This window comes from Stegodyphus dumicola, chromosome 1 (assembly GCF_044657685.1).
Source record: "Stegodyphus dumicola isolate Sdum_Otavi_A_Nest chromosome 1, ASM4465768v1".
Classification (NCBI taxonomy): domain Eukaryota; kingdom Metazoa; phylum Arthropoda; class Arachnida; order Araneae; family Eresidae; genus Stegodyphus; species Stegodyphus dumicola.
The window spans coordinates 61,956,665-63,030,656 of NC_140768.1; the positions used below are offsets into that span (position 1 = coordinate 61,956,665).

General features: G+C 32.7%; 6 protein-coding genes across 23 annotated transcripts in view; 4 read left to right on the top strand and 2 right to left on the bottom strand.

Moving 5' to 3' along the window:
* Window positions 1–158,821, bottom strand: part of LOC118191029 (SAM and SH3 domain-containing protein 1-like) — an 810,623-nt gene extending 651,802 nt beyond the window's left edge. The window contains exon 1 of the mRNA XM_085815408.1: window positions 158,276–158,821. Coding sequence (XP_085671534.1) covers window positions 158,276–158,566 — 291 coding nt within the window. The 5' untranslated portion in view covers window positions 158,567–158,821. The remainder of the gene's footprint in view (window positions 1–158,275) is intronic.
* A 40,405-nt stretch (window positions 158,822–199,226) lies between these two features.
* Window positions 199,227–248,552, top strand: LOC118191042 (monocarboxylate transporter 9-like). The gene is made up of 7 exons (XM_035361832.2): window positions 199,227–199,453; window positions 204,682–204,825; window positions 207,304–207,579; window positions 217,231–217,514; window positions 222,900–223,191; window positions 227,225–227,512; window positions 246,152–248,552. Exons 1-7 carry the CDS (start codon window positions 199,267–199,269, stop codon window positions 246,280–246,282), a joined length of 1,602 nt encoding a protein of 533 aa, XP_035217723.1. The 5' UTR covers window positions 199,227–199,266; the 3' UTR covers window positions 246,283–248,552.
* Window positions 248,553–301,024: 52,472 nt separating this feature from the next.
* On the top strand, window positions 301,025–348,626 carry LOC118191033 (heterogeneous nuclear ribonucleoprotein R-like). Of its 4 annotated transcripts, none has more exons than XM_035361823.2 (13): window positions 301,025–301,176; window positions 302,172–302,298; window positions 313,676–313,784; window positions 319,808–319,965; window positions 322,992–323,221; window positions 329,681–329,788; window positions 333,386–333,562; window positions 333,644–333,779; window positions 333,886–334,091; window positions 335,747–336,042; window positions 339,351–339,424; window positions 339,919–340,088; window positions 341,941–348,626. In XM_035361823.2, the coding sequence occupies exons 4-13, from the start codon at window positions 319,809–319,811 to the stop codon at window positions 342,313–342,315; spliced, it is 1,929 nt and encodes a 642-aa protein (XP_035217714.1). In that variant the 5' UTR covers window positions 301,025–301,176; window positions 302,172–302,298; window positions 313,676–313,784; window position 319,808; the 3' UTR covers window positions 342,316–348,626. The 4 variants fall into 4 exon arrangements, with proteins under 4 accessions (XP_035217714.1, XP_085671573.1, XP_085671581.1 ...); XM_085815447.1 differs by having other exon boundaries at window positions 339,919–340,165; window positions 341,941–342,077; XM_085815443.1 differs by lacking the exon at window positions 301,025–301,176 and adding an exon at window positions 301,288–301,422.
* A 15,088-nt stretch (window positions 348,627–363,714) lies between these two features.
* On the bottom strand, window positions 363,715–537,663 carry LOC118204040 (USP6 N-terminal-like protein). Of its 9 annotated transcripts, none has more exons than XM_085815532.1 (15): window positions 515,505–515,857; window positions 470,442–470,588; window positions 415,689–415,733; window positions 414,650–414,800; window positions 413,126–413,168; window positions 406,252–406,332; window positions 402,533–402,640; window positions 402,306–402,415; window positions 400,714–400,762; window positions 395,866–395,931; window positions 392,868–392,922; window positions 389,901–390,061; window positions 374,374–374,473; window positions 368,757–368,980; window positions 363,715–364,556 (listed from the first exon to the last, which is right to left on the bottom strand). In XM_085815532.1, the coding sequence occupies exons 3-15, from the start codon at window positions 415,693–415,695 to the stop codon at window positions 364,113–364,115; spliced, it is 1,599 nt and encodes a 532-aa protein (XP_085671658.1). In that variant the 5' UTR covers window positions 415,696–415,733; window positions 470,442–470,588; window positions 515,505–515,857; the 3' UTR covers window positions 363,715–364,112. The 9 variants fall into 9 exon arrangements, with proteins under 9 accessions (XP_085671658.1, XP_085671626.1, XP_085671632.1 ...); XM_085815500.1 differs by having other exon boundaries at window positions 414,650–414,877; XM_085815506.1 differs by lacking the exon at window positions 515,505–515,857 and adding an exon at window positions 488,948–489,126 and having other exon boundaries at window positions 414,650–414,877.
* On the top strand, window positions 495,191–970,296 carry LOC118203999 (anoctamin-4). Of its 6 annotated transcripts, XM_085815493.1 has the most exons (27): window positions 495,191–495,337; window positions 519,552–519,808; window positions 787,835–788,041; window positions 809,203–809,301; window positions 816,724–816,750; window positions 828,656–828,798; window positions 852,218–852,324; window positions 852,793–852,848; window positions 856,668–856,724; window positions 857,533–857,597; window positions 858,013–858,147; window positions 889,219–889,324; window positions 897,338–897,398; window positions 897,513–897,595; window positions 925,362–925,424; window positions 925,674–925,748; window positions 928,745–928,909; window positions 931,596–931,632; window positions 931,749–931,860; window positions 934,430–934,484; window positions 934,586–934,683; window positions 935,113–935,252; window positions 936,535–936,687; window positions 946,093–946,145; window positions 948,665–948,846; window positions 959,276–959,381; window positions 959,477–970,296. In XM_085815493.1, exons 3-27 carry the CDS (start codon window positions 787,892–787,894, stop codon window positions 959,660–959,662), a joined length of 2,514 nt encoding a protein of 837 aa, XP_085671619.1. In that variant the 5' UTR covers window positions 495,191–495,337; window positions 519,552–519,808; window positions 787,835–787,891; the 3' UTR covers window positions 959,663–970,296. The 6 variants fall into 6 exon arrangements, with proteins under 6 accessions (XP_085671619.1, XP_035232225.1, XP_035232212.2 ...); XM_035376334.2 differs by lacking the exons at window positions 495,191–495,337; window positions 519,552–519,808 and adding an exon at window positions 556,566–556,674; XM_035376321.2 differs by lacking the exons at window positions 495,191–495,337; window positions 519,552–519,808 and adding an exon at window positions 661,676–663,878.
* Window positions 970,297–985,132: 14,836 nt separating this feature from the next.
* LOC118204082 (SOSS complex subunit B1) lies at window positions 985,133–1,026,115 on the top strand. 2 transcript variants are annotated; one of them, XM_085815562.1, is made up of 7 exons: window positions 985,133–985,450; window positions 988,018–988,066; window positions 997,165–997,303; window positions 999,213–999,284; window positions 1,005,557–1,005,626; window positions 1,008,125–1,008,230; window positions 1,017,146–1,026,115. In XM_085815562.1, the coding sequence occupies exons 2-7, from the start codon at window positions 988,018–988,020 to the stop codon at window positions 1,017,271–1,017,273; spliced, it is 564 nt and encodes a 187-aa protein (XP_085671688.1). In that variant the 5' UTR covers window positions 985,133–985,450; the 3' UTR covers window positions 1,017,274–1,026,115. The 2 variants fall into 2 exon arrangements, with proteins under 2 accessions (XP_085671688.1, XP_085671680.1); XM_085815554.1 differs by lacking the exon at window positions 988,018–988,066 and having other exon boundaries at window positions 985,134–985,450.
* The last annotated feature ends 47,877 nt before the right edge of the window (window positions 1,026,116–1,073,992 follow it).

The following is a 1,073,992-nucleotide window of genomic DNA, read 5'->3' on the forward strand; positions in this document are numbered from 1 at the left end:
ATAAGATGGCAGGTAAAATATTCAATAAAGATTAGCAGAATAAAGCTATAGTTCTGCAAACCTTTCTGACTTAGTTTTTGGGGAAACAAAGTCAGAAATTTCATTATTAATTTCAGTATTGCATCATTTTTCAGTTTCCATTTGAATAAACTGCGGACGAAAGATTAATTTATTTTGAATAATTTAATGATCCTAAGGCTTACACAGTAATATTTGACAACAGAATTAACGCTTAATTTGGATTTCTTTCAAACAACATTTCAGCATATCTCTTTTAAAAGGAAAATAGCACTGGAAAAGGAAAATAGTAATGCGGATGCAATTAGATTCCAGTTCTTTTATGTCTTATGAGATACACGAGATATAATTTTAAGTTAGGTTCATAAATGAAATGTTTAGAAATTCCACTTTTAAAGCAGAAGAGTTTTAAATTGAGATCGAAGTCCTTTTCGCCGTAGTTTCAGCTTCATTATTTCTCAATTTCAATGAAACTCACGATTTAGGTCTTTTGGTTAGTTAGATCCGCAGACATTTTTCATATCTTAAATTTGCCTTTCCTATTCAAGAAACCTTTAATACAATTTTGAGCATAAAACGTCTAGCCTTATGAAGTTGATTCGAGCATTTGATACTAAACGCAGACAATATTTCTTCTCCTCTGAACTCTATTGCATTTAAGTGAATGAGAGGTTTACTAACAAGCAGTTACCTAATTTGGTTTTCCTGGAAACACGGAAAGGCAGGGAACGTTGTTATCGTTATTTTCTTAACTTCTGCTAAATTTGCTATCAAGTAAACTATCACAATTTTGAACGAGTTTTATTTAAATGGCCAGCTTGTTTTTCTTTAGTTCCTTTCTGCCTTTTCTAGTTTGAAGGCGCGATAAACATTTGGCAAACACGTGGACAAAATTGTCAGTAAAAGAGTTAAAGCAAATGTGAACTAACTGTTTAGAAGAGTTAAGAATACTATTATTTTATATATACATTATAGTACTCTTACACAACATAATTGTATACTTATAATATACAAATATTATATATTTGTATATTATAAGTCAATATAAATATATATCTTATAGGTATACAAATATTATATATTTGTATACCTATAAGATTTGTATATTTTAATACTTTCTATTACAGCAGCCGCTTTTCCAATCAGTCAAATAATGCTTTAAATTAAAATGTTCAGTCAACATATCTGTGTCCTGTACAACATTTAGCCTTTGTTTCTGTTCCCAGTGATTTGTTTCGAATAATTTTATTGATATGTTAGCTCTCGTTGAGCGCACAAAGAGAACTAAACATTTTCGACAACTGAATGTTGATGCTAACTCGCCGAGCGCACAGAAAAAACTAAAATTTTTGACTCGTTATAAATGATCTCTCACAAATTGTTTTACTTATATTTTCGGAAACATTACCAGTAAATATAAACTTTGATCAGCTGTGTGTGTCTGTAGTGGTTCAAAATCGAAACTTCAATTTATTTTCATTTTCTTACGTGCATATGCAAATTTTTAAACATTTTTTTTTAGTTTATAATACTTTTTGTGATCTCAACTAGTGAGGAGTTTACAATTCCATTTTTAGTAGCTTAAAATAGAAAAAAAATAAGTAAATAAAAATTCAAACATTTAAAATAAAATGCATTATTAAAGCTTTTTTTCGAGTGTTTTTTTTAACTTAATAAGAAAGCATATAATTATTACTTTGGGAATACCGCCAGCTGCAATTACACGTCTACGCTACACTACGTTTTCTCTTCCAATTTCTGAATCCATTAATCAGGATGTTAATGTCACTGCTAATGCGAAGAATAGTAAGTAAAGTAGTAAAGAAGCAGGCAATTCATGCCTTAAAATTCATTCACCTCCCATTGTATCGCAAAACTAACATCAAAAGAGTTCACAGAATACAAATCAAAAACTAGATCATAATAATAAGACTTAAGATATCCTACGGAATGTATAATTGGAATTTCAGAATTTGCAGTTTCAAATGTATAAATATAGCCTCTTACCTGTTTTTCAAAATAAAAGTATTAAAACTTAGAACTTCATTTTAAATTGCTTTATAAATCGTTGACATCCACAGTTTCAAAATAAATATTATTTAAATTAATGATTTTGGTATTTCCCAATGTTTTCAGATACTGAAATGTACTTTTGTGTGTTAACTCTTGTAAACTTTGTGAATAAATACACCACAACAAAATTTAACAAAAATTTAGATCAGTTTTTTCAACTCGAAGCAGTAGTAATTTTTATGGGTTAGGATATCCGGAGCTCATCATTCGAATACTTTCATCAATTTATATCCTATACTATAAATACTACGGAAAACGAAATAACTACAGTAGCATTTAATACTGCATCCACTGCGCACATAATTAACATTTTAATGTAAGATTTCATACTCATAAGTAGCAGAGAATAATTATTGTTAATTTTGAGTTTTACGTTCTAAAATCTGTACGTCGTACTGCAATTATTGCGTGCAGAATTGCATTAGTGAGTAGTATGGAAAGACACCAGTTAGTTTGCGGCGGCAATAATTTGGCCCAGTAAAAGAAGGTTGAGTTGTATGATAATCAAAGTTGACCAAAACTTATAATTTTATTCTACATATTTCAAATTAATTGTGTAAAACGCGAAGGGAAAAGAAACGCGAAGTGTTCTAAACGGTAGACGTCGGCTGAAACATCTTCTAATACAAAAATAGCGCTTTGTAGTTGCGCTTTTTTAATTTAAAGAGCTTTAACTTCTAGCTAAACATCATAGCACTAACTCTCGCAGTCTAACCCATAAAATGAAACATTTATACATAACATATGTATGCAATTGTAAATTATGGGAAAATTTTCAATACGTTTATTATCATCAGAGGACAACACAACTATCCAAATCGCATTCGTAATCATTTAAAACAAGAAATATAAGTCTCCTTCTCCAGCAATCTACGGGAATATGTGATTCGGCAAACTTCCACATGGTAATCCACTTCATACCATACTTGCCTTTACTCTCTTGTACGAGGTGGCAAAATCTGCAACTTTTTATTTTAATTTTTGGGTGTCATGCAGCAGACGTAAGGCATAAATTCCGCCTTTGAAAGGGTCGATAAATCCCTCACCCCAAAATGGAGATCTGTTGGACTATTTTGTCGTCCATCAGGAATTAAGTGTCACTGTCTTCAGACCGCTCGATGCATTAATTTCGTAACTTTAATACAAAAAATGCAAAAATATGGTGAAACAAACGTTAAAATTATATGCATATTTTGTCTTTCTGGCTGTATGGATATTATGCTGATATATAACTTCATTTCCGTATATATATATATATATATATATTATAGAAAATGTCAGCACACGGTATTCTTGCGAAACCTTTTCTTGTAGTCAAAACGTCGTAAATCTAAGAAACCCTTAGTATTTCTTTATATGGCTGGCGTTTCGAACGGTTCCAGGTGTTAAATTTTTAAAATCATATTGAACATCTCCTACAATCATAGTAACGTTATGGTAAATAATGCTAGGGATAAATATGTAATTTATATGAAAATATCATGTGTGGTGTAATTTCACTTTACAAAACTGAAAAGGCTGGAGGAATTAAAAGTGAAAGAAGTAACGATGGTGCGTTAAAATGGATCGTGGATGATTCGGTAACAGAGACACAACGCCGACGGTACAAAACAGAGAAAAACAGAAAATCTGCTATGAATACGATATTGTCATTTGTATGTACAGGTCTTGAGTATGCAAGTTCTCAAGTCTTCAAATTATTTCGTTTAAAATTTTTATCTTTAATCCTAAGGTATATTAATGTTGTGTATACTAAGATATGTTCATGTAATGTAGAAAGAAAGTAGGTATGATGAAGAAATAATTAGAACTGAAATAACCTAAAATATGGATTAAATTTTATTTTTAATTTTCAATAGCGGTTTGCACTTTCAAGCTTTAAAAATACAATGTTTCAGTGATGAGAAACTTTAAAAAGATTAGGAATAAAGAAATAACAGAAATGAAATGTCCTGTAATAAAATTTCTTTTTCGATTGTATTTTATAATATGAGATTAACGCGCAGAGAATTATTAGAAGAATTGTAAAAGTTGAAATAATCTAAAACGTTTTCTAATCCAACATTGTTACTTGTAAAAATCAGCTACGTATGATTAGAAATTTTATAACATTTAAAAAACTAGAAAAGGTTAGAAATGAAATAATATGAATTACTACATCATATGTCACTTTTAATTTTAATCCTGAGATGTATAAATATTTTATTTGTTAAAGATCTTTCAACGTTATCAATACTTCTAATTAAAATATTTTAAAAATTAGAGTTCACAAAACATAATGACCCTACCTTGTTAAGAAGTGATTTAACGGAATCTCAAAGCTTGCAAAATCTTGAAAAGAAAGCAAATCGTACACTTCAACGTACTTTAAATACCTAGATTCCATGCAAAGAAAATTTTCTTAATAAAAACTTCACAAATCATCGACGCTTCCCTCTTCAGAGTACTATATTAGGATGCAGAGCATCCTCCGAACAAGTAAAATGGGGAGGTTAAAGCTTCATTACAATGCAACATAAACGTCCCGCTACTCTGAGAAAGATAACAAAAGTTTGCAACCTGTGATTAAGCCATGTCAGCACTGCTAAAAGAAAAAAAGATCTCTTGATAAGCATATTATCAACGCCATCACGAAGTAGGTGATTTTGGCGGGCCTTGAGGTTCCCCTAGGAGACTGTAGATTATGAGGGGGGATTCTTCGAGGCAGCCCCCATAGCATTACTCCCATAGGAAGCGCTTCCGGAATTAGTTAGCTGAAAGATACGTTTTTGTTGCTGATGGTCACATAGGCATTTTATCTCATTCGATGGCTGGTAGTTATTTCTTTAGCTTGGTTTAAACGTAAATTGCCCAGTAAAAAAGTTCCTTAATGTGTTGAAGCTTGAATTAAGTTTACGTATCAAAAAACATAATTTCGAATAGCTACTATTTTCGTTATCATCACTGATGTTGCTCCCAAATATAAATTTATTCATATGGCTCTTTATTTCTTTTAGTTTATTTTCTTTTAGTTTCAGAAGAATTTTATGATGGTAGGTTTCGTGTTAATCGCAGATATATTAATATTGATTTTTAGATTAACTTATGTTGCAGAAATAATGATATTGCTGTTTTAATGTTTTCATACAGAATGAAAATAATCATAATTAATGTAAGAATAATAATACCATAAATATTATTAATCGCAGAAATCTTAAGAGAAGAGCATATTAATTATATCAATAAAATGTATTAAGCCCTGTGTGAGTATTTTAATTTTTGCATTTATTTCGTTCTTGAAGAAAAGAGCCCTACAAATCAATATTTTGATGAAGTGGAAAATAAGGTAGTTCAAAAATATTATAGGTTGTAGAGTCCAGGTGCTGAAATTGGAGTAGCAGGAAACTACACAGGAGAAAGGTTAAAGTACCCTTTATTAAATCTTTGAAAAATTTACAATGCTTCAACTCGCCGCTAACAAACTTTGCCTCTGCTTGGGCGGTAACTGAAAGTCAAATAATTGAAACTAAAAGTTGAAATATTAACAAGTGATAAAACTAGCTATAGGGCTCAACGAGATCCCGTAACTTCAACCCCCTTTGAAGCTAGTGGCAGCAGATAAATGCAATTAAGCCACTTGAACGAGCAATAAGCAACCATACCTACAGCAGAGACGGGAGCTAGAGCTTAACTCTCTTTTTCTCCTACCTAAACTCGGCTTTTAACTATTTCCTTCAAAGTAGAAAATTTGCATTAGTTCACGCGTGCTACAACATTTAACTATTCTGGCACTGACAATTAGGGAAATGAAGGCTTACAGGAAAGATCTAAACTCAAACTTTAAATTGTTAGTTAAAATAAATATAAATCCCTACAAGGTTATAATAAAAGCTGTTATTAAATGGATGCAAATGTTTAACATATATAAACGGGGGTCAGGGAAACACGGCACAGATTGGTATGAAAAACTGTGATCAGTATTAATAAGAGAAATTATTTGCTGATTTTTCTATGTGTAGTCGATGCATTAATTAAATCTGCATAATATAGATAAACGCATCTCAGCGTCATTTTCCGGCAACATAACCAACCAGTTGCAGACTATTCTCTTGTATGTAATGCTATATATTACATTCCCTCTGTCTCATAATTATAGTAGCAAGAGAATATTTAAACGGGAATTTTGGCGAATGCAATTTAAGTCATGTTGTAACGCAAAAGGGCGAAACCTTCCATCAAAATCAATGTTTCGTGACATTTATCATTTGCTTTGACACATCTTTCAATTTTCAGCTTAACCTAATTATTGCATTTTTTAGTTCTATCCTCTGATCGAAATCAGTCGTTTTATTTCAGTTGAATATCAACTCACTAAGATGACAAAAAGAAAGTTTTCAAGCAAAGATCGAGTTACGATTTTCCAGTTCTTGATGCATCAAAAGAAAAATGAAAGGTTGTAGAAAGGTGCAATTAAAGTTATCTCAAAACCATCTTCAATGCAACAGATTGGTCATATCAAGAATTTGGAAACATACGTTAGAAAATAATTATCAAGGTGAATTTTGCGCTATGCTTATTCTTTGAAAACACGAAACTGTGTACGTAAATGCAAAGATTACGGGAGAAAAATACATTCCTTTACTGAAAAGGCACTATACAAGCGGAAAACTGCTTTGGTAATATTTCTCCCGAATTATTGGGTAGTACGTTTGCAAGTTATGCTCGAAGCAGTGAAGAACTATGATTCTAATAATTTTAAGATAATACATGTAGAAAAATCAAATCTTTTTTCGACTTTTAGCAGACTTGTAGCGAAAAAAAGAACCAAACTTGTAAGATCCTACCTAGAAGTTTAAAAGGCAGTAACAAAATTATTGATAAGTCCAGAAACTACCTGAACACTTCAAATAAAATTTAGGAGTAATACATTTAATTGATTGCTTAATTAAGGATATTTTTTCGATAATAAAAGTTGCGTTCTGTATCTGTATTTCTTTTGCTGCTTTCATTATAGAACAAATTAAATTTATCAGCCATTACCATTTTCATTTCACGTAGGGGGTATATAGTTTTCACAATAAAACCTCGACCAAGATCTTTCCAACTTACGTAGAAAGCTTAACTATAGCACACTCGGCGCATATTTGAGAGGCCAGGTTCGAGTCCCGGAGAGGGCATTGCTCATTTTTCGCGTTTCCTACTTCAAAACTCCTGAATCTTGAGGGTTCCGATGATATTACCCTGAGCTATGCGGGTTCCGATTATATCCAGATTATATATTTTGCGTAAATATATTAGGGTTCTTTTAACTAAAGCAATGTGAAAATATTTGTTGACAAATCATATGGCCTATAAACATCAGTTAACTTCAAATGTCATTTGTATTGCGAATGCGTATAACATATGTAACTATTAGTTTATTTTACTATTTCTTGTGATAAGTAAGGTCAAGTTTATTATAAAAAATTATAATAAACCAAGATGAAAGGCACAGAAATGTTCGCAAATTTCACACAACTCCACTTAAAGAGGTGCGTAAAGAAATATGGAGACACAACTGCAAAATATTAATTACAGTATACACTTAAGTATATAATTTACGAGCCACTTTTTTTTGCTAATATTTTGAGCACCTTGGATATTGTAACTATCTATTTAAAATTCTGTGGGACAGTGGTCATCTCCGCTTCATCAGTGCATCCATCCAATACACTGAGCGCTTTATTGAAAAAAATGTATCTCTTGTGTTGTGAAGTATATGAATGTAATTAATTCAGTGTCATAAATTTTTTGCAATAAATATTATGATTCATTAATATGCAATTTAAATAACCAACAAAATTTCAGTGCAGTTTTTTTTATTATTTTGAGCATTAATAACGCTACATCTGCCTTGTTAAGAATTCGTTTATTGTTGTACATTATTGTCACACTGCCATAATTACATTACTGTCATCCATTATTAGTGTCACTTTAACTTTCCATTTTTAATTTGCAGCATAAGCAGTACTTATCACATTTACTGCCGTGTATCCATAAGATTATACTAATGAAATCAAATTTGGTGTGCAGGCCCTCCCTTGTTGTTACTAAAGGAATGTCTTTTAGTTTACCGCATGATGTTGGTCTTGTAACATTATCGTATGGTATCCACTCCTCATGACAGCTTCGCCTTTTACATCCACTTTGCATTGCTTTGTGTTTAACGTTCTTAGTAGTTTGAAGTGTAACTACTGATTATGTTCTCTGATTCTGAGAAAAGCTGCAAGAATATTTTTGTTGAAAGTTTCAGAATTATAAAGTGTTTCTTTGGGTAAAATAAATTTTATCAAGCTATCATCGGTTCTGCATGCATTCAGGCCATTACGACTTCGTACTCACACAGTAATAATATTATTAAAAACCTTTCTTTTGTAACATTTACAAAAATAATTAGTTTTATTACAATACAAAACAACGCTTCCATTAAAATATTTTATTTTTTTACCACCAATAAAGTATTTCCGACAACTTTTGTTTTGATTCTTGAGAATAAAAACTTACAAAAATTCTTCTCTGAAAGATTCATTATAAAAAATTGTTTTTAAGCAACTGGTAAACCTTTTTTGTTTCAATTTTACGTATAAATAATCTCTTTCCCTCCTTTCCCAGTGTGATTTCAAAAATACATTTTATGCCCTTCAGTTATATTATCATTAAGATACTTCTGAATTATTTTTAAAAATAAATTGCTCGTTAACTTGATCAAGTAGCGTGTAAATTCTAAAGAAAAACCGAAAAACATTGAAACTAATAAATAAAGAAGTATAAAAAAGAACTCTTGAAAATAGTTCAGCTTTTTAATAAAAGAAAAGGCACTTCTATCAAGTATATTCTTCTTTTATATTGAAGAAAATAATGCGTAATTACTAGTCATTAAAAGGCGAATGTTATTTCCCATAAATATAACAATATACTCAAAATTACATTAGTATTTAAAATGTTATAAAATTAAATTTATTTCGAGCAAAAGCAAAAATGTTTTTAACCTTTGTTTCACGCAAATTTTTCAATAAAGGTGAAAATTTTTATAAAAATTTAAATCACTCTCCTCAATCCACTTCAGGATGCTTTTATAAAAGTTTCGGCAATAAAATAATTTTGATAATTTTAATTTAGATTAGTGTTTCTCTAAAACAATGAGGGCCATTGTCATAGTTTCAGGTTAATAATATTGATCGGCTTGATTTGCTTGCTTTCTGTTGTGTTTTTTGTTGAATAAAAACAAACACGTTCTGTTTAGTTATTTATTAAGAACCATTTTTGAATTAACCAAGGTAATCTGAAGGCAAATATTATGCTATATATTTTCTACGGAAATAAGCAATGTTCTAGATTTCTTCTGTTTGAAGCTATAAATGCTTATGGATATATAAAAGTATGAATATGGTAGCGTTAGGGAGTTAAGGTCAAGTTGTGAAAATAAAATCAAAATATGCTTAGAATATATTATTATTATTTATATGATTGCTCCGTCTTAATTACCGAATTTGCCGGCTTAAGACGCACCCTCTTTTTTATAAACACTTTTGAAAGATAAAACTTTATTACTGATCATTATAATGAATCTAAAATATTTTAAATATAAAGTATTACAAATCCAAAGTAATACTTCCTGCAAATACCCAATCTACCTCGGAAATATCTTTTAATCTTCTTCGTCACAAACCAGACAGAATCTACAGTTTTATTTGAGAGCATATCAAAAGTCAAAGGAACTTCGCTCATGTTTTCTATTTGTGGAAGTTCAATATTTTCTCGTTTTCTTCTTCATATTCGTCTAACATCTTTTGTGATATTTTTGTTTTAGTCCGCATACACAGCTGGTTTCTCTTCATGAACCTTGAGCACCATGATGTTCATCCAGTAAAATCGGCAATTTCTCTATTAGTCGCTATCTCTTTCGCTTGATGAATAATCATTTTTGTAGAGATTGAAAGTCCCGCTTTTCTGTGGTCTAAAATATAAGTATTCAGCCCTGCCTCAAGTTCAGGCCATTGTTCAGTTCTCCTTTGTAGGCTATGTTTACTTTGAGTTGCTTTTTTTAGATCCGCTTACCGAATTCTGCCAAGTTCTTATCATTTTCTCAGTTGGGGGTGGCCCTAAATGCCTCTCTACAGCTCTGTTTCCATATCCTTTAAAACACGCAATCACATGTAGCTTATATGGTATATGTTATAGCAATGCCGACGTTGTTTGTGTTTTTGAGTTGTTTTTGAGCCATAACGTGTCAAAAAAATTAGAATAATTGAACAGTAGAAATTTCACACACTTAAAAGTCGTTCACAAAAATTGGAAAGTTTAAACTAACCCAGCTGTGAATCGTCGATGACAGCGCATGCGCATTCACTGAATTCCACGTAACTATAATATTCTCATACTCCGCAAAGAACAAAAAAAAAATCGCATAACTCCGAATAGAGGAAATTTCTAGAAATGAATGTAATCAAAAACCGAGTATCGATGTATAATGCACAGTACCGACGTATAAGATGCACCCTGTTTTTCAGACTTATTTTCAAAGAAAAACGTGCGTCTTATACGCCGGCAAATACGGTAGTTTAAATCTATCTTTTAGTTTTTAATACTGCCTTTAAATGATCATTTAAATTTTTCCCGGACTTTTCAAGACCAAAATAGCGACACAACTCACAGAACAATCATTTGGAATATGCATTTCAAAGTTTTATGTATCCTTGTTGGATTTCTGCTCTTCCTTTTTCTCCGAGTGCGAACTCTAATAAGTTTGGACCAGTGCCACTTTAATTTATACCCTATCAGTTCTCACAGTAAAAAAGCTAAGTGCGTTTTCATATTTTAACAAAAAAAAATATAAAAAGAAAAAAACTTATCGATATTCTACATTTAAATCACAAAAATGATAAAAGTCAGTTTAGAACCTACATTTCTCTCTGTGTCAATTGCAGCCATCTAGTAACAGAATAACAAACTGTGATGGTATTTAAATACCCAAGAACCATACCTTTTACAAATCAGGGTTTTCGAAGAAAATGAAAAGAAAAAAAAATTGATGTCACATTCGGTGTGTAAAAACGTAAGCTTTATTGGAAACATGAATATTGGTATATTCAAATATGAAATTATGTTTACACGAAAAGCTGTTCAAAATAACTGCTGCGGAAATCAATGCCTGCTTGCAGTGCAATTGTTAAGCAACATGATGTCCACAAAAATAAATGCAGGTCGATAATGAAAAGTTGTCTTTCTGTAGTAAGTGGGATTTGATACACTAAGTTTTTCAGATGGCACCGCAGAAAGGAATCCAAAGATCTGGCAATCGTGACAAGCACATGATTGGATACCCTTGCCAGAGCTATATATTGCATTTCCAACCAGTCGTTCAGAAGAGCAAAATGTGATGATGCACTTTCTTACCTTAGTAATGGAACGCCGATAAAGGCACACTATCGATAAAATCATTTAGTGCATCAGAGATAAATACCAACTATGAATTCCAGTGAGACGCTGAGGCAAATGATGTACACCAATAATATGAAACTGCCCTGTGTATCGGCCCTCACATTTACAGATTAATCCTGTGCGGGCGGATTGAGAGAGGATCGGGATGAGACAACGCATGGTAGTTGCGATTATTAAAGATCCCACACATTTGAAACATATTTCATCTGTCCACAATACCTGCAAAAAAGCATTATCGGCTTAATATTGTTTGCTGCATTAACCATGTAAAAAAGGTCCATCGTTGAAGTCATCTAAATTAAGAACTGGAACAGCTATTATGATGAAATGAGTATATCCTGTCTGCCCATAATATCCTGTGCACATTACCTCAAGTCGCATTAAATTGCTCGCCTCATACACATATGTTCAGCCCTAGATCTGTTTCAAACCATCGCATCCATGGAATTAAGAAACAAATTTAGAAGGAAATTATGATGTTTACTTCTAACCTCCATGAATAGAACAGATCATCATGTATATCTCTATTATCCGTACTGTCTAGCTTTCTACACTCATGTCCATAAATTAAGGATAATGCAAAATCAGGCAAACGAAGAGTTAGAAGCAAAACAAATTTGACATATTTGTAAAGCTTATTTATTAAACAAAAGGTAAAGAGCAAAAAAAGATGATATATGTTTGATATTATTTAAAAAATTAGCGATTTTTTCACCTGGAGCAAATTTAAAAAAAAAACTATTTACAAAAAAAAATATTACATGGTTGGTATGATTGTTAATACATTGTATATCTCCCAGACGATGCGATACAGTCCGTACAACGCCTAGGCATGCTGAGTATCAAATTATCGATCTGATCTTGGGGGATATTACACCACTCAAAAGGCAATGCTCTCCGAAGTTCCGTTAGACATATAGGAGGCGGTTGACGGGCTGCAACCTCCTCCTACATGTCTACCGGAACTATCACGTCGGCCAAGCATATCCCACACGTGCTCTACTGGATTCAAGTCCGGTGAGAATGCTGGCTAGTCCATATGGATGATATCCTTCGACTGAAGGCATTCGCTTACGATGTTTGCACGGTGAGAACCGGGTGTTGTCATTCATAAACACAAATTGTGCGCCCATGGAGCCACGAAACAAACGTACATGTTGTTCCAGAATGACGTCCCGATAGATTTGGCTTGTCATGGTTCCAATTTGAACATGCAGGTCAGTTCTGGAACCCAGAATAATTCCACCATAAACGAGCACTCCTGCACCACCGTAACGGTGTCATTCAATGATGTTTTCTTGGTGGTAACGGGTACCTGGAGCTCTCCATATGAACGTCCGGCGAGAATCAGACTGCAAGCTAAACCTGGACTCGTCGGAAAACTTCACACAAGCCTACTGTTGCGGTGTCCACAATGCATGCTCTGTACTCCAGGCTAACCGCAGGCGACAGTGAGTTGTAGTAAGTGGAACGCATCTGACAGGTCTACGAGCATATAGACCAATCTTCCCTAAGCGTCTGTACACGGTCTGCCTTGAAATTGTCATGCCAGTGGCCTAAGAGAGCTGACGAGACAGGTCTGAGGCTGTGCTCCGCCTGTTTCTTTTGGCAGTAACTGCCACATACCGGTTCTCATTCGGCGTTGTAACTCTGGGGCAACCTGTGCTGTAAGGTCTACTCACATTACCACAATCTTGGAATTGTTGCCAAAGCCTGGAGATGACACCCTGGACAATTCCAAGTTCGTCTGATACTTCCAGTTAGGTACGCCCACATTCCAGACGGCCGATAATTCTACCACGTAAAAAATCATCCAAATGCGTCCTTTGTGTCATAACTATTCGGTTATTGCACTGAAATGCTTATAAACCGCCTGGGGAACAATTTCACTTCTTTGCCTGTATTCCTTATATATCACTCTCTTACACTCTCGTCATTGTGACGTACCATCGATGTCATCTGGTTACTTCCTGAAATTTGCATATGATTCTTGAAGATTTGTGTAGTGATTTTACAGGTGATATATTTATTTTAGAGTTCGATTTCCGCGTGACTCCGTATTATCCTTAATTTATGGACATGAGTGTAAATCTGTATTGAAAATCATCACTATCAAAAACGTAAGGGATATTCAAGACTAGAAACCTTCTTCATATTAGGAAGAGTACTGTACATCTGTACAATCCAATGTATTGCATGTAAGAGTACCCGTTTCAGGCCTGAAACATTTTATTCGACAGTTATGAATATAAGTTAGGCTAATTCGTTCGCTATAGCAGCAGGCTCTTCAGTCTTATCTCGGCCTTACGTAACTATATTTTGACTGCATTTTTGACATTAATTGACTGTATTTTTGACATTAATGACTGTATTTTTGGCCTTACGTAACTATATTTTGACTGTATTTTTGACATTAATTGACTGTATTTTTGACATTAATGACTGTATTTTTGGCCTTACGTAACTATATTTTGACTGCATTTTTGACATTAATTGACTGTATTTTTAACATTAATGACTGTATTTTTGGCCTTACGTAACTATATTTTGACTGCATTTTTGACATTAATTGACTGTATTTTTGACATTAATGACTGTATTTTTGGCCTTACGTAACTATATTTTGACTGTATTTTTGACATTAATAGTTTACTAGTGAAACGTTGAATAACTTAAGTTTCTCAAATGAGTTCTTGTATTTGACTACCTTTTAGACTTCCATTTATATTCAAGTTATATTGCCTTTTAAAGCGGAAGATGGTACTCTATTGAAAGTCCAGTATCACTTTACAGCGTCAGTCAATAATTTAACATTTTCAATGACGTACATTGAAGTTATTGCGTTTATTTAGTTTCATCGTCGGAATAAATTATTTTCTAATTTTATTGAATCGCGTGTGTAAATTTCTTTTTACTATACACTGTAGATATGAAAATCAGTACTATTCTATTAGAATGACCGTTATAACACCGTTCTCGGAAATAACTGGCAAAATTTTAGAGGGTAGTAGAGGGGACCAAAATAAGCACTTTTTGTCACATAATGTATATCCGGAAGTGCATCAATCGCTGGTGATGGAAGAAAAATGTGAAAAGTGAAACAAAGACAGGGCACAGAAAATGTAACAATTGTTTAATGAGCGTATGGCTCAAAACGAGCCACCACCAACACGGGTGCGCGCTGCAAACCGTCGGCGCACGGATGGCAGTGCATTTCCAAAGTTTCCTGGCTTGTCCCTCACATTTTCAGCAGCAACAGGCAAATTGACGATGAGGCATTTCTTCCGAAATCGCCTTCTGGTGCTACTCTAGAAGTGGTACTTCTTTCTCGATCAGCTCATTTAGATGGTCCTTTAGTAACTTCTCTATATCTCTGTTGCTAACTTCTTGGCTCATAGTTTGTCTAATAACTCAATATCGTGGACAGCAAAAGAAATTCTAAGAGTAAGTCCCTCAAAGTCTCTGCGTTTAACCCAATCTGGTCATAATTTTTTTCAAAGTTGAATTCGTAGTCCTGTAAGTCACTGGCTTCCAGGCTTTATAAATGATAGTTAATCAATGGAAAATATTCAAAATGATGGTTCTAAAAGCCCTCAGTATTAATTGCAGGGCATAGGTTACCCTAAAACTCCTTTGAAAATCTCAAGTTTGTGACTTGAGGGTCCGTAACTCGACACACCGTTCGTAATTTGAGGCAATTTTTGTTCACATTATTTGTTTGTGTACCGCATTATTCGTAAAGTGAGGAGTAATACGAGTTTCCGCTATATTTCTATTTCATGCATCTTGGTAACTTTTCTACTAAAAACAGTTTGTGCAAATGCATGTTAATGAAGGAAGTCTTGCTAATAATTCCTGAGCTTAGTGCAACCGCATCCTGAGTAATACGCAATTGCTTATTATTTTCCATGAATTCATAAGTTTTATAAAGCTTAAGGGATTAACTTTAAATTACAATGGTTAACGTTAGACCCCAAAAGAAAAATACCAGATTTCGAAGCAACGATTAAAAAATATTGGAGGTACTGATGGTAGTATGTTTAACAGATGGTTGCATTATAATAAGACCTTTGATTTACTTTATGAAGCCCAAACTGTTTTATAAAAGGAAGCGATCAACTAATATCAAATTGTCTGACGCTGTCATATGAATAATTGAACAAACAGTTAGTATATTTGGAAAAAAAAAGTTTATAGCGTAAATAAAATTTATTTTGCTACTAGAAAAATTTAAATGTTTGTACTTTTTTTCTTTACACGTAAGATTTGTTTCTCGTATTCCTTAATATTATTCAGTTATAGTATTGCCAGAAATTCGATAAAAATTTTCAAAGTTTTTTTTCCTGCCTTGATCTCTAACTTTCGTTGCAATTAGTTCGTTACTTCCTCATTTTTTAATATAACAGTATTCACAAGCAGATATACTGCACTTTAATAAACATATTGTTAAAACAATCATCGATAATTAACTTCTCTAAAACTATCTCGTTTCCATGAAAGAGAAAAATTATCTCAACTAGAAGTGTATCGTATTAGACAAGATTTTTTAAGTTGTATTATTAAATACAGAATAAAGTTTTAAATAAAACCAGTTAAAATTATTATAAATCCATGCTTATGCTTTCAATAAGTAAGTAAAAGTTTTTTATATTTTGCTCCGTTAATATTTGATTTGTTTGACTTCCTTTATTCTAATTCTCTTTAGTATCTTTGCTATATGAAAAGAATTATAGATAAATATTATAACCGAAGCGAACTTAATCATGAATTAATCGCGAGTAAATGTCTTATATTTAATATTTTTTCCTCTGAAAAATTGTCAAATCGGATTCAAATCTGATATCTCATACTCTTGCAGTAGAATTACGAAAACCAATTTCTTTTCTGCTTGAAACTAAACAAGCTTTCTACCGACCCTCCTGCGTTCGAGCACTAAAGTCGCTGAACACTGGTACTTTTAGAAAGTCCTCCACGAAGGCATCCCTCCCTTCCGTAATCTAAATAAAACCAAACCAAACACTGGTACTTCGGTCTCAGGTTCGAATTTCGATGAACGGCCTAGTTTTCGATGAACGGCCTAGTTTTCGATGAACGGCCGTGTTTTTCTCGATGTTTAAAGGGTTTTTTCCTCGATGTTTAAATAGTTTCTCCTAGAAAGTCTTTCACGAAGGCATCCCTTCCCCAAGGCAGATAACCTTCGAATGCTTACTGGCGTAGCCCGCATAGGGTCATAGGGCAAACTTTGTTTTGCAAGGTGAACCGGGCTCGCCCTAACAAAACAAAACAAAACCTTCGAGTGCTTTGCCATAATCAAATAAACCAAACCAAACCAACCTTTCTAATACCACGTCGCTACGAGGAACTGCATTTGGCATGAAACGATTATCGGGGATTAATCAAAGCTATGACTCGAATAGCACATTTTTATAGGATTCAAATGTTATCCAAGAAATCATTTATGTCAGCAGTGATACTGTCCATTACAAGAGAATTTTGAAGTCAATTAATTCTTTTAAGCAATTTGCCCTTTATTTCACTTACTAGTTTTGCTTTCCCAAACTGAACAATATTGAATACTAACTATTTTTACACTTAACTAACGTTTATTTTATTTAGACGTTTAGCTAACGCATTTGCATCTGCCAAATGCAATAGTAGTTTTCTACAGTGCTGTTTCATGGAAATTATCTCTCTCATGACGTCTCTTTTTGAAAGGCTCAACCCTTGCATTAAAAATATTATGCTGATATTTTTCTTAATACATCTTTCAAATTATAAATCAGTTCCATTTTTACCAGAATCATTAGTAATATAGGTTATATTGCGGGTGTTAACAAATATTCAATTCGTCCTTCCACCGAGATAATGGTTAGCGAAGCTGACTGCAGTACCGAAGTGCCCGGGTTCGATTCTTGGAGAAGGCATGGATGTTTCTAAATGTACGGTATTTGTGCGAAATGGGGAGCACTCTAAATATGCGGTGAGCCTAAAGCCTTCTCGACTGGTAGGGGAAGAAATATGGGAGACCCTCGGATCCGTCCACCCGGGATGCTCTCGATCAAAATTTGGGGGGGGGGATTGAATAAAGTCATGCTGTCACCTATATGGTGCTCAATGCTTTTACCAAAGACATGTGCGCAGTCTTGCATTCCTTGCCACAATGAACTTTGTGGACTTGTTCTGATGCTACTATCAAACAAGTGAGATAAGTCACAACAACAACAAATATTAAATTCTGTATGTAGCTTTTGGTATACCTTTCTCAAGCTCTTGGGGAATTTCGGTTGGGCCATGAAGCACAGAAACTCTAGAAGATAAGGCAAACAAGATTTACATCGATAATGACAGTCTAAAATGTCTGACAGAAGCAAAAGATATAAAATAACGATAAAAGCTGGTAATTTAATTAACGTTAGAATAAATTTATTTTCTTTTAGCACATGTCCTTAACAAGAGTATTAAAATAAACGAAATTTTTGAGCTAAGGAAAATAATCTATATTTTTTTTTAATTTTGCTGAATATATATAAATAATACTTTAAAGTATTCCTAAATAAATATAAATAAATGTTCTTATCTCTCTGAAATATAATCATGATTTAGAAGATATGCTGGTTTAAATGTAGATTTTGGATTTGTAAAATCCCCGAACACGGGAAGGTAAAATTCCTAATCCGGCAAGCCTCGGCGAAAATTGTTTTAAAAAAAATGGAAGCACTATTTAGATGGCGGAACTGTCTCATTTTTGACAATTCACTTACGGAGGCCTTTTCCAAGCGCAAGCGAAAAATAAATACATAATAAAAAAAGCTCGACTAAAAGAGGAGAATGAAATGCTCAGGACTTTCCAAACGGAAGATTGCAGCTGCCTAGAAAAATATATACACTAAATTCCAGACTTTAAGGGCTTAAACTTTCTTTCCTACCGCTTCTCTTCTTCTACTATCAGTTGTTTATTTTCTCGCAAGTTTTCTCCATTCAATTTGCCGTGAGCTAGCGAGCGTGCAACGGATGGAACGAAGTCGTTGCATCAGCAGTGACACGACGGATTTTTCGGTGCCTCTAGGGTTAGCGGAAAATAAAATAAAATAAAAAAAGAACTTTGACTCCTTCGATCAATCTGAGCGGGAAGAAATTGGCATGCGCCATCTTAACCAGGAAACCGTGAAATTCGTTGGCTATGATGAAAAAAAAATAAAAATAAAAAATTCTGAAAGGCTTCTTCGTCCTATTTTCATTGGCTTCATTTATCCAGTGTCATGGCGTACGACCTCACAGAAGAGAGCACTACTGTTATTTTTAGTTTTATTTTACTTTTTTTTTCTCTTCCCACGTGCCAATTTTGTACCATCTTTTTCCATGCGCCATAAAAGCATGGTTCTGGGTTTATTACTTGCTACAATTTTCGGGAAGGTTCTCATCGTTGTCCGATATCTCATCTTTTATATGCTGGAAGAAAAAGTTTACGAGAAAGTGACGGCTTTACGTTATTGTTATGGAAGAGAACAAAAACCTCAAAATTTTATTAATCGTAACTCTCCTCTTGAGAGGATTATGCACTAATACGCTCTGCAACGTCTTGACATTTCATTTTTCATTTCAGACTTTCATAGGGTATATTTCTTATTTCTGAGAGCCAAAATGTTTTTCTACTCCATATCTTGTAAAACTGCTGCCTGACTATTATTTCAAATAAAATACGTCCTCAATTTTGAGATATAAGGTTTGGAAATTTCGCATACTTCTTAAGTATGTTATCTCCGTTATACTGTTATGCTTCTTGTTGTTGTTGTCGTATCTTATTTGTCTGACATATTCAGAACAAGCCCACGAATATTATCGTTTCAAGGGATGCAATTTTTGCACCTGTCATTTGGCATGAGCCTTGAGTACCACACTGGTGTCAGCATATCTTCTTCTTAGTATATTATGCTTGTATACTTCATAATAAAAAATTTATTGTCTTTACTAAACATTTAAAGCACCTATATTCCCTATATGAGTTTGAACTGATTTCAAAACAGGAGCAGCAGCATTTTAAACAATTTTTTCTCATAAAACTTTAAATTATTGTCTTTTCTTGTTAATGAAAAACATTACTCTTTATTAATTTGAATTCCCAGTGGAATCTTGGACGTTCTTGGACACTGAATCTACATCATTAATATGCCCTACGTTTTTCCACATTAACGTTTTATACACTTTTATCCTTCGGGCTGGAAATCTTGCATCTTTTCCTCTAAATACCATTCCAATATTTAATAATGAGAATTTTTCTTCTGAAGTACTTTGAATTGAAATGGAGAGGAGGAACTTCTAAAAATCCCTGAAAAGTAAGAACGATTTAAATAACATATTATATAAAATTCGCAGAAATTGTACATGATTTTTTTTAATTTATGGTTTGTATATGATATTCAAAATTTCTCTGACTCTGTGGTTTTCTTTGTGAAACAGACAAAAGTTTTCGCATGACATAGGTAAACAGGAAAGGTTAATCATAGAATTTATTTACTTATAAGAAAGTTATCGGTCAAATTATTATGTATAACATATGAGAATCTATTTATAGAAATTTATGTACATTTGATGTAGTTTTCTGCTTTTTAAAAGAATTGTACAATTATGCAAAGTTTAACTAAAATACAATATCCTGCTTATCATAAATACTTACAAAATCATATTTTTTTGCATTGGTAGTATTTTAAGGTTTGCAGAATTTAAACGGCAGACATACACAACAGTATGTGAAAGTTATTTTATATCCTGAAACATTTCTAACGGTTGAAAGATAAGAAAACTATTATTGTGACCAACAATTGATTTAATATGATTAAATATATAGTATATTACATAATATTTTTAAACTGAAGTAAAGTCGTCAAATAAGTTTAAAATGCATTATAAAAATTACATATATACAGAGAAATTCTCCAAGGGATTCAGTCGGCAAACATCTTGGTTTCGAATTTACTCAAGCATTAAAAGTTAGGTAAAAGAACAACCATAGTTTGATGTAGATTTCTATTATTCTATCGACTTTGAGAAGTTCAGGTACATGTCCATCTTCTTAAACAGCAAAAAAATGTCTGCAGAACTTCTTTTTCTTAAAAACATCAAGGACAAGATAAGGTTAATTTTTTGCCTAATTTTGAATTTTACACATTGGCAAGTTCTCTTCCAGTGACATACGTATGTACTCCTAGATGCTAATTTCCAGATTCGTTATGGAATTGCATTTTTAAAATTAAGATGCAGTGAAAGTACCTAGTTATGTTTCTAGTTATATTAATATTAAACTGTAGTTATATTCCATTGATATTTTGAAGCCAATTTTTTCTTAACCATTCGATTAATGTTATCGAAGTAACCGTGGATAAATGTGATCGCATCAATCGGCGCTTAACTGCACATAACTATTTATCTTACATTAAAAATAACTGTAAATATGGGCGCATTTTTATTTTCGACTGTCGCAGTTAAATGCGTAGTAATGCGTAAATACACATAACTACTGCGTGATTAAATATTAATATGCAATAAAGTGGTGCTACAATAGCGCTCAAAATCAATATGTTTGCGCACTTATCTATCAGTAAAAAATATTTTTTTAAATATGAATCAAATATGAATATGGCTAATAAACTGATTTCATTAAAAATATTCGCTTCGATCAATTCAATCAAAAATTACTTCATAAAACGTGCAGCAAGGTCAAAAAGGGTAAATTTGATTGAATATAAACTATTAATCCATCTCGCAATTTAGAAAATCAAGCAAATAATTTCTTATTTATTTATTTATTTAAATACGGGAGATTAAAATTTATTTTCTTTGCCATACTCCATATTTTGTTCCCTAGAATATTGCCGCTTTTCAAAATTTGTTAAATTAAAGTAATTAAGTATTTATGTTTGTCCAATCGTATAGCTCTTCGAAAAGCATTTTCCACTGAGAACTTTTTTCCTCAAGTATATGCACGTTTCCAAAGAACATTAATTAAATTTAAAAATTTGTCATTTTTTTTCTACCGATGTTGATGGGGAGTAAAGCAGCGATAATGAGGGAAATAATATGCAGCAAGAGAGAATTCACCATTCAGTTTTTTTTATAATAATTCGTTCTTTCTGTTTCTTTCGTTTATTTTATTTGGGAATAAAAACAATTAACAATCAGAACGATTTTCATATGTTCACCTATTTATTGTGATGTACTGACTTTTAGCAGTGAAGCAATTACTGCATCAAATCAATGACAGGAATTATTAATGAATATACATTTTTCAACGGCTTCTGAATGTAAACATTTTAATGGCAAATTTAATATTTTAGTCCATATTCTGAAGATATTTGTCTCTAATTTAATTTATTACACGAACTTCTTAGTTCTTAAGTAGTTTTAAGACTGCTTTCCTTAGGGAAATTGGGATTTTGTATTTTGTTTTTAGAGAATTCACTGCAAGTGGTTTATCTTCTTTCCTGTCTCTTTTACTTACTTTTGACGCTACACGTGCTCAGTGTTTGCTTTTTTATGTAACTGATATCTGGTATTGTTCAAAACTTTGAGATTTAGAGTTAACCCTTTCGGAGCCAATTTTTTATATGTTAATATAGATAAATAATATGAATAATGATTAAAGGAATAATTTAATTTTCTAATGCTTCACACAAGGGATATAGGAAAATTGACACACTTTGTTTACGCTTTTGTATAAAGCTGATTAAAAGCAAAGAAGACTATATCAACTAAATTTTGTAAATTTACCAGACTTTCAGTCTTTTAACGAAATCCTTAGCTGCGTTTATGCATTTATCTCGGCACTCCCACCGTCGCTGGTATGCCCTCAATAAATTTATTAAAACTGCAATATTATATCCATTTTTCATCTTGAAGTTGAATCTTATAATTGTAATCCTAAATTAAAAAACCTCAAGTTTTCTAAAACTAAAGCCCAAAATTTAAATGCGAGAGGATACTAAAGGAAATCTAAATGTGAAAAAGGACATATTTTTAACATGAAAAATATTCCACATATCAGATTTATACCTTCAAGTCTGAAACTCGGTAAGAGGCTTCATTCTGAAGTTGTTGGGATAAAATGTTTATCATAAAAGATCTCTTCTCTGGAAGAATTGAATCTAATTGCTTCACCATAACAATGCGCTAAGCTACAGTGCTCTGCAGTAGCAAAGGCGGTAATATAAGCTTAATTCTCAGTTATTTTTCCGGTCTCCGCATTTTCCAGAATTTGCCTCAAGGGAGCTCCAAGGCAAAGAATTACTATTTTGATTTTGTAATGATTATTCAAGCCTAATGTAGAAGCCTGTAGTCACATTTCCCGAACATATTATAGTTAAAATCAAATGCTAGAATCAGTACATAAATAAATAAGAGTAATACATTGTATGAAAGTGAGCGCAAACTTAATTAAGTTTTAAAAATTTAATCAGTCCTGCTGTTTCTGTTTGATCACCTAATTCACTCAGTACATCATTTTATGTTTAATTTTATGTTCATCATTTTATGTTAGACGCAAAATTTCTTGACTATCAGGTGGGATCAAAATGAAATAATACAGTCAAATACATTTCCTAAAATGCATTTAATTCAAGTGGAATGAAAACATTTTAACATTTGTGCATTAAAGACGTGTAAGTTCAGAGTATTTTCAAGTTTAATATTAAAATTAATATTTATGACACAATTATAAATATTAGAAATTTTCAGATTTTGCGATCTTGGCAGATACGCGCTAAATGCTATTGCTGCATGATGATCTTCAAGCTTATCGTTTCTCTTGAATAATGCTGTTTTTCCTAAGTAATGCTACACTACCATTCGAAATGTGATTCCTGCATTCGCTAGGGATAAGCCCAGGAGGAGTCCTTTAGTTCAATGATGATCGTAATGAAACTGTACGTAAGGTTTTAAAAGTAAAAACATTTAGGAAGTTTTTAAATTGGTGAGTAGCTTTTTCAAAAATAAATATAGGTTTTGTACAATATTTTATTTTTCAAAATATTTATATTTTTAACGTATTTTATATTATTAACTTTGAGTTCACTTTGAGTTTACCCACAGTGCACAATACTGACTTCAAAGAACATAAAAATCTATTGGCAACACTTTGGATTGCTTTTAATATTTACATGATGAAAATAATATGCTCGTAAAATGAAAAACTTGTTCAAGGATTTTTAAAGTTTTTGGAGTAAGTACAAGTGGACTACATGCATATTAAAACACATAACATAACATTATTTTTTGAAAAGAAAAAAAGTTCAGCACAAGTTCTAATTCACGTAAAAATGATATTATTAAACAAAAGACATCACAAAATATAGATTTTTTTAATAGAAAAATATGACTGTTTCGATGACATTTTATCTAGAATGACAGCATTAGATGGTTTGCGTTCAAATTTTGTGCTTCATTTGAACTAAGGAAGTTATTAATTGCAAGAATTAATCAAAAAATCTATTAATACTATATGAAAAACTTTTATAAGCTATAGTAAGAGTGTTCACAGTTCTTTTAAAAAGATATTTACAAAATTAAAATTAAATGGCACAAAATTTACGCTCACATTTGTTTAATTGACAAGTGCAAAAATAGACATCACTTAAATATAAATATTCATTCAGAAAATAAAATTTAGAACATAGAACTCACGCGTGTCTCAGGAAGTATTACAGAACATGTAGAAGCAGTTAACTGCAAATTTGAGGAACATGAGTTATCTCTGAAAGACGATATTGTCTGCAGATCTATTAATGGAGCAACGGTGACGAAAAAAAAAGTTGGGAAGTTTATTAATGCAAATCAACAATTATGCTGTGAAATATTATGCTATGGAATATTATGCAAAAATAGTAATCAGTGTGCTATATCAACGAAATCAAGAGCAAAGAAACAACTGTGTATTTGTATCATTTTTAATAAAATTCTAATACTGGTATTCTGGTGCAACTTAAAAAAAAATACAGAATACAGATAGCGCATTTTTGGACTAGTACTGCGAAAGCTAATTCTGATCTATTCAGTGATATTGTTTCTAGCTAACTGTAAAAGCCTGTCCACGACAGTATATTTTTGCAAGTCTACAGCTTCGAACTCTACACGTAACTAAATAATAGGTATTAAAATTAAAGATAAAAATGATTTATTGATAAACAAAAAAGTTCTCTCCTTCTCTAAATTAATTTTGTTTTTAATCGATGAAAAACTTAAAGATTAGCTTTTAATGCGGCTTTTGAAGTTAATCCATCTTAAAGCAATTTTCTTTAAACGCTCACGAGATAACTATCTGACCTAGCTTCACAATGCGCAAATTTATTTTATGCAAAAAATTAGAACCATTAACTATGATCTTATGGAGATAAATTTTCTTGAAAAGCACATGGCAGATTACGCTATTCGGTACTGTTGTAAAAGACTAGCTATTTTTACATCCTGAACAAAATACACATCATTCCGAAAATACATTCTGAAGGAACTACTTTTAGAGTTCTTAGTTAACCCTTTCGGAGCCAATTTTTTATATGTTAATATAGATAAATAATATGAATAATGATTAAAAGAATAATTTAATTTTCTAATGCTTCACACAAGGGATATAGGAAAATTGACACACTTTGTTTACGCTTTTGTATAAAGCTGATTAAAAGCAAAGAAGACTATATCAACTAAATTTTGTAAATTTACCAGATTTTCAGTCTTTTAACGAAATCCTTAGCTGCGTTTATGTATTTATCTCGGCACTCCCACCGTCGCTGGTATGCCCTCAATAAATTTATTAAAACTGCAATATTATATCCATTTTTCATCTTGAAGTTGAATCTTATAATTGTAATCCTAAATTAAAAAACCTCAAGTTTTCTAAAACTAAAGCCCAAAATTTAAATGCGAGAGGATACTAAAGGAAATCTAAATGTGAAAAAGGACATATTTTTAACATGAAAAATATTCCACATATCAGATTTATACCTTCAAGTCTGAAACTCGGTAAGAGGCTTCATTCTGAAGTTGTTGGGATAAAATGTTTATCATAAAAGATCTCTTCTCTGGAAGAATTGAATCTAATTGCTTCACCATAACAATGCGCTAAGCTACAGTGCTCTGCAGTAGCAAAGGCGGTAATATAAGCTTAATTCTCAGTTATTTTTCCGGTCTCCGCATTTTCCAGAATTTGCCTCAAGGGAGCTTGAGAAGAGGAATTTTGATTCTTTCCATAAAATGTGTCAAAAGTTTGGCATTTTTGTGATATACTGACTGTTTCTCTTATTTTTAGGAGAAATTCCTTACTTTTTCCCAAATAAAATAAAACCGATATCTTTTCACAAAGATATAAACTTTTAACTATTTGAAATAACAAGACTTCTTTACCAAGATATAACTCTACGAACTCGTATTTCTTTGGCTCAATAAAGATTTGTGAAGATGATTTAAATCGAATTAAGAAGAATTCCGAGCATTTCTTGATGTTTTATCATCGGGCATGGCTCCCATGATTTTTTTTCCACTGAATTTCTTAATAATTTAATATTTTATTGAATTTAATTGATAAAAAATAAATAAAATCTAAAAGGTTTCAGATTTTCATTTACGTCCAAAGGGACGTTTTTTTTCACGGGGGATTCAAAACGGTATTTGAACAGTCATTAGGCGCAAAATATGGTTAACTGGGACGTCTACCGTTAACTACCGTAACAAAATACCGTTAACTGTCGTTGCTACGCTACCAAAGTAATACTAGTAAGAAATGTAAAGAAACCTCGAGTATAAAATATCCGTACTTGGAAGACGCACGCTGTTTTAATGAAACGCTTTGAAATCGTTGAGTTTGTTAATCGAAAATTCGTCACAAAGTGTTACAAAATATAAAATAGATAATAAAGCAAATTCAAAATTCAAAATTTGAGCTTCCAAATGCTCATACTCGAGTCGAGGACTACGTTGTTCAAAATGTGTTGTCTCTAGGTACCATTGTTTTTTCACATTGGTACATACATTCATGCAGATTCTTCCTTATTTAATTTCTTTAAATATATGATGCAGAGTTCTAATATTTGGAAGCGACAATTCGAAAAGTGATTCAGACTTTTATAGTGAACCAATGCAAAAGGCCAAAACGAAATTAATAGCCCTTCTGGGCTAACGCCCTTTAGGGTAATTAATTAAATTTCCTTCTGTTAAGTTTAATTATTTTTTTAATTTTAAATTAAAATAGATTATCTTCAAAATGTAATTACAATAATTCCCAAATTTTATGCTTATATTGCTTGATATATTATGCTTGGTTTAAAAGTTCTCGTAAGGAGTACGTACCCGTGCTTCTAATTTTTCTTTTTATAAGTGTAGTAATTTTATATTCTTGGTTAACTGTATGAATTGACTGCCTGAAAGACAAAATGTCTGTAATGCAATCAATACATGTTAATTGTCATCTAAATTTGTAGCAGTCATTATTTATAAAAAAATGACACAAAGATTATAAAGGATGAAATGTATTATTTCCTTCATTATTCCTGACAATACCATAACCGTTTCTTTCAATTATATAAATATTTATACAAAATCTTATAACTCCCAAGATATGTGTCTTAAAGCAAACTATTTTAAAATGTTTCCAAGATTAAACGATCTCTTCAGTTTTGTCAGTATATCTGAACAGCTTCACTTTAACAAAGTATAGATGAAATAGATTTTAAATCTATTATAAGGATGGTCATCTGACAAGCATTAATAAAAATATACAAAAAATAAACTTCTTCCCTAATAGTTACAACCGGTAAGTCTTTCTTTCTACCATTAGATCTGCGTTAGAAGATCTATTTTTTCTATCATCTGGAAAAGTTCCCTACGACGAAAAATAATGATGAAAACGATTTTCAAGTAAAATGACTTTAAAAGTACATTTTACTCAAAGAAAATTGCACCAATTGTCAAGGGCCATACAAAACTAAATACAATATAACGAACTTATAGAATTTCTGCAAACGTTCAATTGACACGAGTGCGTCTAAATTAATACATTTTCCGACATAAAGAACGTATCTTGTGAAGATATACATTCTACTTCTAATTTTAGGCAATATCTGCATCAAAATTCTTACTTAATTTGTATCGGACAAACATTAATTCCCCTTGATTAATTGAACTATAAAAATATTCTCTTCAGTTATTGGTTCTCCAAAGGACTTACAAAAAAATTAAGTTCGAAATATATTTTCAAAAAGCGCTGTATCGTGACCTATAATTTCGCAATTTGAATGTTTAATTTAAGTGGTTTCTTTCTTAGGTTCATTGTTTGAAACCACTCGTTTAAGAGATGATATTATTCGCACAATTTTATAAAACATCTTATATTAGTAATGTTGTTTATATTTATCGTTGTATTGTAAATGCAAGTTTCCATTTTTATTGATTATTTCTGCGAACATTCGTTGAAATTCACCATATTTAACGTTAGTCTAAGAATAAACTCCAGATCAGTTGGTTTAGTAATAAATTATTTATAGGAAAAACGTATTTATCTGAAAAATAAAATTAGGCCAAAAAACTTAGAGTCCATGTCACCAGGCTGCATTTTACAAGATCATCCAGTTTTAAAAACTTATTTTTGGGGGAGGAAAACAAACCAAGACTGAAATGGAAACAAACATATAATTATACGAATTTATTACGGTAAAATATTACATTCACTGTATTACGATACAAATATTACTCCAAATACTCATACAAAAAAATAAATATACTTGTTTAATTAATTTGTGAGCAACATGAATCCTCCAATTTCTGATCTAAACAATAAACGTGAAGATATTCCGATTCATTAACAATTAGATCAATGGCTGGAAAATAGTCTTCAGTAGTTCGGTGGTAAGACTAGAGAGATTTCGTAATTCTAACAACTCTGTTTTCGTTCCAACCAAAGAAGAAACTTCATTAAGGTAGCAAATGTCATATTTTAACGATATTTTAAAAATAATACTTGCAAGGGGGGACCTTAGTTTCTAAAATGTTTGCTAAGCAGTAAACATAGATGTGATATTGAACAGGTTAATTCAAAACATGTTTGTTGCGACATTGACTACCTGGAGAAGCTAAAGATATTTGATATAAATTCTTTTGTTGTTGATAGCCTTCTAAAATCACAAAATCTTATGTTTACTGTAATATGTAGAGTTTCGCTTTAATTGTTATGGAAACGGTGAATAACGTTTATTCTAAGATCCATTATGTTGACCCTATGGTCTCAAATGATAAATAAAAAGTTGCTTAAGTCTGAATAAGATGAGCATGTAGGCCATACTATAAAAAAAGGTGTTTGATCATCGATAAAGTATGTTTTAAAGATTATGGCAAAGTATGCGAGGGCTTTATGCCTAAAGGGAAAATTCCTTGGTGCCGGACTTTTCAAGGCAAAACAGTTCGTATTCACGTTAGACATACTAAAACATATTGGTTAATTCATTAGGTAAAGTATATCTGGTGCATTCGTTTGTCCAGAAACTTTATCCTCAGCAACCTTAATACTGAATAAGAAAAATGGTGAACCTATGCATTGTGCTTGCGAGAGAGAGTACGTGGATTAGAAGAGAGTGGTAAAAGAGGCAAATGAGGCTACGTAATGTAGGTATTTATAACTCTGCAATTTCAATGTATATTTGCTGTTCGGATACCTTGTGCTTAGATTCACTGATTTTAGTATACAAAAAATATCTTTGATGAAGTTGTAAAGGCCCGTACAGTCAAGGAATGCCCAAGCAGATATTAATAAAACTGAGCTTCAGACGCTATCGCAGTAACTCGATACTCATGTGCAGATGATGAAATCACTGTTTTTAATGTCAGTGGAAACCCGCGTCTCAACATATTCCGTTCATAACCATGCTCAGGAGCGAAAAATGCTAAAACACCTTTAGCTTTTTGAAGAACAAATTTCAATGTGATTTCATATTCTAATTTATATCATTTGCTTAACAATTATGTAACCTGCACAATGTAGCATTTTTTCCCAATACATATAGAAAGCCAGCATAGTGCTTTGTGATATACTAAATTAAATTAATTATTTTAGCATTCGATAATCTTTTTACCAAATTCAAAATTTACTAAAAGTACTGCGCTCTCAATGTTTCTTGTAAGAAATTTTCATTCTCAGTTGAAAAATGTTCACATTTAATTAGTTATTTCAAATGCATTTAATATGAGCTAAACTATTTCTTTATTTTCATTTTATTTTCACGTATGAGTGTACAGGTATCTATCTAACTTAATGGGCAATGAAGCTATATATACAATTTTTGCACTCTTCTTTTATTAGAACATCGGGTAAACAAATAAGGGACTAATCAGACACCTGAAACTATTCAGTCATACCCCAAGACATCGCATAAGATGTTTTTGATGTACCACGGAATTTCTTAACTGCATCTAATTATTTCAAGAAACTTTTCTGGATAAAGAAAAGTACTTAAAAAATTACCTCTGTGTTTGAATAAAAAATCCTCTCTTTTCCTTTCCAAAGAAGAGTTGAAATATTTGCTCTTTTTTCTGTCAGGTGTTTTTTGCCTTTGAAAGGTATTTCTTTATCATGCGAGTCTATAATTAAAGTGGTTTTTCTTTCAAGTTTAATAACAAGACTGGAATGTTTTCTGAGACTGCTGCAAATTCATAATGAAACAGAACAATACAACGTAAAATTTTAGAGTCTTTGTTCTTGGATGTTTGTTATAACCATAAATGATGCCAAAGATGCACCGGAAACATGTATAATTACTTTTCTTCAACTTATACGTCAGAGAATTTAATGTTTTCTGTGTATTTTGATTTGAAATTTGTATTTTATTACAAGCTTTAACATTTCTGCTCTTACCGGAATGTAATCTTTAAGAAAGAGTTGGAGGCAGAGGTTTTACTTTGATTATTAACGCTTCAAAATTTACTTTTTGAAATGCTAAAACAACAAGTGTTCTTGAACATTAATGCAGAATTGTTTAGGTTTTCGTATCTCCGAAGTCTTTTATAGTGAACTCAAAGAATCCTTCTTTTGGTTTTATTCATATTTTATGTTTCGCAAACAGAACTAACTTGAGAATATATATGTATTTATCTTGCTCTTTGTTTAAAAACAAAAATATAATTTTGAAAAACAGAAAATGTTTGGAAATTAATTTCGAAAGCTCATAAAATCATGAAATGCAAACATTTGACGAAATGGCGAGAATAATTACATCAACAATGAATGTTTTTATAAGAGCAAATACTTCTAATTAAGACTTCATTTTTGATTACCCTATACCAAAATTTAAGGTACTGAAACAGGACTAAACAGCCAGTACTAATAAAACAGCACTAATGAGTACTTTATATAGTACTAAACAGCCTGTTCTACAGTTGTCAAAATTTCAAAGAAGGAATAGGTATTTCTCCTAAATTACATATAATTATGTAATGCATCATTTTCTTCAAAAGTAGCTATAGCAAAATGTTTAACATAACTGTAAGTACTAATTACAACAAAAGTAAACTTTAAAAAATCTGAAAGCTTGAGCATAATGTTAAATCTGAAAGCTTTCAGATTTTACATTATGCTCAAAGTGGGCGTTTTTTTTCTTTTATGTACACATATACTTTTCACGAACATTTGGGCTAAAAATATTTGAAAACAGCCTATCTTTAGAATTTCCTATATAGAGTCTCAGGCGCTGGGGATAAAAATGTATTTTTCCGTACAATGTTGCCATTTTCACTTTGAAATCATTTTGTTAATCAAACATGCTTTCAAAAGTTTTACAAAATATGAAACACACAATAGAAAACTTTGAAATTTAAAATTCGGGCTTCCAGATGCCCATATTCAGGTGGAAGACTACGTTATTCAAAATGTACCGCTGTTTTTTCACAGTGCGAAAACCATGCATATATTCATGAGAATTCTTCATTATTTAATTTCTTTAAATGTAATACACGGAGATAATATTTGGTGGCAACAATCTGAAACGTGATTCAGACTATTATAGTGATTCAATGCAAAATCCCGCTTTCAGATTAATAGCCCTTCTGGAGCCCCCTTAATGCCCAAAGGAGCATTTGAGCTAATAAATAATTCCATTGAGCTAATAAATAATTCAGGAAAAGTTAGTATTTGTGAATATTTTTAGTTCATTTATATTTATTTTTATGTTAAGTTTTATAAATTATATGTACTTAAATTAATGCTTATATTTTAAATGTTTACATAAATTGTATTTAGTTATTCGAAAATAGCTTGATTTAATTTAAAGAAACCGCTTTCTGAGAATTTAAGACACATAGGCATTGTCACCAGCAAACTGATAATTTTCGAGGGAAATAATGCTATATTCAATTTCATATAATCTGCATTAGAAACAAAATTCTATATTTTCCTAGCATGATTCAAATTACTCACAGTATATTAGTGATGTTTTGTTAGTATGTAACTTGCTGATGATTCGTATACAACTTGCTTTTACATGCCTAATAATCTGATTTCCTTGATCATTAAAACTTGCATTACAGAGTTTTCAAAAAGATAGCTATAGACTGTATTTTCTTAAAAATTTATGCCAAAAATGTGCTTTGAAGTAAACGAATTTTTCGAAATCAAGTTGAAAATTGTATGAAAACTTTTCTAACATTGCGGAGAAAAGGGTTCTGGAAAACCATGCTTTAGCCTTTGATTTGACGGCCAAAGAACAAAATATAAAGTTACCCTTTCTTGAATAAAATACAAAAATTGTGTTTCCTTTAATTGCAAAATTAAAGTTATTCCAAAACTAATTTACGAATTTAAATCCCTCTTCAATGCTCTTCACTTTTCAACCTAAATCACGTTTCTATGCTCTGAATTAATTTTGACATTTTTCAACAAAAATTAGTAAACGACTATAAAATATAAATTTCGTTTTGTCGATTTATAGTTATTTATAGGGTAAAATAGCTTTAGTTCGTAAATTGTCAGCTGGTCAATGAAATTTATAGTTACTGCAGTCCCCACAAATTTTATATTTACAAGTATGGAACATTTTACGTTTGTATTAAAGCATACGCCGCCCAGAATGCACTTCCCTCTAAAGGTTAAGGGACAGCATGTTTTTTGTGTCTAATTTGAGAATAAAGCAGCATAGAAACCAGAAATTGAGCGGTCATGTTCACTAAACAGTTATTTAATGAATGCAACATAGATTGTTTCTAAAGTTCAACACAAACATGAATTACAACAAAAAATTGCACTCTTGACAGAGAAATTCAGTCTTGGAGTAATAGTATATCACAGTGATTTGAGAAAAATGGGGTGGTATCATTATAAAAATGGGTTCTAATAAGAAATGTACCCACACCTATCTGTAATACATTGACGGTAGCGACGTTCCATGTTGTCAATTAAGTTTTCGGTCTGTAAAATGGGAAGCAACGACCAAACACGGAGCAATCCTTGTTCAAGCTCATCTAACGACCTTTCAGGAGAATTTAAATCAGCAACCTGTCTTCCAAGGTAGTCCTAAAGATGCTCTATTGGATTCAGGTCTGAGAATTGAGCTGGCCATTCCATCCGCTCCATACCGTGACCCTCAAGATATTCTTCAGCAACCTGAGCTCGGTGCGGACATATTGATCAAGGATCTCGTCTTGATATCTCACATCATCAAAGTTCCTCTATGGAACACATACAGGTCAGTATAACCGCCGAGAGAGACCCCCAGCACAAACCATTATTCCACTACCTCTGTAATTGTGCCTTTTTCACAATGTGGTATTGGTTCTATCTTGGTTCTATCTTGGTTCTATCTGGTGCATTGTTCCCTGCAGATCAGCTAACGATCTGAATCATTCTCCAATGTGAACCTGGACTCGTCTGTGAAGAGAACAGACGCCCATTGTTGACTGGTCCAGGAGACGTGTTATCTTGCCCAACATAAACAGGAATCTCTGTGACCTCGGGACAAGAGGACACAATCAACTGGCCATTTTACATACGGACCTGTATTGTGCAGGCGTCTACGTCTGTAGTAGCTCTTATTCTTGTTCCTGTTGACACTAAATGATCTGCTATGAGCTAAGGCACAGTAATGTTACTCCTTCTGGGAGCCGAAAGAGCTAAATAACGGTCTCCACAGGTGTTGTAACTCTGGATCTACCTGAAACATGTCTTCTAGATGCAGAACGCTCGGATTCAAACTGATTCTATAGTCGGCGGACAACACTACGGGAGACATTGAGACGTCTAGCATCAGCTTGTGACATCCCCATTTCCATCAATCAGATCTTCAGCCACGTCAACGACTCGGGTAAACGACTTCTCTTGGACATTTATAGACTCTCCTGAATATTCCCCACGAAACTGTAATAGCAACTGAAAATCAACACTCGTAAACCAAAATTACAATTTTTGCATTTTTCTCCAAGTTCTATATAAATATTAATTTCTATAAAATAAAAATGATAGCTATTGCTTTTGCGTATATTTTCTTAAATTTCGTTACTGTCATGCATATGAACTGTGAATTTAAATGTTACTGACATATTTGCAATGGTGAGCTTTGGAAAACATGCTGTTCCTTACTTTTTGGAGGGCAGTGTAGTTAGTGACGCTAACTTTCGCACTGATGGGACCAGGACTCTGATCTCGCAGGAGTCATGAATGGTTGGAAATGTACAGAGTCTGTGCACGACGGGGCACTCAAGATACACGGCAAGCCGAATGTCCTTTCGAATGGTTGGTGGTAGGAAAAGAAGGGTGGAAGACCACTGGACAGCCCCTGAGGTGTTCTTCTTCAAAACTGGAGCGACGCTGCACAGTTAGTATTATTATATTTGTGCAGCCTTATGGTGTTTCACTCGCTTGTATCTGTACCTGAATATTTTTTTCTCTTTTGAGATCATATAAAAATTTAAGTTTAGCATTCATATTTTTGAAATTGTTTCTATAATATTCTCTGCCATATTTTGAAAAACTTTATAATTGGAAATACCGATCTAAGATTAATATTTGAGAAATTAAACCTGTAACTAGTTTTTTAAAGAAACTCTTTAAGTGCAGTTTTCTGCCTGTATTTTATGACCTGAAGAAACAAACCATCTTAAAAGAAAATTCCCCGAAACACAGCATATCTGTTAAAAAGCCCCAAAATATATAAAATTCTGATATTGTTAATGAAATACTGTCAAAGACATTGTCTGAAGAGTTTATATTTTAGTACATTTAAAAAAAATCTTTCAGAATAGTATGTCTTAAAATATTAAAATTTGCTCGGAAGTGAAAATATTTGCACCCCCTTAGTAATTTTCTCACACGTGTCTAGTTTTTAATGCTACATAATAAAATGGAAAATTTTAATGAAAAGTTTCTTTTATCTGATGAATAGCCTACTATTTCAAGTCGATGTTAAACTTGTGCTTCTAAACACAATAGCTTGAAGAATTTATTCTTAACTAAAAAGGGTGGCGAGAATATGTTGGCTTTCTATTGTATAGTTTTAATTAAGTTGTCTCAAACAATTCGAGTTTAAAAATTTTGCATTTTCTTTTCACATCGTTGTAAATAGACGCAAATGCAGGCTGTTTCCATTCAATTTTATTTAATTTTGAACTGTACCATACTTTGTCTATTCTTTACTAAAATTGAATGTTAATTTTTCTGACTTTGATCTTACATCTCAAACATTGATTTTATGTCCTTTCATGTTATTTATTTAGCTTAACTCAAACATGCATTCTATTAATTCTATGCGATATTAACGATTTTATATCATCTCTCTTTTATTTTAATTACTGACTGGCAGAATTAGAAGCTTAGATCAATATTATGCTAACTGTTATAAATACAATTAATTAACATAATTGTTGATTTAGCTGTACCCTCACCGCATATTCGAATTAAATTTATACAAGTTATTATTTCTGTTGATTAAAAATAATTTCATATATTTTAAGCGTTCTAAATTTTCCTATAAATCTGAAACTCTCAAAGAAAATTTCCCTGACGCAAAAGTTTTGCAAGAAATATTTCTTATTCTAAAGCACTGAGCAATCACAAACTTATATGTACACTATCTCCCGATCTACTGGGCCGATTGACAAAATTCAAATTGCGTTCTTCATGTCTCGAAAGCGCGACTTAGGATATATATTAGATTTATATATAGCACTATTCTAACATAGGTATTTTGACACAAAATCGGACTTTTTCTGAAATAACATACCAATTGTTTTTACATATTTCGATTCTACGACTCAAATTACGCCTAAATATGAAATTTTGTAAAATTTGGAGCGAAATTTACGGAGAAATTCACAAATTTATGTTGGCACTTTTTTGTCAGTTTGCGCCAAGAATACTTCACTTGGCGAACTTCTTAATATATGGCAACCTAGTTTCCTTAGGAAAAAAAGTCACCATCGTTCCTTTTTTCCAAATAATATTCTTTATATTATATTTTTAATTATAACTTTTATTTGTAATTTTTTCTTTTCGAATTTTTCATTTTAATTGTTTAAGTTGCACTTTTTTTTTTTTTTTTTTTATCGAATAACTGTTTTAAAAATTTCTATTTACCTATTCGAACTGCGTAAATAAATGTGCAGCGTTTATTTATTTATTTATTTTTTCAAATAGTTTTCTATATATATACTTTCGTCATAGCTATTATTTTAGGTCATTTTTAAATTTTTATACTTTTATTTTAATTGTTTGTGTTGCATTGTCTCTTCAGATAATTGTTTTAAAATTTTCTATTTATTCCTTCGAACTGAGCATTTTAAATATATTTATTAATATCAATTTTCCAGAATTTGATTTTATTTATTTGAACTGCGTTTTTTTCGGAAGAATACTTTGTAACCCAGACTACGAAGCGTTTGAAAACTGCATACTATATTAAAAGAGAAAATGCAGTAAAGCACAGTTTTACACGCCTTTCAATGTTCCGTTCAGAAAAAATATATATAAATAAGAGAGATGTATAACCGATATTTTAACTTAGGATGACTTGCATACACTGCTTTAAACAGTTTTATCATTGTGCCCATTGCTTTACACAATTTTATCCTACATTTGGTTTCTTAAAATGTTATTCATATTTTAGTCAAAGATTTTATTTTTGAAATCGCAAGAATCAAATATCATAAGATTGAAAAGTTTTAAATTTAAAAAAATACGAATACTAATTTTACGAAAAAATTTATTTTTCTTCTCTGTTCCTTTACGCATTCTGAAAGTATATTGAAAAGTATCCAACTTTTCGAAACATTTTGGTATTTCTGACAATCATTTTAAATAAAGTTATCGCCTTCCATTTCATAAAGGCCCACAAACGTTTGAGCGGTAAAGTTGCTGAACACTGGTAGTTCACTCCGGGGTTCGAACCCCGGTAAACGGGCTGGATGCATGGGCGTTTTCGTGGATTTTCTCATGTGTACCGCGTATTACAGCTGGTTTCCCTTAGAAAGTTCTTCAAGAAGTATTTCGTCAGAGCCATTATCAGTCTTTAGAGGCTAAACATTTTGAAGCTATGAGATGAAAGGAAAGACTGGTTTCATCAAAAGGTTTTGGTTTATTTGGTTTATTTTATTATGACAAAGCACACTACAGCTATCTGCCTAAGGGGAGGTATGCCTTCCTGGAGGACTTTCTAAGGGAAACTGGCTCGCATACACGTTACACATGGGGAAAACCACGAAAATGCCCATGCAGCCAGCCCGTTCGCGGGATTCGAACCTCGGACCGAACTACCAGTGTTCAGCGACTTCAGTGTATCACATTTTTCATTTCTGCCAAATTGTTTAGTTTATCACCATAAACAGTGCTTTTGAGATAACCTCATAGACAAAAGTCACAGAGGTTGAGGTCTGGTGGGAAGAGGGGAAGTGTTGGCCTATAAGACGTTCATTCGTGAAATGTTGCCTAAGTAACTATGCGACACTCTTGAGGTGGTGCCCAGCCCTGCATAAAAATCGTAGTATCTAAAATGCCACGTTACTGCAGTTCATGTATCACGAAACATTTTAATATTGGCTCTAAGTGAGCTGCAATCGCAGTGGTCCAGCTGTCGACTGCTCTTCAGAAAAAAATGGTTCAGTTATAAAACTAGCTGTCATTCAACAGTAAACGGTGTGAAATGACTGTTATGCAATCGAATGCAGTAGGAGAATGCAATGGAACTAGATAGATAACATGAGAGATTTCTTTAACCCAAATCGATTAAAAGCGTTTTGAATCAGTATCTTCATGTTTTAGTGCCTCAGGCTTAAAAAATTACAAATTAGCGATCTGTAAGAAAACGATTTCCAGATTGTACGCACTTGTGAGAGTGATTTGCGATCTCACATTTTCTAATCGCTAATTCGTGGTTTTCACGGACGAAATTCTCACTTACAGGGATGGCGCACTCGACATTTATCGAATTTAACTTCTTTAAATAATAATTTGCCTATTTCAAAGTTTCTTAAGGGTATACAACATATTAAACCCGTTTAACAAAAGGTTAAGTTAGATTCCGACCCATATTTCGTTTAACAATATTGCATACAGCGCCATTTCCCCCCTGGTGGTGAGGTTTCGAACTTCCTTTTTTTCGCGGAAAATAAATTCCCATGACCTCCTTTACACGATTTCCAAGTTTGATAACATTTGATCCAGTAGTTTTCCTTTTATGACCGTTTCAATGTGGAATTTTAATTATAACCACTTTGTATATTATTAAATTTTAATTTGAAGCTATGCGTTATATGTATACCATGCGTAAAATTTTCGCTTTTATGGAAAAATAAAAAATCGAAGCAAATATACTTAGTATAATGGACCAAAACTGAAAACATTTCCCCTCCCTCCGAAAATAAAATATTGAAATTTCGAACTTGAATTTACTGGGTTATCGAAATATTTAATTTGACTTATCTTCTAAGTCCTAGTTCCGACAACAATTCCGTCAAAAATTCCGAATTACTTAAGCTAAAGTTAAAGATTTAGTATATATTCACTGTATGTTAATAAAGTAATCAGAGTGTAATCAAAATAGATTATAGAATTTACGCTGATGTAACTTTTTGTCTGACTGCACAACATGTAATGGAAGAGAAGGTTTGTAGAGATCTGTTTTTTACATGCCTCTAAAAGTAGATTTCATATTAATTTTGTCTCTTCAATGTCAAAAAACTTTCCTTTGAGAGGCAACTTTAGTTTTTGAGAAAGAAAAAAAAGTCACAAGAAGACAAATTTGAAGAACATGCAGGACGATTGAATATACATACTTATTTTCGGAACACAAGCGGTTCTCCGACTGGTTATTGAATAATGAAAAGATGCATTGTCATGCAATACAAAACATTTGGAATACGTTTTCTGGCTGAATAACGTAAGATTAAAAGTCATCTGCTTAATTCACATCCATTTACAAGTCAACTACTCGGGCAATTGCAGAATCGTTTTGATCCTGAGCTTGTAAGACAAACCTAATATCACTGGATTTAAACACTTCTTTAATCTTCCGAGAACGTTCCTTCTTTAGCTCATATTCCAAGAATATTAAGTGAATACAATCATTGCCAAAGAAATTGAATATTCATTTGCACTACGGCTTGGTAGTTTACTAACGAGTTAACAAAACTTAAATTCTGCTTTTTGTGTCAAAGAATACAACAATATTTTAAATATTTACAAATAAAATATTAAATTGGAGATTTAATTGGAGCCTCATCAGTTGCCTAGCATTTGAAAAAGAAAAGATTGTTAAATACTAATTGTTTGCTGCTCAGTCTAACCCAAGCTGCATGGTTGGTTTTCGTAGTTTTTTAGGTTCTCTTTACAAAGATTCTCTATGAAAGCATCTTAATCAAATAGCTCCCATGTTCTTTCTATGTTCAAATAACCTAGTTTAAGCGCGATTTCCGAGTGAAGTTACTAGTAAAATCCGAATACTCATTAAAAATCATGTAGCCTGCCAATCGGGAGTAACATGAAAGATACGGAACCAATAATTGAAATGTTGTTACGGTACGCTGTTCCTTAACTTAGATGGTCATTCCTTAATTAAATAGCCCACCAACAGCCGAGCGGCAAAGACGCTGAACACTGGTAGTTCGGTTCGAGTTTCGAATCCCGCGAACGGGCTGGCCGCATGGGCGGTTTCGTGGTTTTTCCCATGTGTAACGTGTATACGAGCCAGTTTCCCTTAGAAAGTCCTCCACGAAGGCATCCCTCCCTTTAGGCAGATAGCCCTCGTGTGCTTTGCCATAATTAAATAATCCAATTCAATCCTTAATTAAATATAATTGATTTGTAAATTCTACTAGAACTGACGGTAAGAATTGAAGTGGAAATAAGTAATATGGTGTGCAATCTTGATTAATATAAAATTAAATATATTTGCATAGAAAAATGTTTGCATTCAGACAGAAAGTTTTTTGAAATATTTGCAATTACTTTATAAGAAGGATTTATTAATAACAGTAATAATTACTTATTATATTACTGATGATTAGGATTCTTGACAATTACATTCTAAATTAGAATTTTAAGGATATAATGAAAATAGGCTACGCACAAAAATACATTTTAGGAAAAAAATGAGTTGATTTTTTATGTTTTAAAACTTCTTAAATTCATTTAGTAAACATCGTATCCTCGTTGTTTATTGAATCCAGAATGTTGGTGTCGTTTATATAATTATTCTTACTTGTCCACAGAATCTGCTGACTTATCCAGCCATTAAGTAGCTGCAGATCATTTCTACATAACCATTCAACTTCCATTAATTCAGTCTCTAGAGGGTTGTATGTTTATATCATAATTTGACTTTTATAAAAAATGATTATTCTAAATATTATGTTTCTATAAAAATATATTGTGCTTTAAAAATATGGATAATAGTATCAGCCGCCCTTTCAGCCACTTCAAAAGCAATAGTTTGTTTAGAAATAAATTATGCAGTTAATGTCATAAAATTCAAATAAATATCAAACGAAAATTCTCAGTTTTAGACAATTCGATTTAAACGAAGTAAAGTAGCAGACGATAAAACGCCGAAGGTAAAAATTTACTCTTACAAAAACTTACTCTTAAATTTTTTTAAAAAAAAGAAGAAATACGAGAGAAATTTTAAAAAAAAATAATTAAAAATTTGAATAATATCATCTATAATTTAAAAAAATAGCCTTTCATATAGTATTAATAAATATTTATTACGCATCATTGAGGGAAAAAATATCATATAATTAATTCTCCGTAAAATTTTACTTGAAGTTTAAGGTTAAAAATAGCTGTGGCAATTCAGTGTAACAAAAATCCATAGACCACATTTGGTGTTATTATCGCTCAAAAAAAAGGTGCCAAATTTCAAAACGCGAAATTATGTAAATTCGTCTTAGAAAATTATCTTAGAAATATCTTAGATTAATAATATCTTAGAAAATTTTGAGTAAAAAAGTCTAATTTTTTGCAGATATGCTTAAAACTACACCTACTTTAAGATGATGATAAAAATTTTATAGGTTATAATTCAAAATTTTTTTCGAAAAATCTATAGAAATTATTTAAAAATAAAAATTTAAAAAATGAAACGCAAAAAATGGGTAAATTTTATTTGGAATGAACCAAAATTTCGAAATGTGAGAGAAAAAATCAAAAAAGTTTAATAAAAAAAGAGATATTAATAAATATTTGCCAAATTCAATTAACATTGAGGAGCTAAAATTTTTAGAGCTAATATTTTAAAAACTATTCGTACGATTTTTACAAAACTTGGTATTCTGGCATAATTTGAGTCGTAGAATCGAAATATGTAAAAAAATTGGTATGTTATTTCAGAAAAAGTCCGATTTTGTGTCAAAATACCTATGTTAGAATAGTACTATATATAAATCTAATATATATCCTAAGTCGCGCTTTCGAGACATGAAAAACGTAGTTTGAATTTTGTCAATCGCCCCAGTAGAACGGGAGATATAGCACTGTCCCTTTTTTTTTTTTTTTTTTTTTTTTTTTTTTTGAGCAGTGTACATACAAGAATTATTTACCCACACATGTAAAACTTAAGATGATGATTCCAAACGCTGATTATAGGAACGGAATGTAACACGAAAGAACTCTGTTTACCGCAATTTTTCTTTTCTTATGAATTAAGCGACTAAAAGTGAATATTAAAATTATTATTATTATTATTGTATAGTCCATTCGGCGTGATGTCCCCCAGAAGTATTAAAATCTGTTATAGAGGCTTTAACTTGGAAGATAAAAACACTCTAAGTGCTGAGAGAACTTATATAACTACATTACGTACCCTTCAAAAATAACACCACGCCATTCTCAGAAATTACATAAATATTCCAAAGCTTAGTAACAGTTTTTGGACAGCTAAAGTAGCTAATTTTCGAAACTGGCCTCGAAATGAAATTGGTAAAAGAATACACAAGCAAAGGTACACAAACTGCCGTTTATTGTAATATGAGGATATCAGAAATACAACCCGAAGTAGTTTTATGCAACTTACGTAACTACTAAATCAGCAAGTAGTAAACTAATCCAATCTTTAAATACTAAGTTGGAATTCACCTTAGTTTCATATATAGCTTTGTTAAGGTTGGAAAAGTTCCCATTGGTATTACGCGCAGGTAACCAAACGTCCTAGTTTCATTACAGGTACAGGTAAAAGTAGGCACAACACGAGGATTTCACTATTTTTTGAATAGGTACAGCTCCACCGCAGTGATTGTGCAATTCTGCCCAAGATGGAGAACATCCGGGGAAACGGACCAGAGGTTACCCCATCCCACTTTCCAAACCAACAAACCACTCGAGAGGGGCCATTATTTTGAGAGTCTCATGCTGCACAAACACTATATATTTACGAAGATTTATAGCTTTCTCTGGGGTTTGAACTGTGGTCCAACGATATGGCAGCCAGTCTCGTTAACCATTACAATGAATAAACCGGTCCTGGGTTTAGTACAGTGTCCTGTTTATGTATATGTTCCATAAAATAACAAAAAGTCTGCATAGTTCCGAATTTTGTAAAAGGATGAATTTTGTTAGCTTCCCGAATGTCGGTTTGTATAATAATGAAATCATTTTTTATCATTAGTAAAGAACAGGGGTTCTCAAACTTGGAGAGGGGAATTCGGGGGAGAGGAAACGTTCAGCGTTTTACTTACCTGTTAAGTACTTAGCTCTAGTTTACGAATATAACAAATACTACTTTTATTTAAGTTCTGGTACTTATCCACATTTTCTGTACTTTTCTCGTTTAATTTATAAACCACATTAAAAAATAATCTAAATTTGAATAAACGTATCTGCATTTCTCAAGTTTTTGAAAAAAAAGAGGAGAGAATGATCTTTTAGCAATGGTCAAAGGGGTGTACGGTGTTATAAAATTTATAGCTGCAGTAAGCAGAAAAAGGGGAGATTATCACTTGATGTCATTAACTGTGAAACACGTATTTATTCAGAACCTTAAAACTGCATTAATTTATAAATTTGATAAGTATTTGGTCACAAAACATCTACCTAACACCAACCACAAAATAATATTTGCGAGTTCGTCGTAGAAAACAGCACCTTGAAGGAGATAAAATCTTGAAACACCGCAAAAGCTGTAGAGTCATTAGCACTTTTTGTAGCAGAAGACATGAAAAATGAGCAATGCCCACGCCAGGATTCGAACCTGGACCTCTCGAATACGTGCCGAGTTTGCTAACCGTTACTCCACGGAGGCATGCTGAAAGGAGGGAGAGAATGCTTATATACACCCCCTTTTAAAGATCGACTGCGGATTAGGGCACCCAATTGCCAAATCCTGGTTGTGAAGAAACATCATCCACCACCTTTTAATTCGGACGCCACTGTCAAGTCATTATTATATTTTGAAGCAGGAGACATGAAAAATGAGCAATGCTCTCGCTTGGCTTCGAACCTGGACCTCTCGAATACGCGCCGAGTTTGTTAACCGTTAGACCACGAAGGCATGCTAAAAAGAGAGAGAAAATACCTTATACACTGATTAATTTTCCACGTTATGTTTGCAGGATACTATGTTTACCCTAATATTTAATAACAAAGCGCGTTGCTATGTCTTTTTCGTGATTATGGCGTAGAGAAGTTCCCATTCGATGCAAAACTGTAATCAGGAATGCTTCTTCATCCTATCAGCGTATAAAACGAGGAAACGCTTGATAACGAATGTCAAACACTTTCATAGGTATGAAAAATAAATAATTACATGAAGAAGCAGAAAGACTTGCTAACAAAATGGCGGGACCAAATAGGAGTGGAAGTAAAGTTAACCAGACATTTCTTAGCAGGCTTCATTCACATGTGCAAAAGTAATACTCAAAGGTAAAGAGAGGAGAGTGCGAAAATACCAATACCAATATTGAATTAAGGTTTGTAACATCGCGCCACGCGACCTTACCAGCTCATTTGCAATACTGCCTGTAACGGAGCATGATTTTGCTTCATTCATAACAGTGATGACACGTGAGGACGAAGGTATGGAGGTGAAGAAGCGTATAGGTAACCGTGTGTTACCAGGCGAAGCCATGCAGCCACGTGCAGATAGCGAAACCTTCGGAACAGGTCTATTTAGAGTCTTTTTAACCAACATCCGTTGCCACTGTCGAAATGGAATTCGGAGTGAAAAATGTGAGAGCTTGCCGTCACACTTAGTGCAAAAAGTGTAAAAAGAGGCTCGTATAGAAATGCGTTAAAATTATTCTTGTAACATTAGTATATAAATACGTTTAATAATCAAATAAATTAGGATTATAAAAATATTTCTCATGGAATTTACGAAAACCATAAAAAGAATGGTTTTGTGAAAGATCATTTAAAATTCTAATTTCAGCTACGCTGAAAAATTGGCAACGTAATTCAGTCAGTCAGACACAGTAATTTAAATAGCTCACACTGGGAAACTGGTAGAATAAAAGATGGTAGAATGTTTGATTTTTGCAGTTAAATAATTTAATAGCCTTTACAAGGCCCCGTCCAATGCAGTAAAAATTATAATTTATTATATAGTCATTCAGTGAGTAAGATCGCTGAAGAGTGTTAACTCTTCTGGGCTGAGCTGTCTTGCTAGAATACATACTGTATGAGATTTCTGTGGTTTTCTCCGTACGTTTTCTACAGAAAGTTCTTCACGAATACATACAGTTTCTTAGAAGGTATTCTTCACATGCTTTTTTTAAATGAAACATCTAAAATCTAAATTAAGTTCAACGAAAATATCCTTTTACAGGAAAAACCAGATACATTTTAATTAATATTTTCGAATAGCTTTGCAGATCATTTAGTGGACAGTATTCTTGTACTCATTATGGAACTACCAAAACGATTAACCGCTACAATTGCTGCTCTCCAATATTCCACCTTACAATCTTGACTTTTGCCGGAAAATGGGGGAGAGAATGAAAACAAACAGTGAAGTCGATCATTTCCAGGAGTTAATTTCCTACGAAGAAGGTCTAAATTTTAGTACTTACAATATTAAAATACAATGAATATTTTGTGAATTGGAACTTTAGCTCTATGATAAAAATATTTTTTTAAAAAAAGGAGGTTTTAGGTTTATAGTACTCTCTTATTTCCAGTGCTCTTACAAAATTCTCTACCTCATTTTGACAAATTACACTTGTATGTCTAAAATTATAAGAAAATAAAAACCTGCATCCATTTTTTTCACACCATGTGTATTGTAACAGTACTCTTTCGAACACGGTATTACTCTTGTGTCAGTACACAAAACTCTGAAGCAAAAAGAGAAGAAAATAATAATCCCAATCTCATTAAGGCACAAAGTGTGAAAAAAGTACTAAGTATACGTAAAATGGACTTAATGCTACGTTTGACAGCAAAATCCATGAATGTATCTCAAATCTCCATGCTTCACCTATCGTCTAATTTCCGTTTATTTTCCAAATAGCCAATTTTCTGACCAACAAGCGGATAAAACTACTTTCAAGTCTTTTTTTTTTCCTTCGGAAGCATTAGTCAACTTAGTCATCATAGTGGATCTACTTAAGGATGCTTAATCTTTCGCGTCTCATCAACACGTTTTTTATTTATTTGCCTTATGACCTCTCCAGCAAGAAGATATTTCGATTGCATTTTTATTTTGTTGAGTTAGTATTTTTTTTTTAATTCTTTGCTTGCACACTGTGCTTTCTTTTTATGACGATGTCCTCAGATCTTCCGACTAGACAGTTTAGCGCCTCACTGTGAACGTCACTGTGTCATTACGTTCGGTCGTTACACAACGCTGTTAACTGTGACCGAGAAAATGTCCGTAATAAAAGACTGGATGCTGAGAAATCAATGGTCAGTTACAGTTCCCGTGAAGTTACATTCAAGCTTTTCAGCTAAAAAAAATATATATATAATTATTTTTTTATTTATTTAGTTTACTTTCGTGTGTGGAATTTTTTTAAACTGGGTTTCCGGTCTTCTAGAGTTAAAAACAACAAATGCAAAGTATTTTGCTGAGCAATTTGGTGTTATCTAAAGTATTTGATACATTTTGCCTTTTTTCCCCCACCCTAGACATGTTTTTTTTTTCTTTGTCTTGTTTGCGTTTGTAGTTTTAAACTTTTTCCAAACCTTATCTATCATAGCGAAAATGAATTTTAAAACAAAAACAGCTTTTAACATAATTAGTACTCAACGAAAATAATTACTCGATAAAAGAGGTAAAATTTAATTATGCATTGAGCTGGTAGATGATTTCACGAAATCGAAGATACCAACGAAGTTTAAAGACAATCATTAAAGATTAAAAGAAATATTTATGCAATATTTTTAGGTTATAAAGTAAAAAAATTCGGGAATGAATAAGTATTGATAAAATAAATTTTGAATACAAAACTCCTGCTAACCCATTTCTCTTGTCTTTTTAGCTTTATTATTAAGCATCATTTTCTTCGCACGTAACGCTATACCTAGTTGAACAGGAAAATTACAAAGATTTTAAAAGCTGCATAGCAGCATATGTTTAGAATTCCCGATGCACTCTTAAGTTTTGCCATACATTTTTCTATTTTTTTCAGTCTCTTCTTAGTTCATCATATCAATATTCAGTTTTCTTAGTAATTTGCAAAACTTTTTTTTCTTTTTATTATTTACGTTTTATGTCGTAACTTTATTTATTAAATATCACGTTCTTCGCACTTATGTCACATAATCACAAAATATTTAAAAACCAGCATATCTTTAGAATTTTTAATAGACAGTATCGTGCGCTGGAGACAAAATGTAATGTTCGGTTAGTTTGTTTGGTTTATCTTTCGAAATTATAATGTCTGTCAATGCATCCACCAAGAAATAAATATTTGCACACTTTTTATTAATTATATAATCCTATTCTGTTTACATTTTGAGCAAGTTTATAATAACAGTACGCATTTTAACATCATTCTCTTTATCCCGGCATGCATTTCTGTCACTGATGGAAATGTTTTCTAAAACCACCAGCACGAATTTTTAACTGATAGGTTTTTCTAAAGCCCTTTTTATTAATTTAATAAAGCAACGTGTTCTGAAAACGAGTAACTAGCTCTAACAAATTATTATTAAGCTTTCAAATCCAAAAGTCGGGAGTTTATGAGAGATTTATAAACTATCGCCACACATTTAAAAGCAAACTAGAATATTGATGACGAGCTCTTTGACGAAAACCCATAAATCTCTAATCCTAAGAAATCAACGCTACTTGCTACAACCTTAAAAACAACTACGAAAGGAAATGTTCATTTCCAATAAGATCATTCGAACATCTGTTTTGTTAAGTAAGTTGTGAGTTTGTTAACAAGAAACAATTAAATCATTTCTATAGTTCTTTGCATATTTTTCCATAATGGGCTTAATTGCCGGTCTTTAACAAAAGACGTTTTCAGATCCTTACATCATGCGCCTTCCATACCAAATTTCATTATATTTTTCGGCAAATACGCTTAATAATTCTCTCTCTGATGTGGAATTGTTGTGAACAACAAAAAAGTTTTAATGCATTACCAATCATGGAAGAAACTTCATTGCCAAAGCAAGACTCGTTAAACATTATACTCCTAATTACAGGCATTAGCAGTAAATGTTAAAGGGAAAAATGAATCTTTTTTTTTTTTTTTTTTTTTCATCTCACCTGTTTTCAAAGAGTATTTTCTCCCCCATTTTTCTCAAAACGCTTTCTACGATTAAAAATTCTGAAATTCACCATCAATGTCGTGTGAAAAAGGAATATTTGAGCAAAATTATCGAATGTATTTAATGATAATGACTTAATGATAATGTGCATGGCCAAATAAAATTCTATCAGATAAAAGAATTAAATACTTTTCAAGCTACGTATAATCCGATGAAATATATTGTGATATTTTTATTTTATTTATCTTTGCAGAATATTTATAAGCTTTCTTAATGAAATATTTTCTTAGTCTTTCGAAATTAGACAAATGTATTTAAAATAGTTGAAAGAATATTCCTCCTGAAAAATGTGGGTGATGCAGATATTTTTCAGGTTACCTTCTGTTAAGTACAAAACATATATTAAAAGACTACTAGTAATAAAAGGAAACTAATGAAATTAAATTAAATTATTGGTGTATAAAAATTTTACAGTTTTCAGACAAACGAGAGGAAAATTATTCAGGAATTAAAGGCAACGATAAACAAAGTCCTCACTCATTTAGAGTTATTATACTAAATATATTTTTATCTATCATGTTTAGATAGCAAACCATAATTTTAAAACAAATAATCAAACTGAAATTTGCAATAAAATGTTACACACCGCTTAAAAAATGTTGACAGTTTCTCCTTACTTAAAAATACATTAATTTAAAACTTTTTAAATTGATTTAAATTTCATCCTAAGCGTCATCATCTCGAAAACATTGTGTAAGAGTAATATAACCATAATAATGTTCAGATATATTAAGAATTATATGCAATGTATCACTACACAGCTAATTCAAATTTTATGCCAACTGCCAAGCAAACATATGCCATGCAACTTTTAAAACTGCAGATGGAATTAAAATTCATATCTCGCGCAGAAAATCACTACGCTTTCATATTTCTGAAAAATACATATTAATGTAAAATTTAAGCAATAAGTTTATATTAATAAGTGATTTTCAGATACGTATTAATAATTAAAAATATTAATTAAAAAACAATTTTATACACATTTTTAAAGAAAAGTAACATTTACGAATACAAAAGAATCCATGAGTTTATTAAGATGTTTCTATAATCAAAAGACAAACAATATTCGAATTTTAAATGGATTTCTTGGGTTTTTAAATTAAACAAATATAATTACTAAATTCACTACGAAAATTACTAAAATTCGTTTCCAGTGAAAACTTGGATGACTTAGGTATTTTTTAGGTTCCCTTATGTTAAATACAAACCATACACCAAACGATCAATAGTAATAAAGGAACTTAACGAGATTAAACTACATATCAACGAAATGCAGACTGGAAGTTTTCCCGTGAAACTTTTCATAAATTGAAATAGGATAAACAGAAAAGCAAGGCTCTCTCAAATGTAAAATATCTCAGATAACATCTAATATAACATAAAAAAAATAAGATTAACATATAAGGTATTTCTCCCACCTTCTTGGCGTGCCTTCGTGGTGTAGTGGTTTGCACACTGGGACGATATTCCAGAGGTCCTCTGTTCGATTCCCGGAGAAGGCGTTGCTAATTTTTAAATCTCTCTTGCTTCCAAAAAATACCTAATGTCTCTACAGTGGCGCCCGAACTAAAAGGGTGGTGGATGATGATTCTCCCCACCCAGGATTTGGCGGTTGGGTCCCCTAAAAAAAACTCAGTCACCCTTTAAAAGGGGGAGTGTATAAGATATTTCTCCCATCTTCTTGGCGTGACTTCATGGTGTAATGGTTTGCATACTGGGCTGGTATTCCAGAGGTCCGGGGTTCGATTCCCGGCGAAGGCGTTGCTAATTTTTCAATCTCTCTTGCTTCCAAAAATACCTAATGTCTCTACAAACAAATAATAAAAATAAGAATGGTAAGATAAACAAATAACCTATACAAACAAGAACAGTGTGCTTTCAAAGCAGTTTCACCTTTGAGGACTAGAAAAACAGATATCAGGCTGGAAAGCCTAGCTACGAATTTCAGATGGATTAATTATACTGGGGCACTGGAGATTAGGTGGTTAAAGATACAAGATAACTGTAACGTGGGAAAAAGAAAAATTAATTACTCGAATTTATTTTATCGAAATCTGTGCAACTTCTGTTACAAGTCTGTCGTATGACGTAACTCATGAGTACATGAAATGCAACATTATTATTAGACACATTCTTTTATTTTACTAATAGACACTCGCAAAATCTTCCAGAACTGCTTGAGCTTTCGTTGTAGAGTCATTAGTTTATTTTAAAGGAGACTTGAAAAATGAGCAATGCCCTCGCCGGGACTCGAACCTGGATCTCTCGAATACATGCCGACTGTGCTACCGTTACACCGCAAAGGCATGCTGGAATGAGGAAGAAAAACTTATATATACCCCCTTTTAAAGGGTGACTAGGAATTAGAAGACCCAGTCGACAAATCCTGATCGTCACCAGAAGATGACGACCAATACTTCGTCCCCACCAAATCCTGGAGGTGACGAGTTATTGCCCACCACTTTTTAGTTTGGGCGCTATTGTAGAGTCATTAGGTTATTTTAAAGTAGGAAACATGAAAAATGAGCAATGCCCTCCACAGGACTCGAACGTGGACCGCTCGAATACTCGCCGAGTGTGCTTCCGTTACACCCAGAAAGCTTGCAGAAAGGAAGGAGAAAATACCGTATATTCTATCAAAATACCGTGTATTCTATCAACATTAATGTCATACGTTTCTACGATTGCTGCATAGGAGAAATATTGAACGCTTTACATTTTTCACATTTCAGAAAGGGTAAATCCTCACGACATTTTGCTTCGCTAAGCCAAATAAAATAGGCAATAATGTAAGTTTTTAGTAAAAGTGTAAAAGTGAAATACGGTACTGAGAGCATTCGTTAAATGGGGACTTCGTAAGTAATTTAAAAAACATCTACACAAAAGAGAGTTTAAAAGCTTGACTTTTATAGGGAACAGAACTGCTGATAGTCCGTTGCCAAAAATGTGTACTTAACATCCTTGTAAGACCAGTCTTCTTATTTTCATTTGCAATCAACCTCCAGACTACTTTGGAGACGTAAATGAATCGGTTTTCCAGTTTATTCTCTTGGGCAAGCAAATAAAAGTCTGAATGAGATGTATTTACTGACAGCGGAGATAAACTGACAGCTAAATAACACCTTTTTTACAGTCCACTGGTACTTTATCCAGTGTTTTAAGTAAAATAAGTCTTTCGCAAAAAGCAATCTCCGATAGATTTCTCTGCCGTATTCTTTACCTCCACAGTTTCAGTCACAGATCATTCTCAGCTCGGTTACTGCTGAAAAGTTACGGTAGCTTTAAACAAGATAACGACTCCACGCCATTTGAGTGTTCCTGAGGAAGCTCTAACCAGTGTTTATGGCAGTCTTTTTATGCGGGGTTAAAACGCTCCAGACAGATTGCCAACACTTTCGTTTTTTAATGTCTTCCCTCGTCGGATTTGGCGGTAAAAGAAAGCCATTTTGAATGCGATAAAAAGAACACTTGGAATTCTGGGACGCGTTCACGAATAAAATTGCTTCGGAAATCGCGCTTCGTTGAGCAATAATATCTTCTTCCTTCTCTGCGACTGTGCGAATTTAAAGATGGAATTCTGAAGCTCGGTTATAACGCAGTTTAGAAAAGAGTATTATAACTTCTTACACGTTTAAGAATACTGGGTAATTCCAAGCTTTCCAGTTGCATTTTAAATCTTTGTGATACATCTGATAAGAATGAACGTCGGGTATTGAAGATATTAAATATATTTCATCCATTAAAATATTCTTAAATTTCTCCAGGAATCTATATATATAAAGAAGAAAATCTGCGGGTTTGTCCTCGAATAACTCAGTCACTACTATAGCTATCGTCGTCAAACTTACTTTCTACGATTCTTTTCTGTGTCCTGGAAAAAGTTGACGTCCACTTTTTTCCCCAGAAGTTGTATCTAAAATCAGAGATATTAATTAAAACCTCTCAAAAACGATAATTTTCGCCCTCATTTTTTCGCGTGGCAACAGTCTCGCAAGGCTGAGATGAAAATCTGCTTTATTTCGAAAGATGTTGCCACTGCTCACTTTCAAATCCTAGAGTTTGCTAATAAAAAATTTCGAAGTTTTACAATGAAGTAAAAATAGCATTGCTCAACATTAAATACATTATTCTCAAGTCCAAAAATTTGTGGGAAGCCATTTCGACTATTGCCATATTCGTACGACTTTAATCAGCCGAGATATTAATTTAAAACTCTGAAAACATTAATTTTCGCACTCATTTTTCCGAGTGGCAACAGTTTCGCGGGTTGGAGATAAAAATGCTTTATATCGAAACGTGTTGCTACTGCTCGCTGTCAAATCGTAGAGTTTGATAATCAAAATTTGAGAATTTTCCAAAAGCTATATATGTATAAAGAAAAATGCCTGTTTGTGTGTTTGTTGGCGTTAGTGATTTTTGATCAATTATGATGAATCTTTTGCCACGTTTAATCGACTAAAATTGAATACAGGTAAAATATAACTGGAACTTGAGCTTTTACGAACATTTGATTAAAAAGACGAAAATCATTAAAAACTGCATGCCGTTGGATATAACGAGAGAGAATTAGCTTATTTTCTATCGAAATTTTTTATGTGGGTTCCATATCGCTTCAGACTAGAAAATGTAGGACTATGAGTAGTATTTTTTTCATCGTTATTAGAGAAGGATTACAGCCGTATCGTTCTCTCTGTTGTTAGATGCGTTACTCTCAATCTAATTTAACTGCCATCGGGTACCTCCGCTAGTTTATAATAAATAAGAAGGAAATACGACTTGTCATATCATTTTCCTGAAATTAAAAATTTCTGAACTGGGCTGTTCTGAACAAAGGGGTATAATATACGCTGCTAGAGACATTTGTACTAATTACAAAAACGGCAGACATAATCATTAAATTTATTCAGTTAGACATGTTACAAACCCTCTCAGTTAAATATATTTTAAGTTATATAAGCGATGTAACTATTTTTATTATTATTAAACTGCTTAGACTGTAATACAAAAATATACAGTTAGTAAAAAATAAATTATTTTTTTAGAGTCAGTAAAAAAATAATATGCAAGTACTCATAAATATTATCAATTGGATATATTACAAATTCAATGCATTTAAAATTACAGAATTTATTCAAATAAAATTTTAATTTAAATAAAAATTATTCAAATAAAATTTTAATTTCAGGTTATCATCAAGGTCGTTGATTATCTTTGATCTACGGTTTAGCTCTAAATATTTAGGAAAGACTTTGGTAAGAACGCTCCTAAAATAAAAAAAAATATTTATGACTCTAACACCGCACTTGGTGTAAATTGGCTACAAAATTTACTGTTGTTCTTGTTAAATATACCAAACTGAAATCAATAGAAACTTTTAAATTTCCTTTATGCAACTTGAGTAATTCTAAAATAATAATTATCGTTAAAATTGGCTTATATACAAATTTTAATTAATGTATTAGTTAATTAATTTTTAATTAAATTAAAATTAAAAGGTAATACATTTTGTTTATTGAATTTAAACTAACAGCAAAATTCGAAGATATACGCTTCCGTGAATTCTTTAATTAACTAAGCACAATTCAGAAAAATATCGAAAATGTAGTGTAGTGGTCAGCAGGCTGGGCGCGTATTCCAGAGGCTCGTGGTTCGATTCCCGGCGAAGGCTTTGCTCAAAAAGAAAAAAATCGAAATTTGAATAATAAAGTAAACTTAATAGAGAAATGTGAATTATGAAGTTAATACAATAAAGAAAAAAATTTGATACGGACACATCACATGACTTTCTTGCTCGGAATATTAAATTATACTCATTTTTGCTGTATTTCATTTAATCTTATTTCCTCGAACTTCGCTAGAAATAGATTTCTCATTCAATTTATCAAGTCCTCACTTCGCGGCATGGGAGAAATACATAAAACCTCGAAATATCTTCATTGAAGATGGAAAAATATAGAAAAATAAAAAACAAATACAATTAAAACAATTAAAAAAAATTTCAATTAAAATTAGAGTTTCTACGCAAAAATAAGCCATTCGGCCAGTAGGTGAGATGGCAGATTTTTCAGTGCTCAAAACTGAACGTTTAGCAGAAACGGACTTAATTCACTATTCTGCTAAGTTTCAAATGTAAACAAATGTGGCTGCTGTGGTCGAAAAAAATTAGGCTTAACCGCACTTAAAAATTTTTTAAATTGTTGATAATTCTACAACTATTGCATAGAGATTAACTAAAGGTATAAAAATCTTAACCAGAAGATAACCAATTTACCAACATAAGAACAAAAAAACTGAACTAGCAGAGCGGAGTAACAGAGTATACTTTTGTATAGGTTTGGTGCGGCCGATTGCAACCAAAACTGATAATGCACAACTACATGTTATAGCAAACTTATATACAAATTTCAGTGTTCTTTGAGGCTACTCGTTTTTGAGTTATGCGAGATATGTACACACGTACTGGCGTTACGAAAAAAGTCTGACCTGAATGCGTTTTAAATCAGTTTTATAATTCATTTGGGGAAAAAGAGTCCTTTTATTTTCTCCTTACATACAGATGCCACGCATAAGCATCGTTAAATTACATTCGACAGAGGTCAGATTGGATATTTTCGTTGAAATACGATAACATTAAATGATGTATTCACTCTTCGCTGATCTGTATATACTTACAGTGTTTTTCCGTTTTCTTTTTTTTTTTTTTTTTTTTTTTTTTTTTTTTTTTTTTTTTGTTTGTTTGTTTGTTTGTTTTTTCGTTTGTTTTGTTTTGTTTTATATGCATGAAAAAATTTCTCACGCTTCGTCTGCATAAACTTCATGAAACGTACAGCAATTAAAAAATGTCACATGCGATCTAAAAGAAAAAAACATGAGTAATAATATTTAATCTATAGAATCTTTAAGTTCAGAGAAATCGTTTGGACAAGTAAAAAATTATTTAAATGAAATATAAATTAAGATCCCAATGCAATCAATAATACTATTTTCTATTGTAACTCATAATTAACTGTAGATATAATAATAAAATTAATTAATTATTAGGAAATATTTCATGTGAGGTTATATAATTCTTTAACAGAATTGTATTATTTTTGCAATTCTATGGCGTTTTCTTATTTCAAAATTTTGGATATATTCTGTTTCCTCAGAATGCAATGTTTTATGGAAAAGAAAGTACTTTTTTTGCGGAGAAGAAAGAAATGATTCACTTTGATTTTTTTTTTCTTTTCCATCATTGATAAAAAATTTGGTTTCTGTGAGGTAAATGGAAACAGATTTACAGTTTTTGTTTTCAACCTTTCCAATCACTAAAAAATATTCTGTTTTTGTCCTCTTAGTTCTGAAGAAAAAACCTCTTTAAAAAGCAAATTTATTTTCCCTTTTCTAAGAATAAAAAGCGTAGTTTGCATTCCATAAAATTTTTTCTATAAGATTCTTTTAATTCTAAGCAAACTAAACATTTATAAGTTACATAGGCAGAATAAGAATGATTACCGTAGTAAAGTTAAGAAATAAATAAAAATTTTATAAGAAAAAAATTCCATGAATTAGAAGAAAAAAATCAGGATTCTCTGCGTGTGGTAAAATAATAGCGGATATAAGCATTAGAATTTTTAATTTTAAAAAAAGGGATGGAATTTCTAACTAATAAGATTAAAAAAAAGGCTATCGGAATTTCATTCGATGTATCTGAAAAGTCTATTTGCATATCTTGGAGCTATTTATAATAACTTGTGTCTTCTGTGAAATAATTTATGCATGAGAAAATTTATGAAACGTTATTCTTAGTTACTATTTTCTTATGGACAGGTTCTGACACAGAGAAAATATTTTTGAAAAATATACAAAAAATAGGCATTTTTTAAGTATTTTGAAAAACAATACAGAGAGAATTGGACATGAATTTTTGACATCAGAAATGTCTTAAGAGTAGTCCATCCAAAATGTTTTAGCAATTATCATACGTTATGTTACCGTTCATTTATCATCCATGTGACCTGGCAAGTGTTGTCACATGGCGAGATATAATTCTTTTCACATTTCTGAGAGAGTTACAATTCTGCAAAGTTGCAAGTAGTTTGTTCAATTAATAATTTTAATTTGACTGATGTGCAACGGCTTAAATAATTTGAGCAATGCAAGTATAATAAAAGCACTCCTTAATAATTTTATAATTTTAATCTTTATTTTACTTCTAATAATGTGTTTTAGTGACATAAGCAATGAAAATACATTTCATACATATTCTGTCCATTGATAAATTTTACTGAACATAAGGGAGGTTTCCTTTAGTTCAAGAATCTTCTGAAATATACAGCACTACACAATAATATTTAATTTCAATACTTACGAGAAAACTCCATATATTTCTTTTAAACTATCCAAGTTTCATAAATGAGCCCGGCCAACGGCTGAGAGATAAAATCGCTGAACTCTGATTGTTCCGACCTGGGTTCGATTCCAGGCGAAAGGGCTGGTTGCATGGGCGTTTTCGTGATTTCTCCCATATGTAAAGAGTATACAAGTCAATTTTCCTTAGAAATTCTTCCACGAAAGCATCCCTCTCCTTAAGCAAATAGCCCTAGTGTGCTTTGCTATAATTAAAATAAATCAAACCAAGAATTGCTATGATTATCATTATGTATTTTCCGCATCTTCGTTTTAATTTTTTTAAATATTTGCTGCAGCAGCTAGAGAATGTCCATGATTGTAGGTATGTTTCTCGAGTTGTGAAGAAACAACAGCACCTAGAGATATAAAGTTTTAAATAACTTAATCCTCCACCCGCACTCGGAAGCCTGAATTTTAAATTTCGAATTTGTTTTATTATCTATTTCAATTTTGTAAAACTTTAAAGAATTTTTTTAACAATTTCAGGCAACAACAGTTTAACGATTTAAAATGAAGAATGCCAGAATTGCGCAGAAACAAAAATTATATCCAGAGACTGTACATGGGAAACTCTAAAGATAGGTTATTTTTAAATATTGTGTGTATTAAATGTTTGTGAATCTGTTGAATTTAATTTTATCTGGTTTAAGCGCGGAGAACGTGATATTTAATAAATAAAAGTAACACACAAAACGTTAAAAAAGGCCCTTTGGACGTAATATAAAATATGAATGCTTTCATATTTTTTTTTTCTTTTTCTTTTATGATAAATTTTGAGTGACCCTTTTTTTTATATTTTAACTGTTATTCAGTGTTTGCAGCAATAAATATTAACTCTATTTAGGAAGAGAAGCGAAGTATTTGTAGGATATTTTATATTTCTAAATGTTTTACACGATAATTTTTAAATAGTGCCTTTTCTTCGAAATGGCTATACCGGAGTTCGAAGTTTTAATATTGCATTGAATATTCATGCATTTCTGCATCAATATTTTCATTTATCACCGTGTCTTTTTTTCAGATTCATTCACTGAATATAAACAGAAGTGATCATTGTAATAAAGTAAATTATAATTTTTCGTTTGCTACAGATGCATAATTATAGTTCCTTCATAGGATTTAAACGAAAATATATAATCGAAAAGAAAACTCTGAAATTAATTTTGTGAAAAATACATTCAGTTGTAAGATGACACTTGATATCAATATGATGATGAACCATTTCCAACTTTTTATGAAAATAAGTCTATCCATAGAGTATTCCAAATACATGTTTTATCAGATAAGGCAGCCTTTTCTTTAGCGTGATTCTATACAGTTATATTTCTTTCCATTTACTTTTCAATTCGATAAAACTCTTTTACTTTGTCATTCTTTGTATTCCTCTTTGCTTTTGTTAAAAGTACCATTAATATTGTTATTAGCCTAAAAGACGTTAGCCCAGAAGGGATATTAATTTCATTTTACCATTCTGCGTCGATTCACTTTCCGCGTTGAATCACTTTTCAAGCTCTCGCCACCAAATATTACAAATTAAATAATGAAGAATTTACATAAATGTATGTATATTTCTCGCATTGTGATTAAATTAACGGTACCTAGAGCCGTCAAATTTTGAATAACGCAATCCTCCAGCGAATATGGGCATCTGGAAACCCTAATTTGGAATTTGTTTTATTATCTATATTATATTTTGTCAGGCATTACAGAATTTTTTATTAAGAAACTCAACGATTTCAAAGCAAGGAATGGCAACACTGTACGAAAAAAATTATCTTCGCGCGCGAGACTGTGTATCGGAAATTCTAAAGGATATGCTTATTTTAAAATTATTTTGTGATACTACTGTTGAACTAAATTTTATGGTTTAAGTGCGAAGAACATGATATTTAATAAATAAAGATAACACATACTGAACGTTAAAAGAACGCCACTTTGGGCGTAATGTAAAATCTGAAAAAGGTTTCAGATTTTTTTTAACCATTTTTTGCCTTCTTTCCCTCTCATATTCTATACTGTTTGTGTGCGCTTTTTATTATGATGAGGATTACAGATGACTTAATATTTTGCTAAGGAAATAATTTTCTTCTTAAGTTAAGCAAACGCATAGATAGAGAATTTTTCCGAAATCGTATGCGTGAGGAAGTAAGTAACAAGATGAAAACATTTGAGTGGAATATGGTAAGTAACATGTTCGAAGGCTCAGAAATATGTTTCAGTGAAACTTTCTATTTGAGATTAAGTTATTATGACATTGTCGGCACGAAAATCCGAGATAAGCATTAAAGGTTTATAGTTTTCGTAGTCAATTTAATGAGAAAATTACCATTATTATTCTCTTCATTTCTACCTGAGACAGTCTGTCAGTTTAGACCACAATGAAACTCCATAAATGAAACTAAGCAGACTATACATCTCGTGCAATTAGAAATTGTTAAGCAGAGTTTGTTCATTCACATTTAGATTACGTTTAACTGAGCTTTCGATACTTTATTTTGACATAATTAATTTTAGATTATTCTTGCGTTCGTTGCCAATGGGCTCTTTTCTTTGATGGTAGATTATTATTTAATGTTTGTAGTTAACACCAAATAACTATTCATAACATATAGACGTAATTGAAGATCAAATTTTTATAATCTCGTAATTATCTAAATGGCACAAGAGCGATATTAAGTGTTTTGCATTGATTGAGTTAGTTTTGCCGTGGCTTTTGTCATGTGTAATAAAGGCAGTAAATTAATTTATTAAGAGTTAAAAACAAGTAACAAAAGGTAAAATTAATAAAATATTAAAAGCCAGACGCCTAAGTTTCGAATAGAAGTTTGAAGGAATATTTATTTGTAAATAGGGAGTTTGAGTAGCAAAAGAGAATCTTTCGTGCTTATCTCGGTTTAAAATGTTACATAATATTTTATTTAGCGATAAGAATCAGTGAGTTATAATGAGTGAGAGTTTAGTGAGTGAGAGTTGCTCCTGAAGCGGGAAGACACCGGGTTTCTCTTAAAAACACTCCTTTCGTCCCCCTTTCCATTTTCCCTCAATTAAAATCATCAAATCAAATACGGGTTGAAGTTAATAATTAATTAACATCTAAGTAGAATTACAGTTCTTGTATCCATTAAGCATTAAATGCTTCCTATTCAGAAGCAAAATGGTGAAAGCGGGCTTGGAACTGTAAATCATAAGTTACTGTGGAAGTCATGGGAATAAATACACTGATCATGTGGCAAAAGAGGCGTTTCATTTTCTACAGACTGTAAAATCTGCTGCTTACAATTAGGCTAAACTTTGGTTAGATATTATTAAATTTATAGTGCAGTGAAATCAGTTAAACATTTAGTACTTAAAGCAGTTCTCTCAAAATTCTTGATGTATTACAAACTGAAAGGGGCGAAAAATTGTCATTATAGGCAAGAATTTTCTTTCGAGCTTTTTCCTTAAACGAATTATTATTATATTTCCGTGAACTTTTTTGCACCTGCTCTACTAAGTTTAACTATCTAGAAACCAATAGAGTATTTTTTGGAAAGTATAAATTTTTGCAGGTTCCCTCATTACGTAAGTCATAAGATAGTGAGATAGATTTAATATTTTAAAATTTAATAAATATTTTCAAATAATTTAAATTTTTCTTTCTAAATTAGCATAAGCAATCTTTTTTCATTGTTTAAATACCCCCCCAAAGAAAAGGAGAACTAATGACTGACTACTAGCTGCTCGAAAATCAAACAAAAGTCAGCCATTTTATGCCAGAAAATTACCATTTTATGTCTGCTTACCGCTTTACTAGAACAAAATATTAATGACATAAATTTTTTTGATGCGATGCGTCGCTTTTCTTGACGCTCTGGCTTCAAAAACATTAATGTCAGCATCTTGCCAAATTAATCATTACTAGAACAATCCATGGCTATTCATTTGGTACTGCTGAAGGTACACTTCTCTTTGCACAGGGTTTTCCAAATTTGACCGACAAATTCAGAGGGGTTACCACAGGTATCAAGAGAATGAAAAATTACCATAGGAGGTGGGGTCGCAAACCACGTTTAATGGGAGAAAATCGCAAAAATAGTTATTAAATAAAAAGTAGTAAATAAATAAAGGTAGAAATTAGAAAAGTGGTAAACAATAGCAATGAATTAAATAGAAAAACATTTATTAAACATAAAGTAGGATTTCAGTGCATCACAGTCCAACGTCGGAAAGAAATGTTTTATAGGAATTCTTCGAATATACGACACCGACACCGAAGAAACGAAGGATTGCCGGACACGTTCATACATACCCGATGTGTGCTGGCGATGTTTGCTGAAGCGACGACGATCCATGCTGTCACAGGTGTCTGATATACAAGCGAGTTCAAGTGGATCCAGAAGAAGAAATCCAAGGGACTGATATCCCGGGAGCGTCGAGCCAAGCAACAGCTTCACCGTATCCAATCCAACTCCTGGGATATGTAGCATCGAAGTGGTTACGCACCGCAACTGCAAATTGTGCTGGTTCATCATCATTCATGAACCACATGTTTTGGGGACAGTGTCCAGTATTCTATACATCAAATTCGAGAGAACCTGATGTAGGAAAACAAGGTAATTTGAGCCATTGAAGCATTTGAGCAGAAGGTATGGTCCCAACAGGTGATCTCCAAGAATCCCTGCCTATATATTGATACCGAACTTGTGCTGCACTTTCTACGAGATAGTGCAGTGGAGATTTTTGGGCGACCCACATATGCGTATTGTGCATGTTGACCACGCCTTGTCTCGTAAAGCAGGCTTCATCTGAGAATAAAACAGTGGCGGGAATCTATGAATCATTCTGAATTCTATGAATCATTCTGAATTCTATGAATCATTCTGAATTCTATGAATCTATGAATCATTGTGTGTGGTATCAAGCATCTATTGTACGAACTATACACGAATTAAGTAGTAGGCATCGCCTAGGAGTTGGACCTTCGCACGTGGAAGGGGTGCATGTTTTCTGCACGCAGAACCTTCCACAATATTTTATGATGAATAGATAATTTAGCTACAATCGGTCGTGTGCTGGTCGATGAGGAAACGGGAAACCATTGCTATATTTGGTTTTCTGTTTCAGGTGTGCGCATACTGCGTTCTTGCCTTGCGTAGTTATTCCGAAAGATCCTGTCTTCCACATTCGTTGATCGATGTTCCTGAAGGTGGTATGATGCGAACAACGCCTCCTCATATACTGCTTGTGGTACATCCTCTGTGCTAGGCGTCCATTGCCAACTGCTCAGCTGTAGTCAGATGCATATCCGCATATTCCTCGTTCGTGTAATCCGGCATGTTGCTTCAGAATGAACTTTAACACCCGCAAATTCTGCAATGCCCACTAGAAATACTTGCTCGCTGCTTTTATTTTCCCCATACGCATAGTAAATTTGAATATAAGAAAGTTTCTTCTCGACTGTTGCTTTTATTTTACCCATACATATTGCAAATTTGCATATGAAAAGATTTCTTGTTCTCACCCGCAGTTCTCCTAATCCTGGAATTTGCTTCACCACTCTCTTCGTACTCTCTATGTCTATTTTTGCTGTTTTCACCCATTAATGTGGTTTGCAACCCCATGTCCTACGGTAATTTTTCATTTTCTTGATGCCTACTATCATCCTTCTGAATTTGTCGCTCGAATTCGGAGACACCCTGTATATTTGTTTTATTTGTTATCGCTTGAAGCTGCAATAAAGGATGCAACAATATATCCTGACTTTTCAGTAGGAGAGGGAGGGCGCATTTCCTGATATATTTTAATAGTACCATATCTAGTAAACAAGTATAAAGTTTTTGATAAAGCAGTTTATAACATCAAATTACATTACTGATAAATTGGGATGTAAGGTTGATTACGTGTATGCAAAATTATATGGCAGTTTTAGTGCATTTTTCTGAGGAGAAAAAAGTTCTGCATCAATTCACTGTGGTTTAACAGGCTGTGTTTATAACAATGCTTTTAGATAGAAGTTTAACCATTTTTTTATCTGATTAATGATGAGCAGTAAAGTAATTAGTTAGGGACACAAAACTTGCTCGAACAAGGTATTTCCATCGTAAAACTTCTTTTTTTTTATTTTTGAGGGTTCTTAATTCTCTGACGTATAAAAATTTATCTGACCAAAAATAAAAGAATAAAAATGAAGATTAAATAAATGATTAAAAAAATATTCTCGACACTGGTATGCAATTAGTATTCACCATTAAGCAAACTTTGTGGAAGGTATACAAAAACAAAGTTCGACACGGCGGTTATGACTAAAAGAATCCAACAACGTAATGAGATATATTTATAACAACAGCTTACTTAATCTCAATTGCAGGACGGTAAATTTTTAAGGTATTTTCTTTTCTCTGCATTTTTATTTTTCTGACTGCACTTTTCAAAATTCCTAAGATAATTGCTTGAGGCACTTCCAAAACAATACACTTTTTGTCTCCCTTTTTAGGGAGATAAGTACTTAGAGTCATTTTTCACGGTTTTCCTATTTGATGGGGGTTCTACATCTCAGCCCAAAGCCATTCCTCGACAAGCCAACTCCTGGACCACGACGCGAGGCAGATAATTTTTAACAATGATAGATTTCCTACAAAGAACCACCAGGAGAGGGAGGGTGTAAAAAAGAGCTCTAGAAATCATGAAGCACTCACTACCTCACAATAGCAGCTACATTTTACTAGATTTTTTATTCTTTTTTTTGGTAAGATGAGGCATTTCTTCGTAATGAATGGTGGCGAGAATTCCCTTTGTTAGCAATTTTAAAGACGGCACGGTTAGAGTGAAAAGAAGTGATGAGCTGGTCGTTATTTTAATGAAGATAATCTTTATTTAAAAAGAGGAATTTTTTACATGTTCGTCTTTTTCCGCAAATAATGTACCTTCATTGAGAGAAAAAAAATAATCATTTCGTTGAAAATATTTTGCGAATAAAAGATGAAATCTAAATTATTCAAACTAGTGTATTTATTGGATAATAAAGAATTTGATAGGTTGAGTTTTGAGTTTTGTAAATGAAAAAAATATATCCTTTTAATATTCAAAAAAACGTTTGGCAAAAAAATATAAAATTTTTTATGATGCTTTACAAAGCCCACAGCAGCCCCACCTGTAGTCGTGTGCTCAAGACCGCTAAATGCTGATAGTTCTAGTGAGGTTCAAATCTCGGTAAAAAAGTTAGTTGGATGAGCTGTCTTCTTGCTTTTCCTCGTGTGAATATGAGCAAGTTTATACCGAAAGTCCTCCTTTAAGGTATCCTCCTCGTCAAGTAGATAGCCTTCGTGTGTTTTATCACATCCAAATAACCTAATGAAAATCCACAATGAGCCTGTTTTTAAAATCGTTTGGAGGGAATTTTCAATTAATAAATATCCTCGTAACCAAATCTAGGATAAGTTATTTACAGATAGGGATTTCGTAAAACGGAAGGGAAATAGGTGTTTAGTTTGTCCTATAGAGCAGAAAAGTCTGGATCATATGTTCACCTGTGTTGGAAAGAATATTTTTAGATATTTCAGTAGGATTCTGCGATATGCCATCTAGCGTTTCAAAGTGATCTAATCTTTATTTTAAGCCAATTGTATCAAATGAAGAATTTAATATTTTAATTTATTGATAATTAAATATTTTTCAAGTTAATTATTTTTTTACTCTTCTTTGCAATTTATAAAATTTCAGTTCAGGAAAATGACTTTGCTAATGATTTTTTTGGTTACCCTATAGACAAAGACCACAGAATTATCAGCTTCATATTTCATATTATTTGATTTGTACTTAATTAGTTTACCACTTTTGGTAGATTTATTTTACTCTACGTTATTCGCATAAATTGCGTAGCATTTTGAGAGATAATAGTAGTTTCTAATTAAATGCTTTATATTCATCGATCTTTCACTCTTTCTCTTTATAACCCATACATATACGCACACACACATACAAACACACAGCCGATCAGAGAAATTGCAAAGCATAAAGATGTTGTGGGAATGATAGAATGATATACCTAAAATTTAGCTCACAAGTTAGTTGTTATGAGCGATTCAAATAATTAAAAATTAAATTACGTGCTACCCAAAAGTATATGTATGCGATCGAAGTTCAAACTGGGCTCAGAAATAGTGTAAACGTAGGACATAAAAACGTCATCTCAATCATTTATATAAATAAAATCGTCTTATTGCACTGATAGTACATAAGCAGGCTTTCCGCACAGCAAGACAACATTATGCAGAATTTAAACTTCAAAACTAGAAAAAAAAAATTGGGGTTGAAAGAAGGTGATTTTTGTGCCGTGAAATCACAGCATGTGTTAGAATAGACACTGGTATAGTTATTGGAGGAATAAACGGAAGAAATTTTAAATATTAGAAAACTGGGAACAACGGCAGGTTTAAGATGAGAGAATAGGAAGATATCCTAGGTACGCATTTGCTGTGATGGATCGTGCTGCAACTTCTAGCCTTAATAAAAGAACGGAGAGCTGGGCACACATCAGGCAATGTCTATTAGCAATGTTTATTGATGACAACTACACCGAGGGCTTGTAAATCGACATCTGCTTTTGCGATTTGCTTTGATATCTTACAATAGACGTAAGTGAATACAGGGAGAAAGCAGACATTGGGTGCATGACAAAAGCAAATCTCCTCCAGAGAATTTCGATGCAATACATGGACTCATAACAGTCGAAATTCCTATTGCCCTGACATAGGGAACGACGTATAGAAACCTGTATTGCAGATTGTTAACAATGAACCTTTCGTAATCGTCATGATGTAGACCAAGTTATCATATTTTATTCATGCTCTCGGCGTGCAGTCAGAGACACTATAAATAAACAGAATTACTTTGTTGAGGTGCTGAAAATCAAAAGTCCTATTATTGTTACAGAATCAATCATGAGATTACATTCCAACAGGATAATATTACTATCCATACTTCACATCTAATGACAACTGCATATGCGGGAAAAGAGGGGATTCTGATCGTCATATTTTCAAATATCCATTAATTGCTGCAGATCACAACATATTCCCAGTAACAGAATTATTACCTTTCAAGAGGTACCTAGTAATTACCAAGCAGATGAAGTGCAAAATAATTCAAATAATAACTTTCTGCGGTGCTACAGTACTGAACTGTGTCATCCATATATATATCATCCAAAGAGCTCTTTCCTCGTCAAAACTGTAAAGTATTCTTTAAACTTTATTTATAAGTATCATAACATCAACTTTCTAAAATGAACAATAAATGTAATAATAATTGCAAATATTGTTGTGAAGAGGAAATTTTACGGAAGATAAAAAGGCACATCAGACGAATTCATTATCAAAAAATTCATTATCAAATATCAAATTCATTATCAAAATATCATGGACATAGGTGCAGAGTTTCATAAGTGCACTTTCTCATTTTCAGATTTAGATTCGACATTGTGTAAATCATAATAAACAGTAATAATGCAGTTGTATGTATTGCAATAGAACGTATCAGTTAGTATTTTGTCTTAGAGCAATAGTATGGAGAGACGATACCTGTTTACTATTTGTGCATATTAAGTGTCCTCCGTACCTTTGTTTTCCTATCCATCTATCTATATTTTATGCATGGTTTTACGTTTTTGTGTTCTTCCTACGCATAAATATACTCGAACATAACCAAAATTAGAAAATAATACGTGTAAAACTAATGCAATGCTTAAGCAACAATGCTTACACATATTCCATAAATAAAACAAAAGTAAAAAGGAGAAGATAGGCAAAAACTTATAGAAAATTTTAGAGGTAAAATGCTTTGAAAATTTGATTCAACGAAAAATATTATTTTAGAATAAAAAGTTAGGACACTGTATGATAAGGGAAAAAGGAGAAAAGAAAGTGTGAAAAATAGATATCTTGGGGTATACGAAAAAGGACATAGGTGCAGAGAACCGATAAATAATAAAGTAGATTTATTAAAGACAGAAAGAATAGAAAGAGCAAACTAAACTGTATACAGAAATGACTTTGGAACGGTCCTGTGTAATACTGACAATTAAATTGTGCTTTAATTCTTCATCAAGTGTTGTCATCAATCACTCCAAATTCACGCACCTGCAGAACGCAACAGTATTTAATTTTTGTTCGCTTCTGCAGTTTTATTTATCTCCAGAAATTGTAATTAGTAAGTAATTCTAAAAGGTATTTCTCCCGCCTTCTTAGCATGCTTTCGTGGTGTAGTGGTCAGCACGCTCGACGCGTATTCGAGAGGTCCGTGGTTCGAATCCCTGCGAGGGCACTGCCCATTTTTCATTTTTCTGCTTTCAAAAATAATTAACTAAGGTAATTAATTAACTAAAGTAAAGAAAGAGATAAAAATTTAGAGATACGGGAAAAATTATAAATAAATTTTACATCGTCATCTTTCAAAAGCAATGAATAGGAGGACAAGGAAAAGAATCCACAGGTAGGAAACTTAAAACAATGCCCTTTGCTAAGCAGTACTTCGAGCTTAAGATGCCAAGCAAGTGCATACAATAAAATTGCTTTTCTTTTTAATAATAATATGCCTGAAGAAGACGTTAAGGAAATTGCTTTCAATTTTAATAGCTTTTTAATTAATTTCCCATAAGTTTAATTAAAATCGTTTTATGAAGCATTAATTATGTAAAACGAAAACCTCTACAAACGCACCAAGTTACGGAAATAAATTCACTTAAACGATGTCAGGGAAAAGAGAATGATCCGAAAATTAAATTATGTGAAATATTACGCACATAAGCATGTTTCAGATTATACTTTTAAGTAAATTTCAAATTATTGATTGTACAAATATTTCCCGGCAGGAATTTCGCTTCTTTGAAGTAATTGAAATTTCATGTTTTTTTATCGAACTTTATTATTCAGCATAAATACTTGAAAATGACATTTATCGGATATTTTAACTTTACCGTCAGTTTCTGTCTAGTGGTTATCTGAAAATGCTTTCATTAATGTCAATATGTTAAACATTTTTTCCCGGCTCGTATTGGAGATATTAATTTCTCTTTTAAGTACTTTATCCAAGAGATTTATTTTTTAATATTCTACTTACACGTTTATTTATGCATGATATTATGTTAGAAGATGATAACAAAGCCATAGCTCTTCTATTCAAGCTTTTAAACAAAATAATAATATAATGAGTTCTTTCCCTTTCACTACCCAACAGAGGTCAGATATTTAATACTAAGCCCATCTTTCTCTCTCTGAACTCATTAATAGTCAAGTTATAAGGTATTTCTCCCGCCTTCTTAGCAAGCCCTCGTGGTGTAGTGGTCAGCACATACGGCGCGTATTCGAGAGGTCTGTGGTTCGAGAACCGGAGAAGCACTGCTCATTTTTCATGTCTCATGCTTCGAAATAACCTAATGTCTCTACAAAGTGGATACGCTGAACACTGGTAATTTTCCCAACTATGCCTGTAATTGTGCAGGCTATCCGCATGTGGTTTTTATTGCTGTGTAACGTGAATAATATTCCTTTATGAAGGCATTCCTTAGAAATTAACCCTCGCATACTTTGTGATAACCAATTAAACAACCCAATTTCTATTTCTCTTTGTATATGTTTATAAAATTGCAGAATTTTAAAATTCTTTTAAGTAATTTCACCGCTAAAGACAGATAAACAGACAAGCTGTCATAGCCGGACATTTTAAGTGAGCAAATTGATGTAGCCATCTGTTCTTTATCTGTAGGAAGAAGAAATAAGCCACCTACACGAGAAAGTAGTTAGTGAGGCTAACTGCCGTACCGAAGGGCCCGGGTTCGGAACTCGGAAAAGGGATGGATGTTTGTAAATGTATAATGTCTGTGCGGCATGAGGATACTCAAAATGTACGGTGAGAAACTTCTTTCGAGAGGTTGATATTAGAGGAAGAGGGGTGGGAAAACATTGAACCCGTTCCCCGAGGTGCTCTTTTTTAAAATTGGGGTGGAACTCAGCAAAGAGTTACTTTGACCTGCATGGTGCTAAGGTCACTTCCCAATGACAGAATCTTGTAGATTTTGATTGAAAAAACTCTTGAGAGTGTTCTGACAAGGTCAGAAAAGTGAGATTAGTCACAGCAACAACAACAACAGAAGGAATGACTCGAAGTTGGGACCACTTCATGTTTTATGTAACCAAAATAATTTCTCGTAAAGAATAAAGGATCTAATTTAAGTTAAAGGTTTCCAGCTTAGATTTTTTTTTATCAGCGCAAGGGGCAATTTGCCCAGAAAGGCTATTAATTTCGTTTTGGCATTTTACATTTATTCACTATAAACGGCGACTCACTTTTTAAATTGTTGCCACCAAATATTAGAGCCCTGTCTTATATTTAAAGAAATTAAATAATGAAAAATCTGCATAAATGTATGTATTGCACTGTGATAACACGACGGCACCTAGAGCCATCAAATTTTGAATAACGTTTTTCTCGACCCGAATATGAGCATATGGAAGCCCGAATTTGGAATTTGTTTTATTACCTATTTCTTATATTGTAAAGCATTTAACGATTTCAAAGCGAACAATGGCAACACTATAAGGAAAAAAAAACATTTTTGTCTCCAGCGCGCGAGACTGTGTATCGGAAATTCTAAAGATATGATCTTTTAAATATTTTGTGATATTGCTGTTGAATTGAATTTTATGGTTTAAGTGCGAAGAACATAATATTTCATAAATAAACTTAACATGCAAAATGTTTGAAAAATGCTCCTTTGAGCGTAGTATAAAATCTGAAAGCTTTCAGATTTTTTTTTTTTTTTTTTTTTTCATGTTTAATTAATTTAATCAAAAAGAAACTTTCGATGACATTCTGAGAACACATCTGGAGAGCGTTTAAAGCTACTATAAATATTATATAGCTCAGTAATTAAAGAAGATAATATAAAAAAAAGTGATTCATTTCTTTGCAAGAACCACCTTGCACAGAATGTATGTATATTAGCTACAGACTTTCTTATTAATTTCTTCTTTCTTTACCTTCGTTTCTAATTGGGAAAACGATTCAGTATCAAATCGTTTTGATGTCCTGCTGTTAAGCATGCGAGACTTTTTCAAAGGCACGTACATCAGAAGTTGTACCAGAAATTTTCCTTGTATTTATTACCCGTGCAGTATTCAAAGCATAACGTTTTATGAGTTTTAAGAGAAAATAAGTTCCCCCAAGATAGTCAGAATCATAAGTGATCGGACAAAGGATAATCGAGATTCTACTTATATATCGAGTATTTAGCGCTTCCTCATTATATTGTAGGTGGTGGTTTAGAATCAAATTCATGTTATAAAGCCGCCGAGGATAACGGCTCATTTATAAAATAAATAAATAAATAAAGCTGAAAGCTTTCAGATTTGGTACTGCAACCAAAGTTTTTTTTTTCACACATATACGTTTCGAGAGCATTTGGGCTAATGTCGCTTTGGGCTAAAAAATATTTAAACGCAGCATATCTGCATATCTTGAAATTGGGTATTCAAAATTTTATGGCTCTATGTACCACTATTTTTTTTTCACATTGCAAGAAACATAAACATATTCATGCAGATTCTTCATTATTTAATTGGCTTAAATTTAATACAAAGCAATAATATTTGGCGGCAACGATTTAAAAAGTGAAACGGACATTTATAGTGAACCGACGCAAAATGCCGTTTCGAGACTCAGAGCTCTTCTAGGCTAACCCCACTTTCTGCCAAAAATATATAAGAAATGAAACCCATGCATTTAATATTTAAACATCATTTTATGCATTTAGATCAGCAAAGCAAGAAACAAAATATTGTGTTCCAAGAAACAGAACTGTGATAACAAGAATATTGTGCATACAGAAAAATATATCAGCCTATATGCAACTCTGCAAATCAAAATCTAATTACGAGCTGTGTTTTAAGGAATTAACTTTAAAAAGATATTTCTTAAAATTTTAACTTTTACGTTTTTACTTCCTTGTACGAAGTAAAAAGGAAGTATTGTAATCGCGAAAAGTTTCAGGCAGCATATTTCAAAGAAAATATCCATTTTGAAAGCTTTCGAATGCAATTTAACGATGTTTTTGCGTGATATCTGTACGTAAGGACAGAATAAAAGACTCTTTTCCTTGAAAAAAAATTATAAAACTGCTTTAAAATGAATTCCGAAGAGAAATTTTTGTGGCGTCTACACGAACGTACGTACATACGTTCGTGTTCGTACGTACGTACGTACGTATCTCGCATAACTCAAAAATGAGTAGCCTCGGAACGTTCAAATTTTGTATACAGGACTACCATAACATGTAGATGTGCACCTCGTATTTTGGTTGCAATAGGCCGCACCAAACGTATATAAATATATTTATATATATATCCACTCTGTTACCCGGCTCAGTGATCTCAGTTTCTTTAATCTTATATGTTTGTAAATTGTACATTTTTTGCTTTAAAAATGATTGAATTATGTTGTTCTTATCTTCCGGTTAAGGCTTTATGCCTTTAGTAAATCTGTGCGCAATATTTTTAGAATTATCAACAATTTTAAAGTTTTTTAAGTGACGCTAAGCCTAATAATATTTTTGATGGCGACCATTGCTTGTTTACATTTGAAAAAGCAGACTAGTGGATTTGTTGCCAATCTAGAGAACGGTAGCTTCGCAACAACAAAGTTAACGCCTTCATTTAGTATTGCGAATTAAATCATGCTTAATCCTTTCTGGAATTTTTTCAAGGAAATAAGTGTTTAAGATTTACTTCGTAATTTTTAATACAGATATTTTGAGTTTTATATATTTTTGCCTTGTCGTGAAGTGAGAACAGAATTAATTGATGAGAAACAATCGTCTGTGAAAAAGTTTCTTTTTTGTTTTGTTTGTTTAATTTCTTGTATACATCGTTCTAGCTTTATTATAGTATTTGAATAGAACATGTGGCAACGATTAGATAATTCTTTAAATGATATGAATTTTGTGCATTCTAAGTTATAATATCAATGAAATATAATGCTGTTAAGTGAACCTAGCACCAGTGTGTCGCTATGGTAAACAAATAGAGTGAATTTTAAAGAATGCATTTATTCTATTGTGGTTTATGCGCTGTCGGCGAAGTAGATTTAATTCAATCCAATAAGTTTAAACGAAATACAAGAAAAAATGCGTGTAATTTAATATTCCGTACAAGGAAGTCATGTGGTGTGCACATCAGAGTTTTTAGTTTTTAAATTTTGATCGCGTAATTTTAATGGAATCCATCTTTTGAGCTTTAAAAAATTGCGTCAATGTATTCACTCAGTACAACGACAATTATTTTAAAAGCACTGTTTTTTTTTTCTTTCTTTACTATTTTTTTCTTTCCTTTTTACCCTTTTCTCTTTCGTTGTCATTTTTTGTTCAGTTTAGCAAGCTTCTTGAATATAATGCGACTTTCTTTATTCCTAATCAGACAGAAATGCAGATCGTGTAGATAAGACTTTCAGAACGCTTCAGCAACATTACATAATATTAAAAATGGTGCATATCGAACTGCGTTATAAGCAAGTATTATGGTAGAATAGAATAGAATGGTGTTTGAAATTTCAAGTTACGGAGAGAAAAGTTTAATGCAGAAATTCTTCATGATAAATCTGACAGTTTGATTTATTTATTATCCCTTCTTACCAACAGTATTAGGAATTTAGACTTCTTTTTTTTTTTTTTTTTTTTTTTTTTTTTTACATTTATCAATAAAATACAGCTTGCAATAAGAAAATTCAGAGAAAATTTTTAACTCAGTTGATAAATGCCTTTAAACTAAAGCTAAATAATTATGCATTTTTGATGTCCCGTTTTATTCATCATTTATATTCGGCAAATCACAGCAAATGCGCATGACACACCCATTCCATTACGCTTGCACAATTTCCTCAGAATCCATAAATCCATTTCAACTACACGAATGAAATGTGTCAGTTGACAAACGAAAACCCTCACTGCCCAACTAACAAACCAGAGTGTAAAAATAACACACATTTAAATTCATTTAACCCCCTGAGGTCAGGTGACAACACGTCAAGACACGTGACTCGTTTCACAAAGTTTTGCGACCGAATCTCTCTTGTCACGCAAGAAGAGAGGGGTTGTCATTGAGAACAAAAGACAAAACCGTGTCTGGAATGGCCTTGACAGGCAGGAATGCCTATTCCCTGCAATGAATGCTGACGCCTTCTTAATTGCTTCGATAATTGCTCATTATCATAATTAATTCATCACCGATGTTTGATGTCAACTGGAAAATGCAGGAAGATGGGTTAAACTCGCGGATGAAAACAATAGACATCAAATAGGACCATCCGAATGTCCCGTGTACAGTGCCCATTAATCATTTTAATTACCGATTGCGGGAAAATTTTTCCAGAAATTATAAATAAATGTCTGTTTCTTATTCACTAGAACTGCCCATTTTTGATCCGGTAATAAATAGCTTTGCAAACAAACGTCCGTTCATTCATTATGCAGTAATTCAACATCATTCTTTTAGTAAAATATGACATTTTGTTTATGGTTAATATTTTATTTCGTGTGCTGGCAATTATCAGGTTAACGATAGCTTCGCCAGTTTCTAAAATCTTTCTTTAGATGAGTTTCCGAAATGCCTCCTCTTTTTTTTTTTTTTTTTTTTTTTTTTTTTTTTTTTTTTTTTGTATAATTGTACTTTATCCAATGATTTGCTGATATATTTCTGCCTCTTTCGGATCCACAAGATTTTAAGGCAAATAAATAAACTAAAGCGTAAAATTAACAATTAAATATAAAAGCGTACTTACTTTGCATTCGTTAATAATAATAAACGAATATAAAGAAAATTTAGCATCAGCAAAAGAAGAGAAAAGAAAAATGAATTTTAAAAAATCTGAAAGGACTCAAATTTTAACAATACCCCGAAAGAACTCCTTGCAAGTTTTATGGCTTATCAACCGAGATTATCACTAGAGATGGTGCAGGTGAAATAGAAAAGCATTTTATTCGATACAAATAAATATATATTTATTCTAATATAGAAACTTTATATATATTCTGTATATTTGGAAAAAGGAAATATTATATAATAAAAATATTTAGTGTTTAAGAACGATTTCAATAAAGAACTAATAAAAAAGGCAGATATTTTGCAACAAAAATTACTAGCCAACAGTTTATTGTTTGAAATGAGAAATATCATCTGTTGCTTTTAAATTTATTTTTTTTTAAAATGTCGATTGTAAAAAAACTGTGGATTGAAGGATATGTTTCTGCGCTTTCAAAATAGAAACATTTTTATTCCGTAGTTACGAAACGCGGCAAAATGTATGGTATTAAAATTTCTAAGAGCAAAATAAGCAATATTTAATTGGAAAGGGAAAAACAATCAGTTATTATTTATACATCGAAAAAAAATTCAAAACCAGAAAAGGTATTTATTTTTTCTAATGTTTCTAGAGTTAAATTCTTAGTAGCAAGAGAAAAATCAACCGAAGCAGAAAATCAGTTGCGAAATTTTTAAATGCTTTTTTAGCAACAATTAATCAGATAATAAACCGAGATTCATAACTTGAAAAAACTAAAAAACATAGCATTCACCAGTTTTCTTTCGCGACATGTTGCTGGACGCATAACTATTTGTTGAACACTGTATGAAAATTATTTAGCAGAAGATAAATGGGAAACGTGACTCTTGATGAAGCATAGGTTTACCTAAATGAATGCTAAAAAAAAAGGGATATTTATTATCGAAAACGAACAGGAAAAAAATATACAAACCTCATTCCTTCAATGCAAATTAAATCATAGGATTCTTATATAATGGAAAATTAAAAATGAGATGAGTTAAAAAAAAGTGTTAAAATCAATTCAACGTGCTATCAGGAGAAAGTGTTACGTCCGATATTTAGAGGAGAAATTCGTTTTATCCCAATGACCTTCAAAGAGTGAAAATCAAGAAAAAGCAACAATTCATGCTTCGAAAAGTACCACTGTATTCCTTGAGAAATGAAGACTGATATATGTAGATATTGCAAATGTATGTCTTTAACGTATACTTGCAAAATCCCCTGATATTTCACGTATGGACTACAGCGTCATTGGAAGCTTGAAATGAGTTGTTTCTAAGTGCTAATCCACCACGATTGATGGACTGTGGAACGTAGTTGAAGAGGAATAGAAATCGAAGAAAATTTCCGGAAATTGACGAAACGGAAATTTTACGAAAGCGCCTTCTGTCATGAAAATCAAGATGCAAACTTATAGACCAGAAAATAAAAGGCTATCAGATCGAATGTTTCAAAAAATATTCTTTACATTTAAAACATTCATTAAACGGCCGCAAACTCGTTCTATAATATATAAACACCCCCTGTAGATTAAAAAATAAAACAATAATATTCTTAGCATCTGCATATGTTGCTTTTAATAGCTTATTTCGTTAATCAATGACGGATAGTTACGTTTATAAGATAATTTTTAAAAAATCTGAAAGGTTTCAGATTTTAAATTATGTCCAAAGGGGCGTTTTCTTGACGTTTTGTGTGTTACCTTTAATTATTTAATATCATGTTCTTCGCACTTAAACCACAAAATACAATTCAACAGCAATATTGCAAAATAATTTTAAAATGAGCATATCTTTAGAATTTCCAATACACAGTCGCGCGTGCTGGAAATAAAAATGTTTCCCCCCTCCCGTACAGTGTTGCCATTGCTCGCTTTCAAATCTATGAGTTTGTAAATCAAAAATTCGTTAAAGTTTTACAGTATATAAGATAGATAATAAAACAAATTCGAAATTTGAACTTCCAGATTCCGATATTCATGTGGAAACATACGTTATTCAAAATTGGATGGCTCTAAGTAACGATATTTTATCACAATGCGATAAACATACCTACATTTATGCAGATGGTGGTTAGGGAAGCCTACTACCGTACCGGAGGTCCCCGGTTCAAATCCCGGAGAAAACATGGACGTTTGTAAATGTAGAGTGTCGGTGCGGCATGCCGGTACTCTAAATGTGCGGCGAGCCGAAAGTCCTCTGGTGTGGATTAGTGGAAGGGCAGAGTGGTGGGAGACCCCTGGATTTCCCCCGGGAATGCTCTTCCACAAACTTGGGAGTGGAAAATAGAAGTTCAACCTTTCTTCGGATTAGGCTGCGGCAACAATTGTTCCATGTAATGTGAATTACATGGAATGTTAGTAATGGTTTGTCAGTAATATCAGTTAATTTTATGTACTAACTGAAAACAAATCGTTGTAATCGTAACAAGTTATATATAGGTCTTAAAAGTGCTTCTCGCAACTCCTGTTGGGTTCTTGCGCATTATTATAATTGATAGAGCCGCCCAGACGGGAATGAGTAGCTAAGGAGGCTGATTGACACACCGAAGTGTCCAGATTCGAATCTCCCCAATAGAACATTTGTAAATGTATAGTATCTGTATGGCAGGAGCGTCTTAAAATATGCGGCGAGCCGAAAGCACTCTGAAGAGGTCGGTGGTAGCGAAAGAGGGGTGGGAGATCTTGGATTCGTCCCTCGAGGTGTTCTACTTCAAAACTGAGGCGGAATAGAACATGAAGTGTGACTGTCAAGCGTATGATGCTCAAGGACCTGGCCAACGACAAACGCAATCGTGTACTATTTGCCACGATTATAATTCGTGAGATTGTTCTGGTTACAACAGACAAGTGAAATCAGTAACAACAACAGAACTGATAGTGTTTTGCAATATTTCGCACTACTTTCGTAGAAGGACTACCAGCGAATAAAACTGGTAGTTCAGTTCGAGGGTCGCATATCTGCGAACGGGCTGTCTGCATGTCATTCTCGTGGTTTTTTCCATGTGTAACTTGCATACGAGCCAGTTTCCCTTAGAAAGTTCTCCCTGAAGTCATCTCTTCCCTTAGTGAGACAGCCCTGTTGTGGTTTACCATAATCAAATAAACCAAACGAAACCAACATCTCATATGTATTATGTGTAATCATATATTTTTGCATAAATTCCTGTTCTAGTATATGAACTGGGAAGCACTTCGGCAGTCACTTGAGTAAATCGTGAATCAAATTCTGTTTTAGGGTGACTGGATTAGGTTAGATGTAATTTATTAGTACCGTGCATTTGTCACCTATTTTACGTACAGGAAATTCTTCTTGTAAACTAGATCATTTTCATATTCTTCTTGGGTGTCCTGTCCACCTGCTGAAATCTGAATCGCCTTGAAATATGAAAGTTCGGATATCGTATCCATTCAACTACTAGGCAGCATGAGATTAATCTACAAATCAATTATTTTGTCAGTGTAATTAAACATCAAAGCACTAATTATTAAAATAAAAGTCTTTATTTTACTTAGTACTCCTCACTTATTAGCTAGAACTATGCAATAAATAATGAAAAAATGTGTAATATTACAAAACATGAATAAAAAGAGGTGAAAAACACTTTTGTTTTTAAGATTAATTTCATAAGAACATTTTAATTTCACATCAGGCGCAATGGCCAAATCCGCTATTATTCGAACCTTCAGCACTTTCCAAAATTGCTGTTTATTTTATCACGTAAGTCTGATTTTTTGCATTAGAGGTGCTATAAATTAAAAAACTAACACTTTTAGTAGATTACTCAGATGAGATTTATTCAAGTTACTGCGAAAGAGTAATAAAAGAGCTAAGAGTAAAATATTTTATCGCTCTTTCTTCCTCCTGTTAAAAAAAAAATGGCAATTACGAATTACGAATTTAGGTATTCTGTGCTTGCTGAAAAGAAGACGACAAAATTTCGTTTGCTAAGCCACCGTTCTTATTTCCTAACGAAAATCTAATTTTGTTTACGATGCCTTTTTACGAGAGAATATTAACGGCATCTGACGGTAGGAGGTGCTGTTGGTGCGAAGAGCTAAATTGTTTAGAACAAAAAAACTTTCCCTGCTGAGGAAACATATTCTGTTTATACAATGGTTATGACATGCAACGTGAAGAAACAAGATAGCGAGAAAAGACTTTCTTATAGCGCATGTTTAACTGATATATATTTAAGGATCAGCTTTAATACTGAAAATAAAATAGACAGCAGAAATGTATTGCCATTTTTCAGAAATTCCTGAGAGAAATACTCAAAAATAACAAAGTACATAAAAAAAAGCATAACGTGAAATTAGTTTTTTATAACATAGGAAATACACTATTTGCTAAATTTTCCTTCCAGAGTATAAAGCTATTGTTACGAATTTTGTATATATGTAAATAATTTTACCGAAATTATATGTGATATCTCTTGTATAATGTAACATGAGATGCTTACAGAAAAGTAACAAAAGACAAAAAGTAACAAAAGACAGAAAAGTAACATTACAGGGGTAAGTTTATTTAGCATTGAAGTAAATGGCTATCTCGCTAAACTGGCGAGATATCGCCAAACTGGCGATGTTTTTGGATTTTCGATTGGATTATTTAATTATGGCAGAGCACACGAGGGCTATCTGCCTAAAGGGAGGGATGCCTCCGTGGAGGACTTTCTAAGGGAAACTGGCTCGTATACACGTTACACATGGGGAAAACCACGAAAACGTCCATGCAGCCAGCCCGTTCGCAGAATTCGAACCTCGGACCGAACTACCAGTGTTCAGCGTCTTTACCGCTGGGCCGATGGTGGGCTCGGCGATGGTTTTGGCGACTAATTTTTATCGTCAAATTTGGCGAGAAATCACCAAAAGTCACAAGCGTTTTGCGACATTTTGTCCGGTGCCTGTGTAACTGTAATTGGTATTGCAATTGAATAACTGTAACTGATCCCTATATGTAACTGGAATCTTATTCGGCTCTGATAAGACTTCCATTAATTTCGAGAATACATTTCGAAAAATAAATTTAGGCAGGATTCAACCTTAAAAATGCGCTATTTGGATAAAACACTTTTTAATAAAATTTGTAATAATTAATAATTTTTTGTCCAAAGGGGCTTTGTCTCTGAAGGACTATCGTTTTCGTTTTGCGATTTTGCTTTGAATCACTATAAATGTCCGTTTCACTTTTCAAACTGTTGACACCAAATGTTAGAGTCTTGCATTATATTTGAAGAAATTAAATAATGGAAAATCTGCATAAATGTATGTCTATTTCTCGCAATGTGATAAAACAACGGTACATAGAGCCATCGAATTTTGAATGACATAATCCTCATACAAATATGGGCATGTGGAAGACCAAATTTGAAGTTGGTTTTATTATCGATTTCATATTTTGTAAAACTTTAAAGAATTTTTTGAGTAACAAACTCAATGAGTCAAAAGCGAGCAATGGCAACACTCTTCGGCGGGAGGAAAAAACCTTTTTATTTTCAGCGGGCGCGGAACTGTGTATCGGAAATTCTAAAGATATGCTCATTCTACAATTATTTTGAGACATTGCTACTGAACTGAATTTTATGGTTTAAGTGCAAAGAACATGATATTTAATAAATAAAGGTAACACACAAAACGTTAAAAAAACGCCCCTTTGGACGTAATTTAAAATCTGAAGCCTTTCACATTTTTTTTAGGGAATTTGCTTATTTCTTTCTTTTCTAACAGAAAATGTAATCTTGCCATTTATTTGTCATATATTACTAAGACATACGAAATGAGAAATATACTACTAAAGGAAGCAACAAATACCACGTCATTTATTAAACAAAATATAAAAAAGAAGAAAATTATGATCTAAGGCAAATAGAATCTTCGAAGAGAGCAGGATTGCAATGAAAAATCACTTTATTCATATTTTTCTCTTGAAGTTTTCAAAAACCTTATTTCACACTTTTTGTTCGTTTGTTTACTATTTCAATCAATAATGATACTACAGCCGTTATTTCCTTTTTTATTATTAAACTTTTCTAAGACAAGTTACTTGATTTCAGTTAACACATTCATGAATTATGAGGGTTGCTATTTTTGTTTCTGGCCTAATAATGAAAACACAAAATGCTTATTATCGAAATTTGTTTTATTGTTTTTTTAAAATATTCTCCATTGAACATTTCTGCATGCCTTTTGAACCTACTTCCGAAAAACCTTTCCATTTCCGATTGAGGTAACTCCAAAATATGAGTTTTGAATGCACGAACCACTTCTTCGAATGTCGCAAATCGCTGACCACGTAATTTATTTTTGATGTGCGGGAATGAAAAAAAGAGGTCATTGAGTGCCAAATTAGGTTTTACGGCGGATGACCCATCAATTCGATGTTTTGGCCCATCAAAAATTCCTTTATTTTAACCGATATGTGAGAGCTCGCATTGTCATGATGAACAATGATTTACCTCTTCTGGGTTTTTCAAATTTTTCTAATGACTTCTGGCAAACAAATAATCGTGTAGCATTCGGAAGTGACCGTCTTGCGCTGCTCTAATGCCAGTATCGCCACGTAATCGGTAATACCAAAGAAACAGGGAACCATTTGTTTCGATGTGGTTCTTCGGCGAACAACTTTTGTTGGATATGGCTTGGTCTTGGAAGACATATATAGCTGACTGCTGTTTTGTTTCGGGCTCATATGCATAGATCCATGATTCGTCACTTGTGTAGATGTTATACACAGGCTTTGCTGCGCCTTGAACGCATTTTGCCCACATGAGCTAAATATAGATAAAAAGATGACTGCTAGCATAAAGTGCTCTAACTTTTGAAAAAACGTTTGCAGCTGTAAATTTCTTACATTTATACATATCTTAAAAAGCATAATATAACTACTTGTAAGAATCGGCGTTCTGTTCCAGGGAAAAGTAAAAAACAGTTACTGTGTAATGTGACCTTCATTTTTTTTCAGAGTTCTTAAAGGTATGTGCAACTATGCCACAACAAAAGCCTTATTATTAATCACTCAACTGAAAGAATTATTTTCGATGGGCGGTTGAATATAATATGTATTCTGGTCTGATGCCTCTGTTATTGTTATAAGATTTCATAATAAACGGCGCTAGTCGAAGTTTCCTTTTGTTACGCCCTCCGGTTATGCAATTAGTTAATTCAATTGCAAGTGAGCGTCAAAACTTTTGCTGAAAATGTTATCTTGTTTTGCATATGAATTATGCGATCGTTAGATAATACCACGACGTATACGGTAATTCTTTATGTATGGATGTGTGCTTCTTAAACTGAAACGCATGCTTCAGACTTAAAATAAAGAAAATAAACTTTATTGTTTTAATCTCTTATCACTAGGGATAAATATTTGAGTTGCTGTGAATACTTTGAGTTCACTGTATAATCACACAGCTAGTATAAATTCCATTTGTTTGCATTTGTTACAAATTTATAAAAGCAACCTTAATTTGGCATACGTTTTGAGTAAAACTCTATCTATTTCAAAGTGACAACGCGATATGTCTGATCGCTCTCAGAATAGATAGTATATGATTATTTAGCATTGCTGAAATTAACTGGAAGAGAAACAAACATACTAAAACTTTAAATTAGGCTTGCATTTGTAACTTATACTTGCATTTGTTTAGATACAACGCCGCTGTTTCTCAGAAGCAAGAAAAAAAAAGCGTTCGGGAAAGTAGGTTTGGTTTGGTTTAGCTTACTGTGGCAAAATACACTAGAGATATCTAGCCTGAGGGAGGCCTTCTTGGAAGATTTTCTAAGCGAAACTGGTTCGTATACACACGGGAAAAACTATGAAAATGCCCATGCAGCTAGCCTGTTTGCCTGGATTCGAGCCCAAGTCAGAACTACCTTTGTTCAAAGGCTTTACCGCTCGGCTGCTGGAGGGCGATTTACAAACATAGGAAGACGAATAAAAATATTTTGCATTAAATCAATCGGTAGAGCTATGGGAAAACAAATGTAGTGCTATTTGTTGAGAAAAATAGTGAAAAATTTAAAAAGCTAAAATTTTTTAATTTGGTTAGAATTTTGAAAACTTTTGGAAGAGGTGGAATGGAATTATTAAGTTCAAAAACGCCCCTTTGCTTAAGGTATGTTGATGTTTGTTTTGTGCTCTTCAAATTGTTAGACTTTCTGTAGATTAGGTGAATTTTCTCAATAGTTTGTGCTTTTTTAACTACAGTAGTCTTTGAGAACAGATTAATACCTTTCGTACCAGCTACAATAAATATTTAGGGAATATTTGGTGAATTTTTTCAACGTGGATATTAAGCCTAACGTAGAGAATAGCGTTGATTTAGAATTATTTTGTGCTTTCTAAGGCTTGAGTTCCGTTTTTGCTTTATAGTCCAGTCAGTGAAGGCTTTCCAGAAGCCAAAAATTCTTCTTGCCGATTCTAAATGTTCTTTCGGATATTTAATCCAAGTTTTAGGTTTGCACCTCGCTAGAGGTCGGCTTCACAACGAAAATCGGAAAACCTCAAAACTGTTGAACTTTTTTTTAGTTTGTAGCTTGTAGAGTTTCCTCACTTCGGAATTCTAAGTTCATGTTGGAAGTGAAGAATCTAAGAACTGATAAGCGAATAATCGCTTGAGTTCGGTGACAAGAAACAACAAGATAGAAGGGTAACTAACCCTTTATTATTCCAATAAGATTTAACAAAACTCCGCGTGGGAGTGTACAAACAAAGCCCGCACTTGAACTTAAAATACTAAGAATTAAACTAAAACTAAGCTTGAAATCTAAGCGTAATAACAGCTTTGAGAGAGTGAGAGTGGCCAAAAAGGCAGGCGCGCGTAAATAAGAAACTCTGATTCTCTCTAACTCAGTAAGTAACTTCGTGGTTTAAATACCGCTCCTCCTCATTAAATATTCAGCAAGATTCCAAAATTACGTTCTGGCCGGAAGTAGTAAGTTGAAGTTAAGAATTTGACAGGAAAGGAACTTCCTGTCAAATTCTTAACTTCTTAACTAAAAATTTAACTGTTAATAAAATTAACATAATCCTTACAAGCTTATAACTCAAAAACTAAGCATTTTTTGAAGATGACCATTCTGTATGAAATTAAAATCGACAAAACTGCTAAAAATGCATGCATTAAGTTTAATGTTCAGATAATCTGCGACGCCGCTATAGCGCACTAAAAAATCTTACTGAATCTTCCTGAAAAACGCAAAATATTCTCTTCTAACTGTGAGGTGATGCCCTAATATCAACGTTGTATGCCTAAAACTAATTGTTTTATGAATGCCTGTATGCCTAGGTCATATTAATGAAATTAACAAATGTCAGTGAGAATCAGAGGATAGTTTGAACGTCAGCGAACATCAGTGAGAGTGACACAAATCAGAGGTACGTGGGCAGCTGAACCACTAAGTTTACGAGGAATGGCAAATGCTCAATGGGACTTGAATCTTTTGAATGACATGATGGAACAGTATCCATTGTCAAAAGTCAATATGATACCAAGTCAGTGAGCATTTGTTAGTTTGCACCCCGCTACAAGCCACAATTTGTTATGTAGAGTTAATGGGGAAGTACTGATGAAAGAAAATATGCTTGAAATGAAATTTTATTCACAAAGAAAATGTTCGTAGACCAAAGCAAGTAAAGGTTTTCAGTCGATATAAAATATTATGTCACGCTGGTTTCTAACATTTCCGGAATTATCTTCATCTGGAAAAGTAAGAAGAGAGTTTCAGATGATAGTTACTTGCAAAAAAAATATTGGATTGAGCAGTGAAGTCTTATGAAAAAGAGAAGTAAAAGATGGAACGTGTTGGAGTGAATTAGTGTATGAAAATCTTCCTTATTTTTCCTTCTAATTGACCAGTCTGATCATTCTGAGGGTTAGGATATCGTCTTTTAGTTTGCTGTGTTCTAGGGTCTTAATGCTGATGTAGCTGGATGACATGTGTTGTACCCATCAGAGTTAACAAATCGAGGTCTTAATTATCATATATCATTTGAGAAAGTGCATGTTGATTAAGAGTCAAAGGAATTTGGATGATTTAGAACATTTCAAAACGTGTGGCTTCCATGGTAAGCGAAATCCTAATGAACTCAGCACATCAAGTAACTATGCGATCCATACTTTCTAAACATCTGCAACACTCGTCGCAGTACCTGCAACACTCGTCGACAGAGGAAATACATGTAACTTTGATCCGGCTGTATGTAAGCAATCAGCTATTGCAAGGGATTTCTTTCCCCAATCTGAGAGCATTTCCTTTCTTCTTGCTCATCACCACAACATCTGTGAAAGCTTGAAGAGATTGGAAATGAGATCCTCAAAGACTTCCAAAAATCTATCTTGCTGAAATGTACCGTTTCATGTCGTACATCGTCGAAGATAGTAGCAGCTACTGTTTCAAGTTCTGGGCTTTCTCTCGTCCTTTGGCAACCTCTCCTGATATCATGAATAAACAATAACTCTAGCCTTGAAATACACAAGTAAGCCATAGTAGCTGCTGCTGATACACCATCGCCATGCTTTTCAAGGAGGCGTACTTTTACTGTTCTTGGCTGAGGGTGAAAGTCACCTTCAATCTCATTCATTAGTTCGTGAATTGTAAATTGGCATTCCTCTACACTGTTTTCAAGGAATGGGAAAATTGACTGCATTTCTGCTTCCACATCATCTCAAGGTCTGCTAGTATCTGGTTTTTCTTCGTTGTTTAATAACAAGTATAAAGCTTTCATGCAAAAGAAAAGGTATTGCGCATCAGCAACTGACATATGCACTGACTCTATAAAATGTGCAATAGAAAGTCCATAGTCATCATTTGCTAGGCGTTTTCCGCCTGTCCTTATTGATTACGTGGTGCACAGGATTGCTTTCATCTGGTTGCTTCTTAATCTGTTTTTCCGACTATACAACTGATTTATTGTTTAGCAATGAGAAATTATCTTTTCATATTAGAGCTTCTCAAAGAAATCAAAGTAAAGTTTCTCTTACATATAACAGAATATAACAATGACATCCGCCGTTCTAAAACGTTTTTCTCTGTATCAATAAAAGTAATGCAAATAAATCTCCAAGAAGCTCAAGCAGCAACCTCGAATCTAGTACAATTAAGAAGAGAAAGAAAGAAACGTTTTATTCTATTCCGAGAATCTTTCTGCGTTAACAGAAAATCAAGTGCTATTCTAAATCAATTGAATTTCTTTTAGTATTCATCAAATGAAAATTCTAATATTATATTTGCAATAATATGCACCAGTAAAATTTGGACACCCATCATTATATTTGCCAAGGAAGATATTCTATCCATAGCAATAAATAATGAAAAAGAGCAATTAATTATAACATGAATTTATTCCTCTCGATTACAAGATACTGGACTAAATCTAGAAATCTAGAAAATTCTACAAAATCCAAGAATGTTCATCACTTCAGATTGGAAGAGATTTCAGTGCTCATAATATAATTTTCGGATCCCAAGCAAACGACCGTAGAGGGGAAATTTAGAAGGTTTCATCTCCTCGAACAACCTATTCATTCATAATAATGTAGTAGCCCCTACAACTTATGAAGTTATTAATGTTCCAGGCTAGCTAGCTATCACCCTTTCTTCCTCAACACTTTCAATTGTCATAAATGTCCGGACAGTTCGTGATTCTGAATTAGTTTCTCACCACGAGCTAATTTCATTCTTCCTGAATTACATTTATGAAATAATAGCAACAATATGCTTTAATATCACTAAAAATTTTGGTAAACGTTTCTTGTGATTAATAGAAAAATATCTTGAAATTATTCCTAAAGAAATAGTCGCCACTACAAATATGAGCTAAATAAAATAACAGAAAAATTAACAAATATAACCCAACTCATAACAAGAATACTCATAAAATAAAGGTACAAAGTAAAAGAGAAATCAAAATAGCGTTTGGTGGATAAAAGAACTGACAACGGAATGGAATAGAGCAAGAACTTTATACAGAAAAATGAAAAAATCTCATTCCCAAGAATAAAAAATAAAACTTATATTAATTATTCGAAGAAAAACGCAATTTACAAGAGAAATATCTTAACAAAAAAGAACAAATTCTGGTAAAAATTCTGCTCAGAAAATAAAGATGCATATAGAATCATTTATACGATCTATCAGTGATGGCGAACCAATGGCACGCGTTCCACAGTCGACGCGCAGAGCCTCATCAGCCGGCACGCAACTAAAATATTACTTCCTTAATCAATAATCACAATAAAATTATACTTAGCTTAAATAAGTGTTTTATTCTGTTCTTGAACGTTTCACTTACTTAGTTATCCCATAACGCCACTGGCATAGGGCCTAAGCCTAGATATGAGATTTTCATCTATCGCCATAGAAATGATATACATATTTATTGACCCAATTTATGACGTTTCAATTATTTGGGCTAATCATATTACTTGCTACACAGTAAAGAATATGTCGAAGTTAAAGCAGCTAATGTTTGCTAAACGAATTCAAATTTTTTGCAGATTTCCGGTGAGGTTTAATTTTTTCATACTTTCATTGTTAAATAGATTCCAGTTTTCAGATCTAAGCATTTTGAGGTAACTTGTGAATAATTCTAATTTAATATCTTAAACGGAATGAACTAATAGAATGTAAAAACATGCAATTTAATAATATAGGAAAACACGAAAGCTTAGAAGAAAACCCAAGCTTATTCACATGCGCTCAGCCGAAAAAAAAAAGCCCAATAAAGCCGAAAAGGAGCATATGAAATCTAAAGTTTGGCAGAGATGTCCGGGTTAATAGTTATTACTGTCCCCTGTTCATATTTGAATCTGTAGCCATAGATCGCTGATTCGTGAAAATCCAATTCCTTAATATTGGCTAATAATGTTACCTCTTTTTAGTACATGATTGATTTATATTTAATGCTTCATTTTTAAATTTATTTCATTTTTAATGCTTTTCTATACTCCAGGTTTTGAACCCTCCCAAATGACTTCAGCAAAAACGGCAAAACTAAACATTGATAGTGGAAGATCATTTCAAGAGACCTGGACAGAATCATTTAGAGTTATTGAACACAATAGGAAAGCATTATGCATTCTGTGCGAGGAAAGTGTTATGCGTCGCACGTCCCTTTAACACCAACCACAAGATTGTCGTCGAACTTGATGGAGCTGAACGGAAGGTGTTTATTGAAGGGAAATTGAGGAATTATATTACCAGAAAGTTGATTTCTGCAATTATCTTTCTAAAACAAACCATCTAACAACGGCCAGCCTTCAAATTTCACTGTGCCTGGCAAAACATAGTAAACCGCTCTCTGATGGGGATTTAATCAAAGAGTTCAAGTTGTCTTGGAGTAATCTCGTTCTCATAACTTTCCAAATAAGGACAAAACTAAACAACGCATCGCAGAGATGCCACTTAGCAGAAATACTGTTAAAGATCGAGTCCTGCGGATGGCGAATGATACTAGTCAGCAACTGACCACTGACTGACAAAAAGCAGTCTGTTACTCAATGTACTTAGATGAAAGCACAGATATAAATAACCATGCAAGGCTAGCAATAATTTTGCGTTAATGCTGTTGGTGATACGATGAGAGAAGAGCTGGTTAAATTGGCATCTTTGCCCGAAAGAACACAAGGAGTAGATATTTACAATGCTGTGATGGAAGCTTTTTTGCAACAAGACATAAGATCAGAAAAAGTAGTCTCCATTACTAGTGATGGTGCACCTTGCATGTTGGTAACGACATTTGGTTTCATACAGTTCTTTGTTAAAGAAGCAAAACATCCAGTTACTCAGTTTCATTGCCTTATTCGCCCAGCCTCTTTGTGCTAGAGAAAGCTGCATAATATTAGATGATGTTCTCAAGGTTGTCACCAAAATGGTGAATTACGCCATGGCTCGAGCTCTTAACTGTCGACAGTTTCAAGCACTTCTTGATGACGTTCAAGCACAGTATAACACTTTGCTTTTGTGCAATAATTTCTAATGGTTGAGCAGAGGACGGATTTTAGAGAGACCTGTGAGCTGCTTGGATGAAATTAGGCTATTTTTGAATGAAAAAGGGCAGGATTATTCACAGCTCACTAATATGATCTGGCTTAAGAACGCTATCTGTTTTTTAACAGATTTTACACAATACTTCAATGTCTTGAACAAGCAAGTGCAAAGCTTGGCAAAAACGGCAGAAAGGATTTTTTACGATATAAAAACATTTGAAAGAAAACTGCATGTTTTTCAAAGAGATCTTGCAAATGGGAAGCAGAAATAGAGTTTGAAAATCTGGAAATGGAGCTATCGGCATTTCAAGAAAGCTCTAGGTGGAAAAGAAAATTCTCTGATCTGCGTGCAACACTTAAGAAAATGGAGTGTAAAGAGATCACACAATACACACAATTGATAGTTATGAAAATGAAATCCTTAAAGCGCTGAATTCTCTGCCAAATAAGTTTAAATTAAAACACTTGGGGGCTATTCGTACTTTGTTTGGATCATCTTATGCGTGTGAACAGCTGTTTTCAGCTTTAAATTATATCAAATATAATACAATAAACAGACTGACAGATAACCTGAGTGCTGCATGCCTTGCACTCAAATTAACGAAGTATGAGCCAAGGTTTGATGAATTATCAGTATGTGTACAACAGCAAAAATCCCATTAAATCAATCTATTTACTGTAATAAAAAAGATTTTGCATCGTTGAAAACTCACTTCTTGGTTTTACTCAAGTCTGAAGACAAGCGTGTGTTGTTTTGCTAAGGCAAACCCCCATTTTCAGGTGTAATAGAAGTGTTGTCCCTTTACTATAAGTGGGTTTTGGTTGAATTTTGGGCACCATATATTACCATTTTGGGCACGTATTCAACCCAATTCAAATTAGGTATATTACTGACCATTTTAGGAAGATATGTGAAATTTACCTGCTCCTGAAATTGAGGATATTCCAGAATTTCTGAAATTTGAAGCTTAATTAAATAAATAGTTATTATAATTAAGGAAATTATTTTATAATTATATATATATATATATAAATTATTCTTTTGTTTCCTTCTTTGTTTCAATTACTTACACATTTAAGCTAGAGTATTGTTATAGTGATCAAGTAGCTTTATAGTTAAAATATGGTAATGGCAATAAATATTTTAATATTTTTTATAGTTTTATATGCACATTATTTTTAAATAATTTTGCTGAAAATAAAAATTTAAAAGAGAAGTTTTTTTAAATTTATTTTGCGCAAAATGCTTCAAAATATAACTTTATTAACAGAAATGACGCATGCATAAATAAGCATTTACGAAGTTATTGTGAAAACAAACTTTATCATGTATTATCCGAAGCGGTTCTTCGCACTTAGTTCTGATAAACAGTTTCTATTCGGCGTAGTTTTACTGTGTTGCGAAATAATTATATAGTTAATAACAATAATAACTATATATAGTTCGAAATAATTACACTGGTGTGCAAAACTTAAGCAACAGGTGTTCTTTTGGCCATAACTCCGCAAATAATCATCTGAGAGTCATGAAATTCAGAAATGAGAGACAGCATTTTGTATTTAAACGATGACAAAAGAATAGTAGCGCAAAAATGAATACAATGCCTACAGTATGGATTCAAACAAAAAAAGGCTTTATTGAACTCATAGTATCGTTACAGATAATTGTCTGCACAAGAGGAAGAACAACAAGCAGATGTTCCTTAGTATGGGATATGCCCTCCTGTTACTGCAATGGTTGCTTCGCACCGTCGCTTCATACCCAGCACCATACTTACTGTCCAACAAATCATGAGGTAAGAGTGTCCATTCCTCAATCAGCGTCTGTTCAGGTGTTGGGTGTTTCCCGGAGGATGTAATCATGCCGGAAGGCGTCTCCCTAAAGCATCCCCCACATGTTCTGTGGGATTTAAATCAGGGGAGTACGGTAGCCATTTCAGTGATATCCAGTGATATCTTCACTTTCCAGTAGCTTCTGAAAAACAGGAGTCCGGTGTGGCCGTGTATTGTCATCCATAAAAACGAAATCTGCTCCAATGGCACCTCGGAACAAACGCACATGGGGAAGGATTACCTCCTGACAATAGCGATCTCCGGTTACAGAACCTCTGTCGAAAACGTGGAACTCTGTCCGCCCGTGCAGCATAATGCTTCTCCAGACGAGAACTCCAGGAGCACCGTAACGGTCTCTTTCCGTGATGTTGCTGGGATGAAACCGTGTCCCGACCTCTCCCCAAATCAACTGGCGAAGAGGACAAAACTCCGTTGATGAGATGTTCAAGTTTGTGCTCCATCACTCTAAACGGTGGCGCCGATGGCCAACTTTCAAACGGATGCAGCGTTCAAAATGGCGGACCTTCTACAAAAGGCTACCTTCTGCGTCTGGATACGGGGACGTCTGGAGACAGTTAACCGCAACACTTGTCGCCCCGTTGCTGTACACACCTTTTGAGCTATGGCACTTGCTGACTGGTTTCGGGATCTTTTTGCCTTTAGGACGATAAATCGGTCATCCACAGCAGTTGCTTCCCTGCGGCGGCAACCACCAACCTTTCTAAAAACTGTACCTGTTGTTTGTAAGGCTTTCCAAGTGCGCAAAACGACACTTTTGTTGATTCTCAACTCTTGAGCTACACTGGCGACACTATGCTCCTCCTCCAGCTTTCCGATCATTCTTCCACGTGCGAAGTCATCCAGGTCATTTCTTCTAGCCATATTTCACGAAAGAATTTGTACTTGCATCGAATGTCTTTAATTGCGTCTCCGTCCTTCCTTTTATTGAAGTCTCGAGTTGAGTGCGCCGACTGCACGTGTTTTGTGTACACTCACATCGTCTGTGACGTTTTGTTCCTGACATTTGCATACGCATGACCTTTCTACTGAATTGCGTATTCATTGTACTGATCAAAAGAATCCCTTTTATGCAATTTTATGGCTATCTGATTAAAATTTACATTGTTGCTTAAGTTTTGTACACCAGTGTATATATACTATATATTTTATTATGTTATGAATGTTTATGATAGAATGCCAGCAAAAAAAACATAACTTTTGAAGGTACATATTTTTCGGTAAATACTATTTCCACGCTCTTTTATTGCTGCTGGAAAAGCATTAAAACGAATAGAGTTTTAAAACTCATCCGCAGATGAAAAAAGTAAAATTTTCTACGGAAGCATATCTTTAAAATTCCATATGGAAAATATAACTAAAGTAAGCATTCGCACTTTTCACAGTCATCGCGCTTGCTGTTGTTGTTCAATGGGATTTTCGTAACTTCTATTCATTGAAATTTTATTTCAAAGAAAATGTATAAAATCCTCTCCCAAAGCAATTACTGTCTTCATTTCACACCAGACGCTTCCAGCTTCTTCATTGTCGCTTTTCCTTTGAAATTTTGAGAATAAATAAATAAAAGTGCGAAAGTAATGAATCTCTTCGTGTTGTTTGGTATAAATCAGGACTGCAGATAAAGTATTTTGAGATACGTTTTTGCAAAACTTTTCGAATAGGAATTTAATAGAAAATGAGAATGTGCGACAGGATGTTTTAGATAGTAATATAAGAGGCATCCCACTAAATACATTTCATAAAAATTTTATATTATCATAAGAATTCAATAATAGAAACTCATCTTCAAACTTTGAAGCTTACAACGCAAATCTTTAGCGTTATTTAATGAATTATAAGTAGAATGTTTCGAAATCCGCTTTGAATATACATTTAAACGAAGAAAAGCATATCGAAAGTACATAGCATCTAAAGGAAATATATTTTCAAATCTTACAGAATGCTTTTTTGGATTTCAAATGTAAGGAAACCCAAATTTAATTTTAAAATTTTATTATATTCCTGAAAATGAATCTTTAAAAAAATGATCTTTCTGAGGTCTCTCAAAGGCTATGTTCAGCTTACTTTACGATATTCAGACGAAGCTTACCTTATAGTATACAAAAGAAATAAGACTGATTATAATTATTCGATCATTCTTGAATTCTGTTCCTATGCGTGTATTTTCAATATGACTTTTACTGCACTTATTTGAAATAAAATACTATCAAACTATTTTTAAAAAGATGCAGTAAAAATTACGGCAGTTGTGCTGGAATTGTTTTAATTAAATTCACACGTTTGTTTCATCATGACTCAAATTCTGTAGCTTGGGGCTTGCGTATAAGTAGACTAAAAACTGAAATATGGTAATTTTCAGACTTTTTCAGACTCGACGGAAATTATTACATTCTAAGAACTCTATTGTCCTGGGATGCTAGACTATAACAGAGATTATTTTAATTTTAACGCTTTCACGTCAGATGAAAGAATAGTTGAGCAGATATACTTGGACCATGTCAGCGAAGACAAACAGTCCTTCCAAAAAACATAATGTACAACAAATTAAACTCCTCAGTTTTATAATTAAAATAACGCTTCTATTTCAATTTATCTAGGACAGTCTTCTTAAATATCTTTTTTTCCTTTTTTACGTAATATATACTTTACAGCGATATATATACATATATATATATGTGTGTGTGTGTGCGCACATCTTTGTAATTTGAAAATATATGTATCTATGAAATTCGTTCTAGAAATAGAATTATATATATATATATATATATATGTGTGTAAGATAAAAATGTATGAATCAGAATTATAATATAACTATAAACATTAATTCTTCCTCTCTATTCTAAAATCGTAATAACTTATCTGCATTGCGTCATTCAAATTAATCATGCGATCTTACGTAACCGTTAATACCAGATGCCTCTTGACAACCAATCACCGAATTGTAAACCAAAACTTTTCTCTTCGCGTGCTTCCATCTTTCATAACTAAGCACTTCAGCTTTTGCCCTCTACTCTTGCTAAGATGTAATTTCGCTGGCTTGCTTTCCTTCTCAATTATATCAAAAATGTAATGTTCTTGAATAGGCATAACTAGAGTGCCAAAGTGATTGTGGCCACAAATATCAATTGGAAATAAAAATGGAATTAAAATCGCTTCTACTGCCAAGTTTTATTTACGAAGTCAACACATTAGCTTACGACGCAGTCAGATTACTTCCTCTTCAATATAGGATACGCATCTACAGTGTTCCGTCCTTCCTTTGCTTTTATCAACACAATAAAGCCGGTAAGGATAGTTTCCTGCAGCCTGAAACCTCAATGGAAAATTTAATTCAGCTCTTCAAATCATCGCTTTGTGATAAATCCAATATAATGTGAAAGAAGTGAATCATCAAATATGTTTTTTCAGTGTTTAAAAAATAACAGATCATTCTTCTGCTGTCGTGTTTTGCAAGTGCTTCAAAAAAAAAATAATCACGCGTAGTGTTTACAGATTGAAAGTGATCTCTCGATAAATTGAAAAGTTCGAACGCCTAGTGAAAAGGAAATCATCAGTGAATTACCGTTTAGGAATTAAGCATTACAGCGGGTTCAAGGTCGATCTGAGTTAGTGTTTGCAAGTATGTGCGACAGAAAATTATTTGCACTTCCGCTTTTTCAACAGCTCAAAAATTATTACACATTCGTGTGAATCTAGCTCAGGAACTAAATTATTTAATGTGCTGCGGATTCAATAGTTTTCATTTCAACTTTAGTTAAAATTTCTGCAATTTGATTTGAGAAAATCTGAAATTCTTGTTCATTAATTTTTCTAATTTTTCATAATTATGTGTGAGCAAATTAAGTAACGAATTTTAAGCTATTTAAATTACTCATACGGAAGGATATTAAGATAAGTTTTTATGTTTTTTGAAATTTTGTTGAGAATTTTGAATACTAATTTTATAATTATTCTAAAAATGAAGTAGGTGTAAAAAATAAGTGAAATTAATACAGATACGTAATATGAAATTATGGTAAATGCATGTTAAAATTTATGGGTTATTGTGTGTTAAGTATAGTATGATGAGGGTGTACTGGTGCCTTCAACAGAGGCCTGTAATTACCTCTGTACAGTTGTTCCTTTTACCCTCTTCATGCAAGATAATGTTGGAGGCTCTCATTTTATGAATGTCTGTAAATTTTTTATATTATTATTATATTTTTTTATTATGGAATGTATTAGTGCAGTTCTCAAAGGCCAGTTACCTTAATGCAAGGAACGGAGGCCTTTTCATGTAACTGCCTAGGTACCCTGGGCCACCAGTGCATAGAACACACTGGTTAGCTCAAGAGGACAGCCCTATTGATGGATATGTTTGTTTAGAAGTATTGCGAGGCTTCCAGTTTGGTAAAATCAGGAATTGTAAATGAAAGATGATAACGGTGAAACCATAAATTCTGAAAATCTTAATCCTATTATTTATCATGTTAAATTATGATTTATCAGTATAGAAATAAGTATCATAAACATTTATGTGCATTACATTAAATTATAAGTAATGATTATGTAAAAGTTTATTTTGTGATATTCTGCGATAACAAGAACCTTCCCTGAAGAATTATGATTATGTGAACTCTCAAACAAAAAGATTTTTATACCGAAATGCTGAAAAATTCAATAGGACTCTAAAAATTAAAAATTTATTTTTAAAAAATTGATATTTATAAATTATACTTTACAGGACAAAAATTTTATGATTTATTTTTTTTAACATTTGCTAGTGCTTTAACTCTTTCTCTTTAAAAAGGCTTCTCTGTCGCTACGCCTTTTTCTTTTTGAAGGGAGAAATATGTAAGATAAAAATGTATGAATCAGAATTATAATATAACTATAAACATTAATTCTTCCTCTCTATTCTAAAATCGTAATAACTTATCTGCATTGCGTCATTCAAATTAATCATGCGATTTTACGTAACCGTTAATACCAGATGCCTCTTGACAACCAATCACCGAATTGTAAACCAAAACTTTTCTCTTCGCGTGCTTCCATCTTTCATAACTACGCACTTCAGCTTTTGCTCTGTGCTGTGCTAAGATGTAATTTCGCTGGCTTGCTTTCTATCTCAAAAATATCAAAAATGTAAATCTTCTGTGGAAAGGCACGACTAGAGTGCCAAGTGATTGTGGTCACAAATATCAATTGGAAATAAAAATGGAATTAAAACTGCTTCGACTGCCAAGTTCTTTAGATATTACCAAGTTAGCATTACTAGCATACTGCGCAATCAAAATCTTCTTCAATATGGGTCTAATCAAGCATCTACAGTGTTCCGTCTTTTTCCTTTGTGCTTTTAATATTACATATATATATATATACAGGTTGTCCCGTAAATGGTGCGACAAACTTAGCAGAGGTAGAAAATGTGAAAGAAAACAAGAGAGTGATTAATTTGAAACATTTATTGAACATGAATACGAATGGTATACGACAGTTTGAATGATACAACAGATGCTCGAAGTTTACACCATTAGACGCCAAAAATGCCTGACACCGTCAGAACATTCAATTGGCGGAAATGTTCAAACACACCGGGAGTTTCTTTGATTGCAGCAGCTGCGCAGGCGAGTCTTGCCACAAGATCCATTTCAGACACAACAGGATCATGATACACGACAATTTTGATGGCGCCCCACAAAACGAAATCAAGGCTCAATAAATCTGTTGAGCGTGAGGGCTAGGAAACCGGTCTACCGCTCCCAATCCATTGATGCGGGAATGATCTATTCAAATGGCTATGAACATTCAGTCCAAAATGAGCAGGCACACCACATGTTCACAAGCTCTCCGTTCGTACAGCGTTCTATGCTCTTCATATGGTGCCTACCACTCGAATGAGGCAATCCTCACTTTCCACTAGTACTGTCCTGTAGAACACCCACCTGGCGGCGTACAGTGACACTTGTGGGCAGGGGTTCCTATGCAATTATTAATCTTTTTAATGCCCCATACCTCTTCCAGAAATTTGTCGCAACATTTACTGGACACTCTGTAAATATATATATATATATATATATATATATAAACTATAACAAAACACGATGGATGCGCTAAGAAACGATTGGCTATCTCAAAATTAACTATTCTAAATTTGCTGTTCTTCCCCCTAAATCCATCTGTTCTCCTAAATTCGAAATCTTTTCATGTTACATAACAACCTAAAATAAACCAATCATAGCTTAGCTATACTTTATGCACCTAAACTATACTAAAACCTAGTATAAATAGCTTCTAACTGCGTAGTCTGTCTCTCTGTCGCCTCTTCGCCTGCCTGCTGACAGCATGTCGCTCAGCCTCTGCTAACTATTCGCCATTATTTAAAATGTAATTGCATATCTAAAATTATCCAGCTGGTCGTGCTTCTTCCAAATATTCCATCGGGTCATTCCACTACGTCGCAATTTCCATTCATCTACGCAGATGTATTTTCGGCCATGACTAGAACATAATTGTTTTTCATCTTCCGACAAAAGTACAACATTATATATATATAATTATAGTTCTCCAAATTATAAAGTTGTTCATTTGTTTCTATAGTGCAACCTTGAAACTTTCATTATGCAGATAGTTTTAGATATATTTTACGACCAAATATATTTTGAATATTAAGCCGTAGATCCATGTATTTAGTTAAAGAATCAAGTAAAGCACTCCTTCATACTTCCTTATTTGACTCATTTCCTATAATAAATCAATGGTTCAACGACAGCTTTGTTCACATGACACTTTTCATATATATGCTTAAATTTATATACGGCCCACTAAAAAACATTTCAGTAAATAACACTGAATTTTATAATTAAATTAATTAAAATACTACATCACATGATTAAAATTATTTGATATGTCGTTAATTAAAATTTCGAAAACCTGTGTACACATATGTTGCTAAAGAGAGATGCACATATTAAATTTTCTAATACAAACATCTAAATCGTACCTTTTACGTTATGTGAAATTTGATCTAAAACCATAAGTTTCTAATAACAAGTTGCATTAAATCAAATTTAATTTTTTAGGATCCTCTGAAACTATTTTCCTTTCTTCAAGTGTAAGAAATTTTACTATTTCGACAATTTACTCGGTTCTGATTTTGCTTAACACGATCTATTTCCTCTCCCTCTCTTTTTAAAAATATTTAGCAAAAGACGAACCAATGTATTAATTTAAATTACTGTCGATTTGTATGTAATTTAAATTTTACATAATTAAAAAGCTTTACATGACTAAAATTTTCATAATCAGAAAGCCAATCTCATTTGATTCATTTATTTGGATGACGCCAATGATCTACGATTAACCATACGAAAGACAATTTATAGTCCTATTATCTTTTTCAAATACAATATATTTACAATTTCAGACAATTTTGTAAATATGAATTTTTCTTGAGCTAATGAATACTTGTATGATGATAAATATTTGGTAGAATAGTTGTGCTTCTCTGAAGATTTTTATAAACTTTTCTGATAAAATGCAGATCTGACTCACTAATTAGCGATCCAGATCTGAATCCATGCACACATGTTGTAAGATTACGTCTTAGTCCCCATTTATTGTACGTAAATTGAATTTAAATCTCTATTTTTTACATAGACAAGTTTTGACAAAGTACAAGGAAGAAATTAGATATTATATACGCAATTTTTTTTCTATTAACTATAATTTTTTCTGCAAAAAATGGCAACTGTAAGCAAAGTTTCTTAATGGAAGTATTTATTGTGTTTTCTTGTTAATTGAAAATATGCGAATATGTTACCGAACATTGATTCTATTAACTATAATTTTTTTCTGTAAAAAATGGCAACTGTAAGAAATGTTTGTTAATAGAAATAATTATTGTATTTTCTTGTTAACTGAAAATATGTAAATATGTTACCGAACATAGATATGGGAATTATATTTACTAAAGCAAAACGAACTAGCTGTTCAAATGAATCTATTTTGTAAAGTAATCTAAAACCTTTCAAACTTTATATTATGCACAAACCAGCGTTTTTTTCATTTACACGTTTCGAGAGCATTTGGGCTAAAGCCACATTGGACTAAAAATGTTTAAAAACAGCATATCTTTAGAATTTCGGATAGACAGTTTCGCGGGCTGGAGATAAAAATGTTTTTTTTCCCTACAGTGTTGCTTTCGCCCGCTTTGAAATCACTAAGTTTAAAGTTTTACAAAACATAAAATAGATAAAAAAAATTCGAAATTCAAAATTCAGTCGGGTACTCGTGTTCGGGTGGGGGATTACATGATTCAAAATTTACTGTCGTCTATTCACAGTGCAAGAAACATAGATACACTCATATAGATTCTTCATTATTCTATCTCTTTAAATATAATACAGGGCGTAATACTTGGTACCAACAGTTTGAAAAGTGATTCAGCGCTTGCTAATGCCAGTTTTGGATAAAAAATAAGGAAACGAGAAAAAAAAAGAAACGAAAATAAAGTCGAATAGGTTTATATTTTAGCGATTGCTCAAAAAGAGTCTTTTAAAGTTTAATATGGTTTATCATAGAAATTATTGATAGACATGACCCAGATAGAACCGTGAAATCAGACTAAAAAGATAATATTTTAGGAGATAATATTTTTATTTAACTATTGCTTCTAATTAGTTTAATTTACTAAATAATAAACAGACAAAGTACAAAATAAAGTACAAAAGGTTAATATCTTACATTTTTCCGAATGGCAACACACTCAAATAAAAGCAGAAACAACGCACTAAAGTGAAAAAAAGCAAAATCATGTATCGAAACTAACACCTTTTGAGCTAAAAGAATCTTCAGGTAAAATTATCATTTTACTTCGTGACCGCCATTACTTTGGCGGTCACGAATAATATTAGTAGTTCTGAAAATGTTTTGCTCTGGAAACATAGTACCTGTGTTTATGAATCTGTTGATGCCGCTGTAGCAAGCTTTTTTACTTTTTATGATTTGTTGTCATTTTTGAAAAAAATTAATAACTTAAAAAGAAAAATAATTCCAACAAATTAGGACTAGATTCAAATATTTTACACATTCGAATACAGGTGGATTCTTTCTCATTAAAAAAATTTACTCTAATTTAAAGCAAACGATTTTTCCCGAATAAAATCATTCAAATGTGTTAAATAAAACTTTTTAAATTTTTGGTGCATAATACGTAAATAAATAAAAAATGTGACATAACTACGGAACGACTACGTAACTATATCTAAACTACGGAAATCGAAACCGATTGCTTTTATACAAGCACTACAACTTGCCCATTTAGACGTAATGCAGCAAAAAACAATAACAGTTTCTATTCTTTAACTAAAACACAAAATTCATGTAACGTAAGACAAGCTCCAAGGGAATGAAGTTTAATTTAAATACAGAGAGAAAAGCTAAAACTTTTCTCTCCTCAACATTCTTTCTTAATATGCAACATAAATTATTTTACGTAATTTTATTCAACAATATCGTTCACGACTAGCATATGTTCCTCCTTCGTTATTGCGTGTTCGTATGTATACCTAGCGGATGAGGGAAAGTAAAAGGGAAAAAAACTTTTGCATGCATTTTTTCTTTCCTTACCCTCTGTATATCACATTTTCGGCGAAACGAGTCACGATTTCTGAGTTTAGAAGGAAAATAACACTGTTAGTGTGATATTTCCAACGGAGTGAGAAAAAGATCCCTTAAATTAGTTTGAAGCACTTCCTTTTTATGGTCTTGTAAAGAAGCGATATATTTGCGTTTCCACTAGCATAAATTTTCGGTTTTTATGTCTTTATTTCCTTAGGTATGCATGGACAGGTAGAAAAATATTCATATTTATATCTTTCATGCGAAATTTTAACATGTCTGTGAATGCTATTTCAATGTATGTGCTTTCTTTCCATGGCGCGAATAACAAACTAGTTAATATCACCTAATAATTTTTCATTATTGTAAACTACAGTAAATTTACTGTAGTTTCTGCAGCAAAATTCTATTAAATTCATAATTTTTGCATGAAATTTAGCTATGGATTGACTATAGTGAATGTTTATTAATGAAATACATCATGGCAATAACATTTAGCATTTCACTTAATAATATTTTTTTCATTATTGTAAACAAACTACAGTAAAATTATTATAGTTATAATAAACTACCGTAAAATTATATTAAATTTATAATTTTTGCATGAAATGCAGCTATGGATTGATTATAAATAAAGTTTCTCTTAATGAAATAATTCCTGGCAGTAGCATTTAGTTTTTAAAATATAAAAATTTATTAGGCTCGAAGAGGAACATTTCGCTTTCATAAAATCAAGAAGTGGTACAATGATATTCGAAGATTCGATTATACTACCAAAGACGATAGACACAAAGAAGAAATTAATCTAGAAGCAGCCCTTGCCAAGTGTAATCACTGCGTGAAAGGTAAAACTACACTCATGTCCATAAATTAAGGATAATGCAATATCAGGCAAAGGAAGAGTGAGAAGCAAAACAAATTTGACTTATTTGTAAAGCGTATTTATAAACAAAAGGTAAAGAGCAATAAAAGATGCTATATGTTTGATATTATTAAAAAATTAGCGATTTTTTCACCCTGGAGTAAATTACAAAAAAAAAAATATTTACAAAAAACCAATATTACATTGCTGGTATGATTGTTAATACATTGTATGTCTCCCAGACGATGCAATACAGTCCGTACAACGCCTAGGCATGCTGAGTATCAAATTATCGATCTGATCTTGGGGGATATTACACCACTCAAAATGCAATGCTCTCCGAAGTTCCGGTAGACATGTAGGAGGAGGTTGACGGGCTGCATCTCGTCGGCCAAGCATGTCCCACACGTGCTCTACTGGATTCAAGTCCGGTGAGAATGCTGGCCAGTCCATACGGGTGATATTCTCCGATTGAAGGTATTCGCTTACGATGTTTGCACGGTGAGGACGGGCGTTGTCATCCATAAACACAAATTGTGCGCCCATGGCGCCAAGAAACAAACGTACATGTTGTTCCAGAATGACGACCCGATAGATTTGGCTTGTCATGGTTCCAATTTGAACATACAGGTCAGTTCTGGAACCCAGAATAATTCCACCCCAAACGAGCACTCCTGCACCACCGTAACGGTGTCGTTCAATGGTGCTTTCTTGGTGGTAACGGGTACCTGGAGCTCTCCATATGAAAGTCCGGCGAAAATCAGACTGCAAGCTAAACATGGACTTGTCGGAAAACATCACACAAGCCCACTGTTGCGGTGTCCACAATGCATGCTCTCTACTCCAGGCTAACCGCAGGCGACAATGAGTTGCAGTAAGTGGAACGCATCTGACAGGTGTACGAGCATATAGACCAATCTGCCCTTAGCGTCTGTACACGGTCTGCCTTGAAATTGTAGTACCAGCGGCTGAAGAGAGCTGACGAGACAGGTCTGAGGCCTGTTTCGTCAGCTCCGCCTGTTTCGTTTGGCAGTAAACTGCCAAATACCGGTCCTCATTCGGCGTTGTAACTCTGGGGTGACCTGTGCTGTAACATCTACTCACATTACCATCATCTTGGAATCGTTGTCAAAGCCTGGAGATGACACTATGGGCAATTCCAAGTTCGTCTGATACTTCCAGCTGGGTACGCCCACATTCCAGACGGCCGATAATTCTATCACGTAAAAAATCATCCAAATACGTCCTTTGTGTGATAAATATTCGGTTATTGCACTGAAATGCTTATAAAGCGCCTGCGAACAATTTTACTTCTTTGCCTGTATTCCTTATATATCACTCTCTTACACTCTCGTCATTGTTACGTACCATCGGTGTCATCTGGTTACTTCCTGAAATTTGCATATGATTGTTGAAGATGTGTGTAGTGATTTTACAGGTGATATTTTTATTTTAGAGTTCGATTTCCGCGTGACTCCGAATTATCCTTAATTTATGGACATGAGTGTAAATTATCTCCCAAAAGTTCTTGGACTCAGCCAGTTCTCTAAGTGATGCTATTCGGAAAAACGTAAAATATTTAATTTGCTTTTCAGAATTAATCAGTACGTTTTACTGATTAACAGATTGAACAATTTAATGGCAATTAACCTAATTCTAAATAATATTGCTTTTATTTCTAGGCTTTTATATACCATAACATATTTAATTTAAAATATATCTACTTGAGAATTTTATGACCATTTGAAGCTTTATTCTTATTTTAAAAAATGTTGCTGACATCATATGTTATAGAATCACAGCATTTTAAATTTTATAAGGTTTTAAATTTTTTATATTTTTTTAATGTTTTATTTATTTATTTATTTATTTTGAAATTTTTAATACTAAAATCTTTCAAATGAGAATTTAAAATTTTGAAATCTCATTTTCTTGTTTTACTTGTTACTAGCAACTACGCTGCCAGTTATTCCGCTTTTAAATATACCGGGAAAATGCCAAATCTTAAATTTAAAAACTGTGCAGAATTTTACTTTGCAGAACAACTTCATCCAAAAACACACAGACAAATTTTAAAAAAAAATGTATTACATATAGCAAAATTACAATGAACTAAGCAATATCCTTCAATACAAATGTTAATTAACCTAACAAATAAATTAACCAACTTCCCGTTGCCTTCCAAATTTCGTAGCCTTGGGTCTATTAGCTTACGTGCAGCACGAACGAAAGACACACAGACTCTTTCTTTTATTATATGTAGCGATAACTTTCTTTACACTTGATATTAACATGACTTAAATAGATTTTTTAATAAAGCACAATACAATTTAGAATTGTGAAAGTTCGGACTAGTATATACATTTAAAACTTAATATACCGATTTAAAAAGTTAAAAAAATATATTTTAAGGACATCCAATTAATTGCGCTACCAAAACTAAATTTATTAATGTAAATTTTCTTTAAATAAATAGTTATACTTCCGTTTTTAATGTAATCCTTGTTTTTTTTATTTCTTTAAAAGTGTAATATTGCTTCGTTATCAAAATACCAAAATGTTTTTTTTTCTGTAAGCATATGGAATGTATTAGAATATATATATTTATATCTATATATATATATATATGTGTGTGTGTGTGTGTGTATGAATTGATATACCATCTAAGGAAACAAAATGCCGCCCGATTATCAAAAGAAATAATTTATTCCTTCAGCTGAATATAATATATTTTAAAAAGATAAAGTTATACGCTATTCAAGATTCTACGTTTTTCTGGTCGACTTCTACTTACTACATTAACAAATGAGACTATAAGATCACTGACCATTGGCACTTTAGCAACTAAATAAATTTTCGACACAAAAACTGACTGCGTATATGGGGTTAAAACCGTAAAAGGAACAAAGATTGTTTCTTTCGCCCTCTGTAAGATCTCTTTCGAAAACCAGATAACCTTCAAGTTCTCCGCCATAATAAATTGCTTATCTAGCTTATCTAGCTTCTAACAAGGCAGTTTTATTTCCTGAATGAAGCATCTTGATATTAATTCTTCCTATTATTCTTCCTACATATGAAGTTGCTTGCAGTGTAAAGAAGTTTCATCTGGAGTTTCTCAGTTTCTGATTGCTCTAATTAACTGAAATCAATTAAAATTTTACTCTTCGTATAAAATCTGTAATTTTTAAAACTTTCATTGCATGTGCAAAATATTTTTTTATTTAGCAGTAGTATATATTCATCATTAGAGGGGCATGACAGTAATTTAACTAGCAGCTTGTCCAGTTTTCTTCTAGTTTGAAAATGTTTGTAAATGGAGGATTTTTCAGTATAAAATTTACATTCAAATAATCAATTTCGTATGTGTAGTTCTCATTTAAATAAGGAATATTGAAAATTGATAGCATCGTTTGAAACCGAAATATCGATGTTAAATATAGTAACACTATACCATGTAAGAGTTTATATGAGATGGTCTTTTGATGTCCTTCTATAATACTACCCCGTATAATTAAATATGTTCTTGTTCGCTGTACAAAACCCAAAACAATAGAAATCATTCACGAGATTATAATGATGCTTTTCTTATCTGTATGAAATCTTCACACTTTATTAAGTATGTTATAATTAGAGTTAAATGAGATCTTTCAGAAGAACCACAATGCACTGGTGTTGATACAGAACACCTTGTTCCGGTGACTTACAACTAGTTATTATGTATTTTTATTAAAAAGGCCCTAGATTAAACCTGCATACAATTAAATAGGCTATATCGATGCCCTTTGTTTTAAGCTGAAACCGGACCTGTGCCGAATGAAAGAACACACGTTTGTAAGTGTGTTATTTTCCTGATAATTTTATGACTCTTAATAATGAAATCGATTGCTTTTAACCAAGATTTCTTCCAGTTATAAGAAATACAAGCGTTCAGCGGTCTCATTGTCTCAGCCATTGGTAAGCCCTCTTGTGGAAAGAAAATGCTTTTTACACATAATTTCTCATCCAGCATTACACCGAAGTATATACCTTATCTGCATGCAGCGAGTTACAGGATTTTTTTGGATGTGGATTTCTTTGTTCATATTTGCTAAAAAATACTGAATTACTTTCAAAAAAGCATAAAACTTAATTTCTTTTTCTTTTTCGGTCTATTCAATGTTTGGACTTAACAGCATTTTGCAAAAAGGGAATTATTTTATTTACACTGATTAGACAAACTCTCAAACAGATTGTATTGGAAATAATGAGACCTCAAATTATAATAAACTAATTATCTGAGATATCATATTTACTCAGAAAATGGAATATGTTCGATAAATATTTAGTATAGATAGACAGAAAAAGAAGATATTCGCTTCTTCTATTGAACTAACAAGTTAGTATGATTTGGATCTTTACTTTAACTTCTTCTTTCCGTATTCGTCACTAAAATGAAAATTAGTTTGTTTTGTACTTAAGCTGTTTTGGATACTGATGGAGAGTGTGTTTCTGGCATTCACGGTGCATAATTATATTGTGTCAGCTGTAATTAAATGTAACTACATCGGCTTAGCGTTCTCTCGCCGCCAATGCTTTAAACTGATGCACCGGTAATTTGTTGAGCCAGCTTATAGTATTTAATTGTGCTGTCTTACGTTTTAAATTTATTTGCATTGAGACAAGCTGTGTTTATCTGTAGCGCGAGCCTTGTCCTATTTTGGTAAAGTTCAGTTGTTTTAAATAAGATTGTTTTGAAACTTTCGTAAATATTTATCGTACTATTTCAGAGATAACTCGTTACATGACTGTTAAGGTTATAGGACAAAAATTCAGTATTAAACTAAATATAACCTTATAAATACTCGTATTTCCATCAAAATCGATATCACAATATCTCGTTATAGCAGAAAGCTATAATAAATTGGAAATAAGAACTTTTCCTGTTATGTATAATATAAAATGAAATAAATATGTGACCCAAGATTTCAATTCCAAAGTGATTAAAAACAAAACACACTTACCCTGCACAAATAATGTTAATGAAATTTTATGGTTAGAACTTAAAATGCGCATACGTATATTCGTTGTGTTTTTATATTTTAAGGATGATTTTTCTTAAACGAACTACCAAAAGAAATCTTACTTCACTTAACAACAGATATTCATTTGGTATTCATTTAGGCTCCGCATATCTGGCAAAGTGGTTCGCGGGAGAAATATTTAGAAATAAAACAAAAAAATCTTATGTGGACACCACACGTTACCTACTCTGTACGGCCTATTCAATTGTACACGTTTTTGCTACACTACATTTAAACTTATTTCCTCCAATTTCATTAGAGATATATTTCTCATTCAATCATTTCAGTTCTCACTTCGCCGCAAGGTAAAAATACATAAAAACTCAAAACTTTTTCATTAAAAATTGTAAAATACAGAAAAACCTAAAGCACCAAATAAAGCTAAACACAATTAAAGAAAAACAATTTGGCCAATTAAAATTAGAATTTCTACAGCAAAACAAATAACTGGTAAAATAGGTGGGAAGGCAAAACTTTTGGTGCACAAAAATTTAATGTCAACTTCGGACCCCACTGGGCAGAAAGGTACTGGAGTTGGCTCACCAGACCTAATTCAATTTTCTATTAAGAATTTCACAGGGAAAAAAGTGTCGGCCTCTTTAAGCTTAGCGTCACTTTTAAATTGAACATAATTCTACAGCTACTGCATTACAGAATCACTTTTAAAGCGAAAAATGCACAATTTACCAACATATAAAAACAGAAAAAGCAAAGCTCACCGAGCCAGGTAGAGTGTGAGGGAACAAGTGATATAAACAAGAAGGTATGGTAGAATATACATAAACGAAAAAGAAACCACCATCTCCCAGGAAAAGAAAGGAAAAAATTTTTTAACAAAATCTTGCGCAATTACATGCCATAAGTCCAAATGAAAAACAATTAATCCTTTTAATTACTTTATATATATATATATACATACATATATATATATATATATATACAGGTGCTTCGCGTGGACGATTGCAACAAAAAGGGAGATGCACAACTAGATGTTATAGGAGTCACATACACAAAATTTCATGGTTTTATACTTACCTACGTACGTACCTACAGACATTACGAAAAATCTCTTCTGAATCCATTTTGCAATCCGTTCTGAAAAACCATAGTGCTTTATTCTGTCCATACGCACATATGTCACGCAAAAAAAATCATTCAAATGGATTCAAAAGCGGACAAAATGTATATTTTATTCAAATATAAAACCCTGCGATTACAAAATACTTCCTTTGCTTTATACAAGGAAGCAAATGGATGGAACGTTCTAAACAATCAAATTTGCACATCTGATAGACACTTATCCTATGAAAAATTTCTATGCCTTTTCTGCAAAACTTTCTTTGCAAAATTTCTGCAAAACGTTACCGAACTGCAAAATTTGTCTAGTCTTTGTATAAAAGGGACTTCGTAGTTGTCTCCATCGCAATATTTTCACTACACATGTATTAAACACAAATTCGCACTTTCTCAACAAAGCTATCTAATAAAATTATTGAGTTTGTAAACTGCTATAGTCTATCATTTTTTTCATCAGAGCGTTAATTTAGCTGGCCATACATCTTTTATGTATATCTTATTACTCCGTTAATCTATGCATTGTAAACAATAATACATACTTCTTAATGTATTTTATCTTTGTTTTCATTTCTCAAATAATAGCAGCACTTTTATTAACGAAGCGAAAACGAAATGAGCTATTTAAACATAATAGTATATTTGTAGTTTAATAAGAAAAGATTAATGTGCTATTGTTGTCTTCAGTTCTCTGATATGTGTGTTTATCATATTATCTCTGATATTATGTGTGTTTATCATATTATCTCTGATATTATGTGTGTATGTCAAGCATTATAAATATTTACCGCCATATATTACTATATACCTTGCTTATATAAATAAAGCTTGCATTATTTTACGGTTACCGGTGCTTCCCATTTTAATGAACATTACGAATAGAATTTGGAGTTTTCAAGCTATTCGAATATAGTCAGTTAATTAATAATTGAACAACGCAATATAAAATGATTATGGAAATAGAATTCCATTAATAAGCTGTTTTAGAAATTAACATTCCATTAATGCATCGTCATATTATATCTAAAATAAACTAGTATATTTTAGTTTTCTTTAGAGTTTTAATTCTAAAGCACTATTGCATCGCTTTGCTGCAGGTTTACTTGCGGATATTTATGATATATATTTGTTTTTTGTTTCTTTGATTGATAAAAACACCCTATAAGGTATTCTCTCTCTCCTTCCAGCATTCCTTCGTCGTATAACGGTAGCACAGTCGGCGTGCATTCGAGAGGTCCAGGTTCGAGTCCCGGCAAGAGCACTGATAATTTTTCACGTCTCTTGCTTCAAAATAACCTAATGACTCTACAGTGGCCCCCGAACTAAAAGGTGGTAGAAAATAATTCGTCACCTCCAGGATTTGGCGATTGGGTCCCCTAATTCTCAGTCGTTCTTTAAAAGGGGGAAGTGCATACACTTATTTTCTGCCTTCTTCCAGCACACATTTATGGTAAACTATAGCACACTCAGAGCGTATTCGAGAGGTCCAGGTTCGAGACCCGACGAAGTCATTGCTCACTTTTCACATCTCCTGCTTGAAAATAACCTGATTATTACCTAATTATTTAATTAATATCACTTATCTCGTTACACTATAACTCACTCTTCTTGTACAGAATATTAGAGAACGGAAGCTAAAGCTGTATTCCCTTAAACATTAATCATTATATTTATTTCCTTAAGCATTTACCAACTTTCCTTAATTATTAAATATTTAGCATAATGTTCCTTAAACTTTAGTCATTATTACTACCCTAATTATTAATCATTTCCTTAAACATTAACCATTATTACTACTCTAATTATTAAGCATTTCCTTAAACATTAACCATGCATTTCTAGTTGCAAAGTTTCTCTAAATGAGGCAGAACATTTTATGGGAATAATGCAATATTGGTGGTATCAGGATTTTGCAAATGCAAGGTTAATTTTTCATACTGTCACCGTGCTAACAAGGAAGACCAATTAATAAAATGTTAGTTACATTTAGAATTGTATGCAGAATTTCGATCTAGATGCTCTTAGATCTAGATGATTAATCAGGATTTGACTTGTCACACTGATATTATAAGCTATTTCTCCCACTTTCCTAGCGTCCTTCGTGGTGTAGTGGTTCTGCACACTGAGCCGGTATTTCAGAGGTCCGTGGTTCGATTCCCGGCGAAGGCGTTTGCTAATTTTTCATCTTTCTGGCCTCTACAAAAATCCTAATGACTCTACAAGTGGCGCCCGAACTAAAAGGGTTGTGGATGATGATTCTCCGCACCCAGGATTTGGCGACTAGGTCCCCTAAAACCCTAGTCGCCCTTTAAAAAGGGGAGTATTATAAGGTATTTCTCCCACTTTCCTAGCGTTCTTCGTGGTGTAGTGGTTCTGCACACTGAGCCGGTATTTCAGAGGTCCGTGGTTCGATTCCCGGCGAAGGCGTTTGCTAATTTTTCATCTTTCTGGCCTCTAAAAAAATCCTAATGACTCTACAATATATATAATTATTTTGATATAGATTTATGAAACTCATATAGAATTATCTTATGTAAATTTAAGTACCATAGGTGTTTATAACAAGTAAATGACTTGTGTAAAAAGACTGAGCAAATATAAATTCGGACGCAAAATCGGTGGGAAGACTCCAAATAAATACATATATAAGCGAAAAAGTTCTGCGCTCAAAGAAAATAAAATTTTTTATATTACTACTGTTCTGATACTAAAATCATACGCGTAACTTGTGTCTGTTCTTCATACTAAAATAAGACGAGTGAGAAAAATTTAGAAATGAAAATATTTTATTTAATTTTTTTTCATATAATAATAATTTTTATTACTTTCTGTTTTTGTAACTCAATTTTAACCAATAAAAATATTCGAAAGAAGTACACTATTTTAGTCGGATTAAACCCATGAATAATTCACAGGTTTCTAAAATAAATAACTTTAAAATGTAATCTGAGATACTTCAAATTTCAATAAATTTTTTGCAAACAATAATTTGCGTTTTAAGTCTTAGACCTTTAAATTATTATCATACTAAATTTCTTACATATTTAAAACATGGAATCTCAATAAAAGTTTTATTTTATGAGGAGACTTCCAATGTGAATAAATTCTCTAGACATATATTCTTCTCTTCCTTTAAATACATTTACCGGATTATTACCATAATTCCTAATAAATTTTGCAACATAATTTTTTTACAAATATTAGTCTTGTAGCGTTGTTTAAATTTTCCTTCTTTCGCGTAATACGTTTCGTTGAAAGCTGTCTTCTAAAGATTGCATTTTAAGACTTGTAAATGAAGTTTTAATTTTTTACTTACTTTCAGTGTTTGAATAAATATTCACATAAGTAGGGATTTTTTAAAATAACGATTATTAAAGTGCATTTTTACGCAAATATTGAGCCTTTAAACAATTATAAATGTGTTGTCTATATATCATTCGCCCTTTATTTGAACTCTAATTAAATGTCTTCGTAATTTTATTTGATTAAATATTACCATGCTTATCAACGCCGAAGCAATGATATTCTGAGTTCAAATGAAGTTTGATTCATAATAAACCAGAGTAAAAGTCTATAATGTTAATTTTAATTAATTAGAAGAGATTAATAGTTCTTCTTATTGGAAAATATATTTGCCTACTTCATTGGATGAATAAAATTCTGATCACTTATCTCGTTTTCTATTAAAAAATTCAAAATAAATGCGTTGCCATTCCATTTCTGCTGAACTGACCATTGAGAAAGCATGTGAATAAGTCTGATATTTTTGCTTTTATGTGTTACTGGCCGCTACGCGGCCAGCCTTCGTCTGGCTTTAAATGTACCGTAAAAATGCCTAAAGAGAACAAACCTGCACAGAATTTTACTCTGCAGAACAATTTTATCAAAAAAAAATTCAATAAAAGTTTATCACATATTAAAATATTTACAATGAAATAAGCAATGTCCCTTAATACAAATATTAATTATCCTAATAAATCCTAATATAATTAATCAATAATTATCCCCCTTTTAAAAGGCAACTAGGGATGACGGGACCTAGTCGCCAAACCCTGTTGGTGACGAATAACCATCCACCATTTTTTTTATTTCGGGCATCACTACAGAGTTCTTTAGAATTTTTCGATATTAGGAAATTGAAAATATCCGTAGTGCAATCGCCGGTATTCGAACTCCGGCCCTCCCGAATACGTGTCGAGCGTGTTTCCAGTCACAACGCAAAGACACGCGGATAGGTAAAAATACCTTATAATTTAAAAATCTTATTTACATAACATCATAAGAAAATTACATTTTATCGGCTTATAATGCACGTTTTGATCTCACAAACATGGTCGCTATTTGTTGGACGGGTTTCATTTTCAGGTGGGGGAAATTCCCAATTTACTTCTAATTTTTCATATATTCATCATGATTCTTGGTTTAGAACCATCATTCTTTACAGCAAATTTTTCAGTTTCCCCTCCACCTTTATGCAAGATTATGCCAACTAAAGACTAATGTCCGAATACTCTCTAAACTGATTTCAAAATCTACGCCAAAATAAGGTTTCGTTTGTGTCTAATTTTAAAATTCATAGTGTCTTTAATAATAAATAAAGTAAAAAAATATGGTACTTATTCATAAACCTTCTCATAGCTTATCCTGGAAACAGCCTTTTCTTCAGATAAATATGACCAAATTTTACCAAATCATTGTCGCATGTTTTTGCTTATTTATGTGCTTTTCAGCTAAACGTGCTCTCGGCTAAATTCTACGTCCGTGTCGGCTAAACGTCCATGTCGGCTAAATATCTGTTTCGGCTGATTGTTTTGTCGGTAAATGCCCATGTCGACGCTTATAAAGTATTTCTCCCGCCTTCTTGGCTTGTCTTCGTAGTTTAGTGGTCTGCACGCTGGGCGCGTATTCCAGAGGTCCGTGGTTCGATTCCCGGCGAGGGCGTTGCTTATATTTTTTCTCTCCTGCTTCCGAAATAACCTAATATCTCTACAGGTTAAATGTCCTGTTGGCTAACTGTCTCGGTCCGCTAAGTATCCTGTCGGCTAAATGTCCATGTCGGCTAAGTGCCCTCTCGGTTAATGTCCGTCAGCTAAATATCCTGTCGGCTAATTGTCTGTCTCGAATAAATGTATGTGTTGGCTAAATGTCCTGTCGGATTAGTGTCCGTAATCAATTTAACAAACTCTGAAACTAAACATAACACAGAAATATATTGTTTTTATGAGTATCAGTTGATTGAAAAAGTAAAATTATGCACTTGTGCTGTGATGGTACATGGCTGGACGACTCAAATTCGTTGTGCAGTATAATTTTATATTGTATAAATTAATAAATAAATATTTATTTTGCTATTTCCAATTCTACTTTAAAACTGGTAAATACTTTACCGTATTTACTCTGACAATGAAAGTATTTTTTCCCATAAATTCACCTGCCTCAGATTACCAGTATTTAACGATCTTAGATACAGGATATTACATCTTTAACAAATTCAAACATATAACTTTTTTCTGTTACTGCTCCTCAAAACTACATACGAATAAATGAATTATATAATTTAATTGTAGTCAGTTGCATTCTAATTTAGCTTACACAGGGAATTCTTGATATTCTTGATGAAATTCTACTCTGTTCGTTTAGAGGTAGTTCTGTTAGAGGCTTTCTATCTTTAAAAACATCTTGCATTTATTTACTCGTCGCTATCCAAGGAGAAAGTAAAACTTCTGACGGATTTCTTCCTAAGTATACGGAAAACAAAATCTACAAAAAAATTAAACATTTGATATATTCTAAGGTGTGTCTATTTTTATGGTCAGAATTGAGGAATGTGTGAACTATCTGATGGCAAGAATATGCAAGTAAATGTCGTACTAATATTTCAAAATACGAGGCAATTAAAATTAACCTTCGACCATTAGAATTAAAATGCAATATAATATACATACTATTTAAGTAAAAGGAATAAATAATGTACACAATATGTGGCGTAAAAAACGTTCTTGATTAATAAAATATATGTTGCAAACGTTCATAAAAATTATTTCTGTAAATTTAGGATTTAAGTGTATTTTAAATATATTATCAATATACTGAAATCACTATTTCAGTTATTAAAAGTGTGGTTATACTTTTAAGTCGTTCAATGTTTTAAGGAATACAGTTATAATTTGAGAGATAAATTGTGTCACATCGAATGGCAACATTCTAGAAACTAGTCATTCTCTCATAAACCTGGAAGATAAATTTAAAATTTTGTGTTTAACGTAAAGTCAACACTTGTAACTAGCGTGAGTAATAAATATTCTCGTAGAGTAACGTAGCATAAAGTAAGAATATGAAAAAAATTTTGAAAAGGCTGTTAAAGAGGCTTCTAACTTTAGTACTATTTTCTGTTGAAGTTCATTAGATTTACCAATCGCAAATTAGTTTCTTGAATTCGCTTCTTTTTATTTTCGAAAATCTTAAACATGAATCCTACTAGTAATCTCTGTAGCTACCTTACCTTAACGTACTGAAACATCTAATTTAGTCTACATATCGACTTGGCTTTCACATTTTCCCCCAAAGTTATTTTCTTTACACTAAATCACCTCTAAATAAGTCCCATTTCTCAAAATAATTGGAAATGTAGTCTCTACTCAGAAATAAGTACAGAAACCAAACCAATCGCATAATTTATGAAAATGTTTAGAAATGTTCCCCAAGGGGCATTAAGAAACGCGAAGTACTTAATCCTTGAGGAGAAACCGGTTACGTGAATTGTGATTTAAGGTTAGCCGTTAAAATTTCCGTTACCGCTGACAATTAAATCCAGCAGCTCACGTGACGTGGTTGTTATTTTAAGGGTAAGAATCTGAAGTGGATATTTTTATTACTGCAACTTTTCTAAATTTTTTTAAGTGAAGCTGTTTCCTAAAGGAATATTTATTTTTTTCCTAAACGCATAGTGATATTTTATTTAGCTATTTTTAAACGTGTAGTATTTTACTACATGTTCGTGTAGTATTCGTAACTCTATATTTCTTTATATATATATTCACACACACTGGCCAATGAATATGAAATCCTCTAGATTTTTATTTGAATCCGTGCTAGGGATGAACTATGCAAATTTTTTATGACGTGGATTACACGTGATTAGAATGCTAGTATCAGTAAGATGCAAGAGTGCTTCTCACTATGAATGAAGTCAAATGGAAAAAGATCTTTTACCGTTAATTTGTGCGATTTTCTTCGCTGCACTTTCAACCGACGGAAATTCTTTGAACTTGTTGTCAAAATCTGTCCAGCGCTGATGCCAGCAAGCATTCATTGTTGATAAATACACTTGTTCCAATGGCATGCCAGAATAAAACTACGTAAGAATAGACAAATTTAGTAAGATTTCGCTAGATTATGCACAGAATTATCTGGATGATTGAAAGAAGGGCCTACGGGCTATTCCATACATTCAAAAACAAGACTTCCGTATGTTTAGGCTCAAAATTTGCTTTATGTTTTGAATGTTTTATTATTTGAATCACCCCTCGTACGGTGCAGATGTTTTTAATTTCAACGAAGAGTATTAAACAATTTTGTACACGTAAAGATATGTGAGAGATTTAGCAATTATAAAAAGTCAAGACGTTTAAAAGTAAAAATAATCTGTATTGTACTTAGGTACTACCTCATGCACTAATGCGTTACCGAGAATCACGCTTCGTATGATATGTAAAGTTGTTATCAGACCAGACAACCTAAGTACAAGACAAGTATAGTACCTAAGTACAATACAGATTATTTTTACTTTTAAATATCTTGACATTTTTTAACTGCTAAATCTCTCACATATTTTTACGTGTACAAAATTGTTTAATATTCTCCGTTGAAATCAAAAACAGCTCCACCGTGCAGGGGGGTGGGGAATTTAAATAATAAAATATTCAACTTGCTTTCATCGAACGCAGTACTTCACAGAATCTCTGTTTTACAGGAACTTTATGTTCTTACGTCACGTTGTGTTGAACGCAATGTTTTCCCAGTCGCCACAAACAGTTGTAGATAGAAACCAGACATTCAGACGTGTTATTCGAAAATATGTTTCTAGAAAAAACTGCCTGTTTAGTTTCGCATTCGCTACTGTGAAAAAAATATTACTTGATGTATGTTACAAAGTATTATATGGAACGAAAAACATAAAACAGGAGAGGAGGTTGTAGTCTTTCTAATTATTTTGTTTATGCATAGCTTAGTAGAAACCTTGTTGAACTATGTAACGACTTATCGCTGAGTCCAAGTATGTAAGTGAAAAGTCTAGAGTAAACTCACTCTTTATTATCTCACTAAGAACAGAGATGGCCCCTTTCTTGGGCTTACAGAAAAGCCTCCACTTGTGCGTTAAATCAACATAAGAAAATAAGAAACTAATCTAATGCTAAACTAAATTAAACTTATCCGAAGCTGTGCAAAATTATCTAACGAAGTTGGCCTTTAATTAAGTTAACCGTCGAATTTCAACAGTCAGGTACAGTATGGGCTAGCGTAGTTAGCTTTAAACAACGAAGTAGCCTGACGGCAAACTCGCGTCACTAAGGACTTCTAAGCTCTTCTGCTGAAGTGAGCGAAACCTTCCTTTAAATACTCTTCTACTATATTTACATACAACGCGATTCTAAAAACTTATTCGGGTAAAGAATAGTAGGTGGAAAAAGAGAATAGACAGTAAAGCACATTTAAAAATTAAAATAACTATTAGAAGTTAAAATAACTTCTACAAGGTGAGAAACGGAATTAACTTGTAAAACGTTAATAGAGGGCAATGGAAGTTAAACGGTAAGACGGAATCAAATTTTTTACTTCCATACTGTGAAACAGTTATTTATGTACCCACCAGATCCTATATGCTGCTTTTCAGGAATAACAGTCGCAGATGAAATGATAACAATTCCACTATGTGCATGTGCTTAAACTCGACAGATAGAGGAGGTAAAGCCAATAGTGAAGTATTAATTAAAGCATATTTTTAGTAAATTTAACTTAATAGGATTAATTTGTGAGGCAATGAACTTGTGAAAATAATAAAAATTTCAGAGAGAGGCGTTTTGAGAATATTATTAATGAAGGAAATAAAATGAAAAGAGGGTGCCAGGTCGCTACACTCTGTATCATTCAAATTTGTACCAAAATGCTATTAAAAAGTATCCACTAAATTACATTTTAAATAATACGCTGATGATCAATGCACTTTTTGAATACGGAACATAAAGGATATATTTGTCCTCATCACAAGCAACATCATCAGATATTTATTTTTAAAGGAAGAAAACTGCTAAGATGTTTAAAATATATAATTCTAAATAGCGGCTGTTATTTAACTACAGTTAGTTACATCACGTATGCAGTTAATAATTCATAAGAAGTAACTTAAGGCAGTATTCAAAATATGAAATCTATAAATAACAAAAAAATACTAAAACATAAAAATATCAAAAACATAAAATTTGAAGGTAAGCATTTATTTGAAACCATCATTAGTTATAAATCAAATGATTTTTCACCAAGGTACTTATTATATGACATTTGAAACGACTTTCATTAATTATCATAATGATGCAATTATTCATAATTATCAATTGGATGAAATCCATTAAATTTATTTTAGATTATACCAATTAGATACATAACTAAAACATAAAATAAATATTTAAATTCCTCTCAAGAACGTTTATTGTTTTGAATCGCTCTGTTTATAAAGTAGTTCTTGATTAAATTTGAATAATATATAAATATTTTATGGTTCGCGAAATAGTAATATTCTAAGCATCTGTTATTTTCTAAGCGATGTGGAAGATAAATTAAAGATCTTAAGTTTCGAGCTATGACAATAAGTGCCAAATAGATGGATTAATAAATTATTTAATAACGTAACGTAACGTAAAGTAAAGTAACATGACACACTAAAATGTTTCTAACATTCTACTAAATATATCTTTCGTCAAAAACATCCCTTTAAATCTTCATGAGCCTGAACATTGTGTTTTACTTGTTCTGCAGAATTATCCTACAAGATAGACTTAACCAACCGTGCAAATAGTTTATTTTCCTCAGAGTTTCTTGACTTTAGCAACGGAAGATTAAGGATATTTAGCAAAGTGATGAATAGCACGACAACTGTCCGCATTATGAAGGGAAGGTTAAAGAATGCTTTGACATTCTTAACTCCTTAAACGCATCAGGAAGTGTAATTTCCCACTGATCATTCCGACAATTCATAACGCCGCTGGCAACAGTCCGTTGGTAATTAAGATGGATGGCCGGCGGAAAGTGTATTCATTACTGAATTCCCCTTCCCATTTCCTGCAAAATCGACTCGTTTCGAGTCTGTTGTGGTAGTGATTTTTTTAATTCTTGTAACTGGAGAGTCATTTTCGGGAAGAAAATGATTCCTTTGATGAAGTCAACAGCTGTTGCCATTCAGTCATAAATTAATTGGAATATAGGACCTGCTTAAAAGACGTGTTACGAAATGTGGGAGTTTTGACTGAAGATATATTTTAGCCAGTGTTAGAGAAGGGTTATATTCTTCGTCTGAATTATGAAAATTGATTTGAAGTGAACATTTTATTTCAAACATTGAACAGGCACTAAGTATAAGCGAGAAATGTGTTTATATACACTACAGACCGTCAGTTATCCATAATTCAAATTATTCGAAATATATGTAATTTTACTGTCTTAACCAAAGTAAAATTAAGCTAATTAATGTTAGTTTAAAGTTAGGCAAAACCAGTTTTGCTCAATTTTCAGTTTTACTTTGGGGTGTTTCTCTTCCCTGTTGTTAGGTTTTGCTTGTTTTTATGTTTTACGTTGATTTATATATGATATTAAACGACACGATGTAAGTATACATATTTTTAGGAGTTGTTACATTAATTTAGATTAATGATCGCATCATGTATGTTGGCGTATAATGATCGGTAAATTGTTGTCATATAAACAGATGGTAAACCAATTACATGCAGTTTCCAAGCTTACTAGTCTTTTCTTGGTTTAAATGCGCCCACATAATTAAAAATTATTCATCGTTTTATTTTAATCTAAATAGAAATGTATAATGTAGTTAAGAAAACAACTTATTGCTTTAATTAGCCAAAAAATTATTTTCCATTTATCTCTCATTTTACAATTTGTTTTACAGGAATAAACATATTGCCCTTTTACATGTATAATTTTTTTGGAAATGAAATCTGATAAAAGGAAGCATTAAAATCCTTTCTTTCGTATCACAGCAAATACATAAATTTGATGATCTAATAATATGGATTTCACAGTTATCCGTATAAGCTGCGATTTCAGTTAGGCCGGTCGCTTCTAATGCTATTTAATGAAACAGTTTCACAAATCTTGACTTGTAATAAGTATCTATACTTCAGTTTTAAATTATAAAATCTATTAAAGGCTAAACTTATTTTTTTCAATCAATTTATTTGTTTTGATATACATCATGGCTAGTAATTCATTGAATACTATATAAGGATTTGTCTAAGCAAATCAAAATAGTTTGACTTTTTCAGGCAAGATCGAACTACTCAATTTTCATCATATTTTGGTGATTATAATTTGATATTTGGACAATATGATTGATTGTTTGATAACATCATACTTTCGTAATTATGATTTGATTATATGATGATATTATATGTTTGTAATAAAAATTATTTAATTTATTTCGTATTCGTTTGTAATAAAAATTATTTAATTTATTATTTAATTTATACATTATTTTGTCATTTTTTAAAGTTTTGAATAGTATTATTTCAAAATATTTCGATGCTGTTTATATATGACTTATTACTTAATTGGATCTACTACAAGATTGGTCCTGTATTTCCCTGTGCTTTGATTTACCATTTCCACTATTGATGAATGAGACAAGGCAAAATCGAGAAAATGGCAGTCTGATATAAGATTTTTGTAAATACGTCATTAAAAACGTTTCTTTGAATTTAGTCAAAGAAAGAGAGTGAATAGATGAAAGAACGTGATACAGTGACTATTTAGGATCACAAAATCACTTTTTCAGATATTGCAGCATTGTTTCTGCACAAATTTCATAACAAACGTCTTTCAGTGTTATCAAATATCTTCAATAACATAATATAACATAACCAACAAACTTCAAAACTTTATATCGTAGAAAGCATTTTCAATATATGGTTTTTAGGATCGCTTAAAAACAATGACGATTAAATACTTAAACACATATTGAAGTTTATTGAATATGAAATAGTTTTCCCCTAAATATAGCCGAAATACTCTGCATATAAACTTTAGCAACTAATTAAATAATTTCAACAACTCCTACGAAGTGATAACAAAGGTTCTCGATAAGAGAGTTTAACTAAGTATCTCCCATCATTGCCACCATTTATTTCAAGCGCATAGAAAATTTATCAATAAACTTTTAGTTATATAAAAAGCTTTTAGTTACAATAGAAGGCTTATCTTTCCAACAAACTGCATTCCTCTATAAGAAGAATCTTCCTGTATAGGAAGAAGAATTTATTTAAAAAATACACCTACTGAAATGAATTTTCTTTCCTCTACTTTCTAAGCAATGAAAAGCTTTCGATCAAAGAAACGGGCTTCTAGCAAAATTCTTAACACTGAAAGAAGTGGTTCCTTAACAGATCGCTTATTTTGAAAGAAAATTTGTTACTTTTAATGTAATTTAACCCCCATCCTTTAAATCTCCTTTTATCTCAAGCGCCCAAATTTGCAATAATGGTTTAATTGAAATATACTATAGAACCTCGGTTATCCGAAAAAATCAGTTATCTGAACTCGAAAAACCTTACATGACAGATTTCATTGAAGTTGTACTGAAACATATAGGGGTGAGATACAAACGCTAAGTGTTTCCAGCTCTTCCGGTAAGTTTTTTTCCTGAGTCTCAAGAACTTTGTTTAGAAACTCTTTAGATTTTTTGTATTCCTGAACCCACTTATTTTGTCTTGCCTTCTCCTTTCTTAATCCAGACATGTTCTTCTATTCTGCCTTTTAGACTTGCATAAAATAATCCGTCAGACAGGTACCTTTATCAGACTGGAATATCCCTGTCCTCTGCAACTTTTAAGTTTAAACTTTCATTTCTTGTTTTAAGGTCTTTCAAAAAGAGGAAAATAAAAAGGGGACATACTAAAAGGGTTCAATAGTTAGAAAAATAATAAAACATTGAATCCTTGTTAAATAAAATAGTTAAAAAGCATTCTTAAAATGTTTAGATTTTTCTGTCTGTCACTCTTGAATAAGTCTATTTGTTTTTTAGGAAAAAACTAAACAAAAACCAAGCTTCACACGGCTGTATAATATTTTTAAAGAACATTCAACGTTCCTTCTATGTTTGATTCTATTGTTTCGTTACACTCGCTTCATTAAAAAAAGTGTTTTGACTACCAGATCCTATAATTCTGAGAAAATCTCTGTTTTTCGACATTTAAACTTTACAAAAAATATTTTAGTCTCATCTGTTATCAAACAATTAATATTTCTTTTTATTAACATTTATTATTTTTACTTCCTCGTACAAAGTAAAGGAAGAATAAAAATCGCGAAAAATTTCGGGAATCATATTGCAACAAAAATATCCCTTTTGACCGCTCTCGAATCCATCTAAATGATATTTTTGCGTGACATCTCTATGTAAGGAGAAAATAAAGGACACTTTTTCCAAAAACGGATTAGAAAATGGATTTAAAATGGATTCCGAAAAGATTCTTTTTCAGGAAGTCTGTACGTATACTGCGGGAAAAATGGAACCGTTCTATATCTCCCATTCTACTGGGCCGATTGACGAAATTCAGCTTGCGTTTCTCATGACTCGAAAGCGCGACTTAGGATATGTATTGGATTTATATATAGCATTTTTCTAATATAGGTATTTTAACACAAAATCGGACTTTTTTGGAAATGACATGCCAATTTTTTTCCATATGTTGATTCTACGACTCAAATTATGCCAAACTGCCAAGTTATGTGAAAATTCCACAAGTAGTTTTTAAAAAATTAGCTCTCACAATTTTAACTCCTCAGTGTTAATTGAATTTGGCATACATTTATTAATCTATCTTTTTTTATTAAACTTATTCGATTCTTTCTTTCACATTTCGAAATTTAGGTTCATTCCAAATAAAATTCGCCTGTTTTTTATGATTTCTTTTTTTAAAATTTGCATTTTTAAGTAAATTTTATAAACTTTTCGGAAAACATTTTGAATTATAATCTATGAAATTTTTACCATCATCTTAAAGTAGACGTATTTTTAAGCATACCTGTAAAACATTAGAGCTCTTTATTTAAAATTTTCGAAGATATACTTGAATTTATATAGTGGCGCGTTTTGAAATTTGGCATATTTGTTGAAAGCGATAATAACACAAAATGGGGTTTAGGCACTTTGTTAAAATTATTTGAAAGTAATAATGATATGACTTTTTTCCTGCTCATGCACAAAGGAAAATAAGTTGCCGTTTATTAAGAAGTTCGCCAAGTGAATTATTCTTGGCGCAAATTGTAAAAAATGTTTGTTTTCGCTAAGAAACTCAAATTTAAATTGTGAAAATTGTTTTTTAATCCTTTGTGGCACAGTGTGTCCGGTCTGGACACACCTAAAAATTTCTTTCTGTACGCACAGAAAAAGTGAATGAAAAAGGATTTATAGGTTACTAAAAGTTACTCTGAACCTTCTTTATTTATAGTAGGTGGCAGCTCAACACAAATCAGTCCATATATTTTAGCCATGTTTAGTTTTTTAAGACCCTCATTTTTCAAAGAAATTTTCCAGACTGTTTTAGGGTATAAAAGGAATTGTTTCAAAAGAAATTTCTGTGTTATTTTTTGGCTGTATGCTAATCTCCTTATTCTATATATTCTATATTAGTTTTAAATTTTTACCTTGAAATCTTGCCTAAAATCAAACGGCGAACCCTAGGTGTGCCCAGACCGAGCTCACCGATAATATAGGACAACTGACAGTCTGTATTCTTTGTTTCTCCGCATCTCATCGGTCAGTTCATTGACAACAGTGCTCGTTTCAGCACTCTTTTCGAAGCTCTATTCAATCAATGTGCCACTTTGGGTACACCAATCGAATTAAAACGATAAGTGCTATCTTCACAAAATTTTACTTGTGTACTCCTCTAGGCCTAATTAGACTGCCTACTTTTTTTTTAAATCAAAACTTCGACTTTAAACGTCAGCGTGCCGGAAAGGGTTAACTGTCTAACTGTATTTGATGTTTTATGTTTCTCTATTCTTTTCAATTTTTAATGAAGATATTTTAGTTTTTATGTATTTTTGCCTTGCCGCGACGTGAGAACTGAATTAATTGAACGAGAAATATATCTTTAATGAAATTCGAGGAAATATGTTTAAATGAAATATAGAGGAAAAAACGCATAATTTAATAGACGTATAAGGAAGTCATGTGGTGTCCACAACAAATTTTTTTATTTGAATATTATAAGTCTGAAAAAATTATACTATTAAAGATTGAGCCATTCTAATATTTTTGTTCAACCCCTGTCACTATTCATTTCAGCGTACCACCAAACTGTTTTGTTACGCTGTTAATGATATTGCTTATCAGAATCTATAGCCATATTAGGTTCGCAAATTTTATTATGGTCATGAGGCAGAAGATTTCGCTTGTTGTTGGAAAGAGTTCGTATAATTTATAAAAAGACAGCATAATTTTGCTCATTTTTAATAATACTTTTAATAAAGAACACGGCAGAAGAGGAGAGTTCTGTTACATCCTTTACCCTACCATCAACCTCTCGAGAGAACTTTCGGCTCGACAGTAGTTAAAGAGCCCTCCTGAGGCAAAGACATTATACATTTGCAAACATAAGTATCTTTTCCGCAAATTGAGCTAAAGTCTATGACAGTCGGTTCCTCTACTCTCATGCAACAAGGCTGAGCTTTCTTTAAAGCTTTATAAAGATTGCGAAAATTTGAAATTCCTTGTTACACTGACAAAGAAAAGAGACATGAATTAATCTTAAAGTAGCCGAATACACGAATACTATTACACAAACGAAATAGTAATATCATAGCAGACCAACTAGTACTAAATTTATATACATTACGAAATTTTGCTTTTGTAGCTCGAATTATTTTGCTCGATTTCCAGAAATAGAAATGTAAATTTCCCACTTATACATTCCCAATATCTTTATCGAATCTACACCTGGAGTTCTTAAATAACTAACTATCACAAAAAGGTGTGTTTTTATTTTATTTTCATGTATTTAATTTCTTAACGTATTTTATACGACTATTACACGTGCATTTCTAATTTAAAACTAAAAATACCTTTTTAACTATCACAGAAGTTGGCAGCAAGTGTAGCAAAACAGAACGCAAAATTAAACATATGGTAATGCGTTGGAACTTAAGAAATTAATCACGCCTGCTTCTTAAACACGCAAAGGCGAACGTTTTGACATCCATTCCTAGAACATAGAGAAAGAAAACAAGAAAAAGAATTCTTGTGTAAAGCTTTTATCTTGAAAATTGCCCAAGCAAATTTCTCATCAGCCAAGACGGGAGCTGTGGAGAATTAAAGTGTAGAAAGAATAGAGTGGAAAGAAAATGGGTAAAATAAACTAAACAGAATATGATTGACTAAATTACGCGAAGATGCAAAAACAAATAACAATACTTGTTACAAAATGTCTGAATTAAATATGAATTCGCAAAGTTAATTACGTTTAAGAATGTGTAATGGTCTTTTACCAATGTTTCTTTCGGAGATTTATGACATCAAATGTCTGCAATTTTGTTTCAACATTAGTAATTACGAATAAAGAATCAAAAGTAGATTAAAGAATATTTGATGCACACTTTTAGCTCAAGAATGAATGGGTAAACACAAAGTTTTATATCAGTAATGTAATTTAAAATGTTTTTCTCAATGTAGAGATTTTGTTGAAATTTGCTAAATTTTTTGCTAAGTTTATATTTTAGTAAAATACGTAATTGCATGTCATATAACAGAGGTGGGGAACCTTTTTACCATTAGAGGCCACATTTAAATTAGGCAGCAATAAGAGAGGCCACATAAGCTGATTGACCTAAGAAAGTGACTTTTGTGAAATTATTATCGTTTTTCTATAGATTTAACAATTTATTGCATTATATAGAAAAAATAAAATATAATACTACAAAATTTTAAATATAATATACATATAAAATAATATAAAAATATTATAAAAAATACAATAAAAAATATTTTTTTATTCACTAAGTTAGTGACTTATTTGGCTTTGTTTTTTGTTTGACAGTAATTGTATATTTGGATCAAGCTTCGTAACACACAGCTTTAATTGATCCTCTAAATGTGCATCTGTAATTTGCGTTTTTAAATTTGTTTTTATTTTTGACATGAGAGAAAATGTTGTCTCGCAACAGTAGGTACTTCCGAAGCAGGAAAGTAAACGGCGAGCATGTTCTCGAAGGCATGGATATTCAACAGCATTTTTCCAGATTTCTATGGGATCCTTTTTAGCGTTAAAAAGGGATTTGATGATACTATCTTCCCCTAAATCAATTAACTCCATTTGTAGTTCTGCAGGAGCCTCGGATATATCTATTAAATGTGGTTCAAATGCCAGTTTCATAGCAGGAGTGTGCTCTTCAAAATCAGAAAATCTATTTGTATACTCTTCTATTAAACAATCCAAGACACCTACATATTCATCGAATATTTTATTTTCACAGTTCTGCTCATTTAACATTTTAGCTAGCTCCGGGAAGTGTTGTGCAGATATTTCCGATCGACAAAGCAATGTTTTGAAAAATGATAATTCTTCTTGAAAGAGGTAATTGTTTGTATTTGTCGACATTTCTTGGATCTAACATACTCACTGCTTCAACAATACATTCTTTAATTATTTCAATGTCACTAAATGGTTTGTCCCTTTTTCCAAGTATATGTGCTATTTTATACGTAACAGCAACTGCAGCGGAATTTTGATTTACAAAGGCACTAAAAGATGCCTGCTGATGATGCTTCTCATTTTTCAACTTTTGAAGTGCAGCTTTTCCTGATTCACCTTCTAAAGCGAAATATTTATGTTCTTTATGAGTCAAATAGTGTTTAATTGCATTCGCTTTTCTTAAAGTATCTAAAACTGTATTGCACAACAAGCACATCATTTTATCTTTCTCAGCAGTAAAGGAAAAATCTAACTCCCATTCTACGTTAAATATTCTGTTTTCATCACCTAATTTTCTTCTCTTACTATTTGACATGATGGATAAAAAATGAATATCAAATAATATCTTTAACAAAAAGTGTACTTTCTAGAAATACAATAAAACCGTGTACCTGTTATAAGCACGCACTGTTAACTACAGTTAGCTGAAGATCGCAACAGGGAAGCGTTGAGAGATGCGAGTCAAAGAAGCAAAGCAAGGTGTGACACTCAAATGGGAGATCTGAAACCGAGTTTTGTTTACTTCTTAGACAAGATAGTTGGTGCTGCTAGCTGTGGGCCAGAGCCTCGCTCATGCGTGTTAGAGTCCGCTTCAGACTAGTATTCTGACGTCATGTTACAATATGACTGTCTTTGGCGGGATTTTTCGTGCAACTGTCATGGCGTTGATGTACAATAGTTGTTTGAAACGAACTCTACCATTTTGTACTAGGTGGCAAAGGGCCGCACAAGAACCTCACGGAGGCCGCATGCGGCCTCGAGGCCGCAAGTTCCCCACCTATGTCATATAATCTTTAGCATGTATACGTATTAATGCACTATGATTGCTTTATTCACAGAATTTAAACACAAGCTTTCTGTTGTATCATATATCTTCTAAAGATCCATTCGTTGTGAAAACGATGTTTTTTAGAAACGTATTTTGTTACTTTTCATCAAGACGTTTTCTACGGTAGCACATCATCAGAAGTAACATTCTAGTTCTTTAATTTATTTCTTCCGGAACGCATTTGGGGAATATAAGTAATTACAATAATGTCCAACAGCATTCTAATTATTTATATTCCCCTGCATTTGCATTTATTTGTTTATAATTTACTTTTTATTCTTATATCATTATGCATTTGCATTTATTTGTTTATAATTTGCTTTTTATTCTTATATTATTATGCATTTGTTTTATTTATTTAATTAGTACATTTTATATAGTAATTATGAGTTTATTTTATATATTCCCCTGCATTTGCATTTCTTTGTTTATAAATGGGTTTTTATTCTTATATTATTATGCATTTGTTTTATTTATTTAATTAGAACATTTTATATAGTAAGTATGAGTTTATTGTATAAGGTATTTCTCCCGCCTTTATAGCATACCTCCGTGGTGTGGTGGTCTTGCACGCTGTGCCGGTATTCCAGAGGTCCGTGGTTGGATTACCGGAGAAGGCGTTTGCTCATTTTTCATCTTTCCTGCTTCCAATTAACCTAATGACTCTACAATTTTATAGTACATTTTATTTAATTTTTAATTTCTACCTACCGAATGTGTTCGTATGTGTTAAGCGTACATATTATGCTATAGATCTAATTCTGATTCAATTCATGTTTCAGTTATTATGAGAATAGATCAAATTTATAAGGAAGATATGTGAAGAAATCCTCATACTCTGTTTCAGCAATTTTGGTTACCAACTTGGTGACATACTGAAAGCTTCTGAAAGATACCACATTTCCAAAGAACTCCTAGAATGAAGACTAAATATGCAGGTCCTAAACAGGTGACTTAATGACGGATTTATGAAATTAGGAGAGCATTTTACTTGAACTTTAGGGGGCTTTTCATCTTGAGACACAAGGTATGTTTATTATTTTTTACCTTTTTTACATTCCTTTTCTTTGAACCCATAAAATGACCGGATACCCTTTGCATTTACGATCTAAAAACATTCGCCTCTGATTATTTATTGTACATTACCGAGACTCGATTTCAATATTCAATAATGAATCAAGGTGGAAATTCATTAATTTAATGTTCAATAAAGATAAACTTTAAATTATAAAACTCTAAATGTATCATCTGGTTAACACAAAATGCATAATGCAGATCAAAATAGTTGAATGCAAAATTATTGTACATTACATGAATTTGATTATTACATATTATATAGCTTCAGTTAACATGTTCAGTAATTAATAAAGCTGGAAATGCGTTAAATTCATTTTCGATGAACTTTAAATGACGAACCTCCAAATACATCATCTAATGAACAAGAAATATGTAAAGCAGATCAAAATAATCGAATGTAATGTTAATTCTTGCCATTTAGAATCAGAATTAAGTTATAAGCAAATTACACAGGCAATCGTAGAAAAGTAGTTAATTCGGAATGCAAAACTAGAACAACAACTCATAAACAGCCATTTGTGTCACGACTGGATATGCATGCATTGGTAAATTTCAGTAATAACCATTAAACTGTAATTATGTATCGAAATTAAATGCCTTTGGAATAACGACACTTTTTCAGTTCTGTGGGCGCTCTGTATCTGAATGAGCCCAGAGCTAAAACTGAAAGGGGTTAATTGCTCGTGTTCTGCAAAGGACTGCATTTATAAAAATTGTTGGTAGATGCTTGAAAATGTTGCTTTTGGTTTCTATTCCTATTCATTAGCAAGCCCTATCACATTCTTTAATCTCAAAAACTGTAACTAGAGATACAACTGTGCATTTTCGCACACTTTTGAATTTTTCTGCACACTTTAATTAATTAAGTTCCTTTCTTTGGGAGTAATATTCATGTGAGTTTGTGAAAGTGAAAAGCAAATTTTTTATCTCTATGTGATGAAATTATATTTTCAGCTTATTCACTTACTAACATAATTGATACTACTCCAACTTTCAGCAGTTGGAATTTATACAGTTTATTTGTGCAGTTACTATGATTTTTAAAACCATCTATAAAATCTGATATTAACTTTCTTAAAATACATTTCGATTTGAGAGGGAATGCAAGTTCACTAACTTCATAAATTCATTATTAAATATGAGTCTCCATCTTCGGGTGACGCACTGTGGTGGTCTGCAAGGTAAAAAATTCTAGATCGGATTCTAGAATGGTAAAGAATCCGATTGGAGAAGAAATCATGCAGATAGATAAACAAATCCGCCAACAAATTTGCAGTAGTTACTGTGAAAGAATACCTCATTAAGTAATGTTCAAGACGTTTCATTTGCTTCTGAAGCAAACGTATCTATAAATCGAAGATCCTAGAGTTGGAATGTTAGTCAAAGCGTATTCATTTATAATTGCTACCAACTTTTTTTTTTCAATTGGTAGACAACTGGCCCAATGACTAAGGCATGTTAGGTCCTGTCGATGGAATAAACATACTTGAGCTTAAAGTGCTATGTTCTCCAAGACTTATAACATGAGGTGATGAACCGGAACAAAGAGGAAACGTACATAATGAGGACACTGCTGTTGAGAGCAAGTGAAAAATGCTGATAAATGCTTAAGTACATATATAAGTTAGTGTTATATTTAAGGGGGCACTAACTAAGGAAAACAAATCATATTGTACCCCGTGACTTTGTCTAATACACCATGCCCTTAGTTGTAATTCCTATCCACAATTAAATTTATTAAAAAAATATGAGCTAAATTTCAATGGGCAATGCATATTTAAAAATACTGCAGTGTCCTGCTAATGCAACACAAAAATACAATAAGAGGAGGATGTATACATAAGTAGAGATGAAATCAGTACAAGTATTTATGCAGTGTAAATAGGAGGCAAGAATTATTTACATAATTAAGTTATACAAGAAAGTACGCTGAAGTACGTGAAGCTACAATATGCTAATACTAATGCAGGTTATTTGCAAAAATTTGCGAAATCAGATATCTAGATTATGCCTCAATTCTAATTATGTATATAGAAAACAGACACTGCTGCAAATAGAAATGTGCCTCTTCTATAATGAACAATATAAATATTCTAGAATGAACAACATTCATTCTAGAATTCCAGAATGAACAACATAGTTCATTCTAGAATGAACAACATTCTGTTAAACATGAACTTGATACGCTGTGCTAAGTATCAGAACGTAATAATTACATACAATAGCTTGATACAACTGAAGATACTATATAGTGCTTTTTAACTAGTTACAATACATGTTGTTATTAACCACGGAATTATCTAATACTATGTTAAAGGATACACTGGCGTCAGTTAACAAATATTATGTTGCTGACAGAGCGTGGCTGGCAATGTTGATAAATCAGACTAATCTCCTAGTGAAAATGAAAGCGTGGGAGGTAAAGGCTTTAATGCAATATATGACCTCCTGTTTTTGCAAATAGTAGCTGCCATGCATAGTTCTGGAGATAATTGTTCGGAGTAACTGAGTAATTATCTATGTAGTATTCTAGGTCAGCAATCTCACCACATATGCAAAGGTCACTTTACCGTGAAACCAACCCGATTAAGATAGCTCCTGAGTGGATCATGTTGTCCGATTTCAGTGAAGAACAGGCATGCCATTTTTGCAAGCTGCACTTACCTTTGATATGAAATGGAACAAACTTCTGCATTTTATTTCATTATTTCAATCCAGTTGCCGTTTATTATAAAGGAGTATTGAATATGGAAATGACAAAACATCCAAGTAAATCTTGGAAAGGTGCTTCAGCAACACACCGATACTATCTACAGATTGTAGATGCGACTCCCAATCCAAACCTAAATCTTTTGGCAGTTTGACCCTGTTTCAAATCCCAATGAATATGTTAACTCTCTAGAAATCTGATAATTTTCCCGTTGAATAGCGTAAACACATACCACTTCCCTTCGAAAGTTCTCGATCAAAGGTTCTTTTCCTCAAGCGGATAGCCCTTGTGTAGAATCAACTAACATCCCAGTAACACATTTAGAAATTTTTAAGACATTTATAAGGTATGGTATTTTTCCCACCTTCCTAGCCCTCCTTCGTGGTGTGGTGGTCTGCACGCTGGGCGTGTATTCCAGAGATCTGTGGTTCGATTCCCGGCGAAGGCGTTGCTCATTTTTCCTGACCTCCTGCTTCCAAAAAATGCCTAATGTATCTACAAATTAAATGTTATTCTTAATCTTATTACTACATTTGAATTATTAGTTCTACTTGTTTACGCAACGAATATTATAACATTGTTCCGCTTTCAGATATTAACTAAATGTATGAAATACTTTTCATGACAGCCAAAATCTTCCTTAAACTTATTGCTTATTATTAAGTAAAATTTTCAAGAGTAAGCTCTTTTTTGCATAAAAAATAAAAGATTTTTAATACGACTAAAGTTTTCTGCCAGTTTGAAATGTAGTAATTCCCAAAATATATCTTTATTTGGCGATAATTTTTATAAAATATTTCGCATCGTAGGTGTGTCGTTAGACAACATCTCCATTAACATCAAATAATTTGCTTTCAAAGAACATATATACTGTGTGCAGCGTAATATATACATATGTACAATAGGCTCAACTGCATTTCATCGAAAAGTATTTGAGCCTCTTTTTATTGCAGAACAATGCCAAATTAGTATTTTTATCTTCATAATACATTTTGCTAATTAACAAATTAAGTTTTAATGTAGAAAACACACGCATATATTTCAAACAATATATTTAATTTTCTTTCACAATATCTTTATTATTAAATTGCAGCATTTTACAGAATTTTAATGAATTTACTTTTTTCTTCTGTCTAAGACTAAAACCACCCTTCTATTACTTTTAGCTATACTTTGTCTAGAAAATACATCACGTATTATAAGCCAGGCACTTCGGAGAAGCGAAATATTTTTTGTCGTTGATGCCTTTCGACTTGTTTAAGCACTTTAAGGATAAAGTTTTCATATTGAAATTTTAATAAAAGTATCCATGTTTGACAACATAAGACACTTACATAAAATTTATGAAAGATGTTATTGGGAAAAATATTTCAAGTTGTAACATTTTACCGGAGCGTTCTTATAGTACGCAATAAATTTAAAGTTCCTGCGCTACGTAAAAGCATATATTGTTCTCCAAATCTACAGAAGCTTAATCAAATGCATTAAATTTTGATTAATGATTAATAATTGTTAAAATCTGAATTATACAATTTTACTCATATGTGAGTACCTACTCCCACATAAAATTTTGAAATTAGGTAATTTCCTAAACTTAAACCAGTTCATTATAATAAATCGGTATTAGAGCAAAACCATTCTAAATACATTCGAATTTCAATTAAACATTTCCATAAAACCAGTTTAATATCCTTTCTGAAATGCATTCACGTTTAACTAAATATTATAGAGAAATTTAAAACTATTACATTTCTTTTTCATACTTTTTTCCTTCTTTAGTCATTAAGTATAATATGATTTTTTTACTTATCAAATTCTCTTCATAATCTCTATTGACAACACAAAAAATTACTCAACAAGACTAATTTCATCTCTGAAATTTGAAACATTAAGCCTTAAAATATTTAAATGATGTGCGGTCATTTTCTTTTTTAATATTTGTATAATTTTTTTAAATATTTTACTATATATTTTGTGATTATTATGATTATTTACTGCTTATTTTGTACCTTTTTATGGTAACTTTATAGTCATATTTCTTGTGCAATTTTTTATTATTTCTAATAATATATATCTAATAATCCTGCCATTATGTGATTAATAAAATCATTATGTTATATTGCTTGAATTATGAATTCGAAACCTTCGAAAGTTTGTAAATAGCACTAACAATATCTGAGATACTGATTTTTACGTTTTATTTCATATCGCTAGAGTGGCAACAGTTTGATTTCTAAAACGTTTGGTTCTTTAAACGTGACGACATTCTGGTTAGGTTAGGTTATTTTAATTACGCAAAGCCTCGAGGGCTATCTGCCTAATGGGAGGGATGCCTTCGTGGAGGGCTTTCTAAGGGAAACTGGCTCGTATACACGTTACACATGGGAAAAACCATGAAAACACCCATGCAACCAGCCCGTTCGCGGAATTCGAACCTCGGACCGAACTACCAGTGTTCAGCGACTTTGCCGCTCGGCCGCTGGTGGACCGACATTCTGGAATGCTTGAAAGTCGAACTTTTAATAACGCAGAAGTTTTTGGAACGGTATTCCCAGAAAATTACCTTTATACTTATAATTTAACTAGTAATAGCCTAATTATAGCTCTAACATGGCTGTTACATTATTACGGTATCACAATTGCACCTTACCATCGATGCAGTAAAAAAGAACACGTTCGTTGTTGGAAACAAAGGTGATAATTTAATAAAAATCGAAAATGTACTAGTATTATATACTAGATTAACTAATATACTAGATTATACTAAACTAATATACTAGATTATACTAAACTAATATACTAGATTAACTAATATACTAGATTATACTAAACTAATATACTAGATTATACTAAACTAATATATAGATTAACTAATATACTAGATTATACTAAACTAATATACTAGAATCATCAATATTTGCGAAAGACAGGCCCGTAGTAATATTGAATTCATTGATGAACTAATAATATTAAAAATTCTAATCAGGAACTCTTTTAAAAGGTGTAGCTATGTTTCTGATATTCACAAGATATTTCTGATATTCATATTTCTCAAGTCCAGTACCAAGAAGCAAAAACGCTGTAACAGAGAGCGCAATAAATCTGTCGGGAAAAATGTAGTAAAACTATAGAGAGAGAGAAATAGCATCTGAGGAAAGTGCCGCAAGCAATAAAATATAGCTCTCGCCTAAAAGTACTAGCGAAACAACTTTGAGATAATGAAATCCGGAATATATCGCAAATTAATATGTATAGCTGTCACTGAATAAACAGTATTTCTGAGATAATAAATTCTCAGTCATTCCCATCTCTGGAAGTTTGAGTGTGTTTCATAGAAACAGGTAAAGAAAGATAATACGATTTTCACCTAATTCTTTAGATGCAGTTTTATCCGATCTTTTGGCCGCATGAGCACGTAAGCAAGGGGCAAACTCAAGAAATTTTCACTAAAATCTCCATCGTCATTTCGGAGGAGTTTTACGCAAGAACTCAATCTAACTATATTTCAAGATTCCCAAAGAAAAAAACAAAGCTATCTTATGTCTTTTCAGGAGCCTATATCCTGTCCAATTAGTTCTGAATTAAACAGCACATGCCAAATAAAGCGATATTTGAATCATTAAATAAGAATCTCAATTGTTAAAATCCAACAATGCCGCATAGACGGGAAAATGGTTAATGACTTTGACCTGCCGTACGGAAAGTCCCGGGTTCGAATCCCGGAAAAAGCTTGCATATAATTTGTCCATCTCTACATAGAAGGCAGCGCTGGCCCAGCTATTAAGTGCCTCCACAATAAAGATACCACCGCTCCTAGCTTTAATAGTGGCTAATTCCTATAAACGGCTAGAGCCCGCCATTGTGAAAAAAAAAAATCCATCGATTAGACAAATCATTGGATTCCTTCCTTTTAGAACTACCGAAAGACGACGGTAGATATATCGATATAAAGCATGGATGAATTTATGAATTCGAATCATCGCACTTAAAAAACTCAGTTCAGTACCTCAGATGTCAGAAGCTCGGATATGTGGAACTATGATGCTTCCCCCTTCAAAACATATTAAGTATGAATAAAATCATTTAATGCATAACATACTAAGAAAACAGAATCATTTAATGCGTTATTCTTATACGAGAAAGAAAAGAAGAAAAAGTAGTATTTTTGTCGTGTTTAGAGAACAATCTATCCTATTTTCTCAGTTGCCCTAACTTTAAAAGATCCAAAGGTTTGCAGAAAGAATGTGACAATAATCTCTCTTGAGTTAGCTGCACGAATCACTGAAATCAAGATAGATGAATCTGCATTTTTCCAAAGAAACAACAATCATCATTTGGCACCTAATCAAAGAATTAAAATGTATGAAAAAATGGCGATCTTTTCACATGGCATTGAAGTTATGTTAAAGCATTTTTACCTAAAAATTTCTTTCAGGAAATTATAAACTTACACAAATGTGAAAGAAAATTGAATCGTAATGTGAATCGCACAAAAATCACATAAATATGAAATAACCCCCCCCGCAGGTGAATTAACATGACTAACAAGAAATTTATGAGTGCTCTTGACCACAAATACAGCAAAATGTTCGGACTGAACAAGCTCTTGGGGGGGGGGGAGATGCAAAGTGTGGCATTTCGTAGCGCACGTAAAAGGTTGCAGTTTTTACATACAGGCATAGTATTAACAGGCATAGATTGACAAACGTCACGTATCTGAGAATTTTGAAACGTATTACTCATGTTCTGGAATTTGGCATTGTCCATTGCATCATTTATATAGTGATAATTTGCAATAATTTTCCGAGTCCTTAGAGTTGTATTTGAGGCAATTTCTGCTAAAAGTTTTTTTATTTTCTGAAGGAAATAAGGCTCGCACAAAGCGTTTTTCAGTGTACATTAGAACGTGTCTTTATTTGATATTCTACATCAACTCCATTCACAACATGAGGATTGCAAGCTATTTGCACAATCTCACAACGCATTTATCACTCCCAGACACTACTTCATACTTACATTCTATATCAAGATACTCAAGCAATAGTCACTGCCGCACAGCATGCATGCCCTTTGCGGGGAATGCGTCTCATTACACAGTGACGGTATAACGCACAGATATATTACGTTTGCCAATTCTTGCACATATTACCGGGGGGGGCGAACCACTTTATGCGCTCTTTTCTGCGAGTTGCCGGCTGTTTCTGAAATAAGTTCGAAGTACCTTTTGATTTGCTTTTCAATCTCACGTGACAAACATGCTTCTGATATGACAAATGATAAGTTCGTAAACCACAATTTCCAAGTCTGGTAATAGACGATTGGTGTCTCTGATGTTAAGCAACCAACAAATCTCAACTATTGATTGATTTCGTCATATGTTTTACACTGGCTGCATTTTGCTATTTAAGCCATGTCATTATTTATCATGAATTCTTGTAGTTTCCTGAGGTGTGCTACTATGCGGCTTTGAATTTGAAGAGAATTTTTTCCATAGTGATTTTTTTATGCGGCAGAGAAAACGAAAACTCTTCTTTTCTCTGCTTCCAAAATACCTTAAGGTATTTTCCTACTCTGCTACCTCCGCAGAGGAATCCTCCACTTACCAGACAATCAATGATATTGTATCTACAGAAGTATTAATTCAAAGAACCGAAACGTTGCTTTCTCAACATGGCAGATTCGAAGTGCGATGAGATGTTTTCAGTAATAATGTGCGCATGGCATTTTCGATATTTATTCCTGCTTCAAGGTGTATTATAGCAATAAATTACTAAATAAAAATAAAAATTTAATTTTAGCAATTAGTTTGCCGATCTAAAATTACTTTAGGAAACGGTTTTGCTGAGCCGAAAGAGAACCTCTTCAATCTCGCCGTTGCGTTAACTGTAGTAAAAAGAAATGTATTTATTTAGACTCTGAAAAATACTTTATTTCAAACATAATTTTAACTATTTTGTGATAAAGACTCCATTCATAGATTGATTTAATGATAATAAAGAGTGAAATGGAAAAGTCTTATTAATTATAACTTTCACTAAATTAACCCATTAACCGCCAAAACTACAAGGAATGATTTATTTTCACATGAAAATAATAACAAATATTAAATTAAGCATTTATAACATAAATTTACAAGTGAGAATAAAAAAACTGCTCTTACCTGTAGAAAAAGCGAGTGTTGCGTTCGCGCAATGTCAGCGGAATAAGACTACGGATGTTTGGTGAATAGGATTGTACTCGTGCGATGTTTCCTTTGAGTGGAGCGGGCCCACCAGCGGCCGAGCGGTAAAGTCGCTGAACACTGGTAGTTCGGTCCGAGGTTCGAATTCCGCGAACGGGCTGGCTGCATGGGCGTTTTCGTGGCTTTCCCCATGTGTAACGTGCATACGAGCCAGTTTCCCTTAGAAAGTCCTCCACGAAAGGCATCCCTCCCCTTAGGCAGATAGCCCTAGTGTGCTTTGCCATAATTAAATACACCAACACCTTTGAGTGGAGCACTGGATTACTTTTTAGCTGTATAACGTTTTATAAATCTACAAATCACTTTACTTGTAATTAATTTAATATTAAAATATACATTGTATTTCTTTTACAAATACAGATTATTTCAATTGAAAGGTTCAAGTATGAAATGCTTCACTACAATTATGATGTAAAGCTACATTACGTACTTTGCATCTATAAACAGTCTGGCTATGGTACGTTTTACAACGAAGTGTTTTGTTATCATCAGACTTTACGATAAAATGTCTACCATCTCCATGCAGTGGTTTTTGAATGCTGAATTTGCTAGATATTCCTGTTGCTTATCAATTTCTGGCTAATTCTACACTCTCAATAGAAGTTTGCAAAAGGAATAATGCAATCTTGCGCCTGAAATCTAAAAGAGACTTTTTATTTCCAGTAGTAGAAAGTCGTGATATTTGGTATCTTTAGATACGGTCTCACCTTATATAGTTTATAAATGTTTTCAGCTACTATTTTCAGCTAAATGCAAATTCTGCTTCATATTCCTGTACTAGAAAAGTGATATTGATTCTCGTACAATAGGAACAGAAATGTCCTTATCAAGAGTCCAATACATTTCTTCTTGAGGTAAAGAAAGATACCCCGTAAGAAATAATATTCCAATAAATCTTCCCATATAAGCTTCAGATGCAATGTCATTCCCTTCTTCTTCATCACTAGCTTTTGCAATTTTTGGGGGAACAACAATAATCTCAGTTTCATTCTGGTCATTATTAACATTATCATTATTTGAAGGTCTTTTTCTATTGTAAGATACCTCTTTCTAGGCATTTTTTAAGCAGCCAGAACATGAACCAGAACATTGAAAGGAATGACTAAAAAAGGAAATTACCCGTTTCCTGCTGACGTTGCGTCAGCGCAACACCTGTTTTCCCTTCCTTCCCAACACAAGTATAAACATCTGATTGATGTAATGTTCTGATAAACGGTGACCTTAACTAAAAATAGATCACTCTTAAAGACGGCGATTCTTTCGTTAAATATTTTCGGCAAAAATACCCGGTCGAAAATTTTGCTTAAAGTATGAGATTAATTATTATCAATAAAATAATTGTTGAAGGCAAATATTTTTTTACAGAAATAATCTTCATAATATCCTCTACAAATAATCATCTGCTGGTACAAAATATCTTAGATAGTTATATACGCATTTATTTTGAGCGTTCCGTCCACGCAACACCAGCGGCTAATCGGTTTTAATGCATTCCTTTACTTAAGAAAGAATTATGCCAAATCTCTATTTTGCTTAAGATTTTTTAAACCTTCCGAATTTAAAAAAATTCGGTTCTTATATTTAATTGCGTTTATTTAGGAAATATTGTTCTGCAGACTTGAATTCTATCTCTTTCAAAATAAAATTCTTTTGATTCCGCATTACTGCCTTGTTTCTTGTGATTTCAATCAGCAACATTTTTTAAAATTCTTAATGTTAAAGTTCTCTTAAAAATTCCATCATTGTGTAATGATGCACTATTTTAATACATAATATTATTATTTTCCCCAAAAATGAAGTTACTTAAAATTTCATAAATCCAAAATTCCTTAAGAACTTTTACTCAGATGCATTTAAATTAAAATTTCATTACTTTTTTTATCATTTAATAAACATTACTTTTTTATCATTTAATTAATATTACATTAATGTGTAAGTAAACGAGAATAAACAGAAAAAATCCACGGATTTGAAATGCATAATATATTTCAAGAGATTTAAAAAAAAATAGAGGATAGATGTGGATTTAATTCCCAAGAAAGTATATGTTCGTACACGCAGTTTGTAATAATTTCAAAAAAGGTATGAAAAAATAAAAATGTTTTAACTTTCTCTTTCACTAGTTATAATACGACTTTCAGTTCAAAAACATAAAACTTAATCCATGCAATTCTTTCCAATTTTTCAGAAACAGAACATATTAAAAGAAAGAAACAGAACATATTAAACGTCATTCTTAAAATAACTACCTTTGTCATTTTGTTTAACTACCGAAAAATAACTAAATAAAAAGTTAAAGTAAATCTCCTTGGAGATTCTCTAAGTACTTTATTTCGAAGTCTTAAATATGCAGGAACTTTCCATTTCAAATTGTTTCTGCTGCCAGCATAAAGTATGAAATTGAATGATGAATGCAAATCGTCATTTTGTTCCACAAAAATAAATTCTAGATTCAGCGATTTATATGGAGAATATTGATTTCCAGTCTCTTGTGAGCTTCATTTCTAAGATATTCCAATTATCTGAGACCTAAAGTGTAATTTGTGGGCAATGGAGCATTTTTCGAATGAAAACTGTATCGGTTTTCGTTCCGCTATCAGCGGTTAAATGATGGAAAAGATTTCGACGTCACAATTAGCAGCCGTGAAAATGTGGGTTTATTTTGGAAACGATCAATAGTAACTACCTTTTTCATTTTTGCTTCGGCGGGAGAGACGAAATTATGGTTCTGAATTCATTTCGAGTGCAGACGATTTTCTAATTTTTCATGCGCAGATGATTTCGTAACTTAAGATAGACTGATCATGTCTCCAATTCTGTAAATTTATTTTAACCAAGTTGGCATTCGATTTTGGAGGTATACCTTTGTCACTATATTAACAATTTTTAACATTTATCTGACTTAAGTTTCTGTCAAATAGCGACGAAAATTTCTGAGTTAGAATTTCACAGCCTTATTTTCGATTTTACAATTGCTAGTCCAAAAGTACAATCCTTATTATATCTAATTATAAAAATTGCGATCCAAAAGTTATGTAGCAAAGAAAAAAAATTCAGGAACAGGATGAAAGTTTTTTAACCCAGCTAAATAAAATTGGCCTGATTTAAATTCGTAGTAATATAGTAAAATACTTCGATAAAAATATAGAACATTTATAAGAAGGTAATTTAAGGTTTTGAGATAATAATTTTACTTTTTAATTATTAACAGCCCCTATGACCTACTTTAAACTTGGTAATTCCTCCTTCTTCCTATTATAGAAATAGTAGCATGTTTAAAATAAATATTCTTGATGTCCATCTTTCTTGAGTTAATAATTTCATATATCATTTATATAAATTGTTATTTTGCATGCATTCTGAATAATAGAAAGTGAAATTCTTTATCCACATTCATATTCAAAACTTCTAACGATCACGGAAAGTAAAGTGTCCATAATGTGTCCATTCTCCGAGATGTATAAATACTTTGCCATTAAATCTAACCCGTTAACATAATCTTTCTGTTTACGTTTATCTGGCTGCATAACAACTTATGTATATATCTATCTGTTGTAGATTTAAGAAGGATGCCTGGCCATTTCTCATTTCTTTTGCCTTACTATCTGTTTTGTCTCTCCGCAATAAATCGCTCTAATTTTATTAAATGTATTCAACACTTGATAATATATAAGAAAATAAAGATTACTTTTTCAAAAGCAACGCCGTTATAGGAATTTATTATGCAATTAAACATTAAGGTGACAGTTTGATTTCACTCAGTTCTGTCCCAATTTTGAAAGAAAATTCCGCAGGGGATGAGTCCAGGCGTTTCTCACCTTTTTGTTTTCTGTTACCAAATCACTTAAGAGAACTTTCGGTTCATCGTTTATTTTAAATGCTATATGCTGCAAAGACCTATACATTTACAACATCTAAGCTTTCTTCGAGATTCGACCCGGACCTAACGGCAGCCAGTAGCGCTAACTACCAATGAAGGTGGTTGCCAGCATTATGACAGAAAGAAGCGGTTAACGGTAGCCACATTGGATCCTCTTATGTTTAGATTCTATTATATTGTTTAGAGGCCATTTCATTCTCTATCTTGTTACGTTAAAATGAGTATTATTTAAAGAATTATTTAAATAGGCAACATATTGCTTAAGAATACTTAGTTTTGATAACAAATTAACTTGATAAATGAATACAATTATGAGAAAAACAAATGATGCAGATCGATGTCAATTTTAAATCACACGTATTGGCTAAGAGTAGTTATAAAAATTACTATTTACGCTTACTGTTATGTATAATTCCGAGCAGAATCATATACTGCAATTCTGCACATGCGTGGACTGTACGCAAGTGAATATGTAAGTTTCTGTGCATGACGCCTGCGTTTTATTTTGTTACTACATTAATATGCTTATTTCCTTCTCCATGTGTCTATTTTTACTTTTCATTCGGTCAAATGCAAAAAAATGGCATAAAATTTTGCAAACAGCGCAGTCAGGAAGTCAACAAAGCTTATAAAGATTTGCTTTTTGGGGGAGAGGGAAGAACATAATTGTTTAAAATTGCTGGGAGTAATAATCGATATATTCATATCTTCTTAAATTGAGATGTATACGAAATACAGTAAGCGTAAGCTAAGATTATTGCAAGACTTGTTTTAAAGGTAGGGATCACTATAAATTCCAAGAATAAATTAATCTTTTCGCGTTAAATATGTAAAAAAAATGGTATTAAAATTCTGAAGGAATATTTTTATTAAGCAAATACTTCATTTCTCACACATTGGCTTAATAACTTTAGGAAAATTTTCATGACCTGTAGTTCTTAAACCGTCGAGTAAATGTGAAGAGGCCTGTACTTGAGAAATATGGGTAAAATTTTCATAAATCAGTAGCTGCAGCTTCAGAAGAAAAGCATACTAATTATCATAAAATATGCATTCTTTTAAATCATATAATTGAAACAACGACTACACGTAATGGAAACGACGACTCGCTCGTGTTGGAAATACAGGAATAAACTTTAATCGAAAAAGAGTTATCTGCTAAGGATTTCGCAATTTTTCTTTCCTTTCATTCCCTTGATTGTAGTAACTACTGGAAATCAAATTAGACCCTTTGTTCCGGCATAACAACGCCGTGTAAGGCCGTGAACTTTTCTTAATTCCACTAAACCTTAACGACGATGAACAGTTTCTTACAAAAGGACTTAACACGAAATGTAAAGAAGTTTAGAAAAGCTTGACCAAAACTCGTGTCTAGCAGAGGATGAAGAAACGTCCGCCTCTCTTGCTAAGAAAATCGGATTTGCCATCACGCTTCATGGAACAACATGTTGGAAAGAACTTGATAGTGTCCTCCAAATACGTTGAACTGCTTCTACAAGGCAAAAATTTTGCTCTTGCGATGAAACAAAGCATAAATAGTTTTAATCACGATAAAATGAAGTTTAGAATCATATCCTGAGAATGTGAATTTTTATTTCGTTAAAGATATTCATATGATCTATGACGGAATTTCCCCTTTTTTATAATTCGACTTTATTTTCAGTTAAATTATGATTTCAATTTTTGTATTCATTAGTGTTAGTTCATGAGTCGTTATTTTCCCTTAGGCAATAAATCTAATTTTTGAATATTTGATAACATATTTAGATTACATTGGAAAAATTACATAAAATTATAACGTTGTTTTATTACAACATTACATGACTCATTATTCTTTTAAGCATCATAAATTTTAAAATGAGTGTAAAAGAAATTAATTTTTACTTTAGCACACGCCAGATTTTAAATGAGTATTTGTTTTGTTTGCAGAATTTTTACAATGTTGATAAACGAAAATAGAGGCTTGCAGTCTCAATAAAACGTCCCATTAATGGCGATAAATGACTTTTTGTATTACCCATGTTCTTGGGAATCCAAGTTCTTAGAAAGATGGAACAGGAAAACGTCATGCAGTTCGTGGATTAGGTAAGAGGGGGGAGGGATCTTCGATCAAATTTCGCGCTGTTCGTACCCTACCTTCAGAATGAAGTAGCAGATACCGTGAAGTGCAGCTGACGTTGCCTAAACCAATAAACACATTTGAAAGATCTTCTAACAAAATAACCGACGTCGCATATTTTTCTCTGTTTACTTACATAGTCCAGACAAAATTCTAAGGTGAATTAAGTTGTTGTTTTTAATGTAAAACTGCTGTAATCTCTATTTAATTTGGTATGCTTTCGTTCTTTGAAACGTCTTTTATTAATTACTTTAAGCATTAAAGTTTCACATTCAGTCTATTTAAAAAAGCTGCCATGTATCACGAAGAGAGCCTTGTGTGCTTCTGGGACCTAAGCTGAAGCACCTTTTACGTAAGCACTTAAGTCTTCATTTGAAAGAGAAATTGTTGACGTTGGCAGTGATATTTCACTTTTAAAACAGTTACTGGGAATATAGAACACTAACAAAAGAAGGATAAAACCAGATGTTGTAAATACGAATCTTTGTAAAACAACTATCATTACTAGTTTATCTACGAAATATTCATTCGATCTTTAACAGAATTAAGATTCTAATTCATAGAGGCAAGAAACAAAATTTCCCCGTTCTGATTAAATCCAGTTGCATTTCTATTGGTAATAGTTATTTGGTTAACAGTTATTTGGATAATAATACAGTTATTTGGATCGTTATTTCATTAAGATCCTCATCACAATTCAATTTAAGTCGTGGATGTTTACTTCGGAGACTTTCAGCAACTGTTACCATCAAAAAGAATATTTAAATAAATTAAAGCAAGAAATTTTATTCAGCAAAGGCAAATTATATCCAAAATCAATATTCTGAAGACATACATCACAGGCAAGATCATATGTCTGATAATTTCAACATTATAGATAGCCTTTTCATTCCCAGAAGCCTCAGCTTTAATTAGTTATTACACTCTTTTGGCCATCACCGCTTGTACCTTTTAATAATTCTTAATATTAAAATGGTAAAATAAAAAATAAATAAAAAGATAAAGCATTCGAGAAAAAACAACCAGAAAATTACTGTTTGGACACATATTGATTGATTGCTTTACTTTTATATGTTAAACGGCAATATATGATGAGCTTTATCTTCAGTGATATTTGAAATATGATAATTTCGTAAATGCAATTTCTTTTAGTAGAATGTCACAAAAACGGTCACTTTCCTACCAATAAAATAAATTGCACAGAATAACAGTAAAAACTCGTCATTTTTAACTAAAAGCTTCTCCTTACGATGGGAAAAAAGAGATAATAGTCATAGCTTACAAATCGAAAGAATAGAATTGCACCATTTTTGTAATGAGATTTGCGCATGCGCTTCAGTACACATTTATGAGTTCCATCTACTTAAAATATGATGAAGGAACGAAGAACGCTTATAGAAATGGTCTAGCGCTTTCCTTCGTAAAATAAACACCAGATTTTAATGTTAGGTCTTTATTCTAATTTATTTAACACAGGATAACTGTTATAACTAAAGCGTCATTTCTAAACTGGAAGTTTTTTGTAAACAGCATAATTTGATAAACTAATTCGAATTTCAGCACGGTTAATTCCATGATTATATTGATGCCACTTTAGGTATATTTTATGAAACACTTCAGTTAATGCCATTTACGTGAATGAAATCCGAAACGAATTTTAATTTTAAAGGAAAATAAAATGGCAAAAACCAAAAATTTTGTTCAGTGTTTATTTTTTCATGCAATAATTAAGGATTGTATGACATTATTTCGAAGGGTTTTAATTGTCTACGATTAATAATAATAATAATAAATAAGATAATCTGGAGATAATCTAAAATTACGTATACACCCTAATATGTAAAGCTTTTAACATCAACCAGGACAGACTTTAGATCTCGATATTTGACATAACGACAGACGCATAAAGTTTAGACATGAGGGATATGAACTGCGATTACACTGATACTTATTAAAAATTAGTAAAGGTCACTAAAACTTAGAAAAGATCTTTGATACCTCCTCTTGAGGCTAAAACTATTCTTATAAATAGAGGAAAATAGTTAAACATAATTCAAACAAAAATCGACAAGTTTACCTGTCTCTCTAATAGAGCAATGAATATCATGAATTACACTACCAATCAACAAATAAAGGCTAAATGACTGAGCCTTTATTTGCAATAAACTCAGAAGTACTTTAGTCTGCAAACAGGCTAGCCTAAACTCTTATCAAAATCAGGACTACTGATTAATGATAATTTATTCTAATAACGATATGTTTAATCAGCCCGAATATAAGCCTATTTAAGCTCAGCAAAATAAAACATCCACATGTAGACACGCTGCTGGATACTGCGGAGTACTTTCAGATAAAACGAAGTCACTGGTGGCAGTATTTATACTTTCAACCCCAAGAATCCCTTCAAAAGAGAATGTTTATTAAAACACTTTGCAACAGTGTACATGAGAATTTGTGATGATAATATAATATTTACAATTTTCACTGCGATTTTTTAATTCGATGTAGGCTTTTATTTGCTTAAGACCAAAGCGATTTTTGACCTCAAAGATTAAATTAATCATTTCAGAATTTTAATCTTTCCACCGTTGGATAACAAAAAAAAATTATGAATGATGATTTTACTGATAATGATTCTTCCAAAACTGATTGGGAGGCTCTAACAATGACGCATTTTGAATCAAATTTTCCAAAAGAACGTTCAGGCGAATTAAATGTAATTTTACACCATCAGATAGATCAGAAGACCTTGAAAGAAAGATAATGCCATGTGCTTCGTTGTTAGGCTTCATTGTTATACATACTATATATATATGTCATTGTCTCAATTTGTAATACGCAGCGAAATCCTGCAACACTGATTTACGTGGACTACTAGTTCAGCCCAGTAGTTTCCTATCATCACCAACAAGGTTCTTATTTACGTCATTACTCTCAGGTCTCTTCATTACTTCATTCATTAGGCTTATTCTTACTTTATTTACAACTCAAACAAGACATAACGGGTGAATATCCTCTCGACTAAAAGATTTTTAATAAGGATTAACAAAGTATGTAAGATAAAATTACTGAAAGATACATTTCGTAATGTATTTTGTATTATTATGAATTACATACTGTCACTTCGGGTGTTAGAATTAAATTGGTCTCAGAATTTTGATTTTATTAGCATCGTTGCTATGCAGAGGCAAAGAAAGGTCGCTACTGAAGAGTTACAAAAGTGGAAAATAATTTTATAACTAAAAGACTTCTTTTTGGACGTAAAAATTATTTTTCACATTTGTTTCTCGTAAGGATTGTAAAACATTGCGCATCAGTTTTAAAGTAAAGTCTTTTTCAATTTTAAATAAAGTGCCAGGAGAAAGCTAAAAAGTCAAATCTGATTCTAATCAATGTAAAGTGATGCGAATGGAACTGAAACTTTTCCCAGCCAGTGAGCAAAGCTGAGAACTATATTTCGGGATATAAGCACGAGGTGATATCTATACTTTTATGAAAATACGTATATGACACATTTACAACCTTACGTTAATCTTAGATTTAGTTTTAATACAGAATATGAAATGCCATCAACTTTGGGTTATTAAATGAAACCTGTACTGTTATCCAAGAAAAACTAAAAAAAGGTCAGCGGTCAAACCACTGGATAGATAGGCAAGCAAATTTTAAATTATTTTATTTGACTCTCATTATTTTGAATTAGTTAAGAATAATTCGGCTTATATGATCTTCAATTACACTCGGCTCTATTCATAATAGATGGCAAAAAAATTTACATTTTTATAAAAATGCTTGGAAATCTGCTTTAAAAAGACCATTTTGGCAGAATTAAGAGACCATTTTGGCAACCTGCGGCAGCGGGCCTCAGCACTTTTGCGTGGGTTTGTCCTTACATAAACAACTATATTGAGTATAATTTGAATAAAACAGAGTATCAAACTTTGTTTCTATGTGAAAGATTTGACCTTTATAAAACGTATCATTCGTGAAAAGGTCTCAGAGAACTTTTAATTTGGAAAAATAAAGTACATAGTTCTAATTTATTTGCATTCAATTTTGTCTGCGTATGTTAAAATTTAACATTTCAGAGATGGCAAATTTTTATGCAATATGCTTAAGATTTATTTATTTATAGTTATTAAACATGTAAAGTCATACTCCCCCTTTTAAAGGGCGACTGCGGATTAGGGAACCCAATCGCTAAATCCTGGTGGTGACAAATTATTGTCCTACACCTTTTAGTTCGGGCGCCGCTTGTAGAGTCATTAGGGTTTTTGATGCTGGAAACGTAAAAAATAAACAATGTCCTAGACGAGACTCGAACCCTGGACCTCTCGAATGCGCGTCGAGTATGTTTCCAGTTACACTACAAAGACATGCGGAAAGAACGGAGAAAATACCTTATGCTTAATTTCATTCAGATAAGTAGAGCCATTCTTATTTGTTGTGAATATGTGTTCTATAGTACAATAAAATCAGGAACATCTTCGTTAGAGCCCGCATTGCAAGAGAAAATGCTATTCCGAAAGAAACGCGATCAATAGAGTTACGATTCATTGATATCGTGTAGTTATTACATATGTATAAGTTGTCTTACGGACAAATTTTCTCTCGCTAAGCTCTTCCTGCCTTTTAATACGCGTCTTCCATCCCAGTGCTCTCATCGATCTTCATTAAGAAATTTCTCAGAAGTTCTTCACTGAAATTTATTCATTGTTTTCCCATGAGGTGATGCGAGGAATTTATCCAAACTTCTATACTCCTTGATGAACTTGTACATAGTTGTAAGAGGAAGCAGTTAAAGTTAGCTGAAAACTATTCAAACAGGGTAAAGAAGTTCTCTAAATTTCAGCCTGCATAAAGTAAATCGAAATGTTTACACGTATGTGTCAGTGAAGTGAATAATAGAAAGTTCGGTTTTATTAGAGACTTCAAATAACAAGTTCTTAGTTTACAAACAGCAGCTGTAAAAAGTAAAAATGTTCAAATATTTCATTCGCATAATTTATTTAACGATGTGAGAGTCTTTGTCACTTTAAGGTCATTGATTTTAAAAGATGTGCTCTATTTCCTTTCCACTTATAACCATTCTTAATTTTCAATTGTTTCATATTTTCGGCATTTTCACTTTCCAAATCTTATTACTCACTTTGAAAATACGCAGATTTTTGGAAAAAAATAATACACAGCATACTCAGTTTAAACAGGTAACAAATCTTAACTGATTCTCTCAATAATTGTACTAGTTGCCTTAATGTCTTACCAAATTGCCATTTAGAAGACCGGATTTAAGCAAACTGGAACTTTCCTATATTCCTTGTAGCAAATATATTCCATTTTATCTTTTTCAGGTAAACATTTAAAGCAGCTAGTTTTTTACGTTATGTGTCTTAAAATGAGTACCATTGCCAATATCTACTTCTGTTGCTGAATGTGTAAATAATATACTATGCGTTCTTTTGGTTAATGACCTAAATTCTAATCTGTATGTGTTTAAATACTCCGAATTCTTTTTCGAGTTGCGTCGTTATTCTTTTTGGATCAATAGATGGCAACAGGAACTTCGTTTCTTTTTATTGTTTTGCCTCCTTTTTCGCTACATAATCTTCTCGAATATTTCCTTTTTGGTTTTTGAAATTATCACATGGTTTTGCTTATAATTTCCTTACTAACATTCCCAAACAAAAATACTGTGAGACAATCTCAAAATGGCCTGCGTTGTTTTTCTATATTATTGTTCTCCGAGGCTTACTTTTGCTTTTGCAATGTTGATTGCCGTAAATGATGTAGAAGTTTACTTTGTAATTATTTTTATGCTTGTTCAATAAAAAGAATTTTTGCTTTTCAGAGAAAGTTTAGTTCTTTCTTAATTTCAGTAACAGCAATAATTCAGCAGAAACTGTGGAAAATTGAGCAGTGATGCAGCAGAAGAAAATCAGCTCTTAGATCCTTATAAGATTCAAAATTTTTCTTAAATATTTTAATTAGAAAAAAGGAAGAATCTCTTTATTCACAGTAAAAGGAGATTTGATGAAGAAAAGTTTCATATGCATTCAAAGTAAGTCCTAAATGTATAATATATGTGTTTTTCCTCGTTTTCTGGAAAATTACAAAATTAAATAAACAGTTACTGTGATTTATAAATCGTAAATCAAATTTTTTGTTTACTGAAAAAGAAAACTTTTCATTAGATGATATTAAATTAGAATTGGAATACGAAGACTGCATTAGTGTTTCCGCTACTTTATTGTTTTGAAGAAACGTATTCCATTATGTCTTCATATTGATTGATTTGAGATCTTATAAAATTAATATAGTTTTAAGTGCACTGATTATTTAAAAGGAATTAAATTAACCACAAAAAATTAAACTACGTTAAAAAAATTATAGACTCTTTCAGCCAAAGACTAAAATAGGGTTTAATTAAGTTAATTTTTCTTTTCATGATTGGAGACCCTGAAGTCAATACTCACTTGTTTTTTACATTTTTCTGATTAATAGGTTCCATTAAAAACATTAAATATGAATATTAATTTTCCACACTATTATATATAATAAGAAAAGGGGCATTTCAATGGAAATCATTTTTCAAGTATTAATAGCACTGTATAAATAATGCTACGTATAGAAAGAAATATATAGTTAATCTATCCCTAAATACCTCGATACTCCTAATACATGTCTCACCACGTTAAGCGGATTAAGGATAATGAAAAATTGCGAATAGGATAAAAAAAAAGAGTTCTTGCTACTTAGATGACAATGAAAGGTTCTTTAGAAGTTGAAATTAATAGAACGGATTTTGTTTGTCACAGAACTGTACATCTGTAACTTCTACTATGAAAGCTAAAAGATAAATAAAGATTTTCTTTTGTCTAAGTATCGTCTTATTTTGTGACTACTATCTTGAACTACTGCTTCTTTGTCTGATTAAATTTTTCTTTGAGTTTAATGCTATTATTTACTATTTGAATTTCTTATACTATAAGTTCAGAAGATAAGAGATATAATATATATATATATTGCGCAGAAGATCTGCTTAGACAAGAACTTTAAACCAGCAAATATATCATGGATAAAAATTATGCCAACTGAATGCCTTGCTTTTTTAGCCCAAAGGGACGCTAGCTCAGAAGGGCTATAGAAATTAAATAATGAAGAATCTGCATGAATGCGCATATGTATGTTTCTCGCATTGTGAAAAAACAATGGTACATAGAGCCATCAGATTTTGAATAACGTAGTCCTCCACCAAATATGGACACCTGGAAGTCCGAATTTTTAAGTTCGAATTTGTTTTATTACCTATTTCCTATTTTGTGAAACATTAACGAATTTTTGGTTAAAAACCTCAATATTTTTTATCAATGAATCAATGTTCCAAAGCCTCGATATGACTCAATGATTAAAAAGCTAATTCAATCAATTTCGAAACCAGTAGTGTCAACACTGTACGGAATAAAACATTACATTCTCCAGCGCGCGAGACTATCTATCGGAAATTATAAAGATATGCTGTTTTTAAATATTTTTAGCTGAAAGAGAAGTCAGCCACATGCTCTCGAAACGTGCGTGTGTGTCTGTGAGAGGGAAAAAACGTCCTTTCGGCGTTGTGTGTGTGTGTGTCCTCTTGCGAACATTGGTCAGTATATCACTGAGCATGAGTGTGGATTTGAATTGAATTCCCGGCCAGGGCAGTTTTTCCATACCGCTTTATCGTTCATAACGGTCCTAGTATCCTTGAGAAGACGTGTAAACTAAAATTGTGTGTCCCCTTTAGTTCAGGCTCAGAAACTAAAATGTCACTACTTGGTTTGCCAGATCGAAAGTCTCCTCTTACGTAAAGGCAATTGGAAGAACAAAACACTTGCACCCATCTCTTTCGAACCCTCTTGTTCAAACCTAGTTCAGTGTGAACAATTACCAAAATAATAATAATTACTGATCATTTAAAAATAAAGATACTAACATGTGCGCTATAGTAACAAATCCTCGAAAACCCTCCAATAAATGAAGCTGTATATCCTGAGATACATCCGTGTGTGATCCGCAGGATTTTAAGTAAAAGAAAATTTCTGACAGTACAACAACAACGGACTATTCAGATTAAGAGAATAAGGAAGAGGAATACTGCAAGAGAAATGAGGAAAAAAATGAAACTGAGTAAAGTGAGACACTATTTTAAATTGTGTCACTAACATACTGAGCAAAGTAAAAATAGGACTATGTCCTCCATATTTTTAAAGTTTAAAAGCGCTCTAAAATTTAATAATGAAACAGATCTGAAAATCATCTAGTTCAGCAAGCAGTGGACCTGGGGAACCATCTTTTAAGTACATCTGTCTTAAACAATAAGAATCTTTTGGAAAAAGCATATTCTTACTAATGCTTAATTTAATCCTTCAAAACATAAATACATATTTTGGAAAACAATAAGGTAGTCTGGAAAGTTTTGATAAGCATTTTGTAATCTTTAATACATTTTTCATTTTTTAAGGTTTTTTTTTACTTGTAGAGAGACATTGGGTATTTTTAGAAGCAGGCAAGATGAAAAATGAGCAATCGCCTTCGCCGGGAATCGAACCACGGACCTCTGGAATACCGGATCAGCGTGCTGACCACTACACTACGAAGGCATGCCAGGAAGGTGGGAGAAATACCTTATATACTTAATATGTATTTTCAGATTATTACGATTTATTGTTCAGATGAATAAGGTTCAACTGTATTCAAACATGCAAGCTTTTAAACTATCACCTGTAAAATATTTGATGGATCATTTGCATTTTGAGCAGAAATGATTCAGAAAATTGTAAACTTGAAATAATTTTATAAAATTTAGTGATGAACCATGAATTTTACATGAAAGGAATTTTCATACTATAATTCTTTGTTTCGCATAACCAGAAACAATTTTAGTTGTTATTGCATCTAATCCTCCTAATCTGAATCTACTACCCATCGGGTCCATCAATTTTATCGTCAAATATTGCATCTGGCTTTGGGAACTTTAAACGTGATAGAATGATTTTGCCAAACTCCGTCCAAAGTTTGAAGGCAAATCTACCCGGAGAACAGATCCGAGAGTCGCTCACAATGAACCTTTCGAGATGACATGAGAGTATTTTAAATGCCGCCAAGCCGTAATGACATTATATTCTTGACAAACATCCATGCCTTCTCCGTAATTCCAACAAAATCCCAAGAGCCCTACCGCCACGCCTACAGGGCGGCGAAACAATTTTTGAGTGATCTTAACGATCTTGTTGAACGAGGGTTACCATTCTTTACCTTTTCTTTTGGGTTTTTAATTGCTGTGAGTTCTAAAAATTAGTATATATTTAAATAGCTCTTAAGTAATTTTCCTCTGTTATCCGTTATAAAGAGAGATACCACAACAAAACGAGGAAGGAATTTAGGAATGTCTATCCTCTACGTTTCAAAAGAAAAAAGAAAGCAATAAACAAACGAACTGAGGCAATAAGATAGAGCAATCATAATAATTTTTATCGTTAACTGTTAACCGAATTCGCAAGTCAAAACATTACTTCAGAGAGATGTAAGCTTTTAATACTTTTATCCCTTCTTCGCTTTTCCCTTTTTCTTCCAAGGCTAAAGAAACAAGGTCACGGTTAACATTCCTTTTCGGAAGGTATATTTCTGGATCAAAGGTCAGGAACAATTCCCGCTCTCGAAACGGATGCTCTAACAAGGAAACGATCTTTCGCCATCGGCGGTGTATTTATTTCAATGGTATAAAAGAGATAGCGTGTAGTGATTTCTTGTGTACAAAGTAGATGAAAGGATTTCACTAGCAGGAAAGACCTCCATCAAAAGGGTACTATAAATACTCTACCTGTCTTCATGAAAGAAAGTATTATTAATATAACTATTCATATTAGAGTAAAAGAGTTTTACGCAAGAAATAAACTATTTTTTTAATTCTAACCTTATTTTATCATTTCTCTATATAAATGTCTTTGAGAGCTATTTAGGTTTCTAATTATTATACCAAATTATTCAAATACGAAAGATTATAAATCAGATCCTGAGTACGTTTAGGTAATGTATGCTGAGACTACATCACATAAGATGAAACATCGGATAAAACTAAAAAGTGGAGCAATTTCAGATAAAGATTTTGCGGCTGTAATATATTCCTTCCACGCTGTATGGTGTAGTGTCACATTTTCATGTCGTTTCATACTTGTTGAATTTAACAACTGTATAAAATAAGCTCTTTTGGAAAGAGGCTTTAAACAATGTAGACTATTTTTTTAATTCTAGATGAAAAATTGTTCTAGATGAAAAGCAATAATTTTGTAACTAAATTCATAAATTTTGTTTGACAGTGAAAACTGTGTTATTTGTTCTGAGTAAAGTTTGACTGTTCAACATGCACTAAATAAAATAGAAATTTAAGTATCGAGAAGGGATTTGAATTTTTCTTAAAATTTAAGAATACAAAAATTAAGGTAACATAATACAGAAAGTACTTAATACCTAATAAAATTTCGCTATACTATAGAGTTAGCGGACATTCTTCTTCAACTTTTCTAGTGTAGGCATATTGTCATTTGTATATTGCTCAACCTGCTAGCTGAATTCTTTGCGGAAAAAATGCTGTTGTTTGAAGAAATTCTGATTAGACCTGTAGAATCCAATGATATTGTAGACATATTCCTCATCTGTGTATCTGGCAGGCTGTCGCAACATGTAAGAATCTCATAGACATTTTGGAGGTAGAGAGTACGGAATGGAGACTGCATTATTAGATTAAAATACAGCGTTATGTACACCAGATATATATGGACGCGTAATAAATTCTAAAATCTCGTGAACGAACCAAGCAAATATTAAGCTGTCATCTATATATAACAAAGTAGAGCGGTTGATATAGTTGCTGGTGTCGTTGATGATCATCACGCCCTGAGTACCGTTCGCCATGTCAATATCATCCGCCCTTCTAACATTCTATGAGAGGGGTTGTAGAAGTAACTGCGTCATTTTAATTTGTCATAAAATAAGATGATTATCAAATTTACTGATTGCTCTGCCTGTTCCACCTATTTTGACGAGTGTAAGCATCTTCTCCTAATCACCTTTGAAAATACAGTCCGCTATGTTATCTTTATCCAAATCTACCCTTATACATCTTCTTTAAGCACCAGCTACATACAAGCCAATTCGCCAGTTTCCGAAGGCTCTTGTGAATATTGGCTCTAAGCGTTTTAGATAACGTATCACATGAAGCTAATCCAAAATGTTGTCTATATATTTTGGCAGAAATGTATAAAATTTTTGATATTTTATCAAAAGTCTCGATTCGTTTTGCCTTATATCATCTACATATAACGTTGGACTCCTATAGAACTTACCGCTTATATACACCTCGGTGATTTTCATTTATGCAAATTTTACATTTACGAAGACCGGGATTATGTACTGAAATTTCAGCATTACTTACAGCAGTATAAATTATGTTTTATAGATATATAGGTTGACGCAAATTGTATATACCAATTTAAACTCTCAACCCACGCATGTGCGGCTTGCATACCTATGTCAAGACCTAGCAGTGTAACGTAAACCAGTAGTCCATGCAGTCGCAGATTGTGGCAGTAGACGCCTTGTGAAAGATCGCGAAAATTGTGAACAAGACAGTTGAAGGATACAATTAGGTACAACAGATGCAATGGCAAGCATTCTAGGTGCACATCTACATGTTATAGCAGTCCTATACTACAGGTTGGGAAATGTGGCTATTTCCCAACCTTATGTCACATATATTAAAATGCGTTATGAAAACCATCTCGCATTGCCCCGAAAAGTGCATCAAAGCAAAAGAAGGACATTATTTTCAAGATTCTTAAATTCAATTCTTAAATTCAAATTATTTTCAAGATTCAATAAATGGCTATGTGCATACTCTTATGTGACAATCAAGTAAAGATGCAAGCACGTTATACGATTACTATTTAAAGCTGGTAAATAATGCAACGCTCTACTTATTAAAAATAAAATCAAAGTGAAAACTTTCAAAAAATACCTATATTTTTTCTGGGTGTGTATGAGTGTAGTTCTCTTAATGTATTATACGAATGCAGAATTACTGTTATCATCAGGAAGTTAATTAACGATCTTCTCCAGCAAAATAATGACAATTCTCAGACCTAACTATTTAACAGTTCGCGGAGGTAATTAATGCTGTGGAATAATATTGTTAATATACATGGTATAAAAGCATAATAATATAAGAGGGAACAAAAATGTAATGTCATATACACAGAGAATAAAGATGGTAAATCTTAAATTATAGATGCTTCTAATTTTTAGACAACATCAAAAAAATTTATATTCATATTTAGTTGTGTGGTACGTCATTTACTAAACAGCTAACAACTGAAGCGCGTTTTAAATAAAATTATGTACTGGTATAATAAATAGCTGTTCTCACATCCAAGTTAAAATGATTAAATTAACCAAAAGGAATAACTTTGTATTATATTTCATTGTTTTGAGTTTTTAGAGGATTCTTTCCCCACTGGCGCTGTTTTACTTCCTTGTACGAAGTAGAAAGCAAGTATTGTAATCGCGAAAAGTTTCAGGCAGCATGTGTCAACGAAAATATTCATTTGACCGCTATCGAACGCAATTTAACGATGTTTTTGGGTGATATCTGTACGTAAGGACAGAATAAAATACTCTTTTCCTTCAAAAAAATTATAAAACTGCTTTAAAATGAATTCTGAAGAGAATTTTTCGTGGCGTCTGTACGAACGTATGTTCACCTCAGAACATTGAAATTTTGTATATAGGACTACTATGACATGTAGATGTGCACCTCGTATTTTGGTTGTAATCGGCCGCACCAAACGTATATAAATATATTTATGTATATATATCCATTCTGTTACTCGACTCAGTGATCTCAGTTTTTTTACTCTTATATGTTTGTAAATTGTACAAAAAATGATTGAATTATGTTGTTCTTATCTTCCGGTTAAGGTGTTTATGCCTTTAGTAAATCTCTACGCAATAGTTTTTAGTGTAGTGTTTGTCGGTCTCATTTGGATCAAAATATCTGCGAGATTAGTGTCTTAGCTTAAAATACAAAAATATTGTTTCAGAAAATTACCTTGCACAAGAAGGTTTTGTGTAGCTGTTATAATATATTCCTTGCGAAGCTTTTAGAAGTTCTAAGTGATAATCGGATTTTGCGCAGCAAAGCTTTCAAGGCCTCTTAGAAATAAACACAAATACAAAAAGTTATACAATTGTAGTCAGTGAAACAAAATTTCAGAAAGTCGCTCTATTTACAAAACGATATGTGGTATCCTGTAATAAAACTCTGAAAGTAATTTAAGGAAAAATTTCATAAATCGCATGGTAAAAATGCCATTTGAGATGTCAAATTGTAATTTGAAATTTTCACACTTCATATTAATTTTTTTTTCTTTTCAACGCTGTCCTTATCGTGAAATTCTTTGTACCTGTTTCTCTGAAATATAATAATATTTCTAAATTTCATATACTTGATAACCAAATGGTTACTTCTCGTATTATCTGAAACATATCGAAATCGTTGCGTACAAATACCTAAACCAAGTGTAAGGAAGATTTGCGTGTCTTTCCTTTTAAAAGGGAAATTAAAAATAATTAATCGTTGGCAGAAGGCAATCTGATTCGGAGACAGGCCGAGTGAGAAACTAGGCTTCTTGGTGTTACGCAGTTTAGCGTGTTGCGAACGCAAAAGAAAAAAAAAATTGGTTTAATTAAGGCAAAGCATGTAAGGGCTTTCTGCCAAGAGAGTAATGCCTTCCGGTTGGAAGAAAACGTCTATTTGGAAGCTTTCCTTTGAAGGAAAATGATTTGTATTCCCGTTACATATGGGAAAAACCAAAGGGTCAACCCAAAAAAACAGCTGCCCATTTTGACGGGATTTGAAAGCTGAGTCGGACAACATTCAGCAGTCTTATCTACTCGAACATTTGTGGGCACATTGAAAAATCTTTTGAAGAAATTGTGTGTATGTTCTACTTCAATCCGGAGAAACGTGATAAGAATCAGGAAGAAACTTTTTCTTATATATTATAGCACTTATAACCTAAATATAACTTTACATGCATTTGGAAATGATAGACATCATGTGACTCATTTTTCAGCGATATTCACTTTATTAAACTGCGCTACGAAAGTTCACTCCAAATATTTATATTTCATTTTATATCTGTGGTAAATCTGCTACAATTGAAGTGTATATTCAGAATACAGAAAAAGTTTCACATTAAAACAATAGAAATGAGAATGATAGTAAGAAAGATTTAAAAATTCGCTCACAAAAAAGTAGTTATGCAAAATATGCGCAGAAAACTGAACGATTCTTTAAGTAAAATATACATTAGAAGCATTTTCAATAATTATAACATTATGCTGATATCTTTAACTTAAACCAATTTGATATGTTATTCAAAAATTTCAAAAAAAATTATAAAAAGATAAGTTTATTGTTTTTAAATCTTTGATCGATTATTGCTTTTAAATGTTTTTAAATTTAATTTTGTTTTATAACTGTACAATGATTAAATTCGAAATATACGCATCTTATGTTTTACCTAATAGCAGGTTTCTGAAAATTAATTAAATCACCAGGCCATGTGGAAAATAAACTATTGACTTTACGTTTCGCGCAGAGGGAACACATGCTAAGACTAGGATATGATACGAGTACATTCATAACAGTGTAGCGTAACGTAGCGTAAGGGTCCAAATATTTTTACAACGATTCTTCCAAGATCATTTCTAGTGTCAATATAAATGAATTTTCAGTAAAAAATAATTTCGAATGATTCATTTACGTTTTCCACTATTTAGTCCCCATTTAATAGCTAATTGATTTAAGGCAGTAAATTGTGAAAAAATTGGTTAACGTCTCTAGGGCATTCACCTATAAATTGTGGTATGTAAAGCATTCTAACAAAAAAATTATATTATTAGCATTCTTTTAGATCTTATTTGCAATGTTTAAGCAACAGCAATTAATTTCGAATTCTGATTACGATCATTGAGCGGTATCTTCAGTTTAAAATTTATACAGTCATTGAATAAATTTAATTAAATGACTTAGATCTTAGAGTCAGATTTTAATAAAGATATAAATCTGTAAATTTTAAATGCATAAACAACTCCTGAGCCAATTAATTCAATTAAAACTTTCTCTAAATACAAACCTTTCATTGTATCATTAACAATAGCAGTTTATGAGATTTACAAGGAAATATTTTGATTAATATTGGTATCTGTTTACTCTGAAATAGATAATGTTGTCTACCTAGATAGTTTGTTTTCATAGAAGCTTTTTGAGGAATTAAAGTTGATTGATCACCATGCCAAGAATAACATGGAAATTTTCATATACTTGACCCGTTATGTCACGAAAAGTCAAATCTCATTCGACATTCAGAGCTACTAATATACAATCCTTCTCATAATCACTCAGTGTGAACTCGGTGGGAAAAATAAAGTATTATTTTCAGTCTTAATCAAAAAGATAAATGGCTTAGGAGAAACTTATTCCCATGAAGATATCTTTAAAGCTGATAAAAGTTATCAAATCGTTGTCATGAATTAAAAATTATACACTGATTTATTACATTTTTTTATTCATGACAATGGTTCAAAGAACTTTTAAACGGAGTCTGTAATTTTTGCTATACAAAAAATTTTCAGATGCAATAAATGCAAAAACAGCAATAAATTCTTATATATTTTTAACTCATTCAAAGAAAATTATAATCCGTATTACTGGATATATGTTTTATATCCTTTACAAAATTCATAAAAAAGGATATTCCATTCTTTCTGACTGACAGGCCATTTTATATCCATCAGCCAAAACGTTATTCGCAACACTGTTCATTTACTCCATTACTTTCTTTCGTTTTAACTTATAATTATTGATTTATTCTAAGGAAATCTGATTATGAATTCAAACGGTGAATTTAAAGATAAAATTTTATTTATGATTAGCATTTTACTTAATAGAACCCTGATAAATATCCTTTGCCCTAAATAATTCATGCTTTAAAACACTTTCTGAATATAGCAGATAACATGAAGTCCAAAATAGGGTTTTCTGAAGAGATAGAGAGTTTCTGAGAGATTGAGTATTCCATTCCGCAGAATATTAGACTATGCTTTTCAGAATAGTCTAATGTTACTATATAGGATGAGGGGGGAAAAACAGAAAAAGAAAACTTTCGTGAATTGAATTGAATACAAAATTGAAGTAAAATAAATACACCTGTCCAGTGCTTTGAAATTATTGTTAAAACTATTGAGACGCTGAACTGGGTGATAAAATGGCTAAGCAAAATGTTTCAACAAGACATAAAAATCACCTTTTCAAACTACATTTTTTCCTACAAAGTTAAAATCGTTATACGTATGTGCTAGATTGATCTAGTAACGTAATGCATATATTAGATGGTATCGCTTTTGTTTGAAATCATTAAAGTTTTCCTTTTCGAATCCCGTTATTGAATATCATTTTAAAAACTCATAGTTTATAATATGAATAGCTCAACTGTGGTAAGAAGTCATTTATCTAACGCAAAATAATCCTATTATATAATCGTGTTTACCCCGCAAGCAATAAACAATCAGTTTTACGGTACAATAATTAATATTACAAAAATAATACTCTCTATTGTTCTCTTCGTATATTTAACGGCATATAACTTGGCCATAAAAATCTACATATTCTCTGTAATACACATAAACCTTTTGCTTATTTATTTGTGGCTACTATACATCTGAAAAATCGCACGTAATAATATGAGTATTTTACCGCACGCAGCTTAGAGTATATGGCACTTAATTATTTAATATGAAATTTAAAACCACTTGTTCAGTTATAGATACAATATAGGGCACTGAATCGATGAGAGATTTAGGCAAATATAATTCACATCTAAAAATTAAATCTCTCCAAAAAGTTGTAAAAATATTTTTCTCGTCGATGTTTCTAATTCAAAATATTTTAAAACATTGTTCTGCCTTCTACTAATTGTGCAGGAAGCAGAAATCCTATTTTGCTTGAAATTCTATTTAAGGAAATATTTTGAAAAATAAAAACTTTAAATAGCAAACATTAGCATTTAAAAGTACAATATTTCTAATATCTTACTAAGTTATTCTCATGCAAATGTTTCATTATAAATTGGGAATTAGTGTGTGTTTTATTAAAAATTGCGAAATTTCATGCAATAATACATTAAGCTTATAAAATATAAGATTTTGTAGAACATTAGGAAATAAAATGTTTATTCAGAATGCATAAAAGGAAACTATGAAATGTGAATTCAGTGTAAAATAGGAAAGATCTCGACATAAAAAAGTGTAATTATTTTACAAATTAAATCCTTTAGGTAGTAATTGAAAGAAACAAATTAATAATGTCAGTAAACAAATTAATTCGTTTCATTAAATATTTCATACTGAAACATTGAAAACTGTTAAGAATTGCTATTGTATTGATAATTTTCACTCTATTATTGATCTCCCAATTTATCGAATGATACTGCCCTATTCAGATGGAAGAAACGTTTCATTTTCTCCTTTTTACGAAATACACTTGTAAAAACTCATTTAATTTACAAATTTTATACAATTTCACTGATGGTGGATGCATAAATGACATTTTGTGGAAACCGAAATTCGGGATTTGAGGTTTATCATCTGATAGAATTAATAATTTTTAAAGCCACACGGGAAGACATCTACCGTCTAGTGCAATGTGATATTATCACCACTAGGGCGCATCAGTTAAATTTTGTAAATTGCTAAAGAAAAAGTGGCTCAACTGCTATTCTAAGACAGATCGCCCTGCAGCTACTAATCCTCATCATTTATGGATGAGTGCCCTATATGAGAGGGAGAAACACGCAAAATGGTGCAAAATTCATGTATTCAAGCTTGTAAGTCAAAAACATCCCTACCTGGCATAAAGCATGAGTCATCTTATCCCCTCTGGGACCCTCTCCCCCAAGCCGGCCGCACTCCTCCAAGCTAATGTACACGGACGTTCCCCCTTTCTCCAGCAGGGTCCGGACTGCTTGCCGGATCAGCTGCCGGTGCTTCGGCTGCTGGACACCGATTGCATCTAGATCCGGATCCCCTATCTGCTTGCACATCTCTAAATCGTCATAGCCATTGTCCACAAAACTTTCATAATACTGTTCAAGGTCCAGGTATTTAAGCCACTCTCGGACGATGTTCTGGTCAGTCATGAGTGCTCTCTGTGGTCACTCCGCATACTGTACAACAGTGTATGAGACGTGCATGATGCGTTTTATTTACAAGAAACACGTGGTCACCCAATGTCGTTTGTCTGAGTGGTTATATAATCCCGTGTGATCCTCAAAAAAGAAAGTATAGTGGGGCAGTTTGACAGAGAGGCGACGATTATGTCAACTTTCGCTCTCGTGTGCGTACGAACAGCGTGGCAAGCGGGGCAGAAAACACCACCCGCATATCCACCTAGTCTGACGGCTGACTTCCATTTGACGGAGGGGGTTTGTATCGTGCGGCGGATATTCCGAGAGAAGCGCATGCGCGATGAAGTTTCGATTCGACACGGACACAGTTTCGTTTCCAGTCGCCGCCACCGGCGATACTGTCAAACATTTGGTGTTATTTTTTTCCTTCTACCAATACAATTATTTCAAGATAACATGCTCCTCTATTATTACGAATTTTGCTATTTCATTTTATCATGCTTTCAAGCATTCAAGGATAGCAAAATTTTGTTAATTCTATCAAATGCTGGATCACTATAATAAAAATGCAGAATATTTCCTAAAACAGAGAATGTTTAAAATTTCCGCATTACGCCCGAAAATTTTAATGCGATGCAATAAGAAATCAATTTGTAATTTTCATTTAATTTTATTTGTCTTACACTACTTTAAAAACTTTAATTAAAAATTAAACAGATAATTTTAATACTTTGATGCTTAACTATTTTAAACGGATAACTTAAACCATTTTTACTTTTTCTAAGAAATTATACTTAAATATAAGAAATAAAATGCGCAATGAGTCTTAGATTTATATCATTAGAGAGATTTTAATGTTTTATAATGCTGGAACACTATGAAACCCTGTTATAAGGAATCCGGTTTATACTTTCGGGGGTGTAACAAATGAAGCTTTCGGTCGCATCAAATTTTCTATACACTTAATATTATTTTATCGCATTCTATTATATTTGAAGAAATTAAATAATGAAGAATCTGTATAAATGTATGTATGCTTCTCGCATTGTGTTAAAATAACGGTACCTAAAGCAATCCAATTTTGAATAACGTAATCCTCCACAAAAATATGGACATCTTAGTCCAAATTTGGAGTTTGGAATTTGTTTTATTATCGATTTCATATTTTGTAACACTTTAATGAATTTTGGGTTAACAAACACAACTATTTTTAAGCAAGCAATGGTAACACTGTATGGAAAAAAAAAAAAAAAAAAAAAAAAAAGATTTTTATCTCCAGCGCGTGAGACTGTGTATCAGAAATTCTAAAGATGTGCTCATTTTAAAATTATTTTGTGATATTGCTGTTGAATTAAATTGTATGCTTTATGTGCGATGAACATAATATTTAATAAATAAAGGTAACACACAAAGCGTCAAAAAACGCCCCTTTGGATGTAATTTAAGATCTGGAAAACTTTTTTTTTTTTTCTTAACTTGTTTTTTTGGATTTTCAGCACTTTTAGCAGAAAAATTACTAATCCTCAAAATCTTTCATGATTAGGTAATCAAAATAGCGACAACTACTACTTCAACGCTACTTCTCTTTTATTTTCAATCTTATTATTTTTACATGTTCTAAACGATGGCTATTCGAGGCCGGTGTGACACCTAATTCTTGGGAAAACCAAAACACAGAGATCTTAGGCTATCTTATTGTGTCACTAAAACAATTCTTTGTATATAAAGATGTATTTTAGAAGAAGATGCGTATTTTGAGAGAAAGTACTGAAACATGACTTTCATGCTAAGTAATTTATCGTATAAAATTATTAACGCACGATAAAACAGAAAGGGCTCAAAAAAGTTTAATTAATCTACGTCGCAATAATTCTAATTAACGCTTAATATAAAAATGTTTTATGACTAAAGTTACGCTTCATTTTTTGGTAGATGTTACAAACCTAATCAATGTAATTGTAATTCATTAGTCAGTTTTTACAATTCTTCGTAAGATAATCTATTTTCTAATGGGAATCGGATATAGCCAACCGCTGGATATAACGAACAGCTTCAGGTTCTTGAAGTTCATTATAGCGAGGTTTGCTATATTCGTTTCTGATTCGGTTTATTTCAGTATACTGCGTTTCAAAATTAAATCGAAAGTAATAATAGGTATTTTATAATTATTCATTTAAATATTCCAAATTCACAAACTCTTTACCATTTATTATTAATTTAGGTTAAAAAACACACCGAACAAAGATTAATTTAGAAGTCAAACAAATGCAAATATAACGCTGATTTTTGTTGTTTGACTTCTAAATGTATTATTGCCTTTTATCCTATCTGTTATTATTTATTCTTGAATTATTCTTCTTGTTTAATCCTTAGTTTATAATGAAAGAAGAAACCATAACAGTTTGTTGGTAAGTTCAATAATTAATAATTATTAAATAGCTTACCTTGAATTTTCATCGACTTATAGTTACCTGGAAGTACTTGAATTTAAAGACAGTAAAGACACTCAAAGAAGTGAATAAGATTTTGACTTAATCAGCTGTTAGAATTGTTTACATGAATTCATTCTTTCTTAGCATCGAATACTAGTCGTTTGGTTTTATTTAATCTGTTGCTACAATCACACGGCAAAATTAAAAAATACATTACGAATTAAACATCTGGCGTAAGGACAGCGCCATTTATAGAAAAAGATAAAAAAAACATAAACATTTTTAAAACTGAACATTTCTCCCCTCCCTCGGGCTGAACACTCAAGTTCAGGAATGACTACTTAGAAAGAGGTAAGCATTTGGAAATTGGACGTCAATAAACTCCAGTTGACGTTTTTACTTCAACAAATCGAACAACTCCGTCTTTTCCAGAAAAAACTTATGCGATTCTTCCAAGATTCCACTTGAAAGGAGGAAGAGAATCCTCTTTTGTAAGTAGTTGTACTCAAGCTTGAATTTTGATTTTTGAATGAGCTTAATTATAGATTTAGTTGCTTGTTCAAGCTCTCCAGGTGACAGTATACCTTATACCTTTGATTTTTTTTTACTCTAAGCTTGTATTTTGCAATTTCTAATGAATCTTAAACACCACGAAATTATTCTCTGAAATTTTGAAAACGATGAGTATTTTGAAACAATTTTTAACATAGCAGTAACTTCAGGTGTGTCTGAAATAGTGATACTGATCAACAGAAACGATTTCTTTTCTTCGCATCTGATATCATCTACACATGCTTCTTGTGGATCTCTAGGCAGAGGGAGCATATTATGTTGATACAGCCATTGAGGATCATGCCACCACAAAGACTCTGACTTTTCCGTTTTAATGCAAAAATATCTCTGGAGGCACAATTTGCTCGAATTTCTTGACTTTTCACGTAATTTCATGAAGCTTCTGAAGTTGAAACCGATTGAAGGTATTCGCTTACGATGTTTGCTTGAATGTTTGATAATCTGTTAGCAACAAAACTTTTCCACATTTGAGGGGATAAACTAAGCCAATCTAAAACTATTTTTGAGTTTAAATATAAAATAGACTTAAAAATGTGAATGTTCTTCCTTAAGGATGTTGAAACAACTTTATAGAGTGAGTCTAGAAAGAAGAGGCGCTGCACATAGTTCGAGTCTTGGCAATGTTATTGTCTTTACAGGAGCAAATTTTGTTTTTGAAGTAATCAATGAAACGTGGAATGTTCCATTTTCGAATATTGTTATTAGATAAAACACTGCAGCATAGGCATGTTCAGACGCATGGCAAAATCCAGTAAAAATATTAAACTGAATATTTTTAACAGAACTGTTTTTCATCATGAATCGTGAAATCTTTATTTCAGCTAAATGTTCTATTTGATATTTAAAGAGACTGCATGATTGGGAAATATATCATTAGATATATATTGGTTTTGTACAAACGCTTAGGGCAGATTGGTCTATATGCTCGTAGACCTGTCAGATGCGTTCCACTTACTGCAACTCACTGTCTTCTGAGGTTAGCCTGGAGTAGAGAGCATGCATTGTGGACACTGGAACAGTGGGCTTGTGTGATGTTTTCCGACGAGTCCAGGTTTAGCTTGCAGTCTGATTCTCGCCGGACTTTCATATGGAGAGCTCCAGGTACCCGTTACCACCAAGAAAACATCATTGAACGACACCGTTACGGTGGTGCAGGAGTGCTCGTTTGGGGTGGAATTATTCTGGGTTCCAGAACTGACCTGTATGTTCAAATTGGAACCATGACAAGCCAAATCTATCGGGTCGTCATTCTGGAACAACATGTACGTTTGTTTCTTGGCGCCATGGGCGCACAATTTGTGTTTATGGATGACAACGCCGGTCCTCACCGTGCAAACATCGTAAGCGAATACCTTCAATCGGAGGATATCACCCGTATGGACTGGCCAGCATTCTCACCAGACTTTAATCCAGTAGAGCACGTGTGAGACATGCTTGGCCGACGATTTGCAGCCCTTCAACCTCCTCCTACATATCTACCAGAACTTCGGAGGGCATTGCTTTTTGAGTGGTGTAATATCCCCCAAGATCAGATCGATAATTTGATACTCAGCATGCCTAGGCGTTGTACGGACTGTATTGCATCGTCTGGGAGACATACAATGTATTAACAATCATACCAACCACGTAATATTGGTTTTTTGTAAATAGTTTTTTTTTTTTTTTTTTTTTTTTTTTGTAATTTGCTCCAGGGAGAAAAAATCGTTAATTTTTTTAATAATATCAGACATATAGCATTTTTTTCTCTTTACCTTTTGTTTAATAAATAAGCTTTACAAATAAGTCAAATTTGTTTTGCTTCTAACTCTTTTTTTGCCTGATTTTGCATTATCCTTAATTTATTGACATGAGTGTATTTGACACCCTTCATGAAATGAGCCAACCCAATTTTGAATTTAGAGCGGATGGTTGGTTTTGATTTCCCACTATATTTCCAGTTTTAATTAAATCTAAGAACATATCCACACCCATAATGATATTAATCCGTCTACTTTTGTGTAAAAGAAGGGTCTGCTAATTGTAATTCTTATTCAAATGAGGCCAACTGAATTCTGACAGCTCAAAGTTTGGTAAATTTGACGTCCGCTTTTTGACTACTAAAGCCTTAACAGAAAAGTTCTCGTTATTAAAATGGGGAGTAAAATTTTAATTAGCTACTTTCGTAACACGGGCGTCAACTGTATCATCAAGTCCTAGGATAGTGTGTTCAGACTTTTGAAATGAAAGTTTTAGTGGATTACAGCACAATTCAGTGATTAAAGATGTTTGGGAACCACTATCAATTAGAGCACGGCATTCGAAAAACTGTCCTTGATTATTTTGTTACTCTTATTATAGCTGTGGGAAATAAAATTAAATTAGAATTTTTTACATTCCCTGTGAAGCAAAACTGCTGATTTTGAGATAGACTTTTTGGGGTAGACTGTACTTTCAGCAGAATATTTTTTATCAGTTCGAAAATCATGAAGAATTGTGTGATGTTTCTGTTTACATGCCCTGCAAGATGTAGTGAATCGGCATGAGGATACACCATGATTTGGTCTCAGACAGTTAAAACAAAGGTTTGCTTTTCATTAGAAGTTCCAACACTCATCAGTATTCATTTTAAGAAATTTCTCGCACTTACGTAAAAGATTTGGTAATTGGCAAAGGGCACAAGAATCTTGCCTTAACTTTACACTTGTTTTAACAACAAAAGTTTTGTTAATGTATTTTACTGATTTGTCTTGAATATTATAATTTCCTTTAATCTCTGAAGGCTTCTAGCTTGTTTTTCCAAAAACGAAACAAATTTTTTTTTAAATGGAAATGTTTTATTCTCTAGCGTTAATTCCCACTTGATTTTAAGTGAATCTTCTAGCTTATCTTCTAACGCAAATATTAGAAGAATTTCGACTAACTGATTGCATTCTAGACCAAGTGTTTTAAAATTCGGAATAACTTCATTGCAGGTATCTATCATTGCTCAAATGGAATCAGATGTTGGTTTTACAAATTTTTAATTAATTTTTTACACTGAGAAAATTCTAATTCCCTTTGGTTATCATATCTGTCGAGTAAAGTGTCCCGAGCATTTTTATAATTTTCAGAGGTTATTGCGAATCCCCTAGTAAGTCTTGCAGCATCAGACGAAACTGCACTTTGAAGATATTGCAATTTTTGAATGTCAGTTAAAGATACATTAGAATCAACAGAACTTAAAAATATGGTTTTAAAACTCAATCAGGATTCAAACTGGCTAGAAACCGTTGGAAGATCATAACTTCGGAAGCTTTATATTCACATAGGATGTGGAAGATTTTACCGTCTTATCATCATTGAGCTGTGATTCTTTATTAAATAAATTTAGATATGCTTCTATTTTAACTAATGATTCGTCTGCCAAATCCTTAGCCTCAGACAAATTTTTAAACTCAGATTCTTCATCAAAATCTTCAAGAATAGAACATCCATAATAATATTCCTCAAGCTTGTCACGACATCTTTGCAGATTTGATTTTAATGTCAGAATTTTCTCTAAATTTTCTGATGTTAAAACGTTGTCAACAGTTCTAGAAAATCTTCCAATTTACTTGATTTAAGTTCGATGCATTAACGTAACTGATGATTTCCTTTTTGACATATTTATTTTATCTTAAAGAATAAAATTACGTTCAGTATAGTTAAGATGTCGTGCAAACTTCAAACATATATTTAAAAATTGTATCATAGACACCAGAGTTTAAGAATGAATTTTACCTGAAAATAATCTGAATACAACTAAAACTTCCTTATAGTTTTTAATTTATAACAAAAAAATGCAACCTTCGATTTCTTTTTTTTTTTTTTTTTTTTTTCTTGTAAAGCCGGTAACTTTAGTGGAATAATAGAATTGGATTTTCGTCTTTCAATATTAAATTCTCGTCCGTGCCTCCAATATTTGTTGGTAAGTTCAATAATTAATAATTATTAATTAGCTTAACTTGAATTTTCATCGACTTATACTGGAAATACTTGAATTTGACACAGTAAAGAGACTCAAAGAATTGAATAAGATTTTGACTTAATCAGCTGTTAGAATTGTTTACATGAATTCATTCTTTCTTAGCATCGAATACTAGTCGTTTGGTTTTATTTAATTTGTTGCTACACGGCAAAATTTAAAAAATACATTACGAATTAAACATCTGGCGCGAGGGCAGCGCCATCTATAGAAAAAGATAAAATAAAGCATAAACATTTTTAAAACTGAACAATAACTATTATTTAGAAGTATTTATTTCTTAATCTTTTAGAATAGCTCAGAATTTGGCCTATTATTAGTTTGCCTGTTAGTTTGAAGTTTGGTCTAGACTCACCAATTCGATTTCAGAAATAAATCAATTAATATTGGCATAATCTCAAAATAAGATTTAAGACTATGAAAAATTTTGTTTACGTTGCAACTTTTAATACAAATACACTAAATTTAATTTTTTATATGGACCCTCTACAAAAAATATTCAAATCAGAAAGTTGTTTCTTACCCTTTACAAGCTATTTAATAGAAATACCGTTAACATAAAAAAACTGGCTCTGATAAAGGTCGTTAAATTCATCATGCTTACCCAAGAAAGTTTATATATTTAAAGGTATTAAGCCTAAAGATATATAAAACTGATTAAAGTTTTATATAACTGACATATTAGTCAATTTTTATATATGGTGGAATTCAGTTTTATGTACCTAAAGGTATATAAGGTATATATAAAACTGAATTTCTTTAAATGTAATATTTTGGATTTTAATAAATAAATAATAATTTTTAATGCAACTAAATCTATTCCAATGTAAAATAATTTAAAATGGGTTTGCTTTAGAATATAAAGACCAATGTATGTAACTAACTTTAGCATATACATATTCATATACGGTACTAGAAAAATTTAAATGATGATAATTTGGATAATTTTGATTAAAATAGGTACGTCGCTTTAAAAAATAAAAAGATTGATTTGGTCGGCAAAATATTTCTCTTTGACATGTTTTCCTATGAGACCAGTATAAAAATAAAAGTTTCTCGTATTTTTTCCGAGAATTTTCACGTGACTGAAAATGTCACAGTCCGGTTTACTTCACTTAATTCATTTCCAAAATTTACACCAGCCATGTAAGAGATAGTTAATCGTGCAAAATTTTGTCGAAACCTATGAAAATAATAAAATTTTAACTTTCACAAACCATCTAAAATTTACTCTAATTTGCTGATTTTTCGGTTCCCTTCTTAATCCAATTATAATATTAAAAATGTTCAAAATATTATATCATATTATATTTTGTATGCGCAATGTTGCTGGTGTGTTTAAACTATAAAAATTTATTTATATAAAATGAAAGTAGAAAATGTTTTTCTTGAATCTAACAGAAGCAACTCTTTTAACTTTTTCTCATAAATGATTCAAAATTCAAGAAATTTAAATCTGAAGTATGCACAAATGTAAACATTTGTTTCTTTTTTTAATTGTTACATTTCCCAGTGATTAATTCCTAATTAACTGATGTCCATATCAATGTCATTTCATTCAAAAATAACATTCTTCATTTTATACTTCCATTTTTCTTGTACTTCTCATTTAATTATTTGAATAGTCAAACATTTCAGAAAGCAAATTTAGTAGAAAACTGAATAAATAACTATGAACTTATTTTTTGCTATCAAAATCGCATAAACTTATCTGTTATTTTTCATTTTTCCACAGGAATATTTAAATTTTGCCAAAAATTCTCAGAAAATTTACTTCATGCTCAATTAATTTTAAAAAAAAAAGCATTCGGAATACAAAAATTCTAGGAAGAAATTACATTTTTTATTTGGTTCCTTATTTATTATCAAAAATACTACAAACCTTTCGAATCAAATAATATGCATAAATCGTATGCTCCTATAATGATGATATTTATAATGATAATTACATCATATTGATATGATGATATTATGATATTTACATCAGAATTATTGATAATATGATATTTACATCAGCTATGATAATTACATCAGCAGATAATTACATCAGCAGATAGAGGATAATTACATCAGCAGATAGAGGATTTTGTATCAAGTCCTACTCACGTATGAGATTTCCTCTGCTAGAATTTATGCTAGAAATGCTAAATATCCCTGTCTGGCTGATAGTATATAAACAAAATTCTTGATTGCCCTATTTTTGAATAAAGCTCTTTGTCTGTTGGCTTTTTACCTAATGAAATGATTGCTGTTTATTTACTCTGTGTTTCTATACTTCTGAAACATTTATTCATCTTCGACATTCGCAAATTCGCTTTATGTCATACCAGTTTTAATGCAGGTTTCTTTGGTAATGATATTTTCGTATTCATCTTTTTAATTAAATTTGAAATTACATTCATATGAAAGAACAATTATTAAGTAATTTTAATTCTAACTTATAGTGTACGCCTGAATCTTTTGCTTATAATTATCTTGATCTTTTAAATCAAAATGGCATTACTCGGTAAATGGTATTTATGACACATATTTATACCATTAAAATTGTATATATTTTTTCATATGTAGTAACCTTGAAAATTTCATTTTTGAAAGATAAGAAATTAGTTGAGTTATTCCGGATTATTTGTTTCATAGTATATTAGAATTTTGCATATATGTTGCAAAACAATGTAATGTTGTGAATTTGTTGAAGGTTCGAAACATTTTAATCCTTTTATCTAAAAATTGAATTCTTTCATGATTTCTCAGTTTTAAGAGTGTATATATATATACATGTAAGATAAAAAAATGAAAGCAAACTTCTGATTTTAATTGGCTATAACCTCTTTTATTTTTTATTTAATTCGGGGACTTCCTCTATCTTAAAAACATGCGATCTTATGTAACGCTTAATGCAAATTCCTCTTGCCCAATCACCAAATTTTAAACGAAAACGTTTTTTAACTGGAATTGAAACTTTTTGACTCCCTTCCTTCTTCCTCTAAATTGCTGCGACACTTTGGCTTACGCTTACCTCCTGACAAGACGCTTCGCTGTTACCTTCCTTGTTCACTGAATATGTGCTGAGCTAACAAAAATGTAGGGCGCAAAAGACGCCCGTCCGTATGTGAACCAAGTATTGCGAATCCCAAATTGCTTTCCTCAATAAATTATCTTGAATTCGGCCATGTCTGTCTTGCCAAATTTTCTCGCTTTGCATCTATTACGCCACCAAATAATTCATATTATGTCATATATACAAAAAATTACTTTTAAATCAGCTATACGTTAAAACTGAAAACATTTTAAATAAAATTTCGAAATGTTAAAATATTTTTCATTTGATCTTTATTAAAATATATATATTTTATTTATTTAATATATATATTATTTAATTTTATTTAATAAATACTTTATTATAAATTTATTTTTAGATATTATAAAAAATAATTCATCAAAAATTATCCACTAAAAAAAGGAACATTTCACATCGTTGAGCGATTCACAATAAGTAAATTGCTTTCCTCTCCGCTCTTGCAAAAAGAACTGAAGTAATTTACTTATCGCATTTTAATACTCATTACAGTAATGGCAGTATTTTAGAAAATGCTGAAATGAAGCTTTCAACTTTTATTTCAAAATATTTCAAATAATTCAGAGCTTTTAACGAACGAGATAAAAATAAATTCAGGATAGCAGGAGGATTTACTTTATTTTATTACATGAAATTAAGATATTCCAATTGATGACATTATTACGAATTAAGGAAAAACGAACAGATTCATTTCTGTATTAATTTCAATCAGTGAAATTGCTTTAATCAGTTGCGATAAAACATGCAAAATCACATGCTTAGCTTTCAATATTTACGAAACAAGCATTGAAAAGTACTTATGCAGAAGCTGTTCGTACATGTTTTAGACGATTTTCATTTTATTTAAAGAAATATTTTACCTAAACTTTTTCTGCTTTAAATGTTCTATTTGATAACTCTTATTCTTCACTATATTTCTACACTGTAATTTCGAAGACAATAAAGCCTTTTGTAGTATTGGAAGGGGTACTTTATACCAGTCCTCTTTGAAAAGCTTTCCAAAGTCCAAGGAGGGTTGTAGGCCGATATTTAGATTATCCATTTTTTAAAAGTCCAAAAGCGGAAACATCCATGTGGGGTACATTAGGATATTTAGTAGGGACATGAGTGAAGGGTCCTCGATACCCGCTTCTTGTTCCCCTTTTTGGAGGAAATTATTAGTGGAATTCGAAGTGTGACTGCTTGTTTTGTCTTGATACAGTTCTACTGATTGTTACTTTTGACTGAGTATGGAGTTAAAAATCCTGCACTAAAACATAAAATAAAAGTTTCCATTAAATACAAAAGTTAATCATATAATTGAACAGAAAAGAAAACTACTATCCATATATAAAGCAGTTTTCCTATTAAATACAAAAAAATATATTTAAATTAATTTATGAATTTCAATTAAATTTTGTGATAAATATTCCAGTTCTTTTTTTGTGTTTTACTAGTACATAAATTAATATCAGACAATAGACTAGTTTTGTCTTTTATAAGCATTCACTAATGATTAAAGTACTCAAACAATGATTAAAGTACTAAAACATCAGCAAAGTAATGTAACATTCTTTAAATCAAATGGTACATTAAATGGTGTGGTGTTGGTGTCGTGTATTTAATTATGGCAAAGCACACTAGGGCTATCTGCCTAAGGGGAGGGATGCCTTCGTGGAGGACTTTCTAAGGGAAACTGGCTCGTATACACGTTACACATGGGGAAAACCACGAAAACACCCATGTAGCCAGCCCGTTCGCGGGATTTGGACCTCGGACCGAACTACCAGTGTTTAGCGACTTTACCGCTCGGCCGCTGGTGGGCGGTACATTAAATGAATCATTCATCATGAATAAATCATTTCATGATGCAAAAAATGACGAAATACAAGTATCCTCCTGAACGTCTGGATTTCCTAGCTTTTTATCTTTAAAATTTTAACAGTATATGCTCAAACTACAAATTAAAACTTAAAAAAAAAGAAACTTATCACTTTCTTTTTTACTACCTATTACCTAATTACTTTTGTATCTAGAAGACTTTTCTTCGAAGATTCTTATCTCTTTGAGCGGAAAACAAAGTTAATAGATGAATTTTAAAAGCATCTTTAAAAATTATAATGTATGATTAAAAATTTCCTGCATTTTTTATGTTGCTCATTTTTTTCAATAAAGCAGAATTTCAGAACGATATGGGAGAAACACAACAAAGTAGAACTTCTGCTTATATTAAACCAGATATTTAAGAGCAAAAAAATAATTTTCGAAGAAAATATGTTAATAGTTTCTAGAGACATTGGGTTATTTCGAGCCGGAGAGTTGAAAAATGAGAAACTCCTTCGCCGAGAATCGAACCACGAACCTCTGGAATACGCGCTCAGCGTGCAGACCACCACACCAAGAAGGCACGCTAAGAAGGCGGGAGACATACCTTATATGCTCCCCCTTTTAAAGGTTGACTGGGGTTTTTAGGGGACTCAATCGCCAAAATCCTGGGTGTGGAAAATCATCACCACCCTTTTAGTTAGGTCACCACTGTAAAGACATTAGGTATTTTTTTGGAAGCAGGCAAGATGAAAAATGAGCAACGCCTCTCAGGGAATCGAACCACGGATATCTGGAATACGCGCCCAGTCTGCAGACCACCACACCTTGAAGGCACGCTAAGAAGGCGGGGGATGATGAAGCCATGATGGGGGATGATGATCGTGTCGTTTTGAAAGTATATAAAAAACGCAAGACCGCTCTAATTATTAAATTTCTATGAACTTGCGAAAAGTGTTTAGTTACTTTATAGAGACAAGGTATTTTTGGAAAACAGGCAAGATGAAAAATTAGCAACGAACTGCGGATCTCTCAATTATGCGCTGAGCGTGCAGACCACTACACCACGAAGGCTCGCTAAGAAGGCGAGAGAAATACTTTATAACTTATATAGGTAAATATCCAAGATATTAAATATGTATGCGCTAGACGGGTACCTCGAAAATTAATGACCAAAAAGCAGAAAAACCTAGATTAGTGATCTTGATAATAGTTGTGTAAGATAAAAGCCAATGAAGATAATTGTATGCATGACTAGTCACAACAGATAGCACTAAATTCATCACTGTGTCCTGGAAACGAAAAAAGCAGTTGGGACTAGAGTGGAAACACAGTTGATATCTCTTACTCCATCAAGCTCAGTAGGTTTGCTAGCGAGATTTTAGACTGCTATTTTTTAGGAATAAAAAGAAGCGACTCTTAATTGATTATTCGATGCATAGCCCCACCACATGAATAGAATTGGATTTAACAAGCAACCAAGTTTATCCACTTCAAATTACGTTATATTAATTACAACCAGTAATAAATAAAAGAAGCAATCGTAAACTCAGAAATAAAAATGTTGCCTTTTCGTGTCAATGCATATGTCCTAGATATTTCAGACCTCCCGAAATTCTATTCAGCAATTTGAATTTCAGCTTATATCATCTAACTAGCATTAGTCTTAATTCTTTTAGCATAACAGTTAAATTGGTAAAAAAGAAAAAAAAATCTGAAATGTTTCAGATTTTAAATTACGTCCAAAGGGGCGTTTTTTTAACGTTTTGAGTGTTACCTTTATTTATTAAATATCATGTTCTTTGCACAAACCATAAAATTCAGTTCAAGAGCAATATCGCAAAATAATGTTAAATTAAGCATATCTTTAGAATTTCCGATATACACAGTCTCGCGAGCTGGAGATGAAAGTATTTTTTTTCTATATAACGTTGCCATTTCTCGCTTTTAAAGCACTGAGTTTGTAAATCAAAATTCGTTAAAGTTTTACAAAATATAAAATCTATAATAAAACAAATTCCAAATTTGGGATTTCAGATGCCCATATTCGCAGTAGGATTTCGTCATTCAAAATTCGATGGCTCTATGTACCATTGTTTTATCACAATGCGAGAAATAGACAATCATTTATGCAGATTTTTCATTATTTAATTTCTTCAAATATAATGCAGGACTCTAACATTTTGTGGCAACAGTTTGAAAAGTGAACCGACGTTTATGAGTCCGACGCAAAATCGCAAAACGAAAACAATAGTCCTTCAGGGACAAAGCCCCTTTGGACTAATAAGTTCAAATGTGATGCATTTAAAATATCTCTATAACAAAAATTAAATTATTATAATGGAGGCTCAATTCAAAACCAGTATTCTTTAATATACCAAAGCTGAATTTTCATTGTAAAACAGAAACCAAAACGTGTACGAAATACATTCCTAAATATCATGAGACGTTATTAGAAATTAACTATAATTTTTGTTACTGTACATGCAATTAAAAAATATATTTATTTTGCTGAAACCATTTCTACATACTTGAAAAAACGTTTTTCATCTTTTATTAGTCCAAAGGGCAGTTTGCGCAGAAGGACTATCAATTTCGTTTTGGCATTTTACGTTGATTCACTACATTCACAGCGTTGTTTCACTTTTTAAATCGTTGCTATCAAATATTCTCGCCATGTATTATATTTAAATAAATTAAATAATGAAGCATCTGCATAAATGTAGGTATGTTTATCGCATTGTGATAAAATATCGTTACTTAGAGCCATCCAATTTTGAATAACGTATGTTTCCACCTGAATATCGGAATCTGGAAGTTCAAATTTCGAATTTGTTTTATTATCTATCTTATATATTGTAAAACTTTAACGAATTTTTGATTTACAAACTCATGGATTTGAAAGCGAACAATGGCAACACTGTACGGGGGCGGGAACATTTTTATTTCCAGCACGCACGACTGTGTATCGGAAATTCTAAAGATATGCTCATTTTAAAATTATTTTGCAATATTGCTGTTGAATTGTATTTTGTGGTTTAAGTGCGAAGAACATGATATTAAATAATTAAAGGTGACACACAAAACGTTAAAAAAATGCCTCTTTGGGCTCAATGTAAAATCTGAAAGCTTTCAGACACTTTTTTTTTTTTTTTTTTTTTTTTTTTTTTTTTTTTTTTTTTGCTATTGTTGAAATTTCCTGTAGATTTAAATTACAATTAATAAATATTGCGTCTTTAAGTACAGAACTAATTATCAACATCAGTACCTTCATTATTATAATCTCTATGATTAATTCTGGTAACTTGTTTTGCATAATTTTTAACTTCATTTCATCGCTTCATATTACATATATATCCGGAAAATGCAGCTACGTATGTAATTTCTCATAAATAGCTTGATATTCTATATGTTAAATGCGTCAACAAAGTTGCTTAAAACAACGCACAGAGTTTCGTAAAAGCTATTTTGGAAGTGTTTTAAAAATTCTAACAGTTTTACTTGTTTCCTGAAGGGCAAATTTCAAGTTAGTAAAATATTCATAATATTTTAATTAGCTGAAAACAAAATGTTTCATTCCCTTGCTCGCAATTTTTGAGGAAATATTCTCACATTTTTTTTAAATAATAATATAAGGTTGCAGGAATAACGTTGTTTCACCGGTGGCATACAGATTCATTGCCAAACCAAGCAACTTCCTACCTAAATTTATTTATTTCTCAGAGCATTTAATTTACGTTGGCGAAAAGCCCAGAAAAATTAGTATCTAGAGGCTGCTAGCACATTTTCAGATGACTTGCTATAAGGCTTTAGATGGTTTGCTATAAGAAAAAGTCATATGCTTGAAAGTAATGGGTGGAGGGTTACGTAAGTGTATTTTCCGAAGAAAATTATTCGTATCTAGCTGTTAAAAACCGCTGTGAAAACCACTGGTTTTTTATATCTAAAGCTAAGTATCTAAAGCAACAGTAAAGGAAAAATGGCTTCAAGTAATAAATTTGTTGCAAATTACATATCCAAGGGAAAAACAAAATGTTTCCAATGTTGCAAATATAAGATCTGTAACGTTAAAAGAATAAAGTATGGTTGTAAATCATTAAATCACTCCCGTAAAGTATGGTTGCAAAATCATTAAAATGCTCAATGCCAACTGTACACAAAGTAACTGATGCTTATTTTAATCTTAAAAAGGCGAGAAAATATAATGTGCATCGTCTTTCTCTACGAGACATCGCCGAACGCAGAATGTGCTGCAGAATTCTTTATGAGGAACAGTTATCCGGATAAAAATGAAAAAGGTGTGTCACAATAGATAAAGCTGGGGTATATTTAAATGATTATAATAAAAGGAGATCCATTGATTGCCATCAAAGAGGACGAAAAAAATTCTTGAAACATTGTTTAAAGAATCTAAAGAAAATTTTTCAAAGGGATTTATGACTCATGCTGTTTTTCATATAACGGCAAATAAAAAATAAAGAGAGTGAAGAAAATGCTTAGATCAACTCCATATATTATCAGGAACATATTTTCAAATATGCAATACCTTCTATTTGCCCACAGTACAATCAATCAGCAGAACTCCATCAAAACAAAGCAATCAGCTACATGTCAAAATCCACTCTTAATTTCCTGGAAAAAATGAACAAGAAAGGGGTATCCTTCACTCATATCCCTTCTAAATCTCCTGACATATCAGCCATGGAAACAGCGACCTACAAACCTTCTTAGACTTTGGAAAGCTATTCCAGAGGAATGGGATAAAATACCTCTTCCGACGCTACAAAAGGCTTTGTCTTGGAAATTATGGTGTAGAAAGACAGTGAAAAATAAGGATTGTCAAACAGAACATTTAAAATAGAAAACTTTTAGGTAAAATATTTCTTTAAATACAATGAAAATCATCTAAAAAAGGTGCAAACAGCCTCTGCATAAATTAATTCTTAAATATTCCCTCGGAATTTGCAAATACAGATATTAATCATTCATATATTATCAATTAAAGTTTTATGAATTAAAATATTAACTGGAATTTGCATGTTATGGAAACCGTAAATAATTAGTATTATCTTAACATATGTTACCCAAAATGCCGAGAACATTTCTATAAAATTTTTCACTTTATGTTTAGAAATGTTTCGCTTTGAAACTGCATGCCTACGATCAATATAGAGTAAATATTTGTCTTAGATACTGTTGTAAATACATGTAAATAGATTTGTTTATTTGATTTTTGTGTGTTTTTATGGCTCTACGTATCAATTTTATACATTTATTTGCTAACTTGGTGCATTTCATACAATAGTTTTGCAACGCATTTTTGCTTAATTTGTGACAACGTTTTGTGTCTACAATTGTTTATTTAACATATTGTTACGTTATTTTCTTCCTTCCCATTCGTACGGGGTTCGTAGATTTGGAAGAATAACGACGACACTTGATGAAGTATCGAAACACACATTATTTACCAATATTCTCAGAACAGCTCCAAAATCACTTTTACAGTAGTCAAACTGTTATAAACACGCTGACACGTTCAGCGTCACAGCCTTCACACTTTCAGGCAATAACGGTGGAAACAGCATCACTGCAAAGCACCAGAGTACAGCTTCCTACTCTGTTTTGTCTTTCTCGGAATTCCACGTACTCTCCAGACTCTCCACGCTACAACTCGCGATGCACTCGACGACACACGAGCACAGCTCCCGACTCTTCGGTTCAGTCGTTCCCGGAGCTCAACACGCTCTCTCGACGATGCACTAACCGCGATACAGTAAGAGACTCCTTCGGTGAACTCGACGACCCAACTCGGCACTCGCTGCCCGGCTGTCAACTCGATCGACTCCTCAGGGATTGACTCGCTAGACAAGACACCAACTCGATACTGACTAACTCGCACTCTAGACGAGGCACACACACACTGACTGACCTCGGACAAGCAGGGTTTATATAGCTTTTGGCTTGTGTTCGAGAACATTCTGGGCTAAACCGGTAAGAATTCGTTCCAGAAAGTTCTCCATCCGTCAATGGCATATCGCCAATTTTGTCACCAAATGGGCGATTTCTCACCAAATGTGGCAAATCTTCATTTCTTGCCATTTTATGGCAACCTCGGCAACCCTAAAACTGCTTTGCGGGGAAGCTATCTCACCGCGCCTGTACATTTCGTAACAATATTGTAATGTAGATCTTGTTCGACGTTTAAATTGTAAAAATAATTCAATCAGACCCTGAGTTGAATGCAAAATGAGCTTCTCTTTGGTTCTGGGAAAGCGATTTTTGAAGCTGTAAGAGGTATTTTTCCCGAACTTTCCAGACATACTGAACAATCTTATAAATGCGTCTGCGTTTACCCTGGGAATCAACCCTTTAGCGCTTTCCATGATTCGGTTGAGAAACATGCGACTATAATTGAGCTTTAGACTTGGATTTCTGTGAGTGAGTTTGCTTATCTGCAGTACTCTTTAAAGAAAATTACCTTACGTCCTTTTTTCTCCTTAAGCTGCCTATAGTTGTCTGTTTTGTGGAAGCTGTTTTTTCTTTCAATAAAGTATGTATTTTTTCGTATTCATCTTGTTTAATCATTAAACATTGATCATGTATAATCATTATATATTATCAATGTTGAAATTTTTCATGCCGTTTTCTATTTTCTTTTAACACATTATATATTTTGAAAGAAGTATTAATTAAAAACAAGCAGTATACTAAAATCTCAATTGCGTAGTAGCAAAAAATATGAATAATAAAATCTTTCAAGTCTGTTGTCGATAACTAAATCGAGATTTGTTCTTCCAAAACTTCTTTATTTTCATATATCCTATGCAGCCTGTCCTCTATTTTTGTCATTATTATTAATGACGCATTATATGTGTATATTTAGTTCAGAAGTAACAATGAAAGATGAAATTAGATATGTCCATAAAATTTCCTGGCAATTATTAGAGGGAACAAATAAAACATCATAACTAAATGACTTCTACATCCGATTGTAGATTTTTGACTGAAGCGCAAAATCATAGATAGAGTACAAAGCCTAGTGCTCTAGTTAGTTTAGATTAAAAGAATACAGCAAAGCGCCGAAGCGCCATCTACCTAAGCGAAAGGACGCTTTCATCAGGATCTTCTAAAGGAAACTGCCTCGTTTTCATGTAATATATGGGGAAAATTGAGGAAAACAGCCGAACAGAGAGTCCGCTAGCTCAAGTTCGAAGGGCTTCTCTTAGTTCCTAAATCAGTTATTTTAATTTCGTTATCGTTTCTGAATTCTGTATTTTTCCTCGCATTTCTTCGCCTTTGAGTAAATTAAGCAGGTGAAAGAGAGTATTTAAACGCGTGAAGCGAAAAGTCCAGTATAACAGCGGAAAATGGAATGGAGTTTACATAGAACGTGATTTCGCTAATGTAGCGCATGTTTGCTGTTTCGTCCTCCCGCTGTGAATCTCAGTAACGGCTAAGCACTCTGGCCGTTTAGCTAGCTTATCGCCGGTGTGGGTTAGTTACTGAGTCAGCCTAATAGGTTAAATTAAATTGTAAAGTCTAGAACTACTTCTTATCTTTCGAATTTATAAATTTACTTTTAAATTCTCATTGTAAGTAGTCGGTGCTTTTTTGTGAGCACGAAGTGCGTGCCTTTCTGTTAAAGAGTTGTGATAAATAAAAAGGGCTTTTTACACTCTTTCCCTGTTGTATTCTTCACGTATGAGCGAGAATTCGCCAGGTTGAACTTTGAGATCTAGACACTTTGCATGATAGCTAAGAAAATAAGGTCTTATAAAACTACTAGTATTTAATCGTCTTAATTGCTCGGCCACTGGTGAGGCTTCTAGTGCTCAGAGTAATTTTTTGTTAGTGGTTAGAATACAAAATCCTATTCCTCTCGAGTTATTTAACGTAAATTTTGAGAAAATTAAACTTCGAAATTAAGCTTTGCTGTAAGAGATGAAATAATCTGATAAAAATTGAAGTAATTGAAGGAGCTTAAAAATATGTAATTTGGTAATAAAGCTAGAAATATATTGCTGATTTCACCTAACTCGAATGTTATTGGATCAGCTTCGAAATTAAAATTGTGTAAGGCAATGAAAGAAATGCAGATAATGTCATCACTTTAAATCGGTGATTTTGACTTTAAAAAATTTGGTAGACGAAGCTATAACAATCGAAATGTTCAAAACTAACTAACTGGAAACTCTAAGGTTTATCTAAGGGATAAGATCATTGTATTTTTATAAAAGCATTTACGTAGTTGTATAGAACCAACATTTTTCCATTCGAATGAAAACATTATGTGCATCTAAGTAATAATACTGAAAACTCTGTTTAAGCAACAGAAAACTCTGTTTAATTCCATGGTCGTGTTTTCAAGAAATTTTGTGAAAGGAAAAAAAGTATTTCTACTGTAAGGATCCAAAATCAATTAGCATGTAAACTTTACTGGTTAAAATGCGACGTTTCTTCAGTCACTAGTAAAGTGTTTGTAAATTAGATCTGAGTATCCTAATAGTATTAGTAAATATTAGCAATCTCGAACATAAAAGTACAGTATTAACCATATGTAAATATGAAAGAAAGCCAAATAAAGATTCAACTAGCAAATGTAAAGAATACAAATGTAAAGAAAACGTTTTCTGTAACTCAGAATTCTATACTATTTTAATATTTAAAAGTGAATACAAATAGCATGCAAACTTTACAGGTAAAAAAGGGATGTTTTTCAGTCACTGATAAAGTGTTTGTAAATTATATCTCGGTATCCAAATATTATCTAAATATTAGCAGTCTCAAAATAAGTACAATACCGACCATTTGTAAATATGAAGGAATAAAAAATATAGATTAAATTATCGATATATAAATGTAAAGAAAACGTTTTCTTTAATTCAAATTCTATAGTATTTTAATATGGAATAATGAATAATTTTATTGTTTTCCTTTTGTGACTTTTAGAAATGAAGATATTTCTCTGTTTGCAGAACTATACTTTATTTTTAACATAACATTCTGTTCTATTCCGATATTTTGGCTTAAAACCTAGACATTAAAAGCCGTTCTTGATTTTTTTTTACATTTTCTTTCGAGACTTTATTAACATTATTAGTGGCTTTTAGATGCTGATGGTGCTTAAACCACTAGCTATGAAGGTTTATTGAAACTTTTTCTTTTAATTAGTAAATTTTCGGACTAACGAATTACGGGTGTTTACCGTAACGTATCAAGCAATATGGGCTTTCCATGCTTCCCGTTTTAAATACATAACTTGGAGAAAACTGTGCATAAACTGAATTAGATAAGATTCTAAAATTGCAAAATTTTATCTAATTCTGCTTATATAAATGCCGGACACAAAAACTTCTAACATTATTTAATTAATTCATTAATGTTGAGCCATTCAGATTCCGTCCATGAAGAAGAAAGAAAACATCTCCTAAACACTTTTCAGCCCTCTTACTTGGGACGTAAAACTGAAAACAATAATTAAATTCTAAAAGCCTTTTAAGTTTTTTTAATAAAAGTTACCTTATTCCTTTTATGAGAAAGAATGAAGTTATTTCTTCAGATGCAATATAAAGTTGATGTTAGTAAGTGCTTCAAGCAGTTCGCTTTCAAAAGATATTAAACTTTATCATATTCCTTTATCGCGAATACGTTAAACCAGTTGCATCGACAGCGAGCAAAATACCCTAAAGCTGCGTAAGCTAGTGCCAGGATAGTGTAATCTCTTTTAAAAGGACACAACGAATAATAATCGGGAGTTTAAAATTATTCAGGGCAGAAAACTGTCTACTTGTTGTATATAACGTTTTTGCATTACAAGGTAAAAAATGATCAGTAATTCATTTTCCAATATTGTTTAAACAAAATTATAATTATTAATCTTTTTATAACTTTAGTTTTTGCTCTTAATCTGATTAGTTGGGAAGTTATTTGGCGAAGCTCATGAAGGCTGTCTGCCTCGAGCTATCAGTGTTCAGTTATCTTATTGCTCGGCGCGAAGTAACTGAAATCATCTTTCAATAACACATTTTTATACTAGTGCAGTAAAATACAATTTTGTAAGCAATAAGACTTGCTTTTTCGCTTTAAAACAGCCTCATTCACTTGAAAGTAAATCAAAATGTTTACAGACTAAGAGAACACTATCAACTACGCTAACAACCCCTTTTATCTACATAATAACTGAAATTCTTTGTCATTATTCTTATTACTAACGTAAGTTAATATCGTAGGCAAATTTATTTTATTTATATTTCGTTCTTCAAATCCTTTCTTTAATAAAAATATTTCAAATATATAATAACAACAAACAAAAAAGTATTTAGAGGAGGTTTGGATATTTAGATAAAATAATATTCGGGACAGTTAGTAAGCGTCATCTGTTATTTATCGTGCTAGAAAGCTCCTAAGTAATCATAGGTAAATGACGAATGCATTTGGGTTTCGCACTTTTGAGTACTTTTGGTAACAATATGACATTCCCCAGTACACCATACCAATCTGGAACGTGGTTGCTTAGGGAAACTGTAGCTGAGAATCTCATATCCCTTTTCTTCGGCGCGAAGAACAAGAAAAAGAAGAAAGAAAATTCAGATCGTTTTACAAACCCTTAGGCCTGCAGATACAAGAACAAGCATCCAAACCTTACCGGAGATCGAAGTCCAGGCCTGTCGGGATGGTAGTCGCCTTCACTAACCACGATACCGACCGAGCTGAGACGGTTAGTAGTTGTTGAAAGAGATATTTACATTTCGTGTTGGTGAAGCCCACAGGAGAATTGAAAAATTTTATTGTTTTCGGAGGAGAAATACTCGACTGCACTGTATATTTAAGCTTTTATTTTTTAACCCTGTTTTGTTTTGTTCTGATTCTAAAGGCTTCTTTTGACCAGGATAAAACAGTTAAGGAATGGAACTCTACACCAATTTTGTAATTTTGCTGTATCTTGTCGATTGTATATGAAACATTTAAGGATTTAGATGCCAATAGACTTCTTTTTTACTGTTTCTATTATATATCCTATCTGGTACTATTATTGCTAAGGCTAACATAGATTCGGAAACTCATATATAATTTTGCTGTATCTTGTCGATTATATATGAAGCATTTAAGGATTTAGATGACAGTAGACTTATTTTTTACTGTTTCTGTTATATATCCTATCTCATATTATTATTGCTAAGGTTAACATAGATTCAGAAACTCATATAATAAAAGTCTGAAAAATTAAATTCCTTCTAGCCAGCTAATAAATTTATGCACAGAAAAACCCCGACAATGTTTCTGTATTTGGTATTTTCTCTAATTTTTTGTAATAGCATAAAATAGTTAGCAAGAATTTAAGGGCATCATGCAACTACTAACATAACAAAAGGAAGGTCTTATAAGACCTTTGTCAAATAATTAAAATTATTACTTCCATGTGTATTAGTGTAGTAATTTTAAGACTAGAACTCCACTTTTGGTGAGGGCTCAGTTTATTTTCAAGAATTTTTCACTCCATAATTCTTAATGTCTCTACACAGTTGGAGGATTCATCTACTTCGTTTTTAACGCCATTACTGTTGTGAAAGTTTCTAAGTTCATTGATACTCTTACTTCTTCATCACATTTCTCATTAATGAAATCGAATTAATCGTTCTTCGTGTTACTGTTACTTAGAAAGACCATATATGCTATATCGTGTTAAATTAAAATAAGCTTTAACTTATTCAGATACACTCACTTATTAGGCTTTTGATTCTATGAACATAAATCTATAAAGTATTTTTTACTTTTAAAATTTAATAATAAGTGTTTAATAATTCGTACTAATTTTTTTAGTTCCTGTTTTACCTAAAATGTCATTCCGATATAAATTTATTTCCTCCCAATCTTTGATAAATGTGCATCAAGTGTTCCTGTCTAAAATGCTGTCACGAGCTTCCCATTACGAAAAACTTATCTTTCAGCTCGATCAAAATATGAAGCTGTATTTGAAATAATAAGAAACATATCCTGAGATCATTCGAAGAGGCAAAATACTTCTGTAAATTTGCAAAGTAACTGTGCATGGTTTATATCATGCACAGTTGCATGCACATTGCATGCATAAAAACTGCAAAGATATTTTTGTATTCTGATAGCAATGCTTAAACAATGAAACAGTAAGAAGAAACTTGAGGAAGATATTTTTTTATTTGTCAGGGAAAATTTCAAAGACAACTGTAGATAGTACAAGCAAAACTGAAAGAGAACAGTACGACTTAAAAAAGAGTCCACAGTGTAATCTATAAATCAATATTTAGTCTCAACTGCCAATATCTCTCTCAGATATCCACCATCCATAAAGTTCAGGGTAACGACTCAGATTTGAGGCATCCATTTCCTCATGAAGATTACACAATTTACAAACTGGGGTTGGGATTGTGTGCAGTGTGTGTGGATAGTGTGGATGCAGACGTTTTAAAAGGCAGTCATGGCTAGTAACATGACGAAACATAGTAACAGATTTCTTTTTGGGCGATAAAAGTCCATTTTCTACTACTGTGTGAGACTGCCAACAGGCAGTCCAGGAGATGTCATCTGAATATGATTTTACCCGAGGTCGCTTCAGTAGGAAGCTGAAAGAAGGTCGAAGTATGAAGAGTATTTCAAACGGGAGGAGCATCTTTTCGAGCATTCAAACGTGGTTTTCCAACAACGGCATCGGACGACTGATATTTTGTCCTATTACTAGAACAGAAATGCATGAGACAGCGTAAAATATCGCAAGGCACATGCAATTGACTACGAAAGTCCAATATCAGGTTTTACCGTGACCAGAGTCTGTTCCATGGTCTATATGCACGACCACCCGTACGGCGACTGCCATTAATGCCTGCTCATTGGAGACGCCGGTTTCTGTGGTGCTAAGAACACAGCAATCACCCTTTCAACATCGACAAGAATCCTTTTCGAAGTTCCACGAGACCCTTCTCGTTTCGTGTGCTATCACACTTGGTAGCCGTGCTAACTTCCACATCTCCCAGAAAGGTTCCGTCACTCGTGTCCGCTATTATGTCAAGGTTCTTTTGCCTCATGTACGTCTCTTTAGAGGTGCTGTGGATCTGGACTTCCTATTCATAAGAATAACGCCCCACCTCATCAAATAGTAGCTGTCGCAAAGCTCTTGGAGATTGAAAATATTCAATGCATGGATTGATCTGCAAGGTACTCGGGCCTAAATCTCATAGAACAGGTGTGAGACCATCTCGGGAGAAGCTTGGAGGCAGGTCACCAGCCACCAGCAGCAATTCTACAGGTGAAATTGACGGTGCAAAAAGAATAGACCGTGATGCCTCAATAGCGTTTTTACAAATCATTCCTCCGTAAATACAGACGTAATTACGCATCGCAGTCAGAAGTGATCATAACCCGATCTGAAGATCGGATTTTAGTCGCCAAGCGGCTGCTACATGGAGTTTTCTGTTTTTTCTCTAATTATGCTCGGAGCTATCGTTTTACTAAAGTGCCTTTTTATCTTTTTTATTCCTTGTTTAAATGTTTTGGTCACTTGTCCCATATTTTCACATCTTGGTGATCTTAATGTATGATTTGGGCCAATGTGGAACACTCCTGTACGAAGTTGCATTTGAAATCCCTTCTTGCACTTAAGTTATGCACACCAGTGTAGTATATATGCTTTACGAAATATCAGACAATGAGTACGTCAACACCGACCCATTTAATAACATTAAGAAATTATGATTAGGATTCGTTCTAATTTCATAGTTAATTACATGTGACACAAGCAGGTACAAAGACTATCATAAACAACATTAATGATTAAATCATGAGAACAACTTTTCCAAAAGCAAGATTGACCTATTTCTTAAATAAATTTACAAAATTCGCGATTAATATTTTAAAAAATGGGAAAAGTGAATTAGATATTAGATTTTTGTAATGTACGCACTTCGTCAATAGAAGGAGAATTTATTCATATTATTTAGTTTTAATCAGTTATAATTCCTAAAATTACATTTCAGATTTTTTAGATTAAAAAATCTGATGTGTACATCACATGACTTCCTTGTACGGAATATTAAATTATACGCATTTTTTCTTGCATTTCATTTAAACTTATTACATTGAATTAAACCTACTCCGCCGACAGAGCATAAACCACAATACAATAAATGCATTCTTTAAAATTCACTTATGTTATGTTATGTTATGTTTACCATATCGACACTCTGGCGCTAAGTTTACTTAACAGTATTATATTTCGTTCATATTATAACTCAGAATGCACAAAATGTATATCATTTAAAGAATTATCTAATCGTTGCCACATGTTCTATTCAAATACTATAATAAAGCTAGAACTATGTATAAAAGAAATTAAGCAAACAAAACAAAAAAGAAACAGTTTTTCACAGACGATTGAGTATTTCTCATTCAATTAATTCAGTTTTCGCTTCGCAACAAGGCAGAAATACATAAACTCAAAATATCTATATTAAAAATTACGAAGTAAATCTTAAACACTTATTTCCTCGAAAGAATTCCAGAAAGAATTAAGCGTGATTTAATTGGCAATAATAAATGAATGCGTTATCTTTGTTGTTGCGAAGCTAAGTTTCTCTAGATTGGCAACAAATCCACTAGTCTGCTGTTTCAAATGTAAACATCAATGACTGCCATTAAAAAAAGTCTTAGCGGCACTTAGACAACTTTAAAATTGTTGATAATTCTAAAAATATTGCATACAGATTTACTAAAGGCATAAAAACCTTAACCGGAAGATAAAAACAACATAATTCAGTCATTTTAAAGCAAAAAATGTTCAATTTATATACGTTTGGCGCGGCCGATTGAAACCAAAATACGACGTGAACATCTGCATGTTATAGTAGTCTTATATACAAAATTCCAACGTTCTGAGGTTGCTCGTTTTTGAGTTATGCGAGATACGTACATACGTTCGTACAGACGCCACGAAAAATTCTCTTCAGAATTCATTTTAAAGCAGTTTTTTAGTTCTTTTGGGAGGAAAAGAGTCTTTTATTTTGTCCTTACTAACAGATATCACGCAAAAACTTCGTTAAATTGCATTCGAAAGAGGTCAAAGTGGATATTTTCGTTGAAATATGCTGCCTGAAGCTTTTCGCGATTACAATACTTCCTTTTTACTTCGCACAAGGAAGTAAAAAGGATTTATAACTATATTATAATATGTAGTAGGATTAGAACATCATCATGTACCAAACTCTAAAAATATATAATTTTCTAACAGTTTAAAATTATTAACTTAAACAGCAAATAAACTTAATTTATATTATTTTCACGTGTCTTATTACGTGAAATCTTCCATATAATAATATGTGAAAGATAATAATGAGATATGTGATATTTCATATATTTTAATATTATCTTAATTTACATAATATACAGCACGGTTAATATACTAAACCCATATTATGGTTGAAATACTTTAAACATAATTACCTAAATGATAATATGCGTGACATCATAATATATCCTACAGAATTTGACGCAAGATACTTTACGATAAAATGAGTGATGAATATTAAAATGGAATTGCAGATTAGTTTAACTAACAAATTAGTTACATTATAGTTAAAATTACATTTACAATGTAGCTGGTTATTAAAACTTTCCTGTTGAATATTGCGGCAAACCAATTGCGTTTACTAGCTGTAGCTAATAATTAAGAGGTGCTACTTTGGTAGACGGTTGCACGGATTTTGGCGAGTTTTTGGCAGTTTTTCTTTTGGCGAGTAATACGACTTATGGTAAACCCATTGCTGGATAAGTTATTTATGGTAACCGATACTTTGTTGACATTTTATTTAAAAAATAATGCGTGTTATTATGCATAAATTCCGTGTTTTAAATATTATTTATGGCTTCTAAATATTAAAAATCAATTTAATTTTGCATTTTTATTTGAAATAAAAATTTTATTCTTTATCATATTTTATGAAATTTTATGCTGTGGATGATGTAATCAGTGACGTCACCTTACTTTAAAAGTAATTGGTTTTAATATCTATAAATTTAATCTAATGTTTTAAACATTATTTATGGCTGTTAAATATTAAAATACAATTTAATTTTGCATTTCTTTTTTAAAATGATTTTATTATGTATGATTATTTAAATAATTTTAATTCTAGGCATGATGTAATCAGCTCTCTGATTGGTTTTAGAATATTTGTGCATTAATGAGCTGTAATCAGCTCCCTGATAGGTTGCTGAAAATTTGTGCATTACCGCGCCATTTTAAAATTTAATTCATATCTTGGAATTCCTTCAAAAATGTCTCCTTCAAAGATGAATGTTGTTTTTGATAAGTACCAGGAATTTTTGGTTTCGGAATGAAAAAATTGTCCTTTGAGATCTTATTTTCGCCAGCCTGGCTTTCCTAATCAAGATTTATTTATAAATTCTTACACGGGTCAGAGGAAATTTATTTTAAATTTTTGAAGGAAACGTCGCTAATTGTTTCTTCAATGAAGTGCGAAAATGTAGATCACAGATGAAGACCGTTAGAACAGCCGATTCTGAGACGGCCGTATATGATATTGTGGTCATGTTGGAAGAAATAACCGCTGTAACGGTAAGAAAATTATTAGACATTCCTCCTTTTTTACCAACAATAAACTAATTGCTGTCATTCTAGCTCTAGTGTACGAAGCGTTCTTATTTACTTATTTTAAAGTATTTAATTTAAGTAATATTTTAATTCTTTTAAATGTTGGATGATGTTTTTTATTTCGATATTCAATTTCAGTAATATTTTAATCTAATTAAACGTTGGCACAATGTTTTTATAGCGGTGTTTTTATTCTCTTCTTTGCTATATGAAAGTAATAATAACCTTACTTTAGTATTTTATACTCATAGTAAATGTATTTATTTACACTTGCCTGCCATCTTAAAAAACGACATTTTCAACAAAAAAATTAATCCATTATTTCTAACGATATTTATTATTATTATTTTTTTTTTTTTTTTTTTTTTTAAAGTTTCGAATACTTTACTATGCGTAAAAACAGCGTTTTTCAAGATGGCTGACGTTTGTAGAAATCGCACCAACAACTGCGCCAACGTAAATCTCCAAAAATCCGTGCAACCGTTTACCAAAGTAGCACCAATTAAGATTTAGCTAATAATTAAGCCTGGTTTAGATTTTTTTCATTTAAATTATAAGTACATTCTGATCCTCGCCTTGATTCTTAAAACATTTTGAACTAATTTATTAAAACATTTACTAGTATGCTAATTTTATGATTCATGTATAACTCATATTTAACATTAAAAATCTGTATAATCATAATGCATGTAATACAAAACTGCTTTATATGGAAGAATACACAGATTTTGCAGCGATATTTCCAGTCTCTTAGAATGCAATGAAAGGTCATACCTTGTGTCCGAAAATATGGCATACATTTCAAAAGGTTGTAGAGATTTATGAGGTGTAAATAAAGAATTATAATCATATGTTATTAAGCATAAATTCAAACAATTGAGGCATAGCCGTCTAATGTTTGATTTTTTCAATGTAAAAAAGTAAGCAAAGTTACATGGTGTGATTGAAATAGTGTAGTGAAAAACGAGACAAAAAAATTAATAGTAAAATTGGGGGTATGCCCTTTTATTTATAAAGAACCGGAAAGGCTAAATTTCTAAAAACAGACCTAAAGTGATTTTAGGGGACACAATTGTGGAAGCTCCACTAGCGGCTGAGTGGTAAATTCACTGAACATTGGTAGTTCGACCTGGGTTCGATTTCGAGCAAGCAGGCTTGTAAGGATCCTAAGTTTTACTAACGTTTATTTTATGTTAAAACTGTACTACCACTTCTTATTTTCTACTTCCGGCCAGAATTAAATGCTTTAACTTGTTTATGCAAATTGTCTTGCTAACGCCCAAGTACTTAAGTTGTGGCTTTTTGCCAAGAGAGAGAGAGAAGGAGTTTTAGGAAGCAAGCCGCTTGCCACTGTAGTTTTACGAGTTTTCACTCGGTTGCTGGTTGCCTTTAAGGCCAGAGGTTTAGCTCTCTTGATATTTGCAGACGTATCGTAGTTTCAGCAGCTCGGCGTACTACATACGTACCTTTTTTAAATAAAGGCCAGTCTTAGTGCTAGGCATTTGTATACTAATTCAAAGTTAGCTTTTTAGTTAGAGTTTTAGTTAGTAGTTTTTATATTCTTACGTTAAGACCACAAGTGGTTGGTCTCTGTATTCCGAAGTTCAGAAGTGCCTGTAAAAGGTTGAAAATATATACCCTTCCTGCTTGTCGTATACCCTTCCTGCTTGTGTTGTCTACTTCACACCTTCTTGAACATAGCTTGAGTAAGCTGCCTGTTCCTATTCAGGATCATTCGCAAACGCAAATCAAGAGAAACACAAGTCCTGACAGGCTGTCTGCATGGGTGTGTGCTTAGTTTTAAACGTGTGTAACTTAAATATAAGCCAGTTTTCCTTAGAAAGTCCTCGTGGAGGGGGAGCACATTCTTCCCCTCCACGAGGGCATTCCTAAGGCAAATAGCCCTCGAGTGATTTCCCACAATTAAATAAACCAAATCAAACCAAAAAACTGTGAAGTCCATCATTTCTGGAGAATGAAGAAAAGTGTTTCTTAAGAATGTAATTTTTGCCGTCAAGTACAAGTTTCCGGTTATTCATAAGCAAAGCATGATATGTGTACAAAAGGATAATGCGAAAGCTCATGTTTGTTATGATAATGAGAAGCTTCTAGCTAATTGTTCTAAAGAGGGCTGATGTATTCAGTTTGAATCGCAACAGCTGGACAGTCCCGCTTTAAACGTTTGGAACCTTGGCTTTTTTCCGTTTCATACAATTTTTCCAACATAAAGCTACGTAACATGAGGCTGACGAACTAATGGAACGTGTTGAACGCCTTTGACTTAATGGAACGTGTTGAAAGGCTTGAGTGAGAGACATTTGAAAATGTTTTTCTGACTTCGAAAACCTGTATAAAAGCAACTAGGATGGTTGAAGGAGAAAATTCCTATGAGATTCTTCATATTAATAAGGCCAATCTTCATCGTGGCAGACAGTAACCAACTCTTTTAGCGCGTTTATAAGAGGCCCTGGATAAGACTAAAGCCGATATCAGTCGAGCTTCATTTATACATTTAACGATTTACTCATTCGGAGGGAAATTCCAAATAGCTGGAGATAAATACCATCTATTGTAGTTTTTGATCCTTGTGCTAGAAAAAGATTCTGTTGTAGTCTAGCATACATTCTATTGTTTAATTTTTGTTGTTATTGTTGTTTCTCCGGAGATTTTTATCGATGTAAACAATAGTATCAGTTCGTGAACAAAGTATGATATATGCGAATGAAGAAAACGATATCTAAAAGCTCTAAAATATCGCATTAAAACCGAAATGATTAATAAAACTGAAAATCCATAACTACTCAGTCTTCAGTTAAAACTCATAGCTACGTTAGAGTTATTGAAGTAAATACCTAATGCTTGTAAAACTTTCCTATATTCTCTTTAATATTACCTTAGTGATTTTGCTCTTTAAATACCGAGCCGGATTTAGACTTGATAAGGCTAAGGTGTTTGAGATATGGGGCCTTTTATAAGTCTGTTATACTATATTTATGCAATATTTAAATTTTTTAGGGGCCCTAAGCTATAGCTTGTGCAGCTTATACATAAATCCTGCACTGTATCAATATACGCTTTGAGTCAGGTAGGTTATTTAAAGCACACAATGGCTATCTGTCTAAGGGGAGGATGCCTTTTGGAAGACTTTCTAAGGGCATCTGGCTCTAACTAACAGTATACATGGAAAAAACCACGAAAACCAATCACGCAGACAGCCCGTTCACCTGGATTCGAGCGGGACGAACTACCAACATTCATCGGTCCCTTCGGCCAGTATTGGGGAATATGGCACTTCGGAAACCACTGCTCAGTAGCAGGTCTTCAGCCTGTACCTACGATTGTCTAAAAGTTATTCTCACCATACCAACATCAGTGAACTCAGAATTAAAAGCTCTACAAAATGACGCAAGAATTAAGCACATATACGTAGATTTATTAGTAAAAGATTTGATTTATCATTATTATTCCTTATGCATAGTAAATGGTCATAAGTCAAAGATATTTCAAAATAATAATAATTAAACCCATAATTATCTAAAAATACTTGCCCGTAATTAATTTAATAAACAAATACATAAATAAAATCAATGCGCAATACTCTAACATTTCAGCAGAATGATTTACGTAAGTTACAAAATTGCATGCAGTAAAAAGGCGATTTAATTATTAGATTTTTCAAATATAGGGATGAATTGTGGGCCCAGTTATTTCGAACGTCTGTATTTCACATGTAGAACCAGGAAAGTTAAATAATAACTGCGAATAAGAATTTTCAGTGTAGAGAGAGAGAATAAGTTATAAAGGTAAGTACTTGAAAGGAATTTTTGATTTAACTGCTTGTATCCATTCCCTGAATATACGATTTCAGCTCAAGAACCGGAGAAGGAAAGAAGAGAAGCTCCTTTCCTCTCTCCACTTCAATATTTTCTTGCTTCCAAATAAAAGAATGTCAGTATCGGGATGAAACATAAACCCCAGCGAGAAGAAAAATGATGAATTCTTAATGCACAAAAAACGTCTTCTTGGAAAATTATAAAATCTATGGCACTAATTCATATTGAAAAAAATATAAAATGTAAAAAAACTGGTTAGTTTTCTAAAAAAAATAATTTTGGAATAAAAAACAAATAATGATTTAAAGAAAGAAATATGCAAATTTTGAGTATTGCATCTGACAAAAATGCAACAGATGAAATCTAACATGGTATGATTGTATTATAAAAATAGTTTAAAATTAGGTGTTGATCATTCTTAGATTGGTATTGCATTTTATCGAAAACTTCTTGGATTATGTGAATTTTAAAAAATGCGTGTTTGGGTTTCTTTGTCCTCAGAGAGTAAACTTATCCGACTGAAAAGATTATTTCTGAAAATCTGAATATTATTTTGCAAATAATGAAAAATATTTTAAGTCATGCTTACTGAGATTATTATTATTAAACAATTTATCGTTTTTAAAAATTTTCTCCTATGCGATTCATTACATTTACTAATGTACGAAACTATCTCGTTATGCAGAATAATATGGTCAGGCATATTTGTGCCCTTAGAGTAAATTTGTTGGTAAATTGCGCAATTTGTGCTTTGAAGGTGATGAATTATGTTGTTCTTATGTTCTGCGTAAGTATTTTATGCCTTTAATTAATCTCCATTCAATAGTTGTATAATTATCAACAATTTAAAAGTTGTTTGAATTCTGAAGTGAGACTAATTCTAACGGAGCAGTCATTTGTTTACATTGAAACTTGTCAGAATAGTGAATTAAATTATTGTTTGCAACTTCAGTGTCTTTTTGCATGCAGAGTGGAACCAAAAATAAACTTTTAATTTTATGCAAAAAAAAAAAAATCTGCCTTCTTGTCCACTAGCTCAATTGCTTGTTTTTGCGTAGAAACTCTAATTTTAATTCTAAAAATTTCTTTTTGACTGTATTGGATGTTTTATGTTTTTCTGTATTTTTCAGTTTTTAATGAAGATGTTTTGAGTTTTTATGTATTTTTTCCTCGTGAGATGAATAAATGATATATTGAATGCCCTCTCTAATTGAATAATGAAATCCGACGAAATAAGTTTAAATGAAATGAAGCAAAAAAGGAGTAATAAAATTCAAAATTCGATCAGTGTTAATTGAAAATGGAATGAAAACTTCTAGTTACTGGTAAAATATTACTTATATTATCTAGCTGAAGAGAAACATTAATCGTTCAGACTTTAGCCTTTGTCTGGAACAAATATTAAAAACAAAACCAGTAGCTGTCTTTGTAGTACAAGGTAACTTGCAATGTAACTACATGTTTAATTACTTATTTTTAAGATGCCAAAGAAATAATATTTGGTTTGAAATATGGACATTTTCAAAAATATGATCTCTTATCTTATTTCGGTACTGTGAAATAATATGCTAAAATTTAGCAAATAGATGGATAAATCTTACCAAAAACGATAAATTAACAAGAAATGTTTTTTTAAAGTCTATGCAATGTAAAACAAGATAAAAAATAAAATAAAAGTTCACATGAAGTGCAGCATAATTTTTCTACCGATCTGCGAATTCATAAAAATCAGCGAAAAAATAATTCATCACTTTCTCTCGTCTACGGTGCATTCCGTGATCGTTCAAGTCTTTTTGCTTTTGAATTATAATATTTCTGAATTTGAAGCTTCAGAAAACGGAATCACTCTGATTTGTCAACTGTACCTATATGTTTCAGGAATCAGGAATAAAAGTATATCTTAGTATGCATAAAAGTTTTATAGATAAAAATAAGATTAAAAACACTTCATTATTTTTCATGTACAGTTTGTGAAACTAGTTAAGGTTCTTATCTCTGACTTATCTCACTCGAAACATGCAGAAAAAAAATCTATTTCGTATTCATATTTTGCATATTCAAATGCTTTGTTGGTAATCTGATATTTTCTTATTCCATTTTACACCTTACTTTGGCTGTTTATCTTGGGAAGAAGATTTCCGCGGATATTGCATACTTCTCCTTTAAGCCTGGAACTTTTCTATTAATTTAAAAGGGAAACTAACATGAGCAAAATCCTTAGTTATATAGGAATTATTATGAATGTTTATTCAAACTAAAATAAAGGATGCAGCCCACGTGTAACGAGAACAGATCAAATTTGTCTTCGTCTTAAGTTCACAAATGCATCTTTTCTTAATCCTTTCCTTTGCTTTGTCTTAATTATGAATTATGTTCATTGCGTCACTATTTTTCTCAAATTTGTGAAGTATTCTTGTTTGAATACATGCATTTAAATTTGGTTAGCTAACTTTAAAGTATATGTGTATTTTGATTAATGTGGGAAAAAGAGCAACAGCAGCACTGAGCAGTTCCAAGCACTCAACTGATTCTCTTCCCCAGCCTTTTTTTTTTTTTTTTTTTTTTTTTTTTTTTTTTTTTTTCTAAAGAAGTAAGAATATATCCAGTTCAAATAGAAAAATGAGTTTCATACTTTACGGAATATGTTATATATGTTCAAAGAATTGTATTAAAAGGCATTTATCCCACCTTTCTAACGTGCCTTCGTGGTGTAGTGGTTCTGCACGCTGGGCCGGTATTTCAGAGGTCCATGGTTCGATTCCCGGTGAAGGCGATTGCTAATTTTTCGTCCCTCTACCTTTTACAAAAATCCTAATGTCTTTACAGTATGAATTTGTTATTTAATTAAAATATTGCTTCTTTCCATGTCAGGTCCTTTTTAGGTTAATTCATACTGAAATGTATTAAAAAACTCTATTCTGTAAGATCACTATATGGCATTCATATCAATATTACCTGTTATGCATGATTTTATTTGCTAAGTATGATGTACACTGCGCAGAAAAGAAAGGAGGGACAGTTCTATATCCCCCGTTCCACTGGACCGATTAAAGAAATTCAAATTGCATTTTTTAAGTCTTGAAAGCGCGACTTAGGATAAATATTAGATTTATATATAGCTTTGTTCTAACATAGGTATTTTGACACAAAATCGGACTTTTTTTAAATAACTTGACAATGTTTTTCCATATTTCGATTCTGCAATTCAAATTATAAAAAAAAAATGGTGAGAAATTTAGGAAAAATTCAAAAATTTATATTATAGTATTTTTTTCAGTTTGCGCCAATTATAATTTACTTAGCGAACTTCTTCATTTATAACAACCTAATTTTCCTGTTTTTTGCATTGCAGACGAGCTAAAAAAAAGCCGTCTTTCATACTTTTAAATAAATTTTAACAAAGTGTGTAAACCACATTTGGCGTTATTATCGCTCAAAAACAGATGCCAAATTTCAAAATGCGTCAATATGTAATTTCATAAATATCTTAGAAAATTTTGAATAACAAATTCTAATTTTTTGCCGGTGTGCCTAGAAATACATCTACTTTAAGACGATGTTAAAAATTTTATAGGTTATAATACAAATTTTTTTTCGAAAAATTAAAAAAAAATATTTAAAAGTATAAATTTTAAAAGTAAATCATAAAAAATGTGCGAATTAAGTCTATATTGCCAATTCTGGAAGAAGGAATCAAGTTTAATAAAAAAAGAGATATTAGTAACTATATATCCAATTCAATTAATATCGAGAAGCTAAACTTTTGAGAGCTAATTTTTAAAAAATTACTCGTGCGATTTTTACAAAAATTGGCATAGTTTGAGTATAAATATGGAAATAATCGAAATATGGAAAAAAATTGGCATGTCATTTCAGAAAATGTCTGATTTTGTGTCAAAATACCTCTATTAGAGTAATGCTGTATATAAATCTAATATATATCCTAAGTCGCGCTTTCGAAACATGAAAAACGCAAGTTGAATTTCGTCAATCGGCCCAGATGGAACGGGATATATAGAATTGTCCTTTTCTCCCTCGCAGTGTACATCATAAAGTTGTAAGAATTTAGCGTTAAATAAAATAAAGTCAGTTTAAAATGTATGTCTTTTATCTTAAGTTAGAATGAAGATGTTAAAACCTGTAACTACACTGTTGAATAATTATATCGAACTCTTGTCAATATTACTTGTTACGGATACTTATACATGATTGTATTTGCTTAGTGTGATAAATTAAGTATCAGATATTCTCAAAATCTGTAAGAATTTACTTGTCAAAAATGTCAAATTATAATTCCAGTCTTTTCCCTTAAGTTAAAAAGAATGCTTGAAAAGCTCTAGAGGTCATAAAAATAATGATGATACTTACTGAAAAAATATTCGAAGTGTAGAAAAGCACATACCCATTGGTTTAAATAGATATTATGCGAAGAAAAGTAATCATTCCTGAATTATAAGATTTAATTCACAGTTACATAAGAAAACCTGCGTCAGTCTATATTTAATTCAGGGAGAAACGCGTTAGAGATGTAACATGAATGCGTTTTTTTAAAGCAAGATAAAGACTACATTTAAACAGATGTGTGACTAGAAATTAAAAAGTGCTAAAATTACGTTTTCTAGACATAGTTTAATGAATCATTTGAATAAAAGTAAGGTATTTAAAAGAGAATCCAGGTTTTTTTGCAACTGTTCCAAAAGGTTAGTAAAATTTGTGTTATATATTAGAAGAAAAATTTCTGAATATCTTCGATTTCATATTAATAGCATAAAAAAATAGGAAATTTAATATCCTTACTAGATTTTATAGAATGAACATGTGTTGTTTAAAGTTACAGAAAATATTATCCATGAAGGCCTGTAGAGTGAATTGATATCTGTGTAAATTCCAACTTAAATTTCGTAGACAAAGAAGTATGTGTAAACTTACTTTTTCAGAAATGGAATAGTAACATCAATAAATACTTTAAATGAGGGGAAAGTTAATATAACAAATGTGACTAGAAAAAATTTTTTAAAGTATGTAAATTTAAATTTGTAAGAACGAAAACGAAAAAGTGAAAATTAAAAATTAAAATTTTTTTTCGAAGTAAGAACCAGTAAGAAGAAAAAATAATGCTAAAAATTAAAATTTTCTTTTGTGAAAACAGAGAAGTGAAAAGAAAAAATATACTTAGACTTTTACTTTTGTAAAACAGAAAAGTAAAACGTGGGAGAAAACTTTTTTTAAAATAAAAATATGAAAAATGAAAACAATTGGAAATTTTTTGTAAAAAAAAAAGTATGGAAACATAAAAAAAGCTTTTGTAAAATAGAAAGTGTAAATGAAAAATTGGTAAAAAATGTTGTAAAACAAAAGTAAAAAAGCTTTTTGAAAATAAGAAAGTGAAAATCTAAAAATTTGATTAAACTTTGTAAACGGTAAAAAGGAAATAAAATATAAAAAAGAAATTTATTTTTGTTGAAATAAAGATGTCGAAAGATTAGTTTGCGAAAATTAAAAATAAAATTTATGTTTGCAATAAACAAAAACATGTAATGAACAAAAGATAAATTTAATTTAATAAGGAGTGAGAAGAATAGAGAGAAATATGTCTTTTAAATTAAAGGAACGTTAAAACAGCAATTAAAATTCTGGAAAAATATAATTTTAAAACTAAAACTTAAATTTATTCTTTGGGTGCAAAATACACCCAAAGAATAAATTTAAGGTGATGTCATAAGAATTATAAGTACTCATTATACTTCATGAAACAAACACGCTGATTGATTGTAGTAGAAAGGATGTTATCAGTGAAATGTTGATTTGCTCCTAGGTCTCTTAGCATGCACACAAAGAAAAATATGAACCATCGAACAAACTCCAACTTGAGCTGACGTTTGTTCGTTGATAATCCCTCCCCCCCCCAAGTAATAACGCCATAGTTGTTTTTCAAGTCATGGAATGAATTAAAAAGCATGTATATTAAATAACGAGATGCTCTGTTAAAAATAATTGCAATTTAAATAACTAAAACATGAATTTTTAAAAAATTATATCGTCCCAAACCCTGAATTCAAGATGTCTTCTTTACAAAAAAGAAAACTTGAAATAATTCATTATTACCAGCAACACCTTCCTCGTTTCCTCCCTCGTGCTTTGGAAAGCAATCCTCGTTTTCTCGTTGCCACAAAAGCAAAGTTATCATTTATGAAATCATGTTAATAATGTCTACGGTCACTTCCGATTATAACGTGATCCAGATAGCGGCGACGGCACATCAAAGGACTAAACTGATTATTCGCTTCTTATATCATCTATTACTCTATGACATAATGACTTCTAGAGCAGCATCCTTGCCTGCAAGAGAACTTCTTCTCATCACTCACATTAATTTTAACAATGTTATTTTAACAATGTTAACAGTTTTGTTGAAATTTTTAAAAGTCATAAAAGTACGAACATAATCCGTCTTAAATATTTTACCACTATAATAAACCAAAGAAACTATATAAATTTTCCTCCTCAATCTGAGTTTGGACTGATCGGAAGGATTTTCCTCTCTTCCCTCTAATTTTTTAACTTAGACACTACCGGCGTCGGTGGTAGATAAAAATACAGCTAACTACGAACTGACTTTGGAACTGTTATTGCATAAAGATGTCTGATCCACTTTCCACTTTGTCTTACATTCTCTGTAATTGCTGTTATATTTCTAAAGTAAATGTTTTAAAATTACTTGTCGAGTCATTATTATGGGACGAAATTCTCTTCTATGTTACATTTAGTTAAATTTATATCTATTTCTTTAGACTATCATTCTAATGCTACCGTACAAAGCATATTTTTTCATTTTGTTCCTTATTTGCGTTCTTTACTTTTTTTATTGCCTGCAAAAGTAATTTGTATTTAAAATTCACATACACATCCGTTGATTTCAGGGAATATGCTGCTGATCTTATAGAGTCATTAGGTTATTTTTATGCTGGAGACGTGAAAAATGTGCAGGGCCCTCGCTAGGACTCTAACCTGGATTTCTTGAATATACGACGAGTGTGCGTCCAGTTACATTACGAAGACATGCAGAAAGGAGACAGAAAATACCTTATAATTTGAAACTTTTATAAACAAAAAACGAAGTGAAAGAAATCCAAACTACTCCAAGAGAATACAAAGAAATCATATACTTTACGAAATGGAATAGAACATATACGTAATACAACAGACTATCAGTGTGGTCGTTACATGATGTCAGTAAACGAAAAAAGCTCAGAAAATTTTATAGCTTCATGAATATATGTATATATAAGTTTAATTATATGTATAATTTCTTTGCAATCAAATTATAGATAAATAGTTTAGAATAATATAATAGAAAAACGTATATACGTGTTAGAATTTTTCCAAAGAAAAGTTGTCGATAAAAGAAGACATTTTTGGATATTTTGTGTTACCATAAAACTAAATCACCCACAGGAAACTGAATCACCCATCATCATGAAACTAATTCACTCATCAACATGAAAGTAAATCACCCATCAGTATGAAACTAAGACGTTCTTATGGACTCAATCGCCCAGACATCATAAGCATCAAAATTTGGTACGAAAAGTATAAAGAAACTGGTAACATTGATGAAAGAAGTGTGGCTGATGAGATTATTGATTTTATTGTGAATGGTCAGAGAAGATATTTAGAACCAAGACTAGTCGTGATATTGATACTTTGAAGTCCACCATAACACATGCTTTGTCAAGTGTTACAGGGTAAACGTTGAAGAATACGTGGCGAAAACTGGAATCCGGACTTGATATTCTTCAAGCTATAAAAGAGGCAGGCGTTATAATTTACAAACATTCGTAAAAGAAATACTAAATAAATTTAATTAAAAAATAAAAAATTAGTTATTGCATTTACCATTTCAAAAAAAATTATGATAGTTCTTGAGCAATACATATTTGTAGTCAGGGAAAGACTTTTTGTTCATTCAATGTATTTCATATCAAGAAGGCGTCAAAGTTTTTAACGATGCATGGCGATACCGATTAATACCTATCGTATTCCTTAGCAATATCGGTTTATTTTCTGATTGCTTCTCATGTTTCCTTGTGCAAGATATTGCTTAATGACATTTTCCGTGAGCTTTGCATTTAACAGAAAGCTCAGAATTCATGCTTTTGTTATTTGTTTTGTATCCTTGTACGTTTCGAGGTCATCGTCTGAAGTATTATGCACAGATATAAAGCCAAAAGTAATAAAATGCTTGATAAAAATCTCACGGCAAAGACGACGAACGTCACCTGTCAGCTGTGTTTACCGATTAAAATTCCATCATCATCTTGCACTGACTTAAACAACGGAACACAGAGATGTGAGCATTTGAAAAATCTAAGCCATGGAAGAGCCTGATAAGGGCTATGCGTGGGTTATAGTCATCGCTGCATTTGCTATCAATATGATTCTGTCCGGCATGGCCAGGATGATAGGGTTCCTCTATGTGGATATCATCGAGGTCTATGGTGTCACAAGGGAAGAAGCCTCCTTGCCGTTCATTGTGAGGAATGCCATACGGTACCTAGCAGGTAAGGTTTCGTTTTATTTAACAATTTTATTAGGAAACAGAAAGTAAACAAATTTGGCTTTTTTTTTTCTGTCTGCTAATTTTCTGTCGATGCTTTAAACCACATTTTTCTGCCACCTCAGGATTTTCAAAAAAGTTACTGACTAGGGAAATCTTTAAAATTATTTTATAACCACTCTGGTAACCAATAAAGTTATATCTTTTGCAGAATCACTACATCTTCAGAAAACTTATTGGTTAGATAAACCCTCAAAATTATTTTTCTACTCTCGGAATGCATAAAATTACATTTTTTATGAAACCTCTGCCTCCTCATAAGGTTCCTAAAATTACTGAGTTGACTCTCTGAACATTCTCTGAAAATTATTAACTAGCTAAACCGTTGAAACTATTTTATGCATTCTAAGATTCCATCAAGCTATTTTGCTTTGGAACCTCTACATATGAAATGTTATTGACTAGTGGAATCCTTAAAACTATTTATCAACTCATAAAAACCCATAATTTTTGTCGAATTCCTATATTCAGCAAAACGTTAATGACGAGAGAAAACTGAAGAACCTTCCACTCATGAGACCCATAAAACTTTAACCTTTTGAAGCCGCTATATTCCCTGAAACATTGTGGACAAGGAAAACCCTTAAAAACTTTACTTTCAGAGAACTCCTATAGCTATAATTATTTTTATGGAACATCTGCCATTTTAGAGATGTAAGCATTGGAAATATGTCAATATCATGCACAATTTATGTAGAAAACGTAAACCTAATCATGATTTCATTATAATTTTACTCAAAAAAATTCTACTTCGTATTATTTTAGACAGCATCAATATTAGTAATAAAATCAGAATATTATTTAATTAATTATTTTGAATGTAATATGCGTTTCTCCAACTTCTGTAAGTGAAGTGATGTGATTGAACTCGAGCGCCGGAAAGCGAAAAACCAGCGTTGGAAAACGAAAGAACATAACCTTTCCCGTCTACTGACCATCGAACTGACAATCTATGAACTTATAGAATACATGCGTAAAATCGCTACTGAAGAAGTCGAGCCTTCAGACTCAGATCCACCAAGGAAGGGATTTCCAGTTACAAGCTCAACGGAAGGTCTGAGCTAATTAAAGAAGAGTTACGAATTTCAGAGAATATAGACTCTAATGATAAATAACTACGTTCAAAATAAAAAAGGGGAATAAAAATATTATATTACTAAAAAGAACTTTTATGCGTTAAAAAAGTGTCACTAAGTCGTTAGACGAGTTTGTTAAGTTTCATAAAGCCTTAAAGTATCTCTTATATGGCACACTTGTTTTAATCTTATTTTTAATTGATATGTACAAAATTATTCTTTATTACATATTTTTCTTTAAAATAAATATTTTTCTAGCCCTTGTTCCTACTTAACTTCGTGTGTATGGAACGTTATTCACATGTATGCAAAAGATGTATGCATTTATATGCAAAGTTAGACCTCGACTTACGCTAACCTAACTTTTGTACTTCATGTCGGTCCCACTTTCCGCGTAACTGCGAGATATTACAAAACTAAAATGCTGAATAATTGCAAAGCATTGTTTATTATTAATTTTAAGCTTACACTTTTTAAACAGTTATTTAAGCAGTTTAAAATCTGCACGCTTATATTTTACCTAACAATAGCAAATTAGAGTTATGAGAAAACAACGTATAAAAATGAAACATACTTTATTCTATAAATAATTTTAAAGGGAAAATATTAAATTATGACGTTTGTTTTTCACAAAATACTTTGCATAATTTACATAAAAAGAGATGGATATTTGTAAGTTGTTTGTCCCAGGGCCTTATTTATAAACTGGGTCCCGTTTTTGACTCTCTTCTGTGAAGTCTATTTCCTTAAAATTATAAGCAAATACGCGTGTGTGATAGCAGTACAATATTTGACAGAAATTTTCAAACTTTCATGAAGAATAGTTTACATTTTATTTAATGGTTGATTTTCCTCATTATTCTTGCTAAACAACCAATACTACAGTTATAGATAATAAAATTTTATAAGGTCCCTATAGTTATGTTGAATGAAAATTTATGCTCACTATTAAAAATAAAAACGCGAGAATTTGACAAAATCTCGACATATGCGGCAAACATTTAGCGAAGTATTTAATTTCTAGATTTTTAATTTTTCGCCATCTATCTGGAAATTCCTCAAGCAATCATTTAAAAACTAAATTAGGATGATTCGAGCATAATTTTCTATCATTAAGTCGTTTTGTGATATTCCTTTTGCGACTTACTAGTGTGCAACAATATTTAACCTTTAAATGCATGTAGTTGCCATTTCGAAACATACACATTTAGTCATGTAAATCCAATCAAAACAAATTTTAGGTTACTGCATAGTGTAACCAATTGGATACATACTGTTTACGTATATAGTTTTCAAAATTTCAGTGAGGAAGCACCACACTAACGATGTAACGGTCATTATTGTGAGATTATATGTACGTTGTGGACGTCATTTGTATTTACGAATTTTTGATTTTATGTTTGTTGTTATTTTGATGTATTTAAAATTTTAAAATTGTTTGAACAAGTTTGTTAGGTATGTATTATTATTAAAATTGTTATTACACATTTGCCTATAATATTTTTTTGTAAAAGTTAATAATATTTTTTTGAAAATTGGAATAAAAATTTAGTTTAGATTTTTTTTAGTACTTTTCCTATTTTATTTGGTATCAGTTCTAATGTATTTTTTACTTTAAAAATGAAGATAAAAATTCCTGCATTTAAGGGTTAATTTATAATTCTGTTTCAACTGGTATGTCGGATGAATTTTCGTGCAAGTAATTTATAAATTTTCTAAAGCTAAAAAACATTATTAATATTCTAATAAATTTTAACTACTTTAAAATCGCAACCTAATAATCATAAATAATTAGTTAAACTAGAAATATTTTATATTTTTAAAATTAGGTAAATAAAATCACGAGCTGGATACAATCCAATACCGAAGCCTAACATTGCTTTTTCCCATGTACTACATATATAACGTGCATACATATATAACGTGCATACAAGTTTTCCTTAGAAAGTCCTTTACGAAAGCATCCCTTCCCTTAGGCAGATAGTCCTCGAGAGCTTTGCCATAACCAAATAAACTAAGCTAGACTAAGATACTGTTTTCTCGAAAACGAATTCCTTAAGTTTCTCTGAATTAGATCACCTTTTTGAAAGAAAAGAATTATCATAACATTTTTCTATGCTGATATTTAACTCTTAGTTACGTACAAAGACAAACATTTCGCTCTTCCCTTTTGCGTGAAGCCAGTAAATGTAATTTGAAACTTGAAGTAGCTCGATCAAGTGTTACCGTGTCGAGTCAAGCATTTTACATTTTATTTTTTTATACTGAGTCAGAGGGAACGAATAAAAAATAAGACAAAGTTTTTACAAAACATACATAGTTTTTACATAGTTTTTACAAAACGACTTTTTTTAATCGAAAACATATACTTTCAACCACAAAATTTTGCAAATGACGCAAATATTCATATTCTGTCGATTTTAAATCTGAAAAGATTCCTAAACTCCTAAATTGAAAAGATTCTTTATAAAAATTCATAAATCTGACTTTTATATGTTGTATGTAATTATGTTTGAGAAAACTGTTTCATCATTATAAAAAATAAAATACAAAATGGCTCTCATAGAACAAAAACTGACGGTGATATAAATTTGGAAATCCTTTCAGGAATCGTACCCAAACTGAGAGCGAAATAATTCCATTTAATCTCAAATAAAAAACCAATATCTGCTCAGAAAAAGGATTTGGATGTTGATACATTACGAAATGAGCATTTCTATGCAGATTGCTGTGAAAAATTGATCAATATAACTTTTTTTTTCAAAAAATGATTCGCAGAATCTTATAGAATTCATGTTTTAAGAAACACTGGCTGGCTTCAGTATTGACACTTGAAAATTTCGGAACGTTATTTACAAGAATTAAAAGTTTTAAATATGTCTAGTTTAAATAATTTTTGTATGAGTATTAGATAATATTTCTAAAGCAATAAAACAGCGTTCATTACATATAGATTTGCGCAAAAATTCTTTCCGTATACTAATTGCAACAAAATTTATAAGAGTTAATTTTCTTTGCTAACGTACACTGCCAGTAGACGAACTTAAAAGTGTGTTTAGCGACTTCTTGCTAAAACTAGAAGAAAAGTGCTGTATAGGAAGGGTATACAACAACCTTTTATTGAACTCAATTATTTAGACACACAATTATTTACTCTCAATTTCAACATCCACTTGAATTGAGAAACTTAATAGTAACAAACTAAATTCAAAGGTAAGCTGGTAGTTCAAATTAATTCAAACTAGCAGGTTGACTTAAGAACCTATACCGGCATGATATTAATTGCAGCGACAAGAATGCGAAGCCGAAATTCAGAATTCAAACAGCCGGTAGGAATAACAACGTGCACACTTAATAGCGAAAACACGCTCCGACTGACCTTTCTTGCTACTTCAGCTTAAATACATTCTGGTTCCCCCTAACTCATTTACACCCAGGCGAGGAAACGCGAAAAAAACAAGAAGTGTAGAAAAGATTAACAAATTAAAATAACTATAAGTAAAAATAATATAAACCTTATAAATTATAAATTAAAGAAGGTTACATATTTGTAAGTCCTCAAAGTACGTCACTGAAAGGTATCTAATGAGAAAAAAAATCCATCTCGAATTATTTTAAATTATTCCGTTCATTTATTAATTCTTTATTCATTTATTAATTGACTCCTCGAAGAAAGTTGAAAATTACGTCAAATGTCCGAAATTTTGAAATTAAATGTTTTAGTCTTGCGAAACAAATATTTTGTCTTCCATTTTTTATAACGAGTACAAAATTTCCATAACATATGTATAGGCCCGGAGCACCGGGGGGAAAAAGGACAGATTTTGTTATTTTTATAAAACTGAATTTATTAAATTTGCAAGTGGCGAAACACAAACATTTGCGTCATATATTTATTTTTTTTCACTTCGAACTAATGGTAATCAATGATTGCGCAAATGAACGTCGGGTAAAGACATTTGTGCACTTTTTACCTATTCAAGCCCTGTGCATAGTTGAATACATTGTTTTTTTTTTTAAGCTAGCATGTGTAATATCGAATTTCCAGATGCAACAGCGGAATGTCAACTAGCATTTCCATTCCTATCTTTTTCAGGCCCTCTAGTCAGCATGATGGGAAAATCCTATGGCATCCGAACTGTGTCACTATACGGAGGGCTCTTAGCAGCGGCTGGATCAGTGCTCACATGCTTCTCGCCGAATGTCAGCTGGATAGTCTTTTTCTGGGGAGGAATCCATGGTAACAACTGCCTTTTATCATAGATTCATATACGCGTGTCACTCAAAAAATTGTAAATAATATTAATTAATATATATATTGGGCAATCAAACGAAATCACTTGGCAAATACAGCACCCCACATTTCGTCACCGTATGCAATTTGAGTTGGGATCGCTGAACGGTTTCCAGTTTTATCAATCGCAATAAAGTATCGGTTGGATGCTAAATATGCACTCGGTACCTATTCAGCCCTCTGCAAGGTATCATTTACAAACTTGTAGCCTTCCATTTAGAAGCCTTTGGAAACACTTCAAAAGTATACCCCTTCTTGGAAACTTTTATTAAATGTAGCTCTTAACAAATTTACAGAACGTGCATTTCCAATTAACGGAACATACTTTGGAAGTGCTCTTTAATGTTGAATGTAATCAACAAGAGAAGATTAAGAAGTTTGAATTTTTAATGGTATTAGAGTCGCTAATTTCAAACGTTAGGTGCTGTGGCACATAAATGAGAGCTGAAAAGAAGACAAATTGTTGTTACTCATCAAACCGATATATCTCTTACCAAGTCATCATATCTTTTTGGTGTATCGAGGCTCATACAGACTTATGCAGGCCCGGCGTCCAGGCTCATGTCTATACATAACATAATGAAGAATTTTGTTCGGCCGCAGCAGTTGCTGAAGCAAGGGAGAAGTTATCGAAAAGGGGTGTTAAGGGTTAGCCAAAAAATAAAAATAATTAAATAAAGCAATGACTACTAACGCTGTTAAATTGATAGACATTAAATCTCCGGAACTCAGTCAGCTCCGGAATTGCTCAGCTCAGTCACCGGAATTGACATTCTTCAGAGCTCAGTCAGCTCTATAAAACTGCTTATCCAGCTTCACAAGATTAACCCACAGCAAAGATACCTTTCGTAACAGGGAAATTAGCTATCAGTATGACACTAACATATTTGATGAGAGGGTAATTTGCAAGTTAATGTCATCAGTTTCTTAAATTTCTCATTATTACCTCAGTACACATTACAGCCTTTTTACTCGATGTCAAAACACTTTAAGATTCAGTTTCGTGATAGCTTTCCAAATGTCTCGATCATTAGCTGATTTTTGTTGTTGTTCTCGAATTTTGATACTTTGTCGTACAAAAACCTAAGCCACCTTACCACTTTGGTATTTACAAGAGAAAAGGTGGAGTTATACATCTTCTGGGCAAACAGCTTACCAACTTGTTCGTTTATTTTTCTTTATGTAATGTTTCTGCTAATTACTTACTTAACTTTTAAAAATATAAAACAAATTTACTTTAGTTACGTCAAGAACATTTTCTTATGTTTTAGTTGCATGCGTAGCCTAATTGAAGATCTCCCAAAACTGTAGCCAAAAATATAAAACATCGGGATCTTTGACAAAATTAATATTCATGACCAGACGACCACAAAAAACCGTTGATAATCCATGTCTATGCTAAATTTTAATTTCAATCACATCAGAAGGGCAAAACTTGAACAATACACAGTGCACACAACATACGCCTTGTTGAGTGATTAATCAGGTCCTCTGGAATGGTTTTCGTCCAGAGTATCGTGGAAGTCTCTAGGTCTATTGATTATTTTTGATAGTCCTAACATTAATGAGAATCACATAAAATAAAAAATTTCAACGTAAAATTTAGCACAGATATAGCTGAGAATATGGCAGACTGCAGTTTTGGTGGAGCTTTCCAGAATTTTCAAAGCGTTTTGTTAAGACAAACACAGAAAAATCTATTATGTTTTACCAAGTTATCAAAAGAAAAACATAGCTCTTGGAACAGGTTTTCACGTTTGCGACATCAACGAAGAGGAAGCTACTTGATTGATTAAATTTTTGTGCCCAAACATTTCAGAAGAGTCTAGGAAATCCAAACTGAAGAATCATATAGAAACTTTGGAAATCTTCATACACAATTATTTGGCTAATGCTGTAGCTTCCACTTCTTTACTAATGTAGGCGTGGAAAACCTTGCTTCTTTCGACTTCATATTCCAACTTGCAAGTGAAACATTACAGTTTGCACTGCGTCTATACCAGTGATAGTTTGGTTCGACGTTTGAATACCCGTAAAAGGGCTGACTGCGTAAGCGTTTTCGTGTTTTTTTTTTTTCAATGTGTATCGTGTTTACAAGCCAATTTTCCCTCCGAAAATTCTCCATGAAGATGTCTCTTCCCTTAGGCAGTCTTTCCCTTTGTCGTAATTGAATAAACAATAGAATGTAACCATGTATCTGTATAAATAAACCATGTCTCTATATAAATCAACCGACCTGTGACCACTGTTTAATAATGTTGGATTAGCTCCAATGGAAAAGCAGCCAGTGATATTTTCATCTTTATTTTAGCGCATTTTAACTTTGAAACTTTTTTTAATTTTAAACTGTACAAAAGCATTTTCTTCAAGTACAGAGATATACATATTTCTCAAAATTTCTTAGTTCTTATGTGCTTTTGATAGGTCTTGGTTTCGCAATGGCTAGCACCCTCTACCCGGTGTTGGTGAACGAGTACTTCGAGCGGCACCGAGCTACCGCTTCCGGCATCGTCTTGTCCGGCGCCTGCATAGGATGTCTAGTCTTCCCACTTCTTCTGGAGACCATTTTGGATGCATACGGTGCATTGGGGTGCTTTCTCATTCTTGGAGGCCTCTTTCTTAATGTTATACCAGCTGCACTGCTTCTCAAGTCCCCGCCATGGGTCGATAATCCTGAAGAATATGCCAGGAAAAGAGAACGTAAGTTGTAGATATTTTCGTGAATAAGTTACGTTAATTAATTAATTACAATCTAGAATTTGGATATCATACTATAGTTATTTTTGTAGACATTCAATGAGTATTCAGTTATATAATGAAGGAATTAATAACGTAATTCAAAATAAATGATATGAAAAGAAAACATACCTATAGTTATTATAACAAATTTATTTCACAAATACATATACCAAACATAAGGAATATGTCAGCACACTTACGAACATTAAAGCCCTTCAAATCCTGCAAAATACAGTGCTACGAATTATCACGAATGCACATAACGTTGTAAGCAGGGACATCCTGCATGCTGATCTTAAAATCCCTCGCATGCACAATACCCTCAAAGACTTTCACGAAAGCTTCTAGAAACTAACAAGCTGTCACACAGTCAACTATTCATCTATCTTCCACTTCCTTCTTTGTGCTACCCGCCACTCAGCGGCGTGGAAGTACAGAGAAACTTTGAATTGAAACATGAAATACTAGGAGATTGCGTCCCTTCGTCGTTCATCTCTTAGAACACGAAACTTTTGTAACTTAGAGGACATGAACTGTGCGCTCTATTTTCAACTGCTGATTATTTATACTATAAAGAGTTATACAGTGTTTATTTGCATTTATTTCCTCCTTTCTTCACATAGTATTGAAAAATTCAAATTGTATTTATTTTGTGCCATCTTGTAAGTATTAGTATTCCTTTTCGTTCATCGTCACGTGATCTCTGAGGACCAATGGAGATGAACTTCTATCCAAAGCTTCGGATTGGCTGCCGTTGTCACTTGGCTGCCCTGAAACTCAAGTACTTAGTATCAAGCTCCAGCCAATGAACTTGCCTTCTCATTATGCCTCATGGATTGGACCCTAAAAATATGACGACTGCGTTCTCTCTGGATACTCGCGCACTACGAACTCTCTGTTGTTATTTGCCTGTTGACAACGGCACGAAGTGTACTCTTCATGGTAACTCATGGTTAACCCCCTTCTCCATCGTCACCACTCCTCCGCTCTCGTGGATCTCCATCGCCATAGATATGCCAAAATTAAGTGCCATTTTGTGGCAGTATTTTCAACTGAGCTGGTAACATCGCGGTTCGAGAGATAATTCAGTATTGGTCAGATAAAATTCTAATTTTAATTTGTAATAGTCTCTTAGATCTCTTTTTTATTTTGGTTATTTCCCCTTTCTATCCTTAAATTAGAAATATGCTTATAATAAATCTTTTTGAGCTGTGATTTTTGAGCAGAGAATTAATCTCTGTCATTGGAATTTTACATAACGCTAAAGATGCATGCACTTAAATAACATTAAAGCGTACTTAGGGAATAATAAGATTAAATTTCTGAAAACCGAAACCTTAGTTAACAAATAAATCCGGACCATTACTTCACTATTCTTCGCTAACATTTATACCATAATCTATGCATTCTTCTCTCATTTTATATCGTCTGCTGCTTATATAATGTAAATGTATATTGTCTTCAACATCAGTGCCACGCTCTTTAGAGTCTAGAGGAAGTCTACGCCTTTGCTCTCTATCTGCGGATTTTTCGTCTATCCGACGACTTGGTGTCACCAAGTAAAGTAGAGTTCCAACTTTATTTTACCTTCCTGATCACAGCTTCTCTGTACAATACGTAAAAAAATGGTGTTTACCATATTATATTATTACCGACAGTGAGCTATATTTTTTTCCGCCAATATGTATAAAAGGTACGCTTTCAAAACAGTTCCCCGTTATAAAGGTGCCTTCACCCTTACGCAGATTGGTTGCAATTCGAAAAGACAAAAAAACTTCGCAAGATTACCCCACCGTAGGGGTGCGCTTACACTTATGAAAGTTGCAAAAGTTGGAAATTGATCTTCATGAAATTGAGCGCACTTTTGCGCCAGAGCATCCATAAAAAGTTTCGGCCACCTTAATAATGGAGTAGCTTTATGATTAAGGTGCCGTATAATGCTGTTTCTAATTGTAAAGCAAAAATTCTTTATATGTCAATGGTACCAAAACAATGTTATTATTTTCATTAAAAACTAGCGGAAGTATACGATGCCAGTTAAGTTAGATTGAGAATGATGTACCTAACAACAGAGATATCGGTACCGCTATAGTCATCTAATAACGATGCAAAAAATACGATTCACAGTCATACATTTTTCACTCTGATTTGATATGGAACCCACATAAAAAATTTCTGTAGGTAAATAAACTAATTCCCTCTCATTATATCACCAACAATGGCATGTAGTGCTTAATGATTTTCGTCTTTCTAATCAAATAGTCGTAAAAGCTGAAGCTCTACCCAATATTTAATCAGAGCATCCTAAAAATGCTACCTATATTCAATTTTAGTTGACTAAATGCGGCAAAACATTTATCATAATTGATCAGAAATCAATAACGCGAACAAACAAAGAAACACAAGCATTCTTCTTTATATATATTAGATTTTGTAAAACTTACAAATTTTTTATTAACAAACTTTACGATTTGAAAGCGAGCAGTAGCAACACGTTTCGAAATAAAGCAGTTTCATCTCCAACGCGCGAGAGTGTTACCACTCTGACAAATGAATGCGAAAGTTATCGTTTTCCCGAATTTTTAATTAATATCTCTGATTTTAGCTATTCTTGTTTTGGAAAAATTTGGACATCGACCTTTTTTCCAAAACAAAAAAAGGGGGACTGTAGAATGGACCCAAAAAGGAATTGTAGAAAGTTTGGCGAAGATAGCTATAGTAGTGACTGAGTTATTAGCGAACAAACACACACACAGACTTCCTTCTTTATATATATAGATATCGACAGGAAATTCGCAAATCATAGAATCAAATTTTTGTTTAGCATTGTATTTTAATACTGTATCATACAGCAATTATTTATGTGGACATTCAATAAGCATTCAACTCCTTATGGCAAAGAGACATATTTAACGAATTAATTGATATCAGTTACCCTAAAATAATGTTTTTTCATACTTTGGTGATTCAGAGAACTCATCTTTCAAGCTCCATAATTAGATATTTCACACGTACCATTTTTTTTAACTGTAAACCCGTTTTTAAAGAAAAATAAAATTTTGAAGCAAATTAATACTTTATAATTCTATACTATTTTAAAGTGCCAAATTACTAGAACCGCAAGGGCTGCGAGACGACTTATCATCCCATTTTACTTGTAGGGTTTATATTTATTTAAACTAACATTTATTTTAAGTTTAAGCTATCTTTCCTGTCAAGCCTTTACTTTCCCCTAGAATTGCCAATGCCAGAGTATGTAAATTTTAGTAGAACGGGCAGAGTATTCAAATTTTAGCAGAAATAAATTGAGTTAAATAGAAGGGAAGCGAGATCGTAAGTGTGCTTCTTGAATCACGAGCATGAAGGTTGCTAGGTAGAAATTTAAGAACCGCGCGTTTCGGCCTGTGTGCCTATTTTGGCAGTTCGTTGAATCTTTCAACTTCTTAATCAGTAAGTTTGCTGAATCTCAGCTGTATCTTAGAACGCGGTTAAGTTAGTCACGATCATAGAGCCTCGTAGGTAGTGACCTCGTTATTTATTCCTCCTGTTATTTATTTTTAGTTGTATTTTTCTATTTTGTTACACCTCCGGGTCGGCGTAGTTTGTAAGCGTTAAGTGAAAGCAACTGTGATTTCTAAAGTGGAATAAAAAGGGATTTAAACCCTTCTTACGATTTTGTGTACTTTACAGTTCATAGCAGTCACTACTACTGTTGCTGACAAGTTGGGGCCTCGCAACATCACATTGGCGCCCGAACACTTGTCGAACTGAAATGGCGAAAAACTGGATGGAAGCTCCTGTACAACTACAACAACAAGAAATGGCTAATCAGTTAGAAGGATTTGGATACCTGGTCCAAACGATGAGAGCATCTATCAAGCCAAACGTCAATTTCGACGGAAAAAATTCGGTGGTGATATTTCTAAAAGGCCTAGAAAATCACTTCCAGCTATACCCTGTGCCTGGATGACAAAAAGTTGCCATTGCCACGTCTGCACTCAGAGGACAGGCCTCACTATGGTGGAATAGTATAGGGAAATTTTTATTAGGAGAATTCGGAGGCCAAACATATACCTTTGAAAATTTCAAAATATCATTATTAAAGGCCTTTCCCATAGTGAAAGACCGAGCAAAGCTAGAAGCCGAACTGTATAGTTTTTATCAACGTAATATAGAAGATTTGACGGACATCATTCTGCGAAAAGTTAAGTTGACAAACATACTGTATGGGAAGAAACCCGACGCGGAGATTATTGAAATAATATTACCAAGATTGCTACCTGCTGTCCAAGATTACTTAGAAATCCGAAATCCAAGCACCTTGCAGGAACTCTTCGAGTTGACGGTCAAGTTCCAAAACCGCAGAATAGCGGAAAACTCTAAAGGGGCATCGTATTCTCAAAGTCACCGAAAGCAATCCTCAAATCAACAGACCGGAAACACAAATCGCTCTTATGGGGGAAAGAGCTATCAAGCCAACTCATCGAAGCTCGAATGTCAAGGCCCAAAAAGGAAATTTGAAAACAAACCTCTGCGTAAAGGGCTTGGAGGTTTGCTATCGATTACAGAAAGCTTAATAGCATTACTAAGTTCCCGGTTTACCCTTTGCCGGTAATAGAGGAAATTATTAGAAAGATTAGGTCTACGAAATACATGACTACGTTGGACTTAACGTCTGGCTACTATCAAATAGCTATGAGACCCGAAGACATACATAAAACCGCGTTTATCACAAAATCGGGCACTTATGCATTTTTACGCATGCACTTTGGTTTGTGTGGGGCCCCGTCAACATTCCAGAGAGCTATGGACATTCTTCTAAAGCCTGTCCTAGGAAAATCGACTTTAATCTATCTAGATGATATAAATATAACGAGTAGTACGTTGGAACAACATATTAAAGATTTGGAAGAAATTTTTAAATTATTAAAAGAGGCTGGTCTTACAATTAACGCATCAAAATGCAAGTTCGTGACTAAAGAATTTAAATATCTGGGTTATAAAATTTCGCAAAAGGGTATAGAAACTCAGGATTCAAAAATAAAAGCCATCAAGAATTTCCCACCTCCGAATACCGCCAAGAAACTTTCTTCTTTCCTTGGGTTATGTTCTTATTATCGGTCGTTCATAAAAAATTTCGCGAACATTGTTGAACCGTTGTCAGCAATTAAAAGAAAGAAAAGTAAGTTTACGTGGAGAGCAGAAGCAAATACAGCATTTGAAAGGTTAAAAGAAGCACTCATCAATGCCCCTGTTTTGGAATTCCCGGAAGGGGACGAAAACCTGGAAATTGCAGCAGATGCGTCGGACTATGCCGTAGGTGCGGTTCTCATGCAGAATGGCCATCCTTTGGCATTTTTAGTAAAACTTTAAATTCTACGCAAAGGAATTATACAGCTACAGAGAGAGGAACATTAGCCGTATTAATGGCTGTACACAAATTTCGAGTTTATTTCGGCAAAGCGCCAGTAACAGTCTTTTCGGATCATGCGGCTGTTGGTAGACTTTACTCGGGGAAAAACCTAACGCCCAGGTTAATAAGATGGGCTTTAAAACTTCAAGAATATAACCTAATAATTAAATATAAACCGGGTAAGGAAAACAATGTTGCTAACGCACTATCTTGAATAAAACGGGACGATGAAGGCAATGAACTCAAATGCGCTGTGTTGATTTAAAAAATTTTAGATTCTAGAGAAACAATTATTGCTGAATTGAAAGCTGATCCTGAATTTGGAAGTATCTATGCGTATTTAAAAGACCCCGAAAGCTTTGAACACACAGATATCGATGCAATAAGAAGTAGAGCAGAAATCTATGAAATAGTAGATAATTTATTGTTTTGTATGAAAGCTACAAACGAAAATTTCGAATATAGACCAGTCATTCCAGCCTCGCTTCGATTAAGCATTTTGAAGGAATTACACAAAGCGAAAACAGCGGGCCATTTAGGGGTCAGAAAGACTTTAAAAAAGATACGCGAGGCGGTATATTTCCCGCAATTATACGAAATAGTAACTGCGTATGTCAGGTCCTGTAATCAATGTCAATTAATAAATGATATTAATTACAGCCCAGCCGGGTACTTAAATAGCATTCGCGCTACATTTCCGAATGAAATTTTAGGCATAGATCTTCTTTGTTCTTTCCCCCAAAGTGAGTTAAATAAAAATCATTTTCTTTTAGTAATTGTAGATCATTTTTCAAAATGGACAGAAATTGTTCCACTTAAACGCGCGTCAGCCAAAACAGTCGCAGATGCATTCTTACACAGATACATTTTAAAATACGGTGCAACGATAAAAGTCATTAGCGATAACGGTAAACAATTCGTTAGCCAAATATTTGAAAACATTTGCACTGGACTTGGCATACGCCATATCAAAATGGTTCCGTATAGACCACAGGCAAACATCGCAGAAAGAGTTAATAAAAATATTGTAAAAATAATTCGAAGTTATGTTAGCACGCATCACAAGCGCTGGGATGGCTACATAAATGAGTTAGCCTATGCTTTAAGAACAGCAAATCATGATACTATGGGAAAAACTCCAGCAGAATTATTTTTAGGACGTAAGTTAATTACGCCACTAGATAAATTATTCTTTGTTTAACAAACAGTGGAAGAATTCAAACAAAAAGATATACAGAAACATATTGATCAGGCGGTTAAAAGTTCGGATACGGCAAGAAATAGACAGAAACTTTACTATGATAGAAAACGCCGTGAATCAGATTTTAAAGTAGGGGATAAAGTTTTAAAGCGAAAATTTTCTTTATCAAGTGCCCCAGATAATTTCACTGCAAAATTGGCTCCAAAATTTGAAGGCCCCTATGTAATACAGGAAATCAAGGCAGTCGTATTGTACCTTAAGAACAAGAGAGGAGAAACCTGTAAAGCAAGTCCCGACCAGGTGAAAAAATATTATAATCAAAATGATTTTGAAATCCTTAAAAGTTTCTTGCAGGACTCAAGCGCAAAAGAAGTGGAAATTCCAGAATTAACGCCACCCGCTCCACCACCCAAGAAGCAGAGAACAGAAGAGGAACCTAGCCCTTCTACAAGTCATTCTAGGGTCCCGAAAAAAGGGAAGGAAAATGGTCAGACTCCAGCATTCAAGAAATGCAGGAAATCAACGCCGCCGCGTAAAGAATCTTTGGTAAATAGGAAAAGACCAGTTTCAACGTCCCGCAGTAGAAAATCTGAGTCGAGGAAACCACTTCCAGGGCCAGATAGTCAGGAGCAAACAAGGCCGCAGTTCACGAGAAGTAAAAGACAGAAGGAGGAACGCAAAGATTAGCACCAACAGAAAAAATTCAAGCAAGATTCCAGACCGGAGGCTGCCAAGACCAGCCGTTCAGCGGCAAAACGGAAAAGACAGGAACCCGAAGACTACCACCCCAAGAGGCCGGCGTACAGAGGGCGAAAAAGAAAAGTCACCGTGGAGGAAACTAGAAGAAGCCAAAAGCGGAGATTGACTTCCATGAATTCTATAACTTGGGATCAATTTTGCCAGAAGAGGATGTCGGAGTTCCAAGCATCGAAAAGTCAAAGATAAGTTAAAATCTTCTATAAATTTTTTCTTTTGTTCTGAAATGTTATGCGTAAATACGAAGTTCTATGTATGTCCTGTTGGTCGAAAGACTAATTCTGTTATGTTAAAGCCAAGATTTGGCCGAAAGTAAAATAACTTCGTATTCTTGTATTAATGAAAAATTTAGTTTCAGTGCCGCCAGCTTGGCAAAGAAAGCGTGAAGTAAAATTTTATTTTTATCTTATTCATTTTATGGTAAATTGCAAAAATCATATGTATTAGAATTTTGTAAATATAGGTAAATACTTGAAAGTTATGTAAAAGTAGAATTTAGTATAGAAGCATAAAATTTTAAGTGCTAAAAGTAAATGCTCAAAAGAAACGAATTCAAATCTAAGTATTAAACAGTAGATAAAATCATGCTTTAGAGCGAAAGCCTGCATGTCTAAAGATGCATGAGGGGGAATTTAGAATGAATGTGTTTTGTAGGGTTCTCCACCTACACTTGAATTTTAAGAATATTAAACATAGCTCATCGAGTTTCAGTATGTCGGATTAAGGTGTGTCAGATTTGGTTGTTGGAATTCTAACAAATCATTGTGGTTAGGGAAGTGCTGTAATACAAAAACACGAAGATTCCCGTTTGACACCACACATGGTGGAGAAACAGGGTAAAGTTAAATTCATGTTTGATTATTTGAATGATTGTGAATTAAGCAGTTAAATATGGAAAAGAAAAGGATCGAAAACGAAAACTTTATCCAGTGTTAAGAAAGTGTAAATCATAATGTATTTAGAAGATACTGATACTTATTCCTTCCAGATGCTGGAAGGAAGAGAAAAGATTGATTGCTGAAGACTAGAAAGGATCCTGTAAGAAGATATGTTCATTTATTCATCTACAGAAATGATTATAATTTGTGAGGAAACAGTTTGTTTTATGTAAACGGAGCTCTTGAGTTTTAGTTCAGAATATGGAAACTTTTTCAACAGGTCGTTTCGAGGACCTGCTTCCAAGTTTACCAAAATACCATTTTTTTTTAACTGTAAACCCGTTTTTAAAGAAAAATAAAATTTTGAAGCAAATTAATACTTTATAATTCTATACTATTTTAAAGTGCCAAATTACTAGAACCGCAAGGGCTGCGAGACGACTTATCATCCCATTTTACTTGTAGGGTTTATATTTATTTTAACTAAAGTTATTTTAAGTTTAAGCTATCTTTCCTGTCAAGCCTTTACTTCCCCCTAGAATTGCCAATGCCAGAGTATGTAAATTTTAGTAGAACGCGCAGAGTATTCAAATTTTAGCAGAAATAAATTGAGTTAAATAGAAGGGAAGCGAGATTGTAAGTGTGCTTCTTGAATCACGAGCGTGAAGGTTGCTAAGAAATTTAAGAACCGCGCGTTTCGGCCTGTGGGCCTATTTCGGCAGTTCGTTGAATCTTTCAACTTCTTAATCAGTAAGTTTGCTGAATCTCAGCTGTATCTTAGAACGCGATTAAGTTAGTCACGATCATAGAGCCTCGTAGGTAGTGACCTCGTTATTTATTCCTCCTGTTATTTATTTTTAGTTGTATTTTTCTATTTTGTTACACCTCCGGGTCGGCGTAGTTTGTGAGCGTTAAGTGAAAGCAACTGTGATTTCTAAAGTGGAATAAAAAGGGATTTAAACCCTTCTTACGATTTTGTGTACTTTACAGTTCATAGCAGTCACTACTACTGTTGCTGACAAGTTGGGGCCTCGCAACATCATATACTTATTAACAGCAGTAAACATAGCTTATTGAAGGTTTACTTATTCATTAACTAACACGTCGTCTCGTCTAACCACACAAATATTGAAAAGTATAAAAGAAACCAAATCTCTACAGCTTGCTTGAAATGGAGAAAAAACGTTCTGATCAAATTAAGATGTGAAACACAAGCAAACACGAGTCTAAGTCAACACTGGCTCGCGCCCTAAGCATTCGTGAAGGAAACGCGGTTATCCGAAGCTATTGTGATTCAGTGACTTTACAAATTCCGATTCCACTATACATTGTGTATAATGAACTAAATGTGACTTGCTTTTCAGGTGCAAACAATAACCCTACATTATTAGAAAACTGCGGCCAAGAAAACTCTAAATCCTCCTTTAAGAATACCCGAAAGTCGTGGACAAAGGATTACCCATTATGCCAACTTAACGTCTGTACTCTTTCCGAACTGCCCAGGAAGAAGTTATACCCCGCGTTTGGTACCCGAAAATTCGAGCTGAAAGCACCAAAGAAATCTAAAGCAGAAAACGAAATTATCTGCACTTTATACAGCGTGACTAAGCCTTCTTGGAAAGAACGAACTTTATACGAATCCTCTAATGTAAGTATTTTACGCACTTTAAAACATTTTCACTAATGTTTACAGAGTATTTATACTTTATTTTAGTACTGGTAGAAGTACTGGTTAGTACTGGTATGTTAGTACACATAGAATATAGTGTGTTTGTAACAGTTACAGCATATAATTTATATTTTGTGATACTTATATTTTATAACTTTATGTTAGTACTGGTAAAAATATACAGTATAGCACTATATTATATGGCACTAAATGTGACGTGCGTACAGAAGACTCCAAATTAAAATTAGAGTGCATACAGTAAATTCCTGAATAAGAGGAGTAATTGCATGGGCGGCGCTTACGATTAATTGCAAAGGAAGTTTAACTCCGGAAAAGTTAACAAAAAATGAAAAAACATAAATTGAAAGGTTTTAGCCCATAATCGCTACTTTTCTCGAATCTTATGCAATCCGTTTAGAGTTATTCCGTGAAGATGATTTATTTTCTTGCATTACAAAGAATCTTTACATATCATAAAAACTGCTGCAATCAAATTCTTCTCTGAATTTTTAGCAGCTGCTCTCTTAGATCGTTAATGTGAATACTTTCAGTCATTTTCTTCTATCAGACGCAGGTGACCACATATCATGTCAGCGCGTTGATGTAATCGAGGATTATCGCCGAAGGTTGAACTTGCAGAATGTGATACGTAATAAAACTTGAACAACAGTGTTGAGTATGAAAAGCAATTACGTAATATTTTTCTTACGAGTTCTTTGAAATTCAGTTTACTCGAGGCAAGATTTTTGAATTCCACTTTCCTATTAAAAAATTAATAAATAAAATAACTAATAAAAAAATTTGAAAGATTTCAGATTTTACATCATGCCAAAGGGGCACTTTTTTAATGTTTTGCGTCTTACCTTTATTTATTAAATATCATGTTTTTCGTACTTAAACCATAAAATTCAATTCAACAGCAATATCGCAGAATAATTTTAAAATGAATATATCTTTAGAATTTCCGATACACAGTCTCGCGCGCTGGAGATAAAAATGCTTTTTTCTGTACAACGTTACCATTGCTCGCATTGAAATCCTTGAGTTTGTTAATCAAAAATCCGTTAAAGTTTAACAAAATATGAGATCGATAATAAAACAAGTTGAAAATTTGAGCTTCCAGTTGCCCATATTCGCAGAAGGATTACCTTATTCAAAATTTGATGGCTTTAGGCACTGTTGTTTTATCACAAAGGGAGAAACATACATACATTTATGCAGATTATTCATTATTTAATTTCTTTAAATATAACAGAAAATGCCAGAACGAAATTAATAGCCCTTCTGGGCTAACATTTTTTGGGCTAAACAAAAATCATAATGGACTACGTAAGAAATCTAAACCCGTATGGGGAAAAAGGGATTAAAGCAGGAGGGAAATCTTCAGTTATTTTATGCGAGTACTAGTGTGTATGGATGAATGTGTTTTGAGAATGACCCATATAAGAAAATGTTGCAAAAGTCATTTTTTATAACCCGTTCGGACCTATTTATTTTTACGGCCAATTTAATGTCTAGAAAATAAATAGACTAGAAATGTCTAAACTTTGTCGGTTCGAGTATCTCTAAAACTATATTTTATCATTTTAGATCCCTTAAAATTGCAGTTTTTCTTATGAAACACCTAAAATCATAATTTTTCTTTTGAACCTCTAAAGTCATATTTTTTTAAACCACCAAAATGATAACTTTTCTTTTTCCAATTTCTAAAAATCATAGTTTTTCTAGCCTCTGTAATGTTTCTTTTTGCAAGCTCTAAAATCAATTTTTTTCTTTTTGGAAATCCTAAAACTATTCCTTTTTGAAATGCCTAAAATCCTAATTTATCATTTTGGAATACCTAAAATAGTTGCCTTTATTTTTGGAACCCCTAAAACTATAATATTTCTTTTGGGAACCTAAATCTATAATTTTTGGAAGCCCTACATCTATAATTTTTGGAATTTAAAATCATATTTTTCTCTTTGGAATCCTTAAAATTATAATTTTTCTTTTGTGGAGTACTTAAAATCTTAATTTTTGATGTCGTCTTTTGAAAATAAATATTGCAAAATCATTTAAATGATATATCAATGTTGCATGCACTTTCCACGAAAATTAACAGGAAAATCATTATTTCGTCTCAGTTTTTCTCATAAAGGCTTACTATTATAGGTAACAATAAAATAAACCTAAAAATGTTATTAAATGAATAAATTTTAAATGCTGAGTTTATTGGTACACTTAGTATTCAAACACTCTTTCGAATTCTGATTTTGAACTGTGGAATGTCTAAGAAGCTTTGTATGAATCTTTGTGATCCTGAAACTATGATTTTCTTTTGTGAAACTACTAAAACTATATTTCTGGTGGAACATCTGCCATGTACAGAAAATAGATGTTACAAAATCCCTACAATTTTATCAATGTTGCGAGCAGTTAATGTAGAAAATGAAAGGAAAGTTACATTACATTCCAATCCATTTTTGCTCATAAAAACAAATCAGTTTCTTATTATTTTAGGTAACAATAAAAATTACTAGCTAATTAATTATTTTAGACAATTAGTTTTGCAGTTCAAGTGGTCTTAAAAATTCTTCCAAATTTTGGGTTTTGATTTGAGGAGCCCGCAAAGAAATATTTTTGCAACGTTTCGTGGAACCCAGTTTCGTGGAACCCAGTTTGAAGACTACTGTGTTTAGCCAATTCAGGCCTATTCGCGCCTAACGAATTAAAATGAGATACTTTGGGAATGGAATCCTTCGTATTTAAATCTGGGCTTAACTTGAGGAAAATAACTCCGTAAAGTTTAATACTAAAGAATAAAGAATTTCAGTGTAATAAATAGCACAAATAACCAAAAATGCTGTCGCTGAAAGCAGTTCCATTCGAAATTTGTCCAACTTTATTAATACGATGTTGTTATTATAATGTAATAACACTCCCACTTTAATAAACGTTTTAATCATTTATAGTAATTTTCAAGTTGAACTCCCTTTTTTATTACCTTGTACGAGGTAAAGAAAAACTTCGGACTCGTGTTTCAATGGATATATCCACTTTGACCACTCCTAAATCTATTGGAAAGATTATTTTCTGTGACATATGTACGTTCCGAAAAATATGTCTCTTTTTTCCAAAACGGACCGTAAAATGGATTTAAAATGGATTCGAAAAGAAATTTTTTCATGACATCTGTACGTGCATGCCAACATACGTATGTATGTATGTACGTCTTTATCTCGCATAACTCAAAAATGATTAGTTGCAGAACGTTGAAATTTTGTATATGTGATTAAGGATTTTTGTTTTCAGATTTTTATGTTTTTAAAGCAATAGAGGTTTAAAAATTACTAATTTGAAATACTAATTAAAAAACTAACTAATAATTTTTTTTCATTACAAATATTCATGGTTTTAATTAACTTTCTGTTCCTCAGAGTTGGTATATAAAATGTTTTCTAATTATAAATCATTGGTTTATTACTTTGTAGCTTTAGCGCAAGTTATAGGCTTTTTAATTTACTCATAATTACTTTCATTTAGAATTTATAAACATAAAGAAACTTAATAAGAGGCAAAAATTAAAAACAAATTTCTTATACCCGTCCTGCGCTATAGCTACACGATTGAAGTAAAATAAACTTAAAGTATCTAAAGTTAAAAGAAACTGGATTCAAAACAAGGCAATTTTTCAAAAATATTAATAATTGCATCCTTGTATAAGAGGTTTAACACAATATCTAAACAATTCAAAATAAAAGTGATCATAGTACTACAAACTCGAAAACTAAAAATGCAAAAGGCAAAATATATACAGGATGATAAAAATATAAAAATTTATCTCCTTATATTGAAACTCCAATTCAGAACTCATCTAGGGAAAAGGAATTAAAGCTTCATAAAAATTGATTAATATGCTTCGAAAACGTGTTTTGTTCTCCTGGTTCATTTGAGCATATAAAACCAAAAAGAGGTGAATCTCGAATGTACCAAGATTTTCCCTACACGCCTTCGAATAAAAAAGAATAAAACAAAACCTTGTTTCAAATTGACTACACAAAATAAACCATAGAACTTTACATTATGTAAAATGACCATTCATAAAAAACCAAATTGGTCTAAAAAACATTATATGCAATTCCAAGATTCAAAATCAAATGTAAATATAGATCGCAATACAAATATAATTTACACAAAAAAAGTCATTTAAAAAATACGCTAAAAAATGGACGGTCCCCGATTATGCTTAACTAAACTTTTAAATCCAAGAAAACGAAAGCATTTTCTCGCAATCTCTGATCGTAGGCATATACTCCAATTACAAAAGTATTTTAAATGATGCAAATATTCACGAAATTTTTTTTAAAATTAATTTTGGACAAATAACGAATTCTAAATTTTTAATCTGTTTCCTAAACTTACAAAATTTTATGCTCATTATGATAAAGTAAAATAAGAAGTTTGACTCCCGTAGAACAAAAATTGCCAGTGTATTTAATTTCAATATTTGCAGTTTTTTATGTCATTTTCAACTTACATTGAGGGATCGGCTAATTAAGTTAGAATAATTCCCGGAAGTAAATTTAAATAAAATACCGCAAAAAGTGTATATGATTTGATAAGCCATGCAAAGGAGTTATGTGGTGGCTACATCGGAATTTTTACTATTGGTTATACCTTGCTTCAGAATTTAATGAATGCCAACTGCGGCAAAAAATTTATATCCTCCACTGAAATGGGTAATTGGCCTAGTACAACAATATTGGCTTGCCTGCCTAGTGAGACTTAACCACATTATAGGTCCACTCTCCCTTTAGGACAAGTCGCAGTGGTTCAACCCCCGCTATTGCCTCTCCAGGAGAACGGCGCACCACCTGGGATTCTCCAGGCTACCGCAAATCAAATGACTGGTCCGAAATGCCTGTCGAAACCGAATGCCAGTCGCTCGGGCTACCCGTCGCAGTGGATCATTACCCAGCGAATCGGGGGCGCTACCTTCCCCCCCCGGCTACTAGAGCCGTACCGCTCAGGATGTGTCAGACCCCGAGGCCGGCCAATAAGTGACCTTTCCCAGTGCATTCAGAACCACCAAGTTCATAAATTTTATAACCCCGTGGCTGAGATTGCCTAGGTACAGATCCTAGCCAGTAGCTTCGCAGAATTCTTTAGTCGACCTCCGGGGGGGGAATTGGCCTAGTACAGTATTTTGGGGAGAGAAGATCCTAATATTTTAATTTGGTCTTAGCTTCTTCTAGAAAGTCTTGAATCTCGACTGTGGCAAACAATTTGCATCCTGAACCAGATGTACTCGTTAATTCACATTTATTGTAGTTTGTTTGGATTGCACATGCAGTATTTTAATTTGGTTTTATTTTCTGTTAGATTCCAATCAATTCTGAGCGCAACAAGCAGTTTGTATCCTCCATCGCAGATGTCAAAAAGGTACCTTCTGGCACTCCTTCGGCAACGATCTGGAACGGCCTGGAAGCTCTGAAAGATATAGCTCAATTGTACACTAACCCCATGTACATCCTGATCAACCTAAACATGGCCATCTACTTTTGGTGTTTCCTTCCTATTATTACGGTGGTTGTTGACTATGGCCGTGACCGCGGCGTCAAGGACTCAAACATGAAGTATCTTATTCACTCTCTGACAGTCGGAGATCTAATTGGTAAGTATGCGATACAATTTTAAACATCAGTTAAATCAAGAAATTCATTAAATATATGCTGACATTTTACTATTTGAAATTACTTTAACTGTCAACTCTTAGGAGCGTAATGGAAGACAGACGACTAATAGTCCGAAATGCAGTAAACATGAATTCAAATGAAGGTTTAAAATAAAGCATTTTTATTAGTAGTGTCTTCCTGGCGGTTACACAGTATCTAATATACCACAGCACAACGTCCGCAGTTTGCAGATAATTCAGAAAAAAAAATGTTGAAGTCAGATTTAAATATTAAATAAGAACTAGTATTCACCCACTAAGCTTTGTCTCAGGCCTCAATACTTTTACGAGGTAATTTCGACTACGGAACTAAAGACGACTGCGCAGTTTTGTAGCAAAAAAATCTAACAAAGAGGCTGATCAGCGACAGTTACTCAAGCTTAAGAACTCTGCACTTTACTTAATTTGCCCCTTGGTAGGAACTGAAGAAAGTACAGAGGCTGTTCGCACATTTTTTAGACGATTTTGGTAAGCGGTAATAAAAAATCGTTTGCTGCAAAAGAACTAACTTCAATTGTACTATGTTTTTAAAAGTCAAAATTATCGTCTGTGGCTTGAAAGTTTTGTTTTAATTCAAAATGGCGAATTTAACAAAGCAGTGGTTCAAAGGCTACATTTACTCTTTCCGAAGAGAAATGCATACTCCGTTATCCAAAAACGATGTGAGAGTCATGGTTTTGTAATATCTAAAGCGTCGATAGGTAATATCATCAACAAGAAAGGAAACGAACTTCAAATTTGAGCCTCAAGTGGGACAAAAATTCCAAACAAATATCCAAGGAAAAAACGGGCATCTTCGACTATTGCAAAGGTTCGTTGTTTAATGTTAAAAGAAAATCCCCCTAGTCGAAGGACAGTTGCAAAATCATTAAAATGCTCGGTGTCCCTGTAAACAAAATGATAAACGTTGATTTAAATCTTAAGAAAAGACGCAATGTGCATCGTCTTCTTCCAAAGCATATCGCTCACCGCAGGACACGCTGCAGAATTCTATATGAGAAACACTTATCCAAAGAAAAATGGAAAACAATTGTCACAATAGATGAAGCATGGGTGTATTTAAATGATTGTAACAAAAAAGAGCCATTTATTATCATAAAAGGGGAGAAAAAAATTTAAGTACATGGTTCAAAGAATCGAAAGAAAGTTTTTCTAAGGGATTCATGATTGTTGCTGGTTTTCTTATAATGGCAAGTTAAAAATAAAAAGAGTGCAAAAAATGTCAAGATTAACTCCAAATACTATCAGAAACATATTTTATCGCCAATTTTTCTGAATGAAATACCATCGCTTTACCCACAGTGCTATCAATCTGTGAAACTCCATCAGGAGAAAGCTAGCAGTCACACATCAAAATCCACTGTAAATTTCCTAAAAGAAATGGAACAAAAAACTGGTATCAAGGCTGATATCCCTACTAAATCTTCCGATTTGTCACCTATGGATATTTGTGCTTTCGGACTTTTAAAACTTCATTATCCAAACGTTGTCCCAAAACCCTAACAGGACTTTGTTCGGGAGCTGTTCGGGAGGAATGGGATAGAATACCTCTTCTGCCACTTCAAAAGGCATTATTATCCTGGAAAATGCGGTGTCGAAAGATAGTTCAGAATAAGGGATGTCAAATAGAACATTTAAAACACAAGAATTTTATGTAATTTAGTTTTGCGAATACAATATACATCGTCTAAAAACTCGGTTAAATGACATCGAAAACCTATTGTCGTCCCCACTAGACTTTAAATAACTCAAAACTAAAAGTTTTATCTTGGAACAGAATTTAATATTTTAAAACTAACTAGAAGCTAATGGTGCTCAGTTCTTCTTTCCAGCCTTCTTGAAAGGAAAAATACTTTAGTAGACATTTCAAAACATTTTCCCTTACATTCATATACTATGTATATACATAACAATTTATTTTAATATACTTGATCAGATCTCATTACCTTCCATGACATTGCATACTATCATAATTCGAGCGCTGCCATGAATCTTTCCGGGGTCCCCTTTGTCGAAAAGACTTAAGATTGAATATTGGTAACTCGAATTGCTTTCTGTTTGATCTGAGGTGAACGGGCTGGCTGCATGATTGATTTTTCTCTTCGGAAAGAATGTAAATGTAGCCTTTGAACCACTGCTTTGTTAAATTCGCCATTTTGAATTAAAACAAAACTTTCAAGCCACAGACGATAATTTTGACTTTTAAAAACATAGTACAAATGAAATTACTTCTTTTGCAGCAAACGATTTTTTATTACCGCTTACCAAAATCACATATGATTTTCCATGTGTGAAACGTGAATACGAACCAGTTCCCCTTAGAAGTCCTCCGCGAAGGTATCCGTCCTCTTAAGAAGATAGCCCTCGAGATTTTGTCATATTAGATAGTATAGCATGATCTAATAACGTTTGCTATAATAGCAATGGAAGGCAGTGGAATACCACAACGACTATCGTCGTTTTCTTCTGAATACTGAACTCAAGAGATACATCCGTTCATCCTCCAAGACAATGTGTGGTGTCATAATGCGAGCACTTGCACGCGACGTTGGTCATCGGAGGTAATGGAACATCTGCCATGCTCACCTGATGAGAATTGGTGTAAACATGATCTCTTCTTCAGAATGAAGATCCAGTGCGGTGAATCTGCTTCAAAACTAAATAGGATGCTATTTAGGTTTTAGGCCAGCCGCTGCGGGGCATCAACAGAAATTAACATGGTAATGGTGTACGACACTTTCCAGTAATTTGGCAGAAGGTAGTACACATGGCAGGTGATTATGTTGCTGGATTACAGGTGTTTTTATTCTTTGGCAATAAATTCTTTTTGGAAACTACCGACACGTAGCCACTACTTTTTATCTAACCATTATTCGTAATGTACACTCTTCGACTGCTCTTGTCCTAAATGAACTATGGAGTTCTATGCATTACACTGAGTTAGAAATGTCTAATTCAGCAGTCCATGCGCGATAATATTGTCGCCCAAGACGTCGATGCTAGGCCGTATTCATGCTTATCGGTGTCAACCTTTCCCAGTGTCTATGCAATATCTATGAGCATTGCAATGTACGTCTTTGATTCCAGAGGATAATTTAAAAGTCGCATACATTGCATTTTCAAAAACTGATTAAATTCCGAAATGGCTGTTAGTGGCAAATTGTTTCAATAGATAATTACTTCCCTATACAAGTAATACATCACGTGAAACTTTGATCGCAGTTCATGTTGATAACTTTAAAACAGTTTACTTGGTGTAAAAAAAAGATAAGTTTCTACCATACTGAGAAAAGTGGAATCGCAATCAAATTTACGTGTTGCGAACTAATGCTCCATCATAACAATAGTTTTATAATTTTGGTGATAGTAACATTTTATTCCTGACGTATCCCATTTTGTTCCAAATCAGAAGAGATTAGCCGCCACTTCATTTCTTATGGTGAAAGCTTCCAGTTTCTTGAAATCAGATTATCGACTGAAAAATCGTTATCTTGTTAAGTTCCCGAACAACTAGTCTCTTTAAGCACTTCCAGAAACTTTTCGGTAAGAATGAGTGGCAAAGTAATGTTCAGCCAAAAAATTTCATTCTTCTTCGGTAAAACCTCATCTACATCTTAAAACAAATAAATGTGTTTTAAAGCTAACAACATAAATTTTAACTGAAATTTCAAATGATGTATTACTTAAACCAGTATAGGTGAGTAGTCCATTGAAACAATTTGACATTGGAATTTTCACAGTTTCTGAGGGTTTGATGTGCGAGCGACTTTTGGATCACTTGAGCTATTCTTACAGTTCAAATATCAATTGAGTTAAAGTTAAAAACCTCTACAAAGTACTAGCGTCCGAATCCCGGCGAGGATTCTTTTACGTCTCCGGCTTCAAAAACAATTAATGACTTTACAAATCCTATAAGCTCAAACGTCCGTGCCTGATTTGTATACATTTAGTATATAATTTTAATAATTTTTAGGGCGTCTGTGCTTCGGTTGGGTGACTGACTCTCGCCTCATGACCTTTCCTCTGTTCATGACTTTGACTGTAGCTCTTCAAGGACTCTTTGTGGCAGGTTTTCCTCTTACTTACAACTGGTGGCTGTATTTGCTTTCTGTTGGCCTGTACGGAGCAGCATCCGGAACAGTCTTTGTCCACCTACCAGTCCTAGTCCGCAAGTACCTAGAAGAAAAGGACCAATCCATGGGCATCGGTTGCATTGGAATGGTATCTGGCCTGGTCACCTTCGGCGTGCCACCTCTAATAGGTAACGAAGACATTGCATTCTCACAATAATGTATGGTTACTTAAATATTTATTTCACAAGTGCTCGTCTATTGCATACTAAGTTGCTCTATAATACTTTTTAACAATGAATTTGAAGTGAACTAGTGACCACTCGTCCAAATAATTAGCTATTACTGGTTACCTAGAAGAGTAAACGCATGTAGGATAATCTACCAGTACAGATCGGTCGATAAAGACAAACTTATAAGCAATCAAGATCTTAGTAAAACAACAGCAGCTAGTCTTGGGTAATTCAAGATCATAAATACATTCGTACAGAGAATGTCCCAAGTTTTCCAGATACATATCCAGATATACTCTGCGTGCAATATTTGTAAGAAACTTTTGTCGCTCATAAAATATTCTGGTATTTTTTTTATATATTATTATTCAGTTGCTATCTTTTAATATGTTATGGAACATTCTGGTGTGCTACGACAACATTTTTTGCATGTTACAGAATTTTCTGGTATTATTTGATAGCCTTACTTGTATGCCATAAAATAGTTTGGAATTGTGTGACAGCCTTTCAGGTATATCATAAATATTCTGATATTCTATAATAGTCTTTCTGTTATGGCATAGGATATTCTAGTGTTCTATAACTGTGTTCTGGTACGTCATAAAATATTCTGATATTCTATAACATTAATCTATATCTAAATTTTCGTGTATCATAGAATATTCTAGTATTCTATGAAGTCATTTTGTAACATTATTCTATGCCTGCATTCTATAAAATATTCCAATATAATATGGGGGCCTTTCTGGATATCATAGATTATTAATGCATGACATTATTCTATGCCTGTATTCTGGTATTTCATGGAATATTCTTGTAATCTTATGTTTGCCTTTCTTAAACGTTTTATCTTGGGAGATTTCAGAAAATATACAGTTCTCTAATAATGTTTTATAATTGAATTCATAAAGTTCGAGATCTGAAAAAAACAATTTATTTTCAAATTAGTCTATGCTGTACACAAATCTTCTATATCTTCTATGTTGTACACAAATTCTTTTATTCATAGAATTTCGAGATTCTTTAGCAGAAGTCATTCATGTGGTTCCAAATTTTATTTAAATGGGTAACATGCCTTTCTCCAAGCGTTCCTTGAATGGGGAAATGTAAAAAATACAAATACAGCATTTCCACGGCGCATTGTCTTCTTTTAGCAGGTTCAGCTGATAAAAAAGGTCTGCAGCCCGAATCCGAGCGAAGATACAATTAATATTTCATACATCCCTTCTCAGTGAAATTTCATAGTCTCTGGAATACAACTTTTAGTACCATGTTTTAGTTCGAGTGCAAGAAAGGGATTTTGTAATCCGCGAGAGCGTTTAAAACAAACTACAGTGAGGCAGTAATTTCGATTCTTTTCCATTAATGTAGTACCACCATTTTCCAGTGTTCATTTCGTCGCGTCTTTGGCTCAATATTAGAGCAAACAGAACGATTGGAACTAGCAACAAAGAACATTCTCTGATATCTGAACAAAATCCCTCAAACGCCCATTACAGGATAGGAATACGTTTGAAAACTGCTTTAGTTCTCAGAACTTAAGAGAGGTTAACCCTTAGCAGTATAAGAATATTAACCGTACGAAAGGAATATGAGTCCTTCCATATGAATTTCAAAAACAACGCTTTTGGTCAAACAAGTTTTTATTATACTAACTAGTATTAAATAAAATAACACGCTGAAGAACAAATGTTGAAGATACGAAAGCAATAAGAATCATCTAAGATGCGTAAATTTGAAGAACTAGTTCAAAGGTTAAATGGAATCTTTCTCTGCAGGAATGTAAATAACAAAGAAGAAATATGTTTTCACGCGATAACAACAGATAAAAAATTTGAGAAAGTTCCAGTTAGTAAACTGAACTGAACTGAGAAGATTTCATAGAAGCATAGCCCTTTCGAATTCAAGTCGCATTTTAATTTCATAAAGAGATTATTCAAACACAATCTTTTTTTTTTTTTAAGAAATATCTCTTCTTGAAGAAACAGGATAATCCCTTCTTCACCTTTTGACAAATCCCAAGTAATTAAATCTATTGCAATGAAAAGCTAATTAAATGAAAACCATGGTTGGGCGAGCGATTGTTATGATGACAGTTGTGGTCAGGAAAGGAATCAAATAAAATAGCAAACTTGAAGCAAAGAAAATATGCCAACACAAGCAAGTGACAAGTGGTGCAGCTTTTAACGAAAACGCACTGGAATTTCAAGCATGAGCCACAGAAAGGAACTTAAGCATATACACAAGTTCTCATTAGCATCATTACAAAGTATGCGCAAAATAGCTAATATAAAATAGCTCTAAGGCGGGGCTCACAGCTATCCGTATTGCAATGCCGGTATCAGTATCGACCGAATGTCCACCATAATATTATAGATCTTATATTTTCAAGAGAAACAAGAAAAAATCATAAAAAATAAATCCTCTGAGAGATGCAAAATATAACCATGAAATAAATCCACTTTCAGTTATTTCCATTTGTATTGAACATCGTACTTATCATTGCAAATTTAAGTATTCTATACAATTTCGAAACAATTAACGATATGCAAACCGTGAAGTAATCTGTTCCTCTGAAAGAGTCTTTTTTCCGACTTTGTGTTATTTTAATTATAGGTATGCAAGGTAAAATATATATAAAATAAAATCCTAATTTAATTTGCCGTAGCTCCTTGTGTCTTCTTTTTAATTTGGTTACATCTCTCTTTCTATCTGAAAAATAGTAGCCTGCTTATAGCAAATCTCTATCTCTCTAGCGTGTTCTTTCAAAATTAATCCTTATCATAACATCACGCCCATGACGCATGTTCTAATGCAAAAATTCTTTTATCCAGTGCTAAACTGGATAAAGGAAATGGTAAATTTTGCAAATTAAAGCCTTGATTAACTAATAGAAGTAAAATGGAACTGTAACTTCGTAAACATTCATATCATACTTTAAGCATTGGTCTTTGCGATTCTCTTTCTGCTCTAGTACGCTGCTCTCCTCTTCTCTTTCTTATTTCAAGTATATTAAAAAGGAGAAGTCACATTGATCGAATATTATTACTGAAGAAGAGGGAGGTATTTCGCGGCAGTTAAGATTATGTTTCCTATTCAAGAATGTTTTGTCAAGAAACAAAAAATGTTAAATCGGTATGACTGAAAATACACACATGCCTCGTATTTGTGCACCAGCAACGAAACGTTCTACGTCATCCAAGTAAAACTTTTCATTACATTTATATATATATATATATATAATATTTATTTATTATAGCATCCGTCAAATTAAGAAATTCTTTTTTTTTACTTTTATTATGGCGTCTGATCAACGTGATTTCTCCTCCCCTCTGATTTTTCTCAATTTTGCATATAATTTGCCTAAAATTATTCGTTAACGAAAAAGTAAATCTTCTCCGTACCTTCTCCATTTTGATGAAACCCATGGCACGCTGTTGACCCTAAGTTAAAATCATATCAGTTCTAGAAGCTGAAAGTAATTTTAAGGATTCTTGTATTATAAATTTGTTCAAGAAGAAAGGCTGAAATTATATGGTTTATGACAAATCGTAATCGGTTTCAAGATCTTATTCAGTCATTACTCACCTCATTTACCAGTCATAACCGACCCCATCACCTAGTCATTAATGACTCCATCTTACCAAATCATTGCCGAATTCATTACTTAATCGACTTTGATCTTATCAGTAACAGCTTGAAGGGGATGTAAGTAGGGAGACTACCCAGTACGCCAAATGAGGAGGAGTGCCACACCGAATTATCAAGATTTTTTTAGAAAACCAAAAAGCTTCTATGAAAACCATATGGTATTTCTCCGTCTTTTTAGCATGCCTTCGTTGTGTAGTGATCAGCACGCTGTTGTGTAGTGAATTTAATTTAATTAAGTGATTAATAAAAATCAAAATTTTAAAGTTTTAATTATTCAAAATTTGAGCTACACAAGTTTGGTTATATTCTTTTTGGGCCTATTAATTCTAGTGTAATATATTTTGGCTTTCCGAGTTTACGCGAACTGCGTCTTCAATCTTGTACATGCAGACAATGGATAAGTATTTTTGTTTCTGCGTAATAAACTCAGTTTTTCATGTCAAAAATTAATTTGATTTCTTAGTATTTAATATCATTAGTTGCAGAAAAATTAGCTCTTTAATTTGGCATAACTTTCATTTTTCTAACTTTAATTGCATTTCAGTTATGAGCTTTAATTAGTAGATTTTCTTCGTTTCGCTTGTGATTTAGTTAAAGGGGGATGAAATGCCTTCTTTCCGGTTGAAAAGTCACTTTTTGCGAGTTTTCAGCGTTCTTTCGTTGGGACCCTTGCAGGGTTGTTGAAATTCCTAATCTCCCCCGGTCGCAGGTGGCAGTTATTTGGCGAGGGTTTGGCGACTTGGATTTTCCGTTGAGGTTTCAAAATAGTGGTTTTGGCGAGTTTGATAACATGAGGGTATGCTGTGGTTGCAACTATTTCAACTTTCGGCGAAAAAATGGGTTGCGCCAACTTGGCAGTCCGGCGCTCTCCCTTTTAACGGGTTGTTTTAGGGGACGAGCACACTTTTGACACTTTTTGCACTTTACTTCTGTTGCCCTTTGAATTGGCCGGAGGCGACAGCTGACTCCGACGAAGAAAATGGAGCTTCTCCCCGTTAGGCCTACGGGCCTCTTGGCTAAGCGCTGTGAGCGCGGGCCGTAGGTATGGGCATCTATGTCTTTAAAAAAAAAACAAATCGAAATTCCTTATCAGTTTTTGTTGCGGGTGTTTGTGTATCTCAAGGAAAATATACCGAAGTAAATTTCTAGAAAAATGATGCGCACCATTGATTTTTCGCTTCACCCGAGACCAGAGCGTTAATTAAAAACCGTTGTTTTTGGAAACCTCATTTGCTCATCCTAAATTCTACTAGAACTTCAAGGCTACCATAATGAATAAATTAAACACGTTGCTTTTGGAAACCTCATTTGCTCATCCTAAATTCTACTAGAACTTCAAGGCTACCGTAAGGAATCAAACTGTTCTACGAACTACTTTTTCCATTCAACAGGCCGCCAGCACTGTATTTCACTTATCTTGCCGTAATGGAACCTCAATTGTTCATCCTAAAATCTACTAGAACTTCTAGGCTACAGTAATTGAATCCAAACTGTTCGACGAACATTTTTTTTTTTTTTTCCATTCAACAGGCTGCCAGCATTCCTCATGAGCTTCGATGGATTTCTTTTGTTTGATGATCCTTATCAGATAAGTTCCCTTTTCTTTTTGGTTAATTCTTGGTTAGTTAAATATTATAGATTTCTGCAGTTAAAATGATTGAATTAACTTAATTTGTTAATTTATTGAACCCTAAAATTTTTTTTTGTAGTTGATAACTTTATCCTAACTCTATAGAAATCATTTTTCTTTGGTGTATCAATCAAGTAAAAGCATTAAATGGAATAAAGATTTATAACCTTATTAAAATTATTGTAACTTAACTTAATGGTTAAGAAAATTAAGTTCTTCAGGAAATTGTTTACCTTAATATTTTTTTTTTTTTTTTTTTTGAATTACTCATTGGTGAGGATGATTTGAAATAGTGCTTGTATTAGAGCTTTCTTGTTTCTCAGGACGAACTTGTTTGTAGAATAGTAAATGTGTCAATACTTATCTTATCCGGTTAAAACCATATTTAATTAATCTAAGAAAAAAAAATTAAATAAATAAAATTGTTATGTGCAATAATAGTATTTAAATGATTATATTGAGTGCAATATTAAGCAATATTTTTGTTGTATTGATGAATTCTGTGTGAAGTAGAAAGTGTAGCTTGTTAAATTTTTTTTATTATTTTTTCCCCAGGGAGGGTAGTGTTTCTTAAATTTATAGTTTATTTTGGTATGTTTTACCAGATTTGCAATATTAAATTTAATAGTAATTACAAGGATGTAAAATGTGTAAAACAATAGTTCAAATTTTGTTGAATATACTTTGATATTTTTTTTAACTAATGGATATATATATATATATTTATAATTGGCATTAATAGTTAAATAAATAAGTTTTTCTAGATCATTCACAAAGGTTAAATTTTTGTGTGTGTGCTCATGATTTTCTCCCTTCTCATTCTCAAGTTGATTTCAGGGTTAATCCGAAAACACAACGCAAATGTACAGGGCTTATTGATATTAATATATTTATGTTAAAAAATTTTAAGTGTTATGTCAACAGAGTAGGAAACCATATTGATTTTTCTATAACAATTATTGGTATCATGATTTTTTTTTTCTATAACATATTGGTGCCATTTGGGATTTCACATAACATTATTGGTGCTGTGAACTTTCGAACCAAATTTTTAGCACTTAACAATTTTGTTGTGCTGTTTATTTTCGCATCACTTTTGGCTTGTGCTTATAGTGGAACTTAATTTTGACTTGAGACTGGTGATTGTCATGTGCACTATTGCATATTTATGTGAAAGTTTTCTTCCACATGTCTAGGCTTTTTACTGAAACCCTACTCGTTAGTTAGTTACAGTGACAGGCCTATACAGTGGTCGTATTACTGTGCTTATTTTACACTTATTGTTTGAGGTTGCATACCAGATATGTACTACTGATACACATTTGGACTTTAAAACTATTGTATCCAACACAAACATTTTCACGCAGTACCTGTTTAGTTAAGTATTTTGTTTTGTGCAAAATTTTGTATTGCATATTTACATATTGATTTTGAGGATTACTGTTTCACACTTTTGCAACTGTATGTTTGCACATAAGGTTAAAAGGCATGCGTGTTGATCACACATTGGGATACATCCCTATTTATGTGCTGGAAATTGCTGATCGCAGTTTGAAATGCCAAAGAAAGTGTCAAAACGAGCAGCCAGAGCGGCTAGTAATAGTGCAATAGACTGGGAGGAGAGTCAAGAAGTAATGGCTCTATCAGTTTTTGGTTCTGATCCTCTGGATTCTGTTCCTCTGTTCTCAGGTGCAGACAAGGGAATTAGTCTGAATGACTTCTTAGATAGGATTGATCTCATTGCCACTCATGTGGGTTGGTCTGACGAAGATAAGTTAACAGTGATCAGAGTCAAGGTGGCAGTAGAGGCGGCAGAATTAATTAGGAATAATCCTAGGTTAAAGAAAGAAGCCAGTCTTGACTATGTTGTGAAAGCGTTGAAAGAGAGGTTCAGTTCAGTGCACAATTTGCACTCTAACATCCGTGCTCTTATTCAGGCTTTTCAGAAACCACACGAGTCAGTGCAACAATTTGCAGCACGTATAGAGGCTCTTTCGTACAAAACTGTACCAGTGGAAAGAAGCAGTGATCCTGCAGCAGAAGCACAGAGACAGGATTTACTTCTGTCAGTGTTTATCGAAGGATTGCAGTTGCATTTGCGACGCTTGTTGCTGCCACAGAATCACAAAACTTTTGCATCTGCTAAACAGCATGCAATTATTGAGGAAGACATGTGGGCTAAGAGCCATGCTAGTAGTGATTTTGCAACAGCTGAGGTTAGAGCAGTGAATGCTGCTAAGCCAGCAGTTGAGAAGGCAGTTACACCGCCATCAGTAACCAACTCAGAACTCACTACAGCTATTAAGATGCAGCAGGAAAATATAGCTCAGCTTACAAAAATGATGGGCTCTCTCCAAACACAGGTGCAGAGTTTATTATCACAAGGTTATAATTGAACTGATACTGTCTTAATTGAACCTTTAATAGAACATGCTCAAAGTCAATTTTCCATAGCCAGGTCAGTTAATCAGACTTCTTCATCTAACGAATTTTATGTCAAAATTGCAAATTTTTCACCGAATACACTACATCTCAATAAAGGAATGAAATTGGCCAGTGCCCAACCTGTGAATGTCATCACACATAACTCTGAACTTGTAAACAACACCACCATGGAAACAGGGGAGGATTTCGAGTCTTGGGGTGGTGAATTTGATCTTACACATTTACCTGAGCAGCAACAACAACATTTATCACACCTTCTCAATCAGTATAGTAACATCTTTGCTGCCTCAGTCACTGAGTTAACAGGGTGTGACACCATCTTACACATCAACTTGCGTGATAATATTCCTGTTAGGCAAAAGCCTTACAAAGTACCTTACCATCTCAGGGATGAATTAGATAGACAGGTCGCAGAGCTGCTTGAAGCCAACATCATTCAAGAAAGTGACAGCCCTTACAGTGCTCCTGTTTTATTTGTTAAGAAAGCGGATAACACCTACCGTTTAGTCACTGACTTCCGCAAGTTGAATGAGAAAACGATAGAAAACAGTTTTCCTCTGCCTTCCATGATTGAATTGATAGAACAGTTAGGAGATTCGAATTATTTTTCCACACTTGATTTAACTTCAGGGTTTTTCCAGATGAAAATTCATCCTGATGACACCTTCAAAAGTGGTTTCTCGACTCCTTCTGGGCACTATGAGTGGTTACGAACACCTTTTGGCATGCGAAATGCTCCTAGTTCCTTTCAAAGGTTGATGTCTATAGTTTTGGCCAATCTTTCACCATTAAAAATAGGGATTTACATTGATGATATTGTCATTGCTTCTAAAACTTTTGATGAACCTTTGGAAAAATTGAAGTTAGTTTTTGATAGACTAAAACAGCATAATTTAAAACTTAAACCTTCTAAATGTCATTTTCTGAAAGAACAAATTACGTATTTGGGATATAAAGTTACCAAGGGTATTATACAGCCTGATGATAAAAATTTAAAGACCATTCGGAGTTTTATTGCACCTAAAAATAGGAAAGAAGTTAGGCGATTTTTAGGCCTTATTGGCTTTTACAGAAGGTTCATTCCAAATTTTGCCCAAAAGGCACTTCCTTTAACTCAGCTCACTAAAGATAAAGTTCCATTTTATTGGTCACATGAAGCTCAGCATGCTTTTGATATTCTAAAAGCTGAACTTCTGAATGAACCCATTTTGGCTTTACCTAATTTTCTTAAACCTTTTTCCTTGTGTACAGATGCTTCTAATTATGCATTGGGTGCTGTCTTGTGTCAAGAAGATTCTAACGGTTTCCAACATCCAATTTGTTATGCTAGTAGAAAATTAAAAGGTCCTGAAACACGTTACAGTACTGTAGAGAGGGAAATTTTGGCAGTTGTTTGGGCCACAGCACATTTTAGACAATATCTTCTTGGTAAACCATTTACTGTATATTCTGATCAAGCTTCATTATCTCATGTTTTAAAACTTAAAGATCCCACTTCTCGAATTGCACGTTGGATTATGGGTTTATCCCAGTTTGATTATAAGATTGTTCACAAACCAGGTAGATTAAATTTAACAGCAGACTATTTATCTAGAGCAGTAAATGTTACACAGTTAATTCAAACTTCCATTACGCCTGAATTGTTAGATTTATTCAAAAAAGAACAGGCTTCTGATCCTTCTTGCCAACAGATTGTAACTGATCTTAAGAATAATAAGTCTCCTACACCTAATTCTCAGATATTTTTTGTAAAGGAAGATGTTTTGTATTGCAAATACAAGAAACCCAAGTCACGTTGGCAGGAACAAGATAGACTAGTTGTTCCTAAAACACTAGTATTAAGAATTTTGCAGGAGCATCATGATTCTCTTACTGCTGCACACTCAGGCTATCACAGGACACTTCATAGAGTTCAAAAGTCTTTTTTCTGGAAGGGTATGCATAAACAGGTGCACAATTACATTAAGTCCTGTCACTCCTGTATCCAGAGGAGGGGTCATAGACCTGCTCATAAGGCTCCCCTTATGAGAATGCCTATGGCTACCCGTCCCATTGAGCGAATTGCGATGGATATAGTGGGTCCCCTTCCAGTTACTACGGCAGGCAACAGATATATTTTGGTCGTAACTGACTATTTTTCGCGATGGCCTGAAGCTTATCCTTTGCAGGACACTACATCCATATCCATAATTGAGAAATTAGAACAATTTATTTCAACTCATGGTATACCTCAGCACATTGTTACAGATAAAGGTACTAATTTTATTTCTCAAGCTATAATGGAAGTTTATAAGAAATTGGGGATTACTAAACATACTACTACGAGTTATCATCCACAGTCTGATGGTGTAGTAGAAAGATTAAATGCCACCTTAATTAATTCACTTAGCCACTTAGTTTCTCAAACTCAGGAGGATTGGAATAGACATCTGCCTTTTGCCTTATTGGCACACAGAACTGGTCGTCATAGTGCACTTCAGGAATGTCCAGCTTTTATTTTATATGGCAGGGATTTGTGCTTACCAATTGATTTATTATTGCAAACCAATTTTAGAACTTATGATGACACAAACAATTATTCTAAAGATTTGGTTTTGAGATTACAAAAGGCTTTTAAATTAGTCAATCAGAATTTAACAGAGGCTGCTGATAAGCAAGAAAATTTACGTGGAAAGAATTCTCATGATAAGGACATAAAAGTGGGAGATTTGGTGTATTTATACACTCCAGTAGTTCAGCCAGGTATGGCTAGAAAACTCTCTAAATTGAATCAGGGACCTTTCAGGGTTATTGAGAAACTGACTAAAGTTAACTATAAAATTTCTTCAATTACAAATCCTGATCGGATTCAGACGATACACGTGGACAGACTCACGAAGGTACCAGAGAGAATTATTTTTCCCACTCTTCAAAAGGATGACTCAATTTTGACAGATAATGTAAAGAACTCATCACACGATTCACCTTACCATCTAAGGCCTAGAGATACACATGGTTTTGTGTCGAAAAAGTGAAATGGAATATTTTGAGAAATAGTGTGTTTTGTATACAATTTTGGTTAAATTATTATTTGTTTCTGGTAATTGTATTCTTGTAGTCAAATTTTATAATCAATTGGTATAGTTGTTGTAGTCTTCTTGGCTTATCATTGGTCGAGTGTGGCATATGGATTTTACATGTTTGGCATGTGAGGTGGTGATCAAGTTGTCTTGGCTGGGAACTTTCTAGTCTCAATAGCCCTGGTTTGTTTTTTTTTTGGAGGTTTTGCTGGGCTGGTCCCCGCTTTTCCCATTTTCTTAAGTTCAAAATTTTTTTTTCTCTCTCTCTTGAAATCCCTTAGCCATGGTAGTCGGGATTTGTTTCGGTTAGAATTTTCGACTAGATAGTTTTCCAGCCAACACTTCGTGGTGATTGCCTTCTGTTCTTCTTAGTGTAACTCGTTTTTAGTTTTCTTATGCCAAGAATTTATTAGTAGTTTAGTCGGCGCTGTACAGTCGCGGTGTTTACTCATTTGCCCTCTCGTATTGGTGGGGTGTCAGTTCTTAAGGAAGTGAAATTCTGTGTGTTAGGGAAACTTAGGATTTATACGGTACACTTTTTCCTTAAGTGTACTTTTGAGTTGATATTGTCACTTCAATGGGTGATTGCAAGAACTAGTTTGTTTACATTTTGTGTCAAGCGCCAGTAGCTCTTGAATTGTTTTGCTTTAAACACTCGTATACTCAGTGGTGTTTGTTTATTTACATATATTTTGTTTTACACACTTTTCACTTGATTTGCCTTTGGGGGGGTTTCGTGATTTTACATTTTACTTTTCACATTTTATTTTAGGGTGTGTCACGTGTTGTTTGACAACATTTTTATTTTGTTTTGATGTATGCTTGTAGTGTGCCAGGGACACTTCTTGACCCTCTTACTCGGTTCACTAATGGATTTGCTAACCATACAATTATGGTAGGATTGGATTTGCTAACCATACAATTATGGTAGGATTTGGATTTGCTAACCATACAATTATGGTAGGATTGGATTTGCTAACCATTGTTTTGGTAGGATTTATATTTGCTAACCATGATTTATGGTAGGATTAATTATAAATAGGTATATGTGTCCTTCTTTGTGATTAACATGTGGTACCATTATGTATTTTTTTTTTCTCTTCGTATTTAGTAACTTATGTAAAACTTTTCCATTGTCTGTGGTCCTAAAATTTTTTTGGCTTCGCCAAAAAAATTTTTTCACGATCATCGGAGGGATGTTGTGTAGCGAATTTAATTTAATTAAGTGATTAATAAAAATCAAAATTTTAAAGTTTTAATTATTCAAAATTTGAGCTACACAAGTTTGGTTATATTCTTTTTGGGCCTATTAATTCTAGTGTAATATATTTTGGCTTTCCGAGTTTACACGAACTGCGTCTTCAATCTTGTACATGCAGACAATGGATAAGTATTTTTGTTTCTGCGTAATAAACTCAGTTTTTCATGTCAAAAATTAATTTGATTTCTTAGTATTTAATATCATTAGTTGCAGAAAAATTAGCTCTTTAATTTGGCATAACTTTCATTTTTCTAACTTTAATTGCATTTCAGTTATGAGCTTTAATTAGTAGATTTTCTTCGTTTCGCTTGTGATTTAGTTAAAGGGGGATGAAATGCCTTCTTTCCGGTTGAAAAGTCACTTTTTGCGAGTTTTCAGCGTTCTTTCGTTGGGACCCTTGCAGGGTTGTTGAAATTCCTAATCTCCCCCGGTCGCAGGTGGCAGTTATTTGGCGAGGGTTTGGCGACTTGGATTTTCCGTTGAGGTTTCAAAATAGTGGTTTTGGCGAGTTTGATAACATGAGGGTATGCTGTGGTTGCAACTATTTCAACTTTCGGCGAAAAAATGGGTTGCGCCAACTTGGCAGTCCGGCGCTCTCCCTTTTAACGGGTTGTTTTAGGGGACGAGCACACTTTTGACACTTTTTGCACTTTACTTCTGTTGCCCTTTGAATTGGCCGGAGGCGACAGCTGACTCCGACGAAGAAAATGGAGCTTCTCCCCGTTAGGCCTACGGGCCTCTTGGCTAAGCGCTGTGAGCGCGGGCCGTAGGTATGGGCATCTATGTCTTTAAAAAAAAAACAAATCGAAATTCTTTATCAGTTTTTGTTGCGGGTGTTTGTGTATCTCAAGGAAAATATACCGAAGTAAATTTCTAGAAAAATGATGCGCACCATTGATTTTTCGCTTCACCCGAGACCAGAGCGTTAATTAAAAACCGTTGTTTTTGGAAACCTCATTTGCTCATCCTAAATTCTACTAGAACTTCAAGGCTACCATAATGAATAAATTAAACACGTTGCTTTTGGAAACCTCATTTGCTCATCCTAAATTCTACTAGAACTTCAAGGCTACCGTAAGGAATCAAACTGTTCTACGAACTTCTTTTTCCATTCAACAGGCCGCCAGCACTGTATTTCACTTATCTTGCCGTAATGGAACCTCAATTGTTCATCCTAAAATCTACTAGAACTTCTAGGCTACAGTAATTGAATCCAAACTGTTCGACGAACATTTTTTTTTTTTTTCCATTCAACAGGCTGCCAGCATTCCTCATGAGCTTCGATGGATTTCTTTTGTTTGATGATCCTTATCAGATAAGTTCCCTTTTCTTTTTGGTTAATTCTTGGTTAGTTAAATATTATAGATTTCTGCAGTTAAAATGATTGAATTAACTTAATTTGTTAATTTATTGAACCCTAAAATTTTTTTTTGTAGTTGATAACTTTATCCTAACTCTATAGAAATCATTTTTCTTTGGTGTATCAATCAAGTAAAAGCATTAAATGGAATAAAGATTTATAACCTTATTAAAATTATTGTAACTTAACTTAATGGTTAAGAAAATTAAGTTCTTCAGGAAATTGTTTACCTTAATATTTTTTTTTTTTTTTTTTTTTTTTTTTGAATTACTCATTGGTGAGGATGATTTGAAATAGTGCTTGTATTAGAGCTTTCTTGTTTCTCAGGACGAACTTGTTTGTAGAATAGTAAATGTGTCAATACTTATCTTATCCGGTTAAAACCATATTTAATTAATCTAAGAAAAAAAATTAAATAAATAAAATTGTTATGTGCAATAATAGTATTTAAATGATTATATTGAGTGCAATATTAAGCAATATTTTTGTTGTATTGATGAATTCTGTGTGAAGTAGAAAGTGTAGCTTGTTAAATTTTTTTTATTATTTTTTCCCCAGGGAGGGTAGTGTTTCTTAAATTTATAGTTTATTTTGGTATGTTTTACCAGATTTGCAATATTAAATTTAATAGTAATTACAAGGATGTAAAATGTGTAAAACAATAGTTCAAATTTTGTTGAATATACTTTGATATTTTTTTTAACTAATGGATATATATATATATATTTATAATTGGCATTAATAGTTAAATAAATAAGTTTTTCTAGATCATTCACAAAGGTTAAATTTTTGTGTGTGTGCTCATGATTTTCTCCCTTCTCATTCTCAAGTTGATTTCAGGGTTAATCCGAAAACACAACGCAAATGTACAGGGCTTATTGATATTAATATATTTATGTTAAAAAATTTTAAGTGTTATGTCAACAGAGTAGGAAACCATATTGATTTTTCTATAACAATTATTGGTATCATGATTTTTTTTTTCTATAACATATTGGTGCCATTTGGGATTTCACATAACATTATTGGTGCTGTGAACTTTCGAACCAAATTTTTAGCACTTAACAATTTTGTTGTGCTGTTTATTTTCGCATCACTTTTGGCTTGTGCTTATAGTGGAACTTAATTTTGACTTGAGACTGGTGATTGTCATGTGCACTATTGCATATTTATGTGAAAGTTTTCTTCCACATGTCTAGGCTTTTTACTGAAACCCTACTCGTTAGTTAGTTACAGTGACAGGCCTATACAGTGGTCGTATTACTGTGCTTATTTTACACTTATTGTTTGAGGTTGCATACCAGATATGTACTACTGATACACATTTGGACTTTAAAACTATTGTATCCAACACAAACATTTTCACGCAGTACCTGTTTAGTTAAGTATTTTGTTTTGTGCAAAATTTTGTATTGCATATTTACATATTGATTTTGAGGATTACTGTTTCACACTTTTGCAACTGTATGTTTGCACATAAGGTTAAAAGGCATGCGTGTTGATCACACATTGGGATACATCCCTATTTATGTGCTGGAAATTGCTGATCGCAGTTTGAAATGCCAAAGAAAGTGTCAAAACGAGCAGCCAGAGCGGCTAGTAATAGTGCAATAGACTGGGAGGAGAGTCAAGAAGTAATGGCTCTATCAGTTTTTGGTTCTGATCCTCTGGATTCTGTTCCTCTGTTCTCAGGTGCAGACAAGGGAATTAGTCTGAATGACTTCTTAGATAGGATTGATCTCATTGCCACTCATGTGGGTTGGTCTGACGAAGATAAGTTAACAGTGATCAGAGTCAAGGTGGCAGTAGAGGCGGCAGAATTAATTAGGAATAATCCTAGGTTAAAGAAAGAAGCCAGTCTTGACTATGTTGTGAAAGCGTTGAAAGAGAGGTTCAGTTCAGTGCACAATTTGCACTCTAACATCCGTGCTCTTATTCAGGCTTTTCAGAAACCACACGAGTCAGTGCAACAATTTGCAGCACGTATAGAGGCTCTTTCGTACAAAACTGTACCAGTGGAAAGAAGCAGTGATCCTGCAGCAGAAGCACAGAGACAGGATTTACTTCTGTCAGTGTTTATCGAAGGATTGCAGTTGCATTTGCGACGCTTGTTGCTGCCACAGAATCACAAAACTTTTGCATCTGCTAAACAGCATGCAATTATTGAGGAAGACATGTGGGCTAAGAGCCATGCTAGTAGTGATTTTGCAACAGCTGAGGTTAGAGCAGTGAATGCTGCTAAGCCAGCAGTTGAGAAGGCAGTTACACCGCCATCAGTAACCAACTCAGAACTCACTACAGCTATTAAGATGCAGCAGGAAAATATAGCTCAGCTTACAAAAATGATGGGCTCTCTCCAAACACAGGTGCAGAGTTTATTATCACAAGGTTATAATTGAACTGATACTGTCTTAATTGAACCTTTAATAGAACATGCTCAAAGTCAATTTTCCATAGCCAGGTCAGTTAATCAGACTTCTTCATCTAACGAATTTTATGTCAAAATTGCAAATTTTTCACCGAATACACTACATCTCAATAAAGGAATGAAATTGGCCAGTGCCCAACCTGTGAATGTCATCACACATAACTCTGAACTTGTAAACAACACCACCATGGAAACAGGGGAGGATTTCGAGTCTTGGGGTGGTGAATTTGATCTTACACATTTACCTGAGCAGCAACAACAACATTTATCACACCTTCTCAATCAGTATAGTAACATCTTTGCTGCCTCAGTCACTGAGTTAACAGGGTGTGACACCATCTTACACATCAACTTGCGTGATAATATTCCTGTTAGGCAAAAGCCTTACAAAGTACCTTACCATCTCAGGGATGAATTAGATAGACAGGTCGCAGAGCTGCTTGAAGCCAACATCATTCAAGAAAGTGACAGCCCTTACAGTGCTCCTGTTTTATTTGTTAAGAAAGCGGATAACACCTACCGTTTAGTCACTGACTTCCGCAAGTTGAATGAGAAAACGATAGAAGACAGTTTTCCTCTGCCTTCCATGATTGAATTGATAGAACAGTTAGGAGATTCGAATTATTTTTCCACACTTGATTTAACTTCAGGGTTTTTCCAGATGAAAATTCATCCTGATGACACCTTCAAAAGTGGTTTCTCGACTCCTTCTGGGCACTATGAGTGGTTACGAACACCTTTTGGCATGCGAAATGCTCCTAGTTCCTTTCAAAGGTTGATGTCTATAGTTTTGGCCAATCTTTCACCATTAAAAATAGGGATTTACATTGATGATATTGTCATTGCTTCTAAAACTTTTGATGAACCTTTGGAAAAATTGAAGTTAGTTTTTGATAGACTAAAACAGCATAATTTAAAACTTAAACCTTCTAAATGTCATTTTCTGAAAGAACAAATTACGTATTTGGGATATAAAGTTACCAAGGGTATTATACAGCCTGATGATAAAAATTTAAAGACCATTCGGAGTTTTATTGCACCTAAAAATAGGAAAGAAGTTAGGCGATTTTTAGGCCTTATTGGCTTTTACAGAAGGTTCATTCCAAATTTTGCCCAAAAGGCACTTCCTTTAACTCAGCTCACTAAAGATAAAGTTCCATTTTATTGGTCACATGAAGCTCAGCATGCTTTTGATATTCTAAAAGCTGAACTTCTGAATGAACCCATTTTGGCTTTACCTAATTTTCTTAAACCTTTTTCCTTGTGTACAGATGCTTCTAATTATGCATTGGGTGCTGTCTTGTGTCAAGAAGATTCTAACGGTTTCCAACATCCAATTTGTTATGCTAGTAGAAAATTAAAAGGTCCTGAAACACGTTACAGTACTGTAGAGAGGGAAATTTTGGCAGTTGTTTGGGCCACAGCACATTTTAGACAATATCTTCTTGGTAAACCATTTACTGTATATTCTGATCAAGCTTCATTATCTCATGTTTTAAAACTTAAAGATCCCACTTCTCGAATTGCACGTTGGATTATGGGTTTATCCCAGTTTGATTATAAGATTGTTCACAAACCAGGTAGATTAAATTTAACAGCAGACTATTTATCTAGAGCAGTAAATGTTACACAGTTAATTCAAACTTCCATTACGCCTGAATTGTTAGATTTATTCAAAAAAGAACAGGCTTCTGATCCTTCTTGCCAACAGATTGTAACTGATCTTAAGAATAATAAGTCTCCTACACCTAATTCTCAGATATTTTTTGTAAAGGAAGATGTTTTGTATTGCAAATACAAGAAACCCAAGTCACGTTGGCAGGAACAAGATAGACTAGTTGTTCCTAAAACACTAGTATTAAGAATTTTGCAGGAGCATCATGATTCTCTTACTGCTGCACACTCAGGCTATCACAGGACACTTCATAGAGTTCAAAAGTCTTTTTTCTGGAAGGGTATGCATAAACAGGTGCACAATTACATTAAGTCCTGTCACTCCTGTATCCAGAGGAGGGGTCATAGTGTTTCTTAAATTTATAGTTTATTTTGGTATGTTTTACCAGATTTGCAATATTAAATTTAATAGTAATTACAAGGATGTAAAATGTGTAAAACAATAGTTCAAATTTTGTTGAATATACTTTGATATTTTTTTTAACTAATGGATATATATATATATATTTATAATTGGCATTAATAGTTAAATAAATAAGTTTTTCTAGATCATTCACAAAGGTTAAATTTTTGTGTGTGTGCTCATGATTTTCACCCTTCTCATTCTCAAGTTGATTTCAGGGTTAATCCGAAAACACAACGCAAATGTACAGGGCTTATTGATATTAATATATTTATGTTAAAAAATTTTAAGTGTTATGTCAACAGAGTAAGAAACCATATTGATTTTTCTATAACAATTATTGGTATCATGATTTTTTTTTTCTATAACATATTGGTGCCATTTGGGATTTCACATAACACGCTAGACGCGAATTCGAGAGGCCCGTGGTTCGAGTCCCGCCGAAGGCGTTGCTCATTTTTCATCTCTCCTGCTTTCAAAAATACCTAATGTCTCTACTACCGAACCAACTTCTATGAAATCTTCTATCGTGAATTTGATATTTTGTGTTTGTAGAAAAAGTGTGCTGAAAAGTATTTGATTCACTGCCCATAAACAGTAAAGCCGACCTTAGACTTCTTTACCCAATCATTACTGATTTCATTAACCAACTATTGCATTGTAACTATTCATAATTTATTTTACAGGTTACTACAGGGACAACATAGGTTCCTACGACGGATTATTTTACATTATTGGACTGTCAACGGTAGCATCAAGTCCCCTCTGGCTTCTAGAACCCATTTTCTCGAGAGCCCACCTTCGAGAGGAAGGATAACGAAAGATAGTAAAAGAAATGAAGAAAGTTCATATAAAAAAAAAAAAAAAAAAACATATTTCAAATGCAATCTGCGTTCTGGCAAAGAAATTCCTGAAAACCAAGGTCAAAGTCTTCATCGAGTGTCACACACCAAACGTATTTTAGTCAGTTAATAGTACGGTACAACATTTTCTGTGAGATTGCTATAATGTCTTCTTTTCAGAATGGCGATTTCCAAGAATTTCTTATGTTTTCATTGGAAATTACCAGATTTTTTCTATTTTTCGGACGTTTATGTTAAGTCATTAAAATGGGCTAAAACAACTCCCGTTTGGTACAGGAGTTAAAATATTTCCAGATGCATAGTGGATGAATATTTTTATAGGAACCCAGTTTTTGAAGAAACTATTAAACTAAATGATTAAGCTGCACTTTTCAAAGCGGAACTTATAGCATTTAGAACAGCTGCTATTTGGTCTGTTTTTTACTAAGTACATTTAATTATAAAATAACTTTCTGTATACACACCGATTTTAAAAGCATTTTCAAAACAAATGGCTTCATATAAATTTCATTCTTATAGAACTTTAGCAGAGCTGAAATATTGAATACTCTCAGTTAAAAATTCAGATTTTCTGGGTAAAAAATTATCCGAGTATTTTGGGTAACGAAATGGCTAATGCTGCAGTTAAAGGAGCCACTTTGAAGAAAAGCTCTAAGACTCTAACTTCCATAGAATTTACCAAAACACTTTAAAGCAATGAAATTATGCAAAATTTGGCAATATCGGTAAGAAAATAATCTCACGAAAACAAATGCAAAAGATTTTTGCCTAAGGAAAATTTTAAATCTTGAAGTGTAAAAAACCTTTGAACTAAATTCTTACAAGACACAGGTAAATTTCTAGCTTGCGATGTTTTTATGATAAAAGCATTTGTGGTAGAAAAACTTAAAAGCAGATAGAACGGAAATGTTCAACACCAGCAAAAGTTAGAAGAGACTATATTGGAAATACTTGTATTAAAAATGAGTTCCATTTATGAAAAACATGCAGTGGGAGCAATTACTGAATGATGATCATGTATTATAAGAGCATTAATTAATGAACTCTTTGTTTATAATCGTAAATTCCTTTGTAAAAATACTGAATAATGTGTTATATCTACTAAAAAGGTCTTATAGGAAATTTAAGATCTAGTAACTGAAACAGAATTTCTGAATCGTAATCGGTTCACTGTAACCATAACTCGATAGAATAATATTTATAGTTATTTATATATGTTGCAATTGTATGCATATTTTCACTAATTTTGTTTTAAATTGTAATACAATAATGCATATGTTACGGGCAAAGTATGAAAAACAGGCATTCTATAGAATGCCTAGAGTTTTTAGGGAAAGCAGAAAATATGAAAATTGTTGTATACTTTACCTAGCCATTCTAAAGAATGACAAATGTTCTCCAGACAAAGTATGAAAAAAAAGGTAATGATAAGGCCGTTACCTAAAAGGCATTCATTCCTCAAAAATACAAATGTCATTTTGAAAAAATAATAAAAAAGGACGATTAAAAATTTCTATTCAAAATAAAGAAAAAAGTTGCGCGAAACAAAAATTATGCCTTTCTTATTAAAGAATACAAAATTTTCGTATAAAAAATAAGAATTTAAAATTAACCTATTTCTTGCAACAGGGTAGGCTTGAGTGACATTTTGTAGTCACTTCACTGCTTTTTTCGCACAAAGACATTTCATACTTCGGCACTATGTTTAACATATACACTTGACGAATTTTTGGCTACTTCCATTGGATTGAGCAACTGCAACTGACCAGGGAAGAATTTCGTGGCCAGAAATATCTTCAATTCTAAGCAAGGTCTTAGAACATAAAACGAACTGTTATCTCGTATATAGTTTTTTTTTTTTTTTTTTTTTTTTTTTTTTTTTTTTAATTACTTGAAAAATTCCAAGTCGGTAGGAACTATCCTCTGTCACACTCATTACAACTTCCAATATATTGCTCGAATTATTTCATATTTTGCCGTTGTTTCATTTTGCATTTTACATAATTCCTAGGCAATGTGTGAAGTACGAGTATTTAATCGTTTAATACATTGCCAGCCAGTTTTCGGCATTCTACGTATTCTATAGAACGCCGGATTTCATACTTTGCCGGTGAGGCGTATATATACTATAGCGAAATAATATCTAAGTTTGTAATAAATGCATATTTATTTATTTATGAATATTGTGTAATTATGTTACAGAATATAATTTCGTTCATTATTATTCAATATGCCCATTATTTTCGCAAACGTTTATCACAGATATATATATATATATATACTCGCTGCCAAACTTTAAACACGGAATGCAAATTAGCAATTTTCTTACGAGAAAATTCCGTGTTCCGTCCGCTTATAAGCGCAGTTGAATTTGAGTGGCTAAAAATCACTGAAAATGCTCATGGCACTATGCAAATATCGTATGTTGCACTCAGTCGCGGTTGTCTGTGTGAATACTGTCGTTGAAGACGCCAGCATTCTGAAGGGTTTGAGAAGGTTTATTTAAATGCTGATGCAAAGTGCTTATTAACTTTCGTAGGACAATTTTGGTTAATTCCAGATATATTTTATTGTTTATACCTTCACAGCATCTTCAGCTCGACAACATAATTTCGCACAACACGAAATGTCTGAAACGTTGAACAATTGTCCGGATATAACACTGATATTTAGCTCAATGAAGCAAGAACTTCCCCATAATCAGAACAATTTTTAGAGAACTCAATGTAGACCACAAAATGATTTGTTTGGGAAAGAAAAATCTGGATTTCTATTTTAACTGAGTTTCGAACTTAGCAAATGCACAGCGAGGTTAAATCACCTAAAGAATTTTAGATGTATCACCTTTTGAGTATACTGCAGAACTTAAATAACAAAAGCGTGCTCCTTAAGTAGCACATTTTTAAGAAAGGGTAGTTCGACAAGGAAATTGTTCGTCTACAATGGCAGGTGATAGAGGTCGGTTTTATACATTTTAGGAAAACAAATATCTTTCATGTTATAGAAATCTAGGAATAGGGTAATTAGAAATTCGATCTTCCAACTCAGATTTTGGAATAGGATTACTTTATAAAGTATTTTTGTGGAATTTCTAAATAAAAATAGTATAAATGATTTTAATTCAAATATAATCTAACAATTGTGATAGAAATTAAAAACAACATAAAAGATTCGAAACTAGAGAATTTATACGGTACTAGCAGAAAAATTTCATATTCGCTAAATCTTATATGAAACCTCTAAAATTCGAGAAAATTCGCTCAGTGATTAAATTAATGCTGCCCTAATTATAGTCATTGATAGACTGAAAAAATGTGCAAAACTAAGTAACTCTCGAGGGAAACTTACAGTACTCCCGCCTGTACAAGAATACAGGAACACGAGCGCTGATATCAAGCAACAAAAAAATTATTGGAGCAATAGAACCAAACGTCCCAACATATGCCGCTTCCAGATGTATAACTAAGGATTATTTACTAAGAAGTGAATGTTTACTGAATGGCAACAAGTCCGGGACACAGCGACGAATGTTGCCCAATCGGTCGCCGCTTTATCAGATATCACAGATCACCATCGACAGACAGACTTATATCATCGATAAGCAAGTGACCGTTGTTTATCGATTGCAAAGTTTTCAAATAAATAAAATTCAATGATTCTTTTCCTCATGTACTCTACCATATGTAATTATTAATTTAAATCGTACATATACAATCACTAGATTATAATATCTATTTTATAACATTGCATTATTTCTACTTAGACAACAATACAGACATATATAAACTTTCATTATTTTTTACACTCATTGCATGCACAATTCCTGTTTTTCATTAACAAGCAAACTGAACTAAGCATATCAATACTTTTGATCATGTATCAGCAATATGAACCAGTTTCGGTTTATTAAAACTTTTATAAAGTTCTCACGATGAATTAATTCGAAAAATGGAAACAATTGATTATGTCCCGCATAAAACGTAAATGAAGACGAGACTTCGTAATCGATTACAGGTGCAAAATATATCAGCTATTCGCTGTCGATGGTGAAAGGACAGTCTGAGATCTTGCTTTATTTTTAAAAGACTAAAATTAAAGAAATTAGTTTCTTATTTGTGTAAAATAAAATTCATAGCCTACTTCTGCGTACTAAAAGAGTTGGATGCATGCACCTTTAATCTATTTTTAGAAAAGAAAACATGTTAAGCAATGACTCGCAGAGTAAACAAAGAACAGTAATCGTACGTGGTGCGTAACTTTTCTATTTATATTTATACATTATCTATTTTCCAAAACATGTGAAAAGCCATATTACTGAAAATCCTCCTGTCTTCATTAAGTACGAATTATTTATCAATGACCTGGACATTCTATCTCTTTGTATCACTTAAATTAATGGAAAAATTAAAAAATATCAGTAAATTAAAATCACATTTAAAGTAGTTCGGATAACTAGAATCGTAGTAACTGGAGTTTCGCTATATTTTAAAAGCCTGTCGGAATAGGTAACGCCATCTCTTGGTATTGCAATGAAGTATTTAAAATTAAGAGGCTTATATGCAAGTATTGCCATCTATTGGCGGTGAAAAGAAGCTAATGATACTGTGTCAAAAAATCATACGAATCTTTAAAAGTGTCTTGTCTATATTTCAAAGATTCTGCTGTTAAAAAAAATTCACTGATGTGCGATCAGATAAATATACCTGGTACACATCCATCTTGATGTTGATTCATGGAAAGTACAAAGCAAATTCAATTAGTTAAAATAACAATACGAATTCAAGTTAAAATTACAATACGAATAGAAGTTCACTTCTTGGAATTAAATTTTTGGAAATATTTACTATATCATGTGCAATTTAGATATTCATAATACATGCTGAAAATCAAATTTATATCACTGTTATATTTTAGCCTTTAAAAAAAATAAGAATTAAATCTCTCTTAATTCAGCAAGAATGGAATTTTTAACTTACCGTATTACTTCGAATTCAAGCCGCATTATCTGTTTATATTTTCAATACGTAAAATTAGTGTGCAGCTAAAACTTCAAAGCACACATTTTAACATCTTGTATTGAAGAAGTTTTTAAATAAATTACATAATTTATTAGATTTACATTACAACCTACTTTAGGAAGTAAAAAAATGTTTCTTATTCTTCAGTTCTAAAATTAAATCTTTTTCATTTCTTATTATTTTTGCAATTTCCCAATTTTATAATCGTATTAGGCTTAAATTCAAAAGAGATTATTTTTTTAGTGTTTTTTTTTTTTTTTTTTTTTTTTTTTTAATCCTTTTGAGACTTAAATTAGAAATAATGCGACAATTCTTTAGCCAAAATTAAATTTAGTATTAGAAGGGACATTTCAAACATTGTCCGTTTCCTTTATATGCAGCCATCATTTTTAATTATAGATGAATTTTCCACTTTTATTATTCAGCTTTCCTATTCAATAAAAATTTGCTAACCCTCTAAAATTATCATATTAGAAATAAATACTTAGCTGCAGTTTGATTCTGGTCTAAACCGTATTCTGTCAGTGTAGTAAATATTCTAATAAATATGATAGGTTCTTAAGTTCTTTGAAATTTAAAAAACACTTTTTATAATACTCCAAAGATGTGGTTAAGCACATCGTTTCACTGTTTGAATAGAAATAATATTTTTATCAATCACCAATGATCTTATTGTAATTTTGATATTTTGCTTTTCAAAAAAAATAGTATACTTTTTTATACAATAATAATAGGCTTTTTTAATACAAGTGTTATTGCTGCTTACATCAAAATAAAGCATAAAAGCGCTGAAATTAAATCTCTCTTTCAGAGTCTAGGATAAATAGTAAATGTGAATATGTGTTTATTTTTCGAAGCAATGACATATTAGGCAGATTATTCTGGGTCATATTAATTTTTAAATGATGCATTCTAAATTATAGTAATCAATACAGCTGATGGTCGAAATTCACAATATTTGCTCCAGTCTCTGGCATAGCAGTTGTTAAATAAGTAAGGCTTCTAACCTCCAGGGTTCAAATCCAAGAGATGAGGCTGATTTCAATGGGTATTTTAGTGGCTTTGCTCATGTATAATATAAATAAGACCTAATTTCCTTTAAAAAGTTTTCAACGAAGGCATCTTTTCCGTTAAGCAGACAACCCTACATAATTTCTGTTATATAAGAATCCGTTAAGCAGACAACCCTACATAATTTCTGTTATATAAGAAGACGATATTTTTTTTTATATAAAACAAATTACAAGGCTGAAACAAAACTTTATTAATAATATTACATCAAAAGCCTTTTTGTCAGCTTTCAAGTCTAAATATTTGTGATACATTGAATTTCTGAATATTCGTAAACGTATTATATGCTCCAAAACATGGGCACTTGAGGAAAATACAGAGCTTTTTGATTCATTTGAAAAAAATGGCAGGAAGATTTAGTACCTAAAAGATTTAATGTTAATTCACAACTGTAAAAACCTGAGGCATATGTCCTGAAGCAAAAATAATCTATCAGTGATGATGTAACCACGTCGAACTTGCTAAAGTTGTTTCTTGTTGTAAAGAGATTCAAAATATAAATGGAGGAAACACAAAAGCGTGAGTCTTTTGAAAAAAATCAGCAATGAGGTATAGTACCTAAAAGATTCACAGCTGGAAAAAATTGATACCTAGTACTGTAAAACAGAAATATTCTATAAGTGAAGCTATAACCGCATCGAACTTCGTCGAAATTTTATCTGGTTTCCAAGAGCTTCAAAATGTAAATGAGGAAGTACAGAAGTGTGGGTGGAGAAAAAAGGAGAATAAAGATGGTTATTGGATTTTATTAGGCGAAAACTTAGATGATATAGTAGTAACTCAAGAGGAGTCAGTGCAGGAGTACGAACGGGAAAGGAAGATGATCTTGCAATAACTCAGGAAGATTTAGACAGACTGTTAGACTGAATATAGATGAATGTAATTGAGCTCGAATTTTATGAATTTTGTGAAGCATTTGCCATGCTTTCTGGAAAATTATTAGCACAGTTCTGAAAAGTGAAAAATTGCGAATTTTTTAAGGGAGAAAAAGTGAAAAATCTGTGTAAATTTTATTATTATTTTAATTAAACATTATAATATTATATTAAACATTATAGTATTTTTAAATTACTATTTTACAAAACCATTTTCATATTTCCCTAATACCCGTATATTAATTAGCATAGATAATCAAGAACATAGAAGGTGCATTTTGTGTAATATTTTAAAATAAATTTAATCCTCTAAGAAAATTTCTGCCGATAACATAGTTGATAAAGTTTTCTATAACTACGCACTAGTTAAAAAGATAAAAAATTTCAAAAATTACAGAGCAAATGCCCATCTTCTTACAAAATAGATTTTACAGCATCCTGTTTCTGAGAAATGAATTTCTAAAAAAAAAAAAAAAAAAATACATACATATATATATATATATATATATATATGTGTGTGTGTGTCATAATAAAAGCACAAGGAAAGGAAAAGCCGGAGCAGTGTCGATGCGTGCCTAGATCCATATTGAAGAAGAATTTTGATTGCGTAGTATTTAAAAAGCTTGGTGGTCGAGGCAGTTTTAATTCCATTTTTATTTCCAATTGATATTTGTGGCCACAATCACTTGGCACTCTAGTCGTGCCTTTCCACAGAAGATTTACATTTTTGATACTGTTGGGATAGAAAGCAAGCCAGCGAAATTACATCTTAGCACAGTAGAGAGCAAAAGCTGAAGTGCGTAGTTATGAAAGATGGAAGCACGCGAAGAGAAAAGTTTTGGTTTACAATTCGGTGATTGGTCGTCAAGAGGCATCTGGTATTAACCGTTACGTAAGATCGCATGATTAATTTGAATGACGCAATGCAGATAAGTTATTACGATTTTAGAATAGCGAGGAAGAATTAATGTTAAGATATAGCAAAATATGATAGCTGTTTCAAAAAAATAATTGACGACCTCAAAATTAACATTCTAAATTTGGTAATCTGCCCCTAAATTCATCCCTTCTCACAGGTTCCAGACTTTTCTATCTTATGTAACATTTTAATGCAGATAAGTTATTAGGATTTTAGAATAGCGAGGAAGAATTAATGTTTATAGTTATATTATAATTCTGATTCATACATTGTTATCTTACATATATATATATATATATATAATATATTGTGGAAGCTTAGGTCAAATGATTACGTGACGGCTGATTTGGAGGGCGAAAGGGTTGTCAATTAGTACGAGAGAAAGAAAGAACGCGAGTTTGCGCGGTGAAAGCAAGATGTAACGATAGCACGAGTAGAAGCAAAAAATGCCAGCGCCCATAGACAGAAAGTGGGGAAAAGAGAATAGCAACAAATTACCAGCGCAATTAATATTATTTATTATTTAGTTAGTTTCTTTCTTTCTTTCGTTATTTATTTATTTTAATTTTTTATTTATTTATTTATTTTTTAATACTTTTTTGTAAAATCTGAAGAAGCTTGACTGGAGCACCAGTTCTTTTTTAATACGTTAAGTTCACAAATTAAAATAACTAAAAGTAAGAAAAAATATAAAATGTCAAGTCGCAAGTAGTTAATAAATGTTAGTCATGTTTCTTAATATGTATAAGCGGGTAATAAGAAGAAAAACCGTATTTACTGAGAAGGAACACCTACGTTTGTTTATCGGAAATAACTCTAAAAAACTGATTCTTTAGTTGATAACCACGTATCGGAGTATTTTATGTATAGCAGAGCTAACTGTCATATTCAAGTTAAAGTTAAATTTGACTTCAGTAACACCATCAAAGTTAAACAGATTTTAAATTCACGGATAGTCCTCAACTTGCAATGAATATTGTTTTATAGGTCTCGCCTTGGACCGATTTTGACAATCTGAGACTTATTGCATGCTGGCTTTTATTTTATGCAAAATGATTTAGAAATGTATAAACTTAAGTAATATTTATAAACAAATTTATACACATACACATATATCCAAGCATGACAAACTCGTGGCCACAAATTTATTTTTCTGCGATTTTAAGTTCCCCACCAGAAAAGAACAAAGATATATAATTATAATAATATATAATTAATTAAGAGAATAACATATTAACAAAAATTGTAATTCCAGATAAAAACCGAAGTCTTGGCACCTTTCCTAACTTATGCTAAGTATAAAACAAGTTCAGGGAAGTCTGCCTGGTGCAAAACGTCTACCGATAGACTTGAAGACTGAATTCGCAAAAACAGTTCCACGATATGAAAGCTCTCCAATTTGAGCTTTTCTGTCTCCTATTAACCCGATGTTGAGAAAATGCCAGCGAGTTTACAAATACAACTCTAAAACTCAAATCAACTCTAAAAATTTTCATAAATCATAAATTCAACTCTAAAACTCAAAACTCAACACTAACACAAAAATTCAGTGAAGAAAGGTGTCTCTGAGTTTTAGGAATTTTTCCATGCACGATTCCTAGAAACTGAAATATTCCATCTTATGTGATTTCAGTGTTCTGCAGTATCAACCTGTTTCATTTATGAGAAGAAACAAATACCAGCCAGATCCAGGTTAACAGGTGTTCATGTGAATTTTCATTTGTCTGAAAATCGCTAGTGCGAGTAACAGGTCTCTAAACATCTGAAAACTGGTTACAGTAAAAATATGCTAGCTGTCCAGAAAGAAACAATAGTTGTCTATCCATCTACGATCCACATTATTTTATGTTCCTGCTGTTTCTTTAAAAAGAACTGTTGTATTAATTAATCTTTTGTGTATTTACTCATTAAGTATATCATGGCCTACTTCACTCTTTGGCCTACTTGAAATACTGTGTTTGACATGCTTGCACTGCATACATTCATATTTTATAAAATTAACGGATAGTTTTCCTTTAAATTAGTTAATCTGAACAAAAACATAAAATCGCATAAACGATGTTTGTAATTAAAAATAACAGGAGGTAATTGTTTTCAGTTTGGACAATTCATTATGACCAGAAATAACCCCCCCCCCGAAAATTCGTTAATGTTACCTGCTTCTAACAAGTCTTTCCTTTTGTATGTGTGTGAGATTCTTTATTCCCCTTTATATATTTACAAACAGCAACCGAATTATTCTCAATTTTTTTCACTTACTTCTGGCAAGCAAGACTTAGTTCTTAAATTCAAGTTATTGTAAATCAAGGGCGAATTCTTGGAACATATTATGTCGTCTGTTTGGTTAAAGATGTTGAATGTTGACTGGTTTAAATGCAAAATTAAATACCATGCTGCAGTTCATATAAAAGTTGGCAATCTACCTGGTCTTTAATAGGAGACTTATGAAGAGTGAGAAGTTTCTGAGACTTTGCATTATCTAGATTCCTAAAATTTCATTCCTGCGGTTTAAAAAGTGCTCAATGTATAATTCCAAAATTTTGCTTAGAGTACAGAAGAAACGCTTAGAAAATTAAAACGGCTTCCAGACGAAGCAAATAGCTGTGGCTGTTTTCAAAATTTAGAGCCAAACGAATTCCGTTTCAAAATATTTTACTTCTTATACATAATATGCGGTGGACGTATATCGCATCCCTGTTCCACCTGGCAGAAATATTCTCGAGTGCATAATTAACAGAATTTGCAAACTTTGTCTGTTTTTAAGAAATATTTTGAACCAAAGGTACTAATTATGCCGCCGAAGAATTGTAAAGATATTCAGAATCGAATACATGTCTGCGTTGCTGACATGTTCCCTGATAAAATATCAGGGAAAATGAGCAGCCCCGAACATACGGATGACGGTATTAGATGGAGAACTGTCGGAAAATGAGGGCAAGCCATTTACAAGCGCGGGTGGCTACAAAGATCAATGCAACGTCCATTGTCGTCTGCAATTTGTGGGAACAGTTTCGGGACACAGGATCCATATGGAGAAGAAGTGGACTCGAAAAAGGTCCACAATGACGATTGAAGATCATCATTTGGGACTTTCAGGGCGGCAACACATGACTACTATATCTCCACAGTTCCTACATGAGCTGTATGCTGCCCATATTCACTGTCTGCAGTTGCCCAAAGGTTTCGTAAGATAAGGCTGTATGCCAGAATATCCGCTTTTTAGCGTCCCACTTGCTGCAGCTCACAAGAAAAAGCGTTTATCATTGTGCCGACAACATGCGCCCTGGACCAGACTCCAATGGAGCACCTTGCTTTTTACAGACAAGTCGAAATTTAGCCTGGATGCTGATTCATGGCGTATCTGTATCTAAAGAGCGCCTGGAGCATGATACCATACCTCGTCAAGGAAACGTTCTAACGGTGGTGCAGGTGTAATGGTTTGGGAAAGCATTATGTTGGACGGACGCGCACCCTTTCATGTGTTTGACAAAGGCTCCTTGGCTGCTATGAAGTACATAGAGAAGATCTTAGAGACTTATGCACGACTTTTCAGGGAGCAGTTTGTCCTAGGTTCCTGTTAATGGACGACAACGCTCGTCCACATAGAACTCAGCTAATCAACGATCATCTGAAAAGTGAAGATATTCGCCGCACGGATTAGCCAGCCAGACCTCCTGACCTTAACCCTACAGAGCATGCCTTGGATGTTGTTGGGTAGGAATTTCATCTTGCTATCTCCTTGTGAGAGCCACCACGGAGTTGAAAACAGCCTTCCTGAACGAGTGGTATCCATTGCCACAGAGTCTCCTCAACTGCCTCCTGTCCATTGTGTCGTCATGCTGTGAGACTTGTCAGACTGCGAAAAGAGACCATACCCCATATTAAACTCATTTTCAGTTTTATATCACAATGTGGATTTTGGAATCCCTGTACTCTTAGCTTTACTGATAATAATGCGTACATAAAATGACTTTTAAGTGGTACATCTCTTTCTCTGTTACAAATGTATATTCCTGCCAAATTTCATTAAAATCTATCCATTAGCTTTTCATAAATTCGACATAATGTGCAAATTATCTTAATTTTGTATATACGAGTGTATAATATACGACATAGTTATGCGATTTAATGCTTAATTTTTTAATGTGACTAAAAAGGTTTAAGACATTTATGAATAAATCTGACGAAACAATTAAACTTCTGAAAGCTAAACTGCTAGCAGAACACCAAGAAGATATTACTCAAGATATATGCAACGAAATTTTGCTTCTTGAAGCTGTATAGTGGGATAACATAGGATAAAGAAATCTTCCTTCAATGCTTTTATTAAATTCCTTCAATGCTTCCTTCAATGCTTTTATTAAGTCATATGAAAATTGAATCACTCTTTCAAATTTAATTATTGCCCTTGCATAAATTTTGTATCCTACATGTAACAGTGGCTCAAGTTGAAAGACCATTTAGCAGTATGTTAACAATATTTTACGCTCAACCATAAGCTGAAAATATTTAATGGAATTAACCATGTGTAGTTGTCAGAAAATGCAATTTTTCTAATCGTAAAGGTCAAAAAGCTTTTGTTGAGTAATTATTAAGAAGTACGTTTTCTCTTCATGAAACTTCGTGTATGTAATACAGCTTATTATGAATTACTTATGCTATAAGCAGATAGCCATTCGTAGAGGTCTTTTTAAGGAAATCTTTCTCGTATACAAGTTCCACATGGAGAGAACCACGAAAGTGCCCAACAACCAGCCCTTTCGTCCGGATTCGAATCCCGGACCGAACTGACTGACTGACTGATAACTTATAGCCAGAATAGCACCGAGATCAGTAGTTTATCTGGCTCAATCAAATTTATGCCGGATGGGCACAATAACATAGAACTATCTTCATAATGTCCGCAGTAAGGAGGAGAAAGACGGATAAAGAATAGGAAGACCAGCAACGCAAGAGCTCACTAGCAAGTAACCGGCCCGGTAAAGGCATGACTAAGTGGGAGTCATAAAATTAGTGTAGAATGTGAATAAAACTAGTGAATTTAAGAAATACACAGTACAATGCCAGTGTTCAGCTTCTTTATTGCCGGGCCGCTGGTGAACCTATATTGCTATGATGAACTATCTAAAGTGTGAGCCAATGCTGCACAAATAGCGTTTTTCTAACCGAAACTACTTCGGAAGTTAAAAAAGGTTAAGATTACTACTACGAAGGAAACGTAAGAACTACTAGCAATTAAATCGCTATGATGCGACTACAAAAAACAAAAGTCAACTGATTTACCCTGTTAAAAAAAGACTTTCGCGCTATCGAGTTTTACAGCGTATCTTTTAATAAAAGCTTCACGTCTTGTAATAAAAGTATTTCATTGTTATCTTTTAATAACTTGTAAAAATAGCAGCTGTCATTTTTTATAATACTAGGTATTACTTGCAATGACTAAGGAAAGCAGCTATAGTATTAACATAATTCAGATGTTTCATACTTTGTTCAAATACGCCAAGCATCCTATATATTCATTAGACTTTCTACAGAATGCCTGTTGAAATAAATAATATATAAGAATAAATAAACAATATATAAGAACATATATTGTTTTGAAGATCCGTGACGTAGCCACGTCTACTCTGTTGCAAGTAGCAAGATTCAGGTGTATAATAAACAGTGGGTAGGTTAAAAATATTTAATTTTTTTGTGTGTGAAAGACGGCAAAATGGCCCCTTAAAATGATGCTAATTATTACAAAATAAGAATATTAGCTGGGAGGCTGAAGTTCACGATTTTGAATTGAAATTATAGTGCTTTCATGATGTTTAATATTGTAGTAAAAATTGTGCAGTTTTGAAATGATTCATTTTATGGTTTCGGGTTTTTAAATTGGTATGTAATATGCTGTTTCTTATAACCAAGGAGCATTATATATTTCCTTAAAGGCTTTGTTTTGCATGATTTGAATTTTATAGAGATTTGTTTTTGCATCGTGCTCCCATATGGGGAGGCGTAAAGTAAGGCTAGTCAGATTATTGCTTCATATAATATCATTTTATTATAAAGAGAAAGACTTCTATGTATTTGAGAAAAGGTCTTAAGTTATCAATGGAAATATTTAATTTATATTTGAATTTGGCAAAATGAGATCTAAAAGTGAGTTTGTGGTCGAGTGAGATGACTAGATATGTGACTTCTTGTTTCTAGTGTACTTCTTCAAATAACGTGAAAGTAGATGGTAAATTTGCGAAATAAAATCATTCACATTTGATTTATTGAAATTCTCCAATATGCAAACCTTTACACTACCAAATCAAGATAGTGTTAAAACTGACTGTAAATATTTTCAAGCGTTTTGGCCCATGTCAAAATGTCTACGAGTATATCACCAGCGACGAGTGTTAATTGAATTCACTGTAATGTGTTGTGAGATGTCATAAGTATATACAAGTTATATAATAAAATTCTTAAAACTGAAGCTTGGGGTACACCTATTTTAACAGGTCTCTGCGATGAATATCCACTATCAATTCGGATGCTGAATGATTCTCTTAAGAGAAAAGAAGTGATGATTCGAATTATATTTTCTATAAAATTAAGTTTGAATAATTTATAAATAAGATTACAGGTGGTCAAAATCTTTTGCACCATCAAGAAAGATCGCGTCAGAGGCCAATTTGCTATTGTAGCCTTCAAGCATAGTAGTGTTGATGACACGAAGGATTTGTTGTAGAGTGTTATGTTTTACCTTGAATCTAAGCTACTGATTGTGTGGAAGGAAAGGGAAAGATTGAAAGAGGGAGTACATAAGGTATTTTTCCCGCCTTCTTGGCATGCCTTCGTGGTGTGGTGGTCTCAACGCTAGGTGCGTTTTCCAGAGGTCCGTGGTTCGATTCCCGGCGAAGGCGTTGCATATTTTTCATTTTTCTTACTTCCAAAATAACTAATGTCTCTGCAAATTTTAATCATTATTTTTGTTAATTTTAGGATTTCCTTTGATGATCGACTCGATAATATTTGCGAATTTTTCCCACTTGGGTGTATTAGTGCTTTCATCGACTGATGAGGGAAAAGGAATGAGGTTTATTATAAAGGCAAACTTTATTATGATCACATAAAAGTCTTGAAAGTATTTCAATCCAATCTATGTTTTACGTAAGTAGATAACAGTGCCATCGTCTCTGCCAATGTGTTTGTCTGTCCTATGAGACTGATAATTAAGAGGTAGTATACTGGAAGAAGGTTTCAGAGGCGTTTCTTGAACGAGGGTAATATCTGGATTTTCATCTTCAATAAGACCAATAAGTTCTTCTTTCTTGCTATAAAGACCATTTGAATTCCAAGATATGATAGACATACTTCTGTTATTGTTGTGTTTGAGGAAATTAGATAAAAATAATTTTTCTAGCAGGTCTACAATGATGCCTTTTTTGTCCAAAATTACATGGTTTAGTTTTTAATTCAACGAGTGATATCTTAATAATATTCCATATCTTTTTCAGACAAGAAACTAAAAAAAGATCTGATGCTGACCAGGAAAAATTTGTTATATTAGCAGACGGGGGGTGGAAAACGTTTGGCTCAGAACTGGACATTCCAGGAACATTTGGAAACTGTTGTTTCTAATTTTTATCATTTACTGGAATTTTCACTTTCTATGCAGGTTAAAGATTCGTCCGAGGTGCAATGGGAAACATTTGTTTGATGTGGTCATCGTTGGAACTAATTTATTCTATCGTGAATAACTGAGACATCTCATAAAATTTCTCGAATGAGGTCCATCACAATGGGCACATTTCGTTGGTTGATCTTTAGGTAATTTAAATTGATATGGAAATTGACCTTCTTCGCAATTGACACACACTGGATTCCGTATTCAGTACAGCGAGCTGCAATAAACTTCCTGACAGCGAAAACATTGCACTAGTTTAAGCCTTTTTTTTTTAAGGCTCCATTTTTAATTATCTGGTAGCCAAGCTCAGTGAGAATAAAGATTTCTTTGTTATTCTGCATGCGTGGGAGATATATTAAAAACAAAGGAAGATGTGAATTTTCTTTACAGTTACAGTTTCAGTTTCTGTGTTATATGTATTAGTTCGAACGCAGGAGCTCTGATTATCGTGAATAATTTCTTTGGACTTTGTTTGACTGGTAGACCTATTATGATGACTTTAAGCATCTTATCTCCGCGCAATTTATTGATATGAGCCTAAAGACCACGCTTATATACGAGGTTGAAGATTGGTTATTTAATTATTAGTTTTGGTCGTTGAGTTTATCGATAATTTTTAATCCAGCTGTTCGATGAATAGACTGTAAAAATACATTTGGATTTTTAGCATTATCAAAATCTATAGTGGAATATTATGCTTCCAAGAAACAGAAGCTGGCATCACAGACGTAAATGAAACGTTAATGAAAGGGGACTTCTGTTTCTCCTATCTGAATTTCACTTTGCTCTACTTGTAGCTTTTGAAAGAGAAATACTAGATTATTGCGTAGCAGATTTTTGTGTTTTTTGTTATTTTGTAGAAGTTCAGAAGCCTTCTGAATAGAGTTGTTATTGTTTTATTTCATGCTTTGCAAAATTTTTGGAACTATTTAGCTATAAATTCTACAGGCTGATGTTTCACTTGAGTACGAGCTTGTACTAGTATTAAGTAGTTCTAGTTCCTTTTAGTAGGCTCTAGATATCTGTATGTTTAGAGTGATATATATGCCATGCATAGTTATTTGTATCACTAAGTTTTATGCGTTCTGTTAGGACTGCGTTCTGTTAGTCCACGAACGCAGTTTTTTAATAAGCGCAACTTTTTATGACAACGACTGACCACTATAACTAAGAGTAAAACAAGAACTTACCTCCTACATTGCTAATTCGGTGGTATTACATTATCTTGACTGTAAGCACATTCTGTTACATTGCAATATTAGAACTGCTCAAAGGCATAACCTCCATCTGTATCACTCAAAATGCAGTGTTAATGAAAGTTCATGACTAGAAACGCCGTTTGAGTCTTTAGCCTCTTTAGGTTTATCTCACTTAAATAAATTAATTATCAAAAACTCGATAAATATACAAAATTAAACGATACGGAAATGCAGTAGGTAAGTTCCTGAACCAATCCATTTCAAAGCAAGATGAAAATATCAGCTTCTAAAACTTTATAAGCAAAACAATAATTTTCCTTCAGAGTGAAAATTCACGAAGCTTCGCAATACAAGGAAATCAAAAGAATAAATAATAAACAATTATAGTATCAATGTAAGATTCATTATCTTCGAATATCCGGAAAAGGAAGAAAATTAAATTTCCTCAACCGCATACAAAAAGGCCAAAGGATAAATATAAATTTTTGTAGCACAAGCCGAAAAAAAGAGAACCGACACCTAGTCAATGAAATTTTTATAGCTTTCTTTTACCTACACCTGTATGAAACGATAACATCTGTGACCATATATAATCGGTGACTTTTAATTTCTTTCTCTGAGCTAATAATGGTTCATTCTTTTTCGTATTAGGCTTATAAATCAGACAATTCTCTTTCAATAAAATGTACTTTTTCCTAATGAGATCATGCAATTTCTAGAGGTCAAGGAGGGGAGGTTATTCTTTGCTTCATTTCCATTAGCAAAGGTACGTGATTTGCATATGTGGGCGTAGCGACGTATTATGTAATCATTCGTTAAAAGAGCTATTCATGCCACCATCTGGAAATGGAAATCAAAATGTAAAGGAAAAGGAAAGTTTGTAATAGTGTAAACGCGGATGAAAATGCAAATAAATCTCCGAGAGTTTGTTTCTAATAATTATTAGTTTATTTTGATATAGTTTTACATTACCGTAGAATTTGTTTCACAAGCATGTTTCATGTACTTATTGATAGCGTGTATTTTTATTATGCCTTGATGGATTATAATAGTTTCGAATTTTTTCAAATGCATTATTATCTCTAAAGCCATAACAGTCAATACCATTAATAAAGCAGTTTCTCATGGCTTTTTGTTTTAAAAGAAAATATGCATGGGTATACTAATTATATACATTATTAATACATAAGTATGATTATATGAATGTAACCTGAATTACGTACCAGACCTCTAATAGTAATACTTTGTTTGGTATATCAAGTAAGAATTATCCTAAGGTATAGCTCATAAAGTCTTTTTGGTTAATGTGATTTAAACATACTCATTGGACAGACGCTCTCCACCTTCATTCTGAACGACTGTTAGTACCATGAATTTTTTCGTAAACGTTACTCGATTCGCTACGCATCTCTCTTAATGATGTCCTTGGGATAAGAAGTATAAATATTATCAAATAAACAATTAAAAATGCTAAAACATAAAAATAATACGTTTAAAATTTTAAATACAGTACATTATAAAATAATAAAGGATTAATTTACTATACAGTGCGTACGTTAGATTTTTTATTTTCAGATGTGCGGATGCGGTGAGGATGAGGCTAGTAGACCTTTACATGGGCGGGAGTGAGTTTGAGTTGCAACTACTGACTCGCCTTCTAAAGAATAATCGGCAAGTAAAGCAGACGTTTGTGATCTGGAGGCTGTATGAGAGGTGGAAGGAGCTGGCAAGTTAGATGGGCAGGCAACACATACTTCTGAAGGGACTTTCTTAAGAATAAATGTCTAAACTTGTCTGAACAGGTTTCAGACAAGTTTAGAAAAGTTTAGACAAGTTTTCTTTCGCCGTAAATAAGACTATAGCAGTGTATAGCATTGTGAACAGTAGACTTCACTTCAGTGAATCTCTCGGAATTTGGGCCTTGGCTTTCGAAAAAGGCAAGGCTCCGAACTCTTTGCCTGGCACAAATTTCATTTATTGAGAGCAAATTTGTTCATACCTGCGAAAGTTTCCAAAATAAAAGTTCGTGAAATGGAAAACGTTTGTACTCCAAAATCCAACAGTCGTTTTTTAAAACTAATTCAGTGTAACTTTGTGTTCTTTTGTAAACATTCGTTTCTTATTATCTCCGTGTGTCTGGTTTTGCTTGCAGTTATTTCTCAAGCATCAAAATAAAATTATTGAAAGTAAAAAAGCTCGCAGATTATACCTTTGCATCAGGAATGCGTAAATGTTCCATTTGATCATATTTAGTCAGCCCGAGTTTTTAAAATTCCGCCTTCTTGTATTGTATTCACTATTTCCTCTTATTTCGGCGATGGCCGATCTCTCGAGTTATTGTTTAATGAGTGCGTGATTGATGCTAATGATGAAATATACTTCAATTTGTATTATAACATATAGCATATTAGTAATAAAAGTGATGATGAATTTAGTATTCTTCATCAGGATCTGTTAGAAAGGTAGAGACAATAATGAAGTTCTCAATTATTTTAGAAATTTTATATTTTTTATATTATTGATAAACCTGCAAAAATTTGACAATAATTTATTCTGAGATCGCTGATTATTTATTAGAAGTATAACTCTAGTTGTAGAACTTCTTGGAAGCAATAATTTTTTGGCTCGGTGCTTGGGGCTTTTTCAGCGCCACGGATTGTCAGCACTTCCTTTGAAGCAGCAGCAGAGATAAAAGCGCCTACAGTGGTGAGACGATCGACGACGCAGCACACAGAAATATTCTTACGTCGTCTTTTCAAACGTATTCCTGTTCTGCTAACAGAATTATGATTGGACATAGCAGTGCGTGGAGGCTCCAAGGAGAACAAGCGTTACGAGCTTGCGTTCGTCACCGTCATATAAGCCTAGAACCTGGCTTGCTGCTATGGGACGCCACTGGTTACACATCCTGCTAAACTTTTATTAATACAGCCGATAATGCGGACAGCCAGCTTTCTGATGTCTTAAGGCATGTGGCTGTGCCCTATCTTCGGGGTCTGCGAGGAGCCATATTTCAACAATCTAATCCATAACTACGTGTTGCTCGTGGTGTCCTGATCTTCCTCAATATACAGGGTGTTCGACTGCTGGCCTTATCAGCACGTTCTGTAGATCTCTCACCCACTGAGAACATCTGATCATGGGCTGTCGATAGATAGGTAAGCCATCATCCGTAAGCCATTATGACTAATGTACTCTGACATAGAGTTAAATCCACATGGTATAAAATAACTGTATCTATCATCAAAGTTCAGTTCAACGAGATGCCAACCGTATTACACCCATTGTTGCTGACAGAGATGGCAGCTCTGTATACTGAATTGCGTATGTTGTGTACCCCAAATCATCTACAAACTGCAAATTTAATCATGCCTTCCTCCCATTACACAGTATATGTACAAAAAATACGATTCTGCTAATTGCCTTCCTTCTTGGTGTAGCAATTTTAATGGCCAGCAGTGTGCAACATTTTATGCATACAAGATTTTGGTTACAAAGAGTTCCTAATATACTAAATGTTACAAAATGTACACACAAATTTCTAAAATTATTATCTTGAATGCATAAATCAGTAATATCGCCATTCCAAAATATTGCATACCTTCCCTTTCAAACCGATACTTACCAGTAACACAGTTACACATACATAAAAGCAACAGCAATAATGAAAAACGTCACAGTGAAAACGCCATGGCAAGCTTTTACCGAATTTAGGTTATTTGGGAGTTTCGAGCTTGATTGTTCTTCTTTTAAAACATATACGTTTATTTTCTGGACTGAGAGCTGTGCTATCTTTCCCTAATATCTCATACAGGCTCAATGCGCTTGGGATTTTCGAAGCCCGCAGCCCTGTCGATGTCTTCACACTCCAGGAGATTCTACATTTCTTTGGCTTGATGAGATAGGGTTTTATCATTCATTAAAATTAAAGTTTTGCCTAAAGCATAAGATAACAAGCGCACATGGCCGTTCAATAATCTCATTACAACAGCAGTCTTCATTTATGATGCCATTGCAGTATATACCACTTCAACACACCATTTAAAACTATCACCTTACAGGATAACAGCATCTTCCTTGTATATTTTCCTGCTAGGAAACCTTACGCCTCCTACACCTGACGAACTGAAATCTGGAATCCGATTGGAATTTTGATTACGAAGTCATTTTTACAACTTTCAATAATCCTTCCACTAATAAAATCATCAAGGTGTGAAAAAATATTCTCGCTTTCGGACTTATTCTTTAGTATTCGAAAATTCTGACAAACGCAGTTCGCCAGAATAAATAATTATAAATTCTAACTTTTCTTTTCGCTGATTTCGAATTCCCACACCATCCTTAAACTCAAGAATCGAGAATCTGCATATTCAGTGGCTTTATGCTTTATACCAGTGGTTGCAAAATAATGAAACATTGTTTTTTCTTTCTTTTATTTATTAATTTTTCTCCAGCGAATAAATAAAAACACATACCTATATAATTATAAACTGATTTTATACTTTATTACATGGATACCTTGGATTTGGAGTGAATAACAGCACTTGATGCAGAAGTTCGCACTTGGTTCGCAGATTTGGAGTGAATAACGACGACACTTGAGGAAGTATTAAAACACAATTTATTAGCCAGTATTATTCAAGACAGCTCCAAAAACACTTTTACAGTCGTCGAAGAACTACTATAAACACGCTGAAACAATCAGTGACACAGCCTTCAGGCTGTCAGGCTGTAACGGTGAAGACAGCTTCACGGCAAAGCACCAGCGTATAGCTCGCGATTATGCTCGGTCGTTCTCAAAACGTATTCTCAAGACTGTCCACGCTACAACTCACGATGCACTCGACGATACTTAGAGTACAGCTCCCGACTGGGTTCGGTCGTTCTAGGAGCTCAACACACTCTAAGATAAAACTCGACTATGCACCGACTCGCCACACAATAAGAGACTTTCTCGATGCACTCGACGACTTAGACGGTACTAGGCTTCGAGACATTCGTCACTGACTCTTAACTGACTCGACTAGGCATTCACTGACTGACTACCAACTGACTCTCCGCATACCATGCAGGGTTTATATAGCTTTTCGCTTGCGTTCGAGAACATTCTGGGCTAAACCGGTAAGAATTCGTTCCAAAATGTTCCCCATCCGACTATGGCATATCGCCAATTTTGTGGCCAAATATTGCCAAATGAGCGATTTCTCGCCAAACATGACAATTCTGCATTCCCTTCCCATTTTCTGGCAACCCTAAACCTGCTTTGCGGGGAAGCTATCTTACCGCGTCTGGACATTTCGTAACACTATTAATTCAGAAACTTGTAACTGAACTCATTTTTGCCAAGTATGAATAAGAGTGAATACAATCTGTATCTTCAAATCTTTGAATAAAATGTGTATCGTAATGTAAATTAATTAACTCGCCTCCCATTTATAGATTTTCTGGTCGGTTATTCATGTTGGTTTTTAATGGCAATGAAAATAATGTTAACTCAGACATTATAAAATAATTAGATTCTTGAAATTTTTGTAACAGCGCATCTGCAACAAATTCATAATAGAATTACTTTCGCATGCCACATGAAATTGCTTCTGATCTGCATACAGCTCGCTAGCCACCAGTTCCAGAGAACTGCTTTGTGTGTTTTAACTATGCGGCTCACAAGAAACTCATTTGTCGGATTATAGGATGATAACTGTGCATAATAAAGATATTTTTATGTTTTGCATAATTGCATAAATATCATTGTGTTCTGTTCTAAATAAGTAACGTTAAAAGAAGGAATCGTAATTTATTGAAAACTTGTACAATTTTATTTACTTTAGGTAATTTTCTTTATAGCGAAGTAAAATCAAGTGTGCAACTGGAACCTCTTTCCAAATAGCATTGAATGTAAAGCTTATTTCTAGAAAAGATGGTATGATTCTGACGGGAGATTTTTCTCCGTTACTAGAAAAGGTAGACCCCATGTGAAGAAAAATTAATCTCAGTGGGGTTGTATCTGACATTTATGAACCGAGATAAAAAGTAAAAATAAAAGCAGCTTGGAAGCTAGATAAATACTTTGGTCTAAGACAGTTTACTCAGCAGTTTTATTTATTTATTTATTTATTGCGTCCAATTTTATGTAAGCATTATTTTAATAATACTTATAGTATAGAAAATCAAATCAAAAATACTTCCTTCAATCAAAAATATATTATAGAGAGTAAGAAAAAATTTAGAATCTCACCTACATTGACACTGGGCTAAGGCTGTACAGACACATTATTTTTTAAACACCAGAGTTACTCTAACGGAAATATTAAAGTGATGTAACATTTATTAGAAAATGAGTCAGAAGAAAAACAAATGTCAATGTCAGTTTACATTTGCTTGTTATAATTTACTCAGTCTGAAGAAAATTTATTATCTGTCAGTAAAATAAGGAAATATAGCCTAGACTTCTCTTACTATTTCAAACGTATGCCTTTCCACAATGCAGACAGAAAACATTAGACTTTATAACAACAGAAAGATGGATTAGGAGAAGGAAAACTGCACATAAAGTAACACATTTCTGAAAAGTACATGTTAAGATTGCAGTTATCAAAAAAATCTTCAAATAAAAAAAATATTTCTTCATCTTAAACTAAATTGTCAGAAGAACGCAGTTCAAACAGTTGACTAATATTCACGAACAATATCGCATTATAGAAAAGAATAGATGAAGTTGACTATTTTAATTAGAAGTTGCTGAAACTAAATTCATAAATTGATGTTTAAAAAGGAGACTAGTTTCAAGTCTTTTTGGAAACGCAAATGTGTTTTGAGCCGCCAGTAACTTTTGAATAATAGTATGTCAATATTTTCCTTTAGCAGAAAGATATTTAGATTTTATGCTATGAATCATAGTTGCATGCTTCAAACGCAGAAAAAAAAATTCATCGAAACGTATGAAAGAGGATTTAACGACAACATAATTAATTTATACAGAAACAGCTGCTCCTTTTTTTTTTTTTTTTTTTTTTTTTTTAATTCAATGGTGAAATCATTGTTGACCAGGACAAACACAACTGCACGGTAGTGTAAGCTGTGCAAATTCATTCAATAATAACTCACACGCATTTCTCTGAAAAATGAGATGCCCTTGTCTGGTACCTAAAATGCTTTGCTAATAAAAACATTCTCCTTACCTTGCTTTATTTTGTTTCATGAAGCTTGTAAGCATGTTATAGACAACAAATATATTTGATTATATTATTATATACCCTCTAACTGAAGAAGAAGAAAAATATAAATGCTTTAATTTGAAAACGAAATTATTAATAAAAACCTTTCATTATATATTGTTGCCTTTTTCTTTTCTTCTGACACGTTATTTTCTTCATTTACGTTCGTACGGTGTTTGTATGGATTTGGAGTGAATAATGACGACACTTGACGATGAAATATCGAAACACACTTTATTTACCAAATATTAATCAGGACAGCTCCAAAACACGTTTCTACAGTCGTCGAAGATCTACTATAAACAAGCTGACACGATCAGCGACACAGCCTCCAGGTTATCAGGCTATCACGGTGGAGACAGCTTCACGGCAAAGCACTAGAGTACAGCTCTCGACTCTGTATGGTCGTTCTCGGAACTCCAAGCACTCTCGAGACTTCCCACGCTACAATTCTCGATGACACACAGAGTACAGCTCCCGACTCTTCGGTTCAGTCTTTCCCGGAGCTCAACACACTCTCTCGACGATGCACTAACCACGATGCACTACGAGACTCTTTCGGTGCACTCGACGACCCACTCGGCACTCACTGCCCGGCTGTCAACTCGATCGACTCCGCAGGGATTGACTCGCTAGACGAGACACCAACTCGATACTAACTATCTCGCACTCTAGACGAGGCACACTCTCACTAACTGACTGCGGACCAGCAGGGTTTATATAGCTTTCGGTTTGTGTTCGAGATAAGAATTCGTCCCAGAAGGTTCTCCATCCGTCCATGGCATATAGCCAATTCGTCGCCAAATGGGCGATTTGTCGCCAAATGTGGCAACCCTGCCTTGCCGTTTTATGGCAACCCTAAAACTGTTTTGCGGGGAAGCCGTTTTACCGCGCCTGTACATTTTGTAACACTGTCCCCTCCCAAGGACTGCACGTCCCGGGCAGTACAACCCTTGGTCAGAAGCCCAATTCGGCACACAGAAAACAAAACAAAAAAAAATAACATAACTTAAGAAACAAATATTTACACTATGTACAAGTTATATTAACTTGTACGCAAATTAAACACACAACAACTTTAAATTATACCAATTAAAGTTAAGAATGAATTTAAATCTCAGTCTTTTCATTAATTTATACCCGGGTCAAATACTTTTCCACTGCAGTTCTCAGATTCTTTTCTGTTTTGCATATCACGGTCTGAAGATTCAGTTCTTTCAGACTTTTCATCCACAATAAGATCTAAAACAGTTCGTTCACCACTTTGTAGTTTGTTCGCATCATGTGTACAGTTCACCGCGATACTTTTAGCAGCTGGTACATGCACATTTTCCTCTGCTTCCTGAGAACCAACGCCAAATTCTGCATCAGAGCCATGAATAGAATCCGGTCTTTTACAAGGAGAAGTATCCGGGTTTAGAATCAAGTCCTTGTCTGCAAAACCTGCACTATGAGGCATACACCTAGTTTGTGAGGTGGGTGAATTTTCTTGCAATACTGGAGCCCACTCCTTAAGCTGCACATCAGCTTCCTCCATCTCTGCATCACATGAACTTTCAGATGGTTCAATACTTGCTAACTGCTACTTCGTAACCTCACTATCATTTCTGACGAACTTAACAGTCGCATTTTCACTTTCTTCCACTTCAGGCGCTTGTGAATCAAAAGCTTCTTTCCCGTATTTTATTTCTTCATGTTTTCGTTGTTTTCCTTTAATCCTGTTAGATGTTTCATCCATCATTTCTTTGGGGTACTTTACTCATACTTTCTCAGCTAGTTCATTAGCTACTTCCTTCATTTCTACATCGTCTTTTATGGCTCTAATTTCTTCTGTAAGCTCCCCTTCTCGCACCTTTTCTTGGCCGACATTTATTTCTTCTCGTCAGGTTTTCTTCTCTTCCAGTCCAGCTTTCATCTCTTTCAGTCCGGCTTTCATCTCTTTGAGTCCGACTTTGATCTCAGCTGTCATCTCTTTATATCCAGCTTTTATCTCATCATATCCGACTTTTATCTCAGCTAGTCCAGCTTTCATTTCAACCCTCATCTTGGCTAAGAAGTCCATCAAAGTCTTCGTTTCCTCCGCCATGGCTTTCCTCTGCAGGCGGGTCACTGGTATTCACTCGCAAATTCCACTTCTGACAGCAGTTGCCTTTTTCTTTTCTTCTGACACCAGTTGTTACGTTATTTTCTTCCTTTACGTTCGTACGGGATTTGTATGAATCAGGACAGCTCCAAAACACGTTTTTACGGTCGTCGAAGATCTACTATAAACACTCTGATAAGATCAGCAACACAGCCTCCAGGTTATCAGGCTATCACGGTGGAGACAGTTTCACGGCAAAGCACTAGAGTACAGCTCTCGACTCTGTTTTGTCGTTCTCGGAACTCCACGTACTCTCGAGACTTTCCACGCTACAACTCGCGATGCACTCGATGACACACAGAGAACAGCTCCCGACTCTTCGGTTCAGTCGTTCCCGGAGCTCAACACATTCTGTCGACGATGCACTAACCGCGATACACTACGAGACTCTTTCGGTGCACTCGACGACCCACTCGGCACTCGCTACCCGGCTGTCAACTCAATCAACTCCTCAGGGATTGACTCGCTAGACGAGACACCAAACAGGATGTGTACCCTGTGGCACCCTATCCCATCGATCCATGTACTTGGCCACTGTGACGATGAAAAATTCGAGCTTCCAACTTTTGTTTCCATTCGATACTCTACACACAGATATGGCTATCCTGAATGCTGTAAGAAAAGCGTGATTCCTCAGTAAGTACAACATCACTCCACTGATGCGTCCATATGCGTTATTGTGTCAAAATAGGCATTGTTTCCTGCGCTGTTGCGTTTAGGAAAGACGAAGCAACAGTCGCCTTATTGACTATCTGAGGAATTGCACCGTACTTATGGATATTTGGTGCTGTATAATATATTTATGTTCCTGATCCGGAGAAGCATAAAATATAGCAATAACGATCTCCAAACAATGATGTGAGCAAGATATGTGCCGAAACAGTGCTGTAGTAGTGTGTAGTGTTATAAAAGGAGTAGGTGCTGTAGGTCCTTCATATTACTTTGTGCCCACAGAGGATGGAATAGAAGAAGAAGCCATAGTCGGTTCAAGAAAACGGCAGGGTTGCCCCATTTGGCGAGAAATCGCCCATTTGGCAATATTTGGCCTTTCTGGCAACCCTAAAAGTGCCTTGCGGGGAAGCTATCTTACCGTGCACTTCGTAACAATGTTACATTTATCATCAGAATTTATGTTTGCAATTAAATGCTAAGATCATTGTGTGATATATTTAATAACTGGATTTTTTTCACAGTAACATTCATAGAAGCTTATGAATGAATAAATTCTTTATTTCCAAATAAATTTTAAATAATTTAATGAATATTAGCATATTTTATCAGAGGGAAATACACGTTTCTTAAAAAATATGAATAAATATTCATATACATTTCATACTTTTCATTGTTGGCATGTGAAAATCTTTATTTTCTATGCATTCACTATACTTTTTCACTAAAATACGTTAAAATAATTTAGTATATATCAGAAATTTTCATAATAAATACGTATAAATACAAACTGAAGTAAAATTACAAACATTGTTTTTAATATGCACTCAGATAGAAAGTTATGTTTCATGTAACAATACGTGTGCCGAATAACATGAACCCCACCAGTGACTGAATGGTTAAGACTGCTGAATGCTAGCAGTTCTAGCTGGGTTCGGTCTAAGGACTGGCTACATAGCTTGTTTTCATGGTTTCCACCATGAATTATGTAAATATGAGCCGATTTCACCTAGAAAGTCCTCTATGCTAGGTTCATTTCCATACGAAGATAGCCTAACTGATGATTTGCCATATTTAAATAACCTAAACTGACCTAGGTGCTGAAGAACAAATATTTTGACATGCATAACTATATGTTTGCATTTAAATATTAAACTTCAAGATCTTAACTTAAGACACTTTCTGTATTTACTCATTATCAAGTTCAAATTTTCTAGTTAACATATTCTGGCAGAGCATTTAATACATTTCAGCTTCTCAATTCAATAGTTCTTTCAAAATATAATAAATAACAACTACCTTTTCTCACATTGAAATATTAAACTCGTATTCTTCTCTCATTGTCATCAAATCACAATTTTGATTACCTTACGAAGTTGCGTTCAGAAGTTGATATGCAAGATGGAAGCAACGGTTGTATGGAGATCATACCAAATTGCTTATTTTTTTTTAAACAGTATTAAAACAGCTTACCGATCTAAATTCAAAAACATCTAAAATTTCACATTACAAGGAAATCCAAAATGTAATAACATTCAAAATGTATTAAAATACTAATCGTTATAGAAATAGTATACTAGTCAATAACGTTAATAATGCGTTTTTCATGTCTTTAAACTGTTTTAAAATTAACAGACCACCAATTCAGTCTTTTCTCTTTTATTAGGAATTAGATTAGAAATAAAAATTGGTTGCGTTTCATATATAGAGAAGCTGATGGGTGGTATTCAACTAACTTTTGACAAGTTTAAAAAAATGCTTGAAAGCGCTTACATATATCTCGTTAACGTAATTATATATATTGATAAATAAATAACATTATTTATAAATAAATATTTTAAAATACATTTTTTTTATGTTTTTAAATTATCTGCTTTCAAACATTCAACATCCGCATACGTTTTCAGACACCATTTAAGTCGAAGGCCACCTATATGTATCAGTGTGATAGAATATTGTGTTAAATTTTATGTATATAAGAATTCTAACTCCAACCTTTTTTCTACATTATCCTTAATAAAGAGCAGTACAGAAGAATTATATCTTCTTTCCTTTTGGTACACTATACTATAGGAGTTCCCCAAGAAGGTTAGAATTATTCTAACCTCCTTGGTGTTCCCCTTGCTTTTTTGTACTCGTATGTAAATATCTATCTACTGCCAGCTCTTCGCGAATGAGCATTCCCTGCGGCCACATGTTTTAGTCTCCTGCCCGTATAATGCCATCGACAGAGTGAAGACGACGTTTCCATCCCTACAATAAAATAACTAGACGATTCCGATTAGTCTTTAAGCAATCTACTTCTTCTATAAGTTTGTACACTCTTTAATGAAATACTCTATGTATATTATACTCTACTATATTTTAAATAATTTAAATAATAAATAATTAAAAACAAGTAAATAAATTAATAAGCTTAATTTTACTTGGCCTAGAAAGAAAAAAAAGATCCGGATGATCGGAATTTAACTGCATTGTGTGATCCAGATTACCTCAAAATGAATTTAATATACCAAAATCTGAAATAAAATTATTAATATTTTAAAATAAGTATTTTAACCTAAAAGAGGTAATCACCAATGCTTTAGCTGCCTTTAAAAAGAAGTGAAAAGCGCAAATTAATCCGCCGTTTAAAATAAAACTCAACTATGTGCATCTTTTTTCTTCGAAAGAAAATGACAGAAGAGTTTTAGTCATACATTTGTATGCTTTTAAACTTTCCACCGATTTCTACTTCGCAAAAAAAAAAAAAAAAAAAAAAAAAAAAGAGAGAGAGAGAGAGAAAGGAGGGAAAAAATAAAAAGAAAATATGTACTTTTTAAGGAAGTCAGTAAATTAATTTATATGAAGATATACGGCATGCAGATTGACTTATATTTGGAAACAAATAGCCTATAAACACAAAAGCAATTGATTATTTCAAATAGGCTTACTGTTCTTTGCTTACAACGTAAGTCATTGCTTAGCTTTAACTAATATACTTTGTCTAAAATATTTTACATAAATGTGGTAACTTTATGCCAGTTCCCATTCTGTGTGAAGAATTTTAAGGAATTAAAATCACAAATTGTTACTGAACTGTAAGAAATAAAATTTGTGGATATTTATTTCATTGTTAATTTAATTATTCTACTAAATGCTTTGATAAAAATTATTTAGTAAAATTTAGTTTTAAAAATTTATTCTATTTGGATAGAAATGTATGTAAAGATAATTTCTTAAATATATTTTAGCACTTTAGAATTTATATATAAAATTATATGTACAATATTGGGACTTACATAAGTAAATGTTTATATCATTATTGTGCTTTAAGTGAAATATAAATGCGTTTCGCGTGTGGCAAAAAAAAAAAAAAAAAGAATAAAAAAATTCATTTACTGCTTAACTTTTTAATACTTTTTTTGGTGAAATAAAAATATTTCCTTTTCTTTTAACTGCTTGCTAAAATAAATTGGATAAATGTGGAAATGGCAATTCTTCTCTAATTTTTTTTAATAAAATGAATGCCTTTATGACCTACATAAAAGAAAGACAACCGAATTGCCATGAATTTTTTTTAATATCAGGAATTGGTTGTGGCTGCAGTCGGTAAGGATATTTAGCGTTTTTTTTTTTTTTTTTTTTTAATAATATCAAGTTAAGCAAAATCATAGATAAATATGTGATTAGATTATTTACCAAATATAAAAAGGCATGAAATCTATCAGTCTATAAATCGGGAAACTTATTTAAAGGACAGCAAAATTTCCGATGCGATCAAATGCGTAAGATTTGTATTTATTGCCTTCTTTATATATCTTTAACACGCAATCCTCACAAAACTTTCTGGAAAATCCGCATGGGGACGCAACTGTTACTTGGATCTTGCTCACATAAAACGTTATCGTATTCTACTTCCTGTAGCGATACAATGATCTCTTTTAGATAAGTAAGTGAAATATTTACTTCAGTCAGTGCGTCCTGTAGTGATACAATGACTTTTTCGATCGCTGCCTAACCAGTGCTTGTCAGTACATCTGCTGTTTTTTTTTTTTTTTTTTTTTTCGGGGGGGGGGGATTATTAGCGTCCATAATTACATATCTTTTTCTTCGAAATGTACCTGCACACTTCTTTTTCTAATTTTTTTCTTCGATATTTACGGGCGAAAATCATGCATAACATGAAATGAGGAATATTATTAGTTATTTTGAATAAAGTGGCGTTCTTTTTCCCGTAATTCTAAATCAAGTACACAAAATTGTAAAAAAAAAATGTATTTTCATATAATAGAAATAACTCGCAAGATTCATAGTATGGGTTTTGGGAATACAGAGTAAACAAGCATTTAAGGTAGCTAATTGGCAACATCTAGTAAAAATAGCAAATAAAATAAAGATTAAATTATCATTCTACAATATTTGCTACATAGTGTGAAAATTGGTCCCGTCGTTGATGTTAGTGTTTGAAAAAATTACTAGTTTTGAAGTAAGTTTTAAATAAGTAAACATATCATTAAAAACTTCAAGTGATGATGATTACCACTGTGAAATCTAGTACAGCTTCAGCTTCAAATACCTAGATTAACTTAGCCCACAGCCCATCTAAATATTCAGAAAATTCGTATAATAGTTTTATGTATTTTCCTGTAGGTCAAATAAGCTTTACTCTAACGGAATGAAGGAATTTCATTTTAGCATACTTATTTCAACAAAAATCATACAGTAAAAATATTTTTATTTCCCTAAAGCAAAATGCAAACCACAAACATGCTTATTTGGTTTTTTTTTTTTCTTTTACGTGTGTGCTATGTGTATTTTTATGCATTCTATATTGTTCTGCGTGTTTGTTTCTATTCATTTATTTAAGGCTTTTTTTATGAGAATTGTATATTTGCTTACGAATATTGCTTATTTTATGTAATACCTCACTTGTGACCACGTATTGTATGTGTTTAAATTCCCTTATTGCAATGTAAAATTTGTAATTTTCAGTAAGCAATATTTGAAATTGCAACAACAGCTTAAGAAGAACCAAAGAGAGAGGCTAAAAACTCTTACCGGACTTTTACAACATTTAGAAAGGGCTCGCCAACCTGGCGGCGTTCTAGATGTTTCAAGAAAATATATTTTCGAAGACCTTGAACAGTTTTGTAAAAGAAAAAGTTGTAAATACCGCAAACAGAAAAGTTGAAACTACAGAAGAAAAATTTCAAAACGTAGTTGCCATTCTCAGCAAACAAATCAATAATAAAACTGAATCTTTTAATGCCGCAACGTATGAAACAATTTCTCAATTAAGAAGAGATTAGAAAAAACGATAAGTTTACAAAAGAAGCCCTCCTCCATCTACTCCGTCATCTGCAGATAACCTCCTGGCTCAATAATCTTTTATTCTCATTATTGAGAGTGAAAGTATATAAACATAATGGAAATATATACTATAAGCTGGAAAATCTTCGTGACGTGTCTATAAGTCACAGTTTTAAGTATGTCATAGGAGATCTAGCGTGACTCCCTCTTCTAAGTCTTAGAGCTGACTATTAAATCAGATTAAGACAACTTAAATCTCGCTTAAGCACAGCACCTTTTTAGAAGCTCCTAATGGCTTCTAATGAATAATGAAAAAACTGGATGTTGAAGACTTACGGAATAAATTTTTATCTCTCTTAAAAGTGTGGGCTTTAGGTTAAACTGGATGTTGAAAAACTTATGGAATAATGTTTTGTCTCTCTTAAAAATATGGGCTTTAAGTTCAGGCATTGTGGGCCTGAGCCATAATCGGTCTTTGTATCTGGGAGCATCTCCGGGTAGACATTTCCAGCATCACAAGCACGTTTTATAATTTACAAATGTATCCGGCAGAAAAAAAAAAAACGAACTCATTTGAATTATTCAATGAGTGCTCATATAAGAGTAACTATTCATTGAAAAATTTCTCAAAGACTTTCATATGCTCCAATAAAAGGACATTCAAATTAAAAACAATCAAGTCGCGATTGTTGTTAAAGAAATAACACGCATTCCCATATTATGGCTTTGAGATCAGAAATGCGTTAAATCTTAGATAGTTTATTCGCTATTAGAGATCCGGAGATAATAGCAAACATGTCTAACACCTGGTGGTCTGATGAACGCTCTCATGCTTGCTATATAATAAGATGAGTCTATGCATAAGGCTGTCTGAAATGCATCAAATGGCTTTTATGCCTCTGTACTTCATGCACGCTGTTTTCATTATTGCATTATTGCAATGCCTGAATTTTAATTTATTGCTACTGTTTCTCTGAACATTACTTATATGTAGAAGACATTATCCGCCTATAAGGGGTAATAACAATTTAGAAACTTTAGTACTTAAAGCAATGAGACTATAAGAATTAAGACTATGGAATTATAAAATGTTCAAAGAAGCAGCAGAAGTAGGTTAAAATATTGGAATTGCAATAATGAAGAAAATTTGTGTGATGAAAAACAGAGAGCACGACAAATTACAGCTCTATGCATGGACAAACACTAGCTCTGTTTATAAAAAATAGACAGAAAGGAGCAGCTTTACTTTTTAGTAATTTCTGAGTAAAACTTTATCAGCTTCAAGGGTGATCAGGCATAGATCCTCTTCTTCAGGATCAAAAACATTTTTTGCAAAATGGGAACCGTTTTTATATTCAACCGTTTTTATATCGAAGGCAATGGCAGAACAAAGCGAAAACGAACATAACACCCCGTGTTCAGAGAAATAGAAACGAAACGTGAAACTGAAGTATTAGAAATCTAAACTATTTGGAAGGACTGGTTTGGAATTAATATCATTAACTAAGGAAGATGAATTCCTGTTAATGTGAAAAGCTCCAAAGAAATCCAACTTCTTCTTTCAAACAGCTCTACGTTGGGTATTTTTTTTCTATTATCTAAAATGTAAACTGTGTATATAGAAATTGTAGGGCGCATATAGCATCCCTAATGTTGTACCAATTTAAGCAAAAATGTATCTTTGAAGAATATTTCCTGTTCAAAATAAAAAGGATCTTTTAACTATCAAGTCTGTTGTGATTTTCCTCCTACTCGTATCAATGCAAAAGTTTTTTTTTCTCGACCACGACTAAAAAGTGAATTTGTTTCATCTTCTTCAGCCATCTCTCCGCTAAATTATACCAACGTACCACGACTGTGAAGCTCTAAAATATCGCATTAAATTAGAGTTGGCATGGACTCTGTGTGCGTGGAATCTGAATTTTCTCTGTTTAATAGAAATGCCATTGTCTAAAATTCAAAGCATAAAACATTTTATCTGCTAAAGTTTAGCGCATAAATTGTAAATTGTAATTGCATTGATATGATTCTGTAGATGATTTGCTGATTCCTAAACTTCGCACATTGACTGACAGAGTCGTGTAGATGGAAATGATGGACTTCTAGACAGACGTGGTCGAATTCAGCATAATTTTATTATTGGATGAAGTATTTTTGAAGACACAGTTTTTGCTTCCCACAGAATTATGTATGCGGTATTATGCATCCGCAATTTTAAAACTTAGCAAATCTTCAAACAATAGACCATACAGCGACTCTAACGATGCGTGCAAGCTAGAGCTGGAAAGAAGGGAGAAAAAAAGGACAGTGTAGTTGCATTGAAGCAGTATATTATAGTACGTATATACACTAAAATTTTTCTTTAGTCTGATTAGCTAAGAACTATACGCAATGTAAAAGTTTAAGATGACATAACACGGAATTAGTTTTCAGATATGATACACCTTCCAAAAAGCTATTACTATTTTTAGAATAGAGAAGGGAAAGTGCCCAAATTAAAAAGAGGAATTAAGGGGCTATTGCTAATTTAATGCCTATTTCATAGTTGCGTATTTTTCGTTTTACATACCAGGTAAATTTTTTCTTTAGGAATAGCTTTTCTTTGGTTGCAAGATGACTGTTTACAAAACTTCAGCTGTCGCAACATTAATTAGTCAACATTTCTTTTCTTTAGTATTAAATTTATTAGCATTAAAATCAATTCAAGCGCATTTAATTCACTTACAACTTCAATGATAAAAAATTTATTTCATAACACAACCGTTATCACTCTTATCTGATTAAAAAAAAAACTACATATTTTTCCTCTAGGGAACATCTGTTGGCAAACACGATTCTATTAACAGAAAGAACTTCGTAGGAAATTTATTTTTAGCGACGTCTAAAGGAACTAGCGCAGAAGTTGTTTTTTGATTTGCCGTATTAACGGTAAATCCAATACTTTAGAATCGTTAATTTTTGTAATAACTTCGGCAGTAGGTATACTCGGCAAATTAAATATTTTAGAATCATTAATATTTTATAATCCAGTAGCTTCAAAGCTCACACAATTATATTTGCATAAAACTTCTTATTTGTCTAGGACCTTGTTTTAAGTGTTGCACAGCTTCTGTGCAATTCTTTGGAGAGCCCACATAAAAGAATTTTCCACATCTTGAATAAGATAAAAGTTTCTCACCCCTGAAGCGAAAGGAAATTATGACAAGGTTCAATTGTTCCAACTTCTCGCTTTCTTTCAAGTGTTTCCAAAACCTAGAGCAGTCAATTAGTTTGCCATCGAATTAATGAAGTAAAATTTCTGAAAAACAGAAATCTATAATTTGGCAATGGTCATCATTTGTAAGTTTGAATCTTACTCTTTCGTAAAAGTCTCAATACTTTAGTAGTTTCTGCGGCAAAAACTGACTGACTTTCTGCCTTTTTTTTTTTTTTTTTTTTTTTTTACTAGGGGAAAAAGTGAATTACTTTGACATAAATTGCAGCTACACTAGATTCACTTCTATTGAAATGACTGGAAGAAAATGAATACATACTGCTTTAAAACGATAAGACTTTAAAAAGTGCACTCGCGTGCCATAATTTTGCACTAGCAATCAAAACTGTGCAAAAGCGCTATCAATAACTGTTTTGCATAATAGCTATTACTTGGTCAGCATACATTAGCCCATCCGTAATAAAGATTAATATTTAATGTGAAGAATTAATTTATAAATAATTTTACATCAAGGTTTTCTTATTAAGTAAGGCCTTTAGCATGTTAGTAAAACTTTTAAAATTTTGTTTGTTTTTTTAGCAGAAATTGTAATTCATATGGTGCATATAATAATAGCATACAAATCACTAATATCATACAAAATAGCAAATATTTATGAGCATAGATATGTAGATGAACATAGGTGTTGGTGTATTTAATTATGGCAAAGCACACTAGGGTTATCTGCCTAAGGGTAGGGATGCCTTTCGTGGAGGACTTTCTAAGGGAAACTGGCTCGTATACACGTTACACATGGGGAAAACCACGAAAACACCCATGCAGCCAACCCGTTCGCGGGATTCGAACCTCGGACCGAACTACCAGTGTTCAGCGACATTACCGCTCGGCCGCTGGTGCTCCGTAGATGAACATAGATGTAGACAGATAAACGTAGGTAGAAAATGGAGGTGAAAGGAGATAGTATCTTATATAGCAAGAATGGGCAACAAGACGATCGGGGAAAAATTTTTGGTCTATCACAGCAGTCTGAAAACAGTTTCAGCACTCAGACGCAACTTAGTCTTGGATTCATGAAAACAGTAGTGCTTTTAGTATCATAGTTGATGTTGACAGCTCACCTTCCTCGCCAACTATTGAGAGAGTAGCAACTTACATAACCTATCATTCCTTCGCTATCCCATATCCCATAAAATATAGTGCTCTCCTCGTCGGGCCTTACAATCCTCTGAGTAATAATATATGACCTTACAATCCTCTGAATAATAATATATGAGCTGGCGTTCCTGTGTTTCTGGTTTAGTATTTAATATTTACCATAATGATAACGTTGTATTACAGTTTCTAGAATTGTTTATTACTTCTTCTACATTTTAGTACTCATCAAAATTAGTAAAAACAAAAATAATCGAAGATTCGCCATATTCTTGGATAACAGGAAATTAATTACTTTTTTACAGTCATGAATGATAAAAGATTATTGCTTATTATGTAGCGCCTCTACACTCGTTACTAAAAAGAATAGTCCAGGGAGACTTTTTTTAACTTTACATAACAAATATCAAATAGATTATCTACAAAACAATAACTTCAGAAAAAATAAAACCAAGGCTCTTAAAGCTCAAACAAGAGCTCAACAAAATACTTTTAAAAATTCTATGTTGAAATCATGTGAAGTGATTACTACATTATTGAAAGCAACCATATGTTAAAAAAATATAAACAATTTTATAACGGTTAATTTAAAAAAGAAAGTTTCTTGGAAGTATCAGATTCCCTTTTTAATGATTTTAATAACAAGATTGAAATTGCAGATCTACAGTTGTCTCGAAATATTGGAATGAATCAGATAGAGAAAATGAGTCAAACCATAAGAGACTTACATAACGATATTGATTGCTGTTCTTCTTTCTCCGTTCGATTTGATTAATCTTCAGATATAAGTAACAGAACACAATTTTTAAGAGACAGTTACATAACCTTAAGAGACAGTTACATAACGATACTGATTGCTGTTCTTCTTTCTCTGTTCAATTTGATTAATCTACAGATATAAGTAACAGAACACATTTTTTTTTTTTTTTATTCGTATGACTTTCAAAGATTATATATTTAAATAAGAATGGTTGGGCATGATTTCTTTGAAAGAAAAGATTAGAGGTTAGATATACATAATATTTTTTAATTTCCTCACTTATTTGAAATTCATAGTAACTCACTAATTAAAACTACCACTTCTGAAATTAGTTTCAGTAACAACAGATGGAGTGGAAGCAATGATAGGCACAGCAACGGATTTATAAATCTATGCTAAAATGACGAAAGATAATGAGTTTTGGAGCTGCTATTGCATAATTCATCAAAAAGTGCTAACAATTAGAAGTTTAAATCCAAACAAAATAATAGACACAGCGTTCAAAATTGTTAATTCTACTCGAGGAAGTTATTTCAGTCGGCGTCTCATCCAGCTGCAACTTGATGAAGCACATCCATTATTATTATTATTATTATTATTATTATTATTATTATTATTATTATTATTAAGTACTGAAGTAAGGGGGCTAAGTAGAAGTAAATTTGTGCAACACCTTCGAAATTTATTAATGATAAAAAATTCGCGAAAAAGCAACATCAAGTATATAGAAAATTTAAAAGATGAAACTTGCTGATGTAACGCTTCTTATAGATTTTACATCGAAATGCAGTTTTTAAATTTACAGTTGCAGGAAAAAATTAAATAATTAAAATGATCAGTAATATTTATACCCACAAAACAAAATTTGTTTTGCCAGTAGAAAATTTCAACACTTCACAAATACGTCCGTTCACTTACAAAAACATCGTAATTGTAATTATATCATTTAAAGATACCTTGCAGACTTTGAAATCAGGTTTCATGATTTTGAAAAAGTTATTATGCAGTATCTATCATTTCGTTTCAAAAATGTACTTAAATGTACAACATATTGCTTCAAAAATTTCTGACACATTTAATACCTGAAAAATTGTTAGACAATGAATTATGAGTCTACAAACTTAGAAGCAATAGAACTAGAGGAAGAATTTTGGAAATACGTCAGCTGAGAAACTTATCCTAGTATCACCAAATATAGAGAATATATCTGCTCTTGTTTTGAATCTACATACTTATGTGAATTGACTTTTTCATATTTAAAGTTTACGAAGACTAAAGCTCGTTCCCTTGCTTATTGATTTCCATACTAAAGTTTCGTTATCATTATCTTTGTCTAGACAGAGATCAAATTATGAACACTTGGCTGTAAACATGCAGACGCAGACTTCCCATTACTGATAAGCTAAAATAAAATTTAATACCTATTTTTTTCTGTGGCTAATAAATATTATTATTTAAAAAAAATTTTGTTGGTTTAACACACCTTCACCCATTGCCACTGGTTAGTACCCAAGACACAAATCTGAAAGCGTGAAATGTCAAGATTCTTGTAGATACAAAGCATATATTTCAAAGAAAAATATCAAACATGTATATGCAGAGAAATTGTCCACTTCTGCTATATAGTAATATAATTCTATATAGTAATATAATTCTATATAGTAATATAATTCTATATAGTAACATAGTGTTTCTGCTATATAATAATATAGTGCTTCTGCTATATAGTAATATAGTGCCTAACATTCGTAAAATACCATGTGTGGGTACAGTTTTCTGTGCCATATACATAAGCAAGAATGTGGACAAATAATTATTTGTTCTAGGCTCATTTGATCACATACAAGGGCGAAGTCTTTACTAATAAGGGGATACTGATCATAGATTTGTCTTGGTTTGGTTTCATTTGATTACGGAAAAACTCGCTTGATTAAAGTAACCCTGGTCCATCATTGCGATACAATAGTTATATATGGTTAATTGTTCATCTCATGATCACCACTTCCTGTTCTCAATGGCTTTGGTGGGGTGTGACTCTATTCCCCTGAAGTCTGGCTGGTCGTCAAAATATTACCTACCACTACTACGTGGATCATCTGAAGCTCGCCATGTGTCTAACATAGGGCTTACACCACACACCCAGACTAGGTCAACGGAGTTCAGTCCCGCAGTATCTCCCAGCCTGGACACGGTAACCGCCGGGTTTAGTATTTTTGTTGTCTCGGTGCCGAGACTGCCATGCCTGTACAGATCCAAGCTTGTACAATGAAAAACCATCAAGGGGTAATTACGATGACAAGTCGTACTTCCCCTTATCACATAAAAATATGCTTAGGGTGGTGCAAAGATTGCGGGAGCCAATTAAACGCTCGCACCATGAAGGAGTTCAAATATCAGAAATTACCTCACAGAGGTTCTTTCGCGAAAGCGATGTGGTACTTAACTACCACGTATCAGATCCAAGATTGAATCCCAATGTCTTTCAATGTCACCAGGGAGCATATGGAGCGCGTACGCATCACTTTCTATACTTGCTAATATATATAACCTCGAGACATCAACAAAGATCGGAAAGTCTCGCGAGCCTCCCGCATTGGGAATACCCATTGTTGTCATCTGGTATGGAATAGCTGTAAAGTTTTCATGAAGGTACTGGGTGGTTACATAGCTTATTAAAGTAAGTTCTGTTTGCTTTTTTTTTTTTTTTTTTTTTTTTTTTTTTTTTTTTATAGCTTTAAGCATTAATTTGCTAATGTCCCAAATGTTATATCACCATATAATTTCTGAAAATTAAATATTATTTTTGAATATAGTGCTTGTTTTCTTTCATGTACACATTGACTACGCTCATGTGCAAATGGGTGTCAATCGAAGCTTTATTTTCAGTTTAGCGTTGTGTGCTCAAATTTTGGAAGCCAGTGTAGGTATGTCGTTTATAATGTAGTAAAATAGGATAGCACCGTTAAAGAAGCTATCATTACTTAGGCTGGAATTAATCAGTGCTCTTATAGAGGCAAGCTATTAGAAGAAGAAGCTATGTGAAAGAAGCTCTAATAGCGGCAAGACTGTGAAAGAATTTAAAAGTTGTTCGATTCTTAGTAGGTACACTGGTTCCTTCGGTAGATTCAGAAATATATTGATGCTGGATTAAAATAATATGGAAATCCGCAAATAGTACGGATGGAAATAGTATGTGTTAAATATAGTTTCATAAATAAAAAATTCTGCGTGATAAATGGAAATATTGTCCAGATCGGAAAACCCTGCAGATAAGTTAATCGCGGTGAAACAGTCTATGCATTGCTGAATGATAATGTTTAGTTCCATCACGACTGAAGAGCTCTAAGGATCAATGGCCCCTGGCAAAATTATAATGTCTGAATACTTATGCTCTTGCAACTGTTCCAGAAGGAGAAACTGTCCTAAATATTACTTAATTAAATTCAAAAGTCTAGAGCAGTGGTAGTGTATTTTTTTCAAAAACTGTCTATGGTTTTTATTATTCTATGCTTTCTTTTTACTTCCTTGTGCGAAGTAAAGGAAGTAAAAATAGCCTCTGAACATTGAAATTTTGTATGTGGAACTGCTATAACATGTATATGAACATCTTCCTTTTTGGCTTCAATAGGCCGAAACAAAAGTGTATATATATATATATATATATATGTATCCACTGTGTTACTCGGCTCCATGAGCTCAGTTTTTTTTTTATTCTTACATGTTGGTACATTGTACATTTTTTGCTTTAAAAATGATTGAATTATGTTGTTCTTATCTTCCGGTTAAGGTTTTTATGCCTTTAGTTAACCAGCATGTTAAATGCTGTAGAATTATCAACAATTTAAAAGTTGTTTAAGTGCGGCTAGGCCTAAGTTTTTTACCATAGCAGCCATATTTGTTACAATTGAAACTTAGCAGAATAGTGGAATTGTTGCCAATCTAGACAAGCTATGCTTCGCAACAACAAAGGTAACATCTTCTTTTATTATTGCTAATTGAATCATGCTTAATCGATTCTGGAATTATCATTTAAGTTATTAAATTATTCCATATATTAACTGGATTTCGGGTAAGAGTAGTTTAATTAAAGGTTTGACTATACTTTAAATTCTTTATCGTGATTATCTTCGGAACGTTTATTATGTGAAAAATTTTACCTAAATTTGTAGCGCAATGAGGACTTCAATTAAACTAGAACCATACCGAAGCACTGCTCCGTTTTACAGACTTCCAATGAAATTGTAATTCCAGCCGGAGTCTCAAATAAGATAAGATCCTATAAATTAATTTAATATGTTAACATTAAATTATTATCGTTAATTTAATTCCTTAGTTTTAATTTCTGATGCGTAAAAGAAATAAATTATAAATAATAAAACTAATTTATTATTCACTATTTTTTCTTTTGTTTATTTGATTTTGTCTACCTTTCCCGAAGCTCTTCTTTAGGGCTGTTGCTGTTTTAAGTTTAAATGTTAAGTCCTGCCCTCAGTTACTCAAATGCGCTTTCAATGACATCATAATCTGTTAGAAAACTTAACCGCTTAAGTTACCGTAAGGTTAATTTCTCTTGTAAAAAACTGCAGAATATTGTCACTTTCGATAGCTTAATTTGAAAAATGTGGCTAAACTATTATGATAACATTAATAATGATCCCATAAAACACTATAGTTCTGTTTATTAGTGTATAAGTCTATATCCATTACACCCCCTTTTCCTGAAGTAATCCTCTTCGACTGATGCAAAGCTAATCTTTTTCTTTTTCCATTCCTTGAAACATGTTTTAAAGTTATTTTTCTTGAAACGCCTTCAGGACTTGCAGCAAACTTTCTTTTATTGTGTCAATAGACTTAACAAAATCACGAATAGACTAAACGAGACCCTAATTCTCAGAAAAAGAACGACTGACCTAAGTATGATTATAACACGCAAAACATGTGTTTTTCTTGGAATAAATAAACAAATTAAAAAGGAACAATGGGTTCGTAAATTACAAACAAACTTAACAAAGGGTTTGCGCAAGCCCCTTGTAGTTCACGATTGGTAGTAATGTATTTTGAGTAAGATTCGTCTCAAGAAAGCATCTCCTGGTTCATTTAAATAAGTCAATAGTTTTAGGAAAAAATTCAATGTTTTTGTAAAAAGCTCGAATGATCTTTCAAAATTGCTTCATACGATCCAAATGACGTGGGAAATTGTTCAATAATATCTATAATTGTTAAACGATACTGCCAGGCACCAGATGATATTGATCGACCTCTTGTTCATTAATTGAAGTGGATAATCTACCATAGAGTGATTCATTTCGGGGCGTCCTCTGCTTTCTTTAAGCAAAACTCTTTCATATATATGTAGTATTAAAAGTGTAGTACTTTAAGTCCGTAGTAGACACTGGTACTTTTAGCAGCTTGCAGTCGTCATGGCTGAGGATGGAAAATTCAGGAAGAAGACGTTAACAAAACTAATTTCGGCGAATCACCATCTTTATTTTTACTCATATCAAATCATCCTTTTGCAAACAAAATATTTTTAATCATAGTTAGAATACAATAATTTCCATGTACACGGGTTTTAAAGTACGACGTCATCTTAGATAAGTAAGCATAACAGCGCAGTGTTGTTTGCATGGCAGAAGTCAGGAAATGGGGGGGGGGTAATTGCTCGCGAAACAGTATTTTTATTACGTATGTGCATAAGTAAAGCTAAGCCGTGATTGGCTAATTTAGTTACCTTTTCCAAGCAGTGTTATGTAACATGGAAAGATCTCGAATTTGGGAGAACAGATCAATTTAGGGAGAGAACATAAAACCTAGAATAGTTAATTTTGAGGTCGCCAATTATTTCTTAAAGTAGTGATCGTATTTTTTTATATCTTATATATATATAATGTTGCTCTTGAGAATTTTTTCTCTCTCTCCCCAGTATTTGAAACGTTTTTGCAACAGAGATTGAAAACCATATTCAATGCATGTTCTTTAGGCATGCAGTTACATTCAGCATTTTGGGAAATCACCTGATGCAAGAATTCTTTATTCCTTAAAAACGAATTTACTTGCAAGCGGTAACAAGAAATACGATTGTTTCCAAATGTCGCTGAAAGTCTTAACAACGTCTTGAAAGCTTTTGCAAGCGATTTCTTACAACTGCTTTTTTTCTTTTTTTCTCCTGCCCCCGCTTTCTCAAAGAATATGTATTGACTTTTCTTTGGTTTTCTTTCTTTTTTAAAAAAGTGGATTATTCCCCATACTTTTTTATCCCAGTAGTCATTCTGATACTGAGAAATCTGCACGGATGTGCTAAAATGTGTAATATGGGTTTGTTATAAAATTAAGAATTAACTACAAAAGTAAGTGACGAATAATATTACAAAGAAAACGTTTAGTTAAAAATTTATTGCATAGTTAAGTTTCTGAATTACTGTACGTAAACGAGGTTTTAAAACATGGAAAACTCATTATTAAACAGAGGTAAGCAAATGTTCTGCCATTCCATCTTTTGCATGCGATATGTTACACAGTCACTAAGAAGCAAACAAGATCCAAACGCCTTTGAGCAACGTCAAAAGTACGGTTGTGTGAACTCCCTTTGGAGATCCCTGAACAATGATTTGCAGCACGTTACTATGTATGCAAACAGAAAATAAAAATATTGGTATAAAAAGACGGAAATCTGGTGAATAATTTAAAGGATAGTACAACATAATTACTGTATTAAGCCTATGTAATAAATTATAAAACACTAAAAAAGGATACAATTATTTACTTATAAATGATTAAATACTGTACTGATGTGTTTATTATCACAGAACGAGTTAAAACTCTCTCTTTTTAATTTGTGTAACACATTGAAGCATTTTAATTTTATAGCGAAATTAAGCTTAACGGTACTGATCTATATACATATTTAAAGCCATTTGGGTCGTAATGGGCAAGGGCATTTTAGCGAATCTTATCATTATTAATACCAATGCTTACATGAATTTTCAAAAATGCTTAAGCGAAGGACACTGGGAGGCAGTCACCACGAGAGAGATAAAATTATTATTAAATTTGCAAATTTTTTTTAAAAAAAATGTAAAATACACGAGAGATTTATCAAACTTGTTAGAAATAGACACAAAATAAATAATAACGTTGCGTACGTACGGGTTGGTAATGGATTGAATACACACAGAACCGATGATACCTTGATAAAATTTATTTTACCAGAAGAAATACTTTACAGTTCTGAAACTTTCTTCAAAGGTACTCGTACAGCATCCTCAAAAGTACTAGTACAGTTCTTCTGAGTATCACAGAGTACAATCAGTAGCTACATTTTAACTAATAAGAACGTTAAACACAACGCAATGCAAAGCGCATCTAAAAGGCGAAGCTTTCACTCAGCTATTGCAATACTTCGAACTCAATGCTGAACTAAATAGCTGGTTCTCTGTCCGGGCTTATATAATTTTATCCGGCTGCCAAGAAATCTCTAGCACCTTCCATTTCGCGAAATTACTAGAGGACATATGTGGTTAAAGTTATATATAAGGGCGAGATACGGTTATAGTTAAACATAGAAGGTCCGATGCTTGCAAGGCGTTCAAACCGCTCCTCTCTCCAAACCCACAGTTACACATAGAGATCAATTACAGCCAACTTGCCTTCTTGCCTGCTGGCCGAATTGCTTGTTTTTGCAAAGAAACTATAATTTTAATTGCAAAAATTGTTTTTTTAATTGTTTTAACTGTATTTCTTTTATGTTTTTCAATGTCTTTCAATTTTTAATGAACATAATTTGAGTTTTTATGCATTTTTGCCTTGCCGCGAAGTGAGAACTTAATTGAATGAGAAATATATCTGGAACGAAATTCGAGGAAATAAGTTTAAACGAAATTCAGGGAAAAACGCGTATAATTTAATATTCCGTAGAAGGCAGTCCTGTGGTGTACACATCAGATTTTCTAATTTAATAATTTTTAATTTACTGTAGGCATATTTGGTAACACCAATTTGAAAGTGGTACAGCATTTTAAAGTGATTCAGAGCAAAATCCCTTTTCGAGACTAGGAGCCTATTTAGGTTAACGGCTCTTTTGGGCTAAAAAGCTTACTATATAAAAATCATTTTTTTCTTAAACTGTATTTTTTCTTAAACTGTATTTTTTCTTTTGTTTTTTAGTCTCGATTGCACGTTATTAGTGATGAAAATTTTAGTCATTATTAAAAATAGAAGAACTAAATTATAAGAAAATTATGAAATTAAAAAAAAATAATTGATTGTTATTCAATGAGAAAGAAATTGCTTTGTGTATTTAGATTGGAAAACTAGAAGTAATAACAGTATTAGTTAAATAACATTTTATTTGAAGCTAAAAAATGAAAAAAAAAACGTGATGTGGTCACCCCATGACTTCCTTCTTCCGACCTATTAAATTATGTTCATGCTCCTTTTTTGCTGCCCTTCATTTAAACTTGTTTCTTCGAATTATTCTAATTTAATTAACCGATCAATCAAGGCAAATTGAAAATCTCATCAAAAACTGCAAATTTTGAAATTAAATATCCCGGCCAATTTTTGTTGTATTGAAGTCAAACTGGTTGTATTTTTATTTTTGCATAACGAGTATAAAACTTTCCCAAATACAAGTATAAGAAGTGAAAGACACTTCTTATACTTATATTTGGGAAAAGTAAGATTTCTTTAGTTATCCAAAATTATTTTTTTAGAATTTGAAATTTTAAAACATGAATACTTTTGTCATTTAAAACACTTCTGTAAATGGAAGTATATGTCTATGACTATAACGATTGCGCAAATAAAGGCCTGTTAAGGACTTAAGTAGAGATGGGTAAGAGAGGAGGGCGTATGCTTTTGGAATTCAGAATGCAATAAAAAAAAAAAAGAAAAAAGGAGGTGCACAACTAGATGTTAAAGCAATCCCATATGCAAAATGTCAACGTTCTACGATTAACCGTTTCTGAGTTATGCGACATGCATACGTACGTATGCGCAGACGTCACGAAAAAAGTCCATTTTTGAAAAAAGAGTCTTTTATTCTGTCTACACATACAGACATCACGCATAAAAGTAGTCAAAAGGGATTCGGGAATTGTCAAAATGGATATCTCTGTGGAAATCTGATATTCGAAATTTTTCGCGGTTACAATAATTTCTTTTGTAATGAATCAACTACTGTTGATCGAAGTTATCAGTATCCACTGCCGTATGCAGGTTGTTTTATCTTAATCTGGTTTAAAAATAAGAAAACACTTCATAACCTTTTCCCGTGTGCAGGGACTGTAAACATGATATCTCAGTTGAAAAAAGAATCTTCTTCACGGAAACATAATTTATTTTTTGACATTTTGATTCATATATCAGATTAACTGAAAAGAAAACACAAATATTTAATTGTTATTTCATAAGTGTTACAACCTCTCTCTATTTCTTTTTAATGGTTGTAAAATGAATTGATGGGCCAGAGTGCCTAACTCTGCACTTTTCTTACACGCCCATACTAGCTCGAACCCTAATTCAAACTCACTCTCTTTAAAGACAAAAAAAAAAAAAAAAAAAAAAAAAAAAAAAAAAAAGAAAGAAAAAAAGAAAAGAAAAAAGAAAAAAGAAAAAAAGAAAAAGAAAAAGAAAAGAAAAGAAACGAGATTTAGATTTTTTCTCGCTAGTGGAATCCCTGGTGCCATCTAGTGAGGAAAAGAATACTTTTAAATGAATACGTAATACCTTTACTTCGTACAATGAAGTAAGCACAAATATTGCCCATTCGTCATTAGATGCACCAAGATGGCAAACTTCGACATTAACTACACCAGAATGGCAAACTCAAAACGCTTTTTTCCTCTGTCTGTTTCAGATTGCACTTTTTTTAAACAAATATAAAATATCGCTCAATTAACATTTTTTTTGTCAGTCTTCTTTTAAAAGAGGACGAACAATTTGTAAAAATTTCCAAACTTTATATTCGATGCATTTTTGGATCTTGAAATTACAAAATCATAAACGTCAAATAATCTAAAAAATCGCGAGATTTTTAGAAATTCATTAAAAATTCGGAAATTAAGAAATAATTTTCATGCAAGTTTTATTGAGAAGATTTTTCTCCACTGCAATTGATGCTGCAAACAATACAATTCTGATATATTTAGTTTCTTCGTTAAACGAACGTATGTGAGAAAAATCATTTAAACATTAAATAAAACAATTTAAACCGAATTTTGAAAAAAAAAAAAAAAAAAAGGCGCTTCATCACATTGCTTTTCAACTACAAACAATGTGAGTAAAACTTAATAACTCAGTAACTTATCAGGAACTCAATAACTTACCAGGAAGTAGGTTAAAAATCATTGACAAAATTACACTTACAGTTCACCATGAGTGAAATAAATAATTGCTTATAAAAATCGGCGTGCGAATGGATGACTCACTACTAACCATTCGGAAATTTTACTGTTTCTTTCAAATTGTAACAAGCAATATATATATACTTCTACGATATACTGTAGAATAATATTAAGGTTTTTAGACATAATCATCACACTATGACACAGAAAATTAATTTGCATTAGTACTGAAACTGTTCTGTTCTATTAGTACTGAAAGAGAGCGAGCAAGCATACTTCTTAATAATGCTTTGATATTTCTCAGTTTCAAATAAATTGTTAACAACTTATTTGAATTTCTAACAGCAGTTCCATGCAGTAGTTTTATTTCCATATATAATTTCGCTATTGTACTTATTTGTGTTCTTCAAAATTCCTTCCAGTTAAATTGATGAAAAGAGACGAAATCATAATTCAGATGATAAGTACCACACCTTTCGAATGAATGAATTAAGAAATACTGCTTGTTTCTAAGTATTGTGATTGTATTAAACATTTATTTACATATTTTAGGGTAAGAAATTTTTCCAAAGGATGCTTTTATACATCGAATTTCCTCTTGTGTTGCTTTGGTTTTCTCTTTAGTATGTTTAGTTCTTTTTGAAGACTGGAGTGTTTGAATTACATTAGCATTACCATTTGAAAGTAATTTTGTCAGAGGAATGAAACATAATCTAACGTTTCTACACACATACAATTAAAAAAAATCGGTTATACATAATTTCAAACTTTCTCAGATGAAATTTTTTTTTTAACTTGGCCTCCTTTTTTTTTTTTTTTTTTTTTTTTTTTTTTTTTTTTTTTTTTTTTAACCTTCTCAGTGGCAAGGAAAAGAAAGTTTCTATTCATTGTCAAAGCTAAAACCGAAATGGATGTCATCGGAGGCCACGAACTTTGAAATATTGTTACGAATTTTGTATATCTATAGATAATTTGAGTGAATTTTTTTTTCTGTATAATGTAACATGAAAAGCTGAGTGAAACAATGCCATGCCGGAAAAGTAGGTGCAGTGCATTCGTAAATATGCTCCTTATCGATGAACTGTCCAGAGTTCAAACAGTACAGCCTGGAGAGGCTGTAATCTGGGTGTGACGTGACAGGCCTCGTGGTTAAGGCTCCTATATAACTGGCTGAATCATCCTCCATTCGCTAGCCCAAGTGGGAATATCAATGGCGGCTGCATAGTTAGCGGCGCAAAAATTTCTTGTGCTTTTTTGTGTAAAATGGGAAGCAGGAATTAATTGCTCAAATCATTTACGGAAAGGTCATATATTGGTAACATTTCCTAAAAATGAAGAAAACGGAAAAATTTGGGTAAGTGAATGCCGAAGAGATAATTGGGAACCTGGTTATGGTGCTCAACTTTGCCTAGTAAGTATGACATTATTTATTCCTTTATTTAGAGGTTATATCGTCTCAAATGTTCATAATGTGCAAATAACGTAAAATTCTTGTGTACAACGCTGAGGGGCAGGGGGCTCCCGATCTAAGGTACATTGCCAAACGGGATTAGTGCCACCCTACCCACGAAACAATCTACCATGTTGCGACCCCACAGAGCAAGGCATGGAGGTAGGAAGTAAGATGGAGTAGCTTTAACTAAGTTTCTCCCGTACCCTGCTCTGAAGCACCGGCGATCCCTACGTGGTGACCAAAACATTGGGTCATTTACCATTGAGTTCAATGGGATTTGACGCGTTCGGATGTAAATATTTTGTAATTACGTCGTAAATTATACATATAAATGTATATATATTCTTTTTCTACAACACTTCAGAGTCCTAAGTATATGAAAACAACATATTTTTAAACAACATTTTATTCTGAACGGAATTAAATGCTATACTTTTCACAGGACAGTTTTCTCAGAGTGGTTTAATTTGAATGAAATATTTTCACAAGTTTTCGTTAATTACATTAGAAAAAAAAATTAAGGTAATTCGATTTTATTCGGTTAAGGTACAAAAATTAAAATCAAAGTTTATTGTATTATTAATATTAAAATTATGCATTATTTCTTTTCTATTTATAGAGCTTCTTCCTAAAATACTTTCTTAAATATGACATGATTTTTTGGTTTCTGAGGCATCTTTTAAATCGAAAAATGTAAGTCAATTTATAATAAATGCTCTATTCGGTTCATTTTATATTAGAGAATTATTAGGAATTAGCGAAATACTTTAAATAAGTATTTCGCTAATTCCTAATAATTAAATAGGTATTAAATAGTACTTGACTTTCTCTGAACATTTTTGAAAGGGAATAAAATAAGTTTTTTTTTTTTTAAGTATTATTTAAAACTTGTAACTGAGTTATTATAAAATGTAAGGGAAATAATTCTTTTAATTATACTTATCAGATTTTTTTTACCCTTCATTTCAACAATACATATTCTAAAACTCTTTATTACGTTCTTAAGTGCGCATCTCATAGTATTTGCTTTACAATACCTTTTAATAGATTGCTTTTTTCCAATACGAACAATTCTTGCTTAAATAGTTTTATAACGTATTTGTCAACAGGATTTCAATTTATGTTTACAATTCAATGTTAAGGTTATTATATATTTAGATAACATTTATAATCATTATAAATTAGATACATTTAATAATTAGATTTCTTCACAGTACTTTCACAGTTGTTTATAAGTGAATAAATTCTTCATTTCAAATACATTTATAAATAATTTAATGAATATTTATGTATTTTTTCAAAGGCAGATATATGCTTTTTGCAAGCACATGCATAAATACCCATACATATTTTCTACTTTTCATTTCCGGCTTATGCAAATCTTTAATTTCTGTGCAGTCACTATATTTTTCGTGTAAAGTAATTTACACTAATTTAGCATACACCCGAAAGTTTTACATAAAAATATATATGAATATAATTTGAATGAAAATTATATGTATTATTTTTAATACCAACTCAAAGGTCAGTTTTTCTTCAAAATTCGTCCACGATGGCATCTCTCTCTTTAGGCAGACAGCCCTCGCATGCGTTACTCTATTTAATAAAAACTTAATCTGACCTATGTGCCTAATTACAAATATTTTAACATACATAATTTTATATTTACATTTAGCCATCAAGTTTCCAACTTTTCAAATCTTCTAGAAAATAAATTTTGGCAGAGCACTCAGTATTTTAAAAGGTACATTTTACAATAATATATGGATGTGAAAAAAAATTGTTTTATTTAAAACATTTTAGAGTTTGGAAAATAAAATAAAAGTAGCGAATACTCTATCAAGGGTATCGACAGACGTATACAATTTTAAATGTACCGTAAGGTATTTTTCATTCTTTAAATATAACATTTTTCTTAAAATCTATATTTTTGTAGTTCAACAGCTTAGAATTTTATAAAACAAATTCATAATCAAAATCGCTGTTGTTAGTTATCGGAAAATAACCAAGATGTAATTTTTGCGTGAATGTCACTAAACTATACAAACTGCTATTATCCATCACACTATGAATGTTTCTTTCATGCGAAAGTTTTTCGATTTGTATGGAACTGTCGTGTGTCGAAATACTATCAAAACCCTGTCAAGCGAGCTTCTGAATGTAAACAAAGAACACCCCATCTGGTGACCCAAGCTTCAAAGCAGTGCTTCACTTCTAGTGCCTGTTGGCCCCTCCTTCCTTTCCTACCTCCATGGAGCAAGGGCAGACAGGGCAGTACCAGTACGGTGCCTGCCGAGCCTTACTCTGTCCCAAGAGCCCTCATGCCTTCTGTGAAGTCTGTTTTTATACCCCCCCCCGTGGTTGAGACTAGCAAGGTACAGATCTTAACCTGTACTTCCCAGATGTTTCTTGAAACTTGTAGTTTCATCTTTCGAAGCGTTAACCAATAGAGGGAAGTCCTCTTTCTTTCTGTTGAATTCTGAGATGTTTTTCTTCCGAATTTCTTGCGATATTCCTCGCAACCTCTATAACTGCAGGCATGGTCCTATTTGAAGAAAATGCAGGTGGATTTTTCGTCTTTCTTTAATGTGCATGTATTGCTACGATACGATTCTCCGTATTTGCAACATTTTTCCTTATTTATGCACAGATGCTGAGAGTGTCCCCACTCCTGACATCTGAAACACTGTAGTGGGCTCTTCCTTGGATTAAACTTTTCAATATTAACAACCACACTGAACATATTATTTAAATTATGGATGGCGTATCCTACTTTTGATCTCTTGAGTTTTAATAGCCATATAGGAAGTTTTTCGACATTTCCTCTGCTATTTCTGCTAAACTGTTTGACCTTATTGATCGGAAACTGTCGTCTTTGCAGATCTTCGAAAATAGTTTTTCTTTTATTTTCTCCGGCAATCCTTTCAAAATGGCTTTTATGGGCTTCTCGTGGCTCATTAGGTAAGTGTGAAACGGTACGCCTCTCTTTTTCAGTATTAGTATAGCTTCTCTGTAGTCCGCAACTGACTTATTATTCACGAAATTGGACTTCCTTTTCATTTCTTCGCTTTGCGATGTTTTCGCCGTTTTTCTGGGGGATAGGCAGGGTCCTTCTTGATCGATCGATTGCTTTTCTCTTTGACTATTTTTTATTGGATGTAGAGGGCTGTCACAGCTTTTCTGAATTTGCTGCCTTACCTGCTGGTGATTTGAGTGTGTCCATAAGGGCATCAATTTTACCTGAGAGATCTTCTGAGTCTTGCTTTTTGATCTGGGCTTCTTGTTTATCTGAATCGTTTTCCGCCGATGTTTTAATTTTCTTCTTATTATTCTTTTTCTTCGGAGATAGTAAGAAATCTTTTTTTCTCAACGGTTGTGGCTCCGTTACTTCGAAAGACCTATCGAAATCTTCATCATCTGAAACGTCGACCGGTGTCCCCAAAAGGGACATTTTCCTGTACCCGACGCTGTGGCTAATCGCACTGACGGTGCGAATAGCTAAGAGGCTATTCACGCCACCTACATTAGCGCATGCGCACAATCAGCTCAGGTACCAGCATTTTACGCCGATTTCCGTAAGGCAGGCGCACGGAGTAAGGCATTATACTCCGTGGGCAGGCGGTAGCGAAAGCGAAGGTTGTTAACCCTAACTCAGCAATAGAAAGGGTTGTTAGTAGTTCACCAGCAAAAGAATAATTTGCAAGTAATAATTATCAGTTACGAAGACGAGGCCAATCTATATATACATGATAATGTTCAGGAAATGATTAGATAAAATAGGGATTTAATGATGGTTCTAATTGCGAGCGAGGACGTGTAATTAGTTAAAAAATCTTTAACGTATTAACAAAAAGTCTATAGAAATTACTTAAATTCTTTTATTTAACAGAATAATTTTTATGCAAACTTAGACCGTAGTCTTATAGCATAGGACTGTCAGAATTTATTATTCAATATGAAAACTTACTGAACATTATAATATTCTTATATATTCATCACTTTTTCAGTACCCACACATGTTTATAGGTTCAAATGCCATATTTCAAAGTTATGAAATAAAACCTTATAAAAGTAACTTTATAAAAGCTTATAAAATCTGATAAATCATTTGTGTGTGCGAATTTTTAAATTTAAGTCTTTTACATTAAATTATTTCTATCTTTTAAATTACATCCCATTATTTATTTCAAATTAATTTATTAATGTGTTGGTACTAATATTTCAAACTTCTTTGAAACACTTGTGTCCTGAAAATGCCAAGTATTTCTATAAAAAAATAAACAGGCGTACAAAATTGTTAATAACCAGTATTATATGATTAATTGTTGATTTAATCGCTTTTAACTTATTTCATGTCTAAATTTTCTACACAGAAAGCCTGTGTCTAATTTTTTATTTTCTTTACTCAAACAATATTCAAAGAGGAATGAATTGAATGAAGTTTTGATTGTGCAAAACACATCTTTGAAGCTAAATGTATTCTAAAAAGTACAAAAAATGTAAACAAGATTTTGTACCCCAATCAAATCAATCATTTAAACTATTCCAACCGTTCAGTAAAACGATAAACATTGTGAACATAAAACTCTTTCCTCTTTTATATATACTTTAATAAAAGGAAATGTGTTCCTTCTTTTGATATATATAAGAAAAGAAACCCATTTTCCTTCCTAAACGTTTGAAAGTTGCCAACGCTTAAAAAATGATAAACTACGCCAAGGTAAGTAACCCGCCTTTAAAAAAAAAAAAAAAAAAAAAGATTCACTACAATACTTAAGCAGTTCGCGTACGTAGAATCCGTTTTTTTTTCGATTGGGTTCAAATGATGGATCCGACAACTCAATGCGCATGATTGGTTAATGTTGGTGCGAATAGCTCAAGCGGTTAATCGCACCGATGGTTCGAATAGCATCGGCCGTACCCGAGGGTAACAAAAACAGATCGTTAAAAAATTTTTTTTACACACAAAAATACAGCAGAACTTCGCTGTTCGCCTACTTGACTGGGACAAATACACGTGATCCGAATACCGTGATGAGATTATTAATTGATAGGAGCCTTACTTGTGGTGCACGGTGTTTATAGCTAAATCTGTCACAGCTTTGGCTTGCTGCTTGCTTCCTTGTTTTCTTGTTTTTTTTTTTTTTTTTTGATTTGGATTGTATCACATTATGTCTGTTACATAATTATTACTCTTCAGGAACTCGGTAAAAATATTTATCCTGGTCTACAGGCACCCTACACCCATTTTATCAATTTATATGGCACAATCCATAATTCTATATTTCAACTTTATTTACACATCAAAAAATGCAATTTTAGAAATTCGTTAAGCGTTTATATCGACGTATATATATATATAAACATTATTATCTCCGGAAACTTTCGTTTCTAATAGATTAAAATATAAATGCTTAATTTATGCGTCCATTTTTCACATAATTAAGCCTTAAATGTAGGAAAAAATGCTGATAAATCTAAGTTAAAGCATTTTAACATTTGTTCCTTAAAATCTATGTTCTTTAAAAAGAAAACAAAATAAAACAGTAGGGCGTGGCTTCGTTAGTTTATATCAAGTTGCGTCTGCGATTTAAACTTTAATACGCTGCTTTTCGTATGTTTCATATTTCAAAACTTTTTTATGTGTCGTATATTTTTGGAATCAGCTCAAAGCACTATATTTTTTAAAATCCAGAACTAGTAAATTGATTTTTTGGAGAAACAGAAACGTTTCGCTATTGTGCTTTCATTAAAGATGGCAACGTTATGCACTGCCGGCAGCGCCGACAGTACGTGATTTCTGAAATCAAATTTTGTCTGGTTTGAAGCAATTAAAGGCGTATGCTACCATCTTCTTGATAATACTGTATGTATTTTTGAATTAATTTATAAGATTTTTTTGTGGTGTATTAAAATAATCATTTTTATTTGAAAGCTCATATAGTACTATGGAGTGATCAACTTTAGCTGTAATACATTTTTTAACTTCTCTGCCCTTTGGGCGGTCGTGTAAACCCCGTAGTCAGATTATCACGTTGTCTCGAAAGAAGCCGCTATTTGCAGTCGGTGTCTAATGTGTTAATGAATACTCAAAAGTATTGTAAGATGAGATGTAAGTTCATCGGTTATTGCTCGTAATATTACAGCATTGTTGATAGTTTTAAGTATCCGAATGATCTTTGCATCTTTAAATATCGCTTCGCTTTTAGGTTAAAAGAAATGGTACATGGTACTCAAGCAATTAGTCCGATCTCAGGAAAGTTAAAAATCGGCCGGTTGTATGCATTTTAATATGTGAATTGGTATATGTTATTACTGGAAGAAATCGGCATATCGTAATTTAATTTCATATGATTATAAATTATTTCTTGATTTTTCATAAATTAAAATCTTGCTAATCCGTTAATTTATCAAAAAAGTGCTTTAAAGCACTTCGTAATTTAGTATTTTCTTATTTCATGAAAGAATTAATTTTGATTATATTTTAAACTTATTATGTGTTCAGAGATGCACCAATTATGTGTTTAGAAATTGATGAATAATTTTCAAAATTACTTTAATCGTTAATCTATTTTATCCGGCATCGTACTTTCTAATTTTTTTTTGAAAATAAATGCTGCTGATTACAGAAATAATAAAAATGTATAGAAATAAAATAATTTTTTTAAACTTTCCGACGTTTAAAAAAAAAATTACTGCTTTTTGGAAAATTCGTGTAAATATGATAATAAGTAGTAGCCTTTAAAAAGCCAAAGCATATTTTGGCCTTTTAAATATTTTTGATTATTTACTTTCCTCATTCAAGTGTATTTCACATTCCTCATTCAAGTGTATAAATTTGAGTTTTTCTTTCTATTTCAGCATATACTTAGGAAAGGAGTAACCAGTTAATATGTGTTTTTTAAAACAATGAGACATTTAAAAAAAGAGGAAAGAGTTGCTCATCTCCTAGCCATATTAAAATCACTTGAATTATTTATCGATTGAAGTAAGTAATAGTTTAGAAAGCTTTAAAATTTTCTTTTGGGCCTTTTAACCTGTACATATGAGATTCCCATTATATGTATGAACCTAAATTAAATTCACATAATGCAATTGGATATATTTGCATTAAAATAATTGTGCACAAACCTGGATAGAAAAAATTTTCAGTATACTGAGTTCATTAATTTTGTAATGAATGCATTAAATATGAGAAATTAATCAAGGAGACAATTTCTATTTCCATTCCGCTGATAAAATTGTAATATTGGAATGTTATTGTAAGTTTTTAAAATGTTGATGATTTATACATATATTCAAAATAATTGCAACCCTGAAATAAATTCTGAGGGAGATTTATGTTATATATGATAGCTAAAAGTTCAGAATTGTCTGGTGCAGAAAGAACAAAAAAAAAAAAAAAAAAAAAAGTATGTTGCAGTAAGGCACCTGATTTTAAGACCTTATTAAATTTTCTAATAAATGTAGCTTATGAAGAAAAAATGATGTACTGTCTGCAGCTTTTGAAGTTCATCTTCCGTATCATTCCTTAATTGCACGCTTCTGAATTTGTTGGGAACAATTGCACTGAGGTGCTGGACAAAAATATCTGTTCATACTGTGGGCAAATTCATTACTGGAAGAGCAACTTATTTAAGCTTTTTTTTTTTTTTTTTTTTTTTTTTTTTTGTTACTAAATAAATATTTGGGCTAAAGTGCAGAATCACCCACTTTTACAAGAGTAAGAAGAATTGGATTTTTGTCAATTTTCTTTGACTTTTTAAGTGAAAATAGGTCGATGTGTACATGGATAAAGTCAAGGGAGTGCACAATGCCATTTTTGTGCAATTCTGGAATTTTTTTTAAGTGAAAATAGGTCGATGTATACATGGATACTGAGTATGTGCAGTTCTTAAAAAAGCGCCAAGCAATGGGCAGTTCTGCACTTTCACCAATATTTGGCACTAATTTAAATCTGCTATTGTAGCTTGTTCAACGTAAGCACTACTGTTGCGTTAAATATGTATGCCTACTTTATCATCTTTTTATACTGAAGAGTCTTACATCGCTTGATATCTGTTATGTCAATATAGCTTGATTTGATAATTCCTCTTTTAACAAATTTGACAATATTTCTTTAAAAATGTTGTATTTAAAAAAAAATATATATATACATATTTAGTTGCTTCAATGTAAGCCTATTTAGTGGCCAAGTAAGTAAGACATAGTTGGACTTTAGCTAAAGGCTGACTGTGTGGATATTATTTTGCTCCTTTCTCTTGCATAATCTAAATAAAATAAGGTTTTACCTTTAAAAATGTTCCAACAATAAGTTTCTGCTCTGTCACATATCATCAGTATGTTTTGACCTGATCAACCAGCTGTCATAGCATAACTTATTGAATGAATAAAGAATTCACATGCTTTTATTTGATTTAGAAGTAAATTTCAGTTCTGAAGTATTTCTGCACCCAATTTAAGTATGATTATTTGGGGAAAGTGCAGAATCGCCAACTGCTTGGCACGTTTTTAAGAATTGCACATACTCGGTATCCATGTACACATCAACCTATTTTCACTTTAAAAAACATGAATTGCACCTATTTTCACTTAAAAAAACATGAATCCCAGAATTGCACAAAAATGGCATTGTGTACTTCCTTGACTTGATCCATGTACACATTGACCTATTTTCACTTAAAAAGTCAAAGAAAATTTACAAAAAACTTAATTCTTCTTACGCTTGTAAAAAGTGCTAAACAAACACAAATCAAATAAGTGGGCGATTCTGCACTTTAGCCAAATAACAAAATACAATTTTAAATTAAGTAAGTCTGAATTTTACTAAAGTAAGTTACCAGAGTTTAACAGATAAACTATAAATGATAGATTCCAGGTAAGAACATTATGCAGTACGAAGTCCGAAAGTCCATTATCCGGAATGATCTAAAATCCGGACATCAAAACCACCACTGTTTTTTTCTCATTGGCTTTGTGCATGCACATTTGATTTTCCCCCTCAGTGCATAATAAAACATCTGGAGAGTCCCGATTTTTAATTTTACTACTACATTAAAATAAAAAATTTTGTTACTGAAGAAAGCATATTTTGGCATTTAGAAGAAGCAGTTATTTTAGCATGAATTTGTATCATCAATAACTTGGCTCTGTAGTTGCCAAATTGCCTGCTTGGCTTACATTTGAAACCGAAACATTCTACATAGATACATCGTTGAATTTACACTATTTTCTTTTAATCCCTGGCAAATCATTATTTATTATATTTAGCTTTCATCACGGCATGTTTATCAACATAAGTAGTGACTCATAGTGATGCCTAAACAATTTTTTTTTATGTTAGTAATTGAATAAAGAAGAGTGGTAACCTTGTATGTTGGCATTATGCTTAAGAATGATTACAGATTTAAGTTAAATGTGGTAAGAAATGTTGACGAGAAAAAAAAAAAATTCCTTATGCTAAAAATAGATTTTGTTCACGATACTCATAGGCCAAAAGATTACATTTAGCGTTCTTTGAATTACGAATAGCTAATTTCTTATTCTCATAAACTCAGAAATGGGTGGCAGAATTTAGGGAAGACGAAGACGCTTGGTAGCAGAATTCAGGACTCTCAGAGACTGCATCAGGCAGTAAAATATCTAGTGTGGTAAACATTAAGTATATGTAGCAGTTTATTTATTCAGGACTTAACATGTGCAAGAAATAAACATAAATATAATAAATAACTAAACTAATACATTTCAGGCTTAATTGTCTTAGTGCGCGTTAGAAGCAAGATAAAAATTTAATGGAACAACTTGTCGTTAGTCGCCAAGCTCATGATGCATAGCCAAATATGCATAGTGAAGTGATAGCTAAATTTGATGATGATAGCTGCTAATTTTAAAGGTTTTTGAGTATTGCGAGAAAAAGGTGAAATTTCTCAATTAATGGATTTTGTAAAGAAATGTGGAGAAGCTGTAATAAATGAAGATGATATAAAAGAAGTTTTTCATTGTGATGGCAATGCTTCAATCATCAATCAATTAATGAATAATGAAAACTGCAGTATGGTTTTAGATCCAGAAAGGAAAGAAGTTGCTGAAAACGAGAAAATTTCTATTGACAAATTAGCCGAAATTCTCGAAACGGCAGTTACGACTTCAACAATGTATCTTGCTATGTGTATTAGTATGTACTTAAAGAGAAAGTATTAGCACAAAAAAACGAAGCAATTTAAACAACTTACATTCAAAGAAATGCTTAATAAAGTAAAGAAATAAATATTAAGTTTTTTTTTTTTGTAAATTTTGATACCCTTTAGATCATAAATATTTCATTATTTCATAAATCACAATTTCATATTTTTCATTTTATAATTTCTACAGGCGATCTTACTAGATTTAAACTGATGAACTAATATTTGGAAAAATCCGGAAGTCCTGACGAGTCGCGTACTTTGTACTGTATTGCATTCTGGGAAAATGTAGAAACTGTTAACATTCAAGTACTAGTTGATGAAAATTGAGAAATTGTTTTGCAATTAATAGTTGTAGTTAATTGTTAAAATAATTGTTTACAGTGGAAAACTGCAAAACTTATTACCATTACATACGTAGTTTACTTTTTGAGAAAGCATTTAAGCATAATTGTTCATATTATGTTATCTGGTGTGTATCCTTTGTATTTTGCATCAAGAAATCACTGTTTTCAGATGTAGCAAATGAAAATCCACAGACAATATTTTCAAATAAAAGTATCTTCATCCTAGAATTTTGAATTAAACATTGTAGAAAAATGTTGACAATTTTTAATTTATTGAGGAGCGAGGAGATGATGTATCATTTTCCGAGGAAAAATACAGGTTAGAGTAGACTGAAGGCTACCCCTTGTATTATCGCGAATTTGCTGTTTCGTTTATGGTAACCTGAGTAGTTGAATATTCCGTAAATATACTTTTACCTAGAATTTGGTGCTTTGTTAATTTTTTTAAGTGAAAATATATTGATGTGTACATGGACAAAGTCAGGGGAGTGTGCAATGCCAAATTTGTGCAATTCTCTGATTTTTTTTAAGTGAAAATAGGTTGACGTGTACATGGATAAAGTCAACTAGTTTGTGCGATTCTATGATGTTTTTATAAGTGAAAATAGGTCAATGTGTATATGGATACCAAGTTTGTGCAATTCTTTGAATTGATATTTTGTCTGAAAAATCGCTGCTACACGAAGACAAAATAACAGGTGTACTCGTAAATATACTTTTACCAAAATATATATTACCTTGCAATGGAATATGTATAAGGGGCCATGAAATAAAACTACATGTAAATAAAAGTATGTGGGGGTGCAATGTGAAAATTTGTAAACAAACAAAAAAAAAAAAAATCAAATCCAACAATTAGTTTAATGGTTACTACTATTCCTAATAGTGCTGCATTTCATCTGCTGTTGGGCAGAGGAACTATAACATCGCTTAAGTGATGGATAGGCAGCTTGACATTTGTCACAGTATCACGATTGACCGGAACAATTTTATGAGAGGTTTGTTTGCTGTATTGGCAGGGACAGGGAAAAGTGGATGGAGCACCAGAACTTTATGAGCGACTTTGACAGATATTGCTCTGCCACACTACTGTATCCGCTGAGCATTCAGTTGGCCAGCATCAGAAGCCATTCTAACAAGACATTTACTGATATAATTTACATTAATTCTAGACTTTCATGTTGAATATGCAATTATTACAGTGAACTTGATTAACAAAAGTTGGGTTATGACATTAATGTAACATAATTACTTTGAACATATATTAGTGCATCATGCAAGCAATACATATATATATATTAGAATATCTAATTGCACTAACCCTCTTGCTGCGTAATTTTTTTTATCAAAATAGGTTCGCAGATTGCATAATTTTTTAATTACATATTTCAAATCTACATATATTTTAGAGTTAAAAGTATACAAAGTTTTTGTAAAAGAGTTTTTTTGGTTAATCTTTGGATTATGGTAACTTTACGATTTTTTGGCGAAAATTTGGCAACCAACCCTGCTACGGCAACCTGTAAGTTTTGTTTTGGACGCCATTTTGTTTTTACGAAGTAAAGTCTTTTTTTTTTTTTTTTTTTTTTTACTCAACATTTTTTCCAACAATCTGCTAGCTGAATTACGCTTAGACTAGAACTTTTATGGAACAAAAATGCTTAATCATGAAGAAGATTAGGTGCGAAATTGGGAGAAAGTGCAGAATCGCAAACTGCTTGCCGCGTTTTTAAGACTTGTACATACATGGTATCATCCATGTACACGTCGACTTATTTTCACTTAAAAAAAATCCCAGAATTGCACAAAAATGGCATTGTGCACACTCTTGACTTTATCCATGTACACTACTAAAGTCTTAGCTAGTAACTTTTATCGCCTTACCAAAATGTTGCCAAACTACCTGTTACCATATTCTAAAGATTAGCTTTTTTTTCCAGTATAAAATAAGCTCATAAAAATGGTTGTTTTAAAGTTTAAACTGAAGAATAATCATATAAACAAAAATTTGTGAAAATTTATCTTGGTTAAATTATGATTTATTTTATAAAATATAATGGTAAAACGTGTATACTAATGAAAATATGCAAAACATTTATTAGAAATGAAATGTAATATGATAAACTTCGAAACAAGGCATCCTATCTTGCCACCAAATACATGTTCAAATAATTTTTTTTTGCTAGTTTCAGTTCTTGTTTTAGAAACAAACAGCGCAATGTCTATGAGTTTCTTTCTTGATGGAATTGGGGGATATATATCGAACAGTTAGTCTCATGTGATTGAGAGTTGAACTACAGACATCTTTGAGCTTTGAAAAGAGTGCACAAAATTGTGAAAATATGTTTTATATTTTGCAAAAATATGGACAACTAATGCCATCTGTTAACCGAGATCTGAATAAATAATTAAACATCACAGAAAAGCCAAAATGAAAGCATGAACATGAAAAGAGTGTGTTGCACAGTTAAATAAACGAAAAATATGCATTCCCGTGGAAATCGTGGGTTGTGCAAATTTTGCTATTTCTATGTTGCCCGTGGAAACCGCGGGATACGCAGTGAGAGGGTTAAACATTTTTTAAGGAACTCATTATTGTAGAAAATAATGTGCATCTCCTAGTACAGTGAAGGCAAACCTATGGCATGCAGCCTTATCAGTCGGCACATAACTAAAATATTAAGTCTTTAATTAATAATCGAAATAAAATACTATGTAATTTAAATAAGTGTTTTAGTCTGTTCTTGAACGTTTCACTTACTTCTCTCATAATGCCACTGGAATAGAGGCTAGGCGTAGATATAAGATTTTCATATATTGCCATAGAAATGATATGCATATTTATTAAACCAATTTACGATGTTGCAATTGTTTGGCCAATCATATTACTTGTTACATGGCAAAGAATATGCCAGAGTTGAAGCAGGTAAAGTTTGCTAAACAAATTCAAATTTATTGCAGACTGCTGGTGAGTTTTAATACTTTCATTGTTAAATAGATTCCAGTTTTCAGATCTAAGCATTTTGAGGTAATTTATGAGTAATTCTAATTTAATATCTTAATTGAATGGTATGCGGCCTGAAAAAGGTTTGCCACCACTCTCCTAGTACATTATCGTATTCTTTTTTATACATTTCTTTTCATTTTTATCATGTTATAGACAATTGCAACATTTCTGAAATCTTACACTGTTTTTATAAATTAGTATATCAATTACATCAAACATACATTAGTACATCACATAACACATTTACATTAATATACCTAATTATATTAAATTGTTTTTTAATGATTTAATTAGTGCAAGATTTTTTTTCCCTTCATCTTCTAGTACATTGGCATATTCTTAATGTAATTATTTTGTTAAAACACATTCTACCATATTTAGCCTGTTTCAGGCATTTGCAACATTGCTGAAATCTTGCATTATTTTTGTAAGTTTTGGAATATATGGTATTTATACAGACATGATAACGTCATTACATATGTCTTCTCTTTTATGTGACAAAAGTTTTTTCATAAGCAAGGAAATCTTATGTTGTAATTGAAGGAATGTTAGTAAGCATTTAATGTACTATGGCGTAACTTGTAGCCTCTCTTTTGTGAGCTGGCACTTGAAAATAAAGTGCTCTGGGTCTCCTTTTTCTCCACATATGTCCTTGTCTGAGTCGCTCAGATTTTGTGCAAACTAGTATGTAGGGAAAGTACCATATCCAGATAAAAAGTTAATAAAGAAGATCTAAGAAATTGGATCATATGTGGGTTTTTTATAGAAGTTAAAAAGCCTTCTACCTACTTCTGCATTTTCCCATTCAGCTTGCCATTTCTTTAACGTAATTTTTCTCAGCATATGTTTGCATACGATTTTAGGAATGGGACATTGATTTGATGGTAGACATGGGTGTTGAGCTGCATTCTTTAGCGCATCTGCCCTTTCATTGTGGGCTTGTCCTGCATCTGCTTTTGCCCACTTTATTTTTATAGACATCCTATTGCACTGTGATATTAAATCAACATATCTTGTACTATTGATGATTTGTTTTTTGCATCAACAACAGCTTTTATTGCTGCTTGGATATCACTGTAGATGGTAATGTATGTTAAATGCCTTTGATAAGCCCATAGAATATCATGTTTTATGGCTGAAAGCTCAGCTGAAAATGCTGCTGTTGTTTCTTGTTATGAGAGGAGTGTAAAGAACGTGCATCCTACTTCTTCGTTTATCTTTGACCCATCTGTGTACACTACTGGAAATGTAGATACACTGCATAAAAAAAAGGGACAGTTCTATATCTCCCGTTTTACTGGACCAATTGACAAAATTTAAATTGCATTTTTCATGTCTCGAAAGTGCGACTTAGGATATATATTAGATTTATATATATCTTTGTTCTAACAGGTATTTTGATACAAAATCCGACTTTTTCTGAAATAGCATACCAATTGTTTTTTCATATTTTGATTCTACGACTCAAGATTATGCTTAGGTATTAAATTTTGTGCGAAATTTACAGAGAAATTCAAAAATTTGTCTTTGCGCAATTTTTTAAGTTGCGCCAATAATAATTCACTTTCCGAACTTCTTAATATGTGGCAACCAAATTTCCTTTTCCTTTCATTATGTCAGACCAAAAAAAAAAAAGCACCTCGTTCCTACCTTTTTACATTGTGCATGAGAGGAAACAAAAGTCACATCATTCTTACTTTCAAATAATTGTAGCAAAATGTCTAAACCATATTTGATGCTTTATCGCTTTCAACAAATATGGCAAATTTCAAAGTGTGCCAATATGAAAATTCTTGTATATCTTCAGAAATTTTGAATAAAAAATTGTAATTTTTTGCAGGTATGCTTAAAGATATGTCTACTTTAAGGTGATGGTAAAAGTTTTATAGATTATAATTCAGAATTTATTTGGAATGAACCTGAATTTCGAAATGTGAAAGGAAGAATCAAATAAGTTTAATAAAAAAGAGAGATTAATAAATATATACCAAACTCAAATAACACTGAGGATCTAAAATTTTGAGAGCTAATTTTTTAAAAACTACTCTTTCAATTTTTTATAAAAGTTGGTTGTTTGGTGTAATTTTAGTCATAGAATTGAAGTATGGAAAAAAATTGGTATGCTTTTTCAGAAAAAGTCATATTTTGTGTCAAAATACCTATATTAGAACAATGCTATATATAAATCTAATACATATCCTAAGTCGCACTTTCGAGACATGAAAAACGCTAGTTTAATTTCGTCAATTGGCCCAGTAGAACAGGAGATATAAAATTGTCCCCCCTTTTTTTGCGCAGTGTACACTGAGGGTTTCTTTTGTAAATATTCTGAGTTTTGCATGTACTGCAGGGTGTTGTCTTAGGTAAGGGTTTCAAGGCTGTTCAAAATCAAGAGTGCACAAGTCTTGATCTTCTACCTTTTATGTTTTTCTTGAGGTGAAATAACGAGGCTAAGTGTGCATCTTCTGCTTTCAGATGGAAGGGAGGGATTCTTGTTAATACACAGAGTGCTAGAGTTGAGGTATTTATGTATGGTTTTGCTATTTGTAAAAGGAAGGGGTGTTGAAGCTAGGAATCTCTTCATCTTCACTGTCATGGAGGTGAGTCCATGCTGATGCCCTCTAAAGGATTATTTTTTTTTCAATCGCAGTTTTATGAAGGATGTTTTGCATCCTCGACGTGAGGCCCCACATTGTGCCTTGCATCCTTGCGAGGGCTCCACAAATAGTCTGTGTCTTCTTCCGAATGTCCACGAGGTGTGGGATCCAAGAAAACTTTTGGTCAATTTTCAATACAAGAAATTTTATTTCTTTTAAGATCTTGATTGTTCTGTTATTGATTTCAAATCAAGGGAGTCAGTAGAGATTTTCCCAGTTTTGAAAATAAGAGAATATGTGATTTGGGCTCTGAAATTATTAGTTTTTGATTGATACAGAGAATGGAATATGGAGAGAGTCATTACTATTTGTATGGTCCAGCCACATGTAGGAGGTAAGGTGATGTTCCACAGATCTGCACTTAGACAAGAGCCCTGTGGACACTCTCTTGTTATTCTTTCTACTATGCAGTTGTTGCTGATGATTATCGTTGCTGTATTTGTTAGGAAACTATTCATTAGCTTGAATATGTTCTGAGGACATTTAATGTTGTGCAAGGCTTCAAGGATAGCAGGTCATATTACTCTGTATGGAGAGTTGAAGATTTATTCATGTGGATCTGCTATTGCATGTGATGTAGCTTTGATAGGCCTGAAGCCGTATTGGTTAGGGCTGATGGTATCGTTTTTCTCTAAGTGGTGGTGTATTCTGCTCGTGATTGCACATTCCAGTATTTTACCTGTTGCAGGTAAGAGGTTGATTGGTCTGAAGACTTCCGGATCCATTAGATTTTTATTATTTTTTCTTGTAAAGTATTGTTTGTTCCTGTTTGAGGCAATTTGGGAAGACATAAAATTTGAGGCAGAAGTTTAGTTGTTTGTGGACTTTTCTTTGTAACTTTTCTAAGTACTTAATATGTTAGTATACATATACATTGGTTGAAAAAAGTATTTGAACATAACTTGGTTAAGGTATTTTGTGGTTTTTTTGAATGTGTAACATTAATGTGAGCCATTTAGAAATCTCTCACGAAAGCAGTAAAGGAAGATGTTTCTCTCCGCCATAGATAGGCCTTATCTGCTTTACAGTTATCAAATAAACCAAAGCCAACTAAAAATAAATGTTGATAGGGAAACATACAGCATTTCAATTAATGTATGAAGTGAAAAAAGTCCAACAAGATATTTAATAGGACATTAGAAACAGATATATGCAAATTTTAGAGAGTTAAAAAAGCAACTAAACAGTCTGTGATAAACACATTCTAAAATTTATTTGTTGAAGTAAATGAGTGAAAGATGCAAGAGAGAACATATAATTTAAGAAAATTTTAACTGTAAGAAATAATGTACCTAGAGTTGTGTAGAAGCGCAATGAAAAAGCCCTTCATCAGTGAAGCAAATAAGGAAAAAGAGCAACAATTTTCAAAGATACATGTGGGGAAAACCTTCGGAATTTTTTAAAGTGATGTTTAGTGATGACAGTAAGTTGATCTTATTTGGATATGACAGCAAAAAAAAACTTTGTATGGAAGAAGAGCTTTAATTCCTGAAAATGTGGTTTTGATGATAATAGAGGAGAAAGTTCTGTAGTATGACCATCTGTGTCTTTCAATAGGTATGGTAAATTGGTTTGTAACTTATTTGGTAGTGCATCAAAATTAGGTCTAGAAAATGATTTCTGGGTCTAAAATGATTAGGATCCCATTGGTTGTTAGAATTCACCATAGATTTCATCTCCCGATCTAAACCAAATCTAGAGTTTGTGACACTCTTTGCACGAAAGTGCGAGACGTCCTAAGTTTTCAGGTTAAAATGAATTTAAAAGAATTCTTTTCAGCAAATGGGGAAAATCTTTCGTTTGATTTAACAAAGAGCTTGTAGAGTCAGTGCCAAGATTACAACCTGTATTTGACAAGGGCCTTTTCACCAAGTATTAACATTTTAATTTTTCTGTATAAGTTCTGCATAAGGTAAATTTTTTGTAACCTTCAAATACTTTTTCCCCCTTCTAAATTTTGGAATTCATTAAATTTTAGATTGTTATTTTGATAACATATCTTTGAGTGGATGAACATTTGAGAGTAATGAATTTGCAAAAATAAATTTCAACTTTATTAACAGTATCATTTTTATGCTAAATGAACAATTTTGTTTCCCCACTGTATATATAGTTATTGTTTGTATGATGTTTGAGTAAATTGTAACTTAAAAATTTTTTCTCATGTTTATAGGAGGAAGAAATAGCATGAATAAATTGAATAAATGATAATGTTGTTGTCATGGGGTGGAAGCCGTATCCCTTCCTATCCCAGAATGTTTAAATTACTCATTTGTTTAATGGTAAGTTCTAAATTATGAAATACTGAAACTTTAAATTATATAATTTATTTTATTTTCATTTTGAGGTGATAAATATCAAATTATAAAGAATACTTACTTATACATATATAAAATGGATACTTTTCTGTTAACAGGGATGACAAAACCAAGTGTATGCTAGAATGTGGTAACCTTTTTTTATTTCATGTCATGACCAGCTGTGCAGTGATAAAATTTAATGTGTGCAATTTGATTTTAAGCAAGAAGGGCTTGCTGTGTATGTAAGAAAACAAATTGTTGTTCTCCCCATGTACATTGTTTTTCCTTAAACAAATTGGAGAATTTGCAAATTCTGCAGTGTGTGCATTTTAACAGTATATGTATTACATTCTTTATGAATAAAATGATTCAAGGAGCTTTATGTATCGTTACAGTTGCTGCCATCAAGTTACATTTCATAACAACATATATGTTGGGTAGAAAGTGGCACTCTGTTAAAAGAAAAATATCATAGAATGAAATGTTTTACTTATGTGATGAACAGATTTTTTAAAAAATATGTATTTATGTATTTAATTACAAGTAAAATATTTTACAAGCCTGGTATGAAGATTATCCTATGTGAAATTAAGCTAATGAATTTAATTTTATTTAATTAAAATGCTAAATTCCTTCATTATTATAATTAAAATATTTTAACAAGGAATTTTCATATATTGGGAAGACATTAATTTCATGACATAAAAAATGAACCTATGTTTTTGTATTCTTTAACTGCTGTCTGTCTAGTATAAGCTTTTAAATCTACAGTTTATTCTAATATCATTGTTATGTTCAAAAATTATTCCATAGCCTAGACGTACAAAGTTATGGAAGGTAAATATCAGTATAAATTATTTTATCATTTTTAATATATTTTGCATTCACATATTAATTGATATTGGGAATATTGGTTAATGCTGAATAGTGGTTAGATTGATCTGGGTAATGGAGACTAGATGACAGTTTGGGATTTTTATCCTTCTGTTTCAGTAAGACAGACTTCTCAGTCTGTTTTACTGAATAATTATTCTTCCCGTTGAAAGTTTTATCTGCCTTTTGGAATATTTGATAAAACAGGTGCAAACTTCTCGCAGCAAATTTAGATGAATTTTCTAGCTAGGGTAATTGTTATCCAGTTTCCTTGAAACCATTTTCTTTTCTCTCATTCTCTTTCTGCGCGTTCAGTGTTGTAGGTCCATAACACATTCCTTGGTCAATTCAGTATTCTTTAATGTTCATTATTTCATTTCATATCCAGTGAAAATATGAATTCTCTTGACTTTTTATTCAGTGATTTTGAAAAAGGAGCATAGGTTGTTCTAGGCATTTCCCAGAGATCTGTGAAAAAAAATTAATTTAACGTGTCAAAGGATGAATATTAATGGAACATGTTGAAGCTAATTGTACTATGCTATATAAGCCAGTATTTATTAACAAATAAATGTCATTTTGAACCAACTGAAATTTTGTATTACTAAGTGCTTTTAGTATTTGTAGGATTTATTTTATTGGCAGTTGTTTATGAAGTGTCGAGTTGGCTTGTTTATTAGCTTATATGGAAAATAAGGAATCAAAAAATATTAAAAGAAAATTTAAATTATAGTATATAGCTAAAACTGTATACCATAAAATATCGTTGTAATAAACTGGGCCTAATTCTCGTCCTACTTTTCCCCCCTTTTTTATGGTTTCCTTCATAGATGCAATAAAATTTGTTTCTTGGACGTTGTTCGCTAGTCTAGAATAGGTTACTATATTTGTGATTGATTTAATTTAAACTAAACTGTATTTATTTAAGAGCAAAATATATACAATGTTTATGTAACATTTACTATTTCTGATCAATCTGGGTAATAATTTGTGATAATTTTGTGTCTTGATTTTTACTAGAAATTATGAAATGAGAACAGGACTTGAAAAAAATTTTCTGATCAATCTGGGTAATAATTTGTGCATTTTATGTGTTGGTTTTTACTAGAAATTAGGAACTGAGAACAGGACGTTACAAAATATAACAAATTTGAATTAGCTATGTAGGCCTGAAGGTTGGAATGCAATTTTTGATAATCTTATTTTCATTAAAAAAATAACAGTAATGAATAATTTATGAAGTAGTAATGAATTATAATATTCATTACTATTAAGATTATTAGATGAGATTCATTACTATCATTTTGAGATGAACTTATAGTAATAATAAAGCTTTAAATCTTTTTTTTTTTTTTTTCATAATTTTTTTGTTGTAATGTAAAAAAAGAAAATCAGAGAAGTATTAGTTTTGTTTGATTATTGAACTTTAACAAAATATTACTTTGGACTATTGGGCAAAGAATGTGTATTTGTAGAGAAAATTTTCTTTATAAAATTGGATTTTGTTCACTTTAGAAAGAAAAAATTCTCTGACTACACCCATATGTGCAGTACATTTTATACCTGCAGTGTAGATACAGAAGTCTAATTTCTTAAATCTTTGTATTTTCGTGGTAAATGTAGAAAGAGGGAGAGAGCACTTTTAGGCTTCATTTTAATATATGCTGAAGAGAATATTAATCTGATTTAAAAATTTAGAAAATATAAATTCACCGAAAATATTTTTCAGAACAGTTTTAAATGTTTATAAATAATTCTGCACCAGTTTCCTTTCATAGGCGGATTTCATCCAAAACCATCATTATATCCAAAGTATGATTTTCCCTTGATTTTAAATTAGCTGGATGTAAATGTGTTCTGTATAATAAATTTTCTAATTTATTTTAAAAAAGCTTAGTCTTTCATACTTTTTTTACCCAAAAATATTTTCTTAGTGAAATTAAGGAAATTGTTTATGATAAATTTTTCATAAATTATCCTCTTATGTATTTTTTTGTTTAAAGTGTGAAATCTCTCTGATAGAATAAAGAGTTGGAATCATGAACGAAGCAAAATAAATTCATAAGAACTAACTTACAGTTATATGTTTGAAAATTTATGGTTATTAATTTTGCAAAAAAAAGTAATTCATTGAACTTTTATAATTAGGTCATTCAATACTTCATAATTGTAGTTTTTCATTTCTCTCCCCCCCCTTCTCGAAACTTCAAAATGTCGGTAGTAAGTCCGTAAAAGTTTCAAGGGATTTTTTGGGGTCCCACAAACACCCCTGATTACAACACCATCCCTTAAGCAGATAATGTTTGTGTGCTTTACCTCAATCCATTTGTAATAATAAGATTTTATAATGAAATGTACCTCATTACAGAGAAAATAACATTTGTTTTTTTATTATTTGGGAATTTTGTACAAAGTAGCTAATGTTACGATTTAATTTAGGAGTTGCATGAACCTGAATAGTTTCTGGGGGATATTGTCTTGTCAAGAGCTTTTGGAGAAAAAGCGGTTTATAATCATGTTACACATGAGGGAAAAGCCTATGGTTGTATAAACATAAAAAATTCGGTGTTATATATTCAGTGTTATGTTGATCATGATCATCTGAGTGTGTATTCCCCCCCCCCAAAGTTTGGTTCTTATAAAAAGACCTTTTATAAAGACCTTATTAAATTCTGATATGAGATTAGTAATTTTTATCAGTACTTTTCCATTTTACATAACAGGCAATAAAGGAGCCAAAAATGGTACAACCGATGCCAAGCGGAATATGCTCGCTGGTAACTTTTGCGCCTTATGCAAAACAAGTTGCAGCCATTTCTTATCAGATTGATTGTTTCTTTCAATACTGGCATACAATTATATAGAATCTGTACCAGTTAGTTCAGTTTTATGCCCTAAGGCTGTTCGTGGTAATTAAGTCGATTAGTATGCAATAACACCATTCACCCGAAGGCGAAAATATAGAAAGGGCAAAGTCACTGGGTTAAATTCATCAATTCTAATGAAAATGCGCTAGCAATGTAAAGCACTGCAGTTTTACATAATTTAAATTAATTAATAATTGAGTAAGCTATTCGTGCAAATTCAAATAATTCTTGCATTTAAACTTGTATTCCATATTAAGATTTAACTTAAAATTAGTGTAGATAATTACTGAGAGAATTAGATTTTTGTGGCATGGTCTACGTGAGATGAGGTCACTGCGGGTCACGTGATATGAACCCGGCGAATCAGGATATTGTACCATGAAAGCATAGTAATTTCTTAAATTTAAATTCTTTTTACAAAATTTTAAACAGTTTTAAAATGTTTATGCCTTCAAAATAAAAAATTCTTAGAACTAGCATTTTTTATGTGTATGCTGTCGCCAATAAAGTCTGCTTGGCAAGATTTGCAGCAACGAAACGGAAAAGTACCTTTTTATCTTGTTTTTGCTATTATATGAAGGTTGCTTTTATCTAATTATTATTTTTTCGAATTAATTGTTTTTCTGAAATGATGTGCAAAGTGCTGCATCACATGCTTTACATGCTACAGTTGACCATTGCTGTAAAATGTTTTGCAGAACAAACATCACGTCTTTGTATCAAAAGGAAAATGGGAGCATAAATGCTTGCATGGTGGGTTTTTTTGATGGAGACAGTGTTATGAGCTTGAAGATCAGAATGATGAACCAGCTCTCTAATCAAATTCATCTGGAAAAAAAAAAATTTCGATATTGCTTATTTTGTTTAGAATGTATGCATTTAGCACTGTTAAGTTAAAATAGTTTTTTACTTCACTTCAAGGTTCTTCTGCCAAAAATATAACTATTGGCTATGTGTTCACTTAAATCAACATAGCCCATATTTTTGTTGTAACATGTTATAATCTTGGGTTTTGACTGTTCATTGGCTATAACCATTCGATTATGCATGCTTGACAGCATAAAAACGTGTTGCTCACACTTTCCAGTGTAAAGCTGTCATCCCATTTGTGAAACGCACGGTGGTTTCTCCTCTATTCAGTTTTCCTTTGTTTACATCTTTTGGGAACTGCTTCTTATTCGAATTAATAGGGCACATTATTTTATCTTCATTTATTTTATTAATAATAAATTTATTTCAACATTAATTTATTTTATTTTCATTTAATTAGACAACAAAAAGTTCTGGCATGAGAAAAAATAATTTATGGCCTTTGCATCTAATAATGCCACTCATTTCTTTTAACAGTACAAGATGCTGAGAAGTTGGGATCCTTAGATTTATCTTTTCCCTAGGTAAACTTACATATTGTAGGTGTAACCTTCCTTATCAGCGATCTTGTGTAATTTTATATTCCACTGCTTGTGTTTTTTTGGGATATACTGTCTAAATATTACTCACTCTTTAAATGTGACAATAATTTATTATATCGCAAGGTCATCTGCAGGGCTGTAAATTTGTTTATAAGCTGTTTTTAAGATAAACAACTTTTTGAACTTTCCACAATCTGTGGTAATTTATAATTTTATCAGGTTTTTTCTTATTGTTTTCAAAATTTCAAAACTTTAAAAATCATTAAAATCATGTCACTTGGCTACCTTACAAAAAATTGGTGTGTCAGTTAAATCGTCCGTGGAACAATAATTCCGAATGCTATCTTTTTCAGTATGTCCCGTGAGTAAGACTAATCCAAAAAATTTCTGGAGCTTGTCATATGTAACTGGCATCCTGGCATCCAGTCGCTTTCATCCTTTCTTTTTTCGCTTATATCTGGCAACAACTCTAGGATTTGAGAATCATATCAATTAGTTTCTGTGGTTAAAATTTTAAACAATTCATCTGAAAAATATGATTAAAAAAAATCAACAGCAAGATGAGTTTCCGAAAATTCAGTCTTTATACCAAGATCACCAGTAAAAGTCAATATATTAGTTTTTTCATGCTCATTTGGCTGTTTCCATTCATATATAAATTATTGTCATTGCTGTTGAAGCCATAGGCAACATTATCTTCATTAAAAGATTGACATATACTTTCTTCTGTTTCTGAACAGTCCGAATCTGTATCAGCAAGAGTTTCTTCTTCTAAGTTGTTTAATTAAATCAGTGTTAAAATTTACCAATTATAAAATGAAATCTGATATATATATATAATTTCCTTTCTTAGAATGGCTGAGAAAGATGGAGAAAACCCTAATCAAAAGTATTTAATGGATCATTCAGAAAATGTGGACTTAACAGAAAAATCAGAAGAATTTAAAAAACTTGTTGAATATGGTTTGAACCCTAAGGTTGTAACAAAATTAGAAGAAATTTTCAGAACAGGTAAAAATGTTTCATAAAAATTATTATTAAATCCTCATCATGATTAATAAATATGAAAATATTCATTCTTTTGCAAACAGTTTTTCATTGTTTTATTTTTTATATATATTTCCTTTAACTGTTTTATATAAATGTTTTCTAAATATAGTAATAGAAAAGGTATCACAAATAACTTAAAAAGCTTAATTTTTATGTATGAGATTTTAAAATTTATGTTGCATAACAGGTTAAAATCAATTTAGTTTTAATTTTTGCATAAGTATTTTTTCATTAGTTAATGTAGTTAAAATTTTTTCTCATTACTGTTTTTTAAAACTAAATAAGGTACCTGATGATGCTTAACAATGATAAATCTTTCTCATTATCACTAGAAAGTTGTGAACTCATTGCCGACTTGGAAGAACATCATTGCTGACTTTGTGCTTAGCTGATGAGCGAAAGGCAAAAAAATATTTTTAAAATGGCAATGCCCTAATAATTCCATACAAGAGCAATCAGTCAGTAAAATTTTAAAAACAAGAAACATCCGTGATGAAACACTTACCCTTTTTTTTAGAGAAATTTTTTTTTACTCCCTTGTTCTTCCCATATACACATCCACTTTCACTCTAAAAAAAACAGAGAATAGCACATACTCAGTATTCATGTAACTGGTTATTGTGCTTTGGTCACAACAGACATTCTGTGTGCATGTTTGGGTTGCCTTATAACAGGGTTGCCACGCTACCTGGAAAACCGGAAAAAGTCAGGGAATTCGAAAATTGACCAAAAAATTCAGGGAATTTAAATATTTTAGTGAAAATCTGGAAAAGTCGGGGAATTTCATACGGCGATCCCCCCCAAAAAAGGCGAGTTTTGTACTAACGTGAAAACAATCACATTATTGGCGAATTGTGTATCGTGTGAGCGTCATTCGGGCAGCAGGCATAGAGCCAATTTTCGCAGCTCCAATTAGATTGGAAACTTGCTTTGCCTTTCTAAAAGACTTCGAGAATCGCACGTGCAGTGCATGTTGAACTAAACAAAATACTTATTAATACTAATATACGGTACTATAGGAGTTAAAATCAAAGAATATGTTTTGTTAAGAAGGAAGATTTCTCTGCAACAGGAGTGGCTGGGTTCCAACGTAGAGGGAAACATCTGCGCATGTGCGAAATATCTGTTGCCAAAGTTCGAAGGTCACGTTATCAAGAGTTCATAAAATGAATATCGTTTAAAATTTCTTTTAACTTTAAAACAAAAGGAAATATTTTTTCGCGCAAGTAAAAAAACTATGAAAAGAAACTGAAAATCCATGTTTAAATAATTGCAAAATATCAAAGAAGTAACGTTTAGTCAAAGAATGTTTCTTCTTAACACGTGTTCCTCAATTTCCTGTACGCATCGCAAAGGGGCAAATCCATTAGCGAAATTTTTCTCCGCTTTCTAGTGGCGTATAATAGCATTACGTCTATGGAACCTTGCCTTCTTTACATAGACGTTCTTTGGTTAGGTTTTTTTGTTTCCATGTACAGTACCCACAGGATTTAGCGACATTAATGATGAGCAGTAAACGTGTTATTTTGGTGTTGGTGACAGTTTTTAAAATCGTGCCAAGGCATTACCGTATATTAAGATTTTACCCCAAAATGTTTTAAACCCTTTTTTTTTTTCTTTTTAATAATTGCCTTATTTGTCATTTTGCAATAAAATAAAAAATACTAATCTAGGCTAACCATTAAATATAACTATATTCGCTAAAATATCGTTGATTATTTCAATTCAATTTTTAATTATCTTTATGTTATTCGTATCATTTAATGTTGTTTCTTCCCTCTAAATTTGTTTATTATTAGTAAATAATACTTTCAAATTTCAGGAACTTTTATCTGTCATAATCTTGAAATTAATTCTAGCAGTAGTAGCATACCATCACGAAATTTAATGCACATATTTTTTGCTTATGTATGCTGCTAAATAAATGTAAAATATTTGAATTTATTTAAAAATATCATTAAATATATTTCTTTCATTTAGCTGCAAAATGTCTGCAAAAAAATTATTTTTTAAAATCCAGATTGGGCAGATTCTAATCTCAATCTTCAGTGGAGAAAACAATTCCTTTTATACTTAAAATAGTAATCCTTTGGAGATTAATTATATATACAAGTCATATGTAATTGGCAAATTTTTGTGTTTTCAAGTAATACCATAATTAATTTACCTCTTAGCACAGCCAGAATGCATTATGCGGATAAACTGGAATTTTTTTAAAATATACCTGGAAAAGTCAGAGAATTTCATTCTCCTGTTTGAGTGGCAACCCTGTTATAATTATTTTGGGAACATGCTTGTGTCGAATAAAAATAGAGTGACAGTGTGCGACAATGCGCTTTTACTCTGCATCAGATAAAAGAATGTTTGGAACAACAAATGGATGAGAAGAATTGAGATGGTAGAATGGGATATTTCACTTAGCTGCCAATAAAGAAAAAAGAAACTGAGGATTAATATGGACAAGGAAGTCTCAAGAGCATAAGATGAGTATTATTATTATTATTTAAATCTGAATATGTTTCAATAGTTGTCAAGTTGAATTCATTGTTTTAAAAATAATATTAATATGTTGGCATTGTTTCAAATGCAGGCTCGAGAGCCATGTATTGCTCTCGCGCGTAAATTGTAGAAATTGGAATTTGTTTGGGAAAAAAAAGTGAGATAAAGAATTTTCTCTTGTTGATTGTTTGTAGCCATTTTTTTTTTGGAGAGGGCATTCAATCAAATTTTCATGCAGTGTTTCATCATTAGAGTTTTCATTGGAGTTCAATGCTACACCATTGAAGCATTAACACTACACCACACTACTTTGTTACATGAATACTTTTTCACAACATTTAGGCTGGGCTGCGAACAGCGAGAAAGTACCCAAAAAAATAAATGCTCTGTAGGATACATGTAAGCATTTATTAGCATAGAAATAATGGAATAGAAAATTTTGAAAGCGATACTAAAATTATTTAACTATACATTATGTTTCATTGCAGGTAAATTATGTTACAGTGATCTAGATGAGAGAGCCCTTGATGCTATAAAAGAATTTCCTGTGGATGGTGCTTTTACAGTCCTAAAACAATTTTTGGATAGCAGTTTAGAACACGTTTCTAACAAAAGTGCGTTTCTTTGTGGTGTTATGAAAACTTATCGTCAAAAAATGAAAGTTCCTTCAAATACAAGTTCTGGGACTACTAAGGGACCCGATGAGGAGAAAATTAAGGTAAGTTTATATTTAAAAAAATTGTTTAACTTTTATTTTAAAAAATTGTTTAACTTTTATTGTTTTTTGACAATGAGTAAAATTAAAAATTTCACATGTATAAAAAATTTTTGCAGACTGCAGTGGAGAGGATAATTATATATTATTTCCTCTAACAGTGGATTTTAATTTACTAAGTTTTCACACATACACACACAAAACACTGCTAATGTTATTGTTTCAAATAGCAGCACACTTGAAATTTAATGCATTCATCGGCAGTAGCTAATACCCATAGGTCGTTTAAGCACCGAGCGTGGTGCCCAAGTTGCACCAAGGAGGGCAACTGATTTTACACTAAGAAGCTGTATCCCAATTTTGATGAAGAGTCTCCCATACCACTTCTATCAACAAACTACTCGAGTTTCAGCTGTCTGTGTATTTTGATTGCCTCATGCTGCACAGATATAAAACATTTACTGGCATCCATGCCTTCGCTGGGATTCAAACTCAAGTCCAATGATACAGCAGCCAGGAGCATTGGCCCCCGTAACCAATCAATGCAGCTCCCTACCAATGCAGAAAGAATCAAACAGTGCAGTAAACTTTTTAACAGCTGGGATTTCCCCAGCAGCTATAACCTAAATTTAATCTAGTAGTGTCAGCAGCAATAAAAGGAGATAGCTTTTTGTTTTGAAGTTGCAGCTAAACTGGCCATAACTAATACTCTCACTTCATAATTTGACCCTGTCAGTCTTTTATATATATATATATATATACAGGGTGTTTCATAGATCATGGGACAAACTTGGAGGGGTGGTGGAGCGTATTAAAACATGCATTTTTTTATAGGAATGTAGGGTTTAAAGTGGACGAGTTAAGGTAGGAACACAAAAAAGCGACACAAGGGGAAAATGTGTTTATGTACAAAATCAACGTAAAGTGCTTCTTTGTAGCAATACAGTATTCACCATAAATGTTAAAAATTGATCATGAACGACAGCCGGAACATTCTGCAGCAATTCTGATCGCACCTCTTGCAGAAAAATATAACATAAGCCATTTGTACGTGCAGGTAAGAGGTATGGGCCTATGAGGTAGTCGTTAACAATACCTGCCCACACATTCACAGAGAAGCGGGTTTGGAATGCATGTGGACGTGTGCAGTGTGGATTATGAGTTGCCCAAACGTGTATGTGTGGCTATCGAAGGTGCCATCCTGTGAGGAAGTTGCCTCGTCTGTTAATAGCGCATTCGATGGGAAATCCGCCTGTGCTGCACACTGCTGCAAGAACCAATGACAGAAATGAACTCGAAGAGGGTAATCTGTCTCTTGCATGGCTTGGACTTTTTGCAAATGGTATGGATGCAAATCATTTTCATGCAATACTTTCCAAATGGTGGAATGACTCGGCTGCAGACGATGTGCAATAACTCTTGTACTTGTCTGAGGTAATTCATGCGCAACGTTCGAGATGATTCTTCAATGCGAGGTTGTCATGCACTTCTTCCACTCCTAGTGTCAGAGGTGGCTTCAAATGACCCATTTTCCCACAGACCGATGCAACCTCTCAAACATTGTGTGCTTCGGCATACGCCTGTTCAGAAATCATTCTTGGTAACTGTAGGGCTGCTCTGCCATTCCCATTAACAGCATCATACATGAGATGCGTGTCATCTTTTTCCCTGTGCGTAAACTCACCTATCACGCTCGACATCAGAGTTGCGAATGACCCTCTGATGCATCGAATCGTGGTTTGTCCTGCTCTCTACTGCTGCATTGCCAGCCAATCACAGCTGTAGTTCCTATTATTGTTCCCTTTTTTTTTTGGAACATTTATTGTGAATACTGTATTGCTGCAAAGAAGCACGTTGCATTTATTTTGTATGTAAACACATTTTTCTATTGTCTTTTTTTTTTTTTTTTTTTTTTTTTTGCATTCCTGCCTTAACCCGTCACTTTAGTAGACCCTACATTCCTATACAAAAAATGCATGTTTTAGTACACTCGACCATCCGTCCAAGTTTGTCCCATGATCTATAAAACATCCTGTACAGTACAAAGCCTGAGATCTCATTGAAACTTCGTTGATTCCGGATTTGGGATTTTTCTGGATATTAGATCATCAGTTAGTAAGATGACACGTAGAAAATAAAAATATGAAATTGTTATTTCTGAAATAATGAAACTTTTATGATCTAACGGCTATTAAGAAATTACATATGATTATTACAAAAAAAAAAGCTTAATATTTATTTGTTTACTTTATTAAACATTTCTTTCAATATAAGTTGCTTCGTTTTTACGCTAATACTTTCTGTTCAATTCTATAGGCAGTCATAATTTCTTGTTCAGTTACAAAGTTCCATTGTTAAAGTCCTGTAGTTCCTGTGTCTAGAATTCCAACCAACTTGTCAGTCTAAATTTTTTTGTTTTCAATAACGTCTCTGTCACTTTCTTCACTATTGGTAGCGGTATTTTCTGTATTCAGAACTATACAATAGATTTCGCTGCACATTAATTCATTGATAGCTGGAGGGTTGTCATCACAATGGAAAACTTGTTATATCATCTGCATTTATTACGGATTCTTCACATTTTTTCACAAAATCCATTGATTAGAAACTTTCACCCGTTGTTTATGATATCTAAAAGCCTTCATATCCGTGGATGGTAGCTGGCCGTAAATTATGCCAAGCATTTTTTAAAGTATCTATCTGGAGGCACATCCTCCCACGATTTTGCGATGCTCCCACACAGCAGACTTTATGCTAAAATATTTCATAAATTCTTGAATAGTCTTGCCATTATTCAAGAAATTTAACATGGATTTTAAAAATGCTACTTTGTATTTGCATTTCAGCATGCGCATTATTCTGTTATCCGTAGACTGAATGATGGACGTACAGTTTGGAGGAAAGAATAACTCGGATGCACTAACTTCCGTTAAAATTTTAAGTGAATTATGAGCCATACAGGTATCTACAATCAGGATAATTTTTGCACCATCAGGTAAACTAACCGAAATCAAATGTTACTGGGCCTCCAGTATGAAATGATTCATCAACGCTTGTGTCATCCATGCTCTATTATTTGCTCGAAGTGCAACGGGGGAAATCGTTACTCCTTTAAATGCTCAAGGTTGTGTTATTCTTTTTGATTATAAAAAGTGTACACTTTTGCATTCCTTTAGTATTTGCATATGCTAGAATTGTTAGTCTAGCTGTGGAATCTTTGACACCAGTTGGAGCCTTCTCTGTAGAGTTTGGCAAGACATTTTGTGGTACATATTGCCAGAAAAGACCAGTGTCATCAGCGGTGTAAATTTGTCCTGGAGATAACATTTCACAATTCATATGCAAATAGCAGATTCAGTATTAGCTGATGCTTTTTCACCTGAAATTGTTAATTGCATTATACCACTGCGGTTTTAAAATTTGGTTAACCACAACAATTCGGAATCCACAACAAATTCAGAAGAGTTCCTTTTTCTTGTTAGGTCATATACAGTCGACATTCCAATGCCATATTTCTCGCATAATTTTGAGACAGATACCTATATCCATTTTTTGCAGCAATTGCACTTTGTGTTTAATGGACATCGAAACATGCTTTCGCTTTGTAACTTCTGTTGCAGCTCCAGAATTAGAAACTCTTTTCAACATATCGAAAGTTCAAACTTTAGTTTCCAAAAAATTGCTGTAATTACAACAGCCTGAAAAAAGGAATAAGCTGGATCAAATCAGAAAGAAAGTGCAATCTGCTATATTAACTGAAATTCTTTGGAATTGGTAAAGTATAAGTTTAGCCAACTTTAACAGTATCCACTGTACAAAAATTTTGTAGTCCCTAAATTCTGCCGCCCTGTGCGGCCGTATAAGCTGTGACGCCGGTTCTGGGTTTTTGTGAATAACAAATTAGTTATTCTTAATTTGAATAGCACTGAATGTAAGCTTTTGGTATCATTAACAAAATCTATTTTACTATACATAGCATATATATATATATATATATATATGAAGTTGTGTTATGTGTTGCTGAATAACTGAAGTAATATTTCACAGTGGCTTTGTGTTATGAATGCTGTTCTAATATGTGTTCAGAGCATCAAATGTGATATTAACTGTTTATATCATATTGTGAGCAGCTGTGTAATATACCTTCATCGTACTAACTAAACTTTCAGCTATTAATGTTCAACTTGTGCAATGCCAAATTTCTGGAAATCTGATTTTTTTAAAAGTGAAAATAGATTGCTGTGCATATAGGTTTAATAAGTACACGATGAAACAAGGCTGGCACCTGTGCAAATAAGTGTATTAGCCGAGTAAGTGTGTAAGTATATCTCTGAGCCTTGCTAACTGTTAAGTTTCTGCATCAGATGGAATTTCAAGAGAGAACACCTCAGGGTGTAGCCCAAAGGTCTCCCATCCCCACTATCTCATGTGGATGGCACTTGCAGAAAAACAACAGTTTTGTTCTTCCCATAATCCCTTCTCCTCTGTATTTACTTAAGAAAAAAATCAGAATTGTGTAAATTTGGCATTGTGTGCATTAAAGATTGTACATATTGTATTCATTATGTATAAATAGTTATTGTTTCCATGAAGGTTTATGTGTGTTTGGGTTTGCAACTATTTAGTTAGATTTAGCACGGACATTTATGCTTGTTGCAAAGTGATGTCTCGTTAACAAAAAAAGCAGATTTCTGTAAATGGTTAACGTGTACTAAAGAAGGATAAAGCTTCAAACTTGACTGATTGGTAGTTCTTGTGTTAAATTAAAACAGAAAGCACATAGTGATAAATTTAACAAAATTAACTTTAGAGTAGGTGAGACCATTTTCAGGAATGCCAAAAAGTTCCTATGTTGTATATTTCTATAAGTGTTTTAGCATAATGTAAATGCAGTATGAAGTGGGTTTGCATTATGCTATAACTATTGGGTTGGCAACTAAGTAATTGCGGATTTCACTCATAGATGGCTTCAGTTGAATTTTTAGGGTTGCAGACGTAGTACAAATGTGAAACATATTTTGTTATTTAATAGTTGGCAATTCAGCTGTCAATCAGTAAAAAAAGGTTTTTTTTGATCGGTTGTGTAATTTTCGTTTGGCGTTCGTTGAAAAATGGAAAATTAAAAGGAACATTTTCGTCATATTTTGCTTTTTTATTTCCACAAAGGGAAAAACGCATTGCAAGCTCATAAAAAGTTATTTGCTGTTTATGGTGACGAAGCCTAAAAAAAACGGCAGTGTCAAAATTGGTTCGCGAAATTTTGTTCTGGTGATTTTTCACTAAAAGATGAAAAACGCTCTGGTCGTCCAGTTGAGGTTGATGACGACCTAATCAAAGCAATAATCGATTCGGATCGTCACAGTACAACACGTGAGATTACAGGAAAGCTTCATGTATCACATACATGCATTGAAAATCGCTTAAAACAACTTGGCTATGTTCAAAAACTCGATACATGGGTTCCTCACGAACTGAAAGAAACGCATTTAACGCAACGCATTAACAGCTGTGATTTGCTAAAGAAACGTAATGAAAATGATCCATTTTTAAAACAACTGATAACTGGCGATGAAAAATGGGTTGTTTACAACAATATCAAGCGGGAAAAGGTCGTGGAGCAGGCCAGGTGAACAAATTCAAACAACATCAAAAGCTGATATTCATCAAAAGAAGGTTTTGTTATCAGTTTGGTGGGATTGCAAAGGAATTGCCTACTTTGAACTCTTACCACCCAACCGAACGATCAATTCTGATGTCTACATTGAGCAACTAACAAAATTAAACAAATGCATTTGAAGAAAAGCGGCCCGAATTGACAAATTGAAAAGGTGTTGTATTCCATCATGACAATGCAAGGCCACACACATCTTTGGTCATTCGGCAAAAATTATTGGAGCTTGGTTGGGATGTTTTGCCACATCTACCATATAGTCCTGACCTTGCATCATCTGATTACTTTTTGTTTCGATCTTTACAATACTCCTTGAATGGTAAAAATTTCAATAACAATGATGTCAAATCGTACCTGATTCAGTTTTATGAACCATAAAAACCAGAAGTTTTATGAATGTGGGATTATGATGCTGCCTGAAAGATGGCAAAAGGTCATTGATCAAAATGGGCAATACATTACAGAATAAAGTTATTTAGTTCCATGAAAAAATTGTCTTTGATTTTCTTAAAAAAATCCGCAATTACTTAGTTGCCAACCCAAAGAGAAAAGCAGTTAAAGTATGCATAAATGTATTAAATTTGAGCAGTTTTGTAGAAATATATTTTTAAGTTTTAAACATGTGTCACTGGGGGAAACAAACATAATATTTTTTGTAAACTAATAATCCTCTCCATGTTTTAATTGCATCTTATTTGGTATAAAAATGTGAAGGAATACTCTATAAATTATGAGTATTATGGTAACTGATAATAAGTTTATGATGCATTATTTATATAAATTGTTTATAGGCTATTTTAGATAGAACTGGATATACACTTGATGTCACAACTGGCCAAAGAAAATATGGTGGCCCACCTCCTGGTTGGACCGGTCCACCACCTGGCAGTGGTTGTGAAGTAAGTTGTAAATTTAATCATTTTATATCTGTTGGTATGTTTCAGTGATGAGAATTTTAGTCAAGTATTTTAGATGTACATGGCATATAAAATGAGCTTGTTTTAAACTTCGTATACTTTTAGTGAGTTTGATTTTCATAGGCATTTTGCTTTTGATAGTCTTGAAGGAAAGCTTTATTAAAAATATATTCTGAATTCTTGCACTGTGTTTCTTCATGTTCATTTTATTTCCATCAGCAGAAAATAATTTTCATGTTTTACTAATATGAATATATCTATTAATTTATTCACGACAGCAGTAATGCATTTTATGAATTTGATGGGAAAGAAGGGTTAATTTTGAGTTATTCTGAATGGCAAATAATAATAAAGGTAGCTAACTAGGCATTAAGCAGGCATACAGTTAAAAAAAAAAAAAAAATAGCCTTGTGCCATATTGTAATAGTGTGGATAAAATTCACAGGGTTCGTAGCGGTCCTTACAAGTGCTTTTATAAGTCCTTATATTTGAAAATAAAATATAAAGGCCCTTATAGGTGCTTACTTTTTCTTTAAAACCCTTATTTTTTTGTTTTTAGTGTTTATTTTTTTGCTTTTAGTGCTTTTTTTTTTTTTTTTTTTTTTTTTTTATGAGCCTACCGAAGCCGAAACTAAATAAACAACTTTTCTTCAAGCCGAAACTAAATAAACAACTTTTCTTCGAAACTAAATAAACAACTTTTCTTCGTTATATGCAATGTCAGATGGTGAATCATACTCCCGGAAATTGCTTTCCCCCCTTTCTCTGCATTACCGTAACCTATGGTGCGCAGTGCGTGCGAGAGTACAGACAGGTGCACGTCGCTCTATTGGTCAAAGAATTGCAAAAATGGTAGAAAATTCCGTTACATTCGGTATTCTTTTCCTCCCACCCAATACTACACACGTTTAAATTTCTATCAAGATTTTAATAACTTGCATTCTCGTTCCACGTGGTCAGTTCATATTCGTGTTTATTATGATCGTTATGCTTATATTATGAGTATATGCATGAATATTTATAATAATATAGTTGCAGTAACTGCTGAAGTGTAGATAAACTTCCAAAAATGGGTGTGTTTTTACACAGATTAGCTTTCTAGGGAATAATATTCGGAATGGCTTAAATAAAAGGAAGGTAATCGAATAGTCAAAATAATTTCTTCCCCCCCCCCCAATACATTATACAGTACGGAGGTTGGGAGGTTCTCCACTTTCTCCGCAAAATCTCTAATATTGAAGCAGCGGATTCCCCCCCCTTTCCAGTCTGGATTGAATAGGACTAAAAGTTTTTGCGGTCTACCCAACCTAAGCGAAGATTGATTCTATAAAATTAGAATCAGAAACACCCCAAATTAGTAAGTCTTTCTTTTCCTTTATTTAGTTCTTTATTCTCCAAATACCGGCAGCTGTTGATTCCAATTGCTTAATATCACATGTGGAAGAATTACGCTGCACGTATTGCACAATAACATTTGCCGTATTTTGCAGAGATAATTAATTTTGATGTTCCGTCTGAGATTTGTTTATGAACACTTGAAAGAGTTTTTCTGTGCTTTCTAAGTGGAATATTTCTCAGTTCTGTTGGTCTGTTTTTATATGATGCACAGATCGAAATGTCAAAATCATTTATTTAGCGGGGAGAGAAATCTAAAAGAACGGCTACTATCTCCCCCCACTCCTCTTTTTCCAGTTACTATCCGGAATATTTGGCAATTTCCGAGTATGCGGGTTAGTTAAGCTTTTACTGTTAAAGGAGACTGCATGAAGCAATTTCCCGTCTTCTGATTTCAGAAATGTGCCTCTTTTTTACTTAAATTACTTTGCTTGGAATATATGTTAAGGGAAAACTGTTATGCAATGAAAATTTAGAAATTGTTCAGAATTTTGATTTAAGTTAAATTATTTAAATATTAATATTAGTGGAAAAATAAATTGTATTTTTTATTAGGTGCCAAACGAATACAATTGATATGGCTTACTATTATTTATTTTCTATATTTTGAACTGAAATTTTGTAGGGTTTATATTTATTTTAACTAACATTTATTTTAAGTTTAAACTATCTTTCTTGTCAAGCCTTACTTTCCCCTGGAATTGCCAATGCCAGAGTATGTAAATTTTAGTAGAACGTGCAAAGTATTCAAAATAGTCAGTGGAAGTATTCTGAGTTAAATAGAAGGGAAACAAGTTCGAAAGGTGCTTTCTTGCTTCACGAGCGTGGAGGTGGCTAGTTAGAAATTGAAGAACCATACGTTTCGGCTTGTGTACTTGCCTCGGCAGATAGTTAAATCTTTCAATGTGATATTCAGAAGCTTGCTGAATTATCAGCTGTATCTTAGAATGCGGTTAGGTTAGTTACGTTTAGAGAGCCTCGTAGGTAGTCACTTGTTATTATTCATTTTTAGTTTTTTATTTGTATTTTACCGCCGGGTCGGCGTAGTTTGTGAGCGTCGAGCACGCGTCTGTAATTTCTAAAGTTGAATAAAAAGTGATTTAAACCCTTCTCAAGACTTTGTGTACCTTCCAGTTCATAGCAGTCACCACTATTGTTGCGTGCAGGTTGGGAGCGCGCTACATTACAATTTCATCATTAAATCTTGTAATATAGTTTAGTTCTGCATGGTTTTTTTTTTTTTTTTTTTTTTTTTTTTTTTTCTCATTGTAAACTAATTCTGTAAATTGGACTGTCATTTAAAATTTAAAAAAAAAAAAGTTAATTGTTTTCCATGGTTGAGGTAATGCTCATTTTCTTAATAAATATTGCATTGCTTATATTTTAAATTACAAGTCTAATTTTTCTTTTAAGGTTATGCAGTTGTGTAAAATATAATTCATTAGACAGGTGCTTATTTTTTTCCTTAAAATGTGCTTGAAAAGTTCTTATAGGTGCTTATTTTTTTAACTAAAATGTAGGTATGAACCCTGATTCATATTCATTTCTTAGATTTATACCTATCAAAATAATCTCAAATTTGTATCATTTTTGGAATTTGCTTAGCCAAATTTTATTGCTCATGCCAGCTATTAACACTTTGATCAGATCTCAGATGTCTAATAGACGTTTCATACCACTTGTTCCGTGTACTGCTGATGAGTGCACATTGTTCTTCTACATTCATGTTGGATATTTCTGCAAGTGATGGAAAACGTTAGTAATTTGCTTGTGCATCACCCCAATATTTATGGCACACATGCACATGGTTCTAGCAGATAATTCAGATATTGATGGACACGTGCATATTTGTTTAGTTTAAAATAACCAAGTTCGAAGTAAATTGATTGCTTAGCAAAAAGATATTTTATGACAACAGTATGATCTAATACTGGATTTGTATAAATGTATGAAGTTATCAGAATCTCTAAATATGTGAAGAAATTTACAGGTTGAGAATTTTTTATATGTGTAATCACTTTCCAAAATGAAATAGTTAAGTTCTTAGTTGTAAACTGACGATTTATATTACCAATCTGTCATATTTTGAAACGGCAGTTCTTTGCTATTACTGCGTATACTGTGTTATATAAATTGAAATAATAATGTGTGTGTATTGTTTTAAAGTTTTTATTCATTTAATAGATATTTGTTGGAAAAATTCCAAAAGATATTTTTGAAGATGAGCTTATTCCACTTTTCGAAAAATGTGGACCACTATGGGATCTGCGTCTCATGATGGATCCCTTGACTGGCCAAAATCGTGGTTATGCATTCATAACTTTTAAAAACAAAAATGGTGCACAAAATGCAGTTAAACAGGTATGTTAGTTTTAAGTTATTATTAATATAATGTCTTTCTCCATGTCCTTTGAATGAAATTTTTTTTCTTCTTCTCCATAGTTGGATAATTATGAAATAAGGAAAGGTAAATTTATTGGTGTTACTGTGTCTATAAATAATCATAGATTATTTGTCGGAAACATTCCAAAAAATAGAGGAAAAGATGAGCTCTTTGAAGAATTTACCAAACATGCCCGTAAGTTGCATACATGAAATTATTTATAAATGTATTTTTGTATTAAGTGTATATATGTATTTTATATGATTTTTGTTTTAAAAGTCATATTTCCTTTTTCATTTAGCTGGTTTGACAGAAGTTATAATTTATAGTTCACCAGATGATAAGAAAAAAAATAGAGGATTCTGTTTTTTGGAATATGATTCTCATAAAGCTGCATCATTAGCTAAAAGAAGATTAAGTACGGGGCGTATCAAAGTGTGGGGATGCGATATCATTGTTGATTGGGCTGATCCCCAAGAAGAACCAGATGAAGAAACTATGTCTAAAGTAAGTTTTTAAAAAATTCATCACTTATTTTGAATTCTGTTTGAATTGCACTGTTTAATCTCCATTCTTATTCTTATTTAATCTTGTATGTCAAATTTTTTAAATGTTATTTTCCTGCACTGTTTTAAGGTTTCATCACCAAGTTTTATATGTTAAGAAAAAATGGTGCCGAAATCATAAAAGTGCAGTTTTATAGTTTTACTTTAGAAACATTGATGAACATGAAATTCTTACAAATCAACATTCTGATCTATGAAATTTATAGAGGATTCTTGATCAAAGAAGACCTGCTTTGCAGGTTTCCAGCAACTTTGGTTTCCAGTAACCTTGAAAATCGAGAGATTCACATGCACATGTACAGTGTGTGTTGAACAAAAGGAAATACTTTCCCATTCTCCTATGAAACAAAATTGGTTTAATCCTAGTATATAGAGGATTTGGCAACATTATGATGAGCAGTAAACAGGACATTTTGGTGTTCGCAACAGTTTTCAAAATCGTGCTAAGACTGTATCATATACTAAAATTTTACCGCAAAATCTTAACCCCCTTTTCTTAAAAATGTTATTACCTTCTTTGTCATTTTGCAATAAAATAAAAAAAATAGTAATTAATCATCTAGGTTAACCATTTAATATAATTAATTATATTTGCTAAAATACCATTGATTACATTTAATGTGGTTTCTTCCTTTCTAAGTTTATTATTAGTTCAGATTTCAAACAGCTTTCTTTGGCATACTCCTGAAACTAAATCTAGCAGTGTTATGACATATCATAATGAAATTTAATGCAGACATTTTTTGCTTATGTATGCTGCTAAACGAATATAAAATACCTGAATTTATTTTAAAATATCATTAAATAGATTTCTTTCGTTTAGCTGCAAAATGTCAAAAAAAAAGGGAAGACATTTTTTAATCCAGATTGGGTAGATTCTAATCTGTCTTCAGTGGAGAAAACAACTATTATAGTTGTAATCATAATGCTTTGGGGATAAGTTGTATGTAATTTGTAAATTTTTGTGTTTTCAAGTGGTACCATAATTACCTCTCAGCACAGCCAACACTGACTACATGAGTATACTGGAATTTTCTTTAAATGCACCTGGAAAAGTCAGGTAATTTTATTCTGTTTGATTGGCAACCCTGTTAAAGTCTGCAATATATTATTAGTAAGATAAATGATAACACTTTCAAAAAATTGTTGAAGGATATTTCAATTCCGATTTTGGATTTGGAAGTAATTGTGCTCTGCCCTTATTATTATTATTATTATTATTATTTTGTTTAAAATTTAATAGCTTGAGCTGCCACAGAATATAAATAATAGTTTAACTTAAAATTTGCCATTGAACTGATTGATTCAGAAGTATTCCCTTTCCCATTGTAGTTACATTGCTGGAACTGAAATTTTTCTGCACTTCTAAAAGATGTGTTAAGATTTACATATTTTAATTTATTCTAGTTTGAATTGGCTTTTTTGTTGCTATGTTTATTGCATTATAAAGAAAACTGCGGGTTCATTGAAAGTGATATATTTATTTGTTATAGAAATTATTTTAATGTGGCAATCCAGTTTTATTTCATACAGTATTAAAAATTAATGTGTTATGAAGCTGGTTTTACAGTGTAATTTTTTTTTACTTTCTTTAAGGTTAAAGTTTTATATGCTAGAAATTTAACTGCTGATGTTACTGAAGAAAAATTAAAAGAAATGTTTGAAGCTTATGGAAAAGTTGAAAGAGTAAAAAAAATCAAAGACTATGCTTTCATCCATTTCGATGACAGAGATCATGCTGTCAAAGCTATGAATTCTCTTAATGGAAAAGAAGTTGGTGGTGCCCCTATGCAAGTCTCTCTCGCCAAACCCCCATCAGACAAAAAGAAGAAAGAAGAAATTTTGCGTAATCGTGAAAGACGAATGATGCAGATGATGCAACAGCGAGCTATGTGAGTTTTTTTAACCAAAATATGAAAGCATGTTTAATAAATCCTTATTTTAAAAACAGATGTAATGAATTGTTTTTCAGAATGAAGATTTAGTAAATTATTTTCCTTCATCATTGAATAAAGTATTTAAAATTTGAATAATGTGATGTACAGTTAAATATTTAAAATTTAGTCTGTTAAAAAAAAGAAAAAGGAAGCAAATTGTGAATTATTTACAAAGTTATGGGACTATACCATTTCTCTTCCCCCCCCCCCCCCCCCCCGAAGAAAAAAAAAAACTATTAATGGACATGATTCTGTCATCTGAATGCAGGGTTCATATGGTCCTCAAGTCCTTAGGTTCTTTTAGAATCGATTTTTGGTCCTTAAAAGTCCTTAATTTTGGCCAAAAATTGGCAGAAGCTTAATTTTAATCATGAGAAATTTCTGTATGTTTTTATGACTGCCATTTTGAAGGAATATATTTTTGGCGATTCATTGACATTTCATATATGGTTACCTTTTGAATGGGTTATAATTTGTTCCTATTTCTAATATAAACAATAGTATACTCAAGTTTCTAAGCAAGAAGTGGAACATAAACATTTCAAAATTCATTTTCCCCTTTTTTTATTTTATTTTATTTATTTATTTATTTATTATTATTATTATTATTATTATTTTTTTTTTTTGTTAGCGTCAGAACATGCCTCTATGTTTTAAGTTCTTTTAAATAAAAGAAGCTTATTTAAACCTTTGTCTGGCATTGTAGTTACTTTCAGACATAATTTGCTTCACGTCTGTCGGGGGTTTTGGACTATTTAACTTTAACTAAATCAAGTAAATCCTCATAGGTGTATTGAAAAGGTTGACAAGTTAGGAGATAAAGCATGCAAAAACTAGTGAGAACACTAGGTTTGCGTATTGTGACAAATTTCTGAATCTTAGAAAAGATGCTTAAAGAGAAGTAAATTGATATAAATTAGACAAAATATCTGGAAAGCTTCAAATTAAAGACTCATAAATATTTGTTGAGTGTTCTTGTTACAAAACATAAGTCTTTTGTAGCATTAAATGTGTAATTATCCTAGTATCATTTAAGAATCAATGTCATAAATTACATGTATTTTAAATTGTTAAATTTTATTGGATTGTGATTTTAATAGGCTTTTTTTTTAACAAATGTTGTTAAAAAATAAATAAAATTTGATAGTGGCCATGTAAATCCATAGTGACTAAGGTTATCTAACTACCTAATTTAATTAGCTATAAGTAACTGCTTATCTAGTTACTTTCAAAACTTGCCAACCGTGCCTACATAAGGCCTTTCAGGTTTCTTCCAATCAGCAGGTCTTTCTGAAGGCAAACAACAGCAGGGACAACATCCAGTCTTTTGTTATGAATTATGTTGATTATGATCTTACTTCTAATTTTAAGCTATGCCGCTTGACATAAAATCTACCTGCTATTTACTAAACCTCTAGACTGGGCAACTGTGTGATAAAATGAGACATTAAAAAAAAAAAAATCAACATAAAGCTAACTTAGTAAAATGTAAATAAAATGTCACTTATTTTCTTGCAAATATTTCCAACTATTATGAGTGTAAAATACTTAATGCTACTTGATAAATTTCATAAAGTTTATTTTATTCTCAAACTTATCAGTTAGTTCATGTTTAATAATTATGCATCCTACTTACTGATCTATTTTATTTTTAGGATGGTATTATCAGTGCAGGATTTATGTATAAGCTATGCAAGTTATAACTTAGGCCCCAATTTCTTAGGGGCCCCCCAAATTAAAATATAGTATAACAGACTCATAAATTGCCCCATATCTCAAATAGCTTAGAGTCTTATCAAAGCTAATTCCATCTCTGCGTATTACAAACGTGAAGTTCGGGCATAGGTAATCATTTTTATTGAATTTATTCAGTTCCCATTTGCTCATAGGTCGTTAATTTTTTTTTCATTAATGGTCCTTAAAAGTACTTAATTTCCGTGTGCCGAAATGTGTACGAACTGTGGAATGTGGTTACCAAAACAGAGATTGGAGCAATTAACTGTATGAAGTTTGTGCTGATAGTGTCTAAATGGAGCTTCTGGTAAAATCAAAAGGCCTAACAAAATAATATAATTTGATAAAAATCTTTTTATGAAGTTTAAAAAACGTAGCTAGTCGAACATTGCTTATTTATGGAATTAAAGAGGCATCAGTTCCTTTAGAACTCTACATAAATGATTGGTGCAACTTTGGTGGGATCTTTGCCAACTTGCATAGTTGGCAGGATAATATGTAAATAAAGAAAATTTTACACTCGTAAGAAAAAATAGAAAACAAAATGTTTGATTTTGATACCACAAAAACTGACATTGATAGATTTCAAAATTTGTGATATTTGAAGTCATTTTAATTTGCTATGAGGGTAAAGTTTGTGAGTAAATTAGAATAACTTGTGGTTGATTCCCCTCTTCCTAAATGGCAATCATTGATTTTTTTTAATGATTTACCAATGTTTGTTACACCTGATATGTCGAGAAATTTTACACAACTAATTTTTCATTTGCTGTAAATAAGTTAACATTTGCATGAAGTTTTATTGCTTTAGAATCTTAATCTAGTAATGTCCATTATTAAATAACAAAGAATATGTATGTGTACATGTTCCTCGCATTGCAGAAAAACAACAGTATCTAGAGCAATAAGGTTTTCAATGTACATAGTCAGATCCTAGGACTTGCACTACAGTAACTTTTCCAGTAAGAAGTTTAAGTAATTAATTTGTTCTTATAAAATCCTGTTATTATTATTGTAACACTGTTGAATTTTAAAATACAAATGCAGTGGATGAAATATATACTGTACATGTGAGATTTCCTCCTATCTAGATGAAAACCATTTTTTTTTTACATTGCATGCTGTAAAATCTCGTGATCTTTGTTTGGTAACCTTTTTTTACCCATTTCACAATTTTTTTTTTTTTTTTTTTTTTTTTCCCCTTTTAAATCGTATTTGGCGTACAGCATGCATTGCGGTGTTGTCATCTTACTTTTTTTTTTTTTTTCACCTCTTTGATGTTCCAAACAGTTTTCTTTGTTGCTTTATAATGCTCATTAACTTTCCTCAAGCAACCAGAAAATTTCAGGTGTGTTTCCAGATGCACCCGTCATTAACCCTAATCTCAGTCCTATATTGTAATAAAGCTGCTGGTAAAAGTATTTTGTAAAATTATCTAAGGTAGTAATTTTTCTGTTTATGGGAAGTAAATAAAACTTTCTTGTTTTTAAGTTATGAGATTGTTTAAAAATTACATTTGCTTATTTTAGGATGATGGGTATCCCTCCTCCTCCACCTCGTGGCAGAGGAGCTAGGTTACCATTGCCTGCAGCTCGCACTTATGGTAAGTATGCCATTTATAATCTGGCCTCTTTTGATAACTTGTGTGCTTTTTTACACTCTTGTAATAAATTTATACTTAGCTTTCATTCTTTTCTCCAACTGTGCATTGCTTACAGCATTATTCAGTTCTTTTTGCTTGCAAATTTCCCCTTTCCCTTTTAAAATATATTCCCCACTTATATGCCAAATGATTTTGCTTAACTATGCTGAATATTAACTTTGTATGATAAAATTTAAATATACATATAATGTAATAAGTTCATTTCTTTTATGCATTTGATCAGCTTAAACATTATGCTAAAATTAGTATGTAATTTTGTATTTAATAGCTATCTCTTTTTTTAAATGTTTATAATTTTTTAATGCATCAAGCAGCTATATATTATTTTGTAGCTTTCTGAGCTTAATATTTCAAAAATATTTTTATTAATGAGTTGAAATTGACAGTCACCAACCAAATCAATCGAAACCACAATGCTTATTGCTTTCTGTCAGATTATGACTACGACTACTACGGGTATGGTGACTATCAGGGAGGCTACGCCGCCGACCCCTACTACGATGATTATTATGGCGGCCGCTATGACGACTATTATGACTATGGATATGGAGCAGCACCCCGTCCCAGGGAACCGGTCGGCCGAGCCCGCGCTGGACCTGAGAGGGTGGGTTATGTTGCTGGAGTCTTGTCCTCGATAGTTCATCATTAGCTACAGTTTCCACTAGGAACAAAACTCATGAGGTTGGTCAAGTGTCTCGTAGTACCATTTATATTTAAAGACACTGTCCTCCCTCGAGAAATATCATATCCGAGCTGACTAATGTTTTTAGGCAGAACTCCGTGTTTCTTCTTCCTCTTTTTTATTTTTTGTCTTCTATTATCCTAAAACTGCTTTGTGCATCTGCCGGTAACTTTAATGCTACTACTCTGCTGTCTCTGCTATTCGGCCTCTGTGTATCATCTAACACTCGTCTTTAACATCTCAGTCCGAATTTGAAATTAAGATATCTAAAATTTGATAAAAAAATAGCTCGGATATGATAGTGTTTTGTTTGTTTCTGTGTTATGCTTTCTTTGTGTGCTCTTGCTTGTTAGATACTTATGTATTTGTCTTGCTCTCAGAAATAGTAGTAATTTTATGAGACATGAGTACAGCCATTCCTTGTTAATGACTGTAATTTGTTTAATATTCTGTTTTGAGAACTAAACCTCTTTTTTTTGGGGGGGGGCTTCATGCTTCGCTCTTAGGCATTTACACAACCTTTTTATTTAATTGAAGAGTTTCTGAGTGCTTGATAATACAAATATAGTTAGTAGTTCATTTTTTAAAATTAGTAAAATAAACTGTCATTATATTATTATTTTTGTTATATGAGTAAAACTTATTTGAGTAAACTTAATTGATTATAATTTTTGTTATATGAGTAAAACTGTTTGGTGAAAAATCATGAAAAATAAAATCTTCAAAATTTTGGAGTAGGATAAAATAAAACTTTTATGTGCTAATGGGAATTTATATTCACCCAGCATGTCATGGTTGTTTTATTTAATATTTGTAAAAGTATTGCAATCAATATAAGATTAAAATGCCTTTTCCTTGTTATGTTGATTATTAGTAAAATTAATATATAAACAAAGGTAAATTTCTCCAAAGTTTACTTCTTGTTAATAAAACATAATTATTTAAAAATAACATTCATATGCTTAAAAAATTGTTCAGGATTTTTTTTAATGTAAAACTTTTGATTTTTATTTTCCCCTGAAATATTATGCAGTTTCAATCATTAAAATAATTGTATCCCAAATTTACTTGATTAGAGGGATGGCTGTGCTTCATTAAAAAAGTTGTAATTTGCTTTTTTAATAACATTTATTCTGCATGTCTTAAATTAAAAATATTTATTTTGAAGTGTATTAATAGATTTTCAGTTTTTTTAATCATGTGTTGCGAATCACTAATGCAATAAGATTGTAATTGCACTGTGTTTTGTTTGGGGGGGGCTGTATGTGTTAATAAATTTTAAAGTTTTGATATGCTGCTGAATTAAATTATTTTTTTCTTTAAAATTGAATTCTTATTAAACAGCATTAAAATGATGAATATAATCATTCTTTTTTTAATGTGGATTGAATTGCTTCTTGATCGTTTGACATATTTTAATGTAATGTGTTTACTTAAATAGAAGAAATGGAATAAAAAATATTTTAAAAATTAATCTGAGAAATATATGCAAGTTAAAAAAGTTTTTGCGTGAAATTACCTAGTAACATTTATTTTTTTACTTTTATAAAGAATAAATTATTGACTTGAGATAGTAAATCTGTTAACTGCTATGTATTTAAAATTTGTATGGTTAATATGTTTATAATTTTTTGTCTTATATATCTTTCATATTTGCTTAAAATTGAAATATTTATTTTAATGCATATTGATAGAGGACAGTTATGTTTGTTATGAAGTGATTCCATTACAATTCAATCTGAACTTTGAAATGTTTTAATCATTGCATTTTTAGGCTCGGGCTGGCCGTGGTATTCCCCGTGGCCGCGGCGCTGGCCCCCCAACTCCTCGTGGCAGAGTTCCAGTCCCTCCGCCCCTCGGCCGAGGTACCCGTGGAGTGTCCCGTGGAATACCTGGTCCCATCCCGGTTCACCTTCATGGGGCCATCCCCAGGGGAAGCCTGGTCGGTAAGCGGAAATTTGACACGGCGAGCCACCAAAACCAAGGGGACTCAAAGCGCCGCTTCCAGAATAGTGGGGCTGGGCAGTGGGGCAGCCACCCCATTCCCCAGCAACCTCTGAACTCCACTGGATACAATGGCTATCGTAACAGGACAGCGGGGAATCCCACACATTGGTACCAGGACTCATATGGCCAGCAGTGGGGCTAATTTAATTGACTTAAACAAACAAAAAAAAAATTCATCACAAACTCTAATACTGTTTTTTATACTTGACTTTTGATTGACTGTTTTGAGAAGCCAAACAGCATTTTTCATTGAAGAGGAAGTGTCCTTGTTTTAAAGGGGGGAGGGGAGCAATCTTCCTAGTACACATGTTAGATGATGGTATTACTGCTTTTGGTGGATGTGTTTTTGCCTGTTATTCCTGCCCAGACCTCTTCTCTTTTGTGATGTACAAAATTGCAGTTGTTACAATGCCAGAAAATTAGACATGGCTGATAGTAATTAATGTAATTTGCATGAAAAATTGTATACAGCTTTTAATCTTGTGCGTTTTGCAGCATCCTTCGTGTTTACCTGTTGACATATTATTGAAAGAATATTGTTTGTATGACTAGTTGATTCTCAGAGTTAGGAGTTGTTAAGTTTATGGATATATGCTTTTTAGCTGTTCATATTTTTCTTTTTATATTCATTTTTCCTTTCTTGGTAAGTCATAAAATTACTTTTTACTGTTTTTATTTTAGTGTATTAAAAAAAAAATACTGTTGTGATTATTCTGAAAAAGGTTTTATTCAAAGCATTGTTTTTTTGTTGCAGCTTTTGAGAATGTGTGCTTCAGTGTATTTTGCTAATAGTTTTTATGTTGCTGTAATTTTTTGTATGTTTTTGCTCTTTAAGGGTGTGATATAATTGGTCTTCATGAGGCAAACCAGCATCACTGCCAGTTACTGTGATAGCTTATTTGGGAATGCAATAGCTACCAAATATGAGTGTCAATAACTCTGAAAATTTGAAAATGTACTCATAATTTGTTTTAATTTCACAAATTAAATTAGAATTAAAATGTGGTATTAGAAGAATTAAATGGCTATTACTTTGTTTTCCAAATTGTTAAAATAGTGTAGAATTGCCCAAATAAATAGGACAACTAGTTGGGGAAGCTGATTTTTTTTTTTTTTTTTTTTTTTTTTTAAATCAGAGAATTATAAAGGCACATGTTCCCCCTTTTTGTTTCTGGATATCTCTGAATTATTTTTCTTCTGAAGCAAACTGAACAGTATTCATGCAGAATAATTTTGTGCAAAGAAGAGTGTGGTTATCAAAATACTTATGTATAAAAAAGGAAAAGTTAGCTGGGTACGAAACCATTACCTGAGCTTATAAGTTTTTCTATTTTCATTGTAACAATGCTCAGAATTTTGATAAATTATATTTATAATTTTTTTTTTTTACACATTGTCAGAGTAACTAATCATGAAGCACCTCATTTTAAAAAGTGAAAATATGTAGCAAAATTTCATTATCAGTGTCATAAAATTAAATATTTCAGACTCTCAACTGCTAGAATGATTTTATTTCCAAAGTGGGAGCTTCTAAGCAATATTTCTGAATTATTAAGTAATTCATAGTCAATTTTCCTGCTGAAGCAAACATTTTCACAATGATTGTTCTTGAAGTTGACAGAATGAACCTTTTCTGATATGTGTAGTTCTTGTATTGGGCATTGAGCAAGTGTCAGTTGCTTTTATATTTGTGTGTTTTAAATACATAAAATATTATACTCTTTGTTCATGCTTACAGTGAAAAATTAATTTTTAAGATGTTAAATACTTTCATGATTTTGAATTTATGCTAAATGAGAGCCACACAAGGTTTGCATTTTGGTATCTTCAGTATGTAGATTATTTTCATATGCTACTGAAAGGAATAGAAAATGCTCACATTAAAGATGCTCCAGAAAAATTTTTACCGTGAGAAATTAGACATGAGATTTTTTTAATGGTTTTTGAGTTCTTCTCATTTAGTAATTACCTTTATTTTTTTTTAAAAAGTTTTCATCAGAATAGCAGCAGAGTTTTTGAGAATTAATCCAGTTAAATTTCCAAATGGGCTAGATTTCTTGATTTGGTTTAAAATGCAAAGGAGATGCTGAAAAAGTTGAGTGTTACAAAAGTTTTGAAAAAACTTGCAACAATCATTTTCATTATACCATCATTTAGAAAGATTCTGTGAATTGTTCTTGCTTCTATAAAGAAATTATTCGTGTTGGATTATGGATGATATTGGACTATGCATTTAATGTAAAAGTAATTCATTTGTAAATGCTTTATATAATTTTTTGTAAATAATCTCATGTTTAATTTATTTGAAACCTTATTGGAAAACTAATTATAATAATGAATTAACTTCTTTCACTGCAGTTTTTGATGGAATTTTGGAAGCAGCTAATTCATTATAAGAGCAGAGGTTGACTAAAGTATTTTTTGGATGAGCCATTTTGATATCTGAGTATTGAAATTTTGTATCGACATAAAATTAATCGTGTTTTAAGCTTGCATTTGGCAACAAGTAAATATTTCCAGAATAAAGTGAAATTTGGACATCCTACCCATTCAATTTTTTAAGTTCTTGCATTAGTTAGTTAAATGGAAATGGTCTTGGTTAATGCCTAAGAGAAGAAAAATGCTTTTGTAAATGTTTTATGTGATTAAGGGAAACAAATTTGAGCTTTGTGTACAAATCAGATTTAAGATATTGTATCTCCTGGGAGTAGTTGTTAGGTTTACAATATATTTTAAAAATATTAAAGAATGTGATTAGCGATAGTTGATGTTAGTGCTGTTAATTCCCGGTACAATTACTGGTGTTTTTCCCTACTTTTTAGCTTTGTACATGTTATTGATAATGAAATGCTCTTCATTTAAAATGAATTGACATGTATTATGTTAGATATCATACTATTGTTGCTAAAAAATATATGCTGCAGCATTATTTTGTATTATGGTGATTTAGAATTTTATTACTATTTCAAACTTATATCATGTTTATTAACAGTGTTTACAAAGCACAACTTTTGTGCAATTGACTTTAAATTGTGTCATTGACATTAATTTTCATGTGGTAGTTAGTAGTTGTGATTATCTTAACAGTGTCAAAATGTAAACAGTTAATGCATTAAAATATGCATTATTGAAGAAACTTTTCAAATTGAAGAGCTCATTAGGAATTTCAAATTTCCTAAAAATGGACATTGATAATTGTTGTTTAACTTATTGCAATGTGCAGATATTATTGCTTTAGTATGCAATACTGTCCTATTGAGCAGCTGTGACACATTAAATTATATCGAGACCATATAAACACTCAACAGTGACATGTAAATTATGTATCAGATGAGTGTCGAGCTATTGAAGATTAAAGCTCTACCTGAAATCGTTTGTAGAAATCTACATTAAAAAATAGTGTCTTCCTAAAGGCTTGGCACTATGAATAATTTTGTGCTATGCTTTAAAAATGATCTACGACAGTACTCACTAGTTTGTCTATAAAAAGCCAAGCAACATTAGATATTGAAAACAAAAAGAAAATTGATTTGGATGATGTTATTGATTGGGAAAAAAAAAAACATGCATTTGGTTTTAGTTTGAACATGGTAAAGTATCATCTCATGATCTAGTTCATATGCTTTCCGTCAGATAGTATTGAGGGTTATGTAATCTGTTTCCACTAATCATGACTGAATTTTTAAATGGTTTCAAAAACAATTTAGCTGATATTTTCCAGGAAGTGGTATCACTTGTTAATAGGCAATTAAATTTAATATTCTTTTTTCAATATTTCATCATGCAAAACGAGAGGTTTAGGTTTCACTTCAAGTTTGTTTTGTAGATTTTATCTAAGCCTCTCTGTATTTATACGTGACAGTTTCTTGCCCACCAATTTTATATGTATATATTTAAAAATGAAATGTTGAAGTATATTTAGTCACCTTTTTTTATAAAAATATGGAGATTTAAATCTTCTAATGGTGCAGTTATTAGTATTCATTTTATATAATGTGTTAATAATTGTGGGTTTTGTCCATGTTTTTTGGATCATTTAATATACAAGATTTGTGACTTTTTAGCACTTACACACATCCAAATAAGACTGCATATCTTTTGTAAGATCAAAAGTTTGTTTTTTATATCTAATAGCTGAAAGGAGTACATACTAAGAGAATAAAAATGAGAGATAACTTAAAATATATGTTAAGAGCGATATTTTGTTATCCAGTATCTAAAACGAAATTCTGAAGTCAAATTTTCTGTAATATACCGTTGCAGAAAATAGGCTGAATTTGTTACGAAAAGTGCAGTACTAATGACTGTGCTGATTTTATTTTAATTTTCCTGATAATGGCAGCTGATAAACTACATTTATGAATGACATTTTGTCTTCACTTCCATGTTGACAGACTATATATACAAGAAAGCAGACCAGAATTAACAAGGCTTTAGGTTTGTGAATAATTGTTTTCGCACAGGCACCTAAGACATGCTGTATTTAGGTTTTGTCTGCACTTGTAAAAAAAATAAATATCAAGTAATGGAATTTACTCTGCTTGATCAAATTACTGTTCTATTGCTTATTTGCGACTGATTTCATCATAAATGTGCAATGACATTTGATCTTCTGGAGACCCAATATCTGGACTATGATTATTTACCGTAACATATGGAAATTTAAATGACCAGACTACAGAGATTCATGTTCAAGCATTAAGTGACATAATCTTTTCTCTCTTGTATTGGACTCAATTTTATTGCAAGAGTTGAAGAATTACCAAACCAAATGTAAAATCTGAATGTTTGGAAATTAATGATGAATTTGTGTTTTTAGGTGTAACTCTTTTAAGAGACAAATTTAAATAACGAAAAATGTATGGAGAAAAAGGTTTTTGTGTTAAATTCTTAATGTTGTATTAAATAGAATTGTGTAGCACCCGTTTGAAGCATGTTAAAAATTTCAGAAATTTTAAACTGGCACTAAATATGCTTGTGTATTTTTTGTTTTTTTGATTAAATGAAAAATTTTACATGTGTCATCATGTAAAAGAAAACAAATTTAATCATATATTTGTAATTCAATTACTCAACCTTTTTCTCCATTAATAGTATCTTTAAATATACATTCTGTGTTATATGAATTTTTCAACCATGTAGTATCTTTAATCTTCTTGTCATTATTATAATATATGGTTTTATTGTTAATATTTTGGCTTTCGTAAATTATGCTTTAATGGTGGCAGTACATATTGTTAGTTAAATTATCATTGTTGTGTGAATTAAAAATAGCCAAGAAATTCTTAACTCCCTTTTCAAGTTAAATGTGTGGTTTTGTGGTGTAAAATTTTTGAACTAAAATCTGATTACTAGATTGTTGTATGTTTTTATAAATGCTTGTATAATCTTATATGCATGTATAAGCTTTGAAAACAATATCAAAATGCACTAAGAGAATTAGTTAATGGTCGTCATTAGGTACCATTTATGGTGAAAATGATTGCCATTAAGGCACTGATTTTTATTTCTTGGTGTGCTTAAAATTTGTCCCATGGTGTTTGTGCACATAATTTGAAAGTACTGGAGATTAGTTATAATTTAGATTGAATTTTGGCTCAGCATTTTCAAATATCTTAAAATCATCATATTAGTATTTTGTTATGTTTATTAATTTTGACGTGTGATTTTATGTAAAATGATGTAAAACTGGATTTTATTTAGTACATTTATTCAATTACATTACTGCTAATATGGTGGTTATGTATGGTAACAGGTTGTTTTATATACAAAATCAGCTTAATATTTACTGTCTGTATTTTTTGTTGGAAAATCATGTATGAAATTTATGTGTTTGATTGTATCAACAAATTGTGTAGAAATTTTTATTAACTTCTGAATATAAATAATCAAAAGTATATAGATAAAACTACCTGCTTTTAAGATATGGAATTTGAACTAGTTATAGTTAGCAAGATCTTTGATCCATTTGCAGATACTTTCTTTTATGCATGTGCAATTTCATTTGGCTGTTACTTGTTCTTGGGCAAGTATTTCTTTTCTGAGTACTGATCAGTGGGTTATGTATGCTGTATGGAGCAACTTTGGATGAACACATTTTAAAACCTTTCTGAGAAATTGTTTTTTGTAAACAACTGTTCAAAAGTGTTTTAAAAAAAAAAAGATGCGCTCTTTGCATTGTGGAATGTTTTTCAAATCGTTTCACTTTATTTTTTATAGTTTTCTAGTCCTGCATTCGCCAGCTTTTCTCTTATAGCTGTTGTATTCTGGCAATATTTTGAAATGGGGAAAAAAATTGTTTTCTAATGTTATTATAACTTTTTTGAACTGTGTTTGATTCCCCCTGATCTGGTGGCTATGCCCTTATGTGAAAATAAATAATCTTGTAAAACTTGTCTGGAATAAACCAGCTTGGTTTTAATTGTTGAAATTTATTAAACAATTTTACATTAACTCATGTATGTGTATTGTTATATGGGAACTTTTGGATAATGGGATAATGTTGTGGGGGGCATAAGGGAGACAGTGAATCATGGGAAGAGATTGTATAAGAAATCGTAACATTATTCCTAAATAGTTTTACTTCACATGCTTTGTATGGTGATCTTGTGTTAAGACATTTATTTCACAAAAATTTAATTGTTATCCCTAAATAGTTCAATAATGATGCATTCATTTTTTCTGTGCATCAAGAGATGGTTATTGCGGTGAATTTCACAGATAGTACAGTTCTAGAATATATACTGCAGTAATCTTTACTAGCTAGTAAACCTTTGAAATGAATAAGCAGGTGCGCAAAACTCACTATGGCATAAATTGCATTAAAATAGAATAATAATAAATACTATAAAAGTACATTTTCTGAATCACTTCTAAGAAATAATAAAAGGTACTGGAATTATTTTAAAATTAATTTCATTTGCCCCCCCTTTTTTTTTTAATATTTTTCATGAGTGTTTTCCCATGCAATTGTTTCAAAATATTTAAATGTGTGCCAATTTCCTCTTGAAAAATAATCCTCCCCCCTAAAAAAAATCTTCTGGCACTTTTTTTTCAGAGTTGATAGAGATAGACTTGGATTTTTAGACTTTGCATCGTCGAAGGTGTATTTGAAGGCAAGATTCATAAAACTACAATTCCGTAAAATTTTGATAAAATGAGAAATCTCTTCATAGTATTAATACATAACGAATATGATTTTAAAGGAAATATGCAACAAATTTCTTTTCTTTTGCAGAATTTTTGGAAGGACAATGAAAAAAATTATTTGAATGTTCTTCCTTCTGGTCCCAGATGACTTTCTCGTAACACGTTTAACGAGCTTGTGCGCGTCATATTTTTTACGACATCTGGTAGTTTACAGTTTTTGGCATGGAAAAGAAAAACAGAAATGAGTGAATATTGATAATGATTTTGTTAAGAAATAATAAGCTTATTATTGCAAAATACATATGATGTCCTATTGAAATGAAAGTAAATTATTTTTAAATGTTTATTTTATATTAGTCAGGTGGAAAGGGAATAATGTATTTCATTATAGAAAATTAAAAATTTTTTATTTGATAACTATATTTTAAAATCCTAGCTAATTTTAATACTCGTTAAAGGCAAGTATAGACAAACAAAAACGGAAACTACACTCACCTTGGTAGGGAAAAAAATGTAAGATTAGCATTATTTCTGCAAGGAAATTTACTTCTTACTGGTTACAAAAACTAATTTTAATATTTTTATATCTAAAAAATAGAAATAAAAGGAAATAAAGAATAGTAATATTAGAAATAGAATACAGTGGAGTAAAAATAGTAAAACAGAATTCTGAAGATTCTTCAATGTTCGAAGTTCACATTGCATTCCATGTAAGTAATTTCGGTAATAAAATTACATTTGCACGTGTATCTTGCATTTAATAGATGCTGATAATCTCTTTTTTTTCTCTGTCAATGCAAACTACATGTTCCTCGTTTCGATGAGTGTTGCTCTCGCACTTCATCATTAGAAGAAGCATAATTACAACTTAGAAATGTTGAAATGGAAGGTAGTGTTTGAATTTCAGCATGCCAGTGAAGATGCTCTTTCATAAGAGTAATAGATAAATTCTTGAGGAAGATCCTTTGGCATGATGCTGTGTTAGCTGGCTTGAGGTAACAGTGCAGTCTTTGTCTCTTAAGTATTTGCCTTTTAGCAAACTTATGTTTGTACATTCCAAACTTTCACCAAGCATATTTATATCAATCATTTTAAGAAATGACCCTATTTGGCATGTTGTTTTTAGGCCAGGTAACACTTTCACAGTGTTCATTTTTTTAGTCTTTGAGCAGTTTGCATACTTCTCTTTTCGCCATTTCAAATATTTATTCTTACCAACATAGAAAATATCATCATCATTTCTTTTTTCTATATCAGTATCATCTGAAATATTGTTAAGATTTACTGTTGATATTATTTATCTCGATATCGCTATTGTTCTCACATCCAAAGGTTTCCCTATCTTTTTCTTCATCAGAATGCGAACAAAATCAGCTGGTTGCGCAAATTGTTTTTGCCATGCGAACCGATGTAAAAATTATAGAGTAGAATTTATACAAATTAAAATTATACATTTCAATTAATACCAAAAGATTATAAATTATTCGAGAAAAAGTAATTTCCAAATTTTCACCCATGACTGTTTGTTGGAACTTTTACGAAGAAGCTGCCATGTAGCACAAAAGTCCAGTTTAAAAAAAGTTGTATCACTTCTTGTTAGCACATTCCATTATGTGGAGAAGGGTTGAAAGGAAGAATAGAAATCATCTTTATACATCTTGCGGCTGCAATATGTGATAAATGCGCATTAAAAACGGAATTTGTCATAAACTTTGCGCATAGCATGCGTGCTGGAAGGTTAACTGCACCTTATTTTCTTACCTTTCCACTAGACACAAGCATTGAAGCAATCAAAGAAATTGAAAACTGATTCCTACTACGTAGGTTGGGGCAAAAGTCATGGCAACTATTTTTTTCCTTGAAGATCCCAGTCCGGTTGAAAAATGTGACATATACAGACGAAAGGGCAAGGTCTTAACAACGTGTGGGCAATGAATAGCACTGAAATATCGCAACACACGAATTTATGACGGTAGTATACAGGGCAATATAGCCTTCACCGTGCAAAAGAGTGATAACACAATACACATAAAGTTCATAGGACAAACCTGGGCCTAAAGACCTTCAATGTAGTCTCCTGCTGTCACCACATGCTGCCAACGATGAGAGAGGCACTGAATACCATTAGCCTCAGCATTTGCCGCACAATGTGTGAATCGGGTCATCTGTTGGGGCACAGCATTAGCAATGTCCTCTCGTGTTGCGAACCGCGTACCACATATTGGTTCCTTAATCTTGGGAATGAGGTCAGGAGAGCACGGTGGGTGCTCCAATTCTTCCCATCCCCAACGTCTTGAGTAGCTGCCGTACGCACTCTGCTTTATGTGGTCTTGCACTGTCCAAGATCTGGACGTTTATCCCGAACGCCACGCCATACCTGTCGCACCAGGAAGTCCCTGTAGTACTGTGTGGTCACTGTTTTGCTATGAGGAACAAAGTGGCAATCAAAGACAGACACCCTTGACGCCATACGCGACGATCACCATCAATTCGACTGGGGAAGGATTCTAATGCTAGCTCATTACGCCATATTCTGTGGACTGTGCATTTCTCGATGCCACTTGCCCTCTCTAACTCCAGTAATGTCCATCATCTGTCTTCAGCCACAATGACAGCACGTGCCAAGTCGGTCTGCACAGTCACCGGTCGTCCCAAACGTTGCTCATCAGTGGTTGACACAAGTCCTTGCTGAAACTTTCCTTCTCACCGTGCTACTGTACGATATGGTAGGGCATTATTCCTAAGGGTTCTACTAATTCACTGTGACATTCCATCGCATTTCTCCCTCGGAGAACGGCTATTTTGATGTAAGCGTGCTGCTCAACACTGGTTACTCCCATCTTGCACGGCACTCGCCAAATGACTTATTTCAGAGCCCTCGCTACCACAGAGCCATCTGTTGTTCTGCATACACACTATGCCTGCAGAACTACCATCTGACACGTATACGTTTTGTGATCCGTTACATATCTACAAGAAAAAAATAGTTTTCATTACTTTTGCCCCAACCCTCATATATGGTTCGGTGCACCAAACATAACTTCAGTGTTTGCCTTAAATTCCAAAAATTATTTTACTCCCTGCTTCACTTAATTCTAAAAACTATGTACTCTGGCACCAACCTTGACCATATATCATTTAATATTTTTTCTCAATACTCATTGAAAGGAAAAAGAAAAAAAATGAGCAGTTTCTTCTACATATTCTCAGTACAAGCGTGTTTTTAATTAACATAAATCTTTAATTAAATCTGAAATTTCTAAAGTGAAGAGGAAACTTGTTGAAGAGAAAATCGATTTCATAAAGACAAAAAAATAATTCTGCAGTGGGTACATTGTTGAAGCATTAACAGATCAGGAGATGAAGTAGAGGCTAGTGAGAATATTGATTTGTTTATTGAAACAAATTAGAAATGATGCTAAAGAGAAGGAAATTCATGCAAATTAGCTAACAGATTAAAATTTTTCAAATTAAAAATATGTGTAAATGTTTTGTAGGTTTTAAAGTACAGTCAAAAGTCGTTAATTCGGACACCCATAATTCGGAATAATCTATAATCCGGACATCAAAACTAAAAACTTTCTGCGCATGCGCCACGTTGACACATGCGCAGAGGCGTTCACGCGTGCGCGTAAGACCTTTTACGACTGCGCAAGTGCAGAATACGTTTTCGCGTGCGCATTTTATGTATAATGGACCTAAAATTATCTAATTGTCTATTTCAGTTAATGTTCATGATTGCGTTGTTCCTTAATTTTCGAATTGCATCCGGCTTATTATTTTTTGCAGACTGTAAGAGCAATTTTATAAAAGTAAGCTTAAACTTTCGATTATATCAAATAGAATTTCCGATATATATTTGTTAATATGTAAAGAATCTAAAGCGAAAGTATGTTTTGAAATCCGAAATCTGTTTATCAATTTCACGCTGCTCGGCGGCGGGCGCCTAATGAATTGGAAGTTGATTTATCAGCACTATCCTTATCTTCAGCGCAGATGTTTTTATTTTATTTGGCTTATAATTCCTTACCAAATGTAGTATTTCATCTCGATATGCTCCGTCTTTGATATGATTTAAAACAAGTTCCTCGTCATTATAATTCGCTTCCGATAGCGAAGAAAAGTGACAGAGGTTATTGAAAACAAAAAAATTTCGATTGACAAATTAGTCGGTGTTCTTGACACAGCAATTATAGGACTTGAACGGCGGAACTTTGTAACTGAACAAGAAATTATGTCTGTTTAATAGAATTAAAGAGAAAGTATTATCACATGAAACGAAGCAAAACTTAAACAACTTACATTGAAAGAAATGTTTAATAAAGTAAACAAATAAATATTAAGCTTTTTCTTTTTGCAAATTTTGATACCCTTTAGATCATAATTGTTCTTTATTTCATAAATTACGGTTTCATATTTTTAATTTTAGAATTTCTGCATGCCATCTTACGAGATTTAAACTGATGATCTATAATCCGGAAAAATCGATAATCTGGAATCGCCGAAGTCCCGACGAGTCCGAATTAACGACTTTTGACTGTATAAAGAAACGCAGCATGTTGCTTCTGAAGCAGGAAGTGAAGATTGATCTAGTCATGTTGACACAGACTACAAAGCTGGAATATGGAGCAAAAAATTTTACACTTTAAATTTGAAAAAACAGCCTTAGATATGTGCGTTAATAGCCATAATTTAGAAAAGAAGATGTGTCATTACTGTATGCATTTATAATATTTTAAAAGATAATAATAATTATTTGTTAATTTTAAAATAGATAAAATGCTATAGTTTAATAAAAATTACAGGTTTTGTCCCTGTGCATTTATTAAATGACGAGGAAATATCTATGGCGTTCGCTGTCTTTTCTTCAGCTGCTTTAACCTGCGTGATATTATTTTTAATTTTTTTAACTAAAAACTAGAAATTGAATATTATGATCCTAGAGACAAATAATATATGAATTAAAAAACTACTCTTGCCCTTTGTTTTGTGGGTGGTGGTAGCACTGTGAAACCACTGCGCGTCTAGGATTTTGAAACTTACCTAGGTAGTAGGGGGAAAAACCTTCCTCCGTGCACGTTTCTAATAAATGACAAAATTTATGAATTTTAAAAAAATGCATGTAAGAATTGCATAATATATATATTTTACAAACTAGATCATCAGAAAAAATTTAAAAATAAACATTTATGTAATTTTCTATAGCAGTGAAAGTATAAGTACCTACATAATAAGGACGTTTGGGTACATGAGTTAAAAAACTTGGTAAAATAAGGATAAAAAAAATATCTTTTTTTTTTTTTTTATTTCAAAGAACAAATTTTTTTGGGACACTGTTCAAAGCATGTTATCATCTTCTATGATGTTTCTTCCTTGTGCTACAAAATGTATACTGATTGAATCTAAATTTCACTGGTATATGTCCAGCGTTATTTAGTTTATCTTCATCTGGCACATAAAATTTTTGGATTTTTTATGTTAATGGGGGGGGGCTTGGTCTTTTTGGCTTTGGTACAGTTCATTCATTTCCCATTCATACTGATTTTATTCATATTTTGTCTCAAAATATTTTTTAATTAAATAAAACTTTATGTGATTTTTATTTTTAATTACAGCAAACTATATTTACATTAAATTTAAACCTCAGGAAATAATTTATAAAATCACAATACTAGCTTGGGGAGCAAGTGTGTTGAGGTCAGAGAAAAGTCTCTAGAAAAGAAAGACCTCTTCATTGGGCAAGTGAATGTATTGTTTAGTAATAAAATAACTCTGTGATTTCAAAACCCCTTATCTATATCTGGGTAAAAATAAACATTCCTATTTGAGAACCAAGCAAACGCCATTGTGAAGAGCAGTGGTTTCAAGGCGCGACCACCCAGCCTCTAGAGCAGCTCTAGTGGGGCAGTGGTCACGCCCTGAAACCACAAAGCAAATGCCATACATATAGTGTTTTTTTATATATGCAGTTTAATTATTGCTATTTTTATTGTTTATGATAGAAACCTTGATGTGCGATGAATAATTTTTGAAATTTAAAGTTGTTTATATTAAATAAAAGGAAGTTTTTTTGTCTCATTGAAAACAAATTTTAAAAGGCATCCGATTTGAAGTATACTAAGACCTAAAACATGTATGATTCTGTAGTCATTTTGTGTTATTTAGAGGTAAAAGATCAGTAATCAACTGATTTTCACTCAAAAATTTCGGAAAGAAGAGGAGAAAAAAATTCGAAAATTGGTGGTTTCAGGGCGCGACAACCGCACGGTCAAAGGGTTAATAAGCGGGAGAATTCTATTAATTTGATAACTATAATAACAGCCTTTTAAAGTTGAGCAAAAAAAAAAAAGCAACCATAGATAGGTATAGTTTTGAATATATATGTTAGGCTTTTTTTTTATCTGCAGCTAAGTAAGAGGAACTTATGTATAATTTTCCTTGAAGTCGATAGTTTTATTTAAAATTTAAGATTGCTTTTTTTGACCTAAATAATATAAATTTTACATTAACGTGTTTCTGTTCCAATTTGATATAACAACAGATATTTTAAAAATAATTGGCTAATGTATACTCACATTTATACACATACATTGTATTTAAATAAATACAAGATAATTTTTTTTAATCTGACAAAACAACTTGGCTCACTGTATCTAGAGAGAATTAATCTTTCAAAAGAGGGGCAAAGGAGGAAGATATTTTTTATGTGAAATTATTTTGACGTATACAATTATAGATTACCTAAAATGCCGAGCTAGGTTTGGTTTTCACAAATTATCAATGAATTCTTGTTTATTTTTGTTAGGGCATTCAGGAATATTTACTTCGTCATGTGTGACTTCTATTTCGAAATCATTTATATCTGATTTACTGTTCCGATTATCACGGCCTCAAAATGAAGTTTCTTCACACTTAATTCGTGTAGTTTGTCAAAAACACTACCATCCAAAGGCGATTTTTCATGTCATCTTCACAATCACTGCAAACTTTTCATTCTTCATATTAATAGAATTTTGTTCTTGACACATGTATCAGTTTTTTTTTTTTTTTTTTTTTTTTTCATGAAATACAATATCCCTGCCTTTCTCATTTCCAGGGATTTTATGGCACTTTGCTACAATGTAAGAAGACACATTTCATAAACAATATTTTACAATAAAGGACTCAAACTTATATTGCACACAGGCCAATATACAATTTGAAAGTAGCTGATGGGCAGTAATAATAAAAGAAAAAAAAGAGGGGGATTTTTTGATACTAGATATTTGAGAAAACATAGAAAAATATCAAATTTGTACTTGTATTTTGCCTGAAATCTGAAAGTTATCTCCAAGAAATTTCTTTTGGTCACAATTTGTAATTCAAACAGACAGCTAAATATTAAAATTTTCAGATTGGCATTTTTTCAACTAATTGTAATACATTGAAGTAACTAGTAAATAACTTACTTCTAATTTAAACTAAAAAGAAGTATACAAAAGCTTCCCAAGAAGGACAAAACTTGAGAATAAATAACGGCAACCTATTCTCTTTTATATATTAGATTTTTCTGTGACACATGCAGAAAAAAAATAGTATTTGTATGTAAATTATTGTAACCATCTTTGTTTCTTACTACACCTTTCAGTCACAACAATTCATGACGTTTCGATTTTGATGAAGTTTGTAATCGTTGAAGGAAATTGTGATTCTCTTTGTGATTATACTAGAAAGTATACATACTCATTTGCAGTCTTTTTTTCATAAATTTATTAATTTTCAACTACGAAAAAACGGTTCTAGTGTCATGTACTCCAATACAAAATGAGTATTCTTGTAGGAAAAATTTGTGATTATATATATATAACTAAATGATTCATAACTATATAGAATAAAATTTGTAAATATTATAGTCATGTAATATTTATCTTTTCAAAAGTGCTAACAAGAGTAAATCAAATTTTTATTTTCAAATCTTTGAATAAGATTTATGTTGCAGTATAAATTGTTTATTTTTGGTAATGAAAATGATTTAAAACCATTAAAATCTTAAACGTTTTCTTCAAATTATTCTCATAATAATACTAATCTAGGAGAAATGCATTTGCAGGCCACATAAAATTACTTCCAGAGCTGCCAGTTTGATTTTGACACTGCTTTACTAGGAAACAAATATATGCGATTGAAATTAATTTCGGAAGTACATGCACATTGTTGGAATACCACTTCGCAGCAGAATGTACGTAGCATATTCGGAAACTAAGTACCGTTTCATTCTAGCGCTGTGGTAGGCGTCCCTCGCATGCGCACTAGTCTTTGTTGTTCGCTGACTTTCAATTGTTGCCATTTTGGTTACTCTATGTTGTGTTTTTAGTTTGTTGTGCACATTCAAAATGTTTAAGACAATTAGTTCTCCCGCTGACTCTGAGATTCGTGCCGTGATTAAATTTTTGAACGTGAGGAATGTTAAACCGGCCAAAATTTATCGTCAAGTGACAGAAGTTTACGGTGAATACACAATAAGTGATGGAATGGTGAGAAAGTGGGTAAGAAGGTTTAATGCAGGTCGAACAAATGTCCACGCCGAGGCTCGGAGTGGTCAGCCTTCTGTTGTCACCGATGATTTTGTAAGGAAAGTTGACGAAGCAATTCACGAGAACAGACGCTTCACAATGACAACTCTTTCAGAGGCATTTCCACAAATTTCACGTACTGTTTTGTTCGAAATTGTGTCTGACCGCTTGAACTACACTTTCTTAGTGGCAAAAAATTTGAAATTTGGACGATGTCCAAAATGTCCTCTCGAGTTATTTTACTCAAAAACTAACTAATTTTTATCGTTCTGGGATTGAGAATCTGCACATTAGATGGCAAAAGGTTGTTGATAACGAGGGAGATTATATTATTGATTAAAAATAAAATCTTTTTAAAAATGTATTCATTTGAATTTAATGTAAGAAAACAACATTACTTTCCGGTCCCCCTATTAATTATCTATAGCAAATTTTTTTTTATAATCTACCATTTCAGGAAGTAATCACCAACATTGATAAATGGCTAAAAAATGAGAATGGTGTGCCAAATGTTTACTTAACAACTTACAAATAAATTTAACTCTTAGTGTGACTTCAGCCTGCCATTATTTCTAATGCATTTTATCACATGTTAAACATGAGAATAATAGAAGTCCCTAATGTAATCCTACATTAGCTCATCTTTATGCAGACTGAAGTTTGGCTTGTTGGTCTTGCAGATATTGCGGTGATTGCACATAATGGACCTACAAGATCGCGGAAATTTTCCATTGAAGGTAGGTTTAGTCATTAACAGATGACAGCAGTGATCAAGGATGCTAAGAGTACAAGGACAAGCATAGCTTTTTTCGAATAGAGCACTGGGACAAGTATTTATGAACATCAAAGGCACTGGTTGAAGGAATTAATCAATGTACCACTGATCTATCAAAATGCCCTCGAAGCCCAGCAGTGAAATGAAATTAATGTTGCGAAATGAATGTCATGAAATTGCATCCCATTTCATGTCACTCACCTGTCTGAAAGTATAGCAACAAAGTAGCACTGAATGTCTTGGCCATCCGCACAAAAATGAGACTTGGCACTAAGACCCCCTTCATTTCAGCGCAGCTCCATGGTATACTTCCACAGCACTGTTGCAGTTAGTGTTGTCAAGGACAGTCATAACTGTCTGCATGCTTGTGAATTAATGGCATGCAGTTGTCCAACAGTGGTACTGGTATTCAGAGGATGCTTGGGGGAAATCTCTGCTTGCTGAATGTCTGAAGCTGATGGGATGGTTTACACATGTCAGACAACCTATCATTTATCTCTTGTTCTTTGTTGAGATTAAAAGCTTGTGTATCATGAGCATGTACACTGCACAAAAAAAAGGGGGGGCAGTTCTAAATCTCCCGTTCTACTGGGCCTATTGACGAAATTCAAATTGCGTTTTTCATGTCTTGAAAGCGCAACTTAGAATATGTATTAGATTTATATGCAGCATTGTTCTAACATAGGTATTTTGTCACAAAATCGTTTTTTTTCTGAAATAACATATTGCTTTCCATATTTAAATTCTACGGCTCAAATTATGCCTATATATTAAATTTTTGGCGAGAAATTTATCTTGGCATATATTTTCAGTTTGTGCCAAGAATAATTAATTCACTTGGCAGAATTCTTAATTTGTAGTAACCTACTTTCCCTTTTTTCATTGATGCATGAGAGGAAAAAAGGCTCATCATTCATTCAAGTAATTTAACAAAGTGCATAAACCACATTTTCGTTATTGCTTATTAAGTATGCCAAATTTCAAAATGTGCCAAAATATAAATTCATGTATATCTTGGGAAATTTTGAATAAATGCATGTATCCTTAGAAATACATATACTTAAAATGATAAAATTTTTATAGGTTGCAATAAAAATGTTTTCAAAAAATTGATAAAAAATATTTAAAGATACAAATTTTTAAAATAAATAAAAGATGTGTGAATTATTTTTCGATTAAGCCTAAATTTCAAATTCTGGAAGAAGGAATCAAGTCAGTTTAATAAAAAAAAGAGATATTAAATATACCGGATGGTTATAATTAAACTTCTTCTATAAACAGCATTCTACAGTGCAAACGGGTGAATGGAATGCAATGAAATTTTGTATATGAGCTTATAACACAAGATGCGCTCATGGAATTTTGAAAAAGAAAAAAAAAAAAAAAAAAAAAAAAAAAAAAAAGAGTTCCAAAGGGCACCTTTTCAGGAAAAACAGGAAATTTAACACAATAAACGACTGAAACACTATTAACATTTATTGACTAGTTTCTGACCACTTTGTCACTGAACCAAATTAAGTAAAGGTAAGGCTGCTCTCACACGTCGGTTTGTTTCGGAAGAACAATTTTCTGCTTTGTCACAACAGCCAATCACCATATACAGTCAAAAGTCGTTAATCCGGACTCGTCGGGACTTCGGCGATTCCTGATTATCAATTTTTCCGGATTATAGATCATCAGTTTAAATCTCATAAGATGGCATGCAGAAATTCTAAAATTAAAAATATGAAACCTTAATTTATGAAATAAAAAACAATTATAATCTAAAGGGTATCAAAATTTACAAAAAAAAAAGCTTAATATTTATTTGTTTACTTTATTAAACATTTCTTTTAATATAAGTTGTCTTAAGTTGCTTCGTTTTATGTGATAATACTTTCTCTGTAATTCTATAAACAGACACAATTTCTTGTTCAGTTACAAAGTTCCGCTGTTCAAGTCCCGTTAATTGTGCCGAGAATACCGACTAACTTGTCAATTGAAATTTTTTCGTTTTCACTAACCTCTCTGTCACATTCTTCATGTCTTTATCCATTTTTTGCAGCAATTCCACTTTTTGTTTGATGGACATCGAAACATACTTTCGTCTCGTACGATCCTTTGGGAGCTCCAGAATTAGAAATTCTATTTGACATAATCGAAAGTTCAAGTTTACTTTTATAAAATTGCTCTTACAGTCTGCAAAAAATAATAATCCGGATCCAATTCGAAGATTAAGGAACAACGCAATCATCAAACATTAACTGAAATAGATAATTAGATAATTTTAGATTATGCCGTCCGTTATTCATAAAACGTGCGTGCGAAAACGTATTCTGCGTTTGCGCACACGCACATGCACAGTGGTAAAAGGTCTTACGCGCACGCGTAAACGCCTATGTGCATGTGTCAACGCGGCGCATGCGCAGAAAGTTTTTAGCTTTGAGGTCCGGATTATGGGTGTCCGAATTAACGACTTTTGACTGTATCGCTTTGGAGTTAACACAGGGGAAACTGGTTCCCCATTACAAATAAGCTAATAGCATTCGAAGCTGTTAGCCGATTGGTTGAAAACGAACATCTTGTAATTTTTTTGGAAATGAAGGAAAAAGTTGCAGATCTTTCTTTCAATATTCCAGGCAGAAAAATTGTCTGAAACAGTTGTTTGTGTAAAAAAAACGCCGTGTGATATAGGCCTAAGGGAGATACAAAAACAGTTCAGTTTGCAGAAACAAGAACAAATTAGGACGAAATTACACCGGAGGAGCCGTTGTTAATCATGCCCAGGATGATGTAGGGAAAGGTGTTTCACGTAACCACCCTCATTCACCTGCAAAATTAGTGCAAATTAACTGCAAAATGGATAGTGTGTTCAATGGCAGATTGTAACTGATCAGTTGTGAGGCTTCACATATGAAGCGTTACGGAGTTCTTCGAGTCATTCAACGTCTCCCGTGAGGTTAGATCCGGCGAACGTGGTGACCATGGAGCGACTAATAACATGTTCCTCTGTGAAGTGTTGGAGCAGTAGTGCCTTCACGGACCCATGGATGTGTGACGACGCACCATTCTGCATGAAAACGATCGATGTAAGGAACCCGGCTTTGGTGTAGTTGTGTCACAACAATTGTCTGCAAGATGTCATGGTACCAATGGCCCGTAATGTGACAGGCCCACGTTCACTGATTTCCTCAAAGAATGGCCCAAGGATCATTGTTGCCATGAATCCACCCCTAACAGTGACCTTTGGAGACTAAGGAGAATTTCAGTGTGGATCCGCGGATGTTCCATAGCCCAAATACTGTAATTCTGGGTGTTGTCGCTCCACAGAATATTCAAAGGCAATAACAGATCAACAGTCATTCTGTTGAGAAAAGTGACTGCGAATGAGAGAGGACATGGCTTGTCTCTATCAAGCAGCTCCTAGATATGGCAAATCTTGTATGGGAAGTAAAGTATTATGTTTCTGAATACTTTTCGAACGGTGCTATAAGAATACCTGTCTGTTGAGAAACTGCACATACATTACTGCCCCTCCCCCCAACTCTGATATCTATGACATCTATGACAGCTGTCTTGCCGGCATTAACAAGTACAGGTGTGACACGTTTACGGCCACTTCCAGGTTGAACTCCTAATTTTCCCATCTCTTCAAATCTCTTAATCATGGCCCGGATACCTTTAGTAGACAATGGTCCATGCTGTAGGTTCTTTCTATGACAAAATTCACGAACTGCTGCAGAAGCATTCCCCTTTTTTTTCGTAAAACAGCCTCACCAATAATGCATGTTTAACTAAAGAGACCGTCATTAGTACAACTGGAAACATTGGCTTCCTCCTTTTCCCAAGCATGCAAATCTCGACATTTTTCTCCTACAACTGACAGCTTTTTCGGGTTTTGCATTTTATTATTCACAATTCTTGTTCTGGATTGTTAATATTGTTTCTGTATTCCGTTTTTGTCGTTTATTGTGTTAAATTTCATGTTTTTTCCGAAAAGGTTCCCTATTGTGGACTTTTTGGAACTAAAATTTATTTTTCGAAATTCCTTGAGCGCATCTCACGCATAGCCCATATACAAAATTTCGTTGCATTCCGTTCACCCATTTGCTCTGTAGGATGCCATTTATAGAGGAAGTTTAATTATAACCACCTGGTATATCAAATTCAATTAACATTGAGGAGCTAATTTTTTAAAAAAGTACTCGTATGATTTTTACAAAACGTGGCAGTTTGGGATAATTTGAGTCTTAGAATCGAAATATGGAAAAAGGAAATGGCATGTAATTTCAGAAAAAGTCCAATTTTGTGTCAAAATACCTATATTAGAACAATGCTATATATAAATCTACTGAAGATATGTAAAGTCGCAATTTCGAGATATGGAAAACGCGATTTGAATTTCATCAATTGGCACCAGTAGAATGGGAGATATAGAACTGTCCCATTTTTTTTTTCGCAGTGTACCACTATTTCACATTTGAAGTGACTTGTCTTGCACATACTTTAAGCTGTGATCTCGAAAAATTATTCAAATAAATATATATAACCTAGACAAATGTTTTGCCAACATTTTCACTCCTCTAACTGATTTCTTCTTGGTGTTGGGATTTCATTTGCAGTGTCAGAAAACTTGAGTATGATGTATCATCATAAATTGTCACTGAAATCGTCAGGCTTTTTCTCTTTGAAACTATGATGTACTGTGTAATATATCAAGATATCTTTACACAAGATATCCTGACATTTATTATGTTTCTTGAAATCAGTATTGATTCTAACAAGAGAGTAAACATGCATAGAAACCAGGCAAGTTTTCCAGCAGTTATATCAATTGCAATTGAACAGTGCAAGTTAATAAATATTAGTATGTCTTGTACTTTAAACCAGCAAACTTTACTTGCTTACAGTAATGTGTGCATGGTATATTGATCACTTTGTATAATTCTGATGTCATCTGATATTTCAGGTGTTAATGACAAATAAGAAAGTAAAATTTAGTTTTTTTTTTTAAAGAATGTGTGTGTGTGCTTGGCTTGGTTGTCAAGTAATAGTAATCATTTAAAATTAGATCCCATTCAAAGAAAACAGAATTATATCTATGTTTTTATTACACTTTCATGGAAATATAAAAATCAAAGTACATCTTGTCATTTTTTTTGTACTAGTATATTTATTGCACTGCCCAGTGCTAGAATTACATAGAAATATACATTCTCATATATACAAAATAAAAAAATAACACTTGGAAATATTAATTAGGAATGTTTCAGATATACTCCAAATCTGCCAATATACAAATGCACATTTATCATATGAAATTACTGTCATTTGTAATGCAAGTATTAAATGCACTTACTTATATATAAGCCTATATATAATGTACAGTGCTGTCAGAAGGGAACAAAACGTTTGAATAATAGAAATACAGGATTTGAATGCATCAAATTAAAGTATTATTTATATTTTATAACTGTACAAATATTAAATGTAAAAATTTTGTTCATTTGGCGAAATGTTGTAACCACCATTTCTGCCTTTATTAACATCACTCACAGGAGAAATTGTCGTAGATGGAACATGGATTTCCTGTGATTCTGTGTAGGGAACATATAAACATATTGCATCTGGAGAATTAATTCTAGAAACTGGTGGCGATTGTTTATATGCTGCTTGAACACTTTCTTCCAAGTCTACATTATCATAAATTGAGACAGTACGGTGAAGTGGAAAGCCTGCAGATATGGATGATGGGCTGGACAGTTCTGAGGCTGTGGAATGGTCAGTAACAGAAGTTTCAGACTTGCTAACTTGCCTTTGAAATGATTTTGAATATGCTCTGTTCTCTCTAGAATTGTCCCTTGAAGTCCTCTCAATTGTCGCATAACTGTCATTACTTGTATTTGAATCTCCACCATTTGAAAGATTCTAAAAAAGATTTCTTTACTAAGAGTCAAACATTAAATCAGTAGCAAGCCATACATGCTAAAGAAAACAAAAATTTGAACTTTAATAGGCATAATGTAATCAAAATGTACAATTGTAAAATTTCAAAAAATAGTTTTCAGCCATAACTATGAAGAAAAAAAGTGCTAATTTTTATAGTTTTAACATGATTTTACTTAGTTTATATGATGTGCCTGTAAAGTCACATAAAAGGCTAAACAGTGCATTATTGTATTTCCAAAATTTAGTTGCAAATTTTGATAACATGTAAATATTTAGCCTCAAATGAAGTTTTTCTCTCCAGTAAGAATCTAAATTTATATTTAAAAGAGACTACAGGTTTAGAGTGCTGTAAGAAGTTTGCTATTTTAATTGCAAAATATACGAGTGAGATTGTCATGAACTATCATTTGCCATGTTAAGAATTCAAAATATGTATTTAAAACTGATATTGTTTAAATGCATTTAATACATTTAAAACTGTGATTATATTGTTTAATTTTCAAGTAAAAGTCAGTAACTGAATATAAGTACCAGTAACGATTGCGGAGCTTCGATTGGCGCTGCAAGACGAATGGGCAGCAATACCTCAACAGCTCATTGACACCCTCATTCTCAGCATGGGCAGACGCTGTAAAACCTGCCTAGCAGTCAGGGGAGATCATATCCCCTATTAAAGACCAGATGTTTCTTGCTGGACACCCATCACAGGGATGTTTCGGCCTTCAGTCGCATTGCGCTCCATGCTACTTTTTCAATAAAGCTTGATTTCTCTTTTAGTAAGTGTTGCTTATATTACTCATGTCCTTACGTATTGGGGATCTTACGGTATTAAATGTGTTGATTTGGAAAGCTTTTGTACAAAGTTATATTGAAAAAACCCGTCTCGTCCTTAATTTTTGCACACCAGTGTACACTTTGCACCACCATTTCTAGGCTCATATTGCTCTATTTTCAATTAGAATAATTTATTTATTTATTTATTTTTTTTTACGGCGATTTGCTGTCTGTAACAGCAGGTATTTTTTTCTTGTTACTTTGTATTCCTTACTTTCCTATTCGATTTGAGAATATCCTTTTTAAAAACTTAAACTTTGCTTTTAAAAACTCGTGCCTTCAGACACCCAAAATCACTTTTTTGGAAGCAAATAACAAAGTATTAAGCCATGCTACATAAAAATCATGAGAACTTTTGAGAATAATGTTGGGAGAAATATAGTAAAAATCGGGTTGGCGAGAGTATGGTCAGAAATCGGGAGAGTTTCAACTCTGGTAGTTACTAGTTAAAGTTATTACTTATTAAATTAGTTAAATTTCATTGCAGTTTTAAAGGACATTTTTTTCATCAATTAATGTCTTCAGAACAGCTGTGATTTAAGAAGTGTCTAATGTATTTCCTTTTTTGGTATGAACATTAGAAATGTTCTGCCATTTGCATGTCATGGAATTGCAAAGTAAATATTTGTATATTGCAAAGTAAATACAGTGTTCTTTCTGCAGATTTGTAATCTTCTAATTACATTGTGAAATAGGATGAAATACAATCTCCAAGTTGGCCAAGGTCAGCATATATTAACAGTATATAAGGTATTCATCCAGCACACAGGCTCATTGAGCTTAGGCACTATTTTTTATTTGGAAGTAAAACCATGTAAACTTGCCAAGTAAAACTTTTTTGGGAACCAAAGGCTTCCAAAAAAGTTTTACTTAGGCATTTAGTATGCAAAATTTATGTTACATATATGCAGACTGGTACAGGTATTTCTCCTGTTCCTTCTCAGTTAAGTAAGCCACTGACATAAAAAAAAAATCTTTCATTTTTCAAAAATTTGCATGTGCAGAACTCTTGCCAGGTAAGGTGAAAAGTAAAATTTAAACTCAATATTGACAAATTAGTAAAAAGAAATAGTACACATAGAAGCCACTTTTGTATCAGCTTCAGTAAGTAGTATCCTTACATAATTTTGTGTTGTTGCAAGATCAGATGTGAATTGCTTTGCACCTGCAATACTATTTATTCTTATCTGTAAAAACATGCAAAGATTTTAGGATATTATATTAATTCTAAGATGATAGTAATACTCTAATAACATGAAATTCACCTCTGCAGTAGAGATGATGATGTTCTGTAGAACTTTTAAGTCTTAAGCCTGATGATGACTGTCAAGCTACCAGCTTAGTAACCAGTTGTCACTCTGATATTCATCTGAATTATGGCCCTAAATTAACATTAATAAGAATCAGGAATAGAGAAGCAGGTGGCAAGAAGACAATGTTTCAAGACAGACAATCTCTCTGCTTTGAAGAATATTTAAACTCTTCAAACTTCTGTTAATAGCCATGGGGAAAAATCTGCTTCTCAAAATTGGCTTCTGTTCAAAGCTGTCTGTTGTGGCAGGAAGTTAACTGGCATGCAACTGGGTTTTTTTTTTTTTTTTTTTTTTGGCTCCCATTGTATTTATTATATATTCACTTTCCTTCTGTGGGCCCACCGTATCAAATGCATTGCAGGAGAGAAGTGTCACTGGTGGCTCACTGTATATCATATTATATCATATCTGCTACTATGAAATGGAATGTTTTCTTTCAATTTAAATGTCACTTGAAATTATGTCACATTATTGCAAAATCTCTTGAATGTTAACATTACTGTTATGAATACAAGTTACTGCAAGTTGGCTTAAAATTTCATATGTAAATACGGCAGTAGATTATTATAAAATATTATATTATAGACACTGATATTGCAGTTTCTTACTTCATTGTTGTGCAGAAAAATTTTAAATATGTAGATATAATCATTACTAATACTGCTAATTAAGTTATTCTGAATTTTAATTTAGTTGCAAGTATTAGAGTTTTTTATTCTAAGAAATAATATTTAAATAATATCAAAACATTTTGATAAAAAGCATATTTTATAGGAATGATTTTTGTGTGTTAGGCTTAGCTGCAAAATTCACTCAGGTAAACAGCAACATTCAGCATTCCAAGGCAAGGGCCACATAGGGAAACTTAAATTTTTTCTCAACATCGGAAGCAGTGAGATTAAAGCTGCTAGACCTTGATACTGTATACACATTTAATCAGAAAAGCCCATATGTCAGAATGTTTAATGTTTTGCATTTTGCTACTCTAATAAGAAGACAAGACACTCCTGACTTAATATACAAAACATTACAGTTATAATCCATTCAAGTAATCCATTTGTTCTGTTCAGTGAGGAGTCAAGATTCAGTTTTAACATCTTATTTTAAATGCATTTAAATCTGGTGGAAGCCAGGAATGTAAAAGACTTTCAGCAAACATGCTGAAGCTTGACAATTATAGCAGTGCAGATGCAATGATGGTATGGGAGGAAATGATGATAATACTTCCTGGCATACATTCCAATGTAAGATGTATGCCTGCCTGGATATGAAAATTAAATATTACAATTCTAAAGTTTTGAAAAGATGCATATGGATCTGATTTTGTTTTTAGGGATAATATAGATTCACATGGAGCAAACCTGAGTTGGAATATCACAAAAACAAAACAAAAAAAAAAAAAAAAAAACATTCTTAGAAGAGTTGTGATTTTCTCCTTTTAAGAATCGCTTTGCCTTGAATGCCATATCGGTAGAAAATTTGAAACGTCTATGCTAAATACGTAATTAACCAGTTCTGATCTGTATCATTCCATATGCATTAAGTTAAATGGGTTTTGAAAGTCAATATTTTTGTGCATGAAAATAAATGTTGGAGAAAGGTGGTACTGCTGTTACAGTGTTTAATTTGCTGTAAAAAGATAAGTGCAAAAGGATCCTTCCATATCTTTTCATAATATGATACATTAGTTGAGATGTTTTAAACAAACCACACAAAAATCATAAATGATTTAGAATATGAGGCAGATCTATCTGGGGCTCAATATGCAAATGACACTGAGTTATTTCCAGTTTCTTAATGTTAGTTGGCAGAGTCTGAAATACATTTCAAACAAAGAAATTTATTTTTAAAATTCACATTTAGATGTAATGTGTTCTGTATCTTTTCTGAAATCTGTGTTCAAAAAAGCAGTGTTCTTTCCCCACCCTTGTAATGAAGAACATAAGATACATATTTTGAATTTCTAAGCTGATTACTTTTAGAAAAATTTCAGCAATCTTAAATTTTAGTACATAATAAATTTGTACCATACCCTTCTTTCACTACTGCTTTCTGGTCTAATAATAAGTCCAAATGGTTTCTGTGGTAACTCATTGGGAGGAGCCTGTCCTGGCAAATGCAGCTTATGCTTCTGAAGATCTAATATAGTAGTCTGAAGGGCTTCAATTGCAACATCATCATAATAACCGAAGTCCTGCTCCAGTTTTATTTGCAAAAATTCTATCAGTGTATCCATGTCCATTTTTAATAAAGTTTCTAAAAACAAAATGTTTTCAATTAACCACATGGGCATTTTAAATAACTAAATAAGATAAATGTTATTTCAAAAGACTCTGAATACTCCTGTCTTTAAGCATATAATGTTCGCTCTCTAGAATTTATATTATATTTGCGGTGTTCAGCAATAAACAATCTCTAAACAATAAGATGGTTTTATTTATTAAACTTATTATGACAAAGTTCACAAAGGCTTACCTTTATACCTTTCCAAGAGAAACAGGTTTCTGCTTTTGTTACTATGCATCAAAACATTAAAACATGGATATTCAACCCATTTCTTACAATGTGAACATGAGTAGAATTTGCGTTCAATTAGCAGTGTTCAATTGTTTTATTCCCTTGGATAATGGTGGACCACAAAAGATGGTTATTTGGTTGCTTAATTCCAAACTTAATGAGGCAAAAATACACAAGATCTATCTGCTAACAGTATGAATTTCCAAGGAAAATTAGCTTATATCTACATTACATGGGAGGAAAAAAAAACCTACAACCAGCCATACTGTTTACAGAAATCTGAATGCAGTTCAGATGTCCAGCAAGTTTACCCACTCCACTGCTAGATGGATTTTACATCAATAAGAACAAATTATTATTGATCACCATTTAGAATCATCATTAATATCAGGAAAGGATTTGAAAGGATAAGCATTAATACCTAGGTCTCTCACTCTGTGATTACTCTTTTGCACATGGCACTACTTAAAAGAGTTTTAAAGGTACCTTGGAACACAATTTTTACCAAGCATAATGCGACCAAAAGCCATATCTTTGCCAAGAGAGAATCTACTGTTTTGTATATGAAGAGTTCAAAAAACACAAAAAACAAATGCATTTGTCTTTTCAAAAAGTGAATTGCTTATTACAGGTTTAGGTTTAAGAACATTTTCTGAACGATTTACTTCAAATAACAATAAAATGTTTGCATCTAATCTTTAAAAACATATTATGTATTAAAAAGAGGCAGATAAGCTATACCATTCCGACAGATACATAGACAATGAATTTAAGAGAGAGTGAAAGTGAAATGCTTTCCTCATTTTGGAAAATACGCCAGAGCCATGAAAGTCATCAGAACTACCGATTTATCATAGATCATTACACTACTAATTACCAAGAGTTAGACAAAAAATTACCATCAAAACTACCAATTTTGGAGCAGTATATACCAAAGTGTAGGTTGCAACTCATTAGCAGATGGCAGAGAATTTTTGGCGAGTTACAATAATTTTTGTAACTATATAATATATATGTATAAGAAAAAATATAAAACTCAAAATTACTCTTTTTAATTTGGGTACTTCCCCTCTCTATTTTAAAATTACTAATAACTTTTTCTAAACTTCAGAATTGAAAAACTCACCCCAATTACGTCATCTGCATTGCCATAAGATCTTGTCCAATTACCATTCAAAATTTAAAAGATTCCAATCTTATATATAATCCTGCTGAAGTGCACATTCACTTTTTCTACTTGCTCTCGCCTGGCTAATTCAAGTCTCATTGCTTGGCTAGATCTTTTATTGTTTAAAAATATGTTAAGTGTATATAGAATTGAAGGATGCTTGTTGCACTCATACTGATGTAAAAACGAGAAATTATATTCTAAGAAATTATTCTTCAAGAAAATAAAATTATGTGTCTAGTTATCTACAAAGTATTCAGCATCTGCAAGTTTCTTCTTCTATTACGAATCCTATTTGTATGCGAGCTACAGATCTCAACACATCCTGGCCAGGATTAAGAAGTAATTGGTATCTTCATCTATAAAATTATTACATTATTTATATATACTATGTTCGCTGCTTGTTAAAATCACTTCCATTCTAAACATATTTAAGTTTATTAAGCAGCTAAGTTTAATAAGTAACTTTTGGTATACTGCAAACAGTGATAACAGTTAATTTTTTTCAAATTCAATTTTCAAAAAAAAATTAACTCACTAATAAATTCTAAAATATTAATTCAAAATAAATACTAAAATTAAACTATTTGTGCAGTTTTTAAATTGATTTTTTATGTTTTCATAAGAATACATTTACAATTTTGTTCTTGATGAAATTTTATCTATTAAACACAACTACAGTCAAAAGTCTTTAATCCGGACTTCCATAATCCGGAATGATCTATAATCTGGACCTCAAAGCTACAAACTTTCTGCGCATGCGTAAACGCATAATGCACATGTGCATGTACGTAATATGTTTATGCATGTGCATTTAATGTATGACGGACGGTATAAGCTAAACTAAAATTATCCAATTATCTATTTCAGTTAATGTTGCAGATTGCATTGTTCTTAAATCTTTGAATTGTATCCGGCTTATTATTTTTTGCAGACTGTTAGAGCAATTTTATAAAAGTAAGCTTGAACTTTCGATTATTTCAAAAGGAATTTCCGATTCTGGAGCTGCCAAAGGATCTATAAAGCGAAAGCACGTTTCGATGTCCATCAAAAAAAGTGGAATTGCTGCACAAAATGGATAAAGGCATATCCTTTGTTTCTCTAACCATTCCAAAATCTGTTTATCAATTTCACGCTGCTCTGCGGAGGGGGAAACATCGTGGTGCACAATGAACTGGAAGTTATCTGTCAGCACTATCCTTATCTTCAGGGCAGATGTTTTTATTTTATTCGGCTTATGATTCCTTACTAAATGTAGTATTTCATCTCGATGTTCTCAGTCTTTGATATGATTTAAATCAAATTCCTCGTCATTATAAATATCACGAATACACATCAAATAGTTTTCTGGTTGCAATTTTCTAATTTCGAGTATGTGTAATGTATGCTTTACGCATGTGCGCGTTGAAAGAAATGTTTAATAAAGTAAACAAATAAATATTAAGCTTTTTTTTTTGTAAATTTTGATACCCTTTAGATCATAATTGCTCTTTATTTCATAAATTACAGTTTCATATTTTTAATTTTATAATTTCTGCATGCCATCTTACCAGATTTAAACTGGTGATCTATAATCCGGAAAAACCAATAATCCGGAATCGCTGAAGTCCCGATGAGTCCGGATTAAAAACTTTTGACTGTATTTTATCTGTGTTTGTTTTATACTGTTCAAAAACATTTTTTCAATTGCATTCTCAGTTTTGTAAAACTGCTGATAGCTTTTCTGATCAGCACCATTCATTCAGTTCAAGAATTTTTCTTAGAATTTGCAATGCTTTTCTAGATTTGATTGATGGCATCCCTTTTGCAATCAGTTTCTGCAGCTCTTTTAACACTTCATTTTGAAGGTATAATTGGGTAGTAAAGTTTAAAGAATTAGGTTATTTAAATCTTTATGTAAAAAAAGTTTATTTTTAAAACTGTATTAAAGTTATACAGTCAGTTTTTATGCAGCTTGTCTCAATATTGTTGTGAACTGAAAATATTCTAGAATCAGCAAAAATTCCCTCAATGATATGTGAAATATTAGCTAAAGTCTGTAATTTCTCTGAGGCTTCTTCAATATAAAAGCCAGATTTTTTAAAACAATTTTTAAGTGATTTTAAGAGATTAATCCCCTGCATTGACTATAATATGCATAGCCTCTAGCAGAGATAAAATTAGGGCGCAATAACACGCTAAACAAATACTAATTCAGAAGTCAAACAACATAAATCAGCATTATATTTTTAAATTTTCACAGGACTAGTTTCGATGGTTTTACCGAACCACCATCCTCAGCTGCAAAAGTGCAAATGGTTCCATTTGTTGCCATATATTTTAGGCCATGTTTATTTTTTTAAGACCCTAATTTTTCAAAGAAATCTTCCAATTTTTTTTTTTTTTTTTTTTTTTTAAGGTATAAAAGGAACTGTTTGAAAAGAAATTTTTATGTTATTTTTTTGGCTGTATGCTAATCTCCTTATTCTATATTAGTTTTAAATTTTTACCTTGAAATCTTGCTTAAAATTAAATGGTGAACCCTAGGTGTGCCCAGACTGGGCTCACCGATAATTTAGGACAACTGAGAGTCTGTATTCTTTGTTTCTCCGCATCTCATCGGTCAGTTCATTGACAACAATGCTCGTTTCAGCACTCCTTTTGAAGCTCTATTCAATCCCCTGCACTTATCTTTACAAAATTTTACTTGTGTACTCCTCTAGGCCTAGTTAGACTGCCTACCTTTTTTTTTTTTAAATCAAAACTCCAACTTTAAAAGGTAGCGTGCCGGAAAGGGTTAAAGCATGACATGCCTGAATGATAAAGCCATGCTCCACAATACATTAAACAGATAAACCTTGAAATTCCTGGAAATCTGAGTGTAATAAATGGCTAAATTTATTAACCAGTAAGTTTAATAAGCAGCAGGTATTATGTAAAAATTACTATACATAATTTTGAATTAATGTATATTATCAATTATTTCATTATGTTCTTCTACAAATCTCTCAACCACTACTTTCCCCCCCCCCAGAGTACATGAATCATGGCAAAACAAAGTTCTATGCATGCTGGTCACTATAAATTGGAATTATGTGTAAGGGATTATAAGGTTAAGAAGTTTGCAAAACACTACTATAATGGGTATTAGAACTACATGCACTACAATACACTAAAAATAATTATATTACAATATTGTTACGAAATGTAAAGGCGCAGTAAGATGGCTTCCCCGCTAAGCAGTTTTAGGGTTGTCATGGGTAGCGTGGAGAGTCTTGAGAGTATGTGGAGTTTTGAGAACGACCAAGCAGAGTCGGGAGCTGTACTCTGATGCTTTGCAGTGAAGCTGTCTCCACCGTGATAGCTTGATAACCTGGAGGCTGTATTGCTGATCGTATCAGCGTGTTTATAGTAGTTCATCAACAACTGTAAAATTGTTTAGGAACTGTCCTGATTAGTATTGGCTAAATAAAAGTGTGTTTCGATACTTCATCAACTGTCGTCGTTATTCACTCCAAATCCACATGAACCCCGCAAGAACATGAAGGAAGATAATAACGTAACAACTGGTGTTAGAAAAGAAAAACATAACATTTCTGGGCGTGGGTTCAAATCCCACTTCTGACACCAATTGTTACATAATTTAATAACCAGTAATTTAATAAATCTAAAGAAGTTAAATATTCTTATTTTCTAAGGAAGGCTATTTGATTTAGGAAAATGTATAAAAAAACTTACAGACTTTCCTTTTTTTAATGTTTTAAATAGAGAAATGTTCTAACTTTCATTGTCATAGGGTTAAATTTTGAAATTACTTTTGCATATATTTTGTTATCAAATTATATAAACTGGATCAAATTACTGTTTTTGAAACAAAATATTCTCTGTTATTTAATTACCTTAAGATATATATTTCCTGCATAATACAAAGTACTGAAATCACTTATAGTTTGAATTTAAAAAAAAAGCAGTAATCAAAACTTACTTCTGTGCAACTTTAATAAAGTAAAAGACATAGCTGTCAAGATAACTTCACCATCTAGAATATATGCATCCCAAAGCCGTAAAGTCAAAGTAAATGGCACCTATAATAATATTTACTCATACAATATTACTCACATATAAACATTCCTAATTAAGCTATTTGATATTTGTAATAATATTTACTCATATATATTACTCACATATAAACATTCCCAATTAAAGCTATTTGATATTTGTAATAATATTTACTCATATAACATTACTCCCATATAAACATTTCCAATTAAACCTATTTGATATTTGTAATAATATTTACTCATAAATATTACTCACATATAAAAATTCTCAATTAAAGCTATTTGATATTATTCAAAATATTATTTATTAGTTTTAATTTTCCAAAGTATCAAATATTATTTAATATTTACATAATTTCATAACAGTTGTTTTAAAAATAAAACAAGGGGTTCTGAAAGTACTTTTTTATATTCAAAAACCAATTACTTAACAGCTAAATTAAAGACTCACCATGTTCCCTTGCTTCTCAAGAACCCCTGAATTAAACAAATATTTATGGGTAATTGTTGTTAAACCATATGTAATTAATGCAATGTTGCAAGTATTATTGTAACTCTGCATTAAGCAGTAGTACATTTAAAACTATCCAGATATTTCAATATATCAACAACACATGATTAGACATCAGCATGGAATTTCATTCCACGTTCACATGAATTAGTCTTAAGAGACACATATGATTAAAATGACTATTTTTTAAAAGCTTAAAATGTGTTTTAGAGGAAGTTGAGCATGTTACAAGACTGAATATTCCAAATCCATGAATACAGAACTAACAGCTTGTACATCATTGTGCAGAGATGGAAAGTGCATTCATGTTGTGAATAGTGAAGATGTTCACCATGAAGTGACTTTAAAATAACCTCCCACCGCACAAACACACACAAAAAAAAATTCAACATTTTTTTAATAGTATGTAGCACTATGATTTGAGCTAAGGGGAAATTCCCTCCCCCCTTGAAGAAACTTCATAACTTGTGTTTGTGAAACTGTTTCTAAGCTAAGTGATGCTTTGAACAGACAGAAAACACATAAGTTAACGTTTATGAAATGTTTCCACACTAGATCATGCAATTTTGATATACAAGGTGTTTATAAAGTCCCAGACCCATTTTGATGTTTAATAACTCATAAAATAATGAAGATATAAACAAACTTATGGCATTTATTGATGGAATAACTTATATATTTTCCTTTTCAGGTTTGAATATCTTTATCTTTACTTTTGTAAATATCATCTGTGTGTGTGGTTAATTTCAGATAATTTCATTTTCCAGTCTAAATATCTGTACTTTTCTAAATATTGTCTGCTTATTAATTGCATTTTTCTCTCTTTTGTTTTTGGCAACTATTACAATGTTATGTTTACTTTTGATGTGTTTGTTCTAGTACTTTTGTATGTGATGTTTTATTTGACTGGATATTAAGGAGAATGCATACACCATAAAAGAAAGCACAGATTTTATGGTGGTTTATAGAAACGAAATCCATAATGCAAACGCAAAGAAATCGCAGAAGAATCCTCCATCCAAAAGCAGCATCTTGCGGTGGAAAAAGAATTTTCTAGAAACTGGAAGTATCGCAGATAAGAAACGTTCTGGACATCCCTGCACAAGTGATTTTGATGTTGAGCGTGTCAGAGAGACATTTTTACACAATCCTAGAAGCGGCAAGAGAACTGGATATGCCAATTTCGACGATGTACAAGGTTATTAAAAAAAAATTAAGACTGCATGCATACAAAGTTCAAATTGTTCAAGTTTTGGAACCGGACGATAGGCCTAGGAGGATGGCCTTTGCAACAGATATGCTAAGGAGCATAGAAGATGCTGCTGAATTTCTAATGCCCATAATGTTCTCCAATGAAGCATCCTTTCATCTTTCTGGCATTGTTAATCGCAATAATTTGAACATATGGGGATCTGAAAACTCCCATGAATACCGTGAAGCACAAAAGGATTCCACAAAGGTTAATATGTGGTGTGGACTAATGCACGACCGAGTCATTGGGCCTTTCTTTTTTACAGAAAAGATGGTCTCATCAGTCGTATACTTAGACATGTTGGAAAACTTCATATTTCCACAACTAGAAGAGCTTCAGCCACATGTCTTTTTATAACAAGATGGTGCATCACCTCATTGGGGTACCATCGTTCGTAGTTCTTTGAATGACCATTTTACAGGAAGATGTATTGGGCGACGAGGCCCAATTCCTTGGCCACCCAGATCACCTGATATAACGCCGCTGGACTTTTTCAGGGTTCGTACACATTTCTGCACACAGAAATTAAGTACTTTTAAGGACCATTAATGAAAAAAATTAAGCACCTATGAGCAAATGATAATTGAATAAATTCAATTAAAAATATTATTCTATGCCTGACTTTCACTTTTGTAATACCATCCTAAAAAAAAAAAAAAAAAAAAAATAGGTCTTTAAGTACTATGCATTATTACCAAACATGAATTAATTAACATAATTATGAATCAGTTTGAGAATAAAATAAAATTCATGCAGTTTATCAAGTAGCATTAAATATTTTGCATTTATAATACATACTTTCAATTGTCGCCATTTTGGTTGCTCTATGTTGTGTTTTCAGTTTGCCGTGCACATTCAAAATGTTTAAGACAATTAGTTCTCCCGCTGACTCTGAGATTCGTGCCGTGATTAAATTTTTGAACGTGAGGAATGTTAAACCGGCCAAAATTTATCGTCAAGTGACAGAAGTTTACGGTGAATATGCGATAAGTGATGGAATGGTGAGAAAGTGGGTAAGAATGTTTAATGCAGGTCGAACAAATGTCCACGCCGAGGCTTGGAGTGGTCGGCCTTCTGTTGTCACTGATGATTTGGTAAGGAAAGTTGATGAAGCAATTCATGAGAACAGACGCTTCACAATGACAACTCTTTCAGAGGCATTTCCACAAATTTCACGTACTGTTTTGTTCGAAATTGTGTCTGACCGCTTGAATTATTGCAAACTGTGTTCCCAATGGGTTCCAAAAATGCTCACTGATGTTCACAAAACAAAGCGACTTGGTCAGCTGGAGAACTAATTGTCACCCTGACATTTCTCATGCGGTACAGTGATGAGGGAGAAAACTTTTTAAACCAAATTGGGACAGGTGATGAAACTTGGGTGTGTCATTTCACACCAGAATCGAAACAACAATCGATGGAGGGGAGACACACTCATTCTCCGAAAAAACAAAAGTTCAAAGTGACAATGTCATCACAAAAAATCATGTGCACCGTCTTCTGGGATAGGAAAGGCGTTTTGCTTACTGAATTTTTTCCCAGAGGTGAAACCATTAATGCGGCACAATATTGTGAGACTTTAACAAAACTAAGGCGTGCCATTCAAAACAAACGAAGAGGAATGCTCAGTAAAGGAATTGTGTTGCTCCATGACAATGCTCGGCCCCATACTGCTGGTGTCACTCAATCATTAATTCGACAGTTTCATTGGGAGCAGTTCGATCACCCGCCATACAACCCGGACTTGGCGCCGTCCGACTATCACTTGTTCCTGCACATGAAGCGCAAGCTTGGTGGCAAGCGCTTTGGATCTGACGATGACACGAAAAATGCTGTGGAGTCGTGGTTATCGAAACTGGCGGAAAGTTTCTTTGACGATGGTATACAAAAACTGGTAACCCGCTATGACAAGTGTTTGATCATTGGCGAAAACTATGTTGAAAAATAGTTTAAGACATGTATTTTCATGTAAAAATAAAATTGGATTCAAAAAAATTGTTTTACTATTTTTTTTCCTTTTTTTTTCAAAACGGTACTTAGTTTCCGAATACACCTCGTAGGTTGGACATATTTGAAAGAAGATAAGTGACATTTAGATTTTACTAATAGTTAGCTTTATGTTGATTTTTTTTATGTCTCATTTTGTCACATAGTTGGTCAGTGCAAAGTAGAGGTTCTCAATTGGTGGTACTCAAGAAAAAAATACATGGTACACAAAGAAGCAAAGTATTTTTAACTATTTATTTCAAAAATTAAAACCCCAACATTCTGATTTTTTTTTTCTAACACTCGAAAATTTATGCAATATGAGCTTTGTTCACGAGTAGTGGTGGTACTAAAGGTTTTCAATTTTTGTTTAGATGGTACACGTTAGTCAAAAGTTTGAGAACCGCTGGTCTAGAGATTTAGTAAATAGCAGGTAGATTTTATGTCAAACGTCATAAGTTAAAATGAGAAGTAAGATCATTATCAGCATGATTCATAACAAAAGACTGAATGTTATCACTGTTGCTGCTTGTCTAGAGAGAGATCCGCTGATTAGAAAAAACCTGAAAGGCCTGATGTAGGCAGGGTTGGCAAGTGTTGAAAAGTTAGTTAGGCTCTGTTTAATGTAGTTAGTGTCATAACTTTGTGTAGACTTCCAGGGGTTGTAACCCAGTTAATATACTTTCAGGTTCCAATAAGCCATTAAAGCACCACAGGTGATAAGTTGTTTTGTATTATTTTAAGCCTCACTAGGTGCAAAGAATAAGTTTTACTTGAATTTCTACATTTTTGTGTTTTATTTTGTGACCACAGTGAGTATTAATGAAAAGCAATAACTCATTTTAATATGTAGAGATAATTTTTAAGGGAAAGCAGTTAGTTATAAATAATTAAATTAGGTAAATAGGTAACCTTATTCATTGATTTACATGGCCACTATTAAATTTTATTTTTTAACAATATTTGTTTAAAAAAAGGCCCTATTAAAATCAAAATCTAATAAAATTTCACAGTTTAAAATACATGTAATTTATGAAACTGATTCTTAAAGGATATTAGAATAATTACACAGTAAAAGCTACAAAACATTTATGTTTTGTAACAACAACACTCAATAAAATATTTATCCGGCATTTTGATTTGAAGCTTTCCCAAACGTTTTGGCTAGTTTAGATCAATTTCCTTCTCTTTAAGCCTCTTTTCTAACAATAATTAGAGATTTGTCTCAATATGCAAACCAATGGTCTCGCTAGTTTCTGCGTGCTTTATCTCCTAATTTGTCGACCTCTCCACAATGTACCTATGAGGGTTTACTTGATGAAGTTAAATAGTCCAAAACCCCTGATAGACATGAAGCAAATTATCACTATGTCTGAAAGTAACTATAATATCAGACAAAGGTTTAAATAAGCCTCTTATTTAAAAAGAACTTAAAATAAACATAAAGGCATTTTCTGATGCTAACAAAGTCAATTACATCTCACGGTGATGTAATTAAACAAGAACAGTCAAATTCAAACAAAAAACATAGACTAGTGGTCAAATATTATACAATTTAATTTTAATTTAATCTGGCTCAGTAACTCTATCATATGAGGAAATAGAAACGGAAAATCATAGTAAAGGCTGAAATCAAACAATTGAGTAATTTACATAATAATAACTGCACATATCTTTGAAGAATAATTTTCTTTATGTATTCAGTTTCTTTCTTCAGCATGTTTCTTTTTCATTTTAGAATTTTTGGATTTAATTTATATTTTTCTAAAAAAACACTAAATGCATTTAGAATATATAGAAAAAGTGACTAATTTAATTTCTTTAGTAATAAGAAATTCAGATGAAATTTGAAACATATATGGTAAAGGCCGGTTAAAGAGCTGGTGTGGCAGAATTTTTAGAATTTAGTGACGCACCAAACAACAAAATCAAGAAATGGCAAAACTTTTAGAATTTAGAGGAGGCATTGAAAGCAGAATTTAGAAAGACTGTAGGATTCTCCACTGTGTAATTCTAAGTTACAGTGAAAAGTGAAGAATCTTAAAAACTAGTAAGTGAATAATCACTTGAGTTCGTGAGACAGTGCATAAACTTGGAAAGGGTTAAAAGACCCTTTATTATTCAAATAAAATTTAACAGAACTCCGTCTTGGAGTTCTACAATAAAGCCGACACTCGGGCTTGAAGTTAAGAAACTAAGAATTAAACTAAACTAATCTTTAACTAAAAAGATATAGTCGAAGCTTTCAAAATTCTAACAGAGATGGCCCCTTAACGCTAATTGACTGCGAAGCTATCAAGGGCCTAAAGTACGGCCGAGCATAATAATAGCTTACGAGAGAGTAGCCTAAAAAGGTGGATGCATGCTAGCCAGAATACCTGGTATCTCTCTCACTAAGACAGTAGAACTTCGTGGTTAAATATTGCTCTTCCTCATTAGCATTCAGATGCAATTCTAAAACTACATTCTGGCCGGAAGTGGTAAGCTGAAATTAAGAAGTGATAGGAAAGGAAGTTTAACTCAAAATTTAACCGTTAATAAAATTAACATAATCCTGACAAGTGCAGTCGAATTTAGGAGAGGAGGATCCTTACAAGTACAGTCGAATACACTATGCAGTCGAATTTAGGATTCACAGAGATTGCATCAGATGGGAAAATGCCTAGTGCCAGCCCTGTGTATGATGCATTAAGACATATTAGATAGATCTTTTAAATTGTAAGTTTTCAATTCTTTTATTAATAAAAAAAGTCCTTTTCTATAATGCCTGCCCAAGTGATAAGATTAGAAGCATTTTTGATATTTTCCATGCTTGTGTCTAGTGAAAAGTAGAGAAAATAAAGGGAAGATAAACATGTTAAGAAAAAGATTCTAGGAGTAAAGCATTCAAATATTGTTCTTCATTCTTCATTGTTCTTCCAGACGTTCCCCAAAAAGTAAGAAATTCATCGCAAACTTTCTGTAAAATACATCCATTACGCGTTGATACCATGGAGACATTTTTCATTTTGTCACATATTTCTCGAATCTTCTAGAATCATGTGTCTATAAATCTTCAAATACTTCTAAATTTTCCAAGGTGCAATGTCAAAAATACTAAAGAAAAATTATCCCAACCAATTCTGTAACAACAAAAAGCCAGAAATAATTTGGAAGAAAAAAAGAAAATAAAAGGAGGGAAAAAGTGTAAAATTAATTTTATAGAGAAAACTGATGCATATTCTGAAAACTTTGAATATTCTGAGACAATTGCATGGGAAAACGCTTACTATGAAAAAATAAAAAAGAAGACATTTTTAATTAATTACATAGCTAATTTTACTTTTGCTAAGAGCTGTTTCGTAAATTATGCTTTATAGCATTATACCTTGTTTGTTTTTCAGATTCGAAATGTTGTATAATAAGTTGCCAAAATGAAACTTTATAATATGACAGCAAAAAATAAAAATGTTTTTTTTTTTTAATGTTATTTGTTAAATATAATTCCAATATATTACCATTATTTTAATGAAATTTATCAATGTTATGATGTTTTAAAAAAAAAATGTCGAAAAATTCTTAGATTTTGGAATTAAAAATTTTCTATAGAAACTGATCTTAAAATCACCAAAATGTTGACAAGTCGCCAAATTTAGAACCATTTAATAAAAGAATTCACATCCCCAAAAGCAAAAATTGTTTAAGAGCTCTTTATTACAAAAAATGAATTTCGAAATGCTTATGTTTTACTTCTTGCTTAGAAACTTGAGTATCCCATCATTTATATTAGAAATAGAAACAAATATAACCCATGAAACCTTTTAAAAGATTACCATATACGTCAGTGAATCGCCAAAAATATTCCCCAAAATGCTAATTCACACTCAAACAGACAGAAATTTCAGATGATTAAAATTAAGGACCTTCTACTGATTTTGGTCAAAATTAAGGACTTTTAAGGACCAAAAATCGATTCCAAAAAATTTAAGGACTCTTAAGAACCGTACGAACCCTGTTTTTCCTTTGGGGATTTGTAAAGGACAACGTTTACAGGAGGAGAGTGTTGATCATTGATGACCTGAAAGCCAGAATTACAACCACAATAGCCTCTGTGGATGCCGACATGCTTGCCGGTACCTGGCGTGAAATTGAATATCGACTTGATATTCTCCGTGCGACGAAAGGGGCACACGTGGAAGTTCATTGACAAGGGCCATGAAACTTTTTGAGTCTATCTAACCATTTATGTTATTAATTTTAATCTATCTTTATTATTATGAGTTATTAAACATAAAAATGGATCCGGGACTTTATAAACACCCTGTATTTGTGATCAAGATATCACATATTCACATATTTATTTGCTACAAAAAATCACTTGCCATGATATTTGTTTTGTCATTTACATATCTTTTAAAAGTGCACTGTTCTTTACAAAATTTCTTTTTTAGATGATTTTCTAAATTTTAATATTTTATATAATAACAATTTTTTTTAGAATAAACTTTGCATTCAACGTTCTGTGAACTGCATATTTTCTTGATATACATTTTACATCAAATTTAGTGTACATACAAAGATCTATTGTAAGTATGATCAACACTTAAAATAATTTGCTGGCGAGCTATTCATTTCCTATTTTATAAACTTCTTACTACAGTACAAAATCTGAGATCTGGAATCACCTGAACTTCAGTGATTCCATTTTTCAGAAATTTCAGGATTTTAGATATAATCAATTTAAATCTAGTAAGATTACATGCAGAAATTATGACATTAAAATTATAAAAAGTTGTTTATGAAACAATGAAGCATTTATAAGAAGAAAAAAAAAGAGCTCATTGTCTGCATTTGTTTAATTTCATTAGAAATTTTTTTCATTATAAGCTTGTTTAAGCAATTTCGTTTCAATGGTTAATATTTTCTATCTAATTTACCAGACAGACAATTCATTGTTCAGATAAAACATTTTGTTGTTCAAGTTATGTTAAGAAGTTTTATTTATGCCATGTCAAGGATCAAATAATAAATTGATATATTTTTCATTATCAATATCTGTTAATCACCTTTTTCATAATCAGAGGGGATATTTTTTAGATTTAAGACGAAACTACATATTTCGCCATCTGCTGATTGCCTGATGATTAGGTACTGTCATTGCAGCCTTCATCCCTTCTATGCCAACAGAAGGAAACTGATATGACATTCCGCAACATTCCGCTCCAAATATAATTTATCTTCGAGGCTCACTTATTGTGTAGAAGCCAGATAATGTAATGGCTGTCGACTACAACCATTCAGGAACCAAAAACAAAAACGCATTTCATTACATATCAGGCGTTAAAAAGATGATACAGAATGATTCAAAAGAAAAGATTTACAAAAAAAAAAAAAAAAAAAAAAATATGGGAGCTCTGAATAACAGATAATAGATCATTCTAATTATTGATCATCTGGATCACAGAGTAATACTACAACGAAATTTTAGAATGTATTTGAATTTAAAGCTATTTCCTGTCAATTTTTTTTAAATCTTTTCCTGCAGTTTATTAGGTTTATATAAAAGCTTCAATATAGAAAATTTTTCAATTATGTCATTTAGGGAAATTTTTGTGAACCCAATTATTATTTTTTACATTTTGGTTTGTTTATAATTTAATTACATTTCACATATATTTGTGATTCATTTGAAGTGCAGATAAATATTTTAACATTAATTTAGCATATGAACATATTAATTTATATAATATGTTAACACACACACACACACTTCAATTTATAGTTTTTACATATGAGTAAAACTGCAGTAGTTTGGGAGCTTATGTTGATGAAATGAATTTTGGCAACATACTGAAGCCTAAATGACATCATACTGAAGTCATAAAATTACAGAGAGGTCATTTCATTATAATACATGCACCATTACATCCATTCATTTTTTTAAAGATATTTATTTACGAGTTCATTTTTTATTAATGTTATTTTTGTTATAATATTTTTATACTTCCAAATTTAATATATGCCTCGGTAGAAATCTCAAAAACAGAAACAACATAATTTGTGTTAAGAATTATCAAAAATGAAATTTAATAAGTTTTTCTCCCATTTCAGTGTAAGATGGCAGAAAAGGTTTATTAGTATAGCAGTGGTTATTTTTAAAAAATAGCATTAAATTTTTTCATTTTATATTTAATCTGCTTACATCAAAATCAATTTTTCATCAGTGTTTTCAGGTAAGAACAAACATGATGAAAAACATTTTGTCTGATTATATGCATGTTATTTTTTAACATAGTTTTCTGTTTTTTGTTTTTCAGTATTGATGCCCCCCCCCCACTAGTAGTCCCATGATTATGTGCCTCATATGGAAAAGTTTTCTTTCTTTGTGCATAAACTAAATTCCAGTTCTTTAACATATTAGGCATTTATTCAAAAATGGTTTTAACAGCTTCATTTTCATTTGCTAGTTATTGATTTAAATTCTCATATCGAAAATGTAGGTTTCATACTGTACGAGATTTTTGCAAATTATAACAAAAGCCTTCTCTTCTGTTTTAAAACAAGATAAAAATTATAAATTAGACAATTTTCTAGAATTTTTCAAAATACACGAAAGCTTATAAATAATATTAAAAATATATATAGCAAGGGGAAACCTTAATTTCTTCCTGACCTGAACATGCATCAGCCTTAAAAATATGGTACTGAAGATAATATCATTATACGTCCTTTTCACATTGATTTTTCTAATGCAAATTTTATTTATTTATATTTTTTCTTCTGCTGAAAAGAATTACTTACAAAGAAATTAGGCTTACTACAGAAATCTTTTCCCATTTGTGAGTTCTATTCCTTTCCCCTCCCCAGTATAAATTTTGCATTCTTTTCATTTTATTAATTTCATTTTCTATTTGCTATATACTTTACTTTCAATTTAATGTATACATCAATAGAACTTAAGATCTGGTTGTCATTTAGGAAATAAAATCTACTAAGCTCTTCATTAATTTTCTATAACTAATTTCCATTCATTTCAGCATTTCATTTTAAAGTGTATTTTCTTAACTTTAATATTAAGAGTAGTAATATATTCCTTTTCTTAGGATATATATAAAAATGAAAAAAAAAATTTGGTAAATCCACAATACATTTATTATTTCTGGTTATATAAAATTATGGAATATTAAAAAACAAAAATAACATAAATTCGTTATGGCAAAAATTACTACAAAAGCAGAAACTGGACTATAAAGTGCAATTTTCTTCAACACTTTCAGGCCCCCCTTTTTTGTTGTTGTTGTTATGCAGAGCAATTTTTTACATGGTTTTATTTTAATCCAGTTTTATTATTTGTTTAATTGTCATGATCGAATTTTATTGGAACCCTTCTAATGAGCTAATTCTTTGGGTATTGTGCACATATACTTATTTGTAATTACAAGGTGTGGCTATTAATTTTCAGGACTGCTCTAATAACATCAGAACAGTTGATGTGAAAAAAGTAACCTTTTAATATGTTTTGAAGTAATTCCTATCGGTCGTAATACACTTTTGTGCTTGGCTGTATAAGTTGTGGAAACAACTTTTAAAGTACTTTTTCAGGATAGCTCTTCAATGTCAACAACACGTTCTTCTTGATGCCTTCAACATCAACAAAGCGTGTTACTTTGATCACAGTTTTGAATTTGGGAAACAAAAAGAAGTCTGTGGGGACCAAGTCAGAAGAGTACGATCGAACATTCCCAAACTCAAAACTGTGATCAAAGGATGTCTTTGTCTGAAGATATCAAGAAGAATGTGACATCGACACTGAAGAGCCTTCCGAAAGAGGACTTTAAAAGTTGTTTTCACAACTTAAACAGCCGAGCGCAGAAGTGTATTACGGCAGATGGGGATTACTTCAAAACATATTAAAAGTTTATGTTTTTCACATCATCTGTTCTGGTGTTATTAGAGCAGCCCTGGAAATTAATAGCCACACCTTGTATAATTCAGTACTGAAGGAAGATCTTCTCAAATCTGATAGAAATCTTTTGAGAACTTATTTTTAAATTTTTTTTCGCATTTCCTTTCTTGAAAAATTTGAAATTTTGTGAAAATTTCAAAATCTCACAAAATTCTTTCTCCCAATATTTTAATATTTGTAGCATCAGATAAATTGAAAAATATTCTTCCATACCATGTTTTTCAGAAGCTCTAATTTATTGAATTTTAGAAATTATTCTGAAAATATTCCATTTTTTAGCTGTCCTGTAACTGCTGGTAAGATATTATTTTTAAATCAAAAGATTTAGTCTCTTATTGTTTGCAGTCCCATGATTTTAACTAATGGCTCATACTTCATTGCTATGCTGATTTGAAAACATATTTTGTCTCAATTTAGAGGCAGTGATTTTGCTATTCCCTGTTCTAAAAACTAAAAATAATAAAACAAAATATACATATTAAAAAACCTTTATCGTAGGTTACAAATATAAGACATACTAGAAAGTATTAGAAAAGCAACATAATTTTAAACCAGAACAGAAGTGATAACATAAAAATGATTCATTTAAGAAGGATTATTCTCAAATCCCTTAAATTTCTTTTACATAATTTCGAGTTAAAATTATTCACTGGTAATTTCATGCCTTTATTTTAGTCACATGACCAAGGACAAATTAATTTTTTTTTTACTATTGATTGCATTTATCAGAGTAAATTAAATTTTGAAACATATATTTTAATATATTCTAATAATAACAATTCTTTAAATGACCTTAAAAGTTTTCTAATATTTACCTTTTACTTCACATGGAAATGTTTTCTTTTTTTTTTTCCTATGTGAAGAACGACTGTGCTGCTAATAATGACTATGCTGTGGAGAAATCTACAATTTGTACACAGCAAAATAATGGAATTTGATAGGCTAGAATTATTTAGACACATATAAAGAATGATGCATATATTCCTTTCATTTAAATAAGCAGATAGCATATGGATTCCAGTGTTTTAAATCAACATAACACTCTAATCAAGAATAGCTAAATGCCAAAATAGTTAAAAATGTAAAATGTGATGTATGCACTTGAAAAACGCTTACATAAATATCTGAACTTACTACAGAATTTCTGTATTTAAATAATGTCTTAAAGAATGTAGCAAATTAAATGGTTTATTTGATTATGGCAAAGCACTCGAGGGCTATCTGCCTAATAGGAGGGTTGCTTTCATTGAGGGCTTTCGAAGGGAAACTAGCTCCTATATGCATTACACATGAGGAAAAGCATAATATCACCCATGCAGCAAGCCCATTTTCTGGCATTCGAACTCCAGACCAAACTGCCAATGTTTAGCAACTTTACTGCTTGACCACTGGTGAGCCGCAAATTCAATGAATTATTCATAATTGCTTTTAATCTCAGACATATACTAGAATTACATAGTAACACTATACAGTATTTACTGTAAATATTAAAAATGTCTAAATACGCAGAGCTGCCAAACTTTCGCAGAACTGGAATACAGGAGACTGAAAACTTTCATTGCATCTCCTAATAAACTACATATCTTCTTGTTTTTAATCAATCTAAATTTAATTACCACCTTCAAATACAGTTTTAGACAAAAAGAAAGAAATGCTGTGAGAAAAAAAATTATGATGGAAAATTTTGAAAAGGTGAAATAATTGCTAAGGCAACAAAAACCTTAACTATGTAAATTCATTTTCTTCTAAATTTCATTATATTTTTCTAATTGATTTTTATTTGAAGTAAATTGTTTAATCCACTCCAGATATATGTAAATCATTTAATGAAGATTTAACTAATGTTTAATAATGTAATATTTCTATTTAATTTTGCTTTCAATATGCAGAGGATACATTCCTAAGTTACTATATGGTTACATACATAATAATTGCTAATTTTATTTTTATCATGTGATAAACTTTGATAAACCACTTAAATGCTCTATTTGAGATTTCATCATTATAAAATTTCAACAAAGTTACAAAATCAAATGCAATTAGGCAAAAAATATAATTTAAAATAATGAATTAAATATTAAAGTAAAATATTTTATATCAAAGTCATCTTCTAATTAGTTTAATAGCCTGAATAATATACATACATGAACCCTATCTCAAATTATTATATATAATGTTAACTACATTGGTTTCCAAAAGTTAAGCAACATATTGAAACATCATGATAAATTAGCTATAAGTAGTTTAAAAATTTTTGAAATTTGGATGTGTTACAAATAAAAGTAAGCTGCATTGAGTAGCATTATGCAAGAGGTGCTGCTATCATTTTAAGTAAATATAAGTCAGCTTAAAATCAGCTGTATGGAAGGTAATTACTATTGAATTACTATAATATATTAAACAGTTTACAGTTAGCCAAAATGTAAAATTGAATTTGAGGCTGCATTTGTCAGCAGATTACATTATGTGTTATAGAGCCATAGGTCGATCCGAAGCAGGTCAATGACAGTTTGGTGTTGCAACCTACCAAAGGTAGACCAATAATTAGCACTTCTAAAGATGACCAGTATTTGTGACTTTGTGCACATTGTATCTCCATCTCAGCTTAGATTCATGCTTATTTCTGCTACAGGAAAGATAGTATGTATTAGTAGTGATAGTGTGCAGAAGGCTGCATGAAAAATATCTGTATGCTAGAAGTCCGGTATTGTGTGTTCTATTTACCTCCCACCACCATTTAAATTGTTCACACAGTTATGTAAAATGGACTGAAATACAGTGAGGTCTGTTCTGTTCACTGACGAGTACTGCTTTGCTTTACACAGCAATTCTCAACATGTTTATATATTCACAGAAACAAACACTCACAAATTAAACTCTCAATCTGACAAAAAAAAAAAAAAAAAAAAAAAAAAAAAAAGACATTTATACAGAAGGTAGTGTTCTTGTATGAGACTATTTTTAAATGGGTGCACAGGTCTGTATATGTAGCTATGTGGAACTCTTATTGTTTAGAAGTACAGAGACAACATATTGGATCTTTATTTTTCATCTGTATTCTGCCACAATTGGCAATGCTTTCACTTTGCAAGCAGATAACACCCACCCCTCACACTGCTTACCTGATGTGCCACTATCTTGAAGAAGAAATTATAATCCAAATGGAATAGCTAGCCTGTTCTTGGGAGACATGTTGCTGGCCTCCTACCCTAGATGGGCTTAGGACTGCTTTACTTGATCAATGAGTATTAGAATCAATACTAAAGCAATATCAATCATGTGCATTAAAATGGTTACCCATGCAACTGATTGACATCATCATAAACAGCATGAAAGATTGTCAGGTGTTCGAGGTGATCATATTCGTTACTAAGAATTTTTTTATATTTAATTTGTATATTCAAATTTAGATTTCATATTTCTGTTGATGTCACAAAATATAAATACCCTGTAAGAAAATTGTGTTTTTAAGTTACAAATGTTATAATAAATATTTACATCAAGTTTGATTGTATACTTTTTGAGTTATAATCAGTTTCCTATTTATTGCTTAGCTTTTGGAAACTAGTGTATAATAAAGTGATTTTAAGATTTGTCAATAAATTCATTCTGAAGTTGCATTGCTGTACAGTGTGAAAATCTCTAGATTTTTTTTTCTATTTCAAGGTTGGTGGCTATAAATAAATAATTTTTGGATTTTATATTTAACTTCAGCATGCAAAAAATTTTAAAAATTTCACAAAAATATAAAACTTACACGATCAAGAAAACATTGGAAAAACCATTTTAAAGTATAGAGACTGCTGTGGATACCAAATTTGTCCATGTGTTTTTTCAGTTTGGGAAGGAACTTTGTTAACAACTTATCATGGTGTTCTTGAAATCTCTTCAGTTTTGGAAAGCCAGGTATAAAGAAACCTACAAGAAACACATAAAATGAAAATTACCTTTCAGAAATTTCATATGCAAGCGATTCATGTGCATTAATATGCTGATGCCTGAAACTTTAAATTTAGATAATTCAAAAACTGAAAAAACTACATTTAATTTCAGTTTCTTTTGTTTAGGAGCTTAAAAAATAAATAAAAGTTCACAAAATAAATAAATAAAATTTCACAATCAACTTCAAGCTTAGAATTGAGACTATTCATCAATTCCTTTATTTTAGTGTCTATTATAAGATGTTTTTATTGCAAGCTATCTAATTAGACGCTCAGTTCGATTCAATTTTATCACTTAATAGTTATTTTACAAATTTACGCTAGGTTTAGAATGCAAAATTTTATCATTTTTAAATTAGCATATGAATCTAGACCAGCGGCTCTCAAACTTCTGACTAATGTGTACCATCTAAACAAAAATTGAAAATCTTTAGTACCACCACTACATTCTACAATGATTATTTTTCAGTTTCTGAATAGAAATATTTTTAAACAATTCTGAAATCTTTCAGATTTTATATTATGCCCAAAGGGGCTTTTTTTTAACATTAAAAATAATTAAATATCTTGTTCTTCACACTTAAACCATAAAATTGAATTCAACAGCAGTATCACAAAATATTAAAAAGAGCATATCCTTAGTATTTCCAATACACTGTCTCATGTGCTGGAGATTAAAATGTTTTTTTTTCGTACAGTGTTGCCATTGCTCACTTTGAAATCGTTGAGTTTATTAATCAAAAATTCGTTTAAAGTGTTAAAAATTTGAAATTTTGGGGTATTTAATGCAGGATGATGGGGTATTTAATTTTTAAATTTAATAGTTAAAAATACTTTGGTTCTTTGCATACCACCTTTTATCTCTTGCATACCACCAGTGGTACATGTACCACCATTTGAGAACCCCTGGTCCAAATGAGTTTAATATGCAGTACAAAACCCGTAAGCTGGATGTCCATTATCCGCAATGATCTATAATCTGGACCTCAAAGCCACAAACTTTTTTTTTGTATGTATGCGCATTTAATGCATAACGGACGGTATAAGCTAGGCTAAAATTATCTTTACTGATTCTAAAGCATTTCAGTTAATGTTGCGGATTGCGCTGTTCCTTAATCTTTTAATTGGATCCAGCTTATTATTTTTTGCTTATTTATTAAATATAGCTTCCAATAGTGAAGAAAGTGACAGAGAGGTTACTGAAAACGAAAATATTTTGACTGACAAGTTAGTCAACAATGCCAACTAGTGGCTCACCATTTGCGTTCTGACCATACATTCTATGATGAATGTTGCTCATATAGCTGTCTTCTTTTACCCCCTACCTAAGTTTTGCTCACTTGTTCAGGTTCACTCTGTATACAGGAACCAGAGGAATGTGTAAAAAAAATAATTTTGTATTTTATACAAATCTTTTTAAATATTTAAAAGTATGATTCTTTACATCTTTTAAAACATTTCTGTGATAGGAAGTTTATGTTTACAATAAATAATTGTGAAAATAAAAGCTGGGCTGCCCAAACAGTATAATGCTTAGGGGTGTCTAATGTGGTACCGAAGGGCCTGGGTTCAAATCGTGGAAAAGGCACGGATGTTTGTAAATGTGTAGTGTCTGTGTGGCATGTGGTACTCTAAATATGTGAGAAGCTGAAAATCCTCTCGAAAGGTTGGCGGTAGGGAAACAGGGATGAAAGAACCTCAGACATGATATGTCATTTAAATCAATTTGCAGCAAAGTTAATCAGTAGATCCCCAGCTAATAACAGAATCGATTACAGGTATCCTCTGATTTATGAACATTTGCTTTTTAGTTATGATAAATTAAAATTAGTACTTTTTTAATTAATAAAAACAAGAAGATAATTTTTCACTTTTATGAAGAAGATGATCAGCAGAGAGATGAATAGCAGTTATGAAGAAAGACGAACAGCAGTTAGCCAATGATTGCCAAAACAAATGATAAATGGTTATTACATAGCATATGGGTTTAATACAGTTTCTTCCGTATGGTTTGAATGCCTGGAAAAAAACTATATAGTAGGGAAAATATACCAGCCTTAGTAATCAAGTCTTTTGCAAAAGACAGAGGACAATAATATATTCTGAAACTGACCATTCAAATTGATGCAGCTAAGTAGCAAAGATGCAGTGAATTACATTGAGTACTTAACTTTATTGAACCCAATGAATGACAAACTCATCACAGCTAACAAGCTAAAATTTTAACTTAAAAAGACTAACTGAAAAAACATGTAAATAAAAAATACACAGTTTTGAGATAATTTTTAAATTATTATTATCATAGCAGATTATATCCTCTCACTACAATGTCTTTATTTTAGACAGAAAGTAAAAACATATTTCACTGCACTTACACATTTTTTATTTATTCATTTTCATATTTATTATCTCTTATTTAAATAATTATACATAAATATTTTTATATTGCATACAAGTATATCATGCTTATCAAAATAATTTTGTGTTCTTTGCATAAAGCCTAATTACAAACATCACACTCTCTAATAGTGAAAAAATGAAAAGTCTTCTTGTGATCATTGTCCACTGTTCATAAGTACAATTGTAATTAAAAATTTCAACTAAAGATACTACACTGAGAGTAAATTCAAAAAAAAAAAATTAATTAATAGACATAGCCATCAGAAATGGGAGGGGGGAAAAAAAAAAAAAAAAGGAGTCTAAACTGCAAAATGTTTTAAATTTTACTCAAAACGAAAATCAAGGCAGCCAAATTTAAAAGCAAATATGGAAAATATTCTTACCATGCATAGCATGCTTGCTATCCGTCATTAGAACAGATAGTGCCCAAAATGTATCCTAAATAAAATTAAAATAAAATTATCATAAAATTCATAAATCAGTCATTTTAAAATTGTTATAAAAATTAATAAATGACATCTCTTGACTAATAAAATATACTTTTGGGCAAGGGAGAAGCAAAATATATTAGGGAAGCTAATATTTAAGAATTTAAAACTAATGAATCAATGAACAATAGAAGATACATATTTAAAGTTCTAATGCATTTTCAGGTTAATCTAGCCAATAATCTGGAAATATTATTAGTTGAAATTGCTTTCTACAATACAGCTAGATTTGAAAAGTACAGTCAAAAGTCGTTAATCCGGACTCGTCGGGACTTCGGCGATTCCGGATTATCGATTTTTCCGGATTATAGATCATCAGTTTAAATCTCGTAAGATGGCATGCAGAAATTCTAAAATTAAAAATATGAAACCGTAATTTATGAAATAAAGAACAATTATGATCTAAAGGGTATCAAAATTTGCAAAAAGAAAAAGCTTAATATTTATTTGTTTACTTTATTAAACATTTCTTTCAATGTAAGTTGTTTAAGTTTTGCTTCGTTTCATGTGATAATACTTTCTCTTTAATTCTATTAAACAGACATAATTTCTTGTTCAGTTACAAAGTTCCGCCGTTCAAGTCCTATAATTGATGTGTCAAGAACACCGACTAATTTGTCAATCGAAATTTTTTTGTTTTCAATAACCTCTGTCACTTTTCTTCGCTATCGGAAGCGAATTATAATGACGAGGAACTTGTTTTAAATCATATCAAAGACGGAGCATATCGAGATGAAATACTACATTTGGTAAGGAATTATAAGCCAAATAAAATAAAAACATCTGCGCTGAAGATAAGGATAGTGCTGACAAATCAACTTCCAATTCATTAGGCGCCCACAGCCGAGCAGCATGAAATTGATAAACAGATTTCGGATTTCAAAACATACTTTCACTTTAGATCCTTTACATATTAACAAATATATGTCGGAAATTCTATTTGATATAATCGAAAGTTTAAGCTTACTTTTATAAAATTGCTCTTACAGTCTGCAAAAAATAATAAGCCGGATGCAATTCGAAAATTAAGGAACAACGCAATCATGAACATTAACTGAAATAGATAATTAGATAATTTTAGCTTATACGTCCATTATACATAAAATGCGCACGCGAAAACGTATTCTGCACTTGCGCACACTCATATGCGCAGTCGTAAAAGGTCTTACGCGCACGCGTGAACGCCTCTGCGCATGTGTCAACGTGCCGCATGCGCATAAAGTTTTTAGTTTTGATGTCCGGATTATAGATCATTCTGAATTATGGGTGTCCGAATTAACGACTTTTGACTGTATTTTATTTATATAGTTAATTACGATTTCAAATAACACATTTTTTTTTTAATTAATGAAGAAAAAAAGCAAGAGAAAGAGTATGCAAAAACTGTTTTATTTATATTGATGTCAAACAAATTTTCAGATGTCAGAGAAAAATGACACAGCAGGAAAAATCTTTTAGCATATGAACATGGCTTGTGCATATAATAGACATTTAGCTACATAATAAATATATGCTTCTTATACTACATGATAACTTCCTAATGTATCTCAAGCTGCAGACTTAATTTTTTGTCAACAAAGAGGGATTTTGTTTTTGTAACTACAGAAATAGCAGCACAATTTTGTCTCTAAGCCTTATTAGGGAGGAACCAATAAAAAATGTATGACAATTTTAATTTTTGATAACGTCTCTGCTTATGATCAGTTATTCAAAAGTCGATATATAACTGATGATTATAATTCGATTTTTCTATAAATTGAGGGAGATCACTGATATATTTTAGTTCCTGAACCCTTTGATATTTTAAATCACAAATTATTCCTTTGAAAAATAAATTTGACAAATGTAGAACTTTATATTCAAGCACTTAAGTGATTCATAATATTGTGGCAGTCTATGAGTGAGCAATGAAAATGCAATGCTAGTATAATTTGCCTCACAGAATAACTATTTCTAACAAATTCGAGAATATTCTACATAATTGCAGACTAACATACACTATGGCTGCAAGCAAAGGAATAACATCCTCACCATAATTTTAAGGTTAGGCTACTGCTACACTGTAAGATAGCTTGTCACGGCTTGAAAGTACCACCACTGTACTTAGCTATAAAATATAGTTTCATTACATTGACTTCATAAACTATTTCAGCTGTTATAAATAGTTTTAATATTTGGCTTCACAATTAATTTCCTTATTTCTAAAATATATTTGACTTCTAAATCATGTGCATATTCAGCATTTATATGAATTTACAAGCTGCCTATCTGAACTAATCCTTTAGAGAAAAAGCTTGTAATAAAAATAGAGGTCACTGATAGTTAAAGTGCATGAAAAACAAAATTCTGAAGACCACTGATTTAAAGCCAGTAATAAAGCTAGTCTGTGATAAAAAAATGTTGCAAAGGCTTGTTATACAATAAAAATTTCAGAGAAATTTCGTACTGTGCCGTCTAATCTATGTTAATGTTTGATAAGCAGTTCTGCTTTTTGTTAAAGTTCCTAAGAAATAAATATATGCTTATTATTATTGGACATTTAAATTTCATTTCTGTGAGTGCTTGTCATCAGGGATCCATTACAATGATTTGGCCAAGGAGCCCATAATGCTATTAAGATGGCACAGCCAGAGTTTCCTTATTTAATTATTCCTCCCAAATAAATCAGAAATCTTTTGAATGATCATAACAAAATATAATACAGTACAAAACATTATGGAAAACAGCAACAAATGACATCGAAATCATACTTTGGGCTTGACTCTAAAAAACTGCCCTCTGAATGTTCACAGTTTAAAAAAATTATTTTATACATAGCTTCAGTGTGATTTATTTTTTTTAGCATTCTAGACTACTATTCTTAGCATTCTAGACAACTTGAAAATAAACAAACCTCATCATTCATAAACATTAGAAGAAGACCTGCAATTTGACTCATTCCTTGGCAATAACCAACTTCCTGAAAATAAAGGAGTAATTTTTACTCAATTTTTACTTTAATTTCATGAAACAGCTGAATATGTTGCAAGTAGGGAAAAAATGTCAAAAATACAAGATATCCATATACAGTCAATTTATCATATCATTAATTAGAAAAAATTAACATTGGAATTTAATTTTCCATTTCATAATTTTTCTGTAATTTTTTACCATTAATTTAAAAAAAAAATATGCAATTTGGGAAAAACTTCCAATGGATATACTTTGTTAATAAAATTGAACCCCCCCCTCAAAAATGACAACTTTCCAGCCTAGGCAGGAAAACATTAAACTGTGATATAATCCTTAAATGTGATGGAACCTTGGATCATGAAACAATTCAGGAACAAACTATCTGAACAAAAAATGCCTTGGATGATGAATGATGTCTTGAATTATGAACACTCAAGTTGGCAACTTAGCAGATTCAAAGATGTTTTGAAGTAATCCATATCACATGATTAACATTCAGGGACTTCCAAAAACATGATTTTAATATTTTCCATTGTTTAATTTTCATTGATGAAGCCTGACAACTTACAAGACTATGAGTGTGACCTAGAGGAAAGTGTGAGCAAGTTAGATCATAGGTTAAAAACTGAGTACTTTGACATTTAAAAATTTTTCTGCTGTCAGTGATACTGTGTCTCTAGACAAAATCATGAGCTAGGATGTTTCAATAAAGACATGGAGAAGTTACTAGAGAATCATAAAAAAGAGCTCGACAGGAATGAAATACAGCTTCAGAAGCAATTAAAAAAAGTTATTGTGGAAGAAATGTCTGTGGAGAAAAATATTAATCTCGTTCTCTGAGCTACAAAATTTGTGAAAGATGAGATAAGATTTTTCACAACCTACCCTGATATAGTAATAGCAGGCTACAGCATAAGCATTTTCAATGACAATGCTGTGTATCACTTTAGATTCATTTTAAAATGTAAACAACAAATCACATTGCACAAATTTTAAGTGGAACTTAAATCGACTGAGTTTCATGTCAAGGGTATTTAAAGCTAAAGAAAAGATGAAAGAAGATGCCAACTAAGGAAAATAGCAACTGCAACATAACCTGATATTTTAATGGAAGGGGATTTAGCATTTAAACAATAACAACTTAGCATTTTCCGATTATGCAATTTACTCTCCTTCCTACAGGTACAACAAAATTAACATCTATTTTATATGTTTAATATTGTGATTATCTTTTTTGTTTTATATTTACTGTTTTCTGTTGATTTTGGGTTATCAACTTGTGCACAAGGTACTGTTATAAAGTTTAAATAAGCAATCAGGGACGCACCATCCACATGGGCAAGGTCGTGCAGCACTCAACTGTGCCAAAGCCTTAAAGGGACCTAGGGTAATTTTATTATCTACTAATACTGACTGATGGTGAAATTACATTACTCCTATTCGTTTAGGGGCTCTAGCTAGGTGCACTGTTTGCTGTTCGATCAAAAGTTTTTAGGTTTATTAAAATGCTTTCACAGTCAATACAGGTTTACTAATTGTTCATTATCGTCATGAGTGTGTGAGCCATGTGAGCATACCAAACATATGTATTCGTAACTCCTAATTTGCTAATATAATGATTGTTAAAAACTGAGCTATCCAGACTAGATATGATCCCGGGCCAATACAAATTTCTAAATAGATTGGAGGGACGCACAAATAAAAAACACATTTTTTAAAGAAAAGGTTTAATAGCGTAACATAAGTTACTATGTAACTGTTACATAAAATTGTATTAGTGCTTCATTAATTTATCTTTTACAATGCTTTCAATATCAACATTATTTAGATTTTATAAAATTCATCGTGAAATACGCACTTTCACAAAGATAGATACTGCCCATCATAAAACCCATTTTCAAGCCAAGATTGGTTAATTTGGGGAAATGCTCATCAAGGAGCTTAAAAGAATCTATTCCAGACTCTGTTCTGCCCTTGTAAAAGGGGTCTGATTGTAGGTCACATAATGCCAATTGATAATCAGTCTTTACACTTTGAATTGCAATTGTTAATGGATGAATGAAAAGTGATATATCACTCTCTAATTCTTTAAAATTTGCAAATCACTGCTCAGGTACCACAATTACACTGTCAATATACTTCAGGTGATCCTTAAAGGTACATCCTTCAAAATTTTCCATCTCTGTGTAATGTTCTTTGCAACTCGGAAAAAAAGAAAAATTACTCTGCTCTAACATGTTTTGAACAATTTTAGTTTACTTCTAAAACCATTCACATATTCCTACAAGTTGCCAATATTGTATCCTTTGCCTCATAACTTCAAATTTAATTCGTTCAAATGTTGTGTCATATCAGTTAAAAATGCAAGATCATCCAGGAATAAAGGATCTTGCATACAATTTTGCAGTTAAAAAATTTCTGATTTTATTTCATTTTTTAGAAATAAAGGCATTTTTTTCATAAAGCAAAAAAACGTTCAAGGCACTCCCCAGCACTAAGCCATCTTATTTTGAAGTGTAATAACAAATCTCCATAGGTTGCATCAATTTCACTTAAAAATCTCGAAATTTTCTATGAGTTGAAGCTTTGTTTCCGCCTCCAATGAGACTTTTCATTCTAACAACAACTTTTATGGCATTCGTTTGGCTCAAAGATTTTCCACATAAGGCTTCCTGGTGTATGATGCAGTGAGTCAACAGGGAATTAATGCCGTTTTCTTTAAGAAGTCCTACGAATCCTGTCACTGTTCCCATCATAGCTCCATCAGTTACAATGCAAGAAAATTTTTTAAATCCTCCATAGTCTATGGCAGTTTAATTGACAGCTGAAAAGATATCAGCACTTTTAGATGTTCTGTGTAACGATATCAAATTTAACATTTCCTCCACAATAATTAATTTTTTTTAAATGCAACGAATAAATATTAATAGTTGAATGATATCTGTCTGGTTGGTACTTTCATCCAAACATATTGAGTAGTATTCACAATCTAAAATGCAATCACATAATTTTTTGTAAACACATTCACCTATATCATCTACTCGTCATGCCACTCTTTGATGAGATAATGCTACAGATTCGAACTTTTCCGCCAACTTTAGCTGCATGAAGCATTGAGCCATTGAAACTGTGCACTTTTTCATTAAAATCCCATCACTGAATAGTAAAGAAACTTCATAAGACACAGCCAAACTTTGTTCATTCTACAATAATTTTTCTTGCTTCACCGATAATTTTTTTATACTTTTCTTCATGTAAAGTAGTATAATGCCGCTTCACATTGTATTCCTTATTCATTGACAAAACTTGCATACAAATCATACACTGAATTTTATTGTTCTTGTTGCAGATCAGATAGTCTAATCCCCATTTTTCATTAAATGCACGATTTTCATCACTTATTTTTCGCTTCTTCACAGACATAATGAGGTTTGTTATTTTGCAATAGAGTTCTATTTACTATGCAATTAAATCACAATTTTAAATTGACAAAAGAAATAAATGAAGGAGTATGCTCGAATTACACACAACCACTATGATTACTAAATAGTTATTACACAACACTCATCGTGTCAAATGACAACTAATAAATAAACGACAATCAACGGCCAGTGCTATTTCACTCCCTGATCGCACAGCATTTTAGCGGGGAAAGCTCACCCGACGGGTAGCAGGGAACCAATACGCAATCTAATAACTGCTGTAGCGGGCAGCAATATGCAAGTGAAATTTTCTCCAGTGCGGTACTCCGGAATTCAAGCCACATTGCCGATAAGGTGCAATTTTAATGTCCAACAACATTCCTTCTCTGTCGAATTGGGCAGCTTTTTAAAAGAATCAAAGCAGTGCAACTTCCGTTATTCTATGCAATGGCCTTGAGCGGAGATGGACAACTGTGCTTGGCCATGAATAAGGCACTAAACATGAGTCGGGACGGGACTCATAAATACGTACATATGAATACGATTCAATATTTGAATACGATTCAATAAAATGTCTGGTTATCAAAACTTGCATAACAAGCGAAAATGCGAGGAAGACTTAAAGAAAAGCAATTTGAAAGTTACCAACTTTTTTGGAAGCTCAGTCATTTTTAAGACAGTTCTTCTGCTAATAACATTAATAAGAGTGGTTTTCCATTTCAATCAACATCAAAGCTGCTGTTACAATTAGGAAAGTAAACCAATCATCCAATAGATTCAGGTTCTGATACATTCACACATATACGATAAAACCACTAATTTCATGCATCCCTGTACTTTGGATTACTATGGATTGTAAACCTACCACAATGCAAATTTTTTAAAGATTTACTGATATTTGAATAATTTTTGCACCGAAATATATGTGATGGCAACAACTAATCTGAAAGAAATTAAATGATAGTCTCTGAACATCATCATTGAATATAGTAATTATATTTTACAGAAAAATACTTCTTGAATCTAAGTTTAATAAATCTAACCCATAAATTAATGAAATAACTTAGTTTACATTAATTTATATACTTGTTTATGTGAATACAGGCACATTTTGCAGACTTACAAAAATTCTGTCAATTATTAATTAAAATAAAAATCAATCTATAACAACAGTAAACATTTAACCTGATGAAAACGCAACATTAGATCTATGAACATAATAATTACTTGTAATACATAAAATCTAACATAATCCTAAAATAATCTAAATTGTAGTTATATGAATCATAGTAATATTTTCAAATTTCTACTAGTATGAAATTATAATAATAAGCATCATGAAAAATATGCAGATTAATAATACTTACTGCATTATAAATAGAATATGCTGCTAAGACTTGAAAGAGAGACTGCTGTCTATAAAAATTAGAATGGAAAGTATTAAAAACTCAAATAATTAAAAAATAAGGTGACTAAGAAAACCAGTAAATATTTCATTTCAAAAACTAGTAAATGGTACATATTTAAAACGCATTAATTGTATTTCTCCTGAGAAATATTTTAAAATAAAGCTAGGAAGCAAAAATATTTTTAAATTAAGCTAGGAAGCAAAATTAAAAAAAAGCATGAAATAGTCACAAGTAAAATGCTAAAAAGCTTATCGCTTTCTGTAAAAATTTAAAAATTAAAAGAAAATTCGGTGAGGGGGATAGGGGAAGAATGATGTTATTCCTAAATTAAAAGTCTGCAGGAGATTAATGGTGATTTTTTTAATTCACTAAGCATGCAGAGACTGTCAGCCTAACATTAACGATGAAGAGCATTAACATTAACTCAGCATGTACTACTTACTGTCCATGAAATTCACACTGGGTTAACCTGGCATGATGAATTAAACATTTTATGAATGTTGAAAAATGAAAGAAAAGCAGATGTAAATACAAGAGGTTTTTCTAAAATGTTTGGAAATATTAAGCACAGAATTTTTTAAGTTATAAAAATTAATCATGCAGAAAATGATTTTTAAGATTTCCACAGTTCATCATCTGTATTTGAAGTTAATATGTACAGTCATGAAATACTTCATTACTTTTTACGTTTTTACAACATTCAGGACTATAAACATTGTCATATAGATAAATTTATTCCAAGATATTCTAATACTACATCAGCAGAGTTTTTAATTTAATAATTTCTAATACTGTTCAAATTATTGTTTATTTATATTTTTTGGGGGGGAGGGGAATGTCTTGTTTTGCAATTTTCCCTAAAGGTACATAACATAATTACATTGGAATTAAAGAAATAAAAACTATTTTTAACAATATTTACATAATACAAGTTTAATCTCAATAAAAATGTTAATTACATTTACTGTTATAATTAATCCAACCCTGTCCATTCAAAAAATATTGATTGGAAATCTGTGTTTCCAAACACACACACACATACACACATATATTTACTTTTTACTTCCTTTTTATTACCTTGCATTCTTTTATTTTGATTAATAATAATTTGGCTTAAAAACATACAACAGGATGATGCACTTAAAGAAGAAATCATAGAAACACATTTTTTGCTTTTCTATTGATAATGTTATCTCCAAGAGATGATGATGTCCTTTTATTAGTAATAACCTTTCAGTTAGTAATAACTTGCACATTCTTTCACTTATGTATAACTCATGATTAACACAAACACAAAAAAATAATAAATTATTCACTTCAAAAGGGGGGAAAATGGTACTAATGTAATCTTATAAATTGTTAAACACAAATTTCAGTAAGTGGACTTAATTTAAATGGAAGTCAAATTAATTATCAATATTTACTAATGATTCTATATGTATTTAAAAATACACAGAAAATCTTACTTGCAAAATTCTGGAATATGCCTTACAAAGAAACAAAAGTATTCACTCAAACATATATTAACAAAAAATTTTACATATAATTACTTAGGACCATATCTCTCACGAAACATTATATTATTCCGGAAAGTTCTGTTGACATCCAAGTCTATTTGCTTTATGTCTGTACAGTACAAACGTGACTGCTGAACCATTTCCTAAAAGAAAAAGGGTGGAGAATTCAAATATTATTTAAACACAGATATGCATATTACCACATTTTGAAAACTTACATAAAAGTACATTTTCAGAGATAAAAATCATTATCTATATACTTGATATTTTCCCTCTTGCTCCAACTTTATTTGAGGTACTCCCAGTAATCGACACCAAACTTCACCTCTGACAGCATTAGGTACACCTTTGTATACTCGTAGCCTCAACTAAAAAAGAATCCAATACACATATTTAAAACCACAGAAATAATATTAACAAACAGAGCACGGTTATTCATTTTATGAAAATATTAAGCTTAAAATAAATATATTTGGAAAAACTGCATTCTAAAGAACCATTCAAAGTTGTTACAGTGTTTCTCTAAAGTACCCAAAGAATTTGTGTTACTGAAAACCAGATCAATGTTCATTTAAACTGTGAATAATTTGCAAATCAAATCTGGAAAAAAAAAAATCCAAGATTGGAAGTGCAATGAATTGCATTCAGTTTCATCAGATTAAAGGAAAAATAGTAAGCTTCAATAAATTGTTAACTCATGTTAAATTTAACACATTTCTGCAATTATTAAAATCAATGTGTCTCCATGATATGTGCATCTAGCACATCTTTACACATAAACTAACTTTGGGAATCATTTATATTGGTTTTCAAAGGGTATTTGATGATTTTCAAAGGTTTCAAAGGGTATTTGATGATTTTGTAGGAAATAAGTAATGACTAGATATTTATAATGAGCACATAAGCAGAATTAAATCTGTAATTGATATGAAATATCTTCAATCTAAGAAAAACATTTTAAATAATTTTATCACTGATATTTATGCTGATTTCATACAAAATAAAGGGATATAATACATATGGAAAGATATTTTAAATAACATTTTTGTGTATTAATCCATACTTTTAAATTTTTGCTTTCCACTGTGCATCAAACTGTGCCTTTAATTTTATGAAGTAATCACTAGTATATTTTCCAAAATATTTTCAACAGGCATTTTCTCTTTGTATTTTCAGTACTGAGCAAATTTTACAGCATTTTAATTTTAACTTGCTTATTAGATTTTAACATAATACAGTGTAACCTCGAGATACAAGTTTAATTCGTTCCAGCAGTGAGTTCATATAGCGAATTTCTCATATCTAGAAACAAACTTCCCCACTGGAAATAATGGAAATCCAGTTAATCTGTTCCGCACCCTCAAAAATATTAACATAAAAAGAAATTTTTCTAATAAATAACACTGGTAAATAATGTAACCGTAGTTTACTTTTATGATAGCTTCTAACACCTTTTAACTACTTTTAACCTTTTAACTGATTCTTGTTAACACACACCAAGAACAGCTTCTCAACATCTTCTAGGCATTTTGGACGGTGCTTGGAAGTAATGGTAACTCATTTGACCACATTAAGTTTCTTAATTTCTTCCTTCTTTTTTAGAAAAGTACAGATCGTCGATATCGAACAACTAATTACGTCACTCTTACACCATGCTTATGTTTATCTCTGATTTCTTCCTTCATTTTATTTGCAGCACTATCAAAGGCAACAATCTTCTTGGGAGGCATTGTGAAATAATTATTTTCACATTAAATGTAAAAAACAATTTACTCACAAGCACACAAATATGCAGATTCAAGAACACTGAGTGATGCTATTTCTCAAGCCAAGCCGAATCGGGAAATAGCATACTAACAGCCTGGCTCATTGCTCGTTACTCCAGTCAGTGCTTGTATTTAGAGATAAATTTTTCGCTCATACTTTCCTCGTATCTCGAATTTCTCGTATATAGAGGTGCTCGTATCTCAAGGTTCCTATGTACCATAATATTAGAAGAGCTTTGGTACTTTTCTGTTATCGGGACCAGATTCAGAAATGTATACACACACATTTCTGAATCCAGTCCTGATAACAGAAATGTATTGAGCTTACATACACACACTGATTCTTGTATTTATCAATCAATTTAACTTATGCTTCTGTAATATTTACCTTATACAGTCAAAAGTCATTAATTCTGACACCCATAATCCGAAATGATTATAATCCGGACCTCAAAGCTACAAACTTTCTGCGCATGCATCCCGTTGACGCATGCGCGTAGGCTTTTACGCATGTACGTAAGATCTTTACGGCTGCGAATATGCGTGTGCGCATGTGCAAAATATGTTTACGCATGCACGTTCAATGTATAACGGGCGGTATAAGCTAAGCTAAAATTATCTAATTCAGTTAATGGTGCAGACTGCGTTGTTCCTTAATCTTCGAATTGGATCTGGCTTATTACTTTTTTGCAGACTGTTAGAGCAATTTTATAAAAGTAAACTTGAACTTTCGATTATGTCAAATAGAATTTCCATTATATATTTACCAATATGTAAAGGATCTACAAAGTGAAAATATGTTTTGAAGTCCATTAAACAAAAAGTGGAATTGCTGCAAAGAAATGGATAAAGGCATATCCTTTGTTTCTCTAACCATTCCGAAATCTGTTTATCCATTTCTCACTGCTCTGCGGGGGGGGGGGGGGGGACACCGCGGTGCGCAATGAATTAGAAGTTGATCTGTCAGCACTATCCTTATCTTCAGCACAGATGTTTTTAGTTTATTTGGCTTATAATTCCTTACTAAATGTAGTATTTCATCTCAATGTACTCCGTCTTTGATATGATTTAAATCAAATTCCTCATCATTATAATTCACTTCCGATAGCGAAGAAAGTGACATAGAGGTTATTGAAAATGAAAAAATTTCGATTGACAAATTAGTCGGTATTCTCGACACAGCAATTATAGGACTTGAACAGCGGAACTTTGTAACTGAACAAGAAATTATGTCTGTTTATAGAATTAAAGAGAAAATATTATCACATAAAACGAAGCAACTTAAAAACTGACATTGAAAGAAATGTTAATAAAGTAAATAAATATTAAGCTTTCTTTTTTTTTTTTTTTTTTTTTTTTTTTTGTTTTTGTAAATTTTGATGCCCTTTAGGTCATAATTGTTCTTTATTTCATAAATTACGGTTTCATATTTTTAATTTTATAATTTCTGCATGCCATCTTACCAGATTTAAACTGATGATCTATAATCCAGAATCGCCGAAGTCCCGACGAGTCCGGATTAACGACTTTTGACTGTATATTTCAAAATTTTTTAATTTTTAAAATTTTTTTGGTTACCTTAGGTATGTCTGTAGTAAAGAATGCAATAGTAAAAAATATCTACAGTAAAAAATGCATATTAAAGCAAAGCAAGAAAAAATATTGCTCAAAAGGATATGAGCATTATTAACCACTTGCACTACAACTAAACTTCACGGTTGTGGTACCGTGCGCTACAATATAACAAGTGGTAATGTGTCTCATTTACGCTGCTCCCCGTCTGCGAGTGCAATCCAGAGCTGTAACTTGAGAAATAAACAATCTCGTTGTTAAAGGACGTGTGCACCACGTTATTTTCATTTTTGCGTGCGGTTTGAGACAAAAGCATCTCGGCGTGCGTTGCACGTCTTTTTAGTGCAAGTAATTAATCAAATTCAAACAAAGAATTCAAAATTTTTTATTGCAACTCATTTTTAAATCATAATTCCAAACTGGAAGCTAAGTTACATTACCTCATCATATTTGTGAGAATCAGACGAGGAGGATAGTAAAAACATTACAATAAACATTAATAGACAGATTTTTCAGTCAGAACAACTTTATAATATAATGAACTTTTACATTAAATATATTAGTTCTAGAAGGAGAATTATAAATTGAAAATTACAGTAAGAAACAGCTACGATAATGATATTACCTATCAGGAAGCTTACTTTTTCAGTATCTTTGTACTTGTCCCAGTTCTTTATCATTTTCAGCCATTTTCCCAATCTTTCATTTTCTCGTTCACGAATCTGAAAATCACAAAAGTATGCAATACGTTTTTATAAGTATAAAAATTAAGCATGCATTTGAAGCACCGAAACTGTATCCAATTTAATTTACAAGCATCATAAATTCTGAACAGTAACATATACACAGGGTTGAATCTGTGCTACAGATTTCGCTGTTCGTTAACTGATTCATGATTGGGGCATTGTCGTTGCAATGAAAAATTTTAGTTGTTCTGCGCATGCGTAAAGCATACAAAAAAAATTTGTGCCTTTGAGGTCCGGATTATACATCATTCCCTGATAATGGGCGTTCGGATTACGGACTTTGTATTGTATAAGCATAAATAAATATATCTTATTGTTACTGTTATAAATCCATGAAAGCAAGACATTACAGCACAGAAATTTTTAACTTTCCTTTGATGTCCTGAATCCCTCACTCAATGAAAGCTAAAAAAGCATTTTCTAATACTTTCCATTATTCCTCATTTCTACCTGATTATAATTATATGCTTTTAATATGAGTAAACTGAAATCAAGTATCAGAGCACCTGTAACAATATAAGAAATTTTTACTTGAGTAAAGAATAATGCAGTTATTTGAAAAGCAGAATTAATGGATGTACTTCACTTCTAAGTCATACACACTCCTCTGGAAAGAATGAAACAAGTACGATGGACCATCTCATGTTAGACATAAATGACAATAGAGATAGAAAAATTCTTTGTCTTTTGTTTATTACAATCACAATTAGTATATACATATTTTGAGATCAGCATGATGCCATTTAAAAAATAAATCAACAAGATATAGCACCAGTTGACGAAGTTTAATAAATAAATTATTTATGATTAAAAATAATGTTATGTATAACACCATTTCAAACTTATCCATTCTTCCAAAATAAAATTATTGCTGTGAACATCATTAGCCACATTTAATGGGACAACATGCAGCAGTTTGATTATGATTGGCACAAACAAAAAGAAAATTATTTGTTAATAAAATATTGGGTCATCCGAAGAGTTCTGAAATTTTTTTATGATAAAACATATGAAATAGTACAAAAGTCATGGAAATAGAAAAGAAAGGAAAGGCCCAAACTGATTTTTCCAATGCACTCCCTTGATGCAATGACCTACCTCTCTTGTTTACCAAAACATTCAGTGACTTGCCATTACGATCAATAGGTTTTTAGATGCTTGGAGGAGAAAACTTTGTAATTACATTGTAAATATTATAAATGCATACATTTTCTTTTTCTACAATATTTCAGAGTCCTAAATATGTGAAAGAATGTATTTTTAAACAACATTTCATTCTTAACAGAACCAAATGCTATACTCATGCTCAGAACAGTTTTAATTTGATTGAAATATTCCCACAAGTTTTCAGAAGTAAATTTTAAGATAATTTGATTTTATTCAGTTAATGATCACAAAAATTAAAATCAAAGTTTGTTGTATTATTAATATTAAAATCACACATTATTCCTTTGCTATTTATAGGGCTTCTTTCTGAAATACTTTCTCAACTATGAAATGATATTCAGCTTCTGGATATTTTTTAAATCAAAAATCATTAGCTATGCTATAATTAATGCTAGGTTCATTTAAAGTTAGAGCACCTTTCATTTCAATAGTTAAATACGTTAAATATTGCTGACTGCCACATACATAACTTTCTATGAGTATTTCTGAAAGGGATTAAAAGAGGGGGTAATATTATTTAAAACTTGTAAAATTATTATAAAATGTAAGGAAGTAATTCTTTTAATACTTATTAATTTTTTTTTATCCTTGATTTCAGTAATATACATTCTAAAATTTCTATTTTACTACTTCCTTAAGTATGCATCTCACAAATTTTTTACAGCCGAAAACATCGCGGACGAAAACGTCGAGGAGAATACAACGCAAGGCGAAAACGTCGTGCTACAAAACATCGTGGGAGAAAACATCGCAAAAAGAAAACATCGCAGTTCTAAAACATCGTGGTACAAAACATCGTCGTCGAAAATAAAGCGGTTCAATAACTTCGCAGTTTAAAAACATCGCCGTCGAAAATATCGTGGTAAAAAATAAAATATCTACAAATCATCGCATGACGATAACATCACAGACATGCTTTAATAACTGTAAATGGATATTCTCATAATGACTTGTGAGCGCAAGATGGAATGAAGGATAATTTTTACTTTCATATTTTTTATTAACTAATAAATTTTTGCTGAGAAAATGAAAAGGAAATTTAAGCATAGATAACTGATGCAACTTATAGCACTTAATAGAACTTTAAACTGACATAGTTAACTAACAAAGGCCATTAATAAATCATTTTTCATAAAGTTTTTACTGGTCATTTTTCATGAAGAGTGTAATCTATAAGTTGCGTTTAATTTTCTATGCTTAAGTTTCCTTCTAACCTTTTCAGCAAAAATTTATTAGTTAATAAAGAAATGTGAAAGTAAAAATTATCCTTCTTTACATCTTGCGCTCACAAATCATTATGGGAATATCCATTTACAATTATTAAAACCTGAAAAAAGCATGTATGCGATGTTATCGTCATGCGATGATTTGTAGATACTTTATTTTCTACTACGATATTTTCGACGGCGATGTTTTTAAACTGCGACGTTTTTGAAGCGCTTTATTTTCGACGACGATGTTTTGTACCACGATGTTTTAGAACTGCGATGTTTTGTAGCACGACGTTTTCGCCTTACGTCGTTTTCTCCGCGACGTTTTCGTCCGCGATGTTTTTGCCGCGATGTTATCGGCGGACACCTTCATACCTGTTTTCTAGTACAAACAATTATTCCTTAAATAGTTTTATAAATAGATTCGTCAACAGAATTTCAATTTGTGTTTGTAATTAAATGTTAAAATAATTATATATATTTAGATAATATATATAATCATTATAAATTCAGATATAGTTAATAACCAGATTTCTTCACCGTAATATTCAGAGGGATTTATGAATGAATAAATCCTTGATTTCCAAATACATTTATAAAAAAAAGTTTGTGCCTTTGAAGTCCGGATTATATATCATTCCCTGATAATGGGCGTCCGGATTACGGACTTTGTACTGTATAAGCGTAAATAAATATATCTTATTGCTACTGTTATAAATCCATGAAAGCAAGACATTACAGCACAGAAATTTTTAACTTTCCTTTGATGTCCTGAATCCCTCACTCAAATATTATATAAAATCATTAATAAATATTTATGCATTTAGTTAAATGCAAATTTATGTTTTTTACAAGGATATGCATAGATACTCATATATATTTAATACTTTCAATTTCCGGCATGTGTTCTGTGAATTTATCATATTTTTCGAGTAAAGTAATTTACAATAATTTAGCATATATCAGAATTTTTACATTGAATGAAAATCACATGCATTATTTTTAATGCACACTCAAAAAGACAGTTTTTTTTTTTTTTTTTCAGAAGTCCTCCATGAAAACATCTCTCCTCTTATGCAGATAACCTTTGCGTGCTTTAGTCTGTTTTAAAAACCTAACCTGATCTACACAACAAATTAAAAATATTATAACATGCATAATTTTATATTTACATTTAGGCATCAGGTTGCACACTTTTGACTTAAAACACATTTTTGGATACATTCATTATCAAATTTTCTAGTAAATATATTTTGGCAGAGCATTCAATAACTCTTAGAAATTTTACCCAATTTAATAGTTCTTTGATAATATAATAAATAGCAACACTTTTTAATCATTAACCTCATTGTCACCAAATCACAAGCTTGATTTCCATACTCTGCATACCAACATTGCTTCATTTTTTGGAATAGTTAAAACAATTAATTGATCTAAATTCATAAATATATAAGATTTATACAGTGTAAGGAAATCCAAAATGTACTGAAATACCGATTAATAATATTGAAGATGCTTTTTTCGTGTCCTGAAACTGTTTTGAAACCTAAACATTTTTAAAAAGTGCATATTACAATATTACGTGGATGATAAAAAGTGTATTTTATTTAAAACATTTTGATATTTGGAACATAAAATAAAAATAGTAAATACACGTTCAACGGCATCAAAAGCAGTATATGCTTATACCAGTTAGTTCTTTGGAAACTGAGCTTTAAAATGTATTATATTTTTGTGATATTTTGATATTTCAAAGATATTTATCATCCTTTATGCATAATATAAACATTTCGCTAAAAATCTACATTTTTGCAATCCAGTAGCTTAGAATTATGTTAAAGAAATTAATAATCGAAATCGCTGTTGCATGTTACCAAAGATAACGAAGATGTGATTTTTGTGGCAATGTCACTAAGCTATACAGTACTATTATCCATCCAGTAACGTATGCTTCTTTTGTGTGGAAGTGTCCCTGCTTTTCGATTTGTGTGAAACTGTTGCGTGTGGAAGCACTGCCAAGGGAATATGCTCAGAATGTAAACAAAAGCACCACATCCTCTTTGGCCACCAAAGCTCGGTAGCATGACGTTAGCTGGAGTGGAAGGAAGGAGTCTCCTTCTGTTCCTATCTCCTAACAAAAATATAAAAACCTTTCATTAAGTCACATAAGCACCATTTCATTTCGTCACTTTTTATCATCTTTTAGGTGCATGGAAAATTGCTTTTTTAAGAACACCATTAGGTTTATTTGTAAAGAAGTTATTGAGGTGCTGTTTGGTTTGATAGTCTTCAAAGAAGTTACCTCCAAATCATTTAAAGAATTTTAAAGTGATCTGAAGAAATGAAAATCTACAGTGGTAATATCTGGTGAATATTGCGGTGGCATGAAACATCTCAATAAATTTTTGCCACTTAAGAACAGTATTTTTCTGAATTTATTATCTGATTTGTATCAACAATTCACAGTATACCATACACACAGATTACGTTTTGAGGATACAATCCCCCTCTTAATGCTACTAAAGAAGGTTTTTTTAGCACCATGATCTTCTTCTTGAAATGTTATCATATAATATCTACTCCTCATCACCAGTAATGAGTCATTTAAAAAAAGGGAGTTTCTTCATTTTGCTTTCAGTACAGATCACATGTCAAAACTTGAATGAACATGTCTTGTTTATTTTGTAAGTATGGAGTACTCATGCAATACGGAAAATTACATATTCATTCTTCATCAAATACTGTACTTTTTGGAATAATTATTCTGTCTGATATTTCCTTAACGGTACAATTTGGATTTCCAGTGATAGCTTCATTTAATAGGTTCTTGTTTACAAAGGATGGTGATCCAGAGGAGTGTGACAAAGGCTAAAGTTGTCACACTTAAATTTCTCAAACTATTTTTTAACTGTGTCATCAGAAAGAGCACTTTTTTCCATATTTAAAACAAATTTTACAAGCAAACCTGGCTAGCAATCTCTTCTCTTTTTTTTTTTTTTTTTTTTTTTTTTTTTTTTTTTTTTTAATAATAAAAGAACATAGTATAAAAAAATGAACTTTTGAGTTTACCATTCTTAGCACTGCACTGAAACAAAAATTACACTTGAATTTTGCAACGTTAGCAGAAAAAAAAAAAAAAAAAACATATTTAAACATCCGCTTTGATCAAGTCACTCTAAGTAATGGCATACCTTACGAACTAGAAAAACTTCATTATCGGATAACATGAATTTGAAAAATTTCATTATCGGATAACATAGAAAGTTTGTCATATTTGCCTTCCATTATCTCTTCAGAATATCACCGAATTCTATTTCATCTTCACCATCTCATTATTCTGACTCTTAAATAAATAATTATCTCCTGTTCCATATAGAAATACCACATTTTTAAAATGAATTTCGAATTACTCGTATGTCAGGTTTATTTTCATTCCATGCTTTTATTATCCACTCGAATATTATTCCTAGACTGGCTTGACGCATTTGTCCTCTTTCATTTAATGTTTTTTCACCTCCTAATATCCATGTATTCCACTATTGTTTTAATTTTCTTTGAATGGTTTATTGATACACGCATCTAATAGCTGAACTAATGATGTTAATGCGCCTGCAATAACTGCCATATCTATATTACACTCTTTCAACCAAACATCCTTGCCGCAACATGATTTGAAATTTCTTTCGCAAGTTGAATGAATCAGCATTTGACAGCGGCACTGTGTATCTTTTGGCAAGAGGCATATTTACTACTGAATTATTACCATTTCAACTAAAACATATGCGATTCAATAAAGCCATCGATGTTTACTTCAAAACCACTGCTTCAAATCAACTACAGAAAGAAAGAATATCCGTTTCCTAATTCCGTAAGCACATTCAAGTCCTAAGTACATTCTTACTCCAAATTATTACCCCCATTTCTCGAAACCCTAGAATAATATTCTTGTACACATCTGCACTGAATACATCCCTCTCTCTTTGCAGAATTATTAACTCTGTCAAGCATTTCCACCACACACTACTATTCCCCTTATCACTTGTCAATTCAGAATACCACTGCTGCAAAGCTTGGGAAAAATCTTCCAGTGAACGTTATACGTATATGGTAAATATACCTAAAAATTAAAAAATATAACTTGAAATTAAAAGACGCACGTTACACGCCGGAATATATGACAATTAGAAGAACACATGCTTTAATTTGAAAAGCTGCAGAACTTTTAGAATGACCCAATATAATTAAATTTGATTGTTCAGACTTTTAATTTTCTCCTTTCCTTCAACCTGGCTTAAAAAATTTTGATTGCAGACATATGAAAATATCAGGAAATACTTCATTTGAAGCATTCCATAAATATAAGATTTAATATTCTTATTCACAATACTTACTTTAGTTTCATGAGCAGTGAGCTTCTCTGGTAGACGATGATCACTAAAATATTTGAAAATGGGAAGTTCAATTTCTTGAAATCAGAAATTTTTTTTAAAAATCCCAATTTTTATGTAAGAAAATAATGAAAAACTTATTCTAAAACTACTATACTATACTACTACAAATACTTTTTTGATTAAAAAGTTGATTAATCACTCATACATTTTAGATAAATTGTCTGCTAAGTCCACACAGAAATTTTATCTCAATTACACTGCTTTTAACAAACAAAATTTTTTTGTTTATTCAGTACAGTAAAGACAAATATTAAAAATTTATAAAGTACTTAACTGTGCAGAAAATATTAATACAAAATTATAATGAAATTATGCTCGAGTGTATTAAATAAGAATAATGAATAATTATACAAATATTGCATCAAAAATTGTATTTCTGATAGTATATACAACATACAACAGAATTATAACACAAATAATTGCACATACATTGTCCAGTAATACTAATGTGACTGCCTCCTAGTTTCGGCGTCAACCTGAAATTACCAATTACAGAACGTAGGTGGCAACACTAAGCAATGGAGGGTTTTTAGTGTATTGGAGTAGGATCAGAAAATATAAGAAATAAGTCAAAAATAAGACTATGTTGTGTTTGAAACAAATTCTAATAAAATGTAATGAAGTAAAATGAAATAAAACAATAAAATTAGTAACATAAAGATTATGGAAAATGTCATTATGAACAGAAGATATAAGAAATAAGTTAAAATTCAGAGCCCAAAGGACTTGAAACTATTTAAAATATAAGGAAGAAAAAATTTGCATCTAAAATTAAGGCCGTGCGAATAAGCAATTAAATTCGGAAATAAAAGGTATAAAGGGTACATTTACAGATTAAGCATTATCTAGGTAGTAAAATAACTGGAATGTAAAGAAAAATATTTTTAAACGGATAAAAATTGATTATGAAAGGTAAACATTATCGCAAAATAAATAAAAGATAAACTCTTATAAAAAAAATCTCTCTTATCTTGTCCTTTCCCTACGAGGGTGGCTACGCCTCTGTCTGTGGGCTATTGTGCTTGCAAGTTTGAGATTCTGGCGCTTTTACTTTCATTAATAATTAAGAACAATAGCTATCCACCTTTTTTTAAAGTAAAGCAAAAGGGAATACGATATAAACAGTAATAGTCTATACCCCTTGCTTCTTGCAGAATCTATACCCCTTGCTTCGCACCAGATGTCCAGATAGTTCTCATGCTTAATGAAATTGTACAGTTTTTAAAATTTCAGCCCCGTTGTTCGGGAGAACTTGACTGGCACCCAATGCAGCCTATGTCGCCTATGCCTACATTCGGTCTTGATAAAACATTAAAGCATACATGTACATATGTTGGGGGGGGGCGGTCTCAAAACAAATAATACGTCCAAAACTCAAATTTCAGTTATGTTCTGAGGACAAATAAACCTCACAACATTATTTAGAGCATATATACAAACTTTGCGAATGAAAAAATAACTTACTGTATGAAACCATATCGATCCGTAACATGATAAACTTCTAAAGCTGGATCTTCCCAAGACAGTATTTCATTTGTTTCACTTCTTCCAGCATCATACTTAGATATAATGGCTTGATCATCATCACTGTTAAAATTTTCACCTTCATGGCCATCTGAAAACATTTGCACCATACCTCAGACTCTCCACGTTTAGTAGTGTATATACTAACATCAAATACCATCTATACACCTAAAAATGCAGATGTGATTTTAATATTTGATTCTCGTAAACAGATTAACATGGCTAGAAATAGCTAGTCACATTAAAGAAATTTCAGATAAAAACTTTCTAATAATTTCGAGTTTTTTTTTTTTCCCCCCCTCAGAGGAGGTATGCATAGTTACATGAGCAGTAGGATGCCTTAGTACAGGGGATAACATGAGGCACTCTGTTTACACAAGTGTTACATGACCAAATTTATATATATATATTTATCAAATTTTCACAACAAAATGTATAAAATCCTGCTTGTTAATCTTTTAAAAAAAGTTAAATTTTACTTTTATTAAACATCTTAAATTTCATTAATTTCCAATTAAGAAAGGTCACAATCCTTTATATAGAATAAATGCAGTGTTTAAATATCTGCCTTTAAAGTCCTTGAAATACAATTTTGGACATTTCAACATTTCATTGCAATAATAATGCAAACCTTTTTATTAATTAATAAATTTAAATATTATAAAAAATATTTTCCATTATAATATTCCTAATATTATTTCATGAAAAATATATTCATTGACTATTATTGTCACATTTTTACTTTCACAATTTAAGATTTGCATTTATTTAAGAAGAATTTAAAAAATAAAGAAAAATAAATACAATGACAGATTTTTTTAAATAAATGTTTATATAACTGTAGAAATTTCCTACATACTCATGAGTAGAATATTCAAAATTTTTTTTTTCTCCTAATTCTCAATTTATATGAAAGTTAAATTTAATTCTACACTAATTAAAAAAATTACAACAAGTTAAAAATAATGTAACAGCTTACTCATCATTTTTCTCAAGAACAATGTGAAATGGCCTTCTCAACATTCTAGAAAAAGAAAAACAACTTTTAGCTACATGAATTCATTAACATATTTAGTTTACAAGAATTCATATCAATAGCACAAAATTAAAAAAAAGCTAAAATTTAGTTTTAGAAGGAAGTAAAAATTAGCATTTAATCATTAAATTATTCTTTCACATATTTCATCTGAATTTACAACTTTTTTTTTTTTTATGTGTGTGCAAAAAAAAAAAAAAAAAAAAAAAAAAAAAAAGGTGCAAAATACAATAAAAATAAAATGCTATTATATTAACTTCAAACAATCATGAGATTACATTAATTTTCGATAAAACATATTATCTCTTAAAAAAAAACACTCATTCTTAAGGTTAAAGTCCTACATACTACTTATTGGACTGAATTAAATCTACTTCGTCGATAGCGCATAAACCACAATAGAATAAATGCACTCTTTAAAATTCACTATATTTGTTTACCATACCAAAGTGACACTCTGGACCTACGCTAACAGCGTTACATTTCATTCATTTTATAACTTAGAATGCACAAAATTTATATCATCTGAAGAATTGTCTAATCGTTGCCACATGTTCTATTCAGATATTATAATAAATTTAAAATGATGTATAAAAGAAATTAAACAACAACAACAACAAAACAAAAAAAAAAAAAAAAAAAAGAAAGAAAGAAAGAAAGAAAGAAAGGGGGGGGGGAGAAAGAAACAATTTTTTAAAGACGATTCAGTATTTCTCATTCAATTAATTCAGTCCTCACTTATCCACAAGGCCATACTACATAACAACTCAAAATACCTATATTAAAAATTAAGAAAGTAAATCTTAAACAAAGGCTAAAATACATAAAACTCAAAATATCTATATTAAAAATTAATAAAGTAAACTTAAACACTTATTTCCTTGAATAAATTCCAGAATGGATTAAGCATGATTTAATTCCCAATAAAATAAAAGAAGGCGTTATCTTTGTTGTTGCGAAGTTTAGTTTCTCTGGATTGGCAATAAATCACTATTCTGCCAAGTTTTAATGTAAACAAACATGGTCGCCATGGCAAAAATAATTAGGCTTAGCCGCACTTAATTTTTAAACTGTTGATAATTCTACAAATACTGCACTCAGATTTACTAAAGGCATAAAAACCTTAACCGTAAGATAAGAACAACATAATTCAATCATATTTTAAAGAAGGGAAAAAAAAAAAAAAAAAGGCAAAATTTACAAACACATAAGAATAAAGGAACTGAGATCACTGAGTCGAGTAACAGAGTGGATATATATTATACTTTTTGGTGCGGCCAACCAAAATACAAGGTGCACATCTAATATTTTATCCTATATACACAATTATGTATGTTATCCTATATACAAAATTTCAACATTCTGAAGCTACTCGTTTTTGAGTTATGCGAGATACGTACATACGTATATATGCCCAGACCCACGAAAAATTCTCTTCAGAATTCATTTTAAATTAGTTATATATATATATATATTTGGGGGGAAGAGTCCTTTATTCTGTCCTTACGTACAGATGTCATAAGATGCAAAAACATCATTAATTTGCATTCGATAGCGGTAAAAATAGATATTTGCGCTGAAGTATGATGCCTGAAACTTTTCGCGATTACAATAGCTACTACTTTTAGCTACATGAATTCATTAACCTATTTAGTTTACAAGAATTCATATCAATAACACAAATTTTAAAAAAAGTGATCTGATCTCTCAGATTGCACTACGCTGTAAGAAAGACACTCTTTTTACTTCGTACAAGGAAATAAAAATTACCTCGTCTACTAGAGAATAAGCTCCGGTGAAACGTGACAACATTAAAGTATGTAAATCTAAAGTTCACTATTCTTAGTGAGGAATTTTGACGAAATACATGCGTACGAGCAGGGTTATTTGAACTACATTTTATATTCCATATTTACTAAGTTTCTTCATTAAGCTCTTAGATGCGGGTGAGGGTTTTTGCTGTAATAATAAGTCTAAAAATTATCAGTCAGCTTAATAGAATTAATATAAAAATCTGATGTGTACACCACATGACTTCCTTGTACGGAATATTAAATTATACGCATTTTTTCTTGCATTTCGTTTAAACTTATTGGATTTCATTAAATCTACTTCGGCGTCAGCGCATAAACCACAACAGTTAACTTGAGTCATTCAACAGTTTTCAAGATCATTAAACGATATAAAAAGAATCATATGATTCAGGATATAAGAAGACCTGGCCGGCCATCAAAGCTATCCAATGGAATAAAGAGAATTATCGTTCGAAATATTAAACAAAATCCAAGAATGAGTGCTCCTAAAGTTGCTGCTGATTTGCAAGCAACTGAAAACAACTGCAAGCCATACAACGTCCATTCCTTTTCCGGATCACAAAATGTTATAAAACAACATCAAATGCTGCCCTATGTGTACTTTCAGGAATAGCACCTCTTCATACTTTAGCACAAACTGAACATGCAAAAGCCACAGTTCTCAAATTAAAAACATCCTGCATATTACATGATGAAATATTTAATCCAAACAATTTTGAAATTTCAGTCAACCCCTGCAGAAGACATCCTGCCTCTAATCCTAAAATATATAGCACAATAAAACCTCCAACCAGTCATATATCTCCACCAATAATAATATACACAGATGGATCGAAAATGGACTTAGGAGTTGGCTGTGCATGTATAATACAAATAGATCAAACCCAGAAAATAACTCTCCAAAATAGACTCGCCAAGGAAAATAATATCTTCCAAGCAGAATTACACGCAATTCGAATGGCAATAGAATACTCAATCGATAACAATTTACAAAAAATCAATATTTTCTCAGATAGTCAATCCGCAATACTAGCTCTACAAAATCCCAAACACACATCTGAAATAATCCAAGATATTTTTAACAAAACTATCCAATATCCTCAAATATCACCAAACATTTATTGGATAAAAGCTCACGTCGGAATTCTTGGTAACGAAGAAGCCGATTCAGCAGCCAAATCAGCTACTACCAACAATAATATCCCTTCAAGAAAAATCTCCTGGCCAAAATCATACCTCAAGAACTATCTATGTAAAATCAGCCTCCGAATGTGGGAAGAAGAATGGACAACAATAAATATAGGAAGACAATTACATCAAATAGCACCTCATGTAAATGATACATGTACAATGGTCAATGGTTATATAAACCGCTTTTTAACTGGACATGGGTCATTTCCCACATACTTCTTCAGATTCAACATCTCAAACTCTGAGCAATGTGTATGTGGAAATAAAGGTGATCCAATCCATTATATTACTCAGTGTCCCTTTACAAAGTCAACTCATATTAAATTGCCTAATTCAAATATCAATGCCTTCCTTCGTTTTGCAATTACCAACAAACATTTAAAAAATAAAATAGAAAATACAATGAAATATCTATCTTCAATAGGCAAAAATTTATGTGAGCACTAAAGTAATTAATGTCAAAACTCATTTTTGAAGCTGCAATTCATCTAAAACATTTCTTATCAAATTATCTTAAAAACAAACCCTTGCAATAATACTGATATAGTAAAAAAAAAAAAAAAAGGAAAAAGAAGAGGAAGAAGATACAGATTCATATAATAAACTTTATCTCAAGGAACTATTATGAACTGTTATAAATTATGACTGTTAGCCTACTATTATTATACCTATTATAACTTCTATAATTATATCTAATAGATATGATATCAATCAAAATAGCAATATACTATTTATACTGTTATATTATATGTATTTTTTTTTTAATATTAACTTTAAAAATAAACCGAAGTGTAGTGGGACTATACCTACATTACTTATAGTAAACATTGGGTGTCCCACTACATTTCCACCTGAACCTGAACCTGATTTGCAAGCATTATATGGAGTAATTGTTAATCCTGAGACTATTAGAAGAGTAATTCGATCTGCTGGATATCATGGTAGAGCAGCCAGGAAAAAATTCTTCGTAAGTGAAAAGAATAGAAAACTCAGACTGGCTTTCGCAAAATTCAACATAAATAAGAATTCTGATTACTGGAATGAAGTTGTATTTGTGGATGAGAGTAAATTTAATATATTTGGTTCTGACGGTAGAATCTTGGTGTGGACAAAACCCAGGGAAGAATTTCGCAAACAGAACTTGGTGCCAGCATTAAAACATGGTGGAGGAGGAGTTATGGTATGGGGGTGTATGTCGTCTGCTGGAGTTGGTAATCTTGTTTTTATTGACAATATAATGGATCAGTACAAGTATATTGACATTTTAAATCAAAATTTGAAACCTTGAAATTTTTATTGACAATATAATGGATCAGTACAAGTATATTGACATTTTAAATCAAAATTTGAAACCTTCAGCACGAAAATTGAACCTTCATAACGATTTTAAATTCTACCAGGACAATGACCCCAAGCACACTGCTTTGAACATTAGACTCTGGCTGCTGTATAACTGTCCTGAAATAATAAAAACAGCACCACAATTTCCAGACTTAAATCCCATAGAGAATATTTGGCAAGAATTGGAATCCAGAATTCGCAAACACACATTTTTTCAAAACAACAATTAAAATCGGTGCTTCAAGAAGAATGGGGTAAAATCACTCCAGAAATCACAAAAAAATTAGTCGAATACATCTAAAGAAGATTAAATCATGTTTTAAAAGTAAAAGGAAATCCAACAAAATATTAAAACCTTTTAAAAAATAAAATTTTTGGATAAATATTTGATGGAAAAGTAAGTGTCCCATCATTTATGTGACCCATTTTTTGCTCCGTTCTAAACAATTGTATTTTTATTAAATTAATATTTTAATATTTTGAGAAAATGTATGTTATGTAATAATTGTTACTAGATTTAAGTATGAAACACACCCACAAAAAATTTTTACATGTTTTTTAAATTTATTTTACTACAGTTTCCTTTTGTAAAGCACAAGTGTCCCATCACTTTTGTGAGACAATGTAAATATATTTATATACGTTTGGGGCGGCCGATTGCAACCAAAATACGAGGTGCACATCTACATGTTATAGTAGTCCTATATACAAAATTTCAACGTTCTGAGGCTACTCGTTTTTGAGTTATGCGAGATACGTACGTACGTACGTACGTACGTTCGTACAGACGTCACGAATAATTCTCTTCAGAATTCATTTTAAAGCAGTTTTATAATTTTTTGGAGGAAAAGACTCTTTTATTCTGTCCTTACGCACAGATATCACGCAAACACATCGTTAAATTGCATTCGAAAGCGGTCAAAATGGATATTTTCGTTGAAATATGCCGCCTGCAACTTTTCGCGATTATAATACTTCCTTTTTACTTCGTACAAGGAAGTAAAAATGAAAAATAACAAAAAAATGCAATAAAAAAGACAATTTTTTTAACAATAGCTTGTTTTACTTATTCAAATTTTTAGAGCTAAATTTCAAAGAACAGGTCATTGTGTTCGATAGTTTGTATTTACTTATACACCAGCTATTTGTATTTACCTATACACCATTCTGAAATAACATTAAAGTTCACAGGCAAGATAATTCTGACGCTCTTCTAAATGCTGTCAAATTGGCGGTTCGACGCGTCGTTGATATCAACTTGGGATGAATTGAGACTTCATAGCATAATCTGTAACACTTTACTATTTTATGCATGTAGTTTAGAAACTACAGGCTCATAACACTGTTCATATGCCAGAAGACTGACTAAGAGAATTTTCCTTTTATTTTCAAAATTAGGTAAACAGTTTCTTCTTAAAACAAGGTTACAAGTCTGAGTAAACCCTTAACCTTCAATTTGTTAATATTTCGTACTAATTTAGCAACTTCACACTTCTATCTTTAATAAAAAGCTAAAAGAATCAACAATTAAATGCGGAGAGAGTTAAATGCAAAAATCGTGCGTCATTTGATTCACCACAGAATACACTTTTATCATTTTCAAAGAAAGGAAGAATGAATGCAGTGAAACTGACCACAAAAAAATTCGCTTTCTTCTTTTCTGAACATTTTAGTAATATCAGATTCAGCAGTTCTTTAACCTTTTATTTCCCTATGGAACTTTAAAGACCCATCAATAAAATTGCTCAATTATGTCCCAACGTGACTTTTAAGCCCCAATTTTAAATTTTTTTTAAAAAAGTGAAAAACTAATAACATTTTTGTGGGTTTAACGTGAGACGTTTCTAATGCACAAAGAAATATAATAAAAAAGTTACTAACTCTTTTTCAAAAAATAAAGTAATTTGGGGCATAAAAGGTTAAAGTTAAAATTTTATTATTAGTAGTTTTTGATAAATCTTTATAAATGTTCAGTTAACAATAAGAATTCGTATTCGACAAAGCAATTCAAGCAGCCTATGAATTTCATAATCCGATATTAACTTGAATTTAGCATATAGTCGAAAAGCTGTGTCGATTGTCGTAATATATTTAACAACTAGCACAGGATCTTACTTTCAGTGGTCGACATAATACTTTTTCACTTCTCACTGACGAGAATTTTAAACTGCAGGTAGGTTCCAAATATCTAAAACTAATTTATGCACTGAAGGAACTCTCTTTCAAAAGCATTATATGGAGTAAGAAGTGCATTTCCAGTGTTTCCAATATTCCCCACCATTATATCCAATAGACAAAGCGCCATTTCTTAGCTTGTGGAGGCTTCTTACTGGGTAGGAATTCCATGTTGAAACAGGAGAAAATAAATTTCTCCATTTATATGCAATTTTTATTTCTTTTTCTATTAGCATTTTAAAGCATAAGTAATAAATAGTCAGACTAATTGTATTTAATAAAAAAAAATCAGTTTTCTTGTATATTTATATCAGTGATCTGATCTCTCAGATTGCACTATACTGTAAGACAAACACTCTTTTTACAAAAATCATCGACCTTGTAGGCATTATGAATGCATATATGCACTGAAGAAAATCCATTATTTTCACCTACAGACCCTTGTATACATCAGAAAAGTTCCATCTCAATAATCTGTGAACAACGTCAACCCCATGAACTATTAACAAATGCAAGCCAATATGATTTTTATAAAAACTGCATACAACGATACTCAATCAGTTTATAAAAACGATAAGCAGTGGCCTAATAGATAAGACCGCTAAACTCTGGTAATTAGATCTAGGTTCAAATCCCATGATCCGGCTGTTTTTCTCATGCGCTTCTCATAGTTTATCCCATGTGTAATAGGAATATGACCCACTTTCCCTTATAAAATATTCCGCGAAGGCATTCTTTCCCTTATAGAAAAAGAGTTAAATTTAAAAGAAAAAAAGCAGTGAAAGGGTTCGTCACGTGCATTTTCATACTCAAACCAAGCCAGATGATTCTCGAGAATTCCAAAATTCCTATACTTACAAATTACACCCTCTTATATTTTGCGCTAGAACTAGATGTGAAACGATGTCACATCTATAATGCTTCCTACATTTATTTTTGTGCCATATTTACGAAGCCATCAGCCACACAGTATTATTTAATCATGGCGAAGTCCAGGTTAGCGGCAGAAAAAATTTCGTAGGCACTTCGCACATATTTATGTTATTCATGAAAAAAACTCACTAAAATATAATTAATGATTTTGGAATTCTGTTTACACTTATAGACGTAGGATGTTAAATGCCAATTATGTCATTTACCTATATATGAATTTTACATCACGGACATATTCTATCCTTACCATGACGAAGAGACATGGTAACTTTCCTGAGAATTTGAAATTCCTATAGTCAGCAGTTCGAAAACAAAACCAGAAAAGAAAAATTCCATATTTCTCTTCTTATGGGTAATCTGCGGTCTTGCGCACGTATTTTTAGCCGCACAAGCAGAGTCTGGGAAAAGTCTAGTCATAACAGACATCTATTCTGGTCGCTTTTAAGAGTGTTGACATACCATAACATACGATACGCTAACAGTTTTAAAACCATATCTTCTCCAGTCTTTCTTGAGAAAGTTCCTTATTCTTTTCCTTCCATGACCTTTTTGTGGCTCCCATCATTGTTTCGCTGTGACCGCACTTAACGCTTCGATGGATATTCACACTGCCCCATAAAAAGAGCATATCACAACTTCAAAGCTAGAAGAAGCGTACAGAATGATTCGGTCAAAACGCTTAAGCACGGAAGCAGAAATGTTTTGTGAGAGCAATTAAATTCTATGAACTGCACCGAGGCGAAAAAAGTCTTTGCAACTTTTCCTGTGTTTGAAATACTGAAAAAGAGAGCATAATACGAAAGATAGCATCTATATTTTTTAAAAATAGGATAGCTTTTCAAACATATCCGAAGACTTTGTAATCCGACAATCTTTTGCTAAGTCTGGTAAAAGGAATCAGAGGCTATGTATTCAATTTAATACACCTGTTTAAAAATATCTATTTTAGAAAACTTGCAGAAAAATCTCGCCTGTAAAATTCATTCAAGTGCGAATACAAACACATTATCATCTTAAAATAAATTTTTGCTATTTACACAAAGTAGCTGACAGAAAAGTCACTGAGAGTTTTTAAATTTCAAGTTTGGAGTTACATCTTTCTAGAAACGAACAAAATAATTCAGAAGAAATAGAAAGGATGACAAAAATGTATTATAATGATGTTTCAAGATACAGAGCAAGTACAAAATCAAAAAGGGGACTCACAAATAAGCTCACATGAGTCTTCCCCCCGCCACAAAAATTCCCATTTACAAATAAAATTTTTTCTCTTCTCTAGAAGGAACATTCTTAGCTATGCTTCCTACCTCTACAGGTGTCTCTGTGGCAAACTGATGCAATTTGAAGTACTGCAAATACTATAAAATAAGCTAAGACAGTACTCATGAATGCACAATAGCCCATATAGATCTGTACAAGTAATATATACTTTAAATATTAACCCTCTCATCAAGGAAACATTTTTTGTTTTTGTTTAATCTACACTCAGTTTTAACAAACATTTAAAATTCGTTTTGTGAATTTTAATATCTGCCTGCAATTGCAACTGCCTGTCACTAGGCAGTAAAATATTTTTTTCCCCTTCAGCATTTTTTGTTTAACGCTGCGTCTGAGTTAAATTGCAGCATTTATTTGTTTTTTGATACTTATTTTACTTTCTGGTAAACTCTTGCTGTGAAATGACATCTATGGTACGTCACCTGTTCCCCTAGTCAAAATATATAGTGACGTGTCAGAGACATGATACAGTTTGAATAATTACTTAATAAATGAGCTTAAGCGAATATGTTCTTTTACAAGGATGCGAAAACGATTAGTGACACTTAAGAAAAGTAAATAACGCGGAGTTTCGGCTTAATATATTGCGAAATATGCAAGGTGTTATAGTGTGAAATAATTGAACCGGATATGAAAAATTTACAATAATTTTACAAAGATAATTTTCTTAAACAGTCTCAACAAATTTTACTGCTGTCTTAGACATAAATTTTGCTTCACCTTTCACAGTCTTAAGCTTTAGGTCTTACACTACAAAGGCTCTGATTGTTTGCAGTCTTATGAGAATAAACAAAAGTATTTTGAACTCTTCCTAGTATCAGTAATTAATAAAATAGTTATATCTTAATTTTTTAATATGAAATAGATATTATGAGCTAATATATATTAACAAGTTTTAATTACTGGATTCATTTATTTATATAATTATAAGATGATTTTCTGCCCTTCCTAAAATCACATGTCATATACAGGCCTTGAAAAGTAATCAGGGCCTAGCTTTACACTTTACAGTGGAACCCCGACATACGAGTTTAATTCGTTCCAGCATTGAGCTCGTATAGCGAATTTCTCGTATCTAGAAACAAATTTCCCCAATGAAAATAATGGAAAGCCAGTTAATACGTTCCGCACCCCCAAAAATCTCATCTTCAGTCGATGTACCTAGTATTTTTCGGAAAAGGTCTAAGTACAGATTCTTAGACTTAGCGCAAATGATACCTTCCGACGCCGAATCGCCTTTTAACCCTTTCCGGCACGCTACCTTTTAAAGTCTGAGTTTTGATTTAAAAAAAAAAAAAAAAAAAAAAAAGGTAGGCAGTCTAATTAGGCCTAGAGGAGTACACAAGTAAAATTTTGTGAAGATAGCACTTATCGTTTATTTCTACGGGTGTGCCCGAAGAGGGCACACTGATTGAACAGAGCTTCGAAAAGAGTGCTGAAACGAACATTGTTGTCAATGAACTGACCGATGCGATGCGGAGAAACAAAGAACACAGACTCTCAGTTGTCCTAGATTATCGGTGAGCCCGGTCTGGGCACACCTAGGGTTCGCCGTTTGACTTTAGGCAAGATTTCAAGGTAAAAATTTAAAACTAATATAGAATAAGGAGATTAGCATACAGCCAAAAAAATAACATAGAAATTTCTTTTCAAACAATTTCTTTTATCCTAAAGAAACCTGGAAGATTTCTTTGAAAAATGAGGGTCTTAAAAAACTAAACATGGCTAAAATATATAGATTGGTTTGTGTTGAGCTGCCATCTACTATAAATAAAGAAGCTTCAGAGTAACCTATATCCTTTTTCATTCAATTTTTCTGTGCGTACAGAAGGAAATTTTTAGGTTTGCCGCAAACAGTTAATTGCTTCTCCTTAATCCCCACCAACAACAGCTTTTCAATAGCTTCTAGGATTTAGGACGGTGCTTGGAAGTAACGGAAATTTCTTTGGCCACACCAAGTTTAATTTCTTCCTTCTTCTTCAGAATAGTGCAGATCTTCAATGTCGAAGGGCCTTCTTCGTTAAGTCCGTCATTCTTACACCACGCTTACGTTTGTCTATGATTTCTTTCTTAATTTCAACGGCCATGGCTTCTTTCCTTTGCAGCACTATCTGAGGCAACAATCTTCTTGGGAGGCTTCACGTTAAAAATGAAAAAACAATTAACTCACGAGCGCATAAACACATAGATCAAACAACACTGAGTAATCTGACGAGGGGATTCCCCGAGTCGAGGAGGATCAGGAAATAGCATACCAACAGCCTGGCTCATTGCTCGTTACTCCAGTCAATGCTTGTATTTAGAAACAAATTTTTCGCTCATACTTTCCTCGTATCTCGAATTTCTCATATATAGAGGTGCTCATATCTCAAGGTTCCACTGTATTGGCGAAAGCTTCCTAGCTTAAATCAATTAAATCTTATATCTTGTTAGATTCAAATATATCAAAGTAAAAATAATTCTCTATATAATAAAGTAATTTTAAATAAGAGTAATCTGGCTAAAATTTTAGGGATTTATCCGGATTTTATGTATAAATAAGAAATAAAGATATACCCATAGTTTAAAAACAGCCACAGTGATTGCGTTTTCCGGAACATACAACGTGCTTCAGAAGTCTAATGGAGGGAAAAAATATGAGAGTGTTGCTGGTTGAAGTGAATATGTCTGGCCTTTGGTGAACATGTGCAGAATAAGACGAAATATCAAACACAGTGAGTAGGAAGTAGGAAAGAAGAGACAGTCAGTGTCCCACGAGTCTCAAGCAAGAAGAGATATTCATTTGTTTTGAAGTACGTAAAAAGAGTAAAACCAGCCCATCAACATCACAACTAACCAATGGTGACATCTCAGTCAGCATACTGAACAAAGTGTAAGAGAACGTTATGTCATTGCGTGGATTTGTGTATTTAAGTATACAGTGCTCATTTCTAACATTTTCTGCAAAAGGATATTCTTTGTACCGTCTAGCTGCAATTTAATAATCCTATGGGTTAATATAGTACACCTAAAACAAATTAAACCGGTGGTATATGTTAAAAAGTTTGGAGTTTCGGAACTTTTGAATAGCACATTTCCCCACGAAAATATTAATTTAAGTTTGTTCATTTTTCGAGATTCAAAATTCAATTATGCGCACTAGGTTTTATGAAATTTGGCCCAGTGATGCTCGAAAGTTTTAGAAACTAGAAAAGTTCTGAATAAGGACACTTTAATTTGAAACAATACTTGAAAACAAAATTAGACTTATTTAATTGCATTAAATTTGTAACTTAATACTGACGATATATAAATTTATCAACCAATCCTAAGAAAATATTTACTGCAAAGCAGACAAAAGAAACTCTTATATTTGAACTGTTAATAAACCTTTAAAGGCAGAGGAAGCAAACTTACTTTTGAGCAAATGTTGATGCAAAGTAAGAGGAAAAACACACGTTTCGGTAAATATTTTATTTTTTCGTGAATAGGAGGAAAATTGTAAAATAAGGCTTTATTTATAATTAGAATGCATCTTGAAAAACTTTTCGCATGTATGAAATACATGAAAACAACGACCCAAGAAATATTCACCTTTGCACTTTGAAAGGCTCAAGCTATAAGAGATGGTGTCTTTTTCTTATCTTCCCCAACACAGCAACAAACTCTCTACATATCTTCTGATCTCTTTTTTTTTCCCTACTTCCTTTCGCAGGACATGATCATTAATATGTTTTTCCATAAAAGTAACAGCACTTAGCTATTACCAACCTAGACGAATAGATGTGCTGATCAAGCCTGAAATACTTCTTTTCTAGTCTCCCTCTCTCAACATCCATTTGCGCCAAATATATTAAAATGATCTTATTAATCACTCAATACATCTAACAATAGTTTATTAATCATTCAACACATCCAACAATAGTTTAACATAAGTCTAGCTATGAAAAGAAATGACAAGTTGATATAGCCATCATCTGATTAAGCTTATAACAGATAAAATCAGTCGAAATTCCAAAGCATTTCGACATTTCATATGAACTGAACTGAGGGCATATATCTTATTTTACTGCACTTTGCAAATCAAATTACAATTCTTATATTTAAAGAATAAATTTAAATAAGTAATAAATAAGGCAAAAACTCAATTACGGGATAATTCTCACTCCTCTTCCCCTCCCCCCTCACAAAATCAAATATCATTAAACTTCATCCCGTCATCGAGTCATGAGCACCGTATGATCCTTAATTATTTATCTAGTAAGTTGCACTTGTTGTTAAAGAGTTAATCAAACGACAAAGTGTTCGAGAACGCCTGTTAACAAACTTAAAAGTTATTTTATATTTGATCTTTTTTTAAAAACAATAATAATAAAAAGGTATATTGAAAATACTGAAAGTATATATTTTCTGATTCGCAAATATTTATGTTTCAGTGTCAACTAAATTTCAATACTGTACAGTTTATTTCTCATTTATTACATCTTATTTTCATGTCTTACTATTCAGGTACTCAGGTTTGAGCTAGAATGTTCATAAAATAACATTTAAACGATTGGACACCCAGTCGTTATGTTTGCCTTGTAACAACGATTACCATTCAGAGAGATTTGTTCGTGTTAAAATTCATTTTTACACTATTTGGTTTCATTTAAGAGATTTTTAAGAGATTTTTAAAGCGCTTAGCGGCATTTTTAATGCAAAATACCATAACTAAGTTACAAATCTACCTGTTTCGTTCGGTGTCAAAGTTAATTATCACTGCTTCCAGACTTGGAATTCCGCAACAGAAATAAAGGAAAAAGTGCTTGGCTTAACATGAAGACCGTTTAATTCTAAAGAAATAACTTGGGTTATTCATGTTAGGTAGTTTCTTAATCTCTGTTTCCCTTTAAAAGATTAGTTATTCAACACTTTACAACGTAACTGCCACCAGTGTCGACGCATTTCTTCAGAAGATGGACTCAGCAACGTAGCACTCATCTCCGAAAGCACTCTGATTCAATCGAGATTGGCAGTGTATAATTAAGCTTTCCAAGCAAACAAAATAACCGACTATATATGAATTATATGTTTGAAGTTTTTTACAGATACTCTGCTCTTTGTTAGAATCATCTAATTTCAGCATATTTCATATAAAAAACACGAGGATCTATTTTTACTTCCTTGTACGAAGTAAAAAAGAAGTATTGTAATCGCGAAAAGTTTCAGGCAGCATATTTCAACGAAAATATCCATTTTGACCGCTATCGAATGCAATTTAACGATGTTTTTGCGTGATATCTGTACGTAAGGACCGAATAAAATACTCTTTCCCTTCAAAAAAAAAAAAAAAAAGAAAAAAAAAACTATAAAACTGCTTTAAAATGAATTCTGAAGAGAATTATTCGCGGCGTCTGTACGAACGTATGTACGTACGTTCGTGCATACGTACGTATCTCGCATAACTCAAAAACGAGTAGCCTCAGAACGTTGAAATTTTGTATATAGGACTGCTATAACATGTAGATGTGCACCTCGTATTTTGGTTGCAATCGGCCGCACCAAACGTATATAAATATATTTATATATATATCCACTCTGTTACCCGGCTCAGTAATCTCAGTTTCTTTACTCTTATATGTTGGTAAATTGTAAATTTTTTTGCTTTAAATTATGTTGTTTGAATTATGTTGTTTTTATCTTCCGGTTAAGGATTTTATGCCTTTAGTAAATCTGTGTGCAATATTTTAAAATTATCAGCAATTTTAAAGTTGTTTAATTGCCGCTAAGCCTTTTTTAATGGCAGCCATTGATGTTTACATTTGAAACAGGAGACTAGTGGATTTGTTGCCAATCTAGAGAAACTTAGCTTCGCAACAACAAAGATAACGCATTCATTTATTATTGCCAATTAAATCATGCTTAATTCTTTCTGGAATTTTTTCGAGGAAATATGTGTTTGAGATTTACTTCGTAATTTTTAATATAGATATTTTGAGTTTTTATGTATTTTTGCCTTCTCGCGAAGTGAGAACTGAATTAATTAAATGAGAAATACTCAATCGTCTGTGAAAAACTGTTTCTTTTTTTTGTTTTGTTTGCTTAATTTCTTTTATACATCATTTTAGCTTTATTATAGTATTTGAATAGAACATGTGGCAACGATTAGATAATTCTTTTCTTTAAATGATATAAATTTTGTGCATTATGAGTTATAATATGAACGAAATATACAAGTAAACTGTTATATAATTATTGGATTATATAACAGTTAGTTTCCGTTATATAATTATTATATAAGTTAACTGTTATATAATTATTAATACTGTTAAGTGAATCTAGCGCCAGAGTGTTGTTATGGTAAACAAATAGTAGAGTGAATTTTAAGGAATGCATTTTTTCTATTGTGGCTTATGCGCTGTCGGCGAAGTAGATTTATTTCAATCCAATAAGTTTAAATAAAATGCAAGAAAAAATGCGTATAATTTAGTACTCCAATACAAGGAAGTCATGTGGTGTACACATCAAATTTTTAAATAAGGAGAAACGATTTCTTTATGGTTCTTCATTTATCGTCTTTCATACAACTACTTTCGAATGCAGCTTTTTATCACATTTTCTACAGTAGCATGATTGACAGTAGTACGATACAGTAGTTCTACAGCAGTACAATTCTCAATTCACTTACTAGTATATTATCCAACAGCTACAGAATCTACTCAGAAGCTTCAAAGCGATCAAAATACTTTCCAACTTCATTTGAGGCCTTAATAAAGCTTAAATTGCTCTAACATATTATCCAGCAAAACCGCAAAATAACTTCTGAAATCTGTAATGAAAATGCCTATTAACCTACTTCTCACAGCACACCTTGGTAAGTTAGAAATATATTAAATTTATCCTTCGTAAGGCGCTTTCAACAGATTTGTACTCTCTGAAGACAGTAACTTGTAATCCGCCGTTAAGAAGTATTAGTTAGATTACTTACTTAAGAAATGCTCAATTTAAATAATTGGCATATCTTCCTTACTTCAAAATAAGGCATGATTATTTTTCTTTATATATATACATACAGATGATGTTTACACATTTTTAGGACGATTTAGGTAAAGAACTTTTTAAAAAAAGCAAGTGTTTTGGAATGAAAATTTCTGGCCACAGCATATTTAAAATGAGAAATAACATCTGCTATTCTTCTTTAAAAATGTAGCATGCAAATAAGCTAAGAATTGAAGAATAGGTTTTTTTCCGCTTTCAGTAAAAAAATATTCTTATTCGTAATCCAAAAACGTTGAGAAATGCACGGTATTAAAAATTTCAAGTGCAAAACAAGCAACGTTATTAATCGGAAAGGTAAAAACCGTCAATCGTTATTTCTGCACGGAGAGAACACTCCACACGAATACCCGAAAAAGGTACGTACTGTTTTTAACATTTCTAAAGTCCGCTGACTCAGAAATCAATTGCAAAGTCTTTAAATACATCTGTAGCAACAGTAAATGAAATAATAAAACACGATTTTACAACTTAAAAATGCTAAAAACCATCATATTCATCAGCTTTCTCCGAGGCACATGGCTGAATGCAGAACAATTCGTAGAACCCTGTATAAAAACTATTTAGCAGGAGATAAATGGAAATACATTGTGATCTTTGATGAAGCATGGATTTACCTAAATTTAATAAAAATTCCTATTTATCACCAAAAATGAAGAGAAAAAAATGTACAAACATGGTTCCGTCAATGCAAAGAAAGTTTCAATAAGGAGTTTATGATTGTCCCAGTATTCTTTTACAATGGGAAATGAAAAATAAGAAGAGTGGGGGAAAATGTTAAAATTAACTCAACGTACCATCAAGAGAAAATTTTACGTCCGATAGTTACACAGGAAATTCCATTTTTTTATTTATCCCAGTGGCTTTCAAAGAGTGAAACTTCAAGGCAAAGCAACAAGTCATACTTCGAAAAGTACCACTTCATTTCTTGAAAATATACAGATTGATACAGGTCTTTCAAATTTACTTTTTCAACGTATTCCGGCGAAGTCCCCTGACACCTATGGACTACTATGCCTCTGATCTCTTGAAAAGAGCTTTTTCTAAGTACAAACCCACTACGATTGATGGATTCTGGAAAGTAGTAGAAAATGAATGGAAATCAAGACCCTTGGAAATTTTAAAAATAATTTTTTACATTTCAAACATTAATTAAATGACCCCGAAATCACTCGAAAAGTGTTCTAACATCTCCCTTGTATATAAATTAAGTACAAAGCAAGCAACGTTATTAATCGGAAAGGTAAAAGCTGTCAATCATTACTTCTGTACGGAATGAACACTACACTATTACCCGAAAAAGGTACGAACTGTTTTTAATAAAGTTAAGTCCACGTATATTTAATGAAATCAATACAAGCAAATTTGAACAGGAAGCATTTTCTTTAAAGGCATTTTAGCAAATTATTTTTAAAAAATTACAGACAGGTTTCAGGAATGGAAAAAAAACTTTTTTCTTTTAATATTCAGAAAAGTAATTTGAGTGAACTATAAGTCTTAAAATAATTTACAATTTGAAGAAAATTTAAAGGGAGTAAATTAATTGAGTAATGGATAAAGATACTTTAAAATGAACTTATTAAAGCTAGACGAGTAAAAATACCCAAGATTTTAAAATAACGTCCTATGCTACAGCTGAAAAAAAAAAAAATCATTTCTGCAAATCTATTTTTTAATTAATCTGAAATTTTGTCATTCAAAAAATAATGTTCAATGAAAGAACACATATTTCGGCCTAATGATGGATTATATAAAGTTAACATTGTATAGAGATAATATAACATTTAATACAGAAATACAGATGTATCATATTACATACTATGAAACATATAAAAATAAAAAAATAGTCAAAAAATACCTTCCAGGGCTACCTGATTTGATTAATTCTTTTGTTCAATTATCTTAGACAAGATGCTAGATCCAAAAAGTTGATTCTCATCCATAGTATTAATTATTCTTTAGAAAGACATCTTTCAAGTTGAAATAAATTAGAAATACACACTGTAAGAAGTTCCGCAAAATTAAGACGTTCTACTAAGAAATCTAATTAATTACAATTATTCAAATAAATACTACCGTACCGTGAACTGTTCATTTTTGTGTGTTCATCTCAATATATTAAGGAAACAAGCGAACAGTCACAGTACACAAACTCTGTTATTTGCTCATGTATAATACTTATTTAATGCCAGGAGGAAAACCTGGAAAAGCGGAAAAGACTCATCGTTCTGAAGTTTGGGTTCTGAAGCTAAACATTCCCTCATCCAAATTCTAAAGTATTTTACACACTTATATACATATATATATATATCTTTCACGATATAATAACACAAGAGTGTTATACAGGTAAAAACTGGTACAGATAACCTTGCGAAAAATGCAGTTAAATAACTATACATGTCATTAGTTGCGTTTGCCTATGTGTACATTGTCCACAAACGGCCGAACGCATAGAGCAGCTGAATATTTTATTTCGATATGTGTTCGAATCTCGTGATGAAAGGGCTGTCTACATGAATATTTTTGCTGTTTTCACTATGTAAATGTGAGTACATGTCTGTTTTCGGTAGAATCAGATTCGGATTGCTTGGATTTTGGCAAAGTACACGAACAGCATCTGGCTAAGTGAAGAGATGCCTCTGTAGATATCTGGTGTTGTTACCAATCTCACTTGTGTGATAAAAGTCAGCACAAGCCCACGGCATTCATCGTGGCAAGGAGTAAAATGCGCCTGTCGTTGGCAAGAGCTTTGAGAATCATATACGAGACAGCCCGACTTTGGCTCAGTTCCGCCTTCCAATTTTGAGAGAGAGCACCCCGAAGGGGACGGGTCCGAGAAGCTCCTGCCCCTCATTAGCTACCACTAACCTCTCGAGAGGACTTTCGGCTCACTTCGTATTTAGAGTGGCCCCCATGCCGCACAGACACTATACATTTACATATATGCCTTCTCCGGGATTCGAACCCGGCCCTTCACTACAGCAGTCAAAGACACTAACCACGGGCCAAAAGATCTTCTTAAACGAATTGGCTCGTATCCAAATAACACGCAGGGAAAAAACTATGAAACTAGCCCATTCGTCGAGACTCGAACCCGGGTTAAACTACCAGTGGCGTCGTCTTATGCGATGCATGCCTATAAATTGGAAATTGTGAAAATTAATTTACTCAATATGATAGTAAAATCCTTATTAATTACTGTAATTACCTTGTTAATTACTGTAATTACTTTGCGTTGCAATATCGGTTTCATTTAGTATCAAAAATTCAAAACAAAACGAACTACGGGCTATCGTGTTCCGTTTTCTGATTCTGTATGCCGTTTAAACACCAGCATGATTAACAAAAGCCGTTTCACAAGGACAAAGGGAAAAAAACTTTTCTTCCCTGCCTTCTCGCAATGTGGAAGAGCAGCCGACGCTTTCTCTACCTGCATATAACGAGCTTATCGCATCAGCTGGGAAGAAGTCAGTTCGTTCTTTAGCATTTTGGCACAACTTATTATTACGTTTTAGGCATTATTATTATTATTATTATGCGCTTATTATGACACAAAGGCTTCGAAGTTTGAAGTTTGCATTGTAGTATACATTTGCGTTTAAAGTTGGCTTATTTTAAATACATTTATGAATGAAGCATTTTTGGGGGAAGGGGAGTTAAGAAATTTAAAGCATGACTGAAAATGAAACAAAAGTATTTTAAACGCCTTAAAATTTAACCGATATTTAGATTTTGATCGTGCTCTGAAAAATAAAAATTACTTAAAATTGATGAAACTTAACGGGCATATACGGTAATATATTAGACAAAAACACAAAAATACGTAAATTATATAATGCAAGAAAAGCAGTTAATTAATAGTTTACGATGATAAAGAAATGTTTCTTTTACCGCGTGATTAGTATCCGTCTTATGAAATATTTCCTGCGATCAAGGCTTGAAATCAACCGATATCCGGTTTCGGTACATTTAGTTTATTTTTTGTATTGTTTATTTTTTGTATTTATTTTGTTTGCATTACTTATTATTATTATTATTATTATTATTACAGTAAAATCGTGATTCCAGCCAGAATTCACAGAACTTTAAAGACTCCGTTGTAGAACGGAATACGAACATTTACAGAAAATATTAATGCCATACTTTGTTTACCAGTTAGTAAAAGTGATATTAATAGATACAAAATGAAAACAAAAGTCTTCTTGGCAAAATGCGAACAAAACACGAAGAGGAGTCTTTATGAGCTATAATCATTTGGTAAATATGTCAGATTAGAAAGGGATTAGAAGCCAAAATAAAATAAATACTAATAAAAATATTTACTTTTGCTTCATCGTCTCCTTGGATTCATCCTTGGATTGTGTAGTGGTTAGCGGAGGCTGAATGCCAGTCAGAATTGCGGGATAAAAGGTTTGAATCCATTCACGGCTTGGCTATTTAAGTGTCCTTTCGGCGCAATATCAGACCACCCTCTATTGGTGCACCTTGTACAAACATTCTCAGTAATTACACGATTAAATGACTGACGGGCTCAGCTATTCATCGTACGTGAGAAATAAGCATTTGGCCATTTAGAAGGGAGGGGGAGAAAGAATACCCATCTTTTATCTTCTGCATCATACCTTGTTAATACGAGCTTAATTACCTTTCATTTGTTTAATTATTTCACTTCATTGTTTCGACTTTATTTTATGTACTCATTTAATTTTCATGATATATTAATTCCTTATTTACTTAATTATTAATACTTTTATCTCATTATATTTTATTTAATTTTTATCCATTATTTTATTCATTAATTTGTGTTTCCGTTCTTAACGCCATTCAAATGAGTTCAAGCACTTCTAATTTTAGAAATTGAAGCGCTGGCTGTAATATGAGGACAAACTTAGAGATTTTTAGCATACAAGCGACACAGAATAAATCTTCAGTAAACTAAGCAAAAGAAAATGCATGTAAATAAAAATGCAAGAAAAGGCAAGAAAACATCAAATCCATTTATAAATTAAATAAATGCCTTCATTAGAGGCCTTGATCAGTCTGCTAATTCCATAAACAGATAAAATTACATAAAACTAATAAATTTAAGTATGAGTGGGAAAATGTAGGCAAAATTTAGCGTGAATATTTCTTACTGCTCCAGAATGATTTTTAAATTGCAGTTTAAAAAATCTAATGAATGCTATATAAAGGAAATGAAACGTTTCTCAGTTTTTTCAGTCAAAAAGCACAGTTAAGAGTCATTAAAAAGTTGAATGTCTACTATTTTCCCCTATTCCTTGAGATTGAAAATAAACTTTTGCGTAAATTTGTATGAATATCAGCGGTATTCCAAACAGACTAAATAAAACTTAAAAGACCAAGTCGCTAACTCTGCCAGTGTCAACATTAACTATATAAGTATTCAACTTTTTTCTCTCCCTAAAATAAAATAATAATTGATTAATATAATTTATTTACTGATTATGCTTGTAAATATATATATATATATATATATGTAATATTAGCACAATTTTGGAAGCACTGACGTAGGAATAGTAGGACGTGGAAACGGAGAAATACTAATGGCGTGGATACTTGATACTTAGAGCGTCCATATATTTTGAAAAAAAAAAGCAGTCGAGCCGAATTAAATTCCGTATTTATTTAAATTCACATTTTGTGGCCACAATCACTTGGCACTCCAAACGTGCCTATTTCCAGAATTTTGACACTATTGTGATATAAGCGATCACTGCAGAGCATAGATGATTGCAGCAAAAGCGTCTTAACAGGATGAAAGCATAAGACAAGAGAGAATCGCAGTACTTCAGAGGAAGAAGGGAGGAAGTTTAAGTTTTAGTTCGAGTTTTAGTTTTGGTTTACAGTTATTTTGGTTGGGAAAGAGGCATCTGCATTAAGCATTACTTAAGATCACATGATTAATTTGAATGACACAGTTTAGACTTATAGCGCTATTTTTAAGGCAGAGAAAGGAAGTCCCCGAATTAAATAAAACTAAAAGAGGTTATAGGCAATTAAATTTTAGAAGTTTGCTTTCATATTTTTATCTTACATATATATAAAATAAGCAAAATTGAATTATGACCTTAAATTCAGTAAATGTGTGCATTTCATTATTTTACATAAGTTATTTAGCAATATATTAATACGCAAATACTACAGCCAACTTTCGAACGCATGTAATCCAAACTTCCATTCATTAATATATATTTTTAAATTTGATTTTCAGCTGCCGGCCCTTCACAAAAATTCATTATACACCCTCTGTGAACCAATGTTCAGCAATCTTAACCGCTTGGCTGTTGGTGGGCCATTTCTCTTCGAAAATCCTCCACGAATGCATCTCTCTTTTTAGGCACATATTTACCGCGCGCTTTGCCGTTATCATTAAACAAATAAGCCAGTGCATATATAAAGTTATAGATATCTACGATGGTTTTTTTATGAGGTCGTAAGACAAATCATTTCAGAAACAGAGGCGAAGTGGGAATTTTCACATGGGATCATTTTAAGATAGTTGCACAGAACAGTAATCAGAGTGCAAGACTGATATTCGGATTTACAGCCACCGCTTTATAAACTCTAAGACATCACTGTAATACCTTCTGAAAGAAATTACCTACCCATAATTTTTGCTACAAACAAATATTTTCTATTCGGAAAGCACATAAAAGCACTTTCTGCATTTACTTGAAAGCAATAACTTCGCCAGTACCCACAAGTAACAAGAAGATTCCATTATATTATACAGCTTGCTTTCAACTAAAGAAATCAGAGACATAGCCGCTTAACTATAACATTGCTTACTGGGATTATTAAACAAATAATGTCACTGTTTGCTAAAAGCACATTTTATGACAAACTTGTATAATTATGAATCATCTTCGCAGAATAAAATGGATTTTAATTTTCCTTTTGTTTCTCATATTGCTGCAAACAAAACAAATTTTGGGAATTGAAGACTTTCAAAGCTCCAAAATCGTAGGTGTCTTCGTAGAAAAACTATACAGCTAACTGCCTCTTCCGAACGTTTTCTAGGAAAGTTTACAAAATAATTGCATTTAGTTTTTATGCAAACAATTTAAAAAAAAAAAAAAAAAAATTAATCTAATTCTCAAACACCAACCAATCTAGGGAAAAAAAGAGAGAGATACCAGATATTTTAACATTTGAATTAAAAATAACAATCTGGTAAGTTTACACTGAATTTACAAGATACTGTACACCATTCTCTTAATCCTAATCACACAGTTGATATATGTATCAATAATCACATATGAACTTTGATTTGATATTCGTCTTCTTCAAAGCCTTTTTCTCTTGTATATTAAAGTGTCAGGCAAAAGCACTAATAAGCAGAAATCGCTGCAAATATTTGTTTTTAAAAAGAAATTAAGGGTAACATATCACAAATAAAGCTGAAAATAAAATAAAATGAAAACCAAATTATAGATATCAACGATGGTTAGTGATTTTTTTACGATAATGAAAACGGAAATAATCCGCATAAATTTTCCATTTTCACTAACTAATTCTTCGGCAAGCAAAAACAACTTACTTTCGTTTCAAGCTATTTCCCTCTTTAACCCGCTCGTGTTATAAGCAATGAACATCTGTTCTCTTTACACTGTAAATGAAAATAAACATTCCACTCTGAACCGTTTTCTTTATCCAGCTTTTCACTGCTTGCGAGTTCTAGGAGCTCTTTCATAGCAGGCCGGATGCGAAAGGTGGCACTTTTCCATCCCTACTCGAATTTTTTAACTTACTCATTGTACTGCCAATCTGGATCTTAACTTTTAACTTTTGCAACGAAAGGGTCAATAGGAGCCATATGTCACCACTATATTTAGTGCTTTTGCGCTTTCACTCGTCTTCTCAACAGTTTCGGAAAACATTATGCATTAGATGGAACCCACAGTATCTATACGGTTATAGACAGAACACCTCATGGGTCGAAGGTACATCTGATAACAGTTTAATAAAATTTACTTTCACAAAAGAAATATTTTACAGTTCTGGAACTTTCCACAAAAGTACTCGTAGAGCTCTTCTCAGTGTGACAATAGTTACCACTTTAAATAGCTAAGAACATTAAACAGAACGCAATGCAAAACTAATGTAAAGAGCGAAGCTCGCACAAAGATCTAACTCAAAAACTGAGAATTGATGCGCTCTCCGGCCTTATACAGTCCCCCCCCCCCCAGCCGCCGAGAAATCTCTACAACTTCCATTTCACGAAATTACTGGAAGGAATACGCGGTTAAAGGTACATATAAGTGCCGGATACAATTATAAGTAAATATAAGGATCAATTACACTTATTCGATCACAGTGCCAATTACAATTATATAGAGACCAGAACAAAATGTCGCTAGAGTTGCCATTGTGTGAAACATAGGATCTTTTACGTGGCCTCCTAAACAGCTAGTGTCTAGAATGTTGCCTTTCGACCTTACATAATACCTCTTAACTTTCACACTGTTTTACACTCAACTGAACCAAGCTATTTGAAAAAAAAAAAATAAATAAAATAAAAAATAAAATAAAAAAAATAAATGCACCTTTTACTAATTCAGCGCTTTTAAATTTTCAATATGCTATTAATTGATACAGTTTAAAAATAATTTAATTTATAATGAGTCTAACTTAGAAACTTTATGAATATTTGCAACATTTGTGTAATTACCGAAATACATTTCTAATGTCCTACTATACTACACAATTTTCACAGAATCGTTCGGTTTATGTTTTATTCATACCCTCTTATAAAAACATCTTTCCTTGATGTAATTTATGATAAGCCTACTTCGTGTCAGTTTTAATACAAAGTGTACTCTCGATTAGACGAGTGGCGGTGCTCACGCACGTACATTCAACGCTACACGCGAGACTCAAAACAAGCACGGGCATGTACGAGGCAAATTCTAAAAAAGCTGAATTACCTCTTTAGGGTTTAGTTTCAACAACTTTACTATTCTGGTATTCTCATAACTCTTCCTGTAGAAAATTATGATTTAATGAAGTTATGGAAAAAGTTGACGGATACGGATTGATTGGATGAAATATACGGAGTAGAAAAAAACTCGATCGAAAATAAAACCAGTAGTACTTGTTCGATCATGGGGAAAGATTTATCCTAATATAGAAGTAGGAGATCTATCTAATTGTGAAGAAGAGGCAATAACTGAAGCTGTATGTTAAAAATTGAAAATGCGAAATTCTTCGGAAATGTCGATCGCGAAAACATCGAAGAATGGCTTGATGGGAGGATTCGACTGAGTCGACCTTTCATTGCTCGAGCGATGCAAATATATATCCTTTCAAATGTCACAAGAACAGAAGAACCAAAGAGTGATCGTGAAAATACAAGCGAAGAAGATACTGGCAATTTTATTACTTCCCTAGATAGAAATGACTGTTCTGTTGAAACTCTAATGGATGAATAAAGAGGCTGTTTGCACATATTTTTAACGATTTTCATTGTATTTAAAGAAATATTTTACCTAAAATTTTCTGTTTAAATGTTGTATTTGATAACGCCTATTCTTCACTGTCTTTCTGCATCGTAATTTCCAAGATAAAGTAGTATCCGAAGCATTACTTCATCCCATACCTCTCGAACAGCTTTTCAAAGTCCAAGAAGGTCTGTAGGCCAATGTTTGGACAATCCGCTTTTTAAAAGTCCAAAAGCGCAAAATTCAGCAAAATTCAGCAAAATTACGAATGGGTGATATATCAGGAGATTTATTAGGCATATGAGTGAAGGGTATAGCCTTGATACCCATTTCTTGTTAATTTTTTCAGGAAATTAACAATGGATTTTCACGGGTGGCCGCTTGCTTTGTCTTGATGCAGTTCTACTGATTGATGGCACTGTGGGCTAAGAGAAGGTATTTCGTATTTGAAAATTGGGTATAAAATATGTTCCTGATATATAGAGTTGATCTTAACATTTTTCTCCACTCTCTTTTCCCTTTATATATATATATTTCGGCAGTCGTGGACATGATTGACGAGGCTTGGCATCAAAGTCCAGGCATTTCTGTAGCAGAATGTTAAGGCGGTATCCAAAGAATGTTAAGGCGGTATCGAGCATTTTACTGATTTTACAACTGTACTTTGACTTGGTGGGATTTTCTTTTAACTTTTGCGAAATTCGAAACATTCCGTTTTGTCCTTGGATATGTATTTGGAATAAATTTTCTACTTGAAGCCATTCTTCTTTTCTTGTTGACAATATTACCTACCTTAGCTTTAGATATAAAAAAAAAAACGTGGCTTTCACAGCGGTTCAATAACTAGATGCGAATAATTTTTTTCGGAAAAAGCACAAACATAACCTTCCATCCACTGCTTCTTTAAAAGTGCCACTTTGTTTGAAAACAAAACTGTAAAGTAGCAGATAATAATTTACACTTTAAAAATATAGTTGCAGTTAAAAACACAAATTTTGAAGCAGACTACTTTTTTTTAATAGCAAACCAAAATCGTCTAAAATGTGTGCGAACAGCCTCTGTGCATTGATAAAATAGCACTTCGAAAAATACGCTATGATATTCGATAATTATTTAAACGTTTTAAAAAACAAAATAAAATTACTGACTTTTTTTAAGAAACACAATCTGTATGAAAATTGATACTTTCGATTATCCGTTAGTTTTCAGCTATTGTGACTTGCTTCCCCAGCATTAGTCCCGATAATTGAGAGTACGTGGTATTCTAAATGATAATTTTTGTAAAAACTTGTATCATTATTAGAATTGATAAAACATGTATTAATCCCTGTAATACGTGGATATGGAACAATCGCTCAGGCACAGTCTAATAATATTTTTTAAATACTGCAGATTGCTTCACATCACTCAGACTTGCATATTCACATGTTATTAGTTTATTTATTTTTATAGGCTTTTGTAAGGTCAATTTTTTATGGATAGTTTCACTTTTCATTACGATAAAATTGCATTTCCTCGATAAGGTTCCATTGAAATTTTACTTAATCGCAAAACCAATTAGATTTCGACGCTTTCTACTTGCCGAAGAATACTAAAAAATAAAGCGGTAATCGTTTTCATAATGGAAGCCAAGGATAAAACAGAGCATTTCATTTTACCCTCCGGAAAGGACATTAAGTGGTTCACCACGAATTTGATTTTCATTAAAATTCGAAATAAATGAGGCAAAAAACCCGCGAGAAACTTGAAACTATTGTTTTAATCGGTTCAAAGTTTCCCGGAAAGGAAAAAAAAAAAAAAAAAAAAAACTCGTTATGTCGTCCACACTAGAACAGAAACTCTGGGAAAAGAATGGCCGTAATGTCCAAAACAAAATTTTCTACTAAGCTCTGTCTTGAAGTAGACCTCCAACGACGTCAGCTTCAAAGAGGCCCTTAGAATCGCTTAAATCGCTGCGGATCAAGTGATGCACTCCACATTAAAAGGCAGAAATCTCCAAATAAAGAGGTTAAAAACAATTACGTAGTTGAAACCAGTTCAACGCCCACATCATTTAACTATGATGCAAAAGAGGTAAAAAAGTGGTTGTCTTTCTTTTCCAAGAACGCCATTTAAAAGAACAGAGGCACTTTACGAAAAGACGCATTGGAGAATTCTTATAGCGTCGAGTCTGAAACGGAGTTTAAAGCCAAGGAATGGCGAAAAATACATCGAAAATTCAGTTTACAATTCATTGACTGCTATATACAATAAAACAAACGAATAAAAAATATTATTACAAGACTGAAAAATGACAATCAGCAAGAAAAAAAAAAGAAAACTTCAAGGTTATGACAGTCGTTATTAACAGACACAGTAGCGTAATCTTGAAAGATTCATCGTGTAGCATTCTTTTTTACATTCTCAGCATTAACATTCTTCTTCATTAGCATTCTTTTTAACACTCTGCACATACACACCCTCTCAATTAAATAAAATAAACAAAAACTGCATATATACCAATATTACATTTGATAATGTAAAGAAAGGAAAAAAAGAGAACTTTCTAGTCATGGCAGTTTTTTTACTATTTATGAAATAATCCAAGCAGCAATCTATGGTATAAACAGATTTTTTAATACAATTGGAAGTATATCGAAAAAATATTCACTGAACAGAAACACATATTAAAGTTTTATAACGCTAAAAGTTACACGATCACAGTACTCAAAAACTAACTTGTAGAAGTGCACTCGCCGGGACTCGAACCACGGACCTCTCGAATACGCGTTGAGCGTGCTGACCACTACACCACGAAAGCATGCTAAGAAGGCGGGAGAAATACCTTATACACTCCCCTTTAAAGGGCGACTGGGGATTAGGCGATCAGTCGCCAAATTCTGGGGATACAGAATCATCATCCACTACGTTTTTGGTTCGGGCCCCATTGTAGAGACATTAGGATTTTTTTGGAAGCAGGAAAGATGAAAAATAAGCAATGCCCTCGCCGGGACTCTGGAAAACACGGACACGGACCTATCGAAAACGCGTCCAGCGTGTCTAAACTGATGAATAGCTAGAAGAGATTACCAAGATATATGCTATCGTCGTGTCGTATTATTGACTGTTAATTTTAATCGCTCGGTGTTTAACTTTTTAGTCTTATACATATTCTTGCGTGCGTACGGGTTCGCAATAGATTGAATGCACAAAGGACCGATGATAGTTTGATCAAATTTACTGTATCAAGAGAAACACTTCGGAGTTCTGGAACCTTCCACAGAAATACTCGTACAGCTCTTCACAGTATTACACAATCAGCAGTTACACCTCAAACTACTAAGAATGTTAAACACAAAGCCATGCAGAGAGATCTAAAAGGCGTAGCTCTCACGAATGTCTCAATGACCCTGTATTCTTATTTTTCCTGCACAGCGACATCTCTTTAGATTTTCATGTTACATACTACGGGGGGGGGCTTTCACATCTAATTTCTTTCAAATTATTTATATATGTACAAAATTCGTCACAATATTAAAAGAGCAGCCTTCAATCACAATATAACTGAATTTTCCAAAACGAAAAGTATGCAGTTAATCAAGAAATTATAACAGCAAAAATTTAAACTAGAAACATGTATTGCTTGAAGCATGAGAAAAAAATATAATTTTAATTACATTAAGGAATATTAATATTTAAAGTTATTTAATGTAATATGCATAGTACTTCTCATTCACATATTTACCAGTTTCCATCAGAGAAGACTTTTACGTTTGCGGTCTAAATATAATTTGATTGAAAAAATTAACTCTGAAAAATCTGGTGATCTTGCACCGTAATCATTCATTTCCCAAAATTCAAAAACGTCTACACGACAGATATTCAATTACATTTCCATACAAAGTAAATTCCTTACTCGAAATCATAGAATTCGGTTCCGAAAAGTTTAATTCTACGCTCAAAGCTTAAATTTTACATTTAACCCAAACAAATGAAGGAATGTATGAATGCAAAACTATTTCCGGATTCTTCCCCCCCCCCAAAAAAAAATTAATTGTATTGGAAAATTATACATGGAAAAAAATCACCCTCTTAACCACATGAAAACTAAAATAATAACTATGAGAGTTTAAAAAACTTCCTAGTACTCTAGAAAAATCTAAACTATGAAGTATTAAACTCACCCCTATACCTGTGCATATTTACACATATCATACATAAAAAATTGTCATGCCCCATTTCATAGAATTTCATTTATACACATTATGTCAAAATCTTTTAGAAATTTGTATGGCTTTTAAACATTACTAAATTTTCCTCTCGTTAAAGAGAATTAACATGCTTAGAGAACACAACACACTTCAGGCACAGTAACGTTGACACAGCTTATTAAATGGATCACGAGAAAGTCGAACACAATACTGGCAGATACATCATCAAATCCTCACGATACCGCTCATATCACGTATTTGTCGACATCGAATAAACACACAGATCACGACCTTATTCTCTTATCACCGAGACAAATGCGATTACGACTGCTTTCTATTTCCTGCATTTCTCATCACGATTTCAATCTCCAGAACTAACGCTAATGCGTAACTGAATTCCGACTCGTAAAGCAGTTGGCTTCAGAACTAAGCCGTTTTCCTCTTAAAATACTATTAGCACAAAAGAACTCACACACGAGTGTCTTCTTGAATGGAATTTTTTCCCCATTACAGTTCAGGAAATCAAAACAGAAAGCATTTTAACAAGCAGACGACGGAGAATAGACGGAGATAATCGAGGCAAAAAAATGTCGAATATACATTTGAACACAAATCTTTTGAAAAAGATTGTGTACTTTTATTTTCTGACAGTACTGAATAAGAAGCAGAAATGAAATGTAATGCGTTCGTATAGATTAGAATGAGCTTCTATGCATTATGTATGTTAACCACTTGCGCTACGATTTAACTTCACGCTTGCGGTGCCGTGCGCTACGATATAACAAGCGGTAAAGAGTCTCATTTACGCTTCTCCACGTCTGCGATTGCAATTTAGAGCTGTAACTCGAGAAATAAACAATCTCGTTGTTAGGCGACGTGCACCACGTTATTTTCATTTTTGCGATAAATGCCTATCGACGTTGTGTGCACGTCGCTCGCGGTTTGAGATAAAAGCATCTTGACGAGCGTGGCACGTCTTTTTAGCTCAAAGGGTTAAGATTAAACTCAAAACGAACCAAAGACAAAACTACAGAAACTGAACTTCAGTGGTATTATATCAATCGGCAGCATCATTGTATGCGTTTAGTACAATAACATGGAAATCTGTTACTATGTAGAAGTGTTATTGCTTCCTCATTTTCAGCAGTGGAACAATCAACAGAAAAACATAAACTGCATTGTTAATGCCAAATTACCATAATCGTCTACCTAGAATTTTACCAAACACATTTTTTTACATGAAACTGATTGTTTCCACGTGTAGTAAGGCCAAGTTTACTTCCAGCTAGCCATAACAAGCATCACCCGAAATCTTTTATCGTTTATTAACGTTCAAACAATCAGAAAACTATTGTTTGGCAAAAAAAAGCTTTCTATTAAGATAAAAGACTAGATTCTAAACCTCTACTAATAACACAGATAGTCAACTCTCGAAAGATAACGGGAAAATAACATACAATAGAAATAAAATGCCATACTTCCTGCTGCCTTTGGTAATATAATATTTGGCTTACCAGATCTGAAATTGTAGTTTTTAAGTATAACTTAATACAACAGAACATATATTCAAAGCTATTTTACAATTCTATTACAGTTATTGTAGTCTGATATTAAAATATTAATAATGAATACTTTTAAGCTAAATAAATAAATACCAGCTTTCTAGTTCAAATTTTTTGTAATACACTGAAGTGACAAAAGTCATGGGATAGCAATATGCAAATATACAGATGGCAGTAGTATCGCGTGGAAAATGTATAAATGCGAAGTGCTTTGGCAGGGCTTTCATTTGTGTTCAAATTATTCATGTGAAGAGGCTTTGACGTGATTATGGCCGCACGACGAGAATTAACAGACTTTGAACGCAGAATGGTAGTTGGAACTAGACGCATGGGTCATTCCATTTCGGATATCGTTAAGGAATTCAACATTCCGAGATCCACAGTGTCAAGAGTGTGCCGAGAGTATCTAATTTCAGGCATAACATCCCACCATGGACAGCGCAGTGGCCGATCACCTGCACTTAACGACCGAGACCAGCGACGTCTGCGTAGAGTTGTCAATGTTCACAGACAAGCAACACTGCGTCAAATAACCGCAGAAATCAATGTGGGACGTACGAGGGACGTGTCCGATAGGACAGTGCGGAGAAATTTATCTTCCTTGGGCTATGCCAGCAGAAGACCAACTCGAGTGCCTTTACTGACAGCACGACATCGCCTGCAGCGACTCTCGTGCGCTCGTGAGCATATCGGTTGGTCCCTAAACGAATGGAAAACCGTGGCTTGGTCAGATGAGTCACGATTTTAGTTGGTAAGAGCTGATGGTAGGGTTCGAGTGTGGCGCAGACCCCACGAAGCCATGGACCCAAGTTGTCAAAAAGGCACTGTTCAAGCTGGTGGTGGTTCCATAATGGTCTGGGCTGTTTTTACATGGGATGAACTCGGTCCTCTGGTGCAACTGAACCGATCATTGACTGGAAATGGATACCTTCAGCTAACTTGGAGATCACTTACAGCCATTAATGGACTTCACGTACTCAAACAACGATGGGATTTTTATGGATGACAGTGCGCTATGTCACCGAAACATAATTGTTCGCGATTGGTTAGAAGAACATTCTGGACTTCCAGCGAATGACCTGGCCACCTAGATCGCCCGACATGAATCCCATCGAACATTTATGGGACATCATCGAGAGGTCACTTCGTGCCCAAAACCCTGCACCGTCAACACTTTCACAATTAAGGACGTCTATAGAGGCAGCATGGCTCAATATTCCTGCAGGGGACTTCCAACGACTTGTTGAGTCCATGCCACGTCAAGTTGCTGCACTTCACCGGGCAAAAGGAGGACCGACAAAATATTAGGAGGTATCCCATGACTTTTGTCACTTCAGTGTATGCTGAAAATTTCAATTATGTATTACTTTTCTCTGTCCCCATTCGCTTCCAGAGAAACTGACTGGTCTGATTCTACAAAAATATTCAAGTTTTCCAAGCAGTGGAGGATTTCTAAAGATGTAGGTTTTTTCACCTGAACTTTTGGGGTCACTTATCTTAAGGTGTTAGTGTAGTTAATTATGGCAAAGCACACGAGGGCTATCTGCCTAAGGGGAGGGATGCCTTCGTGGAGGACTTTCTAAGGGAAACTGGCTCGTATACACGTTACACATGGGGAAAACCACGAAGACGCCCATGTAGCCAGCCCGTTCACGGGATTCGAACCTCGGACCGAACTACCAGTGTTCAGCGACTTTACCGCTCGGCCGCTGGTGGGCGCCACTTATCTTAAGACGCAACACAGGTTTACTCTTTTTCAGGAATTAATGATTTGAGGGGGTCCCTTGGAATTCAGAATCTCTCCCCACTGTAACCTAAAAAAATCCCATGACTGCGACTTAAAACGCCCACAAATCCATCTTAGCTTTCATTTAACAACTAATTCAATCATTACACAAATCGTCGCTATAGTGATTAATATTTTGCATTACATACATTAATTAAGATCGTCAAATCCGAAAAAAAATATCATACATCATCAATGCATTAATTAGTTCTGCTTTAGGAAAGGAACTTTCATGATATACATGATAACTTTGCTTCCAAAAAGCTCTTAACAACGGCTTATTATTTTAGCGTGAAAAATATGAATTAATGGTAGCAAACTTCACACCAACAAGTAATATATATATAAAAAAAAAAGTCAATTCCTACTTAGGTCAACAAAGAAAAAATTTATTTTAGTTACTTTTTATTAACATTATTAACATTTTTTTCGTTTCTAAATTATGAAGCTGATGGTGGTCTATAATTTCTCATTCTAACTACCTCTTGTAATTCTTCATTATTGCAATGAAACTTTCCAGTAAGTTTCGAGCAATCCAGTTCTTCAATTAATATTCCATCTAATAATTTCGCACGACTCAAGGCAACATATGCTTGATCTGCTGCGAAGAATTTTCATCCTGGATATATTACTGCATAACCTTACAGATATAGACATACTAGATATATTACTGCATTACCATAAATATCTTTAGAACTATCTTACTGTTGCCACTTATTTTTGTTAAAAATTAATTTTTACAGCACGTGACACTTCCTATAAACGGTCATTATTTGCAAGTCTTATAATAACATATTTAAAAACTTATCTTTAGTTCCGATAAACAGGAATAAATAAGTAGGAATTGACTTTAATATGTGAATAAGCTTCACATCAAGTGTGATTAACATCAAGTGTGATTCCCTAAAAGTTAAAAAAAAAAATGTATTTGAGCTTGAGTGGATGAATAAAAAGTATGTTATTAGCGATTGAAAATTTGAACAAGATATAGGGAGAGTGTGAACTAATAGTAGAAATTTAAAAAGTATAGTACAGTAAGTAGTACATTAAGTGTTTTATATAAACTTAAATTAAATCCCATGAATATCAATGACATCCTGGTTCAGGATTCGAATTTATTTTACGATGTCTACTTCACTGAATTTCTATTCATGTACGAGGTGTTGAAGGACAGCCTAACATTCCTTAAAAAAATTCCCACCAACGGATGGATCTCCTGCTTCATATCCAACTTGGGCTTATCAAGCCTCGAATCAGGCTCCAGGCTCCAACAACAAGCTCAATGGAGCGCCAAGTAGTAGTGAATGGAAGGGGGGAAGGAAAATGAGGACGAGTAAACAAACAAATGACTACGCAAGGTTCCTCGAAATGCGTAGGAACTGCATATTTCCTCATCTTCTCTCCATCAACAATTTCAGCTATAAAAACGGGTTTTAGTTTTTTTCCCCCTTCTTTTTTTCCCTTCTTTTATACATCGTAATTAATATTTAGAAAAATATGAAAGAATTTTAAACTAAACAAATGTTCTACTTGATACATTTCTGAAAGAATATATCATTTTAAACACAGCCATACCGAGAGTGTAGGGTGTAAGACATTTGCCTTTTAACATCAGCCTAAAAAAGCCTTTAACAATTACTCAGGAGCAATTCTACGATTTGACCCAGGTGCTGAAATCTCAAATAATTTTGGCTTATGGCCACCATACCACTTCATGAACGTTCACATGGTTAAAATAACTGTACCTTTTTAATCATAAGTGCCAAAATTATAACAGCTGGAAACTTAATACTAGCGACGGACTAACCTGGAGATTCATACACGCTAAATAATAATCCGAAACCACGTGCATGCGTTGAACTCGGTGAAATGCTTGACTAAATAAAGTTTTGTTGTCTTCCTACCGCCCGACTGCGTGGGTAATAACGGCCACCCCGTATAATACATCTTGGGCCAACTTTTCTTGGTGAGAAGATAGCTAAGTGACTATCGATGGTTTCAGTTATTTCCAACGAATGCTTAACCTTTTAACTACTAATTTAGTTACGACTTTGTTTGTCTTGAATTCTAATTATATGAGCACAGATTAAATTTTTATTATTATTAAAATAGTTTTTATGGGATAGTGGGGCAATGGCGTGTCTCCACCTTTTTTTTTTTTTTTAATAGATAATTCAGAAGTTGCTGAGGAAGGAACGAACATGATTTATGGAATGATCGAAATTGATGGATAAAAGATGTTAGTTTCAGTTGACGATTTAACACTTTTTATTCTTAAGAAACACATTATTAACGTGAATAACACTACGTAATGGGAACAAACACTGCTGCCGTTCTTAATCACCCCATTTGTGCCTTTTTTTTTTACATCTTTACTTGCCGTTTTCGTTCTTTCTTTTATCAAAAAGCAAGACAGAAGCGATACTGAAAAAGAACGCGTCGTGCTCAAGATGAAATCCCCGTTCAGAATGTTCTTACTTTTAATTTAACTTTATTCCTATTAGCTGCTAAAAGTTCGGGTTTTAAAATTTAAAATTATTACTGGCAGAAATAAGCAAGTGCAATAGTAGCTATAAGTAAGTGCAATAGTCGCAATATTAGCGTTACGTTAAGTATAATGTGTGAAAGAATAATTTTGAAATGACGCAACGTACAGCGATTGGTTATAGGCAAATATTATTTTTGGAACAGATAAGAAAAATAACTAAATTAAAAAGGAGAAATAAATGAGAATATTGATTTACATAATCCCCCTTCAGAGAGTAAAAGGCTTAGCGACAGAAAAGCCTTTTTAGAGAAAAAGCATTAGAGTAATAAAAAAGAAGAGAAATATACCATGATGAAAATATAAAAATAAAAATTTTGAACTACATAATAATTTTGAAATAATGCAAGACGTAAATTATAAGCATCACAATTTTGACAACAAGCACAATTTTCAAAGTCCTGTTGAAATTTCACCTTCAGTCCAATTCAAAAAGTCCAATAAGTCATCATAATTCTTCAGAAAAGGCCTTTTAAACTTTTGTCGCTTTTATCACAAGGCATAAAATATAAAAGCTTTTCCACACCAGATTATTTAAACACATTATAACAAATAAAAATAATTTATAATATTCGAATTTTCGTATTTATAATACACCTGTTTTTCACTTTCAGTTCTTAATTTTACACTAAACGGATGGCTCCACAATTCTCTAGAAACAAACATTTCCATCTAAATTTCGGCAAATCCTCTTAAACTGACGTGTTCTTTCATCACCAGTTACAAGACGCTTCAGCAATTGTTTAGAAAGGCCTCCGTTCCTTGTAGAAGATAACTGTCCTTTCGAAAACTATACTAATAAATTCTCGTTTCCCTCCCCAGAAAATATCAATAAAAATGTATCATATTCATTCTTGTAAGTGTTGGCTTTTAACTTTTCTTGTATGACAGTGTAAAAGGAGCAATTACTGAGGTTAAAATACTTTTCTGACTTTGAATCAGTATTCGCTACAACATACCCCATTCTTTACTTTGAAATATTCCTTACATAATTTTAACATTCACTCAGAAAAGTTCCAAATTGCTTTTTTTTATATTTTATCTTTCCATTCCATTATCATATTTAACTGTATTATAACTAATCAGTCTCTTCTTCTTAATCATTTTTCTTTCTTCCTTTTCATTAACACATTTTATATTCATTATAACACTTTATATTTTTTATATCAATACTCAAACACAATTTTTATATCATTTTCTTTATTTAAACTCAAAATTATTTCATTCATGTTTCACATTTACCTCATTCTCAAAATAATTTTAAAATTTTCAAAATTATATTTATTATTATATTGTAGACACATTAGGTATTTTTTGGAAACCGGCAGGATAAAAAATACTCAACGCCTTTGCCGGGAATCGAACCACAGACCTCTCAATTACGCGCTGAGCGTGCAGACCACCACACCACGAAGGCATGCCAAGAAGGCGGGAGAAATACCCTATATATTCCTCATTTTAAAGGGCGACTGGGGTTTTTAGAGGAGCCAATCGCCAAATCCTGGGTGAGGAGAAACATCATCCAACACCCTTTTAGTTCGGGCGTCACTGTAGAGACATTAGGTATTTTTTGGAAGCAGGCAAGATGAAAAATATGCAACGCCTTCGCCGGGAATCGAACCACGGACCTCTCAATTACGCGCTGAGCGTGCACACCATCACACCATGAAAGCATACCAAGAAGGCGGGAGAAATACTTTATAATATTAAATTTTAATTTCCTTCCCTAGCAGAAATTCTTGGAAAATTTAAAATTAATTACTGAATTTATTGAATATAATTATGGAAAAAAATTTCTGAAACCATAAAATTTCAGTTTGATATATTTTCATAAACATCTTCTAAACTTGAAACTTCTACATATGAAAAAAATATGATAAGAAAAATTATCAATTTGCAACTCAATTACAATGAAAAGTATTTTTATTTCACTCTCATGAAAACAATTTAAGCATACACTATTAGCAACAGTATAAAATTAAATTCAGCAGCAAGAAAGTTCATAAAAAACTACGTTTTGTTGCTTTGACATTTTCAATCACAGTAGCCGAATCGAATTTATTAAAAAGTTTGTGTTTGAAAGTTCTAACATCAAGCAAAATAAATTTCATACTACTCCAATGCAACTTAACTAATTCAATTTGAAAACTTTTTTCAACCAATCATAATATTAAAATTTGGGAACTAAAACCTAAATTAGCCTATGAGGAAAAAAAAAATTCCTTCTGTTGTCTGTAAAAATTTCTGTCCGCTGCTTTACTAGCTTACTTCAAAAATATGAAAATTCACTGAAACACGGGCGCACTTAATGGCAATTTATCTATGCCTGCATCCAAAACGCGATGTCAATTATAAAAATATTCTCAACTAGCCATGATTTTCATCATTTTATATCTACCTCAGCAAGTGACTAGGACACCCATACCCATTGCTGTGATATGGTTAATAAGGAAGTGCCTCAACACCGGATTTATATATATATATCAGGACCGGTGGGTGATCTTAGAAGTGTTCGCACCAACACGATGAAGCTTCTCTTTCTCATGATGTGATGTTCAATATCCTTACATGGACTGCATAGGCGCAGATTAACATTACATACTCAACGGAAAACATAATATCGATGGGAAAGCATGCATTCTAAGTCAGCACAGCGTTCCTGGATTAAAATCGAAACTTCGCGATGCGGCATTGTAAGAAATCTATTAAGAACTTATAGAGATCCGTGGAGCTAATGCGTCAAAGAAAGTGAATAAACAGGCGCCTGGTCGTTTTGCACATGAAATGCTGGCCGTTGGTCGACGATGGACTGTTCGTGACCTCGCCCATGAAACCAGTCTCACTCATATGTCTGTACTTAACAACCTGAAGGAGTGGCTCACAAGTACAAAACTACTGTATGTGGGATCTTCACATATTGACGGAGCATGCAGTGTTACGAAACTGCTACGTTTCATCGGCTACTACGCTTGTGAGGTGTGAATTTCCGCAAAAAATTATTCATCTTCAATAAAGTTCAACTGGATTATCAATTTAATAAATGGCGTTATTACGGCTGTTTAAATCCCTCAGACTTTTATAGACATCTTATTGCCGCTTATGAAGCTATCAAACTGACAGAAAGTATATGAACTCTGGGATATTATAAAAGTGAATTTGCACTACGCTACTTCTGTACTAGGCCTGCACGCCTGAGACCGCTATTAAATAACCAGCGCCATATTTATGATCACAAGATGATATGCAGCTTCATCTTTCTCTTCTTGCACAAATGGGAGAATTTCTAAAAGTTTCGCAGAAAAAGGAATAATTCTGGGCGTTATATATTCATACGAGTTATAATTTTCTGTACTAAGGAATCATTAATGATTATGCTCAAGATTCCTGTCGCAAGAAATCTCGAGTCAAGTTCCAATTCTTAGAAAATTAGAAAATGACAATGCTAAAAAAAATTCCATTTTTCCAACATATAATAATGATTCCTCAAATCTGAAAGCCGTTTGCTGAACAAACTGAGCAACTAAATTTCAGCCTCTTCATATAATAATTCGATCATTTAAAGTGATTACATTTATTTAGTGGTGGAGCGGATGAATTCTGGATGAATTGGATCCAAAATCGCAGCGAATACATTTAAATTTGATATTTTTCATGAGCTGAGTTTTTGGACCGAGATTCATAAAGCATAATCAAGCACGGTCGTACTTTGACTCACGGAACCTATAGAATTATAATGTTTTTTACGGGGAACCCCATCCCACCCTTAGAAAAATATATCTTAAACTAAAATTTAAAGTAGATCAGTATGTTGTAGGTACTTCATGTAGAAACGATTGGTATTATATTTTTTATTAAAAAAATTTAACATAAAATTAATATAAACTCCTTATTATTAGCATTAACTAGTGCTCCATGTATCACCTACCCTTGCAATATACTTAGTAACAGGGATGTGCTTGCATTTTTTTTACACCAGTTGTCGAAGTCTAGCTCTATTGATGATATCTGCAATCGCATTTAATTTATTTCTATAGCCTCATACGTCATACAACCTACGCAACGAACGTAAATCAATTTTGCACACATATCGACCGAACAATCGAAAAACCGGAGCTACTTTCACACTTAAGGCAATACTGGTGTTGCATTAAACGTCAACAGTCCACACACAAAGCTTCTGATTAATTTTCAAAGCTAACTAAATGTATCTTATCTTCATATTTTTTTAGTTAACAAATACTAGTCAACTAGTACGAGTGCTTTATAATTTTCTTTTCGAATTTTTATTTTGACCTGCGAAACCCCGCGGTTTGTCAGCGGAACAAAATTTCACTGACTTATTCATTTTCAAATTATAATTTATTTTACAGAGTTTATGTTCGTGCAGGATTTTATTACGATCGCAGCGATTCGCTTCAACAACATCGCAAAACGTAACTCTTTTGCAAAAAGGCACAAAATGAAAGAGAACTTCTCCATTTCTAGAATTCCGGTGTCTAGACACAAGACTTGGTGAGCAATTAAATAAATAAATTTTGTGTGTATTGAAATATTATTAGAATAAAAACTGCCACTCATTGTAAAACAGATCTTATTATTTTTTAATAGGATTAAAAGATTAACTGAAATAAGAAGCAATTATCACAACTTTTGCACATATTTTTCCTTTTAATAACACATTTTAATCTGTGAGCAAAATAATCCACACAGGATGGTTTAGAACCATCACCAAGTGCGTAACAATCCGCGACTTAAGACTTTCGCTTGTTACCAACAACGGAATAACATACTCACGGTTTCGCTGTTTTCCATGTCCCCAACAGTAATCAAGCAGATAATACTGAATGCTGTTAATTTGACCCGGGTTCAAATCAAAGCGAACGGGGTAAATGACAGTTTCTATGATTTTTCCCATGTAACATGAATACGAGACAGATTTCCTTGTAAAAGTCCTCCACGAAGGAATCCCTCTTCTTAAACAGATAGTCCACGTGTGCCTTGCTGTAACCTAACCTAACAAACCTCACACTGCACTAAAGGTGAAAACATTTCGTGAGCATCTTACGTGCAGTACAGAAGCAAAAATTTCAAACTGTAAGTGCAAGTTTATAATTTACAGAGTTATTCAGATTTTTGTGATCGACGATCTCAGACGTAAACTCTAAATTTGTTGGAATCAGGGCCGTAATGTTATTGGAAGCTATCATAATCACATAATTAAATACTAACTTTACCTTTCATAAATTCGGGAAGGAAAAAAATTGTTTCCTTTCGGAACAACACTTTATGCAGACTTGGATGAAGAAAGACAATGTTGGTTTCATGTAAATTTTATTTATAGGATAACTGCAACAAGATAGCAGAAGTTCACGGCTGATCATACAGGTGTAGGTCCGTCGCACCAGCTGTTAAGCTATGCCACAGTTTTGATGGAGAACACTCCTGAGAACGGTTCAAGAGTCTCCCCCTCTTCCTCTACTGCCAAATCACTCAAGAGGGCTTTCGGCTGGTCGTGTAATTTGAATGCCCCGACGTCGCATAGACCTTATACACTAACAAGTGCCTTCTCCGGGATTCGAACCCAAGCTTAACGATGCAGAAGCACTACCATTACACGATCAGAGTGGCAAATATTAGTATATAACACCGCCATAAAAATTGAAGATTTTTTCAAATGTCTGGCTAGAAAAATATTGTAATTTCGTTCAGATAACATATTTCGCATGCCACAATGAGAAAAAAAAATATATGAAGTAACGGTTTTAATATAGCTGAAAATTAAAATATATATACAGCCTAGCAAAAACAGAGATTTAGTACAAGTATATTACCAATTAGATTTAAGTAATTACACGGGAAGTCTTAAATAAAAGAATACTCAGATCGAATTTTAGTAAACACTGTTTTTATTAGTTAAGTGCATTATATGTAACATAGAAGTGGACGTAACATACTGAATAATGCGGTGGTATCAAACTGGCGGCCGGCGGTTAGCATGAGACACCGAAGCAGTTTTATGCAGCCTGCGAATGCATTTCTCGTAAATTAATTAACATTATTATGACAAGCATTTCGGAAAAGAAGTCTAATGATTTGGAGCCTAATTTGACAATTTTCTGATTACCATTGGTGTTGTGGCACGCGTAGGAGCACCCTCACTATAAAAGGTGATGGAACTGATTTCAATACACACGTAAGCACATTGCTTTTTTAACATACTTTGACATCCTTTTTTCATGCTGAATTTAAAGTTACTGGCCTTGGTTGGTGGTATAACAAAAATTTATCTTCAAAAATGTGCATGGAAAGATATTACTCATTAAGAATTAACACAACTAAATAAAAAACAAGGCATCCTTAAAAATATTAATACAAATCAAATTAGCATACTTTTAAGTTTCACTTTGGTTTACTTTTACTTATAGCAGCTTTATTACTTGAGTTAAATTATAAGCAATAGGGGGGAAAAACTGTAAAGTTTAAATTCGCTGAAACAATACGAAATGTTTAGTGCATGAACTAGCAAATTCATGCATTGAAATGTTTTCACATGGATAATTGTCTAACGGTATTTTAATAAATTAAAATATAAAATAATTCTGATATAAATCAGTTGTGACCGTGAAAATATTTCTCAATAAAACTAATCTATTTCCATTCACAGAGATTTATCTGTGCAAACATCTACAGCGATTCAGAGAAGAGGAAAATATTTACGCAGACGGAAAAGCGAAGGCTATCTATTTAAAATCAGATCTCTGTGACATCCAAGCAAAATAATCCTCATATCGTTATCCAGATCTTCTAGGAACTCAGGCAGTAAGTAGCCTTAATTTATTTGGAATTAAATTTCCAAGCTATTACTTCATCGCTCAACTGCTGTAGCGGTTGTTCATTTCTCAGCTGGGGAAAGTGATTATAGTTATGATAATAATATTGATTGTATTATTAATTACTATTTGAAATTTAGAGTAACATTACTCATAAGGATAATGCAACCGCCTAAAAGGGCAACTTCTAAACTTCATTTGAGAAATTCCTTTCATGATTTAAAAAAAATAAATTTAAATTACATATGTGATATCTACAGCATGGTTTCGAAAACAGAAGTTATGAAGTTAAGCATAATAATTTATACAAAAGATTTAATTTCCTTCGATCCTTTAATTTTACACTTTTTTTCAATTAAAAGATGATTTACGCATCTAAAATGTTCAACGTGTGAATTAGTAAATTCAGTTTTGAAATTTAATTTCAAAGGCAAGAATTTTGAATTTTTTTAAAAAATATTATGCTATTATAATCCAAAACAATGAACAAACGCACTGTTTAACTAAAAAAAAAGTATTTGGGGAAAAATAATTTACTACTTAAAACCTGTAACTACTTTTAAAAACAAATTGCCTACAAAGCCATTGCCGCAGCAAACATAATCAATCGGAAGCATCAAATAGGAAAATCAAATAAAATATGCTTACGGCAAGGAAGGTTGAAGAATGAAATGAAACGTACATTTCAAACGGCATTTTACTTGAAAGTAAGTATACTGTATATTTTGATACTGTAAAGTTATGATTATCTTCCCAATTTTCCACTTATAAATCGCTCTGAAAAATACTTACTATTCCAGCTCTCAATACCAAAGATGACTGCCATGGGGGGAGATTTCATCTAAATCGATTGGCTGCATCGGCATTTTCGTGGTTTTTCCTAAGCTTAGCGTACACTCGAGATAGTTTCGCTTAAGAAATTTTACATAAACACACCTTTCTGACTCAAGGTAGAACCCTCATGACGAAATAGGTTTGGTTTAGCAAAAAGGAATAGCATTTTGAAACTGAAATCAATACCAGCTATCTATCTGCCTGTTGATTTCAGAACATTTGATTTACAGATTTAAGGATGAAAGACATGACACTGGGAATATTTTGATTAGACAAAATAAGATCAAGCTTATTAAATACTTTATCAAACAGATAATATATCATTTAAAATAATTAATACATCAAATAAAAAAAATAAAAAAAAAAAAACTAAATATGTTTCTTATTAACACAACTTTTCTTTGTATTTAAGGAAGGTGAAGCAATGTTTTGGCACGTCAAATTAAGTTGTTCTCTGAACATTTCTTTCTCCTCCTCCCAAGATGCGCGTAGAAAACCGGCCAATTTTTCCTTTGACAGTTCTCCACAAAAGTACCCCGTGCTTTAGGCATATACTTCTCGCGCACTTTGCCTTAACCAGTTAACTAAGGATTAGAATGTGATATTGATAACTATGAAATATTTACGTCCCAAGAATTTCGTTGCTAATTTTGAATTTTTCCTTTCTGGGCAAGGCATCAAATTTCCGTGACAACTTTGAAAACGGAGATAACATTGAAGCAAAATAGCAATTACCGTGGATTTATATGGGAAAAGTTCTAAACAGATAACAAAACTCAAACAGCACATGTATTTATATCAAGTGGCATATGGAATCTAAAATAATAATATTATTATACGAATATGAAATACGAATAAAATAAAGCATATACACCTCCACAGAACGCTAGAATTTATTGAAAAGATGAAATGTAAAACTGTACGGTTCACTATTGTATATCAGCCACCATTAAAAACAGTCGATGCCAATCGCCAACTGCAATGCTGAAGGGCCCGGGTTCGAGTCCCGGAGAGGGCATGGATGTAAATTGTCTGTCCTCTCATAGGAGGTAATGGTGGCCGCCTATTAAATGTCTAAATAATAAAATGACCACCACTTCTGGCCTTAGTAGTGGCAAAAGCTTTAAAATGGCTAGTGCCCGCCATTAAAATAAATAAATAAATAAAATTGAAAATTGCGTCCTAGCTATTGATAACAAATTGCTCATTTACAAGTCCATCTTGTTATGCTTGTCTGGTCTGGGCATACTCATAAATCTTAACAGCGTTTTGAGGCAGATTACGAATGCACCATGTTACATTCGTAATAACACTATTTATGAGGAGCTTGGGATTATCAAGCTCAGAACATTTTAATACCAACTTACTAAAAGTTTTCATTGTCGTCGTATGTGAAATAGTAATAACACTGCGAATTTACAATTACGATTATAATGATGCGTGATAAACATAAGACAGCCTATCGCTATTCTCAATCCTAGGATTATATTAGAAGATTAACGTATTATTACTTTGCTTTCCTTTCCTACTTATGTTGCATGTTTGTGTACTTTTATATGAAATTTTTATCCTACCTTTCCACTGTTGTTATGGCTTTTCGCACTTGCTCATCAGTGCTCAGTGTACCAGTTTGACGGCTTTTTGAAAACGACGGCTTCTTCCCAGTAATTATCCATTTTCTAGTACAAATTTTAATACTTTTTATAAGAAAGAAAAAAATAGAGTATAAATCTCTCTACATAATTTTATTATAATCAATTTTAATTTAAGATTACCATTTCGAAGCTTTGCATTTTTAGATTCGGTGTAGGGTTCGCCTGTTTCATAAGAAGTCTTTGATGCGAATCGGTAAGAACATATTATGCATATTTTATTAGAACTGTAAAATGACTCTTAAAATCAGTTAAACGTAACAAATAAATCAGAACCATTCAAAGTGTCTTCTCGATTTATTACTCAAGGCCTGAAAAATGAAAATAAACAAAATGCAAAACACTGAAATTTACATTTAAGTGCATCATTCCAAATAAGAGGGAAAATTTAAAGAATAACACACATTTCCATTTCGTCTTCCACCTACTAAAACAACCTTGGCTTGCCACGCGCACGCATTTTGAGATATTTACGACAGGATACGCGAATTTCTTTCATGGGCGTTAACGACTGCAAAGTGTTCTGAATCTTACCAACTCACCTACGCGTGTTCAAGTGGATCATGATAACAAAGAACTACGCCTTTTACAAAAATTTTAAAAATAGACATTTTTAATATAAAAGCTGTTTTCATTTATCACGACATAAAAATTTTAATGTATATTAATATACAGAGTGGCCAACGATTTCGATTAGAACGAAGACCTACTGTATTTCTTTCAAATAGTAAGGAACTTTTAATTTTAAGTCCTGAAAGTACAAAAATTTTAAGGTGAATTTTATTGAATATTTTCCTGTAACATTTTTTCATGATATACGTTAGTTTAAAAATTACAAGGTATATAACAAAATTACGTAAATTAACAGAATATATATCTATCAGGAGCTCGTATAACTGCTCTGGAAAGATAACTACAGAATCGCAAATGGAAGATATAGTTTAAATATAGCCAATAATAATTTATAATTTATGCATCTATATCCTTTTGTGGTATTACCTAAAAATGCAACTATGTTATTTGTACAGCTGTCACTTTCTTCCAGAAAACATATTCATTTGATAAATGGTTGAACGTATTCATTTTCAAAAACAGTGATCCTTTCTATGCTTTAATTTCAACTTAGAACTTTCAATTTGACAATTTTTGGAAATTGGGAAGAAAATGAACGAAAAGGATATAATGTAACCATAATTATCGTATATACCAGATTACCGCAAAGCACATCTCAAAGGAGATATGCATTGGCCCACCTGCGGCCGAGCGGTTAAAGCCGCTGAACTGGTAGTTCGATCCGAGGTTCGAGTCCCGGTGAACGGGCTGGCTGCAAGGGCGTTTTCGTGGTTTTTCCCATGTGTAACACGAATACGAGACAGTTTCCCTTAAAAAGACCTCCACGGGGCATCCCTCCCTTTCCGTGTAGTGGCCTAAGGGCGGAGCACGTAATAAGAAAAAAGAAGAAAAAAAAAAAAAGAGGAGAGATGCCTTTCCGGCGGATTTTCTACGGAAAAAGACTCGTAGTCAGGTTACGCATACAGAAAACCAAGAAAATGTGTGCTTTCTTGTTCTGCGAATATCCATTTCAATCAAATATCTCAGGATGCTTTTAAAGGACTCGATAACAATTTACTGATCTCTAAAATGACAGTATTCTGCAATTCCTATTTGAGGCGAAGATGTTAGGTTTTTCCCAATAACGGATAAAACTTCTGACCTCCTCGTCGCCTCTTCATTCCGTCAAGATGTTCAACGGTTTGCTTCTAAACAGTAAGTTTTACAATGCTTCCATATGATTTCGTAGTAATAAAAAAGAGCATTTAAGATCGCATTACCTCCTCGAAAATGCCCAGTTTACAGTCCCTCAGACTGGCTCAACGGCGACTGAAAGGTAGAGTCGCTAAGCACTGGTAGTTCGACCTGGGTTCGATTCCAGGTGAAAGAACTCGCTGCATGGGCGTTTTCATGGTTTTCCTCATGTGTAGCATGGATGTTAGCCAGTTTTCCTAACAAAGTTTTCCACGAAAGCATCATATCCTTAGGCAGATAGCCCTAGCGTTCTTTGGCGTAATCACACACAAATATATATATAAATAATACAAAATACGATACAAAAAACTAACTTTAATTTAGCAAGACTCCTTTTAAATTTCTCGTTTTAATTTGGCTACTTCCCCTTTCTATTTAAACAAGGAAAACCGACTCTATAAATACCCCTTTGCAGAAATGCTCACTTCCTTTTTTTATCTTCCTCTCGCTGTGCTAAAACGTGTGTTGCTTACTTCTCCGCTTCATCATTGTCTATTATACAGATCAATTATACAGAATTGTGGGGTGCTCGTAGAAATGTATAAACAAGAATACGTGTCCTTGAAAACACTAAGAAGTAAAATCATGTGTTGAAATCAATGGCCTCGTCTGAAATCTTTTCTTCTATGCTATACAATTTATGAATCTACGCAACTGCATCATTCATTCTATAAATGCATTAAAGAATCATCAAGTATCTACAGAATTTATTTATGGATGTATAAGCAGAAGTTGAGAAATTTAAAACAAAGATGATATAAATTATTAAAGTTGGGCAGTATGCTGCGAAATTAATTAATTAATCAAGACATAATAAATCAAAATTATATTTTGTAAGGTGGATTACACTCAAAAATTAATACACGTATCAAATTTAAAACAAAAACATAAGTATTTCAAAATTTAAACATAAATAATTCAAGAAAATTATTAAAACCGATATAAGGTTTAAAAAATTGTTGAAAATTCTCCCCCCCCCCAAGGAGTAGCCTAACAGTTTTCAACAAACCACGTTTCTTAATTTGACTGTTAATATTGGAAACATTTAAAAAAAGAAAAAGGCAATTAAGATAATTAGTGATAATTTAGTGGGGAAAAATTTACTTTATTGCGTTTTTAAAGCACTTTAATTTTCGCTAAATTATCTTAATTGGCATTTTCTTTTAATTTATTATTGTTTCCAGTATTAACAATTGTCTGTTCTGTTGAAAATTCTTAGGCTGCTCCTTGGGGGGGGGGAAGAATTTTCCGCCATTATTTAAAATTTTCTATGTTTTATTAATTTTATTGAATTGTTTAAATTTTGAAATAATTATGCTCTTGTTTTAATTTTGATATCTGTATTTCCTGTTAAAGGACAGCCCTCCTTTCATAATTTAATTTTATTATTATATCTTTATATATATTTAACTTGCCAATTACGTCTATTTTTACGAAAAGTATTGAACCAAAGGTACTAATTATGCCGCCGAAAAATTATGCAAATATTTAGAGTCGAATACGGAAGCGTACACGTGTGTGTCTGCGGAGCGGAGTTGTGATTGTGGAAGGGGTATAAGCGCACGAGGTGTTTTCGGCGATTTGTATGCTTGTATTCCTACACGACATTCGTCATGTTTCTCACCACAGTTGGATAATTTTATAAGGTACTAGCAGCTTCGCTGCCAGCCTTCGTCTGGCTTTCCTTCGTCTTGGCCGGAAAAATGGCTGAAGGGAACAAACACCAAACGTTAAATTTAAAAACGGCCTAGAATTTTACTCTGCAGAAAAACTTTAAAAAAGTTATTACGTATAACAAAATTACAATGAAATAAGCAATATCCCTTAATACAAATATTAATTATCCTAATAAATAAATTAACCAACTTCCCTTTGCAAAATCTTAAGAACTCAAATGGTATAAAGGAGGTTAAGAACTTTGTTTCCTAAAAAAAAATCACTCAAAACTTTTCAATATCTTAAAAACAGTGAAATGAGCAATAAATAACATAAAAGAATACAAAAAAAAAATAAATAAATAAATAAATAAATAAATAAATAAATAAATAAATAAATAAAAATAAATAAATAAAATAAATAAATAAATAAATAAAAAATTCTGAAAAGCAAAGTATAATTAATGATATTTTATGTTATATTTTCAAGAGAAAAAAATTAGGTGCTACTTTGGTAGACAGTTGCACGGATTTTTAGGCATGATGGAATTAGGTGCAGGCAGGCCAATCACGAGCGCAGGTGAATACAGAGCTCAATGTAACTTCCAGTGTCGTCTACAGTTTGATGGAACAGTTTCAGAACTCTGGATCTATATCAAGAAGACCTGAACAAGGCCGATCCAGTGTCATGGTCTACTGTTGCTCGAAGACTTCGTGAAATAGGGCTGTACACCAGAAGACGCGCTGTTTTCGTGTCCCGTTGACCGCAGCATACAAGAGAACACGTATAACGTGGCGCAGACTGCATACACCTTGGCCCAGACTTCAGTGGAGCACCGTGCGTTTCACCAGATGAGTCAAGATTCAGTCTGCATACCGATTCTTAGCGTACCTGTATCTGGAGAGAGCGTGGAGCACGATACCATCCTTCCCTCAATAGAGAAAAGGATCCTTACGGTGGTGAAGTTATGTTTTGGGCAGACATTATTGTTGGACAACTTCATGTGTTTGACAAAGGGTCCTTTACTGCTATGAGCTATACGGAGGAGGTCTTAGAGCCCTGTGTTCGACTTTTGGTCCTGGGTTCCTGTTAATGGACGACAACGTTCATCCACATACATCTCAGCTGATCAACAATTACCTGGAAAGAAGATATTCACCGCATAGATTTACCAACTAGATCTTCTGACCTTAACCCTATACAACATTAGCTCCTCTATATACAGACCATATATGTCTGGAATGCTTGGGAGGGCAATTTCATTTCGCTATCGTTCTAGGAAAACAATTCCGGATGTGAAAACTGTCATGCTGCATGAGTGGGATCATCTGCTTAAGGGACCCCTTAACTGCTTCCTACCCAGTATGCACTAAAAGCTGCTGTTAGAATATAAATTCAAAATAAAGAAATTAAAAGTAACGCTATATTAATAACAGCCTACTCTCTGTGTGTTATCTCCAAGAAGAATTCCAATTTTCTCGCCAATTTAGGCTAAACTTTCTTATATAGAAAACTGTACAACAACCCTTTTACTTCCATCACTTAATGCTTGAATTTCCACCCATTTGGTATTAAAATTTTGAAGTTAAGTTTGTTAATTTTAACTTACTAATTTGAGCTTTAAATTTCAAATTAACTACTTGTTTTAAACGTTAATTTTAAGATTGTATCATTTTTGATCATTTACGATTTTGAATTAACTTTTAATGTTCTAATATGTTTACTTCTGTTTTTGAGTTTGAAAATGAAAGTGTAAGGGATATGTCTTTTCTAAAGTAAGCATCTCGTTCACATTAATTTGTGTTCTTAATGATAAACTTTAATTTTAAGATTATTTGCTATTTTGTTTAACAAGATTCTTTTAGCTTAAATGGACTAATGTCTTTACTTGGATTAATGATTTATTATTATTATAGATTTATGGTTTGAATCTAGCAAACAATTTGATGCTTACTTGGAAGTAAGATGAAACAGTCTCTTAATTTCGTTGTTGTTATTAATTGATGGTAGATTGGTTTATACCCTTGATAAGTCGATTAATTTGCGATCAATGACAATAGCTACTTTTTCAATACTTAAAATTTAGTTTAGGTATTGGTATTTTTGCGATTAAAGATTTTTCTTAGCAGATTTTTTTTTTAAACAAGGAGATTGAAATTATTATTTAATATACTAATTTAAATTCTGACTAATTTTTTTTTTTCATTCATGCTTTTAAACTGAATTTGTGTTCCTTGGAGATGGTATATGGAAAATTTTATTATTAATTATATATATATATTTACATATTTTGGTTGGTTTCACCTCCCATTTTAGTTGCGAACATCTACATGTTATAGCAACCCTATATACAAAATTTCAACGTTCTGAGGCTACTCGTTTTTGAGTTATGCGAGATAATACGTACGTACAGACACCACGAAAAAATCTCTTCAGACTTCATTTTAAATGTTTATAATTTTTTTGGAGGGGAAAAAAAGAATATTTTATTCTGTCCTTACGTACAGATGTCACGCAAAAACATCGTTAACTTGCGTTCGATAGCGGTCAAAATGGATATTTTCGTTGTAATATGTTGTTGTTTCGTTGTACCCAAAATTTTTCGCGATTACAATACTTCCTTTTTACTTCGTACAAGGGAGCAAAAAGAGCCCAAGAAAATATATTAAAAGAATTTTTAAGAGCAGTGAAATTTCTCACACTAAGAAACATAACACAAGGTCTCAATACAAAAGAAAAGCATTGCTCATGCACAAAATATTTAAGCCGGAACTTATCGAACAGGCTCAGAATAAATGCAGTCAACAAATTGCTTCTGACTCGGTCATAATTCAGAAAATGATCCTGGCATTCTAATGTTGATCACTTAAGCATGACGTTTTCGATATCCCAACAGATTTCTGCCCCGTAATGCGAACTTCAACACACGTAATGCAGAAATGACTTCATTTTCTCACGACTGTGGCATACCTTTATTCTTTCTTTGTCTTGCATAAAGAATCCTAAAAGTAAATATCTTTCCTTTTGGATTTTTTTTTGGAATATAGCTTGAAGTCTATGTATTATAAAAATGTATGATACATTTTGTGTAATACATTTTATGTATACGTGCTAAGTATATAACGCACAAATCTCCCACAAATATATTGGTTTTACCGTTCAGTTTTGAGTCATTTTAGCAATTTAAAATAAGCACTGTATAAAAAATTATCTTCTTCTTGCCGAACCGATTTCATAAAATAAATAATTAAACCTTATGTCTTCCACCTTTATAAAAATAATATAATAACTGCCTTAATTCATTCTTCAGCTTCTTGTAGTTCATTCCATAATTTTTCACCTCACTTCCTTCTCTTCACCTATAACTTTCATAAAAATATGACTCGTTTTATAATCTGATGTTAGTCATCTAAGAATTACTTAGTTGGCACTGAGATAAGTTGACTTTCATAAAACAATCATCATTTACAGTAAACAAAATGAATGAATAATTCCATCTTTTGCTTCACTTTTCATTAAAACAGTCCAAATTGCATATCCACTTTCTATCAGAAATATAATTTTCCCTCTTCCAGCTTCTTTTCACAGGCTGAATTCTAAATACTGACTGATATCAATTATTATCCATAATTTACAATGAAAATAAATTTTTATTATGCTGCAATAGGTTATCAGCTGCTTTCAGAATTCATTAAACCTTAATTTTTTTAAAGCACTGAACAGCAATAAGCCTTGAAAATTAAAATGCAGATGTTAACATTTTCTTTATTGTTCTTAATATCTTCTCAAAATGATTTAAAAAATATATTAGACTTTCTTGAAGTTCACCAGAACTTAGATCATTCTATTCGCATCTAAAAAAAGTATGTAAAATTCCTTGCCTTTCTTAATCGGTATCTCGCATCTTGATATCTTGAAAGAAATGTGTTGTCATTTCCAGCAAATACTGCAGTGCTTTCTTAAAACAAACTAGACTTTTTTCGTTCAGTCGAACATTAAGTTTTAAGATATTGTATCCGTGCAATGAAATTTCGATAAACTCGAGTGAGTTAGTAAATGCATTCTCACCTAAAATAAACATTTTCACCTTCTTTCAACACAGATCTAACGTTTCCCACAACGCGTTACGCAACAGAAATCAGACGGAATATCGGGACGTCTGGTAAGACGTCTGAGAATGCTGGTAAGAAAAAAAAAAAAAAAAAAAAGTGTTTAGATCAATGGAAGCCTCATCAGCGCATGACGTGATTTAGCAATAGAAAGTTGGAACAAGCAGCCGGCGAAAGAGTGGGATTGAAATTAGCTGTAAATAGATCACTTTATAAAAAATAATTTTCACAAAGGAACTTGCTATATTAGATTCGAAAAAAAAAAAAAAAAAAAAATTCATTTAATGTTATATAAGTTTTTATACTTCTAAAAGTTTACAGTTCTCTTTGCGGATCAAGATTTTAATACTATTTAGAAATAAAAAATACAAGAAATTTTTAATATAACGTCATTTTTAAAGAGAAGATGATGTGAATTATTTTATACCATGAGATTCAACAACTGAATCTTCTACTGAAAACAGCTTTGCATTATTACCTCATTATCATTATTAAAAATCAGTATGAATTATTTTGTCTTTTCAGTATTCTGCTAGTAAAAACCTTTGCATCACACTGAGGTGAAAAATATGACTCTGTACTCGCTATTTTCTTTTATTAAAACTCCATCAAAATACTACCGAAAAGTACATAAAATTATTGGGTAGTCAAGAAAGATTTTTATTATTATTAGAATGCATAACATAAGCAGTTCACTGAAATGCGGTTTGCGTGAAAAGAAGAAAATTCGAAAAAGTTTAATAGCAGTATGCATAACGGTGCAAAACTATTAACGCCCAAGAACACGTGAATTCTAATGACAGAAACCAAGTAAATCGAGCTATAACATGATATATATTTATTATGGATTAACGTCCAAGAACACGTGAATTCTAATGACAGAAACCAAGTAAACCGAGCTACATCATAATATATATTTATTATGCCTAAGTTCCCTTTTCCGATCACTGAAATCCCACCCACATGTTCTTTCTTAACAAAACTCATGAAGCAGAATAGCTTGGATAATATGAATAATAGCGTATAACAAAATGGAATCCATGGAATACTGATACACACAACCCACATCGCTCTCTGAATTATACTCTTGCAATTAAATGAGCAAATTACCCAAGTAACATGACGGTAGTAAAGGAGGTGCTGGACATGCAGGTTGTATTTCCGTAGCTCAGAGCTCAAGTAACAAGTTAAGCAACCCACTTTAGAAGCTCATATAACAGATTGGGCACGGTGGTTGTGTTGTGTTTCCGCAAGTTAAAGCAGAGCGCAAAGGAAGAAAACGTAACACATTTAAGGCTGTGTGAATATGTGAACTTTTACTACACACGATACCCATACATTTAAATAGCACATGTAAAAGAATTTATTTTTCGTAAAGATTAGAATTATAAGGCATCTACAATTTATTTGTCCGATTAAGAAATCCAGAGAAAACTAACATACATCGGAAAACAGTTTACAATTAGTTTTTTATTCAACAATTAGTTAACAAATTAGACTCTGCCTTTCTCAGACAAGGTACCTTCGGTCATATGAATTACAATTCAGAAGTACATGGAATTAATGTCTTAATTCAGTCAACAAACAGTTAACAATTAGTTTTTTATATTTTAAATTAATTTTTGGGATTCTGAAAACTTTTTAATGCTTCTTTTCCTTTTTCGAAGAACAAAAATCGGAACTCTATTGCTGTCCAAGTATTTTCTAATATGCTGTTAAAAAAATAGTTCTGATAGAAGAAATGGCAGGAAAATCAAATCGCACACTTGACGAATTTGAGATTGTTGGTTTGCTGGACGAATAGGTATCCATTACAACACTACACAGAGTATACGGGAAGAATGCCTTAGTTCTTTAAATTCTCTCCCACCTGAAAATGGTCGGGGAGGAGACCGGATGATTCCAATCGACCAACCATAAGTTACTAACGTCTTAGCTCCTAACCTTTTTATTTAGGTGCCATTTGTACAGCAAATGACTTTTAGAGCGAAGTATGGTAGGTAGAAAAATTAGATTCTGCCTTTCCCAAACAAGGTACCTTCGGACATATGAATTACAATTCAGAAGTACATGGAATTAATGTCTTAATTCTATACAAATAAAATAATACATAATTCTCTGCTACCCAATCAGATCGGATGTAAGTACAAATACATACAAAAAGAAAGCTAGTCAAGCAAAATTAATAAGGAAGGCTACAGAAATGTTTCTTAATTGAGATGGTTGGCACATAAAAGAAATATCACAGAAAGGGAGGCAGAAGTTTCTTGAAATGTGGCAGGTATATATAATGCATTAGTCATATAATACACAAAACTGAAATCATTATGGTCGTGGTTTGCAGTGAACGGGAAAAAAAAAAAAATTCTGGTCGCATAAAAGAAGCCTTCCTTGAAATTCGAAACTTTGACATTTTAGCTTTTAAATTCTCAATTATTTTTAATAATACAGTATATTACAACAAATGGCACTTAAATTTAATGAGTGAATTGCAGTTTTGCTTTAATAGAACTTACTTAACATATTTCCGATATGCGTGGCTTAATCTTCGAGACAAGCATGCGGTTTAATGGCAAGATCAATAAGTACTACAAATACTTTTCACGCACAAATGAAATGTCTCAGACTACACGCAACATAAATCCAGAAAAGATATCGTGATCCTAGAAAGAAAACGCAAGCAATTATTTTTCTTAAAGACGTATTATTCTGGGTATATTTCTATTGTATCAGAAAAATTATAGTACAAGAAAAGAAACTTATACAAGAAAAGAAACTTGAAATGTTAACTTATGTGGGAAACATACTAATCAAAATAAGTTTTTTTTTTTTTTTTCCAGAAAGTAACAAATAAATCGTATGTAGCAATACTGAAGAAGGGAAAAAAAGAACATCCCAACTTACATAATGGGCGGAATCACAAGATAAACAGTGATTTTCTTTTGCAATAAATATAAGGGCTGGGAATAGCGAAAAAAAAATATTTCTTGTTTGTTCGAAAAGTAATGCAAAATCACATTTTTATGAGGAAAAGTATCATAAAATTTACTCGCCCATACGGTCGCCAAAGGCATGCTTAGCTGATTTTTTAACAATGAGATACTATTAGATAAGTATTAACCACTTTTGAGATGTGCTTATCATCCCGAGTAGCGATACGGACCTTCTCATCATAGGAAATATAGGATGCATATATTTAAGAATGGGAAAAGTGCCACGGAAGTCTAATGCCTCATGGATCCGTTACAGATAAATACGATAAAATAATTATTGCTTCCCAGTTCTAATTTGAAAACCATACGGCTGCCTTACATTACTGTTCAAGAAGAATACTATATGGAACACTCATCATAAATCTCAACTTTCTGGCGGCTATCATGAATCAGATGAACATGTTGTTTCTGTTACTTATGCTCACTTGTCGGCTCAGGCAAACACGAAGAGTTTCGCACAATGGGTCCCCGCGTTATGTCGCTATCCCGGCATAATGCTAACGACTTTCGATTTCTTGAAGTTTCGAACAGTTTATGAAAGTAACGAAGCAAATAAAAGTTTAGAACAGTGATGAGCTGGGAGAAAACAATGACAGAGTCCGACGGAAAATACCCCTGCAGTGCAGGCCGTAACGAAGGTAAGTGCGCATGAATAAAACAATGGCATGGAGAGGAAAAAAAAAAAAACGCCTAAATCTCACTGAATACTAGAGAGTCCACATGTGTATAGTAGTCATAGCAATAGTAGTTAGCATAAATTAACGAAAAATAACATTAAATATAAAACATAGTGGGAAGTAAGAAAATAAAATATATACAATATTTACAAGTTAGATACTTACAACAAAGCAACACCCCCCCCCCCAAAAAAAATCAGTAAAAGAGGGTGTACAGGAATATTTAAATTTGTCAGTTGGATGGATACAAAAGTTAGGAATCTCAAGCTCCTGGTGAACTGCCGTGTTTCTAATGAGGCATCGACAGTTCGCCGCTTGTCGGAGTATTACGTTTTGTAGTATTTGGATTTTCTTTACATTTGTTATACTCGCATATCCCCAAACAGGGCAGGCATAAGAGAGTATGGGACGCAAAAGGGTCTTGTAAATGAGCAATCTGGTTATCTATAGAGAGAACTGAGTTCCGGCCAATTAAGGGGATAAGTGTTCGTTTACGAGCTCGGAACTTGGCAATAATCTGCGTAATGTGTGGGGTTCAGGTGAGTCGCCTATCCAAAGTAATACCAAGGTATCGGGCATGCTCAGTCCACTGAATAGGAGAGTCGTACATATAAATACATTTTGCAGTATCGATGGTGATCCTTTTTGTGAACCAAATGGCCTCAGACTTTCCTACGTTGATCTTGACTTTCCAGGCGTTAAGCCAAGACTCAAGTGTGTGGATGTGTGTTTGGAGTGCTTGTATAACCGGGCCAGGAGATGCATTTTTTGAGAGGATTGCCGTGTCATCGGCGTACATTGCCAGGGTGGTGTGTGGTGATTGTGGGATATCGGTCGTGTAGATATTATAGTAAATGGACCCAAGGAGGCTCCCTTGCGGGACGTCAAGCCTGATAGCCCGTGGAGTAGAGTGTGTGTTGTTTACACGAACGATAAAGCGTCTATCCTTAAGATAAGAGTAGGTGATGGCTGTGATGTACTCTGGGAAACCCAAGATGATGATTTTGTACATAAAGCCCTCCAGCCAAATCCGATCTAAGGCTTTAGCTACATCGAGGAAGATGGCACTTGTGGTTTGTCGTTCCTGAAGTCCTTGCGAGATCATTTCAATGACTCTGTAGAGCTGGTGGACAGTTGAGTGCTTCTTAAGAAACCCATGCTGCTGTGGAATAATGATGTTATTAAGTTCAGTATAAGCAAGGGTTCTCTGGAGAATGATGTACTCGGCTACCTAGCTGAGCGAAGATAGGAGGCTGATGGGTCTGTAAGAAGCTGGCTCTGTAGGTGGCTTTCCAGGCTTTGGGACTGGTGTTATAATGGCTGATTTCCATGGCGTAGGGTAGTGGCCCAGGCGAAGCATGTCCTTGATGATAGCAACCAGTTTGAGTAGCATGAGGATCCCCATGCACTTGATCATCTTATTTGAGATCTTGTCCAGTCCTGGACTCTTGTTGACAAGTAGTTTCTCGATGTAGCCGTAGACCTCTGAATGTTTGACAGGAGTAATGTTGTTCATGCGCGGCTTTGAGAGGAATTCTGTTAGTGTACTGTTAACCAAGTATTCTGTTGGAGGGTGGGAGAAGTTGTTTGTGCGGAAGTGAGAAGCATAGTGATCAGCTAGTGACTCAGCTTTATCAATTTCGGTGGTGGCAATTTTCTATTGGCTGTTTAAAGGCGGAATGTTGGTGTAGCATCTCTAATTTTGCAGTCGCCTTCCAGACGGAGCTTTTCTCTGCTGAAAGGGAAGAGAGATAGTTGGCCCAGTCACGTTGTGTATGTTGGTGTGTGAGAGCCCTGACCTGGTGGTTTAGTCGATTAAGCACAGTCTTATCCGCAGGATACCTGTACATTTTGGGCCATTCCTTGCGGGCAGTTTTTCTTTCTTGAATGAGTTTTTTTAGTTCTGGGTCTGTAGCTTTTTTTCTGTGAGAGACAGGAGTGCTGTTTGCATCAAGGGCATTTGTTAGTTCAGTGGTAAAGCTGATAACCAGTGCATCTAACTCATCACCTGTGTGTGCTGTTGGAATGTGTAGTGTGGTGTTGTTTAAGGCTGCCCAGTTGGGCCTTTATTACCAACTGGGCAGGATATGCCAGTTGGTAATAAAGGCCTTTTTGTGTGGTGTGCTACAGACAGAGGTCCCCACTTTAATCATGACCGGGTTGTGGTCAGAGGAGAGTTTGGATGGATTTCGAGTGGCAGCCTTTGAGAAGGAAGAAATCCAAAACATTGGCTGATCTGTCGTTGTAGCGTGTTGGGGTATCTGGAGCTGCAATAGTAATTCCTGCCTCACTGGCAAAGCGGTAAATTACAGTACCTAGGTATGAGGAGCGATTGCAGTTCCATGCGCGGTGGTGTGCGTTGAAGTCTCCGCCTATTATTGTTTTCTGTTGAGTTGGAAGTCTGACAGTAACATCAGCCCAAGCCCACGAAATTCCTCGTAGCAAGGAGCGCAAGATACGCCTGTCGTTGCCAACAGCCTTGAGCAACATACAGGTGACAGTGCGATTTAGTTCACTTCCGCCCCCATTTTTGATGGAGAGTACTCCGGGGGGGAGTGGACGGATCCTAGATTCTCTCACCCCTCTCCCATTCCACTAAACCCCACGAGAGGACTTTCGGCTCGCCGCATTTTTAGAGTGCGCCATGCCGCACCGACACTATATATTTACAAACATCAATGCCTTCTCCGGTATTCAAACACAAGCACTTCGGCACGGCAGTCAGCGACACTAACCACTATACCGGTTGGACGGCTCAGATGAACATGCTTCACTTTATTCCAAAAGAATACTATTTATTTCTGAATGCCCAACCACTCTGTTGCTTCAGCCACTACGAAATATATTTACTGTTTGTTCATTTTTTCAACATATAACACATCACAAAAGTTACCTTACGCAAATAAGTTCCTGGCTGCAGTTTAGACTCATTTCCTTTAGCGATACTCCACCAATCCCTTCTGTAATTGTGAGAATCCCATTCATACAAATAAAGCAAAACACAAATTTTTCGAAATTCGACTGTCCCAACAGTTCCAATTTGAAAAGCAAAACACTAATCTGAGTAATTCAAAATTAAGTTGCGACAATGAGGAATACGAAATGGATATATGAAGAAGATTGAAAGATATCTAAATCACAATGAACGAAAGGATTAAACACTGATGCCAGTGATTCTCGACATAAAATTTTAAACGACACAATCATATTGTTAGAAAGCCAAGACATTGAAGAATTAACGGAAAAATACTAATAAAAATTTATCCGTACTTTTAAGCAGTTTAATTTGGAAATTAAGTTCACTTGCTTACGTAAATTAACCAGCATTTAAAATAAAGATACATTTTAAAACAGAAAAAACAATGTTTTTGTTTATATTACTCTTGAATTTCGATAAGAGTCAATAGGCTACTCGAGGGCATACGGCCTCGAGTCTATACGGCAAAGCCTCGAGGGCTATCTGCCTAAGGGGAGGGATGCCTACGTGAGGACTTTCTAAGAGAAACTGGCTCGTATACACGTTACACATGGGGAAAACCACGAAAACACCCATGCAGCCAGCCCGTTCGCGGGATTCGAACCTCGGACCGAACTACCAGTGTTCAGCGACTTTACCGCTCGGCCGCTCAGGAGTCAATAGAAACAGAAGATTAATCGCAGTACACTTTTTTTAACGATTTAGTAATTTATTTTTATTACTGTTTTGAAAATTAAATTACATACTACAGTAGCTAAAACAATTCCTAAAATACTGTGACTTCGATCTTCTATGAGTGCTGTTATCCCCAACTGTTTTTTCCGCAGAAATTTTACTTTATTCTGATGGTTTGCAACAGCATCGTTCCGCAACAAACTTTGTTTTTCAGACACGGGCAGGTTATTACGCAGTTCGATTAATCGGGAGTTGACAGTATATTTCCAAGTTTTACTTCAGACTATCATTTAACCTTGCAGATAAAAAAAGACAGAATTGGCTAATATATATATTTTTTAAGTAATAAAGGCGCATACAATAACATTTTACCAAGTAATCTTTTTTTTTTTGGGGGGGGGACTTGTAAAACAGATATAACCTTCTTCTCAAAAATCGGTGAAACCTTTTCAAAGAGCGTAAAATGCGAACATCGTTGCCAAATGACGTAACAGCCTGCATTTTTAATTCCCTTTGAAAAGGATAATTTATGCGCTATTTTTCCTTTTTGAGAAAAATAACGAATTCTAGTCATCGCGTAACTAGACGAAACTATGAGTTGTACACAAATATAGTTCATTGCCACACTTTAACACATTAATTATTAACACTAATACATTTCAAATGCGTATCACAAAGCATTTGTTTGTTTAACTGTTTTTCCTTTGCATGCACTTAAGGATTATCTGCTTAAATGAACCGATGATTCATGGATGACTTAAAGGAAAACTAGCTCGTACTCACGTTACACATAGGTAAAGCCACAAAACTTTCAACCTGCTCCTCAAGCACCAAACCCAGTTTGAACTAACAGTGTTCAGCGATTTTATCCACTGACATTCGTGGGTTTCTTTCAATACAAGTGAACCCTTTTCCCACTGAAATTAAAGTTAAATTATGATAGAATTATGCTAGCTATTAGAAACAGAGCGTAACTTTATCGCGTTTAACACTAAAATGAAAAAATTATATTTCTCATAGTTTGATATATGCATAAGTGTATGTTTGACACGTACATGAAATAACCTGTTGCACAAAGCAAACCAACTTATGAAAAACTGGCTTATTTCTATGTTAAAATGCGATTACTTCATTGAACTTTTAATGTAATAGCCAAAGCGGCCGGCAGCACATATCGGCCACGGCTAAAGCCGAATATATGTAAAATTATTTCCCAATATATTGTGAATCGATCAAAAATCCATATAAATAATATTACGAATTTTGTACATAGATAGATGGATGATTTTAGAGCGATTATAAGTGAAATTGTTGTATTTTTCGTTATTATGTAACATGAAAAATCTACAGAGATGATGCTCTGCCGGAAAAGTAAGAATACAGGGGCAAGTCTATTTAACATTGAATAAATGGGTAAATGGCTATATCGCTAATTTGGCGAGAAATTGCCAAAAGTCACTGAACTTGGCGACATTTTGGTTCGATCCATGTGTAACTTTAATGGATACCGTAAAGCTATACAAGATCAGAGAGAGTATCTGCTCTCAGTTGTGAGTTGTTAGGCGTGAGTTCGGAGTACTCGGATATCGCCTGGTTAGCTTCGCTGTCACTTTGCATTGCGTTGTGTTTAACGTTCTTAGTAGTTTAAAGTCTAACTACTGATTGTACTCTGAGATACCGTGAAGAGATGTACGACTGTTTTTTGTGAAAATTTACAGAACTGTGAACTATCAAGCTAGCACCGATTCTGTGTGCATTCAGTCTTTACAAACCCGTACGCACGCAACAATTTTTGTGCCAGGAATAGGATAGGCTAGCCCCTTACTAATGATTGTACTCTGTGATACTGTGAACACCTGTAGTAGTATTTCTGTAGAAAGTTCCAGAATTCTGAAGTGTTTCTTTTGATAAAATAAATTTTATCAACCCATCATCGGACCTGTGTGCATTCAGTCTGTTCGAACCCGTATGCACGCAAAGATTTTTACAGCGGGGTACAAATTTAAAAACCAATAGAACCAGTCTTAGTATGCTATTTACATTATGTGTATTATGGAGACTACGTACTATGGGGCTAGACTATCATAATGACCGAATTCAGGCTTAGAATTTGACGACTTAAGAATCCGAACTCCGACGCCGTTCAGCCTGTTTAGGGCTGTGTAAGGACCGTCCCGACGTGATAATATTTTATCCAGTGCACAAAATCTTCCTTTTTAGCAATCTAAATATGAATATTTAATATTATTTGTAGAAAGATTGCCAAATAAATGCATTATATTATTAATGAGTTTTTACACTTTCATTTTCAAAATAATGCATTCTTTTATTGAACCACAAAATGTTTCTCGTAATTAGACTTGAAATTCTAAAATGCCTCTTTATAACAGGATGTCATTTATTGTTGATATTCCGAATTCTTTCAGTTTTAAAATTTTTTTCCTTACAGTTTTATTTAAAAAACTTGCTTGTTTCTGAAGATATTTTACTTCTTTTCGTGTTTACACTTAAAGTACTTATTTCAGTTTGTTAAACAGAAGATGGTTATTTCAAGTAATAAATTTGAAATAATTCTAATTATTATTCTCAGATTATTCATAAGAAAAGATATGATAATCAACGTAATTTTTCCCCTTACTTGTTCGTTGACTATAAATAATAAAATGACTAAAGCTATAAATAACTATTTATGATAATTACTGAAAAGAATACTGATAAATTATTTCTATATACTTTAGATGAACTGTACAAAATATTCATATTTGGATAGATATAATAATATTTCACACATTCGATAAAATATTCATATAGATTTTCTTCATCAGATTTGCAAAATGATTGTGTATTTTCAAGTTCTGGCAGGCTCACACTGATCATTTCACAGACGTCTGGTTTGGCCACAAATATAAGAAAACTAGACTAATGCAAAGAGACTGAATGCTTTACACATCTCAGCAGTTCCGAAGGCAGCTCTGAACACCTTACCGAAAAATACAGCAATAAACACGGATAATTATTTACATTTATCTGACGTCCTCTGCTATCACTTCTAAAAGAGATCAGTATAAATTTGATTGCACGAGAGTTTCACATCTCTCGATAAAATGTTTAAATAAAGTAAGAATAAAAATATCAAATTAAAAGAAAATCGGTTCCATTTAAAACGACAATATGAAGCGAAACCATTCATCTCCATTCCATTTTTTTCAGCCAAGAAGTATAATTCTAATACACATACGTAAGAAAACACTTTTTAAAAGAATTTTAACTTACGAGATACATCTTCCTACCCTCGGATCCATCTGAGCAGACGAGTTTGGCATAAAAGAAGCCCATTAAACAGATAAAAGAAAAGTTCAACGATTGTAAGCTTCATTTTTATTCCCGTTTTATCTAAATTGCAGATGACTGAGCGCTCTCGGAAAACGTTACAAAAGTACCCACGCTGCCAACGATAATCGTTGCTTTTTAGTCATAAAAGCTTTTAAAGACTCTCTGCCTAAAAACACTCTCTGGTAGCTAATGGATAAATATACGAGAAAGATAAAATGCGACATGTTTGTGTTATTCTGTATAAACTCATAAAACGCATCATTATATAATATGGCTTTAAAACGTCCGGAAAAAAATTCAGTAATCGAAGCAAAAGTTTCCTCAAACGGATTATACTAAAAAGGAAATATTTTTCATTATTCACTGACAGGAAACTTAAAATACACATTTCATGAGGTTCTACAATAAGGATTATTAACTTTTATCGGTTTATAATGCAAAATACTATATTATGCTGTCTCGACATCTTATGGAAGATACAAGCAGTCTGAATTCAGTTAATTGCCTTGATAGAAGTAATTAAGCCAGAGTTACAGTTAAATGTTTACGAAAACCGACATTTATTAAAGAAAAAAGAATGATAAACTACGTCTACCCAAAAAAAAATGGAAATGAGAAAGCAAAGCATAACAAAGGTTCATAGAGAGATACAATAAGAAATGAGCAGAAAACTTTCAGCAATTAATTTGTACACTTACACTGTTTGTTCACAAGTGCATAAAACGCGGTATCAAGCAACTGTCTACTTTTTCTCTAAAACTTACATAGAGATAAATGTAATTTAAAAACAAATTAGCGGTACTATCCCATAATAAGTAACATATGGTTTTAGAATTTTCGTTAATCACAATAGCGTTGCAAATTCTCTTAATCATCAGTCGGTTAAACGTTAAATGAATTTTAATTTAAGTCAAATTTACAGTTGACGCTCGGTATAAAAACCGCATGTTATAGCGTTAGTTCCATTACAACAATCAGTACAAAAAAAGACCATAAATCCATCTTCATTACAACGATCTTATTCTAAAGGCACGGCAGACTGTTAGGGCGAGTGTCATCTACTTTATTAATAAAAAATCTAAATTAAAATTATTAAGAAATACTTTACTGCTTTCAAATCGCTCAGTTCTTTATATAATACAATTAAAATCATATCACTCGGTTTTTTATATAATACAATCACAACAAAAAACCAATTAATGATCTTACATCTAATTCAGTGGTAACACTCTCTGAACTACTGTTGAAAGTCTAAGCAGAAGACAAAAGTGCAATGACTACACTTGCCAGACTGCGTGGATAACAGATAGCATGATAGAATAACATATACACGTAATATATGGGGGGGGGGGCAGAAAATTTTTTAAAGATTCCGCTACAAGCGTTTCTAACACAAAAAAATTAGAGAAAAAGGGAGGTGGGATTGAATTTGTCCTTTTTTTCTGAAATTTTGTATGTTTAATAGATAACCTGCTTCATACTATAGCCTTCGTAAAAATATGCCCATCACAAGCGTGCTTGCGCTATTTAAAATCCAAACTACTCGAAGGAATAAACCTACGCCAGGAATTTCTTGAAAATAATACGAGTAACTATCTCTTAAAGTTGATGACAGACGTATAGTTGAATCAATCAAAAGAATTAACCTTCAGACTATGTAATTTTGTTCATGTGACAACCTTTTAATGAGAATTCATGAAATCGAAATTTTTAACTTGCCCTTATTACAAAAAGGTTCCTAACAATTCTGTTGCAAGCTACGGGATCGTTGATATTTCTTTGAATAATACGTCCAGATATGCAGGAAGAAATAAACAATTTATTAGGAAAATAGGCAGTATAAATAGTACACGTAGCACAAAAATATCTCAAAATAACTCAGAGAACGCTTATACTTCGCAGTTCCTCTTTAATACGAAAACATTTTACACGAAATAAATCGCAAAGTTTCTCAGATCACCCTCAGGATAAACCCTAACTCGTAGTTCAGGTAACAGCTGAGTCTCTCAGACATTCACAACTGAATTCCTCAGCTCTCCGACTCATATTTATACTCTACAGCAGGGGCTCTGAAAACTTCTGGAAGAATCAGCAGTAAGGCTTTGAAAATGTGTTTCTGCGAATTTTCTAGAAAGACGCCAAGACGGCGAGAAATCGCCGTATGTCAGCAAAGCTTCTCAGCAACGAAATTGCCCAGATCTCAAGTTCTAATTGTGCTACTTTTACGGTTACAAAACCGTTGCACTTAAAATTAAAAGATAGATAATTAATTCTGTGCAACAAATAATTTTCACCTTCGTCAAAGCATTCCGAAAATTAGCTCCTCTAAATTTTAAACAGATTAGTTCATGTAGCATGTTTTTTCCTTGTTTGCTTGTTTGTGTGTTTTAGTGATTGATTTACTCATGGATTTGGTTGCACAGGCTGTGATACACGAAGCAATGATACTGGTGTGTTGGTGTATATAATTACGGCAAAGCACACTAGGGCTATCTGCCTAAGAGGAGGGATGCCTTTCGTGGAGGACTTTCTAAGGGAAACTGGCTCGTATACACGTTACACATGGGGAAAACCACGAAAACACCCATGCAGCCAGCCCGTTCGCGGGATTCGAACCTCGGACCGAACTACCAGTGTTCAGCGACTTTACCGCTCGGCCGCTGGTGGGCGCAATGATACTGAAGAGCTTCAAGAAAACGGGGATATCTAATGCAAATGATGGTTGTGATGATCATTGCAAGCGGGAAGACAGATGAACGGTTGCGAAGATGATGACAACGGTGACGATGGCGACGGTAAGCTGCAGCAAACGACGCAGACAGCAATTCCAGCAGTAAATGAATGTGTGGCCAAAAATAGCAGTAGGCCAGTTACAAAATAAGGAAAGCAGAAAAGAATATATCGTATTAGATATTACAATGCTAATATCTTCTTACTGGAATGTAAATTTCTTTTAAATATATATATTGTGATAATTACCGATAGTTTATTCACGAATATTTTTTCATTTCATGTGTTCTTATTGTAACTCGCTAGTTCCAAAATCTAAATTATTCGCTTAATTTTCCCCTCTCGATTTTTGTATCATAAAATTATTTTTAAAAATGGAGAAAAATACGCGACTAAATACGGCACATACTCGGAAAATTTTTTTATACTTTATTTTGAATAATGTATTCATTTCATACAACTGACGCCAATAAAGAAGACAAAGTAAGCAATGGACATTTGTCTAAAGACAGTAATGCCATCCTAGATAACTTCTAATGCAAATTGGCTTTTATTTACATTATACAAGGGGGAAAATCGCATACTAGCTTCTCTAATAGGATTCAAAACAGCCAAGTCGAAGTAACAGCGTTCGGAGGTCACTGGCCGCTCTAGATGTAAATCATATTTAACTGGTAAAATTTGCAAACACTTCTATTATTAGAATAATTAATCAAAAAAAATTCTAACGCCGTACTTAAATACTCAGCTACAGAAAACTGCAGCAATCAAATTTTTTTAACATTTTATTTTTATGTAATTAATTAACGACATTCCAATCATGTTCAACTAATTCAATTAATAATTTCTCAAAATACCTTGCCATTTTTTGGTCGAATTCAGGATACAATAGTTAATATACTGATAATAAAATCCATATGCACATACGGTTTTTACCAAATATAAAACAAATAAAGCCCGACACTGTTTTACCAACTGTTTCCATTATTGGGCCCTCATCAAACGAAACCTGAGAGGGAATGTAATCTCCTTTTTTCTCTCTACATCAGAATAATTTAATCATTTTCCTTCTACCTCTTGATGAGAATGGTATTCTATCCAAGAATTCTTTTATTAGTTTTGATAGAAGAAAGCAGAAGAAATTTTGTTCTTGCGTCAGAGAAAGAATTGGTCTCCATCCAGCATTTAATCAAAGGATATGTCTTAAACTAATAACAACGTGATGGAGAGAAAATGAAAAGAAATTGTCTGTCGTCCCTCGGAGCGCAACAGGGGATTTATGAGAAAATGGATTTTCTAGAGTACTAACAGCAATTCTCACTGATTAATACCAATAAGATAATGCGCAAGGTATCGGCCTCTTAGCAACACTTTCGTCCATTCCATAAAGGAAACGCAATTCGAATGTTTAATTTAAAATAAACACCATGGAACTATCAGAAATGTGACTAGCCCATTTATTTCTTAAAAACATTTAAATAAATAATAAAAATATTTTATAGAAAATTTAATGAAAAGAAAAAAATCGTTATGTGGAAACGATTACTCTGTGAGATACGAAGGATATGCCATTATAGAATGCTTTTATAACGTTAAAATAAGCACAACCTTTTTATAAATATCGCCGGTTATATACATGATAAATTGAATTATTTAGACGTATTAAAAATCATATCTATGAGATGTATTTTAAGAACATTATTTAAGAGATATTCTTGCAAAGCAAAATGAAGGTATAAATTATTTAGAAACATTATTACTCCTTTTAAATCGCATAGTCAGCTAGCATAATACAAGAAACAGCACTTCAAGATATAGCAATTTTCTCAGCCGTGCAGATGTTATATCAAAGATCTATTTTCTCGTGGAATGGCAATACTTATCGTGCTGCACTGACGATAAATTTGGTAACACAATATAATGGAAGTAAGGCAATGTAACAAGGATTAAGATATTGACATTTCTAACGTCGTCACCCCCCCCCCACAAAAATAAGTGAATAAAAAATAATCACTGTATTTAGGTGCATTCCCTCTTTACCCTTAATTACCAGCGTGGAGATACGTATTACATAATAAGTAACACCGATTCGTGTAACGTAGCATTTGGATAATCTGCATTTAAAAAAAGAAGCACTTGATGTAAAACAATCTATGAATCATTAAGGTAGGTAAGAAAGCAGATCGCTACTCAGTACAAGTAACTGCTTTATAAATCATATACTTGCCGAACATGGTAATACAGCAATTTACATATCGAAAACATACATCTACATAAATGTAATAGCTCATTAAAATATATACTAAATCGCATGATATTTTAACATAATCAATGGGAAAAAATTAAAAGTACATCAATACATTTAAGAAGTTTTATTTTAATTGGCAGAAGATGAAAAGCAAGTTGTTTGAAGACCTGGTATTCAGATAACTGTAGTTCATATTCACTGAAAATAAAAACTTTTACGACATCAGTGTGTGTGTGTGTGTGTGATTATGGCAAAGCCTCGAGGGCTATCTGCCTAAGGGAAGGGATGCCTTCGTGGAGGACTTTCGGACTAAACTGGCTCGTATACACGTTACACATGGGAAAAACCACGAAAACGCCCATGCAGCCAGCCCGTTCGCGGGATTCGAACCTCGGACCGAACAACCAGTGTTCAACGACTTTACCGCTCGGCCGCTGGTGGGCCCCTTTACGACATCAGAATTCACCAAGGTGAAGATACATCCTCCCCTCCCAAAGTGTAATTAGTAAAACCTACTACAGTCTTTTCAAGCGCGAATAAAATTTTCATACTATCTCATGTTATACTTATCTATTATGTCTTTCGAAAAGATTATTTTAGCATTTAAAAGCATTCTACGCCATCCAAAATGGGTGGATTTACGTTTTCATGACACACCCTTGTCAGCAATTAATGTAAGCATAATAAGTATAATTTAGTGAATCTTTGACATGATATCAAGAGTAAAATGTAATACTAAAAAAGCACATGCTTCGAGAAAATTTATAAAAGCATTGCTAAAATTACCTACCAAAACGTGAAACGAAAATATTATTTATTGAAATTTAATAATAAAGTATGTATCCATGATGTATAGATTGTACAGATGACAATACACATCTGGAAATGAAGATTCGCATATTGCAGATAACATGCAAAACAATGTTGAATACGTTGAATTCGAGAGCTGGTATGTAAATAGAATATTTTCAAAAAATTCTGGCAGTTATGCAAATAAATTCATAAATATTAATGATAAAGAGTGGTTTCCAACATCAACAAATAAAAATTAAATTACAAGTCCAACAATCCGAAGCAACTACAAATATCCAGAGATATTTGTGTAGCAGCCCATCCGCACACCTAAACCTTAGTTTAATATAATGCAAATGGACGAGTTTTATTTACTATAATTTTTTTTTGTTTGTTTATCGCATTCTTATTTCAAAGATAACGTATTAAAAAAAATAACAATAAATAAATTTTAAAAAAAACTGAAAGGTTTCAAATTTTAAATTACGTCCAAAGGGGCGTTTTTTCAACGTTTTGTGTGTTACTTTTATTTATTAAATATCATGTTATACGTACTCAAACCATAAAATTCAGTTCAACAGCAATATCGCAAAATGGCCCACCAGCGGCCGAGCGGTAAAAGCCGCTGAACACTGGTAGTTCGGTCCGGGGTTCGAATCCCGGCGAACGGGCTGGCTACATGGGCGTTTTCGTGGTTTTCCCCATGTGTAACGTCGATACGAGCCAGTTTCCCTTAAAAAGACCTCCACGGGACATCGCTCCCTTTCCGTGTTGTGCCTAAGGGCGGAGCACGTAATAAGTAAAAAAAAAATATCGCAAAATAATTTTAAAATGAGCATATCTTTAGAATTTCCGACAGTGTTGCTATTGCTCGCTTTGAAATCGTTTAGTTTGTTAATCAAAAATTTGTTGAAGTGTTACAAAATATGTAATCGATGATAAAACAAATTTCAAATTAGGGCTTCCCACACGCCCATATTCTATGGAAGATTACATTATTCAAATTTTGATGGCTCTAGGTACCGTTGTTTTATCACAATGCAAGAAAAATACATACATTCATGCAGATTCTTCATTATTTAATTTCTATAAATATAATACAGGGTGATATTTGGTGGTGACAATCTGAAAAGTGAAACAACGCTTATCGTGAATCGACGCAAAATGCCAAAACGAAATTCATAGTCCTTCTGCGCAAACTGCCCCTTTGAACTGATAATTTCATTTTTGTAAAAGATACAAAATACAGAATATTCCCAACAAAACTACATCATGAAATTACTTTGTTACCTGTTTAAATACACATCCCATTTACATTTTAATCTACAGTGAAACAACGATAGTAATTTTTATAAATGTGGAGCCTCACATGATCTTACTTTATTTTTACTATACTAAAATTAAAGAAATTATTTTTTGTTCCAGTAATTTCTGCAATCTATTTCCATTTAACAAAAAAGCTTTGTTTTATTGATTTAAAATCATAAAATTCACAGTATCGTAAATACTGAAATTTTGCTCTTACAGTCTAAAATAAATTTTATGATTTGATGGAAACACTCAAAAAGTTCAGCAACTTTGCTGCCAAAGGGCAAAAAAATGATAATCGGATAATTGTAGTCTCAATACATTAAATTCTTAATAAGTTTATATCTTTTAAAAACAAAGAGGTATAATGGATTTATTTTGAAACTTCGCCTGTTGATCTTATATCATACAAATTACTTCACTGAGATAAAACGCCAATTCTAAAAACCTCAGTATAGGGCACGCAATACGTCAACCGAGATTTTCCTATATTCGCTTATACTGACTGAGACAGCGTATTATTTACAGTGGTTAAAAAAATATTGACAATTGCCTATAATTGATCATATTACCTAACAAAGGAAACGCTTGACAATTTAGCTGGACATAACCGAACACAGGGGGCAATAAACACACAAATCTAATGAAAACCTTCAATATAATATGCCTTTTACACAAAATATAAAGCAAAAACGTAAATTTGCATGTCGAACTTGTATTGGCTAAGTTCTAATCTGCTATACAAATTTTGTTAAGTTGGGGTCACGTGTTTAGACTAATAAGAAAGCATTTTAGTATAAGGTCTGCTGTGCTTTTTCAAAACGTTATTTTGCTAATACTATGATAAAATGGTTTCGAAGGCGAAAGAGTTGGATGTTAATGTTAAAAGCACGGATCATTCAGCTCAGAAATGAAGGTTTAACTTATTGCGCTATAGGAATACAGTTGAACATAAGTTTATATACAGTTAAAAGTGTTGTAAAAAAGTTCAGAGAGACAGGATTGACGAAAAATAAGATTAGAAGTGGATGGCCTCGAATAGTTTCTGCAAGGGAAAACGTGGCATTATTAAAGAGGTTAAAGAGAAACCCTAAAATAATTGCACCCCAGTTAGTCAAAGATGTGCATAAAACTTTTAATGTACAGACTATACGGAATGTCTAACACAGAAGAAATTATTATGGAAGAAACCTTTCATTTCAGAAATAAACAGGAGAAAGGGATTAGATTTTGCAAAATCTCATTTTAATTTAGCACAAGAATATTGGAACACGGTTATTTTGTCCGATGAATCCAAATTAACATTTTCGAGAGTGATGGACGACAACCGATTGTAAAAGATCTTGGATGGAGCGTCGTAGTTTGGGGCTGTACGGCAGCCCCAAACTACCTGTGTACCAAATGGCCCCAAACTACCTGTGTACCAAATGGCCCCAAACTACCTACTAATTAGTAACCTATGCTTCACTGATGGTATTATGATTGCACGTACGTACATTGACATATTGCGCCATAGCATGAAATTCAGGGCCCAAAAACTTGGCTTAGGAACATAATTTGTGTTTCAGCCGGACAGTGACCCTAAGGATACAATGAACCTCATCTAGCAATAATTACTCTACAGTGCTCCTCTCCAGTTAAAGACACCGCCTCAATCGCCTGACATAAATTCAATTGAAAATGCATGGCACAAACTGAATTGGACCTAGAAGTCAGGAAACATAAAATTTCCCGTAAAGATGAACTTAAGCGTATACTCCTGCAAGAATGGCACAAAATTCCCAACAGGACTTTGGTTTTTTCTATGAGAAATAGATTACAAGTTGTTATAGATGCAAAAGTTATGAATACAAAGTATTACTAGATTTGTGTCCTTATTGCCTCCAGCGTTCATTATGTCCAACTAAACTTGTCAAGCATTTCCTTTGTTAGCTAATATGATCAATTATAGGAAACTGCCAATAATTTTTTTTACCCACTGTACATCAGTAAGATAAATACAATTAAAAAAAAAAAAGACATTAATAGCTATGTTTATTTTTGAAAATCCTGCAGTTACGAATGGTAACACGGAACTGCAGTTACGAATGGTAACACTGAAAATTAGCTATTCGCCAGGATAGTAAATAGATTCTGGGCATGGAAATGGCAACACTTGCCACGCCGCAAAAAATGTAAATACCTTATTACTCTAACATAGTCGCAAAAAAATTGTAACGACCCCGCTATAAACTAACATATTCTAACATCCCCCTTCCTACGGAGAAGAATTATTTTCTAAAAGCACAAAGCATTAATATTCTAACTACTGTTTCCGCCTTCAAAAAGTTCTCCACGAAGGCATCCCTCCCCTTAGGCAGATAGCCCTACAGTGCTTTTAAGTAACTTTTTTTATTATTATTAAATCCAGTATGTGTGTAGTAAATACTTCTCGATTTTTTGTTTCGTTTTTCTATATATTATTTAAAATCTGCTTAGCAAATAAATCATTGTATCCGAAAATATTATGATATTATTACCATTACATTTTCATACATCATTATATTACTATCATTACATTATATTAAATCATTATATTATTACCGCAAAAATTATATCTTTTATCCAATTATATTCGAACCCAATGTTTTTAGAGCAATAGAAACAGGGCGATATTGTATCTAGCTATTTAGAATTTAAATAACTTCATCATTCTTAATCTAGCATCAGTAGTACTACCCTCGCTCTTTTCATGATTGCTTTTTTTCTAGCTCGCATGTATTCTACAAGTTTTTTTTTTTTTTTTTTTTTTTTTTTTACCACTATGTAATGCTACGAAATTTTGCTTAATTACTAGCAACGGATGCACCTGTTTCAGCATTTCATTACATGAATAATAAAATACACAGAAGTAAAGCAAAGATCTCCAACTCAAAGTTACGTATTACTGGAATAAAAAAAATACCCACTATTCATCTTTTACGTCAACATTAATCTAACTGTGCAACAATTTATTAAGAACATCAATGGGTTTACTACTTAATACTCAGAACGGGCTAAAGTATTTTTGCCACTTCAGGCGATCAGTACAAGTGGCGCCTTTGTAAAAATTAAATATATTAATAATTCAAAGCGAAATGTATCTTTTATTTGTTTGTCATTTATAAAAACAATTAGCCGCCGTCCTCCGGAAATCGGCGCCTTAGGCGTCTGCCTATGTCCCCTACACTTGGAAGCGGGCCTAGGTACACTATTAACAAAACAGACAAAATACTCAGAATCGGTACATATGCAAAAGCAAAAAACTTACTCTTCTAACTCAAGATCTTTTTAAGCAGTTTATCATTCTGGAATGTTTTCCTTTCCCTTCTATGCGGCTTATTTGATGATAAAGAATGAAGATGACAAGATTTCACTACGAAAAATGAACTATTTCAACACAGCTGAGATTCCACACAACAGCGATATCAGCGGCTACGCTCTTGGAAACAGTGTCTTTGTGAGCGATAGTTCCGGACGTGTTGCCATATAAGCGAAAAGTGAAAAGCAAACGATAAAATTCAATTTTACTAGACGGAAGCGGAGTTTGTGCGCTGTGTTTCCACAGGAAATGAGAACTGCCATTTTCATTATAACTACGAAATGCGTAAGCGGAGAAAATAATTTTCTTTCACCACATGTCATTTAGATTTAAGCCATAGCGAGGTTTTGAAAGAATAATAGTAAATTTTACCTTCAATTACTTATGTAAGTTCGTTTACTAATATTTTCATGTTAATTATTCTAATTTAAGCAAAATGGCTTTCTCGCTAGACAAGGTTTATATAAGAAACGTAAATACAGTAGCTCTCATCTAATTCGAGTCCACTCAACGCAGTGCTGAGGATAAAGGGGAAAATAAACGGATAATTTGAAGAAAAGCAGTCTTAGACTACTGAAAATGCGTGTTTTAAAAATTTCCAAAAAATTGCCATGCCTGACAGAAATCGCCAAAAGTTACAATCTTAGTACGGAAAACGTCCAGGATTGGATTATTCAATTATGGCAAAGCACACAGGGCTATCTGCCTAAAGGGAGCGATGCCTTCGTGGAGGACTTTTTAAGGGAAACTGGCTCGTATACACGTTACACATGGGAAAAAACACGAAAACGTCCATGCAGCCAGCCCGTTCGCGGGATTCGAACCTCGGACCGAACTACCAGTGTTCAGTGTCTTTACCGCTCGGCCGCTGGTGGACCAAAAACGTCCAGGAAACCAAATGATTTGATAACATGTATCTCAAGTTCTCCTTTAACTGTTTTCACAATTTCAGCATCTCAAGACAGACTAATGCCGATAAACGAAAAATATCTTTTAATAATGCGGATAATTTAAAATGTGCCACAAAATGTGTAATACACGAGATTCAATAATTATTTGCATTCATCACGCGACAGCTGAGATTATATCTCTAATAAAATACTGAGCATATAAAAGTAAAAAATTAAACAAAAGTGTTAAAATATTTTTATATAAAAATACCTAATTTCTGCATTTTTGGCATGGAAATCGAAGATCATTCTCTTTTCGTGAAACATTGGGTGCTTCCTTTTATATTGCAACCCCGACGGACATCAATGGATTATTCTTAAATCCTACTCAAGATAACGCTGGTAGGCGTTGATTCTGATGACAAGCAGATAACTAGGTTATGTAGGAAGATAATAAAGTAGTCTAGATAAACCATTTCGTATAGATAAACATATGCCTCAAAGATATCACATAACTCTACAGAATGTTAAAAAGACAAAAGAATAAAATTTTATTTCAGTTTTGCAGGGCTTGCTGAAACGTCAGCAATGATGCTATATCAGGAAAAAGAATAAACCGCAGAAACAGAATCTATTACTGCATTGTCTAGCTTTCCATAAACATTAGGCTGTGCACCATTTTCCTATTCCTGTTCAAAATCACATGCACATGTTCAAACTATTTACAAGGTTTCATCAGATTCGGGTGCAAGTGCTTTTTGAATTTGAGATGACATCGACCTCACTACAAAAATTATGCCCGACCATTTTTCCATCATAAATAATTCCTAATCTTAACATTCTTTCAAGAAAAACGGTTGCACATAAAATAAGAAAGGCGATGTGTAAAACGGATCACGAAATAAACAAGTGGAAACATAGGATTTTTTCCGTAGAGATTACTTTCAATGCTGGTAATCGCTCCTGAGTTTGTGAGAAGTCGCTAAATTTTCAGAATGCGCCTTAATCTGACAAATATGTGCAAAATAATTCTTCAGACAACCATGTGCATAACAAATCTTCAGTAAGCAACGTCGCCATTTTCGTTTGAATTCTTCTTCATCTTAGTCCAAGTTTCAGCAGTTTTTACAGACAAATTGTGATTTTTTTTTCTCTTAAACTCAATTTTGTGTGTGTGTGTGTGATTATTGCAAAGCCTCGAGGGCTATCTGCCTAAGGGGAGGGATGCCTTCGTGGAGGACTTTCTAAGGGAAACTGGTTCGTATACACGTTACACATGGGGAAAACCACGAAAACGCCCATGCAGCCAGCCCGTTCGCGGGATTCGAACCTCGGACCGAACTACCAGTGTTCAGCGACTTTACCGCTCGGCCGCTGGTGGGCTTAAACTCAATTTTAAAACGAAACAAAGTTTCCAAAGGGGGAAAAAGGGAAAAAAATCGCTTCTATGTAGGTTTATTGATTAATTCTTCGAGATAAAAACCTAATTTAAATATAAAGCATATATGTAAAAAAATGAATGTACGGAATAGTTTTTTAAAATTATATATCATTGTTCTTTTACTTCTGTGAAAAATCGCTAAACTGCGTCAAGGTGGTTGCGCTAATATGTAAATAATGGTTTTCAGACATTGTAAAACTCTTGCATGAACAGAAATCCATATCAGAGAAGATTCGCCTGCTCCATCACATAACCAATCAATTAACCTAACTTAAAGTGACTTGACAACCTAACTGTCCAGGACAGTCTGGGAATTTAACGCTCGACTTCCCGATATGTCTTGGAAAAAGTCCCAGATTCTACAAATATTTCAACTTTGTTAAGTCGTAGACTTTAAATAGTCACATAGCTATTTTTGTGGAACCAAGATAGAAATATGTTCAAATTTCAAATAAAGTACATTCTAAATGTACATTTTCAGAAGCTAATACCGTCCACACGACAACAATAACATTCCAGAATAGTTCTAAGCTTTTTACCACAAATAATTTCATATTTGACCAAATCATAATAATACAAATCACCAGTGGATTAAAGTGATTACTTTGGAAACATACAAGACAGCTTAAATTTTGCAAGAAAGTATTTTGAAGTAGAAGAGTCAGCAGTTAACTTATTCAATGACATATTGCCTTCGTTTTCTTTCTATAAATTAATCGATGATTCCAGTTTAAAACTAAGACGAAATGAATTATTTTGTTTTCCATAACACACACTATTTTTTTCCCCAAATCTGTATCACTATTCATTGAACTCAACTGATCACGAAATACAATATTGCTGCTTTGTGGTAAGATGTCAGTCAATCAATAGACGAAAACAGAGGATTCTTGAAAAAAATCTCACAACGGACAGGAGTTAAATCTTTTAGAATGCAATGGTTTTAAAAGGTCACCATTGCATCCTAAAAGATTATCTTTTTTTTTTTTTTTTCCAATAAAATGGTTAATTGATTAACGCAAACCAACTCAAGGAATATCTGCCTATGGGAGAGGATACCTTCAAGGAAGGTTTTTAAGGCAAACTGATTCTCGTATCAATGTTACACACGGGGAAAACCATAAAAACTCGCATGCAGCCAGTCCGTTCGCCAATATTCGAGGTTGGGTCAAACTACTAGTATTCAGCGACTTCGCTACTCAGTCGCTGATGGGCCCATGTGCAGGTACAAGTAGAAATGGGCAGAATAACAATAATCCACCACTGGTCGTACAGGAATAATCCCGCCACACTAACTGTGCAATACTACTCCAGTTTCGAGGGGGGAAAAAAACCCGGGGATGGTCCGAAGGTCTCCCACACATCTTCCCTAACAGCTTAATTTAAACTCATCCTGCTAGTTGGTGCTTTTCAATAAAAATCTGAAACATAAACTAATACACCTCCGATCAAAATGTAGAATCCTAAGGGAGGGAGGGGGGAAGGCGAACTCAGTTACAAAAGTATGCGTTTAACAGGCAAATTCTGGGTAAATATGATATGCTGGAAGCATAGGACAGTGAGGATTAATTGCCGCAAGAACATTTTCCTTATGACATACAGCATTATGCTGGTTTTCAACTCAATGTCTGAAATATCGCCAAATATACTCTCTGAGTGGCATAACCGCCTTCCTTCTGTCAAGACATGTTTTGTCACTTGTTATATATTAATTAGATTATAAGTTAATATATTTTCCTTTCTTACTTTCTTTAATAATGTAAATATCATCTTAATGAATGGAATTCTATGAAAACAAAGGCTAAGATAAATATTATACAAATTTACTTAGTAAATGCTATTTAAATACTGGTCTTTTGGAGCAGATCTAAATAGCCATGTCACTCGGGGAGGTCAAAGAATCCCACAGTCAGCCTAGGTATAGGTAGAAGTGGCCGCCCCCCGCCAGGATCACCACTTGGTCGTACAGATATAGCCCGTAGGTGGTCCGAGGCTCTTCTACCCCTCTTCCCTTACAACAAACCTCTCGAGAGGACTTTCGGCTTGCAGTCTATTTTGGGTGATCTTGATGTACAACCACTATACGTTTACGAACATCCTTCTCTTCTTCGTAATTCGAAGCCGGGCCCATTGGACGGCAGTCAGCGTCACTAACCACTATACCGGCTGGATTCAACGGTCCATGTCTTATTATAAAATAATGAAATATTGATGAATAGGAATTTGTATGTAAATTCTCTAATAATATATATATTTTTTAAATTCTCCCTCCCGAAGTCACCGGAATTTCTTGTCCCAGATTAGCTTTGGAAAAAGGTGATGGTCGCTTTAACCTTTTTTCGGTTAAAAGAAATCAAACCCACAAATACGCATCAGTGTTCAAACTTGACATTAAAATTGCCGATTTCTATCGTTCAATAAGGTTTTGACAGCTATTTCTGGATAGTTATAATTACGCATTTTTAAATGACCCAAAATTCTGAGGCTGTATCAATATTATGGTAGGATTACTTTCTGGAATATATGTCTGCTAAAATAATTGGGTACTTTTCCGTTTCGCCAAGCAGACTTTATTGGCGACAACATACAGTATGCATATAAAAAATATTAAAAAAGAATGTTAGTTCTAAGAATTCTTTTTTTGAAGGCATAAACATTTTAATATCGCTTACAATTTTATAAAAAGCCAATAAATGAAGGCAATAAATTTGCAAAAAGACATTAAATTAAGAATTTACTATGGTTCAACATCCTGATTCGCCGGTTCATATCACGTGACCCCAAGCGATCTCATCCCACGTAAACTACTCTACAAAAATCTAATGCTCTCAGTAATTATCTACATTAATTTGAAGTTAAATCTTAATTTGGAACACAAGTTTAAATGCAAGAAATAATTCAGTTCGTACGAATAACTTACTCAGAAATTATGTAAAAATGCAGTACTTTACTTCGCTAATGCATTCTCATTAGAGTCGAGGAATTTAACCTTTGACTTTACCTTTTCTATATTTTCTGCTTCGGGCAAGCGCTGTGATTGCATCCTAACTGACTTAATTACCGAAAATGGCCTTAGACATAAAACTGAACTATCTGATAAAAATTCTATGTAATTATATGCAAGTAATGAAAGAAACAATCAATCTGATAAGAAAAAGCTGCGACTTCTTTTGAAAATCAGCCGTAAAAGGTTACCAGCGAGAATATTCCGTTTAGCATCGGTTGTACCATTATTGGCGACTTTATCGCTTGCGCCGGCAAAACGGAAAAGTACCAATAATTGCAATCGGCAAATCATTCACCATAGAATAAAAAAAGATAAAAAAAAAAAAATAAAATAAAATAAATAAAAATCAAGAAATTAAATGTTTGAAAGTTTTTTATTAACAATATATTTTTAATTATTTGGTTATTCATTTCTGAGTATTATTATTATTATTTAGTTTTTGCTGCACACTTCTAATCTCCAGAGAGTGTGATTCATAAAAGTTACCCAAGACCTTCGTTTACTTTCTTTAGATGATTCAAATTACATTTGATGTCCCTGAACTTTTTTCCGCTTTTTAAGCCTATTTTAGCAGCTAAGTGTTCGTTTGTGCGAGACAAAACAGTGCATTCAGAATATAATTTGCGAAGCTGACCAAACTTTTAAAGAATATTTCAACACCACATTAAATGCGAACCTACCATGCGTGGCAAATAGCAAGGACGATATAGCTAATTTTCCTAAGAAACCGCTCACGCATTCGAAATCTGACGTGTATGAAACCGTCCCCAAACTGCTAGAAATAAATCCGTAACAAAATTTAAATGTTGTCGACGTGACGACCGCTACCGCCTGATATTTATGTATTTATTATTGCTCACTGCTTGAACAACTGTGCACTGGATTCAGAATTCAAATAGCAACGGAACGAAAATCGATTGGATTATAACTTTTATTACAGATATTTTATTACAGATCATTTAGGATATTCAAGTCGGAACTGATTTAATCTGGATTGAAAGGTAAGTTGTCTTCTTTAGCTTTTAATATGCGATAAAATGAACCAGCTTCGGATGTAAGGGTTATAAAATCGTCGAGAACAATATTAGCAATGATACATACTCAGTATTCTTTCAGCTATATCGTGACAGAACATAATGGAGCGCAAGAAAAGTTACTGCATTCTATTATGGCAGGTGAAAGCATCTGCAGGGGTTCCACTGTCTTTAATGGCAGCCATAATTCAAATACTTTGAATAAAGCGCATGCGCATACCAATTCTTATCTTCATTCTCCGCATCACATATATTATTATGGCAGAATGTGAAGGTATTCTATTAAGGCTATAGTAAAAATCTGTTTTATGAAAAAATACTTTATTTCATTTATTCACTTTATTATTTATTTATTTATTATTACTGTGGACAGATTTTTAACCACTTTCACATCAAGATTTTTTCAGAACCTGAAATTATTAATTTCGAGTTACTTACATATTTTGGTTCTCCTAATTAAGCATTAATATTAAATGTATTCTTTGTGAAATATTCCCTTTTCTTTGACAAACTAGCATTCATCTCCAAGAATCAAAAATAACAATGAAGTTAAAATCATAGGTACTGCTAGTTAGTTTTCGAGTTCGCTTTAGGAAACGCACTAAACAGATTTTAAGGTTGGGTTATTTGAATGCGGCAAAGTATTCAAAGGCTATCTGCCTAACTGGAAACATGACCTCACTGAGGATTTTCTAAGGGAAACTAGCTCGTATTCGCGTTACACACAGGAAAAAACACTAAAAACATCCATATAGCCAACAGATTCGCTTTTGAATTTGAAACCCAGGTCGAACTGCCAACATTCAGCAAATCTTTACTTTAACCGCTCGGCCAGTGAGTGGGGCAAGCTGATTTGAAATGCCGCTGTAGAGGCTCTAACAGATATGTGATGTATAATATATTTTAAAGGCGACAAAAATTATTGCATAAACTTCCAAAATCAAATCAGAATATCAATAAAATAAATAATTACCAATTTATGGTATGTCTTACAGCTAAAATAACTAAACATTAAATTAAAACTGGTGTCGAATTTTGAATAAATTATTCAGAGAATGGATTAAAAAATAATCAATTATTACAAAGCATGCAAAAGTTATCAGCCAAGGTGATTAACTCGCAATAGTGGAAATGGAAGAATTATCTATTAAAGGACATCATATCACCTAAATTTTTTAAAAGGAAAGAAAATCATTATTTGCACGTAATACTCACTTTTACTGATAATAAAACATCCTCCCCTCCCCACTGATTTAAAAAATTTCGGTTTCTTAGCAGTAAAGAAACTAATAACAAAACAGTACTTTAGGAAAGCTATTTTCTGGGAACAATAAAAGTATTCTTTTTTCTTTTAACGGTCGACGAAATTTTTAATTCGGCAAGTTGTTTTCATTTATGGGTCACAACTTCTACATTTATTCTTTTAAATCAAATTTCTATATTTCTCGCTACACTTGCAAGTTACATAAAAAAATCTAAGTCTGCATATTTCGTATTTTCCTCTTATCCCGCGTGAACATATCGAAAAAGCGAATTTGACGAAGAGAACAAGAACCAAGTATTTAAAAATGGGTTATTGCTCTCATACGTATCTTTTCATTTTGATACAAATGTCAGCTGAAATAGAAACAGAAAAATTCCTTTACGATTTAGCTCCATTACAGCGTAGAAAGTTCAATCGATTAAAGAAAGTCACAGCATTTTCTTCTTCCGCAAAAAAAAAAAAAAAAAAAAAAAATAATAATAATAATAATAATAAATAAATAAATAAATAAATAAATAAATAAATGCAATTTTGGATGTGTCCCTCTTTCAACTGACATTCGATTGTTAAACTGATACCACAAATGCAAAAGCACCTTTCTTTTTATATCTCTTAAAATAATATATTTCAGAGCGTCCAGCATGATAATGCATATTACGTTCACGTTATTTTACAATAGTGTAAATACTTTACACTAGCAGCTACGCTGCCAGCCTTCATCTGGCTTTTAATGTACCGGAAAAATACCTGAAGGGAGTACCAAACGTTAAATTTAAAAACTGTCCAGAATTTTACTCTGCTAAACAACTTCATTTAAAAAAAAAAAAAAAAAAAAAAAAAAAAAAAAAAAATTACAAATTTCAAAAAAACAAACAAACAACAACAACAAAAAAAACATGTATTACATATAAAAAAATGACAATGAAGTAAGCAATATTCCCTTAATATTAATTATCCTATTAAATAAATTAACCAACTTCCAGTTACCTTCTTTCAACACACGTCCGGTATCCAAGAGAAACATTAAATTTAAAGACTTCACAGAATTATAACCCTCATTTTTCCAAGTGGCAATAGTGATGATTTTCAACAGTTAGCAGTCCAATATACAACTGAATGAAAAACTGTTGCCAAAACCACATTTCTAAAAGAATGAAAATATTGAAAATGATGGGATAAAATCGAAAAGATAAAATTAAAAAAAATCTGATTCAAATTTTGAAAAAATGGTCTCGAGGAGCACTGGCTCTTGTCTAGATGTACCTATGTACCAAATTTCGTAGCCCTGGGTCTATTAGCTTACGCGCAACACGAACTAAGGACACAGAGACTCTTTCTTCTATTATATGAAAGAAAAAGTCTAAAATAATGATTGCGTCGATTTTCAGATGATATGATAATCGACGCAGTTATAATTTTTAGATTAAAAATAATAACTGCGTCGGTTTTTAGATGACATGAAATACATATGGAAATCTCAGTTTAATAGTATCAACAAAATGATGATTCTATTTTCTTAAATACGAGCCTCAGCTACATTTGATCACTCCCACTGAAAAAATAACTATAAAACCAATAACGTATAAGTCACCGGATCGCCAATTTCCTAACCGTACATTGCTGTCGCAACCACAGGAAGGGTTTTTTTTCACACGAGGATCGAAGGGTTTGCAAGAGTTGTGTCTGAGAATCAGTAGTTAATTTCTGCTATTTCGTAAATTTTGCCGCCAATTTGTAATCGACGAGGATATTTTGTGATTCAGTTTTATTTGCAAATATTAATGTTTGAGTGATGTACAGCAATATTTTAGTACCTGATTAATTGAATTGTGAAAAAATACGAATGCATGTTAGATAATCTTCAAAACTTCAGAAAATGAATTCTTGCTTGCCCTTTTTCATGAAACAGCACATGAGAGAGTTTTGCATTTGAAGCCCATTGATCCATTCTAGAAACCGCTCCCAAGGTTACGATACCACTCTGTGCTTAGAAACTTCGCCACCGGATCTTATACCATACAACTTAATCTTTTCAAGATATGTTAAATGCAGAGTTTTACACGTTTTTACAAGTTTAAATGTCAAGTCTATTATGGTTGGTCTGTAAGGTCGGTTACAGACCGATGCATCATTTAATATGTTAAGATATTAAAAAAAAGTCACAAATTCTTTTGAGATAAAACTTGGGCAGTTTTTTTTTTTTTTTTTTTTTTTTTTTCATATTCTTTTGTACTCATAAATTTCATACATAGTCATCTGAAATCGATTGAATCCTAAAGATGAATATCAATATTACACTTTATTTAAAATTCATTAAATTTATTCTTACAAATTTCTGGCATTCAGTTATTTCTTTTAAAGTGAAATATTTCTTGAAAGGATTTCGCAACTCCATTTGTGAGAAGTCCATATTTTTTAAAATTCTCTTAATATTCACTCCATAATACATTTAAAAAAAGTTTATTATTTCATATGTTTACTACATTACATTATTTCATGGGTATACGCAAATTTAATGAAATAATGAAATTGCTTGCAAACTGCGGAATGTTCAATTAATAGCAATTGTGTCTTTCCGTTTAGGAATAGTGGATGATCCCCTTCGTGAATTCTCAAACAAAATCTCAATATTGTTAAACAAAATAATAAAAAATAGTATTAAATGAAAAAAAAAAGAGTTAAATAATTTAATATTTAAAAAAATTACGCAGATGAAAAGCGAAAACGTGGTTGTTTCATATTTATTTCACATGCGTTATTCATTTAACCTTTCAATTACACTGGGAAAAAAAAACAAAAAAAAACGGATGCTGACAGTTTTGTTTAATACTTTTCACATACACATATAATTTAACGGATTATCTGTTAAGCGGATTCTGCTCTTGGACATAAAATTTCAAAAATTTAATTGTTCTCGATTCTCACAAAGCGTTTTTCAACAGTTCTCAAGTTCCATACGCAAAACAGTTTTCGAACAAATTTTCGTCTTATTTTTCTATTCTTACACTATCATATATATCGAAAATGAAACCTTGTGGTCATGAGACATCAAAATCATCGTAACATCGATCGATAACAATATGAAAAAATAATAATAATAAGACTGTAAAATTTCATTTTAACAGAACCTTCTTTATAGTTTTCTAAGAGAGATCAAATCGCATTCGGCTGCACCTTGAAATATAATTTTTTGAAGAGGAGGGGAAAAAACAACTGGTCGTTTTATGCGTTATTTCATTCACACAAATCTCGTTCAAAATTTTTTGGAATGAAAAAAAACCTGAATAGAAGTGAAAATTATTTCAGACTTATTTCCAAATCATTTAATATTCTTCCTGAAGTGTTAGATGTACTATATGAGCCGGTTTCTCTAAGAAAGCCCTCCACGGAAGTATCCCTTATAATAGGGAAATAGCCCTCGAGTGTTTGTCCATAACCAAATTAAACCAAACCAATCTTTGAGGAGTCAGTCTTCCATGTAAGCATACTTCTCCTTAGGCACTTAAGTCCTTAGGTTAACATAGTTGACTAGATCAAACCTATACAGAAGGCTGCAGTTCACCGGCATAGTCAGGTGGAAATGAAATGTGATTTGCCAGATATGCGTAAAATAATTTCTTTTAAATTTTTGAGTTTCGTAGAAAATTTTCTCGAAAATCGGAATCTGAGGACTTTTTTCAAAATCTTGAGATTTTTCACGATAGCATTCTGAAGAACGGTCTAATATTATTGCGTGTTAAACACTCCGATAGCATATTTTCATGGTTACGATGAGTCGTAACGAAAGGTTTGCGTATTGGATTCTTTCTTGCAGGTACTACAGATCAAAAGTGTTCTTTTCCTAATAAATCAAGATGTTTCGGTAACATCACGCATAAATATATGTTTAGCCTGAATTTCCTAACAACATTTTGGCATTCTCTCGGCAACTTAACCCGTCATCTAGAAATTTGCAATCAAATCATTCTGATGCTGGACTCCTCAAAACCCTACAGATTTCTGTAAAGTACAAGATAAAAGTGACCGAAGTGCTTCAATCTGTATATTCACTATTCTTATTCATTATTCATTTCTGTTTACTATGCTTATTCTCAGATGCGTAGCTAGGCTTTTCAACGCCCGGGGACAACTGAAGATTTTGCGCCCCTTTCTCTGTGCTAAGAATGGAAAACATTTCATTCTAAAATTTCGTAACATCAATTTGGCGCCCCCTGAAAGCTGCGCCCGGGGACAAATGTCCCCCTTGCCCCACCCTAGCTACGCCACTGCTTATTCTTATACAGAATACATTAAAACAATTTTTACAACTAAAACTAGAGTTTCTACTGGCCAGCAGTCAAGAAGGCAGATTTTTCGTCGGACAAAACTGAAAGCTTACTTTTGGTCAGTGGCGAGTTGAAGGTGGAGAAATTGACTTAATTCACTATTCTGTTAATTTTCAAATGTAAACAAATATGGCTAAGCCTACACAAACAACTTTTAAATTATTAATAATGCTACAACTATTGCATGCAGATTAACTAAAGGCATAAAAATTTTTTACTGGAACGTACGAACAACATAATTCAATCCTTTTTAAAGCAAAAAAATGCACAGTTAACCAATATGTAAGAAAAAAAAACTAAGCTCACTGAGCCGAGTTACATAGCGGATTATATATATATATATATACCTTTGGTGCGGCCGATTATAACCAAAAAGAGAGGTGCACAACTACACGTTACAGCAGTCCTACATACAAAATTTCAACGTTCTGAGGGTACTCCTTTTTGAGTTGTGCGAGATATATGTATACGTACGTAAAGACACCACGAAAAAAAACCTCTTCTGAATCCATTTTAAATCCATTTTGGGAAAAGGTGTTTTTATTATGTTCATACGTACAAATGACACTCAAAAATATCGGTAAATTGCATTCGATAGCGGTAAAAATGGATATTTTCGCTGAAATACGATACCCGAAATTTTTCGCGATAACAATATTTCCTTTACTTCCTACAAGGAAGTAAAAATGAACGAGTCATTTGAAACATGTAACGTCTAAACCGGCGACCTCACATTAACATGTCGCACAATTTGTTCTTTGAGAAATAATATGCATGATATTTAAGGAACTAAATAAAATGTTTTGCCAAAATATTTTCCTCTTTAAAGTTGTTCTGAAACCGATCAACGTTAAAAAATTGACGAAATATTTTAAGATTTTTAAAGGAACATTGCCACAATTTTTGCAGCGTTCCCAATGGGATGCCAAGCCCTTTAAAAACCAGTCAGTCTAAAACGAACTTTCTACACCTTCACAAAGAAATTCCACAACCTATAAATAGAATTAAAATGTGATTCGGGATCTGTCTCAGTAAGATTACGTAGCCACACTTTGGCCTTGAAGGTATGTACACAAAAGCAATGAGAAAACTAAAGCAGCTCCCAAACGTCTGTTAACAAACACCTAACTTTTCCTGTAATTTAAATTTTCTTTTCTTTTCTTTTTTTTTAAATACATCGTTCGAAAGCAAAGCATACATTTTGCATTAACTTATGTGTTAATCCTAACCAGTCTGATAAAGGTAGCGAATTCAAAACTGCACCTTTTTAAACAGAGGAACCTTTTTTTTTTTTTTTTTTTTTTTTTAGGTATCTTGTTCCAGCAGAACTCGTTTAACTTTAAAATAAAATGTTTCTCTCAGCGTCAAAAGACCTATCGAAATAAGAGTCTTTCATACAGCAAATTCTTTTTTTTTTTTTTAAATTTTAGCGCTTATCTCCTCCTTTGAACTGCAGAAAAATTTATGTCAGCAATATGAAAATATCTGACGTGAACACCACGTGACTTCTTTGGACTTCTTTTTTAATTTTTTATTAAATTATACACAATTTTTGCTGTACTTCATTTAAACTTATTTCCTCGAATTTCATTAGATATACATTTCTCATTCAATCAATTCAGTTCTCATCTCGCGGTAAGGCAAATATACATAAAAACTCAAATCGCCTTCACTAAAAATTGTAAAATGCAGGAAAACTTAAGACCAGCGGGCAGGAAGACAAAATTTTCAGTGCACAAATTCGAAAATTAACTTTTGGTTCCATTGGGAAAAAAATCAAATGCAGACATCACATGTCCTCTAAATACGGAATATTATACGTATTTTTTGCTGCATTTCATTTAATTCAGTTCTCACTTCGCGGCAAGGCAAAAATACATATAAACTCAAAATATCTTCGTTACAAATTTAAAAATACAGTAAAACATAAAACACCAAATACAGTTAAAACAATTAAAAAACAATTGTAAAATTAAAATTAGAGTTTCTACGCAAAAACAAGCAAATCGGCAAGAAGGCAGACTTTTCGGTGCACAAAACTGAAAGTTTACTTTTGGTCCCACTCAGCAAAAAGACACTGAAGGTGCAGAAACTGATTTAATTCACTTTTCTGCTAATTTTCAAATGTAAACAAATATGGCTGTTGTGGTAATAAAAATTAGGCTTAAACAAGTTTTAAACTGTTGATAACTCTACAACTATTGCATACAGATTAACTAAAGGCATAAAAACTTTAACCGGCAGATAAGAACAACATAATCATTTTTAAAGAAAAAATGCACAATTTACCAACACATAAAAATAAAAACTGAGCTCACGGTTCCGAGTAACAGAGTGGTTATATATATATACGTTTGGTGCGGCCGATTGCAACCAAAAACGGAGGTGCACAACAGTGGCGTGATAGGGATACTTCCCTACACAGTCTACTAACTTCTAGTTAGTTGACGCTACCAAAGAACAAGAGGCGTTACAAGTTCTAAGGCCACATACAGTTGATATAAAAGTTTGTAACGATTTCAAAAACTTATACAAATTGAACAAATGGATATAACAAAGCTGTCTGGAAATGAATGATAAATAGAGGGGAGAAGGTCAAAGTTCTTTCCATCACAAGACACTGTTTCATACCGACAGAAATGATCATAATCAAAACTGCATTGAAAACGATACTGAACAGTCAGTTCCTTTTGCTCGAGAACACGTCGAATACTTATATTTTTGATGAACTCTAAGTACCACCCCAATGAGTAAGCAAATTTTTCTAGAATCTTCATTAAGGTATTGCTGCCGATGTGTTTAACTAGAAACTTCTGGAATGACATGAAATCAGCAACGACTCCCTTCGTACGACCTAGATCTTTGTCAAATATTAAGTTCCTCATGTTGCATTAATTTAATGAACTTTAACATCCTTACATCCTTAATGAACATCCTTAATGAACTTTAACATCCAAACATGCACTTGTGACTTCATAAACTGTAATAATCTGCCCCAGTTTACCATTTAAGTATCTTCTTTGAGATAGTGCTGGTTTTCTTATCAAAATTATTTTCTGTATTCCTAACTTTTGCATTCCCAAATCCCTGTGCTCGTTTTTTGATGTTATTCGCAAATGATTCGACCCTTTGGACATTTCTTTAGTATTATTAGTACAGTTCATTTATAACAATATGTTCCCAGTGCTTATTATATTTATCTTATTATATTTATCTCATCATGTTTATCCCTTGTATTTGTTACATCAAAAAAAATTTTCTCAATCTGTGAATTTAAAATTGTATTGAAATTATATTGTAATCTCTGTATGTACTAAATCATTATTTTTAATAAATACTGGATGCGGGAAGTACCGTGGGACTACACGATGTACCACAATAGGTAACTTCTAGATCCTTTGGAAAGCTTCAGATGCTCATCTCCTCAACCATTCTTTGTAAACTCTTATTAAGCTTGCAAATTTTTAAGGGTTATTGGAGAGGCATTACCAGTGCATCCATGGTACATCGCTGTTGTCCCCCATACTTTACCTACCTGCTGTCAATATGGAAGACCATTACTTGACCCAATGCCCTCTAACCGCACAGTGGCATGTGCAGCTTCCGGAACAGGCAATTTCTCATAAGCGTTATCTGATCAAACAGCCAGCATTTCGCATCAAAATATGCAAGATAATGCAGAAACTGGAGGAATTGGGAACAGATTTGTGCAGTGTGGAATAGTTCCCTGTTAATCTCTCTTCTCTCCCTCTTTTTTTTTTTTTTTTTTTTTATTTTTTTTTTAACTGTATATATTATGAAACATGTATGTATTGCGGCCCACTGCATATATTATGAAACATGTATATTTTATGGCCAATGGAAATTATTATGAACTATGTATGTATTATGTCACAGGCTCTATATATTATGAACTATGTAAGCACGTATTATGAAAGATCTCTGTATTATGAACTACTTGCACGTACTATGAACTATGTAACTATAAGCATATATTATGAACTATGTAAGCATGTATACAGGATCAATGTATGCCCTTATAGGGCCCATGAGGTGTTGCCCCGGATAGTTGCGGAACCTAGACTAGACCCGAATGGTCTAAGTAAGCCGCACGGGTGTCCAGATTCTGCTCTCAACTGTCAACTGTCGATATGGAACAGTTAGCTAAGTTTAGCAATACCTCAATTACCTGTGGTACTACGGAGGTGCTGGCCTAGCTTCTACCTGTACCTGTCGATATGTAACAGTAAAAATAACTTATTTTGCACATCCTCCCATACGCATGCATCTTTCTTTATAGTTCACTTTCCCGGAAACCATACTCCGTTGCACCCATTCATTTAAACTTCATTTAAACTTTGAAATGTTTACGAATTTTTACATACTCAGCGCATCAATTTCAAAATAGCAGCTTTACTTCGCTATTTAAAAATACAGCAGTTTCATTCAGGAACTTGTTTCCACATGAATGCTACAAATGTAAAAAAAAAAAAAAAAAAAAAAAAAAAAAAAAAAAAAAAAAAAAAAAATTCCACACATATCTAATATTTACAGGTTGACTCATCTATTTCAGTCTGCTCCTGAAGAAAATGAGTTATAGCTTAAATTTACGGTTGAGTAAAATCTATAAATACTCATTTTCTTCTACCACGGAAAAAGATTCCAGAATAAGGAAACAAGTATCAAACTTTCAGATGCTTTTATTTAAGCCGCAGCCGTTGAGGTCAGATACCTCATTTCCTTCAAAGATGAACTAAAATCTGATAATAAAGACAATCAATTCTACTACAAACAAAAGTTATGTGGGTTTACTGCGCAGCATTCAACTACTGATGAGTTTTGCTTTAACAATTAAAATAAAAGAAAAAAAATGTAACTTGTTTAAGAAATTAAAGCACATTATTTTCAGCACTACTTCCTGTAACTATTCTTTCAGCATAAATACATCGATTCAACATATGATTAGATTCAAACAACAGGAAGCATACGCTATTACAAGAGATGATATAGCAAACGTTAATAGAAATAATTTCTTTTTAGTCAGATCAAAAGTCGCATCAAAAAGGAATTAGAGCAGGGAAAAGGCTTTCTCTAGAACAGGGGTTCTTAACCAGGAGGAAATTCCATAGTTTCACGGGGAGGGGATTCTATCAGCATTTTATTTAGCTGTTAAGTATTTAACTTAATTTCCGAGTTTAAAATTGCCTTGCTAAGTCTATGTCTTTATTAACATTTTCTGTACTTTCTGCTACTTAAGTTATAAGACGCATTAAAAATAATCTATATAAATGTGTGTATCTTATTTTTCCAGTTTGGGGAAAGGGGAAATGGTGAAAGGGATACGCGGGGCGAAAAAGGTTGAAAACCATTGCTCTAAAAACGTACAAGAGAATTAAACTCATTAAAAGTATCAATAAACATAAGATTAATAACAGCTTGATTAATATCAGGTGAAAAAATACAAAATTTATATTCGGAAATGATACAAAAAATTTGTAAGCGTACCTCGAAATGCTGCTTTTGATTTAAAGTGAAAAATATGGGAGTTCTTTTCACTTAATAGTAATTTTCTTATTAAGTCCTAATCTCGACAAAACGTTGGTGAAAAAATTTCAAATACTGTGAGAATTACAGTATGCATTAAATGTATCGAATTTGTAAAAGCACTGTAATCTTTATATATATATAAGCGGCTAAAGTGTGTGTCGCCGATAGTTTATTGTTGCCACTCGGAAAAATGAGCGCGGAAATTAACGTTTCCGCAGTTTTTAATTAATATCTCTGTCGATTAAAGTCGTACGAAGATGACAACGGTATCGATGGATTCCGAGAATTGTTTGGAATCCTAGGATATGCGTCTCGAATTTCAACTCGGCGCCGTTCCGTAGATATTCGAGAAAAAAGAATTTGGCACGTAGCCAAATCACTGTAATAGGGAAAACGTAGGGGGAAATTAGTTTTTAATTAATATCCCGGCTAATTAAAGTCCCAAGAAGACGCGAATGGTCAAAATGGCGTGCCACGGACCTGCGGAATCCAACGATGTGCTTCGCTAAGGCCCGGGAGCCAGCTGTTTCGTAGGAGATAATGTTACTTCACCCAATATAGATATATATGTATGCGGCTTAAGTGTCTGTTTGTCGCCGATAGTTTATTTGCTGCTTGCGTAACTGTACTAGCCAATGGGGTGAAGTTGCCACGGCACAGGGTTGCCGTTTCAATTGAGACGTACACAATTTCCCGTAAAATTTGCGTTTGCTATGACTATTCATAAATTTCAGGGCCAAACGCTTAAGCGTGTTGGCATTTTTTTACCTGAGCCTGCATTTGGACACGGTCGACTTTATGTTGCCTGTTCAAGAGTTCGTGAAAGAACGGACGTAAAATTAAAAATAATGGATGGTCCTCTGCAAGGCGAGCTTACAAATGATGGAAAGATCTACACAAGAAATGTTTTGTGCAAAGAGATCTTTGACATGTGAATTAATATTTCATTATTTGAATTACCTTTATTGATTGAGCTAGCGATGGGCTCTTAAGAAATGTACCGCCAGTGGTTTGTTTCCTTCATTGCACTCTACTTTAAGCAATTAAGCAAGTAGAAGGGGGAACCCCGCGGGACAGTAAGCAAAGCGTTGTTTCAATTCCTGCACAAAGATAAATAAGCATGAATTTGATGGTGTTACATTTCACTTATCATGTGCACTGCGTATATTACAGAGAACGTATTCTAGGGAGGGAGGAAACAGATTTGCACAAATCAATGCACATGAACGCCTTTTCAGTGACTTTAAGATAGTATAATGATATTTTCAGTGTAGTTTGAAGTAGAAATGGGGGGATTTGCAAGTTTTTCTGCAAGGTCTAGTTTAGTTCCCTTAAAAGATCCAACTCTTTGAACAATTTCTTTAGAGTGGTCGGCAAGTACCCCAATTCACGGTGCTCAAATAATTTGCCTCTTCGTTGTCAATCACATAGAGACGCATGGGTTTGTAATATATTCAAACAGTGGCTTCGTAATGTATTCGTGCCAAATTTGAAGAAGCATTTAAAGGAGAAAATTTCCCACCAGCCAGAAAACTGATTCTGCCGCCCAACACAACAAACCTCATCCGACCAATGGGCCAAGACGTTAATCCAAAATATAAAGGAAATACCGAAACCAATTTGTGCGTCCACGTGTGGACTTCGAAGGTAAAGTCCATGATTTTCAGAAACAAATCACACTGAAAGATGTCATATTTACTCTGTCTCTTGCTTAGAAGGATGTAAAGTTACTTTATATCGCCACTGTCACAATTTGTGCCCTAAGATGATGTTCGTAGATTGACAGTCGAGTGATGAAGATTCTCTTAGTGCTAAAACACGTCCGACAGCAACATCTCCGATTTAATTATATGTTCGGAAGTTAGTGAAAATGAGGTGCAAACTTGGGTGGATGTAGATAATTTTGGTCCTTCTCCTCAAAGTAACAACGAAATAGTTGTTATAGTTAACACATAGTTGGAAAGGAAACCGATGAGGAGGAGAATGAAAATGGCATACAGAGGATGAAATTTAAACGTGGAAGGAAGCTGACGAAGGATTGTAGACTGATAAGATTTCCTAAGCAATGTTCTTATGGATCAGGCCATAATGTTAAGAAGCAGCGTATATACAGTGTATAACACTTCGAATTTTGAAACTCAAGTGACAATCTTGTAAGCAGGCAGACATTCGAAGTAAGAATTCATTAACTTTTGTGTGGTAATATAGTAATTATAAAATGTTATTTACAGTTACCATATGTATTATCATTTTATTATTATTTTCCTAAAATTCAAAAATCATTTTAATTTAAAATAATCTGTACTGTTTTCGATATTAATTTTTGGTCGATAGATCGAAAAGCATGATCAACGAACTTCGTATGCTGCAATTTCTACAGACGGCCGTCACAAACTTGGGTAGGCAAGTTCTAAAAAATATTCAATTATCGGAATCGGCAAGAATTATCGGAATCGGCAAGAATATACAGAATCGGCAAGGTCCCGTTGCGATCGGTTAAGAGAGATTCTACAATACTAGATTTCAATTTGAACTACGTTGTAAAATTTGACTTTTCTGACTATAAGGTATGCAAGTAATTTAGTGTGGTAAACAAGAGTTATATGCTTGAAAAGGAATGTCTTTCGGCATTTCCTAAGAAAAACTGGTTCGTATGCATCTTATGCAGTGGAAAAAAGGAATGAAAAGACCAGTACAATTACCAATCCTACTGGCAAAAACTGAAACCAAATGCAACTACTAAATCCAATGCCTTTGTTCACTTAACCATTGATAAGGGTTACTTAACCATTGATAACCAACTTTGTCACTTAACCATTGATAACCAACTATCAAGGGTAAGTAACCTTGCCCATGCAGATAGTATTTTCCTGCCAAAGCTCCATATATGTAAAATGGTTTAAAAAATCATAATTAAGCCTTTGGCCTCAATATGATATTTCTTGCACGTCATGAACTTCTTATATTCAATAAACAATAACAAATGAATGGTTTCCAAACCAAAAGTAAATGAAAAAATCCACTTTTCATAGAATGGAAAAAGATAAATACTTTTATTTTAGATACTTACGTATTAGCGGAAGTCGCAAAGAGTATTAGCGAAAGTCGTATTAGCAGACGGCTTAGCTGAAGTCGTTAAATATTCAGAATGCGGCAGTCTCTGGCAACCATGCACATAAGAGTTCTTCAGCTTCAGCAAGCAGCATCGCCATTTCCCTTTGCGTTCTTTTATTGTATTCGAATAGTTTTATCGAAAAATCGTGCTGTATTTCGTCTTAAATTCAATTTTAAAATAAGTGGATGTGGGTTTGGCATGCCAGTGGAAGAAACTGCGGCATACTCTCAGTAGGAATACAACATTTTGCCGCAAAATCGCTAAAGCGAACCGTTGTTTTCGATCTTTTCTTAAAGCGATCTTTAGAACAAAAGACAAAAAAAAATTCCCTTGTAAATAACTTTGATTGATTGATTTTCGGAATAAATTATTATATGCGTGGTAACAAAATACATACTAATTCTACGTAGGTATAAGATATATAATTTTTTGAACTGTATATCATCATTTTTGCAGTGCTTATAATAAAATTGAAGAGAATATCAGCATGGCCCTTTGCAGAAAGATGACACTTTATTCTGTAAATAATCGTTAAATTGGTTAGGTGGGTGCGTTAATACGCAATTACATTATTTTATATTATTACATATATTTAATGATATGCATGTGGGTAGCATTTTTAAAATTACGGAAAGTTGAAAAGTACCTTGTTAAGCACTATGTTATATAAGTACAGTAAAGCAGGTAAATGCTATTTATCAAAAAGGAAACATATTCTCACAGAAAAATTTCTAATATCGTCTCATATTTTCATGGCACATAATTGGGGTGGGGAAGATCTATACAGATAGCTAGCTCGAAACTGAATTCACAAGTGTCCTGTGCTTTTAGCCGTTCAGCCACCAGCAAGCAAAATATGACATGGAGTTTTGAAATGCAATTTTAAATTTCAACTTTGCATTTTATGTTAGTATGGGTCACAGAAGAAATTACAGAAAGAGGTAAAAAAATATAATGGCTTTTTATATTATAAACTACAGACTTGCTAAATTTGAAATAACAGATTTTGCATAAAATCAATGATAAAACTATTGCATAAGTCACCATGAATAATGAGGCCAAGATTAAGAAAATACCTAACTCAAATGAAGATCACAATGGAATACACATTAATGCATTCATACAAAGGAATTATACCATAGTTTATCTATTCTTATCTCAAAATGTTTATTTAACTGCATGGGACTATGGAATTACTGGTTTCAATATCTAACCATATTTGAGGTGCATGATGAAACATTCCCTGTTTTTAAGTGATTATAACTTCTTTACTAATGTTTGGAGTGTGTTTATACGTTCTATTCTTTAATAGCTTGTGTATCATAACTTTAAACCTCCATTAAAAGCATTTTTGACTCATTCTTTAAACAGATAGATATATATTTGCTGCTACCAATAGTAAAATGTTTGAAAAGCAACAGTGGAGACAAACACTTCCAGTTCATTCAAACAACAAGATTGTTCTGATACGCTATGAATAGTTGAAGTGAAAGAAACAGAGTGAAGTATATTAATGCATTTACTAAGATGTAACCCAACATTTGAAATGCCATTTCACTAAGGTAAAACCAGAATGATCATTTACTAAGTATGCACCTTAAATCCCAAACTGCACTTTTAATCCAGTGCAAGTCAGAAATCTGCTTTCTGCTCTAGCATGATGTTACAGGGTTCCTTCAATGCACCTCTGTTCATACCAGCAGGGAAGAAAAAAATCAGCTAATCAAATATCTGTAACAAAAGCATCAATTTTTTTCCATTACAGAGTCCCATTTTTTACTCTGAGAATGTGCTTGTACCAGGCAACTAAAATAAATTCAAAATAACCATGTCTGATAGGATGAAACATCCTGAAGCTACCACTAGTTGATGTGTCTTCAGCATGCAGGAAGTCTTAAAACTACAAGAAACAAAAACATCAAAAACTAAAATACATAAAAATATTATTTTCAGTAAATTCGTTATTCTAAAACTAAGCAATTTGAAGCACTTCAAAATGTTTTAAATTAGAGTAAATTACATATTAAAACCACTATAAAACTTGCTTTTAATTTCATATACACCTGAAGTAAATTCTTCCCAATTATAAAACATCTCCTTCTGCTCCATTAGTATACAGTAACTTCCCTATTAAAAAGGTATTCAAAATGCACAGACTATTTTTGGTTCAAATCAATGCAAAATAAATATTTAATTTTGCCAATTATTAATATTTAAATCATCATGCAATTATTAATATTGGAGTCAACATTGATCAAAATGTATCTATCAAAAATCAATAATCTTGTAAGGATTATATATTTTGAAAAAGAATAAATATTTTTTTAAATAAGTGTGATGATATTTATGATGCAAAGAGAGAAATCAGTAAAAAATGTTTTCTTTGCTCATTGATCCAATTCTGAAACCGTTGATATTAAAATATCAATATATATAAAATTTTATCTGCATTAAGATTTCTAACAGAATTAATTTTACTCCCAAATTAAATCATATTTTTCAAGCATAAGCATCCTGCCTCTCAAAAAACTTAAGAACAGTTTTAATGAATTTCTTACAACAGTAATTTTTTTCCCTTTGTTTCTTTTTTATTTATTTATTTATTTTGTTTGAGATTACAGTTTCTGTAGAATAAATCTGTTTTGACAGATTTAATACTTTGTGAAGTATTAATGTAACCAAAATTATAAAGCTTAATGCTTTGACTGTGACCAAGATCTTAAAATAATCTTACAGAAATTTAAGAATATTTATTTCTTTTTAGAAAAATATAAAGTTGAAAATAATTTCTAAAACTATTATTTTTGAATATTACAAATCATATTTCTAACTATATCAGAAATAAATTCAAAAATTAAACTTTTCAGATATTTTATAGCTATACAATACTTAAGTTTTCCACATATATATGAGTATTTTTTGATAAAAAAGTGTAAAAACAAGTCAGAAAAATCATAATTTTACACACAGGGTGAAAATTAAATATATATATATATATATATATATATATATTTTTTTTTGCAAAATTGTTTAATTTCTATATATTATTAATTTTGAAACACTAGAGAAAATATTTACACTTCAGATGTACAAAAAGAAAAGTTAAATAAAGTTAGCTGATTAATTAATTATACTAAATGCTTTTTTGAAATATTGGTACTCTTCTATTATCAGGACCAGACTCAGAAAAGTATGTATATATGCATGTATGTATGGACATTTGTAATCATATATGCATGCATATATATGTTACCATGAAAGACCGAAATTGGAGAATGTCGACTTTCACCGGAGAATGTCAACATTCACCAAATACGTCGGTGAAAGATCGAATATTTCTTTATATTCTTGTACATTCGGACCCTCACCGGTGTATGTCGACAATCACAGATATGCTCTGGTGTAGGACGAAAAGAGAGGAGTATATGTGCACGCTGCCATTCCAAAAGGAAGTGTTCCACAAATAAATGCAGTTGTAAAAGCAAGGGCCTCTTGTGCAATTCAAAGTGTCATAATAGTTTAAGTTGTTGCAATAAATAAGATTTGAATCACATAATTTGGTAAGTTTATAACTTCTATTATTTTCCTTTCTCATTTTATATGTGCGGACGTATGTGTGCATATATATACTCACACATATATGTACATATAAGCACATATATACATACACATGTCAAACATAAATACATTTCTGAATCTGGCCTTGATAACAGAACAGTACCTTTAATTTAATCAGATTCAAATGTAAAAAAATAATGTTCTTAAGAATTGCATCTATTGCTTTTAAATAGCTTATCTTCTTATTAAATAGCAGACAGATAAAATTTGAAAGATGAATAGCTTACATTTTGTCAAATGACAACAGACTTCATTGGCAAGTGAAATAATGCAAAATCGTATTTCGAGACTAATAGCCTTTTAGGGCAAGAAATTTAAAAGTAAACAAAACTTTCAAAAACTGGAAAAGGCTACCATATTGAAAATGAATTATTTAATGCATCACTTTAATTACAATACAAGAAATTCATTGATTTAAATTAGGCAAAAAATGGAACTTTAGATGAACATAGATTTTTGAATAAAACTATCAATCTCAAGGACAATCAGATACAAGTCCCATTTTTGCCTAATTTTAAATTTTACTCTAATGTCTTTCTCTTCCAATTAAATTCAATGATATTGAATACTTCTGAACAATAATTCTGCACAAAATGCAACTTTTATAAATTAATATATCCATCAATAAGAAGCATAATAAATTTAGTTTGAGTAGCTATTGGGAGAAAAATATCTTTGCAGAAAGCTCAAGTACAGCGAACTTTGATTGTATAAGAATTTTGCCAACTATTAATATTTGAATCAACATTAATTAAATTTTATTTATTATCTAATTTTAATAGTTTCAAAAGGATTATGTATTTTGAGAAAGACTATATATATATTTTCTTAAATGATGCAAAATGGGAAATTGTGAAAAACAAATAAACAAATTATTAAACATAGAGAAGAGAAAACAAACAAACTGGACAGAATCGAGAATAAAGCCAAGCTGTTCAATTGCTTCAGCTACTAAACTGCTGATATTCAAACATCAAATATATTTTATTATTTATATCATTATTAACATATTACCAGTGGCATAGCTGAGGGTCAGAGGAGAAAATCTACAGTCAGGCACAGTATTCAGAGGGGCCAAACTGATGTTAAGAAATTTAAGAATGAAATGTTTTCCATTCTTGGCAAAGAGACGAGGGACGTAAAATCTTCAGTTGTCTCCAGGCACTGAAAACCCCAGCTACAGTTTTGTACATTACATTAAAATATATAATTTGCACATAATTCTGATTCTTAAGATTTCCAGTAGAATCATTATTACTATTACAATTTCTGTACAAAAAATATATATTGATAGATTTAAAGCATTAAATTTACCAAAACTGTACAGCATGTCTCCATCAGTGTGACCAATCAAATAGGAATTCTTTAAAATCTAATCTTAAAGTCATCTTAAGAATCTTAAATGTATTTTCTTTTCAGAAAATATGTAAACTAATAAACAATTTTTAAAACTACAGATTTGAAATCTTAAAAGTGATACTTCCAACTATATCAGAAATAACTCATTAATTTTTCAAATACTTTACATGTATATAAATATTTATTACAGTTAAAAGAGGTAATGGAAATAAATGCTAATCAGAAAAGTATTATAGACACAATGTGATAAATAAAGAACTTTACTTCCTGCAGAAGAGTTGTTTTATATATATGTATTATTAATTTCGAAACCAAGAAAATATTACATTTTAAATGTAAAAGAACAGTTTTCTAATTGGTCATTCTAAATATTTTTTGGATTATTATTATTACTAATTTTCTTTAGTTTGTTTATAAAGCATTCTATATTAATCACCTACATGATTTTAAATTTTAGATATAACTATTTCTAATTTAAAAAAGATAAAAATCGAAGAAAACTAAATACAAGTCCCCCCCCCCTTTCTCTTTTTTGCCTATAAAAAGGATAGTAAGCAAAATAAATAATTAAAAAAATTATTAAATTAAAGCAAGCTGTAATCTAAATACTATGAATACATACATCTGATTTAGGTTGTTACATAATCAAAAAACTGACTGAACTCTCTTGTCAGCATGCATAATTTTAACTCTGCAATTTGATCAAATACTTATACAGTAATCACAGTGTCATCCAATTAACATAGTAAATTTTACTACTTAATGTGATTTAGGCAATATTATCTTAAAGCATTAAAAGTCATTTAAAATATTTTAGCATCTTCATACAATTATTGTATGTCACTCTCTTAACTAAAATTACAAGTAACATTAATAGTTAAAGCTGTGACACCTGAATAAACTCACCTGAATATAATTGCAAAATTATCTGAAACAGTCGAACATTGCTCGGCAACTCGCAGATCGTGATGCAAATATTCGGACCAAACGTTCCGAAAACTATATTTGTTTAAGTGAAAAATAAGATTTCAAAATGAAAAATCAGCTGTTGATAAGATGCCGAAACACAAACAGTAATTTAAAAAAAAGCAACTGCAGAAACTTATCGCTAATTTATGTAGTAGAAAGCTTTCGGAAAAGGTTTTATGATTGTTTTTAATCGTTTTATCATTTAACTAATCTAAATGTAGCAATTTGGCGCAAAAATGATAGGACCACAATCCCAGGTAAACACTCCATGCGCACATTAGCCGATAACTGAGCCAAGTTTACATATTTAGAAACGCCTCTCAAATCACGTGATTTACGTCAACCGATGATGATTCCAAATAACAACATATTCTTTTACAGGCAAGGTCTTTAAATCGTCTACTTATTATCAATTTTTCACAAAATACCTAAAATTTAAAGCAAAATGTTAGTAATGTATGATAAACTATAGTTATAATATATCTTATATTCCTATTTTTATAAGAGAAATTCATTTGCTTTTTAATAGTTCTGAATCTCTACAATAGATGGCGTCACAACTGCGAAGCTTAAAGAATTAATTTCCTTCTGCTTGAGCACGGTGAAGAGCCACGAGCGAGAGCTTAATGACTTGCTCTTAGCAGAATTACGATTTATGCTTCGTTCAGATTTCTCCTCTTTTCAGTAGTGATTTGCGAAAATGAGATTGGAAATCCCGAAGTATTTTAAGTTTATGAATTATTTATGCCGCAAGATACATTTAATAATTCCATAGATATGTATGGCTGTAATCTAACAGTTCGCTGTAAATATTGAAATTTCGTTAGCTGACTTCGGCGATTTTTAGTGTAAAAATTATTGACTGGATCCTTTCACGATAGAAAATTTTAAGTTATAAAATGTTTATTGCATAAAGAAAAATTTTCTCAAAAAATAATATGGCATTTCCATCTAGTCCCTATTCAGAACACAGAATTCCATTTTGATATCAGGCATGATTTCTAGTATTTCAAAATGTGGATTATAAGCACTAAAGTAAACTAAAAGAATTAAAGAATTCACAGAAGTCTGTTCGAATTATCAATGGCTTCTATTTATAACAGCACTGAGAAGAATTGCACGTTCACTTACTACAAAGCTTAAATTGCACCGGAGTCCAGCTCCGGTACTTATCAGTGTTCGAGATAAATTATAATTTCAGGCGGAGCGCACCGGAGCTCTAAATAAAAGCGCTCCGGCACTTCTTTTATGTGAGTGAACCACAATTTTAACAGATAAATTTGGTTTTAATAGTAAACATGCCTTAAAAATCAATTCTAAAATCTGAATTCAGGCCTTCATTTTCTATATTTCCAATCTAAAGCCTTGCATAGAGGTTGAGACTTTAAAAGAAAGAAAATCCCCCCCCCCAATCATATGTCAAAGGCTTATTCTACGGGATATGCAATGGATTTACGAAAGCGGGTAAATTTTGTATTTCTCAAAGAACTAAAAGTGATACCCTAGTTGTGCACGTTCCACGCTAGCGACTTCCTACTGCAGAGCTTCTGTAGACTTTCTGAATGATGCAGCCAAACGGGGGGGGGACCACTGATGTCACTTTACAAAGAAGTCTTATGTTTATTCTCACGTTGTATTCAGGAAAAGTCTTTAGGGAAAATTTTTTCTTACGGCTAGAATTATATCGACAGGGCATAGCAATCAGAAAGTCTTGAACTCTCACCTCTTTATTTTCAAAGCTACACTTTTCCGTTAAATTTCTTTGCATATTCTCATACTTTTTCTAGAATTCTCACTATTCTCCTTGTGCTGCAAAAAAGAGCAGTACCTGCCATCCCTTGGAATAGTACATTATACGTATAATCAGGACTTAGAAGGAGTTTGGTTGAGCTGCTTCTTAGCATCTAAGTGGAATTGTAATTCCAACCAATGCTCCAAATAAGACAAGGTCCGACACTTTTTTTTTTCTGCTTAACTATTTAAAATTAATTTAATAATTCATTAGATTTCTCTTTATTTCTTTATATTTTTTTAAATTTAAATTTATTATTTACTTAATTAATTTAATTTAATTAATTATTTAAGCGATTAAATAAATTAAAAATTAATCTTAATTTAAATTTATTATTTAATTATTTTAGATTTTAGCTTTTTTTTCCCCCTTTCTTTCCTCACAGTTTTCCACAGAGCTCCGGCACTTCTAATTTTAGCAATTAAGCTGTCACCTAATATATTAATTTACTCCATTGTGAAAGCAGAACCAGAGGATAGGTGCGAAAAGGGTTTCATTTCTAAAACTGGAAACGTCGGAGCCCTACCGGAGGTCGTCTCGTAAGGTGAATAAAAATAAATAAATAGGGTAATAAATAATGAATGGCTAAAATTAAGTGTAAGAAGATTTTTAAAAAAGGAATTAAGTTAAACTAATGACAAACATTTAGGTTCAAATAACACGCCGAACAAATATTAATTTAGACTTCAAACGATAAAAATCAGCGTTATATTTGCAAATTTTCACATGACTAGTTTCGATGGTTTTACCGAACCATCATACTCAGCTGCTGGCACATTTCTAAATTAATAATGAGAAACAGGTTCATAAATAAATTAGAATACCAGAGCTTACTTTATTTGAGGCTCCAGCTTGACTTAAAAACTGAAAAATGCTGCAATGGGGCTCCGGTGGTCTCGGACTCCGTTCGAAACCGATTTAATTTATTCTGTGTTCAATTTGATTTATTTAGTGTCTAGGAGTAAGATTCAGAACTGATATAAATCATTACCTTTACACATAAAAGAAAAATTAATAAATAAAATTGTAATCTAAAAGCTTCAGATTACAGTGCATATCTGAAACAAGTAATTTACCATAAAATTTATTTAAATTATTAAAAAAAGTTGTGTAAAACATCATAAATATTTTTACAACTAAATGATTTTGTATTAGTTGCTTTACTACTTACACCATTAAAAATATGTTTTATTAATTACAATAAATGCAGTAGGAACATTAAATACAATAGCAGACTGATTAAATTTGAAAGGTAAGTTAAAGATCTTATGTTTAGCCGAAATGCAACATAACGATAACATGCTTTATGCGAGGTAGCGTCACATGGTTACCATCGATAATATTTTCATTCAGATCTAGTATTTTTTACAAAATTTTAGAATTCTGTGATGTCTGCCATTGGATTAAGAACTTTCTTTCTTCCGAGTAACAATAATACAACACGAGAGAGTTAGAAAAATACCCTACTTTAAGTGCAGTAGAAGATGGTGTTTAATGAACCAGATCAGTTGTAAATAATAAAAATACTCTCTATTTAAGGCACATTTTCGTATCCTAATATTTACTTATCTACCAAAAGTAATAAATCAAATGTCCCCCTAGTCTTCTAATTTCAGCAATATGAAATAAAATGAAAAATTATCTTAAAATGCTTTATGAAATATTAACGTATTACAAACAATACCAATCGAAGAATTAAATCCAGCCGACAATATGCAGTTTTAAGCAGAGTCGTAGCTAGGGTTTTCAGTGCCCAGAGACAACTGAAGATTTCGCGCCCTCTACTGCTTGCCAAGGATGGAAAACATTTAATTCTAAAATGTCGTAACATCAGTTTGGCGCGGCTTGGATTCTGCGCCCGCGGACAGATGCCACCCTTGCCCCTCTCTAGCTACGCCCCTGGTTTTAAGCCGACAATATGCAGTTTTTTCAATTTTCTGAAAATATGAGGCGAAATGATGATTTATTACGTCCAAGTGGAAGTGTAGATCTTTTGAAACGCTTTAGTTGAAATTTAAAGAATAAAGTTCCAGCTAAGATTTTAAAGTATACTTGTCTTTCTGTTTTGAATTTTAATTAAGATTTTGAAGGAATAATTTCAAAGATCTTCTACTAAAATGTTTAGTGATGCGGAATTCTGAAAAGTGCAGATGTGACTGATTTTTATAGTGCACTTGCTTTGAATTTTTCAGATCTTATTGGAGGAGGTGGGGAAGAGCTTATGAAGATCTTTGTTGGTAATGGCATCTATTGAAAATTGCCGAAGCGCTGAAAAAAATAAGGAACCCGCAGAGTCTTCAGGTTCTGTAGGAGAACAAATATTCCTAACGCAACAAAAATAGAATATTGTGCTTCTCTCGTTTGTCATCAGCTGCAGAAAGAATATTTCCAACAGCGGAAACCAACGTCAACTCCTTTGAAAAGTAACTCCTTTTAACGAAGTAAAAAGGTAAAACATTCATCAGCAACAGATTTTACTATTTCTTAACAGCTAAATAATTTAGCAGAACCTTCTAAATAATGATAAATACTCCCAATAATTACCTTTCGCGAGTATGTTAATTATGATCAAGTACTTTAAGTAAATGATATATCTATGTATGCAAATCGCAAATTAAATACTAGAATGTCTATATTTAAGTCGACAACTGCATAAATAAAAAGAGCGAAATGAGTTTTGACACTTTCTTCTCAGATTTGTCCCACTTGCATTAATTTAGTAGTTTTACATAAAGTTCATCTATAGTAATAATATATTAATATCGCAATATGCATTAAACTGTGTAGAACAAAAGCAAATATAAATTTAACACATTCCCCTCCCCCCCGTATCTTTTGCCTTTTTCTTGAAAGAAAAAACTGATTCAAAATTATTTTTGTTGGGAAGACCCCCTGTGAGAGGAAGATAAATTTCTTTTACTTCAGTCAGTAGTAATATTTGACAAAAAAAAAAAAAAAAAAGGAGGGGTCAGCTTCTAAATTATTTCCGTTTCCCTCTTTTAGTTTCTGAGGCATAAGGTTGTCTGTTTTGGCCGGACAGTATTTTAGGTGTTACCGGAAAATAATCCTCTCTTTGAAGTAGGCACTGGTAACCATTTTTCCATGTAAGACAACAAGAACAACCAAAATAATACATCTTCTTCTACAGATTTAAATAGATTGGATTGGATTATTTGATTAAGGCAAAGCACATTATAGAAATTTATCTACTTATGATGACGGATGCTTATAAGGAGAATTTTCTAAGGAAAACAGCTCGCATTCTCGTTATACCTAAGAAAAGCCACGCCAACCAACCGGTACAGTGCTTAGCGTCGCTGACTACCGTGCCAAAGGGACCGGATTCAAATCCCGGAGAAGGCATGGATATTTGTAAATGTATAGTGTCAGGGCGGCATGGCGGCACTCTAAATATACTGCGAGTCGAAAGTCTTCTCGTGTGGTTGGTGGCAGGGAAGAGGGATGGAAGAACTTCGAAGCCGTCTCCCCGGGGTGCTTTCCATCAAAACTGGGGGAGGGGGGAACTGAGCCAAATCGCACTGTCACCTGTTAAGTACCCAGCAGTCGCCAAACGGCGGTACGTGATAACGTTTTGCTGGTCCGCAGAAAAATTGGGACATTATTCATATTTTTCTGAAGATTCAGTTTAAAAAATGACGAGTAACGAAACCTACTATGGAATATGGATTATACTTTTCTAAAATTTTAGCTACTACTTTTAGCGAAATTCCTTCTGAATTTAGCGACTTATTAGTTACTTTTGCAAGTGTCACGACAAGAGCATCGATTGACGAGTTATGTTTTTAAAGTTTTAATTTTACTAATTTAGAACTCTCATCTTTGTTTTTTCGCCCCTGTACGATGATGTACAAGCGTATATCTATAAGTTTTAAACCAATGCAAATGATTATAATTTTCAGTGTACGGGTAAAAACTCGTAGTAGTTAAGGCCAGTAGCAAAATTACGATCCACGATCCTTCTGCAGGTGTATCTAGCGACATTTGAAAGAGAGAGATGACATCCATGGATATGCTCCTGTTATCAATATTAGCGCGAAATGGAATTCTCTTTCCTTTTGAATTACAAACATATGCTATTATAGTCGTTAATAACACAGTTTTTCTCCGTGCCAATAGGCAACTTGATGGATTTTTATGGCTGAAACGTTTTGGAATTATAAACAAGAATGCCCAGATGGTTCCTCCTCATTCTTGTTTAAAATTGCATCACTGGAAGTTTCCATTTTTGTTTTGTCTAACTGTTGATCTATGGCACCATTGCTGAGTAAACGATGATTATTATATTTACAATACTTAAAAATTGGCGGCATAACGCTATCAGTTTAATGATATTGTTTTACGTTTGCCGATTTGTTCTTGCTTTTCGTGAAGTTCTTTTTCAGTGATTTGGAAATGGAAAGCGTTCTGTACAAGAAGGTAAAATTTTTGTACTTTTCATGTAATTTTTCAGTGTGAAAGAAATATGTGTAGTTTGCTGATTATTATTGTATAAATGTATAACTCCGACTATGCCTAAGCACTACATAAGTGCACACATCAGTGAACATCAGTACCTACACCGTGACTTAGATAATTCTCTTAAAATTGTTCACAGTCATAGTAACTGTGCAACCATTGTGACTGTGTACTGAAATTACTGTGCCTAACATAGTGTCTGCGCTGTAGCGACTGTACCAACCTATAGCAATTGCATTAAAGCTTAGTGACTGTGCCAAACTCCAAATTTAGTGCTATTAGTACCACAGTGTACACTAAACTTTAGTGTAGCCTGAACTCTTGCAAATTTGAACTATAGTGCAGACTGTACTTTCAGTCTGCACTATAGTTCAAATTCTAACTCCTGGCACCATAACTCTACATCCGGTACTAATTGATACCAGCAATACACATATGACTCCCTTTACCCCACTCTTGTATTTTTTTAAAGCATTTATTACTCTTGTTTTTAGTCTTGTATCTTACATATGTGTCTCTTTTCATATTTATCTTAATATCAATGCATTCTTATGTTCGTATCTGTTAGTATTTGTTTGTTTTTGCCTGTATATGTATCTATTCTTGTATTTATTTTGTATATTTTTATGTATCTGTGTTATTCCAACAGCCATGCACATCCACAAAGTTATTGTCACGCAACGTCAAACAATAATCCTCAGCCCCTGTTTGGCCATGTATTGATCTTTAGATCTGTATTATAAACTCCCGAGGCAGCCTCACGGGGCCCCAGGGAGTTGTTATTCCTAGATAGGGGAGGGCGTAGGACACACGCCTGTTTACCTATGTTAAACACCAGGCGTCCTCCGTCACCTGTCACCTGTATAAATGTATTTACCTTTTATTGTAATTCATATTAGTGGTCCGCCAAATATAAAATTATATATGTAGTGATCCGTGAAGTTCTAAGGGTTGACGACCGCTGCTCTAGGCTGTGCCAACGACAGGTTAGAGCAGCGGTTGACTCAGGTTGCAATCTTCCGCACCTTGTCAAGAGGAATTTCGTAAGCTTGGGCTGACTACGTGAGACAAGTGAGCATAACCACCAAGAAAAACCACGAAGTCAACCCGTTAGCCGAGATTAGAAATCCAATCGAATTACGAGTGTTCAACGATCTTATTTACTGGGACACTGTTAGGCATCGAGGCGCAATAAATAAACACATATCTCATTCTAATGGCAAATGTAGACAGACCATAACGACACTTTGTAATTCAATGTGATTAGTAAAGTTATGGTAATATTTCCAAAAACGTATTTAGTAATTTTCGGATTGTGGTTAAATTGTGAATGTCACTTGAGTCTGAAATTCAGTAGAAAATTTCGTTGTATGCACAACATACATCATAGCAATTTTTTTTTTTTTTTTTTTTTTTTTTTTTTTTTTTTTTTTTGTGATATGAGTTGTAACTGCTTAAGAATTATAGAAAGCACTGCTTGCCACACTCTCTTTCCTAAGTTTTTACGTTTTTCGCATCACTTTTGAGCAAGCTTTAGAGGGGAAGCACTAACATACGAACTAGCCATAACAGGACTGGAAGACCCCAGTCCATTGCGATCACTACCTTTTTCTTTATATCACTAAAACCTAATTTTAATAATATTATGCTGGCGGATATTCGTTAGAATTCGAGTTCATGTTGCACTTTTATGGAATATGCCAGATAATTTATACCGCATTCAACAAATAAAATTCTGAACTCTTCTCAATATGTAGTTTGAGGTGGAATAGATGCTATAAGCTCTATTTGCCTTTCAGCAAAGGAATTCATATGGAAGTATATAACATGGAATAAATTAAATTTTCGTACCCGTGAAAACACATGACACGAATAAATGGTTTTAAATTCAGAATATGTAATAGTTTCATTGGTTAAATTAGACGTACATACTAATGCCAACTATATTGCATATTTCAGCAAGTCTGAAAATATTTGGCAAAATAGTATAGTAAAAAGATATGACAACTTCATTCCTAGAATACCACTTTAAAAAATAAATGTTTCGAAGAGTATATTTATGGAATACTGTCGCTTTCAAAATATCTATTCTTATGCTGCATCTATATACTGATCTACCATTTTTCGTTTTTTGTTATCTGCCCCTGGAGGTCACACGCCATGTCTTGTTGCCCATTTTTTTAATCTCTTAGGATACTTAGACGCACTCAGCTTTTTTATAGTATTTTCATACCAAATGCTACTTTCAGAAATTCTATCTTTCCAGTAGCGCGTTTTTCGATTTTAGAGTTAAATCTGGTGTTAATGCGTTGTTCTAAATTTCGATCGGTCATTTTTAAACCAAACTACTCACTAAATTATCTACTATCTTCCAAGTAACTTAACACTCGTTTGTATTAGCATGAAATACGTATAAGAAAATATTAGTTCATTCAGTGTAAACAGAAATACTCAGTTGACTTGGATACGTCAATATGCGGTGCTACTTCGGCGTTAAATGTCACACTTTGCAGATGTTTCCGTGCAAATCACTTAGCCTGCTAAGCAATAATTAATTTCTCAAAAGTAAATAAAATAAAAATTTATTAAAATTTTTTCAAACTATGAAAGAAATCAAAAAAAAAAAATTTAAATTACGTCCAAAGGAGCGTTTTTTAACGTTTTTTTGTGTTACCTTTATTTCTTAAATATCATGTTCCTCGCACTTAAACCATAAATTTCAGTTCAGTAGCAATGTCGCAAACTAATTTTAAAATGAACTTATCTTTAGAACTTCCGATATACAGTTCCGCTCGCTAGAAATAAAAAAGGTCCCCCCCGGTAGATTGTTGGCATTGTCCGCATTTAAATAGTTGAATTTGTTACTCAAAAATTCGTTAAAGTTTTACAAAATATGAAATCGATCATAAAACAAATTCCAAATTTCAAATTTGAGCTTCCACATGCCCTTAATCGCAGAAGGATTACGCCATTCAAAATTCGATGGTTGTATTTACCGTTGTTTTATCACAATGCTAGAAATATACATACATTTATGCAGATTTTTCATTATTTAATTTCTTTAAATATAATGCAGGACTCTAACATTTGGTGGCAACAGTTTGAAAAGTGAAACGGACATTTATAGTGATTCAACGCAAAATCGCAAAACGAAAACAATAGTCCTTCCGGGACACAGCCCCTTTGGATTAATAAAGCTTCGTTTATATTTAAGGAAGAGTTTAATATAATTACAGAAATACTTAAAAATTATATATGGCAAAAGTCTCTTAATGTGCGATAAAACTAAAAGTACACGCATATTTATTTTCCAAATAAATTTTTTCTGCGTCAAGCTGCATTCGAAATAGTTACATTTGAAGATGCAAACATTTAAATGGAAATATTTATGTAAAGTTTACTTTTACACGTATTTCTCGAAAAAGTACTACCTCAGGTAAACAGAAATTAAGCTATCATAAACCTCATTATTACCTTTTTCTTTAAAGTTCCTACTACTAAATAAATTATATAATTGCATAATATGTAAACAGTTTTAATATCAAAAAATAAATTCTAATGAACACAAATCGTCGAGAAAAGAGCGAAACTTCTTTACTGAAAACAAGATCTTCCTATTTTTAGGTAATGAAAAATTTTTGCTTAATTGCATTTCATATTTGCGAATTTTATCTGACACACGTGAGCTGAAAACACGTTAAAGTTTTCAAATAACTTGTAACATCGGAAAACGTTCAATAAATGCATAAAAGCAATAATTATTAAAGTATTTTTTCTTGTTAATGGGTCTACGAATGCTTATTAAAAAGTCATTAGAATATTGGAGCAAGATGATCTTCGAATACGTGTATGCGATTCCCAATCTTAACCTTTACAAGTGACTTTACAAGTACAGTCACCATTACTTTTATGCCAGTCTTAAATAATAAATCAGTTACGAAACTGTAAGTAGATCTTGAGATATCTGGGCGTAAGATCGATTTTATGACAACATTTCCGGGGATATACAGCGTTCCATTAAAAGTACATCAAACCATTCCCATGTTTGAAAGATAGTAAATAATATTATTCATGAGTTCTCTTCAGTCGATATGTCATAAAGGTAATGTTATTGATGACCTGAAAGATTCGACTTCACTTTTTTCATCTTAACTAAAACTGAACGCATGCGTGCTCTATTTTTTTTTTTTAAGATGTGATCTATTTCTGTAGTTTTTGTTGGATAATTATCTCGGAAAATTAAAAATACATTTTCGCATTTGTGTTTAGTTTGTTTATCCTTGCGAATTGGAAGTTTTTTTTTCACCTGCAGTATATATATTTCGAGTCTAAGTGGAAGGTGAAGTAATTCTTGTCGGACTAGACACTGTGTTTCATGCGAATATTAACCCTTATGTTTACAGTATGTATTTGAAAAAAAAAAGTAGGACGGCAATTTCGAATTCGAAGTGAGACATAAATATTTTTATTTCGTAGCAATCTTCCATTTTAATTGATTCGTCTTTAAGCTGAAATACCAGATAAGATATTCGAAGCCCAATGGACAATTCAGGCAAATTTTCAGATGTGCAGTCAATTTTTAAACGTCTCTATTTCAGCAAAATAGAGCCCATAACGGTAAGTTTCCATTTTTAAATTTCAAAAATAAATAATTTTGTTCCAATGCTGTGGAAATATTATAGATTTTATAAAAGTACTTAAAATAAATATTTAAAGTCGTAACACTAATGGAGCTGCTCTTTAATAACGTATGAATGTAATGAAAAGTATTTGGTTAATATTCGTCCGGTAAAAAGAGATTTTGATAAGGTAATGTTAGGAATATAAATATACAGTTTAAGAACGTCTATTGCATGTAAGAACTACAGAAAATACTTAAGTTTTTATTAAGAAAAGATTATCTTCCATATCTGTACAGCACTATAATTTATTAGATGCATTCAAGAATATACTTGCATAAAATAGCTTTGTAGCATAGCTGCTTCTTTTGTTACATTAGTTAACTGAAGAATTTCTTTCATACTTTATTAATACCTTGGCCCATTCTTTCTTTAATTTTCTTACTTGAATATGTTTTATGAGAAAAATACAGAAAGCTGTTCACTAAGTTATAAGGAACTAAAGAAAAAAAAATTTAAACATATGCCAAAACTTTAAATTCAAACTATCTCAAATCTTCTTGCCTTCCTATTTTTGTTCAATAGATAGAGCTGTCATCTTTATCGTTTATTTTTTCACCTATTTTAATGACAGATATCTGGCAAAAGAAAGCCGAATAACATAATTCTAAAGTAAACTGGAGTTCTTGGAAATTCTTTATTCTCTTCTAATATCGCAGTCGTTGAAAATAAAATGATCATGCGACCTTCGGCGATCGTGGGTTTGCAGTCGTCTGATATCCTCTTCCCGGCAGGCCTTGCGATAAAAAAGCTTATGTTACGTTAAAATTTTTAGAATTCTGAATGTGCAACGTATAAATTTTTTGCTTACTAGTTTTTTCTTTATTCTTTTTCTCTGATTACCTGATTAATAACACTTGGTTCATAATTCAGTCTAGTATGCTTAAGTGCGAGATGTGGTATGAATTAAAATTAGAAAAACTTGAATAACATGGTCATCATGCGAGAATCTCGTTTATTTCTTTAGTGTAATATAATATTATTTTTTCAGCAGTAATTGTCTTCTATTTCAAAAGCGTCTCGGATCGCTTAACTACAGAAGTGATTAGGAAGACCGGCGAGTCATAAGAACCCTATTGCAGAGAAAGCAAACTATACATTTTTTTTACGCCACATTCGTCTTTCTTTCTTTTTTAGCGACACAGATAATGAATTTATAACTGCATTAATAACTCATTAACTTTAATTATTTACCTTGTTTTTTTATTCTCAAATATTATTTCAATAAATTATTTAACAAATTATGAATTCACGAAAAAATTATTTATATTGGCTGTAAAAATTATTAAAAAATTGCACTTTTTAAAAAATACTAATAAAAGTTAATATTGCTTAGAGCGGCTCACAAACGTGTTCGGGCACTCACGAGTTTCAGTGAAATATTGCTTTATTCATTAATAAAAATTAATATTTTAGAATGAAAATTTTTTAATAATAACTATAAATTTTTCTTAGCAAAACTACATTAATTATTTTATGAACATATTAAAACTTTTTTTTTGGAAAATCAATAATAAAAAAGTAACAGAAAATTTACCTCACAAAAGTCTTCATGCGCTTTAAAGAAATCTAGTAAATATTGTGATATTTTTGTCAGATAGTATTTTGTAGTATATACTGCAGTATTTATGATAGCTTTCAAACGTCTGGGCATAAAGTTCATGAGTTTTTTGTAATACCCGCATCAATGTTCCTCCATTTTTCCATCATTACTGTTTTTAGTTCGGTTTTTGTTTTAATATTGTGTCTTTATACTCTAACCTCTAGTTCTCTCCAGATGTGTTCTGTTGGGTTTAAATCTGGTGACTGAGGTGGTATGCTCAGAACTTGTGGACAATTATAAGCACCCAAAAGGCGAATTTTGAGGGCTGTGGGCTTAAAATCCTTATTCTGATAAAAAAATAAGTAGTTTCCAGTATTCAAATTTTGGGCAGATAATTTTAAATTATCTTTTAAAATATTTAAATAAACAGCATGGTTCATTATACCGTCACTAAATACTAAATAATTTTATTCTGATGCTGACATGCACCCTCACAAAAGAAAACCTCCACTGCCATATTTTACTGTACCAACCGAGGTCTCGGGATTAAGCTCCTCATTTGTTTTCTCCATATTATTATACGCCCAACGGAAATAGAAATGTTAAATTTGCTTTCATCTGTAAATAAGACAGTATTCTAATAGGCTTCGGGCTTATTTACCATTGCTGTTGAGAAGAAAAGCCTAAGCTTTCTATTTTTTGCGATTCCAAAAAACATTTCTTCGAGCAGAGCACCCATGTAATCTAGCCGATTTATTTGAGTACTCGTCGAACAGTTTTAAGCGAAATCGAAGTAGAATATTTTTCAGTAAATTCTGTAGAATCCTTAAAATGCTCAAACTTTACAACTCTTTGATCACGGGGAGTCCTGTTTGCGGGACAACCACTTCTTACTTTTAGAATCCGATTTCCTTCTTTAAAGCGTTTTATCACATACTGCACCGTAGAATGCGAATTTCCTAATTTAGCGATATCCCGAATCGAATTTCCATGCTTATGATAAAAAATTATCAATTTTCGAGTGCTTTTCATTGTTTCTTCACGCCTAGGAGCTGTTTTTAAATATTCAATAAAATCTAATGGAGTAAGTAAGCAAAAATAAAGTCAAACAATTTTTTAAACGTCATCAAATTGCAAAAGTAAAAGGTGGTAGACGATAATTTTATTTATGAATTTTATGATGAATGCCTATTTAAATTATCAATTGTAGCAAAAGAAAATAAATCAGTATTAAAAATTAAAAAGAATTGTTTTATTCAAAGTCACATAGAGATGATGTGAAAAAATATTGTGCTTTATATTCGAACTCATTTCCCGGTTACACGCTTTTCTGCAAATTCTTAAAGTGTGCGAACACTTTTGTAAGAATTGTACATGTGATTCGGCATTAAACAAAAAAAAAAAAAAAAAAAAAAAAAAAAATTAATAATAATAATAATAATAATAATAAAAATAAATAAAAATAAAAAAAATCTGAAATGTTTCAGATTTTAAATTACGTCCAAAGGGGCGTTTTTTAACATTTTGTGTGTTACCTTTCTTTATTAAATATCATGTTCCTGGCACTTAAACCATAAGATCCAGTGCAACATCAATATCGCAAAATAGTTTTAAAACGAGCATATCTTTAGAATTTCCGATACAGAGACTGACGCGCTGGAGATAAAAATGTTTTTTCTGCACAACGTTGCCATTGCTCGCTTTGAAATCCTTGAGTTTGTTAATCAAAAATTCGTCAAAGTTTTAAAAAAATAGGAAATCGATCATAAAACAAATTCCAAATTTCAAATTTGGTCTTCCACATGCTCATATTCGTTGGAGGATTACGTTATTCAAAATTCGATGACTCTATGTACCGTTATTTTATGACAATGTGAGAAATATACATACATTTACGCAGATTTTCATTATTTAATTTCTTCAAATATAATGCAGGACTCTAACATTTTATGGCAACAGTTTGAAAAGTGAACCGACATTTATCCGTCCGACGCAAAATGCCAAAACGAAACTAATAGTCCTTCGGGATTCAAATCCCTTTGGACTAAAAAACAGTTCATCTATGAAACTTCATTATGTTTAATATATTCAAGGCAAATTAAAATGAAACAGAAGGCGTATATTGAATTAATACAGCTTTAAGTTTAAAATTTGTATACTCAAGTAAAACTGAATTCAAGCTGCTTTTCTACCTTTTTCTCTATTAAATAAAAAACTGACTGATAATAGTTTAATGATAGTATGCATGTGGAATTTGAAGGATTTGGGTTTGACATAGACACATGCGATGAATTCAAGATGTATTTTAACCATTCATTTTGTTGCTAATGGCTGATTACAGGATTCTCAAATTAAAATTTTCTTTAAAAAAAAGTCAAAACGAAACCTTGAAAGAATGCCAAAATTATTCAAATGCATTTCCATTTAATCATTACTTAAAAATTCCTGATCTGATAAACTGTAAAGACTTTCTGAAGATATAATGAAGTTCTTAGTCTTCACAATTTTGTTTTGATTCACAGTGCTTCCTGGTGCATAAAACTTTCATCATGGCATTTTAAGCCAGAACGCAGACCTACCTAGCAATTAAAATATGCAGATAATGCAGTTAGATGTATTAAACTAAGAGTAAACAGAATAAGTACTTATTCAAGAACCACATCTGGTCTCGGGGAAATTTGTCAACGCGTTGTGTTCTTTTCAACACAGCTTTGTACATTTTAATGATATTTGTATATTTCATTTAAATTTTACTTTATTTCAGGAAAATACGTGTCAGTCTTTTACATTATTTCGCAGCAATAAGGAACAGATTCTTTATTCTTTAAATCGATATTGTTTTTCCCTTTCCGTTTAAGAACCAGGGTCAAAAATATCATTTGAGATTTAAGATTTCCTTTCTGATTCAAGGTTTCAGAAAATGTTCCTTCCATTTACTATATTTAAACAATGTTAGGCAAATAAGAGAAAGGTCTTCTAAGCTGATCGTTTAAAAAAATCCAGAACTGAACCATTAGCGAAATTTGGCAAAATTTCAATAAATACTGAAGTAAAAAAGTAGCCGATGATGAAAGTTGCATACATTTTTGCTTTATTTACTTTAAAGAAATATTTTGTTTTCTAGCCAAATGCTTTTAAAAAAGAGGAAGAAACACGAAATAAATTAGTTATCAGAAAAATTATAATTTATGTTCTACGCAAATGCGTAATTTATATTTACGAGAAAAAAATTTTAATTCTTAGATAATTAACCTCATGTATATGAAAGGCCACACGCAGATGAATTTTTTTCCTCTCACAGGCTTAAAGGAAAAAATACGAAAGTCGTGCTTTAAAATTATTTTCCGATTAATTAAATATTTTACGGCGGATCTTTACCGGTTCTGTAGACCTTCATTACATGGCCTCGGAAGTAGTTCATGTATATTTCGTTTAAAACTATTTTGGCCGACATTCATCAAAGTATTTGTAGCATTTTAATGATATTGTCATCGGAAGAAAATATTATTTCCCAGTTTTTTAATTAATCTATATATTCATTAATGAAGAGTAGATCTCTTTAAAAATGAACTGAATGTTAGCATACATGTTCATGCGATGCGTGCGTTGTTATACAACAATTTCAAATTAACTAGAAGTGGACTGTACTAAATATTTTATTCGACAACTTTAATCAAATGCGTGCCATCTTTCAAGCGATGACTTACTACTAACAACAACAGCAATAAAAAATAAAACTGAGTAAGCGTTTACAGGGTTGCTGTAATGAACATCTGCGCCATGCAAGGCGCCAAGAAGAGAAAAAATTACGTAATCCTACAGTTAAATAGTCTTAATGACTTAACATACCCCCCGGCATTGAAGGGTTACTTCAATAATTTCGTGCGATAATACTCATAATAACCTACAAAATTGTACAATTACTACCTTATACAATAATGCAATACGAATAACATCTCTTAATTCAATATAATAATATTCAATTTTCAATAAAAATTTTTATACACAATACAATGTACAATACAAGTTTTATAATAATAAGCTAACACTTAACACTTAACTAAGCTACTTCTTGGGATAAAATTGCAATTTTTGTAATTCCACGCTTTAATGATGCCCTTTGCTGTCTGTATTTCTACTACTCTAACCTTACCGTCAACTCCAGGAAAAATTCTTGTAATGCGCCCTAACACCCATCTACAGACAGGAAGCTCATCCTCCTTAACTAGTACTAGCATACCTATTTTAATATTCGTTTGTTCTACCTTCCATTTTGAACGCTGTTGTAGTGTGTTTAAATAGTCCCTATACCAACGATTCCATATCAACTGGACAAATCTGGTAGTTCGTTTCCATCTTGAGAGTCTGTTTTCAGGTATATCAATTAATTCGGGTTCTACTATAGCATTCAAGGGTCTTCCAATGAGAAAATGACCTGGTGTTAATGCCTCTAAATCATTTACATCGGAAGATAAGGGAGTAATAGGGCGAGAATTTAAAACAGACTCTATCTGAGTTACTACAGTTAATAACTCCTCGAAAGTCAACCTTGCATTATCTACAATCCGCTTTAAGTGATATTTCACGGATTTTATTCCAGATTCCCATAGTCCACCAAAATTAGGTGTCCGTGGGGGAATAAACTTCCATACTATTCCTTCTTCACCTAAATAATCTGCTAATTTTTTGTCAGGATTTCTAATTAAATTGTTAATTCTTTGCAATTCGGCATTTGCGCCAACGAAGTTTTTTGCGTTGTCTGAGAAAATGATTGAGCATTTTCCGCGCCTAGCAATAAATCTCTTTAAGGTGGCAATAAATGCGTCAGTGGTGAGATCACTCACTAGTTCGAGATGCACTGCCTTTGTTATAAGGCAAATGAAAAGAGCTAAATATACCTTATGAAGAGTTCCTTTCCTCTGTCCCTTGTACCTAATAAAAAATGGACCGCAAAAATCGGTGCCGACATGATTAAAGGGTGAGCTTGGATTTACGCGCTCTGCAGGTAATGACCCCATAATTTGTTCGATAGTGACTGGTTTATTTTTACTACAAATTATACATTCATGGGTAATCTTTCTAGTTAAATTCCTACCTTGTAATGGCCAAAATTTCTGTCTCATAAAACACAATAATGCTTGCGAACCTACGTGTAAATATTTCCGATGATAATGCTCAGCAATCAGCTTAGTTAGTTTGCATTTAACAGGCAAAATTATTTGATGTTTTTGTGAAAACATTACATTGGCCCCTTGTAATCGGCCTCCTACTCTCATTACATTATTTGCATCCAAAAAAGGGTTCAAAGAAAGTAAATTACTTTTATTATTAATGGGTTTACCTTGTGCGAGGGAGTTGTATTCTGAATAAAAACTACATTTTTGAACCTCTCTTACTAAAAAGGATTCTGCCTCATTTAACTCCTTTGAACTTACTCCTCCTGTTCTTCTCTGTGCTCCTTTCTGTTTTGCACACCTAGAGTTCCAAATGAACCTGAAAATATAACTAACAATACGTAATAATTTTAAATAATTGTTAGTGATATCTAGGACCTTATCAATAAATTTTGAAGGCAAAGTGCATAAACAAGCAATGTCAGTTCTTTTTCTCAGTTCATTAGAAAATGTCTCTGTTTTTTCTAATTGTCCAAAGTCAATGTTCTTGTTAGGTATGACACCTTCACTCAAGAATGGAGGACCTTTCCACCACAGATCAGCATCATGCAGCTTGTCAAAATTCAGTCGGGAAATAAGGTCTGCCGGGTTCTCCTCTGAACGCACATAATTCCACTGGCATGTCTGTGTTAGCTCTTGGATCTGCAACACTCGATTAGCAACAAAAGTTTTTAGTACATGCGGGGGATTCTGAAGCCATGCTAACACTATGGTTGAGTCACACCACAGACATATTTTGCTGATGTCCAATTTCAATAAAGGCACCACCTTTGCAACAAGCTGTGCTAGCAGTACAGCTGCGCAAAGTTCCAGTCGAGGTACTGTCAGCGGTTTTAGTGGAGCTACTCTGGACTTGCTGCAAAGCAAATGTGAAGATAAATTATTGTCACTTCTACAGCGTAAATAGATGGCTACTCCGTATGCGTGTTCTGATGCACCTGAAAATCCATGAATTTGTATATCAGAAAAACTATCCCGTAAAACATATCTACTGACTTTCAAATTGTTGATAGATTGCATTGAATCAATAAAAAGTTGCCAATCCTTAATTATCCTTTCGGGTAGCGGATCGTTCCAATCAAGCCTCAATAACCAAAGTCTTTGGATGAAGATTTTTGCTTTTGTTATCCCTGGACCAAGCAGTCCTAATGGATCATAAATGCGAGCAATATCAGACAACACTGTTCTCTTTGTGTAAGTATTTGGTTTCTTGATGGTTGATTTGTACGAAAAACAATCTATCTTTGGATTCCATAATAATCCTAAAGTTTTGATGCTCTGATCGTCATCGAAATTACTGAAAGAATATTCCTCTTGTCCATCCGGAAACTGCAAAAGATCAGGATGATTAGCACACCATCTGTGCAGACGCATTCCTCCACGTGATAATAGGTTAATCAATTGCGACTGCAATTCTTTAGCCTCTATTAGAGTATGGGCTCCTGTGAGTACGTCATCGACGTAAAAATCCCTTTGTACTATTGGGGCTGCTAACGAAAAATTGTTTTTCTCGTCTTCTGCTAATTGATTAAATGTGCGTGTTGCTAGATATGGTGCGTTGGAAGTACCGTAAGTTATAGTCTTCAGTCTATAGACCTTAACTGGTTCTTCTTCACTACTCTTCCATAAGATGCGTAATAAATCTCTTTGATGTTCTTTAATCAAAATCTGACGATACATTTTTACAATGTCTGCTGTGAAGGCAATTTTATGCGTTCGAAATCTGCAAATAATATCAAATAGTTCGTCTTGAACTAACCCTCCATTCAGCAGAATATCGTTTAACGAAATTCCAGTAGTCGTAGGAGCAGTGGCATCGAACACTACCCTAAGTTTAGTGCTAGGTTTCTCGGGCCTGAAAACCCCATGGTGAGGAAGATAATATGAGAAACTAGAGCTATCCCCTTCATCAATTTATTCGGAATGGCCTAATTTATTATATTCCTTAATGAAATCTTCGTATAAGTGTTTCATTACGGGATTGCGAGTGAAGCGTTTAAGTAGATAATTCAGTCTTTTGCTAGCGTTTTCTCTCGATTCCCCTAAAAGGCTAAGTCCTTCCTCCTTAATTGGCATTTCCACTACATATCTGCCATCATCTTGCCTCGCGTGTGTACGAAGAAAGTGCTGTTCACAAAATTCCTCTTCCTGACTTTTCACTTTTTTTGCTTCATTAATACCTTCAATCTCCCAAAACCTTCTCATGTTGTCAGATAAATTATCCCCATTTTCCACAAACCCACAAAAATTGTCAACACTGCCTTGCTGCGGCATGCGTACTGACCCGCTAACGATGTATCCAAAAACTGACTGATGGAGAATCAGGTCTTGCATATTTATTCTATTTGTTGCCAGTAAATTAAAAAATATTTCGTTAGATAATAAAACATGTATTTGACCAGGTTTATAAAACTCTGGATCACCTAAACCAATGAGTTGCAACTGCTTAACATCAGGAATGTTTATATATCTAGCAGGCGTTACGCGAGTTATTTTTGGAACAACAAAAAATTGTAAGGTACGAATAAAATCTCTAGTAGCGTTAGCGATGGTTGCTATAGCTTTTTCCTTAACACCCATAACTGTACCATTGATACCTGAAATAGAAGCGTTTATTTTTCTTTTCTTCAAATTCAATAACTCAGCACCTTCTTTAGTAATGAAATTATTTTGAGAACCGGAATCCAGCAAGGCTCTCAACGAGATAAATTTTCCATCATTACCCTTAACGAAAATAATTGCAGTTGAAAGTAGAACTTGTTTATTAAAAGAACTGCAAATATTCATCGCAGTACCGTTAATGGACTTTGCTTGGTTGGTTTCATTAGTGTCACTAACCTTTTGGCTGCTTGCCATTGGAGTAAATGTATCAGCATTTGGAGAAAGATTACTGCTTAATTTATTAGTCTTGTTTGTGATTTGATTCGATGTGCCATTTGCTTTATCGAAATTTTCTTCATTTCGATCAAAATGTAAGAGCGAATTGTGAAATTTCTGACATTTTCTGCATGTATTAGAACTTTTACAGTCCTTGATTGTGTGGACCGAAGATAAACAATTGAAACATAGTTTTTTTGTCTTTACAAATTCAAATCGTTTCTTGACTGTCAGATTTAAGAATTGCGCACATTTCAACAATAAATGATCAGCTTTACAATAAGGACAATTTTTTGAATTTTCCGAAAGTGATGTAAGAGCTTTGGTATTAAATGAACGTTTCGATTCTCCATGCGGAGGTTTGTAATGTGATAGGGTGCGAGCGTGTTCCTTCAAAAAACATGTCAGTTGTTTAACCGTTCCTATCTCGTCTTTTTTAAGTGACCTTTCCCACCAACACCGAGTATTTCTATCCAACTTTTCAACTAATAAATAAACAATTAACGTGTCTGAAAATTCTTCCACCTTTTGCTCCAATGCTTCCAAGGATCGTAAACATTCATGCACCTTATCGATAAATTTTAAAAGCGACGAAGTAGAATCACTCGTTTGAGGTATAGAAATTAATTTCTTTATGATAGAATTGATCAAATCTTTTTTGTTGCAATAGCGCTCAACCAACAGATTCCATGCTATGTCATAATTCGAATCAGAAATTGGAATGGACTGAATAATATTTAAAGCGTCTGCCTTACACGAACTCTTTAAATATTGCAATTTTTGCGCATTAGTTAATTTGCTATTTTTATGCACAGCTGCGGAAAATAAATCCTCAAATTCAATCCATTCTTCGATTTTCCCACTAAATATTGGAAGAGACAATTTAGGCAATTTTATATCCGAAACAATTATGTCTTTACTCGAACCGTTTTCATTTGAGCAGCTATTCCTTTGAGAACGGATCTCAGAAATTTTTCTTTTAATTTTCAAATGAATTTCATCGAGATTATCTACTACATTTTCCTTTTCCTTAATGAATTCGTCAGTGTCCTTTTCTTCACAATGTGCAAATAAAGAATCGAAAATGTTACTTAATTCCTTTTTAAATTCTAATATTTTTGATTCGTATAACTCCAATAAGGAAATATCTGCTTCATCCAATGTAGAATTTACCTTATTTTCAAACTTTCTGATACTGCATTTTAAACTTTTTTGTTAGCTTTAATCCCTTTCAATTCACTCATCATGAACAAATAAATAATTTATCACTTACCGTGATTGCAGATTTCTCGACAGCAACACCGGAAATGAACGATGACACAGTATCCAATCTTAATTGCGTAATCCACACGAAAACGAAAGCATTCCAAACACTCTATATGAAGTTATGCGTAATACAACCAAACGAAAGTATTCCAAATGTTCTAAAAAGTTAATTTTAGCAACGATATCTTTTACCTGTGGCTCGGCGGGCCATAAAGTGTTCATGCGATGCGTGCGTTGTTATACAACAATTTCAAATTAACTAGAAGTGGACTGTACTAAATATTTTATTCGACAACTTTAATCAAATGCGTGCCATCTTTCAAGCGATGACTTACTACTAACAACAACAGCAATAAAAAATAAAACTGAGTAAGCGTTTACAGGGTTGCTGTAATGAACATCTGCGCCATGCAAGGCGCCAAGAAGAGAAAAAATTACGTAATCCTACAGTTAAATAGTCTTAATGACTTAACAATACATTTTATGAGCATTTTCAAAACTTTACAGAATTCCGAATCAATATTCGACTTTTTAAATTGCCTGAAATCTGGAAACTGCCGTTTTGATGCTAAATAGCTTTTTACGCAAAAAACGTTCTATTATTTTCGCCATTTTTGCAACCTGTTCTTATATTCTTCTTTCAGAGATTTTTCTCCTTAAAATTCGTTAAAAGTTATGTATTGTTAAAACAGACAACATATAAATCTTAAACATCATATTTTAGATTTCTAATCTTAAATATTGTGATTAAAAATTAAAAGTACTCAACTCTTCTTAATTATCCGGTCCTAATGCATTTACAGAGAAAACAATTTTTCATATACAAAATAGCTTTTACCTTGCATTCTAAAGGGGATTTTATGTACTGTAAAATACTTTTCTATGTCAGCAGAAATACTTGGTATAACGTTCGTGCACACGACATTGCCACATTAATAATATTAACATGTAAATGTACGTATGCATGACATAAAGATACATATGAAGAAAGCAGTATCGTAGATATGTATACATCAATGCACAAAAAAGCTTTCTGAGACCAAAAATATACTTTTCAAACAAATATTTCACAAACTTGAAACAATAATTGTTTTTAAAAACGTTAAAAATAAAACATTTCTTCACCATTTAGACATTGTAGCTTACACTACTAGAGTATACAGCAATCATGCGGTACTTATACAAATAATTTCATTTATATAAAAGTTAAAATTACAAACAAAATCCTTATATTTGCGTAGATTTAGGCAAGAATTCTATCGATTTCGGGAGCAAGCAGGTGCAGGTCCCTTTTCATCAGGAGCATCAGATTTTTTTTCTCCTTATAAAGAGGGACTTGTACCTGTTTGCCTTCGAAATCGATAAAGTTCGTGACTAAGGCTATACCACATACAAGATTGTTGCTTTTCTAACTTTATGTTTTACTTCTGCGTGTTTCTCTTCTGTTTTTACATAAAGGTATCATTCTTCTGCGTAGAAGTTAGCGAAGTGACTCTAATGCAATCATGTGCAACTTTTTATACACACGCAACCCCAGTGAATTATTATTAACATCCGGAACCATCAGTTAGTGATTTAATTTCACGAAAACGATCTATTAATAGTAAAAAAAATGCATATCTTAAAAATGTGAAGCTATTGTCTTTTCACATGCACACAAATGTTCATTTCACTTCCAAATTGTACGTTGATAGTCAGTCTACAAAGCCTCTGATTAAGTTAGATAATTTAAAAATGGCAAAACAACTTTACGGAAGAACAGTGGCTCGTATTCATGTTGCACATGGGGAAAACGACGGAAACCAAATATACAGCATACGGTTCGTCTGGATTCAAACCCGGGTCGAACTACCAGTATTCAGCAGTCTTATCCACTCTTATACTTCGAATCATGAAATCTATGCTTATTAAGTGAATGAAGTGTCATTGGCTGTATCTATTTTAATTACAGTAATCTGTCACCTGTATGCTCAAAACAACGATGCAAGACTGTTATGCATATGATAGAAGAAAATGTCATGTGTAATAAATACACTTGTTCATTATTGTAATTATGATATGATTACTATAAGTATGATTTTTTTTTACGACAGTATGTGTCTTTTTGCTATCGGTTTCGTCTTGGATAATATTTTCCTTCTGGACTGACTGACTGGACTGAAAAATTCTGAAATTTGTCTTGAAAAATTCAGATAATTGTCATTGAAAGATTCGTGATTCAATGGATATCTAGGAATCATCTGTAAACAGCTTCATGTTTACAAGAACACTTTTATAAATTTCATTCATTGTAGAACTAATTAATTTTCTTTTATATATTGGTAAATTAATGTTATAGATATGGATGTAGTTAATGTTAAAAATGTAGATGTAATAGATGTCAACTGATAACTGATAACTATTCTGCGTTTATTTTTATTTTTATGAGTAGAAAACTATGAATTACGTTAGGAAAGATTCATTTCCTTCTTTTGTGCAAAGCGTAGTTTGTGATTTTTTGTTTTAGCGCATGTATCTCAATAGATTTTTAAATAATCCTTTGCTTCTTCTTCGATAGTAGAACTACTATGTTGTCTTTTCAGAAGTTACAATTGAAATCTTAAACCAAGAACAAGATTGCAGTTTATGTTGTTCTTTGTGTGTACGTGTAGTTTTTTTTAACCTAATTTTGGTAATGACAGATTATCATCAACACAGTAATAAAATAGAATTGAAACTACGTATTTCTAAAACAGTATTCATTTTGAATTTATATCTAGCAATTAAAAAGAAGAAATTTTCTTCTTGTTAAATGGTAGGTTAGATTAAAAATAAGAATTATTAATTAAAAATTCCAGTGCTTCTTTGTAAACTCTTGACCCAAGGGTTGTGCTGCGTCGTTCTACAGCAGTAATCTTTCGTCACATAAATTTTATTGTAGGATTTTTATCATAAAAAGTTCAAATTACGTACATTTGAAACGAGTCTGTGAAAGCTCATCTATTCTCAGCTCTATTATATTAACTCTTAAATTATGACCATTTATAACTTAAAAAAAAAGGAGCAGACATAAATTTCAACAATTTATTAATGGAAGAAGCCGCATAATGAAAATATTATCCGTAAACGTAACTACGTATGCTCACAGAGGAAAATTAGAATAGCTATAGCATAAGAACTGAGTTCAACATCTGAAAGATGATTTAGGCGTACCATTCTATGGATCAAAGGTCTCCGAACCTGCGCATAAATGGTACTAGTATATTATGTATTTACACTTCATTACCTTCACCCTCTCTTTGTAAAATATTGCCACAGACACGGTAAAAATAAATTGTTTGACCTTGCAGCCCCAGTAAAAGCTCCATACGGAGCTTTCACCTGTGCACATGCTCACCTGATGAAACTTAAAGAGGTGAAGAGACGACACGCAGAGAGTTAAAATAACATCAGCTAAACTTACAAAATTCTTACATTGTGCACCTCATATATTCGAAGTAACTGGAACCATAGAATATCTAGATATTCAGAAATTCACTAGAGAATTCTTTTCTTTTGGTTATGAAACATAAAATCTTATATTCAAAATCTGACGCCAAAATGACATACCCTGCTGCTCAAAATGACAAAGTCGACAGAAGACTTGCTATAATATTATTTCAACGTAAAGTAACGTCATGCGGAGACTTGTGCGCTTATTTAGCGTAGAAAAGGCTTTATCATTCAATACGTACGTAGCTATGCATTTATTTTATCGGACCCCTTGCGCAAGAGGCTTGCATGCAACATATTGTACTATGTCGTGTACACCTCTATAGTGTACTAGATCACTACGCACGTCGTTATACTGAAAGAGAACTAATTCATTTAGCTAATTAAATCATTCGTCATCTTCACAACATACCAAATTTTATATTTAAGAAAAACAAGTTACAAGAAGCATGCTCCGCAAGTGCACACGGGCGAGACTTCAATTTTCACAGAGGTACTATACAGTTACAGTTATATACATACAGTTTTAGTTATGTAAAATAATTGAATTATATAAACAGTTAGAAAACAAATAATTGTTCAAAAGTCTGGTTACGCTTAAAGCGCTACAGTATTCTTTCTCAAAGTACTGCAGCCACTGATACATCATACGTAGTAAGAATTAAATCTTGCTGCTCAACGAGAACGAGTTGTTTTCTTCGGAGGCAAAATAGGGGTGAGGCTTGATGAACTATCGCTAGGAATAACCGATGCTGTTAATGAACTATCAACTGGGAATAACTGGAGTCGTTGGCGAACTGTCAACTGAGAATAACTGTAGTTTTTGTGATATGTCGTACTGAGTGGGGAAGGCTGGCTTCAAACTGTCAATTCACACAACGGATTCTTTTCCATTTATGAGAATGGTGATGTGTTTACTAGTCCGTTTGATAATGTACTAACGACCATTATACGGCTGCGTCAATGATGCTTTTATTGTGACATTGCGCATACAAACATAAAGTCTCTAAGGAGTGCTGCACAAAATAGAAAGGTTTAATATGTGCAGAAGCTGGAGATAATTATCGCATGGTGTTGCATAGATGATGGAGGAAACCCGCAGAAGACGTTAAAAGGCATCCCACAAAGGCAACAGAAGCTAGGTCACCTTTGGCTGGATTTAGTTTCATTCCATACTGTCTGAGGCGATCTAAAACTTGCCTAAGATGGCTCTTGTGCTTCTCCCCATTTAACGATGCAATTAGAATATCATTAAAATGGGGTATACATAAATCTAGCCCACCTAACACCTAATGTGCGTATCTCTGACAACCCTGTCCTGCGTTATGGAGGCCATATGACGTAAATAGAAATTCAGTTGAACCGAATGGGATTGTTACACTAGTTTATTGTATGTCGGTTGGGTTAATAGGGATCTGATGATACGCGCTAGCTAAATCAAATGCCATAAATAATCTTTTCCCATAAAATACTTGAGTACAGTCTTGGACTTGAGGGAAGGGGTAATGCTTCGGAACAGTGATGTCATTCTTCCAGAGACGATAATTGCCACAGGAACACCATGCGCCATTTGCTTTTTTAACCATATAAAGGGGGGTTCACCCTTTGACTGACGCACGATTCCCTAGAAACTCAAATTCCTGGCGAACAGACGTTGAAGAGCTCAGATGATAACCGACGCGGTTTAGAAAATAGCGGAGGCCCTTGGTTTCAATAATAGTGAAAGACAATATAATCCGGTTGCTCTTTCGGTATGTGAAAAGGACCAATCAGTTCTGAACATTCAGTCAAAATTTTATCATACTTGGAAAGACCTAAGAGAGCGCTTCTTGTACTGCTACTCGGCAGAGTATGTACAACCTTCTCAAGGGAAGAGAACATGCTCTCGGCATCAATTATACTATTATTTTTAACATTAGCTAATAAATAAAACTTCTTTAGAAATTCATGCCTATGATAGCTTAGCTAACTTTGGCCTTTACGGAAGACTAAGTGAACTTCCGCCATAAATTAAAGTCAAGACACTGACGTCGATTACCAAAGGTTTGAATATTTGTTACATTTGCTGTATAAAGAACAAATCCCTCATTCACAGCTGACTGTTTGGTGTGATAAATCGGAAGTACGGAAATACCTATGTCAATCAAAAATTTCAATTTAGATGAAAGGTCGACCAAAAGCACGTTATTTACATGGCGGTTGCGATTGCGGTCTATGTGCGATCCCCGAACCACGTCAGAAAGAGTATGGATAAATATATTTTTAGCACCAGAGCCAAACTTTTTCTGATAAAACATTGATTGTTTTCTGCCTCTTTATAACGTCCACTGAAACAGTTGCGATCGCACCTTTATGATTTTTAAATTTATTATCTCTCGAGCAACTACGATGATTCATAAATGCGCAAAGTTCATTCACATGCTAGTGAGCTGTGCAATTTATGCTTTCGGTGGTGAATTTTGTGGTGGCTGTGCACTGAATTTTGTGGTGGCTGTGATTTGAGGATACTGTAACAGATTTAAAAAATATTAAAATCTTGTAGTTTAAATAATTTAAATAGATTAACATTAAGGTATTTGTGAATGGCAATATTTGAAACCAGACTCGAGTGCCTCGTGCGACTCTCGCACGAAGAATGTAATTTATTTTTAAATGTTAGAATATGTTTTCTCTTCTTGTTTGTATGTCGCCATTTTTTTTTAGTGTTAAATAAAAGTTATTGCTGTGTTCCATCATTGGAGTTGCTTCATTTCGTCAAAGAAGTATTACAGTCTTAATTATTTTGGAGGCACCGATCGAGATCGAATAATCGTGCGTATTTTTATTTTATTAGTTCATCATTGAACATAATATTAGTGATACCAGATTATTACCTCCTGTTAATTTTGAATTGCTTTATGTTATTAGTTCATCACTGAACGCAATATTAGCGATACCAGATTATAACTTCCTGTTGATATTGAATTGTCTTATTTTATTAAGTCATCACTGAACATAATATTAGTAATACCAGGTTATTACTTCTTGTTAATATTGAATTGCCTTATTTTATTAGTTCATCACTGAACATAATGTAAGTGATATCAGGTTATTACTTCCTGTTAACACTGAACTGCCTTATTTTATTAGTTTATCACTTGAACGTTATCTTAGTGATACCATTTTAATGCCGTTTCTACTAGAGCTCAAAGGAAAAGACAAATAGCTGAAGAGCAGATCTTGGAACCGATAAAGGAAGAAAATAAAGCATCCAAAGATATCTTTGAAGAATAAGTTAAATCACCGGAATTAAACGTGGAAGATTTTTACGAAAATTAGAAAAACGATAAAGAAATTAATATTGAGAATCATTTTGCAATGCAACGTTATCATCATCTTTCGGCTTTCGATTTAATATCAAAGGCGCTACTAATAGACGAAGAAAACAAATGTCGAAAGCAAATGACAAATGAATATTATCCGAAAGGCACAGATGGACTGAGGAAATGCTTTGCTGTGAATTATAGCCGAGGAACTGGTCCACCATGGAAAAAATCTAGGCGCCGTCAAGGAAAAAAGGAAGACTAATTTGATCATTTTGCATCTTTTTCTACTTAAATGTGGTATAAAAATATTTGTTTAAAACTTAAAATTTTCGGCCTGAAAATTTGGAAACTTATGAGAGAAGTTATCTTTTCTCTTTAAGCAATTGAGCAAGCCGAGCTTATAAACTTTCGAAATTTACAGAACTTTTCCCTTCGGTAAAAGTCTCTCCGTTGGGGGAGAGGTTGTAACAGATTTAAAAAATATTAAAATCTTGTAGTTTAAATAATTTAAATAGATGGACATTAAGGTATTTGTGAATGGCAATATTTGAAACCAGACTCGAGTGCCTCGTGCGACTCTCGCACGAAGAATGCAATTTATTTTTAAATGTTAGAATATGTTTTCTCTTCTTGTTTGTATGCCGCCATTTTTTTTAGGGTTAAATAAAAGTTATTGCTGTGTTCCATCATTGGAGTTGCTTCATTTCGCCAAAGAAGCATCACAATACACGGCCAGATCTGCCACAATAGCTAACTGTGACAGTTTATGTGTGTTTTTCTGCCACAACAGCTAACTATGACAGTTCGTCACTCAATGCACCTACGATGCTGCATGTGGTAGAAGACTTGCGAGCCACAGCGATTTGATTAATGTTTCCCCTACAGTTTCGCCTGCGAAAAATTTATATGGTTTCAATTCAGTAAAAAACAGATCATTCAAAATTCTAGATAAGCAAATAAAGAAAGGTTGCTTACCTTTATGATCCGCTTTCTTTGATTCTGGTCCGCCGCTTTAGTAGACTCTTATTTGGTTCCAAACTCATCTAAAATTGGCACTATTTTGTATGAATCACTTTATTTGACATTTGACACAAAAGAGGAACAATATCTAAATCATTACACTATCAGAAAACACTTCTAACTACTTAGCATCATTGTTCTACATATCTAACAGCGTCATTAGTCTACTGCGTCACTGTTCTAAAAGCATACACTTATCGTTGCCAGTTCTCAAAAAACAAACTTTCTTTTTCAATTCTCGTCGGTCTGGAGGCTCAATCCGTTCCCAAGAGCGGAGCGTGCGTCGTTCGCAACAGGGGTCACCAAGTTCTAGGCTTTGCAGAAAAGTACGTATCCTTCATTCTTCACTGTCTGAGTGAGATTCGATGAAACCTTTTTTTTTTAAGTTTCATGCTGCTTATAATCAAGACGGTTAACAATATTATTTTTTACGGACGTGAGGATACAAGCATCAACTGCTGCCACAACATGATTAAATTTAATTGGTTTCACAAGCAATTTTAGTTCTAGGAAAACTGAGCTTCTAATTTAAGGAACCATAGCCCTGAAACGGTTTTCCAGAAAGGCGGTGGCTTAACCTCGGTATACGCGATCTGGTTATCACTTCTGCTTTCGCTAGGATTAGTGAGTGGCTTGATGAAATATATAAGCAATACAGGTAATGCATCAAAAATGCATAAATGCAATAAAAGTTAAAAAAAAATAATACACAATATTGCCCTAAACACGTATCTTCATTGAGCGAAATCAGAACACCCGTGACAGAGAAATTGCAGCTAGCGAGTTTTAATGTATCGGGTTTGAAATAATTGATTAAAAATACATTTCAGTAAAAATGCAGAAGTATCCTGAGGAAAGTTTAAAAAAAATGGAGCATACATAAATCTAGCCCACCTAACACCTAATCTGCGTACACCTAATGTGTCAAGTTACCGTAATAAGTGGGAAAAATGCGCTCACATAGTTGAGGCATATATGTCAAAGATTTTCTGCACATGTGAATTTAAAACATTATGACACACACACGCCTCGTTCACACGTGTTATGAGCAGCCACAGAAATTACAAAAAATATGTGTAAATATATGTGACTTTTACCTATTCTGTATCACTGTTGTCTAATTTATGATTGTAATTAATAAACTGTCGATATATCTTCTGAATGCACGTGGGGGGGGGTTGCTTATAATGGACGATTGCGTGCTCGAATTTTCACTTTTGATTCACCATAGTGCTATATCGCGTACAGCACTGTAGTGCACTATGCTTCGTTATGCTTGAAAAGAACTAATTCATTTAGCTAATTAAATCACTCGACGTAAGATAACAACTTTTACATTTAACAAAAACTAGTTAGAGAAGCATACTCTGCAAGCAAGCACGAGCGAGACTACAAAACTTAGTGAGGTACAGATACAGAATATACATACTGTTTTTTTACTGTTACAGTTTTAGGTGTATGAAATAAAGAAATTAAATAAAGAGTTAGAGAGTAAATAATAGTTCAAAAGTACAGTTATGGTTAAACAGCTACAATATGTTTTACTCAAATAATAACACCTTTCTATTTTGCCACAGCATCAAATTCGTGAAATGAGAACATTCAACGTATCAAAGAGATTTTCCTTGAGGTGATTATTAAAATTAACATTATATTTGTAACTTCTTAAAAATTAATGCAATATATTATCAACGAACAATTTACACTTTTATGAACAAATTAACAATTTTAATTTTATGTGGCTGATGGCGAGAGGAGAAACGAATAACTGGAGTTCTGTTCCTAGTGTCCAAATAATTAAAATTATACTATTAAATACAGATACTAACATTGCGTACACTTAAAAATTAAAAAAATTAAGAGTTATTGAAAAAATAACAATTAAAATAACTTAATTTTTAATTTAGTTACAAATACCTTTTACAAATACAGAGTAACAAATAATGTATGGAATGAAAAGAAAAATGCCCGAATCATAGACATTTTTAATCACAGGTCGCGTAAATTCAACATTTTTTACCCTCCGAAAAAAAAAAAAAGAATTTCGCTTGGCATAATATTCGATGGTGTTAGAGATCATGTACGGAACATGCAGTCAGGGATCCAATTCGACTTACTCAGCGTACGTTTAAGGAGCATTCTATTAGAAAGAATATAGTACAGCATTTTGATGACAGACAAAAACTGAGATATTTCCTTTTCCGTTCGATTAATGTCAGATTATTAAGTTATTAATCGGGTTGGATTTGTGTTAATCTGAAATAGGGTTCATTTTTAATGGCTTTGATTTGTTTACAGGCTACTTATAAATATAATACCACAAATTAAAACATATTTATATGTAAGAAATAAGGATAATGTAATATTGTAGTAATAACAAAAAAATACATAAATTAAAAAAAAAAAAAAAACTTTCAGATTTCACATTATACCCAAAAGTACGTTTCTTAAACGTGTTGTGTGTTACCTTTATTTATTCAATATCATGTTCTTCGCACTTAAATCATAGAATTCAGTGCAACAGCAATATAGCAAAATAATTTTAAAATGAGCATAGCTTTAGAATTTCCCATACACAGCCTCGCGCGCTAGAGCTAAGCTAGCGGGCTAGAGCGATTTTCCGTCATGCAGAAAAGTCATTTAAGCCAGTTTATTCAGTCGCTAGAAATTAAAACCGAGACGAAATATTTGTGCTAGCGTCTGTAGCAACGCAGACAGTCATTAGTTGGCATCTTATGCCCAAATGATGACTTATACATACAAAACGAATGATAATTTATATTATTTTTATGCAAGGTATGATTGCTATTTACAATGGAATCTGCATTTTACAGATATAAATTAGGATTGTCATATTGATCCGAATACAAAATGATATATATTTTTAATGCCCTTTGAAAACCATGTCTACATTATAAGCGCAGAATGAAATTTAAAAAGGAATGCTATGATGATTTTTTTTATTTATTCTTTAAATTTTTAATTAAAAGAAAACAAATTTATTTAGTTTTCAGGGTAATAATGAAAATCTGAACGGCCGCTCAGACGGTAGGGGAGCCTGACTGCGATACCGAAGCCCCCGGGTTCGAATCCCGGAAGAAGGCATGGTTGTAATTGTCTATCCCTTCATAGGAGGCAAAAGTGGCCCACCTATTAGGTGCCCTCATAATAAAGAGACCACCACATCTGGCCCTAGGAGTATTGGATGCCGGCATAGGCAAGTGCCCGCCATTGGAAAAAAATATATATATATTTGAGCCATTTAATTGCCTTTCCGTTAGAACATTTTCATATCAGCTGAAATATGAATGGTTGTCTTATAGTTAATCCCACTTTCTTTGTTTAAATTCCTTTAGAAGCAGAGACTGTGGTATACGTAAGATTACCTCACATTCAATCTAGTACGGTACATAAACACATACTATGCGCATTAATCATTCAGTAATTATAAAAAATATTATGTCAAGAAATAAAATAAATAAACACTATATCTCAATGACTGTACTGTATTAACGCATATATTTAAAGTAGTTCATGGAAAACCTTTCATTACTATTACAGAAAATCGGTAAATTGCAAACAAAGTTTAACCCCCCTAAAAAATGCAAAGAAAATTGAAAGATATTTAGCTAAAGGTTGTTACTGTACACATAAGGATATTAAAAGGAAGCTGAAGTTTTAGTGGGAGAAAAGTCAGAGACACACATCAAAGAATAAAATCAAAGTTACTCACTTTTACACATTTGACAGCTGTTGAAAAAACTGATGACGGGATGTATAACTTCTCTACCATGAAATTCTGCAGTAAATACACAACGCTTAATCTATGTCACTCTTTGCCTTATGATAAAGTGCAGTGATCGTTGAATTCTTCCTTAGTAGCAAAGCTAATTGGTACCTTTGATATGAATGCATTTATAAAAAAGACATGGCAGTTCAGTGTTCATTGTATACTTTCACCCTTTAATCAGGTCACTGAATTTACTCAATTGTTTGCTTTCAAGCACTAATTACCGTTAAATTCGCTCGGATTTGGTAGCCGGTAGTTTTAGGTAATGATACGTTAATTAATGGGAAGGAGTTCTATGAGTGGAACGAATCGTGAGACGAAAGTGGTGACAGGTTTCAGACGATATGAGGGGAATTGTAGTATTACTGGCAGAGTTTGAGTAATTTCCTCTAGTTCTTGGATTAGTTCAAAGGATTTATGAGCAAATTCGACTGTGTGGGTAACTTCTCTAAATGATGGATAAGAAACTGCAATATATGTACATGAAAACCAGTATGATAGAATTTCATTAGTTGAATAGCTTCTTAATTAATATTACTTTGAATGAGCAATGAAACTGCAAATGTCATATTTTGGTAACGTGGCGCTCAAGGCGCATTTATGTGCCTTAATACTTCTAACGCCACGACGCTTAAATATGAATGAATAACGGCTAATTTACCGCAGGGATCCCGTCGCTAGGAGCCTATCAAGCCAGTCAAGAACTTTATTTACACTGTTCTTCAGCTTACATTAACGTCAATTTTTGTTTTTGTTCGGATAAAACAACGATTATGAAGGCCAGTATTTTAGACTTTAGTATGGAAACTTTGGCGGTAATCAAGACCGTTATCCGTATTAGCTGACAGTTTTGTTAGTCTAATTAGGCAAGATTTTACAAATAATTCGCAATTATTTTAATGGTATTAATACAAAAATTAAAAAAAAGTTTCTTTAATAGTAATACACACAAAATTATACGCAAGTGTTTAAGGCTAATTTATTCGTAAAATATATTACTTAAAACTATTTTCACTTTTTCTAGTATTTTTTGCAAAGTTTTGAATTACGTTTTCGCATTTTAAGCCAAGAGTAGTACTATTGTGTCCTTTCGCGTAATGTCTGCACCCTGGTTTCTGAGCAAGGAGTGAACTGACAATTCAATAATGTGCGTGCTAGCATTTCAGTGAAGGAAATATTTTACCATATGGATTTAATGAGCGAGTATGGTTAAATCTTCTAGGTTCGGTTTCGTTAGTTCATTATGGAAAATCACACTAGGGCTATCTGCCTAGGGAGAGGGATGCCTTCGTGGGGCGACTTTCTGAGGGAAACTGACTTGTATATACGTTACAAATGGGGAAAATCCCGAAAATGCCCATGCAACCAGCCAGTTTGCCTAGAATCGAATACAAGTCGGAACAACCAGTGTTCAGCAATTTTACCTCTCGGCCGCTGGTAGGTCTGGTGTTCGCCGATAACATCGCGGCAAAAACATCGCAGACGAAAACGTCGCGGAGAAAACAACGCATGGCGAAAACGTCGTGCTACAAAACATCGTGGGAGAAAACATCGCAAAGAGAAAATATCGTAGTTCTAAAACATCGTGGTACAAAACATCGTCGTCGAAAATAAAGCAGTTAAAAAACTTCGCAGTTTAAAAACATCGTCGTCGAAAATAAAGCAGTTAAAAAACTTCGCAGTTTAAAAACATCGTCGTCGAAAATATCGTGGTAAAAAATAAAGTATCTACAAATCATCGCATGACGATAACATCGCAGAGATGCTTTTTTCAGGTTTTAATAATTGTAAATGGATATTCCCATAATGATTTGTGAGCGCAAGATGTAAAGAAGGATAATTTTTACTTTCACATTTCTTTATTAACTAATAAATTTTTGCTGAAAAAGTAAGAAGGAAACTTAAGCATAGAAAATTAAATGTAACTTATAGATTATACTTTTCATGGAAAATTACCAGGGAAAACTTTATAAAAAATGATTTATTAATGGCCTTTGTTAGTTAACTATGTCAGTTTAAAGTTCTATTAAGTGCTCTAAGTTGCATCAGTTATCTATGCTTAAATTTCCTTTTCATTTTCTCAGCAAAAATTTATTAGTTAATAAAAAATATGAAAGTAAAAATTATCCTTCATTCCATCTTGCGCTCACAAGTCATTATGAGAATATCCATTTACAGTTATTAAAGCATGTCTGTGATGTTATCGTCATGCGATGATTTGTAGATATTTTATTTTTTACCACGATATTTTCGACGGCGATGTTTTTAAGCTGCAAAGTTTTTGAACTGCTTTATTTTCGACGACGATGTTTTGTACCATGATGTTTTAGGTCTACGATGTTTTGTCTTTGCGATGTTTTCTCCCACGATGTTTTGTAGCACGACGTTTTCGCCTTGCGTTGTTTTCTCCGCTACGTTTTCGTCCGCGATGTTTTTGCCGCGATGTTTTCGGCTGTAACCGGTAGGCCTAGATCTTCTAGGAAAAATAGCTGAATGGACCACTATTTTGATGGCGATTGCGTATAATCTGTGGGTATTGCCAGCGTAGCGAAAGGAACGCCGGGACGCTATTAAACTTACCTATTTATTTTTAGTAATGGGAATTTCAAATACAACTGATGGAATTGAAGCACATTTATTTTTCTTTGGAGAGAGGGATTTTCGATGACGGTAGCAAAACAAGAAAAGCTACATTTCGTCACAAGATGAGAGATCGAAAAACAAGGACTGTTATTGTACATATCGTAAACATGTGTACGTGTGTGCTTTTGCGATTAGCTAAAGAGTTAAAGCTATTTCAATAAACATATTTGACAATTATTAAAAACAGCTGGTAAATGCATGTGCTTCCTGCCTGTTCTGAAGGAAACAACTCAAAGCTAAGCAGTGTAATGCATACATGAATTTTGAATTTTCTGGTAAGTATAAAGGTGTTTTCATCTGTTTTTTTTTACCCGTGTATTATTCTTCAAACATTATCATGGACTTGCCGTAGAACAATAAATGCAATTTTTCGAACTTAAAACCGAATGACCCATATTAGCAAATACGACCACCATTAGTAAAATGATCACGCAGATAGAAATTTGCGTTGAAATTTTTGGATAAAGAATACTAACATTGTAGGAGCATATATGGTAAGTTTCTTTTTTGTTGATCTAGCTTCTAAGCCTCATAAAAGAATCATCTAATCTCTTAACACATATTTTTCTGTTTTTTGCTAAATTTTTTCTGACTATGCTTTATTTCGGCATATATATCCAATGCTACTATTTTACGAATATTACAGTTGGCTGAATAATTCCTTAAAATCCAACGATTTAAAAATTCTTGATTTACTCTTAAGCGAAAAATAATATATGTATCTACGACACAGAAATAGCTACAATTAAACGCAGCGCTTGAAACAGCGACACCATTTTGTACATTTTTTGTAGAGATGTTGCAAAACAATTTGATTTTTTTTTCGATCCGTGCCACAATTTTTTTATTACATCCAACAACAAAGGCTTACCAGTAGCCGAGTAAATATGGATATTTCGATCCAGCTTTCCAGTGCTGGTGAACGGGCTGGCTGTATTAACCTTTTCATCTATTTCCCTATTAGTAAGGGGGGCTCACCAGCGGCTGAGCGATAAAGTTGATGAACTCTGGTAGTTCGGCCCACCGTTCGAATCCCGCGAGCGGGCTAGCTGCATGGGCATTTTCGGGGGCTTTCCCTGTGAGTAATGTGTATACGAAGCAGTTTGCCTTAGAAAGTCCTCCACGAAGGCCTCCCTCCCCTTAGGCAGTAGCCGTCGAGGCTTTGCCGTAATCAAATAAAACCAAACCAACTCTGTTAGTAAAATGATGACGAATAATCGGTTACCCTTAGAAAATGCTCCACCAGGACATTCCGCGGGGTCTTAGTCACGTTGGAAGCTTATTTCTATCTATTTTGGAAATTTAATTTATTAAAAGTTTAAAAATATACATAAGCCTGCAGAAGAAAATGAAACATCTTACATACGGGAATTTATCTTGTATTACGTAATTAAAGGCTTAAATAAGCTTCAAACATTACGCAGTGCGATGAGGACATATTATTATTCACTTTCTTTTTGTAAGGAATTGGAGACATATGATTAAAGTGTTGAGAAAACATTTTAAGGCTGGAAATATTTTTTCTTATCAAAACAAAACCAGTTCAAAACTATCTGAGGGGGAATGCATTTTTGATTTGAGAAGCACAAATGATTAAAATTGCAAAACAAGACGGAGGCAATGAAAACAATGTAATATGATTTTTTTTCCTCACAAGGTTATATATTATATAAAGTGGACAAGATTTTAAAATAAAAACTATTAACAATAACGGAAAAAGTCTGCTTTCCTGAAATAATTAGAAATTTTAGGAATGGATTAGTAACACAAATGCTTTTATTTTTTTAACAAGCATTTCTCTAAAGGTTCGGTGAACTTTAATATCAGCAATGTTGATAATAAAATAGTAGATACAGAATTTATAAATGAAAATTTGCCGTAATACAAACGGTAACATTATTCCATACATTTATTTTATATTTCGATGTAACAAAACATTTGGATTACTTTCAAGCGTATAAGTTACTTTTTACTGAACAGTTGGGACAATGTGAAAATGGCCCATCTTTATTTTTATTTTAAAAGGTTTCTTCCGCCTCAGAATATTTCTAAGAAAATTACAGATACTTCTGTCAAGACTTTTTGAATGTTGTTAGTGCTTTTATTATAAGAGAGATTATTGAAAACAAGTATTTTTCTTTCCAAAAAACATATATTATACATATAAGTTTTACAAATACATTATGAAGCTAAAATTTTACAAATTTGGAATAAAAGCATTTTAGTTTTTATTAATAAATATGAATAGCAACTAAATTAACTAAAAAGTTAGTTTGCAGCATAGTATTAGAAATATTTTGCAAGCAATTGAATTAACTAAAATATTATTTTGCATGTATAATATTAGAAATATTTTGCAATCTGAAAACTTCAGATTTCGCTCCCTAACATTTCAAGGAATAGTTTACTACTAACATATTTAAAAAATAAAATATATAAAAAGAATTGGTACTATTCCGTTTTGAAACCGTAAAAAATTGCAGCGAAAATGTATGCGCAAAAGCGCCAAATCTAGCAAACGCGCCCATTTAACAGCGCGCCAAATCTAGCCTACGCGCTGATTTCAGATTACGTAAGTTTATATAGTTCTATATTTCTTAAGACGCCATTGAAATACTAGTTTAATTTTTAAATCATTTTTTTTAAAATTTTAAATCCTTTTTTAATATCCTATGGATTTAACAATTTGGGAATTGCCCATGACGAAAAGTCGGCAATAGAATTTTGGGTAAAGGGCAGAATCATCCCCTGCTTGACGTGTTTTTAAGAACTGCACATACTCGGTATCCATGTGCACATCGACCTATTTTCACTTAAAAAAATCCTATAATTGCACAAAAATGGCACTGCGCACACATCGACCTATTTTCACCTAAAAAGTAAAAGAAAATTGACAAAAATCCAATTGTTTTTACCCTCGTAAAAAGCGGCAAACAAATAAGTGAGGGATTCTACACTTTACCGAGAATATTTTCAAAGAAAAGGCATCATTCATTATAGAAAATTACGTTTGAACAACCAACGAGATGAAATTATGCTTTGGCGATAAGTCGGTAGCGAAATAGCGATGCAGGCATCCATTCAGTTATGTTTAGCAATTTTTATATAAATTATAATAATGATTTGAAATAGTTATTGACTCTTATGCTTCCATTCAGTCATGTTTAGCCTTTTTCAAATAAATTATAATAATAAAAAAGTATTATATGAAATGAACCTTTCATCTAGATTACAATATCAATCTTACATAGTTATTTACTATTATACTTCCTTTCTTGCATTAGGGTTGCCGCAATTATTTTTGGCAGCATTGGCATCAACAATAGTTTGGCGATTTTTTACGGCCCTCGAAACCGAATAGTACCAAAGAATTAAAATAATATACAAATATATTGTTTCTCTTCTTAAATAACAATAATAGCTGCTGCTAGCTCATGAAATTAAATCTGAACTATTGAATGAAATTAAAACTCATAAATAAATAAATAAATAAATAAATAAATCTGAAATGTTTCAGATTTTAAATTACGTCCAAAGGGGCGTTATTTAACATTTTGTGTGTTACCTTTCTTTATTAAATATCATGTTCCTCGCACTTAAACCATAAGATCCAGTGCAACAGCAATATCGCAAAATAGTTTTAAAACGGGCATATCTTTAGAATTTCCGATACAGAGACTCACGCGCTGGAGATAAAAATGTTTTTCTGCACAACGTTGCCATTGCTCGCTTTGAAATCCTTGAGTTTGTTAATAAAAAATTCGTCAAAGTTTTAAAAAATAGGAAATCGATCATAAAACAAATTTCAAATTTCAAATTTGGTCTTCCACATGCTCATATTCGTTGGAGGATTACGTTATTCAAAATTCGATGACTCTATGTACCGTTGTTTTATCACAATACGAGAAATATACATACATTTATGCAGATTTTTCATTATTTAATTTCTTCAAATATAATGCAGGACTCTAACATTTTGTGGCAACAGTTTGAAAAGTGAACCGACATTTATGAGTCCGACGCAAAATGCCAAAACGAAACTAATAGTCCTTCGGGATTCAAATCCCTTTAGACTAATAAAAATTAAACAAAGTCCTTGTGTTTTGCTTCCATACTTCTTTTCAAATTTAGAACAGTATAAACAGAAAAAAATTTGAACATTAAAAATATATTATCAGTTGATCAAAATTTAAAAAGAAATAAATGTAGCATAATGCAATATGTTACTACAAAATTTTATTATTCTCATTCGGTTTCATTTTGGATTCTGGACTGTAAATATAAGAAGTAGAGTTAGGAACTTTGCAAATGTATTGCACGGCATTAGAAATATATTTCATTTATCCCCTTAATAAAACTTATTGCAAAACGTTGTTAACAAATTAAGTAAAATAACTTTTTAAATAACTCACTTTCTTACAACGATATGCGTGTCTTTTATAATATCGATAGTAAATTAAAAAGCAACTTTTGCATCATCGATTGTCAACAAGACGTTCCCGTGTTTCTGATTTTTATTTGTAACGAACAGTCGCGAACTGGAAGCAGTAAACACGTCTGCTAAGTGTTAATAAAAATTAAGACACTTTTTTTTTTCATTTGCTGCGAACATTAAAAAGAACATTCTTTCCGGCGTTATAGTAAGTTTGCATGATATAATAATAATTTCCCTCCTCAAATATATAAAGTACGAAAAATCTCAGGCACAAATGCCCGAGTAAAATTACAAAAAGTAAAAAAGATGAAAAAAAAATTAAAGTAGTTATCAGGGAAAATTTTTTCGAGTTCATAGGGAACATCCAAAACATAATCACCAGCGCCTTAGTTGATAGAGCTATTAGCTAAATCTTATCAAATATCCGCAGATAAACGTTTGCGGAGCCGTAAAATCAATAAAGTGACGCTAATGGAACTTTAACGATATTCTGTTTTTGCTTTACTTTTCTTATTCTAAACACAGCGATATTCTTTTTTCTCATATCGAATATCAGCTTTCGCACAGAGGATAAAAGTGTCTACGGATATCATGGATACCGCAGAAGTTTCTTCGGCAGATGTCGTAGAGCTCGAGGTACAGTAATTTAAAATTTAAAATATGAAATTTTAATTTATTTAATCTTATTTTTTGACCCTAGCATGTAAATTTGAAAACGATGCATCTACCGTTATGCGAAAATGTTCTTTTTTATCTGTTTGTAGCTCTGAATGTAATCTTGGAAAGGTTAAGTCTAAAGCTTATCGCTTCGCTATTTTCTAAGATAAGTATTTTTACTTACTGACAGTACGTGTGGCCATTGCCAAACTTCAACTTAGCTTGCTTGTTTTTTATTCCGAGGAGATGTTTTTAAGTCTCCTTTTACGATTTCTTCTGATTGTGAAAATGTGAATAAGTAAGCTAAGCTGGTCAGGGGTTGTCAAATTTTATGACAGTAGAAGCCGCATGCTAGAATTCGAAAACTTACAATTCTGTATTTACATTATTTGAAAAGAGGCGAGGCAAGTTTTGAATGAAAAGAAAAGTTTGAAATAAATTAATGAAAATTGAGTATTTTTACGTAATTGATGCAGTTACTACATGTAAACGGCAATAAATAATTTTAATTTCACTTGCTGTGTAGTCAGAAAAGTATACAGTACTTTGAGATGCAAATGAGCCCTCATTTTTAAGACAGAAATCCAAACACTTTAGCAGAAACAGAATGAAATCAAAAGAAGACGTAACTGTCTTGACTAGCGCATTGATGTAAAAAACATTTCATTTGAGTAAAGAATAAAGCACTATAGTCTGTTACTTTACAATAGGCACTTCAAGGTCATTTTCATCCGCCAGGCATCCTTCGTAACCATGGTAACAACAGCTGTTTTTTTCCTATTTCATTTATGTTTACATGTTTGCCACGAATGAGAGGTGGTTTGAACTCTACTCTCAGATGAAAAGGAGAAATAAGTGCTGTTCAATGATAACGACACGTGTTTCGGATAGCAAATGGTCTTGAAGTATCTATTTCAATGTAACAGACTACAGTAGAGAAATAGATCCGGTGATTCTTTTCTTATGCTCTTATGCTTTCCTCTGGAAAGAATAAAACAAGTGACATGTACAACGGATGCGAAGAAACTGTTATTCCATTGAGGCAATCTTCTTTAAAATAAGTTTCCAAAACTTCCAAGCTTTGCCTAAATAATAATAATAATTTATTTTTCCCCGCTCAATTAATATGAACATGAACATATTAAGATCAAACTTACCATTTAGGAGGTAGTACACACTATACCTTCAACTCATGCAAAATACAAGCTATTTAACATAACAGAATTTTTTTTTTTAAATAATCATTGCTACTAGATTCACTAATTTTTGAAACTGTCAGATATAACTTTGGTATATGTAAAAAATATTAAATAGAGTTGAAACACCTTAACATAGTTTTAAAAATATTTCTTTACATATCGTAGTAATTCAAGTCTCGAATTATACTACTTCATTGACCGCAAGATATCTTTCGTAAATTTAACACAATCTGCCAAAGTTTAATGTCGGATTAAATGCATTAATTTCATTACATATGTGAACCACAATCTTTAATTAGTTCACATTTTAAAACTTAATTAGGCATTGATTTATAAAAAATAATTAGTCCAAAAGGATTGCTAGTCTTGAAATGAGATTTTACATCAAATCTCTAGGAATGCGTCTAATCAATTTTCATTCGAGATTGTTGCCATTCGATAAAATATAATCTTTCAAATTGAGTCTGTCTGTTTGTGGATTAACAAACTAAGCTATTTTTTTCTAATGCAGTTCTTAAGAATATTCGTTTCTTACTTTTGAATTGAATTGATTTAAATAATAAAATAAAATTTAAAAAAAAAACTGAAAAGTTTCCGATTTTAAATTACGTCCAAAGGGGGCGTTTTTTTAACGTTTGGTTTGTTACTTTTATTTATTAAATGTCATGCTCTTTGCACTTAAACCATAAAATTCAGTTCAGTAAAATTGTCACAAAATAATTTTAAAATGAGCCTATCCTTTAAAATTTCCAATACGCAGTTCCTGGCGCTAGAGATAAAAAGGTTCCTCCCCTCCCCCGTTAGAATGTTGCCATTGCTCGCTTTCAAATCGTTGAATTTGTTACTCAAAAATTCGTTAAAGTTTTACAAAATATAAAATCGATAATAAAACAAATTCCAAATTTCAATTTTGGGCTTCCACATACCCATATTCGCAGTAGGATTACGTCATTCAAAATTCGATGGCTCTATGTACCGTTGTTTATCACAATGCGAGAAATATACTTACATTTACGCAGATTTTTCATTATTTAATATCTTTTTAAGTAACTAGTGCGTAACGCTTTCACAAAAAACATCGAATCGTCTTGATTATTTTGGGCATAATAAGTGTCAGATATTTCTAATAACTCATTTAATAGTATGTATAGGCTGCTTTCGTGCACGTGACTTAACTTTTCTAAACCAGGTGAAGTATTCGGTTTAGTTTGTCTCTTTGGTTTGGTTTATTCAGTTAAGGAAAGCACACTAGTCTAGCTGTCTATGAGGAGTGATGCCTTCATGAAAGAATTTGTCTTTTATTTAGATCTTTAATTTAACTCCTGCACGCGAATAGCCAGGTTTTTCATAGTGCTGTCATTCGGCGCAACTTAGCATCCTTCATTTTTATTACGAATTTAATCAAACTGTAATTGTTTAACAAACCGAATAATTTAAAAGTAATAAATGCACTTCTTAATAATTTATATCTTTATTTAATTTGATTAATAATATATCTAAGTAATGTATAATTTAAGATACATTTAATTTACGATGTAGCTAGCCGATGCCTTTTATGAATATTTGTGGCATTACTGCAACCGATAAAAAATGTTTCTAATGCCACATATTCTCCACCTCGATATAAAGTCATTTCTTTATTTTACCTAATTTCACCTCAAACTGAATGGATCACACTCTTTTATTCTGCAAAATAATGCTGTCATCGTGACTGGTATATTGATTAGCAATGCTAGCTGCCGTATCTTTGGTCCCGAGTTAGAATCACGAAGAGGGTATGTATCTGAGCGACATGGCGGGGGGCACTTAAAATCCTGGAGAGCCGAGAGTCATTTCGAGTGGTTTGGCTGTAAAGGAAACAGATAGGAGACACTCGGATCCGCCATTAAAATTGGGGCGGAGCTGCAAGATTAATGCAGTTGGACTACACCTGTACGAACAGTGGTGCGATTTTCATTTTATCGTACTACTAAATGAAGTTTCTCAGAGAAGATTGTGATCCGAATTATAATTTTAACTTTACAAATGCCTTAGTAAAAGGTCTTAATTTTGAAAGGGGGTTGTTGAGGATCTTCAATCCGGGAAACAACTTCTTGATTTCACTCACGATTTGTTTGACTTCAGATTGGTAACTTTAAGTTGTAAATATAAACGACTTGATTACAGCACAAATCAAAGTCATAAGATTTAAAAGGTTTGAAAATTTTAAAAATAGCGAAAACGACAGAAACATTTCTTTACCTGTATTTGGTTAACTATAATTACAGTTTAACTACTAACAGTGTATCAACAGTTTTACGTTATAAAAATATAATAAATCATAAACTTATACGTATCTTTCCACTTAAAAATATTTATTTCTTACATAGCATTACGTAACGCTACCACGGTGTTTATCAATCACACAGTCTGATAATTGTTGCTTTTTAATGATACGTAAGATCTTCCATATGTCATTCTGGTATTATATCGAGATGTTGGACTAATCATGACTGTTTTGTGCTTTGATACTCTAAACAAAACTCAGACTTTATATTTATGTTATTTATTTAACATTGCAACGAATGAAATTAATGGCTTCTGACTAATGAAGTGATCAATGACTTGGACGGAAACAGTTGTTTTAGTGCTAATTATAAATGCAATAAGCCCATTTAGTAGTAGTGCCAGAATTCGGAGGTGACGTAATTTGAAACTAATTACCAATATTCTGCGGCTTTAGCAGCTAGTTGGTATATAAAGAACGTAAGGAGCTCGAAAAAATGATTACAATTTCTCAGCTCGCATCGAAGCAACAGTAATAAAAGAGATAATAACGCGGAGTAATCAATACGTTCAATTTAAAAAAGGCATTTCTAACAAATAAGTGCAGAACTTCGAAGAAAGACATATCGATATTTAGTGTTCTCGTAATATGCTTTAAATCATCATCCCCAGACTTAAACATGTCAAGAGCTCTTTTCCATAAACTACTTTTTATAATGACGCGATATTCAAAGAAATGAAACCAGTTATATAGTTTGGCGGCTTTTTTTAATGGTTAGCATTTTTTATTTTATCATATTTTAATTTTCTTAATGTCTTCAGTTGCAACTCTCTTAAAATCGATTCTCATCATTCGGGAAGTATTGATTTAATCGATTTAGATTTCGTTTTGAATACAGTCTAAGGCCTCAAGCTATTTATTAACAAAAATTTTGCCTTAATAACATTTCTAATTAATGTTGGAGACTAATGGAAGTTGAGTCTATTTAATAAAGTGTGATGGTGGAATAAATTGAGAGGCACTGCTCATAAAGCCGCACTAAGCTTTTAAATGGATGGCGGGAAAGACATTACGGTAAAATGAGGTTAATGGGAAAGTCATAAAATTACTTATAATAACATCAGAGAACTTTTCTTGAGACAATTAATTTTATTACATTAATTTGTTAAAAGTTATTTCTTAGAATAGCTTATTACTATAATAGACGTATAAACCTTAATCATCTCCCCATCCTTCCAAAAATTATGCATACAAAGAGAGTCACTCTCACAGGAAACCATTTTTATAATATCGCATGCTTTAGATAATAAAGATTTAGATGCTCCAGATAAATTCTTCAATCAGCAAATTATATTCGAAAAACCGAAATTTAAGTTAACCTCATCGTTAAAAACAAGTATAATTCCAAATAATTTATTGCTGTTATAGTAATAGTTGCTCTATCAACGTTTTTATAACTACATCTTTACTTAAGCGTTTATTCCCATGCCAATTTTATGCTATGGATTTAATAATTATCTTTTATCACTTTTTAAATTTTAGTAAAAGAACGATTTGAATTTCGTTTTGGATTCTAAGATTTAAAATTTCCTTCCCAAAATTGGTATTATTACCAATTGAGCTCCGAAACTGCAACTAATTATTAGTTGCAGTTTCGGAGCATCACTATGTTAGTGATTGCCAAATTTATACATTATTTTATTAAGACATAAAGCCCAGCCGAAGCTCGAGTTAAGGGCCTTATACGGGGGAGGGCTGAAATATCGGAAGTCACAGGTAATTTCTGCTTAAAGATAAGAAGTGATCCTTATCTGACCGAATGCTACAGGTGCGTAGAATGAAACACAGTTTACAGTTATCTGAAATCCCGTCTGGAAACTATTATGTAGTAGTTGTAGTCGTTCGTTATTTTAGTTCGTGGTCAGACTTTGTACGTCTGCACGTCTAAGCCATGTTGGTTAATTATATTTATTGCCGATCAATCAAATTCCATTCAAATCAAATTCCGCTCAATATAAGAATATGTCTCTAGCTGAAAGAAGTCGTATGGTCAGACTGAAACAGATTCGATATGCAATTTGAAGAATCGTTCTTATTTGTGTCGAGACGATCAGAAGATGGAATTCCGTTGGCAGGAATGAGTAAACGATGGTAAATTTCAGTGTTAAGGAGACAGCTGTCGAAATAGGACGATAGCTACCCGGAAGATACGCTGATTATCTGAGTGACTTCCACAAGACCCGATTTATCTGTACCGAGGATCAGACGTGTTACCTGCGCAGATAGGGAGTTCCAGAACCATTGACAGGTTACTCAGAGAATGCAATGCTTGCGCCACTCATTACAATGTTTATTCCCCTAACAGAGCTCGCTGTCCCGTACGACTGCAGTGGTGCTCGGCGTGATACATCTGAAATTGCACTGACTATAAATATTTTTTTTTTTTTTTTTTTTTTCAGTGACAAATTTTTTTCTGAATTAGTTTCGGGAAGCCAGAGCAGATATGCCTCAAGACTTCGACGACAGGCTAGGAATACTATGTTTCCTGTAATATACCAAACAGGCCAATAGCATCAAGTTGGGATATAAAGAACCAGTTCTCTTCACAGCAAAATACATTTGCTATTCGTGTGTGGCACTTTCTTTACTTAAAGCAGAGGTACTTTGTGGAAATTTTACGACTCTTTGCGTTGCAGTTTCTTTTGTGACCCCTTCTGGGCTTACTTTTCAACAAGGCAATGCAAAGATACTCACGGCACAAATTTCTGCTCATTGTCTTAGCATTTACCAAATACTTTTATGGTCAACTAGATAACCAGTTTTTTCCCCTCACAGCACACTGAGAGCCTGATGGGAAGGCACCTCTAACCGTACTAGAATGTCGTCGGCCAGTAACTCGGCAACTGGAGACAATTTGGTAAGGAATCCCACAGGCCACCATCTGCATTACATGCCGGATAATAGTTTGCATCTGGCCAGAAGTCATCAAAGCCTTTCTTTCTGTTTAATAAATTATCCAATTATTATTGTAGTTTTAATAATTTATTTTTCTCTACATGTGTACAGCATCTATAATTTTTATTTCAATGCAGGTAATGTTTCCTGGTGCGTTAATTTTTATGTCTTGAAGTCCACATGATGATATTGGGGAAAGGATATCCAGTTTTCCTTTATAACACAAATATCATGCAACATTCAGTGCTAAAGCATCAATTATGAGATTCATAATTATCTGGTTTTGACTATGCTCTTAGAATTTAATTCACTGAAGTGAACATTTTTTTTGCTAACAGCTTTAATATGATATCCTGAAACCTCACGAATTCATATCATAAGTCTTAATTTCTTGACATAAATTTATAATTGTAATTACATTTATCGCATTAGATTCGCATGAGCTTGTTTGTCTAATTTATTTGACTTCCAAGTTTTATTACTGTATTCGCTAATTACTGAAAAATACAATATATATATATATATATAGCCTATTCCGCATGTTTATCAGGCCGATTATCGATTAGTAAATGAAAATGATCAATCAACAATCATTATGATTGTAAGTGTTGCCAACGCAAAAGATACCTTAAAACACAATTTCAGTTTTTCTTTCAGTTGTAATCATGTATACAAGAGTAAATAATTCTTGTTAAAAAAAAAAAATTTAGTTTTCCATTTTTAGAAATTTAGGTTTTTAAACGTAGGTTTCCTACTGCAAAAATTCAAATTCAAGCTATCTTAGTTTGAACTAGAGAAACCAGATCGTCAAATCTTTTAACACTTCTTTTAAGGTGTTGTTTAATTATGTGAATTTTATGCTGTGGAGAAATATAATCTGTTACCACAGTTATGGAACATATTTTCAGCAAGCTTCGCGCGCAATAATATCATCGAAAAAAAAATGCCTAGCAGTCTTAAATAATTAAATATTTCCTTCATTAAAAATACAAAAATCTCCATGTGTTACTATTCTATGACGGAATAAAACGATCGTAATTTTTTCACAAACATTTGGCATCACTATTTTGAAATATGATTTTGCGATTATGTGCGAATTACAGTGGATTAATTCTTAATCTAGTAAACCTAACATAACTAGTTAGCTTTAAACTCTTTTAGGCATTAAACTGGAATTTGAATACAAAGATCGGATTTTTAAAAAAGTACCGCGGAAACCAATGCTGGGGCTTTTAAAATTAAATAGTTTTTGAGTCAAGTTTTAACGTAAAATTTATTTAATAGGAAAGATATCGTAACGTAACGTTCATTGGAAAGATACAGTAACGTAAAATTTATTTAACAGTTTATGAATAATGAATATTATTATTCAAGAAGAAAAAAGGGAATTATCATTTAGCATTTTGCACATTTCTTTAAGTTAAAAAAATGTACTATAAATTCTTCTTAAATTAAAATCTTCAGATTTTGAATTAATATTTCGATTTTTTTTCTTTTTGATGCACATGTTTTACAGTTGATATATATTACATAGTTAACGAAACGCGATCAAATTGCATTGTTGGCGATTTTATGGAAAGAGACTAATTCCCCTTGAGAAGACAGGCTCTTTCAATGGAATCGGCAACAAATTTTCTGGCAAAATATTTTTATCATATTTTAAAATTTTCTTTAAATTATATACATATTACATTTTTTGCTTTCCACAATATAAACAAACTTTACTAAGTTTTACATATTTACAAATCTCCCATTTCATTGCTATTTCACTTTAAAAAAATATCTCATTAAATTACTATTTTCTTATCATTTACTAGGAGCTAATTAAATTAAAATTAATTATTTAATAGTAGATATATATATATGTGTGTGTGTGTGTGTAAGAAAAATAAATAATATGTTAACGATTAAATTAGCAGTATAAATTAATTTTCCTTCTCTTATCTAAAAATAGTAATCTCTCTGCATTGCGTCATTTCAAGATTAATCTATGTCATATGACTCTTAAATAATTCTGATGATGTAAATGGAACTAAAACTCAAACAACCGATAGTAATTTTACAGCAGTATGAATTATTCAATCAAAATGCACTGAGAACCAAAAATAACTCACTCTGAATTAAGATTTCACCCTGAACATAACGCACTTGCTCCTTCTTTCTTACTGAAAATTTATCAAAAACATAAACTTTTGAATAGGCATAAATAATGTGCCAACTTGTATGTGGCCGCAACATGTTTGCTGAAATAAAAGTTGTATTAAATATATCTCGACTGCCAAATTCCTTATTCATTGTGGACTGGAGTTTCAACATCTCTAATCCATCAAAATTCTCGCTGTTCATTACGAATTCAACCGCCTGCGTTCTGTTACAGAATCTATTACAGATATATAGCATATCCTCATTTTAATTTGGTTACGTCTCCGTCCTGCTTATACCAATATATATGAGTCTAAATTGCGTCATCTGAAAACTAATTCACTTTAGGTCATCTTATTAATTCTGCAATGCGTTCAGCTCTTGTTCAATCACCGTTTAATATTTAAACAAAGAAACCGACTATAAACACCCTTTTGCTGAAATGCGCACCCACTTTACTGCCTTCTTCTCACTCTGCTTGCAAGTGTTATTCTGTTCTCTATATCGTCCATTGTCTCAAGCTGTGATCAGTTATACAAAATTGTGGGGGAGCTTATCGCATCCACAACACTGATGTGAAAAGAAGAATATGTGTCCTAACATTTAATTATCAAGGAATAAAATTATATGTTGAATCCAAGCTGCATCTGTAAGTTTTCCTTCTCTGTCAGGCTCCTTATGAACCTACGAAATTCTTTCATTCTGTATTCTATTCGCCGAAAGGAATCATCAAGTATTGAAAAATTTAATATATATATATATAATCTGCAAAAATAAAATGCAAATAAATGATAATATATATATATATATATAATCTGCAAAAATAAAATGCAAATAAATGATAATATATATATATATAATCTGCAAAAATAAAATGCAAATAAATGAAAATATGAGCATTTAAAAGAATATATATATATATATTCATTTTTTCATGATTTGCTATTATTGTTTCATTAGTGATAGTAGTTGAATGCTAGCTGAAAACTCATACTTTTTGAATAGCAAGTTTTCAGCTAATGTCGAACTTTCAGTATTAAAATAGTTATAATCGCAATGACAATCATATTAATGCCAATTTTACTAATAAATTGCATTTTGCATAGTTTATGTAGAGCATTTTAGTATGAAGTATAAATAATAGGATTAAAGAAGTATACAAAAAAAGTTCAGTTTTTCCCCCTTGGCTTATTACAGCATCTTAATAATTTCAAACGTAAGTTCTGAAATCAGGCCTTCATATTTAGTATATTTTTGTATTTTATTTTCACAGATTTTGTTAAGTAAGGAAAAAAATTCGTTTATGCCTTTTCGGTATTATTTTCTTAAGGTTTTATTAAAATTAAAATTTCTTTCTGATAGCACACGTACGTTTGCAACCAGAAAATCCATTCTATTTTATCAAACCGGATAAACAAAATAAGAATATTGGGTTCAAAGGAAATAGTTTGAACGTGGGAATAGAATGAAGAGACGGCAGCATCCCCTATTTCAGGAAGAAAAAACTCATCATTTGCTTCCGCAGCCTTGATGCAGAAAACGATGAACCATCTTTTAAACCGAACGGCGGAACATATGAAGACCATAAAACATAGCGAAATACATAATTCCCCCAAAACTGGTGTTTGACGATCGTTTGTGTCACGGAAAATGAATGAATAACAAACATCATGCGGTTTATATTACTTATTTCATTAATGAAAAATGACTTTAGCGCAATTTCATTAAGAAAAGTATTCTAACATCCTCTTCCGCCTCAGCGATTTTAAATAAATTTCACGAATCTGCCAGTCCATATCTCTCGGCTATTAAAAATGAAACGCTGCCTCTGCGTAATGACTAATTTATCTATTTTCAGCACTTTTTTTTAAATAGAATGATAGGCTAGAAATAATTATATATTCTAACAATTACTGATATTTTAATCAAAATTTTTGAATATTTATAATTTAGTTTCACATAATCTTACTGAAAGAAAGATGATATCACGTGTTTTATTAGAACATTGAATAGATGAAATGATTTTCCCAAGTTAGTCAGAGGCAGTGATTTTCTTTTTTTAATTATCTTTCCCTTCTGTAAACTAAAAGCAAACAAAAAACTTTTTTAAGTTACATGGTTTAAGTAAATGTAGTAAAATGTAAAAAATATTTTTTTTAGCTGTCACAATGACATTTCTTTGTTACTATATCTCTTTCGCTTTGAACTTGTGACGGATTCGATAACGATTAAGTGAATATATCCAAATATCGGCAACGCAAGCTGAAGCTGGTTTTTGACTGGCAGTACGATGTTTGATTTCTATGCAACAGACACCTCAGTTTAATCTCAAGGTCATTTACCAACTTGAACAACATCGTGGCAGCTCGTGGCCCCTGCACTTGCCATCCTAAGAGATGGCACCTAAGAGATGGCAGCTGCAAAACCGCAAATGAATTTGCAAAACCGCAAGTTTTGCGGTTTTGCAGCTGAGGATGGTGGTTCGGTAAAACCATCGAAACTAGTCCTGTGAAAATTTTGAAAATTAACGCTGATTTTTGTTGTTTGACTTGTGAATTAGTAATATTGTTATGTTCGTACGGGTTCGTAATGGATTAAGTGTACCCAGAAACGATGGTAGCTCGATAAAATTCATTTTTCCAAAAGAAACACACAACATTTTGGGAGCTTTTCTCAAAAGTACTCGTACAACTTTTCTCAGTCTGAAAGAGCATAATCAGTAGTTACCACTTTAAAGTACTGAGAACATTAAACACAATATAAAATATCTCAATGCGTAAGTTCGCAGAGAGATCTCTCAGTACCCTCAATACTTTGAACTAAAGTGAGAACTGCTGCCTCTCCGGTCTTTTACAGTTTTCCTCTATCCGCTGAGAAATTTCCAGTACCTTAGGTTTCTCGAAATTGCTGAAAGACATACACATTTACAATTACGTAAGGGGGGATGCAATTACAGTTACATGGAGATCAGACAAGTTACAGTTCTACAGGGATCGAATCAAAATGTCATCGAATGGTCGCCCAGTTTGGCAACATTTCACGGTTACTCACCAAATTTGGCAACCAAAAGTAGCCTCCAAACCCATCGCCAGCTTGGCGTTATCTTGCCAATTTGACGGGACAGCTAATTATCACAATAATAAATGAACTTACTCCTGTAAACCTGTTTTTCCGGCGATGCTTCTCACTTTGAAACCTTACTGCATGAGATATCTATATAATGTACATATTAAAATTATTTACATACTTACAAAATTCTTAACAATATTTATACCAAGGAAAGTAATATTGTATCAAGGTCCTTTGGTTAAATATCTAATGCGGATGTTCATAGCAGCCGTTAGGTGACTGTGCTCAAGATGGTTAACTGGTGACTAACTGACCAGTTAACGCCTCTATCCGCTAACCATCTGGAGACGGACTGGAGTCTCTTCTATTTCTATTTCGTATGTGTTACTTTGTTTAAGAAAACGGATTATTTTATTTTCATTCATTCTAAGAGTTTTACAGAAACTTTGAAAGATTAAAAACTAGAAAAAAAGCTCAAAAATTAAATTATTGTTGAATGGCAATAGCAAGAATATGAACTGAAAATACAGTATGAAAATAGAGTACTCCGCTTACAGAAACGATAGATTTCAAGAGAATCCTCTCATATCTGCTGTTCTGGTTAAGTCTTTGCAATGAGAGATTTAGTTTATAAAGAAAAGAAAAGAACCAATTTTGCGTTTTCCCGGTACGCTCGTATTTTCTTAATTTCTATATGATGGAGACAGTGTCGGTTTAAGAAATTTGAGGCCCCACATAAGATTCCTTTTAATATTATACTTTCCATGGAATAGCCAGACTGTTCCATAAATTATTAGCATCAATATTTTATTTCGAAAGTTTATTAGTACTTAGGTAATATTTCTTGCTATTGAATACTTTTCCGAATAATACAATGCAAATTTTTTAAAACACTGTGATGTGAAACTTTTATAATATTAAGAATGTAATATTCTAGCTAAAATAAAGTTCTTTAAAAGCTAGAATACTGAAGAACTGTATAGCACTATTCGCTGAGTTCTAGTTGCGTAAGTAACGACTTCAAAGGAGGTTAAAATTCTCTTTTATTCTAACTCAAAAAATACATTAACGGTTGGCCTCTCTTGGACGTACAAGAAGGCTTCACTTGGGCTTTAACTCAGAATGTCGGAAAATTCTGGACCGAAAAACTAACGTTTTTACAGAACCATTAATTCGGTAAAGGCAGTGGAGATTTAAGAATATGTAATATTATTTCGCCGAAACAAAGAAAGAAGAATAAATAATTATGAATATGAATACATTCCCTTTTTTCTTTAATATTACGTAATAGCATGCTATATTTATGCAAATAAAATATTGTGAGAAATGTATTTTTTAATACTTCGAATGAGATATAGCTTTCCTAGGTTATTAAGGAAAATTAGATTCTGGCAAAATAAAATCCTAGACACAATCATGCCTCGCCTAGCTCTTTCTTTCTTACTTTTCGTAAAGTTAGCCTTCATGGGTCCGAAAGTTGTGACAGTTAGTACAATGGTTGTCTGCCTACAGTCTGGTTCAAAATGTCTGAAGCCATACGCAGTGTCCTAAGCACTCACTGCCGCCATTGAGTAATCAGTCGATAATACTTTTCCTTTCTGAAATCTCCAAAAACGAGGAAATTCAAATATTTACTTAAAAGCACATCCTAAATTAGTTTTATGAGCATTTTCGAGGATCAATAAATTTTTCAAAATTATAATCGATAATAATAACTATTTTTGTAGCGAAAAACTTAAGCAAAATTTTAGTTCCATTAACCAATAGACATGAAATTTCAGGAAATTTCTCGCTCAATTATGAAGTACAAAAAAGAAAGCAATTCTCAAAGCTTAATTTATGATTTTTAAATATATGGAGCAATACATACTGAGAAGAGACTCCATTTATTTCAGTAACTTAGAAAGCAGCGAAAACTTTTCGTAAAGCACCGGGAAACTAAATAATTTATTTCCTTTATGAGCTTCAAACCTTTTCCGGCAACAATTTAGATTCGTTTCAAGTAGCCATAAAAAAAGAGAATACGACAATATTTGAACGTTACAGCTTTTTTATCTAGACATATAATACACAGCGTGAAAGAGAAAACCATTTTTCTTTCCAAGTATTCTTAGAACTATTCTTAGAGGAAAGTAATAAATTTCGCGAAGAAATCCTTTTTTCTTTTCTTCCTTTTTTTTCGTGTGTGTGCTTCAGTTTAAAATTTTCGTAGTTTCATTTTAGGCGTCGAAGTAAAAAAAACATTCTTGGAGTTTTCTACAGGTTCTACTGTTAAGTAAATTGGAAACTCTGTTATAACACCTTGACACACACCCCCTCAAAAAAATGTCTGCAAACTTCCCTTCATGTTGTTCTCGACTTACGTTATTTCCAACGCAATTATTTTTATAATATGCTTTAAATACTAAAAACTGCTCTAAAGCAGAAGCATTATTTTCCTCTCTCAAGAAAACCTGCTTTTTTCTTTAATTTCATTTTATGATTTTCTTCCTAGATTTTCTATTTTTATCAACTCCCTAAAAGTCTGATGACGCAGTTTTGCGTTATCAAACTGGCCTCCTCCTTTGGGTACCTCCTTGAGAGGGAAAAACAAATAATGTTATCATATTCTACTTGTCTTTCCTCAGAGCAGTAAGTTGTGCATAGAAGTTCGAAATGTTATGAAAAGGGATTTGGTATAGCTTTCATTTAAACTGATTGAAATGATTTTAAGTGGCTTTATTTTTTTTACTTACGAATATAAAATGATAATAAATAAACTGAAATTACATTTAGAGATATTCCAGGTGATTCTATTCTCATTGTTGATGAGTAAAAACATTTTATAAAGTTAAGAAGTGATTGTAATATAGTTGCACCGCTTAAATGTAGTGAGCTATCATAATTTGGGGCGATTAAAACTTACGCTACGATTAAAGCATTTCTCGTAAAATAAGCAAGATTTGTCTTTTATTAGAAATGATGCTTTTTAGTCCAAAGGGGCTTTGTCCCTGAAGGACTATTGTTTTCAATTTGAGATTTTGCGTTGGTTCGCTATAAATGTCCGCTTCACTTTTCAAACTGTTGCCACCAAATGTTAGAGTCCTACATTATATTTGAAAGAATTAAATGATGAAAAAAAAAATCTGAAAGGTTTCAGATTTTAAATTTCGTCCAAAGGGGAGTTTTTTAAAGTTTTGTGTGTTACCTTTGTTTATTAAATATCATGTTGTTTGCACTTAAAACATAAAATTCAGTTCAATAGCAATGTCGCAAAATAATTTTAAAATGAGCATATCTTTAGAATTTCCGATATAGATACTCGCGCGCTGGAGATAAAAATGCATTTTCTGTACAACGTTGCCATTGCTCGCTTTGAAATCCTTGAGTTTGTTAATCAAAAATTCGTTAAAATTTTACAAAATATGAAGTCGATAATAAAACAAATTCGAAATTTCAAATTTGGGCTTCCACATGCTCATATTCGTAGAAGGATTAAGTCATTCAAAATTTGATGGCTGTATGTACCGTTGTTTTATCATAACGCGAGAAATATACATACGTTTATGCAGATTTTTAGTCCAAAGGGGCTTTGTACCTGAAGGATTATTGTTTTTGTTTTGCGATTTTGTGTGAAATCACTATGTCCGTTTCACTTTTCAACCTGTTGCCACCAAATGTTAGAGTACTGCATTATATTTGAAGAAATTAAATACTGAAAAATCTGCATAAATTTATGTATATTTCTCTCATTGTGATAAAACAACGGTACATAGAGCCATCGAATTTTGAAGGACGTAATCTTCCTACGAATATGGGCATGTAGAAAACCAAATTTGAAATTTGGAATTTGTTTTTATTATCGATTTCATATTTTGTAAAACTTTAACGAATTTTTGATTAACAAACTAAAGGATTTCAAAGCGAGCCATGGCAACGTTGTACAGAAAAAAACATTTTGATCTCCAGCCCGCGAGTATCTGTATTGGAAATTCTAAAGCTATGCTTATTTTAAAACTATTTTGCGATACTGCTGTTGAACTGAATTTTATGGTTTTAAATGCGAAGAACATGATATTTAATAAATAAATGTAACACACAAAATGTTAAAAAAAGCTTCTTTGGACGTAAATTAAAATCTGAAACCTTTCAGTTTTTTTTTTTTTTTTATGTCCAGGAGAAAAGAAGATGCGTCTTCAATTGCCGCTTATCCAAGTAATTTTAATATTTTTGCAGCAAGATTTAGGTTTACTGTCTTTTTGCCTTTAGAAGCAAATTAAAATTTCCGTACCACCTTTCCTAATAGTATCTTTCTTTTTTTTTTTTTTCCCCAGTTTTAACTTCCACCAACCCAGGAAGGAAAGTAATATTTTCAATCCCAAAGTTCGATAGTGACTTTTCAGTTAATAAGCACTAATTAGGGTCTACACAACACATTTCAACACATTTGTTCAAGACAACTCTTATATCAAACTTCCAAAACGTTCCCTTTTCCGTATTTAAACTTTCCGCTTTCATATAAAGCGTTGTTTTGTATAAAAGTTGTACTTTACTTGAAGTCCATAAGTGTTTGTTCACAGAGAGAGACTTTCAGCTCAAGAAACACGCATGATATTGACGGCTTGGCTAAAGAAAAAAAGGGAACGCCCTATTTTTAACTCAAACCAACTTACATGTACAGGTTAAGACAAGTAATGTTTTGGCCCAAAAATTCCCTTGTGAGTTTCAGAAAAAAAAAAATTAATTAGGTTTCTTACACCTCGTTTTTACTATTTTTATAATAATGTCGATTCTGTCTGTATGGTCTGTATGTCTAAGTATATATCGCGACTTTTCGTTCGCGATTACTCTTACATGAAATTTCCAAAAATTCTATTTTCCGTATTTAAGCTTTCTACCTTCATATGAAAAGTTAATCAGATTTTGAGTAAAACTGGACAACCGGAAGTAGTATTTTACAGTGAGCCCATAACTTTCTTTAACGGACAACTGGAAGTGATACTTTGCTTGAGGCCCATAACAGTTTTCAGTGAAAAACTAGAACTAAACTTTTCATCAAAATAAGACTTTTATATTAATTTTAACCACATATTAGATTTTAGCTAAAATTGATAAAACGGAAGTGATAATTTACTTGAAATGCTGAACAGATTTTCGTAAAATATGTATTATGATATAATCCGAAACTTTTTATGTTTAATATTTAAAATAGCTATATGATCGAAAAAAATGTATTGCATTTATAAAATAATACATAAAACCACGAAAATGCCCATGCAGCCAGCCCGCTTCCCTGGATTCGAACTCCTCGCCGAATTGCCAGATTTAGCAACTTTACCGTTCGGCCGCTACCGTTCGGCTGGGTGGACCGTATGCTGGCCACATCAGATTTTTATTATTTGCCTGTATTCAGAATTTTTTTGTCGTTCCATTTTAGGCGCTGACTGCATTTTCAAAAATTATTACTTCTGAAGCAGATCGGATTGAGTTTCTTAATTAAGGCAAAGCATACAACGGCTGAAATCACAGAATGGCAATGCTTTTCTGGACTTAGACACTTAGACACCTAGACATATCGAACTATTGCCTGTCGCAACGTTGCCGGTTCCTTAAATGAAGACCTGGGGCACATGACATAGCCGGGAATCGAACCACAGACCTCTGGAGTGCTCGCTCAGCATGCAGAACAACTATACCACGAAAGCACGCCAGGAAAGCGGGAGAAATACCTTATACCCTAAAGAGTCATACTAGGGCTTATTTTTAGGACTTTATTTTCGGGGAATATTGCTTTCGGTATATATGGCTAAATTTATGTAATTGCTTTCGGTAGTATTTTGAGTCTATTCCTTACAAAATTAAGAATAAAAATTTACCTAAATAATAAAAAAAACCTAAATAATCTAAATAATGGGGAGGGAACACAAAAGTTTTGGGACACAGAGGAAAAAACTGAGAAAGGAACCGAAAATGTTTAACTTTTAGAAAATATTTCACTTTCTTCTTGCTTTATTATACACTGACGTTTTTGCATCCCATCTTCTTGCTTTTATTATACATTGACGTTTTTGCAATGAGCGAACAGACATTTTTGTAACTTCTGCCTTAATATTTATTCCATTCTTGTTGTATCACTTATTTCGGGCTTTGTAGGAAATGCTATGTTTCCCAATTCGCAGTTCCATCTTGTTTCAAATATGTTCAGCTGGGTTTAAATCAGAAAATTTAATCTCATAATGTTCGTTTCCTATGAGACTTTTGATCTGAAATCTGAGCGACATGATCAGAAGAGTACAATAATCAGAAACGAATATTTAAAGCAGTAGGCTTAAGTCACTATCTCGATACAGCAAAATTTCTTATGATATTTCGTTTTTGTGCTAATATTTCCAAGTTCTCTTAAAATGTTCATATATTTTGCATGATCCATTACAGTGCAATAAAAATTAAATTACCTAATATGCAACTTGAATTAGGACATCTCTGCCACAATACTTTACTTTATTTGGGATTCAATGTTTAATTTTCACCAGACAATAATAAGACCATCTGAAGAAAACAATTTAAATATAATACTAAAAAATGATCTAATTCCAGGGTAATTAAGGTGTATTTATCACTGATTTTGATAAAATCTGCAGAAAAGTTAAGCATCGATTTCTCGAAATTTTTCTGAATGAAAAACGCTGTTCTCTTAGAATACACATTGTTGGGAGATGGATTCTTTAATTTTTAATTTTTCCCCACTTTGTTTCTTAAATCACTTTATAACGAAAAAAAGGGGGCGGAGAGAAAGAACAAACTGTAGAACACTACACATTCAGAATTTTATCAAGCGGATTAGAAAAAATAATTAGTTTTTAACCTTATTTGACGTTTTCGTGTAATACTGTCTCTTAGTGCGACAATCGCAAACTGACTCACATGACAAATTTTCAAAAGTAGATTCAGACGATAATTAAAACAGCTGCCATATTTTAAAGAAAAACTCAGGAAACGACGCCAGTAGTTCTAGAGACTTTTTTCCTTACCACTTATTCAATTTTTATTTTTAAAAACATTATGAAGTCATTATATGGCTAAATTTCTTGCATAATTCTGCAAATAGTAGAAAAAGTATTTACTTAAAAAATGATTGCAGTATACGTAAGTTAAATAATAATTTTTTTTAACTGTATTTTGAAGTAAACTTTTCTTTCTAGTCAAAATGCAATTAAAAAATTCTTATTTAAATTTTAATTATGTATATTGCAATCACAGTTTTCACAGCAGAGGGGAAGGTGTTCCAACATTTTTTATATTAATAACAATTAAAATAAAATTCTAATTAAATAAATTTAATTGGCTAGCTATTAGTAACTGATTCTAAAGAAAATTTTGAAACAAAAGAGACTCGAATTCATGTTAGTATCCTTGCATAAATCAGTTACATGTTAACTAAAAAAAGACACCTAAAGGAGTTTTAAAAAGGCAGTGCTATTTTTCCACAGCAAATGCCAGGGTAAGAATAAACACGCATGATTGATTGGTACATTTACCAAAAAGTGTAAACGATTTTGATCCAGAAGGTAGGATTTACTGAGTGCTTTGCCCTTGCTTATTTTTCATAGTCTTCGTGAAAGAGGTATTAATGAATAAAATAAAGAAAAATATTTTTATATGTTTGAAAAATAATGAAATTTCACTTATATAAAGTACGTTTTAAGAACTCTTCAGCCACGTTCTTTTTTATCTGACACAGCTCCTAAATGTGTTTAAATAAGTGTTTTCTGAGTATAAAAGTGAGTAGCTCTTGACGCGGTGTACTGGACAGGATACTATTCAACATTCATTGCCTCAAAACGAAAAACAGTGGATTCTTCTGCGTGTTTGGATCAAGGTTACGTAATGTGGCTTTGAGGTAAAAAAACCCGTTATCCCAGATTTCCGCTTTATCAAAACGCAATAGCAATTTAACAGGAAAAATATTCACTACCTGCAACACATAAAACCGTTTTCCTTATCATGAATAATTTCTGTTCAACATGATTAAAAATTCTCTTCAGATGAGAAATTTTTCATTAAAGTATTAAAGCATATAAAATTTACAAGGTACTTTCATTAACACGCTGGCAATATTTTTCATGATATATTCAAAATGATTCATTTTGCAGTTAACTTGAGCTTCTGTCAGAATTCAGATCTAACTTTTGTGTGGAAAAGGGCAGAGAAACATGTATGTAAATCAAGCGTAATATGAAATATTGATGCATTAATGCTATCATAACTATCTGTTTGGATAAATAAAATTCAGAACTCTGTCCCCTCTCTTAACGATATTTTAAGGACAGAAAACATCCCGACGAAAATGATTTAGATTTTAAGTGCTTGAGGTTTATCCTAAACACATTTTGGTAGCATCATAATATGTTATTCGAATATATTAGCATAAACTGTACGAACTTGAATTGAAGCTTTAAGTATTGATCCTTCCATCTGCTGACGGCAGACGATCTCCTAAGAAGCAACTTTCGTGGCTTTCTTCGGTAATGCATTTAACACAAATAATAAAATCTTACAACCTCACTAAATGCAAAATGAAAAGGGCATTCTTGAAGCCCCTCAAACATGCATTTTCTATAGTCCTTATATTTTTTAGATGGGTCTAGAATGTTGACGCAATGTCAGTGAGGATCGTTCTTGTTGAACAATGTGATTATTCAGTACTCATCACCTGTGTTTAACCACAACATAGCAATTAAATTGATAAAAATATGATCATATTTTTTAAAAAAGTACATTATCAATAATCAGATCAAAGCGATGATGATGTAAAATCGTGATCAGTAACTGTTGCCAGTGATTCCCTTTTCCCGAAAAAAAAACTTGAGTATTCTACGAAACTAGATCACTGAGGCAAATTATTCATCACAGAATGACATATTATTATTAGTCAAAGTTACAACAGAAGCTGTGCAAATTTGTTCATCAAAATGTTTTGTTTTTTAAATAAACTATTCCATGGAAAATAATTATGTAGTGAGACACTAACCAATATATTACGTATATTTTATGTAGGCTCTACTCTTACATGCGCTCTAAGATCACCAAATATGGCGATATGTGTTCTGCGCTGGTTTTTGGCACGATTGCGTGTTGTATGGCAACCCTTTTGACGTTGAAAACTCTTTTGGAGTGGTTTAATTGCTCGTTGGTTCGTGTCGTGCGTGTTTTGAAATGGTCTAACGTTGCAATGATAGACGTGGTGGCAAGATTTCAGTTGCGCATTTTAGATTGTGTGGAAAGTAAATTTAGTATTAAAAGGTACTATGTTGGAGTTGTTAACGAGTCTTTTGTTCACGGGTGTGTTTATGAGGATCAAAGTGTATTTTTGAAATTTCTGTGGGACTTTTAAAACGAAGTCCGAAATGTGGAGCTGCTATGAGAACTCGGACAAAGAAAGGCGTTTCTGATAGTTCTTGTCTGGAATTGCAGTCAAATGCTTGCTGGTAAAGTATGTGGCTGTCAGCGAAGTTTAAGATTTGGATCGTGGTTTTTTGTGTAGTTACATTAACTTTGGAGGAAGGTTTTATCGTTACTTTCGAAATTTTGAATCGCAGAAAGACACGTGATATAGCAAAATCGTGGCACTTTGTTCACAGACGTTGTGTGACTGGCGAAATTTTATTAACGAATGTATTATGGTAAGTGCATTTTATTTTACTGCTTTTATTTTGTAGAATGCTATTTTCATTGTTTTTTTACTATGAATTTTTGTTGTTATTGTTGTTTTTTGAATTGTTTCTAATTTTAGTTTATTTTGTTGATTTGTGCGCAATGCCTAGATTGTGCAATTCGTAGATTTTTTTAAAGTTTAAACAGGATACTGTGTACATGGTATTCTTTGAAATTTATTGTTGTTATGTTAATTTATTAAAGCGAAGTGTGCGTAGTTCGTAGATTTGTTCGTTGCCTAGATTGTGCAATTCGTAGATTTTTTTAAGTTAAAGCATATCGCTGTGTGGATTCTTGTCAAATATTTTTGGTTAGAAACTTTAGGTTTTTGCTATCTAAATTTTTTGTTTCGGATTTTTAGCTTAAATTGTGTGTTCAAAACGTGGTTTTTGCATGTGCGAAAACCGCGTTTTTTGGAGACATTTTAGGCTCGAAAGTTCGAAATGTAGACAAAAAATTTAGGTAGTAATATGGCAGCGTGGAGTCTCGCCAAAAATGTGTGGCGAGAAATTTGGCGACCTGAGGGCGCATATAAGAGTAGTTCCTTTATGTAATAACTGAGCAATAATTACAATGTTAATCTACAGACATCTCTGGATTGTCAGACAAAGAATTTATTTTGATAGTTTTAGTACACTTTTAGTAAAGTGAACAAAAGCTGATATTTATTTTTCAGATTACTACACAATGATTTAAATTTATTATAATGCCCGTTATTAAAATATTCATGGACTGACTTTTGTAGTATATTTTATGTTATATAATATTTAAGATAGAAAATATTTAATGCTGAGAACTTTCTTCAGAGTATTTAAATTAATATATTGAATATTTAAATTAATATATTATCTCAGCATAAATATATATTTTTTTAATGGGACATCTTACATTTGTTCACCTATTGCGCTTCAGTGTACATATAGCTTGATGCCAGTTCTCCCAGGTCTTTACGGCAAGGAAAACTGCTTAAAATGGATGGGAAAGGGGCCAAAAATTATTTTCTCGTAAATAAATGTGTTTGGAACTAGTATGCACAAAAAATACTGCAATTATTTTACCAACAATGCATTTCAACCTTTCAGAAAGGGTATTTCCTGCGCAGTGCTGTATTAGCAAAACAATAACGTGGATTGGAAATTTAAAACAAATCTTTAGTAAAAGAAGTAATGCTTAGCACTCATAACAGATGGCAGCACCAAGTAGTTAATTTTATTATCCTAGTATTTTTGATTTGAAACCTATTTATCCCGTGTCCCTGAATTACTAGTATATTTTTCTTGAGAAATCTGTATTAATTAGTTTTATTATGTGGTTAAAAACGAAAAAAATTAATAATTACGAAAAGAAGATTTGCCGAATCAAACAAGAATTTATTGCATTATTAAATGATAAAAGCTGTTTTAAAATATAATAAACATGCTAGTAAAAGGTTAAAAATCTGCTAACCTGATAATATTTTCCTGATATAATTATCTCGAGTTAGTCAAGGAGTGTTTGGACACAATGAAGAAACTCGTGTTAGGTGAAGAATCGGAATATACTGCATTGCAGGGCCGGGGATAGAGCAACTGGTGCTGCCGCAATGGGCGGCAGAATTTTTAGAATTTAGAGAAGACTCGGAAACGAAATTTAGAAATGGAAAAATTGTTTAAATTTAAGGAAGGCAGTGGGCAGGACAGGATACCACAAAGTGAGCAGCTGGCTCCGCCTTCGATTATCAGCTATATGCTCACTTGGTGGAATTATGTACTACCATTTATTGAAAATTTCCACGTTATGCACAAAACATGCTGCAATTATTTTTTCCAAAGTTGTTACAAATTGTTTATCAATTATTACAAAATTGAAGGAATTACAATTGCTTTTACAAAAGGTTTTGCAATGTCAATTTTGAATTTTTACAAATATAAAGTTTTTGAGGCATTTGGTACTATACATTTGATTCTCAATACATATATATTGGCAGATTGGTACAATCATATTATATTTTGAAATAAGTGAAAGAAATAGGGAAAGTGAATAGTGAGAGGAAGAATAATAGGCGAGAGAAAAGAGGATAGAAAAAGGTGGGAAAAGAAATGAAAGAGAAGGGGGAGAGAGACATTATTAAAATTAAGATAGAAAACAAGTTCAGAACTAATATTAAACTATCAATATGTTACACGAACAAACATTTAAAAAAAAGAAAAGAATTACAAATATTTTTACAAAAAGATTTTACTTTGACAATGGAAATCAATAAGCAGCAGAAGCCAGGGAAGCCAAAACTTTTAGAATTTAAGAAGGCAGCGGGCAACAGGACTTACTTATTTACTGCTTTTATGCGCTCTGCCATTTTTCACTACAAGGAAAGGGAGAGGTGTCCGCGTAGTACTATTTTTTTCAAAGGGAACTGACTCGTAACCACGTCACACGATCTAAGAAGTACCACCACAGGAGCAAGGGGCTTCTTTTCCTTCACCACAAATTTCCACCTCCACGAGAGAACCTTTCCTTCAGGTTTCTTCACTGCCAGGCCCTACACGGGACTACATCAGGAACTGGCAAGAGCTGGATAAGTTTTCGCCGCTGATGGCCAGTATAGCCAAAAAGAGCCGAAGTTCCACGTCACACATAGGCAAAGCGACGGAAACGTCCCTGCAGCCAGCGCGTTCGTCAGAACTCTAACCCCGGACCGAATTACCAGTGCTCAGCGGCTTTTACCGCTCGACCGCTGGTGGGTAGCAGAATTTAGAAATTGTACCGGGAATTGTACAGTAGAAATTGTACCGGGTAGCAAAATGGCTAGCGCGGCCCTGCTGCATAGTCATACAAAAGTGAATTGAAGGGAGATTTGTTTTCATTGAATAAAGTGGTCTAAGTAATCATGACCACCATGACATCATCAAATTTCATAAGAAAGGATCGCCAAGATATTGATAAGGAAGATTTTCTCGTTAAGAGAAAATGCCTTCAGAATTTTGGTCCAGTTGTTGCTACCAAAGGCAAAACCGAGACGTAGAAGGACAACCCCTCTGAATTCTAAAATAAGTTTTAGAACTCAGTTCTAGACATTTTAATTCAATAGCAAATTCTCCTAACAGTTTCTGAAAGTGGAACTAATAGCAAGAAAAAAAATTTCCCCGACGAGAGAGGAGGAAAAAATATTTGAGAATAGTATGATTAAAGTTTTACTTTGAAAACAAGCATAGCATTTTCATTTGTTTCCTTGTGTATCCTTTTTACGTTTCGTAGCCATTTTGGTGCTATTTGAGAAGGATCACAAACTCAAGGCCTTTCCTGGGCGATTGTAAATACAAACACAGTCTGAGACTTAATTTCTGTTGAGAAACGCTGTATGGAATGAGATTATGCCACAGCAAAACAACATTAGATCAATTATTAAAGTAAATTGCAGATTTATCTATCACATGACGTCGGTATCGCAAATTATCCACTCAAGATATCGGAAACTAATGAAAAGTATCTTTTATCTTTAATTCTTAGAAGAATATATATAAAATTTACTTTTTCATGATAGTAGGTAGTTAGAATGGAAACTTCCATTAATGCCTGAGCGTTTGTATAACAACAAAAAATTAGAGTCCCACATATTTCGAGGCAATAAACAATACTTAAAAATGAAACATGCCTAAACGTGCTTAGTAATAAAAATATATGGCAAGCAGTTCGCACCTTTTATTTAAAAAGGCAGGTTTAGTGGTCGTTACACTTCATAATAAGAGTAACAGTCATGAAAACAGGTTTATATGTTTATTTGTACAGGTGTGCACAATTAGAAAAGTTTGGCGACCATGTTCCGAGACTGCCGTATCATGTTTGCATTGTAGGCACAGAAAAACGAACGTTTTTCTTGTTCTGTTAGAGCTTTTATTTCATCTGCAAATTTGCTATTATCCGTCTTGTCGTGTCATTTATTAGGATTAACAGGAAAATTTTTAGCTAATGGTATAAAATACATTTATAAATTTTAATATTCGTATATATAGTCTGTATTAATAAGAATCAATATAAATATACGTGTAATAATGCCATAGAATTAAGCTTTGAAAATGATATAATACTTAAGTAATGCATGGTATGTTATTATTGTAGCATACGCATATTGCATCAGTAGTATATAAATTTGAAGTCTTACAGTAGGCTTCAAAGCGTAAGCAATGAAAGCTATATAAGGTATTTCTCCCGCCTTCTTATCATGCCTTCGTAGTGTAGTGGTCAGTATTCCAGAGGTCCGTAGTTCGATTCCGGGCGAGGGCGTTGCTCATGCCTCCTACTTCCAAAAATAAACCTAATGTTTCCACAGCTACATATATGAATCAGAGATCGGAGTTTTTTAACTAGTACTTTGCCAATGAATGGCATTTATTGATATACCTTCATATGATTCCACGGGTAGACGGTGTAATGGTTAAGGGAGCTGACTGCTTCTCCGTGCTCGGGCCCCGGAGAAGGCATGGATGCAAATTGTTTGTCCCCTCACAAGAGATAACGGTGGCCGCCCATTAGATACTTCTATAATAAAATGACCCCCACTTCTGGCCTTAATAGTGCGAAAGCCTAGAATATGTACAGTACCCACCATTTAAAAAAGAAATAAATGATTCCATGGGGTCTGTAGTCAAAAAGAAATCTGAAAATTTGGAAAAAAAGTTTACCACCTTGCTGTGAATAGTCCTACGCCTTTCAAAAGTAAATCACAGTTTCTAACACTTAAGTTACACGAAGAATCCCTCCATTTAGGCAGATAACCCTAGTGTGCTTTGCCATAATTTCAGTAAACCAAACCAAAACAGTATGAATAACTTCATTTTTCTAACATTATTATTATACTGGTAATTATCAGGTAGTAAAACTTTTGCACAGTGCAGAGGAGAAGATGAAGAATTTATCTATTCATTTGAGTTTGCCTTTAATTTTACTAACTGCAGAAATTTATTATAAAATGTAATAATTTTTTTAAAAAATGCGTCTAACCGAATGCAAGTTTAAATGAGGTTTGAGAAGTTATGTCAAAATTTTGTTATTCACTCGAATATTAAATTATTCTTATATTCTTTTGTAATTTCTTATAATGCGTGCAGTAATGCATTTTTTTAAGTGAGCAAAATTTTGGAATGGAATATTTTAATTAAATGCCGTAATTTCTTCAGGTTATCTTTCCAGTTAAAATTAGAAGTACACTGTTTAGTTGTGAGATTTGCAAGACATCTTAACTCGGCTGCAGATTGCTATCTAAGCAACCGCAGAAATTGCGATGTATAAGATTTGTGAAATCTCCGAGCACAAACATTTAATTAGTAATAGCTAAAAGTAACAAAATTTGAGAGCAAATTTGTAAAAGATTTAAATTTATGAGCAGGTTTGCTTATTTTTAATATCAAAATTTATTTTCGTTTTGCGATTTTACGTCGGAACCCTATAAACGACGTATCACTTTTCGTTGCCACCAAATACTATCTCCCTGTATTATATTTGAATAATTAAATAATGAAGAATTTGCATAAATGTATGTATATTTCTCGCATTGGAATAAAACGACAGTACATAGAGCCATCCAATTGCGAATGACGTAATCCTAGTGCGAATATGGGCATCTGAAAGCCGAAATTTGGAATTTGTTTTATTATATTTTGTAAAACTTTAACGAATTTTTGATTAACAAACTCAACGATTTAAAAGCGAGCAATGGCAACACTCTATGGGGGGGGGAACCTTTTCATCTCCAGCGCGCGGAACTGTGTATCGGAAATTCTAAAGATAGGCTCATTTTAAAATTATTTTGCGACATTGCTGTTGAACTGAATTTTATGGTTTAAGTGCAAAAAGCATGATATTTAATAAATAAAGGTAAACACAAAACGTTCAAAAGACGCCCCTTTGGAAGTAATTTAAAATATGAAACCTTTCAGATTTTTTTAATAATATATATTTTTTTGTTTTTGTTTTTGTTTTTATGTTTTAAAACCAATTGCTTTCTTTATGTTAATGAAAGAAAAACGTATTAAATGCGGTTTAAAATGTACATCTCATATGTATGGCATAATATAAATCATTTCCGTTTCCTCCTCACCTCAACTAATTAAGGAAATACGTTTAAGATGATATAATTAAAAAAAAAATGTGACTACATTATTTTCTTTCGCTCAAGATGCATAAAAACAAGACCTATTTTTTTTTAACACAACTGCTGATGAGTATTTGAGTACTCTACGCTGTAATCACAGTCGGTAATTACATTAGGCGGTAATGTCTGCACACATTTAGTTGCAGATTTAGTATCCCGCAACCTGTTGATAATTAGTGAAAGAGTTTCCTTAGTTAACGATAATAAAGAACATCAAATTCAATTTGTTTTTTACTCTTTTTCGGTGCAGATGAACAGAAACCATTTGCTGACAATTAAATTACTCTTTCGATGGTTTTTGTTTCCTGCTAAGTACATCTGCGTTAGAAATGATAGTAACAGCAAAAGATAACAAGTCATTAAACTACCAAAATACAATTATTTTAAAATTTTAGCTATTTAAATAAAATGTTGCTTTAAGGACATAAAGCTATGGAATAGTAAGCAAATGCAAATATTTTAATCAATTAGCATTTTTACTTCCTTGTACGAAGTATAGGAAGTATTGTAATCACGAAAAATTCCGGGTACTATATTTCAACGGAAATATCCATTTTGAGAGCAATCGAATGAAATTTAACGGTGTTTTTGCTTGGCATCTCTACGTAAGGACAGAATAAAGGACTCTTTTTCCCCAACGAATTATAAAACTTTTTTAAAATGGATTCAAAAGCTATTTTTTCGTGGCATCTATGTACCGTGCGTACGTATGTATGTATCTCGCATAACTCAAAAACGATTAGCCTAAGTTTTGTATATAGGGACTGCTATAATATGTAATTGTGCTCTTACCCTTTTTGGGTAAAAGCACAAGTGGTCGTAGCAAAAGTGTATATATATATATATATATATATACCCACTCTGTTACTCGGCTCGGTAAGCTCAGCTTTTTTATTCTTATATGTTGGTAAATTGAGAATTTTTTGCTTTAAAAATGATTGAATTTTGTTGTTCCCATCTTCCGGTTAAGGTTTTTATGAGTTTAGTTAACCTTCATGCAACAATTGTAGAATTACTAGCAATTTAAAAGTTGTTTAAGTGCGGCTAAGCCTAATTTTTGTTTACCATGGCAGACATATTTGTTTACAGTTGAAATTTAGAAGAACAGTGGATTTGTTGCCAATCTATAGAAACTAAGCTTCGAAACAACAAAGATAATGTCTTCTTTTATTATTGCGAATTAAATCATGCTTAATCCATTCTGGAATTAACATTCAAGTTATTAAATTATCCCATATATTGACTCAACATAGCGTCCACAGCAAATTAAGTCAGCTTCTATGTCTTTAGTGTCTTTTTGTCGAGTGAGACCAAAAGTAAACTTTAAGTTTTGTGCTCCGAAAAATCTGCTTTCTTGCCTGCTGGCCAAATTGCTTGTTTTTGCGTAGAAACTCTAATAGTAAAAGTTGTTCTTTAAATTGTTTTAACTGTATTTTTGTTTTATGTTTTTCTGTGTCTTTCAGTTTTTAATGTAGATATTTTAAGATTTTATGTATTTTTAATTTGTCGCAAAGTGAGAACTGAATTCATTGAATGAGAAATATATCTCTAGTGAAATTCGAGGAAATAAGTTAAATTGAAATGCAGGAAAATATGCGTACAAGGAATGCGTTAATATTCCGTACAAGGAAGTAATGTGGTTTACACATCAGTTTTTTTATATTTAGAGAAAGGCAACTGTAGATAAATGGCAAATATTTGAGAAGAGAGTTTACCCATAGTCGCTGTCTTATGTGTTTTAAAATTGAGTGATTCTATGATAATATTAAACTGCATTTTCACCTTTGTAATTAATTATATGAATGCACGTGAAATGGTTTCAGAAAGATCATATAAAATATAGATTTACCTGGATGATTTCATAGACTCATTAAGTATGATAATATAAAATACTTAATTAGTGTTACAGTAATATGTATTTTAAGTTTTTTTTTAAATGTTTTTTTCACGATGTTGAAAAATTATAACAACAAATAAAATTCCCTTTTTCTGCCACATAATAAACTCCCAAAGAAAAAATATTATAATAATGTAGTTAATCAACACTTTAAAGTCATATTTTATACAGATCTGAATGCAGAAATTGTTGCACACATATTTGCAAACCAAACGTTTTTCAAAATTTGCTTCTTTTTAACTAGTTTGTAAAATATTACTGCTTTGGAATTCTGAACGTGTATAAAGTACATGGAAGTAATCACTTAAGCCAGGTTCCAAGTTATGCTTTTAATATCTATTTCAAATATTGTCATTTTTTGTTTTAGGTTTTATAGTCAAGGAAAAATTCTACTTATTTTGCAGGTTCTTTTCTTCTTCCTACTTCCTGTCGTTAGTACACTATCCAGTACAGTTATACAGTTAAAGTAAAATTTTTCTATGAATGCAATAAATCTTAACCATTAAAATCAACACAGGGAGATATATCAGCTGATTAATCACCAAACCTGCGTGTGTATCTTGAAATATGTTACTTTCGTTTGAACATTCATTAAAACATTTCTTTTCATTATTTTCTAAATGAGAAAGTTCGTAAAAGTGTAATGTGAATGTTGGAAAATGAAAATCATGCAAAAACAAAACATTTGGATTTGATGTTGTCTAGAAGAATTTAGTCAACTTCTCCTTAAAACGATCACATCAGAAAGTGACCCCGACCAAAACTATCATGTACAAATTAAGACGGCCATTAAACATGCTTAATTTTGCTAATGAATTAAAACATGTTTTGCACTTAATTAATCAATGATCTACTTCTTAATTTTTACATAACAGTGAAAGTATTTTTGCTCCTACATTGCAACAAGCTATTAAAACAGCAGCTAATCATTTATGAATCATTAATTTTATCTTTCTTCTACATGGTATAATTGATCGTTTTTTTAAATTTACTGACTGTGCAGCTGACAACGTACAAGAAAAAAAAAAAAAAAAAAAAAAAAAAAAAAAGAAAACAGTGTTCATATGACATCAAGGCAATCCAAAAATGTTTGGTATAACTGCCGCTGATGCCACTTATTTCTAAGTTGGTAAAGCGTATGCGTGAGGCTTTATTTTTTTTAATTGTAAATGCCTCAAAACATTAAATGATTAACCATAAGTTAAGATATATAAATAATCTTTGCTTAAGATATACGCGAATTTAAAAGTGATAGAATTAAATACGGAAGTACGATTAAATACTGTTGAACTGCTGTTGGAGGATACTGCTAAGGGATTTGGAAGTTTCATTGAAATAACAAGTCTATATCGTTGAAAGAAATATTAAATAATCGGTGAGAATTTTCGAAACTACGAAACCAAGTGGAAGGAAAACATGCCAGTGCAAAATTTAAAGTTGGTGAAAACCATTTTTTCTCGTGAAAAAGAACTTTTGTTTCTGATAGCCTATGAAATCTCTGGAGTCTATTCAAAATCTTTCTCAACCTAAGTTTGCTTTTTTTGCCTGATTTTAAATATTAAACAAAATTTATAATGTGATGAATTTTTTGTTAGTAGATATGATCTTTTTATTTTGTATTTAAAAATATTACTGTCAGAGCATTATAAAAACGTTAGCATAAATTCTTTCAAAGTTTTTTTCGTTATATTTTTCTGAGCGTATGTTTGTTTTTTAATCTTAATTTTATTAATATAAGGACAGAATTTTTTAAAAATAATTATGATATTTGTAGAGTTTAGATTATTAATATGGAGGATAAGAGAAAAATTGAAGTTTTCTTTATTTATCACATTCATCCAATCGGTTCTAAAATAATTGTTTATTATAATCAAGAGGACACATTTGGTCTCTAACAGTAACTGAGTTCCAACAGTATATTACTTATTAATTAATATCTTTGTTTAAAAGATATTTTGGGTTCCAATGGCCAGCAATTTTCTTAAATACTATAAAGTAATCACGAAAAAAAAAATCCCAAGTTAAAGCATATTTTAAGTATACACAGGTATGCATAAAAATATTGTAATAGTGAATACATGTAATATGTAAATCATGATTTATGGCTTGAAAGATTATTCTGCAATGTTGCTTTTCTACAGGGTATTTGATAAAAATAAAAAATAAAAACTTATTTCTGTTAAAAGTATTTAAAATACTTGTTTTACTATAGTTTATAATTTTATTCTTTCTGACTTTTTCTTAAATTTATAAATTAAAACACAAAGTAATACTTTTTAAACTAAATTCAGTACACTTTAAGGTTTTTAAAATCTCCCTTTTGTAGTCGATTCATTATTATAAAATTTAAGAAAATATTTGTAAACTTTTTAACCGGAACAAAAACTCTTTTCAAATAGCATCCGAAAATTTGTATTCTAAAGTACACATACTGCCAGTTAATAATATTACAAACTTTGTAAAATAATGCTCAGATGAGACTCAATACTTTGTTAAAAAATTCTTTGTTAGAAAATTCGATATCTTCTCTTTCACAAGATAATTGCAAGGCGACAATCTGGTGTTATACACTTTAGAAATCACAGAGTCGCTTTTATTAGATACTTTTGAACACGGTTCAGATAGGATGACGTACACTTTAGATTTTACAGTATGGAGTTTACTCAATATTTTGTAGTAAACACTTACTTTACGAAAACAAATCAAGTTGATAATTATGTTTTTTTTTTTTTTTTTTTTTTTTTTTTTTAAAGCGAAGAAGACTTTTATATTTTGTTTAAGAAGAAAGCTGCTGAATGATGTCTCTCTCAGGCGTCTGGAAATTGATTTTTGTTTAAGTACTGATTGATTTTCATGAAAATAAGAAAATTAAGACAAGGCGCAATTACTCTTCTGCTGTTGTATCATTTCAAAATCTGTGTCTTCTAGTTCTTGCTTTTCTTAGAGTTTAAAATGTTCGATTTTTTTAACTAATTTTTTATTTTAGTTCTGTAATATTTTCAGGACCTTTCGGTACCATTATTCGTCTCTTGTAGTAGTTTTACTGCGCGAACAAAAAGCGAAATTCATTGAACAGTTGTGGGGCAAGTTATGAAATTTTTGTTACCTGGAATTGACACGAGCAAAGTTGTTGTCGAATATTTAGGCTAATATTTCCGAATATGTTTACCAAATAGGAAGTATTAATTATTTTAATCAATAAATAACTAAATAAGCATTAGACTGTATATATTTTAATGCAAAGTCTTTACACAAGATCAAGATTTACGTTTTAATGGATGCTGTTTCGATAAATCTTATCTTACATAAACACATTTTCTGCTTTAATACAGTTCCTGCTGTTCTATAACGTGTTTTTAAATTTAGAAAAAGGATTGTTCGATATCGCTACTGTTTTGTGAGTACGACTAGATAATGGATGACGACATTAGGAAGCTGAGGAAACTACTACTTTGTATTCGATGAGTCCAGCAAACAGTCCTTACAATAAAGTTCTCTACTTATTGTATAAAAACGAAATTCATAAACTGATTGATTTTAATTTTGTAATATAGGAAAACGCGGCAAAAAACAAACATATCCTCATCGGCACTTATTATTTTAAAATTCCAAGGATTTAGAAAGAAAAAGACCAAAACTCCGGAAAATTTTGAAGATATTTGTGGATTTGTGGATGGGTGACAACAGCGACGCTTACGATTTTCTTAAAATAATGTTTAATTTTTTCATTGACAAGTGCACGTAATTTTTTTATTAACTTCAGCTAATTTTATGTTATTCAAGGCTCAAAGTTCTGGTTTACATTTAGTGTAGGAATTCTTTGCAATAATGTTTGTAAGGATTATGTTAATTTTATTAACAGTTAAATTTTAAGTTAAAGTCCTTTCCTGTCAAATTTTTAACTTCAACTTATTACTTCCGGACACAACGTAGTTTTGGAATCTTGCTGAATATTTAATGAGGAGGAGCGGTATTTAAACCACGAACTTAGTTACAGAGGCAGAGAGAATCAGAGTTTCTGATTTACACGCGTCTGCCTTTTTGACCTCTCTCTCTCTCTCTCTCAAAGCTGTTATTACGCTCGGCCGTACTCAGGCCCTTGCTAAGCTTCGTAGTCAAATAAGTTAAGGGGATAACTCGATTTGAACCTTGATAGCTTCTGCTATACTTCTTTACTTAATCTTAGTTTTAGTTTAATTCTTAGTCTTTTAAGTTCAAGCCCAAGTGCGGGCTTTGTTTGTACACTCCCAGGTGGAGTTTTGTTAAATCCTATTGGAATAATAAAGGGTTAGTTACCCTTCTATCTTGTTGTTTCTTGTCACCGAACTTAAGCGATTATTCACTTATCAGTTCTTAGATTCTTCACTTCCAACATTAACTTAGAATTACAAAGTGAGGAACTCTACATGTTTTTGCATTAATTTCAATGAAACATGTTTATAATAATTATTATAATATTGAAATTATTTATATATTAAAATAATTGACTAGTCATAAAAATAATAATTAACCTACCACAGCATACACGTTATATATATATATGTGTGTGTGTGTGATAAAAACAAACTTAGAAGCGAAGATTAGCAGGAATTTTGATGGTGTAGAAGTGTTGATCTATAATGAAATGGGAGGCGAAGGCAGATTAAATCTTCATTTTATATTTCAGCAAACATGTTGCGGCCATGATCAAGTTGGCACTTTAATTATGCCTATACCAAAAAGCTTACACTTTAGATAATTTTTCAGTAAGAAAGGAGAAACAGACAGACTGCAGTCCAGCTAGGCTAAAGCGTAGAAAGCATAGAAAGCCAAGCATTGATTGGATAGTTAATATTACTGTAAAATTACTATTGGCTGCTTGAGTTTCAGTTTCATTTACATCACTAGAATTATATAAGAGTCATATCACATGGATTAATCTAGAAATGACGCGATGCAGAGAGAGGTTACTATTTTTAGAATTGAGAAGGGAAATTTACATTGCTAATTTAATCTTTTACAAAGTCTTTATTTTTCTTACATATATATAATTAAAGAAAAGAGAACAAACGATAAAAGACCTATGTGGTCAAAAACTTTGCGCAAAAATTAGAAAAAAGTTAAAAGAAAATTCCTAGTTCGTACGCCAAAACGTTGCTTAGATACTGTGGTTCCGTGAAAATATTAACATAAGTAAAATAAAATGCAATGAAATGTGTAATAAAGATAAAATAAACAATATAAACATTTGAATATTTACAAATAAAATTCAATACTAATTGTAAGCAATATGCTGATCAAAGTAAGGCATATTTTAAACATTAGAATTAAAGTGCGACAAATGAGTTAAGCAATATATATACCTATACATACATATGCTACTGCTGATTGCAATAAGAACGGGAGGTGCACAACTAGATGTTATAGCAGCTCCATAACAAAATTTCGACGTTCTATGGCTAATCATGTTTTAGTAATTCAGGATACAAACATATGTGCGTACGTACCGACATCACGAAAAAAATCCCTTTTGAATCCATTTTACAATGCATTTTAGCAAAAAGAGTCCTTTATTTTGTCTGTACGTACAGAGTTCAAGCATAAAATTCGTCCAAATGGATTCGGGAACTGTCAAAATGGATATTTCCTTTGAAATACGATACCCAAAAGTTTTCGCGATTACAAAACTTCCTTTATTTCGTACGAGGAAGTAAAAAGACATGAGCTTGCTTGAGAGAATGGCAGAATAAATAGCACAGAATGACATTTTTTGTTAAAAATTTTACAGTTCGAGCAAAATTAAAATGGTTTCACTTTTTAATTAATGCAATTGATATTAACAGCATAAATTTCATATGTATGTGTGCTATTGCTCCATTATTTTAGGATTGCGTTAAAAGAACTGATTAACATTATTACTAATTTTAGCTTCCTTTATGGTGTTCTAAAACAATAGAATGTGGTATTTGTAATAATGTTAAATGAAAATAGTTTAATGTTTTTAAGAATATTGAATGGAAAAAGTAAAAAATAAAATAGCGAGATTTTTTAATCTTAAAATTGAAACACAAAAAAGATGCTTTATGTATAATAGGAAAATTACCCAGGAAATATGACAATTTGTCATGCAACTTATTCATTGAATAGTTAACAAAACTTCGGATTCTGCCAATTGAAGTTTGACTTTATTGTAGCAATAAAGCATAAGCCAAAGAGATACAAAGAAAATTAAACAGTTCCAAATCGAATCGTGAAAAGTTAAAAAAAAAAAAAAACAGTATTTAAAAATGATCGTTATAGACATAATCAAAATTTATGAAACTGAATACCTTTTACCACGGAATTTATAAGCTTGGTAAACGTGCAAATGATGTATTTGAAACAAATTTTAAAATGATTTTAGGAATCTGATATGAAATTTTTATGTCTAGACTTCCAAATTTTATTGCGAAATTTAAAACGTTTTTGGCAAACATAATTTTAAAATTTATTGGAGAACAAATGGGCAACATATGATCAAATAATTAAGTTTAATAAATAATTATTTTACAAACGAAAAAATGATTATTTAACAAAAAGTCAAATTTAACAAATATTTTCACTGATTCTTAAGAAAAAGAGGTTTTATTTATGGAAAAAAAAAGACCTTGTATCCGAATTCTTTTTCCTCTGTTTTTTATAATTATATGCAAAAAATACTATAGTTTTCATTTTTCAGTTTACCAGTTTTGTGCGTGTGTGAAAGAGAAATCGCAATTCGAATTTTGAATTTAGATTTCTTCTTAAGCCTGCAGTATGGCCAGTGCATGCTGCCAAGACTGTCAAAATTTGATATTTTTTCAAAAAACACTTATGCTTGTTAAATCCTCAAAAAGTATCGATGGCCGTCTGCCAGCTGTTCTTTGAGAAGCTGAAGAAAGACAAATTGATGAGCTTGTTACTTTAGCATCTTTCTTCATCCAGCAATTAAGTAAAGTGTTTCAAACCTTTTTTAAGTTGAATGGGTTTCCAATAGTATTTTAACGGGTAGTACTGGGCCGTGTTTTTTTCTTTTCATTTCCATATCAGTCTTCTGAAAGTGGAAGAATATATTCAGCAGTTCATTATAAAGCAGCTTTTGCGTTAAATAATGTCCTCAGTTTAAGGCTATTTTAAAAAATCGTTTAAAAATTCTGAACATTTTTAAGACTCTTCAGGTTAAAAATGTTGCTAAGTGTATTAGATAAATATTTTATATAATTATACATTGCTGGCCATTAAAATAGACACAGCATGAAGGAAAGCAAATAAATAAATAAATAAATAAGATATTTATTGCACGTAAACAGTATGGCATGAAGACATAATGATTAAATTTGTAAGCAGTTTTGGGGTTTACAGGAGTGCGAAATCGGTAGAAACAGCTACCACCCCTGGCAGCTAAAACGGCTCTTTCCCAATTAGACATGGAGTCGAACTGGGCTTCGAAGACAGAAATGGGCAACTCATTCCATGCTGCTTCAAGTTTATGTCACACTTCATCAACCGTATTAGCTGGAGAGGGATGTCAGGCTAGTCCCTCAGCAACCATGACCAGACGTTTTCAATGGGTGACAGATCTGGAGACCATGCAGGCCAGGGAAGCAATCGACTGCTCTGTGTCAGAATACGACGTGCAACATATGGTCTTACATTATCTTGTTGGACGATTGCGTTTGGCAGGCCTCGAAGATGGGGCACAACCACTGGATCTCAAAGTCTCAAATGCACAGATCTGCTTTGAAATTACCATCGATCCGAACTAGAGATGTGCGTGTCGTGTATCCAATGGCTGCCTAAACCATTTCGGAGGGTTCATATGCCGATATCGAATACAAGCACGAAACGTGCAGTCTCCTCGGAGGCTCCAGATACGGCCATCAGAATGCTGCACGCAGAACCGGGACTCGTCTGAAATGACGACATTGTGCCACTTCTGTATCCAGCTTTGTCGTTCGGCGCACCAAAGGTCGCCGTCTGTCTCTCTGCTGCATAGTTAAGGGAAGCCTAAGTAATGGTCTTCGTGCAGATAGTCCACGCTACTGCTAACCACGCTACTGCTAACGTTGACGCACCATACGAGCCGATACTGGGCGTGCTGTAAACATTCCCATTTCCTGACTAATGTTTCGTTATGTGGCTGTACGGTTTTGCAGGGCTGACCTCACAATATGTCTGTCCTCTAGGGCGTTAGTCACGGGAGGGCATTGAGATCCTGCATGCCGTTCACTATGACCCTCAGAAAGTCGCTGATTCCATATTCGCATGACAGTGGTTTGATGCAGACCATTGCGACGGGCGATATCACGTTACGATAATCCACACTCTCGATAGGCAACAATCTTGCCTCTATCGAATTCCGGCACTTGCTGGTAAGCACTTCTTATTATTCGAAGCATCGAAGCATAACACAATATTTTGAGCAAATTCTGACCTTACAAAACGCTTTTGGAATGAGAAAAATCTATTACAGAGCTATTATTTCACTCAGATCTTCAGACGTCGTTTCTCCCTCTTGCGTCGTTTAATGCGCTAAAATAATAACTATTTGCATATTCCAACCTCTTCTTCCTTTCATGTGATTTTGGCGTTTGTCAGATGATTCCTTCCTGGTGTTGCAATTTTAATGGCGACTTGTATTGAGTTTAGAATTACAGTCTTTGATAAAATCAAAAATACGGCAGATTTGTATCACGACAATGACAACTTCATTTTTTAATAGATTACTTGTATGCATGTATATAAGAAAAGCATGTATATAAAAAAAGCAATACAGTAAAACATTAAATCCATGTGAGAAACATTATACAAAGCTTAAAAAACAGCTCCGGCAAAATAACAAACTTTTAAGAATTAAATAGCATTTGGTCTCAAGAAATATTTTAAAACATTCTTTCAAGCACTTTTTTGCGTTACTTACCATGCATTTATCAGCCGTGATTTAGGCAGGTATTACGTGACATAAGCAACTGCACGTAACATTTTACTGCTCCCACAGCCGCAACTAACTGATTTGACAGACACTAAATAGTGTAGTTTTATTTGACTAAGTTATATTAATTAACCACTCTATCATGCAGTGGTAGCTGTGTATCCTTTATAGCTGACCAATGACTTTGATGGTCATCCGTGACCTTTTATTTAATTTTGATATTAGAAGAATCCATAATGAATTTTTTTCTTAAAATATTTAGACTATTATACGATGCTACTTCACGTTTTATACATTTACTATCAATGCCACCCGGCAAGTGTTCTCATTGCGTGGAACATAAAAAGATTAATTTATCTTCCGCCCAACTTCACAGATTCCCATTTCTCAAAATTTTCATTTAGAAAATTATAAAATCTTCAATTTATTTTTCAAATTTAATCGATCTGTTACTGCTGAATAAATTGAGCTATTAAAAGGAAATATGCATTTCTTGATAATTTATTACATTGTACTACATTGCCGACCGTCAACTCTTAGGTCACTGCTAATTACGGCCGTTTAGTGGCATCTTTCAGTTTAAATATTATTTCCATAATTTATTTATATTTACTGGTTCGGCCAAATCGATAACTGTTAACTCATAAGTTTTCGGTGACCAAAGAACTTCCCAGTCATCTTCGGTTAAATTTTATTTTTAAAAATCTGTCTAAATGATATAATTTGAAATAAATTTAATTTACATTGCAATCAACTGATCATTTTTATGAACATTTGCAGCTTTCATTTTAAAGTAGCGGAAGATATTCTTGATGCTACATATTATATACCTGGTACAGAATCAGTTACTTTCTGTTATCCTATCATTTTTCAATTTCACTGACAGACACAGAACACTTTTATAATATTTTATATAATCATTTGGATAATTAGTGGGAATCTTCTCCATGTCTCGTAAAGATGCAAATGTATCACGGAGAATTGCTTGTGCAAGACCCATTTTTTATTTAAATGTTGCCTTCTCTAAGTAATATTGAAATATTTATTTTATCTTTTCCCTTCGAACTGCAGCTATTAAGTAGTAGAAAAGAATAGCTGACAGCAGCAGAAAAGAATTACAACCTTGTTAATTTGCATCCAGCTGTGACAGTAGCGCATGGGCAGTATGCGAACGATTAATCACTATGTTAATGGCGCACTGACTTTAGTACTTCCAATCATAGCGATTTTCCACTTCTCATGTGTTTCATCGTCTTTAAGAAATTAAGAGATTCCTAAAGCAAAATTAGCTGGAAGAGCTCGTGTTACGCTTCAAAGGTAATTAATTGGTTGTTCTTTATAGAATGAAAGAACTATTCAGGTCACGAAAAAAAAAATCGGTTATTTTATTTTAGTAGTGATTAAGGCCATAAGTCTCAAGAGTTTATATATATGAAATCATCAAAATTCTGTACTAGTAGTATTTCAATATTTTTTGTTTCAACACATCTTACGTGTTTTTCCAGTTAGGGTATATTTTGAGCCATTTAATTACTAAATGTGACTAATGTTGGAAACAATATAATAATAATAGGTTTAAAAATGCAATTTAATAATAATTTTTAATTCCTGATTTTATTCAAATGGTGCTGTGGTGTTACATAAACAAAGTAATTCTTCAGAGATGTGGCACACTTATATTCGAAGGTGGCGTACTATTAATTTAGCAATGAAATCTTCAAATTACTAATTTTTCAAACTTTCGTACGCACTTTAATGTTTTTTTGTTTCCTTTTATCAAGGAAAGGGTATTAAATATGTTCTAGAGAGGGTAAACATTATGTAATACGAAACAAAAAATAGATGTTTGTTTTTTGGATGTTTGTTTAACGGTTTCATATAACGTTATTAAATAACAAATGTATTTGCCATAATGTTATCGAAACTAACTTACTAAAATTTTATTTATGCATTTCTCCATGCCATTGATTAAAAACAAAATCCTCGTGTCTATACAAGGCATATTTAATTCTAATTACTGAAGCACGTTAATTATAATTACATAAGCACATTAAATTTCAATTATAAGTTTTTTTCAGCTTATTAGTAAGTAAGTTATTTAAACCTGCGTATGTGTGCACGTAGGTTTATTTTTAGTAAAAGTGACGAAGATGAAAAGGTTTTGTTAAAAACTTTTTTAATGCTTTCTTAAAATTAAACTATTAAAAGTGTGTTATTTTTTTCTTAGATTGCCTTTCTAAGAATCTATATTTCAGTTTAATAATTTATTAAAAAGATTTTATTTCAAGTTAAAACTAAAATTTTCTATTACTCTTAGTTTTAATTCATTGCACAGATAATTTAACTTACTTTCTTGTTGCATAACTGCAGGATATTGTTGTTCTTTTATCAGGCCGTATATATGTATATTCCAATTAAACATCCTAGATGATGATAAAAATGTGAATCTGTAATAACTCTGAACTGTAACAATTTTTTCAAAGAAAGAACAGTAGCTAAAGATAGCTCAAGCACAGGTAAGGAATATTGCTATAATGCTGATGAAGACACGACTATTTATCTCAAATTATATTTAAAAAATGCAAAAGTGCACGGTCAGTTGCTACCTTAAATTAGTAGCTTCCGCGTTCAAAAGAAGCATTAGAAATCCAAATATGCTTCTTGAATAAAAATTTAAATCTCTGAATCTAATTCGGAACACAGCTTCTTAAAACTATTGCATTTATTCTACCTCTAAAGTGTGGGGAAATATTTAGATGGAAATTGATGTTAGGCTGTTCGAACTATGCTTTATTGAAGCTCCCGAAATATCATCAGTTGCATGAAAAATTGCCAAATGTAGGTAGTTTGTGGGGGAAATGTTTTGCCAAAATGCAGTCTAGTTTAAAATTTTATATTTCTGGCTGTACTTAAGCTAGTTAACAAAATTCTTTTGTATATTATTATAGACATTAGAACATTCAGTGAATTCTATATAAACAATAATGAAACAATTAAACACAAAAATAATAAATCAGTGAAATACAAAAAATAATAAATAAAATAAATACAAAAATTAATAAATCCAAACGCAGAATGTAAGATTATTACTCAATAATTAAAATTCCATAAAACATTCCCAAAATTTGGCACAAGTTACAATAAGATTAAACGTAACTGGATAAAAATAATAACAAGTTGAAAAATAAAGTCTGTAACACACAACAGGTAAAAATCAATGTACAGTAAAATAAAACTAAATGTAAACAAATAAAAAATATGCATATAAACTCATAATTATATTAATCTCATATACACGAAAACGTCTTACCGTGTGCAAGCCATTCTTTTTACTATTTATAAATAAATTCAGAAATTCAGACTCATTTTAGACGTGAGGTACTTTAGACATGCTCTTAAAGACATCTAATGAAATGTAACTGCTATTCTAAAACGGCTAAGAACTTTGGATCAAAAGAGACCTAGTTAAATATAATTAAAGTCAAAGACAAGCATATTTCAGAGTAGAAAAGGATCTGTTATGAAAGCAACGGGGAAAACAGGATTAAAATCATAACACCATTTCATGGCGCAAGCCAAGTGATGAACTAGAAAATTAAAAGAAAGGAAGAAAGTGGTAAACTTGAAACCATTCATTTACATGTTACGAGCGAAATAAGCTAGCACTTTTATACCATAAAGGGGTATAAAAGGGCTGCCACATCGAAAGTTAAAACTTGTGCTGAAACCCAGAAGAGCAAAGTGTAATAAATATTATGTAGAAAGGGATCCTACCAATTTGAGTTTTAAATTAATGTTCTTTCAATGTGACATCATGGTTTTGAAGGAAAAGTATATACATTTAGAGGGAAGCAGGACGGGTCTCTCTGATTCAAGGAATAACAGTATTTTAGAAAGCTATTTTTAATGAGAATTGTAAATTTTAATTTTCTTCCATAAAAAGAGAGGCACGCTGCTGCTTCCCTGAAATTGCAAAAACATTAGTTTCATGACCAACATCAGTCCAAAGAGTTGGGTTTTAACATGAATTTAATATATTTTGTACTTGACTATCTGAATATAGTTCTGTAATGCATGACTTTAGCAAAATTACCCTTGCATGTAAACTTTTAGATAAGTTCGTTATAGAATCTGATATAAAAGTCTTGAAATGAATTACCGTTAAAAGCAAATGTTAGAGAAGATCATTTTTGCTTTACCACACTCTCATACGAAATTTAAACTCTTATCGTATCTCTTCATTTTATAGTTAGCCATACTAATAAAACAGAGTACAGTAAATACGATAAAACATGCCTTAATTTTAAGAAGTAAAGAGTGCACAGTATTTTAAGCACTCAAAATTTCATAATTTCCAGTTTTAGTTATTTCCAGTTATACTATAGAAAAATTAGCACTTTTCCAGTCACCGCGAAAGATAAATGCTCTCGTAGTGTAACACAATATTGCTGCCCAGCCGGTTTACTGGTCAGTGATGCTGACTGACGAACCGAAGGGACTGTGTTCGAATCCTTGTTTTTAAAAGTATAGTGTGTATACTGCATAGGGAAATTCAAAATATACGGCGAACTAAAGTCTTGTCGAGAGAATGCGGGTAGGGAAGTCTGGGCGCTAGTCCTTCAAACTGGAGCGGAAATGAGCTAAGTCAAACTGTCGCTAGTATAGTGCTCTAGGTTCTTGCCAATAAAAAACGCAGTTTTGTACTCCTTGCCATGATTAAATTCGTGGGCAGACAAGTGAGATTAGTTACAATAACAACATTTTATTAAAAACCACTCATATTCTGAAACAAATGCGAGTGTTTTTAATATAGTACCTTGTGGAATTAAAAATTGGAAATTATAAAATTTTGAACACTTAAAATATCGGGATATTTTTCTTTTTAAAATGAAGGTAACTTTTATTTTATTTACTGGTCTCTATTGTTTTGCAGGAATTTTTTTGTAATATTATACACGAATTCGAAAATAGGAATCTCATTAGAAATTAAGTAGTAAACATAGTCCATACGATTTGTCAGCCGAAAAGGCGACCCGCATTTGCTAATGAGAGCAGAAATATTGAGCAGCTCCAATCATCATTCCAGCCAATGATATAGCGGGATGGAAAAGCCTTTCCTCTTTTTCTCTCTATTCACATGAGCAATTTAACTTGACCTCTATCGATTCTTTTCGTCTATGCTTACCTCAAAAGCCATGTGCACGAGACTCCTGTAGCCTTTGACACTGACCTCGTTGCAAGAACCGTTGAAGCAGCAGCAGGTGTCAGTGAAAGGCCTGGATTCTTTGTTTTATACGTTCTCGGATCTATGCGTCGACTTTTCGAGGCATATACTGTTGCTACGTTCGGAATGAACCTGCTTTGAAAATGCAAACGCATGTTATGTTTCATTACTTCTTATACAACCAAATTTGCATTTCTTTGTTTTTCATTCTTCTTATACCCTCAAGCATGAAGAAAAAGCATTTGAAGTTACGCATTCCTATGTAAAAATGGGGTGTTTTTATATTCCCGACTTACCTTCAGAGTTTTATTAAGATCGTTTAAATCGCCTTACTATATGGGTCAATAAAACGACCATAAATATGATGTACCATAAATATTAGATTGAAAACATATGAGCCACATTCGCCCTCTGAGACAAAATATTCTGAATGTAATATTATGAGGTACAAAATTAAACAGGATTTTGAAAGCAATGTGAATTCACCAGTAAAATAAAATATTATTGGAAATGTTTTAAGGATTTTAATTGTTTTTGGAATTAACAATGGGCAAAATTAAGGTTTTCCAGACAATACCAACTTCACGTAACCAGGAAGTAAAACATAGGCCTGCCTCTCTTTCAGCAAAAAGCAAACTACAAATGTGATGACAGCTTCTCTTTTCAATTCCTTCTTCATTTTAATATGGTTGGTGTCTTTGTTTTAACTTTTCAGAAAAAGCTTCAGACAGAGAAAGAGGGAAAAAGCAATATCGTACACGAAACATAAATTTGTAGCTATTTCAATTAATTAACAAAGAACGGAAATTCCAAGGAATGATAAATATTATTTAATAACAAAGCGAGATGGGAGAATTGTTATCCACTGTTTTGACTGAAAATTTCCCGTCTATAACTGTTTACTCATTTCTGTTTGCAAGTGTACATGGATCTTTCTTAATGTATAATATCAGAAATGCACACAGCTACATAAAGCATGGGAAAAAAACCGTGGAGGGCTTTCTATTTACATCTTATTTTTTTTTAAACACCAGTGGTGTTTTTGGTCTCGATCCTGATATTTTTTGTATCAATTTTAAATAAAAAAGGATGTTGCTACCAAATGATAGCCCCATGTAATATGTTTAAAGAAATAGCATAAATATATAGGAATATATATATTTAGACAAATTTAAATTTAAATTTTAATAAACACGTATAAAAGTTTAAAAAGCAAATTTAAAGGTAAATTAAATTTAAAGTCAAATTTGTTTTTATTATTTTTTTATACATATATATATATAATTATGGTAGCACTCAACAATCTATTGGGAATTCTAAAGATATGTTTTTTTTTTTTGTGTGTGTGTTTCTTACTGTTTAATTTTATGTGGCATAAGTAAAAAGAAAAGAACGTTTTATATTAAACTTAAAACGACAAAAAATGTTGTGCTTCTAGGAGGAGTTCAAGAGGAGATTGGTAAACTGCGAGCCCAGCGAGAGCGTCAAAAACCGTTACAAACTGTCTGATGTGACGTTAGATTCTGAATCATTTCAGTTTTTTTTTTATTTATTTATTTTTAAGAATGGTATTTAGGAAGCGAATGGGTCTCCATTCTTTTCAATCTGACATTTATGGAACATTTCGTTAGCGGTTCTCTTATTATTCAAGATAATAACTAGGTGATTAATAAGGTCTTAATCAAAGTTTAAACATATGTCAGGAATGTAATTAAATTTTTTGCGAAAAGAATAAGCAATTTCAAAACGGTAACTAAATTTCCCATAAAATTCTAGAAAACAATAAAATTTTGTGCGTACAATAAAAGAGCTATAAAAACTTTTTAAGTGTATATAGAGTATTAATTAAATTTACTAAGACGGAAAAAACTATTACAGCGTTATTAAACATATGCGACTAAAAATCGTTAACAAAGAGAAATATTTAAATTAAAATTTCCAGAAAGAAGTTTAAATGAATTTAATCTCGCAATTCTGACATATACAGATTCTATGTAAATACTATTAATCCTTAAAATATCGTTATACTTCCAATTGAATGCTTTTATGAGTGCTTCACGGTTTTATTTTTAGTCACACGCAATTAAGAATGTTATGATAGCTAAAAAACTATTTAATATTTTTTACTTCATTTCAATACAACGATACAACTTAAAAAATTTAGCATGCATTTTATTTTATTCTTTTTAGTCCTCAGAAGTGGTGAAATCTTAAAGAAAATCACTGCAAACGTAAAAATATGAGCTCCATTATATTTATCTAATCAGCTGTTATGATTTAGACCTTTAGTGTCATTTCTTTCCGTTTTTCTGTCAAAAATGCAAATCGGGTTAAGAGTATTTAAGGTGAGGTTTTCTGGATTGTAAGACACAGCAGTTTTCTGTCTTTCCAAGCCACGTTACTAGATTTCTATTAGCTCAGATAAGATTGCATTATTCGAATTTGCATTACGTTTGCCGACCTTTTAAATTGTTACAGCGGTGAGAAGTTTGAATTAAATTTGCGTAAATTCATGTAGCTATACTGGTGATTCTATATTTCTAAACCAGTGAGCGGACTTTATAAATAGGGAACTAATTATTTTATTAATGGTAATTACTACATTCAGTACTAATGCATGCTCTGTCATGTTGCTTAGCCGAATCCAAATGACCAAGTGAGAGTTTCTCTCTCTATATGATAAGTGTTGCTGTATTCTGACTTAACAGTAGTCTGTAACTACTAGACATAGGGCCCTATTTACGACACGCACGTAAATAACGATTCTTATTTACGAGCCGGTCACTAATTTCACTTGGAGAGTTGGGGGAAGTTCCTTAAAATAAGCCAATAATATTTGAGCTACCAGAGATACCGGCTGACTCGTCAGCTCAGGCAAACACCATGGGTTCGCTGTGATGGGTTCCCGCGTGTTATCGCTAGCCCGGAGTAATAAGTTGACGATTTTCGAGTTCGTGAAAGTTACGAATAAATTATAAAAGATATGTCAATTTAAAAAGTTCATGAGCAGCAAAAGTCTTTAAACACAAGAAAACACAATCAGGAGTCCAGACGACACTAACGCATGCACTGTTGGCAGATGACGAAGGTTAAGTGCGCAAAGTCGAAGATATTTGTTTACGTAGCAATTATGTAGCAGGCGTGTAAAGAAGTACCTCATTTTATAAAAACCATTCTTGGACAATTACATATGTTCATACAATAATAAATATATACAGCAAAATGAAAAAAATCAAAGCAAGAGACAAAAGGACCATAGGTAGGAATATTAACATGTTACAAACATTTAAATGTACATTATCAATTGGTCAGATGCCCAAGGACAGTAAGCTGTCTCTTCCTATTTACATGACTTTCAAAATCATAATTTAGTACAGGAATTGTGCTATTCTGCATATCTGGAATTTTCGACAAGAAATTTTCAGCAATTTTAGCTATATATAGTTGAATTTTTGGAATATCAAGTTCCAGGTTAATTACGTGTTTCTGATGAAACAGCGACAATTCATCGCCTGTCTGAGTACAACATGTTGCATAACTTGTAATTTGTTCGTGCTGGTCTTACAGGCATAACCCCATACAGGATAGGCATAGGTGAGTATGGGAAGCAACAGGGTCATATAAATGAGTATTTTATTATCAATAGAGAGAACGGAGTTCAGATCAATTAAAGGAGCTAGTGTTCGTTTACGTACTCGGAACATGGCTAGAAGCTGCGTAATGTGTGGAGACCATGTGAGCAATGATCTAAGGTAACGGGCCTGCTTAGTCCACTGGATGGGATTATCATATATGGATACACATAAATCTTCATCGTAATTTTTGTTTCTGGTGAATAAGACTGCGTCTGATTTCTCTACGTTGATCTCAATTTCCCACGCAGTCAGCCAGGACACTAGTGCGTGGATGCTCGTCAGCCATGTTCTAGCGTAGGCCTCGTGTTGTAGCCACGCTTTAGGGGTTGTAATCAGGTTTGGGAGGCCATCTTTTGTTCTTTAGCGGTGTTCACTAAAACTTAATTATTTCACATTCTACAGAATCCAAACTTCCGGTTTTTTTTTTTTTTTTTTTGCATTCGTAGAAAAATTTGTGGCTTTTTTTAATGCAGTTCAACTTTTTTCTAGTATTTTTTTAAACTGCCAACTTTCTCATATGTTTTATGTTATTTTAAAACTTTCTAAAACATTTTCCTATATCATACTTCACATTGGCATATTAGTTAAAAATACTTTCTTTTTGAATTCCTTTATTGAATTTTGAGTTTTTACTTTTAAATTCATACTTAATGTTAGGCCTCCCAAAATGTATTTTTTGACAAGAGCTTTCTCGCAGCCTTATTCTTAATTTTGTTTGAGGTTATACTGCTTTTGAAATCATACTTTCATATTTATTTAACTATTTTTCTTTTAGAATGCAAGGTAATTTCATGTGTTATATAAAAATTATAAGCCTCTCAATGCTGTATTTGTATGGTAATTCTTAATTTTGCAGCTATGGCATTTCAGTACTGATAGAGTTAAGCAAATTACTTTTATTTACATTGCATGTTAAAATATTTAGATGCCATTAAAGCTGTGGGTACAAATTGGTATGAATACAACTTCAGTAATTTTTAAGTTTCTAAAGCTTTCTTGAATCAACAGCTACTTTTCTAAAAGTGTAAACAAATTTTACATGATAAATAACCTAAGTGTATGCTGACATTTTAATATATCTAGCCAGTTCACAGTTAAAACTTGTGAAGCACTTAATAGCTTGTCTGCATATAAATCTTGTTTTTGTTTTAAATATGCTATTTTATCAAACACTTATTATTGTAACAAACTGGTTAAAAATGTTATTTTGCGTGTGTTTCCAGAAAAGGCAGCTAAAAGCTTTATGATTTTAAACACTAATTCAAGACATACACCTTTAAATTATAATGCTTTTAGAATGAAGTGCAGAATCCTATAAAAACTACTTCAGTGCTGTGATGGCAAAAAATCAATTTTTGTATAGATTTAGTAGAGTAAAAATTCCATATAAAAAATTTCCCATTTATTTAGCTAAAAATAAAATTTAAAAAATAATACATACATAAATAAATAAAAATAAAACCTTTACATACAGAATTTACAGTTATTATTTACTAATACAGTTATTGTTATTGATAGCTATTTTTTATAATACATAGAAAAAATACCCATCAATTTATAAGAATTTGCATGCATTAAATCAGGAAAAAATATACATAAGCTGTTAATATTATACATATCTGAATATTTAATGATAATTCCATAACCTACGTAAGATTCAATCTATACCACTGCAAGGACAATGCTTAAATCACTGTTCTTCTTATTAATTAATAATGCATATGTAAAAGCATAAAAATATTATTTAGCTTCAGATTTATAGACTAAGCTCTCTAGTAACAAACACATGCAAAACACATATAGTGATAATAAAGCAAAAATAGAACTTTTTTCACTCTTTTTCCTAATGTAGTGCAATTCATTTCATTGTATTAAAATTTTATTACAACTTACAGCAGTAATTGAATATTTTTTCTATTATAAGTCAACAGCTTTATATAGAATGACCCTACTTTATGAATTCTTATTTAAATGAATTTATGTGGAAATGTCAAAAGAAATGCAAAAAACCGTCTGAATAAATTTTAGCCAACACTGCTAAGATAGTATTCTTATTTTCATTAACAAGCCTTCAAAGTATATCATTTTAATTAAAGGATCCTTTTTCTATTAGGAGCTAACCTAAAACATCTATCTCATTAATTTGTTAAAAGCTTATTTGTTATAGCTTAAATAAGTTTCATATGCATACTGAAAGGCCGAAAAAAATTGCTTTGATTTAAAACTTGCTTTAAAACAATAAGTAAGTAAACAAAATACACTGGTGTGCAAAAATTAAGGACGAGACGGTTTTTTCAATATAACTTTGTACAAAAGCTTTCCAAATCAACACATTTAATACCGTAAGATCCCCAATACCTAAGGACATGAGTAATGTAAGCAACACTTACTAAAAGAGAAATCAGAGGGATAAAAAGAAGCTTTATTGAAAAAGTAGCATGGAGCGCAATGCGACTGAAGGCCTAAACATCCCTGTGATGGGTGTCCAGCAAGAAACATCCGGTCTTTAATAGGGGATATGATCTCCCTGACTGCTAGGCAGGTTTCACAGCGTCTGCCCATGCTCAGAATGAGGGTGTCAATGAGTTGTTGAGTCATTGCTGCCCATTCATCTTGCAGCGCCAATCGAAGTTCCGGAATCGTTGCTGGTGGTAAGGTACGAGCTGCCAAGCGTCTGCCTAGAAAATCCCATCCATGCTCGATGGGATTGAGATCCGGAGATCGTGCGGGCCAATCCATACGTTCAATATCCTCACTCTCTAAGAGCTGTTCGGCAGGTACTGTGCGATGACATGGTGCATTGTCGTCCATGAAAAGGAACTGCGGACCCATAGCGCCTCTAAAACGACGCACATATGGAAGAAGAATCTCGTTACCATAACGGGTCCCGTTGACTGAACCTGCGTCGAAGATGTGAAGGTCTGTACGACTCCTAAGCATGATGCCTCCCGAAACGAGAACACCGCCACTTCCATACCTGTCTTTCAATGATGTTCGACGGATGATTGCGGCTTCCCCGCTCTCTCCAGATGAGTATGCGATGAGAATCGCTACTCAGACTGAATCTGCTCTCATCTGTAAAGAGTACTCGTCCCCATTCATTGTCTCTCCAATTCCGGTGTTCCCGGCACCACAGAGAACGCCTTCTCCGATGGGCAGGCGTTAGAGGTACACACCGTACAGGGCGTCGTGCAAACACACCACCACCGTGCAGTCTTCTGGCCACGGTAAAACGCGATATCGGTCGTCCAGTCGCCTGTGTCGTGTGTCTAGCGATTTCTCCTGCTGTCTGCCGCTTGTTTCTTCTGGCCTGTAAGGCAATATACCGGTCATCTGCGGGTGTGGTTCCTCGTGGACGACCACTACTAAACCCCCGGATAGCTGTTCCTGTAGTTTGAAATTGTCTCCAAAGTCGTGAAACGATGCTGTGAGCAATTCCGAACTCTGCAGCCACACTTGTCACACTGCGGCCTTCCTCCAACTTCTCAATGATTCGACCTCGGGTAAAAGTATCCAGATGTCGTCTAACAGATTGATTATTCGCCATTTCTCGCTGAGGCAGCAAGTCGGTGTGATTTTAACTGCTGTACGGCGTGCAATCTCTTTGCCAGAAATACTGATCTTACACCGACAACATGCTTTATACTACTCAGACACTCCCCCATTACGTCTACCTGCATATCTGCGCATGTGCTACCGTACATCACCTTACTTAATCTCCTGATTGGTCTTTCTGTCCGCTCTGCCTCTTCGTTCAGCTGATATGCTAATTTTTCGACTTCGTCCTTAATTTTTGCACACCAGTGTACACTGGTTCTATTAGCATCTAAAAAAATGCTGTTATGTACTCTAAAAACTAATCCCAAGTATCGCCTCATGATACATAACAGTCTTACAAATGAAGAAATATCAGATTAGGAATATACTCTTTTTATGTATTTGATAACAAAGAAGAGTAAAACATTTGCAACATCACATGATGAAAAATCCTGCAAGTCATTACAGTACTATAAGACATTGATTAGTAAGACAAACACCAGTTGATTGCGTTTTCACAGTAGCAATAAGTTTTTCATTCAAAATTCTTAATATGCCAAAATAGATTTACTATTGGTGCCTCAGATTTAAGGTCACACAAAAGTAAATTTGATTTAGTTGACCATGAGATCTGCCATGATCTCATGGTCATGGGAGATCTCATGGTCAACTAAATCTACTATTATGACAAATTTATGATATTATTATGATAAATTTATGAGCAAATTGATTTTCTCCTAAATGTACCTGCAAATTTAACAAAAGCATGCATGAGAGTTTACATTAAAATCTAAAGCACTGGTATTTAATAACAGTTACATCTATTAAATGAATTTAATCACACTTTTAAGAATGTAATTTTCTGATAAATTTTAATTTTTATACGAAAATAGAACAAAGTCAAGAGAAAGTAATTAAATTTGCAAAGCTGCTTAAAACTTATTTCCTGTTCACACATTTAAATAAATTAAAAGTAACTGTAGTTAAAAATACATTGTTACTACTAGATAAAGCATGATAATGAAATCAAAATGGTTCATTGAATATTTATATTAATACTTCTTCAAAATTTCTAAAAAATAAAGAATATATTTATTTTACGATAAAGAAAAACCAAAATCATTTATAATTTAGATCAAAATATCCAGTTTTTAACATTGGCACCAACTAACAGATTTGGCGACAATACATCAGAATCAAAACATAACATAATGCTAGTTTAAATCCCAAATCGTACAGTAAAATTAAATAAAAAAATCTGATGTGTACACCACATGACTTCCTTGTATGGAATATTAAATTATACGCATTTTTTCTTGCATTTCTTTTAAACTTATTGGATTGAATTAAATCTATTTCGCCGACAGCGCATAAACCACAATAGAATAAATGCATTTTCTAAAATTCACTCTAGTATTTGTTTACCATAGCGACACTTTGGCACTAGATTAACTTAACAGTATTATATTTCGTTCATATTATAACTCATAATGCACAAAATTTATATCATTTAAAGAATAGAATTATCTAATCGTTGCCACATGTTCTATTCAAATACTATAATAAAGCTAGAATGATGTATAAAAGAAATTAAGCAAACAAAACAAAACAAAACAAAAAAAAACTGTTTTTCACAGTCGATTGAGTATTTCTCATTCAATTAATTCAGTTATCACTTCGCGACAAGGCAAAAATTTATAAAAACTCAAAATATCTGTATTTAAAATTACGAAGTAAATCTTAAACACTTATTTCCTCGAAAAAATTCCAGAAAGGATTAAACATGATTTAATTGGCAATAATAAACGAAGGCGTTATCTTTGTTGTTGCGAAACTCTCTAGATTGGCACCAAATCCACTAGTCTGCTGTTTCAAATGTAAATAATCCATGGCCGCCATAAAAAAAAAAAAAAAAGGCTTAGCGGCACTTAAACAACTTTAAAATTGTTGATAATTCTAAAAATATTGCATACAGATTTATTAAAGGCATAAAAACCTTAACCGGAAGCAAAAAATGTACAATTTACAAACATATAAGAGTAAAGAAAGAGATCACTGAGCCGGGTGCCAGTGACAGAGTGGATATATATATAAATATATTTATATAGGTTTGGTGAGGCCGATTGCAACCAAAATGCGAGGTGCACATCTACATGTTATAGCAGTCCTATATACAAAATTTCAAAGTTCTGAGGCTACTCGTTTTTGAGTTATGCGAGATACGTACGTACGCACGTACGTACATACGTTCGTACAGACGCCATGAAAAATTCTCATCAGAAACTATTTTAAAGCAGATTTATAATTTTTTTGGAGGAAAAGATTTTTTATTCTGTCCTTACGTACAGATATCACGCAAAAACATCGTTAAATTGCATTCGATAGCGGTCAAAATGGGTATTTTCGTTGAATTATGCTGCCTGAAACTTTTCGCGATTACAATACTTCCTTTTTACTTCGTACAAGAAGTAAAAAGGCACATCACATTTCTAACCCAGCACAAAGTTTACATGAAATGGATACAATTTTAAAAACAGTATAAACTATTTGCGCTGATAAAAGGAACAGCATCATCACAAACAGTACTGGAGATGTTTTACTGCACAAACACATACACATTCTGTAGCTGATTTTGTATTTATAAATCAGTTGATCGTCAATGTGACATTTAAAAGAAAATACGCATTTTGAAGAAACTACGAAGAGTAATTTTTCTCACATTCTATGGAAAAATACGAAGCTTGACTTACCTCATAAAGACACGCTTCTAATCCCAGAATCCATTTGATCTCGACGAGAATTAACTATCCATTTTCTTCGTGATTCTTCATTTCAGGCAAATCGAACGCATTGCTTCGATCACGAAAAATTTGCTGCCGACGCAGAGAAATTCCACCGTTTTCATCCAAATACGCTTCAGCTAAAACTAACGCAAAACTTTCTGGCATTTTTATTGCCGGAATGTTATGATCTGTTTATTTAACACGCTTGGCCAGACCCATCCTTACTTTAGCACACGTTTTATTAATTTAAAGGTCGAATTTAACGATAGGTTTGATGAGAATACCAATACTTGCGATTTAACTACTTGTGAAGTCAGAGTATCCCGTGGTTCTTTAAATCGTACTTTACGCTGTATTTAAAAGTGTCATGGGCACTTAGTTTTAAACTTTAAAAATGACCGTTAATTTAAGTTACATCGCCATAAGTGGTTGGCTGATAGTGTCAAGCACGAGACGTGCATTTATGTTCCAGTGATTTAATATAAACGTTTGTTAAACCATTTTAAGACTTTACCGTTCTTTTGCGACATAGCGATAAGAGGCTGTACGTCTGTACGGAATTTGGACTCAGTTTATGCTACCAATGAGCACCAGACTCTATAAGCTTAACAAGAACTATGTGACGTCAGCTTTCTTTCAATTCTAAATGACCGACCTTCTAAGCTAGAATTTAAAACGTTACAATTGACATTTATGATAGTTTCAATACACTGATGTATATGATAGTTTCAATATATTAGACGTATTATGACTGAATAAAACTGATCGATTTTGGGAACTTCGTCAAAAATTTATAAATTGCAATAATGACTCGAGATCACGATGACTAGTGTCATCGTTAAGCTAAAATAAACAAGAAAAATCCATGAAATAAAATTAAACATTATATTCATTTTATAAAAAAAAAATCGCTAAGAAATATTGTATTTTCATTGTGAGTATATATGTGTGTAAAATTTCCTCCAAACTCCAGTAAGAGTGGCCTCAAAGAAATATACAGAAACCAACTTGCATAAAACCATGTAGTTTAACATAATCTTTAGTGTATTGCCAGTAAACAAAATATTGTGATACAGCATTTTACTGATTCTCGCTTCAATATCTAACAGCAGTCGATGAAGAGAATTTCTAACCCAAGAATCGCACAGCGTTCGGTTATGATAGTCAAGAGCTCTTTTGTTAAGTGACGTTGAAAGACGAAGGGACAAATTCGAGCTTTAGCGGTTTCTCGCTCTGTGTTCGAAAGCAATAGAACCTTTGGAATGCTTGTTTACGCTGAATATTGAGATCAATAATCGGAAATACTTGGCAAAATTCCTTTCATCTCTTTTCCAGAGAAATGATTTGAACTAGATGAATTTCCCGGGTAATAAAACATCGATTTATCATTTTTGCTCTTTCAGAGCTCTAGAATGCAGAAGATAATCTCAAGATTAATTAACTTTTATCTTTATAATTAAGTTTATTCCTTAAAATCATGAAAACGGTTGACAAATTATGAATACAGTTGACTTCGGATTCATATTTTACGAGTACATTCATATGAATACAATGAAAATAAAGCTGGAGTTACAGCTATTGATTATTAACCCAATACTTAAATATTAACCACATATTCTTGACTGAAAGTCTTGCCGATAGCATAAAGAACCGAGTAACGCATATGTTGTATTTTGTATTGCAGCCGTATATTTATCTCAGATGCCTAAAACCTAGCTACTTAAACTACTTACTTAACTACTTAAACAACTGTCTTAGCTACTTAAACAACAGCTTCTTAAACAACTGTCTAAGCTATTTAAACAATTGCCTTAGCTACTTAAACAACCGTGTTAGCAACTTAAACAACTAGGCGAGTTAAAGGCTTAAGCATAGAGAACATATAAATAATTAAAAAAGGAACAACTGAAAGGTTATTGGACTATAAATTACGCTGTAACTTAAAATAACGAACAGCTCAAGCCGTATGTTTAGCGCAAATTTTTGTATAAATACATGACTGGCAAAATCTGCTAAATCATCACATTTGGAACTGTTTAATCAATTAGAAACCTGAAAATCTTCCCTTTTCTTAATTTCCTCGTACCTCGTTTTCCTTGTCGCCAACTAGATGACCTGGATTCATTTCTAGGCTAATATACCTTTTATTATATACAAAACATATATAGTAGCTACGTTAAAAAATGCAAATACATCTTTTCTTACAACGGGACGAGAAAAGGCTCCGCGTCCGTTTTTCTCCCTTTTTAATTCCAATCTTTTTCTCAACTGTCAGACACCCACGACCGTGGAAACACTTTTCCGACAAAGGAGGGGAGAGCTCTCTGATCCTTTCTGAAGTCGGCACAAATTTCTCACCAAAGTACAACTTTACAACTAACCGATTGGAAAGAAATTTTCAAGGATGGTGATCTAAGGCGGGGGAGTTCTTTTCATGTCCATCGTATCCTCTGAGAGAAGGGGCTTCGTTACTACTTCATTACAAACTTTACATAATGTGAGGTTTTTATTCTTTCTCACCACCTGCATTCGTAGTGAAACTGAAAAACACATCCGGCTAGCAATCGGAAGATCCGGAGTTCGAGCGCACATTTTTAACGTTTCCTGCTTCGATAAAAATCCTAATGCCTATACAATAGGATTTCAGAATCATAAACGAATAGCAGCGCAGGAACGACTTCCTCACAGCAACGAGCATTTTCGCTATCATTCTTTCATTTCTCAAGTTGCAATTAAGAAACACAATTAAGAAAAAGCATTTAAGTTACAATTGAGAAAAGATTAATACACTAAGTTGCAATTAAAAAAAAAGCAACGTTTAAGCTTAGTGTCGCGTACAGAGATTTGTAAAAACGTCTGAATTGGACGCTTTCTTACGTCAGAAATCATGGACAAATAAGACAGCATAAAAACTGAACTGTTATTAATATGGCCTAATAATACTAATTTATAGTCTGCAACGAGAATCTGTGATTTTGTTCCTGTAAACTTGCTTACGTATTCGTAAAATTAAAATTATAATAATACAAAAAAATAATTAAATGCAAATCTAAATAAATATTTTCCCCAAACCATTTTTCACATTCTTAATCTAATTGGCATCTTTAAGTTGTTTATGTGTAATTATTTGTATTATAATTATGTTGTATACTGCAGAGAAAAAATGTAAGGTGGCTATGAAGAAGATCATTCCTTTGAAAAGGGTCGATGCAAGATAAAAGCTGGGAATTCTTGGTCTAGACTAAAAGAAATACAGAAACTGCTTAATTGATGAAATAATTTTTGTCTTATTTTAGAAAGAAAATTTTTCATTACTGTACAACAATATTTCAGACCTTAAAGAAACGATGCCAAGTATGATTTTTTGGAAAATTTATAACAAATCTTGTTAGTTCGTTAATGTTTAGGAAACCTGAAAAATTCTAAAGAATATAAAACTTCGTTTCGAAAGAAATTAGCAGTTCTACATTCGCGTTGTACTCTGTGGCTAAAATTATTCTCATGTTCGTGAACGACTCTCTTCTAAATTGTATCAGCCCTTATATTATAAAGTATTTACTATTTTTAGAAGCAATTAAAATGCTTATTTTTTCTTATTGATTTTATCCTTTTATAGTAATATAGTGAATACAAGTTTAAAAAAATAATCCTGATAGAAAGGTCGAAGTGAAATTATGCTGGTGCATTTAGTTGACTTATTGTTTGCTTTTTGTTATTGCTGAGCTAGAGCTTAGTTTTTTCAGTTTAGTACTTTGAGCTGTAGTTTATGACAGACTATAGTTTTAGTCTGGTTTACAAGCTGCTTCACAATTTGCTCACAGAATTATTCACCGGGAGTAAGAAAAATTTAAGGCTTATTCACTCTTTACTAAGTTCTCTCTAGACAGTAAAATAGTTAGCGAAGCTGATTGTTGCTCTGTTGTCCCCTGTCTTGGATCTCGGATAATATCATTTGCGACTATATAGTAAGATCCAGCTTGTACGTTTTTCGGAATGCGCTTGAAAACAGTTTAAATGGCAGGGAAAAATTGATCCCATATCCTTGGATTCCATTCTCCAAAGTACTGTCGATCAAAATTGAGGTGGAGCTGGGCATAAAAGTTGTTCTGACTCTATTTTTGCACGGATCCTTTGAGTCATGTGAATTGTCTTGGCTTGGGTTATTATAAGTCATATTATAAGGTACTTTCTCCCTTCTTCCAGCAGGTCTTCTGTAACGGTTAGGGCACTCGGCGCGTATTTGAGAGGTTCAGGTTCGAGTCCCGGGGGGCATTGTTCATTTTTCACGTCTCCTGCTTCAAAATAACCTAAGAACTCCACATTATAAATGCTAATATGCAGCTGTACAAACGTGTATTGTAATTAGCAAGCATTTTACAGAAAAGTGCTTTGTTGCTAATTGTACGAGTTATCTTGAGTTTATTTTTCAAGCCATGAAAGTAAAAGCATTTCCCATCTAATTCCCTCCTTTTCACTTAAACCTTATTTGAATGAACACAATAAATATGTTTTTACTTCCTTGTACGGAGTAAAAAGGAAGCATTGTAATCGCGAAAAGTTTCAGGCAGCATATTTCAACGAAAATATCCATTTTGACCGCTATCGAATGCAATTTAACGATGTTTTTGCGTGATATCTGTACGTAAGGGACAGAATAAAAGACTCGTTTCCTCCAAAAAATTATAAAACTGCTTTAAAATTAATTCTGAAGAGAATTTTTCGTGGCGTCTGTACGAACGTATGTACGTACGTGCGTACGAACGTACGTGCGTGCGTACGTACGTATCTCGCATAACTCTAAAACGAGTAGCCTCAGAACGTTGAAATTTTGTATATAGGACTGCTATAACATGTAGATGTGCACCTCGTATTTTGGTTGCAATCGGCCGCACCAAACGTTTATATATATATCCAATCTGTTACTCGGCACAGTAATCTCAGTTTCTTTACTCCTCTATTGTAAATTGTACATTTTTTGCTTTAAAAATGATTGAATTATGTTGTTCTTATCTTCCGGTTAAGGATTTTATGTCTTTCGTAATTCTGGAAGCAATATTTGTACAATTATCAACAATTTAAAAGTTGTTTAAGTGCGGTTAAGTTTTAAATATCATGGCGGACATATTTGTTTACATTTGAAACAGCAGAATTGTAGATTTGTTGCCAATCTAGAGAGACTAAGCTTCGCAACAACAAAAATAACGCCTTCATTTATTATTGCGAATTAAATCATTCTTAATCCTTTCTGGAATTTTTTCGAGGAAATAAGTGTTTAAGATTTACTTAATTTTTAATAATTTGTAATTTAATTTTTAATAATTAGAAATTTTTAGTACAGATATTTTGAGCTTTTATGTATTTTTGTTTTGTCGCGAAGTGAAAACTGAATTAATTGAATGAGAAATACTCAATCGTCTGTGAAAAACTGTTTCTTTTTTGTTTTGTTTGCTTAATTTCTTTTTTACATCGTTCTAGCTTAATTATAGTATTTGCAAAGAACATGTGGCAACGATTAGCTAATTCTTTAAATGATATACATTTTGTGCATTATAGTGAGTTATAATATGAACGAAATATAATACTGTTAAGTGAACCTAGTGCTAGAGTGTCGCTATGTTAAACAAATAGAGTGAATTTTAAAGAATGCCTTTATTCTATTGTGGTTTATGCGCTGTGAGCGAAGTAGATTTAATTAAATCCAATAAGTTTAAAAGAAATGCAAGAAACAAATGCGTATAATTTAATATTCCGTACAAGGAAGTCATGTGGTGTACACATCAGATTTTTTATCGTTAATAACTTGGATGTGAGTAGATTATTAACGAAACAGAATATTTTTTAACAGCCTGCTTTGTATTATTTTACAAACCAAAATTCTGGTAGGATAGATTTCAAATTTATGATGTTACTTATTTATTGTGTTTAATATTCTAAGTTTTGAGTATAACTAACTCACTGCGTGACATCTGAAGTCTGGCTAAGTAAAAATAATTAAGATATTCTGTTAAACTAGACTTCAGATGATAATTAAATATTTTATTTTTTCGTGAATTTTCTTCTTTCTTCCCCCTTCTATTCTTAAATAGATTAAATAAAATATTATATTAAAATAAATTCTTCTATTCTTAAATAGCATCTTGCAATATTTCTTTAAATTTATTTTTCAACTTTATTTCTAAGCCTATTTTACATGCTCATTTGTATGAAACGAAAATAACGGGATCTCCTTGTGAACAAACACTACACTTTTTATTCGAAACACATATAAATCTTTAATTTGTTTCTTTTAATCTTTCAGATTAAAGCAGTTTTGAATATTAATTATACATTATGAAAGATTTACAATGATAATGCTGACGTCTGATTTCATTTTGCCTTTAATGCTATTATGTTCTATATTATCATGCAAAACTGCGCTTCATTAGTTTGGAATTCTTAGGTTGATCATTAAAATTATATCGTGACCTTCAACTTTCCAATCTCATCCGCTCTGACTCTTCTCCTAAGACAACCTAATCAATTCCCAGATGCAAGTTCTAAATAAACCTAATCAGCCTAACCTTGAAAGTTTTCTATAAATCTTTCTGATAATTCCTGATACATTCCTAATTAACGTTATATTGTATACGCTACTTATATTGCATACTTTTAATATTAACATTAAGTTTCGTGTTTCAATTTTTTTGTTAAGAGGATTTTCCTAATTTTATCAAATCAAAACCTTTTATCTCTGTATTAAAGACGCAGTTCAGTATTTAATTTTAAACTCATATATCTTAAATACTTTAAGAATTTTGATCTTACTTAAAAGAATATGAAATTTGTTGAAACTCAGCTCGTTTGATCAGTTTGGATTTATTTGAAATAAGAGGTATCCATATAATTAGATCTCTTAAGTAATACAATCAGCTTCAGAAAACAAAGGATTATTTCCTCCTCATCAATTAAATAATAATTTGTAATACGAATTATTACATAAAAAAGTAATAAAGTCAGCTACGGAAGAAGCATTGTAATCCTTGAAAATCCTCTTCGTTTAAGTTAATTTAAAGTTTATCTTGGAAATTCTTATCGGCTGTTAAAAGTACTAACACAAGATAAGCTGTATTAAAATAATTCCGGATACTTTTGCCTACTTAATTTAGAAAAAAAAAATACTTTGTGAGTCTAAAGACCATTTATTTTTTTTTTAAGCACAAAGAAGCATTAGCTCAGAAGGGCTACTAGTCTCAAAACGGCATTTTGCATCGAATCGCTAAAAGCGTTGAATTACTTTTCAAATTGTTGCCACCTAATACTATCGCCTTGTATTATATTTAAAGAAATTAAATGATGAAGACTCTTCATGAATGTATGTACGCCTCCCGCATTGTGAAAAAAACAACGGTACCTAGAGCCATCAGATTCTGAATAACGTAGTCCTTCACCCCCCGAACATGAGCATCTGGAAGCCCGAGTTTTGAATTTCAAATTTGTTTTATTGTCTGTTTCATATTTTGTAAAACTTGAGCGAATTTTTGATTAAAAAACTCAACGATTTCAAAACGAGCAATGGCAATACTGTACGGGGGAAAACATTTTATCTCTAGCAGGCGAGACTGTATATCGGAAATTCTAAAGATATGCTGTTTTTTAAATATTTTTAACCGAAAGGGACATCAGCCAAAATGCTCTCGAAACGTGTGTATGTGTGTAAATAAAAAAAGTCCCTTTGAGAAATCCGTTTTGGAATATAAAATCTAAAAGCTTTCTGACTTTATACATACATATATATAGGTAAGGTACAAAATATGTAAATCAAAATTATATTTTAAAATGCTTCTTAATTGCTCATTTTTAATTCGGGTACTTTCACTCTAGTAAGAACTTACTCTAAACTACGTCATATCTGAAAACTAATTTCGCATTATGGCATGTTAAAACCTCTTCTTTGCGTATAAGTTTTAGCCAACCAGATTAACGTAAAAATTTGACTATAAATATCGTTGCAATCCTACTGCTCGTCACACCCCTTTCTCCATCTCTAATGTTGTCCTCCGGGTCATAGCTCCAGTGTTCATTTACCTGCAGCGCCTATGGCAACTAAATCATGACAGCCGGAAAAAACATGCGAAACGCATGTTACTCGCGGCATAAGTGGAACTAGAGCTACCCTTCCTCTTTCTCTGTTTAGTCGTGCTAGCTAAAGGACGTTTGCGTGGCTGCTTCTGTTAAAAATGTAATGAGTCATCATCAAAATCGTTAGGTGCAGATTAGCCCCACTGTGATGTGCCATGCCACTGAGCAAACAACAAGTAATAAAGAGATATTTGTATTATCAAGTGGTTTTGTGATTCTTCAAAATTTCTCCGCATCTTCTACTACGTAATTATTATTTTCAGTGATCGAATAGCCGAAAGATACTCTCATTCCGTTTGCATTGTAACATGAACTACATTTTCCTGCATAGGTCACTTTATATTCGTGCATCTTATAAGGTTATATATCTCTTTATATACTTCTTTTAACGCTTTCTAATAGCCAGATTCTAATATTGCGAGTTTCACGCACCTAACATGACTTTTCCGCGATCCTTCTGAACAGACGATTATATTCCATTGCAGTATACTTTTCCTCTTACCTATTATTCAACTTACATATTTTTTGTCCTATTTTAATTCCTGTAATATTATAGTATATGCTTTCCATATATTTGTATAATTATTCAGGAAATGTTCAATGCATTATTTAGTATCCTTGCATCAGACCTTATACATGCTATTCCAAGATACGAAATAGAAATGAATTTTCTTTGCTTTTATGAACAGCATTCAGTTCTAGTCGGATTTATTCATCTAAACTTTTTTGTCCCACCTACATCATATGCTTTTTTTAATGCAAATATTCTCAGAAAATCTGAATCTAGTTCACTATCCACCTACACTATATATGATTCCCATAACGTCTTTTCTTATATGTTCAGAAAACTTAGACATGACGAGTCTAACATGTTTCCATTTTCCAGTGTCTACCTTAAATCCTTTCATAAGATATTTGCCGTTCCTTCTTTTGATATGCCTATCTGTTTTCATTTGCAAATTCAGCCGTCTTCGAAACAGTTTACATTTTTATCGTTCTGGAACTGTCATAATGTTTTACGTTCTACTGTAATAAAAATGTTCTTTCTTGTGCATTCTTTACATGAACTCTGTTGAATCAAATTCCGTCTACGATTTCTGTACCATATGAAATAGCGAAATTTAGTATGCGTTTTAATAACTTTGATAACAAATAAAAAGAAAATAATGCAAAATTATAAAATTAGAAAACAACAATTTTTAAGAAACAGAAGGCATGCTTTCATTTGACAATAAAATCCTATCTATTATAAAAGGAATTCAGAAATATAGCAACAGTTATTGTTAATAAGCGATGCATGGAACGTTTTATTTATATAAAAACTTCATTTTGTATATGCTTTCCAGCAATATTTCGCAGCATGTTTTTTATTTTTCGACGGTTATCATTTTTGTTAATAGATATTAAGTTTTGAAACCGGTATATAAAAGAGTTTCTATAATACCATGCTATATGGGTTCTAAAACCGTACATTTCCATCTTCATTGAAAATATAATGAAATATAATTTGTAATAATGTACAAATTACAGTCTTCTACACATAGATTTCCTTTTTCTTTCCTTTATTCAAACAGTAATATATATATTTAATGTTTTGATATTTCACTAATTATATAATTTTATATTTTAAAAATAAAAAGCAAAAACAAGCGCTAGAGCTTTTAAAATCGGAATTCTTTTTTGAGACTAGTTTTAATTTTACTTAATAACAAAATATAGTTTTATATGTTGATGAATATCCATATTATTTTTACTTAGCGAAATGTTTATAATAGTCTTATAATTTTTATGGAAGTATGGAATAGAGTAACCATATGAAAATATTTGTTAGAATTGTAAACATTTTTACATTTATTTTTATATGAATTGAATGCCGTTTCAAGAAATTGCAGATGGGAATAAATTGCACAAGCATATTCATTGTGTCGTTTCGTAAATTTTCAGTCGGAACTAAACATCGGAAGGACACGGGTTAAACTGCTACTCGCGCCAACTTTCTATAAAAGCAGACAGTAATTTTGCTTTAATTATTGCTCTTATTCTTTGTTCAAGTTTTGAAGAATGCAGTTCTATTTTAAAAGTAACAAAAGACAGATTCGGCGTACTTAAGTTTATGAGTTCATTAAATATTTACTAATAAGGATACTTATGCAGTACATGATAATCAGACAATAAACCTAAACGAGTGTCAACGGTGGTTGCAGAAATTCGGAAACGGATATTACAGCCTAGACGAAGAGCCTTTTCTGGGAACGTTCATGTCTGGAGCTAGACGTCCTGTAGTCCATTCCTGGAGCTCCTATTAAGGAATAATTGAGGAAGAAGGAGAGTAATTCTAGATTAAGAAAGAATTTTGTGTGACGTAATTTTGAAAAAAATAAATGAAGGTTGAAAAAACCCGCATTATTTCTGGGAAAGAGCCAATAATTTCATTCTGATACTTTTCTCAAATACTACGCTTTTTCTGGAAAACGGAATTCTGTGTAGCCAGTTGGAGCTAGTTTGCCACTAGCTTTACTCGCTTGTCTCTTGCGTTACATTCTAATAATTCTCGTAATACTTCGATTTATTTAATTATTATTATATTAAAATTATACGAGACAGTTGTCGTTGTCCTGCCTTTAAATATCTTTAAGACTTTACAATTTAATTAGTACAATTTAAACATGATTCATAAATTTCTATCTCTTTCAGACTGCTTTTTGTAATACGTTTTGTATTGCAAATTTTGCGTATTTAACAAGTTGGGCACTTGATTTTCGGTATTAAGGCTGTTATGTTAAATGAATAATTTTGCAACTTTCTTCAAGGAAAAGGAAACATAACATGTCTTATATTTTAAAACGAAAGCCAGACAGTGATTAATCTTAGAAATAAAATTCTAAAAAGCCGAGACAGACAGAGAAACAAGACATATTGCATTCAACACTTAACTGAATTACGATTGTGAGGTAAATGAAATGAATTATGAATTATGTGGTAAATGAGACTTTCTTGTAAGATTAAAAGTACTACTTTAGTGATTAATGATAAGAAACTGAATTGTTATATATACTAATTATTCATAGTCTAAACATAACTTTCCAGGCATTGGTAAAGAAAAAATAATTCACGTGACTTATTTTATTGCAATATTTGATGCAGCAGTGTAGAATCGAATTTGCAATATCTTTTATATGCCTCAACGTTATTGTATGCTTAGGATTTGTGAATGATTCTAACAAAATAATAATAATAATAATAATAATCTTTACAAAGTCGTGCATGATCATACAATGCTCTAGAGTCAATATCGGAAAAGGAAGACAGTTCCACTGGCAGATATAGTATCCGCCATATATCGTCTTCTAAGAACGGTGAAAATGGAAAAATTCTTTACACTTTTAGTGTAAAATACACTGAAAATGCTCGGAAGCGCACATTGAAAAATATTGCAATGCAATGTGTAAAATGCGGGGCTAAAATCGAAGAGACGATTTTGTAAGAACGAGAATGTAAAGTTATTAAAATGAGTGAGTTCTATGTGATATGCCACATCTTTACATAGAGTAAGAAAATTGTGGAATGGATTTCCAGAAAATTCCAAATTATTCCTATCAGGTAAATTCCAAAGCCCGTGATAACTTTGAAAAGACTTCAATAGAGAAGTATTTTGCCAAAACACCATCAAACTTTGTTTTTTGTTAAAAGTACTATACTTACGATCTCCCTCCCAGACGGAAAAGTGGTTAGTGATTCTGACAGCCGCACCAAAGGGCCCGAGTTCAAATTCTGGAGAAGGCATGGATGTCATTTGTCCATTCCTTCATAAGAGACAATGGTGGCCCACCTATTAGGTGCCTCCATTATAAACAGAAAACCGCTTCCAGGTTTAGTAGTGGACGCCTACAAACGGCTAGAGCCCGCCATCGGGAAAAACAAATACGTTCGCTTCTCTTATAGAGACATTAGGTTAATTTGAAGCAGGAAGACGTGAAAAAAGAGTAATGCTCTCGCCGGGAATAGAACCACGGACCTCTCAAATACGCGCTGATCGTGCAGCCGACTACACCACGAAGGCGGGAGAAATACCTTATACTCTTAGATTCGATTTTACTTATTACAAGTAAGAAAATGACATATTATAACATAGCACAATAACACAAATAACACAAAACACAAAAATATTATAACATAGCACAATAACACAAATAACACAAAACACAAAAATATTATAACATAGCACAATAACACAAAGTTTCATTATTCTTCATTCATTCATTCATTCATTCATTCCACACGGTGTGTTGATTACTCAAAACTGACAAACTGATGGATTAAGTTCAGATTCGGATACTGAGGAAGTTAGGCACACATATGTCAGTAACATTGTTGTAAAATCGTACATAGATATGCAGATCTTTAAATATTCTAGAAAGATTAATAGCAAGAAAAATGAAGTACAAATCACTAGGATTTTCTCCTCCGGGATACTTTCAGCCATAAATAAACAGATTTCCTGTACATAACCTTCGTATGCTTAATTAAATAAATTCAAATCAATTTATAATTTTTGTTTTGTTAAGATTTAGATTGAAAATCTAATGGAAGAAAGTTTATCAGTTTTAGGGAACTCCCCCCCCCCCAAAAAAAAAAGATTTTCGCAAATAAAGAAATAGGTCTTTCTTTCTAAAATTTTTTCCAGCTTTCTATGAAACGAAATTTTAAAATTTCTTACGCAGCTTTTAGCCCAAAACGGTGTTAGCTCGAATGGACCATTAGTTCCAAAACGGGATTTTATGTCGTCCAATGTAAACGGCTGTATCACTTTTCAAATTGTAATTACAAAATATTATCGCCTTGTATTATTTAAAAAGAATTAAATAATGAAGAATCTGTCTGTCTGTATGTATATTCCTCGCATTGTTATAAAACGACGGTACTTACAGCCATCAAATTTTGAATAACGTAGTTTTCCACCCGAACATGTGCACCTTGAAGCCTGAATTTTGAATTTCGAAATTTATATTTCATTTTTTGTAAAACTTTAATGAATTTTTCCAGTGGCAACACTGTGCGGAATAAAACACTTTACGTCCAGGGAGCAAGACTTTGTCAGAAATTCTAAAGATACGCTGTTTTTAAATATTTTGTGATTTTGCTGTTGAATTGAATTTCATGTGGCGTAAGGGCAAAGATCATGATATTTCATTTATAAATTTAACTAAGAAAACTGAACATTGATACCGAACTGCGAAACTGAACATTTAACTGAGAAGGGACTGAAAAATATATGCCAACAGTTAACACTGCGTCAGAAATTATAAACCTATGCTGTTATGCTGCTATTAAAATTTTTTGTAATTTTGTTGTTGAATTATACATGGAGTATGTGCGAAGACATTGATACTTCAGAATAAAGCTAAAAGAGAAAAAGAAATGGGTTAACCAGAATGAGTGCAACCGTACGTAGACGAGTAGACTGCCAACTCAGCGAGAGTATAAAAAAATCTTAACAGATCCTTCTGGGTAACTTTTAAAATCTGAACCCTTTCAGATTTTTCTGTTTGCTTTCTTTTTTTTTTTTTGTTTTTAGTTTATTTAATACAATTTACAATATATTCTTAAAAATGATGATAGTTGAAGACAACATACGGCTTATGTATTTATTTTATTTGTAAAAAATAAAATAGAAGAAAGATCTACATGCTATGTTGCTAAGTTGGCATGTTTTAAACCCAAATTTTAGAAATTTGACATTTTCTAGTTCGGCTTTTGAGAATTCATTATGCTTTTTGGTTTTGTAGATACTCAAGTTATTTACGTGAAAAGCATATGCTATATCTTTTAAAAAAAAAGTATTTCACAAGCAGTATTTATCAAAAATATTGCTTGGTAAAACTCTATTGTTTTATTGCTGTTAATTACATATAAAAATTTGCAATTCTGTAACGCCTCAAACATAAAAAAATTTCGCTTTTGTATCAGGAATGCAACGAAGTACCCAAAATTCAATATTAACACTCGTAGCGTTTTATAAGGAAATATCGCGTTTCCGAGTAAATATTCTCGAAGTGTATAAGTAACATCTGGAAGATTTGCGGCTCGAATCCTAGTGAATGCTCAGTTAATTTCTAAAGTTAATCGCTCCGAAACTCCTAATAGTCTTTATAATTTAAATGCCGTTTATACACTGCTGCCCATTAAAATTGATGTGCCAAGTAGAAAACAAATAACATTCTTATTTATTGTGCCTATGCAATATAATGGGAGGAAGAAATAAATTTGTAGACGGTTTGGAGTACACGGCATGCAGAATTCACTACACAGAGCTTCCACCTCTGGCAACAATAATGACTGTAAGTCGTCTGGGCATCGAGTCGAGCTGAGCGTGGATGACACATCGGGTATTTTATTCCCTACGGTTTGAACTATATGCCTTTTCTCATCAGTCGTAATGGCTCGTGTATTTAATTAAAGCACACTAGGGCTATCTGCCTAAAGGGAGGGAAGCCTTCGTAGAGGACTTCTAAGGAAAACTAGCTCGTATACACGTTACACACGGGGAAACCCACGAAAACGCCCATCTGGCTAGCCCGTTCGTGGGATTCGAACCTCGGACCGAACTGCCAGTGTTCAGCGACTTTACCGCTCGACCATAATGGCTGGTGAACGATGGTGCGCCAGTCTCTCTGCCGCTCATGACCAGATCTTCTCAATGGGTCAGAGATCTAGAAAAAGTGGTGGCTAGAGGCAACATTCGAATACCCTTTAAGCTGAAGAAAGTCGAGAAAGCACGAACAATTTGACGCCGTCACAAGGTTCTCGAAGACAGGGCACAACCACGAGCAGCAATACATCAGAAATATGACGGCCACTATCCGCATTACCTATCCGAATAAGAGCTGACGAGGATGACATCCCATACCAGAACGCCAGAGGCTGGGTCCGTATCGCGATAGCGCATGCATGTTGGCAATATTTGTTCTAATTGATGCTTCCAAACATCAATACGTGCATTATGTCGCTGTACGCAGACGAGGAATTCATCTGCACGTTTTCACAAGTCTGAGAGGACAACATATGTGTTATCTCGGGCTTTAGGAGCTGAAAAAACTGAGTTCTTACCACATGGCGTTCTGTATGGTCCTCCTGGGCCCATCGATTCCATATTTGTCTGACACTCAGGGAATCTCGACCAATTCGAGCAGTGGAACGATAAACCACAGTTTCTATAGGCCACTATCCTGCCCCTGTTGTATTCCGAAACGTTCTGGGAGGAGTTTCTCCTTATATGAGACATAACACGAACTTTAGACAAATCAGCGTTCAAATGCAATACCTCACTGTGAAACCAGTTTGATACTTATATTTAGGCTCGTGTTATCATCAAAATTATCGAACTATTACCAGCATTTCAGAAAACCCCGAATAGGGGAGCCACACATAGAAATTCCCCTCAAATAATCTATAATCCTCAAATAATCCTATGGGTGAATTGCAAGGTAGGTGAAACCAGCCTTATTCTTGGCATAGCAGTCTTTCCATTTATGTACTATGTAGATGACGGTGCTCATACTAATTTTGTGCGCATGCGTTGGAATACTTATCATGTGATCATCACAGCATGTAGTACCTTTCTTGCATTTTTGTTGCATGCCGCCAATATAGTGAAGAAATTTTAATGTCCAGCAGGGTATAAGCATTGAATCTATAATAAAGACGATACAAAATATAAATGATAAAACGAAATATTAACTTGTGTAATCTTAAACCATCTGAAGAATTGCTTTCTCACCACATTTAAGAAAGGATATCCGCGTTTGAAAAGAGGAGAATTCTGTATTCCCGTTTATGTTCACTATTTTTATATTCTCTAGAGAGAATTTTGGAAATTTTATGACACCACATTTCGATTTAAATCACGAATATTTTTCTGTCTACTAAAGATATTTCCTCATTGCAGATAACGTTAACTGACTCTGAGCAGAACAGATTTTTTTTTTTGGGGGGGGGGTCTGAGTACAGTCTGATTTAAAAATATTACTACAAATACTATTTTGTATTTATAAGTTTATATATTTAAACTATGAAATTCAATATAAAATGCATTTTACTGACTAAAACGGATATTACTGTGTCGTAAATTATATTAAAATGTATTTTATGGTTCCCAGCTATCCATAAAATTGGCTACGAGCAGTTTTCAATTTTACAGTTTTCCTTTTACTTATTTATAGCATCGTCTGCGCAATATTGTAAAAATAAAATTTCTAAACTCCATTCACTTTAAAAGCAAAAATTTATATTTTAAGCTGCAAATCCTTAAAACTTTTATAGACATATTTTTATTGAATATTCTTACCAGTTTTTAAAAAAAAAAGATTTCACTACAGAAATGTGACTTTTACGCGCTTCGGTATTTTTAGATTTCTGAATAAGATTCTCTCACCTTTTAGGATTGTAAATAATATATTTTTATTTCGTTACATTCGGACTCATGACTATATAAGAACACGCCTACGGGTTTTCGAATTTCTATTGAAGATTGATAATCCGTTTATAAACTTGGAAAGATGACATTTTTTATTTGCTCTCGAATTTTCCACTACAGCTTTAATCAGATCCACTTTTTACTTGAAAACTTTATTTCCCGAAATATGAGAAAACTTTGAATAAATTTAAATCTTAAAAAATTAATAGTATGGGATAGGAAGTTATATTTTATATTGTGCCTTTCTATATTACCGGCTCGAGCATAATATTTTTAGAATTAAGGTTGTTTATTTCAAGAAATGATAAAATACATTTATTCAAAATTAAGAGAGGTTCAGAAAAGAATTCAACAAAAAGATTCAACAAAAAATTATTTTATGTTTATATTCAATGTTTTTGAATCATAAACTTGGTAGAGGCAAAAATTGCAATGGCAGTGCACATTTGTTTGCATAATTGTTTGTAGAATTAGTTACACAGGAACTTTTAAATAATTATTACTTTTTGTTATTTACATTAATAATCTTTAAATTAATTAAAATTAGTATAATTCAAAGAATACAAAAAAGGTTTTATAGAAAAAGCTTTTATTTAAAATTTATATAATAATTAACACACTAAAATCAGAAAAATAATTTATCATATAGTTTAATGGGAAAACTAGATTAAATAAATCTGTTTGTAGAATTTGTCTGTTATTTTATATCGTGATCAAATAAGCAATATCCCTTAATACAAATATTAATTATCTTAATATAAATAAATTAACCAACTTCCCGTTGCAAAATCTTAAGAATTCAAATGGTATAAAGGAAGTTAAGAAATTTGTTTCCTTGAAAAAAAAGAAAAAAAAAAAAAAAAACATGCAAACTTTTTATGTCATTAAAATTATATATAATTAAAAGACAATATAAAAAATTACAATGCAATAAGCAATAAATCTCACATTTTCAAGAGAAAACAGTCAGCAGTCTGGTATCCAAAGCAATGAATGAAAAACTGCTGCCAAAACCACATTTCTAAAGGAATGAAACTATCATTAGAAAGCAATAGCCAATCAAAATTGTGCTTTGTGGATGGCATAATTCAAAATATACAAACCTCTTTGCCATTAGCTAATAAAGAGAGAGAAAGAAAAAGAAAAGAAATTCTTTCTGTTGTGCCTCGCGAGACACATGCGCGTCAGAATAAGAAGATTGCGATGTGCGTGTTGCGTGTATAATTAATAATATTTTATCCCATATTTTCAATATTCAGCAGTGTAGTATACAAAGCATTGAATGAAAAACAGTTGCCAAATCCGTATTTCTAAAAGAATGAAACTATTCAAAATGATGCGATTTCATCAAAAAAGATAAAATAAAAAGAAAATCTGATTCGAATTTTGAATAAATCGCTTCGAGGTGCACTGGCTCTTGTCTAGATGCACCTATACCAAATTTCGTAGCCCTAGGTCTACTAACGTACGCGCAAAGCACGAACAAAAGACGCAGACATACTCTTTCTTTTATTATGTGTAGAGATGTTATAATAGGAATGCTGAAGTTGCATAATTTCGCAATAGAGGGACATAGTGCCGTCTTATTACTATCGACTTATGAAAATTTCGGTTCGAACACTACTGAGTAAAAACTTCAGTTTCACTTCTGCTGTTAAGTGAAAATATGCATCACTGGTCATTTGCTTAAGAATCATATGTTAGCTATTAGTTTTGGAACGCAGCTGATCGGAAAAATTCTTATAACTAAACCAAAAAGGTTTATTGAAAACTAAAATTAAAATTTTAAATTGCTATTTACTGTGCTGAATTTTAAGCACGCGATGCTGTTAAATAAAGCAGCTACCGTACTGAAATTTTATGCTCATACAAATATTTTTTTCTACATGAAATGAAACTAAGATACAAACAGAATACAAACCGATCTTTTATCGATGAATAGTAATAACGGAATATTATGTCCATCTATCGGGAAAATTAAGCAGTTTTACCACTCTTACTAACATCGGTAACATAGTCTTGCTCATCTGATACCTGCTTTTGTCCAACTATGTAGCCTGCCGTTTCTCTTTATCTGCAATTATAAATGCTGTAACTATGTAAAACTGTGCTTGAAATTGCTGAAAGGGGATGCAACTGTCTCCGTTCTTCAACTGCTTCACTGTTTTAAATAATGTTAATGTGAATAAGTCTTAGAGCTGCCTGTTATTGAAGAAAAACATAATTTTCAATGTGCGACCCAAATTTTCAATCACAACAAGTGCGACATGATTGTCCGGATGAATTTCGCTCTCAAAAACAAGATCACCATTCTAAATTATTATTACATGCATATATATGAACACGGTGGCTACGAGTAAAGTTTTTCTATTAAGAGTCATTTGCATTTCGTTCTCATGAACATATTTCAATAAATTAAAATGTAGTTTATTCGGACCACGAGAACGAGAATCACAAATCAATGAAAAAGTTCAAACCTATCCCGTTAGGTGGTGCTCTGCAATAAAATATATTTGAAATGTAAGCTTTAAATATGAACCCTTTCAGATTTTTCTAAAAACAACTTTGGAACCTGTGACTTACAATGAAAGATAGTATAGAGATCATCACAAATTTGCATAATATATTTTTGAGCTTCTTTGGAGGCTGATTCGTAGAGTATGTAACAGCACATTCACATAATCGAAATGTAAAAGTTCATAAATAAGTCGGAAAGGAAAACCCTCGAGCGAAAGACAATCAAGAAATTCCTTGCGTGGTAACCAAAATACGAAATCATCGATATTTCCAAACTCCTTTATTTGTTCGCTGATTGCGCGCAGTAAATATGCATGGAAAGAAAATTAATTTAAGGTTGCTATGCTTTTGTTTCGCATATTGATGTGAAATAAATCGACTTAAAACAGTATCTAGTTAACAGTTTTCAAAACAGTTTTTATTATACACCATAGCAACAGTAAATGTTACTGCGTTTCAATAAATGGACAAATTCTCAAAATAAAACTAAAGCGTTTATAAGAAAGAGAGACAGTAACTAGATTTCAGTAACTCAATATAACTTTTATGATAAGATTCAAGAATTTGTATAGCAAAAAAGATATAGCAGTAATAAAACAAGTAAATTCAATAACAACAAACCAGTACAAATTCTTAGTTTTATTGAGCGATGCTCATTAATGATACCGAAGATAAGAACGATCTTATGTATCGCAGATCGTTATCTTACGCTTATTTATGCCCTTCCATACAGAAAAATAATATTTTCATGCCTTAATAGTTGAAATAACATGTTTCAGGAGAATAATAAATAAATATATATATAAAAAGATTCTAATTCATTATTTAAATGGGGATCTACACCAGAGATTGCCAAACTTTTCTGCACAACCGACCTCTTTACAAGAAAAAACAGACTCTAACTCCTCCTCTTCTAACTAAATATTAGATTAAATAAATAACTCTATCTTACTAAATATTAAAATATTGGTGTATATTATCTATATCTGCTTTATCGACGTACTAATCTATTAAGAATCCCAAAGTGAAAATTAATAAAAACGACCATCAAATGTTGTAAAAATTTTCATTAGAAATTTTAAAAAAACACATGAAATCAATAAGAAATAAAAAACGTTAATGAGATTGTTGAGGCTGGTGGAGTTTCAACAAATTTTTAGTGTCAGGTTCCAGTTCCGTTAACATCAGTTTCAAATTACCACGTTCCGTGATTATGCAGTCTAGAATAACTTTTCCTTTTTTTTAGACAGGCTCACCAATGGCCGAGCGGTAAAGTCGCTGAACACTGGTAGTTCGGTCCGAGGTTCGAATCCCGCAAACGGGGCTGGCTTCATGGGCGTTTTCGTGGTTTTCATCATGTGTAACATGTATACGAGCTAGTTTTCCTTAAAAAGTCCTCCACGAAAGCATCTCTTCCCTTAGGCAGATAGCCCAGGAGGCTTTGCCATAATCACACACACCTTTTCTTAGACAATAAATTAGCTGATGTACCAAACACACGCTCAGCCAAATACGATGAACGAAAAGCAATTAAAAATTTCTGCACTGTCCACAATCGAGGGTAAGGAGCTGGTACTGATTTTTGATGCCAGAAATCTTTGTATCCATTTTTGAGAATCTAACTCCGTATATTCAAGAATAAAATATCCTGGAATACCTTCCTAAAATCAGCATGAAAGTCCACGTGTTGGCTGTAGGTAAGGGAATCTTCCTGTTTTGCAGAAATCACTGATGATGTGGGAAATAGCTGTATTCACTTCTACCTAGATTTCGTTTGAACAGAGGAACTTTTCTGACAACAGCAGCTATGACGTTTTTTGTTTTAACTCGTCGCCTTGCAGTTGTAAATGGACTTTATTAAATATTTTGAACAGATCTGTCAAACTGGTGATGCCAGTTGTGGTGTAATCAGCATTTCGGGCAGTTTTTCGTCTCAGTTTTCGAGGTCGTCCAGTACTGAGTTAAATAGATATGAAAAAAAGATTCAGAGAAATACCTTTTGAGAGCCAACGCATTTCTGTGTGCAGCAGCAAACGATTATAATTTTCATTATTTTGGCCAAATAATCTGTAATACAATTAATTGTTCCTAGTCTTATTGCCTGATCAAACAGCATAATGAAGCGACATATGCATATATTCATTCATTTTTGCAACTAAATGCAGATGAAGAATAACACAGTGTACAGTGAGTACATTTGGTACTGTTTGTTTCAAACGCACTATGAATGCCCTGTCGTTGCTGGAACATCATCACTAGCAGATGACAAAGTATTATGAACAGGAATTTTTTTCTATTCAAAAAACTTTCCTGATATTAAATATCGATTTCCCCTTTGTATCGGTTTCCAGATGTTTAGCAGATAATAACTATTGAGAAAATTTTACTTCTTTTATGAATTAAACGCACGATAAGAGTAGTGCTTCTTCATTTGATAGAGTTGATTCATCAAGTTGAATGGAAAATTTACAAGTAATCGCATAATGTATTTCAGCGTCATTTTAACGTCTTTAGTTATTTCACCATCATTTCACTTATTCTTCTTTGTACCGAATTATTACTCAAAGGAATTTTTATCTGACGGTGTCTTATGATGAAGAACAGTTTTAATTACCTGTTCGACTGGCGGCAAGATTGACTCCTCGCCTATATGTGGTCTTCCCCTTTTGCCAATTACAATGAAATACTATATAGGCTCGCAGTCCATCGTCTTCTTGTTTAAGAACATGACACAAAAAGGTCTAGGAGGCTTCATGGTTTCATTTGAAAACACATTTTGGCAAGTTAAACATACAGGTAATGATTAATTTGTCGGAGAATGCATAAACCCACATTTCAAATACTCAGTACTGTATTTACTGCATGCATGTCTTCTTAGATTTAGACATTTTGAAATACAAAATTTGCTAGGATTTAGATAAATTAACTTTTCACCAGATTTAACGGTAGTTATACAATTAGTAGATATGATGACTTTATCACTTTCATTCAGAAATTCGGATTATTGGCGAAGCGCACAAAAATCCGTGTCTTTTACTATCTGTGTCTTTTACAGATCTGATTTCGCGCACGTATGAACTTGTATGGCTTTAATTATTTTTGGTGCCGGTGCACTTGTTCTGTAGAGCAGTCATTACAAGCTGGCATATTTCTGTAGAAACATGCTTGATTGCGTAAATGGCTTACCAACTTTCAAAGACTTATCACCAATACTGAGCCGAATTAGGTATACTTAATGTCGATTTAAATTTTTTAATACTTATTCACGCATTAGCAATAAAATAAAAATTTTAGAAGCTAGATAAAATGTTTATTCATGAACACAGTATGTATTTTCAAATTATTTTATTACATTAGTTTCCTAAATAAGTTGATATGCCACGACCGCACTCTTAATTGTCTGAAAGCCTCCCATTTGCCTCTGGATCCGTTGCCGTCCCCATGGAAAACTCTAACGCGTGCTAAGGGACGGTTTAGTACTTGCTAAGAACCTAAGATCTACATACACTATTTTATTTCTTACTATTTAATTTCTTACTCCGAAATAATGTTTTTCTCCTTCTTCTGCATTAGAAGAGAAAAAAAACTGTTATTTTTCTTACTCTTTTCTTCTCTTCAAAGTGAAAACAATTTTAACACAAGATTACTTCCTACTCAACTGAACACAGGAATGATAAATGAATGTCTCTGTCAGCTAACACTTTTTTTATCTCTTCCTTTTGTTAATAAATAGCCTTGTTTAAGCAAAACAAAAGCAGACCTTTTATCATTTACTATAACAGCATTAAAGTAATCCTTAATTTTTTTTCGCAAAAATGTTGTGTTGATTGTTTTTATTTTCTTTATGATGAGCATATAGAATGGGACAGGAAGATGTTTGTAATACATTTATCTCCAGTAGAAGGTATGCTATATGTATGAAACTGTTTGAAATTAGAAGTATTGTGTCTTTTGAACATCACAGAACTGATTTTGCCACATCTTTCCATTTTTTTTTGTTTGTTAAAATTTTTATATGCTATGGAGAATTCTGAGAAAAATAATGTTTTTCAAGTCTTGTCTTTGTCCTTTCATTTCGCAAATATTTGCATAAGATAGGAAGTCTTACTGAAGGAAAATATTTACAGAATGTTTTCAATTATTTTTTGATCTCACGCTTTAAAAATTAAATGTAAAATTTTCCTAAACCTTTTTTTTTTCTTTGTCTTTTTTTCCGACATGTACTAAATGTTTCTTCAGCAAGCTGTCAGTTTTATACATTGAGAAAAGCAAAAACAAAAGCATATACTGTATATACCCGTCAAAACCCGAAAACTATAAAACTCAAAAAATATTCTTCTATGCTTTAACATTACTTCGACTATGCAGTGTCTTTCATACTAGAAAATAGACCCATAATATGATTCACATTTGTTTAAATTTTTTGTAAGTTTACTGAACATGTGACTTGGAACATCAGCGAATCATCCGAAAATTACACAGTTTCAATTACTTTAATTTCAGAAAAGTCTGACTACATAGAGTCGTAAGTTTTTTAATTCCTTATTGCTCACGCTTATCGATATTATATATCAAATCAATAGAGTTTTAATAAAAAATCTACGCCAATCTAAGGTTTATATATATATAGCACCAACTAACTTGATTCACTATTCAACTGTTTCAAATATAAACAAATGGTGGCCCCTTTAAATTGTTAATAATTCTACAACAATCGCATGCAGATTAACTAAAGGCATAAAAACTTTAACCGGAATATAAGGCCAACATAATTGAATCAGTTTTAGCGGAAAAAAAATGCGCATTTTCCCAACATATGAGAATAAAGATACTGAGGTCACCGAGCCGGGTAACAGATATATATATATGATTGATGCGGTGGGTTGTAACGAAAAAGGGAGGTGCACAACTAGATGTTATAGCAGTCCAATATACAAAGTTATAACATTCTATGGCTACTCGTTTTTGAGTCATGCGAGATATATACATACATACGTAAGTACATACAAAACATACCCTGAAAAAATCTCTTCTGAATCCATTTTAAATCCATTTTACAATGCGTTTTGGAAAAGAGAATCCTTCATTCTGTATTACGTACAAATGTCACGCAAAAACATCGTTTAAATGGATTCTAGAGTGGGCGAAATGGATATTTTCACTGAAATATGATACCCAAAATTTTTAGTGATTACAATACATCATTTACTTCGAACAGAGAAGTAAAAGCAAGGGACCGTAAGATCTTTTGAATTTTTACTGTCATTGGCAATTTTGAAAAGACAATATTTTAGATTTTATTAAAAATAAACAGTGTAACGATATCCAACATGTCTCGTCTAATAATTTGTCAATCACAAGTTTTCTTGAAACAAAAAACTAGTTCTTAGTTTACTTGCTACAGTAGGACTGTGTTCCTCTTAATAGGTAGCATTTGTTACAAATCAGTGCTTATCCCAGAAAATGTGTCGGCCATCAAGAAATATTAAAACCTCTGACTGCTCAATTTGTAGATCGAAATCGCTTCCAAAAAAGTTTTTTTTTTCATATTTTAAATCTATATATATTGGAGAATTGAAAAATGCACTTTTTCTTTCTAGAAAATATTTTATATATAGATTTTTATCATGAGAAACTAAGTTGCCAGAAAAACCAATTTCAGATGTTATCGTAAAAAAAATCTTTTTTTTAAAAATAAATTTCAGTCGAATTACAGTTAATTTCTGTTTATTGCATAATATAAAAAAGTAAAATGTATAAAATTTAAGAAAGTATAAAGCGCTGAGGGAAAAATACCTTAGAAATGCAGTTTAGTAAGAGTTCAAAACAGGGAGCAAGGCAAAGTCCAACTGCACAGTCTTTGCACCAGATTCAATAAATCTAATTAATAATCAATGTAATCAATAAATCTAATTATTAATTCAATAATTTAATTAAATAATCAAGGTAATCGCTGAACGTTTTCTAGCAGCCATTTCTGTCAGAAAAATGCGGCAAAAAATGAAGTTTACCACGTGCCTTCAAATGCTGCAATTTAGTGGACTGCTAACGATATCTGTTGGCCGAAACGTAAACTAAACGCCTAATACTGTATATAATTTATTTCAATGATTAACCAGCGAAAACACGGGATGCGCTCCTCAATAAAGGAAGAAAAACATATGCTCGCGGAAATCGCGGAATGAGCAAATTTTGCTACCTTTGAGTTGCCCGTGGAAATCGCGAGATGATCAGCCAGAGGGTTAATTTCTGCAGCTAGGCATGAAATTATTCCATTAAGAAATGTAGATGAAAAAATTAGTTTGTCGTTAGGCTTCCCATAATATAACACAATACCCAACAGTGGTTATAGCAGAATGAATAAAGAAACCTTAAAATTACTTAATGATAGGTGACACCTCATTATTTCTTATATAAATGGTGATGAAACGTACTTCACTACTTTTTGACATCCCAAGAAATCAAGAAAATAAAGTAAGGATCTTTGATGGTGACTTCAAAAAGCAAGGGTGAAAAGATAATGAACAATGTAAAAGTAATGTTAAGCTGTTTTCTGCAGAAGTACAGGACTGGCCAAAGTCATTAAGTTAGAAGAATAGAAAACTGTACAGTTAACTCGTAACTTAGTGTCTTCCAAAAATTTTTCAAGAACTGAATATTAGAGGACTGGCTCCACCGTCATAATGCATCTTCTCACTCCGCAAGACAAAGTAGAATTTTTTGAACAAAATCATATCAAAGGGCTAGAACATCTACCTTATTCTCCTGATCTTGCTATGTATGACTGTTGGCTATTTTTTAATACAAAACAATTAGTATGCCCGTCGCTTTCATTCGAATATGAGACTGATGAGGCTATAAAAGCGTATTTTCTATCGTTTTCAAGAAATGGATGGCTTAAAGCATTTAATCTTCGGAAAATTCATCTACAAAATTGTACTGATGTTGGAGGGAACTACACTGAACACTCCTAAAAATTTTAAAGTTAGAACTTTTAGTTATATCTCAAATTTTTAGTTACTTTTAGTTATATCAATATTTTACCATTTAGTTATATCTCAAAATTTCAGTGTAACTCTACTATTACCTCCCACAGTATGCAAAGATTTATCAGTTGACGAATTTTCTACGCAGCATCAGTGCGGCAAAGATCTGTATTCTCAATTTTACAAATTTAAACAGAATATTAAATTATTCGTACTTCGCTATTTTTCAACCAAAAATAGTTATTTATCACTATTAGAATCATTACTGAGCTTTTATTCTAGTAGAGTAGTTTAAGCAATTCAAAAACTGATTATTAATGTATTCTATTACCTGCATATTTTTAGCATAAAACTGTTTACATATAATCCTACAGATTTGGGCCAGAAATCTGGCTTGTATTGTACTTATTATGATACAGATAATTTATCCGATTAGAAAAGGCCTCTAATACTCGTTTCTCATTTATAACTGACAAGAAATTAATGGTATAAACCACAGATTTAGCTAAATTTGTGCCGTAAATATTCACTGTCGAGGTAAATCTTGACAGATACATTTTTAATCCAATTATAAACTTCTTAAGAGCTTGAATTCATAAATGAAGTATGGGACAATGGTGAATACATGGATGAGATAGTAAGATGAATTAAAATACCGTACAAAGTTTTGTTATTTTTCAGTTAAATATGGGTTCCTCAGTTCCATAAGCTTAGTTTTACAGCTGACTCTGCCCGGAAAGGCGCAAGTATAACGTATTTAATGCAAAGCGACCGCCATACTGCAAACATATGCTTGTAGAAATATCGTTTGCCGATTGACTTTTTGGGGATAACATTTTGGCTCTGACCTTGCATGTAAGTGAACTTAGTGGATAGTCAAACAGTCTGAGGCGGCGCCTTTGAGTAGTAAGTGAAATCCGAGTTTATGAGGGGTGAAAAAAAGAAATGGTGACAGAGTTAGCAATCCTTTAGCAGATCATCGTAAATTCTTTATGTTTACGGGTTAAGATGAAAACATATGAAATTTCTGCTATTCATACATATTTTAGCTTTCCTGTTTGGCCTGCACATTCCCTCGGATTCTATAATTTGTGAATCTAGTTTTACGTATCTACTGGTACAGTACTAAAATTACAAATTAAAGATTAAAATGGAATTGTTTACGCGATTTTGAATTCGAAGAAAAAAATCCAGGCTATCAGAATTGAGAAAAAAAAAAGTTTTGTATTATGTTTTTATTTTATTTAATAACCAAAATTTAGTTTTATAAGTGGGAAATAGTAGGTAGTATTTTATTCATTAAATGATGACATTCCATTTCAGTATCAGACTGAAAGTGGAGTTTTGCGAATTTATGTCTTTTTAAATAATTTAATACAACCATTTAAATGGCAAGTTTTATAATTATAAAAAAATCTGATGTGTACACCAGATGACTTCCTTGTACGGAATACAAAATTATACGCAATTCTCCTGCATTTCATTTAAACATATCGAATTAACAGTTAACGAATTTTTAATTAAATCTACTTCGTCGAAACCAAATGTACCACAATAGAATAAATGAGCTTTTTAAAGTTCACTATATTTATTTACCACAGCTACACTTTGGCGCTAGGTTCACTTAACAGCGTTATATCTCATTCATTTTATAACTCAGAGTGCAAAAAGTTATATCATTTGAATAAGTTTCTACCTAGAAACAAGCAGTTTGGCCGGTGGGCAAGAAGGCAGATGTTTCGGGGCACAAAACTGAAAGTTCACTTTTAGTCTCACTCTGGAAAAATACACTGAAGTCGTAGAAACTGCCGGGTAATTTGTTGTGGACGCTATACTGAGTCAATATATGAGATAATTTAATAACTTAAATGATAATTTCAGTATTAATTAAGCTTAATTTAATTTGCAATAATAAAAGAAGACGTCACTTTGTTCTTTCGAAGCTTAGTTTCTCTAGATTGGCAACAAATCAACTATTCTGCTACGTTTCAAATGTAAACAAATATGGCTGCTATAGTAAAAATGTTAGGCTTAGCCGCCCTTAAAAATCTTTTAAATTGTTGATAATTCTACAACTATAACATGCGGGTTAACTAATGAAATAAAAATCTTAACCGAAAGATACGAACAACAGAATTCAATCTTTTTTAAAGCATTAAAAAATGCACAGTTTACAAACATATGAGAATAAAAAGACTGAACTCACTGAAAGTGGATATATATACATATATTTATATATTTTTGGTGCGGCCCATTGCAACCAAAATGGGAGGTGCACATCTACATGTTATAGCAGTTCTATATACAAAATTTCAACGTTCTGAGGCTACTCGATTTTGAGTTATGCTAGATACGTACATACGTACGTACATGCATATATACATACGTACGCACAGACGTCAGGAAAAATTCTTTTCAGAATTCATTTTAAATTAGTTTTATAATTTTGGGGTGGAAAAGAGTCCTTTATTCTGTCCTTACGTACAGATGTCACGCGAAAACATCATTAAATTGTATTCGATAGCGGTCAAAATGGATATTTTCGCTGAAATATGATGCCCGAAATTTTTCGCGATTACATTACTTCCTTTTTACTTCGTACATGGAAGTAAGAAAGATAAAATTTATCAAGAAACAACGTCTATTATTCTGACAATTACAATTAAAATGATCAGCAAATTCTATTTATTTATTGTTTAACAAGATTTTAAATGTATATCTTAAAAAGTACTGCAGATTATCTACAGAAATTATGCATAAAATCAATATATTAAAATATGTATTGTTTTAAAGTGGCGCTGGACTTACACACAAAGGTTTAGTACATTATCATTTAACAAAAGACATTTTTTAAAGAATAAGAAATTTTAAGGAGGTAATTCTTATTAAAAGTAATGAAAATATTTATTGTTAATTTCAGACCTAGAAAGTTGAAGCATTGTAGAAAATGTATTGTCCTCGAAAAGGAATAAGGCAGTATCTTGAACTAATTCTGCCATGTAAATATACTTAAAAATTCTCTCCCTGTCCATAAAGAAGCGCCATAGTATCTCTTGAAACGTTTTTGCTGTCTCAGAATAGTCGGAACAGAAAATAAAAACTGAAACAGAGTAACAGCAGTTGGAAAGTTACTTTATAGATGCACTTTCAAGTCGGAAAGAAAGACTGCTGCCCATCTTTCGGCACTTTGGCTATGCAAGAAATGTTTTATTTACACAGCTTTCGTTACTATGAGTAAGCACTGACATCTTGTTAAATTCGGCCTACGTTTTTTGGCGTACCTCCATGTTTCAAAAACTTAAGTATTTAGAAAATGCAATTTTATTTACGTAGTTTATCTCATATCTCTTTGTGGGCCTTCAAACTCCTTACTGGTGAATTACCTTCAAAAGGAGAACTTGAAGGTAAGAATAGTTCTGTATTTGTGAGTCGTTTTATTAGGGAAATGTTATACTGAAGCTTTGTTTTTAATTTTTTTTGAAACATACGAAAGTTATGAAAGTTATGTATAAAAAATAGGATCTAGAAATTTCTAATTTGGAAAAAGTTACATGGGAAACTTAAAAACTTGAGATTTATAGCGAAAAGGGACGAGAAAAGCTTAGAAGAAGAAGGAAAAGAGAATGTAAGCGACAGTTAAAACTATTGTTTGACATTTCTTTGTCAAGATATCCAACCCGCAGCTCAAAAGTTAGTGAAGTGACTTAATTAATCCAAAACTAATGTAGCATTTAGTTTAGGATTTTGTGACAGTTCTAAAAATTCCAGGGTATTCCCTTATAGTATTTACCAAAATTCTAAATGTACGTTTTCTGTTCTTGCAATAATCGCAGTCGCATCCTTCTTCTGAGATCTGTTGCAAATTTTTTAATATCATATTACAGAATTAATTTAATCTTAATTTAAATAATATTAATATTTCCAGCTGTTATTTGCACACCACAGAAGTTTAAATTTGAGATTTTGACAGAGTATTGATTTTGTTCTTGTTAAGTATGACTTACTACTTAGTTTCAAAGGATTATTTACAGATTATTTCGAAAATGCAGATCGTTGCTTTTATATTTTGAACATCGATGCTGAATCTGTACGTTTGGTTTGATTTTGTTTAGTAGATTATAGCAAAGCGCACTAGGGCTATCTGCCTAAGGCGAGGGATGCTTTCGCGAAGGACTTTCTAAGGGACATTGGCTCGTGTGCACTTTACACATGGGGAGAACCACGAAAACGCCCATGCAGCCAGCTCGTTCGCATGGAATCGAACCCAGGTTGGAACTACCAGTATTCAGCGACTTTACCGCTCGGCGCTGGTGGACCTGAATCTGTACTTTTAACTGGAAACTTTCTTTAAAATTTTAGCAGAAATGCACTTTTGTTCGGAATCATAGTAAATACGAAAACAAATATACCAAAGGTAACTTATGCTGTTCTTATAGGGAAAATGTTCAGTACCCAAAAGTTTAAATGACACGTTGCATCAATTTTCAAATATTAAAACTTAAATTATAAAATTCTTAAAGATATGCCATGCGAAAATATTTATTGGAAGTTAGGAATTTTGCCTGAAGATTTATTAAGACGTACTTATTTTGAAATATGTATTTTGTAGCTTGCTTGAACAGTTGCTATGCAGGTTTCAGAAATGCCATTTAAGATTTTGATTTTTAACTCAGAGAAAAATTTTAAAATTTAAACTGAGTTTTTAGTTTTCACTATCCACCTACGAATGAATTATGTTAAAAATAGATGTTAAAAATCCCATTCTTTTACACTCTGATAGAAATTTCCTTTAATGTGGAACGTAAAAAAGTCGAAATATTCTATCGTCATTATCTTATATTACAACTTTCGTTTTAAATGAAAATACTTAATTCTGTGAGGGACTTGTCCAAGGTCATTCGGTCATAATATTTACTTCCACTTTATGCCCATAACTATTTGAGGACTAAAGAGGTAGATCTGAATGTGGAGATAAACTTTTTAAGTAAGTCATTTTTGTATTTCATTGCTTTCTTTCAGGACATATATTGTTATGCTACCGCTGGAAACATAGAGCAGAATTATGTATATCTAATGTAGTTGACGCTTCTAGACGAGATTTTAAAAATCTGATCTCAAGTTAATATATTGTATGTTGATACAAATCTAAAACATTGTATTTATCTGCTGATCTTATATGACAAAGTTAATATTCTTCGCTTAACTTTTCAGAACACCCACGCATATTTCAACATTCAGATCATAAATGTCTTCGCGGGAAATGAAATGTAAAAGTCACTCACTGTACAAGCACTAGAATTTAAAGTGAGAGAAATATTTAATTTTTTATTATGCTAAAAACTGTATTCACTTTAATCTGAAATATATTCGAAGATTTACTGATACGAAAGAAAATGCTTAATATATTTGAAAAAGGTGACAGCTGTTTTTATTTCTGTATATTCACCTTTGACATATATTGCAGATCGTTATGCGAGGTTTCTTAAAGGATGGCCCAGATTATTATGAAAACTGTCAAAGTAAAAATGCACATTTATAAAATATTTATTATGCTATAGTAATTAAAATCTTCCACACGCTTATGCGTAATATTAGTAGAGGTATTGTAAAATAAGTTATTCGCTTAGATCACTTTCCATGAAATCAGCTAAGATTTTTGAGAACAAATTTTAAAGATCACATACAACCTGGACGGTTAATGATTTCATAAAAGGCAGTGTTGGCCCATTTCTATACTTAAGAGAGCCAATCGAAGATGCGTATTGATGTCGGGAACACATTATAATATTTCGTTTATTCCATATTTTGGAATGCAACCTAAAATAATAAACGCAAATTATTTAAAGATATTATTGCAAATAGCACACGTAATAGTTAACAGCTGTTTCAAATCAATTTTGTAAGAAATCGTTATGGACTGTCAACAGCAAGACCGAATATTATAGTGCATGTGCAAGAAATTAAATACAGAAAAATAAATACAACACACGTTACGAGTAAATGTTTATATGCGCAAGTTTCAACAAATTGAATTGTGCGCTGTCAACACTAAGAAATGAATTGTATATCCATATATTCTGCGTCATTAGGGAGAAGAATAAAAATGTACACTCAGCAGGATATCCGTCATTAATAATAGTAATTAGGGCCGGGACGAGGGTGAGGCACTTGCCTCAGATGAATAAATAGAAGGGACACCAAATTAGCTATTCGATCAAAAATTCAGAAATTTATTTTTAAAAATTGTGATTTTTAACTTTTAATTTCGGAATACATCAAAAAACATTTTGTGTTATAAACAATCCAGCTGAAAGAAAAAGAAAACCTAATACAATTAATTTATTCTCAAAAGACATGAGCTTTCATAGTAGTGTATATAATATTTTCTAACATTAAAACTTGTTATTGAAAGTAGTTTTAAGGAACTAATTTGTGTAATGAATTGTATAGACCAGCGGTTCTCAAGCTTTTGACTAACGTGTACCATCTAAACAAAAATTGAAAACTTTTAGTACCACCACTACAAAGTGTACTACTACCACCACCACTCAGATCGCATAATTTACGAGTGTTGGAGAAAAAACTCAGTCAGGATGTTGGAGTTTTAATTTTTGAATTTAATAGTTAAAAATACTTTGCTTCTTTGCGTACCACCTATTTTTCTCTTGCGTACCACCAGTTGAGAACCCCTGGTATAGACTAAACTTTTATAGAAAATATTATAGTGCCGATAATTAGTTGTCCTTTGCTATCTCATTAATTTTACTTAAGCTCTTCATTTAGTCATAACAACCTTGCCAAATTCCACTAACTGAACACGGAACGATGACATAACTTCTCAATTTTGCAATTTCATAACCGCCTTCTGTAACAGCATCCGAAGAATAAACAAGGGTGATTGAAAATGAAATTTACACCATATTATTAGTTATATTGCACTTTTTTTTTGTATAAAATTTTCCAATAAACGAGGCCGCATGAATCGAAGTTTTTGGCTTGTATTCACACTCATACTGCGCGGGAATTGTATGGATTGTTTTATTTAAATTTACTTCTGAAGCAGATGCTGAAACAAACTGGTTTATTCTTTGTCAACTGGGATGTAAAGATATAAGGAAAAATGAATTAATTCTATTGTTTATATTGAAACAATAAAATAAATTTTTCAGCTTTACAGAAGTAAATTAAAATTTTGGGTACTTTGTAGAAGATTTAAGGCAAACCGTCCTGGGTAATTCTAATGTAATTAATTGATTTTGACGCAACAAATACGAGTATCTTTTAAAAATTTAGTTTTATTCCGTTGGCTGTAATGTGATCGATATAAAAATATATTTAAAAGATATTCTTCTTGCTAAAACAATTTAAGAAATACTCGTTGATGTGAATAAAAATGAATGATAAACATTTGTCATAGTCGCGAAATTTAACACATAGAAGTTTCTTGAATTAATTGATGAGGCGCAATAAAAGTAAAGATAAAATAAAATATCATCAAATCTTGTTAATTTTAAAATTATGCTTTTATTGTCTAAATCACATGAAATTGTTATGTAAAAAGTGTCTGATAGCCAAACTATTGGCATATTTAAATTAGATGGCATATAAATTTCTGCTCAAGCTCCAATAAACTTTTCGTCGGGGGGGTGGATACAGAGCTGGGACAAGGGTGAGGCAAGTGAGGCACTTGCCTCAGGTGAATCACTAGAAGGGGCGCGAAACTGGCTATATGAATTCGAAAATTACTTTAATTATATTTTTAAATTTCTCGGTTATTATTAGGGGAAATAAGCTTCAGCAAATTTAAATCGGCAAGTAAAGCAATAGGAAGAACTGCAAAAAAACCCTGAAATTAATCCCATGTGCATTTCAATGTTATTTCTTATTTATCAAAAAAGAATTTTTTAACATTTTCATTTGAAAGTTATAAATAATTAACTACATTATTTTTCTGAATTTATAAAACTACGATTAAAAATACTTTAAGAATAATGGTATAATTATATTATAAGAATTATGATATTTTGATTTAATACATTTACTTTTGTTTAATACAAATATAGCTATTTTCATATATATATATATTTATGTAAAATATAAAAAAATACGATGGCTTTGCTCTACGCGAACAGGCAACCTCTAATTAACTTTTCGCAATTTAGGATCTCACCCCCTAGACCAGTACCTTCGAGAACATTCTAGCCTATTACGTAACACCTAGTATAAATAACGAATGCGCGTCATTTTGCGAACAGAAGTTTCCCTCTCTCTGTGCTGTTAAAGCCTACGCTGCTGCTTGCCTCTTCCTTTCCTCTATGACTCAAGAAATTTAAAGTAATCTCATTTAGTAACGAATATTGATCTGCTTCTGAAACTGAAATAAATATATGGAATAGTAAAAAGTGAAATCCTGTGTCTTCTTTGGATACCGCCTTAACACTCTGCTGCAGAAATGCCTGGACTTTGATGCCAAGCCTCGCCATTCATGTGCTAGGACTGGCGAAATATTACACACATATATACATATATATATATATATATATATATATATATATATGTATATATAGGGGCGCGCATTTACCTTTTCGCCTAAGGTGAAAAAATATCTCGACACGGCTCTGATAATATTAACAATAATTAATTTTGTAACCACGTACCATGCAGCAAAACTAGCCTCACGAGAAGCAAGTAAGCCTTGAAGTTCTTATTAACCAACAATGAACTACCATTAGCCCTTCCAGTGGCCGAGCAGTTAAAATCTCTGAGTACTGGTAGTTCGACTTAATTTGAGCTCGAATCCAGGCAAACCGGCTGGCTGGATGGTTAGGTTTCGTGGTTTTTTCATGTGTAACGTGAATACGATCCAGTTTTCCCCAGAACGTCCTCCACGAAGGCATCTCTTCTCTTAGGCCGATGGTCCTAGTGGCTTGGTCATATTCAAATAACCTAACCTATGTTTAAATGCCATTCTTTTATTAAGTTGTATTTGGATACTTTATTTTTAGCAAAAACTGGTTACTCGAAATGCCTCTGTCAATGTTTCACGTAAGTATATGGAACATTTTGTTTGTAAAGCGTGACGAATATTTCACCAATTGGAATTTTAATCTGAGGGGACAGTGCAAAGTTTAGAACTACCTTTACGGATTTCCTCCTACCCGCAACGTCGAAAACTGCAGATGGATGTACGTGTCTAAGGACAAATATAACTGATGTTTACAATTCAGAAAGGGATTTATGAATTTGGAAATTTACGATTATTTATACGCTATTATAATTTTTTTAAAATTTAGTGACTCTTTATAAATTGCTTTTTGATTTGATTATGGCAAAGTGTACGAGGGCTCAAGGGGAAGGGATGCCTCTTTGGATGATTTTTTGAGGGAAAATGGCTCATAATTACGTTATTTGTGGAAAACCATGAAAATGCCCATTCAGCCAGCCCATTCGCAATGACTTAGCCCCAGGTATCAGTACTCAGAGGTCTTAAACCGCTTCACCACTGGTAGGCAGAAAATTATGCAGAATTTATAACTGTAATTTATTTCTTAAATCCTTTTTTGAATCTGTGGTCAATTAACGTTTCAAAACAGCTAGTTCATGAACTTGAATTCATTTCAGAAAGAAACGCAGTTGCTAATAGTCTTAGAAATGAATTCTCCAAATTTCTCACCGACAATAAATGCACCAAATTAAGTGAAGTATTTGCATGTCGAGCAAATCCATATAAATGCCTAAATTACGGACAGTCCGTTATTACGAAGACCTTTTAATCAATTTCTCCAAGTGCCTCATATACTTTACGTGAGGAATGCCTGCTGTTCCCGTTCGGTGCTTAATTTAATCTATGTATGTTCTGAATTTCGAAGGATGAAAGTGAAAATATAAAACCTCGTTACTAAACACGTTCTGTTAAGGAAGTAAAGGCAAAATATTAGGGAAAAAACTACGTGACTTAATTGTCGTTAATGTCATTGTATCATTTTAAGTGCATCATATTTTTTTACTGTGAAGCATATATTCAGCTGACGTAATTAATAAAACAGAATATTATAAAGAATAAGGAAAAGGCGAAAATAAAATGTATTCAAATTTAGATATTCAAATTTAAGCTGATCTGCATTTACTTGCTCTTGGCCATTCTGCGGTGTGCTTCCTTTTACGTTTTTGAATCTCTTTTATTATCCTTAGCGTCCTACTTCTCAGCACAAACATAAATCTTTCTGCCATATATATTATTGTTAATGTATATAAACGTATATGTACATAAATTAATCTCTTTGTTCCAATCATTTCACATACTATAAGTAGTTTGATGAGCCTATGAAATTTTATTTAAAATTAAAGCTAAAAACTTTGATATTTTGCGTAGCTGAGATTCAGAATATTAATGTGCCATCTTTGAAATACCTGGTGTAATGGTGAAGAATTTAGGAAAATTTCTAGTTTGAGAGAAATTTTACAGGTAAAAAATGTTTAGGCGATTTAACTTTCCAAAAGGTTTTTTTTCACTCCATGTAACGGGCACATCTTTGTATAATAAACTAAAATATGATATTTTACTAATTGAAATATTTAACCTACAGGGAACGTATAATAATTTATATTTTCTTTCTGCTGAAGTCTCCATGCACCTCACATCGCGTCCAAATTATTTTCATAGACCTCTGCGTATTATTTTAAAATTCATATCTGAAAATATAGATTTGAGTGTAGTATTTAAGATAAAAAATCCCCGTATCCATCTTTTATACTTTTGTATTTATATTGTATTCATTAGCACGCCGTATCTTACGCCTTGCTTTTAAACTTTGATTTGTAGGGTGATTAATTTTAACAAGCCCTTCGAGCAAACAAGTCTGCCATTTAATAAGGAAGTGGGCGGGCAGTCAATCTCGCAGTATTGCGACCTGATTAGTTTCAGGGCTGTTCTTTAATTGTGTCAAAACTTTGCAGATATTTTGTTTCCGGTTCGACTGTTAAACTTATTATTTCAACAAAGAGGTCATTTTTGATTTATGGAATCTTGCATTTGTTTAAGTGTGATTTAGAAGTTAATGGTTGTTACTTTAATACAAGAAAGTGGAAAAGTTGTTAAGGTACTAAGGATTGTAACAGCATTATTCAAGCATTATATATTTACTAATTCAGAACTAATTCATTATATATTTAACAATATTATCAATTATTCAATCATATATCTTTGAAACTGATTGATGGAATTAGAGATACTGGACATTCTCTTTGGCTTAGGCAAATCAGAAGCGTATGACGTTAGCGTTTATGTCACTGATTCATTCTGCTTAAAAAATGTAAAAGCTTAACGCGTTTGATAGACTCAAGCATTTAGTTTTATAAAAAATAGTCTGTCTTCGTTACAACAATCACAAGTATAGGGAGATAAAATATACAAGACAGAAGAAAATTGACATGATTTTTACTTAAGTGTAGTCTTATAATTAGATTTATAATGAATTTTCTGTACTAGTATAATGCACATATTTTGTTAACTGCTACGCAAACAGTTTTAATTGCACAGGGAATAAAAAAAAATTATTGGAAAAATACACAGATAAAAATAATAACTTAATATAAATTTCCTGTTTCACTTATAATTGTTCAAACTGATACAAAAAACTAATGTCTTCTAACAAATTCTGAGGAAATACTCGTATTTCCGGAGTAATGATTTCTTTAACATAGTTATAGGTAAAAAAGATTAAGTATTATCGCTTTTATTACTAATTAGTACTCGTTTTAATTAAAAAGGAGTAAAACTGTATATAGAAGTAAGTGTACGGATTTAAAATTTAAAAAAATGTTTAATATTAAGTGCATTGAAGTTTAAACAGGTGTATCAGAGAGAATAATAACATAAGTACGTAATTAATTAATCAGTATATCGGTTCGGATACAGACAAAGGTTTTATCCCTAAAAATTGTCTTTGAGTAAGCTATTCTTGTGTATCCCATGTGAAACTTAACATTAAAAAAATATCAGTTCCTCATTTGTCTCGCAAATGTTATACTAACTAAAAACTTATTTATTTAGCTTTAATCTCAAGGTATAGGTTTTAGAATATTTAATCATTCTTCTCGAAATATGTCTTTAGTGTTTTAAGAGTATACACATTAAGCGCCTAATAGTTTCATTTTCTCTACCTTTTTCTTTCTCCTTCTCGTAAAGAGGAGAATTTAGGAGAGGTTCTGGAAAACTTGGTATTTGAACATCTGATGTAAACAGACATTCTGTTGACATTTAAGATAGCGCTTAGAACAATGAGTTTCAATGTTTTTTTTGCCCCTTTCATCACTGATGGAAGATCATTTCTCCTTCCCTTTCCAAAACTCGAAAATACGCGTACATTTATTTAGATTTAGATAATTATTTAACGATACTGCAGAAAGCAAAGTAACCTTATTCTCATACTAAAATTATGAAATCCCCCTTATAGAGGGGAGATCAAAAGGAATCCACAGGATTAAAGAGAAGGGAACTTTTTCTCTTTGATTGAAAACCCCCGGTTTAAAATTTAAAGGCAGTATCTTCAAATTTGCCGTTTATTATTTCCATTATGTTTGAAGAGGAAATGCTCTTAGTCACTCAGTAGTTCGTGCAGAATATGAGAAAAAGAAGTACAAGCAAAAGTAAAAAACAACTACACTAATCCCCAAGAGCTGAGAGAGAAATATAATTACTTTTAAAAATAAGTATAAAAATTAACACAAGTAATACAAAAACTTATTGAATTTTGTAATTCTTCAACGCTTCCCGTTTCCAAAAACGTTGTAAATTATTATTTTAGTGAAATATTGTAAATACGGGAATAGAAAAGAAAATATCGCAAAAAGTATATTTTATTTTACCATGTAATACATTCTTTTAAGTCATGAATGCAAGTTTAGAACTTCCTTTGCATCCCATTAGTCAACCCAAATGCTTTTATTTGAGAAAAAGCCTAGACACACTTTAACTGCTTTTGGGAATATTAGGAATATTAGAGGCATATTTATATCATTATAGGTAATTCGACATTTAAAGAGGACAATTGTTCAATTAGAATAAGATACTGTAATCTAACTGGCCATTTCATTCCTTAAATTCGGTACAATTCTTCAAGATTACTGGTTGAATACTGCAGCTCTATGTAGCCCCGTATCATCCATGAATGCAGAAACTCATTTATGGCGACAAAGTGGTCTCACCTGCTTATTTTAAATTTCGTTCCAATACTTTAGAGGTCTACCACAACATACATCAAAATCAATACAGACATTAAAAGAAATTTCTACTGAATCCACATTTAGCTCTTTTTTGTGTGTCTTTTCGAGAATGTCGAGCGTATCGTGTTTTTTTTCCGCTTTCTAAATTTTGACGAAATGTATTATAGTATCACGAGTTCATGGATTCTTCAGTGTGCACATCATTGCTTCTATTATTGACCGCTCATTTGTTTTGGGCAGATAGACTTAAAGTGTTTTACCATAGCCAATTAAATAAACTTTTCGTGTGACTTATTCTTTTGTCCTTTTGCTTTGTCTAAACACGATTAAACGGAACACCTAATTAAAATTCTCGCGGGAATATTCCTTGTAGTTTAATTCTTATACTTGAAGCCGATATCCGTCTTTCTGCTGCTGCAAAATGGTGCGATGCAATTTTGCCTCTTCTATAGAAAGGCCCAGAAAACGATTATTAGAAAAAGTAGTAACTAAGAAATGAAACGTGACTTCTCAACCTGATGATTGCAGACTTTCTGAGGAGTGGATTCTAACATCCGCTGGAGACAATATTTGATCGACTTGCCGTTTCAGCTTACAACAAGCATTTCCATCCAAATAACTGATTACCATCATGGTGTAGAGACATTGGGTATTTTTTTAAGCAGGTAAGATAAGAAATAGACCTTCGCCGGAAATCGCACCACGGACCTCTGGAATACTGGCCCAGCGTGCAGAACCACTACACCACGAAGGCACGCTAGGAAGGCGGGAGAAATACCTTATAATGGTAAATCAAGAAAGGAAACATCTTGCACAATTTTTCCGTCAGAGTTTCCGTACTTGCTGAAAAATTTCCGAAATTAATGCACATAGGCATATGAGCATTATTCGACTTCCACTGCTCTGATATTTAGTGCCCAATTTTTTTTAAATAGTTGCTAGTGAACTAGTGAATAATAGTTGCTAGCGAATAATAAATAGTTGCTAGTGAATGCTTCGCTTTAGTAGAAGAGATATTATACTTAATATGTTTTATAGAACCAACATTTTGATTAAAGAAAAAAAAAAACAGAATTACAGGGGAAACACAGCAAATATTGTATGTATTTCTACAATTAATATTACATGTTTGAAAAAGAAAGAGAAAATTAAAAAATCTTACGTTTGACGAATATAAATATGCTCTGACATTTTTTTTTGTTTGGTTAATTTTTGTTGCATATACATGCATACTTTCCCATTTACTTTTTTATTATATATGCCTGTCTTGCACCTACTTTTTTCTGTTTTTATTAATACCTACGACTTGTAGTTAATTGTTCCTATGCAACATGATTTTGCAAAACTAGCATTTCTTTTCTTAACACGTTGACGGCGGCGCGGATATTCATTGTTCTTTTAGTCCCGCAGCGCTTCAGTTAGCGGTCCGTTTTGTGGGGCGAGTTGATCTATCTGACCAAATAACTTCATATTAGAATTGTTTACGAAGAACCGTGAAGTAGTACAGGAAAATTGTTACACAGCTGATATGCGGAACTTCTCTCGTGAATGCGTGGTACGTTCATAAAAAAATGGGGAACTAAGCGTATCAAAATTTTAAAATTTACATAAAAAATTATTCATCATCTGTTGATGGATGTTGCGAATCCCTCTAGTGAAGTAATAATAACAAAAAAGAAAAAGAAATTAAATACGTACGAAGGATCCGCGAGGAAGAAAGTGATGTAAAGAATGCTATAAACGCTTAACAAGCCTAAAAGGTTCTCAGTACCCCGCGAATAGAGCAAACAAAGTAACAACATACTCCGATAATTGTAAGGGCAAGCCGGAACTTTGTTTAGCCTGCTTTAAAAAATTGCATAAAAAAAATAATAATTATATTTAATTTATAAGTTACATTTTAATTTATTTGTTTTGTATTGAATGTTTGATTATAATATTGAAATGTTAATGTATACTGTTGAATAATTAAAATAAAATAAAATTTTGTACTACGTACTTTTTGATATACAAGCGTGACCCATCGGCGAGTCATGCCGGTCCGCGGAACAGAAAAGCATGACCCACCGGTGGGCCTTGCCGCTCCACAGAACAGACACGTATGACCCACCTGTGGGTCAGGTTGGCGTCCACATGTTAATTTCGCTTGACCAATACCAAGCGAACACCACACATACATCCTGACGATCGCATTTTCTGCTAGCTCAATCTAAGTAGTGGTAACCGTCGGTTCTCGCCTATCTTCGCAGAAGTTATGATGGTTGTTCTACTTCTGAAATGCCAATCTCTTATATAAATGCTTTTCTTCGTGGATCATCTTTACTAACTCATGCAATGCATTGGGAACTTTTAAACGTTAGAAAATCGGCCATAAGTTATACCTGACGGACATCCCTTAACATTCGCCTGAGCCGAGAAAGGAAGAAAAATCACCTTTCCAAATTTAAGTACATTCGGTGTCTTAATTATTTTTTACTTCTGTATCAGCAGAAGTGCCCACGTTACATCAGAAGCAAAGTTAGTTATACTTTTGGCCATCCTAGTATTCAGACGTGGTTACTTCTGATATTTGCTCTTCTAGGTATTATCAAAGAAACTATGTGGATGTCACCTTTTTCACATTACAAGAAGCGTTTCAGCGCATTGTTACAGCACAAGATTTTATAATTGTTCATTAACATAAGAAGCTTCTATGTGGCACATATATTTTATAGCGAGGCATATATATTTAAAATATGTTACTTACTTTTACATTTTTATATGATGATATAATTGCATAGAATGTAATGAAAAAGATTTTTTACATTATCAACACCTCAGATGAAAATAGGAATTAATTATTCTTATTTTAAGCGAGGACATGCCTTGTTTACAATGCTGCATTAGGTACCAGGTACATTAGGTACATGTGTGAGTTGCTGTCGTAAACAAAATTGACACTGAAAAATTGAGTTGTAGAGACATTAGATACTTTTTTTTGGAAGCAGAAAAGAGGAAAAATATGCAACGCCTTCGCCGGGAATCGAACCGCGGACCTTTGGAATACGCGTCCAGCGTGCAAACCACCACACCACGAAGGCATGCCAAAAAGGCGGGAGAAATACCTTATATACGGCGGGAGAAATACCTTTTAAAGGGCGACTGGGGATTTTAAGAGGACCCAATCGCCAAATCCTGGGTGTGGAGAATCATCATTCAGCACCCTTTTAGTTCATTGTAGAGAAATTAGAATTTTTTTTCCTTTGGAAACAAGAGAAATAAAAAATGAGCAATGCCTTCGCCAGGAATCGAACGACGGAGCTCTGGAATACGCGCCCAGCATGCAGACCACTACACCACGAAAGCACGCTAAGAAGGCTGGAGAAATATCTTATAGAGTAAGAAGGGAAGAAATCGAAGTTAAATGACTTAAATTATGAATGAATGAAGAATTAGTTAACAGTATCTTACAACCTTGTTTTGTCGAGCTACAGTCGAGAAACTACAGTCATAGGTAAAATAGATCAACAGTTACTATACATAAATCATATAAAGCTGGAATTTCTACAATAAAGATTAGAAAGTGAGCAACTCGCAAAGAAACGTTATGCTTGCATAAAAATGGCCTGTGGCTCAAGTGAGTTTGACATCCGAAATTTAGAATATCATCTAGTAAGAAAATTATACATTTTGGAAGATTTTTCTCTTCTAAAAAGACTTGCGGTAATGAATTTTATGCGGGTGCTGAATTCTTATTCATGATAGATGTAGGACATGAAATACAATATGGGCATTACAGATGTTATGCATTTTGTGCAGGTGAAAGCAGATGGTATGTGTGTCAAAAGGTACTAAAATATTAGAAAATACGTCAGGGCTAAAAATTAATAATAGGTTTTTTACTGTTTAAGAAAAATCAAGAAATTTTTAGAGAAAAATTTTACGTATTAAATTTTGCCGAAATTAAATTGCACGAACTGAAATCAGAAACGTTGAAAGATTAAAATATTTTGAAAATGAACCGGAAGCCGAGTGGATTTAATTTTGCTTGTAATGTATGTGAAATGTAACTTTTCAGAAATAATATATGAATATTTCAGTCATAATAAAACACATTCCTGCCGTTATTTGAAAAAAAAAAAAAAAAAAAAAAAAAAAAAACATGTTTAAAGGAAGCGAAAACAATACGTCTTTTATGAATGCTCTGATTCATTAAGAACTAATTAGGAAATACATTAGCTAAATATGTAAAGCAATATTTTCAATAACTCTGCAGGAAAAGCAAATAATTTTTGTAAAAGCAGTGTTAAAAAAATCATCTTGTTTTGTTTTATTTACAAAAAGAATGGAAGGGATTGAAAAACTGAAAAGGAATACTGGTACAATGTACGCCAGAGGCTGTTATTTATTTATTAATTTATTTTCTGGTGCATTTAGATAATGATAATATTTGAAGCAATTAAATTTCTTTATGAATGAATTGTGCTTCAGTAGTTGAAGATTAAAAAAATTTGTTAAGTATTTCGATTCAGTGCTGCTAGTTTTTACGTAAATATGTCTTTAAAGACTGAAAGAACTAAATTGAATCCATTTATGAACGCATAAACTATAAACATATTTATTTTTCTACTTTGTGGAGACTTATTAAGCTTTAGAAAGCGAGAAACGTTAGAAATGAAATATATCCTAAACGGAATTCGAAACACGAATCTTTTATTGCTTAGCTGAACATGTTAACCACTTGTACTGCCAATGTGATAATTTGTTATATTCTTCCCTTCCTTAAAGATCGACTGGGACGAGGCAGAAGACGCAGGTAAAACGATTCAAGGGATGGTCAGTTAATTTTCACCATATCTTACTGTAGGAAACGCTTTAGAGATATCTTAAAATTTTTTTAACTAAGAAACATGAAAAATCAAATGTGCTTACGCTAGAATTCGCATAGTGAATCCTCCTCCAGTTTGCTAACCACTGACACGATGAGAGCATGAATAGTAAACGCGAAAATGTCTTACAAATTAACATTTATATATTAGTTTGGCATAAGAGAAGTACGATGCGTATTGTAAAATATGAGTCGAGTTCTTTCAAGCGGTTGTAGATCTGTGCGCGTATTGCCTAGACTTAAAGTTTCGAAGTAATAGAGTCCAGACTGAACCTGGACTGGATTACCTCGCATTTGTAAAGTTGCAGTGTTTCGTTAGTTCGAAAAATACTCAACTGATTTGTTTAGCTTATTGTCATAGTAAAGTCTCAGCAGACCAAAATTAGAGTTTTGCTTCTGTAGTTTATGTTTGGAAAGTTCTGCTTCAGACTACACGCCGAGTATTTGAGACATGGAATGTATTTGATTCCTGCTTTTGATACAATGAGGTGGATGTAAACCGTTTTCAAAATGGATTTCCTTTTCTTGGTCACAATCTCGTTGATCACGCAAAAGCTGCTGATCAATTCGTTTGGCAAGCAGAGCGCAATGCAACCACACTAGTACTCAGCTTGTCGGAGCGGCCACCTTTGTTTACTTGCTCATACGAAGCAAAGAAAGTATAGTAATTGCGAAACAGTTTGGGAACCTTATTTCAACAGAAATATCCATTATCACCGTTAGCAAATCCATTTGGACGATTTTTTTTCGGTGACTTCTGTACGTACGGATAGAATAAAGCATTGTGTTTCCAAAACAGATTGCAAGATAGATTTAAAATGGATTAAAAATGGATTTCTTGGTGACGTCTGTACATACGTACATATATATGTATGTATTCCTTTTTTTGTTGCAATCGGCAGAACCAAACACACATATATAGATATATACGATATATTAGAGTTTGCACTCGTGGTACGTTGATAGAATTTAGAAGAGAGCTGACTAGAGAAGATGAACCCAATCGCATTTTAGCCATGGCCGGGAAGAACTGCTGCTTAGATTTGACTGCAGCGAAAATCACAACTGGCTTGATCGTTAAAACATCATTTTTATTTTGGGCATAAAAAATTCTTCATAGATGCATTTTTGCTTAAACTGGTACCAGCTTCCTAAACGCTTCCTACATTTTCTATATATGCAGTTTACATTTTTGGTTACTGAAAGATGAGCTTAGCGAAGAGACGGGACTTTCCTAGCCACAGCAAGAAAGCGAAAAAAATGTGATTTGTAATGACTGCAGTGGTATATGTAAGTCTGGGAATTCTTTGTTTTAATCCAAAGCAGCGATTTGACAACATTCTTCGCAGCGTAGAAAAATTACAAGGGGAAGAGTGACGTAAAGTACTGCAGAGTGACACATATACCCAGCTGCTTACCCGTCTTAAAAGTCCTTAACCGGCCTTTATCTTCTCAGTCATTGGGGTTCATATACTTCCAATTACAGAAGTGTTTTAAATGAACGAAAATATTCATTTTTGGCAATATTATATTAAAAAAATACTTTTCTGCAAATAGAAATTCTAACTTTTAATGCGGTCTCCACGTTCATAAGCCTATATTTGGGAAAGTTTTATACTCGTTATGATAAAAATAAATGTGTGATTCCCGTACGACAAAAATTGACCGTATATTTAATTTCATAATTTTCAATTTTTTATGTACTTTTCAATTTCTCTTGAGAGATCGGTAAATTAAGTTAGATTAATTCAAAGAAATATAAATTGCAATAAAGTGCAGCAAAGTGCAAGGAAGTTATATGGCGTCCAAATCAGATTTTTTAAATTTTCTTTATAAGTGATTGGCATGTTTTTGGATTCTTCAACTCCGTGTCATGAATTCGACTTTCGCTTGTACTTTCGGATACGATGCCATCATAGTCTCTATCAAAACCAGACGGAAATTCTCCGACGTGGATGATGTAAAATTGTTTGCCCGCTGTGGTGCAACTTGGACGACGTTTTCGTTGATGAAACGGCTAAAGTACTGACGGATATTAGCCTTCTCTTGAATGCATTAAATTGCAAATGTACGGCTATTTGAACAAAAACTTTCTCCTCATATAGCTGACGGGAGTCGAAGGCACCATCATTCCACCAAGAAGTTAGGTTATTCTCTTAAGTTTCTCCGCATATAAGTTGGGCATTTCGAAATTTGTACAAGTTTTTGAACAAATTTCTATGCGACACTCAAATCAATGCGATCGAAAAACGTGTATGCAATCCATGTCAGCTTCATATTAACCGTAGTCTCGAATTCAGTCTTTTATTCTAAGTACAGATGTCTCAGGAAGACCGCAGTACAGGAGGTTCATTGCGGTAGCTTCCATCAGCTTTCATGCTTGCTATATGCGCTGATCTCAAGCAAACTCGGGTGTGAAGATAAACTACGGAAAGTTTCTTGAAAAAATCTGAAAATGGTTTCGTGACATTCGACTTTTTGGAAGATGAGAGAAACCAGAGACTGATTTTAAAAATGCCTTCATAATAAAATACATTGCCCGATTATCATCCCTATTTCTTAAAAACGACATGTTTGTTATTAAAACTTTTTTCATGTCAAATGTGAAATACACTTAAATTTAAATCTCATTTAATATTTTGCAATCAGCGGCTGTTGGAAGCGATCAGTTTCATAAAAGAATAAGATGTCTTTTCACCATAATCTTTAAAGGAAAGTTTGAAGATCTATGAATATTGCTGTGTGTTGCGTTTGTTATATTTCACCAATTGATTCTGCTGAATTTTTCACCAGTTTCTTGCTTACTATTTCAGCGCTTTATTCATTTATTTCCATTTAAGTACGAATTTGATTTAAGTACTCTGAAAAGGAGGTTAATTAAGTATTAGTTAAACAAAAGATAACATCTATCCCGTTTGAAGATATAAACTGGATTAACAAAACATATTGGTCAATAAACTAATTTTCCAACGATAAAAATAAATGAGCTTTATGTCTACACAAATTACTTGTTTTCTGGATGTATGGGTCTGTTTTCGTTAATATTTCGGTCCCTTGCTCTATTTTATCGTTGCTAAAATCAAAATTATATTGGGTGCCGATGGCTCTTGTGATACTCATCTCTAATTATACTTATTTATGACTATTCTCATATAAAATACAAGATGTAAAATACAAAGCAGTCACTTCTTAGAGCCTGTTTAGAAATTTTTGAAGCCAGAAAACATGAAGAATTAGCTACTAATCTTGCCGGGATTCAAATTCCAGACATCCCGATTGCTAGCAGACTATGCTTCCAGTGATACCACAAAGGCCTATTGTAATGTGTGAGAAAATACCTTGCAACTTCCGTATTAACCTTCTCTTATTTGCATTTCAACTTAAAATAATGTATAAACTGATTTGAAGGAAATTTCCTATGATGTGTGACTAAATGCATAACATATTTATTCATATGCAATTTTTTAGGGAAAACGTTGGTTTGATTTCAAACGTGCAACTTCCTATTCTGCTGTTTCCCAATTTATTTTACACTTTTTCGGTAACTTCTAATTCAACTGATATTTTATAGATTTTTTTTATACTTGATAGTATTTAGAATTCTGCCTTGCATAACGGAAATCTATCAATGAAGAAAAGTTTCGACACCAAGATTTAGAAAGAGATAAAAAAACTGACTGTTACATAAATTACCATGCATTTGCGCATAGTCAAATTCGAACACAAGTTAGATTAAGTTATTTACAAAGCAATCGAACTTTTCTTGTTTTGAAATGGATGCGTTGGAGGACGATTTCCTGGGGGAGAAATTAGTTTGCTCTTTAGACGTGAGAAAAATACAAAGAACCTCAAACAAATGCGTTAACCTAAAATTGTCCTTCAAATGACATTTGAATATGCGTATTGCGAGTATGTGCATGTGTATGAATTGTTTGTGTAATCATGTATGTTTGTGTGTATTTTCATGCATGTTTAATGTAATTTAACTAAACATTTTATATATAATGTTCTTCTCATGAATATACATATATTAATTCCACATCTATAAATTTCTTGAAATTACACGTATAAACATTTCTTTTAACTGAAACGAAAGTGAACGGAAGTAAATTTAGTAAATGGTTTCGGTTTATTTTAATATGGAAAAGCACTTGAGAGCTATCTGCCAAAAGGAAGGGATATCTTCGTGGAGGACTTTCTAAGGGGAACTGGCTCGTATTCACGTTACACATGGGTAAAAACACGAAAACGCGCATACATTCGCCTGATCGAGGGATTCGAACCTCGAACTGAGCTACCAGTGTTCAGCGACTTTACCTCCTAGACGCTGGGTCAAATTTCGTAAACGAAATTTAGTAGTGTGTAAACATGCAAAAGCAAAGGATGTTCATTCGCTGAGTACAGAAGTGAAAAATAATGATTCCAAACCTATTAAATTAGATAAAAAGTGCTGTTGCTTTGTTATAAATTCAAATGGATGATATTTGATTTTCAGTAATTATTTTATTAAAGTAATTTAACCCTGAAGATTTCTCAAAATTTCAGTTAGGTATTTAAATTATACTTGTAACAAAATATCTGTGCTCTAGTAATACCTAAAAGTTTAATTTATCTTTAAATTATTTTGTACTTTGACGGTTGTGTAAATTGAATTTGTTCATGTGATTTAAGATGAGAAATTCAATAATTCCTAAAATATATTATTACATTACGTCTTTTGTTTCAATACCTGAAATTAGGAGTTATTGCCTTTACTAAGCGATTTTATATTTTGGCAAAACAGAAATTGCTGCCACTTCATTTGTTGGAAATATTTGTTGCAAGTCTTTTGCACAAGCGAAGCGTTGAAAGTAATACACAGCAGCATCTTAAATAATTAAGTTTTCTCTTTATTAGCTGAACGCAGGATTTTCCACGTTGCTTGATGATGAGATAGTATAATACCAAGTTCCTCTCCATCCGGCATGAAGTTGCTATATCGAACAAATAAATTTATAAATGTGACTTTTTTTTCTGTGTTTCAAATTTTCACGCATTAATTGTGACCCTAGAAACTGATAATAGGTGCTCAACTGAATTATTGTTTTTAACTGACTTTCTTCAGAAGCAAATTTTGAGCATAAATTATCTGGCTTTGTCTCCCTATTTATCTACTCACACTCGTGAATGTACTTGAATTATAACTGATTAAAATTTAATTATCATTAGCTAAAACGTAAAATAATTTTAATTATTAGCATTGTTCTATAAAGTTTTCAAAACTTTTTAAAATGTTCTCTGTTGAAAAACTTAAATCCTTTTGTGATTAATACAGCTTGCAGTACTGTTGTGTAGTAAAAGATTCCTCAATAATGGTCATATTTGGAACAGGAATCCATATGTTCCATAATATACCGTGAAAACTGTATATTATGGAATTGTATATTTCGGAAAAGTACTGTTCTCTAATTGGAGTTTTAGAAGCAGAAATAGAAGCAAGGTGCCCAGAACTGAACAACGGTCGAGGTATTGTCTTCCATCATGACAATACTCGGCTCCACATTTCGAATGCCAGACAAAGCCTTATTGATTTTGGCTGGGATGTTTTGTATCACACTCCATATTTACTAGAATTTTCCCCCACGCATTTTCATCTCTTTGGAATTCTCTGAACGGTGTGTAGTTCACTTCGTTGAAAACTCTCAAAGTGGCAAATTATACTAGGGCTATCTGGCTAAGCGGACGGATGCTTTAGTGGAGGACGTTCTAAGCGAAACTGGCTCGTATACACGTTACACATACGGAAAACCACGAAAACGCCCATGTACCCAGTCCTTTCACCTGAAATCGACTTCAGGTCGAAACTACCAGTGTTAAGCGATTTTACCGCTCAGCCACTGGTGGGCCTCGATGCCATAGAACAAAATGGTGCTTATGTGATTTAGTGAAGTTTTCTTATGTTTTTGTACTGTTTCATCTGTATTTATCTTCAAAAAGAGCATAACGTTCAGGGTAACTGAACAGTTAACATTAAATTAATTTGCATTAAATTTTAGTGTCTTAAAGCATTTGATCATCGAATGATTCAAGTTTACTAAACCCGTTTTCTTAAATGTCGAGTGATTAAGATGTATGAATTTATCCCATTGAACACTTAATACTTCAATTCTTCTAAACCCATCCAAGAAATAACGGGAATAATTTCTGGTTTACATATTTTTAATCTGAGTACGTTAAATAAATTTCTTCTCAAAAACGAAAGTGAAAAAATTTATAAAAAAATATTACTCCTGAAATGTTAAGTTTATCGAAACCTTTTATATATTGCAATATGGAAAAATAACGTAAGATTTTGTGGATGTGGAATGAAGATGTAAATGACTGAGATTTCCCAACATTTGCATCGAAAGAGGTGAACTGCTGAAATTGCATTACTCTGAAAGGCTTTGACCCTATTCAGAGTTTGCTTATTGCTTCGATTTAGAAAGCTTGGTCTGAGCCCTTTGAAACTCTAAAATAAGCCCATCGTTTCTAATAACCTTGTTTTTCTGTCATAAAAGCAATAAAAGCGAGCCTTGGAATTCCCAAAATAACCACTATACTAAATCTCAAGATCGGCTCTGTTACTCAGCAGCGTTAAACAATTTCAGAAGATTTTATTACTCCGTTGACTTATTTTGAAAGACCCATGTTCTTCAGCATCTACTTTAAGGTTATATAGCAGTGTTTCTCAACCGACGTTCCTTCCAATTGTTTAAGTTCCACAATTTTACATATGTAAAGATTATGTCAATAGTCCAAACCACTAAGCTTACCGCGATAAAATACTGAAATATTTTACCGGGTAAGTCAGGTAATCCTAAGAGTAAAACGGGCTGAGAAACACTGTTCTATAGCACACGTCACAGTCATAAATTAACAGATACGCAAGGCATCGAATTGTTTTCAGATTTGCCGTGCGACTTACAGTCGAACAACAAAATTTGCTTCGGAAAGATGAACAATTCAGACTTTTCTAAGCAATTTAAACTCTTGAATTATTTCGATATGTGTCGAAACATTTTAGTAGCATGTTTTAACATTACCCATGTTTTTGTTTAAATCATCCTGCTTTCGTTTAAAAAAGAAAACTGATTAGTACTTTTTGTGAAATTTGGTTTGAATTGAAACAAATAAGTTTTATCCCATAGGTAAGAAAAGAACTTCAATCATTTCAGTTCCCGTTTTTATAAGCGCATCATTTAAATGGCAACAGAGATTCAGCTGATAAACGACGTGACGTCACTAGATTTCGTAAACATCGATCGCGCGCATGCGAAGGCAAAGTGAACCAGATTCGCCTTCAGATGCTCTCCGAGTCTTCGCCGCTGAGGGCGAGAAAGTTTCGACTCGAGGAGGAAGGATTAAAGCAGGTGTTCTAGATAGATGTGATGAGCACGTGTTGAGATGCAAGTAAAAACCGTGAGTTCCGAAGAATAATAACTGCAACCGTAACGCATTTCCTAAGGGAAAGTTTGTAAGTTTGACCTTTGCGTTTAGCTTTTGGCAATGGACGTTAATAGACAATATCTTTCCTCTCTTCTGTCGGTGTTTACTTTATCGACTGCATAAATATTTTTCACTAAGCGATTTACTTTGAAAGAATGAAATATTGTGTTCAAACTCCTCCTAATCTACAAAAATCTGTTTTTTTTTTCCAACATTAATCTCCATTATATGTGTTAATATCCTCAGACTGAAATATATGTAGAGCTTAAAATAGTGGGGAAAAAAGTTATTTGTTAATACATGTAGAGCTTAAAATAGTGGGAAAAAAGTTATTTGTTAATACAGACCTCCACATATTTCTAATGTTATATAAGGTTTGTCTTCAAATGAGAAGGGATGGAAAAGCCATGTATTTTATTTTGTGCGATATTAGAAAGATTTTGCTTGATAAATAAATTTGCATGACTTGCTGCCTGATGTCGCCCAGACAAGAAGTTAGATGATTTTTAATTTTAGTTTATTTTTAGTTTGTTATATTTTAGAAGCGTCATTAGCTGCTGGTAAATATAGTAGGAAACGTTTTTCTTGTACTGCTTAACAAATAAAAAGCGTTCTTGATAATTTTGGCAAGTATTCAATTCTGTTAAAGAATCATAAAGAGCCATCGTTTATAGACTGCTTGCTAAGACTATAGAGTACGAAGTAATGAATGTATCTTATTTATCTTTCATTTTGATTTAAAATAAGATTAGGTTTCTTATAAATATTCATCTAAATTTAAACCTGTTTTCACTGTTATAAACATAGGTAGTCAATTAGAACATTACTTACAGTACATTTTATTATTCAACGGAAGCGACTCTCAAGGTAATCATAATAGTAATTAAGAGTGTTTTGAATCTTGAAAATAGAAATTTTTTGAAAATTTTTGCTAACGGTGTAACAAAACAGCCTTAATAGTATTAAAATTTCCAGTATTTCTTTTATTCTCGTAGCTTTTGTAAATACCTTTTAAAATGAAATTAGTTCCTTCTGCATCAAGATTTGTTTTATCAAAAGTGCCAAACTTCAGTTTTTCTATGAAATTCACTTTTGTAAATATATGAAACTCTATCAAAAATGTACAAATAGTTTGAAAATAGTCATTATAATAATCTATTTTCTGTAATACTACATTGACGTAAGATCAACAGTATTATATATTATTGTGCTAAAATTTAAGCTGTGCCGAACAAAGAACATTTTAACTAAAATACTAGAACTACAGAATATAAAGAAGAGAACTTTAGTTTTGAAATATTATCTGACTTGGATACCTGAACAAAATTCTAACAACGAATGTTAATATTTGAATGTATTTTCGCATAATATTTATGGTTGTGATAGGCTTAATATAACATATGAAACTTATGGCAGTTGTAGAGAAGAAATATATTAGCTATCAAGGCTAAGAAATGTTATTAAATGCAAGCATCTGCTTAGTGTCAATTCTGTCTACTGAATTAGCGCTTGCAAGAAAATCACCAAATAATACCACGTTAGAAACATGAGTTTTAAACTTTTCCTAGAATGTAGAGTTTCTTTACATAGAAATCTGGCAGCTTATAGGACGTTGCTAACGTAGACTTAGGAACAATATATATTCGTAGTTATAGAGATATCTTTTCGGTCATAAAGCGAACGGTTACATAAATAAAGAGATGAGAGCTAATGCATCTTCTATTCACCCAATGGCCTCTGACAGCGTTCAGGACTGTCGACGTTGTAGCAAGGATTCACAAAGATCATCACTCGCTGTTGACGTTACGAAACGTCTTCAACTGATGACATCTAGCGATGCAGCCCCCAAACGCAACCAGCGGAAGGGGCGAAGGACAACGGTCGCGTGTTTGCCTCAAGGATCTGAGACATTTCTCTTAGAAAATGAGCCTGACGTGGACAGAAGCCATCATCATAGTTTGACAGAGCTTTCAACGTTTGGAATCTACAGAGAACCTAGGCATAAAACGAGCAATGGAAGTAGAGTAAGAACAAGGTCGAGCGATGAGATATTTCTGGAAGACGTTCAAGATGAGGTAACTTTTGCTTTCTTTCATTGTTATATTAGTGGAATGTATACAAATTTTTTTTGGTGTGCCACTGTGCCAAACTATGAGGTAGGCGAAGCAGGGGTTTAAAATTTGACATAACAGCTGGTAATGATTTGTAAGCTAAAATGGGTACGATGCAAAACCTTTTGCACCACATTAAGATTAGATGGGTAGTATAAAGCTCGTATTCCCTTTCTAACTTCATTTTTAAATTTATGATCTCACAGCTGAGAGGTTTCTACAAACAACTGTCGTGAATTTATTGCTCCTGTTAGTTTTAAATGAGATTTAAAAGTAAACGTTTATCCCATATCCGCCTGTAGGAAACACTCTAGTGCCAAAACTTAGTTGGGGGCATCGCGCAAAAAACTTCATGTGCCAAAATTCTCTCTTTGTCTATCTAAATCTACTTAAACGTATACAACAACTTATGTATATTTTAAGACTCTCATTTCAATTAAACGGCAGGTTGCTAACTAAAATGATTTTTAAAAGGATATAGAAGTAAGGGTGAATTGTTTTAAAAGCATTAAAAATGAACATTTTAAATTATATGCGTTTGGTGATCATGTATGTTTTCGTATATGGATTATTATAGTCTTTAAAAATTTAATTGCATTTTAAAAGAGAGAGATAAATGTATAGAAAGTGCTCTAAAAATTTGTTTTTAAAATATTACATGCCCAATAATGAGAGTAATAAATAAACGCTTCAGCTATGTGATAGTAATATATCTACTAAAGATTTGCTTGACTTATATTCGGCCCACCAGCGGCCGAGTGGTAAAGTCGCTGAACACTGGTAGTTTGGTGCGAAGTTCGAATCCCGCGAACGGGCCAGCTGCAGGGATATTTTCTTGGTTTATCCCATGCATAACTTGTCTACGAGACAGTTTTCCACATAAAGTCCTCCACGAAGGCATCCTTCCCTTAAGGCAGATAGCCCTCGAGTTCTTTGCCATAATCAAATAAACTAATTGGCCTGGATTCCAAACTTGGGACCTATTTGTTCACCAAAATGGCAGCTGCATATTTGGACTTATTTGTTTATCACAGGTGCTGTTGAAGTAAAAGCTGTGTCTTTATAATCAACGACCAGAGTTTTAAAATTTTTCTTTTTGATTTTTAACCAAATTTTCTATTTTCACATCATTTAGTTATACGATTAATAACGGAAATTTAAAAATAGAAATTATTATGACAATATGTATTTAGAGCAAATGTTAATCTGATAAATTACTTGTATTAACGATATGCTTTTTCCTCGCGTCAACATATATGCATAGATAAGGAAAGTAATATTTTCGATTCGAAAATTCGATAGTGGGTTTTCAATGAATACGCATCAATTAGAGTCCTCACAACACGTTTTTACTATTTTTACGGTGATGTCTGTGTGTGACGATTTTTTCGTCGAGAATAACATTTAATCTTTTCAAAAGTTCTATTTTTCGAAGTTAAGCTTTCTGCATTCATATAAATTGTTGATAAGATTTTATAAAAAATCAAACTGGGCACTTTACAAAAAGGCCATATCAGTCTTTAATGGACAGCTGGAATAGTACATTACTTGAAGTCCGTAACAGATTTTAATGAAAAACTCTATTAAAATATTATTCAAAACTTTTCAGTTTTTGTATTTAATGTCTACAAATTTTTTAATAATTAATAATATGTACTAATTTTTAGACTATTATTATTATTGGAAACGACATATTAGACTTTGGCTCAAATTCATAAACTGAAAGTGGTATTTTACTTGAAGCTATGAACAGATTTTTCATGAAAACGTATGTTATGATATAATCCCAAACTTCTCGGGTTTTGGTATTTAGAACTCGTATATGTGTATGCGATGCATATAGAATCATGAAATAGAAACAACATATTAAATTTTAACTATTTATGTGATAAACCGAAAGTGGTTCTTTATGTAGAGCTCTTAGCAGATTTTCGGGCAAAAGTATATAACCACTATAAGAGTTTAAGGGTATTCCTGTTATATCAAGACATGATATTTATGTATATCAAGCTGCTGAAGAGAGTGATTTTTATAACAGAGGTTCATTTGCAGAATTTAAAAACTTGCAAATCAGACATGTTACCCAAAAACTCACCTTCACAAGAGCCAGCAGCAAATTCAAAAACACGAATTGCTTTATTTCTAGTGGTCAACCCTCGAGTTGGCTTCCGAACAGGGCTACTCGCCCACACATGCACTGTTGATGATGACGAGGCATAAGAGCAAGTAACAAATTCAAAAACATATATTGCTTTATTTCTACTGGTCATCCCTCGACTTGGCTTTCGACTGGGGCTACTCGCTCGACCTTTGCGCTGTACATGATGACGAGCATAAGAGCAAATAGCAAATTCAAAAACCCACATTGCTTTATTTCTACTGGTCACCCCTCGAGTTGGCTTCCGCCCGGGGCTACTCGACCGACCTTTGCACTGTTGATGATGACGAGGCATAAGAGCAAGTAGCAAATTCTAAAACACATATTGCGTTATTTGTACTGCTCACTGCTCGATTTAGCTTCCGATGGTGGTGTTAGCCATGCAGAGTTTAGATCATCACTTTGCTGCTGGCATGAACTACTTTGAAGTTTTGCCAGTAAATCAAAATGCACCCTAAATCCTTTCACTGTAGTTGAAAAAATTATGATGCTACTGCACCACACCCGAAGGTGAAAAAAAGGGTAGTAACAAAGCCAAGCAAGCAGTTGTGCAGGTAAGTTTAATTAGGTAAGCATTTGTAAAATATATTCGTGTTTACCGTTACCACCAGTGTGCATTTTGATCAATAGATATTGGGCATTTTACTACATATTCTATGGAAGGTTCCTATTTGGCGAGTTCTTTAATTTCAGAATAAAGCGAGTTCTTTTCTTATTCGAAAATGTTATGAGCAGTGATTAGCATTGGGTCATGGATAAGCTTTATTTTTAATTCCTTATGGATAATGAAGTTACGCACAAACAGAGTTTAAATGCCAACTTATTTGAAGAAACAAGGGCTATATCAGTAAGAAGAGTTCTGATGAACTGTCCGACTGTATCTTGAAAGCATGTTAATAATGGTCGGACGTTTTGATATCATTTTGAGCAGTCAGAGAAATACAAAACTGTAACAACGTTGTATGAACAAAGTTAGATTTCTGCTAGTGCATAAACTAATATAGGAGGACATAACATCAGATGAGCAATCGATAAAAAAATAAACAAATTAAAAATACATATCAAGACAGAACTGTACAAAGTTGTATATGGGAAACAGCGTTGAATGTAGAGGGGAAGTGTGCCGATGTAGTCCTATTGTAGGCCACTTGAGTACGTGTTTGGGCAGTCTGCATATGGCTTAACATCGCTGAGTAGGCAGTGACGCAATATTTAATAACTGATTCAATTTTATTTTGTGCAAATCTATTACTGTTGGTCTTAACAGCTCAGTTTGACCGGTTTACGGAAGCTGCTTTTTAAAGGTGCCTTGAAGCATGTGGACTGTCAAATACATAGCTGTCCTTTTTACTTCCTTGTACGATTTAAAAAGGAAGTATTGTAATCGCGAAAAGTTTCAGGCAGCATAATTCAACGAAAATATCCATTTTGACCGCTAGCGAATGCAATTTAACGATGTTTTTGCGATATATCTGTACGTAAGGACAGAATAAAATACTCCTTTCCTTCAAAAAAATTATAAAACTGCTTTAAAATTAATTCTGAAGAGAATTTTTCGTGGCGTCTGTACGAACGTATGTACGTACGTGCGTACGTACGTATCTCGCATAACTCAAAAACGAGTAGCCTGAGAACGTTGAAATTTTGTATATAGGACTGCTATAACATGTAGATGTGCACCTCGTATTTTGGTTGGAATCCGCCGCACCAAACGTTTATAAATATATTCATATATATATCCACTCTGTTACTCGGCTCAGTGATCTCTTCTTTACTCTTATATGTTTGTAAATTGTACATTTTTTGCTTTAAAAATGATTGAATTATGTTGTTTTTATCTTCCGGTTAAGGATTTAGTAAAACTGTGTGCAATATTTTTAGAATTATCAACAATTTTAAAGTTGTTTAATTGCCGCTAAGCCTGTTTTTAATGGCGGCCATTGATGTTTACATTTGAAACAGGAGACTAGTGGATTTGTTGCCAATCTAGAGAAACTTAGCTTCGCAACAACAAAGATAACGCCTCCATTTATTATTGCCAATTAAATCATGCTTAATCCTTTCTGGAATTTTTCGAGGAAATAAGCGTTTGAGATTTACTTCGTAATTTTTAATATAGATATTTTGAGTTTTTATGTATTTTTGCCTTCTCGCGAAGTGAGAACTGAATTAATTAAATGAGAAATACTCAATCGTCCGTAAAAACTGTTTCCTTTTTTGTTTTGTTTGCTTAATTTCTTTTATACATCGTTTTAGCTTTATTATAGTATTTGAATAGAACATGTGGCAACGATTAGATAATTCTTTAAATGATATATATTTTGTGCATTCTGAGTTATAATATGAATGAAATATAATACTGTTAAGTAAACCTAGCGCCAGAGTGCGCTATGGTAAACAAAGTGAATTTTAAAGAATGCATTTATTCTATTGTGGTTTATGCGCTGTCGGCGGTATAGTAGGTTTAATTCAATCTAATAAGTTTAAATAAAATGCAAGAAAAGATGCGTATAATTTAATATTCCGTACAAGGAAGTCATGTGGTATACACATCAGATTTTTTCTTTTCTCTACCACATGCACGGAGCTTTGTGTCACTGCATCGGGAGCGATGCAAATATGCTGGGAATGGACCGTGTCCAGAGAAGTACTTCTACTGCTCCCGAAACGCACGGTAGTCACTAACCACTTGCAATTCCAAAACTAACCAGCATTGTGTATTGATGCCTAAATATCACGGGGATATATGTGCAGATAAAAAAGAATTTCGATTTTTTTCATACTATAAAAATAACGCAGAAGAAAATAAGTTGTGGTATTCATTTCAAAATATTTATCTTATATATATTATAAACGCTTAATGGTATTCTTGCAATAGATGCCCTACGTGTCTATAACAGCAGTGTTTGTTATACTTTCGTGTATTTGCTTTTTAGGAATATGAATCACGTGATACAATCACTTGACGGTAAATCATCAGACGAATTTTGTTGATCCTGCTATTGTGTAACATTGAGAGGAGATAATGGCTATTATGGGATCATCTTAAACAAATAATTGGATGGAATATGAAAGGAACAAACCCGCGATATTGCCCAGTCACCTTACTGAATTGAGGTGCAGAGATTTCAACCACGGGGACAAATTTCTGATCATCTTTGAGAGATATTAGGGCAGTGTCTGTGTGAATGAGAAATAGGCCTGAGTATCGGTGTTTTATGCCTGATTATGTAGTAAAATGATTAATATTGACAGATGCCAAATGGGATCGCTTGAATTGCTTTTTTAATGTGTTGAATTGCTTTTTAATGTTTTAATGTAAATGCAAAGATGACCATCGAGTGATATGATAGGTCCTCTTCAAGACCATATAAGTGCATTCTTCTGGTATTGTTGTATAATTTAATACATTAGTTTAATAATGCAATAAAAGCAATTACGTATAAATTCTTAGTAAATATGTATTTATTTAATTAATTACTGCAGTTTTTTTGTTAGATTCTGTGCGATTATTTTATCAATTTCTTTGGTTTTGAACATGTTTTATCATGGTTCACAGGCGGCAGGTCACTTGTTGCGTTAACACTCACTTAATTTTCTTTAATCAAATGTCGATTAAATTATATAATATTCAACTACCCAATAAAATAAAATTTTTAATAAAAAGAAGAAGGGGACCAAACATTTGGTTGTATTGTTATAAATTAAAAAAAAACAGTTTTTACTCATGACCAATTATATCTAATAAAAATTAACGCAAAATTTCATATTACAGACTTTTCTACTTTTTGGAACAACAAATTATATTTATCTTGCAAACTGGATCAACTGGAAGTGATACTTTACTTAAATCTCATTACTATTTAAAGCGTGGAGTTGGAAGGAGGTGATTTGCTGGCCACACAAGATGTTTTGTTTATGCGTGTATAATGTTGATCCAGATGTATGAGATACTGTTCGACGATAAAACGGTGACTCTTACTAATGCTTTACCGAAATTACTTAAACTAAAAAGCGTGAAATTTAAGTTGTTCAAAGATTTATTTCATACAGATGATTTTGCTGAGATGTTTAGAAACTTATTAAGATCTTTTAATCAGCAATTGGAAACTTTTATTTTTGGTGTTAGCTTTGTTTGACTGAAGATGTAAAAAATAACAAAAAATGACAATAACTTGTGTTTTAGCGGTATAAAAAATATGAAGAGGTCCAATGTAAAAATGACAATAAATGAGTAGAATATTGGAATACGAGTATTATCGCTGACTGCAGTTTTTTAATTCTTTTCTTTTAGGTAAAGTTGGACTCGAAATTGCATTCAGCGATAACTTTAAAAATGTTTGTCTAATATTAAATGTTTTTGTCGGCATAGGCGGTTGATGTTCTTAATCTCAAATTTTTTCAATGTCAACTGATACTACGATCACTTTACTTGCAGAATTTAAGGTAAATTAACGCGATACATGCGAAGCACAGACCATATGTCAGAACAGCAATGGACAATTTCGAATTATGTGAAATTTCATATTATATTGGCAATTTCAATGAACAGCACCATATGCAAGAACAGTAAAGGACTTAATGACATTTATCGTAATTAAAATAGGAAATAAAAGGACAACCATTTGGCATTTTACCAAAGACTGCCTAGTGCCTTTGAAACGAAGTAAACAATGTCACTACGGATTAGCACTGAAAAGTTCAGTGGCACATTTTGTGTTATATTTTGAAACTAAATTAACGCAAGACGGATTTTATTATCGCCATATTAAGAGCATTCGCTTCAAAAATTTTGTGCGGATTACCGAAAGGAACCCCAACTTATCAACAACACTCAACGAATCCCAGACCTTTTATTAAAATGGAATTGAATCTCGGAAATATAAAAATGTGGCAACAAAATAGCCATAAATTTATTAGAGCATTGCAGTTTTCTGAGATTTTTCCGTATCAAGCCACGAATCGGTCTCTCATTGTAATTTGTTTTAATATAATTCTTTTAATTTTTACTAATAATTTGAGTAGTTATTAAAATGAAATAATGTATTCTCCACGTAAAATGATTTTTAAAAGAGAGAATAGAAGAAAATACATTGCCAGGAATGTTTCATCAATATTTTAAAATATTTGTAAATTATATGGAAGCATTTGGCTTTTACAACTGTTTGTAGTTACTAAAATCTGATATAAAAACAAAAAAATATTTGTATATCATTGTGAGTTTTGTGACGGAGCAAATTGTTTTATAGTCATGAATGATGACAATGGAGGGTGATCTGATGGTATGGTAAACCGCTTGTTTTTACTGAGCTGTGTAAACTTATCACAGAAAGTTTAAGAGTTATTAAATTTTTATTTCTAAACTTTGCGTTTAAATAAAGTAGAAAACATTTGAAAAAAAGCAATATATTAATATAGAATGCGAAATAGTTCTAGCGCCAGAATAGAAGTTTAAAATCAGATTATGTTATGCAATCAAATCCTGATTTTCGATTATTGCGAAACAGATTATTGTTAATTAGGTGATATTTTTAAATGAAGCGAACCTCTTAATTCATCATAAAGGTATGTATAAAATCAAGAGCTAATATTTAAATAAAAAAAGGTGGTTAACTAGTTAACAAGAAGAGCACTAATCAGCATAATCATTAACAATCTTAATTTTGAAGTTTATATATATCTATATAAGTATGCATTTATATATAAAAATGTATGTTACCCTTAAAGTGCATAATTCAGTTATTTCGTAACAGTATAGTTATTTCATGAAGTAACTTCTCAAATCATTTAAAGTGAATAAATGAATAATTCTACACTTTAACTAGTTATTTCGTAAAATAAGTAGTTGTTCTATACTAATGATCGACAGTTAAAGTGTAAAGTAAATAATTTAATTGAATTATACATCATACGAAGTGTTATTTATGCCAATCCACGGTAGAATCGTTTGTTACAGCAAATATTATTACAGTGGCACTCGGAAAGAACGTTCTTTCTAAAATAAATACATTTTTTGACGCACTGACATTTGTTTACATGATTTTTGTTAAATCCCCAACTTTAAACTGTAGCAACCTACCGGAGCGATTTCTTTACATCCAGCACTTCTTTCGTCTTCGTTTTTGCTCACAGACGATAACTTGGGATCAGGAATATTGCTGTTTTATCCTGCTGTTTCTTGTCACCAAACTGAAAAAAATCTTTCTTCGGCTATTTTCGTGACAGGAGTGAAAATAGATCTGGTCATCATCTCTTCCTGTGTTAATTTCAAATACTAAGATACGAACTATAAGCCCCAGGATAAGATTTATCTGACATGAATTTCATCTTCTTACTGCTTTCAAACATTCTGTAGCGTTTACTCTTTATCTGTGGATATTCAATTCACTGAAACGAAATTTGTGGATCTTTTGTAGAACTTCGTCTTCCAGAACATTCCACTTCGGAACATTAACTATTTCTAATTCAGAACTTTAAATAAAAATCGCCCAGTATATCGCTGTATACTAGCGAACACTAACAAATGGGATTAATCATGTCGGTTATTTTACATTTTAAAAAGTTGTAGATCATAATTATATGAATTAATTGGTCAAAGTGTGGAATTCTTTATTTATTCCACATTATAAAAATTATGAAATAACTAGTGTTCTAGGAAATACGAATTTCACATTTTAACGGTAACACATATACGATATAAGTGTTTCATATTGCCAAAATGTTTATTACACAGCACTTAATTTTATTAAATTTCAAGTGCACAGATAACGAAACTCTATTAGAAAATGTTCGTAACACATATCTGCTTCATTTTACATTTTTAAATGCACAAGATTTCTTTCATGTCAAAGATTCTAGTGCATGTTTTTCACATGTCGACCTCGGTTTTCTTCGGCAAAGATAACTTTCATATCTGTTTCAGACACTCTCTCATCGCTCTCTGAATTGCATAGTTTCGTGTCTGATTCCTATATTCTACAGGCCCACCAGCGGCCGAGCGGTAAAGTCGCTGAACACTGGTAGTTCGGTCCGAGGTTCGAATCCCGCGAACGGAATTCATGGGCGTTTTCGTTGTTTTCCCCATGTGTAACGTGTATACGAGCCAGTTTCCCTTAGAACGTCCTCCACGAAGGCATCCCTACCCTTAGGCAGATAGCCCTCGCGTGCTTTGCCATAATTAAATACACCACCACACCTATATTACACATAAATTTCTTCATCAGGGAATTGCGACTGATTGATAAATTAATAAAACTGAGACTCAACTTTGCTAATTGCATTTAAAATGCTCAACTTGCTAAGTGCGTAACTTAATTTTAAATTAAAGTTTGGAATGAATTTTGTGTAAAATTTTGTTGATTTCGAAGGTGATAAAGACATAGGTCTCTTTTCTTCAGGTGTATCATAAAAAGTTTACAATGTTATGCTTCTCTCCCAATTTGTTAATCGCATTTTACCTGTTATTTATTTCCTTTTTAGTAGCATACAACAAGTTCACCTGTATCCAACTCAGCATCTGTATTTTTGGTTTAAAAGTTTAGTTTGGTTTACGTTTATTTAATTATGGCAAAGCACACTAGGGCTATCTGCCTAACGGGAGGAATGCCTTCGTGGAGGACTTTCTAAGGGAAACTGGCTCGTATACACGTTACACATGGGGAAAACAACGAAAACGCCCATGCAACCAGCCCGTTCACGGGATTCGAACCTCGGACCGAACTACCAGTGTTCAGCGACTTTACAGCTTGGCCGCTGGTGGGCCTTTGGTTTAAAAGAGATATATCTTTGCGAAAACGGTGCTTAATCGCAGAATCGTGCATTGCCAGTTTCTGTGAATAGGTTCCATAATTTGTTTTTACTGGCATCTTATCTGGATGATTCCAGTGTCGACATATCTTTCAGCATTAAATATTTTTTCCACTGGGATTCAGAACTTCGATTTTGTATATTCCCCTTTAGAAGATTTTTTTAAATATTAAGTAGAACTTGTGACCAATTATTCAGAGATGCGTACTCTTATTTGTACCACCTTCGTAAGACATCGCTTTGTAAAAGTCATTTCAACTTTTTTTGGATTCTTACGTTATGCTGCCATGCATTTATCATCTCTAAATGTTTGCGGGTGTTGCAACTGCTCGAAACATAAAATCTATCAGTTCATCGCCACGCGGATTAATTTCAAATGTCATCTTTCGACCTGACCTGAGACTTTTATTTTACCTTTCAAATTATACTGACTTGCTTAAAAAACGTAAAAGATGTAAAGGCAATAAATTCGCTTTTTAAAATTTAAATTATTTTATTTTTTATGAATGTATTTAAGTAATGCAATTTTTAATACAGAATTAGTCATAAATTTATTGAAATATTTTTAAACTTCATAAGAAATCAACAATAGAACCGATAACAAATATTATTATGCTGGAACAGGTAAAATAGAAATTGCTTCATTAATTTTCTTTTGTGTAGTTCACAAATAATCAATGCATCCATCTTTGCCGATATACATCTTTGTGCCACTGGCAGAATTTACTTTCACAAAGTGACGGATCCCACTGTACAACAGAATGGAAAATGGGGATTTCCTTTTTCAATAAGACAGTTGTAGCGTAGCAACTATTATCAAGTGTATCTCAATTAAAATTTACGCCAAAATAAAGAAACCGTTGGATAGCATATTTGGATCAAAATCTGTCGTTAAGTCGTATAGGATACAAAAGGCGAGGAAATCACGCTATAATGCTGTGACTATCTCTTTCTCGAATTCAATCCCATGTGACGTTTTCTTACGGGGATTTGTAATGGATATTACTGTCTATGTGACTCCACTTCTAACTAATCTCTAGGATCATCATAACCTTAAGGCTGTGGCTAACGCCAATTCTGATATACTGGTGGTTAGTATCAGATATAATGAGTATAGATGAACACTCTGGACAAAAAAAAAAAAAATGAAACAGTTCTATATCTCCCGTTCTACGGAGCCGATTGACGGAATTTAACTTGTATTTTTCGTATCTTGAAAGCGCAATATAGGATACATATAGTAGATTTATATATAGCATTTTCGAACATTGTTATTTTGACATAAAAACGGGCTTTTTCTGAAACGACATACCGATTTTTTTCCATATTTCAATTCTTCGAGTCAAATTATGCCAAAGCGTCGAGTTTTGTAAAAATCGCAGGAGTAATTTTTAAAAAATTAGTTCTAAACATTTAAAGCATCAGTGTTAATTGAATTTGGTATTATTTATTAATATCTCTCTTTTTTAAATTCAACTTACTTGATTCCATCTTTCACAATTCAGAATTTAGGTTCAATCCAAGTAAAATTTGCAGATACATTCTAGTTTTTAAAATGTGTATTTTTTTAGTAATTTTTATAAATTTTTCGAAATTATTTTTGAATGATGAGATATAAAATTTTTACTGTCACCTTAAAGTAGATGTATTAAAGGCATATCTGCAAAAAAATTAGAGTTTATTCAAAATTTCCTGGGTATACGTGATTGGCGCGTTTTGAAATTTGCTATATTTATTATAAGCGATAATAACGCCAAATGTGGTTTACACACTTTATTAAAATTATTTGAAAGAATGAATGTACGCAATGAAAAGGAAAGAAAAATAGGTTACCATAAATTAAGAATTTCGCCAAGTGAATTATTCATGCTGCAAACTGAAAAAAGTGCGCCAAGATAAACTAAATTTTTCCGCAAATTACACACCAAAGTTTAATAGTTAGACATAATCGTTTCCGAAAAGCCCAGTTTTGTGTCAAAATACCTATGTCAGAAGAAAGTTATATTTAAATCTAATATTCTAAATTTTGCATTCGAGACGTGAAAAACGCAAATTGAATTTCATCAATCGGCACAGTAGAACGGAAGATAAGAACTGTTCCTTTTTTTTGTGTGTGTGTATGCGTTTGTGTATAGTACAGCAAAGACGAACATAGTGAACCTTAGTGAAATGTAGAGGAAAAAAGTCTGAAAGTTTGCTTTTTAGAACTGTTCTCGTTATTGCTCGTATTTCAGTATAATAAAACTTGGTGTTAATAGAGCTGCTTACTTGTTACGGATTATTAAAATATTTCACGTACAAATGAATAATTCGAACTGATAATTTTTGCGGCATTATTGTATGTGTATTTTTTTGCGGCATTATTGTATGTAATTTATATTGAAATTGTCAAAATTTTGGGTTCATCTCACTGTTTATCGAATCTTATAAGATCATCTGGAGAATGGAGTAAAAGCATCTATATATTTGCTATTCTTGTTTCATCCACGTCTCTAGAGATGCTAAAAAACTACTTGGAAGTGAAAAATCTTCTTAAGGAAACAAAGTTGGTGCGAAACATCATGTATTTACCATGACTTTTAATCTGAATATTGCTTTAGAATGTACTCATTTTTGTAAAATCTTGTGAATTAATTGAAAAAATTCATCGTTAAATTGTGGTCACTTCGAGAATAGTTTTACAACCAAACTGATGTAAACAAGCGAAAAATAGAGGATTTAGTTTTGCCGGGTATCTCAAAATCATAAAATCTAGGTTGAAATGCTAGTTTTCATTATAATGTTAAAACTTCCGTATGGTTTCTGAAGTTTTTGAGCAACCTGACTTTGATAAACAGAAATGCACTTGGCTTACATCGATTATTAGCTTATTATTTATTAAAGTTTATTTCTAAAAATACACCAAATAAGAAAATTCATTTGTATTTCGAAATGAGTTTCTGAAATTAATACCAAGAAATTTCCATGTCCGTGAATTTTAAATACTAGTAGCTGCGATGAACTAAGGGTGAGGCATACGAGGCGCTTGTCTCAGGCGAACGGCAGGGCGAAAATGCTTTCTTTCAGGAAATCAGTTTAAAATTTTATATGCGTCTTCGCGGAATTTTGTACTGCAAGGAAATGAAAGGTAAATAAAGCCCCGCAATCAAAGATTTTAAATATGTAAAACGCACTCGTAACAGATTGATTAATCCAATATCGAATATAGCGAAGATGGTGGCTTTATAAGTGTTTTCATAGTTTTCCTCATTTGTAACCTAAATACGAGCTAGTTTGCCTTAGAAAGTCCTCAGCGAAGGCATCTCTTTCCTTAGCAGATAGCCCTCATATATTTCGTCATATTGAATTAAACAAACAAGGATGACGTAAGACTATCTCTATGTTTTCGAAAAGACGAACGAAAATATTGACAAATGTGGAAATTTACCTTGAAGATGAATATATCAACACAATATGAAGAAAATTGATATGGAAACGTTAATAAACGAGATCGTCAAAAATCAATTCAAAAAACAAATAATTTTTAAGATAAAAATTTTTTTCGAGGTAGAAATGTAGAAATGAACGATATTTTAATCTTACAGTCAAAATGGAAATATAAAATATGGCGTAATGGCTTCCGATGTCCATTTTCTAACTGGTAAAATATTAATTGGGTTTAAGTATTTTAAACAGGAGTAGCTTTTAATGCATCATTTAAACATCCAAACATGATATAAATGATCCTGGTGTTTCATCAGAAATTTCTAGCTTTAAAAACCTTGATATTTCAGTAATTTTGGTCACCAAATGAAACCTTCTTTAGTGGCAAGTTTAATTTTTCAGTAATTCTGATCACCTAAGCAAAATCAGTTATAAATATAATTCAGGAGAGATACGTTTTCGTTCAATCATATGTGAGTTCTTAGAATGTTTTTAACTTTGCCAGTTACTAATGTTATGGTGAAAGAAGCTTAAGAAAACTTTATATAAAAGTTTTTAAGCTTCTTATGTGGAATATACATGCCTTATATGCAGAATCTTCTCGGAGAATCAGCTGAACAGAAAATGTTCAGCAGAAACTTTAAATATCACTATTTTCTGCATAGAACATAAATTAAATCATCGAGCAGATTTTAAAAAATATTGTCGATTTTATTTCGTCAAACGCAAGGAAAATTAAATTGCCTCTCCCCCCAAAAAACCTCGCCTTGTAATCTAATATATTTTACATAAAATTTAGAACTATTTATATTATTTCAGTTTTACTTGCTATTTATCAAACAGATAATTAAAAAAGTTGTTTTTAAGGTTTTCATTTAAAAATAATAAATCATTACACATATTAATTTTAAGAACACATAAATTTATGATTTAAAAATATTATAAGAAGTTTCGTATGATTTAGCATAACTGCCTTTTTTTAATATAAAATTATATAGATACAGTTAATTTGAATACATAGAGGGCTTCGTATTTACATATTTGTCCCTGGCGGTAAATTATCTAAGTAAGACTTTGGATACTATAATTTTTTAAACGATATATTTATTAAAAGAGAGTTTTCTTGCCATTAAGGAATTGCATATATAGCGAGAAACTGAAACTTTTTGATCTCCTTCTTACTTTTAATATGAAGTATTTGCAAATTTTATATTCAAGATTTCAATGTAAATTTTAGCTATATTGTCAATTTACATCTGAACAGAATGTAATGTACTAATAACTGAAAGATAATTTTACTTAAAAAATAACCTCGTATAATAATTTCGGATAGAGAAGAAGACTTTTATTAATGTATCATACATAATAAATTCTATTGTTATCTCTGATTTCAAAATCCAGACTCCGTAAAGTTTGTTCCATAACTCCGATACGTTCTCAGAATCAGCTTACTTCTGAAAGAGACAAAATCACACGCAATGGCTCGTAACTTTTTTTTTTACTGCGTTTTTCCTTCTACCCGTCCAGCACACAACATTCTGTAGCAATATATTAGCTCGAATCTACATTTACACAATAGTTCAAAAAATAAGTTTTTCGGAATTTTCACGTGATGATTTACTTGCACACTTAATTTCATTTTTCGCAATGATAAGAATGACCGACCTTCACGGAGAATATCCTCGAACACCTTAAGTTTTCCTACTGTGACTATTTTGAAGAAAATTCTCGTTCTAATCACTGGCTGAACATTTATGGTTGATATATTCTTCATAGGATATTTAGTTCATATTTTCTAAGTTTAAGAAGCACTGTGTTAGGGATATAAAGTAAGGGTTTTACGTAGATTGCTGCGTTGCGTATTGAATATTTTTAATACCAGTTTTGTACGTATGTTATATAATTATTCAAAAAAGAAAGTCAATTAATGTGCAATGAGTAAAAATTGGTGTTTTATTATGTATAGATCAATAAATTTGAAATAGATAGGACTTAAAAAGATGTAGAAATGTATTTATTTTTGGAATGAAATTTTACGTAATAAAATAATCTGATGTGTGCACCACATGACTTCCTTGTACGGAATATTAAATTATACGCATTTTTTCTTGCATTTTATTTAAACTTATTAGATTGAATTAAACCTACTATACCGCCGACAGCGCATAAACCACAATAGAATAAATGCATTCTTTAAAATTAACTTTGTTTACCATAGCGACACTCTGGCGCTAGGTTTACTTAACAGTATTATATTTCATTCGTATTATAACTCAGAATGCACAAAATGTATATCATTTAAAGAATTATCTAATCGTTGCCACATGTTCTATTCAAATACTATAATAAAGCTAGAACTATGTATAAAAGAAATTAAGCAACGAAAACAAAAAAGAAACATTTTTCACAGACGATTGAGTATTTCTCATTCTATTAATTCAGTTCTCACTTCGCGACAAGGCAAAAATACATAAAAACTCAAAATATCTATATTAAAAATTACGAAGTAAATCTCAAACGTTTATTTCCTCGAAAAAATTCCGGAAAGAATTAAGCATGATTTAATTGGCAATAATAAATGAATGCTTTATCTTTGTTGTTGCGAAGCTAAGTTTCTCTAGATTGGCAACAAATCCACTAGTCCCCTGTTTCAAATGTAAACATCAATGGCTGCCATTAAAAACAGGCTTAGCGGCAATTAAACAACTTTAAAATTGCTGATAATTCTAAAAATATTGCACACAGATTTACTAAAGGCATAAAATCCTTAACCGGAAGATAAAAACAACATAATTCTATCATTTTTAAAGCAAAAGTTGTACAATTTACAAACATATAAGAGTAAAGAAACTGAGATCACTGAGCCGGGTAACAGAGTGGATATATATATAAATATATTTATATACGTTTGGTGCGACCGATTGCAACCAAAATACGAGGTGCACATCTACATGTTATAGCAGTCCTATATACAAAATTTCAACGTTCTGAGGCTACTCGTTTTTGAGTTTTGCGAGATACGTACGTACATACGTTCGTACAGGCGCCCCGAAAAATTGTCTTCAGAATTAATTTTAAAGCAGTTTTATAATTTTTTTGAAGGAAAAGAGTATTTTATTCTGTCCTTGCATACAGATATCACGCAAAAACATCGTTAAATTGCATTCGGTAGCGGTCAAAATGGATATTTTGGTTGAAATATGCTGCCTGAAACTTTTCGCGATTACGATACTTCCTTTTTACTTCGTACAAGGAAGTAAAAACGAGCAGTTCGTGATATTAAAATATAAAAAAGTTTATTTAAAAACAATTCTTTTTTTCTTGAGAAGCATGTTTTGAATACTCAAATCCGGGTTCGTATTATGATAAAATAGCACAGAAAAATTTCTTTAATGTTTTATAGAAATACGTTTAATAATAATTAATACGTTCATTTGTTATTCCAAGTTTGTAATCTTCTTATCAATAGTTTCTAAAACATTAAATACTTAAGCAAAAGATTGATAGTTATCTTTACAGCCAGAGATCACTTGTCTTGATCTCTCTAATTCAGACAAATTGAGTTGATTTTGAAAAGACATTTCTCCTGCATTAGCTAGGATGTGCTCGGTAATATTATCGTTATCCTCAGTAACAGATGTATTCTAGTTGCTTCCAAAGATTCTATGCAGCATTCTTTCGCTGTTTTGTAGAGTTTGTTTTAAAAGCAGCTTCAAAAATGTCTTTTGTATTCACTTATGTATTTATTTATTTCGGTAATCCACGTTTTAAAGAAATTTATAAAATGTTATAACGTTTGGTAAGTGTTCTTATTAGGAACGGATTTTTTAGGAATTCTGTGTTTATTTACGTAAGAAAGTTCTGAAATTCGTTTTTAATAACTATGTTTAAAATACTTTTTTAAGAAACTGCAGATTTTCTCCAGAAAGGAGAGTTAAAACTTTACTTTTGTTCTAGAAATTCTAGAAGGAAGGATCTAGAAATGTCTTTAGCGTGACAGCTCTAATTATTTTCCAACAAATATGCAAAATTTGCTAAATTTACAAATCTATTCAGCCTGAGAATTTTAATCTTTTAGCATAGCAATGTCTTACGTATCTGTGTCACAAACTGAGCCATTTAATATATATATATGATAAAAAAGTATATAATCAAAGTAATAGCCCTCTAATCCCCCGCTCTCTATTCTAAAACAGGAATACCTTTTCTGCACTGCGTCATTTCTCGATCAGTCTATATCATTTATCTTGCATATGCTGATGACATAGCAAATTCGGAACCTAAACTAAAACGCTTTCTTACTAGGCTGCCATATTGGATAACAGCGCACTTTTGCTTCTACCTTTCTCGCCGTTAAGACACTGGCGTGCCGCTTCTCTTCCTATCGCAACATTATCACAAATGCAAATGTTCTGGAATAGGCACGATTAGAGTGCCTAGTGAATTGTGGCTGCAAATGTCGATTGAAATAAAGATGAATATTTGCTTGTCGTTATGCATCCACATTCTACGCCATCAATATTGTTACGTCTTTTTCATTACAATGACGAAATGCCACATTTCTACGTATCTTTGTCTACGTATCTTCGACATAATATAAGTTTTTTTATTACATACGTATATTTAATGATCATTTAAAAGTCGATTACTAATTATTATAATTTTAAAGGTTCATGAAATTTAAAATTTATAGTTTGTGACATTGATGCATTAAGTAAAGTTCTTAACTTTAATTTGTAACAGTCCTGGAAGTTTCTTTTTCAATTTTTGGTTATTTCGAATGAAATTGAAATCATTTACCAAATAGTTATGAAATAGTTGAAAACCGAAATATTTAACCCCAACCATTAGAAATACAGTGAGTTCATAAGATTACTATTTTTAATCTAGTATCAGTATCGCAATCTTCACACTCGTCTCACGCTTGTTACTGACTTCTCGATCGTCACTTCTGTACAGGTCAGTTCTTTTGTTTCAGTATGCAGGAATTATGTTTTAATACAGCTTCACCATACATTTATTTCTTATTCATTAAAATAGTTTAATAAAATTTAATTTATTACACATATATATGTATTATTTACAAATGCCTCACTCTTCATATTTTTTTTTGCTAGGCACTTACAAAAGATTCAATCATAATACATATAAATATTTTACAAATTTATTCTGCAAAAACGTGCTGAACTTTTTTTGATGCATATCAATCGTATATATTTTGACTAAATTTAAAAGAATAAATTTCAGCCTTCAGCGTCATCTTTAATCCAACTCATATTGTTAAAAATTATTTATTTGGCTCTGAAATATATGTACCTTATTGGATGGCGCAGTAATAATAATTTTAACTTAGTTTAATTTGCTATGTTCCTCAAATTTTACTGAGATAACAATTCATCTTTATGAATAGTTTATTTAGTGCAATACGGTTTGTCATTAATTTTTGGAACAAAGGGATCCCTCCCCTTAGGATCAGTGGCTATCACTGAGCTGGTGGGAAGTGAAGGTATCGCTACACAGATTGGTTTGCATGAGCGTATATTTAAAACTAATCGAACACGTGTAGTAATTTCTCAGAAGACGCTTGATAGTACATTGCTCCAGGCTAAGATACGTAAAGCGTTTTTCGACGACTTTTATCCTGAACATGCACATCTTGCACAACAGTCAGAGGTAAACATATTCCCTACTGAGAAGAATATTTATGAAAGAAAAATTTAAGGTTGACAGTTGAATTGACTGTCAACTGTTTTATGGATTTTTCTGTTTTGCTGCATTTAGATGCCACTATTGAATAAAGGCCATTTACTTTCTTTCTTGTTAGTGTTATAGACTTTCACTATAATTTTGATCTTAATGATATTATGGTATGCTTTTTAACGGTTTGAAACTTTGCTAGAAGATTTTTTTTCTGAAATGTCTTAAATTTTGAACACCTGTATATTATGTAACAGAAAAACCTTTTTAGTAATTCTGAATATCAGTAGTACAGGAATTGCATATCTATCTGAATCTTATTTTGATTTTATTTTATTTACTTTTAAATACGTATTAGTATAGCATTATGTATAAAATTATTAGTTTTTTAAGATTACTAATTACTTGTAATCTAGTTACATTCTTAGTTGATAAAAATTATTTCGCATAGATTAATAAATGCCATTATTTCTAAATATTGATAAACGCATATATATTTTAAGACATCTCAGATATTCATTGCCAGCGAGGCGTCTTTGTTCATTTACGACCAAAGAAAATTAAATAATAACTGTTTGAAAGCAACAGTACGACGCGTCAGAAGAATAGTTCTGTTATTATTTAGTAATTTTCACCCAGAGAAGCTTAAATATTTTACATACTTTTTAACGTTTGTTTTATTTTGTAACAAACGTTTCTGACGTTTAGCTTTTCCTTTTCATTTTTGCGGCAGCTGTTGGTAGTAATATTTAAGTTTAATGACTGTGTAAAATTACTAACTTTAAATTTCAAGAAGAAGAAATAATACTACACGTAATTTTTTTTCTGACAGAGCTTTTGGTATTTTATGGCTGTCTCCTAGGCTTACTTAATAAATAGCTATTGTCCTTAAGATTTGCACATATTCTGAAACTTACCTTTCCTAAAGAGCTGAATATTTATTCTTTCAATTAGAGTAGAAAAGGTATTTTAGTGGATAAAGTGAGCAAGGTTTATTTGATCCCTCTACATTAGTAAGAAAAGACCGTATACAATGCATTATTATTATACGTAAACAATTTTCGTTGTTATTATGTTCTGGCGTATATGTTATATTTTAAGTTGTCATAAGAGCCTAAGAAAACTCATAATAAATTTTAATTTTCTTTTTATCTAAGCATTATTTTCTTTCGTACTTCTAAATTTCTAACAAAATATAGCTTGCTAACAAAATATAGTCTCTTTTTTCAAAGCTTTTTTAAATGTAATTGTACAATTTACAACCCAAATTTAAAGCCATTTCAAAGTATTATTTTCTGAACTATTATTTTCTAAATATTCTTTGCGGATTCATTTTGATATTTTAAACGACAAATGGAACATTTCAGGAAGCAAATAAATTCAAATTCTTGAGCTCTGTTTTATTTCTAATAACTTTTTCTTTCTTGCTTTCAGGACAAATTAATATTTAGTAAAATTTACTTCCTTACGGTCTTAGTTTAAATGAAACAGTGTTACTTCTTCAGTGAAGTACGAGAGACCATATCAGGACTACCTGCAGAAAGGAAAAGATGCCTTCGTAGAAAACCGTGTGATGGGAACTTTTATGGGAAACCACGGATCATCCTATCTGTCATAATATTTTTAAAGGATTCAAACCTGTATCGAATTATTCAGTGAATTATTAGTCAGAATCAGTGGTTTTACCTAGTCGGTCATTGGCGAGCGCTCAGATGAAGAAAACTCATTATATTTTTTAAAAAAGCGTCACTTGTTACTTGAAACATGCTGAATTTCTTCATTTGAAATTAACGTCAAACAAGATAAAACTTTTTATTAACTATTAAATAGGTTGTCTGAACATGGCAAAGCGACGAGAGCTATCTACCTAAGAGTAGGGATGCCTTCGTGGAGGGCTTTCTAAGGGAAACTTGTTCGTATTAATGTAACACATGTATCACATAAAGCAACCATGAATCCACTCCTTTTGCTTGGATTTGAACTTAAGTCAGGTCGAACTACCAGTATTCAGCATTCTTAACTGCCACTGGCGAGTCCTTGTATCTGTTACATATATGTTACTTTTATGTTCTCTGCCGCATTTAGATATCAGAGCAGGTGATTAATTTTTCAGTTTTCATATTATTATTGTTGCAAGAGGTATTTAGAATTGATCTGCATGATCTTGCCTTTTTTCAAATGGCTTATTTTAGTTAGTTATGTTTTTCTTCTTATGATAAATACGTTTATTATCATAAGGTTTAATTATCATAACACGAAAAGCAATTAGATACAATCTAATTTATCGTAATGCCCAGCAGTGAACAAAAATGATCAGAATTCAAAATTTAGCGTAAGAGATTTTTATCGAATGCGTATCGCATTTTCCCCATAATCACATCGAAAAACCTAATGTCTAATCGCCGTAAATTGGAAAATACCTGACACTGACTGTAGATAACAAATTACATGCTTAGAAAAAGCGCTTTGTTTTGACATATCAGATGAAAGTTTGAATTTGTAGTCTTAATTAGTTAGCAAACAACATTAATGCTAGAATTTAACAGAAGCATACTACTCTTGAAAATAATTTTATCAGCTAAGATAAAGTAATAAAATTATTTTCAAGGCCAAAATCCACAAATTGAATTATTTTTAACGAATAAGTTTCGATCCCCTGGGAAGAAATTATATGCAGTGAATTTCCGAGTGAAGTGCAGGGAGTAATTTGCCTAAAAAGAAAAATATCATATTTTAAAGTCTATTAATATTCTAGGAAGGTATTGGTTAAAAGATATTTTTTTATAAATATTTGATTACCAGCAGTTGTTACCAAGGAAATCGAGTTGTTTGCATTTGAAACCAGTAATCTGGTTAGAATGGAAGTTCTTCAAAATTTCTTTTAATCTCTCCCATATTTACCGCACTCTTGCGTGATCATTTATCAAATTTAGAGCTCTGTTTTTATGTCACATGAGATGCAACTTACAGAGTAGTGAACTAGATCTCATTTTGTCAGTTCGAAGCTCTGGGTTGAAATTTTATGTCACTGTTCTCATTTAATTTAACATTAAAACTCATTGTCTTCCGATTCGTCGAACCATTCAAATGCAAATGTTCTTTATTAAGTAATAGATGATTGTGTATTTGTGTTGAGGTCGGATGCAGAGGTTAATTTTGAGTATATTCCGTCTTTTTTTCCCTTGAATAAATATTTCAAGATAACAGTTTGATCGAGGATATAATTTAAGTCACGCCTAGTTTATTGCAGATAGTAGTTTAATGTTTGTTAATTTCTTTTTTTTGGACGTTGAAAGTAAATATATAAAATAGTTCTCTTATCTGATTTGAAAAGAAAAAAAAAAAAAAAAAAATGTCTCTGCGAAAAAGAACTAGAACTGTGCGGCATTGAAGAGTTGGCAGAAAATTGGCTTCAGTCCCGCGGATTAGGTTGCCTCAGCCTTTGAATCTTGGGCAGTTTTCATTGTAGATTTATGCATTGAGAAATAAAGCAAACAAAATAGATCAAAATATTTGACACATCTCAATGAACTCATGCCGAAATTTTTGATACGGCTGAGGGCTTCCTGATCGTTTTTCTCATCTTATTGCTAGAAACACAATCTCAGTGTTACAGAAAAGTACAAAAAGTTCCCAAATTTAGCAGTAGTTTTTCAAAATCATCAAAGCTCAAAATTCAATTTGATCAAATTTACCAAAGCTGTCATCTCGTAATACAGTAACATTACCGTAATACCTAATTTTCTGTGTCAGTTCATGCGAACATAATTCCTGTACAGAGAATATAAACGGCCTAATGGAAAATAATATGGAAAATAAATTATTACTAAAGAGAATGAATATACCATTTCAAGAAAGTAACAATTTATTGTTAATTAAAGTGTATTGGATACTTACGTACATTCGCCAAATTAAAACAAGGTATTATAGTTTATTGAAAATCAATTTTGAAACAACTGATATTCTTAGAAATACATCATTATATCGCACTGAACTTCCAATAAGATGATAGACATGTCAAACCGCATTAATAATGATCAAGATTCGAAAGTTTAAATCGAATTTCATTCACGTAATAAAACAATGTTTTGTATTCGTGATTTAAAGAGATAAGCGCAAACATAATAATTCTGTATTGTTCCGTGACCTTTATAGGAGGAAAATATTGCAGGAAAACTAAATTTCACCCTAGCTATCGTTTCACGAACGATCGTTTGAAAGGATTTCCTTATGAGTTTCGTAGGATATGAAAATTTAATGCTTCGGAACACCTACTACTGTTACTGCTTCTTCTTCAAGCAGTAATGGGATTTCTTCCAAGCCTCAAGATATTAATTTTCTTTTTAATATAAACAGTTCTGTCAGACAATCATGCTGATAGTACGATTTTTGATTTAAGACCTTAATTTATGTATACAAGAAACAACGAGATTTTTTACGCTAGAACTACTTTAACGCAGTCTCTTCAAAATTTTGGGACTCTGATGTTACATCGCCATGGTATTAATAATACGCACCATTTATCAGTTGTTACCGTTACATGAAACATAAGATCTTTAAATTATCTTCCACGCAACACTGAAAATAGTCTGTTTCCTGAGTATTGTCGTTCGAAATGACATAAGATCTTTAATGTATTTTTAAAATTATAACTCAGCCGGAGACGTTTAAAATTTATTAAAAACTTTCTTAATAAGAATAATTTTTCTTAATGAAATAGCTCTTTCTGATTATATATCTATTTAGCATCATATCTTTTTAATTGGATCTTTAAAACTTTCGTATATATTATATATAATTGATAATAACGAAAATTTATGTCATTACGGTAAATGAAATAATATTTCTAAGTCGTAAGTTATGCATCTCGCTGATGAATCATTTTTTTCTTTTTAATTGAAGCCCAATAGCAGCTAAAACCGAAGTGTATACACTGGTCATAAAAAAAAGAGGTTAATGACAAAAATAAAACGTAACTGATACTTAAAATAATAAAATTATTAATCGAAATTTGTACAAAAGCATTAGTTAACATACATTACAATGTTTGGCAGTTGAATATTGAATACTGAAATTAAAACCAGATTTATGAAAACTAGAAAATGATGGAAAAATTAGGTCAACTCTTGCTGAAAACATTTTTCTTTAATATGGTATATAGTCACCTCCGACAGATCTGCATACCTCACATCTTGATTTCATAGACTTTTAACAAAGTGTTGATCAAGTCTTGCGGAATTGCACTCTTTCAAAAGTGCACTTTTCAGCTCCTGTAGGGTTCGGGGAGAAATTTGGCGCTCTGAAATTCGGCGCCCTAAAGCATACCATACATCCTCAATCGGGTTCAAGTCAAGTGAGTAAAGTGGTCAATCCATTCAAGTGATTTCTTCTGTTTCAAGTATTCTGACATCACATATGCTGGATGAGGCCGAGCATTGTCATTCATTAGCAAAACCTCTGTGCTTACAACATCCCTAAACAGGCTATATTGGGGTTCCAATACCTCATCCACATATATCCGAGCGGTTACAGAGCCTCCTTGAACGATATACAGCTCGATGCGGCCATTTGTCATGATTCCTCCCCAAGCCATTAAACCGCGGTCGCGGAAACGAGATATTTCACGAACAAGGGATAGCAAGTTGCGTGTTCCTTCCTCCCTCCAGATCCCGACAGGTCTATAATCACTGTTCAGACTATATCTGGACTCTTCAGTAAACAATACTCGGGCCGAGTCATCTTGCCTCCACTGAGCATGACGATGGCATCAGTTTAAACGGGCCCGTCTGGAAGATGGTGTGAGTGGGACACAAACCATTTATTTCTGCCGCATGCAATCCAACCTCAAGCCTTCGTGCAGCAGTAAAACGGCTAATTCGAGCTCCTGTGGTTGCTAGAAGGTGTAAAACCAAATCTATTGCAGTCGCTTTATGGTTTCTTCGAGCTGTCTACGACAAAAAACGGTCTTCTGATACAATTGTTGCTCGTGGTTTTTCGCCCTTGATCTGGCTGTCTGTTAACTGATCCAGTACGTAAAAGGCGGCTCCAGACTTTTGATATGGCACTTTGAGAGATATTCAAATCTGGGCTACCTTTATTTGGGTTTGACCTCTCTCGATTCTATGAATTTTTTGCCACTTTTGACCTTCACTTAAAACTTTGAACTATCACTACCGAATACTGATCGTTCTTAGAAACCATATTCACTTTGTAAATTTTATAACAGTTATTTTAATTTTGCAACCCTTTCCTATCAATTCTTGTTTCCATTTACAACTCCCTACCAGAATGAGTTTTAGAATCGCGTTGAATGCAAAGAAGTTATAAAAAACATTTAAGGAAAGTTAAACTAACTTCGATAGAGAGTGCTAGGAGTCCTTAATGGCGCGTGTTTGTGTTCTGGGTCAGTCAGTCTTGAAGCTGCTACGCTCGGCCATATTATACATGCCTATTGATATTCACCGGTTATTTTAAGGGCCAACTACGTTAGATAATTGTGTTTATCTTGAGCTAAGTCTCATTTAGTTATTTATAGTTTAGTTTCTTTTTTCTTATTCTGAGTTAAAGCCCGAGAAGGGGCTGACTGTAACCCTTCTTGGGCCTACGTTTTAGTTGCTTGAACTCAGCGATTAAGTCGCTACATAGTTCACTAGGTTCCTCGACGGTTCATCTTAGACAAGGGGCAAGGAACCCTACAATTTTAAATAACAGTAAAGACCGGAATTTCAACATGCGATAATTGCACATCTCATTGTTCTGAATTTGCCTGTTTCCTGTGCTGTGGTATGAAGTGTAATTTTGTGTTCAATTATATTTCATTAATATAAATAATTGCAGCATTGTGTATTGCAACATTAACTTAATGAACATATTTTTCTCATTATTTTGCACGTTTGATGGTCAGTGTAAGACCGATGAATAATGCTATTCCAGCCTAGGTTAGCCTGGGTCCAGTTAAAAATATTGGATACATAGCCATCCATTTATAGCATATAATCGGTGAAACAAAATTTGAAACTGAGATGCGTACTAGAGGGTGCTTCAAAACAAAGACTGGAGAAACTTTAAAATGGATAAACAAAAACGAGATGTAAATACGCTAAGGGCGCTTCATTATGAGGCCAAAGATGTCGAAATCATTGACAACAATAATTCGAAAGATTAAAGAAAAATCAAATTTAATCACCAAAAATTACATTAGTTGCTCTGAAAAGCAATCGCAAGCATTCAATAGCGACGGGCTATCTCAAACACAACCACAACATTGATCGAACTTTTGGTGACGAATTCCATATTAGATTCAACGGAAGTTTCATAGACGAGGTTCCTTACACGTCGCCATGAAAAGAATCAAGACACTGCCGATCAGACTGTCTGTCGTTGGAACCCAGATATGGGACCATTTCGTCCGATTCATTGGCTCAGAAATGTGACATCCACATAGTTCATTACGTTTTGCCAAAAATGTGTTTGTGCTCCATCGGACTGGGATACATATATCACCCGAATGGATGCTGGAACGTCATGAAGCAATTCTATAAAACCTGCGTGAATTTAAGCTTGCGGAACTGTCATTTGCCGCATTAGCAAGTACTTATTTGACACCTTTACGTTTCATCTATATAGATCATGCATTCTATGACAAAACATTATTTTGGTGTGACCTACCCCTTCTTTTTTGGAGGGAAGAGGGAAACTACGCATTAAAAGTACGAGTATCTTTGTTATTTAAATATTATGGTTGGTAGGTTAATTAAAAATTACGGCGAGGGTTATCTATATAGGAGGCATGCCTTTGTAGAGAATTTTCTAAGGGAAACAGGCTTGTATTCACATTACACATGCAGAAAATCTTTTTTTATCGCATTAATCTGAAAGTTAATACTTTATATTGCCAGAATATAATAAAAAGCTATTAAAATCGTAAAAACAACCTTGTATTTAGCGTAAGAATATTGAAACACTCGATCGATTTCGAGGGCAGCTAAAGGTCCCTTCTCATCAGGAGAAAGAAATATAAAGAGGGGAAAGGAGTCTCAGAAACACGTGGTCCTTATCACCACAGCACGTGGTTATAAACGGATTTTTAATCAGAGTAACACTGGTTGCCTACTTTTACTGAGCCAGGCTATCTGATCAAACATCTAACACAAAGGACAAGAAAAATTAGTGAAGTTAAAAATAGGGATCCGTTTAAATAACCACGTGGCTGTACTGATAAGGACCACGTGTTTCTGAGACTCCTTCCCCCCCTTTATATTTCTTTATCCTGATGAGGAGGGACCTTTAGCTGCCCTCGAAATCGATTGAGTGTTTCAATATTCTTACGCTAAATACAAGGTTGTTTTTACGATTTTGATTGTCACATTAGCGTGTTTCTCAGCTATAATCTGCTAGTGGCTGGTTTTGCCACCACTTTAATAATCACGAATTGGCTACACTCATTATTATGTGAGCAGATGGCCCCATGAAACTACTAGTTGTTTATATCTCTGCTAATTTTTCAAATGTAAATACGAGCCTTTTAGTAATTAACTTGTTAAAATATTAAAACTTTTATTAATTCGTATTTTTTTCTACAGTGAACATATGAAAACTTAAATTTCCTGTTTACGAACGCCTCCCCCTGTAAAGCTTTTTCCATAACATTGTATACTTATTTCGAAAACTTTGTAAATGGAAGCGAATTTGTAAAAGTAAAATTTAACAGAAAAAAGCCGATATTCACTATTTAGCTCGTACAAAAGCTTTATCATCTTGCAGAAAATATGATACAGACTTCTGCTTTTTAGATACTAAAAATATTCTAAAACTGTTCTTCTTAGACGAATGAAACTGAAAATAATATATCATAGTTTATATACAAGTACAGCTGGAAATGGTTAAAATTTCAGTATGTATTTTGCTTGTTGAAGAAAGATGATCCGGATGTCTGGCATCCTTCGAAATACATACAGTCATTCCTCAAATCCCTTATCAACCTAAATGCTAAATGTTAAAATTCTAAAATGAAGAATGTTTAAAAGATGCATTTCGTATAGAAACTAAAAGTTCTACTTTTATAATTTCTTGCTGAGCCATTTTTTTCCCTCTAATGGCGGACTCTAGCCGTTTATAACGCGTTGGTCATTACTAAGTCCGAAAGCGCTGGTCACTTTATTATAGAGGTACACAACAGGAGGGCCACCTTTGCTTCCTATGACGGACAAATTATATCCATGTCTTCTCCGGGATTCGAACCCGGACCCTTCGGTACGGGAGTCAGGGACACTAACTGCTTTCCCGTCTGGGCGGCTAATCGGCCAAAGTTTAGAGATGTTTGTATTTATTTTCATTCTTTTGTGTAGCGTTTCAGAATTGTAGATCTTATGTTTAGATAAGGAGACGCATGTTATTTGGTGTATTATTATTTTAGACTAATTTCTCTGCTTTTATCACATACGTTTTCCGAACGTCTTCGCAGAATTGCAAAAATAAGCTCAAAAACAGTGAAACTACTTGGATATATTCTGGTTTTATCAAACGGATTATTTTATTTTCGGGGGGGGAGCAATGAAACTCTATATTAAGTAATCTAGGTTAAGTTTTTCTTCCGGGCACGGAAATAAATTGAGTTGATTTTTTATTGATTAGCTCTAAAAATAACATGCGTTGGTGATTAATTGTTACTAAATATAAATAAGTAAATAAATAACTGTAGAAGAATAAACGCTGGAAAAAATATGATGTTCTTCGGCTATTTTACTTTCTTGAAAGAGATCTAATTTTACAAAATGATTAATATGAAGTGCGTGAATCTCGAATATTTTATACGGGAACTTAACGCAATCAAATTACCTACTTTCATTTAATGACCAAAGAAGACTTCCAAGTATAGAATGCTTAGTAAAATCTATCTGCTCAAGAATTATTTATGATTATTTGTCATTCGCGTTTATAAATATGCTTCTTGTATACTAGGATTTGAGCTCGGTAATATTTGCTTAAGTATTTTCGTTTCATTATTCCATTCTTTCGTTTCTTTATTCTATTTATTTTCCATGAATAGTTAACTTAGAGTTTAATTTGGATTCTTATTGTTTAAGTCACTCCATTACTTACTTAGTGGACTTTTTATTGGAAAGTATACTATTTCTCTGATGTCAAATGATTTGAGAATTTCGACATAAAAGCATACATATCATAGGATTTTATTTTTATATTAACTGTCATTTCATCATTTTTTATCCCTCTAAATTGATGTATAAACTACTTAAGTTATTCAGTATACCCGATGACCCCTTTTCGGTATAAAAATTGTTCTTATTGTTTTAAACAATAAATGAAATTTTTATATTTAATTAACTTTTCGAACTACATGTATATTACAGGCCGAAAGATTTCTGAATTCCTCAATGGAATATATAAAAGTATAGTTTTGTGTTATCAGTAATCAATGTTAATTTTCTCTGTTGTACGACTTTATTTTTAGAACTGTAGAGTAAAAATTGGCTTTGGGTACACAGAAAATATTACTTGATGAATAGTTTATATAATTCCACTGTATTATGAATACGAATTATTGAAGCTTTAAATTTATTTGTTTAAATGACTCAGTAATGTTACTTAATGAATAGTTTATATAGTTCCACTGTATTATTAATGCGAGATATCGAAGCTTTAAATTTATTTGTTTAAATGACTCGGTAATATGCGAGAAGTTCTATAGCTGTTATGTCAAACCGAACTGCCAAGTAAAGTCTACCCGTTCTTATGCGTACGTAAATGACGTGAGGGGGATATTCGTAGTAGAAAAAAAAATCGTTGACTTATGGAACAAAGATGTTACTGTGGTCTTAGACAAAATAAAAAACTGTCATGAGGGTCACTTTGCAGCTTATAGAATGTTCCTTTATTTGGGTATCACTATTAAAAATACATTCCACGCACAAACGAAGGTTTAAGACGATTATTTTTCGCAACTTTTGGGCAAAGGTTACGGAGGAAGAAAATTTATCAAGCTAATGTTTTCTGTTTTAATGCATTGTGTTCTTTCTCTAACTTACTTCACTTAAAGCAGTTGAGGTAGTTTCAAAACACAAAACTGATTGTCTAAAACTGGCCGTTGTTCTTTGTATGGCTTCAATAAGCATCAGTAAATTTGATACACAGTCTTGACTCTATAACAAACTGGCCCTGTGAATATGTATTATCTATCCGAAAATGTGAACAAAACAATTATTATACGTAACTGATTCGGAATTAAAATTCATGAGCCTGTTTCAAAATTTTGAATGCTTACGACAAATACCAATTCAAATCCGCAGCATTGAGCGAGAACAATAGCTGTTCAACAAAGCAGAAATGCTGTAAACAGATCTAAATTTTATGAACTACATAAAGTGTTGCCTAAACGTAAAATAACAACTAGAGAAATTAACGTTGTAATCAATAATGGCCTCATTTTATATTCATTAAAAATATTAATAATATATGACGGAGACACACACTAACTTAAGTTTTAAACCAAAGGGATAATCGTCGTTAACTGATGCAGAATGTGTGGAAAATTAAAAAAAAAATATTATTCTGGTACCGAGGTACATAATATATGGTATTGAAGACATAGATTATTAACCACCATTATTATGATAAAAATTTGAAGCGTATTATAAATTATTATTATTTTTATTAGTTAGGTATTTTATTAAATTAACCTAATAGAGATACCAATTATTAAAAATTAGATGAATTACATTTAAAAGCTGTTCTAGTGTTCAGTGCTCTGATAGATAATTTTAATAACTCTTCTGTATACGTTTTTTAACATAAGAATTTATTTGAAGAATGACGAAAATTCTGCCACTTCCTGCTTCGACATGCATCTGTAAAATAGACGTTAATTTAACGATGAATTTTGTCTGATTTTAGCAAATATATTCGGTAGTTAGTAAAAATATATTGCTGCAGAGACCCTTAAATTTAACTGCGCTTATCGGAAGAAGCGACGGAGAATCGTACAAGTCTCAAAACAAGATTTGAGTCTTACTTTGTGTTCGCAAGTAATGATAAAATTATTCAAATGACACAGAAAAGTCTGAGTAGATTATTTTTTTGTGTGCCATTCTATCCAGTGAACACAAACAATAAATAAAATAAGCACTTAAATTATTTAGAAGCATGTACGTCTCTTTCAAATCGCGCGGTTAGTTAAACAATATACTATTGTTGCGTTTCTCTTCGTACGTACGTCTTCGTGGATTTGGAGTGAATAACGACGACGATGAAATATCGAAGATCAATAGGACAGCTCCAAAAACACGTTTGCAGTTGTCGAAAAACTACGACAAACACAGTGAAATAATTAGCGACACAGCCTTCAGACTATAATGGGGGGACAGCTTCAGGGCAAAGCACCAAAGTACAGCTCCCGACTCGGTTCGGTCGTTCTCGGAGCTCAACACACTCTAAGATAAAACTTGACGATGCACTAACTCGCGATACACTTGACGACCAACTCGGCACTGAACTACGAGACACTCGCTCACTGACTCTTAACTGATTCGACTAGGCACTGACTGACTCTCCGCGTGCCAGCACGGCTTTTGGCTTGCGTTCGAGAACATTCTGGGCTAACCCAGTAAGAATTCGTTGCAGAAGTAAGAATTCGTTGCAGAAGGTTCTGCATCCGTCTATGGCATATCGCCAATTATGTTGCCGATTGTCGCCAAATGGTCAATTTCGTGCCAAATATGGCAGCCATGCCTTCCCTTGCAATTTTCTGGCAACCCTAAACCCGCTTTGCGGGGAAGCCATCTTACCGCGGCTAGACATTTTCGTAACACTATTTTTGCTTGAATGATAAATTATTATTACGTCACCATTCTGAAAATTAGAGATTTGCCAGGTTGTACAAATGCCTGGCAAATCTCGTGCAAGTCAACGAAGATCATCCTTTGTAAAGTCATTAGGCTTTCGATGCTGGAAATGTGAAAAATGAGCAAACCTGGATCTCTTGAATACGCGCCGAGTGTTCTAATGAAGAAGGGAGAATGAAAATAAATAAAATATGTTTATCTTCCGATCTGCATAGTCCAAATACAGCTTTTGTCACAACTGATGATGGCAAGTCCGATGTTTTATCAGTACACATGAATGATAAATGCTCTCAAAGTATGACGAAATATTGCTGCCCTGCTAGTATAGCGGTTAGTGACTCTGGCTGCTGAACCGATGTGCTCGGGCTCCAATCTCGATTAGTTTGATTTGGTTTGGTTTATTTGATTATGGAAAATACCCCAGGGCTTCATAAGGGGAGGGATGCCTTCGTTGAAGACTTTCTAAGGAAAACTGGCTCATATACACGATGCACGTGGGAAAACCATTAAAACACCCATGCAGCCAGCCCCTTTGCGGGATTCAAACCTCGAGCCAAACTACCAGTCTTCCACGATTTTGCCGCTCAGTCGCTGGTAGAGGGCTCGAAGAAAACATGCATGTTTGTAAGCGTGTGTCTGTGTGGCAAAGGGCATTCAAAATACACGACGAGCTGAAAGTCATCTCGAGTGATAAGTAGTAAAAGAAGAGGGAGGAAGAGACCCTCGGATCATCCCTCTCCGAGGTGTTCTCTTTTCAAAATGGGGCGGACATGCAAAATTAGTGCTGCAGGACTAAACCTGTAAGACAAATACTGAAATTCTGGTGTCCCGCCCACTTCTAACTGCACTTGTAACAGAATACTGAAGGAAAATGGAGCGCTTTTAGGTATAGGCGTTTTCAGAGGCATAGATGTTAAGTCAACAGAGAGAACACATTAGTTTTACAGGGTAGTCATAAAAAAGACTTCTCTTTTGTATGAACCCCTAACGTACTATTCGATCAACCAATCAACATGAAATTACAAATACTATGGTTTGAAGGCATGCACTTGGGATTACAATGATTTAAAACAATTGAGCTCTCGCAGTTACTGTTATAGTGAAAAAGTTTAGAAATTTTCGAATGGCAACAAGCACTTTTTTTGGACAAATTGACAAGCGCAATTAAAAATGGCGCTAGAATGATACATATATGACGAAAATTGCTGGTGTATAACATTTGCAAAGAAAAGCAAGTAAAGGAGTACAATGACAACGCAAGACAGTATGGGGGGGGAAACTTTTATTGGAATTGCAAGGTTCCAACAAGCCAACCTTCGCAGGCCTAGCATTGCGTGCAAGAGATTGTTGACAAGCAAATCCATCGGAGGGTGGTCGGTGGTTACAAAACTGCAAAGTTACGTCTATTTTGAAACGTTGTACATATTGAAAAATTTTTCTATAAAAGTTTTTTTCCCTGTTATTTCTTGTGTTGTTACTAGTTCTTTACATTGGTCTTCTTTGCAAATATTTTACACTGGTAGTTTTCGTCATACGCATATCTTTCCAAAAACCATTTATGGTTTTTCAATGCGCTGATGCATTGGCGCAGGGAAAAAAGTTGGCATTTCCATTCCAAAATTTCGAAATCTTTTGATTGTCATCGTAACCGTGAGATCTCTATTGTTTTAAATCATCACAATCTTGAACGCATACTTTCAAATAACAATATCTGAAATTTCATTTCGATTGGTTGAGCGGATAGTCTGGTATATATCGGAGAAGTTTTTTTTATGACAACCCTGTATTTTCAAACTACGACACTTATGAAATTAGGAGCATTTTTTAAACTAAAAATAAGGCAATGGGGAGTTTATGGTGGAGATACTCAAGGAGATTCGTTCCAAACGCTTGCTGAATAAAGATTTTGCTTAATACGTCTTCTTATAAATTATTCTAGGTATAATATCTACGCATTATTCTTCCTCATTTCTGGAAGCACGCGTGGTCAGAACCACTGAAATTGCTTAGCGTTTACCGTGTCTTTTCTTGAAATTTTAGTTATCCTCTGTTTTTGAAATGAGTGCTAATCATCGATACATTAATGGGCGTATGTTAACATTACCATTTGTAGGGAAGAAAAGGAGTCTTGATCATAGACGTGCTCCATAACCTGAGCTTAACAGTATGGTATAATTTTAGAATGCATGTCTTATAAAATCTCTAAACAAAATTTTCAGTAGTATAACTTGCTTCAATTCAGAGGCATTTATTTTATCATCAAAAACAATTCTCAAAAAATGAAAATATTTTTATTATATGGCACTATATACAGTATTTGCATATTAATTTTCATTGAACATGTGTTTAAATAGAACATTCAGTTAGCGTAAGCAGTTTAATTTTTGAGTCCGGAAACTAAAGGAAACTAAATCGATTAGTAATTTTTGACTATTGAACTCGAGAAAAGATGTATATTTTTCTGTTTGGAAAACCCTCATCTACATATATACATTACTTAGCGATGTATAGAAATATTAACATCATCGATATTAAATTAATTAATAAACTGGGCTAATTAACGCAAAACGTACTGGTGCTCACTTCGGAGGTATCTCAATAATCATCATTATTAAACCATCAATCATGGAACTCACAGTTATTGACTTTAGATTGATTAATGCAACTAGGAAATTGCATTGTTAATGTTCTGGCAAGTTTAGATGGTTTACATTTGGCAGATCGAATACTTACTGGCACAAATAGCACTTATAACTCGAAATACTGTATTTTCATAACTTTTATTTTAATAATTCTGAATGATGTTTATGGCCTTTGTATTGTTATTAAGTCTACTGTGAATAATGCCGAACGTTCCTCGCTCAGAAATTTATTCTAAGATTATGCAGCAAAAAAGAAGTATTAGAAATGTATATCTTTTTGCTAACTTGTAGCTAATTTCTGCCCTCATTAGTAATTCACTAACATTTCTGTGTGATTGTGCATTTCATATTTCTAGTACACTTTGTTGTTTTGGAGGACAAATAGATAGACAGTTAATAAAAAGGAAATAATATAGAAGGCTCTAATAACAAATATTTCTTGCCCGGAACTGAGGCATATGTCAAACTCTAAAAAGAAGATTCCAAATCTTTCATTGAAATTCAAATTTATTAATGTTTACATCTGAAACCAAAACGAAAGCTACAATTCAAAAACAAATTCATGGAATACAGATAACATTGCTCCCCCCCACACAAAAAAGACTAATAATTAAAAATCTCTAGAATTACTTCTCGTTCAAGAGTGACGTCATATTTCAATTTCATGAAGTTCGTAGTAATTTTTCCTTTCATCCTTCCACCTTGCAATGAGAAATAAGGAATTGAACATTGCAAGATTCTTAATCATAAGTCTAATCTCTGGATTTTCTTGGCAGTCCTTCCATGTCTCGTAATACGACAGAGTCCGTCATTTGAAACGGGTATGTTTCTGTGTTGAGGTGGTTTTACTTTAGATTGCCTTTCTTTTATCCATAAGTATCAAAGGTCCTGCAAAATCAATGCCGGTAATCTGGAGCACAGGGGCATCTTGAAACTTGATCACTGGGCAGTGGTAGGGCTGGAGGATTGACCCTTTCGCTCGCTGGACATCTTTTACAAATAGTGCAAGATCTCAAGGTGGATGAAAGAAAGGCATTCTGAAGTGAAAGCACCTCATCAGAGAAAAGTACCCGTTTCAAATGACGGAGTCTCTCGTATTACGAGACATGAAAGGATTGTTAAGAAAACCCAGAGATTAGAATTATGATTACGAATGTTGTAATGTTTAGATCAAGGGTATTTGTGTTAATCAAACCTGATACAATTTTCTTTTTCTTCTCCTTGGCTACTTCTTCTTCGTTTACGATGAAGTCGTGGCTTGGTCAGTTTTCTGGCAGAGAATATAAGCATTCCGGTCCATCCCACCAATGGACGCGACTAAATAGCCGGCAGAATATCCTCTACTGGGCAAATCGGCAGAGTTTATTGTTCCTGGGGTGTGCCGCCAGGCATCCCTTGGAGTTGTCTTATTGCCCTAATTCTGATGTGAATAAAAACATATTCCATGCTACATCTCTTTGTATCCAGGGCTGTACAGTTGAAGAATCTGTCCAAACACAAACGTTTTGTACTTTAAACTCTTTTAAAATGGACGAAGCTAGACGAGCACAAATAGAAGTGTCCAGGAGCTCTAATCGGGCAAATAGAATTCTTTTTCCTCCCAACGGGAGTAACTTTTGTTTTAGCTTGCAGCAAATTAACTTTCACTGAGTCTCCGTTTTCAGCATGAATGAAAGCTGCAATTGAATATGCCAATTTACTTGCATCGCAACAGAAATGAAGTGATATTATTTCGAACACGCAGTGCAAGCATCTAGGTACTTTCAAACACTTCAAGTAATTTAAATCATTTATCCACTTATAAAATCGTGACTTGGTTACAGAATCAACTTCTTGATCCCAAGGCAACGTAGATTTCCACAGACTCTGAAGCATAAGCTTAGGAAGCAAGGCAATAGGAAATAATATTCCCAGAGGATCAAATACTTTATCAGAAGTTGTTAAAATTGTCCTCTTAGTAACCTTTTCGGGCAATTCATTAATAACATTAATAATATTTAAGCTTAGTATATCGCTATTACGTTCCCATTGCATTTCTGACACACTAGTAGTGTTTAAAGAATTCTCTGATGTATCAGTGTATTCTATCCATGTAATTCGAATATCCTTTCAGCTAAAATATCTGTAGCCATCTGTATGAAGTAATGTAATTCTTGATAATTATTGACGCTGCTTATACTGTTATAGACATATAAACTATTCTTCAACTTTCCAACCATTTCTGCTGAATATTTTGACTTTGCTTCGAGGACACCTCTCAAAAATGGAATTCAAATGATATTGAATAACAGAACCGAGTAAGAAGGGACTACTGGAGACGCCAATCACAACTCTACAGTGTCTGTAATATTTAAGTTGGCCATCGGCTTGATATCTCTAAAAAATCCTTGTCTTTATGATTAAGGCTGATTTGCAAAGAAGCTTTCCGTATGTCGGGTGTAACTCCTATTTTGTTCATCCGGAATCGATGAAGAACTGAAGGAATGAGTTCAATAAGTTTTAACCCCTTTTCGAAACAGTCATTTAGACTAGGTGTTCTTTTCTGTTTTCCTGAAGCATCAAATACTGATCTAATCTTTGTTGTACTGTTTTCTGTGATTATGTGACGACGAGGTAAGTAATGACAATATAACTCGATTTCATTTTTTGGTAGTTCACAGTATAATGAAGGAAAAAAATCAATAGCGTTACGAATGAGATAACAGAACTAGTCCTTTTTTGTGAGTTACAGCGTGTTCATTTCTTCAACAACTTATAAACGAATGATGAAATTTTTTTAAGTGCCTAGAAGGAAAGATATTAACCAGTGTGTTTATATTATAAAATATACTACCACTTTTATATCTAACAGCGGCCTTTGTTCGTTCTTTCAATTCTCCGGATAGCCGAAGAATTGAAAAGCAAGGTTCAGTCCCATTATCACATTGTTAAAGTCAGTATTTCAATTTGAGGCTTTCTTTTCTAGCCAATCCAAAGTTATTTAACTGACAAAATTATACTCCTAAAACTGCAGGCTGTACTTGCAATTACTTAAATTTACAATTATAAAAACCGTTAAGCCAACGAACAGCATTTTCTCGAATAAACAAGAGAAACTCTTTCATAAATAAATAAAAGAAAATTTAAAACATTTTCTCAAATTTCTTATGAAAAAGATGCGATTGTTTCATATACAACATTAAAATCATTACACTACAAAAACTTTATTGTTAAAGTATAATTAAAAAGCTTTTCTTATTTTTTCTTTTGTATTTCATTCCGGCGTTAGAGAATGGAATTCTCCGAGCTAACCTTCATTTAGTGTTATTTATTATGAAAGGTAAATTACTTCAAATATTCAATTTTCTAGCTTTTTAAATATGTTAATATCTGTAACCTATAAAGTTATCTCAGTTGTGTTTATGGAATTTTTAAGGAAGCAATATTTAATAGATAAAACACTGGAATATTTTTATCATAAAAGGTAGACTTTAAATAGCTATTAGACATGTGCTAGACATTTGCAAAATTGCAGATCCTTTGGGGATTCATAAAGGACAGTTCTGTATGTATATTTTAATTAATTATAGTAACAAGCTTAAGATATAGTGTATTAAAAATATCTTCCTTCTATGAAATTAGATAGTTTTCATTTAATAATTAATTAACTGAATGTAAATGACTATATGTTTTCAGTCTCATTTCATCTCAGGCGTAGTATTTTAATTAGTTTATGTATAAAAATTAGTTTATGCTTAAGAGTACGTGCAAATTTAACTGCGCAAAGTAATTAAATTTGCAAATTCAATTATGTGCATTTATTAGCAATTGAATACAGGTCTTAGAACAGAAGCCAATAATAATTACAGGTATTCCTTTCAAACTAAATTCGTAAAATGAGTGTTAATTTAAAAATTTATTTGTCGTATTTAATATTAATTAAAAGTATATGACTTTATTTAATTAAAATGCACATTAGTTCTTAAAATACGCTGCGTTCCAATAAATTGCTGCACCATAAACGAAATCAGTCAGCAGAATCGCACTTATTTTGCAAATATAAAAATGAATTAATTAAACTTACAGGTTTCAAGCGCCTGGTTAAGTGATACGTTGATCCCAAAATTTTCTTATTATATTGTAGAGACATTAAGTATCTTTTGAAAAGCAGGAAACTCGAAAAATCAGCAATACCTTTGCAGGGACTCGAATCGCGGACGTCTCGAATACGCGCCGATCGTGCTGACCGCTACACCCCGAAGGCATGCTAAGAGGGCGGGAGAAATACCTAATATACTCTTCCTTTTAAAGGGCAACTGGGGATTAGGCGCACCCAATCGCTCAATCCTGGTGGTGGAGAAGCATCATCGAACACCTTTTTTAGTTCGGATGCCACTATACAGACATTAGGTATTTTTTGAAAAGCAGGAGACGTGAAAAGCCAGCAATGCCCTCGCCGGGACGCGTACCACGGACCTCTTGAATACGCGCCGAGCGTGCACCACGAAGGCATGCATAGAAGGTGGGAGAAATACCTTACAATATTATTGAATCAATAATACAATTTCGGAATCTTGATAATATTTTCTGTTAGAATTGCTCAACAGTTAAGAGGTGGCTCTGTTAAGTCAACTGAAAATAATTTAGAAATGCATCTCTGAATATCCATCATTATTTTAATCATTACATTTTTACATCTTCCTGTAACTTTAATTAATGTGTTATTTAAGTGCATCGCAGTATTTCGTTTTGAGAACATGTTACATATCCATACTGAAAAATTATTCTTTACAGTATTGCCTTAGAATAATAACAGTCAGTCAAGAACTTTCTTCCTTAATGTTTGCGAGAGTTTCTCAACAAATATGTTTCATTCAAATTCAGATTAGCTTGTGCTAGATTGACTTTTCTTAACTTGAATTTTTAATGTTAATGTAAACGTACAGTATTAAGAGCATTGTTTCGAAAGGCTGGTAGTGCTGTTATTTAATCGATTTCTTCTGCTATTAATCCTAAATGTCATAGCTGTTTACCCTTACATACTATAAGATACATTTAAGTATTGCATCGTAAAGTGTTTCCATCTTTTCTCAATAAGCAATATCTGACAGAAGTGAATTTTTACCCGCGATTTCATTTAAAATAAATTCTAAGGGTAAAATATTTAAACGGATTATATTCGGTCTATCGGAAACTTCTGTCCGTTTTGGGAAAAAAACAAAATACAAATTTTTCTAACCGTCCATAAACTTTATTAAATGATATAACTGCCATTATTATTAATGAGTTCTTGCCAGCGTGAGAGTAATTTGTATATCCCATTTTTTAAAAATGTTGTATCTTTTGATGCGAAAAATTGAACCAGTGCTTGTTTGATATCTTCTTCATTATTGAATTTTTCGCCCTTCAAAAACTTTTGTAAGGACAAAAACAAGTAATGATCGGAGAGTGCTAAGTCCGGGGAATAAGGCGGATTTGACGGAATTTCTAAGCCTAGTTCCGCAATTTTTTTGCCGAGTCCCCCAAAGCAGCATGTGGCCTGGCATTATCATGATGCAGTATGATGTCTTTCTTACTGAACATCGCCGGCCGTTTTTTCTTGGACTACTGTCTTTAAATTATTCAGTACTTATGACAATACTTCTCCGAATTGAGCTTTCTGTTCGGTTTTAAAAGCTCTTCGAATGTCCCACCATATTCACAACATTCTCTTATTTCAGAGTCAAATTCGGTTTAAAGGTGGAAGGGCTAGGATTTCCGGGCTCACAGTATGCCCTTTTCCTTACGGTGTTTTCGTAGGTAATCCACTTTTCATTCACAATTATCATACGGTTCACGAAGGGCTCAATTTAGTTCCGAGCATGCGGAGATGTCATTATGACGACTCAAATATAAAAAATACCTGTAGTTGAGGGACAATGCAGTCGAGGAACAGCACTGTATAGCATATTTGTAGGTGTGGTGAGAAATTGCCGTCGGATGTTGTCTTTTAGCATCCCTAATGAGGTCAAACGATCGCGGTAGACTTGCAATTTCAGGTAACCCTACAACCAATAATCACACGGATTTGAGATCTGGGGACCTGAGAGGCCAAGCGTGACGGAAGTGGCGTCTCAGCACGCGATCCTCACCAAACGATGTGTGCAAGAGATTTTTCACACGTGTAGCAATTTGGAGGGGCAGCGCCATCGTGCATAAAGTCATACCTTCCAACACGTGTTTATCAGCCAGACTGGGTTCGAGTTCCGGACAGGGAATTGCTCAATTGTCACGTCTTCAGCATCAAAACACCTAATGGCTCATACAGTGGCACCACAACTAAAAGGTAGTGAATGATGATTATTCACCACCAGTATTTGGCGTATTGGTCCTCTAATCCCCAGTCGCCCTTTAAAAGGGGGAGTATTTTCTCCCTTTTTCCAGCATGCTTTCGGGATGCAACGGTTAGCACACTCTTCACATATTCGAGAGGTCCAGGTTCGAGTCCCGGCGAGGTCAAAAAACTTGATGGCTCTGCAATGCGATTTTATATCATATCAGCACACCACGCACCGGTCATACTGACAGTTTGAATAACAGAACCACGCATTTCCTGGAAGAAAAAGAGTCCGATCGAGATTGATGTGATAAATCCACATCACACAGTGAGAGTAACACCTGGACCCAAGGATAAAAAAGTGACAAAGCCGTGAAGGCACTGATTTCGTTTCTCAATAGGGCTCATTTCATACACGATTCTCATGCGGCGTCACTGATATTTTGCTGCCCTTTTGCTTTCAATAAAACCTCATGCCATTTGAAGCATGTGTGTCACTTTTTACCTCTTTACCTACATTATTCCGTGAATTATGGAATTTCCAAATGTTAACGACCTTTTTGGACCTGAACCTATTTACACTGAAGCTTTCTATAAGCTAAACATTCTCATCAACAAAACATATTAAAAGTTAATGTTTTCCCCTTACCTTTGACTCTTCGATTACTATTTTCTCTTCTGCCTAAGTTTAATAGTAGTTTAGCTTATATGAAGTAGATAATTAATAAATCTTTGCTAGAAAGGCTTAAAATGAGAAAATGTTTTGAATTAACTAAATTGTAATGTTAAGATAATAAAAGTTCTATGAAATCCCTTTAATCTTTCAAAATTGGTGTTGGTGTATTTAGTTATGGCAAAGCACACTAGGGCTATCTGCCTAAGGGAGGGATGCCTTCGTGGAGGACTTTCTAAGGGAAACTGGCTGGCTCGTATACACGTTACACATGGGGAAAACCACGAAAACGCTCATGCAGCCAGCCCGTTCGCGGGATTCGAAACTTGGACCGAACTACCAGTGTTCAGCGACTTTACCGTTCGGCCGCTGGTGGGCTAATCTTTCAAAAATACAGTGTTTAATGTTTCATAGAATGTTAAACATTTATCCAGTAATTTATACACTTTTTTCTCTTACGTGTAAGATAAGATTCTTATACCTTTTCTTATGTGTAAGCAAAAATTATGAGATATTTTTAACATGCAAGCTGCAAATTAACTGATCTATTGAATGTAAGTACGATGGTCATTCTGAAATTTTGGAGATACACATAGGTTTCTAAATGTTACACTTACGAAATTTTAGGAGTGTTCAAAGTAGTCTCCAATAGCACCAATGCCTTTCTGTGGCGAATTTTCTGAAGGTGGCGAATTTGCCATTCATTTCTTGGAATCGATGAAAAAATGCATTTATAACGGTGGATGTTTTATCACTGTGATATGTTTTAGTTCAAGAAACTATACTGTGTCAGTCTTGCTGAATAAGAAGATGCATTGTCATGGTCGAGCATGAATTCTCTAACATTCACTTTTTGAAGTATTTCTGGAAGACCATGTAACTGTGACTAACCTTATTCCTTCCAGCTTAATGGCCTTGACTACTCCTGTACTTCTGAAGAAAACGGCACACATTACCTTTTTCATGGCATATTGTATTTTCACAATTATGAGCTTGGGATCATCTTCAAAGACCCCTACTTTGCTTTCTTGGCGTGTTGGAACGTCAAAGCATGATACGTACATTTCATCACCAGTTACGATTTCGGAAATAACGTGATGACCACCATCTTTAAGTAATTTAAAGGTTCCTTTACTGATTCTGACACACTCTTCTTTTTCGTCCTGAGTTAAATTATGAGGGGCCTAACTGCAAACTAGTTTTTTCGTATGCAATTCTTCGTGAATAATTTTACGTATGGCGACGCATTTAATGTTGAATTCCTTCTGTAACGTTTGGTGGTATAGTGATTAACATTTTCCGTATGGCAGACACATTATCCGGGATTACTGCTGACAACGGCCTTCCTATGTGCATCTTGAAGAGAGTTGCAACCTCTGTGCAATTCTCTAAATCATCTGAATATAGAAGCACGAAATTAGCTGTCATTTCGAAATGCTAACTTCAGACGTTTAATGCATTCTTCTTGATTTAATACCACTTGAAAATCGTAGAAAATCATACTGCGATAATGATCTCGCGTCAACTCCATTTCTTCTTCTGCCTAAAATTTATTCTATGCTAAACTACTTACAACAGGCCAATAAAAAATCCTCTGCTAGGCTAAAATAGTTCATATTTTTTAATGTAACCATTAATTTTGTTCTGTCACTTATCGTCTGTGCATATCTCAAAACTTTCAGAGTGACCTTTGTACCACAAAAGAGATAATCTCTAGCTTTTTTGTCATTATGAAATCTAGCTTTTATGAATTGATGTTAGAAAAGAAATATTTCATGTGACGTATTTCCTTTTAAGAACTTTTCATAGAAATTTTAAGTGATTTAAATATTCTAAATAACTTTAAGAAATTCTAATAAACGTTTTTTGTATATCATAAAAGGCAGCATCGATCCCTCTCGAAGCATATAATAAAAAAGCATGTGCTTCCACTTCAGTACCACGTTTAATTGAAATATTTTCTAAAGAGAAATTTTATTTTAGATTAATTAATTTTTTGAAACCTTCAAAGTGTTAGTCATTATTTTTTAACAAATGTACTTCTAATGTGCTGAATCAATCGCGGTAGATTCGATTACTAATTTTTCCACAGCTGTCCTCTGAGGTCATTGAACCCAGCAGTTGGCCGAGCGGTAAACCCCCTGAACATTGGTATTTTGATCCGGGGTTCGAATCTCGGCGAGCGGGCTAGATGCATTGGCGTTTTCATGGTTTCACCACGTGTAACATGTATACGACCCAATTTCCTTTACAAAGTCCTCCAGGAAGGCATTCCTTCCGTTAGGAAGATGACCTTCGAGTACTTTGCCGTAATTCAATAAACCAAACCAAATCATGCTACATGACGTTATTTCATGGGGTTCTTATCTCTTCCACTGGGATGATTTTAGAGGTGTTACATTCTTTACTAAAATTGTCTAAAGATATCTGACTTATCTTTGTGTGTGTCTATGATAAGCACTCCTCCAGAGATAGTATTACAGGATAAGTAGCAACCAAGGATAAGCAGAATAAGAAGAAAGAAAATATTTAACACCTTTTCGTAAGCTGTGTAAACTAAAAATTAACATAAAACACTTATAGGTAAAACTTTTATATTTCTTCTTTCTTTTCATGAATTAATTATTCGTACGTTCTGTTAAACATTTAAAAATAATTTCATTTGGAATCGTATCATCATTTTGAATCACCTTCTATTTTAATATTATTAACAGAAATTTGTACCAAATGTTATAGGTACTTCAATATAATTATGAAACAATTAATAAAAATTTTCCGAGAAATGAAGTCTCCGCAATTTATTATATCATTTATATTACAGTCTTTAATTCACTATATAAGCGCAAAATCAAAATTAAAGGAAGCTGAAAGAGCTTATTTTTTTTAACAGTTCCTGATCGAAAAATAAAACATATACGTGTTAAGAAACCGAGTGTCAACTTAACAATGACTTATTCTTAATCTACTCGTATTTAATTTTTAGCTGCCAAGAACTTAGCATTGTTATAATAAAAATCTTGGCCAGCATTCAATTTAAAGCGATGCAGACCTCAATTTGCTACATCGTTTTAATAAAAATAGATCAGAACTGAGCATTCCTCTTCTAGACTTTCTAGAGCTCCTCAACCTGGTTACGTAAGCACGGTATTTCTCAGTTTGTTTGCATATCCTAATAAAGTTTTTTTAAATGACACTGGATTTTTTTGTTAATAAATTCACCCCTGAGCAAGTGAAAATATTGTTTGAATAAGTATATATTGAAAATAGAAGCTTAAAACAGAATGAGATCCAAGCTGAAATTTCCATTCTGAAATAAGAGTCAAACAAAAACACTGTGCAGTATTTCCAGTGAAAAATGCTAAAAAATATATAATTTTAATCATTATTAATTTAAATATTTTATTTATATGTAAATCAAAAATATTAATTTTTAATATGCCTCAAACAACGTAAAAGTTTTATATATTATCTCATGCCTTTGATAGTTTAGAGAAATATTTCCATTTGTCATTTGCGAATGACATCTACTGTGTTATTTATTGAACTTTTTATTCGAGGCTACTTCAAAATGCATTACTGTCTTTGAAAACTCGTCTACTTGTATAATGTATTTGTGTGTATCTATAAATAGAATATCCCAACGAGTATCCTTTTCAAAATAATTTTTTGGCAGTTTTAAAATTTGTAAGCGAAACTGATGTACTTTCAATGCGTAATTCTCCTTTTCGTTCTATTTCATCATCTTGGCATTAGAAACGTTTTCTTACTTAGTCTTTCCATTTTTTTACCTTACGTTATATTACGCTACTACAGCATACACGTGACTTCGCAGATTAATGATTTGTGATTTTTGAGAATGTGGTTTGTGATTCTTTTGAGAATAGGAAAAATATTAACGTTTTAACTCCAAATTCTTAACCCCCAGATATTTTAATCCCAAACTCTAAACCTATAAAATTGACTTCCTATAGAAACATTTATTAACGGAAAAAGAAATAAAAGTTAAAAAAATCTATTATCGCAGTTTCAATTGGCTTGGAATAAAAGTATTACTAAGCGGCCGTCCTGAATGACACGATTTTAATTTTTCAGAGAGAATTTAGCGTTCATGTTTAATGTATACAAGTAAAATATAAAATATCCGTCTGAAGTGTTACACGTCATGATAACTCTACCAAACTTTCCTAGAAGCGTAGACTGGATAGTCGAAACACAGGCTTTCAAACGAGTTATTAGGTCTTGAAGAATAAATAAGCTATGCCAAAGATTTTTAAGGCCGTGTAAACCAAAACGACTCGACTTCAAGCTTACACGAAATTGCGGGTTCGTGTAGCAGAACATAGCATCTCATGCATATAGCTTCAGACAAGCCTTACTAGCATTACCATAGACAAAGTTCCCATCTGTGTTGGATTTTCATCCGCGCTGGAATAGAGGAGAATGAACTTACTGACGAGCTTGTGAAGCAAGCAGCTAATGATGTAACTATGCTAGAACAGCGAACACTACTCCCTTTGTCTTATCTCAAGCACATTACAGATAAACAGCTTATGAGTAAATTGCAGAAGCAGTGATTATCCGGAAAGACGGGCAGAAGTGTCTTTCAGTACTCTTCCGAATTGGCCTATATCAGCTGATTACTAATACAGTCCTCAGCAGGTCATGGGCCCTTTCTCAGCTATCTCAATCGATTCGGGAAGAAAATATCTGATCAGTGCCAATGTAGATAGAAAGGCACTTTTAATCGCTATGCTTTTGCATATATCTATGCAAGGGAAGAGCGTATTGCAAATCCCAGTGCTTTGAAAACGGCAGCATGGACGGAAAACACATAGTCCTTATGCTTTCACAAAATTGTTCCATATTTTACACTACTGTGCTATGCTAAACGATTCCACACTTCGAACAGCACCTTTCCTTTAATCCCAGGATATAGAATAAGGCGTAAAAAATATACATAACTATATATCATCTCGTATATTTTGCTGTTTTAATATGCACCCGTACTGTTATTCAAAACTGTAAAAGCTTTTTTTGTACATACCTAGACTACATCATAGGTAGGTATAAGTAGAGTACATCATAAGTATAAATAGTGTATAAGAAGTTTAGATTATTTAGACATGATGTAGTACCTAGACTACATCATGTCTAAATAATCTAAACTTCTTATACACTATTTATACATGTGTGCATGTATGTCATATGCACTTCTAATGCTCATGCAATCATTCATTCTTTTAATGTTCTAATGTAACTTGTACAACATAGAGAATCCATCCGCCGAGCTGGCAACCATCCTCATACGGTTCGAGATAGGCCAAGGATCTAATCCGGCGGCATTCTCTTCTGCTTTGTAACAAGATGTTGTTTCACGCAACAGGCCAGTACTACAATGTACATGTACAGGAATTTTGGAGACCCAGTTATATCTATTTCTTATATTTTATCATATACCTGATTGATAAGTTTGCTATATGTGCCGGGTTGTTCATAAGTTTGTTATATTTGCCGTGTTATCTTAATTCGAAAAAATGTATCCTTTTCTATATACAATATATACTCCACCTAACAACGAGTTTGCTGTTTTTAATTTAGAGTTTAAAAACTTGATATTATTTCTCGTAAAATCATTGCCATAGAACTTGCAATGCTAATTTTAGTATTTCTTAATCCTATAACCTCAAATCAGCAAAGATCATTGAGAATTATTAAGAAAAGAAGTAGAATTGGAGTCTTAAGTCGTTCGCAGCCTATTCCCTACTTTGTGGATAATATCAAAGAACAAGCTTTCAGTAGCATAATGAAGACACGCAACATCCATACCCTGTCTAGCCAGATTTTTTCGTGAGAATGGAAGGGGGCATTTTCTCGCCCGGGCAAGGGCGCAAACACATCCCTCCTGAGTGAATTTCTGCTGGAAAGCAGCCAGAAATCCTCCCGCCTTTGCGCCGAGTAAAGAGGTATCGATCTTTGTACCGAAGTGTAAGAAGATGGCAGGGATGTGGTGGATGGAACATCCACCCGGCGCTATGAATTGAGGATCTCGAAACTTGCCCACTATAGCTTGGTGACAGCAACAAAAGGGTATTTAAATAACTGCGTTGACAACCAAACGACTTCATGATGATAATGGTTTATACAAATCATGCTGATGCCATTAATTTTGTGGATTATTCATGAATGAAATAATTTCGGAGGAAACAAAATGAATGTATAAAAATATTTAAGTATTAATCCATTAACTCATGGAGTAAATTTTTAGCTTTCTGTACATATATTTTTAAACTTTCTGATAAAAAATAAAGGTAAATGAAAACTTTAGATGGAATATGTCATTAGCGTTAAACAAGAATCAAGCTTCAAATAACTCTCACGGCAAAATAAACTAACCCTGAAGGTAAAATGTCGTTATTATCTATGATACGCTGGAAAAAAAACTAGGAATGCGTCAGTGAAGTAAACTTGATCTCAGAATAAGTAATATATAGTGATTTTAATCCCGTCACATTACCCCAATCTTACAGGCTATTCACATTTGGATTATGAAAAACGAGAATTAAGGAGAATTAAGGAGCAAGGTTTCTACATATACTTCAAAATGTTGCATTGGCTTATTTTGTTTCTGAATCAAAGGTAATGAGTACACATAATGATGTTTTTAAAGATAAATCAGTTAAATGAAAACATTTTTGAACGGCAGCGGTATATTTCTAGTTATGAACATTATGTAAAGAGAGGTAGGCCACCCAAATGGGATAGTGGGTAGTTACGCTGACTGCTGTGCCGAAGGGCCGGGGTTCAAATCCCGGAGAAGGCACGGATTTTTGTAAATGTGTAGTTTCTGTGCGGCATGGGGGCACTCTAAATATGAAGCAAGCCGAAAATCCTGTCGAGAAGTTGAAGGTAGAGGAAGAGAAGTGGGAGACCCTCGGATCTCTTCCCTCGGAGTGCTCTCCCTCACAACTGGGGGTGAAACTGAGCAAAGTCATGGTGTTCAAGTCTCTTTCTAACTTCAGGTGTAGTCATGCACTCCTTTCCACGGTGAATTTTCGTGGGCTTTTTCTGATGTTACTATCGAACAAGTGAGATACGTCACAACAACAACAAAAAAAGAGATAAAACAGTAAGATATACCTCTATAAAGAGGTAAAACAAACAGTTGCATATAAAATTCATAAAGAGTTAATTTGTGCGTAAAGCTTGCATGCAAACGATTGATGCCCGTCTCTAACTTCGGACTTTCTAACCTCTCAGGAGTATCCAAAATTTCACATGAAAATTGCCTATATTCCGGGTATTTTAAATTTTCCTATTTTAGAAGTATCCCTTTATCCTTTTTTCCCTAATTCATCATTTTCTTTTTTCCAGTACTTTGTGAAAGCACATCATAGGCAAATCTGATTTTCATGCTTCTCCAGGTTAGATTATAAAGCTTGTGAAATGAATGGAAATCGATATAATATATTCATACTTTCTGAAGGATCTCTTTGTGCCAGGATATTTCTACCTTTACAGTCGCAGAAGGCGATCATTTTATTCCTATGTCTGCTATATCGTATTCCTAGTTTACTAGTGTCATTCATTTTTCTAACGCTTGTCCTCTGCATAAATTTAAGCCTAATAGTATAAACCTTTATCACTGCATTTATTCAGTTTTATGTTGTTTCCTGTAATCCTTGCATTTTTGCGTTTTAATTAACACCTACCAGTTCACGTTATTATTATTAAGGCTTCATATTAATTATGAGTAACGTTTTCACTTTTGTTCAGCAGCATCGTTTAGAACATACGTGTATAAAAACTATTCTATTGAATACAAATTGCTCATAAAATTTTCAAAAAGGATTCTTGAATGATAATTCATTTTCATATTGAACTCGCTGATCACAAGTTAACTAGCCAAACATCTCGGTTACTGTTTTAAAACTTTCAATTAGGTTTCATAAATCATTAAAGTAATTTTTATAACAGTAATTTTAAATAATCAGCCAAATGAAACTTTTGATCAAAAATGAAATTTTATAGCATACGAAATTTAAAATCTATAAACTTGACCACGTATCTTATCAAAAATGGCGTTGCGGGCAATTGAAATCTTAAATGGTTCTTAATTATTTTTAGATTGCTTTTAACAACAGAAAAAGGCTCCTAACAATCTTGTACTTAAAATTCTCACCGAGATTATCTGTCTGTCATTTTATTTGTAAGAGTAATGGGTGTATAATTTCAAGATAAGAGAATTTTGTGTAACTGCTTGTCTTCCAAAGAAATACACTGAAACTTGATCATCCACGTAGTCTGCCACGCCAATTCTAAGAGATGACATGAATTCTTGAAGCTGATAAGAATAAGGGAAGCTGAGTAGATAGGTACTAATTTACGAGATTACTCGTGTTATTTGGATTTTTAATAGAATCATGCTTAACTCTATAAGGCCTTTCTCCCGCCTTCTTCACATGCCTTCGTGGTGTAGTGGTCATTACACTTGGCGTGTATTCGTGAGGTCCGTGGTTCGAGTCCCGGCGAGGGCATTCCTCATTTTTAAAATCTCCTGCTACCAAAAAAAAAAAAAAAAAAAAAAAAAAAAAAAAAGTGTATCTACAACTATGTATAAGAGAGTTGATTTAACTTAATGAATATGTACATTACGTTATACAGTTATATGCACATTAAGTTATTCAGTTATATGTACATTAAGTTATTCAGTTATATGTGCATTAAGTACTTAATGAATATGTACATTAAGCACATGTAATTCATTAAGTTAAATCAACTATCTTGGTCTATGGATGCATGTACAAGTTAGGAAAGAATACACTATTCTGGTCTATGAAGAAAGACTACTTGTAAATGGCACTACTTCAAAACTTATTTTGTATGATCGTAGAACATGTAAAATATGTTGACTTGTGCGCCAAGAAGTACGTACTTTGATAAATATACTCACTTGTATTCAACCTTTTCATACTTATTATATAAGAAAGCATATCAGCGTGCCAGTTTTTGTCGTACTTTTCTATTGCGGTGTGCTGCTAGGTAAACGTAAGACAGTGAACTGCAAATGTCCATAGTTTCCGGATAGGAAGTCTAAAAATTATTAATTTTTCCCAATTAGTTATTACTTCCTATTTCCTTAATACTGCTAATAAAGTACTTGGAACAGAGATTATTTGCATGATATTTTTACTTTCTTGCACGAAGTAAAGGAAGTATTGTAATCTCGAAAATTTTCGGATATCATATTTTAACGAAAATATCCATTTTGACCGGTATCGAATTCAATTGAAGGACGTTTTTGCTTGACATCTGTATGTGAGAACAGAATAAAGGTCTCTTTTCCCCTAAACGAATTATAAAACTGATTTAAAATGGATTCAAAAGAGATTTTTTTCATGGCGTCCGTATCTCGCAAACTCAAAGACGAATAGCCTCAGAACGTTGAAATTTTGTATGTGGGACTGCTATAAGATGTAGATGTGCCCCTCTCTTTTTGGTTGCAATTGGCAGCACCAAAAGTATATAAATAAATACTTATACTCTATTACTCGTCTCAGTGAGCTCAAATTCTTTATTCGTATATGTTTGTAAATTGTGCATTTTTTGCTTTAAAAATGTTTAAATCATACTTTTCTTATCTTCTGGTTAAGGTGTTTAGTTAACGTGTATGTTATAGCTGTAGAACTATCAACAATTTAAAAGTTGTTTAAGTGCGGCTACGCCTAATTCTTTTACTATAGCAGCTATATTTGTTTACATTTGAAACAGCAAAATAGTGGATTTGTTGCCAATCTAGAGCAGCGGTCGTCACCCTTAGAACTTTACGAACCACTACATATATAAATTTACATTTGGCGGACCTCTAATATGAATTTAAGTAAATACATTTATACACTAATAATCAACAAACTACACATATTTTGTTCAATTGGAAAATTGCATGAAAAGTACAAAAATTTTACCTTCTTGTACAGAAAGCTTCCCATTTCCAAATCCCCGAAAAGGAACTTCACGAAAAGCAAGAAAAAAGCAATATCAATAAACTGATAGTGTTATGCCGCTAGTTTTTAATTATTCTAAACATAATAATTATCGCTTACTCAGCAATGGCGCCATCGATCAGCAGTTAGACAAAACAAAAACGGAAACTTCCAGCGATGCAATTATAAACAAGAATGCGGATCGTTCTCACATGAAAATACATCAAGTTGCCTATTGACATGGAAAAAACTGTGTTATTAACGACTAAAATAGCATATGTTTGTAATTCAACAAGAAGGAGAATTCCAGTTCGCGCTAATATTGATAACAGCAGCATATCGATGGATGACAACTCTCACTTTCAAATGTCGCTAGTTACACCTGCAAAAGTAGCTAAAGAGTCACTAAATTCAGAAGTTATTTCGCTAAAAGTAGTAGCTAAAATTAAAAAAACTATAATCCATATTCCATAATAGGTTTTTTTACTTGTCATTTTTTAAACCTAATCTTCATAAAAATATAAATGTCCCAATTTTTCTGCGGACCATGAAAACGTTATCACGGACTACCACCGGCTGGCGACCGCTGTTTTAAAGAAACTAACTACGCAACAACAAAGTAACGTCTTCTTTATTATCGCGAATTAAATTATGCTTATTCCTGGAATTATCATTTAGATTATTAAGGTATCCGACTGCGTTCGGAACATCTTTTTTTAAAAATCATTTAAAAAAGAATTTTTTTTCAATATTTTGAAACATCTTCAATAAAAACACATAAAAATTTGTTTTTAAAAGTTTCCACTCAAAATGTTTCAAAAGAAAATTTTAATTTTGGTTTAAAATTTCAAAAAAAAATTAGTTTTTTCAAAAAATCCTCATTAAAATGTTATTGGATATTTTGCTTTGTTTATACATTGCTCTGACTTTTGTTGAGGGTCTGAATTAAGAGTTTTGATGTATTCATATTATCAACTGAAATATTACAAATTGAAACGGTGATATAGAAATTTTTAACAAATTTTTGTTTGTTTAAAAGGGCATAAATTTGCTAAAACTTATTGTATCCAAAAACGCCTAATTCAGGCTCTCAAGCATATTATGATAAAGAGTTATGCCAAATTTTATATGAATTGATCAATAACTGTTTCAGTTATTACTTTTTAAATGCTGAAGTATGTGCAAAAACGTAGTTTCTCAGAAAATGGTTCTAAAGTGCAGAATCGCCCACTTATTTGATTCGCGTTTGTTTGGCGCTTTTTACAAGAGTAAGAAGAATTGGAGTTTTGTCAATTTTCTTTGACTTTTTAAGTTAAAATAGGTCCATGTGTACATGGATCAAGTCAAAAGAGTGCGCAATGCCATTTTTGTGCAATTCTGGGATGTTTTTTTAAATGAAAATAGGTCGATGTCTACATGGATACCGAGTATGTGCAATTCTTAAAAACGCGCCGAGCAGTGGGCGATTCTGCACTTTCCCCATGCAAAGCATATTTTTTTATTTTATACGCTTAACCCCCCCCCCCCAAGTATTTCGATGTCAATTATATGGTTTCCAAATAAATTCGATTTATTAATCATGTTTTCATCTTTAATTTCCTCTGTAGATTTAATTTTTAGTTCTCTCGCTGTATTTATATTTTCAATAATAGTATTTGGTATAGCAGGACGATGCCCATGTAATTTTCGCTTTCGAGTCACACGTTTATTTTTGGCGTTACCCATGTTAAAATTAAAACAAAAATACAGAAAAGAAAAGATAAAATTCGATAACTTGCACAAATTTTAATAAATACAAAACGATGGAATCATAAAGAGAAGTCAATATCAATCATCGAACTGCAAGCACATCGAATACACTACGCTAGAAATAGTAAACAACATTTGATGTTGCCAAACAGTATTTCGGAAATTATAAAAGGTTGAAATGAGGCCAAACATGAAAATACAAGCATTATGAAGATATTACCTAAACCTTTTAGAATTTCGTTTAAATATAAAGAAAACGCATGTAAATTATCCAAATGACAACAACTTCCGGTTGTTTTGACAGCTACCGTCTTGCACTAAAACGGCTATATTAAATGTAATGAAGGCTAACTTTCAAACATTCTTTTTCTGAAAGGGAAAATAAAGCGCTTAAATGAAATGTTCTGCAATTTGATTTAGATGTATGTTTCACTTTCGTACGCTTAGTGAGCTTTTGAAGGATACTTAAAAGACTATTATAGAAATTGCTTTCAGAGATGTAAGCATAATTTGAGAGACATGACATGTTTTGGCTTCAAAATCATGCCAATAAATTACCTTCTTATAATTCAGCATTTTATACCACGGCTTCGAGTATAATGTGCTTGTTCTTTAAAACTTCTTGTAAATAAAGAGGTTTCTTATTTACAAGGAAAGGATTAATTATGAGGAAGATTTGAAGAACTGGCCAATGAATCAATATCACGCCAACTTTGGAAGTATATACCATTTAAGGATTTACTTCAACATCGCAATGGTACAAACGTTCGCTTAAAAATAAACGCGGAGGTTTTCCGAATCTAAGCGAAGCCAACTCGATTAGAATCTTAAAAGCTTCGGCTATATCTCTTAATAATAATAATTTCTTAACTAAGAAATAAACTAAACTAAGTTAATCTTAGTTTTAGTTTATTTCTTAGTCTCTTAAGTTCAAGCCCATGTGTCGGCTTTTACTGTACACTCCAAGACGGAGTTTTGTTAAATATTATTGGAATAATAAAGGGTTAGTTACCCTTCCATCTTGTTGTTTCTTGTTAGACGAACTTAAGCGATTATTCGCTAACTAGTTCTTAAGATTCGTCACTTTCTACAGTAACTGAGAAATACACTAGTTAGAATTCTACATAATATATACTCGTTTTGATATTATGCAAACATTCTATTCTTTTTCTGGGAGCCTTTCGCTTTCAGCATAAACCTAATGACCTTATAATGTGCATTTGAATCAAGGCTTACGTTCTATGGTATATTAAAGAAGCTTTTAATTTAGAATGCATAAATTCTTCAAAGTACAAAAATGTATTCGAAATCAAACACTTATAATGCTTTATTATTATTCATCAGATTACTTATATAATTCCGTTTGGTTCATGTTCCGTGGTCGGAAGCTATCATAGCGGTAGATTCAATCACTCACTCATCCATCACATTACTAACCCTTATTATAATGATTTTATTTCATATTATTAAGTACGTCTGTTACTTACTAATCCTAGAAGCCTCATATTGTTCATAAAATGCATCTGTAAGTGAAAAATGATCGGTAATCTCAAAAAATTCTAAAGCTTAAAATGAAATAAGTTTCCGGAACTCTGTGGGATCTCTGATCAATTTATTTTTGAGTCTCATCGCTTATTCCGAATGCGTTGTATGGAACGAAAAGAAAATTTGAAAGCCAGTGAATATCCAATGAGAGGCAGTCCATTCAACGTCCCAACCAAACTCTTTCAGACATTCATACAACTCTCTCTATCTAAATGAAATTTGCTTTACCCCTTTCGTTCTATTTACTTCGCATCCTTTCCCGTGCCTTAATAAAACGAGATTGAAGAGCGTGGCTGGGAATTTGCTGCGAATGATGGCACGAAGGAGGAGCTTAGGAAAGCCCGTAAGTGACATTCCAGAAATGTTTGCTAACTTGGCAAACGTGCTAATCACGTTTTTTCCTTGGCTCTGTCTTCCTATTCCTTGTCGAGATGTAAAGAGTCTCTAGGTCATTTCCTGCCAAGATGAATAAGACTTCTCTGTAAGATTTGAATTTTAAGTGTTGACAAATCTTTTATGCTTTAAAGTGACAATTTGTACACCTAGTAGCAAATTATCTTCATACTCTTAATTTTATGCAATTCTACAAGATGTCTGGTCATTTCTCCGCGAGGCCAAAAGCTTGTCAGTTGTAAGAGTGGAAGAAGACAGCTTATTTTCGTAATGTTAACAATCGACACTACTGCATTAAATACAGTAAGATGCTGACATAACGAAACTTGAGTCCTTAACAATGTACGAAACTATAGCGATCAAAGTAGGAAAACGAACCGAATGAACAACGTCTGTAGAATAGCATTTTCACTGAAAACAGTTTTTTTTTTTTTTTTTTTTTTTTTTTTTTTTTCAGAAGTCGAGTTTCATTTAGGATTTAAAACCATGAAGAGTTTGCTTGAACTAACTGCTGATTGCTAATATCGCAGAAATTATTTGTAATTTACGGACAATTATTTATTTACAAAAAGATATCCACCATTGGGACATTTGAATGTCTCATGCTCGCGCAGACTTTTTGAAATTCTTTCAGACTTAAAATCTTTTCTAAATTTATAGTATTAATTAATCCAGAGGTATAACAGCTTTTAAACCGTTCTATACAAAAGAAAATCTCACCAGTCATGCAAAGATACACGTAGCATTTTATTCTTAATTTAAGCCTTGGCTAACCTAGGTTATTTGAATATGTCAAAGCACTCGAGGGCTGACTACCCATTCGGAAGGACTGATTGACCCATTCGGAAGGATGGATTCGGAAGGACTTATAAGGTATTGTCTCCCTCCTTTCTGTATACCTTCGTGGTGTAGCGGTAGCAAACTCGGTGCGTATTTGAGAGGTTCAGGTTCGAGTTCCGGAGACGGCATTGCTCATTTTTTATTTCTCCCGCATAAAAAAATACCTAATGTGTGTACTGTGGAGATACCAAATACACCAGAAACACCAAATATAGTTAAAAGCTTTTAAAAAAAGAAATTTTGCGATTAGAATTAGAGTTTAAATTAATTAAAATTAGGCAGAAAGACAGAGTTTTCGGTGCACAAAACTTCTGGCCTCACTCGGCAAAAAGACGCGGAAGTTGGTACACAAACTGACTTAACTCACTATGCTACTAAGTTTCAAATGTAAACAAATCGCAGCGTCATTAGAGTTAGTGGAACTTAAACAACTTTTAAATTGTTGATAATTCTACAACTATTCTATGCAGATTAACTAAAGGCATAAAAATCTTAAACGGAACATAACAACAATATAATTCGATCACGTTTAAGGCAAAAATGCACAATTTACCAACATATAAGAATAATAAACTTCTCTCACCGAGCCACCGAGCCGGGTAACAGAGTAGGTATATATATATATATATATATATATAAAAGTAAAAAAGCAAATTTAAATTCTAAAAAAAAGGAAAAAACCCAAAATAATTTAAAATATTTTTTAAAAAAATGTGCAAACATGTAAAAGATTTAATTCTTGAACTAATCTACAATATCATTTAAATTCAGAAGCATAAGCAAATCAAGTGCATAATCTATCCATGAAAATAAATCTACTAATTTAATAAATTAAAATTAAATTAAATAATTTAAAAAATTCATATGTGAATGACCGGAGAGTAGGCAGGAGACAGACTTATCAAGGGGAAGTTGCCTCCAAACCTAACTCTCCAATCATTCAATTCGTGTTTCGTCATTCATGCAGGCAAGGGTAAAAGTCAAAACCAAAAGTAATTCCAATAAAGTGGTACCCTTAGAAATTAACATTTAAGTATTAACATTTAAGAATTAAAGTTCAAAAAGGAAAATACTAATGAAGTCTTTTAAATAACAAGCAAGTAAAGTCAAGAATTAAACTTTTTCTTAAAAAATTAAATTTTTTAAAAATTAATTTTTTATAAAATAATAAAAAAATAATAATAAAATCTAGAAACCAATGTATTTTAGAAATCCTTGTCTACAGAAACTTCCCCTACACGAATATGCATATCAATAAAAAGAAACTATAAAAGAACTATACATAATCCATATAAACCAATAAGAAACAAAAAGAATTAATTACAATTTTTAAAAAACAAATATATATTTAAAAATATAATTTCATATTTAGAAAATACTTAGATACTACATAAAATTTTTTTTAAAAAAAAGATACTTAAAACAAGTAAATAGTAAGTTTTAATTCTAACTTACCTACTATATGAGTGTTGGGGTCTGCAAAAGTGTTGTGAAAGAGAAGTAAGTGTGTTCTTCAAATTATATAGATGGCGCTTATATATATATATTTATATACGTTTGGTGTGGCCGATTGCAACCAAAAGGGGTGCACATCAATATGTTACAGAAGTCCCATGTGCAAAATTTCAAAGCACTGAGGCTAGTCGTTTTTGAGTTATGCATTTTAAATCCATTTCACAATCCGTTTAGTGAAAAGAATTCTTTTATTCTGTCCATCACGCAAAAACATCGTTCAAACGGAGTCGAGAGCAGTCAGAATGGATATTTTCGCTGAAATACGATGCTTAAATTTTCCCCCAATTACAATATTTTCTTTACTTCGTAAAAGGAAGTAAAAAAGAAAGCAATGGAATTGCATTTCAGAAAATTCTGAGGTCTTAAGTAACGGGACGCCATGTAAAGCAGTGTAATAAACGATTTACGCAATATTATTACACGAAAATATTAGATGTAAAATCTAAATAAAACCTCGCTATGTGTTTTATGAAATGTAATGTAAGGAAACGTACACATTTTTATGTAGTAAATTTGAAATTTTTCTATGTTGCTCTGAATTTAATACTTCCCTTCTTAAATGGCCCTGTAAATTTAAGACAAAAGGATAAGTATAATAAATGCTTAAAAATTAAATATATAGTATTTTTGAAAGACGAATGAGTTAACTCGTGGTTTACTTTCACTTTTTTTTTTTTGACTGAAGATCTTTTGTCGTCATTTCTTTAGCATATTTTACCTAAATTATAATTGAATAGAGTAAATTTTAATGAATCTCTAGATATTGCGACTGTTTAAGTTGAAACTATTTTGTATTCTTGTACTAATGGATTATCAAAACGGCAGTTCTTGTGAATACCTGGATCGGAAAAGATAGTATACAGTATATTCACAATGTGTCGTGCTATAGGCACGTTTTCCGTGACAATATTAATTCTTCGAATTTTCTGGGGTTTCAGTTATGCTTATTTACAGATAAAAAGCTTCTGAGAATTTTGGCTGTTACTTATTTAAATCACGAACACAGAAAATAACAAATATTAAAGAAAGAAGAATGTTTACTATTAGAGTTCAGTGTCTTTAAATATCACTATATGTTTATAATAAATGATTTAGATTTATTCGCAGTACCTGTCATTCTACAGTTAAGTAATGAAGAATCTATATGTATATTCTTCGTATTGTGAAAAAACCTGTGGCACATAGAGCCACAAAATTTAATTAACATTTTATGGAAATTAACGAAATTTTTAATTTAAAAATTCAGCGACATGAAAGCTTCCTGTTGCCATTAGGCAAAGGATTTGCCATTTCCCATTTAATCAGAAATCTCAGCGATATATAGAAGTTGTTGATGAGATAAAGAAGAGCCTTGATGTTGCCACTCAGCAAAATGGAATAAATTTGTCTTTCGAATTTAATCAGCAAGTTCAGAGATTTAAAAGACCTATATTGCCCAAATTAAAATATTTCTATCTTCTACGCTGCAGTTACGTTCTTTAAAGTGTAAGATAATATTTAATTTTTCTTTTAAATTTATTCTGTTATTAAGCTGATATTGTTTGCAATATTCCAAGATTTCTGACTGTTCTATCTCTTTTTAAGCTCTTTAATCTTTAGTCTCTTGAAACTGAATCTTAGTCCAGATCTTTAGTGGTCCTACGTCCAAACCTTTAGTGGTCTTATTTTCTCAGCTACTGATGAAATTTCAGGATGATTTAGAAAAAAAAAAAAAAAAAAAAAAAAAAAAAAAAACCTGGAAAAAATAGTGTAAAATGCATAATTGAAAATCACGTCATCTATGAACATTTTATCATGATAAAATAATTAAAAATAATATTTGATTTATTTGAAACTATCTTCTAACATTATAAATGATGAAATTTATTTCGCCAGCTTTTGCAGTAGAACAAAAGTACCCACTATAGTTATTTTGCAACATTTTAGAAGTCTAGACACTGAATTCTCAATTATCTCGGCTAATTAATTTCACGAGTATGCGCGCGAATTTAAGAATATGGATAATACAAAAATGGGTGATGGAACTGATGTAAGGTTACTGTAAAAAATGGCATTTTCAGAGATTAATAATAATAATTATTATATACAAAATAATAATTAATAATAATTATTATTATATCCAAAAATATATAAATTCTTTTTCATTGAAAACGTTTATTCATTTCCTTTTCTTTCTTCTCCTTTTTACTTCCTTGTACGAAATAAAAAGGAAGTATTGTAATGGCGAAAAACTTCAGGCATCATATTTCAACGAAAATTTCCATTTTGACCGCTATCGAATGTAATTTAACGATACTTTTGCGTGATATCCGTACGTAAGAACAGAATATAGGACTTTCTCCCCCCAAAAAAATTATAAAACTGATTTACACCGAATTCTGAAGAGAAATTTTCGTGGTGTCTGTGCGTACGTACGTATCTCGCATAATTCAAAAACAAGTTGTCTCAGAATGTTGAAATTTTGTATATAGGATTGCTGTGGCACGTAGGTGTGCACCTCGTATTTTGGTTGCAATCGGCCGCACCAAAAGTATATAAATATATGTATATATATCCACTCTGTTATTTGGCTCAGTAATTCTCAGTTTCTTTATTCTTATATGTTTGTAGATTGGGACTTTTTGCTTTAAAAATTATTGAATTATGTTGTTCTTATTTTACAGTTAAGGTTTTTATACCTTTCGTAAATCTGCATGCGATATTTTTTGAATTATTAACAATTTAAAAGTTATTTAAGTGCCGCTAAGCCCAATTATTTTTGCAATGGCGGCAATGTTTGCTTACATTTGAAAAAGCAGAATAGTATATTTGTTGCCAATCTAGAGAAACTAAGCTTCGCAACAACAAAGATAATAATTTCTTTTATTATTGTGAATTAAATTATGCTTATTCTGGAGTTTACTTGAGAAAATAAGTGTTTAAAATTTACATCATAATTTTCAGTAGAGATAGTTTGAGTTTTTATATATTTTTTGCCTTGTTGCTAAGGGAAAACTGAGTTAATTGATTGAGAAATACTGTTTCTTTTTTTTTAGTCCAAAGGGGCTTAGTCCCTGAAGGATTATTGTTTTCGTTTTGCGATTTTGCGTTGAATCACTATAAACGGCGAATCACTTTTCAAACTGTTGCCACCAAATGTTAGAATCCTGCTGAATAATCTGCATAAATGTATATATATATTTCGTATTGAGATAAAACAACGGTATATAGACCCATCGAATTTTGAATGACGTAATTCTCCTACGAATATGAGCATATGGAAGACCAAATTTGTAATATGTAATTTATTTTATTATCGATTTCATATTTTGTAAAACTTTAATGAATTTTTGAGTAACAAACTCAATGATTCAAAAGCGAGCAATAGCAACACTCTACGGGGAGGGGACCTTTTATCTCCAACGCGCGGAACTGTGTATCGGAAATTCTAAAGATATACTCATTTTAAAATTATTTTGCGACATTGCTATTGAACTGAATTTTATGGTTTAAGTACAAAGAAAATGATATTTAATAAATAAGATAACACACAAAAAGTTAAAAAAATGCCCCTTTGATGGTAATTCAAAATCTGAAACCTTTCAGATTTTTTTTGTTTTTGTAAGTTCACTTTAATTATTTAATTATTTGTTTATTTATTTATTTTATTTATTTATTTATTGCTTAATTTCTTTTATACATCGTTCTAGATTTATATTTGAATAGAATATATGGCAACGATCGGATAATTCTTAAGATGAAATAAATTTTGTGCATTCTGAGTTGGAAAAATGAATGACATTTAACGCTGTTAAGTGAACCTATTGCCAGAGTGTCGCTATGGTAAACAGATATAGTGAATTTTAAAGAGTGCATTTATTCTATTGTGGTTTATGCGCTATCGACGAAATAAATTTAATTCAATCCAATAAGTTTAAATGAAATGCAAGAAAAAATGCGTTAATATTCTGTACAAGGAAGTCATGTGGTGTACACATCAGATTTTATTCTTTTAAGTTCATGCTGACATTATTTGAGATAATATCCCAACACAACACGAGTTCTGATATCATTAAATTCGAACGCAGTTTATTCACTGAAATAAACTAACAGCTCATTTATACCATTTCAGAGACCAGCATGGCTACTCTTGATGTTTCATCTTCATCTTCGTTATGCTCATCGCGCTCTTTTATTGATTTCTCTTGTGTCATAGAATCAAGGATGGATTGGTGTGATAAACTCTTTATACCTTCGTCCTTTCTATCTTCATCATCCATTGACTTTTCTGTGTTTCTTTCAAAGCTTTGAACCCTCAAGTGCAGTTTTAACAAGCCTTGATGTTTTTATTTTATTATCGGCAGACTCTTTGTACTCTATGGTCGTCATTTCATAGTCCTAAATTAAATAGATTATTTTACTCCGAATCTTGTAATGGAATTTATTGGCTCATGAACCTTACCAATTTTCTAAACAGTTACAAATTCTTTAACTCTTTAAATACCAATTATAGAAAGTTCTTGAGGAATGATGCATGTGTACTTTGCCTAACTTATGTGTAATTCGCATGAACATAGATTATGTGCAATTTGACTATGATTATATGCAATATGCAGGAATGATGCATGTGTAATTTGCATGAACGGATAATCGGGAACTCAGTGTAAAACGATTTTTTCTATCTCTTGAAAAAAAGGAAGGTAGAAACCTCCCAAAATGTGGAAAATTCCCTAAATGTGTCTCAGCGCATATCATCGTAAGTTTCTCCTTTTATATCCGAACAAGAAATAATGAACCTGGCAGCTCTCTAATTGTGGTCCTGTACGATTTTGACCACGATTTTCCCTTTGCACGTTTTACATGATCGTACAAAACGGAAAAACGTATGTACTTCTGTAGCGTACTTGAAAAGCTTTAAAACGTTTAAAAGAATAACTAAAAAAATTAAAAGATTAGCTAACACTTTTAAAAAACTTTAAAAATTAATTAAAATAACTGAGAACATGAGGTGATGCATTGTGATGACAGTGTATCAGGTTCAATGTTCCGTCTTACTTTCTTTGGGAACATGCAAGGACTTGACTCGGAACAGGGAGCTTACTAAAGCTATGTTCAATAAATGTGGGAAGTAGACAGGATACACAGGAAGGGTATACAAAACCCTTTATTTTTCACTCTTTACAATAATTTCCGTACTTCGGAATACAGAGACCAACTACTTGTGGTCTGAACGTAAGAATATAAAAATATAACTAAACTCTAACTTAAATTTGGAATAATAAACGTGGAAGATTGGCCTTATATTAACAGGAAGCCGTATGTAGTACAGAGAACTGTTAACACTACAATACGTTTAAAATTATCACGAGGATTAAACCTCTGGCCTGGAAGGCAACCAGCAACCGAGTAAACTTCTAAGGCAAGCGGCCTGCTTCGACTAACTCCTTCCTCTCTCTCGCTTGGCAAAAAGCCACAACTTAAGCACTTGGCGTTCGCCAGACAATTTTGCATAAATAAGTTAACGCTTTTAATTCTGGCCGGAAGTAGAAAATAAGAAGTGATAGTAAAGATTTAAAATAAAATAAACGTTAGTAAAACTTAAGATCCTTACAAGTGAAGTACTGAAATGCGAGTTAAATTAATTTAAAATTTTTGACGAGGTTATTACGTAACTACACTTACTGTTTTTAAAGCCAATTTCTTTTGCTATTAAGTACTCTTTTTCCGCTGTTTAATATTTTAAACAAATAATATAATAAAGTAAATGAATAAGCATCACATTTATCAAAACTAATTTTATTGTTGATTTTAATTAATGGATAGCGATGATTAAAATTCCTACTGATTTGAGTTTTCCTAATATTTCTTTCAAACATTTCCTTTATTGCATATGCTTTCATGTTCATTAAGAGAGGGAGTAAAAATAAATTCTGAGAATGCAAAGTTTAAAATGAACCCATCTTTTATTAGACTTCGTATTCCATAAAACCTTTCATTTACTTTCATAATATATTCCATATATACATTAATAAAACATTGTTTTCAGAATATTCTTTCCTATGCAATCTCAAAACTAAATATACAAAGCCTGTTCGTTTCATTGAAATGGGGGATGTTTTTTTTAAATGATCTAGACATAAAATTAAAAACCCCAAACTCATTTAAACCTTGACCTCGGAATTCTGCTGTATGAATGGCTGTTTTCGAAAGGTCAAGCGTCGACGTCGAACAGTAATTAGTATCATTTTTTGAGTAGGGGTAACCGATGCATCTCGTCTGTTGACGTCAAACTTGTCAAATTTCTTAAATATTGCGGTCCATTGAGCGGGCTTATTTCTATTCGTCAGTAAAGAATCCTTTGTACTTTTTCAATTTACGTTTAAAGACAGATATGTGAGCTTTACTTACATATTTGCGGGCAAGAATCAATACCTAGAATGGATGTGGGTTTGTCTGGAGTGCTATGATGGATGAAGAATTAATTGTCAATAAATGCTTTGTGGACGCATGGCAGCTACGTAAATGTTAGGAGCCTCTGGAGTACGCTATATTTCTTTTCCTCATTGCATCATTATGTATGAATTTAGGACATAAAAATAGGGTATAAGGTTGCTAGGTTGGAGGAAGCATTACACTAGGTACATTAAATTTTAATTTTATGGAAGATACATAAAATCGACTAGGTTATAGATACGTAAAATCGACTAGGTTATAGATACATAAAATCTACTAGGTTATTAGATACATAAAATCTACTAGGTTTTAGATATACTAGTTTGGAGTAGGTTACTAGGTAGGGATAGTGCTGGAGTACAAGGTTTGAAGTAGGAATTTCTTTCAGTCATTATTTGTTATCTCACGCATTCTTATTGTTATAAGTATCGAAAATTTTGAGTTAGAAATTGGAAGGACATAAGACATTTTATTCTTAGTTCATATAATATGTATTTTCTGCCTTTTGTGTATTTTAAAACAGAAACTGCATATTAATTTTTCTTTCTTTGTTTTATTTCCGTAATCATTTTGTGGTTCAAAGAGTTTCTTGCTATAAGTAGCTTTCTTTCCGTTTTAAAAATCGTAAGACAAAACTCCATAGTCCATATTTGTTAATTTAAATGAAAAGTCTCTGAACCGGTGTTTATTTGTAAGTCTTTATTCAAATATGCAATTCGTCGTGTATAGTATTATATTTAAACTGAAACCATATGCTAGATATCCTCGTGTATAACTCGTTAGTTGATGCTGGATGTTAACGGCATGAAATTGTAACTTCGCACAACTGTGCTTTAATTTGTTGGTATTATTAACTCAGTTTCTCATTCAATGCAGGCCCACCAGCGGCCGAGCGGTAAAGTCGCTGAACACTGGTAGTTCGGTATGAGGTTCGAATCCCGCGAACGGGCTGGCTGCATGGGTGTTTTCGTGGTTTTCCCCATGTGTAACGTGTATACGAGCCAGTTTCCCTTAGAAAGTCCTCCACGAAAGGCATCCCTCCTCTTAGGTAGATAGCCCTAGTGTGCTTTGCTATAATTAAATACCCCACACCACACCACCTCATTCAATGCAGTTCAAAACAATTTTCAATCGAATTAAGATCAGATGTCTATGCAAGTCAGTGTATTCTCAAAACTGATCAAAAAAAAAATGTTCTGGAAGGTTTTATATTTTTAGAGTCGCCCAAGAGGGTTTTTTACGCTATCGCTGAATTCTCAGTCTACCAGTCTGTTGTCGCAATCACTCATACTAACCTAATTTTTTGCTTTTTAACTTTATTATTAAGCATCAGTTTCTTCGCACATACATTACATATAATTCAACAGCAAAATTACAAAATTTGCAAGTATACGTTTGGAGTTACCAATGCAGCGTAAAGTCTTGGCATAACATGTGTTTGTTTTATTTTAGGCTTTTCTCTGTTCATTATATTAATGTTCAGTTTTCTTACTAAGATGGTTTTACAAAACATTTTTCGTTTTTTTATAACTAACCTTTTGTGAGTTAACTTTATTTAATAAAAAGCACTTTCTTGGCGCTCACGCCACATAAAATTCGATTCAACAGCAAAATCACAAAATATCCAAAAACAACATATCTTTAAAACTTCCTATAGACAGTCTTGAGCGCTGGAAGTATTTTTTTTTTCATATACATTGTTGCTACTGCTCGCTTTGAAATCGTTGAGTTTGTAAATAAAAAATTAGTCAAAATTTTACAAAATATGAAGTAGAACTTAAAACACTCGAATTTCAAAATTTGGGCTTTCAGGTGCCCATGTTAGGGTGGGGGGACTGCATTATTCAAAATTTAATAGCTTTAGATACCTTTGCTTTCTCACAGTGCAAGAAACATACATACATTCATGCCGATTCTTTATTATTTAATTTCTTTAAAGGTGATACAAGGGGATAATATTTCGTGGCAAAATTTTGAAAAGTGATACGCCGTTTGGTACGAGACTACCGTCCCTTTTGGGCTAGTAATCAGTGTATTACTCTTGCCACCTGGTAGGATGCGTTTTTACCCTGAAAGTTGAAATCAATATCTGAGAACATACGAATTGCTAATAGAAGCATTTTTCTATCTCGTAATTAGTACACTGAACAACATTCATTTATCATTCGTTCTCCATTTAACCCACTGTTGTTGCTTCTAACCATCACGACTTGAAAAGACTTATCAACTAGGAAGGTGAATGGCCAAGGGTTTGTAAGCGTCTAGCTTTGTGTTGATCACCATGCAGGTTACAGTATGATTTCTATCACAGTTTTGAAGGAGAACGAATCTGAGATCTGCTAACCCTTCTATCTCTCTGTTACTAGTTTTTCGGGAGGACTTTTAGCTATACTATATTTCATGTGGCGATATGCCACAAAGACATTAAGCATTTATTACCCTCTCCTGGATTGGAACCCATGAGTAAGGCTATGGCAGCTAACTTTCCTGCCTCCATAACACCATTTCATCCATTGCAGGAATTATGATGCAACCCCAGCTGTAAAGACAGTAAGTGTATCTTATTAACCTTCTTCGAATGTGTCATCTTGTTCGTACTGTACAAATATAGTAATATTTCACCCTTGTAGATGACTTTAGATTGATTGTCTTTGAAGCACTGATTATTTAGTATATTTGGGACAGGTGCTATATTTTGAAATGGAATTCAATATTTAAGGTATAATCGTGCCTAGTATAACGAACGTGACCCTTTCTAAGCGCTATATGGAACGAAGTGTTATATAGGTTGCAATGAGAATAATTTTAAACCGTTCATGGAATTAACCCCAAAATTATGAAACATAGCAAAATGTTTCAGAGAATACGATGCGAATTCAATTATTAATTAGTTACGAAAAATATTTTAATGCATTACGTATTTACTCGGTATGCATTCAGTGTTTCAGTTCAGCTTAATCTGAGTCTTTTAGATCTTCTATTAGAGAGGAAGTGATTAGCTGTTTCTGATCTTCTTACAACTCTAGCTTCAAGATTCTTGCAAATGAACCTTTCGCTTTTTTTAGTCCCTGAAGCCCTGAAGTCCCTGAAGGGGCTTAGTCCCTGAAGGATTATTGTTTTCGTTTTGCGATTTTGCGTTGAATCACTATAAACGGCGAATCACTTTTCAAACTGTTGCCACCAAATGTTAGAATCCTGCTGAAAAATCTGCATAAATGTATATATATTTCTCGCATTGTGATAAAACAACGGTACATAGAGCCATCGAATTTTGAATGACGTAATCCTCCTACAAATATGGGCATGTGGAAGACCAAATTTGAAATTTGGAATTTGTTTTATGATCGATTTCATATTTTGTAAAACTTTAAAGAATTTTCGAGTAACAAACTCAATGATTTAAAATCGAGCAATAGCAGCAATCTACGGGGAACAAAATACCTTTTTATCTCCAGCGCTGCGGAACTGTGTATCGGAAATTCTGAAGATATGCTCATTTTAAAATTATTTTGTGACATTGCTACTGAACTTAATTTTATGGTTTAAGTTCAAAGAACATGATATTTAATAAATAAAAGTAACACACAAAACGTTAAAAAACGCCCCTTTGGATGTAATTTAAAATCAGAAACATTTCAGATTTTTTTGAACTTTTTTAATTTTTAACAATTCAAGAAAATACCTAAATTGATTTGCTTCTCCCTCTTCTTTAGAATGAGCTAAAGTAGCACATATCATTGTCATAAAGCATATCAATCTACTGCTCATCTTAATTTGATTATTATTTCGCTGCTTTGTTATGATGTGAATTTCTTCCGTATAAATTCTTTTTAATTAAGTACATTTTATACTGTCTGCGATTTTTGTCTGAATATCCTTAACGAGTCAAATCTTCGATCCTTCAGTTTAAATTTACGCCTCGGAACTAGAAAAGCCACAGGGTGCCAGTTCTAGCAAGCAGAGTACAGTGAAGCTCTTTTCTATAAAAAGTGTTTGTTTGCGACTGATACTTTATATTTAAGCGACCATTTTCTAGTCTTTCACAGTCTTTCGCAACAAATGTTCTCTTTCAAAAACTTCAAATGTCATGATAAAACGGCTCTTTGGCTGCTTCACTTTATATAAGGTATTTCTCCCTTCTTGGCATGCCTTCATGGTTTGGTAGTTAGCAGGCTGGACGCGTATTTCAGAGATCCGCGGTTCGATTCCCGGCAAAAGCGTTGCTATTTTTCAATCTCTCTTGTTTTCCAAAAACATTCTAATGTCTCTACAACCTAAAGGAACAAATTCTTGATGTTTAGTCCTCTTCATATAGAATAAATTAATATTTTTATTGCAATTCTAGGCAATACTTGGTATCCACCATTTCGAAGTTTGTCTTTCGTATCAATGCATCAGCAACATGTCAAACCTTCGCTTGTTATGATAACTGTTGCCATGAATCCGGATATTCAAGTTCAAAACTTACCAGTCTAAGCATTTCACATATTGTGTAACTGTTGAAATAGAAGCGTAAATAGAAATAGACTTTTGGAAGGGATACTGACCAGATTCAATTTAGATAAGTTTTCAAAAAATTTAACGAGCCTTAATTCATTTTGATTAGCTGCATATATAGTATATGGCAGTGTATTGCATCTGCATGTGCTTCTCAAGGAACAATTAATTTTAATGCGTTTATCAAAGTACAGCTTTCCTATTTCATTCGATGAATTTTTAACTATGAAACTATTTGGTAACTTAAATGCAATTTTATTTTTTTAATTTTTCTTTTCTTATTCCATAGAACACTATTTACTTAATTTCGTTAAAGTAATTCGTATTGAAAAGAACATGTATCAATAAGAAATAATACAGATCAATAACCAAAGCCTATAAAGATTTAGAATATTTGTTTTGAATAAAGGCTGTGGTTTTTTTCAGACTTACAATTTCTATTTTACTTTCACCGTTAGCAATCATACTTTTCGTAAATTTAACGACTAGATATGCGAGGCCGAGATTACGAAAAGAATGCTGCACGAACTGTGGCGAAAGAATGTTGAATGAATGCAAACACTTCCTTTCAAAGATCTCTTCTGCGAAGAATTTCTATTGATCGGTGCAAGAAGCTAAGCTTTAGAGGAATTAAAATTCAATTCTTTTGAAATCGATATAAAGCTCCTCTAAGATGTATTTTTAGAAAATTTCTTTAAATTAAAAAATAGTTGCTGACTTTTATCTTCAATTCTAACTTCAGAATTTGTTTGACAAAAATAGAGACAAAAGAGAAAGTTACAATTTATATTCGTGTTTTAAACTCATGTAAAAGGAAAATTCCTAGACATTAATGGCTTAACCTAAAATCAAGGGATTTTAATTTCTGCAGGAAAAATAATTCAATTATATATCCAACAGCAGTCAATTATCAATTTTCATTACTCTTCTTTTCATTCCACATCCTTAAAAAACTCCTGCTTTACTTTTTAATATGCTTTCGCAAGGGCGATACTAATGCAGAAACAATATGATATACTTTTAGAAGGCAAGCCTTCTAAAGCGAAATGAGATCGATTTTAACAACTGTCTGATCATTGCTGTCATCTGCATCGACTGCAAACCAATATTAATTTCCATAATTTTTCACGAAATAATTGATATCTGTGTTTTGATAGTAACCAAATGCATAACATTTAATGATACAAACCCAAAACCTTATTACTATGTTGCCATTGCTTTTGCTTTCACGTTCAAAGCCTCTATGTTTTGCAGAATATTGGCAAGGCTCCTAAACATTCGTCATAATTTTAAATATCAATAACTTTCATTAATGTATGGATAAAATGTCAGCTCGATAATTTATCCTGTGAACCCCTGCAAAGAATCTTGTTTCAAGTTACAACGCAAGTGATTGCATAGGACACATTAGTGCTTCACGACCGTGTTATAAATTTGTTTGCCAAATGTTTCTTGATATTTTGCAAATTCAAAAATTACGAACTTTCGGCAAGAACTAAATGAAATTAAATTTTTATATATCATTAGTTCTTTTGTAAGTTCAATAAAATTTTTCTAATATTGATAAATAAAAAATCGCGAAACGTTTTTCTCCCTTAGTCGAATTGTATCACACGGTTCATTTCAGATTTAGAGAATATTTGGAAAATACTATGAACATAGTTTTTATGAAATTTTTTATCTGAAAATTTTAAGCATACGATTTGGAATGAAATTTTGATATTTATTATTAGCCCTCTAAATTTATTTTTCACTTTATTTACTATCTGTAACGAATAGTTCATGTAATAAACAACAATTCGCAGTTGTTGCTTTTATCGTCAAATCTCGAGAACAAAATAGAAATTCTCAAATTCTGGAGGATTTTTATAACACCACTGAGAAATTACAGTTTTTTGAACATTAGGCGAAGATCCAGCCCTTCTAGGATTTATCTTGGAGGAACAAAAGGCGTCTGCTTGCATCGAAGGAGCACGTCCGTTCCCTTCCACGTCTGGAAGTCATCTGCATCTCTACGCTGCGCTACGCTGGTGTCAGATGACGTCACACCTCTGGGTATTTGATGATTTCCTACATATATGTATAAGAAAAATAAAGGATATGTAAAGGATTAAATTAGCAACGTAAATTTCCCTTCTCTATTCTAAAAATAGTAACCTCTCTCTCCACTGCGTCATTTCGAGACTATTCTATGTCATATGATTCTGAAGTAATTATAATGATGTAAATGGAACTAAACTAGCCAATAGTAATTTTAGAGCAATATTAACTGTCCAAAGAGAGGTGCTAGTACACGTCCAGATGAACAATAGTTACCATAGAACATATGGTCGCATTCCACTCTGAGAGGCAGAAAAGAGGAGTATTAGAATTCCAACTTGACCTTACAAAAGTGTTGGGAAAACAAATGAACGAGGTCAAAAGTTACGTAATAAGTTTAGTAAAAAACTCCACAAAGAGTGCACAAAACGGATAAAACATTAAGTGTGGCTTTCGAATGTTAATTCTAACTCGAACTTTGATGGCAAACACTCAAATGCACATCTTTGGTTCGCAAGGTCTCAACCTTGCAAACGATTGCAACAAATTAATTTTCTAATCAAGGGTTGAATATTATTAACTAAAACACAAGGTAGGTTTGACACTACCAAGGTAGCAGTTTTTTTTTCCCCTTCGCCATCTTCTGTTCTCTTCTGCTGAACTTACTGTCCTGCGCTCGTTCTACTTGAAGCGCCCTCCTATGGGACACGAAGTTCTGACAGCCGGAACACAGCATGAACTTTTCATTCTACTCTCGGCATACAGCGGAAGTTGGAGTTTGTTGATAATATTCAGCCCTTGATTAGATAACTAACTTGTTGCAATCGTTTGCTAGACCTTGCGAACCAAATTGCATTTGAGTTCTTGCCATTAAAGTCTGAGCTCGAATTAACATTCTAACGCCAAGTTTTCGGTTTTATTCGTTTTGTGCACTCTCTGTGGAGTTTTTCACTAACCTGATTGCTCAACTTTTGACATTGTTCATTCGCACTCCCAACATTGTGTAAGTTCAAGTTGGAATTCTAATATTCCTTATTTCTGCCTCTCAGAGTGAAATGTCACCCTATGTTCTATGGTAATTATTGCTCACCTGTACGAGTACTATAAATCCTCTTAATTTGTAAAAACAATTTAGAATCACCCTGTATACATATATAAATCCGGGATTTACTTAAAGAGCAAATGAATGAATGGAACGATGGTTAGATTTCAATGCGGGTTTTATAGTTTTAAAAAGCTTGCTATTTGAAAAGGATATGCTTGATGGTTTCACTATCAAAGTAATCATTGTGAATCGTTTTTAAAATCTAGCTTCGAACCACTGATCATTATCATTCAACGTTTGTTCTTATTGCAATTCATAAGTAGGTTTTAAATAACCAGACTGAAATTTTAAAATCTAACAGATGGGCAAAAATTTAAATATTCATAAGAGCTTGATCACAAAAAAAATTGGAATCTTTCACTGTGTTTTATCATCTGTTCTCTTTAAGAATATGCAAGTACATTCTTGTTTTTCTAGAAGGCTTTTGAATATAAAATAATATCCAAGGAGATGCATGTAACTGTTCTTTGACCTACTCCAAAAAATGACGTCATCTACATACTTTCAGGATCCTTGATTCAGTGAGAATTTTAATGGAACTTGAAACTGAGAGAAATTTTATGGATTTAAGCAAAGTTTTCAGATTTTATTTGAGCTGCAAAGAACTCCAGCTTTTATTAGAACCTCTTATAAAATGCCCTGTGACTTTCAAAGGCTTGCTGCGGAATAACATTAATTTGTTTCCGATTTCCTTGGATTCATTACTCTCTTCTGTTGTACCTTTGATCAAACTCACAGAGAAGTTAAATTTTAGTTTATGTGTTTATGCTTGAGTTCGATGCATTTTAAATGCCATAAGGTATTTTCTCCCTCCTCCCAGCATGCCTTTGTGGTGTAACGGTAGCACACTCGGCGCGTATTCGAGAGGTCCAGGTTCAAGTCATTGCACATTTTTGCTGCTGCTATAAAAAAACACAAGGGATCTATCTACAAATGGCGCCCGAAGTTAAAAAAAGATGGTGGATAATTATTCGTCACTACCAGCATTAGGCGATAAGGCATTAGTCCGGCATTAATCCCGTAATCCCCATTCACCTTTTAAATTGGGGGAGTATGTAAGGTATTTTCTCCCCTCTTCTAACATGCCTTCTAGAGGTGTAATGTTAGCAGACTCGCCGCGGATTCGAGAAGTACAGGTTCGATTCCCGGCGAACACATAGCACATTTTTCACGTCTCCTGCTATATATATATATATTAAAAAACAAGGGCTCTACAAATGCCTCCTGAAGTAATAAAAAGATGGTGAATAATAATTCGTGACCACCGGCATTAGGCGACTGTATTCCCTAATCCCATGTCACTCTTTAAATTGGGAATGGGGAGTATATAAGGTATTTTCTCCCTCCTTCCAACATGCCTTCGTGGTGTAATGCTAGCAGACTCGCCGCGTTTTCGAGAAGTGCAGGTTCGAATCTTGCGAGGGCATAACCCATTTTTCACTTTTCCCATTATTGAACAAAACCTAATGGTTCTACAGTGCTCTTACAGCTTATTTTACTTAAAGGGCATAACAAGAAGATTTTATTTTTTATACTTCATTGTTCTTTTTAAAGGAAGACTTGTCAACTCATTTTTCAATATCGTTGGTAAATAGAGAAGATAAATTGCATTTTCAGAAAATTTGGACTAAATCGATAATTGTTAGCTAAATAACTTTTTTACCGCTTAAATAATTCGATATCAGTGCTCATCACTTGCATTTCATTATGAAACTATATTTTGAGAGGGTACGAGGGAGGAAGTAAATTATGATTCATTTTCAGAAATTCAATTTATTAAGATTTGAGATTACATAAGGCTTTGTTTACCTGCTTGGCAACTTTTGTTTACAAACTTCTCTTACTATGTTGGACATTTATTTCTTGACGTACTAGAAAAAAATGATAAGAGTTAATATCTGTTTTTTTTTTTTTTTTTTTTTTTGTTAAAGGTTTCAGATAGTAATTTTAATAACATCCCATTGGAGGCTAGAAACCATGTTTACTTGATAAACACATGTACACACTACATACAATTGATCCACCGCTGATAAAGCTGTTTATTCATTGTCGCCTTACGAGTCAGCAAAGAAAGTTATCAAGCTTTAATTTCCGGCCTTGTCGTTTTTAATATAGCTGGACGGAAATTGGGGAAAAAATGGCTTCAGACGGATATACGCACTAGGATTTTCATCCCAATGCCTATTTTAACCAAGACTGATATAAGTTTGTGTGGATATTGGATTACGATATATTATTGTGTGTTTGTGTATAGTCATATTGCCTTTGGAGGATATATGCCATGGATGCTGTGGAGCTGGATATTGTAACTGGCGACGAGGTAATTCTTTCAGTTTTTTAGTTATTTGAAACCAGAAAAAATTATCACGGGTATAAAACGACAAGTTTACTCATCAAATGCTTGTTACGAGCAACTTGTTAATTCTGATTTCAGCTGCTTTAAAGAAAAGTATTATTATACCTTATCCTAAGCAGTCAAATATTTCTTAATTACTTTTGGACATTTATTATCGCACAGTTTGTTATAAATAAAAACTTTATATATATATTGTATTATTAACTTTCATTTCCTAAATAGTAACATTTAATCATGGAGCAATCTTCGAAAGCAACATAGAGAATGCAATAATTGCAAACAAATTGTTTCATTATAAATGTATTAAACTTGAGATTCCTTAATTTTAGATAATGGTCAGGTCAGAGCTTTTAAAGACGCTGATATTCATATCCCCCCTTTTTACAAGACTAATTATTCTTAAACCATACCACTTCTAAATTATAGGTGAAAGTGATCCGGCTCGTTACAACATTGGCATGATACCTCCATAGACAACGTCTCAACTTCACTCACATTCCTTTATGAAGAACTGTTTTCCTCGATCCCAGCAAACGTTCTGCGAACTGTGCGTTTTGACAATTAAGCTATCGATAAAGTTGATATTTGCCCTTATTTTCTCAACGCTGAACAATTAGCATTATGAATCTTTATGAGAAATATACATTGTGACTTTCTAGTTTTATATTGAGGTGTCGTGGACCTACTTTAAAAGGTTATGTGTTCTCCAGGTGGTATTATGTATATGCAAAAGAAGAACATCTAGTAATAGCGAGAGGTAACCTTTCCAAGAGACCCATAAGTCATTAAGTTTTAAAAATTGTACTTTGTGTTTTAAGATAAAGAGATGCAATTGCTTAAGGAAGTCATCAGTAAAATATGCACTTTTGCATATCTATAAAATTTCCGCCGAGCATGGATTTTTTTCACTTGTATGGGGAAGGCATTCAGTAAGTTTTAAAACCTAATACACCTATAAGAGATAAAATATCTAAAATTAATTTTCAATTTTTTACGTAGTTTTATTGAATTTCAATACTTTTAGTAAAGTGAAGCTTTACGATTTGGATTTCAGAGGGGAAAAAATCTACTTTTGTCACAGCCTTAAACGTATTCCCGTATGGAATCCTTCAAATAATCATCGTGACTGTAACGTGAAGTATGCGAATACTGTTTCAGATTTTGAAACAAAAATTAATCATTTGGGGGCAGGGAAGAAACTGAAATTTTTACTGCTGAGTAACAAAACTTTGCTATCAAAATCTTAACTTTACTAGAAACATCTTTACTGGTAAAATCTTAGCTTTGTGTACTGGAGTCTGTGCAAAAGCAATTCTTTTTTAATCTCTTTTTATATCCTTTTTTTATCCCAATGGCTTTTCGGAGTTAAATCAACAGGTTAACAACGCAAATATTTTTATTGTATCAGATGTGATATAAAATCAATAAACGAAAGCCCTTCTTCCTTTCCAAAAAATTATGTATTATGTTTCTTGGCAGATTCCTGATTCTGACGACATGTAAAGTCGGAAACATCAAATGTGTTTCATTTCTGGATCACAGGTGTGAAACCGTGTTTTGTCTTTTGTTGAAAATATTTATCGGTTTTAACATGGGCAGCAGTTTTCGAGAGCATTTGACCAGATGCATGTTCTTCTCTGACGTCATCATTCTGGGTACCCATCCGGCACAGACCTCTTCGACATTCCCACCTTTTCATGGATGAATGTTTACAGTGATCAAGCACTAAGTCCCATTTCGGTAGCAGTGTGGAAAAAATGTTCATTTAGCTATTTTCCTTCATATATTTCTGGACTTAAGCATACATTTCTGAAACATATATTCATATTATTGCGGTTTGCTGTAGGATCATCTTTGTTTGATAATCCTGGGACTTCCATTTTGATGGTGACATAAAAGTGAAATAACCATATACTGCAGATGCAAATACAGACAATTATTATATATATATATAGAAATATACTGCAGATGCATTTATCTGTGTTATAACTTTTTTGTTTTACGACTCTGCGGCTGACCGGTATATCATATTTTTAGTAGTATAATACAGGCAATACTGACCGGCTAACAACAGTCTGGAAAATCACATATCTGCTGTATGTGTTTTTTCTTTATACTTCCAAAGGATGATGCAATCATTTACCACATTTCGTTACACAAAAGTATTACATCCTACTTAGGCTTTAATGCGCGCTCACACGTGGGGTGATATATGCGTGCTATCAAACTTGTTCATTTCACAAACATGACGACATATTTCGAGTTCCAGTTTACGAAGGACCCTCTGTATCATACATTAAAAAATTATCGATGTATTTTAAGTATAGATTATTTTTACGGTTTGATGAAAAACCACTCACTTAAATACTTCTATTTGTCTAAAAACAAATTACATAATTGGTATAAAATTGATGAGTTCTAAAAATTATAATTTTCACTTGTTCTTTCATAAATGTTCAATGAAAGATTTTTGTTGCATATGTCATAAAAATCTATACGTTAAATTTACTCGCTCAAATAGATTTTAACAATAATTAAAATGCATAAAATTTAAAGTAATATTTTTTAATATCTGGTTTTAACGGAAGTTTTCCTCCACCGCAAATATCGTCTGCACAAACAGTTCGCGTTGGCGTGTTTAATCATATTTTGTTAAATGATTTTTGGCATTTGAAAGAAAGAGACTTGCTTTAGAACACTGTGTTTTGAAATTTGTAAATGATCGTTATCATTAAGCACAAGATGTCTGAAATGGAACTATAACGCTACAAGATTAGAACCATCAATTACTTCCAGTTCTATAGCAAAAGGTCGGCTCAAATTGTGTGTACAGCTGTCGGTATTAATGTTGTGTCATATGACACAGTGAAGGTTTGGTACCGCTCTGCCGGCCTAATGTTGATGAGGCCCGCCTGCAAGAACTTGTGGAAGAAGATCAGTATGACACCACTCGGCATCTTGCTAGGGAGTTAGACATTAGTGCCGTGTCCGTTAGTTGCTCTATGTCGCATAAACTTGACAAGTTCAGTCACTGGGTCCCACATGAGCTGACTCAAGCAGATAAGGAAGACGTGTTCGGGCCTGCATTAATCTGCTAGAATATCAATGCAAGGACAAAATTCTGGACCGAATGGTCTCTTGTGATGTTGGTCATTTGTGAGAAAAGTCTTCACTTTATTTCAACAACACAGGCCGAAAAGGGGGTTTGTCAGCCCCCCGGTGAGCCCGTCAAGAACGTCACAAAGTTCAGTTTCTCTAACAAAAAGATCATGATTTATACTTATTTAGATTGTTGTGTTATTATCCACAAAGAGGATCTATAAAAAGGTAAAACCCTCGACAGTAAGATGTACAGCGAGATGCTAGTCCGTGTTGACGCTGCTATCAAGGAAAAATGTCGAACTTACTTCTGGTGCAAACAGGTAACGTTCCGTCAACATATTGCAAGACCATATGTGTCTGCCTGCATTGGCTGGACTCTGTATGGACTCAAATTGGATCTTTCGCCACATCCACCATATAACCCCGACATCGTTCGTTCGGACTTCTACCTTTTTTCACACTTGAAGCTACATCTTGCTGGTGCTATCTTCCATTCTGCACAGGACGTCTGAAATGAGTTTAATCTGTTTTTGAACTCGCGGCCATCAAGTTTCTCGGCCGAAGGCTTTGAAAAACTACCAAACCGTTTGCAGAAAATTATAGATTTAGGTGGTGATTACTACCCGCACTAAAGGTACTGCTTTTCATGTTTTTTTTTCTTTCTAACTTTATTAAAGAACGTTTTTGTTGGAAAACTTTCCATTGTGACCAGATATTTTAACACAGTGGAAAGTTGGCTTTGGAAATAACCCGTGTTATTATGTGTTATTTATGCGAGGTTGCTTCAGGTGTGAAATTGTTTAAATTACGCACATCCAAATACGAATTTAGAAACAGAGAAACAGATCATGTAATTATGTCGCAGTGTCCAATCTTTCTAAGTAACATCTATGGAAACTTAACGAGGCAAATAAGCCAAGCCAGGTGTATGAATCGCGATACGCTTGAAGAAATCTAATGAAATAATTATGTTAATTTATAGTTTCTGATTATGATATCTATCACATGATAGCGGCGAAATGAATGAATATGTTTAATATTTATTCACAGTTAAAGTCTTTAAAAAGCAAATAAACAATTTGATAAGACGGGTCAGCAAACCTGGCAGCTGCTAAGTGCGTAGTTAGAGAAATACATTATTTATCGCCATTTCATCAGTTGCTTACCAAATTATAAATAGTGGGAAATGGTATACTAATATTCATGAAGGTAACAGAACACGACGTTCAGGTTTTTAAAAGAAGAAATGCACAAAACGCCAAACATAATTGAAATCAAGGTTGAGATAACCATCGAAAACTAAAATATAATAATAATGTTAACAAGAAAAAAAGTCATTGAAATCTTGAAAACCTACTATCGTTCCAAAAATATACAGAGACAAACTGAAAAATGTGTAAATTTTCTTTTTGACAAAATATGTTTCTTGGAATGGCAAAATTTTCAATTTTGACAATGAAATGTGTAGTATATTCACAGAACCAAAGACATTCAAATAACTCCAAAGAAATAAATTTGCGTCATAATGACAATTTGAATCGATGCTGGCATTTCTCACCTCCTAACGGTAAATGAAAAAGATAATCAAAATGAATTAAATTTATTGAAGTTACTTTATCGAACTTGGACGTACGAACGATGCCAGGATATTCATATTCGATTCATGATTTAAAGAGCATGGGTTCCCTATTGCCGTTCACCCAGGCTCATCCGACTAAATCCTTTTAAGCTTTATTAAGTCTTTCGGATAAAGGCTGGAAGGTCAGAAAAGGAGAGTTCCTTTCCAAAAATAACGGTAACGGAAATGGATCCGAAACCTATCCAAATGAATCATTTTGACTTTTTGAAAAAGAACATACAAAAGACTAAGAGTAAGATAATATATATTGCAAGATTAGCTAGCTACCTCCTGAGCAATTCGCCATAGATCCTTAGTTCCGATATTAGAAATGATCAGTTAAGCTGAGCCTTCATTTATGGTACTTCTAACTGGGTAATCCTTTTAGAGTAAATACGTATACGAAAATTATTACAATATGAAGACCTTCTTTATATATTTCTTTTCGCCGAAATTAAGAATTTACGACCGACTTTTTAAAAATATTTCACTGTATATTTTTAAAAAAATTCTCCATAACTCCCAGTTTGTCTGTTAGAAACTATATAATATAAATTTAATTATTACAAGGTAACAGACAGAGTTACCATTAGTTTCTGTCGAAATGCGATGGTGGTGGAAACTTTAGCACATAATTTGAGCAAAATCTTACACGTATCCACGTTCTGAAATGGGATGGAAATGCGAAACTTGAGGAAAGAAAGAGAATTAGTCAAACAATGAATATTTAGATTTAAATTTGAAAAAGAGTGATACGCTTATCTAGAATTGATAAACTGTTTTACTAATCGTCATGTAAAAATACATACACAGTTGTTATTAGCGTTAACTGTTCATATCTCTATTTTGCTTGATATTTATCTGTCTTTATTTGATATTGCTCAGTTTGATTCATTAGCATATTTACCTTTTAATATCACTGGCTGTATCTGTTTTGATCTTATTTTTAACAGTAAACATTTCTATATATTTTAATAAAAATACTAATAATTTTTGTTTGGATAATATACAATATAACTTCGATTATATTCGAACTTATCATAATGTCGAAAGTTTTGATACTGTATACTTTTGATACTGATTCAAACTGAATGTTGAAATGTAAATTCGAAATTAATACTAAGTTTTCTCGAATTTCCAATTGCTTAGAATATTTTACTTGCTTAGAATATTGTTGCTTAGAATATTTAATATTTTCTTCGAAGTCATCGAAATTGTTTCATCGAAGTTTGTTTGTCTGTTCTGCTGTGTTACTAAGTTCTTAAAGCTACTGCCATTTTAGAAAGTTTTAAATTTTTAATAGTTTATGAATGAAAAAGTAGATAATCAGAAAAAGGTTTATATGTTTGTGAACGAAATCTTTCATTCCAAGCAAAGGAGCGAAGCTTTAGAGAAATTCAGACGTTTAAAAGCATTTTGAGGAAAATTAGATTTAAAATGTTTGTTACAAAAAAAGGCTTCTCTGGGGGATGTAACGTTAGCTCGCACAGCAAAATCAAATCTGTCTTTGAGATACGGGAATTTTTCTCTTTGATGTGAAAAATAACATGTGATTTTAGCTTTGATTATAATGAAATTGAAGTGTTTTAATATGAAATTTTGAGTAAACAGGATCATTTAATTTATCTGTGAATTTTTCTTAAGAGATCCTTTGAAACTAAACACTGCTTTCAAAAATTCAGAAATGTGTTTATTTTAATATTTTAGTCGAATATGTTTTTCTTCTACGTGCATCGTGCCATTTTTAAAGCTGACAGCTAATGTACTGATCTTGACTTTTAGTATGCGTAGCGGGTTTACATGTATGTGTCTTTAAGAGTAATAAATTCATAAAATGTTTCAATACTGTGTGTTAAAAAGCTTATCAGCAATAAAATTGTTCTTTATACGCTTGAATCTGCTAGCAGTTTATGGTATATACTCTTTTAGAAAAACCTTCGCCCTCATAAGGGTTTTTAATGCAAGGTTAATATGAAATTTGGCTTCTTAAACTTAGGAAGGAATGCGTGTGTGTGTGTGTGTGTGATTAATGGCAAAGCCTCGAGGGCTATCTGCCTAAGAGTGGAAGGAATGCGTAAAATACAGAAATTTAAATAAAACAGTTTACCCTTTTGTCGTTACTTTTCAATCTACACATTCCTTCTAATGCTATAAATATCTTGGCTTGTTTATAGAGTCCTGGATTCTTTCGTAGATGTCAGATTTTGCAATCTTCTTTAATACCCTATTTCCGTTTCTCTGAATACAAGTATATCTTGCTTTACGAAAGTTAATTTAAAGATATTTCACTTTTGCTAAAGACCTAGAGTTATGCTTTTTTCTTTTCTGTTTTGGACAAGAGAAATATATAAGAATTTTACTTTGCCAAAAAAGAAAATTAAAGAAAAAAAATCTTCAGCTCTTATTTTGTAAAATGATTACAGTAAGGTTAACTTAAAATTGAACACAGTTAAGCGTGCACTTTCGAATTTAAAGTGCATGCAGTTTAACGCAGATTTTCATATAATGCGTATACTTGTGAAGAACCGTACAATAGGAGAAATGATTTAATTTAAGCTGTCTATTATTGTATGCGCTGTGTCTTAATCCAAATACTTTTACATCAACCAGTGAAGAAAAATATAGATATATTCACCTGATACATACAAATGGTTGAGTATTAACATATGATCTTCTTTCTTTTTTTTAATCCATCTTCTGCTACACAGAGCTTCTGCCTCTCTTAATCCTGCATCTTCTACCACCAAAATTCAAAAAGTGCAAAAACGCGTATATTTATAGCGTAACATACCATACTCACTAAGATGGTCTTTCATCAAAAATATTTTGTATTAACTTATAGAATGTGATAAATGTAGGAAAATAGTGCTAAATTTATATTTGTTTTTATTCTATTCTCCTTTGAACGTTTTTACGACATTACTTACTTATTATCATATATATACTTAACGTTAACTTATTAAATTAAGATAGTCCCTATCCACCTAAACATGCAAAAAAAAATCTATGAAAACTACCCTGCAGCTAAATTGAATCCATTTCGAAGCCTCGCTGAACCATAACTGTTAAACGATTCCACTGCTTGGTTGCTGACGGGTATGAAAAGATAAAAAACTCACTTGTATTCTGTTTCTTTAAAATAGCCAGTTCAAGATCATAACGACTTTTCCTTCATTTTCGATCACATATCACCATCGCATCAATTCACCACCATCGCAGAAATAGAATTAGGGAATTTTAACAAAACGTTCGGCTTCTCCCTCCTCACAGTAGTCGTTACTCTTGTTACGAGGTATAGTTTGGGAGACAAAAATAGCCTTGAAGTGCCTATTCTAAAATAAACAGACTATATCTGTAGACATCTGTTTCTGTTTACGTGTAGGCATTTGAGTTAATTTGGCACGCATTTTACTCATACATATTTTATTTACTTAATATGTTACTAATACATGTTTTTACACAGAAGAAAAATACTACAAGACTTTATTCGGTACTACTTTGGTAGACGGTTGCACGGATTTTTGGCGATTTACATTGGCGCAATTGTTGGCGCGGTTTTTACAGTCGTCAGCCATCTTGAAAAATGCTGTTAAGTATTTCACGCATAGTAAAGTATTCGAAACTTTAAAAAAATAAATATCGTTAAAAATAATGGATCAATTTTTTGTTGAAAATGTTGTTTTTATTAAGATGGCTGGCAAATGTAAATAAATACATTCACTAAGTATAAAATGCTAAAGCTTAAATTATTACTTTAATATAATAGAATAAAAACATTACGCCAACATTTGATTGGAATAAAATATTACTTAAATTGAATATTGAATTAAAAAATCATACCAACGTTTAATGGAATTAAAATTTTTCATTTACTTAAATTGAAATCCTTTAAAATAAGTTTTATAGGATATAATTATTTAGCATTAAAACAAGTGGCAATAAATATCTCAGGAGTTTTTAAAAAAGTGTATTAATTTTTTAATAAAAATTGAAGTATGCAATAATAACGTAAAAGAAAAATATGTACTTACATTTTTTTAAGCATTTTACTTTACGCATATTGATAAGTACCAGAAAAAAGAAAACGATTTTCATCTGTTATCCACATTTCTCGCACTTCATTGAAGAAGCAATTAGCGAGGTTTCCTCCAAAAAGTTTTAATAAATTTCCTAGCGGCAGAATTACCCTTGTAACAATAAATAAATTTTTGATTAGGAAATCCAGTTTGGCCAAAATAAGGTCTCAAACGGCAATTTTTTTATGCCGATACCAATAATTCTTGGTAATTACCAATAACAACATTCATCTTCGAAACGGAGACATCCATTCCCTTTGAAATCTGAGGAATTCGAAGAGATGAATAATAAAATTTTAAAATGGCGCGGTAATGCACAAATATTCAGTAACCAATCAAGGACTAATTCAGAAGTCAAACAACAAAAATCAGCGTTATATTTATAAAATCTTCACAGGACTAGTTTCGATGGTTTTACCGAACCACCATCTTCAGCTGCAAAACCGCAAATGAACCAGATAGGAAACAATGATTAGATAAGATAAGAAAGCCTGGACAAGAATAAGCAAGTGGCGCCATCTGTTAGTGAAACCAGAACTAAAACATAATTTCTTTAAAGGCCGAAGGCAAATTTGGATTGGAATTAGGATCGTTAACTAGAACAGAAAGATTTTTATGAATGTGAAATGCCTCTAGAAAATCCAGTCCTCCAATGGAAGACGTTTTTTGAATAATTTTGGCAGCAGAAAAACTGAAAGTGTGGTTTTCGGACCAACAATGTTGAGCAACAGAAGACTTCTGTGTTTCCTTTTTTCTAACATATGCGTCATGTTCCTTAACGCGAAATTTTAAGGCTCTCTTAGTTTGGCCAATGTAAATTAAACCACACTGGCAAGGAATCCTATAAATACCCAGGAATTCATATCCGGAATGGGGTCCTTGAGTATGGAACTCGGAATTTTATTGATGGGAGAATAAACAACCCGAAAGTTAAATTTCTGCAAAATATGTGCAACTTTATAGCTAATTGATGGAAAGAAGGGAATGACAACAGAATTTTTATAATCTCCTAAAACAAGAATGTGCCTTTTAGTGTGTTGAGATGAGAATTTTTTAACTGCTTGATTAATAATGTTGGGTGGAAAGCCCCTGTCAATAGCTATTGCTTTTAAATAATTTAGTTCTTCATCAAGGGCTAGTTTGGAGGAGCAAACTTGAAGAGCACGGAAAACATAGGAATAAAATGAAGCTAACTTTTGTTTAGTCGGATGACATGATTTAAAGTGTGGTGGAAGGCATACCGATGAAGGTTTACGGTAAACCTTAGTACTGAAGTTGGATGTGTTACGTGTGACCAGAATGTCGAGAAACGGAAGAGAATTGCAAGTCTCAAGTTCAAAAGTGAACTGAATAACAGGATCAATAGAATTCATTGTTGAAAGAACTTTATTTAAATCGTCTTTATTACCTTCAACCAGAGTAAAAGTATCGTCTACGTAGCGGAACCATGCCGGGAAGTTCAAACAATTTTGATTCATAATAATGCATGTAGATATCAGCCAGGATGGGACTGAGAGGGCTTCCCATGGCTAATCCCTCAGTTTGCTTGTAATATTTATTTTAGAAAACGAAATATGTTTGTTTCAAAACAAGGAGCTGATTACATCACGCCTAGAATTAAAATTATTTAAATAATCATTCATAATAAAATCATATTTAAAAAATGCAAAATTAAATTGTGTTTTAATATTTAACAGCTATAAATAATGTTTAAAACATTAGATTAAATTTATACATATTAAAACCAATTACTTTTAAAATAATGTGACGTCATTCATTACATCATTCACAACATAAAATATCATAAACAATAAAATTTTTATTTAAAATAAAAATGCAAAATTAAATTCATTTTTATTACTTAGAAGTCATAAATAATATTTAAAACACGGAATTTATGAATAATAAAACGCATTATTTTTTAAATAAAATGACAACAAAATATCGGTTACCATAAATAACTTGTCTAGCAATGAGTTTACCATAAGTCGTATCGCTCGCCAAAAAAAATCGCCAAAAAATCGCCAAAATCCGTGCAACCGTCTACCAAAGTAGCACCCTTTATTCGCTGTATTTAACATATTTTACTAAAGTAACTAACACTTAAGAAGCATTAAACAGTAAACAGAATTTAAAATTTTATTCTTATCGAAAACCAAGACAGTATTTAGTTAATTTTTGATTTATTCTTATTCATTTTCACTTCCAAAATATTCTTTCAGTTGCTGCTTGCGAAGGAGTTTACAATTCAGCTTTGACTAATATTTTTAAATTGGAAAGATTTGTTCTGCTATAGTACTTTTCATTTCAAAAACTTTATTCTATGAAACCATGAATTCTTAATATTTTTTCAGTGCTTCTAAATTTGTCCATTCGTTCCATTGTCATAGCTATTTACTTCAACAAAATTTATAAAATATAAAATGTTTGATTTCCATACTTTAGAATTCAGCATTGCTAATCACTTTTACTATTCATTTTGAAACTTGAAGAACTCAACATCGTTAATATTTACTTGCCTCTAATCAAATAGCTCCGAAGTAAGAATGAGAAATTTCGTTTTTGATATGTCTTTAATGAATTCAACTACTTTTAGCTTATCTAATGCTAAGCAACCAATAATTAAATATCCATGCATAAACAAATAATAATCCGATTACATAGTTCAATTAAAAATAAGTATGACAACAATTAGAGATCAACTAAATTCTAGCGGCCGAATTCCATGGACAACAACTCAAAAGCGGGTTGCCATTGCAAGCAAACGAATAAGAAAGTAAACATACTAGCCGTTAATTAAAATTGAAATATTACATTAAGATATACAGTGAGATAAATATTTCAGAGATATTTAACCAAAATTAGCAATGCAGATTTTGATATGTTGTTTGTAGTTGTGCGAATGTTTAAGAAAAAGTGCTTTAGGAATTTTGCACGTAAATTGCAGCTGATTCGGCTTATTAAATACCTCTTTCACTGCATTGAAGAAGAGGTATGAATTCAGTAACTCCAACTTCCTCGTAGTATTTTTATTATTAATCTGAAGGAAGAAATTAGATCTGGTAGTAACATACTAGAGCACAAAATATTTATTTAAAGTACAGTAATAGTACGAAAGTACTGACAACATTCGCCTTGCTGTTTTTCCTCCTTTGCTTTCCGTTGCGCTTACTGGCTCGTCATAGAAGATAAAATTACACTGGTAAGCTATTTCTGCTTGTTAGCGTTGTTTTGTATTTTGCGTGTTATTCCTGTTTATAAAGTTTTTATATTTTTACATTTTATTTGTTATATAAGGTTAAACATTTAAATATTTTTGATGTCCTGAGAAAGCTAAAATATTTTAACTGTTTAAATTACATATTTTCCTTCTTGTTTGCGTTATTTTAGTTTGTGAAAAGAACATTCTATGTTCATAAAGTTCGGGAAATCTCTAATTTAAATGTTTTCATGTAATATCTTTAATTCGGAGCTTCACTTTAAACAACAGAAAGCAGACCCTAGTTACAGATGTGTCCAGTGAAAGAGGATTTTTAAAATCAATAATATATCTTTCGAATACAGCCCTTTATTATACTTGCACTGCGCGAAATGAAAGCTGTCGCTTCTAGTTTTTCAGTCTTTAAATCTTTAGTGTTTTATACTTTAATAATTCACATTAGAATGATTAATAAAAGCTTCATAAAGTAAGCTTCAAATTATTCATATTAACGTTAGAATTTGTTTACGTAATTGCTTATTCACGCCGGGAAATATTACATCATTTCCAAAATTCGAAATAACTGGAGCCTTGAACAGCATACCTTTGAACATCAAGTCAAGAGTGACAGTTAATTGTGTAAAAGCGGTAATGATCTATCGTTAGCTAAAGTTCAAAGTGAAATAGTAGAATTCTCGAGGAGCAAGTAGGTGCAGTGTAATACTCGAGCCTTAAACACATAAGTTTTAAATAAAAGGAAATGTATTACAATTAATACTCATTTTAAATAAATTTAATTTAGCGCGAGATGTAATCCACAAGCAATTTTAATTTTGTGTCCCAGAACAGCATTCTAAAAACCTAAATACTGAAAAATTTAAATATCCATAATCGCTATAAACCCATAGCAACTAAAATCGACTGTATAAAATCAACAAAAAGATTCGCTGAAATTTCCACCATAGTGACGTTTAAACATAGTGAAGTGTTAGTAACCATTCCCATCTGTTTTCATTTGGGAACTTTCTTGAAATGTTTAAAAAGCTTAGTTCTATTTATAGACTTGTTAATTATATTTACTGTCAAGTATCCATACTGAAGTAATAAGTATTCAAAGCATAAGGAAAATTAACAATTCGTTATTAATTTATTATCTCTTTCAGCCAACTTAAACCAAACCGTGTAGATACAATTTTACCTTATCCATCTTGTTACTCGTATTTTTGCTTTTCTGAAATGGAAAAGGCTTGGATATTGGGCTTTCATCGTATTTTAATTGGCGTGCTATTTTTATCATACCTTTAGAATGCATATTTAACTACTAATCCAATGCTCAAATTTAATTTAAAGTTTTGAATATAAGAAAATGCATAAATTTGTAATATACATTGAATGATCTGAACAAATATTTAATTGACTTTGCTTTATTAAATGTCCAAGTAATCAAAACGTATATTACGATAATTAACAGCCTTAAGGTCTATTTTAAAGTTTTAATTTTTATTAGATGCATTGCTATTGTATACTTTTAAGTTGACAAATGTTAAATTTTGAACTTTTATTACAAATAAATTCGGGAATTTGTCGTATAAATTATCAAAATAATTAAGAAAAAATTAATCATACAAAAATACTTCAGAACAATTAAAAATAAATCGAGCACACAAAACCGTAGACGCTTCGATTTTGCAAAGTAACTAAAATATTATTTCAAGAAAATTAAACTTTTTAGATATTTTAATAGAATATAATCCAACTAATTTTGATGAGAAAACGCTCTGCTTCTGAAATGTGTAAATTTAAATTAAGCGTACTTTGACAGGAGTGAGTATTATTGTTAAAAGAAAACATAGAAATAATATAATAAATTGAAATAAAAAATAAGTTCAGATTTGCAGATATGTAAAAAATAGACGAATAATAGATAACATATTTAAAAATCACTCTTATAAAGCAATATTTTATATGTATTAAGAAAACTGTCATATTTTGCTTTTAGTATTTCCAAAAAAATGGTGATTTTTAAGCTCTTTGTTTTTTCTATGCGTATGATATATCGCTATATATCCTATTAAGCTTCGATGAAAAATATATTCTTCTCCCTAAATTAAAATTCTAGAAATATATTTTAAATGCTTATCCATTTATTGTATTGCTGTGAAATTCAAATCGTATGTTTTCAAGACGGCGCAATCTAAAGTTTGTTAGATTAAATGCAAGAATTACATTAAACATGTTTCATATGGAGATACATTTATAAACAACGAGAAAAGGAAAAATAAGCAGAATATCTATGCATTCCTATGATGGAAATCTTTCTTCAGTTGTATGGCTTGCAGGTATCTAGAACTCAAATTATATAGATAGCTTGTTATTCTTCCTAGACCAAGTAATATTAAACTTTTATTAATTTATTTACGTGTTTTATCTCCTTTGTGATGAATTACTCAGAAAAGTAAGATTTAAGAAGTCATTTTAAGAAGCTATTATGTTAAATAGCAAAATAAGCGCTTTTCATGTTTAGCACACATAAAAAGAACGATAAATATATCCTGATGGTCTGCGGTCTCCTAGTAAGTTAGAAATTGTTCACATTTGTGTTTATATATAATAGTTTTCTTTAAAGAGCAGGAAATAAAATAGCAAGTTAAATAGTATTTTATGAGGTAACATTTGTATTTATTAATGATAACCAGGAAGGGGAAGTAAATGTTAATAATTTTTGACAAAAAGGGTGTTTGAACTTAATTTTAAACACTTTACCTTTGTTTACATTTTAATGCAATTATATTTCGATTAACGTTGCATATGCTCAAAGATGATATCAGACAAGTACTCGAAATTTCCTCTTCCCGAATATCTCAAGCATACATAACATTGCAAAAAAAAGAGTGATTTGTTTGTTTTTATCATTGTAATTTTTTGCTTTTTGCCAGAGAAAAGCACAAGTTTCTAATTCTGTCTTTTGAAGTCCACTAAGTGGCCAAAGCTGCTAATATCGATTCTGAAATTCCATGGCAAATAATGCTCGGGAGAGAATGCATCAATCGATGAATGTGACATCTTGGAGAAAAACTTAAATGCACGACAAACCTTCATTTCTTATTGATGGATTCATTCTTAAAATGGTACTTCTCTTATAAGAAGGCCACTGAACCATAATGACTGAAAAAAATGATAATATACGGGGTACTTCTTAAAGAATGCAGTCTAAGATATGTTGGACAGTTGATCGCAGGCCAGTGTTCAATTTAAGAAATTAGTCAAATTAGATAGGCTTTTCTGTTTGCAATAATTTTTTCACTTGATACTTGTTCGTAAAAATGCGTAAAATTTAATTACTTGAACCTTCTGCAGTAAAGACTGTAGTTAATCAGTGTATTTCTTTTACTATTTTAGATCTCTTTATGACAAGGAAAGATCGGTAATACGTAAAATTTCGCCTTAAAATGTTAATTACTTTATAACACTTTATCCACTTTTATTCGAACAGGCAGACTTCGATTTAGTGATAATTTAAAACTTAATTTTAGTGAATAAAAAATTTTGCATCATGGAATTCAGTGAAGGTAATTCAAAATAAATGCATATTAAAGTTTTAATGCAAAGTATATCTTATAAAAATTTGCAATACTTGTATTCTATCTCCAAAATATCGTAATTAAATAATAACGTAAGTACGTTTGTTCGTATGATGATATTTTACGGTTTGTTTGTTTACATAATTCAGCTAAAAACACTTTTCTCGGGGCATTTCTTTCTGTGCCTGTATAAAAGTATGTGTTCGTAAAACGTTATTAGAAGATGTTGTATCATAGTTGTCGTAGTATCAAAGCTTTTTTTATTTTAATTCATTTCTGAAACTGAAATAATGGGTCCGCACTTTCCCGTTCCAGAATACTTAATCGTGAAATCTTTCTTAATATCTCGTATAAATGCAAAGCAAAATTAAAATCGTACAAAGAAAATTCAATTAATACATTATAATTTTCTATTTTGCAATTAATTTGAAAAATGAGATTCACTGTCTTAAACTGGTTATTTTTCACTTTTCATTTAAAACTAATTGCATTTTAAGAACTTAGCTGGAGAGAATTTTGGAGGATCATTATGATAATTTCGCACATTGTTCTGTTATATTATCGCAGCTGATGTACTTTTTTTCAAATTTTACGGTCTACTGTACAAACGTCTGTTAAGTAGGAATGTCTGAGAAAATGACATTATCAGACTTCAAGCTTTTAATGAATTGTTAAAGAATAAAGGAAGATAAATGTTCGCCAGCGTCTATGAACATGTGAAGAAACTGCAATGAGAAATCGATTGTTCTTGAGGATTTTATGGAATTTTCGAGTTTCAAAAATATAAAAGTTTTCAGCAAATAGTTAAAAATTCTAATATTTCAAATTTCGTATTTTTCTTTGTAGTTTCTATTGAAACTATCAGTTCATTTTTCAAATTAAAAACAATTTTAAAGCTGTGAAATATTAAGCATGTCTACATATATTTCAGAACTTCTTTTACTTAACATTGTTGATTGACAAAATTAATGACTTGCTACTGCAGGTCTTTAATTGCATTAACATTTTAGCGTAGAACAATAGATCACAGTAAAGAGTATTTTGATACTGATATTTAATTTGAAAATGATGATACTAAAAATAAAAAGAGTGGGTCTGAAAGATGCAAAGCAATGTTTTCTGTGTCTAAATAATCTGTAATGTAAACATAGATTGAAATTTTCCTGGAATAAAAAAAATTAATGGCAGTGTAGATTGGCTGGAATGAGAAATTTTTATGAAAGTTTCGATGTAAATTCAAGGCTATTAGTATATTAATGCAAATTAAAGACCTTGGGTGAGAATTTTTATAAACTGTTTGTGTGAATCCATAGCTCGAAATATTTAAACTTCCAAATATCCTGAGATTTGCCTCCAAAAAAGAGAAAAGTTCTTTAAAATACCACGGAAAAAAGATTATTTCCATGATCGTAATTCCAAAATGCCCCTGCTGTTTCATATCTGGACTCTTTTTCTTTTAATAAAAATTCTTAATTGTTTGGACACATTTTAAGATTCATGTACACGTAATTATTTAAGAGCTGTCAATGAAAATCTTCCCGTTTTGTTTGGTCGGTTAGAGGTTTTTATGTTCTTGGCAACGAGTTTTGGGAGGTTGCAATACTTTTGCGAAACTGGTAACGTAAATCTTAAATTTAATAATTAATCCTTAGTATCCCCTATAGTTTTGTATTTTTTCCGGTAAAATAAGCTGCGTTATAATCTGCATTCATGAGAAATGAAAACAAAATATTTCAGTTTTCAAATTCTGATCGAGAAATATGTGTTTTTACCATTATTGAATCCATTTGTTATTTGTTTGTCCAATAATGTCTGCATTTTTCTTTGTAAACGTTTTGCGATATCATCAGTCTTTTTTGAAACCTTATGTAGTATGTTCGTTCAAAATTTGTGAAATTTTCAATGACTACTTTGTAATATCTCCGAATTAGAAGTGAATGATTTAATTTTAAAAAATAAGTGATATATTTGTTTTAATAATGAAAGTAATTAAATATATTTTCCGTCGTTGTCTGTAAGAAAAGCATTCTTAGGATGATGCGTTTTCACTTTGTCATTGTTAATATTCATATGTCAAGGCTATGAAAACCTCATGAACAGTTGTGTGATTCAGGATATATTTTCTTTGGACACAGACTTTGGATACCAACAATGGAAGTACATATTTTCTAATTCTATCTCAACTGCATCAAGAGCAAACCAGGAAACTGAATCTGATAATCTACTCCTCCCCTTCTAGCCATCCTCTTGAAAGGACTTTCTCATCGGTGGATTTTAAGTGCCGCTAATTAAAAAAGACACTGTGGTCTCACACATCCATGATAGCCAGCCCCGCTAGTCATTATACTAGCCAACTACGTGACAATTACTTTTGTCGTATTTGCCGATAAAGTTTATTAATAGACAAATTAGACTTAGTAAAATAAGCCAAGAAATATTGTTAAAGATAGTTTAAAATATTTTCATTTATGAGGTCATAAATTAAAAAGTTTGATTTCATTTCAGAGTGAAAGGAAAATAGGCCATCTTTTCATGGAATTTAGCAACATCAAAGTGTATTCCGATTCTGTTACTTTTTCAAATGAGAAACTCATTCTTCTTTAAAAGTAAATTCTCTATTTCTTTTCTTCGAACATAGGCAAAAAGTGAAAAGGGATGAATAAATTATTCAAACTGTAAGTAAATGATATTCTGAATTTTATGAAAAAATGGGATAAAAACTTAAAATATAACCAATTTTTTAACATAAAGCAGAATAGATTGTTGAATTTGAAGTAGAAAAATTCCGAAATGCCGTTGTACACTTAAGCCTCACTATCGTTTATTTAACCCAAAATGTGAAGACGCTAACTCTGATGCTGCATTCCTCACATTATTTTTTCCTATATAAACTTACCGTTTTAGATTCCTAATTAAAGAAAGTCATACCTTTTTCTCTTTAGTTTTATTCAGTAATTAACCGCTTATTATATTTTACTACAAACTCAATTCTGAATTGAAGTCGCTATATGTAAAAAATTTGAAATGTAAAATTCTTTGATCCTTAATCACGTTCGTTTTAAATTACTAGTTCGTTTTAAATTTACTAGACAAGATACCCGTATCCTTTTTATTCGACATGCCTGCATTCATTTTAAAACGCATTAATAAACTCAGAGCTATAAGAATATTCATTCCACCATTAACTAAATTTAAAGTACATAAGTTTCATCTTATTGCAAAATACAAACTTTGCAATTAAATGTAAAATATTGAAAGTGTGATGTTTATTATATTTGCTTTATAATTCTGAAAGTTGAGAGAGAAATAAAAAGTATTTAAAATGAGTCTAAAAGTGTAACATTTCTCAGAATAAAAGCGATATGCGAATAATTTCGATTGCTTATACTGTTCGTTATTCTGCTGTCCGTTTACATTGTAAGAATTATGTTAATTTTATCAACAGTTATATTTTAAGTTAAAGTTCCTTTCCTGTCAGATTCTTAACTTCAACTTACTACTTCCGGCCAGAACGTAGTTTTGGAATCACGTCTGAATACATAATGAGGAAGAGCGGTATTTAACCACGAAGTTATATTTGCTGAGTTAGAGAAAATCAGAGTTTCTGATTAGCGCGCGTCCGCCTTTTGGCTACTCTCTCTCAAAGCTGTTATTACGCTCGGCCGTACACAGACTCTTGACAGCTTCGCAGTCAATTAGCGTTAAGAGGCCAACTCGGTTAGAATCTTGATAGCTTCGGCTATATCTCTTCGTTTAGATTAGTTTTAGTTTACTTCTTAACCTCTTAAGTTCAAACCCAAGTGTCGGCCTTTATTGTACACTCAAAGGCGGAATTTTGTTAAATCTTATCTGAATAATAAAGGGTTATTTACCCTTCCATCTTGTTGCACGAACTCGCTTACTAGTTCTTAAGATTATTCTCTTACTAGTTCTTAAGATTATTCGCTTACTAGTTCTTACGATTCTTCACGTTCAACAGCAACTTAGCCTTTACAAAGTGAGGAACCCTATAAAATGTTATGCAGAAATAATACTGTAACTCAAAATACATGTATATTTTGTATGTAAATAATTATAAACTTCCTTATTTCGTACTACAGCTTTCAGCTACAACATCGCAATACTTTTCGTTTCGATGAAGTTTGAAATCTTGAAGAAAAATCACTAGGAAATATCTGTATCACGCATTACGTAGATGCTCATTGATCGGCCTGGTCATCAGGCTTATTAATTGTTTAGGCTTATTAATTTTCAGCTGTAGAAAAAAATGCCTATATGAATGTGTTTCCAAATAAAGCAGTTATTCTTATTGCAAAAAAATCGTAACTGTGAGTATTTATCTTTTGAAACTAACAAAAGAAATTAATCCAATCTGTATCTTCAGATCTCTAATTAGGATTTATATTACAGTATAAATTACTTAGCTCCATTTGTAAAATTTCTGGGTAGCTATCCATGTTCGTTTTTACTGATAATGAAAATAATCTAAAACGGAATTCCGAATAATACAAAAAAATCTTAAGCCGCTCTTCAAATTCTTGCTGTAATAAATAATAGCATATTAATTCTAATTAATTTACGGTAAATGTATCCGCCGGTCGCGTAAAATTGTATCGAGGGCCGCCAGTTTCAGACCACTGCTGTAACTGATGTATTGGAAAGAAAGGTTTTTGTTGTCATCAGAATTGCAATTTTGTTTTTCTCTGTTTTATGATGATTCAGTTTGATGGCTATAGATAATTAAAGTATTGTTATTTAAAACTTAATGCATTGTGTCATGTATCTGGCAGCGGTGAGCCAATCAGCTGCCTGGCAGCGCCCAGCAAGTGAGAGAGGCCAGTGGCATGTTAGCCTCAGAGGAGGCAGGTTGTAGGTTAATTATGTTGTAGGAGCGAGGTAGTGCTCCGAGTTTGCCTTTATTCTTTAAATGTTAATTTTTTTTCATTATTCTTTGAAAGTTCATTTTTAATAAATGTTGGTGTCGTTTTCCTCATGGTGCCTTATTAATCCGCAAGGTCATTACAGCACGCTCTCTTTCGAGAACCAGAGCTAACGAAGCCGATTGGATTTTGGAGAAAAGGTGAGAAATTTTTGTTGTAACTTTAAGAAAAATTTCTTCTAAATATGTTTAAAGGAGTAGTTAAAAGTGATTTGATTTCGGTGTTGAAGGAACTAGGTGAAGAAGCCGATTCTAGTTTAAAAGTTGTAGAATTAAAAGATAAGCTTTTAAGTTCTAAAGAATATTTGAAAGATAAAGATTTTGTTATTGAATTTCTTAATACTACGGTTGAAGAAAGGAAAAAGTCAGAAGAAATTGTGAAATTGCGTTTAATGCAAATTGAAAGTAGCAGCGAATCTAGTAATAACGTAGAAAATACACTTTCATTAGATAAGCTTTTGAAAGCTGTACAGGCATTATCGATTTCTGTACCTAAAAAGGGTGAAGCATGGAACTTATTTTTTGATTCCATAGAAAGGGCTTTTAAGCATAAGAACGTACCAAATGAGTTTAAGTCTGAAATTTTACTTAAACTGATAGGTGATAAATCTTCTAATATTATAGTATATATTAAAGATGATGATTTGAAAGATTATGAAAAAATTAAATCTTTAATTCTTAAGGAATATGAACCATCGCCAATTATATGTTTAGAAAATTTTCGCCAAGCTCAAAAGTTGACGGGGGAAACTCATTTGCAGTTCGCCTCTCGTTTAAGATCATGTTGGATCCATTATTGTAAAAGTAGAAACGTCAATGATTTTGAGTCTTTAATTAACTTAATAATTTCTGACAAACTTTTTCAAACATTGGATAGTGATTTAGCGTGCCATGTTGCAGTTCGACAAGGTGAAAGTTGGCTACGTCCAGAAGAACTAGCGAAGGAATGCGACACTTATTTCATCGCAAAAGGTAAATCTTTTGATGACATAAGAGGTGAAAAACGCGCTAATTTTCGTGATTCATACAACAAAAACTCTAAATATATTCCACCAGCGCTAAGAAAAGATTTAGTGGTAAATGAACAGAAACATTCGTTTAAACCGCGAGAATGTTATGTGTGTAGTAGCAGTTTACATTTGGCTAAGGATTGCCCGAACAGGCGAAATAAATTTGAGAGGTCCAATAAACAGAACGATAATTTCCCGGTCAAACCGAAAGTTAACACTTCAAGTAAGTCGAAGGACAATGCGGTTGTTACAAATGTAAATTCTAAACATTTACAAAAACCCGAGTGTTCCGACGGAAAACTTAATTTTTATTCCTTGGAAAAGATTACTATTTACATTGCAGGGAAGCAAGTAGAAGCTATAAAAGATTCAGGTACGGAAATACCAATTTTGAACACTACATTAATTCCTGATTTAAAAATAGAAAGTAAGGGTAAAATCATTTTAAGTTCCGCATTTGGCGACGTCATAGAGGCAACGTTAGCAACTATTCCCATTTATTACAAAAAACCAAACAGTTGTCTATATTCGCGCGTAGAAGCTCTTTTCGCGTTGACAGATAAGCTAAATGTCCAATGTTTAATTACACCAGATGTATGGGATCGCATATTTGAAGACGAGAATGAATCAACAGTCTTCCCCGAGACGAAACCGGAAACTCATAAACAAAAACAACTTGAGGTTGGCGCCGTTGAACTGTCAAATGTAAATCTTTTTTATAGCTCAGTTGCGAATCAGAATGATGAAAGACTAAACAGTTATTCGGAATTGAATAAATTTAAGGTCGATCAGAGAAACTGCCAAACGTTAATAAATTCTTTTAAGGACGCAGAAGTAGGAAAGAATAATTTCTTTTTACAGGACGAATTATTATTTCATAAAGAAAAAATTTGTGGGGAAAACATACAACAGTTAGTTTTGCCCGAGAATTATCGAAATAAAGTCCTTCAATTAGCTCATGATTCCATATTCGGAAATCATTTAGGTATGAGGAAAACTAAAGAAAGAATTAAGCTTTCATTTTATTGGCCGAACATATCCAAAGATGTAGAAAATTATTGTAGAACATGCGAAAGATGTCAATTAAAAAGTCCGGAAAGACAATCGGATAAAATTCCGATTACTCCTATTGTTCGCGCGCCATATCCCTTTCATACGGTAAATATAGATATTATTGGTGAAATTTCACCTCCTTCAGGAAGGAAACATAAATATTGTTTGTGTTTGATAGATAATCATTCAAAATGGCCAGAAGTCATACCTTTAAAAAGTCTTTCTGCTAAAGCTACTTGTGAGGCTCTTTTAGATATTTTTATGAGAACCGGTATTCCAGAAATAATTTGTAGTGATCAAGGCACTAATTTTACCTCACAATTAACTCAAGAATTCGAAAAAAGGTTAGGAACTCATCCTCGTTTTTCGACACCTGGTTACCCAGCATCAAACGGCTCAGTGGAAAAATGGAATCGGGTATTTAAACAAATGTTACATCATGTAATTCGCACAGATCCTGTTAATTGGGACAAGCACATACCTTATTTACTTTTTGCGTATCGTGAAGTTCCAAATTGCACTACCGGTGTATCTCCATTTATGCTTATGTACGGTCGTGAAGCTAGAGGTCCCTTAGCTGTGTTAAATTCATCATGGTCCGGTGAAATACCATTACCTCTTAATCTGAGTAATTCAGCAGTTGATTATCTACAAGAATTAAAGATAAATTTAGAGAAAGCATCTGAGCTCGCTTCTTTATCTGCCGCGGAAAAACAAGAAGCTTATGCATATTATTTTAACCGTCGCAAAAGTTTGAAAGAATTTAAAAATGGTGATCTAGTATATTTACTTATACCAGACTCTAGCAACAAGCTATATGCTAGGTGGACAGGTCCAGGTGAAATTGTTGAAAGAGTAAATCCTCATTCTTACAAAATTAAATTACCCGATGGGAGTGTGAGGCATGTTCATGTGAACAAAATAAGAAAATTTTATGTTCGAGCACAAACTGTGGGAGTGATATTTGAAGATGATTCTGAGTTTGGGGAAATTCATACCACTCCAAATAAAGGAGATTGCGCAGTAACTAGAAGGATTATCGAGGTGGATATTAGTCATTTAGAGGATAGCAAACAAAAGGAATTACACGAGCTCTTACTCAAGCACATCGCGTTATTTTCTGGGGAGATCCAAATAGCCAGAGTTGGTGAACATAGAATTCGGTTGTTACCTGGAGCTGAAAGAAAAAAGCCATATATCTATAAGATCCCAGAATCTTTGAAACCTGAAGTAGATAAACAGATCGAGGAATTGGAGAGCTTGGGTCTTATTGAGCCAAGTGAAGCTGAAATAGCATACCCAGTCGTATGTGTTGCCAAGAAAGACGGAAGTATGCGTTTATGTATTGATTTCAGGTTGTTGAATCAAGTAACTAAGCCTGTTGATTTTCCAATGGAGAATGTGACTGATCTAATCAATAAAATTGGACACGCGAATGTTATCACCTGTTTAGATGTCTTGAAAGGTTACTGGGAAATACCTTTAGAAGAAGAAAGTCGTGATTTAACATCATTCAAGACACATCGTTCCCAGTATCGTTGGAAAGTGATGCCTTTTGGATTAAAAAATGCAGCTTCTACTTTTCAGCGAGTGATGAATGATGCCTTAAGAAAACATAGTGATTTTTGCAAAGCATATATTGATGATATTGCTATCTTTTCACCAGATTGGAATTCGCATCTCAAACATTTAGATGCTGTGCTAACTACATTAAGTGATCTCAGGTTTACGGTGAACGTGAAGAAATGTGTTTTTGCACGTTCGGAGATAAAGTATTTAGGACATATAATAGGAGCTGGAAGACATCAACCTGATCCTGAAAAATTACAAGCCATTGAAATTATAAAAAGTCCTAAAACAAAGACTGCTCTAAAGAGTGCATTAGGCTTATTCAACTATTATCGTGATTACATAAAGAATTATGCAGAAATAGCTCGCCCATTGACGGAGCTTACAAAAACGAAAATTCCTGAGAGAATTCCATGGACTGATGTTGAGGAATCAGCATTTAAAGAACTGAAACGTCGACTGTGTGAATCACCAAAACTGTACACTCCAGAACCAGAAAAACCTTACACCATACAGTGTGATGCTAGTTCATATGGTGTTGGTGCTTGCTTGTCACAACGAGACAGCAAAGGCAGTTTTCATCCTATCAGCTTTGCCAGTCAAAAACTTTCGAAAACTCAGCAGAACTGGTCAATTATTGAACGCGAGGCTTATGCCGTTGTGTGGTCATTAAAAAAGTTCGAGTGTTGGGTGTTTGGATCGAATATCGAGCTGATCACAGACCATAATCCATTATTATATTTGTATAAGTCGGCACCGCATTCAGCCAAATTACAGAGGTGGGCAATGGCACTTCAGCGCTATAATATTCATATTTCTCATTGCCCTGGTGCACAATTAAAAAATGCAGATGGTCTTTCAAGACTAGTGGATGAATGAAATAGGTGTGAACTAAGTATGAACTAATATGTTTTAAAACTTTGCATTAGTTAATTTCTTTTGTTCCGGAATTGTACGAGAGCTACTTTCCATCTGTTTTGAAAATCAAATTACTGGTTTCCATTTAATATTGCATTATAATAGTGTGTTTTGAAATAGTATTGCATATATGTTTTATTACAGAACTCCGGTATTGTATCAAGCCATCTGTTCATCTGTTGTGAGATGAATGTTTATTGCATTTATTTCAAAGTATGTTATTATGTCATGTATACATGTTCATATATTTTGAATTAATTTGGTATGTGGAGTATACAATTTAAGTTTGTATTTGCTGGTTCAGTTTTCAGATTCTGCTTCGCTTTGGCGTAGCACAATCTTACCGGGGGGGTGTCATGTATCTGGCAGCGGTGAGCCAATCAGCTGCCTGGCAGCGCCCAGCAAGTGAGAGAGGCCAGTGGCATGTTAGCCTCAGAGGAGGCAGGTTGTAGGTTAATTATGTTGTAGGAGCGAGGTAGTGCTCCGAGTTTGCCTTTATTCTTTAAATGTTAATTTTTTTTCATTATTCTTTGAAAGTTCATTTTTAATAAATGTTGGTGTTGTTTTCCTCATGGTGCCTTATTAATCCGCAAGGTCATTACACATTGAATGCAATGAAACCACTGCATTGAAGCCATGTTTCAGAATTAGATATTTTATAATTAATGCTATTGTCACTAAGTAATCTGAAAATATTTGCACTAATTAACAAGACGCAATTGTAACCTGAGATATGTTAAATATGTCTTGTTATTAACAACTTTTCATTGATATCTAACGTCACAATATAATTTATTTTTTTTTCTTTTCTGTAATGAAAAAAATGTTTTAAAACTAATTTAAACTAATTAAATTATTTAAAGAAATTAAGTACATTCATTATTATGCCCCTTTTTTAATATAGAAATCGCGTATTCTTACTTTTGAATGAAATAATTTTGACTTCGCATAATTTTCTGACACGAGTAACTGATGTATTTTGCATTGTATTAAGCTCATTCTTTTATCAAAGACAATCTGATATATTTCTCTCTATACTAGAAGCGCTGGACACTAAATGGCTGATTCTGCAAAGCATTAGTAGTCCGTCATGGATGCTAGGATGCTATTTGTGAACTGAATGCGAAGACTGCAGAAGCTCTCGTGGTTTGCTTCTTGTATAGGTTTCCGTGATTTGTTTCTTGTACCTTTTTGCAGAAGCTTTCTTTGTTTCGAGCACGTATTCTCAAAAAAGCTTTCCTAAAAGGCATCCTGTCTCGTAGAGAGATAGCTTTATTTTCTGTATGATAATTATTGACTTTTGTATCTGGAAAATACTTGCTCTGTTTGGAGAGAGATCGTGTCTTGAAGTGCATAGAGCTTTCTGTTTGAAATCAACTTTAAAATAAAACTGAATTTTGCCTATTTGCAAACATATATTAGCAGTAATGGTGCATTGTTTTTAATTATTCGGGTGCATAGCATTTGTCCATTACGAAGACAAAAAATTCTCAGATTTGAAAAACAAAATGAGATACTTGTGATTTGTTTAAAGATGCACAAAATTTTAGGGCAACGAATTTTATTCGTTAGAATTAGAAATGCAGACAAGTTTTTTAACATTTTATTAATGTCATAAAATAATACATAGTTGACATGTTATTAATGTCATAAAATAATAGGATTTCGCCGATGATGAAAGTAGTAATATCGGGCAGCATTGTAGCTATTTCTGGTATTCAACTATCTGAATCAGTAAGAGAAATGTAGAAGTGTGGAGCGGAGAAATACAGCAATAAGTACTTCTTCAGACTAAAAGTTCTTGAGGCAATGACTTAAGATGAGCCCAGTAGAAAAATGCAAAGAGGTTTATCAAAATGAAGGTGAAATTACAATCGCAGCCATGGTTTGAAACGGCGGTGCGTAAACAAGATTGAAATCATAGTTTTGGCAATATTTGCCGTATTGTCTGAAAGGATGACAACAAATCTACTGAAGGAAAAATAAATGAATAAAACTAAAAATGAAATATCAAAATAACCTTGGATTTAGAAATTTTTTATAACAGTTTATCATTTCAAAATAGGGTTTACCATTAAATAAATAACGATAACATTTTCTGTTAAAGATAAATCTTTACTATTAAATAAATCTAAAAGCTTAAGCCTGTGTTCGTGCATATCGTTTTTAGCATGAAATGATAGAAATAAGAAAATATCAAAACAAGTAAAAGTACGCAATTATCTGAACAATGAGATTGCTTTTAAATAAAATTAAAAATAAAATTATGTTTAGAAGATTACATTTTACGTTGCTTCAGACTGGGCAGAAGATAATGAACACAAGAAATAAAGTTACAAGTTTCTGCAATTGCAATAATGCTCGTTATTGGAAACGTGTTTTTAATTACGTGTTTTACTGCCGTTTCACAGTAATGATATAAAATAACGTTTGTTAAAAATTCTTTTAAAGAAATAAAAATTAAGTAACTTTTTATATGATCCTTGCTGCTTCCTACTCAATATACTTTTAATAATTCAGAAGACAAATGAGCGTTCTTAAACATAATGGATAGATTAAAACCACATGATCTTTATTTGTAGAGGACAAAAATCACTCAATGGACATTTCTGTGGACAAAAACTGAATAACTGTTGTAAATTTTATTACATTTCAAATTAAACAGTAATTTTAGCAGTAGTCTGCATGGTGTTCTTTTAAAAATTATTTGAAGAATTATTTTCTTACGTTTCTCTTATATTAACAAGTTTACATGGATGTTCTAGGATCATTCATGGTTTACATTGATTTGTCCATTAATTACCGATAGTTTAATGTGTAATATGGAAATCTGGAATCTTTGAAATATATGGTAAATTTGGAAAGGAATTATTTAACAGGTTTCGAATGGAATTACATTATCTCTTTAATACGATTAGCTGTAGTGGATCCATTTCGGATACTGCTTCTTTTCCCGATAACCCATGGAGAGTTTAAAAATAATCATGGACACATTTTTTTCACATAAGGTGGATTTTTCACATGTTATCTTCATTTTAATAATATTTTTCAATAAATTTCACATAAAATAAATTTATACATTACTTATATAATTTTTATTTTTATATAAACCACAAAAAGAAAATGCTATAGGCCGCTAATTATACAGACAAAAACAGGGTTATTTTATGTATTATACAATTTCTGTTTTCATATTATAAAATAACGACATAAAATACACTGAAGAAAAGCAGGATTAACGTTAATAGTACTGTAGTACACTGAATGCATGAGAACTAATATACACAAAAGTCATGGGATACCTCCTAATATTTTGTCGGTCCTCCTTTTGTCCGGCGAACTGCAGCAACTCGACGTGGCATGGACTCAACAAGTCGTTGGAAGTCCCCTGCAGGAATATTGAGCCATGCTGCCTCTATAGACGTCCATAATTTTGAAAGTGTTGACGGTGCAGGGTTTTGAGCACGAACTGACCTCTCGATGATGTCCCATAAATATTCGATGGGATTCATGTCGGGCGATCTAGGTGGCCAGATCATTCGCTGGAATTGTACAGAATGTTCTTCTAACCAATCGCGAACAATTGTGGCCCGGTGACATGGCGCATTGTCATCCATAAAAATCCCATCGTTTTTTGAGTACGTGAAGTCCATGAATGGCTGTAAATGATCTCCAAGTAGCTGAAAGTATCCATTTCCAGTCAATGATCGGTTCAGTTGCACCAGAGGACCACCACCAGCTTGAACAGTGCCTTGTTGACAAATTGGGTCCATGGCTTCGTGGGGTCTGCGCCACACTCGAACCCTACCATCAGCTCTTACCAACTGAAATCGTGACTCAACTGACCAAGCCACGGTTTTCCATTCGTTTAGAGACCAACCGATATGCTCAAGAGCCACGAGAGTCGCTGCAGGCGATGTCGTGCTGTCAGTAAAGGCACTCGAGTCGGTCTTCTGCTGGCATAGCCCAAGGAAGACAAATTTCCATGCACTGTCCTATCGGACACGTTCCTCGTACGTCCCACATTGATTTCTGCCGTTATTTGACGCAGTGTTGCTTGTCTGTGAACATTGACAACTCTACGCAGATGTCGCTGGTCTCGGTCGTTAAGTGCAGGTGGTCGGCCACTGCGCTGTCCATGGTGGGATGTTATGCCTGAAATTAGATACTCTCGGCACACTCTTGACACTGTGGATCTCGGAATGTTGAATTCCTTAACGATATCCGAAATGGAATGACCCATGCGTCTAGCTCCAACTACCATTCCGCGTTCAAAGTCTGTTAATTCTCGTCGTGCGGCCATAATCACGTCAAAGCCTCTTCACATGAATAACTTGAACACAAATGAAAGCGCTGCCAAAGCACTTCGCATTTATACATTTTCTACGCGATACTACTGCCATCTGTATATTTGCATATTACTATCCCATGACTTTTGTCACTTCAGTGTATGTGATAGTATGAAAATATGGCATGCTTACTAACGGAAAACGAAACATTTGTGATCGATAATCGAGATTGTATTTCTCCGTAAAACGAGTTACTATGTACTTGCTATAGCCGTTATTGTTCATTCCTTTCTCTGAATATGCTGATGATTATCAAAGAACTTTTGAGTTTTTATTTACTGCCTTTGTCCAATGCTTTCTATTGAGGTGGGCCTTTATTAATGAGTTTGCGTGTCCTTTGTAATTATTTGATATAATTATTCTTTCTTATAACGTGGTCTTTAAGTATTATAGGTATAAAATTTAGTTGTACACAATACTCCTAAAATCGTAATGATTAGTGTTTATCAGAGTGATACGATGTATGTTTCCTGAAATAGGTTTATATTCATTGCGTGCTATTTTCGAAAAATAGGAAAAAAAAACTTCACGTCAGCTCAACTTTTACGCCTTGAATGTATTTCCTTCCTTATGTGGACAAAATATGTTGGTGAATTACAGATGTACCTGATGATCGATTTTCGATCTGCAACGAATTTTTCTGCTTTTCATTAGATTCTAGTTCTTACGAGCAACACTACATTAAATATGAATGTTGTTTACAAGTTTTAGTTTCGTATAGACTTATGTGTTATTGTTAACCACATAAAGAATGCATATTTCAACATTTATTTTAATAGTACGCAAGATTCAAAGTTGTACGTAGTTAGATGAAACATATAGGCCTGCTCTTTTGCATTTCAAATGAAAACATTAGTGTTAGAAAAATAAGCCAAAGAATATGCTAATTTTAAAACTAATAATAGCAAAACGATTGTATATGAGATACGTAACATATGACGCAAGAAACGTATTTTATTAGTTACAATGGTTCGGTAAATAGTTATAAAATTATCATTTAGATACAGTGCAATTTAAACGTATTTTAAAATTATTTGAATGCGTTATAAATCATGTGAAATATAACTAAAGATCTTACATGTCGTGCGGTAACGTATGACGTAATTTAACAGCCTAAAAATTAAGAAGGACCCTTCTAAAGCCATTTGTAAAGTCAAAAAATTAAGATTCTAAGTTTAATTTTCAACTCGTATGGATTTGAAACATTTCAAATGTATCTCATTCTGTTGTTAAAAAGCATAAAATTAGTCCAAAGTAATTCGAGTAACTTATTCTTTTACGTAATTTAGAGGTCATACAGTTAGTTAGTTTCATTTTTAAAGTATAAATTTGGAATACTATAACTAAGTATACCATAACTAAATAAATATAAGTGCGTTAAATAAGTATTCCATTATCCGTTCTTTTTGTCTCATTGCAAGTGACCTAGTAAAGTAAAAAGGTCACTATAGTTCTTGCAGCATTTCGACTTTAATAACCTATTTCACTGTTTACAAATTACAGATGTGAACAGTTTTAGAACTGAAAATCCAGATAATTAGATCCAGAATCCAGGGAATAATTTATCATTGCTTGTTATGCATATTTTTTAAACTGGAAGTTTAGAATCTGTATAAGATCTCGAGTATATTATGTCTATATTTATGTCGAACGATCTTACTTTTCCAAATATTATTTGTAAGATATGGCCAAACCTTGGCACAAAAGCAGCTACATTTTAGAATTTAGAAAAATTAGAGATTCATAGCTAGATTTTCTGTAAAAACCGCAACAAGTTACTTATACAGTATTTATAATAGTAAAACAACTTTGGGGTTAGAAAGAAATATTTCTCGAATGAATTGTCAGATTAACAATATAGAGAACAATATTTAGTTTTTTATGTATCATTAACATGATTACCGAAAAATGAAGAAACATCTGGATTTTAATTGTGTTTGTTTAAGAAACATCTGCATTATTGATTTCATTAAATCTGAATTAAATTTGTTTTATACAGCAGGCTATAGTTTTGAACATCTTTAGCGCTTTTCGTAAGATTTGAATTATATTTTTGGCAAGGTAAGTTGCCGATATGTATGCCTTTTCCACTTCTCGGCATCTGATATCTGTTCTAATAACATTTCGACATGTATTAATAACATTCCACATGTTTCCAAATCTGTTCTAACACACACAACATAATCACAGAATGGAATTATTTCCTCTTTGTTTAAACATTCTGAATTTGGTCACGTCACATTTTGAAATCCATTCTCGTATATATATATGTAATGTAATTTAGAAAAGTGAAACTACCGTATCTAAACCTGACTTTGTAGTGCGGGGGTATTTTATTCAAATTGCAATTGCATTTCAAAAATAAAGCTTCCTTGTTATATACAACTCGAGCCACGTTTAACAAGCTGAAGGGCTAAAAGGCTCTGTACCGAGTTGCAGCTTCGCTGCGAAGAATCAAGAGCAACCCTTTGATGGTAGTAAGAAATAATCAATAGCGTTATAGAAGAGAACCACAATACAGGGAAAGCAATTGATTTTTACCGTATGCCCATTATAAAGAAAGAAAACATTGCATAGCAACTGTCTACTAAATAAACTTACCAATGAGTAAACTATAGAGTATTATGCTTTGGATGCAATAAATGAAGAATTCTTCCCGTTATTTCTTCTCAATAGCATTTCTTTTTCGAAATGCATATATTATTAGATTTCATTTTCCTAAATAATTTTTGATTTAAAAATGCTAAGAATTTTATGAATTTATAGCAAAATGTTAAAAATTTATAGCATTTCTATTGGAAATACATATATTATTAGATTTTGTTTTCCTAAATAATGCTTTTTAATGTTTGATTTAAGAATGCTAAGAATTTTAGTTTACTTTTGTAAATGAATATTTTTCCATTTTGAATTCTTTTGTTTCTATATGAGTAAGATTTTTTCTGATTTAATCGTAGCTTGTCTTAATATTTTAAATTGTAAATATAAATAATTTGTTTTTTTTTTAAATAAATAAGTGAATTCATTAATATTCGAGAATAACTAACTGTACTGTGAAGCATCTTTGGAATTATTTTCATTCATAACATTTCGAACATGATTATTTTATTTTAACTCATGGAAGAGAGCATAATTATCAAAGATAAAACTAGTAAAAAAACTAGCTTCTAAAAATTTAACAAATTTTTACTTCTAAACGCATTTTAAAAATTTATCATTTTTTTGCAATTTTTATTCCAAATATAAGGTTAATTTTAAAAAGTGGAGTAACTTTGGTAGTCTGAGTACTATAATATGTAGATATGAACGTTTAAGATTTATTAATATTCAAATATGAAATTTTCGGCGGCAGCTTCTAATTAAAAACACGATACTATCACACGATTGATTCAAAATTTCAGTTATGCGTAATGCACCTGCTAATTGTGCAGCTCTTATCAACATAAATATGCCCTGAAACCTCCATTCTTTAGATATAATCTTCATTAATATGATAATTTCTTTGTGGAGTACAGTGCATTACTTTCTTCTTCAAAAATTTTTTGCAAAGTTTAAGTAAAGTATTTGGCAATATGATCATATTTCTTTTCAAAATAATATATTGATTCTTTTTTGTGTATTTTCTGTTATAAATAATTAATTCTTTTTTACCTCAATTAAAAAATATTTCAGAATTTTTACATTTACATACCTACTAAATACGAGAACCATAAGCTTAAACAATCACTTAGTAAGATCTCTAAAAATTAAATGCGAATGAATACGAATGAATCTTAGGGAAAAGATACAACGGACTGTAAAAAGTATTATAATGTCTCTCATTTTCGAATATATGATTAAACGTAAAAAGGTCGATGTTTATATTTGATTTCTAAACAATAATAATCAACTTATTTACACATAAATGATTAGCTGTTTCAGATACGTCTTCATTTTTGTAATAAGTCGCACATTTTTGCAAAATTCCTTATACTATTCAACATCGATAAAAAATTAAGAATAATTAACGTTACCCGTTATTTTTTAAAGATCTCATTTCAAATGTTAAAGTAAAGAAAAAATGTACTGAACATGAAAGGTTCTTACTTGTGATTTACACGATGGTAAATAGCAAAATAAGATGGAAACCGTTTCGTGTGCTTTCGTTACAGGACAATTTTTTGCTAATATTTTCTGACATAATTGTAATAATAGGGATCAGAATTTTATTGAGGGTTAATCAGGATCTGAAAGCGAGCTATCAAAAATGATACGATAAGTGATTGATAAAATATTTAGAAATAAATTGTAAAATATTAGTTTCATTAATAACCTCATTTTTTTTTCAGCACTGTAAGTGTTTCTGGTCAGTCACTGAATTTTCATTTTATTTCCGATTAAAAATTAAAAAACATCCAAGAACCTATAGTAACTAAACCTTAAAGCAGTGGTCTCAAACTAAAATTGCATGCGGACCAAATGCAAGATCTGAAAACAGCTGACCGACTGGATTTTTTTTTTATCAGAATGAGAGTGAATTTATGAGTGTATATGTTTCTATATCTGTTGCAGCGAATGTACCCCTAACGGATGGACATCAGTCCTTTATGACCTGATGTTACGTTTGATGTGAGTGTGTGGTGTGATGCGTCAAGTTTGTATTATATTTGGAATTGGAATCATAGTTTTAAAACTATATTTGCTTCGAATATGGTTAAATTGAAAAGTTATTTTAACAGTATTCCGATGTATTTCCTGCAATGTTTTTCTCTATACGTGCTTTTAATTTCTCAAATTAATATTTTTTTCATTCTCTGCGTGGATAAAATGATGAGACTCTTTCCTTCGGGTAAATTCCTCTTTCTGTTTTCTTGATGTGCGTAATGCTTCAAAGCATGGTACACAATAATAATAATAATGCAAAGAATTATAATAATAATAATTCATATATACGTAGATTTTGTATCAAATCTAAATTCTGGTAACTGTAAAAAATTTCTCTTGGTTAGACCTCGCAACTCAAATATTGTGACAGCTAAATATTAAATTTTAAAACTGACAGTTATTTCAAATAATTCTAATATGTATTATATTTCAGATTAAACACCATTTTAGTAGTAATCTGCATGGTAGTTTTTTATTTGAGGAATTTATTTATTACGTTTATTTTACATTAAAAATTTTACTAGTATATTTTTGGATTATTCATGGTTTACTTTCATCCGCCCATTAATTACCGGTAGTTCAGTGTGTAATATGGAAATGTAGCTTTGAAATATATACTAAATTTATAAAGGAATTATTTGACAGCTTTTGAATGGAACTATCCTAGAATCACTTTTATCCGATTAGCTGTAGTTTACCCATTTCGGATAATGCTTCTTTTTCGATAACCCATTTACCGCATACTCTCCGAAAGTCACAAGTTTAAAACTAGTGCTTTTTAAAACACGTTTCTGTAATTCGCCTTACAGTCACATTAGATTTTAACTTTATACTCTTCACTTAAGTTTTATTAATTAATCTGTTAATTGACAGTTATTTTCTTTTCCTCTGAATACATGTATTGTACATTTATTGCCTAATTTACTTTTTACATAACGTATGGTTAATACAGAAAAATGTCATTAGTTAGGTAATAAATTTGCTTTTAATATGTCATACCAATGACACGATTTTGAAAGCTAATCTATTTGTGTTAACATAAATTCTGTGTTCAAATATCAAGAAAAATGTAACGTTGGTTTCACATCAACATCATAAATTCCAAAGTGACAGATGTTATATATTTTAACGCTGGAAGAAACTTAAGCAAATTTGCCGTAAACGAGCTTTACAACCTTTCCTTTTAGTGATATTCGTATGATTTACATCCAGGTACATTTAACGTAAAACGGTGCAAGCTCCAGCAATGTAATTTCATGCAAATATTTCACACACTGCCAAACTGGGAAACGCGGAAGATGATTTATATCATATTATTACGAAATAATGGGCAGCTAAAAAAGTACGTAAAAGTATCTCTAACCGATTTGTAGTTAAAAATATCGAAATCTATAAAACGAAATGCGCTTCTTCTAGGCGATACATTTTTTACCTGCTCCTATCATGCCTTGCTTCAGGAAACGCCATTTCTAGTTGACAACTAAGAGCCATCGATTGTATTTGCAGTCACGATGATGATAAATTTTCAGGGAGCTTTCCAAATAGCAGCAGATGGCCACTTTTATTGCCATTGTTGTTGCTCTATCGTATAAACAAGCCAGTTTTCTCTCACGCAGTATTTTTATCAATTCGTATCGAATGGCATTCGCAAACCCCCTTATCTGCTTTAATAATAAATGCAGCAGATGTATCAATTTTTAGCGTGTCTTTGTTTTATGTCAGGTAGATAGATTGTTAAGAAATGAATTAGTTACTTAAACTACATACAGAAGAAAATTAAAATGAATAATTCTAAAAATATAGCGTTGGGCTATATAGGGGTGAATGAAATATTAAGTAGAAAAGTTGTCTTCGATGTATTTTCATGAGATTCAAAGGAAACATAAAACAAGAAATACGTCTGTTGTATATTTTCCTTGTTATTAATAGATTTCGTCAGAGATGTTTTTATTGTATATTGGTTTCCTAAACACTTAAATATGGATAAGGAGATAAATATTGTAGCAGTGTTTATAAGCAGGGTGACTTCCTATGCGAGTTACTCTGTGAGAAGGGAAGTGCGCAACAGATGGTAAGTTAGATTTGTTCGGGAATGATAGCAATTAACAACTTACCTCTTAAATTCAGTTAAGTATAATTTTATTGATGATTTTTTTTTAAATTTTGTTTCTTAGTGGTATGCAATCATTGGAAAAGTGTGATTGCTAATAAGTAAAAGGTTGGGCATATTTCTGTTTGTAAACACCCACATTTAACTTGACTAATCATTTCATTTGTGCTGCGAGTTCAAAAATCTGATCTCCTGGATACTATTGAGTAATTGTCGAGAAAAAATTTTAATTTTTTAATTTAATGAATTGTATTGTGACGTACATCGACGTCAAGAAAAGTTACTGAAATTTACTGAAATCGGAAATGACCAAAACCTAAAGTAGTAATAATATATTATTTTACAGCTGTAATAGATTATTTTAAAAATCTGTTCCACTCGGAAAATGACTGAAATAAGTAAAATATTACGGAAAATCAGTAAAATAGTGAATTCAAACAGTTTTCTTCAATTTTCTTCTGTTGATAATACCTGTAAAAAATGTCTAAGAAAATTAAATAATGAAAATGTCTCCTCTGTACTGTTTTAAAGTAAAACGGTTATGATTCTATAAAATCTTCATTTTCCTGTTCTTTACTTATTCAAAAACTCCTACCGAGAAAAATATAAAAAATATATGTTTAAGCTTAGAAAAAGGACTACTTCATTTTTCTCGGCTTATCAAATTCTACTTAAATTCTAAAACAAATTTGAATATCACCGTTCCTTTTTGACCTGTGAAAGATAATTTTTCAAAATGTGTACGCATTCCGAAAATAACGAATTAATGAGAAAAGCTAAGCTGCTGCGAAAGAAATCATTCTAGTAACCATTTTGTTGTTTCTGCTAAGAAAGCTTGAAATACAGCTTGAAATATTATCTTTCTTTGCCTGCACCTGAAATTACATGAAACAAAGAGTATCGTTATATATTTTTGCAATTTATTCTGACAGCAGCAAAGATGTTAATTCAGTTTTATAGAACATTTTCCGTAGATTAATACATTTCAATATCCTCCAATGCGATTTTTATCATTTTTCTGTGATACGTGATTATAAGGAATAGTTTCGAAAAAAATATGTAATGAACAGCAAAAGAACTTAACTTTTAAATTTTAGGTAATAATTATCGCCGATAAGAACGCAAAGCTGTTAGTTTTTCGATAATTTTACTTTTTCCCTAGAATACAGTTTAAACGATCAAGAGTAAGGACAGAAAATGCTTGAATATTAACCCTGGCTCTGCCCGAAGTACAGCACAAAAGTTTTGGTAACTGGGATCCATTTTCTTATTCACAAAATGCAGGAGAGTGTCGTCATGCCTTAAAAAGTTTCAAAGAGATGTAAAGTTTTTAATAAATTTTATATGAAAAGTATTGAGACCAGTTACTTGACAATGGAAAGCAGAAGCTTTCAAGGCTTAGTCATTACTTATGTGTTTGCGTAATATTTATTGCCTTGATTTGCACAATGATTTACTTTAGTATATACCAACGTGCCATCTAGACTGGTAACTTCATTATATTCATGTTTCATTTGTGCAGTAATTCAAATTACTTTGGATCATCATAATATTTAGACAGCAGGAAAGAATTAAAAATTATTAAAGGAAGCAAATTATTTTAAAGAATAAGTAATGCACATAAAATTTTCTTGAACGCGTGTATACTGTCATGCAAGTTGGGGGTTAAATATAAATGACCTAAATTTAAAAAAAATAAATAAAGTCATTAATTTTATTGTCTGCATATGCTGCATGTAGGCTTTGGGAATCCGAGATATAAAAATATGCATGCGTGTTTGCATTTTTATTCAGAAAGATAAGAAAGAACTTGCTAAAAATATACGTTGATAGACTGAATAGCTCCCTTTAAAATATTTAAATTTTAAATACTGGTAACAAAAACTTTTACGAAAGATGCTTTTATACATTCATTGCATGCGTGTTGGATAATTTTGAATTAAATAGATAATTTCTTTTCTTAAATGTCATCTACCTAAGAAGATATCGTACGGTATGTTTCTTGCGTTACTCAGGTATTGAAACTGAGTTACAGCATACTTTCTTGGAGAGCAGAAAACCATCTGCCTATGACTCAAACATGACAAATGCAGTGTTTTCTCAAGGATGAAGAATCAATTGGAATTGTCTCTTCCAGGTGAAATGTATTTTTAGTTTTATTTTACACAGAAGATCTCCAAGGTACATATTTTATAACTGGAAAACAACCATACTAATTTAAAAATTAAAATTAGGTGAAAAAAAGCCTTAATTTGGTATAAATCTTCGATGTTTTGTGTATTTCGAGGTTAATCTCAGATAGGTCTTTTTTACTTTGGGAAGAAAAGCTTGCTCGCGAAGAAGATGAACTCGTGTCAGATGACTCTCAAAGTCGGTAGAGTTTTATTCCAGATCTACATCCGTCTATTGTTATTTTATAGTTTGAAAAATTATTTGCATAAACATGGATTCAAAAAAATACTAAATCTAATTTTTTGCGAATTTTAAGTCCTTTAAATAATTTGATTATTATTTATTTATGAGAAGTAAGTTTCATAAACTTGATTCAACCACGCGGAAAGCTTTGAAATCTGTTAATTTTATTTTTCGTATCAGAACTTCTAAACAAATTTCATTCTACAAAAAGTTTAAAAAGGATTTTTCCCAAAAAGGTCAGACCCTTAAACCAGTTTCCTGAAAACAATTGGTTTTTGGATTCTTAGCATAATACGAATCACAATTTAAGATAGTATTACTACAATTAATTATTAGGATAAAGGCTGTTTTCCTCTTTAAAACAAAACTTTGGTTTCAAATAATAGCATAAATTACTATTGATTTTGCAGTTCATGTAAATAGCTTGTAACATATTGAAACTAAAGCGTTTTCTTGTAGATACTACCTTGAAATACCACATTGAAATATATTATCAGTTGCTATTAATTTTAGCTGTAAATTAATGTTAATCTATATTTGCATGTGGCCAATGTCTATATTACTTACATATTCTTGCGTTTTTTACAGGATTATTAATAATCTTTTGGATTGTCTCCTCTTAAATTACTTTATTTGCTTTATTCTTGCGCTTTTATTACAAGAAATAATTTCATTTCACTTCTTTACTTGGTAAAAATTCATTATAGAGTCAGATGATGATGTAAAGATATATCGTGAAATATTACTGAAAATAAACAAAACCGTGTAATAGTTGCGAAGTAACAATGAATGATACCAGGAAATGAAACGATTTCCCTGCGGTCATAAATATCTTAGGATAGAAGAAAACAATTTGTCTTCAGCAGTTGTTTTAACATTTATCGCAACTATTAGGGGCAATGGCATTCTAGTAAAAATGTATGATATAATAAGTAAGTGAATGGAGGTATATGTTAGCCTGTGATGATGACAATAATCTTGTTGGAAATTAAATTGAAGGAGTAATTTATTCTTGAAATTTTGCTTCTGCTTATTCCTTATATATTTAGTAAATTACAATGAAAATTAATACACTGATTTCGATGGTCATCCAGTGATCACGAGACATTTTATGATCGATCTAACAATACTTTATATTTTATTATAGCGTTTTGCATGGTACATTATATCAGGCACTCCTAATATAGAGTGAAAGCGAGATTTAGAGCATGCGCATAAGGTAACATGAGTGTTTTTATCAGGCACTATCCAAATGTAGAATAAGATCTTCCCCCGATATGGTATCGTAAAGTTTCACGCTTCTATTCTTCCCTCAGCAACAATACTAAAGAAATTCCATACAAACAGACGTAATGTGCGCCAGTTCTATGATGAACAATGAATAACCAAGCTATATGCTTTTGTATCATGCTTCAGGCTGGTCATAATAACTGCTTCTATACCTGATACCAAAAGCAACTGTAGAGTGATGTTTAGAACCTTGAGAACGTCAAAGAGGTAACGAAAAATGAGATAGATAAAATGAAATTTCAGACGTAAATAACCTATTGTTACATGCATACAGGTTCGTAATGAATTGAATGCAGACAGAACATATGATAGCTTGATGAAATTTATTTTCACAAAATAACCACTTTACAGTTCTGGACATTTCAGAAAAATACTCGTACAGCTCTTCTTACTATCACACGAGCAGTAGTTTCACTTCAAATTAATAAGAACATTAAACACAGTGAAATGCAAAGCGCATCTAAAGAGTGAACCTCGCATGAAGATCTTTCAATACTCCGAAAGCTGTGAAACTGAGAACTGATGCCCTCTCAGGTCTTTTATAGTTTTTCGAGCCCACCAGTGGCCGAGCGGTAAAGTCGCTGAACACTGGTTCGAGATTCGAATCCCGCGAAAGGGCTGGCGTTTTCGTGATTTACCCCATATGTAACGTGTATACGAGCTAGTTCCCTTAAAAAGTCCTCTACGAAGACATCCCTTTCCTTAAGCAGGTAACCCTCGAGGCTTTACCGTAATCACATAAACCGATATATAGTTTTTCATCCGGCGCCGAGAAATTCCCTTCTCGAAATTGTTGGAAGAGTGACAAGCAGTGACAGTTACATACGGCCGGATACAATTACAGTTACATAGGCATTGTGCCGGCTACAGTTATACAGGAATCGGACCAAAATGTCGCCAAACAGTTCCACTTTGGCGTTTGGCGATTTTTTGCAAATTTAACGAAGAACATAGTCGCTAAAACCACAACCAGCTTGGAGCTGGTTAATCTTACTTTTCCGGCGGAGCTTCGCGTTTCGAGGCACTTCATATTACATTGCGCAAAATATATTACAGTTTTACATATAATGTCACTAAAATTGCCTATATACAAAATTCATTACACTGTTTAATGACCGAGTGGATATGGCTACTTAAACTAGTAGTTCGATTCGAATTTCTAGATCTCTTGGAGGTTCAAAGTTTTCTCCGTGTGTTAAATGAAAACAAGCCAGTTTTCAGTAGAATATCTTCACCAAAACATTCTTTCCAAAGCATAAAGCATATAGTCCCACGGAGCGTTATTACCTTTAATTAGCAAAGCATATAGCTCCAAGGAGCATATTTGACATTAATCGACTAACCAAAATCAAAATTTTTAGTCATAATTGTAGTTGCAAACAGAGGTTATTACGCACATCTGATGAACAAATCTTCTGACTGCAAAGCCGCATACTCATAAGTTGATTATTATTAGATACGGTATTTGAGGAGAGAATATTTATTTTTATCAATCAGGATAATTCAAAGTATGCAAACCAGTGATATACGGCTATTAAATTTTATCTGCAACTACACATCGTATTAAATTAAATGTATAATAAAGTTAAAATTACACACACTGGTTATCATAAATTAAGAAAAAATCACAAAAATCACGATTACTGAAAAAGTTACGTGCAGAATTTAATGAAACTTACCCACAATATACGACACATAGTAAGGTATCAAATAACATAAAAAGAAATTACCAGACAAATATGGTAGTATAGAAATTAGCACATGTATAGAATGAACACATCGAATGTGTCAATTTGCTATAGGAAAAGTACCTTCAATATGAAATATGATCGCTTCTAGAAGTCATACAGCACATGCAGCGATGTATGATGCTTTCAATTATGCGGTCTATCAGTTCCATAGGAAGCGAGAGCCATTGCTCTTGCAAAGCAGTTGCAAGCGCGACAAGGGTCTGAGGGGGCGGATTGAGAGCAGCTAGACGTCTCCCTAAAGCATCCCAAACGTGATCGATAGGATTCAAGTCCGGGGATCGAGCTGGCCACTCCATGAGCATAATTGTTTTCCTGTTGAAGATAATCATCTACGATGCGAGCCCTGCGTAGTCTTGCTTTGCCGTCCTGTAACAGGAAAGCATCAGCTATTGCCCCGGCATTTGGGCGCACATAAACATCAAGGATGTCATCTCTATAAATCTGAACATTCACGGTTTCCCTTGGAAAGACATGGAGGTCTGTGCGCCCACCCAAAATGATGCCAACCCAAACACAGACACTGCCCCTTCCGTATGCATCTCTTTCACGGATGTCTGACGGATGATAACGGGTTCTAGGTTCTCTTCATATCAAATAACGCCTACTATCGCTTTCTAGACTAAACTTGGACTCATCCGTAAAGAGAACCGCCCTCCATTAATCAGGCGTGCAGTGGCCATGTTGTCGTGACCCCTGAAAACGGTCCCTCCTATGGCGTGACGTGAGCGGCACACAAATGGCTGGTCGCCTCGCATACAGACCACATTCGTGAAGCCTTCTAAGCACAATTGACGTTGACACGAACCTTCCGATGGCTGCAGCAAAGTAGGATCTAAGAAGAGTCGGGGTAGCAGTTGGCAGTCCTTGGCTGAACCTCCTAGATGCCGAATCTGTGGTTTTAAATTGCCTCCAAAGTCTATGAACCACAGAAGGACTCAAATTTATCCATCTGGCCACTTCTGTTTGACTTTGACCTGCCTCTAGTCTCCCAATGGCTTTCCATCGCAGTTCTGCAGGCAAATGATGCCTGGAGATGATTGTTACGAATTGGCTATCTCAGATTTCTGATGTCACTGTCACAGTGAAATATGTGGGCTTGCTCTCAAACATGGACTTTTATGCTCCTCGCAGATGACGTATTTTGAAAGCAGCGCCACTAATTTGCATATCGCAATTTTGCTCAGCTACTCTTACATATTCAACATATTCAATTTTACTATTATATATACAATTATTATTTTACAATTATATACAACATATTCAATTTTACACGGTTTGGCTTATTTTTGAAGGAGTTATCGCTATTTTTGTGATTTTTCCTTAATTTATGATAACCAGTGTATTTTCTTTTAAGAAAGAATCTGTAAAATAATGAAGTTTAACTTTTCGAGCAAAATAGAGGATAATATTTCATTTACAATGTAATTAAGAAAATGAGAAAGTAAGAACCGCATAGTGATTGTGAGAGCTACGAAAACTATCAGCAAATGATGAAGAGAAAGCTGATAACGAAGATAGACTACGAGAAACTGTTACACGGACGTGAATCATATGCAAATGGAACATAACGATATAAAAAAGATAAACACAAACAAAGAGAAGTGAGAAAACGCAACAGCAGTGTGAAGAGCAAAGAAAACTTTCCGTGCGTAAAATAATTGTTCAGACATTTTTTACTTAATAAGATACTGTAAAGGCCCTTATTTTCGCGGGCCGTAATGAATATATTGGGGATTTCGCGAATTTTATATGAACAGAACCGAAAATTGAAAAATTTCAAAAGTACCTAAGTAAAGTTGAAAAATTGCAAAAGTACATCTTTTGCATAAAGCATTTTAAGAAACTTCCTTTTGTCCGAAAAGTTCGTCCCCCTCCCTTTCCCGTCTAAATGGCGAGTTCAAGCGTTTGCTCAAGAATGAGTTTATTGATTAGTATTCTAACGAGCTTCAATTTCTAGAGAAAAAATTATCTGTGGACTTGCGAATATTACGACTAAAACCGATTCACGCTTTTTGGCTTGTGCGCTTATTTAACGGTATTGAAGCCAAACATGAGATAATTTTGAATGGCTTCAAAGAAGCTGGTATAAGTAGTATTCTAAGTGAATTAGCTGCCTTCTATTAATTTTATTGTTTTATATTCAAGAAATATAGTTGTATATTATTCAAAAAATAGTTATATAAGAAAGAAAGTTGTCATAAAAAAGCTTGTAACTGTGCTTGTAAACTAAAATCTTGTAAATTTTGGGTAAATGAAAAATTTCTGATTTTTTATTATTATTTCAGGCGGAAAAAAAAAGTATTTCGCGATTACGACGGACTCGCGAAAATCGCGAAAATAAGGGTCTTTACAGTATTTAAAGAGCCTCGAAAGACGTCAAATTAGTGTAACGTCACATGCATTTTTTAAACGAATAATTTATGAACTTTATAAGTTTTATTCTCAGTTTATTCATTTCAGCAAAGTTAAAAATATTTTAAGTACTCTCTCTCTCTTTGAGTTTTCGTCCTGATATTGTCTTGAAAAGGAAGAAATGGTTGGATCAACATGTCAGGATAAAGCTTAGACGAAAGAGGGCACCCAAAATGGTAGTTAATTGCAATGACGAGAATAACAACGACGTGCATAAATGAATATCGTTTTTTTATGGTTAGAAATAGCCAACGTATACGAAATGCTATAGTGCAGGCTTAACAATATAATTGCAAATGAAGTATAAGTACTCACTCCTATTTCTGCTATATATTTTTCATCAGATTAATGGAGTGGCTATCAAAACTGTTTCCTCCTTTATGGAAAGAAAAAAAGATGTATCTTCATTTTAATAGAACTATCTTGGTCTTTATTTTAATGTAAGTTATATATCTTTTTGAAATAGAACCTACAGAGAAAAGTAAACGTAATCTTATTTCCCATCTGATGCTTTATGGAAACAAAAAAAAGTAAGCAGTTTCAAAACTGAGAATGTAAGGAATGTCTTTGATATGTTATCTTCTTCCAAGTAATGCGTTTTTTCTTCCGAATATCTTAGTAAAAATATTTCAAATCCCGGAGTACTTCGAATCCAATATTTTATGTCACCGATGTTACGTCTACATTTTTTGTATCCTTCATTTCTTGTTACTGTTAGTTCTTTCTCTCTTCGCTATTAATGTTTCGCTATCTCCTTTTTCTAAAATTCAAAAATGAAAACTCTGAATATTAAAAGATGTATCGTAAATTCTTCTTTTCGAATACAGGTTTAATTTACCATGTTGAAAACCTTTTTTCATATTAAAGAAAAGCGACAAACATTATTTTTTAAGCAGTTACAATGTTTTTTCTGTTTTTAATTTTATTTCTAATGAAGAGCTTTTGCATATTGTAGACCATGGTAATGTTTAATATCGTTTCCTTAAGCTTAAATTAGGTGATGCGGAGTTGGTCTCGTATTCGTGACTTCAAAACGTAGCACATTTTGCTCTACAAACTGAAATTTATCTATATATTAAATATTAGACTTTTTTGTAACTTTATCAAAATCCATGGTAGTCAAATATACGAGTATAAAATAAGTATTGGAAGGCTTTAATGTGTGAGTAACATGTTTAAGTTTTACTTTTCCGTTTTAACTAAGTTTCTCTGAAGATTTAAACTTAGCACATGCAAGAAGACCGGCACGTCTTTTTTTAGTATTTGGCATCACCTGGCTTTGCTAATTCGTAAGTATAAAATGATCTATTAGTGTTGTCAAGTCGCTGAAAAACATTAAATCACACAACCAAATAGGTTCGAAAAGTTTTGGAAATTCTTGTTCCTTTTCTGTTATAAAAAATCGAAATTCATCCACAAATCTGTGAAAAAGTTGTCCACAACTCAGGCAGCGAACGTTGTTGTATTGAGATTCTACTTCACCGTATTCATATTCAACAAGTTCACCATATTGAGATTCTACTATTACCATATTGAGACATAACATTTTGAAATAAATTCATACAAGTCTTTGCACATCATGTTTGTTGATGCAAAATGCAATGAAATTACACAAGGGGCGTTGATCTTCTTCAGCCAGAAGTTTTACAAACCCGTTATGTATTCCTACCATATTTGGATATATATTCCTACCATATCAGTTGATACACAAACAATTTTCTTTAAGTCAAATCTCATTTTTATTGCAAGTTCTTACTCAAGTCAAATCTCATTTTTATTGCAAATTCTTGCTTTATTTCATTCATTATAGCCTTACCTGTGTTCATTTGGTTGGTAAACAAAGCAATGCAACTTATTCCTCTCTTCCTTATATTTCCGCAAGCAAATCGAACGAAAACAGCTAACTTTGTTCATAAAGTCACATCGATGCTTTCATCAAGGCGTATTGAAAACATATCGACATTAACTAAACAAGACTTTTTGCTTTGAAACATCTTCACTCATTTTTATTAGTCTATACTTCACCGTATTCCTTCTGGCAGCCAACTCTTTAATCAGGCTATTCTTTAATTAGTCTTAAAAATCGGGATTTTCAAAGGATTCAGGAATTTCGACTGCAAAGAAAGAAATGTGAAATTCAAGCTCTTATCCCTTTATACGATTACACCTCTTAGTATGCATAATAAAATAAAATTAAAGCTTGTTTATTCCTGGTTGTGTGTTTCCTCTCCCTTTTAATTGTGCTTTAAAGTTACTCTATTTAATGCTGTTTCGTTTAGCGCTTTATTTTTTATGAACACTTGTGAACCGCTAACAAAATAATGCAATAAAAACCTTTTTCTGTTCTCAGAAGGCTAAGAGAATGTTGCCTAAAATGCATTACATTACAATATTGTGGACGCTACCCAAATGTAATCAGTTTTTGTTTAAAATTTTAAATTTTTTCATGTATCGTCAAATGCGACAGAAGAGTTCAAAGCATTATTGGAAACCGAGAGATAAAATAATTAAATTCATAATTAGTTTTAAAAATGCGCTGCAAAATTATTATACGATTAGTTATAATTAATTAATACACACACTCACACGCACACATATATATGTTTTAAATGCAAAAAATTACGAAAATGTAAGACTCAGAAAAATAGAAAATGATTCTTTGATTATTTCTATAACGACAAATTTCATTTACCAAGATTTAAGTGGAGCGAAAGTTAATTGATTTATTTGATGAAGATGAAAGGCACCAATGGCTTTTGCGGATGAAATTTCGTTATTAAATTAATGGAAGGAATAGAAATGGAAAGAAACTAGTTTAAAGAGAGCGAATCAGCATTTTTTTCGGAGCTATTTTATTTTGGTTCTTATTCCGTATAATTCATTTTAAGTTTTCTTGGAACCATACTTTTCTGAAAATGTTTTAATGCAAATTCTGAAATTTTATTTCTCTCTTCCACCGGGGTTTCCTCTCGGATGTTTACTGTTTTATTTCTGTGTGAACGTTTTGGGCATTTGTTACTAATTTTTATAGGTTTTCTGCACTTTCTTCTTTTTTATATGCAGCTTGTATAAATATTGCTTTCCTTACTATCCGTGTGATAGTTATTAAAAATGAATTGCGTTAACAATTTAAATGTAAGTAATAAAATATATAAAATTTTATCAGCCCTTTATGTTTCTGTAAGGCATAAATGTCAACTTCATAAGACAGGAGACCTAGTAATGCCCATTTCACTCTGCAAATAGAAGTATTAGAATTTTAAATATAAATTATTTAAAATTTTCTACAGATTTTATATCCAAACTATCGGAATAATGGGACTACTGCTCATCTAGATTATCGAAAATCCAGATTATAAAATTGTCTTCTTGTTACAAATACAACTTCAGAAAATAGAAAGTGTTTTTAATTTCTTTGTAGAAAAGATATTGATAAAATTAACAAATGAAATTACTTTTTTTATATACCCAAATATACAACCCATTTTTCTTTGAATTAAAATAAAACAATGAAATTAAAAAAATACAAATTTTAATAAAATCTGAAAGGTTTCAGATTTTAAATTACATCCAAAGGGGCGTTCTTTGCACTTAAACCACAAAATTCAGTTCAAGAGCAATGTCGCAGAATAATTTTAAAATGAATATATTTTTAGAATTTCCGATACACAGTCTCGCGCGATGGAGATAAAAATGTTTTTTCTGTGCAACGCTGCCATTTCTTGCTTGAAAATCCTTGAGTTTGTTAATAAAAAATTCGTTAAAGTTTTACAAAATATGAAATCAATAATTAAACAAATTTCAAATTTGGGCTTCCACATGCCCATATTCTATGGAAGATTACATTATTCAAATTTTGATGGCTCTAGGTACCATTGTTTTATCACAATGCGAGAAACATACGTATATTTATGCAGATTCTTCATTATTTAATTTCTTTAGATATAATACAGGGCGATAATATTTGGTGGGAACAATTTGAAAAGGGAAACAACGCTTGTCGTGAATTAGCGCAAAATGTCAAAACGAAATTAATGGTACTTCTGGGCTAATTACTACTGGACTAAAAGGAGCATTAAGGCTACAAAGTAGGCAGTAAGTCATTATGTGTCAATTAATATTTACAAATCGGTAAGCTATTTGTTGAAGAAAATTCGCTGTTTATCAAACGTTATTTACTCATATCTTCAAACTTCATCTAGAACAAATCAAAAGCTTTCTAAAGATAAGCGCTGTATAATAAACCTTGTCTTTTTTTACATTATTTAAGTGAATTTACAAAACAATTTCAAAGCACGTAAATCTAGGAACAATATGTTTAATTTTACGTAGCTTATACAGAAAATACGAAATATCACTAATAATTGGAGCTCTGGATATGTGGTGTCAGAAATTCTAATGTATTTTTACTCCTTAAAGCACCATTACAATTTTTATGTTAGTAGGATTATATACTGTAAATGCCACTATTCCAAACTAGAGATCATGTCTTATTTTATGATAGTTGAAGACAAACAGATTATACAGACAGATTATCTTAATTAAAACAAGACAAACAGATTATTGATGCAAGGGACAGTTGAAGACAAACAGATTATTAATGCAAGGGACAGGATTTAGTGAATTTTTTATGATACAAAATGTGGAAATATTTTGTGTTTTGAATTTAAAATACGTACATACAAATGAGAGAGATGTTAGTATCACTAAATTATCACAAAACTTATACAAAAACCCGGTTATTTTCAGAAGAGATCTGGCAATAACAATCAGGAGAATATTGCTTTTTGAAAGGCACTAATATAATTATAAACAAAAAACATGGTTACAGATATATTTCTGTCAAATAGAGTATATTTCTTTTATAGGCGTTGAATGCTATGATTTTTCACATTTTACAATCGCTTGAGGTCTGAAATTTCCTGGAATCCTCGAGATTATCATCATATACAAGTTCCTAATGGTAGTACCATGTTCCTAGAAAGAAATCCTCGAATTAATGAATACGGGAACAACATGACTTGGATCAAGGTCATTGCTGACATCTCTGTGACAAAGCGCAGCAATCGCTGTATGGGGTACACAAACATTTTGTAATCCGAGGTAAAGCACTTTTTACAGGTAAAAAATAAAAAGTCGTGTAAAATTAAAAGGTAAATTAATAATTAATATGACAGTTCGTAAAGAAGTATACAAGGGCCGGTGTTCTGAGAACTTTGTCAGACGTTCAAACCGCTTTGACAGTGTTCTAAGCATAGTCGTCTTCAAATGTGTATTATCTAGACATTTGAATTTATCTAAGGAACATCAAAAATGTCTAAGTGATGGATTCATGGATAATTTTGTTCACATATAAAATGGAACAATTGTGTGACTAATTCAGTTGTTAAAAGTAATAGTTTGCTAAATATGCGTCAGATGTCCTAAATTGACGCAGTTTGAAGCCCTAATTTATTTATTTTTTTAAAATGAAATAATGCTCCTACCATCAAGAGATACTCATTTGTGTAATAGTAACCTGAATGCAAGCCTTAGAAATTTATCCATAAAATCATATTTTCCATTAGGCAGATAGCTTTTCTGTACTTCACCATAGTCGATTAAATAAATAGACTTATATTCCGTCTTAGACATTTGTTAAAGTATTCTATAAACCTATTATTCTAATCTCGGAAAAACTCAGAAGTTGAAAATCTTTTTATGAAAATTTAAAGTAAATCTTGATACAATTGCAAAGTGAGACATTCTTAAACTTTTGATATTTAAAATTTTACCGAATGGCATATTTATCCATGAATCAAATCACGTTGAACAGGAATTAATCTTAAACGAAAAAGTATTCTTTTAGGATTTTTTGATGGGTCTATTTTCCTTTCCGCAGGATCTCGAGCCTTCGTCCTTTCCATCACCTTCAGCCCCTCTCAGGGATAACGAAGAAATGTCAACTCTTTACTTTCGGGATGGAGTTCGGAAAATTGACTTTGTCCTTGCCTTTCAAGATTCTGATTATAGGCGTAATGAATTCAGGAAAATGTTCCAGGAGAATCTCAGGAAAGCCGGATTGGAAATAGAGCTTGAAGACAAATCAGTGAGTAAATATGTATATATGTGTTGTGTGTGTAAACAACCATAATTAGTGTTTCTTCACCATTAAGTTCCATTTGTAACTTTATTTTATTTTGTTTTCAGTATTGGTTTCTCTTAACAGTCATAACCGTCTTTTTGCTAAATAATATGCTTAGCAGTTATCATTTTAAAAACTGGTACACTGCGCAAAAAAAGGGCAGTTCTATCGTTGTATTGGGCCGATTGACGAAGTTGAGCTTGCGTTTTTCATGTCTCGAAAGCGCGACTTAGGATATGTATTAGATTTATATATAACATTGTTCTAATATGGGTATTTTGATATAAAAATGGACTTTTTCTGAAATGACATGCCACGTTTTTCCATATTTCGATTCTACCACTCAAATTATGCCAAATTGCCAAGTTTTGTAAAAATCGCACAAGTAGTTTTTAAAAAATTAGCTCTCAAAATTTTAGCTCTTCAGTGTTAATTGAATCTGATATATAGCTATATAACTATATAAACCCTGCTGGTACGCGGGGGAACTATATAAACCCTGCTGCTACGCAGAGAGTCAGTGCGATATAGTTAGTCACGAGTTAGTCAGTCCGTCCGGAGTCGATCGAGTTGACAGCCGGGCAGCGAGTGCCGAGTGGGTCGTCGAGTGCATCGAAAGAGTCTGTTAGTGTATCGTGGTTAGTGCATCGTCGAGAGAGTGTGTTGAGCTCCGAGAACGAGTGAACCGAAGAGTCGGGAGCTGTGCTCTGGGTGTCGTTGAGTGCATCGCGATTTGTAGCGTGGAGAGTCTCGAGAGTGCGTAGAGTTCTGATAACGACCGAGGAGAGTCGGGTACTTTGCAGTGAATCTATCTCCACCGTTATAGGCTGATAGTGTGAAGGCTGTGTCGCTGATTGTGTCAGCGTGTTTATAGTAGTTCTTCAACGAGTGTTACGTGATTTTGGAGCTGTCCTGATTAATATTGGCTAAAAGTGTGTTTCGATACTTCATCAAGAAGTGTGGTCATCATTCACTCCGAATCTGCTTTAAGCCCGTACAAACGGGAAGTAAAGGAAGAAAATAACGCAACAATATTGTATGTGAACGTTCTTAATGATGTAAGGTCAAGATGAAGTAATGAACACTGAATTTTTTAATAAAAATTTAATACTTATTTGAACGCTAAGGAAATTCAATATTAATCATTTTTCAATAGCGGAATCTGATTCTCTCTAGTTTGTAAGGTGTGTCTTAAATTTTTAACAGCTATTTTTAGTTAAAAATAACTTTCCTGTCCCTTCTAGTTTCAGCTTACAAATTTCCTGCCAGAGTGTGTTTTTAGAATCGCCGATAATGCAAATGAAGGAAGAGCAGCGGTTAAGTCGAAGTTCCATTGACTTCCTTAAAGAGCCAGACATTCAAACTAGCGCGCGTTTGCCTTTTGGCTTCACTCTCTCTAAGCTATTACTAAGCACGGCCGAATTTTGGGCCCTTGATAGCTTCGCCGTTTAATTAGCATTTAGGGGCCAACTCCTGTAGAATTTTGATAACTTCGGTTATATCTTTTTAATCAAGCATTAGTTAGGTTTGATTTTCTTATTACTTTTGAGTTCAAACCCAAGTGGGGCTTTTCTGTACGTCCTGAGAAAAGGGCCATCTGTTAATCCTTATTTTGAGCAATAAAGGGTAATTAACCCTTCTTGAGTTAACGTTTCTGTTTCCTGAGCTAAAGCGATTATTCATTTACCAGTTCTCAAGGTTTCACGCACATAGCTGTAAATTCTAGGTTGGAACCCTATAAGTTGTCGATGTTCGCATCTCAGACACTACTTCACATTCAGAGACTGATTCCTTTGAGAATTTTTATTAGTTTATAATATACTTTCTGAACCACTGAAAGCTGTGATTCTGCAGTACGTTTTAAATGAATTTTTCACTATTCATACTTCAATTAGCTTTCAACCTGTTAATACCCGTCATACCGATTTCCATTGGGTGTTTGATTTATTTATTTTTTTATTTTATTTTATTTTATTTTATTTATTTATTTTTTATTTATTTATTTATTTATTTATTTATTTATTTATTTTTTGAAGACATGATGTTGCGGATCAACAGCAAGGACTCATATTAATTTCTCAAGAAACGTTTTGTAGAATTTATTGATTGAAACGTCAAGTGCCTGAAAGCGGATAGTCATGCCTCCGACATTCACAAATGCGATTTTTTTTGTATGACCTTTATTTTTAATCTTTTGGAAAATGTCGAAATAAAAACGCAATTTCTAAAGCTTAATAATTTTATTGTTAATGTTTATAAGGAAAACGGAAATCTTGTGAACAAAGAAAAACACCAATATGATTTTTTTAAACTTTAAAAAGTTATGTATTTTCGTGAAGTATTTTTTCTCGTTTATTGCGCTCTTATATATTTTAATAACAACTGCAATGTCGAAACGCTTGTTTTGCTAAATATGAGAGCAAAACTGTATTAAATTTGCTTTTCTTATAGCGAAACCTTTAAAATTCTCAACGATATTTTTCAAGGCAGTATTTCAAGAGAATTCAATAAACTGTATTGTTGCCAGAAATATACTTTACAAAAGGAAATCAGGAATAGCTCGTTATTTGGAAAATTGATTAGTAATACAATTACTGACTAATTTCTTTTTATTTTTCGAGATACTGAAGAATAATATTTTTTAAATTTCAACAAGGAATTTTCATTTAACAACTGAAAGTGTCTACTTAAAACGAATGTGTCTTAAATCTCACTTTAAATAAATTTAGATTTTATAGTCATCTTACATATCATTCATTTTATTGTTTATTTAATATTCTGGCATTAAATTATATTTTTATTAAACTGTATTCGTATTTTTAATTCAATATGCAATTAAAGCAGCAGCCAGTTAGTTTAAATATATTTGTATTTATTACCATTTTAATTTACCATTACTGACAAAATTTATTGATTATTATATATTATTTGACAAAGGTGATGCCAACCTGTAAAATCCAAAATTCCTCCGAAAAATAAATGCAGATGAATTGTTGATCCATTCCATTAATTCAAATAGCTTACAGAAAATGCCCGTTAATGAGAAACATACCCACATAGCAAACTATGGATGGAGATAACTCATTTTAACTGATTGATGTCGTACATCCTAAATCCGTTAACGCTCTTTTGATGCTCGTAATTTATGATAATTATCACGCCTGTGAAATCTCCCGGTTTCCCTTACAAAATTACCGAGACCGACGCAAATATCAGGATACCCTAAATATCGTGGTTATGATACTGAAAAAATATCGTACCGGATACCGGACTCTGATAAAAGACTCTCTGTTTGAAAAGGAAGCATAAATGCAAGCAAATAGTTTCTAACCTCGAAAATAGCTGGGACAGATCGTAAATCTCGCCTGCCGAGTTTTTCGTAGTCAGCAATGAAGTACCGTAAGTCGTAAAATATTTTCTTATGGTTCTATTTTGGTATTTTGATATTCTTGCTGCAAGCAAGATGGGAATTGCATTTCCCCGCAACTTTATGATTGGTATAAAGGGGTTGTTGTCGCATGCGAGTAAACAGCAGTTGTGCAGTTACGAAGCAGTCTAAGCACTTTGTGATCGATGTTTTCTTATTTTCCTCAGTATCGCATTATATTTTATTCATAATAGAAATGCAACGTCGAGGAACTTTTTGGAGGATTCTTTTCCGAAGCAGTTGATTTCGGATGCAGTTTGAAGAATAAAAATCGAGTGATATCTCAGATAAAAAAAATTTGAAAGTAAGTGTATTTTTGGGAACTAGTTATATTATTTCTTCAGAATTTTTTACAGTTTTTCTCCATAATGCAGTTTTTAATTCTTTATACTTAGGCTGACTGAATCTTATAGGCATAACTATATGGTAAAAAACATTTTTACTTGCTTTATCAGTATGTATTTATTTACAATTTTTTTCATCTTGGACATATTTACTCACAAGCTACAGTCATGATACATAAATACACAGTTGTCTGCTGTGTTTGGTTTTAGGCAACAAAAAGGACTCTACATAGGGGATTTTGTAATTCTCCCCCTCCCAAATGTGACGTGAATTCGAGTCAGCTGGAAGTCTATTATGACGCACCACACAATTTTCATATACACAGTTTACATTTCAGGTAATAAAGAAAGATGGCGAAGCGTGAGACGTGGTGTATTCAAGCAGCAGCAGGCGAGAAAAAGCAATGCTTACTCACTTCGGTCCTATTTATAGCCGGGAAGTCTTTTTGTCAATTCTGAACAGCGATTGGGCTGAACAGCGATGTCGCAGTACAGAGACATCGTAGGAAAAGCGTGATGTAACATACGGTAGAGTGACGCAGCAAAGTAGTAACTTTTGAAGCGGGATGCGTTTAACTTAAATTTACGAATCTGATGATCTATTGCCAATTGATTGCAATTAAGTTTAATATTTCATTTCTTTTTATATTTTACGTATCCCTCCTTCAAAGATAAAAAGGCTTGGCGTGAAAAACGTCTTTTGGGGAGAAAGTAGCAAAGGGAAGAGAAATCTTGGAGAATACTTACAATATTTACAACTGCAATGAGAAAGCAATGAAGTGCTCCAGAGACAAAGCGTTTAGGTTTTCACTATGCTTGGTCATTTGTTTCATGAATTTTTTCATATTCGATTAAAAAAAATATAGAAATATAATTTAGGAATATAGTAAAATATTATACGGTTTGTAAATGGAATGCAAAAATTTACTTAAAGTAAAATTTGAAAGTCTCAATCATTTTCTCAGTTTGAAAAATTCTTGATTGAGAATATTCAAAGTTCTTGAAAATAATCTTAAGAACATATCATAAAGCAAAAAAAAATAAATCACTTATCAATTTCTAATTTAATTAATAATAGCCCCTTTAAATTTCTTCTTTAGATTTAATTACGTACTCTCCTAAAATCTAACATCTGCAGTGTCTTCTGCAACTTCGAAAATTCTTGACTAATCCCTACTTTGTATCCCTATAAAAAGGCCGAAATGGAACTCTTCTGTTATGGTACCTGGTAATATATACTTGTAAAAGTGAACAAAAATTAAGAAATGAAAGTACTGTTCAGAGTCAAATTTTTGTGTGAAAGTATGATTAAAAACTGTGTTTATCAATGAGAACGTGTTTAGTCATCTTTTTGCTCCCTACGCAGTATTGATGCCGTGACCAGGTACAATAGAGCTAGGTTAAAATATTGGATAGGACTTGACTATTTATGATAGCTATACCTACATGGAATAAGGATATGTAAAATTTGTAAGGAGGAGTAGAAGGACTAAAAAGGATTTGGATCATCATGAATATTCGTATACATAGGCCTCCTGCAGAAAGAGGAAATACCTGTAAGTACAGAAATATAAAATCACCTGTGCAACTTCGCAGAAGTCTGTTACATGCGCGTAGCGTATAGGGAAAGCTAATTACAAATACAACTTTTATTGCAACTAAAATAAATTTAATTTGTCTTGTGACATTAACCTACCACAAATATCGACAGTCTAGGCCAGCAATTTGCAGCCTTTTGGCTCTTGTAGAAACATTTAAATGATATTGTTTTTGCACATATTCTTTTGCTAAATAATTTAAATAAAGTAAACTATAAATATCAAGCACAAAAATGACTCAAAAGTACACTGTCATTCATTAGCCTATTCGTCTCTCACCATTTCTCACAGAAGCCCGGGGAGTTTGGTTGAGGGCGTAGAAGATGTAAATAAGAATTACGCTTTTCATGCTCACTCCTTTTGCAATGGAAAAGGTATCCAGACATTCATTTGTCAAACATTCTGACTAATCAGGTGTGCGCAACGAAAATGGATTATGCGAGTTTAATTGATGTTATCCCATACACAATTATGGAATTTTACGTGTGTTATTTCATCAGTATATACAATATATATATAAAATCGCTCGCTATTCGCCAATTGATTTTTTTATAGTTTATAATTCATTTTGATATTTCCTTTAGGAAAACCTACAAGATATGTGATTTTGTATTACTTTTGATTATTTAAATTATGTTTAAAACACTCTGTATTTTGAGACATTTTCAGAGTGTTAAGCTCTTAAATTAGAGGTCAAACTGCATGTTAAACAAATTATGTTTCATCCCAAGAAATCTTGTTCACGATATTTTATTTGTCTTCCAAGGTCAAGAAACTGAAATGCTGACATACTGCTAAATATGTTAGAATTATGAATATCAGCTAGAGAAAACGGATCCTACCCTTTATTTGAAATAAGATTCCCAATTTGATGTGATTCTCGTAAAGTCAATGGAGAAGACAACTGCTTAAGAAATCTTTCATATAATGTGAAAAGGTTAGATAGCTGGTTGTCTATTCTTTGAAACTACGCATTGAATCTGTGTACTATGTAATGGAAATGTCAGTAGGGATTAGGACTTGTGACTATTTTCGTTTTTCTCGAAATAAAAGATCAGTCTTTGATTTCATGACGTAAGACTTATATATAACTTTAGTAACTTCAAAATGAAAGATTAATAACTCCAAATTTTGAGTAATGTTTTTGCTATCTGTTATGACTCTTAAAAATAATGCTCTTACATCGGTATTCAAGGAGTTAAAGCTTGGGAGGTCTTACAGAAACGCATGCCTCTTCTATGCCAGATAATGCTGTCATACTGAAAATAACCAACCAGACACCCAGTACTAGCCTCGCAGCCAAACACATGCATCCTTTGCTGAAGTAAAAAAATGCGCAACTATCCACATGCTTTTTTTTCTTTCGCTGTTAAAGACTAAAACAATTCACCAATCTGAGCTACGAGGAAGATGGTTTTGGTCCACGTTTAGCTTTGTTCGAAGGAATGAGGAGCTTTTTCTTTCTCTTTATAAACTGTTTTAGGGAATGAGATGCTATAAAAAAAACCTCTTGTAAGAAACATTTTAGTGTATAGCTATCGTTTTGGATATCTGTTGCTAATTATGTCTATCTACCCTTTTTTCAGTAACTTGACATTTTTTACAATGCGTTAAATGCTTCATTCTGGGCATTCAAACTCGCAAGAGTCAAACTATATTCTCACTGTATGAGTTAAACGCAGTTAAATCAAGAGTTATCAGGGCTTTATCAGAACTTTAATCCCATTGTTCCACTACACAATGTGCCATCTCTCATTATTTACGTTTTATTATGAATACAGAACCTTTTCAAACCATGGATGAGTTTCATAAATTTCACCCTGAGACTTTCAGAAAGCAGTTGAATTATTACGTTACATACATACATACATACCTAGGTAGATCAAAAAGCTTTCCGCCTGACATATTTCTAAGACAAATAGAGAAAGCTTTAATAGCTTATGTTTCCGTGTGATATCCTTGTATCTTGATACGCTTATCACATAGTTTAATGAGCATTTCTGTGCCCCTGAAGGCATAATCCGAACGTCTGTTCTCAAAATGCTACATGACTAATCTTTTCAAACCATAAGCATCATTAAATCTCTCGCCACGTAGTTTGTATTTTAATTTCGAAATCTGACAATTATCACTTGAAGCTAAACTTGAGCTCTAAGTGGACGGTGGTCAAGCTCCTTAAACCCTTATTTGATATTCATTCAAAAACATTACTGTTTTTAAATCGATGAATGACTTCGTAGTATTCATCTTACAGAGACTGTTATTGTGAATATGTTAATGTAAAATGCTCAAAACAGTTTAGATAGATCCTGTCTTGCTGCTTTTCTCTTGACTTTTAATCTTCTGTCACTCAATTAACTTTTCCTGGACACGAGAAAACTTTCCTCATATCAGTTCCTCCAATGTTCGTCTTCCTCAAAAATTATCATCAAAGGATTCTCGACCTATGCGAAATTATTTTATCCATTTTTTCACTATGAAATAAGAAAGAGATTAATCATGAGCGTTATTTTATTTTTTGGTATTAAGAAATGCTTTTCAAAAATTTAATAACTAAATTAGTTTCAAACAATTCAGAACAAAATAGCACCTCACTTCATTCAGTAAGGAGTCATAAACTAATGCATACGATATCCGTAATGAAACATAATGTTGCCACTACATGTCCGCAACAACAGTTCATTGATAAACAATATTTTTAGATAGTGGAAATTTATGAATCCAGTATCTACATATGTATAGTTTTTGGCATAAAATTTTTAACCTCCAGTCTATATATATTTATTTAAATGAAGTGTAGCTTTTTAATATAAAATATTTCCGCTTAGTGTACATTGTAATTTGGCGTGTACTGCTCGAATTAATTTTGTCTTCTCTTCAGATGGCAAAACTGAAATTTCTTGTAACATGGTTATAGCCATTACCGTTGCATAAGCTTTGTCAGTAACTTTTAGGTGTTGAAAGCATTTTTCTATTAAATCAATCAGATATATATACCTGTATATCTCCAAAATTTAAGCGATTTAAACATCTCAGGAAAATTCGAAAACTCTATTGAAAGAAACCTATTAAAATTTCAAAACATGAAGCAAAAGTTAAGATGATCCCATACTATTTTTGAAAAACGTTTTTATTTATTTAAAGTGATCTTGACAATCATATTAAAATATTTTATAATACATTTCAGATTATTCGTATTTTCATGCTTCATACCGTCATCTCAAATAGTAATAATCTGAAACATTAAAACCTGAACTATCCAAGAGAACTGAATTGCATTTCGTTCTGCATGATATTTTGAGCAATTAAAGAAAAAATAAACATTAAAAAAAGAAAAATGAAATATGGAAGCATTATTTACAATATTAACACCCCAAGCAAAAAACGTTTGTGATTACTCCGACGTGAAACAGTCTCGCATAAAAAAATTCTTAACAGTAAAAATTACCATTAAAACATAAAATGCAATGGCAAAGAAAATCTAATTTAACAATACATCAAATTACACTGAAAATTCAGCGGTCATATAAACCTTAGAATTTAATCCTACTAAATATTATATATATATGTATATATATATATATATATATAATGTAAAATTTACCTTTTATTATGTTTAAATGAAGGAAACAGTTACGTACGTTTAGAGTAGAACTGTGCGAATAAGTCTTTGGCAAAAGCAAAAATGGTAAACTTTCTGCAACGATGCCCATTAGTTTTAATTATATTCACTTCACTAATTCATTGAGAAATAAAACTGTAAATATTTTTCGTAAGTTTGTTTTTATTCGTTTCATTACCAAACGGTAAGATATAAAAATGTTTTATTTGTGCTAAATTAAACTTCCGGTTGCCAAATTAAACGCTGGGGAAAAGAGAAAGAAATTTTTTGACTTAATTACTATATTCTTTTTAGCAGCTAAAATATGCCAAACAGAAAACTATGTGTGGCTATGTATTAAGCGCTGAAGTAGCATTATTAGAGCGCGGAATAATAGAATGCTTTTAAGTTTTATGTCTCGAAAATTATTGCGTGTATAAATTATTTTTTATGACTGGGGTGCAACTTCCGCAAGCCTCTTGATTAAGATTAAAACTTATTAGTATTTACTAACAAAAACAAACTCGTAAGAATGAGGTTAGGATAATTATTGCAATTTATGAAAATCAGAAGCGTTCTTAGGTTTATAATTCAGCAAAACCGTTAGTGGATTATTTTTGAAATACTTTATTGCAGTTTCGAGCTTAGCACGTTTTTGTACCGACTATAATTTAGTTCTAACCTAGATCAGGCAATATTCTGCATTCAAAAATTCCTTCTAAGGCTTCTTATAGTTTATCATGTTTATTTGAAGGAGGACTTGAAGCTGTCATAGTTAAAAAGGAAATTTTAGTCATAGTGAAAAAGGAGTTCTATTTAAATTTAAATTTATCATAGCACTTTTCATTAAAATTTCATTTTGCTAAAATAAATGTACATACTTAAATGGTAGAGCAAAGCTGCTCTGAAAATGGTGCATTGATATGCGGCGGATTCTCGCATGTCGAAAATTAGGGTCAGAACGCCAGGTCATCAGACAGGCTCATTTTTAATTATAAAATCTCTTAGGACTGGAGATAATTAGTCTACGTTCATAGTGCAGCGTAAATATCATTAATGTCCGAGTCACAAGCTGTAAGCATCACGGTAACTTCACAGTGTCAAACCATGCAAGGTTTGCACTGAAGTCAATCACATTAAGCTAGGAATAATCATGAAAAGTAATGTTGCATGTAATTAGCCACCTTCTTAAGTCCTGGTAAGCACATTTCATTGACGCAATTCTTTCCCTGCCCGCTTTCTTTTAATGATGTGACTACATCTCCCAAATCGGTACCGAATACCTAGCATATTCTAAAATTTGTGTTTCGCAAAGTAAGTTCTAGTTTATATCGTACAGTTTGTATATCAAGCATGAAAATTTATTTGCGAGTAGCTATCCTGCATCTCTTGCTCTCGTCTTTAGAGATTTGAACCCGGCGCTTTCGGTAAAGCAGCATAGTCACTAACCACTTTTTCTGTCTGGGAGGCCGTTAACTATAAATTAAAACCAAAATTGGGACTAAAATAAGTTTAGAGAGGCCAAAGCTCAACAGCATGTGTCCGACGCGGTGATCTGGGTATCGGTCAACAAAATACTTTTTAGATATTTCTAGTAGGAAAATAAAATACTGAATGTTTCATACTCGACGAATTGCGTAGCGTTTTATGAAAACAATAGGATGAAATTACGAAATTTTCAGCGCACGTGAATAAAGTCTGAACAAAATTCGAAGAAATGAGAATACTCTCATATCTCGGACCCTGTAAATATTCAGAGATTTCAGTCATCCGATATAAACAAGCCAAGGCTTAGAGTAATCAAAAATGGATGCATGCTTTCGACCAATTGAATACAAATACGTTTTTGCTAATCCCCGCCTAGAAATGGGCGACGGCTGCACAAATAGAGTGTTTCGGGAGTGAGAGCGATGACATTAACTATTTCAATTTATTCTATGATTTTTTTATTTCCGTTATACAGTGGAACCTGACTTAACGAACATAATTTGTTCCCGAATCTTACTCTTCCATGCGAAACACTCGTTAAGCGAAACAAATTTTTGCATAGGAATCAATGCAAAGTATGACAAAGCGTTCCATTCCGAGCGTCGCTTCATTTTTATAATGAAACTCGGTTTAGGGACTAACGTTTGTCTCCTTATTCTTGAGAAATTTCTTTATTCGACTTGCTAATAATAGACCGTACTACGAAAACAGAAATTGCGGAAATATTTATAGATTCCTGATCTGAAACACGAGCGATTGTCTCTTATTTAAAACCCCCTAATAATTCTATGGCGATTTCCTAAAACGCTTTGTTTACAAAATACGATTTAGATATAATGTAATAATTTAGTCTTGAACCTTGCTTCAAACCTGCTTTTGAAATTCATATAAATCATAAAAGAAAAATAATATAGAGAGGTTGAAATAAGAAAACAAATGATGACAGCAGTATCACTAAACATTTCAAATAAAGGCATTTTTTGGATACAAAGGTTGACTGGACCTCTTTCATATTCCGGGTCAGAAATTCATTTAATGTTATCTCATTTAAAGACAAAACTTTATGTCAAAAGTTTCAAAGTACCCAATAAAGAATGTTTATAAAACATTTCTGCTCATTTGCTGTTCAGTTGTTCAAACACAAACGTAGAATATGCATTTGAAAACACAACTTCGGTTACATTAAAAAGATAGTATGTTTGTACTTGCCAAAAGTAGTTTGTAATTGCTTTCTGATACGTAGCCAATTATTTACTTTGCATTTTCTTTTCTCTCAGTGTTCCATAGCGTTATATTTTTTTACTATACACTTTAGTCGATTTTTTTTTTATTTTGCTCAATGTATTTTTGAGTGATACATCTCTAATCATCAGAGTATCTTTTATCGTATCTGAATTTGTAACTGGACAGCTTGCCATCTTGAGACACAAAATATTGCTAACAGACTAGCATACTTTATTTCAAGGGCAAAGTGTAGCGGCTGGGATTGCTCGACAAGGGATAAAAAGCAGCTGCTGTTGTTAAAATGATAAAAAGAATATTTTTTAGGAGACATTTGCTATATCTTTTATCCCCCGCCCATTTAACGTTGCGGCCGGATATAGTTTCTTTCGGAATGTTACTTTTTTTCTCTTCTGTTCTATTGTTAGTCTAGAAACTTAAAGGTTATCTGAGAAAAAAATTCCTTTCACTGTTTTTACTTCCTCTGTGTTGAGTAGCTCACATTTGCTTTTTCTCTAATACACATATTTGTACTACACAGTCATACAATTTGTTTCTAAAATGCCATTAAATAATTATCAAGTAATTATTTTGAATTTAATAATTTTTAATTTCTGCAAGCAGTATCAGTTTGGGAATAGGTTTTTCCATAAAATTGCATCTTAGGGTAACACTAATACAGTTGCTGATGTGTTGATATATGGTACACAGGTATTATATGAATTCTCTGTTATCTTTAACTTTTGGTCGCATGTGTATTTTTGATTTGCTTTACAGAAAAAAACTTGCAGAGTCATTAGGTATTTTTAAAGCAGGAATGATGAAAAATGAGCAACGTCCTCGCCGGGAATCGAACCACGGACCTCTGGAATACGCGCCCAGGGTGCTGACCACTACACTACGAAGGCACGCTAAGAAGGCGGGATAAATACCTTATATACTCTCATTTTAAAGGGCCTCTGAGGTTTTTAGGGGACCCAATCGCCAAATCATGGTTGTGGAGAATCAACACCCTTTTAGTTCGGGCGCCACTGTCTAGATTAGGTAATTTGGAAGCAGGAAAGATAAAAAACGAGCAACCGTCCTCGCCGGGAATCGAACCACGGACCTCTGGAAAACGCGCCCAGCGTGCTGACCACTACACTACGAAGGCATGCTAAGATGGCGGGAGAAATACCTTACAAACTAGAGCTAAAAATCTCTTAATACGTTCGTAATTTTTTGGAGATGTTAAACAAGAGTTATTTTTGGAAACTGAAAATAAAATGCCTTTTGATGGATAATTCTTCTTTCATGTATTTGAAAGAATAATAGGTTAAAAAAACATGCTTATCATCATGTTTATTACAAAAACAGTCTTGTTTGATTATGAGCAGTTCTATACATTCCCATGCATTGCATTGAATAAATATACTTTACTCAACGTAAATACCTTTGAATAGATAGCTTACATTGGTGCCATCTAAATGTAAATACATTATCTGAGGAAAAAAGATTTCTATCCTCAGTAAGTATTTAAGAAATTTCCCTGTACTTCCCTTTAAGTTGAATATAATATATTTTAACACTTTGAAAGAAGATAGAATGGTTTCAGAAAAGATAATTTAATTAATTCTGGTAAAGTATTATAAAGAGTAATAAAAAATAGCTTTGATATCGAAAATTAAAATTTATAATATTTCTTGTATGTGCGAGTAATTTGATCTTAAATGAAAAAGAATTTGTTTAGCGGTCGTCTTTTTAGAGCCCTTTTCACTGGAAAATTAATTGCATATTTAATTCTATACCGAGTTTGACTTCTCATAGATTTTCACATGCTTCTTCCAGATATTAAACATGCATCGAATTTCATTATTTTAAAAATCTTTATTTTGTCAGAATTGGCGGACGTTTGGTTAAAAAACTAAAAACAATTCGTTTACTGTTTAAGACGTTGTCATGATTTATTTTTCAAAAAACGTGTATCTTGTTTCTCTTTCTAGAATTAGCAAGAATCTTTATCCATTTCACTGAGCAGTATTTGAAAAATGGAAAAATGCATCACAAGTTATTTTTAATATGGAGTTATAACATAATTAAACTACTTAAATAGCGATCAAGTTGGGAAGTATGATAGAGATTGTGTCTTATATGTTAGATAACGTTACTCCTAACTTCGATTTTAAAGCCTGGTCTAACGAGAATTTTTATTGCACAGTATCGCAGCTTTATGGAGCGCATACCGAAATCTAATGGTGTTTTACTCAACTGTTACACAAAACTAGAGAAAGCTGAAATCGTTTTTATTCTCCTGTAACAGGTGTTGTGTAGCGACAATAAATGTTTGAGATGGCCGATTCGAAGGACTCGAAAGCCTTGGAGAATAGAACCAAAGATTGCGCATAATGATTACATTTTTACGCTTTAAATATTTTTATCTAATGCAGGCATTGAATATATATATCAGTTTAGTGTTACTGTATAGAGAAAAAAATGTTTCATTACGCTGTTTAACAAAAGGTAAGATCCTAAGCGAAATTTTTATGATACAACTCAGTTAGTCAAAAGAAGGATATTTACAAGAAATAAGGAAAAGAATCGCCTAAAATAAATTAGTTACGTTGAATAAAATACTAGTGTGTCTTAGTTCGACGATACGATTCTACGTTCAGTCAGTTACTTGACGAATTACAAGTTTTGCTACTTTATTTTGGAGTCAAAAGTTGCTTGTAAGCGTAGTTTTAAGTTCATGAACTGTCATCTGTAATGTCTGGGCTTCGACAAAAAATCCAACCATAGTCTCCTCGTCCGAGAACAGACGTACCACGTTTGCGTTACTACTCTTTCGTTTTGGACTACTCTTTCGAATTGGACAACTCTTTCGTAATTATGCATGTAAAATAAGGTAGTTATTTAAAATGTTAGTGAACTTAGACTTCCGAAAACAAACTTTTAAAACGAAAACCTGAACAAAAAATTTATCTTTATTCATCATTCTCTATCCATATTCTTTCCTCCATTCTTCATATTCCTTCATATTTACACGTATTGTGTAGCGTATGTATATGGGAACGATATATACTTTATTCTTTCTTAAATTTATGACCAGAAAACTCTCAGTAGCAATAGAACAGCATAAATTCAAATACAGACATACGTGAACTGAATCATAAGCAACGAATAAGTTGAAATACAAGCGAAATGTCGCAAAAAGTGACGTTTTAGTGACTGAGATAAAGTCTCGGTTGCTAGTATTTATAAATATGTAAATTGTATTTGTGAAATAAAATGCTGCGCATAATATAAAGAGTAAATTGTTTGACTGAAAGAATGTGCTGAACGTAACAGAAAGGAATAAGAGTAAACTGTAGCAGCAAAGTTACTCTCAAATTCTTAGACTGTGTTTGTCTCCTGGTAGGCATAAAAAGGAACAGTTACTTTTTATTTCATACTTTTAGTCAGTTTTACGACCAATAGAAAAGCGTCAGGATTTTTTTTTCCTGAGTGCAATGTCTAAAATTGACACTGCCACTTTTCTTTGTGCAGGGTCAAAAAAGACAGTTACATGTTTTAAAGGTTGACCTGAATTTAGAAGATACTGTATTTGACACAAACGTTTTCACCATGCGATCACAAAAGAAATTCATTTACGGGCCAAAACGTAATAAAATTTATTTTTCTTACTATTAGCGTTTCAGGTGAGCAAATGAAACATACACAATTTCAAATATATTTCTTCGTCACTAGATTAGCTTCATTATTTTTTAAAGTCCTTTCAGTTATTTAATAATTTCTTGATGAAATGTACTATGTTATAAATTAAGGCTAATGCAAAATGTTGCAACTGAAAAATATTTTTAAACTGTTTAGTCAGGTCTCCATTTTTCTTAATGAAATAGCACTCCGTTATTAACTCAAGTAAATTCATTGGCCTCACCTTCGTCCAGTTAGATATTGCTCTTTAATAATTGCATAAATTTTAATTTCTTTCAAAAGTTTAAAATCTTTTCCAAATAGACACTAAGCAAAATTTTTACGAAGTAAATAGAGTTCGGGTTTTCTTGTCACAAGGAAAATGCATTCGAAAACATTACGCAGGATGATACTTTAGAAAAAATAATGCAGAGAATTATTAAAGACTATGTGCGACAGCAAATTTTATAAAAAAAAAACTGCAACTGCAAATAAATAAATCCGTAAATTAAGCTATCTTCATATCTGCCTTTTTATTCCTTGAAACTCATTTCTAATGAAAATTATATGAAAAATCGAACAAATTATGACTGAAATTTCTAATCAATTTTAGGCTAATGTTAAATTATGTTAGAAGCTTAAATTATTAAAGCATTTATGTTACAAAGTTTTCTAGAGATAATAGTTTTCTAGAGTGTAGTAACTGGACAGAGAGCTCTTGTGAGCTTTACCTTAATAAAGTAATCCAATTTGTTAACTATGTACCATAATCAGCTTAATGAATGTATACGTTGAGTTTGGAATATTCTAAAACAAAGTGTTTATTTCTAGTAAAAATTAATTTTTCATTAACGTTTTCTCAATTACATAAACCGTAAATATACTCTGTAAATATTTACCTTATTATGCATCATTCATCGGTCATCGATTATACTCGGTATAGAATTAAATCGGCATCATTCATCATTCATCATTGTAAGTCTTACTTTAGAAAATTAAATAGCTTACCGTGTTCAGAATGTGACTACATGAAACAATTTTATGAGTAACTTGAATCACGCTGAAATAGAAATCCACAAGTTGTGATTAAAATAATCGTCAATTTCAGTTAAAATTGCCAATTAAAATTAATTTTAAATTAAAATTAGCCAATGAAAGTTTGTTCCGTTACTCATCCTACTAGCTTTTTTTAACCTTGTAACTCTGAAAGACGAGTTGCAAAAATCTTTAAACCATTTGCAAAATCTTTAAATTAATAAAACCTATCAAATAAAATAACGATATTAAATTATATTTTCAAATGAAAATTAATGTGGGCATGAACATGACGTCCTTTATTTTTTTGACGTTTGCTTTTAAAGTTAAACCTTTGTTCGAAGCTTTCAAGCAAATAAGAAATATTGCGTTTCAAGTTTCATGGCCCCCTCTTTTAGCTCCCGCTAATCTATGTAGATAGTTAATGTTTTCTGCCCAAAAATTCGATAGTGGGTTTTCAGTGAATAAGCAGGAATTGCGATCCCCACAACACGTTTTTAATATTTTTATAATAATGTCTGTCTGTGTTTGTCTGTACATAAGTGTGTGACCATTTTTTCATCCACGATTACTCTTATATGAAACTTCCAGAAATTGCCATTTTCTGTGTTTAGGCTTTCTGCGTTCAGAGTTTTGGTAAAATTGGATATTTTGGGTAAATTTGGACGACCGGAAGTGATATTTTACGTTTTCATAGGAGTTTTTAATGGACAATCGAAAGTGGCATTTTTACTTGAAGCCCATACCAGTTTTCAGTGAAAAGATTCCATTAATATTTAATCCGAAACTTTCTGTTATTAGTATCTAAGACTCTATTATTAGTATATCAATGGGAACAAGATATTCGATTTTGGCTTTACGTGATGAACCGGAAATTTTACTTTAAGCTTTGAATATATTCACGTGAAAAAAAACCGTATTATAAGAAAATTCAAGATTTCTCATGTTCGCTATTTAAGGCATGTATGTGATTGAAAACAACATACTGCATTTATAAGCATTAAATTATTCTTGGAATTTCGCCAAATGCAATTAGAATAAGTTCATTCTTTAGATGAGCTGATAAGCTTTTACTTTATGACGCAATTCAATGTATTGGCCTCAATTGTATGTCCGTTTCTAATTTATGTCGAATCATTTTTCAGATAAAGGGGTACTGCTACCAAATTTTATCGCTAAGTATTATTTTTTAAGATACAATATATCAAATATGAATAGTATAGCGAATATAAAAGATTGCATGCCAACACTTCTCGAATGCTATTTTTAAAGATTTTGTTGTTAAATTTTATCTGCTCAAAATCTGTCTAAAATGCAAAGAAAGTAATATTTAATAAATAAAACTAAAATTACAAATAAAAATCTTGTCATCTTATTGAAAAAAAAAACTGAGCATTGATATCATGAACTGAGAAAAGACTGGTCAAAAATGTATGGCCTAAGGATAAGCTGCTACATATTGTTACGAAATGCCAGAAAATGCCAAGGGCAGACAAGATTGCCATATTTCTCGCGAAATCGCCAGTCAGGCGACAAAATTGGCGATATGCCATTGGAGAGAGAACATTCTAGAACGAATTCTTACCGGTTTGGCGCAGAATGTTCTCGAAAGCACCCCAAAAGCTGAATAAACAATGCCTGTCTGCGGAGTAGCAGTTGATCGTCAGTCTAGTGTCGAGGTTCTCGTGAGTGTATCGCGAGATAGTGCATCGCGAGAGTGTTTAGTATAGCGTAGTGCGTCGTCGAGCGCGTTGAGCTCCGAGAGCGATCGACCGAGTCGTGAGCTATATTCTAGTGCTTTGCGTTCTGAAGGCTGTGTTGCTAATTGTTTCAGCTTATTTGTTGTAGTTTTTCGATGACTGTAAACGGGATTTTGGAACTGTGCTGGGTAATATTGGCTAAATAAATTGTGTTTTCATTCTTCATCAAGTGTTGTCATCAATCACTCCAAATCCACGAACCCGTACAGAAACGTAACAACTGGTGTCAGAAGGGGGATTTAGGAGTGAATGCCAGTGACCTGCGTACAGGAAAAAGCTATGGCGGAGGATATGAAGTTGAAGGACTTCTTAGCAGCTGTAAAAGCCGGACTGGAAGAGATGAAAGCCTAGATAAAAGCCGGACAAGAAAAGCTACTAGAACAACTCCAACGGATGAAAGTGGAGCTTACAGAAGAAATTAGAGCTAAAAAATAGAAGACATGAAAATGACAGTAGTGGCATCTGAAGAATCAAAGGATGAAAAACTGGCGGAAGTAGCTGGTGAAGTATCTGAAAACGATTATGAAATGATGAGTGAATTATGTAACGGAATTAAAGAGAAAGAACAAAAACATGAAGAAATAAAAGTGGAAAGAAGCTTTAGTGCCTGAAGTAGAAGTCGAAGAAAGTAAAAATGAGACTGTTAAGTTCATATAAACTGATAGTTACGAAGTCGTAGTTAACAAGTATTGAACCATTTGATAATTCATATGATACGGAGATGAGAGAAGTTGATATACAACTTAAGCACAGTGTTCTAGTATGGCAAGAAAATACACCGACTTTACAAATTAAGTGTTTGTTTCAATAATACAAGTTCTACAGACGCAAACTTTAATCTAAACCAGGATACTTATGTATGTAAAGGATCGGGTTCTATTCATAACTTTGATGCAAACATCGGAACTAACTTTCAAGAAATAGAGCTAAATAAGCAGGTACCAGCTGCTAAAAGTACCGAGGTGAACTGTACACGTGATACGAATAAACTAAAGAATGGTGAACAAATTGTTTCAGATCTTTCTATGGATAAAAAGTCTGAAGGAACTTCGTCTTCAGACTGTGATACGCAAACCAGAAATACATCTTAAAACTGTAGTGAAAGAGTATTTGACCCGGGTTATAACTTTATGAAAAGCCTGAGATTGAAATTCATTCTGAACTTTAATTTATAAAAATTTAAAATTGTTATGTGGTTAATTTGTGTAAATAACATGCAAATAGTGTAAATATTTGTTTCTTTATGTATTTTTTGTTTTGTTTTATTATCTTTTGTTTGTTTCAAATTTGGCTTCTGAACAAGAATTGTACTGCTCGGGACATCCAGTTCTTGGGAGGGGGCAGTGTTATGAAATGCCCAGCCGCAGTAAGATAGCTTCCTCGCAAGACGGGTTTAGGTTGAAGATGGAAAGGGAAGGTAGGCTTGCTATAGCTGGCGCGAAATCTTCAATTTGGCGATAAAACTGGCGATATACTATGGATGGAGAAGTTGTCTTCACTGCTATACCCTAAGAGCCTGAAGGCTGTGTTGCTGATTGTTTCAGCGTATTTTTCGTAGTGTTTCGACGATTGTAAACATGTTTCTGGAGCTGTCCTGAGTAATACTGCCTAAATTAATTGTGTTTTCATTCTTCAAGTGTTGTCGTCAATCACGCCAAGTCCACGAACCTGTAAGAAAGCAACAAGATGGCTCGCAATTGTTTTCGGACACTTGTACAGTTTTATTTGCAAATACCAATTACCAAATATTAGCGAAATTATTTTGTTTTTCTTTCACGTAGAGGATTGATCACCTTTTTTAAAACCTGTTTTATTTGGAAAAAGTTATTCAAAATTTTTGTGGTGAAAAAAATATTTTTCTTTGAAAAAAGCTCTGAAATGGAACCTACATAAGTATTCGGACGTTTTGAATAAGTAGTTTATATATCAAAAACATGCAAATAACGGGACATCCGATTCTTTGTTAGAGAGATACCTTTAGCCATAATTACATTTTTCGTATACTTCGGCACAGATTTAACTAATTTGAGTAATAATGTTCCATCCCCCCACTTACTTAATACCATTTCATCGAAAGCCGTATTGAAAGCAGTTCTTAAACCGCTTTCAATACAGCTTTCGAAGAAATGCCTCATGTTCATATGCCTCATAAGAAACATATGCCTCATGTTCCTTGGCGCGAAATTTTAAGGCTCTCTTAGTTTGGCCAATTTAAATTAAACCACAGTGGCAAGGAATCCTATAAATACCCCAGGAATTCATATCCGAAATGGGGTCTTTGAGTATGGAACTCGGAATTTTATTGATGGGAGAATACACAACCCAAAAGTTAAATTTCTGCAAAATATTTGCAACTTTATACCTAATTGATGAAAAGAAGGGAATGACAATAGAATTTTTATACTTTCCTAAAATTAGTGTGTTGAGATGAGAATTTTTTAACTGTTTGATTAATAATGTTGGGTGAAAAGCCCCTCCCTGTCAATAGCTATTGCTTTTAAAGAAATTATGTTTTAGTTCTGGTTTCATCAACAGATGGCGCCACTTGTTTATTCATGCCCAGGCTTTCTTATCTTATCTAGTCATTATTTCCTATCTTGTTCATTTGCGGTTTTGCAGCTGAGGATGGTGGTTCGGTAAAAACCATCGAAACTAGTTCTGCGAAAATTTTGAAAATATAACTCTGATTTTTGTTGTTTGACTTCTGAATTAGCTAGTTGTTACTTAAAGTATAGAACTGGTAGGAGATCATGTGCTTAACGCCTCAGTTTTTTTTTTTTTTTTTTTTTTCGTCGTTGTTGCTGGTGTCTAAACTCGAAATCTTGTTGTCGCTATGAATGAATGATCGCTATTCGAATGAAGATCGCTATTCGATAAAATTAAAGTATTAGACATGCTGGGAAAATATTTTAAAGTATATTTGAAATGTGTTTTGTCCCTTTGAAAAATTTAATTCTTGTTTTCCTACATTTTTTTCAGCTTTCTCAAGATGGGAAAACGTATTTCCTGAAAATTCATGCTCCTTACAGTATTCTTAGAAAGCATGCTGAGGTGTTGAATATCAAGAGACCTATCAAAGTAAGAATCCCTAGTCTTAATATGCAAGTTAAATTGACTTCAAGTTCTCTAATATCTCATTTAATTGTAAATTCTAATGAAAAACTCGAAAATATTAGTTGATTAGGCAAAAAATGTCTTAAACTCAGTTTACAAAACTTATTTCATTTTTAAGGCTAATAAGTTATCTTTGAAAATACTTATTAATACTAATTCCACATTATATAATTTTTACATAAATTAAATTTTCTCTAAAATATTATATTTATGCTTTCATATAACATTGGAAGGAGTTTCAGATAGTATTTTATATAGGATATCTTCAAATGTTTCTTTGACTTCTATGGTTCATTTTAGGAAAACAATTAACAATAAAATTGCTATTTGGAAATATTTACTGTTTAGCTATGTTGCTCCATGGGTACCATTTTTGTGAATAGCTATGCAGCATCATAGGAAAACAACTACTCGTACTGCTGCTGATAGAAAATGGCACGATATGCCACTTTCAATGCAGTATTATAGACATTCCAAGCTTGGGTGTTTTCCCCTTTTTTCGTGGGCATTCTGAATCCTAGAAATGTTTTTATTTGTAAATTAACCTCTAGAATGTAACTTTGTATTGTAAATTAACGTCTAGAATGTAAGCGTATGTATAAATAACAGACTCTTCTCTTTGTTGAATAGTTGTAGAGATTAGATATTTCTATATTTTCTGAACAGCTTATCCTAGTGCCTAAACACTGCTAATTTTTAATTATTGAGTTCAACCAAATTTTCGCACTTTATGAGGTTTATACTAAAATACTACCATTGAATGCTTCATCAAGAAGGTTTTTTACAGCCTATTTACTTAATTGAAAATTTTAATCTTTTAGAGAGACATTGCTACGTATTTTAACAAATCTCAAAAACCAAAAATTGCGTGTATTCGTTGATTCGACAGTTGAAAGCAGTGTAATTTATCTTTATATATAGACTATGCAGAAAGTTCATTAAAATAAAGAGAAAATTTAGTAATTTTTCTAACGTAATATTTTTTGCTAAACTTCTCGTTCGAAAAAAATTCTCTTTCACTTTAACCTGAACACAGTGCATTTCTTGTCAAAATCTTATCTTAAGCGTAAGACTTATAAAGCAGAAATATTTCTTTTTTAAAAAAAATATTATCGATTTCAGACTCAAGTGGATAACGAACATTCTGGTGTATATCGACAGCGTCCTCGGCATTCTGATGCCTATGAAAGGCATTTAAGATCTCAACCGGAGGTATACACACCAGCACTTCACGAAGCACAGCACTGTTCACCTATTAAAATCACGAGCACATTCTTCCATGCACAGACTTCTGATGCTATTTCACGATTTTGAAATGCAATTAATAATTAATTGCACTTAGCTTTAGTCTTTAGTTACTTCGAGTGGTAAAATGAAGTGTGATTTAGAGGGTAAAAATAGTGATAAACTTCGGAGATATGCAAATTCAAAAATTCTTAGTAACAATATTTTCTAGATAACTTTCTTTAACATAGTAAGGAGTTTTGTATTGAGGTCCGTAGTTTACCTGTATATCTATTTGCATATCTTTATGTTAAATATTTGTGCGAAATTGCCTGTTCTCTCAACAAAGTAAAATTTAATTTAAGTGCTTTTTGTTTTCTCTCACTGATTGATGTACTTTAAAAAGTTGGGTAAATGAAACAGTTAATTTTGAAATTTTACTTCAATGAAAAGAATAAAGCTTAGTTCAATTTTAGTTGACTTCAAATTGGTTACTAAATTGTGTTAAGCAGATAAATATAAATAATTCTGTTAAACTAGAATTAAATAATTCATTTTTTAATTCTAGTTTAACAGAAATGTCATCAGGTTATTCTTTTAATGTAATGATAAATGCAATAATAAATTAATGCTCTCCATTTTCTTCTGCCGCGACTATTTGTCGCACAGCGTTGCCGCTTGCACGGAAGGGTGGATGAGTCTTGGGAACACAGCGCGACCAACGTTCCGAGAGTCATAGTGCTGTTTCAGTGAACCGTTGTGTGAGTGCTCGGTCGGAAAGATGGAAAAAACTCTCGAGCGATATACGATAAAGTTTTGTTTCCCCCAAACTTGAGAAAACGCCGTCGGAGACTTTTGCTTGCTTCAGAAGAATTTGTACCCGCCCGACTTCTTTTTGTTCCCGAAGATTAAAAAATCCCTCAAAGGACAGCATTTGGGGATCCCGGAGAACATCAAGGCGGCTACGATGAGGTTACTTAAGGACATCCCTGTGACGGACTTCCACGAAGCATATAAATTATGGAAATCGCGTTGCAATAAGGATGTTAAAGCAGGAGGGATGCATTTCGAAGCGTATTGAGTAATTTTACGAATCGGTTCAATAAATTTCTTATTAAAAATGGGCGCATTACTTTCGGTACAGACCTTGTATATTTGAATCATAATCCTCCTCTTTCAATCCCATAAATATTTATTTGGCCTGCAGATAAATAATATCCTGCAGATAAATAATATCCATGGGAAGCCCCCTCAGTCCCATCCTGGCTGATATCTACATGCATTATTATGAATCAAAATTGTTTGAAACTTTAAAATTCCCGGCATGGTTCCGCTACGTAGACGATACTTTTACCCTGTTTGAAGGTAATAAAGATGATTTAAATAGAGTTCTTTCAACAATGAATTCTATTGATCCTGCTATTCAGTTCACTTTTGAACTTGAGACTTGCAATTCTCTTCCGTTTCTCGACATTCTGGTCACACGTAACACATCCAACTTCAGTACTACAGTTTACCGTAAACCTTCATCGGTTTGCCTTCCACCACACTTTAAGTCATGTCATCCGACTAAACAAAAGTTAGCTTCATTTTATTCCTATGTTTTCCGTGCTCTTCAAGTTTGCTCCTCCAAACTAGCCCTTGATGAAGAACTAAATTATTTAAAAGCAATATCTATTGACAGGGGCTTTTCACCCAACATTATTAATCAAGCAGTTAAAAAATTCTCATCTCAACACACTAAAAGCCACACTCTTATTTTAGGAGATTATAAAAATTCTGTTGTCATTCCCTTCTTTCCATCAATTAGCTATAAAGTTGCACATATTTTGCAGAAATTTAACTTTCGGGTTGTTTACTCTCCCATCAATAAAATTCCAACTTCTATACTCAAGGACCCCATTCCGGATATGAATTCCTGGGGTATTTATAGGATTCCTTGCCAGTGCGGTTTAATTTACATTGGCCAAACTAAGAGAGCCTTAAAATTTCGCGTCAAAGAACATGAGGCATATGTTAGAAAAAAGGAAACACAGAAGTCTTCTGTTGCTCAACATTGTTGGTCCGAAAATCACACTTTCAATTTTTCTGCTGCCAAAATTATTCAAAAAACATCTTCCATTGGAGAACTGGATTTTCTAGAGGCATTTCACATTCATAAAAATCTTTCTGTTTTAGTTAACGATCCTAATTCCAATCCAAATTTGCCTTCGGCTTTTAGAGAAATTATGTTTTAGTTCTGGTTTCGCCAACAGATGGCGCCACTTGCTTATTCTTGTCCAGGCTTTCTTATCTTATCTAAACATTATTTCCTATCTTGTTCATTTGCGGTTTTGCAGCTGAAGATGATGGTTCGGTAAAACCATCGAAACTAGTCCTGTGAAAATTTTGTGAATTAACGCTGATTTTTGTTGTTTGACTTCTGAATCAATATCCTGTTTATTTTTTTTCTGTGGGTTATGGTACAATTATGTCCGGATCCTTTAAATTCCACTTTTTTCATATGCCTAAATTTGAGGAAAACTGAGAAATGAAATGTTATGCACTTTCACCTGATAGATATTCAGAAATGTGTGTCATTTTACCATTCTGGTCATTAAAAATGCTACACCACGTAAAAAAAGGAAACTAGCATAATCTTATTTATTGTTAGCGTAATGGGAGAAAGATATGATTAAATTTGTAGGTGCTTTGGGGTACACAGCCCTGCAGAATTCAGTACACAGAACTGCCTCTAGCAGAAAAAACGGCTGCAATCCGGCTTGGGCATCAAGTCAATTTTTTTTTTTTTTTTTTTTTTTTTTTTTTTTATTGCTGCACCCTGGATCGAACTATCAGTGTTTAGCAACATTACCGCTCGCCTAGAGCATCGAACTGAGCTTGGGTGGGAGATATCGGTATTTCATTTTATGCGACTCTAACTCTTTGCCAGAGTTCATCAATCATAGTGGGCTTCGAGTGGTGGTGTACCAGTTTCTCAGCATCCCATTACTAAATAATTTTAAGAATTTGTTAATAAATTTGAAGAATGTGTTACTCTGAGCAACTGTTAAACACCTTCTTTATTGAAGAAGGTCAGGACAGCACGGGCAATATGCGGTTACGAATTACCTTGTTAAAAGATAACGTCATGCATGTCTGGCTAATGCAAGCTGGCAACGTTCGTTCTCCTCAGTGCCTCCTTACGTGGTTACGTTCGCCATAATGCTGTATGCAGGACCTGGATTCATCTGACAAGACGATGTGGTGCCGCACATGCGTGCAGTGTCTTTTCGACGCATCACTGTAGTCGCGTGTGTCTCTGCTGTAGCATCAAGGCAAGCCGCAACAGTAGCAATCTATAGTGCTGCAGACGTCATGGAACTATCCTTGCGGACATTTGCCGTTTTGTACACAAGGCAATTTCCTTATTCAATGTACGAGACATAGCTTATAATCTCGAAACCTTGAGAGGACATGTCTGCCCTTTCAGCCTTATGGCGCGCAAGGTCTTGCATGGCGCTCAGTAAGGCCTTCATCGATTGCATATTCGCTGCGCAATCTCGGATCATCTCGATCAACACGAGTAGCAATGTGGTAGAAGTATAAATCCAGTCCCGGTAGGCAATGATTCTGCTGCAATCGATTTTCAGACACGTCCTTTGAGAAGTTTCTCCTTACACTAGGCATAACACGACCTTTACACAAACAAAATTCAAATTTGATTTCTAAATTAGAAACTGGCTGTACAGTCTTCCCATTTATATATAGTGTAGAAGGCATAATTCGTAAGTGCTTTGTACGCATGCCGTGGAATGTTTATCATTTGTATATCCCTGTAATACCACCTTTCAGGCAAATTCGACGTTTGTTGCATGCTGCCTTTGTGGTTTTGCAATTTTAATGGCCGAAACTGCATTACCGTTTAATCAAAACGAAAACATAAAGTTATAACAAAAACAAAAAAAAACAAAAAAAAAAAAAAAAAAAAAAACTGTCATCCGAAAGACCTCGGCTTAGCTTAATACTACAGTATTGTTTGTGTTATACAGGGCTAGCATAAATGATTCATTCGTTTTGAAAAGGCTATATTTTCAAAAGTATTTCACGTACACACATGAAAGATATATGAAAAGAATCATAGACTCACCAAATTTATACACCTTCTACAAATATTCAGTATGTGCCCCTTTGGTGACACGACACACGTCTAGACGATAATCGAAGTCATTCCATACATTTTATAGCATTGTTGTCGAGATGTTCATCCTGCCAGTTGACCAGATGTTCGAAATACCGCAAAAAAACTGTGTGGAAGATTTTGCGTCAACGGTTGCATTTCAAACCGTACCATCTGTAACTCCTGCAACAATTAAAGCCGGAAGATGACGCCCTTCGACTAGATTTTTGTGTCAACGTGCAGGAAGGATTGGAGGACGAAGATTTCGCCACCAAGTTGATATTCGGGGATGAAGCAGCGTTCCACTTATCCAAGAAACTTGGTGAAATAGTGAAAAGGACTTGGCGAGTTTGTTGTTCTTTTCATGTGTGTACGCGTAATACTTTTGAAAATATAGCCTTTTCAAAAATGAATTAATCATTTATGCTAGCTCTGTATAACTTAAGGAATACTGTATAACTTACCCTTAAGAAAGTTGTTATACTTATAGAGATTAAAGATAAATTTTATCGTACTTTAACATAATTCTCTCAGATCTCTTTAAAATATCAATAACAAAGCGCGCTCTTGATCAAATGATGATCAATTATAAACCAAGATCTAACTAATCTCATCCCATTGTTGATAGAAACTGTACGGGTAGCTGTTTTCCGTGTTAGTACACACATCTATCTGCAAATAGAAGTGTCTGAGTCCCAACCAAATCTCATTACTTAAACATGAAATTAAAATTCTGAATTATATAAATGATAAAAGTTATCTTAATATAATCGAACATCTATTTAGGAAATTCGAAAGAAAATTAACGTTCATTCTTACAACTGAAATTTTAGTAACCAAACAAGCTCAAGCTGCATAAATGTTATAAATACTTATTGATGAAATATAGTGAAATAGGTATTGTTTATTGGAAAACGTATTTTATTCACGTCTGCTCTTTTACCCTGTTTGTCAGTACATGCATTCGCTTCTTACAACTAGGTGAACGGGTTTTTCCCCCTGCTTCTTAGACACATATCGTACTATCGATTTAGTCTTTTGAATACTTCCCTCCCTGTTCTAAGCAAAGGCTTATTAAAATTTTACCAATAAAACTATCTTTTCTTTTACCTATAACATCCGTATTTATAAGTAAGACTAAGTATCAAGCACTCTTTCTTTTCATTGTGATATTTCTCCTTTTTGAATGAATTTTTTAAGTTCTTTATCTGACATTACTTAAAAAAAACGTAATCCAGCCTCATCAATACTGTAAAGACCTTGTACATCGTATTCTGTGATTATTAGCTTGGTGGTTCATTCATCAACATTTGCTTCCAAATGGCAGACGCATCACACAGCAGACGGCAAACGATATCATATTGATCTTTTAACTATATCTGTGCATCCGCTGCTAGCATTAGGGTCAGGATATCCAAGTCCATCTGTAATGATTATGGCTTACTCTTCCAAACGAGTTAATGGGAAAATTTCGAGCTGTAATGCATTTAAATCATAAAATAAATGTTTTTTCAACTTCAGGATATGTAGGAATACTCAAATTAAGAACTTAGAAAAATTTTACTTACTGTTTTCGATTAAAAAACTTTTAGTCTTCTAAGTAATAATTTGAAATGTACTAACTTCTTATGACTTTTTAAATATGTACAATATTTTAGCTAATATCGGAACTAGACATTTTAATGTCGTCTTCGCATATATTTGGAATAGTATATTATGGTTATAGCATAATGTTATTTTTTTAAATTTGTGTTTCATCTATAATAATGGGAGATCTTCTGATAGACTTAGAATAAAGGCTGCTTCTCCAGTTACTCACTGAAATATTTAGCTTCTGTCAATGAAGTATGTGTATTCCAACTTATCCCTAAAACTATCGTTGACATATAATGTATATGCTTTCATCTTCACCATTGTTAAATTAACAACAATGCTTAAAATTAAGAATTCCTTTATCCATCCTGTTCTTTGTCATGCTAATTTTTTTGTTCTGTTAATGCAAGCCTAAGTATGCAGATGGAGATGTTTGGGTGAGTATCTATAAAAATAAATGGAATTATCTATGAATAGATTAAGAAATTAAAATTTTATTCTAGTTAGAATATAAGTCACAATAGACCAGTTTTCAGTAATGTTAAACTTACAAATTACTAAAGCAGTTTGATGTGGTTTTTCTTTATATTTTATTCAAATACTTCTGTTAATGTAATGTATATTGTTCATGATCATTCTTTTTATCTTTTTTTTTTTTTTTTTTTTTGATTAAAAACCAAAATGATCATTTTTCAAAGTTAGTTTTTTTTTATATTTTTGCATATTTTGGGAAATAAAAGTTTTATCGATCAGAATAAATGATCACATTGTAATCATTATTATTTCTCATGAGTGCAAAAGAGGAAATGTTTTCATATTTATTTTTCATTTTGTAGCAAAATGACAATTATAAATTATCAGAGGGAAAACAATTTGAAACCATTTAACTCTAAAAGTTAAATGCAATTTTGCCACATGTTTTGCAACAAAATTATATTTACTCAAAACAACAAACTGCAAACTAAAATTCTCCTCTATTTATAAATCACAACGAAACACTTCTGATGATGTGTATGTAAAAAGAATTGCTTTTCTTTTTACAGTTTAGTTAAGACTGATGCATATTTAACATTATTACTTATATATGTAGCCCTAATAGAATTTCATGCAAACACAGTAAATATCTCAGACTAGAAACATATGCTTGAGTATTTTATTTATTTCATGTTTATTTAAGTACAATTCTTTATATCTTTACGATTTTTACATACATATTTATACAGTGTGGCTTAGAAATACTGCAGGACTAATTGTCTTTTGAACGACAAGTCGTGAGACACACTGGTCCAGTTCAAGAAGCGAATCATTTTAAGCAGGCTATTAGATACTATCATTCGACATGCGATAACTAACAGAGAAAATCTTTAAAAATTAAATTTTCTATGGATTTTCTAAAGGGAATGTTCTAATTATTAGTTGGTTTTAGCTTACTAGAAGCTTTTAAATTAATGATTCTGAGAGCGAAAAATTTGCCCGAAATCAGTTACTCAAAATATACTCATGTACGGCTTACACCATTTTCGCAGAAATGAAAGAAAAACTATAGAAATGTCAGGGATCGTGTAAAAATTTATTTTCATCAGGGAATTCGTTAGGGAATTACTTATTTCGTTAGAAGAAAAACTGAAACCTATGCGTAAATCTTCGTGAAAATTAAACTCAAAATCGAATTACATGTGCAGCTGTCTTTAGAGCAGCTTTTACGCGAGCTCCAATTCTGCAATGGAAATTTTAATTAATGAAGTCTTGAATAGTTTTAGTTGATGATTGGTATTCAGATATTCATTCCATAGTTGATCATTAATGTTCTTAGTTACTATGAAAGTTTTTTTCCCGCTAATTTACCCATAAAATAAAAACAAAACAATTTTCTTATTAATTTTTTTCTTTTGAACTCGTTCACGCGCTTTACTATAAATATCCCTTTAATAAAATTATTCTAAAATAAAAAGCGTACACTGCTGCTTAAATACATAAAAGAGATTTAATATTATTCTGCCATATATACTATTTTGCATTTCTGCAAGTTTTGATTTTTGTGTAATTGTTTCTGCCATATTCTATCAGTATACTGAAAATACCTACAGATGGAGGACAAAATAATAGGAACATCTGTGAAATAATGGAAAATCTCTATTAATAGGGGGTTGGACCACCCTTTGACTGAAGTACAGATTGAATGCGACGTGGGATAGATGCATAAAGGTCACAGATAATATTTAAAGGAATATTAAGCCATTCCTCCTGCAGAGCCCTCTCTAATTCCGAAAGTCCGGATGGAGGTCGAAATCGGGAACGAAGTTTGGACTCCAAATATGCCCATAAATGTTCAATCATATTTAAGTTCGGAGACTGAGAGGGCCAAGCGAGATGTTCAATTGTATCGTCATGCTCTTCGAACCATTCTTGAGTAAACCTAGCAGTGTGGATAGAGGCGTTGTCGTCTTGAAAAGCGGTCGCTACCCGGGAATACAATCTGGACAAAAGGATGTACATGATCCCCTAGAATGCTAAGCATTCTAGGGGATCACTATCTAAATAGTGATTGGATGTGATCCTCCTATGCAGAATAACAAGTGGCCCAAGACCGCGCCAAGATATCGCACTCCATACCATAATGACGCCACCCTCATGCTTCACAGTCGGAAAGAGGAGTCGGCGTGAAACGCTTCTTTGGGCTTTCTCCAGACATAAACGCGTCCGGTCGTCTGAAATGCGGTGAATAACGATTTATCTGACCATATTACCTGTTGCCATAGATGTTGGCAGTTCCCTTTTGACAGTTTTTGTTGAAACGGGGTCCTGGAGATGACTATTCATTTCATTTCGGACGTTATCTCGGATAACGATTTCTTGTGCTTCAAGACCCATGTATCCCTGTCAGCCAGCTTTGACTCTCGGCCACTGTTGTGCTTTGAAGACGTCGTTTTACCCTCTTTCGTGTACGCTGTCATAGCGGCTGATACCCTACTCCTTGCACACCCCACAAGGTTTGCAGTTTTCGTAACCGATGTTCCACTTAAACGCGCTCCAACTATCATTCCTCTTTGGAATGCTGACAGGTCTGACATTTCAATTTCTCACAGACAGTTCGATCGCAGCATGAAACGCAGTTGACTGCTGTTGAGACACTGATACCTTTCTGTTCACGATCACAAGGTGACGGACTTTTGTTGCAGGTGGCGCTGCTGTACTGCAAGTGGGAAATACGTCATACTTTTTCTCAGGTATTCTCATTATTTTGTCCTCCATCTGTAGTTGTGCATGCATTCTTTATGTAGTGGAATACATATTTTGATTTACAGTATTAATTATAAATCAAACTTAAGATTGGATGAGTAAAGTCAATTTAATCTGTGATAAGTAGCTATTCAGTAAAGCAGTTCCTGTTTATTTACTATGAAAAAAATCCTAAAAAACTACAATTTTCTATCCACCACTATTGTTTGCTTTGTATGTTATAAGATGCCTTTGGTGAAGCGTGAATGTATTTATTTAAATGCTCTAAATGTTGTTAATTACATGTAGTATTTAAAAACGCACTTCTGAAACGAATAGTGTTTATCACTTCTGTATTTATATATATTCCGATCTTAGCTAAAAGACCGATATGTGGTATCATCATTTCTCCATGTCTGATTGTATCTTTTGGTAACATACAAGATTCACGGCTTCTCTCTTCATCGCCACATACTCCACAGTGTTGTCGTTCTGCACTGATGGTCATTACTTCTGAACCTATCAAATTTCATTGTAATATTTCAGATATAGATGGATGGATATCTTAAATTGTAATCTAGATCCGTATCGGTAAAATAAATATGCAGACAAAATCTTTGACTCTTTAACCCGTACTTTACTTTATTGCAACAACTGGGATTTATGCCGGTGTAAAAGGTTAAGATAAGAGAAAATGCATTTTAAAAACGTAAGGATAAATTTTTTGTCGGAAGCGCAACCGTAAATATTGAAGTATGGAGATATAAGAGAATAAGGTGAAATAAATGAAATCATAAAACATGAGGAACATGAAGTATTTAGTGCCTTGAAAATGCTGTCATTCTAATTAAAATGTGCAACAAAGCTGTTAGTGACTGGTAGCGAAAGAACGTAATTAAGAAAAGTTTTAAACGAAGCATTTATTTCTTATTATCGATTGTATAATGGAAAAAAGAGAACAGTGGGGTTAAGAATTCTTATTCTTCCTTCAATTAGGCAATCAGGTCTCTATGTTTCATTCTATCTTTTGATAACTAAGGTAATTCACGGCCTTTCTTTTCATCGCCAGATGTTTCACAGTGTTGTCATTCATCACTGATGAGCCTGAGACAGGTCTATCCATGCGCCGCTGGCGTTGTGTAAATTGCTGTTGCTTTCAAGATACAAATTTAAATAATATTTAATTTATTCCTCATTTAATATGAAATGACTTTTTTATTTAAAAGGCAAGTCAGGTTAGATTCTTAATTAAAATGTCGTTGATAAGTTTTTAAGTCTTAAGTATGCTCTACTTCCTTAAATCTATAAACCTTCGTAAAACAAATTTAAAAGTAAACTTGAGCAAACTCCACTTATTTGTATCCCATGAACTTTTTTAAGTATCTGGTAATTCGGTGACAATGGAAAAACTTGCTGATTTTTTTATGACAATGTTTGCAGTCTGAGTTAGACTTCAGTATAACAGGTACTAAAAACTTATTTTACATAAATTTCAATATAACTTCTAGCATCTATATTTTCGTAAAACTTAAGCACAAATCTTTACTGAAGTTTACCTATAATATTGTCCCGTTTTAACGTAAATGTTATATAACAGCAAATATACTTTGTAGCAAAATATATAGACAGATAACAGAAACTATTCTTGACTGTATCAAGGCAGTTGTTTGAGATAGAAAACCTGATTTACATTTCAGCTCTCGCCTTTTCTGTTTTTGAAAGTATTGTAAAATTATTTATCTTCTAGTTTCAAAATTATTATTGAAATATATATGTTGATATCTTAGTATTCTTTAACGGTTGTCCTACTGTTTTCGCAACGAAATATATATGTTGCAGGAAGATTTTATTTTTATTGTCTGCAATTTTTGCAAGTCTAGACAGTGATTTCAGATTTTTTAGTAAGCTAAACATATTCCTTGTTTAGATTCTGGTTTTATTCCTTTTGATAACATACAGTATTTTGTTTAGACAGGGGTTAAGTGATATTATTGACAGAAAAAAAATCTGTCTGCGTTTTAGAATGGCTGGCAACAGACAGTCAATTCTTTTAAAGAAAACATACTGCCAGAAATATTCGAAGTTACGTAACAAGGGAATAAAAGTTCTTTGGCAATAAAAATCGTTCTAATACTTTGGCTTACACCTTCGAAACCTCCAATAGAAAAGTTTTAAGCCCGTAATTTCTGTAAACGAATAACTATAATAATTGTAATCATAAGGGCAAAATTCATGAAGAAGTAACACATACTAAACTCTATGTTCAGATGAATAAGATAAATTTACCTGGTGTAAAAATTGCACACAGGGCCCTATAAAGAAAATTACAGAATAAATTTATACAGTGGTAAACTTGTGAAAGAGAGACATAAAATAATGCTATATAATACTGTCAAAAGTGATGACTGCTATCCTTATTTTCTTTAATAATAGTACATATACTTTCGATAATACAGTTTTGGATCTTCTTATAGGGCATGCGCTAAATAAGATACGCTACGTACGCTATTGGCCACCGTTAAATTAAATAGGCGAGTCTCATCTCTTTTCCTTTTAAAGTAAACATTGTCGTTTCGTTCTTTTGTTTATTGAAATAACTAACCTAAGGCATTAAACTTGGAAACGTTTTATCATATTTGAAATAAGCTGATGACGAAGATGCTTTCTCACTTGAAGTATCTCATTGGCGTATATATTGTTTTAAACAAAAGCATGTGTTTGACGCATGTTGTCTTGAAACGGAGAAAGTACCAAAGTTTCTTTAAATTACGGAAATGTGTCAAAGTACTCTGAGTACTAAAGATGAGTTTACAAAAAATTATATTTTTTAAGCAATTTTCATAAAATAAAACAATTTGCTGAATATCTAAATATTAAATAATTAATAAAACATTCATCTCATTGTAATTAGCTAAAGTCAAAATTTTCCGTTCTTCTCACTTGACTGCAGAAGCCAATGACATGAGCTTAAATACTTTCAAGAGCTCAACTACAAATTTAATAGCGAAAGTTATTTTGCCCAAAATGGAATCATAATCCCTGATTTGGGCAAATTGTGTTTAATGTCGGTGATTATTAAGTTTGTTATGAAAATTTTAAGTCGGTGATAAAGTATGAAAAGATATCATAAATCAGTAAATACTTCTTGGAATACTATCGCGAATTTTGCAGACTACTGGAAGACTGAAGTAGCAAGTTTACTGAATACTTTTATTAAGAATTTGCAGAAATAGCTAAGAAATGATTGAAACGTTAACATGAATAAAAGTTGTACCACAATAACTTGAAATTCTAGTTTTAATAGCAACCATGAAACGTAATCTGAGATAAGCAACGAGAATAGCGAAGAAATTCAGCTTTTAAAAATCAGATTTATGTGTTTAAAATTATCCAGAAATCAGTCTAAATTGATCTTGGTTTTATAGAAAAACTGTGGATTTCAACAAAACAGGAATGGGTCACTCTTATTCAAGAAGCAAAAATATTTTTCTCTGTGAACCTAAAACGTTATTTAAATAGGTGAATAATATGAATAAATGATTGAAATGGAAGCGATATGAATAAATACTTGAAATGAAAGTTCCATTTTTTTACTCGATGTCTAATGAGACCATACTAGACCTAGAGGTTTGGAAGACTGATTGCTCACTAGCAGAATTGCGCCATGAAATTGAAATGGCTTGGGCAGTAATCCTGTGGCTACTCCGTTAGGTGTCACCATGAATATATTGTATCATCTTGAGAAGTATTTGGTGGTTTATGGTTTGCAGAGTGAGCGTTTATTATACAAGGTAACCAAAAATGTTTTACCTTACGTAATTGTCAGAAACATACAGCTCCTGTTACTGATTGTTAGGTCTCTAAGTAATTTCTACCAGTACCCACCCTTTGCCTTACCAGTTTCTACCTTTTTGCCTAGGTTCCTGCAGCTGTTCAATGCTCTACCTTCAAAATTTGGGATCTAGACCACATCAGAAGTCCATAACTGCATGCCACCTGTCTGCCTCATTGTCAAAGGACTTCCTCTGAGATGTTTGCCCAGGGAATGGAACAAGTGGTAATTTGTGAACACTCGGTCTGGCGAGCATATTGTCTTCCAACCGTGCCACGTGTGGTCTCGCATTTCCATGGAGGTACAGCGCGCAGCCTTAAGATTAACTAACGTTGGCTCCTGCTGCAATGCATGTTACTCTCGTTGCAACTACTGCAAATATAGGTCCTCAATGATGGTGTGGCCTAGCAGTAATAGCTCGTAATGTATCATTTGCGAAGTTCACTAGATACAGAACATGATTTTCTGGGAATGTGAAAGTGGTCTTGAGGAGTGAAGCAAACGGTCTTGTGGTAATAACCAATGTCTGGCACATATCTTTCTGTATTAGCAGTATTTTTCTCGACCCCCCGTTTTGTCACTCATGAGCTCTCACCCAAATATGAGTGTATTGCGATGCTGAGACAGCAACGAACACAGGCTGTCAAACGTTGTTCTTTGTGGGCTGCTGACAATGTGTTGAATTGTCACTTGCTTAACTTGTACACTTTCCCTCTGCGGTACAGATGATGTCAGACCGTTTATTCAGAAACATGTGACAAGTTCACCGCAAATGTTGTCCTCCTTTATGGTTGCCTTCAGGGTCGCGTTATGCAACAACTGCGGTACCCACTGCAGTGTTCATTACAAAGGCTACTATTTTCTCACCTGGAATTCTGGAATCTGACCTTCGCTTAGCGCTAAGTTCGTTCACGATATCCTCTCGGCTTTACATATTCGACTTGAAGCGGCTGCTGATAAGCCCACCTTAAAGTCACACAGCAGACAACTGAGAGTGAGCTGCTTTGATATTACTCTTTAACACTTCGGACCTGCTGTGTGTGCGCAACGTTTGTACTAGTGCAGGTTATACTAACTCTCCATTACTTTTTCCGGCGAGCGTGTAACATCATTTCTTTTCTGTTAGAGCTTCATCAAATAGGGCGGCAAAAAACCGCAAGAACTGTGTTGGTTACTTTGTATCTGTACCAAGAAACTGTACATATGCTGTAACTTCTTAAGATTGTTGTCATAGTCACGATGACATAGTGCGATCATTTTATAGCGCGCCAAAATATACTGTAGCGCTACGCATCATGATATACTGTAATTAAGACTATAATTCTACTGTGGATACAGAGATTCTTACATTTTATTTGATTCTGCAGTTATGAACAAATGGTAGTCTTACAGAAAGTGCTGGAAATATCCACAATTTTTTTAAGGCAGGTCCAAACCCTTTGCACCATATTTGTGACACCCTGCAATAAACCTGCACTAAACACCCGTTTTGTTATAGAAAACGGAGTGATTATTCAAAAGGAACATGCCACACCAAATCACTTGTTCTGTATTCACAGAGATTACGTTCTGTGTAGCATGATCTTTGTGATGATGTTGTCTATACACCCATAAATGATTATTAGATACTTCATGATGCCACCTACCATAAGTGTTACACCTAAACCATTGCTGGCAAATCTTTTAAGTTCCGCTTGTCAAAATTCGGAAAAACCCTAGTTTAACTCTGGGGTCGTGTCACATATAGAACGAATGCACTCGAACGCACCCAAGGTAAGCGCAGCACATGTTGACAATGATAACGCCATTGGTAAGTGACGCGTATTTTTTATTATGCGATGTCTTGTCTTCTCAATGGCTCTGGAAATGCGTGATATTTATTACACCCGCGTCAAAGGCCCACCATCACTAATCTAGACAAGTACCAATTAACTTCCAAAAATTCTTGAAATATGGTTACTCAGCTGACTCAAGTCAAATAATCTTCGCTATAAAATAATAGCACTAGACATGAAAATTTCTCTATTAAAGTGTGTATACATTTTAACCTTAGCATGTGTATTAAAGAAAGTGTCAGTGTTTACATAAAACTTTGATATGGTTTCCATAAAAGCTGATTTCTATATGACATTTTATTTTTTATAGAAATTATGTATTTCTATGTAATTTCATTTCTATACTAAACTGACTCTCAGCTGGTTTTTCAATTGCATACCACAGTTGTCTCAAAAGAACCATCTCGCATTAAAAATTTACGACTTACTGGATATCGCGTATTGGGGAAGAAAGAATTGCTTTAATCTTGCAATCGTAGAAGGATTAAGATAGTGTCATGGAACATTACCCAATCTACATAGTTTTGCGTTTCTTGTTAAAAATAGTCGTAGGTACAAATCATTTTCTACATTGAAAAAGAGTTTGCAACCTTTTATGAATTTGAAAGAAGAGATTTTCTTGAAGGACCAGCAACGTAAATAATGGAACAGTTTGTTATCTGTCAGTTATGAAACTTTTTTATACTTGTAGGGCGTCTTTACATGACCCCTTTTTACAAAACCTCTGCCACTATTATATTGACACTGGGTTTAGTTCCGTATTTAAAGTGCAACATTAGAGCAATTTTAAAACGAAAGAATGATAATATTGGACTAAAGCCACATGTGATTCAATGATTTATCATAAAAGAACTGACCTTCGTTTAGTAAGTTTGAATTTCAATAGACGTTAGTTATTCTTTGTATTATATTTGTTCAATATTTGTGTTAAAAACTGTCTTTATTTCGATTATTCTACCAAATATTTAAGTTGGCTGTCTCAAACGCACTTTAAGCTACTATTGACGCTTATATTTATTTCAGTTTGTAAATTCCAATAGTTCAGTCAAACGTATTTTTGGCAAAATTTGTGTTGAATTCAAGTGATCTTCCACAGGCTATAATCGATTACCGTATAAAAATAGGAATTTCCAATAAAGCTGAGGTTCACTAGAGCAGGATCTATCGTTTTTGAAAATTCACTACAACAGGATCTATAGTTTTTTGAAAAAACACGAATACACATTTTTGAAATACTGACGGCAGAATCTTAGTGTCTCTCCTTAAAAGAAGACGGGTTTTAACGTATAGAATATTTTCAACTAGTCAGTATCCTTCATTTTATCTAATTAATCACATTTTTAGATGCAGAAAATTCCTTAATTAAGGGTTTAAATCGCAACAAGTTTACTAATTTTTATTTTTTATTTTTATTTTGGGATCAAGATATATAAACAGAGCGAAACGAATTCAAAATGCACTAGTAATTTATAAGACATCTGTAAGACAGATATATCTTTGAAAATTGAAACAAACTCACATACCTGTTAAAACTTTTGAGGTGAAGGTCAAAACCATTCTCTAAAAGTATATAGTGTAATCTAGCGAACACAGTTGAATTTGAAACTTCCGCTGAACTCGCGACGAAGCATCAGTTAAACCTGTGCATCATCTGTGATATAAAATGTACGGAAAATGTGGATGCGAATCCAGAAAATTCCATTTGCTAAATGAGCTATGCAAAATATCGAAATTCTGCGTTTTTAAGTCCCTGTGTCACAAAATTCCCCAGATCCCTAACTTCTCTGATATAAAGAAAATAATTATACTTTAAAAATTTCAATATATTGCTGCGTGCATACGGGTTCGTAGTAGATTGAATGCACACAGGTCCGCTGATAGGTTGATAAATTTTATTTTCTCAATAGCAACACTTCATAGTTCTGGAACTTTCCACAAAAATAGTCGTGCAATTCTTCACTGTCTCATAGACTACAATTAGTAGGTACACTTCAAACTACTAAGAACGTTAAATACAATCAGTGCAACACACATCTAAGGAGCAAAGCTACCCGGAGATATCTCTGTTCTCTGCACTCACGCTGGAATATCAACTAACAACTACTGAGGAACTGATACTCCTCTCCGGTCGTATATTGTTTTCACCCAATCTCAGAGATATTTCTAAAACTTTCTGCTTCTCGTAATTACTGGAAGCCATATGAGGGCTGAATCACGGTTATATCTACATAGAGCATCAATAACAGTTATTCAATTACAATACTCATTAACGTTATACAGGAACCGTACCAAAATGTCGCCAAAGCGGCAAAAATTAGTCGCCAAAACCCATTGCCACCTCGGCGATATCTCTCCAAATTAGTGAGACAGCCATTTACTCATTCTTAAATAGACTTTCCCTTGTATTATTTTTCCCCATACATTATTGAGAAAAATACAACAATTTCACATACAACTGCATTAAAATCATCTATCTATGTACAAAATTCGTAGCAATATTACAAATAAATAGTGAAATAATTACAGATATGAATGCAGAAATGCTGTCATACATCTCTTAAGAAAACGTTTTAAAAAAATCCTTCATATTCTTCAGGATTCCACAGAATAAAAAATTACTTAAATTACTTGAGAAATTGTGTGGTATATTCTATAAGATATTTATAATATCTTCTCAGAATTACAAATTTTAATAATTATAAATTTAAATAACTCGACATTTCGAAGGGTAGTATAAATTGTGGTTCATGCCATATTATTTTGGATTGGGGCTTTCAAGTCTTGTTCCATTGCCATCAACTTTTTAAAGACTTTTTATGCTGACGGATTTTACATCTCATTACACCTAAGTAAGCACAAACAGTTACAAAGATTCACTGTTTACTGATTGTGTTATTTAAGTCTTGGACCATCAACATCGGAGTTCGCTTCTCTAACCACAGTAACGGTCAAGCGGCAGAAAACATGTGTGGATATCTTGCATGGTTATTGAATCTGGACGTAATTTCGATTCCTTAGAATATTCAGAAACTTTTCATTTATTTTCAGGGAGTCTTTTTTTAGACATGAACGTTATTATATTGTAATTAAAAAGCCAATATATTTTAAATACGCTTGTCAGTAAAATAAATGGTTATTTAGGGTTAAAAGGAATTTGTTTAGCATACAATTTTCTCAGAAGTTTACATATTTCTTGGCCTTGGAATTTACATTCATCGTAACTAAATGAACGGCTATATCAATTCTTAGTATATATTGAAAAAGCAAATATTACGAAACCTTTTCTTCCCAGTATCTAATACTAATTCAGACATATCAGCGATAAATAAATGAAGAATAATATACAGAGAAAAGTATCAAAGTAAATAGTAGTACACTAATCCGGAAGTAAAGAGGAGTGTGGATTCTACCCATTGATTTAGTCTGAAAATAATTTATTGATTCTTTTCCTCCTAGGGTGAGGATTTCAAGCCGGTGAAAGAGAAAGGTCTTAGCAGTTTCTTCCTCGGATCTTTCAAAGATCTTTTCAGCTATGATCGCACTCTTATTCCGGATGACATTGACAAGAATGATGTAATACACGGTTCCACTACGAACGGGTAAGTAAACAAAAATATCCTTCTGAAACGTTTATTCAGAAAGCCTACTATACTCCTATTTATTCCTGTCAGATTCACCTTTCTACCTTTTCAAGATCAAAAATAATGTTTTATTTCATGGATCACGCCTACTCTACTCTATGTGTCAAATATTGTTTATTTCCCTTTGTTCTCCATTTTCTCTCTTGTACGTATAGATATAAAACTGATAAAAGGAAAGTTTCTTTCAAAGAAGGTAGTGATTTAATTTGTCCATATGAAGACATTCGTCTAAATATTTTATTTCGTGTATAAAGGTATTGTGTACATATAACTTTTTTTCTTTACTGTTAGGCAGTTAGTTTCTTATCGTGTATCGTCGTCTAGTTATCCTAATCGCTTCAGAAATATGTTAATCTATATATATATATATAAAGAAGAAAGTCTGTGTGTTTGTTTGTTCAATAATAACTCAGTCACGACTATAGCTATCGTCACCAAACTTTCTACAATTCTTTTCTGGGTCCTGGAAAGGGTCGACGTCCACTTTTTTCCCCAAAACAAAAGCAGCTAAGCTCAGAGATATTAATTAAACACGCTTAAAACGCTAATTTTCACCCTCAGTTTTCCGAGTGGCACGCTGTGAAGATAAAAACGAGTGGAGATAAAAATCTGTTTTATTTCGAGAAGTCTTGCCACTGCTTGCTTACAAATCGTAGAGTTTGTTAATAAAAAATTCCTAAGTTTTACAACGAAATAAAAACGCTGTGAAGATAAAAACGAGTGGAGATAAAAATCTATTTTATTTCGAGAAGTCTTGCCACTGCTTGCTTACAAATCGTAGATTTTGTTAATAAAAAATTCCTAAGTTTTACAACGAAATAAAAATAGCATTGCCAAACATTAAATGCATTATTCCTGATTCCAAAAATTTTTGGGAAGCCATTTCGACGGTTCTCATCTTCGTACGATTTTAGTCAACCGAAATATTAATTAAAAACTCTGAAAAAAACTAACTTTTGCACTCATTTTTCCGAGTGGCAACAGTCTTGTGCGTTAGAGATAAAAATGCTTTATTTCGAAAAGTCTTGTTACTGCTCGCTTTCAAATCGTAGACTTTGTTATAAGTTTTACAAAATCTTTATATACATAAAGAAGAATGGTTGTTTGTGTGTTTGTTTTTTCGCGTTATTGATTTCTGATCAATTATGATCAAATTTGTCACATTTAATCGATTAAATTGAATACAGGTGACATATTGGATGAAGGTTGAACTTTTACTACCATTTGTTTAAAAAAAAAACGAAAATCATTAAAAATTTACGTTTTTGCTGATATAGTGAGGAGAATTAGTTTATTTTTCTATCAAAAATTTTTATGTAGGTTCTATATCGTAACAGACTGAATAACGTATGACTATGAATCGGTTTTTTTAAGTCCAAAGTCCTTGAAGGACTATCGTTTTCGTTTTGCTATTTTGCGTTGAATCACTATAAACGGCGAATCACTTTTCAAACTGTTGTCACCAAATGTTAGAGTCCTGCATTATATTTGAAGAAATTAAATAATAAAAAATCTGCATAAATGTATGTATACACTGGTGTGCAAAAATTAAGGACGAAGTCGAAAAATTAGCATATCAGCTGAACGAAGAGGCAGAGCGGACAGAAAGACCAATCAGGGGATTAAGTAAGGTGATGTACGGTAGCACATGCGCAGATATGCAGGTAGACGTAATGGGGGAGTGTCTGAGTAGTATAAAGCATGCTGTCGTTGTAAGATCAGTATTTCTGGCAAAGAGATTGCACGCCGTATAGCAGTTAAAATCACACCGAGTTGCTGCCTCAGCGAGAAATGGCGAATAATCAATCTGTTAGACGACATCTGGATGCTTTTACCCGAGATCGAATCATTCGGAAGTTGGAGGAAGACCGCAGTGTGACAAGTGTGGCTGCAGAGTTCGGAATTGTTCACAGCATCGTTTCACGAATTTGGAGACAATTTCAAACTACAGGAACAGCTATCCGGGGGTTTAGTAGTGGTCGTCCACGAGTGAGTGTTTCTCGTTCCCGCAGTTCCTTTTCATGGACGACAATGCACCATGTCATCGCACAGTAGCTGCCGAACAGCTCTTAGAGAGTGAGGATATTGAACGTATGGATTGGCCGGCACGATCTCCGGATCTCAATCCCATCGAGCATGTATGGGATTTTCTAGGCAGACGCTTGGCAGCTCGTACCTTACCACCAGTAACGATTCCGGAGCTTCGATTGGCGCTGCAAGACGAATGGGCAGCAATGCCTCAACAACTCATTGACACCCTCATTTTCAGCATGGGCAGACGCTGTGAAACCTGCCTAGCAGTCAGGGGAGATCATATCCCCTATTAAAGACCGGATTTTTTTGCTGGACACCTATCACAGGGATGTTTGGGCCTTCCGTCGCATTGCGCTCCATGCTACTTTTTCAATAAAGCTTCTTTTTATCCCTCTGATTTCTCTTTTAGTAAGTGTTGCTTACATTACTCATGTCCTTACGCATTGGGGATCTTACGGTATTAAATGTGTTGATTTGGAAAGCTTTTGTACAATGTTATATTGAAAAAACCGTCTCGTCCTTAATTTTTGCACACCAGTGTATTTCTCTCATTATGATAAAGTAACAGTACACAGAGCCATAGAATTTTGAATGACGTAATCCTCCTACGAATATGGGCATGTGGAAGATCAAATTTGAAATTTTGAATTTGTTTTATTATCGATTTCATATTTTACAAAACTTAAACGAATTTTTGAGTAACAAACTGAACGATTTAAAAGCCAACAATGGCAACAATTTACGGGGGGAAACTTTTTATCTGCAGCTCGCGGAACTATGTGTCGAAAATTCTAAAGATATGCTCATTTTAAGATTATTTTGTGACATTGCTGTTAAACTGAGTTTTATGGTTTAAATGCAAAGAACATGATATTTAATAAATAAAGGTAACGCACAAAACGTTAAAAAAATACCCCTTTGGACGTAATTTAGAATCTGAAATCATTCAGATTTTACTCTTATATCTTGGACAAATGTGCTTTTTTTTGTTTTATTTTATATTTTTATTTTTATTTTATTTTCCATTGTTATTGGAGAAGGATTGCAGCGGTATCGTTCTCTCTGTTGTTAGATACCATTACTCTAAATCTACCGGTATATTGCCTTACAGGCCAGAAGAAACAGGCGGCAGACAGCGGCAAAAATCGCTAGACACACGACACAGGCGACTGGACGACCGATATCGTGTTTTACCGTTGGCCAGAAGACTGCACGGTGGTGGTCTGTTTGCACGACGCCCTGTACGGTGTGTACCTCTAACGCCTGATCATCGGAGAAGACGTTCTCTGTGGTGCCGGGAACACCGGAATTGGAGAGACAATGAATGGGGACGAGTACTCTTTACAGATGAGAGTAGATTCAGTCTGAGTAGCGATTCTCATCGCATACTCATCTGGAGAGAGCGGGGAAGCCGCAATCATCCCTCGAACATCATTGAAAGGCACAGGTATGGAGGTGGCGGTGTTCTCGTTTGGGGAGGCATCATGCTTGGTAGTCGTACAGACCTTCACATCTTCGACGCAGGTTCAGTCAACGGGACCCGTTATTGTAACGAGATTCTTCTTCCATATGTGCGTCTTTTTAGAGGAGCTATGGGTCCGCAGTTCCTTTTCATGGACGACAATGCACCATGTCATCGCACAGTAGCTGCCGAACAGCTCTTAGAGAGTGAGGATATTGAACGTATGGATTGGCCGGCACGATCTCCGGATCTCAATCCCATCGAGCATGTATGGGATTTTCTAGGCAGACGCTTGGCAGCTCGTACCTTACCACCAGTAACGATTCCGGAGCTTCGATTGGCGCTGCAAGACGAATGGGCAGCAATGCCTCAACAACTCATTGACACCCTCATTTTCAGCATGGGCAGACGCTGTGAAACCTGCCTAGCAGTCAGGGGAGATCATATCCCCTATTAAAGACCGGATGTTTCTTGCTGGACACCCATCACAGGGATGTTTGGGCCTTCAGTCGCATTGCGCTCCATGCTACTTTTTCAATAAAGCTTCTTTTTATCCCTCTGATTTCTCTTTTAGTAAGTGTTGCTTACATTACACATGTCCTTACGCATTGGGGATCTTACGGTATTAAATGTGTTGATTTGGAAAGCTTTTGTACAAAGTTATATTGAAAAAACCGTCTCGTCCTTAATTTTTGCACACCAGTGTATTTCTCTCATTATGATAAAGTAACAGTACACAGAGCCATAGAATTTTGAATGACGTAATCCTCCTACGAATATGGGCATGTGGAAGATCAAATTTGAAATTTTGAATTTGTTTTATTATCGATTTCATATTTTATAAAACTTAAACGAATTTTTGAGTAACAAACTGAACGATTTAAAAGCCAACAATGGCAACAATTTACGGGGGGAAACTTTTTATCTGCAGCTCGCGGAACTGTGTGTCGAAAATTCTAAAGATATGCTCATTTTAAGATTATTTTGTGACATTGCTGTTAAACTGAGTTTTATGGTTTAAATGCAAAGAACATGATATTTAATAAATAAAGGTAACGCACAAAACGTTAAAAAAATACCCCTTTGGACGTAATTTAGAATCTGAAATCATTCAGATTTTACTCTTATATCTTGGACAAATGTGCTTTTTTTTTTGTTTTATTTTATATTTTTATTTTTATTTTATTTTCCATTGTTATTGGAGAAGGATTGCAGCGGTATCGTTCTCTCTGTTGTTAGATACCATTACTCTAAATCTAACTAACTGGCATGGGTTGATTCCGCTAGTCTATATATACGTATAAAGAGGAATGCCTGTTTGTCTGTTTGTTTGTTCGCAATAAACTCAGTCACTACTATAGCTATCCTCACCAAACTTTCTACAATTGTTTTCTGTGTCCTGAAAAAGGTCGATGTCCACTTTTTTTCAAAAAAAATTAAATCAGAGATATTAAGTAAAAACTCTGAAAACGCTAATTTTCGCCCTCATTTTTCCGAGTGGCAACAGGCTCGCACGCTGGAGATAAAAATCTGCTTTGTTTTGAAAAGTGTTGCCACTGCTCGCTTTCAAATCGTAGAATTTGTCAATAAAAATGTCAATAAAAAGTATTACAATGAAATAAAAATAGCATTGCCAAACATTAAATACATTATTCCCGAATCTAGAAATTCGTGGAAAGCCATTTCGACTATTCCCATCTTCGTACGACGTTAATCAGCCGAGATATTAATTAAAAACTACATATAGAGTTGAAATACTGAAAATTGTATGAATTTGAATCGTATTTTTTGAATCGTATTTTTTGAATTATTGTTATTAGAGAAGAATTGCGGCGGTAACGTTCTATTTATAGTTAGTTACTTTACTACTTAACTGGCATCGGGTACATCCGCTAGTAAAGGACTAAATATAAGATGCTATGAATGTGGTAATTATTAGTCCAAAGGGGCTTTGTCCCTGAAGGACTATTGTTTTCGTTTTGCGATTTTGCGTCGGACTCATAAACGTCGGTTCACTTTTCAAACTGTTGCCACAAAATGTTAGAGTCCTGCATTATATTTGAAGAAATTAAATAATGAAAAATCTGCATAAATGATTGTCTATTTCTCGCATTGTGATAAAACAATGGTACATAGAGCCATCGAATTTTGAATGACGAAATCCTACTGCGAATATGGGCATCTGAAATCCCAAATTTGGAATTTGTTTTTTTCTATGTTTTTTTATCAGTAGGGAATTTTGAATTAAATTGTATCTTACCCTTTTTGGCTGATAACAGTATTCGCTGAAACCAAGAAACTGTGCAAATTGAATAGCAAGAGGCTCAGTTTAAATGCAGGATGTTTTCTAAACCGTGAATTTATCTGTGCTGCCTGAATAAACCACAAGGATTTACTGTACCGCAAGGCAATTATTTGTGGTTTACTGTGATCCTAAACGTGTGGGTTACGTTATCAATACATTGTGAGTACGGCAAAATCGCGCACCGCAAAAATAACTATCTATGGAAGAAATGTGTTACCTATAATTCATATTAAGAAAGTGTGCATAATTTAAACAAACGTAAATATTTTTGTAATTAAAAAAGTAATAAAAATGAAGCAAATTTTGTATTTGCTTAATATGTACGTCATACAATTATAATTTTTTTCAAAGCTGGGGATTTTTGTTCCTACAGTAACTGTGCAGCTTTTTAAAAGTTTCTCAGAGCGCAGAGGTTTTCAGTGTCTGTAATAAAATGTCTTCTTCTTCATTTGGGTCAATCCCTATTGCAAAATCCGATAGATAAGTTCCTCTTCCTTTTTTGATAATTCGTTTAACTTCTTGTAAAGTAAAGGCGCTTTATCTTCTTTATTATCAATGCTTTCACCGTCAGCTATTGTAATAAGATCATCTAGCTTTTCATTAATGATTTCTCCTCCATCCTTATCTGAAAATGCTTGCCGCCAGTTGTTTTTGCATGGCGAAGGTGCAAGAGAAATATTTGATGGCAAGAAGATTTTGTCGGCTTCCTTTTCACTTGATGGATATCCTTTAAAATTTTTGATAACTTCTGGCCAAAGCTGATGCCATCGAATATTCAGTGTTGATAAACGTTGAAACACGTACGAATGAAATTTATAGAATTGAACAAATTAAATAAAAAGAATTAAGATAACTCGTACATGAGAAATCACATTTAGCAAATCCGTGGTCGGTAAGGGTTTGCAGTGTTTATGAAGCGGAATTGGAAGTTAGCTATTGTGTTTAGTAAGTTGTGTCTGGAAGTCTACTATAGCAGATCCGATCCAATGTTTGTAGATTTGCTATTTTAGATATTGTTGTATGTAGTCGCGATCTTAGAATCAGGGCGAGATACCTCAGTCTGTACAATTTTACAATTATGTACCACGAGAAGTCATTGTTATTATTAATTTTTAAAACTATCAGAAGTGAATAATAAACATCTGTTTGATTTTAAATTGGGATTGTTAAGAAATTAACATTTACAGAAGATGCTTACTGGCCGAGACAATAAGGATAACCTTTGTGGTTGCCGTTACGATACAATAAGTTATTACCCGCTGTTTGCAAGAAGAAAGGTTGAATATTCTTATTAATTTTTTATTAATATTTATTGCATTCTTAGCCCACCAGCGGCCGAGTAGTAAAGTCGGTGAACACTGCTAATTCGGGTCGAGGTTCGAATTCCGCAAACGGGCTGGCTGCATTGGTGTTTTCGTGGTTTTCCCTAGTGTGTAACATGTATATGAGACAGTTTCTCTTCGAAAATCCTCCACGAAGGCATCCCTCCCCTTAGGCAGATAGCCCTCGAGGCTTTGAATCATATAAACCAAACTTATTGCACTCTTAATATCTGAATTAACATATGAAACAATTTGCTTAATAGCAAATGTTGTGAGAGAGAATACTCGTGTAGTAGAGAGAGTGTGGTGCAAATCTCATTTAACTTTAAATGACTTTTGCGCAACTTTTGTTACCTGGAAACCAGGTCAGCGTGTCTCTTCAAAGCGTTTGCTTTTGTTTGCTCTAAGTGATAATTATTGTTCTTGTAAACAGAGTTAATTAAAATTTTGCGTGTTCCATTTTATGACTGGAAGCAGTAGCAACTTTTGTCTACATTATATCTGTAAATATCACTGAGATTTAACTAACTTAAGCTACCTGTTTCAGATTTTGTATGCTTAATATGCATATGGATTCGAATCATATGCAAATTATAATTCATTGTGAAAGTTAAAGTAGTAATAGAGTAAATTTATTATTTAATATAGATATGCCAATCTTGTGCTGGAAATAAATCAGAAAGAATTCAAAGACTCAATGGTTGCTGCATATTTTTCGGTTTGAGATGAAACAAAATTACATTCTACAAGATTTTTGACAAAAGATCATTTACCTTGTAGCTAGGCAGTGTGGTGCACACATCTTAACGATTTTTAAACTCGATGATTGGAAATAGTTAACCAGAAACAAAAAACATTGTGATTGTCTTATGGTGACCAAGCCCTGTCACAGTTAGTTCCAAGGAGCAAAGTATTGATATGAAAAATGTATTAAATGTAAAGGCTTAAAAACCTTAGTGTAAAAAAGATTTATGTAAATTACTAATTACTTAATTGCTAAATAGCTTGAAATATTATTTTCCTTAGTCCTGTGAAAACATTTTGTTATCATTCAAAAAATGAAATGTGAAATTTTCAGAGAATGAAAAAAGAAATTGTTTCTCTTTTAATATGGCAGATTAGCAAGTATAGGTAATTGCAAAAATAATTGTAATAGTGTGTTACAATTATTATCTCTGCTACTGAGCGCCGCCTGAGATAACCACTGACCTGACTTTGCTGTAAAAGTCTTACAGTGTTAATAGTCATCCTGGCAGAAGGGAGAATTTCCTCCGTGTAAAAATATACATATAAATATTATATGGGCATACAAGGCTTGTGTATAAGCATAGATATATTGATTACAATCATTGTCTTGTACAAGTTACATATGATAGATACATAAAATCATGACAGCTAAGTGTTTAAACATTTACTGCCTGCTATTTAAAGATTATAAATTTCTATAAATATAGAAAAAGATATTGTATTAAAATTGCTTTTTATCAAGATTTTTAAATTATATTAGATTAAGCTGTCTATAGATTATTCCAAACCATTGAAGAATTTTTCAACAAGAGCCAGATTTTTCTGAACCCATTTATGATATTTAGCCAGCGGTTAGTGATAAGAAATAAATGTGGTTTTCCCATGTTAAAACCGTCCGCAAAATTATTAATAGTTAAATAACAATAAAATTTACTGTCGAGCTTTCAAAATTCCTTTATAACTTCAGGGAAGTATTTAATTCAATATGTGTAAAAAAAAAAAAAAAAAAAAAAAAAAAAACCTCGTCGCAATCAAAAGATACAGGAATTTAATTGCTACTGTTATATATTAAATCCATATCATTAACGAGCTCAGTGTTTTGCAACCTACTACGTACTTAGAGTTTCATTTTTAGCGTCATAAAAAGAAACTTTATTTAATAAAAATTTCTGAAGTTTGTTCTTTCAGAGCCAAAAAAATCAGAAGTTATAAATTTGTATGTCGCGACTAGGTGACTATACTATAAAAAGTCTTTGTGTGCTGTAACTAGTACACACGTTTTAGTTCTCATTATTTTTTATCTGTAACTAAAAAAAAATTCCTATTATTAGAACCTCGCTTCTTCGAAATAATGAGGTAAGTAAAGTATACATTGTTAAGCTCTAACACCATTTCTCCTCCTCCCATTTTTTTACTTAAGGCGTTTTTTCATTTTCTTATTAATCGAAAATAAGTGTATATTTTATGATATAAATAATGGGTTTGGGAGTATATTTTATATGCCAAGATAGTGGGCTATGTAGCCTTCACTCGTAGATGTGTAAAAGCCACATCTGTTCCTTGTTATGGATTTTAATCGATTAAAATTTATGCCGTGTTATAAAATTTCTTTGGGGGATTTGGGATTTATGGCAAAGCACACGAGGGCTATCTGCCTAAAGGGAGGGATGCCTTCGTGGAGAACTTTCTGAGGGAAACTGGCTCGTATACACGTTACACATGGGGAAAACCACGAAAACGCCCGTGCAGCCAGCCCGTTTGCGGGATTCGAACCTCGGACCGAACTACCAATGTTCAGCGTCTTTACCGCTCGGCCGCTGGTGGGCAAAATTTCTGTGAAGTACAATAAGTGCTTTTAAATGACTTAAAATATTCTGTGATTTTCTACAGTACTTTGCATATCAATTTTTGCCATCTGCAAAGAGAGCAGCTTTTTTTTTTTTTTTTTTTTTTTTTTTTTTTTTTTTTTTTTGTCGCTGAAAGCATAAAATTTCGCTTATTTGTGTCTTGCCATCCAAACTAAATTTTCTTAAAGCAATTGAGGCATATTGTTTCACTAATGCGGTTCAAAATAAAAGTGTACTTAAATTAAGTTATTTTTTTTTATTAAATGCATTCAAAAGTAATTTTATTGTCGAAATTGATTATTTTTGGTTTAATTAGTTAAAGTATGTTTTATTCTAGCTTCGCTCCACCTTAATTTATATAAACATGGTCCTTTTGCATCAGGAATTTTAAGTAAGTACTGTAATTAAATTGCCTTTCTAGTCCGAATGTCAGACGGCCTCAAATATAAATGGAAGTTACAATGTATTTGAAGACCTTGTATTTTTAAGGTATTTCTAAGAGCTAATGAAATTAATTTTTTCACTTAAGGTGGCTTATATATATATTTGCTTGACATACTGTAGATGTTCTATTAAAAACATAATTAAATGTTACGATACTTTAAAGTAAACTTAGGTATATAAGTCTTTTTTAACATAAACGTTTTGCTAGTAAATTGCCTTACTACTCGTATAGTTTAAGTAATAATCAGCCTGAAGAAGATAGTTTTGAATTTTAGGAGGGCATTTTAAAGTGAAAAATAATGTCTTATAATCATAACAATACCGTGTTGTAGTTTACTAAAGTGTTTATTCTATAACTGCTGTTTTAAGCTTTATTGTGACAGAAAGCCCCCCCCCCCGTTGTTTTGAAGAAAAAGATTAAAACTGTGCATTTAAGTGATCAAAGAGATAGAATTAAAGGCCTGATATAGGAGTTACTAATCAACCCTGTCTCTCCCTCATCAAAAATAAATAAATAAATCAAATTAAAAAATAATTAAAATACAGTTATATTAAGTCTTTCTTAACTTTAAAAAATCATGGTCAAAACTTTATGCTTTTATTGTATTAAAACAAAATATTGAATAAATAAAAACGAAAGAAGTATAACATAGAATTGAATTCTTCCGTTTAACCAATAAAAAATGTAGAATGGAATTCTCAAAAGAAAGCTGAATTCAGTTCTCTTCCAGATTTCTTTCCAGATTTTCAATAGCAAGTCTTCCCCCACAGCAACGTTTGCTTTGCAAAAACAATTTCCTACTCGAGAGAATAAAAGAACAAGAAAAACATGAGTCATATGAAGTAAAACTATTAAATGTTTACGATTGTTAAATTTCCAATTTCATTTTTACTGAAGAGTAACTGATAAAGAATTAAACTAACGATTTTCAACATATGTTTTATTTTCGTCTGAATAATAAATTCAAATCTTTGCTTAAATATGAATTTAGAAAAGAAAGCCTTTTCAAAATAAAATCAGAAAATCAGTAATATATTACGCCCGGCCGTTCCTTTTTACTTCCTCGTGCGACGTAAAAAAGAAGTATTGCAATAGCGAAAAGTTTCAGGTATCATTTTTCAACGGAAATATCCATTTTCACTGCTATAGAATGCAATTTAACGATGCTTTTGCGTGATATCTGTACGTAAGGACAGAATAAAGAACTCTTTTCCCAAAAAAAATTATAAAACTGATTTAAAATTAATTCTGAAGAGAAATTTTCGTGGTGTCTGTGTCTACGTACGTACGTATCTCGCATAACTCAAAAATGAGTAGCTTCAGAACGTTGAAATTTTGTGTGTAGGACTGCTTTAATATGTAAATGTGCACCTCGTATTTTGGTTGCAATCGGCGCATCAAAAGTATATAAATATATGTATATATATATATATATCCACTCTGTTACTCGGCTCTGTAATTCTCAGTTACTTTATTCTTATATGTTTGTAAATTGTGCACTTTTTGCTTTAAATATGATTGAATTATGTTGTTCTTATTTTCCGGTTAAGTTTTTATGCCTTTAGTAAATCTGCATGCAGTTTTTGTAGAATTATCAACAATTTAAAAGTTGTTTAAGTGCGGATAATCCAAATTATTTTTGTCATGGTGGCCATGTTTGTTTGCATTTGAACTTGGCAAAACAGTGCGTTTGTCCAATCTAGGAAAACTAAGCTTGGCAACAAAGATAACGCCTTCTTTTATTATTGCGGATTAAATCATGCTTAATCCATTTTGGAATTTATTCGAGGAAATAAATGTTTAAGATTTACTTCGTAATTTTTAATGTAGATATTTTGAGTTTTTATGTATTTTAGCCTTGTAACGAAGTGAGGACTGAATTAATTGAAGGAGAAATATTGAATCGTCTGTGAAAAACTGTTCCTTTTGTTTGTTTGTTTGCTTGTTTAATTTCTTTTATACATGGTTTTGGATTTGTTATAATATTTGAATAGAACACGTGGCAATGATTAAATAATTCTTCAGATGATATAAATTTTGTGCATTCTGAGTTATAAAATGACTCTGTTTTTCCTTAGAGAAATTACCATGCCAGGAAACTCTTATCGCCATACGCCTTTTAAGCTTCATTATCACTGGGCCGCAAAATTGCTTTTGTATAATAGTTCCGGCTATGTGTTTATAAGTTATAAAATGATATGCCATTTTCAATTACTAATTAAACTGCCTACTATTTTTCAATTACTATGACGATTTCACACGCCGTTTTATTGCTCCAGCCATAGATGTACCTCCGAATTTTCGGAATTTCACGGATTTACGTTTTGACTATGAACTTTAAGTGATATACAGGAGTAAAGATCTTCGGATCGTACACTTCACTAAATAACGGCTGATCTACCGTTATAAAATGAATGAAATGTAACGCTGTTAAGGAAACTTAGCGCCAGAGTGTCACTATAGTAAACAAACTTAGTGAATTTTAAAGAGTGCATTTATTCTATTGCGGTTTATGCGCCGTCGACGAAGTATATTTAATTCAATCCAATAAGTTTAAATGAAATGCAAGAAAAAATGCGTATAATCTAATATTCCGTACAAGGAAGTCATGTGGTGTACACATCAGATTTCTTCATTTACAGACACATACACGTTTCGAGAGAATTTGGGATAACGCCACTTTGGGCTATAAAAATATTTAAAAATGATATATCTTTAGAATTTCCGATAGAAAGTCTCGTGCGCTGGAGATAGAAATGTTTTATTCCCTTAAGTGTTGCCACTGCTCGCTTTGAAATTGTTGAGTTTTTCAACCAAAAATTCGTTTAAGTTTTCCAAAATATGAAACAGACAATAAAACAAATTCTAAATTCGGGCTTCGACTACGTTACTCAAAGTTTGATGACTCTAGGTACCGTTGTTTTTTCAGAATGTGAGAAGCATACATACATTCATGCAGATTCTTTTCATTATTTAGTTTCTTTAAATATAATACATGGCTATAATATTTAGTGGCAACAATTTGAAAAGTGATACATCGCATTTAAGTGATTCAGCACAAAGTGCTTTTCTGCGACTAATACATTTATTTCTGTGACTTTCTTCGAGGCTAACAGCCCTTCTGCGCTTTTGCCCCATTGGGCTGAAAAGAACGAAAAGAAGATACAAAAATGTACCTAATTTCAAATACTACTATCAAAATATCATCGAATTGGTGATAGTTATGAAATTATTTTATCTTGATGAGAGTGCAGTGAAACTTCGATGAGAAGAGACAATTACGATTCAACATTTTTTTATTGTTCTGTACCTTCTAAAAATATTACTGAATATGACTGTAGGCGTGTTAAATAAAGGATCTTATTTATTTTCGGCTCTCCAAATTCAAAATTCAGATTATTATTCAACCATCACATAAATTCCTTGTTCAGTTCTTAAAGATCTCATTTCTGGTTTTAATTCATTTGCAGTTTTAACTTTTCATGTCAATGTGGTTTGACGCATTTCGGCCAAACTGAAAGAGATTTGAAATTTCTCATTAGGTAACAGAAATGGTTTGTTCAAAAAGGAGAAAGTTTTCATAGCTAGTCACAGTAGGACACTTAATCATAATTTGAATTGGGCTCTATAAAAAATTATCCATCTTCAGTTAGTAAATTAGACTTCTTTGAACCCTTCCACATTAACAAAAATTTTTCACCTTTAGTTAATGATATAAATTTTTCGAAGGGTTCAAATTTCGTAATATCTTAGTTTTCCCCCCTTTTATTACTATTTTACTCGACAGATCACATTACATTCGTTTTCGCTTTGCTCCGCTCAATCTTCCACTTTAAAACTGTTTCGCTCTTACGAGTGCTGAATTTTTTTTTCCACTTCTGAAATATAAAGGACCTATGTCTGATTACTTTCGAAACTGATTTCCAAAATCTATGCCAAAATAAAGTTGCTTTCGCGTCTAATTTTAAAATGCACAGTTTCATTAACCACTAATTAAGTCAGAAATACGGTACTTATTCATAAATCTTCTCATAGGGTAGGCAGGAAACAGCTTTTTTTTCAGATAAATATGAATAAGCTTTCCTAAAACTTTGTCGCATGTTTGTTGTGTTTATATGTGTGCATTGTCGGTTAAATGTCTTTTCAGCTAAATTCACGTGTCGATTAAGTGTCCTGTCGGCTAAATGTTCCTGTTGGCTAAATGTTCTGTCGGCTAACTGTCCGTGTTGGCTAAATGTCCTGTCAGCTAAATATCTCATTGGCTAAGTATCCATGACCGGTTAGCATACTATATGACAAGTTTCACTTAGAAAGACCTCCACGACCTCGTTCTTTACTTTGTTCTTGCTTACAGTACGGAGATGATAATTCTCGTACGCTTTGAAATAATCGACCAAAATCTAACGTAATTTATAAGAGAATTAGGAGGGTTATTTATTACATACTATATCATTAACTACAAAGAAGGAAAAAGGGGGAAAGCAGGCTATTTAACTGCTTTTTCAGGTTGCGACTGAGCGTCTAAAAGCTAACGTAAATTAATATCAAAAGGTGGGATCGAAAATATAAAACTAATTGTGTTGTTTTGGCAAAACTTTCTATATGTGTGCTAGAAAATATTTTTAATTGTGTGGCAAAATATGACATTCTTTAACCTATTGAAAATAACAGTATCTATTTTCAAGTGCAAAAAAAGATAAAACTGTATTTGCTGCGGATGTTTACTGCAGCAAATTTAGCAATCTAGGTTTTAAATAGAATGAAGGAATTTAAGCTTGAAATGAGACGTAATTTTATATTTGAGTTTTCTTGAACGTAGTCGATGAAGTTGTAATCAGCATTTTACTTATTTTTAAAAAGTACACGTGAAATATTTAATCTACTATAAACTTAGTGTGAAAGACTCCGTGTTCTGGTCGCCATATTCTATGTTTGCTATCTAGATTAGGAGGATTTTATAACTTTCCACATATGTAATTAGAAGCTAGTCAGTATAATTAAGAAATTGCATGGAAATCAATTTCTTAATTATACTGACTAGCTTCTAATTACATATGTAATATCGGGAAGCATAAGCATGATTTTTCTTTATCTTTATCAAAAACCGATATTAACATTTGACATTTATATAAATATTGTGAATTAAAATCTAACGGGTAAATAAATATCTACAGTAAGTTCTAACCATAAAACAGTTTCAGAATAAATTATCTTTATATTTTAACTAAAAATCTTAGTTAAAACTGCGCTTTCGTGAGCTTGAAATTTCGATACAAGGGCAACTAGATAAAATAAAAAAAAAAAATAGAATGCATGCTTTTTAGTTTAATAAAAATTGCCTGACATTTTATTTACAAAAATCACGGTATGTATTCTTACCTGATGTTTACACATTTTAATGTTTCATTTAATTATCATCCTTTTTATCATCTATGAGCAAACGTTGTGCAACACTTCAACGTACAATAATTTTAAACGTAACTGAATGCGAAGTTATTTTAAAACTTTTAATTTTTAAGAATTACAGCACTTCTTATTCATAACGCAGCTGGATATACCCGAGTTCCTATTCTGGAATAGTGCATCTAGCAACAAAAACAAAGTCAGATTGCCTTCGAAGAGATTCTAATTATATTAAGAATGCGAGAAGAGAAAAAAAGGGTACGGTTAAACAACTTTTCTACAAAGCGCTTGTCAGTGTACATCTCCGTCATCAGTATTTGTCTTCTAACATGAGAATTATAAATTATTGTTAATCATACAACGTACTTAATGCTCCATAACACTGCTAATTAGCCGCTAAACTGTATCAATCCAATGTACAACATAATTATTGCTCTATAACACTGATTATTAGCGGTTGAACATACTGCGTCTTTGTATCAAACTACTAAAGCAATAGTCACTGCCGTATGACATCCACGCCACCAGCTAAGTTTGTGCCTTATCTTATTACTTCTTATTTATATCAAGTTTGGATACACCCGAGTTTCAAATATTACGTGGTTCGTATTCTGGAATATTGCATCTTAGCAACAACAAAAAAAAAAGTCAGATTGTCTTAAAAGAGATTTTACATTCTCATTGCATTAAGGATGAGAGAAGAGAAACAAAGAGGTACGGTTAAACTGTTAAAAAGTGTTGGGAACTGTGAATGTATTGAGAGATTGGCTTCAAGCTCAAAATACGGATTCTCTCTCTCTCTTTATATATATATATCATGCATTTAACTTTATAAAACACTTTTTATGAAATAAAGTAACCAACTGAAGACAAATGTACGTACTTGATACTAACAAGTGTCTACATATATACATATATGCATAAACAATCTATACATACATCTTTTCTTGCCTACTTTCACTGTATTTTTGTATTTTCTGGTTTTTTTTTGGGGGGGGGAGAAGTTGCTTTTTCTTATGTAATTTGTTGACTGAAAGACATAAAAATTGTTTTTGAAGTTCTCTGTTGCACACATAAGACTATATACCTTTCTTTTAATGAAAATAATAATATTTTCATTTAGACACCATATAAGGTATTTCTCCTGCCTTCTTAACATGCCTTCGTAGTGTAGTGGTCAGCACGCTGGGCGTGTATTCCTGAGGTCCGTGGTTCGATTCCTGGCGAAGGTGTTGCTCATTTTTCATCTTTCTTGCTTTAAAAAAAAATACCTAATGTCTCTACGACCTTTTACTTCACTACAGCGCAAATGCGTTTATAAAATCTTTGACTGTTGCAACAGTTCCCCATTACAAGAGAAAGCATTGTAATTTGTTATTAGGATAAAAACTGAATGCTTTATTTTTTAAAAACGTGTATTAACTCTTAAACAATCATTTTTATAACGGAAACATTGTAAAAAATTAACTAAATTTATAAATCTATTTTGTGAAATATAATTTACAAATATTTATTAATAATTTGATCTAAATAAAAATTTTAGAAAGTGATTTCCACTGCATATTTTTTACTTCACGGATTGACTTTCATAATGAATGAAATTTCCTAAATATTTCTTCAAACAAAATTCTGTTAAATTAATGCAGACAAAGGGATTCTGAATGATCAATTTGCATTTTACCTGGAAAAACCTGGAAATTTGCCCCGAAAACATTTAATTTCTTTTACCATAGTAATTGCAGAAGAAAATTTTCCAATACCGACCCTATTTGTAGTCTGCTGGCCAGACAAATTACATGCTTATGATAACATCCAATATTGACAAATTTTATTGAATTTATCACGTTTTCTCTTTATTTGAATATAGAGTTTCGCGTGAAATTGTTGTTGTAAATGCGTATTGAATAGTTAGGGCAGAACCAAACTGTGAGAATGTCAATGGCAACAGATCAAACAAATAAGTGATATCGATATGTTTCCAGATCGGAACATGCTTTTAAATGGACTCGTCCCAAATCCTTAGTCTACAGAAAAATAACTACTTTATATAGCTATTAGTTCTTCGTTCGTTAACAAAACAAAGAGCATGAAGTGTGCCATTTCGAAATCGCCCTCAATTTTTGCAACCATAGGTTGATAAATGTGATATATCTGTGAGTTAGAGGCATTTTATCCGCAGGACAGAATTTGTAGCTTAATACAAAGTTGGATATATCATGCACATATGTTATTCTATAGAACATTAATATGGTAGAATTAAGGAGGGCTACGAGCCAAGTTCATGCGTAAACTATGCGTAGGTAATGATGACACAATACCCATAGGTAGAAGCATTAGATATGTCACATACAACAAAGTTAATGCCCATAACAGAAGACGAATTTGAAGTGATGAAAAAATACCTGCTATCATTAAAGCCTTTACTGAATATCGGAGGTACGTGATTAACACATTGCGTGTATCAACCTACGTACAACTTATTTATTGCTTTATAACACTGCTTATTAGCGGTTGAACATGCTGCTTCTCTGTTTCAATCTACTAAAGCAATAGTCACTGCCATATAACACCCACGCCACCTACTAAGTTTGCGACTTATCCTGCAACAACCTTGTCACTTACAAAAGTTTTATGCCACCAAATATTACAGGCAGGGGCTCATATGCCACTTTATAGCAAAGGCTTTACTTGTTCTGCCACTTAAGAATGATTAAAAAACGCCACATTTTACACCATTCGTTTTGTTCACCTGCCTGACTATTACTGAAAAACCTGAGGCATTTGTCATCGAGTTTTCCGATGGCTTTCCTTGTTTGTTAAAAACCTTAGATTCAACAAGTTTTGTTAGATGATCTAACATCAGTGTAGATTTTACTGCAGCTGCATTTTAAAGTTGAAACTGCTGCGTATACTGCTTATTTTATTTCATTCTAATTATTATATTTCTTTTGCTTAATATATGTCAATGCAGTTTTAATTGGCAGACTTGTCATTTCTTTCTACTTTACCTTTCTTTCGCATTAGTCTTAATCATATTTTACTGGATACGAGGTTCGAACTTTAACACTTTAAATACTTTATTTGTGATGTTATGCACATTGCATATATAAAATTTTACTTCCCCGCCTAATTTTAGCGTTAATTTTAGCGTAATTATTAGGAAAGTTTGTTTGCTTGTATCTTTTTTAGTTCGCTTGTATCTTTTTTAGTTCGCGTACATTTAAGAACGAAAAATTATAGTTCTTCAAATATTCATTTTCTGTATACTTATACAGCGATCTAAAACGTGGCTGCTCTAGAAAGTAAGTGTACGAAGCTGTTTGTTGTCTTTTCTTTAGGAATCTCTTCTTAAAGTATTACTTTTATTTTTTACTCTATTCCTATTTTAGGTGTTACATTTAAGATCTTTAACTTATCACCCTTCTAGTGGCATATCAATAAATTACCATCCGCCTAATACAATCAGATTTCGACTTCCATACACAAGTTGACTAGCGAAAGAGTCAAACTCATCTCGCTTCGTTCAAGCTACGTTACATGAAATGGCACTTACCTTTTCCACGTAATCGTGTTTCGTACAAAACAGCTTAGTAGCCGAATGTAAATTAGAAGTTCTCAAGCAAGGTTCGGGATCTATAAAGGGACCTGCCAAAAATTATCGAAATTCGCAAAAGCATTACGAAGATATTATTTTTAGGAATAATTAGAAAACTGAAATGTAACCTATAAAATTAATACTAATTTTTTATGGGTCTTCATATTGTAAAATTTTTCAATACTTCATTTTTTTATTTAATCGTATGCGCAGTAATAGATATGCAAATTACTATTAAAAGGTACTTATTTATTTTTAATAAATATGATTTAATATTTTATAATTTTTTTCAGTTTTCGATAAACTGCGTCTTTCTACAAAAGATAGATTCCCGAGTAGTTTATTCGGATAAAAATAGGTGGTGAATGAAAAGTATTTGAGAAAATCAGAGGAAAATGTTAAAACCAATCATTCCCCCCCCACACACAGAAAAAAGCTTTTATAGTTATAAGCTATAGCATATTCTAAAACAAAAGTGTTACTTCAAAATATATTCTCTTTGTCTTAATAAATTACGGGTAATAATTGAGGTACATTTATTAAGATTTTTACATACAATGAAATGGGAAATGGAAAACATATACCTTTTTGAGAAGCATATGCTATCATAAACGAGGCATCAGGTAATCTCCCTTTAAACAAATAATTGGTGTTTTTCTTAACAGAGTATCTTCTTTTCAGTTTTTTAGCAATCCTGATAATAAATGATGGTGGAATTTCGATGTTATGTGTAAAACGTACACCGAAATGATAACACTGACTTCTAATTAAATAAGATGAGTAATAAATGTGAATAAAATATATTAAACAGTTTAGAGTCTTTTATATTTAATGTTATGGGAAAATTAGTTATTTTCAAATTATGATTATAGTATTATGTTATTAAAATTTAATAAGATAAATACTGAATTCTGGAGACATATCTTATATTTAAGTAATATTTACTACTTTGAACTTCCTATTGAATATTAAAAAACTGTCAGTTTAATGCTAAAGCAATAAGTGAGTGAAATAGTAATTGTTCAAAGTGGTTGAACTGATTAATATCCAGACATCAAAATCGAATTTCCTTTCACCTAAGAAGGATCTTAGAGTGCGTTTGATTGCTCTTGTAGCTTCATAAATACAAAAATAATTAGATGAATTGTAATCATAGTTTTTTATCACGTGTTAACTATTTCTAAAATAAAGTTTAAATTATGTTTACATGTTTTGAAATAAGTTTTACACTGCTTTTTAACTTTGAAGAAAATTTGATTCAATTCTTAAAAAATTCTAATAATTGTACAACTTATTTCAATTCTGCTACTTTAGGTACTTTGAAAACTAGTAATTTCCAGTCAGAGTTAATCAAATTTATTTCTAGCAATTCAATGCAATTTCAGGAAAGAATTTTAAAAAGCATATATTAAGGAGATTTTGTAAAAAGTATTTGGATTCATTTGCTTTCCCATTCGAGGGCATTTCTATCCGAATCCATTTAGCGAAGAAGCTTGAAGCTACAGAAGTGGTTTGTAGATACTTCTTCAAATTGGGTAAAACGCCTGGGTAATAAGAAGATGCCACTATTATTCTGCTGCATTTACTGTTAATAAGGAAGTGATATACGATGTCAAATATATCGAACGCATTTCATTTACCTGGGCTGCTTTCTATGAATGACAAAATCATTTTAGCAGTATTAGTGCTTTTGAAAAATGCTCCGTTCTCATTTCTTATTTTCTGTCAGAAAGTTTTTAAAACAAATTTCCAATACATTCATGACGTTAGGATTGTAAAGAGAAATATACATTTGCGTCATCAAAACAGAAAGTTTCTTTCCACAGAAGGTTGCACATATTCGTTTAATTATAATTTATTTATTTATCTGGATTTTATATTTCAAGCAGTTGATGAAATTTTTGTAGGAAAATTCGTCTTGAAAAAATCTGTTTTACACCTCCAAAAACATTGAGCTCAAAGTAAAAATTTTATTGCAAATAGAAATAAGTTAAAAATTAAGCTCAAAGTAAAAATTTTATTGCAAATAGACCTGCTTCCTTTAGTTCAAATACTATAACTTCTAAATAAATTAAAGCGCTTATTTACAAATAAAAATTTCTGCTAGCATATTTGTGAAACTAATATCATAATTGCTCGTCGAAATCAGAATACCGGCGTTTGTCTGATTTCTAACCTAGGCATATGGCTGGCTGTATGATTGGTTTTTGTAGTTTTCCCCAGGTGTTGCGCGAATTTGTAGATTCATTGGGTTATATCGAAGTGAGGAAACTGAAGAAATATGCAATGCCCTTACAGGGATTCGAACTCTCGACCTCCTGATAACGCGTCGAACGTGTTGTCTAGTTACACCACGAAGGATCCCTGGCGCATTCGGAAAAGAGGGAGAAAATATCTTATAAAGTCTCTGCGAAGGCGTGCCTCCTATTAGGCAGTTACTTTGTTACCTAACAGCGCGCCATAAGGAGTCAAGCATCCGCGATAAGTGAGCAAAGGGCGCTGTATTAACTGCAACTGTTTTCTCAGTATTTAAATGGTAACAGGGAGTTATGCTGCTGCAGACTGCACTCTTACACTCAATGGACAAAGATTATATACGTAATAATAATATGCAAAACAATACTGTAACATACAACAGGATATAGTAATGTAAATAAACGATAGCATACAACAGAATTCACAATAGAATACAATATATTAAGTACATCACATACATACAGGTAATGCATAATGAGTAAATACAAAGCAATTCAAAATCTAATCCGGTTATGCGCTGATTGCTACACCAATTAGTGGTAAAATTGTAAATAAAAATAAAATATATGAATCCATCCCGTATTCAACCCAAAACATACCATTAGAAAAAGTATGTCGACAAACTGCATGAAAAGGTGCAAAAATAGTGTAAACCAAAAATGGAAACAGTAAAAGAAAAAACGTTATTTACATCCTTCACCACATCGTCGTCAGGAGGTTGGTGTAACGAAAGAAGTAAATGAATCAGCCTGTTTCTGACCTGATAATGACAGAAATTTACAAATTAGAGTTCAGTATTTCAACTTACCATAGAAAACTAATCTTAGAAGTTTATGCGTTTATGAGTTCAACCTCTTACAGGATGGAGTGGATAGAGTAAAACTGCTCTTTTTCAAGGGAACCAAAAGTGAAAGCAAACATCAAAATTATAATTTTTTTTTAAAAATTAAGTACAATTTTTCTATTGGTATGCTCTGGGTTGAATATGGGACGAATTAAACTATCTTATTTTTATTTATATAGATATATAAGTAAATTAACAAACTCTTTTCTTGATAATGCTTAAAATGCTAATTATCCCAGAATAAATGGATGTGTGGGAGTCGCGAGACTAAACATTGCCACATGTCTAATGTTTAAAATTCATTTTATAAATATATTTTTATTCTGTCTAAACGATTTTTCCGTCCAGAAACCTTACATGCGGGCTGAACGACGAAAACATACATGTAGCACCCCTTTCGCTAAGGATTCGTGCTCGAAGAACTTCTGCCTCTTGTCAACTATCAGTGTCTAGCGTCCTTACCTACTCGAGGTGAGCGACTATTAACGAAGCTCCAAAGGAATTAGCACTCCCTGCAATCAAAAATTAAAAGTAGATCATGTTAAAAAATCATAGCCTCATTATCCTTAGAAGTATCCGGAAACACCATTCATCAAATAAAAATTAATTTAATATTTTCGCTTTTAAAATATAGGAAATCGATAGCAAAAACTCTCAAAAATACGAATTTAGAATAGATGAGGAGCATTTAAAGTCGCGCAGAATTCTCTAAACTCAAAAATCAAATCAAGTCTTGCTCAATTAAAAATTTTGCTCTCTTTTTGATACATCATTCGGAACAATCGCAGTTCAGTTAGAGTGAGATTGAAACGATATAATTCAAAACAAACTCAGAATTAGGATATCTGACGCATATGAGATTTTATCTACGTAAATTTGATAAAGAATGAGAAAAATTGCTAATAACAATGCAGCGTATTATTAACTTGCATTTATCGAATTCTAATGAGCCGTATTTTTGAAGAAAATATGAAAGCTTTGTATGCTTAAAAATGAATGTATAGACCTGATGAAAGGCCTATTCAGATACAATTGTTTTGTTATTATATTCATATTGTACCTTTACAAAAGAAACTGTTTATTTTCACTAATGAATAAATTAAAATGTTTTAAACAGGATCATCCGACCGGATATAATAAACTATACAGACGCACAGAGGAGCCGAATTGTTTGGGAAATACTCATCAGAACGCCACATCACGGGGACGGCAGGGCAAGCACTGGTAAGTGCTCTTTAAAGTATTCCATTCAAAAGCCACCTTTTTTTGCCGTTATCTAGTACGAACTTCTCAAATAATGAGGCAACATTTTACGTAAATGCTTTTCAGAAACTAATGCAACAACTTTTCGAAATACAACACTTTTGTTTTAGGATTAGTGAATAAGGAAAACCTATTCATAATGGAGGAGAATTTCAGGTGAAATATCTTAATACAGATTATATCGAATACGGCACTCATAAATAGAAAAGCTTTTTATTAGTTTACTTCTTATTAGGAATATTTCGCAATAGTTTATTTGATTACTTTGAATGAAATAATGATTCCATTAATTGAAAAGGTGCTTATTGTTTAAGATGGTATAAATAAAAACCTACTAAATAAGCAATTTATTTATTTTAAGAGTGAATTAGAATGATTAGTTCCTTGCAATCACTGATAATTTTATAAAAATACTTCTTTAATTTTTAGGTGTTTTGTACCTTGTTAGCAATGGAACATACACAGCGGCTTATCCTTTGCATGATGTAAGTGTATGGAAAAATTTTATTGATTTTTAAAATGAATATTTTTATTGATTCATTATAGTACATTGATCTTGAAGATTCAAAACTAATTGCAACTCATGATAAGTCTCATGGTTTTGGTGTACTGTACTAACAGTTTTTACTCTCAAACATTAAATAAAAATCGTAACTGATTTATTTATATAGCATTAAACTTTAAAAAATTAAATTTTCAAATTTTTGAAACGAAGTTCATTTTTATTTTTGTTATTTTTGTACGTATGTTAAATAAAGATTTGGTTTAATGTTAAATCCTGTAAACATAATATGATTTAAATAATAAATTCAAAAATCTATTCCTTCTTGTGCCGTAATAACATGAAACTAATACAATTCAACTCTTAGGATTTCGGATCACTTTAAGTAAGTAAGTAAAGCTTAATATCATAAATTCCAGCTCACAAAAATATCAAATTGCATAATGTTTGCAAATGAAATCAGAGAGTGAAAATTTAAAATAAATCAACTTGTTTTCGCCCACATAAACCTTTTTGATTACTTTGAATTTACCGGGGGTTGAGACATATCCGCACGTTCACTACTTTAAATGTGTCTCAAGAAATTTCAGTAAACTATGGAGATTTAAAATTTACTCCTTAATATGGATTAGGAATTTCAATACCCTGTCGATTTGTTTTTCTGTTCCTTTCAGTTAAAATAAGTGACTAAATGGCCAAAATACATTCGAAATTGGACCCTATAGCCCACGGGAAAAGGTTAAAAACTCTAAGTTATTCTAATGCGGTTCTTAAACTGGGAACTAGTAGGTTAAATGCAGTTTTCTGCAGTAATCCAGTTTCAAATTCTAATCGCGAAGCCAGAATTCGGAAGTTGTAGTTTTTTATTTGTTTTCACTTTATTTTCTCTTAGTTTTTATCTTTGTTGAACAGAGAAATTTCATAATATTGTAATGAATTAATTTATAGTGTTGTAATTAAAACAAAATAAATCCTCGTGCTATCCTTTTTAAGTCACAAGCTCCCGGCACATTATTATATAGAAGAAATTTTACTTTGGATATATACTTTTACTATGAAAATTAAATGTTAAAATTCATAAATAAATACTTTCTCGATCCGTAAATATAACATTAATTTAAATAATTAATAATTGCGATCATTTTTAGTTACAGTATTCTGCTTGTATAGATAGATGTATTTAAATGATCGGATTGAATATTTAACAATTAATTTCATTTCTGCCTATATCATTAGAAGAATTAAATTTTACAGATCGGTAGTCTGATAAAAACATTAGCATAGAAGTAAATAATTTTAGGCAATTTTTTGTTTTATTATTCTTTGTTATGTTATTCTATTTTATATAGCATTTAATTTTCTGTAGAAAATATCTACATAGATTTTCCCTACAGCTCCTTATATTTATATATACCGTGTATGATAATATATATATATATATGATAATTTAGAGGTTCGCTGTCGTGGCACGTTGATATAATTTAGCTAAGAACCGATTAGAGAAAATGAAACCAAATCCTTTTTTAGTCACGGCCGAGAAAAACTTTGGCGTAGATCTGACTGGAGCAAAAATCACAACTGGCTTCTTGGTTAAAACATCATTTTTATTTTGAAGAGAAAAATTCTTTTGAGAGACATTTCTGTTTAAATTGGTCCAACATTAGGAACACTCAAAAGGCCGCACAATTTCTATCTACTCAGTTTAAATTTTAGATTATAGAAGAGGAAGCTTGGCGAAGAGATGTGACTTTCTTTGCCAGACCAGGTAGGCAAAACAATTATACGTAATAAATGCGCTGGTATTTATAGCTCTGAAAGGTCTTTGATTTAATCGTGAGCAGCGATTAGGCTAAAGATTTTGCAGTGCAGAGACATTGCTGGGAAAATGTGACGCATGCTGTAGAGTGACGTAAAATGGTGCAAAGTTTATCCTCGAAATGAGGATGTGTTTAATTAAAAATTAGGAATTTTAATATCTATTGCCACTTTGTTCCAATTAAATTTAAAAATTTTATTTGGGGAGAATTGGCCGGTTATCTCTAAAACAATAAAAATATTACAGCCATAACTCTGTCAGTTGCAATCAATATGGCAACCAACCGTAGGCATGCTAGCATTATGTTTTAGATACATGTAACTTCTTTTCAATTTCCTAATATCCTTGCTTGACGCTAACCTGTTCACACTCAATCGACTTGATGCATATTTTTCTCGACACTAAGAGAGCGTAAATTTCGAATGATTCATTATTTAACTACCAAAAGAGGTAATCTGAGCCATTAAATTATTCAACTAGCTAATCGTTACGTTATTGCGTCATTCATAACTAATAACTATGTCATTCATAACATTTCCAAATTCTTAGCTAATTAACAATGTAAACTACCGCTATATAGTAACTGAATCGTCTGAGCCATCGAAAGATTTCGTTCGATCGAATTATTGAACATTCTCCAGCTCTATCAAAGTTTTATTTTTTAATTTGATAACTTACATTCTTTCGCTTTGGGCAATAAGAGATCGACATCAGTAATGCTTAAAGAAATATAAAATCATCGGAGGAAGGAACGTCATGGACAACATCAGACTGTGATTGAAAAATACATGAAAAGTTTGCGAAAAAAGATGGAGCAAGAGAACATTTAAAGAAGAGATTTATGGCAAGAATTAAAAAAAGGATCATTTCAATTTTCATTGAGATCACAATTTCATTGGAAGATTAGAAGTGAAAACAGATGAATTAAAGGATATTGTTATGAAGTGAGATACTATAGGTGACGCTGACGCGGCAAAAGAGTTACTTAGGTCTTGTAACTCATCGTGAGCAGACGCATATCTTGAAGCGTCAAAAGGGCTGAAATCCTGTATCCCCACTCTGGAATATGTATGTAGTATTAGTGTAGTGTGTTGTGTATTATCATCGTAGTAAATGTTGTGTGTGAACGGCGCTTAATCCTTGAAAAGTTACCGACCACAAAAGCATCTTGCAACTACACCTCTGGATACTTAGAGCTTTCATGATCACTCACCTACAGATATACTAAACGCTTGGGATACAGAGGAGTTGTGGAAAGTTTTTGATACAGCTTTACCAACGACGACTTCAAAGACTGACAGAACAATGAATTCGTATAGAGCACGAAGTGATAAATTTAGAAAATTAGAAAATATGAAACTTTCAGCAAATCTTCTCAGTAAAACTGTGGTCACAGCAACAAAATAATAAGCTATTTTATAACAGAAGAACGAAAATTTCATAGAAACTTGAAGCAAGACAATGCCTTGTAGATGTTCCTCTAAAGAGATAACATATTTACCATCCTTTGATTGAAAAAATATATTCTTTTGCATATTATTATCGGAGTGCGTGTGAGAAATAAAGCAAAACATGTTTATTCGTAAATTTTTATCGCATCGCAATTTTATTGCACAATACCTCTATTTGCTTGTGTTGAAATGATATTTTAGCCACGTTTCGTTTGGAAATTTGTTTCTAGGAAAGTGTCTTGATCGTTAGTTTGATATTACGTTTTTTTAATTTACCTAACATAGCTTTATTTATTATTAATCACGGCAGAATATACGTGATAAATTAATTATATGGGAAATTACATTAGATATTGAAATAACTATGAATCTAAGTTTTTAAGAAAATTTTCACAGCACAGTATATTGCGTATAAGTGAGAATGTAATTTATGATATTATATACATAAATGTATTAAATGAGCGTAGTTTTACTTCTGTAATATTAATTTTGGTCACAATTATCTTAATTATGGGACATTTATCTTGTTTTGAAGGGTCCATATGGAAAAGGTGCATTCAAAAGAGAAGAAGAAGAACCGAATGCAAGAAGGGTAGGAGAAAATTTATATAAATTATTTTACTAAACTACAGTATAGCCTCGATTATCAGAAATGACTGGGATCGAAATGGATTCTAGTACCCGGTTTTAACGAATAAAGTTTTCAAATGCCTATTACAGTACACTGTTTGTTTTCGAACGTTAAAGTATTACTTTAAATAAATAATTCTTTTAAGAATGAATTATTTTATTTCGATCTTAAATTTTTTGTTCATCAAAGCGAACAAATGAAGATGTTACACCTTTGATTTTTTATTTTCGCATATTATGAGCTGCATTCAGTGCTTTTGATCATTCACTATTCTTAAGCAATTGATAATTGTTAACCTTTCTTAATTTAAAAGCAAAATTCTTTCGCAATTTAAAGTCCATTATGAATAACAATACTTTCATAGAAAATATTTTTTCTTCCAAACCCAAAGACTAATTGAATTAAAAGAAAAGAGACCCGTGTGAATACTTTAAGTGGAGGGTGAAATAAGTGACTTCAGAAAAAGTGATTATAAGAAGTTTTTAGATTTCAAGAACTAAATTACTAAGTAATGTAAAAAGAGCGATTTTCAGATTTCGAAGAATTTCTTTCAATAAAATATGTATTTTATTTCCCTGCTTTTGTCGTCATCTTTCCTGCCATCCGTCCAAAGAACTTTTTTTTATCAATAACTGAATATTCGGACAATCGAACTTGCACTCTATTGCATTCTGTTTTCTATTATTTATTGAATTACATTTTATTTAAAGAATAAATATTTTCATATTCATATTTGTTTATATTATTTTTCTATTCATTTTAACAACAGCTATTATACAGTGAGTGGGCAAGAGCAGCTTGTTGGTACAAACGGCAACCATTGGGACTTATACGGTGAGATAAATTAATTTTGATATAGTTTTTAAAAGTTTTGTAGTATGATTCTGTGTAAACTTTAATCACAGTTAGTGCTTTTATCTTAATGTCAATAAATAGCGAACAATTATTTTATTTATAACATTACTTCTACATTTCATTACTGTAAGTCAGAATGAATGTTTTATTACATTGCTTAAAATAGCAATGCTTTAACAATGTTTTCCATATTGGCCAAAGCTATCTTCTTTATGCTATTCACTATAAATATTCGCTCTCTTGCTTCCTATATGATATAAAATTATGGATACATTTTCATACTAGTAACTTGTACATACATCATAACTAAAAGTTTTAAAAGAAAAACTTGTTATTATTTCATTATAATTTATATAGGCAATTCAAATGTAATCAAATAAATTTTATTTCGCAGGCGCTATTTCGGAGAGAAGACTAGTTTGTACTTTGCTTGGCTGGGTTTCTACACAACCATGCTCATTCCAGCTGCTTTCCTAGGATTGTTGACGATGATTTATGGAGTTAGTACAATGAATAGTAACATTCCCAGGTAAGGATTTCATCCGTGTAACTTAGTATCTTGTCATCATGGTAGTTTGTAAAAAAGCAAATAAATTACACAAGAGGATAAACGCGTCGATCTTTCCTACTTATATGCAGATAATAACAATAGTACCCAGGAATATTTAAAACTATCTGAAAAATTCTGATAAAAGACATGGGATGCAAGAACAACCCTTTTGTGTTAACGAATGAATAAACCTCCACACATGTCACTTTTCTGAACTTAAAGTCGCAATTAGGAGACGGACTAAGTGCCTATTTTTCATCACGCATATTATGTACGTGTATTATTAAGTAGTTCAGTACTGATAAAAGAACAGATAGAACTGAGTTCTAGTAGCCCGCAGACTTGTAAATGTCATCTCAGGCTTAGTCGATTACATGCGGGCACTGGTACTGAGATTTACGAACGCTGATAGTCAACGATAGGCCTCAGCATACTTCATCAGTGATCTGTCAGATATTTTTTTCCAATGACGGGCACTTACCTATAACTGACTGGCCACTTCTAAGGCCAGAAGTGAAGGCCATTTTATTGTGGAGGCACCTAATGGGCGGCCACCGTTACCTCTTATAAAAGGACAGACAATTTTACATCCATGCCTTCTCCGGAATTCGAACCCGGGCCTTCAGTATCGCACAAAAGCATCTTGCAACTACACCTCTGGATCTCAGGTTTCTCTAATCATTATACCGTCTGGTCGGATCAGCTAAATCTAGTGTTGCTTTTTAGTGGTGATAAAGAAAGTCAGACTGAACTCAATACTTAATCTCTATCCATCGCCCGGTATAATTTGTACGGATTTTTCTTTTAGAGATATTTGAAGACCATGTATACGAAATTTTTATTGGCTTCAGTAGGGACTTGTTCCTATCAATAACATACCCGTTGATATGCTGGTAAAAGTGGAAAGAAATTTCAAACTTCGACTATCTCAATGTATGGACCAGAACGGAAACCACATTAATAATATTATTTTTAAACCGCAATAAAAACAAACTTTAAGTGTCTCTCTATAACTCGGAAAAAATTAAACTCATATCGCTTATACTATTTGTGTTATTCATTTTTTAAAATAAGGTAGTTTCCTTGCCGCACCCCTGTACTATAAAATTATTCTACATTTATTAATAGCCTTAAAAAATATCTGTTTTCCTAAAATTGTTCCAGAAAACGAAAGCTAATGCTATTTTCACTTTCGAATTTTTTTTCGAATTAGCGAAAAAAAAATATTGCTGTCGTACGGATTCGTAATAGATTGAATGCACACTTGTCCGATGATAGGTTAATAAATATTTATTTTATCAGAATAAAGACTTCAAAGTTTTAAATTTTCAGCAGAAATACTCGTACAGGTGTCACAGTATCACACAATGCAATCAGTAGTTACGTTTCAAACTCCTAAAAGCGTTAACCCCAATACAATGCAAAGGGCATCTAAAGAGAAAACTGGCAATAATAACTAAGCAACGCAGAGCAGACGCTCTCTTTTCGGCCTTAAAGATTTTTGAACCGGCCGCCGAGATATTTATATCAGTTTCTGCTTCTCGAAATTACTGAAGAGCAGTAAGAGGGTAGAATTACGGTTACAGCTAACATAGTGGGCAATTACATTTATTCAATTTCAATACATAATACTGTGAAACAGGGACCGGCCCAAAAAGTCGCCAAATAGTCGCCAATTATGCTCCGTTTGGCGATTTCTTGCCAAATTTGGCGGTCAAAACCGTTGTTATTCGGTGGTTCGGCGGTACCGCGAGATACTCATTTACTCAATGTTAAATGCATTTGCCCCTGTATTTTTACTTTCCCGGCATAGCTTTTTCCTAAAATTTGTTTCGCGTTACATTACACAGAAAAATACAGCAATTTCACATATAACTGCACTAAAATCATCAATCTACGTACAAAATCCGTAACAATGTTATCGTATATTTTTCGAAAGCAGGGAATACCTGAGTTTGCAAAATTCTATACATGTTTGAAAATATACTGCAATTAATATTTTATTGATACAAAGCGTGAATTCGGCTTTTTTATATTAGCAGCTACTATAAAACTTATAAATAAAAGTGTTATTCAAGCTTTACAGAAGTTTCGCTTTCCCAGGGCGTTTTATTTATATTTATTACTTCCTTTTATTTATGTGCCAACAGCATCATCTAACGTAAGTAACGTGCATACATTTGATTCATTAACAGAAGAGAAATTTGCTTCAGTGTTCCCTATTCTTCCATTAAATTCCACACGGAAATTTTCAGATCATCTTGTTTCTAGCATATTCGAGAAAGTAATTTAGTATTTTCTTAACTTTTCTACCCTCTAACCGACTGAGTTTTCTCTAAAAAAGCTCAAATTTTCCAAAACTACCATGACTAAGAATTATTTTCTTGATTTTAATGCCAGAATGCCTGCTGCTTTATACCTGGATTTACGTACTTTTTATATATTACCGTAATTTCTTGGACATATTTCAAGATGCACGTAAATATACTTTCTTACAGACTCGTCCTTTTAGCATTAAACGGCTCCCCGCGCTGAAGTACATAACACCTTTCATAGCATTCTTTAAAATTCTTCTTAGGATAAATTGGAAAATTTCTGTTTTGCTTGCGGCTTATTTGTTATTTTGCACGGGCAATGGCAAAAGAAAATTATTATGGCAATTCCCATTTCGAAAATAGAGTCTTTTCTTTTTTCACCTGAAGGATAATTTCTCATTATATAAGAGCATGTAACTTTCCAATCTTCATGCTAATCTACAATTCCAAACTTCATTACTATCTAATTACACATAATTCCCTTTGCTGTGACGAATTTTCGTCTTCACATTAGACAAGAAGCAAGACTAAATTAAATGGTTTATTAGAAACTGCATTATGTAATACAACTAAAATTAACAAATACTAGCTACATGCGGGTTTCACTAAGTCCAGTATTTAAATATGCAAAACATTGGAATTTACTTTCAACGGCTAAAGGTAATTTGCTTGGACTGGATTCTAGCCCTCTGCGTTAAAAAATACAAATACCGCTCATTGCAGAGATAAGTCGACTGTAGGGTGACAGCCTCTGGTTTAATCTACAGGCTGGTTGCTAAAGTACGTTGCTTCTAAACTACGAATTAACTCGCTATTTAAATTCAGTCTAATTTGAATTCTGGTGTTGGTTGTTAAAAAAATAGAAGAAACAAGAAAAAATATTAAGTAACGCGGAAAAGAGTGACACAACTAATATAACTGGGTTTAAGAAATCCAACAATACATTTTTGCAGTTCTATTTTAGCAGAACCGCTTACGGCGATTCAGACATTACCGTCTTTTTCAGCTTTAACCGTAATACAAGAAAGAAAAAAAAATTCAAGAACGTGGTTGTAGCTAACGACTGCGCATTCCATAATGAAGAAGAGAAGAAAAATAACGAAAACAAACAAAGTAAATTGCGCTGTTTTAGGAAGTGAAATTGAAAGAAATGCCTATTTATAAATGGGTAGGAGAAAAGCGGTCAGAATTTGAACTATTGACTAATATAAAGAAATCTTTATTGATATGGGAAGCCTCGAGGGAAACTGTTATTCACCAATTTGATTTGGATTTGGCAGAAACAAAAATTGAGTTCGTGATTTGTAGACCAGTATTGCTGGACAATGTATAATTTATTTTTTAGGGCAAAGGATATAAGATTTTTATTCAGAGTTTTAAAGCTTGTTTGGTTTAACCAGTGTATCCCAAATTGAATTGACAAGGAATGCTGTAAATTCAGCAGTAATTCATGTTAGAAATCGAAAGAATAAGGCCTTTTTAATGTCAGATGCCATTTTTAACACATTTTTATTCGTTTTCCACACTTATGTTTGAAGAGAGAGAAATTGTATCAACTTTTGTTGAATATTATTAGTTGCGGTTGTTTTCTCAAACGATGATAATCCTGTAATGCTACAATGCGCTCAAGCTACTGCGAACTATGTTCGAATGGATTAAATTGCTGGTATTTTTGTCTAAAAATTCTTCCCTATTTGCGCCTGCTATATGCTAACGGATGTGTACTTTTCCCAAGCCAATAATATAAACCAGTTTTATTTTCAGTGCATTCTACGAAGGCAAATCCTTTTCCGACGTGTTGCATACCTACTTCGGAACCATTTTTTATAATTTTTGCCATGCATTTTTAAAATCAATTTTCTTCCTTTCAGTGCTTATCATAGTAACTGAGACTGCGTACAAAAGTGTATATCATGGTGTGATAAGTTATTTTACTCACGTTGATTTCTTTTAAATAAATAACCTTCTTTCGAATGTATTACAGGTAGAATGTAAGACACATATATAGATACAAATTTTGAAACTGTAGCTTTGGTGTTTTCTGCCTTTTCTTCATGTTTATAAATTCCTTTGATATTATCTTTAATCAGGCTATAAAGTAATATGAGATAATTCTGCAATGCAAGCATACCCACTTTTTATTGCAATTCGTAGAAGTTTTTTATAAATTAAAAATTAATCTATTTCCACCATTCTCCCAGCAGCATTAGTTTGCTTTGTTCTGGTTTTGGCATTTGTAGCTATATTTTAAGTTCCATCAATATTCCGATTTTTAATTAGTAACATTAGGTCAGATGATACTCGTGTAATAACCTCTTGATGTTCAAAGTACTAGCATTTTATTTTGCCATATTGCTAAAAGTCATTCTTCTTATGAGTCTTTTACACTAAATTCTCAAGGAGATTTCCAGTGTTAGATACAATTTTATAAATAATCAAACTTAGTTACGGTGAATCCGCAAATAATGAGTAACTGTTATTGTTGTGGCTGTTGATTAATGCTCACTTGTCTGACTTCAGCTCAAGCCAACGAAATTCCTCGTGACGAGAGCAAGATACGCCTGTCGTTGGCAATAACCTTGAGCACCTTACAGATGACAAGGCGATTTAGCTCAGTTCCTCCCCCAATTTTGATGGAGAACACCCCGGAGGGAGTGTCCGACGATCTCCCCTCTTTCCTTACCGCCAACCTCTCGACAGGACCTTCGGCTCGCCACATATTTAGAGTGCCCACTTGCCTCACGGACACTATACATTTACAAACATCCTTGCCTTCTGCGGGATTCGAATCATGGCCCTTCGGCACGGCATTAATGAATTATACTTGGCAAGATTGTTTTCTCGATTTTAATTTTAAACATATTCTTGTAAAATTGTTCCCACCAGGAAACTACTGGGTGAGACCTCTGAACACTAGTCGTCCAATCTAGGCTCAGATCCCAGTGCTAGATGTATGGCTGTTTTCGTGGTGTTTTTCAGGTTTGTTGTTAATGCGAGTCGGTTTCTCTTAGAACGTCCTCCAAGAAGATGTCCCTTCCTTAGACAGACAGCCCCTGTGCACTTCACATATACAAGCAAAGATGTGAATGTTTTCTTTTTGAAATGTACTATATTATTTTTATAGATTTATATACTCAGTACACTCTAGTATATCCTTAAAAATATATGCATTCCAAACTCTCAAAGAAAGCGTATGTTTATTTTGCAAATATATTATAATAAGAGAAGGAAGTATTTAAACTTTTAACCAATTGTGAGATACAGAATATGCAGAAATCAGTATCTTAAATGACCGCTCCTGGCAAACAATAGTAGCTGTTAAGCGGGTGGATAACGAATCGAACAGATTTTGAATGATAATTGCGAGTATTGCAGTCCATACGACTTACTAGCTGTTAAGCGGCGTTATTCCATTCTTACTGTACTGTCCATAACAAAACGTTTTCAGATGATGAGAAATCTATAAAACGTTTCAGTCAAGGAAGAAGTCGAATACTTGTGTATTAGAAAAACGTAGAACATCGTGAATAATATGTGATAGAGATTAGAGCGAAGGAGTCCGGAATATAGGCACGATCATAGGAATTAAAACCTCAGTAATTTAATAATGGATTGTGAAAGTATCAAATATGCGAATTATAGAGGTAAATAGTAAGTATGCCAGATAGCATCCCATTCCATCAATCCAAATGCTGAGCCGTTATTCCAAAGAAGAATGCGAGCTTCCAACGCACATTCTCCATTTTAGTTTCATACGCGAATGCGGTGATAATGAATGTGTAAGCAAAAGCAAGATTCTTCAGGGAAAAGGACGACTTACTATTGGTGCGTTCATCTGCAATGTTGAATGCTCTATTGTAAACTGCGATTCCTATACTGCAGGGTTAAGAAAAGCCGAAGTAGTGGTCGCCTTATTGACAATCCATGACGTTGTAGACATCACCGTACTGAACGCGTGGGTGCTTGATATTGTGGAAAACACAGTTTCTTGTCTCAAGTCTTGTGTATGTGATGTATCTGTACGATCCTTAACAATGATGCGAACAACATGTCTGTCGTCTTGGGAATTGGTGAGTGCCGTTGAGATCCCGCTTGCCGCTTTATATGGCCCTCTTAGACTCGTCGATTTCAAATTCTCATAACAGTTTATTTTAGTCTTTACCAACACGAACAGTAGCTGTGCGAGAGACAGCTTCTCGCACAGCTACTGTATACGCTTTCAATTCTCCCGTGATAGAATTCTAAGGCATGTTCATGTGGGTTATCTTTTCGTATACGAGGCATAACTCGACCTCCAAGAGGAGTAAACACAAGACACGACGAGTAAACACATTTTCCGAATAAAGAATCAGCATTCTGCATTTCAGTTTGCCGTTTTATGTTGTTTCGAGGTGTCGTTAATCTTTCCTGTAATGTGCATGTACTCTGAAATGTTTATCATTTGCATATCCCAGCATTTTGTATTTTCAGGCAAATTTTAGATCTTTTGTACCTTTTTTCATGTTGTAGCAGCTTTAGAAGACAGCAGAATGCATTGTATTTAATTAATAATAATATTCATGCATTTAATTAATGTACACTGCGCAAAAAAGGGACAGTTCTATATCCCCATTTTACAGGACCGATTGACGAAATTCTACTCGCGTTTTCTGTGCCTCGAAAGCGCGACATAGGATATGTATTAGATTTATATATAGCATTGTTCTAATGTAAATATTTTAACACAAAATCGTACTTTTTCTGAAATGACATGCCAATTGTTTTCAATATTTCGATTCTACGACTCAAACTATGCCAAGTTTTCTAAAAATCGCAGGAGTAGTTTTTAAAAAATTAGCTTTCAAAATTTTAGTTCCTCAATGTTAATTGAATTAGTTATATATATATTTATTAACATCTCTTTTTTCATTAAACGCTTTTAATTGTTCCTTTCACATTTCGAAATTTAGGTTTATTCCAAATAAAATGCGGCCATTTTTTATGATTTATGTTTAAAATTTGTATTTTTAAATAATTTTTATAAATTTTTCGAAAACAATTTTGAATTATAAACTATAAAATGTTTACCACCATCTTAAAGTAGAGGTATTTCTAAGCATACCTGTAAGAAATTTGAGTTTTTTATTCCAAACTTCCTAAGATATACGTGAATTTATATACTGGCGTTTTTTGAAAATTAGCAGATTTGTTATAAGCGATAATATCGTTAAATGTGGTTTACGCGCTTTGTTAAAATTATTTGAAAGTATGAATGAGGACCTTTCTTTCCGCTCATATGAAAAAAAAAGAAAGGAAAATAGTTTGCTATAAATTAAGGAGTACGCCAAGTGAATTGCGTCAATCGGCCCAGTAGAACGGGAGATATCGAACTGACCATATTTTGTTTCGCAGTGTACGCAATAAAACTCATCTATTGGATTTATACGAGGCTTAGATTTGAATTTTTATTGTTTTCGGTCACGTGATTTCAACTGCACCGCATTCTTTCATTGCTCTGAATGATTGAGTCTACTAATATGAGACACAAAAATACAAATACACATGTAAAAAATTCTTTTTACCTAAAAGTGTAAATTTTCTTGGTATAGTTGTTAATTCTCGTTGTATATAAAAAAATATATTGAAATTAGGAAAGAGTTTAGAAAACTCATATCATTTCTTCTAAATGCTCAAAAGGAAAAGGAAGAATCATTATATCATGTACATGTATCTCATTATAAATCAATAGCTGGGAATGATTAATGTTAGAAAGGGCCAACAGAACGATGAGACATCAAACAGTTAATCGAATCCTAAGCTGAAAGGGAAAGTTCAGGAAAGAAAGTAAAGGCTCAGCTCACGAATGATTTGGTAACAAAAAAGAACTTTTTTTCCAAACTGTGGTTAATACAGCTTATACTTTTGGAATCGAGAAATATATGTGTTGAGCGTCTTATTTTGGTATCTGTTTTATTATTGGGAACTGAAACTGAGCTTGTAGACTTTTCGAGGTACGATTGTATGCAAGTTTCGGTAACTAGTTGCAATATTTAATTCAAAAAAATTGCTTGACAAGTTGTACACCATATTTAGAAAAACTCTAAGGATATATTATTGAAATGCGCTGTTGCATTGTCTGTCCATTAGTAAGAACCTTTTATAAGAGGAGCAACCTATTTGTCTTCATTTCAAATTACTGTCGTGACATTTTAATGGCCACTTTAATAGTTTTTGACTAAACATATTTCAAAAGACTGATGTATCAGCTGTTATTATGAGCACTTTGTAAGAAAAATGTTGATAAGGAGAAAATACTCAGTAACAATTTTGATTGGTTATTCAATATCTTAGATGAACAATTATTCAGTACCTTAGGTTCTTAAGATGCAAGGAGTTTCTGATTTGTAAAAAGCGAAAAAAAGAAAGAAAAAAGGAAAAATTAGTGATTTCTTACGCATCTTAATTTTATAGTATGCGCATACATACGCATGACTATATTAGCAGTTAATCTAAACTAGTAACACTAGGTGTGAAGCATGTGCATCCACCGAAGTATGTGGTTCTATAATTTATAGCAGATTTTCATATAGAAATTAAGCAACGAAATATTACTATTCTTAAGATAAAAACTTCGCATACAGGGCCGTCGTGACCTCGTGATCACAATGTGAGTTTTATTTAAAGCAAACAATATGAAATTAAGGGCATTAAACTGTAACTGTCTTTTAACTTTCTACCAGGAGCTGGTGCAAACTATTCCAAACACGTCTGGTAAAGAATAGGGGCATCGCGAAATATCGTCACACAACCACCAGTGCACTTTAAGACAGCGCTGTTCACATGAGACACTAAAAGAAGATCTTCTTGGTCCGTAGTTTTGCTTATGTGTGCTTTAAAATGTATTTGCTGAAAGAAATTTGCATTGCTCACGGATGTGATGGGATACTTGTGATTTCCAAAAGTAACGTCAATAATTTTAAATACAGTGAGTTGAAATTACAAAACATCATTTTACTTCGAAACGTACGTTTACTCAGTGCTCATTTTCACTGAATATTTTACCCCGAAAAAGGAAATTAAATTTTAAAACTAGCATTTTGCTTTTAGAGCAGGAACATTATGTCGCAGAAGGAATGGAACATTTAGTATTCTATCAAATAAAGTTTTTAAAAAACTTCTTAAAACTTTTCTCATATTTTTGGGCTGTTACCTTTTAAATATAAATTTAATCATTTTGGGATAAATTCATGGGATTTTTTATTACTTCCAACCTAATTTTTCTCACCCACAACTTTAACAATTTTAATTCTTGCTTTGAAGAAGTGTTTTTGTGTTTCAGTTTTATATTCCATTTTTTACCAAATATGTTTGATGAGCTTTAGAGCTAGACACGTGCAGAGGTATTTTGAGTATTTCAAGTGCGTTAAAAAGTAGTCATAACGCTATGTTAATAGCAGTATGCTGAGGATCATTGTCTTAGGAAACTTTTGAATTATTTTGCGGGTTAAGGTTCTCTGACGACGATTGCAAATTGGCTTTTAAAATGCCAATATATTTGTACTTGCATATCATAACTCAGTAAATTTAAGAAGTTTTAAACAGCTACATAGTTCGTTTATATTAATTTCTTCTGAATGTTTTATTGTTACATCAAACATCAGTGTTCAAAATTCACATTGGCTTTTTCGCATGCTAAGACTTAACGAAATATATTAAATCAGCTTATCTTATTAAACATTACTTTATTCAATCTTTGAAGTTATTTCCCATAAAGTTTGAGAAAGAAAGCCTAAGCTTTCTGTTCTTTTTCTTTGACGTAGAAATTTAACTTGTCAGTCAGTTTTTGTATTTATCATTTCGGACTTTCATTTTGAAAGTTTTTTATTACGAATATTCTACTTGATTAATGATGTTGACATTTAAGAACATTCAGTTTTTTAATGGTTTCAATTATTTTAGTCAATACTGTGTTGCATTGAACAAGATATTTTAGGTGGTCTTTTAAGTCTTCTTTCATTTTAAATTCTGTTATAATTTAAGTATTTTTTGTTAAAAACTAATCAATTTTTAAATTAACCATTGCAACAAATTTTCCATACTCTAAATTTTTCCTTTTGCAATTTAAGAACCAATTGATGAATTTCGAATTATATATATTTTCTTGACAAAATCATGATAATAAGATATTAAAAAAGCCTAAATTCTAAAAATATCTTTATTGAAGGATTTAAGAAGTAGAATTTTCAGATATTCTTTATTTTGATGCAAAACAATGCTATAAACACACATTTCTTACCTATTAGATAGATTGTGTTTGCATCCTGAGTAGTGTCCCAGTATTAGATCAATGCTTTTACGGTTGTAAAAACTAAATGATAGCGTTTTAGCTAAATGTTGTATACTTGAAAACAATATTTATTCTAAAAGGAAGAAAAGATAAATGCTTACTTAAATAAATCACATTTTGTCATGTCTGTTAAATGCAATTAATTAATATCGTGAATAATGAAATCGTGACATGATCGGAAATCAAACGTGTTCATTGTAAATGGATTTTATTGTATAAAACCGATATTTACGTGTAGTGTCAGTATGTTTCTTGCGGGCAGGCATCTTGAAAAATCAGTTGAGCTTTTGCCTTAAATCGAACTTAAGATCTTACAGTTTGTGAGGATTTATTTTATTTTGACTAATATTTAATTTTTAGTTAAAGCAAATTTTCTGTCACTGTCCTTTTTCATCCACGTTTTCCTGCCAGAATGTAAATCATCTGCCGCGCTTATGTTTGAATTAAGGGAAAATGATAGCTATTTAAGCTTAAGTTTCGGAAGTTGATTTTAAGAACGTGTTATGCCTGCAAGTTAAGCCAAAAGTGTAGACTTATATAAACCCAAGTAGGGTTGACTGTGGACTCTTTGTGATCGAATAAAGGATCATTTAAACCGTTCTTCTGATTTTGTCTGCATCAAAAGACCAGAGAATAATTCCTCTGCAGTCTTTCTAGAGCTGGTGGTTTATGTTGCCAAAGAATACCAGACCCTATAAGCTATTAGCTGAATAAGTCCACTATATCACAAGAATATTTGGGAAGACAGCCTTTAATTCGTTACATGTTTTTTGCGAATATAAAACCGATAGGGAAACAAACGTTAGTGTAAGAAACAATAGCGGCAGTAGTGTTATTTTAAAATCGTACAATTAACATCAAGCAATTTAATGCTACGAAAATGCAATTGTTTAAAGTCATCGTGTTCATTCTCCGCATTGAAACAAGAGAACTACTATCTGTTTCTCAAAGCGCAACTGCAGTTCAAAAGTCAAAATCTTGAAGTACTTTATATATTCGGAAAAGCATACTGAGCAAAGGATAGCATAGCAACACTTAACTTTTACATGCACATTCAGAAATCTCTATGCACTTGACGAAATATTTGTTGTATTCGAACGAATGTGCACGTGTGCCAAAATAGTGATATTGTTGTTTCCATTAAATACTGATTTGTTATGCATTTATTTTTAAAACTTTGTAAACATACATTATAAGTTGGCAGGGTAAATCCTCAAGAGATCCTTATAAATTGAGTTTCTGCCACATCCTGTTATTATACATAATTACTTCAGCTAACAGAATGGTGAAATGTTAAAGTACTTAATAGCGTTAAAGTACCAAATGATCAGTTATACGTGTATCTGACACGTATAACCGATCGTTTGGTTTGCAACGAGTTTACTGAGATTGGCTTGCTGTACAAGTCAAGACAAGTTCGCTATATTTTGGTAACTTGTTGAATGAAAATTAACGCTGTGTAACGCTTCAATAAATTCATAGAATTGTTTCCATGAAGGATAACGAAGAAGATATAAGAAAGTTTTTATTATTATTTTTGTTGCATTGTTGCTCATTCACTGAGAAACGAATTAGCATAATTATCTTTGTGTGGGATAATCAAGCGACAAGTACTGGATTTTTATACTTATTGCATTTATGGAAATTTTTCATATTCATTCAGGTGATATTTGTGAAATCATTAAGGGTACTAAAAGTATGCTAATCTGGCTAAGACGAATTAATTTTTCATCGTAATCAATATTATCATTTAACCATTTTCTTAACTTTAGGTGTACTAAAATTATCAAAAACATTTTCAGTCTGTGATTTAGACTTACATGAATCCTTCAAAATTTATAAAATTAAATTAGTTGTTTTAATTTCAGTCATCTTCTTTCCAAATCTTCTTTCCGTTTAAAAGCATTTTATCACACGTATTATTTAATCCTTTCGTTTTTCTGTAGTTCAATAGATACTATACAGTCAGTTTTTGTATTTATTTTTACATCATTAAGTAACGCACTTGCAGTAAAGTGATGTGGAAACTTTTTACTTATCACTTTCATTTCTATTATATGTACTACAATGAAAATTGTATATGCAAATGAAATATATCTTCAAAAGCAAACTTTTGGCTATTCTCGTTTGTTTCTAACTGTAATAGATCAAGAGTTATTCTTGATCATAGGTATACCGGAAATGGTTTACCGACCTATAATTCCCGCTTCTATTATAGATACAATCGAAATGTTGCTAAATTATTATATTTTGAAACGTATAGGATATTTTTATGATACTAACTTTCATCTAAGCCTGATATTTTAAAATTCAAGATGACGTGCTTCTCTTTTGTGTAAAATTTATTAAAGTGAGTTGAAATTTTGAATTAATGCCTAATATTTGAGTTGTTTAAATATGCTTTTGTAGAAAATGTTTAAATTTGTATTAATGTATGCAAAGAAAATGAATGAATATGCATTGTGAAATATACTCGTATTTTTCCTTGTTTGAAGTTTCATGAATAACATTAGTTACGTGTTAAAAATAAATGACAGGTTTAACATAGCAAACTTTCAGACAGCCGTCCATACTGAAATATCCCTCCGTTGGAAAATAGGCATTTATTGGGAAAAACTGTGGTGCTCTTGTCCCACAGAAGCTTTTTTTTTACGATAACAATTGTTGCTATAAAATTATCCCCATTCTTCAGTGCCAGAATTGAAAGCTTTGTGACTAAATGTCCAATACTGTGCTAGTTACTATTATATCAGTTATTCTATACTTTATTAATGCATTTTCCACTAAAATGTTACGAAAATCGAAAAAGGAGTTCTATATGAGAAAGATAAGAGACTTAGAAGTTTGACAAAGCGAAGGATAAAGTTGGAAGGGAAAAAATGGAATTTAATGTGTTTTAGAATATACCTTAATTTAATGCTATGAATACAGAAAACAGCCATATTTTAGTGCATAAAACCGTAATGCCTTTTGAAGATTATGGATTTCAATAACAAAGATCCCGAAGATCCCATTTATTCGTTAAGTATACTGTAGTATATCTTAGCCACATATGCAACGCTAGTACGAAGTCCACATTTGTTTTATCTTTGGTATTATTTTAAATAACTTTTTGAGGGTATCAATACTTTCGTTTTAATAACTCAGATTTTGTGGTATCGTGAAACTGATACTTCAGTCTAGAATAAAAAGATCAGACCTTACAGATTCGAAAGTGGATTCTCGCATTTCGATAGTGTCCAGCTTCAGGATATGAGGCAAGAAATGTCCAAAATCCTGTGTCATGCCTCGCGCTCGTTCAAACACGAGGTGGGTTCTTCTGTGTAAGCTTACCATAGTGGGAAAATAACACTTGTCCGCTTTGACATTTTCTTCACTAATTTATTACACATACTGCACTATGGATACACCATACAACGAGTACACTGTAAAATAAATTATATACAATATATATATACAAGGCGCGCAAAAGAAATTAAAACATATTTCTTTTCTCTACGTTCTCACACGGCATGCTCGCCGGTCCAACTCCCAGTGCCCTCTCCGTCCAGTCTTTCTTCCCCCCACCAGCCTGCCTCGACCGGTTTTTCCGGGCTAAGTCACTTCCGTTCTTCGTCTTTTATCAGGGGAAGGAACTTCACACCTCCCCTCTGGTTTATAAATATTTACGACTGAGTCGAAAAATTTGAAACCCATATTATTTTGGCACTTACCAGGTAGTCCCTCTTTTCCGGGACACAGCACAAGGAATCACAGTAAAATCAGAGAGCAAAAAAAAAGGGTCATGCTACAGTTATAAACACTAACACAAAAAAGAACACTTAAAACACATAAACATAAAAACTGCACATGTCCAAATTTCTACAGCGATAGAAACAAAACATTGCAATATCAACTCACTGACACTTCTTTAAGGAATAATTCGTTTACTAATATACCCTAATAACACAATCTTTTCTAGAGTAACCACAATAATACAAAAAAAAAATAATAATAAATGAAAATTACAATATCTATATACTTTTTGCCATACTAGCATTGAACATTATCCTTTCTAGTGTTACAATAATAAACAAACACACACAAAAAAATATATATATATGATACCAACATTAGTTTCTTTTTTTTTTCCAATTTAGTTCAGATTATTGGTCACTTATACATTCGTGAGGGATCCTCGACAATGCGTCTGCATCGGAGTTTTTAGCTCCTGGTTTATGCATTACAGTGACTTGGAAGCGGGATAGAGCTAATGCCCATCTCTGTAATCTAGCATTCCGGGGTATCCCTTCGGTTAAGTACTTTAATGGGTTATGGTCTGTATGCAACAAAATTTTATTTCCGTATGTCCAAGTTTCGAACTTGTCGAGAGCCCAAATAATTGCATACGCCTCTCTTTCTATAGTGCTCCATTTAGACTGAGCGCTAGTTAATTTCTGGCTAGCAAATGTTATCGGTCTAGCTTTCCCATACTCATCTCGTTGAAGTAAACACGCTCCAATACCTACTAGTGAGGCGTCTGTGTTAATTTCAAAAGGTTTTCGTATATCCGGCGTATATAAAGACGATGCCGTGCACAAAGCATCCTTTAATTCTTTGAATGCCTTCTCGGCTTCAGACCCCCAAGGTATATCATTAGGTATAGATTTTCTCGTGAGATCAGTTAACGGCCTAGCTACTTTTGCATAATTCGGAACATACTCTCGATAGTAATTATATAACCCCAAAACTGATCTTAATGCCTTTTTGGTTCTAAGTGGCTTCAAATTTTTAATGACCTGCAATTTCTCTGGATCTGGGCCATGTCTGCCTGAGCCTACTATGTGACCTAAATACTTTACCTCCGACTTGCCAAAAGAGCATTTCTCTAAATTAGCCGTAAAGTTCAATGTCTGTAAAGTACTGAGTACGGCTCTTAAATGTTTAAGATGTTCTTCCCACGTTGACGAATAGACAATTATATCATCGATGAAACTTTCAGCATAATCACTATGTGGTCTAAGAGCTTGATTCATAACTCTTTGGAAAGTTGCGGCAGCACCTGACAAACCGAACGGCATCACTTTCCACTGATACTGACCCTTCGGAGAAACAAAACTCGTCAGATGTCTACTTTCCTTCTCCATAGGGATTTCCCAATACCCCTTAAGAATATCTAGCGTAGACAAATAACGTGCTGCCCCTGCCTTATATCGAAGCTCTTCTGCGTTTTGCATAGGAAATGGGACAATCTTACTTTCCGCATTAAGCCCTCGATAATCACAACATAAACGTACGCTTCCATCCCGTTTCGCTACACACACAATAGGGTAAGCAATCTCTGCTGTGGAAGGTTCAATTAAACCTCTTTCTAACAAATCAGCAATTTGCTTTTCCACCTGTGGCTTCAACGCCTCAGGTACCTTATAAACATGAGGTTGCTTTCTTTCAACTCCCGTTTTTAACCTGATACTGTGGGATCCTACCTTCGCACATTTAATCTCCCCGTCAAACACTACATGGAAAGATTTGATTAATCTGCTCAACTGATCCCTTTGTGACCTATCTAAATGTTTCCATTCCTCTGAAACACAGATCCTATCTAAAAGTTTGTCTACTTTAGGGTTTCTTTGAATAGGCGCGTGCTGCACCTTCCCAAATTCTGTGTCAGCCTCATAGATTATCCCTACTGCATTTATAGGCTGTAAATATTTCCGTAACTTATTTTGATGCAAATGTCTAACAGATTCATCTGGCAATTTTACCAAATATGAATGTGGAGACTTTTTCGCAACTATTTCTCCAAGTCCTGTCCATTTCGAGCAAAGTTTATTTGTTGACGTTGGTATCAGTACTACTACCTCATCTCCTATCTCGAATTCATTTTCCTTAGACCTCAAATTATGATGATGAACATATTTCTGCTGTTTAGCTTCCGAATTTTCTTTAGCGAATTTCTCTGCCTCCTGTAACCTATTTCGAAGAGAAATTAAATATTCACTAACTGATTCCCCAACTCCTTGTGGTAATACCGTCTCATCTACCCAACTTGATTTAAGTATCGCCAGTGGCCCCACTGACACCCGACCATACATCAGCAAAAATGGTGAGACTCCGGTAGTTGAATTCGGTATCTCCCTATAAGCCCATAACAAATATGGTAGCTGCTTATCCCAGTTTCTTCCTTGAGTATTTATCGCGTGATGCAACATTGACTTCATTGTTCCTATCCACCTTTCCACTAGCCCGTTTGACTGCGGATACCCTGGCGTAGAAAATTTTGGCGAGACCCCTAACCTAGTTAAAAATTCTTGTGTTAGCTTAGCCTTAAAGTTCGTTCCGTTATCCATGGCTATCATTCTCGGAACTCCTGTTCGCATGAAAATATCAATGAAAGCGTCAGATGTAGCTTTCGCTGTTATCGCCTTTAGTGGAATTGCCTCCGGCCATCTGCTATGTTGATCAACAACACATAACACATACTGGTGCCCTCTTGAAGATTTTGGCTCAATCGGCCCTAAAACGTCCGCATTAACCACTTGAAATGGAAGTTCTGGCCTCCCTACTGCTGTAATTGGAGCCCTATCCTTCACTTTAACTTTCCTTCGTAGCTGGCATTCCTTGCAAGCTTCACACCCCTTCCGCACCTCCTTTGACAATCCTTCCCACCAAAACGACATTTTAATCCTTTCCGCCGTCTTCTTTGCTGCGAAGTGCCCCCCTTGTAAGCTTTCGTGAGCCAACTTCACAATTTCTTTCCTGCGGCTTTGAGGAACAACTAACTGACTACATCGCTGCCCATTGACACTTCCCGTATGGTACAAAATTCCTGACTCCAGCCAATTCCCATTCTTGTTATTACGTGCATCCATGAACGCGCTTTTCAGCGAAATACATTCCGCTTGCTCCTGCCTAAAACGTTGAGTTTGCGATAAGGGTGGGTTATCAGCTGACACTTGCTCACTGCCTCCCACTTCTACTTCCCCCCTCATCTTTACTCCTTACCAACGGTGTAGTACGAGCTATTTCCGTTTCACCTTCGCCCTCGTGACTGGCTTTTTCTGTCGATTCCTTTCCGTCCAAGTTACTCGATACCTGACCAGATACTGATAGGTACTGTAACTAATTGGGCTTCTACCTGGGGTCCCACGGCGGGTTGTAACCATATCTTCCCTCCAGACTCCAAATATTTCTGTGGAACTACCGATTTCCGGATTACAGTAACTTCTGCTCCGCTATCAATCACTCCTTTGAATCTAGCGTTGCCTATCTGCAGTTCTATCCTAGGTAATTCCCCACTTGCCCTAGTTAACGGAATTTCTTCTGCATAGTTAGCTAACTTCAACCCTACGCATATTTTATTTAATCCCTTTGCTTCCACCTCATCCGTATCCTCTTTTTCGCTTCCTCTCTTGGGTTTCGCTATCAGGTTTATCGCTGGACAAAAACGCTTTATGTGTCCTTCACCCTGACACTGAAAACATTTTAGAACTTTCTTATTTGCCTGCATCATTCCTTGAGGTTCTAAAGTTTTTACCCCTTTGTACTTCTCCTTATCAACCCTGTAATCAGAACTGAAATTCCCCTTACTCTTATTTGGTCGTCCTAATTTTTCCCCTTGTCTTATCGGTTCCTGTTTTGGTCCCACTTTATTTACTTCCTGAGCACTCGTATTGTAATTTCTAGGCATTGCTGCAACGTAATTATCCAAATCATTTGCAAGCTCTGACGGAGATAACCAGTTTTCTACCTCTTTTAACAGTATATGCGCCTTAACATTTGCGGGTAATTGATCTTTTACTTGATCGACAATCAATAGTTCTCTTAATTTATCAAAAGTCTTAACTTTTCTGGATTCTAAGTAGAAATCAAGTGCTGCCTCAACCCTCACTATGTGCTGAGTATACGTTTCCTCATATCTTTTTACACATTTTTCTAAATTCTTTTTATGTTGCAATGGGGTAATCTGGAATTCTTTTAATACTGTATCTTTAATCTTAATATAATTATCCAAATCCCTTTCACCCAGAGTTGAAATCAAACTTTTAACTTTAGTTTTTAAACTCTGCAAAATATTTTTCCCCTTATGTTCTTCAGGAATTTTATAGAGATTAAACATCATTTCCGCATGATGGAAAAAGAACGGCCATTCCTCAGCTTTAGATGGCGGGTCAATCATAACTCCTTTCATTATTTTTAAATGTTTCAAGAAATCATTTCCCTTGCTCTCAGCATCTGAAACCCCTTCATCCTCTGAGCCCGATTTATTTCCTCCTTTATCTATTTTCCTACTCTGAATTTCTAATTCTTTAATTTTTATCTCGTGTTCTCTCTCTAATTGTCTTTCCCGAAATTCCATCTCTTTTAATCGGTCTTTAGCCGCATCTGCCTCTAACTTACACTTTTCTAGCTGCAGCTCCATTTCCTTTAACTTAATTTGAGCCTGCATGTTCTTAATAATTTCATCAGATTCTTCTGACACCCTATTTCTCCTTTTAGGACCCATATTAACTTCTGGTATTTCTTTTTACAGCTTTACCCGTACAACACATAAATAACACTTAATTTTACAGGCAAACATACATATTTCACTACTACTGAATACTACCATTATTCATTTAGCAAACATTATCATTAGTGAACACAATCATGAATACCTTTCTCATATTACTATTAACATATATTTCTATTAACATATATTTCACCATATATTGTTAACACATAAATACCAAAAATTATATTAGCTTTTGAATTAGTACAAAAAAATAGTTCTGAATACTTTGGCCTTACGCCGTAATACCTTACATATTCTGGAAATGGAACAAACATTTACTTATTGCTCTCAAATCATTAAAGTAATTAATTTTTAATCAACCTATTAACTTTAATGACTAAAACATTTTGCCAAAACACGGCAACAACAAAAATAGATAATTTCTACCTTAATTAGTAACATGAGCACACAATTAAATGTTTCGAAATTTCTGCTGACATATTTTTGAACTATTTTAACATTCATTTAGCATACATTATCTCCTTAATAACAAAATTAATCATAATTCCTTATTTGCATATAAAATATACTTTCTAAGTGTCTACTGGCTTTAACGCCTGGCATTCTCATCATGTTATTAACCGACATTAACACAATTTTAATTTTCTCCGTTACTATAGTAATTATAGGGAGGGAGCTCTCTTCATTTATATATTGTGCTTCCCAAGAAATTAAGAGGGACTTACCTTTGATCCCGATAGTAGAAAATGACGAGTTGTGCTCAATTCTGTACAATTTTCTCATCGCGCTGCATAACACTTCACTTAATAATATCACCACGGTAATACTGATGATCACTTTTACCATCCACTGTTTCAACACTGCACAAACATTTCAATTAATAATATCACCACGGTAATACTGATGATCACTTTTACCAGCCACTGTTTCAACACTGCACGAACATTTCACTTAATAATATCACCACGGTAATACTGATGATCACTTTTCACACGACGAGGTTTCATACACTCTTTCGTTTATTTGCACGTGTAGGCTTACGCGCGCCACTTTCCGTCTTTCACGACCATCTTTTGTCATCTTCCTTGCTTTCGTGAATTATTTCCTTCATTTAAACCACGTTCACTCAAATCACCTTTTACGATCTTACTTCCTTCGTATTTTTAGTGATTTCATTTTTCCCACTATCCTATACGACTGCGACATTTGTCATGCCTCGCGCTCGTTCAAACACGAGGTGGGTTCTTCTGTGTAAGCTTACCATAGTGGGAAAATAACACTTGTCCGCTTTGACATTTTCTTCACTAATTTATTACACATACTGCACTATGGATACACCATACAACGAGTACACTGTAAAATAAACTATATACAATATATATATACAAGGCGCGCAAAAGAAATTAAAACATATTTCTTTTCTCTACGTTCTCACACGGCATGCTCGCCGGTCCAACTCCCAGTGCCCTCTCCGTCCAGTCTTTCTTCCCCCCACCAGCCTGCCTCGACCGGTTTTTCCGGGCAAAGTCACTTCCGTTCTTCGTCTTTTATCAGGGGAAGGAACTTCACATCCTGTAAATGCTCAAGAATTTTGCAAATGTGGTTGAAACAAATGAGATTACAATACAATTTCAAAGCAATTTGAAATTGACAAATTGAGAACATTTGTTTGATATAATAAAAATAATAGATAAACAGGAGATAAATACAGTGTTATAATGAACTGTACTTAGAATACTCAATAAGTGTCTACATCAAATCGTTTGAGAATAACATCAAAACAGACTATGAGTTAAGAATCTGAGAACTCAGGGACTTTGGATAGCAGAAAATAGTTTCGATAAGAAACCAATGCTGTTAAGAAACTTACTTAAAGTTGTATGTTGTCGTGTCTGTGGTAAAGCCTATTGAAATAGTGCCAGGGACGAAGATGACAGGCCTGGCAATCTTCGAAATGTTATCATCATAGAGGTTGGAACAGGTTATTACAGTTTCTAAGTGAAATTCTACTTAACATATTCACCGGATGTAAATTTATGCAGCATGAGAAATTTATACTTGACAAAGATCTATGTGAATCGGTGAGTGCGATCTATGTTAATGGTTTCACCGTAGCATATGAATTACTGAAAAAACACCTACAGAACATATTATTATTGAAACAATACGATTATTTTTCACTCAATTTTTTTAAATCACAGAAATGTTATTTCGTATTAGCTGCAAATTAAATTGCTCACTTTAGTCTAAAAGGACTTTGATTTTCCATATAATTGTAAAATACATTTCATTGGGGTATAAAAACTAGAAGTTATCATAACACCAATCTCTTTATATTGATAATTATTATTAATAAAATAACTAATTAATATTAAAGGTAAAAATACATTCGTAGGCCTTAGGTAATCAATATTATTTCGTAGATAATCAAAACTATTTTAAATTCAAACTTGTGCTTGCCGTAATAGTGTTTTTTAGAACCAATACTTAAAAAGTTTTTAAAAAAAATACAATGTAACTGGATGAAACCGGCTACAAAACTTTAAGACACAGAATTGAATGTGGGTTTTTTTTTAAACCCGTTAAAGTTTTGTAGCCGATTGCATCCAGTTACATTGTATTTTTTTTTTTCCATGAACGGTTTTTAAAATACAAAACTGAATTTTTGTACGCTTTTAGCAGCAAACCCAACACGAAATATGTCCATTATACTTTAATGCAAAATATTTCATATCTTCAGCAAAATTTAGTGAAAAATGTGTAATTAGTTGTTTATGGAGGGAGAACGATAAAGTTTATTATTTCGGTTTTATCCAATAAAATTTCGTTTATCGCTGTTTATTCAGTAGTTAATTCCCGAGAGTTATGAAAAGCTTAAAATAATTTATAATTTTGGTTGACGCGTTGAAATGTGATATAAATCACCAGGTTTATTTTCTAATGTGTTCATGAATTTTGCTAAAGCCTTATTATTAGATTATCTGCCTAAGGGTAGAAACGCCTCAATAGTGGACATTATAAAGGAAATTGGCTCGTATTCGTGTTTCAAATAGGGAAAAAAACCACCCATGCAGCCAGCCTGTTCGTCTGTGTTGTGTTCGAACGGGTCGAACTGCCAGTATTCAGTGATATCTACCACTCGCCCACTGGTGTAGCCTGCACGAAAAGGTACAGCACGTTTTTGAATTTATTTTAATAAAGCATATTGAACACTTTTCTCATTGCCCCTTTAAAAACTTTTTGCACTGAAAATAATTCCGCTTCCACTGCTGAAAACTATTCTGATAATGTTTTATCTTGTATTTAGAGAAATTTGGTAACAGAAAACACAAGCTTAAGATAAATAGTTAAGGAAATAAGACCTATAGATACCGTTTACGGATGTCTGTATACGTTGTAAAAGAAAAAATACTCTATGGGGTATATACTTTTCCTCATATCTAATCATATCTGACAAATTTCTTCTTGGATAGAACATCATGTCCAAGAGCTGGTATTCGTTCGAAATGGGAAACTAATATAAGTACTGTACAGGAATACATTATTTATGAGAGCACTTAAGAGATAAAGATGATGATATATTTCAAAATTACTTTATGAATTAAATATACAGCAATATATTACAGAAAAGCACTGATATAGGGGGGAAATAGGTAATGAAGCTACATACAGAATTTGCTTGAATCCTTTTTCTTAAATCCGTACATCTCGTATTCAATGCCCAGTTTTGTACGTTATTTACAGATGATGTTCATTCCATTTATTTTTCTTTGGTATTATTGTTTATGATTTGATTAACCGCAGTACTTGATTAGTGATTACTTCGATAATTCGTGTGTCAGAAGTTCATAAGGAAATGTTTATGTCTTCTCGTTAATTTCATTACATCTACATCTTTAACGTCTTGAGACCTGAGCTTTCTCTCATATTTCTTTACAGCGTAATTAGTCCAAACTACTCAGCTTTCATCTTCGTGTTTCTTTTTATCTATCACGTGTTCGGTTTTACTATTTTCTTTCAAATAGTCAGTATACGTTGTTTTCATGTGTTGGGATTACACATAAATTAAATCATTTTTATGATGGTTTAATTAAAACTTTACATTTCAGACACAGATGCAGAAGTATAATAGTATTATTATTATCATCCTGTTGCAGCTACTATTACAATAGTTAATTCACTTCTGAAAACAACTTATACATTACTGACGTCGGAAACATCCCTATCTTTCAAATTTTATGGACTGTTATGTTACGTTACGCAACCATATCATTATCCACGAAGCCTCATTATTATCCTATGAGGTTTAAAGTATCTACTTTATGATCCACCAGTTCAGTTATTGACTGAATTTTGTACTAAACGCTGAAACAAATTATTACATTCGTATGATGGCGCCACTTGCTTAATCTTGTCCAGGCTTTCTTATCTTATCTAATCATTATTTCCTATCTTGTTCATTTGCGGTTTTGCAGCTGAGGATGGTGGTTCGGTAAAACAATCGAAACTAGTCCTGTGTAAATTTTGTAAATATAACGCTGATTTTTGTTGTTTGACTTCTGAATTAGTATTCGTATGATAGTAAACTACTTTCTCGGTAGTTCAGTATTTTAATAGTGAAACCACTCCAAGACATTAGCAGGGGTGTGATTAACAAAGTTAATTTAGTCCTTCTCAGTCCAGGGTTGCTGATGCTTATATTGCTAATCATTGGAAGATATTCAGTAGGGACAATCATACTAACTTCTTGAAAACACGTGGAACTGTGAGGTAAGAGGAAGATAAAAAAGTGCATTTGCTGAAGAGGGATGGTTTTTGCTCCAGGCCAATGCTTAGCAGCGTGTTATTGGTGCGATATTGGCACAACAATATCTGTAAACGATGGGACAACAATCGAGAGTTTTCTGGCCTGCGGGATTAGCTCCTTGCGATTCATGGCTATTCTTAATATTGAAACGATAGCTTTGCATGGTGAAATGTTCTGTTTAGATGAGAAAGTGAAATTGCTATGGCCTCATTACTAAAGAAATATTACAAAACAAACTATTTTATGTTTTTCAGTTGTTGGTAAAGCTAAAAAAATATGCTTTGATATGAAAGACTTTAAGAAAAAAAAAAACAAATATAGTGACCGTGGAATCATTTGAATAAACTTTCAAGCAGCTTTCTTATTAATCACTGTGCATTTTCTGTTTTCAACATGTATATTGATGCTTCGTCTTGCAAACGCTTTTATGTTTTATTTGAAGTAATCAATATATGCGTTATTAATAAATATAAATATGCAATTACTTTAGTCCATTTCCCCTTTGATATTTACGTGCAAACCTCCCTATTGAGTAATTCAATATGCAAAGAAATCTGATTACCATAAATCATACTTTAAAATTACCAAAACCATGCACTGAAGTTCGTGAATTAAACAGTGTCTTGTGATTCTATGCAGAGCATTCGAGAAAAGTAACCCAAACGAATTTTATGCATTTTTATGTTAGAAACAATTTACTCAGTTTTAGATTGCCAGTAGCCACATTAGCGTGTTTCTCTTCTAGTCTAGTTTGTGCTATCAACCGGCATTTTCGAGAATATTTTACTGTTTATTGTTTTACCACGTGCACCATTTTATTTACTTCTTTCCACGTGGCCATCATTTTTTCGGATTTGGTTTATGCTATCAACCGGCATTTTCGAGGTAATTCTATATTTTTTCGGTTTACCACGTGCACGATTTTGACTTTCGTTGCTTCTTTCCACGTGGCTATTGGTTTTTCAGTATTGGATGTTTCTCTCCTTTTGGAATGTTTTTGTCATTTGTTGATGAAAATTGTCTTCATTATTTATTGGTGTTTTTTTCATGTTATAAGTAATTACTTGTTTGGACTTTCGGAATTACATTTCTTTTGTTCACTTGTTTCTTGCTTGTGCCCTTTTCACAATATGTCCACTGACAGGAACCGATTTTGTAAGTTACGCCTTAAGCGTACGAAATTCTTGAATCATCTACAGTTTCTACTTAAATGCAAACATCAAAATTTCATTCCCAAATTTATACATGTGAAATGTAGCCTTAAAGCTTCCGTTCACGTTTCAAAAATTTTGCATAAATTCAAATTGGCACTTCTTCGTCACATTATAAGGGACACACGCAAACGTTTATCTAAAATTGAATTTGAATTATATTACCTCCATTTAAAAATTGCTAATTCCACTGAAAATTTTTCCTCATTTGAACATACATCCTGGTCTAGAACCGATACCGTTTGTCAACGCCATAAAAATGTGCTCATTTCTAAATTCCAAAAACTCACACACCAGTCGGATAGTCCCAATTATCTAGCTGATCTTCCCACTGTAAACGTTAACTCCATCGTTAATATCTCCAATAGGAATCTTTCGGAGGATCAGTTAAAAGTATTAAAATATAATTTCAACTTTTCAAAGACATCTAAACCTTCAATTCCTCAAATCATCGCCCCTATAGAGAAAGCCTTTAAATTCTCCAAAATTTCGGAAACGCAGAAGGATACAATCCGCCACCTAATTACTCATAACGTTAATTTTAACAATAAATCTTTGGGTTCTAATCTTAGCAAAAAGGAAAATGAGATCTTGCGTGAAATTAATTCTGATACTAATATCATTATCTCTAAAGCTGATAAGGGCGGACAGATCGTTGTTATGGACAAACACACATATATTACTGGAGTCTCTAAATTGATAAATGAAGGCCCATACTGCTCGATCCCTAAAGATCCTTCAACTTCGGACCTCATGAAAGTAAAAAGTGCTATTAAATCTTCCCACATTCTGCCAACTCAGTTGAAGAAATCACTTATTCCGCCTATTACTAATTGCGCTAGACTTTATGCTCTTCCAAAAGTCCACAAAACCGGTATTCCTTTACGACCAATTGTTTCCAACATAGGTACTGCTTCATATCCTTTGGCCAAATATTTAGTTTCCAGATTTTCTCCTCTACTTGATAACAATATTCACACTGTAAAAAATTCTGTTGAAGTCATTGATAAACTTAAAAATATTTCCCCACTTCGTTCCATTATGGTTTCATTTGATGTCAAATCATTGTTTACTAATGTTCCGGTCGAAGGAGCACTAAATTGTCTTGAAACTAGGCTTCGGGAATTTCACTTCACACATACTGAAATTAATGAGTTGGTTTCGCTTACTAAAGTTTCTCTAAGTCAAACCCACTTTGTTTTCCAAAATGCATATTTTCGTCAAGTTGAAGGATTGGCTATGGGTAATCCTCTCAGTCTGGTACTTGCTGACATTTATATGCACTATTTTGAGATGAAATTATTTGATAAATTATCTTTTCGTCTTTGGATTCGGTATGTTGACGACACTTTCGCACTTTTTGACGGTTATAAAGAGGATTTATCCGAGATTCTATCTATTATGAATTCAATTGATCCAGCCATCCAATTCACTCTTGAAATTGAATCCAACAATTCCCTCCCCTTCCTCGATATTCTTATAATCCGCAATGAAACCGATTTTAGCACCACTGTGTACCGTAAACCCTTTGCAGTTTGTTTACCACCCCATGCCAAGTTATGCCACCCTGTTAAGCAAAAAATGGCTTCTTTTTACTATTATGTTTTCCGCGCGCTAAAAGTTTGTTCCTCTGAATCTTTGCTTACCAATGAACTTAATTATTTGAGAGCAGTTGCGATTGACCGTGGATTTTCTCCCGTGATTATTGATAAAGCCGTCAAAAAATTTTCAGATTCCCATCAAAGAAGACATTCCACTGTTAGAAATAATATCAATGACCTTGTCGTGCTTCCATTTTATCCTTCTGTTAGCTATAAAATTGCACGGATTCTCCAGAAATTCAATTTTCAAGTCGGTTTCTCCCCTATTAATAAAATTCACCCTTCGATTCTAAAAGATTGCGTTTCTGTCTTGAATTCTTGGGGAATTTATAGTATATCATGTCAGTGTGGTTTAAGATATATTGGCCAAACAAAAAGAGCGTTGAAGTTTCGTATCAAGGAACATGAATCTTATGTCAAAAAAGGGGAAATTAACAAGTCTTCAATAGCGTATCATAGCTGGACTTTTAACCATAATTTTGATTTTGGGTCTGCAAAAATCATCCAAAAGGCTTCTTCCATAGGCGAATTGGATTTTCTTGAGGCTTTTCACATTCACAAAGATTTAGAAAGTTTATTTAATGATTTGAAGTCCAATCCAGTCCTTCCTAATGCCTTTAAAATTCTACTGTCCTAATTCAATTATTTTTGCCGATAGATGGCGTTACCTCCTCGCACTTGGTACTACCAGAGGGTATAAAAATCCGTTCAGTGGTTGCTTTCCATTATTTGAAGTTCAGATTTTGAGCGTAATGTGCATTTGCCCCTCGCTCCCCATTTTAACTTCGCTAATATTTCTTTATGCTTGATCAGACAGCCTGGCTCAGTAAAAGTAGGCGGCCAGTGCAACTCTGATTAAAAATCTAGTTATAACGACGTGCAGTGCTGATAAGCACCACGTGTTTCTGTGATTCCTATTTTCTTCTTTCTATGTATTTCTTTCTCCTGATGAGGAGGGATCTTTAGCTGCCCTCGAAATCGATTGAGTGTTTCATTATACCTACGCTAAATATAAGGTTGTTTTTCACGGTTTTGATTGCCAGTAGTTTTAACTTTTGCGTTTGTAAAAGCTAAAGGCACATTATAGTGAAAGTTCTTCAGTTGCAAAAATAAATGAAGCAGGTGACAGAAGATTCAAAACGCAACTGTTTCAATATTTGAGGAATTGCCAGATGGTTACTATAAAATGTTCAAAGCCTTATTATTATTACAACGTTTATTTCAGTAATGATTGATTATTCAGATTGGTTTCAAATTTATGATTATGAGATGCGTTTCATATTTATTTCTGTTCTTGCTCTTAAATCGAACCGATTATATATTAATGAATATACTTATATTTGAAACTAAGTAAAGGAAATATGATTTCCTTTCATACATACATATCTTAAGACCTTTAAAGAAAGGTTCCTAATCTAAACATTTCACACGACATCTGGAAGGTAAGAATTTCGAAGACTATTATTTATGCCTCCTCTTGAAAATCAATAGCATAACAGATGAATTATTTGGCATACTAAAATTAGGCCATGTCCTAGAATGCGCAAACATTATTTTTCGATACACGCAATAAATAAGTGCTGTAAGGCTATTTACGTATTCAGAAAACAATTTTTTCTTTAATGATTTTTTTATGCAAGTTACCAACTTTTTGATGATTTTGTTGTAGAAATTTATTTCTGTTTATAGAATGTACAAATAAAAATATTTGTAATCTCTATAATGATGTAATTTATGAAACAAATAGATGAATATGGAATCTTAATGTAGTTCTGGCCATTTTTTTTTCGAACACCAGCTTAAAAAGGTCAAGGTCTTTTTCCACGTTTTAGACATAAATATGTATAACTTATCCATTTTAATTCTTGCATACGAAAAATATCTTGAAATTTATATTGTTTTTAATTAATTAAATATGTTCTTAAATTAATGTTTTTGTGTTTTAAAAATGCAAAGTGTTTATCTATTGCTTTTGCACAACCTGCATTTAGAAGACAGTATGAATCATAACCCGTAAGGCATGTGAACACTCTGCAGTCATACTGGTATGGTCACGGCACCATAAATGTGGTGTTGCTGGCCATGATCGTATAAAGTGACGATACTAAGAATATCAAGTACAAATTAATTTTGCGTAAATACTTAAACTAAAATTTGGTGTTTAGTACATTGCATAATCATTACTAAATAGATTAACAAGACTTACCCACTGATGCATGCATGAGCCGAATATTTTCTTTTTCCAATCTCATATTTATTTTAATACACATACTTTCTGGATTAAATAAGACACATTTATCACACACATATACATACTAAAATATCATAACTTAGCTACTCGCAATGCGATAACTCAAATGGAATGTCCGTGGAGTGCCGACGCGTGACTATTCGCGCAATCCTGTTCCATCGAATAATTTTGCGGTTGAAACGTGGTCAATTTTATCTTCGTATTATCGCGCTGTATGGTTACACTTATAAGCTCTTCTTTTTTCCTTTTACATTCATATGATTTTTACACACGTCACACGTGGTGACACATTGCTGGTCAAGCACATCTTGAAGTCGAACAGTTACTTATATTCTGCTTGCGCGTTTATTTTATGTTATTCACAAATCAAACATCTACTTTAAGAACTGGATTTCTTCATTCTGCTTCTTTCTCGGCAAAATTAGACAGGAACAAATGGCGACTGCTGAGTGTGTGTGGCCCGAAGGCCCACACACTCGCTAAGCTCGACGTCAGGCAGCAAGAGGGGAAAAACGAAAAAGAGAGAGACAAACCAGTCCTTCCAGTTTTTATACCTTTCGACGCACGTGCTCGCGCGTGATAACGATACAAGAATCGATGTAGCCACAATGTTCTCACAGTAAGTAAGAGCATCAGATGGCCCGTCGATTCTAATGGCACGTTGGAGAAAGCCAGAGCTTTGCGTGTTCTCCACCAACATCAACAAATCGCGCTAGCCGTGAATTTGGTATTACACATTCAAGCATTTAGAAATTTCTGCGACTACAAATCAAACCATACCGTTAGCAGATGTTGCAACATTAACAGCCAGATAATTATATCAAGCCATAAGAAGTTTTAATCGTGAACAAGGGCATTGCAAGAAGGCGATTTTCCGCCCGTATAATAATATTCATTAACGAATAACTACGTCTTCTACGCAACTTTACAGCAAAAGTTTATGGCCCTTTTGTAATCCGAGAACATTGTGACGGAATGTGCTGTATCTTGGTATTTTGCAATTAATATTATTCCCAGAAGTTAAAGATGTTCGGAAAATTTCATGCTGCAATAAAATTGGGCTTTAATTCATTGCCCTGATGAGATACATCTCTACTTGAATGATGAGTCCCCTCTACATTGTTAGATAGTTGAATACGGGAGAAATGATTTAACATTGTTGTGAGGACCATCAATGCCCCTCCACTTTACTGCCAGTGATTTTTTTTTTCTCTTGGGATTATATTAAAGCGATTTTATGCATCTTTACTGCTAGCAGCATTAGAAGAGGTCTGTAACCTTATTACAGCTGCTCTAGCAGCTATAATGAGGACAGAATTCGAGTACCATTTAGATGGACAACATGTAACATACTGCAAGTACATATTAAAAAAATGGTAATTGTATTATAACGGCTTCCGGCTGAAGACTGTACTGACTGAAGCCAACTTCCGGCTGAAGACTGTACTTATTAATGTAAACAGAATTATCGTAAATGTTATGACGGAGTTGCAGCGTAATTTCTTAATATCTTGCGCTCTTTAGGATGATGACAGACAACAGTATATCGCAAAGGATGCATTTCGCAGTCTTTAGGTTGCTTTTATGACAAGCCGAAACAACCGGTAGTATCATTTACAAGCTGGTATTCGGGTTATCTGCACATCGTTTCGGAAGACTGAATAGGCCCTCAAGAAGGCATTAACTGGAAATTCTGTAGAAACATTAATATTTAAAAGGCTATAAAAAAAGGAGTTGGAATTTGAGTTTGAGGAGAATTTTTCTTGTGGAATATAGACGCAAAAAAAAAAAAATGACTTGCATTAGAAAATCTAACACACTAGCATTTGTTGAATGTGGTGTGGACAATATCAAAAAAGCACGAACTACTTTCAAGCTTCTGTTATTTTTAAAAAGTGATCAGCGTTAAAAAATTAAAAATGTCCTTTCTTTAGGCTTTAATTTCTTTACAATATTAGATTTAAGTTTTGTTAAACTCAGATACATAGAAGGATATTTACTTATTCCGTTCATTACCCAAAGTAATGACGTATCTTTATTTTCAGCAAAGAGATCTGTGATGAGCAAGGTCCAGGAGAGTTCGTTATGTGTCCTCAGTGTAATCGTCGTTGTGATTATTGGAGGCTGAAGGAAGGGTGCCTATTTAGTAAAGTAGGTATAATATTAATAGCTCTTTTTATATCTTTCAATATTTGTAAATGCTAAGTATCAGGAAAAGCGTAGCTCAGATTTAGAAGGTTGAATTCTAGAATAAGAAATAAAAATAATTACACATAATGACGCATAGAACTGAATAACAATCTAAAGTTTCTGTTGCAACTTTCAGGGACCAAACACAAAGGCCAGTAGGTTACATTACATGTGAGTATTAATAGAGGGCCGAATCCCCGTGGTTCAATTACATACAATGATGATGTTTTAAGAGGTAATGCTTCAACTATAGACAAATAACAGCCACTAGACCGTCAATCCCGAAACGGCTGCTTTTGTTAGCTGGGCGAGTTCAATTTACACAGGTAAGAAGAAGAGAATGGAAAGGTTCTGTAATGGCTTGCAACGGGAAGAGTTTTAGATTGGCGGAACGACTTTTGGTAGGCACTAGAGATATGCTTCCTAAACCGTGGAAGGAGTTTCACTGAGTATTTTTATGCTCTATGTTTTATTGAACATTTTGTTTAAGGACGGATTAATTTTTATCAATTCATGAAACAAAAATAATATTTTGAAGAAAAATGAAATGTAAAACTGTACGCATTCTATGCTCATTTAATCTTACTAAAGCATAACGTTTTGGCGAATTTACATAATCTTATTTCTTCCAACGAAATCTAATATTTACTAGAACTGTTATTTCGGTAAAGTAACTAAGTATTACATGAAGTTACAATAAGTAACTGTACAATTTTTATTTACTTGAGGTATTGTAGAAAATTGTAACTGTAAATTTTTTATATTCATAATATTATCGCTAGTACGATAACAACAAAACATAATTATTTAATTTTTTTTAATCTGGTACACAAAATAAATAATGTATTTTAGTATGATATATTTTGATGGAGCTTTAAAAGGCCTATCTTTATACGAAAAGAGTATTGTATTCACTTGTGAAAGAACAATTTAGTTTTAATTCCATTTTGTATAACAGTATTATTCCCTTCCAGATCTTAAACTTTAATGCCGAATTTTTAAAATTAGGTAACCAAAATTAAAAAAAGAGGGACGATTAATAAAAATAAGAATAAATATTAATTCGTACTAACGAAACGCTAGCTGCACTCACAAAGCACGAACCGGAAATAATGTAGCGTCATTTCCTCTCTTCCTACCTCATCGCTAATTTCTAATAAGGCTACTATAAGGTATCTCTAGTAGCTCTACTACTTTCAAGTACCATACCTACAAATCTTGGACTCTTCCAGCAAACAAAAGCAGCCATTCCGGGTTTGAGCGCCTTCTATAACAGCCACCAGCGGTACAGCGTTAAAGTCGCTAAACACTGCTAGTTTGACCTGGGTTCGATTCTAGGAAAACAGGCTTGCTGCATGAGAATTTTCGCGGTTTTTCTTATGTGTAACGTAAAAGTACTGCCTAGTTTTCCTTAGACAGTCATGCACGAAGGCATTCCTCTCCTTAGGCAGATAACCCCTCGTAATTTGCCATAATCAAATAAAATAAAACAACTACACACAAAGACAAACAGCAGTGACGTCGTGCTCGGGCGTGTTGATTTAAACACAAACAAAACATAACGAACAACGATACTCGGATCTTGCTTTTTGGTTTAAATACAATTAGAGAAGCGAACCACAGAGCTCTACTTCAGGCATTTTGGTACTACTTTAGGCGTCAGATGCAAGGATAGGCAAAACGCAGCTGGATCCTATATGCTGATTTAACTAGAAGCACACATACGAAGCAGAAGGTCCTATTTCGCAGACACTTAGTTTAACAGCAACCAAAGGCAAAACGCAGCTACATCTAGACTCGTTCATGCGCTAATTTCAAGCTTTAATTTCAAGCAAAGGCAAGAAACTAATGCATGCAATAACTTAACATATTGTCCTTTTTTAGAAAAGAAAACATGGCGTAAGATGTTAATACAGTTCATTATTAAAGTCCAAATAGGGATTTTGATCAAAAGATGATTAAAAAACTAAAACGTCTTCTCTAAGTGCTCTGACTATGTTTATTAACCCTTTGCGGCACAGTGTGTCCGGTTTCCTTCTGTACGCACAGAAAAATTGAATGAAAAAGGATTTATAGGTTACTATAAACCTTCTTTATTTATAGTAGATGGCAGCTCAACACAAGCCAGTCCATATATTTTAGCCATGTTTAGTTTTTTAAGAACCTCATTTTTCAAAGAAATCTTCCAGATTTTTTTAGGGTATAAAAGGAATTGTTTGAAAAGAAATTTCTATGTTATTTTTTTGGCTGTATGCTCATTATTCTATATTAGTTTTAAATTTTTACCTTGAAATCTTGTCTAAAATCAAACGGCGAACTGTAGGTGTGCCCAGACCGGGCTCACCGATAATCTAGGACAACTGAGAGTCTGTATTCTTTGTTTCTCTGCATCTCATCGGTCAGTTCATTGACAACAATGCTCGTTTCAGTACTCTTTTCGAAGCTCTATCCAATCAGTGTACCTACTTTGGGCATACCCACAGAATTAAACGACAAGTGCTATCTTCACAAAATTTTACTTGTGTACCCCTCTAGGCCTAATTAGACTGCCTACCTTTTTTTTATCAAAACTCCAACTTAAAAAGGTAGCGTGCCGGAAAGGGTTAAAGTGTAATACGTTTTTGTAAACGCATCATCTGTACAAAGTTTATCAAGGTACAAGATTTAATTTATCATCTATGCAAAGTCATGATAGAAAAGATGAATTGAAGCCAGAATGATTTAAACCTGGAAAATGTTCTTTATCGTAAAAGTATTATATTTTTAACCTATAGGAAAAGAAAATTTTGCAATCCCCGACTTTTAAATTCGATTTTCGTAATCTAAAATGCTCACTTCAGAATTAAAATATCGTGTTACAGTAATATTTCTACAAAACACCAATGGCATGTTTCCAATAAACGAAAATCGAAGATATAATATTGGTGCTTTGTTATGATAGCAGCAAATGTCAACTTAATTTTCAAAGCTATCTGTTAAGTGTTAATTCTTGCGTAACATAGCTTGCTGTCATGCTTCAGCAGAGAACCGAGCTCATGAAAAATTACGTATTTCTTCAGTTCTTTAGTTAATGAAAATTGGAATCTGTAACATATCTAAATAAAAGATTTCTTTGAAAATTCAATGACAGCTGGATGTTCTTGTTATTTTAGACGACGAATACATATTTTCGAAATTTTATTTTAATAACTAATGAATAGATGAAATATAAATATTTCCTGTTAACTTACGTGGGAAGTAAGAGAGGAAGCCAAGCGAAAGTAAAATAATTTTACAGTTTGTTTTGAATATTTAAAATTACATACAAGTTTTCGTAACCAAATGTAAAAGAAGCATTATAGAGATGTATATTTGTGATTAACTTGATTGTTTATGTTTGTGTAAATTATTCTTTTTGGCTGCAAAAGTTATTTTTCCCACTGTGGCCTCAAGGATGTACAATAATAAAAGTACCTAAATATTATTTAGCTATACAAGCAGTAATACTACACAAAATATCTTTGCTGGTCTATCTCGAGTTATGGCAATACATTCTTTCAGAATTTGGATCTATTACTATTCTGTAGAATATGAAGTCTATAATCTTCTGTTTCAGGCAAAAATTACTCGTGAAATACTCCCTACCGAGCAAAATTAAAGTATCAAGTAAAGGTTAATTAATTAAGGCAAACTCATGAGGGCTTAAGGCGAGAGATGCCTTTATGGAAGACTTTCTAAAGGAAATTGGATCATATTCACGTTACACATATAGCAAACCACGAAAGCGCCCTTACAACTAGCCCGTTTAGCTGTATTGAACTCGGATCAAACTACCAGTGCTGAGCTACAAGTCAATTCGCCAAACACTGGGCTTCTAAAAGCGAAATTTCTGTAACAGATGCGAAGTTTTTCGTACTATAGAAAAGATCGTTATTTGGCCTCATGAGAAGAACCCCTGCTTTCATCATTACTAAAGGTTTATTTAAAGTGTTTAAGATTCTTTGTTCAGAATTGTTCAGGATTTGGTAGAACATGTCATCGTTTCTACCAAATCTTCACTGCTTTTAATGTTTCAGTCTCTGACTATCTAATAAGTACACAAAATATCTTAGCTACGTAAATTAAAATAAAGGGGAAGATTATATTTTAAAAGACCATATTTTAAGTTATGAGGAAACAATATTTTAATGCAAAAAATAATTTAGAAACTAATTGCAATCTTTGGCAGTAGTCATTATTTGGCTAGTTGTTTATTATATTTTATGTAATTGGTGCGAAATTTACGAATAGGCTAAAGAACTATGGATTTCGTCCAAACTTCGGTGTCTTTGCAAAGAATTGAAAATCAAATGCTGAGGTGAAATAGCTAGTAAAACAAATATATTGGTTTATAAGTTATCAGCATCTCACTGCTAATTATATATCACATAAAGAAAACATTGCTGTAAACACTTAAATCTGGTTAAAGCAAAAGCAGCTGGGATTATATTTCCCTTAAAGATATCTCATTTATGGTCTAAACAAAGAAGCAGCTATTCATTTTCCGTTGCTGAATAATTTAAATCTTCTGGGAAGTAAAACATTTATTATTTTATTTACTTCCCAAAAAGTAAAGAAAAAAATTCATTTCACATAAAGCATGAACTGCTGAAATCGGAGTTGTAGTTGGCATAGTAAGGCGATGCTAATTACACGTCCGCATTTTGAGAAGGAAATTACTTAGGCAGAATGTGGCATTAGTAACAATAATCGGCAATTACAAGATGAAAGTTAAAAGTTTTCCAGTGTTTCGACTTATTCTTCGTGATATGCTCTGATTTCGCATTTTATCTTGAGATTTGCTTGGCTACATTTTCAGTGCTGATGTATATTTTGATACTTTTGCAACATGTGGGTGTAATCTGTACAAGGTAAATGCTATAATGTATTAGAGGTATATAAAATATATTAACCTGTCTTCAGCGAATTTACTTTTGTGTATATTTAGTCAATTTAATTTTCCGTCTAACTTATTTTTTCAGGTTACTAGAAAATTGCTAAATAAACTTAAATTACTGAGAATTAAATGAAGTTAAATTTTAATCAATAATTAAGTTACATTATATAAATAATAAGTTGAAATTTTATAAATTTAAATGTATTGTAAATTTTAATGTATCGATAACTTCAAAACGTTCCTTGTCTAATAATTTGTTTTGAAGCTCAAGGTTATGAACCATTTTGAACGCAACCGTCAAATTCTGTTCTTCTTCTTCTTCCTTCAAATTCCATACCACCATTTGAAACTGTATTCTTTCACTTCATTACGGAAACATGGTTCTTTTAATAGTTTTTTAATTATTGAGAAAATTCATAAGTTAAGAAGTCGGACAGTCATAACTTTTTCCACTTTTAGTCCAATAATTTTAAATAAAAAATTCAAAGCAATTTGGTCGTTTCTTGTTAACAGCGATCAAAGAAAGATGACTCAATCTAGACGTGCTCCCTATCTTTTATAGTGTAGTGATTTACGTAAGCTGTTGATTTCCTCGCCTGGGATTCAGGTTCGAACCTTTGTAATATTCGTAATTATAGTTAGTGTCTTCAAGGCCTGATGGAGCTCAAAATGTTTTAGATGAAAAACTTCTAGAAAGATTAATGATAAGGAATGTAGCATGCAAAATCTTTGGATTTCATACCTCGATACCCTTGAAAGTGCGTTCTAAATGTTTAATAATCCAAAGGACTACACAAAATGAAAAATAAATAGGATAATAAAAAATCTGATGTGAGCTGATTTTCTTGTACGGTCTATTAAATACAAAGTATTTTCTCCCTTCTTTCTGCGTCCCTTCGTGGTGCAATTGAAAGCATACTCGACGCGTTATTCTGGAAATCAGGAGTTCGAATCCCGTCGAGCTCATTGCACACTTTTCACGTCTGCTGCTTCAAAATAAACTAATAACTCTACAAAATTAGGCATATTTTTTGCTGCACTTCATTTAAAATTATTTTCTCGAATTTTATTAGAATTACTATTCTAATCAATCAGTCAGTTCAGTTCTCATTCCACGGCAAGGCAAAAATAAATAAAAACTCAACACATCTTCATTAAAAATTGGGGGGGGGGGGGAACTAAAACACCTTGTAAGCTTGTAACGAATGCAGTTACAAGCAGTTAAAAAATAAATCTTTGCAACTAAAATCCTAAAGTCAGAGTTTGTACACCAAAACAAACAACACTACCAACGGGTATGAAGGCAAAATTTTAGTGCACCAAAACTTGGCCAGTTTTTCTCCTACTGGGTAGAAAAATACTCAATTTGGTTCACCAACTGATTTAAATCATTATACTACTAAAACTTCCGCCTCGTTACACTTATCTCCACTTAGATTTTTAAATTGTTAATAGTTCTAAAACTATTGTATATAGATTAGCTAAAGGCATAAAAATCCTTAACCGGATCATAAAAACAACATAATTCAATCACTTTTAAAACAAAAACTGCGCAATTTACCACCGTATAAAGATAAAATGACAAAGCTCACCGAGCTGGGTAAGAGAGTTGGTTTATTTATGCACACTTTTGGTACAGCCGATCCCCCCCCCCCAAAAAAACGAGAAATCCACAATTAGTTGTTGTAACAATCCCATATACAAAAATTCAACATTCTACGTCTAATCCTTTTTGAGTTATACTAGAGACATACATACGTACGTACGTACAGATGTCACAAAAAAATCCCTTTTAATTCCATTTTACAATCCGTATTAGAAAAAAAGAGTCTTTCGTTCTCTCCGCGCACGCTGGAAAAATCATCCGAATGGATTCAGAAACGGTCGATATGGATATTTCCTTTCAAATATGATACCCGAAATTTTTCGCGATTACAATACTTCCTTTATTTCGTACAAGAAAGTGAAAAAGCTAGAGCAAATTAAGCCTCCATACCTAGATCGACTGGAAAATACAGTAGTTACCTAGATATGTACGGCCATTCCAGAACAGATGTTAACATAGTTTATAGGTTCTGAGCCTGGAAAGAAGAATCGCTCTATTAATTGTCACGTCATCTAAAATAACTTCCACAAATACTGTCTTCAGTTTAGCTGGTATGAAACGGCGTCATTTGGTGGTTTTAGAAAACAACACTCAATAAGCCGATGTTGCAACTTGTTTAGGACACAAACGGAGAAAATGCGGCTTATGTAAGTGCAGATTTCGACGGTTCCGAAGGGTCCGGATTTGAATCCCGAGAAGGCATAGTTGTTTGTAAATGTATAGTGTCTTTGCGACATGGGAGCACTCTAAATATATGACGAGCAGAAAGTATTTCGTGTGGTATGGTGGTAGATAAGAGGGCTGGGAGACCCCTGGACCACCACCCCCAGGGTGCTGTCCCTCAAAATTGGGGAAGAAGTAGAAGTCCAACCTCCTTGAAGTTCTGCAACCAATCTTAAATGAAATATGGACTCGACAACAACAATAACAAAGCTGTTTATAAAGTGTATAAACTCTGTATCTAAACTGAGATTTATATAAACCCTAATGCTGAACCATACTGAAGTGTAATAAAACATAATTTATATCAAATCTTGTAAATATTTACATGATTTCACAATATTAAATGTTAAAAGCAATACAAATATGGAGCTTAGTTTGTGTTTATTACACAAAACTGCAAAAAAGAGTTTGTTTAAAAATTAAAGTTTTGTACTGAACAACTTTAGAATTTTGGTTCAGAATATCATGATAGTTTTTTTTAATAAATAAATAAATGCTTTAAAACCCTTGATGGATATCATGCTTTAAAAAGATCCTCTTGCTTAACTTATAATTTTGTGCAACTTTATTGGAGTCAAAATTCTTTGATAAAGCAACGTAAGTTTTCCAAGTAACGTTGTGTTACAAATTAACCATACAAAAATGAAAAATACTAATATCTTTCGAGTTTTAGGTTTTTGCTGTTATTTTTCTAACGTAGTCTTCCTTGTGTTTTTTCTTTATTTTCTAGATAGTCCATTTATTTGATAACGCAGTGACAGTGGGTTTTGCGGTTTTTATGTCTTTATGGGGTAAGATCTACATTTTATTTGTTTGACAGCTTGTATCAATTTCGTGCATTCCCAATGGAGTTTAAAACAAGGAGAAAAGTTTCAGTTTGTAATATTTTGTCTTTCTTTTCTTAGCAACTATGTTTATGGAATTTTGGAAAAGAAAACAAGCGACACTCGCGTGGGAATGGAATCTCGCTGATCTCGATTATGGAATGGTAAGCGTAAAGCTTTCAAATGAATTATTTTTGTTTTTAAGTTGGTACTAACATGTCTAACTTTCTAATAATTATTGCCTTTAGTTTAAAAAAATTATCAAATTTAGTTGCTTTTTGTTCTCATAAAATAAACAGTTTATAGATTAGCAAGTCAGTTTTATATCTGCGTTTTCTTTAACTCCTAAATAAATTTTATTGAAATATCCTTCCCATTTTAAATGCTTAGTAGCTTAAAATAGTAGCTTAAAAACACCTTAACGCATTTTAGTGAAACTTTCTAACATGTTGAAAAATGCTTTCATTTTTAAACGCTTAAAACTATCCAAATCTCGCATCATAATTTTTAAATCCCGTGTTAACTCACTTTTAATTCAGTAAAACTTGCTGAACCATTTGCTCAAATTAAACATTAAAAGTTTAATACATTGCTTTGATCTTGAAAATAATTTTTAAATATGATAATTATAGCAAATACATATAAAATCGAACCTTTTGGATTAGAACAAAGCTTTTGGATTAGATCGGGATTGAATGAAGAGATTCTCTGGAAACTTGCCTAGTGTCGACTGTTCATCACATCGTGTCAGGCATATGTAGACATGGCGTTGCAAATTTCCATAACATGGCTTAATATGCATCCATTTAATCTTATCCTAATGTCGCATTGCTTAGTGATCCTAGTTCGTGACTTGCAGAATCATTATCCGTATAACATCCCTGCCCAAAGAAGTCCAAAATGAGCACAGAGAGCGATCTTAACGGCCACAGAAACTTAAAAATTATGCATCAATTAAAAAACTTCCTTTTCCATGATACTGACTCTCGAGATCGCACCGTATTTCAGTTCATTTTTCAAATATTCCTGTACTAGTTAGTCATCGTCTAGTTATTCCTCGTAGTTTTTTTCCGCCTAGTTCCTAGTTACTTCTGAAAGCCACTTCACCAGAGGTACTAGCAACAATATTGTTACAATACGATTGTATCAGCTCCAGCGAAGGACGGAAGACAACTGATGATATGATGCATACGCATTCAACATAGGCCAAGCTTCCAGACGTTCTGCCAAATTTCTGTCAACTGATTTCTGATGTTTATCAAAAACTGAGTTCGCTTGTATATGAATAATGTATGAAAATTTACATGAGATGTGAACCATTTTGTTACTGTTATCGTTGCCGGATGCCAAGCATTAGTTACATGAGCGCTTGTCCACTTTTAGCATCCAAACATTTTTTAATGTAGTAATTCCCTAAAACTAACACTTGTTTCAAATTGATGAAATCCTGAAAGTCATCAGAATAATAGCCTTTTGCAATCAGCCACTAAAATGTATCTTACAAGCGCTTTCATTTGATGGTAATCTGTATACTTATTGTATTTGTACATGTTTATGTGAATTATTCTAGCTGCAACTTTGTGATAATCCCCTTTGTCATCCAAGCCTTTTCTTGCCCTTAAACGCCCTTTCTATCTACCTTAACGTATGCCATTAAAAGTACTTTACGCAGATTTTTAGTAATTCCTAAAACTTACAAATCATTACATAGAAACATTAAACTTTCTGAAGGTAGCAAAATCGCCTTTTTTCCCTGAATAAGACGAATTATTATGAATCTCAATAACAATATAATTTTGTCTGCATGAAATGATAAAATGTTTTATAACCAAGAATAACATTGTAGATAACACATAGCTTTCAGGATATAGATTAACTTTAGTTTTCATCATGGTTATTTAAACCACAGAATATTATAAGTAATGAAAAAAATCAGGAAATTTCTCCTTAAATTTAAATTTTTAAAACAATTTTGCAAAATTTGGTTATTTTGCTTAGGTTTTGATTGGATTTTTAAATCAAATTATAGAACACTTTTTACGTAAATTTTCAAGATTCAGGAATAAGTCAAAAATTTGTTAGGCGTAATTACAAAAAAAATTAAGTACAAAGTTAAAATATTACTTTATTTAAAATCCTTTTGTTAATAAATTAGAGGTCATAAATAAAAATATTAATGTCAAAATAGGGAAAAAAGGAATCTAAAAATTATTCTATTTATATATAAAAGAGTTTCAGTGTTTTTTTCCCTTTAGCAGGTTATTTTATTTTTGAATCAAGTTATGCATCATATGCATGAATGTACATGCAAGTTATGAATCACAGTGCAATTAGGTGGGCTAATATTGTAGGGAAAGCCACGCTTAGAAAGAAAAACTGTACTGAGATTTTTTATTGAAACAAATCAAAGTTATTAAGATTAATTTGAGAGTAATTAATGTTGTTGTTTAAACTAATGTATGTTTAAGGGTGCATGTAAATAATAGTTTGTTTATTAAGAAGGAGAAACACATTACAGAACTTTCCAATGCCCAACTGTTAAGATTGTGCTCGCAATATTCTACGTCTCATTTTACTAAACCTTAGAAACATAATATGTCTGAAATTAGAGCTTAAGTAAACCCCTAAATAAGACACTAATGAATTATATTTTTTTAAACGAATTTCGTTTATTTTTTCCCCTTGTGCTGTCTAATTGTTAAGAAAAGAAACCCATTCTCTCTATAGTTTCGTGCTTGCTGTACATATTTTTTCCTTCCTAGCTAAGAATCTGAAATTACTGGAATTAACTCAAAACATTATAAATCGTACTTTTAAAACTTACTGAAAACATATTAATCTTACTTTCAAAAACACTAACGTTTTAGGTGAAAGTTAATTGATAATTGGATTTTATGAATACATATATACTATTTTAATATTTCAAATTGGCATGTAATAGTTTCTTCAGCTACTACAGAACATAAATCCAAAGTTACTCTTAGGTTCTGCGTTTTTTTAAAATACAAAATTTCAAGTCCTTGTAGAAAAATATAAACATCTATGTTAAGGAACTGTTATCTAATCAAAATACTTTTTTTATTTTGTGGCTAAAAAGATAAAAATGCATGCACAGCCCAAGAGCGTGCTTATGTCTTGATTAGACATAGTCGAAGAGCCTAAATCATTTGATAGACGAATTGCATGACTAGTGTGTGTAAGTAAACCTTCGATCGAATATAACAGGTTACCGTTGTGCATCGACATTTTTATGTTTGCTGCATATATTTCATGGAAAGCAAGAAATTTGAAGGAAAGTACTCCTATATTAAGGAAATTTTGTTTTGTTTAAGCTTTGAATTCTTTTCAATGAAAACAAGTTATGCTTCAGAATCCTTTTCGAGAGGCATATTTTTCAAAACATATTTAACCATGTAATTTTTCCTCTTCAAATTTTCGATGTATATCGGAAATTAGTAACATAGAAAAAGAATTTCGAGTTCAGAGATTATAGAGAGCATACACATTTCAGGAAGGATTAAAAGTGTTTTTCAGAGAAATATTTTTAAGATTACCTGGGAAAAGTATTAGAGTTTAAAGAAATTTTGATATGTGTATGATTTTACCGTCGATTTACAGTATGAAATCTATAATCCAAACTCTCTATCTTAACCCATGGAAAGTCCACAGAGGCTTACAAAATGCACTGGTTTACAGTTTTTCATCGGTTTTTAGTGTGAAATCCATTATGGAAATCGTCAGTTTAACCCTTGGCTAAGTCTACATTCTGAACTGAATAATGGACATTGCTAAAGATTTTATTTAGTTTAAAACAATATGCTGTAAAGTAAAGCCTCATAAAATGAATTCGATCTCATAAAATAATTACTGCATGGAATCAAAATAAATTCGTTTCCTTTTCAACTAAAGTGATATTTTTCAAGAGCTTGACTTTTAACATCGAAATAAAACGCTTTTAATCCAGATGGTGTTTCACGGGTTCATGTGATACGACGATATTCAAACGACTTTCATATGATATAGAAATAGGTGAATCGGTTTCGTGCGACTTTTCGAAGCAAATAGTTTTCATTTGGCATTTGTAGCTTTGGATGTGTAGCGTTTTATGTTCATACACGGACTAAGGATATGTACCATTTTTTTTAACTAGATAGTGCGGTTTTCTCGATATTTTCATGCCCTGCCGATAAAATTTATTAAAAAGCAATTTATCTAGTTTAAATTAAAGCTATAAGTATACTTTTACTAGGCTTAAGTTATTTTTCATCACCAGTAGTCGTAGACAATATGATGAATGCTAGAATAGTTATGGAACTAAATTGTTCGAGTTGTTCGATTAGTGTTCATATCTTCAGTATCCAAAGAGTTATAAAGATCATGAGGTAGCTGATGCATGGAGTAAAGAGAACATTTCTTTATCTCTCGGGCAGATACAGAATGTTTCTGAAATATGATGAAAGTACTGTCGTTAAAATATTTATGAAACGCTGAAAGAATAAGCAGTAAAAGAACAAAGCTACTCTAAACTCTGATCCAAAACTACGTAATGGAATGGAGGAAGTTTTGTAGAGACATTAGGATTTTTTGAGAAGCAGGAAAGATGAAAAATATGCAACGCCTTCGCCGGGAATCGAACCGCGCACTTCTGGAATACGCGCCCAGCATGCAGACCATCACACCACGAAGGCATGCCAAGAAGGTGGGAGAAATACTTTATATACTCCCTCTTTTATAGAGCAACTGGGGTTTTTAGGAGATCCAATCGCCAAATCCTGGGTGTGGAGAATCATCATCCAACATCCTTTAGTTCGGGCGCCATTGTAGAGACATTAGGTTGTTTCGAAGCAGGAAAAATGAGCAACGCCCTCGCCGGGAATCAAACCACGCACCTCTGGAATACTCGCCCAGTGTGTTGACCACTACACCACGAAGGCATGCTAAGAAGGCGGGAGAAATACCATATAGTTTTAAGATAAACTACTAAAAGACCATAATGGATAAATGATAATGGTGTATTCAACTTGTTAATTTCGTTAAGCATTTTCTGACTCCTTTCTATGCAATGATTAACTCTCGATCTGGGTGTAGGATTTCATTGTGCCCTTTTCAACTCAAGAGAATATGTTTAGCATGTTCATACTAGAGTCAGTCAAACGACTTTGGGTTTAATCATGCAATTTTATACTAAAAGAGCGATTCGTGAAATTACCTTTGAAGCAATAAAAGCTGAGATTAAGTTAAAAAATTTTTGAAGAGGCCATATGCAATCTAGAAGTGCAAAAAGGTATTATATTCTTTAGATTGTTCTTACAGTAATTTAAGTTAAAGATTTTTCAAACCTTTAAAACATAACAGCCATTAAAAAATTTTGAAGATTTAGATAGTTTTTACAGTAATTTAAGTTAAAGATTTTTCAAACCTTTAAACCATAACAGCCATTAAAAAATGGTGAAAAGTCAAATTTTTAGTAAAATGGTAGAACAAAATTTTTTGTTTTGGTTTAAATTTGCTCATGAAACAGTTGCTCTTTTATAACTCGCAGTTGTTCAAGATAAGCGTCAGTAGCAACAGTAGGTTAGATAATTTCAAACATCGTCGTAATATTTATTTTTGCTCGAATATACATGATGAAAAGCAGTCATTTTGTATATAAAACCAAAGAAGTTGTAAAATTGTTTACTTTAAAGTGAGGAATAATAAAAGAATTTTATATCTTGATCTTTCGGAAATTTAAATTACATTGTAGTAAAGTATTATTTTTTAATTCTCTGCTTCTTGATAACTCGGCACTCATAATACTCGACCATTAATATTTTTTGCGCGATCTATCAGCCTGTCAAATTTAATTGTATTTCATTCTTTTTCAAAGTTGCTGGTCATAAAATTTAAGAATTTTTACATTTGATTAAAATTCATACCCATTTCTAAGTTTTAAGTTGAATAAAATAACAGTCTGTCTCGAATTCCCTTTTATGTTATTTATAGAATGCATTTTAAGGGTAAGTTATACTAAAAATTTAAAGCTGTATGCGGTCTAATAAATGCAAATAAAGAATTCAGAGTTAAAATTAGCATTAGAACGCAAAAGCAATTAGCATAACTTTGAGAAACTAATTTCGATGGAGTGAGTTCCAACAAAATTATAGTTAAAGTTTAATTTTGTATTTATTTGTACTATGTTTTACATGGAATTCGTTTGTTATTTATAATAAACCTATTTGTTAGATTATTTCGGACTTCTGAGGTTCTTAAACTTGCATTTGTTTTAATCATGAAATCTTGGATCCCATGATTAATTCGTATAAACGATGGTATAAAGAGAACACTATGCATTAGCGGGTAAAACAAACCGTGTGCAAAATGATTTTATTTTCATGGGTAGCTTTCCTTTATATTACAAAAGGAACGTATTTCTCTTTGCAAAAACGAGTATAAAACATAAACCTTAATGTCTTTACCCTGAGCTATGTGTTGTTTTTGAAATGATACTTGACAAATACCCAAAACGGATAATCCTCTCATAGATATCCAGGTATTCAGCACTGCTGACTGTGGTGTGGTATTTTTATGAGTTTCATGCAAACAGGCTCCCGTAGCTTGAGTTACCTAAAGTATGACAGTTTGCCAGCTATTCTTCATAAATTTCATTCTCATTTTATGTTGGGCCACTGGATAAAACAATTTACTCTGATTTATAAAATATTTTTTCTTACCTTTCACCTTCCTCCCAGCAATGATAGCAGTCTCGGCACCAGGGAATAAATACACGGTTTCACACGTCCAGGTAGCCTTGAATGAACTTCATTGGCTTAGCTGGGCTGCTCCTTAGAGCAAAGCAGCCTGCGTAGTTCTAGCAGGCAGCATATAGACGGCCAGTCAGACTTCCAAGCATATAGGGCTACGCCCTGCCAATGTTCAGAGACCGGGGAGTTGTGACTTGTTGGGCCCTAATCAACGTACTTTCATCTGGGATATCCTATCTCCCTTAGTTGCATTCGGTTGCAGGAAAGGCGTACAAAAAGTTGTTGATTAATTAATTACTTTTCATCTATCTTTATCATAGACTCATTAAATTCGTAATGGCCATAACAAATTTAGCCACTTTCTTTTAGGATCGTAAAGGAAATTATTTCGGGTCTAAGCTAAAGAGTCCGTAAATAATCATCTGCACAGATATGGATTTAATCTTCTAGTGAAATTTCATGTGTACCTTTGTAGGACAATCTTCTTTGTAAATCTGACTTAAATCTTTAAAAACACTACTAGACTGACGAACAAATTATCGTTCCATCTATGAAAGAACTGCGATGTCCTAGGAAGGTTTTGAAAACAGTCTTTTTATTTAAAACTTGAACTTAGCAAAGGCACAACTTGTGGATACAAAACAAATTCCGCCACTTGTGCGTATTAAATAACAGAAAATTGAATTTGCAAATTAAAGTAAATTCGTACTACAGTGACTTGCCTAACTAATCGTTGTCTCAAAATTTTAATTGCGCAATATAACTTGGGCTATCAAAATGGCTAATACCCGTATACTAACTAAGCAGAGCTGGGGAAGAAGAAGTACATCCTGCGAACATCGCTACCAAAAGCTCTACATCTAAAACTTTCAAGGATTCAGCTTTAAATACGTTTACCGATTTGCGTCTCGATGAGGGCTAACGAAAGGAGAAGTGACAATACAGATATAAATCATAAGAAAATGAGTTAATTAACAAGATCCACACACCTTGTTTTTCAACGTTGAAACTTAGAGTTTCAAAATTTAAAGAGTTTATACAAAAAATCTCAATAAAATATATAGCAGTACACATAAAATTGTATAGCTTAATTAGAAATGTATTCACTGCATTCCATACGTAATTTCGAATGGGCGAATTGAAAATATGGTAAATGTCGTTTATTATATTCACTTGTCTCCTAAATGTAATCACACAATTCTACGCTCTCTTCGATCGATATAGCACTTCAATGTATCACGTGAAAATCCAATATATGGATGGCTTTCGACAGGGAGAATGTCTGCTTAGATGGAAATGAGTAAATCTCAGACGGGATGTTAAATATGCCATGAAATGTCGGTGAGAAAATTACAAGTAGAAGACTGTTGAATTACAAGTAGAAGACTGTAGAAGCGTAAGATCTTTTCAAAGTCTTAAATATTGCGTATTTTTTGCTCTACGAAATGCAGGAAAAATAGGTTTACAATTCTCTTTCAAGGTTGAAATAAGAACTTTATGGCAATTTCTTTACTGATCGTTTCGTGTAAACTTCGTAATGCAAAAAAAAGTGATTATTTTGGGCGCATATACAGGATATCTCAAAATGATTAATAAGCTTCCTATCTGAAATGATACTGTTTCATACAAAAAAGGTTTCATTTAGTTTATAAATAATGAATATTGGTTTCTTCCGCGAAGCACTATCCGTTTACTTTCTAATCCAGCTTATCCCTTATTTTTTTCGTGCATAATTTTGTCAATTATTTTCAGTAACTGCAGTTATATTAAAGTTCAGTCTATCAATATCCAATGGAAAAATTGAAACAAGAACTTTAGCGTAAAGCGAATACAAAACAGTCACATATATTTGAATAGCAAGGCGGTCATGATTTCTTAATCTTTTTATTATTAGTCCAAGGGGGCTTTGTCCCTGAAGGACCTATTGTTTTCGTTTTGCTATTTAGCGTTGATTCACTATAAATGTCCGTTTCAGTTTTCAAACTGTTGCCACCAAATGTTAGAGTCCTGCATTATATTTGAAGAAATTAAATAATGAAAAATCTGCATAAATGTATGTATGTTTCTCGCATTGTAATAAAACAACGGTACATAGAGCCATTGAATTTTGAATGACGTAATCCTCCTACGAATATGGGCATGTGGAAGACCAAATTTGAAATTTGGAATTTGTTTTATTATCGATTTCATATTTTGTAAAACTTTAAGGAATCTTTGAGAAACAACGATTTAAAAGCGAGCAATGGCAACACTCCTACGGGGGGGGGGGAACCTTTTTATCTCTAGCGCGCGGAGCTGTGTATGGGAAATTCTATTATTTTGTGACATTGCTATTGAACTGAATTTTATGGTTTAAGTGCAAAGAACATGATATTTAATAAATTAAGGTTAATCCTACTGCGAATATAGGCCCACCAGCGGCCGAGCGGTAAAGACGCTGAACACTGGTAGTTCGGTCTGAGGTTCGAATCCCGCGAACGGGCTGGCTGCATGAGCGTTTTCGTGGTTTTCCCCATGTGTAACGTGTATACGAGCCAGTTTCCCTTAGAAAGTCCTCCACGAAGGCATCCCTCCCTTTAGGCAGATAGCCCACGTGTGCTTTGCCATAATTAAATAATCCAATCCAATCCAATCCTACTGCGAATATGTGCATGTGGAAGACCAAATTTGAAATTTGGAATATTATCGATTTCCTATTTTGTAAAACTTTAACGAATTTTTAATTAACAAACTCAAGAATGTCAAAGCAAGCAATGACAACGTTGTACACAAAAAACATTTTTATCTTCAGCGCGCGAGACTCTGTATCGGAAATCCTAAAGATATACTCAATTTAAAACTATTTTGCGATATTGCTGTTGAACTGAATTTTATGGTTTAAGTGCGAAGAACGTGATGTTTAATGAATAAATGTAACACACAAAATGTAAAAAAATGTTGGACGTAATTTAAAATTTGAAACATTTCAGATTTTTTACTTTTATTTTTTATTTATATATTTACTTATTTTAAAATTTTTATTTTATTTATTTTATTGGGAGGATATTACATGACTTTTTTGCTCTGAAATTCTGTTTTTCTTAAGTTTAGCATTTAATCATGTTATCATTTACAACTCTCGGACGCTGAAGTTGAAAAAAAAAAAACGGATCTGTAATTTACAGCTTACCTTCAATGTAGATTTTGAGCAATTTCAGTTCAAAGTGGTCCTTGTATCTCTTATATGCCTTCATCTTTCAAAAAGGCCACTAAACCTTTTTCTTTTGAAAATGAATTCTATAATTTAAAAGACACGAAACAATCTCTGGATCAGTGATTGTGGAAATGAAAGCGTATAAAACTGCTTTAGAAAGCACGCTGAATTATAATTAATGAATTTGTTTCCGCATTCTCAGTAACACAAATGCTCTTCCGCCCACCAGCGGCGGAGCGCTAAAGTCGCTGAACGCTGGTACTTCGGTCCGAGGTTCGAATCCCGTGAACGGGCTGGCTACATGGGCGTTTTCATGGTTTTCCCCATGTGTAACGTGTATACGAGCCAGTTTACCTTAGAAAGTCCTCCACGAAGGCATCCCTCGCCTTAGGCAGATAGCCCTTGTGTGCTTTGCCATAATTAAATAAACCAAACTAAATGCTCTTCCTTACAGAAGATGCCGTTCTGAAATGTCGATGCCTAACAATGACCATTAGTTCTTTCAAACTTAAAATAAATTGTATCGTTTTCTTTTTCTATTTATTCAGTTAATGTTCACTCCCCCCCCCATATTTAATTCCTGAAAAGTTTACCAGTCATTTTGCAATATATAACATGCCTTTCCTAGATTCTTCTGCAAACAGTCTTGGCAGTGTCTCTTATATTCTCTTTGAAACTAAAACTGTTCACACATGTTATTTTGACATATATGTCGCATTTTAGTGTAGATGTATTCATTTCCATTTAATGGAGGCCAAGTAATATGTTTTCAGCTATAATGAAAAGGTCTAGCTTTTATAGCAGATACACAATGACAAGGATCCGCGGAAATGCATAATAAATAAAAGCATAAAACTGCACATCATTATTGAGAATTTAAATTAAACCACGATTTGTGTATCATTAAGGATTTTCCGACAGGCAGTAGTTGGAAAAAAGAAGTTTAAACATTTATAATGAATTTCTGAGAGATGTTTTGGAAATGTATTTTAAATAACGGAGCAGAGTTGTTTAAAATTAATGACAGTGTTGAAATAAAAGAACCGAATCTTTTATTCGTAGTATCTTAACTTGCCTTATAAGCTTTTAATAAACTATGCAATTAATTTACTAATTGGTTTTACATTTTAAATTAGTGATAAACGTCATTTAATAATTTGCTTTAAAATTTTTAATAATATTTAATGTTGGTAATTTTTATAAGTAAATATGTCATTACTTAAAAATTTCATATTAGATGGCTTAATTAAGAAAATACACCTGCAATGTAGAACATTGAAAAAAATTTCTTAAAATATTGAGTTAAGCAAATATCTAAAGCGTTAAAGATGAAAAATCACTTTCGCCATCACTGGGAATCGAATTACGGATCTTCCAATGTTAACTGAATGTACTAACTACTACACTACAAAATCACGCACGAAAGGAAAGTATATTAATTCCTTACAAACTCATACTTCATTAATTCTTAATTTATATTCATTTTAGTGTAGTTTAAACGTTACTTTTAAATTATTTTCTATTGATTAATTTAAATTATCAGATTAATTTTTCCCTAGAATGAATTCTTCTCATTCTATGAAAAATATTTTAAAATTTTGCAAAAGTATGAAATTTTCAGTCTATATTTATGTTCATTTATGTCGGTAGTACCAATTAATGATATTTCTTTATTTTTTTAAATGTCCTTCTTAATATGTTTAAATAAGAAATTACTCATAATTTTAGAGTAATGGCAATTTCCGAGTAATAGCAAAAGAAATGAGTTTTTACCTTATTCAAAATCCATTAACAATATTTGAAATTGTTAATTTCAGAACTTAATAACTATTCGATGAAATATTTTGAATGTATTTGATTTAAAAAATCGAAATGAAACTAAATTTTGCTTTTGAACTGCCTGTTCGATATGTAATCTTTTGGCTGTAGGTTGTTTACAGATTTTCAACTGTGTTATAACACAGTTCTATAGAACGAGGAAAATATCATTTGAAATCAATAGTTTCAGGATGATATAGTCGAAATCAAATAGTCCATGAATGAATTCAGCAGATATCTCTGCACATATACTGGCTAAAAGTAACAAATATAAAGTTAGGGAAATCAAAGAGAAATTTTCTTACAAGATTTGGTGAATTCTGAGAGTTGAAATATAATATTAAATACTATCTACATATCCTGTTCGCACATTTTTAGACAATTTTACTTTACTATAAAAAAAATCTTCTTGGTTTTTTTTTTTAACTGCAGCTATATTTTTGAAAGTATAAATTATCGTGTGCTACTTAACAATTTTATTTTCATGCAAAATATCGCTTTAAAAGTAGCAGTGGATGGAAGGCTATTTTGTATTCTTTCCGAAGAAAATTATTCGTATCTAGTTATTAAAGAAGGCTGTGAAAGCCATGATTGTTCGATATCTAAAGCTAGGTTAGGTAACGTTGTCACCAACAATGGAAAAAAAACGTCAAAATTTAGCGTCAAGATGAAAAATTGTTCCAAATAGGTATCCAAGGTAGAAACGGAATGTTTCGAATGTTGCAAAAGTAAGATCGATCTTTAATGTTAAAAGAAAATCCACCAAGTCAAAGGACAGCTGCAAAATCATTAAAATGTTTAGAGTCAACTGTAAACGATCTTTCTCTATGATATATCGCCGAACGCAGAACGCGATGCAGAATTCTTTATGAGAAACATTTATCCGGACCAAAATGGAAAAGTGTTGTCACAATAAACGAATCTTGTGTGTGCTTAAAGGATTGCAGTAAAAAGAGATCCATTTATTGTCATCAAAGAGGAAAAAAAGTTTTAAAGCATGATTCAAAGAATCCAAAGAAAGTTTTTCTAAGGGATTTATCATTGTTAGTGGTTTTTCATAGAACTGCAAATTAAAAATAAAGAGATAGGAAAAAATATTAATACCAACTCCACATATCATTGAAAACATATTATATACCCAATTTTCAAATATGAAATATCTTCTCTTTATATACAGGAGATCGTAGACTACTGGGTGAGCAGCTGTGCCGCCATGAAGACTTTCAGCTTTATTGCTCACTCAGTGGGACCACGTTTATTTAAAATTTTATATTACAATAAAAATTTTGATTTTGATATACACATAATTTTGACATATACTTGACATACATTGACAGAATTCATAAAGATATTAACAGAAATTTTGATGGTACGTACATAGAATATAGAATGCGTAATGTAGAGTACAAATAAAGATTTAGATAAAAAAATTTTGTTATATACACAATAAATAAAATAGGATTTTGATGGTATGTTGAATTGCAATAATAGTTCACAGTTGATAAATAGTTAATAATTCATAAATAGTTCACTGTTCATTATAGTGCACAGTTCATAAGTCTGTTAAAGTTTATTTATCTGTTGAAGTTAATAATTAGTTTGAAGTAAATTATGATAAAGCTTTGAGAAATTTTATAGTTAGTGTGAAGCAAGTTTCTTATTTGTTGACTGAAGTTGGGCTGTCTTGAAGTGATGCTAATTATGCCGAAAAAATGCTGATGTGGAATTGTGATGCCTTTTGAAGACGGGATGGCTATTATAGTGGCCATAGAGTCCTCTCTTTGAAAAGACGGGGTTGTCCACTTTAGTGGCCATGTCTTTTTTGCCCCCATTTTCCAGGCTGAAAAGTGGGGTGAAATGTCAAATTTGACGTCCCTAGGGTTTTAATCACTTATCTCTTTCAAAGGTCTTCCTTTTGCGACATACATGCACCCCTCTGAGAATCCATTAAACTACACACAAGAATCTTTGTTGCAAATAGGAGGTGATTTCTTAAAGGGGGGAAGCATTCGGATCAAGATTCCCCGTCCTTTGGTAGCTTTTACTGCTACCAAAGCCCCGGCCTCAAAAAGGTTAATTTATGCTGCCTTTAGATTATCACAATTTTCTATGAGATATTCCATTAAATTATGAAGTTTTTTGCGGAGAGATTTACTTCTGAGTAGTTGTTTGAACCATCCTTGGGCCTTTTCACTTGTGAAAGGACGAAAGTGGAGGTCTTTAGTGATTGCACATTCAAACAGGTAATGATCTATTGTTCCTGTTGATCCACATATACAGTTGTCTGTATGATACAAGCCGAAACGAAAAAGATATGAAATGAAGGGTCCATGTGCTATTAGAAGATATGTTATTGCATTATTTGTTGTAACTAAATTTCGTGTTGATTTTGGTATAGATATAAAAATTCGTCTGCCCGTATTATCTTTTGACCACATGAGTTTCCATTGTAAAATCAAGTCTTGATTTTAAAAGTGATATTGGATTTGGTAAATAGGTTATTGCTGTTATAGTACCATTTGCTGCTTCTTTTGCCAAGCTATCTGCCATTTCGTTGCCCAATGTTCCTACGTGGGCACGTGTCCAATGTAATTTAGGTTTTTGTCCAGTTGGAAAATATGCGAGTAAATATTGTATATCTTAAACCAAAGGAGAGCGATTATGACCAGCTATTGCTTGAATACTTGATGCATTGTCAGAAATTATAACACTGGTTATTGAGAATTGCTTTGCATATGTTATTGCTTCTCTTATAGCCAATAGTTCTGCTTGAAATACTGAATTTGTATGATTCAATTTTGTTTTCCAGGTTTGTATAAGATTATTATTTCTGAAAACGCAATAAGCACTGCCTACGCCTAACTCTGTTTTTGATCCATCTGTAAAAAATTGAATTTGAAAATGATCTATATTTGAATTTACTATTGGATTTTCTGAATATAATTGATTTGGATGTAAGTTTACATTTTGTTTGAGTTCTTCATATTCTGTTGGATGATAGATATTAAAATTATACGTGCTGGTTTGTCGCAGGCGTGCAACTTTTGTTTTAACTGCTTCTTTCTGTAAAGTCAGAGTAATCGGTGGAATACCTAAAATGATTTGTAAAGAACTGGTAGGTGTTGTTCTATATGCTTTTGTTATTGATAACAGAAAACGCCGTTGTATTGAAGTCAGTTGTCCTTTTGCATGTTGATTTAGATCTGTGCCCCAAACAGCAGCGCCGTGTAGAAGAATCTTTTCTATTACTGTTGTATACCAAATTTTCTGATTTCTGATTCTCTTTATATACAGTGGGATCAATCAGTAGAACTGCATCGAGGCAAAGCAAGCAGAGACACGTCAAAATCTGCTTTCCTAGAAAAAGTGGAACAAGAAGCGGTTATCAAGACCATATCCTTCACTCATATTCGTACTAAATCTCCTGGTCTATTTCCAATGTATTTCTGCTATTTTGGACTTTTAAAAAGCGGGATGTCCAAACGTTGACCTACAACCTCCTTAGACTATGGACTTTTGGCCGCGAGAATGGAATAAAATACCCCTTCCGATACTATAGAAGGCTTTATTGTCTTAAAATTTACGGTGTATAAAGATACTGAAGAATAAAGGTTTTAAAACAGAACATTTAAAATATAAACATTTTAGTAAAATATTTCTGTAATTACAATGAAAATCTGTGAAAAAGTAAGAACAGCCTCTGTTATTCCCACCCGATGAATAATAATGTTTAGTAAGAACATTTATTACGCGAAGAAGAAAACTATTAAGCTGCAGCAAAATCTCCATGATAGTAAAGGGAGTAAACACCGCAAGTTCCTCCTAATTCTGAAAAGCTAAATAAAATTTAAGATGTAAGTTTTCTTTACATTGAGCATTGCTTTACTTCTCATTTTTTCACTGCTTTACAGGAAACGTTCAAAATCTTTCTTAGCATTTTAGCAGATCTGCAATCTATACTTTGAGGTTAAGCTATCAAAACGTTCTGTTTTTTTTTAGTCCAAAGGGATTTGAATCCCGAAGGACTATTAGTTTCGTTTTGGCATTTTGCGTCGGACGGATAAATGTCGGTTCACTTTTCAAACTGTTGCCATAAAATGTTAGAGTCCTGCATTATATTTGAAGAAATTAAATAATGAAAATCTGCGTAAATGTATGTATATTTCTCACATTGTCATAAAATAACGGTACATAGAGTCATCGAATTTTGAATAACGTAATCCTCCAACGAATATGAGCATGTGGAAGACCAAATTTGAAATTTGAAATTTGTTTTATGATCGATTTCCTATTTTTTAAAACTTTGACAAATTTTTGATTAACAAACTCAAGGATTTCAAAGCGAGCAATGGCAACGTTGTGCAGAAAAAACATTTTTATCTCCAGCGCGTGAGTCTCTGTATCGGAAATTCTAAAGATATGCTCGTTTTAAAACTATTTTGCGATATTGATGTTGCACTGGATCTTATGGTTTAAGTGCGAGGAACATGATATTTAATAAAGAAAGGTAACACACAAAATGTTAAAAAACGCCCCTTTGGACGTAATTTAAAATCTGAAACATTTCAGTTTTTTTTTTTTTTTTTTTTTTTTTTTTTTAATGTTATTGGTTGTTATTTAAATATTAAGCTTGCATGAAAGGAAACTGCTGCCACGCTTGAAGTGCACTTCAGCTATAAGATATATTTTGATTCAAGCTGTCGAAAATAACCATCTAGTATAAAATATAGTACAAATGGTCCAATGATTGTTTTCAATCACCTGTTCTGTGCAACGCCTTTAGTCCATAATCATAGTTTTAACCATTCTGCAGTAAAATAATTTATTGAATGATTTTTTGGCAAGAACTTTCAAGGCATTTCTCTTGAAAATTCCTTGTTGTGTTTAGACATCAGCACGGTTACAGGTGACATCATCACGGATAAAATCGTCATCTTCATTTGTTTCGATATGCCTCATACCCTGTACCATCAATGTACTTATTGTCACATATTCACGAGAAGTGTGCATTGTTTTGTTTATTCAACATCATTATTGTATGAGACGTCTTTCTACAATAAAATAGTTTTCACATTTTCGTACATTCTAGCTGATGTTTAGAGTTATCAAATGTTTAGATATTTAGAGTATCAAATATTTAGTGTCGTTCATTTCTGAGTTTTGTTCATTCATGTTAGATTTTCATGTAAACTTAGTTAGAATTAACAACAAGGATATACATGTGCACTTCTTTTTGCATGAACGTTCGTAAAATGTGAAAAAATAGGTATTAAAAACAAATCTGTCAAACCACCCTGACAGTTGCCAGTTCTTGCTAACGTGGTTGACGCTTTCCTAGATAGATGTCAGTAATCTCATTTTCTCTTATTCCGTACTCTATAAATTCCGTTGTTCCTCTTCCTACTTTTACAAAAGCAAAACAAAAACATAAGGAAATGTAAAGAAAATTGTTGGATAAGAGGGACCCATGTATCGAAATTGGTATAATCTTATTTCGAAAACTGCGTTAATATAAGGTTCCATTTTTTATCTAATCTTACAAGTGGAAGAAGTCACACTTAAGCTGAGGTAAACAGAATGGTTGATTGGTTGATAGCAATAAATAACATGCGAACCAGCCTACGAAAAGAATCCGATCGTTTTAGATGATTTCATTCCCAGAAAAAGAGAACAAATGAAAATAGGCAAGCAAAAGAAGTCAAACACTGCTGAGTTTCCCATTGGAAAATTGAGAAAATTTAAACTGATTGTAATGCTCAATATTCTGTAAACGATGTTTTTTTTTTTTTTTTGTGTTTTGGGACTGAGCTCAGAAACGAATTAAAATTGTTCTCATAAAAATTTATGGTGCTGGGTCTCCTAGATAACGAACGCTATCCTAGAATGAACTGCGTTCGTCACACAAGGTACTGTTCTGCGTTTCTTACTCGGTTCATTATGTAGTTCTACTTAGAAGGCACTCGTATATCTATGTAAAACTGCCCCCAGACATATTTACAATTAATATCCCATTTTTCTGCAATCAGTGCACGAAACAGGTACTGAAGGCTATATTCTCTCACATAAAAGCGAATCTCTATTTTAAACAATTTTTTAGTAAAAACAGGAACTAATATACATTACGTTTGTATAAAATCGAAATTGCATATAGCTTGGAATATCTAGAATAAAAAACAGTATTACTCTGAAATCTTATAGAATAATTTACGGTGCTAAAAAAGAGGCATTTTTTAAACTTTTATTAGCATAATTGTCTTTCCGTATTAATTTTCTATTTCAGAGGAAATCGAGCATATCCACACATTTGATTGAAATATCTGATTGATAACTGTATTATGGGTACAGAAAATGAGATATTACCATTTAAAAGTAAGCTCTTCAAATTACAAATGTTACTTTTTTTAAAGGAGGTATTGTAATCGCGATAAATCGCGGGTATCATTTTTCAACAGAAATTTCGATTTTGACCTTTCCCGAATCTACTTGGACGATTGTTTTGTGTGGCTTCTGGACATACATACAGAATAAAGGAACACTTTTTTTAAACGGTTTGTGGAATGGATTCAAAAGGAATGTTTTCGGTACGTCTGTGCGTACGCACATATGTATATGTATCTCGCATAACCCAAAAACAATTAGCCGTAGAACTTTGGAATTTTGTGTATAGAACTGTTTTAACATCTCGTTTCACATCTCCGTTCCTTATAGCAATCCGCAGTACCAAACGTATATATATATATATATACATACGGATATATATATGTATCTACACTCATCCCCTTACCCAGGTTTAAATTCCTTACCTTGCCTTTATTTTCGCAATCGTTGGTCTCAGTCATATACTTCCAGTTACAGAAGTGTACTCTACCTTTTAAAGTCGGAGTTTTGATTTTTAAAAAAAAGGTAGGCAGTCTAATTAGGCTTAGAAGAGTACACAAGTAAGATTTTGTGAAGATAGCAATTATCGTTTTAATTCTGTGGGTGTGGCCAAAGTGGCGCACTAATTGAGTAGAGCTTCGAAAAGAGTGCTGAAACCAGCATTGTTGTCAATGAACTGACCGACGAGATGCGGAGAAACAAAGAATGCAGACATGTTGTCCTAGATTATGGGTGAATCCGGTCTGGGCACACCTAGGGTTCCCCGTTTGATTTTAGGCAATATTTCAAGATAAAAATTTAAAACTAATATAGAATAAGGAGATTAGCATACAGCCAAAAAAATAACATAGAAATTTCTTTTCAAACAATTCCTTTTATACCCTAAAAAAATCTGGAAGATTTCTTTGAAAAATGAGGGTCTTAAAAAACTAAACATGGCTAAAATATACGGACTGGTTTGTGTTGAGCTGCCATCTGCTATAAATAAAGAAGGTTCAGAGTAACCTATAGTAACCTATAAATCCTTTTTCATTCAATTTTTCTGTGCGTACAGAAGGAAATTTTTAGGTGTGTCCAGATCCGACACACTGTGCCGCAAAGGGTTAAATGTTTATATTTATATTTTAGCAATGTCAAATTTTAAAAAATTTAGTTTTCGACAAATAAGGAAATCTAACTACATATATACTAACGGTTTATATATTGTAATTAATCTAACAATATTTAATATTTTATTGTTGTAAATTATTTAATACAATTTATATTGTCGTTCTAAAAGAATATTTAGTAGCCCGTACAAAGAAGTCATAGGGTGTTCATATCAATTTTTTAATCAAACTGTTCGTCACTGTTGTTTCATCGGTGCTATTATGAATTTTTCCAAGGCAGTTTATTTTCCGGATGCTTCCCGTCGTAAGCGATGGGTTTTCTTCATTTTTCCGTGCTCTTCTTTCTACCACGCAACAATGTCATGTTAAAATCACGTCTGCTAGCCTCAATATCTGTATCATTCTGCCTATTCTGCAATTGTTAACTACTCAGCATGTCGAGTATCATCTGCGTTAATAATGTAAACTGGAGAGCATATTGTTTCAAATAAAGGAGTTAAATTTCAAATTTAATATGTCATTCGCCTTTTCTCTCTGAAATCTATAGCAACACATTACATTTACTTGAATCCTGTAGACATACGTGACTATCGTTTTCGTATTGTTATGTTAAAAGTATTTTAGGGTACTGAAACATTTGTTACAAAGTAAAAGTTTGAGTAAATGTACATGTAATTATATATATACACTATATATACAAAGAAAAAGAAAAAAAAAAAAAAAACGCACCACGACGCACGAGAAGATATAAAGCAAATTGAACACAAATTGATATGCATACAGGTTTCAACGGAAAATGCAAAATTTTACATTTTGGCTGTCAATGAATGAACGGCTGCCGCTACAGCGCATCTGATCTGCGCAACTGGCAGGATATTTAAGAGGAGAAATTACGATTCTTTACGAATTTCATTCCGTGTACTATGGTAGACAGTAACTATGCTTCGTATACAGGTGCCCGAACGATATGCGCAGATGTCAGAATTTGAGAGAGGTCGTGTAGTTGGGCTCAAAGAAGCCCGTTGGTCTTATCTGCGAATAGCTCGACATTTGAGCAGGAGCGATGCCAGTATTAGACGATGTTGGCAAGAATGGGTGAACCATGGCCGCACACAGCGTCAATAAGGAAGTGGTAGCCTAGAGAAATGACAGAACGGGAACAATCGTCAGAGCGGCACCTCTCAGCCCCAGATGCATTATTACGATCGATTATACGTGCAACTAGTGCTTCAGTAACCGCAAGGACCATTAATAGACGGCTCACAGAAAGGGGGCTCAGCTCACGGCGTCCCTTGCGCCGACTACCATTGACCTCTGTACAACGTCAAGCCCGTTTGCAGTGGTGTTGGGTTCATTCGCACTGGAATGTCACTGACTGGAGTAGAATAGTCTTCAGTGATGAGTCCCGCTTTGAACTGAGCCCCGATGACCAGCGAAGGCGAATCTGGAGACGCCCCGGACAGAGGTGTGATACTAACCTGACTGTCTTCCGGCAGACAGGCCGACAACCAGGAGTGATGGTCTGGGGTGCCATTTCATTTCATAGTAGGACCCCTTTGGTTGTCATCCGTCGCAACCTTACAGCACAGCGGTACGTCGACGAAGTTCTAAGGCCCGTTTTGTGTTGCTCTTCATGTCACGCCATCCTGGGCTTACATTTCAGCAAGATAATGCCCGCCTCCACACTATGTTTTTACTGCTTGCCTTAGTGCTTGCCGAACATTACCTTGGCCAGCAAGGTCGCCGGATCTCTCTCCTATTGAGCACGTTTGGAGCATTATGGGCAGGGCCCTCCAACCAGCTCGGGATGTTGACGATCTAACGCGCCAGTTGGACAGAATTTGGCACGATATCCCTCAGGGGAACATCCGCAACCTCTATCAATCGATGCCAAGCCGAATAACTGCTTGCATAAGGGTCAGGGGTGGACAAACACGTTACAAGCTTTTTCACTTAGTGAAGTTCTATCACTTCAATAAATCATCCAATTTTTCTGAAACTGTAATCATTTTTTTTTTTTTTTTTTTTTTTTTTTTTGTACACTTCTACCGATTTTCGTCCCATTCGGATAATTCCTTGGCGCTTTTTTTTTTTTTTTTTTTTTTTTTTTTTTTTTTTTTTTCTAAGAAGAGTGTATATAATGAACATAAATTATTGATAAAAAATATGAATATTTTTTCATGATATATAATAAAATTATATCCCGAACAAATATTCATATTTATTATAAAATCTTAAACTTAGTTTGATTTGAAAATAGACAAGTGATTATAAAAAATATTAATACTCTTTCCCCCTAAATAAATGATACACGGAGCTCATTGAAGCTTGAATCCGAAGTCATTTCCAATAATTGTGCATTAAGTTTTGAAAGGAATACGAAACACGATTTTTGAAAGAATAGAACGTTTCTTTATTGCAGTTTTACGTGAAAGAATTGAAAATATAAGTTCAGTATTTTTCTTCAAAATTTATAATTGTAGTAAACTGAAAAGTAAATAAAACATTTTCTCCCTCAAGGTCTGTCGGTTAAACTGTGATAAAACAATACCTCCAATAAAAGGGTATTTGGGAAGCAGCTTAAAACTCAGATCGTCCAATTTTCGAAAATCTAGAAAGTCTTATTCTCTTTTCCCGTTATTTTTCTAATTGATGTTTAATAACAATTGTAAGATCTTGTTCGAAAGTATATGAAATATTTCTTTTTGAACTTTGTAGAGTCATTAACTTAATACGTGAAATTCACTTTTCAAAAAAGGGACTTATCTTATTTCTGCAACAAGCAATTTCGAATAATTTAATAAAGTTAGAAACTTGTCTTTTTTACCCCGAACAAAATCAATATCTTACACTAAGGTATAAACGGAGCTTCAAGAATTTGGTTCAGTTCTTAGTAGGTTCTGAACTAATACTCTTATAAAATAACTGAGAAACCTCCTTTAGTGGCAAAAATATTTTCGGCTTCTTGAAATCTTCCTTTTTCTTCTTACGTATCGAGCTAAATCCGTCGGGAATACGACTCACTTCTTGTAATTTCCCGCCTTTTAAAAGTATCGCAAACAGAACTTGAGTTAGGAATTGATTATATCATGCTTTAACAACTTTGTCTTGCTTTTGGTTGGTCTAAAATGATTGCAATGCCTGATTTGAAGCTGAGATTTATCCTCCATTTAGGTAATGACAAATAATGTTTAGGCCACCCGTTTTTTAAATCCTTTTCTCGAATCATCAAGTTACTTACAGACAGAAAGCTTACTTTGATTGCAAATGGTGATAACTATGATGCCATGAATTCTATCAAACTATAAACGTTTTGAATTTTTCTAATTTGTTTAGAAATATCTGTGGGCACTCATATGGCACGAAGCACAAACAGAAGAATATTGTAATGCGTTTTAAATTCATTTCTGTAACTACACTACGAAATTACGCAAGCATTTACAGCAGAAATAATATAATCAAAGATTTCTGTACTTGATTTTGAGAGCATCAAGAAAAGGAAGCAAAAACAGAGATTAATATATTTTAATACCATATGATTTTTCTATGCTTCTAAAATAAAATAATTCATTGAATTAAAACAGATTATCATAATTAAGTCAATAACTTATTGCCGAATAATCGCAAATCTTTATTTTTGAATAGATGGTGAAAAGTCCTGTGATAATTCAGTTTTTAAATTGGTTTATTTGATTCTGCCAAAGCACTCGAGGGTATCTGCTTAAGAGAAGGAATGCCTTCATGGAGTACTTCATAAAGTAAACTGGCCCGTATACACGTTACACGTAGAACAAAATCACGAAATCGTCCAGCCAGTCAGTCTTTTCGCCGTAATTCGAACCCGTTACGGAACTACCAGTGTTCAGTGACTTTACTGGTGGTTTTTAAATTTTTGAAAAGAATATGAAATGTTATACTTTTACATAGCATGTTCGAAAAGGTTAATATATGCTTTAATTTTTCTCGATTCTAAATAAGTATTTCTTATTGAAACATTCCTCAAAATAAGGTGCAGAACTTTATGAAAACATTTCGGAACTGGGGTGGAAGAGTTTTACTATAAATATGAAATATAATTTTATACGATCTTTCGTATGTCAAAAAGAACAATTATGAAAATATTCATCATGCTTTAATAAGTTAAACAAAAAAGTTACATTTCCAGCCGTTTTTCCGATTAAGGGTTTCGTATTTGTGAACGAGCACTCATTAATACTTTTATGACTAGACCAATGAAAATTATTATTTTCACGAATGTTATGAATAAGGAAGAAATAAGGATAAGGAACTTTTGTATTTAACTTTGTAGAGTCATTAGATTATTTTTTGAAGCAGGGCATGTGAAAAATGAGCAGTGCTCTCGAACCTAGACCTCTCGAATACGTGCCAAGTGTGCTACCGTTACACCATGAAGTCATGCTGGAAGGAAAGAGAAAATACCTTATATACTACCCTTTTTAAAGAGGAACTGAAGATTAGGGGAACCCAACCGTCAAATCCTGAGGGTAACGAATTATTGTCAGCCACCTTTTAGTTTGGGCGCCACTGTAGAGACATTAGGGTTTTTTTTCTGGGGGGGGGGGAAGCCGGAAGCATGCAAACTGTGCAGTGTCTTCGCCAGGATTCGAACTTGGACCTCTCGAATACGCACCGAGTGTGCTACCGTTACACCACGAAGGCATGTTGGAAGGAGGAAGAAAAATCTTGTTAAAATTTTGGAGCATTTTATTGTTTCGATCTTTTGTTTTGCGAAGACCATATAAAACTTCAAATTTTACTTCGACAGAAACGTCCTATGCTTGAAAATGTTTTCATTAAATTATGTATCTTTTGCAGTTGAAAACACACATCTAAGATCAGTATTAGATAAATTAAGCTCTATAGTTGCTTTTTTAGAATAACCTGTATATTCAAGCTGTCAGAATTGAGACTGAAAGTTCTTAGTTTCACAAACATTTAATTTGGTTGTGTTCTTTGTTTCTTGTGTCGAGGTTAGCGTTACTTAGCTTTAAGTATCACTTTTCTTGTTATAGAAAAAATTCCAGAATTTTCAGCTAGCAAAATCGTTGTAATAGAAAAGAAAGGAAAGCTAAAAAAAAAAAAAATCTTTTGAAACAAATAAAAGACTTCTCTCCCCAGCGGTTGATAAAAGCTTTCAAACAAAATATGCTTTCAAAGAATACTTCATAAAGAAACGTTGCATTAAAATGTGCTTCTCATTTCGTTGAAATATTTACAAGCACTTCCATCGTCGTAATTCTCGTAAGTAGAATCTTAACCCTCTCTCACCCAACCTTGCATTGGCAAAAGTGCGCTGAAAGCAAAAATAATAACTTGAAATATGCTTTTGAAAAGACTGCAGCAGCGCCTGAGTGCTTTATCTTTATGAATGCATTTTTGATGAATGAATTCTTTTCCTGCCTTTTTCTTTTGCAAGCCAGATGTTTACAACAGCATTAATGTTTTGCAATATTTTACAAAAAAATATTTATTTATTTTTTGATTGCAAACTCTTCTGAATTTAATGAAGAAACGAAAATTTTAAAGAATGAATAAGTATAGCTAGGAAAATATATATGTGTATTATTTGGTGAAGAACTTTCGTCTATGTTGTTTGGGTGTGCTGAGACCCATTCAGTTAGAAATTGGAAGATCAGTATGCACTTGAAGCACATTCATTAAGCAACGAAAGATCCGAGAATCAATTTAAAGTAAGGGTACACTATTTTTCGCGTTTCGAAAAACCTGAATAGGAAGTTCAAGTTCTCAAGTCAATTAATTTCAGTTATACATAATTGTTTTATAAACGCATAAAAAAACTGTTTATAAAATGCATAGTTTGGCTGTTAATGATTTCATTACGAATTTTTGAGAATGTTTAGTTTCTTCTGTTGGCTATCTTATTACATATTAACGAAATTAGTTTTGACCTTTTCATTGGGGATATGAAGCTTCAAGCAAAAGGTAGAAGCTAAAGTAAATCAACCGTTGCTCAGGTTTCATGTCTTAAACCATATATCCAAATTTATGTTTTTCGAGATTCTTTCAAAACAAAACAAAACAAGGATCTTCAAAAATAAAACAATACAAAACTTTTCCCCCTCTTTGTCTCTTCCCCGACAGTTCAAGAGTTAGTTTCTGTGGAAGATTTCTTTTTTCAATTGCTGGAAGGTTTATAGTTCTAAATCCTTTTAGGCTTCTAGCTCTGATTATCTCCTTTGTTATTTTCTTCAATATACATATATGACGTTATCTATTCATTTTCCTTTCTTTATGCATGCCTTTTAGCACTTCCTAGAACGTTTCTTAGATTTAATGACTATTTTACTCAAACAGGTGTGTGATTCTTTTGATAATTTTTGAGGAAGACAAAACATCAACTTCATTCAATTGAGCACCACGGGCAATTAATCAACAACAGGATTACTATTGGTGAACTTTATTAAATCATTAATTACTGGGAAATACAAGGTACAGCAATGCCCATCATTTCAAAGTTTGCATAATGACAAACCAAAGCACTGGCGCATGGTAACTGATAAAAAGCTAGTAATTAATTACGTCGTCTTTACATACCGTCAGCAGTATGCAAATATTGTTCACAAAGTTCATAACAAATCTTCTAAAAACAACATCTCGGACGGGAGTCAACTCTGGCTTCATCTAGTCCAGTATGGTCATACCAGCGAAGCTGGTCAAGCGCAATCTTCAAATACTATGTTATAAGCTTGTAGCATATTTATATAATTTCACTTGTTTCAATTGGTCAATCCTTTCTAATAAAAATTGAAAATTTCAATTGTTTTCAAAACTTTTTATTTGGTTTTTTTGATTATGGGAAATCAATCGAGGGCTATCTGTCTGAGGGAAGGGATGCCTTCTCGGAGGATTTCCTAAGGGAAACTGGCTCGTGAAAACGTTACACATGGGGAAAACCGGCTCGGCCACTGATGGGCCTCGAAACCTCTATATGTATGCTTTCAAACTAAATGATAACTATTTCATTTACTTCGTGCAGAAAACGTAATTGTATTTTTTTAAGTGAGATAACATAACTACTGAAATCAATAGCAATGTTTTAAAGAATCCAATAACAACAGAGAGAGAGAGATTCAAAGAGAAGAAGAGATTTAACTCTAGTCATCAATGGCAGAAATTTCTTGAAATTCTTTCGTTCGTTCTTTGAGGAGATATATTAAATAATCTTTAAGAAAAATCAAAATGAGGAAACAATTTAGCAGTCATCACTGGGTGATGGGAATCTTTGGAAAACATTTAACTGGGAGAGTTTTTAAATCAAAAGCGGACAGGGAGCAAAACCCAACTCGTTGTTTTAAGTAATGTTTGCTAAGTACATATTGCATGTCATCCGTATGAAAAATTGGAAAGAAAAAAAATATATAATTATGTAAATCTTCCAGTAACGAAAATTTTTATAGAAGTAAAAATATTTTATCATCCTTCATTTCAATCCCACAAATGTTTAAATTATTAAAGTTTAAATTATAAATGCTTAAATTATTATTGTTTAAATTATTACATTAATTTGTTTTCCAGTTTTAAAACATCGTTCCTAAAAAATCATAATTAATTAATTTAATTGGAATTTAAATATGAAATATAATCGTAATCTTTTCGAGAGGACTTTTAGCTCGATAATATTTAAAGTGTTCCGTTGCCACCAAGACATTTTACATCTACAAACACCCGTGCCTTCGTCAGTTTCGAAACGGACCCAAGGCTATGGCAGTCGGCTTTCCTGCTACCATGCAACAGAACGGTATGGATGGGACTGCTCCAGTTATGCTACTGTGCGGCATATACAGGATCACATTCAGTTACAGCAAAGAATAGAATTCCCAAGTATAATTCCGTACTTCAGCAAACTTGGCCCGAGATCGTGAACATACATTTAAGATTTGACGTGAAGCAAAATATCGAAAAGTATTAAGTTAATTAAAGCAAAAATTTTTTTCTCAACATTTTAACAACTGAATCTTTTCTATAAATGTAAAAGAGTTTAGAGGTGTCTTTTTAAAATCCCAACATTCTTTTATTGTGATCCTATAAACAAACAAAGAATTAAATCACTACATAAAAACTTGTCTTTCAAATACATTCACATCTGCATCATTGAGTGCAATTACTATTCCTATGATAACCTAATAATAAATATGGAGTAGGAATCTTAGAATTCTGGGAAAATGGAAATTAGAATCTTCGAAACCAACACTTAGAAGAAATTATTCCTTCACATAATCTTTAATACAAATTAATTCTAAAATATCAAATACTTGGACATTGAGAACAAATCTACTCCGATTTACTTTTAACAATGTACAGAATGATCGAAAATTCTCTTAATGCATCCATAGCAATATCTGTCGTGTTTACAAATTTTCCCTTTGTAGTAATCCACTACAATAATTTTGTCTTTTACAGTTCCCTAGCTACCAATGTATATTAGTTCTAGTACCTTCTTAGTATATTAGTATGTGTCGCTAGTACAAATTTCTTGCATTTCTTTTCAAATGCATCAAATTACTAGTAATGTCTTTTAATGTGCGCAATTTTTGTAATCAGATCAATAATTAAATTCTAAATCATCTGCGATTTTACCGCAGCCCCCTCCTTTTGGGGTAATTTATGTATTGTTTGTGCCACAAAGATTTTTATTTTTATTTTTCAGGAACAAATTAGGCCTGAATATGAAAGTACAGTAAAAAATTATCGCCTTAATCCAGTCACAATGGTAAGAAAAATGAAAACAAATTATAAATTTTCCAATGCTCTGCACAAATAAATCGCTTACGCTTTTTTCACTATCTTTGCTATTCATATAGGTTTAAATACAGGTAAAATAAAAAAATATTCTTAGCTTTTAAATTTCATTCTGATGCGACTTTAATATTTCTTTTTAAATCTGTAGCTTATTTATAGGTCTGAAATTCCTTTGAATGTCTCTTATAAGCTGAATAAACTACTTACTTTTTATTTTCAGGCTATAGAGCCATTTCTTCCATTTTGGAGCAAAGTATATAGGATAGCAGCAGCCAATTCAGCTGTCCTCTTTGTGGTAAGTCATAACCTTTCGTCAGATGTGATCGAAATTAAACGCAGTCGCTATCACTAAGTGACTGCGTCTCAAATCTTAACTCATACTTACTCATTAATATTATAAACTTTTATTCGTTAACGGTGCGTTGTAATACGCATCTATATGCATATTCAGTGTCTTGGAAAATAATTACTTTTATCGATCAATAAAAAAATATTATTAATCTAATAAACCTTCCTTCCGATGGACCACCTTCGATCACCTTCCTCAGGTAATCAAAATCGCCTGAAACTGTTAGATGTCACTTTAAGGAGGGTTCACTGTACTTTACAGAGGCAGCTAAACTTGTTGGCATGACATCATTTCTTTAGTAAGCTTAATGAAACAATTCCTTGAGGATAAGATGTAAAAAAAGGTTTGAATCTAGTGGTTTAAGTAGATAAAAGGGACATAGTTTCAGCTAATATATAGATGTGCACAAGCTCTACAACGGATTATGCCAAAAAAGAAACTATTAAAGAGTGTTCATTCGAAAACTTCCCCGAAATCTGAATTCTGAGCGGCTTATCGGCACAGCCAGTCGAAATGAAATTTCAGATATTGTTATTTGAAGGTATGCACTCGAAATTGTGATGATTTAAAACATTAGAGCTCTCATGATTACGGTTACAGTGAAAGCATTTCGAAATTTTCGAATGGCAACAGGCACCTTTTTCCACCTCAAATTGATCAGCGCATTGAAAATTCGTAAATAGCGTTGGAGCGATACACGTATGACGAAACCTGCCGGTGTAAAATATTTGCAAGTAAACAGCATTGTAAAGGATCAGTGACAACATAATACATTGCATGTGAAAGGTCGTTGACAACAGTTATGATCGGTCGCAACGGACGAAACAGGATGAATCTGTATAACTTAAGATTTTATGGCATATTTCAGTTCTGACAAATCTCCTGGATGTGATAGGTACAACTTAGAAATCCATCCAGAACCAGAAATTCATCGTAATGAGGTCAGAGATCGCGGTGGGCACGAAACTGTAAAGTTATGGGAGTCAATCTTAGAAAGTTGTACACATTGAAAACTTGTAATTCTCTTGTGTTATTATTGATTCTTTACAATATTATTCTTTTCAAATGTTTTACCCCAGCAATTTTCGTCATACGTGAATCGTTTCAACGTCATTTTTTATTCTCAATTTACGCAGGAAAAATGTGGCTGTGGCCATTCGAAACTTTCGATATGTTTTCTCCGTAACCGTAACCGTTAGAACTCTAAAGCACATATTTTCAAATAACAATACCTGAAATTTAATTTCGAATGGTTGTGCAGATAAGTCGCTATGAGTTTATATATACCGGAAGTGTTTGAACGAGTACCCTGCTTGTCTCTTGCATAATCATAGGACTTCTTGTATACTTCCTAGAAGTCACTTCCTGAAACACTCTTTCATTTCGTTGTCACTAGTTTTCTAATCTCTTAAATGCTCTCTATATGATGCACTTTAAGTTGTGATTTAATTCTAAAGAATCAAAAGTAACCCGCAGATGCCAATTGTGATGAATGAAAGGAATGAATTAGAAGACCTGACCTGTTATTTGCATTATTAATTTTGCTGACATTTCTAGTGTGAAAAGAAATCTTTCTTTCTACTCATTAGTCAGTTACTGAATCCGTAGCAGTAGATTATGTTTCATATAATCAAACAGAGAATTCCTTTAAAATTTCTGTTTGTTAAAAGAAGGATATTTCAATCAAAAGAAACTGTAACCGCTGCTAATAGTTATTTTAACAACTTTTCTAAGATTAGTTCAAAATATTTAATTTTAAAATATTCTGTGCGAACAATGCGTTGACATTTTTCAATGAATCGAACTGATAATTTCTTAAAGGCCACATAGATTCATTTCTTTCCTCTTTAAACTTTAAAGAATGTCAACAAATAGTAGTTCTGCGAATTTTTGTTTTTTAATATAGGGCTAACTGTTTGACTCTATATCTATCTCGTAACAAAAGTACAGTATTAAATTTACTGAGATTTGGTAATTTAGACGAATTTATTATGTTTTAGCAGTTGATATGGATACTATTTGTTTTATTTTTAGGGAAGATTTTTATTAATTTATTTATTGTTTCTCTTATCTGTATTTCTTTTCAAGTGAATCCTGTTTCATAGATGCCTTTTACGAAATGTGACTTCCGAGAATTGTAAAATAGATACAAAAGTATTCAATTTCAATTCATTCAATTTATCTTTACAAATTTTAAATTATGATAAATTAAATATTAATTTAAACAAATTTTAAAATCGCTACAAATTTTAAAGGATGAAGTTCTGGAATATTACTTAGATTATGTTACTTACACCTGCTTTAGATTACAAAGCTTTTTATTGAAGCAAAATATCTTCTTTTTGAAAAGAGTTTTTAATTGCATTTCCTGATAGCGTACTCATCCTGAACGCAGCGCACGACCAGGTCAATATTCTAGTACTATGTAGTCTTCAGTCTTTTAGCCTTCGTATCTAAAAACTTTTATCTGTCTTATTTTAATGTCATCAATATATCATGGAAGAAATGAACAAAGCGAGTTTCTGTGAATACTTCATTATGAACATTTGTAAAACATTTTTAATTTAAAACATTTGTAAAATTTGATTAAATTGCAACAAATAAATGAGCTGTGGAACTAATTTTCCCTTAAAGCTCTTTTATATTCATCTTATTAATTCAAGCATTCACTCCAAAAAATATCTCTTAATGTAAATTTTGTATAGTGGATAAACAAAAGTCTTAAGAATAAAAATTAAGAAAATGGTTGTTAAGAACAGTGATTTCATATTTCCGTTTTAACAGCACTCATAAAGAACTCTGAAGCTTTGTTGAATTTATATATTTTCAGTTCCTCTTCTCTTTCTATTGAAAGGTCTGTTTTATGAGAGACGCAGATTTTTTTCATAGCAAAAAAAAGTACCGAAACTATAATTTCATGAAATATTTTCTTTCTTTTTCAGTTGAGTCTCCTGCTGGGCACTGTTTTCGGAATGATTGTTTATAGAATCATTCTGGTGACTGTGCTTACAGCGAGCGATCATCCAATCTGGCAACCGTACGCCAAAATCACCACATCCATCACAGCATCTTTGTTGAATCTAGTCGTCATCGTCATTATGGACAAGGTAAAGTTTCGCTAATAACATCCTTTCACACCACATGATTACAATACGGCAGTCCCTAGAACTCGAAAAAAGTTTTTTTTCAAAAAGACGAAAGAGAATATACTAAAATTATTTTTATTTAAAGCAACACAAAAACATGTCGTACGTAACTGGACAAGGAAACGATTGAAGTTTACAAATGTCAAACAGCTAAACAAGCACCTTCCATAGGTTGCCGTACGTCACAACAATGTTCTACATTCGTTTTAGCTGCACAAACTTTATGAGACATAGTTGCAATATTGCTTCACGTGATGGTTTTTGTTATGTATTATTAGGATCTTCTGATAGAAAACAGTACGTTTAATCAATGTACAAAAGAAATCATTAATATCAGGTCTAGAAACATAGAATATTAAGAACACAGCAGATGGTCATTTTGTAGAGTTTGACTATTCCAGGAACGAGGAACAGTTATGCTTACTTATGAACATAAGTACTCTTTCATAATTGCTTTAGTAAGTTTTTGACATATTTTTTGCAACTCAAGAAATTTTTTGAAATATTTTTTAACAATAAATATCTGCTGTTTTGTTTTTAAATACCGTTGTAAAGAAATGAGGTTGTTTTCTTTTAATCTGAATAGTATATTTAAGCATCTAATGTACTCTAATGAAATTTTAATACAAATAACATCCATTTATAATAAACTTCATCTTGTTTTGTGCATGCTGAGATTTTTCAATGAAAAAATAATGCATTTAAGCATGTGTAGAAATATTTTAAGTGTATTAAAAAGTGTATTCCATATTATGCATTGATAACAAGAAATTTTCATGTTTTAAAATTTCGAAATTTAAACCTGTTCAAATGTCCGCTTTGATCGGTATGGTGATTGAGGATCCTGCTGCCTAGTTAGAACCGGTTTTGAATCTCGGAGAAGACAGGGATATTTGCAGCTGTCTGTTTCTCCCTTCTATCAAGTATAATATCGATCCCCTTCCGTGACACACTCTGAAGACCATTCGCAGATGAAATGGCCAATGGGTTTAACCATAACTGATTTATCCTTAAAACTAGCAAGTCTCCATCCATTTTTTGGGGGGTAGGGATTAAAATACCACAATAGTCCCTATATGAAAAGTAATAATACTGAAATGTAATAAGAGCCAGAAAATTTTTATTGCTGCATCTGGAAGCCAGAAATTATATTAAATTTAGCAACACTGTGCGAAAACCTTCACACACGAAAAAAAATAAAATAAACAACATTAGTTATGAGCATTATTCATTCAAGATCGTGAAGAATGGGAAATTTTTCTTAAAATGCAATCAAATGTTACATGAAATAATAAAAACGAATTTAAATTTTAAACCATAATTTTGAATCCTTGATGAATATCTAAACATTTTTATTAATTAGTCATAGCATTATAATCTCTTTAGTATATACCTTGCCCCTACAGAGAAAATGCCATGCTATTCTGAAACAAACGTACTGCCATGCACATTGCTGAATCGCAGAGGAAACGTTGGTTGATTCCACAACAGCTTATCTGAATTGGCGACAGTAGAGCCGGGAAGATAGTTAAGGGTTATGCATGATAGAGACAGACGTGAAAGTCCCGCCGTATCTGACCCACGGTCCACAGTTAGATACATTTTTCTAAGTGCACAGAATGCTTTCGTTACTCAATATCTTAATAGTCACTTTAGCCTCGAGTGCCTAATGAAAGTTTCAAATCCAGTCTCATTCACAAAGGCTGCGATTAGAATCGCGTCATCACCGTGTACGTCTGCAGTGGCATCTCATGCATGGAATAGGTTAAACTGTATTTGCTGTATGGAAAAGTTTAAACTTCAGCGATGAATCTCGTTTCTATTTCAAAAACTTATGTTCAGTATATGAGATTGTGTTAGTAAGGCATACACCGGGCTGAACATCTACCATTTTTGAGCGACATACATCCGGTCAACGTGATATAATGAATAATGTTTTCGGGTTTCATCAATACTAACAGCCATTTGTCTTTAACGCACATTAGGCACGGCTAAGTTGAGAACGTAATGCAACTCTCTCTTCTTCCGTATCTTTCAAGGCATTCCAAATGTCATTGATCAAGTTGATAAAGTTGGGCTCACACTGCTCGGCTTACTAGGAATATACTCTGAAGTGTACAAGTGCTTCTTTGGCCACTCAGAAGATCCCAGAAGCTCTCGCCAATCGAGCACTGTTAGAACATGATTGGGCATCAGTTGAATACCTCCATTTCTCAAAAATTTAAGTTTAATTATTCGAAATGAGGCCACAACATTTTATTGATACCCTGTATATCTAACTTTTAAAATTAAATCATATGCTGAAAATTTTATTATCGATCTGTTTATAAAGTTTAGTCTGTTTTCAATCATTCTTTGATGGTGTAGCATTTCCTTTCTTAGACAGTATTATACGAAGTTTATTGTCATTCTTTACTTATTAATTTTACGTATAATATCAGTAATTTAAAATTCTGTAGGGAGGAATAAACTTTATATATATTTTTTTAACCATCATCATTCTTTTATTTCTTTTATTGGAATATTTGATGAATGTTCCGTACTTTTCCGTAAAAAAACATCTCCTCAATATACGTCTTTTTCCTGTATTGTATTTATCAGTTGCAAAGTATTGCTTTACAACAGTATTAATAAGATTTTATTTCAGGTTTATCGAGAACTTACTGCCAAACTGACGGATCTTGGTAAGTATTTCACGTAGAGCGGTTATAAACTTTTTATTTTAAATAAAATTTGCATTCATCTCAAAATTTTTAGATTTTCGCTCACTGAGTTTTTGTGCAATTTAAATGAATTTCAGAGCAACCACGGACCCAAAGAGAATATGAAGATAGCTTCACTTTCAAAATGTTTTTATTCGAATTCATCAACATGTATTCATCTCTTATATACATTGCATTTTTTAAAGGCAGGTAAGTTTCCAGCTTTTTTCTTTTCTCTTTTTAGAAATATCAGAGATATATACACACTTACAGACAACAGTGCAGCGTTTTCAACCGGTAGTCATGTGAAACCCTAGGAATCATATAAACCAGCGGTTTTCAACCTTTTGACTAACGCGTACCATCTAAACAAATATTGAAAACTTTTAGTACCACCACTACAAAGTACTACTACCACCACCACTCTTGAACAAAGCTCAGATCGCATAAATTTACGAGTGTCAGAGAAGAAGTTCAATCAGGATGCTGGGGTTCTAATTTTTGAATTTAATAGTTAAAAATACTTTGCTTCTCTGCGTACATCCTATTTTTCTATTGCGTACCCACCGGTTGAAAACCCCTGATATAAACGAAAGAGCATGTCCGGTAATCACAGACTTATTTAATGCAACATATTATTTTTGCTGCAAACTTCATCATAATCAACTTAATCTTCCCGGTCATATAGGGATAACTTCAAAACTGATGTTACTTAACATTTTGACATTGTTTAGTAACGTGTAATTATTTCAACGCACCTATATCTCTGTCTTGAAAAATTAGACAATGGCTGAGATTGATTGCTACAAATACCTGCTTAGTTTTTCCCTGCATGCAGAATTTTCACAGGTTTACATCCAAGAGTTATCACAGCTGAATTTGATAAAAGTCGCTTAACACTAGTTTTGTACCAGTTCACCTCTACCTTATTATTTGTAATCTCTGACAATTTATTTACTGCTTTAGAGCTACTTCCTCGGTAACTGTCACATTGAAATGTACATTTTTCGGAATGTATCTTTGAAAGGAAATGCTTTCTACTCAGAATTAATTTTATAAAATCCTCAAAACAGACGCACTAAATATGAAACATTTTTGAAAAGTTGCCATTTATTTCAAAGAAAACAGTATTCATCTCAGAAAATGGAATGATTTTGTGCTACTATTGGCTCTGAATCCATAGAGGCAGATACAGAGGTTTCATTGCACGTTTTTGTGATATACTTTGTCTGATTCATCGGCAACATTTAGTAGCAAACCTCCAAAGAGTAGACCTCTGCATTAACTAATTTAACATTGAAAGGAAAATTGCACTTTTCATGATATTAAACGATATTTAAGACCGTGTTCACGAAAATGCAGTGAAAATGAAAAAAAGTTTGAATTTCTTGTACTGTATGCAAATGTATAATGACAATCCGACAGAAACTATGTAGCTTCGCTTAATTATTCTTTGGGAATCTCAAGCAAAGAACTCAAAGCTTCGTTTATCTAGAAAAGAATTCTAAGACTGGTTGCATGCTGTAACACATGATACATTCCATTAACAGCTGCATTTGGAAAACTGAATTTCTTAACATCTAGTTAAAAGAAAAACTCTTTGAAAACAAGGATTGCTAAAGCGCTGTTATTTCGTTCTCTTGAAAACTCGAGGTTTTCAGGATTAATATAGAATTGCTGATTTATTTAGTAAAACTCTTTATGACTATCCGCCTAAAAGACGAGATGTTTGCATAGATGACTTTCTAAGATTAATATATGAAATATCATAAGTTTTCAAGTAAATCCTTGTAACAACAAAATTCACAGATCTTACTGTATTCGTTAAGGATTCAGAACATTTGTTCGGAGATATGCGCACACGGATCAGTGATCTGCTAACGATGAATATACCAGTATGATGATAGTTTCTTTTACCATTATTACTGATATGAGCATTGATTTTCAAAATAATCTTACTAAATTATAGAGTAACAAGCTGCTTAAGCGAAATTCGAAGATGAGAATTCTAACAGTAGAAAAATATTGAGATTGTGCTCAGAAATATCTGCTACTGTGACAGAAAGCAAAGTTGTCTGTTATTGCTTTGAGAACATGAAGTTGCATTTTGATACACATGTAGAGAAGATCTCTTTACTGATGATAGAATTATATCGGTTTCCAAGATATTAAAATTTCCCCTAAAATGACATTATTACTATAACTTTAATTTTTATGTATTGCATAATATATTTTTTGTGGCATGTGCATTCCCTTTCAGTTTGCATTTGTTTCATAATCCTATACATTATGTAAATGCGTTAATTAAATAATCAGTTTTTGAAAAACTAGTTTTTTTAAAGGAAAAATTCATTTCAGTCTCCGAAATATAGTTTGCGTGTTATGAATACTTATTATGAATACTCATAAATAGCTGATGTATGAATATCGTTTTCTGTTGTAGTTTATGTAGTTAGTACTGTGAGGCAAGAAGCTGATATAGTGAAGCTCAGCATGTAGATAATTCAAGAAGAGAGCTTAAAATAAATTCTTTCTTCATCTGTCTAAGGAAAGCGGTTCTCTTAAATTATTTATTTTTATTTCTTGGAAATGCATTAGGTTAATTAGTATCTTCATGCAAAACTACAGTTGGTAATTAATACGAAAACATTATTGTTTCCTTTATCTTCATAGCTTTTTCCATTTAACACTAAAGCAGGTTTCCAGTCATTATTGGAATTGCTGATGTTACAAGTTAACTTTTTTGAACAGTTAAAAACCCTCAAAATTTCTTTAACAGGTTTTTTGGTCATCCAGGGCACACTTTTACATTATTTGGATTTAGACAAGACCAGGTATTCTAGCCTTAAATATTTTTCTTAGACTACAAATTAAATGACTTTATGTGACAGATTTTACTAATACGGCTGCTTCTTCCTTTTTTTTTCTATTGCAGTGCGAACTTGGAGGTTGCTTGTTTGAAGTATGCGTGCAGTTGGCCATTATAATGGTGGGGAAACAGATTTTGAATAATATATCCGAGCTTTCTTGGGCGTAAGTATATCCCCTTAAATTTCTTTCTAAATAAAGTCTGTACCTTTTAATACAGTTGCAGTTAGAAATTACTTTATTATTTAGTCCCACTTTTTAAAAGTTTTACTTACAAATGAATAATAGCATATATAAAATAAATTATTTAAAAATCTTTGATCAAATGTTTTCTGTTCAAATGCGTATATGGGCTATTATTACGTGCATACTCGAATATATGCCCCAAAACGTAATTCTACTGATTGTTAAAACTGCTAATGTAGAGTATCAGATTTTTACCCGTAATCTGGTAAAAATCAGATTATCAGTAACTTGTTCAATAATTTAAACTAGTATTTCAGGGAACAATCTGTAATTAGTATAGAATGAAGTCCTGTATGTATAAAAATGTTGTATCTAATGCTGCGATTTTTTGCATTATTTATTTATCAGAGAGATGATGAATTGGTGGAAACGGTGGTGGCGGACGCGAGACGGTCCTAAAGATCGCAAAGCTACAACTCGTTGGGAGATTGACTATAATTTATTGGAATGTGACAGGATGGCGTTGTTCGATGAATACCTCGAAATGGGTACGGAATCATTCTTTTACTACAACGGGTAACGTTTAATAGCTTATGATTTAAGATATTTTGCTTTCTTACTTTCTTTAATAATATAAATGTCATCTTAATGAATGTAAGTTTATGAAAATACGGACTAAAATAAGTAATTATACAAACTAAATTAATAAATGCTGAAGTTTTCTTCTTACTTTTTCAGCAAAAATTTATTAGTTCATTCAGAGGTATGAAATATAGAAGTAAAAATATCCCTCTTTCCTTCTTGCGTTCCTAGGTCATTATACGAAAATGTACATACGACTTTTAAAACCTGAAAAACGCGTATGTGCGATGTTATCATCATGCGATGATTTGTAGTGTAGAGACATTAGGATTTTTTGGAAGCCAGAGAGATGAAAAATTAGCAACCGCTTTCACCGGGAATCGAACCACGGACCTCTGGAATATCGGCTCAGTGTGCAGAACCGCTACACCATGAAGGACGCTTGGAAAGTGGTAGAAATGCTTTATAGTAGGTACTTTATTTTTTACCACTATATTTTCGACGACGGTGTTTTTAAACTGCGAAGTTTTTGAATCGCTTTATTTTCAACCACGATGTTTTAGAACTGCGATGTTTTCTATTTACTTTTTCTCCCACGATGTTTTTTACTACAGCGTTTTCGCCTAGTATTGTTTTCTCTACGACGTTTTCGTCCTCGATGTTTTCGGTGGACACCAAGTAAAATCCTAGGGATCTTATTTCATCGGAAGCTAATGATCTTTCTTATTTTATTTTGCTGGAATAGGAGAAAAAATAAATTAAGCTTTTCCCTAAAAGATAAAAGATAAAATAGCAAGGACCATGAAAACTGTCAGGAAACAACTGAAAATGACAGATTGAAAGATTTCTCAACCATTGAAAATCCCAGCTAAAAAATGCACAACATTCTGAGATCAGTCTTATTTTTGCTGCAGTAATCTATCCTAGAACATTTCCTATTCGTCCACTTCCTCTTTGAATCATACTTCTCCGTATTCTGAATAATTCCTGCAATACAATATATTTGTGAAGATAATTATTTCATGAAAAATATGACATTCTGTAAGCAGTTTTCTAACCGAACAGGCTTGTGTTCTTGCTATATAAGGGAGGAAGCTGCTTTTGGATTCTAATATTCTAATAGTTATTATCTGATTATAGTTAACATCAGTTTCAAATATTCTAATATCTGATTATAGTTAACTTCAGTTCCAGAATTTTTTTTAAATTTTTATTAATGGGAAATACTTTTCAAATTTCTTTGTACAGTTATACAGTTTGGCTTTGTGACACTTTTCGTCGCGGCTTTTCCTTTGGCTCCTTTGTTCGCTTTACTGAATAACATCGTCGAGATTCGCTTGGACGCTTACAAGTACGTCACACAGTTGAGAAGGCCTCTGTCAGCACGAGTGCCGAACATTGGTAAGTATATATTTAGTAAATTTTTATCTTAGTAAGTTCACAATTGTGGTAGATTAATGACACTTTCGTATTTACAAATCCGTATATGGTAGGACTACTGTTATCAGAAGTTATATTTACATCAGGAACTGCAGTTTTACAAGCTTTGAAATCTAATAAAAGTGTTGGCCTGCTCAAGATATCTGAAGCATAATAAATGCTAGAGTTTAATTATTTTATTCTGTATTGAAATATCCAGCCGTGTATTACTGGAGAGATTTAATCTTTGGTTACTTAATGGTAAAATGTTTCAGAGTATACAACTTTACTTGAATTAATATTCATTCCGTTACTCATCCTGTAATATTTTAGGATTGCGTAGGACAGTGGTGTCAGAATGGTGGTCTGCGAGCAGCATGCAACCCCCGATGCAATTTTAAGTGGACGTAGAATTCATTTCCCAGAAATTAATTAGCCCTATTATGGCAAGAACTCGAAGAAAGGTTTAAAATTTTAATTATTTTGAGACCAATTTTACATTATTTTCATTACCACTAAAACCGAACATGAATAACGCCTTAGAAAATATGCAGATGGGGTTAATTAATTTATTCTATTATGTAATTCTTCTTCAAAAATTTTATGATACAGATATGATTAATATTTTTCGTACTTGTCAAAAGATAAATACCATTAGTTAAATACTTTTTGCAATAAAAATAATCGCTTTGTTTGGGAATATACTTATGTGTGAACAGTTTTTTTTCTGCAATTGAAACTTTTGGCATATTGTAAATAGAAACATTAGGATCATTTTTCGCCGTTCTCTCGTGACCATAGAAACGGCAGTTACTAGAGTGTACAAGGTGTTTGTTGGTTTCTATAAGTGCAAATCGTGCCGTGTCAATATAAAAAGTTCGCATAAAAGCAAAATAAAGCAAAGCTTAGAAGTCTGGGTTAACTGTCTTATTAGTAAATTGTTTAGAGAATACTATTGATGTAAAAATTTGGTGATTCCTTATACACTGCTCAAAACAGTTAGGGAATACTGAGAGTTCGGTATGAAATAACCATATAATCGACAACTTTTTTAACAAAAATGGAAAAGAAGATTTTAAAAAGAAATATTGTAACGTTTACAACATTGGGAATATGCAAATTTTGTCTGCGACATCAAACTATGTGTTTTAGATAAAGAGTGAAACGGGACCTGCAACATTCATTCTGTAAAAGTCAATTAGAAAAAAACTGACATGCCTTGAATGTTTCAGAATAGTGAGTACGATGTTTTAGGAAAATGACTTAATCAGTAGCATGAAGGGCCATCTGTCATTTAGAGACCGGACAAACGCAATCTGTTGCAGTGGAAGCGTTAGGAATTTCTTAAAGTGTTCTTTGCAGACTAAGGAATCAGTTTTTGGAAACTGGAAATTTTGGCCGGAGATGTGGACAAAGTCGTTCTCTGCAACGACACAAAATGAGGATCGGTATTTAACACTAAGAGCAAGAAGAAACCTTACTATTTACGCCACTTTCTTTCAACAGCACCTTCAGAGGGCTGCTGGTATCAGAGTTCCGATTCAAACTGTTCAAAATCGACTCTAACGTGTGCGATTATATGCTCTCAGACCTATGATTTGTGTTTCTTTGACATAGAACCACCGTGGTGAGTGAACCAACGTGCTCTTCACGGACGAGTCACGCTTTAGTGTATAGGATTCTCACCTGGAGAGAACCTGGTACATAGAAGACTACTCATTTGCGTATGAAAGGGTTGGATTTGGCTGAGGCGGTGTTGATCTGGGTCGGTATTTCTATCATTGGCCGCACCGACCTGCACATTATCAGAAATGGAGCAATAACGGCTCAGCGATATAGAGATAACATCTCAACCTATGATGTTTCTTTACGCTGCGGCAATCGGGGATGAATGATAACGCCAGGCTACACCGTGCTCAGCTAGCAGACAATTTCTTTTCAATAGAGGAATCGTTCGAATGGATTGGCCTGTAAGTCTCCCAGATATGAAACCAGTAGAACATGTTTGGGATCTTTTAGAAAGAAGTATTGCTGGTCGCTTATCACCTCTAGAAACAATTCAGCAGTTTGAAAACTGTCTTCTACGGGATTAGGAGGGATACCTCCAGTCCCCTCATTGATCATCTCATTGATTCCATGCCTAGTAGGTGTTCGACATAACTTTCGGTCAGGGCACACCATACCCTTCATTGAAACTCATCTGTATCCGAAAAATTACATTTTTTTTAGTTATATAATATTGTGCATTTTTTGTTTACTGACAAATATCATCAATAAAATTTAATTATTCCTTGCTTTTTTTTTCTCATATCTTACGACACCTATATATCATATATCAGTCGCCAAAACATGCTCTCATCCGCAGTTTATATCCGCATATTATTCTCTAATTGTTTTGAGAAGTTTATTTTCTCACAATGCTTATTGAGTTACTACTGGTAGAAAGCCCAAATTGTTAAACACAGTATCGCTACTAGAATATCCTTCACAGGGCTATCAACTAACTAATATATTTATACGTGTGCTGCGTCTTCTTTTACCGTAATAAAATTTAAATACTTCTGGAATGAGTCGAAGACAAGAGTAGAGTGTAAAGCTTGACAATAAATCATAAATATGGAACAACCTTTAAACTAAACCTTACTCTCATATCCATTTACCAGGCGTAAATCTGAAACTTTTATTTCAAAATCAGCCCTTTGCATATCCATTGGAGTTTTGGTGATACGGCATTGTAGCTAGAAATTGTTGCAAAAAATATAATTTATCATAAATGATCGCAAATTTTCACGCTAAGCCTAATACACAAAAAACCCCAAATGTAAGATTTTTTAAATGTCAAATCGGTCTTTTTGAATGAATAGAGATTTAATTATTAAAAGAAGCGTAAATTTTACTTTAATAACCACTGGTAATTTAAAGAATTTAAAAATATTTATGCCTTTTGAATCAATCCTCCAACCGGTAAATTAAATTATGAATTCCATCAAAGAGTTTTCGTTTTTGGACTTGATCAAATCTTCTGCTATTTTTACTACACGGTTTTTTCCTCTGATACATCGCAAGGCAAAGACGGGTCACATTACTCTCGTATTCAAAATAGTTGTTTATGCATTTTCTCGTGCTCCGCCCCCCCCCGCAAAGACTAATATGGTGATAAAAGATCCACATCTCCTCTCTGTTAGACGACGTTCCATTTCACCTATATTTTATAATTATACACTACCTGACATTGAAAATGCAACACCAAGAAGGGATGACTAGAAGTGATAGAATTCGACAAACTGAGAGAGACTGCAACGAACAATAAGTGATCTTTATTTCGAAATGATATGCATAATACAGAGAGAGAAGAGCGTTGGCTCACTAGATTGTTGGACCACCTTAGACAGCGATAGACGAAGCAAGACGTCTAAGTATAGACTCAGTGAGACTGCGGATGGTGCTCTGAGGAATGGCTGTCCGTTCCCTGTCAACCATTTGCCACATTTTGTCTTCTGAACTCAACAATGGCAGAGTTTGCAAATGGCGCCCAATCACATCCCAAATGTATTCGATTGGTGAGAGATCATGAGAGAACGGTAACCAGAGAAGCATCTGTACACCTTACAGAGCACATTGGCTGATGCGAAAAGTGTGTGATCGAGCGCTATCCTGCTGATAAAGAGCATTGGGCAATTCCTGAAGGTAAGAGAGTGTCACCGACCACAGGTTATCATCCGTGTATCTTTGGGCCGTCATTGTGCGCCGAATATGAACTAGAAATGAGCTGGAATCGTACGCAATAGCGCCCCAAACAATGATGCCGCGTTGTCGCTCGGTGGAACGTTCCACAATTGCTGCCGGATTAGACCTGTCTGCACATGGACGCCACACTCGTATGCGCCGACTTTCATTGGAGAAAAAGAAGCGTGAATCATCTGAAAACACGACCATGTGGAATTTCATCGTCTACATTGCTCGAGCCCAGCACCATTGCAGACGTTTGCGTCTATGATGTGGGGTCAATGGCAGTCTTCTTAACGGCCGCCACGAGTGCAAGCTACTAGCCACCAATGGTTCTGGTCGATATGGAAACATCCAGGGTGTCTTGAATATGCTGCAGGATAGAGAAGTGGCTTGTGGGTGCGCCACCTCTTGTCGGATGATACGTTGATCTACGCATGCTGATGTCATTCTGGCTGCACCGGCACCCTTCGAAGTTGTACTCTGAAGTTGTACTTCGAAGCATCTACTCTGAAATTTGAATAATTTTCGAGCCACATCTTCTTGTTGTTACTTCAATGTCAACATTATACTTTCATATTTATATGGTACAAATCTCTTTCTTTCAAAAGCCGTCCGTTCTCCCTTACCTAGGCTTGCTGTACGTCCCGGCTTTTCAGAAGTCCCGGTTTTTGATGAATGTAGTCATTGTACAGCCTGGCTTCGTTTTTACAAAATAAACTTTGGGAGATGGGATAGGAAATTTAGACAGATTTTTTTTTTTTTAGTTGGAAAAACTGTTTTTCCCCAAACTGCTTTATCCGTGTGACTTTATCTGTGTAACTTTCCGCTTCTTTATCCTGCTGTTGGAAACTGCTTTATTCGTGTAACCTTCTGTCCTTCTTTTGCAAGAATAATCGTTTTCTTGTGCTCAGCTGATAGTCTAGCTACGTGTGGTATTTCCTAAGACATTCGTCTGGTGACTATTTTTCGGCCCACCAGCGGCCGAGCGGTAGAGTCGCTGAACACTGGTAGTTCGGTCCGAGGTTCGAATCCCGCGAACGGGCTGGCTGCATGGGTCTTTTCGTGGTTTTCCCCATGTGTAACGTGTATACGAGCCAGTTTCCCTTAGAAAGTCCTCCACGAAGGCATCCCTCCTGTTAGGCAGATAGCCCTAGTGTGCTTTGCCATAATTAAATACACCACCACACCTGGTGACGATTTTACAACCGTTTTATTGGCCTCTGTCCGATGATTCCTCCTAGGCAGGAATTTGGAAGGACTTTCTTGCTAAAGTGTGGTTGTGAATCGAATATCATGGTGGATGCATATATGATGTTTTCTTTAGTATGTTTTAGTGGAAGGTTTTGCGAGCATTGATATCAGACAGACCCCTTGAGGTTTAGATGTGATAATGTCCCATACGACACAAGAATATTCTAGTAAAATTCCATAATCTTATAATCATATATTAGAATATTCATGCAATAGCCAACGGTATGCCTATTTTCATGTGCTAGGAATATGCCCAGAAATATCCAAGGAACATTCTTTACATATTCTAAGAATGTTCCAGAAATTCGGGGTACAAACAGAAAGAAAATTTGTTACCTGCTCAATATATAAAACTTTTCTTTGCGTTGTACACAGGAAGCCACTCTTTTTCAAGCGTTGATATACGTTTTGAGAATATATGAAATTACAGACGCATAATATATGAAATATGCATAGAATGTTTCAGGCAAATATCTCGCAGCAGATCCGAAGTGCATTTCAAACTGGAATATGCTTGGAGCATTCTAGGAATATTCTTTAAAAAATCATAAAATATTTCCCGTAAATTTGCCTGGAATGTTGCAAATGTTTCGGAAATGTTGCGGAATGACCAAGAATGAAAACTGAATATCCCTGGGCTGTCCCGGGATGTATGAGAAAAAAATATAAAAATTGCAAATAATTGAATTAAGTTATTGAGTTTATTAATATTATGAAATATTATTATATCACTAATTCTCTTAATTTTTTATTAAAAATATTCTTGGGGTAAAGCGTTGTTTATTTTCACATTAATACATTTGCTGGAAATAATAAAACAAGTGTTCTGGTTTTTCAATCATTTAAGACATATGCCCAGTTTGTCAGAGAGAAAGAGTGAAATCCTATCCTTATCTAACATTTCGTTTACTTACGTTTTTATTTATAATAGTAATATTCTTCGTTACAGAGGAAAAGGAACCTTTATTTAATGGGGAGGGAACAAATCATACGAGAGATTTATCAGAGGCCTTCGAAGGCAAGTATTGTTTACATTTAAGAAACTGGTGTTCATAATTCTCAAAAAAAAAGTAAAAGAAAACGAAAGCACATTTCTAACAGTCAACATATGTAAAAACTCATTTCTGTCGCAGTTGGACAAAGAATACCATCTGTCATTCGATTAATGATCATATTGTTCTACCAGAAAACGCGAATGTGCGTTATCCATTAGGTGAAAGCTTCCTTACAAGCGTCTGCGTGTCGGCCGTCTTTTAAAAGCCAATTCCCATTTAATGCGCATATATGATAGTTATCTATGAAGAGTTAAGTAGATATAAAAATTTATCAAAATAATATTCAACACACAAAAATTCAGCTCGTCTAATTATGTCAAATGCAAGAAGTTTTTGTGTGACTGCTATTTAAAAACCATGCTTAAAACAATATTGTGAAACACTCGTGTCAAATATTTCTAATGTGCTTATTTCAAAAATTTCTTACTTCGAGCCATAAAATAATGTGACTTAAAGTCCACCCATAACTATTATTCCCGTGAATTTTGTTTAATGGGTAAAATTTGCAAAACACCACTTTAGTCGAAAAAAATCGAAATATTTCTTTACCTAAATACGCAGGCAATTATAATCATTTGCATGGTGTTATAGCACCGACTTTGAATAGTTCTCTGTAAAAGTTCGTAATTTGTTTTCATGATGCATTCTAGGAAAACTCACTACCACCTCTGTGGTAATTATTCTTTTATTTTCGTAATTATATGAATAATGAGGTACTATCATAAAATGTTCGTTCCTGGTGATTATAGATAATTAAGCATACGTAACAAATGTTCGAACAACAAAAATCGAAACTCATTCTGGTTTAATTAGGAAAATATAGTGTAGGTTGTTTATCTTTTGTTTGAAGATAAATGAGAGTCAATTGCTTTCGGAAGCAAAACATAATTATGGGATAAATTCTTCGCATTTATTTCTTGTCTTCCTGTTCCGAATTCTTCCCACGATTTTTTAAAGTATTTCTGGTATTTCATGTCTATTTTAAAGACTGTCATATTTTTTAAACTTTTAAATCTAAGATACTTTTTAGACTGTAGAAATCAGTATTGAAAAGAGCAACATACAATATGTTAATGTTTATTCGCTGGTTGTTTTATCAAAGCCACAAAAGTGTCATTGTTTGTTTTAGCCTAAAAAATAAACCTTATTTAGGATGTTTTCAAACAACTACTGTGACAGGAAAAAGAAGCTTACCTGCAGTAATCTTATAAATCGCTAGCGATATGCCCGATCTCCTCATGGAGAAAAAAGTATATATTTTTATATAGTTTATTTTCAAAAAGCATGGTTAAGGTATTTATAAAACACTCACAGAAGTAAGAAGATAATCAATAAATGAAAACCAAAAGGAGGAAACTAATCAGTATATTATTAAAGCAATGGATGACGTCATGCTCTTTATAAGCAAAGTTTTATGATCAGTGAAAGAAAGAACCTCTCGTAGAATTTACTTTGTAACTAAAAACGTAAGATACTATGTGGGAAAAAAGAAAGAATTAAAAAAAGGAAAACATAACAAAGTCTGAAAGATTCCTTGCGGACCTAGCAGTTTACCAGTCTATAATCTCCCAGACTCACTTTTCTAACACATCTTTTTTAGTCTTTTTTATTATTAAACGCTTTCTTCGCACTTAATCTATATAAAGTTCCATAGTAAAATCACAAAAATTTTAAAAGCACTTTTAGATTCCCGATAGAGTATTAAGTATCGCCATACGCTTTTCTATTTTTTTTTTTCGTTCTTATCTCAATTCATCATGTCAATATTCAGTCTCTCAGCAAGATAACCCAGATGTATTTTTTGTCTTTTTACCTTATATATTAAATATAACTTTCTTTGCACTTGCACCACATAAAATTCGGCAGCAAAATCACATTTTTCAAAGCAGCATATGTTTAGAATTCCCAATACAATGTTAAAATAAAACCATTAATGTTTTCAATCTTTTCTCAGTTCATCATGTCAATATTCAGATTTTTTAATAAGATTATTTACAGAACTTTTTCGTCTCTTTATTTAAAATGTTTTGTATGTTCTTCTTAAGAAAGATAAGAAAGATTCTCAAGTAAGATTTAAGAAACATCACTTTCTTTGCAATTATGCCACATAAAACTCAACAGCAAACCAACAAAATATTTGAGAATAACGTACGTTTAGAATTCTAAATAGAGTGTTAAGTGTTGTCGAGCATTTTTAATATATATTTGCTACATTATTTCTGTAAAAAATAACGCATGGCGATTGCATTTGATGCAACATCCTTTTACTGAGCTTCTTCTTACTAATATAATTAGATTATTTAAATATGGTTCTTTTATACGAGTTAAAAATCTTGAAAATTCCATGTTGCATTTAAAAACATTGGAAATATACTGATTGAAGTCGGAAATATTTTTGAAACCATTCCCAAAAATCAATAATTAATGAGAGAAACTCAGAATAAACTTTATTTATAAGATTATTAGTTACATAATACTATAGAGACTAAAATTCTTCGATTATTAATTTAATTATTGAAAAATGATACTTGAGAAAAATCTAAAATTTGAATCAGCATTAAATTTAATTAGCTTTGAGGTATCCATATAGCTCCTTGAAGACTTTATGTAATAAATTTCACAGTTTTGAACTTCTCTATGCAAAAACTTTATGCAAAAAGTGTACATGCATGGGCCCACCAGTGGCCGAGCGGTAAAATCACTGAACACTGGTACTTTGACCCGGGTTTTAACCCCGGAGAACGGGCTGGATGTATGAAGATTGTGTTTTTTCTCATGCGTAACGCGGATACCAGCCAGTTTTCTTTCAAAAGTCTTCCACGAAGCCATTTCTTCCCATAGGCAGATAGTCTTCGTGCTGCTTTGCCTTAATCAATTAATGTAATTGATCTAATTGATTAAGGCATAAGGACAAACTCTTTTTTTCATAATGCATATATATATACCCAGATGCATTTATGTACACATATGGACAATCTCTTTATTTTAGAATTATAACTATTAAATCCTGTACCATAAAAATGAATATAACTGAACTATTTTTTCTTTATGAATAGAATAAAGTTATAACATTAAAATAAAAGTTTTTATTAAGTATTACGCTATGTCGTTTAATGCATTGCATATACAAATACTAGGAAGTCGCAACTCAGTGTCAATTTCTCTCAATAATAATAATAATTATTATTTACTATTTATTCATAAATATGAAAAATAACTGATATATTTGGGATCAGTCTATCATGTGCAATAAAGAATATTCTTTTGAATAAATTCCTTACATGGTATGTTTTAAGATTAGTCAAATATAAATTAAATTGTATTATTCTGTAAAGTAATTACCTATTTACAGGTGCCTGGCAGACAATTCTCAAAGGATTATCTGTGTTTGCCGTAATTAGTAATGTAAGTATTATTCCTATTTTGTTTTAATTTTATTTAGGTGATAATATTTAATGCGGTAAATCTTTCAACGTAGAATCATAAATGAATTTTAAAACATCTAACTTGGTAACTGCTATGCATAATAAAGCAATATTTATAATTATGCGCACAGTAATTTTGCATAAACAAAAACAAAGATCAGCAAACAAACCAATCATTTGTGCATACTACATTTTAACAACATGGGTGTTACTCTTTGGATTATAGGAGGTAAAGAATAATTAGTATATCTTCGGCAATGGTAGCTGTGAGCGCGTGCATTGAATGATTCAAACTGAACAAGAAATTCTTATATGTATAGGATGGATGTAACTGGTGGATGTAACTGTTCCCTGAAAAGAGGCTTTCCTGTGGCTCGTCTTTAAGTAATTTCGGCTTAGTCAGTGAAATATAAATTGTTCGATATAAAGCAGCGTAAAGGATCACCATAACAATGTCATTTATCCCTTAACTAAGTCTTTTAATCTGCAACCTTACGGCAAATGCTGGGATTATTAGAACCATTAATATTATTATAAAACCATCATACCGTATTCGTCCCTGAGTAGAAGATTCACTGGCCTCGCCAGCAAATATCTTTATTCAAAATTAACAATCCCTTAACTAAATCTTCTTGTAAAAGCTCATTCTTGAATGCTTTTAAGATGATGCACTCCTTCTTGATATTTTTACTAGACCGGTCAAAATTGTTGGCAATACACCATTGAGGATCTGGCTTCCATTTGTATTTAAGGGGCACTTATACTACTAACATTCCATTTCGAATGTTCACATGTATATATACGTTATTACAAGGGCAAAGGCCCCAGCTTTCCCGGCCGATGATTCAGCGTCATTTTTTTACAGGAACAATTACTCAGAAACATACTTCTGGTTAAAACTGACACAACGTTTGGGGTGTGTTTTAACGTTTATGAATTTAACGTTTTAGACAATGAAGAAAAAAGCGAAGCGAGATACGTGGTTTATTCAGGCAATAGCAAGCGAGAAAAAGCAATGCGTACTCAATTCGGTCCTATTTGTAATCAAAAGTCGTTATGTTAATCCTGAGCAGCGACTGGGCTAAAGATGTAGCAGTACAGAGAAATTGCAGGGAAAGAGTGACGTAACATGCGACAGAATGATGCAGAAAAGCATATCCTTTGTAGCAAGGATGCGTTTAATTAAAATTTATGAATATGAAGATGTATTGCCAGTTGATTGCACTTAAGTTTAATAATTCTATTTTATACTATATGTATATATATAGAGAGAGACTATAAGTAAGAAACTTAGAACCAATTCTGCAAAGACCCAAAATAAGTGAAATTTACTACTGTTAAATTTCAAAATTCCTTATAAATATGTAAAATTAACCAAAAGCGAGAGTAATTAAAGAAATATTAAATACTGAAACCACAAAAAATAGACATAGGAAATGCAATCAAATCTGATGTAACGTTATCAAGAGGAGGCACATCAGACTTATTTAAATCCCCTTCCCTTTGAAAATCACTGCGTTTCTGTTATTAAAACTTAGCCATTCTAAATTAATTATAGCAGTTGACCTGAAAAAAAAAGTTTCAATTCTTCCCCGAGGCAGTGTCAGTTCTTTAAAGAAACATACAAAGACACATCAACTGGTAAAAATTCTAATGTCAAATAAGCAAAAGAAATTATTTAGACACTTTATACTGAATTTGAAATTAAATGTAGTAATACAAAATATACCAATAAAATAACTGAGAACATGAACTTAAAACTTACTCAGTGGACGAAGAGGCAGTCTGTTAGAGAAATATACTAATAGAAAAATCCCATTGTTTAATAAACTAAATAATTCTTTTCCCACAGAATGTAAGATTAAAATTAAAATTGCAATTAAAAAAGTTAATTAAATTGTAGAAATGCAAAATATACTAGAAATTAAAATAGGAATTACTCCAAGTGTTTGCGGTTTTTCTAAAAATTCCAGCCAGTGATCTACGCGGTAGTTTTAAGCTATTTGCTGTCACCGTCCTCATCACGACTGCGACGTAATTGGTTCTCTCTCGCACCATTTAGTTTTTGAAGAAAATTCACTCGAAACTAGAATCAGAAACACGGTTGCTTTGAATGCTTCTCCCTGATGACGATTAAAATCGTATCAAAATCACTTTTTCAATCATGCTTCGCTCTTTAGTTAATTATTTGTTTAATTTTCCTTGCTTTTATTTTTGGCGTTAAGTTTTTAATTTAATTTTTTATTATTTATTTATTTATTAATTGTTCATGAGCTAGAAAATCTGATTTAAATCTTTCTTTCATACTGCTATCTTTACTATGTATATTTAATATTAATTATAATTATTTACGTTTGATTTTAAATCTAGAAGCTCGAAACATTTTTATCCCAGACAAATTTGCTTTTCGTCTCTTCCAAAGTCCTGACAGCAGCAGCTTTCCTTACTTTTACCTCAGTTCTAAATTGCAAAATTAAAATATTTCTTTCTTAATTTTAGGCGTTTATGATCGCTTACACGAGCGACTTTATACCCCGCCTGGTGTACATATTTGTCACAAGTAAAGATCAAACTCTTAACGGATATATCAACAATTCTCTTTCCTACTTCGATCCCGAAGATTTCACTGATGACACAAGACCAATGAATTCATCGCTGAATGAAACTGGACTCATGTGTAGGTAAGTGAGCGAGAAAGGATCATTTATGACCTTTGTCGAAGCCTTAATTAAATTTCCCTTAACAAATCAGTAAATCTTCTATTGCATATGTAAAGACATTAACGTTTTCACGAGACTAATCGCTGAAAACGAGATCGTAACGCTTACCCGAAATCTGACAGAGCCTTTGAAATCTCTGCATCAGTATACTGATACGCACAGCATAAGAATGCAAGGGAGATATGCTTTAATTCCTTCCATATCTTGCCACGTAAAGTGACTGGAAGACGTATTCATGTATGTAATGTCCGCATTTACGACGAACATCAAATTTTTAAACATTTTATTCTTATGTTTTCAATTTTTCGTCTGATCTTATGACTTTTGAATTGATTCGTGGATCTGAAATTGTTTATGATACTGTGATAAGGTCGCATAAAGGAAAAAGAAGTAAGAGATAGGTTTTCCTCTTGTTGATTGTATGTAGCCTTTTATTTTGGGCGTTAAATAAAACAACTTTCATGCGGTGTTCCATCATTAGAGTTTTCATTGGAGTTCAACACCACAGCACAGCAGTAAATATTAAAAATTGGTGGCAGCATTTAGGGATTGTTCCTGAGAGTTAATTTAGGAACGGACTTTTCGCCTGTGAACTTGAGTTAACATTGTGCGTTGATTTCCGTGCGTCTCGTTGTGTGAGTGTTCCGGATCGTCAAATGGATGTTCCAGAAAAGGCCGTATTGTAAAGGACTTTATGTGAGTAGTTAAGACTTTCTTCTCTGCACAAAAACGATCTAATTTTGGGGGCAAGGACATTTCGCGTGGTGAAGCCTCTTCAGAAAGTGACAGTGTATCAGAAGGGAACGCCGGGGGAAGCGTGATCTAGTGCCGCAAAATAGTGAAATTTCTCGGAAGAGTTGGAGTATCCAAATTAGTGCCAGGAGAGTCATCGAAGGCGTCTTCAAATTGGTGAGTACCATTTTTGTGATTTTGGAGAAGTTATGCCAGTTATTTGAGAATAATTTTATTTTGGATATAGCTCTGTTTTTGGGGATCAAAAGTTTTCTTGTGGTTATTGAAAGTTAGTCTTGTGGTTACTTTTGCTAATTGGAATTTAATTGTTTATTCTATTGTTTTAGTAACTGCTTAAATTGTATGAAGTATTGTAACGGCATGCTTTAGAAAAATTTAGTTTTTAAATCAGTCCAGAGTTAGAGGACAATATTTATATAAATGAGTTAGCGCAGGAAAAGGTTGCATCTTAATTAGCATTTTTTATATACGTTTTTGTATGTAGACATAGGTATTATCATTAATCATTAATTGTAAGGAAATTTGTGTTCAGAATTATTAGGGTATTAATCAGTTTTGGAGAGATAGACCTGTTGTTGTTTTTGTGTTATTGTATTTTGGGGTAGGTTATTTTTCTTTAATTTTCCATAATGGGTGAGTTTATGAGGAAATTTACTAAATCTCTGCTATTGGAGTTAGCGGATGAGTTTCATACAAATGTGTCTCAGGCAAATAGAGTAAGAGAAATTAGGCATGCTATTTTAAATGCCGAGGACTATGAAGAAGAAGCGGCGAAAGAATACGCGGCAAGAATTTGGGCTGCGGCTGAGCAGAAAAAAGCGGAAGAAATAGCCGAAAAAGAGAGAGTAGAGCGTGAACGTGAACAAGAGAGAGCAGAACGGAAACGTGAACAAGAGAGAGCAGAATGCGAAAGGGAACAAGAGAGAGCAGAACGAGAATGTGAACAAGAGAGAGCAGAGCGGGAACAAGAACGGGAGCGAGGTTTAGAATTGGAAAAGTTAAAACTTTCGAATGTGGTTCATACTAATAGCCTGGCTTCCACGGCTTCGATAGTTGAACGACCTAGAGAAAAAAATCTGATGTGTACACCACATGACTTCCTTGTATTGGAATATTAAATTATACGCATTTTTTCTTGCATTTCATTTAAACTGATTGGATTGAATTAAATCTACCTCGCCGACAGCGCATAAACCACAATAGAATAAATGCATTCTTTAAAATTCACTCTAGTATTTGTTTACCATAGCGACACTCTGGCGCTAGATTCACTTAACAGTATTAATAATTATATAACGGAAATTAAGTTAACTGTTATATAATCCAATAATTATATAACAGTTAACGTATATATTTCGTTCATATTATAACTCATGATGCACAAAATTTATATCATTTAAAGAATAGAATTACCTAATCGTTGCCACATGTTCTATTCAAATACTATAATAAAGCTAGAATGATGCATAAAAGAAATTAAGCAAACAAAACAAAAAAGAAACAGTTTTTCACAGACGATTGAGTATTTCTCATTTAATTAATTCACTTCTCACGGGCAAAAATACATAAAAACTCAAAATATCTATATTAAAAATTACGAAGTAAATCTCAAACACTTATATCCTCGAAAAAATTCCAGAAAAAATTAAGCATGATTTAATTGGCAATAATAAATGAATGCGTTATCTTTGTTGTTGCGAAGCTAAGTTTCTCTAGATTGGCAACAAATCCACTAGTCTCCTGTTACAAATGTAAACATGAATGGCCGCCATTAAAAACAGGCTTAGCGGCAAATAAACAACTTTAAAATTGCTGATAATTCTAAAAATATTGCACACAGATTTACTAAAGGCATAAAATCCTTAACCGGAAGATAAAAACAACATAATTCAATTATTTTTAAAGCAAAAAATGTACAATTTACAAACATATAAGAGTAAAGAAACTGAGATCACTGAGCCGGGTAACAGAGTGGATATATATATAAGTACAATGGGTGCTACTTTGGTAGACGGTTACACGGATTTTTGGCGATTTACGTTGGCGCAATTGTTGGCACGATTTTTACAATCGTCAGCCATCTTGAAAAACGCAGTTTTTACGCATAGTAAAGTATTCGAAACTTAAAAAAAAAATAAATATCGTTAAAAGTAATGGATTAATTTTTTGTTGAAAATGTCGTTTTTTAAGATGGTAGGCAAGTGTAAATAAATACATTTACTATGAGTATAAAGTACTAAAGTAAGGCTATTATTACTTTCATATAGCAAAAAAAGAGAATAAAAACACCGCTATAAAAACATTGTGCCAACGTTTAATTAGATTAAAATATTACTGAAATTGAATATCGAATTAAAAACCATCCTACCAACATTTAAAAGAATTAGAATATTATTAAATTCAAATACTTTAAAATACGTTATATAAAATATAATTAACATTAAAACATATGTGACAATAATTATCTCAGCAATTTTTGAACATAGTGTATTAATTTTTTTAACAAAAATTGAAGTATACAATTATGAAATAAAAGAAAAATATGTACTTACATTTTTTTGAGTAATTTAACCTCTTGTTTATTGATAAGTACCACAAAAAAAATCGAAATCATAATTGAATCGGATCTTTTAACAATCTTCATCTGTTATCCAAATATCTCGCACTTCATTGAAGAAGCAATTACCGAGGTTTCCTCCAAAATTTCCTCTGACGCTATTAACAATTTATAAATAAATCTTTGATTAGGAAAGACAGGTTGGCCAAAATAAAGTCTCAAAGGGCAATTTTTTTTATTCCAATACCAATAATTCTTGGTAATTACAAATAACAACATTCGTCTTCGAAACGGAGATATCCATTCCATTTGAAATCCGAGGAATTCGAAGAGATGAATAATAAAATTTTAAAATGGCGCAGTAATGCACAAATAGTCAGTAACCAATCAGGGAGCTGATTACATCACGCATAGAATTAAAATTATTTAAGTAATCATTCATAATAGAATCATTTTTAAAACAAATGCAAAATTAAATTTTATTTTAATATTTAACAGCCATAAATAATGTTTAAAACATTAGATTAAATTTATAGATATTAATAAAACCAATTACTTTTTAAGTAAGGTGACGTCATTGATTACATCATCCACAACATAAAATTATATAAAATATTATAAACAACAAAATTTTTATTTCAAATAAAAATGTAAAATTAAATTGATTTTTAATATTTAGAAGCCATAAATAATATTTAAAACACGGAAGTTATGCATAATAAAACGCATTATTTTTTAATAAAATGACAACAAAGTATCGGTTACCATAAATAACTTATCCAGCAATGGGTTTACCATAAGTTGTATTACTCGCCAAAAGGCAAATCGCCAAAAAGTCGCCAAAATCCGTGCAACCGTCTACCAAAGTAGCAGCAGTATATGTTATAGCAGTCCTATATACAGAATTTCAACGTTGTGAGGCTACTCGTTTTTGAGTTATGCGAGATACGTACGTACGCACGCACGTACGTACATACGTTCGTACAGACGCCACGAAAAATTCTCTTCAGAATTTATTTTAAAGCAGTTTTATAATTTTTTTTGAAGGAAAAGAGTATTTTATTCTGTCCTTACGTACAGATATCACGCAAAAACATCGTTAAATTCCATTCGATAGCGGTCAAAATGGATATTTTCGCTGAAATATGCTGCCTGAAACTTTTCGCGATTACAATACTTCCTTTTTATTTCGTACAAGGAAGTAAAAAGGGTTAATTTGAAAGATCTAGTACCGCGTTTTGAACCGAGTAATATAGATATTTCATTATTCTTTATGCGATTCGGAAGAATTCATAAAAAGCATTCGGAAGAAAGGAAGTTAACTAGTAATACGGAGGAGGCCATTAAAATTCCAGACATCAGTTTAGAAGAAAGGTCTATCCTTGCGGATATTTCGCCAACAGCTTTCTCGGAAGCACAAAAAACTTGCGCTAGTTTAGCGGCCATGTGGAAGAAATGGGAAAGTGAAAATGAAAAAGATTTTATAAATTGTCAAGTTTATTCAGAGTAGCAGGTTCTAAAAAAGGGGAAGATAAGCTCCAGCTGTGTGTGCCTCTCATTTCTAGTAAATGAAAGCCTGTAAATGATTTTTGTAGTGTTTTTGAATTATATTTTTGTAGATTTAAATGTGTTTGCATCGTGTTTTCATTTTCAAAATAGTTAGAATCAAATGTATTATCTTAAGTATTAGCATTTTGTAAAATTTGAGGCATGCACTTTGTATGAGACAGACATTAGGAGTAGTTTAAATCTTTTTGTTGTACTTTTGCGTTTATGTTACCTAGAAATAAGTGCAGGATAATGTAACTGGCTTCTCTATTATCACTTAAATGGTTACTACTTGTGTTTTGAAAGCAGTGAGAGGTATTTAGAATTTTCCTTGCATAGTCTAGGAAAATTCTTTTATGAGGGGCGGAGTTGTGATAAGGTCGCATAAAGGAAAAAGAACTAGGAAATAGGTTTTTCTCTTGTTGACTGTATATAGGCTTTTATTTTGGGCGTTAAATAAAATTTTCATGCTGTGTTCCATCATTAGAATTTTCATTAGAGTTCAACACCACACCGTTGAAGCATTAACAGTACACCACAATACAAACAAGCGATATTATTCACTTTCAAAGGATAGAAAATGAATTTGATATTGTTGTTGTTTTCGAGTCCATATTTTATAGGAGATTGGATGCCATAGTCTCAAAGAGGTTCAAAGGCTACTAAAAGAATTTGATCTTTGCAGATAAGATATTTATGAATACACAAGTCTTTTCAAGAGATTAGTGTTCCAATAGCAGCAATTTACTATAAACTGTGAAATTTTTTACCAGAAATCTTTCACTATGTATTTCTAGGGAATAGTTTGTTCTCACCGAATTACGGGTTTTTTTTTTTTTTTTTTTTTTTTTTGAGATTCATTTGTTTTGGGGCAACCAATATTGATTACATCCACAGATCATGAGTATGCGGGACCCTGCTGGATTCACTATTTAGTGCTCTGGTTTAGTGATAGCAGTTCGCAATGGAAATGGTAGGTATGTCGCTTCTGATCCGTGACTTTGAAAAACTGCATTTCTGATTTTGAAGACTGAATTGTGATCTGTTGGTTAGAACCGAAGACTGTACCACAGAATCGTAAGTGTACTCCTGCTTCTAGAGCCAATATATCGATTTCCTTTACCATGCAATAATCTATTGGGTACCTGTCGTCATAATATTCTTACCAGTCTTGTTAGAACAATATGGAGCAATGTGCTCTTCAAGAAATTCATTTGTTTTCTCCAAGAGGCAGAGCTTGAAAATTTAAATTAATGGCTCTATATATCTGAGGAAACATTTTCGAAGTTTAACAAGACTTAAATATAAAACCAAGTTTGGTTCTGATATATCTTACTGATCAGCTGAAAATAAATTTCTGGCGACAAAACTGACACTTTATCTCGAACTGACAAATAAATGAAGTACTTCAGATTTTTTTATTGAAAGATAATTTTAGGTATTACTTCAGAAAGTTTTAATTTTCTGTTATTTTACTGTTCGTGATTTCCAAGCTTCAAATAGCATTTATTCAAATTGTACGTAATGAAACGTTAATTATCCACATCAAATGTTCTTTTTTAAAGCTAAAACTGAGCTTTTAGTTTATTTAGGGGTTTTATCTAAATAATACGAAAAATTGATACAGCAGAGAGTATGTTATTAAAACTTATTGTAGGTGAATTTGTGTAAATTTTAATTAAATATAAATATATTATGGGATTTCTTTCGCACAAATAAATTCTTCTTTGTTATTTTAATTCATTATGAATAAAAGCTATATTATGCGTTTTAGGGTTTTAAATGAATGAAAATTAATATCGTGTTTTCATTTTAGTTGAAATGGATGCGAGTTAAGTACTCAAATAAATAAAAAAAAAACTTCGTTGTTCAACTTTTATAGGAAAAAAAAAAAAGGTGTTTAGTTTTTTTTTTTTTTTTTTTTTTTTTTATCAGCTTTAAAAAAACACTACCTCACTGTCAATTCTTTCGGATATAAAATACAATAAACTAAAAGTTATTCTTCTTATATTTTTATTCTCTATGCCAAAATATCCTGCTTATTTGGCCTACAGAATACAGGGAACACTGTAGTGGTCCGGAGAACCAATTAAACACTCGCAACACAAAGCAGTTCAAATATCAGAATCTACAGCATAAAAGTTCTTTTGCACAGTACTTTGTTGCTTTTGCACGCTATTTAACGGCTTTGCTGTGTGGTAAGTTACTTGACTGCCACATTATAGATCTGCGATTAAATCTCAAGGTCGTTTTACATCCTCAAGGACATATGAAACTCGTGCACTGCTGTACTTCGTGTGGGTACTAATAAAGGGCGACACGAGTAAGCAACTAATTACCAAGCAAGTTTAACGACACTTCGTGATCTCTACAAAAGTGACCCGGATCCGTATGGCGTCCGGGTCTCCAGTCTGGAACACTAATTTAGCATGTCCACAAAAGTTTAAAAAGTCAAGCTTAACTAATTAAATAGATAAATAAATCAAATCCATTAACTGATGCTAGCCATGAAGTCAACAATTTAAACTTGACAATTTAATAACAAAGAAAATTAACTAACAGATTATCGAAAAGATTTGATAGAAGCACACAACGTTAAGCTGGACAAGACAACGTAGTTACACACTATAGTGAGTTCCTAGAGCATAGAGTAAATTACCAAAACGGGAGAAATGTTTCAGCCAGTCCCACAGACCGATCTACAGAATTGCTGTAATAGTCGTTCTTCGCTAGATGGCGAAGTAGCTCAAGTGGAAAGGTTCCTTTATTGCCGCTCTGGCGAACTACTACCTCCGCAACACCTTTATCTGGATTTTTGTATCAGAAATTGGCTGTGGTCCTAGTCAGCCTGGATATCAGGAGTTTTACTGTTGCCGTTGTTTACAAGTTGCCGTTCACATATGTCCTTCCATAAATTACTTGAATAACCTGTGACACATTATTTATCTTGGAAATTACTGAACTCCTCTATCATATCATAATAAGTAATCAAGTTTTCGTCGGCCATGTACTAATTACGGTTCTAAATGTTATAGATCCGATCATGATCTTCACTTCTACATAAGAGCCTAAATAATCATCAAACGCTTGACCCGAATATTATTTTTCCTCCTCTACTTTTTTTACGATATTTTTTGTTTTTTTAAAAAGCTGCCTCTGCTTTCGGTATGATGATTCGGTATGGTGATTCGGTATTTGGTATGGTGCTTCGATATGGTAATGTGTCAGTCCTGCAGACTACCACATTATTGTACCTGGATTCGATTTCGTGAGAAGACCTGAATACTTTCAATACTTTAAAATGACCTGAATACTTTAAATATGTTTTCTTTCAAACTCTTAAGTTTTCTTACACGCTTTAGATCATTCTTCTTGACTAATAATAGTTCTGGAGCATGAAATGTCTCACTTTTATTGAGAAGAACACTGCCATCTTGTTTCAGTTTAAAATAAATATAAGAACCAGTCTCTTACTCCCGCATATTAGAGCTCCGAATATCTGGATCCATAGAAATTGAGTTCTGGATGTAAGACTTAATCCTTAATCTCTTAATCCCTTAATCTGTTCAGGTAAATGTCAGTTGTCCTCGAGTGTCATGTCACTTGTACTTTTCCTTTCCTTTAAGTTTAAAGGAAAACACAAGACCAACTTAGCAGCGATTACTTTGCTACAAATTTAATCTACTGTAGCTTAATTTCCACATCCTAATTCACAATTTAAAATAAAATTAGCATCCAGGTTTTCGCTGCTCATTTGAATCCGAGATTTATATGGATATTAAATAATTGTCATCGTGAATAAATATCTTGACATGGCCAGTGTGGAAGAAGAATAATAGCGGATGCCCAACATATTACTCATTTTAGTGCACATAATGGTGCACTGTACTGAAATGCTTCGCTGAAGACTACTTACTCTCTTTATAGAAAAGGACGATAGTAGTAGCTGTATTTCCGGCAATCGGAGAATAATGGTGCGTGTATATGACCGACTTTTTCACAGGAGGAATAGAAACATCTTCAAAGCAATCAGGTAAAACAGAACTTGAGTGTAAGGAATCACTACACTATCTATCGATGCGAATGTGTCCTCTTAAGTAGATGAGAGAATATTTCAGATTCTGTAGACTAATCACCTCTTATAGTGAATTCATTTCAAATATTTTGGAGTGCATAGAAAAATATATGTGTGTAAAAAATTAAGCATTATAACTCTTCACAATATGGAAAGGTTCAGAAAGTGGTTGGGATTACACTGGCTTTATTCTATGCGCTCTTTAGTTCGTATAGACTTCTGTTAGATGTATATTTACAGAATCATTTTTATATCCGTTACAGATTGTTTGAATTCCTTAATGTTCGCATATCCGTAAAGAAATTGCCTTTTTCAAAATGACGGTGTGTTACTTTTGTTGTTGTTGCTTATGTTCACTTGTCTGACGTAGTCACCCTAAGCCCACGAAATTCCTCGTGGTAAGGAGCGCAAGATTACGTCTGTCGCTGGCAACAGCCTTGAATACCTAACAGGTGACAGTGCGACTTGGCTCAGTTCTGCCCTTCAATTTTGATGGAGAGTACTCCGATGGGGACGGGTCCTAGGGTCTCCCACTCTTCTCCCATTCCACCAAGCCACACGAGAGGACTTTCGGCTCTCCGCATATTTGGAGTGCCGCCATGCCTCACCGACACTATACATTTACAAACATCCATGCCTTCTCTGGGATTCGAACGCCGGGCCATCGGCACGGCGGTCAGCAACGCTAACCATTATACTGGTTGGGCGGCGTGTATTACTTTTATATATGAGTGTCATAAGATTAGAAGAGCATTCTGCGGATTTTTCCAATTGTGTAATTGAATATTATTTCCATTCACTTCGAAAGATCCTATGAAATACATTAGAAATGCTATGAACACATTTTTGGACGTTTGATTCTTCTCTCAGTAATATGATGGCAGGTGAACAACAACGGTTGAGTTTCTACAAATCAAATAAGAACTTGTTAAGGGAGTTCTACTAACGCTTATAAATAACATCTTGCAAACTTTTGCCTGAAAGGGCCAAGCATATATATTATTGTTAATCTATTTTTGTTCATGCATCAGAACTCCAAAGCATTATGCTGATATTTTTGATATGATACTCGAATTTCATGTATCGTGAAAAAGGATTTAGTATCGGTAAGACGCAAAAGTTTGAGTAATGCAAGAATAATACTACTTCATTATGCCGATAAAAACATTATTATTATTATTGAAAATACCTTCATGAAACAATGATATTTTATTCTCCGTCAGCTGTTTTTTATAAAATATATTTTAAATTTGTCTGAAATTAAATTGTGAATAGAATAAAATTATGCTCTTTTACGCGATTTATGCAGGCGCTTTTTCCTTTTTATACGATAGATTTTAATAATTATTTCATTGATGTGGAAAGATAATTTTGGTACCTCATAAAAGCACTAAAAGTATGCAATTAAAGCCATGTTTTATTATCCAATTTATAAGTTATTGTTTCTCATTTTATAGGTACCAGGATTATCGAAATCCTCCCAATGATCCTGAAGAGTACCAGTTAAACATGAAGTACTGGCACATCTTTGCAGCAAGGCTGAGTTTTGTGGTTGTCTTTGAGGTAATATTTCGAGCAGTAAAGCAACTCTTTTTTTTTTTATTTCAATTATTGGTATTTTATTTATTACATATTTTTCATTTTTTTTTTTTTTTTAGCATTTAGTCTTCTTCGTCACCAGTATCCTGGCATATATGATTCCTGACATTCCAAAGTCCGTGCAACAAAAAATTATGAGAAAACGCTATTTGGCCAGAGAGGCTTTGTACAAAACAGAGGCCGAGGAGGCAAGAACTGTGTTGGAAGGTTCAGTAGATGGTGATAATGCAGCTTTACCTTGCTGACAACGAAAATTTTCTCGAATCAGGCCATGTTCGAGTTTCCAACAAGAGACTGCATTTTCAATTAGTCGACCTTGATAACTGCAATGCAATCGTAATTTGACCTGTACAGATGAAATTCAATTTTTTTAACAGATCATTCGTTTGCGCGCATGTGAAAATTCTTTCGATTTTAAATATTTGACGTGCACTTGAGACCTAATCCTCTAAATGACAAGTTTTTGAATAGAAACTCTTTGTAAACATAACCTGTGCAGTGAAAACTCAAATCAATAACATAAAAAAATGTATTCGCATATTTTTTCAAAAAGATTCCTGCATTTCGTATAGGTTTAGATCCTGTTGTTACTAAATAATCGTTTTTATTACTTTTTTTATTTTTTCGTTCCTCACATTTCCCTTTCAGATGCAAACAATTCTGAAAACGCTCTGGTATGCTATATATTCAGGGCAAAGTGTTTTTTTTTTAATCTGTGAACTGTGTTAGTTGTAAATATTCAACTTAACTGAATATAGACAACATTATTCAACTACAGTTTTCTCATTTTAAAGTTAATGGAATTATTTTTTTAATGAAAAGAGAGCTTACGTATTTATTGTTGAAAGGTTATGAAAACTACATGATTTAAAAATGTGCGATTATTAGCGTTTCTTTAAACATTGCATATTATACAGTACACTTGACCCTGGGAGGGGAGGAAAATATGTCTGGTTGATGCAACAGCGGTGGACGGCTTATCTATTATCGGAGTCAGCCTTTTTGAGTAAAAAATCAGTCCTTAGCTACCTAACACTTTTGTTAAAAAATGATAAGTAAAGGATTATTAATGGATATAGGAAGTGTTATTTGCATCTCTAACAAAAAATTATTTGGAAGAAAATTATGAACATATGGTAAAAAGAAAATATATTTTTAAAATCGATATATTTCTGTATTAAAAAATAATAATTAAACATTTATTAATGAATATGACTGTTTTTTTTTTTTTCTTAACAATTATTATGCTATACTTATTTCCTAAAATAAACATGCAGACATACAGCCGGGATGACTAATTGCACAATCCTCAGTCGACACATCGACTTTAATTGTTACAGTATTTTGCCCTGTGAAATTTATAACAAGCAATAATCAAAAGGGAGAAAGATGGCCTTGCATACATATTAATCCATTTTTGCATTCGTGTTCTAAATTAGAATGTTACATTTTTGGTATTCTATAATTTATCTATTTTTGAATTTAACAAGGAGGTGAACTTATAATCCAAAAAAATCATTAGTAGAGCTGAATGAGAGAAGTGCTAAATTTTTCATCTCTTTCCCTGATGCTCAAATGATAGCTAGTGGTCATTAAACTGGTCAGAAAATCCTAATATACTTTGCTGTGTAAATGTATATGCACATGATAGGCAGTGGAACAAGGTATTACAACAAGGTAATTAGGTATTAAAACAAAAACGAAATGAGGTAAATAAAGGGTATTTCAAAAGTAACGCAGGATTTAAATTTACGAAATTAATCTTTATTTACGCATGAATTGGCAAAGTCGAGACACATTTTGAAAGAGCAACAACCCTATTAAATATGGAAAATAATATCCAGTAAATGATCCTTACGTCTTATATGACATTCGAGCAATATTTTAACAAAATTTGCAAATCACATTTTCGTAGACTTGTGACTCAGTTGTTGAGATAAAACATGTTATATTTCTTCTTTATATTTAGGAATGGTTGGTATGCGTTTGCTCAAACGTTGGACATTTCAGATCTCCAGAGGTAAAAGTCACAAGTTCGCATGACTTGACTTGTGTCGAATGGAAAGAGAGTGACAGCGCGCGATAGCTCGCTTTTACTTTGCATCAGATAAAAGAATGTCTGGAACAAGAAAAGAATGAGAAGAATCAAGATGGTAGAATGGGATATTTCACGTAGCCGCCATCAGTCGGCGAGGAAAGATGTAATGAATGAAAATAGACATGCAATGTGAATTCTGTCGTCAACTGTGATCGCTGTTGCGCACAATTAGCCGCCTATGAAATTTCTTCTGTAACGGCTCAATTAGTTTTGCGCTACGCATGATTTGTGGCGCCACCCTCTTGAAAGAACATCTAATCAGCATCAAAGCCAAAGTCCATTGCTTCCAATTATGGTAACAAAAATGCTGTTATGGTCTCACGATAATGCTCCAATGTTTTTCCATCATGCTTAACTCTCAACCAACCGGAATATAATGTCTACAATATATCTTTCAGAAAGCCTTGCCAATGCAACGGAAAAATGTAAATCCTGCGTTAATTTTGACACAATTTTACATTTATTATTATAATACTTTTTAAACTTTGAAGCATGAAGTAATGAATATTTTGGATTTAAATCTTCGTCTGAATTGGTTTTATAACAGAGAAATAAAGTTTATTAATAATAAAGAAACGGGATTCATTATTACTGAATAAATTATGTCATGAGTTATGAAAGAAGAAAAGGCATATCTTCTGCTTCTCACTGAATATTCAAAATCTTAAATTATAACAAATTTAAAATAAAGTTCCGTATTTCGGTTTCATAAATAAAACTGCCTCTGGAAATTTGAAATCTAGACAACGAGAAGTATGAAATAATAAAAATGCATTTAAATATTAAAAGGAAATAATAATAATAATAATAATGAATCTGAAATTTATATTTATAAGAAACAAAATTTAACTAAACAGACTGCAGATTGGTCAAATTATTTTTAAAAAGAAGAAAGAAAAAGAAAGCTTAAATACGTTTCATCACTCTTAAATATAATTAATTGAATCTGACTTATGCGTTTTCTAACATACTTAAATATGCAACTAAAATGAAAGTATACTAAAATTATTAAATGCGTTTTATCAATATCCAATTCAATTGGGTCTAATACATATGTTTCTAACATACTTAAGTAAGCATCTGAGACTGAATTGTTGTAAATTAAAATGTAAGTTTTTCTGCAAACCTTATCGCCATTGTTATAAAAATATTAAAGCTACAAGCAGAGCAAACAATCGACTTTTTTAATGAAACCAATCGGGCAGCCGTAAAATAAACAAAAGCCCTAGCGTTTACAAGGAATAAGATTAAATTCTCTATGAAGTTAATACCTTATGCTTACACTTATACCTTATGCTTTCATTGAAATTCGGATAATACTGAATTCGATAAACTCTCCTTATCTTACAAGCCCATGAATCCAAGAGGTTGGGATAACACAATTTTAGTTATTCAGGAAAAGAAAATTTTTTCTTCTTTAATTTTTTTATCCCAAATTTAGCGTAACAATATTATCTCTCCTATTCCAAGCATAAATAAAACGCGTTCTATTAGTAAAAAATGAGGAAACAAATATGATTAAGAAGTGTTAATCATGATTGTGTTATATATAATTAACAATGAATGTGGTGGTGTAAAATTTCTTTGCTCAATTAAGTAACTGATGCGATGACCTTTTTGGCGTAACTATTATCTCGAGCATTATGAACTCATAAGTAAATTTATGTCTATTTTATTTCTTCGTATATAGGCTATCCTCCGCTTCATAAGACTTCGCTTTTAAAAAATATCCGACATTCGTACCATTTTCATTCATGAAAGAGATCTGAAGATTTTCGTTTTGCTTTCGCAAAAAAAAAGGGAAACAAAAAAAGATATTCAACATTTGTTTTATGCAGTGAAGAAAAATGTCTCTTTTAATGTGAAAAGAATGTAAATTTAGGGCAGTTTTACTAAATGTTTAAATTTCCTATAAAAAAAAAAACTATTTGCTAAGGGAAAAAAATGCATTAGTCTTCACTAATCATGGCGCACTTTTATCAAGCCTTTCTTATCCAAGACTGGCCACGGAGTCGGTACACATCAGACAGCGCGACGGCAAAATGTATGAGCCTCGTAGAACGCACTGGCTCTCTATCAGATGCATCGAAATAGAAACCCCAACTTTCGATAGTGGGAACAGACAAGCAGAGAAATTTTAAATGTGGCTATCTTACAGACAGAAATGACAATCTTTCTCTCCTGCAGTCTAGTCTCTGGCGATCTCCAACGACTCTGTGATCAGTATTCAGTTTGTATTCCCCTCTCTTTTAGTTTTCAGAGTGTTAGTTTAGTTAGGGTGAAACTGCTCTGCATTTTCTATTTGTACTTATTTAGGTTGCATTATTTGCCACTTCATTGTACTTTCAGTACTATTTTAGGTTTGATGAGTTATTTAGTACAATTTGATAGTTAGCTTATACAGATCTGAGAACGTTTAAAAACTTTTCCCATTTCAGTTGATAATATATAATTGCTTATTCGCCTTACACCATTTGAGCTTGCAGAAAATCTCATAACGATGCTCTACTTCCATCAAATGGGACAAAGCTATATATAATTAGTATTTAATGAAATGATTAAATTTCATTTTAACGCAAACTACGATCGGTTGTTTCTCTAGATATAAGAAAGAATTGAGCGAAATATATCTTTCAGGCAAAAGAAAATAAATACATAGTATTCGAATTACGGAGATACTTGCACATCAAGTGAAGATTAACGTATAAATGAATACTTAGCATTAAGTTTATTTTGCAGAATCGCAAATCTCTTTTACAGAATACTTCCAGTAATGTAATAAAGGAAACATTTCAGCTCATGCATTTGCATTAATTCAATTTTACCGTTAAATGGCAGAAAATAGATCATTTATATCCTTATTCTTTGGCAAGTATCTTAGGCGTTTGTTAAAACGTTTCCTTTGTCCGCTGATCTTCCATTTTATACTGTGCCAGCGATGATTTCCACTTCGCTAATCTCTTCCTTGCCATTAAGTGCTAACATTTTACTTTTTATAGCATTCTGAGTAAACATTTTCCTTTTCAAGCGGATTTCTCCTTTAATAAACATCGCAGTTCTTAAGTTTCCTTTAAATTTTAAAAGGAAACATTCAGTGCATTAAGAGCTAACAATGACAAAGAATCATTTATGAGACGCACTCCTTAATTTTTTAGGTAAATTGGGACTTTTCATGTTCTGCAACCATAACTGCTATGTGATGTCTGTGAGTACTGCGCTGTAAAGGTTAGAAAAAATAAAGTATGAAAAATAGATAGGAATAAACTTGATTGATTGCTGTGTGCGCTCCAAATGTCAAACGATAACTGAACTCGGTGTATCGATAATAAAGTCGTCTGTCTCCTTGGCATTAAGAGATGTCACTGAAGTTTCTTAACATAAGGAAATTGCTTGAACGAAATTAATGGCAACAAGCATTTTTACTAAAGACTTAAATAAAAATTTAGTATACCCATAGCTAACCGAATTCCATGCATTGCACGTTCATTTCTCTAACTGAAGCTTATTTTTATTCTACTGAGCAAGGGGAGGGGGAAGGAATTAAGATAATACTGAAATGAGTTTCTTCCTTTTACAGAAGACCGAGCAAGTTCGAATAACACTATTTTCGGATAGCCAGTGAGAAGTATTTTCGGCAGCTGAAGGTCAAAGTAAAGGTATATAACACTTTTTAGCAGAAATGTATATTAGAATATATATTTCAATGGATGATTTTGTGAGTCATTTTCCTTGGAAAATCCCCACTTGTGAATATTTCACTTAATCCTTTGATGAGTATGATGTTAGCTGCTCTAGGTTAGCCGCATTTTTCATAGAAATTCTGGGAAACTTCAAAATAACGCCTTCTGCTGTTAAAACTTTGCTTGGTAGAATTTATAACCTTGTTTATTAGTAGCGATAGGGATTATGTCATATCTGATTTTGTTGTGGGTTGAATATCGAACAATGAATCTGGTGATAAAAAATTGCTTTTGTCTAAAGACTATTATAAAACCAGGAAATTTAAACAGATCGGGTTTATCAATTTATCCGTATTTCTTTTTAGTGCTACCTGCCCTACTACTTGGAGGGCCTTGGATTTAATAGCGTTTAACGCAATATTGCTAGATTGACATTATTTCGATTATTATTGAAATGGCAATTAATTAAAATTTTGTATGTACTATTATATTTATATATGATAACCCTCGTGTCTTTTGCCATATTAAGCACAAAAAAATACTATTTTATATGCTTACATTATTTTGTAAATGCACCAACCATTTTGTTAATTCTGTTAGCTAAGAGTTAATTAGCTTTCTTAAATAGGTTTATATGCAACTTAGAATTTAGATTTGATATGTCTAAAGGTAAATGTTTCTAGTATGTTAAATAATTTGCCGTTAATAAAAAGGGCTTGGATGCTTACCTTATCAAAACATTTTAACGTTAACAGGTAAAATGAAAATACTGTTATTACTAACATAGTTTATGAAAAGAAACATTTTAAAAGAAATGAGATATTTTATGGTATTATATTTTAATATTAAACTTCACGATTCGTTTCTAGTTTTGTTTTTTTAACTCGTGCAGTATTTAAATGAAATAAAGTTTCTGATCCACATTTTTAACGGTAATGTATCGAAAAACATGTTTTTCTAATCTGTAAATAGATGCGGTCATTTTTTAATTAATATTTCGAATGCATTTTCCTCCTAACCTTACATTTGCGTCACGCAGCCAACTTTTTTTTTTCCGCCCTTATACATCAACCAACGTGATGTTAAAATTTATCAAGTATCTTTAAAGTATTGGAATAGATATAAAGAAGATTCATTACATATTCTTAGGCTGATTACTTTGTAAAAGTTTTCTGCGCTCTAAAGAGAGATACATAGATTGAAGTTCACATCATGTTGTTAGAAAAGAAATGTTGCTATTATTTTTCTTTCGCCTAACATTGAAACTGACTCACTTTCATGAACCAAAGTACCATATTTTGTAAATGGACTGATCATTTTTGCCCATGCGCAGAATGCATCAGGAATCTGTTAGCAGTATGTGAATAGTACCTAGCCGATTTCTTTTCTATATTTCGTAATATCTGAATGAATTACATTGAACTTCATATAAATAAGACAATATGTGAATTGATGTTTTAAGTCGAGGGATAAAACCAACGTTAAAATCATTAACACGCAATTTAATTTCAAGAAGAAGCTTAGCCCGTCAATGAGGAATTGAACGTGCAGGCCACATTTGTTGATGTGTCTTAAAAACTGCATATTTTAACTATGTCATTTAAAACCCAAAATGTCACTAAGCCTCAGAGCTGGATATGGCATATAACGCATGAGCGACTGTTTTTTCAAACTTTCGTCACACAACGTTTGCTTCATATGATACTGTACATGTTAAATTATATTAAAACACAGTTTCAGCTTTATTTAAGAAAAGCGACAATTATCAATTGTATGTGACACTGAGCTTACGAATATGACATGAGAAACCTCGCATCAAGTAATAAATCTAATTTAGAATCACTTCTATACTAACATACCTGAAATTTCCATTCTGAAAAGATTTATCTTTATAATTATATTATTTCTCATATGTCAGGAAAAGAGGAAATGTAATTTAAGATAAATTAGATTATTAGATTCGTTTTGAATTAAAATCGCTTGCGCTTTATCTCTGTGTAGAATAGAATTTTTCCCATACTAATTTAAAATCCGAATGCACAATTATTTTTTGTTTCATTTCATTCATTAGTTTTGAAAACATGTCTAACAAACTTATAACCTATTCACATAGCAGTTACTACCCGCGGCAGAGCTAAGAAATCCAAATTAAAGACAGTTAAGTGTAAGTCAAATTTTAAATATCTATGGCTCTTGCTCTTTTTTCGCCGATATGAACAAATTTATTAGCTCGGACGCGTGTCATTATTAAGGGCGATGTCGATTTTAATTAAAAGTATCTAATTTTTTATGTTATTAATCTAAATTTTATATTTCCATAGGTATAGGAAATTTTATCAAAAACTATCCTGTTTTTTTAATTATTATTATTTAATTTGATTATTTTCTTGATCAAGAGCAAAGAGGCATTATTTTTTATAGTTCTTTTTAAACTAATTGCAATAAAAAGAAACTTTTCTTTTGGCTTTATTGAAAACCGTGAGCGCTTTCATTTTCTTTCTAAATTTATTTTACTATGTTCAAGTTAAAATAATACAAAAAATGCAGTAATTAATCAGATAATAAACACTCGACATTACTACTACATTACATTACATTTTACTATTAATTCTGAACACATTCTTAATTATACTTTGAAACTAAACATTTGTTACGGGAAAAAAAGACTGAAGAATGTTTAATAAGTTGCCAACTTATAAAGTGAAATATTTTGTTAAAATTTTTGTTTAAAAATACAATAAATAATCAGTTAATTAATGTACTTAAAACAAAAATTTAATTTTCCCGAAATTTTGTTTAATGACATCACATTTTAGTCATTGAAAAAATTTAATTAATTTATTTAAATTAAATTAATTAACTGTTCGTCAATGGATAATTTTGTGTAATTGAAAATCGGAATGTTTTGCTTATGCACATCAGAACTCTCAACCTCCCTCCCTCCTCGTGGACGACGTGGAGATAAAAAATTTAAAATAGGTCACTGTGTGGAAATAAAGTGCAAATAATAAGTTGCTCCTAAGTAAATCATATAAAACATTTTCCTAAATCTTTTTATGGTGATATTATTTAATTAAATAATTATTCATTAAAGCTTGTATTATAATAAAACATCCAAATTTCTCAAGCTTCAAACAAGAAGTAAAGTAAATTCTCTAAATCAATTCTGTCGGGAAAAGAAAGGCAAATTTTATAGGATATACTACAAATAAATAGCTGCTGTTCTATTTTTGCCAAGTTTCTTGTGCATTATTAACTTAAATTTGCTTTTCCAAATATTGTAAGGCTAAAAGGTAAATATTTTGAAAAGATTTTTTTTTTAATTTTAATTATTTTTGTCGGAAAAATATGGATAATTTTTACCTAATTATATAGTTACGTTAATAGATTTCTGTCTTAATATGTACAGAATATGTAGATATTTTCAGAGTCTGTGGTTTTACAGTGTTAAACAAAACATAATTTTCCTAAAATGAGTATCTGACTTCGAGTTTGGTTTACATCAACCAAACTCGAATAAGAAAAAAAAAAAAAAAAAAAAAAAAAAAACGATTTTTATAGAAACGAGATTGAATTGTAAATATAACGATAATACCGATACTTATGGATGCGAAACAATACCTATTCGAAAGCTATTCAAAAGTTAAAATTTTATTGCCTGTAAAAAGTATGAAATATTTATTTAAAAAGTATAGTGCCTTTTTTCCTCGCCAAATTGAAATCGTTCACTAGACCTAAATATCCATTTTTGACTTGGATACCTTTGCATAGACTCTAATCTTATTCCCCATTCTTAAAATATCTCAAATAAAGTAATTTCGAGACACATAAATTAAGTCTATAAATTAGTATTCCTTCTTAAGTAATAAACATTAATCAGGACATTATAGATTACTTGACTTGTAGAGGCAAAAATGATGTATCGCGTAAAGCGCATAAAAAGTGAAAAAAAAAACCTCTTGGAATATAATACACAGGGATTTAAAGTGATTCTCATTTCATTAATTTACGTGGAAAAATGTAGACAACAAATTATTAGGTTTGTAATTTTTGTGATCATTTTATCCCTTTAAAATAAATAGGAAATCAAGAAAAGCAATAAACAATAACTATTTTCATCTGTGTCATACCATTATGAAACAATAGCTGCACCTCGAAATATGGCAGCTCTCTCGTGTACTCAAATTAACAAAAGCAAACTTTCAATTCGAATTTTTGCTTTGCACTGTATGGCTCTGTCAAATCGATTGCATGCTGTATATTATGGTCAAACTAAGACAACTCCAATACCAGTCATTTAATATTGGAATTTTTCTTTTATTTCCTTATTTTGGGTTTAAAAATAGTAATTTACCTTGAAAATCTTTGGTTAGCACTCGAAGAGTGCAAATTTAGTTATTGATTTTAAACCTAAATGTTGTTTGTCGTTTCCACTGAGACGGAAACTTTCGCGCTGAAAGACGATATTTTCGAAAGGTTGTTCTCTGATTCTTTTTCAGTTATATTTCTCATAATTCGAAACTTTTATCATGTTATTCGATGAGGGGTAGGGCTATGGCGCCCAGGCACCCTGGTGGTTAAGCACCGCAGTTCACAGCAGTTCGTAATAATCGTATATTGATTATTGCTTAACGTCATAATAAGCAAAAAATAAATAAAATCATAAATATAAACAAAGCAATTATTGAATTCTTCGATCTTCCTCAAGGCCAATATTTATGCCACTATGTTAAGAATAAACAGATTTGTTTTTAAATGATATCCAGCTGGAAATGCGTTGGTTGTAATATACAAATGTACAATCATTAGATGCATTTAAACTTCCGTAAATATTAGAAACGATTTCTAGGTGTAACACTTACGTTGGATAATCATGGCGGCTAAGAACTTTTATAAGGTATACAGATTTCAGAATACTTAAGAATCTAACGCTTTATTCGTGCCAACGATTAAAATGACACTTTTTATGTGTCTGAAATTCCTTGTCAGCTGTGCATGTCTTGAAAGCCTATCGGGCAAAATAAATTCACTTATTTCTATATATTGTTTTAGAAATTATGTACATAATATTCTTTCAATAAAGTAAATTTCTCATTGATCATTGTGAGTTTATTATTATGCACCTTGGTAAGATCATTCATTTTATTACATTACAACAAAATAATCCGTAAAATGTCATAAATTCAGCTCTATAAATGGTAATTAAAAGGTATTCTAAATTCTGTCATTAAAGCCAGAATCTAATATCTAATTTTATCCGAAAGGAAATGTGATATCTCTGGTCAAAACTGAATTATTAATTTTCAAGTTAAATTGCAACAGACATGTTATATTATTACAAGTAACACTGATACAGTAAAGCTTTCCGCAACATAATACGATTGTTACGCAAAATTTGCAGAGATTATGGCACTGCTTTTCACATAATTATTTATGTTATTTACATAATCGTCAACAACATGTTCAATTACATTAGTTTGTTAAATAATTAAAGCAAATATTTCCACCAAAATTTTGAGATGTAAACTTTTCTCTTTAAACCTGAGTGTTCTCCAAGGGTGTTTATTGAAATTCTAAATAAAAAAAAATCTGATGTGTACACCACATGACTTCCTTGTACGGAATATTAAATTATACGCATTTTTTCTTGCATTTCATTTAAACTTATTGGGTTGAATTAAATTTACTTCGTCGATAGCACATAAACCACAAAAGAATAAATGCACTCTTTAAAATTCACTATATTTGTTTACCATAGCGACACTCTGGCGCTAGGTTCACTTAACAGCGTTACATCTCATTCATTTTACAACTCATGCACAAAATTTATATCATCTGAAGAATTAGCTAATCATAGCCACATGTTTTATTCAAATATTATGATAAATATGAAACTATGTATAAAAGAAATTAAACAAACGGGGGGGGGAGAAAGAAAGAAACAGTTTTTCACAGACGATTCAGTATTTCTCATTCAATAATTCAGTTCTCACTTCGCGACAAGGCCAAAAATACATACAAACTCAAAATATCTATATTAAAAATTTCGAAGTAAACCTTAAACTCTTATTTTCTCGAATAAATTCCAGAATGTATTAGGCATGATTTAATTCACAATAATAAAAGAAAATATTATCTTTGTTGTTGCGAAGCTTAGTTTCTCTAGATTGGTAATAAATCCACTATTCTGCTAAGCTTCAAATGTAAACAAATATGGCCGCTATGGTAAAAATAATTAGGCTTAGCCGCACTTAAAAAACTTTTAAATTGTTGATAATTCTACAAGTATTGCACGTAGAATACTTGTAGAAGTAAGATTTGGTAAAGGTATAGAAACCTTAACCGGAAGATAAGAAGAACATAATTCAATCCTTTTTAAAACAAAAAATACACTGTTTACAAGCATATAAGAACAAAGAAACTGAGGTCAGTGAGCCGAATAACAGAGTGGATATTTATATACTTTTCGTGTGGCCGATTGCAACCAAAATAGGAGGCGCACATCTACATGTTATAGCAGTTCTATATACAAATTTCAACGTTCTGAGGCTACTCGTTTTTGAGTTATGCGAGAGATACATACGCACGTGCGCACAGACACCACGAAACTTTTTCTTCAAAATTCATTTTAAATCGGTTTTCTATTTTTTTTGGGGGGGGAGGGAAGAGTCCTTTATTCTGTCCTTACATACAGATATCACGCAGAAACATCGTTAAATTGCATTCGATAGAGGGCAAAATAGATATTTTCGTTGAAATGTGATACCCGAAATTTTTCGCGATGACAATACTTCCTTTTTACTTCGTACAAGAAAGTAAAAAGTGAGCTCACGAAGCCGAGAAACGGAGTGGATATATTTGTATATATATTTATTTACTTTTGGTGCGGCCCATTGCCACCAAAAAGGGAGGTGCACAACTAAATCCTATAGCTGTCCTATATACAAACTTTCAACGTTCAAATTCTTAGGCTACTCGTTTTTGAATTATGCGAAATACATACGCACGCACGTACGTACGTACAGACGCCACGAAAAAATCTCTTCTGATTCCATTTTAAGTCAGTTTTATAATTTTTGGGGGGAATGAGTCCTTTTTTCTGTCCATACGTACAGATGTCACGCAAAAACATCGTTGAATTGCATTCGATAGCGGTCAAATATTTTTGTTGAAATATGGTACCTGGAATTTTCCGTGATTACAATACTTGCTTTACTTCGTACAAGGTAGTAAAAACGACATACGTAGTGATGTTTGATGAGGGGGAAAAAAGCAAATTTTCTTCACGTGACAAGTGACAAATAAATATTTTTATTAATATGGATGGACGACAAAAGCTGAGAATGCAGTGAAAAATATGATCAAAACAAATATAATCATATCTTATCTGCTTTTGTCTCAGTTAGTCAACCAAATAAAAAGAATTTAATATATTCTTGCGTTCTATGGGTTAGTGGATTTGGATTGATTGATGATAACATTTGATGAAGAATGAAAACACAATTTATTCATCAATATTACACAGGACAGTTCCAAAAACACATTTACAGCCGTCAAAGAACTACGATAAACCCGCTGAAACAATCAGCAACACAGCCTTCAGTCTATAACGACGAAGACATCTTCCGACTCGGTCGATCGCTCCCGATTTAATCTCTGAACTCAAGACACTACTGCGGAACTCAACATACTAACTACTCTACTCCGCGTACAGGCAGGGTATATGTAGCTTTTGACCTGCTTTCGGGAACATTCCCGGGAAAAACGGTAAGAATTCTTTCTAGTATAGTCTCTCTCCGTCTACGACATACCTCTAAATGGGTGATTTCGCGTCAAATCTGGCAACTCTGCCTTTCCTTGTCACTTTCTGGCCACCCTAACCCGCTTTGCGAGGAAGCTATCTTACCGCAGCTGGGCATTTTGCAACAATATCTTACATCAGAGACGTTTATCGAATAATACAAGAATAGGTAATACACATAAACAGAGACAGAATTTAGGATAAAAAATATTAATCAAATGGCTCTAAAATTTTGCAGATTGAACAATAAACATTTCATAGGCAACTTAGAAGGAAGTTAAAATAAATAAATATTTGTGACTTAAATTGTATTTAAAATAATTATCACTATCCACACCATACTTAGGTGCAGATTTTTTGTTGCGGAAGTCTGATCCTGGAACCGTGTTTTGAAACATATCATCTCCTCATTGCTAATCCATGGAGACGTGAACAGCAACAACAATAATTACCAAGCAGTGAAAGAATTTTTTTTCTAAATATGTATAACTATAACTAACGTAAACAATTTTTGCAACTTAACTTTAAAGTGCAGATTGCAGATTTTTTGAAATGCTGCTTTTGTTTTCAAACTCACCGTCTTATTCATTCGCCTCGTTGCTAATTTTTCGGTTATTTGAAGCTATCCATTAAAACGTAACTTGAGGGCTGAGTGCAGGTCGAAGATTAGATATTTTTAGCTGATTGTATTACGGAGCTTAGAAACAATTTTAAAAAAATTTTTGAAAATGTATATTTCAAATCGAAGAGCAGAATTACCGATTTCTATGTTGAAAGAAATAAAAATTATTTAAGAAGTAATTTACGCTATTGTTAGGGGCCGAATTTTGGAGTCGTGAAATTCGCAGTTGCGAGTGTTATCTTTAATTTCCGTTATTAATCTCAGGACGGCTAGGGGTAAGTTGTGCTTTCACTTTTCATTCAATCAGGATAACTGTTGCATTTTATAAATTCTTTATTATTACAGTAAATATATACATATATACATATCATTATGGGACATTCTTAACCTTAATCACATTCTATCGCTTCCCGATTCTCGATTGTCATCGTGCGCCCCCTATCGGCGGCTTTTCTACAATGCCATCTATCGGCTGATAACACTGGGTCATTCTGACCTGACAATGATTGTTCTGAGTACAAATCAATTTTGTAATTAATGCATTTTTCTGCTTCAACTCGTATACACATTACTTAACATACATATTACTAATACACTAAGAAGAATACACATTATACTAAAATTTGATATGATAATAAACTTACTAAAATATTTTCACATATTTTTATTCATTAGCATAATAATCAAAATTTTCTGTAAATCGTTACTAAATACGTGATATGTATATGAAATAACTCATTTGTTATCAGTCCTAAAATGATAAGTTTAAGAATATGCACTAAAGTCTTTCAGCTAATGTTTAAGAGTTCAAGTCAATTAATGTTCAAAAGTTTCAAAGTTTTTAAAGTTTTCTATCAGCAAACGTACGTAGATAAACTCACACACACACACACACACACACACAAAAAAAAAAAAAAAAAAAAAAGGAAAGATCTCACCTTAATCACAGAAGAGAGCACTTCCATCAGTCCTTACGGACAGATCTGATTGGATTGCGTCGAGGAACCAAGCTTGATAACTGGTCAGTATCTTAATTGTCGCCGTCGTCACCATCATCGTCAGAGCCGGGATCGCACCTCCATGGCTTTAGCTGGCTCATATGAGCACTGGTAGTAAAGTATCGACCTCGATTCTTCGCTTCTAGTTGAGTTATTCTGTAGGTATCGCTAGGTAATATTTTGGTCATTAAAAATGGCCCTCGATATTTCGGCTGTGTTTTTGTAGGTTACCTGTAGCCTTAGGAGCACATCTCATTACAACGATTTCTCCTTGTTCGAATATTAGTGTACGACACCTCTTCCCATCGAATCTCTCTTTCATTTTCCCTTGCTGTTCCTCAATTCTTCCTCGCGCTTGCTCTTGGTGCTCTTGGATTTCTCGCGGGTCTTTCCATGCATCTGAATCTCCATCTGCTAACTTCCTAAGTATTCCATCATTAAATCTGGGCGAATACCCATATAGCATTTCAAATGGAATCTTATTTGTAGTTTTGTTTACCGTGTTGTTAAGATTTCTTTCCGTCTCTTTTATTTTTGAATCCCAATCTCTGTGTTGTTTATCCGTCAAACTTGTCATTATCGTTTCTAAAATTGTTCTGTTAACCTCGCTCTACCATACCATTGGCTTGGGGGTGTTTGGTAGAATTCAAAGTATGATGTATTCCGTTATCTGTACAATACTGCTTAAATTGGTGAAAAGTAAAACAGGATCCTCTATCACTTATTATTCTTTCCGCTAGTCCAAAATCATTAATAAAATTCTTCAAAGACTGTAAAACATTTTTAGCACTAGTATTATTAACTGCAAAAATTCTCACGAACCTAGTCATGTTATTAATTATCACTAATAGTTTTTGATTACCTCTTGAACTCTTTACGAAAGGACCTAAGTGATCGATGTGAACAATAGCAAACGGTCTTTTATCAGGTTTTATGGAATCTAACAGTCCTTGTTGCTTGCCACCTGTCGCTTTATTCATAAGGCACTCAATATATGCTGATATGTGTCTTCGTACGTATCGTTTCATGCTTGGGAACCAATATAATTCCTTAATTTTGCTAACTGTTTTATCCATAGAAAAGTGACAAAATAAATCATGGAATTTCACCACTTCACTCTTTCTCATGCTTTTAGGAATCACATAGAGTAGTCTCTCCTTCCCATCCACTATGGTTTTCCAAAACAGTCTATTCTTTTTAAACACGTAATTCCTAATTATTTGTTTCTCCTCAGCAGTTCGTTCCTCTTGTTTCTTCTTGAAAATTTCGATAATTATTTTCAGGTCTTGGTCAGCATGTTGTATCATTAGTATTTGCTCTTCTTCGGTTAGGGACTGGCAAACTTCAAATTTTTCAGCTATTCTTGTCGTCGTGTCATCAGCTTCCAGTACAAGACATCTGCTCAAAGTATCAATATGGGACAGTCTTTTCCCTGACCTATGCTTTTTATCTCAAAATTGTATTCTTGAATAAAACTACACCAACGGGCTATTTGAGGATTTGTAGTCTTCTTCGCATTCATATATATAAGAGCTTGACAGTCAGTAATAATTGTAAATTTTATGCCGATTAAGAACTGTCTTAACCTCTCCAACGTCCATACGATGGCCATTAATTCAATTTATTTGCTGGAATGATATTTTCTCTCTGCTTCTGCTGTTTTCTTGCTGACGCAATAAACAAGATGCCATTTTCCATCTTCATCACGTTGCATTAGCATTCCCCTCAAACCTTCTGCACTTGCATCACAACGGACTTCAGTATCTGCATGCGGTTGATAGTGAGCTAATACGGGCTTATCAGTCAGTTGTTTCTTCAATGGTTCGAACGACTTATTTTGTTCTTGCTTCCACTCGAAGTCTCGTTTCTTCTTTGTCAATCTGGTCAATGGTTTGCTTTTTAACGCATACGTCGGCACAAATCGTCTGAAAAATCCAGGCAGGCCCAAAAATCTTCGCACTTCGTGCACATTCTTTGGTTCTGGAAATTCTGTTATGTCTTTTATTTTGCTATACTGATACCATCTTTTCTATACTGATATCGGTCTGATACCATCTTCGCTTATAATAAAACCCAAGAAATCTACTTCTCTTTTCCCAAATTCACATTTATATAATTTGAAGGTTAAATGTGCTTTTCTTAGGAAATCTAATACCTTCTTTAATTTGAAAATCATCTCTTCCCAAGATTTTGCAGGAATAAGTATATCATCCATATAACACCAACACCTTAGTATTCAACAAGGGGCCTAGGACATGACATTAGGCGCTGAAACTCAGCAGGAGCATTTACTAACCCAAATGCCATCCTTTCGAACTGTCCTGTTTCATCTGGAGTGATGAACGCCGTCTTTAATTTAGCTTCTTCACTTAACGGTATTTGCAAATAGCCATCGGTAAATCCAGAGTAGTAAAAATTTTACATCCTCCTAAACATTCTAAAAGATCATCTATTCGAGGCAAAGGGAACTTATCCTTTATCGTCTGATTATTAAATCTGCGGTACTCAATTACCAGTCTATATTCCCCTGTTTTTTTCTTTACTAGTAACATGGACTAGCGTAAACTATCCCATTATCTTTCCATTCCTTAAGAATTCATTTTATTATACTACGCTCAGCTGCATTCGTTTTGTACGGACGACAAGACACAGGCTTACTCCCGTCAATTTCTTTGATGTCCATTTTTATTACGTCCGTGCAACCTAATTCGTTTAAATTAAGGGCAAAGCAATCCCTAAATTCATTTACTAATTTTAAGATATCAGTTCTTTCACTATCTTTAGTTTCCTCATCAAATTTTATATCATCTGTCTTTATTCGGTGAATATTTTAAGAAATGGGAAATACATGGTTTTGTTCTTCATCTTTGTTTATATTGGGAGTGTCTATTTTCTTTAATTCCCAATCTTCTGTTATATCTGTTATTCTGCTGATACACTTATCAGGTTCAATGTTCCGTCTTACTTTCTTCGGGAACATGCAAGGACCTGACTCGGAACAGAGAGCTTACTAAAGCTATGTTCAATCACTGTGGGAAGTAGACAGGATACACAAGAAGGGTATACAAAACCCTTTATTTTTCTCTATTTACAATAACTTCCGTACTTCGGAATACAAAGACCCACTACTTGTGGTCTAAACGTAAAAATATAAAAATAAAACTAAACTCTAATTTAACTTTAAAATAATAAACGTGGAAGATTGGCCTTATATTAACAGGAAGCCGTATGTAGTACAGAGAACTGTGAACACTACAATACGTTTAAAGTTATCAAGAGGATTAAGCCTCTGTCCTGGAAGGCAACCAGCAACTGAGTAAAACTTCTAAGGTAAGCGGCTTGCTTCGACTAACTGCTTCCTCTCTCTCGCTTGGCAAAAAGCCACAACTTAAGTACTTGGCGTTCGCCAGACAAACTTTGCATAAATACATTAACGCTTATAATTCTGGCCGGAAGTAGAAAATAAGAAGTGATAGTAAAGATTTAAAATAAAATAAACGTTAGTAAAACTTAAAATCCTTACACACTGATTTCTTTTAATCTGATGTTATTCTCGCATAGATATGTTGTGCGAAATGGTAATAGAACTTCAATGGCTTTTTTTGACAGAACATGATATTCATTTCGTATAGAGCCAGAAGTCAATTAAAGATTGATCTTCAAAAATTGCTTCTAGAGAACTGCCACAAGATAACTCTATGAGTTTTTCTTTTTCCAGTATATTTAGAGAGGTTTCTGAACTTACATTTCCTTGAAATGGATTACGTATCCAGTTGTTTGAGATGGATATATTGCATCTGTTGGGAAAATAGTCATCGAAAGTTAATCGAAGATAATTCAGATGTTCACATATACTCCTTTTAATGTTTTCGTCAAGTTTAATTGAATTTTCTGATAAAAAGTGCTGACAGAATCGAAACATCCATACTCATTCATCTGCAGGCATTGAATCCAAAAATTGATCTTTTTCAACATAGCCTCAATTCTGTCATGTACACTGAAAATGGTGACACCCTCGCCTTGTAAAGACATATTTAATACATTCAGTTTACAAAAATGTCAGCTAAATACGCAAGCATTTGCAGCCAAAGAACATGGGATATACAAGAAGACAAATGAAATGGATGATCAATAAAAAATGCTTGAACTTCAGACGTCAATTCAAACAAACGCGTCAAAACTTTACCACGGGAAAACCATCTAACTTCTCTGTGAAGTATTAAAGAAACGTGGAAACTTCCAAATCCTCACAAAGCGTACGGAATAGACAGCAATTTGTAGCACGCGATTTTATAAAGTTCACAATTTTCACAGCATCACTTAAAGTAGTAGATAACTCTGCAGGAATACGCTTACATACTTAAAGCTTGTCTATGAATACAACAATGAGTCCATTGAATTTTCTCGTTGATCTTCTTCACCCGTGCCACAAAATCAGAAAATTTTCCTGTCATTGATTTTGCACCATCTTTACACACACCCACACAATAAGACCAGCTTATTCCATTCTTTTCAAAATACCCAATGATCATATCGAAAATCGCTTCTCTAGTTGCGTAGGTTCTTCAAAGGTTTTACAAATAGTACATCTTGAACAATATTCGTAAAAAGATATCTAACGTAGACAAGCAAGACTGCGGCATTTGTTACATCCGTTGATTCGTCAAGTTGAATTGCAAAAATAATTCAATTTTATTCTTTTTAGAAGTTCGCTCTCCACATAATTAGCCAAGTCATTAATTCTACGCGACACGGTGTTGTTTGATAAGGGAACTAGCTCAATTTTCTTTGCTGCCTTTTCCCCAAGCATACATTTGGCGATATCTTTCGCACATGGTCCAATTAAATTTTCTGCTATTGTATGCGCTTGTCCAGATCTTGAAATTCTATAACTTACTCGAAATGATGCTTCAAGGGCCATTTTACTATCTTCGTTTGAAGTCAAGAAAGAAGAAAGGCTACACTTTTTTACATCTGCTAATTTTCTTTTGAAATATTCAAGAGATTTATCTTTGTGTGTCGGATGTTTTGTTTCAATATATCTACGATGAAGTGATGGTTTTAAACTGCTGTTGGCAAGAACTTCATTACATATAACACAAAGCGGTTTATATTCCGACTCATTGCCAGTAAAATGAAAACCCAATTGTAGATAGTCGCTGTCATATTTTCGCTTTTTCCCTTTTCTATCATCATTTCCTTTGTTTTTCGTCTGATGAAACGGTACCTCACTACAGCTTTCAGTACTATCATCTCGATTATCATGTCTCGTTTCTAAACGACCCAATTTTAACCATCAATTCATAATAAAAATAAGCTATAATAATAATTAAATTAATAATTATTAAATCATTTACACGAGAACTTGACAGTTACAGTATCACTATCACTCAAGCTTTACAAGTGCTAAGCCTACGTATGAACGTCGACAGACAGACATAGAGACAAAATAGACAGTTAATGCAATACTACTCTCCCAGTTCCCGGTTGTGAACAAGTATCTAATTCTAAAATCTGTAGTAAACTGCCTTAATTTGATATTTATTTCCTATTGTATTGTAAAAAAAAATATTACATAGAAGGGAAAACTGCTACAATGATTTTAAGTATAAAGCAGAACATGATACTAATTACATTCATAAAATGTTTTAAATATAAATAAATGTTTGTAATAAAAAGAGAATAGTATTTGATTACTTGAATAAGAGGAATAAATTATAATGTATAAAATTGTTGATATAATTTGATATTGATGAAGTAATTTTAAAAAACAAATAAGGAAAAAAGAAATGAAAATCTTGAAATTTATTATAGATTTCTTAACAAAGAGGCAGCGAACAATCTGTTTTACAGTGGGTGTGTTCTTTAATTTTTGTATGTTTTTTTTCTTTTGATTTTAATGGCGTTTTAAAAAATCCGCTATTACAATATTATTTTCGCGAACCACCGGTTGGGAATCACTGCTCTAAATCATCATATACATATATATGTAATGTTTTCAGTTATTCCAACACATCGTGGGCGAATGGTGAGGCTATTCCATTACACGTTATGGCAGATGGTTAACGAAGCTGGGGTGATTGAAACACGGAGTAAAATGACGACTCAGGACTTTTCACTTTTAACAGCAAGCATATCTTTATTTTAATTTATAGCAGATGACTTTTTCCAGATGAAGTTAATCAAATAACTTATTCAGTAATTGAACTATTAGATACGACTGACTTTAAACTTTAATACATCATAACGTTCTAACAAAGAAAGAGGAGCATAGCGGAAGCGTTAGCAGGACGAAGGCGAGAAGGCATCTGTCTAGGAGAACTTATGACTCAGCATTTATATGAATGGTTATGTAACAGAGTAGCTTCTAGAAAAATGTAGAAAACTTATGACGCAGCATTTATATGAGGAGGTTATGTAATAGGCGTGAATGTTCTAGCAGGTACTGGGTTAGGGGACGATCCTGAATTGCAGAAAATTAATTAAAGTTTGCTGGTTCGCAAAGAGCAAAGCCATCGTATCGCTATTTTGTCAAAATTAAGGTAACAATCTTATATACATTTATTTAATTGTGATATAGATATAAGTATAAATTACAAAATTATTAAAAAATTATTATGATGAATCGGAAGAGAATTATAACAATGTAAAATTTACAATTAGGCAAAAAATCAAACGTAGGTTAGCAGAAATGTTGCCATATATGTCATATATGTTTAAAACTATGTCAATGTACAATTGTTTTTTGAGTAAATTTAAATAGCTGCTATTATAGTTATCTTAGAAGCAGTATAAAAATTCTCTCAGTTCACATGCAGATAAAGAAATGATTCGAAATAAACGTTCATTAAATTAAAAAACTTGCAAATAAAAATTGAAAAAAACCCACGGAACTTTATGTTAAAAGAGTAGCACATTTTATCTATTATTTTTAAATTGAGTAAGTATTATTAAATTTTTTAATGGTTTAGTCTAAAATGCATAAAGCAGTAACATTGTCTCTTCCAAATTATAGCTATCTTTCACACACAGCTCATTTCAAACGCTGGTTCAAAATCGCTAATTTTCAAGCTGTGAATTGCATCTGCGCGCTCAGTGTCATCATGACTACGTCATCACTTCTCACTTTCTGCTTCAGAGGGAAAAGCTCTATGAGCTAGCCCTTCTCTTTTAAGTCCTGGAATAAAATGCAGTTTTTAGGTAGGGATTTGCATGCAAATGCTTAGATACGCATAGGCAAATATGTGTCACATAAAGGTCTTGTAAATGATCAGTTCGTTTTCTATAATAGAAAGAATAGAAGTCCGAGCAATTGAGTGTATGTAGTAACCATTTCATTACCATTCAGAGAGCATTAAATCCAGAGGTAAGTGATGATTCCGCTTCGTTATTAATGCACACAAATTTATTTACATATAATACAATGGTTACAACTATTATTATTAGGCACACGTCTTCATTATTATTAGGCTTAACACTTTCGATCTTCCATGAAAACTAAAATTAAGTTATAAAATAACAACAGAGACAAGACTCTTGGAGCAAGGTGGCGCTTCGCTTATAACAGTGTACGAAGTCTCTTTTAGTAGCTTGAAAGTTGTAGCTTATTAATGACATATGTAGTATTTCATTAATAAGCGTGAGCTTAATGATACGTAAATATTATCCTAGCACCTAACGCAGTGGTTCTCACCCTGTTTTGTCCAGAGCACGCCTTTCACTACAATTAGATGATTCTTCCTTTTTTTTTTTTCTTTCGAAAACTCAAAAAATACATGTAAATTTATTTAGCTTTAGATAGTTTCTGATGGTACAGCAGAAAACAGTTGGTGTCAGACTGACTGCATTACCCTTCAAACTATGATGTTTCTCCGTAGTTCAGAGCCTCTGATTTCGCATAATCCTAAATAACAGCTGTGAGCCGTAACCACGGAATTTCTTTACAATGCATTACGAGATTTGAAACATCATATCTAATTTTACAACAACAATTAGATATTATGAGCTCAAAGGGAGTTAGTTCAAAAGGGCTATTACTTTCATTTTGGCATTTTGCACCGAAACCTTTAAAAGTGTGGATCACTTTTCAAATTGATGCCACCAAATATTATCGCCCTGTATTATATTTAAAGAAATTAAGTAATGAAGAAACTGCATAAATTTATGTATGTTTCTCGCACTGTGATTAAACAACGGTACATAGTGCCACCAAATTTTGCATAACGTACGTTTCCACCCGAATATGGGCATCTGGAAGCCCAAATTTGGAATTTATTGTATTGTCTATTTCATATTTTGTAAAGCATTTGTGAGTTTTCGATTAAGAAACTCAACGATTTCAAAGCGAACAATGGCAGCACTGTGCGGGAGGAAAAAAAAAATCATTTTTATCTCCAGCGCCCGAGACTGTATATCAGAAATTCTAAAGCCTGCATGAATGACGAAACTCGAATTGAATGATTGGAGAGTTAGGCTTGGAGGCAACTTCCCCTTGATAAGTCTGTCTCCTGCCTACTCAACGGTCATTCACACATGCATTTTTAAAAAAATTGTTTAATTTAATTTTAATTTATTAAATTAGTAGATTTATTTTCATGGATAGATTTTGCACTTGATTTGCTTATGCTTCTGAATTTAAATGATATTGTAGATTAGTTCGAGAATTAAATCTTTTACATGTTTGCACATTTTTTAAAAATTATTTTGGCTTTTTTCTTTTTTTTTAGAATTTAAATTTGCTTTTTTACTTTTATACGTATTTGTTAAGAATTTAAATTTGTTTAAATTTAAATTTCATTCCTTGCAGCAGTGGCGCAAAGGATATTTAATTAAAAATGTATTTAAATTTAATTTTTTTAATTAAATTCAATTTATTCTTATGAAAGAAATTCTAAAGATATGCTCTTTTAAATATTTTGTAATATTGCTGTTGAATTGAATTTTATGGTTTAAGTGCGAAGAACATGATATTTAATAAATAAAAGTAACACACAAAACGTTAAAAAAATGCCCGTTTGGGCGTAATATAAAATCTGAAATCTTTCAGATTTTTTATTTGTTAATTTATTTGGTTATTTTAAACTGTTATTATATCCATTGTAACGTCAGAACACCCGTGTTGGGTGCAAGGAAAGACAAGTTGTCTTTTAAAATATTTATTTTGAAAACTTAATAAGAAATTCTTGAATAAATATTAAAATATTTGAATCATTTCAACCATAATTCATACAAAAGCCGCTGACGCTGCAACGACGCTAAAATGCGTCTGCTTTCACTCGTTTCCAGCATCAAAACCTTTTTTACCCAAAGCTCTCTCCTCGTTTTGTTAAAAACCTGGAAAAAGAATAATTAGTCCCTTATGACCGGAAACCACCCTAAGGGGCTTCTACTGCATCTTTCTTCAAAGTTCTGCTGTCCATTTTGTCTCTGAACAAAACAGGAAATTCTCATTAAGCACTTGGAAGTCCGAGGGGTGCATATGTCTGTATGTCGCACCATTTTTTTAGCCCAAAGGACGTTAGCCCAGAAGGGCTATTAATTTCGTTCCCGCATTTTGCGTTGAAAACTTTAAATGACGGTTCCCTTTTCAAATTGTTGCCACCAAATATTATCGTCCTGTGTTATATTTAAAGAAATTGAAAATGAAGAATCTGCGTAAATGTGTGGGACGGTTGCTATTGAAAGTGGAATATTGGTTGATCTGACTCCATAATTGAAAGAAACAGCATTCAATATAAAAATATATTTTATTATACTCACAGGAATAAGACTCGTACCGGGCGTAGCGATCTTTTCTCTCCAACGGCGCCGGCCAAAAAGAGGCTGTATGTCGAGACAGAAGTTGTGACGTAACAGGACAAATGTTGCTGCGCCTCTTGCTGATTGGCTACAAATGTATGTATGTTTCTCGTATTGTGATAAAACAACGGTACCTAGAGCCATCAAATTTTGAATTACGTAATTTACAACCGAATATGGGCATCTGGAAGCAGTGATGTAGCTAGGGTGTGGCAAGGGGGAACATCTGTCCCCGGGCGCAGCATCCAAATTGCGCCAAATTCATGCTACGAAATTTTTTATTGAAGTGTTTTCCATTTTTGGCACACAGAAAGGGGCGCAAATTCTTCAGTTGTTCTCGGGCGCTGGAAACTCTAGCTACGCCCCAGTCTGGAAGCACAAATTTGGAATTTGAAATTTTTTAGTATCTATTTCATATTTTTTAAAGCATTTATGAATTTTTGATTGAGAAACTCAACGATTTCAAAGACAGCAATAGCAAAACTACGAAAAAAAAACATTTTTATCTCCAGAGCGCAAGACTGTGTATCGAAAATTCTAAAGATATGCTCGTTTTAAAATTATTTTGCGATATTACTGTTGAATTAATTTTATGGTTTAGGTGCGAAGACCATGTTATTTAATAAAATAAGGTAACACACAAAATGTTAAAAAAACGCCCGCTGAATACTGCACTATGCCAGAGATTTGCGCCTGTAAAATGGCAACAGTTTAATACAGTTATTGCAAGCCAAGGAGGCAGAGTCTTGCAGGTAGAGTGCCTGATCAGCGCTGAATAAATAATACAGTGGAAAGCGTTTGGGAAGTCGATGTTAAATTTTGTTCTGAATTTCTTTGTCATTCGATATTCCTGTGAGAAATATTAAGCATTTTGTTGAAACGTAGCATTACTCCTTCGGAATATAATATTCCGTAATTTAAGATAAATTTTGAACTATTAATGAATAATAAATGATGGAGTTTACTCCTACGAATATACGGGATATCAAACCGGGCATGAAATCCTTAAATGTTGTATTTATTGTACTTGAAATAGGTAAGTTTATTAGCATTCAATAAATTTGGTGCAGTAGAGGAAATAATTCGTCCATCCGTTTTTTGCTTTGTTTTCAATGTATAATAAAAACATGTAGATTTTAATGATTTAAATTAGGATTATAATGAGTAATCTAAAAGGATTATAACTGCGAAAAGGGTTGAGTACAGTGCTTAAGCAAAAGATTTTTTGTTTTGTTTTAAACTGCTCCTCTGTATAAGAAGCTGCAGCATGCATCACTGAAAAGATGCAATTAGTCGAGCAAACTTTTCTAAGTTTGAAAAAGGAGGAAATGCGGCTATGACCAAATTTTCTTTTAAGAAATTGGTGCTCATGCAGGATGAATTAAATTCCAGACATGAAATCGTGGGAAGGCAGTGACCATCAGACAGGAATTAACTGTACCAGCATCTATACACTTCCAAACCAGAGGATGAACATGTTGTGTGCATGGCTTTCATGGATCACACATCAAGAGAACTCTATTGCAAGAATTAGGATCTGTTTTACAAAAATCTGTGTCAGCACAAACCATTTAAAATTTTTAGCAGAGGAGAATCTTTACCAGGCATTTACTGCTGGGATAATGCAGTTATGTCTACAATATCATGATAGTCATATCTGAGGTTGGCGTAACTGCGGTGACCGATATCATGACCTTTCAAATATGATTTTTTTTTAAAGTAAAAATAAGTCGACGTGTACATGGTTTAGTGATATTTTAATTAAATGATAGTTATTTTGTGAATTTTATGTTTGTAGGAATTTGGTATACGTTTTAGTTGAAGTAAACGTGCATGGAAATAATTTAAATATTTGACACTAAGTATTTGTAATGTTTGCGGTATGAATTCGTTGGTGACGTTTATAATATAATAGATGATTTAGAGGTAAAAGTTTTTGGATATTTTATTTAGTTTATATGTGGAAATGTTCATATTTGGAAAGGGTATATACTTTTTCACGATCAGGTAATTTCATATATGTTCTTTTTACCGGGTTTAAAGATTCAGAAAATTGTCATGTATTTTCGTGAAATTTTTCTAATTTATGAGAAAAAAGCAGTGTACATGGATATAGTGAAGAGTGTGCGCAATGCCATTTTTGTGTAATTCTGGGATGTTTTTTTAAGTAAAAAAAAGTCGATGTGTACATGGTTTATGTGTATGTGTTATTTTGAAAAATGTGTAAGGAGTATGGTATTGTGCACTTTTTCCCAATTTTGCAGTGAATATTTGTCATGATTAAGCAGTTTTGTTAGATAAAATTTCTAGCATAAGTGTAATTCGGCTAGTAGATTGTTGGAAGAAGTGTTCATTAGATAAAAAGAAAAGAAACATGTCTTTACTTCCTGAAGACAAAATGGCGGTGGGAAAAAAAAAAATAGAGGGTTGCTGTAGGAGAGTTGGTTGCCAAATTTTCGCCAAAAAATCGCCAAGTTACCATAATCTAAAGATCAACCAATTTTATTCAGCAGAAGTTTAAACGCAAATTTAAACACACATGCCTTCGAATTTCTAAAACAGCAGGTGCCAAATACAAGGACAACATAATTGAAAAGATAATGAAAAATTAGCTAATAATTTCTTGATGTTACACACTCTTCATCTGAAATCTTAAATCCGGATCTCTTGCATCATAATAAAGATAAGAAAATTTCAATGCAATAAACATATAAAAAAGTTAGAGAAATTCTTTAAAAAAATTTCTGCTGCACATATTTTTTTCTGTTAGACGTACTGCCGTAATTTATCAGACAACTTAATATGCATTTAATTATCATACAAAAAAAAAAAAAAAAAAAAAAAAAAAAAATCTATCTCACTCAAAAGATATATTTATCCTAGTGAAGGGAACAGGTTTAATTTTACCTTGATTCACGAATAGTATTTATTTTAGTTACATTTACAAATTCAGAATAAAATAAAATTGACAAAAGCACACATTTTATTTTGCAGTAAAACGTATATCACTTCTTTTTGCCAAAATAATTGTTTATTGTACAGTGAACTAAAGTTTTCTCAGATAAGCTGGGAAAAACAAAATCACCTATGTTTACCTAAGAAGCCTGGAAAATATCAGCTGCTATAAATCATTTTAAATTAATGCAAAGAAAATTAGTTAGGTAATTATTAAGAAAATTAGTTAGAAACATAGGTGTTCTCTTGATGTGTGATCCATGAAAGCCATGCACATAACATGTTCATCCTCTGGTTTGGAAGTGTATAGATGCTGGTACAGTTAATTCCTGTCTGATGGTCACTGCCTTCCCACAATTTCATGTCTGGAATTTAATTCATCCTGCATGAGCACCAATTTCTTAAAAGAAAATTTGGTCATAGCCGCATTTCCTCCTTTTTCAAACTTAGAAAAGTTTGCTCGACTAATTGCATCTTTTCAGTGATGCATGCTGCAGCTTCTTATACAGGGGAGCAGTTGAAAACAAAACAAAAAATCTTTTGCTTAAGCACTGTACTCAACCCTTTTCACAGTGTTTCCAAAGTGGCATTATAGATGCATGCATTTGCTAACCTTTGCATATGCTAATCATTTGCTTGTCCTTTTAGATGCTTCCCTTCATGGTTTTTGCATCTGCTTTATATATTAAACTGCATGGTAATTCTTTTTTACATTTTAGATATTAATTTAATTATTTTAAGCATTTCTTAGTTTCATCTGATAATAATTGGATGATTGCCAGCATTCATTCTATAGAATGACGTCCTTTTCTAAGTGTAGTTTTGAAGCTAACAAAAATTAATGAGATTTTTGCATTTTTTTTTTTTTTTTTTTTTTTGATAAAAATATATTTTAGGGTACTCCTGAGTGATTTTTTGGCGCCATTCCTGTTTACGTCCTACAACCCTCCCCAATAAAATGGCATCCAAAGCATAATTAAAACAAAAAATATATAATCTCTATAAACTGCATTTTAAATAAAAAAAGTAAGTAACATAGGAATGGTAATACATGTTATCTACGTAACGTAATTGTATGTAATACAAAAAGGAAATAATGATTACCTTATTTAAAAATTTGTTCGGCTGATCTTTGGAATATGGTAACTGGTAGTTTGGCGACATTTTGGAGGCGATAAAGGATAAAGGGTTACTACCTAGGACTTTGGTAATAATGTGAGAAGTACTCAGTTCCGATTACGCATTATTTTGTGTGAGGGAAATGAGAGATCATGAGATTATGTCATGTGACATTAATGGATGAATTACAGTTCTTTAATAGGAAAAGGGAGGGGGGGAATTTGGAAAACTGTAGTACTATATTATTTTGTATTAAGCTTCATTGTGTGTTGTGTGAAATAGTGGAAGTGTGCGTGCCACGTAATGAAGATTCTGAAGATTAGGTAAGTTAGTATTTTTAATCATTTGAGGATATTATTTTTATGCATTGTTCTAAATGTAAGGAATAAATAAATTAATATGATATTATTGGAAAATTGTTTTTAGCAATGATTTAGTTTAAAGTAATTAGGATTGTAATCTAATTTTTATTAATTTAATGTATGTGCTTATTTATATTTTAAGTAGTGTTTTTTAATTTAATATTTTTGAGTATTTTCATGCATTTTCAAGAAATTTTTCTAATTTATGAGAAAAAAGCAGTGTACATGGATATATTGAAGAGTGTGCACAATGCCATTTTTGTGCAATTCTTTGATGTTTTTTTAAGTAAAAATAAGTCGACGTGTACATGGTTTAGTGATATTTTAATTAAATGATAGTTATTTTGTGAATTTTATGTTTGTAGGAATTTGGTATACGTTTCAGTTGAAGTAAACGTGCATGGAAGTAATTTAAATATTTGACAGTAAGTATTTGTAACCATTTGTAATGTTTGCGGTATGAATTCGTTGGTGACGTTTATAATATAATAGATAATTTAGAGGTAAAAGTTTTTGGATATTTTATTTATTTTATACGTGGAAATGTTCATCCTTGTAAAGGGTATATACTTTTTCGCGATGAGGTAATTTCATATATGTGCTTTTTACCGAGTGTAAAGATTCACAGAATTTTTTTGCATTTTCGTGCAAATTTTTGTAATTTATGAGAAAATAGCAGTGTAGATGGATAAAGTTAAGAGTGTGTGCAATGCCATTTTTGTGCAATTCTGGGATGTTTTTTTAAGTAAAAATAAGTTGACGTGTAAATGGTTTATGTGTATGTGCTATTCTGAAAAACACGCAAGGAGTTTGCGATTGTGCACTTTTTCCCAATTTTGCAGTTAATATTTGTCATGATTAAGCAGTTTTGTAACATAAAATTTCTAGCATAAGTGTAATTCGGCTAGTGGATTGTTAGAAAAAGTGTTCAGTAAATAAAAAGAAAAGAAACATGTCTTTACTTCGTGAAGACAAAATTGCGGGAAAAAAAAAAAAAAGATGGTTGCTGTAGCAGAGTTGGTCGCCAAATTTTCGCCAAAAAATCGCCAAGTTACCATAATCCAAAGATCAACCATTTGTTCCTCCGATATGTGTGACACACAAAATTCCTTAACAACATGCAAAAACTCTGTAAAATTATCTAAACTAGAATCTGTATACTGCTGTTGTCACGTAAATTCACAAAAATAAGAATCAAATTTAATTCAGTCTTGATCATTTTAGTGTTAGCTTCATACACCCGCACCCACGTAAAAATCCAAATCTGGATAATACTCAAATGACTTTCCTCAAAACATGATCTCTTTCTAATGGAACACTTTATATAGTGAGCATTTGGACCTTTCTTGTGACAAAGCCATCTGAACAATCTTTACATTTGACCATACACATTTTCATCATGCAAGCAGAATACTTGTAATGATTACTGAGTAAACCTTCATTTACACACCAGTGAATTAATGCTCTTTTTCCCATTCATTCCAAATTATACAGAAACTTTAGGTTAACCTTATCACAGGCAGCCATTTTACGGTGTACAGCACAAAATAAGCAATGTACTTCCTGCACGGCATCTAGCGCAGAAACAAGCTCTGAAAAATTCAAATCACTGCAATGATGCATTACAACTAATCACATCATAATAGTGTTTCCATAACATTCAACTATTCAGACCCTCCCAAGTCTTGCTATGCTGCCTCAACGTGGCGGGGAGGGGTGTCACTGGGCGGAACGGGCGAAGCACGTCAGGAGCATAGCTCCTGGTATACCCTCCCTAGGCGTGAAGGCCGTTCCAACATGCCCAGCTAAAGCATAGCAGGTGAAGATCCTTTAGGGGATTACCGTCTCGGTGATCAGATGTAGCAATTCTGGAGCCTCAGTGATCTCACCTCCTTTCTGCCTTCTCTCCTCTAAATTGTTTTCCTTCTCCCGTGTGGTTTCCTCTTCCGAGGTTTGGGCTCATCATAAGAAACTGGAACAGCTTTGTCCGTAGTTCTTCGAGTGGCGAGAAAACTGCCCACGTGTTTGCAGTGCATGGAGACCCATGTCACTGGAAAGGAGGGTCCTGGTAGTTTAGGGGCGAGGTACTGTCCCCAACACACTACTTTGTCCTTTGCTTCAATTAAAGGGAGGCATCTTGTCATCCTCATGGGTGTCAATTGGCTGGTCAGTAGTCCTTGTGTCAGTGGCTTGGGGACAAGCTCTCGGGAGTACCTGCTTTTGGGAAAGCTGACTGCGGGACTTCAGTTTGCGTATAGGTCCGGCTAGCTCTGGCGTAGGAATCTGCGTCCCCTTGTTGGGCTCCATGGTGGGTGGGGCAGTTGGACCCGAATCTTCTCCATTTAAATATGAATGCTATGATACCTTCCTGCTCCTACAATGTACCTGATACTCCGATTGTGACCAAAAGACTAAGAAGCGACATAGAAAGCTCTGTATCAGATGTACTTTGTCCACGTTTCTTAATTATAAGCAGTTCTGAAGAATTGAAAAAAATGTCACCCTTTCTAATAAACAAACATCTTTTGTCTTCTGTAGAACTGAACAATATTAAGAGACTTTGGTCTGGAGACTTTTTAATATAAACTGTGTCTGGAAAGCAGTCTAATAGTCTTTTGAAACTAACTAAATTAGTGCAAGCAAACATTCCAGTTAAACCACATAACACTCTAAATTCGTCCTGAGGAGTAATCTCTGAAATAAACTTATTGTCAGTAACTGAAGAGGAATTTGTTAAAGAGTTGGCAGATCAAAACGTGTGTGGTGCTTGTAGGATCAAAATACGGAAAGAAGGTCAACTCATTCCCACTAAACATGTCATAATTACTTTCAAGTCTCCTAACCTGCTTAAAAACGTCAAATCTGGATACCTAAACTGTGCAGTCAGGCCATATATACCGAATTCAATGCATCAGTGCTTTGTAAAGGGAAAGATCTCTTGTCGTGGTAGCCTCACATGCGCTTGATATTTCATCGTAAGCCATGCTAGTGAAGGCTACTCTGCCTCCCCTTGTGTATAAACTGTAAAGACGAGCATCCAGCTTTTTCAAGATCATGTCCAAAATGGCAAACAGAAAAACAAATTCAAAGCATTAAAGTTACACAAAAGATATCATTTGCAGAAGCCAAAAGACTTGTTCTTTCTAATCAGCCAAGACCTAATAAATCTTATGCATGTGCAACAAAATCATTCAGATCAATATCAATGCAAACCACAATAACCGCACAGAAAAAAGAACTTGCAATGACAGAAGATCCTAGAAACGAAAAATCAGGGGAAAAAACCTGAAAGTAGTACACCGGTGACTGCGCCCAAAGGAAAACAGGATGACCAACAGAACAAACATAGTGATGGTATCAAAGAGAAAAATAAGCAAAACCCAGGACCCCCAGTCAAAGTTCTATTGCAAGCATGAGTTCAGGACATCTCAGACGAAATGGATGTTGAAGAAGGGTTGTCCCTTCCGAAACACCTTTTGCCTCGAAAGTCAAAACAACAACACCGCCAAAACAAGCATTCATAACAGATACATTTATTTCGGGGAAATGCTGGGGTTTTCGTCAAAACCTGGATAATATCGAGGATTTAATCAACATGTATAAACCTGCCTTGCACTTCAGGAGACCTTGTTAAAACCAAGCAGACATGCTAAGATACGGAGATATACCACAGTAAGAAAGGACAACCCATCTGGGAATCGTGCCTGTGGTGGTGTGGGCCTTATCGCCTTTCACAATCACCCATACACTGCTCTCCCTTTGACGACCTCCTTTCAAGCTGTGGCGGTTCAGATTAATTTACGCTTTTCAATCTCTGTATGCACTATTTATGTACCCCCACATGAGCATGTTGATCAGTTAGAGTTGGACAGAATAATAGAGCAGCCCCAGAACCTGTTTTGCTTTTGGGTAACTTCAGTGCCCATAGTACCTTATGGGGAAATAGGGGCACTAATTCAAGGGGCCGGCAAATCGAACAATTAATGGAAGATCATTATATTTGTCTTTCATCAGCCAACTAGAACATTTCATGCAATTGATCTGGTTTTTTGTTCTCCATCTCTACTAGCTTTCTGCTCTTTCAATGTAGGGGAGAATCTCTACGATAGTGACCACTTCCCAGTCATTGAAAATATTACAGGAAAATCAAAGATCTCAAGACAGCCATGCTTATTTTACGATAAAGCTGATTGGGATCTTTTTGCATCTTGTGCTGTGCTGACTGAAGAAATGGTAAACGATACGGACATTAATACAGCAGTAAAAATGATCTCTGATACTATTTTACAAGTAGCCGAACTCTGTATTCCGAAGTCCTTGACAAAGTTCCCGAAGTTCCCTAAACCCTGAATGCTTTAGGTGATACATTTGCTGCTGTATCTGGCAGTAGCAATTACTCAAAAGAGTTTCTGTCCATAAAGATGGCCTTGGAAAGGATTTAATCGACTTTTCCCATCCTAATGCAGAATCTTATAATAAAGATCTCACCGTGTTTGAATTAAGAAGTGTAATATCTTGCACTGATAGGACTTGCCCTGGTCTTGATGGCTTAAGTTATTTGATGATAAAGCACCTGCCCTATGAATCTCTAGTGCTCTTTAAAATACGATATGGAAGAAACAAATTTTTCCAACTGCCTGGTGCAGAACCTTTGTTATCCCTATAGTAAAACCTGGCAAGGACCCGAAAAATCCTTTAAATTATCGCCCCATTGCGCAAACTAGTTGCCTTAGCAAGGTCATGGAAAAAAGGGTAAATCACCGTCTCACCTACTATCTGGAGATTATCGCCTTACCTAAGTGGTTTCCATAAGGGAAGATCTTCACTTGATAATGCCTTGTTTTTAGAAATCGCAGTACGCAATGCATTTGTGAAAAGAAAGCATGTGGTTTCAATCTTCTTTGGCATGGAAAAGGTTTTGATAGAACTTGGCAGCATGGAATTCTTCATTACCTTTATAGCACTGGATTACCCATCTTCATTCAAAACTTTCTGAAGAACCACCTTTTTTAAGTTAAGATTGGATCGCTGCGTTCTCAAGTATTTGTACAACAAGAAGGTGTACTCCAAGGTTCAGTACTCAGTGTCACTCTTTTCAGCCTGAAAATTAATTCCATTTTAAGAGAACTTCCTCCCACAGTGCATGGTTCCCTGTATGTTGATGATCTATTGTCAAGTCAAGATATGAGATACATTGAGAGACAACTACAAATTGCTCTAAATAGAATCATAAAGTGGTCCAACAACAATGGTTTTAACCGCTTCCCTTACAAATTTTTTTGAAAAAAAATTGCAAAAAATCACATTTTTTTATTTTATTATTAAATACAACAAAACGAAACAAATCAAAATATGTAGGTTTTAAGTTGAATTTTAAATTTTTTGAAGGTGTAAAAGCATTTATTTTTAATATTAGTTTACTATCCCGAGTTATCTCGGGCAAACGAAAAAAATTTAAATCAACGTATATTATACAATAGGGAAACACGCGACCAGTCCCTCCAAAAGAACCGCGCAACCAACAAAATTTGGCAAACTGCCAATCAAAGCTAAATATTTTCTTTCATTTCCTCCAAACCGAGTAAAACCGGGATAAAAGAAATCGTACTAACAAATTCTGCTTCGCCCGAGTTTTCTCGGGATAGTAATTAACTGCAATATATACGAACCCGAGATAACTCGGGATAATCAGGCAAGCGGTTAAGTTTTCTAGCCAGATGACAGTCTGCGTGCACTTCTGTCGCAAAAGAAATCTGCATCTTGACAGCTCTTTGATCCGTGTTGAGCCAGAAGCAAAATTCTTAGGAGTTATATTTGACAGAAAGCTCACTTTCTTTCTGCATATCTTAAATCTAAAGAAAAAATGTGCTAAAGCTCTCAACATACTGAAAGTCTTGGCCAATACTTGACTTCGGCAGTGTTATCTATGGATCAGCAAGACCTTCTGTGCTACTGAAATTGGATCCAAATTGGAGCAAATTTTAAAATTGTTTAAACCAGTTTTATTTATCACAGAATACTTACTTTTATTTGAGCATTTAAATAACATATATTTTGTGTCTTTTTTTACACAGTTTGTTTGTGCATCAAGCACTACGGATTTGCTGTGAAGCCTTCAGAACATCTCCAGTCCAAAGTTTATATGCCATCTGTTTTGAACCATCTCTGGAATTCAGACGCAAGCAGTTGTCCATTGATCTTCATTATAAAGAAATGTTACAGGTTGAACATCCTGTCCGACTCATGACATCTGATCAGTACTGGTGTCTTTACCAAGCACATCCTTCATGTATCCCACCTTTTGATCTTCGCATTCACTCACTCCTTGAAGAATTCAACCTAAATGATCTGCATCCCAAAAGCTTTGACCTTTTTGGTATTGCTCCCTGGCAAGAAGTGAATATTCACCTACTTAACATTTTTGGAGAACTAAAGAACAGTACCAATGATGCCCAATATCAACAAATTTTCCTAGAGCATAGAAGCAGTCATTCTAACTACAAAGCAATTTTTACTGATGGCTCGAAGAATCATGATCATGTCGGAACAGCTTTTGTTTGTGATAAAGAAATAAAGAGTAGTAAACTTCATAAGGCTGCATCTGTCTGTGAAAACTTTTGCCATTTTGAATTCCTTAATCTGTATCTTCAGGCAGAATAGCAGAAAGTTCATCATCTACTCTGACTGTTTGTGATAAAGAAATAAAGAGTAGTAAACTTCATAAGGCTGCATCTGTCTGTGAAAACTTTTGCCATTTTGAATTCCTTAATCTGTATCTTCAGGCAGAATAGCAGAAAGTTCATCATCTACTACTGAGTGCTCTTGAATCAATAAATACCAGCCAGCCTTTCATCTTAGAAATTTTAAAGGCACACCTCTGTTTGAGAAATGCAGGTATATTGCGTACTGCTGGATGCCTGGAGATGCTGGCATCAAAGGCAATGAACTCGCTGATATCACAGCAAAATCTGCTGATATTACCTCTGAAAATGATGTCCATTTTACAGACATACGGAATTACATCAGAACAAAGATCTTGTCCAGGTTGCAAGAACTCTGGAAATGCCAAACTCTGAACAAATTAAGGCAGGTAAAAACCCAATTTGGAGCATTGGGAGTCGAGAGGGAATCAAAAGGAGGATGTATTACTGACTCGCCTAAGAATTGGTCATTGCAGACTGACACATCAGTATCTCTTGAAAATAGATAATGAGCCTATTTGTGTCACTTGCGATGTTTCCATTTCAGTCAATCACATTTTAACCTGCTGTCCTGCTTTTAGTCAGAAACGTGAATTTTTTTGTTTAACTCTATGAATGTTAACTTAACAGATCTCATTGTAAGAAACCCTCACATCAACCTCATAAGATTTTTAAAAGACTTACCATATGATTTGAACTACATTTTATCCTGCTCTACCTGTTGCTAGACCATTTCTCAGTCATTTCTTCATGCCTTCATCAGCATTACAGGTTCATTTCAACAATTCATCTGATACAGTGTGTTTGTGCATTTTGGATTTTAAACACCATTCGTCTGGCACATAGCCTTCAAGGTTTTGTTCCATTAAAAGTCAACCTTACTCAGGCTACCATAAATGAAACAACTTATCGATAATCCAAGGGTACCCTAAAATATAGACTAACCTTCTTCTTCTTTTTTTTTTAATAGATTCCAATTTATGAACTGTTGATTTTATTATTTTAACTGTAGGAGTTTGTAAAATTGAGAGTCTACAGAATGTTGGTGTGTAGCAATAAAATGTATTTATAAAAATTTTCAAAATTCTTTTAGTCTCTTTAGATATAAGCTATAATCATGTTGAGAAAACTAAAAGCATATTTTTCTCTATTTTATGTTCTAAAATTTGTTTAAAATACTTTTTATGTAAATTATTTACAGATAATGCATTAACTCTCTAAGTGGCATAGTATTTTATGTCATGAAAACCTGCATTTAATAGCTGGATTTTTGTAATTATTTTAGGGTGTACTTTCAGAAACTTACATTCATTAAGATAATATTTACATTAATAAAGAAAGCAAAATATCTTGAATTATAAGCTAAAAATGCCAAAACAAAAAATCTGATGACCGCATAAAGCTGGTCATGGTGCTCAGAGGGTTAATTGCTTGGAGAAGTCTGTAAATTTTATTCATAAATTGAATTAAATTGTGTAGAAAAACAATTGATGTGATTTTATTATCTATATGTTATAGCAAATTTTAAAATTGTTTAAACCAGTTTTATTTGTCACAGAATACGTACTTTTATTTGAGCATTTAAATAACATATGTTTTGTCTCTCTTTTTAGGAAGGCCAAATATGACAAAAGATGGTCATGAAGTTAGAACGTGCAAAGTGGCTGATAGAACAGCTAGTATTAATTTATCTGTTTGGGATGAACCGGGTCTTTATGTACAACAAGGAGATATTTGTAGGCTTAGCAAAGGGTAAGTTTTGTTTCTAAATATATTTAGTGTGTTCAGTGGCTTATGTTTGTTTTTGGACACACGTTTTTCAATTGTATTTGCAAATATCAGTTACTATATTTAAATTAAAAGTAATGCTAGGCAATGTATAAATAATAAAAAAATTAGATGTAATAATTCAATACTAACACTAAAAAATAATCACATTTCTTTAAAATTATTTAGTTTCAGTATATTTTGATGTTATAAAAATTTTTGGTACACTTCTGTTATTGGGGAGGATTGGATTCAGAAATAGGTATATGTGTGTATGTATGTGCATGCATACTTACATTTCTGAATAGTGTCCCGATAACAGAAGAGTACCAAATTTTTATACTATATTGTAAGTATATCAAAGAGTTAAGCATCACTTGGTACAGTATAATAGAACTTTAAGTAAATATGAAAATGTTAGTCATAATGTTTCTAATAAACACATTAATTATAAACTAATTCTTTTCTAATAAAACATTCATTAACAAAGTTCTAAAATAAAACTGAGGATTATTTACTTTACTTTGATTTATAATTAATAGATTTGCAAAAGTGTTTTAAAAGCAATTTTTGAGAATCAAATAAAGATCGGCATAATGTGTTGCAACTTTAAAAAAACTATTTTACATAAATAATATTGAATCTAAATTATATTCTTTCATAATGATGCATAATGCTTTTTTCAATTATCAATAAAAGAGATCAGTTTGTTCTTTCTGAAAATAAAATTCAGTATCATTTATTAAAATAGAAATACTGATTTATGCCAGTAAAATGGCTTCTATCTGAAAATAAAATAAGCCAAGAAATTGTACTATCTTATGGAAGAGGATCCTCACCTAATTAAGTTCCCATGTTCAAAAGAATTGCCAGATTGATAAAAGATGGTCTTCTCTTCACACCTTCCCAGAACTCCACTCCCACTAGAAAATATATGTAATAGTACAAAAGAGTCACCATTACATATTGTCTAGAAAAATGTCTGCGTGAATTTTTCGTATTTTTATCAAGGGAAAAAAATTCTGCTTTTATTTATTTATTTAAAGTGTGCATAATGTTGATGCTGCACAGAAATGCAAAAGTTAAAAATTTTTTAAGCAAATATAAATATAAATTAACTTTTTTATGGGTAAACTATTTTTTTACGTGTATTAATATGATATATGTTACAAAAGAATCTTTTCTTTGAGTCATTTTCAGAGTTTGTCTTATATTTATTATTTCAGACTTTGTCTTAAATGCATAGCATGGAAGATTTCCTTCTTCATAAAACCTTCCTTCTTCATACTTAGTAATCTGATATGGCTGTTAGTTTATTATATGTGACATTTTCAGAAAAACTAAAAATTATTTATTGGTCCTAACCAATATGTTTTCCATCATGAAATAATCTCTCTCAACCACTTTCTTATGAATAAAAATATTTATATTAGTCTGGCTCAACACTGTTGTCAAATGAATTTAATTATTCTTGTTCAGTGTTATTAAGTGTAAGTTCAGTGTCATAATAATGTATTCATAAGGCTCATGATGCCTGCTTTAGTATTTAACCTTTTTCAAAATATGTATTCATTTCAAATTTAGTCACATATATTAAACTATTTTTACTTTTTCAAAAAATGGTTAAGAACATTTAAGAAAAAAAGTTTTGAAATTAATAAATTTCAAACTCATAAAATATAATCTAATTAATTCTCATTTTTTTTTTTTTTACTTTATTATAATGATATAAAAATTCTTAAAGAAGAAATGTATATTTTCTGTGTTATTTTTGATATCAGACGTGTTTATGAGTGGCTATTTTTCCCCTGCAATACATTAGAAAATATTTTCGTTGCATTAAAGTTCAAAAAATAATTTTAAATATTAAATATTCCATTTTTCCTCTTCCTAGTTATGCTTCTATATGGAAAGGTTGTCTTACCTTGTATACAGGTAAAGGAGGTGAAATACAGAAAATAGGAGAGTGAGTTATTTTATATACATATATATTTTTATTGCAGTTTGTAAATATCTCATCCCAAGTAGAGTTGTTTTTGTAATTATTCTAAAAATACATTATTAATTTTGATTAAATAAAAATCATATATATTTGATATTTAATATTTTGTTTGTACATTTTAAGGCATAATACAGTTACAGATATGTATTGCTGTAAGTAAGATTGTAAATTTCAAAAATTTACTAGTTTTGTTATATCACCAAGAAATGTATACTTTATACACAGGTTTCAGGTAAAAATTTTTGTAGACTTTCATATAGAAAACCATTTGCTTTCATTCCTCTGTCCTTGGCATTTTGGATGATTGCGCATGCTGAATGCTGTGTGAAAAAATTTTTAAAACTATGAATTTAGTTCTGGTTTACAAAGCATAATTCATCTTTCATAAAATGGTGAAACTGTTGATATGTTTTTAATATATTTATAGAAATTGATTCAGATTTTGTATTTGCTGGGGTGAATGCTTAAATTGTGGTTGACGAAGAATGTATGTTCATTGTTAATTGGTTTTGAAAATAGAATGATTCTTAAAGTGTTCATTCTTGAAGTGTATCACATTTGGTTTCTGTTACCTCACTTTTATTTTTGATATTCATGAGATTTGTTGATTTCTTTAGAATGATGAAATTTCCACCAAGTTTTATATAAATTTCATCTGTCAAACTGTTCCCAAGTAATATCATTCTTCCTATTTACGTGTACTCTCAAACTGTATTAACAAAAAATATTTGTACTCTTTATGTAAATCATTCAGAAATGGATGTGAACATAATTATTATGTTCACAAAAATATTTGTGTTCTTAATCAGAATTTTGTTTTGGATAATCATCTGTAATAATATCAAAGGCTTCACTGTAATGTGAAGAGAAATATTTCCAACTATTGTGATTTTTGTATCATTTTAAGGAGAGCTGTGATGCTATGTCAGAACCTTTCTAAAAATGATTGTGATGCTTATGTCAGTGCTTTTTAAAAGTATATTGGCACAAAGCTCTAATTAATCATAGCTCTAAATTGTAGGAGAAGTAATGAAATTAACAATCTGAATGTATGCATTTCTGGCCTGTAAATTTAAAGGAAAAAGAAGGAAAAAAAAAAATTACTTGACTGGAAAGTAGACTGATATTCAGTCAGTTTTTCATTTTGTTTATGTTATATGTATATTTGAAATGAATATGTTTTTGTAAGAATATAGTTCTATTTTGTTGAAAAAAAATTTTTAATGCTTTTTAAGCAATTGTGAGAAGTAAAAAAAAAATAATAATTACATTTGTATGTAATGTGCATGATTTAAAAAATTCATATGTGTTTAGAAAGAAAAGTTAAAATGAAAAAAACTGTACATAAATCAAAAGATATACAATTTTTAACTTGTTCATAATTTATAAAAGAATGTACAAAATTATGTTCTTACGCTTGTGGTTCTGTAATATCAGAATTAAAAAAAAAAAAAAAAAAAACTAAATTATACAAACATTAAATTGTGAAAATATGTATTATTTACATCTGTATGTATCATTTTATTTTTGTTTTGCAGTGCATAAGTTTCATGTATTTCTTTATTATGATAAAATTTTTACTAAGAATTGTGTCGCTTTAAGTTATTACTTCACTTACAGAACATAACAAAATGCAAAACTGTGAAGCATCTATTTAAAAGAATCAAAATAATAAAATGGCATATGTTTTTTAATATTGTGTTTATATGGAAAAAAATTAAAATCAGTATACATTAAAAAAATAAAATAAAATAAAAAGCATTTACACAACTTTCTGTTGATTACTTTTTAGAAATTTGAAATTTGACACCTCTTATTTTGAGTTATATAAAAATGTTTCGTCATATCATGTAACTTATATAACTTTTACATGTAGTCTTTGAAGGATATTAGAAATGAATTATTGTTATAATAAATATACGGTTTTATACTTTCATATACAAACAAGATCTAATGTACATTTATTTTATCTTTGTTTCATTAAGATGTTCATTTAAAATGTATAAGAAAAAGATTGCTATTCATTACAAAACTAAAACATAAACAGAACTGTGCACATGGCTTGAAGTCTGATGCGTCTAAGGCAGTGTCATATCTTTTGACACGAGCTTATCTGTATTTTTCTCTTCCCTCATAGCTGAGAATTCCTGAAAGGGATGAAAAAGTGGAGGTGCCTGGTGCCACCATAAGTCCCTTTCATGTGGAAAAGGTGCGTTCTTTTCATGTAGCATGTAGAATTATTTATAAAATTATACACCATATATTGTTAAAAAAAATATTTGCTTTTTTACTGCTATCAGGTTCTAATTGTATGATGCCTTAAAGAAAGCAGATCTTTGAAGATATGTCAAGATTCCATACAAAGTTAATATGGCGTAATGTATTGTGTGTGTAACGAAGCCAAAAATAAAATCAGTGTCATATACTGAGACTGAAATGTATCTTGCATCGAACTGAAATAATAACTGTATTTATAAGAAGGCAAAGAGCTAATTGAATTCAATCAGATGTTTACTTACGTTTAAATGTTATGAATTTTTATAAAAGAATAATTGCCGTGCAAATTGTGCTAGACCATAGAATTCATTTTATTTTATGTAAAGTTTTGTAACATAAATTGAAGACATTGTTGAGAGAGAGAGGGGGGGTGGGAACTTTTATCAATACTTTTGTCAGATTTTAAGGAGCACATTTACAGATTGTGACAATAAAAAACTTTTTTTTGTTTAGAGCTGAGACAAAATGTGCTATGGTAGCATTTTTAGAAGTTTTGGAAAAAAAAAAGTAAGCGACTCTTAATAGAATTATAGATATGCATATCTGCACTTTTGTAATGGTATACATTGAAGGTTCTAGCTCTTAGAATAAGCCTGCACTGTTGATGAATAGTGTACTGTAATTTAAATATATTTGTATGCAACCTTTCACAAAATGTGTTTTATTAAAGGTATAAAGAATTCTTAAAGATTGGATCATAACTAGGTTGTTAGATTGCTTTATTGAAAACTTGTTTTATTGAAAACAAAGTTGTTAATTAATGTTTTAAAGAATGAATAAAATTCTTGTATTGGAAATGTGTGAATTGAATATATGTATGTGAAACTGATAATCAAAAAGTCCAAAAAAAAATTTTTTTTTTACATAATTAATTTTGTATGAAGTGATAAGCATGTCTCAACTTTTGCTAGTTTCTTATTTATTTGACTGATTTGTGGCATGCTATAGGATGTTTTTCCATCTTGTGCGTTAAAATATGAAAGTTTTCTGTTTGGAGAAACCTAAGAGACAGACTTGTTCATTTGTTTTTAAAAGTATAAATGTTTTAAAGACACTATGGAGAAAAGTAATTGCATTTTCCAGTTTTATGTAATTGAAATAACAAATATGTTACAGCACACATAATTTCTCTCTGTTCTTCTGAGTGAAATATTTGTAAAAACTGCTCATTTCCTACTTTCTCTTAACATTTTTAGTAGTTTCTAGTACATTATTTTCCCTTTTTTGTTGCCAAAAAGAGAGGGAGAAAGAAAAAGACATTTTGAATTACAATATTAGCTTATCTGATGCCATGACTATTGTATGTATGCATTTGGTTACTTAGAACAATAAAATATTTCAGCAATATGTAAAAGATACCCTGATGTAAGAAGAGTGGAAAATATTGTGCACTTTATATTTAGATTGAATTAGCTGTCTAATTTTTTACCTGTATGATTAGTTTCATATTGATGCTTTCATTAAACACATACGTGGGTTGGGGCAAAAGTCATGGCAACTATTTTTTTCTTGTCGATATGTGAACGGATCACAAAACTTATATGTTTCGTGTGGAAGTTCTGCAGGCATAGTGTGTATGCAGAACAACAGATAGCTCTGTGGTAGCGAGGGCTCTGAAATCAGTCAGTTGGTGAGTGCCATGCGAGATGCAAGTAACCCGTGTTGAGCAGCGCGCTTCCATCAAAATAGCCGTTCTCCGAGGCAGAAATGTGATGGAATGTCACAGTGAATTAGTAGAAGCCCTTGGGAATAATGCCCTACCATATTGAACAGTAGCACGGTGGGTAGGAAAGTTTCAGCAAGGACGTGTGTCAACCAGTGATGAGCAACGTTCGGGACGCCCGGTGAGTGTGCGGACCGACTTGGCACGTGCCGTCATCGAGCACCTCATGGATGAAGACAGAGGATGGACATTACTGAAGTTAGAGAGGGCAAGTGGCATCGAGAAACGCACCGTTCACAGGATATTGCATAATGAGCTAGTGTCAGAATCCTTCCCCAGTCAAATTGATGGTGATTGTCGCGTATGACATCAGGGGTGTCATTGTTTGTCACTTTGTTCCTTATGGCAGAACAGTGACCTCACAGTACTACAGGGACTTCCTGGTGCGACAGATATGACGTGGCGTTCGGGATAAATATCCGGATCTTATGGACAGTGCAATAATTCTGCAAGACCACATAAAGCAGAGTGTATGCGGCAGCTACTCCGACGTTGGGGATGGGAAGAATTGGAACCTACTCTCCTGATCTTTCGTCCTGTGACTTTGATCTCATTCCCAAGATTAAGGTACCAATACGTGGTAGGCGGTTTGCAACACGAGTGGAAATTGCTAATGCTGTGTGGCAACAGATGACCTGATTCACACATGGTGCGGCAAATGCTGAGGCTAATGGTATTCAGCACCTCCCACATCGTTGGCAGTGTGTGGTGACAGTAGCAGGAGACTATATTGAAGGTCTTTAAGCCTAGGTTTGTCATGTCAACTTTATGTGTATTGTGTTATCATTCTTTTGCACGGTAATGGCTATATTGCCATGTATACTAACATAATAAATTTGAGTGTTACAATATTTCAGTGCTATTCATTGTCCACACATATAGTTAAGACCTTGTCCTATTGTCTGTATATGTCACATTTTCCAACCGTAATGGTATCTTCAAGAAAAAAATAGTTGCCATGACTTTTGCCCCAACCTACGTATTAATGTCAGATTTGCCTTGTTTAATAAATATGTTAAGCATCAATTTCTGATTTTATGAAAACATTTCTAAATAAAATAAATGTTTAAAAAAATCTGTTGCATCTAATTTGATTTATAAAGAGCAGGTAAATTTCTAAAAATAATTTTTTCTTTCTTTCTTTTTGAATTTTCGTTAATTTGGGTTTATTTTTCACAAGATATTATGTATAATTTAAGAATATCTAAACATTGTAAATCTTTTATGATACTTATGTTGGAAGTACTTGTATGGTATTTTAAAATAAATTTCTGAATTTAATATTCCCTGATGTGTATTTCATGCTATAGTAAGTGTATTAAAAATTAACGGTAAAATAGTAAATTGTGTAGTAACTATTTTAAATGTTGTCAAAACGTAGTAATACTTTTTCGGACTATTAGCACAAATTAAACCGGATGCTGATATATATATATATATATTTTAAACTGTCTTTGTGTGCATACACTATTTGCTTTATTTATATGTATGTAATTTCACGTTAGTGTATGCTTTTAGAAATTTGGGATTCTTTTAACACTTAGCGTTGTGAATTGTAATTTACCATTCACACTAATACTGTAAATTTTACTGATAAAAATTTATTCATTATATAAATAGATACTGTTATTGCTCAAGGTCATAGTCCCCCCTCCTTTTTGGGGGGGGGTAAATTTTTATTCTGAAATGCGATTTCAAATTTGTAATATATTTCTCACTTGTGAGTGAAGTATTCAAAAAGATGTCTTTTTAAATTTGGAAAAAAAAAATTTTTTTTTTTAATATTCCTTAACCATATTCTTAGTCACTTTATGCTTGTTTTTCCTAAATTTGAATGCTCTATTCATGTAGGTGCAAAATGTACACTACAAGTTTTTACCATTTGTACACAACCTTATTTAAGTAGCTATCCAGAAAAGTGATTTAAATATTCATTCAAAATTATAAATAATTTTTTTTTTTTTTTTTTTTTTTTTTTATGAAACTGTTCTATTTGTAATATATTTTAACAAGGGCCTAGAAAATCTGTACAAACTTTTTTTTTAATATTTTTAGAACTTATACATTAAGCTTATAATTTCGGGTCTTCCATTGTACTTTTTGCTGTTTTATTGTAAAACAGAAAATGAAAATGCATGTAATATCTGTTCATCACAGGAAATACCAGAAATAAAAAGTAGTAGAGCAACTTTTGTAAAAAAAAATTCTTTGTTAAACATTTTCTTCCTTTTTTCAGATTTTGTTTTACATTTACAGAAGTACCAAATATGAGTGAAAGTTCAGATCAAGTGAATCAGCAGAAAACTGTAAGTTTCTCCAATCTAAAAATAAACATGTATAAAAATATTTAATGTGAATACAAATACTAAAAGTAATAAGTTGTAAAAAAAGTTTGAAAAATACTATTCATATCTTTTCAGTTCTGCTAGCCATTTATTTGTAACTACATACCTGAATATGTTAATATCTAAAATACATAATAACATGAAAATTTTACTTAATCTTAATAAATGTTGTTACTTGCAGTTCTAATGTTATAAATAATTTTTAAAATATTTGATTTTGAATGTGCTTTGCTCTATGTTCGTATGTTGTTATTAATAACTATGTCAGTTGGTGTTTTTATTTATTGTATCTTGCAGCTTGCTATAAATGTTATTAATTATGTGATTAAATAGTATTTATGATAACTTTTTTGAAATATTTGACCTCCAGGAAAAAAGTTCAGTAAAATAAGTTCAGTTAAAAAAGTTTAATAATAAGTCTTTTTTTATCGTATAGTGAAGTGGTATTGGATGTTGTGTAGTGAAAATATATGTCATTGCTGAGAGAAATGCACATGCATATATAGTAATATAAAATAGTAAAAGTCTTTTATATCTTTCTTCAATTGGCTGGAATGTAGTGTTAGAGAAAATAATAATTAAAAGTATTTAAAAAAAAGTAAGATGAGTTACCTATTGTAACACCTCTTTAAGGGGTGGGAGCTATGCATTAATAGGGAGCTAATACAGGTGAATGCTGCGCTAACAAACTAGCTTGTAATAAACACCCAGGTGTAATGAAAGAATCTGTTGGTCCTGTCAAGTTTCCTGTATACTTAATGTTATAGTGAGCCTCCAAAAATACGAAAATCTGATAAGAAGAACCGTATGGATCTTACCGATTGAAACCTTTTTAAATTTTTCATATTTTTACCTGCATTTTTACAAGTTTTAATGAAAAAATTACTAACCATTAAAATTCCTCACATTTAGCGTATTAGGATCGACATTCTATCCATAAAGGAAAACACGATTACATTACTTTTCTTTTAATGTTACCTCCACTTTTCACTATGTTCTAAACAATTGTTATATATATATATATATATATATATATATTTTTTTTTTTTTTTAGTATTATTGCTGTCTAAGTTCTGTCCCCGGAATAGGGATTTTGTATTCTTAAGATCTCATGCAAGGTAGTTTTTATAAAGGATATTAAATCTTTATGTTGCAGCCATACATATCTTGGGGGGGAAAATGATTGTGTTCTCAATGAAAATTGGATAAAACACATTGGTGGTAATATTATGTTCCCTTTTTTATATTTTCTTGAAGAATAAAACTTTTACATATTCTTTGACCAAACTTTTTGTGCTCTGTTTCTGTGTCAAAAATTCATCCTCATGGCAAGCTGTAAAAGTAAAGCTTCTTCATTTAAAGTAAGGGGAACCGTATTTGAAAAATACAAAATGAATGCAATTAAATCGATGTTTACCAGATGCACAATATAACAAATCTACAGCTGGTACCATATGAAAATATCAAAATTCTGTTATCTCTGCTAGTGGAAAAATTTGAATATAATGAAAAAGTTGAGTAAGGTGCACTATAGAGATGTTAAAGAAGCATTTGTGCAATGGTTGGTTATTTAAAGAAGCTGTTATCAACCAATATATGGACAAATGAATTTGCCCAACACTTTAGAGAGACTGGAGAAGAACAAACAAGAAATTTAATAACTGCAAATAATAATAATTTTAATAGTATTTTTAAAATTAGATTTATTATTTATTTCTTTTGGTAGATGTGACTTTGTTAATCAGTTTGTTTATTTATTCATCGTTCAATTTTTACATGTTTTTGCAAGGTAATCCATTTTTTGTGAGATAATTTGTATCATCATATATGGCAATGGTCTCAAACTGGCAGCCTGCAGGTGGCATGCAGCTGTAGAAGATATTTCAGTTATGAATTTGTTGCAACATTAAAAGATGTCAAGATTTGAATTATTTGAAGTTTGAGTTTACATTATTTTCATTAGCATTAAAAACTAAAGTTAATAATGCACTAATTTCTATTGTAATATAAATTGGATTCAAAAATTTGTTATTGAAAAATTTGGAAACTCAGATTTTATTAACTTTTATCTCTGCTTGTCCTCCCCCCCCCCAAAAAAAAAAGTTATCAATTTTTGCACTCTTTATTTAGGAATACATTTATATATGAAAGCTTTTCTTTACAGCTGAAAATTAGTAAGGAAAAACCCTGAGTGACTTATAAGCTCAGAGTTGTCCTTCAAGTAACCAATTTGTAATAATTCGTTTTGTTACTGTGGTGTCAACTACAGCTCATATTTCTGCTGTAGATGCAGTACTGTGCACTACAGCCATATGCCAAACATCTCTCAGCAGTGTGATCTTTCCTCTCAGCAGTGTGAGGAAGGAAAAATTTATTTGAAAAATATTGTTCTCAAATTGCATGTATGTTATTGCAGCAGCCTAAACAATTTTTTTCACATTGCATTTATGTTATTATAGCAGCCTACTGCAGAACAGAGAGGCTCTCCTACTCTACAACAGCCCTTACCTCTTGTACCAGCACCAGGTGCAGCAGCTCCACCTACTACAACAACTGCATCTACAGGCAAGTTATATAGTTTTGAATATTTTTGTATTTTAATATAGTAGTTATATTACCAAAGGGTCTAGGGTAGGGGGAGAAATTGAACTGAGCATTTTTAATAAACATTTGTACTAAAGTAAGGAAAAAAAAAAAAACATGAATGCAATACCTTTAGTACATTTAGTAATCACTACCCAAATCAATGATTTTCTGCCAAAATTTTGGTAGTTTTTCAAAGACTTTGGCATGGAAACTTGGTGGTTGCAAGTCCAAAAAATTATCAACCTCCTTTTACCAGACATTCTGTGCAGAATAGAAGGTAGCACCAGCAAGATGTAGCTGCAGGTGTGAAAAAAAAGTAGAAGTCCGAAGAAGCAATGCTGGGTGTGGCAAAAGATTCCATTCAAGTCTATGCAGAGTCCAGCTGGTGAATGCAGACACATATGGTATCACATTATATTGATGGAACATTACCTTTTTGTGTCGAATATTAGTTCGATATTTTTCTTTGTTAGCAGTGTCAACAAGGACTAGCATCTCGCTGTACACCTTACTGTCAAATTTTTTCCTTTTTCCAGATACTTTTTATGATTAATATCGTAGCCAATCCACACACAAAGTATGTTTTTTTTTTTTTTTTTTTTTTTTTAAAGTTAAATTGCGCTTTGTGACGCTGTTGATGGGCTCACCAGTACAGACTAACCTCCTTTTCAGCCTGTGTTGTTGATATAAATTCACTTTTTATCCTATCTTTTATTTTATTATTTATTTATATAAATTCACTTTTTATCTGCTCCAGAATTTTGTCCTTGCATTGATTGCATTGATATTCGAGCAGATTAATGCAGGCCCAAACAACATATGTCCTTATCTGCTTGAGTCAGCTCATGTGGCACCCAGCGATTGAACTTGTATGTCAAGTTTATGTGATGCATAACGCGACTAATGGACAGGGCACTAACATCTAACTCCTTAGCGAGATCTTGAGTGGTTGCAAACTGATCTTCTTCCACAAGTTCTCGCAGGCGGGCATCATCAACATCAATATGCCGGCTAAAGTACTCTGTTTCTTTAATGTCATTGTTTTTGAACTTTCAGTACCAAACCTTCACAGTGTCATATGATACAACATTAGTACCTAAAGTGTTGTACACATGATTTGGTGACAGTCTATAGCTGACTTTTTACAGCAGAACTGGAAGTAAATGATGGTTCTCATCTGGTAGCGTGATAGTTCCATTTCAGACACCTTTACATAATGATAATGTTATTTTTTTTAATGTTTTTTAAATGTGTTAAATTCTATTAGAATATTTTATGCTTCCTGGTTAAAGTAGTCACCATGCTTAGTCACCAAACTTGGCAATCTGAATTGCTCAATCTGCATGGGAAAATTTCGTATGCCACCATAGGCTTACGTATAATATTTGCCTTAAGAAAGAAGTATCTGGTTTTTTAGATATTAAAACCTAGCAAAAGAATCTTTAAAATAGGAGGTAAAGGAGGATATTTTATCCTTAACAAAGAAAAATTATTTTGCTCTCTTCAAATAAAATTTTGTATGCCTTCATTTTAATGTCTTAATTTTTCATTTGCTAAAAGCTTTTAACCTTCCAGCACTCGCGCTATGCACAAGGTTTACGACAAATTCATTTTTTAATGCACACTTTTCGCATATCACAGCTGAGATGTCTGAATGTCATTTCTATTCATCCTTTCAACTCTTCCCCACATCATGGAATGTGCCAACATTAACCCATATGACCTTTTTTTGTTTTTTCCTGGGCTTTTGCGCTACGTGACAGCTCCATCGGAAAAGTTACGGCATGAGAGTGGTCGCTAGTGAAAATTCGGAAGATATTTTTTTGACGAATATTTTGTAATTTTGTGTTACTAATTGAGATATATTATTTTAATTTGTATAAATTCGATTCTATAATTTTTATATTGATTTTCACGGAAAAAGATTATGTGCAACCAGCTGATTTTGCTTGCATTCTTCAAGAACTATCTGATGAAGAAAAGACAAGGAAACCTTTGGATGTGAGAATAATAGCAATCCGAGTGAGAAAAATATAGAGATAAATAATATCAGCATTGAATTTGAACAATAAATTTTGGATGATGATAGTAATAATGATATAGAAAAAAGGAATGAGGATATATTTTTTGTTAATAAGGATATATCTTCTAAGTGGCAAAAACAGAAGTATAAAAACTGCTGAAAGACGAATAAGATGAATATTGTGAGCGTTACCTGGCGTAAAACACCATGCCAAGGATATAAAGGATGAAATGGGAACATTTTTGAAAATAGTTAATATAAATATGCTTGATGAAATTTTGGAATGAACAAATAAATATATAAGTTTACTAAAAGGCAAAATACTCAAGAGATAGAGACTGCACTGTTACCCGAGGGGAAATGATGGCCTACTTTGGATTGCTATATATGAGAGGAATTAAAAAACGGACACCATGTAAATGCAAAAGACTTGTTCTCAAGTGATGGCATTGGAGCACTGGAATTGAAATAACAAGAGATTTTTATTTCTGACAAGTTGTCTCCGATTCGATGATAAATCAACAGAACAAGACAGATGAATATTAAAACTAGCTTAGGTTTTAAAATATAGTTATTAAATAATAATTTTTTTAATTTCTATAATAAAATACATCATTGCTTTTCCACCTGACTAATATAAGTGTTTAAACATAATTTACTGTCATTTGAATGTGACATCATTTGTATTTTTTAATAATAAGGTTAATAGTTGATGTTTTAACAAATTTGTTATCAATATTCACTAATTTCTGTCATTTTTCGTGCCAAAAATGATAAAATAACAGATGTCGTAAAAAAATACGACGCGTGCATGCTCGTGTAAAGTGCGCATGCTGGAAGGTTAATAATGAATTTTATGCTTAAAAATATTCAAGGCAATCCAGTGTAAACCTATTAGTATTTGTAAAATGAATAATAAATATCCAGTTATTTTTATTTTCAAAAAGAATATTAATTACTATAAAATAGCTAATGAAAAAAATAATAATATTCTTTCCTTAACCCTCAAAGTGGCAAGGCCGTATATATACAGCTTAGAATATTTTTTGTGATGTGTATAAGAACGTATATATACGTGCATATTAAAATATGTCAAAGAAATTAAGGCAATATATCAAAAGAAAACAAATCCAGGTATGAAATACCAGAAATACCAGGATAGGTAATAGATAGGTACCAGAAATACCAGGATACCATTAAAATTTTTTTTAAAAAAATTGTTCTCATAGTAGTTTTGGGAAATTTGTGCTTTCTTAGCGAAAAGCCTGGCGCTCAGAGGGTTAAACAATTTCCTAGTTTAGTACATTTTATGTAAAAGTTCATATAGTATTATATTTGCTACAATTCAAAACTGTGACAAAATGAAACAAAGAGCTTAGTTCTGCCTACTTTTTATAATCATGCCTTTATGGTGTTATCCACACATTCACAAAACTAAATTACATAAAATTCTTGTGTTTAAAATGTTCTACGAGGGCTATCCAGAAAGTAGATTACGTTTTGGAATAAAAAAATAAACAAAGTATAGGAAACAAATTTTATTATATACAGATGAAAGCCACACTCAAATACTACTTTTCTACATAGTCACCATACAAATTAAGGCATTTATCGTAGCGATGTACGAGCTTGGAAATTCCTTCGTCGAAAAATTCGGCCGCCTGCGCCTTCAACCACTTCGTTACCTCTTCTTGCAGCTGTGCGTCGTCATCAAAACGCTGCATAGCCAGCCACTTCTTCATTGCTGGGAATAGGTGGAAGTCGCTCGGTGCCAGGTCGGGACTGTACGGCGGATGAGGAAACAACTCCCACTTAAAAGATTCAAGAACTTTACGAGTGACATTTGCCGTGTGGGGCCGGGCGTTGTCGTGAATCAACAAGATCTTAGAGCTCAACATTCCTCTGCGCTTGTTTTGAATTGCTCTTCTGAGTTTTTGGAGAGTTTGGCAATACCTTTGAGAGTTTATTGTAGTGCCTCTTTCCAGGAAGTCCACCAAAATTACACCTTTTCTGTCCCAAAAAACAGTCGCCATCATCTTCCTTGCCGACATTGTTTGCATGCATTTCTTGGGCTTTTGGGGAGAACTTGTGTGCCCCCACTGCATTGATTGCAATTTCGTTTCACAGTTCACATGTTTCACCCATGTTTCGTCACCAGTAATGATGCGATCGAGTAAAGAGTCACCATCCTTATGGTAAGCGTCCAAAAAGTTCAACGCTGCAGCCATTCGCTGATTTTTGTGGTCCTCTGTCAAGATTTTTGGAATCCATCTTGCACAAAACTTGTGGTAACCAAGCTTTTCGCTGATGATTTCGTGCAACAAACTTCGCGAAATTTGTGGAAAACTCAAAGAAAGTTCCGTTATTGTGAAATTTCGATTTTCACGGACTTTAGCATCGACTTTTTCGAGAAGTTCGGCGGTCACTATGCTGGGTCTCCCACTTCGATCTTCGTCGTGAACATTGGTTCGGCCATTTTGAAATCTTATGACCCACTGACGCACTCCACCTTCAGTGATAATGTTGTCCCCATACACTTCACGAAGCTGCCGATAGATTTCTATCGGTTTACAGTTTTTTGCAGTCAGAAACCTTATTACTGAGCGCAGCTCGCGGGATTTTCAATTAACGCAGACATTTCAAACCGTCACAGTATCTGAACGGAGCACAGCACGAACCTCTCACTAGCACGGCTAGATGCAGACTGAGCTGTGCAACGCTCTGACCCCAAGATGGCCGCGCTAGCCCCGCCCCTAGCGGACACAGACGGAAACGTAATCTACTTCCTGGATGGCCCTCGTATTTGACATGCCTATTCTGAACTATCTTTCGACACCACAATTTTCAGGATAATAATGCCTTTTGAAGTGGTATTCTATCCCATTCCTCCCGAACAGCTTTCCAGAGTCCTGTTAGGGTTTTGGGACAACGTTTGGATAATGCAGTTTTTAAAAATCCGAAAGCACAAAAATCCATAGGTGACACATCGGGAGATTTAGTAGGGATGCCAGTGAAGGGTATGGCCTTGATACCAGTTTTTTGTTCCATTTCTTATAGGAAATTTGCAGTGGATTTTGATGTGTGACTGCTAGCTTTGTCCTGATGGAGTCTCACAGATTGATGGCACTGGGTAAAGCGATGGTATTTCATTCAGAAAAATTGGCGATAAAATATGTTCCTGATAGTATTTGGAGTTCATCTTGAAATTTTTTTTCACTCTCTTTATTTTTAACTTGCCATTATAAGAAAAACCAGCAACAATCATGAATCCCTTAGAAAAACTTTCTTTCGATTCTTTGAACCATGTACTTAAATTTTTTTCTCCCCTTTTATGATAATAAATGGCTCTTTTTTTGTTACAGTCATTTAAATACCCCCATGCTTCATCTATTGTGACAATTGTTTTCCATTTTTCTGTGGATAAGTGTTTCTCATATAGAATTTTGCAGCGTGTCCTGCGTTGAGCAATATGCTTTGGAAGAAGACGATGCACATTGCGTTTTTTCACTTTCTTAAGATTTAAATCAATGTTTATAATTTTTTTACAGTGGACACCGAGCATTTTAATGATTTTGCAACTGTCCTTTGACTAGGGGGATTTTCATTTAACATTAAACAACGTACCTTTGCAATAGTCGAAGATGTCCATTTTTTCCTTGGATACTTGTTTGGAAATTTTGTCCCACTTGAGGTTCCAATTTGATGTTTTTTTCTTTTCTTGTTGATGATATTACCTATCGACGCTTTAGATATCACAAAACCATGACTCTCACATCGTTTTTGGATAACGGAGTATGCATATTTCTCTTCGGAAAAAGCTTAAATGTAGCCCTCGAACCACTGCTTTGTTAAATTTGCCATTTTGAATAAAAACAAAACTTTCAAACCACAGACGATAATTTTGACTTTTAAAAATAGTACAATTGCAATTACTTCTTTTGCAGCAAACGATTTTTTATTATCGCTTACCAAAATTGTCTAAAAATTATGCGAACAGCCTCTGTATATAAAAAAAAATTGTTATGCTTATTTTGAAATGCAAACATGAATAGGAAAATTTGTTTCTTATAAAGCTTATTCAATTACCAATAACCCAGTATGCCTATCATTGACAAAATACACAAAGTTTTGGGTTTTAAAAAGTTTTAATTTAACACTCCAGTTCACAAGATGCCATAAATTGTGATATAATAAACATATAATCATAGGTAATAATGTATGAAGCATTTTATGATGATAACATAAATAATAAATTAATTAAAATATAATTAATTATTGGTGGTGTGCTACATCATTACTAATCTTTAATCCATTGGCAATGAAGAAGCTAATCACAGTTGCTAACACAGGCAGTGAAAAATGTCAATTAATAACACAGTGCCCTGTATTATGAGAGTATATAAAGCTATTACATTATTGTCAGTACTGTCTTCTGTTAAAAGAAAGAATATGTATTTTGCAACTTCATTTAAGCATTTATTATATTAATTTAGTTGTTATTTTTAATAGTGAACTCAACTATCATGAATAATATATGCTTTAAAGTTGAACAGAAGCTGTCTTTGTTTGTATATATAATGATACTGGATCATTTTTAATGATAAACTGTGATTTGATGATTTATAGTTTCATTAACAGATTAACTTGATTAATGTGATTAACTTTTTTTAATGACTATAACAGTATTAGTGTTATGAATTTGAAGTCATCTGCATTGATTAGCATCTCATTTGAATGTTATAATGCTATAACATTTCTTATATTTTACATTTTATGATGAGATATGATTAGTCTTCAGAATGTTTATAAAACTTTGATACTACTTTCTAGCCAGGAATATTTTCTGATTTTAAACAGCATGTCTCTGATATTTGATCAAATCTTCAACAGCATTCTGTTTTATAAATTTTCAATTGAAAAAAAAAAAAAAAAATGTTTGCATTATGTTATTAACAACAATGTGATTTCATCTCTCTCCCCCTATTTTGTTTTGTGTGTACAGTCATATCATGTATATACTGATTTGGTATCCATTGTTCAGGCCAAATATAGTAACTACTATATTCTCATGCTAATCATGACAAGCTAAGTACTATATTCTCATGCTAATCATAACAGTATGCATACTCTTTGCAAATGGATGTAATTAAATGAGAGGAGGATGAAATTGGTCAGCTTTGGGAACTCAGACATGTACTGAAGTTACAGATCACTCTTCATAATCATGCTTTTTATAGTTCCTTTCCCTGTCACAGTGGCTATTAAAATGTTATCTGAAGCTGACGGTTATTAGTAGTCAAACCATCTGACTTCTCCCACTTAATGCTTTTTTAGTTAAATAGTCTTCTTATCTGCTTTTAGTAGTGTTTGTATTCCCATCGGTGATATTTTATCTGACATATGCACAAATTTTTAAGTTTTTATTGTACAACTCTTGAAGTACTGAAGAATAAAGAAAAAATTCATGCTGTTGCACTGCAAATTGAGAAAATTCTTGATATAGTGTGGGATAAAATGCTAATAAAAGTCCTAATAAAGTCTTAAATTTTTGGTTTATTTTCAGTTTGATGATTCTTATTCATTTCCTCGATTTAATACAAGCATATTGTTATCACAGTGTCTCTTCACTATTATCTTACTTCCTCTTCTCATCATAGGCATTAAGCTACCATTACATCACTATATATATTGCTGAATCCTCTAATAAGTTCCAGAATTGTAATTACTGTATTGCATGTTAGGTACAAGTGTTTGCATGTAATTTTCATTGTAAAATTTGCAGCCATAATTTTTTTTTTTCCTGTTGTTTGTTTGCTTTATTGAAAAAGGGTTTTTATTGCTGCCATCTCTTGAAACTGTTCATTTTACTATGCAGGACAGGAATTGCATGGCTTAATTTCTTACTCATATTTTATGGATCAGCTTACACTTTTAGAGTGCCTTATACACCCAGGCAAAAGAAAGAGCATACTAAAACATGGAGTAAATTTTTCACTATTAACAATAAAATGTGTAAACTAATACTATGTTTGATTGTTACTCATTAATAATGGTAATGTATTACCATACCAGATTCATCAATTAAGTTTTATTGAGTACACGAATATTCTTTTCTTTGGGAAAGATTTAGATGAAGAATTTAGCATACATGAATAGATGTATTAAAATTACTTATTATATTTTGTATTTGGAAGCAGTGTTCTAAATCATATTCTGAATAGGCTAGGGGGATAAATAAGCACGTAAATATAGTAACTTAAATTAGATTTTCGCTTTAATAAAACTTAAATTTTGTTGTAACCAAATGAAAAGTAGATAAATTAAGATTATTTGTAATCACTATTACAAAATTAAAGAAATCACTGACTTAAAACTCTGCAGTTTGAATTTTCTCAAATGCATGATGTCATAAAAACTATTGTCAAAATTATACAAAATTTAATAATGTTTTAGTATATTTCAATATAGCGGATCCTTCTGCTCTTTTAACTGGCCTCAGAAGATTAACTCAAACCTTTCACATATAGGTTGGAAATTTGTCAGACCAACTTTGTTAAGTAGTAATTGGTAATAAGACAGTTTGTATGAGGTTGGTGGTAGAGAAGAAAGATGAATGAGAAAACTGTGACAAAATACTCTTGATCAAAACTAGAGCAGAGGAGCTATATAGATAACTATTGTCAACATTTTTGCTATTTCTAATGAATAAATCATTCTAGTCCTAAATAATCATCTACAAAATACTTACTATAATGGGCAATAGTCTGTGCATATAAATTGCTTCCATTTCCTATGTTTAAAATGTACTTTGTAATGTAATATGTGTATATGAGTGTGAATAATATTTATATGTCTATATATTTTACTCCAGGAAATGGCAACCATACTACATCTGCCTTTGCTCCTAGAAATGCAAATAGAAATTCTGGACAAACAAGACCACAGTTGCCTGTAATTAATAATGGAGTTAATAGCAAACCACGTCCTGGCAGACGATAAGAAATAGTTTTTTCTATTCATTATATTATATATAAAATGTATTTTATAAATTGGAATGAAGTTTCTGAAGAAATTTGTGCATTCCAGAGACCTTTTTTTTTTCTTTGTAACGGGCATGTTTGTACAGTGAGCCACTTACTTAGTCTCTTAAAATTCAAGGTCCCATCTAGGAAAGAAGGAAAAAATTGAAATGCATTTCTCATCTGATAGTCATCAGAAGTAAAAGTTTCATTTGTTGTAGTGTTTCATTGTCATTTTATGTCATATGTAAAAGGAAATTATACGTCATTATAAAGAGAATTTCCTTTGTCTTTTAGATAGTGAAATTTTAAGTGTTTTATTAAAGTACTTAGGGTATTGTATTAAAAAGCCACCTTCATAATTGAGAACATGACAAATAAAGATGAATAGAATTTACCTTCAATGAATGAGCTTTCTTTTTAAGATGTTTCTATATAATAATTTTATTCCAAATGTGTAAACGTAAACAATGACTGCAGTAAATTATGTGTATCATTGCATGATAGTTGTCACTGTGATGTTTTTCTGTTTTATTTTTAGGGTAAAAATGAAACTGCAGTTATTAAGAGTATAGGACTATTTTATACTGAAAGAAGTTTCATATCAAAGATTGTAAATTTGATTAGCTCTAAAGTATGATGTTATTCTTAAGCAAGCAGTTATGTAGTAAGAAAACTTTCATATCTTCTAAAAGTTTAATCAGTTTTGATTATAATTCCATTAATTTCTTAGCAAGCAAGTGCAAACAAGAGAGATACTGTTTTGAGAATCCTCCTTTAGTGCATGATTTTCTTGATAGATTTTGATTTTAGTGTAGTAGATGAACATGGGCTTTGATATGCACAATATATTTGTAATACATAAGCAAGAAAAATTAAAGGAAGCATTATAAAAATTCATGTTACTTTAATGATTTTGCAGCTGAGCACCTGGTACTTGCACAGGATCTTTATTTTGTCATGTCTGACATATCTTTAAAGCACAGAATCACCTATTTCTGCCAAAATAAAGTTAAATAAATAAATAAGAATATGATAAAAAATGGAATAGGCTAAAGTTGGTGGTGTAGTTTTGTTGTGATACATAGCAAATATTTATAAGATATGTAGTCACCCCAAATGGGTATGCAAGCTTTAAAGAGGTTTTTACGTGTATATTTTAGATTATTCTGGAATTCCTGCAGTAACAAATTGTATTCTCATGGAATAGTGCCTTGAAGCTCCTGAGAATGCTAGGTGGAAGCTGCAGAGATGCAAGTCAGCGTCCTAGTATGTTCCTCTTACATTCTACTATATTTAAATTCAGAGAATATATGGGCCACTTTGTATGCTGGGTTTTTTTCATCCTCAGGATAATTGGTCATTAGCGCAGTGCAATGAGGATGAGCATTATTGTCCATTAGAAGGAAGTTACTACTGATTTCACCCCTGAATTATTTGGCATAAAGATCAAGAACCTTACCTCTGTATATCTGAGCACTCATAGTTGCACTGTTTAATATGTGTATATCAATATTACCATTTAAAATGATGCCCATCCATACTATTGTTAATTAACTTTGTATTGATGCCTTTCATGGATATTTTCAAGCTTATTGCACTTGTTTAGCTCCCTTTAGATCAGCAACCTTTTTCATGTCATGGCACACCTCACGAACCTAAGTAATAAGACACATATTTTAAAAAAAAATTATCAACATGATCAATTTCTTCTTTTTCGTACTAGGGATTCTATTCATAAGAACTTTCAAATATTTTTGACTATAATGCATAACATTCCAGCTAGATATTCATTTCAAATAAATCTTATGAAGTCATGAACATGGAATAAATAATGAAATGAAAATACCTGATCCATTGTATTCTCAGTGACTGATGGTTGATGTAGTTTTTATATCACATTTGTGAATTAAATTGTCAGATTTGATCAAATGAAACTTCTATTTAATTCTAAAAAAACACTTATTTATACAATTATGATGTGAAAATACACAAGCAAAATTAATTATACGGAAAAGAATCACTGACTGTATATAAATATACTACAGATTATAATAATTTGATGATTGCTAGTAATGCATGAGAAAGGTTCAATCTATAAATTTATGACATAAAAATTACATTTCATGGTGTTCCTGGTATAGAAAAAATGGCATTTAATATATGGTAGCAAATATGCTACCATGGTCATTAGAGGATTAAAGGGAAAGTTTTTATTTACTTCTTCCTTAAGCAATTATCCTGTTATTTGCATAACTGTCTGTAATTTGGCATGAAGAACTGTAAATGAATGTCATCTTGGTGAACTTTATAAACATTCCGGAGTTATATATGAATTATACATAAACAAGGAATAAATTTTAACAACTTCACTATTTAAAAGCTAGATCAATTACTTTTTTGATTCTAAAATTTTTCAATATTTATTTTTATATATAACACTTATATAATTTTAAATTAAAATTAAAACTAACAGGCAGAAAAAAAAATGTTAGAAAAATAAACAATACATTATTAATTGACCAAATTAAAGGTATCACAAATTATAAATGGAGCTAAAAATGGAATATAATAATATTTGTAAGATTGTATAAATTAATAAACAGCAGTAGAAAGGTCTAAAAAGTGGAAAAGCTGCATTAGCATCTTAATTTTTAACTTCATCGTTGTTTACTTTATATTTTAACAGCATTATGCACAGGAAATGTTTTATAAGTCCTATTACCTATATTTTCTCCAATTTAAGTTTCTGTATATTTTGTAAGAAAAGAAATATGTAAATAAAAATTCTAACTTTAATGATCATGAATTCTTTGACTGTCCATTTTAATTTGATTATTTCTCCTTTCCATCCTATTAGGTGCTTCTAAATTTCTATAAGTTGTGTCATTTCAAAGTTAATCCATGTCATATGATTCTTGCATAATGCTTCAGTCAATAATGATGTCAGTTAGGAAACCAAAACTTAAAAATTAACTATTAGGGATAAAGCTTAACTGAATCAAATTTTCATCTTAGGCACATATTCTCTTTCAGGTTATATATGAATTTCAGGTTATATATTCTCTGATGTCAACATATTTCAATCTCAATTTTTCATGAATTCTATTCCTAATGCAGGGTTCATATAGTCCTTAGGTTTTTTTAAATCAATTTTTAGTCTTTAATTTCGGCTAACAGCAGAAAGTCCTTAACTTTAATCATCTGAAATTTCTTTCTGTTTTTACGACTGCTATTTTGAGTGTGAATTAGCATTTTGAAGGAATATTTTTGGTGATTCACTGACAAATATAATTATCTTCTGAATGGGTTCATAGGTTATAATTTGTTCCTATTTCTAATATAAATAGTGAGATACTCGAGTTTCATAGGAAAGAAATTCAACTTAAGCATTTCGAAATTATTTCATTTTTTTCTATTGAAGAACTCTTAAATAACTTTTTGCTTTTGGTGATGTGAATTCTTTCATTAAATGGTTCTAAATTTGGCGATTTTAAGACTAGTTTCTATAGAAAAATTTTAATTCCTAGATCTGGGAATTTTTCAACAATTTTTTAAAACGTAACATTATGATTAATTTCATTATAATAATGTATTTAATTATAATACTGAAATTATATTTAAAAAATAACATTAAAGTAAAATATTTTTAATTTTTGCTCTCATATTACTATAAAGTTCCATTTTGTCCACTTATTATATACAGTCAAAAGTCATTAATCTGGACTTGTCGGGACTTCGGCGATTCCGGATTATAGATCATCAGTTTAAATCTGGTAAGATGGCATGCAGAAATTATAAAATTAAAAATATGAAACCGTAATTTATGAAATAAAGAACAAGTATGATCTAAAGGGTATCAAAATTTACCAAAAAAAAAAAAAAAAGAGCTTAATACTTATTTGTTTACTTTATTAAACATTTCTTTCAATGTAAGTTGTTTAAGTTGCTTCGTTTTATATGATAATACTTTCTCTTTAATTCTATAAACAGACGTAATTTCTTGTTCAGTTATAAAGTTTCGCTGTTCAAGTCCTATAATTGCTGTGCCGAGAATACCGACTAATTTGTCAATCGAAATTTTTTCGTTTGCAATAACCTCTGTGTCACTTTCTTCACTATCGGAAGCGAATTATAATGACGAGGAATTTGATTTTATCAAAGACGGAGTACATCGAGATGAAATACTACATTTAGTAAGGAATTATAAGCCAAATAAAATAAAAACATCTGCCCTGAAGTAAGGATAGTGCTGACAAATCAACTTCCAATTCATTGCGCGCCGCTGCGTCCCCGCCGCAGAGCAGCGTGAAATTGATAAACAGATTTCGGAATGGTTAGAGAAACAAAGGATATGCTTTTATCCATTTTTTGCAGCAATTCCACTTTTTGTTTGACGGACATCGAAATATACTTTCGCTTTGTATATCCTTTGGGAGCTCCAGCATTGGAAATTCTATTTGACATAATCGAAAATTCAAACCTACTTTTATAAAATTGCTCTAACAGTCTGCAAAAAATAATGAGCCGGATCCAATTCGAAGATTAAGGAACAACGCAATCTGCAACATTAACTGAAATTAGATAATTTTAACTTATACCATCTGTTATACATTAAACGTGCATGTGTAAACATATTATGCGCATGCGCACACACATATGTGCAGCCGTAAAGGTTTTACGCATGCGCATAAAGTTTGTAGCTTTGAGGTCCGGATTATGGGTGTCCGAATTAATGATTTTTGACTGTATACAATATTTTGAATCTGAAAAATAAATAAGGTATAATGTTATAAAGCACAATTTATGAAACAGTTCTTAGCAAAATAAAATTAATGCCTTTTTAAATTTTTTCACGGCAAGAGTTTAGTTTTTTTCATGCAATTGTCTCGGGATATTCGGGATTCTCAGAATATGCATCAGTTCTGTTTTTTCCCCTCTGGTTTCCCCCCCCCTCAAAAATATTTCTGTCTTTTTGCTGTTGCAGAATTGGTAGGGTTAATTTATCTTGAGGATTTTAGATATGCAGCTTGGAAAGTTTAGAAGGATTTGAAGGCAAGATTTATACACCCGTGATTCTAGAAAATGTGACAAAACGAAAAAAGTCTTCCTAGTATTAACACATAGTGGATGTATTTTGCAGAAAGTGTGCACTTTTTGGAGAACGTCTGGAAGAACAATGAAAACATAATAATGAAATATATGCAGAAACTAGTGAAAACATTGGTTTGCATATTGAGACAATCTTCTGATTGTTAGAAAAGATGCCTAAAGAGAAGGAAATCGATATAAATTAGCCAAAATGTCTACGAAGGCTTCAAATTAAAAAACTGCATAAATATTTTGTTGTGTAATTATTCTAATACCATTTAAGAATCAATGTCATAAATTGAATATATTTTAAACTGTGAAATTTTATTAGATTGTGATTTTAATAGGACTTTTTAACAAATATTGTTAAAAAATAAATAAAATGTAATAGTGACCACGTAAATCTATAATAAGTAAGATTATCTAACTGCTTAATTTAATAATTTATAACTAACTGCTTACCCTTAAAAGTTATCTCTGCATATTAAAGCGAGTTATTGCCTTTCATTAATCCGTACCGTGGTCACAAGATAAAACACAAAAATATAAAAATTCTTGTAAAACTCATTCTTTGCATCTAGTGAGACTTAAAATAATACAAAACAATTAATCACCTCTGGTGCTTTAGTGGCTAATTGGAACCTTACACTATATTAACTGGGTTAAAACCCCTGGAACTCTATGCAGAGCTACACTGCATCAGACAAAACCTAACTAACTTTGAAAACTTGCCCAACCGTACCTCAGCAGGTCTCTTTCTAGGCAAGCAGCAGCGGAGACAACAGCCAGTCTTTTGTTATGAATCATGCTGATTATGATTTTACTTCTCATTTTAACGTATGTCACTTGACATAAAATCTACCTAGTATTTACTAAACCTCTAGCCTGAGCAAGTATATGACAAAATGAGACATAAGAAAACATCAACATAAAGCTAACTGTGAATAAAATGTCGCTTATCTTCTTTCAAATATGTCCATCTATTATAAGTGTAAAAGATTTAATGCTAAATAAATGATAAATTTCATAAAGTTTATTTTATGTTCAAACTCATTAATAAATATTTTAATTAAGTTATGTTTAATAATAATGCATCCTACTTACAGATCTATTTATTTTTAGAATGATATTACAAAAGTGAAGTTCAGGCATAGATAATATTTTTAATTGAATTTATTCAGTACGTATTTGCTTATAGGTCCTTAATATTTTCCATTAATGGTTCGTAAAAGTCCTTAATTTCCCTGTGCATAAATGTGTACGAACCGTGTAATAATAATGTAAGAAAACATGAATGTGAACAATAATGGATGCACTGAATGTGCTCTTTAGATTGTGTAATTCAAGAAATAAGTATGCTTCTCTAGCAGTGTGTCCGACTAACATCTTTTGTGCTGCAAGCTACTTCACTGTTTTAACATGTTCTAAATTATTACAATAATTTCAGCTGGCGAAGAAACTCATTTGTCTCCCGAAACCTGCTTCAACAAAACATTTGTGTACAGAATTAATAATTTATTCTCTATCTGCAGTAGGTTTTCTTTGAAACAAAAACTGTATACAAGAAACATGGGTCAGTTTTGAAATGTGTTAATTTAGAAAGATTTATTATAAGCACTTACTATATTTAGAATGAAAAAAGGAATAAAAGAAAATGAAATGAAAGGTACTCTTGCAAATTAAAGTTAGAATTCTGACTTACAAATTTTTTATCTTATATATATTATATATGCGTGTGTGTATCCTTTCATTAACATAAACTAAAATTGTAAAAGTTTCTAACTAAATTGTCATTTTAAAACCGTAAGCAATAAAAGAGCATTTATGATAGCACATGAGATATTTAGATAAACAAAGGCTAATGCATCCAGACAACTCGCTTGTCTTTTTCAAGAAAAGAATAATCGAAATATGTATTTGCTATAAGTGAGGAAGTTTTATTTTTTTTTTATTTATCTTATTTAATGAAAATGATTTTGATAAAAAGTATTCCATAAATAATACAAAATATTTTTCAACAAAAGTAATTGATTTTCTTTCCTTTTTATTAATGTTATATTTATTATTTACTTGAATATGCAATTCATTTCACCTAAAGTAAAGCAATAAAACTAATTTTTGTTTGAGTAAAATAAAATGTTCCTATTTTTATAGAACTAAAATTTAATTAACAATTATGCTTTGCTATAAGCCTATACAGAATGTGATTGCTTTTCTGTTAACATTTATAGACTACATATTTGACAAGCATTGTATTCCTATATAGTAGCATTGTATGTAGCTATATATAAGCATTGTAGTCCTAGTGTGTTATAGAGTGCATATTCATTTAAGTGAATTTGTAGTATATTATTTAAATCCAGGAAAAGCTTGAACAAGTAAATTAATAAAGAACTTTATTTTAAGTAAAAGAACAAAAGCTGGGTAATGAGATTTTTTTTCACATCTGGAATGCAAATAATTGGAGTTTTTCTGTATTATAATAATCTGAAAATACTTTTCTTCTTCAGTTCTTTTTAAAGAAACTGAAAAAAAAAAAATTTTTTTTAATGAAATTATCTTATAGTACTGTTAGCTTGAAGTTGCTTAAAATATTTTACTGTTTACTTATTGAAATCTGATGATTGAACTGGTAGGAGATTAACTTCAGTGTTTTACATTGACTTAATGAAAACCAAACATGGTCCAGAAAGCTGCTTTTTAAATGGAAGAAGATTTATGTAATTTACAAGTTGTCATTAACAATCATATTGTTTTAATTTTTTTATCACTATAACAATTTAAATGCAGACCTGCTGTTCATGGTAAAGATTTGGTTGAAGGAAATTAAGTTTAAAATAAAATATGTTGTCCGGAAATTTATTAAACAATTGGAAAAAAAAAATGATAAAATTTCCTAGTTTAAAAATAAAATGAATAGAAATATGTTCATATTTAGGTACATTGTATTTTTATATTCTTCCAATCATTTCTCTTGCTGCACTGAAATAATAAAAGTATTTAAAAAATTATGAAAATCAATGCATACTGAAAAAAAAAAAAAAAAAAAAAAAAGCATAAAATGAATTTGTTATGAGAAGCCTAAGAGATATATTTGTCAGTAAAGCAAAAATTAAGTATTTGTTGATAAATCATTTTTTTATTTTTACATAAAAATTTATTGAAGTATTATGTTGAAATATGCCAAAAAAATTATTTTTAGAAGTTTGACATTTTTCTTTAATTAATGTTGTGTTTGTAAAGACAAAATATGTTTAACTTGTGTGTTTTAATCTTTGTTAGTTGTGCACTTAATGTATAATTCTTAAACAGTTTTGTTGAGTCTGTGTGTATGTGTGTGTATTTCATTATCTTAATTATTACTTATATTGTTTTTAAAATCAATAAGTAGCAAATGTAATGATGTAATTTAATTACTATTTCTCCAAATTCTAGTCTTTAAAAATTTGATTTGACTGAATACATGTGCACTTTTAATTTCTTAATATGAACTGTAGTCAGCATTTAATGTCTTTTATAAATATATATTTAAATTCTTCCATCTACCCAGAAAAAAAAAAAAAAAAAAAAAAAAGTTTTATTTGTTAATTGAAATATGCTTCTGATAAATCAGTTACTTTTAAAAATTGTTCTTCATATTGTTGAAATGAATTATGCTAAGTTTGTTTTTATACTGGACAATAAAGAATATTACAAAATATTTTAAAAAGTGTTGATCATCTGCTTAATACTTATTTTGTATTACTCATGTAATAAAATACATGTGAAAGTAATCTTAATGTTACTTATTATTAATTCATAATTAATTAAATAAAATATATTTTACTTTCAGATGTTGGAACACTAAAATAATTTTAAGAAATTAAAAACAAGCAGTAATAAGTTATCTGTACTATACTCTGTTTTAATTTTTATCACATCAGAAATTTTCCTACATAAATCTATTTGAGATAATTTTGAAAATATCTTAACAATTTGGTATCTACTTAAGTTTATTGTTTCAAGCTGCAGTTCATTAAATTATCACTCCAGATGAGCAGAACAATACTGATTATAAATAAAAATACACAGTGTAAATAAATAGCTGTAAATAACTCAATGAGAGAATGTAGATAGAAGGCAAATCCTTCTTAATGCACAAGAAATATCGTTAATTCCAAAAGCAGTCCTATTGTAAATTCTTAAATGCAGGTCAGCTAACTCTCCTTGAATCGCAGTCTTTCTTAAATTAATCAGAATTAACGAACCACTGACTGACCACTAATTGTTATAACCATATTTATCTCGTGTTGCCAGGTCTTCTGGGAGCTTTGGAGGAAATTGCTTCTAGAACTTTAAAAGTACGTTTTACGAGACTTTCAGAAAATCACAAAAGCCCTTTTCCCTATATCCATGATTCTAGCTGAGCTGTTGTTTCAATTCAAGACAAGTTGTATTCAGAATCGTAAAATCTTCAGTACTATACAGGTGATGGAGGCTACCAAAAGTTAGCAGGAATTGGAGCCCTTCCTCTCAGGAGTTTATTGCCGCAAAAATAATTTTGACATGGTCAGACAAGGGCAGGAGCACATAAATGATACATTAGAGATGATTTTTTTCCCCTAGTACATAATGAACACTTTGGTATTACAGATGTTGAGCATATTTTCTAACTAAACACACAATTTTAAAGCATAATGTTAAAATAACAGTAATTAAACTAAGACTATGCAGATAACTTTTGTTATATTAACTGTGCACTTGCTGAAAAGAAATGTAGCTTGGTGAGTGTCCCTAATTTGACTAGTGCTGTTAATGGATATCTTGTCCCATTACCGCTTTAATTGCTGTCCTTTTGGGGATAATAAACCTCTTGTATGCATCAACGTTGTTAGTAGGAAGACTTAATTATTTGCCATGATTAGCGGGCAGTGGAAAGTAAAGTGATCAGGGCAGCTATCGTTTCCACAGAAATGTGTGTCTGAGATATTAAAGCAATAGAAGTACATTGTAAATGGACCATGGCCAGTAATATAATTGTTTAGCTGTGAGATGGTAATTTGACATGTTTGTGAAACTTTCAGTATGAAACTGTCACTTTGGTCCCATTTCCAATTGCCACATTTGCTTCACCTTGCTCATCGGTGCATGCTTTAGATGTGATGATGGAGCTGGAATGTGAAGTTCTGCTGCATTTATATTGCTGGCTGCTTCCTTGGCGAGCATATGTACCTCTAGCCGTGTGCTTTTACCCAAGTAAGCAGTATGCATGCACGAATGTTGTTAAATAGGAGTTGCTGTATTTCTGTGATTATGGTTCAGATGCGAGCGATGTTGATATAGTGTCAGTACAGATCATTGTTTTGCTGGTGCTTTGCAGTACTGTACAATAAATAAGCGCTTGTATATAAAATGCAGAACCAAAAACTTCAGTTACACAAAAATTAAACAAGAATGGTGCTCTAGTGCAGGGATGGTCAACTTATGCATATATATATAGTCAAGTTTTTTTCTTAGAAGTGTGTTGCGATCTACCTACTAAAATCTTTGCATTTAACGCTTTGAAACTGGCATCTTGTATATTAAATAAAGGAAGAGGGGGAATTAACAAGATATTTTATTAATTATATTATTAATTGGAAAGTAACCACAGAAAAATTGCAGGTGGAATTTTATTTTATGATTTAGTCAGAAGTCTGTATGTGCAAATTTCCAATCGAAAGTTCATAATTTGGTATGTACCCAGATAGGTAGTGGAAAAAAATCTTCACTATGGAAAACAGTAGAGAACATCTAAAACAAAGACTAAATATATTCCCTACGTTTGATCGTATTGTGATATTTTTATCAACTGACAGTTTCCAAAAAAGTACTACTATCAGACTTGGGAATCAGTGAGTGGTCTCAGACCAGCTTGCTCTTAGACTGAAGACTAGTGAGAAAGCTATGAAATTATAACTCAACAAAATGATCTAATTTTACAAGCCAAAAGAGTTCTCTGGCTTCTAAAATTAGATCATTTTGATGAGTTATAATTTCATAGCTTTCCCACTAGTCTTGAATTTAAGCAAGCTGGTTTGGGACCACTTACTGATTCCCAAAAGTCTGATAGTAGTACAGAACCATAGTCTTTCCTTTGTCCAAATTTAACTCTCAAGACATAGTGCCAATTTTAATAGAAATTTTAAATAGTAAAGTTCATCTTATAAATTTTGGATCTGACCAATCTTTTTTTCCAGTTTTAGAAAGACTCATTAACCAATATGATTGTGATATTTTCATCACTGGTGATTTTAATGCGAAGTGCATGGCATGGGGTATGAGGAGTTGATATGCTTGGATTTATCACAGTGTATCTCTTGATATAGAGAATGATCCATACGGGCTCCCAACGTACTCTTGTGGTAGGGAATGAAGCTAGATTGACCTCTTACTAAAAGTGTCTCTGGTTTTATTGTAATGGATTGGTACATCCGAGATGAGATGGCAGACTGTGATCACAACTACATTTCTTTTGAATACCAGTGCAATATCCACGGTCCGTTCAAAGATGGAAATTTAATCTTTTAAAGGTGGACTAGTTTCAACTAATCATAAAGGAAATGATCTGAACATTATAATTCAGGACTGGACTGAGAGGGTGATAACAATATATGAAAAAGTCTCTCCACAGCGATGGGGTATTTTAACCCATACAGGAGTTCTCTGGTCAACAACAGAGTTATAAAATATCAGGAAGAAAGTTAACGCAGCATGTGAAAGATTTCAAAGATGCACTATAGATGAAAGATCTACGTGTGCAACATAAACTCTTTCACAAACGAAACCTAGCATTCTATAAAAGGCAACTTTTGAAAACAAAACTAACTTCTTGAGAGACGTCATTTAATTCCTATCACCCCTCATTTCCCTTTTGGAATACACTACGAAATTGTAAAGAATTCTTTAAAAATCTTCGCTACAAGCCTATGGTATAAAGAAGAGGATGGTACAACTAGGAGTTGTAGAAGACACAATTAATTTTCTCCTGTTGACTTTTTTTTCCAAAGGACGATTTAAATCAAGATTTAGAAATGCATCATATAATAAGACTTGAGTTGCTTATGCAATTCGAGTGTTAAACCCAGGTAAAGCTCTTTCATTTATAACTTACCAAAAGAAATGATCCAGGGTGTGTTTATATCAAATGCATATCTAATGACGGAACTCTTTAACAAGCTATTAAGACGAGAGCAATCCCGGGATTACTGAAAAGCCTGCAAAATTAGTACTTTTCTGCAAACAGGGCAAGGATTCACATGCTGCAGATGCTTATCGTCACATCTATTTATTGACGGAACAGAGCAAGGTTTTTGATCGACTAATCACTTCTCATCCAAGTTTCTATCTTTACTCGAATAATAAATTAGTCTTTTCTCAATATGGCTTTACGCCAAGAAAAAGTACTGTACACACAATTAAAAACATTATTTCTATATTCGATTTTAATAAAAGATAGGAAGAACATAGTTGCATGATATCTCTTGATATTAAAAGTGCTTTTAATAATTGCTGGTCTGTCTTGTTTTGGCGAACTGCACAATTTAAAATGCCTTTATTATCTTTATCAAATGATTGACTACATGTTAAAAACTTTAAAATTATTTATGATCTGAATTAATCAAGATCCCCAAAAATCGAGACAAAAAGGGTTGCGTTCTGGGCTTTTTTTCTCAAACATCATAATGAACTCGGCATTAAAGCTTCAGTTGGAAGATAATGTCTTTCCTCAAGCATATGCGGACGACATTCTACTTATAATTTCAGTCACCTTTGCTTCAGGAATTCAGAAAAAATGAGCTTTTAGTAAGCTCTTTGAATGATCTAGAATTTATAAGTTAAGCTTTTCTCCTGAAAAATCAGGTCTTTTTTTATATCTCTTATAGGGGTAGAAGAGACACTCTGCGAAGAATTTCACTTGGTGAAAAATATTAAAGCTGTTTCTGAAATGAAATATCTTGAATAGATTCTTGATGTGAAGCTATGTTGGTTACCACATATTGAGTACTTAAAAGATAAAAGTGGTAAAATGTTCAATAGATTGAGTAGCACGAAGAATCTTTCAAAGGAAGTCCTAGAAGAATTATATAAAAGAGCATTAATGCGTATTGCAATTTCTAGTTGCCATACCTGGTGGGCAAATCTAACAGCACGTATGCAAAATTAGATTCCTCAATGCAGAGACTTTTATTACTTGCTCTCTCAAGAGGATATGAAACGGCTGTTCGAATCATCACAAGGTTATTATCATTAGATATCCAATCTGATCTCGAGAAACAAAGACGTCTTTCATTCTTGCTTTTCAAGTCCTCGCAGGTTTATTGCCATTAGATATCCAATCTGATCTCAAAACAAAGTATAGTAATATCATTAATGACTTTGGTACTCACGAACTGTACATGATTCAGTTTAAGAATGAAAAAATGGGCAAGCCCAAATCTCTAAATGGATTCAACATTCAGGTACAATACATATGGACCGTTGGAAACTTGACTTACCATCTCATTCTGGTTTAGAAATACTCACAGATGGTTCTAAATCTCCAGAAGGAGTTTGGTTCCCCATTTTATGTTTACAAACATAGAAGCTATGTGTGTGAATTTAATTTCAAATTAGATCCCAGATGTTCAGTTTTTCAAGCAGAATTGAGGGCTTTAAAAGAAACATTCTCATGAATTAAGGAAAACACACGTTTCTGTAACTCCAACTGTTTTCGGTTAGTCAAGGTGCTTTAAAATCTTTAGAAAAATCTGAAAATGAAAGTTAGCAGACTTTGGAAATTAAACACTTGGCATCCAGACTGAAAGTAGCCTTCCACCGGATTAAAGAACACCCTAGATATGTAGGTATCCACAAAGCTGGTGAGTTCGCAATAGCGCAGTATCAGAAAGAAGGTGAACAAACAAGGAATTCAACTGGGAACTCATCTATAGATTACGATCCCGAAGAGTCGCGTTAAATATATGTTGAAATTCCGAAGCATTACAGGAATGGCCGAGAAGATGGTATAATCAAAAGATTAATCGGATCACCCATTAACTTCTTCCAAAATTTAAATCTCTCAAGAATAACTAGTAACTTCTTTTTAAACCAAGTATTGACAGGTCAGGGGGTTCTCCCGCTTATCTTAGTAGGTATAATATAAAACGCGTACGCTGCTTAATGTGGTCTCCGTACCGGAAATGCCTTTCATATTATGTATGAATGCGATGCCTTGGATAATTTTTAATTTTTTTTTCTGAGAAAGGAACTATCTTTGGATAGCTTCAAAAACTATCTTTATTTCGTTGAAGAGCGCGTATGTATTACTGAGTTTATGAAATATATCTATGACAAGGAAAATGATATTTAACTTTCGTAAGTATCAAGTAATTGTATGATTTTGTCTCCTCGGGACTACCATTGTATTTACTAACTGTACAAGTATATTCATTGTATTTTGAAGTGTTCATGTTGAATTTGGTATATTATACAAATAAGATATTTAATAAAGATTTTGGTGAAGCCAACAAATCTGTTCAGTCAGAGTTATTCTATTCATGTCCATAAATTAAGGATAATGCAAAATCAGGCAAAGGAAGAGTTAGAAGCAAAACAAATTTGACATATTTGTAAAGCTTATTTATTAAACAAAAGGTAAAGGGAAAAAACAGATGTTTGATATTATTAGAAAAATAGTGATTTTTTCTCCCTGGAGCAAATTACAAAAAAAAAAAAAAAAAAAAAAAAAAAAAAAAAAAAAAAAACCTATTTACAAAAAACCAATATTACATGGTTGGTATGATTGTTAATACATTGTATGTCTCCCAGACGATGCAATACAGTCCGTACAACGCCTAGGCATGCTGAGTACCAAATTATCGATCTGATCTTGGGGGGGGATATTACACCACTCAAAAAGCAATGCTCTCCGAAGTTCTGGTACACATGTAGAAGGAGGTTGACGGGCTGGAACTCGTCGGCCAAGCATGTCCCACACGTGCTCTACTGGATTCAAGTCCGGTGAGAATGCTGGCCCGTCCATACGGGTGATATCCTCCGATTGAAGGCATTCTCTTACGATATTTGCACGGTGAGGACGGGCGTTGTCATCCATAAACACAAATTGTGCGTCCATGGCGCCCCGAAACAAACGTACATGCTGTTCCAGAATGATGTCCCGATAGATTTGGCTTGTCATGGTTCTTGAGGGTCAAATAGCCAGGTGGATACAGAGACTCCAAGAATATGATATCACTATCCGTCATCGTAAGGGATCATCACACGGAAACGCTGACGCCCTGTCTAGAAGACCTTGCCAAGAAAGCTGCCGATATTGTTCCAGGGTGGAAGCAAAATACGAGCAGCTGACTCCAGTCGCAAGACAAATTACAACATCAACATCGGCTGATCGAGAACCGTGGAGTGATGATGAAGTCAGGAAAGACCGCGACATTAAACCCATAATTGATTTAATGGAGTCATTAAACAGAAAACCTACTTGGCAGGACATTTCTATCTGTAGTCCTACAACAAAACAATACTGGGCACTCTGGGATTCACTTCACATTCGAAACGGCGTCTTATACCATAAATTCGAATCGGATGATGGGAAGACGTTCCGATGGCAACTTATACTTCCAAGATCCCGCATTCCTGATGTCCTTAAAGAATTACATAGCAGCCCTACAGGAGGTCACTTTGGAATAATGAAGACCTTGCAGAGAGTTCGTGAGCGCTTTTACTGAAATAATGCAAAAGTGGTGCCGATCTTGCGATGCCTGTGTAGGTCGGAAAGGACCGAGGAGACGCAGCCGAGGCAAGCTGCAACGTTACAACGTAGGGGCGCCTTTTGAACGTATCGCCTTTGACATCCTGGAACCTCTGCCCCGAACTGCTGATGGCAACAAATACATATATACATCGTTGTCATTGATTACTTCACCAAGTGGCCTGAAGCTTATCCTATTCCTGATCAGGAGGCTGTCACAGTAGCTGAGGTAATGATACAGCACTGGATTTCCAGGTTTGGAGTGCCTCTTCAGTTACATTCCGATCAGGGAAGGAATTTTGCCTCAGCAGTAATCAAAGAACTATGCAAACTACTCGGCATTGACAAAACTCAAACGACGCCATTGCATCCCCAGTCGGACGGCATGGTAGAGAGGTTCAATCGAACCACCCTTAATAACCTCTCATTAGTGGTTTCCAGAAACCAACAGGACTGGGGCAAGAAATTACCACTCTTTTTACTGGCTTACCGCAGTGTTGTCCACGAGACTACCGGCTATTCTCCATCAGAGATGCTCTTCGGTCGTCATCTTCGTCTGCCTTGTGATCTACTGTTTGGCCCTCCGGATGCTCCTTCTTCGTCTGAGGAATATATTCAAGATCTCCAGGTCCGGTTTGAAGTGATGCACAACTTTGCACGAGAACGAGTCAACTTGGCGACGGAGAAGATGAAGACCCGATACGACACAAGAGCTACTGAGCATCAATTCCACGAAGGAGACAAGGTGTGGTTGTGGAATCCGACTCGACGGAAAGGACTTTGTCCGAAATTACAGTCACCTTGGGATGGCACGTACACAGTCCTAAACAGGCTGAATGACGTCGTGGTTCGGATTCGTAAGTCTTCGAACTCTAAACCTAAAGTCGTTCATTACGACAGGTTAGACAGGCTATTTACAATTATTTACATTATGTACTATGGCCATAGTACATAATGTAAATAATTGTAAATAGTATAAGACCATGGTCCATTTTGTTTTTAAATGTGTATTTGATTTGATTTGTATTTAGTATTTGATTTGCATTTAGTATTTGATTTGTATTTGATAGCATTTGATTTGTTTAATTTATTGCATTTATTGTTCGTGTTGTTTATTATTGTAATGTAATGCTTATTAATGCATTTATGCCACAGTTGTAAGTTTAGCTTCCTGCCCGGGACGTGCAGTCCTTGGAAGGGGGGCAGTGTTACGAATTTGGTATTTAAAAAGCTAATGTTAGTTCAATTATAAATTAAATGGTTTTATTTCTCGCGCAGTGCAGCGCGTGACGAATATTAAAAGAAAGCTAAGCCGGAAAATTGAAAATACAAGAGCGCGTGCATTAAATAAATAAATATCTCTTTTTGATTTCGAGAAAGTACTGGAAAATTCTAGCGCGTGATTTTAAAATCTTATAAAAGGAGGAAAACATCTCAGTTTGTAGTTAGTTGCTTGCTTAGTTTGTTGTTGTTTAGAAAACTGCTCTTGTTGATTGTAGCGAATTCGCGGATTAGCGTTCTTTAGCTGTTTTGAATTACGTTCTATTGGATATTTGAGTAGTTAAAAGATAACTACTATGAGATATTGTAATACTGCATGATAATTTGACAAAAATTTAAGCATTTTTGTTGTGATAATAATAAATTTTTGTTCATTTTTCATCGGACTTGTGCATTCATTTCATAACGAACCCGTACGCACGCAACAATACTCTTCTATTTCTTTATAGCAACTAGGCCAGTAAAAGTATCTTATTAATCTATCTTTAGTTTTGACGACACCTAAATGACCTGATGTGCTATCATGACATTATGATATCATGACATAATGACTTTCTTTCATCCCTATATTTTTCAGGAATAACAATTAATTCCCTTTCATTTCCATTTTTATCTTTTTTCCTTTTCACCAACAATCCGTTTTCCTTTACTTTGAAATCATTTGTCTTGCTGGAATTTTCATTTTCAGCTTCGTTCAGCAATGACGCTAAGATCAGCTCTCTGCTTTGATGCTAAGATTCAATTAATTCCTTTGAATTAACATTAATCTCTTTCTTAATTTTTTTTTGTCTTCCTCATCAGCTGGGGGTAAAATATCTTCGTCAGTCTCAATAAACGTCAGTTCTTCTAGTTCCTCCGTTTCGGTTTCTCTACTTCGATCTTCTTCATGAGATCTTTTCACTTGAGATCGTGTCAAAACTGCATTTATTTTTTCTAAATTTAAGAATGATTTATTTTTGAACAATTGGGCAGTTTTGTTACCTAATACATATCTGCCGGGATCATTTGTAACAACAGCTGCCTTTGTCTTTATATGGCCAAGTTCGCAATAAATTTCAACTTCCGCTAACGGTAAACACACTATATGGTCATTTAAAAGATTTGCGTTATCTATGTATTTCCGAGAAATAACATCAACAGTGGCTCCTGTGTCTCGAAGAATAGGCATTTCATACACATTAACTAAACCGTTAATTGTATATGTCTCGAACAAATCATCATTCGAAGATACGCAATTTACGTTTTCATTTGGTTTTAAGCGAGGACACTGAGGCTTAAAATGTTCGTATGATCGACACTCGAAACAACGTGGTCGATATTTTTTGTCATATAAATTTTCTTGGTTCTTGTTTTGAAATTGACTTCTTTGTCGGTGATCTTTCTGGTATTTTGAATCATCCCATTTATCAGAATGCTTAAAATGAAGGGGATGCTCTGTTTTCTTCACAAAATTAACATAACGCGGTTTAAATGATCCTTTGTTAATTTTCTCAGTCTGATTGGCAGAAAATTTCGGTTTTATTATTTTTCTCACATCTTCAAAATCTTCAATTTTCTTAAATAGTTGTCGAAATTTTTCCGCACTCAATTTAAATCGTTGTAACAGTAAAGTTTTTACATATTCATACTTTTTCGCGTTTTCTTCTGGTTATCTAGTAATAAGCTGAACAATGTCAGGAGGCAGCAATGAAATAAGTTGAATCACTTGATTTTCAGCAGGTATATTCATTATTTTAGCTTGAAGCTCGAATAACACTAGAAATAAACTTATTTCATCTTCTTTAGGGTTGAAACGTGGCATGACATCGTGAATTCTGATTTTTAAAGGCTGCTCAGGTAACTGCGTAGTTTCTAACCGCTGTGCTGTTGAAGCCATTGCTTCCAACTGAAGTTTATGTAGCTCAAAGGCTTTAATTCGCTCTTCTCTTTCACGCTCTTCTTTTCTTTCTTCTTTTTCGCGTTCCTTTTCTCTTTCTTCTCTTTCGCGTTCTCTTTTTTCTCTTTCGCGTTCCTTTTCTCTTTCTTCCCTTTCGCGTTCCTTTTCTCTTTCTTCTCTTTCGCGTTCTTCTTTTCTTTCTCTTTCTTCTCTTTCACGTTCTTTTTCTCTTTCACATTCTTCTTTTCTTTCTCTTTCTTTTCTAATTGCAGCCAGTAGTTCTCGAGTAAACTCCTCATCATAACCCGGATTTTCGGTATTCAATTTATGCAACTGAGCAGTCTTAAATTCATGTTTCACGGTTAAACGTAACTCTTCTGCTAGTTACTCCTAGCTAAGAATGACATGTTAACACAAGTTACCTTTAATAGGCTTCCTTTTGAAATTGAATCTAAAAGATCGTACTTGTATTTAAAAATGTATAACTGTTCTGGCGAGACTTAATTTCTCAAATACGAAATTCACACTAACCAATTGGAGAGAATTATTTAAACAACTTTGCCAGGTTGTCACAAAATAATATAATACTACGTCGAGTTGACGTTTTAACTCACTATTCACAAGCCTCGTTAGCTATAACTATATGATATCATGACCTTTGCCATGATATCATATAGCCATGATACACCTTTGCCAGTCAGGCAATACAATGGAATTTTACTCACGTCAGTTTGATGATTTTACTATCTATCTCCACACCTGTTTGGCGATAACAAAAGCAATTTTTTGCTATTTTAGCAGTACACTTTTTACAATATACAATCTGCAATACGTCGGGATGACGTTACTATCTACCACACGCCTGGATGGCGAGAACTAAGAAAAGACTTTTGCCAATTCTGCAGTATAATCAAATCACTCTACGTCCATGGACCTTATAAGAAATCATGGAGGTAGGAAGTAAGATTGAGTCGCCCTAAACAAGTTTCTCCGTACCCTGCTCTGAAGCACCGGCGATCCCTACGTGGTGACCAAAACATTGGGTCATTTACCATTGAGTTGTATGGGATTTGACGCGTTCGGGTGTAAATATTTTGTAATTACGTCGTAAATATACATATAAATGTATATATTTTCTTTTTCTACAACACTTCAGAGTCCTAAGTTTGTGGAAACAACATATTTTTAAACAACATTTCATTCTGAACGGAATTAAATGCTATACTTTTCACAGGACAGTTTTCTCAGAATGGTTTAATTTGAATGAAATATTTTCACAAGTTTTCGTTAATTACATTAGAAAAAAATATTAAGGTAATTCCATTTTATTCGGTTAAGGTACAAAAATTAAGATCAAAGTTTATTGTATTATTAATATTAAAATTATGCATTATTTCTTTTCTATTTATAGAGCTTCTTCCTAAAATACTTTCTTAAATATGACATGATTTTTTGGCTTCTGAGGCATCTTTTAAATCGAAAAATGTAAGTCAATTTATAATTAATGCTCTATTCGGTTCATTTTAAATTAGAGAATTATTAGGAATTAGCGAAATACTTTAAATAAGTATTTCGCTAATTCCTAATAATTAAATAGGTATTAAATAGTACTTGACTTTCTCTAAACATTTCTGAAAGAGAATAAGTTTTTTTTTTTTTTTTATTTTTTTTTTAAGTATTATTTAAAACTTGTAACTGAGTTATTATAAAATGTAAGGGGAATAATTCTTTTAATTATACTTATCAGATTTTTTTTTAACCTTCATTTTAACAATACATATTCCAAAACTCTTTATTACGTTCTTAAGTGCGCATCTCATAGCATTTGCTTTACAATACCTTTTAACAGATTGCTTTCCAATACGAACAATTCTTGCTTAAATAGTTTTATAACGTATTTGTCAACAGGATTTCAATTTATGTTTACAATTCAATATTAAGGTTATTATATATTTAGATAACATTTATAATCATTATAAATTAGATACATTTAATAATTAGATTTCTTCACAGTACTTTCACAGTTGTTTATAAGTGAATAAATTTTTCATTTCAAATACATTTATAAATAATTTAATGAATATTTAAGTATTTTGTCAAAGGCAGATACATGCTTTCTGCAAGCACATGCATAAATACCCATACATATTTCCTATTTTTCATTTCCGGCATGTGCAAATCTTTAATTTCTGTGCATTCACTATATTTTTCGTGTAAAGTAATTTACACCCGAAAGTTTTACATAAAATATATATATGAATATAATTTGAATGAAAATTATAAGTATTAATTTTAATACCCACTCAAAGGTCAGTTTTTCTTCAAAATTCCTTCACGATGGCATCTTTCTCTTTAGGCAGATAGCCCTTGCATGCGTTACTCTATTTAATAAAAATTTAATCTGACCTATGTGCCTAATTACAAATATTTTAACATACATAATTTTATATTTATAAAACGTGTAAGCCCAAAGTGATTATTTTTCAGATATATAAAATTAAAACGATGGGTTTAAAATGAGCAGCAGTAAAGCCTCTCCTCTAAAAAATTTTAAAAGGTACATGTTACAATAATATATGGATGTGAAAAAAATTTGTTTTATTTAAAACATTTTGACGTTTGGAAAATAAAATAAAAGTAGCGAATACTCTATCAAGGGTATCGAAAGACGTATACAATTTTAAATGTACCGTAAGGTATTTTTCATTCTTTAAGCATAACATTTTTCTTAGAATCTATATTTTTGTAGTGCAACAGCTTATAATTTTATAAAACAAATTCATAATCAAAATCGCTGTTGTTAGTTATCGAAAAATAACCAAGATGTGATTTTTGCGTAAATGTCACTAAACTATACAAATTGCTATTATCAATCACACTATGAATGTTTCTTTCACGTGAAAGTGTTCCTTTTTTTATTTCTATGGAACTGTCGTGTGTCGAAATACTATCAGAATCTTGTCAAGCGAGCTTCTGAATGTAAACAAAGAATACCCCATCTGGTGACCCAAGCTTCAAAGCAGTGCTTCACTTTTAGCGCGGGTTGGCCTCTCCTCCCTTTCCTACCTCCATGTAAGAAATAGACTAACCCAGTGGGCGGGGCGCGCGTCACCGACATGTCCGGAAGAATGAGTAGGGACGATCTGGTTTACTTTAACACTGAAACCTATGGCGTTTGTATCACATAACTCTTTTTAATTATTAAATGTGATACGTTGTATAGTGATGAGATTATGAAAGCTAACAGTTTTTTCCAGATAGGATTTAATATATCTCATTAAAGCATTTTTACTGCATTTCGAGCATTTTTTTCTCGCGTAATTGTACAAACATCTTTACTTTGGTAAAACGGTAAAAACTCTTAAGCACAAAATTTATGAACTTAATTTTGCGTACAAACAAAGTAAAATTAAATAAGATTGATAGTACGTGATGCTTTGACATAAATAAGGTAAAATTAAACAAGATCTGATAATTTTTTTAATTTAATGACCATTTTCAGAACTATAATAACATTACCAAAACAATCATTTATTTGATTATATCATCATTAACATATTAACATTAAAGTGGATTATTTATTTTAGTAATTTATAAAATTCGGAGCATAAATTTTCTGAGTGTAATGAAGAGAAAAAAAAAGGTAAAATAAAATCTAGGAGCACTCAGATTTTATATTACTCCCAAAAGGAACCTTTTTTTAACGTTTTGTGTGTTACCAATATTTATTGAATATCACGTTCTTCGCCCGTAAACCACATACATTTGAAAACAGCATATCTTTAGAAATTCCGCACTGGAGATAAAACTGTTATTTTCTTTTCGTTTAGTTTTTAATCAAAAATTTGTTAAAGTTTTACGAAATATGAAATAGATTAAAACAAATTCGAAATTCAGCCGTCCAGATGCCCATGTTCGGGTGGAGGATTACATTATTCAAAATTTGATGGCTCTAGATACTGTCGTTTTTGTCACAGGGCGAGAAACATACATGTATTCATGTATATTCTTCATTATTTAATTTCTTTAAATATAATACAGGGCGATAATATTTGGTAACAACAATTTGCAAGGAGACACGGACATTTATAGTAAAACAGCGCAAAATGCCGCTTCGAAGCTAACAGCCTTTCTAGGCGACCCTTCTTTGGGCTAATAAATTAAATTAACAGTAAATAAAAAAAAAGCTTATGCAGAACTAAAAATAAATTAAAAAAAATAATCACCATAAAATACAGGCAAAATTAATTATTACGATTAAATACAATTTTAATATTAGAATTAAATGTATAAGCATTTTTAAGGAGTCAGACGTGTTTATCACTATGATGTATTATGAAATATAATTGAAATAAAATTCCTTTATAGAAATTGTGCTATAATACTCATCTATAATTTTATAAAAGCAGCACAATTTAGAATTTTAAACACAACTTTCAAAAATTTGTTTTTAAATATTTTAGTACTTTTTACTTATTTACACCAATACAAAGCATAGAAATTGCAAGAGAAAATTGTTTGTTTGAAATTTTCTATTAGTTCAGATTTAAAATATTATTTTCTAAAAGAAGTAATAACAAATTTCCTTACAGCATAGGAAAAGCTAAAAAAATATCCAGTCCTGAAAGCATGCAATAGCTTTATAATTATTTGGAATGTCAATTATGCTTGATAAATATGCTAAATTTTTAAAAATCAATCTCAATTTCAAAAATAAAAATATGTCGAAATTCTAATTTGTGAAATGAGGCTCTAGAACAAGCCTTTTCTTGACAATTATACACGCTGCAATAGGCAACCAATGTTAAATTTCTGCAAGTCGTCCCTACTCCTCCGGATGTGATCAAGGTGACAGCCGGCAACACCTCAGACGAGGGAGAAAACCCATTTGGGTTAGTCTATTTCATATAAGGTCAGTTTGACGTTATTACTTATTTTCACGCGCCTGCTTGCCAACAAATTCAAAAACTCAGCTAGCAGTTCTTTTTTTTTTTTTTTTTTTTTTTGATAAATGCCGGGATGGATTACACATATCATTTATCAACATAAAAATTCAATACAAATAAAAGTAAAGCATAAATAATAATTTCAAAATACTTCTTTAGCTCAAATATCAATTATAAATTTAAGGTGAATATTTTTAGTGGCAGTTATTTTAAACAAAATCTTGCACGATAAACTATAATTCTGAAACAAAGTATTAAAATTCAATAAAAGCTTTGGCTAAATCGCAGAATAGGCTGCATCAGTAGATGCTGTGTTTACTTCTCTTATGCTTGGACACGCCTTTTTATGACGTAATATTGGTTACGCCTCTTCTTAAAAACAAGTTAGTATGCTATAACTTCGTATTTAAAGAAAACTTAAATTATAATTTAACTGAGTTGAAATGGTAGGTTTATAATGTTCTGCGCGAGATTTTTTAGTCCAAAGGGATTTGAATCCCGAAGGACTATTAGTTTCGTTTTGGCATTTTGCGTCGGACGGATAAATGTCGGTTCACTTTTCAAACTGTTGCCATAAAATGTTAGAGTCCTGCATTATATTTGAAGAAATTAAATAATGAAAATCTGCGTAAATGTATGTATATTTCTCACATTGTCATAAAATAACGGTACATAGAGTCATCGAATTTTGAATAACGTAATCCTCCAACGAATATGAGCATGTGGAAGACCAAATTTGAAATTTGTTTTATGATCGATTTCCTATTTTTTAAAACTTTGACGAATTTTTGATTAACAAACTCAAGGATTTCAAAGCGAGCAATGGCAACGTTGTGCAGAAAAAACATTTTTATCTCCAGCGCGTGAGTCTCTGTATCGGAAATTCTAAAGATATGCTCGTTTTAAAACTATTTTGCGATATTGCTGTTGCACTGGATCTTATGGTTTAAGTGCGAGGAACATGATATTTAATAAAGAAAGGTAACACACAAAATGTTAAAAAACGCCCCTTTGGACGTAATTTAAAATCTGAAACATTTCAGATTTTAAATTTTTTTTTTTTATTTTTTTTAAATTATAAATCTAATTTTGGGTGTTGTGTGGTAGTGTTAGCATTTAATGCAACGAATTATCTCTCATAAATGTACTATTAAGATACCAAACGATCATTAGCAAACAATTAAAAATATTGAATACATGAATTAAAAATTATAACCGTAACTTCTGAAAATACAGAAAAGAATTCTTTTGCTTAAAGAATGTTTTGATTATTGATGAGTGTGTCTTTTTCTGTGCTTACTGCAGAATGGATGAGTATCTGAATCTGGATTTTTTTAATCAGTTGGAGCGAAGAGGCAAAAAGAGCGTTATTGAGTGGTGTATGGAGAAAAGTTTGATTGCAATATCGTATAAGTGCCCAATTTGTGGAACAAATATGAAACTAGTAGAGAGACGGTTTTGAGACGTATAGACGATTTTGAGTGATGCGCAATGCCGAGTTTGTGCAAATCTGAGATGTTTTTTTAAGTGAAAATAGATCGATGTGCACATGGGCAAAGTTAGTGTGGTGCGCAATGCCGAGTTTGTGCAATTCTGGGATTTTTTAAGTGAAAATAGATCGAAGTGTACATGGGCAAAGCCAATGTGGTGCGCAATGCCGAGGTTGTGCGCGATGCCGAGTTTGTCCAATTCTGAGATTTTTTTAAGTGAAAATAGATCGATCTGCACATGGGCAAAGCCAGTTTGGTGCGCAATGCCGAGTTTGTGCAATTCTGGGATTTTTTTTTAATGAAAATAGATCGATGTGCACATGGGCAAGCCAATGTGGTGCGCAGTGCCGAGTTTGTGCAATTCCGGGATGTTTTTTGAAGTGAAAATAGATCGATGTGCACATGGGCAAAGCCAGTGGGGTGCGCAATGCCGAGTTTGTGCAATTCTGAGATTTTTTAAGTGAAAATAGATCGATGTGTACATGGGCAAAGCCAATGTGGTGCGCAATGCCCAGGTTGTGCGCGATGTCGAGTTTGTGCAATTCTGGGATGTTTTTTGAAGTGAAAATAGATCGATGTGCACATGGGCAAAGCCAATGTGGTGCGCGATCCCGAGTTATTTTAATTCTGGGATGTTTTTTAAGTGAAAATAGATCGATGTGCACATGGGTAAGTCAATGTGGTGCGCAGTGCCTAGTTTGTGCCATTCTGGGATTTTTTTAAGTGAAAATAGATCTATGTGCACATGGGCAAAGCCAATGTGGTGCGCGATGCCGAGTTTGTGCAATTCTGGGATGTTTTTTAAGTGAAATTAGATCTAGATCGATGTGCACATGGGCAAAGCCAGTGAGGTGCGCAATGCCGAGTTTGTGCAATTCTGGGAATTTTTTTAAGTGAAAATAGATCGATGTGTACATGGGCAAAGCCAATGTGATGCGCAATGCCCAGGTTGTGTGCGCGATGCCAATTTTGTGCAATTCTGGGATGTTTTTTGAAGTGAAAATAGATCGATGTGCACATGGTCAAAACCAATGTGGTGCGCGATGCCGAGTTTGTGCAATTCTGGGATGTTTTTTTAAGTGAAAATAGATCGATGTGCACATGGGCAATGCCAGTGTGGTGCGCAATGCCCAGTTTGTGCAATTCTGGGATTTTTTAAGTGAAAATAGATCGATGTGTACATGGGCAAAGCCAATGTGGTGCGCAATGCCGAGGTTGTGCACGATGCCGAGTTTGTGCAATTTTGGGATGTTTTTTGAAGTGAAAATAGATCGATGTGCACATGGGCAAGCCAATGTGGTGCGCGATGCCGAGTTTGTGCAATTCTGGGGTTTCTTTTTAAGTGAAAATACTAGATCCATGTGCACACGGGCAAAGCCAATGTGGTGCGATACCGAGGTTGTGAGCGATGCCGAGTTTGGGCAACTCTGGGATGTTTTTTTAAGTGAAAATAGATCGATGTGCACATGGTCAAAGTCAATGTGTTGCGCAATGCTGAGTTTGAGCAATTCTCTGATTTTTCTTTAAGTGAAAATAGATGGATGAGCACATGGACACCGAGTTTGTGGAATTCTTTTATGTTTCTCGAGCGAATAGTGATTTTTGTGTAGAAGAGAAAACGAGGTTGTGTGTGATGCCGAGCAGTAATGTAACTTTATTTATGTACAATGTTTAACATATTGTTAGTGTATTTTAAATTTGTATTGTTGTTTTAATTGTGAATTACATTTAAGACGTCATTTTTCATTTAAACTGTAATTTTAATTTTTTGGCTTTGATATATTTATAATGCTTTCCGACTTACGACATATATCGATAGCCCGACGATCTACTCAACAGTAGCAAAATTAACTTTAACTCTTGAAGTAACGTTTACCTCATATTTTAATACGTAATGTTTGGTATCGTAATTGCACTTGATAATATGAGTTCACTGATAATATGTGTGTGTGTGTGTGTATGTGAAGCATTGCTTAGTGTTCCAAGTTTGTAGCATTTATTTTATTATATTATTTTCTTTCATTCTGAGGGCCGAGCGGTAAAGTCGCTGAACACTGGTAGTTCGGTCCGAGGTTCGAATCCCGCGAACGGGCTGGCTGCATGGGCGTTTTCGAGGTTTTCCCCATGTGTAACGTGTATACGAGCCAGTTTCCCTTAGAAAGTCCTCCACGAAGGCATCCCTACTCTTAGGCAGATAACCCTAGTGTGCTTTGCCGTAATTAAATAAACCAAACCAAACCAATCTTTCATTCTGAGAAATTATATTTTTTTATTTATTAATGCGTAGAATTCTAGCATGCCTACACAGAATATGGCGTGATTTAGGAATTTTAGAAACTGATATGAAAGCTGTGTAATGATGTTCATATGCAATAAAAAATATTCTTTTTTTCTTAATGTAAAGTATACAATTTTTAGAAATAATTAAAATTGTCTAATTACTGGTATGTAAGGAATTATGTCGTTACGTAGCAAGAAGGTAATTTGTAAAAATGATAAAATTGAAATGTTCCACAATATGAATTTAAATTAAAAAAAATATTTTATTTGTAATAAAAAATTAATAATAATAATAATAAAAAGAATAATAATAATTTAATAAAAATCTTTGAAAATATTGAAGCTCTACAAGTATTAGAGTCTGCGACGTTGTTTATCGTTTTAATAATTGGTAGAATTCGCTCACTGTATCATGGTAATTTTAAATATAAACAATTTATTATACTTATTATCAGTAACGCCTAAGCTTAAATGTTATAAATGTAAATTAAAAGTAAAGAATTTGATATTAATTTACAATAATAAACAATTTGTTATTGTTATTTTTTAGAGAAAATAGAAAGTACACGTAGTGTAAATGCGAGACTACATTGTGACGTCATAAGCTTAGTCCCAGCCATTTATGGACGTCACACAGCTCCTCCTACTGAACTTTGTTGATGCAGCCTATTCTGCGCTTTTACCAAAGCTTTTTTAAGAAAACCAAAAGTTATTTTATCTTCAGTGATCAGCAATATCCTGTTATGACAATTCTTTCTCGGACGCAAGTATAAGATAATGTATATCACACAGAAGAAACACAGAAGAAGTAGAAACACAGAAGATAACCTTTAAACAATCTGATTCAAAAACTAGCTTTAAAACGGCAGACTTCTGACATCCATTTCTCCTTGAAATAAACTTCAACTGGTACTACCAAACTTGTTCTAAAAACTTTCAGCAACTGTCTGGGACTAGGAGAACAGCACCATCGAAATTGAAATTTGCACTCCTAATTTCCAGTATCTCGGTGGAACCTCCAATTAATTAAGACTGTAATGTATTTTGCAGTAATTGTCAAAACAGGCAATCTTCTTATTGGAACATAAAATTTATTTCTAGTTCACGGAGATAGATAATTTGACGAAATTCTTTAGTGGCAAAACTTTCATACTACTACTAACTGTTAAAAAAAACTTCAGAATCTAATTTTTAAAACAATTTCTCACGTTGCTGAGCAACGGTTACATAATACAAATATGGCGTTGCCACTTCAACATAGTTATTTATTAAATAACAAGATATTACAGTACTGTTTATAGATGAGTCTCGATTTATCATCCAGAACGATTGTCTAAGGACAATGATATGGCCACAAGTCAAACATCGTCGAAAGAGACCATTACGAAGAAGGAGGTTTACTTGTGTGGGCTGGGATAGTAATGAACTGCCGCACGGACCTTTACGTGATTCCTGGTGGTTCTGTCACAGCCGTCCGATATTACGACGAAATTCTACACCCTCTTGTGGGTCCTTTTCTGGTTGCAATGGGTACCATCGCGATATTAGTAGATTAACGTCCCCCCGAGTCGAGCTCGAGTGATGCAGAGTTATCTGGAGCGTGAAACCATTTAACATCTGTTGAACCCGAATCCTTTATAGTATAAATCGCAATGTGCCGTCATTCACCCTCCACGAGCAGCTCCGACATACATTACTATAGAAAGGGGCGCAGCTGCCACAACAAGCGATTGATGACACAATTGCCAGCTTGCCTAGCCTTTGTCAAGCATGCATTTCAGCTAGAGGCTATCATACCCGTTATTAGCGTGGTGTTTCCATTGCACGTTCTTCCGAACCATTTGGTCTTTCGCAATGCGATGGTCGTAATACATGTGTTTTTGCTTTATTGTTTGTTATGTAGTCTAGTAATGCCACACGAACCTCTTGGATCAATTTCACGCATATCCATTAAACAGTTTTTGTTTTATTCCGTCTTTTGTAGTAGTTGCTTGTTTTTTGAGCAGGAGTATATTTATCTAATAACCGTAGTTCAAATCGCTTACTTTCCACTTTTTCACTCGTGTACAGCATCGTTTATTTCCAGCTCTATTGTTATTAAGAGCTGAAGGATTTTGTGCTTTGAGTAATACGAGTTTTGATTTGAGATTGTGCAGCTTTATTCAGGGTGATTCAGAATTCATCATCAATATTTGGTGGGAAGGTAGGGAATAGGAAAAGAAGGAGACTTCACATAGGAATGCATGGGCTCATATGCCATGTAGTAGGGCAAAATGACTCCAGTTCAGTGATGGAAAGAACACATTAGAAAGAAGTAGTAAGGGAAAAAAAAAAAAAAAAAACATTTATTATTTTATATGTAACATTTCTTTGCATCGGTTTTACAGACTTACAAGAAGTGCTCGAACTGCTGACCATGTGCTAGAATGCCTGACTCACAACTGCGTTGCATGGACAACCGGACCTTCTGGAATATGCCTGGCATTTACATGTATATCTGCAAGTTCATTCCACGTACAACGGTTCATGTTACTTCTGCAAAGTCATTTAGTCGAATGACGATTGGCTGCACGCGTCAAACAGCTGTGCTTATGTATGGAAGTTGTATACACATAGCGCCCTCTACACCACCATGCGTTCGTCTGTGGCCATGTGAAAACTCCTTCTTTTCCTATTCCCTACCTCTCCACCAAATATTGATGATGAATTCTGAATCACCCTGTATATCACTCTTAACCGAATTTGTCCACTTTTTAGTTATCAATTCTGATGAAATATAATGGTATCATAACATTCATAGTTTTCATAACTGCTGAAATTCTCTTACTCAAACGATTGGAAACGTGTGTACACTTTTACACATGTTCTCATATTTCTTCTAAGCTGAGACGCAACTGTGAACTACAATCCCACAAAACGAGCAAATAAAATTTGATTCTAAGAAAATAAAATGAACGAAATCAAACGCTAAAGCACATCCAGCAAGTTTTTAATAATCGACTTTACTTTATTAACGGCAGTAATGTTCTTATTTAAATTAGCAGTTTGGAAAAATTCATCATTTCGGAAAAATATCCGGTACTAAGATTCCCGGTTTTTAGCGATGCGTATATGAAGAAAAGCAGTGTCTTAAATTCGAGGAAATGCGATATTCCACTTTTCTTTAAGAGTGCAAAAAGGAAGTTGAAATGAGTAGTATTTGTTTGACTGTACAAACTGTACAATATGTATAATCGTTACGGCTCATTATGAGAAGTTTAGGTTATTAGAATGTGGAAAAGCACACGAGGGTTATCTGCCTAAGGAAGGGATACCTTCGTGGAGGACTTTCTAAGAAAAACTGGCTAATATTCACGTTACACATGAGGAAAAACAAGAACACCAACCATGCAGCCAACTTTCGCGTGTTTTCGAACCACCAATATTCAGGATGTTAACCACTCGGCCACTGTTGGGACCACTGATTAGACGAAAAGTCATTATTAAAGCTAGTTGACAATGCACATCTATTGCTCCTTAGAAAGTTATTTCAAAAGAGAAGCTGTATATTCTCTCTTAAATTAGCTTTTACACAGCTTTCAATTCAGCACAAATGATTTAAAACATGAAAAAAAAAATGAAAAGCTTTTCTTATGCATGAATTTAATCGCTTTATTTTAGTGAATTTGAACATGAAATGCATCCAATATTAAGAAGAATTGAATGATCTACTTTTAGAAATATGAAAATTAATTTCTTCTTTAATTTTAGCAGATTATCATGTTTTCTATCATGACAGCTATCAAGCATAATATATTCTATAGATTTCATGTTAAATACAAGTTTTTGGTTTAGTTTTTGAAGAGAGCAAATCATATTTTTCCTTCAAAGGAAATCTACCAGAGCTCAAAATAAGATCTTTCAAGAGTACCCGGATTCAAATCTCGGCCGAACGGACCGGCTGTATGAGTGTTTTCGTGATTTTCTCTATGTGTAACATGAATACGAGAGAGTTTTCCTTAGAAAGCCCTCGATGACGGCATCCCTTTCCTTCAGCAAATAGTCCTCGTATACTACGATGCTTTATTATAAATAAACTTCAATTCCGGAGAGGTCAAACTTACTTTTATATGGTGTCGCTTCAAAAGGACCTAATTATTCTCAAAATATTTATTGTTTAATATTAGGCGATACAATTTCTGATGCTGAAGTTTCTGATACAATTTCTGATGACATTTTCTGCATAATGTATTAGATAAGTTTATTCAATGATTCCGGTCTAAAAATGAATTTTTTTCCAAAATTCTCATGGAAAAATCTTGTGATTGAATAAATATAAATTTTGCATTGTAGGTAAAATTTCTTTTTGCTTGTCTTTTTGTGTGAACTTGGATATTTAGCTATTCCTTCTTAACGCACGAAATAAACTGGAAAGTTCCCTAAATCGTCCTCAAGATAAACCTTGATTCATAATTCAGCTTACCGTTAAGTCTCAAAATAGATTAGCAACTTATTCATAACTGAACATAGCTCTCTGACCCATATTGATACCCTGCAGCATGGGATCTTAAAACTTCTGGAAGAATCGGTTGGAGAACTTGTGTTTATGAAAATGTATTTTCTCGTATCTTTCAGAAAGTCCTCAAATTGGCGATAGATCACCCATATATCATAAACTGCCGCCAAATTTGTCGCTAAGGCCTTTTAGATACGAAATTGCCTATTTCTCAAGTTCTGACTGAGTTATTTTTGCTATTCTAAAGTCATTGCACTCAGAATTAAAAGATCTACAATTCCGTGCCACAAACGAGCACTTAAATACAAGATATGTGGTTAAAAATTGCATTAAATTTAAAGTAAACTATAAAATTACTATTCCAAAAACAACAAATATACAAAATAAATAAACAAAGCAACACAAAATACCGCAACAATAAAGAAAAGCAAAAATGCACTTAAAAAAGGATTAAAATATTTTAAAATATTTACGACAATGTACAAAGTGCATTCATTGAAGCACATTTTCCTAATTTGTTATACTGATGTAAAATGTGACACAACATTGTAATTTTTTTAACATGCAAAATTTTTGTTATAATAAATTTTTTAATAAACTGATTAATAGTATCAATGTTTTAATCAATTAAATTAAAATCATTGCCATCCGATTCGAAACTAATTAGAAAGAATAATTATTGCAAATAATGAAGATGATCTTGCATACAACTGTTTTCTTTTTATAGAAAGTACTTTAGTATTAATATTCTGATCAAAGTTTGAGGAAGCATTGCACGAGACAGCGATGGTTAATAGAGATATCCTTAGATGAATTATGCTCACCGTTATCTTTGCTTTGCTTTTCCTTGTCGCATATAAAGTATTACGGATTTATATGTAATTGTTTACATACATGAAAGAGCGAAAGTTGAAGGTTTTAAGTGGTCATTATTATCATTGTCATTACCTGACCTTTTGTATGAATCACAGTGATTGACATTACAATGAATCTCCATATGTTACATCAAAGGAATATTTTTATTGTAAGAGAAAAATCATTTATACTTATTCTTTAAAGCTTCACCATCTTTCCATTTGTTCTATGTATTGCAGTCTACGTGATGAGTTTTAATTGAATGTTAATTCCTGCGCTGCTGCCTGGGATTATGATCTTGAGGCGTTTCCGCATTATTCCTTAACTTTTGGCTTTCAAATCTTACTACGGAAACCACTAGGATAAACTGTTAATTGCTATTTTCTTTCAATAGCAGCCCCTTTCATAAGGTTATTATTATTATCAATGGAGTGAAGTTTTATTTATTGTCTAAGCAATTTGTTATTACCATGCCTTTTCTTGCCTTAAAGGAAGTGGTTTGCTTTGTAGATTTAGAAGTCTAGAGATAGTGCATGATAATGATATACAGGTCTGTAAGTATAATCATAGTAGTGAGCATCGGCAATTTATATACCTATAATAAAAGCAATTAGTATTATAACTTGAATAGACTTTTCTTTGTTGTTATATCATATTCATTGATGGTTTCAGAAGCAGATTATTTGTGAAATAGTGCTTACTGTTTAATTTTAAGAGAGAGATATAGTTCTTCTCTATTTCTTCCCTTGAATAATTCCTGCGAATGTGTCCTTCAAACTAAATTTTCCACTGTGTCAGTGGAAAAGTCAGTTTAAAGGACATATTCGCAGATTCTTTTTTATAGTAGGCATCAGTGGAAAAGTCAGTTTAAAGGACATATTCGCAGATTCTTTTTTATAGTAGGCAACAGATCTTCTTGTATTTACTGTAGTTCATATTAGAAATGTATATTGTATTAGATTCTTTGATCATCTGAGAATAAAATCTTTAAAGAAAAAAGAATGCGTCCGGTGCCATCATACCTACGTCACATACAGTCTAATCTATAACAGCGTTCTTTAGCATTCATATATCATATTCATTATAAATCGTTTTTGTTATTTCTTAGATAGCGCCTCTGGCATCCACTTTCTTTAAAATTTGTCTGACCTTCCGCCATAAAGAATAAGTCATAAAACTAAAAATTTGAATGAGGTTAGAATAATTCTTTAGATTTCTTTTTAACTCGTACGCTTGTTTAGAACTAGACTTATAGTAAGTTTCTCGCGTAAATGGAGAGAATAACTTTCCAAAACAACTCCTTACGAAAGTGTAACTCACGCTCATACGCTCATCGTAATACTATCCATGCTCATAAAATTTTGACGACTGTAGTCATTCCAAAATTTTTATAACCAAAAGAATATATTACCTGAACATTCAGAAACCTTCATCTACTGTCTAACAATCAAGAAATAGTGTATTAATTGTAATATTCATTCATTGCTTCCCAAACGTTTTTTGTAAACTCCATAGTTTACACTCCAAACTTAAAAAAAAGAGTAAAGTTTTATTTCTTTAACCCAGAAGGTGCCATTAGTCTGTAGGGTTTTCTTTATTTTGCATAACAAATTTATTTTAAGTTTGATAGCTTTACTGAACTTCTCAACTTCCCCTCACATTCTCTCGCCAGGATGTAAATTTAAAGTTAAGTGAAGCGCATATTTAAAGGTGTGAATCTCTGAGTTTATTCAGAGCGTGTTTTTGCTAGCCAGCGCACTTTTCGTTGTTGTTCCGCTGTTACATTAGTAAGCCTCTTGGACATTTCGGATTTATCATCATACCTGTTAGGTTTTTGTGAGGGAACCTGTTAAGCGTAACTTACGTGCTATCCATCACTACTTATTTTAGAGTTTGACTTTAATTATATTATGCGATTTTTATTTCACCGCAAGTTTGACGTTGCCATTGTAACGCACGAAGATCGTGCCTTTCTGTTAACTATTTTGAATTAATAAAGGGTTATTTTCACCTTTCTTCTGTGCTGGTATTTATTCACGCCTGTGCGAGAATTCGCCAGGTTCATTGAAGGATCTAATTTAGTTTATGTGTTAAAAAGAGAACGACCGTACAAGTCTCGAAATGGAATTTTGCATTGGTTCACTATGAATGCCTTATTAGTTTTCAAATTGTGCCACCAATTATTATTGCCCTGTATTATTTTTAGAGAAATTAAATAATGAAGAATCTGCATATATGTATGTATGTTCCTTGTATTGTGAAAAAAAGATGGAACCTAGAGCCATCAGATTTCGAATAGCGTATTCCTTCAACCGAACATGTGCAAATGGAAGTCCGAATTTTGAATCTCGAATTTATTTTATTATTATTTTTTTTTCATATTTTGTAAAACTTTAAGGAATTATTGACTTACAAATTCAACGATTTGAAAGCGAGCTGTGGCAACAATGTTCGAAACAAAACACTTTTTGCTCCAGCGCCCGGATCTGTTGACATTGAGAAAATTGTAAGACATTTATCTCTCAATTTTATTTAACAAATTCGGCTCTGTGAAAGCAGTGTGTTAACACGGCTGGAAATAAAATAATTTTACGTTCCACGCCTCAGCGTGTTCCCATTCAGTAAAGCCTAAGGTACTTTTAAATTTAATCTGTAAGGTTACTGAGTAATAAACTAGGCGATTTAAAAGCAATAAACACAGTTCTTAATTTCAGAATATCTTTTTTCTACTTTTTAATGTGATTAATTTAAATAAACATAAATTCAACTCATGAGGTGTGCAATTAGAAATATTCAATATTATTGTGAAATTACACTAGCTGGACTCATTAAAATAATTATAAACATTTTCTTTTTTATAAGTATTTTAGGCGGCTGGCAGAGCGAGTGACTAGTTTTTAAAGAAATTACATAGCGAATACAAAAAGATATAGCTAGGTTGGGGCAAAAGTCATGGCAACTATTTTTTTTTTCTTGAAGATATCAGTCCGATTGGAAAATGTGACATATACAGACGAAAGGACAAGGTCTTAACTACATGTGTGAACAATGAATAGCACTAAAATATCGTAACACACGAATTTATTACGGTAGTATACAGGGCAATACGGCCTTCACCGTGCAAAAGAATGATAACACAATACACATAAAGTTGACATGACAAACCTGGGTCTAAAGATCCTCAATGTAGTCCCCTACTACTGTCGTCACCACACGCTGCCAAAGATGTGGGAGGTGCTGAATACCATCAGCCTCAGCATTTACTGCACCATGTGTGAATCGGGTCATCTGTTGGCGCACAACATTAGCAATGTCCTCTCGTGTTGCAAACCGCCTACCACGTATTGGTACCTTAATCTTGGGAATGAGATCAAAGTCACAGGGCGATAGGTCAGGAGAGTACTGAGGGTGCTCCAATTCTTCCCATCCTCAACGTCTGAGTAGCTGCCGTACATACTCTGCTTTATGTGGTCTCGCATTGTCGTGCAGAATTATTGCACTATCCACAAGATTCGGACGTTTATCCCGTACACAACGTCGTACCTGTCGCACCAGGAAGTCCCTGTAGTATTGTGCGGTCACTGTTCTTCCATGAAGAACAAAGTGGCAAACAATGACACCCCTGACGTCATACGCGACGATCACCATTAATTTGACTGGGGAAGGATTCTGAGGGACCTTCTGCTGCCTTGGTGATCCAGGATGTCGCCACTCCGCAGACTGACGTTTCAGTTCTCGTTCGTATACCTTGGCCCAAAATTCGTCGATGGCGATTATTCGTGACAAGAATTGATCGCCGTTCCGTTGCCAGCGTGCAAAATGTTCAGAGCATATTGCATAGCGCACCCACCTTTGAACTTCCGTCAGCGCATGCGGTACCCACCACGAAGCGATTTTGCGTTACTGTAGCTCATTACGTAATATCCTGTGGACGGTGCGTTTCTCGATGCCACTTGCCCTCTCTAACTCCAGTAACTTCCATCTTCTGTGAGGTGCTCGATGACCGCACGTGCCAAGTCGGTCCGCACACTCACCGGTCGTCCCGAACGTTGCTCATCACTGGTTGACACACTTCCTTGCTGAAATTTTCCTACCCACCGTGCTACTGTACGATATGGTAGGGCATTATTCCCAAGGGCTTCTACTAATTCACTGTGACATTATATCGCATTTCTCCCTCGGAGAACGGCCACAACATGGGTTACTTCCATCTCGCACGACACTCACCAACTGAACTGATTTCAGAGCCCTCGCTACCACAGAGCCAGCTATCACAGAGCCATCTGTTGTTCTGCATACACACTATGCCTGCAGAACTTCCACACGACACATATACGTTTTGTGATCCGTTCACATATCTACAAGAAAAAAATAGTTGCCATGACTTTTGCCCCAACCCACGTATATAGCAACCTCTAACACACTGCCGGGAACACTAACCATATGCTGTTTTTAAATATTTTGTGATTTTGCTGTTGAACTGAATTTTATGTGGCTTCAGTGCGAAGAACGTGATATTTAATAAATAAAGCTAGTACATGAAAAGTTAATAATAAAAAGACAAAAAACATTTTTGCCACCCATCTTATTAAGGAAATTGAAAATTGATACGATGAATTGAGAAAAGACTGAAAAAATATTAAAATGTTATAACAACACTTAATACTTCATTAGGAATTCTAAACATATGTTGCTATGCAGGGTTCAAAAACTTCTGCGATTTTGTTGTTGAATTGATGTAAAGAATTTTTTCTCTGTTGCCGTTCTATCATAAGTAATAGTAAATACAAGTATGTAACTACTTCATTTCAGTTCTTAAAGCACACATAAAACAAACTGGAATTATATTTAAATTATAAACATAAATGATTATCATAATTAAGCTGAAACTTCGATCATTAGTCAGTCTCGGAATCAGTGTCGCGACGAATAAAATAATTAAATGAGTAACAATAACTCGCTGCACCAACACCTCCAGATAAGCGCAGTCAGAACTGTAAAACTGTTTTAGCCTATTAATACACTTGTAGGGTTTATATTTATTTTAACTAACATTTATTTTAAGTTTAAACTATCTTTCCTGTCAAGCCTTACTTTCCCCTGGAACTGCCAATGCCAGAATATGTAAATTTGAGTAGAACAGCAAGCATTCAAATTATCAGCGGAAGTATTATGATTTAAATAGCAAGGAAACGAGTTCGGTGTGTGATATTCTTACTGCACGAGCGCGGAGGTAGTTAGCGAGAATTGAAGAACCCCGCGTTGCGGCCTATGTGCTTGGCGGGAAGTAGTGGTAATCGTTCCAGTGAGCTTCAAGTCTGCTGAATTAGCAGCGGTATTGTAAAACGCGGTGAGTTAGTTATTTTAGAGAGCCTCGTAGTTAGAATCTTGTCTTTACTTTCTTTTCAGGTTATTATTTTTATTTGACTGCCAAGTTGGCACAGTCTGTGAGCGTCAAGAGCACGCAATTGTAATTTTATTACGTTGAATAAAAAGGGACTTAACCCCTTCACAAGGCTCTATCTTTTATACAAGTTTTCACAGTCACCTCTTGGTTGCGTGCAAGTTGGAGGCGCGCAACGTTATATTGGCGACCGAACAATTATCGAACTGAAATGGCCGAAAACTGGATGGAAGCCGCTGGACAACACCAAGAAATGACAACTCAGTTAGAAGGATTTGGATACCTGGTTCAGACTTTGAGAGCATCAATCAAGCCAAACGTCCATTTCGACGGAAAAAATTCGGTGGCGGTATTTCTCGAAGGTCTAGAAAACCACTTTCAGCTCTACCCTGTGCCTGAAAGACAAAAAGTTGCCATCGCCACATCAGCACTAAGAGGACAGGCCGCGCTATGGTGGAAAAATATAGGCAAATTTCTTCTAGGTGAATTTGGAAGCCCGACGTATACATTTGAAAATTTCAAAAAATCGTTAGTAAAGGCCTTCCCCATAATGAAAGATCGCGCACGGCTGGAAGCCGAACTATATAGTTTCTATCAACGGGATACAGCACAATTGACGGACTTTATTTTACGAAAAATCAAGCTAACGGATATGCTGTATGGAAAAAAACCCGATGCGGAGATAATTGAAATAATATTACCAAGATTGTTACCCGCTGTCCAAGACTACTTTGAAATTAGAAACCCAAGCACATTGCAGGAACTTTTCGAATTGGCGGTGAAGTTTCAAAATCGCAGAATAGCGGAAAAAGCGAGAGGGGAAACATATTCTCAAAGTACCCGAAGGAAATCTTTAAAGGAGGAAACCAGAAATGGAAATCGCTCTTATGGGGGAAAGAACTATCAAGCTAACGCATCGAAACTCGAAGGTCAAGGCCCAAAAAGAAAATTTGAAAATAAACATCCGCGTACCCAGAAGACACAGATTGAAAGGAAAGCTTTAAACGACTAGAGGGGCCTGTGAAAGGGAGGGTCCAGACCCCGGAAGTTTTAAAAAAACCCTCAAATAGACATTTAAACACGGTCATCGTAAAAAACTCACAGCTACCAATTATACAAGTCCTGGTTGGCGATGTACCAGTAGAAGCCCTCATCGATACAGAAGCAGAAGGAAATTTTATGAGTGAAAAGTTCTTCAAAAAGAATTTTTATAGGATACGACTATTTAAAACCAGAAATACGGAAATTATAGCGGCGCAAGGAAAAACATGTCACTGCATCGGGAAATTATCATTAAACTTACAGGTAAAAGAGGAAAATCTCAAAGTATTAATTTTTGTGGTGAAAGACCTACAACACTCTCTTATTTTAGGTATGGACTTTTTAAGGGCCGCGAGGGCCAAATTAAATTTTCAAGATAGTTCCGTGGTGTTGGAGATGGACCAGAGGGTGGTGGAACCTGTGGAGACACCTGAAGTGGACCTTAGCAATCTGAATGACCATGAAAGTAAAGCAATACAGCAAATGGTGAGTAATTTTTCTCATTTGTTTTCAGAAAAACCAGGAAACTGCCAAATCGTGACTCACAAGATTCAATTAAATGCCGAAAAACTTTGTAGGACTAAACCGTATCGTTATGATAAACAAAAAGACCTAATCATCGAAGAACATATTCAGGAGATGTTAAAGAATAAAATAATAACGCCCATAAATAGTGAGTACGCGAGTCCAGTCGTACTATGTAGGAAAAAGAACGAGTTTCCTCCTTCGGATAAAAGGGCTTGGAGGTTTGCTATTGATTACAGAAAACTAAATAGTATTACTAAATTTCCAGTTTACCCTTTGCCGGTTATAGACGAGATCATTAGACAGATCAAATCGACAAGATATATGTCTACTTTGGACTTAACGTCTGGCTACTATCAAATAGCTATGAGACCCGAAGATATACACAAAACCGCGTTTATAACAAAATCGGGCACTTATGCATTTTTACGCATGCCCTTTGCGTTGTGTGGGGCCCCATCAACATTCCAGAGAGCTATGGACATTGTTCTAAAGCCTGTCCTAGGAAAATCAACTTTAATTTATCTAGATGATATAATTATAACGAGTAGTACGTTGGAACAACACATTAATGACCTCGAACAAGTTTTAAAATTATTAAAAGAGGCCGGTCTTACAATTAACGCCTCAAAATGCAAGTTCGCAACTAAAGAACTTAAATATCTCGGTTATAAAATTTCGCAAAAGGGTATAGAAACGCAAGATTCAAAAATAAAAGCTATTAAGAATTTCCCACCCCCCAACACCGCCAAGAAACTTTCTTCTTTCCTTGGATTATGTTCTTACTATCGATCTTTCATAAAAGATTTCGCTAATATTGTTGAACCACTCTTAGTAATCAAAAGAAAAAAGAGTAAGTTTACGTGGACAGCGGAAGCTAACACAGCTTTTGAAAGATTAAAAGAAGTGCTTATTAATGCCCCTGTTTTAAAATTCCCTGAGGGGGACGAAAACCTGGAAATTGCAGCAGATGCGTCAGACTATGCGGTGGGTGCGGTTCTTATGCAAAATAACCATCCGCTGGCATTTTTTAGTAAAACGTTGAATAAGACACAAAGGAATTATACAGCTACAGAAAGAGAAACATTAGCCGTATTAATGGCTGTACACAAATTTCGAGTTTATTTCGGCAAATCGCCAGTAACAGTCTTTTCGGATCATGCGGCTGTTGGTAGACTTTACTCGGGAAAAAACCTAACGCCCAGGTTAATAAGATGGGCTTTAAAACTCCAAGAGTATAATATCACAATAAAATATAAACCGGGTAAGGAAAACAATGTAGCTGACGCACTTTCTCGTATAAAACTGGACGATGAAGGATATGAACTTAAATGCGCTGTGTTGACTTCAAAAATTTTAGATTCTAGAGATACGGTTATTACTGAACTGAAAGCTGATCCTGAATTTGGAAATATCTATGCTTATTTGAAAGACCCCGAAAGCTTTGAGCATACAGATATCGATGAGATAAGAAATAGAGCAAAAAACTATGAAATAATAGATAATTTATTATTCTATACGAAAACAACAAACGAAAATCTTGAGTATAAACCAGTCATCCCAGCCTCGCTTCGATTAAGCATTTTGAAGGAGTTGCACGAAGAAAAAACAGCGGGCCACCTCGGGGTCAGAAAGACTATAAAAAGGGTACGCGAGGCGGTATATTTCCCGCAATTATACAAAATAGTAACGGCGTATGTCAGGTCCTGCAATCAATGTCAGTTAATAAATGATATTAATTACAGCCCGGCCGGGTACTTAAATAGCATTCGCGCTACATTTCCGAATGAAATTTTAGGCATAGATCTCCTTGGTCCCTTCCCCCAGAGCGAGTTAAATAAAAATCGTTTTCTTTTAGTAATAGTAGATCATTTTTCAAAATGGATAGAAATTGTTCCACTTAAACGCGCGTCAGCCAAAACAGTCGCAGATGCATTCTTACACAGATACATTTTCAAATACGGTGCACCGATAAAAGTCATTAGCGATAACGGAAAACAATTCATTAGTCAAATATTTGAAAACATATGCAATGGACTTGGCATACGCCATATCAAAATGGTTCCGTATAGACCACAGGCTAACATAGCAGAAAGAGTTAATAAAAACATAGTAAAAATAATTCGCAGTTACGTGAGCACACATCACAAGCGCTGGGATGGCTACATAAATGAATTAGCTTATGCTTTAAGAACGGCACATCATGATACTACGGGAAAAACTCCAGCAGAATTATTCTTAGGCCGAAAATTAATTACGCCTTTAGATAAATTATTCTTTGTGCAACAAAGGGAGCAGGAGTTTAAACAAAAAGATGTGCAAAAGCTAATTGATCAGGCACTTAAAAGCTCGGATACGGCAAGAAATAGGCAGAAACTATATTACGATAGAAAACGCCGTGAAGCAGATTTTAAAGTTGAGGATAAAGTATTGAAGCGGAAATTTTCTTTATCAAGTGCCCCAGACAATTTTATGGCAAAGCTAGCTCCAAAGTTTGAAGGCTCCTATGTAATTCAGGAAATCAAAGGAGTAGTCTTATATCTTAAGAACGAGAGAGGGGAAATCTGTAAATCAAGTCCCGACCAGGTGAAAAAATACTATAATCCAAATGATTTTGAAATCCTTAAAAGTTTCTTGCAGGACTCAAGTCTAAACGAAGTAGAAGATCCAGAGACTACAACAACTATTCCACCACCCAAGAAACAGAGAACTGAAGAGAGACCTAGCACTTCTACAACCCGGACGTCGGTATCAAAAAGAAAAAATAATTTTCAAACTCCGGCGTTTAAGAAAAACAAAAATACAGATGCACCGGGTAAAGAAACCGTGGTAAAGAGAAAAACACCACCTACAAAGGATGGCAGGAGAAATTACACATCAAGGAGAACGCGCACACGGCCACAGAGTCCGGTGCCAGCAAGGCCGCCGTTCCGGAAACTGAAACGCCAGCAGGAGGCACAAAAATACGAGGAACAGAAGAAATTCAAGAAGGACTCCAGACCGGAGGACGTCAAGACCAGCCGTCCCAGGCAGAAACGGAAAGGCCAACAACCAGACGATTACTCCGCCAAGAGGCCAGCATGTAGAGGACGCAAAAGAAAAAGCAACGTGGACGACACTCGGAGATCAATAAGGAGAAGATTGACATCCATGAAACCTCTAACTTGGGATCAATTTTGCCAAAAACGGATGACGGAGTTTCAAGCATCGAAAACTCAAAGATAAGTTAAAACCTTCTATAATTTTTTTTCTCTTTTGTTCCGAAATGTTATGCATAAGTACGAAGTTCTATGTTTTGACGAAAGTCAATATGTCTCGGTTGAGACTTAGTTTTGTTTTACTTTATTTAGCTAAGGCAAAAGTATTATTTTCTTTAAGTGTAAAAGCTAAAAACAAGCATTTTCTGTTGGTCGAAAGACTAATTCTGTTATGTTAAAGCCAAAATTTGGCCGGAGATAAAAATAACTTCGTATTCTTGTATTAATAAGAATTTTACTTTCAGTGCCGCCAGCTTGGCGAAGAATGAGTAAAGTAAAAATTTATTTTCTCTTATTCATTTTATGGTAAATTGTAAAAAGCATATGTATTAAAAATTTGTAAATGTATGTAAATACTTGAAGGTTATGTAAAAGTAGAATTTAGTCTAGAAGCATAAAATTGTAGATGCTAAAAGTGAATGCTTAAAAGCAGTGAAGTCAAAATTTAAGTATTAAACTGTAAAGTCATGCTTTAGAGCGAAAGCCTGCATTTTTAAAGATGAATGAGGGGGAAGTTAGAATGAATGTGTTTTGTAGGGTTCTCCACCTACATTTGAATTTTTAAGAATATTAAAGTAGCTCATTGAGTTGTAGAATGTCGAGTAAGGTGTGTCTATTTGGTCGTTGAATTCTAACAAATAATGGTGGTTAGGGGAAGTGTTGTAAGACTAAAACACGAATATTCCCGTTTGACACCACACACGGTGGAGAGCCAGGGTAAAGTTAAATTAATGCTTGAGAAATTGAATGAATGTGAAGTAAGCAATAACTAAGAAAAACGAATCGTTTAAAAACAAAAATTTATTGTGTCAAGAAAGTGTAAATTATAATGTATTTAGAAAGATACTGATACTTATTCCTTCCAGATGCTGGAAGGAAAGACCAAGATTGATTGATGAAGTCCAGGAAAAGTTGCTGTAAGAAGAAAGTTATAACGAGCAGCAGAATTTTAGTATATAATTGTTACATAAGATTTTTTTGTGTAAACGAGGTTCTCGCCAGTTAGTTCAGAATTAGAGAAACTTACAACAGGTCGTTTGTAGGACCTGCTTCCAAGTTTTCCAAATTCTGGCAGCGGCAAATGTAGGGTTTATATTTATTTTAACTAACATTTATTTTAAGTTTAAACTATCTTTCCTGTCAAGCCTTACTTTTCCCTGGAACTGCCAATGCCAGAATATGTAAATTTGAGTAGAACGCGCAAGCATTCAAATTATCAGCGGAAGTATTATGATTTAAATAGCAAGGAAACGAGTTCGGTGTGTGATATTCTTACTGCACGAGCGCGGAGGTAGTTAGCGAGAATTGAAGAACACCGCGTTGCGGCCTATGTGCTTGGCGGGAAGTAGTGGTAATCGTTCCAGTGAGCTTCAAGTCTGCTGAATTAGCAGCGGTATTGTAAAACGCGGTGAGTTAGTTATTTTAGAGAGCCTCGTAGTTAGAATCTTGTCTTTACTTTCTTTTCAGGTTATTATTTTTATTTGACTGCCAAGTTGGCACAGTCTGTGAGCGTCAAGAGCACGCAATTGTAATTTTATTACGTTGAATAAAAAGGGACTTAACCCCTTCACAAGGCTCTATCTTGTATACAAGTTTTCACAGTCACCTCTTGGTTGCGTGCAAGTTGGAGGCGCGCAACGTTATACACTGTATAATGCTTTAAAAATCAAGGTTAAAATTCAAAAGTTTTCATGCTGTATCTCTTTCTTTGCTTACTGTTATTTACACTAAAAAGGCGATATTCAAAATATATCCGAAACAATCTCCAGCACCGTCTTGTCGTTATCATTAGGAATATCAGATAACTTTTTTACTATTGCTTAGAGCTCATTAATTTTCAATTTAATTTAAAACAAAATGTTGTATCGCAGTTTTTCTACCTACTTCGTTTCCTGAAAAGTTCTCGTTCATATAAAAAAATATGTGCAATGTTCTATAAGTACATGAAGTTTTAAAAACTGCCTGTAAATTATTCATAAAAAGCATAATACTTCATGATTACCGAATTTGGTAGGCAGGTATTTAGATGTAAAGACTATTTTATTATTTAATTTAGTATAATGCTGTATTTTTAAAATTAGTATTTTGGTCTTTTGTGCTAAATATGATGGTGCCGTAATATGTGTCCTGTTTTAAATTACGTATCCTTTTTAATAGTAATCTTTATTCACTCGATGGATTCATTTCATTCATCTGATTTTCTCAGTGGTTGATAGATAATGGAAACTAACTGTTGAAAGAATGAAGAGTTTAGAGAAAGTAGATTTTTTACCTCGCTTAGTATTCTAATTAGGGGAAAATAACTTTCTGCGAAGACTTCGTCATCATCTGCACATAGATTTTTTTCCCTTTGTTTCATGCAAATGCGTTTGACCATTTTGAAAATACAACTATCTAAAATACTAGTAGTTACAAAACAACAACAAGCAAACAAGTAAACAAAAGATAAAAGATATCTCTAGCTTATTTTCTTGTTCTTTGTCAGCTTAGTGCAGAAAATTTTAGAGACAACACTACTCATAAAAAATCTATTATTATTGCCAGAACAATTATAGGAATTATTATTATTATATATTATATTTCGTGGAAAAGCTGACTGAAGTACGCGTATTACTAAGTAACCGCAGTAGTGATTTCATTCCATTCGTCGTGGCCAGTTTGCCTCCAAATTAGTTGTCAATGAAATGGCGTTCAAACTGCAGCAAATAATTCAACTGGTTGACTGAATTGAAATCTTCGATAGTTGCACAGAGGAAATATCGGCAAAAATATCAGAGTGAAACGCTTCTGCTAAAATCACGACACGGTGTCAGACGTGTGAATGCAGAATAAAATATTCGTGAAATATTCAGTGGCAAATCTGGTCATCATGCGAGGAACGCAATTTAAAATCTTGAAATCGATAGGATATGATGTCTTGCATGGAAGATTGAATTTCCGTGCTTACAAACTCCATTTGGTACAAAACTAAAACTCAGCGATCCAGCCGTTAAATTATTCCTCCGCTTCCACCATGCTGGAGAAAATTAATGTTAACAACGGTTTACTTGAGAATTTAATATTCACTGCCGAAATCTTCAGAGATCTTTCATCGGCGAAATCTCAAGACTGATCAATAAACATAATTCCCTATGGATGATGTGAGAATTCACATAAAAAATCAGACACAGCCAAGGAGATTCTTTGGTACCGCTTCAGGAACTATGAAGTCCCTTTCTTTTCTGCAAAAAAGATTATCTCTATAAGTGTTTATTTGTGTATGCTCTATGTAGCGGCCCGAATCGGTATAAAGGTTAGTGCACCCGGCTGCTGTAGCGCTCGCTCGTTGGGCTCAGGTTCGAATGCTGGAGAAGACATGGATGTTTGTAAAAGTACAGTGTCTGTGCTGCAAGAGAGCACTCAAAATAGGCGGCAAGCCAAAAATTCTCTTTGTAGTGATTGGTAGAAAGGAAAGAGTGATGAGAGACCCTTGGACCGCCCACCGAGGCTACATGCATTTTCTGTTCTGCACCATTTGATTAAGTGTAAAATGTCATCGCAACATAAATTCAAAAATTAAAAAAACGCTGTTTCAAATGTTTCAAAATGTATCGTATTAGTAAAAACTGTCGTTCTAACAAACTTTCTTGTTTTAGATGTAAAAGCGAAGATCATCGTAGCTCCATTTGTCTGTGTAAGAACCGAAATAATAATTCTGCAACTATTAATCAAGCAAATAATATTGACGTTGAAAATCACTTAATTTAAATTTTAATGCTGAAGATATTCAAATGTCAAAAAATTGTAATTCTGTAATCGTCAGTTCAGTTTCACAGTGTAATGCAAGCACGACGTATTAAAAAATTTTTTTTCCTATGGGACCTGTATATAAACTTATGTTTCCTATCATTTTATTGAAAAGTATTAACTACTCGAAATTTTTAGTCATACAATGTTTTGAAGCAAAATTTATAGAGATAATATATCTTAGATCCCTGTAAGTAAGGAAAAAATATGTAAATATATCGAAGTTTTGTTTGCGGGTATCTAATTTACTTCACAACGAACATACTTAAACTATTAAAGGCTTAGTGATTCTGAAGCAATTTTTTTAATATTTATTCGCAGAAATTAGACTACTGAAAGATGTCTTTGCAGAAATGCTTTGCAGATAAAATGAAAAATACTTTCTTTGATTTCATTCTTTAAAATGTACAGCGCAATCAATTGGGAAATCATCCATAGCTTTGATCAACATTCATCTATTAGTTGATTCATTCTTTTCAACAGCACTGATTAAACCTCAGCATCCAATTATTGATTAATACTACTTGTTTGATTAGTTCGTGTACTGAACAATATTAATTAATTCATAACTTAATGAATGATGCTGATAAGTTCATGAATAAGTAAGGCATATTAATTATTCTTTCGGCTCGCAGAATCAATAATTTGTCATGCTTGACAATGTTTTTGTTTCCTCCCCTTTAATGTCTTTTTGTTTTTTCTTTTCTTTTCTTCCTAGCATTTTCTAAATTACAAGTCGAATTTTAAGACGCTCAGTTTTATTACATAGAAAAGAAAAACTAATGGCAAAAACACGATCTCTTATTTTTTCACTTCTTCTTCTCAGAGAAGAAAAGGTGAAAAAAAATTGTGAAAAATTTTATTTTCTCGATTTTTTCTCTTTTTGAAAGCATTTAAATCCTCGTAAGATGTTTTGAAAGATTGTACGTAATTATTGGCTCATTTAAAAATCAGTTAATCATCAAATAAAAGATTGCGTACCAAAGTTTGTTACATTCAGCTTTAAAAACGCCTTTTATTGTGATAATTACAATAATGTTTCAAATCTTCATAAAAATATCGATTGGATAAGTTTATATTCCAAGCTTCGTTCAGTATTTCGCACTTGCGAAAAATTCTGTATTGTCGGCTAAAATTGTTAACATCATCTATTGGAAACACGATTACCCTGCAATGGATAATTGCCAACTGTGGAACTGAAGGCAATGAAATAGTATATCTACTTGGGGGGGGGGGGAGATGATAATGTTACAAACACATCAAAGAAATATCTCATTTACATCAACCAAAAAAATAATTGGGAATATAAGAGAAAGCAAATATGAAGGTATATTAATTAAGAAAGCAAAAGATGGAAAGACTTAGATTTTGAGATCCGTGCTTTTGCAATGATGATGTTCATACTAATCATTTTACATAATTTCCTAGCAAAACATCTTCACGGATAGGAATTTATAATAATTCAAATTGTATATAATGTACGCGGGATGTAGATATGGACGGTTAACATTTACTTAATATTCACTGCCCATAACTACGTCCCGAAGTCATGGAGGGACTATTACATGGAGGGATTTATATAGTCATCATTGGGAGTACAGGATACTGATGCAGTGAAATTCCATATAGTTCCATATAGTTATTGATGTTTTAATTCTCGAATATTTTACCTTCCTTGTGTATTAATTCATTTGCACTAATTTGTTATTATTCTTTAGTTCTGGCCATCACTCTCGTGATGTATGGGGCTAATGGAGTATACTACATCAAGTTCCTTTGCAATTAAAAAAGTTTAAATGCATTTTAAATCGCATCTCCTCAAATGTATAATCAAAAATAAAATAATAAAATAAAATTTCAAATTATTAAAAAGTGAGTTTTATTATTCTGAAATCTCTAAGTTTTTAAGCAAAGCATTAAATTTCTCCAAGTTTTTAAGCAATTGTAAATTTAATAAATTTTAAAATAAAAGTCTTATTCTTTGCCGAATGTGAGAACTAGCTAGTTGGTCCGAGGCAGCGTGAAAATCAAATTAGAGGTCTTGCGTTTCGCATCCGTGCAATACTTGCTAGTTCCCATTAATGATGAATATATGAATACTATAACAACGAAACAGAAGTTTTTGAAGGATCCACTAAAGACATTTCTAATGTCAATTAATGTCCCAACTAATGTACATTTATTGTATTTGCTATTAAATGGAAGCAATTTTCCGATATTTAGGGAAGGACACGATAATGTTACAAACATATTAAAAAAACATCCTATTTGTATCAATTGAAAGAATAATAGGGAATACAAGGGAAAGTAAATATGAAAACGTATAAAATCAATGAAATAATTTTCGGCTTTGTTTAATGCAGTTAAATTCATTCAAAAATTTATCAGCTAGTAATAAATTCATGAAATTACATGTACTTTCAGTATATTTATTGTAATTCAACAATTCTTCAGAAATTCTGGCACTCTTGGCTGTCATATCATTGGCTGTTAACCTTTACGCGATACTATTGAGACTAATCTAAGAGGAACTCTAAGTAAGTTATCTACCTGATCAAATGAAAATAACGATTTAGAACTAAAATTACTTTTTTAAAAAATGTTTCAGTGTAATCTCTCATGACCTCAGCATACTTCGCCATTTGGATTCAAGTGAGCAGATTCTTTCGACAGTCGCCGTTTGACTTCAACCCAAGCAGACATTGCTGCTTCGAACTTATCATCGACAGAAATCATTATCAGCACAGGAATGAATGTTTGCAGGTTTTAAAACAGAAAAATAGCCATTCTGAAAGCAGTCTTTATTGTAGGGAAGATGACTAAACTCTTCGAAATCGCGTTCTCCTACAGTAACATGGGCTAGAGCACAGGCGCATTGTGATGAAAAGATAACATCACTGAAGCTGAAAGTTTGCCACGATGTATTTTCTTTATGACATCCCATACAGTCTTCATGTTGTTAGCAAAAATTTCCTCAGTAATGGTAGACATGTGTGATGATTTTGATTTTGATAGGTTCTTTGGTTTCCTGTCATCCGTGGTGTTAATCCAATAATGGGACTTCTTTCTTCTCCCACATTATTTTATTTATATATATATAAGAGGTATTAAGTGGATTACAAAATATTTACATAAGATTAACATTAATTAAAGTCAATTGGAGAGTACACGCCTGCATATTATCGTGTAGTCCTATTAAGACATACGGTGAGTGCACGCCTGCGATAATCGTGCAGTCACCTTCGACGCTGTCCAAACCCTAACTGACTCTCCCCTGCGGCAATCAATCGCCAGAGGGAGTTGTACAACTTTTTCCCTCGAATACCAGGGGGAGGGAGGTATCAGACATTAGAACATGCTTGGCGTAAATTCAACAAACATAACATGATCCATGTCCAAAAAAGTATTTGCCAATCGATCATTGCCCGCGAAACATTTTGGTTTACATTGATTCTTGCTTGGTACCTGGATCGTAGTATTCGACCCATGTCACGTCACAGGTTACAAGATTCTGTGGAGGAAAATAAATCTGAATTGAGGAGTTTCAAATTATCTTTAAAGAGCATTGCAGCGAAACAGGTTCTAATTTCGGTTAATATTCGCAGCATCTGTTGAAAACTAATGTTTGCTGAGACCGTCTAGTTGAGGCTTCGTAAAGAGTAATGTGCGAAAAAGGATAAGACCCTAATTATGTTAATTTGGTGTGTAAAAGCGAATATGAATTAGGAATTTTAGCACAGTTTCTTCGATCATTTACTCATATATGATACTATCGAGTACTTATAACCCTGATGTTATGTTAGAAGAACAGTAAAGTTTGTCAAAAGGTAAACTTACCTTTTGTTCTTCTTCTTGGTCGACGGCTGACAGGATTTTCTGTGAAGACATAAAACTAAAAATGAGAAGTACTTGGTTAAAATGATAATCCAATCCAAAAATGGTAGGCTTCATTTCACACCATAAACTTAACACACTTTATTAGTATTTACAAATATTTACAAAGAATTTGAGTGATAGAAAGTGATCGATTACAAATAAGCTAAACAACGTTCATTTATTTTTCTTCCATTCAGTTCTGACGCTAAACTCTCTCTCAGATCTCAATTAGAGCAAAAAGAGGGGAAGAATGCCCACCATCTAGTGACAAGATTGGGACACCTGATAACCAATGACTACTTGTAATTAATTATCCAAAATATGATACTTTGCATGCTTAGGCTTGTCAAAGCAAGTGAAAACAAGAACAGGCAGAACAAGGGAGAGAACTCATGCTCAGTTAAGCAACTCACTGACCGCTTTCCGTATTTGTACATTAAATTTTGAACTGTTATCTGCAAAATCAACCAGAACCCAAAACTGTTCGACAGTTGGAGATCCTCTGCAATACTCATATTTAGTCCATGCGTATTTATTTGTGTAGCTAATTTTTAAAATATAATACAGAAGAGATCAGTTTTCTGGACTCGAATTTATAAAGAAATTCTAATTTTCTTTTCGTTTTAATCACAACACGTATATGCTACATTGATATATTCTGCTTATCAAAATTAAAATATATTAACAGAAACAAAATTTAATCCGTATCTTATTAAAAAGGATTAAAAGCTATTTGTACCAAATCATTTTGAGCGTGATTTACCACTATCAGAGAGAACTGGCAATAGGAATAAGCGGTAATTTTAATAAATTTACACTACTTTGTTTGACCACTGAACCTTCTTCAGCTCTACCAGTTAGTCAATACTACGAAACTACTACTGGAAACATAAAAAAAAACTGCCGCTTTTTCCTATTTCCTGAATTTTATAATTGTCATTCGGAGTATTATTTTTACTAACGGAAAATACCACCTTTGACACTTAATTAATTTTTAAAATCAGATTTATGGAAATTAAAAAATGATGGGGAAATTATATTGCCTGTTTCGCAACAAATCATTTTTTAATATGGCGCATGGTCACTACTAATAGAAAAACAAATTTCAAATCTGTGTATCATAAAATTGACCAAACTGTTGACCATGACTTGCGGAACTGCATATCATGCTTTTAAAAGTGTACTCTTCTGATCCTAGATGGATTTGGGAAGGCATTTCGTTGCAGTTCAGTAGCCTAAAGTACTGCACATATGCTCAATCAGGTTCAAGTTTGGTGAGTAAGGTGGTCAATCCAGTCGATTGATATCTTCTGTTTCTAAGTATTCTGACATCAATGAATCTTGATGCGGTCGTGTATTATCATTCATTACCCAAAACTGTGGGCCAACAGTAGCTCAAACAATCTTACATGGAGTTCCAAGAATACCTATGATCGATTACAGAACCTTCATCAAACATGCGCAGCTCAATGCTATTATTTTTGATAATTCCACCTCCCACCATGAAACCGATCCAGTGTAAATGTGATCTTTCATGAATAACTGAAGGAATGCTGCGCGTTTTTCACTTTTCTAAGTCGAAACACATTTAGAATCCCATTTTGGACTATAACTGATTTCGTTAGTAAACAGTAACCGGTACCATTCCTCTCGACATTAAACATTGCAAGGACACCATCTTAAACGATCCTCTTTGGAATATGGAATGAGCGGAATAGATAAAATCTAGAATAAATCTTCATTATTACAATCAAAAGCCCGAAAGCGTAATCTGCGTAATGAATTCAGAGACGAAAAGGTAGTTTCTCAAATAATATTATTTATACGACACGTTCGCCCTTTTTGATGGTATTTTATATATTATAGATTCGATTTATCCAGCCATTCAGTTTACTTTTCAAATTGAATCTGACAATACCCTTTCCTCCCTTCTAATCCACAATGAATCTGATTAAGCACTACCATTTATCGTAAACTTCTTTCTGCTTGTTTGCCGCCTCGTGCAAAGTCGTGTCACCCGGCTAAGCCAAAAATGGCTTCTTTTTACTATTATATACTTCTATTCAGAACATCTGTTTACTAATGAACTCATCTGAGCTCAATTGCCATTTTCTCAGAATATTCTCATGTGGTTACTGATAAAGACTTTAAAATGGTTCATCTTGCCATCAAAGAAGACATTCTGCTCTTACAAAGAACATTAATAACCTTTTTGTGCTGTCAATAACAAAACTGAACATATTCTCTTGAAGTTCAATTTTCATTTCCTCGCCTATCAATAAAATCAACGGTTCAGTTTTTAAAGATTCCATTTCTGACTTTAGCTCTTGTGGAATTTATAGCATATATTATGGTTTCGGATATATCCGACAAAGTAAAAGAGCATTAAGGTTTCGCATCAAGGAACACGAATCTTATGTCCGAAAAGATGAAATTAGCAAGTCTTCGATAGCTAAACGAAGTTGGAAATTTAATCATAATTTTTTGGGTCTGCAGAAATTATTTAAAAAGCTTCTTCCATTGGTAAACGGATTTTTCTTGAAGCTTTTCACATTAAAAAAACATTATCTTCATTTGTTAACGACTTTAAGACCAATGCAATCCTTCCTAATTCTTTTAAAATTCTATTAGGTTAAATTTTTTAATTTTTATTTCTATATCTACCGACAGACGGCGCTACCTTCTCGTTTGTCTTACTTCTGTAGGGTATAAAATATGATCGTGGCTTTGTCGTGGTAAATTTTTTTGCTCCTGATGAAGAGGGAGCTTACCGTCGAAATCGATAGATTTCTTGACTAAATCTTCGCCAAACAGAAGGTTGTTGCTTTGTTAACTTTATATAATGCTAATGCTTTATTGTAAATCTGAATGAGAACGAAAGCAGTGAATACACTCAAGAAATAATTAACTTTATATAATGCTAATGCTTTATTGTAAATCTGAATGAGAACGAAAGCAGTGAATACACTCAAGAAATAATTAACTTTATATAATGCTAATGCTTTATTGTAAATCTGAATGAGAACGAAAGCAGTGAATACACTCAAGAAATAATTAACTTTATATAATGCTAATGCTTTATTGTAAATCTGAATGAGAACGAAAGCAGTGAATACACTCAAGAAATAATTAACTTTATATAATGCTAATGCTTTATTGTAAATCTGAATGAGAACGAAAGCAGTGAATACACTCAAGAAATAATTAACTTTATATAATGCTAATGCTTTATTGTAAATCTGAATGAGAACGAAAGCAGTGAATACACTCAAGAAATAATTAACTTTATATAATGCTAATGCTTTATTGTAAATCTGAATGAGAACGAAAGCAGTGAATACACTCAAGAAATAATTAACTTTATATAATGCTAATGCTTTATTGTAAATCTGAATGAGAACGAAAGCAGTGAATACACTCAAGAAATAATTAACTTTATATAATGCTAATGCTTTATTGTAAATCTGAATGAGAACGAAAGCAGTGAATACACTCAAGAAATAATTAACTTTATATAATGCTAATGCTTTATTGTAAATCTGAATGAGAACGAAAGCAGTGAATACACTCAAGAAATAATTAACTTTATATAATGCTAATGCTTTATTGTAAATCTGAATGAGAACGAAAGCAGTGAATACACTCAAGAAATAATTAACTTTATATAATGCTAATGCTTTATTGTAAATCTGAATGAGAACGAAAGCAGTGAATACACTCAAGAAATAATTAACTTTATATAATGCTAATGCTTTATTGTAAATCTGAATGAGAACGAAAGCAGTGAATACACTCAAGAAATAATTAACTTTATATAATGCTAATGCTTTATTGTAAATCTGAATGAGAACGAAAGCAGTGAATACACTCAAGAAATAATTAACTTTATATAATGCTAATGCTTTATTGTAAATCTGAATGAGAACGAAAGCAGTGAATACACTCAAGAAATAATTAACTTTATATAATGCTAATGCTTTATTGTAAATCTGAATGAGAACGAAAGCAGTGAATACACTCAAGAACTAATTAACTTTATATAATGCTAATGCTTTATTGTAAATCTGAATGAGAACGAAAGCAGTGAATACACTCAAGAAATAATTAACTTTATATAATGCTAATGCTTTATTGTAAATCTGAATGAGAACGAAAGCAGTGAATACACTCAAGAAATAATTAACTTTATATAATGCTAATGCTTTATTGTAAATCTGAATGAGAACGAAAGCAGTGAATACACTCAAGAAATAATTAACTTTATATAATGCTAATGCTTTATTGTAAATCTGAATGAGAACGAAAGCAGTGAATACACTCAAGAAATAATTAACTTTATATAATGCTAATGCTTTATTGTAAATCTGAATGAGAACGAAAGCAGTGAATACACTCAAGAAATAATTAAATTTCATGTTAATAAAGTAATGGGTAGGAGATCTGGCCGAATGTAGAAGGTTCGTAGGCGTTTGCAATGGGCGTTCCAGCATTAGCGAAATTGTTGCATTGATAAATAGTTATTAGGATGTCAGTTTTAAGATGCTTACAAAATATATTAGAAGTTTTAAAAAACTAAAAAAAGAAAAAGAAAAAAACCTGTATACAAAATGGCTTTTAGATATTCGAGAGGAAAAAAGTTGTCAGACTTGTTCTGTTCAATACAGGGCAATGGTGCATCGGAATATGAATATGAATAATATAAATGAAGAACCAATGCAAGGTGCCTTTCGATGAACAGTACGCCGCATTTACAGAAGCAAAAGGTCCAGTTCGTAGAACATATTCTGCCTACAACAAAAATAGTGAAGCATTTACAGTTTGCGAGGAAGTGCTCAATGGAGGGAGAATACGCCAACTAATCAGAGTTATGGAGACAACATGAAGCACGGATCTTTCTTGCATTGTCATGCCTATTCAGAGTGGCAAAGAATGTAAGACATATTTTAAAGAAGGGATATGTTTTATGCAGGATATGTCTTATGGAAATATTAGCCTTTAATTTTGTGGTATAATATTTGAAAAGTTTTAGGTTTCCTAAATATTCATGCAAATTTAAAAAATTCGGGAACGTTGATACGGATGCATTCAGAAAGCGATACTCACTGTCACAGAGCGCAAGAATGATTCGAAGAATACGAAGAAGCGATTACTCTGTCGCAGTGAGATTTTTAGTCCTAATTCAATGAGATAATAAAGATGAAATCAGTAATACAATCTTATGAATCCGTCACTACGAAGCTCTTAGGAACTGGAAGGTAAATTGTACTGGGATTCAAATGATAACCCCAAAATCCAACTTGAACTAAGAAAAAAAAATTTAATCAACTAATTCGTACAACAAATTAATACAAATGTAACATTAAAATATCTCTTTTATCTATTTATTTATTTGGAAAATACTCAGATTTAAAGAGAAAAGTCTACATTTCAAAATTTTGGTGGAAATATCTGCTTTATCTATTTGACAAACAAATGTTTGTGTACTTTTATGTTAAAGTAGAAGAATCTTAAGAAATGGACGCTATAGTTCGTCAGACGGTAAATAAATCTTGAGAAGGGTTAAAGACCCTTTATTATTCCAAATTAAATTAACAGAACTCCTTCTTGGAGTTTTACAATAAAGCCTCTACTCGGGCTTGAACTCAGAAACTAAGAAATTAAACTTAACTAATCTTAACTAAAAAGATACAGCCGAAGCTATCAAAATTCTAACCGAGTTGGCGCCTTA

Coding starts and splice junctions, on each gene's coding strand:
- LOC118191042 (XM_035361832.2), top strand. CDS start 199,267: ATGGAAGAGCCTGATAAGGGCTATGCGTGGGTTATAGTCATCGCTGCA. Junction 207,580..217,230: donor ATATGCCAGGAAAAGAGAAC/GTAAGTTGTAGA, acceptor CTTGCTTTTCAG/GTGCAAACAATAACCCTACA. Junction 223,192..227,224: donor GACAGTCGGAGATCTAATTG/GTAAGTATGCGA, acceptor AATAATTTTTAG/GGCGTCTGTGCTTCGGTTGG.
- LOC118191033 (XM_035361823.2), top strand. CDS start 319,809: ATGGCTGAGAAAGATGGAGAAAACCCTAATCAAAAGTATTTAATGGAT. Junction 329,789..333,385: donor CACCTGGCAGTGGTTGTGAA/GTAAGTTGTAAA, acceptor TTCATTTAATAG/ATATTTGTTGGAAAAATTCC. Junction 334,092..335,746: donor ATGAAGAAACTATGTCTAAA/GTAAGTTTTTAA, acceptor ACTTTCTTTAAG/GTTAAAGTTTTATATGCTAG.
- LOC118204040 (XM_085815524.1), bottom strand. CDS start 414,819: ATGGTGCAAATGTTTTCAGATGGCCATGAAGGTGAAAATTTTAACAGT. Junction 400,763..402,305: donor CGTGAGAGATATGGTCCTAA/GTAATTATATGT, acceptor TAATTTTTATAG/ACAGCAGTCTCTCTTTCAAG. Junction 390,062..392,867: donor TAGCAAGCATGCTATGCATG/GTAAGAATATTT, acceptor TGTTTCTTGTAG/GTTTCTTTATACCTGGCTTT.
- LOC118203999 (XM_035376321.2), top strand. CDS start 663,504: ATGAGAGCTAATGCATCTTCTATTCACCCAATGGCCTCTGACAGCGTT. Junction 788,042..809,202: donor TAGAGCTTGAAGACAAATCA/GTGAGTAAATAT, acceptor CATTTTTTTCAG/CTTTCTCAAGATGGGAAAAC. Junction 959,382..959,476: donor GTTTTGTGGTTGTCTTTGAG/GTAATATTTCGA, acceptor TTTTTTTTTTAG/CATTTAGTCTTCTTCGTCAC.
- LOC118204082 (XM_085815554.1), top strand. CDS start 985,366: ATGATGGAGTTTACTCCTACGAATATACGGGATATCAAACCGGGCATG. Junction 985,451..997,164: donor ATTTATTGTACTTGAAATAG/GTAAGTTTATTA, acceptor CTCTCTTTTTAG/GAAGGCCAAATATGACAAAA. Junction 1,005,627..1,008,124: donor AAGTGAATCAGCAGAAAACT/GTAAGTTTCTCC, acceptor ATGTTATTATAG/CAGCCTACTGCAGAACAGAG.